This window comes from Aquila chrysaetos, chromosome 13 (assembly GCF_900496995.4).
Source record: "Aquila chrysaetos chrysaetos chromosome 13, bAquChr1.4, whole genome shotgun sequence".
NCBI classification, from domain to species: Eukaryota; Metazoa; Chordata; class Aves; order Accipitriformes; family Accipitridae; genus Aquila; species Aquila chrysaetos.
Window position 1 is genome coordinate 25585037 of NC_044016.1, and position 1153433 is coordinate 26738469.

At 40.7% G+C, this 1153433-nt stretch overlaps 11 protein-coding genes and 3 long non-coding RNA genes across 37 annotated transcripts; 6 read left to right on the top strand and 8 right to left on the bottom strand.

The window, feature by feature from the left end:
• Positions 1 to 5946: 5946 nt before the first annotated feature.
• On the bottom strand, positions 5947 to 61178 carry CNST (consortin, connexin sorting protein). Of its 11 annotated transcripts, none has more exons than XM_041128492.1 (14): positions 60986 to 61178; positions 60103 to 60261; positions 59011 to 59107; positions 51270 to 51396; positions 45214 to 45652; positions 36338 to 36543; positions 31755 to 31785; positions 29109 to 29195; positions 28518 to 28632; positions 25958 to 25979; positions 25680 to 25776; positions 19676 to 20547; positions 11947 to 12082; positions 5947 to 10288 (listed from the first exon to the last, which is right to left on the bottom strand). In XM_041128492.1, the coding sequence occupies exons 5-14, from the start codon at positions 45599 to 45601 to the stop codon at positions 10083 to 10085; spliced, it is 2160 nt and encodes a 719-aa protein (XP_040984426.1). In that variant the 5' UTR covers positions 45602 to 45652; positions 51270 to 51396; positions 59011 to 59107; positions 60103 to 60261; positions 60986 to 61178; the 3' UTR covers positions 5947 to 10082. The 11 variants fall into 11 exon arrangements, with proteins under 11 accessions (XP_040984426.1, XP_040984425.1, XP_040984424.1 ...); XM_041128491.1 differs by lacking the exon at positions 51270 to 51396 and adding an exon at positions 57609 to 57701; XM_041128490.1 differs by lacking the exon at positions 51270 to 51396 and adding an exon at positions 57543 to 57701 and having other exon boundaries at positions 45214 to 45654.
• A 35-nt stretch (positions 61179 to 61213) lies between these two features.
• Positions 61214 to 72540, top strand: TFB2M (transcription factor B2, mitochondrial). Its single transcript, XM_030036117.2, has 8 exons — positions 61214 to 61556; positions 62562 to 62650; positions 63563 to 63716; positions 64119 to 64267; positions 65868 to 65957; positions 68545 to 68607; positions 69926 to 70077; positions 71506 to 72540. Exons 1-8 carry the CDS (start codon positions 61226 to 61228, stop codon positions 71690 to 71692), a joined length of 1215 nt encoding a protein of 404 aa, XP_029891977.1. The 5' UTR covers positions 61214 to 61225; the 3' UTR covers positions 71693 to 72540.
• A 6616-nt stretch (positions 72541 to 79156) lies between these two features.
• On the top strand, positions 79157 to 512495 carry SMYD3 (SET and MYND domain containing 3). 7 transcript variants are annotated; one of them, XM_030036115.2, is made up of 12 exons: positions 79157 to 79642; positions 131730 to 131793; positions 140345 to 140452; positions 141577 to 141634; positions 147585 to 147721; positions 425274 to 425341; positions 427852 to 427954; positions 436573 to 436683; positions 458946 to 459033; positions 462514 to 462688; positions 504650 to 504758; positions 511774 to 512495. In XM_030036115.2, the coding sequence occupies exons 1-12, from the start codon at positions 79401 to 79403 to the stop codon at positions 511873 to 511875; spliced, it is 1365 nt and encodes a 454-aa protein (XP_029891975.1). In that variant the 5' UTR covers positions 79157 to 79400; the 3' UTR covers positions 511876 to 512495. The 7 variants fall into 7 exon arrangements, with proteins under 7 accessions (XP_029891975.1, XP_040984430.1, XP_040984431.1 ...); XM_041128496.1 differs by lacking the exons at positions 79157 to 79642; positions 140345 to 140452; positions 141577 to 141634; XM_041128497.1 differs by lacking the exons at positions 79157 to 79642; positions 131730 to 131793; positions 140345 to 140452; positions 141577 to 141634; positions 147585 to 147721 and adding an exon at positions 225326 to 225481.
• On the bottom strand, positions 270648 to 285633 carry LOC115350459. Its single transcript, XR_003926448.2, has 3 exons — positions 285271 to 285633; positions 273167 to 275992; positions 270648 to 272312 (listed from the first exon to the last, which is right to left on the bottom strand). It is a non-coding gene; the product is annotated as an uncharacterized LOC115350459 (long non-coding RNA).
• An 11734-nt stretch (positions 512496 to 524229) lies between the features above and the next one.
• On the bottom strand, positions 524230 to 842706 carry KIF26B (kinesin family member 26B). Its single transcript, XM_030035803.1, has 15 exons — positions 842375 to 842706; positions 841699 to 842100; positions 747994 to 748527; positions 717632 to 717798; positions 644588 to 644771; positions 596198 to 596404; positions 594510 to 594603; positions 592149 to 592411; positions 589048 to 589231; positions 584125 to 584284; positions 551957 to 552119; positions 547451 to 550886; positions 534484 to 534686; positions 532943 to 533093; positions 524230 to 531373 (listed from the first exon to the last, which is right to left on the bottom strand). Exons 1-15 carry the CDS (start codon positions 842435 to 842437, stop codon positions 531225 to 531227), a joined length of 6360 nt encoding a protein of 2119 aa, XP_029891663.1. The 5' UTR covers positions 842438 to 842706; the 3' UTR covers positions 524230 to 531224.
• LOC115350308 lies at positions 841929 to 843438 on the top strand. The gene is made up of 2 exons (XR_003926383.1): positions 841929 to 842040; positions 842701 to 843438. It is a non-coding gene; the product is annotated as an uncharacterized LOC115350308 (long non-coding RNA).
• Positions 843439 to 864603: 21165 nt separating this feature from the next.
• EFCAB2 (EF-hand calcium binding domain 2) lies at positions 864604 to 898914 on the bottom strand. Its single transcript, XM_030036010.2, has 7 exons — positions 898591 to 898914; positions 877937 to 878021; positions 873115 to 873187; positions 868296 to 868375; positions 866410 to 866452; positions 866243 to 866309; positions 864604 to 865219 (listed from the first exon to the last, which is right to left on the bottom strand). Exons 1-7 carry the CDS (start codon positions 898616 to 898618, stop codon positions 865104 to 865106), a joined length of 492 nt encoding a protein of 163 aa, XP_029891870.1. The 5' UTR covers positions 898619 to 898914; the 3' UTR covers positions 864604 to 865103.
• A 21946-nt stretch (positions 898915 to 920860) lies between these two features.
• HNRNPU (heterogeneous nuclear ribonucleoprotein U) lies at positions 920861 to 935055 on the top strand. 2 transcript variants are annotated; one of them, XM_041128519.1, is made up of 15 exons: positions 920861 to 921602; positions 921723 to 921797; positions 922871 to 922982; positions 923112 to 923185; positions 925624 to 925763; positions 927306 to 927405; positions 928506 to 928618; positions 929036 to 929299; positions 929556 to 929675; positions 930168 to 930296; positions 930660 to 930828; positions 931363 to 931602; positions 932053 to 932255; positions 933445 to 933516; positions 933932 to 935055. In XM_041128519.1, the coding sequence occupies exons 1-15, from the start codon at positions 921065 to 921067 to the stop codon at positions 933983 to 933985; spliced, it is 2403 nt and encodes an 800-aa protein (XP_040984453.1). In that variant the 5' UTR covers positions 920861 to 921064; the 3' UTR covers positions 933986 to 935055. The 2 variants fall into 2 exon arrangements, with proteins under 2 accessions (XP_040984453.1, XP_029890241.1); XM_030034381.2 differs by having other exon boundaries at positions 920861 to 921797.
• An 11787-nt stretch (positions 935056 to 946842) lies between these two features.
• LOC115349754 (cytochrome c oxidase assembly protein COX20, mitochondrial) lies at positions 946843 to 950994 on the bottom strand. The gene is made up of 4 exons (XM_030034382.2): positions 950814 to 950994; positions 948484 to 948598; positions 948278 to 948341; positions 946843 to 947666 (listed from the first exon to the last, which is right to left on the bottom strand). The coding sequence occupies exons 1-4, from the start codon at positions 950844 to 950846 to the stop codon at positions 947525 to 947527; spliced, it is 354 nt and encodes a 117-aa protein (XP_029890242.1). The 5' UTR covers positions 950847 to 950994; the 3' UTR covers positions 946843 to 947524.
• Positions 950995 to 974714: 23720 nt separating this feature from the next.
• DESI2 (desumoylating isopeptidase 2) lies at positions 974715 to 990570 on the bottom strand. Of its 5 annotated transcripts, XR_005933866.1 has the most exons (7): positions 990127 to 990570; positions 989419 to 989523; positions 983044 to 983116; positions 981072 to 981165; positions 980213 to 980354; positions 976925 to 978338; positions 974715 to 976013 (listed from the first exon to the last, which is right to left on the bottom strand). XR_005933866.1 is itself a non-coding variant. In XM_041128522.1 (6 exons), exons 1-6 carry the CDS (start codon positions 990322 to 990324, stop codon positions 978105 to 978107), a joined length of 828 nt encoding a protein of 275 aa, XP_040984456.1. In that variant the 5' UTR covers positions 990325 to 990570; the 3' UTR covers positions 974715 to 978104. The 5 variants fall into 5 exon arrangements, 4 of the variants coding, with proteins under 4 accessions (XP_040984456.1, XP_040984454.1, XP_029891029.1 ...); XM_041128522.1 differs by having other exon boundaries at positions 974715 to 978338; positions 989419 to 989505; XM_041128520.1 differs by having other exon boundaries at positions 974715 to 978338.
• A 6437-nt stretch (positions 990571 to 997007) lies between these two features.
• Positions 997008 to 1024688, bottom strand: LOC121233767 (cation channel sperm-associated protein subunit epsilon-like). The gene is given in 10 exon segments (XM_041128541.1): positions 997008 to 997504; positions 1002692 to 1002791; positions 1004909 to 1004961; positions 1017132 to 1017242; positions 1017244 to 1017304; positions 1017306 to 1017601; positions 1017984 to 1018074; positions 1022755 to 1022861; positions 1023957 to 1024034; positions 1024680 to 1024688. Coding segments are annotated over 10 exon segments (1101 nt in total). The 3' UTR covers positions 997008 to 997309.
• Positions 1024689 to 1029021: 4333 nt separating this feature from the next.
• LOC115350186 lies at positions 1029022 to 1035188 on the bottom strand. Of its 2 annotated transcripts, none has more exons than XR_003926342.1 (4): positions 1034665 to 1035187; positions 1033461 to 1033509; positions 1031466 to 1031539; positions 1029022 to 1029222 (listed from the first exon to the last, which is right to left on the bottom strand). XR_003926342.1 is itself a non-coding variant. In XM_030035544.1 (4 exons), the coding sequence occupies exons 1-4, from the start codon at positions 1035166 to 1035168 to the stop codon at positions 1029138 to 1029140; spliced, it is 252 nt and encodes an 83-aa protein (XP_029891404.1). In that variant the 5' UTR covers positions 1035169 to 1035188; the 3' UTR covers positions 1029022 to 1029137. The 2 variants fall into 2 exon arrangements, 1 of the variants encoding a protein (XP_029891404.1); XM_030035544.1 differs by having other exon boundaries at positions 1035125 to 1035188.
• Positions 1035189 to 1035450: 262 nt separating this feature from the next.
• ADSS2 (adenylosuccinate synthase 2) lies at positions 1035451 to 1074725 on the top strand. Its single transcript, XM_030035498.2, has 13 exons — positions 1035451 to 1035778; positions 1052361 to 1052463; positions 1054994 to 1055062; positions 1055818 to 1055868; positions 1058151 to 1058217; positions 1061380 to 1061487; positions 1061770 to 1061851; positions 1063419 to 1063545; positions 1066424 to 1066578; positions 1066998 to 1067122; positions 1068202 to 1068299; positions 1073022 to 1073171; positions 1073936 to 1074725. Exons 1-13 carry the CDS (start codon positions 1035611 to 1035613, stop codon positions 1073986 to 1073988), a joined length of 1356 nt encoding a protein of 451 aa, XP_029891358.1. The 5' UTR covers positions 1035451 to 1035610; the 3' UTR covers positions 1073989 to 1074725.
• Positions 1074726 to 1121756: 47031 nt separating this feature from the next.
• Positions 1121757 to 1140571, top strand: LOC115350447. 2 transcript variants are annotated; one of them, XR_003926441.1, is made up of 5 exons: positions 1121757 to 1121954; positions 1125135 to 1125295; positions 1138722 to 1138780; positions 1139227 to 1139289; positions 1140291 to 1140571. It is a non-coding gene; the product is annotated as an uncharacterized LOC115350447 (long non-coding RNA). The 2 variants fall into 2 exon arrangements; XR_003926442.1 differs by lacking the exons at positions 1121757 to 1121954; positions 1125135 to 1125295 and adding an exon at positions 1135153 to 1136187.
• Positions 1140572 to 1153433: the final 12862 nt, after the last annotated feature.

The window sequence follows — 1153433 nt, forward strand, 5'->3', positions numbered from 1 at the left end:
TTGAAAGGGGTGTCATTCAGAGGCAGGAATGAAGGTTTGAGGAAAATAAAATATAAAAGAATATAAGGACAGAACTGAAAAGCAAGTGGTATGCTATTTAACAGTGCAGTTCAGAACAATAGCCATAAAAAAATTAATTTTAAACTTGCCCTGTCTCTGTCCTTGTGTAACCTGTTAAATCATATTTGAATTCATGATTGTGATGCTAACTGCTCTGTGAAGGTAAGTGCCCCAGAGCATAGACTTTTTTTCTTAAGAAACTACTTTAAGTCAGCCCTTCTTCCTAGTTGAATGATCTTGAAATCCTGAGGCAGTCTCAGCAGCACTGCTTCCATTCAAAACTTTCTGCAAGTATTTTTATGGTTTCCATGATGGCTTTGTTGTGGGATCCTAAAGCCTTCAGTCCCTCATCCTACATATTTCTACTTAAGGAAGATCAGGAGGTTTAGATGCTTAAAACAATTTTGGGGGTGCTCAGGATAGCAATTACTTTGAAATACTTCTGAAAGGACCACAGGACATAGTGTGCAGTCTCTTCTATGTGGGACTGTAGGCAATACAATCTCAGGCTCAGTCCTGAAGAACACTGCTTGATCTCCTGCTAGCAGAACATTTGACTCACAGTCATGGCTGCTGCTCTCCTAGAGAGGGAATCTTGTGGTGAAGAGCATCTCCTCCAGGCTTGCATGGATATGGACTCGTTACAGGCACCTACCACCTACCTCGTCTCTAGCTGAGGGAGTATATGAAAAGACAGGCTGTTTTGGAGTTTCAGGACTGAAACTCCAGAGGTCTTTATAGACAACTCGTGGCTGTTCCGCTTGGTTTTGAGAGACCTGCAGCTGCTGGTCATCTCAGTGGTCAAAGGAGCAAAGGGAAGAATACTTGCCTCCCTGGCTGCTCTGCACAGGAAAATTGTAGCTGTGAAAGGTCCCAGTACAAAGACGAACAAAGTGCCAGACTCAGCTGGCAGTGTGGGTGGGCTGTGCAAGGCTTGCTCCACGTTGCAAAATTCAGCCAGTTCACTGAAAATACCGTTTCGTCATCCTACCGCATGAGTCGATAGAGATGGTTCTTTTTATTGGGGCTGTTTTATAATACATGAGTCACTTATTGCTAATGGCCATCTATTTTGCCTTTGTAGGTAAACCACGGGCTATTACCCAGCAGTGAACTGGCTCAGAAAAACAATGCCCTATTTATAGAAAAATATGAGACACAGTACATGCCAAATAAAAAAAAAAAAAAAAGATTTACCCTTGCTTAATTTTCCTCTTTGCCTTCAACTAAGGGAAAGCTTTCAATAATACAAAAATTGAAAAGAAAAAAAGGTTATTAAAGGCATTTTGAGGGACGCCAAGAACATTTGAGATTATTTTCATCTTTCATGTTTGCAGACAGTGATGACAACATCCACTTTATGGTCAAAACATTTCTGTGCCTCACAAGAACTTCATTTCTGCTGGGAGACAGAATCTGGTGACCACTACTTCTTTCCACATCACTTTGTTTCCCCACTCTTGGCACAGCGATAGGTATTGTGTGAAGCCCAGCAGACCTGCGAGACTGTGGCTTGATTTTTTTTTATTAGGATTCTCAATAGGGCCTGCTTGCTGAGCATTGTTACTTTCCTGGTAGTTAACAGAGGACGAGAAGTAAGGGTTAGATGGCAAAACACAAAGTGACTACAGACAGCTTGAGCCTCATTTGCTGATGATAGGAGTTACCATTATGCTATGTGTTCCCATGTGGTCTGTTGATACAATTTGCTTTAATACATGTAAATAGCAACCAGCTACCATAGGTAAGATGATATCAAGTACAAAAAATATGCTAAAATGGCATTTGGACTTAGTGCTGCATACTAGAAAGGAAATCCATCCCTTGAATCTATTTTTTTCCTTAAGATCACCACAATATTTATGAGAATATAAAAATATCTTTAAAGATAAAGTCTTCAAAGCTATGTGAAGTCAAAGACAATGTGCACAACAGGATACTCATTTATCTTCCCTACTCTGTGTTGTCTTAGTGGGATTCCTTCCCAATTCCTCGTAAGGACTCCTACAAAGATTCAGCAATATTTTAACCATTAGTCCCTCTCTTCCCTGATGTCATTAAACTATTGTGCAATTTTTTTTCTGTTTCTGTGAAATCTCATTGGAAAAAAAACCAACATCACTGATAGATAACATTATCAGAAATATTCTTCATCCTTTACCAATAAAAATGATCATCTTTGATCAAAGGTCTTTATTACATTCTTTCTGCAGCCCTTTTGCCCATAACATACTCAGTCTTTACCTTTGCACAACCTCGACAAGCTGTTTCCCCTTATTTACTAACTTGTACATAAAGACTCAGATCTTTGAAAAGTCACTGAGAAATGTCAGTATATAATTTTTTTCTTTGTAACTCTTTTTAAATATACTCTTGTCTAGTAATTATGGTGGGCCTTTTTGGAGCAAAATTGCTAGTTTCTAAGATGGTAAATACTGACATTTTGTCTTGCTGAAATTGACTGTGTAGATCCTCAGCGTATCAAACCTTTTGCTCTCTTCTTTTCTGTGAGTCCTTTCTATAGGGCACTGAATTCAGCTAGCTCAGGAAAAGTAGCGTGAAAATATTGTTGCTAGTCTCATACCCTCAGAGACTGTCTACCAATGTCATTAGAAATTCTGGCAGAAAAGCCAGAAATATTAAGCTGTACAAACATGAGGATTCTCAGCATCACATATGAGTGGCAAGATTCATGTTGTCTCTGGCAAAAAGCATCAATTCCAGTTCCTGGAGAAGAAGCGGGAGAATTGGCGTAATGCTGTCGCTCTCTAATAAAAAGATGTCAATGAATGGTTCCTAAATGAAAGTAAAAAAAAAAGTACATTTTTAGTTGTAAGGATTATGTGGAAGTAACAATATCCTCGTGTTGCTCAACTCCTAGTGCATATATGCTTTCACTGCCACTTCTGATGCAACCATTACCTTCTTGTGCAAGGCAGCTGGTTCAGGAGAACAGAATGAATACCCACCAGCTGAAGGGGTGCACTATAGGGAACGCTGCATTGGCACTGCTTCCATGCATTGCAAACAGCAATTGTGGAAGCTGGTCATGTTTTGGCAAAACCATGAAAACCAGTGAAGTTTTCTCATTGCAGTACTCAGCACATGGCTCTTTCTGGAAAAAACCCTATAGCTCTTACTCTGAAAGTTGGTTTTGGTAACAGCTTTAAAGTTGATCAGTCTACGAAAGCACAATAGTGGGGCTTAAGCTCATTTTCAATGCCAGGCAATGAAATGGGACACAATCATTAACTGTCATTTGACAGAAGTGTAACTGGAAACTTTCCCCAACAGCCTAACAAATGAGTCCTAAATCAGGGGCCCATCTTGGCTAAAAGATGACACTTTGCCAGACAGTTTCTTGGCAAAAAACAAATGGAGAGGGCTGACTCATCTATTGTCATGTGAAGCTGGATTCAAACATGTTTTCAAGAAAGGGCAGCTCAATTTTGGATTAATGGAGGACTTTGGTCTGGTATTAGACCTGCCTTTGAAATTTTGGGTGTGCTTCAGTGCTGTCTCAAAATTTTTTATTTTAGCCCGTTTGCCATTAAAAAACAAGCTGAGGATGAACACAAGTGCAGAATCAGACCTTTAGTTTAAATTCACTGATATAATTTCTGTAACGTTTTAGCTGTCACAGAACTCTGTAAAACAGCACGCATCTACTCCCCATCATCATTTTCTTCAAGAGATGACCACAATTTTTGGACATTACTGAATGCAGTAAACCCTAGGGTTATGGTATGCCAAAGAAGAATTACCATGACATTTATTTCAAAGTAATACAAATAACAAACGATATAAAGGAGCCTCAAAGAAGCAATGTCTAAAAAAAATTTTTTTTAAAAAAGGACTTTATAGTTAAATAGTTTAGGCTTCTTTGGGTAGCTACTTTGGAGAAAAATATTTAGATTATTTCATTAAGGCACATGGAATTCAGCATGTGATCCTTCAAACACCAGCTGTTTAAGAGTAGTACAAGAATCAGTGTAAGTTTTGAGATCACTGCTACACACTAACGAATCAGTGAGAGTCGTCGATAGTTTGTAATGTAATAGTAGTTGTCATTGCTATTTCAGTTTTGCCTGTGGCCTCATTACTGATTTTAAAATCTTGATATTGGATTTGAGAGTGTAAGGTGGAAGAGGAAAGGGAGAAGCATACAGCATCCCTATTCTAATAGGACAATGTTGGATCCCTATCAGGAAGGAAGATTCTGTGGACAAGAAAGTGAGAAGAAGGATCAGAAGGACATTGCTAGAAAACACAGTGTTTAGCCTGGAGAAGAGATGGCTTTGGGGGACCTAGTAGCAGCCTTCCAGTAACCATAAGGAAGTTACTAAGAGGCTCTTCACAGCAGTGCATATCAGGAGGATGAGAGACAACAAACTGAAACAGAGGTTCAGACTGGGTATAAAGAAGAACTTTTTCACCCTGAGGACAGCCAAGCAGCAGACTGTGTCTAGGGAGGTTGTGCATTCTCCACTCTTGGAGAGTTTCAAGACCAGACTGGATAAAGACCTGAGCAATTGGGTCTGATCTCAGTTGACCCTGCCTTGAGCAGAAGGTTGGATTAGAGACTTTCTGAGGTCCCTTCCTAACTCAATTACCTTATGACCCTATGAATGATAAAACACATGCTATTTCATACTGGGAAAGTAGTGGTAAAGGGGGAGGGAGACAGAAGGAATAAAAGGGGACTCATTGGGATGAAGACGTGGGTAGAGACTGCAGCAGGTCCTCATAAAGGCAGGGGTAGAAGACTGTTCATGAGAAGGTTGTTGAGGAGAACCAAGGAATGAAAGTGGTGACTGACAGATTCAGTGAACTCAGTCTGTAGTAGTACTGAATCAGCACAGCTGTGTCTACAAAGCCAAAGCCTAAGGCAAAGGCTGTCTTTTGGGCAAAAGAGATTACTAACCAGTTCTGGAAGCCCATGCAGGTTCCTCAAGATTACCAATGCTTCTGGTCAGGAGTCAGATCAAGACTCAGAAGTGGAAGATCAGCTGCTTGTCTTCCTGACACCAGATGTCAGTCTTCACAGAAGAACTGTTTACAACAGCAATTTACTTCTACACATAAAGACCACTCCTAGGCCACACCTCCAGGTTACCAGACACTGTATTTAGTTTGGTGCTGTGACATGTTATCTCAAAAGTTTCAATGACGTTATATGAAAATATCTTCATTTTTTCTCCTTTTTCATTATAGTTCTCACTTTTTCTGACTGTGAAGAACAACCTGAAAACAACACGAAGATAACAAAACCAAAACAAAATATATAAAACTGGCCTGATTTTCTCTTAGGATTTCACTACTTTTTTAGCAGTCTAAAATTCTGGTTGGCCTCATTCCATGGCTTTTGGGGGAAGACCAAGGGCTGGATGGGAATGTTGCAAAATGTAGTGTTGGCATGCTCCTGTTCAAATCGGAGGCTGCTGGGTTGGGTTGAGTTGGAATTGTTTTGATTTTTTAAATTTATTTAATTTAACTCAAAAGCAGACTGGCCTGTGACTACTATCCAGGTCACCCACCCAGTTAGTAGGAATTCTGAAACTTACCACCTGTCAATTTGTTTTCAGAATGATGCAGTAAGGCAACATTTTAGTACTTTAAACCCACCTGTCTACAGGAACTAGGCTCTGTAAGGAAGCGGAGTTTTTGTTTAGCTATTAAAGCAAAGACAAACCAACCCACCCAGGAAAAACTATGTTACACCAAAACCCAAACCAAACCTTATGCGTTTTATCCTCATTTTCCATTCTGGTTTGCGTTTGACCATGAAATTCTTATTGGAGGAACTGCTCATTTACTTGAATTTCACAGAAAATCTTCTCAGGCTTTTTATACATTTAGAAATCACAGTACCCAAAAAGGTTCATATATTTTCTTTGGGACAGTTTTTATTTTTTTTTGCTACAGTATTTAAATTACAAGCTTGGGTAATGGTTTCAAACACAATTATTTATTCCTTTTGCTAAAGGAAGCTTAAGTTACATTTGTTACAAATAGTTATTAGTCCTTTCAGATGGTCTTGGTTTTACATCACAGTACAAACTAGGCAAACATGTTTTCTTAGGAGGGTAACATCCCTTTAGGTTATTGAGTGGAATAGTACCCAGTCACACAAGAATCTGGACTTCCAATCTACTCTGCTTATTTGATAGTTCAAGCTTGCCCTTTACTCCAAAAAACCCTAAACAAGGGTTTCCCTTTTCATTAGACTATTTCCTACTGCTTGTCACCAGGGCTACACATTTTTCAAGTATGAAAGCAAAGATATTGGAAAAATTTTAAAACATGGGCTGTGTCTAGATTACAAACTTCTGCTGGCATATCTGGGCTGTGGAATATGTGCTTCCTGACTGACACACTTTGAAAACAAACCAACCTGTAGTATAGTGTGGCCATGCTACAGCACAGTGCTTTTCTTGGTGTAGTCTATGCTATTTGGGGTGAGGGTGTTAATTACATCATCAGAAAGCTCTTTTTGGCAGCCTTTGCTGACTCTACATCAAAAGTCTTGTTGGTTTAGCTCTATCACGAGAATGTCTTCAAAAATAATTATGCTCAAAAAATAAACTGGAAGGTGGGGGTTTCTAGTAGAGTGCTGCAGGTGATTCAATGGCCACAACTTCTTTGAAGGTACACTATCAGCCTGAAATTCAGTCATATTTTAAGAAATTACTTTTAACTACTGTCAAGTACTGAACCATTCCCTGAATTTTCCAACCAACTACAAATGGTTTTATGCTGGCGTAGTATGTTTCCCCTACTGCCAAGCAGAATGGCTATAAAGACAGTGGCAGGGAAGGAAACAGAATAAATAAAAACTTATACCCAGAGGGCTTTAAAATGCGTGGGGCAGGGGGAAGCCTTTTTCCTCTGTTTTCTTCCTACTTATAACAATCTTAGCTGTTGCTCAGTATTATTTTACCTCAAAATACTCAGACAAGAGGAATAACTGTTCAAATCAACTATTTCTTTTAGGTTGGATTTACCTGACTGTAAGATCCTAACCCCTCAGGTCACCCAGGTGGAAGCAATGTCACCAGCAATCTAAAGAGAACAGAGCATATAGGAAGGCCAACATCAGGCCTACCCGCACACTCTTTGGAGTTCAATGCAAAGCAAATTTTGTTACGTTGGTAGCTGCAAGTTTGATAATGTACTACAGACCATGCAAACTATTTGCACTAACAGAATTGTCACACAAAGCAAGAATTAGTACCATCAGCTTTTTATAAAGGAATGCCAACAGAAATTATATCCAGATTCAACTACTTGGTTGCAACTGAGGAGTGAACAGCTCAGATCAGGAGCCGGGCACAGCCTGTGCGTATGTGCCCCTTCCGCTGCCTCAAGTCCTGAGACACTTTGCAGGTGTGGTACCTTGGCATAGGTTGGGAAGGCTGGAGAGATGCTCCAAGTTACAACACAAGTGTCAGGTAGCTGAATTACACGGAACGCCTGGCCGCTCATTTTTCATCGGGTACGTGTTGGTAAAGTGGTACCCAACCTCTTAATGATCTTCTTGTAGGCAGTTCTGCTGATACTAGTGAGCCTTTGCACTGGGAATATAGCACAAAGCAGACACACCAGGATTTCGACCACTGATTTTAAAATGAATTGCTTATTAAAAATTGCTTTGACTTTAAATAGCTTTACAGTTTTAAATAAAATAATTACTTTAAAATAGTTTTAATTAAATGAACCTAGAAGTAAAGGATCTTTGATCTCCGTATCTGATATACTTTTGAATAAATAGTTCTATATATACCTCTTGATCTTTTTGGTGATGAAGTGCACAAAAACTTAAAAAGATTTTTTTTAAGGTGAAATCAACAGTTGTCTCTCTAGGAATAAACTTAATATCCTGAAACAGTCAATGTAAAGTTACAGAAACCCAAAATATAGTCTAACTACATAGTCACTATACATACATATTTTAAGTGAATGCATGCTTTTTAATTACTCTGTAAATTACCAAAAAAGAAAATCAAGATTCTTTTTAAAAGAAAAACTAAATAAATAAACAAACCCAGACTTCAAATAATAAACTGAACCAGCCAGTAAGACTTTCAAATACAAAAGTGTCTTTCCCTTTCTCCTTTAGGTTAGCTCAGCAGTATAATACTCTGAGGACAACAAACAAAAAATATACCAAACTACTGTTCTCAAGTTTCATTCTGAAAGCAAAAGTTTTCCTTAATTTGGGCATTTAAAATTTGCTAGTTTAATATAAAGCTGCTCATGAGGCTCCCTAAGGTATAAATATACCAAGCCTCCGCAGTGAAAACAAAAAGAGAAATAATACATGCAATTTATTCTAGAAAAAACCCGTGATTTTAACTTTTCACTTTAAAAACCCGTTAAGTATAACAGTGCATTAGGAACAATCAAGCTCACTAGAGGGACAATTTGCTTGCAAATGCCAGAAAGCATGATCATTTAATGTTATAACTCTGAGCAATACCTTGAAGATTTCGTTTCATAGTATTTTACAAAATAATATTCTAAGCCTGAACACACTGCATCATGTAACATTAGTAAGCAGGAAATCACGGAGTGGAGTGAAGTGGACCCCTCAAAAATGCTGCTTCCTGAGGTGTAAAGGAATCGTTTCACACTAACACCCTCAGCAGGGCTAGGCCATTATGCTCTGTGCAAGAACAGTTGCCACATTTTGACCGGAGTGTGGGCCAAAGGCCTGCATATCTAATTTTCACCTTCGCAGTCATGTCAGTGTTTTTCTCGCATACCACACAGGGAGGGCTGAGCACCAAGTGACAGAAATACCCATTTAAAATGACTCTTTGTACTGATTTAAATTTCTATAGCTGATAGAAAAAGAACAGATTTTACAATACAGGTCTCGGAACCGCAGGGCAAATAGATGCAAATGTGCTTTATCTGCTGGAACCAGTGCCCTGGACTACTAACATGCTGCGGATCTGCAGTGAGCCTCTGAATCTCTTCTGTTGGATAAGTCCCACTTTACATAAGCATTCACTCACTGAGAGAGGCTGCAGCCACACAGTTCAGTGATCCTGTGCACTCATCTGGGATGAATCAGACATGAGCCCTAATTACAATAAATATTCACAAAGGCAAGGATCATTATTCCCCATTTATAGAGGAGAAACTGAGGCACAAAGTGATTACTGCAAGTCAGTGACATAGCTGGACAGAAAACCCAGTTAGCCCCACACCTGCTACCAGGTGCTTTAAAATTGGCCAAAGCCACTTTACTATTTAACATGAACAATTTACTAAACATCTTACTTTTGTTTCCGTGTTTAGTGAGACCAATGATTTCTTTTTTAACCTTTCATTTCTAAAACAGCCCACACAACACTGGGAGTAAAGTTCCAGAAAATTTAGTGAAATCTGCCAGCAGATTTATCCCACTCATGATGTTTGCTGTAAGCTATAAGATACAGGGACAGCCTGTTAATCACCAAATGAGGGCTCCATGAATGCCTCTGCACTCTTCTCACTCCACCCAAATAATTACATGGCTCACCAGGAGAATAAAATGGAGAAAAATATTAAGACTTAGAAGAAAAATAATGTTTCCATAAAACACAAACTTATTGCATGATAGCTGGAGGCAACACCTTTGCACAAACAGCTGTAAATTAAAGCTGTCCTTTTACTAAGCTTCTGGAGATTGCTTACACAATGGGTGGTAAAGGGAGAGCATATAGAAGACAGTTACTTGTCTTCTTTCTTCTTCACTTGCTCAAGTTGTTGAAAAGCTACTTGCCTACTCTCAAAAGGGTGAAGAGAATAACTTTTTATTCTCCCATACCACACTGCTACAGCATAATGTGAACATTTTGCCACCTGATTGCTAAACTAGAATTTTCTTGATTTCTAAGTAAAAGTGTAAGTACATCATCAAATACACATCACCTGCAGGTGGCAAGTGTTAGAGAACTTGAAATCACAATTTTTTTCTACCCTCTCCAGTAATCATTGGCGAGCTCTCAATGTGCTGTCTCTGCTCATTTCAACTATGAGAAGGCTATCCAGTGTTTAAGTTCTTCCATACGCCGCAGTATCTGGGTATAATAGAAATCCATGTTGGCTGCAAAGTCCGTACACACAGGGGATTCCATGTCACCAAAGGTGCAGTACAATGCAGTTCCTCCAATGCTAAGGAAAACAGTTGCTATACACAGTAGGATCAACAAAATACAGGAGCCACCAGCTACTTCATCTGTAAATGTAAGAGCAGAAAAGGTGAAAAAGGATGATACACAAAGCAATATGAACGTGTGTGAGAAAATCTGAGATAGGTTTTTACCATGAATGGGTCAGGAGGTAAACGCACTTAGTAATGCTCACTGCATCAAAGTGACCATAATACATACAAGGAACTGTATGTTTCTCCACCCAGTCTTTTCAGAAACCTAAATAATTATATAGCTTCATTTCTGTGACCTGTGTAGCTGTTCTTGCTGATAACACTTGCGGAGTCCTTCCATGCTGAAGCAGAATACACTTAACTATGAGAATGTTGCAACCAAAGCCCTCCTTCATGGAGATAGTTGAAATGAAATGGAAGCTTTGAAACTAAAACAAATGGAAACATTCTTGCTTCATTTGTACTGACACTGACTGTGCTACCATGAAGTGTTTTTTTTTATTCTTACATTTTGACTGTAAGGATAGAGCCAAACCTTCAAGGTAGGCTAATGTGAAGGGTTATTTTACATTTCAGTTATTATGTGGTAACTCTTTGCATGACGGTTTATTCTGGAGTAAGAGCAATAAAGAGGTTGCAGAGGTGCTGCTACATCTTCACAACCTCGCTTGTCCTTGCTAACTTGTACGCATGAACAACATCTGCATCTTCTGTCAGATTGAAAAGGCTCTAAGAAAATTTCTGAACTCCCTTCCCTCTACATCAGGAAGAAGAAACAGGGGAAAAGAAGAAAAAAAAGAGGAAACATGCAAGCACTTTTTTCGTGCGTTTGAAATCAGATTTAAAATAATAGTAATAAACAACTTTCCTTTTGAATCACTAAATCCTTGGGAAAAAAATCACAGAAGAATCTCCAACTGAAATTTTATTCAAAACATAAATTGTTTTAAAATAAATTCAAGAAAAAGATGGCATAATCTCCCTTTGGGGCAGTGAATGCATTTTCTTTTCAGCATATGAGACACACTTAATACACTTTTAAGCTGAAGACCTCCATTAATACCATTTAGTGGCTGGCATACACAACAGATATAGAAAGAAAGTACATCATTAGCAACCAAAAGTATTTTTCTTAACATTTCTTTAGTTTGAATAATAGAGATCTTAAACTCCGAGAAAAGCATAGCAAAATAATATATTGTATTTCTTATGAGGCTAAAAGGTAGTAAGGTTTTAGCCAAATTTAATGACAGCTAGCAAATATGTATGAATGTTTAATTGTAGTGCAAGGTTAGAATCTGATACCCCCAAATCCCATGGTCTACTAGAAAGGGTTGGAAAGCTATCTGTGGACAAAGCACGACAGACTTGTTCTTTTGCATCCCTCTTTACCTACATGGATTAGATTTAGGGAGAAAGCCTACACCTCCCACCTCTAAGTTCTAAACGTTAATGAAAGGATGTCCTTTAGATGTCACTCGCAAATCATTGAGCCAGAGGAAAAAACCTGTGGCTTCAGTCTCAACCAAGCTTTAAAATGGAAGTGTACTGATTGTATCCTTCTGTAGCCTTGTTACTTAAACCTGGTATAGAATAATCTTTGGTCAATCACCTTCACTTATTACTTGGTTAAGTTTTAAAAAGCCAAGACACTTATCTCTTGTGAACAAAATGATCAATATCATTTGCACCCCAAGAGTGCAACCCATGAATTAACAGCTTTAAATTACCTTGATCCAACGTGTCTTCCATTTCTTGGAATCGCACTCTTCTCTTTGTTTGCCTTTGCTGGACTTGAGCAATTGTTTTTCCTTCCCTGTCATCTCTCTTCTTTAGTATAGACACCAATCCTTCTGCTGGGGCAATCTATCAGCAAAGACAGTGAGCGGCACAAGAGATGAGAGAAATCCAAGCATGGGATCTATTTAACAATGACTTTAAGTAGGAAATGAGCTAAACAGCTAAAAAATGGTTTCCACTCTACTTTTCTTAAACATTGCAGCACTTCTGAAACCTCCTTCTTGAATACATCAATTCTTTAACATGCAGGACAGCTGCAGTATCATTCTGCTGTCTGCTGACACTACTTGCCATTAATTGCTATCAAACTTAAATATACATACATTTACTCTTTGGATCATACTTTGAATTCACTGCAACAGTTCCTTTGTAAGCTCACGGTATTAAATCACATGGGTTGGGGCAGTGGTGCGGAGGGTTCGCGTCAAAAACGCCATCATTGGAGGGCAATAAGAAGTCAATGACACACTACTGCTGCCTACCCAAAAATATAATCTTGCAGAGACTATCAAATACTTATTGTGAGATCAGTTTTCCAGCATTGCAATTGGTTCCCCAGGGTGGACAACAAGCTGCAGTAGGGCCACAAAACCAAAAAGAGGTAACCCAGGGAAAAAGAAAGCTTCAATGCTCTGTATAGATTCCAGCTTCACATTGTAATAAGCTCTCTGGGTACAGTGGCAGTTCAAAAATCCTTCCCTACAGGCTGGTCACCCAAACAGCTTGCACAAACAGGGATACAGTCAACAAATCAATAAACCGTAACTTCTCTGTCCTTTGCTACAGCATTTGGCTTAGCTGCAAGAGTGTATGCTAAGCCATACAAGGATGTTACAGCAGCCTGAGCAGTCTGTAATTTCCTAGTTATTAGAGAAATGGAAGTAGGAGAAATATCAGGAGAAAAATGCTTTCCTAAGCAAGTAGTTCCTGGTGTGCTAGAAATAAACAGAAATTAAAATAGGAAGCATATTTAGACATGTCCTTTTTTATCTTGAGATCATCTCTACCTGAAAAAAAAGTCTTAGTCATCTCTTCATAAATGAGTAGCACTTTTAAAAATGTATTCTGTAGATCAGCAATAGTATTTGTTAAATTGAAAAGTAATCTGTATACATTTGCAACTGAGTTTGCACCTCATCTATGTAGGAGATGACCCCAAATGCCTACAATTTTCACAAAAACTCAAAGTGGAAGAAAAGCAACTTTCCAGATAACACAGTGGTGGCAGACAACTGACTGCTTAACATTCCCCATAACCTAATCAAGTTAGAAGACCATGCATAAAAACTCGTTTACACTGCAATTATAAGAGCTGTAGAAAAACAGAAAACAAGTCACTTCATAACTTATGCCCCTAAACTTGCTTCATGCTACAAGCTTATATAATGCATCGATGCATGCTGTAATCAGAGAGATCATGCACTGAACACAGCGAAACGCAGAGCACAATCCAACAGGCACTGTACCAACTATGGCATTTGGCGTTTGCAACATTTTAAATGGTCAATGTGGCAATTACATTTGCAGGTCTCTAGTCTGGCAGTATTTTATAGCCCTCAACTGGACAAATCATGTTGCTCTGAACAACTCACAGAGTTGGTCAGTCTGGGTATATGCCTACAGCCTAACAATTTTTCCCCAAATCACAACTGAGAGGATAAAATTGATCTCTGCCACGCTTCCCCTTTTGATATTCACTTTCCCTTTTGATTATCTGCTCAAGAGCCTGAATGGACTATTTACGAAACAATGCAATGAAGTACTTACAAAGTAGTGAAAGTGTGGAGGTGGTGGAAAGAAATTGTTTAAGTCAACATATGGAGGAGCACTATTTGGCAAAAATGAACCAGAAATAATAGCCCACAAGTGTCTCATCACAACAGACAAGTGCACTGGGGTCAAGCTTCTACTGGTAATTAGCCTTGCAGAACTGCCACGAACATTTATCAGGCCAGCCAGAAAATGAACACTTGTGCTTCCTTGTGACTTGGACACTTGTGACAAGGAAGGGGACCGTATTGGAGTGCATTAATTTGAAATTTATTTGGGAGGGCAGAGATGAAATTATGTCCTTTAAAAGAGTAGATTATTTTAAGCTTCTGCATATGGCATTGCTTTCATAAAGAGGATCAATGGCTCCTCCCGCACCACCCATGCAGCAGGCTAGCTGTCGCCTGGCACACGTGTTCCCAAGAGGCTTGGACTGCACTTGGCGGGAACGTCACCCAGGGACAGTGGGGCGTTTGTACCTGTCTGCCCCAAGATTAGTATGTGGCGGTCTGTTCCACAAGTAGTCAATTTCAGAGACACTTCATTTGGTCTGTTGGCTCTTGGTAGTTTTTGAATCACTGTGTCACAACCTGTGTCTTCTCCAAGCTTAAAACCAGAGGGCTATCTTTGACAGGATTATGTGGAAATGTGTGTTTCGGTGATTACAGTTACATAAAAAGCTTGTGACAGGAAGTCTTGCCACAATGAGGTTCACTTACTTTCCCTGTCAGCCTACATTGCTATGTTTCAGGATTTACTTCTAAATGTATAAAGAACTAATTGACACAGCACAGGTTTCTCTATTCTGAAAGTCTTCTCTTGCTTAAAAAGGGGGAGCAAGAGCTTTTGATTTTGCAGTAAAATCAGTGTGGCTACTGTTACTCTCCTGTCCTGACAAAAGCCATAGACCATATTTTTAAGAATGTCCCTTTACACAACATGTAATTCATACCTAGAATATTTCATCTGCCTTTGAATTTCATGAGTCATGTAATTAAGGTTTTTGTTTGTTCTGCAAAGGACCTACAAGTAACTCCTAATCAGGATACAGCTTATTGTTAAAATGCAAATACAAATACAAACATATGGAATTCTGCATAAAGCAATATTTACACCTTTTTTTCTACCATGTTCTCAACTGCAGCTCAAAAATATTTAATGCAAACATCACCACATTTTGTTTTTCTTATTTTCAGTCATAAAAACATCATTACTGTAAGAAAGACTGTCATGTAAGAATAGGGTCCGTCTTGCTACAAATAAAATCTCATTCAATTAAGACAACTGTAAATGTGTTTTTCTTCCATACCTTTCATTTAGAAAGATTTCAAAGCAATATACAAACTGATTGTATTAGATCCATCTCCCGTTAATTAAATATCCAAGGAGAGGGACTTAGCTGCCATGCAAGACTTGAAGTTTTCCATCTCAGTCCTTAGGAGACAGGAGGAACTTAAAAAGGCAGAATACATTACTTAAATTGGAAGTTAACGAGGGAACTGTGGTTAATACAGTTGACCACAAGTCAAGCCTCTGCTTGACTTGAGCCACAGGAGGAAAAACGTAGGCTTGCACCAGGCTGCACTGCAAACAGCTCTGCGTTACATGAGAGAGCTGCATAAAGACCCTATTGAAACATTGAATGTTTTCTTAATTCTAAGTTAGATAATTCAGAAAAGATGCTCTTGGAGCATCTATGTAACTAGGCTTACCCACTCAGCTCTGCTGGCCTTCACAAAATCTTTTGACTGGAGCTTTTGTAATTACTGTACTGGAACTGAAAATCGCATACAGGTATGGGGTGGCATTTTGACCAACAGTCAAAAAGGAAAGCAGCAATGACTGTTGGTTAATTGAAACTCTGTTAAGTATTTTAGCTTTTCTCTTTTTACTACTATTAATACAAAGTGATTCTGTTTCACAGAAAATTTTTAAACTTTTTTTTGGATAAAGTTTAATATCCTGGCTAAAAAATAAGAAAACATAAGCTCTAATTAAACTACCTGTCTTTTCTCTGTTTAAAACAACATTTGCTAATAAAATATTAAAAAAACTTCTTACATTATGCATATTTTTGCCAAATATGATGTGTGTATATATGTATTTATAAACATATTGGACAAAACTATGAAAATAAGGTCCTATACTTCAAGCTGTCAGAGAAAACAGATTAAACTTGACTACTGGAATCATTCATAGCCTACAGAAGTAAATAAAAAACCCCAAACCAAAGGCACTGCAAACTGGGATCTAGGAAGAAAAGTTCATTGTATGAAGTATTTTGGTCTAAATGCAGAGAACTACTCAAGGAGGAGTTTTGTTTGTGTATTCTTCTGGGGGCTGTATTCCTTAGTCAGTTACTTGGCAAAGGCCTACAGTTTTATTTCTAGCAATACCAGTTTTTTTTAAAGCGGTAATCCATACCTGTACAACAAACTGACAAAAAGCAAGACTACCCTGGGTTAAGCTACAAGCAGTAGACAAACCCCTTCACTAACAAAATACATTAGATATAAGAATAATTTGACTTTGAAAAGGAGCTAACTTAGCAGATTCAGTATTCACACCACAGCATCAAACTCTAGTCATTTTTCTGCTGATAGGCTTGCCATGCATGTTCTGGGGCTCCTTTATACAGCAATAAATAGCTCAGATACCATGTAAGCATGTCATACAGAAGCCTAATTCCTGCAAACTCAAAACTCCAGGACCCAAGCCACACAAGAGAACAGGGGATCTCAACAAGGCATTGTCTCCAGACCTAGTACAGATAGGTGGAGACTTCATCACTGCAATCAAATTAGCTGCTAGTCAGGACATACTCAGTACTTTTAAAAAAGTCTTGGCGTACAAACAGTGCCAACCAAAAGCTACTATTTTATGCTGCAGTAAAGAGTCTCACTATCTTTGCTTTCTGAAAGAAATTTCAAATAATAATTTTTGAATAAGGAAAAACATTAAGATTTTACTTGTTTCCGTAATTGTCACTCAGATAAAAAGCTTATGTTATAAACTTCTATTTCATATGGCAAAATGCAACTGACATTATTGAGGTTACAATTTGTTTGACTGCTTGTGTGTGACTTTCCATCATTTGCATGTTGTTGTGCATGGTTTGTACTAGTGAAGAAACCTAGTATATTATACCTAGTATAAGGGACTGTACAATATGTAAAGTACTATTTCAGTTTTGCAATTATTTAAAGCCAGAGTCAGAATTTAGTGGATTTTCAGTCTTGCAATTCGTTGTAAATGGTAGACTAAAAGCAAGTGACATAAAGGATCTAAATTAGAAAACTACAAGAGATGATTCTTTGATCTCTATATGGGGTCAAACAAAACTTCCTAACTGTGAATACATAAGTACTTACCCTTCCCCATTTTCAATAAATTAATATTACACCTCCATTGAAGAATATTAATTAAATTTTGTCCTACCATATGATTTTTGTACCTAGGTTATTTCAAAATAATCTTTACTTCTGCCTTCCATTCTAACTTATTTGTGGCAATTTTGTAAATACTCCATGACAAGTTTTATCACAGTCAAATTGATTTTTTTTTTTTCTGTCACACTGGTACCTTTCATGTAATTAATTTCATTTCATTCATGTGGCTACCAATGCATTTTCCAGGTATTTCTTTCACAACTACTACCTGAAAACATTGTCATCTTATTAGATGGCCACAGCCCGAACAATTTAACTTCAAAGGCTTCAGGAGGACAAGAAAGGAAAAAATGTTACAGCTGAGTGCAAAGATCAGTCTGTCAAAATATCAGTGGAATCTTATTTTAGCACTAAAACAAAATCAGTGAAAGCAAGTTAACAGTGCTGCTTTCTCAGGGGTGCTAAACTCTCAATTCCTGGTGTCTTCCAGGGAAGCTGTAGGTGCTCACCACCTCTGAAAAGCAACCACTAGGGTAATGACAGGTGGTAAGATTAACTGGAAAAACAAAATATAAGTGTATAATAAAACAATACAAGCTGGTCTGCTGTCCTTAACTCACCCTGCTGTATGTAGAAATTTCAGGTATTGCAAAACAGCCCCAGATGCTGCATATTACAAATTTTAATCGGTATTGAGATTAATCCTTCTTCTCTTCTCCCTGATTTAAACCCCCTGCCTCACACACAACTCAGGTCTCTTGCTAAAAGCAATTAAAAAAGACTCCCACCAGTGCCAGCCAACATTATGCCTTATATGGCCAGAGAAAGTACTATGGAAAGACTGAAGGTACTTTTTCTTCTCCAGAGACTCAACTCTACCATCAGAGTACTGGCAGTCCTAGCATCGAGATAACAAACTAGAAATGAAACTAAATTCCCTGTAAAGCATCATCATTGGTCACTGAGCCAATCAATACAAGCATAATTTTTCTAACAGCATCAATATGCTGCTTCCTATCCCATCCTCTAAAATGCAAATGGCACAAACATAGCAATTTAAAAATAGTTGCTATTGGATTAATTTATGATTTTTATATGTAAAACAGAACAGTTCTCTCCTACAGCTTAAAATGCTGAACTTTCAGTGGGCTCAAAAGAAATCTAATCCTGAGGGATGATATTTAAATTACTCTTCTGTTATACATGTATATGGGCTTAGCACGGACTGTCAACAAAATGCTCTTTTTCAAAACCATCCTCTAAGTGAACACAAGCCAATGGATTTAGTGCAAAAGTTTGATGGCATGTATGAACAGGTATGTGGGTTTCCACATCTGTGTGTTGTCAAGAGCTTGTGTACAGCTTTGTGCACATGGCCCTCTGTCCTGGTATGTGGCATGCTTCCTGACATCCCAGAGAAAGACAAGGTGTTTTAAGGACAGGTCAGGATGAACGATCTTGGAAAGGAGATAAGTAGCTCTTTAGGTGGGGAGAAAAACCAGAATGCTCTGTTTCCAGCTCTGGAGATTTTGTGAAACATGTAATAACATCAGCATGGATCCCCAGTATTTAGTTCCCCGTTTGGCTGCTGTCCTTGAATGATTGTGGGTTCTTGGTCTCTGTGCATTAGCTTCTGATCTATAGAGAAGTACTGTTACTTTATTGCCAAGGGATGTTGTATTGTTAAATGCATTAAAAATAGAGATGAACTAAGATACCTTTTTACAAGTCTTCCCCTACCAGCATCTGGAATCACATCATTTCACAACAATCTCATTTTTTCATTTAAAGAAAAAGCTTTTAAAGTCCCATGGTTGCAAATGCACCAAAACCAGAAGACAAATAAAGCGAAGATATCATCATGCACTCTCCAAAAAAGTCCAAAAGCAATAAATCTGTATTTTCAGAAAAGCAATTTAGCTTATGAAGCACTCATCTTTCTTGTGGCCTATCAGCAGTGCTTCAGAAAGGTGGGCTCAGGCTTAGAATTTCTTTCTTAGTTTTGGTTGAACAACAGAACTGCCTAAACTTGGTAAAATTAGAAGCCCATAAATTCATATACAGAGTTTATTACATATGTAGTTCTCACCTATACAGAATAGGCACAGAAAAGCAAGTTTTATTCTACGAATAGAAACGAACCACATGTTACATCATAGGCATTATGTAGATCTCTAACGTGAAATTGTGATTTAACAGGAATTGTCAGGCCATCTCCTAACAGCCTCTGTCAGAATAAAAAAAAAAGGTGTTCACACTCATTTGTAAAAATCAATCTAATTTTTAGAAACACAGAGCACTGCTGGTCAAGAAGGAGGCAAACATGCAAAAAGAAACTTTTTTCTGAATTGACTCAGAACAATTAAAGAAGTATAGATTTCTTTTCAGATTAAAAAGAGCGATAAATGAAGGAATTTTGCCAATTTCAAAATGTGTTAAATATCTAAAATATTTTAATTGAGATAAACATGGAATATTTTATAAGATTCACAGTATTTACCTCAGCAATCTCTATCCTTCTTGCAAGTTCATCAAGAGAAGAAAAGCTGTCATCTAGTGATAAAGCTTCCAGTGAGTTGTAAGATGGTCGTTCAGGTGAAATATCTGGAACAGCGTCAAAGTCCTCTTGGTTTGCTAAGTTTGCAAATGATTCTTCAGTGTCTATTATGTTACCGTTTAAAAATCTGAGAAATAAATCTTCTTGTTCTTCATTGTTTACCTTGTCCTCCTGTCCTGCTGTTCTCTGTATCTCCTTGCATACTCGTGAATGGGCAGTACTCTCATGCTCAGACACTTTGTTACACTCACAGCATACGTTTGATGCAGTTCTGTCCCGTGAAGATCTTTCATCATCAGGCTGTTTCTGCTGCTGCTTTAAATCACTATTTCCAAGCTGGCCACTAGCAATTTCTGAAGAGCCAGCAGTATGTTTTGATCTGAGCAGATTTCTATCAGCTTGCACATCTTTATCAGTAGGAACAAAATCAGTAGGCATATAATCAGCATCTGTTAAAACCAAAGCATCTACCATTGGCTCAAAAGGGAGTTTCACTCCAAGCTCCCCAGCTGTGCCTTCTATTTCTCCTGCATCCTTAGAGAGCTGTCTTTCTCTCAGCTGCAAACTGTTATCTTTACCAGCATCCCCAGACAATAAACAGCCTGAAGAAGGCCTGCCCACTGTCCCTGTGGACTGGGTGTGTGGCTCCAACGTTGATTCAGCACTGCAGTGCTGCTCCTCCATGTGGTCCTTTCCTGCAGCTACCCAAAGGCTTCCTGCCTCTGTCTGTCTCTCAGTTTTGTTTTCACCTGGAGAGCTAGTGCTCAGCTGTTTATCTTCTTTCTTTGGTCCAATGCCAGGACAAGTTTCAGTACCTAAGTGCAACAGGAAAAACAGTTCCAGTGTTTTTAAATGATTCAAAGCATCAGCCCACGGAGGAAAGAGTATACTGTGATTTGATAACGTTGTAACCTAATGCTTTAAATTGCACTCCCATAAAGGGAAGGTATTTTATGCTCCAGTCAGAATAAAAGTTTTGTTAGTAGTCTGAAAAGCTGACTCCTGATTCAGCAAAGTATTTGCACACATTCTTGCAGGCAAAGCACTATTTAGTGCCCTCCTGAAAAGAGTTACTCCCATACTTCAAAGCACAATATGTACGTAAGTATCTTTCTGAGCAGCCACCTTTCTTCTAAAGCATATTTTATGTGAGTGTGTCTCCTGGAGGCCTGGAGTTCAGACAAATGCACTTAATTACAGAAAACTGGATTTTGATGCTAGTATATCTATCACACCAGGAGATATCTGCATCTCCTTTAAAGAAGCTGAAATCATACTAATTTAATAAATTTTCAATTAAATTCTTTTAAGTGGGTAACTAGCTCCTTTGGTTAACTTTAAATTAAATATCCTATTACAATATTTTACATAACGGACTGCATAAAAAGATTTTGCTTTTTGGGTAAGTTAGTTTACATATTAAAAAATGCAATTGGATGCAGCTTATTTCTGTATTCACATTTACAATACAAATGAAAACTGATTTTTCTTATCTGAAATTTCAGAGAGAAACAAGTGGAATTCTACATAGGTTGTGAATTCACCTACTATCGGCACAATCTGCTGATGGAGTAGATGGTTAGCCCAAGTTGTCAATAAAATTATTAGACATTAGCCATTATGAGAAGCTCAAAGCCAAATCTCCCCTTTTAGGCTTATGAAGAGAGAAAAGGGGTGATTAGAATTAGAATACCAATGTAAGCTAGCTATGACAGAAACTGTCTTTTATTCCATACTTTAATAAAAACTAAGTTAAGACTGTATTATAGTAGGACTAGTGTTACAGCAATAGTAATAACATCAAACAACAAATTAATACATCTAGAAAACACTCATTTGAATTTTTTGGTCATAGCAAAAAGCAGAAAGGTCTTATGAATGGATTAACAAAGAGATCAAACAATGCCCTTATTAACTGTGTATGTTCTTACAAGAATGACTGAAGATCTCTACGCCAATCTTACCCTTCCTCACCTGTTAAAACCTCACTTAAAATCTGAGCAATTTCCTGAACTTGTTACATGAAACAGGGTCACATTCGTTAGTCATTAAAGAACTGTTTGCATTAATTAATTGTATTGAACAATTTTATTAAATTCTAAACTATCCCCATGTTAAAGGATAATGAAATACAAGGTAGCATAGAAAAGAGACCTGAAATTGAAAAAGAGAATATCCAATCATCTCAAAATGCAGAAAAAAAAATCAGAGCAACATTAACAGATAGAAGGGGTACGGGGAACCTAACTTCTCTAAAACACTGAAAGAAGAAATGGGTATGAGACAGGGACTTTTTGAAAATTAGACACAGATGAGTAGATAGCTCAAGGGATTTGTAATGGGATACTGAGCCCTTCACATATAGGTCATGAGCTCAAACACAGCCTGGATTATTGGTACAAGATTTTGTTACCATCTGTCAATTTTTCTTAGTGGATACATCCACATTACAACAGGCATCTTTGTTGGCAGCCCCGACTGCAACAAAGATTAATGGAAATGGAAATTAAGTCAAATTCTTTACCATGAAAGGTGGCCCTTGAGCTCAGGGCTCTGTTCCTAAGAAAGTAATAAATGATCCTAGCATTGTTATCTAACTACAGATGTACAGGGACTGAGATGTAATGATCATTGTTACATTCAGCATAAATTTTCAGCTGCTTTCAATATTTTCTTTCCACCTACTTCAAAACACCTGCTCTAGACAACCCATGCCCACTATAGACTCAAGGCAAGTTACGACAAATAGTTGAACACTTAATTAGAAAAGATGCTTTTTCCTACTAATTTAAATGAAGACATACCCACCAACGTGGCAGTAATTTTTATCTGTCAGAGATTGACAAAGTGTCTACTGAAAATTTTCTAGCAATGAAAGCACTGATGGTAATTTAAGAAACGTTTTTTTTCCCCAAACAGGGTTACTTTAAAATTGACAATTGCTTTGTTCATCACAGAAACCTGTAGCCACTACTTTTTTTATCCTGTTAATCCAAGACAGCCTAGCAGAGAGACTACTGACTTATGGCATTCTACCAGTAGAGAATTCACACTTCTCCATCTTTGCCCCTCCTCCCATTTAAAAAACAAATCCCATATGACCTAAAAGAAAACAGGGTATAAGCAGTTTCTCCCCACCCTGGAAACAGGTCTATATGTACCACTGCAAACTTAACACTAAGAGTTTTATTAAATTCATCATTTCATTAGAAAAGGTTTCATGAAACACATGAATTTGATTATCTTTAGTTAACACCAAGGCTATTAAGGCTTTCAGTCAGAAACTGAAGAAATTAATGGATATAGGATGTATCAAATCTCATTTTTAATATATACACATAACTCTAAGGGCCCAGTTATCTCTGTTGGTATACTCAAAGAGAACATCTGCCAGAAAGGAAAATGCAACAGAACAGACCATTCACAACCCTTGCTCAGAAGGGCAGAAAACTAATTCAGTGACTCTCCCAGGAATCTTGACTAGCCCACTGCATATAAAGCTGTTTCTTGGTCACTGTATCCCCAGGAGAGAGGAATCATGAATTCTTAGGATCAGCTGCCTACAGAGGCTCAAATTATGTTCTCAAATGCCTGCAATAAGTCAATGGAGTAATTTTTGCTTTAGATTAGTAAGGAAGTGTGATTTTACTTCAGAGATGCTACCATAGTACAGTGCAACAATCTCAACAATGCAATATATACATCTCTACATATAAGCTAATACTTCTCATTGATAATTGCTAGATAAATTCTTATTTTGGGCATATGAATTAATATGAAAGACAGTCTTCAAACCACTTGAGAATTTCCTTTTCCTGTCTTACTCTAAGTCAGACTTCTACTACCAGCAACTGAGTTAAGTAGTTCTCCCTGCAGACAGGCAGATATATTTCTAAGAGAAGAAGAAAAAGTTTATACATTTACTTCTCATTTTTTGTGATGTAGAGAAAAAAACCCAAAAAGCAGAAGACAAGCATTCTAAGTTTTCAATGAGAAGGCCCATGCATTTAGGCTAATGCTGAACAGGTTAGTTTAAATATTAGGAACTGTATGGTTATTATAGTATAGGATTCTGCTGGGGTTCAGGCAAAATTAAGAACCAGCCCCAAATGGCTGTATTGTTTCTAGTCCTGAGCTAGATCACTCAGCCACAGCTTGAATATTTTTTATATAGCACTGAGCAGTGTATACAAATTCAGAGTTATGGATCATCTTTGTCCAATTTCTGTATTAGTTCATACCAACGCCTTCCCTACCCAAAACCTTCTAACTGCAACAAAAATTTTCAGCCCCATGCTGCTGATGCATTGACTCAGTGAGGGGCAGCAGTAGCTAATTGACCATGCACTGCCTTAACAGATAGAGAGACCTGTTAGGGTGAGAAGTCGTTGCTTCCTCAAGAATGTGCTAATCTTGTGAAAAGCATCTTTTTCAAATCTTAGGCATTTAAATCTTAGGCATTTAAACTTCAGTTAGGCTTGAAATATTCATATCTTTATATTGAAAAAGTATTTAGCACTGCTGGAAAATTCTCAGCAGAACCGCCTTCTATTGGATGACACAGCTTTATTAATTTACAAACATTTCATGGGAACCCAATGATTTTGATGACATTTTGACAAGAGTTACATTAAGAGAAAGGCATGAAAAAATCTATATACACCATTAATTACTTCCACATTAAGTTTAATATGTCTAGATGTTGTACTACACTATTTTAACATTGACACAAAATGCTCCTTAATACAGAAGTTTCAAATGTTCAGAAATTCTGCTCTCCAGAAAGCTTTTATTCCCACTTGGAATAAAAACAATAGAAAAATTGTAAGTGCCTATTTTTTTCCATGGGAATTTCCAACCATCCAAAAATAAAAAGCATTGGGTTCTTTTGATCTGCTTGCTGAGCTGTAGAACGTGTTTGTTTCGTGTTTTCAGTGTTTTGTGTTTAGTTAGGTTATAAGAACAAGGACATAGAAAAGGCAGTATAGGGATCATGGTAAAAGAGGATGAAGATGAGGAGGATCCACACATGTAGAGAGCTGTGACTCTGTATCTTCGTTAATTCCTGATTCTCCCAAACATCCTGGTTGATACACACTTGTAGCATAGCTTAGGTTTAAAGGGACCTCCTGAGGTCAACCCTCATCTTGTGAGAAATTCTAGCTGTTTGTGATGAAAGGTACTCAGTTTAGGCCCATTTTGGCAACTGGAACGTGCCAAAAAAAGAAAACATTTTGCTCATAGAGAGGAGAGATAAAGCACAGCCTGGTAGTCTACCAATGCTCTTTCCCCTTCCGTCTCCATTTTAACAATTCATTAATTTACAAATGTTTCATAAGAACCCAATGATTCTAACAAATTACTCAAACAAAACAGCCACTGCCCAAAGGCAGGAGAAAGAAAATGAAGCTGACGTAAAAGTGTGTACTGAAAAAAATTAACTGAAGTATGTTTTTCTCTTCAAGATCTCCCAAAAGCTTCCTAATTTTCTGTGCTGTTACAGAAAAATATGTCTCAAAATCAGTATATTGCATGTAATTTAATAGTTAATAATACTGTTAACTATACTGAATTGCCACAACTCAGAGTATTTGTCATCAGATTGTTTACCTTATATTTTATACATACAAATTATGTACCTTATCTCTAGTTTTACACAATTTTGTAGCTTATGTAGGCTGCTAGAAATGTATGCTCATTTAAAGGACATTTTTTTGATGGAAGCCAAAATTACTTTAATTACAATTCTGAATATCAATGACTAATTAAAATTGCAGAGTAAGTCCATTGTGCAGTTGTGAAAAAAAATTAAAATTTGCACAAATAGATGAATCCATGGGAATCCAACAAATACTGTAGCTTTAAATTAAATAGTTTCATAGTATTTATATGAATATGTCATTAGAATATTTAAAACATATGCACATGTACATACACACACACATACCTGATTTAAAAGCAGCAGCTTCTCTTTCATTTAAATTTTTTGATTCCATGAACTGATGCAAACAACCGCCTTCCCATGTACTTTCTGCAGCTACTAGCTGTAAAATATGATAGTATTTCCTGTAATTTTTGGAATTAAACAGGACAACTGTGACTTTTTGAGACATCCAAACTTCAAACAGTTTCTATACTAAACTGGAAATATTATAACTAATAATATTAAAAATATATTTACTAGCAATCTTTGACAAAGCAGAATTCAATTAAACAGCTGCTTACCTTGTTTTTGGATGCCTGTGGCCTGCAGCAATAAAGAAAAAAAGAACAAACTAAACAACTTCATAGCAATATTTTTCATAACAAATGTCACTGAAATCTTATAAACCTTTGCTCTGCTCTAATATTAGCACAGAACTCTTCTTACATTGGAACAGTGTCAGCATGCTAGTAGCATACTTTTAAGCACAGATCTGTACCATATGTGAATATCATCAGAAGACCAATTAGCCCAAACATTACTCCACCTAATTGCGAAAGCAGTCAAAAGAAAGTTTACTGCAATGTATCAAGTGATCTAAATTCCTGTAAAACTTTTATGCTCAGAAGGAACTTTACCAACTTTAAAAATCATGTAAGGACTCAGTGTCTACTAGTATTAAAAATAATGATCACTGTAACAGAGACTGAGGAATGGAAAAAACCCCACAAAACATATTTCTCTCTCCACAGACTGTTTACACTGGGACACGTTTTCTGGGCGCTGTAAGATACAGCAGCTCCCACTGATTTCACTGGGATTCACAGGTGAGTCAGCACTGCTAACAGCATGGACTTTGCAAACTGTGTAGAGATTCATGCACAATCTGTCTCGCAGCCTTTCATACAGCAATGAAGATAAAATGTTGAGCATTTTGTTTAAAGCTACTGAAAATAAAATAAAAGTAGGAGAGGCAAGAGGGAAAAGTACTGATGTTCATACTCTTTAACAAACTTTTAAAACTTGCATTCACTTTTACATTTTAGCATTCAAACTTCAAATAAAGGGCACTCAAAACTATCTTTAAAGAACACGTCCAGTATGTAGCTGTAGACCTTGAGTATCAGAAAAAGTTACATTACTTTCAATTACAAAGGCAAAAAGCTCACATTTTCCGAGACCTGCATGTTATTCATTAAAAATTAAAGTATAACTTTAATTATAAAATAAATTGAGATTAAAGCTTAGGACAAAAAAATATATGAAACAAATACAAGCAAATAGGCTTTTGCATAGAGAGTTTGGAAGAGTACTAGTATTACAGAGAACTAATCATGGCAAATGAACACAAGCCTTAATTTTTATCAAATTGCAGGGTTTTTCAGAACCAGGAATGATGTTACATAACTGAAATTTTGTATTATGAAGTGAGGCTGCATGGAAGAATTAGAAAGAGAAAGTAGAGTTATTCTCAACAAGGTGACAGTCGAGGTGATAATAGGGAGGTGCTGCTAGTTGCAGCATACAAATTGCAATAGACTTGATTCTTAATCTTTCTGTGGGCTTGCAAGGTGATGTGCAAGGAAATGTAGCCCAAGGAACCCTGCAGGCACTCAGAGTGCAATCTCTCAGTAGCAGCAGGCTATGGGTGTAAACATGCAGCTACGGTGCTAGAGCTGCCTCCTCCTGCTGTGGAAATGCAGGAGTACACCTTCCAGGGGCTCCCTCCCAAACGCATTCATACTACAAATAAACAATCCCTGCCTGGGTTCTGGCAGTCAGCCTGGGTGTTTTCAAACTTCTGTACAGTCACCCAGAAGAAAAAAACGTGAAGGCTAAATCACACTCTGTGAACACAAGCATTTTGTCTTTTGTTACTCCCAAACTGACTAAGCCAATGCAAATATATTTGAAAAAGTTCTCTCTTCCCATCTGATTGAGAGCATCTCCCCTGTCACAAGTTGCTCTTTTCGCAGCCTTTGCATGTGGTTAGTTTCTGTATTATTGTTGGCTGATCGTTTTTCAGTGGCAGCTGGTATAATTTTTTCCATCTGTCCTTTAAACTCAATGTCTAGTAGGTAGGACATTCACCCATGAAATAACAGATCTCCTCCTTCCTGATGGGTATAATCCTCTAAGTGTTACTCTCCAGAAGAGCACTCTAGGCACCATCCAAAAGTTTGTGATACTATGATATACTGATTCAGGAGGCTGATGAATCAGGCAAAGCAGGTATGAACCAAGATTTCACAACTTTTCAGAATACTGCCACACTAGGGAACTACAGAATCACTGCTTCATAATGTTTACGCAACCTGCATGAAATCAACAGAAGATAACGAGAATGACTTAAAGCATTAGGGAATTGTCCTAAAATGTGGAAAATTTGGGAATAAAATCCTACAGGGTAGATGTGAGTGCTGGAGTCTGAGATGCTGGGCAATTGCATTTAAAAACAATGATTAAAACAACAGGTATTAGACACAAGCACAAGCACACAAGCATCATCAGTTCTACAGTCTCTCTCTTCCTAAATTAACACTGCTTAGTTTTTACTTTGGCTGAAAATACTAAAACTCAAAACTCCACTTCTGGCAAACTAATGATTCCCTGAAAACAGTTCAGATCTAGTCCCTATACATTCCTCAGACCATATTAAAACATTGTGAAAATTGATGGTAATGGAATCATTTTAGTTAGGTATCAAAAAGAACCACCACTTTATAACCAAATTCACTGAAGTCAATGGGATGCAACTTTTATTTAGACACTGACTATTTTAAAACACCTATACTGGCAAGTAGACAACAGCTGCACTAACATATTAGTACTGAAAAAGTAATAATATTTTCTTATACTTACTGTTGATGTGAAGAGCAAACTCTAGTAAGCTTTTCCAGCTCTTCACCGCTCAGTTCTTTAGCTGAATTCCTCAGTGTTGTAACTGCACTAGGAACTGCTGTTTTCCATTTTCTTTCTAAATTACATCAAGATAATTTTTACCCAAAGTACTATAAAAATAGTATTTGCTTAACATAAAACATATATGTGAAACTAATTAATGGACAAATATTGGCAACTCTTCTGTGTATGCTCTACAATCTTGTTTCACACTATGCAAAAAAGCATTGTATTTTTTCACAACACATTTTATTTTCATCACATCAGATTCACCAACCCTAAACCAAAAATAAGCTCAAAACAACTGTGGATCAATCAAAGTCTCAATTAATAGAATAAAGAATGACAAACTATTTGCACCTTTTTCATGAAATGTGTGAGAAGAGATCTAAAGCAGGAATACTTCTCTTGTAACAAGCTCAGAAAAATTCTGATATAAATGCTGCTTTTGCTATGTAATATTTTTAAGCTGGCAAAATGTATACTCTATTATTTAGAAATACAAAACAAATTAACTCGTTCTTGTACCATATTAGTTTAGCCTGTACTCACCCCACTGCTCCTGTATGGAAGAAAGATTTGCAAGCAGCTGCTCATGATACAGTCGTTCCAGCTGAATGAACTTCATTGCCTTCTCATCTGAATGGAAGGTTAAAGAAAAATGCACACATATATGGACATGTTACTATTTATTTATATTTGGCACCATATTTGAAAGGGCAATCATTATGTACCTGAAATTGGACATAATTGAATCAAAATGAGTAATGGCTAGCATCCAGATTTCTGTGCAAGGAAGAAAATAATAGCAGACATGAAAACAGCAAGTAAGAAGTAAAGTTGAGAGAAGTTCCAAAAAATGAAAATCCTATTCTCTTCAGCAGTTACCTATTCCCACGTGCCTTAAGTCCACCAAAAGCTTTTCTAGAGAAGAAACGAGCAAAATGTTATTATGGTGACAACTCTTATCAGAAAACGAAATACCTGGAAATGAAAAGCAAAACAATTATACAAGTACCAGCATGTATCTCTCAAGAAATACAATCATATGCCAATAACCATAACTAACTGAAAATAAGGCTCCTTTCTGCTGACTAGCAAGAGACAGTATTTAAAAAAATTCCCCAACTCAAACTTTCAAGAAATACCCCCCCCCTTTTCAACCATTGTATACAATACTGTGGGACAGCTGAGTTCACCTTCTTCTTCTTTCTGAAGATTCTGCTTACTTTTCTTCTATATGAAGAACTCTTTTCTCTCCCTTAGGTTTATCAATATATTCACAAAGGTATACTGATAGTTATATGTTTTGTAATAGTCAGGATAATTCTAGTTCTATCAAGCCCAAGTTGTCAGTTGTTCTGTTTTAAGCCATGTTTTGCCAGCTATCTGAAATTTAATTCTACAGTACAATGAGGATAGAAGTACAGTGAATGAGGTTCCTAGTAATATAGAAAAAATATTTTCCATTATTCATGCTAATTAAAAAACTGGAGTAATTATTACAAAAACACAACCAGTACTTGTTATTCTTGTTAGCCTCATGCAACATATACGTAGCATGGCTTATGAACAACAATATTAATGGGAAGAATATTCCCTGCCTTCAAGAATTCTGTTATTATAAACAGAATTACAGATCAGAGAGATAGCCTTAGAGGATCACAACAACAAACCCTGAATTATTGTTAATATGAAGTTCTACACTGGATGAATTAAAATGCCTGTCATGGATAATTAATAGTGCAACATGATCAAGTAAGTTCTTTATTAACCTCAGGAAACCGATGGTTTCAAGTACAGAGCAGATATCCTTCATAAATATGTATTATATAGTGGTGTTGAATTCCACACATCAGGTGTACATTGCATTAAAAATATTTCCTTTGATCAGCTCTAAATACAGTGTCCTTCGATTAAAGCAACTTCTATGAAAGAGAAACTGTCTATCATACTGCTGAACACATTTTAAATTTACTGTATTTCCCCCTGCAGAGCCATAATTTACTACATATTTTATCCATGCCTTATTTTCTGCCGTGTATTTTGGATTTTCTGATGGATGCTTTTGAAATATGATGACCAAGACAGAAGTAAAGCCTTCTAAGACAGTGATGGATATTTTATATGCTGCTTTTATAATATTGCAAATTATTTCTCTGGGTTTGTACTAGAGGCTAATATAATTTGGCTAGGTTTCAAGGATACCTTTCCAGGTTTCTTATGCTTTGTTATTTAACCATTATAATTGCCTATTTGCTGTATTTTGCTTGTAACAAATTACATAATAAAGAAATAATCTTTATGCACAGATTCTGTCATTTATGACGCATCTTAGTGAATCACATATACCTTAAGGGCTTACTGCTCTTGCCTCTTCTTTTCATAGTCCGATCATTTTCCCTTAAAAGCAAATAGAGGAAAACCCAGTCTACCTTTTCTAAAAATATAATTTCACTTTAAGGTTTAATATGATTATTCTCTCCCACAATTACTGAAATATATCAGAGTAATTCACAACAGTTCAACTATTATAACTTTTTGAACAAACTTATTTGTATTATCTATGAACAAAACAAACTGGACCACTGAACTAGCTGTTCGCAGAAGCAATACCCATATTGTCCTACAACAGTATCTAAAACTACCTTGATACGATTTTGACTAATTAGCATTTGCCAGACAACGTGTTGTTATTGTTTGCAGGTTGTTGATCTCCGTTAGCTCAGTGTGTTTGGTATTTTTATTCTAACCTATACACTTGCAGTACATATTCTAATCAAACTGTTGTGATAATTTTGTTGTCACCATAATAGTGCCCTATTTGATATAATGGAATACAGACCCTATCTAGATTGGACATATTCCCAGTTACTAATACTTAGAACAGAACTTGCCGTATGAAAACAGAAGTTCTTTGAAAACATTTTCTTACTTCCTTGTTTCTGCACAACTACTAATGATTGTTTCAGTACAGCTTTTGGAAGTGGATTTATTGCTTAACTCATATTCCAGCTGTCTGATTAAGAAGGACTTGCTAACATATTGTGTATTCACTCATGGGTAAATTACAGCTGTTCACTTCTTTCTACCCTTGACCCACAACCTGTGAGTCAATGGTATAGCATTTGTCTTTTATGTTTTATCATGCCAGATTATTTTAATATCTCATAACAATTTCTGCAAGTAAAAGGATACATTCCTCCTCTTGAAAATAGGTCTCAGCTATCTGCAAAAGTAAAAAAAGAAAAATTAGGATTCTGTAATTATCATGAGTGGTAAAGATATAATACAAACTTTTCTTCATAGCTTTAAACATCTGTTTTGCAGATTCATATTTAGTTTGGGTAAAATACGAATGTTCAGACTAAATACATGTATTCTTATTCTAGGAAAGATGTTTAAAAAGACTATCAAACAACAAAGAAATATTAAGTCCTCTCACACAAACGGCTTTGCCCAAATGTTAGTTGGGTTTTATCTTGTTACAACAACAAAAAATTATTTCAGAAACCTTTTAATGATCATATTAGAAAGTTTTAAAATTACCTAGAAGTACTGTGGTTACTGCTATGAGTTGAAGAGTTTGAATTCTGTTACTGAGCATTGTTTCCTTATGTTTGACCAAATTAACATCATTGCTGAGCTCTCCCAAGCATTACAGTGCAATGTGATAAAATGGAGAAATGGAGGTTTCCTGACTGATGAGAAAAGAACAATCTTTGGATAAAAGACACTAAAAATATCACCTATCAGCATCAGAGGCACACCAACGACCTTCCTGTTTATATCCTATTAACAATAAATATTTACAATAATTACAACACATATTTCAAATACATAGAATTTGAAATATTTACAATATGAATATTTGAAATTCATGAGATAAACATATAAGGACTCAAGTTCTTCATTTTTTTCTGTATTACTCCTAGTCCACCCGCAGAAGCCAGACAATACCATTGCAGCAGCCTTCTGCCACTTCCTTTCCTGAAGCTGCTCTGCTGTGTTAAAAAGATTTAAAGACCTTCTACCTCATGTGTCAGTTCGCTAAGCCTAACACCTTGATATCTGAAGCTCTTCAACAATAGAGCAAGTCATAGACTTAAGCCAGACGGCAGTTCTTTGATTTGCACTGTAGTTGTTATGACATGGAACAAATCTGCAGTTCTTCCACCTTAGCTTGATATTTCTATAACAGAACAATTAAAATTGGATTTGTTATACCTCTGCCAAAAATGACCATTTAAATAAAACCCCTAAAAATCACGACAATTCTTCAAGTTGTTCTCTTAGATGGATGTTGATTTAATACAGACAAGTCAAAACAAAGAAATACCAGGGAGCTGACACAAAAAATAAGCAAACTTTCCCTGTTGCATTTAGAGCTCAAAGTGCTAAGGAAGTTTAATATAGAGAACAAAAATAGTTCCCAAGCAGTTACAGAGGACAAGAAAAATCAAACATAAGACAGACTACATATAAAATACTTGAACACCAAAGTCAATCTACAGCATGTCTAGCTTAATAAAATGTGTAAGCTAACATTAAATGCTGCTGTAACAGCTGCTATCTTAGCCAATAGCTAGGAATTGAACAAGGGATCTCTATGCCTAAGCATTCAAGATGTCCAGCTGCAACATCTCAAAAAACAACTTCACCCTGTCTGATTAATTTTATAACGCCTATCTTTAACAGATCACTGCAAAAAGGAACAGTAAATATATGCTCACCAAGGGTTTATATACCGAGAAGCTGTGTATAAACTAAGAATACCAGCATGCAAACATAAGAGAAAATTATGTTCCAGTATACCAAGTTATTGCTATAGCAAAGCTACATATTTTAATTGCAGACTACTGAAATAGATTTATTATCCTCTTCCTAGTGATCTTTTACTTTCAACCAGCTATTTCAAAGCCAAAATCACAAGCATGGAAGTGGCAGAACTTCCAGAAGAAAAGTTGAGATGCCAGTTAGAAAAAATATTTTTCCTGTTAATCCAGTAAAGGGATCATTTTTTTGGTTTGTTTGGGTTTTTTTCTGTTGGTTTTTTTTCCCCAGAACTGGCATAAAGGATTATTTCTTGGACTAAAAGGGCAAAGACACCATTGTACTAGAGTCCATGCAACCAGCTCAGACAAAGCAAGTATCCAAAGACAGTCAGAAAATGAGCATGTTTTGAATCAGAATCAGAATTTCACTTTGACTCTGAGTTGGTGGTGGCGAGTATTATAGAAAAGATAGAGCTGATACCCGGAAAGGAAAAGGTGTTAACACTGTATAGAAAAGCTAACGTGGTAACTGAAACTTTTTTCTTCCAATTCTTCCCTGTAGACAAATAATCTTTGAGACTTGCAACAACAACCACTTATTTGTGCTTGCTAGAAAACTGGGCAGGCTACCCTAGAAAGCTGAGGAATACCGATGGCTTTGTTTGTAAATGCAACAAAATACAAAAAATATAAACCTCAGAAATAAAAATATTTTGTTCCTCAGAACTCTACAGCATCAGTGACCTTTGCAAGCAGTAACTAATCAATCTTCAGGGACAGCGAATGTTGGCAGTCTTCCTATTTGCTGTGCATGGCGTGACAAGGGCCACTCTTGCAAAATGTGTCCAGTAACTGCAGGTACCCTGGTACTTGAACATTCCATTGGAACACCTCATAGCTGATACTCCAATGACTTCTGTGGGAGCACACAAACATTCAATCTCAAAAATCTTTGGGGCGTATCAAATTAGGCACTCATAATTTGAAGGGCTTAACAAGTGGACACTTTTGTAAAAGTCTAAACATGATTGCTCAAAAAACACAGCAACTTGATAGAGGAGTCTAGATTACAATTTCTCAGACTTGTTACTAGCCACTAGGCCATTCCGAGCCCAGTACCTCCAAAAGAGAATTGGTAAGTGACTTCTAAGGCTCTTTATCTGCACATTTTGTCTGCTATCCACAGTAGTCTCCTAAGGGTTTCTGGAGCTGCCAAAACTCTGTACCTGTGTTTTATATATAAGTACTTCTTAGATTCTGTAACAAATGCTAAACAATTTACATGAATCCCATTCAAGACAGGAAAAAAATTACATCCTATTTTAATTACAAGTTAAACCTTAGAACAGCCCCTAATATCCTACAGCCTTTAAATATTTAATACAGGCTTCCCACTAACAATGCAGATTGTTAATACGCCAGAACATCTGACACAGCTCTTTATTTTACATGGAATTTTGTCATACAGAATAAAAAGAGAATGTGATAGAAGGGTATTTGCTAGACTTGGCATAAAAGAAAGTTACTGGCAGGCTGTATTAGCAATCTGAAAAAAAGACTGAAGATGACAGGTTAACTTGCTGGAAAAGGAAAAAAAAATTCTTAATAGACCCACTTTACATGAAAACATGAATGCTATCTTTAAAATCCTTTATTTTTTCCCCAGATTAAAAAGTGTGTTACGATCCTTGTAAGTTCTGTTAGCTTTCTTTCAACACTCCATTCAAAATGCTTGATATTTCTTAAGAAAAAAGAGATGGTGTTTGATTACATGTTTGAATCTGGAAATGCACACTCTGTTCTCAGTTCTGTCACAGTTCCGGTATGACTTTCAAAAGGTTGTTACCCTCAGGGTTTGGCTTCCTCATCTAAAAAGCAGCAAACAGATTTCACCTCCATTATGTTTGATGACACTCCTTAATATTTGTAAAGTGTTTTGAAGTTTTTGCCTTAACCGTGTTGTTTTCCAAAACAGACATTGTACTGACTCATGAACAACCACCAAATTTGGCTTGGCTAAAAGTACAAATAGTTAACCCTAATGCTAAGTTTCAAATAAATTAAGGAATGATATCGAGTACCCACTCAAACACAGATTAAAAAAAAAAATTAAAATTCTATGTCAAATGTAAATTACCTATAATTTGCAATACTAAAGAGAAACCTCTTTCTCAAATATAATCACTTCTTTATATCAAAGAGAATAAGAATGCAGGAGTGTCATCACAGTTTAGAAGTTTAAAATACCACAATCATCCCATTTTCCACAATAATGATAATGCAACTAAGTCAAATCAGACACTGTATAGTATCTACATATACAGCCCATATTAGACACTACAGCCAACAAAAAGTATTTTAGTCCACCGTTAGTCTGACACAACTAAACTATAAATTAATACTGTGTCAAGTCCTATCAACATATTCATCTTGCATCATAATCTCCAGAAAGAAAAACATACTGGTCGGTTAGTAAAAAAGATTGCTTTTCAAATCACACAGTATTTCCTCTGGTCTTGCAGGTGTGGCAACTGTGCTATAAAAAAGTATACACTAAGAAACCTTGAATCTTAGCATTCATGCATGAAACTCATGCTAGAAAGTAGTCTGCAAATAAAAGTAAAAATAATTCCAGATTTAAAATGTTATGCAGACATCAGCTGTCTTATATCTATACCAGTGTCTTACAAACCATATCTAAGGTATGTTGAAGAGTGATTTTCCTAAATCTTTCTGCCAGACTAGAATTTCATCATTTGGGGAATTAGAAAACCAATTCTTCAGAGTTTCCTTTAACTGCAGAATATACTTTCAAGGCAGTTTATAATTCAACATATGTTAGAAGACCTTAGAGGAGATATTTGCCTTGACCATCTGTTATATATCAAAATACCCTGCCCAGATACAAATATTGGCATATGTTGAATTAATGCATTTTTTCCTAATGAATAAAGGTCTCAAGTGAAAACAGAATTGTGTGCAACACCCCAGAATCATAGGAAGTACCTGATGGAGACACAGGGGCAGTATCTTTGAATCCATCTGCTCAACCTCTTCACGGAGCAAAGAGAAAAGAGACTGCAACGTTTGTTTTTGTTCTTTTTGGTGAAAGTTTTCATTTGCTTCAACAGCGCCTTCAGCATGCACAGAAACTGTATCTGTAATCAGAGTATTTTCCTCCTTGATCACTGTGGTTCCCACTGTAGGAACTCCTTTAAAAAGAACAAGTACTTGGGTTAGGATTCAAAAAATACATCGAGTTGCTTTTTTAGGAAATTTCAATACAAAAGCTACGAGTAAAAACCTAGTATCTTAAATAACATCCCTGAAACTCAATGAAATACTGGTCTTGTCAAAATTAGTTGTGATAGGTCTGTCTTAGTGTCAGCTTACCTACCTGAAAAAACACAGTAATAATACAGGTATTTTTGTACACTTCTAACTGAGACCTGACTTTAACTTGGGGGAAAAAAAAAATCACCTAGTCTAAACTGTTCTACAGTTATTAATAAGAGACCAGGATGATCTAAAATAAAAAGTGTTGTGACTGGTGTTACAGCTTCAGCTAAAAAAAATCAATACTTAGATCCAAGTGGACAAACTTCTATGTTAAGACTGAACTGTAATACAGAGACGGAAAGCAAGGTTGTTTGCAACACAGTTTTGCTCAAAAAGGGCAAAAAGAAGGTAGGTGAGGAAAGTGTGAATGAGGTTCTCAGTTTTTCTCTTCAGTCCTGCCAAGGACCTTGTACAGGGAGATGTCCCAGGGAAGGAAGGAAGGAAGGATGGACAATACGACCTGTTCTTCAGATGATAACACAGCGGCTCCTCGCAGTGATGACAGGAGCTTAAAGGACAGAAAGAAGCAGATGATGACAGTGGAGTATTCTATTGTGGGGGACAGATGTCCAGTAGGACTGTCCTGCTGAGTGAAAAGGAAGACCCCCCTAGACAGTTGGAAAATTTGAGAGTTGAGGGAATGAGCCAGTAGTGGTGATCTACGTTGGTAACAATGACAAGGATGTGTAAACTGAATTTAGGCTCCAGAACTTCTTGCTAAGCAGAAAACTAGGTTCTCCTGGCACATTCCCTGGTAGTCCACTGTTGCCCATCTCCAATTTTACTGAAGTCAAAAAAGTCAGACATGGAGGTGGAGGACTGGCAACATATATGAAAGATAATGTAAAGCATAACAGTATAAAAAGATTACAGGAAAAACTTTCTGGGTGCAAATCCCACATTTTATTGTTAGAAATGCAGTATTTGTAGTATATTGCTGGTCATGAATATGATAGTTATCAGGAAATGTTAAAAGAGATTAGGGAAGAAGTGTAGAGCAGGCAGTAGCAGTGGGAGAAATCAACTATCCATATACAGACTGGACCAGTTTCTCACTGTATTGGGTTTGTGTGGCAGGGTTTTGGTAGCAGGGGAGGGGCTACAGGGGTGGCTCCTGTGAGAAGCTGCTAGAAGCCTGCCTGGCTCCAAGCTGGACCTGCCTCTGGCCAAGGGCGACCCAATCCGCGACAGTGCGCCTCTGGGATAACATATTTAAGAAGGGAAAACCTGCAGTGGCGAGGGGAGTGGGGTGCGAGAGAAACCTCTCTGCAGACAGCAAAGTCAGTGAAGAAGGAGGGGGAGGAGGTGCGCTGGAGGAAGTAATTCCCCTGCAGCCCATGGAGGTGAGCAGATGCTCACCTGCAGCCCGTGGAGGACCCCACGCCAGAGCAGGGGGATGCCCCCAAAGATGGCCGTGACTCCATGGGAAAGCCCACACTGGAGCAGTCTGTGCCTGAAGGACTGCAGCCCACGGAAAGGACTCACGCTGGAGCAGTTCATGAAGAACTGCAGCCCGTGGGAAGGACTCGCGTTGGAGAATTTTGTGGCGGACTGTCTCCTGGGGGAGGGACCCCAGGCTGGAGCAGAGGAAGAGTGAGGAGTCCTGCCCCTGAGGAGGAAAGAGCTGCAGAGACAACGTGTGATGAACTGACCCCAACCCCCATTCCCCGTCCTGCTGCACCACTAGGGGGAGGAGGTAGAGAAAATAGGGGTGGAGTTGGGCCCGGGAAGAAGGCAGGGGTGGAGGGAAGGTGTTTTAAGATTTGGTTTTACTTCTCATTATCCTACACTGATTTGATTGGTAACAAATTAAATTGATCTTGGTTTCCTTCCTCTCACCCCGCTTCCGAGTCTGTTTTTTGCCCATGACCATAATTGGCGAGTGATCCCTCCCTATCCCTGTCTCAACCCATGAGCTTTTTGTTATATTTTCTCCCCGTCATCCCACCAGGTGGGAGGAGTGAGCGAGCGGCCTCATGGTGCTCTGTTGCTGGCTCAGCTTAAACCATGACGCTCACAAAGATGAGAGAATAAAAGCAATAAATGATGGCTTCCTATATCACACAGTCTTAGGAGTAACCAGAAAACTATAGTTTATTCCACCAAGTAATGAACAATTTTTTTTCTTTTTTCATGAAACAACACTGAATTTGATATATTTACATAGGACTGACTTTCAAAAAAATAATCCCATAATTTTTTTAAACAATTTATAGAGAATTTGGCCACTGAAATGAGTTTATAAGTTTATTGTGCACAAGTTATGATGAGTATGTTATTCTTCCCCAGCTACACCCATTTTCTGAAAATCATGTTATCATTTAAAAGCAGGACAGGTGGGAGCACTGTTTCAAGTAACCATCACACTGTTTCTACAGCTTGGGCGCTCAGCTTATTTCAGACCCCCTCATGTTCATCGCAACTGAAACCCTATAGTGATGATTCAGGTTTAAGATTTAGGGCTTAAGAAAGGTATTAGCTTGTTTGCTGAAGGTTCCACAGTTCTATTTCTGGTTATTTTAAACTTTTTATTAAATAAACTATCCAGGTCAGGAGTACTAATAATCTCTGTGGGTGGCTATTTTCACCGGGCTTACTGCCAGGCAAAATATGGGTGTAACTTAACATTGCTTTTTCGATATTAATGCATGTCTCTGCTTTTCCAGTATTTATTTGAGCTTGCTGTGGGCCAAAAGCAACAAGAGACATAACTGGATGCAAGATAAAAACCAGGAAGTACTTTTAGAGATGGAATTAAGGCTGTCTTTAAAAATACAGCTTTCTGTTCAGCACATGATCATGAAGCCAGAAAAGAGGGTCCACATGTTCTGGCAAACATTTTGTCTCAGAAAAAAAAAAAAAAAGTCACTTCAAACTGCAGTTTATTAAGCAGGTAATAATCACCTGTCATATCAAAACATGAACATTGACTGAAACATGTTCAATAGCGACTATAATGAAAAACCTGTATTTTAATGTTATAGTGGTACTGATGCTAACGCATAGTTTATAAACCGCATATTATTCCTACATATAGTTGAGATGTCACTCACTTGGAATCAAATTCTGCGCTCAAATTACTCCCCTGATTCTGAAGCAAGGCCTTACAGCCATTCAGGTTAATTCTACCTTGTTCTATTTTAAACACAAGACAGCATTTGTGCCTTAGTAGCACCATTACCAGAACTTTTCTTGAGGCAGTAACACTTAGTGATGCTATTTCATCATAAAAGTGTTATCTAAGATCGCTATTTATTTATTTTTTCTCCATGTTCTTGAAAACGGAGAACACACAACACTGCTTTTTCCTGGAATCAATCAATCTTACTGTCCAAAGCAGATTATTTTTTTTACTAAAGATTGGTATCTTACATATATTTCCAATATTTTAAGAAGGAAAGATTAAGTTTTTTCACTTTGCAAAGCCTTGATATTTACTCCATACATTGATATTTGGTTCCATACTAGAATGGAACCAAAGCCTTTAAGAAAATAAATGTGAAAAAACACACAAAATATCAACCCTCCCATGGCCAGAGCACTCACTAGGAATGTGGCAGAGAGCTGGATTCAAGTTTCTGCTCTGCCAGACTCACAGAGGTTTCAACTGACATCTTCTATGCCCAGTTGGGTGTGCCAATGTCTCCTAAGACATGGAGAGAAGCAAACTTTCTCAAAATTTCCCTAAGAGTTCACAGAAGCAGCCCCATGTTTGCAAAAAGATCCAATTTTGACAGGCCTTGTGAATAAAAATGACAAATACATTTTTCAATACGTCTCACCTTTTTTTGTTTTATCAGTACTGCAAGTATATGAAATTAAGATGCTCTTGCCACCTGCCTGAGAACGACTCAGAGGTGAAAGTATGAAGCATTTGCTATCAAAATAAAATTATAGATATTGTCCTCTGTTTTTGTAATTGAATTTTAATTTTCACATTGAGTAGCATTAGCTTAAGTCACCAGTAACAGAAGCTTCTAGTACAGAAAACATATGGTAATCTCTCTTTTAAATATTCTTTGGTACTCATTACCAGAAAGCTGGTTCAGACTGATTCATTCAAGAACTATAAAAAAAAAAAAAAAAAAGACCAGCAACTATTTAAAAAAATATTTCATTTTTAAGAGAAGAGATTTTAAGACAGGAGTGTTGGCAGTAAAGATATAACTCTAACTGAGGAAGCTCAAAATCTTTAGTGCGGCACAGAACCCAAATAAAATAACATTGCTTGAATTTTCATATAATTTGACTAGTTTATATTCATATATTTCATTTGCTGCAACACCAAATCCATCGCAACCACTCCACTTTCTTCCCCCACCTTCAAGCTGCTTCAAGAAATAAGTTGAATAATTTACAGGAAAAGCATATGTTGCAGAATTTAACTTGGGGAAAAATGATTAAGTGCAAGTTAACGTGCTATACTACATTAAGGAATGACACTGTGATTTACAATATTAAGTTAGTAGTTATGCCAGGACTGATCTTTTAGAAAAAGATGAAATTATTTGCAGGGAAGAGGGATAATTTGAAGTCCATATTTACAAAAATACATTGAAGCAGATGACGCTTCATGAATCACTATCTCTACTGCACTAAAGTTAGTACAATTCATTACAAGGAATCCAAGTATGAATAATGACCAAAGTTTAAATTTGTCAATTTAAATTTACATCACTTCTTTGATCACAAGAGTCCTCCTTAATATAGTCACAGTCTATTCAAAACTATTATTAGTATACAAAAAGAATGTGAGAGAAATTTGGGATCTGGAAGTTATAGACCTGCCAATTCACTCTAATACATCTACTGCAGCATGAGGACAGCTAAAAGTACGTGCTTCTTCAAACAATGCATAGGTGAAATCTTGGAACTACTTACTCCAGGACAAGGAAATGGACTCAAAAAACAACTGCAAGTCAGGTGACAAATTCACTGTAAGCTATTACAGTCTATCAATTCCCACTTGGGGAAGTCCCGAATGGATAATTACTGATGGCAAGGAGAACACAGGAACAAATCACTACCTCTTTGCCTTGTCCTTATACTTTTACTTACCCACCCTCTACTGGCCACTGTCAGGGGAGGGACATTGAACTAGGTGAATCTTCAACCAGATATAGTGATTCTTAATCTTGCATTCCAGTCTACTGATTGTAGGAGCTAGGGTAATTCTAGCTCCAACGTATTCCAAGCATACACAGAAACACAATAATCAAATATTTATAACTGTTTATGCTTTATAAGCAAATATTTAGAGGGTTTCAAACACATTGCAAGTGCAAGCACTTGCTCTTTCTTCTAAAGTAAAAACATATGTCCAGAACAGAAGATTGGCTTCTCTAATGATCACCAATCTTCTGCTGAGCAAGTCCCAGATAAATAAAAATAAGTAAAATGTAGTTTTTGCTATTCCAGGTTCATTGCTTTAGTCACTAGCAAAAGAAGGAATATGAACAACAGGCTTTTTAAGTCAAAAGTCATCTTTTCCAGAATGACAACATTTAACAGCGACCCTAACAAGTTTGCTTATAGGGAAAGAGAAGAAGATTCATAAATGTCTTCTTTAGCTATGAGTGAAAGTAACTCATCCATGATTTCTCAATAGTTAAAAATAAAAATAAATTAAAAAAAAATCACCATAATACATGCCATGCAAGTATTCAGTTTTTGATTCCAGCTTGCTTGTGTGGCACTCCGTTGCGACCCACTCAGGGATCTTCCACTCTGGTTTAATTATTCTCTCCTTTATCTCTGAGTTGGTATAAAGACAGGAAAGCTAGTTTGGTTCTTTTATGTAGAGGGATACTCAGGAATTGTTTAAAATAGCTGGTGTTAAAAATTAAATGGAAATTTCTCACTAAAACAAAGACATCTGCAACATCAAGAAATTGTGACACAGTCACTGCATTATTTGAAGACAGGAGAACCATCATGTGAGAATATCTAAAAAGCTAAATGTAAATTAGCCCATAATCAATGGGAGATATAATGTAATTTTATATTTTGATCTTCCTTCTGTTAACAGTCAAGGTTCTTATTAATAAGTAGCAAATGTTTGTTCATAGGAATTCAACAAAACTCTTTAAGAGTTTTGCAGGCAAGACGTTCTCTGTTGTGGTATTTTACATCTCTAGATTTTTCCATTAAATTTTCTATATTTCAGATTTCTGTTTTTTGCCTTAAAACTGCTATCTACCATGCACAGCTCATTTTGTGGTACTTCTGCATCAGTTGATTGCATTTATCAACAAGAATACAAACTCGTAGAGAAAGAATACAAGCAAAGTTTAACTTTCAGTGTTTGGGTGAATTTCTCCTTTTCTTCCTCTCATCATGCTTCAGATACCTCTGCCCACATGTCTGTATCACATTTCACCAACTTTTGCTATTCCCGTCATACAGATGACTGGTTCTCAATTATTTCTGCTAATCTCTTGTTTTAATTGTCTTCCATTTTTAAACATTAAATCTACAGTTGAAATATATACTTAATGACTTTCTGCATCATTTAATGAGAACTCATTCTCCCTATAATGACAGATTTCAGCATCCTCCTACTAAAAAATATAATTTTTCTCTTCTAGATTTTGCCTATACATACAAAATATGGAATGCAAGGCTTCCTTCCTTCCTTTCTTTACCTATTTTATTATCCTTTAAGATCATCATCAATTTTCAGATTAGGCCATAAAAGACTTGCCATTTAGCAGGAAAATTGTATTTTAAAATTATCTACTTTAAGTAGCCAAATTTACCATTTCAGTCTTCAGATGAAAAAAAAAAAGGCATGGGGAAAAAAAAAAAGCAGGCATGATTCGGTTGTTCCAAGTAACTTCGAAAGATACCTATGCAATGAAACACACTGATTTTAATTAATATATCTGCAGCACTATGACACATAACACATCTGACATTTATCATTTATGGCAAAAAAGCCTAATATAATAACACATTGTGTTGATGCAGACAAATCCTACTCATTCAAACAGGGAAGAAGCATCTTAAATAAGAACATGTAACAAACATTTACATTTTCCTTATCCAATTCACATCCAAAAGACCTAAAGGAGAAGTAACATCAAAAATTGGTAGAAACACATTTTTTAACAGGTCATTAGCCAAAAAGCACATCCTAGGACTATCTATTAAGCTTTGAAAAATGTAAGTAAATTCTGACAACAGGCCAAGATCAAGCTATTTGGTACTTATACCAAGATTTCAAATCTTGACACTGGATCAAGACACCAGAATCTTGCACTAGAGCACAATGTTCAAATGAACAAAACCATTGTATTGGGTTTGTGTGGCAGGGTTTTGGTAGCAGGGGAGGGGCTACAGGGGTGGCTCCTGTGAGAAGCTGCTAGAAGCCTGCCTGGCTCCAAGCTGGACCTGCCTCTGGCCAAGGGCGACCCAATCCGCGACAGTGCGCCTCTGGGATAACATATTTAAGAAGGGAAAACCTGCAGTGGCGAGGGGAGTGGGGTGCGAGAGAAACCTCTCTGCAGACAGCAAAGTCAGTGAAGAAGGAGGGGGAGGAGGTGCGCTGGAGGAAGTAATTCCCCTGCAGCCCATGGAGGTGAGCAGATGCTCACCTGCAGCCCGTGGAGGACCCCACGCCAGAGCAGGGGGATGCCCCCAAAGATGGCCGTGACTCCATGGGAAAGCCCACACTGGAGCAGTCTGTGCCTGAAGGACTGCAGCCCACGGAAAGGACTCACGCTGGAGCAGTTCATGAAGAACTGCAGCCCGTGGGAAGGACTCGCGTTGGAGAATTTTGTGGCGGACTGTCTCCTGGGGGAGGGACCCCAGGCTGGAGCAGAGGAAGAGTGAGGAGTCCTGCCCCTGAGGAGGAAAGAGCTGCAGAGACAACGTGTGATGAACTGACCCCAACCCCCATTCCCCGTCCTGCTGCACCACTAGGGGGAGGAGGTAGAGAAAATAGGGGTGGAGTTGGGCCCGGGAAGAAGGCAGGGGTGGAGGGAAGGTGTTTTAAGATTTGGTTTTACTTCTCATTATCCTACACTGATTTGATTGGTAACAAATTAAATTGATCTTGGTTTCCCGTGACCATAATTGGCGAGTGATCCCTCCCTATCCCTGTCTCAACCCATGAGCTTTTTGTTATATTTTCTCCCCCTCATCCCACCAGCCAGGAGGAGTGAGCAAGCGGCCTCATGGTGCTTTGTTGCTGGCTGGGCTTAAACCATGACAACCATATTGCCTGAATTCCTGGCCATTCTGATTTGGAAGTCGGCCCAATTTCCATACTGAAACTCTGCACCTCCCTGTATTCGTGCTTCCTTGATATGTTCCATTTGCTACGTAGTCAATGTTTAAATACAGAAGGTGAAAACATCTAGAGCTGAATCTGATTTAGGATTATTAACAGTTCTGAAAAAAAACCATCCCCAAACCTTCAGTGTAATTTTAAAAATAATTAGTATGACAACTAAAATATATCTTTCTCATTAGTTCACAGACTGGAACTACAGCGTTATTATTTTAAATAAACAGAACAAAACTATTTTTTTATAAAGTACCTTTAGATTTTTTACTGGAGTTTCTTTTGCTTCTTGGACTTCTTTTTCCACCTGGCTGTTTTTCAGCAATAGGCTTTTCTTCCAGCTGGGGGTCCATATGGACATTTACAGATCTCCTCTCAGTCTCACTTTCCTTACAGCTTGGGGTACAGTCGCCACCGTCCATATTCTCATTGTTATTGATGCTGTCCTGCTCACCTTTATCCTGTCGTCCCATAGCAATGCTACTACTGGTCAGAACCTCGTTCCCATCGTTGTCAAGTTGATTTTCATTTTCATCAGCTGAAGAAACCAAATTGGATGCCAAACTTTCCACCTTATAGTCAGCAGAAAGACTGTCCTTTGAGTCTATTTGTAGATCATTTGGTGGAAATTCTCTGTCATCCATTAGAGCGTTACTTGTTGAACCACTTAAATCTCCCTCCAAATATTTTTAGACCTAAAATATAAAACCAGAAGAAGCATTTATAATACATATATTGGATAAATAACCTCATAGTTAATGCCAGCCAATAAAGAATCACATTAGCCAAGTGATACGGTTTAAAAGCATGGGGAAGTTATTTCAAACAGTAATCCATTGCCCCATTGTAAGTCTTAAAGCAAAGCATATCTACATAGAAAAAACTATCTATAAACTTGTACTTTTATCCAATTATAATCAGTTCCAGTTACCTGACCAATACACAGCTGACCATTACAGCAGTGTTCACAGTGTTTAGCTGAGGTAACGAGAAAAACAAAAAGATAAACAGAAACCACCCCCACCACCCCCCTTTAAATCCATGGCTAAAACAAAAGCATTCTTGTCACATAAGATCATAGTTTGCCTGACAAAAATAAACCAGTGAGGAATAAAAGCAGAACAACTTTTAATTCTGTCAGTGATGGTATCACATCAAATAGGCAGATAGATTAACTGTTACAAGAATTAGATGCAAGTAGAACCTGTTTATTGACTCAGATTGTCACTTTATTTTCAAGAAAACATTCAACATGTCTTCAGTAAACACAGAAGCAGATGGTTTGTTAATAAAAAACCCTAATCCCCCACCTACTCTCAGCAGGGGTCAATTTTACCTTTTTGTGAACATGCAACTCTAATCAATACTGCAATTACATGCATATTCACAGGAAAAAAAGGGTAACTTAGCAGCAGAGTTACACAACATTTATACAGGACTGTTATTGTATCAGTTCCTTTCTTTAGCTTTTAGAAGCATGGCAATACTGCTGGTTTAACTTAGCAACTACATAGATGAAATACAGGTCCATTATGTACACCTCATCAGATTTAGCTCACATTTTAAATAGTGAAGCCAAAAATCGGAAATTCTTATGTTATAGAAGAGCTTAGACAAGCGTTCTACAGCAGCTTCCTATCCTTTCCTTTAAATGAAGGCATTTTAGGAAACCTGTCTTCACCAGGCTTTCTTCAGTCTTATGTCCTGGTATATACAACTGAAATAACTGAAATACACACTTGCTAACTATGCAAGATAATGTTTCATTTTACTTGCTAGAAGAATTCAAATTACAGAAAAATGGAAAAAAATGCCTTAGAGAATAAGTAGGTTTTCCTTCATCCACAGAAACATATTTCTGTTAAAGATTACTAAAAAGATTTTCCCAAATTTTTTCCTTCACAACCTTTATAGTTATTAGAAGGACTGGAAAAAAGAAAACGTTACTCCTATCTTAGAGAAGGACAAGGAGGAGGATTTGGGGAGCTACAGGCTGCTCAGCCTCACCTCAATCCCTGGGAGGTGATATAGCAAGCAATCCTAGAAACCATTTTCGAATATATGAAGGACAAGAAGTGTCATCAAGAGTAGTCAGCATGGATTTATGATGGGTAAATAGTGCTTAACAAACTTGACAGGCTTCTACAAGGAGGTGACTGGCTCTCTCAGAGGAGAGAACAATAGATCCTGTTTACTTTGACTTTGGTAAGGCTTTTGACACTGTCTCCAATAACATCCTCACAGACAAGCATACAAAGTACAGGCTACGTAAATAGACAATGAGGAGTTCCAGGGAAGCATGCAGAGGGGGACAAGCAACCACCAGCTGGGCAACACAAAAGCAAAAGTCAGCACCAACTAGGACAACTCCATCTCTGTTTCCAACCTGAAGAACTTGTTAACCATTTCCAGCCATACCAGTCTAACAAAAAATACTGCCTATCCTATAACATATAAGCTGCACCAGGGGAGGTTTAGACTGGACATTAGGAAGCATTTCTTTACCAAGAGGGTGGTCAAACACTGGAACAGGCTTCCTACAGAGGTGGTCAGTGCCCCAAGCCTGTCACTGTTTAAGGGGCATTTGGACAATGCCTTTGATAACATGCTTTAACTTTTGGTTAGCCCTGAATTGGTCAGGCAGTTGCACTACACGATCGTTGTAGGTCCCTTCCAACTAAAATATTCTATTCTATTCTAGAGGAATAATGAATTGTACACTAGAGACGCAAGTTGTATTTTCCTTTGGCAACCAAATAAGAGAACTGGCTTTCCTTGAGCACCAGAAAGACAAAGAAGGGAACTCTATAGGAGATACATATCTGGAGAATGCATCTGTTCATTAGAAGGATGCTCCTTAATCAAGCTGTGTTCTCTCAAAGAAGAGTTAAACACAAAACGAAAGGTTAAAAGGAAGACAGAACTTTAATCAGACCAGGAAGAATCAGAACTAGAAGATATTCTTTACAGACACCCACACTACAGTAATGTTGATTTATTGATGATAACTGTTCTAAAGCATTAAAAAAAAACCAACCCCAAACACCATGTTAAACTTGAAGGGTTTACTTCTTACTCGTCCTAGCATATAAAATAATAACAACTGCTGTCCTCCCCAGCTCATAGATTAAATGATACATCAAACAAAAGAGGTTGAAATAAATTGCCCAAAGCCAATGAGGAATTAGTTTTAACAGCAATAATTAAAAATTAGGATGTCCTACCACCACTCTCTTGCGTCTATCAGTAGAAAAGTTTATCCTTTCAACAGCTATCACAGGGAAATAGGAACGTGAATGCATTTGAACAAGGTGTTTCCTATTAGATTGTGCAAAATGAGGAAAAGATGCTTTTGAAAAGTGACATTTTCTATAGCGGAAGCTAACAGTTTGATAGAAAATATTAACTCACTTCCTTTTAACATATGGCTAAGATGATAGTCCCTCTCTAGCTGAGGGGCTAGAGAGCTTCTGCAGCTAGCACAGGCCAACATTTTTTGGTTTATAGTTTGAAACTCAAAACTTCTCCAAATAAAAGTAGCCCTGAAAATCTATTCCTTTCTACAGTGCTTATGACTCCTTAGAGAATGAAAATCCAGAAAGAGCTAGTTCAAAGAATGTAGAACAGTCATGGCCTTAATCTTTTAAAAGGATTTTTTTAAAAAATCCAGGTTTAGACTGGACATTAGGAAGCATTTCTTTACCAAGAGGGTGGTCAAACACTGGAACAGGCTTCCTACAGAGGTGGTCAGTGCCCCAAGCCTGTCACTGTTTAAGGGGCATTTGGACAATGCCTTTGATAACATGCTTTAACTTTTGGTTAGCCCTGAATTGGTCAGGCAGTTGCACTACACGATCGTTGTAGGTCCCTTCCAACTAAAATATTCTATTCTATTCTAGAGGAATAATGAATTGTACACTAGAGACGCAAGTTGTATTTTCCTTTGGCAACCAAATAAGAGAACTGGCTTTCCTTGAGCACCAGAAAGACAAAGAAGGGAACTCTATAGGAGATACATATCTGGAGAATGCATCTGTTCATTAGAAGGATGCTCCTTAATCAAGCTGTGTTCTCTCAAAGAAGAGTTAAACACAAAACGAAAGGTTAAAAGGAAGACAGAACTTTAATCAGACCAGGAAGAATCAGAACTAGAAGATATTCTTTACAGACACCCACACTACAGTAATGTTGATTTATTGATGATAACTGTTCTAAAGCATTAAAAAAAAACCAACCCCAAACACCATGTTAAACTTGAAGGGTTTACTTCTTACTCGTCCTAGCATATAAAATAATAACAACTGCTGTCCTCCCCAGCTCATAGATTAAATGATACATCAAACAAAAGAGGTTGAAATAAATTGCCCAAAGCCAATGAGGAATTAGTTTTAACAGCAATAATTAAAAATTAGGATGTCCTACCACCACTCTCTTGCGTCTATCAGTAGAAAAGTTTATCCTTTCAACAGCTATCACAGGGAAATAGGAACGTGAATGCATTTGAACAAGGTGTTTCCTATTAGATTGTGCAAAATGAGGAAAAGATGCTTTTGAAAAGTGACATTTTCTATAGCGGAAGCTAACAGTTTGATAGAAAATATTAACTCACTTCCTTTTAACATATGGCTAAGATGATAGTCCCTCTCTAGCTGAGGGGCTAGAGAGCTTCTGCAGCTAGCACAGGCCAACATTTTTTGGTTTATAGTTTGAAACTCAAAACTTCTCCAAATAAAAGTAGCCCTGAAAATCTATTCCTTTCTACAGTGCTTATGACTCCTTAGAGAATGAAAATCCAGAAAGAGCTAGTTCAAAGAATGTAGAACAGTCATGGCCTTAATCTTTTAAAAGGATTTTTTTTTTTTCCCCCACGGATGAAACTTTTTTTCTTTCCTGGTTTTCAATGTTGATACCTGCTATTCCTTTTGACCTTACCAAGGCACTAGGCAGGTACCAAAGTGAAGCTAAATCCTGTGAGGAGGAACTTTAGCTCTGTCTAAAAACACAAGTAGAAACACTTATTTATAAACAAAAATGGAATTAAAATCACTAGTGATTTGATTGTATTTAACAGACCATTAACATGCAGTTACTATATTTATTGTTTTGCCATTGAAATGAATTGTACACACAAACAACATGCTAAGAAAAAAATGTTTGTTTCTTCCTAGGCACATCTTTCCTCCCTTCACTGGTTGCTCAAAATTTAAATAAAAGCCAATATTGAGTAGACCTGTGCTGACCTCTGTTAAAAGCTGCTGATGAATGAAAGTGCTTCAGTTCCAGTTGCCACACGGATTCATGCAATTGGCATATATAATCGTGGTGATTACAGTGCAAATCAAAAATATGATGGAAAATACTTGCCAAGTGGCTAAAAACCAAAGTCCGTATTGAAGAAATTAGTTGTATGTTTGTTTGCTTTAGGACAAACAGTATGCACATTACAGAAATATCATGGTACTTGCTTATATTTTAGGTCAATTTCAAATTTAAAAAGCCCATGCTCTTCAGTGTTCTCTTTCATGTACTTCATATAATTTCAACAACTTTTTTCATTGCTCATTTTTGTGTGTGTACAGAGCCTTTCTTCCATCTACACTTACTAAGGAAACACAACCTTAAATACAGTTGTTTGGATTGTATTCTGAAAAAAAGAGAAGAACTGGGTTCTCTCCTGACCTGGCACAGCTGAAATTTGAAGACAACAATAAAAAAAACCCCCAAATCAAACCCACAAACAACTCCCTCCCTCCCCCCAACCTTCATACTAACACAGCTCTTCTATCTTGTGAAGCTGGTGGGTTTTGTGAATGTTTACTGAATATATAGCATAGTATTTCATTTACTGATCTCAGAAGTATCTTACAGAACAGATCATTACCCTATAGCTGCTGGCAAAAGGCTAAAAAGGTTCTAATTCAAAAAGTTTATGGCAAATAATTTTTTTATTCCATTTGACTGTCTTCATATAGCTCCTCTGCCAAAGACACTATCTTCCCTCTCTCATTCTCATGCTATTTAATTATTCTATGTTAATTAGAGAGATTTAAATCTTTTAATTCTTTGAAAGTCAGCTTCCCCATTATATCACCTGTATTGCTGTATTCAAATTGAATGGGCATTTCAGACTGGTTCCCAGTGTTGCTTCTACTCAATCTTTTTATTGACTTTCATGATAAAACACAATAGCTATACAAAATCTGCAGTTAGAAGCAGTCCTAAGTATTTTTGAGGATTTAATTAAAAATTAATTGTAGCAATAAGTGCTCCAAAAGGAATAACGTGAAATTCACTAAGACGAACAGAACACACCATATCTTAAAATAAATGAAGCACATCTATATGAAACAGGGATTAACCAGTCATTCTGTTCTGAGGAAAAGTATCTCATAGATACCAAGCAGAAAACTGACCACGGGTCCAAGTGTTTTTTTTTCTCCTGAGATATAATACAGAAAGTGTTACAGGCACAAGAGAATTATGTCCTACCAGACACTAATCAATTACAGCTGTGTATTTTTGTTTTGTGCACAACACACACAAAACAAGATGTACACAAGTAAGAGAACCTAGATCATAGTGGGGTAAGAGCATTACAGAGGAAGGGACAGCACTACATGTGGTAACAATTATTCAACCTAGAAAAGGTTGCCATATAAACAACCAAACAGTCTAGAGATGTTGTGGAATCCCCATCCATTTAAAGAAGAAATTAAGCAAGTCTCAGGTTTAAGGACAGCTAAAAAATAAATAGTACCTAGGATCAAGGGAATTTAATTTTCTTTGTTGTTGCAGGGTTTTTGTCTTCTTTTTTTTTTCTTTTTTTTTTTTTTAATAATACAAGCAGCTTCACAAGTCCTAGAGAAAAAAATAAAATCATGCTGCTTCTGTGAAGAGGAAATAGGATTTTTTTAAACCATTATCTTTACAGAGTTGGTGCTTCTACCACTAGAACAAAAAAGGAAAACTGTATAAACACCGAAATTTAAAAAGTGGCTAAACCTAACCCCTATATTTCTTAAAAAGAATAAATCTGTTGATCTTTCTGATAGCTGGTGTAAAGATACACTACAAGACCACATATAAGTGTTAGTATCTCATTTCATATTGATAAATAGTCTTCTACAAATCAACACAAACCAACGTGAAAACTATCATGACCATACAAAATAAAAACATGTACTGCAAATTCTTATTATTGTACATTGATTTCCACATAAAAGGAAGAACGTTGATCTCATTTTATGAACAATTACATTTACTACCAAAACAAAGATGCAGTGATGGAGGGAAAACTCTAGATGACAGAGTAGCTACATGGCACTATCTAAAAACTACATACAATGTCAACACCTACTATGCTGTTACAGGAGCTAATAAATAAAAAGCCCATATAGTCTCTTGAGAAAGTGCGATTTCTCTACAACTGTTTGCTGCTTCTGCTGATGTGGAAGCCAAGATACACCTAAAGAAACCTGGAATATTTTCACAAGATTGCTTCAGAGTGCCCTTGCCTCACCACAGACAACAGAAAAACAGACAGAAGTACTAGTTGTTGAAGATGTACTTGACCATCACACAATTTGCTGTGGAGGCAAAGAGACAGCAGATAAAGAAGATAGGCAATTCATTTAGCTACAAATATCTCACAAAGCCAGACCACTTCCAGCTAGCAAAATTCTGGTCTGCATTGTGTTTTATTTGCAACACTTAATGGTTAGAATGCTGCTGTTTCTAAAGAAAGGGAAATAAAAATATTTATATGTATACTTCCATTATCCAACCTGACATCTCTGCAGAAAAAAATTACCATGCTGTTGTGCTGTCTTATAGTATGGACTCATTAGTAGTTCATCATTTCTCAAGATAGTCTTAGGTACAATCCCATTACTGGATAGCCTCACTATGAGAGAATCTCATTAACATCCTCCTGACTGTTCAGTTTGCTCTATGTTCGCCTTTGCAACTAGGGGTAAAAATATCTTTGTATGTGTTTTCTGCTTCTGTGTCAGATACATGGATTAGGAGATCTATCTCTTCAAATGTGTTAAGTCTGCTGTTCTCCAGGAAGTATTCAGACACGGGAGTGGTTTATCTAGTTTCACTGAATTTACAAAAATGTCTGAGCATGAACAGTTTGGTGGTTTGGCACTTTCTGACATTGAAATGACATTTCTCAAGTGGCAGTGTCATTTAAAGGCATGATGATCTTTACATCTATAAACAGCAGGAATAGTGAGGTTTTGAGAGGAAATTTCACAGGCTATTTTCAACTTCTAAGCTTCCTAGTCATACTGCTTATTCACAGCTTTAATAAACAATGATAAACATACTGCCAGGCATAATCTACTTCCACATTTAACATTACTATAAAAATATGTTTCAGTCAGCAGCTAAATGCAAGAGGTTTGTCTGGGAACAAATAGTATCTTTTATTAGAACATACGACAGAGTTCAGATGAAAATTTCACACAAACAAGCTCTTTTTCACACTCAAAATACATAATGATCAGTCCCCCAAGTGTCTGAAAAGTTTTGGGTTTCAAGCTTCACTAGGACAAATTTCACTGAATGGTATAAGAGTAGAAGAGGACCTCACCACTTGATGCGTTCTTTTTTTGTTCTTGTCTTCAGCAAAACACCAGAACATCCCTCAGGTAAGGGTAGAAAGGCAGTAGAATAGACTGTTTTAGGAGGATAGAGAACTCTCATCACTGCAGCACTTTTATAAACAGTCTAGACAAACATTGGTCAGGAATAACCTATGAGTAACTGGTCCTGCCTTGGGATGCAGGAATCTCTTTTTAAGTCTTATGAGAAGTAATTTGCCTTTTTTGATTTTTATATTTTCCTTCTAATTGAACAACTCCCAGGTTGTAATTACACTTCAGAACATGTGTACAAATTTGATTACAAAGTATAACAAAAATTCAAAACTTCCTACTAGACAAATTCATGCATCTTTTCTAGGATGGGTACTTTTTTCTTATGCGGAGGTGGGGGGGGGGGAAGTCCTACAAATGAGTACAGACTACTTTATGAGAACTAATCAGATCAGCTCACTCTTATCCAAATCTTTACTTCACCAGGACCTGAGAAAGCTGATAGATCCTACCACCTCATAAGAGGTAGGTAAAAAGCGCACAATTATCTAAAATCCCTTGCAATCTCAGGTAACAACTTTAAACATATATGGAAAGGCAGAAATGACAGAAAACAGTCCCTTGAAATGGAGATGCAAGAAGAAAAAAAATCTAAAAATTGCCCATCTGAAGAAACAAGAGCGTTCAAGACTTTCTGACAGTTGAATTTCATAGTGAGATTGAATTCCATAATTTATACCTGAGAGATGAGCAAGTTTTATAGCCCTCATCAATACAAAGAAAATTAGCATGCTGAAAATATTCACTTAGGTCCTAAATCATATCAAGGCCAGAAGCAACCACAAATGGAATGGAAATCTGTCCATAAAATTTATGAAACAATTCTTGTTATCAAACCTGTTGGTCCAACCGGAACATTAATTAAGAACAGAGCTAATTGTTAGAGCTTCAATAACTGTCATCATTAGAGAATTAGAATATCCAGCAGCTCTAGCAAAACGTTGCATCAGTTGGTTTTGTATTTCAGAAGGGAAGGATGGTCTCATTTCTACATTATTCAGTGTCAGATACAAACAACTGAGATGAAATCCTTTCTTTGCTCTGAACCTTCTCCATGAAGTCAGTCAAACTGTTACACCATCTTTAATGCATTCCTTAAGTGCAAAATACTGCTTTATTTCACAGGGATGTAACAGATGAATACATTAAAAAGATTGTGAAATAGATATTGTGGTAAAGGGGACCATACAACGACTGTAAAGAGGTACAAAACAGACACTTAAATTTGATCAAGTTTTTTGCCCTTAAATGCATGAGTGAGAACTCAGTCGCGTATAAACCAGAAGGCCTATGTTAAACAAATCACTATCTCCCCAAAATTAATCACTGGTGTAACTTGATTGAAGTTAATGAAGCTGCGACCACTTAAACCCAGTGGTGAATTTAGCCCTGAGTGCTGTTTCAACTCTCCCCTTTCCAACAGGAAGTTATAAAGGTAATTCATTTCAGCTCTAATTGTGTAAATACATACTAGCTATATGAGCTGTCTCTAATAATTTACGCATACTTTTGATTAATAGATCTTGGAGAGGCTTTCTGAAGCACACAGTTATCAGTTTTTCTATTAGAATTTGAATGTGTGTAATACCTGAGCCTGTAAACAGAGATCTAATTTGTTTTAGATCAGTTTTTCAGAAAACTCTTATTATCAAGACCACTTTAAGTAGTAGCTTCCATTAAAAAAAGCATTTTTCCATTGGAAAGTCCCAAATATCACAAACATTAATAAAACCTAGCATCAGTACCGTAAGAGGGTAAAAACTAATTTCATTTAGAACCCAAACTAAGACAGTTTAAATTATACCGAGACAGGAGGAGATTTACAGCCTATAGAGACACTGAATGATTACTATTTCTCCTTGTACTAATGATGTCATATTTCAGTGCTAAAATAGTAGACTTTAATAGTCTTCCATGAGAAAAAAAGAAATCCACATAGGAAACTAAGCAGCTACCAAACAACAGTGGATAAAGGGTAATTTTATGTGCCAGCTGTCATAAAGTCTTCCTGAGATCAAATGTATAAGCTCTGCACTGTGAATGTCACTTTATTTTATAAAGACATGAATAAAGGAAGATGCCAAAATATACCGAACAACTTAGAAACTTGTAAGTTTTACAACAGATGCCCCCAATTTGTTTATTTTGCCATTAGTCAACTGTAACACTGTAACAACAGAATGAACAACACCTGAACTGTGATGCAGGTCCAGCTGAGATGTTGGTCTAAAGTGGTAAGATCATTACGCCCTCGCTTTGAGGCTAAAAGCACACAAAATTCCAAATTTTAACCATTAGAAAGAACCTCCAAAGTGTACACTACAAAATTCTATATTATTTCAATGACATATGCATCAACTGAACCTAAAAATCTTCCTAACATGCTCATGTTGTAATGATAAAACAAACACCAGGATTAGTTGTTTGTTTTTTTTTAAATCCCAAAGATATTCTGAATTAATCTCAATTTGTCCTGCAGGGTAATATTATTTTTCCAAACAAAATAAGAAAATTAAATGAATCCCATGGACAGAGAAAAGCAGTGTTAAAGCTCACATTATAAGGCTACACGTTAGCAATTCAGTTTGGACAGATGGAGCAGTGTATTGGAAAAAACAGTAGAAAAAACTTCACACTCCTAAGCAATTCTGTTCCTAAAAAGCAAGCGTGCAACACACCAAAATTTGTCTACAGAAATATTTGACGCTAACATCATTTCTCCTCTACACTTTCCTTCTAAGTCAGCAACACATTTTCAAAGACATCACAGTTATACAGTAAGTAGATAAATAAGTAAAAAAAGAGTAAAAAAATCTTTAGCATAACAAGCTCTTGAGCAAGATAACATTGCCAAAGCATTCAAAATAAAGACTTATAACAAGATATGCACACAAACACAGGCTGAGTGAATTTGAGTCAGTAGAATGTGCTCCTCAGAATTCAATGAAGAGGAGTTCTGAGAGAAGTAAACAGAAGATGCACCTATTTGAATGTTTTTACTCCTGTCCACAAAGATTTAATAGCACTTCTTTTTTGCATGCACACAAAAAGTATTTGCAGTAAATTTAGTGCTGACGAAAGATGCCAGATTGATAGCCCTAGGGACTGTGTTTCTCTGTATACACAGAACAGATATAGCACAGTGAGAAAGTTTGTACCCCTGCCAAAATGTCTTACGATACACAGCTTATGCAACAGTCTTCACACTACAGAACCCTTTGCCTCTCCACTGAAAATGTCAAAAATATTGCTGCTTAGTGTTCATTATAAGGGAAAATAAGATGTGGACACTGTTACTAGCATCAGTAGGGACAGAATTCAAGGCATCAGCTCATTTAAAAATGTTTATTTTTGTGCTGAATGGCTCTTTTGTCATCTGTGAACTTTGCTGCAGTGTTTGTAAGTCTGCAAAGTCAATCTGCACCTGGTGTGAAAGTGCTTTCCTATTAAACAGCATGTTATTACAACAGAAAAAATAGCAAAGGAGGAGTGGTTTAACTTTTTTTTTTTCCAAATAAGCTTATACTAACATACATGACCACACACCTACTGCTCAAAAACAATCTCAAAGGAGAACTAACTTGATAGTTTCACTTAATTGGTACCTGAGCACTCACTCTCCAGTGATCTGCACAACTGATCTAGCCCACTTTTAATGGACAGTAATTCCCTATTAATCAGGTTTTCAGCGCTAGGCTGGAAGCTACACTGTCACATGGAGCAGGCAGGCTTCCAAGGAACCCTGGATTCTTATTTCCCTTACTACTAATAGCTTGGCCAATAGCAAAAAAACCTCTACTCCCCACCCAGCCCCCCACCAAATCCAAGCGTCCAACCATTTTTCATTGTCAACAGATTATACCTAGAAAAGCAGTAAGTTAAGGTTTATAAAGCATAGTGGCTCTAAATACAACGTTGCTGACATTATAAAGACTGATTTTCACTTTGAAGGAAGATGTCCAATACAACCCACAGGTTGCAAACTTACTGGATCTCAAACCAGATTGTGGCATAGAATTAAATGCTACTTCAGTCCTTGAGACGTTTCCTTTGTGCAGGTATGGGCTTGGAGGGGGGGACACTGATGACAAGGGAATAGGACAAAAGAATGAGGCTACCTTCTGATTTTTAAAAAATAATTCTTCCTAGAGACTATTTTCCTGAGTGCACAGCGCTTACAGCACTTTCGAAGAAATCTCTTACCACTCCTCCTACTATTTTCCTTGGCCACCATCCAAAGTATTACAACAAGACTACCGAAGTATGCTGAATAAAATAAGTGAAAACAATAATTCTGTGACATCCTGCATCTCAGCAAGGCACAGAGACATTTCTGCCAATTCAAGCATGTAGCAGATTATTTTATTTTCACATTAGTGAAGCTAATATGTTTAAGTGATTATTTCAGCTCTTCTTTCTGAACATCAGTTCTGTTTTTTTTAAGCTTTTTTTAAAATTCACATTAAAGGTGGTATTTGGTAACAGGTAAGCCTTTCAATATATGCATAATTTAAAAAAAAGAACAATCAATATTAATAGTAAATCTTAAAATTTTACAATGAGTTAATGATAAAATGGGTTATGGCGAATAAAACAGAAACATAAAGAGTTTCTGAAACAATTATATGCTAACAAACTTAATCTGTATTCTGAGCAAAATAGGAGTCTCTAACAATAAGCATCACTAACAGGACAATAAAAATTATGATCCTGCAAATTTCCATTCACATACCTCTTGGGTTTTTTTCTGCAAGATGGGAATTCTACTGAATTTGTACTTAAAAATGAAGTATGGGCATAAGAGTTTAAAAAACTGACATTAAGATGTATGTACTACTGCAATTTTCCCCCTTACTTAGAAATGCTTGTCAATATTTACTATGGCTAAGTGGTTAATACATAGCAAAATAATACTAAAAGGCTAATGCTTTAATATTAACTTAAAAATTACACTTTAAATGGAGCCAAATAAAAGCAAATGCAGAAGACATGTAGAAGCATTGAGAAAAAAAAAAAAATCTCTTCACTGATCTTTTTGACCCATACAACTAATGAGCTCTTTTGGTTCAAGCATAGGCTGGAATCCAATCAAACAGGTAACCCTTCTGATTCCTTCTCTGATTCATTTAAAAAAACCAATAATTAGGAGGAAACAATAATTTCAGAGCACCCAACAATGCACTTAAATTACAAAGACATAAGGCTCTATGAGGTAAGACTGTAAATTCAAATATTACCATGTGGCACTAGCTGGATTAAATTAGAAAATATATGCCACAATCATCCATTAACTTAAAAATAACTGTTCAAATGTCCTTGAGATACACTTTAATGTATTAAACATTACATTCTGCATTGTAATTTCTAAACAAAAAATGTACAACACTTACCATTTTCCTAAGGTTTCATCAGTTTCTCAAGGATAATGACCAGGTCAGAAAGAGGTAGTCCTTTATGCATGCAAACTTCAGTATATATCTGGCAGTTCTAGGAAAAGAAAAAAAGAATCATAAATTTATCCTATAGGTATCTATGGTCCAATGCAGGTAAGTGCTAAGCTAAAGTAAATACAAATATGAAGAAAAGTGTACCATTCCTAGTGCATGAAGAATGTCAGGGCATTTTGGCTTTACTTAGCAAACACTTCTCTGAATAATCTCAATTACTCTGAACAGCCCATTCAAAGATGACCCTAGCACTCCTGAACACTCTGACTGGCAACAAAAAATTCCCAAATTTTTTAATTAACCTTAAAAATATATGGAATACAACACACGTAACCTTTCCGTGGCCATAGCTATCAATAAACTTTGATAAGGAATGCTGAATTAGGACATTACTAAACACTTGCTTTAAGAAAACCAAGTTCTGCTTGATGTTCTAAAAGTCCTATGAATTTCTGAATTATCAGACTAATTAATGAGAGGGAAAAAGCTATTAAAAACATAAAGTCCAGTTTAAAAATGGGTTGAGGTCTATCCCATCATCCAGCTGAACAGTCTGCCCATTTCCCTTAAGGCACAGGGAAGACTATTACAGCACTCAGTGTAAAAGAGCAGAGTATTTGAAAATAAATTGCAGATATGAAGAACTGCTGCATTCAACAAGGCATCTGCAATCTTTCCTAAATTCAGCCCAGCCCCTCCTCATGCCACATGCAGATCCACCAGAGAATAGCAAAGCCACAATTTTCTGTCCCAGGTTCTGTTTAATAGAGATACGTCAAACAAAATGACTTTGTTTAGTAAGTAGGCATGTGTCAATTTCTTACTTTACAAACCAAGTGAGATATAAGAAATTAAGCATTTTGCACAAAATCATATGGAAAGTCTACTTTTGAGCCATTAATTTGAAGACCAGTCTGCTCCATCATTGCCAGATCACTCTTGCCTTCTGCACAAACTAGACAGGGAGCAGGGAAACACGTTTGGGAGGATTCTCTCTCCCCTTTGCCAGAACTCTATCACACCACAGCCACTCACCTGCCACTGACAGGTTTTAGCACAGTATACCTGAAGGATGAACTCCAGTTTCACAGAACTTGAATACGTTTTGAAGATGATTCTAAAGTTATTTCTCGTTAAGGCATTAGGGAAATCGTTGAAAGGACATTGTCGCTGCTATTGAATTACTGGTTTTACCTAAAACGTAATTGCAAGACAGCATCGGGCAGAAAGAAGCCGAGAAGGACTGCTGTCGGAGATGGGCCGGAGCAGGATCCTGCACCTGCTGAAGGCAGCAGGGCGATACAAAGAACCGAGTCCCCAAGTGACTATTTAGCTGCAGACGCGGAGATCAAAGACTCCCGAGAAACACCCAGGCAAACCTCAAACTAAATACGTAGCTCCTGGGACTTCCACCAACAAACCGAGCAGACATCCCTCCACCGGCGCCCGGCAAAACGTTTCTTGCCGGCCGAAGCCTCCCCCGCTCCTCAACGACCAACCGCCGCCACACGACTTATCCCTTCGGTTCAGCCCCAGAGGTACCGCTCCGGGTGAAGGAACTGCAGCGCCGGCACCTGCCATCCCGGCTGAGGCGGGTAGAGAGCTCAGCCCGCCCTGCCTGGCCGGTGCTGGCCTCCCCGCGCCGCGGCCGTTTAACAGCCGCCCGCGCGCGCTCGCTCGGTCGCCTCACGGCGGAGCTTCGCCGCCGGGCGGGCGGCGGGAGGGTGCCGTCCCCGCCGCCTCGCAAGCCGAGGCGGCGGGGACGGCACCCTCCCGCCGCCCGCCCGGCGGCCCTCACCCCCGCCCCCCCCGCCCCGTAGTCCCCGGCCGCGGCCGGGACGAGCGGAAGGCGGCGGTGCGCGGCACCGGGGGAAACATCTCCCCTTCGCCTCCTGCGGATAAGCCCCCGTCAGCTCACCTCAGCTCCGTGACGGCTCGGGCGGCCGGGACGCGCCACCCGGCATGGCGTGGAGGCGAGGGGGATGGTCCTGCCGCGCCGCCGTTGCCGCAGGCTCCCGGCGGTGCAGGGCTGGCACCATAGAGAAGACGGCGGGACGAGAGACCTCCGACGATAGAGCGGAAGAGCGCTAGAGAGGCCGGGGAGAGGCGGAAGTGACGCTCCCGGTGCTGCCTAGCGCGGGTCGGTGGCGGCGCAGTGATGCTGGCAGGCCGGGCCCCGCCGGGCGCTGCGGGCTGCCGCCGTCTCCTGGCGGCGGCTCTGGCGGCGGGGCTGCGGCCGCTGCTGTGCGGGCTGCGGCCGTGCTGGGCGACAGCGAGGCGGGCGGCGGGGCAGTGGCCGAGCCCGGGCCTGCGGGTGCCGGAGGCGGCGGAGGCGGAACGGCTGGTGCAGCAGGCGCAGCAGCTGCAGCGGATCCGCGCTCCGCTCCGCCGCTTCATCGCCTGCCCGCAGTTAGCGCGCACCGTGCAGCGCTGCCTGCAGGGCGGAGCTAGTCCCGGCCCCCGGCCCGTCCTGCTCGAGTGCGCGCCCGGTAAGCTGCCCCGAGGCTCCGGCCGTCCTTCCTCCACCCGCCTTCCCGCTGCCCTCCGGCGGTGGGCCTCTCTGGGGCTGAGGCGTCCCCGGGGCCGCCGGGACGCGGCGCTGCTCGGCGCGCCCCAGTGACCTTGTGGGGTCAGCGTCAGCTGCCGCCCTCGCCACCGGCGGTATCGGGCCCCCGACACTGCTCTTCGGGGGCCGCGGAGAGGTGGTGGTGCTGAGGTAGGGGGACGGGGCCCTGCCTCGCCCGGGATTTCGGGTGGGGGTGGCGGCTCCGTTCCGCGGCGGCGCTGCCCGGGCCCTCCAGGACGGGATCCGTGCTGGGGGGCTGCGCCGGCCGCCGCCCTAGTGTCCTCCTGGGCGGGCGTTGGCGACCGCCAAGTCCGTGTGGGTGCCGCGGCACTGCGGTATGCCTGGGGCGGGTGGCGAGGGGGGTCCGTTTACACAGAGCTTTGCGGGGAATGAGTGAGTGCTCAGCCTGGAGACTTGAGTCGCTGGTGTTAAAACTTTGCTATAGAGGTAGTAAAGATGTAAATTTCTGTCCTGGTAATATTCTTGGTTTTGTAGGTGAACTTTATCTCTTGTCAGCAAATGCGTGCCTAAGGCTGTGGGCCATTATGCAGCTAGCCCTCTGCAGTTACTTAATATTTTTTTACATTTCTGCAGAGGGTATTTTACCTGTAGAGATCATATGGGTAAGGTTTCAAGGTATATTTCAGCTGGCAGAGGAAATAGCAGTAGAAATATTTGAAACATTATATCTAACGTTCCTCCCTATCTGACTGTAATGCTGTGCTTAGTGTAATTCACTGAGCAATCTCAGGCAGGCTGCATGTAAATGTTTTTTCTAACTCTTGTTTTGAAGTGTGTTTAAACAAACACAAGTTATCTCCTGTTGAAGGTGGTATGTCCCAAGTGTTGTGTTGGTAAAATCACTAAAGGAAAATCACTTAGAAAAAAAGTGCTTTTTAAATTATTTTTTTTTGTTTTCCCCCTTCAGGTCCTGGAATCTTGACCCGAACTCTGCTCAATGCAGGTGTTAGAGTGGTAGCTCTGGAAAGCAACTCAGCTTTTCTTCCAAACTTACAGGTACACTTTTGATTTGGTAGCACATTTCTAAAACTTAAAGGGGAAAAAAAGAAATTAACTTACAATTGGATCAAAAAGGAATTAGCTAGTGATTGTTACTTGTAACATCTGAAATAACACTTAATAATAGTAAGTATTGTTTGGTTTTACATTGCGTGTTCAGCAACACACTTTTATAATCAATTGATTTGATATTTTGTGTATGTAGGAATTCAAGTTCATAGTCTTCCTATGAATAGTTTCATGCATAAATTTGAGGCTAATACTAATCAGAGTCATTGTAGTTTTGTGTGTTTAAGCAAGATGTCTGTATGTAGCTTTAAGAAATCTTAAAAATAGTCTTGGTTATTCTGATTATCTCATGGTATTATTTAATCTGTTGTCCTGCAATTGACTGGTAACATTAAGACACTTACGTGTGTTGTACTCTTCTGTTCACCTTGGCTTTGTGTGGATTCAAAGGTGGTCAGACATAGAGCTGCAGAAGTTGCACTAGAAGGATTGTGTTACAGTGCTGTAAAGTAGAGGTTTGGAACCAAAGACTCCCACCTGACTTAAAATGTGTATAAAAGGCATTCTGTCTGCATATATGAAGAATTGCAGTTGCAAATCATTAAATGCAGTGGTTTGCTTAGTTGAGTATAGCTTTTTTTGCAAAACATTGCAGAACATTTTACTAATTTAAGAATGTGTTTTAAAGCTCCAGTTGAACAGCACAAAAATGTCAAAATGTCCTGCACAATGAAGGAAGCTATTCTTTTTATCAGCTGTAAGAAGCAGCTCTGAGATTTGACTCTTGTTAACTAGGTAACAATTTTAGGTAGTGCTTGAACGTTTTTTTGTTTGGGTTGGGTGTTTTGCAAGACAGGTTACTGCATCCAGATTTCTTCAGCTGAAACTAATTTTATTCAGTCCCTAGAGAATAGCCTGGATGGACAATTAAAGGTAATTTATGGTGACTTCTTCAGACTGGATCCTTTGGTGACTGGAACAGTGAAACCACCTGCTATGTGTTCTGACAAACTCTTTGAAACCATGGGTGTAGCAGCAGTTCCTTGGAGGGCAGGTATGTGTATATGATCAAACATGTTACAAATACATTTGAAGGGTGCATAGGCAGTTTGGCAAAATCTTTGGGATTTGCTTGAGGTATATGTTCTATTTAATATATATGCTGGATTAATGGATGCCATTTCCTACATTTCAGCTTTATCTAGGTTCTTGATAGCTTTAAAAAGCCCTTGTGGAAATATGAAATCTCAGGTATTTGCTTGCCTTTATTAAAGGTTTAGTCTAATGCAAACTGGGCTAAGCTTTGACTAAAGCTTGAATTGTATTAGATTATTGAACAACATGAACTGACAGAGTTTCTTTTCTCAGTTGTTTGTAGTTTAAACATCAGCATTAATGAGATTGTCTAGTACATACTGCAAAATTTTAAAGATACTTTTACACACTATTGAAACAGATGTACCTCTGAAAATTTTTGGAATCTTACCACAAAAAAAGGAAAGGAACACACTTTGGAGGCTTCTTTTTGCCCTGTATGAATGCAGTTCCATATACAGATATGGAAGAGTAGAACTCAACATCTTTATAAGTGAAAAAGAGTACAAGGTATGTGTAAGAGATTTTACAGGTAGTGAAGAATAAGTAGTGCTTCACAGAACACAAAAACATTTATATTGTATAGTTACTGTTTTTGCTAGTGAATTTCTTTTTTCTGGCAGAATTTTTAAGTCTTGTCTGTTTCCTACTTGTTGTCTTTATGCAGTAGTAGCACTGTCGAGAAACATTCTGTTGTCACATAACCACAAATCTTACAAATGTGAAGACTGGTCCTTGAGAAGGATATGCAGCAGCAGACTAGCTGCTTTCCATTGTAACTTGTGAGGTGCTTAAATTCTGTAACGTGCTTTTGCAACAAAATTGTTTACTAGTTGCAGGTAATAGTCAATGAAGGCTGAATTCAAAATGCCTTGTGAAGAGGATTGAGAGTTACTAAATACCATACTCAGGTGCTTGTCCTCTTGGTCCACTTTTGTATGCAGTACTGAAAAAAACAGGCAAAATATGAGTGATTTACACACCTTTTTATTAAGGTTCTGTACACTAAGGTGCAGAGCAGCTTTCTGGGTTATGTGTTCCTAATTTACGCTTTCCCAAACCTCTAGAACTGTACTTATAGTTCAAGGGTACCCTTTCTTTCTGCGAAACTGTGAGGTTCATACAGAGCCACAAACCTTTAATTACTTGAAGTAAGCAAAGACTTCCAGGTGTGCTTACACAACCTGTGTTGTGTCTAACAGCCTACTGAAAAAAATTAAAAGTCTTAAGTATATTCTTCTGTGAAATGACAGGTTGGCCCCCACTGAAATATCCACTTAAATGGTATGTTTTTAATGGCCAGGTTTTTGAGTAAATAGTGGGCAGCCTATTCATTTAATGCAGTCACTGTTTTTCTTCACCAAGTTTTCTGGTTTTATTGTGAACCCTGTTAAATGAGAGTTGTATACCTAAGTAAAAGCAATTGGAACCTTCTTTTAGTGGGCACTGTTGGTTCCTTTTTGGTTTGGGGGTTTTTTTGGGGGTTTTTTTTTTTTTGGTTGATCATATGACGAGGCTCTCTAAATCTATTATGAGAAGTTAAATCTCCCTGCTACTATTTACTTCTTCTTGCCCTGATTGAGAAAAACCACAAGTTTTTCTTTTTTTCTTGCCCTGAGAGTTGTCTGATGTGTAACATTGATCAGGATGATGACTGCACAAGCTGTTTAATGTTCAGTGAGGTCACCTGGTATTTTGCTTACTCTGCCTGTGTGTCTTACTGGGAATATTATCTTATCAATGTGACCTGATAACTCTGCCTGTGTTATGGTTTTTATACAAAATATGATCTATTTCTCTTCTGTGTGAAACTTCCCTGCCTTAAAAAGGACCAGAAAGTATAACCTGGAAATTCCTACACAGTTCAGTTATCCAAATAACTGCTGCAAAGAAATACTTAGACTGCCATAATGTCTTCTAATCATGTGTTCTGACAAGATGTACTAAAATAGCACAAAGTATGTATTTGAGGCCTAATGTAACTTCACCTTGGAATTTTAGATTTAATTATGAATTTCTTACCACTCATTATATATATAAGGATTTTGCTTAGATAAAGAGGGAATCTTAGTTTTGCAACAAAAATGCTCTTTCTTTGCCATTTTGTTAGGTATTAACAGCAAAGCCTGGGGAAGTGAGGGCTTACCAAGCACTTACTATACTTTGGCAAGTAGGATGTGAAATTCAGCTATTGCACATGGTAAGTTTTTTTGTACCAGCTGACATAGTCTAATGCTATGGACATGTTTTTAGAAAGGGTTTATAGTGTTTCACTATCGTAAACTAATTGAAAGCTAATTTGACATTTTAATTAGTTGGAGACCTATTGAAAACTTCTGGATGTAAAAACCTGAAGCAGTCATGTTTTGTGTAAAACTTTCACTTAATCAGCATCGTTATTAACTATGAAGTCAGTATTTTCATTACAAGCCACTGTACTCAAAAACATTTATTCTCACAAGCTGGTAGATATAAAAGAGATGTTTGTGCAACAGGTAAGTCTCTTCCATCTTGCTAAGGGTTGTGTGAGGCTAGAAGGCTGCTCTTCCAATCTGTCATAGTCTGCTCTTTGTTATGTCCTCTGCATTTTGCAATCATGTATGCTTTTGACTTCCTGACCTGTGTTCAGTAGAAATTTTTTTTTTTTTTAAGTCTTGGTGCCTTTACGTTCCAAGCAGGCCTGCTTCTCCTGCTAGTCAATAACTATCCTACCTTGTCAAACATGCTATGTTTTAGTTCTTGAAAGTTTTTTTATGTTGCCCCCCCCCCCCCCACCTCCACATGAGCACATGGCCATGAACTTTCACTTACTTTATGCTTTTTAGATTTATCTTTGTGCTCTGTTTTTCAAGTAACCTACTTTCATAGTTTAAATGTTTCCCTAATCTAAAATTAAAAGTTTCTCTATCTATTGTCTTCCAAATACCTTATGCCATGAGGTATATATTAAGGTAAATATTAAGGAGTTGAAGAATAAGATGATACTTGTTGGAGATGGTCATCTGACTAATGGAGATGAAAAAAAAGCAGAGGCATTCCATGCCTTTTTTGCCTCAGTCTTTAATAATACTGATCAACCTTGGGCTGCCCGGTCCCCTGAGTCAGAGGAACACAAGTGTGGGAACAGTGACTTTCCATTTGTGGACACTGAAATTTTAAGGGACCAGATGTATCAGCTGAATGTTCACAAGTCCATGGGGCCTCATGGGATTCATCCCAGAGTACTGAAGGAGCTAGCGGATGTTATGGCAGGACCCCCCTCGATCACCTACCAAAGGTCTTGGGAGTCTGGGGAGGTCCCCGCTGACTGGAAGCTAGCCAACGTTATTCCAATCTACAAGAACGGTTTGAGGGAAGACCCAGGGAACTAAAGACCTGTTAGTCTAACATCAATACCTGGAAAAATTATGGAAAAGATTATACTGGGTACTACTGAAAGGCATTTAAAGGCTAATGCAATCATCAGACACAGTCAAGATAGGTTCACAAAGGGAAAGTCCTGCTTAACTAATTTGATATCCTTCTATGATAAGGTCACCCACCTAGTGGATAAAGAGAAGGCGGTGGATATAGTTTTTCTGGATTTTAGTAAGGCTTCTGATACTGTCCCTCACAGCATCCTTCTGGACAAGCTGTCCAACTGCAGGATGAGCAGGTTCATGGTGTGCTGGGTGGAGAACTGGCTCAACAGCAGGGCTCAAAGGGCTGTAGTGAATGGGGGCTACACCTGGCTCGTGACCAGTCACCAACGGTGTTCCTCAGGGTTCAATTCTAGGGCCGTTCCTGTTCAATATATTTATCAACCATCTGGATGCAGGAGTTGAATGCACCATTAGCAAGTTTGCTGATGATACCAAACTGGGAGGTGCTGTTGACTCTCTTGAGGAACAAGATGCCTTGCAGAGGGATCTAGATAGATTGGAGCATTGGGCAATGACTAATGGGATGAAATTTAACAAGTCTAAATACTGGATTCTGCACCTAGGATGGAGTAATGCTGGGCACGAGTATAAATTGGGAGAGGATTGGCTGGCAAGCAGCCCTGCAGAAAGGGATATGGGGGGCTGGTTGACAGCAGGCTCAGTAGGAGTCAGCAGTGTGCCCTGGCAGCCAGGGGGGCAAACCACATCCTGGGGGGGGGGGCATCAAAGACAGTATAACCAGCTGGTCAGAAGAGGTAATCATCCTGCTGTGTTCAGCATTGGTGCAGCCTCACCTTGAATACTGTGTGCAGTTCCGGGCCCCACAATTTAAGAAGGTTGTAAAGGTCCTTGAATGCATCCAGAGGAGGGCAAGAAAGCTGGTGAAAGGGCTGGAAGGAATGTCGTATGAGGAGCAGCTAAGGACTTTGGGCTTGTCTAGTTTGGAGAAGAGGAGGCTGAGGGGCGACCTCATTGCTCTCTACAGCTTCCTGAGGAGGGGAAGTGGAGTGGGAGGTGCTGATGTCTTCTCCCTGGTATCCAGTGATAGGACGTGTGGGAGCGGTTCAACGCTGTGCCAGGGGAGGCTTAGGCTGGACATTAGGAAGCATTTCTTTACCAAGAGGGTGGTCAAACACTGGAACAGGCTTCCTAGAGAGGTGGTCAGTGCCCCAAGCCTGACAGTGTTTAAGAGGCATTTGGACAATGCCCTTGATAACATGCTTTAATTTTTGGTCAGCCCTGAATTGGTCAGGCAATTGGACTAGATGATCATTGTAGGTCCCTTCCAACTGAAATGTTCTGTTCTGTTCTATTTTATTCTATTCTATCACTTTAATTCTGTAATGTATTTGCTCCCTCCCATAGGAACCTTGGTCATCATTTGTAACTAATTTGAAAAATGGGGGACGGGCACTACCAAAAAGCACGGTAAGATCATTGTGTGCACTTTTCTCCTTTTGGAGATGCAGCTAAACCACTTTTAATTAAAGGTTAAAATAACTTCATAACAGCATTTACACATGTATTTTTTAAGAAGTGTTCTTCTGATTAAAATTTAGAGGCAGCATGTAGATGTATCAGAAGTGGGGTGAAGAATTGCTATTAGCTTAGAAACTGAAGTAAACTAGTATCTTTATTGTCTGTGATGGAAAAAATGTAGTGAATAAACAGCATAAAGGGACGTGAACAGGTAAAGTCTTTTTCAAAAGAAGTTACTGACAGGGTCACATCTACCTGCTTGAACAATACAAGTGTTACCACAATTAATAGCACAATCAGTACACTGCTCATTTTGATTACAGTGGTCATTCACTTGTCCAGTGTAGATTCCATGTGCTAGTTAATTGCTGAAAAGTGCGAGTCTCAAAACCCTAAATTTGAGAAGTGGAAAAATACCTTGTATAAAGTTCTTTATTTTTCTCTTTTAGAGAAGTAATGATGTTCCTTTGTATAATATATTTCTATTTAATACCAATAATATAAAAGCATGTTTACTTAATATTTGGTTTTACCTTCCTCAGGAGACTGCTACGGTAGTATATTGAGTGTTGTTTGAAATGTTACTGCGCAATATAAATGACTATAAGTGAGTGTAAGTGACTGGGTGTGCCTTACACACTTAGGCGTGTTGCTGTAAAGCCATGTAGAGAGGCATATCAGGTGGATTATGTAAGATGTATTGTGACAGCCTTAGGAGAAGTACAGATGTGAGATCTATTGGATGATATATCCATTGCTGGCGATACAGAAGCACGTTCATTTCAGTTAAAAGACTCCGCTCCCTCCCAATTTCATAAAATCCTCAAGTTGCAGTATTGTCTTAGTGTTGCACTCAAATAATTCCATCTTTATATACAAAAGGCAGGTAGTTGAAATGATCTGATCCGATACCTTGCATAGTATAGGAATACTATAGGCCATATAATCTCTTGAGAACTCACATCAAGCCTGTATTGTCTATTTCACCTAAGAAAGTTCAGTCTTAAAAACTAAAAATAAACCCAAAGTGATAGTATGTCTGTTGTGTTTTCTAGTTCCTTTCCTGTTTGAGGGGTAGGGGAGGTAAAGCATCTTCATTATAGAACAGAATTTTAATGCCTCAGCTTCCAATTAAGTCATCTTGTTAAGACTTCTAAAACTCTTTAAGAAATGTTACCGGTGGCACAGATGAAATGCTTTCTCTTAGCTAAAGACAGACACTGTCTTAAAAATGACTTCTCAATGACTTGTATTGTTTTTCTTGCAGTGGCTGCCAAATGACCATTTATGTTTGGTACGACTGACTCCTCAGCAAAATCTATTTACAGGAGGCTTGAAGCCCACAAATTCATCTACCTTTATTTTCATGGTGAAACAGTGTCTTGCTAGACCTAGGTCTAGACTTACTGATAGATTAAAGTAAGTAAGAAAGAATTATAGTTTTTATACTTCAGAGAAATATAGGAGAATATTAAAATATTCTCAAAGCAGTACTTATGTGCAGCTGAAATACAGCTGCCTTTTTTTTTTAATAAATTATCTACATGTAGAATAGATGATTTCATTTTTGCAACCCACAGTACAACATTTTGGGGACTGTTCCTGGCCTGTATTCACAGATGGTGAAAACTTGAGGTTTGACAGGAAGGTCGACTATTATTTAGAATGTAGATGTGCAGTAATTGTCTGTACCTCCCATGGAGATGAGGTCATGTATCTACAAGAAGTTTTCATTCACTTTACAGACATAATAGAAACGTCACCAAGGGTTTTGCAGGTATAGAAATGAAAAGCTGAAAAAGAGTTTCAGTTTATAACAGACATCAAAGTAACGCTAATGAAAACAGCTGAACGTTATCAAAGGTGGAGTGGGGATGTCCTCAAGTGGCTTTCTGTTATCTAATTAAAAAATTAGGCTTTAGACTTATTTGCCAATTATGCAACTCTCTTTAATTATTCTTTTTGGTATTACATTGGAGCTATTCACTTTGCTTTATGATCAGATTTCCATTTCCCATAAACGGGAAATGTTTGCAGTCTGGAAAGCATTGACTTCAACTTCTTAATGAAAATAATTAATATCTTTCTCATTTGCTGGTAGTAGTTTATAGAATTTAATTTCCAGGAAGAAAAAAAAAAAGCTAATAATTTCCAGTAACTCATTTAGCAAAGACAAGTGCAAAGAGCCTTAATGGTTTTCTTTCTTAAAGCTCAGTGGTGGTACCTAATGTCCCCTCGATCCTTCAGTCAGGAAGTGGAGCTAACCTTGAAGGCTTCTAATGTGCATCTTCTGTGTATTCATACACCCTTTTGTTGTCTGGGAAATAGTTAATGTACATGCACATTTTTAAAAGGTCTAGCTTTCATAGCAATGATGTAGATGGGGAGACAGTGGATACGTCTGTTTATATAGAGAAGAAAATACCTGGGAGGTATAAGCCATACTAACTCATGCTATACTGAATCATCCTCTTGAAAATGACCTTGGCTTTAATTTCCCAGGCATTGAAGAATAACCCCTTTGTATGCTGTAATGCCTGTTACTGACTTACGCAGTTGGGGCAGAGGAAGGAGGGAGGGCACCCACCCTCTAAGGAGGAGGCTTATGTGGTTTGGTATTGTCTATGTCTGCTGGGGGCTTTATTTGGTATTTATATGACTTATTAGCAGAGGTTTCTTCCTGTTTGCAGTATGGATTGAAAATAACTTGTGTTGTAGGAAGATGTTAACTTCTAGAAGCTAAAAAGAGTGAAATGGACCTTCAGATACTGTTTCTTGCTCTTTAATTTTTCACAGAAAGAAATGCTCCCATGATTATTTTTTTTTTTGTGTGTGTGTTTGTTTCAGTTCATGGAGCTTGGACAATGGTGGCAAATTACTGAGAGAGCTAGAAATTCCAGACAATGCTGAAACACGTAACTTATACCCAGAAGACTATAGGCGTCTTTTCGAGGCCTTGCAAAACTCTAATATGTTTACTGAAACCTGGTTCCATGATGAAGTCTTGGACAGTATAAGGAACATAAACTTATAAATCTAAAGCTGCTGTCTTTTGGAAGATCACCTTTGCTTCTGGAAGATTACTTTGATAAGAAATGATTTAAATAAAATCGGAGATACTCCTAGCGAGATGATTTCCTGTCCAAACAGGAAAATAAATTTAGCAAGTAACAAGACCCCTTCTACACAGGATGAAAATAACGGATTCACAGTTAATTGATCACAGGCTTATCTAGAATGGACAAACTTGCATCTTTTCCAGGAGCATATTAGTGACCTGCTGCTTTTGGATGTACCACTTAAATGGAACTTTTTGTTATGCTGCTGTATATTTACAACATTTGAAAAAAACAAACCAGACCGAATATGGTTATTTGTGTGGTTTGTATTTTAGTGCTCAGTGATTTGAATGCCCTTTCACAGATTCCCAGAATACATAGGTCTTTACAACCACTGAATCTGTTATATTTTCTCCTGATCTAAAAACCTTGCATTCTAAAGTCAACATAATATTAATAAATCAATAGCAGTAGGTTAATAGAAGACAAGGTAATCAGAGTTGGTTTTTTTTCACTAAAGATTGTTATATCTCTGGAGAAAAAAGTCGTAAATTCTTTCTTTTGAAAATTTGAAAAGAACATTGGGCAGCCTGTTCTAGTTTATAATACACAAACACCTATATGCGTATAGGCTTTATCTTATTTTAGGTCTAAAAATAAAGTCACCAGAACATTGAGTGCTATATAAACAATTTGGGGGGTGGGGGGGGGAATAATCTTACCTGCAACCTTTATCAATATGTATTGTTTAATGTGTATTATATGTACAAAATAACTTACTTCACAACCATATACTATTAAAATTTTCTTTTTAGCCATAGTACTCCATGCAACCTGTTCCTAGTTTCTCTTCCTGTCTTACCATGTAACTGTTCTCTTGTTGTCTGCTAGTGCTGGCAGGCTGTACTGATTTGACGTTCTATGCTATCTCCTCTGGGAAGAGCTATGGCCAAAACCATGCTTTTTTAGCAGAGCACGAGTTAATAAAATACCTTTTTGGTAAAGGCTGAGCTATTTTCAGGCTTTGGAAAACAGCAGTGACAGAAACAATGCAAACACAGAATTGTGTATCTTAAGCATAGTGTGAGGTATAGATGTGACAAGCATTCATCTCTGTCTTCCTCCTGCAGGTCCGGCTGCAGAAAAAAAGCTGACTTCAAGCAGCCTCAGTTCACTCTGCTAGCTAGGCTGCAGTTACCTGTTTAAGCTGCTGATAAGACTTTGCAATGTTATGATGAAACTACTGGAAAGGCTGAGGTTTAATTTGCAGTCTGTCTCAGAGCATTACCGGTGTTCTGGTGTAGGTCGTGAAGATTTGAGGCTTGCTTTCTGTTTACATCCCTTACTGTTTCAGATAATTTGCGTTATAGATTGACCATGAATGGCAAACTTGCATTAACAGAAGCAATTTCACCTTTTTTCAGTCTCAGTAGATGGTAACTGTCTTATCTACTGGTCTACAAGAATGCAGTGTCTCCTGGGCTGATCACTCCCCACCACCACTACTACCTTGAATCAAATACCTTGCTCTTGTTGCAGCAAGATGTCTTATATCAACATACCAGGAGAAGTATTCAATGCATAAAATATAAGACCACCACTATCTATATTTTAACTCTGTTGCTGATAACATTTCAAACATGAACTGAAAAAAAAAATTACGTGCTGTGAATTTTTTTTTGATGCTGTTGGAAAACAGCATTTGCTGAGCCAATGCAGAGACTCCCAAGGTAACAGCAGGAGTGTGTAAGTGAAAGGAATATTTTGTAACTGGGGACTTGAAATGAGGAGATTTAATGCTAACCAGGACTCTGCCATTAAGTCTAAGCAATATGTTTAGCCCTGATCACAAATGTGAAATAAAGAGAACAATGGCTGTCATTGTAAAAATGGTTTTGGTATTGATGGAAGAGATGGAAAAAAAAGTGAAAATTACTGATGCACGTAAATAAATAGGAGGGAGTGAAATTGAAATAAGTCTATGGATTTGATTAATTGATGCTATCCACTCAGTACTTCCTACTGTTGCAGGTTTACAGCTTCTGTAGGATAGTGTTGAATGCAAACTTTCACTGAAATTTTAAATTGTATATAAAGGCTTCTCATGCATTTTTGTTATGATTTTTCACCAACCCTGTACTACTTGTGTTCCTTTCCTTTGCATATCTGCCTTTGCTATATCCCTCGATATGTTGATGGAGAATGGACCCAACATCTCTTCACTTATTTTTGATTCATGTAAATGCAAAGACAGAACTTGCAACTAGGAAAACAGTATATAAATTTAGGTTAATATTTACAGTTTAATTACCCTCAAAAATGCTATTCAAAGATGAAACAAAACTGCAAATTCACTCAAAATTTAAAATGCTAGACCTTCTCAGAAGATCTTCATGCTAACTTTGAGACCAAAAGATTTACAGGAACTGCTTTTCTATCATGGTGGGATAGCAAAGTTTCCTATTTCTGAAAGTGCGTTAATTTGCAATAGAGTTACTGTGCCAGATACAGTAAGTAATAATAAGTATTTTGAAACTAGCACCAACATTTGAAAGTGTTGCACAATTCACGTTTTTTTTTACATAGTTTTGTGTTATGACAATATTTATATATAAGATACAAAATAATAGATTTTAAAAATTAAATTAATTAGCTGTAAGCTTTTGGGCAGATTGATTTCTTCCCGTGTTTTCCTGTCTTTGTGATCTTGGATGAGATGAAGGTTACAACATGCATACAACATACTTAGTAGAAGGTCTGCAGTATAGCATATTCCTTCAATTATTTCCAGGCCGTGGGGTTGTGGTTTCTTTTTTTTTTTTTTTCCTTTCTTCTTTCTCTCCCTCCCCCCCCAAGACCAATTTAATTCATGAACATGTAAAACATGAACCCCACATAATATATTTATCAAGTATAATTCTTAAGTATTGTTCCCAGTCTTCAAATACTGTTTCTTAGAGGAGTTGCCAAGAAAATGGCTTTTGGCATGCTATATTAAAGCACCAATGTAGCATAGTTGGTATATTGATTGTAACTTCAGAGGTGCTAGGTCTTTTCTAATGGCCCTCATCATTTGTGCCATCCATCTGCCTGTAAAAGAAAATTATGTGACTGTGATGGCAATTGCCTAAAGTTTTACTATTTAACTATATTAAAATTATAGTGAACACAAATAGAAAGAAACTTGGTCCTTATGATGCCCAGTTAATGAGAAATTTTGCCACTTGGAATTAGGAGATCAGTCAAGTTGGATTCTATAGTTTGCTTTTGATCCAGAAGAAGGAAGGGTTTGTGACATTGTTCTAATTAACATGGTAGATGATGTGATAAGGGGTTGTTAAGGTGGAATGTGTATATACTGGCTCCTAGGCTTGTTCAGCATGGATATTTTAATTACAGTTTAGCCTTGCGGGTAATAATGATAATGTTGATAGAAATATCAACATAAAACTCGAGAAACAGATTGTGTGTTGTAGTTTAAGATGTGTGTGATAGGAAGAACCTGAGAAACGTGTTGAATTAGTTGTTCTGGCAGGCTAAATGCAATCTGTGGGGCTGTGGATTGAAAACTCCATCTAAGCTTTGCAAGCCTTTAATTGGCAAAGCTGTACCTTTCTTCTGTGAACACTGAGAAAATGGAAATAACAAGTAACATTTCCAGAAAGGACACAAGTCAGTAGGAGATGTTTATGCACTCACATTGCATCCTTGCTCAATAGTTGCTGCGTCTTTCCTTGTGTATGCTGTTTAACATGTCACTGCTAAAAATAGACACACTGGCTGTCCCCAGCTGATAGAACACAACACACAACAAGCGTACAAAGCCCAAGGGAAATTAGGGGTAGTTAAGATACACCAAATGGAACAGTCAGTTACTCATAATGTAAGCAAGACTTTAACACTTGATGTAGTTGATCCCATTAATAAGACACCGAATTGACAAACAACTAAGAAATTATGCTGATGAATTTCAGAAGCTTGTTTCTGCCATCTGAAAGAAATTAATGTGTTTGAGGCAGGGAAGACTCAAATAAAATCATAGAATCATAGAGTAGTTTGGGTTGGAAGGGACCTTAAAGATCATCTAGTTCCAACCCCCCTGCCATGGGCAGGGACACCTTCCACTAGACCAGGTTGCTCAAAGCCCCATCCAACCTGGCCTTGAACACTTCCAGGGATGGGGCATCCACAACCTCTCTGGGCAACCTCTTCCAGTGCCTCACCACCCTCACAGTAAAGAATTTCTTCCTAATATCTAATCTAAATATACCCTTTTTCAGTTTAAAGCCATTACCCCTTGTCCTATCAGTAGAAAAAAAGAAAAAAAAGTGGAAAGTTTTTGTAAAGTTTGTAGTAAAAAAATCAACAGGTAAAATCTATGTAACTGTGAGTGAAATTTATTATTAATTTGTGCTTAAAATTAAGGGTTAAAAAAAACTCACTTCTCTAGTGAGTTTTTTTTTATTTTACATTTTAGAATCAATTTTTAACTAGCACACCAGCATTGGAAATGAAGTGACCTCATCAAGCGATTCATTCCTATGTGTTCATAAAAGATCTAGCTGTGCTTAGAAGCTTTCTACTAATTATTTGATAGCTATTCTATGCCATTAGTGACATAGACTTTGTACTAACCCAGAATTTAACATTTTTTGTGTTGAGCCATATTTTGCTCCCAGAAAAAATCAGTTTTGTGCCGTGTTGGTTGGAATGGGTATTGCACGTTTATGACTAAAGAGCAAAATCTGGATTATTTCATTACTGCAATTCTTTCTGTAAATTTATGTTGTAAAACATGCCATCTTGAGATAGAGCTAAACTTCCACTACAGTGTCTCATCTACTGGCAGTAAGGAAGCATGACTAACTCAGCAGCATCAGCTACAATTAAGTGGTATTTCCCACAAAGGTGCCTCCATTACATCCCCTGACAGCTGCTTCTGTCCAGAATGTGTCATGCATTTCAAATAGCTGTTGGGAAGTCTGACCTGTCTAGGTCAGTGGATGACTTGGTCATATAAAACCCCCATACCAATAACAGGGATAATTCAACTAAATATAGTCAAGGGCTAATGACTACTTGTTGGAATATATATAGCCATAATATCATTATGCTTTTTAGAAAATTCAGACTGACTTTTCCAAAAACATCTTAGTTGGGTGTTCAGTTGATCGCCATTGCTCAAAGACTGTGTTGAGTGGCCCTCCTAGGCAGACCAGTCTATAAACTGTTGATATAGATATCCAGAATCAGCTTTCCAGGCTCTTCTTACAAACGTTGAAATATCCAACACTGCATCAGTGAAAACGTTTATGCTGTGTTTAAAAGCTTCACTAGAAATCCTCTATTACTCGAATTATGTTCCCCTATCAGCTGAAACGCAATGTCAGCCAAAAGTTGTTCTTGGTCTTCTGTGGGTTATTTTACTGTATAACTTAATGTCAAGCTGATGAAAGCCCCTTTTTTCAGGCACTCATACTTGGGGTTTTGCTAAAGTAGCTGGGCGCTCTAAGGTTGTGATTTTTTTTTTTGTATGTGTGCATGTGTGAAAGAAGACTGTAGTTCCCTCAGACACATTTTTGTACTTTGTGAGATTTTGTTGTGTTACAGGACATGTGAGGGAGAAAACCTGACTTGCAAAACTGAGAAAATTATGAAAGCTACATGTGGTATTGTATATTTGTATTAGCTCTTCCCTGAGTGCACTTTTTTCAGGTCATGGGTAGGACTTTAAGTTGATGCTTTTTTTATATTGTTTGACCATTCATCTCTTAAGTTTATCCACCCAAGAGATAGACATTAACTTCTGTTATTACTGGGTTTGTTTATGTTATAGGTTTTGGGCAATGCCTGCTTAGAAACTGAATAAAACAGCGTAGACAGGGAAATGCAGAAGATTGAATAGGTGAAGGAGTAAAGCATACAAGCCAAATACAGAAGTAGTTGTTTAATATTTTAATAACTGTTAAGGATAATTCTTCAGTACCTCACAATATCACTGTAATTGAACACTTTTAAAAAATTTGCTAGGAGAACTAAAGATATGCATAGTAATGTGTGTAACTATTTGGCTGACAGCCAGATTGCTGTCACTTCTTTTGGTAATGAATTATGTCACTGCAGCATTGAAGTGAATGTCAAAATACATTTTCCTGTGGGAATCTTGTGGCTTGATGTACCTTGGTTCTTCCCAAGAGCAGTATTCTGGATATGCATATTGCCATTTCTGATTACCCTGTTGCAACCTGGATGAAAACAGTTGCAGACTGAAATAATGATTACTGAGAACAAAACTGAGTATGTTTTAGAAATGAAAAGCTGTTTTGCAGAACTGTTAGGTCTGTCTCTCAGTGTTCTTTGAGAGGACGATTCAACACTCCTTTCCAAAACACCAGCCCTAACTCCCTCTAAAGGCATAATACGGAAAACCAGACTAAGTCTATCTGCAGTTTATGACATTTAGCCTGCATCACGTGTGTAAACTCATAAATGAATGAAAGCTACGTAGACCCATATAGAAAACACCTACCATCTCATGGACTTTGAGCATCACCATTTCAGAGTGGTACTCTTAGTTAATCGTGCAAGTGTTTTGCTTTTCCCCTGCCATTTATCTGGTGCCTCTAACTGATGGCTCTGACAAAAAGCAGCTGGTGTATGGGGCACGTTCCCAGTGATACACAGTGCCAGAGCTTGGGTGCCAAGCAGCTCCTGGCCCAGCCATACCTCTCTGTATTCAGCGAGATCCAGAAATATGTTCAGATGCTAGCTCATAAGTAAAATGTCCTGTTTTGGGATGTTTTTTGACAGAATCATTACTGTATCTCTTCCTTTGTGAACCAAACTGTTTAATATTTTGATCAAGATAATGAACTGAAAGGTGTATCATCTTCTGCAATGAACAGATTTACATATGATGAAGCCCTTGCCTGAGATCTGACTTCTCTACGCTAGTTTCAATGTTGCATCAGTGAAGAAAAGTCGCTGACAAACCCTTGGGTTACAGTACAAAATGAGTATGATTTTCCCTTTGTGGTACATTGAAGGATGCAGTGGACTTGCTGCGTTCATGTGCATCAGCTGCCCGGCTTGAGGGGCTTTCTGGTTTCTTGTGGTCCCCTGAAGGATGCAACCTCCACGTGTCCTCATGCCACTTTCATTTTCATATGGAATTTTTTCCATGTCAGTGTTGAGGCTGGGTCAGTATGGAAATGAAGTAGTAATGGTGCTGGACAAGGCTAATGTGGCAGCTGGAACTTCCTCTCACTTCAGGTTTCTTCTGAGGCTGGACTGCAGCAGCTGCTGTGTATCAGAAGTGTCCCCAGTCTCGTGGTTAACAATATTTATGATGAGGCATCTTCTCCCTGCCTCATTCCATTTAAAACCAAACCAACGAAGCCACAAAGTTACAAAGTAACTGAAAAAAATCCAACATACTCCCTATTTGTAATTGGCCATAGAAACACCAATAACCACTTCGGTCAGCATCACAGGGTGCTGGGTTAATGGAAATGTATTATTAAACCCCCGCCCCCCCCCTTCAGGCAAAAGGCTACCCTCTGCCCCGTGGCCTCTCCGTACAGGTGAGAGATCTGGCTTCGGGCAGGAAAACTGAAAACGTCCGCTCTACCCCTGAGGAACAAGGCAAGCCACCTCCTGCCACGGACCTGGCCCACAGCTAAGATGGCGGCGGCTGCGCCGCGTCACGTGGCCGCGGGCGGGGCGGCCCCGCGCTCTCTCTGTGGCGGCGCGTGCGGGCGGATGGAGCCGGCAGCCCTGGAGCGGTTCGCTAGCCCGGGGAAAGGCAGCGGCCTCCGCTCCCGCCGGCGGGTGCGGCCCGGCGAGCTGCTCTACCGCGCCGAGCCCTTCGCCTACGTCGTCACCAAGGAGCAGCTGGGCGGCGTGTGCGAGCGCTGCCTGCGCAGGTACCGGCGGGCGGGGGGACGCCGCAGCCGCCGCTCCCGCCCGGCCAGCGCCGCCCCTTCCGCTGAGGCGGAGCCGCGCCGCGCCGCCGGCCTGGGGTCGCGGAGGAGCGGGGGTGCCTCTCTCCTGGGGCGGGGGGTGACTTTGCCGGGTGTCGGCGGCCGTGTGCTGCGGGGGCGGACGGACTGAGGTGCGCGGCTTGCCGCTTCCTGCCGTTCTTCTTAGTGAGGGCTTTTTTTTAAAGGCTTTTCTGGCAGGGCGTCTCTCCCGGGCGCGGGGAGCTCGGGCCGAGATTTCCTGGGCCAGCTGCCCGCTGTGGGCGGCAGGAGGCGGCAGCGCCGGAGGTGGCTGGGTGCTGTGCCGGTGCTCGGCGCCCTTTATCGCGCCGGGCTGGCCGGTGGCGCCAGCTTCCGCTCCGAGGCCTTCCTCAGGCGGGCGGGGGCGGGAGCGGCACGACGCCGCCGGGTGGCCTGTCGCTTCTGGGGGCGAAGGCCTGACCTGGCCGGCGGCGGTGGTGGGGTAAGGGGCCGTGGCGAGCCCTGTGTGACTGCCGCCGTCCTGCTCAGAATTGCCTGTTGTGATGAGGATGAAGTTCTCATCCGCTGTAGTCCCGCAAGGAAACCATGCGTGTGACTGTGAGCGTGACGCTCTGCCCTGGGCCCTCGTAGGGGTGACGACAGCCGGTTAGGCACCGGCCTTCCTGAAAGAGGCTGCGTGAGGTGGTTGAGTTCACTATCCCCTGAGCGAGTTTATCCTGTGTAAGGAGCATGCGGTTTTGAGACGCGTGCTGAGTAAATGCCTGCCTTCGTCCCCCAAATCCTTACAAGTAAGAACTGACAAACCCGCAGTAGCTTTCTGTGTTTGTTTTAAAAAAAACCCCAAAAACAGCAAAACCAAAACTGTTTCCTACCCTTTACCAGTTTTCCAGCAGGACAGATTGTGATAGACCTGTTTGTAGGAGATCTGTATGTTAATACCTGAAGCATATTGGTAGGTAGCCCAAAACCATGTATAATTACCAAAACTTGAAGAGAGACAATTCAGTACTGCTAGCCTTTGCCTTTTTGTTTTTCTTTTTGGAAGTATTTGATGTTTTGTTTATTGAAACATTCCCAGTGTTTTGCTTCATGTCCTTCCAAGGCATCTCAGCTTCTGTTTAAAGAAATGATAATGTGATTTTAATTTTCACAGAGAAAATTTGACAGTGTTCCAGGTCACACTTGCATCTAACCTCAGCATATTAAAAAAAACCAAACCAAACTGAAGGCAAAAACAACCAAAAAAGATTTTTAGCTAATATATCTGTGAAGTCTGACTCGTGACATCAGAGTCCTTTGGGGTAGCGACTGCCTGTACCTTTTCAACTTTAAGTCGTGAGAGGCTGCAGACTTCAGAAGACAGGCTAAGTGCAGCAACAGGTGGAATGAAAATGAATCTGAAGTGTTTGGATATAGAAGTGTAACCAGGCAAGGTCTGCTGGGAGAGATAGTGATGTTACCAACTGATAGATCATGAAAGGTTATGCATTTGTGAAAGCTTGTCTTTTTTCTAAATAGTGATATCAGCTAAACTAAAAAAGTCAAATAAGGAAGTTAAAAATAATTTTCGACCAATCTAGCTTCCGTTGCAAAATGTACTGTGGCTAGACAGTTTATAGACCAAGACTGTGCAAGCTGACTTCCTTCTTATTCATCTAATTAAAGGCAGATGCTTCTTATTCAACAGACTTTGTTAACTTAGTGATACCATATATCTGTACATAGATCTCTTTTTTTTAATGTATGGAAATTAGAAAAACGGTGAAGTACTGCTGAAGTGGGATGTGGAATCAAACTGTTTCGTGAATCTGGTTTTCATTTAATACACAGTGTCATCTTTGTTCAAAGCCAGGTGTCAGAAAAACCATTACTGTTCATTTCCAGGACTACAGATTAAGTCACATTGTCTTCTACTGTTCCCGTTTTTCACTCTGATCTTTAGGTGGCAGTACAGGAACACAAATAAAAAAAAAAAAAAAAAAAAAAAAAAGGTCTTGTGCTCGACATTGATTTAGCATTTTAGCAATCTTATTCTATAAAATTAATGTTTGAGGCTTTATACTGTGAAGTGTAAGTCTATACTTTTGTCTCCCAGCTTGTAGTAGTAAATGTTGTTGGATGCAGCTTTTGGCTGGGTGAGCCAGAAGATGGGTAAAGATGTGCAGAATATCTTATTTCTGGACTGCCTGCTGAGAAGCAGCATGGTCTCACCAAGATTTGGGGTCACAGACTTGCTGTAGTGCTGACTTACTCTGTGACCTTGGCTGAGTCCTTAACAGCGAGGGTCTGAAGTGGCCAAGCAGGGTAAGAATGGCTGTTGGGGGCAGAGTTTGCTGCTTTGGTTCAGAGAGGAAAGCTTGGCTAGTGCAGTGGTTGTGCTTAGTTTTATCTCAATTAAAGTGAATATTATTTTGGATTTAAAATACTGAAGTGTTTATATGTATATATAGTTAGTGCATTTATCAGTAGAAAGACTAACATCTCTTCCTTAGCTTACTGGGTGTGGTGGGTTGACCCTGGCTGGATATCAGGTGCCCACCAAAGCTGTTCTATCACTCCCCCACCTGTCAGCTGGACAAGGGAGAGAAAATATAACAAAGGGCTTGTGGGTCGAGATAAGGATAGGGAGAGATCACTCAACCAATTACCATCATGGGCAAAACAGACTCAACTTGGGGAAAATTAACTTAATTTATTGCCAATCAACCATAGTAGGGTAATAAGAAATAAATCTCAAAACACCTTCCCTCCACCCCTCCCTTCTTCCTGGGCATAGCTTCACTCCTGGATTCTCTACCTACACACCCCCCCCCAGCGGCGCAGGGGGACGGGGAGTGGGGGTTATGGTCAGTTCATTACACGTTGTCTCTGCCGCTTCATCCTCTTCAGGGGCCGGACTCCTCACACTCTTCCCCTGTTCCAGCCTGGGGTCCCTCTCATGGGAGACAGTCCTCCACGAACTTCTCCAATGTGGGTCCTTCCCATGGGCTGCAGTTCTTCATGAACTGTTCCAGCATGGGTCCCTTCCACAGTGTGCAGTCCTTCAGACAGACTGCTCCAGTGTGGGTCCCCCACGGGGTCACAAGTCCTGCCAGAAAACCTGCTCTGTGGTCTCCTCTCTCCACAGATCCGCAGGTCCTGCCAGGAGCCTGCTCCAGCGCGGGCTTCCCACGGGGTCACAGCCTCCTTTGGGCACCCACCTGCTCCGGCGTGGGGTCCTCCATGGGCTGCAGGTGGATATCTGCTCCACTGTGGACCTCCCTGGGCTGTAGGGGGACAGCCTGCCTCACCATGGTCTTCCCCACGGGCTGCAGGGGAATCTCTGCTCCAGCACCTGGAGCACCTCCTCCCCCTCCTTTTTCACTGACCTTGGTGTCTGCAGGGTTGTTTCTCTTACATGTTCTCACTCCGCTCTCTGGCTGCCGTTTCTGTCTCTGTCCTGCAACTTTTTTTCCTTCTTAAATCAGTTATCCCAGAGGTGCTACCACTATTGCTGATAGGCTCGGCCTTGGCTGGCGACGGGTCTGTCTTGGAGCCGCCTGCCAGTGGCTCTGTTGGACATAGGGGAAGCTTCCAGCAGCTTCTTACAGAAGCCACCCGTGTAACCCCCCTGGCTACCAAAACCTTGCCATGCAAACCCAATACACTGGGCTGTTGGTATTATTTGTATAGTGAAATTAAAATTTTTGGTCAGCTTTACTAGGTCTATGTTGTATGTAGACCAAATGGCAGATTTTGGTAACTGCCTCCCCTTTTGTGATTTCTTCTTACTTCAGAGATAATCCTGTATTTTCTAATGAATAGGTTCATGTTGTTTTTTATAGGTTGGGCTAAAATATTCTGCTATAGCTGAATTAATGAGATAGGGTAGCTGTTTTGAATTATATTCCATTAGCAATTAAAAAGAATACTGTCCTGAAGTAGGATACGTAGTAAAGATTTGCTTGGAAATATAAATTTTGATAAAGAAGTGTTTGTTGACAGTGTGTATTTCTGTGGAAGCAGTGTCTTGAGAGAACACATGACATTGTGTTGCATGATGGTATCTTCTTTGCAAAAGAGTATCTGTAGTGTTAGGGTCAGTGCCTTGCTGAAAATATGCTGTTTGTACTTTTATGGAAGTCTCACGAGTTGAATGGCCAGCATCATCTTCCAACAACTTACTGGGGAAAGCAACAGAAAAGATTCTTCCTCTCATTAACTAAAAATTTTCTGTATGGCTTCTTCCATGCTTTAATACCTCTTTAATGTGGGGTCAGTGGCAGTACAGATTGGTACAGATTTATGTAGCAGAATTGAGGGGGTAAAGAAAGCTGTTTCATTTACAAACTTAAGGGATTTCACTCGATTTGCCATTCTGCTGGGCATCAGTAAAGATGGTGTATAAAGCTAATTGCCAGTGATCCCCAGAGGCTTCTATCATCTCTGTCTGTTCTGGAAAGTTACTATTATGCCTTATTTTTTCTTCTTCTCTGTCCTTTACCTGGCCATCGGGCCATGAAATGACCTTTCTTCCAGTCCCTGGCAATTTAGCTTAATTTAACCTTTCCACAATTGTGTTATATTCAGTGGGTCCCCTTTATTGATATGTGTGGTGACACCCTCAGTAGAACTCGGGCAAGTTAGAAAAGTAGGCTGTCCTTTCATGGGAGCTGTGCTTGCTGTATCCTTGTAGATTTTATTCATCCAGGTGATTAATCATCTTATTCTTGATTATAGTATTTATTCCAGGGTCAGAAGCCAGGCTTGCACTTAGTATAGTCAAGTGAGTTTGATGATTGAATTTTTTAAATTTCCTTAAAAAAGCAAAGTACTGCAAACACTGGAGTTGCTTATATGTTTAGAGTTCTGCTGTTAATGTTACATGAGATTATAGATGATATCAGAATAGGTCAGAAAATATTGATATTTTCAACTTTACACAAAATTTTAAGTTTAAAGGAAAAGACTTATTTGACCTCTTTTTCTGCCATTAATTGGTACTATTTTTAATATTACTTTATTTTTAATTCTATGGTTTATTAGAATTTGCTTTTATGTAGTTGATCAGATGTTCTGTTAAAATCTGGATATAGCCAGTTATTTGTCAATTTAACAAAATAATCCTAAACCAGTACTGACTTTTAGCATAGGACAAATTAACATTGCAAAGTTTGCTTGCACATGCTGATTTATCAGGCTGTCCATTGTATCTGGTGGTGTTGCTTAGTTTGCTCAGCTTGTTAAATCTTTACATGGCTTTTAAAGATGTTCTTTGTCTGATAAGTGAATGCAGAGGTGGCATCTTGGTGCTTGGCAGTTCTCTTCCTCTGTGTATTCGATATTCTATCGGCCATTAATCCCCGCTGATTGAGTTTACTGCAAGGTACATGGTAGTGATGGCACTGCTTGGTTTGACATTCAGATTTTGAATTGAAAATATACCCAGTCTGTTACAGAATAGGAGTCAAAATGAGGGTAAAAGTCAATTATGCCTTTGGTGTTTGTTTGCTTTTTACAGAACATTTCTCATGGGTTGTATTTACAAGAATCCACTGCAAGGAAACTTAAGTCCTGGTTAATGCTTGGGAACAAGTAAACAAACTTTCTAGGGTCTGTGTCTCACAGAAAGTAGGAAAAAGAGGTAACACTACCTATTCTCATTCACTTTTCTTAAGTGTCTCTTTCCATTAAAGGCATAAGTGGTATAACATTTGGAAATAGGCTAATGTACAACATTATATATAGCCTGTGGAATAAAAGACCTAAGTGTTTCTTGTTTGGGTAAGGTCAGAGGTTCAGACTCGGTTAATGGAATAAGAGGAAGTATGGATATGTTTTGTATGACTGCAACTTTTGTAAACATATCTAGAGAGAGGAAAAACATTTAAGTTAGGACTGTTGGTAAGCTAGCCATGGCAGCAGACACTACTGCAGTATGGGAAATACAATCAAGAATTTGGTAAATAGTTGGGCAAAGTGCTAAAACCAGGTAAGTGCTCCTTGCTCTACTTCACCTGGTTTAAAAACAGCCAAATAGACACACCTTTACATTCAGGACTGTGGATTCAGTACTGTGCCTTCAGCACAGACACACTCTTAAATTAGCTGCTGGTTTATTTTATTATTATTATTATTATTACTACATTATATTTTTATCATCATCATGAAAGTTGGCATGCCATTGTTAAGGTATGGAGTGCCTAGGTTAATGGCATCCTGAAAGTACAAAAGTACCATTAAGTTATAACCACGGTGTGGAATATTTTAAGTAGAGAGAAGCAGGGTTTGATTCAGAAAGATAGTGACAAGGGGGATGGTTGTGATTGTGTGATCCTTCATACCACTGTGACCCTGGCTTGGACTACTGCAGATGTGCCTGAGGACAGCTAGCCCTTAACCCTCTAAGCGTACCTCTTTCACCCCAAAACTGGGAGGTCGAGAGAGGAGAGGTGCTCATTATTTTGGCTCTGTAGCAATGAGGATTTCTTCATGAAGGTGCTGTCATTCACCAGCAAACCTAAGATGCTTCCTTAAATGCCAAAGAGAGCATCTCCATTAGCGCAGTGCTTGAGTTCTGCTGCTTCCAGCTCTGCTAGGTGACTAGGAGGTGTGAGCTAAGGGATGCTCTTTCCTTACATGGATAGAAGTTTAGCATATATGAGACTTCCAGTAATGCATGAGGCTGTAAAATCTATACTATCTCTTCTTTTATGTCTGAAAAATACTTCTGTTGCTGGCTGATATAGAGGTAGCTTTAAAACTATGCTAGCTTCTTGAAAACATACATTTTGTTGCTCTAGGTATTCCTGGTGTAGTTGTATTTTGTTCTACAGGAATACTGGAATGTGGAAAACTAATATTTGATGGTACATTCTTTGACTGTTAATTTTCTATCAGTTCTCATCAATGAAGATTGTTAAGTATTATAGCTATATATTTTAGATATAAAACAATATCCCCATTTTATAGTTTGCTTATATAAAAAACTGGTTTTTTTCTTTTGTAGACTCTTGTATTTCCATGAATGTTAATAGACTGGAATAACAAGGGTTTTAAAATTCCTTAAACTTACATATAAAAAAATAATTCTTAGACTTACCACATAGGTGAATTAAAGTTGGTCAGCATGACTTGGTGCCATGAGTTTGTTGGCAATAACATTTTTAAGATGTGAGAAGTATGGTGTATTTTGTGTCCCTTCAGTGACAGTCAGAGTTCTGGACAGATTTCCAGTAGTTTTCAAGATGCATAACCTCATAGGAAGTAGAGGAATATAAACAAATTATATCTGATTAGTGGTAATCACAGTGTGAAAACACTGTGACTATTAGGAGTGGGTATGTTTTTGTGCTTCCAAGGTAGGATAATCCTGGGAATTATATGCAATAACTTGACGTAGCATTTCTGACTAATCAGTTAGGAGTGCAACTGCAGTGCTCTCCTCTCTTAATATATCTGATTTTGTGTCAAGTAAGGGCAAAGAATGTGAAACAAAATTGTATGTGAGTCATGAGCTATCAGAATTTCAGGTTCCATGTAGATGTGTGAGAATGTTTCCCAAGACCTGAGAAATCGCACACCACCACCACCAGAAATGTTTCTATTTGTAGCTGAATGACTAATAGCCTAAAAAAAGCATTTTCCTAAGAAGATACTCTCCCTCCCCCATGTCTTCTTACTGTGATAGTGAATGTTGAAGCAACCTTACAAAGAGCAGTATAGAAATGCTTTTTTCTGTCCTCGTGCCAGCTGGAGCCATAGGAGAAGTGACTTCCAGGCTGCTGTCCCATGCTGCAGGAGAATCTTCTGCATGAGAGAGTGAATAGACTATTGATTGTGGTATCCTGCAGTATATTCTCCAGAGAAGGCCCTGAACTTTCTTGTCTAGAGGAATAAAGCCTGTGGTACAAATTACACTTACAGACTCCATCTCCCTTTCTTTCTGCTCAGAGTTAGGCTGAAGGTGGTGAAGGAGGAAGCTCTGGCATTCAGGATAGCATTCATATTAAGTTGTCCTGGCCTGCCCATTGATTTGGTTTGCCTCTCTCACAGCACCCTTTAGGAGATTCCTGTTTGCTGTTAGGAATATCCCTTGGTAGGTGTTTTCCTCGACTGACTGTTTCTTTCTCTTGGAGATTTGTTTTGGGAGTATAATTCAGGTTCTGTTTGCTGTAAACCCTCTCCTTCCCATTGCGCAGTATTTCTTTCAGTCCTCGCTCCATGCCTCCTTACTGCTTTGGATGCTCTGGCCTTGCTTTAGGCAAGGTGTGGGTCCTTGCCCACCCCCTTCTTCCCTTCCTCCCTTGCCTTGCCATTTCAAGGCTGCTGTTAATGCTTTCTGCTGCCAACCAGGCTTTGCCCCTGTTAATAACAGAAGAAATAGAAAAGGGAGAGGCATTGTTAAAAATAAATTCTCCCAGGTCAAGTGTTTATTGCTGCGTCTGTCAATTATGGAAAACGAAAATTTAAGTTTAGCCATACTTTAAAAGTCCCTAAAGGTCTTACTGTGTTGTGATTTTGTGTTTACAATTTCCATGCTTACACTCTCTGTAATTTGAAAGGTATTATATCAAAAATTCTTGTCAGTCACAGCTTGACAAGACAATTTAAGTTGTAGTCATCTTGTAAATTCTTCTGAATTTAGGCTTTACTATGTATCTGCAATCCATACCTGATACTGTATTTCTTTTCTGCATAGCGCAGCCCATAACATTAATGTTTTAAAATATTAATATATTTTGCATGAATGTTCTGCATGAATATTCTTTGCTTGTGGTAAATGATAAAGCCATGAAAATAAGTTTGTGAATTGGATTATCTTTAGTATTCATTTTCTTAGGGTGAATTGTAATTGTGCAAGTACAAAATAAAAATTAGCGCTACGAGGGAAAACATAAGCGATTAAAATATGGGTAACTTCTAGCTAATGGAGTATGCAATGACACAATTAGTTTCAGATATCTCCTGAGAAAGTTTTTAATTTTGTGTAAGTTGCTGAAAGTTTTACACCGTGTTAGGGAATTTATTGTTTAAATTCTTTAAGAACTGTTAATGACATCTTGTCCATAGGCATTGGAATTCATTAATTGTTAGTGGTTGCTTCATTGTGGCTGTACTCAAAAGCCCCTATGTGCTTTTGGCTGTATGGTGTATGGGATGATGCTGTTTACCCTTGAAGAATCTACAGTGGTCTTCAGAACCAGTTGCAACAGCTGTTTTGAATTATTCAAAGTTATATAGGTGAGGCTTATAGAATTTTTGGCATGACTCTCCACTCCACCTATTCATGTTTTGAAATGGGGTATGGATCTGCGTGACAATCTACCTGATGTGCCGGCTATGAGCTGGTGAAAGGGTAGGTATTCTTACCACTCCCCTGAGTCCTTCTCCTTCCTGCATGCTCCTTCTGCTTCTCATTTGGCAGCTTTGCTGCTTATCTGACCTATGATAAATTGGCAGAAAACATACTTTACCAAAATATAAAAATCTTTTAGTGTCCTTGAATCAAATTATTACTGGGGGGAGAGAGGAGCTGAAGTGGCCGTTGAAGGGATGTGTCAAGGTTAGACAGTCAGGGCTGTGCCTTCTGGTAGTAGCTAGCCTTTAGTCTGCTGTAGCTAAAAATGAAACCTTAAAAAAGGGCAATTAGGGGAATTTCCAAGCTCTTATGGGTGTCTTGAGGAGAAGCAGGGCTTTCAGGAGTGGAGGACTGACGGGCTTGTTAGTGTGGAGGAGGATTTTTTCCACCTTGTAGCCTGAATGAGTCCTGGGCAATCAGGTCCCACCTTCATTCCTTTACCCAGTCATGTTTCTGCCATATTTTACTTCCACAGAAGCATTTTCTACCATAAGCTTCAATTTAGTAGAAGAAACAATGCAGACATTTTCAGTTGTTTCTTACCACAAAGAAAATATTTTCTTTTTGGCTGATGTCTTGGTACATAGGAGTGTCTTGACTTTTCTGACTTCATTTTTGTCAGTGATTTTACTTATTTCAGGTTCTGTACTTAATTCCTGCAATCGTAATTCTCACAGTGTGCCTCTGTGGCTGAATGGGAGATTTTATTTAGAGACCAAGGTAAAGTTTTGACTCTTTCCCAAGGGCATCCCAATGACTGTAGGGCTGGCGCCAGGTGGCACAATTGGTTGAACACCAGTGAGTAATTCCTATGCTAACTCAAGCTGTAATCCCCTGTTCATGCAATATTTAGCTTTCCTGTTTATCATCTTAGCTACTAGCTGCCTTTGGCTCAGGGCTTGTTCTGCTATTAGCTTGATTGCTCAAGCTTAAGTGAAATTAAAGACTGAATATTTTCTTAATGTAAACTATCTTCTTGGCCTCTGAGTATCAGAGCACCTGATCCTGCAGTCAATAGCCAGGAGATACAACTTTTGGCTTTACTGGGGAGGGCTTGCCCGGGCATTCACGTAGGGTTTGTGCACTGCCTGTGCAATCAGGTTTCAGCATTCAAAGGAAAAAAGCCACCAAGTGTGTTGAGAAGGACTTCTTAGGAGGGTGTAATTAGGAGTGGTTGTGATGGAAGAGTGCAGAAGAGGAACAAAAGATGACCACTGAGAAAGAAGAGGGAGTAAAAACACTGTTATCAACTATAGGCCCTTTCTTACATATTCAAATGAACATGGCTCATTCATACAATTTGGTTCAAGTGGCTCATTCAACTGCTAGGAGCGTGTGCTAGTGACCTGAAAAGACAATTTCTGTGGTGGTGGCAGCGTACTTGGTAGTGGGAAGGATCATGGTAGAATAGTGGGAGAGAAATTGAGACAAGATGTTTGGTGAGGCATTGCCCTCAAAGAGGAAAGATTTGTCTCAGGAAACGTTGAGCATGAAATAAGCGGTGTATGTTTCCTATGTAAAATCTTTGTTCAGTGTATTTCATGCTTCTCAGAGGCCAGAAACTCGTTTTTATTTATTTGTCAAGAAAAGCTTGAAAGAAGTTCACTTTAACATAAAGGTTCAAACTGGAGTGCTGTCTTGGGTTTTGTTTTGGGGGTTTTTTTTGTTTTGTTTTTTTTTTTAAGTACTACTTCTCCCTGATAAGACAAACTATAGCACCTCTTCTTTGTCTTGCTGCTACCTTGCTTTGCTACCTTGTCTTTGTCTGGCTGCTATTTTCCATCACAGAAATACAGCTTGCAGCTCCTTCTGAGATAAGTGGTGTGCTGAGGAACACTTGCTGTGTATAAAAGTGTATTTCACAAATTTTACCTCCTCCGTTTCTATGCAACTTGTGTGTGTGTGAGGAGTAAATTCAAGGATCACTTTGCAGATTATTGTGCTAGGAATCTTTATTGAAAGCTGTATGGGATGAGAAAGGTTTGTACCAGGCTAGTGCACTGCAGTTTAATTTCCTCTGGAAAAAAAAAAAGAGATTTTTTTGATCAAACTCTGGATCCAGATAGCCTAAGCATTGGGTGAGTATTGATGTGAGTCTGTACTTTGTGTAGCTTGCTTTGATTTCTGTGGTGCACTGACTCCAAGTCCTCTAGCTGTTGAAAGTATCTTAGTCCAGATTTCTGAAGACGCAAAACCAGACCAGAAGATTAAAAAGAAACATTGAAATGGCACAGAAAACCACTTCAGAGATTTAGGTTCATAAGTGTCTATGCTGTTTTAGCAAATGAGACTGGCTACTCAGTCATTTACAACTTTTATCCAATTGTATTAAAACCATCTTATTAGTTGATATTGCTGTACAACAGATGGAATAGCTGTGGAAACATTTTCTTGAAATACTCTATGAAACTCAACATGTGATGATAGATTTATCTGAAGTTTTTGCTCCAGGAAAAAAAGAGCCTATGCAGTAATCGACACAAGATATATGTGACATAGGGTGTAAAACAGATATAGCAATGAAATGTATTTTATCTTTCATAAAATCTATTACAGAATTACGTTGGGTTTTTTTTTTGTAGACAGTAGTTTTGGTTTTAGTCCCCAAAATAAGCACAGAATAGTATCTCTTACTCTAAGAATGTCCCTTTCTGTGGCCGAGACAGTAGATGAATTGTGCTGATGAGGACTGAAAAGAATGACAGGTCAGGCATAATAATAGCAGGAGAGTTATAAAGGCTCTTATTTAGCAACCCAGTTACTGAAACAAGTTAATCTTGCTACTTCTAATAGATAACTAGTATTTTATTAGACGTGCAGTCAGTCTGTATATTGCTCATGTGTGGGTTTTGCTGCCACTTAATAGTCTTTGTCGCTTTGGCAGTCATTTTGATTGAATTACACTATTTTATATGGTTAGTGCCTTATTATGTGTTCTGTTAAGTCAAAACTACTTAAATTAGATTTTTAATGAAATAAGGAGTTGGGACATGCTGAGCATTGTATGCAAAACAATTAGACCTCTAAAGACTTTGTGGAAATTTGGCGTGGGGTTGCTTCGCTGGACTCACCTTTCTACTGAAAAGTGTGCTGACTGGAGAATCCGGTTGCGTAAATATATAAAATGTAACACAGGCTGGATTCACTTGTGCTGAGTTAATGACCCCTATAGGATTTAGGATTAAAAATAAATAAATGTGTGGAAGGTGGTGTGTATGTTTGTGCTGAAATATGTGTTCAACTAACTTCTCATTGATTAGTAAGTTATGGATTTATCAAGTTTTATTTTTATAGTGTTTGTTTTATTCAGTGTTTCAGGAAAGGTTTACCTTTCTGTTCCTGTTCACTGCCTTTATAGAAATTCCCTTTGCAATAATACATGTCACTTTACTTACATTTTTATCTGAAGAGGCTGTTGTAAGATTTCTCACTTGTAAGGGCTGGTTGTCATTTTCCTCCCTTTCTGCCACCAGGTGAAGCCTTTGTAGACAATCTTTGACCACAGCTTCTGATAGGGGGTCAGTCAAAGCAAAGAATGGCAGCACTTGCCTCCTTTTTAATTTGTCTTGCTCATGTATAAAACTGAAGATATTCTCAGCTGATGGGTATGTTTTAATGCATGAATGAGGAACACAACAGGTAAAGGATGACCTTGTAGTTCAGATACAGAATTGGAGGATTAGAGCCCTTGTTTTTTTGCTGGCTTCATCTGTGAAATTGAATAAGGTCTTTCATTGCTTACCTATTTGAGAGAGATTTGAAGTTTGTCGCATTCACCCATATACTTAGAAGTTGTTGATAGCATGTAAAATACAAAATATTTTAATTATATGTTTGTATATCACCTTAAGGGCAATATTTGACCTTAGCCCCTTGGACATCTTAAAAAGTTATTATAAGCAGCAGAAGGCATATCTGCTATAAATTTAATAGTACCACTAGGAAAAAGTCCAACACCAACAGGTTTATACATATATTTAGAATTAACACGGCTTTTTAAAATTGCTAAAATATGTCCTAATTCTGCCAGAGCTGAAAGCTTTGCCGTGCGAAACTTTATGGCCCATGCAATTTGCCAGATGAGAATATTGTGGTGCTAGATCATATGATGGTTCTTTCCAGCTTCAAAAGCTGTGAAACTTGCTCGTCCTTGGGCCAAGAAAAAAGTTTACGTGTGGAAAAAAAGCAGCTTAACTGATACCGTAGAAAAACAGAAAAGGGGCCAGTGGAATCTGAATTACAACATACTAAAGAAAACATCAGTGTGAAAAATTGTTTACTTGTGATGGGCTCAGGAGACATAACCTAGAGAGCTGCTCTAAGCAGAAGGGATATTAAATATTTCTGGGAAAAACTGATCGTAAAGGAAGAACGTGTTAGTTTTTTAAAGTACTGATCTGCTGTGGATGATATTGTGATATAAATCACTTACTAAACCAAAGAGAAAATTTAGTAGATGGAAGCTAAACTAACAACATATGTATGGCAAGAAGGGTTATGAAACATGCTTCCTGATTTTTGTAAGTATGTGTAAAAATCTCAGAGAGATTTTGAAAGATGAGACCTACAGTCTTATTTTCCCTGGAAAGTTACAAGGCTGTGGCCCCTCTGTGTGGCTCATGGGAACACTTAAAGAATGAAGAGAAAGTGGAAAATACAGGTCTGGGAAGAGATTCATAACTTCTGTATAAGACTTGAATTTCCTGAAGTTGAGAAGCATCTTGAGGATAAAAGTGTTTTAAATGAACAGGATTTCTTAATGGAAAAGATCTCCAAGAACTTGTATGCAAACCGGTGTGGAGGGAACTGGATTTTGGGCTGGGCAGTAGAAAGATGTGTCTTTGTATTTGGCCGGGAGAGCTGTAGGATGGAAGCACCGATGCTTGACATGTAGCTGGAGAGCCTGGGGCTGTCTGCATGATGGCATTGGGGCAGTTACAGCACCTGGTGGTGGAAGAGCACGTAGGTGTCACGGTCCGTACTAATGAACGTGGATGTCACCTGCAATTCTGAATATCCTGTTTCAAAGTTGTTTTTAGCCTCTTATCTTGTTCCTGAGTCTCAGGAGGAATTGAATTATTAAAGGACACATTGTGCCTTCAACGTTGCTGAGAGCTACCTGTTCAGTGTTTCGTGTGCACAGAATACAGTGATGTTTGGCTTTCTGTTGCGGGGAGCTGGTGGAGGGCTCTGGTCACTCCTCCTGCAGCGTTCCTTCCCTTATTAATCTGCTTTGAGGCAGATGAAATAATTTACAGAACTCCCAAGTGCTTCAGAAATAATTATGGAGCCAAATTCCTTGTCCTTAGAGATTGCCTTGGGAGTTGTGACTTTGGGAATCCGTCTGTTCAGAACAACTGTACTGTAGACTTATTAATTTTTAATTTTCATATCTTCTTTTTAACCTCCCCCCATGGAGTCTTATAAGCTGTAACTGTCTGTACACATACTATTTTATGACCCTTGTAGTTAGGGCTGCTTGTGAAGCACATATTTGGTGCTCGTTCTCATATGTTCATATAGGCTTTAATTATAAAATTCATTTCTACTAAAAAGTACTTTACTAATAGCTGTTTGTTATTAATTGAAAGATTATGCTTGCTTTTCTGCCTGGTAGCACATGAGGATTCAGTATCAGTTTTAAAAACTGCATTTGTTGGGACATCTCTATGTTGATCCATTTTACAGCTGGAAGGTAACGGCATTTTTAAATATTCATTTTATTTTTCAGATACAAAGTCACCTGCACTGTGTGTTTACCTCTCTCTCTTTTGCTGTAAATTCTTTGAGGCATGAAATAGCTTGCCAGTTGTCTCTTATGCTCAGAAGTTAATGAGTGTTTATCAGTTTATTGCAGATAACTTAGCTACAAACTGTAATGCATGCATAAGCTCATTGTGTAAAATTTTTGCCTTAAGACAATGTTTAATTGGTGGTTGTAGGTTTAGTAATGTCATCCCAGCCTGTGCTTTCCCCCAGGTCTCTGCAGCAGAAACTTCCTCCTCCCTTACCATCCTGCCCCATTTTGCAAGCAGACGAGGTTAGAAACTTTTCTTAGCTTTGACATGCTTCCAATTTTGCCACAAATTTTTACTAGCTTTTAGTAGAGCAGGTGTTTTGGCTTTACCTTGCAATGAGTCCTTAGTATTCGTTCTGGCTGGTGGAAATAAATGACCTCTGGTTTCTCCTAGGCTTGTACCTATGAAGTAAAGTCTGTCCCTGATGTATGTATGTCTTGTTTATTGCTGCTGGGGATGTGAGTTCACAATCAGGAACAACAAAATCTCTGTGGACTCACTCCTGTAATTATCTCCTATCAGAATTTCTAATAAAGAGAGAAAAAGGTTTTAATATTTTTGAACTCTTATGTCTCCTAGAATTAGTAATTTCCAAAGTGCGTTTCTTTTTTTGTTCATGTTCTTTTTTTGTTTTTATGCATATGTATGCTTCTTATGCAATAAAAAAAGCTGGATTAATTTTAATTGGAAGAACAGTATGTTCTCTTAAACTTATCTTGTAGCTGAAATAAATAGAAAATTATGTTTTAACCGTGTCTAAATAATTTAGTTCTTATTTTTGAGAAGTTATTTCCCAACCAACTTTAGATTAAATTAATAAAAAAAAAATCCATTCATTCCTTCTCCTTGATTTTTATTTTACAGTTACTGAGGATATATTTAACAAATAAATATGGTGTGCATTTGGGGAAACAAGTTTTATTATAGCAGTAAGGTTAGTGCTGGCACTGTGTACTACAAGGTTATACAGTGGTGGTAGGCCATCAAATCCGTTTGTTACTTAATGAGATTTACCACAAAGCTTTGTATGGTAATGGCTTCAATATCAGGCTTTTGGAGGAATCCTTCATATAAAAACTCTATTTTATTCTATATTAAAAATGTCATAGCAGTTATGGGAGAAAAATTTACAACATTTAGACTATTTTTTTCTTGCTTCACATTGGGCTTTTGCATAATTGTGTGTTGACAAAGCCTCATTGACAGAAAGTTGACTCTTGTTTTACATCTACAGTAAGTGTAAACATTGTATGTTGGTGTGATTGTAGTTCCTATAGCACTGTCCATAAGGAGTGATGTTTTCCAATTACGCAGTTTAATTCCCTAGCCCATTTCAGCGGTAGACTTACTTGAAAGCAAATGTCCCTCCTCCTCATGCTGAAAGATGGTAAGCTGCTTAATTATGCCGTGAGGTAGGGGGATGTCAGCGCAGCTGCTCTTCTTGTGCTTTGCTTTAAACATCGAAAGACTGGTATTTAGGTGGTGCTAAGGTAGGGATTTCTGGGTGCTCTGTGTGGAGGTCAGGTGCTCCGCACTTTGTTTCTGGATTACATGCTCCAAGCAGAGCCTGGCACTGAGCATCTTCAGGAGCTGTGGTTTCCGTTCAGCACTTGCACCCTGCAACAGCTGCCAGGGCTTCATCTGTGACCAAGACCTTCTGGGGCTTGTTTTTTTGGGGTGCTCCAGGGCCAAAGAGTTTCCTTAGGGAGGGCTGATGTGACCTGGTTTGTCATGTCCCAATTAGATGAAGTATTTTTCCAGAACATGTTGCTGTAGTGAGGAGAAGCTGTTCCTGGTGAACATGGGTAGCAGCAGCCCAGGGAACGAACATCCAAGAGGATCAATGCAGTTTGAAGAGGAAGTAAATGGACATGATTGTGATAGACATGATTAAAACCGTTCTCTTGTGTACTGCTTTACAATACACTTTTCTGAAACTACATTAGATTAGTGGAAGGAAAAAAATTTCACCACATGAAATATGGTAGTGTCTGCTGATTCATACACTGGTGTGAGGATAGGAGGAGTCATGCTTTTATTATTATGCTTATTATTATGATGCTTATTATTTATTATGCTTTTTTATTTTATTTTTTATTTTTCATGCTTATATTTTTTTGTATGATTGTTTTCCAACACTTAAATGTTTTGTATGTGAGGAGAGGGTTTTTTGTGTTGGTTTTTTTTTTAACTTGGGAATGTAGTCAACAAAAACTTAACATGACTAAAATAAGAAAAATGCAAAGAATGGGAAAAATTTATTTTTATAACTGGAAATGAAGTTGAAATGTAAAAAAAGAAAAAGTCATAATAGAAGGTGTCATTGCTTATATAAGCAAGAAAACGCCTAGTTAGTGGGATTTTTTTTTTTTCTTTTTTTTTGAGCCTGGAGATTTAAAAAATACGTCTGGAGAAAGCCTTCCTTACAATAACTTTAGTTTGTTTCTGGAATTAGCCTAACACAAGAATTATCCAGGAAAAAAATTACTTTACTATGTCAGACAAAACCACTATTCTTTTTGCTTTTTTTTCCCCAAGCAACAATTTTTAGTTGCATTTTTCTTACTTTTCCCCTAAACTCACTTTAAGTATTCAACATTAAAATGTTAATGGGTCTAAAAAGGCTTAGTAGTGTGCTCAGGTTTTTTAATTGCATGTTCAGTTTCACCGAAAAGATGCTAATTGAAAAGATCAGTGCCAGACACAGAAGCAGTATTTAGGTAGGATGTAACAACATGCTGTAAACATGCCTAACGCGTTAGAAACTAACTCTCATGGATATGAATGGGAAATTGATCAAAACCAGTCTCTTATGTAGTTCTCATTTTTCTGTTGATCTCACACAGAAGCCACCAGCTTTAATTTTGCTTAACTTGTGGTTTAGAAGTGTGCATGAGTGTAATCTGTAGGAATTAGTGATATGGAAGTAACTCTTTTCCCTTTGTGTGGGGAAGACTGAATATTTACATATGGTACTCACATTTGTGGTTTTTAACTATTTGAGTGTTTTTAATCACAGCAGAAATGTAGACTGCAAATGGACTATGTTTGGGAAGAGAAAAGCATTCCACAGGTGTCAGTACATTGTTACTACATACTGGATATGCTTAGTACATTGTGCATAAAGTGACCTGTCCCATTAGCGGACAGACCTTTAGGCACTATGAGGGTTTAAGGAAAAGCTGTTAACAGCTATGGTAGTGCCGCTCTTGATGCAAAGCCTAATGTTTTCCTAACTGCAAACATACTAATCTCTTATCTCAATTACAGTTTATCTAGATAAGAAGTGAGATTATTTCAATAATTCTGTGGAATTTTTTTTCCTCAGTTTTGCTGGTGACTGATCTGTTGCTTAGGAATGTAGGACCTAAGACTTAGACAACTCCATCTTTCTTGACGAGTGTTGAATATCTCTGTGTGTATATAAATAGATAAGTTTAAAAAAAAAACAAAAGTTGAAATAACAAATGAAGTCTGTCTACCCACTTGCAAAATGGCCAGCAGCAAGAAAAGCAAGTGAAAACCACCAAAATTAAATTAACTACAGCTTGATGATACTTTGGTTTTGTTTTCTAGGCAGCCAGAGTGCAGTCATGTATCTCTTTCCAAAAGAATAGGAGCTGGTGCTCTACAACACTAATTTTGATTGATGCCTTCCATATGTCCCAGCTAATCTGAAATTTGAAGTTATGCTCTATTTTGGAGATGGTTGTGCAGTTGCAAACAGATTTTTCAGTGAGCATTAAGTTTGTAGCTCTCTTTTTTTTCCCTGTGAACACAAGGTCTGACCTGAGGAGGTGTGTAGGTGTATCCCCTCCTGTTGAAGTGAATAGTCATTGGACATAAGGCTCAGGAGATGCATCACCTTGTAGGATTGTGCTATTTCACTTCATTTGTGACCTGATCAGGATTTGAACTCAAGTTTCAGGAAATGAATGCTTACTCTTGCTATTTCATTTCCATAAGATACTGTGGTGAATTAGAAAATTATACTTCAAGAGTACATGAGAACTCAGAACATCTGTTTCAGCACTGGTGAAATGTGCATTTCACATGCCTGGCACAAGCAAAATAAATCCTTTAGATCTCCATATATTTTGGTATAGCATTTTTATTTAACCTCTTTAACTTTTTTGCTTTTCCCTCATAAGTTCTTCCTCTGTTATTTGCAGAAGACCTGAAACAGTAAACCTGCAGCATTTTTCAGGAGCATAGGATTATTAAACAATTCATTTGCTAAAGTCACTTCTGGTTAAAACTTGGACTCTGGATTCGGATTTCTATGCTTAGAAAATCAAGTTTTAATTTTAAAACCTGATTTATGTACAGTGTATGTACAAGGAAGGTCTACTTGTTTTTTTTCCTGCTCTTGTGAACTTTTCTGTATAACATTTTGTGATAAAAGATATGGATCGCTCTTGGTACCAAGAGTCATTAGACTGTTTCTCTCTCTGTTTGTATGTTAAATAGCCAAATGTTGAGAGTTTTTCAGTAATGGAAGAAATTATCTATTTATATCTTCAGATATAATAGCTCCCCCCTCCCCCACTTTTTTTTTTCCTAATAGCAAGTGAAGATTTTGATAAGTTATCTTTTGTTACTGTTGATGCAGTTGTATTTAAATCTCTCTGTTCCTTCCTCATGATTGATCCCATCCTGTGACACTGGAGTGCTGACCTTTTTCTGGAGGTTAGCTCTGCAGGATTACTCAAAAAACCCAACCCAACTGGGGAAGGAACAGAAATTTCAAAACAGAAAGATGAGGAGGCAGTCCAATCACACTGATTGTGCAAGATGGGATTGGTTCCTTGTGTTCAGACACTTACTGGCTTTAATCTGCAGGTTTTCCCACCGATATAAACATACCCTCAGTGCTTGTGGTTATCTTTCTGGCAGACAAGGAAGCATATTCAACATTGAAAAGCAAAGTTATCTTCAAATGATAGATCTGTTTTATTGGGAATTGTCTAGCAGAATATGAACAATGAATATGGCCCCATGTGGCTAGAAGATGCTCAATTTTAGAGGCCTTAATCAGGAACCAGTCTCTTTTTTATAGTGCTGAAGTGTTTAAAACTACTTCTGTAGACACTAGCTATAATCTAAAGCTCTGTACGTGTCCAAGAAATAATTATTTGCTTGGTCTGGCTACTAATGCTTGATGCATTTGATGATTATTCTGCCAGCCAAGAAATGAAATTGCTAATGAGAAACAAAATGACTATGCAGAACTGAAAACATGAAGGTTGAGTCAGGCTCTGAAAAAGCTCTGCAGATTCTGCTTTAAAAAACCTCTCCATTTTGAATCTATAATATAAAATTTACATATGATGCTATTATTTAGAATGAATAACAAGTGTACCTGTGACCTGGGGGAAAAAAAAAAAAATCTAAATTGTTGATTTTATTAAGAAAATGTTAGGTGGTATTGCAGTCTTCCATGTTCAGTTATAACAGGCTGTGCACAAAAGCTGTATATATCAGCTGCAGTTGCTATGAATAACTGAGTATGTTTTACATCGTTTGTCTCTATGTGATCATTTCTGCAATCATAGAATTTTCTGTGAAATGGTTTTGGTGGCTCAGAATTAATTTAAAGCATACAGAGTGTAGTGGAACAGTTATCTGATCATGTGACACACTTGCAGGAGGAAAGATTTATTTGATTAAAAAAGACTTTGCTAGCTGTTTTTCTTTCTGCTGACAGATATCTTTTATATGTGTATGGATTTTAAGGGAGTTGAACTTTACTAGAGTTCTGTCTTAACTTCTGCCAGAGTCAATTCAGTGTCATTTCTAGTTAAAAGATGTTCTTTCTTCATGGTTGTCATACGTACCAGATGGAAAAAAAAAAAAATTGCTAGTATGCCATAGAGAAGGACAGAGCTTTTATTTAGCTTTAGTTTTGCAATTCAGGACTATTTTTAATCCTGCAGTGACATTTTCCTCAGACTAGTTTACATCTTGAAAGAAAAGACAACTTCACATCACGTATTCTTCAGCTGTTCTGTGGTAACAAGAAACAGCCTATTCTGCTGAAAAAACAAATGATAAAAAACCCTAACAATTCTGATGAGGGACAGGTATTGCTAACTAGTAAATTATAAGGGGGACAGTATTGCTTAGCTTAGATGTTATTAGTTGCATTCTGTAAGTGTAGAAGAAACTAGGTTAAAATAATGCAAAAGCAATCTTGTTTGTGAACAAAATGAAATATGTTTTTAGAAGGGAATGTGCCTGGCTTCTTAAGGTAATGTTTTTTTCTGGGGCAGGGGTCTGCAGAAGGGTGAGCTCAAGAACTGAAAGCTAAGGGTACCCTGTGATGGGCACTGCTGTCACTGTCTCTGCAGAGAACAGGTGAGCTTGTTTTCTGATTACCAAGAGAATGGACTGATTTTTAGTAAGCAGTGGGATGATACCCCGTGTGGAGCTGTCAGACTGTCCCCCTAACATGCTGCCTAGTGGCACCCCAGATCATATTTTCTTTAAAAAAAAAATCACAAAACTGAACCAAAACCAAAAAGGCAGAATACATTACTAACTTCCTGCTATACTATGCATCCTTCTGTTTCCTGTGTCCTTTAAAGGTGTGCCTTAAAGATGCAGAAACCTCCCCACTCCACTAATATCTTAATTGGAAGTTGCAGGACTGTAGCGTACACTTCAGCTGTGTGCCATTCCACCGTGCTGTGTTATTTCAGGATTGGGCGAATGACAGGGGAAGGCTAATTCTGCCACTTGTCTTTCAAAAGAACAGCGTGAACATTGCATCTGTCTTGGCTCAATGCACTGATGTTCAGTTGCCTGTAATTGCATCCAGAAATGTTTGGGAACCGGGGCAGTTGATGAAGTGAAGGTAGACCGTGCTTACCAACCTGTTCCCCTCAGCAGCCTGGCTGCAGCATCCTGAAATAACAGGAAGTTTCAGCTGGCCTTCAGGAGTAACACTGGGAAAAACTGCATTGCATTAATGCAGAATTGACACAAAGGAAACGGTTGCAGGGAGGTCTAAGGAGACAATTGGGCTATAACTAACTAGAGCTAAAGAACCAGGGTATGCATCATGGCTGTGGCTTTGCAGCCCAGCAGCAGCTGGTGGCCCAAAGGCAGGATGAGATTGATGGCTTTGTTCTGCTCATTCTACTGCCTGTTCCCTTCAGACGCAGTGTGGTTAAAAGCCCAAAGCTTTCCCCTTTTATCCAGAAACTGTATGTGTAGCTAATACTAAACAAGAAACAGAGCAAACCTCCCTTTTTTTCTTCTTAATTAGGGTATAAGCCTTGGAGTTTACTTCAGTTAGATGTTGGATCTGGACTTCATGATATGCAAATTGTCCTCAGTCTGTTTGTTAATTTGTGTTTATTTTACAACTTCCTTAGCTGTATCTGATGTTGCATGGATCCTTTTTCCCCCAAGAGTCAGTTATGAATTTTTATGGTGGTTTTTTATATGATTTTTTTGTGATAGTTTTTATGTGTCTTATCTTAAACCTAGTAGAATTATCCAAGATGATGCTATGGTTGTCCTGTCCTATAGAACAGTCCAAAGCAATGAGAATATATGCAAATTTATTCAAAGATTACAGGGAGCTCTTCCAGACATGTTTATAGCTGCAAGTCATCTGCATTCATAGTCTGTCACATGCAGTGATTTTACTGGTGTGAACTATGGACATTGTCCCACTAGAGGAGACAATTTTGCTTTCCTCAAAACCACACGAGGAGTGAGCTCGCTCTTTCTTGTTTTCCTGTTATAAATAAGTGGGCTTCCTCACAAGAAACCAGCAGGGTATTGTTTTGGTAAGGGTTCAGCTATGGGGCTACCCTGTTCACTGGGTGCATGCAGTACAGCACTTAATGGGGGCTCTCAGGTGCTTCTGCAGGGTGCAGAATAGCGACAAATTGCTGGACTATGGTATTGTGCTTATGTAACAAACAATAAAAGATAAAGTTTATGTTTCAAACTTTGTTAGCTTATAAATTTGAGTTAGGTATTTATGTTAGAAGTCTGCTTCTGATCATAAGCAATAACTTTTAAATGCATAAAAATATAGTTGTGCATTTTCAAGTTTGCTCAAAATTCAGGATGTTTTGGAAACTGAAGAGTAACTGGTAGAAATGAACTTAAGGCCTATTAGTATTACACTACTGCCCAACGTATGCATCTTGAACACGAACACTGGATTGATTTGGTTCCAGGAGGGACAAAAGACAAAGGGTGAGGTAGTTTTGGTAGAATAAAGCTCAAATTTCAAATAGTGTAGACTGACTGAAATTGTGTTCTATGCTAAGAATAACATTTCTTTTAAAGTTGCAATTAATCTTTCGGTGCTGTTAGAAAGTTAATTTCTAATTGTTAAATTGTAGGGTTTTCATCACTCTGCTGCCAAGCCCTTTGTCAGGTATTCATACAATGATGCAGCTTCTCTGGTATTAGCACGTGGTGCTAATCACTGACTTGGGTATCTGTGGCCCTGATATCACTGAGTGATGGCTGAAGAGGTTTGGAGCCCCATGAGTATTTTTTGTTTTAGAAAGGATGGCTTTAGTTTGCAAGAGCAAACCTTGCTATCCAAAGAGTAGAATTTCTTTTGCTATGCAACTGTTATTTCAAATATAGTTCTGCATTAAAAACCAAACTTGAGACTGTTTGTCTGGTTTCTGATGAAAAGCCATCTGTTATTACAAATGGAAACATTTTCAAGGGTGTACTTATAATAGTAGGAGAAAAAGATAATTCTGTTTCAAGTTAAGTGCATTAATCCTGGGTAATGTATTTAGTCCTGGGCAATAAATTTATTCAGATCGAGTATTCCTTTAATTTCTTTCATTAAGAAAACTATCTTTGTGAGAACAAAATGATTGACTTTCTAATTGATGTGAAATATCTAGAGTTCTTCCATTGAAGATTTTTTCCTTAAAAGGCAGGTTTAAACTTGTAATCACTCTTTAGAGTATTTAAAATACAGTAGTGACTATAAGTGAGAAAATTTGACAGACTCTTTGCAGGCATCTCGCAACTGCTACCATCATTGTGTAAGCTCTTCCAAGTAAATGGATATAATTTCAAGATTCATAGGCAGTCTAAAATATTTCTATATTCTTTTAAAGATTGTAATGATGGTCATATGTAGACACTGGGTAGTTTTTCTGCCATATGGTCTTAGATTATTTTTAAGAGACGTATTTTATTTTTTATTTTGATTAAAGTAGTAAGTTTTGCATATATATTAAATATTTTGTGTGCCACAGGCTTGGTATCAGGGTATTTTATAAGTGCAATTAACAAGCCCACATTAAATGTTCTCTGCGAGGCAGATTTAAAATAAAAATCCATGTTGTTTATTTGTTTGTTTGTTTGTTTTCCAGGTATGGCAGATGTCTATTGCAGGTATTTTTAAGAATGGTCTACCCATGATACTTAAAGCAATTTGAAGATATCCAAGTATGCAAGTTTTTTCTTCTTTTCCTGCTCTAATCTTACTCTGAATTGGTCTCACTAACTGTACCTGGCATGAATTGAAATTCATGCCAGCATGGGGGCTTTCATAAATCCTTCCTTACTTTAGGGCCCTTATTTTATTTAGATTTTGAAAGATTTTTTTTTTTCTAGGTATTTTTCTTATTAGAATATAGCTTGCATTTTGAAACACACCCATCTGCTTTGTTAATTAAGTTTACAGAAGGACATACAGTGATATCATGTGAAGGCATATTCTGCCAGGCTCAGGATGTGCTAAGCCCCTCTGTGTCCCACAGAGCTGTTAGGATGCACAATTTGAAATTGCTGAGATGAAGCATTAGGTGGAGAAATTTGCCTGGAGGCATGAGTGTGCTTTACTTTGAGTGGGTGGCACAGCATGCTGGCCAATGGTCTAATTGACCATGTATGCTGCAGCTTTGCTGTGACAGATGGTGTATGTAGCTCGGATAGGTGAGATGTGAATGCCTGTACAGATAGCTTATCGTGACAGAGTGCAAGTGAAGAGAAGTTTGAGGTGCAAGAAGTATTTCTGTTTTCCGTAAGTGTACACATTCCTGAAAATGGGCCCGTCCTGACTTCTACAATCTTCATCATAACCTTTTGAACTTTTAGTATGGTGATAGGTTATTTTCAGTCATTCTCTTATTTCCATGAAAAAATTGATAGCTGATGTGTTACTTTCTTTCATTGTCCCATGTATCACAAGTATGTTATTTGGCTAATTAAATTTATCTGTTTCTTTCTGCAAGCATGTACTGCTCATCATTTGATAATTATTTCCAGCAGATTTTATTCAAACTTTTAATAATTTAGAAGTACTTTCTATACATAAAACTACTTGGATCCTTCTTTATAGGAGGATCTAAACTGTAGAAATTCAGGAGTAAAATGATAATAATGGAAAAGAAATACCTAAAGTTCAATTTGTGCCTTTGTTGTACCAGTGTTCTATGTTATGTCTTATGAAGATTTTAGGTTGTTGGTCAGTTTTAATGTCTTAAAATAATGAGCTGAGCTGAATAGTTGAACAGTGCTAAATACTTACAGCTGAGGAATGTCAATAACTTTTAGAAAATGAAGGAAGAACTATGGGCTCTTTGGGGTTTCCAAGTCTCTGAAGAAGGGTTAACCCAGATCTTTAAACTTGCCAGTAAATAGCATATGCTTTCTCAAGAAATTAATCAGTTTTTTTCCTATTAGGAACTTTTAAATTCCGTAAAAGTAAGGCTTCTTGCTGTAGGTAGACTTCAGAACATTTGGACAATTACATTTGCACACTATATTAGTTGTTTATGATTTTTTGTGTATGTGTCTGGATTCTGGTACTCTTCGAAAGGCCAATATTTAGACAAAACTCTTTTTTCCTTTTCCCTCCCCCTTGTTCCAGAAGCATTTCCAGTTTTTTAGAGATTTAAAACTTCTTTTCCAATTTGTGGTATAGAATGGGATGCAGTTGACTTTTCTTCTTTTTTTTTTTTTTTTTTTTTTTTTTTAAACAGCCGTCTCATAACCTCATCTATTTTATATTCTATTGAGTTAGGATAAAACAAAATGCCTATATATAAATCAGGCTCTCTGCTCTTGATGATTGTGGGCAGTGATGCAGGGACCAAGTCTAATAGAATTTGCAGGGAAGAAGTCAATTGAGTTTCGACAGGGGTCATGTAGGATCCATAAACTCCCATGGGGCAGTTATCAAAGATGTAACTGTATGCAATGGAGCATAACAGAGCTAATGCCTTTTACTTACTGATTCTTGATTGAACAATTAATTTGACAGTGGTCACCATGCACTTTGCCCATAATTAGATAGGTTTGTTAGTACAAAAAAATCTTACAAGACATTCATAAGCTTCAAGGTGATTTTAAGTTCACAGGTAATTCTTCCAAAAAGCTAGTTAGGTATCAATTATCAGAAATTTTACCTTTGTTTTCTAGGGTGTAGTTCATAGTCAATGTGCTTGTTCTTAATATTATCACTGTTTTATAAAAAACAAGTTATGTGTTTGCCAAATGCCATTTTAAATCTTTAAGTGGTTAGCTGGGCTGCTGCCACATGGCCCCTAGAAAGAGGAGGAAAAATATCTGAGAAGAAATAGAATGTTCATTTTCATGTCTGGATGTGTGTGTTAATTTTTGAATAAAAATTACCCTATGACTCACCCATTTTTGGTAAACAGAGAAAAAAAAAAATCAGGTTATAACCAAGAGGCACAGCATTAAGTAATATCCCTTGAAAACTTTTTAAAGGGTTAAAAAATAATTGCCAGTTTACTTTGGGGCTATTGGCCTTAGATATTTATGCCTGCGATTAATATTTACAAATGATAGTACTTTCATGACTAGAACGTTACTGTAGTAACAATCCTTATGGCAAAAATGGAATATAACACATAGCTTTTATTCTGTACACTATAACTCATGGTGAACCCATTCACTCTAAATTTACAAGTGTGATGACAATATGTCTTATCTCATTCAGTGTTTGTGTTTTGAGCCAATGTTATCTTGTCAGTCTCATGTTTAGGTGGGTAAATAGGCAGGAAAACTCGAAATTACGCACCATTTTCAATAGAAACTTTTAACAGATTGCCTTTTAAATTGTTTTTATAGCTTTTACATGTATAAAGTATTTCTGGCCAAGAATGGTTGGATGGTAAATATTTGAGAGATTCTAGTACACGTATACATTAAAATATTGAATATTAAAAAATATTCAGTGACATAAAGTAACTTCAGTCACTTCCACATCTGAATATATGTTCAAATAATCTTTTTCTCTTGTATGTAATTATTCTGAGACAGTTTTTATATAGCAGCTGGGTACTTAATTAGTTGAATTCAGAGCTCAGTTTAGTTGCAAGTCATTCCTATGCTCTACAAGATAGTCATGTTACCAGCATTTTTTTTTTTTTTTTTCTGTCAGAAGTTTGGGCTTTATCACCTGCAGTTGTTGACTCATCGTCAGCTTCTGTGAAATCCAAATCTACACATACATCTGAATGAAACTGTACAGAAAAAAAAAAATAATCAAAGATGATCAAAGCAAACCCAAACCTCTGCAGAATAAAAATAGACTGTCAGGACAACCTGCTTCATAGTTAAGGCAGCTGAACCATCCCTTGCCCACCTGGGAGCAATGCTTCTGAATCCTGCCCTGAGGAGGAACTTGCCTGCAAACACTGAGGTGTGTGTGAGTGCACAGACAGGCAGATGGGAAAGTTGTCAGAATTGTGGGCATAATAAAAAGCCAGTCAGCCTTTCAAAACCGCACTGGTGGAGTTCAGTGCTTCTGCCTGAGACTAGTTTCTGCTTGTTCATTGAGTGGATGCAGCAGGGCTGGCGATATTTTGCTGCACCAGGATGGTACTGCTCCCTCCCTTCCTCTTTCCTATCTGTGTGCCTGTCTCCTTCGTTACGGAGATGCCCGTAGCTCTGAGTTGTGACCTGTGTGCAAGCTGGTGCCCCTTCACATTGGTCTCCTTTGTGCTGACTTGCTGTGGGACGTCTCTGAGCCTGCCTGTTTCATGGCACCCGCCTTAAAGCTCTTTGATACCCAGTGCTACTTAAATGGTATTGCCAGACATGGTAATGAACACAGCATTGAAACAAGCAGTGTAGGAAGCAGTAAAAGTCACAGTTGTATCTACCAGGGTTGTTTGAAGAGACTTTTTTTTTCTCCCCCGCCACCACCCCCCCCCCCCCCCCGCCAAGTTTTAAGATAAGAGTGGCAGAGCATCTGAAAAATTAAATGATGAGGTGTAGTGTAACAGTGTGAAATCCATGGCATAATCTTTCTTGTTTTTCTTTGAAGCAAGTTTGTCTAGCTTAAAGAGGCTTAAAAATCTGTTCCTGGCCTTGGGTTAAGGTTTGCGGCTCTTGAAGCACAAAGACAGGTGAGGTCCAGGCTTCCAGACCTGAGGACACAGGACAAGGGGTTATTGCTATCAGTAACCCCCAAGAGTTGTCACCTTTCAAGCATGGCAACAGGGGACACAGGGCAATGGAAGGGACCGAACCCATGGACCCCTGCCACTCTGAGCCACTGCCCCCGCTGAGCAAAGCCAATGCCCCTGTGATTGCTTGTGCTTGGGCTCTCCGGGCAAGTCAATGTCCCTGTGGTGGCCAAGCTGCCCACAAAGCACATCAGCCTGGGCTGTGGCGCTTGTTGTTGCAGCGATACTCCTCCCAGTACTTGGGCAAATCCTGTTAAAGCATGTGCCGGTATTTCTGTTTCCCTGCAGTGTTCCGCATACAGGATTAGACAGTTTTTTGACTTTCAGTAGCCCTGCTACTGTTGTAAGTTGGCCAGCTGCTGTAATGTGGGATCCGCATTCAGAACTCACAGTCAATGTTACAACTTAGTGGGTGTACAGCAGGGGCAGTTTCAAAATTACCAGAAGCAACTGTAATGTCATTTTATCCTCCATACCATTTCCTCCTTTTGCAGTGATTATGCTCATGAAAATTTTGACTTTTCCAAGCTGAGTGAAGCAATAATTATTAAAGCGTGCACAACTTTTTTTTTCCCTATTCATCATTAATTAAATGATGAAATAGTCTGAAAAAGGTTGATTGTGGATGGATTTTTGTTTTCAGAAACTCTTGAGTGTATGAAGCTGGTAGAGTTGTTATGAAGATTTTTAAAAAGCACAGAAGCAAACCAGGAAGGATTATTCAGTAATGTGAGTGCAGTCATAGGACTGAATTCTGCCATCATAAATACTATTTCCTATCTTCAGAATACACCATAGAACACACCACCTCTAGTGTTTTCCAGAAGCACTGTATTTTAAAAGATTTTTAAATCATAATTTTCCTTTTTCTTCCAGTAAAACTGTATCAAGTTTTTCTCTGCTGCTTACAGCATCTGGTATATTTTTAACAGCTTTTATGATTTTGAGACTAAGCAAAAAGATGCTTTAAAAAACTAAGTATTGAATACTTGCCTGGACATGGTTGGTACTACGGTTTGCTGTAACATTCTTCTGTATTGTTGCAGCTTGGTGTGTTGTAGGGGACATTTTTGGCTCCTGGGTTATGGTAAATCATTGTACGCAAATGGAATCATGTGGAAAATAGCAGCGATATGTGCAACAATTCTCTGTCCCTGTGATCTTAAATTTTAAATTGTCTTTATTTTGTTAGTCATCTGGCCACTAGATCAAGGTTATCTTTGACAACTCTTGCATTCAACCCTGTATGCATAAGCAGTAAATGCCCAGTTCTCTCTTCTATCTGACTAGAGAGAGCAAAGACATTTTACTGTGGATTAATTCTTGCTATCTTTGATAGCAAATGGTTGAACGCAGACCTAGAATCTATGATAATAAGGTAATCTGTTTCCATTTGCAGTAGGTTTTTATTATTCATTCTTTGTAAACCATTTAGCAAGGAGTATGGGCTAACATTGATTGCTCCATAATTAGTGCTCACAGGCAGTATGTTTGGAGCCATGTTGGAGGGGAAAATTTATCAGTTGTTAAAAACCATGACTTGTGTAGAAAAACGAAAGTGCAAGGTCTAAAGTGTATTAAATTGCTGTGTTTATCATCTACCTAAATGGTACTGTCAGTTCTCCAACTGCTTTATGTGCAACTGTTACTCAAAGTGAGGCAGGAATATCATGCATTTTATTCATAACAGATTGAACATGAGGCAATTATCAGTAAGCCATTTGATGGTGAAGCTTATTCCCTAAGTCAGGAAACTAGAAACAGGTATTCTGTAACAGATTGGGAAAGAGCTTTTCAAAATGACCACATCATCAGTGCAGATGCACAGTGAAGCATCTGTGCAACCTTCAGGCAGTCATTTATATACATTAGTGAGAGCATTGGTCTTTGTGTGACTCCTGCGGGGCATGCAAACACAGCTCAACTGTTATTTTGCTGGAAGATTTTCTTGCCAGATTTTATTAAAGTACATCATGGGATAACATACAAATGAGATAAGATAAAATGCCTAAAAAGACTATCTGCAAGTCTGCTTTACTAACGTGACTTAAGAGTATTTATTGTAGAGTTCATCTTCCATTAAGTTTTAGATCTTCACAGTTTAGCTACATTTGTCTCCCTTTAAAGCGATTCCTTATGTAGCACTAAATTTAGTCTAGTTGCTTTCTGTGTAATGCTAGTGCCACTGGCAGGGTTTGGTGATACTGTTGGTGTTTGAGCTCACTGAAGCCTCAGGCACTTAAAAGGATTTTGTGGCAGAGGTTGTTGCAAGAGAAATTTGAGGGGCACTGAATTGCACCTGTGGAAATGGGAGAGGCAGCATGGCCTCAGTGTGCTGGGTGTGTGCATCCACATGTGCTGCCACATGCATTTCTTCGGGTATTTGCATGCTAAACAGCGGTGGAAAGGCATAGGGCTGCAGGTGCCATTGATCCAGGGCTGGTCAGGTCTCCTTTCTCTGCAAATGCTGGTCTGCTGGCAAGGTGGGCAACCGACTGCTGTGGGTCTTCCCCTAAATCACTGTTCTTTTGAGCTTGGATTTTCAAAGGTTGCATGGTTTTCCTGTCCACTTTGCCTTATTCCTTGCAGTCTGCTTGGCATTTTTACCTTGTTTCTTATTTCATTCTCTCTTTTGTTGCTGTCCAAAGAAATACAAGTTAAACTCCTACTGTTTACTGCGAGTTCAGAATTGACACCAATGCCACAGTACTTAAAAATTTTCAAGAATTCATGACACTGATCCAATGCCTCTTCCAGGTTTGTGGAAAATAACCAGTTGCACAGAACTCAAAACAAGGAAATGAGTGAAATTAATTTATACCTGTTTGTTTAGAGGTGATTTGCTCAGTGCATGGGAACCCTGACCTCTAGAAGCGATCAGCTGCAGGGGAGAAAATAAAGAATCCATCCCCCTGCAAAGTGAGGGGAGGAGGAGGATTTGGGCAGAAAGCTGTCTTGCATAATTGCAAATATGGTATCAGAAAATATAACTTTTAGCATGAGAATGTAGGTTTTGAGGTTGCATCTTGTATTTGAGCCGACTGACATTTGAGCCTCTATAGTTAAGGATATGCTTGCCCTCTGCTTGTTACTGTAAACAGATACTGTCATAGCATTACGTACTGTAGTGAGGATTTGTATAATTATAATTTGTCTTTATAGTTTTATATCTTGAACATGAAGAAAACATTGATTCATACACACTTTCCAACAGCTCAGTGTTCATTGGAAGATACACTGTGTGTAGTGAAATACAGAAGTCAGTCATGGATATTCTGTATCTATTAACTTGTATAACCTTTCCTTTCCTTTTGGTATGATGGATGGGAGGAATCCCTGCCACAAACTCACAAGGTTGTCATATATGAATGTCCCATCCTCTTTCAGATGGACTTGTAATTGTTTCAGCAGATGAAGAACTACTTTATTTTTTTAACAGTATTTGTGTAGTTACTGAATGCTAGGTAATAGATCTGTTGTTAACATTTATTAAGTTTTGTACCCCGTAGGTTATTGCAAGCGTTTGAGGTTTGTGTTCTAAACTTAGTAAGCTTCCTGGCTGTATAACAAAAAATCACGTAATCTCTGCCATATATAGATACCAAATTATTTTTTGAGTAAATATGTTAATTGATTTTATTTTTTTTTATAATGAGGGCTATATGTGCTGTTAGTTACCACTTTTTCTATCTGTTCTTCCCCAACAATACAATGCTTGAATGGTGGATATATAAAGGGCTTTTTTTTTTTTTTCCTCCCCCCCCAAAAAAATTTATTACTTCTGTTGTGTGGAAGGAGACCGTGAAAATGGGTGGTGTATACTTGATACAGTGTTCCTTTTATTGAGTCTTCAGACAGTTTGAAAGAACTGGATTTTCAGGTGATGCGTGCCACCTATGCTTGATGATGCTAAATAATGACCTCATCCAGTAGCTCTCACAAGTGTGATCTGTTGTGTTCCTCTATACTCACCCTTGATTCTCTATAATTTCTGCTGGATCCCAGTGATGGTAATCTGAGTGTCAGTGGCTCCTGGATGTCACCAAAAGGAACTGGTGACCCAACTCATGTTGGTAGCTTCTCACCAGTACAAATAAATGGTTTGGACTCATTACAGAGGAATGGATGTATAGATGGTATAGCAAGACCAGCGGAGCTGATTGTGGGATTTTCAGTGGCGCTTCCATTTAAGCAGAACATCTGATTGTGTTACACTTCCTCAGCCTCTGAAGTCAGGCCTGCTTTGGGCAGGAGGTGGGATGTGGTTACTTCTGGAGGTTTCACACAACCGTTTTATGGTTTTGGGATCTCCTATGCTGAGTTGCAGTGTAAGCATCTTCCCACAGCTGTACACTGCTTTCCCCTTGGAGTTACGAGGGATCCCGAGGATGGTCCCCACAAAACTTGTCTGTTAATTTGAATTGAGAATCTTCAGAAAGCTTCCCTTCTTAGGCTGGTCTAATCTAGACTTGCTTTTTTTCTTTTCCTTGGTTTTCCCAGTCCCTGAATCCAAGACATGCTTGGAGCTTTAGTAGTGTATTGGTTTTGTGTGGCAAGGTTTTGGTAGCGGGGGGGGGGTTACAGGGGTGGCTTCTGTAAGAAGTTGCTGGAAGCTTCCCCTGTGTTCGAGAGAGAGCCAATACCAGCCAGCTCTAAGACGGACTCGCTGCCGGCCAAGGCCGAGCCAATCAGTGATAGTGGTAACGCCTCTGTGATAACATTTTTAAGAAGGAAAAAGTTGGGACAGGCAGTATTCGGCAGCTGGAGAGAGGAGTGAGAATATGTAAGAGAAACAACCCTGCGGACACCGAGGTCAGTGAAGAAGGAGGGGGAGGAGATGCTCCAGGCGCCGGAGCAGAGATTCCCCTGCAGCCCGTGGTGAAGACCATGGTGAGGCAGGCTGTCCCCCTGCAGTCCATGGAGGTCCACGGTAGAGCAGATATCCACCTGTAGCCCGTGGAGGACCCCACGCCGGAGCAGGTGGGTGCCCAAAGGAGGCTGTGACCCCGTGGGAAGCCCGCGCTGGAGCAGGCTCCTGGCAGGACCTGCGGATCTGTGGAGGGAGGAGCCCACGGAGCAGGTTTTCTGGCAGGACTTGTGACCCCGTGGGGGACCCACGCTGGAGCAGTGTGCTCCTGAAGGACTGCACACCGTGGAAAGGACCCATGCTGGAGCAGTTCGTGAAGAACTGCAGCCCGTGGGAAGGGCCCATGTTGGAGAAGTTCATGGAGGACTGTCTCCCGTGGGTGGGACCCCACGCTGGAGCAGGGAAGAGTGTGAGGAGTCTTCCCCCTGAGGAGGATGAAGCGGCAGAAAACAACGTGTGATGAACTGACCGTAAACCCCATTCCCTGTCCCCCTGTGCCGCTGGGGGGGTTGGTAGAGAAGCCGGGAGTGAAGTTGTGCCCGGGAAGAAGTGAGGGGTGGAGGGAAGGTGTTCTGAGATTTGGTTTTATTTCTCATTACCCTACTCTGGTTGATTTGTAATAAAGTGAGTTAATTTTCCCCAAGTTTGAGTCTGTTTTGCCCGTGATGGTAAGTGGTGAGTGATCTCTCTCCTGTCCTTATCTCGATCCACAAGCTCTTTGTTATATTTTCTCTCCCCTGTCCAGCTGAGGAGGGGGAGTGATAGAACGGCTTTGGTGGGCACCTGGCAACCAGCCAGGGTCAACCCATCACAGTCTTCCCACAGCTGTACACTGCTTTCCCCTTGGAGTTACGAGGAATCCCGAGGATGGTCCCCACAAAACTTGTCTGTTAATTTGAATTGAGAATCTTCAGAAAGCTTCCCTTCTTAGGCTGGTCTAATCTAGACTTGCTTTTTTTCTTTTCCTTGGTTTTCCCAGTCCCTGAATCCAAGACATGCTTGTAGCTTTAGTAGTTACTGACAAACATGTCAGTGAGTCTTAAATTTGAAGGATGGACTACTTCCTGGCTATCATTGTGTAGATAGTTTATTTATGAATAGTGATCACTGAAACAGCTTTCCATTAGTGCTGAAGATTTTGTTGAAGACTTTTTTCCCAAATTAAGGTTTTGGGTTGTTTTTGTTACAAAATATAGATCTGAATGTGTCTGTGCTGCAGAATGACTGACTGGAGAGTACCACAGCTGCCTGAAGCTTCAGACTTGCTGGGTTGACTGCTGGTTTCAGTTGGGTCATAGCACAAGGGGCTGCAGCTTATAAATGCCCTGTTTGCCCCAACTAACATCATCAGACAGTGTTTTTTTGCAGTGCGTTAGTGCATAGTTGATCTGTTCTGGTCTGACCTGGAACCTAGAGATGATGATTTTGGTGTCAATGCTAATTTGCTTTTCCACTGGTCAGAGGATAGCAATTCTTGCTGGAAGAAACTGACCCAATTGTGTAACTTGTTTTTCTACTACTGCCTTCATCCTGCACCAGTGTAGTCGGTGAAAACTTTGTCAAAGACTTCAGTGGTACAAAAGAAGTCCATCACTAAGGAAGGAGATGGCACTCTACTATCTAAGTTTTGTCTTCTGGAGTCAGAATTCAGCAGTGGAGAAAACACCAGTTCTCATTCCCAGAAATCTGTGGTTTTCCTCCTTTCATTTACATATTTGCCTTTATCCAGTATTTTTACCTGCAGCTGTCCACTCGCCCAACAAACATGTTTTCCACTAGAAAATGCTAATGTGTAAATGTTTTTGATGTATACATCCTAATTATGCTTTCATAAACAGAATTTTTGTAATCTTAGAAAATGTGCTTGAACAGTTTTAACTCCAAATAAGTATTTGGGAACTTTATTGGTTTCTTCAAGTCATAGCTATGAGACTTGTTGTATTTCTTAGTAATTATGCAGAATGAACAAATTGTAAGAGTAGAAGAGATCCAAGAATGAGTAAGTCCTTTTCAAAAACACACAAATCCAGTACAAAAATGGACTTAAGCCGCTTTTTGGTTTATGTCTTTATAAGAATTCCAGTTAAACATTATAAGCATTATAGGATGGTAGGACGCTTTATCCTGCCAATTTGTCTGTTTGCAATTAGTTTAAAGTACATTGAATATGTTATTTTAATACTTCACAAATTAAATGTAATGATGTACTGCATTTAGGATTTATTTTTTCTTGCCAGTGTTCTAAAATATTTGCACTTCCTCTTATTTTATTTTTTTTAAATCTAATTTTCTTTTCAAAGTCAGTGTCCCTGTGAAAGTAAAAGCACCTTCTAAGGCCATGTAAAAGTGTTACTAAATTGGTAATCTGTTATCTATTATCCTTAGCTAAGGCTCTGATTTTGAGATTCATTCATTATTAAGTATTTTACAGAGGCCAAGTCTCAGTGGTTCTTTTTTCTCATGTGTATTTTTTAATATATGGTGGTACTATTAAGTATATCATATTTTTGCTCTAAAAGAGAATTGTAGCATGCTCTTTTAGTGTCCTAAAACAACTGTCTTGGCACTGCCTAGCTTATGTTAATCTGTTCAGTATTTTCATAAGATATACTTTGATTGGGGTTATGTGTTTACATATATATATACTTTTAGCAGATGACTGCATATTTATTTATTTTGGCAATATCATTAATTGCTCAGAAGACTTTTATCCCCAAATCCCTTAGTTTTTCAGACAGACCTAGAACATCTGTTTGTAATTCTGTCTTGAACATTGCCAATACAAATTAGTCTTGGAAGCTCAGTCTGTATTTTAGCTTAAAATGTTCACAGACTTTTTCAAGGTTCATGAGTTTTACAATAACGATTAATACCAAACATGCACTAATCCGGATTGCACCCAAGGTTTTTATAAGTCTTTACAAATATGAACCTTGCAGTTGCCCAGTCAGGTAGGTTAAGGAATTTCTGCTGTCTCTTATGGGGTGAGACACTGCTGCTGTTCACCTAACCCATAGTTTAGGATAAGGAATGCAGAAAAATAATTTAAAAAGATTGTGTTTGTGTGTGTGTGTGTGTGTGTGTATCAATCCATCAGTCCTTGGCCTATCATGTTTGGGGTTTTTTGTGTTGTTTTGGCCAAAAAAACCTGAACAAAACCCTGAACTTGTAGATTTTTTTTTTTTTTTTTTTTTTTTTTTTTATATGAATGCAGTGGTCAGAGCCTTGTTTTTTTATCTCCTGCAGAAGGCCTCATCTTCAGCAGTGCAACGACCTAGTATCATGCTGGGAACTTTTATCAAATTGGATGAAAAAGTAGCTTTATATGAAGTGCAAACACATGGTTCTGAATCAGCAAATTATTCTGTCAGTGTCTTATGTATACTCTCCCAATTTAAAGTGGCTTAGTTAGGAAACATCTGGCATATATACATGCACATATAGCATAAATGCAAGCTTTTCAGGTTTTGTGAACTTTTCTCTCTGTTGTGAAGAATTTCTACAAAATGCTGGGGTTGCTAGGGTGAAGTTAAGCAAATTTTGGTTAATTGTCATGTAACTGTCATGTACTTAGCCTGACTTCAGTAACACTAGTGCACAGCAGAGGGGATGCCACTGCTCAGCCCCCCAGGTGAGGTTGTTTTAGAGCAACTGAAATACCTACGTAATAGCAGATTGTAAATTCAATCTGCTTTTAAGAAGAAAACAAGAATTATTTCTAAGTAAGAACCCAGCTTAACTGAAATACGTAATTTTTCTAATTGACAGCCCTGACCAAACATACGTTCTTTGAACATATAACCTGTTCAGTGTGGAAGCCATCATATCAGTAGAAAATGCACTACATGTCATTTCTGAAATATAATTTACTTTTAAGTTAAATAACCCCAAACAATATGGATTGTCTAGAGGTTAGATTTTGGATTTGAAATCCGAGTGGTTTCTTGGCTGATGGGAATTTTGTTCCATGGTCTGGAGCTGCCGGCTGTCAAGAAATCTCATCTCCTCCAAAGCTGAATTTTGCCATGGTAATAGGTAATAGCTGCATTGTGGTGGGTTAAAGGTATTCTTCACCTTTTTGTCATTATTTTTGGCCTTCCGGTGTTGGAATGTTTTTATCATTTTTATTTTGTATTAGCAGAGGTGATTTCCACAAGCAGCACTTACAAATGCAAAAGTTTGTTTTCTTCAGACAAATACTTCAGTGGTAGAACTAGTTTTTGTAGGTGACGGAGCTGTGTTCCCTTAGCTGCGTTCACTGGGAGGTAGTGGATCTCTTTTTCAGATGGTGTATTCAGGTGTTGAGGAGTCCACCAAAAGGAGATGGGGAGTCTTTTCATGTTAAGTTCTTACATTCAGCATAAATTGTAGGTGTGATTTGGGTTCTTTTAGCTGTCTGAATGATCTGTGTGAAATTAATCAGAGGCTTCAATCCATTTACTAGCTGAGAATAACCCACATTTAAGCGAACAGAGAAGGCAGCCTCTTGATTAAAATGAAACAAAACAAAAATCCCCAAACCCTGAACTAAACTTGCATCTTCTACTGTTTATACTGACAAGTTAACTTTGCTTTTTCTGTTCAAACCTTAAAAAAAACCAACAAAACAAACATACTTCAGTGAGCATTCGCTGCACAGCCTAAGCAACCAGAATGACAGAGGTCAGGTGTTTGCCTCATGGCCTGCAAGGTAATGGTTCTTGCACCTGGCCTGCAGAGGAATACTTTCTCTGCACCTCTCACTTACAACTAATGCATGTTGATGCTTTCATAAGATATATGCAAATCAGCTTTAACTTAAGTACCTATTGCAGTTGTGTAACAACAGTGGGGACTTAACACGAGCTACTTAAAGTTGTTGGTGTGCTGTAACATTTTTGAGTGAATCATACACAGTAGAAGAACGCTTGTCCCTCCCTCCACTTACAATGGCAAAGTCTCTGATTTGGATGTGAAGTTTGACTGGAAACCAGCATTCAAGCAGTAAAATAAGCTAAATGTAGGGTTTATGTAGATCATTGTGACACCGTACCAGCCTTTCTAATGTGCACAAGCCACTTGTGTGTGTGCCAGCAGAGCTGTCAAAGTGGGCAGGTGAGGTACCTCTTCTGAGTTTCATTGTGTTACTGCAGGGGTGGTGGTAGATATTCAGAAAAGGTGATGAATTAGAGTGTAATGTTTTCATGAGACATAGGAGGAAGCAGCAAATATGAGATGAAAAATTCAGAATAGGAGTAAGAAATCCAAGGGAGGTTGCATATATGGATAAAAATATATACATGTATACGCACACGCTTGAAAAAAATTCTTTTTATTTTGCAGTCTTAATGAAAGTGAAGTTTTTACAAAACTGTGATTGTGATGGATCATTCCTTCCCACATGCTTTTTCAGTTCATTGATTTGGGGCATGGTTGACTTTAGAAATTACGAGAGGCTCATGTTTTTCAAACATGTACTGCTGCCGTTTCTTTTATTCTGCAAAGCAGAGCATTGCTGTTGATTATTTAACTTCTACTGATATCTATAAACCCTATCAGCACTGATATACATTAACAAAAACTCTAGCTCTCTCCCAGCATTTGCCCATCACAATAAACCTTCACTTTCTTCCTTTGCAAATAAGGAATAACCTATTTCTCATTTTCTTGTACTGTGTTCTGCAAAGTCTCATTCCATGGTTGTTGAACTGAAACAAATAATCTGATTTCACTCATGACCCATTGCTGAAGCTACAATGTGATGATTAAAGGCCCATGTTTCTTGTCCATGGAGAAAATGAGATTTAACTGAAGACTTATAGTGGTATAAAAGTAGTATTTTCTGGAACATAAAAAACAATTTTAACTGGATAATTGTGCAAAATCCGTGGCCAATCCCTATAAATTTGTGATTCTCCATGTTAGTTCAAATCTCCGTGCAGTGCCTGTGCCTCTTTGAAGCTTCTTCAATACCAGTGGCAATTTTTGAAATGGAGATGAGTGCACTGATGCGTTGTGATTGGGACAAGTCACCAGGAAGGTAGATGACAATCTGTCATTTTATGACAGATATTATGGCTTGGCAGCTCCTCCTTCTTTTAACATTCTCTATGGAATGTTGTTGTAAAAAAATAAAAAAGAAAACCAGTAGCTAAGTGCGAGGAAGCATGATGTGTGTCGAAATTCCCATGACTTAATTAAGAAATTGATTCTATTAATGAAAATAATATCTTCAGACTTTTAAAAAGCACTTGGTTATTTCTCATGTTAATGCAACATCATTATTATATTGCATGATAAACTGAGCTAGAAATGGAGAAGGCTTCATTTAAAAATACATGGGATCTTTTATTAAAAATTTAAGATTGAACAAAATTAGTTCAAGAGTTATTTGAATTCTGAAAGCTACCCATGTTTTATCTCCACTTTTACATTTCCAACAGAATTTATTGAAAAGCTTTTTTGCAAGTATTATCTGTGCTCCCTCTCTAAAATAAAGAGTAGTTTTTGGAAGACACAATTATTCGGATGCTTCTTTAGCTGGAGTAAGTATCTTTTATGAAGGTATTGACTACATTTAGAAACGTAGCAGTACTAGTAACAGAACTAGTTTGTGAGAGAGGGCTGCCATTTGCAGGCATGCCTAAGCATGTGCATATCTTCAAGCACATCAGTTAGTGCTACTGAAGTTTTCAGGGTTAGTGCTACTGAAATTTTCAGGGTTAGTGCTACTGAAATTTTGAGGGTTATTCCTGGGGTTAGATGCCGCCTTGGTCAAACTGTTAATTCTTCAGCAGGAAAGCTTGTTCTGAAGCTAGTGATGACATAGGGTTCTAAAATATACTTCTGAATTGGGCCAATTTCTTTTTAAAGACCTTTCTGTTGGAAATGGACAAATTTGGAAACCATGAAGGGTGTACAGGTTTTGCTTACTTACTCATTGATATGTAGAATGAGTGGGAAGTGGGTGGAGGCAAATTAACACTAGTACTCTCAGCTGTTAAATTATAATTACCTTTTTTCTGAAAATATATAGGTGTCACTATAGTTATAGAGGCATTTCTTTTGACTCTTTTTTGCTTCCCTACTAAACGGAAAAGGGGAACTTGGATGGCTAATCTTTGAAATTGAATAAAAGACATCTATTATGCTTTTAGCCATCAGGTGTCACCAGAGTACAGAGAGTAAGTATTAGGTGATGTACAACTGATTTATGGCTTTCCTTGGCTGTTTATTTTGGAGTGGGAGGACTCCAGTCCTGCAGAGGCTTTCTCAGGTCAGCAGTCACAGCATCTTGGCCAGCTCCAATGGTATGTCTGTAGTCCAATGGCTATGACACTCTTGCATTTAGAGTATTGAGCAAGAAATGGGTTGGGGACCTTGTCCTGCTTCTGTAGGGGCATTGACACCAAATGAAGTGGGGGCAGAAGCAAGCAAGAGGTGAACAAATATCACCACATAGTTCAGCCTTGGTATTTCTGTGCTCGTTAAAGTGGAATACTTAGCAGAGGCCTTGAAAGCAACTTGTGTCTTCACTGCAGACATAGCTATGGGAGTGCTTATTAGCTCACATACCCTCATTTGCTTCCTGCCGTTTGGGTGGTGTTCTGCTAGCCATGCAGCAGCATGGACCTTTGTCTTATTAAATGGCCAGGTGCTTACTGCTTTCTTGAGCAGCACCGTGCACTGCTCCTGCTTACTCATAGGCACTCTGCCCACAGTGGTTGAGGCGGAGTTTGGGGACGTTTGCAGGAGTTTCAGTACAAACAGATTAACTGTGAAGCGTGGAAAAACCTTACAAAGGTCTTTGAGAACAAGATGGAGACTGCAATGAATCTTTAAGCTCTAGGACTTTATGGTTTGAGATGTGAAAAGTTTAGTGACTACATTTTTAATATTAAGATTTCTTTCAGTCAGTCTGACACTATAAATAGACTTTAGGGCAGTTTTAAGGTTTAACTTGACTTTCAGCTATTATATGCTTAATCCTTCTTGAAGATCTTGCTTTCCATCACTAACTGTGCAAAGCAACAAAAATAACAATTTAGCTTTAACTGCCTTATAAAATTCAATGGTAAATATTTAAAAATATATATATTCTGCATTTTTCTGAATAATTTCTCTGTAGCATTGCTGCCCTAGTGCTAATATGAAATACCTTCATTCTTATTGGTGAACATCTCCAAAAGTAAGCTTTAGAGTGGGACCCACAAAATCCACCTTTCAGTAACACATAAGGAGGGAGACATCCCTTCTTTATTGACATCCACAATCTGTTGGAGAGAGAAGTGAGAGATGTGACATAACAGATTTTATTTAAGCACCTGATAGGAAGAAACTTTGTAAAATGTTCTCAGATCAAGTTGCTTGAATGTGAATGAAAATTGCTGTAAGGAGTGTAAAATGAAAAATCATCATTCAGTAAGGGTATTTGGCACCATGCTTTATAAATAAACGTCCACTCTTTCCAGGTATTTCCAAGCCATGTTTTGTTTTGTTCTTGGACAGAAATTATTGGGAGATAAAAACCTTTAGAGGCTGATGGGGAACAAAGTGAGACTTCTCTGAGCAAAAAACAAAGGCCTTTGTAATCTGGAAAAGGGGAAAGAGATTCCCAAACAGGGAAGTTGTTGAAACACAGAGAAAATGAGGGGAAAAATATGAACAGTAGCAACAAAACCAAAATGCCTGCAAAGCTGGAGATAATGAAATGACTGGAAAAGAACTGATGAAATATATTTTCCTTCAAATCTTCTATATGTTTAAAAAAAGTTGGAAGGTGTGTGGTAATGGTAATTTAAAAGACTGTTCATCCAGCTAGACTGAGAGAGAACTGGTTAGGCAGCTATTTGTGAATTTATTACAGGTGTTTGTAGATCTGCTAAAAGTGATCTTTCTTCAGGTTTCTCCAATGCCTCACAATTGTGTAGAATAGTTTAGGAGAGTAAACAGTGGTACTGTCAGGAATAGTCTGCATTTCTAAGAGGTGAAGATTAGACTCAGTACCAGAAATGCTTTTGTTTGAGGGAAACGTAAGCATTTAAAGTGTATCCCAAGAGAAACAAGTACGACAGAAAGCCATCCTGCTGTGGGCTGGCTGGAGGCAGGAAGTGGGGTTACTGGTGTCAAGATCATTTTCACGTTCTTCTAATGCAAAAGTCTTCAGCAGGATTTTATGAGCATCCAGTTCATGACAAGAATGCTTTGGATATCTTGCAAGACCTCACAATATCAGATTACCCCTGAGCAAAGGGGAAACAAGCTGTTCGCTGGGCTCTGTGCCAGTATATGTGTGAATCTCTGTGTTGTCAGCCCTCTCTGCTATCTGATAGAAATACATTTTTCTTCCTGCGTTTCACTCCTGTTTTCTAGCTTTGTGGGTTCTTCAGCTTGTAAGTAAGCAGAACTGACTATCCTGTTCCAGTCACCTGCATTTTTATCTTAACTTGGGTGTAATCTGAACATAAGGGCTAAACAGGTGAAAATGAGGGGTTAACTTGATGTACATCCTTACCCAATTCTAAATCTACAAGACAAAATGCACCACAGTTTATTTTGAGCCCAGCTGTATTGCTATGTCTGCCCAAGTTTGTTGCCTGAAATATTTTATTTTTTGTTCAGCACTTTCCAAATGTGTTCCATAGGGAATGAAAGGACTTTCAGGTGTAACTGTTCATATTTGGAAGCAGAAAAGCAAGTAAATAAATATTGCAGGACCTCTAAAAAATGGGTATCCTAAAAATATAAATATGATCAGGAAGGGAAAGGAGCTAAGAAAGAAAAAAGCTGCTGAAGATGTATCTCTCTGAGAGGGTCAGAGGAGTTTATGTTTCACTGAAAATCATAGAGCCATATGATCTAGGAGGTAATACTAGCAGGATGTAAATATTTACAGCAGTATGGTATTTTAGAGTAACAACCGTCTTTTTGTGGAATGTTGACTTACCGGTCAAAGAAAAAAATACTTGGACATACAGCAGATTAATGAACAATGCATTTATCATTTTCATAGGGAAAAGTGAAAGATGGGATGTTTGTTATACTTGGCTTCATTGGATTGTAACCACATGTTCCAGAAATAAGCATTTAAAAATATTGCATGTAGCTTTTTTTACATGTTTCTAAGTTATAGATCTGACCTTTTCATATTGTGAAATATAATCTTAGTCTTCCTCAGTATTTGGCTTTCTTCCTTGATTAAAATCCCAAGGTGGAATGAATGTACTGTGTGACTGAAATTAATCTGTTTAAGCCTGAAATTGCTGGAGGCATGTTGGCGTGCCCACTGCAGGCCTTGATTTGAGGGAAATTGTGTCAAGAGTGGCTTTGCAGGGCAAAAGCAGGTGTAGGAGACAATTTGTAGTAGTTACCTTGTGCTCTGGCAGCCAACTTTTGCTGTGTTTCTGCTTCAGTGCTCTCAGTGGGGGATAGCTGTGAGTTTCATTGGGAGGATAATTACAGTATTTTCACACAACTATCGATTTCTGTTGTGATGGCATTTGTTTTATTCATCGTGCATGTTGATAAAGCGTGCGTGTGTCTATATATATACACACACTGTGTATGTACATATATACACATATATAAATGTAAAAGGCATTTTATTCTAAAGCTAGTCTGTCTTCTAGAACAAAAAGGTACTGTTTTGGGAGATGCTGACTGCTTCTCCTGAACAACATTTTCAGTTAAAGGGCCTGGTACTACTGAAATTACTTGCAAAGTCTTTTCTTGGTTTTCAGTAGAGAGATCTTATATTTCCTTGCATAGGTTAGGATCAGAGGTAAATATTGAATGAAGAAGTAGAATTCAATGGTAAGATTACATTTCTTGCCAGTTTGAGGGCTGTATTTTTAGGTATTTCTTCTTATAAATTCTTTCAGTAATTTTATTGGAAAGCACTGCATCTTAAGCTTTTTGTCAGTTACCAGCTTAATGGAGAGGTGTATAATTCTGTTCTTGGTTGTATCAGAATAAATACTGCACTTCTAGTGGCTCTATTTTCAGAAAATTAATGGGGGGAGGGAGGGGGTTCAGTTTAACCGAAGGAGAATCATCTCTTTGTGGCTCTAGATAACTTTTCAGTTTCAGCAAAGAATCTTGCACCATTCTGTGAGTGTTGGGTATTTTTTTAAAATCCAATCTTTTTCAAAATAGTGCAAAGAAGTTTTTAAAAATAAACATTTTCTTATCAGAATTTAGCAATGCTGCTTTCACTGTATGAACACAGACTACCTTCTACATGGGAGTAAATGAAAATCTACCCTTTGGATATCTTTTTATTGTTTTTCCAGCCTTGATTTTGGGTCCTGCGGCCCCCAAAAGAAGAAAAAGCTAAAAATCCAACATATATTGTCAGAAAAGATGATACTGGAATGAAGAAATGACTGTAGACCATAACAAGGTTTTATTTAGAAATTGTTTTTAAAAATTTTCAGACCAGGTATTCTTCAGAAGAAAAATCAAGATGCAGAAAAAAATCATGGGAGATACCTGACACACAAAACCAGACAAAAAATACCATCCAGAACCTCCTGTCAGCTGAAGTTGTATGACCTAGCATGTCATTACCTATTCAGTGTATATTTTAAAACCAAATAAAGATAATACATATGTAAAAAACAATATTTGTAAATTCTAAACAGAACGGATGCCCATTCCAAGCAGAAGGATCCTCTGTCTCCCCTCATCTATTTGAATTCTGTGTTTTCCTTATAGAATGTATCCAGAAATGTTTCAGGGTGTTAAATTCATGGCTGGGTGTAAAAAGAATTACAGAAAACAGCAGCAAATGTGGGCATTCAGGGCGGCACATGAAACTTCAGAAGCCAAGGCTTAAGTTATGGGAAGTCATCCTGAATAACCTGTATTTTTGTTTGTGTTAGTAGGTGGTGTGCTTGGGAGTACAAATGCCTTAACTAAAGTTTCATCACAGGCCAGGTGCTTTGGTTATTCATGTTTTCTCCTTTTATTCTTTTATTTTTTTATTTTTTTTAACCTGGACAATGCAATGCTACTTCTGTAGTATGTTCAGGAGGTATAAAGCAGATGATTATTATATTTCAAAATAAAGTAGGTGTGTTTTTCTTATATAAAATGTCTTAGTTCTCCCTTGAATAAGAGACTGTGCTCATTGATGGTTAGCTGTAGTTACTATCTTTTAACTCTAAATATTTGTCATTCTTGCTACTTCTCCCAGTGCTGCTGTTGGGTTAGAGATTAATTCATATACTTACTCAACACAACGAAGCGTGCAAATGGAGAATATGGGAGATTTTTGCATGACTTTTAGGGACATAGATTTCAAAGGCTTCTTACCTGTTGTACTCTTGTTTGCCCAGACCCAATGGATTATGTGACACCCAAGAGCAGTGTGCAGAAAATCCCAGCAGCCTTATTTCAGAGACCATGGGGCGCATGGAGGATGGCTTCTCCTCCACCAGCTGATGTGCAATTGTAGAGTGGGTCCAGCACCCTGGCAGGGGAGAAAGGGGGAAGCCCTGAGCCTGCCAAGCTGCCCCAAGTCAGCACCCAGGGCATTGGAGGGGTTGGGAACCCCTGCTGTAGGTATGGCTCACTGGCTGTGGAGGGTTGTTGCTTGCCAAGGGCTTGGATTTGGGATGTTGCAGAGGCATACACCCTGGGGTTGTTGCTGCCTGGCCCTCAGCACCCTTTGTCCTTGTCCCCAGAGCCGTGCCGTGGCTTTTGGTATGCTGAAGATGCTCCCCACCAGCAGTGTCTGGTGCCCATGTGGGTCAGCAGCAGAGTAACAGCTGGAGACCAGCTGTGCTGCTACACTGTGTTATTCTTCTTCTGGGAAAGAGGTGAGGAAAGAAAGTTGTAGTTGCATTTAACATAACCCCTCTGCTCTCAAATCTACCAAATTTAAAATGGCTGTTTGTTATTTGCATCTTTATTATTAGAGGACAGAAGCATATTAATAAAACGATGAATGACATGTTTACTTATTGTAGGTATTGATTGCTTTCACTTTGTGACAGGTCTGAAATGCACACACTTGAGAAAATCCAAGTAGGCTTCATGCACTGGACATGTTCGACTGAATCGCAAAGGTCTAAGAATTTGTTCAGGAAATTAGTTCAACATGACGTATGTCTGAAAGAGCTGCTCTTTTGTTACATGTATTATAGTGCTGGATTATTAACTGAAAAACAGTATCAATGACAAAAATGCAGCAGGGGATTCGTGTGAGATTGCCCTTTTTTCCTGCAAGCTGTGGCAGAAGCAGAAGTGTGAATAAACTGCATAGAAAGGAGTGTTGAGCACAGTCTGGTAATCAAATGTTCTGTTATATGTGACACTTATCTTGTGAGTGGGGCTGAAAGTCAAGTGCCTGCAATCAGCAGAGAAGTGTAGATGCATTTTCATTACAAATTAAGTAGTCTAATTGTATTTGCTTCGGTTTTGTTGTGTTTTTTAAAATTACATTAGGCCCTTTCCTGGCAAACAGAAGTATTTTGTGATGTTTTTAAAAGGGCATGTTTTGTATGTTGTGAGGTGTGGCTCTGATAGGACCTGACAGTCCAGGCAAACCCTCATCAACCTCTTCACTCTGTGATTCAGACTTGGCACATTCTTCTTAGGAGTATAGCTATGCTTTTTCAGGCTGCCTCCTGTGCTGCCACTCATACTTGGGAGAAGCTTCCCATAGACCTGGCTGCCTCGCTGCTCATCGTCAGCCCCTCCTTACAGTGCTCTGGTCTTCTCGTACCTTTAACAAAAAGGAATTTTAAAAAAGCCAAAAGAAAAAAAAGTTATTTTGCTGGGGACGGTGTGTATGCCACTTCCAGTTGAACTGTCTTACTAGTTTTTTCCCTATCTCATAGGTTTTCTTTTGTTTCCTGTCCATATCATCCCCTTGGGACTTCTTCCACCCACCTATATATTCAGGTTTATTTTCTTCCCTTCTCAGTACACATTGGGAGAGCTTATTCTATGAATGGTGTTTGTAGACAATAATGATGAAAAGATTTAGTAATATCCAAATTTCTCAGGGTAAAGATTCTTCACCTGACTGTAACACCACAGTAGAGGACAACTGATGACACCTGCTTAGTTTATTCTTGTGGATTTATTTTAGTACACTCTAAGATCCTCACTTGTGCTTGCTGTTTCATAAAGGGTTGTGGTCATTTGGAAAATCTTGTTGAAGCTGTATTGGAAAATTAATAATGTATTTTCAATTGCTGCATCCTTCTTTCCTTTTCTATTGCAGCAGAAACTTTTTCAGAGATTAAAGTATTACTGAATGCATTAGATCAAATTCTGTGCCTTTTCTCATCCATGAAATTAGTCACATTAGACAAGATGCAGTAGATACCTTGTGAGTAACATGATGCTGTCTCCAGATCATGTTTACAGGTAAAGAGAAATGCATGGGAGTGTTTGACAGTGACTAAAATTGTTTCAGTAAAGCCTATAACATTAATAAAATATCGAGAAGGACATGAATAAACTAGGCAAATTGTCTCACTTTTTAAAATGTTCTAAAATACATGAATGCTGTATATATGAATACGTGAATCTTATTCTTAAATTCTTTATATTCAGATTAAGTGTTTTGGATCATACTGTTTTATGTTTATAAAGTCATGTAGCAAGATTCATAGATGCTATAAATGTAAGGGAATTTTTTTAGTCCAAGGAGGAGGAGAGGATTGGAAGAAAAGACAACAATTTTATCAGTAGCTTTACTATGCAGCTCTCTAACAGGCATTCTACATCTGCTTGTCATTCAGAGAAACCCCAAAAGATGAATGGATAATTCATTCATTATATGGTGCCAGCAGGGAGTCACCTTACTCAAATAATCTGACTGGTAGTCTCAGTTTGGCAAAATTCCAAGTTTTGAGTGATGGTCCTTAGATTTTTGTGTGTGTATGCATTTGTTACTGTAGCATCTTTAACCCTTAGGGACAAAGGATACAAAGGAAATAATCCTGTAAAGTATTGAGACTTCGGAGGGTGCTGAAGGAGTTTGATGCTTTGTGGTGATAGGTCCACAAATTGTTTTACAAAAGAATGAATACATGTTGGTGACTTAACACCAATGATTCCAGTAAATCCTGGCATCTCTTGGAAAAATACCAAGAGGTATACCAAGGCAAGGTATGCTTGCAGTATATTAAGGTTGTTGGATCTAGCCTTCTGATGGAAGAATGGGAAATCTGTAGGAGAGACTCCTCCAATAGTTATGGGCATTCATTCATTTAAATTCTGGCTCCAGAAAGTTATAATTACTCTGCTTTGAGAATCTGTGTTTTACTTGTTGCTGCTGAGACTTTTTGGTACTTAATGTGTATGGAACTAAAGTTGCAAATGCTCTGTTACTGAAGCCCTAACTCATTACTGTGTTTTGATGAATATAATTTATAACAAAAAAGTCTGCCTTCAAAACGGTTTTGCTCAGTCATTCTGCAGTAGAGTGAGCACTTGGTCATTCAGATAATACTCTATAATGGCAAGGAGAAGTTTGATAGAGGCTGCTAGCATGGGTGTAGAATATGGAATGCAAAGGAGGCATCCAGAAACAGAGAGGCTGAAAGCTCCTCCATGACCTCTCTGTGATTCTGTATAGCCATGTAAAACAGACTTGTAAAGAGCAACAGGGACATGCTGCAGAGTGACTGTCTTGAGGGCTGCAGCTGTGTGTGTGGGGAGCTGATCTGCAAACCAAAGCTCTAGGTACTTGGCTTTCTTTTTTTGTTCTAGGTCAGTAGGCAGATTTTTAGTGGTAATGTTGCCTATGGTGTTGTGAATGGTTCACTGGCAGACTCTGAAGATAATAAAGAGGTAGCTGAACAAATTAAAGTTCTTGCAGTGTCTTCTTTCAGTAATTTGAAAGGTTTAGCTTCAGAAAAGTTTTAATCTATCCTGTTAATTATGAAATATCCAGAAAGGAGATGTAGATTTCTTATAAATGATTCTCTTATGTCCTTGATAAAATGTGCTGCTTAGTATTAAAAGATGTGTCAAAACTTGTCTCCGTGGGAAAGAATTTGTATGCGTAGTTTACGAGCATGTATTTATACCTGGACTGCTTCTGATATCCAAACAGCATTTCCGTTTCTTTTTTTGTCTACAGTAATTATTCCACTGGAGTGTATTTCTTCACAAAATTACTCTGATGTGAGCTTCTAGTCTAAAATGAGAAATATGTGCTCCTTTATCATAAGCTGGTTAAAGTTGTGTCATTGCTCAACCTTGAAAGTGAAACAGCTCTCCCCAGCTGGCAAAATGAAGATTTCACACTTGTTTCTAACTCTGAATCATCATCAGGCATTGCACCTTAAAATCAAAAACCTATTGTGCATGTACAAGATTTTAGATTCTGTTTATAGGAATCCAACAGTTGCTAGTTTTTTTCAGTCTCCAGGGCTGGCTTTGCAGGTAGGAAGGTAAAGAAAGCACTAGCAAAACATGTGCTTATATCTGAAATATTTCTAATTTATTTTTCTCCTGGTAGTTAGTAGGAGTGCCTTTAAAATATTGTGCAGCAAAATAGTGATTTTTATGCAGTAGAAACGAAAAGATTGTTACTTGGTTGTAACGATCTGTACGTAATGCTCCTCTTAACCTTTGACCAATGTAGCTATCTAAACTCCCCGAATGCTTATGAGTCCTAAGATAGTGCATAAGCTGTTATTTTTAATAATTCAAACATAGCAATACTTTGATATGTCAGCAAAATACCTTTTCCACTTGTGGGACTTGAAGGAAAGGAGACGTTGGTGTGTGCTAGAGGATGCTCCATGGTATTTCTGGTGTTCTGCCCCTACTCCTGATGGTTTTGGTGTCATGGCTGAAATCAGTGGGCTAAATTCATCATCCAGAAGTTCTAGATTGAAGTTTGTGGGCACGTTGGTGCTGTCATTTTTGGATGTGGCCTTTGGAGAGGGTTCTACCATTTTGAAGTCACCCATAGAAATTAAAATTTGGGGACAACCAAGTGGTGTAAGTAAAAGAAGAAAGAAAGGTCATGTCACAAAGCAGTTGAGCTGGGAATCTGAGTATATAGTATGCAGCCTCCAGGTTACTGACAGCAGTGGAGGAGTTTTCTTTTGGTGTCAGCAGAGACAGAGAATTACACCTTGTTTTAGTCATGTAAGTTGGGAGTGTGAGTGAAAAGAGCACACCTAGTACTGATGTGTAGACACCAGGGATCTTGCAGAGAAAGGTCCTTCATCTGATCATTTAAACTTGCCCTTTCAATTCGAAACGAGCTGTGTTAGGTGCTTAGTTATCTCCCGATTAAATTGGAAGGCTGAATTAATCTGTATAATAAGATTCGAGGCAGCTAAATGTAAAGCACTATAGCAATGCAAAGATTGCATTACTAGAATTGCCTTTTGAGGGGGAAAGTGGCATGACTGACACATACCTTCTTCCTTGCCTTGCAGAATGATGGAGAAGGGGTTACTGAGGAGTAGCTCATGGTGACAGTTTCTTGGGTGAAACTGAGCTGTGTTCAGCTGTGTGCAGCTCATAAGGTAACACTGGCGCCCAGTTAAGTGCCGTGCTTGGTTAAGGTCAGAGGGATGGCCGGGAAGAAGTTTGAGGAGAAGTAATACGGATTATGCCGTCCATACAGTCTAGTTATTGTTATGTCTGTAACTCTCCCACCTTCAGTTTTATCAACAACAACAAAAAGTATATACTGTTTTCCCAGCCTAGTGAATGCCCATAAAGCAGGTAAATAACTTTGCATGTTAAGAAATCAAAGTGAAAACTTCCCAGTGTTACCAGAATAATGTAACATGTTCAGTATTTTCTACAGGAAAATAAGAAGGGAGGGAAGCTTCGAAATCTATGTCTTGTTTCTACTCATCTGAAGTAACTCTCTTTACTTGAACTTATGTATTTGAGGTGTAAGATTTGCTGTGTGTGTACTTTCACATTTAATATTTCCTTAGTGTCTAAAAATTTACAGAACTTCAGTGATGTCTTGTTAACTCATATAACTGTAAACTAAGACAGCATCAGAAAATGGTACTAGAGTCAGGAGGTGCTTTTAACCTTTAGATTGTGATGTATAGCTATGGTAGTTATCCTTCTAGCTTTCACTGGGTTTTTATCCCCTCCCCCACCAATGTATTTTTATTTTGGTCTCACTGTCCACCAGTCAGAAGTATTTTCTTAGAAGAGAAATTTCTGCTGATGTGTCAACTTCAGACTCGGTTATAAAGTTATAATTTGGTGTCACAACTGCAAGTTCACAGCAAGGTCTTTCTTAAGACATTGACGCTTGCTTAAGACAAGACTCAAGACGGATAACAAATAGATTAACTAGCTGTATTGCACAGCTCTAATTATGATGTTACTTACAAAATCAAACCCCTCAGGGTTATAGCTATATGGCAAAAAAAACCCATATTTGATATCTTTACTGCTGATCCAAAGTGGCCCAGAGTTGCCAAGTAAAGGATTGTGAATATAGCTTTGAACGTAACCATGCACAATTTCTTCTTGTGTAACAGTGCATTTTACACTATTCTTGTTTTTCAGATATTTTTCTTGCCTTGGGATATTTGAAAATTGCTAGTTATGCAAGAAGGATAAACAAAGCTCTATTTGTATTTATAACTGGTTTTCTTTTTTTTTTTCTAAACAGGAATGAACATCTGCACAGATGCTCTCAGTGCAAGGTTGCTAAATACTGTGGTAAATCTTGTCAGGTAAGATGAAAAATAGCAGCTATAAAGGGTTGAAGAAAACAGGCATTTGAATACTTCATTTACAGGGTCTCCATGCATTTTGCACATTGTCATACCTCCCCACTGCAATTTCTTATTTGTGGTTATGGACAGAGTGTGTAAACATGCTGCCTTGTTGTATTTGAGTATTTTTATAATTACAAATATAAGATTATAATTAGTGCAATAGACAAAACTAAGCTGAAATGTGTGGTCTTTGGCTGTGTTTGGTTAGAGGGGGAGGAATAATTCTGCAGCTTTGCTGGCTGTAGACTGAAGGCTCTAAGTCAATTTTGCAGTAAAACATTTTGTATTTCAGGAGTAATTTTTATCATGGCAAAGTATATATTCCAGTTTTTTCAGAGGAAGTAAAGGTCAAGAATGTGCAGAGAAGAGGCGGCCTTGGACAAAACTGCATCTCTGAGGAGGTTTTTAAGAAGATGGAGCTAGGCTTTTCACAGTGGTGCATGGCAGGAGGACAAGGGACAACAGGCTTATGCTGAAAGAAGAGAGGTTCACATGGAATATAAGGAAAAATTGTTTCACCCTGAGGACAGCCAAGAGGTGGAACAAGCTGGCCAGGGTGTTGGTGTTATCTGCATGCTTTGCGGATTTCAAGACCCCACTGTATAAAAAGCTCTGAGCTGGGTCTGACCCCAAAGCTGACCATGCGTTGCAACTAGAGATCTCTGTAGAACCCTTCCAACCTGAATTATCCTGTGATTTTATCCTATGAAAGAGTTCTTAAAGGTGTTCAGACTTAAAACCTTAGCTTTTATAATTGGCTTGTATTGTCACTTAAGCATGTGCGCAGAACTTGGCAGGACTTGGTACTGAGTGGACATGCAAGGGTAAATGACTGTGTAAGGTCTAATACAGCAGAGAACCAGGCACCTGAGATTTTAACCATGAGGATGCTTTACAGAACCCTTGAATTTTTAAGTGATTCCTCTTTGATTTGCATTGTGATTTCTGTGGTTTTTGGTTTGGTGTTTGTTTTTTGTTTTGGTCCCCCCCCCCGAATAGAGAAAAATGAAGAAAACCAACTAATGGTTAAAACAGACTGTAGTGGTACTCTGTTAAACATATATGAATTTAACTTTTTAAATTAAGTCCTTGATGTTCAAATGATCTTTTCACATATCATGTGCTTCTATAAACAATTCTGCCTTTATCTGCAGTGTTATCAACATGCCAGAAACCCCTCCTTTTTGGGATTAAAACATATGGAGAGGAAAAAGAGGAAGATATGTCATTTTGATTCATTGTATGGCAAATGTTTGCAATGTACATTAGGTACTTACTGTAGCATCAATAATAATGCCACAGGTAGATTTATTATGGGAGATCATAAGGAAAATATGACTGTGAAGAATATAAAAGACCAGAGTCTTTGCAAGGTAAGTGTTTTAGGGTGGTTTCGGGGATTCCCGAGAAGGTAAACACACACACACTGACTATAAGGGAAAAAGCAAGCATTTTACTAACTACACACATGCGTTACGCTAAGGGTATCTTACAAAGGAAAAAAAAAACCCCAACCTATTAATGTACTGACCCAAGGAGTATGAAGAAGAAGATGAACCCTCCATACATTCCGTATATTCTTGTGCCGTCTTGTGCCGTGAGCTCAGCCCAGCAGTCGGTATGTGCCAGCTTTACGTGGGCGTCCCCATGGAGGCAATGGTGACCTTGCCGTACATCGTCCCACGGCTCTTTGGAAAACCCCGGTATTTTATATATTTGTGGAGGAACAGGTGTTGACACTTGCGGCCAGTGAGTGTCAAAACACGCCTCGGTTGCAATATAGGGAGCTTATGGCACATGCGCCCGCTGGCCAGGTACGCTGCACGTGTCATAGCCATCCCATCTATTGTTGGTTCATGGGCTTTGTACACGTGGCATATTACCATAATCCATCAGTCACGTCTGCTATGCTCTAACCAATAGCCGGACTTTTGCAAGGTAAGCAAAATTATGTGTGGTGCCTTGTATTCCTCCATTATTGCACGTACTACCTCCCCTAACATTGCTCAACCTCCTTATCCCCATGGTCAGCATTTCAAACAATAGGCAATAAACTATCTGTTCCCTGTGCTGACTGTGTTTCTTAGTTATCTACTTCTTACTCAGTGTTCATCCACGGACCAAAATTCCATCTTTTAACCCTTCCGTACACGGTAAGTTTAAAACAAATTATCTGCCAGGAGAGTTATTGGTAAAGCTGCTACTGGCAAGTCTCTAATGTGAAATGAGACTCTGCTGGCACTGACCTGCACAAGCAAGTCTGCAATATATAATGCAATACCCTGTTCCAGTTTAGGTGTAGTAGCAATGAAGGTAGGAAATGGGGCTTCCTCCTTGGGGAAAACAATTATGTGAATGTGCTTCAGGTATTCACACTGGATAACCTGAAGCCATCTTGGGTATCTGCTTTGTGCTTCCAGCTCTAGGGTTCATGTGATGGAAGTCATCTACAGTTGTAGGTATTGATTTCAGCGAGACAGGCTACTGCTGCTAAAGGTAATCTGCACTTAAAATGCTGTGTATTTACTGTTACATAATATCTTGAACTGTTAATATCAATAAATATTGAATTATTATATAATATTCTGTGATATTAGGTAGCAATTGAGAATAACTGAAAAAATGTTATTTTCTAGTCAAAACAGCGAATTTTTTGGGATAGGCGACTCAGGGCAGATGATCCAGATAAAACTGAGACCAGCCAGATCTGTTTGCTTTTGAGGACTGTCCTCTAATTCTTATTTCTTTTGATAAGCTAGCTAAACTACTGTGCAGCTGTGGTTTTATAGCAGCTGTTAGCAAAGCTCTCCTTGGCCAAGCCGAAGGCTTTGTGCTCTACTTTATCCTCTGTAGCTTTAGTGCAATTCATTAATATGTGCACTTCTAATTAAACTAATTGCTGAACAAAATAAAACAGCAGGGTACTGAATGAAATTGCAGTCTGAACATTTAAAAAAGTGAATATTGGCAGAACAGGACTATTTTAGTTTTATAAATACAGATAACTTTGAAATGCAAGTTGTGTGGTTGGATTTACAATTTATACTTAGTTGCAGAATGATTTGATTTTTTTTTGATGTGTGTTAAATGAATCCTACAACTCAAAACACTTAGCTTAGGCTTAAAAACTGTCAGTTTTCTGGAGTTTTCTGGTTAATACATTAAATGAAATCAGAATTAATGTAAAAATCTGACTTAAAAAAAAGAGATTAATCTGAGTAGCTGAACTAGGTTTACGATAAAGGTGGACTTTGTGAAGGAAACTTCAAAGTAAATGCAGTAGGGGATTTCTATGTTAGGATATGCCAAAATGAGCCATTTTAAAATCTGAAAGTACCTTGTAAAAATCTTCATTTGATTTATAATGTCAGGTGGTTTAGAAAAATTGTCTTTGGGCTAACCTGTAGGAGAAGAAATAGTCTTTTAAAAGATGTTTCCCTTTTTGGAACTTAATATGAGAATTATTATCCTTTAAGGAGATCTGTGGGCAGAGACAGGAATCCTCAACAAAACTACATAGGAATTAGAATTTCCAGTTTGTAGAAATCTCCATAATGTCAATATTGAAAATTTCAAGTGAGTTGTGCCAAATTTCAAAATTCTGCCCCCCCCCACGCCATTTGAAGCAGTTTGCTTTCACTTTTACCACTTTAATTTGCTTCAAAAAATATTAGAAATGTGGGACTGGAAGTTAACACAAGAGATCCTTTGGGCTGACCTTTTTCAACTGAATTCTGATTTCAGGATTAAGTATATGTAGACCTTTTGCTTTTAAATGCTTTTTTCAGTTGGACCGCATTGACTTTTGCCCCTCTGACAATTCTCTGTGTAGCCCCTTTCCTACTTCTTGATGCCTAATTTCCTGGAGCTGCCTTCTAGCAGTGTTATGTTGGCTGGGTGTCCCTCCAAACATAGAGTTACCACATCTGCTGCTCCTCATAATCACTGCTGTGATCTCCCCTGGCAATGTTTATTAATTTGGTGCATCCCATAGACTGGGGACCAGTGATATAGATGATAATCCCTGAAAAATGGGAGAGTCATTTCAGGCAAAATTCAGAATGTGCCATTATCAAACATTATTGAAAAGGCTTCATTTAAAAAAAACCCAAAAAACAAAAAACAAAAACCAACAAAACTCAGACACATTTTGTAAAAATTTCAATGATCCTTTGGAAATTACAAATTAGGTCTTTTTAACAAATTAAAAACTTCCAATGGAAAAATATTGCACTTTGAATTTTTTTTTTTTTTATGAGCTCTAGTCTTTAACTGCTTTTCAGTAGCATGTTAATCTGCAGGAAGCATTCATTTTTTGATCCTGCTTAGGAGACAAGGGAAACCTTCGTTTCATAAACATTGGTTTAGGATGTTGGAAGACAGGGATAGTATATGTCTGTGCAAGAATGGATGCACGTTGGCAAAACAGCTCAGCTGAAAATATGCAAGACCTCGCAGGCAGATGTGAGGGGTCTTTGCCCATGCCCTGAGTCAGCCTGGGTTGTCCAGTGAAACCCAGTGATGCATTGGTGTTGCTGTGGTGCTGGCTTGAGGGGGGCAGACTCTCAATCTGCCACCAGTAAACAGCTATATGCTGCACTATCTCCCAAGCTGTATAGGTGCTGACCCTTTCCACTTCAGTAAAGCCTGACGAATTGCACTGGGGATACATTGAGCTTGAATGAGAGACAATGATTTGGGAGGAGGTAAAAGGAGGGATATCCTTTCTGAGTTACTAAGTGTAGTGAAGCCCAGAGGAGGAGGGATGAGTACTGCCCTGCACTGTTTACTTGTCTGTTTTTGCCTCCTTCTGATAGCATTAATTTCTAATAGGGGGAAAAAAAAAAATCTGTTGCAAAATTGGAAGACCTTGCGTGGCGGGAAGGGAGAAGGGTTGTACCAGGTGGCCGTACCTCTGCACTATAGTATTTATACTCATGCTGGATATGGGATATAAAAACCTTGACTGAAAGCCAGGGTATGCAGAGTTAAGAAAACCTCCCACGGAGAACTGTGGGACTAATATATGCCCACCAATAGGTATTGTTTAGAGATTGACTTTAAAAGTAGGTCTCTCCAGGGTCACAAATCTTCATAGTTTCATATTGTTCTGTAACTTGTATCCTTGTTGTCTTGGTAGTGAGAAGAAATATTGTTGATTTTCATTGTATTTAATGCATTTGGAGCTTTTCCCCCTCTCCATGGCCAGTTGGGGGGAAGTAAATGGCAGTCCCCGTTCCAGCGCTCCTTCTGCAGAGTCATCAGATTAATTCCTTTTTGACATCAGTTTCAGCTGAAGCGCTGTTTTGCAGAAGGTGTGTGTCTGAACTGTTCTCACGTGGGAATGCATCTCAAAGAAATGTGGCATATGATGCTGTGTGGTACTGCATATTTCATCTCATTAGGGCTTTACTGGTTGGGTAAGCTATTAATCATTTTGATGTCACCTCTAGCATGTTTAAAATTCTGTGCAACATTTATGTAGGGAAAAAAATTTGACATATAAAGGCTTACTCCAAAGAACAATTTTAGTTTAAGTGGGATAAAAATGCCAATATAATTATATTACACAGAATGATGTCTGGACATTTACAAGCATGACCTTGTTTCTTCTAGACAAGAATAATTCTATTCAGCACTAGATACTTAGCTTTTATTTGTCAGACAGCATGTGACATTAACTGTATTTGGATTAATGCCTTATTGGTGTCATTTTTTCCCCTTGTAGAGTTATGGGTAAAGGAAATGAAATCACAAATCTCCCATGTATCTGAAAGAAATAAAAAGTCCAATTTATTTATTATGTGTAAGCCAAAGGAAAAAAAAAAAAAACCCAAACCTGAATGAAGTAGAATAAATGCTACTGGTGCTGAAATCTAGTTACCTGAAACAATTCCCCCACTTAAATGCATCTTAAGAAAAAATTGTTTGATAGCCTTTGTAATCTTTATAACTAGCATGTCAGCATCTACAGGTGTGATGTACACTTGCACATATCACTGCCATTCCCTCCTTTTTTTTTTATTGCTGAACATCTAATTTCTTTATATTAGACATTTTATCATTTTCTGTGTGGCAGTTACCTAACAGAAGCTGTTTTTCTGAGTTCTTTTTTTTTTTTTTCCTTACTGCCTATCTATGAGAATGTCACCTTCAGAAGCCCTTGGTTATTCTGAGTTCTTGTCATTGTAGCAATTTTTTGTTGTGCCCTGTTGTTTCAGTTTGCTCTTTAAAAGTATTTGAAACAGCTGGGTGACTTCAGACATATACTGTGAATATGTAAATAAAATGTGTAAATATGTACTATGTTAATGAGATGGGCTTGGAGTTTTTTTTTAATTACAAACAGAATTTTCAGCTTGTAAAGACAGAAGGCAAAAAAAAGAAAGGTTATCAGAAATTTACTGTCTCTTTCAACATGTTTCTTTAGCTGAAGACTCATTCTTGTTGCTCTTCCACACTGATTTGGGGGGGACAAGGAAGGGGGTGGGAAGACATATTTCAATATATAGCAGCTTTCCCTCACCTTCATCCTGTCTCGTCTCTGCTGTGGAGGTGTTAGTCTTTGTCTGCTACTCTAATAAAAGTGGCCCATGAAACAAAAATTGCAGGTTCAGGTAGTACTTGCAACTAGAATATTTTTGGTTCCATCTTCTATTTTGGTAAATTTTGGTTACAGCGACCATTCCTGGTCTGAATTGTGAAAATATCATCACCAGTCCTTCCAGCCATGGGCATTAATGCCTCATCCACTCAGGGATCTTTGAGGATAGTTTTTGCACCATGAAAAACTTGACCATTGCTTTAGAGCAGCTGCATTTTGGTGAAGGGGATAGACTCTGAAGGCCTCTGATTGCTAAGTGAACGCTTGCTTAGGCTGTTGTGTGTGTTGGCAGAATTAAGATAGTAGAGGAAATTTTAGCATCCCTTCAAGTTCTCTCCAATCTTGTGAAGTATGCAGCTCCATCTCTCTTTGCCACAATGAAATGAGAATAAGAGCCCATTTATTTATCTAATAAAAATTTCAGCTAGCTGGAATGGTGATACCAATTTGAACGAAGCTGATGATGCTATTTATAGCATGTTGTATAACAGTAAAGAAAATGGTTTTTATAGCAGGAACATGGGACAAAAAATGGTTTCTGTGCATTTCTATCTTTACATTCTATTGTTCTATCTTTACATGTTCCTTTTGTGCATTAAAGGCGTCAGATACAATGTTCAGAAACATATGGTATGAACTATATTGTCAGACAGTAGCATGAAGCAGACTGAAGTAAGGTTTGTATTGGCAAGGAACTGGAATGGGAACTTGACCATACAGTTTTTTGTTTGTGTTTCTCTTAGGTTTTCTTAAAGGTAAAGTTAAATTCTGGGGTAGCATGATAGTGATACTGTTTTGTCCTGAACCTGCACTGCTGTAGATCCAGTGTCCATAGTATCAGTTACAAATTAATAGCATTAGGGGAGGGAATGGCGTGATGGGGTTGGTTTGAGTGGATAACCCAGCCTGTACCTTTCCACAACACTCACCTTATAGCTGCAGTCTTAGACTATGCTGGTAAAGTGTGTGTGTTGTGGTTTAACCCCAGCCAGCAACTAAGCACCACGCAGCCGCTCACTCACTTCCCTCACACCCAGTGGGATGGGGATCGGGGAAGAAAAAGTGAAACTCGTGGGTTGAGATAAGACGAGTTTAATAGAACAGAAAGGAAGAAACTAATAGTGATAACAATATTAAAATGACAATAATAATAATAAAAGGATTGGAATATACAAAACAAGTGATGCACGATGCGATTGCTCACCACTCGCTGATCGATGCCCAGTTAATTCCCGAGCAGAAATTCCCCCCTGCCCCCAGCTCAACTCCCCCCAGTTTATATAAGGGGCATGACATCACATAGTATGGAATATTCCTTTGGCCAGTTTGGGTCAGCTGTCCTGGCTGTGTCCCCTCCCAACTTCTTGTGCCCCTCCAGCCTTCTTGCTGGCTGGGCATGAGAAGCTGAAAAACCCTTGACTTAGTCTAAACATTACTTGGCAACAACTGAAAACATCAGTGTGTTATCAACATTCTTCTCATACTGAATCCAAAACATAGCACTATACCAGCTACTAGAAAGAAAATCAGCTCTCTCCCAGCCAAAAGCAGGACAGCATGTGCTGCTGTTTCTTTGACAGTCAGCATCCGAGGTTGCCCGTGTTGGAGGCTGACAGAGTCAGTGGACATCAGTACCCAAGGAAAGTCCCCTTCCTGGTCCTTTGGAGCTGACTTTCAGCTCTGCAGTCGTTCCTCCCAGCTCAGCTCAGTAGCTGTGATGCTGTTGTGGTTCTGGATACCCAGTGCCAGCCCATGGCGAGGCTGAGCATGTTTGCTTGTGTGCATATATAAATAACCATATGTATAAAATATTTGTGTGTATATATATTAAAAAAGTGATATATGTTATGTAAAATAACATGCAGTTTTTTCTTTCCTTTCCTTTTTAAAAAATCCTAATAGAAAGAAGCTTGGCTGGACCACAAGCAGGAATGCAGGTGTCTTAAGAGCGTGGAGCCTAATTTTCCTCCAGACTCTGTCAGACTTGCTGGCAGGATTGTTTTTAAACTAGTAAGTGACATTCATTTAGATTTATTCAATGTAGCAGACTCAGATAAATACTTTTTCACTCTACATTTTTAATGTAATTAACAGCTAGAAAGCTGAAGTGACTGGAATTGCTGAACAAAATTGGACTGCATATTGCATTACAAGATTACTGATTAATTTGCAGAAATGCTGAAAGGATCAAGAGATACTAAAATGGACATAATTAAGCTCAAGGGACCTGTTTATCAACTTTCTCTTCCTATGACTATAGGGTAGCATTCTAAACTTATTTCTGCATAGAGGGAAAGCACAGAGGGACACTGTTTCTTCTTCGATGCTTCTGAAGTTATTGGTGCTTTTCCACTAACTTCACTGGGAACCTCATTCAGCCTTATTTGGATGAGTGGTAAGGACAGAAACACTGTTAGCTAGCCCTTCCTTTGGAGGGCACAATGCCATGCTTTCAATGTTGGGTTCTCTTAATCTCAATTACTCTCTTTTTTTTTTTTTCTTTTTCTTTTTTTCCTAAACTGTCTTGGAAGTCCTGGGTGTTTGACATTCCCACAGTTTGATTAATTTATGCAGACTAAATTTTCTGTTAGGTTAAGCAGCTTATGACTGTGTGGGATTGTAAATCAAAAAGGATTTGCCCATTTTTTTGCTGACCCTGCCATGATGCTGTTTGTCTTGGATAAAAACATGTGCATTTGTTGTGGTCTGAGGTGATAAAATATGATTTAATATCTTAATTTATACATTGTTGGGAAGAGTGTGTGTATGATTGTTTTTAAAGGGCAAATATGTACCTAGGTATACTGTGCATTAATTATAGTCACATGAAATCTGAGACTGCTAACTTCATAAATTGCTTTCAATTATAGTGTGAAGGGCCAAAGTAAATTACTAAGGTTAAGCTGCCAAAGTAAAAAAAAAAAAAAAAAAAATTAGTAGAAAGTGTTAAACACCAAGAAAAATTAATATTTTTATGATAGTTTATAGAAAGTACGGCATGACCAGGTTTATGTTGATGCTGTTAGCCTTACCTAATTATCTTATAGGCATATCACATTGAATAATCAATCTTTTAGAGTGTTTTCAAGATAAAGTGTGCTATGTAAGTGATAATTATCTGTTTTTCTCTGCAGCTTAGACAATCAGTATGCCTTTCTGAGAGACTCTACTCTTTTTCCGATCTTCAGTCAAGTAAGTAATTGCCAACCATATTGCAGAAAATGCTTCCAAGTTCTGCTTTACAGAATGGCCATCTAATTTTCTTGCAGCTTGCCTTTTGAAGGTCTGCTCTGTAGAATAACAGAATCAAAGACAAAACTTGCTAAACCTCTGTGGGGAAGAACAGTTTTTTCAAAGATCAAGTAAAAAACATGTGTGTCTTTTTCAAGCAAAACTTCCACCTAATTTTTTTGGTTTTAATATTTTTTCTCATTTTACAGTGTACATCTTGCCTTTTCAGTTTTTAATTTACCCAATATCTGCCTTATTACATACAGTGCCAATATTTTTATATACATATACAAAAATACATGTATTTTTACACTGAGTTTTTACTTTTTTAATATTTATGTGCTATTGCATAAAGCTTCAAAAAAACTTCCAGAAAAAGGAAAGAAGCTTGAAATTTACAAGGGATATGTGTATGTCTGCCTTCTACATGACTTTTCAATGGAGAAAAAAAGATAAATTTGTGCAGATATTATTTTTGTGGTTTCACAAGTTTCAAATGCTTGGGTGGGAAAGGATGCTCGTTATAATCTCTCAGCAGAGCTAATGTTGAAATAGAAAACTTTTTTTTCCAGATTTTGTGGTAGCTTAAAGGTTAAAGACTTACAAGGGAAGAAATACATCCTTAGTTCATTCTTACATCTTGCTTGAAGGGATTTTCTAGAGAGTAATGTGAATATTTTGATTACCTCAGCATTTTTTTAGTGTTATTTAGAGATTTGGCTGTAAACCAGCTTGATCTATTGATATAGTTAGGTAGAAATAAAACCACATAAACATAAAAAAATACAATAACTAGTATTATGTTTTACTTGTGTACATCCTGACATTCTGCCACCTTCTCCCAAACTGCATGGGCAAAAGACCTTAATAAGGCAACAAATTAAAAGGGATAGAGGGAATGCATTTCAATAATTTAAAACATCAGGATTTTCTGCCACGGATATTCTCAAATGGTGTAACAAAAGTTTATGGGGACTTAGATGAATATCTGAATTAAGAGCAGCATTTCCAGATGCTTCAAATGAAGTTAAAATGATGAAGACTATGGACTTCTATGCTTCGTGGCACTGCTGGGATCCGGAGAAAAAAATTCTTCACGGTGCTCTATTGTACCAATGGCTGGTTGCACAGTGGCACAGTAGGAACTGGAGGGAAGGGAAGACTTTCCCATTACAAATTAAATATTGATCACTTGTACAGCAATTTTCTCTAGTGTAGGCCAAGATTTTTATGTAACTGAATTTCATACAAACTGCGGTTTCTCAGTACCCTTCAGGAGATGATCTCAGCTTCCTTTAACTTGGCTGGAGACGAGGGGAATAGTGTGATAAGCTGTCTGGAAAGAAGCTTGGTATTGAACAGACCTGAGCTGGAATGGATAAATGGTACAAAAATCTGTAAAATGGCTGGAAGCTTCTACTAAAATTCTCATTCTGAAGGAAATGCTGATATGGCCTGTGATACAGGTGGGATGACTGTCCTCTCACTGATACAGAAACAGCTGGTCCATAGCAAGTTAGTTTAGGAGGAAGCACGTGAGAGATCCACATCTACTGTTCCATCTGTGTTTACTCTAAGAGCTTTAATAACAATTCCTGTGTAATCCTAAATCCAAAGTGCAAGGTGTTCAGGACTCTAGACATTAACCGACATTAATACTTGATAGAATGCAGTACAAATGGCTTATGACACTTGCATAATCTTATGTGAAGGTTTTGACTAACTCTTTCCTTTTGCTCTTTTCAGAGCTTCCTTGCTAGAGTGAATAGATGGTCTCTATGGTTTTGCAGTTAGGATAGTCCAAAAGAGTGTTTTGGGATAGTGTGACAACTTGTAGTAGCTGTGATGCTTTTTGCTGCCTCTATATCATCAAAAAGCTACTGCTATTTCATAACATTTTTCCCATTTACTGCACAATTTACAGATGGTGTTGATAAAGATTTACTTTGGTACTTGGTAGAATCCATAGGAGAGTCAGAAAAGCATTTTCATCAGAAGTCTAAGTATATAGGGGAAAAGATTTCATTGGAGGGAATCACATGAACTAGAAATACAGGTTGTGATCTTCTGTAGCAAAAAACTTCTCAGGAAGCATCTGTGTAATAGAACATGGTGTTTCAACACTAATCAGAAATATGACAGATAGAATTCTAATTAATACTCTTTTTTTTCCTTTCTTTTTTTCTTTTCTTTTTTTTTTCCGGAAGTCCAAAATACTTGAAAATTGTTATTGTCACTATGCTGTGTCAGTGTCCTTTTACGCTATTCCTTTTCAATGTTACTTTATACGGTTGGGTGATTTTCAGTGTGTGTGACTTATATAAACTGAATAAAAACATATAAAGTTTTATACACTTATCAAATAATTATCTGAAAAAATATGTAATACATATACTAAAAAAAATCCCCCAAACATGTAGAGGCATCTAGCCCTTTATAAAGTTCTATTCCCAGCTCCATAGTTCCTTCAAATTCATTGTGTACCCTGAAACTCAGGTTAAGTAGGAGCGGTGTCTGTGTGCATTGTTACTTTTGCTAGTTCTCATTTATTTTAACACAATTCCTTACTTACGTGGTTCTACAGGTTCACTATCTGTTATGATCATTCAGAAATCAACTTTGCTTTCACTTACCAAGATTCAGTGTGCAGAAAAGAGTTTGTGTGCTGTACTATGGGCAGAATTTTTGCTACTTTACTTGTATCAGTATCAGAGCTGCATAATTAAATCCTACGCCTTATTTAGAAAACTTTCCACAGGGGTTTTATAGCATTTTCTCTCCCACACCAGGGTTCTTACACAATTGAAAAAAGTTTCTTAAAAACACAAAATGAAAACATTCACAACCTTTGTTTCACTTTGCTTTTGGCCTTGGCTTCTTGATATGCTGTGAAAACCAGGTCTTGATCATTTGCCGTTGAAGATCCCGTGGGACTTTTTGCTGGGTTCATTAGCTCTGATGTCCTGGATAGATTCTAGTGTGGATAATTGCATTCTGCTCCCATCTCTGCCAATTCTCCCTGAAGTTCCAGTTGGATTCGATATTCTTGTTCACATCTGTCCTAAACTGCAGTGTCCATTTATGCCATGCTGCTTGCATGATTCCTCTTCTCCATTCTAGAGGTGTTTATTTGCTAATAGTGAAGCATATCATGCCTTCCTCTCTTTGTCATAATGCATTTTGTAATGTACATCAGGTAAAGACGAATGACACAATGTCTTGAAAAATTACATTTGAAGGAAAAAGCATCTTTAGTTTCAAAGGAGTATTATACAAGAAATGCAAGTGTATGTTTATGGGTTTTTTATTTTTTTAAACTTGAGTTTTCCAATCATCTAGAAGTTTGCTGCTTTTCTTGAAGACACAGTCCTCATAGATATGATACTTTTCTATACCAGAGATTTCCATACATTGTGAAGAGCACACGTCTGGATTTCTAACGTGTACATTCATTCAGGCTTGCCAGATCACCCTCAAATGTCCACACTGTTAAGATGCACATGGGTAGCACTGGGGGTAGCTATAAAAAGGCAAATACTTTGGTTAAATAAGCTTTGTGCCAGGTATGGAGGGGCATATCTCAGCATTCTTAGTACTAGCTGGTTTGAAGTTTGTGAGGAGCTGAATCTGATTGCTCTGAGAGAGCATGTGTCTCCTTCCCCAGCCCTAGTAGGGACAGACCACCCTTAAGATTCCTCTGGAGTCATTGCTTGCTCAGTACATTGCAGAATCACCCCAAGGATGGCTTGTAGATGGCATTTCAGCAGCAACAACTGACCATTGGAATGGGAGCAGATCTTGGAAAGTGTTACTTTATGCTGAAATGGAAACAATATACAACAGATAATATAGATGCTTCTTGAACTCTGTATATAGCATGAAGAGGGGTACATTTGCCATAATACAGTGTACTGGTAGGACTGCATCATTCAGCACTCCAGAGAAAGTAGCTCCAGAGAAAGTCTAAATAGAACTGAGGAGCTTGCAAATAAGGAAACCCATACCAGACTAGAAGCAAACTGTAGCTGGTTCCACTGGAAGACTTCTGGCTGATGGCTGTCCATGGGTACTGGCCATTTTAGTAAGCCAGCATTTAGTGCACTGCTGGAAGTAGCTCAAAGAGATTATTAAAGCAACTCACCTGTGTGGTGTGTGAGAAATGGAAACTCCAAGACAGCCAATTTACAACCTATAAAATAGCCAGTACTTTCAAGCAGAGGAATGCCAGGTGGGGTAGAACACAGAAGCCTCAGTATTGTACACACTAGATGGCTGTTTAACCAAACCCAGTGACAGCTGCTTTAATTGCATCCTCTTTTTAAGTGAGTGACTAGGAGTTAGCTTTAAAGAGGAACACAGATCTTGAATTGTCCTTCCAGGAGGGCAACAAGCTTGGTTCTAAAGTATGGGGAAGAACCGTTCTTGGTAAAAGGTTATTTCCATTCCCATTAAGGATAGGTGTTTGTCCTGGTTTCAGCTGGGATAGAGTTAACTGTCTTCCTAGTAGCTGGTACGGTGCTATGTTTTGAGTTCAGGATGTGAAGAATGTTGATAACACTGATGTTTTCAGTTGTTGCTAGTAGTGTTTAGACTAAAGTCAAGGATTTTTCAGCTTCTCATGCCCAGCCAGTGAGAAAGCTGGAGGGACACAAGAAGTTGGCACAGGACACAGCCAGGGCACCTGACCCAAAGTGGCCAACGGTGTATTCCATACCATGGGACGTCACGTCTAGTTTAGGAACTGGGGAGTGGGGGCGGGGGAATCGCCGCTGGGGGACTAGCCGGGTGTCAATCGGCGGGTGGTGAGCAATTGCACTGCGCATCGTTTGTACATTCTAATCCTTTTATTATTGCTGTTGTCATTTTATTAGTGTTATCATTATCATTATTAGTTTCTTCTTTTCTGTTCTATTAAACCATTCTTATCTCAACCCACAAGTTTTACTTCTTTTCCCAATTTTTCTCCCCCATCCCACTGGGTGTGGGGGGAGTGAGTGAGCGGCTGCGTGGTGCTTAGTTGCTGGCTGGGGTTAAACCACGACAGTGTTTAAAATAAAATAACAATTCACCATTATGTAGAGATGAGATTGATTCATAGTACATAATAATCCCCTTTGCCTTTTGTTATAGACTGATACTTGAATTTGTTCACCTTCACGTTCTCCATTTAGGCCTTATTCTTTTTGTGGTAACTGGCAGGAAAAAGAAAATGTGAAGCAGGTAATCAGGCACTGAACTTACTAGGGCAACTGAGTTTCGCTTTCCATGTTATCAGTGACCTGATGCATGCATGATCACTTCATTAGAAAATAAGGCATTTTGTTTCTTTCTGTTTTAGGATTCCTATCCGTAAAGCATGAATAATGGTGCTTTAGTATTGAATAAAAGTGGTACTTGCTTAATATTCTTCCATATCCATTCCATTTACCAGCTGCTGTGTATGAAACTACCTTTGTCTCTAAAATACTTTCCCTTTTGATCTGCCAGCATAAGTGTTTCTGACACATCTGTGGAGAATACAGTATAAAAATATGCACTGCTGTAAGGAGGATGGTACTACCACATAAACTTTCAAGCACATTTCTAATGTTACAAACCCAGATGCCTAATTTTTGTATGTAATGTCTTACATCTGCTTACATATCTGCTTTATCTATTGGCTTTTGATCTTTAACTCACCATTGTATTCATACGATTTGGCAGTAGCAACCTCATAAACTCTTCTGTGCGTTGATAGGTAGCTGTCAGAAAAACTGACAAATGTCCGCCCTCTGTCAAAATTGCCCTCTGTCAAGATTAATTCTGGGACTGGAAATGTCTAGACTGTGTGGCTGTGATTGGACATTTTCAAAATGTTGGTGAAAGGTTCTGTTTATGACATGATATACTTTTTTCTTCTCTTCCCCTTAAGATACTGAACAGTTAAGTGAAGAAATGAAAGACGGCCTCAGGCACCTTGCACAGACATTGCAACTGTATTTGAAAATGGAGATCCAGGATGCGTCTCACTTGCCACCTGTAATTGACTTTTTTCAGATCTTCACAAAAGTAAGTGTTAAAATGTGATTGCTTGACAACTCATAAATTATCCTTTCCTTGTGTTCTTGATTTATTTTTGAGTGGGAGTTCAGTAGATACATCCAGAATGTGATATATGACAAAGTGAAATCAAATTATTTATTTTTTCTATTCAGTCAGTATTTAAGCAGAAGTATAGCTTTTATATAATTATAATACTTCAAAATTAAAGCAGCAGCCAGAGGATATTTTTTCTTTTCCTTTTTTAAATTATCATGCTGAAGATCTTGGGGGAGGGGGGAAAGTTACCTTAAAAACCAAGCAAGTTCAAAAACAATTGAGTCAGTCAAAGTAATTTTTCCACAGTGAAAAAGAGCATATAGCATCATTCTTCAGCCTAGAATTTTTCTGCAAAGTGCAATATCTTAATATTTGCAGATATACTCCCATTCCATTTTGTCATTTAGTAGTAGGTGTTAATGGGTGTTCCTGACAGTACTGTATTCCACAAACTGCTTTCTCAGGGGCCATGTGGATCATCTATTCTAAAAGGCTACATGTAATGTACTTGAAATTAATTTCCACAATATGTAAACTGTTTGTTATGTTACTAACTAAATATTGTTGGCTTTTGCTGTACATATATTATTGCTTTCAATTCAGAAGCTAGCAGAAGTACTTCATATGGAGGATACTTATAGTTTTAACTTGATTTAATTTTTTTGATTTCTTATTGGTTGATAAATTCTACCATAAGATTTATCTTAACTCATGCATGTCTCAGTTGTTTTAATAAGCATTTTCTTATGAAGTAAATCAAACTCTTAGGTGTTTTTCTTCTGATATAAACAAAAGGAAGAGCCTCTTTTAAAGAAATGCAGTAAAAATGCAATATATGATTTTTTACATTTTTTTAATCTGCACAATTGTGGAATCTCTTTTGCTATGGACAGAAGAAATAGTAGTAATATAAGCAATTGTGTTGTTTTTCTAGATTTTTTTTAATTGGTGATTAGACTGCTGTGGTGTAAAGTTGCATTTTTCCCTGAAAAACCACACAGGCTGAAATACACCCAGTCAAAAGGGCTTGTAGGTAAAAACCTTATGCACTACCTAGTCTCCACTCAAACTTTTACTGTCTTGTGTTGGCAGGCTGGTTTGGAACTTTGTCAGATGTATTTCACATGAAATACGCATGCTGTGTTACCTGGTTTAAAGAATTTGTACAGCTGAAGATAAGACTGAGTATCAGAAGATGATCACTGCCTAACCAGTTTGAACTGAGTCACAGCTTGTAAGAAATTCTTTACAAATGTTGTTGTTTCCTGTGTAGTAATAAGCTTAAGATGGAGGCTGGCCGTGGTGGCTTTACAGGAGCAGTGTGATGGTGCCCAATATATTGGAGCACTCATGAAGAAAATTAGGAAGCTTTTTAAATTTTTTATGTACACGCATGCACAAGCATCTGCACATATGTGCACCTTCTCTTCCCTCACATGTATTTTACCAAGGTGATGCAAGTGGGCATCAAGAACAGAGTGAAAGTCAAGACTTCCCAGCTCCATATCCTGCTAACTGGAAGACTAGGAATGCTCCTGTTAATGACAATGTTTGTTCCACTATAGCTTTCCTATCACAAAGATATTTTTAACTCAATGTATTCCTTATGTGGACTGTGAATTTGTCCCTACCCTATTGAATATACTGCAAATTACCAGGTTTTTAAGTAGTTGTTGCTTTCCCTGCCGCCCCCCCCCCTCCCCCGCCCCTTTCTGGGAATTCAGCAGCTCTTAGACCATTAAAGTAGGTCTCATTTCCTTCTTTTGCTCATTTTGCTGAGTCTGTGTGATAGTCTGCCCTAGGAAAAAGGAGAGCAAATGACATAGACCTATCATGGGTACAGATACTTCATAGCACTAATAATAAAAAGAATTGACAGAAGGGACAGAAGAATCTGACTGAACAGGTGACTTGGTTGGGAGAACGGAGCTGTCAACTAAATATGCCCATATGCTTTACATGTGAGTAAAATTAGTATCTCATTCGGAGTTCTGTCAAACACAATGCTTTTTGGAAAGCTCTATTGTCACTCTCGTGTGAGTGTGTTATGAAGTACGACATTATATTAAAATATGATTTTAATATGCCCACATCCCTAGTGAAGTTACAGCAGGCAGTTTCTGCCACTCCCATAGAATGTTTTTTGGAAGATAAGCTGAATGTCAGTGGAAAAAATACTGGTTTTTTTTCCTTAAGCTGAATAGGGATGCTTATTCCCAGCAGGTAAAATATAAGGCTTTGGAACTATAAAGTCTCTGATAAAATACTTATGTGGTCTCTTCTCTGTAGTGTAACTCTAAAAAAGACCAGCTGTGATGACTTCTCTGTGTGGTCATAGAACAAAGAAATACTACAGATACATGACTTCAAGATGTAATCTTGTTTTCCCAACCTCTTCCAACATTCCTTTCAAGTTCAGTAGGTTCTTATTCTAACATTGAACTTTTTTGGATCAGTTCTTTCATTGCATGCCACAAAAAGATCCCATCAAAGGTCATTTTTTTTCTGTTTGATGCGGGATCCTCAAGAAGGAAAATAAGCAGAGAGCCAGACAAAAGAGAAAAACGGTCCTGCAGTGAGGTGACTAAATTCCAGACAGTTCTTGGAAAATGTCCGACCTGATTTAGGTCAAAAGAGCTTCTCGGAAGCTCTTTTAAACAGTCCTCCTTCTCTGCTGGCCCCTGCTCTTGTCTTTGTGAAAGTTAATTATAGTTTTATTCACTTGCTTGTGACGCTTAATGGGCAGAGAGTCCCCTTGAGTGCAAAGTTGTGGAAACTTCCCATCGAAAATCAAAGAAAGTTTTGCCATTTCTTTCCATGGGAACCGAATTTCACTCCAATATATTTTTAGTTTGCATAAGATCTGTTGAAAATATCAGCTGTACTAGATGGGGAGGTGTCTCAGAAGGGTAATATACCTTCCTTTTTGAGAGTGTTGCCCTGTCCTTAATAGACAATTTGCTTTTGTATCAACTGTCCTTTGAGCTGGAGTTGGATTTTTTTCATTCTTGCTATCTGATCACTATTGGGAAGCTCCAGTTTATTTAACGTGCCATTTATCAAGGTTGTGACTGTTTTTAAATTCTGATCCTCAGTATTAAACAGAATTATCTGCAGTTAATTACATGATAAGGCTTTAACTCCACTGAGATGTTTTCTAATGTCAAGATAAATTTTTGACACCATGGTTTTATGGTTTAATGATGTTTCCATAACCTTGAGATAAAATCAGTCCTTGCTTTTTATTCTTTAGCTTTTACTTACATGTGTGAAGAGGTGGCCTGGAATCCTGTGAGACATTTAATGGATGCAGGATAAAGAATTAAAATTTTTTGTATACATTTATCGGTCTTTTCATAATAGCAGGCAGAACCACATAAACTACTTAAGACATTGAATGAAATCTGTACCTACCATGTTGACTGTAAAACTGTGAGTGACTCCACTGACTGGAATCAGGCCTAAGAAGACTTTTTTTAGATCAAGTATAGACTTGGTGTCTTACATAGGATTACAACTACTCATACTATGTCAGAATTGACTTTTTGAGCATTTTTAAATTGTCTGAAAACTTTTTTTTTTCAATTAATAAGAAAAAGAAGAGATTCTGATGTTAGATAAAATGGTAGCCATTTTAAAGATCTCCTAATTTCAGATCCTCACATTTATAAAAATAGTAAGATATATTCAACCTCTGTCATTAAATAACAGTAAGGTAAAATCCAGTGACATTTAATAAACTCTAACGTAATGGACTTCTGGAGCAGTTTAGTAATCTTAAAACAGAATTTTGTTGGAAAAGAAAGGGTTTCTAAATGACATTTTGGTAAAACAGTTGATAACAAACTTTTGGGAAAAGGATGCTGGATTGAAGAGTCTTGGGAACCCCATAGAGCAGAGATGATACTTTACTCCTGAAATAGCAATCTCCCTAATTTTTCTGTTGTGCAAAATTTCACTTTCTGAACAGTATCTTAACTGCACGTGGGGTGATAGGGATTAGAGAGAGAATTTTTAGCTTTCTGGAAGTTTTAATCTTTCCTACAGTTCCAGTCTTGCCACTTTTTTCTTATGAGCAGATTCTACTTTGAAAGTAGATGTGCTGCTTTCATTCAGTTCACTGGAGAGATCACACACCTGTGTATGTGTGAGCTGAATATGCCTCTTCATGCAGGTGATCTGCTGCCCACCAACCTCTTCTCAGTTGCTGTCCTACTCTTTCCTTTCAGGTCAGTTTAGAATTGACACAGATCAATGACAGAGTAAAAACAGGTCTAAGTGTGAGTAGAGCTATAAGTCTAGGGTAGGATGAAGAAGAAAGTCAGTATCCATACACATTGGAAATGTGCGGTTTTTTATGTCAGATGAATTTTTTTCTACCTCATTTTTTTTGAGGTTTGTGAAGTTGAAATTAAAGTGAAGAAGAGATACACATTTGATGCTGTATGCTAGTCTCTGTGTACCCACAGACAGTTTTAACTGAAAGACCAGTTGTCATTTTAGGCTGTTGGTATAATTGATTTTATTTTTAACTTAAGAAGAAGTACGGGGGCAGCTGTAAAGTGCAGAAGTACATCCCTCAAGAGACAAAGTGCCCTGGTCTCTTTAAAATCCTTTGTTTATTCCTCCTATCAAAGGTTAAATATATTTTGCTTGTTCTTCTAAGTTTTCAGTACGTACTTTTTATTCCACTCAATGCTTCGAAAGTGTTTCTCTTCAACAGAAAGGGTATTAGTACCAATTTAAAAAAATCTTCTTGTTAAAGGGGTTTTGGTATGTATCTGCATAGGCAGAAGAGAACTGGGAGTTGAGCAGTGTCACTTGGCCTTTGTAAAGTCTGAATACTAAGTTATGGTAATGTATTTGGGTATCTTTTTAAGTGCAAGTTGAAGGCAATAGTCTCACTCTCACTTAATGATGTGACTGGAAAAAGTATGTTTGATCTTCACACTGCTCCCTCAGATCCTATAGGCATCAGATAGCATATGTTTTCTGAAAGACCTTTGAAGGCAAGATATGTCTGCCTGCTCAAGATATTCTTTAGCAGCACTTTCAGTAGGTTACTCTTTCTTAGGATTCACTAGTTAACTTAGTAATCATGTTAGCAGGGAAATGAAAGTGATTTGTTAGGATAAAGAGTAAAGGTATGAACAAGTTAAGAGTCGTTAAAGGCATAGAGGTGAAGGTTGCTTTCTGATGCCAGGTTTGCTAATCTCATTAACTCTGGATGCACTTGTTCAGTTTCCCTATGATTAGGAGGCCATGAAGTTCTTTTTCTGGAGATGACAAAAGCAAGTGCATGTTTATCCATCATTGCTTTTTGTGTAATTCAAACTGTTGTGGTTTAACCCTAGCCAGCAACTAAGCACCATGCAGCTGTTCGCTCATTTCCCCCCCACCCAGTGGGATGGGGGAGAGAATTGGGGAGAAAAAAGTAAAACTTGTGGGTTGAGATAAGAACAGTTTAATGTAACATAAAGGAAGAAACTAATAATGATAAAAATAACAATATTAAAATAACAATAACAATAATAAAAGGATTGGAATATACAAAACAAGTGATGCACAATGCAATTGCTCACCACTCGCTGATCGATGCCCAGTTAATTCCCGAGCAGTGATTTTCCCCCCCCCCCCTCACCCCCCACCACCCCCAGGCCAACTCCCCCCAGTTTATATACTAGGCATGACATCCCATGGTATGGAATATTCCTTTGGCCAGTTTGGGTCAGCTGTCCTGGCTGCGTCCCCTTCCAACTTCTTGTGCCCCTCCAGCCTTCTTGCTGGCTGGGCCTGAGAAGCTGAAAAATCCTTGACTTAGTCTAAACATTACTTAGCAACAACTGAAAACATCAGTGTATTTTCAACATTCTTCTCATACTGAATCCAAGACATAACACTGTACCACCTAATAGAAAGAAAATTAACTCTATCCCAGCTGAAACCAGGGCACAAACCTAATGTACGTTGTTGCTTTGTCTCATGCAAACTTGTGTGTTTATGGTAAATTGAAGACTAAGCCAGTACTGACAAATTTATTTTTAGTCCTGGCCTAGGAAACTATTTTGCAAAAACCTTTTCATTTTGATAGTTCTTTTTTCTTATAATTTCCAAAGCCTTGTAATTTCCAGAAATCATTATACCTGAAACAACCATGGTTAAGCCTTGGTGCTCAACATACAATTGTGTTTGTCAATCTTCTTGACTCTTTTATTGTTATTTTAGAGTTGGAGGGGTATGTTCCTGCTCATCAAACTATATCAGAACCTTTTTCTCTGACTATTGCCATCTTTAAGTCTATTACATGAGATTTGTGATCATCTTTTTATCTAAAGTGCTATTGATTTAGTATTTCTGTTGATAAAATTTTGTTTGGTGGGAATATGGACATGGTGTGTCCTCTCTCCTGTTCTCTCTGTGTGTAGTTTTAAGCCATTGAAAGCTTCACACTTAAAATTGTTAAGAACTGACTTATGATCATCAGAAATATTGTGCTCAGTTACTGCCTAAATAATTTCAGGAGATTTTTTCTGTACTCTCTTTCCAGTCTATTCCACAGAAGCATAACAAAACTCATTCTGGTAGACCTTCATATTTGTTTTCAGAGGACATGAATAATCGCTTTCCTAGCATTTATTGTTGATTCTGAGGAGCTGTCTTATCTAGCAAGAGGAGAGTAAGCAAAGATCAGCCTCTGCTTTTGCAGTACATAAAACCAAAGGAAATGGGAAAAGCTAAATTTATTAGGAGAAAACTACGCACTGGTTTGTGCAGCATAGCAAACAGCCAAGATTTATTTGAATATTGGATTTTATTGCTTACATACTTTGACTTCAGCATTTTAAACTCACTTTTTTTGTCATGATGCAGTAACAGAGGCATTAGAAAGATTCAGGTGTCCGCATGTGCTTCCTGCCAAAACAGCTTCCTTTGGTTTGTTAGAGAGCCTTGCAGAAGCCTGGATGAGCCAGTGTCGGCTAACAGGCAGAGCTGTTTGACCCCTGGAGTTGAGTACAGCACTAGAAAAAGTCCATGATGCAGACTAATTTCTGGCATAACTTTCATTATGCATCTTAGCTCTTTTGACAAAGGGTAATATTTCATAAGAACAGGGAGGGGAAAAAAAAAGTCAGGAGATTGTTTTGTAGCAAGGGAAGATAGGGAAGGTCTTGGGGCTGTTTAATAATTCATTTACTTGGTCTGGGATTACAGGGTTGTCTGCCTGGTATCCCTTGTCCTCCTGTCAATTCTGCTACTCTTAAAAGAGTAGGAGTAAGTAGAAAATCTGAAGCTGACCTTCTTGTTTTTCATTTATCTCTGCCTATGACTTTGGCATGTTTATTAAATGGCAATAGTGCTTTTCACTTGCATAGTGCTTCTGAAAAGTCTGAAGAACGTGAAGATTTAGCAATGATTCTTTATAGTTTTCTTGTGTAGCAGACTAATATTTCTAAGGAAGAAAATTAAGGCTAATAGAGAATGGTCATATAGCTGTCTTTTCATAAGAGGTCTGTAGGGCAATCAGAACTAAATCATCTCTCCGACCACACAGTGTAGCAGTTACACTCTGCTGCTTGTTTCCACAATGTAGCAATGAGTAAGTGTGAAGGCAATTGGAATAGGAACAGTTGTGAATAAGAGCCTATGTCTTAGGTTGTATCTTTTTAATATTGCAGAAGTAGTTCTAGAGTGCTGCTAAGATTCTCACTACATTTGGTTAGCTAGGTGTTCATTCTTAAAGTCAAGATTGCAGAGGAAGTGGCAACCACTGTGCATCAGCTTTGGAAGCAATGGTGTAATTAGAAATAAAAAAAAAAAAGTAGTAAAAATTTTAATAAAATGGGAAGAAATATTGCAGCAGTACTTTAGGTGATAAACAGTCTGAGAAGACTTCTCTCTCTCTGCTTCACCAAATGAAAGTTGTGTCTTTACAGGAAGTTATTTTTGTCTAATGTGATTTTTCAGGTTTAGTTATTTCCTGTTATTTCCCCATTGAATTATAATTTAGGGAGATAATTTTCAATAGCAATTATCTTAATTTTTAGTTGTAATGGTTACCTTCAAGAGCAACAGGATATTGTACCAGACCATGAAACAAGGCTTTAACCATCCTATCTGATTTTAAATGAGAGCAACATGGTTACAACTAAAATATAAGCTTTTGCTAACAGAGCTTAGTGCAGTGAAAGTAAGACCATAAGATGACAATACTTCAAACTGAGTTTATGATATAATTCAGGTCCCCTCATTTAGTTGTTGTGTAAAACTGTCAGTTTTACAAACTGCCTGTGGTGTAACAAACACCAGGTGTAGAAAACGGGGTAGAAGAGTTCTAAAACAAGGAATGATTAGGTAGAATTTGTAACAATGTGGTTGTGTGGGGTAGGAAAGAAAGCTTTGTTCTTGGAGGGTGGGGGGTAGGGAAGAGAAAAGACTATGTTTTAAGGAGGTTAATTCAGCCCTGATTGAAAAACATGAGCTTCTAGAAAAGTTACTGCCTTGAGTGGGCCCGGGGCGGGGGAGGGTTGGTAGGGGAGGCAAGTGTGTATAATTCTTGTTCAGTTGTCCCTTTTTCTGTCATGCTAAGTTGGAAGTAATAAGACAACATAGTCTGGAGAACTAAATAGCAGGGTACTGTAGGCTATTTTGAAACTCTTACCTTTTTTTTTTTTTCCTTCACCCCACCCCCCCGCCTCTGGTTTAGGTCTGGAGCTGTGATAGTGCTGTGGAGAACTGAAGACGATCCAGGTGACCAGGGACTTAATTACCATTACTTTGCCTAATGCTCAGAGCATATCCACAAAACACAGTGCTTAAAAGCTAATGGTCTCTGACATGTGATATACATCAGTCTTTTTTTTTCTGGCACCATTATGGATGTGGACTGGAAACAGTAATGATAAAAACCTTTAGTGGTTGTGGGATTTGGAGTACATGCACAAAAATGTGTGGGGTGAGGCACCTCCTATGTTTAGGAAAAGCCAGCATGAAACAAGGTCATGGAGATGTTTAGTAAAGATCTGAGTAGTAAATGTAAAACACTTACATCCTCTATCAGCAATTTTAAAAGCCCCTAATTGAGGAGGATAAGCCTGATAACTGCTTGTAATGCTGTTGGCAGCAAGCTGTTCTATCCTTGTCTTTTGGATGACCTGCAGTAGGGTTGCTTAAAGCGTTTTTGCTTGTTTGTTTTGGCTGTGAGCAGAGCTGGAATTCTGTGTGGCAGGATTATTAATCAGCTCTGAGACTTAACGTGTTTAATAGATGGAAAGGCTAAGAACTGTTTTCCTTCCAGAATGGCATTGGATTAGATCAATAGTCTGTTGAAAAATACTGTGCTCTTTGAATTTAGGATGGGGAACCATGTATTTGTGGTGTTACTGTTGACTTGCTGTTATCTCAGCTGCTTCAGAGCCTCTCTGAAAATGAGAGTAACTTTGTCTAGGATATCCTATAGAGCTAAATAGCTGTTATAGTCTAAGTATCAACAGAAGGTGAGACAACTTCTGTCACATGTAGGCGTTTCAGAGGGTGTCAATTAAATGATATCTACCTACATTAAATTTAGTCTTTAAAAGTGTGTTCTCTCCCTATTCCCCATTATATGAGTATATATATTCTTGTTTTATGAAGACTATAGTTGTGATGTTAAAATTTTTTTGGCATGTCCTATTTCATTAAAACTACTCTTAAGTTTTTTGTGGAAATAAGATGGAGAAAGAAACAATAGTCATACTGAGTCAGGATCGCAGTCTAATTGATCCACTATCCTGTGTTTTGGTATGGGTGAGCAGCAGTCACAAAGTGGTTGTAGCGTTGATATGCTGTGAGCTGGCTTGAGATCACGTAGCTTGTACCTTAGCAACCTGAAGCTGACTGAGTCTAATTTAGGCAGTTTCTTGGCATGGCAGTGGGTATAGCTATTCCGTAATAGTGGCTGACAGGAGATACTGCAGAGCAAGGTGCAAGAGCTCTGTGATTGACAGGCATGATGATTTGTCATAGCTCTCTTGCTTGCATCTCCCTACACACCTGCCCTGAAAGTTTCCATGCTGTCCTCAGGTAGTTAGATGTTGATTGACAGGCAGAGTCAAATCCAGGAATATTTCCTTTAGGAGCTCATCTAATTTGCCTTAGTGATTTAAATGGTTTTTTTCCATACCCACCCCTTTCCTCTTGATTATGTAAATATTGACTAGATTTTTCATACCTGTAACTGTCAATTAATTGCATTTCTTCTTACAGATCCTTTGAAACTTTCTGTGCTGGTTGTGGGCTTTTTGAAATTTTAAATGTGTGTGATCAGATGTGTCCCTAATGTCATAGGTACTACAGATAATGGATTTGAACATATGTCCCTTCTGAACTTAAAGTAATTGTGGGCTGTTATTAAGGCTTTTATAATCCCTTTTGGAAATTTGGGGGTATTTTTTCTAGTTTAAAATAGAAAAACTGCAGGATTGAAGCTCCCTTTCATCTCCCATTTCACAAGAACATTTTTCAATCTGTCAACGAACCTTGTGCTTTGCCTGTACTCACAAGTGTGAAATTAATCTTCTTTCTTCTTCCATTGCTATCAAGGCCAAGGTTTCACTCAACTTTCAGAGGAAACTGGATTGGACACCTGCTCATGATGGATATTTCTATGCATCACGAGATCACTGAAGTCAGAGTTGTCTACACTCATTGTGTAAATAGACAGGATTTGGCTATGTGTTGCTACTAGTATAGGCAGAAATGGTGAAGTGTCAGCTTACTGGTTTGTCAGTGTTCATTCAGTGTTGTGGGTGAAAAATACTTTACCTATTTGGGCCTCTAGCCTGGGAAGATAGTAAAGAAGGGAGGAAGGTGCACAAATTGTTTGCTCTCTGTAACATCAATTTCCTCTGCTATGCAGAAGTTATATAGACTAAGTAATGCTGACACATTTCTCATTCTGTAGTCATTTCAGCCTTACTGAATAAGCTTGTACTCAAATTAAAAAATCTGTATTTAAAACAGCAACTTGCACTGTGTGCATTTGTGCTGTCTAATGTTTTGAAGAGTCATGTTTGCTTTTATACTTCACAGAGTATGAGGTAAAATTCCATAAACTGGCTGACAGTGGGAAACTCTTGTAACAGCATAGAATCACTTATTTTCCTTTTAAACTTCCAACTTTTAAAAAATGTTTTCATGTGATTTTTTTTTAACTTGAGACAACATCCGTCATCCTGGTGATACTTTAAATGGCATGAATCTGAAATGAGCATCTCTCTAAATGAGAGATTTCACTTCCCTAGATTTTATAATTAATGCTGCATGTGTTGACTGTATTTTCTTGTGTATTAAAAAGTGAAGTATATCTACAGTTTTATAAAAAGTTAGGTATTGGCTGAAGCAGCAGCTTGTCTTGAGAATAGAATGATAGTGTTGGATTTTTTTGTAGTGGATTTGGACCAACGACAGATGTAAGTCCAACAGCATTTACTGTCTTAATTATATGAGATCATTATGTTTCTTGTTCCATAGCAATTTTTTTTTTCATTAAACAACTTTTAAGACATATCAGACAGTCAGCTAGTAATTTTTGATGTATGTTCCAGTTCATTTGACTGAAAAGCCACAATTCTGAAAACAAGCTGCAGTGGTAAAGCTTAGTGTAGCATTTCACCAGTTTGCCCCCATTCTGTCAGTTTGCCAGCAATGACACACAGGACCAAAGTCTGTACCATTACCTGGATGATGTTACTAGGCTGACTCCACAGCTGACTGATGGCAGGAATGACCAAGAGAAGAATTCAGCTTTTTTTCTCTATATCCTTGTACCTGTTAGTTAAAACAGGAATAAGTGTATTTAACCATCTCCTGTAAAAAGAATATACTTGAGATGAATTAACAGTGGCTGCTGAGAATTGCAGCAAGATTTGTACCATCATCTTCAGCATGCATGACCCACAAGGTATAAAAAATAGAAGCAATTTGGGGTAATTGTGTTAACTGTAATCTTGAAAAATATGTTTTCCTGGTTAACTCTTAACTTTACACAGTTCTTGAAGGCTTATTGACTTAATGAAGCCATTAATGGATATGCTTCCTATCTTTTATTTATTTAACTGTCCTTGTAATATCTTGTCATGGCACAAAACTAGAGAATATATGAACCTGGAAACAAAAAGTACTTTGTGCAACATTAATGGTTCTTATTTGCAATACTTGCATCTTCTTGGAAGCAGCTGAATTTCGGTAGATTTGCTGATGTCTCACAATGGCCCCTGCTGCTGCAGGTGAATCATAATGAATCATAGTGCATGTTCTTGTGTCAGAAAGACAAAAGCAAATCTGTATGTGGGTATGAGACCAGAGAGATAATGTATCTCCATAACCACACAAATTGTGTAAGTATAGAGAAACCCTGCCAAATAACTAGAGATGTGTCTGGTAGCTTGTGTATTCTGGAAGAAAGTGTGATCTATTGGTATGGCTCTGCTGGCAGGGTGAATTGAAAGAGCTGGGAGTATCCAGAGCTGTGAAGAATATGTTTTCAGTGAGAGATTTTTGACCATGAAGTAGCCTACTGTTTGGGAGAAGAGTAAGCATCCAAGCAAGTTGCTGCCAGGTATATTTCTTTGAAAGTCTTTATCTGTTGATCAAGGAATTGCACCACAAACAACAAAATGGATATAAATTATGCTGGCAAACCTGCTCATGAAACAAACCAACCAACCAACCCAATTTAGTAGGTCCACAGTTGTATGACTTCTAGTAACTCTTTTTACTACTATCTAAATGCTGTAGATTCACAAGAAATTATATATGCAAATTCAGTTTTCTCGTCACTCCATTTCTAGATGAGAGGGATGAGGGAAATGTGGAACCTCATGAGAAAGGCATAGAAAGAAAAAAACCAAGCCTGGTTATTAGGGGAGAACATGGTGTTTTCCAGTTAATTTTGAGACAACATTTGAGCACCATTTGCTGCCAGAGCATCTCTTGATTGTTTGGGATGAGAATACAGATATTTGTAGAAATTTAAGTGAATGTGCCTAAGTGTGAGAAATGGAGCTGATGAGCGGAGAGTGGGCTGGTGGGTTTCCTACTCATTTGTGTAGTTCATCATATTTTGTGTTAGTTACTTTACTAGCATTAACCTGTATACATACGGGGAAGTGGGAAGTTGCGAATATATGTCGCAATATGCTTTTAATCACTCTGTCTTGCTGATACACACTTGACTAGAGTTTTATTGTCAGTGTGCAGTTGGAGGAGGATTTCCCTGGACTACACTTTTGCATGTAGTGTGGAGGGGAGTGATGGTGCATAGGCAGAAATAAGATGCAGCTTGTTGCACCGGGCTTGTTGGATCAAGCAAGCATATAATAACAGTAATTTGTATTTATCTACTGCCTTCTCCTGAACTGTTTAACTCCACAGTTCTCACAGTCAGCTTTCCAAGGTGTGAAGGTAGGAGTGTGTCACATTTGGTCTTTCTGTGGCAATTGATATTTAGTTCAGCTAGGATTAAGTGAGGAATGCTCGATTCTCTGATGCTAATTCTGTAATTAGCATTGTTAGTGATTAGAAATCTCCTTGGGTCTCATTTAATGATTTATTGTCATGTAGTAATATGAAATAAAGGTGTGTAGCTGCAGTTTGGCAAGTTTTCTCCTGGTGTCTAATCTTCTCAGTGGGTATTTGTTGTACATCTCCCACCATTTCAGTGGGGAGATGCTAATTGTCTTAGATCTTTACGGCAGAAAAAGGAACAACTCTTTTAGACCACTAAAATTTTCTCCATCCACCTTAACCTGTCACTACAATGCTACTATCCAAAGTACTCATCACTCAGTAAATGAGAAGCCCTGAGTATATGAATACGTCTGCCACTCTTTAGAATCAAAATTGCACAGAGCATTTGGAGGATATTCAAGAGGGAGGGCAGGTGGCTGTTCTAGCTCATGCGAGCAAATGACGTTGATTAAATTCATGTTGTTACTGAAATCCGGAATAAAACTCCTTTAACACCAGTGTGAAGTTAAGAAGCAGGCACTTCATTTATTGCAGTGCTGGGGACACGGGGGATCACTCCTCCAAAGGCGTGTCCAACTTGGTATCAAAATCCATCAGTTTTTATAGACTTTTTCTGTCAGGTCATTGTTACATAAGCTCTTTACATAAAAATGCACACTATGCTCGTTCTTAAATTTAACCTTTATTATGATTGGTCCTTTGATTATATAACCTTATCAATATTCTTATTTAAAAACAATCATTGGTCAGTTACACTTAGCTCTACTGATTGGAATCTTCGATACTCAAATCAAGATGGGAAGGGTAATGGGGTTTCCAAGCAGCAAACTGGCGTCCATGATGGTTTCCTTAGTTTCTTGAAACAAAACATAGAAAGACCAGTAACTTCTTGGTGAGGTTTCTATGGTTAGCTATTTCAAACTTTAACAATATTATGGTTCCTATAGTCACACATAACACAGTTCCTAAAGTTTCTATGGCTACATTTCAAACTTACAATCCTATACATTATGCTTCACAATTTTACTTCTTAATCAAACCTAACTATTCTATGTGATTAAATTTTGATTTCTTTTCCAGAATATTTGCAACAATGTAATGATAAATAGTGGAATTTAGAATAATGAGGCACAATGGCTTTGATTTATTGTTCCAAGTAAAACTGAGTTCTCAGAAAAAAAGATAGAATAAGAGATCTGACTATGGGATTCTACAAAGTTCATTTGGTCTTTCTAAAAATTGTAACTAGCTTTGTTTAAATAGTCACCTTTGCTCTTCTTGCAGTAACGGTGATTTTATAATTAAGTCTAAATGGAAAGAAAACCAATACATTTTTATATCCTAAATGCCTGAAAGATTTTTAAAGCTCCAAGATAATTTTGCATAGTGATGTTTATCTACCATTCTAGCCCAGATTGCAGATTAGGTTGCAATTCCAGTTGATTTACTTTCTCTGAATTTTGAGAGGTAGGGGTGATTTCTGCAACTTCTGCTCTTGCCCATGCATTCAAAAATTTTGCTCTAGGAAGATTGGCCTTGGCAGACTGGATTGTATCAGTACAGGCTTTCTCCTCCTCAGGATTGAGCGTAGCCTTTTCTTGACAATAAGCAAGCAACAGGGGCTGCCGCCAACGGTAATGCACTATGTGCATCTTCAGAAGGTCTCCAAACACCAAAAAATAGGGTTCAGAATCTGACGTCCCTGAGGCGGACCCACAAGTCTCATGTGCCAGGGCATGCTGTTCTGCCGTCTGCTTCATGCTTCACCACTGAGGCTCATTCATTTCCTGCATTTACAGTGTAATATTAATCTTCTCATACCCCTTGTGCTAGATACAGACACATTTAGGGAGTCCCCTGATGCCTCCTGTGTGGGGACCTGGAAGAGGTGCTGCTCTGCAGCTGGATGGCTGTCCTGTTCAAAGACACACCCTCCAGCTGCATCTGGGCTCCAGGGACCTTGCCCTGCTGTGTGCTTCCATGTGCCAAGGCACTAGCATGTCCCAGGACTGCGTGCCTAGGCACATAGGTGCTGTTTGACTTGGGTATCCATTGCCACCATGTGGCCTTATGTTGAACCTTGTGTGTTGAGATTCCAGGAACTTGAGATTCAGTCATCAGGAGTCCCATCACTGGTTTCATGGGATCGAGGACAAGATCTGAATGTACTCATTACTGCTTAGGAACAAATGGGGAGCTGAACTTGAATTTTTCCAACCCTGTTTTCTTGCCAGAAGCTGCCTGCCTCCTCTCACATGTTATTTTTTCTTGGTAAGTCAGTCTACCTCCCATATCCACCTTAGCTCTTCTGTGTTCTGGGAGATGTTATATTTGAATTACGTTCAGTGCAGTGCAAGTATGTTCAGTGTGAGATGTACACTGTAGAATAATTGCTAATGCTAGCAGTGTTGTGCATACTGTTTTGCTGTAGGTTAGGATGAAATAATTAGCACTGCTATTATTATAGTGTTACTGATTAATCTTACACTGTAGTCTTATGCTATCAAAAGCTTTCAATAACCAGTTTCACATGTGTAACTGGAATGTGTTGTTATGCAAAAGAAAGGTAAGTGAAATCAGGATTGCTTGGGGTTTTTACCTTTAGCCTTAAAATTATGTAGGATGCATTTTCTAGGTAAAATGAAACTGGAATCTTATAGATCACACAAGACTTCTGTACGTGTGGGTTATACAGAAGAGTATATGTGAACCTGTGAACTTTGAATCCCTAAGAGAAGACCTTTATAACTGTCATGAAGCTTATCTTATGCCAGAACACTCTGAAATCACTTCGAAAATATTATTGATGTGTTCATTGTAAGTTAGGGCACCCAGCATCTTACAGAAGTGCTAGTATACTTTGGAAGTTAGGATGAAAACTACTTTAAAAAGTATCTCCCATGAAAACACTCTTGCTCTCTGGTGCTTCCATATGGCTGTGACAAATGTTTCTGCTCTTTTTTTTTTCTTTTTTTTTTTTTCCAAACTGTGAGGGAACCTGTAATTAAAATATAGAAAGATGCGCTGGAAAATGAATTATGTCTTTACATTCAGAATGACACTGGATTTCCTAGCTAAGGGGATAATTTTATTTGTAGAAAAGAGATGTGCTTGGAAATCCAGAAGGCTGCTCTGATACTCTCTTGAGACATCTGCCCTTGATTAGCTGTTTGAATCAGTGATGTTATGTGTTCGTGTCTTGTTGCCAAGGAAGCTATCATTGATAGTTTCTTTTGAGAAAGAAAAAGCAGCAAAAGAAAATGTGCTCATTTACTGCTTCATTCTGAGGTTGAAATATCACCCAAATTAACTCTTACGGATTTCCTTTTTTGAGTGATTTGTGGTTCTGTGACTGAATAATTGGGAAATAAGTTTGAAGACTTTTATGCAAAAGCATAAAGGATAGAAAATACATGGTTTAAAAAAGTTGAGCTAGGGTTCACCCATGTATAACTATCATGTGATATACAAGACACCCTGTAAACAGAATTTAGTTATGCAGTTATTTGTATTAATGGACTTTACCCATAAAAAATTATTTCAGATGTATTTCTAGTAGTTGGTAAGTTAAAAGAAGCAATTACCTTTTATGTCTTCTAATGTGAGACAAAATCCTTGCCTGATATCTTGCATTTTAAGCTTCAATAGTTGTTACCAAAAGCCTACTTGTCTAAGCTAAATAGCTTTTGGGTCACACCAAAATACTTGAAATGAAATTCTTTTAATAAATGAGTGCTTTTTGGGATTTCTGGAACTCACTTGAATATAAGGATCTGGCAATGCCTAAGCTGAAAAGACTGTTGGAATTAAATAGAAAAAGTATTTGTTTTTTACTTCTTTCCTGGCAAATGGAGAGTTGAAATTTTAATAAGTCAATGGCAGTGAAATAAATAATTAAGCTTTTAAAAGTAATTTTTATAATTTTCCAGCAATTCTGTCTTATGCACATATAGAATCAAGGCTAGGATGATGATACTGATATTCTTTCAGTGGTAGGTTTATTGCAGAAGAATTCCAAAGGACTTTAAATGGATGTGTGTTTCAGCTAAAACACACCATCTTCTTCACAGAAGAGAAAGAGGGCCATTGTGATACTTAAAACTTCATAAACAGCTTTAGTATTGCTGCTCTTATTGAAAAGATCTGGCTCTCTCCTTGAACCTAAATTACTTTCTCTTGGGTCTGTCTGAATGCAGCCTGGTAATACCACACTTACTGAAATGCATCTTGTGGGAATTACTGGCTGCAGGAAAGCATTGTTGCAAGCAGAACAGATCTATAGGCAGGAGTATCTCCTACAGGCTAGAAAGGATTGAAAAGAAGAGGCGATCCAAAGGTTATTTGAGCAAGGTTAAAAAAGGGAACTTTTTATATGGTTCAAAATAAATAAAATAAAGATGACATTTCACTACAGCATTTATTTTCTCGTCTTGCAGTGTTACTGGATTACCAGAAAATCCATCATATAAATAATATTAGTATTATCTGTAACTGCTTTCTACTCTTTGGGTAAATGCTACCCTGTGTGTGTCAAGAAACCAGTACATGGAGATAAAACAAGATATAAAAAATGATCAATTTATCTTTACCGTGGTTTGGTATCAATTAACTGCTTTTGTGAAGACAGTGTTAGCAGCTAAGTCCAGACAGGACATGATGTCAAAATTTTCAGCAAAATCCCTCATGAATTTTATGGCTGCAGTGGAGTTTTCTGCCCTTTAAAAAGTATGTTGTCACGGAAGTGACATAAGACTTAATGGGTCTCTTCTTTTTTTATTATTTAAAATGTATCATTGACTTTCAGTGGAAGCTGAGCTAGAAAACAGGAAAGGTTGATCATGTGTGACATAATTGAGAATTGAATCATTCATGTTTTTATCCCTTTTGGCATTCAGTATTTCTCTGAAATTTGCTTGTTTTAGAATTAGAAAACACAGTGAAGAATAATTTCAATAAAGAATTATTGTAATTGGTATTTCTGTGTAGGCTCGGCTTTGTCAGGAAAACTAGTTGTGACTACTGGGTAATTATAGGGTTGGGACTGCCCTTGGAAATCCGGATGCAGTAGATTACTGTGCATGACTTAAAAGCTGGCAGACTTTTTGGCTTTCTTTAAGGGGATGTTGTTGTCGATAACGACTTTTCCTTTTTTGATTAAACACAATCCATTTTGATAGATTAGTTTTCAAGCTCATTTGTCTTTATTAAAAAGGGACTATGTCAACTTCTAGGAGGCCAGTTTGGATTGTTTCAAATATTATGGCTGATGTTTAAATGCTGCCTCCAGAAACTGTTTTGTTAAGGGAGGCTCTATTTGTTCTTTTGCTGTTATTAAACAATTTGAAAAGGGTAAGACTAGTTCACATCAAAGCTTTGGTGTTTCTAATGGCCTGTTAACATCATATGAATTAAGCTGAACTGGGTCAGTATATTGTGATCTAATCATGTTAATGCAATGATTTACCTTTTTTTTTAATACTATTATCATTTAAAATATTGGTGTTTCCTGAACCTTGAACTTGAAAAAATAAACTCTTTTATGTTTGACTCCAACCCTTTTTTTTTCTATTTCAATTAGGAAAATGCTAACTGTTCTTAAGGTTAGAGTAGAAACCAAGAAACAATTTGACACTCTTGGGGAAAAGGAGCAAGAAAGGCATAACTAAGGGGTAGGTGGCCTTTTCCTATTCTCCAGTTAGCTTCAGGTAGAGAGATACCAGATCAATGAGAAAAGGGCTGGAGTTCCTGCTGCAGTTGCATTTCACAGTAAACGAGCTTTGGATCTTATGACAATGGTTTTATCAAAGTCCATTAAAAAAGGAGTAAAATTTTGCACTTAGTTTAGTGTTTTGGACGTGGAGACCTTCCCTGGCTTGGTTACTATACCAAACAGACCAAGAGATTTGTGAGATTCTGAAACACTATTTATTTTTAAACACTAATTATTTTTACTTACAAATATTTTGAATTGCATGGTACAGAATAAATCTAATCAACACTGAATCTCTTATTTCTGTCTTCTTGTAACAGTGGAATTGTTAGATCTGTGATGATTTACATTAGTTAAAACTATGGAAGAAAAAAACATTGATAGTATAAAGATACCACCTCTGGCTTGCAATGTCCTTGAGAAGCAAATCAGCGAAGCCTTGGAGAGCATATAAAAAAGTTTCACCCAAAGCAGCGCTTTTCTTGTTCATTAATTTTTCCCTTGACTTCTGCTGCTGGCTACTTTTGGAGACAGGCTAAAAGGCTTGATGGACTTTGTGTCTGCTCTGGTAGAGACAGGGGCTGTTTTGAAGGTTTCTCAGGCTGCTGAGCAGCTCCTGTTGGGTGAAGGGGGTAGGTCTGCTGTCTGGCTGCGAGTTCCAGGTAAGGGCATAGGCACCAGAGCAAGTTTCCAGACGTGGGCCAGGTGGTGGCTGTGCTCTGTGGCTACTGTGAGCATTCCCTGAAAAGCATTGAGCAGCTGTGTTTCACCTGACCTTCAGGGTGGGAACGAGTTGCACAGAGCTGCTGTGGTTGAGCTATGCTGAAGTACGGCAACTCATTCATGTGTCTGAACCCTGATCCTCACATTCCCTGCTGTGGAAGAAAGAGAGAGGAAAAGGGAAAGAGAGCGAGTATAAGAGGATGAGTAAAGGTTTTCATCTGGTGATTTTTCATTTATTTATTTTTGGTCCATATGCACGGGATTCAAGATGCTGGCTAGCTACAGACAAGTTACAGGCTGGCAGGTCTGCCCTGACAGCTGTTCCCTTGGACTTTGGAGTATTTTCCCTCATCGGAGGTGCCATCTGGCTGGTCTGATCTGGTATCTCTACTTCATCAGTCTTCAGTAAGTTGGGTGGATCTGTGGGAGCCATTTCATCCTGTGTTTCTAATGCTGTGTTGCTGTTGTACTTTTAGTTGGGTCTAAGAAGTCGGGAGATCGAAAGGTAAGGCCTGAGGGAAGAAAATAACATCAGATTTGTCATGTCTTATACTGATGTGACTGCTGATCTGCTGATTTGAAAAAGTCACTGTCATTTTTAAGATGAATACAGCCTTTGGCTCAGGAAATTCCTAAGGCAGAGATTGGTGGGTGCTGGCATGGATATATCAGTGGAAAGATCACGCTATATCTGTGCTGTTACTGTGCCTTTTCACAAAGAATCTGATGTGGGCCAGTCAGAAACGTCCTAGTGTGCTGCACATCGACCTTTGGTTTGACCTGGAATAGCCATCCTTAAATGATGATTTGTTAATCCTGTTCTACCAAAATATAAACCTGATGTTCTGTCTGCCTACCTCTGGAGTTCCTCACATCTTTTAAAATACGCTTTAAAAGAAGGGAAGAATGATTTTTCTCCATATTAGTGAGCAAAGCAATGTGATCTGACTTGAAATGGTTACTTTGTTCCACCGTGTTCTAAACCCTGCTGTGCTTACAAGACACAACCTTAACACCAACTTTTGACTGTATTGGTACTCCTACTTTGGGCTGCTTGCTTCTTTCTCCATTTTACACCTCTTCTGTCAGTGTCTTGTGGTGCAGAAAGTTAAATATTGTATAATATTTAACTTTTTATCTTGATTGGAAATCAGAATTGATTGAGACCTACGGAGTCTCATTACAAAAATGCTTGCAAGTGAAGTAGCCAATAGTTCTCCTTATTCTCAATGTCAGGGTTTTTCACAAATCTTTTTAATTTAAAAGATCATTTCTGTATAAGATTCCTGAAGTTGCATTTTATTATTGTGCTGGAAAAAGGTGAACAGCACTCCAATGGTTAACCACTGGCACTGGATTTAGGGGGAAAATTAACTTACGGTGAGAATTCCGATATACCTACTTGTATTGGAACTTATGTTCATAGGAATAAGAAATAAAACTCCCTGACAGAGTGAAATTAAATTTTATGCATTTCAAATGCTTTAAAAATCTTTTAAATAGGTCACATTATTAAACAGGATGGATATTTAATGGAGGGATGAAATTATAGCAATCGCTGTAAATCTTTATCCTTATAACATGCACTGGTCATTTTTGTACTCTAATATGCTTTCTCCATACCATGTGAAAAATCTTTAACTGATATAAATTTAGATAGCTTTGCTGATTTCAGCAGATAGCTGTAATAATTTGCATTAGGAACTGCAGTTGTACACTTTTTTCCCCAGAAGCAAGGTATAATGGTCACTAGCAAGTGGGTAGGTGATTAATAACGTGGATTTTATGGTCAATGGGTGGAAATGATTTGCATTTGATTTTTATGTGGGAAAGTGAACAAATAAATTACTTTTATTGTTTCGCAGGAATCATGTACTGCTCCAGTAAGCTGGTCTCTGCATGAGAATACAGAGCTCTTGGCTAAAATACTACCAGTTATTGTTATATTTATAAACAAGGGAATATTACATAAAACTTTTTTTTTTTTCTCCGGTGTATGTGATCTTAAAAACCCAACAAACCACATTTTCTGTATTTGCTTTATTTTAATGCCACACTATCTTTTTATCACCATAACCTGACAACTTGGATTTAACAGGCCAAAACAGTGTCAGGAATATTAAAGCTGGTTGCCAGGTCTTTGAGTGGTGAATTTTTTGGAAACTGGACAAAAGGTGATTTTAAATCAGTATTTAAAAAGAAAAGTTCAGCATGCATCAATTATTTTCCAGTTTGTCCTGATAATAATGTCACTGTCAGATACAAAATACTCTTGATAAAGACAACATACTGATAAAAATGAAATCTTACCAAATCTTACCATACTGATAAAAATCAAATCTTACCTGACTGATTTAGCCTGGAGAAAAGGAGGCTGAGGAGAGACCTTATCGCTCTCTACAACTACTTGAAAGGAGGTTGTAGTGAGGTGGATGTTGGTCTCTTCTCCCAGGTAACAAGTGATAGGACAAGAGGAAACAGCCTCAAGTTGCATCAGGGGGAGTTTAGATTGGATAGTAGGAAAAATTTCTTCACTGAAAGGGTTATGAAGCATTGGAACAGGCTGCCCAGGGAAGTGGTTGAGTCACTATCCCTGAGGGTATTTAAAAGACAGGTAGACGTGGCACTTAGGGACATGGTTTAGTGGTGGACTTGGCAGTGCTACGTTTACCATTGAACTCAATGATCTTAAAGGTCTTTTCAAACCTAAATGATTCTGTGATTCTATAACCTTATGAAAAATAGATTCTTGTTAAACTAATGATACGGTTTTTTTATGAGTTTACATGTTTGGTGGAGAAAGGTAATATTGATACTAAGCCAATTTTTAATTCTTTTGGTCATCTAAATTAAGAAAAGAAAATCAGATATCAGCTCAAAGCCTTGTATAATTTTACAAGTGTTTCAGCATTTGTTGAAAATGAGTGAATATTCACTGTACAGACATGCTTTTTTGTGTCTGTCTCACAGGGATAGATTCTTGACCCTGTGCTATTCGATACTTTTGTCAGTGCTTGGAAAAATAAATAAAGTGATCATTGTCTGCAAACTCTGACTAGAGATTAGGGAGCAGTCAGCTATTTGGAATGACCTGTATTGCTTGCTAAAGTGGGTAGAACCAAACTTTTTATTTCAATACAGCCAATATTCATTGCATCATGTTGTTACCCAGTAAGTTGCATCCTCAGCTGACCAAACCCACATATTCTTACTGTAACAGAAATTGCTTATGGGCTTAAAGTGACAATCTTACAGGGGTTTTTATAGAGTAAGGACTAAAATCTTTATTATTATGTTTCTGTGGTGAAAGAGAGACAGAAGCTGATATATTTTCATTTATTTCAAAGTTTCCATTTCCTTAGCTTCTTGTAAATAAAAAGTTGAAGAAAGCAAAAGACTTTTGTAACAAAAGGAATTATTTAAACCATACAGTGCATAGAAATTATTGCCTTCTGTTTTAAAAGCTAGTATGACATACAATATTTCCTCCCTCCATCTAACAGATTACCACAATACTGTATGTTATTACAGTTGAGTGTTTTCATAATGCTTGGAAGACCTTTCATGCTACTGTCTTTATTTGAGTTTGACAATGTTTTTATTACTTGCCTTTATAACAAGGACATGGAGGTCAGAAGCTGTATGCTACTTACTCTGAAGCTAAAGTTTTAACTTCTTAAGAAAGAATTAGGAACGTTACTCTGTTTTGATGATTATTTGCCAAAATGTCATGTGTGCCATAGCAGAAGAAGCTGGGACACTTTCCTTCTTAAGCTGTTCTCTAGGATTTAAAGATTTAATTTTGGGTACTGGTGAGAGGACCAACAGTAGTTATTGATGAAAAGCAGGTGAGGTGTGTGTGTACTTGTGTCCAGCTTTTTTCACATCATGGTATGTACACTTGGGAGCAGAGCAGGGAGATGGTGGTGTCTTACAGTGGAGAACTGCAAACCAACATTTCTGTGGGGATTATAGCCATAGAAATACTATGGATAGTCTTGATCTAGACATTGTATTTAAAATGACATTAACATTTTAATAATAAGATTTTTCCCTGTAAACAATTTCTGTGTAACTCTTCAGATAAGACTAGCTTGCTATTTACTTGCCTAACTAGATAAAGATGTTGTCTGCAATGTTTTATTTGGAATGAAGTCAAATGTTCGCTTCCAGTAAATGAAAACAGCTAAGACTCTCCAAAATATTTAAATAACTACTTTTGCAGTTATTGTGAAAGCAAATCATGGAGTTGTGCAAATGTAAGCCTTTTATATTAGGAAGTCACAAAAGTGCTTAATAAAATGATATTTAATAATTATATAAAAGCTTATTCTAAACTTGCAAATCTTGGCTTCATACAAAGAATTAAATATGAAGAAATTGCACAATTTCTTTGTAGACTCAAGACTATCAGAGGGAGATAGAGCAAGTTCAAAAAATACAGTATCCTCATTTTTTGTCGCTGACTGACTAAATTTGTGCTGAGGTCATATTTGGAGATAAATAATCTCTAGATGGTCTTCCTGATAACCAGCTTGTCTGGGAAAATTCTCTGTGTTATCATAAATCCACGTCTGTATGGTCATTTTATGCAGGCAATTTTAAAAAATAGCTTTTTACCTGATAGAAATGGAAATATTTTTTAGAAGCGAGAAGGGAGCATCAGTGAGGAATATATGTTTGAGATTATTCCTCTTTAAAATGTAACAGGCAAAAATTGTAGACACTTTTTGAAAAATACACTACATCTTCACATCACATCCCCAGGAAAACCTTGAGAATCTCACACAAGGGTGCTTGACCAATTTCCATAATAAGCCCAGTGTCCACCATTGCCTCACATGTAAGGAGAGAAAAAATGGAGATTCGGTGCTGGTAAAGTTGGCAGGCTCTGCCTTCTGCTGAGAAGTGACCTCTGGAGTCGAGGATATTTAATGGAAAATACCTGATCAATAATGATTTTTCTTTAAAGAGGGGTGATAATAACTAGAGTGTTAGCTGGATATTTGCCAGTGAAAATGGTAACCTGTGTAGAGCTTTAAACAGTAAATGCCATCTGAAAAGCAATATATAGCTAGAGGCCAATCTACAAAGAAGTTCCATTGTGTTTCCAGCACATAGCAAAATTAAACAAGCAGCTGTTTTCTGCACTGGCTTCAGCTTTTAGCTGGCCTCACATGGTCTGCTGGATTATGTTACAGTAATCTGTTCCTGATGTGACAGTCTTGGGTAAACGTAACAGTGAACATAACTGGAACCGTCTTTTCTTACAGATTTCTTTGTAGGAATAGAAGAGGCAAAAAAATAGTGCTTACAACTTATGGCTATCCATTTGAATAGGAGTATCTCAAGAATTAATGAAACCCTTAGGTGTGATCCTGTATGAAAAGAAATGGAGTTTAGTTCTTCCCCAGAAGAGTCACATGCCCATGTATCACTTGGTTGAAACTTAGGCTTTTTCTGGGATTTCTCTTTAATATTTACTTACAAGTTGTTGTAAAAGACCAATTATGTATGTATTCCAGGTAGGGGAAGGTTTCCTTCTGTCTCGTTGGGAATCCATTACACCAGCTCAATAACAGGCTAAAATATTCTCTGCATCATTTTCACCTGACCACTGCTTCTATTAAGTTTGCCTTGGTAGAAGCCATGGCACTGTGTCTCGATTGCTCTACCTCACAGCAAGGCTCCGTACTCTTATTACATTTTGTTAGTACTGGTGAACAAAAGCACTGAAATAATCTTCTCCCACTGTTGTGATTGATTTCCATGGGTTTCTGGTGGTATTTCAGTTTTGCCTCAGCAGCCTTAGCCAGCTGAATCTGGTCCAAATTCTGGCTGTATTCATGCATGGGGTCAGTAGCTCCATTGAAAGACATTGGTCTGATTCATGTGCTTCAAGCCTGAAGAAATGATTGCAACCCTCTGTTCTTCCACAAGACAGTCTGACAGAACAAAGTATTATATGATATCAGCGTAGCAAAACTGTGCCTGACCACGATTTCTTTCAAACATACCAGTTATGTCTTTTTATTGAACTGAGGAGTGGCATAAAATCTTTGCACTGTCCTGTTGGGGAAGGAGGGCTGCAATTTTCTGTAGCTAGCTCATGGGAATTTCCAAGAGCAAATACATTCACCCTCTGCTGGGAACTGTTTAAATGTCAGCAATTTATACTTTTATGGTTGCCACTACTTAATGCTTCTTTTAAAGTGTTGGTGCATTATATGGATGCAAGACAACTCAATTTGTCCTTCTGAATGACTGATTGCAAATGCTCCAGTACTGATATTCTGTCTTAAATTCATCAGATCCCTATAAGATATGACTGGTTTAGTGTGTATTATGAATGTGTGTTTGGTGCATTTTATGGTGACATCTTACACAGTTTTGCTTTTTGTTTCTTAAACTACAGAGGGGAACCCCTCCTCGCCTCAGATTTTCTGGTGAAAAAGTGCTCTAATAAATTATGTTTTAGGAGGTAGGGTGTGAAGAATGGTAGATGCTTAAAATGTAGTCAGAAGTCAAAGAAAATCTAAAAGAGCAGGGAGGGCAAAAAGGCTTAATATGCCAGTTTATACTTGCTGTAGGATTTGGCCAACTATTTCAAGTTTTGAGTTATGATATGGTTCTACTGTGCTGATCGCGTGCTTACTAATGGTTTTCAATGCACTGCTTGATTGTTGAGATGAAACTTGGTGCTTGAAAGTGGAAAATACTGAATTAGCCTTACTCATCAGTGGTACTTTTCCCTTCAGCCAATGCAGAGTAGAACGCTGGCAGACATCAGGTGTAGTCCCAGGTATCTCAGACGTTTTATGAAATAGCAATTCCAGCTGTTTCCTACCCTGTATTACCAATTTCAACACTCTAATTTGTAGCAAGCGAGGACGTAAAGTTTGCTATTTATAGTCACATAAAATGAACTTATGAATTTCTTTAATGAAATATGAAGATATTTCATTTTAAAAAATTCTAACCAAATTTTATAATATTGTACCTGTTGGAGGTATAGTCCTTACAGTTATGGATTTACAACTTGTCTAAATCATGACATATCTGCCTAGGTGATCTTGTCACAGAGGAATGCTAATGATTCAATTTTTTTGTTGTATTATGTTTAATTGAAATTTTGAGGAAAATCCTATATAACAGCTTTATTATAAAGCATATGAGGTAATAGCTTCTTAACCTTATCCTGACCCCTTTACGTCTGTAAATGTACTGCCTGTAAAGGAGGCAGAGTTTTTGTCCAAATACTGTGTGTATACATAGTATACATACCTCCCTCCCCAAACACTTGTAAATAGGGGAAAAAAAAGGCAAAATGAAATAACTGGTATGAACACAATGATAAAATGACATTTCTTAACTTTTCTAGAAAAGATTATTTACCTGTGGGAACTTTTACTGTAGTATAAGCAATCTCCCCCTCCCCTAGAAAATCTGAAAATGGTACAAATGTGACCATGAAAAAAAGCACACGCAAAGATAAAAAAAACTCCAGAGATACCTCTTCCCCAATAATGTCTATATTTCTCATTAAACATTGCTTGATTAAATACTTTCAACTTAATTCCTTTAATCTTCTGTGTATATTTGTTTATGAAGGAAGGCAATATGTATTTAACCACAGATCACATATTGTATCAGATATTTTTTCTGATGTTTTTAGTCATAAATAAAAATGCAGGACTATCTTTTAGTACTACTGTGTGCTAGCAGTCAACATCACTTAGTAAAATTTAATTGATTTTTTTTTTTTAATGTATGACTCAATGTAAATGCATTTTATGAGAAGGCATGTAGGAAAAATGTGATATAGTTAAGGAGCAGTATATGATTTCTGTAAAGCAAACAGAATTAGAATGACATAATGGCTTGAATTTTACGTTACCTGATGTTTTGAGTCCTCAGCAACGTAATTTGGTTCTGTAACTTTGTGAGTTCATTGGGTGGTAAATTTAAATTAAACATTTGAAGAAGGAAAAGGAAATTTGAAAGTAAAGGAGATGCCACTGTGACACCATATTTGAATTCCTTACTGGTTTGTTACAGGAAACTATATTTGTGATCAGGATGGGTGAGCTTTTTTTGATTAAAAAAGCAGAAACTGGAGATTTTGTGCATTTTCCAATCTATTCAAAACTCACTCAAAGAGCTGAAATAACTTACTTCTCTTTACCAGTTCATCCCTCTGGACACAGAGCCTTTTCATCTGCATTTGACTCCTTAAAGAGAGGAAGGAGTAAAATAAGACTCTTTCCCCCCAGCTGTTGCTTCAGTCTTCCTTTCTGATCACCTTACTTTCTAGCATTTTCATTCCATTCTCCATAAGAAACTCCAGAATGGACCCATGCCAGCTTCTTCATAGATCTTATTACTTCCAATTATTTATCTTCCCATATTCTTGTTCCTTTTCTTGTTTGTGCTTCAGAAAATGTGTTGTTGCCAAACTTGGGTGTTCTGAAGCATGCAATGCAGCCTGTCATACAAAAACACCAGAAAAAGTGAGATTTATAGGTGAAAAATAGACTATTGAAATCAGTCCTTGGTAGACAATTGAAAGAGTGTGTTCCCCCTGCCATTAACATTCTTTCTATTGGGAAGAAAAAAAAAAAAAAAAAAAGGTAATTCTTGAGCTACCTGAATTAGCTTTATTTCCTGTTATGGATAAAAAGTATACTTTGATATTTCTAGTCTATTACAATCTATACGTACTGTATTGATTTGTGTGCTTCTAGCAAACACGATCAATGATTTTGATATAGCAGAGACAGCGAATTATGGTCTGTACTCACAATCTTATTTCTAAATCTCAGCAAAGTGAAACTGTTGAAAAGCACATTTTTCAATTAGATTTCTAATGCATTCACTATAATGAAAGAATCTCAAGAGGTTTCAGGTGAAGGCAGATATTATAAAAAGTGCCAGTCAGCTACCAATGAATATTATTTTTGGATACTGATCTAATGTTGTTTAATTATATCAGAGTGGAGTTGACAGTTTTCAATTATCTTGTTATAGGACTAAAACAATTTTGCTCACAAGGGATTAATTATCAGTGTATGTTTCCAGATGAGCCTGTACTCAAATCACCATTGTGGTGTCACTTCAAGACTTTGGTTTTAAGTCTGTTTTTTTCATAGGTGAATGTAAAATCATGAAGCGCTGAAAGATTGATGAAGGCTGTCATGGAAGAACTACTTAATCTTTATTCTGCTGGTAAACTTGACTCTTAAGGACCCCCACATGTATGGGACTGTTGCCTTGTACTGGGTTTGTGCTGTGTAAACAGAGCGTCTGGCCTGGCTGTTGAGGTTACGTGGCTGACCCTAAATTAGCTGTACAGTATCTTCAGTATCTTTGTATCTGAATTCTTATCACTCTATGAATTTTTGAGTCATAGTTTAGTAGGGCCAGGCTGTTGAGAGAGAGGGTGTTATTTGGTGAATTTTACGTGACTGGACCCCAGGCACCTAAGCCAGAAATGGAAATGAGCAGAAGCGTGGTGGTACTATTGTCCTTAATGCTAAACTGAGCTAGCTGTGAAGCATTGGTGATAAGGAAAAGTAATTCTTCAAAGCAAGGGAGTGGTGGGGTAGTGGTGGTGGTGCTATTGTCAGCCAGTGGAAATGTCTCATCCTCCACTTTTGGGACTGTGAGATCCTAGAGAGAAAAAGGGAGGAGCAGGAACACAGCCAAGACTGGGCTGGAGGACTGAGCTGGAGGCATTCACCTCTTCTGGTGATAAAGCTTATCTGTAGGGGCAAACTATACCAGAGAGCGCGGCTCCATGACTGTGTAAGTGAAACCGAAGTGGTGATATTTGTGGATTCCCTTTTTTGCCATCCTTAACCACGTAGTTGCATCTTCTTTGCCGCATCATTGGCACTCACCTGACCAAAAAGAGAAGGATGGTTCAGGGCCTGAACCAGCTAAAACTAATCCAGAGAAAGAAAGCCTCATGTGTGTGAGGTGGAAAAGCAGTTCGTAGAATTTAGCAGTTTCAAAGTCTGTGAAAGTAATAAATAAAAAAGTAGGCGTGAAGGTGGCATCATAATTATAAATTCAGGCATGGCTGTATCTTGATGGTTCAGAATTACTGTTGCATTTGGTTTTAGTGCATTTTTTTTTTCAGTGCTTTCTGCTATAATTAATTTGTGGATGACCTTTCAGTAAATTAACTGATCTCATATGCTTGCCTTTTGTTCATGTAGTAGAGCATTCTTCCTGTTTTTAAAATTATTCATTGGGAATCCTACATTATGAATAACAAAGTGATTTCAAGATCTGATTCTAAATATCTCTTGGTAAAAGTCTCATTGGCCATACTGATATATCTGAGTGAATTATAGTGACCCAGGTGTTGAGATTTTTTTCCTGTTAAATCTGATTCCTTTAAATAAAACATACTAATCAGCAATTGTGAAGTGGCAGGGAGAAACTGATGCTTGCTATAGAGGAACTAGGATTTCAGATGGGTTTTGGCTGGAGAAAGCCAAGGGAGTTTTTGAAAGTAAGGGAAAAAATGTTAAGCTTTATGGTGCTTTATTGAGGGGAATATTCTTGGCACTATTTAAGGTGGGTCTGATGAAGTAAAAGGTTGTTTGAGCAAGACTTCAGTCGTATCCTGAACTTGCTTTAGAGAGAATTTGCACTGCAGATACTTCCATTTTTAAAGAGAAATTAAATTTAGTCATACTAAAATGAGTAGTAAATGTTCTTTAGATAAGATGCTTTCATGTTATCATTGGACCAATTCTCATGGAGTGGTGGCAACGATTGTAGGTAAATTTCTCTTTCTGTTCTCCATCCTCCCTCTTTGACAATAACCAAAAATTGTAAGGAAAAAAAAAAAGTCTTGTAAACAAAGTCATGTGTGGGAATGATTATAAGCAATAATACATGGGGAGACCCTATAGTTTAATTTGTGTGTTTGCCCAGGGCCTGTGTTGCTAGAGCACCATCATATGCCAGCTATAGTAATCAGTGCTGGCAAAAATTTATATTGATAGTTTATTCTGATTTTTTAATTTTATTTCAGTATTGTATAGGCAAAAGAAAATGAAAACACTAGCTTTGCCTTCCTTCTTGAGTAGAGCAGTTTGTCAGCTGAATACATCTGGCCTTTGACAAGACGTACTTATATTTGATTAAGTACTGAAGATGTAGTGCAGGCGCATTCAAGTTTGGTAAACATGCTGAGTGGGCAGTTTCCTTACCTCCCATGAAGAGTGTGCTTCTTAACAACTTGTTTTTTGTAGAATTAAACTGATGCAGTTTCTGTCAGTGAGGAACTTTTACCAAGTCATTAATTATTTATGTGAATTTACATGCTGTACATTTGCCAAAAAATGATTTTATGGTTTAATATGTTGTGTTTATGAATATAGACAATAAAGCAGGGTTTTTTTTAAGATACTGCATCTTAAGAAATAGGAGGATTATTCTTTTTGTGTGTGTTTTACCTGCAGATGATGCAATTACTCTGTGTAACTCTACTTAGAGAAGAGAGCTTACGAGCATGAAGAGTTTAGTGAAAGATTCAATGACCTTGATCCCCATATTGCTTACATGAGCAATGTCTACAATGGGACGCAAGAAAGCCTTTGCTTAACCAATACAGTTCAGCAAAATATATCTGTAATATTTTTCTTTAGCATTCCTTATTATGACAGTCATGAGAGCTTTATATTGCTGCATCAGCTGTTTTTCTGTTCTTTTAGTTGCTATGATTTGATTTTTTTTTTCTTAAGGGAAATAAGATGCATAGCTAAAACATAATGATGTACCTGATGAATATTTTTAATGTAACAAAGAAATTTAAATAAGACTTGAGAATTTGAGTTATGATGTATGGGAGAGAGAAAGGAAAAATGCTTTAAGGGGACTGTACTGCTCAGAGACATTCAGAGAGCTCTGCAAATCAATGCTAAGAGTGACGGACTCATATATCAACCATGACTCTGCACCAGCTTGAATGTAATCAGAACTTCAGTAATTTGGCTCTGCTATGGTTGAATGCTGCTTCTGGGTGAAATTTCATGAGCATGTTAAAAGTGAGACCAGCTCTCTTCTGTCTTAGCAGAGATAATTTTAAAAATAGTAATACTTACCCTAGAAATAAAGCTTGGGTGAACAGCAAACTGTAGCTATACAAGTATATGAGAATAATTGTATTCATTACACCTCAGCCATTTGTTTCCTTCTTTTCTGTAGTGTTTTTGAATTGCCATTTCCTTATAAGATAAATTTGAGGGAAAATCTCTAAATGGTGAGGTTAAGAAAAGATTCACAGGCAAATTATGAGAAACTGTTGAGATTTATATTGCAGGTTATTGGAATAATTCACTCTGTGGGAGATGTTAAAAAAGAAGGAGGAAAGAAAAACAACCCCTTAATGTGTTTACTTTTTCTGGTGCTGCTCTCTTTATGCCTCCCTTACATTAAAAAGTGATGTGTTTATTTGCTTTTCTTGTAGTTATAATGTGAAACTTTAGTATAGCCTGAAATACTGAAAAATAAAAAAGGGATGTTCTTTCGATACTAAAGGAAAAAAACTCAGATTTGGGCTGGAAAGTCTTCTTTTTGACAACAGTTTTAGACCTTTCCTTTGCTTTAAGAAGTTCTCCTAGTGTAGTAGTACATGACCACTGCATTCTTAGAAGGTTAGAATGACTTTCAAGGAAGAATTTTTATTGTTGTACGAAAATAGATCATTTGCATGGCAATGACAGTCCAGCAGAGAGCCTCTGGAAGCCTTATGGAGGAAGAGGATTGACTACTGTTAATACACAAATGTTTAACTCTCCATTTCCTAGTTTTCATATTGCTTTCCAAATTATGCCATTGTTTTCAGAAATCAGAGGTTTGTCCAAAGACAAGCTATATTCTTGAAAATTGGCAGGAAGTGCCATTGGGATAGGAAATCACTTGGATGAATAGCAGGAGGTATGCTCTCCCTGCCCACCCCCCACATTTTGAAAGCATCTTTCTCTGGTTGCCAAGCTATATCTTGTGCTCTGTGGGTTTCAGTTACTGCTATCAGATATCCAGATGGCTGTTAGAAGTCATAGAAGTCTTTTTTCCTTTTTTTTCCTGGGCTAAAAAGTAGCATGTTTCCTCCATCCCTCCATATATGTATTTATTAAAGTTCTGCTGGAGTAATCCGTGTCTGTCCCTTCCACAGTGTGCTACTGCAATCTGAGATTAACTCAGGTACAACGGGAAGCTGAACTTTGTCCCTCAAGTTTAGAAATGGTCAAATTTCTGAATTTTCAGAAACTGAAATACAACCAGTTTTCAATCCAATTTAAAAATAGTTTACATTTTTTTCTATAAAACAGCTCTTTAAAATTATTTTTTCAAATTCATCTCACCATTTTAAAATTATATTTTCAACTGTCTTTATGTATTTGTTATTTTCCCCATAATGACATTAATCTTAAAATATGCAATGATTAAAAAAAACCCTTTCCTTACAGCATGAACAGATGGAACTTCAGTACTGAAGTGACCTTTGAATTAAAAAAGAAATTTTTGTGCAAGAACTTTCTGACTTTCTCTTAGCTTTGAAAATAGAACTAATAAGAGTCTGTTATGCCAACGTTTGCACTGAGTAGTGGTCCATGAAAACGTCTGATTTAAGGCAGTAATCCTGAAGTAAGAATGTGTAGCAGGGTGAAATCACATTTCTTGAAGTCTTATCTTCCTTTCTGCCTGTCTGTATGATACCCATGGTAAATATGGGCAGGATCTAGCCTGAAAATCTCCCAGTGCCAGGAGGATAAGTCCTTGGGCATTGAGCTCAAGAATGACTGAAGTCCCGGTGTTTCTAGGATACATTGCAGTCTCATTTCTAAGTGATAAGATTTTCCAGTAAAAGAATTGCAGAATAGTTACTGTCATCCTCCTGGAAGACACCTGATGAGATGCTCTGTCCCACAGAGTAGAACAAATCAATTAGGAGAAGGGAGGAGATGTTTGGCCTTTTGGTGCTCAGTCAAGTTATTTTCCAATAATGCAGGTGGCATCTGCATGCTGGATTGATAGACATAGTAGAAAAAACACGAATGGGGTTTTGCCCCATTTCAGTCAAAATGCAGAGGTAATTAATGGCATAAGGAGAAAATGCCACTCCATTAGACAGCTGTGCAGCACATTAGATTAAAACATGAGTCACTTGGTAGGACAGGAATAGCCATTGCAGAGGAAGCTGTTGGGCTTTGACAGCTTGGATGAGGAAGGTTGTTAAAAGCCCTGAGTAAGAATTTGAAATGAGGAATATTGAATATATTGCCAAAAATCTTCTTTCCAGGAAGAGGTACTTTACATCCCATCTTAAAATTAATTTTAAAACGAAGAAATCTTAGGCCCAAGAAATTAAGTTCATCTTTTGCTTTTCAGAATCAATCCCCTTAAACTCAGTTGTCCATACATTATTCCTTTGTCTGCAGAACATAATTTTCTAATAACTGTCTGTTCCCTTTATACCATCTGTTAGTTGTTCTTGAGGTGCACAAGAGCTTGTCAGTGCCTGAGAGAGTATCTGTGGTTACCGGAATGGTAGGGCTTGTCTGGAGAGGGTTGGGTTTCATGTGTCAGGGTTTTTGGCTTTTTCCCCTCTCTAATTAGACCTTGCTCTACAGACTTTTCAGCTGAGAAGTACATTAGGAGATACTCAGACCAGTCATTCTACGATGAGGCTTCATTAATAACAACTTGCTTGACCTTATTGCTACCCTGACACTCCTGTTACAAAGAGAAATTGCCTGGATAAGTTAAAAACTGGTGAGGGATTTCATCCATCCCTGTGTCTAGTACCAGCCTTATTTTTAACCAATATGCCCCCAGTCTTGAAAATTAAATTTGAAGGTCATATTGCATGCCTCTTCACTGCTATCCGTGGAAGAAGCTGCACCGTCCAACTCTCATCCCCCCACACGGAAGCGTGCATCAGTGCTGCTGGTGGTGCTGGACCTGCAGGTTTCCTGCGGATTTGGGTGCCCTCCCAGGGAAAGTGAGGCAATGGCCGGCCCAGAGGAGCACTCCTCGTCCTTGGTACTGTTAGTACACTTCCCAGCAGACAATTTCTCAGGAGCCAGTGCCTCGCTGACCTCTACAGAGAGCTAATACAATGTGCTCTGTAGTTTGTAGTGAAAGATGGTTGCCACTTCCACCTTCCTGTTCAGTGTCCTATGATAAAACTAAGTGTGCCAAGCCCAAAACTAAATGTGAATCAAGCTGCATTAAGAAAAGGTGGTGTGTGGGGGAGAGAATTGACCTATTCCTATTTGTTTTCATTTAAGAAACACTGTTAGGGGCTGAAATATTGCTACTTGTCAGGAATCTATCTTCTGTTTCATCAGCATGCAGTTATTTGATTTCCAGTCCCTCATGTTTTGTGACAGGCTTGTAAGAAACTAATGCTGCTGCTGTGACTGCTCGGAAAGAAAAAAGGGAAAGGGATGTTATCTAGAATTGTATTGCAAATGTGCTTTCATGTAAGGACCCCATTATGTTGTTTACAGCTTTTATCTTCCACCATGTGCTTTGTGTTTTAATCAGACCATGTCTAATTCAGTTTTGGGGATTTGTTTATTTTATTCAGACTCTACTGGAGAAGATGATTAATGAACAATATTTGTGGATTTTTTTGTTTGGGTGTGGTTTTGTGTGTTTTGTTTTTTTTTACCTGCTGTGTATGCAGTGCTGCATGCCACTGCAGTTTGTCTCTTCTTTCTGTACCCACTGGATAGCTGCCTTTTTATTTTATTTTTTCTTTTTTTTTTCTGCCCCTCCCACCCCCAGTATAACTCTTTTTAGTCTTGCTGATACCTCCCAGGAATATTTAGCCTCTCAAAAAGTTTGTGTGTGTGCATGTGTCTATACATGCATAAAATACACATCCAGATATTTGTGTATATTTTAAATTAAATATGTACAGTATTTAGTAGTATTCAGATACAGTAGGTGGTTTTAGACATGTAAAAATCAATTATAAGGCAGCTTGTACTTGTCTTTAAAAACAGAGTACAAAACAAAAATCTACTGTGTTTCTTTTCTTTTCCTACAATAACCATTCCAATAAAAATTCAAATTCATAGAATATTTGTCACACAAACAACTGTTCCTGCAGTTATAATTCATAAATAAGGGCAGCAATTAAATTCCAAACAGCCCCTTGGCAGATGCAACAAAAGGGAAAATGGTCTAGTTCTGTAATGGGGAGTCTGTTGTCCTCTGAGACAAGCCTGAGAAGAGATAACGTGCATATGGGACTGATATGGAGGTCATGTAAGGAGGAATCTTTTAATTTAATTAAATGCATAATTAATCCAAGAGAGATTCTGTAACCCTCTACAGTTGGATTTTATGGGCCTGCACTGTTTGCAAGCCAAAAGGTAAATGAAATTTTGACATTTAAAGATGAGAAAGTATCACTTTTTTTTGCCAAGAAACTTATCTGATGGAGAAAGAATTAGCAAAATATTAGATGTCAATTTGCTGGCAAATATAAAATAGGCAATGCAAACCTTTGCCTCTTACAGTGAGAAGATAATGATAAAACCAGCTTTTTTCCACACTGACTTGTTCTGATAAGTTCTGCCTCAAGGATTTTCTGTAGAAGAGCATTATATGCTACAGTATTTGTAAATGGTGGTATGTTCCAATGTTCATAAAAGCTAAGGCATTAAGTGTGCATTTTAAAACAAAATGATACATTAAGAATGTAACAAAATAATGTTTGCATTATGATACTGCCTTGCATCTTCTGAGAACCAGCTGAACAATATAATATCGTTAGCTCTATTTTAACAGAAACAATTGCCTAGGATGAAGTAAGAATTCTTTTGCTTGACGAATCTTCATTTTATCAACTGTTAATGAGCCTCGGCTGCACTTCTCCAGCTGAGAAAAGAGAAGGGGTTTGTTGTTTCACATGGCTGAAACACCATAGCTATTGTCATGCTACTGGTTCAGCACTTCTTGTAATTGGTCTGATAGCAAGGGGTCATCCTTTATGAAGCTGCTGTTCATCACCCCATCGTGCTAGAATGACATCAATTTATGTATCTATCATAAAGTTACTGGACCAACAGTCTGAGACACTGATTGCTTATTTCAATATATAGGCATCCTGAGATGTAATGAATTTTACTTCCTGAATTTCTCAGATGCAGGAATACTGAAATAATGATTAGCAAAGTTGGAATGGTGCTTATTTGTTTTGTAGTCTGTAACTTTTTAGGGATGACATTTACATACTTTACTCTGCTGTAATGAATGGTAAAAAGTTGTTTTTTCAAATTCTAATGTTGCGCCCTGATTGCTCAGAAAAGCATCAATTTTCTTGAAACTAGCACTATGTCGACACTGGTAGTTACCAAGACTGTTTGGAATAAGTTACCAGGACTGTATGAAAGGCCAGATTCCTGAGTCCTTCTAGCACAGTATCTTTAACTTGTTAGAGTAAGTCCACAGTAACATCAGCTCTTGTCAAGTCACGAAGATTAAGCCTGAGTTCCTGGCACTGAGGGTGAATGTCTGTACTGACTAAGGGAAAGGAGAAGTTCCTCGTGGGCTGTGAACTGGTGGAACTCATAGCTTCTTCTCTTCCCCCCTGTTGTGCTATGTGCTCTTCCAACTCAAAGAAATTATTCTAAGCTTCTCAGATCAACAAAAAAATTTATTTCTCTTCTCTATCACCCTGTTTCAGGATTTTCTGACTGGTTGTTCTGAGGTTTTGCATTAAATCTTTTATTCTGTGTCCAACCATAATTTTGTATTGAAAATCATGGACACTTTCCATGGATTGTGTTAACTGAAACTATTGCAGACTCCTCAATCGCTATTTACAGCATATAACCATTTACAAGAAAAGAAGCTATAGGGTAGTTAAGTCTGTTTATCATTCTTGGGTTTTGGGCAATGCTGAAAGTGTATGTAAGAGGTTACAAAGCCTGGATAGTTAAAGTAGACCATCATAGGATCTCATCAAAATTGATGTGTTGGTACATTTGCATAATCTTGTATATTAAACGTGTTGTGAAGAGAAAGATGGTTAGAACACAGTGCAACAAGAAGCCTAATGATTTCCTTCTAAGTACCAAGAAGTGTGTAGCTAAAGAAGGGCTATGTATGTGTGTCCATGCATCAGCGTGCAGGCTGCGTGTGAATCTACAAATGGGAATGTTTTTATGCTCCCAGCTTTTGAAGAACGGAGCATGCTTCCATGCATATCCCTTGTTCCTGACCCATTTGTTTAGACACATTTGAAAGCTTCAGGATTGGTGATGCCAGTGCTATTTCTCTTTCCTCTGCCACTGTAGGTTTGGTTAACATTTGCTCCTGCATGCCCACTTGTAATATTCCACTTGATCACCTCTTTCTTCATTAATTAAGCAGGAAGAGGAGGAGCTCCCTCAAGTACAGGAAAGAGAAAGCAATCAGGAGCTTTGCTTCCAAAGAAAGTAGGAGCATGGTGTCTTTTGCTAGCTGTTGATTTCACAGCTATCATCATGCAAAAGGAATGCAGATTAGTTACATCAGCATAACTGTAACTTCTTTTCATTCAAAGGAGTCCACAGTAGAATAGAAGTAGATGCTCCTCTGTACATTTTGCCAAACCAAAGTATAAAATATTATAGCACAGACATAGAAGCAAACTAATTTAAAATTGGGAAAGAAATGCAACAATAAGTTGGGTTTTTGTTTAACTTGCCTTTTGCTCATCAGGTATTTTTTTAGGAACCTGCCCACAGTGGGCTTTAGCTGACCTTCCTCAGTCCTTCTTCCCACATCTTCTCTTTTCTCCTTCCCACCCCATATCTTGGGGGCTGAACATGAGTAAGTGTACTCAGCATGCCACAAGGCTTGTGTCCATGCTTCTGTGTCAGGAGAGGGCTTGGAAGAAAATAAGGGATGGCTACTTTGTTATAAATGGAAACTGGAATTTTGCACAGCAAAGCAATTTCAGTACAAAGGAGGATCACAAGTGTGACATTTGCTGTGATGCTGCAGCCTGGATTGGTCTTTGAACAGATCATATGAGCTACAATATTTGTAGTACGTTTTGTGTTTAGCTGCAAGATTTTTTTATTTTTTTTTTGTAAGGTCAAGCAGCAAAGCAAGAGGAGATCACACTGAAGTGGAGGCCACTAACAGAAAGCCAGCCAAAGAGAGTGGGATTTGAGTAAGTGTTTGAAAAGGTTGCTTCCCAGGAAAAAAAGAGACTGTTTGAAATATAGGCGGCTGTTGCAGGGGAAACACAAAGTAGCAAGTGGGCTAAGGACAGAAAAGAAAAAGCAGACCATAGGGTGCAAGAAATGGGTAGCAAGAAGAGCTACCCAGGTTACAGGTTATGATTGAGGGTGATACAAAAAAAGGCAGAAAACAAGAAAAGATACTAGATGAAGTGACAGAACTGGGAGGGTGGTAAGAGCTGAGGAGAAATATGATGTAGCTGTAACAATAGAGGTGGTAAAAATAGGAGAGATGGTCCTTGCTGGTTTCATGTGGAAGTGGTAGGATTGCTTAGTGGATTTCTGTGTTAGGCCATCCTTTTCCAAACCACTTACTGAATTTACATGCTATGTAGTGTGTATTCTGTCAGTGTGGTTTGAGTTATAAAAACTCAAGTGTCTTGATGCATTTAGGAATGCCATTACAAATCTTAAAAAAAAACTGTTTGAAAGCTCAGAAAAGCTTAAAGCTAAAAAGCACATCTTCGAGTGCAAAAATGAACTTTGCTTGTAAAATTTGTGAGGAGAGCCATTTTTTAAATCTCTGTGCTTCCTTTGAGCCTCATCTTTGTTCTTCCTTTATGAATTCAGATCCCTCATGTCCTTTCCTCCTCCCCCTCTTTGGCGTGCCTCTCGATTGTTTCACAATTTATCTTTGCTGCCCAGGGAAATCCAGCCGTCTGGGACTGGTGGCTTCATCATGCCTTGGTGTCAAGGTCGAAATCTTTTCATTTTGCGGGTAGAGTGGGTATCGTGACCCTAGGGTCTACCTACTGCTGTATATTTAAATGCTGACAGTGTTCTCAGAATGACAATGTCTCGGGTTTATGTCTGTCAGCTGCTTTATTGAGCTCTTTGGTGATGTTTGGTCTAATTTCTCTTGGCAAAAATATAACAGTACTTTCTTGTTAATACTAAAAGCCTGTGGCATTAAAACTTTCAGATAAGTAAAGAGAGCTTAACAACTTTCTTATACAGTTGTTAAAATGAAGAATATATTTACAGAAGTTAAACCCAACAGTTTTGGCAACGTAATGGAGACTAGTTTGCTTTTCTACAGTTTCTGTATCATATCTTTAATCAATGTTGGAAACGTTAGTTATGCTAAGGATGTTCTGTATATATTTCCTTTCTTGGAAAAGTCATTGCAAAAGGGGAGGATTTGACACACCTTTTGCGTCTGCAGGGTTTGGGATTTTAAGAAGAGGTGGAGTTTTCCTTCAGTCAATTTTTAGCAGTACAGAGCCTAAGTACCTAGACTTTGTGATTCGATTTTCCCGTCTTTGAGCAATGAGGCGTAGTGGGAATGTAAACTGAAACACGTGATCTCTTGTGCGTTTTCAGTGTTGCTTGAATGTTAACAATGATCACGATCAGTATGAATTCACTGAAACAAATGCTATTAAGCAAAAGAGAAGCAAACATACAGATTTCTTAAAACTGTTTAGAATAGTCATCTTGTTGATATGCTGTTTGAACTGCAAGAAAACACTTATTTATCCATTACATGCAATTGAAAAATCTACATTAGTCATTTATATGTGTCCATTGACTGAATATTTTGAAAGGTTGTCCTCAAATTTGCATATACTAATGTCTCTTTTGCATTCTTTCTGCTGATAGTCTTGTGAATCACAAACTGATGTACTTGTGGAAGCTAAACAAACCTCCACAGGCAGCAATTGTGAATTCACAGATCAGCCTTTTCCATTAGAAACAAAATAATAAAAAAATAAAAATAAAAAAAAGGAACCCCACTAAAACCTGATCCCCTTATTGGATTTGGTCTGTTTGAAGACTTAATCTTTGGTATTGAAAGGAAATGTGGCAGTCATCATGCCAGATCAACACTGGAAACTCTAATTCTGAGAAAGTTGAAAAAGGCTTTTTAAAACAGAATCTGTAGGCATCGATAAAAAACCCAAATCCTGCTGCCTTGTTCACTTGAGTAGCTGTGTTGACTTTTAAAGAGTGTGGCATATTTATGTGGGTAAGACAAATTATTTCTGGTCAAAAATGTTTGTGTGTCTGCTCAGTTTGGGATAAGATAGATTACTTATGCTGTGCGTGCAAACTGTGGTTGTACTCAGTGGTCTAGACATATGGGCATTTGTGTTGACTAAGCTATCTTATCAACTCTTATCAATTCTGTCAGCAAAAAGTTTACATATTTTTAATGTGGTAGTATGTGAAGTTTCTCAGCATTCATTTACCTTTCTTACTGTCTGTAAAGAAGATTGCTGCATTTTTTGAAGAATCATGATTTATTCATCTTACTTTAGGAAGTTACCTTATCTGAAACAGAGCTGAAGTGCACATATAAATAAGCAGTAAGACCTAGATCATAAAGAGAACCAGATGCAGTGGGACTCTTACACTCCTAATGGCCTCCAAACATGTGGTCTAATACTTCAGGCTAAACACAAGTCACACGTTAGGCTTTTCCTACAAGTTCTGCCATTATATACCACTGCTCTGAACACATAAATACAATTTATAAAACAAAACATTGAATTTCAGTTACCAATTCTGTATGATAACTGTATTTTATATGTATTCTAAAGTAGAGACAGAGACACATAGTTTATTAAGAAACTGTGTTTAAGGGGCGCAGTTTCCAAATAGAGCTATTCCAAATATGTAGTGAAGACTGCTCTATTTGCTTATGGCACAAGGATGCTAGGAAGCATTGGAAGTATAGTTTTACTTCTGATTTTTTTTCTGAGAAGTATCTGACCCAGTCTTTAAATGTCTCCAATTAAATGTGTCTTATTCTTAAATTTTTGTACATTATTCAACCCCGTACTTGTTGGATTTGATCTGTGTGCCCCTTTTTTTTTTTTTTTTTTTTTTTTAATAACCTTAATTGACTCAAGTTTGCTTGATACCCTGAGCAAAATTAGCCTTTCTGAAGAGATGACTTTGGGTGTTTTTGTACAGTGTTTTGCAGACAGCTTTGAATGTACTCCTGTACAGCTCTCAGCTAGCCAAATAGGAGGCTCTGTGGCCAGCACCATTAGCATGGAAGTGAACGCAATCTGTCCCTGAGTGGGGTTGGTTAGCTGGGACCCAGTGCCAAGGCAGTACTGACTTCTGAGCTGGAGTATGGGCAACCTAAGCTTGCGTTTCCTTTCAGAACATGGTTTATCCTTTTGAGGAATAAGGCTTATCTATTCCAGCAAGGTGCTTAAGCTCTAATGCAACTGAGTGAATATGTGAGAGGACTTGCTTTCTCAACTAGCTGAAATAGCATTTCATATCATAAGTAGAATTATGCTGTTTCTGTAATTCAGAAGGTCAGCACCCTATTATATGAGCCTATGTTCTTATGTATGTATTTAGTCTTTAACTTTTTTTAGCCAGTGTGTGATTAATAGCAGATGCAAGATGACAAAGCAGGGACAAAAGATGTTAAACTTCTGTTTTTACTGTAGAATGATTTGAGATGTTATTTGTATCTTTAGAATGTTCCTGTTAAATTTCTTCTTATTATTGAGTCCTTCAGTATTTTACTCATATTGTTCAGATGAAGAAACTGAGGCAGAAATGTATTTGCTGAGTATATTGAAAAAATCAATAATGCAAGCTAGAATTCTTGCTGACCCATCTCTTACTTATTGAGTCACTCTGTCTTTAATTCTTTGCTTGTTCAAGATTTTAACATCGAATTAAGTTTGGGGGGTTTTGTTTGTTTGTTTGTTTTTTATAAATAGTTTATTTAGCACTATGCATTCCCTCTGCTTTGGCTTTTTCCTTGAGCTACAGTAGTTTACTTTAGGGTGTTCTTAACTAATTTGCTTGTAGCACACCACATACAGTTCCACTTGAATGCTTAGATATATAAAATATTTGCCTTGTAGGTAGAAATGAGGTTGACACATGGCTGGAAGAAATTTACAGCTGGTAAGTGACAGCAGCAAGCTTGTGTTATACAATTTCAGGAGGATCATAGGTTTTGTCACTATCCTCCATTAGTTTGGAGCACAGTATTGCAAAAAACCCAGAGTATGCATGAAAGGCATTTGCTTCTTTGTATAATCCCTGGAAGAATTTTTTTTAGATAGCCAGGTTTAGCAAAGGGGCTGTTTGCAGGTAGTGTCACTTCATCAAAACAGAATGTAAATCTGAACCTCTCTGATCTTTCCAGTGCTTCTGCACACTTCGCAAAAAATGACAGATTTTATGTGCTGAATTACTTCAACATTTGCCCAGGAAAATCAGAATCCTGCAGGACATTCTGATTTGCTGTAGTATATGTTTGTTCTAATTGTATACGAGACTGGATATACGTATGTCCAGTAGTACTAATTTCAGAATATGGAGTAGAAAATGTGCTTCTTGAATGAAGAAGCATGCATAATTTATTGTTGGCTGGCTGATAACCTCAGTGAATAAATCTGAGTTAACCTGTTAATTATTGAACTGTGGATATAAAACTGAATGCTGTAATGCTATATCTTTAAAGTAAACGAATGCTTGAAATCATGCTTTCCCAAAGAAGTATGATATAATAAATTAATAAACTGTTCTCTTTTTCTATTAAAGCATTTTTGATCTGCAGGAGTGACTTTCAGTCTTCAAGAACCAGCAAAAATTTGTTATCTATTGGAGAAGCCAATAATTAAATAACTTAGTTTAAGTTTGTATGCTGGGGCAGCTTGCAAAACAGTGGATGGAAGTAGTTGTTTAGCCAGAAAAAAGGTGGTGGTTTTCTTTTCTTTTCTTTAAATAATTACATTTGAAGCTTTGTTTTGATTTCAGTACTGTCGGAAGGAGGGAATGGATGTACATAACTGGTACCAACTGTGGGGGGACAAATGTCCCATGGGTATAGGGAGCACCTCAATTCCATACCTGAAATAATATTTTTCTCATTTTTAAGATGTTTCTCTTCTGACTAAAAAGTATAGATTGTTTTTCCTGTGTATGCACTAATACACAGCCTTGATAGCACTTGTATCCGTCTTAAAAAAAAAAAAAAAAAAATCCTCATTTAAGGTAGGATTTTAGATCATCCTAATAATTTCATCATAACATTTCCTTGTGTGAGTGTGTATTAATTCTCAGTTGTCAACCTTAATATTCTTAAATGCTAAATTAAAGCAGGTAATATTTCAGCATGTCCAAACACACACATGATAACCTAAAGATAACAACAGCAACAAATATAAGGCCTGGCTAAAGAGTCTTTTTTAAAATTCATTTACAGGGTTGTGGTTGTATCTTGTAGCCTGTATCTGGGAGTGTTATAAATGCCTGAGCAATTGTTGGTTATCAGGACTTAGTACCTGCTTTGCATTATCTAAAATTTGTGCATGTCCACAATGACACTTCAACAGTCCCAGCTATCCAAATGTTTCAGATGTATTCTTCAAGCTTTTTATAATTACACTTTGCACACATGTGCATGTGCACTCAAACATGTATACAACAGCTTGCCTATAGGTTATTGGGGAGATGTGTGCATCTATGTCTATAATAATCTACCCTAAGCCTGGTGGGATAAATCAGAACAGAGTAAAAGCCTACTTCACAAAGTGGCTGCTGCTTTTTCTAGTTTTCCCAAAAGCATCTTTGGAGAGTGTTAGTTTGTATTGTCTATTAAATTAAACTTCATCCCCCATCTTGCTGTTCTCAATATTTTCTCTCCAAGCACATATAGCTTTGCATGCTACAATTGCAATTGTTTGAAAGGACTAAAATATTGTATGAGTAAAATGACTAAATGACTTCTTTTTGGCAGGATGCAGAAAAAACAGCTACCCTGAAAAGTGGGGTAGTTTTTGACCCTATTTTCCCAACGCTGTTATTTCACTGTTTCCAGTTGCTTTTTGCTGTCATGTCACTCTCTTTAATTATTCTGTCCTAAGAAAAAAACCCCAACATTACTTTCTAGCTTTTCTCTTCTGTAACTTCCTTTTTCCTTCCTTTGTGGTCTTTATTTTCAATTCACATCCATTTTTGGCTCGGTTTCCTAAGGAAATATGTGGCTTAGTTGATCATGCTCTGTATTGTCTGTCTGACAATCATTTCTTCTTTCCCCGATAACTTTTAGAACTGCCAATGTATCACCTTCACATGTAATAGAGGGACAGAGGTTTCAAAGCTACTCCTACAAGTTTTGTGAAAATACACATGTAGGTGAGAAGGAAAGAGACCCCTCAGTGTATTCACTAAGGAAATGGCCACCACAATATAGTAATAGACATGAGATAATTGAAGCAGAGAGAGGTGTTGTGACTGAAAGCCAAGGAGACTAGGTTTTGTGAGTTCTGCTGTTCATGGATTCAGTTTCTTTTGTCTAACAGTTTCCAGTGTCAAAACATGTACAAAGCACACACATGTTTGTCTCATCACAGTGACCATGTTCATTATGGACTTATGGAAAGAATTAGGTGCAATTTATTTTGATTTGTTTTAAAAAAAGATGCACGGACCAGCCTATTTACACGTGTACGTGTGTGCATGAGAAGAGACCTTCTGTTAGCTCGGATTGCCTTTTCTGTGCATCCCAGAGGCTGCCATTTAGCAGATGGGGAGTAGCAACAAAGGAAATTTGGCAGAAAAAGAAATGGGGGAGAAGTGCAATCAGACCTATTAAGAAGCACTTTGAAGACCTGTAGGAAAATATGACAGCGCTTTCTCAACTTTCGCATGACCTTTCTCCTGATGAATAGTTTTATTTGCATGAGATGCTGAAGCCTGGGCCAGGCCCACAAAATCAGCTTTCCCTTTGAGTTAATATTTCTGAGAAAATTTTGTGATAGAACCCATGTGGGGGAATTTTATTACTTTACAGCACCCTTATGTTAGCATTCTCTGGGAAAAAACTAACCTAACAGAGGAAAAAATTTCCAAGAAAAACCATCAGTTTCAACACTTGCTGTTAACATTATACTAAACTCCCCCAAAGTCAAGTATCTTAACCCTCAAATAATGCAACTTCAAAAATGTGTGACTATGTTAATATTTTTTTTTTTAAAGTGACATTGTTTTGTTATGAAGAGCTTATATGGTTTTAAGGTTGGGGAGAAAGTGTTATCTCTTATGCACAGACTTGCTGAATAGCCACATAATCTTATATGTCTGCCTTCATTTTTCCTCCCTATACTCTGATTGCTCCTTTCTGGGTCATTTCAGAAACTAATTTTGTGAGTTCCTTGGGTTACAAAGATTTGTACAAGGAGGTGGATTAGCACACTTTAGGGTGCCATTAAAAAAATTGTTTCCATCCTTATAAACCTTTCTAAAAATCCAGATGTTTTCAACAACTACAAATCATGCCAGCAGGGGTCAGTTTAGTACCAATGGAAATTGAAACTGCAGGACTGTACACTTGAAGAGCTAGAACGAATATGAAGCTTGTATAATCAGACTACAAATAAACTATGTGTATAACTTGGTAGACAGCCACTAAAACTATCTCTGCTATTCCTACTGGATTTGGGGTTTGAGTTTGTTCTTAAAAATAAATGAACAAATAACCTTTTCTGAGTTTTGCTGAAATTCAGTACTGAAGTACTGAAGAGTATGTGCATGGTGTATATGATACTTTGCAAAAAAAGTGCATATTCATTAAAAAATAATAGGAACAATAGGATAGGAAAAAGACTAATTTCTGTCATGACTGACATTTAAACTGAAAAATTTGAACCTGATGTAGGTTCAAGTCTTCAGGTCAAGTTCTTCAAAGGTAGAAGTACTGCTATATGCATAGAGGCTACGCACCAACTGAAGTTTCATATCCCTCCCACCTTCTTTCCCCCCATAAAGAAATCTGCATTGACTTTGTTAGGACCACTGGTGTGCTTTTGAATTTCTAGTGTTTGCCTGAGATCATGAGTGACGATAGTCGTTTGTTAAGATAAGCATGTCTAACATACAAAATCAGAAGGCAGGTGGAGGATGAAATAGGGAAAAACAATAAATAGGTGTCTGATAAGGAGAATCCCTGTTAGCTTCATGTTTTTCATGCAGTTGCTTTTTCTGCAGGTATCTAGCTTTGTCTTCTGTTTGCAGTCCTTGCCACTTTGATGCGTGCTGCATGTATGGAATAGCTACCTAAGTGCATCCATTTTGATTCTTACATTCCAGGGAAAAGTAAATGACAGCATATATCTTTTAGAAAGGTTTAACTTTCTTGTTAGTTCAGTAGTGACACCTGTAGAGATTGTTAGTTTGCATTTGATCACTCTTTCACAAGTAGCATGTAGATGGCTCTTTCACCTGTGAATTTTAAAAACCTTGAGTGCATATTAAGTCATGTGAGACATTTGAGCTCAGCAGATTTACTAAACTTGTTCTGTATTGGTTGATACTGTTAACTAATACTAACAATAAGAATGTTAAAATGATGATATTTACGAAGTATTTTGAAAAAGAGTAATCACCTTTTATTTTTTAGTCTGCTTTTTTGTTCTGTTCTGATTCCTTGTTGCCATAGTTCAAATTAGGTCCAATATTAGTTTTAATAATATTATTGATGCAAAGTAACGATGTAACTGAGGCCAGGGTTACAGTAGGCTGTATTTTAATGAAAGTATAGGAGGAAACATAATATTGAGAATACTGAAAAATTGTTTTTTGATTCAAACTTGTTGCCCAGTCAAGACTGAAATAACATCTTATATTTCAAGATTGGAAGATTGGAATAACATCATGTTATTGGAAAGTTTCATAACTGTGTTTGTAGCAGCAGCAAATATAACAGCTTTGAATTTGCCTTGATTTTTTTTTTCTTTTTTAAAATCTCCTTTTCCTTTGGAAGCTGTATCCTCCTCCTGCTTTTCTCTGTACTTCTATTTCCCCTCCATCACACTCTGCAGATTATGTAACTGAAGTGGATATGACTTTATGCATTATTAAAATATATCTAATTAGATTACACAGAAATTCAGGGTGAGGACCTAACTTCTATTTGGCATAATTTTCTCAGACATTTGCCATGATGATTTTGACCTTCTCTGATATCTGAAATTGGTGCAAGATTTCCCAAACTTTGGGAATTCAGGTACAAACATTAGATACCCCTGTCCATGTGTACGTTTCTAAAAGATATAGCAGGACTTAGGGACTTGACCATGTTTCTCTGGAAAGAGGTCATGAATTAGAATACAGCTTTATTCACTGCTACCTTTTAAATACTTTGATGGGAAACATTTTCCCATTAGAATATAATAGTCCTTAAAATGATCTTGCATGAAGTTTTGTTTGATACAAAATGGAATAAATTAATTTTGACCATTTTGAAGACAAACTGTGTTGCTTTTTAAAAACTAAATTGTCAATTCTGTGTCTCTTGACTGACATTCCATTATAAAGTTAGCTTTGGCAAGCTTATGAAAAATTGCTGGTTGAAGGATTGCTAATGCTTGCCGTATGTTACAAGTGTTGAGTTCCATTTTCCTTCCTGAATTTAGAGAGTAGGTGTGTTGATAAATCTTAGTTCAAAAAGCATCTGGGAGCTGCTGCCTCTCTCACTTGTCCCTTTCAAGCTGTCACAATTCAAAGCTGTTTGCCCTCTTCATGTCATTCCATGTGTTTACGTGTCTGCATTCGTACCTCTGTTTTTTTTTCCTGGACAGACAACAAAAGAACACTTTTCTTGCCAACCTAGTTCCCCAGGGATGGTTCTACAAGTCTTGGACACAGGTCCTAAATCATTATTCTTTCTAGTCAGTTGAACCCTTGAACAAAAAATTAAAGCTGACTTCCCCTCTCCCCCAGTGTTTCATCAGTTCCTTCCTCCTTTATGCTCTTGCACTGTATTAGGTGTACCAGGGGCCAGCCTTTCAAGATCTGTCCTCACATGCTGTGTCTTCATCTTTGCTTAAGTCTTAGCAACAGGGTTGCTTGCTCAGAACTGTTTGTGGGTCTCTGTTTTATCTTCTGCAAAGGACAAAACCTTTCTTTTCTTGTCTGCTAGTCTCTTTTTGAATGGGTAAGGATTATCCCATGAAGAGTATTTAGATTTCAGCTCTTTACTTAGCAGAGAGCATTGCGAGTGTCTTGAACTAGCATGGCTTTGATTTAAAAAATGCCAGCAACCAGACTTCTGGACAAGTGTCTCTTGTGCTTCTATTCATAGACCCAAAATGGGCCAGGGTCTGCCAGTGTTGTGTGCTAGGGCGTTAGAGGAGCACTGCTATATTTTTGCAGAGAGGAAGTGGGAAGGAGCACCAAAACTGCTAAGACTCTCGAATTCCTGTTCCAACCCCTGCTATTACCTTCAAAGTCTCTTCAATTGGTACATAACCTGAGATGCCCCAAGCAGTGCTCTGTTGCAGAGCTCTTTGCTTTGCAGAACATGTGTCAGGCATATAGTGTGGTGCCTGCAAGATGTGGGAAATGGTTCAAGAGGATAATACATTGCCAAATTGGCAAAGCTCTCGATGATATGGAAGTAATTTGCTATAATCAGCAGGTTTTCTGATGCAATCACTTGATAATTGCATACTTTGAGGCTAATAACATATAGTAACAAAGAGCAGAAAACCACTACATCTGTAAGTGGAAATGTTGCTTTAAAATGTATATAAGTCCCCAGTGCATAAAATGCCCCACAGGATGGGAGGTGGTATGTGGGAACTTCTTTTTCTATTTGTTTTGAAATCAGCTTTAATAAGGTAGGTGGTCTGAGAAACAATTTGCAAAGCACTCTGAAGGTCAAAAGATTCTCAGGAGTTTGGTGTTTCAGTGCAAACCTTGAAGAGGAAGCATTTCTATATGAAAGTACCTAGGATAGTGAGAGTGTCCCCAGATTTATACTGTTGGCTAAAAGAAGCTTTGCACAAGAAAACAGAAGATCCTACTACGCACATTAAAAGCACAGAAGCCCCATGTCCCCAACAACCAGTACACACCCTTACACCTTTGCAGCTGAAAGATGATTTCAAGTGACCGATTTCAGTATCTTCCAGTGGCTGAGGCAGGAGCTGGTCTGTGCTTGTGTAAATCAGAGGACCTACAAGGCAGCAGCAAAAATGTGTGACTTTTATGGCCCTTAAAACTTCATTTCTCAATCTTCATCAGTTATATTGGGGCCAATAGCCAGGGAATTCATCTTAATAGGAAGCCAGCAAGCAAGTAAGCAATGATCTGAGGTGGGTAAGAAGATTCTCGGTACAAGAGAATGCTTGTCTTGTTTTTATGCTGAACTTATGCAGTGTGAGCTTCCCTCAGAAACACAAGGAAGCTATAAGCTGGTGAAAATATGAAATAACATGGGCTAAAGGAAAACTAGTAGACCAGAATGCTGAAGGTATTTGCCATCGCATTGCTCAATATTGCCAAATGGTCCTTCAGACTGGAATAGGATAATATACCTGAGAAACCACTGCTTGTGTGGGGGGAGAGCAATGGTGTGGATCTTAGCATTCAATTATGTCTGTAGCCCATCCCATCAAATAAATTTCAAAGATACCTGCTTAAGGAGAGGGCAACAGAAAGAGAATAAGGGGACATACTGGGTAGCAGGGTGTCTAAAAGAAATGAAGATGGGTGCTGACAAACAGTGGGTTTCAGGTAGGATTTTCAGCAGTTGTTCTGCTCTGTGACTGACTGGTTTTGTTAAGAAAGCATCCTGACTTTTGAATTCATCTTCTCTAAAACAAAGCGACATATATTGACCTTCAGCATTCAGAAGTAATCTTGGTTAAGTGTATTGGTGCTTGACATAACTTCCAGTGAGGAGTTCACTCTTCATTTCAGAGCAGGTATGGTCTCCAGAAGAGCCAGGAATTAAGTGAGGTCCTGGGATTTTCAGCTGTGATCTAAGTCGGAGAAGCTCATATTTTCACTAAGGTCAAGCCAAAGGTGGGCGTAAATAGTTAGTCAGGAAGATTGTCTAATGGCTGGAGACCTTTAGCGTGCATTTCTGATACTATATTTAAGACACTTTTGGACCTAATGGTTTAAGCAGCTATATGTTTTGGCCCCTGCTGTGCAGCATCAGATCTATCTATCTGTAGTACAGTCCTTTATTATGAATTCTGATACTCTTTAAGCAATCTTAGTAAAATATATGAAAGGCAAATGATTAGACTTGTTTTTCCTCTCTGCTTTAAGGTGATGGCTAAACTAATGATTTAAATTTAGCCTTTTAAAAATTAAATAAAAAGTTACTATCCGGACATCCTGCATGCCAGCCCACATCCTTCAGAAGTGTAGCTTGAAACGAGACAGAAGTGATAGTATACAAAAGTAGCGTGTGTAACAGTTACAAAAGACGTGCTGACAGACTCTACAACCTTTGGGGTAAATTCCTTATTAAAAGAAAAAGCCTTTATAGAAATCTGTGCTTTTTGCCCTCTGAAGAGCAGTTTTATTTTTTTCTCCCTAAATTGGTAAGAATAAAGACTTCATTAATATGAAGCTGTACACGTGATGTGTCCTTCTCGGCTTTAGTTTCTCATTTTGCCCTTAACGTTGTTAAACAATTAGTTTTATAATAGTTTTATTTCTAAGGTAAGAACAATGCGTTCTCAGTTTTTCTGTGTGTGTAAAAGATGTGTTGTGTGATGGTGAAAAAGGTACAGGCTTTATGGAAAAAGATGACATTTCTGTGTGCTGGAGGAATATTCTAAATTGCATTAGAGGAGGTCTTCAGAAGAAAATCAATAGGACACTGCTTTGTTATTAGCAATAATTTGGATGACCTTGTGTTTTTCAGCATTTGCCCGTATTTCCTACCAAACTAAACAAAGCAAAGCCAAATCTGTCTTAGGACAGTGTCACTACAGTGATTATATAAATTAGTTATTTCTGGTATTGGATTAACTTCATAGGAGAAATCCACTGGTTTGGTCCATAGTTTACCCAGCTATACAAATAAATATGTAAGGAGAGAAGAGATACAAACTAATAATGAATAAAAACATAATCTAACATTCTCTATGCAGCAGCGTTTGCAGACTAGAGACAAATCAAAGGGATTGCTAGAAAGAATGACCTGTATGCTGGTTAATAAGAGAACACACTGAAGCATTATTGATCCAGTAAACTGAAGGCTTTTTAGTTCATTCTTCTCTCTCTGCTTTATGTCTGTTCACAGGTCTTCCAAGTGTACGTACTAGAAAATGTTGAATTTTTTTTCCTTTTGAATTCTTTTAGAGCTGGAATGAGATATTACATTAAGATGATTGTTGTCATTCTGACAAATCTGAAGGTGCCAACTTCTGCCCATCTAGTCATTTTATAAGAAAAAGAACAGCACAGAAGTTGTTCAACTTAGCTAAAAATTGATTTAGTTAAACTAGTGAAAAATTTTACTTGAACACATCTAGATTTGTTTATGGTTGACATGAGCTGAACCGGTATGAACCGGTATTGTACTGCTTTTATTTGGACAAAATTGTTTTTCTTCAGCTTAACAAACAATGTTAAAACTAATTTCAGACTGGTGCATTTGGATGCTGATGATGCACAATAGCCTGGATTCCACTCTTCTATAGCAATTTAATTCATTAGAGAGGTATATCAAGTAATGAAACTATCTTTATTTTCTCATAATGTTTTTGAAGTTGAAATATCAAATAGAGTTTCATCTTAAAAGGGAAAGAAAAGAAAAAACAACCAGCAACAAACCTCAGACCTCACTGAGCCATTTCAAGCTGCGAGAGTGTAAGGATTTAGACACAGGAACAAAGTACGTGTTGTTAACTGCTCCACGGTAGCTGTCCATAAACATACTCGCTGGCACTTCAAGGTAAAACATTGTTAATTAGCTCCTATTCCTTAACTGTATAGTGAGGGTGAGCAGACTGGTTTCTCCAGTACGAACTGATGCCCTTTCAACTTCATCTATGATCACTTATCTTTGTAATGCCATCTCTAATAAACATCTTAAAAAGTATTTGTGCTTTGAAAGCATAAAACAGATAAAATACCTAGCTGTTCTGAAATTTATGAAGGCAGTTTGAAGAAACATTTTTCTGTTACTTCTGCTGAAGGTAAGAAGTTGGGGTTTTTGCATGTCTTCCTTCCTTTTCTACCTCTCAGCTGTTGGAGATCCTGCAGGGAGCATGGAAATGGATGTTTATTTGAATCACAGCAAGAGCCAATTAATTTAGATCTGGTGGCCATCTACAGCAGTCACCAAATTGCAAAAGTAATCAACTCTACCTGCATTGTTAGAAGAATGGATGGGTTTTTAATAGATAGATATTTGAACTTATTTTCACAAGCAATTGATTTAAGGAAGATTAACATCTCTCCTATAAATTAATTTGAGATCCTGTGAATATGACCAATAAATTCCTGAATATCCCTTCCTGTCTTGAAATCTGTTAAGTTCTTCTTTTCACTTACTTTTTGGTGGAATTGAGCTTTGATCACATAATTTGGGGAGAGTATTTGTTTTATCCATTTTGAATTTACTCTCTTTTGAGTGTTCTCTTCAGTTGAGAATTCCTTTGTTTCTTACATTATGAGAAGTTCATGACTGGTTTCTAGACCATTCGCAATATTATGTCCTTTTAGGTTTTCCTTCCGAAGGTAACAGTCATGATTTGTTTTTCATACATTGGACTTAAAGTGATTTTTTTCACTCTTCTCTTTCATCCACTAACTCAATAATAGCCTTCAAATTTTAATCCACATGCTTTGCCATGTCCTTACACATTGTTGTTGTTTTTTTAACAACTGCTGATGAGCAGAGATTATTTTTTTTCTTTTTTCTCTCTGCCATTGCTTTCTGTGGTGCCGGCTTTCTTGAGTTGATAATTTGGATGGTCATTTTTCTCCCTTATTCTGCATCCATCAACATGGAGTATATTTTGCTGTTGCTTTACTAGTTCATTTAGTGTGCTCTGAAGCGCCGCATGGTATTCTCTGGTCCTGCACACTGTAATAACTTTCTCATCTGCAACTATTACTGCCATTTTTACTTTATGCATTTCTACTTTCTTTCCTGTTCTAGATCATTGATAAATATGCCAGCATGGGCGATCTATAGTGTGTGTCAGCTGAGCTGAAAAAGTACTGCTGTGTCTCTTCCTACAGCCAGTGTTTCTTTCATGTTGGCACAGTATTACCTAAGCCAAGTCAAAATTTAAAAATTGACAGAATGCACCGTGCACCAAATCTGTTGGCTTGTTTCAGTGGTGAAGTGTGTGGGAGGGCTAAAAAATATGAAAGAGAATGAAGTTGCCAGCGTCCTCCTTCCTGCTTCCAAAGCATGAAGTAGGTAACTAAAATTCAAAATTTTAGCTGAAAGATTATAATTCCCCATATGTAATTACTGTATTGCATAATAATTTTTTAAAGCTCAGAAAACAGGAGAGAGAGAATTGCTTTAAACAATGTAAGTTAATGAATTTGGACTTGAGGACTCGCTCTGTTTCCCATGCTTAATTTCCTGCATCAATTCAAAACCACCTACTTTTTGACATTTCATGGTCTCTGAAGCAATTAATGGTGATATCCCAAACTACAGTCGTGAATTTAGATGAAGAATAAGCTGCAGGGACAGAAGAACTATGAAGCAGCAGTTAAGATCCTGCTTTGTTGTTGATATTTCTGCTAATCAAAAAAAAGAAAGAATAAGAAAAAGACCTCTCAGCACAACTGTCTGAAAGTGGGATGTTTTCCTGAATTTTGTGGCTGGCATCAGTAGCCGTTTTATAGTTTTGTTTACATGTTTCACCTCCTTTTTCTACTTCTAGTGCATCCAGAAAATATTGTTTGCAAATCATAGATCAGTCTGCATCCAAGGACAAAGCAGATAAGCACAAATGCACAGGTGTATTTGCAGTGATTCAAAGCACAACTCTATGCTATACGTGTGCGTTGCCCCGTTAGCTTTCTAGATTGGAGGCAGGTATCCACATCCAATAAGTTTCCTTTTAAGTGACAGCTGCGAAAAATATTGCTGCTGTTTGTATCATTAATTAGATTCTTTTATAGATTTAATCTCTGCTGCAGTTTCCAGAGAAGAAAACTGGTGTATAACCTGTGAAGAGGAAAAAGGATCACTTATTTATATTTCCTAAGGTCAACTTGTACATTACTAACTCATTTTTTTACTATCTCTTCTCTTCAGCATTATTAATTTTTCCTGTTTTTTTTTTTCTAATTTTCATCACTTCCTAGATTGTTTGATACACATTTATTAAAACTTGCAGATTGATGACCTTCCTTAATTTAGTGAATGTCTGTCTTTGAAGATTACATAGCTTTGATGGGAGAAAATAGAAACTCTATTTCTGTAAGTAGTTTTATTGGCCATATCAAGATCAAATAATGGATTACTAACAGAATGCAGTTTAAAACATTTATTACATTAGAGCTATTGCTTTAGTCCATGCATTTTAGAATCAGTTATAAATTAAAACATTAATGCTACCATACACAGAAGATGAAAATATGATCAGTTTGCTCCAAAGATTACAATGATATTCAATATTAAAAAATTAATTAATTTAATATTCCCTCTGTCAAATTGTTCTAGTATTTTGAAATTATATTGGTTATGAATTTTGCTTATTTTTAATGTGATATTGTTGACTGTATGTTAGCTATTTCAGGGTCGTTATCAAATAATTGCTTTTTCATGTGGCTGATTTAAGCTTCATTGGTAAATCACTTAAGACCTTTTTTCTAAAGATCTTCAAGTATTGAAGCTCTCCAACACCAGTTATATTCACTGATACAGTTTCTACCAGAGTTTTTACTGACGATGTTAAGGGAACTTTATCCTAAACTTTCTGTTTGTCCCACTGCTTTCTCTGATGCCCTTGTTATGGTTCTGCTTTTTCTGTACCATCCTAGTGACTACAGTGAATCATGTGTGGTATGGAATGACAGCCGCCTTCTAGAGGATGATTCAAATGCATGGCTTCCCTTGATAGCGCCATGCCCTGTATAGTTTTTATAAGTTATTATGTAAATCATGCATGGATACTATGAAACTACAAAATGACTTAAGTCTTTGAAATCTTATGTCAGTATAAGTGACAATTTGGATATGTAACCTGAAGGATGTCTTAACAGGCGGTTATGCTCGAATTACAAATTTGAGTATCAGGAGAGTGACAGCATTGTCCAGAGTGGCACAGAAGGAAACTTGGTTAGAAACAAAAGGCAAAGAGCTTGGTCATGCATGCTAGACAGAACATGCTGTAAGATATCAAAGCTTTTCCATACTCTCATCTGCTTCTGTCACTTTGCCCGTTGCTTGTACTTTGGTAGATGTTATTGAAGTACCTACTGTCCTCACATCATAACAAGCTGTAGAAAATGCAGGCAAATATGAGTGGAGTTTCTCCTTGTTTGGATTTTGTAGTCTTTCTTTTACATTTTTTACCTTGTGATTGTGTACCAGTTCTGCAATGGAAATGCTATCTATGTATGTCATTGATAATGGCAGGGCTGGCGTAATTCTCAAATGTCCTGTCATTTTACGGCTACTTTACCTTTTTTCAAAGAGGAGTTGGTATCCAATTATTTGACTGTTTGAAATTCTTTACACCACACTGAACTATGAAAATGAGACGAGAGGAGTGCTGCTTGCTTTGGGAGAATCAGTCCTCCGACATTTTAAGTTGCCAACATCCATGTGTCTCTGTTGTGGCTCTTGATGTGTGGAGAGAGATGAGCACAATTTTCTGAACTTGTTCATGGAGATTACCATTTGTGGTCATGAATTGTGGGGCCTGTCTACAAGTGTCAGTGAAGGTGGTAGTTACTGCCAGTAGTGATAGCAGTTGCATTACAAAGGAAACTGAGAGCAGCAGCTTACTGATATATGAAACATGTCAGAGGATAGTGCAGGGATTTATTCTTCTTCTTTAGGGTTCACCTCTGTGATTTACACAAGGATTTCCCTGTGCCCTTTTGGAAACTGCTGGTGAGATGAAGGAGTAGAGGTCAGGACACGTAAGCTGATGAGCTTTTTCTTTTTGTGCTCTGAAGAAGGATGTCAGCAGGGTGGGATTCACTGGGGCGAGGATAGGGCAATCAGAACATAAGAACAACTGTGCTAGGTCAAGCCAAAATCCACCTAGCCCACTTGCTTGTCTGATAGTGACCAGAAATAAATACTTCAAGACAAATACAAAATTATCTTCCCTCCAGTGTAGCTTTCCAGGATCCAGTATGCTGTAATTTGAGTCTTTCCAAGCAGAGTTGAATCTGGATTTGTTCGAGAGGCCTAAATTTACTTTTTTCAACTTAATTAATTGCTTTTTGTTTCTATCTTTGTTTTCTACAGTGTCCTACGGCAATACAGTCTGTAATGTGATTATACTTTATATGGAGTTTAATTTGTTGTCAATATTCTGCATGATATTTCCATTCTGCTTCATATTTCTCATACATGACAAGATGAGTATTTGTTCATCATCTCCCTTCCATGCGTAAGTTTGCCTCATATCTTGGATGTCTTTTTCCGAGGTGAGTGTGTTGAGCTTCTCATGATATAGACATAACTCCATAACTTCCATCAATGGTGTTGCTCTTCTCTGTAACATTTCCAGTTCTGTTGCATTCCCTTTGAAATAGGGTGACCACAGCTGCATGCTGTGCTAAAAAACTGGATGCTTTATGGAGTTATTCATTGTCACATTGACCTTTTTCTGTTTTGTTCTCCGTTCTGTTCCTAATAGCACCTACCATTTAATTTGCCGTTTTCACTGCTGCTTGGCTTTCAGCTGATATTTTCAGAGAACTTTAGAAAATTCAGAAGATTCAGAAAATCTCTGTTCTGATTGGTGTCAGGATTTGGACTCTGAAGCCCACTATGGTGTGTGCCTTGGCACGGTTATTTTTTGTAAATGTGTTACTCTGTGTTTATCAAAGTTGAATTTCATCTGCAAATTTATTTTCCAGTCACTCATTATAGAAATTCCACAGGTCTTCATGGTCAGATTAGGACTTGATTATCCTGAATAAATTTATATTGTCAGCAGACTTTGCCAGCTCACCTCCTTTTGTACAGTGTAGGTTTTGGCACAGATGCATGCGAGACTCCACAGACCCTCTTCCATTATGAAAACTGACCATTTCTACAGTAATTTAGTATCCTTTAACCACTTAATAATTTGCGAGAAGATTTTTCCTCCTAATTGATGAAGTCTCAGCTTCTGAGAGGGAGAGATTTTTGGTAAAGAATTTTGTAAAAACCTTTCTTGGAAATTCAGGTAGGCTGTCAGCTAACTCAGAGTCATCCACTCTGTAAGTTAGATTACTTCTTTTAAGAAGTCTGGTAGATTTGTGAGGTGTCATTTCTTCCAGGAGAACTGTATAGACTCATAATGTTCATCTCTGTCTATATTAATTCTGTTCTCTTTTTTGTTATTTCTACCACTTTGCATAGCATAGAAGTCAAACTTGGAGGTGTTCATTTCATAGGTGCCCTCTGAAACTGGTTTGAAAAACTAGTTTCATATTTTTCACCATTCATTGCTGTTTCATGTGTCTCTGTCATTTCAGTAAGCAGAAGTGACTTACTGTGTGTTTCCTGAGCAGCATCTGTTACCATGAGAAGCACCATGGCCACAGATCACTCTTCTCCCAGGACGCTGTGGTGGTTGTAGTTCAGCAATACAATGGTTTTGCCAACACAGAGCTTTCTGCTCCTTTGTCGCTGTCTGTCCATACCTGCTGTACTGGGGCAGACTTCGTCATGCTGCTTACAGCGACTCTGCTATAAATTATTCAAGAAAGTGTTCCAGTTCAAAATTCCTTCTCCCCTAAATTATTTTTAATCTGAGTCTCTCTCTTTTCTGGTTCATAATGGTTAACATCCTGTGCTGTATGACTGAAGATTACGGCTGGGAACAGGGGAGAAGAGTAAAAAGTCCATAAAATGCTATTGCCATCAAAGTCCTTGTATTGTCAAATGACAGCTTGTATGAGCTGTGGTCACAAAAAGTGCTTGGTTGGAAAAGGAATTGGTTTATGATAGAGCATAGTGATAAACAATGCTTTTTACACCTAATCAAAATACACTATTAAAAGCTACAGTGACTAATAAATGAGTTACCAATAAATTATATAGTTTGTCATTTATTATCTGTTTTGTTGTAACAATAGCCTGAATATTCAGTGTCAGGGTTATAAAAAGTTGAGTCTCTAAGAATGCCATAAAATACTCTGCTGAGCTCTAGTATCTGGCAAACCACAGAAATTCTTGTTGCTGTAAGATCTCTAGGTCAAATTCTAAGATGGTTGTGGGCGTGGTGACTGTCTGCCTTGTTGTCAATAAAACCTTCCTGATGGATGTTGCTCATTCAAGAGCTGACCACTAAGTTGGCCAAGAATCAATATTCCTTACTTTCAGATTCCCTGGATGGTGATAGATTTCCCATAGCTACAGTGTAGTATTTGTGCAAAGCTAGATGCTGTAAAGCTAGTTGTTATTGTACTGTATGGGGCCTGAAGTTCAGGCTGCATGCCAACCACCTGCACAAGACACTGCCCGCTATAAAACACAGAACAGGTTTTAGGAGAGTTACCAAATGTGATTGACAACTAAAAGGTAAACACTCCCCACATACATCATCTCCCCCTATGGTGGTAATTGGTTAGACTTAAAACAGAACAGTTGTTACAAGAAACCACATTAGCTGACTAAAAAGTCTGCAGGTTTGGTGGTGAGCAGCACACTTCTGAAAGCATGTGGTCTGTTCTTCCCGCAGAGGTGAGCATTGCTTTGGTATGTCTGCAGTGGTTGTAGTACTTCTTAATAAATCTCCCTAAAACAGTTTCTAAGTGTACATTGGGTTTTAAACTACATGTATGTTTTCTTGTGTGTGGTACACTTTCTGGCTTCCACTACTTATTCAGAGTAGAAAATGAGTTGAAGGAACGTGGGTTTGGGGTTTAGTTTCAAGTCGGATTACAGTTTGGCTTTGAGATGAAGGGAGGGATTTTCTTTCGGGTCTGAAAGGAGCACTCATGACACATCAAGCCTCACTCCATCACCCTCTGTTTCATTTATTATTAATAATGTCACTCTACTGTGTGGCTCGCAGGGGAAGGAAGTCCCCCTGAGAATGACTTTAGGAACCGTGGCTGCTACAGAGCTCTTCTGAGCACCATGGGGCTGGCTGGCCTGGAGGGCTATGGCTAGGGGCTCATAGCCACCTTGGAGGTGGGAAATTGCACCTGCTATCGGGAGCTAGGAGTTGGGAAAGGCTGTGATTTAGAGAGAAGCAAAGGCTCCATCCAGGTTTTCAAAGCAGCTGCTTCCCATGGTGGGGCACTGGCTTCTGGCTTGCTGTGCTCACTGTATTCAAGAGCTCTTGTGCATGGTAATTCCTCTGCTTTCAGATGCATGTTCAGAATAGAAAATAAGTGGAGGAGACATGGGGATCACATTTAGATTCAGAAGGTGCTAAGGAGACAGTAGAAGCTGTCTTAGACCTGATAAGAGTTTTTTCTTGAAAAGCAGAGGCTCCCAGCACTGCAGCTCAGTGGGGTTCTCACTCTGCAACAGCAGCAAAAATCCATTGATCAGCTGGTCAATGGTGTCATGTCTATGCATGAAATACGAGCAGTTAAGTCAGAAACAGTATTTCACTTCCTTCTTTCTCTTCAATGTCCAACTTTGTGTGTACTTCTACCACAGTGTCAAGGTCTTATATCACACACCTGGAAATTTGGGCTTAGACTATAGGGTTTGGAGGAGGTGAGCCATTCTCACGAGACTCCTAGTTTCTTTAGAACAAGCACCAGAACAGTACGTGAGAGAGGGACAATCAAAAAGTGACTTTTCGTGCTTTCTGGCAAAGTGTACTCACTAATTCCTTGTACTGGTATATTGTTAGAGACCTATTTATTCTTTGCTGCGTTGTAACAAGATCTCCGTCGCTGACTATTTGTTCAAGGCTGGTGACAATGTGGCATTGCTAATGCGTAAAGGATGACACTTGAGATTTTTGTCATCTACTCCTGCTTGACAGTATTTGTGATTACTGAGATTTGATTGCTACTTCAGTATGCTATGGATCCTACTAAAAATGGCAAGGTCAGAGTACAATATTTCTATAACATCTGAAAAGCTTTGTCTTTCACTGTGTAGAGACATGGGCATAAGCACCATGGTAGAGGAGTGTTGTCTTAAGTCAATTGGTGAGGACCGTCTTTGCTTGGAAAAGAAAATGTATCCGTAGCAGTACACTCCAACCATTCTATGTATATTATTGTATTTTTTTATTTGTTGTCACTTTTATTGACTTGTTTTGAGGAAGGTTTTTTCCGTCTGGGCTGTTGTGCAATTACTCAGGTTCAGGGACCGTTCAGAAACAAATACAAGTCTTTATATAGAAGTCTTTTGGTTTTGTAGTTGAAGAGTTGGCTTAAAGAAATGTTCTGGTTGTAAAATAGAAAATCTCATTTATTCAAAAACAACTAACGTCATACAAAAAAGCTGGAAAGTATTCTAAAGCTTTGAAACTTTTTTCTGGTGCTGTGTTGTTGGTAGTGTAGGGTTTGGGGTTTTTCTCAGGGGGTTTTTGTTTGGGTTTTTTGGTTGGAGTTTTTTGAGACCATCACCAGGGGAAGACAAACATCAAAATCAGTTGAACCATTATCCTAGATAAATTAGAAAAGATAAAATAGCATCATAGCATAACTTATGCCCAACTCAATGCTGAAAGCAGAGTCTGTTCTGAGGTCAGACCAGGATGCTCAGAGCTTTACCCTGTTGTCCGTCTATGGACGGCACAACTGCGCAGCCTTGCTGCGCAGCCTGTTCTGTAATCTATAATCCTAAGTGAGGCTGCCATTGCAAATGTTTCAGCAACTCTTTTTATTTTCTTTTTTATTACAGGACTGCTGTTTACATTTAGTGTTGTGCTGCACCAGCTGCTGTGCATTTGTGAGCTCCAATATGTTTTAATAAAGCTGTATTAGCATCATTCTTAATTATGGGTGGGCAATACAAGTCAGAATTGAAGAAAGCTTAACATTTTCAATGATGCCAAAAGACATTTATCAGCATTTGTGAGTTGTGGGTTGTATTTCTAGTCCTTACCATATTTATGGTAAAGAGAGGCTATCTTGTGTAGTTCTGTTGTGAGCCTGAACTCTACTCTTTTACAAAGTTAAATTGAAAGGAAGTTTAAGGATTGATCCTCTGTAGAGTAGCTGAACAAGATTAATGTTAATTGACTCTTTCAGACAAACACCCGTGCTAAATAATATAGCTACATTTAATTTTTAATATGATTTCGGCTTAACAGGTATGGATGGATCAAAAAAAGGAACCTTCCTTGCCTGTAAGAAGCTCCTAGCATTTCTTCATTTGTAAATTTAAGAGAAGATGCTTTATTTATGTGGATTGTTTATTTAAAGAAAAACAAAGTCTTTAAAGTCCCCTAGAAAAAAATTACTTTAGGATGTCATTAAAGCTGAGGGTAAAAACCAAGAACAAAAAATGGTACTAGGGCTGTTGTTCTGTAAGTGAGAATTATAATTGGAAATTAGGAATTTTGGAGTCAGTTACAGAAATCATTAAATTAGAAAAACTGGGTAGACATAAAGCATCTGAATACCTTCAATTTAATTTCCAGTGGATTTTATGCAGTAAAAGAATGACTGTGATAAAGTAAATCTTAGTGTTTGTTGAATGTAGGTTAGATTACAATGAATTTTTTTAACAATGCTGCACTTTTTTTTTTTTTTTTTAAATTCTATTTGTCTCCTTGTAGCCTCACTTCCAGTCAGAGTTAGGTCTGTGTATCTCAAAGAGCAAATATCTATATTTAAAATATAATCATTGTAACCTTAAGTCTGAGTTTCTAGCAGTTGCAATTCCCTTAGCTTTTAATAATTATAACTCCTTATATTTGTTATTACCACTAAGATTTGATTTATAAGTTTTGTTTTTACATGTAGCATAGTTTATTATTGAAATGCACACGGTAACACTGAGCTGGAAACTTAAAGCATGCTGCTCTATGGTCTATTTAATGACTAGGAGGTATTCTAAAAATATTTGTCTCGGAATGGCAGAAATCATGCTTAGCACCGCACTGTCCTAGTGCAGTACTAACCTCCTGGCCCCATCCTCAGCAGAGTCAAAGGTAGGATGGATCTGACTAGCAACATTAAGAAAGTTCACTCTTTGCACATTAGCATGCTGTCTGCTAAGTGTGAGATGCTGGAGCAAAATTGCAGCCCATCCTGTGTTCCCCTTCCCTGATTTATACTTGGTCAGTCCTACAGATTCCTTTTTTCTGTTTCTTATATTGAGTGCCTTCATTCCTACCCAACTGCCAGAATCTTGGAATGAAAATATTGATTTATATTTCTGTATTAGCCAAATACTGCTTTCTGTGAGAAAAAGTAGAGTGGAGGAGAGGAAAATTTTTTTTAAAAATATTAAAAAAAATATTATAAAGAAGATTTATTCCAAGGTAGTTACAGGGAACTACTTTTCTACACATCTGAACAGGAATATTCCTAGTATCAAGCTTTTAGGGTGAAATACATATATTTTCTTTTTATTTAATACTGACAACTTTCTGCTCATCACAAGTGTATAGCGCCCAAGGTGTTGGAGCACAACCATCAGCTGCTGCTGCTTGCTGGTGCTGCAGCTGTTTGCCACACTGCCATCCCTGCCAGTTCCTCTGTTTGTAGAAGTCACCTCCTGGGTGGTTTCTCTAGTTTTCCTAACTGACTTGTTGGTTGTGGAGGTGTTAGGTCCTTGCTCACAGAAACTTGTATTTCCTGGCTTCCAGGTGCCAGCTGGAGCTCTGTGGGACCAGGGAGCTGCTGCAGGGTTTTAGAAACCTGAGACAGAAAGGTTTTTTCCGCTGGCTTCAGGAAGGAAGCTGCGAAATCTGCCTCTTTATGCATTTTTAATGCTACCAGGCATGCCACAAACATTTGTGAGACCTATCCAAGCCTGCTCCTGTTAACACGTATGTCTTTAACAATCAAACTCAAGTGCAGAAAACTTCCTGTGTGATACTGTAGCATATTTTCTGAGTTGGTAGTTTTAAACCATGTTGGTGCCAAGCTACTGTCAGCATACAAAGCAAAGAGGTTTTGGTGTCTGGGTATTTTCTTTCAATGAGGAAGTTTCTAAACCTTGCTACCTGTGACCCTTAGAAGGTGCTTTTTTCTCACTGCTGCAGTGCTTTTCCCTCTCCTCCTTTGCCCCCCTCTCTCTGCATCTTCATGTCTCATCTTTTGTGCTCTTCCATTTCTCTTTTCACATGTAAATGCAACATTAAAATATTGAAGGCTATGTGTTCTTTCCCTTCACATTCTGTTTTCAGACTTATGCTAATTTTTTGATCCCCTAATTCTGTCTTTGGGATCCTAGTAATTTTTTTTCTGCTTGTACTGTTCTGTTTCTCTGTCCTCTTTTCCATCATTCATGTCCTGTCAAAGCTTGTTCCATAACGCTGACTGTCCTTGTTATCCCAACTGTTCCTTTCCCTCCCTCCCTGCTCCCATCCCACACAACTGCACCATGCTTTCCTGGTTTTGTTCTCACTGTGATACTCCTGTGCTGAGCTGTGTTGGTGCTGTGTTCCTTCAGCCATGTGGCTGTGCCTTCGGGGGCTGGGGGAGAGGGAGCAAAGCCCTCAGCAGTGGCTGTATCTAATTATCTTTTTATCTAGTGCATTTGGACAAATTAATATGTGGTAATTTAGTCGTGGTATGTGACAAGTGTGCAAGAGAAAAGGATAGCCGTCTGCCCCTATCTTTAATGAGAGGATGTTACAGGAGTTTGGGTGTAACAACCCTGAGAGGAGGACTCCCTTCATAGTTTACTTACTGGAGTACCAAAATCATATTAGGTTTTGGGGAGGTTGTTTTTTCTGCTTATTTGGGGGGGGGGGGGGGGGTGGTGTTTTTTTTTGTTTTGTTTGAAGCACTTTATAACTGGAAGTTGGTTAGACAAAACAAAAAGTGAATTTAGGATTAATCTCCCTCACTATGCAAATGCTTGTCTCTTGATAATGGGAAGACTAAACCCTTAACTTATGCTTGCATACAAGCTTTGTATTTTTATTTAATCTCTCAAGTTTCCTTAGAGCCATCACAATCAAATTATACATGAGAGTGAAGAATAAGTAATTGTCATATGTTCAAGTGGCCAAGTGCTTTTTCTGTGACAGAATCAAAATGAAATAGAAATGGCTGGGAAAAATTGTTTTTTTCTAATAGGGAAAAATTTTGCAAATGTGTTTTACGGTGCCTGATTTTTATAGTCTTGGACACAAAATACTTCCAGGCTGCTGTGTATTGTGAGATAGGTGAGGACTGAATGTTAAACTGCCTGAAGTCATATTAATAAACAAAAGCATAAATAATGCCATGAAGATTAATGTTAATTTTGCACTTCTCTGTGTATCCAGGAATAAGTACTTACTAGCCTAGGTATAAATCCTATCTAAGAATATTTATGAAGAAAACGGGTAATGAAGGAGTTCGGCTGGAATGTGAATGTTCAGCACAATGAACATGGGATAAAAGCACACCTATGGGAGGATTTTGCATTGATTTGCCTTGCAAGACAGAGGAGTGTGGTGAGTGCATGGGTAGGGACGTGTCTGGAGTTGTGCCTCCCTATTTGGCCCCTTCTCTTGAAGGGGATTTCAAAGCAGAGCAGATAGAAAAATGCAGTTAATAGCAGTCATAATAAAAGTGATATACAAAAATAATAGTTGGTTACGAGGGAAGAGTTAAGGGGATTATTTAGCCTTCGGTGACAGCTACAGGTTGCTCTTAGGCTGCTGCTCCATGGGATGAAGGCAGAGCGCAGAAGGGAGCACAGTGCCTGTGCCCTTGGACCTGGGTCTGTCCTGGGAAGGCACAGACTCTCATGCGGCTGTGGGTAGCTCTTTGGAGGGCTCTTCTTTAAAACCCCTTGCTGCAGGCACCCAAGGGAAGCCTGCCCTGGCTGCTGTGCTGTCTGTGAGCCTCTCTGATGTGTGTGGTAAAATATGTAGGAAACAGAATTTTAAAATTAAACTGCTCATTAGACCTTAAGTATATTTTATTATTTTGCAAAGTAAGAGAGCAAATCTGCTTTACAAATGCTATCATGGAATCTAGAGAAGGAGCGAGTTTGTGAGGCATACAGGCTAAGCACCTATATATTATTTTTTTTTTCCTTCCTTCTCTGCTATGCTGTAAATGCACCTTGAAATGCCATTACCTGCTGTAGCTGAGAACAAGGTAATTTGTAATGTGGAACAGCTAATTTTTCATTGTGGTTCCACTGGGGCATAATGCAAAACAATCCAGTATAGCTATGGTGGTAGTGCAATAACCTGCATTCAGAGCAGGTACCATGTCAGTTGCTGTATCCTGTCACCTTTGGCCAATAATGAAGCTGTTTGCAAAATTACTGTAGGCTTTTAAATATATTTGACATATTCTACATTTTGCAAAGTATAGAAGCCTATGCAGGAGGAAAAAATTGAGCTTGGGCCAGTATAAAAAAAAAAAAAAAAAAACAAACCGCAAATTATAGTTAGCTGATGTCTTCCCCAAAACTAGGAGCCTTAATTCACCTAATTTGGTGAACCAGATAGAAAAAGAAATGTTTTCAGAGCCAGCTTAGGCAATTTTCTTAGTTCTTTTTTTTTCTAAATTGTAGTGTATGTGAAGGAGCTGTGAAATGCCAGCTCTTTTAGGCTGGCAGCACCCTGTGATGTAGTGGCTTTGAGAAGAATCCAGCTTAGAACAACTTTCAGTAGGACAGTGAGCTGCTGTATTTCAGAAGTGTCGGTGCACAGCTGCAAAATTAAGCCACCCCATGAATTTTGTTCTGTTGTCTGGGAGCTCAGCTTTCAGCTGAAAAAAAAAAGCTTAGAAGTTTAAAAAAAAAAAATAAAAAAAAAAATTTTTTTTTTTTTTTGAGAATTAGGTCCTACACTGCTCTGTGTTTCATCTAGTGTATTTTGGGTCTCTTCCAGCTCACCTCAGTAAGAGGCAGCATGCCCTGTGTCCAGCCAGAGCACTGATACAGTCATTCTGCTGACATTTCCTCAGAGGGACAATTTTTATATTTCTCTTGTTTTACTCAGCCTCTGAGTTTCCTGTAACTTGCTGAAAAGTGATGTCTTCCAGACCACTGTTCTGTTGTCAAATTAAGCTAAATTTGGCCAGAAAGTTTGGGAGTTACTTGGAGGAGATCTGATACAATCTGTGATTGTACAAGCCTGCTTTCGCATATCCTCTGACTAAAAAAACACCCCAACCCCCAAGAAAAAGAACCCCTTAATTTTTCTACAGAGGCAATTTAAATGTCCCTGTGTGTTTGATCTGTGTGTATGGATTCAGCAATCAAAGAATTACTGTACCTAGCAGTATCTATATCATTAATATGCTGGTATTCTGCAGTGGATTTTTCTCCTCAGCAGAGCAAATTTTGCTGTATTATATCGAGTTCCTGGAAAATCCCTGAAAGGTGACCGAAATTTTAAATCTCAAATTGCATCGTAATTCCTTCCTTGTGAGACAGTCAGAAAATCCATTCTGCAAAGCTAGTTTCTATCTCCTTTCCGTAGATAACAAGAAAAATAATTTTTAGTGTGTAATCGCAGTCCTCTTAAAGGCTGGCTGAATTAGCAATTCTGACAATCTTAAGTAGTATGCTTCCTTAACCCCTGTATTTACAAATGATTTACTTATTCAAGGTTTGCCTACCTGAGTCAAAACCAGCTCATCTGTCGTCAAAGAGAAAAGGATTACAGACTCTGAAATCTCCTTTTAATATCAATTCTGTTGTTGTATGGAACCAATTACTATTTTCCTGCTTTTAATCGAGGTTGAATTATTTCTGATATCATTTGATATGGGAAAGAAACTGAAAGCTCTTAAAAATAGTAGCAATAAAGGTAAGTTCTCATTATAAGTTGCACTCAAAAATTTAAATTAAAGTCATGTAAGTTAGCATGCCTCAAGTGAGACTCTGTGTCATTAATATTAATCTCCGGACTCTAATGAGGACACTAAGCTACTATGTAATGCTACAAGGGCACAGGTGTGACAGTCTCAGAGAAGGTGAAAGCCCTAAATCCCACAGGCTATTAAACTATAAATTGCACTACCTAATTATTAGGCAATTTCTTGCCTGGTTATTGAAAGGGATGAGGTTTTTAGTGTTTATCTGTGAAAAAGAAATGCCCACAGAAGACGATTTATCATATATGGAATGACATATCACTGGATTTCCCTGTAACAGAAAAATATGCTGGAGAGGAGTCAGTGATCCCACTGCTTTATCAATATACTAATTCATACCCTAGGCAGAAGAATTCCATGGAAAGTCGTCATTTCTTCTTTTTTCTTCCACGGATTCATGATCTCCTGGGCTGCTCTGTTTGTGTCACAGTGATGCTGAGTTGGCACTGTTAAAACTCCACTGCTCTGAGTTGCAAGCCATTGAAATGAAAGGCATCAATTACAAGCGCTTTGGTAGGGAGCACCCACGCCAATGAAATTACAGGAGAAAGCAGATGCTTATGTTTGGGGAAAAAAAGGATATATTTGCAGTTTACAAACAGTAAACTGTTTTTAGCTAAGATTTTATTTTCCAAGCAGCTTTTTGGGGGTTTTCTGTCTTTCCATCGCTGTGTATCAAGGTGTTAAGAAAACGAAAGGTTTGAAGCTTAGGTGTGTTGTCCACGGCTCAAGCATCCATCAGTTGGTCTGTGATTGACGCTCAGTAATAGTGTGGTTTAGTCTCAGGAAGGAAAACTCAGTTCACAGTTTCCCTGCTGTGCTCCGGCTTGAAGGGATAAAAGAGAAAAGAGAATCTATGGTTGCTTTCCTGGGTAATGTTAATGACAGCAGCCTGGGTGCATGCAGGAAGCATATTTAATCTGTTTGTGCTCCTAGACTTTACAGTGATGGATTCCATATAAATAAATAAAGACTCAGGAGATTTAGTAAGGTGCCATAGGAAGGTGATCACAATTTGTCTTTACTAGAAGCCTTGTGGTAGAAACATCCATAAACTGTATACTAATATGTTGTCCACTCCCCCCTGAAATTAAATAAAAATTAAAGGAGGGAAAAAAACTTTTTAGGTGTAAATGTCCTTTCATTATTTTGCCTGCTAGTGTAGCTGTTGTGTTAATTGATAGTTCTTAATGAGTCCTCTGGTGGTGGAACAGAATTGAGGTGGGAATGTGCTGTGTATGTTAAACCCACAAGTAAAATATGATTCTGTTGTCTTGAACAGAGAATTATTTACATGGTGAACTGTACAGATGGCTTGTAATGGAAAATTACTCTTCCTTCCTGAAAAACCACTTGATAAATCACAAGCTTCTCTTTATTTTTGCTTCTCTCTTAATGTCTAGAAAAACCAAAAGTTATGCAAATGTGTAGTACTCCAATCACACTAAACACCTGGAAAAACATAATAAGTACTCTTAACAGATTACCTTAATATGCACTTTTTTTTAGTCCTAACATTTGTTGAAAAACTCATTAAGTCCTAGGCAATGTTTTTTAATTGGAAATGAGAAGTTTTCTATGTATTATGCAGTTAATGAATGTTACATCTTTTGTAATTGACAGAACCAACCTTTTTGAGTGGTTCGCTAAATGCAACATATTAATCTGTTGCTTGTTACTTTTTTCTGTAATAAGCAATGGTAACAGACAAAGTCAATCCATAGTTTTTTTGCTACTTAAGGCTGGGCTGGAGTTTGATTTACAAGTGGTGAACTGACTGGACTTTCAGGTGGGAGAAAGATCTAGGTTCTAGCTCCTGGTTGTTAGTGGTCACCAGTAATGCTTTGGACTGCCTTGGAGTCTGGAGGTGTTGCCATGTTGCTGTTGGGGACATACTGCACAACTGGTACCCACATTACAAATTCCTGCTGTGATTCTCTATGGGAATGCAGCACGTTTGGCTGTCTCTCCTGCAAAATTCAGTGTAGCTCTGCCATCCTGCCGTGCCTTGCTCCAGGGTAGCCAAACTTTTAAACATGCATTTGAAACATGGCAGTTGTGACACTGTTGTGTTTCTGCCCTGCAGTCCTCAGATGTTTCAAGGAAAAAGTGATCCTCACTTGGCCTGCTGTGCTGGAGTTCAGTGGTACCATGACACCACCTCACTTCCATGAAGAGAGTTGTAGGATAAGGTCTTGTTTCTCTGAGGTGTGGAGAGCACCTGAAGTAAAATATAGTGGATCATTAGTTCATCAGGATTGTTTTTTTATGTATGCTGGATTTCTGTAATCTCAAAGAGAATCTGTTATTAGCATGTCAGCTATGGCTACCTCCTCTGTCCTTATTTTGCTGTAGTTGTTTGGCTGATTTTAGCCAGATTTGTTAGGAAGACAAAGTTTTTCTTAGTCTCTCCGTGTTGCTGCCTCCTTCTCCAGGAGTGTTTTAAACCCATCAGTGAGTTCTGAATGACTTCTCCAGGAAGATGGATGTGTCACAGTTATCATATTTGCATGAGCTTCTTCAGCAGTGATAGCTTGGTTGGGGGGTGCCCAACGGCAGAAAAGGCTGTGGTGTGGACTGCCTATGACACCAGAGGTGCCAGTGAACCCATGTGAGCAAGGGCTCAGAACCAGGCTTTGTACCATCAGCCAAACAGGGAGTGCCTTGGGTTTTCTGGCCTCTGAGAGGTGGGACGAACCTCGTGGATGGGTCATCTCCTCCTTGTTCCGTCCAGCCAGTCTGCATATGAGCAATACCTCCATTCACATGAGTCTTCCTCATGAAATCAAGATCTGCTGCGGTAAACCCAGTGGTTTAACTGCAGGAGATCTTTATTTCATGACGTGATGAATCTTTATTGAAGATGTGATGACCTTTATTTCATGATGTGAAACCACCAGTGGCTTAACTGGTGGTCTTGTCCTTTGCCATTCTGAAATGGGAGTAAACTGGAGGAGGTCTAGACATGACAGGTCTTACTGTGTCCGTTACCTGCCTCACCCATCCCTGCTTGTCCCTTGCTCAGAGGGCCTGCATGACTTTGGTGATCCCTGTGAAAACAGCAAATGTGGGCTTGTTCTACACCTTGCATTCCTTTCCTTTCCTTGCCACTGAAGTCCAACAAAGTTTTGGTATCTAAAGGTACATGCTCTAAAACAGAAAACAGCACCAAATCTGATGATTACTTGTTGAAATTTATTTATTTTTCTTCAGTAAATATTTCCTCTTAATGACTTTGTAAAGAGCTTGCTGTTCGCGTTTGGGGGAAAAAAAGGAAGAAAGAATCCTCAAGAGAACAATATCAGATTGTTTGCTGTGGAAAAAAGCTTTAATGTTTGTTAATTGCATGCTTTAGAGTCTTCTCATATTAGCATAGCTGGTTAAAGACAAGTCATTCCCTTTAAGCATTGCAGGAAAAATATCATGTGGTTTTACTTCCTTTTCTTAAAAATAAAACCCAAACCAAAACAAAAAAACCCTTTTACTGAGAATGAAGCAGTGCCACATCAAGAGAAGGTAGATAATGAGGTAATGTTAAAATTTGAAAATAACGGTCCAAAAAATATTGTGCCTCTACTTACCCTAGAGTACGGCTGACTAGAGAGTGTATGAACTGTTAGCAAAATGTTAATAAAATGTCAGTAGTTTATATTTCATGTTGCAGGTCAAGATGCTGTGCATGCATGCCTATTGCACAGTGAGCTGTGTGGTTTTGTGCAGGGGTGTTAGCTCGGGGCCCAGGAGCTGGACAGCCAGTTGATGCAGCACCGTGTCTGAGCAGGGAGGCCATGCCCTGGAGCTAAGCAGCTCAGACATGGTGCTGCATCCGTGTCCAGTGCCAGGCTGGCACTGTTCACATAGAAATCTCTACTACGTGTTTTAGTGTACATGATTGAAGGAGAAGGTGGAGAGAGTGGGTTTGCAGATGATACAGAACTGTGAGGAATGGCTGATAGATCAGTTGTGCTGCCATTCAGAGGGACCTTGATAGGCTGGAGAAATTAGCCAGCAGGAATTGCATAAAGTTCGACACAGGAAAATGCATAATCCAGTCCTTGGAGATGAAAAACCTCAAACACCAGTATATGATGGGGACTGATTGGCTGGAAAGCAGTCCTGCAGAAATGGACCTTGAGATCCTAGTGGACAGCAAACTGACCATGAACCACCAATGCACCCTCATGGCAAAGGAGGCCAATGGCATCTTGGGCTTCATTAGGAAGAGTGTTGCTGGCAGGTTGCGGGAGGTAATCCTTCCTCCCTGTGCAGCACTGGTGAGGCCACATCTGCAGTACTTTGCCCAGGTCTGGGCTCCCCTGTAAATGAAGGATATGGACTTACTGGACTGGGTCCAGTGTAGGGCCACAAAGATAATTAAGGGACCTGAGCATCAGTCAGAGGAGGAGAGGCTGACAGAGCTGGTATTGTCTGGAGACAGAGCCTAGAGAAAAGAAGGCTCAGGGGAGATCTTACCAATGTGTATAAATACCTGATGGGAGGGGATGAAGAAGAGGAAGCTATACTCTTCTCAGCAGTGCCCACTGACAGTACAAGAGGCAATTGCCACAAATGAAAAAAACTATGAAATTCCATCTGACTAGAAGAAGAAACTTTTTCATTGTGAGGGTGATCATATACGGGAGGAGATTGCCTGTAGATGTTGTGAAGTCTCCATCTGTGGAGATACTCAAAACCTGATGGGGCATGGTCCTGGGCAAGCTGCTGTTAGGTGACCCTGTCTGAGCAGGGGGAGATCAACTAGAAGATCTCTAGCAGTCCTTTCCAACTTCAATGTTTCTGTGAATTACATTGAAATTCACCATACGTGGAAGATGTTGAAAAGTCCATATAGCATGGTATAGGTAATTGTTTAGGAGGTAAGCAGCTGGTTTTCAGCACTTTTTCAGGCTTTCTGAGACTTAGGGGCTTGAATCGAGTTAAGCTCTGAGAAAGGATACTTGCTATGAACTGTTCTGCATATGACACATCACCAAATTCATACCAGAGTGCTCCCAGTGGTGTGTTGCAGGCTCCATACAATTTTGTCTAGGCTGGTTGGGTTCTTAAGAATGAGAGGCTCAAGTTTTCCCATGGTTGTGCAGATTGGTCTGAGCTTAGTCTTCTAGATAATGTCAGACAGCTGAAATTAAAGGTCTGGGCACAGCAAATGGTCAGAGAGCACATCTCCTTTGGGTTTTTTTGACCCATACCTATAAATTCCCCAAATGAATCTTTGGGAAGGTCAGGCTGAGACCTGGATCGACTCGAATCTTCCTTCAAATGGTGGATGATATGCTTAATTATTAAAGAGCTATATAAGTAGTGATTTCAGAGAAATTAGTAGTTCTGTACACGTAAACTTGTTTGTCTCTTTTCCAAGATGATTGGTGGTATTATGATACTGTACTGGTTTGGGCTAGGATGGGATTAAACCACAACAGATACATGCTCTACTTGCCCAAATCGGTTTATTTGAGTTTTGTTTATTTTTCTTCTGATGCATAGTTAATTACCAGCAGAACAACATTCTGTATTAGAAGCTTATATCAACCTGAATTTTTGTCCTGTTTTGGTTTTTAGTCATCTTCTTAATGTTATCTTCTGCAGTTGTTATAATGAAAACACAGTACCTTCTGTCCTGTCTTAAAAAAACATCCTCCCAGTGAAAGATTTGGTGCAGAATGCTCTTTCTACAGATTTATATCACTGTGCATACTTCTAAACAAATATTTACCTTACAATGAGGTTCATTTTGAGAGCTGCTAAACACATATTGTTTTGCAGGCTATATGCAGCATTCAGTAATGGAGGGAAATGTAATTTCTAAGTGCTAAAATGCATACCAGCATATACAAACCAATAACCAGCACAGTATGATTTGAAGAAATGACTTCCCCCTATACAGTGCATGTTCTTTAAAGAGAGCAACCACTGCTTTCTAGCTCATTGTAATTCACACTGCGTCCAGCACTACTGGAAAACTAATGAAAATGCTGGGCGTACAAGGCTTTATTTTACTGTTGAGAATTCTCAGTGGTTACAATATTATGTTGTGCCTAATTCTCCTGGTATCACATTTTTTTAACAGTGATTTTTATTTTCAGCCCAGTGATCCATTTCATGCATTAACCCCCTAACTACTGAATGTACCATGTAGCACAAAGGAGCTTTCAAAGCAAAATGCTTTTACTAGATCAATTGTAAATAGGAAAAATCTTCTCAATCAGGTAGAAATCTTATATGCATAGGCTCACTGGCATGGAAATCTGTGAAGCAGAGGCTTTTAAGTCCACCGCCAAGAAGATCAAAGTGCAGGGATAGAAGGAGGAGGTGCTGGTTTTATTTTTTCATCCAAGACTGCGTGATATGAAGCAATGCAACTGTTGCCATAGTAAAGTTCTGTTGAATTGACTAAAAGCCAGTTAATACCACTGTACACACCACCCAGTAAACAAACAAACCAGAATGATTAAACATTTCTCAATTGATTTTGTTTTCCCTCCTATAATAGGGAATTATAGGAACTGATTTTAGAACTCTCTTTAGAAAAAATATAATTGCCAGCAGTGAAAAGTCAGTGAATATTCTTGGGATTTGGGGTATATTGTGTTTCAGATATAACTCATGTTTTTTCTAAAAATTGTCATTCATGAAGCACCTTCAGTTGTCAACTGCGTGATAAAAGAGTCATCTCCTCAGTTAACTGGGAGAGTATTAAAATGTGGAAGATGTTATCACTAAAATATTATAAATGGTATCTTTACACATCTGTTTTAAGTTTTGGAGGAATTTACTTTCACCTTTGCCTTGTTACTCCAGAGTAATTTATAATGCATCCGAAGAATTGCCTTATCTCCCTCTCTACTGCACCCAACATAGGCATACTTGCAGGGACTGAGAGACCAGGAAACACCACATGTCCTGGTCTCTGCTCCTCAGTGTCTAATTTTAGGGAGTCATCTAGGAGGGTGTGGCAATGAAATAAAAGAAAAAATAACTTTTGTTTGCATTAGTGTTCATATTTGCATGGTTCAGGAGTTCTGTTAAAGGTATACAGTGGATTCAGTATCTGAAGCATTGCTACACTATTAAAAAAAGCCATTAAAATATACAAGAAACCTGAATTCTTGTGACCAGAGCAGCCAGACACAAAGTGCAGAGGCCCATCCATGTTAAGATTTCTTTGAAACATTGCCTTTTTGCTGCACAGTAGGTGAGGGATGACAGCCTTATTACAGAGCCCTTCTCTTACTTCAGAGGTTCTTAATTTCCTCTTGTTGTAGCACTTGAAAACTTTGAGTGACATGTTAGGGGCTAGATGCTGCAGTGTGAGCCTAAGCATCCACTGCCACTGGAGGTGGTGTTGTGTGTCCCACCTGGCCTCCAGTTGCTGGTTTCTGTCAGGTCCTGTGTCTGTGTCATGTCTGCTCAGCCTCCGAGATTGTTTTAGATGCACAGAGCACCTCATGTGGCTCTCAAATTAGTTAACTAATCTTGCTTCAGGCAACTAATACCCTCAGTAATGTGATTTGCTCTTTCAACTTTTCCAGAGAGGCAGGTGTACTTGGAGGGGCTTTATTTTATTTGAAGGGGCTTCATGTGTTTATTTTGTGCTGTGGCTTTAGGGGGGAAGGCAAATTAGATAAGTGTTTCTTGCCCACTGAAGGCAGGGATACTGATGTTGCTCATAAATTTGTCAAGGAGCTATCTCCCTCATAGCTGTATTGCACAGACAGGCTTCTCTGTTAGTGCTGAAGGCTTGGCGATGTCAGGAGGCTTGATCGTGGCCTTCATTTCTGGAGAGTAGGTGATATCTTCCATGGCTAGAACCTGGGCCCTTGATTGTCCCAAATGTCCAAGTTGAAAATGGATGACTAATTAACTTTTAAAAAATGAGCACTCCAGCAAACCCCTTCCTAACTTATTAGGTGTCTGAGAAATCACAGGTATTCTCTGTTTTGGCAATGAAGTTATGCAGATATTAAAACCTGCTGGTTTTGTGACAGAACTAAGTATCTTACATGTGCAGCAACAAGCCGAGATCCCTGCCTGCAATTGGCTCCGAGACCTTGAATTTCATTTGATGCTTTAAAGGGAGCAGGCTTTAAAAACAGATTTCTTGTGTTAGAAACTTAGAATCCACCAAGATGAGAAACAATAAATAAAAGAAATAAAAATATTACTTGAAGTGGGCCTGGGAGAAGGGGAACAGCTGAAGATACTTATGGCCCATCCTTTCCTTTGGAGAATGCAGGGAGACACAGCACTGGTCAGTGTGTTACAGGGTGATAGCAAAGCCCTAGAAAGCGAACTGCTGCTCCTTGAGGTACACCTGAGAGTGCAGATTTGAAAATTTAACAAATAGGCAAATGACCTCACTATCATTGGCAAACAGAAACAAAACATCAGGGATTTAGAGAGAAAAGAGAATAGGCCAGAGAACGCCTTGGCAGTCGAGGAGCTTGTGTCTGAGTGGAGAGGAAAGGGGAAACCAAGGTGAGCCCAAGGAGACAGGTGGCATGACCACAGTGATGGGGCTAGGATCTTCTATAGCACCATGTGGGAATGGGTAGGAGTAAGGAACAACTGCATTTGTCAAAGGCAAAGGAGGCTTGTTCTTGCAGCCTGAGTTTATATCTAACAAAGAAGTTTTTTGTTGCTGAAGTCTGCACGCACAGATAAGTTTTCTGCTGTGAAAGTATTTGAATATGCTTAAAAAAAGATCAACCTGAGTGTGTTTCCATTTCAGTTCAATTTATTTGAAGCAAATGTCTGGTAAATAATTTTTCCTTTCTTATTTTTTCTCTTCCCCTTTGTTAAAGAAGTCAAAGCTGTGGTTACTCAGATGTCCCCTTTCTCCAGGAGCTGGCGTTCTTCTGCACTCTCTGAAAGCATGTCAGAGTGCTGCAGTGTTCAGCTGCTTTTGACAAGGAGTGTCAGTTCTCCACGTGTCCTCCCGCCTCATATAAAAATAAGGGGTTTTTGTCCAGGTAAAGTGCTCATTATCTGCAGTATACATTGAATAAAGCTTGAAGACTTCATGTAATGGTTAAATGTGAGCAATAAAATACATATAGGATATACCATTAGTCTTCCAAGTACTCCAGATGATTGCCTGAAATTAATCTTTTTTGTACAGCATAGCAATCTCATGAGTGTATACATTTCATGTTTTGTCTTTACTAACCATAATTTTCAATTTTACAATTTTTTTTCCTCTTACCACTTGTTTTCCAGTTAGGGAAGGCTTTTTTTTAGTGAGCAGGTACAATTCTTCTAAAATAATCAGATTTTTCTAAATATTTTATTTTTGTACCTTTTTAAAATAATTGTATGCTCCAGCGTTACAGCAGATCTTCCTTCTGCAAAACATAGAACAGATTTTGACATGAGCAGTAAGGGATAGTATGGTGCTGTCTCATTTCTTCATCCTACTGCCTTATAATCCACTAAGCAGCTTTCTTATTTACAGCATTGGCTGGATATGTTTATACTAGTGAGTTAGGTATTACAAAAAAGGTTGTGGAAGAAACATCTGTTAGCTAAATTGTACTGACTTATCACTATTGATTAGCAAGTGCTTATCGTGATGTCTATTGACTACTTTTGTGGACTGGCATTTTTAAGGGATTATTTTATTTTATGGTATCCTCTGGCTATAAACTGGTAAGACAAAGCCTCCTGTACTTAAAATAAGCTCATCCATTATTTTTCATTGTCTTTTCTATTATAGCCATTACCTGAGATCATGTAGATGTAGTAGAAATAATATTTATAGGAGACAGTTCAATCTCTTCTATTAAAAGGAAGTCTTTCCAGATTCTACCTCATGAGAAGGAAAGATTGTAGATCTTTTAATGCAATAAAAAGGGAAAAAAAAACATGCCCCAAACAAACCATACGTGTTACAGAAACAACATCATACCTATTACTTCTTTAAGGAAAATTTGCACCCTTAATTTCCATGATACAAATGTAATTGGAGGAGCACCATTAACATCAGTGTTATGTTGGGCTGATACAGGATCAGAACTGTACACAAAAGTTTAGCCTTCATGTGAGTAAGTAGTGATGGTGGTGATGTGGAATATATATATTATTGAAGGGCTCTGTTTATATTCATGGTTCAGATTATAGTTTAAAGATCATGGAGTGTCTCTGTATGAAGAGCCCATTCCCTGCCCTCCTTCAAGAATTTTCTTGGCTCTTTTTTTCTAGTACTTCGCTAACTTTTACCAAGAGGGATTACATGGTGTTGTCTTCTTCACTGTTAAACCTCACTGGATTCAATCCTCATATTCTGGTCTTGTGTTTGGAGAAAAAAACCAAACATTTAAAAAGTTAGATGTCTCATTCCTCTGTTTATTGATGGGAGCTGTATTTTGGATGATAAAAAGCAGAGGAGATGCAAAGGGTTCCTTCATAAGAAGAGAACAGTAGGAACAAGACTCTTGAGGATTGCCCCCATCTGTAGCTGTTGCAGAGAAAGCAGACCTTGCTAAACCCTGTGCATATGTCAGAGATTTCTCGCAGCCTGAGAATTGTTAATGGGAATCCATTTTCCCCTCTGGAGATAGCCAAAGCAGGAGTGAGCTGACTGGCCATTAAATGAACACAGCTTTAAATGTAGACAGGCATTTAAAGCCTTCTGCTATAGAAATTAGAATTGCTGCTTACAGGATCACATTTTCACAGAGTATTTTTCTTATAAAAAAATGCAAGGAGCCTAAAAGTGGCGCTTTTAGACAGTATTTAGAAAGATACATTATGCTCTTAGAAAGGAAAAGAAATGCTGTTTCTTTCACACATGCACTTTAGCTTTGCAGTGTCTTTCTGCATTCACTGTTTCATTCATTGCAGGAGAGTATGATTTGTAGCAACTTTCTCTTCTTATGAGACAAAAAAAGGGAGAGAAAAAGCCAGGGCTTTTGGTTTTGGGGTTTTTTTGTTAACTGGTCTGGAGAAAGAGTGTGCATTGGTGGGAACTTTAGACAATAACAGTAAAAGTTGAGATATCTTTGTCACTGATCTGTCTGCACTTATGTGAAATTCAGCTAGTGACAATGTAGTTCCTGATCACTGAATGAAGTACTTAAATTAGAAAAGACAACTTTTGCCAGGAAAGATGGAAGATGAAATAGGTTTTGTCTCCTTTATAAAATATCGTTGTGTCATTAATTCAAAACTTTTATGTGATAGATGAGCCTGTATATGTTATACAGGAAAAACTTGCCAAAGCTTACCGGAAACTCTCATAAACTCTCCATATGGAGAAATTCTACCATAGTAACTTTCTCAGACCAAAGAGCTTAGAAGTATATGCTATCTGTTGATAGCACTGACAATCAGTACACAATGAGATCCAAGTTCTTCAGGTTTGTCTTTGATTTTACAGATGCTGGGATTTGGCAGAAAAATTTTTTCCATTCAAATTTCAGCACAGTAGGCTAAAGGCTTCTTGCCATCCAGGGAGGTGAAATAGGGGACAGCAAAATGTTGGTAGGCCAGCAGTTTTTCCCCTTGTCATTCAGGTTTCATTGTCCTGTGATTCCGAAATTTCAGGCTGCTTGGCAATGTAATACTGACATTTATCTGAATGAAACAAGATTTTTTTTTTCTTCTTCTTCTTTTGCTTTTTCTATGACTCTTTATTTTCTTCTCTCTGTCTTTTTTTTTCTTTTTTTTTCTTTTTTCTTCAGTGCTAGTAAGCGTAACAACTCCTGGAATACCATATTTTAGGGATTATGAAATGAAGTCTTGGAAGATTTCTGAGGTTTGAAAGACACTGAAAAGTCCAGTAGACCGGAGAGACTTATAAACAGTTGGCTATATAATATGATAATAGCTGTTCATCCCAAACATTATTGTTACCTCTCCAGAATTCTCCAAGAGGACTTCATGGTCAAGTGGCATTAGTCATTTGGAGTATGTGGTAAAATATTTTTGCTGTTGTGTTGGAGAAGCCCAAGAAGTGAGGACTGAAGTTACTTCCACACTTGCCTTGTGTGTCTGTACATAGATTCAGAGGATAATTCTCTTATCTAGGCCCTCAACTCAAAAGAGAGAAAACAGTTGCTGTGGGGCTGGTGCTTTGGTTTTTCTATAAGGGTGGACAGTCATATCTGAGATGGGATAAGCTGCTGGTGGAGCCATGGAGGGTTCTGCTCTGGTGAATGAGAGAAGCTCAAGCAGCATAACGAGAGGGACAAGGCACTTTGCATTGATTTCATGTTTGCAAAACTGAAATATTTCCAAACCCCACTGCAAATCGGAGATGATATAATATGTAAGACTTAACTTGAGAAAATTTAACTTTTTCTTCAACACCAAATTCATTTTGACGTTTATTTAATTTTTAGATTATTAGTGTCATGAAAGTAGTAGCAGTTCATGATGTGCTTGATGCTGTCGTACAGTCCAAATACTCAGCTGAAATAGTCAAGTGATTGTGGTATCTTGTCATTCTGGGCTATCAGTGGAAGTCTGCTGTCAGTGATGGTATGAATGAATATTGGGAACACTCATGAGCGAGCAAAGTAAAATGTGTTTTACAACAGACGTAAAATTTAAGAAAAGATTTAAGATTTAAGAAAAAACACTTGGAGTGTTATTTTAAATTAGTCAATAATATTTAGCAAAAGCACAGTGCCTTCAAAGACATACTAGAGTAGAGAATTGTTTTAATGGAAATTTTACGGTCAGCTGTAGTAGCGGGTTTTGTTTGCAGGAAGGCTGTCATGGCAATTTATATACATATATATATTTATATATAGTGAGTATCTCTGACAGAATGGTGGAAGTCAGCAAGACAGGATAGGTTAACATAAGAAAAGCAATGCTAATGAATAATAACATGCATTATGTCATTAATGATAATTTCTCCCTTACAGCTTTGGAAAATAAGGGGGAGGTCACCAGAGAGAAAAGAGAACAAACAAATCAACAACAACAACAACAAAAAGCGAGCCCTCCTCTCTCCCTCCTCCTCAGGCATCCTACGTCTGAAATCCTTTCTCTTGTTAGGAAACTAATTATATGGAGGTATCTAACCCAGTTCTCTTTCAAGTACTAAAATAATGGAGAATCTTTCTCAGTCCAGGTAGCAATTAACAGTCACCTAGTTGTAAGGCTGGCGCTATCCTGTTGGCAATCTGTTCAGGGAGCCCTTCTGTGTTGATTTGAATGGGAGCAATAGAAGAGTTCCCATTAATTCCTGATTAATTTTTTTTAGTTCTTCGTCACATGCCTGATTTCCCCCATAGTACGCTGCTTTTTCTCTTGCCACCTATCTCTGTGCTGGCTACTGTTCATTTTGCTATCTGTTGTGTAAATTCATTAACAGACCTCATGGTTCTGCGAGATGTATAGTCTTCCCTCCCTTTGCGGGCTGACTGACACCATCATTAATACCTTCACTCAAGTCTGGGGACTATGTTTGGGTGAAGTAGCCGTGAGCGAGAGGAACAGTCTGTCCTTCCTCTGTGAAGTGTTGAACGTGCTTTTGGTACTTCATGTGACGGTAAATAGATAAGCTGCTTTAATAAACCAGGTTTAGCATGTAGCCAAATCACCACAGTCTAGAAGGCTGTTCCTCATTCTTAATGTTTCTGGAAAGCTGGAGGCTAATTAACTCCACTCCTATTGGAAATAAGAAATCTCTGCAGCAGCTACCAAACATATCTTTAATTATTGCATGCTCTGAAATCAGAACTGTGTGTGGTTTATGAAGTCAGCTATTCTGCAGCAGCATCTATTTAAATTAGTTTATTGAAATGAAATTTTAAGACTTAGCACTGGAGAGTATTGTTATGGTTGGCCTTGTTAATCATAAATGGCTAACTGACAGGTTCCAGTGTGTCCCTTCACTTTCTCATTCCTTCTTTACTCATGGACTATAATTGGTTAGTAGGACGCTCATGCTGAGAAGGATCTTTACAGATCTCCAGGACTGGTCATGATGTGTCCATGTATGAACACACAATTTCATGTGCCTGAAATCAATGTCAGAATTTCCTCACTGCAAGCATGACCTGCTTGATAATGAAGTAAAACATTAGATGACTGCTTACGGTATTTTTTTTTTTTACCCAAGTGCAAGAAGAAGCTTTTAAATGAATGAAAATTAAGTTTTTTCTGGAATTTTTCTCTTTGTTCTGAGCAGCCCATTTTGAACACTTGCATATTACTGAGAAGTCTGTGACTGAATTTGGGGTTTGTAGGAAAACAGGTAACAGAGGGAGAGACTATAGGTAAGGTCATGCATTCTCTAAATTTGTAGAAAAGAAGTGGAGAAAAGGAAAGAGAATCATATGGGGAAAAAATAAACATAAAATTATTTTATAATCAGGAAAATTACTTATTTCATGTGATTCAAATAATAGCAGGATTTGTCCTGTTCAGAAATACTTACAGTTTGCCTGAACTCTCTTTCCCTTTTACTCTACTAGTATGTATTTTATGGAGATGACACTTGGTGATATTGACTGCTAGAGTACGCATGAAAGTCCTGGTAACATGAACAGTCCCCCAGAAATTTGTGGCTCAGCACCCAGCCTTTTCTGGGTCTGCTGTGGAACATCACATGCTCCATTTTTCACTTCAGCATCACTCCATTTGGAGAAGGAATACAGAAAGAGGAGGGAAGTTTGTACTAGCTTGAGAAAGTCAACGTCGTTGAAGAAGTGCTTGCAACAGTTTCTAAAATTTCTTTTCAGACAAAACTGGCTCATGTATTTAATTATTAACTTCTTTAATTATTTATGGATTTGGAACCAAATGTTCATGTCTCTCTGTAAATGATTCTTCAGGAAATCAAAGCCTTCTCCATGAGGACCTTGAAGCATGGACCACTTTATGGCAATGCTTTCTGTTGAAAGCCTGATTTAGATTGCTGTCTTGTTTTATCCTTATTATCACTGTTTTGTTTCATCCTGTGCAAACCAATAAGCCATAATTCTCAATGTACATTTTTTGGGGCCTCTGGTGGTTTGCTTAAGAATTTTGGAAAATTGACAAAAACTTTGTGGGGCTTCTAGGGGGAGAAAGGGGAAGGCAGCAGGCAATTTTATCAGTACCAGGCTTGGCTGAGTGCTGTACAACTCTATATACTTAGGTAAGCTCTTGTATGTGTATTGTTATATTTGTCCATGGTGGACATAGATGTAAACTTGGTGGCTTCTTTTGATCTCAGTTCACCCTTGGGCTGTTCTGTAGGTGGGACCACATTGCACCCTTACAGCAGCAATAGTGGTGGCAGGTCGCAGAATCAATGTGTGCCACCAACAGGAGGTGGCTGCAGTGCGTGGACAGTTTTCTGGTAGCTTATGTGAAATGCTCCATATTTCTTGTCCCAGTTTCTGTGTATGGGTAGCAGATAGTTAACAGAGGAATTATTAGTCACTGGCCATTCTGCTGCCAACCTAGAGGACAGGGAAAGTGACCCACTTCCCACTTCTCTAGGTGACATTTCTTTTTGAAGAGTAGTGCTTATACTTTGTTCATTTTTATAGATAAATACAGGAGGACTTTAAAGGATGGTTACCCTACTCCTCCCATTAGTACTATGCTTATCTTAAAATACATAAATAAATAAACCCCCTTTATTCTTTAAGTTGGTTTGGTTCTCTCTAGTTATTCTTTGGGGATTTAAAATGTGCAATTTTGCATATTCATATATACAGAATTATATACTTGTAGTGATTGAAGGCTTTTTTAATAGTGTGAAAAATTTTCATTTTAACTCTGCCATCCATAAAAATTGGTATAATTTACATTCAGTGTTGTCTTGTGTTTTTGGTGTTCTCTGTGTTTGCGTGGGCTTTGGGGATCAGCTTTATGCCACTACAATTGTTGGCAGGTATTCAAGCCTTAAAATAATTGCCCATCTGTGTAACTTCCAGTGAAAAATTAACCATTCAGAAAGAGTAGCTGTGACATAATGTGAAGTCTGATTTGACAACATGTAAGATAACAGAGGAAAGTGAGAGGTAACATAATAGACAGTCTATCAAGTAAGGTTGTTCATGCATCTCTGAATTCATGATTCATGGAAATGGTAAATTCACGAATCAAGAGCCAAAAAAATCCAGGCAGAATTTAAAGAAAACTCTGAAGATCAAAGGAAGATGTAATCAAATGTTTCCTAGCAGAAAGAACTGTATAGGAAGGAATGCAAAATCGGGGGCAGCGGGTGTGGGGGCTGGAGGGGAAAGAAAAAGTAGTGTTTGAGAGAAATAGTGAGAGAAAAAGTGTGCTTGCTATCTGTGGGCAGCCAAAGTTACGTGAGAGTCAGCTTTCTGATAAACAACTATTGTTTCTGATTAGTGATTAAAGGAAGATAATAGCAGAAAATGCTCTTTCTCTGAACTCATAACTCATTACTTTGATGAACGTCAATATGCTGATACAGGTTTCTTCTGTAGCTACATGTTTGAAAGTTACCTGTTTGCTCTACTCCATTCAGAGTGAACTGAAGAAAAATAACTTGACTTTGGTGGGGCGGTCAGTGCTGTGTGTGGCATCCACCTGCACTTGAAGCGGATATAGACAGGAATATCTATCTTACAGAAACCAAAACTTTTTTACCATTAATGAATTTTTTCCCCCATATTATAACCTGATGTTTCTGCAGGGGCTGAGGTAAGACTGTCATTGGAGAAGTTGGCATGGTTAAAGATAGAGCAGCAGGGTAAAGTGTGACCAGCTGTGTGTCCCTGCCTGCCTGCCGCTCTTACCCCACCACCGCCAGCCAGGTCCACGGTGCAGGTTCTCTGTATTTGCTTCACAGTGCCTGGGTGGCTTAGCCTATACGCCTCACAGCGGTTGTGTGAGCAATCCTGGTTGACTTCGCACAGAAGTGGGTGACAAAATGCTTGTATGAGCTGTGTTTTTGGCAAGACCCTTACGTTAGCCCTTCTGACTGCTCTGCCTGCGGCTTTGTTGGTACAAAATGTGCAGCCATGCAGTTTTCTCAAGCCATAAAGCTTGGATGGCTTTTGGAGGGAAAAGCCAGATACAGTAAGAGACGAGGAGAGAGACAGACCTTTTCCTATTACAGAATAGCTAATAACCAACTTGTTACAGCAGAAACGTCATTATTTGGAAGATACAGCCTGAAGTCCCAGAACTGAATCAAGCAGAGCAGGCTTTTATGTTTTGGTCTTTGAAGCCCTCACAGTATTTCCCAGCTCCATGTTATGGAGTACTTGGAGGTGGTTGAAAGACCTTTGGCTGCACCAGAAATTCCAGCTATGTCAAAATTGGGCACTCTTGTTTCCACTGTGCTTGAAAAATATGTTTTCCCAATCAGCTCTGCTATGCATTTCTAAAATGAAAGGGTGGGGCTTGAACTGTTGGGGTAGAGCTGTGTCTGTGTCTGTGATGGCTGTATAACCACAGCCTGAATATTTGCCCTTCTCACCTCTGGTTCTTAATGGGAAATTCACTGGGAGCACAAGTGATATTGTTTTGTCCGTTTAGCAAATAACACAGGATAATTTGGGAAAGTGTCTTAGGAAAAAGATCTTCTAGTCTGTTAAATTGCCTTTCCAATGAACTTTCCTGTAGTATTAATGTTTTGGATTCAGTCCTGTTGCAGAAATGCTTAGATATGAAACGTCTGCAATTTGTGAATGATGCATTACTTTGTGCTTGTGTGTTTGTGACATAGTCCCACACATGACTCACATCCAAGGAGAGCATATGTTCACAAATAGTCAAAGAAAAAGAAGTTACTTGCCGGGTCAGTGACTGATCTTCAGATCTACAAATCCATATATATCCTGTCTCCTCTTGTGCTTTGATTAAATGCTCTATTACATTTGGGTCTCTGAAGGGGTGTGTGTATATATGTATATGTAAATATACATATATTTGTGTATATATAGGAAATGTGTGCATATATGTGCGTGTGTATAGGCAAATATAGGTATCTTATATGTATATATAGGTGTATAAATGTATATGTACATACTAGTTCCAATACGCAGCTTTCATGGCTTGAACCATTGCTAGTAAAACCTGTCATCTAGGACACGTGAAATGCACGAGGGAAAATAGAAATCTCAAAGAACTCCAGTTATTAACTAAAAGGTAGCTTTATCTGTTTACTGATTTGTAAATTTACATATTTTTTCTAAATGCCAAATCTCTGAATTTCAAACAGCTTTTAATTTTTTTCTTCATTAGACTTTTTCTGAAGGTTAACCTGTTGCATTAAGTAAGCAGTGTAAAATGTTGAAAAGAGTAAATGATGGAGAAACACATGAATACATCTTACAGAAGAGTCACCAGAGCTCTGGTAAGGCAGAAAGAAAGAGAAAGCACAGCTCCTCTTCAAAACATCATTGCATTCCAGGTGCTTTGATCAGTGTGTCAATTCCAATGACAGCTTTAATAGCTCGGCTGCGTGCAGGATTTTGTGAGAGCAGCCCACAGTGAATATGTATATAGTGTATCAATTTAAATACTGCTACCTTATTTTCTCATTTCCATGTCCAGGAAGGTATGTTGTGGACAATAGAGATTACAGTGGAACAGTAATTATCAGTTACTGGTTCACTGTTGTTAAGATTGTAGATTCTTAACTTTTTTTCCCTTATTCTGTAATATGTACTGCATATTAAACCATCTGAGGTGTTGCACAAGTTTGACAGTAAAAGCCAAGCAAACTTGTAAATATGAGTTGTTGTGTCATTAATCAGTAATGATGTTTGACTGAGCAATTTAGACATTCCCTATGTGGCTAGAAGCAGTAGGCATCCTCACAGTGATCTGACCACAAGAGGCTTAGCTTGATATCAAATTTGCTTGCATTGACTTAGCAGAATTATTTTGAGAGTATATGGCTGTGTTCGCTTCTTTACTTATCTCTTGGTTACAAGAGTGATGCTTCTCAGAAATTGTGGTTTGTTTCACCATCTATGAAATTACAAAAATGGGTTATTTTAAGAGGTCTACAGTAGCAAAGGTGTCACTGCAACACTGTAACTGCTGTGTTAATGGTGTTAACTGGATCAGCTGTTATTTGAGATATGTTAAACCTGTGTACGCAGTAAACAATGCTGGTTTTAAACTTCTTAAATGTGCAAAAAGTATCAGGTGTTAACAAAACAAGCCACATTCCAATTTACCAGGAGGTCATGACCTAATTAGAGCAGTAATGTCCCACCACCGAAGAGTACTCACGAGCTTCCTTCCACTTGTACAAACAAAATCAATAAATCAGCTAGAAGCCTTCGTTTTAGAACAAAGGGAGGATAATGTAAGTCCTTGGATGTTGGATTATATAATGCCACTGACAAGGCCTAAAGCCAAATAAAACCCTCTTGTAACATTGTGTTATGCTCTGAGCAACTTAACCTGCTAATTTAGCTATAAAACTGGGTTTTTTTCCTGGTGTATTTATCTTGAGTCCAGGTAAGGTGAGGAAACAAATGTTCCATTTCATATCTAAAATAGCACATGTCAGCATATTTCTCTCTGCCTCATGAGCTTCAGATGGGGACTTCTGTGGATCATCCCTCTGAGGAGAAATTTCTGTTCAGAAAGGTTAATGGTGTGCCCCCCTCGCTCCTATCTCCCGAATCTGGTTGGTGCCAGGTTTCTCACCTGACTGGGGATAAACATGAACCGTCTCTGGCCTCTCACTGTTACTGCCTTCCAGAAGCACTGTAGGTGCTGCGGTAAGTCTGGCACTCGGGCACGGTGTGGTTCGGCTGCAGGGTGCTGCCCGGCATGGTGCTGCCCGGCACGGCCCTGCGCCCAGCCCTCCGCTGGTGGGGCTCCCCTGCACCCCGGGAGGCTGCAACACCGTTTCTCCCTTGGCTTCCTCTGGAATTTTGCCTGAACCAGGCCTCTCCTCCAGCTTCAGAAACGGTGCTTCACCGTCCGAATTCTGTGTGTCCTCAGGGTGGGGTGCTGCAGTCTCCTGTGTTCGCTTCTCTTGAGCCTCTGCCGGGGAGCACAGCTGGCAATACGCAAGCTTTGCATGGGTTTCCAAACGCCTTTCTGGTGCAGTTAAGAGGTAAACACAAGATACTATGGAATGGCTAGGGGTAAAAAAAAAAAACCTTTCTAAGCACAGCGCCATTCCTCTCACTCACCAGTGTCGTGGGACACCGTCCGTGCCGAGGAAGGCAGGTTATCTTCCTCCTTCTAAGGTGCTGAGGAACACCTTGGGTAGGAGGGCGCCTGCCCTGCTGCCACGTTCCAGTCATTGCTGTTGCTCTGCCTGGCCTGGAGGTGGTGGTTGCAGGTGCCAGACTGGTGAGTGGGCCACCGAGTGACAAACTTCTTCAATGCCCCATTTTTCTCTAGACAAGTCAGTCTGAGGTGAGGGCATCGGCTCCAGGGACAGATGCTTGGCCAACCCTCCTCCTCAGCCCCCAGCACACCAAATGGCCATAGGCAGCATGTACCAGGGTGAAAGCAAAGTAGGTCTGCCGCCATCTCCCATTGCTGCAGCAGGAAAGGCTGAAGCTTGGGGCTGGCACACAGTGTCCAAACCCAACAGATCCAGGCTCAGCACCTGACCCTGTGCTGCAGGTTGGCAAGTTGCTCTCTCCTTACAGCAGAAATGCAGTTCTCTTTCTAGGCTTTGTGCAGCTCTCCTGTAGGGGAGAGGGTTTGTCTCCTTCATAGCTGGTATATTTATAGGTGTTGAATAACCTGAGATACAATATTTTGCTAATATTGATTAAATCTTGGATCACCTAGGTGTCAACAGAGAAGAATTTTTACTTTTCATTGTCCTTCAGAAAGGACCGTGAAAAAACATGACAGGTTATAGTTTCGTTATTAAAGATATCATGTACAGGGAAAATGAACTATGTGAAAGGTATTGGATAAAAAAAAAAAAGACTTGTAAAGAGCTTAATATAAATATTATAATGAAATAATACAAAATAAAAATCGTATAGAAGTAGCTCAGTTGCATAATTCCTACATATAATTATTCCGTGATAGCAAAATAAAGTAATGCCATATAGAAAAGATATGGAAGACTCCGCAGGGAGTAGGAACAGAGACTGTGGAAGTATTTAGATGACTTTTCAGAGGAAATGGCAAGAGAAACTGTTGAGAGAGTAAACTCGTTTTGTGAAATTATAATCCAATACACCATCTGGGAATGTGCACAGTTCCAGCTGAGCAAAAAGTCTTAGTGGTTTACTGTGATAAATACTAACTCATTGTAAAATCCCATTTTCCTGATGCTGTTAATTTATTTCTTTGGTTGAGGGAAAAAAATAGACATAAACGTACGTAGCTTTATTTCTGAAAAAGAGAGTAGTAAGGGTAGAGAATAAATGAAAATATTTTCAGTACCTTAAATTGCTAAAAATTCATCATTTGTCAGGAACACTAATTAGTGTCTTAACTACATTACACTACATGAAATACATTAGTTTAAATGTTGGACACAAAATGCATATTTTCATTTATATATTTTAACTCAAGTTGATGAAATTTGCTCTGATATGGGATGCCTATAAAACGCCCTTTGCAAAATTTGTTATTTTCGATATATTTATAGTCCAGCATGTATCAGAGGACCTGGATCAAGTCCTTAATTTAAACCTAATCTATTTGTTTTTAACATTAAGTGAGAAATAAGGTGTTATGCAGACCCTGGCTTTTGGATGCATTTCAACCCCAAATTAGTTACCTTTGCCAAGACAATTCCTTTTTCTCATGGGTTAACAAAATGGGAAAGCCTCTGACTTGTTGGATAAAAACAACTTTAGCAATCAAATGTGAGTGTGTTAGTGTGCACTAATCATTATGCAGCATACAATTTATTTTTCATTAGTACACTGGGCACTTAAGGTCAAATCGTATTGTCTATAATAAAGCAAAACGCTTATTGACAGTTACAGGCACTTTGCTTGTGCAGCCTCTAAAGAGTTTGTTGTTGATCTATATATTAATGTCTTTTTAAACTTGGTTTGTTACATCAGCAAGTGATTTGTGGGAAGAACAGCTGCTAGCTTGTCCCCCCATGCATACCTGAAGCCATTGCAAAGCTTTGTGTGTGGCTTGGTCTGTCCCTGCTGAGACGTACGGGGGACTGGGTGCTCCTGCTGCCCTCTGGTGCTGCCCCCGCTGCCCCAGGGCCCCGGCTACCCACGCAACGCCGGGTGATCGTGGGGGGCCCTCGCAATCACCTTCTCTGTAAAAAGAAATCCCGGTCACGCCCAAATCCCTTTCAGCGGATGTTTTTCCTCATCAATGTTACTCAACCGAAACACTGAACAAAATGGATCCCCTCTCAGTTCTGCCTGCTTTTCCTGTTCCCGTGCCCATCGGGGTGTGCTCCGCGCCCATTCCTTCTGCATTTGTCACACCCTGCTGAGCACTCCCCAGGGCTCTGAGCTCTGGTGCCCTTCCTGATGGAGAAATGCTAGAGGGTTGCCTGATCCTTGGCTTCTGAGCTCATGAAGGGGCAGGCAGCCCCCCTCGCCCCCATTGCGGTTTGGGGGAGCAGAGGAGGGAGATGGCAGTGCTAACCGTGGCCCATCTCATGCAGATCATGTAAATACAAAGCAAGGTGCAAAATGACAAGCTGACTGTCATAGAGTTGTCAAGCGAATAAGTATGGCAAGTTAGGATTGCGGTTGAGGGGTTTTTACTGAGCAGCTTTGAAGCACGCCAAGTCTGTGAGTGAATACGTTTTTTTAGCTCTTTGGCCCAATTCTTAATTGGTACCAACACAGTGATTTCCAGGGGCTGCACTGAATTATGCTGTGGTAGAACCAGGGTATGTGATATATAGAGAAGAGGACTAAGAAAAAAACTTGAGATTTTGAAAGAATCGTACAGACAATTGGATTTGAATATCTGAAATAGGGAGTTTCTGTTTTGTTTGATCTTGGCTTTCCTTCTAGTGCAACAGGTCCTACCTATCTTCAAAGTTGGTTTGGGTGGAAAACTGTAGCTTATTTTGAATTTTTTATTATTTTTTTTAAGAGCAAAACATTAATAAAAATGTAAAAGAACAAAATTATACCTATTCTTCTCTTTTTAATAATTTGTTTCACTCTTCGGTCGTTTTATAGTGGTCAAATGAGATTAGTGATAAATTTGGCTCGTCATTCATTTTTTCGTATTTCCTCCTGGACTGCTTAAGAGCCTTGATTGTGGACAAAGACTGCAAGGTGCTAGATAATACACAAATTAAAAAAAAAAAATTAAAAAAAAATCTGTTTCCTGCAGTCAAGCAGTTCAGTCCCGTGTCTGTCTCACATCAACCAAGCTTTTAGGAGATTAATATTGTTAATAACAGTTTTTTAATTGCCTGCTAATAATTGGAGATGTATAAATACCAGGAGAGCTGCAGGTGAGGAAAAATAAATAATATGCCATAAGAAAATATTTAATTACAGTACAAAATTGAGATAGCAAGCGTTTTTTTTTTTCTGTGTGCAGGGAGGAGTGGAATTGGTAGCAGCAGCTATAATTCATGATAGGTTAAGTCATATATGAAGAAAAAGCTTTCATTTGTAAACATTGTCAAGCCCAGGGGGAAGCAATTACTGATGAGAAACAATTTTCTTTCATGTCAATCTCATCATGAGGGGTTTTTTTTTTGTTTTTTTAAATAGGGGTTGCTCTTTTTCCCTGTTTTCCCCAGAAACCAAGAAAAGTGACATGCAATACAATGTAGATTGAAGAGGAAATTCAGCTGTCAGCTTCATGAACAAATTAGTACTCATTAAACACACTTAGATCTCCAAACGTATTTTTTGCAAAGGGAAGGGCTAGATTTAATTTCTGAGCGCAGCTCTGAGTTGGTACATCTACAAGGTGTTACTAGACTGGTAAAAGCCTTTGGAAGCCTGCTTGCCACTGAGGCACCCTCCTAGGTACAATTTTGTCGCATTTCTTCTTGCTGTGTGCAAGTGTAGTGCACACATTGCCATTGGCCTATACCAGTCTCACATGATCTCTCTTTGACCATCCCAGCTGTGATGGTTGACTATTCTGGAGGAGTAAAACCCAGCACCTATCTGTCCTTTCCCACCTGCTCACAGGGTGAAGCCTCAGCGTCTGCTCACTCCTTCCTTGTGCGCCTGAGGGACTTACTCCAAGTTGCAGTCCTCCAGGGAGGAGACCGAGTCTGGTGGGGCTGGCTACAGAGACAAGTAAATATATGCTAACTTTCTGGGGGGATGAATAACCTGTGGAATTCTGTTTCAGCTGGTTTGCGTGCCATGGAAGGGTTTCTGCTAGTCTTTGACGTTAGACCAAAGAACAAAAAACATCTTTCCAAGATATTAGTGCTACCTTGTGTCTTTGCCATAATTAATTTGTTATTAGTTTTTATCTCAGTAGAAGACTCTCCCACCAGTTCTGAGCTTTTATGACTCACGTTTATGCATATGTCCTTGTAAAAGAACTACATAAATAAGATAAATTTAGCTGTTGTGTGGCTGTTCTGTGCAAAATTTTCTTTAGCATTTTGAAAAACACGCTAGAAGGCAGTAGCTCCAACTCATTCTCTTTTACAGGAAAGACATGTTTCAATTTGAACAGCTGGTAGATGAAGGTGTGGATCCAATAGGCAGAATTAGCAGGACCTCATTACTAGGAACGTGAAGAACTAGCCAAAACATTTAGTGTGCAACCATTTGTTTAAAACCACTTTGTTACCGTGCAACTTCAAGAGGCTAATGGCATGCTAGTTAAATAATAATAATAATAATAATAAAATAGTTCCAAGGTAAATCACAAACCAGTATTTCAGAGAAAGTGGATAGGAACTGTAGTAAAGAGTGAAATTTATGGTCATGTGACTCATAATTTGTGGGAATTTATAGGCCGTATGGAAGAAGAGCCAACGCAGCATATGTAAGGAGAAGTCGTGCTTTAGAAATCAGTGGAATTTCCCTGATGGTCTCAGCAAGTGTGTGGACAAGGGAAGTCTTTCATTAAAGACTCTCAAAGAAATTAAATTCCTGTGAAGTAAGAGAATAATCCATTGGTTGAAAGATAAAAAAGAAAAGGTGGATTAGTCAGTTTGGGTGAGTGAGAGGGCATCAGTGAAGTCCAATATGGGTGCATGCAGCACAACATATTCATAAATCATACAGGAACTGTATTACACCACATTGTGGTGATTAATAGTGGATCAAATTCAGTGTAGAGAAATCTTAAATGATGCACAAGGGAGGGGAAAAAAAAATCAAAACCTCAAAATGAGAAGTAGAAATTATTGGAAAAGAAATGGAAAACAGAGAAGGAAATGTCTGTGCCAGTTTGTAGGTCAGTGGTGCTCTCACATTTGGACCCTTCTTCCTTCTCCATTCATAAAGGTGTGGTAGATCTGAATTTGGTACCTAGAAGAAGGATTGAAATTATGGAGCAGTTTCCATTCTAGAGAGTCACCAGCTTAGGACTCTCCATGCTGGAAAAGTCAACTGTGAAGAAATGTATTTTCAAGATGAGTTTTGTCAGCAATTACAACAGGTACTTTCCCTGGATTGAAAATACAGTAATTTTATGTGCCTCTTTAAACAAACAAGCCCCCAGCACTAAAGAGTTTAGATATGATTTCAAAGTAAATTTTCAAGACAGTTGTGCAATTACTAAACAATCTTACGTCGGACTTCTGTGATCTGTAGTTCTTAACTATGGCCATGTCTATTAGCTATTATTCTCATAGAATATGCCCCAGATCTTCTACTGAGGGAGCTGCACAAATATAGTGCGTATTTTAAAAGGATGAAAACCGGTATAAGCGCAGACAGTGCTAAACTGAAGTCACTGCGTGGCTCAAGCTGCCAGTAGTTTCTGGCAGAATCAAAAGTCCATCTTGCATATTACAGTGTTGCTGGTTTTGTGTGAATTCCTGACCTGGGAAAGAATGCTGTTTACATTAAAGTTCACCCTTTAAGCAGAGACAAGCATACTAGAAAAATTCAGGAGCTGCTTTTGCCAGAGTTGCATTTGATCTTGGACTGCACAGAGCACTGGGCGCTGACGTGTGGAGAGAACGGGAGGTGTGGAGGGTTCTGCTAAGCAAAGCACTTCAACTTCCTTGCCTGTTTATAGTTATGGACAAAACAAACAGCAGTCTCCCATAATGGTTCAGGCAGAGCCAGGAAATAACAAAATGTGTAAGCTTTTGTTTAAGTAAAGTATATTCTTCTATCTGTTGCTTCTTCATGCTTGGTTTTGTTGTTTCATCACCATTTGTTTAACAACTTGCTCTATTGGCTGCTATCCGGTGAAACACTTGAGTCTAGCAGATAGCAAAGCTCTTTTCCCTTTAAGAATTAATATTTGAAAGGTTGGGGGATGGGGTGGGTGGATGGAGGAACTTAAAAAATTGCATACCATTTAAATACACATGGACAGCGTGTGTGGTGTGAAAGATGGAGAGCTAAGGGCAGCTGCATTAAATAGAGGGAATGCTGATTTGGGGACTGGCTGTAGACCAGGGCGTTTTCAGGCTCAGATGCAGACCTGGTAAAAGTGTGTCTGGACATAGTGGAAGAAGAGAAGTATATAGGCACATCTGGGTTTTACCAACCTGTCTGATCCTTCCTGCTACCAAAGATAGTTGTTTTTGTGATGAGGAGACCTTTAATGTTCACCAATAAGTTCCAGCCTTTTTGGTTCGGGATCTTCAGTAAAAGCCTTTTAAATCAAAATTCTGCTCCTGTTTCAATATGGTTGGAAATGGAACTTGCTAAAACCTAACGACTAGGCTCTACCAGCTTTCTTTACTCCACGTTTGATTGATTTGTTTCCTCGCTTGCATAAGCTGTTTAATATATCAGGTACTAATTTCTTTTTTGTGTGTTGACATGCACTCTGCAGCACGTCTTCTGGTATTCAGCTATTGCACATGTGATAAATGAACATTGTAATGTCAGGCATACTGAAAATCATTGCTGTTAATATGCAAACAAATAACAAACCTGTAACCTCTCTAAAGGGAAAGCATCTCAGTAACTACAGGAATCGAAACCTTCACAATTTGGTGTTACCTTGTGAAATTTGCATTCAGAATGATAATTCAGGCTAATGGCTTCAGGCTCCCATGGGGCAGCTGAAATAGATTCTGAAATGGCAGAAGAAAAGGGTATAGTAAATAAACTCAATGAGCTGTCAAAGAATATTTTTATATCAAACAAGTCTCTGAACCTTTTTGTGCTTCATAATTTGACCTTTTCTGGCTGGTCCATTTTTTTGACTGAAGCAGATCACAAAATGAAATACATTAGGTACGAAATAATAATAATAATAAAGCATTTATATAGCCACTAAAACATAAGGTGTTAGAATATTGTAGAGGAATTTCTATTAATTTACAGTAGATTGGTGAGGGTAAAAACACCCTTTGATTGCAGTTGCTAGGCAACCCTTCTCCGAGCAGATGTAGGTACCATTCCTGTTTGTTTAACACCAGCAGTACTGGAGTCTGTCAACAAAATATGCTACAGCAGCAGCAGGGAATAGCAAAGAAGAACAATTATAGCATCGCGGTGCTAAAGTATCTTTCTCTTGCATCCTTCAGGCATGAATAATACAAATGAGGTTGCGCAGAGAAAGCTTGACACGTTGGATAAAATAAGCTTGTATTAGCTGTGTGTATGTTTTCACCTGTTGATCATAAAGTGCTTTGTATAGAAAAATGCTGTTATTCCCATTCTGCAGAGGTGGAAATGGGGCACAAAAAGGTGAGACTTTCCTACGACAAACTGCTGTAGCTGCTCGTTAGGCAGTGACAAGGCTGAAAGCAGGGCCCAGATCGTCTTGGTCCCATGCTCAGTGGGCTGTGTAGCATTTGCAAGACGTACTGGTCCTCAGAGTCCTACAGTCCAACCAGCTACATAGGATGATTTTGTGGCATTTTTCTTATAGGAAACATCATTCCCATTCACAGGACTGTATCAGTGCTTAGAAAGAAAATAACCAGAGCGTTTGGAGAAATGTGATCTATGCTTCTGCATAAACACTGGTGTAATGCGTGTTTTTGTCATTTATACTTAATTCCCAGAATGTGCTTACTTATGTTATTTACTTTTACAATTAAAAATTAAGTATATTTTATTCCAGACAAAGCCCAAGGGAACAGTCTGTTTGGATAAGTCCATTGAAAATTCATGTTTGGTGTGTTAAAGTGTGGTGGTTTACTTCCAGAAGACCTCAGACTTAGAAGAACAAATGTATGCAAAAGCAGTTGTTGCAAATATATGCAAAAGCGCAAAGACCTTTGTCATTGGGAGTGGTGAAAATAACACATCTTTTGCTACTTTGTGGTGTAGCATATGTTGTGATGGCTTCTGGCATGAGGATGCGAATGAGGCAAAGAAATAAAAGATGAAAGGGGTTCATCTTCCCACCCAATTTTTAAAGTACAAATAATTAAATATGTAATTTAGAGAATATGAGGTCAAATAACTGTAGTTGATGCTGAGTACAAGGTAATAAGATCTGTGATAGTCTTCAATTTGTCTTTGTTTTGTTTCACAGGTGTGAGCAGGTTTTTGTTTTTTTTTTTAAACCTCTGGATAGAGGAGGGAGGATCTGCCTTTTCCTTTGGGGCAAGAGAGAGTTTGGAGACAGTAGGTTCCCCTCTGCTGTTCTCGGTGCAGCTTAAAAGGAATAATGATCTCTTCAGAAGAAATTAATGTGGATCTGCTGGTTTGGGTTTGTAGTCTGCACCCTGCAGCATGCATGCAGCTGTGGCTGCTGGTAGGAAAGCTGGGGTGTCCCAGGAGTGACATCACCAGGGCATCCTTAGTTACTCTGAGAAGTGCCTATTTCTGCAGTCAGGGAGGGAACAGGAGGACTGAGTGCTGGGGGAGAGCTGGGGCAGAAGTCTTCAAATAGTTTTAGGCACAGATATTCTGGGCTTGTTTTCCTAATTAATCAGCATATGGCAAACTTTCTTCCCAACTTTGCTATCATTTGAGGAATTCTGTGTATATAGCTGAGGGTCCACTGGGTGATTGATGTTCTCAGTGGCACACAGGCAAGGGTTACAGTGAGAACTCTAGGGCTGTGGACAGCCCCCTAAAGAGGTCAGAGCTGACGTGTGGAGAAAGAAGTGGGGAGTTTTCAGGACTGAAGTCCAGAAGACAGAGAAAGCACACATGCCCAGATTTATTATATGAAATGGCTGGCTTAGAGTTTCATGATGTTTATTCAGATGCTAGCATTCGCAGGTTTTTTTTAAAGTTAGTAATAATGCAAGCTATAAACAAAATGGCTTTGCTGGGGAATTCAGATATTTCAAAGTGGAAATTTAGTCTGGTGATAAGTATTTTTAAAGCTTATACAGCTCCAGGAGAATGGATTTGACCTCTTAAATAAGTTTACACATTAATACTATCTATACGCTCAGAAGAGAAATATGTGTGCTAAGGAGGAATGAGGTTTCGGTACAGCTGCAGCTTTGCAGATAGAAAATGTAGTCTTCTAAGTACCCACATAAGGGCCAATGCATGCTGATTATTAACTTGCCCATCAAGTCAATATTATGCTTTCATCAGGACTAATGGTGCAGATGTTTTACAAATACACAAATATTTATTAAGCAGGCCTTGCAATGTATTTCTGTTAATAACAATCTTGACCTCATTGTTTATCCCTTACAAGAGTTCTTTTAGTTTCTGTTTTGTAGCATAATATCTGTCTTTTCTTTGTTTCCAGTTAATCAGTTCATCAGGTGGGGTTTAAGTGTTGTACTAATGAGGAGTAAGAGTTAGCTAATGTTCTCTATAATGAAGATGACTTACATTATTTTATAGGTTGTACATTTCTTTCATTTCCCTCCCCAGACATGCCTCTGAGGTAGGACAGAGAAATTACTGTGTAGTTAAAAAAACAAAAATACACATTTGTATTTATGAGCTATGTTTTCTTTAAAATGGCATTGAATGTATTTCATTCATGAAGCTTAAGGGAATAACTCTATTATGTCTAAGAGGACCTTTCAGAGCTCAGTTTTCATCATCCCAACTATTAAAACCTCATGAAATGAACAGGTGTAGTGCCCTCAAGAAAATCAGCAGCTCTGAAGCCTGCTTTAACTTAGTGTTGGTATGATGTAAAAGAAATGCTCATACTTCAGTTTCTTGGTATGAGTGGCAATAGCTTTCTTTTCAGTTTCATGAAGCAGTGCAATACCTGGTCTTAAGGTGTATAGTCTCTCTTTTTTCATACATGTACTTTACATTAACAATAATGAGAATTACACATGTGGATTATGGTCAGGATATTTTGAAAAGTCATTCAATAATTTCTAAGGTGAATTCTTATTTAGTGTTTCAAGTATGTTGAAAGGTACAGATGTCTTCAACCATGAGAAAAGGAAAGGAATTGTGGAGAAATTGGCTGTTTTCAGTAGCCTATTTCAATGAGAATCTGATAATATATTAAAAAGACAAAAGCTAATCTTTCCCAGTCTGTAAAAGTCATTACCATTTGACAGCTATTGGAGGGCTTTCATGAAATATATTAGAGGTATCGGTTCAGTTTCTAGTGCATAGATGTCTTTAAAACACCACAGGCACCGCAAAAATAATGGTGTTACAGCTCTTTTCTTGTGTTTGGAGCAGAAGATCTACTTGTTGTGGGTATGGAGGGGGAAGTTGAACCATTTCAGTCAACCAGGCATATCTTCTGTCTAGTAAGAAACATACATGATACTCTGGGATTTGAAGGAGAAGTGAAAAAGTGCTGAGGTGGCAATTGTAATCATCCAGTTCAAAACAGAGCACATGGAGAGGGGACTGTGGTTTAGGAATAGTAATACAAGAAGGTGGTGCTTAAGTTTTGGACATTAACTGCTGTGCTAATGTGCTATTTCAAGTGACAGGAGTGGGTGCATATATTTCTGTCCCTGAAATTGCTCATTTTTGCTTAGCTGAATGAACATTGTTCAAATCACAATTTTTGTCACTGTTAGTTTTGTTTCATTAGCCTTATTCTTAATGCAAAATGTTCTCATCAGTCTGTGATATTTTATGTTGAAATGATCTGTAGTCATCTCCAGATTGGTTTTATTCGGTTCCCCATCCACTAGTTGCTGTAATTTTCATATGTTTTGTTTAAACTTCAGAAATACTGGCCAGATCCTTGCCCATAGGTTCATTCCCATTGCACTGCTGGGGAACAAGGCAGACCTGAAGTTGCCTCCAACTACAATTAAATCAAGTATCCCAAAGGTGATAAAGGATAGGAATAATGCATCCAGCTAGAGTTGGGTGTCAGTCCTCAGCAGCGTGAGCCACCTTTATGTTGCTCCAGATCCTGAACTCGAAATACTCTATTCTGCATTCAGAGTGCCTTAAGACAAAGGACATGACAGTATTGTTTTAGAGGTATCTGCGTGTCTCCTAAATGCTGTACTAAACACCTTGTTGTCTTTGTTTTCCTGAGTCCTGAATTTGTGACTATAAAGCACCTCCTGTATAACTCCCTTCTGGTTTTACTTTTCACTGATTCCAATACATGGTCCTCCCTTTTGTTGTTTCTCCTCATCTGAGTCTCTCTGTGTGAAAACACACTTGGCAGACGCTGCAGTACACCTGCTTGCCTTCCCCCCCCCGCCCCCTTCCTTCCTTTTCAAGGCAAAAATGATCCCCCTGACTTTCTAGTCATGTGTTTCAACTTGCTATTTATTTTCAGTACCAGCCAATTAGTGTGCTTGCCCTTCCTGTTCAATGGGGTTTCCTTCTCCTGGAGCTGTGACTCGTTTTCTTTACATTGTGCTGCAATTTCACTACTTCTGAAAACCAGACAGTAATACATGAATTTTATACACATCCTACTGACTGCTGGAAACAGAGGAGGATAGGAACACATTCATGCAGGACAAGGATGAAAAAGCAGAGTCTGAGATACAAGCAAAAGGCAAGTGCTTGGTTATTTGAATATAACATACAGAATTGCTGTGGTTGACACCATTCAAAAGATAGAAGGGAAACTCAACTTAAAGGGAACACAATTAAAAAAATCTATTTTAGGAAAAAATTCTCTCCTAGTTGGCCTAAGGCCTGGTCAGATAATCTTCTGTGCAGTGATGGACCTGCATGAGAGAGGCTGCCATTCCCACACTGAGCAGGCGCTGTTACCGAAGAAGAAAAATGAAAATTGTAGGAAAGAGCAACTAGAGACAGTTGCACCCTAACCTGGATCTGCTGCCATCAATGATGTTCTCCATACAGAGTGATCTAGAACATGCAGTGGTTATTCAAGGTCATGAAACAGGCAGCTAATCGTGTTGCCAACCTTTCTTTCTCGTTTTCTAGCGACAAGGTTTTAGAAAGCCCATGGACTCCTGCAGTACAGGTGGTTTGGTCATGGTTGATAATGTCTGATGCTCTTTCTGACTCTTGCTTTCTTTAGCATCAGAGACTAAATGCATTTTTTTCAAGAAAAGTTATCTATTAACTTTGTGCTTTGCTTACATTTTTAAAATGTACTAAAAATAATCCAATCTTGATTTACCACCCGTTATCCATTGTTTGTCAGAGGAATGACAAATATACTCGTCTAAGAAATGCTGAAGTAAGGATTCAGTGCAGCCAGGGCCTAAATTGCTTTTGTGTACTACAGTGGATAAAAATCTAGAAAAAGAATAGAGTATTGATTTTCCTAATCTGTTTTGTGTTTGTATCAACAGACAATGCATACACATGCAATATCCGTACCAAAAAAGCTTCTTTTCCTTATAAATTTTCTTACATATTTATACATATATGCACAAAATATACAAAGATCTCACTTCTCTCACTTTCAAATTTTTTGCATTAAATCCTCATTTAATTTGACATAGAAAACTATAAAGCATTCCCTCAAAGTCATTATAATTTTTGTTATCATCACCAGACTCTAAAATAATATTTTAGGTTTTGCTGAGTCTGTTACTTAAGTAATATTCTTTTGGCTTAAAGACTGAATCTCATCTTGTGCTTTTATTTATGTTTGATTTGCTTCCTTCATGCTGAGTCTGGAGTGGTATATGCCTCTGCAAATGATTTGGGTTTGCTAATGCAGAGATTTGTAGACATCTTATTTTCTCTCAACAAAATAGCAGAAATTAATATAAAATTGCTGTTCTACCTGCACTTAGAAGTATTTCCTAAAAACCTGTGAAGCAACTAAAAAAAAGCATCTGTTTTGATCAGCAGTTAATATATTTCTATATTCCCATAATATATAGACTTGCTATAGCTCAAACTGTGGTCATGAGTAACCTTGCCTTTTGGGGAAATTCATTTAGAAAACCCTTATTTTGATGTTTTATGATGGGACCTACCAGCTGCAGTCAGGTTAAGAACTCTGCTGTGCTTAACTGCACTCAGCAGCTGATGGGGGCAACTTAGGCTTTAAACAATTTTAAAGCCACTTGTGTTTGATCTGGAGCTTAACAAAAGTGGGTGGAAGGTCTGCAAGATTTGAGTGTATTGAGAACAGTAAGTCAGCAGGTCTTTGCAGAGCTAGGCTGGTAGTGGCTCAGTGTGGGGAAAGCTAAAGAGAAAGAGACTCCAGGGGCTGTTTTGCCTGAAACCCTCAACTCCTGAAGCTGAGAACAAGCTTCAAGTTTGAGGAAGTTTGGATTTGCCTTTAAATTTGCAACACAAGTTTATCTTTAATATTTTACAGCACCACTTCAATGTACTAAACACAGGAGAAGCAGCGAAATACTTGCAGCTGGGTATGATTAACATACATTTATGCCGCTAATTTAACACTACGCAAATCTTATTCTTTCCCAGTTAGGTCACTGAGCGCTGGATGTGAGGTGTCTCTCAGCAGAGTGTGAGTCCTCTTTCTGTAATTGTTTCATGCTTTTCACTTGCAGAAATTAAATTTGCTCTGTCTCGTCACACTTTTTACCATGTTTCTTTTAATCTTGTAGTTACTTGGGGAGGAAAGCTTCTAAGTGAGAAATGCAAACCCAACAAGTAATTATTTGAAGAAAAAGATTCTGTGAAGGGTTCAGATTTATTTCCTCCCCCCAAAGGCTCAGGGACTTTGATTTTGGGCCAGGCTTTCAAGACGTTTTTTGTTTACAAAGAGCTGAAGATGGCAGGGGTTATTTTGATCTCATATGGGTGTAAATCAAGAAAAACTTTGAAGTTTGGCTGGGGTTAAAACCAGTGCAACTCTGATGAGACTCGAACTCCTGTTATTTCTGTAAGTGGTATGTGAGGAGCATGTGCTTGTGCTGGTGGAACTGTGGCCTGCGTGGCTGTGGCTCGTGCCAGAGCCACCTCCCACGGATCACTGCATCTCCCTTGCCACTGAAGCGCCATTTCCTTTTCGGCATGTAATTATGTACACATTCACTTACCAAAAGTCTAAAAGGAACTGAAGCAGCTGCTGAAGCACTGCTGACATTTTTCCTTTCTTTCTATTCGAAATGGACAAAAAACCACAGTGACTGCAGTGGAGCCGCTCATTACGAATTACTGCTATCAGGGCTCCCATTATAGCCCTGCTCACAACCCGACCAGCACAATGGACAAAATCACAGGTTTCCCTGATGGATCGTACCGCTCTGCACTCACAGAAAGGCTCAGGGGCTAAGAGACAGCAGTGCTTTGTGGGGGAAAAAAAAGCATTTTGCAGTTGTTAGCACAAAACAAAATAACAGTCCCTTCTGTTTAAAAGCAAAAAGCCCAGGAGAAAATGGCCCCACACTGAGCCCAGCTGTGATTTGTGTGCCACTGGGTTGCTGGGGGAGTGCAGGGGGGCAGGCACTGTTTTTCTGCCGTGACCTCGGCTGTGGGAGTCGCTCTGTTTTCCCAGCTTTTGTCGGTCAGAAATGAAGACCTGCGGGGGATTGTGCGAGATCTGCATGGTTATGCTGTGGGGACTTTCTTGGCTAGAGATGTTTTTGTTGGGAGTGGTTTTACTTCAGTTGATGTAGTTGAGCTCACTTGTTACTGCTGTTGTCGACAGGTGGTACCCAGACGTAGGCTACCCATGGTTCTCCTGGTTGTGAGAGTGGGTTTTTACCCTTGAAAGACAGCATGATGATAGTGGTACACTTCTTAGTGTGATCAGCTTGTGGAGAGAAGAGACTCTACAGCCATCAGGAGAACTGGCATGCGGTTTCTGGTTTTGAGTAACACCTTCACAGTCAAATGTAGCCATAATAAACTATGCAATGTGAGTATCTTCACCTGTGGCAGGATTTTTAGTGCTGTAGCTGTAAACATGGGGAAGATCACTGCTAAAAAGCAGGTTTGCTTTTGAAGCTTTTTTAGTTATACACCAGCTTACATAACTTTTGGACACTTTTGAAAATGCTGTTTAGGAGCTACCCCTGCAATTTAAACATTAGCATGGCACTGTGTTTATTCTCACCCTTTCCTGCTTTCAAGAGGATATTAGGAGAAGTATGTCAGCTACTGGCATTGCTTTTAAGGTTCTGTATGTTTGCCTGGTGGAAACATTTTCCTGTTTTCAACCAGTTTTCATTGGATCAGGCCAGTTTCCTTGACCTGAATTTATTACTTCTATGCTTCCTATGTTAATGACATTAATTCAGTATACTGTCAACAGTGGCATTTTTGCTTGTGTGTGTGAGGCAAACACCTGCAAAGTTGGTTGGACTTCGCACATCCTGCAAACAAGTGTGACATGACTGGGAGGCAGCAGTTGTGGACGCAGCCCTCTGTTTAGTGAAGTACTCTGGGACCCAGGACGATGAAAGGCAGTGTAAAAATGTAAAATATTATAATTATTCAAGCAGGATCATTGCCAAAAGCCTCTTATTGTTCTCGTATGCAGGAACATGTGCTGCTCTCTTAATTTAAAAAGTAATTCACATAGCTTAGTGAAGGCTTATTGGCTCAGTGAGGGAGAGTCTGAGCTAAGGAGGGTGTTAGAAACATCTTTTGTTGGTTCTTGTAAAAAAAACCCCAAACCCAGGAATCAGAGATTTCTTGAAGTATGGGGAAAATATAGTCTGGTAACAGCCATGTGGCCTCACAAGATTTTTTCCTATATTTACTGAGAACACTTGCTAAATTGAGCTTTGTGGTGCAGTGTGTGCTCACTGCAAAGAGCTGCTGACTAACATGAAATTCTCAAATATTGTTTAAGATTGTTGGTTTTGTAAGAGTTTGCAAACCATAAAACTAGAGTCTGTGCAGCTAGCTGTCAATCTAAAATGCAAGTAGTTCAACCTCAACCCATGCAGAGAAGCAGGGGTGAGCTGTGCACGCTAAAGTCAACCTGAAGTATGAAAAAAAAATCACGAGGCTTGCTTAAGAAATGTAGATTGAAATAACTTTCCTCCAAATTTGGGGTTAATTTAATTTTTAGCTTTGGCTTATTTTGTAATTTTATACTGTTCTTATCAGCTGTTAATGCTTATGAGCTTTTTGTTGTTTCTGACTTAATTTGTTTTACTTTCTAAGAGTTAAGATATTAGGAAAAATGTATGTCTTTGGGACAAAGAGAAAATCGAGAGCCTTATATTGGTGCAGGAGGTAGAGTATTTATAACTCCCCTTTATTTGTATATTTGTATATGTGCTTTTGGCTGGAAAACCTGGCCCAAGGGCTCTGTCTGCTCCTGGCATCTCCTATGTCCAGCAAGGGATGCATACAGGTGGCAAAGCATGTATCTTATCAATCCTTATTCAGGGGCTACAGTTCTTTACTTGGCTTTAAAGCTGGCATGTAAGGAAAGTGAGGTGGGTATCCCTATTCTACCAGTCTATCACCCATAGTTCAACTGAGGAAGAGCACTTGTGATAATTTATTGGTAGCTTCTGCTTATATAATTATCTGAAGCCAAATTCTGGTCAGAATTAACGCGCTATACAGAGATTTGGCCGTAGACCTGGGAAGGATAATAAGGCTGTGGAGGCAGCAACTCTACAGGTTGCATTGTTTTGCTCTCTTTAAAGTACTAAATTCCTATGTGGATGAGGTAAAATGGTGTGGAATGCTTCTTGCATTTACAGCATATTAGTCAAATTTCCTAGTTTTAGCTTCTATTTTGTTGAGGTGAGACCAAAGGAGGACTCAGGAGGGAAAACAGAGTAAAATGAAATGCATCTTTCTTTCAATGTTATCTAAACTCCACCAAGGTTGGCAGGCCAGAACAGCTGGTATTACTGTACCTTGCCCGGCATGATTAAATGTTTTGCATACTGTTCATGTACCATCTGTTTAGTTGTTCAGTCATGCAATGACCAAAATGAAGAGCAAAGACATTTGCACCAGCATTGTGTAAAATAGACTGCTAGAAATCCAGAGCACTTCCTAGCTGCCTGCTTTGTGTTAGATCCCTTATTTATTCTGATAAATGGCCGTCCTGGACGATTACTGCTAGCCTTTTGGAAGATTGCACACCTGGGTTTTTAGGTGCTGAAAGTTTAGCAGACATGTGTACACAAACATGTTTTATATCTGGCACGGACATGCACTAGGGCCAGATTTTCAGAAGTCCTTGGCTTTCACACAAGCGTGACACCAAGGCTGCATTTCCAAAAAACTGAGTATCAGCAAAAACTCATATTTTTTAAAACCTGGCTGCTTGGAATGAATTATTTTGCTGCCTAAAATGAAACGAAGCAAGAATTTGCTTCTTGACAGTGCCTGCAGAGCATGGGAAAATTCTGGCCAGGGTGGGTAGTGACAGATAGCTGCGTTTCTCTTGGTTGCTCATTTAAAGTGTGAGCACTCAAAGAGAGCCTAAGTCTTTTCAGGAGCAATGACCTCCTAAAGCAAACTCTTACACGTAGAGTGATGAAGGGTATCTGGCATATATGAAAAAAAAAACCAAAACTGCAAACCAAATGTTTTTAAGGATGTGGCAAATATTTCATATTCTTTGTATTGTTTGGACTAATGAAGAGATTGTCTTTCTTGAAGCATATTCAGCGAAAACCAATACCCCTCTGAAAACCAGGAGGTTTTATGCAAAACACCGTGTTAGGAGAAAGTTGTCATTCAGATGTCTGCTGAAGCGTCAGCAAATGCCAAAGTTAAGTTTACATGTTGGATCTTCATTCTGCCCCCTGGGCAGTGCTTTTAAGAAGACCTGCACCCAGGAATGAAGGATTTGGCAGTCACAACCGTGAAATTGTCTCAACTTTGTTTGAGCTAAGTCAAAACCAGGTGGCCTTTGGCACTGGATTATTTGTTCTACTCTTCCAGTTCAGGCAGATGTAACAGGCATCAGGGGTCATCAGCACTAATGAAGGCATCCCTCACCTTTTCACAAATCTTCCCAGAAGCTTTCTGTATATGCTGAGCTAAGGAATGGCAGCAGAAGGTCCTGGAAGCATGCATAACACATTGTTTTAGGAGGAGGAAGAACTGCTCAGGAGTTAGGAGGAAATACCCTCTGCACTTCCAGATTCTTATCCTTGCCCAGGTGCCTGCCTATGACTCATTCTGGAGACTGGGTCTGTAGGTTTTCAGTTTGACCTAAGACAGCGGTCCTGCGCTTTTCAGTAGGATTGTGCTAATAAAGCGCTATTGCGAGAGGGAGACTTTGAGCACACGTGGAGGCTCCGTGGTCGTTTGCGCCACTTCCATCCTCCCCACTCTATGAAGGTACTGGAGTGGGGCACTGTCATGACCCAAAGGGTTACCCAGTCTGCAGGTGTATAGATATGGTGACCATGGGTAGGATTTGCTAATACATGGAGGCTTTATGCTCTAAATTTCTCTACTTTATTACAGATTACCACAAATACTACAAAAAGTTACCACTAACAAGTACAGCTAAGATTAATAAAGCAAATCTATATTTATATCTCAAACTATTACAAATTGCTATCAGCAATCAGTAATATAGTATCAATCAATAGTATAGCAACAAGCAATAGTATAGCACCAACCAAGTAGGTATATACTATTACAGGTTACTGCAAACTACTTCACATTAGTGAAGCAAACGTATCAACAATGTAACAGCAGATATTGTTATTATCAATTACTTATATGGATATATAATACTGATATCAAGCAAATTAGGCAGATTTCAGAAGGGGCCAGACCATCCCAGAGGGGAAGACAAACTGAACCAACCCCCAAAGCAGGCCCAGAGGGGGACCAATAAAGTAACAGTCTCACCTCAATCCAGTGCACCCTCAGCAAGTTTGCAGATGACACCAAGCTGAGTGGTGCAGTTGACATGCCTGAGGGACAGAATACCATTCAGAGGGACCTGGACAAGCTGGAAAAGTGGGCCCATGTGAACTTCATGAGGTTCAACAAGGCCAAGTGCAAGGTCCTGCACCTGGGTCGGGGTAACCCCCAGTGTCAATACAGGCTGGGGGATGAAAGGATTGAGAGCAACCCTGTGGAGAAGGACTTGAGGGTACTGATGCACAAAAAGTTCGACGTGAGCCAGCAACGTGTGCTCGCAGCCCAGAAGGCCAACCGTATCCTGGGCTGCATCAAAAGCAGTGTGGTCACCAGGTCAAGGGGGGGTGATTCTGCCCCTCTGCTCTGCTCTGGTGAGACCCCACCTGCAGTGCTGTGTCCAGCTCTGGAGTCCTCAGTACAAGAAAGACATGGACCTGTTGGAGCAGGTCCAGAGGAAAGCCACGAAAATGATCAGAGGGATGGAACACCTCTCCTATGAGTAAAGGCTGAGAGAGTTGGGGTTGTTCAGCTTGGAGAAGAGAAGGCTTCAGTGAGACCTTATTGCAGCCTTTCAGTACTTAAAGGGGGCTTATAAGAAAGATGGGGACAGACTTTTTAGTAGGGTCAGTTGCGATAGGACAAGGGGTATTGGTTTTAAGCTAAAAGAGGGTAGCTTCAGACTAGATATAAGGAAGAAATTTTTTACAATGAGGGTGGTGAAACACCGGAACAGGTTGCCCAGAGAGGTGGTAGGTCCCCATCCCTGGAAACGTTTAAGGTTGGGTTGGACAGGTCTCTGAGCAACCTGATCTAGTTGAAGATGTCCCTGCTCATTGCAGGGGAGTTGGACTAGATGACTTTTAAAGGTCCCTTCCAACCCAAACTATTCTATGAAAGATGACCTGTGTCACAGGGTCTGTAGTCAGCCAGGCGTCCCAGGTGAGAGTCCAAGAATTTGTAAGAAAGCTTGAGCAAAATTCAACCTGTTTAGGAAAATGAAAGGTACGAGAAGTTCTTGGAGAGAACTTTCCCCCTTTGCCAGACTATTTTTCACCTTTTCAGACAATATGTTGCTGTTGCAGTTCCTTGTTTTTGCACCTATTGATGTTATCTGAGGATGTGTCCAGTTTCTAGGTACCCAGCTGTACTCCAAGGAGGCCAGCTGCACTTTTCAAGGATGTTTTCAAGGCTCACAGCTTCCAGGCTGGGAGGCATTTTCTCTGACAGTATTTTTTAGCAGACATTTTCTTTTGTTCAGTAATTTTCCCCTTTTAACTAGCCTGCCTTTATGGCTGCTCACATCAGGCAGGCAAAACAGCATCTCTCCCTCCCTGTGTCACCCTCCACGGCTGCCCAACACCCCAGACGTGGTGGGTGTGGAGTGGCAGCAACTTTTCATCCCACACAATCTTGAGGCATGCTACCCTGTACGCTGATCATGTAAGGACTCCCTGCGGGGGACCGCTCTGGATCAAGAGACCTTTAATTAGCCATTGATTCTCACTTTTCCCACAGACAAACCGGTATTTGCTTGGCCTTTGCACTGGGGGATTTCCACAGAAGGGAAGGCAACCAAGCCTCTATTTTACACAAGTTCTCCTGCAGCGCCTCGCCTGATTTAAGGGAATAAATGGTAATAGTTCTGGAATTAGTAAGAATATCTGCTTGCTGATAATGGCAATTTCATGAAATCTAGAGACAGAAATGTTAATGTATTTAAAGTGGTTTTCTGTTTGTTTGGACCAGTCAAGAGTAACTTATTAGTGACTTCTAATAAAGCTAAGTGCATGCTGGAGGTACTATAAAAATCCCAATTTACCCATGAAAATGATAAACTTTGGTAATTGATGCCAGTAATTTATTTTTCTATTTTACACTGAGATTAGCACTTGCAGACAGAGAGTTAAAGTTCATAATTTACAAGTGCCAGAGGCACTGGTGGGCTATGTTGACAAGCCTTTTAATGACTCCGGTAGGTTTGATATTAAGCAAAGCCACTGGAAGTGCCACATGAATATTCATTTTAATGACATATATTGGTAGGCAAAGAATTGCAACTTGCATAATATAGCTGTCTCTTAAAAATTAAATTAACATATGGTAAACGATAGGCATTTTAAAGAAGCTCCAAATAGTTTCATTACAGTTAGCTGGCAGTGATGGAATTAAATAATAATAAGGAGAAAAAGAAAAGCTTTCCTTCTGTGTGCAGACTAAAACCGTGATTACATTGGTATCACGTGTATAGGATAAGTGGGAAGGGACTGCCCATACCATCTGAAATTGCTGACAGCTGTTAAAATCAGTCTTGTACCATGCGCAAAGGCATTAATCATGTTGCTGACTACATCTGTTCTTGGGAAAGGGGACACGTCTTGCCTTTGAGGACAGTTACCTGGCTAGAAAAGCCTTGTTTCCAATTGTTATGCAGAACCATGTGTCATACCATTGCCACAGACTGCGAGCTTGTGATAAGAACTAATTGAGTAGCAATTCCTTATTTGCATCATATTTTTGATTCCCGGAAATCAATGAGTAACCTGAAAGTCGTGACATTGTAGAGGTCAGTGTGTGCACACACTCCCCAGCAAGCCACAGAATTTGATTAGCTGAAATGGTAACAAGGTTTTTGTACATTTTTTACCTTTGATGTGCAACACAGCCAGCCGAGGTAGGTCTGGCTGAGAAGCGTTCACCTACAATCTTTTTTTCTCTTTCATAAAACCAGCGGCAGTGTACTCGGGTGCCATTAAAGCTTGTGCTGCTGACATCAGTTGGTGATCTTGGAGTTTCTGGTGAAGTGTCATGATGCTGAGGAAGCAAATTTAATTATTTCTGACATTGTTCCTATGCTGCCTAAAGAATACAGGATTTTTAGGACAAGCCTAGGAAAAGAAGATAGTCCACTGAGGAAGATGCTCTAATACCAAAAACATGTGTGCTGAAAGCCTGAGGAATACCTTTTTGTTCCTCCAGAACAGCAAGCCTTGCTTCATACGAAGCAGGATTTCTAATACGGCAATTAATCTGGATTTTCAGGTTCTGCGATGCAGTGTGCAGTATTCTGTATGAACAGTTTGAAAAACTAGCCATTCTGCAGCAAACTTAAAATCTAGGAGTGTCAATTAAATATAATGCACTGTACCTACATCATCATAAACGGTCTTGATACACCGGAAAAGGTTTCTCCACGCAGGTAATTTTCATTAACAAGTTGCATGAGGAAAGGAAGGTCAGTAATCATTGTTCATGCAATGTCTCTAATTTGTCTGTTAGAGTGCATGTTAACAGTGCTGTGTTTTTTAAGAGGGAAAGGCTATTTGTTTATCTCCATTGTTGCTAATAGGCTGAATGGAGTGTTGAATTGAATGAAATTAGGGGGTGGCAGGAGACGATGATGAGAAAGAAAGAATTGACAGAAGAGAAAGAGAAATGATACAGAGGAAATGGAAATAAGTAGAAAGCAGAAAGCTGTGTGCAAATGGAAAGAGATCAGGTTGTCTACAGATAATTCAGGCTAGGTGACGCTGGGAAAAGCAGGCTTCTGAAGTCTTCTGCTGGGCTTTTGTTTCTGTTTTCTTTAAACACACAAAGTAGAAGAAAAGTGAAATAAAACCCTGAAAAATATTGCCAAGTACAAGAAACACTGAAGAGAAGATAAATCAAGGAAAAGAAAAAAAAAATGGGAAAATGCTCTGGAAAAGGGTATGGCTGTGTCTTAAACAGCAAAAAATGCTGCTCTTCCAGACCCCACTCCCCTGCCACCCGCAAGTAAATGAAATGTTAACTGAAATACCCAGTTGTATGAACACTGGTTCAGGAAGAGATGCTAAAGCAAAATCTAAAATGAAGGAGGGGAAATAACAGAAAGCATAAAAGTCATGACAGGAACATGGCTGTGGATGTTATCTACCTTGACTTCAGCAAGGCCTTTGACACTGTCTCTCATGGTATACTCCTTGAGAAGCCGGTGTCTCATGGCTTGGACAAGTGTACTCTTCACTGGGTGAAAAACTGGCTGGATGGATGAGCCCAGAGGGTTGTGGTGAATGGGGTGAAATCCAGTTGTCGGTGGGTCACAAGTGGTGTTCCCCAGGGCTCGGTGTTGGGCCCCGTTCTGTTTAGTATCTTTATCGATGATTTGGATGAGGGGATTGAGTGCAAGTTTGCAGACAACACCAAGTTGGGAGGCAGGGTCGATCTGCTCGAGGGTAGGGAGGCTCTACAGAGGGATCTGGACAGGCTGGATCGATGGGCTGAGGCCAATCGTATGAAGTTCAACAAGGCCGAGTGCCGGGTCCTGCACTTCGGTCACGGCAACCCCATGCAGCGCTACAGGCTTGGGGAAGAGTGCCTGCAAAGCTGCCCGGCAGAAAAAGAGCTGGGGGTGCTGGTTGGCAGCCGGCTGAATATGAGCCAGCAGTGTGCCCAGGTGGCCAAGAAGGCCAACGGCATCCTGGCCTGCATCAGAAATAGTGTGGCCAGCAGGAGCAGGGAGGTGGTTGTTCCCCTGTACTCGGCACTGGTGAGGCCGCACCGCGAGTACTGTTTTCAGTTTTGGGCCCCTCGCTACAGGGAAGACATTGAGGTGCTGGAGCGTGTCCAGAGGAGGGCAACCAAGTTGGTGAGGGGGCTGGAGCACAAGTCTGATGAGGAGCGGCTGAGGGAGCTGGGGCTGTTCAGTCTAGAAAAGAGGAGGCTGAGGGGAGACCTTATAGCTCTCTACAACTACCTGAAGGGGGGCTGTAGTGAGGTGGGTGCTGGTCTCTTCTGTCAGGTGGCTGGAGATAGGACAAGAGGAAATGGCCTCAAGTTGAGGCAAGGGAGATTTAGGTTAGATATTAGGAAAAATTTCTTTACTGGGAGGGTTGTCAGACATTGGAATAGGCTGCCCAGGGAAGTGGTTGAGTCACCATCCCTGGAGGTATTAAAAAAATGCGTAGACGGGGTACTCCATAACATGGTTTAGTAACATGGTTTAGTGGGCATGGATGATGGTTGGACTTGATGATCTTGAAGGTCTTTTCCAACCTAAATGATTCTATGATATGTAAAAATACTATGTAAAAATAAGGGTCTCTGTAGAGTTGCCAAAGATTAATAGCTAACATTATTTGAGACATCCTACATGGGATGGGTTGGTAAGATCCAGGCGTTATGGTAGCGCTGTAGCCTCAGGAGTGCTAGACGCCAGGTCACATAAGCACAGGCATCTAAATTGGCATTGGATGCCTTTGGGCAGTAGAAGCAAATGCATCTAGAGGTCATGAAGCCTCACAAAAAACCCAACAGCTCTATAGATACACGTGTTTGTGTGGTGTGTGCTTAGCATGTGCCAAGATATACTTTATATTAGAACACCAATAACTTCATACTGCAGTGCAGTAATGGTGGGCAGTGCTGAAAAACTTTGTTTATTATTATTTTGTTTGATAAGAAAGTTAGATGTGGATGTATACTCAAGTTTTCTTAGAACCTAGAAGATACTTCAGCCTGTGAAACCACAGCACAAGGAGCCATCTTCCCTGCCAGGCTTGTGGGCAGGTCTGGCTTTGATTGGGTCAACATCTCAGAAGAACATTCTGATTTGATCTCTCTGCTATTTCTGTCTCCTGGCCCATGTGTGAGAAAGCAGTAGGAACATAAGCAAGAGTGTCACAGCACACTTGCTTTCTTTGTGTCACTGGTAATTTTTTTAATCTAATACAGTTTGTAATTTGGATCAGAATCAGGGTTTATTTTCTGTAATCTCGTTCAATGCATCTATTACGCTATATACTTTTGAAGAGTTAAAGCATGTATATTGAACAGTCATGTGGGCACTGCAAGTTTGTCAAATGTTTTAACCTGTGAACCAAATATGTGGAATCTGCAGTTAGCTCGCAGCAGTAGGTACTCAAGGGGTTTCTTTACAGGGTCTGATTTGGTGGGGTTTTTTCCTAGTTTTGTAGATGTTCTTGTATCATATCATGCTGTTTGTTTTCCAAAATTGCACAGGATGTTAAGAAAAAAACAGGTGCCAATCAAACTCTTCTGGAAGAGTTTGATTTAAAAAACTCCCAACAGCCCTAAACTACTAGCCATTTCATAAGGAGCAATAGTCATGTTGTGCAATGTGCATTAAAAAGGGAGGGAAGAATGAAATGCTTTGAAGCCTTCAAACAAATGGCTAATCTGCACACAAGGACAAGTCTCCTTGCATCTTAGGCATTTTCATTTATTACATTAATATGACTAGGAGTTATATATTTATTTATTTATTTATTAAGATTTTCCTCTTTAGGGAATGAAAGATTTCCATATTAGCACGGCAGAAATTTCCTCAAAAGTGTTATGATTTTACTTGCTAATTAGGAAAATCTTTTTAATCTTATGGACTGAAAAGAGACCAAAAGGTTTTTCATCTGTGTAGCTAGCTGTTATGCAACATGTATGTTAACACAGTATAAGTAGCCTTTATTTCTCTCTAGTCACTTTTGGATTTCATAAACAAATATGAGTGTTCTCACCAACCAGTATGTTACTGTATATGCATGTAGCAAAGAATGTCATATGTTTTCTTGAACTCTATGTGTCCATGAAGTAGAGACATCTTTTTAGTAGAGCTACTGATTTTCGTCAGCTCTTCTTAAAAAAAAAAAAAAAAAAACCAAAAAAACCAAAAACACCCCAAACCCCAAACTATGTCAATACTGAATTTTTTTTATATGGAATACTGATTTTTCATTTTATTTTTTTGAAAATTCATTTTGAACAAGCAGGATTTTCCCCATTTTGAACAGTAAAAAAATAAAATCTGAAAATTCATTTAATAGCAGGCATTCTCACACTGATAGGAATACATTATGAAATGGTGTTTTAAAAGAATTGGTAAGAAGATGTAAAATGGTACTTGTAAATACAATATCATGGCAGCCAAAAGTAACAAGTTATTTTATAGTTTCCACTGTGTTGAGACAGTGGCGTAAGTTATTTTTATTCATTGCAGAAGAAAAAGCCCACTCCCCAAGACAGGGATTCTTTTGAAGTTGCTATATGTGTTGGAGAAAACGTCATGGTACGTGAACCCCTGCAGAGCTGAGGTTGTTCGTGCCACGTGGCTCAGCCCGAGCTCTGCCGGGGGGCTGCCCAGCTCCGGCACAGAAACAGTGCTCCAGCCCCTGTATGCCTTTAGCTGAAGAGCTTCATCACTAAAAAAAGCTCTTCAGAATCAGCGCTGGTTGCTTTCAAGGCACATGGAAAATCCTTCAATCCCTGCTCCTACCTGTGGCCCTGGGGAGGAAGAGAGGGAGGCCACTGTCTTGGTGCCGCTCCCTTGCACTGTGCTCTTTCTAGGACTCTGCTGCCCGGCACTGTCCCATGGTGCCTCAGAGGTTCTACTTATGGGTGAAGGTGGTCAGCAGTGTGTTATTTGGTGTAAGCTTTGTGGGTTGTTTTTTTAACGAGTAAATAACATATAGTATCACCACCAGCACTGTTCTAGCTTTTGTTGATCTCTGTACCCTGATCTTCATGAGGCTGTGACATTGCGTGGAGAGGCAGAAAAAGGCACGATTTTGTAGTAGTAGATGATAAAGGTGTGAGCAAGCTCTGTAGCATGAAGCCATCTGTGGCTTCTCTCTTGTGGAGGCATGTTACAGTTATGTTAAGCAGGCTTTTGGAGGACTGGGAAGCTGGAATGGATTTTTATTTTACTTATTTATTTTCTTTAAACAGAGATACCTGGTATTTGATGGTTTATGCAATAATGAACCAAATTTTAGTATATTGACAGTTGTTGTCTGACACTTTCCTGGGATAGATTGCATGTTGGGTCTTTTATACCATAAGCATTTAGGAATATCAGTGTTTGCAAATAGACACTTGTCTATTCCACTACCTTTAGAAAAGTATTCCCTGCTTGATACAAGCATATCAAAGGATGATAATTAGTGCAACAGAAAAGAGAGTAAATGTTTCAGCGTTAGCTATTCAAATACTATTGATTTGCATTGGTATCCTTTGAAAAAGCTTCATTTGGTGAAATTTGGAGGAGGAAGTGCAGTGAGCAGTGGGCTGAGTGCTTCAAAGGGCATATCCAAGAGCAGAGGGATGCCTCACAAAGCCGGAGGGGAGAGGTGCTAACCTGACCTTTGGTATTTCCTTCTCCACGTTCTTGATTTGTTTCTCTGTTTTTCCTGGTGTGCTGCTAGGAGGAGTTGAGAAAGCACTTCTGCATTCTCTTCATAACAGAAACCAAGTGCCCCTCTCCCTCTCCAGTAATGTTATTTTACCTCATTTTTAGCAGCTTAACAAAGGAAAGGTTTTGCTTCATTGTCTGAGGTTCTGAGGATCCCTTCTGCTCTGTGACTTCTCTAAGAGGCAGAGTTGGTCAAACATTTTGAGGGACCAAAGCAGTGCCCTTGTGGTGCAACAACATGGTGAATCAGACTGTGTGCGTGTAAACGGTAATTTTCTCCTGCCCACTGGAGATTTCATGTGGGTTTGAGAGTGCCTGCTCAGAAACCAACGTGACGAGTTCAAATGTTTTAAACTAGTGATGGTCTTTTTCACAAGATATTTTTCTTTATGTGGTAATATTTTGTTACATATTTTGATAATAAGGTTTTAGAAACAAAAGGATTTGATTCTGCAAGCCTTTACTCTTTTCTTCAGGCCTGTTAATTTAGGTGGATTTTTCCCCTGTTCTAACTATATTAAAGGTAAAATTGAAGACATGTTTTTGACTGCTGTTCATAAATGTACCACAATCTACAGTGTTTCTTACTGAATAGAATTTGAATTCAAAACATCCCAAAAGATTAGTATTGGAGTCATGTAATATCTTATCTCAAATATCCCTTTCTTTAATGTGGGAGCTGGTTTCAGGTTTTGTAATACTTAAACCTTCTGCCTTGTAAATAATGCATATGTGCTATGCCCCTATTCAGTATTCAGTCTATTGTTTTCTATTATCTTTCTTATTTATATGGTCTTCCTGCTGTAAAATGAAGATTTTGGACATATTCCCCCAGGACAGGAAAACTGTTAGTAGAATTCGATCCTTTCTCCTACAGAAATTTGAATATAATTTGAATGCATTAAAATTAATCTTAAAAGGTAGCATTCTTTGTGGAAAGGTATCAATAGGCATTTTGCAACAAGTTAAGAAAGTATTTTGTATGTCCTAGTAGTTTGCTGTTATCTTTCAACAGTCATAAAGAAAACTCAAAAAATGACTTTCAGAAGTCATTTTACAATGTATTAGAATATTAGTATAACTAAAGTTTTACTTGTTGCAAATATGATTCTTGATACAATTTTGCAAGTAAATGCACTGTCTCCAGTGCTACAGCATACACTGAGAAAAGACTTCCTGGAGACTGCAAGGAGGCAGCTTCAGTTTGGGCTGGTTTCCAATGTACTGATGGGTCTGAAAACTCAACACATTACCTCTGCCAGCTTCTCTGTTTTCCAGAGATGAACTGAGGGGGACTGTGCATCCCAAGGCTGTGTATGGTGTTCTATAGGCAGTTTTCTTGAAACTGAAACATTTTTGAAGTAAGGAAATCCTCCCCTGAGGCTCAGGCTGGCATACCGTATTTGTCCAAGTAAATCTTGTGCAGCCTTTTCAAATACAGGCAACACAAAACTGTGAGTAAAAATTACCTATCTGCATGAGGATTGATAGAGTAGACATCTAACTTTGCACTATAAAATGGTAGTAAGAATGGAAGTTAAGTCAAGTTGGTTTATACACCAAAAAAAAAAAAAAAAAAAAAGTGAAATAGAACAGAATTAATCCCTTTTCATTGGACTCTAAACTGCCCCAGATGTAGTAATACAAAATGGTAAAGCCATAGAAGTGGAGCAACCTGTCTGACACAAGGCTGTGTATAACAGCAGTTTCCTGAATAAAACAGCAATAATGCCAGATTCTTATAGTCCATTATTCACAAGACAGCTTTCTAAATATTTTTAGTTTACAGCATACAAATAAATCATAGAGCAAAATAATTATATGTCAGATCATATGCTATCAAAGTATTATACTGTGTAAGGGGCCTTAAAGATCCTGCATCACTTAATCGTTTCATAAATATGGATTTTCATTGAAAACGAAATGTATGCACAGTAAAGGCAAGTAATATGGACAGTACCAAAGTGATACATACTATGGTAGTAAATAATCCAGATAGTTGAATTTATCTACTCAGGGATACTTCACTGTCACACTTCAAGTTGTATCGAACAGTTACAGTTATGGCAGTATAACATATCTCTTACTAGAGGAGGACTTTGACTCAGTTTGCACCAGTTGCAATTTATTATGTCAAAGAGTAACTACTTTTAAACTAGGCTAATTAATTATTGGCTTAATACTTGGCAGTCTTGTTAGTTTCTAGCAGTGTCTAAATCCAAGTTATTTATGATGGTAGTTCAGGCACTGAAAGTGATCAGTTTTCATGAGCTCTGAGTTATTCAGGTTTGTGGATTAACACACAGTCACGTACATAAGAAGAAGAAAGGAAAGCAGAGCAGTGACAAAGAAATAACTGCACAAAGAAGTGCAGCTCCCACCATGATGCAACAGCAGCAGCAATTGCATCAGATTCAACAAAATATCAACATCTTGATTTTTCGGAGGCAAACTTCTATTCTGCAACCACAGTTACTTTCAGTAGGAGTGTGCATGCACGTGCATCTGTGTGTTGGGCCAGGGGTCCCACATGCCATGCAACCTCAGGTCTCAAAGTTAGCTTAAGGTTTTTAATTGGGATTTCCACAGAGAAATCGGAGCATCTACGTTAGATACCTGACTCTTTATTGACTTTATGGTATCAGGTAACCCAAGCATCTAATTTAATGCCTTAACATTAGATACTAAGACCCTCCTTCCTCTATAGCTAAAAACCCAAACAGCTAGATAATCTACACATACAGTGCCATGACTTGATTCTGCCATAATTTAGTAAAATGCATGTAATCAGAACTAAGCGATGACAGAGTTTGGCCTGTCATTTATACAGGATTGTTATGAGTAACGTAAGGTGGGAATTAACAAAAGTCTGTCCTTCAGGGGAGTGTTGGGTTTCATGTGAAAGATGCTGGGAGTGTGGCAGGAGGCAGCTGGAGGGCTGTGAGCGGGCACACAGGCTGCTTCCAGCTCACGTGAGGGGGTGATGTGGTGTGCATTGCCCCTTGGTTTTCTCACAAGCAGTGACTTGTTCAAATAAGTTTTCAAAGATGACCAGAAAATGAGTCTATGTTAAGCTCCAGTGTTTCTAACCTCTGAACTTCTCCTTTCTTTTTCATCACCTTCCTTCAGAGGTGAGCCATAATTAAGCTAGAAGTAACAAAGCTACTTCTGGTTTTATCTTCATGGTATCTTACTGCGTCTAAGATGTTAAATCATTGCTTTTATGAAAGAAACCCAAGTATGGAAAATTTGGGTTTTCTTTTGGCATTGTTTACTGAAGATCCTGAATGAACATATTTTGTGAGTATTGTAAATTTAAGTCTATGTCGAGCCATACATAATTGGGAAATTTCCCTGAGTTGCATGAATATATAATGAATTTTTATTAGACCTAATGAAAAAATTGAGAGAAATTTTGTGTATAGATTGGGATCCAGAATTTTATAAAATATGTAAATGCATTATAAAGTAGTAAAAGCCAATAATGTCTACCAAAAAATCTATTACAATATTATGCTTTAGTGTTAATTAGTGTCAAATTCAAACAATTGGTAATTCTGGCCTTGTTTTTTCTTATTGAAGCTGATTTTGGGTGGGCTGAATTACTCTTGGGGCATGAATACCTGTCCAGGGAGATGTCTGGGTGACATCTCTATAAAGTGCCTCAGTTGCATTCCTAAATCCAGGTGGAGATGAATCTGTCCTTTGTCTCATCTTTCCTTTTATGCTTGCACACATCTTGCTGCAAGTAAATGTGTTAAAATACAGTGAGAGAGGAGGAAGAAAACTGATTTTTATCCACAGATTGTAGTCACATGTCAGAGATCAAGGTTGTAAAAGAGTGTAGCCTGCAATATGGCAGTGAGCACATGCTGCCGACTGCCGTAGCTCCTGTAGGTGCTGTTCCTATGAGGGAAATTATCAGACTTGGTCCTTCAGCCTGTCTAAATGATGTCTCCTGTATGTCACTGCATCCCCACATTATGCAATGCCTTTCCTTAGATCAAGCACATGATCCTTATTTAGATCCTTAGATTTCTGAAATCAAACACAAGATCAGGAGTGGTGTGATCTGTATTTACATAATCTAGGTTTTATTTTTCAAATAGAAAAATATAAGATGAATGTGGCCGAAGAGGCAGCTTTGGCAGGTCTCACGAGCTGAGCACCCCTCAGCCCCACCTCTGTTCAGCTGCAAAGCAAATGGCACAGAGCGTTGTCGTTTCCAGTAAGCCCATGGCCTGGGCTCCCCTAGTACTGGAGAATGGAAATAAAACAGATTCCCATTTGGGCCAGGCCCATTTTGGTTTTTGCACCCAACCTAGTTTGTACCAGACACAGACCATTCTTGGCATATACCCTGTTCTTTCTGTCCACCTCCAGGTATCCTTTCCCAAGACCAAAGAGCAGAATAGAAAATATACTGATTTCTTATTCTTACCCTGTAAAAGAGGTAACGCCCAGCACACCAGTGTTTAGCGGCGCTTAACAGGATGCAGCTGTCTGAAAATAGCGCACACATCTTTAGTGTCAGCACATCTTATTGTTGCAAGCAAAAACCAAGTGTAAAAGTAAAATCCCACATTATTTTGAAGCATTAACAAAGCTTTTTTCTTTCCCATGTTTAAATAAAGCATAAAATAAAATAAAAAGAGACTCCAAACCAAAATGCCCTATTGCTTTTAGAGAATTCATAACAAGATGTTTGTGAGCGTGACGAGTTAGTAGACCATGGAGTTTTCATTATAGAAATTATTCGATTTGAAAGTTTCAACTTGAGGTGTAGGTACAGATGCTTTAAATCACAGAAGCTAAAGACAAAGCAGACTTTACAATATTTAAACTTCTGCATGTGAAATTATGCCATTGTTGCTTGTAAATATGCTAAAAGTCTCCTGTAGTGTCTTGTAAATATGCTAAGCATCCCCTGTAGTTAATTCCCCCACTACTGTTATAAATGAGAGCAAAGAAAATTTATTTCTTACATTATAGCTTCTTTTCCCAGGTGTAAATCTGCTGTTTTGTTTGGCATTAGCAGCTCCGTTCCTTGACTGACAGGTTTCAGAGTTTGCCATAATTGTGAGCCATGCTCGCAGACACATTGCTTTAGAGTCAGCAGGGAATGGTACTGCATGCTATTTTTTCAAAGAAAGGGCATTACAGTGCCAAAATCTAATAAATCCTGAAAGATTCCACCCCCCTCCCCCTTCTTTCTCCTCTTGATATCTTTCAAATTACTGTAATGGCACAGTTACCTTTACATTATAACATCATAGTCTGAGCTGCCATAGTTATAATTGTCTTAGCACTCCCATTATACACCTGAGTTTCTATTTGTTATTGAAAGAAGTGGTGTAGGTTGGCCTGACAGACTGTCTATCAAATACTATTCTGTGCTCGCTTCCTAATATTCATTGCAGGAGCAAAACAGTATAGGCAGAAAAAGAGAAAATTATTTCCAGGAAATCCTAGTTAACAATAGTGAAAGAGGGGCTGACATCAAAGTGCTGCATGCATTGGTGAAAAGATGCCAGAGCCAGATGCACGGCCAGCCAAAGCACCAGTCATAGGCAAAAGTCACGTAAAGCATTTGCACGCTAAGAAGACCGTGCAGTGCTGTGAGGGGCTACCCGCAGCACAGGGTGCCTTTCGGCAGGGGCTGCCACGCAGTGCGTTGAACCCACTGCCTGCAGCCTCGCTGTGCCCGGATCTGCTCTGCCCCCCCGTCCGGCCAACAGAGTCCTCTCCTGGGTGCAGCCTTGGGGACCTGGGCAAGCCCTGTTAAGGATACCTCCATTTTACATGGACTCTTCTGGGGGAGGGTCAGGACAAACATCCTGAGTCCTGAGCCAGCTCCTCAGTTTGCAAAACGAGTTTGTGATCCAGCAGCACAGAACACAGACCTTTCTGTTCTCTTTCCCAGCAGGGTCTGTTTCACAGAGGTGCGGGCCCACAGCAACAAAATCGGTTTTGCTCTTCGTATTTCACTGACATTTGGGGGGGGGGGGGGGAGGGCAGCCCAAGAAGTATTTAGAGGCAGTTTGGAGATCAGAAAGAAGAAGAAAATATTATGTATTTATTGTGCAAGTCTGACTTTCCCATTGATTGCAGAGGCCACCTGTAAGTTACATGGTTAAAATACTAATTCAGAAATCATTTATGATGTACTAAAACTGGAATATCCCTATTGAGTAATGTACTGTGGTCAGTAGAGTTTACGTGAAATGATGCCCTCTAAATGAAGTAGGACATTGTTTGGTCATAGCTCTGTGTTTAGTCTTTAATCGTCCTCCTTTTCTTCTTTAAAGAACTGCTGCGGCTGTTGAGATGCAGTTTCTGGTATTATCTTGACTGCCATTTCTTTGTTTCACTGTATTGCTGAAAATTTATTATTTCAGCCAAAATTTATTGTTTTGTTTTCTTGTTTGACAAATGTAAAGTTATAGGTCTTCGGGCAGACCACACTACTGCAGTCCCACCATCCTGTAGGTTCTGCTAAAATGGGATCGAATTTCTCTTTTTTTGTCCTTTAATGTGTGTAGCATACTTTGCATGCTTATTTAAATACCCTCTTTCTGCTATTTATTTTTTTATGTGCTGTTTTTCTGCTTTCAGCACAAGCCAATGTAATTGCCTTTATGTACTTTCAGGTGAAGAATGATTTACTTACCAGACAGAAAAAAAAGGTATTGGGCATGAATAACTTCAGAGTGTGTCCTAGCATTCTCATATTTATTACATGGTCAAGAGAGGGTGCTGCCTAGTTTGAGAGCAACTCTTTGCAGAAAATAGATGGCAAAAAGTACAGCATGTGTCTAGAGAGTTTTCAAAAACACAGTTCTATTTGTGGTGCAAGGAACAAAGAACTGTGAAATATGTGGTAAAACATAATGCAGAGTGATTTTTACATACCAAAGGTGCTGACACATACTAAAAACCATACGTGCTAACAAAGACCTGAATGTTAAAGGTCTGTTTAAAAGCTGAATAAAATTCTGAATAGACTGGAAATATTCAGAAATATTAAATAAGGGCTTAAGAAACATGAGGTATTAGTCTTTCTGCATCCTTTTTTGTGTGTCCGTTGGGACTTTATTTACATTTTTTGTACTCTGTATTGTATACCATCAGTTTTCTAGAAAGTAATTCTATAATGTGGTATAAATAGAAATAAGCTAGATTTATTACACTTCTGTAACTGATTACCAATAACTTGTTACAGTACATTATTTCACCATGGGTTAAGCTGGTTATTGTCTAACACTCTCTACTCATACTTCTTCCTGCTTCTATTTAATGTTTCTATTAAATTTTCTATTTAATGTTTAGTGCAGTATGTTGGGTGGCTTTTGTAAGATTAGATAGTTTTCTCTCTAGAGCCTTGAACTTAGCACTAGAGAGGTGTCAGTATGGCAAAACTGAAATTTTGAATAGTTCATCTCATTTGGTCTGGATTTTTGTTAAAGCTTTAATTCAGTTTGCCTTCTGAACTCATCTGGTGTGCATGGAAAGTCCCAACTCATTTTCTTGGTATCCTTTCCTTTATTAATAGAGAAAGCAAGAAGAAGGTAAAATGTGCAGAAATTATGAATTTTTTATTGAAGAGTTGCTGGTTTGGGGGTTCTTTTTTTCAGGACTAATTAGAGCAGGACCTGGAACTCCACAAACTTTATTCACATATCACTTTACTAATTTCTGAAAAGATTCCTCTACAGCTCTTCCTAATGTTTTCTTTTTCCACTGGAAGTCATTTGAATAACAAAAACATAGATAACCCTTTTTCAACTGAATTGGCTTCCCAGAAGAGGTGGAGTGTTGCAACTGAACACTACTAGTTTGTTAAAATACTGGTAGGTTTAGAATCCAAGCTCTGTGAAATTTGAGATATTTCAGTTAGGTGCTTTTCAATATATAAATACTGATTCTTAGTACATGCTTGAGCAATATGTCAGTCAAAAGCAAAGATGAAGTTAAGAAAACGAATGAAGAATGTTCCTTCCTTTTTGCCATATCATTTCTGTTTGTCCTATTGTGGCTTTCAAGATTATCACTTCCTGAAAACTTTGCAGTTGCATGACAGTCTAAAAGACATGAATTATAAGATAAAAATTGGAAAAACTTCAAAGTCTCTTGGCCCCTCCAGTGTCTAAAGATACTTTTTGGTATCCTCAAAGAGTAACTTTGCTACTAATTGTTTACAATATGTGTTACGTTTCAATGAATCTGCATCTTTCTGTTGGGATATTTTTACTGGTCGTTAGTCTCAATGCTGGTTATTTTGTTTTGGCATAATCTAACTTGCTAATCTGTGTAGTTGTCTACTGTAAAACTCTTTCCTCCTGAACTTTGTATTTCCACTTAGTCTCCTGAATCTGTCCACATGGCTTTTTCCTTCCTTTCTTCTTAGTTTCTCCATATTAATGTCAATCCCTGTTGCAATACCTTCCATTACCGCTCTGAAGTGCGTAAACATGCTATTATACTAATAGCTGTTCCTGGTGTCTTGGCACAGGTCTGTTCTACTGATAGTACTGGTGAAAAGCAATTTAAAACAACTTGTCAGCCCTACCCAGTGAGTGCTGGCAGTCACTCTGCCATTTCTTTCCTCCAGTTATTAAATGTAAATGTTCAACAATATTCATTTTCGAGCTTCAGAAAGCTTGTAACTTCCGTGAGCCTGCAATACTGCTATGTATACCTGGGAGGATAAGGAGCCAGGAGAGATTTTTTGGCAATGATTTTATCTTTTCCACTTCCATCCTCCTCTCTTTCCTTCCTTGCAAGGATCATACCAGTGTTCATACCCTTCTTGAGTCCTATGAGGACAAAATGTCTTGTTCAGCCCACCCTTAATTACCAAAGCTGCTTTTGAAAGTTCCCTGTCATCCCTGGGGCGAAAATGCCTTTTCCTGTTGCCTTTGCCTGTTTGGGGCCAGTCCTGCCCAAATAATCAGGCACCAGTAGTGGGGGCTCCTTGTCGCTTTAGACTTGAGAGGCTTGTCTGTGCCTGCTGAGCCTGATTTTGCTGATATTGCTGCCCTTGGGAGACATCCTCTTCAGGGTAGTCTTGCTTTTTAGGAACTACCTTTTCTTTTCCCAGGCACCGGGCCTTGGGGATGTCCCTTATGCTCCTGTACCCAGGGAACTGGGCAGCAGGCTTTGAGGTCTGAAGGTGGGGATGATGAGTATAGAGTTCAAAGTCTCCTGGTCCCTCCAGTATCTGAAGACACTTTCTGGTATCCTGAAAGAGAAATGTTAGTACAAATTATTTAAACTAAATAGTTCCCAAAATGTGTAACAAGTAGTGTCTGCATACAAAAACAGCTCACTGAAATATTTTCATATAATTATATTATATGGTATATATTTCCAAAACCAAAAAAGGTAGTGGGCAAGTTAAAGTTGAACAGCTCCTTTTCCCTCCCTTCTCTTCCCCCAATTTTCTGTTTAAAGGCTTTTAATAAATCTTTTATAAACAGTACCTCTCAGTTAATTCAGAATAATTAAAAACTTTTATTTGTCTTAACTGTTGGATATCAATTCTGGCTTGCTGATATGATGATAGAAAATGTGATATAAAGATTTTTAATTGACAGCCTGTGCTGAATCACTACACCTGCTAGCTGGCAGGGATGACCTGTCCTGGCGATATTCCTGCTGGTTTGCCAGGTCCCTCAGTGGTCCTGAGGAAACCATGGTAGTTCTGTCTGCCAATTTTTTTCCCTGTAAACCAATGTATAAGCTGGCAGGGTACTGAAGTCTGATTCTTTTTTTTTTTTTTTTTTTTCCCCCTCTCACAGATCACTTGGCCTTATTTTTAATGTAGGTTTCTTTGCTTCATGTGTCTGTATCCACAGAGGAAAAAAAGCAGTAAATAATTTCTCCCTCACTGCTTTTATTTGATTTTCTAATTTGTGGTAATATGCCCAGGCCCTGAACCTTTTAAAAGTTGTTACATGCACCGCTTCAGGTCTTGCTCGTGCTGATGCTTTGGGCTCTTGACTTAACATTTCTCCATGGTTTCCCTGTGGTTTCTCCCATCTCTGGGATTTCCACCAAAAGAGTATTTAGATATGAAATGGATCATTTCCTTACCCTCCATTCATTCACTTTTGCTACTTTCTTGTGCAGTTTCTCTATTGATGAAACAGATGCTTCTTTCTTTTCACTGAACTATTCGTAGGTCTGCGTGTGGTTGCAGGATTCATGTGGGCCAGCCTTCCCCTTACCGTTTGGGCAGGGCTGCCGTCGTCCCTTGGTCCCTGAATTGGCCACGTGCAGGCAGAGCCCGGGGCCAGGGGTGGCCGTGGGCACACACTGCAGGCTCTGGGCAGCGCCGCGCAACAGGCAAATACGTCAAAGTTTTCTTGAGACGTGGGATCACATGTAATCTTAGTTCCTCAGTCTTCTCATTTGTACAATGGGAATAATAAACTTCCTCATATGGTTAGTGTTTGAGAAACTTTGGTGAAAACTCCTATAGGAATTGTTCATATAATACAAGAAAAAAAATCATTGGAGACTAACTAAAAAGTAGGTGGTGTGCTGCATACTTTTCATTTTGCAAGCAAAGCTAGTACAGGCAGGCCATTAGAATGAGAAATTGTGTCTTGCTTGAAGCCGCCTTTTATTTCTTTGATTTTGTAAATATCTTGTCAGTTGTTCTAGGCAAAGCCATCTTTAAATTTCTATCCTATGTGACAAATGAAAACATTGCTGCCAGTCCCCAGACCTCTGAAGTCATGTGATATCTCAGTAACCCAATTCTGTTTTACAAAGCAATTTGCAGAGACTGTAGCATTTGACTATTAGGGCAAAATTTTAGAATCTGTTCCTGCTTGTAGATTTACAGGAGCAGGTTGCACTGCTGTGTTACAATCAGGCATAGAGCTTGGGATTGTAAGGGTTCTGCTGAGTTAATGTCCTACAAAAATTAGACCAAATTTTCAGCTGATAGATTCAAGCATATCTGTATTAAAATCAATTAGTTTTCCCCTATTACATCAGCAGCAATAAATTCTTCAATATCACTGTGGGATAATTAATAATGTGGGATTATGATCTCTCTGTGGCAAAGTAGACAAAGAAAAGATCCAGAGGTAGAAAATGAAAATTTGATGATAACATTAAGGATAAAACGACAAATGGATAAGGAACCATTAGATTTAAAGAGATACCATGTAAACAAAAATTTGATAGAAGCGTATAAAGAACTGGTAATGTAGAACAAGGAAATGCAACATATCTGATGCAAATATGTCTCATATTTCAAGGAAATATTTCAAAGTAATATGCCTTGAAATCAAAAGAAAATTTTAATAAAACAGTCTTTAAAAGTCACAAGTGCTGTTTTGCAGAACACACAATTTTCTCATGGTACGCACTGCTTCTGGGGGAGTAGAGTTTAAGTTCAGTTAAACTAAGTGTATCTATATTTATAAATCTGTATTATAGAACATATGCCCATGTGCTCCTCACACATCAAGCTTCTTATAAACACACTGTGAGATCAGTGAGATCCAGTGGGAGTACTAAGAACAAATACTGTCAGCGCACATAAAAATAGCAAGGATGTGCCTTTGCAGCATATAAGAAAGAAAATTTTGAGTTAAGGAATAAATTCTGTCCTTTTGATTTCAGAGGTGTTGGACCTTAGTACAGTGGATCTGATTCTGGCCTGCAAGGCAGCAGAGTTCAGTGTCTGTGAAGCAGATTTGATGGGTTTTAATGGGCTGGACTCATGCCAGGCCTCCATGCATTGCCTGATCATTTCTTGTGAAATGCATTAAAGTATTCTTTTTTTTTAACTTAGGAGAAATATTTTGTTTGCGAAACACGTAGCTGCATATTCGCTTACACTTCCCAAGCATGTGAATGCATGGGGTGAGATGGATGACAGTAATTTTCACAGCTTAAGTTGCCACTTTATCACGAGGAAGCAAATAGGATCCATATGATGTACATGTTATTGCAAAGTATGTTCCTTCTGTAGCATTCGGCTGCAGTTAAAGCCCATCAAATCTCCTTTATGACTCCTTATATCTCAAGACTCTATTTGCGTCAGATTTAGGGTTTGTAATTCACTAGGGGCTGCATTCAAAACAACATACTCCAGACAGGAGACCAGCTGCTGGCTGCTGCCATGCTAGGATGGAAATTCAGGTGAAGAACGTCTGCATAAGCAGGGAAAACTTCAATTCCTAGGAGATGTCTGATTCAAGAAAGGGTTTTTCTTTAATAATTCTTACTTAGTAAGAATTACTGGAATTTGCTGTTCATTAATCTCATTAGGTCAGAGAAAAAGCTTTGTTTTAGTGTGATTCATACTAGGAAAAAACCCCATGTTTAGGCATAAAAGGCTAAGCAAAATGCATACAACTGATTAAAGAACATAGTTCTTTATCAGTTAAAGGACCTGTTGCATCCTGGTACCCTTTATACCCTATTTCTCATAACAAAACAGATAGGGACACTAATGCACTGTTTTAAATACGCTGAAAATGATTAAAGATTGCCTGAAATACTGACTTGAAATTTCAGTGCTGAAAACATTTGGAAGCGGCTGCCATTTCTATGCATTAAGAAAGCAAAGATATTCATTCTTGGGAAAATATATTATCGTATCTGTAGATTCTCTGAGTTTTGGAAGTCTGTTGTCCATCTCATAGCCCGTATCATTCAATTGAGGGTTCTGCTGGAATGATCTATCTTTTAAAGAAATGATCATTTTGATAATGAGCTTTCTTGGGTCTCTACAGTTCTGCTTTGGTTCTCGTACTCCGTGCATCTGTGCCATAGTTTGAATGATGAAGCTGTTGAATGCGTGGGTGGGTGTACTCTGTTCGGTGTGTCCTGTATCACCTCCGGGCACGAGGATACGAGTTTTCTGCAGCTGCCCTCCCAGAACCTGTGCTCAGGGCTCTGTAAGTAAGTAGGTGGAATTATTGTATATTACAATATGCTGATACATTTGAAAAGAGGTTACTATAACAATAGGATTTTTAGAAATGAAGGTTGTCAACTGTGCTTCAGGTCTGCCATGGCCAAAAGCTAGCCTAGTATGATACACAGCCAGCAATGATAGGCTTTTTTGCAGGGTTTAGTAACCTGAATTTCTGCTACAAAAAGATTTTACAGCTGCCATATATCTTGATGAGGATAATCTATAGACAATTTATCTCTGTAAGCTAATTTGGCAGATTATTTGCTGAGCTCCTTTTTATGTATTTTATCCTTACATGCACAGTATGTACTGTAATCCCGATTTACAATTAAACTTTTTTTACCAATACAAAAATTGAAACTGTGCTTTTGAATGCCATGCTAACCCATGGCTTGGGTGACAAAACAGCATGGTCCCTTCAGATGAAACATTGCCCGCTGCTTTCCTTCAGTACTGCCTGAGAAGAGCAGCCCCAGTTTTGCAGTCATGGCACCAGCACGGTCCCAAAAAAGCACTTCGGGAGACGTTGCTTGCGTGGCACTGCAACATGCTCTACTCGCTAGTTTGGACTGTCATATCTTAACCTCTACAGTTATGTAGGAATATGTAACAATATAATTTGTTGGAGGTAGAGTTGCAGCTTACATTATTTTCTCCCTAGCAGAGGTCTTCTGTTCTGCTACCACTGGAGAACATTTCAAGTGATTAATAGAAAATCCAGTCTCTTTTCTGGGAGCTAGTTATCTATGACTCATGTGCTCACGTTATCACATCAGCTTTTAGAATATTTTCATTCATTTTCAAAGTATCTGAAAAAGGCAATAAACTACCTTAATTCCTCTCCCTCCCCCTCCACACACACAGGTACCACGCAGCCTTGCAGCTGCATGGTGTCGGCATCGTGTGGTTTTGGGCTGCCTGTACAATGCAGACAGGTCAGGAATGTGAGATGGAGCGCTGGCACTGGTTTCTGAGAAACTGTGAAACAGTTAGTGATTTTTAGCTGAAAAGAGAATAGAGGCGAGGTGTTGTGATAATCTCCATTTGAAAAATGAATGCTCTGGGAATGCAGGGGGAGGAGAATGAAAGAGATAGGAGGAGGGTGAGGGGAACCTTTGGATACACTTAGACTATCAAATTACAGACAGCTTTGTGAAAAACGAGTTATGAACTATTCTAGGGAGCAGTAATACAATAGAGAGAAAAGATGTAATAAAACATTTCTGCATTTGAAGAAAGCATCTTTGTTGCTTACCTGAACTTAAGTTTAATTTTGTTTTGAATATTGAAGGAAATTATGCATCATGTGACAACAGGGCTTTTCAGATGCTTCTGGCAGTTTGCATGCTAAATAACACCTTAATCAGTGATAATTCATTCAGAAAATCTTGTAGGCATGGGACTCCTGCAATGAGATCACATACTTTTTTGGGAGACACAGTCCTAGTCTAGAAAAAGATGGCATTGAGCTAATTTTGAATCATTCTGATCTGGCATTTCAGTGGAAGTTGTGTGGTAGCTCTGAATGGCAGGTAGTTAAGGGTGTCTGCCAAAACACCTGAGTCTGAGTGTGGAAATGTCTTTCAAGCTGTTCTGCACATGAGAAACTACAGCTTTTAGTGTTGAAATTTTAATTCTCACAGAAAACAAGCAAAGTTGTAACTGGGAACTTGCTTCCACATCCAAATGAAGAAAATGTGGATTTAGAGTTGAGGTTGGACTCCTCTCTAATTACCATTCTTACAGCACGGAAACAACCAAGGTGGATGCTCTTGGAGATTGTTGCTGAGAGTAGAGATGAATCATTAAATTCGTGGGAGCATTCAGCGCTCCCCTTTGTGTGCACATATTCTTGGCAGCTGAAAAAGTGCTGCCCTCTTAAATGAGTGTATTCCTAAAAGGCAATATCTGATCACAAGATGAACAATTGCAGTATATTATATTTTATTGTCGATCTCTTTACTTAATTGCTTTTTTCTTTTTTTAAACAAAGGCTATAATAGCAAGTTTAATTTGAACTCAGTTTATTTTTTTTAACACATACTGTTGAATGTACTGAAAATCTGTGAGTAATTAACGAATTTTTTAATTTAGAGTATAAGTACTACTACAGATCCATTAATTTTGTGACAGACACACCTAATATAGTCTTGTAATTTTTTAGGAATTATTTAAACCAGCAGATAGCCTTCTGCTTTTTTAGATTCTCTATTAAGCTAGGAGTTGAAATACCTCAGAACAAAAGGTTTCTGTAACAAATTTTTGAAATGTAGAAGTGCTTTAAAATATGTATCGAGTCACATATAGGAACTCATGACATTCTAACCTGCTTGTTGCTTTGAGGGGCAGCCAAAATTTCAGTACAAAGTCTTGATATCTGTGCTTGCCAGAGAGGTGATTTGTGGCTTATCTGGAACAAAATTGGGCATGGAAATGGGGTTGGTCGTTACTGCTGAAATCCTGCCCAGCTTAAAGCACATCACTCCTACAACATGCACAGCAAGCTCAGCCAGGTGTGTGTCCAACAGGAGAGGGGAGGTTGTGGCTATTGTCTGTGGACATCCCTGTGCCGTGTCCCTTCCATGCTGTCAGGACACGCAGAATGGCTCTCCTGGCGTGACTGCAGCAAGTGTCCTGAGCACGCACTGAGTTAAAAAGTTGTTGTTATGAACAGTGGCAGAAAAACTGCAGTTCATGGGTTAAGAGAGCTGGTTCAGCTTTGCTGATGGAAGTAAAAGCTTTGGTTTGCTCCTCAATCAGCAGATCTGACTGCGTATGGGCAGGGAGCAGATTTGCTGCAAGTTTTTGTTTTATTATTTTATTCCATTTTATTTTAAATTTTTCATGATTGGTTTTTACTCTGGTACTATGTTTAAATAGGTTTAAGGGCACTGTTTTTAGCACACCTGGAGTGAACATAACCCAGGGAAAGCCATAGGAAGCATCGCACTATCATAGTGAATGTTTTGTTACAGCAGCTGAAATCTTATATTTTGATGAGGGAGAGGGCACCATCACTTCAGTTCTGTGAAATCTCTCTGGGGATCATTATTATGTTTGCCTATTCACTTTTTAAGACAGGTAGAGCATTAATGAATATTGGGAAGAAAACATGATCTGATACCATTTTAAGCACTTTACCAAAACAGTAAGAAAACTTTTGTTGAACCATCTGATATGATTTCTGAGACTATGCAATAAAGCTAGACTAGCTTGTGGACTGGTTCAGGGCCAGGAGGTAATGTGTCATCAAGTGGAGATCCTTCCATTTATTGGTTTATTTTTGCCCTTCCACAGAGGCTGGCCAAATAAAATGTTTTCTTCATGCCTTGCTCACCAATCTGGTGTTTTCAGCAATTTGTACTCTGTCTCTGGGGTTACAAGTGTCAGTCAGTTGCAATAAAGTGTCATTTTTGCCGATTCTGTGTTTATTGAGAGATCTCAGATATTTAGTGCCCAGTTTCTTGGACCTGTGACTTGGATGAGCCATGTGGGACACGTGCTCAAGAGCTGTGAGATAAATGTGTATAGCTGATTCCTGCACAGTAGTAATAAAATATACAGCTAAGGATTGTCTCCTGGCCACTGACTGGCAAGTTCAGCTAACTTTATTTATGTTTCTTGCTTGATGCAAATTTTTGGTCTTTATGATTCAGAGGACAGCTTGAAAATGTTGTCCAGGTGAACTGTTATGAATCAATAGCCAAATAACAGGAATCTTGGCTTTGTTACTCAGAAAAATCCTTGTAGTTTTTAATAGCTTTCTTCACTTGTTTCCTTTTCAAGGAAAATGGCAAAAATCTGTGATTTTTTTGATTGCTTAAGCATGGTGTTACTGCAACTGCTGTTTCTCCACAACCTTCTGGGAAGTGGGCAAATTAGATTCTGGTCTGGCATCAAAAGTGCAGACACAGAGATCCAACAGCTGAGAAGTCCTAGTACTATATGCTGTCTGCTCTTTGGCATGAATCCAGGATGTTTCCTGGAGCCTTTTTGGGAATTTGTCATAAAATTCCAGTGGCAAGATTGCTCCTGGTACAGCTTCCCCAGGCCAGGTTAAGGTGAAGGTGCGTAATGCCCCAGTACCCTTTTGGGTTTTGAAGCAAGCAGTGTGTTGAACGCTGGACAGTTAGGCAGCTAATAAACATTAAGCAGTTTAAATAGAAATGGGGTGCAGAGGATTTTGGGATTGTGTTCTGCACCTCGACTATTTTACCATGTTAGGAATTAATGACTGTATTACCATTCTTCAGTGAGCCCCAGGCTAATAACTGTGTGAGCTTAATTACCTTCAAGGTAATATTTGGGGTTTTTTTCCTTTTAAATCAGACCAATTTTGTAAATGTCAAGCAGTCTGGGACTAAGGAGTGACTCATTTTGTGTCATTTTATATCATTTGGTAACTACGATGATATCTTTCCTGAGTGTGATCAGTTAGAAAACTTGAAAAACAGTGCTGTTTTCAATTTAGGCAAGGTAGTACCATAGCAGCATTTAGTAATCCTTTAAGATTTCTGGAGCCAGAATGGTGTTAGGATCCCATAAAGTTTAAAGATGCACAGTGTAGTGGAAATGATGTAAAAGCTCAAAATTAAACAGGACACTTCAGTTGCATTTTGGAAGTTAGAGATGCATCTGGCCTTTTTCACTTGCTATGTGGGAGTGTTGGGATGCAGTTTTGTTTGGGGCATCCTGTATTCACTGCCTGCAATTGCCTTTGCAGAATGAATGTGCAAAATTCAGCTGAAAACTGCCAAGCCACTTGTGAAGTACCACAGGGGCATTATGTTCTGAAAAACCATGACCAGAAAACAAGTAGAGCAGCTAAAACATTACCTATGGTAGAGAGAACATGATGTGCAATTTAAACATCGGTAGTAATTCATGTAAAAAAAGAAAATACTTACAATCTGTCTTAGACTCCTGTCTTTAACTTGGATGAGGGAGTGGAAGAGATGATTCCAGAAAAGTTTTATGGGGCACACTGGATAGTCTGGCTTTAGTGCGACAAATGGCTTAAAAGTTCATTTACCAAAATTAGTTCTCATAGTGCAGTTTGGACTTTTTGTCGGGTGAAAGAGGAGGAGATGGAGAAGAAGGAAAAGGCCAGGTGGGTGTGCAGCACTGTTTGAGACTGGTGGGCAAAGGGAGATTTATGGAATAGGTCTCCCTGGCTAGAAGAAATTCTCCCTGTCCCATGGTCTCCAAAAATGGCCATCAACATAGGGAGGATTTCAAGAATTATAGTGGAAATGTGCTGGCTGAAAAGATGGTTGAGGAGAGTTGAAATTTACTATTACTACCTGTAGTAAAGGAGCTAATATCTGCAGACTAAAGCTGATGGTGTGGTAGTGAAATACCTACAAAAGCAAACTGAGATGGACTTCCACACTGTTCTGCCATTCTGAGTTAGAGCTGATGCTTTCAGAATCCAGAAATATTCATTCTGCAGCATCCCCAAAGTGGGGACAGAGCAGTCTGCCGTACAAATTATGTCCCTATCTCACCCTTATCTTATGGCAGAAGAGAAAGGATCAGTAAAAAGACATCAGTGGAGCCCAACCAAAACCAGCTAACAAACCATGTTAACTCACATTTTAACATCAGAGCAGTTATTAGGTACCAAAGTCATGATCTAGCTTTGAGACTCTGCCTCCAGTTCAAAGCATTTTCTCAAATGAGTGATAATGTCTTTGTCATGTCTCTGCCCTGTACTCTAATTCTTAGACTAAGTCCAAGTTTGGGGATTTTAGACTGACTAAGTAACTAATGAACCATGCCCATGTTTGGAGTCTGACATTGCTGATGAGCTTTGCAGTAAAGAATTGATTCTTCACCAGCTTCAGAGCATGTGACACCTGCTGCCATCCCTTAAGCAATAAATGAAGGGGTTTATAACAGATGCTTTAGAAGGTATTTTCATAATGTACTCTTTTATATTTCCTTCTACACTCTCTATTAAAACAAAGTTTTTAAGCTGTTTTCTTTTCAGACAGGTGACAAGTGAATCAGTAAGTAAACATACAGATGCAGACAGTTTGACAGCCCATGAAAACAACAGTCCAGGGTACCAATGGCAAATCTGATTTATACACTGCAAAATAGTGAATTCCTAGAAACAGTTGCATAGTCCTGGAAGTTTCTTGTTTAAAAGTAACCTTTCCCTGTGTTGCAAGTGAGTGTCAGCAGCTGCAGCTCAATACATGGCCAAATATGAGGACTGGAATTTGAATTTTGTTTTCACTTTGAGCTCTCTCTTCATTATCCTTCAGCACTGCAGTTCTCATGGCTCTCTGCCCTGTTTCCTGTGATTTCTGAATGACTCCTGTCCCTTCAATGGCTGTGTAATTCCTGCCTCTGCTTTGATAATATCATTTTGGTGAAGGCCTGCTCAAACTGTTTGTGGCTTTGCCACTAATGCATTAAGTGGCTATTAAGTCCATGATGGTCTAGTACGGGGTTTCGCTCCCTGTTCCTGCTGAGTGTTTCTGTGCAGAGAAATTGGTGCAGCTGGTGCTGAAGACCCACTGTAAATTTCTCTGCAGTTCCTGTGAAGCGTGTCTGTGGTTTGGCTTGGTAGTGGTAAGGCAGGAGCTGCCTGGTGTCCCCGAGTCCCTGCCTCAGTGGCAGAGCAGTGCCAGGGTTCCCTTTGAGCTTGCTGCTGGGTGTGCTCTCTGGGATGCAGAACTTACATTTTCATCACCTCAACTGTTGCCAAACAGGCTGATTAATCAATATGTCTATAGTAATTTCTGCATCTCCTTACTGTGTGTTAACATAGTAAAAGCTAATTAGGAATTCAGCAGAGTATAAGATTAGTTGAAATTGTTCCCTTGAAAGTGCATTACTTCAAAATTATTTTCACTTGTTCAGATTCTGTGCCGTTTTGAGTGTCCTAAAGAAGTTATTATTTAGAAGTCATCTGTCTAGAATCAGGTAACAGCTCAAGGACCTGCTATAAATTCTCTTAATGTAATCAGGAGGATGGGATTAGACAGCTTTCCCAGCTGCAAGCTGGTAATGCTTGCACTGAAAGGACAGGTGATCCCAAACCAGCTGATATTCTGAAATCCAGAGGTAGAGAAAGAAATTCTTGAAGGGATTTTCATTCTGAGTACCTTAAACTTTTTTTTTTACACTTCACAGTCCAGTTTCTTCTTCCTTTTTTTTTTTCTTTTTTTCTTTCTTTCTGTGAAAATCTGTTGCTTCTTCATGGTCTTTTACAGTTTGCTATGATGGCTGTGGCTCGATGCCAGCTGGGTACACAGCCTGACTTGCTGTGAGACAAGACTGGGGACCGTTCCAAATAGCTGGCAACTACAAATATCTGCAAAACAGAGACAGGCAACCTTGTTGCCAGCTGTCTGTCTGACAGAATGCCATCTTGGGTTATATGTACAGTAGAGAATGAATTAAACAAGTGTGAGTGGTTTTTGTTTGTTTGTGTTGGGTTTTTTTAAGCCAACTGAGCTGAAGAATCAGAGTTTTGACAGCTTATATAGGATTTAAGAGGGATACACACTATGGCTCATGCTTCACTCTTCAACAGATTCAAGATCTTTGTAGTGATCTTCACAAAACCAAGGTTATTATTCTTATTTATGTTTTGAGAACAAAATAATTTACGTGTAGATGCTCCATAATATAGAGGATTTTCACATAATTATAAAGCAATTTTATTCATTGGAAGGGAGGGAGGAGTTTACAATAAATATGCATTAAATATAAATAAACACTAATAAATGGGGAATTGCACTTATCACTGTGTGATGGTGTGTATTAAGACAAAGAAATATTTTCTAAGTGCTGGTATGAATGGGGAATTCAGTTGCACTTAGAAGTTAAATTGATTGTTTTAAAAACTGAAACCCAAGTTTCTTTGTCATTAAACTATGTTTAAAAACAAGTTAAAACATTTAAAACAGTGTGCCGAGTGGGAGGTGCTGTCTCATCATCTAATTGTCTACTTCCTACTACACTGAAATCTAATCCGAGGGGCATCTCCCATTGTCTGGGAGGAATGTGTCTAGGCCATTACCTCAGCTGTTTGTATTGACAGAAAATATTTTTACTGCTACTTTTGTCTGTTTTGTTTTGTTTTATCTACAAGGATTAGTTACAGGAAGGTACAGGAAAGTTCCTACATTTACAATAGGAGCCAAGAGATACATAAAGGCAAGTATATAGCCACATAGTGTAATACGGGAATTGTCAGGAGATTCAGGGTAATAATAAGCAAACTCTATGGGCAGAAGTCTTTAGTGCTGGTTAGTGTACAAGATAGATGCAGTTCTGAAACAGTAGCCCCACTTCATATATGGGCATAAAGATTTTAAAGAACTATTGTCTGAAATGCAGGTGAGAAAAGCTTCAGTTGCTGTAGGATTGCGTCTAATGAAGAGATCACAGTTTCTGAAAATTATGTGTCTTGTCAGTGCCAGTAACACAACTAGGATGTTTTAGGATGTTTTGAACACTAAACCCCAAGGACCCCAGAGGTTTTTTACTACCTTTACTCTGGGCTTGGACTTGTTCCAGACTTTGGATTAAGGTCCATCTCTTGAATCAGCCAGCCCAAACATTTCTGAAGTCTGAAATGCAGAACCAAAGTGGAATTAGGAGTGTTTAACTTCAGCTATTCTCCAGTGGTAGCTGCAGGTCTCTCTCAAAGGACTGTAAGAGGTGTTTTTCCCTGTAGATATCAGTATAGGAACTGACAACATAAGGCTATACCATCCTTCTCAAAGCATTGAGTCACTTTCTGTTTAAAAATCTCCTCTTTCATCCTGAAGTATTACTTCAGTTCTTCTTATCCAGAAACTTGCAATTATTGCTTGAACTAGCAGAATTATAATCCTCTGAGTTGCTGGTGTCTGAGGGGCCAGGAAGGCAATGAAAATCCAATCAGGGTGGTATGAAAGCTCCCAGGTAGAGCTGCGGGGTGACTTAGCAGTAGTGTGAGCAGCACTGATTTTTATTGCACCACAGATGAAGGGTGTGGGCTGGAGCAGCTGCTCCTGCTGCAGGATGGGGACAAGGACAAAACCTGGTACTGGGGAGGAGAGCCCTACTGAGCTGAGTGAGGGGTGTGAGTGTCCAAGGGGAGGGTGGTCTTTGCCAGAGTGGCTCTCATGTGCTGTCCCCTCTGTAAGGAAACATGGGAGACCTCTGTCAGCAGCAGCAGTGAAATACCACAAGCCAGAAGAGAGAAAAGTGAACAGGCAGAATAAAAATATTAACAAGTAGTATCCCTTACCTCTGTCTTCCTTTCTCCTGAGAGGAAAAAAACCAAAATAATATCCCAAAGCCCTTTGTTGTTCTGCCTGTGTGATTTCTGTTCCTCTGCAGAGGTCAGAGGAGCCACAGTGGTGCAGCTGGGCAAGGACTGGAAGTTATGGGTAATCCTATTTACACTTACTCTCCAGAGGATTTAACTTTCCAGGTTAGTTTGAGGTCTGCAATTTAAATGTAATCCTGTAAGACAATAATATCGAAAGGCAGGGTGCAGTAGTTGGAGGGGAGCTGAGCTGCAGAGAGCCGTCCCGCGCAGTGGCAGCAATACACACAGAGACCCAGGAGGCAGCTGTCCTCCCCAGCACTGGGACGTACAGCCCGCTGAGCCGTGCGCCTCCCGCTTCAGAGACGTCAGCGTCAAAGCTCTATCCTGGGGGTTGTTTCCGTGCCCTCGATGCGTTGCCTTGCTTGCCTTCTGTTGAAGATTCTTCAAATAAGAGCAAGTACCACTTCTCCCAGACTTCTTTGCTGTTGTCAAAGCAGGTGATGTATGGTGGAGTGGCATGTCTTCTCTGGTGAAATGCAGCCTGGTGTTAATGAAAGGCCAGATCCAGCTCTTCCTCCTCAGCCAAAGCCTTCCCATCAGTCCTGTGAAGCCCACCAGAAGCAGGCTCCAGAAGTATGGAGTCCACTGTATGATGTCTGAATTTGTATTTAGTTATTGACTTCAGGATTCACTCTGAATCTAGAGAAGGCCATTTGCTGACATTTTAAGGAGAGAAAAATCAGCTGAGTAAAGCTGAAGGTCTCTGTTAATTACCTCACAGGAACGTGGCATGAAAACTGTATTTCCCCTTGGTGCTAAAAGCTGTGAATCATTCCTTCTCAGGAGCAGGGCAGCTCTCCTCCCAGCACAGTCTGCTCAGCTCAGTAGTGGATCCATAAGCTACATGTTTTCGTTTGTTTTGTTTTGTTTTTTCAATGCCCACTTTATTTTATACCAGGCGTGAATAAGATGTAGAGGGATAATCTCTCTCTACTCTCCTTTCACCTCTGAAAAGTAGCATCATTCAGGATGAGATTCTCCACTTCAGAATCCTTCTTACACAGAGTTGCTTATGGATTCTGGCTTTTCGAAGTCATCCAAGGATTATACACACTTTGTCAGCTTTCACTGAGCTCTTTTTGCTCTTGGTATTAACACACAGTTCCCATTCATGAGGGGGAAAAAGCAGCTTTAGGTATGTCTATCCAGGGCAAAAGCTAATTTTATTATGTGGCATAATTTAACCCTTTAAAAATATAACCTAGCCTTTTTATCAGAGGGAGCTGCTTTAATTAAGCTAAACCAGAAAAGTGTGTGTCTTCCATTCTGTTTAAGAGACACAAGATTTTGGAAGTGCTTTAGGCTGCTTGTGAGATAGGAGACAGCTAACAGCGTGTGCTAACAGGTCTTGCTGAAAGAGGCATTTGTAGAAGCAAGTGAGGACTGGATACCTCAAGCCCCACCGCAGCCTTAAATATGCCACCAGTGCTGGCATGGAAGGACCTTTCCTTGTTGCTCTTGTGAGGGAGAAGAGGATGCTTTTTAACCATTCTGCACTTACACGCTTAGTGTGGAGATGAGTTTTTGTTTCTAAGCCTCCTCTAGTTCTCAGAGCATAGAGAGTTGTCTGGCAACATGTTGTAGCAATTTACTTGCAGCTGAATAAGAAACCTACATGCAAAAATCTTATTCTTAGGGGTTATATGGCAGGTCTCTGACATTTCCGGTGAAGGGAAAGGAGGTTTCTATAAGCCTTCAGAGATTTCTTCGTTTAACATCAGTCTCGATAAAATCACCACTGATAAAATCTTTTATGTGTATTTTTTACAACTCTGTATGTGAGAGAGAAATCAAGCTAGAATCAAGATTATATGGAATATTTCAGTAACATTAGTTACACATATTTCATTGCTAAACTTTGTGTACAGACTGTGATTAAAAGATTTACAGTTAAAGTAAAAGAATAAAACAGGTATTGTTTTACATTAACAATTACATCAAATAAGTGATCTGGTAGTTAAGGTTGAAGTGGTGCTTGAATGTAAATCCGAAATTCTGGCATATGTAACTTCTTTTTAAAATCTGTATTTCAAAGTTCCACTTGTAGAGTCTCAACCTTGAATTTTATTTAAACTAGTGGTTGAAGAATAACTATTTGTCCATCATTTCTTCTTCTAAATTTGGAAGAAGCTGTTTAGAAATTATTCATAGACTTTTGAAAATCCCAGTCACTTTAAAAACACAATTTCCAATAGAATTTTATCAGCATGTGAAAAATGGGTCAGAATTTGTACCTTTGATCCATCTGAACACTTTGCTATTGTTGGACAGGCAACATACAAATTGCGAAATGGATGTCAGAGCCAGCTTTCTGGTTCTGATACGTGTATACCTCTTCTCAACTTTTCTCAGTCAAAAATGAATGAATACTCTTACAAGCTCGCTGCCTGTAAACGTCAAGGTGTCATTAGCATAGATTGCAAAATTTTGATCTCTCCACATCTAAACTTGCACAAGACCTAATGGGTTGTCAATCTGTAAATCCAATCCTGAAATTTCTCATCCTATTTTTATTTTACAAGGAAGATAACCAGGTTATGTATGTTAATATCATAACCCCCTGCAAAATCCAGAGGCCCAAATGCTTAGTTACTATGCACTGAAGGATTTTACTACTGGCATTAGGTGAGGAACACTAACTTACCCCAGCTGAAGATGTTGCCCTGTATATTCACTGTCTATTGAAAGTATTTTCCTGAACCAGTCCTATGCTCTGGTGGACATAATCTCTGGATGTATCTGTACGACTTTATCCATATTCTGTGGCTTAATTGCGTTATAGAAATGTCTGCTATGTGACTGTTGGATTGAATTCACTGTATACATAAACTGGTTAATTAATAATAAAAGTGTTACGAAATGAGTCTTGCAGGACCAACCTTCTGCTTTAGATGTGATTACACAACTCTGATCTACATAGGAGGGCAGCAGAGCTGTGCATCCTGCCACCACAGGGTGATGTGGGTTTGCTTTTAAGGGCCAAAGTCCCCTGGTCAGAAGGGGGAAAGAGTTTTTACCAAGTCAGGACAGGAGATTTAGCTTCTCCTTTTCCTGAATTTATACCTGCTGGTGTGCACACAGGTTTATTGTTCTTCTGCTTAGGCCCCGGGCTGTCAGATGGCCTCCTGCTGCTGGGCGGAGCAATGGGAAGGACTGAAGCAGGCGGTTCTGGATGTCTCGTGCCTTTGGGTCCTGGATGCTCATTCCTGCTCCATCAACAGCTGAAGCCATCTCTGTGTCGGCTGCTGCCCAGGCAATCAGCTGGCCCTGCTGACGACTGCTGTGGTTGATGAATTCTGTTGGGAACCACATATAGAGCTTTTGCAGGCTAGAAGTGACTTGCTGACTGCACTATGCAACTCTGCTGGAAAGGGGTTGAATTTTTACTTATAGTAAATGCTGTGCTACATGTTTTTTACATGTTCCTGCTAGAAATTATAGTATGATTAAAAAGCTTGTAGCCAACATTTCACAGTGTGCCAGAAGCTAGGGAGTCATTAACTTTTTATACATCCTACAGCCATCCTTCAGTCTCATGGAAGGCTACTACTGACAGAAAAACCCAAAGGGTTTTAAAGCTCCTAAGAATCACCTACTGCCTTTTTGATATAGAAGTCATTGGTTTGGTGGAATTAATTTTTTACAAAGAAGGATAATCCTGTATTTGATGTTCAACTCACACAGTCACCTGCTTGCATCCATTTATGCATGGTCCACGTGAGGCTTTGTAGTTTGAACATATTATCTGACCGGATTGCACATACTTGTGCACGGTTGAGCTGACATCCTGTTTCTCAGCTTCTGGGTGGGAAGAATCTCACTGCTTGTTGAATGTGTTGGGTTGATGACTGGGGAGCTTTTTTAGGGTAGAGGGTAGGAACAGCCAAGTTCAACAAAGCTGGCGGACCTTGAACCTGGAACAGAACGATTGCTACATGTGTGTGCAAGGTACTCTTTTGACTAATGGCAGTTCGGTTTCACTCATCAAACCAGAGCATGTGTTTACACAATTTTTATCCTAGTCACAGACCAGTGTCCAAATATTACAAATCTTTCTGGATCCATGTGATGTAGGCTGTCATGAGCCAAACCTCCAGTTCTGAATATCTCTGAATTGGGATTCCTATCTCCAAGTGAGATTTTTGTTTTGGGTTTGTTTTTAAGTTTTGTGAATACATCTTTTCTGGTGTATTTTTCTGAAGTATCGTGCTGTATTTTAGAAGAAGGAAGGTGGCTATAATGAAGGGACAGGAGGAGGATGGGATATAATGCAAATACTGAAATCAACGTATGCACACGGCTACAAATGACAGTGTTTCTGGAACCACGAGTAGGCATGCCTCAGGTGACCAATGCAGCTTGAGTAACAAAGTATTCCAAAATAAAAAACTTTCTTCCTGCAAAGATATTTTACAGTGGTAGTCAAAAAAAGCCAGCTTAAAAATCCTAGTATTTTTACACAGGAAGATGCTTTCCCACACACTTCAGCCTTTTATTTCTTTTGACTCGGCTAGTGGAACCAACCATCTGTCTGAGGCATGTGAAGTGTAGAGGGACAGAGCACAAAATCATTTTTCTTTTTGCTGGTGAGTGGTAAGTAGACTAAAATAGTCACTGGGAGTGATTAAGGAATAAAGCGTGAATCTTGCAGAATGATACACATTTATGATGATGCAAAATGGTACGACTATTAACTATGAGAGAGGACATGAGAACCTGGTCTGTAGGTCCCTTGATGATAAATAATTCTACAGAATTATGTATTGCTTTATCGCACAATCCTGACCCAATGGATGTAATAGGAAAATTCCTAGAGAATTCAATGGAGTCTGATTTTTTGTACACTGTTCTTTGAGAGCTATGTAAGAAACAGTCTAAGACACTGTAGCTGTTGCAGAATTAGAGAATTAGCCTTGCTTCTGTTTTCCTGATTAAGTTTTCAAAATTTAATTGACATTTTTCAGTTTTCTAAATTGTCAAGAGTATTTTGATAACTCTTTTTGATAAGACATGAGCAGAGGCAAAATTCTGGGTTTGCTTCACCGAATATCTGCTCATTTGTGGTTCTGGACTTGAATAGTCTAAGGCAAACTCTTGGTATTGTCCCCTTTGTCATGTTCAATACAGCAAATGTAAAAGAGCTGAGATTAGGAAACTTATTATATGATAAGAACTCCAGCAATTATCGTTGGGTTTTCAGTTCTTAATGCTACCTTCTATTTCCTATGAAAATTAACATATTCAACAATTTACTCCCTATTGGAAGTGTAGTATTTGATAGTTTAGACAGAGACTATCTTCTTCTGCAATATGCAGTTTCTCTTCCTATACTAGAATCTTTAAAATACTTGGTTGGCAATTCCTATTATAGTTGCTTATTTGGACCAGGCAAATTGCCGAATAAAAGGTTTGTAAATTATCTGCTTTATATTTGTGCTGTCCTCAAAGGACTGAAATTTGCTTTGGGGAAAAGCAAAGGACCAAGTAATAACATTTTCTTTTTTAAAGCACTGCCAGAAACTTAATTTCAGAGAGCTTTTTATTATTAAATTTCCCAGCCTTCCTTTCAAGCACTTTATTAGGAACACGGCTCATTTATTTGGGAGGGGGAGGAAAGCATTGAAGAAGGGGGAGCTGAAGGTGAAAAGCAAGCTCATTAATTCTTATTGTGATCTAAGTGTAGTGTTCATGTTGGCACCAATTTCAGTTTTCTAATGTGCAGTCATTGTGAAAGACTGATTTTAACATGGAAACCTTAAAGAAGTGGGGAAATTGTTTCTCTTGAACTTTTTTTGGAGCTCATTATACTGACATTTTTAAGGCCTTTGGAATTTTTAAGTGGTTCTCCTAGAGCAGGTGAAAAAGACCCTTGCTGGTTTATCAGAGGGAACAAGAGAAATCAAACCTTTGCTTGTTTTAATTACAAACTAGATGCAGCTTTGAGCACTGGGCTTGAGTCTGATGCTGTTAGAGAAGTGAAGGGAAGGCTAGGTAATAGATACAGTGTCAGGAGGAACTGATCCTGCTTGTGGGTTGTATTCTGCAAATGTCTTTTTGTTCATTTACATTCAAGGCTTAGCAGATGGCACCTAACATTTGAGAAAGGACCATTTGTTTCCAGCCTGCAAAGTAAAGCTGTCCTTGTAAGGTGCAACAGAAGAGGTCAGTGGCTGCTATTAGTTATACAATAAATGCATAAATTTTCTCTGTGAAAGACATAAACCCTGTGAGCCCACTTAAAGTGAACTTAGGTGTGGAGAAAATCCAAAGTTTAATTTTGTTAGTGATACCTGAGAACGCTGACTGGAAACTGGAATTTCCATTCCCCAGGAGAGCTGGACATTTTGAAATTTTCTATCATTCTAGTTTGAGGCGAAGTCTGACAAAATTAGCATTCTATGATATTCTAGTTCAGGGGCATAGAAACATTTCAGGTTTAGTATTGAAGATTGAAGAAATGAGAATGCTCTTGGTTTTTTCTATTTAAATGTTTACCAAACCTAATCTGATTAAATTAAAATTTTCAACAGTAAACATCTCTCTCAAGAAATGCCTTTGCTATTTGATTATCTGGGGACTGAGGACACATCCCTCTGAAGGAAGGTCTTCCTTTTCTGCCCATTTAATCTAGCTGTTTTTCTGCTCTTTCTACTAACCATCCAAGCTGGAGCTCTGAGCCGTTGGCTGTCCTTCTCCAGCAGCTGTTTCTGTAGCGCGTGGCTTTTGTCAAGGAAAACACGGAATAAATATCCACTGTCTTTAGCACCATTGATGAGATTTTTCTAGCTTCCTGAAATCACTTTCAGGCACAGGTAGAGCTCTGAGGAGCTGTGTGTGCCTCTGGTGCTTCTAGAACTTGAGATCAGGAATGCTCCTCTCTTTACTCTACTTTTTCTTTACTTGCTTTAACTCTTTCCTCAAAAAATTGCTGATGCCTTATTTACACGATTTGTCAAGCTTCATTTTCTTGTTGCCGATTTTGTTTCTCACAGGGTTGAGGTTTTTTAACAGCCTGATTTGTATTTTGCATGCTTTCCCCCTCTGACTGTGAGGCATAATCCTTCAGCAATTATTGTGGTGCAAGGCTAAGGACAGGGTTGCTCTACAGCAAGTGGTCTTGTTTAATGGGAAGGGATGTGTCTGCAAAGGCATCTAGGTGGAGGGAGCAGTGCAAATGATGTATTTCTTGCAGGTGGCATGTCGCATTATTTGTAGGCTAGGGAAGTGTGACAGCACAGATTTGAAGGAATACACCATTTACAAAAATAACAGTGAGCTGAGAGGAGGCAGCTGGAGCAAGGCAGAATGGGCACATCCTACTTTTCTGTGTTGCAGAGAGCTTCTGTGGGGCCCATCAGGAGACAAGCTGTCAGGTGTACCTTCAGGTGTTTGAGAGATGCACCATTACAGTGTTAGTGTGAAAAGCAAAAAAGCTATTGGCAGTTTTGCAAGAAATAGAGGAGAAAAAAACTTGCCACTGCTATTCAGAAATGCTAAAAAAATAAACAAATTTTATGGATGTTTGCTGCAGAGAAACACAGAGGAAAGTGTTGGATAACAATCTGGTGCTAATATGTAGCATACAGGTAGTAGTTTTCCTACTGTAAATCCCGTCCTGTTTCATCAAGTTACTCCCCTGACCTTCACCTTTCTATGAATTTTTCAGATCCCACCTAAGACGATGGGACTCTGATGGGGAGGCACTTCCAGAACTTTGCTGCTAGACAGGTTTTTTCTTATATTCTTCTAAAATTTGTACCTGTGTGTCTTTTAGCTTAAAGCCCCCTTTGGACTGTTTAATTTGCCTGGTAAACGAGCAGACAGGAGTATTGTCGTTCCTGTCCTGCTCTTGCTAGGGTAAAAGGTGAGGTTGTTTAGTCCTGTTGCCTCAGAATGTTATATTGATAATTTTGAAGCCTATTTCTGGGCCTGTTCTGGTTGGAAGGACTCTTTCTGGAATATGGCTGGCATTGTACATAGTGTTTCAAAGGAGGGGAGCTCTCACAGGGGCTTCTACCATGGGAATTAATCTTCCTTTGCTCTTCTGAGGATACATCACCTAATAGGTTTACTCTTTTCATGGCTGATGATTTGCAGACATCCCATATTCTACAAATATACTTCTCCCTACATAGCTCCTCCAGCTGACAACCTTGTAGTTTATAGCAGAAAGTCTTGTTATTAGTTCCAAAGCTTCTGACCTTGCCCACTGCTATTAAATTTCATCCTGTTTCTATTACCCCTCCAGGTAATCCAGCTCTTGCTGTGTGAGCCCCCGATCCTCCTTGTATTGACAAAGCCTCCAGACATTTAGGTCTCAGGAATTTTATTTGTATGCTTTTATATTTTTGTGCCAATGTCATTAATACTAGTATTAGGTGAGATTGGTCCCAACACCAGTCTTCAAGGGTTTTCATCATTAAACTGACTGCAGTTGAACAATTTCCCTTCTGCGGCAGGCCATATGCTCCTTTAACAGGCTGTAGCTGAGAAGCAGAGGGGAAGCCTGCCCCGGCCCCTGTGCCCCCCTTTCAGTGGATGCCTTTGGGGCGCAAGGCAGGCTGCTCTCCTCCGAGCGCCACTGAAGAAGCCCGTCGAGGAGAGGTGGGTGGGTGCAGCAGAGCTGACAAGCGCGCACGGTGAGCACTGCCTCTGCAGCCAGACCGCTGCCGGGAGAGGCAGAGAGACACAGTCAACCTTTCAGGATGGCAGACAGAGACACGTGAAAGTGCATTCAGAAAGACTTTGTAGAATTTGCATTGATCCAGAAAACGAGCAGGTGTTGCTCAGCTGAGAGCCTGTCTGGAGAGAAGGACCTGCCCTGCAAGGGCACGGAGGTTGGGGGAGAGACTTATTTGCAGTCCCCCTTGCTTTCACTCTTTCATCCAGCAGAGCTGAGGATATGTATTTCTTCTGTTTATAGTGTTTACTGCTCTAGCTGGCGTTCAAACAAAATTGACTTTCTGACATGTTGGGGTACTTGCTTTAGGCAATAGATCTTAGCACTTCCTCCTAAAACCTCATGTTGATTTGAGGTCTGCTACAGTTCTGAAAGAATTATAAAATTTAAAAGAAAAAGTAGAAAGCTGAGAAATAACCTTCCTTTCACCAGGCAGTACAATGTAAGGCATTGTACCAAATCTGACTAAAGGTATTTTAACAACACAGCACCTACGTAGCCTTGCAGTGCCAAATGTGCTAGTTTAGTGGGTTAGTTCATTAATTTATTGATGATCGTGTGTATTTTGTCTTCTGGAAGAAATCAATTGCTCAGGATAACAATATCCACTGATGATATCAGTTTCTGACCTAGTTTCAATGGTCAGAAGTGATGTAGAGAGACAACATGCTAAACACCACCTTTCATGGGCAATAATTGTTATTATTAAAGTGTATTTTCTTTTGTTACAACACTCAGGAACGTGTCAAAGTTGAGAGACCATGCTGACGCCTGTGCTGATAGTTACCACTTTGCACGTTCACAGCCTTGTACAAACATTAATGAACCAATGTAAACAGTCATTTTCATAATGTGGCTTAATAGAATAAGGCATTGTGAACCTTGCTTTGCCTCTGTATGCTCGAGGGATTGTAATTTGTACCCTTTTGCATGCGCAATGAAGGCTATCCCTGTCATCTACCCTCATTCATCCTTTTCCTGTGCAGTTCCCACCAAAGCGGGGAGCAGCTTTGATTTCAGACAGGGCTCCAAAGAGCCTGGGCCATAATTTGTCTGGCTCTGTTCCAGCTTTCTAGATTGTGCCAGTTTGCTCCAGGCTTCCCTTGTGCTGTACCACTGCAAATCCCTTTTTTGGGGGGTCAATTTCCCCATATCTGGGACTACCACTCTCATTGCACTGCCAGGAATAAAAGCCCACCTGCATTTCAAAAGTGCATGTCTGCTACATTGTCTTACACGCTTGTCAGCAGGAAAACACTGCCTGCCTTACGCTTGTTTTACTTCTTAAATGCTAGTTATCCTTTTGCTTCAAGTTAGAAGTATGTACATCTATTTTGGCAGCATGATTTCAAGTAGCTGTATTTCAGATATTAAGAAGTGTGTGCTCTCAAGATTTGCAAGAGCCGGGAGCAAGTGAAATTAGGAGACTGGAATGAAGTCAAGTACCAAAGGGCTCAGGTTGGTTTAGGATTACAGCAGAAAGTATAATATGTGGGCCAGCTCTCCCAGTTGTTGAAAGTGTACTTGTAGAGAGCTGAGAAGAGAAGATACCAGCAGGTGTTTTGCCTCCTACCAGCCAGTGCTAGCTGGGAGTCCCACAACACCGATTACAAGCTGAAGGAATCTTTATTGGGGTATCTCCGTGTGATACCCCCCTGCACTCAGGGAATGGCCTTTGTAGCTAAACTGGCCGCATCCTGTGAAACCAGAGGGTTTATTGACTCCATAGCAAGACCAGGCTCCTTTGCCTTCAGGGATGATTAGCTTCTTGGCCTGAAAGGTTAAGGTGAAAGGTGTGTGTGTGGGGGGTGTTAATTTTATTATGCTGTTGGTGGACTACAGACTTCTACACTGGCTAAAATGTGATGAACTGAGCAAAAATAATTCAAGCCTCTATCCTGCAGTTTGTTGAGGGGAGACATGCACCTGACAGCTGATGGAGTTAAGCATTTGCAGCTTAAAGTTGTAGATCCTCAGCACTTCTGAAGAGCAAACAGGAGTTGAATTATTTACGTTATTCAGTGCACATGTCTGGCTTTTAGTCTCGTCATTGCTCAGCAAGCACCTGTGTTCATACATTGCATCATAAATACTGCAAAATGAATGTGTAATTTTATATTCCTTTAAATATGACTCTGATTCGCAGCCGCACAATGACATGCACAACAGCCATGCTGCATTACTTGTTAAATATATATTGGAGAATGATGGTTGAACCCAATTATTTCTGTATATAAGAGATTTCTTTACTTAATAGCCCCTGTGCCAGCAGGGGATTGTGCTCTTTTAGATAGGAATTAGGCATGCCAGGATGATGTCTGGGAAGAGCCTCCCTATAATGGTACTTAAATTAAATGATCGGATGGACAAAAGTAGGTCTGTAGTTTGTTTTGTCTTCTGACTTGGAAGGCATAAACTTTAAGGAGTCTTATTCATGCCGATAGCTACAACTATGAGCTCAAGAGTTGAATATAGGGCCGGACTAGAATTCCATAGGTCAGAGGTGCAAAACCTGTAGAAAAAACTGAATTCTTCTTGTCTTGCTTGGGAAGAAAGGTGAAAGACTCCAGGTCTACATGGATGAATAACCACCTCCAAAACTGACCTTAACAAGTTGACAAAAAGCCTACAGCAAATGAAAAACAAAGCTTTGTTGTCACAGTCAGGAAAGACAAGGATAAAATGAAATCACCACACTGGTTTAAATCTTGCAAAGTAAGTGTAAGGAGTACCTTATGTATAACGGTAACAGCAGTTCATCAGTCAGAAGAAACTGGCTGATCAAGTCACTAGAATAAAAGAATCCTTGAATAATTTAAGTTGAAAGGGACCTTTCGGGAGGGGGGTCATCTAGTACAACCCCCTGTTCAAAGTAGGTCTAATTAGATCAGGTTGCTCAGGGCTGTGTCCAGTCAAGTCTTGAATACCTCCAAGGAGGGAGATCTACAACTGCTCTGGGCAACCTGTTTCAGAATTTGGCCACCTTGTTGTTAAAAAAAAAAAAACCAAAACAAAAACTTCTTATATCTAATTGGAATTTCCCACTTTCCAACTTGTGTCCATTGCGTCTTGTCCTACTGCTGTGCAACTTCAAGAAGAGTCTGGCTCTGGTTTCCCTGTATCCTCCACTCAGGTAGCTCAGGAAAGGAAATGAGATCAACCTGAATTGCATTGGCTGAGGACAGATATCAAGAACTGTTTCTGGAGCGGGAGTCACCAGCCCTAGTGATTTTCACCAGTCTGGACATGACTGACCAGTACATAGTGGTGTGTACTGCTTGACTGTACCATGAACCACCAACACCAACCACTAGTGAAATGCTGCCAAAATAAGGCAAATGCATTCCAGAAATTTATTGTCTCAGGAATTTATGGAGCTGGTTTTTAAATGTAGCTCAAGTCCTGTTAGAGATGGATGAAATAAAAATGGAGCAGGTACAAAGCAGGGCTATGAAAATGGTTGATTATGGGGAATAGGGAGGAGTAAGAGAGTTTGATTTGTTCAGACAAGTTGAATAAAGACTTTGAAAGGCATCTTACTGCTCTCTGTAAGTTCAGTAGCACTAGTAGGTATAAATGGGAAGGGATAGATGAAGACTGTTAATTAGAAAAAGGTTTAAACATGGAAGCAGTGAGGCCTTGGAGTAGCCTTCTGAAAGAGTAGTTGTAAAAGTACGTGAAACAGAAACAAAACCAAACTGACTGTGACACGGGGGTCTGCGGGGGTAGCCTTTTGCTGATTATGCCATTTGTTTTTTCAGGGTAGACATTGTGTTCAGGAGGGATTTGCCTGGCATTTCAGTACATGTGGTAGCATTTTGGTAGCTCCTGTAGTGCCCCGTTATTTCCCAAGCACATGGACAGGAGGAGCAGTGTGTGTGCAGTTCTCTTGGCAAATCCCAGGTGCTCGCTGGTGCCTGCACCTTGTGCGCCTGTGGCAAGACTTGACACATCGTGGAAAGGTCAGGTTTACTCTGTGTGTATGTAAACCCTCGGTGCAGTGAGCCCACATTAGGCCAGGGGCTTTGCCAGTGTGTCAGCCAACTGGGCATGAGCTTTGCATGTGCATTTCTGCTAAGGAAGTCCAAGATAAAAATATGGCAGCCCATAGGAAGAAACATTTGTGAAAGAGATTAGATGATATGTAGTCAGTGTGTACCCTGGGTCCCTGTGCTTTCAAACCCAGGTCTTTCTTATCCTTGAGCAGTCATGGTATTTTTCCATGACTAAACAAAAATAACCATTTTCTTAGAATGTTGGCTGAATTTTTTTCAGTTGTGTGTTTTAAGCTGAATCATGAAACTGGAAGTTGAGCTAGTGCTTGTTAATCCAGTTAAGAGTTTTGTTTTAGACAGCCTGGTTCTGAGGCAAACTAAATTAAAGTGAATTCCATCTGGGAGCTGGTTCTAGTATTTTTGATTCTGAAGTCATGATTTGAAGTTCTCAGTTGTTATAGCATTTCTATATTTTATATTTAATTTTAAAACCGATATGTATTTTGTGACCACAAATGGGATAGAGTAATGTGAGGGCATTGATGAAACAGAAAGATATTTTAGTGTAAAATTAACAGGCTGGTGTTAAATGTATCAGGAGTAACAATGAGAGGGTTTAGGTGGAATACAGAAATACCAATAAACAAATAGATGAGAGGCAATAAGTGACATGGGAGTTCAAATTAAGGAAAAGCCTGGAAATATTAAAGGATATTTAAGAGGGGGTTTTTTGAACAGGAAAGTATTAAGGAGGTTATTGATCGAATAGTTTCTTTTCCAGCATTTTAAAATCAAAAGCAGAGAGTAGAAAATAACAGTGCTGGTGGGAGATGGAATGAACAGTGTACACTGCTAAAAAAGAAACAGAGACTGCCTTCTCAGAAAGCGGATGTCTGACAGATAATCAGCTGATGTTTGCATCAGGGTCAGCCACTGTCAGTGACTACAGTGTCTCTAAGTTTTTAGATTAAAAAAATCTTTGAACTAGATTGATCCATGGGAATATTTATACTGAATTAATGGAGCTGCAGACTGGGTTATATGAGCCCCTGTTTTTTGGTTTAGATCAGGTTTTGCCTAGCAAAGCTCAGGATTATTGTATTTTGTGTCACTGGGAGTTTTTATTAATGTGCAAAGCTAAGAATAACGGCATGTCTGTTGCGTTTCAAATGTCACCTTTTAGCACGAGCACAGACTTTCAACCCCACTGACAACTGAGCTCCTGAAATTATTTGGGATGAATGACTTTATCCAAAACATAGATTGGATAAATCCATACATATTTGCCAGCTTCTGGAACAAAACTTTCATCAATTTCTTGTAGAGTAATTGTGCATATGATCACAGCTATTATTGTAGCTGTTTCTAAGTAGTTTTTGTGCTGGCAACATGAGCAAGTGTTTGATGTCTGGAGAAAGGAGTGTTTTCGAAAATGAAATCTGGAGCTGTTACCTTGCCATACTGGGAAAAGCTGAAAGCAAGGTGATCAACTGTGCTGCAGCTTTCATGTACCCGCTTTCATCTTGACACTGATGACTTTCAACATGAAGGAGGAGAACTTGTTTATAGGGAAGAGATGCAGATTTTCTAAAGCTAGTCAACTGAGTTTGTATCTTCAGAAATAATTGTTGCAATACACGTGAGAATTTACTCAGATTAAGTCAGACCTGTAACAGAAATCGTGGTATTACTTAAAGATCTATTGGCAGGAGCAATTTCCCTATCCAGGTTCCGTTCTGAGTTTGAGCTCAAAATCTACAGTCCATGGTCCAGCAAAACTTAGTTCATGATCTGTTTGAGTAAGAATTCTAGGAATTTGCCCCATAACTTAGAGATGTAAGGATTTTCAGAAAAGAACTGAAGTGCATTGTTATGGTAAGTCTTCAGGTGTAATGAGAGTACACGGAGATCTACATTTATTTTACAAACAATGTTTTATTTTTAATACTATTGATCATGAAAGTCATTAGGTTTGATACAAGCCTTTTTACCCATTACCAGTACCTAGATAACAGCTGCTGTTTGCAGTTTACAGATGGAGAGAATGTCGTGATTGTTGGTGTTTGATAATAAAGACAGTTCTGACTCATACCAAACACGAACTTAGCAGATGCAAATTTATTGATGTTTATTTTTTAGGGACCACTTACATCCTGAATTTTTTATTGTTATTTGTGCAAAATTACATTTAAGGGGTAGTTCCAGAACTGAATTAAATGTTTTAGAGTGCAATGAAATTTGCTGAAAAAAAGTGGTTTTTTTGGGCACCAAAAACTTGATCCAAATGCCATTTAAAAATCAGTGAAAGTTTGATTTCAATATGCTTTTGATTAGGCCACATGGTGTAACATGTTTGAAGTTAGGTGCATCTTAAATACCTTTGAAAGATGGAACACTGTTTAGGAAGTGAACCACAGCAAACTTTTTAGGCAGTAACTTTTATTAGTGTGTATTAAATTTAGATGTAGCCAAGTAGATCAGTTATAGCATATATGGGGGCTGTTTGTGAAGCAGAAATACAATATCCTATCGGAGAAATAATATATACATTACAGAAATATATCCTAAAACAGAATTTAACCTTAAAGTATTTATATTTGTTGTCCTAAGGAATACATCCTTCTATCTGGGCATAGGTGGGAGAAGCCAGCTCATGGGATCTCTTCTGGGCTCAAAGGAGGGTGTTAGTTTTAATAAGAGATTTTTGGTAAAGCCCAAATGTTGCAAATTTCTGTTGGGATTACAGTAGAATACAGCGGGAATTTTGAAGGAGAGTTACAGGGATGCTCCTTACCCTTTATAGGGAAAGCTTTTCTGCAGGTGTATGTTATTGTGCAAACAGAAACATCTCTTTTCCTTTTTACCTCAGTGGACATTGACACTGTTAATGTGATTAACATGTATATATAAAAACCTGGAAGCTGGAGACCCTCCTTTGTGAGCTGAGAAATCTGTAGCACTGCAGGTTTGCCGTACCTGTTCAAAATGTAGGGAAACCCTCTCATTTCTTGCAGGTGACAAATGAATTATAGCCTGTTGATCAAAAGCACATCCTTGCATCTTGTAGCCTCATTCAGCTATGTCAGATGTTTACATGATGAGCTAGCCTTTCGATGAATCAACGGCTTCAAAAAACAAACCAAGTACACCTCCAGTCTTGGTGTTGTTTTCCCCTCTTTCTAAACCCACTAAAAATATAACTTTTGCTGATTTCCTGAGCTTGGCAAAGGCTTTTCAACAGCTCTCTATAAATCACTGAGAGTATTATATTTCTGCTTCCTGGAGGGAAATGTGCATTGTAGGATTCAAACCAGTCATTTAAGTGATCCTCAGGGGCATGGCATCAGCTTGCACTGCTGGTGCTTTATTATTGTCGTCAGATGAAGGCAGCAACTGTTGCGTAAATGGAATTTTTGGATGAAGAAATTCTTGAGGACAAATCCTGGCCATGTTTCTGTGGCCAGCTTAAAGCGGAACTTGTCCAGTGTGCAGGTGGGAAGAACAAGACATGAGGTGCTATGAAAAGGCAGGTTTGGGAAGGTTGTGAAGGCTACTTGATTGCTCGTGTCGAGCAGGAGTAGATGCAGAACTGCCAGTCAGCTTTCTGTTGGAGAAGACGTGTAGGGTTTGAAGAGTCTTGGTTCTTCCTTAAAGTGGTGCACCTTGGGACAGAATTATTTACAAATAGCATGTAACTGCCCTGTGCAAACACCAGAGCTGGATCTCCTGGGAAATTTCAGTTGTTTCTGGAGTTCACTTTAATTGGAGAAGCTTTTCCTAGCAGCATTTCCTTCCCTCCCACTGCTTTGCAAGTTCAAAATTTTCCAGTTTCCCAAAGACTCAGCAGTGCTCATCACTCCCCGTGACAAGGACTGCAGGCCTGCGTGTCCGTGCCACCCAGAGCCTTCACCGTCACTTGCTGGCACCTTTCCTGGGGTTCCCCACGGGTACACACTCCCGCAGGAGCGGGCACCGGTGTCGCGTTGTGCCCCTGGAGCCACAACGGCGCAAGGCCTCGGGAAGCTGTTTGCCTGGGGTTGGTGTTGGGGACAGAGTTTGTCCCAGAGCAGTGAGGCTGAGCTCCTCAGGGCACATTTCTATTTCTCATGGTAAAATGTGTTTCTGAATACTAATTACCATTTACAACTATTTTAATGTCTGCTGAGGGACTTAGCTTGAGTGGAGCAAAAAAACCTTATGGTAATAGTTTCAAAAGAGTACAAAGGCCACATTTTTAGCATGTAATAATTTCAAAAGAGTACAAAGGCCACATTTTTTAGCAAAGCATTTGGCTTGCTTTACATTAAACATGCCCTCAAGTTCCATATTTATTTTTAATATATTACTCTTACAGCTTCTCTTCCTCCACAGTGATTTTGCCTTGCTGAATAACATCCACTCAGCTTTCCTTGTCCCAAACAGAGCTGTCATTCTGAAAGATTAAATTGGTATCATCCTTTCCCCAGCCCCAGCTGTCCTTGGCTTCCTTCAAGTTCTTGTCAGCGCAATCAAAGTATAGTGCGCTTGTACCCATATTTTAAAATCTATACTGGTTTTGTTTCTTTTGGATAGTACCCAGTCTATCACAGTGGTCTAAATTGTTTCTGGCATCCATGGAGATAATTATAGTGTGTCATAACGTTGTGAATAGTGTATTGCATTAATCTCCTTACAGCACCAGTGGAATTCTAGCTAAGAAAAATAACTGTTGGGCTTATAGTCAGACATCTAGGGATTGCCATTCTTCTATACTTTTTAGCATCACTGATTAACGAACTTGGCTTAAAAGAAGAATATACCTATGAGCCTTTACTGAATTTATTTAGACTGCACGAGACCTGTTTCAAATTTTGAGCTGAGACTAAATGCATTTCATAAGAATTCTGGCATGATCAATGGCAAAGCTATCGGGGCAATGTCTTGCCACTTTTAAGGCTGCACTGCTACTTCTGTCTTCATCCCAGTGATTTTTATTTCTTTATTTTTCTTCCCAAAATATACCTTTTGTTTTTGACAAGTTCTATTGTTCAAATTTTTATTCTATTTTAAATCTTCAAATCAAAAGACATCATTGCCACGGTGGATTGTAATAGATGATATTTCTAAATGATCTTCTGATCCACTTGTCAGTCTTCTCTGTTGTGGAAGCTGCCAGGACCCCAACATGAATGCAGGGGGGTTTATGAATTTAGGATTTGGGCATTATGTATATGTTGTAAAACTGTGAATTTGTTATGTGTGTGGACTGTAGATAGATTAAATAAATTTATGGCATCTTCATATACATCTTGTGATTTAAGGGATAAATAACACAATATTTGGTATAACAGTGCCAAAGATGCTGCATGCCGAAGATTATTCAGACAGTATTCTGCAAACTTTGGGTTTAAATGAACAACCTGCTAACTCCATTAACCTCAATCCATTGTATCTCTAAGTACCACAATAATGGTACTTAGACTTAGAGCGTCTGCTGTAAAAAGATGCAGTGTCTGACTGTAGTACATGTTTAGAACGATTTAATTATAATATTTCACCAATGAAACATGGGCTGTTCCTTTATTTAACTCCTTGCTTGATATTTCTATTTCAAAGAACAATGAAGTTAAGAATTTATCTAATTTTATGAAAATGCAGTCCCAACAGAGGGGAAGTTGGACTAGATGATATCCAGAGGTTCCTTCTGACCAGCATTTCTATCATTGTTTGATTAAACACACTGCTGTTAATGACTTACGACCTTACAAATTTGTCACCTTTGATAGAAACAAAGGTAGTAACAGATGCTACATTTGCAGTTTTCAGAAGGAAAAAAGTTTTGAAAGAAAAATGAGGCCAAGACGTGGCAATGTGAGATCTAGTAATGAGAGTACTCTTACCCAACTCTCAGTGAGTGTGTACAGCTCCTTAGTGGATTTTGCTAATGTATTTATTTAAGTTGTGAAATTCTGGTAATATAAACAATATTGGTTCATGGTTCCTGTGAAGTTAGTCTGGAAAAGGAACATACTGGAGACTGTACCTCCTAAGGAGCTTGTATCCCATGTTACAGAGGCTCATCTTAGGTGGGACAGAAGCAATTCTGAGAGTCAGAGCAAACAGGTCTTTGTGTGAGACCGTGGTTTCAGCAGTCTCACCATCACCTTGGAGACAGTGAGGTTCAAGTCATAAGGTGTTTTTGCTGAGACTGAGCTTTACACAGCCCATCACAGTATTCAACCTGGAGTCTGTAATTTATATTTCTTTTTTACTAAATCCTTGGTTCACTTCAGTCTTCCATCTCACTCTGGTATTAAAAATAGGAGTGATTAACCACCAAGCCCCCTAAATTATATCCACTCTCCTGTGCAGTTTATTGTGCTGTTAAGTAACTCTCTGTTTGTTTGGTTTGTTTTGCAGGTAAGTAGCACTTAGCATCTATTAGTCAACAATTTATGGTAAGTATATTTTGTACTTAGCAAAAACAAAGTAAAATTCATGTTTGATTCTTTAAAGGGAATATATGAACTAGGAAGTTAGTCACACAACAAAGTTTGTTTCAGATGCTAGTCTGTGCCCAGAATCTTTGCAGATGTCATGGGTTTAGAACGTTTTTCTCCTCAAAGTATTATTCATCTGTTGCAGGAAGAAATGAATATAAATACTCAAGGCAATATTTCAAGGAAGTTGAGCAAACAATGTTTACTTTAAACAAAATAAACAAATGAAGGTTTCTTTTTTACTCTCAACTCCTTTCAGTTATAGTAATCTTGGAAGTTGTTTGTAACTAAATGAAAATCTCATACACAAATGAAGTATGTAAACCTCGGTGTCCCTTTAACTTTTTTTGCTACAGGATATTTCTTAGACTCTTCTGCTTATCCTCTTTGGCTTGATGAAAATACTATTAATGCCTTAGTTCTTATCTATCTAGTTTAATTAATAGATCTCAGTGTGCTTCCTAAAAGATGCCAGTGTCATCATCCTTATTCAGCTGGCGAGAGAATGTGGTGAAGAGACCTTACTCAGACAGTAGGAAAAATGTGTCCTGGGTCACTATCAGGGCTCTGACAGGGCTCAGCATCTTCTGTGAGTGCACAGGTGTTCTCAAATAAATCCGATTTTTCTAGTACACATCACTTGTCTCAGTAGTTTAAAGTTTTAATATGGTACTTAGTTGCTGTCCAAGCAAACTTTAAAATCTGATTTTTCATTTTTAGGTTTTTTTACTTCCTAGCCACTCCAGAGGCAGTTGTTATACTGTTAATATACTGTGAAAGGTCCTACAGCTTTGCACTGCAGTGTTTGGAATTTAATAAGCGAACATGGTATATTTTTTCTTGTGGTAAGACTGATAGACTCTCAGCACTTGATGCAGATGGTGTTTGAGCATATGATCCTCTTAGAAAGTCACTGTGTTTTTCCTCCTCGTAGTTTTAACTTTGTAGAAGATTTTCTGTTATTGCTAGACTACATACAATTCTTACCTTGGTGTTTTGGTTTTTGGTTTTTTTTAACATGTTCTCCTTTCTTCTCTTCATAGGTCCCATTTTTTGTCCTGGAGCATTTTTATTTTGAATTCATATTGTTCTTTTCAACTGATCGCACAATTCAGTCATCCTTAGTCACAGAGGCTTTTTCTTTCGTCCTTACCATACCTTGACAACACCTGTAAGTTTATGATCTAGTCTATGTTTATTTTAAACTCTAGTCATTCAAATGTGTGTGTTATACCAGTGCCTTAATTAGCTGGTTTCCTTTGACGATATTTTCTCTTTTTCCCATGGCATCTTCTCCAGACGTTTACTTGTGCTGCCTGCTTTCTGTCATCTTTTGTAAAATATTTTGCCAGACGATTATTGCTCTACGTCAACTATTGTTTTCTTCCCAAAGATTTTTCTAATTCATATTTGTGCAAGCACATGTAAAAGTGAGGTAGATGTGAAGTCGCATTTAAACACAGGCTGACAGAGATATAAGATGTGTCGGCTAAAACTGTCTAGACCAAAATCTGGACATGGAGTTACGTATTCTCTGCAGAAGTCAACTCTGAATTCCTTCCTCCCTTTGAGACACCATTATCACTTTGTGGCCCCATTTTATCTGTTGTGTGCTGAGTTGGTTACATCGCTGTGTTTCCATAATTTAATTTTTTGAGGGCAGGTTACAAGGCTGGTGTGGTCAAATAAGAAGGATGAATGGATGCTTTTCATTTGTTTTTTTATTTGTTCTGTCTGGTCAGGGGTGGGGAGGTGGGTCGTGGGCTTACAGCTTTTCCTGGCAGAGGCTCAGCTCATCGTCCAGCTGCAGGGAAGGGTTTCAAGAGGTGATTTCCTAACTCTAGTGCCTCATATTAGGCCTGGAATTAAGAAAATCTAGATGGACCTGCTGACCACACTTTGGCTATCCCAGTTCAAAGCACTAGCAGTCTTTTTGGCTGAAAAGGTTATCTCTGAACAGCAGAGGTAAAAAAACCCTAACCCTGGCGCTAATTGACTTGGACATGTTTTATTTGTTTTTTTTTTTTTAATACTTTTTACATAACTTACTTTCAATAAGTTTTCCTAAGACTGAACGTATTTCCTAGCATATTTTCCACCTTTCAGTAGAAACAGAGTATATCATATATGTGGGTCATACTGCAGAAACAAATTTTAGGATGTTATGGTCTCAGAAATTTGTAGCATGCAGTTCTGCATATTGTTTCTGAGGTGATGTTTTCAAAAAGTTTGTAGAAATATGGAGACTTAATGGTTCAATTAAAAGTCTGTTCCATTAATATGTTGGAAATAGTAGCATGGGAGACTTTTTTGAGTGTAATAAGCAGGAAAAAAAATAAAGGGTGAAAGAATCATCCTTATTAAAAAGATACGCATTGTGCCTCTATAATTACAGTGAGTTTTATAGTTAAAATAAGGACTGAAATGTATCATAAGATTATGCGTGAAAAATATGAGGCATCTCTTCAAAACAATATCCCTAATTCTTGAAGTGCTGAATAAATTTTGTGCAATTTTTCCAACAGACTGGTTATTTAGACTGAGATAAAATTAATGTTTTAAAATTATATTGTATGTAAGAAATTTCTTGTATCTTGAAGTATGTTTATTGTTATTGTTGCAAGTGACCTCAGACAAGGCAATGCCTTACATTCATGAAAGTTCCTAGAAAAGTGACTGGTGAGTACACCTATGTAGTTTATGAAAATATTTCTAGAGGTAATTTGTTTTGCTTTTACCTGGGAGTTTCTATGCTGAAGCAGTTGAAAATAAATTAATTCTTTGAAGAAACTGATGAAGATTTGTCTTCTCTAAAAGTGTTTTTTACCTCCTATTCTGGATGGCCTATTAATTAAAGATAGCCTTCACAGAAAGGTCACCTTCCATTAATCTGTTGACTGTGGTTTGGGATGGGCACTTCTATGCCCTTCCCCAGGCAGGCTTCCTGACTCTCTGGCAGTGTGGGAAAGGAAAGTCTGTCCTCGTTTCCACTGGCAGCAAGAACCAGCCTCGATCATTTGTCCTTAAAAATTGTCCATAAAATTTCATGCACTGTTTAACTTTGCTGTTTTTCCTTTGGTACCTGTTTTGCTGTTGTACTCTTCATTCTGAAACAATATAAATTTTGGTCAGAAATTAGGCTTTACATTTTCCCAAGAGTATCATCAGCATTCTAACAAGATATGTAAAATACTGAACATCAATGGAAATAATAGTCCTGTTTCGTTTGTCTCAGTAGTTGTATAGTACCTCCCTTTTATAGGCAGTCAAGATTAGATCTCCTATTGGCTTTAGATGGCAGGGATTTACTCTCATATAGCACCAAAAACCATAAGCAGGTTGTGTCAATAGAAATAATTACACTAGATCCAGCACATCCCATTTCATGTCTTATCCGAGTAAAGCAGCTAGATTATGTATTTATTAAAACAATAATAAAATACCAGTTCATCTCTGTGTGCCTCCATTTTAACATGCAACTGTCACATTCACTCTTTTATAGCTCTTTCATTACTGTAGTTTCCTCAGTGAAGGAAAGAATAAAACCAGTGGCTGTCTGAGAGATGTATCTGCGACTTTCTGTTCTCAATGAATTACCCTGATACATTTATGTCTTGTTGTTCTTCTCAAGATTTTTTGCTAGCTGCCTTGTTGGAACATGTAAGGTGAAAATTCAGGTGCTATCTTGGAAGTGTGAAAGGTGTGCTCTCATTTTCACTAGGCTTTCTTAAAAGCTTGGCAAAAGGGATGAGAGCAAAAGGGATATTTTATATAGCATGAGGACAAGGCACTAAATTCTTCCATCCAAAAATTTTAAACCCCACTTTCATATCAGAGGAAGACTATTTGGAAGTTTGTTGTTGTAAAAAATTGAAGGGATTGATTGAAGATTTTGTAGTTCAGTAGTTGTTTGTTGAAATGTAACAGGTAACTAACATTGGTTTGGTTGTTTCCTACTATTTCCTTTAGCATCCTTTAAAACAACCCCCTTTTAACTTGTTATAATGTTAAAACTTGCGTCAAGCAGAGATACATCAATTGGTTCCTTGAGAGTGGAAGGGTCTCAATCTGATATTGTTTAAAGATCCCATTTGCCAGGTTGGAGGAGCGTACAGCATTTATAGAACAGCACAAGTAGCAATTTTTCTGCACTGTTTTGTCAGTGTGCCTCAGGAGGAAGATCTGAGGGACCACATCTGGGTGTACGAGAGGATGTCCCCCTTTTTGTGACTTTCATCCTTTTTCCTGTCTGCAGGCCCTTTCCACAATGTTGCAAATTAGTGCTAACTTCACTGGTGACTTTGATGATGTTAGGTGCTTGTCTACAGGCTGGGTTGATACTGCTGAGATAGTGTCACTGAGCAATCAGGTGCTGCTAAATACGTAGTGGTGATCAGAATGGTTTGTTGTGCCGAATTCAGACTAATAGCTTATGGAGGAATTTCTGTTCCCTGTTACAATTTTTTTGAAGTTTTAATTTTTTCTGTGTGCTTTGTAATGCTTTCAAAACAACAGCCATTTTGCTAACTTGACTTTGAAGCTGAAAATGTCAAGTTGAAAACTAGAACCAACTTACATGATGTCTACACCCCACTTAGAGCAAGGGGGCTGCCTGGGCCCTGGTGCTGCTGCTGCTTGGGTCCTCTCCTCTGCATCCAGAGTGTCCTGGAACGTGGGCGAGAGCAGGACCTCATCCTTCAGCCAAGCAGCGCAGGCTGGCTGTGAGTAGGGATGCTGGCAGGCCTGGAATGCTTGCCATGCCCGGGATCCCATGCCCTGTACTCCAGGCCTGTGAGTAACTAACATGTGCAATTTGGCATACTTTTTGGCAATAAAAATCACAGGATCTTGGAAAGAGGGGATAAGCTAGTTGCAGTGGAGGTGCACCTGCTGAGATGGTAAGCTGTGATTAAACTAAGGCTGCAAATCATTTAGCTTTTTGTGGAAGTAAACAATTCAGCACATATATGCTTAAAGTCCTGGGGGGGTTTAGTTGCTCTCTTGTAGCTACAACAAGAATACAAATCCTGTTCCTCTGATGAGCTTCCATGTGGTTATTACTGAGATATGCTCATTTGTCAAAACTTAATGGACCACAAAAAATGAGTGTCTCAACAAGTACAACTATATTCATGTTTTAATTCAGACCAGGAGTGGTCTTCTGAAGTGAATTTCCCAATCAATCCCATTCGGTTGGTTTTGGTTGAGCAGCAGTCCTGGAGTGCATGAACTTGATGCTTTTTCAATGGAACTAAACTGAAGGGTATGCTTGGGGCGTTTTGAATGCACTCCAGGTGCAAGTGAGCTTCAAGACAAGGCACCAAAGCAGAGCTATTCTGAAGTTCAAACAAAGAAACAGAAAAATCTGAAATATATACAGCAGGGATGACAGATCCTCAGCACTAAATTTAGCTCTAGAGACCAATTCCTATTTGTCTGTAATACCTGCTAACATACATCTAGCCAGTGCTACTGTATGCCTTTTGGGTGCTTACTGCCTCATGGAGTTAAAACATCTCTGTTTTGGACAAAGATACTGTGTCCGGTTTTATGATTTATACTAACACAGTCCCTGCATAAGATCTTGTTCTTTTCATTGTGCTTAATACTGATAAAATACCACAGAAATGTGTGTCATTCTGCAGATTGGGAAGACAAGTGTTAGTATGGGAGGAGTGGCAAAGCTGAGCGTTATGAAATGGGTGCTTCTGCCCAGTTTTTAAATGCATTCATGCATATTTAGCATTTCTTCCTTTGAAAAAGCCAATTCTTGATTGTATCTAAAAAGAAGAGTCAGGATCCTTGCTTTAATGTTAGAGAGGCATGAACCTCCTCCTTCAGTCACAGGGTGAGTGCCGTGTATTGAACGCTCTGGAGAGCCACGTACTGACATGCTGCGCCTTTTCCATGTACCTTGAAGAATGAGTCCAAAGCAAAAATGACTCTTTAGGGTCAATGGCTGACGAATAAACCTTTGCCTCCCTTTCCTTACACGCAGTCAGTAATCTCCAGAAAAATCAGAGCAGCTAATTGTCTTGGGTCATTGCTGCTATGTCTGAATCTTCTGAATACTTTGGAGAGTGACATAAGGTTGCTGTGGGTTTTGACAATATTCTGTTCCAGGCACTGTGCAAAGCTTTAGCACCTTTCCGTATACCAGCTGAGCATGTCTCAGTAACGACATAATGATTCAGCTCATGAAATTGCTGAATGAAGTTCAGTGTTACGGAAGGCTGAGGGAAGATACCATCAAGTTACTAGTGCGACAAGTATAAGCCAGTGTGGCAGTGTTAGGGAGGCTGCTGGTGAACAAGAGAGAAGAACTGACTAAAAAAAGACAAGGGTGAAGAAGCAGAGGAGATGAGTGCCCTGTGAAAAATATTCATAGTCCATAACAAAGTCCAGCAAAGTTTTTTTCAATTAGTAGTGCTGAAGATGGGTTAAAAAATTGCTCCTGAGCCATTATTATTCACATATGTGATGAAGTTCATAAGGATTTAATTGCAGCAGTAATTAATTTCATCTTATAAATAACAGACAACCTCAAACTGCTACACAAAGGAGATTGATGCTACTACCCCATTTCTGTGGGGGGGCGAAATGAGATGGTGGAGGGGTGAAATTGTTTGAAGTCACTCAGCAGATCCAAACAGATTGGGCAGCAGTTCCCAGATCTCCCTAAAGTCTCAGTTCGGTGCTCAGCGTGCACAGTACCTATAAACCCGCAGACACCAGTTTGTGGCTCTGTGGCGTAGGATGGGGTCTGCATGGGGGTGCTCACCCAGCCTCTGGGAGCTGTCCCCACTCTGGTGGCCTCCTCAGCCTTCATAGTACCTGATCTGGGATGAGGAGGGGGAAGACTGGGGGTGGACTCCTCCTCTTCCTTCTCCCAGAGGTGGCCAGTGTCATCCAGTTGCTACCGAATGTTATGTGCAGTCATGCAAAGTTCATATGTAATCTAACTCTCTAGTTTGAATGATTTATATGAGCTACTGTGATGTCCAAATTTTGTTGAGTGGCAATATTGTCAGTAAGTTGTCCCTCATAATTTTGTAGGTATTAGTAAGTTCATTTTGTGTTCTTTGATAGTGCTTATTATCTAATTTATTTTAAATTACTTGTGTCAGTTCAGTAAATACTCATGCTGATTTAAAAAGCATTTTCACAGGTGCTTTACCACATTTGTATTCAAGAGGCATATGCTCCTTTTGAATCCATTGGATCTAATCGCACGGGTACACCATACGGATGTGCAGTTACTTTCAGAAGCAGATGTTTCCACCCACGTACAGACGGATTTCTATAAGATGAAGTAGATAGAGACACCTGTATCAGAGAAAACCATTGTCACTGTCAAATTCTTTGGTCTTGTCCCTCTCCTGCTTCTTCCTAAGCATTAAATTTGGTTCCAAAGTGTGCAAATGACTTCCAGGCAGGGGGAGAGCTGAAAAAACATCTTCAGAAAGCCTTTGTAACTTTGCATCAGGAACAGGATCCAAGGGTTACCTTCTGGCAAAGCTGCTGGAAACTAGATAGCGTGTGTGTCGCTTGCCAGAGAAGCCTCAGGCCCTAGTTCACCGTACTCTTCGTAGACTTCAGACTCAGACTGTATTCATGGCGTGGTGCTGGGTTATATATTCCATTAGTTACCAGATCCACTCTCTCAGCTTTGGACTGGTTATCTTCGAAACTTTAGAGGGAGGTCAGACTGTGTTAGGATGCGTGTGTGGAGGGTGAAGGTGAAGCAAGGATGCAGGGAAGAAGGCTTTATAGGATTTCCCGATAGACCTGGCAGCTCCTTTTGCTGTCCATTTCCTCGGTCTCCTTTCGGAGCTGCATTCTCCCCCGTGTCCAGTAGATGGTAATGGTGTGTTAAAAACGCTGCTTCATCCTTATTTTGATCGGAGGAAATACTGGTACCACAATCGCGATGGATATGCTAGGTTCCCGATGATTATGTACCAATGATTCATTTTTACTACTTTTTTTTAAAAATTATTTTCATTTCTTGTAAGTTAATCAAGCTGCTCTGATAGCGAGGTCTTAGTCTGTATTGCTCACTCATAATATTTTGGCTTAATCACTTTCACAGATGTCACTGATTCTGTATTATCTGTAGACCCCTTATGAAATATTATGATAAAGGAGGACAGGCTACATGATTTAATGGCCCCTTCCAGACCTGAAATTCTATGAATCTCCCTTCTATGGTATATTGAAAAGATAACTAGGACTTCCTACACTACAAAGGAAGAAAGGGAGGTTTTTTGAACTAAAACTTCCAAATGCATTTCGCCTGCTTCCACAACCTCAGGGTCAACTGCTTTTGGTAACTGGAATAAGCATTTTAATTTCATTTAATAACTTGCTAGAGACAAACACCATCTCTTTATGTGGCACATCTACTACCTTAGGGAGACCATAAACAAGATGCTGTTGGGAATGGCATCTAGTTTCTATGTAAGTATCCAAAAATACCTGAATTTTGGAAATGCTGGGATTTTCTAGGTACTATGTGAAAATCAGGCCACATTTGGTAAGGCTTGTCTATAAACCAAAGTTTCCATTCTTTAGACAGACTAAGCAGTAAAAAACCACAATAAAAATAGACCTAATAAACAGATAAATAGTTAGCCTTGAATACAGTGAGAGCGATTTTTAAAGATGAGAGTATGGCTCCCTGGTGTTTCTGTCCATCCATTTATTTAGGCTTTTCTATACATTCTATCAGCGTAATGCCTAAGCAAGTAATTTAATATAAGACCAGCATTATAGGTTTGCTGGATTCCAATATGTGATTTAATGGTTATGTACTTATCCTGTAAAAGATATTTGTGAAGACACCTATATGTATGCACTGTTATAAAGATAAGTATTTTTTACTCCATCGACTGTTAGGGTTTTTTTCAAAGCCGTTGATGTTGGTTTTGTAATGCAGCTCTTTTAAAGCTATTCTGAAAGGAGGTCCAGTCACCATTAATTCCTGTGTAAATTAAGCATAATCACTCGGAGAAGAGACCCTTTATTTAGTGAGTTTAAAGCTCATTATACAATTTTGTAGGGGAAAATTACCATGCCTGTAAATTAGCTGTATTTCCTAATGAAATAACTTTGCAATTTTTTTCAGCCTTCATTGATAGGAATAAGAATTATAGTGGCACTGGAAAGTAAAATTGTGCTATTCCTACTGGCAGTTTTCCCAGTTCTAGAAGAAATTATAACTGTGAACACATTTTAATTCAGATTCATCTCAACATGTAACAAAAGCATCTTTTGTCATGGTGTTTTTTCAGCTCCTCTTTTCCACCTCTTTTATTAGAGCCTAAAGCCAGCTCCACCAGCCTTACTCGTGGCATATGATGACACAAATTCTCTGGGGGCATGTGGCTTTCTCAAGCAATAAAGCAGCATTACACTCCTCATTCTTGAGGACACACTATTTCATATGCGAATCATGTTTCGAGGGACAAAACAGCAGAACTCACCATGTTCTTTTTTCCCCAAAATGAGGCTTGCATCCTCCCATCAGGCTTGTAAAGGCAAGCATGCTTACCATAGGTGTCTGTGCTTATCTAGTTTTATCCTGACATACAGTTGTAGATGGCAGCTAATAGATGGCTTTTTAAGTGCTTTGGCCACAGCTACCAGCAACAGGAGTGGTAAAAGACAAAATAATTGTTCTTGAGCAGACTGTCCTCTTCCCACCAGCAGCACCCTCACGTGCAAATTAACAAGACAAGCCGGTGCCTATAGCTCTGCAATGTGTACACAACCGTCTGGTAAGCCAGGTGTCATGACTGCTTCAGCAGCTAAAAGCAGAGATCCATGGACCTGCTGTAAAATTGAAAACAATTTTAAGAATGCCTGAAATAATTGTCTTTTCCTGAAGTTGGTTACATTTTATTATATGGATATTAATCATATGTATTCATAGAGTGTGGTGGTTTTTCTCTCATTTGAGAAAGGTATAAATACATTTAGGGGCATATGGATTAGTATCCTCAAAGCTTCTTTCTTCTGTTCCTGCTTTAGTCAGTTTTCATCTTTATAAAATAAAGGTTTGAGAAGAGTTTGGCTTTGGAAAATAGCATTAAGACAGACCATAAAGGAGTATTCAGAAAGGTCAGCTCAGAAAGGTTCAGGTGCCTTCTTCATTTCTTCACACAATAATTCTGTTTGTTCTATGGTAACAGCAAGATGCAATGTTCCTTGGAGTCTTTTGCAGTGTATTAAAATTAGTGAAAGATGAAATGGGCTTAAGTAATATTTGATCAATATGAAACTTTACAACACTGCGAATGATATTCCTTCAGCAGTTAGCAGTTGGTACTGAAATTCTGCTGCTGGCCAGTGTTTTTGGGGCAAGCTGCCACAGAAGTTCGATAACTCTGGTTTCAGACTTGCTCACGGTCCAGCACAGAAAAGCAAAGCCATTTCTTAAATACCAATTCCATTGATTTCTATGTAGAGTCCCATTTACAACATAGGGCTGTCTGTACTTGTCAAACAGGTCGTCAGGGCGAAAAATCTTATTTCTACTTTGAATGGTATCAGAAGGTATCTTCCTGAAGTTAGTGTAGACAGGTCTGAAGTTTCAGTACTTTTGTGTATGTACACTACCACCAATTTTCAGTGCTCAACGGTAGATGCTCGCCACTTCTCAAAGGTGATGTATTTTTGCTTAGCATTTTCAACACCTGAAGATGGACCCCTGAGATAGTCACAATACTAAAATTCATTTTCTTTGGGAATGTGGAAATAAAATAATGTGAATTTCCTAAGGTAGCCATTTCTGAAAAAATTAAGATTGAAATATTTATTTCTGATGAAATTTAATATTTTCGGTTTTGTTTCAGCCTTGATGCGTTTTATCTTTTATAAATTAAAAAGAGAAATAAGGTTGGTTGTTGCACAGAACCAACAATTAGCATTAACAAAGCTATAGGATGGAGGGAAGGAAAAAGAAAAATAAGCAAATTTGAGGTGAAGGGTGCATTACTCTGTCGCTACTCTGATAATTAGAGAGAAAAAATTAATAGTTGCCATAAAGTATTTTAAATATTAGAGTCTCTTATTAGGTTCTTCGAGAGTGTAATTAATCACTTGCAGCCACATATGTTATTTGTGTAGTGGTGTACAGTACTAGCATTTCATTAAAAACCAGTTCAATAATAACGGGTCACTCAAGCTGTCATTTTCCCCGGAGAAGGTTGGGAAGCTGAACGCGTGCTGCTTCATCTCTCGTCTGCTGTGCCAGCACGCTGACTCGGGTAGGAGCAGAGTGGTGCAAGCCAAGCACCCGGGAGTCATGTTTGAGAAACCCCCTTGGTCTGGGTGCAAATGTGGTTGTGGGCCCCGGCAGCGGAGGGACGGGCAGAGGGCAGCGGGCTGGCAAACCCACAACGCGGCGGCGGATGGGCAGGATGCCAGCCAGCCCTTTGGCCAGGCTGGCCCAGGCTCCCTCACCCTCCAGCCGGGACCCCAACCTTCCCCTTGGGCAGTGCGGGGGACAGTGTCCCCGGCGGGCGCTGCTGCCGCTGGAGCATCTGTCCATGGCCGGTGTGGGACTGTCCACGAGCACGCCGACACCAGTCTGATCCTATGAGTCAGTGCACGATCTGGTTGTGTTTTTCATCTGCTAGTGGATGCGCCGGTGGCCCTGTGGCCATGCGGAGGTGGAAGTGCCACCGCTGGAGCCGTTTGGGGATGTTTATTCAATCTTACTGTGTAACTAGATGCCAAATTAGATGAAGTCTTTAGGCCAGGATGCTGTTAGGCCACTGAATTTACAAACTGCTTGCGTTGGCTGTGCCACAAAATTATTGTTGTCTTGCTTCTTAAAGACTTCTGATAGAGACTGCACGTCACAGCCAAATTCCTACCAAAAGGAAGTCCTGCAGTTATGTAGAAATATTTCATTAATAATATAAAATAAATGCAAGTAATATATTGCCCTAAAGACAAAGGTTTTTGGCTGTCATAACTTTTTTTTTAGCAACACTCATGGGTTAGATCCTCATAGCTCCTGTGCTGCCCTAGTGCCCTAGCTAGTTTGCACTGACAGTGAAGTTAAGAGAGGTAGACAAGCTCTTGGAGGTGCTCTGTGATTGTCGCTTGGTTTTATTAATCTCTCAAGGAACGAGATAAACTCAGGGGGCCAGATTTTGCCTAATATGTTCCACATTACTTCTGAGGGATAGGATGAAATCTAAGCAAGGGTAAGAAGGTGCCCTTGCTGCCCACTGGGATTTGGGAACTACTGAGAAACATTTCGGCAATGCACAGTTCTCGGGAGGTATTGCTGATTTCCTGAGTGAGTCCTAACAGAAGGTTGGGAACCGCTTCACAAGTTAATCATTGCACCCTCAGAGGGTGTAAGGTGGTCTGTGATGAAGTATGCAGTAAATGAAAGACATTTTCCCATGCAGCTGAAGGAACCTGAAGACCTGTCCTGCACCATCTTCTACTTGTGACTTACCTTCCTTTTGAAATACTTCTCACTGGCGTTACAAGGAAACACATCAGTCCCCTGGAGTCGTGCTTGGAGTAAATGAAGAACAACATATGTTGTGTAGTCACACCCTATCATTTTATATTTTACTTCAAGAAGAATCTTTTGCAATTAGCTTGTTGTTCAAGTCTACAAAGTACAAAACATGGCAAGCAGAGTGGTTTTGATAAGGAGGGGACCTGTCAGTAGCTGATCAAGGATTTTTTTTTTAATCTTAAATATGATTTAATGCTCTGTGAAAAGAATTAAGAATCCCATTTTACACTGAAGCATGCTGTTAATGTGCATATAAAAACCTCAGCAATTTTATTGACAGTTATAAAGTCACAGCTGCTGTTGGCGAATTTTTGTAAAAAACTGCTTCCCTTTCCCCAATTCTTTGCAGACCATTGTCATAGGGTGCTATTAGCTAAGGCAGAACCTTATTTAGCAGAAATGCATAGGACTTCAATTTCACTGCATACATCAGGAAAAAAGAAAATCAATGTGAAGCCCAGAGTCAGTCTGCTGGTGCCAGAGATGACTATCTGTAGAATACAGAAAGAAAACCAGGCTCAGATTAGTTTTTTCTTACACTTTGGATGTTAAAAATGACAGAAAGAGGCCACTGCTGGTGAGAGTTGCTATGACTGTTATCTTCATTCAAGTTTGGGGTTAATCCTAAAGACTGTCAGTATGTGTGTCAAATATTTTAAGTACTTAGTATTAATTACTGTTTAAGTTAATTGATGGAAGGATGAGTATTAAGAAACAATATGTGCATTTGCAGTTTCACATTTGCATTGCATATCCACTGTGTATGTGTGCAGGTGATTGCCATATACCCAGGGATGTATGTGTGGGTATATATAAATAGGCAGAGATGTTTCTATATGTATGTGTACACATATCTGACCTTCTAGTCTATTTATTTATAAGAACGTGGGTCTGAATGACTCTTTAAATCGTGAATGAATATACACAATTCTTCTTGTGATATTTATACTGATATCTAATCATCAAGAATATAGAAGGATGAAGATAATTTTTATTTTCAAAGAAGAAGTTTGAAAAAAAAAAACCCCAATGCCCAGCTTGCAGAGCTGGGGCCTGTTAAAACTTCACAGGTGGCATCTCGGCGTGGTTCACTGCAAACACAACTGCAGCTACGGCAGCAGTGACCTAAAGCTGGTAAGAGTGCTGTGTGAGCAGAGAAACCCAGTGAAAGACAATGGAGATACAAAGTTTGTGTGATGCTATTAATTTTTGGTCTAGGTGCAGCTTCTGTTAAAGAGACTGTCACAGAGAAGTAACCTTATCGATGATGTTCTTTAGGCTGGTTAAAAAACAAGGAACAGATTTTGTGAATTTTTTAAAAACTTGAAAGTTGTTGTTTCATTGGATTTAAAATAGACTTGTTTTCTTTTTGTATAACACTTCCCATGATGTTTTTTACAGAAATGTCTTTGAAATAGTGTCTCAGATGTGCATGTTGTCCAAAAATATACTTCTTAGTAAGAAATCAAGCTTGATGGTGAATGAGAATCTTTACTAAAACATTAAGAAAAAATATGGAACTTTTGAGAAAATGGAAAGGTACAATTGTAGCAATTCTGCTTTTGAAAATGGAAAGGCTTTTTTAATTAATTTTTTTTCTGACCCCACTGAACTTACTATTCTGGCTTGAGGAAAATGGCATTAACTGGTCTTTCCATGATAGTATGGAGATGTTCTTTATGAGTCTACATCAAGAAGAAGCTGGAGCTTCCCAATTATTTCCACCAACTGTTATATTTAACAAAATAAATAATCTCATAGAGTTTTCTAATGTCATTTCCAACTGTTATATTTGATACTGTGTTTGTAGGATCAGGGTCTGCAAGTCTCATATACTAATTTTTCTGAATAATTTTATTTAAAAGTGTTACTCTTTAATTCTAAAGCATTACCCACAGCTGCCAGTAGACTCTGTAAAGTAACTGATTTCAATAATTAATTCCAGGGGAATTTTGAGCTATTTCTTGCCCAAACTCATTCGGTGGTTAAAAAAGGTCCTGGGTTTTCACAGATGTGAATTCAGCATACTTTAGCAGTAAATTTGACTGAATTTCCAAATATGCATAAATGTGCATAACTCAGCTTGGGAAACCAGCTTGGACTTGGAGCTCAGGAGATGCTGGTTCTGGACTCTGTCCTGACAATCTTGCCAGCTGACCCTGATTAATTCATCTGATCTCTTTGAAGAGTACCCCAGGATCCTTGTAGAATGTGTGTATATTGTTTGCTTCCTATGCAAAATTATCCCCTCAAGATGCTGTAGTTTTCCATAGTGCTAGATTTTAACATATCTGAGATATTACTTACTTCAGATAACTCCAGAGGGAGATTTTTTAAAAACTATATCCCATTTTAACTTTTTCCATTACTCATGTTTCTCTCAAAAAAGGAAAGATTTGATTTTTTAAGACAATCGGGCTTTAAACTTCTTTTAGAAAGGTTATTTTCTTTTTTCTTTTCTTTTTATTTTTTTTTCAGAAAGTTCTTTTATCTAAGGACTATCTTAGAGGTGCAAAAACATTTTCTCATTCTTTCAAAAATATAGTGCCTATATGAAATGAACCCCATGAGAAATCAGACTATTTCTTCATTATTAAATATGCAGGACATGTGTGATGGAGAAAAGAAATGCAAAGACCTGTGTCACATGCTGTGTAAGGCATTTTTTCTGTACCTAATAATCCATGGTCCTTTCCCAAAGATGATTGTTAAATTCCAAGCCAGCTACACTTAATTTAAATATAGTGATTTAAATTTAAATAGCAAACATTTTTTCTAATTTTAATGATGATTCAGCCTTCGAATTGGAGGAGTTGCTTCTTTTTTGGTGAACTAATTAGATCTAACCTCACTTTCTATCTCCATTGTCTTTAATCAGGTTTCTCTGGCCAGATAGTACTCTTAATTCAGTTCTTTAACTTCCAAACTGTAATTGTGTTTATGTATTGTAGGCGTTTATGGTAATGCTTGGGCTCACTTGTTTGCAGGAGCCTTAACATTCCCCCATAACCCTCCAAATAGATTTTGATTCCTGTGGTGATCATAAGATAGTGGAGGAAACCACTGCAATAATGCATACAGCAGTTTTATAGTACTGCACATGAGAACAAAATGTATCGTGTTCTTTGCAAGCCACTGTTCGAGATTTGTTCTTTGGGAAAGACTTGTTTCATTCACCTGTTTTCATTCTCTATTTCTGAGCTGAGAGTTTGGGGTGGCATTTATAGGATGCCTGTCTCACCTCTCTACCTGTTTGGTAGAAACGATTTCATCCCTGCAGGATGAGTTATGAGCACATCTACATCAGCTAGGTAATGAATCAAGCCTTGGTCTAATCTGCTCCCTCTGCACTCCCAATAAATCTTCCGTCTCTACTTTGATGAGTAAAGAAATGGATATTTTGGGAAACTCATGCCTTAATGTGTTACTGCCCCCTGCCTGGGCCACGGGGGTTCTCCGGGGTGCTGCAGAGGCAAGCCCCCCATTTTCCTCTGCTCTGCACTGGCAACATTTTGCCCCAGAGTATTTTAAGTTTCTCTTCCTGAGGGGGTCCCTGTTGGCACAAGTACCAAGGAGCCGGCGCTTTCTCCGCAATGCATCTGAACGCAAGCGTTGGAGCCCTAGAAATTAATGAGTACCTTTCTGAGTATTTTGAAGTAGTGTGATTTGTGCCAAGCACCTGATGCCCCTGCAGTCTCGTCTTTTGACATGCTGAATTACTTATATAGAGCCATTTTTATTAATACTGTAAATGAACCATTTTTAAAAGACAGCCATCAAATGGGATCATTGCTGTGAGGCTCAATGATTTCAAAGAAAAGTCTTTCAAGGGGCTAAAGAGCAAAAAACCCCTCTTTCCTCCTGTTTTGTTTTTCCTTCATTCACGTTTTTATCTGCCTTTAATGTTCCCAAAGCTTTTAAACCCAGTGAATCAGGAGTTCATGTTTTTAATTCTTTTTTCAGAAACTCTTAGTGTTATACCACAGGGAGTGGTTCTGGGCTGAACTTTTAAAATGAGTTGTAGAACTCAGTCAACTTCTATTGTAACATATTTAAAATCAAAACACCTTGAAACTTCTCTACCATCAAAAGAACATTTGCTTTCATTGCCCCTTGCTGTCTCCAAAAAAACAAAGGCTAACTCTGAGTAATATTTCAAGTATTTAGGTAGTCACATGTTAAACTATTTTTTAATAGATTTCCATTAATAATTTTAGCTGGACAGTAGCAATTTAATTTTTATTAACCATTATGCTTAAATTCTACCAAAAAAAAAAGATTTTATGATGTGTGTTGCATGTGAAGTCAGATGTTTATTTTGATCTCAAGGCAGGACTGTGTTTATGCCTACTAATGTTTGTTCGGGTTAGATCAAGTACGAAGAGTTCAAAATGGCAAAGGAAGTATTGAAAGTGGGTAAAGGATAAACATTTGTGTATTGCACAAGACACATACCTGTAATCTGCTGCAGAGAGATTTTCTTTGCTGCTGTAAGACACTTTTTCCTTTCACTAATTAAGGATCAGAGCAAAGCGTTTGCATCAAAGCTTATTATTCAAACTTTGGTTTATTGATGGCAACACACTTGCTGAATTTGCAAGCAAGCATTTTTACGTAGTTACAGCAGCATGAAGTGTGCCTGCCTGTTAGAAAGAATCCAGGACAGCCTCAGCCTTTCAGCTTTCCTCTATGGGGTGGGTTTTTGTTGCTGTTGTTGCTTCTCCTCATTTCCTGTTCTGCAATGATTTCCAAGTAAGTGCTGGTTGATTTCTCCATTTGTTATTTCTCACTTCAGAGTTAGGATGTTTGCTGATCCACTGAAAAGATAGAAACTTTTTCTCCTGGACAACTTAAATTAGGATCTTCTCCCTTTGCCTAACTGTAGTACCTGACAGCAGGCTTGCTGAAGAACCCCGATAGCCCACGTGGTGCACGATGTCCGAGGTACCGAAGGTTGCATCTCTAAACAATACCTTACGCTTATTTGCAAACCATACCGGGTTGTTAACCAGAAGCAGGCTAACGAGGCAGTGGTGACCCAGAAGAATGCAATAAGAGTTGTGTGGGGTGGAAAGGGCAAGGCTAGGGAGTGGGCACCATTGGGGCTGGGGAGTGGGCACCAGCAGCGGGCTGTTAGCTGCCAGCAGCTCCACAGTGCCGGGCTGAGCGCTCCTTCCCCAGCCACCTCCCAGCTCCGAATCAGTGAGGATTTCAGTAAGTCGTTATGTCTTAAGGTTACTCAGTGAGGGACTTTCTGCTGCTTTTCCCCACGCTTCTCCCTTCCGTCTTTACAAAGCCCGTACAAAAATAGTCTGTAGCTGGCACATATGCTCTGTTTTAGAGATGAAGGCTGACATTTGTGTCTCTTTTGAATACTGACGCACCTCATTACCTGGTTAGAGATTTAAGGAAGAAGCTACCTTTCAAGAAAGAAACTTTGTCAGTGATGAGAACGTTTGAATTTCATTGAAAAACATGGTGGTTAGTGTCCTATATTTCCCAGATTATATGCCCCCTTTTTTGTACATAATAGTTTGGTGCAAATTCATCAGTGCATTCTGAACAAATACAGAGATTATGATGAGAATTATGCCATTATTTTAGGAGGTGATGCTGCCTGGCAATAGCATTTTCAGCGCTCTTGCAAGTTTCACTCAGTTGTGCTTAATGTTCAGTTTGCAATGCCAGCGAATGTATAACAACGTAGCTCTTGTAGAAAATCAAAATCTTTGTGCAGGGTTAGAAACACCACTTAATTAAGCAAGAAAGAAAATAATTACCATTGTGCTATAGGTCTGGCAAATGATTTCCAGCTTAGGCAGATGCACACATGATCGTGTTGAAGAACAGCTTCTGCTCGAAGAAGTACTGAAATGTTGGGTTCTGTGAATACGTGTATTACATTGAAATATCTAGTGGAAATAAAGACAAAAAAAAATCAACGTTTACAATACTTGATCAGTAAAATAGTAGATTAAGAATGAATGGAGGGATAGTTTTGAACTCTACTAATTTGAGGAATCAAAAAAATGCTGTTTTGAAGGCCCTCTGGCAGTCACCTAGTCCAAGGTTCTGCTTGGAAGAGGGCTGTTTCAACATAGGACGAGATCATCCAGTGCTTTGTCTGGATGAGCCTTTCTAAGGATAGAAACTCGCAACCTGTTTGACAACCTATTCCAGTGCTGTTAGGGAAAATATTTTTCCGACTGTCCAACTGTAACCTCTGAAGCTGCTATTTGTGGTTGTTTTCCTTGTTATGCGGTCTGGCACTACCAAGAGGAGTTTGGTGGTGGTGTCCAAATAACTGCCCTTCATATAGTTGTAAGCAGTTATTAAATCACCCTGTGGTTTCCTCTTCACCAAACTCACCATGCCCAGCTGCTTCAGGCTCTCTACATAGAGTGCGTGTGTTAGGCACCTTGGTGGCTCTTTGTTGGACCTTTTCCACTTTCGCTGCATCCCTCTTGAACTGAGGGTCTCCTGGGGCTGCCTCACAACTAGCTTCCCTTGGTCTACTGCCATGGTCCTCCTAATGCGGTTCAGTGTACAATTTGTTTTGTCTGTAGTGAGGGCTCACTGTTGCAGCCTGGGTGTCTACTGTAACATCACAGGCATGTTCTTAAGGGCTGCTGCTTTGTAAGGTATTTCCCAGCCTGTATCAATGTAGGGGGTTATGCCACCCTGGTTGCAGAATTCTGGATTTTTCCCTGTTGAAGGTCACAACATTTCTGTTGGTCAATCCTCAACTTTATTGAAGTCCTTCTGGACTGAGGCTCTGGCATTCACCATGTCAGCCACTCTCCCTAGCTCAGTGCTGCCTGAAAGTTTGCTGAGTCTGTTAACTTCCGATCTGAGTGGAGGTCAGTCTATAAAAGCCTACTGATAAAGTCCATCCTGTTACTTTTATTTTGATAGTCTCCTAGGATTCTCAGCAATGGTTTTAGGAGGAAAAACCTCCATTATACTAAAATTATACTCCTACTTTTCTAAAGAGAAGGAAGGACTCAGTAGTAAAGCAGAAGTTGGTATTTTATTTCTTATGCAGAGATGATGTAGATATAGTTAGGTTAATGTATGAAATTTTATAGTCTTTTTTTTCTTCTAAGCACAACATTTTCTGTTCTCTTTATTTCACTGGCTAATATGAACACCCTACTGTCTCTAGATTTAGATATAATTTATTGTGGTTTTGAGCAACAGGTGTTTGGTTTGTGACAAAGCAATGTGATGTGTGTTAAGAAAGTATTTTTGGGTTAGACTCTAAGTCTCTTCTACAGGAGAAATGCTAGTACCACATTTGGTCTTCTAAAATCTTTATCAGACATCTTAACTGGTTTCCACATATTTGTGTGAGTTTGTATTACTTCAGGTACTATTTGACAGTTTTAGTCCAAGTAAGGGACTGAACTTCTGTACCATGCTAAAAATGTGGTATGGTAGGATTTTGCACTGGGCCAAAAGAATGCATCTTTGATTTTTTTTTTTTTTTTCAGATATTGTTTATCTTACATGCTAGCCTCAAGTCAGACATGCATTTATTAAACTCTTTATATTTGCAAATTTTAATCTAAGTCAGGGAAGAAAAACCCTGGCAAAACATGAAAAGCTGCTTTAATCTAATGTATTTGTTGTTTTGGTGTGGTTTTTGTTGTTTATCTCTCATTATTATTTGAACCCATTAACTAAATGACCGAGTGGTTCCAGCTCTCAGTTTATGAGCTAGATGATGGATGCTGTAGTATTATAGCTATTATTCTGAAATAAAGTGTTATTTTTTACAAGTTAAGAACTGGTGCTCTGTAACTGAAAAATGGTTGTTGTACCTTGTGAGCATGTTAATGGAACCAGAGGGAAGAGGAAGGTCTACAGAAATTCAGAGGACGACTTTCGAGGCTTTCTGGAGGAGCATGTGGAAGTGAGTCCAGTGACAGCCCCATGTTCACTCTCCCCAGGGGATCACTGGGTCCACCTGGACATCTAAGGAGGCTTCTGGTCTTCTGTGGAAAACATGTATTTGACTCAGATTACCACCTGAGTCCATAAACTCAGCTGAAGAAAAGCTTCTGTGCAGGGGTGGATTTTGTGATGTGAGTCTACATTTATTTCAGTTAAAGATCACAGTCTTCCTTAACCTCATCAGAAGAATGAATAAATCTGGTTCACTTCACCCTTAAATTTGTCTAGATTTCCTCATGTGTTCAACATGCAAATTACCATGAATACAAGGTTAAGCAAGGAATGCATTTATAAAAGACTCTCTGAGAAATATAGCCTACTGTGTAAGCACTTGTTTGCTGCCAGTGTATCAAGCGACAATGATGGAGACCGTGTATAAGGCCCTACTACAGTGTTAAAGAAAATGAAGAAAATTACAGCCCAGTATACCTCCCAAAACTACAAATTTATGACTGGTCCTACAGGACCATATTAGAAACTGGATTACATGATTTAAATACATGATTTAAATACTCAGTGTGGTTGGTGTACAGTACTTTATGCATTTTGTTTGTGTGTTTTATTAAAGAAAAACCTAATGTGAGATTTTTATTATGGTGGAAGACTGCAAGTTGAACCAGATGGCAGTAATTATCCTTGAGAGAGTCTGGTTTCATCGTACATGGCAAAGTTGTAAAACCCAAAGGACATACTGTGTCTTGCCTGACTACTGAAATCAACAGAAACAACTGTTACTGTGTTAGTTTAGATTGTATGTTGTTCTTTTTCCAGAAAATTTAACCTACCACCCTTGCTTTAGAGCAGGAAGTAGAATGGACCATTATTTGTTCAAGAAAGCAGCGTTCGGTTTACACAATTTCTCACAGCGATTCCTTTGCCTACAGCTTCTTAGAGCTACACAAAACCATTGAGAAAGCAATGGCAAGTGGGCTCTGATGATGACAGGTTCTTGACAGCAAAGCTTCAAAAGAAGAGAAGGGGAGCAAGAAGGAAGAACTGTAAATAACAGAAAAATATTTGCTCTGTTAACCTTGCATAGGCAACAGATAGGTGGCTGGAGGTCAGTGCTCCTTCACCTGAAAGTCTTTGTGGTCACAGCTGCTGCCTTGAGTGCTAAGGCGAAAATACAGGTGGCTTCCCTTTTCTTGTGAGGCAGCTAAAGGGTACTCCTGCCCATGAAGAAGGATATCACGTTGGCTGCTGGCTGTTTCCTGGCAGTCTGTGACGGGCTGTTTTCATACTCACAGCCTTGTCACAGCATTTTCTTTTTATTTTAGGATGCTGAAAGGACTTACTTTGTGGATTTGCTAGTTAGATTGATATTCTTAAATTGAAACTGTGTATAGTTACATGACAATACAATGTTTGAGTTCGGTTACTTCTATTTTGCTTTATGCATTTCTATTCAACATAGGCAAATTGCATTCAGCTAAAAGTTTGTTGATTCCCTATGAACCAAAAATGCAAACCAAACCAGCTTCTTTCGCATATTCATCTCTTGCATTCCAAATAGCAGTATGTCAAACACTAGCCACTTATGATAAGCCTCTGAAAATAGATGTTTATAATGGAAGCCACGTTTTTAAGTAAAAAGCAGATCTGTGGTCTCTGTTACAGACTCTCCACAAAAGATCTGTGACTCGTTTAGCTTTATACCAGTATAAGGGGGGCAAGACATTGGCCTTAAAAAAGACCAGCTTGATACACCATGGGAAGTATTGAGATACCTTAGAATGAACCTTTTCTTTTGAATAAATACATACATGTCCTTCCATAAGGTCAAATCCTATCCTCAGATTTTTCCATCCCACTGAACCCAAAACAATATTGACAATATTGTTTCCAAACATAGCAGAGTGAAGTTTCCCTTAAAGTGCCCTCTCATAACAACCAGTAGCATAAATGAGTTCAATTTTATTCTCAGTTACACCTGTATAGGCTCACAGGCAACAACAGAAAAATGTATACCATTGTGTTGAGGCCGGGGGGGGGGGGGGGAGGCTTTTTTTCATTGGGCAGTTCTGGGCATTCCCCGCAAAGTGAAAAAGCCATTCTTTACTCTCTCAAAAATCTCTTATTTGGTGACAGGGTGCCAAGGTTGTTCTCAAGTATATGTGGAGAAGGACATAAGTTTGAATACCATACTATATAAATTGCATATTTTTGGTCACTTCAAGTAACCAAAGCTTGGAGCTTGTAGATTACTCCTTTCCATTGTCTCTCGTTATGGAAAAAGGCTGCAGACATAGTGCTGAGCAGGAGCTTCTATTCACCGTGTTGTAGAAACATGTACAGATTCACCTGACATTTACACAGAGGAAGTAGTCGAACCTTTGCAGTGAACTTTTGTGTCCACGGGCTGTTTTACTGTCTACGGGTCAGGGGGGTGATTGACAGCAGCTTACTCCATCCTTCACAATGCTGGTCAGGACCAAGTCACCCATTTCCCTTAGAGTGATTCCTTCTCTCGGGATGACATCTGTCTTACCAGCCTCTATCTATATATATCATACAGTTCTCACCACGACTGAGAAGCACCTGCCTCTGCATTGACTACTTTTTTAGGACATTGAAATTGTTTAAAATTGAAATGCTAGAAGAACCACTGGAGAATTTGTCTGCTGGTGAGCTTGGTCAATAGCAATAGCCCTAGAGCCATCTTGAGCTGATGGAAACAAGTCCTCCTGAAATTAAAAAATAAATCCTGCTGCCCTTCTTTACTTCCATCAGTATAATTTTGACCTCATTAATATTTTTGTTGATGTGTTGCTGTGCATTTACCTTGGCAGTCCAAGCATGATGGGGCTGTAACCCAACTTAGGCATGTTAGCCGCAAGACCTCAAGGGGACATACCTGATCCTCTGAGATTTCTAGATCTGCTAGAAAAACTTCTTCTGGGTAAATGTGTCTGTCTTGGGGATTGCAGAGCAAGTGTCACTGAGCTGCACCATGGATTCTGCCAGCATCCCTGCAGCAGGACACCACAGTGCTCTTTTTGTCACAGCCGCAGGGATCCTTGTTGCAGCCGCAGTAGTGATCCTTGTCAGAGCCAGTGCTGCTGTCACAGTGCCGTGAGATAGCTGTGGCAGCCACAGCCTCTGCCAGCTCCATCTAGGCCAAGCCTGCACGCGGACAGGGAGCACAAGCTCCGTGTCCTGCTGGTTACCCAGCAGTGGTCTAAAGTCATCAACGCAGCCCCAAAGAGGGTGTGCTTACCAGAAAGCATTAGAGCTGACCAGTTATCACCTGCTACATCACTGCATTGGTTTGAACATAACACCGGGCACCAAGACGCAGATCAACCCCTTGACGGGAGAGAAGAGGCATTCCTCAGGCCAGCTCTGCCTCTATGGGCACCGGTGGGTCTGACCTGTGAGGAAAGGTTTAAAGACCTAAAAATTCAGAGCTTGTTTCAGTGATTACTTAGGGGGCACGTTAGTAGCATAATGGATTTGAAGCATGGAAAAAATTTGCCCTGCTCTTCTGCCCCTGCATGTATAGACTACTTTTAGATCTGAAGCTTGCCTTAGCCTGCCTGTGGCGTTACCAGAGCACCCCTCTGCTTCTTCATGATACTTCTTCCGCAACCTATTTTGCTTCGTACTTTCCCAACCTCCTTGTGGTTCTGGCAAGGTAAAGGGACATTAAGGGACAGCTATTAAACTTCCTGATATTATGCAGGTATGCTGGTTTTCATTCTGAATCCAGCTCTTGAGTTTTTCGAATCTTGAGCAACTGAAGAAGACAAAATATGGTAAAACACATTTATGCATGCACATGCCTGATGCAGCGAGCCCTTTACAATTTGCATCTTTCCTGCTGGCAGAGGACTGATTATAAAGACTATTAAAAGGCACTTCAAGATATAGTAAAACTTCAGGACTTTATGTCATACAAAAGCTGTAAAAAGTATTACTAAGTACAAAAGGCAGTCCATTTCTAATGTCATTGATAGTCATTTGCTTTACTGACTGTAGTGTCCTATAAGACAAGTTCTATTAGCCTCAAAAGTAAATGTCCTTAATGCGTGCCTGCACTGGATAGTTTATAGGGTTTCACAGCTAAGTGTGTTTACCTGGTGGTGTTCTGCTTTCATCTGTGCTTCCCTCAGTATTGTGATGAAGCGCTGCAAATCAGAATAGCAAAAAGTGTCTCTCGAGTATTAGCAGCTGTTGCATAGCAGCCACGTTAGCCACAGATTTCACTGCTTGGAAATGAACAATAAAAAGCAATCTTCATGATAACGGTTTCTCAAGATGCTTCTTTATATAACTGAAAAAGATCTTTCTGTTTGATTCTGAGGTAGTATTTCTGTATCTCTTTATCAAGAGAGATTCAAAGTACTTCCATTTCCCCCTTGGAAATGGAAGTGATTTTTATTAAATTATATAGAATACTAGCAAGGGTTATATGTATATTACTGTAATTATTATAGGGAAGTGAATCCAGTTTTTTTCCCCTGTGTATGTTGAAGTCTTATTTATAGCGGAATTGTTCTGATGCCTCTTCCAAAGGATATTTTCAATCTGAACCTCCTCTTTTTCCTTTTGTGAGGACTAATGCAGCCAGTACTGCTGTGTAAGTGTATGTCCGAGCTGCTCTGAATTAGTACTGTGTTCCCTGGCAACAATTTCCCTTTTCTTTCCTTATCTTTCTGAGGTGCTATGAGGGTTTGATCTGAGGCACCATTAGTAGAACAGACCTAACGATTGCATCAGTTGATTAGAAGCATCTGATGTATTTGCTGGACATCAGTTACTGCTCAGTAATGGAAATAGTTCAAGGGAATACTTCATGAGTCTGCAAAAGAAAAGTATTACAGTTGACTAAGAAGCTAGAAACCTGGCAGTTTTCTTAGAGGCAAGTTTCCTGTGTCCTCATTGTAGTGTGAAGCATCCCTGGCGGAAAGCTAGCTTGTCTTCTGGTTTAGGTTTACCCACATGTTTGGTGTAATTTACACAACTTCCAAGGTATAGTCACCCTTTGGATTCTCTGTGGGCAATTACGTTGTCCCAGGCTCAAACTGGGAATCCCTTTGCTCAGGTTACATTTGTCTTACTTTGCCAGAGACGTGAGCTGGTGCTGCTGCTATGTATAATACTTAAGGATAATATAGTACGTAGGTATAGTAATTGGATCTGTGTGTTAGTGTGGGAAGTTCAGTATATTGTGGTTTCAGACATCTTCACAGCTACACTAGGACTTTTTTTAACTAGTATTTGCTTTATTTTTTTTTTCTGTGGAGCTATATTAATTACCAAATTTCTATTTTTATTATTTTTAAATTTGATGATGTTACTTTATTTTCTTGCATCTATTTGGCTCTTGCCAGAACTATTTCCAAATAACAACAACATAATTTAGTGGAGGAAATCAGCTCAGGTGGTCTATGAAAGCTTTATTAAAAGGGTTGCTGTCTGCCTGCAGTGAATATTTAATCATTGCCTTTATTTTCTGCTCCAATTTTCAATTCAGTTTATTTTATAGGTTTTAATTATATTAAAAAAGACAAAGATATACTCTTTTCTTCTTTCTCTTTGTTTTCCTAAGATAGTCTCAATTGAATTTGTCACTGAAAACTGTCTTTTACTGTTTTCAAGTTAGTTTTGGAGTCCTCCAGAGTCTCAGAATTTATATTATGTTCAGCATTTCTAGATCTAGAAAAACACTGGGTCAAACCTTGATGCTGTTAAATTCAATAGACATTTTGCCATTGACTTTAATAATGCTAGGATTTACACATTCATTTTTGGGTAGGTTTATAAGTTCATGATAATGCAGGATTTTTATTGAAAATTATGTACATTTAGGAATTTTCATTAGTACCTACTTGTGATTACTCAAATCAGTCTTTTTTTAGCCATAGTTAATTATGGATTACTAGCAAATAAAATGCCTTGATTTAACAACTTAGGAATTTCAAATTCTGTTAGACATGATGTAGTTTTAAAATGTATTTTTAATAGCTGTCATCTCCTACAAGTAGTTGGTATAATGTATATACAACATTAGTAGAAAAAGGATCATTCCGGATTTTTCTGTTAACTATTTTAAGAGCTCTCTTTTCTCTCTTTTATTTCATCTGAGGATCAAATTTTAGAACCAATTACGATTTTACTGAGAACTCCATAAGTTATAACAAATAATATAGGTGGGCCTCTTTTATTTCAGAAGTTAGAAGATTAAACTAAGTTCCTCTAGAAGGTGGCAAGGTGTCTAAATTGAAACAACCTTTTGTTCTGCAGTATGCTAGATCTTAGCAGCATCAGCATTCACAGTGGCCTTTTGTTCATCCACGACCTAGCAAACTGTTCAAATAACAGATCAATACACTGAGCTACAAATAGCAACTAAATGATCAGATCCCCAAAACATTTACTATTTAATTCCTACTATTGAGATTATCCTAACTGAGTGAGTCCAAACAATTAGCAAACATTACATTCATCAGAAAGAGTTTGCAGGGTCTCAAGTGATGATACTCTTAAATTGCTGAGCTGATTCCCACTTGCAGGCATGGTTGGTTATTTAGATCTGGGGACAACATCGCAGGTGCTGGTGAGAGCAGGAGCAGAGGAATTTTGCAGTTTCTGCTTCTTGATGATTCATCCTGCTTCTTGATGATTCATCCTGCTTGACATAAAAGCAGTGTTTTGTTGCTGCTTTTTATGAATCATTTGCAAGAAGAAAGTTTTAGGACACAGGTGAAGAAGGGAGAGATATGTTATCAGCAAATGTCAATGTATATGGATCTTGAATTGTTTTGTCTGCCTCCATCTAAATCCCATTCATCACAGAAACAGTCTGTCAGCACTTGTTCTATAGAGTTAGCCAAATTGAAGACTCACTAGAAATATGGGGTTTGTATTTTCAGGTATCTGAGATGAAAACTGTCGAGTTTTAAGATTTGACCCTATACATTTTAAGATAAATGATTGGAGATTGCCAATAGCTGAAACAAACTTGCAACCCTTTCTTCTATGAGTAATCTCCACCCATAGAAGTGTCCTCATCAACTTCAGTCAGGTGAGGGTCACAGTGTTATTCCATATTTGTTAGAAGACTTTTGTATGAGCTCAGGCAGTTTGCTGGTTCTGAAGACTATGCGGCGTAGCTGAGAGGTTGGGAATGTGAATATGACTGTAATCCTCCAGCCTTACCCTGTTCAAGGTCATGTTTTACATTGGCTCAGTGAGGGCCAAGAGATTCATAGAGATTCCAGATTTAATGCATTTTTTCTTTTCAGATGCTCATTCTGCAGGTTCTTCGTGTTGCTGTTGGAGCTCTTGAGGTAGCAAAGCTTTACTCATCCAGCAGTTGTTGCATCTGTGTACTGAGACATCCTCTACATCAGAGCAGTAGCAAAAGGTTACCTGCCTTCACTGGTTTGTCAGGGCCAGGACTTGTACAGTCAATACTAGGTGGCTGCTAAAAATAACAAATAAAAAACAGGGTATGTGGGGAGTGGAATGAGTTTTAAAGATGCTGAGCTAAATTGCACATAACATATTGTGCAAATGCATAGCTACCTTCACAGCATAAAATCTGCAACATCAAAATAAAAAAAAAAGGTTTGCTAGGAAACCAGAAGGCTGATTATTGATTTACTTCTATTATGAGCATTTATGCTTATGTCTCTGGGTTACTGGTAGCTCTGGCAAGTTCTTAGTATTATGGAACTGAATCAATAATGGCTTATTTGCCCCTTATAATTAATTCAAATTCAGATAGCAGTGATTTTGGTTTTTTTTCATTTCCATGCATCAGTTTGTTTTTTAATTTGACACTTAACAGAATTAGAATTGATCCTGCTGTGAAAAGATGATGGTATTAGCAGCCACTGATGGTACTGAAAAACAAAAGTTGTCAATATTGCTTGTAACTCTTAAGTGGGTCTAATTGGAGAATGGAACATCCTCTTCTTGCAAAATTCAACCTTGGTATTCCTTATCCATGTTGAAGTTAAAATGTTATAGAAAAGACATTCTAAAATTTATAAACTCAAGACCCTTTATGAAAATGTCATTCACACAAGGTCTGTACCATGTTAAACCTTGTAACAAAAATGATTCCGTTGAACATTTTTCTATTTAGTTCCTCTGTTATCATAATGCAAGCTGTATTGGGTGTTTCATTTTGTATAGAGAAATATTACATATGCCAGAGTGTGTTGTGTTGCTATTGCTGTGAAAAGCATTGAATTTATACATACATTTGACAGAATCAATCAGAGAATTGTAGAGTACTTCAGCATTGGAGGTGACTTCTGAATCAGAGGAGACGTCTGGACCGGAGGTCATCTGGTCGTATCCCCTCAAATCAGGGCCAGGGAGATCAGGTTGCCCAGGGACTTGCCCAAGTGAGATATCTTCAACGATGGAGATTCCACGTTTGTGTTAGTTACGTTCTGGAAATATAATTCAGCTTTGTTTATGTGAACCCATTAACATGTTGAGGCAAAGTCAGGTTTCCTTCAATAACATTGTTGGGGAATGATTTGATGATTCCAACACTTTTGTCTGAAAAAAAAAAAAAAAAAAAAAGAAAGAAAAATGTTCCAGAATGATTGTTCAGAGTTGCATGAAACTATTGTAATTATACAGCCTGTAACACACTCCTTGGTTTCTTGGTTCTTGTTAACTTCTTCTGCGGTCTGATGGAAACAGGTTCGTTTCTATAACACAGCTTCCAGTAAACCCTTACTCTCAAGAAAGTTTTCTCCCAGACTTTTTTGTTATGCAGAAACCCAGGAGAGAAATTGGGGCATCCTTTCTAAGACTCTGAAGTGAACACATGTGTGCAGCCTTGAGTGCATAAAGTCCCAAAGAATTGGGACAGTACCTCTACAGTCCAATTAATTTAATTTTATCTGCTCAAGATAAGTTTAACACTGTGAATATTCCAGTTCCTGATTGGGCTATGTGGAAAGTATCTTTCCCATCTGTTTGGCTACAGCCCGAACTTTGGGAGCTGGACAGTGGTCTCATCACATGTGGGCTTTTCTTTTTTCTTTTTTTAGTGGACCTTAGTGTGATGTTTTGCCTGGCCCTTTGAGTTAACATATAATACTCTACTCCCCGTGTTCCTGGTATGTAAGTGTGGAGCCATGACTTTATGCTACCTTCACATTCAAGGGACTAATGAAGTAGAGCACTGCTTACTGTTTTTCTGGCATAAAGAGAAGGCTTAAAATGAGCAGAAATCATAACTGAACTTGTATTAGGTTTCTATATGCATTTTTCATCACCTGAAAAAAATTGTCTTTGCAGACTAACTTTTTAATGAGAAAGCTTGTAGTGTTGCTGGTAGCAATGAGTGTCTAACTACCTATAGCACTTCTTGTTAGTTCATTAAAAGGCTAGCCTTCCTAATTACATTTGCATGTCTTTCCATAATTTGTACAGACCTCAATAATTAAATAGGTGATAATCTGTCAGCAGAATTGTAAAAGACCTTGATCCTTAAATATGCAATCTCTCTGGCAGTATTTACAGTTATATAATGCTATGTTGCCTTTCTTACTTGATTTTTAACTGAATGTTAGATGCTGTTGGTCATACTATCTTCACAAATGGCATGTCGTGGAATGGATGAAGACGCTTTGGGGTGGATATAGGCAATCTGTCCTCTTGCTCCCTGGTCATTCCAAAGACAGATCTCATTTCTGGTTTAGTTATTTGAAACTGTCAGTGGTTTTATTTCACTAATAAGTCATTTTAAAATCTGAAATTAATGCTATTTTTCACTGTTTGAAGGCCAGTTCTCTTCGTGATGCTTCGGTGGCCAAAAGATGGTGAATAAAACACGTATTAGGCACCTGCAGCATAATTTCTTAAGGTGCAGAGGTGAAGCTGGAGAATTGGTGCTCACCCTCTGAAGGTCAGAGCACAGATTGAGTTGCATGACTGGAAGTGCTCAGGGCTTACAGTGCTGCTCTAAGTACATTTACCTGTTTTCTCTTTTATTTGTTCTTTCCTTCAGACACATAGAAAAATAAGCCATCCTAATGCATTTTCTTCCATCTTTTTTTACCTGGTCTTCAGTTTTAGTGTCATTTTATCTCTTCTTTAATAATCATGTGAATTAAATGCTTTATGCCTGTATTTCATGTGGGAAATGCCTCCAAAGGCATTAATTTAAATGTTACAATTTCAGTGCATTGCTCTCTGAATAATTTAGAGCAAAACTATCCATCATTAGATGAAATTTGTGCATGCTTACCGGTTCAGTTCCTCACTTTCTGATCATCTGAAAAGCCTTCAGACTCTCACCCATGAGTTATGCAGTCATCAGCGCTCAGTTTCTAGCAGCATCCCCAGGTGTATGGGTGCTGCCTGCTCTTGACTCACCAGCTCCCCTCTTAGTCTTCCCTCAGAGCAATGCAGGGTGATTATCTTTCTAACTCATTTGGCTTATCACATTTAAGACTGTACTTGGAGAGCAAGGTCACAGCTTTACATCTGCATCATTACCTTCTGAAATATTTTTAAAATGTGCCATTTTAGCCCTATATTATGCATTCTGTCCTCAGAACAAGGGAGCTAAACTGGAACAGGGAGAAAGGAAAAGACTGCTGTGTTTGAAGTTAAAGTTCGTACCTGCTGGGACATGTCTGACACAGGGTCATGTGAAGGTAGTGCAAATGGTGCAGGGAGGCACTTTGCTGAGGTCGGAAAGAGAGATCACAAGCTGAAAGAGTGGTTTCTGACCACCTGCCTGGACAAAGTGATTTCATCTGGGCTTTCTGCTATTGGAATTGTCCCTGTGTGGTTTGGCAACTGTTTGCAGCATCCTCTTTAAATTATTTCAGTTTGTGCACATGTTGTGAATAAAAATAAACTAGGAGAAAATAAGGAGTAGCTTCTTTTCCAGAAAAGCTTGTAACCTATGGCTGATTCCTCCAAATCACTACTCTTTTGCAAAGGGGCAATCATATGTTGTAAATAACAAACAGTAATGATAAAACAGCTGAGAAAACTCAGATAAGAACCATAGATTGAAAAAATACAATTGCTAAGGTCTGATAGTTTTCACAGTGTGCAAAACCATGTACTTTATAATTTCTACTATTCCATTTTTTTAAATCACATTCCATTAAAAGTTAATTCTGATGAAGGGATGTAACTGCTGCTTATTATATATATCAGTCTATTTTGTGAGCTTTAGTGTTGCACTGAGTTTCATGTTAGATTGTTATGCAGTGCCACCATCTGCATTTCAAAAAAACCATAAACATTATTGGCTGTTAACTGTACTTATCAGAGGTCTTCTGCATCTCTGACATACTTTATGAATTCTTAGGTGTATTGGGTTTGTGTGGCAAGGTTTTGGTAGCGGGGGGGTTACAGGGGGCTTCAGTGAGAAGCTGCTGGAAGCTTCCCCTATGTCCAACAGAGCCACTGGCAGGCGGCTCAAAGACAGACCCGTCGCCAGCCAAGGCCAAGCCTATCAGCAATAGTGGTAGCACCTCTGGGATAACAGATTTAAGAAGGAAAAAAAGTTGCAGGACAGAGACAGAAACGGCAGCCAGAGAGCGGAGTGAGAACATGTAAGAGAAACAGCCCTGCAGACCCCCAGGTCAGTGCAGAAGGAGGGGGAGGAGGTGCTCCAGGTGCTGGAGCAGAGATTCCCCTGCAGCCCGTGGGGAAGACCATGGAGAGGCAGGCTGTCCCCCTGCAGCCCAGGGAGGTCCACGGTGGAACAGATATCCACCTGCAGCCCATGGAGGACCCCACGCCGGAGCAGGTAGATGCCCAAAGGAGGCTGTGACCCCGTGGGAAGCCCGCGCTGGAGCAGGCTCCTGGCAGGACCTGAGGATCTGTGGAGAGAGGAGACCACGCTGGAGCAGGTTTTCTGGCAGGACTTGTGACCCTGCGGGAGACCCACGCTGGAGCAGTGTGCTCCTGAAGGACTGCATGCCATGGAAGGGACCCACGCTGGAGCAGTTCGTGAAGAACTGCAGCCCGTGGGAAGGACCCATGCTGGAGAAGTTCATGGAGAACTGTCTCCCATGGGAGGGACCCCATGCTGGAGGAGGGGAAGAGTGTGAGGAGTCCTGCCCCTGAGGAGGATGAAGCGGCAGAGACGTGTGATTAACTGACCGTAAACCCCACTCCCTGTCCCCCTGTGCCGCTGGCGGGGGTAGGTAGAGAATCCAGGAGTGAAGTTGTGCCCAGGAAGAAGAGAGGGGTGGGGGGAAGGTGTTTTGAGATTTGGTTTTATTTGTCATTACCCTACTCTGATTGATTGGTAATGAATTGAGTTAATTTTCCCCAAGTTGAGTCTGTTTTGCCCATGATGGTAATTGGTTGAGTGATCTCTCCCTATCCTTATCTCGACCCAGGAGCTCTTTGTTATATTTTCTCTCTCCTGTCCAGCTGAGGAGGGGGGAGTGATAGAATGGCTTTGGTGGGCACCTGGTGTCCAGCCAGGGTCAACCCACCACATTAGGCTTGCACTTTTTTTTGGTTTTATGTGTATTGAAGTGACCATATAATTAATATATATTATACATTTATCTGGTTTGGAGGTCCTTTCTTCCAGCATCCTCAGAGCTTATCAGCATCACTAGTAGAAGAGCAGAAAGAAATTCAGCCTTTATTTCCTAAACATACTGGTAAATGAACAGCAGAACCTGCCAACCAGCTAATATAACATGCTATACAGACTGTGATGTTAGGTGTAAAGAGCTGGTTGGGCAGGATTTTTGAGTATAAATCAAGTGACTTGTAAGCAGGTGATACACAAAATTTATAGCCTGCCTCAGTATTTCCCCCAGTACTCACATAGAAGTGACAACAGTGTTCCTGCTCTTCAGTTCAGGCGTTTTATAAACTTGTCTACCTTCTTGCTATCAAAATATTGGTGCAAGGAATTAAGATTGGGTGCCTGTGTGATAAGAGAGTGAAAAGGATTGCTCTTCAAATGATGCTGAGATGGTACGCAATGGAGCATAACCCTTGTTAAACAGTTGGGTCAAAGCTAAAAACAAGCTCAAAACTATTAGCTTTTAAAAACATGTTTTGCTGCTGGCATGAAGTTTTTTTTTTTTAACCTTGTGACTCCTCATTGTGCTTCAGATATAATTCATATCAAGGTTTTAGGAATTATTGTTACCTAGGCTACCCTGGCCTCCATCAGTGCCATGCCTACAATGCTGACAGTCTTTGTATAAAATGCCTAGAGCCACTCAAAGTTATACTTCTAGAAATGGCAATAATATTGAAGAGCTAATATTAAAGGTAAAAATTTCTGGCATTTCCTAACATTTCCCCCTATGACTGTCAAGAGGAAGAAACTTGTATTTCAGCTTCCTTAGTGCAGTAAGTGTTGGCTAAGGTGGATTTAGCTACTTGACTGCGTCATGATAGATGAAGATTAGAACTGATAAATTAAATACTAGGTACATGATTAATATTTTTCCAGGAATCAGCAAGGCAGTTTATACTAACTAGAAGGAACAGGTAAAAAGTTGCAGTTTGTACATCAAATTGACTTAAATAATACTGGATTTTGAAACTTGTCCCATGTTCAATTACCTTTTTCTTGTTCTTTTCTCCTTGTTTGGTGAGGCTTGCTTTATTTTACCAGGGATCAGCTGAGTAACATTGGTGCAATATTCCCCACGGAAGCTCCAGCACTGGTGTCCATTGTTCAGTGACATTGGGTGGCCCATGTGGTCAGTCCCACCAAGGGTGTTATTGTACCAGTTGCTCTAAGTTTTTTTTCTTTTTTCCTTCCTAAAATTAATCTAAGGCATTTCAAATACTTGGTCTCATGGGCACAGCTGATACATGTGGGAGCTTTTCAAAGCAAAAATGGTAGTAATGTGCCCAAATTCTGTTTTCCTGCTGTGGGAATAGGGTACTGAAAGGGCTCTGTGCCTTTGAAAATGCCTTTCCTTTAGCTTCCAAATTTATTTTGGTTTTGTTTGCTTAAATACTGCCCATGAAATATTTGACAGTTATAGTCCTTGATTGAATTGTGAATAGGATGAGCTAAAAAAAATTGTTCTTTTATGTTTCTTTGTGTCATTCAATACCTCTGATCTGATTTTTGAAATATACTTACAAATTCTTCTTGGACTTTCATGACATCATCACATCTGTAGATTTAGAGGTCTGATGCAAATGATGATCTGATTTTGTTAAAATTATTAGTCTGCCAAAACATTAACAACGTTTTCTATTCTCTCCATCTGCTAAATGCCTGAATACATTCCGGTATTTTATTTATGTTATGGACTTTGTTTTGAATTATGTTCTTTTGCTGCATGCATGAAGGTTTTATGAAACTTTCTTCTGGTGTATGACTATTGGGAACAGCTGGTCCTCCCTTCATTAAGCACCTGATACTTTTGGAAAACTTTTTGTTCATTTAAAAGAGTATATTGTTGTTTGACATCATTTTAGTGTCATGTCATTTGTAGTTAATCACCCACACAAGTAGAAATGAAAGGAAGCTTGGGGTGAGATAAAGTTATTGGGATTAATTCATCCCTGTTGAAACTTCATTGACCTATATACATGTGTATTATAGGCCAATATAGCCCTCCATTTTTCCTCATGGCTACATGTAATGAATCAGTTCTTTACAGCCTGGATATTTACTTCCACATGCTTCTCCTGTGAGCTCCAATAAGAACAACTCAGAGATGTTGCTTGGATTTCATTTTAAGAGTAGTCCCTAAAGACTATTGTAGGAATAGTCCCTATTGCTTAACAGTTTTTTTCAAAACACTGAACAGATAAAAGATATAAGAAAACTCCTTTACTATGCAGTCAAATATTTAATGAAATATATATAGATTGTACTCCCACTTCAGCACAGTGTAAGAAATCATCTTTAGAATGCTACCAGCATGATGTGTATCAGAGAAGTGGTGCTTCCTGGTCTAATCAGAAATATTAGCAGAAATGATGAGCATCAGGGGTTTCATGGATTAGTATATGGGCAGAAGGGATCTTTTGCTCTTGAGTATAAAAGAAGTCATCCAGTGATTCTGTTGAAAAGATGTAGTTTGAGCCCCGTCATGGAAATATTGCACTGAAACATAAACAGGTGACTTCAGAATGACTCCAGTAAATGCAATTATGCTTCAACCCGCAATAATCTTAAATGAGATATTTTATTAAATGTTCAGAACTTTTGGGACTACATTGGTTTCTAATTAGGTCTTTCAAGTAACAGTTACTCTGTGGAACAAGATGCCTGCAATATAAAGAAGGTGGAATGTGTACCAAGGGATGTTTCTGAGGGCTTAAACCCATTTGAGATTTACTAATTTTCTGGATTTGGGCTAACATGGTTCCATGAATAGGCACAAGGCCTGGAGAGTGGGATTAGGAAGGTTTCCAGAGGCTCTGAACTCATGTCAAGCAAAACTGTCATGCCAAGCAGCTAAGTGAACTGAATAGGAAAAAGCCTTGAAAGTGCTTTATCAGTGCATAATGTTTGTAAATTTTATTCAATTAATTTACAGCTGCAGGGCTCATGAGACTGAAAATAAAATTATGTAAAGTTTTGATAAGGAAGCAGCCAAAAACAAACAAAAAAGTTTGATTAGCTCTGGATGTTTTTAAACAAGTTGGCAGGGCAACAAAATTACAAGTGTTGCCGAAGAAGATGCATCTGGTCTTAGGAGTTATTGTAGTCGACTGGGCCGGCAGCAGAATGCCTGCTAGCACCCTGCATGAAGTGCCTGCAAGTGTGCTTGCCGTTTGCTTTCTCCTCTGGCAACAGGTGCCTCAAAGAAAAGTCGTGTCCCAAAGAAAAGCCTCTGGAAGCTAGTGCTATCACAAATACTTAACAGATAAATGTTTTGCTTAAAATTACTGTTGTTTCTGTGGCACGATTAAATGGGATTTACTTCAGACAATAAACAATAGTGAAAAAGAGGATATGCCAGAGGACAGCCGGGGCACTAAGATACAAGCTTAACACAAAATATCAGTGCCTCTGTTGCAGGCTTGAAGATGACTAACTCTTGAACAGATGCTAGCCATGCCACTGCTTATACATTTTGTATTTTTTTTCTTGGGAGGATCAGGGAATCCCTCAGCTTTCCCAAGAGCCTTTTGGATATAGCTTGGGAAGATCAGAGTCGGGGCTGCCGCCCCACTTCTCTGCTTCTTGTGGGTGAGTTAGAAGTGGCGTTGCCCGTTGATCTCTTACTTTCATTCCTCATGTGGGGCCAGGATAAACCAGACTTTTTGAACGAAGCTTAAGCTGATCCCTCCCTCTCATATGCACCATGTGTCGCTGAGGTAGCAGTTTCTATTCCTTTTAGTTGTGTGTATTCATTATTTCATGTTTGCATTAGTGAAAAGAGCAGTATTTTTGTTGTTTTCTTACATGCATTGTTAATTTTTAGACTTGAGTTCCCATTTCTCAGTATTGTTTCTTAAAATACAATTAGCAAAGTGGATTATCCAGACAGCTCTTTCACTTCCAGTCATTGTGAAGTTTATATTTTATTGAGAGCCTTCTGCCAGTGTATCTACAATGAGAAGGGAAATTCCATTAAAATCGAATTTTCACATGGGAACCCATCCACTTTTGCTGAAATATTTTGATTTACTTTGGGAAAAACTAAATAAAATACTTCAATTTCAGTCAGGTCACTTCAAAAGCAAACATTTAAGTTTGTTAACAGCATCTTTTAAGGGGGTGAGTGGTATAGGTTTGATGCATCCCAGTCACATCAAAGTTGCGGCAGATGCACTTAGCTCCTGGAAACAGGAGCTTTAACTCAGTCAGAAGCTCAGCCTGCATCTGGGCAAAATGTAAACTGCCTTTTCTGGGAACAGAGCGGAGTCCTGAGGGGAGAAAAGCAGCAGCATCTTTGATTGAGTCTCTACTGCGTCTATCATTGAAGTCCCGCGATTTCGAGAGAGACCTAAGGACAACAGGAGGTTACTGAAGCTGGTAGTGGTGGTGTTTGCTCTTACCTTTTCTGCAGAGGGCAGAGCTACCCATGTGCCCTGGGAAAACTGCTGTCCCCCAGTCAGTCCTTTCACCAGGGCTTCACTGGGCTGGTAGAAGTTTACACCAAAGTAACTCGGATCTTATCTGAATGCTAGTGAATTGCTTTCAGAACTTGGATTAGTTTCTAAAATTACAGTAACTGTATCAGATTAGGCTCTTTCCTGCAATGCTGTTGGTCTGGAAGAACTTGAAGGCTTTGTAAGTGTAAATCGTGCCATGTGCTATTGTTATTAGACTTTGAACTCACTGTTTGTGGTTGGATGCTAAATATGTTTTGCAATCTCATTTCCATAAGTATTTGAAAAGAAGCAAGTCTTCCTTTATTAAGTAATGTTTCCTTCAGAAACTCTGCTGTCATTTTTAGGATTGGAGAAAAAAATGGAGAAAAAAGTTTTCAGTGAGACTTCCTTCTGATCTTAGAAGGATACTGGGACTGAACGCCCAGACTTTCTGGTGTAGTTTGCATGCCTTCCAGTGAGTCTTTTACACTGGCACAGCTGGTGACAGGCATCTGGGTTTGTACTGGGAGGGTTTATACAAAGTCTTGAAGGACATTTTTTAAGGTTCTGCTGAAACTTCCTTAATTTTTCCCATGTCCTGTACCTAAGTTCATGATTGTGAAACATAGTATATGGATGAACATTCATTTGCGTTCAGCTGTATAATTTATTTAGATTTCATGGTTTGTGAGTAGTCCTTAAAATTTAAAAAGTACAGAAAGAAACTTTGTTACCGCAAGACTGCTTCTGATGGGGGTTTTTTGTGTAATAGCAATAATTCCCCCAGAAGGAAATATACATGTAATTTATGATCTTCCCCATAGACTGGGTTTTGGCTACATTTTTAGAAACACACTCTCAGCTTCATAGAAGAGATTCCAGTCTACCTCTGCAGTACAGAAGAGATACCAGAAGTTCATTATCTTAATGGTTTGGCATGACCAGTTTTGGGTTTATGTGCTATTTGCCCAGTTTAATTCTGGTTTTCCTTATTTCCTTCTTCAAATCCCTCTGTGGATTGCTGGCAGAGTGCTATGTTAAAACTGAAACCTGAAAATTTTTGTTCAGTGTGACAGCTTATCCATTGCTTTCCACTGTCACTGCTAAGAGCAAAACAGTCTTGCAGTGCTATAAAATTGCACACTTAAAATCAAGTGCTGTATTTATGTGGAGCTGTACCTGAACTGAAGTTAAACATATACAGTATCAAACTTTGGACAAGACTCAGATTTTTCTATCCTAACTTTGCATGAAAAAATAAGGTAGAAGCTTTCTCTGAAGTCTCTGAAAATATTTGGTTTGGTATTCATGAATGTATGTGTGAGTATATAGACAGCTTCTGCACTTTAAAAACAGACTCCAAAAGCCATATTTCTTTTGGATGTTTACAATGATCATGGTTTGTATCTCACTCAAGTGACAGTAAGTTTGTTAAAAGGTAGTCATGGCATATCAACTCCTTAATCACAGCCCTAATTGCAGATGATTTTTCAATGTATTGTGGTCAGCTTGTTTATTTCTGTGTCAGAAAAATAAATTGTGTTCCTATATAGGATTTTTTAATGATGGTAGAAGAAATGAAGCAATCTTCTGCTGTAACTTGTGTCTGTTATTAAGAATCTCAGAGTATTAAAAGCATTAGAATAATAACCTGTTACAATAAACCTATGATTGACCTAAGCCCTCTCTTCTTAAAGGGAAGAAAGCCTTGATTCGTCACCCAGGGGTAAATATATGCCACAGAAGTTGGTTATTTGATGTCCTATGATATACAATGATTCTATGAAATGAATAAAACTTTAAACCCAAAGATATTTAAAGAAGCGAATCACGAACTGTTTGAAATACCAGGAGTCATGGGAAAGAGAGACTTGTTCTCATAAATAGTGATTTGGTCAGGACTTAAATGAGACCATTTTATAGCTGAAACACAGGAATATTTTATACATTATACGGAAAGTATTATGAGATGAAGAATTTTCTATACCTACACAACACACCTGCTTTCTGATAGCAGCTGTAATTTGTTTATGTGCGATCTATCCAGTTAGTCCATTTTTAAGTCTGTTGCATTATTCCCTATATTACAAAATGCCCATATACTGTTAGTTTCTATTCTGGGGGAAGAAAAGTAAAAACTGCTTCTGTAAAGTCTAACCTAGAGACATGGAAGGCATTTCTGGACTTTCAATTTGATTGTATTTGTCTATAGCATTCTGTGTGGCTTAAAAAATAAAAGTTGGGAGGAGAGGGAGTACTGTTCTTCAAAACTTATCTGGAGCTATGTGTCCTGGTGAACTTTAATTCAGTTGAAGAAGACTGATCATATGGCTGAGGGCTCCCAAGCTTTCGGATATGCAGTTCCTCTCAGTCTTAGGAGCAGCAAGTCTTCGAGACATATTTTTACTTTAAACTTTAAGAGATGCAGATATGTTCAAACAGGTCTTTGTACGATTGCATTTGCTCTGCCTTTATCCTTTAGTTTTACAGGTACTTCAGTTCCCTGTAGCCTCTGCGCTGCTCTTAGGGCTGCTTTTTGCCTGGCTCTGACCCTCAAACCATCGAGATACCTGGGGGGAGTAAAAAACCCACCATTTATTCCAGCCCACCATTTGTGTGCCCGGTGCATTGCTTGTCAATGCTGGCCAGTGACACTTTCACTGACAGCTGTGCTTGGAAGCGTTACTGACTGTCAGTGTGGTCTGAAAATGATTTATTTATAAGAAGATAATGGAGGTGGACATTGGACACAGACACTGCTGACATCTTCATTTAGCCATAAGAGCTGCAAGAACATTATTTGATGGAGGCTCACTTTCAAAAAACACTTACTCAATGCGGAGGTGCTCAGTGAGGCTTCCCATTTAAGAAATGTCCATCTTAGGGGAAAACAAGAACATAACAAAATAAGCAGCCAGACTGATGTTGTTTCAGGAAGATGGTTTATTGATTAATAATGGCAATTAATACTCTAAATGCAGTAAAACTGTGCTGCACCAAAAGCAGTATTTGAGAAAGCTGTTCTTCCCAGGGATGACTGACACACGGGGTTGAGGTGTGATGCTTGTACCTTGTTGACTTACAGCTAAGATTTCACCCTATTTTCTAGCTTCTGTTTAAAGCATATTGCGTTTTTAATGAGATTTCAGGAAGTTACTGTGTTTTGCAGCCGTCCTTTTTACTTTCTTTGTTTTTGTAATCTTTTGTGCTCTGACAAAAAATAGCTGTCCACAAATGGTAGATAAAGTGAGTGAGATATAGTTGCCTGCAAACTTTGGTCTAGAGAAATTTAACTCTGAGTTCAAGGAAATCTGAATGAAAACAGGATAAAACATGGTCAGGAGTGTATTTATGAGTACAGAGAACTTCCTGCTACGGGGGCACTTGACAAGAATCAGAGAAGGCTTGTGAAGAACCAAACATATGGCAAGATTGTTTATATCTCCATGACTACTTCTCTCCTCTGCCTATGCAGAAATCTCTGAATTTTCAGTCTTTATTCTTCTCCTTGATTTTATGTAGCTTAATCCAGGATTGCTTATGGCAATTTACTGTCTCTTTATAGTGCAAATGTTTTAGTCTCTGTTTGCTATGAGACAAGTTTCCCCTACTGAATTATTTTCTTACCTCTGTGCAACCTTTGCCCTGCCTCAGATGGGAACTAAGGGAATAGATACACTGCCTGCAATATTATTCTGTTACATTGCAGAGAAACTCAGTGTCTTGGAGTAGTAGTTTAATCTTATAGTAGCTTATCTTGGAAAGAGGAAAGCAAAGATTAACAAAAGCTTTATTCTTAACATTATTCTGTAAGTGATCTAGATTTGCTGGCATCTATCTCAACATTACTAGTTGCATCCTAACTAGAATAAAATCTTTGGCTTCTTTTCAACATACATCTTGTCTACCCAGTATGGAATCACTTATGCTACTTCCTCAGAAATATTAGCCAAAATCTTGTCCCTGAAAGGCAGCTTGGAATAAAGGTCAGTTTTATAGCACAATAGTGACAAGATGCTGCAGAATTTATCTGCATTCAGTCAGTCAGAGAGGACTTTCAGTTCATTGTGGGAGAGTGAAAAGTGCACAATCTTTGGTGGATCTTCCTATTACTAGCTGATCTGTGAAATATATTAATTAAAATGATGAATTGGATCCCTTTCCATTTAATAATTTGATTACAGTGTCTGCTAAGACCAGAGAGCAAAGCATATCATTCTGCACAAAGCAGTGTGCGCATGTGATAGCTCATCAGACACAGGACTGTACCGTGAAGGTGCTGCGACAGGTGATTTGCAGTATGTTCCTCAGAGGGATCATGCATGATGTGGAGGATGTGTGCTGTACATCGTGCTATTACTCCGGGTAACTGGATCACACTTAAAAGTCATAGTAATGGGCAGGCCAGAAAGCAAGCTAGATTGGCATTCAAGAGGTTAATTAGAATGGGAAAGAGCAATTAAAGGGACGTGAGGAAGTCTTCATAAAACTGTAATTGAGCGCTCTTCTTTAAATGATCTCATTAAACGAGGCAGAGGATTTTTTTGTTGTTGTTGAAATTCTGAACCACCCATTAAGATTGTCTAATCAGCTTTCTGAAAGAAGAGTTATTACAATACCATAATTTTTGAAACCTTTTGTTGTTCTCAAGATACTGCTAGGTATGTTTTATGTGGATGTGTTTTCCTTGGCCTCAAAATAGGGAAATAGAAGTGATAATATTGCTTGGGTATGAATGTCACGAGTCCATTATTTTTATTTGCCCAACCTATGAGACAAATGAAGATTTAGCTCTTAGTTTCAGTAATTGCATCATTGTATTATGTATATTGTGTGGTAATGTGGCTACACGTTCAGAATACAAATCAGTACCTCAACAGCAAGTAACAGATGGATGGCTTCTGTGAGAGAACTTCGTTGTCCATTTACTGATTGCAGTTAGTGGTTTATGTTAGCAGAGACATACCATAACTACTGGCGCCAAAACAAACATCAGTTTGCATAGTGGTCCAGTGAGAAGAGGTTCTTGGTGGTTTACTTGGTAAGTGCCGTGTTGACTGCTAGACTGACTCTGGTCGAACTTAAACAGAGTGCAGGACTCAGAAAAAAGAAAGGAAAATGATTAACATTATGTTTGTGTTGGTGAAGAAGTAAATTATTTAAATCACAACAAATAAAGCCTGTCAGGGAAAAAATTAATTTAAAAAGACACACAGTGAAATGCTGCTGATTTAAAACCAACCAAACAAGAAGCTTTGCCTAACGTAATGCCATTCATATTCCCACTGTATATCATTGTGTCAATGATTTCTGTTGTTTTTCTTTTCTATCTCTGGATGAAAGACCCACACAACTGCAGGAGCACATGTGGAGAGGGGACAGCAAAACTCAGTGTGCACAAAATATTGTTGGCATAGAAAGCAAGCAAAATGAAAGCAGAAGGAAAAGCTTCATATCTCTCTACTTCTGTTACCATGACCCTGGGTACTGTGTGCTGTAGCGGTAAATGCCCACACAGTGATTAGATTATGAATTATTTTTGAAGTTATTGGTGTCCTTCCAGAATCTTTTAAAGTGATTTACATATGTGAGTGTGTGACACACATCTCACAGATATGTTTACGCTGTCATTTTGGCTCACTCTCTGTTTTGCACCGTGGCCCCAGCTCTCTGATTGTCCGGTGTCAGTTATCTTCTGGCCTCCTCTTGGCACAAAACCAACTTGTTCCCTCTTAGAGGAAACCCTGGCTGCTGAACACAGATATATTGACATATTTTCCACATATCCACTGGGGCCTGCTTTCTACAGAGCAGTGTAAATATAACCAACCTGGAACAGCATGGATGGAAGCCAATACATGCCATTTGCTGCCAATTTTTCTTCTATATTGCAAAAGCAGTCTAGAGGCATCCACAGTATACCCTTACTGTAAACAGCATTGTTCTGATTAGTCATAGTAATAAAAGTCTATTTTTCTTAAATGGCTCTTCAGTGAAGTACTAATTAGCTCTAAGGATTTGGGAATCCACATTGTGTAGCTTGTGTTTTCTATTACCAACATATGTAATTTATTGAAAAAGTACATGAGTGGGAGAAGAGAGAGATATGGTACATTTTAAAAGTGACAGGAAGGTAGTAGTTTTTAGTCTCAAACAAACTCCTAGACATAAACGAGGAAGGACCCTGTAGAAAATGTGGCTTTTCCCCTCCTGTCAGTGGGAGATTCTGAGAGTGCCTTGCCTGTGTTTGCTCTGGCTTTTTGCTTTTCAAGTCCAGCAGATACCATTACCCCCTCAGTTGTGTCCTGGCAGCTGCACTGGCTGCATTTGCATCCTCAGAGTTTTAGGAATATGGGAAATTACAGGGGGAAAGAAGTGGCCCAGAAGTGTAACAAACGTTTTCTTTCCCCTTTTAGTACTTACACCCTTTATCTATTTTATTTAAGTAAATTACTGAAGAAACTATGTATATACAGACTTGCCCACACCAGCCGCATGAACTGGAAAAGAGCTGTGGCAAATTCAAACAAAAGGCATAGCATGTCAATTCTTATCCCTTCCTGTGGACTTGGCTGCTTTTTTAGGGTTGAATCCTGTAGTTCCTGTAAGGATTAGGAAGGTCCCAAAGACCATCGAACCAGTGCCTTGCTTTTGTTCCTTCCTAGCAGGGGGAGCACAGGACATCCACCTGCCACGCTGGGTGCCGTGCCACAGATCATGCATAGAAATAATGAGAACCACTGCTCCTGACAGCCTGCCTTTTGGGGGCGGGGGCCAGCATTTTTCTGTATAGAGGTGTGTCAGGAAGCTCAAAGAAGATGCAATGGTTTGCATAATTTAGCATATGGAGAAGATACCAGCCTGATGTATAGGTCACATCTGTGGGAGGAAAAAAACAAAGCCCAGACTCTATGGTTTGCACCATCACTATTTTATATTGTGAATTATGCTCATAGCTGCCTGAATTTGACTTAGAAATGCGATTGACATTGCATGTACTCTTCAGACCTTCTTTATCTTCTGCTGAGGAGGAAAGAAACAGCCACTCCATCCTTAAACAGAGATCTTGAATAGGGGAGCCAGAGGCACGCAGCACATAAAAATTGGGTGATTGTAATAAATAAAACTTGGTACTTTTCTTTTTTTCTGAATGCCCTTGCCAGACACTCTTTCCTGATACTTTGCCAGCTAATTAGCATCTTGTGATAGTCAGTTCGTTTCAGGGTGATAGCAAAGCTTAATTTTTGCTGTTAATTACTTTCCATCAATTTTCCCCTCTTTGAATGGACAGTATATGTAGCCATACTATAACTGAACAGAAAAAAACCCTCCTAGATGAAATGAAAAAAAAGAGTAGCTTGTCTTCTTTCAAAAATTTTAATGCTTTTCAAGAGAATGAGAGCAGATTATGACACATTTCATTTTAAGTGTAAATGCTAATTCAAATTTATTGTAAATTCTAGCAAAATCATAAAGGCAGCATGCAACTCAGAGAAGTGTTTCCAAATTAATTTCTGGAATATTTCTAGATGCAATTAAAATATTTTAAAACATTAAAATGTGGGCTCAGATAAAGAATTTTTATTTAGTCATTAGCCAGGAAAACAATTCTAAAACAACGAGTTCTTTATGCTATGACCTATTAATGATATCTAATGGAAATAATTGAGGAGACAGCATTAATGTAGCTACGCAATGAATTCTCTGAAATATATAAAGGTCTGAAAGCTGATGAGATGACAAACTGGATAAAATTGCTGTATAAACACAACTTGACTATGGAGCGCAGACAACAGTTTCTTTAACTGTAGGTTTTGATTTAGTAGGATTCATACCTTATCTGTGCTTTTGCTTTCTGATGGATGCAAATGTAGCACTTTGAGAATATCCCTGTTTTGTAAAGTTCCGTCTCACTTCTTTGCTGATGGAAAGTGAGGGGTTGCAGATAATTGGGGAATGGAGGAAGGCTGCCAAAATGGTTTTTGTTAGTGGGATCATTACAAACCTTATGAAGGCTTCTGCTGAAGTGTTACCAGGATAGTTATTGAACTCTGTTTATTTGGGGCTGTGTAGCTGTGGAAGTTTGTCAATAGCACTCAGAGGTGGGGAGCCAGCTCTTGTGCTTTCTTCTCACTGTATTTGCAAAATTGTCATCCAGGTCCAAGCCTGAGGTGAGGCTGATTTCTGTGAAGTGTGAAGAGTCCTGTCTATGGTTTGCACTTGCTCAACTCAGCAGCAACCTCCCTCCTGAGGGATGCAACCACCTCAGACTCCAGAGAGGTGCAAGTATGGATGTTTCCCCTCTCCCCCTGCCTCCCATTAGTGCAAGTGTACAGGGTGCATCACCCAGGAGCGTGCTTGCTGTGTGTGCTAAGGGGAGGACCAGGCCATTCATCCATGGCCTGCCACTTTGAACACTATCACCAAGAGCTCACAGCATGGTGCGGTACCCATTCAGACTGGTGAAAGCTCCTCTCTGGATTTCACATAGCTCTGAACCAGACCCTTAGAACAAAGGGTGCTTGTTTTTTACAGGTACAGTTAGTATTGCTACCATCTGCTTCTAATTTTCTCTAACCCAGTAAAAGATATATGTAACCAGAATTGTCTATCTGTGTGCATTGCAAGTACCAAAGTTAAATAAGTAACAGCACAGCATTCAAACTTGGCAAAAGCCAAAGCATGGTCTGTCAGTGGGAGCAGATTTTGCCTTCCTGATTGATGTGAGAATGGAGTAAAGGTGGCCACCACCCTTTACGTACTTATGGTCCAGCTGCTGTATTAGAGCAAGGCAAGCTAGTCCTAACACTCATTCTCTGAATTTGGCTCTGAGAAAGAGATTGTGATTGCGACAGGAAGGGTGCCACTGCCTTGATAAGTGCCAGAAGTGTCCCTGAAAGAGTTGTCTGAGTCCTGCTGGACTCCCTGTGGCTGCTGGAGCTCATGATACCTGTTCTGGGGGAAGGTGGGAAACTCTGGGCAAGGGGATGGTGCCTCAGGGATCCTGCAGGAAGCAAATTTGGGATGAGTGGTTGGTTTGGATTGTTTTGCTATTAGTTGTCTAATTCAGCCAAAACTTGTTGAAGAAAGAGGAAGTCAGACATCAGCAGTATTTATCCTTCTTAAGAGTGTTATAGCTATTGAATGTTGGTAAAGGAGGTGGTGAATTCAAAGCAAAAGAAGCCAGTTCTTTGCCTGATATGTTGTTAATCAGTGGAAATCCTTGCCACAGGACATTGTGGATATTAAAAGGTTACACAAATTGTTGAGACTATTCTCTTGAGAATTAATAAATGCATGAAAGCATGCTTGGCTTAAGAAAAGCTCTGGCTTTAAATGTTTGGAGAATAGGAGAGTACTTGGAGGAAGTGTCGTTTGTCCTCTTCATATGCTCATTCCCGAGGCTTTCGCTTAGCCACATTCCTCATGGCTCTATTCTTGTGGTTTTCTTGAATGCCATGCCTGCTGGATTGCTCACAAACTTTCTTCCGTAGTTATTTGCTTATAGTGTCCTGTATCTGTGTATCAAATGGTTTCTAGCCCTGAGCAGATGGCTGGTTTTTATTTGTTTGTTTGAAGTAGTATAATTTCAGAAAGTCATTTCCAGATAAACTGTTGCAGAAACTAAAGAGTTTAGGAAACCTGCTATCAGCAAATGTTCTAGAGGAGAAAAGTATTATTAGGAGAACATGAAAGCATCAATTTTTTTTTCAGGTGCCGATCGGAAGAGGAAAGCTGGAACAGGGAGGGCTCAAGGGCTCTTGATAACTCTTTTCCTTCCACAAATTCTCTTATGCCATTCTTGCTTTTACACTTGCCACAATCTTACCCTCAGTATAAAACCAAACAAAGAGAATTTGCAAATGATAATCAAAGCAGAAATCATTTTTGAAGTATTCTAAGTATTTTCAAAGATATTTTGGCCATGCCCTATCACTTAAAAATAGGCCTTAATTTCAGTCTATATTATAGAATTATGTCAGAAATAGTTGCAGAAAGAAAACAGAAATTGTTACCACCTGTGGCCAGCTAACTATTAATTTTACATTCCTCAATTCCATGGGGAGTTTATTGTAGTGATATTTTATCTAGTTTGTCAATCATTTCCATCAATTTCACTTATGCTTACTGGTTTATATTAAATGTTTTTCAGGAGAAAGTTCTCTTTGCTTTCTGTTCACATCTTGTGAACTGAGCTATTCAAAAGGACACACCATCTATGACTTAGCTGGAATAATTTTAAAAGCATTTTGATGGTTACTTCCCACCCTTCCTTCCCAAACAAGCCACATTGTTCCCAGCTTGTGGTAAACAGGCAAGACAACCACTCTCTAGTAATGCTTGTCACTCCAGTCACTTGTTTTATTTGAATTATTTGCTTATTATTAATGCAATTGGATTACAACAAGTGAGTCATTCTCCTCTTAAAAAAACCCCACTCACATTGTAAAAATAGATGTAAAACTATCCTAGCAAAAATCTCTTAAAATGAAGAGAGTTTGTATCTTTTTAGTCCTCCTTATATGTTTAGGATGGTGACTTAAGCTGACATCCAGACTGATTCATTTTACCTTTTCTTCTGACACAGTGAAGGTAAAATGAATAGCACCATAAATTTAAATGTTCTATGGCAAGAGGTAGAGCCAAGATCTTCAGTGATACCCTTTATAACATTGGACAACACACCACAACAATAATTGCTATGTCAGGCCCATGGTTGTGTGTCTGAGTTATAACACATCTTTGAAAAGATAACTAGCTTTGATTTAAAGGCATCAGGCAATGGTAAAGCCTCTGCATTTCAGTGTGGTGTTGCAGCTATTAAACTTCTAGCCTGGATTTGGTTAGCTTCAGCTTCCACTGATGTGAATTGTTATGAGTTTGAGGAAAAAGGAAAGAATCTCTTCCACACTGAGACTATGCACTAATTGCCTCCTTATCATATCTTAAATAAACTAAATAGACTGTTTGAAGTAGATGCTTCCAACGTGAGTAGTCAGATTAAGATCGCTGAAGCTTGCTGTGGGGAAAAGGTACATACCTTGCTGGCGTGTAAGTCAGTGCTTGCCTGATGGTGACTGGAAAATATGTATAACCTGAGTCCCATTTTGTTAGACATTTCCATGGATAAAGAATGCCCTCAAAGTTGCAAGTGTGAATTAATGGTGCCCAAGACCTGTAGAGAGGAAAGGAGGTTCCCAAAACACCAATTTTCCTCTAGATTTTCTGGTGCTGGAGCTATCAGCAGCTGTTTTCAGCAAAGTAGGGGATGGTCATACTGCAGGGCTCAGTCTTTTACCACTATGAAAGTGTGAGACTGAAAGACGCATAGAAATTTTCTCCTTGGATGTTGACCAAAGTTGATATTGCTTTCTGTGGACCTCCTGTGTGATCTGCTTATTTTTCAGTTTCCTAGCTGATCTAATTCTTTTTGCAGTGCTCATCCAGACCTTATTGGCTATGCTTACAGTCTGGGCTGTGACAGTGCAGCTGAGCAGAAAAAGTAAAAACATGGCTTTTGCCATCTATATCCTTAGTCCTCATATCCATCTTGTCCTAGGAAAAAAATGGAGAAGTTGCCTATGAGGGTTTCTCCAAGTCAGGGCTGACAACAACTATGCTCTTTCTGCAGCAACTGTGATTTGCCCTCATGCAAGGTGAATTCTATTCCTTCACTGCTGTGTATTTCTAAAGCAAGATGGACGATGCACCCTCTGCTATCCTAGCTCACATCCTAGCAAGTTCCACTTGCTCCCGTAAACAGATCTACTGATGTCAGTAAGAACATGCTGCATAAAGGAATTGGCTATTTAGCTATTGTTATCTACTTGTTTATAGTCAATATCTAATGTAGCTAACTTTGAGGGATGGCTCTTGACATCACCTTTAGGGATATTATATTTGATCTGTGACTGAGAAGCAGTTCTGGCAGTTTTGGTTTGGCCTCGGTCTTGATATAAGGAAAGAGATTTTTAGATTTCCATTTGTCGTTTGAAAAAATACTGCCAGTTTGTCAGTAAATACTACTGTTCACATCGAAAGGGCAATAAGTCACATTCAGATTTTTGGATCTGTGAAAGAGTATTCTGCTTTTGAACTTTTGAAGCATAACTGATTTGGGAGCCACAGTGATTTGATCTCAATCATTTTTCATGTGTATCATGGAATCACTGGTAAGTTTGTTTAATCTATACTGGCATGAGGAAGAATAGAAAACAACCTGCTGAAGCTGACATGAAGGGTACAAATGTTGGGAGTGAATGATGTTCCGTCTCACTAACCAGTTAGCTTGAGGGAGGACAAGTAGCTGTCCCTTTTTCTTGCAGGTCCTTTTAGTGGCCCAAGTGCCTCTCTTTGAATGGGTTAGTGTACCTGTGCTTTAAGGGCTGTATCACTTCCCTGCTGCCAGTTGCGTGGAAGGTAAGAAGTGGCTCTTCAGAGTTAGTTCACCTGGGTAGACTGTCACTGCAAACCACTTCAGCAAAAGTCAGCATAGACCGGTGCCTTCATCTGTATTTTCATCCAGTTAAGTTCACTGAGTGATATCCTGATTTTCCTGTACAACGTGTAGAATAATGTATGTGGCATGGAAGCTAGGGCACATCTGGTGAAATCAGGTGTCTGTAGATACTGCTGCAGTGTCATTTAATTCTGTAACTTAAGAAGATTGTACTCTGCTTGATCTGCACTTGCTCAGATTAGCTCTAAGTTTGTGAAACATTTTTGTTTATTGTATTTCCAAATGATATATTTAATTTATATGTACTCAGTCGAGTCTTGATTTGTATGAATGTTTATCCCACAGGCACTGTTAAGTATCTTGCAAGCAGATCTGTCTGTGCTCTTCACGGTGTTTATTTCTCTTCATATCCCACTGAAGGCTGGGTCTCAGCAAAGGAAATGCTGAAAATGCACAGTGCTTCAACAGTGTATGAGCTGTTTATCTTCAGATCTGCATATCTATGTCTGGTTTGTGTGGCACACTGAAGAAAACAGATCAAAGTAAGAGATCCTGTAATTTCGTTACCTTTGTGTTCCACAAATTCTGTTTGTGCCTGTTCTCAATAGAATAGCATCGGGGCCAAAACAGAGATTTGAAAAATCTTTGAAGTTTGGAACATATGGGAGGAAGAACAGTCTTGTGACAGTAGACTTTGCTTGAAAGCTAAACTGGTAATTTAATATACAGACTGCATTATGGAAACCACTCATGTTTAAAAGCATCAACAAAGTATCAGTTCTTAAACAAAAACAAACTCTGTCTTAGATTTGCACAAACTCTCTGTTCTTGTGTTGGCAGTGAATGAGCATGGAGCCTCTGTTCAAGACCATGGTGTTTCCCAAGCCTAATTGAATTGTTTTGTTTATTTTGGGGGGAGGAGAGAGGTAAAGGATCTTTGCCGAATCAGTTTTTCATTTAAAAAAAAAGGCAGCTCTTCTACCCAGATTAATGAAAATGAACACATATTGCTGATGGGCCTATTTTTCACAGAGGAAGAAAACAAGGGATGGTGTTGAAAGCTGTGAGGAGCCCACTCCCATCAAAATGTCCAACAAGATTTTAATATAACCATTTTTATCCTAGAACCATCTTTTGATGTTCCTAGTGCTTTGCATTCTGTCTAGTTATTAGCAGCAAACTTCATATAAAGCAGCTGAGAAATGTTGCCAGGCCAGAATCTAAACTCTGGGTTACATCCTTTTGAGCGTGTTTAAATGATATACAAAGAAGCTGGCTTCCGGTTCAGGTACATAATGTCATGTCTTTCTAAGCTGAAAATTGTTGATTTTACTGAGTTGTCACAGAGCACAGTGGAGTACACAATGTCAGGAGGAGTCCTGTAAGAAGTTTGGTGTGCTTTTAATTCTCCTTGAAATCAGGAATGGGCATTAAAGACCATGTTTTCAGCTGAGTCTGGATTTTCTTGGAAGATCAGATCCTGAAATTTGTGGTGGGATTGTTATTCCCAAATTTTTGAATTTTTACTTAGGTAAGTATTGAAGTGTGTATGTGTAGTTTAAAAGTGCAGATATGTTAAAATTCCTAAATGCATGGTAATTTTTGTGTGCTTCTTCTGAATAATTTTCCAGATTAAGTATAGACCAAATTGTAAAAATCATAAATGTAACTTCAGTTTGTATGGGAATAGGTGAATGAGCTACAAAAAAGAACACATCACACTGCCTTTTCTAATAACCTTCAAAAACAACTCTTCATGGATCAATATTTGGTCTGATGCAGAATGTGTGATGTAGTTGATTTATTCAGCCAGTTTCACTGAAACCGAGTAGCCTACATTCATTCTTAAAGCTCAGAGAAAACGTGACTGAAAATATGGAATGAGTTAAAAGAAGAATTTGAAAGTAATCCTTCACTAGTAAGTATTAAGTCCTCTGTTTGATTCAGGGTAAAAAATTATATTCAGCTCTGTCTGAGTCATTGCAGTGAGAGTTCTATATGTCCAGGAAAAACCCTGAAATGTTTGATTGATGAGCAGTGTTGGCCAGAATGTAATTTTCCATGCATGCTGCTTTTAAATTTAGGAAAAAGTAAACATTTTAGTTTTGAAAATTTTAAAGCTGAACATAGACACAACATGGTAAATGTGATCCTTATTCTGATCCTATTTCAGATTATGTTAAAGTTAACTTTAATACCAGTGCTTTGGCTGGTGATATGTTTTGAAAAAGAACAGTTTATGGCCAGTATGTTTTCCTATTTTGGTGTTTCTGAACATAGTTGTATGATATATTGCAATAAGGAAATTAGATGTTATATACTTTCAAATAAGGAAACTAAATTTTATGTATTCTTCCTAATTGTGGAGAATTCCCTCTCCATGTGCCATAGGAAAATCTAGTTCAGTTGATTATTATCTCTGTGAAAATAAATATTGATAAAATCAGGTTGCGATTCAGTTAGGATTTAGAGTGATCTGCAATCCTTTCCCTCTCTGCTCCCAGGCCTTAACCTCTTTCCACCTAAAGGATATTGTCACGTTTAGAGCAGGCAGGTCAGCTCTCTTCACTGTCTCCATGGCACTGTATCACCTCAGTGGATATAGAAGCAATGCAGAGATGGCCATAAAGTATCCAAACCACTGATGAAAGTATTTGTGCTTTTAACCAGAGACTTCATCTAGAGACAGATGGGACCTCTCTTGTACCTTTGTCTGTGGAAAAGCAGAGTCCAACCCCAATGCTTGTGGGATAACGAGGCCATTGCCTGTTTGTGGAGGGTCAGCCATGGGCAGACAGTGCTTTCATCCTATTCTGAAGATCTAAGTGGGATTAAAATCATCCTGTATCTCCTGTACCTTGTGTTTTGCCTTCACAAGGCAAATGAAGGTTTGGGCCTTGCTCCTTGTCTTACTTGAGTGAGTCCCCAGTTCTCTCTTCGGGGGCTGAATGAAGAGACATGCTCTGGCTGCTCAGTTCTCATCTCAGGTTGGTCAGCTGGCCAAGCTTCTCAGTGCCATCTCCCAGACTGCATCGGGCCCCCTCCTCCTTTATTGTTTGCCACCCGTACCTCATATTCCACTTACGTAAGAAGTGGAGTACTTCTCACCCACATGGGGTTGCTGTGAAGGTCAATGCTTTGCAAGACTGTGGTGCCCTCAAATATCAGAATGACATGGACCAAGGAAGTAACGAAGAGTAATTAGTAATCTTTTATTATATGAATGTTGGTGTCCATTCCTTGTGATTCCCTACATGTATTTTAGTTTTCTCTGTACGTGGTTTGCCTGTCTTTTTGATATGTTCCCTACACCTGCTCCTAAAGACTGTGTGCTGGAAAGAAGTGACACTGCTGCTCGTTATGGGGGGCCTGCCTCTTCCCACACAGTGCAGACACCTGGGACAGTGCTACGTTCAATGTCACAGCATCAGCTACCTTTCTCAGCTCGTTGGGTGCTTCAGAAATTTATAAAATGCAGGAATCCACCTTACTGTCATAAATACACTGGCACTGTTGTCATGTTGTCAGATGTATTTTGAGCTCACTTGCATGTGTGAATGTGTGTCAATACACACGTGCATGTCTTAATTTTTACAGGCATACTTACACACAAATGTCCAACAGTGTGGACCCCTGTTTATATCCCATAAAGTTCTGTGCTTGTCACCTGCACAGCAAAAAATATGCATATGAAGATTTTTTCCAGATGCTCAGATTTTAGTTTACTTTGTAAAGCCTGTGTTTACATCTGAGCTTTATGTTACAATTTTATTTTGATCTCCTTGGGCGCTCCACTGCAGTGAGATTTTGATCTCTGGAATATGACATTTCTATGTATGATTCTCAATTTCAGATAGAACTGGCTAAACATACATTGTGGAAGTTTGGAGACCATTTAAAAATTTCTTAAGACCTCTGGAGACGGTTTTGGCAGTGGTTTTGTCTTCTGATAGTGTAGCCTGAAAAGAGGAAAATAGAGATGAGCAGATAAACTTGATGGAGCTCTTTGTGAACACTGCCATTAGCTCAGTAAGGATGATCTCCATCAGCTCCATCTACACTCAGTGGAGGAGAGGGCATTTCTCCTCCAGAGAGGGACGCCGAACAGTTAGATTAGGCTTCAGTGGTGAATGTTTTTCTCTCCATTGACTGGAGGCTGTTTAGACACATTAGCCACACGTGAGTAAATTAGCCTTGATGAGTATTCTTTCTGATAGGCTAATCTAAGAATTGAGTTCCAGTCATTAGGAATGCTGATATGTGAATAGTATCTCTGTATCTTGGGCAACTTATACTAAAGATGGGCAAATTAAGCAGCGTTATGAAGTTCTTTGTAGATCATTTTGCATTAGGGTTGTGTATTTCAGAGTGGACTTTGATCCATATTACCATAGACAGGACAGTTTCATGAACACAGGGGAAAAGAGAAATAAGTATTAAAAGAGTAGGAAGATTGAAGGAAAACAGTCTTACTTGAACCACTGGGTTTCTGACACGAGATCTTCAATTTGCTTTTTTTTCCTCATTAAAATAGATGTGCATATAATTTTCGTTTACTGAGTGAAAATGGAAAGGTGGCAAAAGCAATCTGATAACCGAAGGAGATGTTCATGGTAGGAAATCTAACGCTCACAGTTGGAAAATCTTCAGGTGGCAGTGGCCCAATATCTGAAAGTACTGACCTTGCATGGCCTTGTGGATTACAAGAGAGTTTGTAGGAAATAACCAGAGCTAGAGTGCTGGGTGCTAAAGGAATGTTAAATACAAAAAGTTAGACTCATGCAATGTTATGATTGAAAGTAGAAAAACAAATTGGAAAATGCAATAAAAACTCATTCATAACTACATATTATACATTAATGACATCACTGAGTACTGCCGGCGATGTTTATGTTTACATATTATATTATTGAAGACAGGCATGTTTTCTCTTATCATTTGAGCAGGTGGTTCCATGCAGAAGAAATATTTATATCTATATTTTCTTTATGTGAAGATTTATATGTTACATTAAACATTGTAGGAAAATGTGACTGACTCAATCTGTTTCATATCGGTTTAAAAAAACTGAAGTTGTGTTCTTTCGCTTGATAGGGTGTTATGACATTCTCTCTGGTAGAGAACGACTTCTATAATGCAATGTGGCATACCTTTCTGAGGATGTTACGGGAACCACATGCCTAGGGGGTTCCCTGGAGGCCCTCTGATGTAGGAAATGCACAGCCTTGTTGGGAAGCCCGGCTCTTTTGGAAAAATGAGAATGCCATGTTCTCAGACTGTCACTGCTGTAAAGCTGGTGCATCACAACAAGAAAGAGCAGTTTGATACTTGGGCAGTATTCTCATGTAGTAGTTAATGGGAAGATTGTGTCAACTCTTGTAACTTTAATATAATAAGTAAACTAGTATATTGGGTTTGTATGGCCAGGTTTTGGTAGCGGAGGCGGGCTACAGGGGTGGCTTCTGTGAGAAGCTGCTGGAAGCTTCCCCTATGTCCAACAGAGCCACTGGCAGGCGGCTCAAAGACAGACCCACCGCTGGCCATGGCCGAGCCCATCAGCAACGGTGGTAGTGCCTCTGGGATAACAGATTTAAGAAGGGGAAAAAATTGCTGCGCAACTGCAATTGCAGCTGGAGAGCGGAGTGAGAACATGTAAGAGAAACAACCCTGCAGACCCCGAGGTCAGTGCAGAAGGAGGGGGAGGAGATGCTCCAGGTGCCGGAGCAGAGATTCCCCTGCAGCCCGTGGGGAAGACCGTGGTGAGGCAGGCTGTCCCCCTGCAGCCCAGGGAGGTCCACGGTGGAGCAGATATCCACCTGCAGCCCGGGGAGGACCCCACGCCAGAGCAGGTGGGTTCCCGAAGGAGGCTGTGACCCCGTGGGAAGTCCGCGCTGGAGCAGGCTCCTGGCAGGACCTGTGGCCCCATGGAGAGAGGAGCACACGGAGCAGGTTTTCTAGCAGGACTGCCCCTGAAGAGGATGAAGCAGCAGAGACAATGTGTGATTAACTGTTCGTAACCCCCATTCCCTGTCCCCCTGTGCCGCTGGCAGGGAGGAGGTAGAGAAAATCGGGAGTGGAGTTGGGCCTGGGAAAAGAGAGGGGTATGGGGGAAGGTGTTTTTAGATTTGGTTTTATTTCTCATTATCCTACTCTGGTTTGATTGGTAATAAATTAATTTTCCCCAAGTCAAGTCTGTTTTGCCCGTGACAGTAATTAGTGAGTGATCTCTTCCTGTCCTTATCTCGACCCACAAGCCTTTTGTTATATTTTCTCTCCCCTGTCCAGCTGAGGAGGAGGGAGTGATAGAATGGCTTTGGTGGGCACCTGGTGTCCAGCCAGGGTCAACCCACCACAACTAGCAAACATGGAGAGCTTGTGAAAGGAAGACAGGTTGAAACAGCACTGCCAGTCTTCCCTGGGAGTGCTGTTGTGCCAGGTTGTCTCCTACAACAGGTGACAGTGTGTCTGCCTCATGAGCATCATATTTCTTTCCGATCCTCAAAGAGGCAGGATAACAGGGAACATTAAAACTGACTTGAGATAAAATATTTCAGATTGGTTAAAGAAATAAATATTAACTGTTATCACTTTGGGAGTTGGAATTACTTGGTTTTAATTAGGAGTGCTCACATTAAGCACTTGTTACTTGTCATTTAAAAGTGCTTTGGAGGTTTTATAATAGAAAAAGATCAGAAATATGTTTAATCAAAAGAGGGAGATATCTCTCCTGCTCTTTCTGTGTGTGTGTATGTATGTATAGGAGGATGTTTGCAATTCAGTGGCCTTAAGACTTGATCAGGCAGGTGCAGAGCACTCTAATGCTGTTTCAGCTGAGCCCTGAACTATGTGCTTGAGTTTTTGCTGAGATTATAGCAAGAGCATTCAACACTTTGCAGAATAAAAATTTATTTTTTCAGATTATTACATAAAGCTAAAATTTTACATAATAGGATAGCCAGTACCTACTGCTGGGTATGGTATAAGGGGCTACATGTGGTTCATGGTCTTTATGTGAGATCCCATGAAGATCACATGAATCTGATCCATCGGCTCTGATAAGGAGTGAGATCAGTGGGATTTAACCTCTGACATGCCTGTCTTCTACTGCTAAACATCTGTATTCTCCCAGTTCCACAATATTCACATGGCTGAATACCCTTTTTAAGCAATGACTTCATATATTTTGATTAAAAACCAGAAAGCAGGAAATAAGATGAGAGAGACAGATCTCAGCTCTCGCTTTGAGGAGAATGTTTCTTGTTTAAAATATTATGCCAAGACAAGGGATTCAGAAGGAATAACTATACGAGCAGATTTACGTAAGCAAATGCAATTCTCTCCCCCCTTCCCTCAAAAAAGTCACTAATGCTGATGAAGAAAATTTTTTTTAAAAAGCTTAAAGAAAGCATGTCTTTAAAACTTTTTCTAATATCAGTTCAACCCACACCATTCATTTCTCATAATAGTTCATCAGATCATAGTAAGTAATCAAGCAAATATTTAGAGATATTAAAATTGCTTTCCCTGTAAATTTCATGTTATTAAATCAAAAAAATATTTTGATTAAGGGATTAACAGTATTTAGTCTTTGCACCAGTGATGTATTCGATAGTAGTAGTCAAAGTACCGGACACTGCAGGATGGAAATAGTGACACTCAGAAAACATCTTAAGCTTTTATTTTTACATTCTAATTAATTCTACAGTAGCATCTAAAGGCCTTGAATTTGGAGTAGTGCCACCCTGTGCTAGAACTGCCCAAACACATTATGTGAGATGGTCTCTGCCTGGAAGATACAATGGAAACAGCCAAGGCAAATAATGGGGAAAAAAAAGAGAGGTGCAGGAAGGTGAAGAAACTTGCTGAAGGTAATCCAAGAACAGAGGTAATGCTGGGAAGTGAATCCAGGTTTTATAACTGTGATTCAATGCTCAGTTCATTACCATACTGCATCCACTCTCATTCCTGCTATTTCTTCTGGGAGTTCAGTGTTTATTATAAGAATTTTGATGTTGTCTCAAACTAAAATTAAGAACTTAGGGTCTAAGTGTATAAAAGCTTTAAAATAATTCGATGGCTTCACTGTGGGCAATTCAAAACTTAGGCACAGCAGTTCAGGTGAGGTGCTAACATTTCAGTTTAATCCATGACAATTTGCTCAAATGTGTATTACCTCAATATATATTAGGATCTGACAGAGACAGCTGCATATAAAAAGCATCATTACAGTCAGTGGAACAAATTTAGGTTAAATTTCCTGAAATTCTACAACTACAAGTGTTTGAAGCCAATAGGTACTGTTTGTGTGTTTTTGGTGAGTGTAAGTTCTTACCAATCAGACAATTGACTTCTTTTCAACCACATCCAGTGCATCACAAAAGAAATAAGTGCACTTCTTCCTTTTATTTTCTGTGTGAATATTATCTGCAAAGTTTCTAGTTTTCATTTATCTCACTTTGGTTTGATATAATTGGATGAATGATTTGAAAGAATTTATATTGCCCATGCCCTACTTCCAATAGTTCTAATTCAAAACCAGGTCTGCTTTTCTTTCCATCAGCACACATTACACCGAGATATGCAGATTCTTCAGAATCAGAATGTTAATAGGAACATGTGTATTTCATTTTTTCTACTATTGAAAACATTTCTTTTTTACTTTTGTGTTGTAATTTACATAATGTAAAAATAAAATTATTCTCTTTTTGTGGCATAATACACAAAATTAAAAGTTGAAATGAAAATGCTGATATTACTAAAAATGGATCTGTGAAAAACAGTGTTTAGGTCTCCAATCTGTCTTAATTGCTTAAGAAAGAACAAAAAGAAAAGGTTGAAAAAGAAATATTTCAGAATATTTTATAAGTGTTTAGAATAGCTCGGGTTTTGCATGCCACTGCTTGCAATGATGAATTCAGAATTTGTCTACAGTGAATAACAGCTTAAAAATTCAAATGCATGTTGCATTTCCTAGAATATTTGCAGATAGAGATATATATATAAAATATTTGCATTTAAGGTATATGAATAAAGCTTAAAAATTTAACTGCATATTTAGCACCAATTTTATTCTTTATTTACTCTACTCAATTTTAGGAAAGAAAGATTTCTAGTCTTTAACAGATTTTTTTCAATAAGGTTCACATAAAGGAGGTGAGAACGTGAATCATTAGGCTATTTTCCTTAGAGTTTGGTACTTCTGGTATTTGGCTTCTTTAATACTAGCTAAAATAACCCCTTAAATCCATATTTCTTAGACATTTAGATAGTTCTGCTTATTATTAGAGGTCACTGAAGACCTAGCACTGTGGCCTCTTCTGTCACTGTTAGAAATCACATTACAGGGTGGCTACTGACAATCATGAGGCTCACTAGCTGTTTATCAGTTCCATGAAACATGTGCAAGAAAAGGTTAAAAAACAAATCATGACCTGAATAATGATCTGTGCCCACTTTGCCAAACCAAGATAGCTATACACTCTATATTGCAGAACATCTTGTTGCAGCCAGTGTGAGCCTCTCTGGGATGCAAGGTGACTTGTACATTGCAAAAGTTTTCCAGGACACAGCGGCAAGGGATTGGGTCATAGAGGGTGGTGGACTCACACAGGGTGGGTCTGGCTCTTGAACTCTGCACTGAAAAGGTAGGACCGTAGCAAGGCTCATTTTCTCTTTTACTGTATGCCATCGTCTAATCAAAGCCTATTCCTGGCTGCTTACAAGTCTTCATCAGTTTTGGATGTCTGTCAAAGCTGAGTGTAAGTAGGGTTCCAGCACACATCTATAATACCAATATACCTAAATAATCTTTGTTTAATACCTTATTTTAAAATGATCTTGTATTGCGTCTTGCTATTACAAATATTTGAAATATTTTTCTTAACATATCTTTGTAGTATATGGCTTACTATGAAAAAGATTGAAATTGCCTGCATTCTTAATTATCTTTTGAAATAATGCCCTACAAACCTGTCTAACCTTATTTTCCCAAACCTAAATAATAGAACTCTTAAAAAAACCCCAAACTATGTTTGCAGTATTTCAGAATCAGCTTATAGAATGACTCTTGTCTTTGTAATATTATAGTTGCTAGCATGCTGCTCTTGAAAATGCGGCATAGAATTACATGTTAAGTACTGGTTTAATTTTTTTTTTTTTGTTATTCATGAATATATGAGGCTGTAGTTGAAAGATGTTATGGTTAATCTCTGAACTTAATGCTTTGAAGGAATGAAAAGTAGAAGGGACTCAGCATTATTTGGCTCGCTGATGCCAGATGACAAGTACTTGAGTGTTCCTGTGCAGAAACAGGCAGCCAGATATGCTTTTAGATCTTCCTTTTCTAAAAAAAATGAGTGGACAGTGAATAAATTATTTGAAGTAGTTCCTCTCTTTGCTTATCAAAACATTCAGCATAATCAAAGCATAGTACTGGAAAATCTTTAGCCTCTTTAAATTCTAGATCAGATGCAACATTAGTGAAACTTTTTATTTAAACAAATAAAGCCAGCTGCTATGTTATCTGGCAAGCAAAGTTGTATAGGGCCTTCCCTTACGGTATTTTTTCACAATAAAGTATGGGCGTGGAATTCCCCTGCTGATCCCTCCCTTGTTCTTCATCTCTCCTTCTACCTCCCACAATAATGTAATAGCATGCACTACTGAAGTTAGATAAAGGCTTCTAAATCCTGACCTTTAGTACTGGAAAAGAGGGGTTTATAATGGATCAAGTGGCAGACTGTCTTCGGGTACCTGGCACTGTGTTTACCCAAGCTCACTCGAGATGTTATTCATATTTATTTGAAATACTTGTCTAATCTCTCTGAATTTGGAATCCTATGCTTTTCTCTGGCAACTTAGAGTTTGGAAGAAATCTTTTGTTTCCAGTATGTTGAGCTATTTGTAATAATACTTGTTCTTTCACCTAGGTTCTCAGGTTTGTTTATACTGTTGTGATATTTTGGCATATAAATTATTGCACTTTAAAATGGGTCAGTTGAATTTGCTCCAAATCAATCTTCTTTTCTCTTAGCTTCAACTGGGAAAAGGGAGCATGCTGGATAGATCAGGAATTAGCAATTTCAGAACTGAGCTCCTCCTTGGGCTCTTCCAAAGAGCTAGGCAGAGCTTGAACACCATCTGGTCAAAAGGTGTTGTCCTCTTTCAGGGACAGTAAATCTTTGTTACATACGGAATGAAGTATGTAATCAATGTGCTTTGAGCAGTGTTTCATGGCATATCTTCCTCCATTTTTTTCCTTTCTGAAAGCTTGTCTTAATTATGGTACGTGGTCTGAGACTGCAGAATTAGTCACAGATTCACACTGACATCACAGAAGATCTGCTCTCTTGTCAGTTGGAAGTTAACCCCATTTGTTCACCCAAAGAGCTCTTAAGTTATAGGATTAGAGAGAGATTTTGAGGGTGCTGGGAGTACCACATATGCAGCAAGAATGCAGTCCCCTGCACTAAATGTGACTTTTGCAGGAAGGACAGGGGAAGAATTTGGTGTAAAATTTGGATAGGACTTATTTTCCCATTCTGAAGTTGAGCTTCCTTAATATTGGTATTGCAAATTATATCTGTAGGCATACTACAGACATACTACTTCAAAACTCTTCACTTCAGTTTAGAACCATGAATTTAATAAACCTTAGGGTCCAAATATGTTGTTTAGATATGTAGTCAAATGTTTCTTTCACAGGAGGAAACTTTTCAGATGTTTCAGTCAGATCTTTCTGGCCTTTATCCATGATGAGAAGTGTACAACTGCAGTTTTAAAAAAGATAAACCTCCAAAATGAGGACATACTGGGATACGCATCTCTGAGAATAAGTGATGAGAAATTAAAGGGGGAAATGTTTAACCACAATGCATATCATAAATTCTACCACCTCAAATCATTGGGTGTGTACAATGGGTTTGTCATAAGGTGTGGTGGATCTGCCTGTATAAGGCTAAGCTGTGCCACAATGCCCAAACCCTATTAGACAAAAAAAGAAGAGCATCACGTGTTTAAGTCTGCCACAGGCCTTATTTTTCAAGGGGTAAAGTCAGAGGCACTGTTGCATAACCGTTACAGAGCTTGTTTCCACAACTGAGCTTCTCTAGATTAAGAGAAACTTAATGAAAGTCCACCAAAGACTAAGATGAGCTATGAGGTTTCATGAGGCACCACTGCTCTTAGGAACCAATTGCAAAGGCAAATAACAAAAGCTGTCAAATGTGTTGATGGCACTGCTCAGCATTTAGAATAAACTTCTCCTGCTCACCATAATGGGCCTAGCTTTAGGGGTGTAATCTATCTTGTGTCATTTTAGATGTTTAAAAGATAGATATCTATTTCAAAGCAGGTTGTTTGGGCTCTCTTTGCAGTCAGAAGTTCAAAAGTAAGCTGGTCTGAAATTCATCAAATCTAAACCAGATAGCAACTTTAAAATGAGGTGGCTCATGATCTAGAAAAGGCTATTTATCTCCAGTGATTCTAAAGGGAGGTTGGACAGCTCTCCGAGCTGTATGTCCAGAATTGGCTTGACTAATCCTAGCCTGGATTATTAGCCTCATGCTAATTCTGTGTGAGTGAGTGACTTGCTGATGAAAAAAGCCCTGGTTAGAGGTTTTGTTGCGTCTTTGATCTGTAACTCCAGCTTTGATCTCCTTGTGTCTCGTAGCCAGACTGTAAATACTATAAAACCCTCTTGTCATCTATGAAACTTCTGAAGTTACATTTTTTGACAGTTCCATGGCCTTTAGCTTGCAAACAGGCAATGAGAAGTAAGAAATAAGACAATATTATCATACCAAGTGTTGAGAAGTCCTGGTTTTCCTTCCAGTGATTGAGTCACTGATCAGCTGGTTCACATATATTCTTGTGTTCACACCTTGGGCATATACATTCAAGGGTTGCTGTTCAGATCTTTTTTTTTACCTCTGTAGTACCTGTAGCACATAATCTGGACCCTCCACACTGTGTGGTTCACATGACAGTAAGAGCACTGGAGCTCATTCCAACTTCAGTTTCTTCCCATTTATTGTCTGTGTTACACTTTCCTTTTTTTTCCCCACTGTTTATATGCATCACAATCCTTTGAAAATTTAATTTTCATTTGCTTTAGGTTCTTTTGTAATGCTTTTGAGGACTTGTACTATTTTATTCTTTCACTTTATAACTTTGGTCTTGTGTTTCCCCATCTCGTTCTTTAATCTTATACTGTAGCTTCTGGCTTTGGTCCAGAAATTGTGTGGTTATGATCTCCGCTGGCATCAAGGGCTGTGGGAGAGAATTTTTGGTCTCTAATGGGCCTACCCAGTTGTCTGGAAGAAGAAGACATCACAATTAAATATCCTGCATGGCACTTAAACCCAGAGCGAAGAAATGAAGAGGGCTATCCCCAGCTACCCAGATAGGTTTGTGTACAAAGGATTGCACGTTTGCCCTCTCCAGCACTCCTAGAATCAGCTATAAAGAAAAAGAAAACCTAATTAAAACCATCCTTGGTTCCAGAGCTGCTCTCTGGCACAGGTTCCTTGGGATGCCAGAGGTTGTGCTCTTGTCAGCTAGGCTCCAAAACCAGAGAAAATGGGACTTCAAGAGAAACTTATCAGCACCAGAACTGCTGATGTGTTTTTCTGTGTTGGTAGAACACAACCCTTTGGAGGACCACTCACCTTTGTGTGTCTACAACAGAAATGTCAACCTATTCTCCTCAAAAAAAAATCCACCACAGTGTATTTCTTACCATGTAAAGGAACATTCTCAAATCGCAGATTGGGATTCCCCACTTCCCTGAGGGCCAGCAAACAAGGCTCATGGTTTCTTCATTGCACAATGTCTGAGTAGTTGGCAGGGCAGCTGCCTGGAGTGCCAGTCACAGTTTTGCTGTGTGTGTCACTCTTGTTGTTTTAGGAGCAATGCTGCACTTGGCAGGGGCCGTGCTTCAGTTTTTATTCATGTCATAGCTTTGTGAACCACCGTGGCCCCCCTGGCTGTAGTCACGGGGTCCTGGCTGGAACTGTTCACAGAATGACTGTGCTTACAGGCATTCAAAGGAGAAGGGCAGGATGCTCGCTTGTATCTCTTCTACTTTGGAATGTGCCATTAGTGTATACATTTGCAACCTTTTCTCCTGTTACAGTTCCCCTGTTGAAGAGTTTGATCTCATCTCTGAATTCTCTGGCTGAGAGAAAGGACCACTCTCTGCCCCTTTTCTCACTGTGTGAAGGGAGGGCAGCTTGCAGCATGCCCTCTGCATCCTCTGCTAGGATAGAAGTTCTCCAGGTACCCGCACAAACCCCGCCTGTGAGTTACATATGGCATCACATCTCAAAGGAACCATTAAAGTTCAGCAGCATTTCTTTTTACCCTGGCACTTCACCTTTACTTTTACAGTCCCATCCCGATCCCTTCTGGGCAGGAGCCTTTGTGTGGGTATGAACTCGGCAGCCTGAGTTGTCAGTTCCCCTGTAAAATCCCTTAACTACAGTAGGGGTCGGTGAGGAGCGGGGTGTTTAGAGAAGAAATTGGCCATACATGGATAATATTAGTAATCCAAACACCTACCTATGATTCATCCTACTTAATTTCAGAAAATAAAATCTCCATCTTGTGTGTCACCAAATATTTCACAGAAATGGGTAAAAAATAATTTAACTGACAAGTCCAGCTGAAATATGAAACACTGAACCTGTGAGATGCGGTGTTTCATAATGTTGTGGTCTTGCTCTCATAATTGTGCCCATGCCTGTGCGCGCGCGCGCGCGCGCACACACACACACACACACGCACCCCCCCCGCAAATATTTGCCTGTGGGACTGCTATGGTAGTATTCACTCCCCATACTTCCTACCTGAGAGTGGGCAGTTTGCAACCTTTGCTCAACATAACAGCGTTTTAGGGAAGGAATGTGGAGGACATTTGGCTTTCCATCACATAATATACTTTGAGCCTTTTTTTAAACATTTCTCACATATAACACAATTCCTAAAATCCCAGTTGTTTCCTATTTACTCTGTTGCAGAATTCGTTATGTGCGTGTGTTTTTTGATTCAGATGGAATAATAAGGGCTGGTTTAAATCATGTATTTTTTTGTAATTTTCTTGTTAACGGAAATTATCTCCTTTAAGGGGTTTCATGGCCAACAGCAATGTCACCTTCATTTAGTGTATTTGGAGACTTGTTCCTTGTTTGGATGCCTAGAAGGCCTCAGCACAGGAAAAATGTTGCCTAATCTTTAACAGAACTCAGAAGTCTTGCTGAGAAGTTGAAACAGGATTAGAAATCTCAGTATCTGATCCTCTGAGGACAGCTGCTTCAAAGCAACTATGCAAAGCTGGGAAAAGAGTGAATGAGCAAGCTTGAGCCCTTTGAAATATTTACTGTCCAGTGAGTTTGGAGAGGAAGGGGGGACATGATGAGGCCTTCCCTATCCTGAAAGTTGATAGTATCTTCTTGTTCTATTAATAGGAAAAAAGATGATATTACTATTTTGACATTTCTTTTGTTTGACAAAAGCTGGAGACACTGGTCTAAATATTATACCTTATACACACACATACATGTGAATGTGGTAGAAAAAGGCTGTAAAAGTTCCATTCGTTCCTAAATATTGTCAGTTTTATTTCAGGAATACTTCAATTCCCTATAAAACACATTCAATAACTGGATCAATAGCCATCATATATTGAACATGAAGCATTAAGAATTGTTCTTTTACAAGGTTTGCCCTATTGCTCAATGTCCTGGCAGCAGTTCGTCCCAATTTCAAAGCGGTTGTGGAACTTGAGCTTTTGTTTTGGCTCTCTGCATCAGATGGAGAAGCCCTGACAAAAATTCAGACTTGGCAGGAAGCTAGTCCCCTTGTCACACAGTGTGTATCTACTCCTGCATGTGAATTTATTTACACAGCCACTATTTGCAAAGAACTGTGCAGTTAGCCTCCAGTTTATTCTCTCCTGGTAGTGATTTTTCTCGTTTTTTTTAACCCAGGCTGCAGGTTTTTGTCAGTAAACTTGAACGCTTTTGCGGTATATTTCCTTATGCTCCTCTTCTGAAAGCATCTTACAGGCTCACCTGTTCCATTTCTCATTTTGCTATTAGAGTAAACTGCAGTTACATAAGAATGGGTGGGCTCGAACCTCTCCAGGTGACCATTTTCTCATCAAGACATCTTTCCAAAGGATTCAGCATAGCACACCTTAGATGTCTAGGGACTCTGTTAACCGTGCAGTGCTGTGTTTATATGAGCTCCTAAATGCAAGGAAAACTTTTTCAAACATAAACCAAATACAATTTTGAAGTTTTTATTTCGGGACTTCATTGAATTGCTGTATGGAGCCAGCAAAAATGTGGAGGAACAGCTCTTGCCAGCTTAGTTGGAGATTGAGGATCCCAGTTACCAGGCATATGCCCTTCCTGTATGGATGGTATTGGGTTTTTAATTGCATTTAGTGTAAAGGTAATTAGAGCTTGCTAATAGGTTCAGGAAAAACTATTATTGAAAAGAAAATCCAGTCTTGAGTCAAAAGTTCATTGGTTTTGAGAGGATTGTAAAAATATTTCAGGGGAGGCCTTAAATTCTTGAGTGGATTGCTATTTATCTATGGTCATGCACATGTTAAATAATGATATTAAATAAATTACTCTCCTGTTGTGTTTTGTAATAAAGCAAAGCCTTCCAGCTATATAAACAACACTTTATTTTTCCAGCATTATGGAATAAAACAGGGAGAGGTGGCCTTGTGGCTTGACTATTCAAGGTTCATGACTGAACAGCAATTTCCAAAGCTGAGCCTAACTGTGATGATAAGTTATGCCTTTTGCTATGCTCACTCATGCAAATTAAGGCAACTTTTGAACAACCTGTGCACATTAAATTTCATATTTGGTAAATCTTATGTATTTCCCATCATGTTGGATGGAACTGCCAGTGTTTTAAAAAAGCAGTTTATTTTGCCGTCTTTGAAGTAGCTGATGCATTAGTAACCCTGCCACCTTTGAAATTAAACAGGGTTTTGTCTGCAGTTTAAGCACTCTGAAGTGTCTTCTATTTTTAAATTTCATGTAAGTATTGGAAATGCCTTCAGCTCTCCTGCAAATGGGTTTTGTTTAATGATTTCTGTTGTCTCTAAATGGGTCTTGGCATTTTTACTCAGTTTGTGGTGAAGCAATTATTTTTGCTGATTGAATTTACAGGGGAATGACTTGGGACAGGGAGCAAACAACATCACATAGTCATGGGCACTCTAGGCTTGAGAAGGTCATCCAAAATATGGGATAGCGGCCCTTGTATTTCAGCTTATAAATATCTCAATATACGAGTACTTTTACAGCCTGTGATCCAAAGGCTTCATTATTTCCTCAAAGTAAAAGTGAAATACTCACTTTACATGTGTAAAGCTTGCAACAGAAGTGTCCTAAGTGATGTTTGCCAAAGTACATTGGTTTTGGTACGCTGCTCGTTATCATTACCTGCTCAAGTACATTGATGAGTGCAAACACTAGAAAGATAGATATGCTGTCAGATCCTTCTGATAACCTGAGCTTTTTCACACAAAATCAGAGCAATGGAAGGAAAAATGGCTTTGAGCCAGACCTGCGGGTCTCAGATGCCTGCAACAGTAGATGTTCACGCATGCTAGGAAGACAGAAATGTCCCAGTCTTTTCCCTCCCAGGCCCTCACTGACTGTAGCTTAGAGCAGGGTAAAAAGTGCCTTACTGTAAGTCCTTCGGTGTGGATCATCACCAGACATGGCATTAAATAAGTTTCAACCTTTTAATTCTTTCAAAGAGTCTTCAAAACATACTAATTTCTGCTCAATTTGTTGATAGAAAAAACTAAGGAAAGAAGGGAGCTTACTAATTGCGTAGCAATTGAGCAGTGAGATAGCAAAGCTTTGGGAGAAGATGAAGTTAACAAGAGAAAACTGAGCTACGTTTTAGAGAGCTCTCACTCACTAAGTTGAGATAGTCCTGTTCAATGCACATCTGTTGCCAAGAAAGGAAACTAAACTAGGCTGTATTGAGACTGGCAAAATAAGTAATATTTGAAAATACCATACAGATAACATTAGTCACTTGGTGTTGGGCAAGGTGAACTATGAGGTTAATCTAGTATGGAAAATCCCATTGATAATGCTGGTATGTGCCCCACAAAATCGGCTGCCCAGGGAACAAGCAAAGCATTGCTCTGTTTAATTTAGTGTGTGACACAAGAGACCTGGAGCACTCAAAAAATATGATTACTGAAAGATAGGACACAACCAGATAGCAGGTATTCACTAAAATAGCATGTGCTTGACAAAGGACTTCCCTGATTTCCCTGTATAACAGCTGGATTTGTACATGGTGTATGCATCACTAAATTTCCTAAAACTGCAAAGCAATCTGATCAGCTGTTGGGGAGTTTCTAAATGTCACAGATTGTAAAGTACTGATTCTTAGAAACTGCCAGAAAAGAACATGAAAGAGAAAGCCACAGAATCCCTTTAAAATATGCCAAACAAATCAAGCAAGGACAAAAATCAGGTGGCAGAAATTGCATTTATTTTTGTGAACAGGCAAAAATGAAATTTTGCTGCAAGCAAAATGATGCTTTGCCATCACTTAGCACCATTATTGCTGCACTAACATTCCCTGAACAAACTCTCTTTGTCAATGTATTTCTGTTAATTTGACAGCCTCCGGTAACATTCAGATCTCTCTTGGGATGTTAATATGTCCTGGGCTGAAATGAATAGAGTGTGTAAGCATGGTTTATAGCTCATTTTAAAATAATTTTCTTCTTCACAAGATTAAAAAAACCCCATATGCATGGTTTGAAGTCTCCACTACCCAGGTGATGGGAAATGGAATAAAGACAAATAAAAATTGGTCAGCATCCTTGCAGCGTGCTGTGGCACAACGTCTGGTCCTGGGAGGGCCATATTAATTTGACTGTAGTGGCCTGTGAGAGGAACAGCATTGCTGCAGAGTGAGCCCCCATGTAGAGTCAGGTGAAGTGTGCCCAGAGCTGTGGCACAGTGTATCTGCTGCCTACCTGTGGGTGTTGGTGAACCCCAAAATTCTTGCGGGGGGGGGGGGGGGGGGGTGTCTAACAGCTGTTTTGAAAATGTCAGTACTTTGAAAATATCAGGGATAAAGGAGTGGACAAGTCATTGTGCTCTTAAGTAAGACATTACAATCAGTGGGTTTTTTGTCTTCCAGCTGATAAGCATGGTCTTGCTCTTTTGTTAGATTTCCACATTCCCGTGAAAATGAAGTTAAAATGTGCACAGAAATACTGCTGTTCATTTTGTATTCTTTCCAGTGTACTTTTCATCTACACATCATGGAGCAGAAAATGAGAGGCTTGCACTACCCCAATTCTCACAGGGGATCATTAGGATTCCCCACTGTTGTCTAATCATGTACTGTCCTATTGATGTGTAGTCAATTGATAGGGTAATTGTGTTTTGTGCAGTAGACCTCGCTTGAGTACAGCAGTGTGTTGGTTTTAGTTACAAGAAACTGGTATGGATTTTAAGCTCTTAAATGAACAACAGATCTTTCTGTGCTTCACAAAGTATAAGCAGAAATTATGGAGGGATTAAGTAATGGAAAAAGGAACATTTAAAATATATATATTTGCAGATAGGCGTTTGTATGGAAGGAGTATATCAGATGCGTGCCAAATCAGCTGAGTTTTTAATTTTTATAATGCTGGAAGGAGTTTATAAATGAGACTGCTGGTCCATTAGAGGGGCTGCCTTAGCAGCTGGAGTGTGTCGAAACACACTGGACTGAAGTTCCTGCTGTGGTCTGGGGAGCTGTAAGGCCTGAGCACCACCAGCGAGAGCTAATCAGCGGCATGGAAGGAAGAAGTTGTCTTCGAGCTCGCCCTTTATTGGGTATACTTTATGCTCTGAGCTGCAGTCATTAGCCCATTGGGGGTGAAGAGAATGACTGCGGCTGAAGCCGTGCTGGTTACCCAAGCCTCTTTGGTCTTGGTAATACTGCAGAGGTTTTTCTGCAGTCTGAGGGAGCACAGGATGCTGCAGCCTAATTTCCAGGTGTATGTTAGGAAAAGAATTCCTCAGCACCAGAGCTGTTACCATGAGCCCCACAATGCCTCATGGGCATAGGCTAAACCTTGTTTATAAAATAAAACCTTTTCCCCACAAAGATATAGACAGGCTGGGTTGAGGGAAGGCTCACTTATTTCGCTGACCCATTAACTTCATTTCTAGCGCGTTGGCCCTGAAAGTGCTTCTGCCTTCGAGTGTTTCTGCAGGAGGGGGCCGTGCTCTCTGTCCCAGGCAGCTGGTGGGGTCACCTGCTGGGGGACACACTGGGGTGTCTGGCCGGGTTTGGCTTTTGCTTTCTTGCCACCTCCATGGGGTACACTGATCCATTTTGAAGCTAGTAATATTATTATGCTGAACTAAGTTAAACCAGGAACCTTCATGAGGATGTGGGAATGCCTTTCCAGCACTGCAGGGCAATATTGATTAACCCCAGTGTGAAACTAAGACTGGCAGCACTGGAAAGGTTACTTAATATTATTTCGTGGCAGCACATATGTTTCACAAACTGCTGTTTTGGAGGTCAGCCATTTGCGCATACCGCTTTTGCCAGTTTTCCTGTCTGCCTTCAGCTCACAGCCAGGCTGGCCATGGTTATTTCCTTACAGTAATTTTTGAGGTTGCATTTGAGACGAAGGCAAGAAGTAGGGCAGATTATCAGTGATAGCTAATGAGGTTGTTATGATGAGACACTAGCTAGGGATAGGAGAAAAGTGAGAAGATAATGTATTCACTTGCCTGTCTGATAACGCTGTGGCAGTTTCTGTTTGTGCACATATATTGCCAGTAAGTCAGCATGTTGAGAACCACTAATAGGAAGGTTATTATGCCTGTGAAGTTGTTGTGGCTTCTGTTTTATACAGATGCACCACAGTATGAAATTATGAAATTTGCTTTTAGCAAGTTTTGCTTCCTCTTATTTTAATGTACTTTGTATACTAATGTGTTCTATTATAAAACTCCATTTTCAGTGACCCATACATTTTCTTTTAATGTGCAGTGGCTTTCTCAGACAAGGCAGGCACAAACTTTTTTTTCAATAGTTTCAGCAAAAGCAGGGAAAAGGAGTGTATGATGATGGATTTTGTATACAAAGGTGCATCAGAAGATTATCAGAAATAAGACTTAAATAAGAGCTGTGTGACATACATAAATTCTTTGGTTTATCATTTTTCCTACTTTTCTTTTTTTGTATAAATTTTATTTCCCTTTTCCCTAGTCCTTTTTCAAAGATTGGAAAATTCATATTAAAAGATGTATGTGAGCACAGTCTGATCTTTACTGCCCAGGCAAAATCATAGAATAGAATCATAGAATAGTTTGGGTTGGAAGGGACCTTAAAGATCATCTAGCTCCAAGCCCCCTGCCATGGGCAGGGACACCTTCCACTAGACCAGGTTGCTCAAAGCCCCATCCAACCCAGCCTTGAACACTTCCAGGGATGGGGCATCCACAACCTCTCTGGGCAACCTCTTCCAGTGCCTCACCACCCTCGCAGTAAAGAATTTCTTCCTAATATCTAATCTAAATATACCCTTTTTCAGTTTAAAACCATTACTCCTCGTCCTATCACTACACTCCCTGATAAAGAGTCCCTCCCCATCTTTCCTGTAGGCCCCCTTTAGGTACTGGAAGGCTGCTATAGGGTCTCCCCAGAGCCTTCTCTTCTCCAGGCTGAGCAACCCCAACTCTCTCAGCCTGTCCTCATAGGGGAGGTGCTCCAGCCCTCTAATCATCTTCATGATTAGATGGATGATTAGATTCCTCTGGACTCGCTTGAGCAGGTCCATGTCTTTCTTATGTTGGGGGCCCCACAGATGAACACATGTATCATCATGACATCCAAATGCAGAATTCCTTCAGTCTACTGACTCTACTGATCAAAAAAGTGTTTTAGTAAAGATTGTGAGGAACTATAAAGGTCCAGTAAGATTAAGAGGTTTTGGGCATTTTTTTGTAAAAGTAATGACTGAATAAACAGGTCCCAAGAAAAGTTTGTTTGAAACTGAAACCACATCCTCAATTTGGCCATTAAAGTTGACTTCATAATTCCTCAGTGAAGTTATTTTTACTACCCTAAGGTAAAAATGTAGTGAATATTACTGTAACATCACTGATTGTTAAATATGGAGGTAAAAGCAGAGTATTCATGCTTTATGAGAAGGTAGAGGAGCAACACGAGAGATCTGTAAATATTATTTCATATTTTTATTCCTTGATAGAGCTGCTGAGGGGATATGGCATTACCATCTCACTTCATATAAGAAAACATAGGCATATATCCCAAATAGAAATGGTTCCACGTTGTTCATTGTGGCATTTTCAAGATATCCCCCAAGTCTCCGTTCCATTCACCACTCTATTATTGCCTGCAGATAGCTTTGCTAATATTTGGTGAGTCATCATCTGATTTCTGAATTCAAGAAAAATAAATGTCCATTTGATGTGAACGGGGTTCTTCCCACCAAGAGAACTTTCAGGTTTGCAGATTTGTCACAAGTTCTACATGTTTTATCTTCACAATATTGCTTTACATGTTATAAGGATGAAGAATGCAGTCTGTTACTACGTCTTAACAGATAGCAAGGCCAACCTGTTAACCTGTTAAGGTATGGATGTGTTTTCGACGTAGCCAGCATGCTAATTACCGCTTCCTCAATTTGGGAATTCTAGCTTGTTCATCAAACATGAAATACCAAAATCAACAACAGTCTGGCATTTAACTTTTTCGTATTACCATCTTCACTGTTAATGATACGTTTTTTTAAGTTGTATTTCACATGACTAGTTGCAAACAAGAGTTGGTTTTCAGTGTAAGAACAGCTGGTAACAGCAGATTGGGAATGCAGGAAAACAGATGAATTGCCCAGGCCTATCAGTTGCACACCAGAGGGATACAGGAATTAAAACGTCACTGTTTTGGAAGGGGGGGGTGATCAATGTGATTTGGAAGCCTGTCTCCACCTCACTTCAGGTGACAAAATATTCCTGACATCAGCATTAGGAAAGACACTTGTATTATGTCACCTGTGAAATGGTTGGAGACTTCCTTGCATGGAGAACCTTTTGATATATCATCAGCTGAAATTCTCATCAGACTCTTAGGAGAATTGGAGTATTGTTCATACAAACTCACCAAGACTCAGTATTTCATTGCATGGACAAGAAAATGGAAATATCAGTGGTAGACTTATATTTCAGGCAAGTAAGTAAAGGGTGCCAAGCCCACCTCACTCCAAAGGTAAAGGTTTTAAGATCAGCTCTTATACATCCCAGTGCAGAAGCTTGAGTCTGCACCCAGTGGGTGGCCATCTGCTGACCAGAAAAATATCAATGAAAGTGTGAAGTGTTGGGCTTGGCATAATGTTATGTCAGATACCCATATCTGTAATTTAAGATCTTACTACACTGGGAAATAAAATAAAACAAAAAGACCCCAGAAAAATCTCCAGTCTTTTCAAACTAACTGTTGCTTAGACTAATTCAATTACATATTATATAGGTAGAATTAAGTATTTAAAAAATAATTTAAAAGCAGTTATTCTTTTATTTCCCTGCTAAATGTTATAGTGAAGATTTGTTCCTTCTGTAAGTAAAATTACAAATGTATAAACTTGTGCCAGGATGTGTGTCCTGTTGGATCTATATATTCACTAGAAGCAGAGGGATCAGCTAGGGTAGGGATTGCCAACCTATTCCATGCATATCATTGAGTATTCCTTGTAGATGATAGCTGTGAGTCTTCTGTGAGTCGCAATGCCCATAAGCACAACCAGCTCCTCTAGAAGTGGTGCTCAGGCTGGAGAGATGTCCTGAAACACCTTATGCGCAACTGTGTATAAAGAACCTAATGTACTAAATTTTCACATATAATGCAAATCTGAAAATCAAATCAGGACAAAACCACAAACATGTATAAAGACTTGGTTTTATCAGTATCCTGGTAAGCAGAGTCCAAAAAAAGAGTGGCCTTTGTTCAGCATATTGCCAGCTTCTCTGTTACCTCCTAAAATATTTCTACCAGTAAAATTTGTCCAGATGTCGGTAGGGATTTCTGCATGAACAAGAATTGCAAGATATGGTTCTCCTACTGTCTATATCTTTTGAGGTGTATCACTGCTTCATTCTGTGGGGTTTTGTACAGATGGTAGCTCTCCATAAGCCAGCTAAAGTATGTGCCCTTAAGAATTTGTTAGTTGTAAAATTTCTTGACTGAAATGCAGTATTTCCTGTGAATTATTAGTGTAAGCTTTCCTAAGTTTCTTGTCTTACATTACATTTCCTAAATTCATGGCAAAAATGCTGCACTATTTAGGCATGTATTTCAAAGGTCAGCATGGAGTTCTGTCTCAATTCATATATAAGAAAGAAAAATAATAATTGCAAGAAAGTGTTGTTTTCCATTGGCATTTCCATATATCTACTTCTTATTTTTACTTCGTTGATAACATAAGATTTCAGGGCATGAGGCCAAAGTGGACATTTGCATCAGGTCGTCTCACTTGTATATAGCAATTCCTTAATTATCACTTAGCTTCTCCTTTTTTGTGCTCCTTAGTTTATAAGACTTGCTTTCAGTAAGACAGCTAAACTCAGTATGAATGTGCTTGGAGATGAAAAACCTACCTGTTAATTTGTTCCCAGCTCCTCATCTTTACTCTTAAAAATGTACATCATGTAGGAATCTGAATGCACCTGGTTTTGGCTTCTAGCTGCCGGTTCTTGTTGCTTACCAAGAGTGTGCTTGGCTATAGAGAGGAAAAAACTGTAAATATGATTTGAATGCTAATTGTGCTTTAGTATTTTTAAGACATCTTGCTACAGGCCTTATTAGTCTTTTATGTTATTGCATTTCTGTGCTGGTATGACCTGAACAGAGAGAATGAAGTCATCATTTCCCTTCTGCTGGGGGCGATTATAATTTATTTTTCTTCTTATTATTGGAGTCTCTTAACAGGAATTAAGACTCATTGCTTTAAAGACATATGCATTTAATAACAGGGATTTGATGTGTTCTGATCTCAGTGCCCATATGTAGTCTCCTACAGATCAGAAGCAGTGCACAGCTGCAGATATTTGTGCACATGAAGTGCTTTACAGGACCATTGCCTAACTGCATACATTTTACATGCTTTCCTTCTGATATGGATCTAAAGCTGCCAACAACAGCGTGGGAGCAGCAAAAATGAAAAGGAAGGGAAGGAATGTTTCCAATAAAAGTCTGCCTCCCTTGCATAGTCTAAGTGACAGTAAGCATTCCAACTTTGAGGGCTTTCAGTTGGCATTGTATGCAAAAATATTTCAAAGTGGGGAGAAAAAGACAAACATAAAGAGGGGAAGGAAAGGACTGCGGCACCACTGGGCTTCATTCAAATTTGCAGCCGAGACTCTGAAGAGGGAAGTGATGACAACTGCGGAGTTACATGTGCGTAAGAGCAAAGTTTCCCACACGTGTTCTCATCCGTATCACAGTTTGGGGTGCTTGGTAATGGAGGCTTGGGCTCCAGCCAGTAGGGAGGCAAGGCCAACCACAAAGTTCAGATCTGGATCCAAACTTCTGCATGTTTGGGAATAGTTAGCCCTCTGGTTTGAGATTTTACTTACTTTAACTTGCACAAAAATAAGTAAGAAACATGAACAAAGATGATTTTCAAGTTGCAGCTGTAATACTTCAAGACCTGTAGCAGTTTTGATTCACCAGGGGATTACACAAATGGGTACTTTATTTTATTTTAACAAATTTATATATGACAAAGACTTTGTCATTTGTGTTGCGTTTCAATCTCAAACGAGCCTGAAATCAGGTTTGGAGTAAATGCCACTTGTGCCTCCACATTAGATCTTGTGCTTTAGAGAGCACCTGGTTATCTGCAGGAGAGAGTGAGCTCCTGTCCTACTCTAAAGCCAGCTCTTCAACTCTACCAAGGAAGAAGAGACTGGCTGGGAGCCACTGTGCTGGCAGTGGTGTGGCAGCCACTGGCCAGTGTCACCAAACCGTGGGTCCCACTGTGGCTGAAATGGCTGTATTGAGATGCAGCATGTTGTAGGGCACCACTGCCTTTTGCTACCCAGCCCTCCTTTCTGCCTGAGAGATCTGACTTCTACCCCATTTCTTGGGACTCTGCTGCTATAAGCATAAGTGTAGACAACCTGTGCTCATCTTCCTGACCTAATTGCATGAGGTAGAGTATGCAGAAGATGGTTAATTTATTTGAACTTGAGGGAATGGCTTTGGTTGCTGGAGTTGGTGTGGCAGCTGCTTAGTTCTTGGAGGTGCTAGAGAAACCTTGCTTCTTGTAAGAGACCCACTTTTGCTAGAGCTTCATTACCTGAAATCCTAAAAGGCAGTTCCTCTGCACACTGGAGTTCTGCCTGATTTGGGATCCGAAGCATGTCCAGCAGCAACTTTGGAATGAGAGAGACTGTAATTGTGTCAATCATTTTTCATTTCATTACATTTGAACCACAGAAACCACCACCGATCTATTTAAGCAATCTTGCATGTGCTGATCGGACTCTGAAATTTGCATTTAATACTATAGCTACAGTGATTCATGATGTATTATATAGAATGGATGGATTTTGAAGATATGATTTGCTTTGTTGTTGTTTTTGTAACAAAAGAAGCTAGTGGCCCTTTGTAAAAACTCAGTAAGTAACTCAGAGAGATTCCTAAATGACAAATGTCTGTCTTGAAAATAAGACTGTCCCATGCTCCCTTATGTCCTGGTGGTTAGGTCACATTAAGCAGACAATTGAACAAATGCACTGCAGAAGTCTGACAATAAATAGGTACTTGGGAGGAGTTGTTCATGGTTTAACTTTTTTTTGAGAGCATAATCTTTAATGTAAACCACAGGGTTTTTTCCTGGTCATTCAAAAATAACACATCTAAGTAGTCCTCATGCTCCTCCTAATTACACTAACTACTTATTTTGGATTAATGTGGTTCATTCCAATACAGACTGCTCACATTAAGATACAGTTGGCATCAAAATGATCCTATCTTATGACTACTACTGTATATGAAATAATTTAATTAAGGAGAAATCCCTTTCAAAATTGGTCATTAGCATTAGCTAGCAATTTGCTGAGTTTGCTTCAAAAGGTTAATGCTATAGTTATGGTAAGCAATAACTAATTTCATGGGGATTTATTGCTATTAAAAAGTATAATCAATTTCTAATAGCAATACTTAATTTTTTAAAAAGGCTGTAGGTTGGTTGAGTGCACTCAGATTACTTTACAATGGATATTTTTCTGGCAGATGAATAATTCTCTGCTAGTCAATTCAGGTTTGAGTTCTCAGATTTAGCACTTCAATTATGCATTCTTCATTTGTTTTATTAATTGTTTGGTTATATTTGACTATGCTGAACTATACATGCATGCATAATATATGACATATTATTCACGAAATTGTCCAATGTGACAGGCTCTGGTTACCAATGAGTAATACAGTATCTGTCACATAATAAATAGAGTAAAGTGACTTTATGTAAGCTTGTTCTAAGTTCTTAAACATAATTATCTGAATTGTTGAAAGGAAATAAGTGTTGAAATTACTCTGATGCATGGTGTAGTAATTTGAGGAAAGAAATTCTTATGCATCAGGTAGAACTCTCCTAAATACTTTTATGACAGGAACAAATGAGATAAATGGAGACATTCTGTACTTAATATGAAGGTTGAAGCTGTCTGAAATTGTCATGCCAACTCCTGCTCTTACTAATTAGTGGTTCTTTCTTTCTGGGCCAAATTATCTGCTGCTGTAAATTTCTGCAGCTTTATTAACTTCAGTAGAACTGGATTGAATTATGTAGGCATAGAATTTACTTGTGAAGAAGGATTTATTGCTGCTGTGTGGAGCTGAAGTTCTTGCAGGATTGGCCCTGCATAGTAGGAAACACGACTGATGAATTCCATGAGATGCAGCATGCTGGCAAGCCTGGTTGCATATATACTCTGGTCGTCAAGTGCAACAACCTCAGCTCCCTCTCAGTGCTTTCAGATGCAAATATTCTGCCATGGAAATGGAAAGGAAACCTTCTGTCTTGGTATGAATCAAACACAACGAAAACATTTCAGTTTGCTGAATTGCGAAGTCTCATTTCAGGTGAGTCGGAGGGCTGTGTGGCTGGTGTGTGCCACCCTCGTGGGAGCTGTGTCCGGGTGTTCTGTTCCCTCGTCCTTCACTCCTCCTGTGCTGCCCGCTCCCCAGTGCTCCTGGTGCACAGAGATTATTTCTGAATTTGTCAAGACAGTGAGATTCTGACCGCAGACTTTGTAGGTGACGGGAGAAGGTGAGGTGACAGTCACTGGAACTACAGCTCCCATCAGGCTGCAATGCTTGAAGTTGGCAGGTTTTACACTGAATTCGAGTTATTTTTCTTGAAAAATAGCATTACATAGGGACTTGGGGAAATATATTCCAGCGCTGACATTAAATGTTTTGAGGCTTTAATGTCAAAATACTTTTGTTTTAATTGAAAGTACTGAAATTTTCAAATTAAAAAAAATCAGAAAATTTCATTCACTAAAGCAGTTTGATTTTAAAAAAATCCAATTCTTCCTTAGGGTGCATGATGTTACATTGGTCTTGTTTTCACATGGTAAAATATTTTTCAGTGATTTCCCACATGATATGGTGCTTCTGTAGGCACAGAAAGAGAAATAATGTTAGCAGATAAATTTTGCCAGTTATTGAATTCCATAAAATGGTTACCCACCTTCTTGGAACTTGCAGAGTAGCTTAAAATTATATTCTAAATTTCCAAATATTTTGTGAACTCCTCCTTCTTGTTATTTTTTTTCCCCTCTAAAGCCTGTATTAGCATTACTACTTCAGGACTTTCACCAATTGTTTACACTCCAATAAAATTTTGAGATAGTTCGGCCTTTAAATAGATAGCAGAAATTAACAGAAGAGGATGATTTAAAGTGAAATCACAGAAATCATTGGTACAGTAATCAGTTACAATTTTGTTACCTGTTTCTGGTTGATTATTATTCACCTGCAGTGCAGTCAGCAACTTCACAGGAGAAAACCAGACCTCAATAGAAAGAACATCAACCAAACTGTCAAGGACAACATTTCTCCAAATTCACATTTTTTATAAGGCTTATATGCTCTGGAGAGTTACTCCAGCTTCATTAAGACAGGGAAAACACAATATAATAGTTCTTGCCTGGGTTTCTAGAACTAGAAAATTGTATCTGTTCCTTTCCTTGCAAATCTTAAAATTTTATCCAGAGAGGAATGCACTACTGAAAATAGTTCATTTGTGGAATAGGTTCTACAGCAGAGAAAGATTTAAACAGGTATTCATTGTGGATGTTAATTTTAGTTCCTCTTTTGGATGGTTGTGTTTAAGACAATCTGACAACCTTGAAAACTAAATATAAACTGTTACAGCTGAAATTCATGTCCATTCATTAATATTGGAAGTTAGTTTTGAAAAACTTCAGCCATATTATAATGTCTTGAAATGCAACTAATGTATACTATTACTTTTATGTTCTCTTCTGGTAGTTAGAATTAGATTCTACTTTCATTTATTACAAATGCAAACAACTGACCGTGTAGTTCATTTCCTAGTGTGTAAAACTGCAGTTAAGTTACAGCATCTAGTTTTGCCTTCCTGGTGCAATACAAAAAGAAATCTGACTTCCCCCAAAAATTCTTCTATGCAAAGGGAATTTTGGGATACTCTAAGAGAATTAATTCAGTGGCTTTTTATAATCTTCTTTATTACACACTCCATTACAGAATTACACAGAATAATACCACTTTTTTTAGGCAGAAGTAGGTTAAGCTTGTAGAGCAATGAACGACAATTGAGTAGAAAAAGTTCTGCTTGAAAATTGATTGCAAACATAAATAGGAATATCTCCAATGACTCCACTGGCATTGTGCATTTCAGGAGACAGAGCAGTCTAAGGAGTCAGTACCTCACACAGCACAATTGAATGTATACTTCCCTTTCAGTCTCACTATATCAGATGTAGTATGTAATATATAATTAGATTCAGCTTGCATTCTGTGCTTTGGTTTTCACGCTACAGATGCTATTGTATCAATTCCAGTGACACATAAGTACCAGTTCATACAGTATCCTGACTTTTCTGACATAGGTATGTATGTAGTCAAGGAGGGTTTTATTTTAAAGAGCACATTGTTACATTAGTCATGAAGTCATACAACAGTACTGCATCTATTATTTTATGGAGAAGTATGTATGAATGAAATGCACTGTTAGTATTGAATAAGTAAGCTTCACTATGGCAATTTTTATGTACGGAGAGTATGAGAGGAGATCTGTCTTTCTGTAACATCTGCATAATAATCCTGAAATGTACCAAATGCCTAGTAAAAATGTGGTTCCTGGAGCTGTTCTTTCATACTGAATGCTAAATACAGTCTTCTGAGATGAAAGAATAAAATCAGCATTCAAAGCATATTTGTGTTAGGGCTGTTAAAAGATTTACCTTCCATTCACTACCAGCATTTTTGCTCTCAAATTTCTCATCTGTTTACCTACAGACTCACCAAAGGGCTTCATTGTGTGCCCTCTTCCGTCACGCAAATGTGCTGGCTAGCAGAAAAACAACAAGAACATTACTGCATTGATTTTCTTTCATGCCTGCAAGCCATGAAGTTTCCATGATTAATATAAATCAATATTTGTGGTAGAGCAGAAGGTGATCTGCATAACTGCTGATGAAAGAGAGAACACAGGAACTTTCATTCAACACTCTTTGTTATTTGTAAATACTTATCTTCAGAGGATTCCCACTATGCCAGGCTTCATACTGTGAAACCTGAAGTTTTTAGTGTGATATCGACAGAATTTCCTCAGGTGTCACCCCCTCAAAAGATTTTAGCACAAATAAATTTTAAAAAGAGCTAGAACCTGAGCTAGATCCCCTGCTTTCTTACTGCTTGTTAGAGGGGACATGCGTTAGGATGAGATAGGACAGAAGAGAACAGAACAGAACAGAACATTTCAGTTGGAAGGAATCGAAAATAATCATCTAGTCCAACTGCCTGACCACTTCAGGGCTGACCAAAAGTTGAAGCATGTTATTAAGGGCATTGTCCAAATGCCTCTTAATCAGTGACAGGCTTGGGGCATCGAGCACCTCTCTAGGAAGCCTGTTCCAGTGTTTGACCACCCTCTTGGTAAAGAAATGCTTCCTAATATCCAGTCTAAACCTCCCAATGAAGGCCATTAAATCATTCCTTGAAGATTGAAAGAGTTGTGTACATAGTGATGATGCTGGGCTTTTTGCAGGCTAGAAAATTGCAATCCTAGCTATCCTCCAGTTTATCTGGTCTCCTCTGTAACAACAGGAGGCCCTGTTCACTGGTCTTTCCTTTTTGCTTTCCTCATGTAGGATTCTTTTCAGTCTCTTTTTTACCAACCCTCTATAAAGAGATTGAAAAACAACAACCATGAACTTTGAAAGTCTAACTAAAAAGTTAATCTGTTAAAGGTAAGTGTTCATATATTATATATATAAAAGTAAGCACAGTGTGAGAGTGTTATGCAAGTGATCGGGGGGAATGAATTTCAGGTAAACTCTTTATAGGTATTATAGACGTGATTCATAGTTCAAGTTTCAGCTAAGAGTTCACTAGAAGTTTTATTCTTCCTGTGCTCTTTTTTCAGGAAAAAAAGAAGCTATTGCTGTGAACTTGATGTATAATCATTTTAAGGCTTAGAAGGATGTGTATGGATTTTGAAAACTTAGTTATTGGTTTTCAAAATGGAAGAACTCCAGAGCATGGTTCTCTCCCATTTTTTCGGCTGCTTGTACAAATTCTGCGTAGAAAATTGGCCTGCCACATATGTGGCATAATGTACATTAGAAAACAGCTTTGCAATACTTCACTTTGCTCACTGTTACTGACTGGCTTTCTATCAACAAATCCACCTTTTAAAAGCTTCACATTTTAAGCGTTTAAGTAGCTCAGTGAAAACATGTCTCCTTATGGGCTAGTAACTGAGCGTACTGGAAGTAAACAGTGGTTCTGTATCCTTTAAAGTTTTACATGAAGGAAAACTATATTACAGCTAAACTAGCTACACTTTTAGGGATATGTGTGTTTTTCATATATCTAAAGAACAGGGCATAGCAAATGGTCTAACCTGACTATCACAACCTGTCTTTGGACTTGGATAAGTATGTGAAATGTCAGTGATCACAGTGATAATATTTGGCAGTTTATTGTCTATGGAAAATGTCCAGTCTTAAACAAACATCAGTATTGTAACACTTTGTATAGAATCTGCATTTCACTGTTTAGATATATAGTTTTAAAAGTAAAGAAATGAAAAACAGGGAAATGGTCACATCCGGCCTGTCTACAGCATGAACTGAGACAGGAAAGAAATAAGTGATTGTATCTTCATCAACTTTATGCAGATGTCTGTATGAAAGAACAATTTTGTTTGTTTGTTTCTTGGTGTTAGAGATGGATTTTTGGTGCAAGTAGGATGCATTATTAGTAAAGTCAGACTGCTTGTATTTTTTGATAGAATTAAGACTGAGAAATGTAGAAGGTGAATCCTCGCAAGATAATGCTGCATCCAATGGTGTGAATTGTGAAATATGCAAATTATATGTTACTCTAGGTAGTGATTTCCTTTTAATGCTAACGATTTTTGTCTGGTAGCTCTTGTATTTATGTAATTTGTATTAGAGTTGTAACAACTGGTGCAGCAACAATTTTGCTTGTGCAGGATTGCTGCACAACTCAGTGTCCCAGAAGCAAGTGATTTGCCTGAGACTGATACAAGTCACTGGTGATCTGATGCAGAAATGAGGTTTGCATAAGTCCCAGCAGTTCACATCAGTAGTTTGACCACAAAACCATCTGCAGTTTCATTGCTTTTGTTCTGTACTTGTCTTTTGATACACTGCTATTCATCCCTGCCAAATGCTTGTCAGTACTTTTTGAATGACTACCTTGTCTTCTTTTTTTGAATAACAGCAAGGACAGGTGGCTGCGTAGTTTCCAATCAAGAAAGAATGCTAATGAATTATACAGAACTTCTAACTTGCATTTAGAAGCACCATGACATGTTATAACAGCCTGCCAAACCCAGCATTTCTTATAAATCACATTTCAAGGGGCAAAACTATCCACCTGTCATAGCTGAGGCCTCTGCAAGAGTCAGTGTTTGAAGATGACATGATTTGCTCCATCTTATACCTTTTTATGATAGGTGTCTCCTTTTTTAGTGGACAAAATAAGATCATTTAATTTTCTTCCTGCTGCCCAACCAAGACAGCACTGTGCACTTTGCTTCATTTCTGGAAACACTCTATTGTTCTTTTGCAAGAAGAAAATCCATTTCAGGGATGGTGTTTGAATAATAATTGGCAACATGCCTGAAGTACTGACATTGTCTCATCAGGACTCTGTACACCTGCATGTCCATGCAATGTCTTATCTTATTTAGCAAGAAATTGATTTTATATAAGTTTGTTAAATACTGACTGTTTTTACATACTTATCTTTGTGATCATACAGATTACCTGGAGCCTAGACATACCATTGGCAGAAACACTATAAAGACTGATGATTTATATCCTAACAAATGGTGGTACAATGTGTAGATGTAACATAAGGAACCATATACTAGTTCTTCACTAGACAGTGATGTGTGTCCAGCAACATTAAATCAAATGGGTAAAGTGATTTTCTGATGTAGAACAGGGAGTGTTTGTTTCAGAATTTATCCTCAGGCCTTTGGGTAAGGAATTATTCATCATTTTCTGTTTCAGAGGATCATAACAATAAATTTGCTTTTTTGCAATTTGACCTGATTAGCAGATCTCAGTACAGAAAAGTTTTTCTTTTTTAAGAGGTCAAGTCATCGGAGAATTATTTCTGTCTTACAAGTGAAATGAGCAGGAAGGAAGTGTCAGCACTCTGAGGAAACGTTCAGCCATTTTAGAGCTTTCTACATTTTCTGTTACATACCTGTGTAAGAGATCTGTACAACTCTGTGACATACTGTTTGACTTCATGGAAACAAGAAAGGCTAAATCCCCAGCTGGTATAAATCAGACTTATTTTACTGAATCTGTAGAGCTATGCACTTGCTTTACACCAGCAGCCAAGCTGGGTGAAAGTGCACATCAGAAAAAGGAAGCTTATGTGCATGCAGGTATTACTTACTATGTGTGTTAGTGGTAATTATCAGTAATATAATCCCAGTGGCTCCAGGGGATACATTAATAAATTTTAAAATAGAATTAATTTTAAAAGTAAAATAAATTTGAAAATAAAAACAGGTTTAAAATAAAAAAGTAAGGCCATGGTTGTGCATAGCTGCCACCGGAAGCACAAACTTGGTATTTTATTTTATATATGACTCATTCTGTAATTTAATTCAAACTTTGGTGTATGTTAGCTTTTGGCTTAATTTATTTAAGGGTAAATTGTGCTTCTTTTTTTGATTGAATCATGCTGCTGCTTTATGTGATCAAAAATCCTCTCTGGTCATATTGCCCAGTTTCCGTCATATTGTCTAGTATTATTTCTGCAGTGCATAAATTCAGTACTTGGGTGATCCTGCATTTGCACAAAAAGACTTAGAGAAACCATTAAAACCAAAAGAAGGGGGAAAGGAGCTGTTGTCACTTTCACTTGGTTTTCAATGTGCTCTTTAGGATTCATCGCAATTCAGTCTTCTTCATTCTTCCCAGGAACAGGTGGGGAGTTCTGAGAGTTTACTCAGGGAATATTGTGTGCAGGCAAAACAAGGTCACGCCTGCCTCCTTTCCAACCGCTCATTCCTCAGACCACTCCCAAGAACATCTCTTGGCAGCAGACTCAATGAATTGTCTCAAGAAAGGATATTATCCAACAGAGAAAGATGTCATTAACTGTATGAAAGGCAGTTACACCTAGCAAACAGTGTTTCCTGCAGTCCTCATCATTGCCCTACCTTTTGGAATGATGCACATGTTGATTAACTAGAGAGTTGATGTGAGGTGGAGTTCACTAGAAAAAGGAGGAGGTTGGCACAGATGCAATAATAAGGAACAGGACACAAAAATAAAAAATGTGTCAGTGCATACATCATGAATTAATAGTAATAAATCTATGCAATGAACTCCATGTGTTCAAAGATGATGAAAAAATACTTTAAATATTTTTCAGTTTCCCTATAGAGTTATGTTTTTCTTATGTCAAACCTTGATCTACAGTTCTATTGAGGGAAGAAGCATTTGCAATGTTAAAACAACCCCTTTCATTTTAGATTTAAAACAGGACGACAGAAATATAAACATTGTATTAAACGATATTGATTTCTCTTTTCTTTAGGAGGGAGAGGAACGAAAGTAATGAGAAATCCTGAATTTAGTTTCAAAGCCAGTCCCTTCACCCTTACTCTGAAAGTTTAGTCTTTTATGTGAAAGAAGTGCCTGCTGACATTATTGAGTACGTAAGTCAATGACAAACATTCCACTGAATTAAATGAAGCCACAATTTCATCTCAAGATATCAAAACAGATCTTTATGTATGGGCTCATTTGCTTTCTGTTTTAACTTCAACTGAAAGCTTAAGAACTGCATGGTATGCTATAAATTTTCTAGATTATGTTGAGGAGCAGATTAATGATTACAATTTGGCATGTACATTAACAGGAAGAAACTAAGCTGTTTAGCTCTTTCCTGGAATATTTTGGATCACTTGCTTGATCTTCTCTGAAATTCATTTCCTCTACTAGAGTTCAGTTACTTCTACTTCAGATTTTGACCTATGTCTATTCTGCATCATTTCTCAGTAAATTTATGGATAATGTTTGTATTTGTAAAAACACCACATAAGATACAAGTGGGACTGAATTCAGTGTCATGGCTGTTGTTTATAGCATTCTTAGCAGAGGGCTGCATTGGTGGAAAGTCAAAGCAGTTCACACCCTGTCTGGCAAAGAGCAAGCATAATATGTCATTTGGGAACTAGTATGCAAGCAAAAGAATGTTTTTATGTGACAGACAGGTCTGCACAGGTGTTTAGATCCAGATGACAGCTACAATAGATGCTGGGCAGGTACTTCTTTTCAGGGAAGAGAAACATTAAGTGCTTTACCAGATCACATTTATATTCTATCTGGGAGTCATCCTGCCTTAAGAGAATCCTACAGGCCCCTTCCTGTCATCTGAGGTTGTTGAGTAAGCATTCTTGACCCACCCTGTGCACGTATAACATAAAGTTGCCTTTATAAAGTATTTACACTTAGCTGAGACATGTGCCTTGCACCTGTAAGCTTGCCCAAGTGGACTCAGGCAGCCTAACTGTCATAGCATATACCCCAGCGTCGGCTGTACCAGCTCACCTGCAGACAGCCAGCTGGCCCGTATCACAGCAGGGGGGTCAGCAGAACTGTTGCCTTGGGCTGCCGGAGGGCAGACTTTGGCCTCTCTAGGAGACGGGTGACAGAGTCCCTCGGGAGGCAGTCCTGAAGGGCAAAGAGTCCAGGGAGGCTGAACATTCTTTGAGAAGGAAATCATAAAGGCACAGGAGCAGGCTGTCCCCATGCTGAAAGACGAGCAGGTGTGGAAGAAGACTGGCCTGGCTGAACAGAGAGCTTTGGCTGGAACTCAGGAAAAAAAGGAGTTTATGACCTCTGGAAGAAGGGGCAGGCAACTCAGGATGACTATAAAGATCTTGTGAGGTTATGCAGGGAGAAAATTAGAAGGGCCAAAGCCCAACTAGAACTTAAGCTGGCTACTGCCATAAAAGACAATAAAAATGTTTCTATAAATACATTAGCAACAGAAGGAGGGCTAAGGAGAATCTCCTTCATTTATTGGATGCGAGGGGAAACATAGTGACAAAGGATGAGGAAGAGACTGAGGTACTTAATGCCGCCTTTGCCTCAGTCTTTAATAGTAAGACCAATTGTTCTCTGGGTATCCAGCCCCCTGAACTGGAAGACAGGGATGGGGAGCAGAATGAAGCCCCCATAATCCAAGGGGAAATGATTAGTGACCTTCTACACCACTTAGACACACACGAGTCTATGGGGCCGGATGGGATCCACCCAAGGGTGCTGAGGGAGCTGGCAGAAGTGCTCACCAAGCCACTTTAAATCATTTATCAGCAGTCCTGGCTAACTGGGGAGGTCCCAGTTGACTGGAAGTTAGCAAATGTGACGTCCATCTACAAGAAGGGCTGGAAAGAGGATTCAGGAAACTACAGGCCTGTCAGTCTGACCTCGGTGCCAGGGAAGGTTATGGAGTAGATCATCCTGAGTGCCATCACGCAGCATGTACAGGACAACCAGGTGATCAGGCCCAGTCAGCATGGATTTATGAAAGGCAGGTCCTGCTTGACTAACCTGTTCTCTTTCTATGACAAGGTGACCCACTTAGTTGATGAGAAAAGGCTGTGGATGTTGTCTACCTAGACTTTAGTAAAGCCTTCAACACCATTTGCCACAGCATTCTCCTGGAGAAACTGGCTGCTCACGGCTTGGATGGGTGCACTCTTCGCTGGGTAAAAAACTGGCTGGATGGCTGAGCCCAAAGAGTGGTAGTGAATGGAGTTAAATCCAGTTGGCAGCCAGTCACAAGCGGTGTTCCCCAAGGCTCAGTATTGGGGCCAGTTCTGTTTAATATCTTTATCAATGATTTGGACAAGGGGAGTGAGTGCACCCTCAGTAAGTTTGAAGATGACACCAAGTTGTGCAGTAGCATTGATCTGCTTGAGGGAAGGCTCTACAGAGGGATCTGGACAGGCTGGATCAATGGACTGAGGCCAGTTGTATGACGTTCAACAAGGCTAAGTGCCAGGTCCTGCACTTGGGTCACAACAACCCCATGCAGCGCTACAGGCTTGGGGAAGTGTGGCTGGAAAACTGCCTGGTGGAAAAGGACCTGGGGGTATTGGTCAACAGCCGACTGAATATGAGCCAGCAGTGTGCCCAGGTGGCCAAGAAGGCCAATAGCATTCTGGCTTATATCAGAAATAGTGTGTCCAGCAGGACTTGGCACTGGTGAGGCAGCACCGCAAATACTGTGTTCAGTTTTGGGCCCCTCACTACAAGAAAGTCGTTGAGGTGCTGGAGCACATCCAAAGAAGAACAACGAGGCAGGTGAAGAATCTAGAGAACAAGTCTTATGAGGAGCAGCTGAGGGAAATGGGGTTGTTTAGCCTGGAGAAAAGGAGGCTGAAGGGAGCCCTTATCACTCTCTACAACTACCTGAAAGGAGGTTGTAGTGAGGTGGGTACTGGTCTCTTCTATCTTCCAGGATGAGAGGAAATGGCCTCAAGTTGCGCCAGCGGAGGTTTAGATTAGATATTAGGAAAAATTTCTTCACCAAAAGGGTTGTGGAGCATTGGAACAGGCTGCCCAGAGAAGTGGTGGAGTCACCATCCCTGGAGGTATTTAAAAGACAGGTAGACGTGGCGCTTAGGGACATGGTTTAGTGGTGGACTTGGCAGTGTTAGGTTAACAGTTGGGCTCGACGATCATAAAGGTCTTTTCCAACCTAAACGATTCTATGATTCTATGATAGTTCAGCTGCTTTGGCTGCTATTGGGATTGAATTGAATATTAATTGTTGAAATTAATCTGACTAGCTTAGATGAGCCTGTGTGAATTGCAATCCAATTGCTTTATACTGTGAAAGATCCTGAAGTGGGCTATGTTAGGCAACTGCCAGAAAGACTGCCTCCTTGCTTGCTTAGAGCATTCTTGGGAAACTTTTAAATCAAAATCTTGGCCCAGAAACACCATGGTAGTCACAGATCCAGATGAAATACTGAAGGTCACTAAAGAGTGTCCTTAGTGTTGCCACAACGATGCATTCTGTTACTGAAATTGGGATTCTGGTCAAGTTTCCTATTTTAGGCACAAACTTTACAACTCACTGTTAGATGGTAATAATACAGTCATTATAATTGCTAAGCTGGCTATGTATTTAGAGGATGATAACTGTTAGTGAAGGTACTATGATAAAATAACGAGCAAATTCTACAATTCAGGATTATGGGGACTGCATTATTGCTGTAAATGCAGAAGTAGCTATTGTCAAAGATAAGGAAGATTCTCTGAAGGTATATTCTATCTAATCAAAACATTTCCCACATGATAAAGTAACAAAAGCAATGAAGTGATAAAAGCAGCATTAAGCTATACAAAGATGTGATATGCAGACAAAGAACCACTTTAGAAGGAAGGTTTCCAGTTATGAAAGAAATTTATGGCTGTTTGGTCCCCTCAGAGTTCATTAACAAACACTTGGGAGCACTGATTAGGCCCTGTATCTTTGTTTTTCCACTGGCATAAAAGAAATAATGGCGAAAATGTGAAAAGATTGACTAAGAACTTGGTATTAGTTTATGGGACATATTCTTAGCTTTAAGCTAATTAAAGTAAAACTCTGAAAAACTCTTCTGATCCTCAACAGTTGAAAATTTTCTCTTTTATGTCATTTGGAGACCATTTAACAATACAGATATCATAAGGGAATAGCAGAATGGTTATTTAATTTGTTTACTCCCTTTACTGAAGATCTGGCTTTTAAGACCTTCACTAATTTAGATCTTTACAGAGCTATAAGAAGCCAAAAGCATTATTTATTTATATTTTTCCTGTCTGTTATTCTGTTTAGGCTTCAGAGTTTGGACAAAATAAGAAAAAACTCTGATTTAGGTTTTTTAGAATAAAACAAAACCAAAAAACTCCTTAAGATTCTGCAGTTTTAAAACACTCTTGCTTTTGTCTGTTCCTTCCATTATCAATATGTCTTTTCCCATGGTTCATAAATTTCCAGTAAACCACAGAGAAATATTCCAAGACCACAGATAATGTTTAAGACCATGTTAAATTAAACCCAGCCCATAACGATTATTAATTATTGTAAGTGCTTCCTCTTTAGGCTTCATTTCCACTATTGGCAGACGGTTTGAGAAATGCCAGTGATCTGAGTAACAAGGAACACTTGCAACTTAAAATCACGGAAATTAGCAGAGTTATTTCAGATCTAAACTGCAAGCAATGTCAGTCTGTTTTGCTTCATGGATTTGTCTGTGGCTTCCCACATGGGATCTGATTTAAGGACCTGACTCAAAGTCCCCTAAGTCAGCAGGTTTACCACAGACACTGGGGGACTTTGGACTACACCACCAAACTCTAAACCTGTTCTCACATCTATGGATATTGCTGTGGGTAGAGGCCATCTTCCCAGATCCTGTTGCTTGTGGAAGGCAAGTGAATTTTTGCCAAAGCCTTCTTTCATACTCACACGTGTCCCTGCCATTTCCTGTGATGCCATTTACAGCTTGAGGGAAGGACACAATTCACATCCCCAGAACCATAAAATAGGTTGTAAGAGTATAATAGGAAGTAAGAGTATACTTGCAATTAGGGTAAGCAGGATAGTTGTTTCCTCAGGAACAGAGAGTTCCATATCTGTAAGTTTATTTGGAAGTTACTCATATTGCTAGGAAAAGTCACAGAAAATAATGGGTCAAGTTTAGGTTAGGTATTGAATTACAGAATGAGAAAAAATGTTACACAAAGGCAAAAAAAAGAAAGCATGTGGTCAGGTATACCTGTGATTTAATTCCGTGTCTTTTTTGGGACACCTCACTCAGGTGCCAGAGCTGAGGGCACTGTCCTTCCTCACACGCTGCCCCAAAGCATCATGCCTCAGCACCTCATCTGAAGATGCATTTGTATAGCCAAACCTTGTCTTTTTTTTTTCCCCTCCACACTGTATCAGTTGTTCTGATGGAAGGCATTAGCTTTACTTACAAACTGTGCCTTGCTTAAATATTTAACCCATTGGGAATATAGTGATGCCACTACTTGGCCTCTGAACTTACCCTCTTCCTTAGCCACTGTGTCTTAGTTCTGGCTGGAATGACTTTGGCTGTCCTTGGATTGTATCTGCAGAGCGAGCTGCCGAGAAACCGCCCTTCCCTTGGAGCAGCTTCTGCTCTGAGCTCCGCTCCCTCGCTTTCTCTTTTGTTCCTTTTGCTATCCTTCTTTTCAACTTCCTTCCTAGATCTTTTTCAATAGGAAGGCTGCCTGGGGACCTGCACTAAATAGAGATGCGAAGGATCAGTGTTTCCCTCCCCTGCTAGCTGTGGCTGGGCCCTGGGATATGTTATGCAAATCTAGCAAGGGGTACGCTCCCTCCTTCCTTCCTGTTTGGGGCCAGGATTTTCCCTTCTCCTTATCTGGCTGCTTTTAACTTGCATTTCACTTGTATTCTTTAATTAGCACATTCCTTCTAGCTTGGCTGGCTTTTTCCTGTTTACAGCGTCTCCACAATTGCTACTCTATAAATCATATACTTCATGAGAAGTACTCATATGCATGTTACTAGACTCATCAATTCTAGTTCACTGGGAGCTTTGAGTATAAATTCTGTATTACATATTAATAATGCAAATAGTAACTTAGTACTGAAAGTGACTTCCTAAATGACCTTTCTTTTTACTGTGTTTTGGGGTGTTGTTGTACCTGAGTGGCTATTTCCAAGAAAGAGAGTAATGCCCAAATATATCAGGTGAAAAAATGTACAAATTAACTATATTGAAAATAAAACTAATCATTTTGTAAAGAGGATTAAGTGGCAGAGTGTGAGGACACTGCTTCTTAAAGGCAGAATTTGGCTCTTGTTACTTCTCATGAGGAAGAAAAGAAGAGAGGGGTTATAATATGTAACCCATTAAAAGTCTGCAAATAATAGTATAACGGAGAGACGGAAGGAAGGAACAGGAATAGGGTAATGCTTTCCCTTCAAGGGTAGTGTGTCCACTTGGCCAGGCCAGATGTGCAGTATGATAGTTCTTTGCGATAAAGGAGCCTGTGCAACATTAGTTGGTGTGCTGCTCCAATAATGTCTCATTTTACAAATTTCAGCATCAAGCGATAGACATGTGAAACACCTTGTGTAGTGAATTTTAAAATACTTTTGGATGGAAGAGTATGTACAAATGGTAGATGGTTTTATACTTCTTAAATGATATATCAAGATTATGGAGAGGTCCTAATAAAATCACTAAAGTCTTCATGTATGAGCTAGCAAATCGAAAAACTAAATTATGTCTCAGAATCGTGGAATCCTTTTGAAAGTAAATTTGATCTGTGATCATGTAAGTAAAGATACATTACTTACATAAAATGTCCACAAATACATTCAAAATGTAAGGTGCCATTCCACTCTATAATAGTATTGCACAAGTCATAGCAAAGTGATTAAAAACTGGGCGTGTGTCCTAAGCAAGAGCAGAATTTGGCTCGTTACTTCTGCAATTCAATATGAGTTGTATATGTACATCAATATCAGTGGGAGAATATGAGATCATCACTGCCGTGTTGAGCTGTGATTACCATACAGTGCTATGAGAGGTCCTGGGTTAAGGAACTGTGTTGCAGTGATGAATGTCAAAAGAAAGAAACGAGGCTTGTAGGCTGAGGTAGTCTTTTGTTAAACCATCTCATATAATTGGAAAAATGATCAAAAGCTTATCTGTTTTTTCCTCTAATATCAATCACTCTTATGAAACATACTACTTTTTTCCCTACAAACCTTTGCTGTTATATTTATCTTTTTAAGTGTAGAGGACATACATTCTTATGTCAAATGTGTACTTTTAAATATTGATTACTTGAGACATTGTATGTGACAAAGGTAAAGGAAATAAAGAAAGGAGCTTTGATGAATGTATAGCAGAGTTTAACCCAGGCAGACTTTGCAGGCTGTGTTTATTATAAAGCACAGATCTCTGATGTGCAGAGACTGCAGTGAAGTGGCTAGAATTGTAGTATACAGTGGCATGAAGCTACATACTAAAAGGTTTAAACTGGAGTTTACAGATTTAATTTTGAGGCAATTGCCAAAGCTGGAAAAGAGATTAAGGTTTCCTTTTTCTCATTCTGAAAATCAGAATACTCAGTGTGATAGTCCAGTCTTCCTTTTTGTGAAACACAGACTGCAACATTTCAATCCCAATTCTTTCATTAAGACCAATGATTTAAGGCTGAATTAAAACTTTGTCTTTGGGAAAGATATATATTGTGGATCTAACAGTGCAAATGCAGGAGAATTTATCCATGTCCCTCAAAACTTTTCCAAAAGTGCCGCTGCTAACTTGACCATCCCATCAGTAGATCTTCCTGCATCTTTTCCCCAAAGGTTGAGAGGTGCCCAAACCCAAAAGATTTTTGATTAAATAGATTGTGACCAATTGCTTTAAACTTTCTGTTCTTCACGTGCCTACAATTTTTAGCACAGTGATTTTTAATAGCTTCAACCTGCACTTGCAGTTCCAGCTCTAAACTCTAACTGATATGCTTGTATACTCCAGACGTTAGTCTTGTTGTGCTACACATGCCTTGAGCAGCCCAGATCTTCATGCAGTGCCAACTAAATGGGAGACAGAAATATCTGAAGATGTTGGATTTCAAGCATGCTGTGTGTACTGTAGCTTGACATGGATCACTGTCTGGACTCCTGTTAATTTTGGTGCTTTGTAATGCATGAAATGTTAAGTGAAAAATGTTATCATATGAGGTTTTGGCCTTTTATGGACAGAATGAAGGATCTAAATTCTAAAGCTTTCACAGCTCAGCTGAATGTCATATTTGCTTGCTGAGTGAATGAGAGTCAGACAGATTCAGCTCCTATTTCCTAACAAAATTAATCTGAGACCTTAAACTTAACCATAGCAAACAGATTAAAAGTTCTAAGAAATAAGAATAGGCAGATCATCATTGAAAGCTTTGAGGATGAAATGTGTCAATGAGGCAATTGAAGTAGGAAATGATCATGTGGTCCCTGACAGTTGGGAAGAATGTCAGAAAAATATAACAATACCAGAAAAATCTGCAAAGAAGGTTTGCTCTGGATTTTTAAAGTTGAAGACATGTTTTCAATCCTGCCAGAAGGAAAGATAGGAAACAGCAAAGGTTTTGTGTAGGGTAGGAGGCAGACACAGTGAGGGGAAAAGAGAGAGTCTTTCACATTCTTCAAAAGAGACAAGCAATAACAGAATAAAATAGCTAATGCTATGCAGGGAATACAGGAAAACATAGTAATCATCCATTGCCTTGATTTAACCCTTAATATAATAGAGTGGGTCGAACTTGCCTTCTATAACTTTTGATTTCAGTGGGATTATATCCCGGATTGGTATTGTCAATATATTCCTCTGCTAAAACTCACTTTATAAAAGCAAAAATTAAATAAAATTATTTTGCTTTTAAGTACCTGTATGTGCAAAAATAGATATTTAATAAATGTGTGTGGTTGGATAAAAGCAGTTAGAAAAAAATCATTTAATGACTCCAGTATGAGTTTGTTGAAGTTGTTATATTTAAAGAAGTTATCAAGCTCCAAGGAATAAGTTGCTTATGCATGATATGGTTGTTACTTTAGCAGTGGTGCAAAAATGAAAACTTCATTTGCTTCAATCATACACCCTTAGTGTATCTCAGCTCCCACAGATGTGGAGGATCATTTGTAGCACTGTACATGTGAGCTGTAGCTCATATGGGAAGGGAAAATAATTATGGCAATGGTATGTCCTTGCTTTACTGAGCAGTCAGGAATGGCACGGGAGAGCAACAGAGATGTCAGGTTTGTAGAGTTTAGCTGTGATCCGTTTTAGCTTAAGTAAAAGTAACTGTGGAAGAGAAGAGCAGTGAGCACTAGGGAGCACAAAGGACAGCAATTTTCTTAGTTTGTCAGCACACGGAATAGTTACAGATTTACTGGACCATACTGGGTTTGGCTAAGGTGGTAAACTTTCTTCATAGCAGCCCATATGGTGCTGTGTTTTGGATTTGTGACTAAAGGAGTGTTGATAACACACCAATGTTTTGGCCATTGCTGAACAGTGCTTGCACAGCCCCAAGGCTTTCTTTTTTGCACTCTGCTCTCTCCTAGTGAGTAGTCTGGGGAGGGGACACAGCTGGGACAACTGACCTAAATCAGCCAAAGGGATATTCCATGCCAAATAACAGGTTTTTTTCAACAACAACAACAAAAACCTGGGGGAGGGTGTGGTGTGCCTTTCAAGGTAGCAGTTGCTTGGAGCTTGGCTGGGCATTAGTTGGCTTGTGTGGGGTGGTGAGTGATTGCCTGTGCATCACTTGGGTTTTTTCTCTTCCCTTCAGTTATTAAACTGTCTTTACCTTAACCCACAAGTTTTCTTGCTTTTGGTCTTCCTAGTCTCTTCCTTGTCCCACTGAGGTGGTGGTGGGGAGTGAGTGCTGGGTGGGTACTTCATTGCTGGCCAGGGTCAAACCACCGCATGGCCTTTACTGCACAGGTTAGTGGGCTATAAGGTTCTGTGCTTTCTGATGCCTGCAATCTGATTTCCTTAATAAGTATATAGGCATTTGGCAGTTCCGCATCCTTAAAATCTAAGTCACTGAGGGCCACTTTCAATCAACCAGAACACCAGGAAAAATACCATGCAGTTAAATGTCAGTGCCTAATGCTTCAGGATATACATTTGCATGGGTAAGTCATCCGATTAACATCCTGTATTCTTCTGATGGAGTTGAATGAAACACAGACAGAAGTTTTTCCAGAACAGGTACTTTTATCAGATAGACTGATTTCATAACCATTCAATAAATAAGTACATCCTTCCATTTTAACTGCCTGGAGCACTTAAATTTCCTGTCAAGGTGATGCCACAACTGAACGCCTGTCCCTCACATTTCTTCTCTCAATGTATCCATGCCACCATAAAGTGCAATTTAGTCTTTGAGGAACTATTCTTCACAGGAGGAAATGGTCATAAAAGTGTGCCCTGAGGTAGAGCAGGAAGAGCAAGGGCACTTTGTGCCACAGCCAGTTAGCTGAGGTGACTGGTGAAGGACAGTCTGCAATCTGGAAGGATTATTCCTAGTGTAGGGATGAGGCTGGGGAGGCCTAGCACAATAGCGGATCAGTTAAAAATCAGATGGAAGGCAAATAGAGCAAGACTGAGAAAACTTTGCAGCATCATTCAGAAGATCACCGTGATTTCACCTCCAGTTTGCAATTTGTAAACTTTCCTTTATTGATTGAGTTTTCTTGTCTTTCCTTGGTGACTATATTGCCATGCACAGTCAACTAGAAAGAGTCTAAAACTTGAAATTAACACTGTAATAAAGAAAGGTAGGTTTGAACTTTACCAGTCATGAACACCTCTAAAACTAGCATTTTCCTGTGATGCTGAACAGGTAGCACCATCTGGCACCACTCTGCTTGCAACTTTTATGGAGAGCAAATGCATGACATATGGTTATGCTAGTCTCAGTAGTTGATACTGTAGTGATTAGAAAGTGATGGCAGAGATGGGCTGTGTATTTCTCCTATCAAAACACAGAGGGTTGTCTTAGAAACACTGATGATCATCCTAGTGCTGCTTTTTTGTAGTGATAAATGCCTTTGAATGACTTTCTAGACTAGAATAAAATGGTCTACAGTAAGGGCGGTAATGATGAATATGCAAGCAACTGAATGTTTTTTTTACTTAGTTCAGTATGCAATTTTTATACTGCCCTAGGGTACTGCTGAAGATTATTTTAATGCAGAATTTTTTTTTCCAGTGATTTTTTGGTGTATATGTGAGTGTTTGTCAAGAAAACAGTCTTCTACCAGCAGTAATGGAAAAGCTGTTTAATAACATAGCAAATATTTCACAGATTATAATCTGTTTTTTACAAAGGTGATTACTATTAAAATATAATGATTATAAACAAAAATTAGAGGAAAAGTCCTTAGGAATGGGAGGGAGAAAATTCCTTTTTTAGAGCGCAGATGTTATTCTGCCAAAGAACTGACAAAATAATAGTATGAAAATGTATTCTCTTTCTTCGTTTTCTGCAAATCATCAGCTCTCAGGCTTGTATATGAAAACACTGGATCAAAACACTTTCAAGTCAGTGGGAGTTTTTCCACTGAATGTCATGAGCTTTGTGTCAGATGCTTGTGGGTTATAACTTGTGCTAACGTGCTGGACATGGGGAATGTGTTTCTCTACTGTTCTAATGGTGAAAATGGAGAAGTAGTGTTGGTTTTCTGCATCACAGGTTGCAGGACAGCTGATAGGTTTTACCTAGTTCTGTGCTGATGAGCAAACTAACAGGTTTTTTTGACACCTTTCAGCGTGTTCAGAGACCAAGCATAATGTTTGTCCTTCTAATGCCAGCACATTGATGGTTTTGAATATTACAGCCCAGATGCTAAAGACAGAAAGACCTTAGTCATGGCAGTACTGGGCACCTGCCTATGATAGCAGATGTTACTATCCTGTTCCTAACTTCTTCTGGTGGCATTAAAGACCAAGGACAAAATGATCCTTAAAGACAGAATTTACTTCTCAATACATGAACTAGTTTTGTTGGGGAATGTTTGACACATTAGCAAGCAATTTCTTGAAGGAATACAAATTCATCACTTCTTGCCCACACATTACCACATACAGTAAAAAAAAAATTAGATCGGTTTGCTCAGTGATGGCATTGTTTCATGATTACATTTCTGTGATCTTATTAAGGGCAAGGGAACTCCTCATTTCAGTTGGTTTCAAGCAAGTAAAATTGCAGCAAGTATTCAGGGCCTCTTTCGAGAGAACTTTCTCTCATACCATTCTTCCCATAAACCACTGAGAGTTTCTTTAAGCATTTAATGTTTGATGTTTATACTTTTTTTTTCCTCTTGAATGGAAGTATAACTGAGTTAAAACAGTCTTTCACTGATGAATACTTCATTTACAATAAGCACAACTGTAGTAATTTTATCTGTCACTCAAGATGCTGCTACCTTGTACAGCTACATTTAAGAAAACCTGCTGTTTTCTTCCCTAGACTAATTGGAAATCACAGTTGATTAAGCAACATTACAGAAGGTCATTGTTCTTACAAATAAAAAAGAGAAGACAGAATTATCCAAAATCATCGAAGAAAGACCTCTGGATATGTTTTTCACGTTTTTACAAAACAGTGTTTGAGAAATTGGCATCTGTCTGTCAACCATATGAGACAGTCTAATCAAAGTCAGTTAATTCTGGTTAACAGTTCAGATATGTTTGAAACACTGATATTTAGCTTGTTTGGGTTTATGTCAGGCAAGCAGATTTTACATTCCAAGAGGTTTGGCTGTAGCTTGATTGTGGGCTTATTTACTGCAGAAAACAGGGTGTGACATTAGGGCAAGTTGTAGGAAACAAGAACAAAGGGTATGAGCTTTTTGTTGCTGTTGCATCACATTCTTATGAAATGATATTGTAATCCTCACAGGATGGGGAGAAAACAAAGAAAACTGGGATACAGAGCTGTAGAGTTGGATCAGACTATTTCTATTAAATGCAGAGCTCTGGGTCACAGAGAGGGTAAATGATTTGCCCAAAGCCACAGAGGAAGTACACTGCAAGTCAAAGGTTTGAAAATTGATGCTCAGATTCTCAGTTACTCTTCCTTTACTGCAAGAATTAGTGAGCATTGCAGCCAAACAACAAGATGTCTTTTCTCTAACTCACTGTCTTTATCACTCTCTTTCTCTATTTGCTGCCTTTTTGTTTTATTTTCATATGTGACACTGCAAAAAAAAAAAAAAAAAATCAGGAAGGCAGTAGCTGGTATATTTTTACTGGTGTGCCACAGTTTCTGGAACTATTTGTACGTTATGTATTCTACATTCTGCACCACTAGAATAATGATTTGTGACTGAGTGTATAGCCAAGGGCCTGTCCTAATTTTCATTGTTAAAATTTTAACTAATACAATAACATCCCTGCAGGTCATTTGCAACCTGCGTAATCTATTTGCTGAAGCAATGTCATGTAAATTAGAATTGTGAGTAGATGATTGTAAATGATTAAGTTAGCATGTCTTAAGAAGTTACCACCCTTGAACAGAGATGCAGTAACTGATTGTTGCATGCTTCTATTTCATGACAGGTAAACGCTGGCTAATTTAAGTCACTATGCAGTGCGTGATTGTCTGACCGTACCTTACAATCTATTTCTTTTAAATACCTAGGTAATTTTATTTTTTCACAATGAAGTCTGAAGTTGCTTACAAGCTGTCTAAAACTCTGATTCATCTGACAGTGTCAATCAATACAAGGTCACACACTTGACTCTTACACACTTCAGAAGATGAATTTTGTTCAGGGATGTGTGTATGGCACTGGAGGCTGCTGCTGGTTTTAGATTCTGTTTCCGGTGCAGGTGCATGGCAGCACACCAGCCAGCATGGTTGCTCTGGCACCGGCATGGGGACAGTGTGGCCTCTGTACCCTCTCTGCTGCCTTTGAGTTTTCTGTGTTTTCTGAAGTAAACAGTGTTAGATGTTGACGTCTCTATATTCACTAACTAACATGATAAAGTAAATGGGGAAGCAACCAAAGGACAGTAAAATTTCCTTGGAAGTCTCGGAAGTGTTACTATTCCCTACTAAATGGCTCTATATACATATAATTTTGGCACATTTTAGAAGGAAGGGCAAGGCATGAGCCAGAATGCTCACTTAAGATTCCTTTATCCATTGTAAGACACATAGATTGACACAGGCACGGTGTTTTCTTGGATATCATTGAAGCTCTGCATAGCCACAGAGCCTCAGAAGAAACAGATTTTCAGAATGGGACCATAAACAGACATATGCTGTTGGAGGAGCTTTTGGGACAAGACAGGCTTCCAGAATACAGAGTGCAGGCTGATAGTTGGGAAGTGCTCAGATCCTACAGTCAGTGCTACCAAACTAGGGCTCCAGCTAGACAGTTTAAAAACCTAGACAAAGATTGTATCTGGTATATTTTTAGAAAATAATTATGCACATTCTTTTGAATATTTAAAATGATGGTGAAAACTGTATCATTCATCAGGCATGTTGGTTTAAAAAACCAAGAGATGCTGTTAGAGCCTGAGAACAGAGACATAGTATGTTTGTGAGAGATTCACAGATGCTTGATTTCATTCATTCACCCACGCAGTCTGAGATAAGCATAAGAAAATTGTTCTACTTCAAGACAGAAAGTTAACTTGTTTGAAAAGCTGTCTTGGAGGTCAAGGGCTTCCGTGATAAATCTTATACATTTTTATTTGATCAGTTTGATGATGTTTCTTAAAGTCCATATAAGAGTTGATTGGTTTTATGTTTTAATGTTCTCAGAGCAGAGAATTCACATTTTGACAAATGTACTGCTGTACCTTAAAAAAGGATATCATGAAACTGCTGTCATTACCAATTAATGTTCTTGTTGCCATTTTCTTTCTTGTGATAATGTTTAATTCATTCTAACCTTAACAGAGATTCCTGTCAAAAAGAAAGGAGAGTGAATTTCAGACAAAAAGAATTCAGCAAATGAGTTGGGCCTAGGTAGAATATTTAACATTACAAAGAAAGCAACCAACTTCCTTCCTAATTATGTTACATTTTTGTCACTATCTGATATATCCTTCACTGTTACAAATTGTAACAGTACCATCTGAAATCAGCTTGAACTGTGCCAATAAGCATAGCTGAGGAACTGGTCCAGTGCTGCAAGCACCTACTGGGTCTCAGAAGTTGGATGGGCCTAATCATTACAAGCATGGCTACATTAGTGCAAGGGTCTTCTGGTTATGAGTGCAACTGAGAAATCAAATTAGTCCAATAGTATGATATGCAGCCTGTTTAGCAATACTGTTAGAAACATTTATTGTAGTTTTATGATAATGTCTTTATTTGTGATGTTGGATGTGCTCTGTAGGGATGTAGCTGGTTGAGCTCCAAGTGCCCAACTCATGCCAATTTAGAATGAGCCTTCATTCTAAAATTTTTCTTACAAATAGGAAATTCCTGAGAAAAAAATTCAGAAGACTCCCCAAACCTCATACAGGTTATTGCTCAAGTTAAATGTGCTCTCCGGTATAATAGCAACAATTGAATGAGACTGGCATTTCTGTAAAATACTTGCATTGTGCAACATGGCATTTTCTGACAAACCATCAGTTGAATCTAGTTTACAGATTATCCTTAAAGTGTTCAATGTCAAACCCATTTTCTCCTTCCCATGGAGGATATTGTCCTCTTATTTGTCTAAGCCAGAGCTTGTTTCAGTTATAATTATAATCTCCAGAAGACATATTGTCTTGCTAAAATGTATGGTCAGGTGCTATCTAACTCAAACCACTATACTTTTGTTAAAATCTTACTTGCTTGAGAAGGAAGCTTCTTGTCTGCTGCTGTAAACGCTTTTACATCTTTTAAATTCATGGCATCTATGGAGTTGTTTTCAGCTATGTCTTGCATGAAGACTGAGGGAGATTTCCTGAAACCAGCATGAATCATGCAAGAATTTGTGTTTTTCTTTTACTTGGTGTTGTTATTGAGGCTTATGGACCATACCTAGAAGGGAAAACTCGTATTTCCAGTGAGACTATGATTCGTGTGAAGCACAATGCAATGTGACTATCAAGAATTGCCTTATTTTCCTGAAAAAGCCTTGTACTTTTCGGCATTATTCACAGAAGGCTATATAGCACACTTTGACAGCAGTCTGCGTACCTGTAAAAGCATCTATGAGGGTGTCAGAGCACCAGAAATTTGTTGAAATTATTTTTGAGATATGATGTAAAATTGAGCAAATGTGCCTATGATCTGAAACCAAAATAGACCATGTATTTTTTTCATGGCTTTTAAAAAGTTGCATGTGGATTTGAATTAAGAATCTCTAGTTGGGGCCTACTGTGAAAGCAACCCATGGAAGCAAGTTACCATTCATCCCAACCTACTCCTCCTGAAGTGGCAAATAACATAGATTTCATTGTGCACTTTCAACGACTGCAAGAAAACCAGCTCATATTATTTGTCCACTGAAAATGAATAGCAGTGAATGTTTTCCTACATACATTACTTTACTTTCCCACATGCACTGTTTTCCTACATACATCTATGTATGCCCTACATGTATTAGTTCTCTCACTTTCCAGACTAAAAAATACTTTGGTTTTTTTCTAAAATTCATATAGATAACTTGCATAGGAGCCAGAAAGTGCACATGCTTTCAATGTAGAGGGGAATATAATTTGGAAAATATACGGTTGATGACAAGTTGTTTTTCTTCTGTGACAGCAGAAGTTTGACTATTGAGGGCTATTTCCTTGTGGAAGAAGGGGAAGGGGGAAGACAGCCTTTTAGATCTTGTCACATTTTCTTCTTTCAGTGAAAAAATATCATTTAAATTCTTCCAGGATCACTGTGGCTTTCTCGTGACACCTGTTTTGGAGACCTCTGTTTACATGCTAGTTTTCTACTAAACCTGCTTTCTGCAGTAGTTTGTTGGCAGTATTCCTCCATCACGGATGGTGGGGAGGAGGAACGGAAAGTATTTGCTGTCAGGCTGGCATAATTATATTTCTGCTGTGATTTTGTCTTAAGTACTGTATCTTTTCATAGCAGTATTTTGCCATGACCTGATTCACTGAAGAAAGCAAGTATTGTAAACCGGCACCGCGCGGGCTGGGCGCTGGGGGTGCCAGGGGCTGCCCAGGGACCTCAGGGCAGGGCCGGGCAGCCAGGGCCCGTCCCACCACCCCCGCCAGGAGCAGGGCAGCCGGGGGGCACCGGGGCAGCCCCAGCCCTGGGTATCCTGCACCTCCCTGGGGACCGGGTCAGGCTGAGGCGAGGCTGGGATGTGGGCCCCGGGCGGGCCCGGCGCAGCGGCCGGTGGCAGGGCAGGGCTGCGGGGAGCTGGCGAGTGGCCGTGCTGCGATGTGGCCGCAGCCTCGGGGCGGGGGGTGCTGAAATGGGCTTCCTGGGCCGTGGGCGGGTGGGGGAGGCGCGGGTTGAGGCCGGCTGGGGTGCTCGGGGCCCTGACAGGCAGCTCTGCCACGTTTATACGCGGACTGCTCCAGGGAGACCTGTGACAGCCTCAGGGCCTCCTGGTGACTGTCATGGCGAGGGCCCTTCCAGGAAGCCTCCACTCGGGGGGGCAGGTGACTTTCTCAGCTCGCTGGGAGGGAGGCGTCGACTCGGAGCTTTTCGGCTCCCATTACAAGTGCTTTGAGAACATGAACTCTAACAGGGCACGCAAAAAGCACACCGGCTGAGCTGGGTTCAGTATTAAATTTGGGGCCTGACAAGTTTAGTGCTGGGTGCTTTCCTAGGTGCCTTCCCGGCCTGACAGAGTCACCTGCGTTTGAGGGTGTAGCCATGGCAGCGCCCACTGCCGCTGCTTCCTCCCCTCACCCGGTGGGGCCCGGGCGAGCCTTTCCCTGCCGTGGGCACCCCTTCACTGTCAGCGCTGCAGATGCCGAGAGGCAAAATCACCCCTGCCAAGGCAGGCTGCAGCGTCTGGATGGCGAATGTGCTACAGCAAGTGGATGAGGTGGGCTGCACGGCCTCTCTGTGCTAGTTTGGTTGCTCTTGTCCTCAGTTCTTCAGGGATTTCCCTTCCTGATTCATGGCTGAGCTTTTAAAAGTGCTCTGGTGCTTTATGGGTTTTGGCTGCTGCTGAGAGTTCTTTCCCTCCTCTTTGTGTTGCTCACTTTTTTGTTTTCTATGATGTGATGAGTTTGCTCTGTAATGGCAGGTAACAGGCAAGGAGTAATCTGCATAAATGGGGAAAGGCAAATGCAGACTGAAAAATGTGCCAGAGAAGGGTGTTGGAACTACCAGCCAATTTCACAGCATCATGTAGTCAAGACAGAAGACATGAAATAATACTTGGCCCCTTCACTGGCATAACATGACCAATGCTGTGCCTGCAGCTGTACTGCAGCACGGCACCATCACCGTGTGCCACAGGGAAGTGCAAAGCCGGGAATCCCATTTTAGTTGTGGATTTTATGCTTCTGTTATTTTCCAAAGAACATTAAGGGGTTTTTTCTTCTTAACTGTAAACCTTTTGGATACAGTCAAAGCCTCTAAAACAAATTCCTTTGTGTGCCAAACTGCTGGTGATGTGCTCTGTGGCCTTGGTGTTACATTCAACCTCTTTATGATTTGGTTCTGCATTTCCATTCTTCACAGGGCTGTTATAACAATTAATTAATGTCTATGCATTGTTTGATGTCCTTGAGCAAATAGAAATATAAAACTGCAGATATACAGACAAATAATAGTATTTCAGGCCTGCTGAACTCTGGTTTCAACCTCTAGTCACAAAACTGAATTGCCAAAGTGAGAAGCAGGAAAGAAGCTCTGTGAGAAGCTGCAACGAGGAAAGAATTTCCAAAAACATTACCTTTTTTTCCTCCCTACTGATGAAATGCTCCATTATTTTACTTCCTGAGTTTGAAGCATTATTATTTTTTGATCCCGGTTCTTTTCAGAAAGCATTTAAGTAGTTGTTATTCCAATAACAAGATGATAATGGGAGAAGAAAAGAAAAATTTCTCCCCAAAATCATGATTCTCAGGATGGTCTAGGTGACAATTTCTGTGTGGGCTAAAAAATAAAGAATTAATATATTCCAAGATTCATTGTTCCATTAATTGCTACTGTTCTAGGGCAGGGCTTCTTCCAGCTTGTGTTTGGGATTGTGATTTACATTTAGCATCTATGCTGCAATGCAATCACAATAAGCTACAGTATTTTCAGTTTCTAAGTCAGCCAGTGTGTCTGCAGACTCAACGAAGGTCACAATTTTAGTATTTGAGTGCGAATTTTTACTACTTAGTTCATGATTGGTTCACTGAGTTAAAAAATAGCAACAACAAGAAAGATTAGAGCTGACTTTGAATGAATTTTGACAGTTTTATAATCTGCTTTCAGGGATTCCAAAAGTAAAGACAGAAACTGCTTTTGGAAGGTAAATGATTTGTTGAAAATTATTTGTCCACTCTAATTAGGATAAACATTTTTACTCATGGAAATGAAGGGAATGTAAGTCTCAGTTGTTTATTAATTCAAATATGTAGCATTTTTGTTTGTGAATAATTTTAGAACTGATAATACCCAAGTTCAATAATTGTGCAGTTAGGTACTATGCATACTTGGTTTGCAAAAAGTGTGGCTTTATGGCTAAATTTCTGCCAAAGACCGTATTGTTATATAAGATGTCTTTTTTTAGACAAACACCTGAAGTAGCATGAGACTGTGTTCATAGTCATGTACAGAGATCTGGCAGAGAGAAGTCTGAGTAAATATCAGTGAGCTTTATTTTGCAATCATCTCTTTGTATGTCTTGGAGCAAATTTGTCAGATTTGTATAAATAGGGCTTTTTAAATAACAGCTTTTATGTAGAAGTTCAATCATTATTTTTGTTTTGAAAAAAACGTCCCTGCTTCTATCTCTCCACATGCCATGCAGATCTCCTAAAGCTTGGTCAGCTTTCCTGCCTTTTGCTGTTGTTTCCCAGTCTCATGGAAGTATTGTGGTACAAACAGATCATCCTTTAGTTATTATCCTATGGTTAGACTGAGTGTGCTTCACTTGGTTTCTCACTTCAATGTTTCCTCTGGTAAAAGACTTCTGCATTCATTTAATTAAATATTATCAAATATTACTCAGTGATGTGTTTACCAATAAGCCCCACACAGTTACTGTCATGTTCCCATCTCGTGCACAGGTCCTGGGGCTGTCACTGACTCTTCTGCTTGGGGAATCCTCCCAATGGCCAGATTCTGCATGAAAGTCACATGTCTATTCAATAAAATATAAGTTTAAAGTTAAAATTACCTTTTTTTTACAGTAGTCACGCTGCAGGGTCTTTAGACATAGTATGACACAACTAGTTACAACTAGGATAGCAATACTCAAGCGAATGGATGAACCATTTGTGGGGTGTGGGTTGCAGGGTGGCTTACTGAAGCAAGTAAGAAATGGCAGCAGTAACCTGTGAGCAACCCTTTTGAGGTTAGTGAGAAAGCTCAGCTAAAAACAGAACTTCTCTGTAAGTCCTTGCATAGGCAGGGCCTCTTTCTCAAACAAGAGCAAAGCAAGAAGGTTTATTTCTCCATCTTCAAATGTCTGACTAGTCTGTACAGTTAGGTGACAATCTTAAACAAACTTTCTACTCATAAAGCAGCAGAAGAGAATCATTATTCAGTCAAGGTATCAGTACTCGTTCATTCAGTTATTCCTACAACAAGAGAGTTGAAAGTGCAATCTCCATGTATAGGTGCTGACCGGGTGAGCCACACTGGCACCTTAGAGAGCACGCCAGCAGGCGCTTACGGGCAAGTACTGTGTCAGAGCTGGATTGCTGCTTAGAACTGTGCGGCGGGTTGACCCTGGCTGAACGCCAGGTGCCCACCAAAGCCGTTCTATCACTCCCCCCTCCTCAGCTGGACAGGGGAGGGAAAATATAACAAAGGGCTCCTGGGTCGAGATAAGGACAGGAGAGATCACTCACCAACTATCATCACGGGCAAAACAGACTCAGCTTGGGGAAAATTAACTCAATTTATTACAAATCAACCAGAGTAGGGTAATGAGAAATAAAACCAAATCTCAGAACACCTTCCCTCCACCCCTCCCTTCTTCCTGGGCAAAACTTCACTCCCGGATTCTCTACCTACCCCCACCAGCAGCGTAGGGGGACAGGGAATGGGATTTACGGTCAGTTCATCACATGTTATATCTGCTGCTTCATCCTCCTCAGGGGCAGGACTCCTCACACTCTTCCCCTCCTCCAGCGTGGGGTCCCTCCCACAGGAGGCAGTCCTCCATGAACTTCTCCAGCATGGGTCCTGCCCACGGGCTGCAGTTCTTCACGAACTGCTCCAGCGTGGGTCCCTTCCATGGCATGCAGTCCTTCAGGAGCACACTGCTCCAGCGTGGGTCTCCCGCAGGGTCACAAGTCCTGCCAGAAAACCTGCTCCAGCGTGGTCTCCTCTCTCCACAGATCCTCAGGTCCTGCCAGGAGCCTGCTCCAGCGTGGGCTTCCCACAGGGTCACAGCCTCCTTTGGGCAAACTACCTGCTCCGGCATGGGGTCCTCCATGGGCTGCAGGTGGATATCTGCTCCACCGTGGACCTCCCTGGGCTGTAGGGGGACAGCCTGCCTCACCATGGTCTTCCCCACGGGCTGCAGGGGAATCTCTGCTCCGGCGCCTGGAGCATCTCCTCCCCCTCCTTCTGCACTGACCTTGGTGTCTGCAGGGCTGTTTCTCTTACATGTTCTCACTCTGCTCTCTGGCTGCTGTCTCTGTCTGTCGCAGCAACTTTTTTTTCCTTCTTAAATCTGTTATCCCAGAGGCGCTACCACTATCGCTGATGGGCTCGGCCTTGACCAGCGGCGGGTCCGTCTTGGAGCCGCCTGCCAGTGGCTCTGTCGGACACAGGGGAAGCTTCCAGCAGCTTCTCACAGAAGCCACCCCTGTAACCACCCCCCCGCTACCAAAACCTTGCCACACAAAGCCAATACAATACAAACTGCTTAATGAATTAAGATGTGTAATAATTTTTAAAACAAAACTCTATCTTTACCTATATTCTATTAGGGCCTGCGTATTGTAACACCTTTGAGCAACAGGTGGTGGAAATTAAGCGCCATTGGCCTTGACTGGTATTTTGCTAGGTCCTCTCCTCCATACTCTTTCTACAACCAAACTGTTAATAAATGCTCATTAAGAAGCAAGTTATCTGTTTGAACTTGTTTTTTGAGTGCATTATCTCCTGTAGTTTTGGCTTCTACTTTGTTTCTCTTTACTTAATTCAGTCATTTTATAGTTTTTGTTTGTTACTTTTCCTTCTTCTGCTTCTTATCTTCTTTGTTAAAAATCATGGAGATGTAACTGGAGGGTTGGCAATGTAGTTTGGAGAAACAGATTTAGAAGTCTTAATTTTGTCCTAAGGGATAATTTTCACGTATTTGTTTTTAATATCTTACACAAACTGAATGAATGATTTAAATGATCCATCAAGTGGTAATAGCTCAATAGACTGTTTGATGCAATGCTATCACAGTGAGTGTAAAATGTCAAAAAATAATAACGAAGTTTAAGAGAAGTAGGCACTTCATTCATGGCTAGGGAGAGCCTTGCCAATGAAAAGGGGCACTTGTTTCAGCTTCACTGACAAGATGATGTGACTGTCTATGGGAAAACACTTGGACTCAGTCTGGAAAGACTGGTCACAAAGGCTAGATCACGATTCAAACTTTCAAAATGTTTTGCATTTTCATTAGGATGAGCTCAATATTAAAAAAAAAAGTGGAAGTATTCAGTGTTTGAAAGCTTGATATTTGAAATTCTTGTTAGATGACCTAAAGTTTACAATTTTATAACTTCACATAGCTGATTTATGTTTGAGATGAATGGCCAAGAGTAGCACAGCATGTCAAATACTTTAAAAATACATTTTAATTGTAACTTAAACAGGAATTAATGGAACAAGTTACTCTTTTCTGTCATAACTTGTAAAAAAGAGAATTATTTCCACATTTGTTGGTGAAAAAAGATACGAGTTTACTTTGTTTGTTCTCATATGGTTCTCATAACAAAAGCTGACAATGAAACCTTATCTAGTCTGATTTTGCATTTTTTGTTTTAAGTTCTTATTGTATCATGAATGGATCCGTAGGGTGAAACATCTTAGTTTTAGGAATTACTTTATAGTTTTACCTCATTCTATTCATGAAAATATAACAATTTAAAGGTAAAATTTTCATAGACAGTCAAATCAGATAAGTCCTAGATGAAAGGAAAATGTGCTTTTAAATAATCATAGCCAGAATATTGAATTTTAAAAGTCTTAATTCATGAAGGAAGAATGTATTTTGGCATGTAGGTTTTTGGCATTATGCTTGGGTAAAAACAGTATGACCATAAGGAGGAGAGTCAGTGTCAAAATGCATACTGTGAGGAGAAACGCAACAGTAAATTTCAATAACCTCGTGCCTTGTGGTTCGTATTTCTGATCCAATTTTGCACTTTTTTTAGTTCTGTGATGTTTTTAAGAGAGCTTAGAGGTATAAACTTAAAGTTTTCATTGGAGGTGGAGGTGAGGAATTTGCTAGGATCCACTAGTATTGTTGTGACCAAAAATTAATAGGTTCTTTCCCATCACCCTGGGTTTTGTCAGGTGTAATAGAAATGTCAGCTGCTTCTTGTTGGTTGCTGAAATCACTGTTTATCTAGCTGGTTTGCTTGTCTTGGGTATATGTAAAGATCTGTTTGCACAAAACGAAAAAAAAGCTCAAAGTAAGGAGTACGAAAACTGTAAATAAAGATTTGCTGAGAGTGAATCTTCATATCAGAAAAAAATAGCATGAAGCACTAGGAGAGTGGTGGGAATCAAAGGGGTATTTTGTCAATCTCTAGTTAGTTTTGTAAAGCCAGCACAGCTATCTCAGCCATCTTTCTTGCTTGAAATATATAACACAACACCACTGTAATTTTCTCAGACTGTAGTGAATGTTTGGACTTTGAAATGTAGAGGTCATGTCTTGTTCTTAAAGTTTCTGAAATTGTGAATCTGGGTTATGAAAAAATTGAATTGGCTTAGAAATTGTAAGATGAAGAAAATTAAATTAAAGCATATTGGTATGCATCAGCTTTCCAAGGTATACTACTGCTATTTATTTTCCTGGTCTTGCATATATGAGGGAAGATGATACAACTTTTCCTATAAAGAAATTTTGATACTTGTTGGTAGGCAAAAGTGTCACTTTCACATGAAAGAATACATGGTTATGGCAGTCACTTTGTAAATGGCAGTATATCATCTGAATGCTGGGAAAACACAGACATTTTTGATAAATGCAATTTCAGTGCCTTTCATGCTATCTCAAGCTAGGGGAAAAAAAGAGTGAAACAAAATTGCATGTTATTTTTTAAAATGTTTGCTCAGCTTTCAAGTTTGACTAGTCAGGCTATTTAATGATATCACATCCACTGTCTGGGTTTTTTTAAACTTTTGTCTTTTTATTTTAGCATTTAATGTGAACTTAAGTCATTTGGGGTAAAGAGCTTAGGTTAAGAATTAAGCAACCGAAAGTTTGCAGATGTTTAATAGCAAGGATTTGTTTTGTCTGAAATGTACAGAATTTTAACCACATGGAGTTAGATCACCCGGTTTCCATGCTCACAGAAATTTTGATTCTAGTTCAACTTGTGTACTTTCTTCCTACCTAATTGTTGTTTTGTGTAAGTCATCTGATGCCGCTGAAGTCACTGCCAATCTACATTAATATAAGTGCAACTTTTGTGCTTTTATTTGTGTTATAAGCTTCAAAAAGCACATGAAGCCTAAACAAGGACAAATAAACAGGGAGTGGATAATTTTGTTTCAAGCTTATTTGTATAAAAGTATATCCGTTATCAATTAATACTTGCTAAAATCATGTTTCTGAGAAGTTGACAGATTCTATTCCTGGCTGTTAAGATTTAGTTCGTCTTGTAGAGGTGGGGAAAGTCCTGTTCATCACAGAAATGCTCTTAGGAGGTTTCTTTGCTGCTGAGTTTGTGGTAGGGCAAAGGTGAAGGAGTGAGGAGAAAATTATTTCACTAATGCAAGTATTTCCTGTAGACAGCAATTACATACAGGTCTGTGAACTTTAGTTAGCTACCCATAAGCATTTGAACTGTGAGCTCAACGTAGTGTTTGTCTAACCTTCTTTTGTTTCTGCATTTCCAAGCTATCTGGTAGAAATTTTTCAAAATTAAATACTTCTTTTTTTTAATGAGTGAAAGATCAAATAATGCAGTTAGTTGACCATTTTCTCATCAATTTACAGTCTGTACACCATAAGAGAGTTCGTTAAGTAGGAAGCATACACAGGAGTTCTGCTTTTTCCCAACTTTTTCTGCACATTATGATTCTAGGTGTGCTATTAAAAGCTATTCTATATGTAGCTATTTTATAGTTCTTTTGTCAACTCATTGTTTGATTTCATATTGACTAGGAGTTCTCTGAGCTTAATTGATGAGCTTATTTTGGAGTAAATCATTATATTTTCTTTACTCTGTGCCTCTTACTCAAATGAAAGTGTATCTTAATGCTGCCTTCAAGTATTGTGGTTTTTCCTAACTAGTAATAGCATATAGTAACAATACAGAAAATCTGTATAATGGCTACTACTAATCTAGTACAATAATGAAAAATGCTGTTTCAAAGGAAAATCTATTCTATTCAGTTGTAGGTAGAACAATATACTGGGAGTTATTATCTGTTCTGTTGAAGTAATGGCATTTCTGCTAAGGAATCCTGGTGGATAGGATCGTGACCTTCTCTCTAATAGTTTCTGGGGTACAGGCATTGTGGGTGCTGTAAGCCTTGTTTCCATATAGCCACCCCAAATATGTCCATGGTTCCTTCTCTTGGTGAAACATAACAATTATTTTCTACTAGGACTTTGAAAAGTCACAAAGGAATTAAAAAAAAAAAGTGAAAGCAATGTTCCTCTTACTTGGTACCAACTACCCAGACATTTCTGAATGGAGCAGGTTGTAGCATCCAGAGCTTCTTCAAGCAAAATCCCCCACCCTGGCCTGCCAATGGGAAATGCAGCTCTGAGATGCTCTGCTTTAGATCCTGGGTGCCAGAGGCACCCTGTGAATCCAAAGGAGTAGAGCAGGATTATTCTTTTTTTTCTGACTTAACTCCCTGTCACTTCCCAATATGGTCAAATCTAGTGCACTATGCTAGCAAATTGTCTTCGGTATTTTTAGAAGTCATTGACTGACTGTGGTTTATTGTCAAATAGGATTGTCCAAGAATGTCAGACTAGCATTATGGGAATGAGAAAATGAGTAGCATCAGCATGAAAACTATGCCTCACAGTAACTGGAAGCGTATGTACTGTGTTGAGACTAAACATGTCCAATGTTATGGAATTGCGAAAATTAAATTATTTCAACTGTTTCCTGATCAGAGCAATGTTTGAAATAGCCCAAAAAATAGAGATGTAGAAAACAAAACATGCTGGCTGGAAACCCTTGGGGAGTTGATTTTTCAGAGATACTAATAATGCACACATCTTATAGAAATTCAAGAACTCCTTGAATACTCAGTAATTGAGTTATACAGGCTTTAAAATTACTGCTTTAGCTTTAATTTGTTCTATGCCTCACATCACATCACAGCTTTACCTTAAATGTAATACTGTTCTATTTTGTCCTGAGAAGGAAATGGAGTTTGACTTATATTTTCTGATATGGTCATATTCACCCTTCAGTGCCAGTGCATATGCTCACAGTGTAATCAGTTTTCCCTTTCAATCAGAAGGGGGTCTAGAACCATGGTCTGGATTTAACTATCTCTTCAGTGCCTTCAATAGGCAGTTACCCCTTTTTCCCAAAGACCTCTCATTAAGACAATCAGCTGGGTATTTCAGCGTTTCAGGTTTAAATACATAGTGGGCTTTTTGTTTCACAGTTTTACTTTGGCCTCTTAAACTTCTAATTGCCACCTGGACTTAATATATTTGATGAATATCAGCTGGTACTCCACTCCTCTTCACTGGCTGGCTCTAGCCTGTCTCATGCAGAACACCTCCTATGGTACAGTTGCATCAGTCACTGTGTCTGATAACACTGTTCATATGCTGTCTGTGGAAGGAAGGAGTAAGGGCGAGTTCAAAAGCATTTTGCAGGCATATGCTAATCAAGTGCTAAAAAACTTTAAAAGGACAGTATTTTATTTATGAAATTCTACATTGGCATTTTGTGAACAGCTCATGTAATTTTCAAATTATACTTTTGCATGTAATTTAAATGACCTGCTCTCAGCAGATGTTTGATCTGCGAGCTATCTGAAAGAATATAGTGCATGTTTCCTATTGCCTAATTTACTGATTTCCAAAGGTCTTTAATGGGGAGAAAGGGGTTTAGAGCACTGATGGTGATGAATTTACAAAAGGGTGTGTCTGGCCCACTGATTTTTAGAAGTAGTAATGTCACCCAGTTTGAATGATAGGAATAAGTTGAAAAACAAATATCTTAAAAACTTAAATCCTTTTTTGAATTATTTTTTTGGTTTAATGATTTGGTAAAAAGAACAATACTTATTCCTTTTTATAAAACTGTATGTCAAAAGAAAAGTAGTAGTAGTTTATGTGTAGGGAAAGGGCATAAGAAAAATGGAAGGAACTGGCAGTGATATCAGTATTCTTTTGGGCCTCAATGTGCAAACATTACAAGAGTCTGAGATTTTGTCTGGTTAATACAAAACAAAGCAGGTTGTAGTTAGCTTTGCTTTGCAGTGATCATGGACACATACAGGCTTACAGGGTCATATGCTGGCATGAGTGGTTTCTGTGTATTTTTTTCACCATACTAAGAAAAAAAAAGTCTTAGGTTCAGTTCTAAAACTCTCCAGTCATTTCTGGTTTAGGTTGTAACTCAAGTAGCAAAGTGACACTAGAGCTGGTTCAAAAACCACATGCTACTTATGAAAAAATCATTAGAAAAAATGTGGGGATTTTCTAAAAAAAAATATATATATAAATATGCTTTCCGCATTTCTAAATTCATCAAGATTAATGATTTTGTTGCCCTTTTCAGACGAATTTTCAAAATCAAACCTTTTATTTTTGTTTAAGTTTTTAAGATTTAAAAATACTCATTTTATGCCATCACATTTTGGAAGAGACATTTCAGGTTTTTTCTACTTTCTTTGAAATTTCTTCCTCTTCAAACATTCTCAGCTTTTCTGCTTTCAGAAATTTCCTGATGGAAACAATTTTAAACAAATGGCATGAAAAAAAGTTTTCCCCAGATTTTTATCTTCCCCCCCCACTTCTCCCTCCAGTAGAAAAGATATTGTTGGGCAATAGTTAAAGAGTAAAAAAGAGAAGAGGAAAGAAAGGCAAAAATCCATGAAGCCCAACAGACAAAATCCAAAGACTTATGGTTGATGAACTTCAAGAGGGAAATATAATTGAAGGTCTAGCTCAACAAGCACCTCAGAAGGAATAACAATTATATTGCATCTGTGAGAATAAAGTCGGCAAACCCTGAAACATTTAGGCTAGGTTTCATCTCACCTCAGGCTGCCTAGCAGTTATGAATCTGGTATGAGGAAATCATCTGGGTAATGGAAGGAGATGACAGTAATTTATCCCACCTGTATTATTAGATGAAGTTATACAAGACTAATTCATTAATTTTTTACTTTTGCCTATGTAATTTTCATACCAGCAACCATAGCTGAATCTCAACATAATTTTTCATATTAAGTCCAGTATTTATTTTTTGAATATACCATTGCAAAGCAGATAAACAGCTATCTGTAACAAAATAGGCAAGACAAATACAAAGTCAGTTAACCGCTCCTGGATGCCCATGAAGTTTGATCTCATTCAATAAACAAGCAGTTTATTTTCAATAGGTGGGCATGCAGTGGCTGTTGAAATCAAGTTAGTAACTCTGCCCCACTTCACAGGAGTGGAGTTACTAGTAGGAAAATGAGGATGAAGAGAAGGATGTCATGCCTCTACTCCACTCCAATTAATAATGCCAAATGCTGCAAGCATACTGTAATATGATCCATTAGTGCCTTTGCAGCTCTGTCTCTCCAGTTCTGCTCCAGAAATAGATGCATTTCAGTTCTGTTCCAAAAAGGAGGAAGAATAATAACATTTGCAGAGCTGGGTAAAAGCTAGAATTCACCAAAGGGAACATGAGACTTGCTGACTGTTGTCAGAGGAGAAATTTGTGAAAAGGTTAGGACAGGTTGCACAAAACTTTTAATGGGAGTTCTACAAAACTTCAAGATATTTCATTTTACCCAGAGAGTGTTGGGTAAAAGAGTATTTTTGCGTGTTTCAGGCTTTACCTTCTCAACTCTCAGGTTTGTAACTACATCTTGCACACACTTAAAAAAAAAAAAAAAAAAAAAAAAAAAAAAAAAGGTGCCCATAGCAAACATAATGTTTGTCCTAGTAATGATGGCTTTGACGTTCTTAGTAATCAAATATATTTAACTGCATAGGTAAATATTTTTATTTGAAAGATTGAAGATGTATGTGTGGGGTTAAGAAGAGAGGAGGTAATTTGCCATGACCTATTTTCATTCCATTCCAATCAAAATTGCACCACTTAGCTGAGTACTAAGAAAGGATGCCTGAAGCACACTTGCATTAAATCATCTGTTGAAGTCAGGCCAAATTTCTGGTCTACTGCCCTGTGGGTGGTGACAGCCCTCTGCAAGGAATAGCTTTATTCTGCACACTTGTCAGAAACTTTTATGTGCTATGATAGCAAAAAAGGCCTGAAATATTGATAGTTGATGTGAAGAAAGTTCTCCAAAGACATAAGATGAAGAACTAAGAAAACAGTTGGAAATACACACCTTTGCTGTAACTAGCTCTGAGGTAATGGTAGTCTCTAATTCGGCCAAAACATCAATGTTTTGGCACGAGAGATTAATAGGATGAATTGTTCTTGAAGTAAAATGAAATATTTGCGAATTCAGTCATGGTTTGAAAGAAATGTAACTTCTCCAGATTTCATGGTATTACAGCAAAATTTGGCTTCTGAGCAAGTATCACAAACAGTTAACTACTTGTACCCTTTCCTTAGTTTGAAAATCTAAATAAGATAAAGCTTTCCCAAAGCTGTTCTAATACGTTTTGATTTCTGTCTGGAACAAACCTCCAAAGAATCTTTTTTTTTTTTTTTTTTTTCCTCAGTTTATTTTGATCCTTCTGGTGTCTTTCATCAGGTTTTGGTTCTGTGGCTCCTGTGGAAACCAGTAGGTAGATCCCGAGTACAATGCAGTGTAGAATTGGATTCAAAGTTCCTGATTTAGTAAAACATGCAAGCATGTATATATAAGCCACAAAGGTCTAGTTTGCACATGTGCCTTGTAACAGGGCTCCTTTCAGCAGAGCATTCTGGTAGCAGACACCTTACCACCTTGTCCCATCTCCTGTGTCCCTCTCCAATGTCCTGTCCAGTGGACAGAGCTGAGGTTCAGAGCGAGAAGCTCTGCCTGCATGGGAACCCTGGGTGTCATGGGCTGTGGCCAGGAGCAGCTGAGTGAAATACACTCAAAACAGGGGCTTGACAGGTCTGTCGCTGCCGTGGCATATTGTGCATTTACAGTTTAGCACTGTTGCTCTAGCACTCCATGTGCCAAATGAAGTCATTAGCAGATTTGAGATCTATCAACCATCTGTGCCTGGTATCTGTTCATCCTCAAGTGAGAAAGAGCTATCGGTGCAGAGCTATAGTGGGATGTAGTGGTGCTAGAAGGTCTCTGGGGTATGTCTTGGTCATTTGAATTAGTGCGCCCCTCTCATAGCATTTGCTGCCCGTCCCTTCTTCCTGGATAACGTTTGAGTCTCTTGAGAAGCCTGTCAACATGAGAACTAGTTACAACATCTTTTGTTAAATATTTGCCAATGACCAGGAATACCCAGCCAGCTTTGGTGTGAATGAAAAACTTAATAATCTGTGAAGTTTTTTTTTTTATATATATATCTTTAATTTACATTACATTAGATTCATAAATTAGGGAAAAAAAATGTTAGTCATGGCTTTCTTCCTGGTGGTGGGTTAGAACACACCAGCTGTGACACACCATTTACAGGGATGGTTGGAGTCGTTGTATATCAAAGCTGAAAACTATATTGACCCTATCAGTGCAATATACCCTTTGGTAGTCCTTCTTGTGAGGGTTTCTTACGCAAGTTATAAGAGCTGCCTCACTGTTGCAGTAACATACAGGAACAACACGTGGAGGCAAAATGATTGATTATTAGTCATGGTGTTTGTAACTTGATCTGCGCAGCAAGTGTTAGCCAATAATGATTTGTTTTCTTTCCCGTACTCCCTTATTGACATTTTTCATTGTCTTAGTGTCCGAGATTCCAAATCTGGAATGTCCTGCTATCAAGTCTGAGTCTGCTTTATTTAACCCAAATGCAAATCCATCATATAAAGCAATATGAATCAGGTCTGAACTGAAAGCAGATTCAACTCGGTATGTTGCCAAACTGAAGCTTTCATACCCTGTGAAATTCAAAGACTGAAATAAATCTTCATGGCTGTCCACTAGACTGTGGGTCTGACACAGAGATTGCTCAGACAGTAGCTCCAGACGTCTTGAGAACAGAGATGTCCTTACAGAGTAAATTACAGAGTTTTCATACGTCACTCAGAGAGGAAATAAAATTTAACAGATTGCAGTAATTTTTGTTTGCTGATATAGTATGCCTGAGAATAATGGTCAGTGAGTAAAGTTGGTTTACTCTCTGTGTGTTTACCAGTCTGGGAAAGATTATGTCTTCTACTTAGGTTACCTTATTGAGTACAGGATACCTCTCTAAAACATGTGCAGTCTCTCAAAAGAGCAAATCTTTTTATTTAATTCAATCAGTTTATATAATATTGTTTGTTGTTTGAAATGGCAGTTCCTTTTAAATAAACTTGCAGGATTTATTGCCGTGGAGCCAACTCAGACACTGAGAACTGATTCTTTAAATTGTTAGTGAACTGTATGGCCAATCAGGCTATGATGGTAAGCCTTGAGAGCTCTAGGATACTCCTAAGATTTGCATTGTGGAGGTTTGAAAAGACTGTACTCTGCCCTGAGAATTTTCCCTCAGTTCTTGTGCTGGGAGATGTGTTATTTCAGAAATTTTGGAAATGGCAAGGAGTTCATCTTTGCAACTTTGAAGGTCTGAAATATGTGGGTATTTTTCCTTATTTGTGGGTATAACAAACTATGAGTACTCTGTTCTGTCTCCTTATGTGGATATGCAGTTTTAGTGCTGTGTAGCTGGATAGAGAGGAATTTTTAGAGGAATCAGAAGGGACAAGCTGAACAACAGCACAAATTAAATAACTGAGATGAATGATTCTGCAGGGGTTAACATGACAAGGACCATGCCTTTTTAAGGAAGAACCCATTTCTTGAAGCAGCAGATACTACAACCTTATTGTAGTATAAGTAATAAGTTGGGTCAGTTAAGGCAGAAAAAAGACAACACAAGGTAACCATGAAACCTGAATGAAATAGTGTGATGCATTAGAAAGACATTGTTTGTTTTGCCTTGGGTTTTTTTCTCTAGAAATGGAGTTAGTCAACTTCCAGTCCCAGTAGATTTTGATTTGTAAACAATTGCCTCAGGAGCAAGCAGCTTACCTTTGCTCTCCTGCAGCAGTGTTAGATACTCCAGATTTAGCTGTTATTTGTGCTACAATCCTGGGAAGCTAGGAAAATGAATTTTTCTTCAGGTGTTCTGTAAAAGAAATGTGTTCTTCATCATTTGTTTCTTGGGAGGTGTGGTCTACAACATCAGGTCCTGTGGTAGACTTTTGGATTGAAATCTCAGAACTCCCCTTGGTAGGACTGATCTTTGACTTTGAGATTTAAAACCTCTTAAAAATTTACGTAAATAGAAATGTAGAGGAGATTCAGTAGATTTTTAGAGACTTTGTTAGAAATCTAAAAGAAAACAAACAACCCATCCCATCCTTAGTTGACAGACTATGGGGATTTCATATTTGATAGCGGTTACCAGCTGCTAGCTGTCCATGAAGGATTGTCATTATATCAGGATTCCTCACATTGTAAATGATGAGATCTTCTTCCCACCACTGCCATCTCGATTCCTCTCTCTCCACTTGCTGAGGACAGAAAGCAGCCATAACAAAGGTTACTATCAGTAATACACTTTATATCTGTATCACTGTTTTTTTCATACCTGAGTTTAAATGGGGGGAAAGATTGTCTCCTAAGGGGCTAATCAAACCTCAGAGCACCTGAAACTTCTTGTGGCTCTGGTAGGATTGTGCACAAAATCACGTAGCTCAACATTCATGGGACCAGTTAGACTTCTGCCTGTGCTTTTGTACTTGAATACCTTTTTAGATCTGGCCCTCTATACTTTGGATTCCCAGTCTCATATTTGAAACTGCAAATAATTAGAAATTAGATGGTATTTCACTACCTCACTGGGATATTGAGATGCAACTGCATACTGTGAAAATATCTAAACCAGAGATGTTAAAAAGTGTCTCATGGCAAACTGCTCTTGAAAGAAGCTCTTGATGTCTGAATCTCAGAGCATCCGTTCTTCTCACATTTTTCTTCACATGTATCCTGGTATAAAAAGTTAATTCATGTTTACAAAAAGGAAAAAGTAAAACTATTGCGACTTCTGCGCATAAAACTCTTCACAGAATATGTACCTTTAATAGAAAATGATGAAACAGCCTCTATAACTCTACAATGATCAAAATTCAATATTGTTAATATAAACAATTTTATGGTAATAATAGGAGATTTGCAAGGAAGAGGGATTCATTTAGTTCTAAGAGATGTTTGACCTCTGCTACTTCATAATCCATTAGAGAGAACTAAGGTCCACATAAGCTTCTCTTTTACCTGGAAGGCATTATTTTTTCAATAAATACCAAAATCAAGTCAATATTTTTAGGACCAGGATAACTGCCACTTTAAATGGACTAATCTTTGCTCAGAAGTTGTCTGACACTTTATATCCAATGCCAGCAGGGAAGAAATAATTAAGATGTATGCTTTTGGTAATTGATCAAGAACATTTGAATGGGTTACATAAATAATAGACTAATCAAAGTATTGTCTAACCATTTAAAAAAACACATGCCCTACTGCATGTACATTTATTTAAATTAACGTTGCTGTCAGAATTTATGAGAAATTTTGAAAGAGGATTTAATTTTCACCTTACGGTTAATGGTCTCATAAATAATAATTTGTCAATTTATAGGATAAGATATACTATTAAATTGTTCAGTTTTAAAAGTTCACCTTTAAAATAGAGGTGTGCGTTTACTGTCCTGGGCAATTACTATATGGATAAAACTGCAACTTTCAAATCTCATTTTCACATCTGCCAAATCCTACTCTAACTCATTTTTTGTTCTAACAAAAATTAATGATATTAATAATCTAACGTTAGGCAAAAGAGACCTAGGACTTTTCTTGTATATGGAGTACCATGCAGTGGTTTTCTACATAAAACATTTTATTAGTATGTCATTGATAACTGACCAAAAGATTATCTTAAAAAATTAAAAAAAAATGCAAACCCAGCTGTTCCAAAAAAAAAATCAGATACTTAAAAAATACATTAGGAATTGGGTGCTGGCTCTTGTTTAAGCCTGTGAAAATGATACTTGCTAACCATTTACAAAGTGCTGATCTATCTTGGGGTTGAACGCCAAGAAACTTCAGTCTGATAGTTTGGGGTAGGGCTATATCTACTTCCAGCAACTTCCATTTGTCTCCACTCTTTTCTAAAACCACTTTAGCTTTGTATGATTGTATGAGGGAAGAATACACTATGAAGCTGAATATTTGAGATTAAATGAAAGGTTATATTGCTCTTGAATAACAATTTGAACATGCTTTTTTGTGGGATCTTTTACATGCAAATCAAAATACCCATAACATGAAAGATATGCTGTTGCACAGTCTTTGTATTTATTTATCCCCATATCAGGTTGCCACAGTCGAGGCTGCTATTTACTTCAAAACTGGAAACAGCCACTCTTTTCATCAGCAGTCACTGTCATCTGCTATGTTGTCTCTGGGCTGAGCTTCTCAGGCTCTGTGTAGGGTGACTTTTTTTTTTTCCCCTCTGGACAGGAAAGTAGGGCCTCTGCATGTGTTTAACCCCACATTTTTGCAGGATACTAATATTTCTGCTTTTAATTGACTGCAGTTTTACAGGAGAGTGTGTCCCAGATGTGATTGCTCTAAAATGAAAGAGCACCAGTGTTGGGCTTGAATGTTTCCCATCCAATTACCAATTGCCCCTTCATTTTATTTTGAAAGTTTTTTTTCACTTGAGTATGGGGTTTCCAAATGATTCTGGTAATCCTGGATTTTTTCCCTTGTTTTTACAGGTGACCTGTAACTGTTTCACCATCAGTAATGGAGAGATGCAGGATGTTGGTGTTGGCCTGTATCCCAGGTACTGTGGACACTGTTTCATTCACAGGCAAAATCTATGTTAGTTTTTTTTCCTTTTTTCCTAGGTAGCTGTAAGGGCCATCAAAGCAGCAGTTTCTAAATGAGAATCTGGGAAATGCAAATAAATTAAAGGAGAATAAAAAATATGATCAAGTTGAAAACATTCTTAATAGTCCTGATTACAGAGTTAAAACAGTTTAAATAAGATAGGTCTTTATATTTTATTTTAATGGAGGTGGTAGTCTTTTCTAAGTAAGAATAAATACTGACATCAAAAATGTGTGACTGGGACCAGTAAAAGGAAACCTGTTCAGCATTGCTTTACAATACAGATATTTTGCAGCTGAGAGCCTTCTGAACTGGCAATTAAAAAGTTTGAACACATTTAATTAGTGAATTACCATAACTAAGAAACCAGTAAGGTGAAAAGATAAGCCCCTTGAGAGACGGATGTTAATATTTGAATTTCTTATTATTATTTCTTATTTCTATTGGGTAAGAAGTACGTACCAGGGAATGTTTTGCCTTCATAGAATTAGTTACCTGTAGTTATTTATGTGGAAAATTAGTATGTATAGTTTAAAATTATATTTTACCATCTCAATTTTTTGTTAATGCATGGTCGAACTATGTTGTCAATACCTCAGTGGGCCTGTCACTGTTGTTTCTTTTTCTACTAATGTCACGTGTAAGATTTGACTAAGGACACTTAATATCTTGAGGCTTGCTTTGTGGTAAAGATAAGGGAAACGTGGTTAGGAGGACATGGGAATTAGTATTACGAAAAGTACAGGACATTCATCTGATTTCATAGTGGAATGGAAACAAATCTTTTCACATACTTGGGAAAAATGGGATATTATTTTGGAGCATTATTATTAGCGAAATGTTTTCTTTTGGTTGAAAAAAGCCCCTGACTGCGAAGAAGATGGTTATCTATGTTCATGATAATGCACTGCCAAAGGATGCAAGAGACTCCTTCCCGAGTCAGTTCAGAGCAGTTTGAGTTTTGCTGTAGCAAATCATTGTGAGCCGGGAAAATGGTGAACTTAAATCTGTGGTTCCCAAATCCTAGGCAAATGCCCTTCCAGATGAATTTGTATGCTTCCAGATGAAACTGTCATCAAACCCACTAACTTTTCCATGAGATGAAATCTGATTAAGAGTGCTTTGGTTAGTCTCATTAAGACGTTGTATATTGTTGCATGGCTCGATAGCTTCAGCATCCCAATATATTTTAAAATAGATAAAATTCTATGGTCCTTCTCTGCATCACCTTGCCAGCAGCTTTGGGAGTATACCCAGTGATGTCACAATAAGTGAAATGGATACTCCCTCCCAGTGTACATTACTGTGCTCAGGTTAGGATTAACCACAGATATTTTATTAGGCCAGAAGGGATATCGAAAGAGTCAGGCTTCTGTTGATAGCTCCTTAAAAGATCAAGAACTGAATAAACATGGTTTGGCACAGGGCTCTGACCCTTGGCAACATCCTCTGTTTTGCCAAAAACGGTTGGGATTTTGAGTTGGTGAATCAGCCAGACAAGGAAAGCAAATAAAGGCAGCCAGGAGCTGGATAAGCCAAAAATTCTTCTTCCAGCCTGATGATGCCAGATTATTCTTTCAATGAGTCATTCCCACAGGGAAAAACCATCAGCCCTGTGTCTGCTGTGGGACTGATGTTGGCCTGACAAAGTCAGTTGTTTCTCAGCTAATGGAACATGGGACTCAAAAGTATATAGCAGATGTTGCTGACGTTGTTCTTGACAATCTCCCTCAAAAAAGAGGGAAGGGCACATCTGTGTCAGGAGATCCACCAGTGTGTGTGTGGCTTGGGGGTGGCAGCAGCTCCCCAATGAGCTGTGCTGCTTCAGCTGTCACATGCCACAAGAACAGAGGCTGAATCAAAATATGTGTAAAACAGAGGCAATGGCTGTATCTCTTCTTTCAACTGTATACACCGAGTATTTTGGGTTTGGGACATACTATATTCCATTTTCTGCCTGATATGAAATACAGGTTGATTGCTGGTCCCTCTGACCTGCGGTTCCACTGACAGTCAGGGTAACCGATAAGGTTAGTGTCCTGAAATTGAGCAGAAGCAGCAGAAATAAAACACAGTCCCAAGGTACTAACCTTTTGCTCTGAACTGTCCAGGTTGCCTTGTTCCCCGCTTGCCTGCTTTGCCCTCTCCCCTGAGTCAGGCCTCTCAGAGAGTCACTGGGAGGCCGTTGCCTCCCTCCCGCCCTGAGTACACAGAAGGCAGAAACACATGAGGAGATCCAGGCATGGCTCGTATTACCAATGAATATAAATCTTCTAAGCATTAATTTTCCTCCCCTAACCAAGAGCAGTTGATTTACCAGGGATTTTATTTGTTTCGTAACTTAATTGCTTGATACTTCAGATGTAATCATGTTACTACTTTTAAATGATTAAAGGGGAATGGCAGTGGAGGCTTCACTGTAAAGTCCTTTCTCTCTTTCTCCCCCTCTACCATCCCTCACAGCATGTCTTTACTGAACCACAGCTGTGACCCAAACTGCGTGATCGTTTTTGAAGGATACCAGCTTTTACTTCGCTCTGTCCGAGAGATCCAGATTGGTGAAGAGGTAATTAACTTGTCCTCCCTTCCATCACAGACACCTGCAACAATGACATCTCCCTAAATAAATTCCAGACTGCAGGGCCACCAGCTTAATATTTTGATGATATATTGATGCCACTTTCTAGCACATAGCTATCAGGGGGGAAATGATAAATAGAATCATCTCTTCACACTGCCTGGGCCCCATAATCATTACTTCTCATAAATCACTAACAGTCTTTATAAATTCTTGTACCTCCTTTCCTCCTCTAGGCACTTCATTTTGTTTGTATTTGAACGTTTTTACCCTGATGGAAACACTTACAATATTTCTGGGTGGAATGCAGTGTTCACTAAGTCATTGCAACAGTAAGCATTTGTCAGGCTGCAACCATACTGTTGTAGTGAAACTTTCATTGACAGTGAAAGTAGCAAGACAAGTTTTGATTTCTTGTCCATTTCTCTAGAAAAGACTTCAAAATATCGCTTTCAAGAGATTTCTGATTTGTTTAAGGTACTCTCAGCTTTGTTTTTACAATAGCATTTATATTACTTTGAAAATAATAATTTGTGGCTAGGTAAGCATTTAGAAGTAAATGTCTTTTGCAGCAATGCAATATTGAATTGGCTTAGTAAGGCCTGCAAAGACGTGTGTATATATGTAACTTTACAGGCATCAATGACCTATGCAGTCCTAGCTGTTGGTCATTTCAAAATCATGACCTAATGTTAAATGCCTGTGCTTCAAACTCGGGGAAGATCAAGAGCATACGTATTCTAATTTAGAAGTATTATCTCTCTTCCTCCCTATGAAGTGTTTTCTTTTTTAATGTATCCTTTCTCTAAGATAGTAGGCCGTCAAAATAAGTAAATAGTAAAATATTTTTTTAGGCAAAATATTGTGGAGAACCAACAGAAATGCTTTTGCATACTTAGCTTTTTGCCAAGCGAAATCTTTTAGGATGCAATATACTTTTCCGGAGCTATTAAGTGTAGACATCTTTCAGTCTGGCATTCTTGTTCGAGTCAAATTATAGACACCTTTCTTCCATTTTATCCATATACCGTAGCTTTCCTCTTGGCTTCCCAATTCACCAAGATGGGTTGTTTATTTAAAAATACAGTAGATTTTAATGTCTTCCCAGGATGCATTTGGGTTAATTATTTGAGTTCTAAATTCTGAAGCTACCTGATTTTTATGTACGTGGATATATTTTTTTCTAGGTAAATTTCATAAAGCAATTTTTTGTAACAAGCAGCTTTTCAGAGTGGGAGAGGCCCTGGGTGATTCTGGAGAGTGAAGTGAAGTAGAATTCCCTTGCAAGTATGACCACCATGCAGACTGCGCTAGAGCTGTGAAGCTATGACCCAAATTTTAGACTTAGTGTTAGTGGTCTGTAACCCACAGAAGTCTCTAGGTTAAAATCAGTGGTGAAACAGATATGGTCTAAGTTACAAGTCATTTGTAAGGCAATCAGAAAATAAATATAAGTAAGTTATAAAGCAGGGCAGCTAGGACCAGGTTTTTTGCAGTGACTTTGGCAGTTGTGTGAATACAGGCTTTAAAATGACTGCACTTTATGTGGGCACATTATATTTTCTAAAAAACTTTGCCTCCAATGAGGCAGTAAAATAAAGTCAGAATTTTCCAAAGAGCTCTTGTGTCTTTGTTGCAACTGTTGCTTCTGGTTTTGGTACTGAAAGGAAAACTTGCCTTAAGAAACAGGTAAGATTTGAAACATGTAAGATTTGAGAGAGGTAGAGGGGGAGAGAGAGAGATACACTCACATATATATACACACTGTGTTAAAGCACAGGTGCCCTCTTGACTTACCTGGAAATAAAAGTCTCGGTCTAAGGTACATGCTTCTTTGAATAAGGATGTGTCTAAGGAAGGGAATGGGCATAAGTGAGAAAGTAAAGATACAAAGTGAATATTACTTTAGATCTGTTATGGGAAGAGGAAGTAAAAGAAAATTTTTATGAGGCTATGTACAAGTCAGCAATTTAATATTATTTTCAACACCCAATTACTTTTCCTCTTACACAACTGCTACCGGTTTTCATTTTGTGTTCTGCATGGCAGCTTTGGTACAACTTCCTTCCACACTGCCTTACTGCTTGCCTACAGCAGGGTGAGCTCAGTTTTCTTAATAGCCTTGTGTTGAATTTACACACCTACGTACATGAAACTACATTACCTGTTATGAGCTGAGTTTTAACTTGTATTACTGAGGTCATGTTCTGAGCTAATGGGAGAGAAAATACACGTTAGGGAAGAATCTGATTGGGTTTCCTGAATAAATTGAGTGCTCTGAGGTGGTAAGATGAAAATTGTTTCAAGTCATGAGACAACAAGAAAATTTAAATTATAAGCAGTAGAAAATTTGCCTTACCCTGTTCAAACTTACGCTAGATTTAGGCAGAATGAGATCCGCTATGTAATAATTAATAGAAAGTAAATAAGCACTAAGATTTATTAGAAATGAGAAGCTAAGTAGCAAGTCAAGCTTAGATTAGTAGAAGAGGACTATGGCTTTACTATCCATACAGGAACAAACTTGATAGGGCTTCCAGACCCTTCCCAGGAAAGTATCAACCACTGCAATATGATGTGTTCACTAGGCCAGTGAGAAGTAAAAATATTTTTGCAAATTTGTAGTGCTTTCTATCGGAGGACGCTACAACAATTTACTCATGTTAAGGAGTTGTTGACCACCTATAATCACAGGGAAAACAGAGACACAGGGAGTTGAGGTGACTGGCCATTATGGTCATCTCACAATTATATAAAGAGGGAGGCACCAGTAGACCTGATTTTGGTTGTAAACCAGGAGAAGAGATATTATTACATTGGATGTAGCTGCTGCAGTGTGATGCAGATTTATTCAGGAATAACATTTATGCCCCCACCACACTTCAGAGTGCTCATGCTATACACAGTAAATATCAAGTCAGTGATAAAAAGCATGCAAGATTATGAGAATCTCAAAAAGTTTTTATGTCCTGATGGACGTTGTTTCAGTTCAGTTTTAGTCTCATGTCTAGGCAGGTTTTAATTGAATTTTGATTTGGACTTTGAAATTTGTTCAAATCCTAAGGCCAAAATGTATCTTAGGCAGTAGAAAATTAGGACTCCTGAGCCAGAAAATGTTTGCTTGAATCCTTATAGAATGAAAGTGCTAAATTTGATGGGGCTGTATATTTGGAAAACTAATCACTACTAATATCATACACAAAAATTCTAGCTGTCTAGGCCTTTTTTTTGTGGCAAAGACAGTTTTGCCAGTCCTGAAGCACTAAGAAATCCTGAAGCATGAATGTTACGTTTTTGTAGGCACTGAAAGAAGGGATTAATGTATAATTACTTGGCTTCCCAAGTTGAAGCTTTAAGAAAACAAAGTGTATTGCAGGAATCATCATAAAATACTGAGACTTGGTAAGATGGAGAAGTGTCTGGTCCTTAAATTTTGCTTCAGAAACCAAAAGTTCAGATTTATCTTCAGGTATATTATTTGAGTTTCATACTAATGTGGTTCTATGGAATTGCATGCTCTTTGAGGGCAGAAAGTTACCATTTTGAATAAAAACACACTATGTTCCCATTGGCTTTTGCCAGTGAATGTTTTAGTTGATGTTCAGAATAACAGCTTTCATTCCTAACATTATATAACTTATTTGTCTGTTTGAATGACATATATAATCCTCATTAAATGTAGAATTTTTAAAGCGAAAATTTGGCTCTGGTAGGAAACTTTCTTCAAGCTTGGTAGCCTTTCTTTTTTTCTTCCCCATCCTTGCTCTGACTCTGTTATAATTCATATAAGGTGGTATGGGTCTCTGCTAACACCCCAAATTCTAGTGCTTGACCAGCTGGAAATGATCACCACTAAATTTGTTTTCTGTCCTGCAACTGGCATAAAGGGAATGAAACAGATAGGGAGCAGGGGAGAGGACAAAAGAAGTGAAAGGAGGATGAGGCTTGGGAGCAACTGTTGACCTCCATGCAGAGACTGGGGCGCAAGGTGGCTGGAAAGGGTCTCCTAATACTCTGTAGACTCTACTCTGTACCAGGTTTTTGAGCATAATTGAGTCTAATAGCAGGAAGAAAGAAATAGTAGGTTTTTGTGGGGATTTTATTCTATCTGTCCCTACTTAAAAGACTACAGGACCTTCTGAAACTTGCTTCCAGCACCTCAAAACTAATTATAACACCTTTTTGCTCCTCAAGATAATGTTAGTTGTAGTGCTGACTGTCACAGCTTTTGTAACTCTAGGTGATGTTACTTTGACAGTATACAAAGATTTCCTTTTCTTGCACTTTCTTCTTTGCAAAAATGAAATTTAAGTATTGCAAAGGCAGGTAAGATATGGGAAAGGATTATAAGAAAGTGAAAATTATGCACTTATAGATCACCACGGCTCCTTTAGAAATAAGGTAGCCTGTCAGCTCATTTACTTTCTCAAAAAGACAAGCAGCCTGCGCTGAAGAGGTCTTCATCATTTCCCTACCCTTAAGTAACCACTTTAAAGAGCATCAAGATGTGTGCTATAATTTCAGTTGACTTTTTGTTAATTACTGTGTCTACCTGGTGTTTTGCAGGCAGACATGAGCTCATTTTGCCTATTCTTCAATCAGAATTTGTATAGCTATGGTTAGTTCAGTGCATAGCTCAAATCAATTAATCCTGCTGAGAGACAGGATGTATTAGCTGAGGTCCAGTTCTGCTCCAAAATGGGTGCATGGCTTCTCACCATCTTCAGAGTTCAGTTAAAGCAAATTTGTATCTTTCTGCAGAAAGTCACTTAGCAGACCGTATTCTTACAGAGCAACTAATTTTTAAAATTCATACTAAGTACAAATCATAATTTCAGATGACCAGCATTTAAATCTATCTTCATGATAGATTTTAACCAAGACATGTAATGTTTCTGTTGTTATAATTCTATGAGAAGTTTTATATCTGTGTATTTGACACATTACATTTTGTCATATTACATTTTTTAAAACCAATTTTTCCTTGAGTTAGAAGGCATTTTGATCATATATGCCAAAACAGAGAGAGCACAGACTGCTCACCACTTACATAATTCTGTCTCAGGAACAGATTTTTGTACACAACCTTCCCTAAGACTGTGAGACCCATGATTGCAAAACCAAGATGACTCACTTTTTTTCCCTGCCGCTTGCATTAAAATAATTTATTTTAAATTTCTACAGAATCCTCTGTCTAGAAATTTCGTAGCTTATAGTCTGTTACAAAAAACCATAAATTAAGTCCACTGCAGCATGGCAGTACTGGAAAATTGTGTCCACCTCATTTGGCAGATGAGGAACATGAGAAACTAACCACCATACCCATGGTTAAAGAATTTCTGTGTCAGACCAAGAAGCAGGCTCAGGCAGTGCTGCATTTCTAAGGAGAAAGTCTTGAGAGTCAGTAAGTCTCACGGCTGTTAAATAATTCCCTGCCTTCATGAATGTTGTTTAATATATATTCTCCAGTTCAGGGTGAAAAGATTTACTGCGTTCTTTATAAGCGATGCAATAAAGAGGCAAGCTTTGGTCAGCTGAAATAATGTTTTAATTAATACCATATATCCCACATGCAAATACCATTAAGACAACCTTTGATAAATGGACATATATCCTAAATATGTACAAGTTAAATGAGCCTTGCATCTAATGAAGGCATCCAAAATTAAAACAAGTGTAGGAGAGAGACTTGAATACAGGGGTTTTATGTTTAAACAATTAAATGATTACTATAGACTTAGTCACCGTTAGGTTGGTCATGTTTCTAAATATTCTAATTACATTTTCCCACTCAGTCTGCCAGCTACAAACATTTTTTCACTTACAGATTTCTGCTGGCAGGACTGGGAATTTGGACTTGAGCCTCTGACAGCAACAGAAACCCTAAGTGGTTAAAGTGCTAAAAGGAGGTATCAATGTGACAAAGCCTCTTCTCCTCCTTCTGCCCAGTGATATGCTCTAATCCAGAGCAGGTTACGTGACTGTTCATATACACAACTGTTTGGTAACCTCTGAAAAAGAAATTACTGGTTTCAAACTTGTTCCTACTTCCAAGGTTTCTGCAACATGAATGAAAAAAAGAAAAGAAAAAGGCAAAAATGAAAAGAGAGAAAGGGATGAAGCCTGTAGGCTGAAGATAAGTAAAGCATGTTTGATGTTGGCTGTGTTTGTTTTGCAGTATTAGAACTGAACCCTGCCTAATAAAGGGTTCAACAGTAATGATAGGGTTTAAACCATTGTTTTAAATATTTTGGCAAAGAATAGACTGATCTCACATGAATGACTTTCCCCAGAAGATTCCTACTGTCTTGCACTGTGCCTGAACTTAATTAAATCTCTTTTACTGCTGGATGCCACCTGAACCTAAAGCCCAGCAGGACATGGGTCAGAACCAGTGATGTTTATGCAGAAGACAAGAGACAGGGAACAAGCCAGTGTGCGGAATGATTTTAACAGAAACACTTGCAAGTTGCAAGGAGACATGAAGATCAGAGGCTTGTGATAGAAGAAGGAAATTGGGCTTGGAATGGCTGAAGGATGAGGTTTGGACTACAGCTTGACTGGAAACTGCTTTGTGGGAAGGAAAGGAGACAGATCTTTCTTACCACACCAGGGAGGATGCAGAGTGCCACCAGCTGCGGAAAGAAACAAATACAAAGTTGGTGGGGTCACTGAAGATAATTGAGAAACCAGAGGAGGGCAACAAGGACTGTTAACTTGAGAGAGCCAGACTGTTGGTGATCAAATATGGGGAAAAGGTGTAAGATGAGGCATGGAGGGGAGGCAGAAGGGCAGATCTGGGACTGGCAGGATGACGAAATCGGCCCATTGTATCAAGAATGGCTATGTCAGGAGCTAGAACTGAGGGCTGGAAACCAGGTTTAGGCAACCAGGTGTGGAGAATAAGACTGGAAAATGATACTCATATCCAGGGGCAGAGGAGAGAGAAAATGAGAAGAGGGACAGATTGGAGAGAATGGGGGGAGAGGAGACCAAGCTTGGGAGAAAAGAGTGGAAAAGAAATAGGCAAAACAATTTCCATCCGTTCACTGCAGAAAGCTCAGAGGGAAGCCCGCAGCTCCTGTGTAAATGATTAGTACAGACTGTTCTGCTGTAAACCAACAGTGGTGAAACTAATCCTCTCTCAGCTCAGACATCCACAGGCTGGGACATAACATTACATAGAATGCAAAACCTAACAAAGTTCTCACACTTTCTAACTTTTGATTATCTGTGGAATTTTAATTTGTCCCTTTCATTAATTATACTATTAGTCTTCAATTATGAGACCATATTTATTTTTTCTGCAGGCTTTCTGCTTGTGATCATTTGAAATGCTTGACTTTGCCATCTCAGTATTCTTCTTTTAATACAATCCTCCTTCAATATGTAATCAAACTGTAATAATAAATGAAAAAAATGCAGGCATTGTTTTAGTTGCTTGTTAATTGCTTGTTTAATTAGAATGCTCACTAATTTGCAAAATGCAGGTTCTGACAATGGGTTTCATAGTTGTTACTACAAATTGGTCAGGTTTTCCTGTAATTTCTTTGAGTGGACTCTCATGATTTAACTGAGAAGCATGTGAAAATTCTTCCAATTAGTTGAAGTGTCTAGGCTCAGGATGAAATAATGTGACCTGATTTTTTTTAGCTTTGACCTCTCTGGAGTGTTTCAAAGTGTGTTGGGCGTATAGTGTAATCACTCAATAGCATGTATGACTGAATGCTGGTCTGAGCTGGGCTGTTATTTTGTTATATTCTTTCCCTTGTCATTAGTTTGTGCCTGTGCAGCACTTTAAACATTTGAAGAACTCTACAAATGGTTAGCCCTGTAAAATTCCTCTGGCAGGCATCAAAGTGAACAAACTACAGAATTCTCTGTAGTTCATTGGAATTCACTCTGTACAACATGAGGACTTGAAAATGGAACAAATGTAAACATTTTCTTTTATCGTTTTAATAAATTTTTTTGTCAATAGTTTCAACAACTTTGCCTGCAATGCTTTTGTGCTTCCTTGGTCACAAAGGAAACATCACAGACATACTGAAGATGGGTATGACATAAAAGGAACTTTCCTCAGGCTCAAACATATATTTTCAAGAAAGTAGTGGCTTCCCTGCGATGTAATTTTTGGAGATAGTTGGATGTTGTATAACACCGGTGCTAAATACACACTTAAGCTTTGGAGCTAGACAGAAAATAAGGTTTCATACATGGGGAATTCAGATATCGAGCTTCTCCCCACCCCATCCCCTTTCCTTCTCTCTCCTTTTTCCGCCTCTCTCCTTTCTCTTTTTTTCTTTTTTCTTCCAAATTAGGGTGAAAAGTTGAAATAGTGATAATTTTGGGGGGATTAATAATTTCAAACAATATTGATTTGGAAATGTGAAAAAGTGTTCTTCCATGGAAATTATTTTTGGCCTTTTTTTTCACCCTTTGTAGAAGTAGTCAATTTCTTCTAGGAAATCATCTGTTAAGATAAAAATTTTATTTTATGCTGGAAAAAATGTTGTATCCAAAAAATGTTACCTTAGCTATACATACACCGAATATGGAATTTTTGTAAAATATACCAACTCTGGTTTTCTATGTACTGCACACAGCTCACCATCAGCTATATTGAATCACTGATGACCACTAGTGAACGCCAAAAGCAACTGATGCGCCAGTATTGCTTTGAATGTGACTGTCTTCTCTGCCAGAATCAAGAAAAGGTAGGTTGAGTGAAGAAATTCCTTGCCAATGAAACAGAATTTTCCAAGGCCTGTCAGCAGCTTCCCTTCCTTTACATAATACTTATCTTTTGCTACTAATTGAATGGCCAGAATAGAGAAGAAAATGACCTCTGCCCTCAGTGCTGTTTATGTTGCTATGAAAGACAACTGTGAAGGAAAGAAAAGCAGGAAATGTTGACAACATGATAAGAGGAATTTCTTGCTAAAACATGCATTGTTCATAAAGCTAGGAACCACTTTCAGTTCCAAGATGTGGTTCAGATCATTTTGAGATTTAAGGACCTCTGAACATGAGAGTTAACATGACTTTAAGCTGAAAGGAAACGATTTTTTTTTTTTTTTTTCTATTCAAAAGAATAATCTTGGAACTTTAACTGAAGCCACTTTCTGATGCTGCAGAAAGGCTGTGCTTATCCTCATAATAATGTTAAATTAATTTTGACAAACAGCTGCATTAATAATTTTCAAGAACTACCAGACATATTCAGCAGTTGTTAGAGTGGTGAACCTGCTTGGATGACTGACTGTAGTGTTTATGCTCTCTTTCACAAGTTCTTGGAGTAGCAGGTCAGTAATTGTAGTAGATAAAATTTTGTTCAACACGACCTTTTACTAAGGTTCAGCCTAGCCTAGTTTAAATATATTCTGGTTTGCTTCATATTTATACAGCCTGGCCAGAATCATTTTGGCTCCAATCCTGATGAGACATCAAATGGAATATGCAAAATGAGGCTGGCTTCATAGAAGTTTATGCACTTTGTCTCTCTAGTTATATGTATGCTTGTTCTTATTTTCACAAATGCCTGTTTTGGGTGAGTCACATGCCATAGCTAAATGTGTTCCCCGTAGATTAGAAATGGTAAGGAGGGTATTGATGAAAATGTCATTCAAGGGAGCATGATATGATTCATGAAATAATTGCTGTACAGCAAAAAAGAATTAATAAAAAATCAACCCAAAGTTTAAACTCTGTGTTGGGTAGGGCAGTTGTGTGTCTGTGTGTAGTTCAAGCCAAAGTACACCCATTGAATACATAATGTATCCTTTGATTCATCAGGAAGCAATTCAAAAAAGAGAACACAGAAAAGTTTCAAGCTTATGACATAATGCTAAATTACTTCCTGTCCATGTGCAAAAGTTGTTGGCATTCTGTGCACGCTAAAGATTGCTGCAATGCTACTCGCAGGCGGTGAAGGGAAGACCTCTTTTTGTCTTTCTTTTAAAGATGCTCACTCAAGTGCCGTGAAATCTTAGATTAGTTTTGGGGAATGGCATCCCCACAGATGCAGTGACAATTAAGAAAAATAAGCAGGCCAAAGAGTCTTTAAGGATCTCTTAACAGTTTGTGAAAGGGTAGTCAAGTAGGGTAAAGACCATTCAGCATGTGGAATGTTTTAAGAACAAGATCCACAAGCTGGAGTACACTTCAGTGTAAGAGTCAACGTACAACATAAAAAAAATATTGTGGTGAAATTATATGTGCATATATTGATGAAAACAATAGTCTCATACATAGGTTAAAATTAATGATTTTTTTCTCTTTGAAATTTTTAACTGTGGTTTGAATTCATATTCTATTGATCTTTTCTGCCCATTGGCAAAATTCCCTGTGGGGATGATACTGCAAAATGTTTGGAAAGCTCTTTCTGACTGCATTCTGAAATTCTGTAGTTTCCTCATTGTTACCATGTAAAGAGGTCTGTGAAGGGCTAGGAACCTCATGTCAGCTTTGTCAATATCTATAAAGAAGACATCTTTAACCTCAGCTTCAGTCTAGGATGATTAGATATAATCTGCAGCAGTCCTCATAGTACTGCATTTAATTTCTCTGTGACAGAGATTTTATAAATACAACTGTTTACATTACTAACTTGGAAATACAGATTTTATTTTTTATTTTCCATTGATCTCAGTCACTGTTGGTAAGTTGAGAGGCATGTAACACTACAGCTACAGTGGGAGATAATATTTTTGGAAATAATGTTTTTTTAGATTATAGAGTGGCTGGATTTAGATGCTTAAAAGTCATCAGTTGGCAAAATTATTCAATAATATCCCTGCTGAAATACCCCTGATATTGAGACAAATTTCCAAGACATTTTGGAAAATTTTTAAAAGACAAAGTCTTTGTCAATACAATAGGCAATGGCTGCAACTTTAGGTCACCAAGGGTGGCAGATTCAACATTGTCATTCAATAAATATAATCAGCTAACAGTAAATTCACATATTTCAACATTGCTTTGCAAATACGATGGCTTAGTCAACAGCAATCCATCTCATAAGTCTTTGTTATACGTAAAAATGCAAATTCCAGTTTCGCTAAGAAATGCTTTATGCCTTCAAGTACGTTCTTGGGTTTTGGGGATCTTTTCGGTAGTAGTCATCTCATCAAAAAAGCTAGAATCGTTTTTCTAACAAACACTTATAGAGATCGTAGCTTCTTGTTACTCCCAAATTCCAGTCTTGCTAAGTCTGCCTGGCAGCTGCTGAGCACATCCTAGGGACCAGTGAAAGCAGAGGAATCATTCCTGAGATGCATACATCAATTTATAGTAAAACTATAAGTCAAGTCATTTCCGTTGTAGCTTTTACTCTACATCTTTTGTAATGTTTTAAAAGTGATCCTGAGAATCCTGTGGGAAATATACATTAAAACTTATATGAAGGGCATATAAACCTTGTATTAGTGCTTAGTTACGTGTATGCTTATTTATTCATATTTATAAAAATACTTTGCAAGTTTCTTATCAATGAAATTCATGTCTCCTCCTATATTTTCTAAAGGCTTGTTCATTTAATCTTATATGCCCACGTGAAGGAGGAAGATGGTATCGAGTTTGTGTTCTCAAGTCAGTTACTGACTTCGTAAGTGACCTTGGGTAATTAATTTTATTCAAAAGCAACCTTTGTGTTTTCTAAGACCCTGCCCTTATTTTTTATAATTAGTGGGAAGCTACCATTGCAATTGGAGCTGAAAAGATTTTTGACTAGAAACCAGATCACTCTGTCTAAATCGGGGACCATTTCTGTGAATGTTCTGTGAAGCTTTGTTTTGCTGTTTCCCCAAATGCAGCATGAAGATGGCAATTTGTAATTCTGCTGAGTATTCTGATGTCCAAAGGGTAATAAAGATAGATGCTGCATTTTCTAAGGTCTTTCACCTTTAAGTGCTGGTTTTGTTTTAATGAGAATAATTCTTGAAGTGGAATGATTTGAGGTTTAGTTGTGTGCTTTATGCAGTTCCCACTGCCGTGTGGTATCTTAGTGATGTTTTAATTAAAAAAAAAAAAAAAAAAGAAGAAAAAAAAAAAGAAGAAGAAGAAGAAAAATCATGTATAACCTCAGAGACATCTACATGAGTAAACAGATTTAGCCTACAAAATGCTACTAATTTCTCCTAACTTTAGTTAGGCATCTAATCTAAACCAGTTTTTAGCCTCTCTCCGTACCCAAAGAAAAGACAAACAGCTCATTCATGCTGTCTTGCAGTAGAAATCTATGAAAGCTGGAATGAATATAAGAGGTTAAAGGAATGCCTTCAAGTAAATACCCAGACTTTAGACAGATAAAGTTGGGAGAGATAAATTACGCTGCTCCGTGAAGTATATATAAACACAAAATCAAGAATCACATGATTATGTTTCTGTGCTAGCTGACATGGATAGCGGAGTGCAGTTGCAACTGTGTAGGTTTCAGCACGCTAACATCCAGATTGTCGGTAAAATTTGTTTATGCAGATTACTTCAAGTGTATGTCTCTGGCGGCTCCTGTAGACAAATATATCTTGCAGCCAGTGTCACTACTTCTTCATTGTTATTTGTGCTAAAATTGATTAAACTCGGATAGTGGTTACCTCATAGTACAATCACACAGTTTAGCTACGCGTACAAACAAGAGTAGTGTGTCAAAGTGCTCTTTTGCCATTCTAGGTTACATGATTCTGCGAGGGCTTTTTCTAATATTTCAGGTCTCTGATGAACTATGATTTAAGAGGCAACTTATCTATGAAGAAATTATCTTTATTTCTTATTTACTGTAATATTTCATGTCACAGCTATATAAAACAGCAAAATTCACTCTGACACCAGCAATGGCTTTAAAAGTCACAGTCACTTGGTCTTTTTATCTAGGTATGGCAACTTCATACAGCACAAGAATCTTCTCTAACCGCGGCCTAAGTATTCACAGTTCACTTGCACAGTTGTTTAGATCTGAGACTGTAATATAGCAAAGGCTGTATTTTCAAGGCTGCAGCCCAAGCACAGGGACCCTGTTGAAGTTGAAATTGTTGAAATTGAGCATCGACTTCAGCTGATGCACGCTGGCACACTCAGTGTGAGCAGACGCAGCCCTGGACCAAATGGAGAGGTCCATGGCTATGCAGTCACAATTGCATTGCATATCATGAGAGCAAACATTCCTCACTGCTCACTACTGATGAAAGGACTTCAAAGTGAATCTCTGCTTGCTATACAGTAGTAGTTTTTTGTCGGCCTCTCCAACTGTGAGCACAGGCATGGAATAATCTAGGTGCATAGCTGTCATCAAGGATGAGAAAATATGGAGGCAAACAGTGGCGACTAGCTGGACCTGTGGATCTCAGATAATTTTGGGTGCCTGGGCCTCAATGTCAGCTGCATTTTGATTCTAAGAGGTCATACCATAATGCTAGCCAGTCTGTTTTAGTAACTGGTCAAGCAGCCTGTCTGCTGATTTGACAAGAGAAGAGTAGCAAGTGCTAACACATCAATGTAAACTGGTTAAGATAAGATTAAGGTGAACCTTTTGGCAGTATGGTTACTGCCAAATTAAATGGCACTAGCTAAAAAACTAAACAATACTGTTAATTGATTTTGGCCCAAGTTGAAAAAAAAGTATCAGTAACTAAAGGAGGGAAAAAAAACCCATGCCTTTCTAAAATCACTCATAGAATATTTCCTGACTGCAGTACTTTAACTTACTGCTACTGGTATGTCTTCGGTTCATTGTATCTCTGACAGCTTTATACATTATTATTTGCTCCATTTTAAGATCAATCTCCACTGTAATTCAGAAATATGTGCCTTCCTAAAAGCTGAACCCTTGGCAATGTATTACCATTCCAGCACATAAAAGCCCCTTACATTAATTATAATTAAAGATGGGATTACATTGATGACAAACATTTTAAATGGAGAACGGTTTTTTCCACAGTCATGAGCCAGAGTATTGTTCATGTTCTAACATTTTCAGCCAAGGATTTCAGGGAGATTTGTGCTTATAGAATCACTTTGTTATGAGTCGTCTTTCTCCTTCGGAGCCAGGATTTAATATTTCAGTCTAGCTTGGTTTTTGGAAGGCTTTTATTTATTACAAGGTCAAAAGCAATGGGTTTGAATCTGAATAATTTTTGTATTTGGCCAGTATTTGATAGTTGCCAAAGCTAATAATAACATAATGCCACTAAGTATGTTATTCCTTTAATCAGTTTATTGCTTTGCTTAGTACTTACTTATATTGCATCCTGAGTTTTGCTAGAGAACATCACAAGTCCAGTTTCCAGCTCGAGTACTCTCAAAGTTAGGTAACCTGAACAGCAGCCAAGCTACATAAAAATGTCATCTGCAGTTCTTTAGCTGGTATTGCGCTTCCATACATCCACCAGCTGTTTTATAAAAAAACACTGAATAAGTTCCTGAACCTACTAGAAGTTTTGACATTCTTTTCCTATCCTAGGAAACAACACAACTGTAGTTTAGGAATTCCGTCAAATGTAAATAGTCCTTTACCTAAGTTGATCAAATTTGTTGCCAGAGCATATGTCCGTGACTGATTTGCCTCACTGAGGTTTCTGAGAGATGCTTGAATGTGGCCAAGGACAGAATTTACACAACATTTTCACCTTGGATCTTCATGGTTGGTGTCTGCAATACCATTGAAGAACATGTGCTTAAATCACAGAGGCATTGTTACATGACAAATATTATTATTGACTGTTGTTTTGAATGAGCATGTAAAGGCTTCATGTAAGATCACTGTACTGGTGTTAGTACAAAAATATCACCCCTCCCTCAGGGAACTTATATTTAGGACGCAGGAAATACAAAATTATATGTTAAGAAGTGCCTTTTTAAATTGCTGAATTGTCAAGTTCCAGAAGTTTGTGTCCCAGTTTCCCCAATATTTATTTATTTTCAGGCATTTACAGTCTCACTAAGTTTTCCAAGTACAATATGAAAGATGAGATCTCCAAATTAATTCAAAAGATGAAGCCTGGGAAGAAGGATTAAATAAGATTGTTGAAAACAAGTCTGTTCATACAGCTAACTGAACATAAAACCCTTTGATCAAAGCAAAGAATAAAGTAGGAGCATCTGTATCTCTAGTCATGATTCTAAGGCACTAAGGTACTAAAGGTGTGTTTAAAAAAAGAAATCAGGATTTTGTTCCAACAAAATGCTGGTTTAATCCATTTCCTATCAAAAGATAGGAATAGTTTATTTTAGATATAGTTTATTTTAGAAATTGTCTGTTCATTCCTCATCTTCTTTTTACTGTTTTGCCACTAGAACTGCCTTTGAAGCAAACTACAGAAAGTCAGCCAGAGCTCAGTCGTATTTCACCCACCTACTCTTTCAGCCCAACGTTAGTATAACCAGTGCCTACAAAAGCCAGTGGCAATAATTAGCAGCCAACTGGGACACAATGCTGATTCTTCCCATAGGTGGCTGGCTGATTAACAGTTCCTTCCTTCTGGCAAGACATTTGGTAGTGACATAAACCCTGGATTGGTTCCTGAAATCCAAGTCAGTCTAACACTCTTGCGTTCCCTTTCGGAGGATCTTACCCTCTTGGGATGTGTTTCCAAACAGCTAAGGACAGAGGGCTTTTTTTTTTTTTTTTTTCTAGTGCCAAAAATGACACTAAAAACCAAGGCAACTGCTTCTAATTTCTGGGCTGTCGTGTTCATTAACAAAGGCATGATCTCTTCAGCTTCTCAGCATTTCTTACATGACTTCTGAGGTTCCTTCCTTCTTTCAACATTGTAATTTTTTTCCATCAAAGGGCGGTCCCACAGACAGTGACAAATGGACTGTGATCATTTTTCCATGACCACTTACCTCTCCCAGTTGCTTCAGGACTGCCTCAGTGTGCTCTGGTCACGACTTGGCAGCAGTCAGCTGGAGCTCACTTGGGTTGTCAAAGGTCACAGAAAAGATAGTGCTGTTCTTATAAATAGGCGTGAGTTCAGGGCTGTATGTGGAGTCCTTGCTTGTTCAGGGGATCCTTAATAGGGAAATCTGTATCGATTTGGTCCAAGTTCATATTTGGAGGCAATGTAGGAGTTGGAGTGTGGCAATCTCCTGGGAGTCTGGCTTTGTGCTCCTCTGAGGGGAGCAGAATCTCATTCCTTTCAGACCCAGCCATCTAAGAGGAAATGTAAATCTTCTGGCAGACGTTTTAAGCAGAAACACTTTTTTGCTGAGGGAAGGGAGTCCACTCTCATCACTGTTTCAGGCTGTAGCAGCTACATTTAAGTGCCTGGCTAGCAGTGTTCCCCCTTTCTGGACGTCCAGCTTCCCTGGGACTTCCGTTAAAACTAGTTATTACTGTTATGATTTCTTTTTTTGAGATGGTGTCATTCCTATGTCAGTCACTATTTGGTCTCTGCTGAATGATAAACAGAAATAAGAAGTCTCGCTCTGGATTAGCAATCTAAAATAAACATATAGAAGATGGAATATGCTGAGAGGAACAGCAGTAATTTAAAACATAAGATTAGATGAGACAAGTAATTTTCCAAACACCTTTTCCTGCAGTGATTTTGGGGAGACTAGTTCACAAATTTTTTCTAAATATATATTGAAACCAGTCATTACTTTATCTGATTTTGAATCTCTGAACTCTCTTTCACTGAGGTTGCTGTAAGGTCTTGTGTGTTTCAGCCTGTCAGGGGAGTTTCTAATATCAATACTACCTAAGGGAATAATCTTGATTTTGGATGCCTTTTCTTGATCTGTTTATCACTCACTTTCTTCTACTCTGCAGGATATTTGGTCTTTTTAAATCCCATTAATTAGGTAATTTACTTGAAATATCACAGATTTTAATTGAGATCCCATTTCAGTCAGAAAAAAAGATATTGCAGCTTTAAACAGCAGAGGTTTCTGGACTAACTGGGATTTGATTTCCTGGGTTCAAAAATCCCTCCTGTTGAAGGTCTTCCACTTTGGACAAAATAACACCTTCATCAGAGCAAGAATGACATTTTATCCTAGGTGTCAGAGCACTCCCTGTGGGGTAAGGGGACCCCACAATTCTGTCAGTGCTTCAGGCAATGGGTGAGGTTCAGGTGAGTCCAGGATACAGGCAGTCCACTGTATTTTTTTTTTCTAGATTCCTGCTCCAAATCAAGTAGAAATAGGAGCTTGGATCTTTGTCTTCCCAAGTGTATATTGTAATTAATGAGCTATGAATTTTAAAGAAAAAGGAAAAGAAAGTGAGTGGAAATACCTTTTTCTCATCAGTTCTGTGGAAGTAAGCTAAATCCCTTTCTGACAAGGAATGAATTTTACCATTTACCTTTAAAGGCCCAAACCAGGACATCAACAGTATATGGGCTGATTATAATTTCAACCTTTGCTGGTGTGCTGTATATTTTGCTCCCTCCATTTCACTGTTTTCTCTCCTGCTAGACTCTCAGCTTTTTGGGGTGAGTACTCCGTTTGCTCTGTACAGTCTAAAAACCTGCAAAACAGTGTAGCTGTGATTCTGATACTGCCAGATTTATAAATAATAGCAAGGGTAAAGTCTACAGACATTCTGAGTCTCACCAACGTGGAGGAAGAAAACAAGATGGAAAAGGACTCTTTATCAGCAAATTTGTGGGTAACTTGAAGTAGCACACAGTTTAATAGGCCATCTTCAAGTAATTTCAGCAAAAGCTTTTGTCATCTCCAAACTCATTCCCTGTTGAAGACATCACCCAAAACTAGTCCAGAGGAACCTTTTTCATTCTGGAAAAACAACTTTTTTCAACAGTGGTTCCTATGATGCTCCTTCATATCAATGCATCCTGTGACTTTCTCTTCAGATTCTGAATCGACTTTCTTCATACTCCAAATCTGTGGTTCCTAATGGCATCCTGATTATACACTATATACTTTCTTTATGATGTTGGGCAGTTTGTTGTCTTTTTGTTTTATTTACCTTAGCTGAAAAATTGTGCTAATAAATCTTACCTTTCTTACAGTATATTTTTTCTGATATCAATTACTGTCCATACAATGCTTGGAAATCACTAGAATGAAGTACTACATATACAGTAGGTGTAAATGCTTGGTATAACAAAAGATTAGCTTCATTGCTATGTCCATTGTACCCGTTTTCTGATAATTCCAGTCAGAGGAGAGGAATAATGAGAGGTTTTGTAAAGCAGACTTGTGCACAGTGGGCCCTGAAGTAAGATCATGGGTTTACTTTATATGGGTCAAGAATGGCTTAAAAAAAGTCTGGACAAAAAGTTAATCTAGTAGTCCAGATTTTAATCTGGTAAACTGCCCCATCGTTAAATCTATGAACCAAACAATCTCCTTAGCCTGTCTACTTGCTGGGAGCAACAGCGTATTCTGTGATCCATTTCACTGCAATTACTTTTTGTGGTGAAGTGTACATGTATCTGCACTGGACAAAACCAGGTCTTAATAGAAAAAGCAATATTGTGTGCATATATGTATGCACATAGGTACGTGCATGGAACACACAGGGACAGTTTTAAAGATATTAAACCTTTTTAGTGAGCAATATATTGCACATGCAGTACATGGTGGTGGTTGTTGTCTTTTTGGTTTTGTTGTCTATTTGTTCTGTGATCTTTGGTAAGTAATGTACAGCCCTGTTTCATATCTCCCTCCATAAAATAGATATAGAAATGCCCACTATACAACTGACATTAAAAAGATGAATTCTTCTTTAGAATGTCTCAGAATGAAACTTACTGCAACAACTCACATTGTTGTTTTATCCCATGCCACATTGTGGAAGTGCATCTTTCACTCTAGTCTTCTTATTTAAATGAAGAAAGATGGCTTTCCTGTCAGCTGCCTCTAAACCTTTAGACCCTCTTTGCAAGGCAAATTTTATTTTTAATTTTATTTTTCAAAGATTGATTGATTGATTGATTTAGGACCCTGAGGCAAGGTCATCAGGTATTATGACTTCATTCTAATTTCTTTTTGACAGTGTAATTCTTCAAAGTTTGGGGCTTTGGCTGAATTCATAGGAAGCACCGTAGATTGAGAAAGACAAAATCAGGCTCTTCAGTGCTTAAATCAATTCCAGTCCTTAACTAATATCCTCTGAGGTCTATTAAAGCAAGAATGAGCTCATCTGAATGGCAAGGAAGTCTATAACTTTTGAGACTGTAAAACTGCAGACTGAATGCTTTGGATTGAAAAAATGCTACGGTAAGCAACGTGTCATATCAATTTCTTGCCAGTAATTTAATTAATATCACAACAATGCAGTAACTAAAGCTGTAGTTATAATTTTTGCATTTGTGAGCTTTATTTTTAGACATGAATAGGAACTTTTTGTTGTGTAAAAGGCAGCAGGCTTGAAAAGGCTGAATTTACTCCAGCCATGTGAGTTACAGCAAAGAATTGTGTAATTTGTTGACCCATTGCAGGATGTCCTGTTATTTTCCACAGGGTTGGAATTTGCTGAGGTGAATTTTATGAAAGACGTTGATTACACTGCAAACAGTGATTTGAATTGGGGAGCGTGGTAAAACAGTGTATCACAACTCTACCCAAGATTGACCTGCCCTGACCACAATCATTAAGAAAAATACATCGCTGCATCATGTTGCCTTAGAAAAGATAAGGCATGAATCTTTGTCTTAGTCAGTGCTGACAAGTGTTGGATATAAACTAAAGTTTCTGCACTTCCTTTGACAGTATCTAGACAACTAAATTTTTACTCTCAAAGTATTTATAGTACAACTTTACGTTAAGTTTGCATCATTCCTGTGCACAAAAGAAGTCCTTCTGAGCTTTGAAAGCTTTTGATGTGATTCCAGCTACTGCCTAATAATACAGTAGTTTGAATCTGTAGATATTTGGTATAGGGGAGAAAGTACTGTGAGTTCAGTTACTAGTACATTGTATTTGGTTAATGAAGGTGGAGATCCATGCAATGTGAGCTGCTTCTCCACTACCCCAAACCCTCACCTGCAAAAGAAATTTTAAAAAGGAGGGGTTGAGATAGCGTGCTTTTCAGAGGGGTGAGACATCCATCTGACTGGGAAAAATACTTTAGGAGAACAGTATGTCTTGTTTTAAGTGATGAGTAAAGTACTTGGTGGAGAATACTTATCAGAAGACAGAGAAATAGATTACTAGTAGCGTAAACTGTTTTGGAAAATTGGAAATCCAATACAGATTAGGTATCACCAAATGATGTTGTTCCAGCAGCTCCCATAAACAGCTGCTTCCAAGTGATTGTCTTTCAGTACACATTTTGTGATCTACCTCTCCTTGCTTTGAATCACCTTGGCCTATCACCATTGACTGCTGAGGCATGTAAAAACTTGTAACAATGGCAGTCGACAGGAACCAGCTGCGTGATAGCTATTCAAACAGTAAATAAAGGCCCTGAGAAATATTCAAGGGTCTTATAACAGTTTCCATGACATTATGACATTTTAGAGAATGTCCTTTTCAGTCTCTGGGATGTGGCCATTTTCCTATTTTTTGTGTCAATGACTAAAATGTCTGTATTATTGAATCAGTATAATAGAGTACTAGAAAGGTACTGGAAACTGTTTCAAGCACTCATTTGCCTTATGGAGTGTTCCTAGCTGCTTCCCTTAAAGACTGGAAGAACCTGTACTGGTTTAAATTGGTGTTAGAGGATAGTCAATAATAATTCTCCAAAGTAGTTCTTGAAATGACTAAAACACTGTACAACATCTTTTAAAGGTAGTTGCATACCTCTCCTTTGATTACATGAAACTAATATTCAGTTAGAGGACGATCAAATTTGTTGGCAAAATTCTAGATACTGTGCTCTCTTAAGAGCTGCAGTTGTACAAAATGAATTCAGCCTTTTTTTGTTCATGACTTTAAAAAACTTGGAGACTGGTCAGTGTGGATTTGATCATTGACACTGAATATTCAAGCAATATGCTAGTGAGTTAGGCAGTCAATTTTTATCAGTGATCTAGGAATTGCCACTTTCACTTTTGAGATCTGTCAAGTATTTTAAGGTATAGAGTAGATTGATCAACTGTGTATGACCTTAACCATGTTGCATGTGCTTTTCTAAACCCTAAACTACCTGTATTTCATACCCATTTGTTCAGAAAACATATGCTGCAGTAAACATTGTTATTTTACATTGCAGTATACATTAAAAAACATAATTACTATAGCGACCATTTTATCATGTGATATATCATGCATTAAGATATTGTTTTGATATTAGTGTTCAAAATAAATATCTAACTTCATGTCAGTATATCTTCAGTTAGAACCAATAATTCAATGAGCACAAATTCTTCAAATCACTGAAGCATAAATTGAACTTTGATACACAAATAACTACCTCTACTTAGTGAAGTGTATAGTCATTTGCATAAATATTTTTAATGGAATTTATGCATGCATTTAAACTTAAGTACATATTTCAATGCACTGATGAATGCAGATTGAATTATGCATTGTGAATACCTAAATATTCTGAGGATTTCAGAGCTACATATCTCTTTTGAGCCACTAAATGTCCTCAGTGGCACCCTGTGTCTCCACAGGTTGCAGAATTAAGAAATAAAGCAGATTTGCCTTATAGCTGTCAGTTTGTTTAGTAAGATAGACCTTGAGACTGCCTTAACAAATGTGTAACATCTGTCTGAAAAACCAGCCTCACGGTTGCTAGGGATTAGGCTGAACAGCATCCTTCCTCAGGTAACCAAATTACCCACAGGGTTTTTTTGGACTGATGCTGGAAATTACAATGAAATTACAAACGTGCCAAGAATTTTTGGGTGGTCTGGCATAAGGCCCTATTTCTCTGATGCTAAGCTGTAAGTACTTTCCTTTGCTTTTCCTCCCTTCCTCCCATCTTCTGGGTTTTATGAGTTGATAAGTAGTGAACTTCTATTTATTGCTTTTCCCATGGTCCAATCAATTTTTATTTCAGCTTGTAACCTATGCAGCTGCGATGGGAATTTTGCAGTCAGATCTATGCTCCTGAAATTAGGAGGTTTTTAAAGGCAGTGCTGTCACAGACACAAAACTTGGCCCTGTTGCTCATGGAATAAACCACAACTTCCATTGTCTTGACTGAGAGCAGGCATTGGGGTCTTGGACCTGCAAAGTGCTGATCATCCCCAATGGCCCAAGCTGTGTGTGGCACAAGGATTTTGTAAAACAGTACAAGATAAAGAGCAATGAAGAGAACTAGGATAGCCCTTGTGGAATTATGACTCCCTTTTCACCAAAAGGAGTAGTATTTAAGGGACCTAGTTTAAAAATAAATATAGAACTTGTTTTGGTCAGCAACCAGAGTGACCAACACTTAATTGATAGGATTTCAGAATATGTTAAATACATGTGCCTTTCATTTGAAGAGTCTGCAGGTCCAGGCAAGATGCTGTGGTGAAGTTTAGCTGCCTAGCCCTGTGTGTTGTTTATATTTTGACAGATCTCTTTAGATACTCTTTGGCTTTCTTGCTAAATAGCCTAGCATCCCTGTATGCTGCTTTTTGAGAGAGGAAATACTGTCTGTAATGTTATTTGCTTAGGTTTTTATCACACAGAGTGCATGTAAAACAGAAAAGCTTTAATAATAACACTTGATCTGTGAGCATTATTGGTCTTTAATAAGTTCAGTTGGGCTGTGATGTTCGAGACTAATGAAAGCTTTGAGCTTTTTTGGTGTCTTTTCTCTTACTACAGGAATTTATACATATGCACTCTAAAGATTGTTCTGACAACACACTTAAACATTAAATCACCATAATCATCAGTTATATATAATGCTTACCAAACAGTTTCAGAGTGTGTCCATAATAACCCTGTTTCTACAGTACCCAGCATTTTCATGAATGAATTGGAAGTAATAGCAAAATCATTGCCAGTAAAATTCGTGGATGACAAAGACCGAGAGAATAATAAACATTTATGAGGACAGGTAAATAATACAGAGTAACTGGAATTGCTTGGTCAATTAGACCTGTTGAAATAAAATGTGCCACCACTGCAGAGGTAGAACACATGTTCCACATCTGAAATGGAGATCTACAGCTATGATTTTTTCCACCAAATCTCAGACAGCTACAGTGTAAATGTCGGCATCTGAGCTAGTTACTCTAGAGTTCCTTTATGGAGAAAATGAAGAAAAATGGACACATTTTGACTGTTATTCATCTGATGTATTTTAGAAGCCTGCTTTAGGATAATACAAATTACACCCTGATAGTGCCTCTTTTTCTCTGTCAAATAGAAGGGTAGCCCAAATGTCTCTATTTGGTCAGATAAATCTCAGCATGGGTATCTGAATAGAAATGGAGAACATTGTGTTCTCCTCTGGAAAAGAAGGCTAATGTGACCCTTGAATCTACAAGCAGGGGAGTCAGTAGGAAGAGGGATGTCAATTTGCTTCCCTATAAAACTTTTATGAGATTGCCTCTGTAACATACAATATAGATGCAGTGATCTTTGAAAAGGCTGTTTGAAAATGTGTGTGTCTAAAAAAATCACAGAAATTAATATCTGAGGTGGGATTGCAGTGGGTAAGAATGGAGCATGATTCTGACAGAAATGCAATTGCTATTTTTGGTATGCAGAATTGTGAGCCTGACAGATACTGGACTTGCAACTGGAGAGGTTGAGAACTGTTGGTCTGTTTGCTCCTTTCTCACTTTATAGTTTAAGACTTCATTAAATCTAAGATGTTATTGGGGTAAACTTATCTTGGTCCCATTTAATTTTTTTAAATTAAACTGACTTCTTAAAATGGACTCGCTGATCTTAATTTTCTCTTTATTAAAAGCATCTCATTTTAATAAATTTCCCACAGTTGGTTTTGACGTCTCTCTTTAAATTTCCGAGTAAATATTGTAATGTTGTAACTAAATTGGATAATGTTAAGGGAAGGCTATTCATAATACCATGTGAAGGTGCTTGGGGTTTTGCCCTAATAGTACACAGGGTCTGGGGAAACCTTCATCTTGATTTGAATGCCTAAGCAGAGCATTTAAACATGAATGGTGTGAACAACAGTTAAATTTTCCAATACCTACACAATTTAGAGTATTACTAGCCTGTGCAGTTCTTATGCACTTCCAGACAGCAGAGTCAGTAATCCATGAAGAGCTGATATCGATTATGTGAGGTAATGCAGCCTGCCTAATACTGAGCAATGTACTGCACAGCTGCAATATGGCATCCAACTGCAATGTGTCTTATTTTATTTTCAGAATTCAAAAATAAAAAGTACAAATTCAATTTGTTCAGAAGTCAGGTTCACCCCCTCCCAATAGCCTCACGGGGAATACAACATTGTTTTTGTCTGCAGACAGAATAGCTTTGGAATTGCCATGTGTCCCATCCACCCTCTTCAGAGCCTTATGACAGAAAACACAGGGTCTTCTCTTCTGACAGCTCAGGTTCTGATGAGGACAACCTTATGCAGGTTGAAAAGGATAGTTGAACTGGCATTTATAGAGCTGGCATTATTTTTCATGGGGCAGGGCAGGGGAGCTTTCGAAACTTCAGAAATCACATGTGAATCTTGAATCATGACAGGACTTTATGCACAGATCATTTCACGTACTCATAGTTCTTAACAAAGTACATTCGCAAGAGTGAAGGTCAGTGAAATCCTCAACTGAAGCTGCAAACTTATATAAACCACAGCCCTTATAATAAAAGATGAGGGGTCTTTGATTCTGAGTTTAAAATTCATCCAGTATATAAATATAAATTCAGCTCAGGTTCCAGTGTGGAGTCAAACTCTAGTACCACAGTTTGCTTCACAAGAGCCTGTGCTTCCCACTGAGTATACATTTTTCTTCAGCTATACAGTCCTCTATCACAAACTGCTGTCCCCTCACAAAACTATGGCTTCAAGTTGAGTAGAAATTATCTGCAGAAATGAGAAAGACTGAAAACATTTTATAAGAGATGACCTCAGATATTTTGGGAAACCGCTCAACTGTGCTTTCTCTTGCTGTGCATGTACCTGCATGCCCCTGTGATTGCCCAGCAGGCCCTCATACCCTGTTTGCCATGAAGCACTGAAGTCACAAATTCAGTTTAGCTGCAGTATAGCAGCTTCCATATCACATTTTCTCACTGACATTTTTAAATAGAATCAGAAATAGAAAATTGTTATGTATGCTTTCAGAGCATAATGTATCAGAGATCTGTTTTAAAATGTCATGTCCTAATTTAAATGTGTCTGAGCTCTTCTGACACCTTCTTCAAACAAAACTTAAGAAAACTACTCTACGTTGCCACTTAAATTTTTAGAAATTAAGCAAATCATAAGCTATGGTCAGCAATTTATATGAAATGTTCAGATATTTGAGGTATCTGTAGCTTTTAAAGTGTTAAAATATTACAGTCCAGAAAACTTCCTTTTTAAAGATATTTTTAAAGCTTCCGCAAAAAGACAACAAAAACAGAGTTATATGCTGCTGTCTCACAGGATTATCATTATATAGTCATAGATTTTGTGTCCAGAAGGAACTATTATGATTATTTAGTGTGATTTTTCTGTCTTGCAAAAATATCATACCCAATAATATTTCACATTAAACTCCTGATTTCTGTTGGAACTATGGTTTATAGGCTTTTACCATTGTAAAACTGATATTTGCTGGTGTGTACATTACACTCTTGTATACCACTTGTGTATTTAGAAGAGAAGATACTGGTCATGGAAAACTTTAGACCTTGGTTTTTTACTCCTCTCAGGGCAGCCTGGCACTCCAATACTCCCTACAAAGCTTTGCTCATTTCTGCCTATGTGGGACTGGATACCTGAACACTGGTAATAGGCACATAATGAAGATGCCCTTGGACCTACTTCTTGTAGGAGGAAGGCTGGGAAGGAGAAAAAGAGGTGTAGGAGTTACTTATTGTTCGGAGTTTCCTGTCTCCACTTCTCCCTTCTGTGGAGGGAGGCACAGAGTGCTTCATGGTTCCTGTCCGTGGCAAATCTCTGGCTTGTTTCTCTGCCTCCATCTCCGAGAAGGAGAAAGATGAACTTTGTTGAGGGGATGGAAGATCCATGTCCTATTTCTATCCTGTAGCCGAAGTACGAAAGGAGGACTAGCCCTTAATCAACCTTTTCAATGTTCAGGAGGTTTTCAGAGGTGCAGTGCATTACAGATGAGCAATGTTGGGAGTGCGGGAGTGCATTTGGGCAGAGCGGGCAATGACGCTGGCTGGTTGGCATATGCTTGTTTTGGTGAGAGAGATACCTTCTCTTAGAGGACATGCTGTCCGTGTCAGAATCTTTTGACGCTCAGGATTTTAAATGTTGGGATAGCAAAGAACAGTGACTGCTAACATTGCATGTAAAAGCTGTGGCGCTTGAAATGACTACGTAGGGAGCACTTTTAGGAAGTATCATAAACAGAAGAGTAGTCAGGGCAGGAGGAGTGGTGTAAAGGAACAGGAAGGAAAGAGAAACATGTATCTGTACTTTGAAGATTATACTCCTTTCTAAGGAAGGTTCAATTAATGATGGGATGTGTTCAGGACACTAGAATAGCAGAAGAGAGAGGGAGAGAGCTAATTCTTATAAACAACGTGGGAGCAAGGGAATAGGAGGGAAAGGAACAGGTGAACATTTTCAAATGCTTATTTCTGTGGTGGCTGATGTCTGTAATTGTTTCAGGAGACGGTGCTTTTGTAATAAATCTTCCTATCACTTAAAGCCAGAACTGCAGAGCATTTTACATTTGATTACTATGCAAACAGATTATAATCCTCATCAGATACCCTCTGGTTTTCTTATTTCTCTCTCTTTTGTTATAGATTTGTTATAAATGGTTATAGCTTCATTTTTACAAGTGTCGCTAATGGAATGTAAACTGTGGAAAACTGTAATATTTAAAGCAAATATTGACATTTAGTGGTGTATTGTGTACCACAGACTACTTTTATAAGCATTTATAGGATGCACTGGGCAGAGCTGATCTTGTCCATACTCAGGCTCCTGAAACAGATTGCAATGAGTATCTTCAAATTTAAAAGTATGGAGAATAATTGGATATAAAAGCTGGAAGTATTCTGAAAGAAAAACAGCAACTAATTTGTTTTGATCTACAGGCTATAGAAATTACTATGTTCAAGCAAATATTAAAAAAAATTAATCTTGTTCTTTAATCCATTATACAGCAAAATTATTGTGAAATTTAGGGGAAGAAAGATGGTTCTTTATGGCAGAAAAATGTTGCTTTACAGAATATTTTGCATTTGCCCGTTTTGAAGAGCCAAATAGATTTCAAGAGTAGAATTTTGTCTGGTTGAATTATGTAGGTGAGCCTTTGTGTTTTATGTACCCTATCTAAATTAAAGAAGATATGAAGGTACGCAGTGTCCTTCTTTCAAGAGGTGTCAGGTGTGAAGAGTTTAGCTTATAGCTTGTTTTACTAGAAGAACCGAATATAACTGGAAGTTGTGCCATCTAAAGGATTAGAAGCGGTCTAAGCAGTCAGGGATAGGTAGTCCAAGGGATAGGTATTCCATGGAGATTTCCAGAAAGCTTCACTGTTAAGATGACTAATCCCCAGGTGTGTTTTATCAAGAAAGCTGTAGCAGCACCTGCCATGGTATTGGAAGAATGGAGGGATGGAATTGAAATGTTGCTGTTGCAACTTAACTCACCTTTTAATGAAAAGTTTCCCCTGCACATGCTTGGAGTAAGTGGAAAGCAGGTGCTGGAACCATCTTCCATCTGAAATAATTGCTCAAAATAAGTCACAGGATCAATTTTGTCTTTCCTTGCACCCTAGATTGTGGGTTCATCTGGCACATCCAGTGATGCTTCTGCCTCCAATGGGTTGTACCTGTGTTATTAAGAGTATCACAAGGTTGTGTTGTTGTCATGGAAAAGCGTGAGTTGCAGATGTCTTTTCCGCTTTCCCCATGAGCCTTCCAAGACTTGTACTTTCATTTTTCTCCAGCACGCCTCTGTGTGTGAAAGCTGAATTGTAAAGCATACCAGTTTCAGCCACCATAAGGTTGTCATGCATTTTTGTGACTAGGTTATCTAGTCTAATTATTTTTAGACCAAGACACAAATTGTTCTGAAGAACAAACTCTTATGTTTAGTGTCAATGTGAGAAATAAGGAAAATAATTAGGCACAAGTCACTAACTCTTCCTTCTTTTTCAAAAGCCTCTTCCTTTTCTTCAGCTAGGGTTTTCCTTTTCTACAGATGAAAAAAGCCTGTCCTTTATTGTTGGCAGCCCTGCACACCTGAAGGTTTAACTGGGAACATGTTCTGAAAAGAGATGCTTTGAATGCATATTACTCTGTGGAAAGCTAAATGAAATGTCCCATACCTGTTACTGCCATGCTCTTAGATTAAATTAAACAGTTCAGCATAACTATTAATCATGCCAATTATTTCGATAATTCCAACTCCAAGGCAGCTTTGTATTTTTAGGTGGCTTAGGCATATCACATGGCCATGACTTTCAAGGCATTGTCCAGGGGAGAGAAACAACTTGCTTGGAAACAGCTTATTAGGCTGGAAGGCAGAAGTGTTCTCAGTGACAAGCCCTCCTGGTTGTTTTGCAGCCCCTGCTTGGCTGCCTGTTTGAAAGCAGCCTTTGGGCCTTGAACTAGAGTGTTTAGGAAAGGACAGGACTTCTTTGGTGTATGGAAATCTGGTGAATAACAGTAGAGGTGTAAAAGGCCCAGCTAGCCAGGTCTTTGCTTGTTCTTACGTCAGCCAATCCTCAAAATGCCTCATCTTAAGAACACAGAAAACTTCTCATTGAAACCTGTGACTTAAATCCTTCCCGGAGCTGGGCATCCTGCCCAGCTCCCTCCATCCTGAAGTGTCTTACAAAAGGGATAAAGACCATGAATCCAGAGAGGGCTGGGAGATTTTTGGTCCAACAGACACTCCCTATTGTCTACCTGGATATGAAGCCAGTGTTGACTTAACCCTATGCACTAGTGTAAAAGTTAGAGGAAATCCCAACTTTGCACTGCTTTGTGTTGTTAATGAAATGCTAGAAGACAATGGAAGGCAATGCAGAAGACTGCACAAGAAAGAGAAAGATTAATCCTGTGTCAATGAACACTTTAACCTGATTCATCCATCAGTCCCACTGTCTGCAAAGTGAGCCCTAATGATGCATCAGTCATTGGCCTGTAACTTGGTATATAGTTGTGGGTTTTTTTCTTTCACTTATAAATCTGTCCTAATTCCCATGTTTCTGAGGTTTTAGTTGTAAGGCTTACAGCACATTACAGAAATACTGAGAATTATGCTTGGGCCACTGGGAAAAGATATCTTAAAAGAATTTTTCTTTTTCGGTAGCTCCATAAACCTAAAATTTCACAGACATCATCATTAGTATCTTACAGGCCAGATTTATTTATTAGATCAATCAGTGAGCAGTGCTTGATCTACAAAGATGTTTTAGAGATTGTTACAGGTTAGCAGGCTGAGTTCAGAAATTGATGTAGTCCCATAAAAACTGGTAGAGGTTACATTGAAGCTGACAGATTCAGCCTAAGTCTATCGCAAAGCTGTAAGAGGGCTGGGTATGTACATTAACTGTACTGATAAAATTTCTACAGTATTAGCTTGTTTGTCCTAACATTCACCTTATGCCTTCTGGTGGCAAATTCAGCTATGCACAAAATTATTTCCAGGTGATCTTTTTGATCAGAGAACTGATTGTAGGGGAAGTACATGTGCAAAATGCAATGGGCTCAGGCTTCCCTCCTTGTAAGGCCCTACAGAATGGTGGGGCAGCTGAGACCAGTCTTGATTTAATCTTGATTTAAGCATCCCAGGAATACACAGAGGTCTGCTGTTTCACGGAGCAGATGGAAAGACAAAACTGCAAATTAAATGTGAAAGTGAGTGCTGGTTCTCACTGTAAATATTTTCTGTTCTGACTTTATGGTAAATAAGAAGCAGTGGAATAAAAAAATTATGCAGTTCTAGACAGATACAGATTACAGGCTTTTTAATAGAGGTACTCCTGTGATGCCCAGTGAGCATCTGTTAGTTACAAAGTGATTGGTTAGATTTTCACACACTTTCTCTGTTCATCTCCAGGTCTCTACCCCTGCTGAAGGCTGATTTTTTTTAGAACTGTTTTTAAAATATTCTTGCAAGAATTTGCACTTACAAAACTCTTTTGTGAGTAGCAGGGCCTTTTATAAGGAGAGGGAGATAATGAACTGCAGTGTCTTAAAGGCCAGATTTTTAAATGCATTTAAGTGCTTATAGCGGTGGAAATTGAATATCTAGATGCTTTTGGAAGTCCCTCAAGATGCTTAACTGTGTCTGTAGATGCTTTAATAAATTTGTTCCAAGTGGTTTGCCTAAGGTGCAGTTAGTCACTGCTAGAGAGTTGAAAAGGGAAACTTTCTCTTACTGCTGTAGCCATTAATCATTTTTGCCTTCTTTATGACAAAGCAATGGGAAAATATAGCTGTTTATAAAATCTGATGGAATAGGGAAGAAATAGTGATGAATTATAAAAGAAAACAGAAGTTCAGCTTTGTCTGAGTAGTAGACTTGTCCTGTAAGTTCATGCTTACAACTGTAATGGATGAAGGTAGCCTCCCACTGTTTGCAAAGTCTCTATAATCACCACATGGCTAATCAAAATTATTTGCTAAATCCTTTGTACAGTGTGGTTGAGGGTCTGTGAAGTATTAGGTAACAGGTCTTTGAGAGAATTTGATCTGCTCAATGCATTTTAATAGTAAAAATCACATGCTATTATTCCTCTTTTCTGGTTGATCATAGTTCTTGTTGCAAATGTTTCCAAGTTTGTATTCTTTTTTTTTATATAATCTCATTTACTTACAAACACAGAGTGAGTAGGAATGCCAAGTGAAATGATTTTTTGTGTATTTACAAAAAATAGTGATACAATCCCCACAAGTAGCTTTTGTCAGTGTAATCTTTTTGCCCTGTTTTTCATCATTACTGCATATTATCAGTTTACTGTTTTTCTCATCAGATGCTTTTGTTTCCATCAACCAGGATGCTGAGAAATTGGCCGGTGAAGAGCATGCCTGGGAAGAAGTCAAAGATGCTGTAAATGAAGTGAGATATCCAAAATCAAAAGAAGGTATCCTTTCAGTGACAGGCTACAGTCTGTCATCCAGTTGTGAAAACAATCCAGAGAGCTCCTTAGTATGCAGTTCATCTTTTGAGATTTATTTCCTAAAGGTTTACATTTTTATGCTGTTTAAAATGTATTTTTAATTCATCTGATGTTTAAACTGTGTAATATTCTTAATCGTATTAATAATAATAGAGTCTCTGATTACTCGGACCAGAACTGCTTCATGGCAAGGATAGTAGGTGCCTAGGATGTGAAGGAATATTTTGGCTCAGGTTTAGACTTCTGCCATCACAGCCCACCACTTCATATAAATCCACTTCTAAATGAAATAAAGCTTAATCTGAAGTGTTGCTAAATTCTTTGTTCCATTACTTCCATTGTGAACATTTCCAGGTTCTCATTCTTTGCACAGCAATGACAATAACAAGGACATAATTACAGTCAGGTTCACTGCAAACATTATAGAATCATTATCATAAGTTATGATAATATTATATAATAATAATTGATAATTAAGCAAATTGAATGAGATTGTCTTGCGCTAATAAACAGAACTGGAGCCTAATGGCCATCATGTAGATATTCAATCCAATTTAAAAAATTAGTGAACAGCAACAACCAAGAAAAGATGAGCATAAGAGAGGTGGAGATTTTTACTAGAAGACTATGAGTATATTGATCCCACTCTCATCTTAGTCTATTCAGTGAAATTTCACTGACTGTGAATTTAGCCTATTGTAGCAAGATGCCTTACCATTTTCAGAAACATGGGCTTTCTCTGGAGCTAGAGAGAATTAAAACTTCCAGTACTCCTTTTCAGCAGCATAAAAACCAAGTTTGCATAGTGATATTCCAGACTGGAAACAAGTGATCACAATTTTTATTGTAACAAAAAAAACCCCAAACCCCAGCTGAGTTTGTTTCTTTCTAATCCAGAGAGATGAGTTTGTTAGCAAAAGGGAAACACTCATCTCATCTAACTTTAATGTTCATATAGTTTCTAGTCTGTCTTAAGTTCCTTTGTAGTCACTGGATTGAGACAGACAATACTGAAATAGATCTTCAGGCATCCAGTTATACTTCAGGGCCCACGTTTTAACCTGAAAGTTAAATTATAGATATGCAACATGCAGTTGCAATCATTTTTATACCAAAAGTATGAAGCCAGAATACAGGTCCTATTTAATGTTCCTGTATTTAACTGCAGGAGAAATTACACCTACTGAATTTTGCTGGGGTCTTTAATTAAGATTACAGGTTTAACTGATATTTAAAAATTAATCAAACACATTGTAGTAAAAGGTATCAGGACTGATTGAAAAAATATGTCCTTGTTGTCTGTTGAGCTTCTGTTCTCAGACGTGGGCTATTTGAAATGTGTCATCTTTCCTTCCATCGCACCACAATACTAGTGCTACTTGGCATGCAATGGTGAGTGTAGCACCTGAAGAGGGGGCTTGATGTTTGTCCACTTGCCAAGAAAGAATAGAAAACCTTCCTTGCTGACTGAGGCACATAGTAATTAGTTTCTGCAAAGGTAATTTGTTTAGCAAATTAAACCAACAGTTCCTACAGTTGAGAAAGTTAGTGACTTCCAAAATCTGAGCTACTGATTATAACTGATACAGTGTTGTAATGCTAAATCTGCAGTTAGAGAACTTGAAACAATACGTGTGAGTGAACTGTCTCAGACCCAAGTTCCAGTTTAAGCAAACAAATTGAGATACTGAAGCCCAGTGCAAGGGGATTAGTGTGGAGAAAAGGATTCCTCTGCATCTCAGGCTGCACAACAGTAGCAGAGCTGCGTAAGGGCTGCTCCTCTAGTCTTGGGCAGATACAGGACACCCAGCTTCTCTTTTTTCTTGTTGCAGCTGATTATGGGTTTTCTAGTTTGCAATTTACATACCTGACAGTTTGGTCCCAACAGGTTTTGCAATATAGCACATCTGCTATTAGATGCTAGTGAGTGAACAAAGCAGTATAATAAGAAGTAAAAGCAGACAGACTAATACTATGCATCAGCTAAAATGGTAATCTTTCAAGAATGTCAGTGGTTTGTACTTTCTACAAGAATTGTATCAAGTGGAAATAATATCCCTCATTCTTCTGTTTGTCTGTCCTTAATCAGTTGTAAAGAATACATGGATGTTTGCCAGAGATATAAAGGTTAAGGTGCAATTTTATAATAACACATTCCTTCCCTTATATGGTTCTTTCAATCCAAGGGCAGGAGAGCAATTCACAAATAATTAGTTTAGCCTTGTAACAGCCATGCTATAAATCCTGGCCTGGCCACATAGTGGTCACATTCTTAAATTTAAGTATGTAAATATTCCCATGTTCATGAAGGACTAATTACTTCATCACAGAGTTATCATTGTACACTTAAATCCATTGCTGGATTGGGGTGGATAGTGTTCTCAGTAATGTCATGAAGATAACTGCTGAACTTCCTTGAGCTGATTGTATGAAAAGGACTGTGATACAAACAATGTTATTACTTCTCTTACTATAAGTCTAATTTTTTTTTATTTGTTCTTACTGCTGTGTATGGTATCTTTTTGGTGTTTAGACTGCTTGCATTCTGGGACTCCCATAAAGTCCCAGATGACAGTACTTATATAAAATCTGGGAGTATTGGTATGCAGCTTAGGTGTGGTCAGAGACAGAAGAATCTGGTCCACAGAGAAGTCAAACCAGTGTAGAATGTAATGAAAAGAAGTGTTTTGTGGTAAGGAATATCCAACTAAAGTGAATGCAAACCCCATCTTACTTTTCCTCTCTTCCAAACACACAAAAATCTTCTTGTAGCATCAGAGGTAAAAATATTCTCTACTGCCAAGATCCTTAATCCCGAACTACAGTCAGACATCAGAACTGCAATGCTTTTCTTTCTCATGCATGAAACGTGCAGCTGTATGTGAAAAAAACAATGCTCTTTACAACTGTTTCAAGGAGAAAAAAAATTAATTAATTGCAAGAAAAGGTTCTAATTTCATGAGAATTCTAAACCAAATCTTCGTTTATAAGTATGTGTCATTATTTTAATATGTAAAAAATTAATTTTCTTTTTTTAGTTGCTGAGACATTTTGTTAAGACACATTTCCATGGGTTCTTCCCCTTGGCTGTAAGACCTGGAGGAGTATCTCAAGTAAATAATAATGTTTCAGCAGCTAAATAAAAACTATTTGAATTGTAGTTTGTTATATATTAAACTATCCTTTCATTTTGTCATCTTTCTTTTACCCTTTATTCCTGAAATACTGCCGCCTTTAGAAATTGTTTTGCTAAATGTAAACAAAGCATAGTTACCTAAGCTACCACTTCTGAGTTCAAGTATGTTTTCAAGAATTGAAGCAGAGTCTGGAATGACAGCAGCTTTTTTATCTTAATGCCCTGTAGCTCTTACTCCTTGCTAACAACATTTAGAACTTGTATTTTTGTTTGATTAAAAATATTTCTTTAACTAAGGCTAATAACAGAGTGGGAACAGGTTCTGGCAAGGTGCCAGAATCTCTTGAGCAGCAATATGGGTCGTCTTCCAGACACAAATATCTATCAGCTGAAAATGCTTGACTGTGCCATGGATGCCTGTATTAACCTTGAATCCTGGGAAGAAGCTTTGTACTATGGCAGCAGGACTCTGGGACCATACGGGTAAGAGATGTAACTGGTTCAACTGTTTCCAAAGACGGGGGGAGAGGGGGCTGTCTCATTAAAAGCAAAGAATGTCTTTCATCTAGATGCTTCTTACTGTTTCTATTTCTTGCTGTACATCTTGCCTTGCTTTCCAGGTTAATGGATGAGGCAGAACTCCCATTCTGCTTCCACAGTCAGGCTGAGAGCAAATAAAATAATAGGAACTGTAATAATAACTCATTATTAGCTCCTCACTGTTTCATATGTTCAGATGCTGCCCTGTCCCTGATCAGAAGCTGACTTTCTGGTTCAGACTCCGTTGCCATGAAGGTATCAGCGTCTCATGCTGAGCTAGGTCAAGCTTGAGGGACAGGTAGCTGGCTGAAATAATGTATATTCTCTGTATACTCTATACATAGAGTTTACAGAAAGAATTAAAAAAATCTTGCAGAATGAAGTTTCAACTGGAAATGAAAAAGCCCCATGTCCTTATTTTGGGAAGGTGCCAAGGTGGTGAAGTACTTCCTGTTCTCTCCTGGTCAGTACTTGCTCTTATGCTATGTGGTGGGAGAGTTTCTGAGTCTGATGGCCCTTCATTGATAAGGAAGGATGCTCTAGGAGATCCTACTTCATGTGGTAGGTCTTGAAATTGATTGGAACCTGGAGCTGTAATGCAACTTTGGTCATCTACTGGAGAAAGGGCAGGTGCTGTCTGCTTTGATCTGTGTTCTAAAAGCTCTAAGACTCAAATCTTTGGGTTCTGGATATTTGCATTGTTTGTAACTAAATGTAAACCTGTGCTGAATGTCCAGATATAATGTCATTCACTCATGAATGTTCATTCTTGGTAAGGTATTTTTTAGAGCATCCATTTCTTCTCTGTTAGTTCTTTTACACCATGTGATGTTCCAGTACACACTGATGATGAGAAGTGTGAGGGGCATGCTAGTGCTGAACAATATGTGCTGCTGGGAATATGAACATGTCAGATTTTACATGTCTTCCCTAATCAAACCAGGATGCCATCAACAGTCAGCATTTTGTCTGAGGAAGTTTCATCTGGCAACCTGTTTCAGAACAAAACTCTGAGCTTTACTTGAGAAACAGCACAGCATTTCAGAGCTTTCACTGTAAAGTAATTAGTGAGAAGTCTGCATAGGCTGTGGTACGTCAGAGCTGTAGAGAAGCTCACTGCTCATAATGACTATTACTTCTCATAGAGTTGGGCAGGAGTGCCTACAAATTCTCACATTTCTTCAGGGTGAAATTCATGTCATGCATGTCCCACTTAACCTTTCAAACAGGGCTTATGTAGTATTGCAGCAGTACATGCTTCCTGCCAGCCTTCTACCGTGTGGCACATTCCAGATGAACGGAGTAGTCTGCTTGTTTAAATGTTCTCTTATGAAATAATAATAAAAAAAACCTCACTGTTTTTTTGTAACTTGCTAACTCAGTTCTTCACAACTGAAAACTGAGAATTTTTCTACAGACCTTCCAAGAGCAGAGATTACAGTGAGACCAAGTGCAGTTTTACCATATGATTTAATAAAGCTTTCTCTGTTTTGCTTACTGAAGTATACTGTAGTTTTCAAGCTGTTTAATGCAGGAGTCTGGAGATGAAGGAAAGTGTTCAACTGTGCATTCAATTAGTATTTCTTAAGGAATGCTATTTACATGAGATATTTGACCTTTTTTGCACCTTGAAGAACTTGTCCTTGTTCTCTCCTCATCCAAAAGCATTATTTAAGAGAGATTTTCAGTTGTTTTTTCTTTATACCTTCAAGTCACCACTACAAGCTTCGACACACCTGAAACAAAATCCTCAGTTTCTCATTACAACAAATTGTGCCCTAAGCAGCAGGAGAGCAAATCCTAGGAAATCTTTTGGGATGCATTGAATTTCTCCTGTTGAATCAATCTACTGCTTGGCTGCTCCTGCAGTTCCATTATAGCTACCTATTTTCCTTTCCTCACCTCTGGAAAAAAGTATTCATACAGCTCTCTACAGGGAATCACCTAAGAATTCGAGCAGTCCATATAAATAGGAAATCATTGTTACAACTTGAAAGGCTCTGGAGATCTGGTCAAAACCAATTTTAATTTCAGGTAATGTGTTTATTGTGCGTTTTCCATTTCTTTAGCAGCAGGATTAATTTTCAGTGCTGTGTGACACAGTGTATCGTAATGTATGTTTTCATTATGATGGTTGCTGACTTTTTCACAATCATCCACTTCATGTAACTGGCAGAGACAGATGGTTAAACTGCATAAAACTGATTTGTCATACTGAATACCAACCTCTATGTTTCAGGCAGTGACAATAACCTGTGAGAAAGATTGTTTAGGACCTCTCAAATATTTTTAGAATTTCTAAAAGAAGGGGAGAGATGGCAGCTGTCAAGATGAAAAGCTGCCTTCTCCTTTTGTGCTGAACCATAACTGTCCATTATTTGTTAAAACCTACAACATGTACTTTCACTGAAGAGCCTAAGCCAAATGTATCGACACAGCTTTTCTTGTAAATGTCACAGTAATTGTCTGTCCAAGATCCTTAACAAAAGTTAAGATATTTGCCTAAGTGAAAGCTGCCCCACATCATAGTCAGCACTCAGCAGATTGCAAAAATAAACTTCCTTTCAAAAATCCTTGTGACCCTTAACCACAGAAGAAGAGTATCAGCAAGAGGCATTACATGGGTTTGTCATGTCTCGGCACATTCACAGCTGACTGCTGCTTGTGAAGGATCAGATTCAGAGATACTGAGTAAGGCAGACTTCCCTTAGGTTACCTCTGAGGAAGGACCCCAGCATTTAGCCCTTAAATCGCAAAGAAGACACGTATGTTCTGGGGACTGGGTTTGGGGTTTTTTTTCCCTTGTCTCAGGTATTCAGTGCTTACACTGCAGACAAAGAGTGGAAGTATGTGTCTGTTGTAAAACTCTGCTAGATGGCCTCAGCTATTGCAATGAGAGTCATAGGAGGAAAAGAAGTAGCTAAGTGACACCATGGGACTACTGGATTTAGGAAGCAGAAAGGACTGGGTAAAGCTGTGTCGCCTGTCTGGGCTCCTGTGGCATCAGGTCTGGTGAGATTCTGATACAGAGAGGACATACATGTTTGTTTCTGTTCTGCGCTGCTCATGATCTTCTGCTGAACATAAAGCTAATGTAGAAGTCCCACTGATTTTAAGATGGGCTGTTTTAATTAACAGCCCTTCATTTCCAGTCCTGCAGCATTAGGAGTTACTGGAGGGCTCCAACATGAGCAGAAGGAATTTCCTTCTTTTCATCCCGTACAGAAGTGATGTGCAGAAGTGCTGTTCCCCCCGCAGCCTTGCACATCCTTCCCCCTCCATCCTCCCTCCACTGAGTCAGCACTGACACAGGGCTTGTGCTGATGTGGCTGGTGTGCTTCTGGAGTGGGAGGGAGCTGGGTAGGTGCAAGCATCCCATATTTGTGTTAGACATGCATCATCTGTCTGTTCTTCTCACTCTTCCTATTCCCTATCCCTTCCAGTGACGTTTTGCAGTATCCCATTACTTCACCTTTCCTCAGTGACTGAGGTCTGTTAGGCAACAAGGAAAACAATCCCAGTCAACTCAATTTTAGATTGTTCTGCAAAGGGCTGGGCTTAAGAACAGTGGCTGGGATGTGCTTCTTGTTGAGTATTTTCTGAGAACATGGTTGAATTTTCATTGTGTGAATGAAATGTCAGCCAGGAATTTTTTATTTAGAATTCTAATTCAATAGATATGATGAACGGTAGTTTCTAAGTTTGTGAACTTCAATCAAAAAGCAGATTAAAAATTGATGGTTGCTATAGTATCTTTTTCATGAGTCATGATCTTGTAAAAAGGCCAAAAATAGCTGTAGAACCTAATATTCTTGGAAGACACTCTGAACCTGTTTTCTCTTCTTCAAAAAGGCTCTCCAGTAAAGAGTCTGATTTTCTTTTGGTCTGATTTTTCCCCCTTTTCAAATGTATTTTACAAAAAAATCCTGCTCTCAGAGGTATATATTTTGTAATACACACATGCTATATGCAATGACTGGAAATAAATTAAAATTTTTCATCTTTACCTATGATCAAATATATATGGTTCTTTACTGAGTTCAGCAGACTCCTGAGTGCTGGCTGGTTCTGAGGCACTTGACTTGAATTTACGTTGACATTGAAAGTTAAGAGTACCTAGAAAACTCAAAAAAGAAGTGAATTGCAGTGATAAATAGGACCACTGGGGGATGCTAGTGCTTAAGGGTTAAAGTCTGGATTCCGCGCCCGTCGGCACCCTGGTTGTGGGAGGTCCCCTGGGGACTTCTGCGTGGCTGGCAGATTTCTGAATCTACAGATAGTAGTAATTTAGTGACCAAAGTTCAGTGTCTTAATCATAAAACGTCAATAGTAAACATAAATCTTACCTCGGGGATCACCTGAGAGGGAGAAAAAAAATGAGGGTGGAGAAAGCAATTCAAAGAAAGAATGAAACAAAGAACAGAGAGAATAAAATCTACCTTGTTCACTTTTCTGGGGTTTTAGAAAATGGCCACGGGCATTTATTTCTAATATTTAGAGCAAAGTATGTGGAAGGAAGAGGGAAAAAAAACTTACCAAAGAACTGTAAAAGATTTAAAAAAATACAGCTCATGGAAAAATCTGAATAGCTGGGGTATCCTTTCCTTCCATTGTCTAAACAAACAGCTGTGAATTAAGAATTGATTTTTGGTTCATGAACGGTTCCACTGATTTGTCATCTAGAGATGGTAAGATAGTAGTCCCAAGTAAACATGAGAGGTTTGTGAAAGGTAGAACGAGGTACATTTGCTGAAAGGGTAGGTTTTGTCTGTGCAAATGTGCAAGGCTGGGAGCATCACTGCTCATTGGAACCTCAGGGAGCTGTTGCTATAAAGCGAGTGAAGAGCACTGAGCAGCCTTGGTGTACCTTCAACGTAAGGAAATCAACAGAGGGACGAGAGCTTCACAGTGACAAACTGCTAAAGCAGGTAGAAACAGTGGACAGCACCAAGATCACGTCTCCACGTTCTTCCCAGGTTATTGACAGCAGATCACTCTTCACTGCTTGTGTTGAGTTATACGAAATTAGCTGACACTATTAGCATAAATCAGTGGAGGCCAGACCATCTTTACAAACCACCGCAGCTCGTGAAGCAGTTAGAAATCCTCATGAGAGACTGTTGATGTTATATTTGTAGTCTAACAAAAACCTTCTTCACTTGAACATGTGTCTCCTAGTGTAAGTCAGACCTTCTCATGCACTGTACTCTGTATATTGTCATGTTATACAGCTTTTCAAAAAATTAGGGTATATATGAACATTTGTGTCATTTGTATGATAATTGTCTTTGTTCCTACTTTATCCCCACTTTATCTCACTTATCCTTTATGTGAGATAACACAGGCCTCAGTAAAATTTTTTGTTGCATAGTTGTTATTTTAATCAGAAACTTAAAGGTGGTTTGTGTTCTGGAGAAGTTTGGATATCTCTTGTGCAGATCTGAAAGGACAAAAATATACATCACAAAACCATGAAAACTGTAAACTCTAGCTGGTTCGTTTTTGTTGGCCCTCTGGGTAGGAAAACCCAGTATGAATCAGAGAGTGTATTGTCTCTAGTTAATTGTAGGTAATTATTCCAAAAGACAGATGTTCGTAGCAACATTTGCACAATTTCTGGCTTCAGTGTACCTATTTTATAGATAAACATGCTTCTCCCTGGCCTGATATCTTTAGGAATCCCTTAAAGCACTTTAGCAACCCACTCCTATCTTCCATTCCTCCCTACCTCCTCCTCTCCAGACTCCTCCAATCCCAACAGCCTTTTCCAAAAAAGAAAAATAAATGGTTTATGTCTGAAGTCTGGTGCCTAAGTTATCTGTGTCCTGATCAATCCATTTCCCACATAGGAAATGGATTTTCTGATTTGCTGCTTGCTTGCTTGCTATGTACATCTGCATAGCACCAGCACCTTTGATTATTTGGTTTCCTTTCCAGTTGTTTTTCTTGTATCCTTCCGTTACACCCATGTGTTGTCCCCAAAAGTGATACTGAGCTGCGTAATCCTCAATGACTCCTGTAAGGTCACACTCCCATAAGTGCTCCACCATCTACCTTTCCTCATTTTCACATATTGTGTATATGGGTAAAATCTCTTACTATTCTCTTCAGTAATGCCAGCTGTTTTTCAGGCATAATTTTGATGTCTCTAGGTTGTCCAATATACTCTATCACACTTGAGTATAAGTGCAGCAACATCAGTGTTAATTTGCAATACCTCATTCAGTATATACCACATTTCTCTAGGTGGGCTGACTTTCTTAAATAGCTTCATTGCTGCAAGATTTTTCTGACAGTGTTCATCCAGTAGCTCTATATTTGTATACTGGTGCTTACTAGCTTCAGTTTTAGCTTCTAGTTTCAGTTTTAGTTTCTAGTTTCACCTTTCACTTATGCCAAGAGCTATTTGAATCTGAATTTTTCAGATAGTGATCTCCTAGTGATGTTAGTGAACTAAATTGCCAAGTTTCCCAGAGTTTCATTTTTCTCTGACACAACTCCCAAGTGTTGATTTCTCCATCTCTCACATAGCATTTCCAAGGTGTTTTAAGACACTTCTTGAAAGAGCTGTGTTCTTTGTCAATGATAACTTCATCTGTAGAGATATATTTTTTTTTTTGCACTGTAGGATCTCTTTCAGATTAAGATGTTAGACCATTAAGGGCTTCAGGCATTGTCTGGAATATGGATTTCAGTCCTAGTCTACCTGCCCATCAGAACTGAAAGATGCGGTTTGGGTTGGGGTTTTTTTCACTTAAGCAGTAATAGTTGGTATCTTTGTCTTGTAATCAGGGGATCCTTTTTTTTTTTTTTTTTTTTTTTTTTTTGTACGTGCATACTTGCAATTTACAAAGTAAGGACTTACGCGGCCCTTACCTGAGCTCTTTTCATTACTCTGCTTGCTATTACACACCAATTAAAGGACACACGTGAATAATATAAGAGTATTAAACATGTACTAAGCAAGTACGAAGGTCTCATACACTACCTAAAAATGCATGAGTGGATATTACAAAGACCAGTGTGCTGTGAGAAAAATGCAGCATAGTTATTCAGCTGGAACAATTTTGAGAACGATTTTGGGGAATTCACAGCATCTGTGTGAATTTTGCTAAGAAGAAGAGTGGGGAGTTGATGGCATACAGATCCTAAACAAAGGTTTGGTTAGAACCTAAGCTAAAATGGGTTTGGGAAGTGATATCAAGGGAACAATTAAAAGTTAAAAATAGATACGTATGAAGCATATGTGGAGTTTTGGATTCCTTTGACCATAACTGAGCATTGCTTTGAGAAAGCTATTTTAGAGGCAGAAGTTATGGTGAAAAGGGAGGCAAAGGGGAGGAGAATCATTAAAAAAGATAAACTTACAATACTATTCTGATGAAGGAGACAAAAAAAGAGAGGGCATGCAGAAAATAGCAGCAGAGAAGTTGTAAGGAACAGTACCTTCTATGGGGGGAGAATTAGGAAGAGTCTGATTTTAGTCAGAAAATATCTATTTGTTCGAATAAATTGTGAATTTGAGTTGAGGAAGCAGAGAGTGGAGACTTGGCAGTACTTCTAAGGAGGAAATCAATTAAGAGTTCCTAGTGGTGGAGATGTGAACAGTGTTGAAAAAGGAAAATTGTGGTATTTAAGCAAGAAAACAATCTAAGCAACCTTAGAGATAAAGGCTGGAAAAGATGAAAAAACAATAATTTTTTCTATTGAAAGAGTGGAAAAATTACTGAAAAAGTACAACAGTTGTGAGGGAGGGAAGAGGAAAGGAGCAGCAGATATGGAAAGAAAAGAAATTGAAGAACACAGAGTCTGTTTAAAGGGTGAATCAATGACATTGGCCAGGGAGAGTGAGTGATGGAAAGACGGTGCTTTGAAGAAAGGTGTGCAGAACCAGAAGATTGAAGGAAGTCTTGTCAAACAAGAACTGTGCCAATGAATGACCAAATTCCTAGTAGATGATCCATCCAGCAGGGAAACCAGAGAATGAAGGTCAGAGAGGTTCTGCAGCAAAATAGGTGATGCTCAGTAAAGCTGAAATTTCCCAGACTGATGTTGACAGGAAAGGAAAAGAAAAAAACTGAACATGCAGGTGAGAGGAAAAGGTAAATTACTGCAGTGAGCAAATCCTAGAAACCACACAGTTACTAGTGTGATGGCGGACTACGAGCTCACCAGCTCTTGAATTTACCAGTTATTGAGTAAAAGGGCTAAAATGTAATGGAAGATCTTATTAGGAATGCATTACTCAGATGTCCCTGAAAAACAGAAATATCCTTATTTTCAGGTCCTGTGTTTACTAAGCTTGTGCATAATGCTGTCTTGGCTAACAGGTTCATGCATGCTCCTGTCCATCATATCAAATCTCTGTGAGCTGTATTTCCCTTGACCTGGTCAAGGTGTGTTAGTCAGTTTTCCTTAACCCCGTAAAACCAGAAAATCCAGTCCTTCTTTGCAGGAAACATTTGGAGATAACAGAACTAGTTCTAAATTATCTAATCCTGGTATAAGAAACAACACAGCCACATTACGATACCACTCTGCCTCATATAATTAACAGTAGAATTGTGCCACACTCAAGGAAATGCTGAGAATATTGGTTGCTATACAAACACTAGTTGCACTACCTCATAAATACAAGAGTTCCTGGCCTTCAGAAATTTAGTCAATGGCTAAACTCCTTATTTCTCTGTACAACATCTAAATGCTGGATTATGCAATTTAGAGTGAAAGGGTTGACAGTGTGATGTGACTTTACATTCATCTGCAAAACCCTCCTCTCTGTATTCTCGTCTGCCACCAAAGGTTGTTCTTCCTTCCTTTCCACTCTGTTTTTCTGCTAGAAAATCTATCTATCTGCTTTAGGCCAGAACCCCAAACACTGTCAGCTGGTACCTAACCCTGAGATGTCTGCTGAGCCCAGGGTAATCCAATTCCATGGTTAAGCGGGTGATTCACTGCTTATCCTCTCCTACCCCCTTACCTCTCCCAGATGCCCTTCTCTTCCCTTGAGTACACTGGAACCTCTTTTCTCAGGTTCAGTTTGTCGTTTCATCAGCAGGCAATACACAGTAGCCTGAGTCACCTTCAGTAATGTGACTTTGAAGATGAAAGTAAGAAAGAAGAAACAAAAAGCAAATGACTGTGGATAGAGAGCTGAACAAAGACGGTAACTGATTACAAATGTTGGAAAGCTGACAAAAGACAGGCTGTAGCACTGCTAAGGAAAAAGGCTCTGAGAAATGGGAAGTAGGCTGCCCAAAGGGCCGTGAAAGCTGACAAAAGTGAGAGCAAGATAAATATATCAGAGAGAAAAAAATCACCTTCAGAATACGATGCAAGTCTACTAATGAATAATAAAAAAATAGGTATTTTACAAATAAAATAAAGTTATTTTGGAGGAAAACTGAGGAATGCAATGGACACATGACCAGTAAAGGGAGAAAGGGAAGAGTATAGGCAACCAACAAACAATTACAAAAAGCCCAGAAATATCAAAATTAGGGAGGAAAAGCCTTTCTTTTAACTTCTCCGCATCACCATAAAAGATAAAAAAGAGAGAAGGCAAAGAAAATAGATACTGCCACAGTTGCAAACACTTTCCTAAGAGGAAAATCAGCTTTCTCTTAGCCATGCAGTGCGCTCTTGGAAGATACGGTTGATGGGCTGCCAGAAAGAAGATAAAGTTCTGGAATCAAAGTGTGTTCATTACAGCCACATCATGAATACATTTCCATATTAATTCAGGTATGTTGAATGATGCACATGAAGGATTTAATGTACTTTTAAGGCTGGCCAGCATTTCAGAAGTCTTCTGAAAACTGGCAAAAGTGACAGCCAACAAGTAGAAGCATCCTAAACCAGGTCTTTCTACTCGATTCATTGTTGATGAAATAGAAAAGAGAAAGAAAAAAGAAAATCTTTTCATGCAATAGTGTGCTTGGCAGACTTTGAAAAATGGAATTAGATCCTACATTGCTACAAAACAAAAGCCTCAGTATATACAGTCATAAAAAGGAAAAACATTTAGGAGATTAATTTTCTTGTCATAGGGGGAATTTGCAAGATTTACCACTGCATTTTGTGGAGAACTTCGCTTTAGACAGTGGCACAAAATACATGTTTTAAAAATGTTTATGTAAATACAACTGGAGATCTTGCTTTAGGAAGAATGCGCAATTGCTGCATGTTGTATTGTTTGAGGTGTTGTGAAACACATTGTGTCCTATGAAACATAGTGTAACTTCTCAAATCTTAAAAAAATTGCACAAAGTAACTTATGACCACGGGAATGTCCTACTAGTTAGTTGCTTGCTCTCATGACAAGAGCTAGAGATAGTTATCTTAGATATTTGCCTCAGTACTGCACTAGCGTAAGGCCTTTTTTCAAGGGATTTCAAAATGTAACCAAGTTGGGTAATATTACCTCTACCAAGTCAACATCTCAGAATTTTGAGATGAAAAGCAGGTTTACATGCTTGCAGTAAGATAACATCCTGAATGCATACTCAAGCTTTATCTGTTGCTACCTGTCTGGATTCAGTTCATCTGTGTATTGTCTTGCTGATATGTTTGCAGTACAGGTGAGCTCTACCAATGCTGGGTATTTATCAAGAGATGCTATCAAATTGTGTAAGGTTGCTCGTGCCAAGAGAGAAAGAAGGGGGGGGGGGTGGGTGGGTGGGGGTTTCATGTTACAGAGCATCAACATTAAGCTGTGACACAAATAAAAGTATATTGACTTTCACTAAAATTATTAGTTTTATTAAGTACTCCATGCTTTCAACCCCCTGCCTTCCTCTGAGAGCAGCATCATCCTAGGGAAATACTCCTGTTTTCTGATACCTTGAGGAGAACAAGTACAGTGGTTATACACCTCTGATGTGTTAAACTATGTCCATCAATGAATAACCAACTCCAGATATTGCAGTGGGACATGACTTTCCCCCTCCCATTTGCAGTGGCGAGGACTGTCACTGTGCCTGATCTTTGCATTTGAAAAACACCAGAGGCAGAGCATTTACTGCATCCAGTGACACTAATAAAAACCCACAGCAAATTATTATACTCAGACACTGCTAAGTTAAGCAAGGGAAGAGTGACAACAAATTTGCTGATACATGAAAAGGATACAGCTCCACAGAAATCAGTGGTGGTTTGTGGATTCTGATTTCACTGAAGGTCTCAGCAACATACAATTCAGTGGCAAAAGAGCTTCATGGTTGGTGATAATGGTGTGGTGTATATAACTGGGGGGTCAGTCTGCTTCGGGAGTCAAGCACTAAGTTTTCTTGTATAAAGTCTATTTCAAAGGTCAGAACTGGACAAATATTTACCAGGTTGAATGTGGAAGACAATTCACTTACAATTTCTCTGATATTCACCCTAAACCGCTATCCCTTTCTTTTTGTGCCCTATATTTAGACATAAGACAAGGTGAGGTTCTTGGTTGCTCTGAACTAATTGAACTTGTTTTACATCAGGTAAGGATGTAAAGGATTCTCCATGAAACTACCTTTCTCCCAGGCACAAATGCGGGTATTGATGATGTATATTCACGTTTTTGCATATACTCATACACGTTTCCCTTCCTCTTACTGCTTCCTAGCTAGGTAAATTCGCAATTAACTGGATTGCTGATGTCTTTAGCAAGTTAGGTTGTATTTTCTTCAGTTTTGTTGCTATTGCTTTTTACATCTGCCTATTATTCCCTCTCTTTGCAGTCATTTTATCAAGATCTCTTTGTAATGGCTTCAAGCAAATATATGCATGCTTAAGCCATACAAGTTGCATTCCAGTAAACAGCACAATCCTTTGGCCATTTCTGCGCACTCCTCAGGTGGCTCATCCCTAGCCCCCACAGCTACCCTTTGGCAAATTTCTGCTTGCTTTTGTTTAACTGAGGTTTAACTGAGGTTGATTTGATTTCCAGGGTCTTTGGTAGTACTAGTGACAGCAATGGCTTATATAGAGATACCTTAGCCTGTTCCTGAAACAAAGTTAGTGTGTTGTATTCAATGCAATAACACTACCCCAACTTGTGATTAACTGCTTAGCGAGTTCCATTTCCTTATAAGAACATGTGTAAGAACCCAAGAATGTATGCCACAAGTGAACTAAGCATTAATCTGTCAGCAGCTTAAGTGTGTTTGGGATAGTGCAATGGAAATATGCGGTATAGTGCCACAGTGTTTGTTCTCTGGGAAGCACTTAAGAGCAGATGGAACCTGTAAAATAGGCTGATTCATGAAAGTGTGCAGTTTCTATCAAATTTGTTGGATGCTTCCTTGTTTTAACCTAAATAAACACAGGCCACATATGCTTGAATTTTCATTAAGGTGCCCGTAGCTGCAGGTGGGAACCCAACATTAATAGCTGCACAGAAATCCATCAGGAAGGGACTTTTACTTAAAAGGCGTGTTTCTCTCCTAAAATAATGAGATGGGTAAAAAGTACAGTATCGTTGTGGATATATCCTAAAGGAACTGAAAAAAAGATTAAGGATTCTGCAACAACATAAAGAATAAGATGCTGCTGTCTCATTACAATTCAATAGAAAATTAAGTCCATAGCAGGCATGTCTTAAAATAGTAGTATAAATCAATAGCATCTATAAAAATGAGGTAGGGTTGTATGGAAATGACATACAAATCTTTAACATTTAATAGAAGAATGTTAAGCATCCTGCAGATCTGTTGAAGCATACTGTAAAATTCTGCAGACAATGGATATAGGTGCAAGTTGAATCCCCTTAGGGTATGTATGTAAGGGAGACATTGCACTTGTATCCTTAATGGTGACTTTCTGAGCTCCACCACTTGCTAATCTGAAGAAATAATAAACCCCATATCAAGATCTGGAAGACCCTTATGTTTGTGCAAAGCTTCACCACAATCACTACTTTATGGATTTTGAGGTGTGTGCCGTTGTGGCGGTGACAATTTAGTTTTTGTGTTCCAAAATTTGCACCAAGTTGAACCTTGGGATGGAATTTGCAGACAGCCTACATTGACATTTATCCTATTGTTTTATACTAAACTAAATCAACTTAATAACTAAATCAAAGGAAAGGCTAGATTTTCAGAAGCTTGGGGTTTTTTTCATTTTTTGAAAGCAATCAAATCAATGTGTCTCCCAAAATAAAAAAGAGGATGTGGATTTCTAACATCTTGCTTTCTGTGTAGTGCAGAATTTCTGTACCTGTAGCAGAGATCTTGTTTCAGCTGATTGTGAGAAATTTGCCTGGGGTGAAAAAGTAAGAAATAATATTAAAAATGTGTCTCTGGAAATGCAATTCTACTCTTGTGAATTATGTGTGCTGCAGTCTCCAGTTAACTTTAAAACTACATTTTATATGTTATTCAGGGTATAGCATGTAATATTCTATTGAGCTAGTTTGCATGTGCTGTTGGTAGGAGGACACATCCTTAGTGTGCTTTTGAAGGGCTCAATAAAGGTCATACCTAAGTGAATCTTGACTATGCAAAGTATGGCAAAACCTGTATAGCTGCAAAAAAACCCCAGACCAAAACCCTCTGTTTTTCCCAGCAATAGTGTATCATGCATATTCTTTCTCCCCAGAGCACAGGAGAGCAGAATGACAAGGGTCAGGGACATGCTGAAAGAATGCCATGCATTGTGCCAGTAAGTGCTTGGTCTTGCAGCAACTGCTAAGAAGTTAAAGACATTTCAGTGTCATTGAGGCTTCAATAGTTGTGTTGTCTGTGCCTCTGCTTGTTAGTGCTACCAAGCAACTTAGATAAAGACAGAGATTTCAAGTGTATGAAGTTCCTACAAGTTTGTAGAAAATAAGAGGCCACATACAGAGTGCCTATAAAGAGAGAAGCTTAAGCTTATGTTCAAATATGTTAACAGACACCAAAATGTCCACATAGTGAAAAGCAGTTTTTAGGGTCTCGGTGGCGGGGAAAAAGCTTCACACCTATCTTACAATGGTAGCATAAAACAACCATGAGCCACAAGGACTTTGGTAAATTTTGGTGCTCCCACAACTAGTTGAACTCTGTCATTCCACTGCTAACCACAGTGGCACAGCTATGGGCAGAAGATAAGCCCTTTCTTACCCCCATTGGGGAAAAGGAGAAGGTATAAAGAAGGTGAAAGAGCGCTATAGGTAGCAGCCAATATATTTGTTTATTCTGAGGCCCATATTTCTCTTAGATATTATGTCATCAGAGCTCAACATCTGCATTTTACAGACATAGTACTCCATGGTATTACAGCTCAATGAAAGCTTTAGATTAACAGAATTTGCACAGTATCAGTGGAAGTGTTTGCTTTCCTGCCTGCTTTTTGTGCTATAGAATTGTTAATTTGGTTTCTTTTAATTATTTTGTTTTATTTTTAATGTATGGAGCAAAAAAATTTACCATGGTAAAAATGGGACAAAAATTTTAAAAACAAGGAAAATCTTGAATCCTGTCTGCAACTTCAATCTTACTTGAACATTATGTGGAAAAAACAGTCATTGCATACACAGCAGTTCTTACTACACTGCTTGGATGAAGTTGAGAGGCTTTGTCAAGTCTGCATTCTTTTATATATCTAAGTAAACACAATCTTTGGTTAATGTGTTTGGAAAAAATTCAAAGCCATCAGGTGGAATACTTGGCACTATTGTAGTTATTGGCAAAATTCTCTTGGCTTCATTAGGGCTAGAGTTTCATCTGTTGTGCTGGTTGTAGATCAGTCAGCTGTAGATGGCTTGTGGATGAGTCATATGGAAGTGTCCCCAGTATCTTCAGAGCTGTCAAGTCTCACACGCTGGGTAGGAAACTTGCTCTTCTGACCTCTCCCTCCTACTCCCCACCCCCGGTGCAGCGGCTGTTGCTCATCTCCATCTCTGTCACATCTGACAATGAGGATCCCTGGGAAAATTCAGCTGGAATAATTTATTGCTAGGTGATTCATTATCCAGGAGCAATGCAGCGACAGGTCGTCCTCTCTCACGTGCCTGGAAGTACAGACAGTCACACGCTCATACACTTGTCATCCAATGCGTGAATCTTGTGTGTGTGGATCCTGTAGCATGTTTCTCCTCCTCGGTTCTTTATGGGTAAGGACACTTTCATAAATTCAAGACCTGATTCTCTTTCACATACATAATTTTTAAATTAGCAAACTTCTCTGGAAGTAAGACAGCTGTACTTATGACTTTTGTTCACTCTAGGAGTTTTTGTTACGATATATTGACAGATGTTTCTCATTCTCCCTGAGTTCAATGAAGCATCGTCTGCTCTTTAATTTTTAAATTATTTTTTTTAGTCATCACTCTAACTTAACATCAGTGAAGAAAAATACTGAGTGAGAGTTCAGGGAAATGAAAAGGAAACTTATAATTAATAATTTTGAAACTGTCCGACTACATTACTTTCCTCTTCTTGAAGAGCACACTGTGCAGTGTAGAAGTTTGTCATAAATTATGGTCTTTTTTTGAATGGCACTCCTTAATAAGCTGATATTTATGTACTTAACATTTCTCAGAAACTTTTTTTACATGGAGATTTTGTGTGGCCAAAAACATCATAAGACTGTGTATCCAATTTTGTGAAGATCGATACTTGCATGACTGTTGCCCTCTTCTTTACTCTTTCACAGCTTTTGGTTTTCAGTGACTCATACCAGTGACCAGAGTCAAGTGATATTTATGTAAGATATACCTAGCCCTCTGTGTCTAATAAGAAGACTGCATTATTTCAGAAAAATAATATTATTAAATAGACATACTTTATAGAAAGTTGTGTGGTTTATCCTCCTCCTGAAAACAGCTTGCTAACAACAGTCACATAGATCTGTTTTTCTTCTTTACATTGAAATGTTTGCCTTTTGTAAGCCACAGATTTCCCTGAAGTGCTATCCATAAATGTACAAGCATACGGAAAAGTTGGCTGCAGACATGTGCAATAAGCATATTGGAAACTTGGAGTCTGTGGACTCCTCACATCACAGGATTTCAGAGCCTAGCTCAGTATGTTCCTTGTAGCCTTTCACTGCTTGTTAACACAGAAGTCCTTCATGATAACTGTGAGCAACACCAGGACAACTTCTGGCTGTAAGAAGCTCTGGGCAGTGGCATGTCAGCAATAAAGGAAAAATACCACCATGCCAACACTCAACAAGCAAGTTGTTCACTGGTCTTCAGAACTAAGGGAGCTACTTTTCCATTAGATTTTTGTCTCTGACTGAGTTTTATGCTGATTGACTGAATGATAGCTATGCTGCGGTGTTCGTGCACTACTTATTACACATCAGAGAATTCACTAGAGGGAAGCATAATGGGTTTTGTAGTGCACAAACATGAGTTTCCCACGAGCGCAGAATTTATAATATTTTTCCTGCATGCATTCCGTCATATCTATCTTGAGGCAAGCTCACACTGTGTTCTTTACCTTGGGGAACGTAGTATTGGTATCTTTATCTTCTGTTATCTTGGTTTTTAGAGTACTAAAACATCTCTGAGATTTCTACTTCACGGCCAATTTTAGCTAAATTTGGCCAATAGATTCAGAATTTACTAGAGAAGAACTGGCAGACAGATGATGGCTCCATAAATTGTGTTATCAGGCTAAAAAAGGGATTCTTTTCCTGAGCTGTCACAGAAGAAGATAAAGCCAGCAGGTCAGGGAAGGACAGGCTAACAATAAGATAGAGCATGACCAGGACATCAGTCCTTTCCAGCCTTAGACAGTCTGACTACTGGTGGGCATGGTGAGATGTTACCAGTTCCCACTTAATCTAGACATTATCCAGGAACTGTGACAAGGAGGAGTTTTAATGAGGGATTTGCTGAAAGCTAATAAAGTAGTTTTATGGATGCTTATAGAAAGCTTCCTCCAGCTGTGAAGGGAAGCTTGAGAGAAAGTATAGCAGGGAAAAAATTGAAAGTTTAAACTTTGGGAAGGATGTTTCCCCTATTAGTGTAATTAAGCAATGACAATTGAACATCTCAGTTTGTTAGGTACCCTAGCACTGATTAGATAGCTTTAGCTAATCAGTTTACTGATTGCAGTGGAGCATGAACTTCTTTTTGCAAAGACAGTTTTGGCAGCTGCCAAATCTCCAGGAGTTACTCTCTTTCCCACCTGGCATTGGACTCTCATTTCCCTGTCTCACATAACACCAAACACTATCTATTTCCCCACATTCCTACCCATCTCAGGACACCTTCCCACCCCTGCCCACTCAGCTACAGGCATGTATTTTCTTTTCCAAATGCCAACCTTTTTGTCTTAGAAGACAAGATACAAATGACAAGCAGAAGCACAGGATTTTCCTTCCTGCCTCTGAGTTTACCCACAAATACTATCTCCACTTCCACTACCCTGATGGTACCCCTGCTGCAGACAATATTCTCCTTTGGATGCCTTCCCAACGTTTAAAATTTAGATATTTGATTCAAGGGGAGACCCTTGCATAACCCAAAGCAGTCCTCAAGGGACCACATCCTGGCAATTGCTACATTAGGATATATTACCATCTTGCATTTTGTAGTTCCCGGTAACGATTTTTCAGCAGTTGAACGTGTGCCAATCCCACACAACATGACTCAACTCAGCCAGAGGTTACAGGCCTCCATCACTGATACTAGAACTGGGCCTGAACAGAGAAAATTATGACTAGAGGTGAGAAAGCAATGCATAACAACTAATTTGTTTCCCAAAATTCATTTCTCCTTTGCCTTCAGAACAAACATGAGCATATTTGCAGTTTTCTCAGATTTATTTTTAGTGGAGTTCTTTAATTGAATGTATTTTAGAATATTTTACTTTCGACTGTATTGTGAACCTTTAAAACCCAAAGCTCAGTTTTTATCCCTCAGGTAAAAATGCTTGCTTCCATACTAGTTGAGCATTAAGGCACTTCCAGCCAAGTGCTGGTGTTAAAAAATGGAGGTAATTCTTCTGCAAGTTTCTGCATAAACACAAAGCCATCTTGGAATCCTTACTAATGGCTTTAATTATGGGAACCAAGCTTTGACTTTACAAATTCACACATATGACTGGAATATGCATGCTATGAATATTTATTTCAGTAGAATTCAAGTTGTCATTGACTGTGAAACAAAATCAGGGACCTGATAAATTCAGTTAAAATGCAGGCAAGTATGTTCCACTTCATAGCAAAGAACAGAATATTTTGTGCAGCTTCTAGCACACTTCTGAAATGTAGAGAAAAAAGAAGCAATGTCTGTGTTTCCAGATGCTGTTTAGATGGTCAAATACTTTAAATGTTTGCAATATATTTTTTTTTTTTTGCAATAACAAATGAATGCTACCTGTAGATTTTTTTTTTTTTTTTTTAATCCATATGGTCTAGCTTACTGTATGGTCTAGTTTACATATCTAGTTTACCTCTCTTCTGTGTTCCCAGCCCCGGTACTTCACACTTTCTGAGTGGTTCCTGACTTCCCTGAGCTACCTAAAATACTCCATCTAAGCAATTCATTCTGAAACAAAGGCAAGAAGATAGTAATGTGATTTGCTTGTGCTGGATGCAGTGGTACCACTAGCAACAGTGATTAAAGTCAAAATCCAGCTGTTCAAAATTTCTTAGTTAACTTGTGGGTGAGGTCAGGGCAGTAAACAAGCCTCCTCTTGAGGCTGCAAAACCTGGTATTAGGCCCAAGAGAGTTGTGTTGATTCACCGGTTGCACCCACTACCATGCAAGATTGCTGACTCAGGTATATTTTATTAGCTTGTCTGCCTAAGAGCAAACTGGCAACATGCAAGGGTATTCATGACCCTGTGGAGGAGAGTTGACGATGGCCACTGTCTGCTCAGTAAAGAAGGCAGGGGTTATGTAGAAAATGTTCCAGGAAGGAGCATGATGCATTTTCATTCTGGGGTTTAAAGGTCTGTGGACATTTGGTGTTAGAGGCAGTATGGATCTTCTAGGATGCCTCGATTCAGGCTCTTCTTTTTCTCTTTGTCTCAGTAGCTCACCTCAGGGAGGTGTTTTGGATCAGGTTCCTTCCTCTCCAAAATTCTTCTTACACTCCTTACTGCTTCTTTGACTCCGACCTGTTTATTTTCATTTCTTTGACTCCTCTTTCTGTTCCTTGGTGAAGAATGAGTTGGGGTGTGTATGGGGGGGGGGGGGGGGGGATGGGGTGTATTTCTGTAATTTGTTCTCCTTTATCCCCCATTACCTCAGCAACTTGAGAGTACAAATGTGTGTCATCACTGGTGGCCTCTCCTTTTACTACAGGAGACAGAAAACCAGTCTTCCTTCCAGTAGTTCCTGTGGAAAAAGGATGAAGACCCTATAACTTGACTTCTCTTTTCTCCAAGAAAGATGTTGTTCCTGTCACACAACGTCCTCCTTTCATAAACTGTCATTTCTCTAACCAAGGTAGCAGAGGATCTTTTCCATCTTCCAAGAAAAGCAAGAGGAGCCACCTCCCCTGCTCAGGCAGTGCAGGAATGAGGTAAATAATCAGCTTGCTAGAGTTTGGCTGCTCCATTCCAAATGGACAGATGAGCACCTTGCCATCTGGTTAGAGGGAAGTGAAACTGTGAGGACATCGTCCATACCTCATTAATTTCTGTGGGCTTTAGATGTGGTTGTCAGAAGGTAGACTTTCACTATGGCCCAAGCATTCCCCACCCAAAGCATCTGTGGACTGTCATAAGCTAGAAGAGCAGTTTCAAGAAAGACATTTTTTTGGAAAGTAGCTTTACCTTTGTTACCCTTCTCCAGCATTGCCTTCTGCAGGTTCATCTGCTGTCTTGACAAAAAGACAAAAAAAGACATGAAAAAAGAAAAGCTGAGTGTAGAAAGGGATTTCATGTACTATAGCTGCTTAGTCTGTTAAATCAAATTTTGACCTATACTGAGATCCCTGTAGATTACATGTAATTTTCCCCTTTACTTATATTTAAATGGACTGTTGGCTCCCATGGGACTACACTCCCTGGTTACTGTTTACATTACTGTGCAAACTTACCATGTGGATGATGTGACAAATACTCCCACAGTGTTGCTGTTGGGTCACAGCAATTGTGCATGCCTCTGCTTCAGTGGATGGTGGAGGGTTAAATGCGTTCCCTTGCAGTATGTGCTTTCTTATGAGTTTTCAGAGTTTTTTATAAAGCTATTTTCTTTTCACCCCTTTCATCTATTTGTTGTGTATGCCCACATGACCTCCTGAAAATACAAATATAGTCTTTTATTTGCAGAGCCCATTATCAGCCTTGTCTTTAGCCTCATGATAAAGGTCAAGTAGATTAGTTAGGGAGGCTCTTGCCTTTCTAAATCCACGTTGGTTATCTCCTTTTAGATAATTACTATCCATGTACTTCTTTAATGTGCCCCAGGGTATAGTTTCCATTCCTTGAATACTGCAAGTTTAAATTCATCTACGTTTGACACATTTCACTGGGTTTCAGCTCTGCTAACTGATTTAATACCAGTGCTTTCGTGATTAGTCATCCCGGACAGGGGAAATAGAGCAAGTGCTCAGGAAGAATATTATTCTCCAATGCAAATCCTCTAAGAAACACTTGTGCTATACCAGCTAATGTTTGTGACTTTTGATGTAACAGTTCTTCAGCTGTCCATGCTCTAATCTCTTCCTTTAGTGCTATATTGCCTATGCAAATTCATGCTGCTTATGGAAAACCTGAGCGAATAAAGGAGCACAACACTAAGAAAGCGATGACTAATAGTAACCTCCCTGTAACCTCTAGTCAGACTTTAAAATGCCACTGAAACATCAAGGCTTTCCAGGTTCTTATTTTAAAAACAATATTCTGATATTAAGAGGCCCACATTTCACACCTGTCAGGAAAAAAAAAGATATCATAGCAGATTTCTTTCATTTTGTACTCTGTCTTCATGATAATAATTGCAGGAGAAACTTGAGGGCTTTAAACATATCAACATGCAAGATGCAGCTTGAAATCACTTGGTTTCCTTATCGACTGAATTGTCAGGTTGGATGACTATGCTTTGATAGTTACTTTATCCATAGTTAAGCATGTGCTTTTTTCCTGGTTTTCATTATTACTCTTCATCACAACAGAACATTTAAAATGCTACGTAGGATAATATGGCATAAGGAATGTGGAGAAAATAGTGTTCCTTCCTTTCAAGATCTTTACTCTCCTCTGTAATTTGCTAATGAAAATACCTGGTTCTGCCTCATTTACACTTTCAGTGTAATATTGATTCCTCAAGTGATAACAAAGTGGGAGCGTTTTGATATTTCAGTTTTGACAGTACTGTATCTTTAGAGGCCAAATGTTTTCTTGTGTGATGTATCTTTTCAGCAAAGCAGCGGTGAGGATTTATCACAGTGAGCAGCACTTGTTCTCCAAATAATTCATACCATTATTCAACTCCTCCCTTAAAAAACAGAAAACGTAGTAGTAGTAGTAGTAGTAGTAGTAGTAGTAGTAGTAGTAGTAGTAGTAGTAATACAGTACACATTACTGTGCCTGATGCAGATTTACCAAAGATAAAATTTCTTCATACCCAAAGGGATATTTACATCTGTAACTAATGTTAATTTGTAGCTAATGCATGTGTCCTGTGGTCAAACGAATCTGTTATGGTAAGGGGCACAAAGCTTCACACACACATTTTCCTTCCATCCTCTTTCTATGAGCGTGGATAGCCAAATAATTTCTCCCTATCACACGCTTCCTGTTCTTGCTAATTCCCCAATGGTATGTATTGAATACAATAGTATGTATTGAATTAAATAATTCAGCTATTCTTTTATACTTAGGAAGCTCTCCTGTGCTTGAGGTCAGCATGAACAAATGACATTGAGACCAAAATGAAGATATAGTGGTTTGCCTGTTTCCCTGTAATTCTAAACAGAAACCCTTTTTAATGTAAATTTGTTTTCAGTTATGAGAACATTTAAGCGCTACAGAGACTTTGTCAATGTATTGTCATTTTGTATGCTGTTCAGATGCCACTGTGTGGGGGGTGTGGTATAAAAGCCAGACTAGACTGCTCTGTATCCAGCCTAACGTTTTTCATTGGCTATACACCCATTTAATAAAATCCTTCAAAATGCTGGTATGTTTTTATTCAGAAGTGTTTCTCTATATGTGCAATATTCTGTGCTATTCCTGAACGATTACAGCATCTCTGTAGAAGGAAATGAGGTAAATATTGCAATATACAAAATCTTTTTCAAATGCTAAAGCTCTGACCTTATAAAACAAGGAAGCAACATTGAGTCAGCCAGCCAAGAGCATTTTATCAGTTTAATGTAGCAGAACTCGACCAAAGGGGCAAATTTTTGCATTACCTTGCCGCTGATGTGAGCGCTGCAGCTGCGTTTGTGTATCCATGTTCATTATTGCTAGTGTTCCTCCTGGATTATGACTAAGCGAGATGAATCTTCATTTTGAACTTTTTACTTTTTTTTTTTTAATTTTGGTAGAAGCAGACAGAAAGAATACTCAAGGCATCCATTATTTCTTTCCACAATTTGCTGGAAGTGGCAGAAGCTATTAAAAAATGAAGGCATACGAATCTCATGCTATTCAGCTGACTGTTAATTAAAGTGCAATTAAATTTTTCATGGTGTAGATTGTGTCTGTTTTCCAAAGAAATTAGAAACTGTGGCCCTTTGAGAACTCTGCTTTTAGTCTCTAGACATTTACTGCTACAGCATTTATTAAATGCGATCACTGATGAAGTTTGCACATCCAACATACTTATAAGAGGAGGTCTGCAGTTAGGTGGCTTCTCTTTTTGGAAGTGTGTTGTTCCTATAGAAATGCACTGTCCTGAAGCTTCCCATATATGTCAAAGATTAGTAAATTACAAGCAAAATCAATCATTCTCTATCCACATTTCAATTTGGAGAATCAAAGTGTGGCACAAATTGCCCCACAGTTAGGAGTCTGAGTCAACATGACAGAAAAATGAGCTTATAAGGTGATCCTGAATTATTAATGCTGGGGAATATTCAGCAGAGTGAGTTAGGTGTTCTGAATTTTCTCCTGAAAGAGCCTTTGACTATGCACTGCCTATACTGGGAACCTGGGAAGATTAAGCTTCCCGTCTAGGCATCTAAATTTAGATGCCCATGAGCAGACAGAGTGAATATACTGTTGGGATAAAATCCTACTCTTACTGTTGTGTAAGAGTTTTCTACAGTCACTTTCAAGTATAGTAGCAGAACTGATTATTTGTTACCTATTTAGCACCAACTGTGGGTAGCTCTGGAAAGGATTTAGACATGTGCATAAGGCCCACAGAAGTCAACTAAGCAGCTGCTTAAGCACTTACTTTAAATGCTTTCCTGAATAGAGGTGGAATTAGTGCTCAAATGCTTAGAAGGTGCAGTGCAGTGTACAGTACAAAGACATGAAATGACCTCAGAGCACAGACTGAAAGATAGATGAACAGAATACAATGTTTCCCAAAGAAATCCAGTGGCAGGGGTTACTAGAGGATTCCTAGCATGGGAAAAGGTTCAAATTCTGCTTTCTTCAGGCACTGCAGAATATGTAATTTCCTAAGAGGGATTTAAATGAGGCATTGGTGATATTCTGGCCATTTGGCATGAGAGGAAACGTAAGGACATAGAGAAAAAAATGCCTAGAAATGAAATGGGGAAAAAAAAGAATTTTCTCAAACTGGTATCATTAATAGATCAGATAGGATCTGATAGGAGAAAGTTCAGTAGAATGCAAAGCCTGAATTCTGTAGTGCTTTCAGTGCAAATTCCGCACCTGAAGTATCTATGGCTTTTCTCCAGGAATTACAAGGAAAATGATTCCAGTAGATTTTCCTTTATTTCATAATTCAGGATGGATCCAAGTAATTGAATACTTGTCAAAATGTTTCATGTCTCAAATAAAAAAAAAAAAAAATGCTGTTGAATTCTGGGGATAAGTAGAGGTTCCAGATTTCAAGATTCTACCTTCCTTTGAAATGATGACTAACGCAGAAATGTAAAGCAATAGAGAAACCTGTAATTACTAAGAATCCATGAATCCTAAATAATTGCTCATCAGGGATCAAATTCCAACTCCTTAAATAATGCAATTTAATCATGCATTTGAAGTCTTCTATTTATGTGAAAAAAACAGGTAATCGAAGGCTTGTGTATCTTGGGAGCTTAGTACAGTATTTGTCCTGCCCTGCATTTCCTGACATAGAAATGAATTTTATTGAGTACTACTAAAACCTCTTCCTTTAAAGACAGCAAGAGAGAGAAACAATCCTTTTCTTCTTAGTACCATCCATCTTCCTCTTTAGGGCAGCTTAAATGAGAAAATTTAGTACTGTGGCCACAGTTGCTTGCACTTGCTTTGTGCATGTAACCACTTTGTTTTGCTATGAGAAAGGGAAGAGTGACAAATACAATTGAGGTGACAACGTCTGAGAATTTCGATTTTGATTTGCTAACAACCTCCTTAATGTTCAGATTTCAGCTATCTTGACAGGTATATTCATAAAGGATGAAATTCACATGCAGACAGACAGCCTCAGGCTTATGCACCACATAAATCCTGTCTAAGCCTTTAAAATGTGCTTTAAAGTGGGCCTAATTGATGTACAGGACCTGTACTGGCCCTTATACCTATGGGACAATTGCTCCCAGTTTTTAGGCTTGCAATAATTAACTATTGTACTTTGCTTTAAAAATCTTTTATTCTTTTTGGTCTGCTTCCATTTTTCCTAGTGAACTGCTCTCATGCTGCCTTCTGTTTAAACACAAGCAGAGTGGAATATTTGAGATCGCGATATGTATATATTAGATATAAACACAAATGAAATGTATATTAGAAAGGTCAGCATTCAATAAAAATTCCAATCAGATATTTGGATCTGATTAGACACTGTGTGATCTGTGCAGTAGGCACATGGGGATTATGCAGAAAATCTACTAAACATGATTATGGGAAAACACACATTTTGTAAAGGACAAAATTCATCATATTCCTTAACAATTCTTAAGACATAGGTGGAGACTAGAATTACTGTAACAACTGATTCCATGTTTGTTGGTAGTTTAGTATTTGCTAGTACATTAAGCACAATATGCCATTTCTGATTAATACTTCATAATTTATATTTATTGTACCATCAGTTTTGGATCAAAATGTAGCACAACCAGCTTATTAACGTAATAATGCAAAATATATTCTTATATCTAGTTTGCACCTTGCCCTATTTTGGCTAGTATCTGAAAGGACAAATTTTTTTTTCTCCACATTAACCAATTTTCTAGTTACCTCCTGTCCACTTAGAGCAAGTCATATAGAAAACATCAAATTTTATTCTGAAGAGAAGATAGTTACACAATCTTCATCATAGGATTTTATCTTTACATACATTTTGGACCAATGTTCTGAAGAAACATGGGCTTTTGTTTTTTTAAGCATACCACTTTTGTTTGACCAATGCTTCTGCCTAGGGTAAATAACTCAAATAGATTTTAAGAAGTGCTTTAATTAATCTTTTCAAATACCTGTGTTTTTCTCAGTTTAATGCAGTATGGCCCAATTTACTTTGGAAATTAATCAAGCTAAATATGAAATAACTCTGTGTTAGCTTTCAATGACAGCATCTACAACATGGCTGAAGTGATTACTTAAAATCACACCATTAACGAATTCAAATTAACCTTGAAAGTCTAGAGATAGACAAGCTGTCTAACTCCCGTATTATGCAGAAGAATTATGTCTACCCAAGAATTTCCAAACTCCTCCTGAAAAATCAGTGTGCTTTCCCACATATTATAAATGCTGATGATTTGAAATTGTCATCCAAAAAATGTTTCATATTGCAGTCATAATTTCTAATCAAGTCAACTCATGGTTCATTGGGATAGTCCGACGTACACTGGCAAGTATGGAACTGAGATTTGACCAAACACCCTTTGGTTAAAGTATGTATAAATTGTCTTTAATCTATTTTGAGTTGTTGACCTTATCTGTAAGGTAGAGATTTGTTGGAGTTCATGGAGTTTTAAATAAAGTGTTAAAATTAAATGTGATACAGTAATACACATACAGTGAGGTAATCAATAACAATGTTGTGGGGTGGTTACTGGGTGACAAAGACACACAGGGTAAGCTGCTCTACAGGTATTACATGCCTGAATTGGCATCAGTTTGTTCACTACTCTTGATTTATGGAATCTATTTTTCATGTAAATGGTCATTTGCTGCTTTTAAAAATAAAGATTTTGCTTGTACAGTCACGCTACAAAAGCACTGACAATTAGAGTATGTGCTGGAAGTAGTTCAGGACAGTGTACCAAGCTTCTGTCTCAGGTTTGATACCCTGCTCTATACATGAGGCTTGTGATGCAATTAACAAGTCTGATGACTGTGGAGGTTAGCGATCTGGTCAGGAGCCCGTGGCAGGCAAAGACAGAGGAAAGATGTTCAGTGAAGGAGCCTTGGGCATGGGCAAGCCACTTTAAAAGCTAAAGGAGACTTGGTAGTGGAGGGTTCAGAATAGGCTTGGCTGTTGCCAAAACAAGAAGATAAGGCTGCCAAAAGAAGAGAGGAAAAGAAGACATGAGTGTATGTATGTGCTCTGGAGTGGAGAGAAAACAAGGCATTCCTGTACTCTGTAACCCTGTAATCTCTCCATTTATTGCTTCTCTGTTGAGGGGAAGATAGCCTTTTTCAATGGTTGGTTTCTGATATAAATATTTCTCCACATGAAACTGGCTTAAAATGTTATGTCTTGTGTGTTGTATATTGTATGACATACTGTATGAAATGACTTGATCTATGTCCTATCATGTAGGAATCCAAAAACTGTGGTATGGTTATATTTAATCTGTCTGGACTCATATTTTTAAATGCTAAGGCAATCTGCATATCTGCACACATTCATTTTAAACCTACTTATGTCATGGTGGAAATACTTCTACTACACAGTAGTGTTCATGCTGTCAGTGTACTTCCGTGCACAGCAAAATTTCCCTCTTGGCTCATCTCTATTCATAAACAAATGTCATGGAGAAGTTAATACTCTGCAGCTTTAAAGAATCTATTGCATCATGCCTCAAACCAGCAATGAAAAATGATACGTATTTTGCAAAACTTACTTGCATGTTTAGCATTATTTGCACTTTATAGCAACATATAAAAATCATCATTTACATGAGTAAACTATCCAGGCTTTCTGCTGTGTTGTAGGTAAATAACTGTGTTCAGAAGTGGGCTTCATTCTTACCTCTCTTCTGGAAGTGCACTGTTAAAAAGACTGATAGCATCTAGAAATGCACAACTTTGGGTTTCCTTTTAATGTAGTTATTATCTTTTAACTTAAAATAAAATTTATACCAAAAAATTGCAACAGTAATCCAGGTGCCTTCTGAGGGGGAGGGATGTTAGACCTCAAAACCATGGCCTAAACAGCAAACCAGTGGTCATTCAGCTTTAGGATAGGATCTAGAACATACCTGGGAGAGGTAAAATTCACACATGGCAAAGCTGCATGGAAAAGTCAAAGCAGGAACTCGGCCATCAACATGTCCACCCTATTGCCTGTCCATAGCAGACCTGGATGAGAGCAGATCTGATGATTCAAGGCTAAGGATGGCAATTGATGGTAGAACCAACCGAGTAAGGGCTAGAACTGATCCATATACCTTCTTATATGAAGGTACAACTCTCATCAGCTGTTCATCTGATAAGGGACAACATAAAGAACTGCCTTAAACATCAGGGACTGTGATAAAGTACATCATAGTTTTTGGCCAAAAAAAGTCTGCAGAAAGCTCGTAAGCAATTAGCAGAGCCTTTTCTAATAACTGGTCTTTCATGTGAGTCCAAGTTGCTGTCCTTTGACAGAGTCTTATGAAAAAGGAGAGGAAGCGGACCAAGAACATTACTTGATGTACCACCATGAGCAGAGAAAGAAAGAAATACAGCTCCAGGGAAGAGCACGAAATCCTTTTTCTTACAAAAGCTTGCAGTGCCAGGATGTGTGCATCTGCAAGGTGACTCCAGGAAAGATCTCCATTTTTCTGGGAGAGAAGCTGTCACCTAGCAGAGGCCTTTTTCTGCACTCTGTTGAGATGCATCTGGTCCAGCATGAAATACAAACTGGAAGTGATACAAAAATCCTCAGAATGGATGCCATGAAAGCCAAGAGATATCTAAGCCATATTTCAGAGAAATCACAAATTGCCAATCAAATGGTGAGGTCCCATTGTGCTACTTTGCAAAATCAGATGGAGCCATGACATTTTGTTTTTGCTTGAGGCAAGTAAATGCCATTTTAGATTTTGATGCCTGCCTCATGCCATGTATTCATATTTAATAGCAAAGACTCAGTATGTGGTTTTCCTGTGCCTCACAAAAAAATATTGACAGATTTCTTTTCATGGCTGCCTCCTGTACCAGTTTAAAAGATGCCCTTTAGGCTGCAGAGATTAATGGACATATCATAGATCAATGGGTGGTTTCCGGAGGCTTTATGCACACTACACCATTGCATGTCTTAACATGTAATGTTCAGTGTGTATAGGGAGTTTACTCTGAAACAGATGTTGGTCTAACAGTTGCTTCAGAGATGTGTATCTTGCATGTAGCCCATCCAAATGAGCAATCAGCCTCCACAGGACATACCGTTTTGGTTATGTGTAGGTAGATAGGACCCGGGAGTGGAAAAAATATAAAATCATGAATAAAAAGGTGGCAAGAGGAGGTTAGAGGGGAAAAAGGCAACTTGGTGGGATAGAGAATAGTGAAAGAAGAAAGTGTAAGGGTAAGGATAGAGAAACTAGGAAAGAAAGATACAAAAACTAGAAGAGGAAAATGGAGAAGAGAACAGGAGACAAGTATTGGGAAGAGGGAGGAAAGGGAATTTCTTCTTACTGTTCAAAATAATGACTTGTGAGATAGACTGGACGTTCTGCCTCAGACACAGCTGGCACGTGTAATGGGAAACCAATAGTGAATATTATGCTAAAGGGTTTTAGCCAGCAAAGGGGTATAACCTGCGATATAGGATGATATAGTAGTCCAGAACCCATAGATTGGTTATCCTGGCAGCTTTGCTGCATTTGCACAACAGCTTGCTGGAGCTGTTATTTCTGAGCTGTAACTGTGAACCTTGTCTCACTGCACAGAAATTGTCTACTGGGAACTGTGGGCCAAGTATTACAGAGTCTTTCTTTAGCTCAGTGGGACACAACTAACATTTGATAGAAAAAGTAGTACTTGATAGAGTCCACATGTGTTTCTTTTGCTCATTTCCCCTCCTCCACTCATCCATAAATCAATGTGCTAATTGCCTCCACACAATTGGCTGAGAGAGAAATGTGGCTGCTCACTGTTTCGTTCATAATTGTAGACTGCCATTTATTCATGTGCTTTAGGCATAACAGTGCAGTTGTAGCTCGCTCTTTGTGCCTGCTGCCCTCAGTGAACAGAGTGCAAGGTAAACATTTATCAGATTGTCTTGGAAGATTACTGTCAGAAGTGTGCTGCACCAATGGGACGTCTACCTGCAGCCACTAGGGAAAGGAGGTTGGACATGAAATGTCTGTGCCTCCACTGGTGGCTGAGCAAGTACCATTGTAAGGGCTGGACTGATCAGGTCCCAGTCGAGTAACTCCACAGGATTTCCTGTGCAGCTTCCAGGCGTTTGTTTGTTTGTTTGTTTTTTCTTTTTTTTTTTTTTTTCCTTCTGGTGGGCTTATGGCCATATTCTTCAGTGTCATGTTCAGCCACTGCATTTGTGGTCTGGCCCAGAAAGGCAGCCGCCCATCCATGGCTCTCCTCAAAAGGGCTGGAGTTCCCATGATTGGAGAAAACATTATCCTTCCAACAGACCCATCATGTATTTTTATGTAGTAGCCACTAAGTGGGAGAAAAAACAGCTAATTCTTTGGGAACTGGGTTCCTGTGTATCGTACCCTATATTTTCAGTCTGGGAACTCTTTGTTTCTGTTTTTAGTCAAGAGATTTATTCAGTATGTCCCTGAATGCATTGCACTTTAGCTTAAATGAATTGTTCATCCCTTATCTTGCCTATAGAAATATATCCTTGTCATGTCAAGACACGAACCTCTAATGACCTAATCTAGAAACACAATCCAAAATCTCATACTGAGGAAATTCGATGCAAAACGCCTATTGGACAGTATCTTTTATCTTCCTGTCTCACACATCTCCAAGTGGCTGGGCCACATAACTACAGCTAGGTATAGTTTTGCAAAACCTCAAAATCTTTTAGGACAACAACATATAATTACAAACTGGTGGATTGAGATTACAAATAATTTTGAGCCAAAATCTGGGCATAAAACTTTGCTCTCTGTCCCAGAGAGCACTGTAGGAAGAAAGCAACATTTGAACAAAAAGTGAGACAGAAATCTTTTCATCCAAAGTACTATGCATTCTGAGCAATGTTCTGGAAACTTGGTTTTGATTCTGTGATGCTGACATTAACATTGTTTTATAGCTCTTAGAAGCATGGTGTTCTTTGTGCTAGCAAAAGGCAATATAACCATGGCATACTACGTATCAAGCATTAAAATCAGTGGCATTGTACTGGTTTACATCAGTGGAAAGTGTCTTGAGATGTTCTGCTATCTGTAACATACATGTTGGATTTCGCTATTGGAGACACTAGCTTACAAACTAAACTAGCTACTGGTACGAGATACCGTGTAAAGCATGAAATCTTGAGAATTGCTTTACTTTATATGAAGTGAAATACTCATTTCATGGATCTATTTCCTCCTCAAGCAATCTTCTCTTAAAAATTTTTTCTCCCTGCCTGTTCTGCCAATGTACAAATGTGCTCATTAATCAAGGTGTACAGCAAACCCAGCTTTGCCTGAAAAATGCTTGCTCAGTGAACATGCTACTTTCAATTACAAACAGAGAGTTCAAGCATGCCTTGGTCTTTTGAAGTATTGCACACCGTTTTCCATGCCATGAAGAGCCATAGTGGTGTTACCTGAAAAAATCTCTCCTTTGTATTCAGCCAGCATTTCAGGCAGCACTTTAGAGCCTGAGAGAGATTATTGCTCATGATTGCTGTTCATAAAGTTCATAGCAGGTCTCCTTTTTTTCTGTAAAGAATGCTATTTCCTCCCCTCCCCTTTCTTCCAGATAGTTTTATTTCCTAGGAAACTCTGGAGCAATTTACATGCTTTTTGGGTCATGCAAGAAATTTTCTAGCCAGCTGAGCAACTGGATGAAAATTAAGTGTTCTCCAGTTCAGAGAGATGGTCTTGTTTAGCTATCACATTTTAACTGTGTAGCTTACCAAGGGTTTGTAGTTGTCTTCAGAACTGGTGCTAATATTTTGAACTTCTACAGAATCTTCCTGTTGAACTCTCAGAGCTCTTCACAAACACGACTCAATTAAGCCCTCATATCAGCTCCACTGAGTAGATCAGTATTGTCATGTTAAAGATGGAAAAGCTGAGACATGAGGAGTGAGGCTAGAAGTCTAAATGAGATATCTGACATCAGGCAATGGAGTTCCTGTTCAGACATGCTGGTAACAAGTTATGCATAAGAGTCTCACTAAATTTTGTAAATGCTAATTCAGCTGTTATTGTTGCTATTATTATTGACAGTAAGTATCCAAGAAGCAAGAAAAACTGAAATGGCAGCTGGTAAAGCATAGGCCTGACGAATTTTGAAAGGTGACAACACTGTGAGTGAAAGCAAAAATTCTAAGAGCGGTGAGTCTGGAAGGCAGCTGTGCAGTCAGAAATGAGGGGATGAGCCATCCAGATATTGGCAGGACAGTGAGATTAGTATCACTAGGTTCAACAGCTACCCAACCAAATCAGAAGCCTGTACACATTGAGCTGCATCAGATGTCTGCTGTTGGGATGACAGTGAACCAACATCCTGCTGGTGGGAAGATTGTGGGGCAAAGGAGAGGTCCCTGGTCTCGCTTTTTTCAATAACCTCCACATTGCTATTAACATGAAACTCTGTTGGTAAACACAATGCCCCTGTGGTAGTTAGTGCGAACAAGAAGGTGTTTACTCAGGGAACAGCAATGGCACAAGTTATCACAAAGCAAAAAGGACCATCTTGCTAATTGGATGTAGAGTAAATTCCTTTCTGTATTCACTTAGCTTCACTATTAGCTATGGACATGGTACACTGCACTTCCAAAATAAAAGTGGTGCTCAAGGAGCATCCTCACATCAGAGGTGACACAAAACAATTGAAGAGGAAGACCCATAGTACTTTAGAAGGGGGAACTAGAGGGCCATCCCCTCAAAGATTTAGGGCAAATTGTGAAGCGAGAAAAAAGTGAAAGGAATGGAAAATACTGTAAAAAAAACAGTGTAGATTTGCTAAAAATGGATCGTGCAAGACTGTATTTTTGGTAAGACAATATAATCTAAATGAAGGAAAATACCACAGAGCTAAGCTTCAATGAAGAATGTAATGAAGTATTACAGAGTTACTGTCATTCTGGTTGGTCATTTGCACAAAAATGATAAGGTGGATAAGAAACTGGGTAAGAAAGAGGCAGGTTTGGGGACATACCAAAAAAGAGGGAGATTCCTATGAGTCCTTTCACAGTCTTCCACCTGTTCTAAACTGGAAGTTCCTTGTTTGGAAATAGCAGACAGGGAGGAAGATTTGGTGATCACAGGGTGACTAACATGCCAAATGATGTAGTCATGGAAGAAGAAAATATAAACCTGGACTTGGTTCTTCATTTGCTTTTTGAGCAAAAACCAGCTGCACCTTGAGGTACTGGATTGATGGTTCAACTAGTGTCTGAGTGAGACAGAACACCTTTTTAGTTGTTCTGAACCTGCCAGCTGCTGGTTTTGCCTTATATCTTCTGGGTATTACAAGAGACAGTGATCATTCCTCATTTGCCTTTTCCACACTACCGGTGATTTTGTATATCCGTCAACAAGTCCCTCCACAATCATTTCTTTGCAGGCTTGTCCTGGTCTATTTATTTACTCCTTCATTGCACTGCCTCTAACTGTCTTCATCACCCCTATCTATACCTTTCTACTCAAGTCTTTTGAGAAGACAGGATCAGAGTTGCATGCAATAGCCAAGGTGTAGGGGCATTACGTATTTTTGCAGCACTTGTCTGTTTTCTTTGCCTAAAAATATCCTAATATTTGTTTTGCTTTTTTGACCATAATGTTCACACAGCTAATGTTTTCACAGAAATATCCATTATAACTGCAAGATCTATTTCCCAAATTATACAGGTTACTTCAGAACCCATCGCTGTATATATAATTGCCTACTAAACCACTGATCTATGTGTACAAAAAAAATAATAAAAATTACAATAACTCTCTAGTCCCCAGAAGTGGAAAGTGACAGAAATCCAGCCAAAGAACATGGTGCTTTGATTCTTTCCTGACCCACAGCTGTCATGAGAAAAATGACTATGTCTCTCCAGGTTTCAGCCAACCTGTCTGAAATTGGTATTTGTAATCATCTCTCTAAAAGAGAGGGATTCGTTGCACTGCACCTGACAGTTTCTTTGGAGGATTATCTGGAGATGCGATAGAAAAGGAAACAAGGACATTTGATACTATTGCTTAAACCAGTGTTCTAACTCACATGCTGTCAGTCTTTTGTATTACAACAGACTTCTGAGGTGATCTGAGATACTGGTGAGTGGAGAGAAGACGTTTTGCACTGCAGATGTCAATACCACCAGCTGTGTCCCTCCTTGTGCAGTTTGAGCTTGCACGCGCACACGCACGCTTGCACGACCTTTCTGAAGTTTACTGACACTAGTAGCAATTAGATGTGTGTTGCTCTGATACTGGGGGGACTCATATCATAGCAGAGGGAATCAATTGGAGGAAAGTTATATGCAACTCACATATAAGGGATCCAGCAGTGCTTTTCATTTTCCTGTCACTCTCTGGTTCTGTGGCTGAAGAAGAGAGATCATGCAATCCTGTGATCTGCTTTAAGAAAACTGGAGTCTAAACTTGCATTGCTTGTATCTGCAGCCAGTCCTGTAGTTGTATTTTCAGCAGTATGAGATAACAGAAGGCGGGCCAATTTTCTTAACAACAACAGCTAGTCATAGGTTCGCTGCTGGAGGAGAAGGTGACACCAAGGTCTTTGTCACAAATTACAGTGCCTCTAGAGTACATTTTGCTTCTGTATTTTACTTCTCTTCCCATGCGTGTTCTCTTTAACTAGCCTTCCCATTCTTCCTTTGCTGTCTTTCTTACACTTCTTGTGTTTTCTGGCATTCTTCCAACATACTCTGTATGGCTTTTAAAATCTTTTTATAAATCCTCCAAACTAAACTGCTGACCTTAATCTCTTACGCTTCTGGTTATGCAAGGACTGAGACAGTATGTTCCTATCTGCAGCAACAGTCCATCCTACCATCTTTAGCTGTAAAGATGGTGAACTCATGACAAAAAAACCCAAGAGCTACAAGATGTTTTGAAGATCAGCCAGGACACAGGGACAATCTATATAAAATCTTTTCCTACTTCAATTCCAGATAGAGCACTCTTTCTTTCCTTAACATCTCTTAACACCAGAAGAAGACAGAACATTTAAAGTGGACAGTTCAAGCAGACAGTGTCAGCATTTGAAGTGGATGAGTTAGATTGAGAGCCAAGATGAAAATTGCAGTTTATACCACTTCATCATTTGATTGAAGTTATCATTCAAATCTTGGCAGAGCCAACATCTGGGACAATATTCATTTCAACGTGACATAAATTATCACCATAAGGAATACGGCAAAATGATCAGCAGCCAGAGAGAAATGGTTTCTGAGATGGATAGCTAACATTTCTTGAGAATTCAGTCGATTAAGAAGTGTGATTGCTTATTTGATCACATCAGTTAAATTACTGAAATAAATACTAATGGAGCAGTATGAGATACAGATGTAATGAAAAATATTTTGAGCCATAATTTCACAGATCTAAATCCTGAACTGTTTCCAGAGGCAGTTGTTTTACTGAAATAACAGGAAATTTCTTGAGTGAGGACAGAATGAAAAAAAAACCAGAAAAATAAATCAGCAGTCCAGCACAAATGTTTCTAAACTAAGGTTACTGTCTCTACATTTCATTTGGAAAATACAGCAAGCCTGCTAAGCCTATAAAACAATATTTACCTTCATTTGGATTGGCAGAGCCAGACAGGTAGACAAGACAGCACAGACACAAGAACCAGGCTCTGCATGAACCAAAAAACATTCTAAAGTTCCAATGACATCTAGGTTCAACTCGGCTTTCCCAGAAATTTTTCTCGTGTAACATTGGACAAACCAGTTCATTTGCCTGGGCCTCCATGTCTTGTCTGTGCAGAACAAAGGCTGTCATGCCGTGCTTTTTAGTACTTAGTATGATGAGGCTTGTACATGAGTTGTGGTCGTTGGTGAAAATTTCAATATTGGGGATACCGAGAGTTTTGGCAATACAGCAATAATACAGATAGAGAGCACATGTAAATTAGACTGCAAAAATGTACAGCCAGGATATATTATAAGAGTTTGGAGACGTCCAAATGAACTCCGATCAGAGCTGTTAGATCTACACATCTACTGATATCAGGCCCCAGCTGGCTCAGAAATGATGCCGACTTCCTGCTGTTATTCGGTTAAGCCAGAAGAAGAGTAAGTCTCTTAGGGGTAATTAATAGTTTTATGTAATAGTAACAGAAAGTAACTTTTCCTGCTTTAGTTTGTAAGAGATTTTCTAGCATGAAGCTTCTACTAATGCTTTAGGGATGTGCACTAGCAGTTACCTCCAGGAAAACTTCCCTGCTAGTGCTGAGGAGCCGATCCCAAAATCCAAGTGAGAGAGGTCAAATCTGGGAAAAATTAGAAAAGAGTGATGCCAGCATTAAACTGCTCACTGATGCTTTGATCCTCTCCATGAGACACTGTGATGAGGAGATAAAATGGACAATAAACATTTCAGGGCAGCTGGACTATATCAGGTCTGCCACAGGTAAAGGATTTAGTCTGCTACTCCAAAAATGACATGGCTGCTGCAGAAGGTATAAGGGGAGTTGTAAGGTACTGAACTGATTTAAATTTATCTGGTTATCCATGATAAATCTGAAGTTGTTAAGAGAAGAAAAGAAAGAGAGGGAGAAAGAGAGAGAAAGAGAAGCCAGAAAGAATAACAGGCTAAAACCATTATTATTCCAAGAAAAAAAAAAAAAACATTATTAACATGGAAGCCAGGTCAGTATTCTTTTGGAAGGCTTTCACAGGGACCCCTAAAGATTATACACAGGTTAATATAGATATATTGCCCTTAGAAATTTTACAGTTCCAACTAGACTTCTAATACTTAGCTTGCAAAACAGAGTCACTTAGTCCAGTATCAATAACACGTTCCCACTTCCTTCCAAAATAACCTTGTAACCTTGTTCCAGCCCAGGCAAAACTCTTGCACAGGGCTTGTGCTTATTAAAAAAATACTAACGTTGAGCAAATAATGTATAAAGCTGCTTAAGATTATTTTCTATAAATAGAGCATTGCTTGTTAAGCACTATTTCAGCCTCAAATTGCTGGTTTCAGAGCAGGAATTGCTAAGTGAAATTCTGTGTAGGAGGTCAGGCTGAACAGCTGCAGCACCTTTGGCATTAAGATCTGTAAGCTCCTAAATAAGCACAGATAGTTTACCTGTCTTCTGTTCCTGAAGCATATGATTACTTTAACTATTAATAAAATAACTGGTTCCTCCCTGGAAATGTTGATAGATACCAAATGTTCCATACTTTTTAGCACAAATAATAATTTGTCCTTAAAATTGTCCTAAAAATGTTTCTCATAATTCCCATATTTAGAACCCATTGATCATCCTAGCCAGGGAGTAGAAATAATAGCATGTGAATTAGATGACCAGTCTCACATCACTGAATAATGAAAAAACAAATAACTGGACAACATTAAAATAATTCCTAGGCTCCAGTTCAGTGAACAGCTTTAATGAATATACTCAAATACTGAGCAGTTCAGAAATCAAGAATGAGTCAGAGAAAGAAGAGAAGGTTGAACTTATTGGGTGCTATATTTGTGGTGAACACTTCCACCAGCTTAGCAAGTACATTTCTGATATGAGGCTGATGCTGTCCCCTTTGCATTCTGCTCACCACCTTTGCTGAAGCCTGGGAGCCTCTTCTTAAATCCTTCTCTGTTGCTGGGGCTCCTAAAATTGCTTTATGTCTTTTATGCTGTCATATTTACTTGCACTAAAAGGTACTGCAAACCAATTTACGGTTATGTATAGCATCACTTTTTACATGTCACCATATCAAAGAGCCTTGTAACATTTCCATTTTAAACCCTTATTTCAGGTTTTATAAATCCTCCCTGCTTCTAATTACATCAGGCTGAAGACAACAGTGTAAATGTTAACCCCACAGACTGATTTACAAGAAGTGGTAGGCGTCTATTTATTTTAAAATATGAGGCATCAGAAAAGGCAGTGATTTTGCATAGTCTCTTTTTTTAATACTAGGCTTTGATTCACAAGAGAACACAAAAGCTCTGATTATTTACCCTGTAATGGGAAATAAGTTGAGTGGAATTAAGGAACTACAGTATTAAGAAATAGAAGGAACTGGCTAAGATTCGTCAAGGGTTGTCTTTTTTACATGAGAACACAAGGGATTGCTTGGAGAGATTCAGAGCTAATATATAGAATGAAGAAAAATAATTTTTTCTTTATAAAGTATATCATCAGTGACTGCTCTGGGGGTTATCAAGGCAAACCTTGTGGCTGAATTACAAATAGGAGCTATCGATTTCATGGTGTATTAGAAGCAGCTATTGCTTTAGAAAGTATGAGCCATATCTTTGCCTAGTGAAAATTGGTGTCCTTGTATTTTGTGAATGAAATGCAGGAACTGCTGGTGCCTGAACCAGTGAAACACTGGTGCAAGCTACTTGGAGACTAGGAAATAGCTTTCATTTCAGGTTTTGAATAGTAAGCTAGACAGTGACTTCTTTGCCTCACTGTTTACCTATGAAGTCCCTCAGGCACATCTCAGAATAAGGGTTGAGCCAGGGATTACTTGAGACAGTGTGACCCCTCCAAACCCATCAGACCCAATGCCTACCTCCAGCAAAGGCATTGAGAGAGCTGGCCAGCTTGCTCACTATTACCTTTGCAAGATCGAGAAGATCAGGGTGTTAACATCCAAGTTAGGATGTTACAGTCCAGGTGAGTAGAGAGCTAGATAGGTAAAAAATTGGTTGGGTGGTGGGGGTGAGAGGACATGGCTGTTGGGTGGTACCCTGTTTGGATGCCAGTAACAGTGGGGTACTGCAGGGGTCTGTCCTGGGACTCATCCTGTTTCACATCTTTATCAATGACCAGGAGGAGGCAACAGAAGGCACTTCTGTGGAGTTTGCAGATGACACCAAACTGGGGGGAGGACCAGTTGATAGGCAGGAGGGCAGGCTGGAGGGACAGGCCAGCATGGATGCTGTCAGTCATAGATGGGAACAAAGCTGTGCTGCCTTATATAAGAAGAAGATGTGATACAAAATGTACAGATCTTTCTCAGCCTCCTCCAGTTCTCTTGTTTACAGTGCAGCTTTACTTGTTAGTTGTTGTATTCTGTTCAATCTGTCTCTGCAAGTGAACTACTGGGCATTGACCAGTGCCAAGGGCCAGGAAACATCACTCCACAGACCTATCTTTATTTCAGCTTTCAGTATGTTACTGTTTCCCTTCCTGTCCCTCAGGCCCTGGTAAATCTCATAAAATCCTTTTCAGATTGAAATCCTATTCTTCCCGAGCTGTAACGTGTTTTACAGCATGTATTTCTCTATAGTTGTCTTAGTCTCTTGTTGACAGTCTTTAGGTACCAGTTCCTTGGCTGGTAAACATCTTCCTTATTCTTAAATTTATCCACTTTGTTTTGTTCAGAGCAATGCTTGGGGATAATAAATTGGCTCACAAATACCTGACACCACTTCTTAGTTCCTTCTGCCATGCCAGTTTTTTGTCATACTGAATCCTAGAGATGCCTGGAAGAAGCCAGCAGCATTTTTCCCACTTACATGTCTCCCAGAAGAGCTGCAAGCTGTCTGGATTTCTCTAGTAAACTCACTCAATGGATGTGCTTCCACAAAAGGTGTTCCAATCGTTTAATAGATTTATTCCAGAACATGATAATAAACAGTTGTTTCAAATGTCAATTTTAAGGCTTGCAAAATGTAACTATGTACATGCATAAGATCAGAGCATAAATCAGCTCAGTAAAACAACTTTGTAAATATTTATAAGCACAGGGCTTTTTGACTCACACTTACTCCTTCTCTGTCCTCATCTTAAATTTTCACTTGCTTTAGTTTATGGCTGGTAGTGTGGGCCGAGTACCTGACGTTGCTAAATTGCCGCCTGTCTTCTTTGCTATTACATATACCACAGCTTTAAATCTTTATTGGCTGCAGATGAATGTATGATCTATAGAAAGAAACCCGTTTGCATGGAGGGGCAGATTCTGAATTCTGACGGACCCACGTGATGTTTAGCGGGTGCCACATTGCTGAACTAAAGCATAGCCTGGATTTGTCTACGTGAGCTGCCATCCCTGCAGTGGCTGCAGGCAAGGCAGGACCCAAGTTCTTTGTGTTGGTGTTTTGGATGGGGCTGGTTATTCAGGAGGGAGAGGACAAGGAGAGACATTCAAAAGATGGTTGAAAGTATGAAAGGTAAGGGACTGGACTGAAGGAGATGTGAAGAGGCTGTGAAGGAGCAGTGATAAAGAATCAGACCTGTCAGGATACAGTGGAGACAGTCTAGTGGGGACTGCAAAGATGAGTTATCATCTCATGCCAAAGTCTTTGCCTCCCTGGCTCCTTCTCCTGTGGCCGTGATCCTTGTCCCAGGCATCCTGGTATTTTGGTGCCCCAGAGGAGAGGGAATGACCTTTTTACTCCTTCCTTTGCAGCAGTCACGGGGGAGGACAGAAGTACGCAATTGTATAGGCATCATTTTTTTGCAATTTGTACAAAGTTGTGCATGAGCTCACTATTCCCATTTGTGCTGTGTTAGCACTGAAATTTCTATTACTCTTCACTAATTCACACCAAAATCTCCGACTTAGTTGCATTTTCTCCTTATTTAACTAGTAGCAGATAGCACCATGTTAATTGATATAATAACCAGAAACAAAATCTAAAAATAAACCTACTGATAATTTTCCAGTGTTTGTTTAACCAGATCCTTGAAGTTCCGGAGTGGTCAGTTTGGACTAAGTGCTATTGTTTTTCTTCTCTCTTGTCTGCTGGGTCTCCAGCATTTTTGAATGCAACCCGCAAGGGGTCTGAACAAGTGGTGCCTGTGGCAATTCAGGATGGATCATTTTCATTGAGGCATTGGTTTCTGCTGCTTCGCGAGTGGCTTTGACAGATCAAGAGCTGTTGCTCCTGAGATCCTGCCAGGCATGCGTCCCATGTGTTTCTGTATGTCTTCACTGAAACTGCATGGGATCAGCAGAAAAGGGGTGTGAAAACATTTTCCATGATATTTACATATCTGCATTTGAGATTTGTAAGGACAGCCAGATATACTGCCATTTAAACAATTACTTGTATTTAATTGTGTTTGCATTTTCATTAGTGAAAAATAATGGAGAAAGATAAATCATTCATTTGCATGCACACTTAGCAGAGGATTCCTATACATTGTACAAATTTACATCGTTTAATGTCTTAGCATACATTTAATCATACTTATGCAGATTTAAGTGTCTTTCTGACTGCGATCATTCATTAGCAATTCCCATGAAGTCCTATGACCATAGGTTGGCGTAAACACACAAAAAAATTCTTCAAAGAATAGATTTTGGGAAGCTTGTCTGCTCTTCTTCCTGCCGTTGTGACAAATTTTGTATTTTTTTAGACACTTCTCAAGCACACTGCTGGTGTACTTGAGGAAATAAAATGCTGTTTGATCAAATAGGACATTTGTCTTTGGCGAGTCATGCTTAAGGCTTTTATTCTTTCATTTGTGTAGTTAGTCAAAAAAGATCTAAGATCTTTTGCAGGTGACTTGACTTAACTTCCAGGTGTGTCCTTTCACCTCATGTTTCCTGCTGGCCTGTTCCAGGCAAGTCACGTCCACAGCTTTCTGCAGCCCCCAGGTTGCTCTTCCAAGATGCCGTGCTCTCCACATCCAGGACACAGGGCTGGGGTGAGATTCAGGTGTTGTGAGCCAAGGGCCGGCAGGATTTGGAAATGCAGAGTGACCACCATGAAAGCATGGACTTTTCAAGAACATCCTGAGAGGAACTAATGATGACATTGCTCTCCATCTACTTCCTAGAAAAAAAGAGAGCATAGTTCTTTTTTTATTAACTCCAGTGAGATTGATGGAAAACCTCTGCCTCTGTGAAGTTAATTGAGTAAGAATGGAATGTGTATCCTCACACTAGCAAACACCTTGCCTAGATGCACAAGCCAAGCCAAGATGTTCCCTTGAACATGCAGCACTAGTTCTTTCTGCAACAGGGACCAGCAAGCAAACCCTCAGAAACAGTGGCCTCAGTGTTACATACCTGTTTTCCCTGCAGTCCCTCTCCTTCATCTTGGAGGATCCAGGACTGGGTTCCCCGCTGAAGCTTCCTCTTAAAATTATACCTCTCCAGAGACCTGAAATTGTGAACGACCTCTGTTTGCAACACTAAGTACAGTAAATGCTATTATTTTATCCAACAGTAACGAATTAAATAATCCCACTCCCGTCACTTTCTAACAGGATAATGTTAAAGGCATTCCTCTGAGATGGAGAGTAATAATTTGCTAATTCCCCTCAGTATTTCATGCTTCTCAGTAGTGCAGCTAATTTTCTCTGAGTACCTTATTAACATTCACAATGACTTTGCAGTCCCACCCTAATAGCTCTCCACAGAGGCAATGACTGTGAAGGTGAGAGCTGACAGTGACACATTTTCCTCCTTTTCCTCTGCAGACTCTATTATCCTGGTTTCCATCCACTGAGGGCTGTCCAGCTGATGCGAGTGGGCAAACTACAGTACAGTCAAGACATGTTTCCTCAAGCGCTGGAGACCTTGAAACAGGTCAGTACTGTGAACTGTTTCTTCTCTGTCCCCCTCCCTCACTTCCCCTGAACCTGCTGTGCCCACCCCCCTTCTGCTCTGATTGTACCTTATGCCTTTGGATACTCCTCACTGCTTTTTCCATCAGTGGTGTTTCCCCAGGCTGCAGCTGAGTGTGGTGATGGGTCACTGTTGCTCAGCGTTTCAGGCACTGACTTCCTCCAGTATCAGTCACTGCTAATTACAGTTCGATAGCTCAGAGGTGCCTGAATGAAAAATTACTATTACAGCCGAAGAGACAAAAATACCTCAGTGCCTCATACTCTCCTTCTCACCGTAGCAAAGTGAATCTGGGAGCACTGAAAGTACAAGAACAGGAGCAGAGCTGCAGTTTCTACCCTCCTTATTCCCTGTCAGGGAACTGTGATTTCAGATTGGAGAACTTCACCTTTAATGCTTGTATTTTATTGTGAGCCACACTCAAATCAACAGGCGTGCTTCTTGATCCCTCCTGTTTCTATATCTTTCATCATCTTTCTCTTCTTTGATCTGGTTTTGTAGCTCGTGCTTTGCTAGTTACATTTCAGCTTTAAGCCATCCTTCTTGTACCTGAGCTGACTTTTATAATCATTTCCTCCTACCCCAGGCTCTTATTTGTCCTGCCATTATATTGCTGTTAGTATCATCTTAAATATATTGAAGAATCCCCTTCCATGTGCAACATGTCCTCAGGACGTAGGTTCTCACTTGCTTCCCATCTCAAGCCCTCAATCACTGCTAGGGTGTTTTTTGCCCCCTTGAAGATGCACTGCCTCCAGTTCCCCTCAAATTGGTCTTATGCTTATTCCCTTGTATTATTGATTGTCCTGTGGTCAGCTTGGCCTGAAGACAGTATGTGCTCTGTGCGATTCCCCCTCTTGTCTCTCAGCCCACCGCCAGTGCCTGATGCAGCCTCCTCATTGCCTTTGCTGGGTGCTGCAGAAAGCCACCCAGCCCAGCTACTTGCCTGTTGCTGCTGGGCAGGAGAGGGCCCCAGTGCTGGCACCAGTGTTGGAAAGAAGTGCAGAGGTTAGCTGTATGTCCCCTTTGTTTAATGTCCATACTATAGGAAGAGCTAGTCTTGTGGCAAAGAGTTAGGACAGCTGCTTGGGATAGAAGGGGATGGGTGTCTGCTGGGAGGTGGGGGGAAGAAGTGGTTTTTACTTCTGCCTGGATCCCCTATAAGGTTAGTATCAGCCATGACTCTCTAGATAACTTAGTATTTTGTACTTACTTTTTTCAACCCCCATATCTATTTGGTTTTAACATCTGATTAATTATGCAAGCTGAATAACTGTTAATTTCCACATGTTGAAATAATAAATTAGTATTTAATATGATGCCAGTCTTACTAAGTCTTGGTAAGTTAAATCTTCACTTGATACATTTAACTTAAATTATGGCCAATTCTGACCATTAAAAAGCAGATTCTATTTTCCATGCATTATTGAGAAGTAAGTCATATATCTGTCATGTGCCAGGTAATCTGCTCTGCTATTTCCCCCATAATATTTATAATTTCCAAACATTCAGACTTTCCTTTTTAGCAGGTGGAGTGAGACTTCAGTCAGAGGAGCTTCTATTTTCATTGATACTGTTACAATATATCAACAGGCATTCTTCTAATTGCATTTCTAATATGATACTGCATTAAATTAAACTGGAGTGAATTCCCCTAGAGACATCTGAATGCTGCTCATCAGTGAAGGTGGAAGTTGTGGTGGGGTTTCATATGTTTTTAGTGAAGAAGTTGCCCATTGCAAGCCAGATTGCTACTGTATTATCCTTTGAATGCTGAGCAATGCCTAACAGAAACCTTTTTTCAAGGTTTCTGTGATCTCCTCTTTCCCTGAAAAGCGACAATAAGGTGCTGCTTACCATTCTATGCCATACCTCAGTGCATCTCTAACTGTGGTCTCCAAGCCATTAGTGGTCCACAAGGACACAGCTTTACAGCTGAAATGCAGAACCATTTACAAACTAATCCTGTTGCGGTTTTGCCTATTCCCTGTTCAGCGTCCCCCTTTTCAGCCACGTGCGTGAGACAGGGAGAGACTGAATTCCCACTCTCTGGGAGCACAGCTGAGAGGAGGAAAAGCTACTTGTCATCCTCTTTCTCCAAGCAACTTGTAAGCATAGGACACAACGCTGCTTTGGATGAGATCTGAAACTGATTCCCTTCATTGCTATCTACACTGGAACAAATTAGAGCAAGATATAATTCCCAGTTCGTTGCAAGTAAAGGATGCGATTCCTAGTATAACTCAGATACTGTCCTAGAGTTATATGAGAACACAGTTCAGCCCTTTGTGATTAGATGTGTCAACAGAGCGTGCCACATGCTCAGAGCAGAAACTCGATTACCTTCTCTGCTTCATTACTCTCCTTAATACACTCTGACACTGAATAGCACCCTGTTGGAGCCCTCGTCAGACTAATTTCAGCGTGGCATTAAGGAGAAGGATGTGGAAGGTGCAGAGGAATTGAGATCTGAGTGAAATTCACCTCACTCATATAAATCCTGTTTAATCAGGCACAGCCTCAGAGCTGCTGGAGATTGACAGCCTCTCTGCATCAGATGCGCAGTCTGTTAAGACCAGTAGATCTTCATACACAGCTGGGCTGCAGCCCAGCCCTTACTGCTGCTCTCTGTGCCGCCCAAAAATGAATCACTATCATAACCACCTTACTCAGTGCCCTTTGGGTTTAGCTCTCTGCCCTGCACCCCCAAAGAAGGCTTAAATAATATGGAGGGCTTTATGTTACCTATTAAAATGAAATCACCCCCTAAAAGTATATTAGGCCCTGCAGAACCTCATTTGCCAGGTTTTGGAAACAGAATTGTTACAGAGAGGCAATACTCTACTTCTGGAATAAAACCTGAAGGTAGCCCTTAGTTTATTGTACAACCAATGTATCATTTTAAAATTTATATACATATATATATATGAAAGATGTAATGGTGGGAGGACAAATGGAATTATAGATTAGGAAAACCTCTGTCAGCAAAAGACCAGAGCTGGACCCCCATCTGACAAACCTAATTTAAAGAGCCTGGAATGACTGTAAAAAGCAGCAATAACAAAAGTTGCAACAAGCTGTCTTGTGCACAGGAAAGTTTCTTGACTGGGAAGCAGCACTGCTGCAGGAGCCCAGGACGGGACAGCATCTCTGGAGCTCATGGGAGCCCCTAGCAAGTGTATAGATTTGTCCTGAGGTGTGCTCATTAGCATAAATATTTGTTAGGTGTCATTCATTACCTTCACAGCACTGTAAGCTCACGTCTTTGGTTGCCCATAACCTGAGTGGAGCTGGACTCGGTTTGGGAGGACAGGCAGGGTGAAGAGGAAGGCTTGGATTCAAGGAGATGACTTCATTTCCAAGCATCGTCTCCTCGAAGCGAGCCGATGAGTGCTGCAGCGCCCTGTCTCAGCTGCTGCTCCATCCTCTGGGCTGTGGTGGTGGCGGAGGTGGCTGCCTGTACCCATGCGCTTCCTCGAGCAGGGGCAGGGGTGCCCAGCCACTGAGCGATAGCTGGTGGGGATGGGGACGAGCAGGCAGGAGGATGCACACATGTACGACACTGGCCTGCCAGTTTCCCCTGCAGACCCTGCACTTGGCTGGCACGGTCGCAGGAGCACCTTTGTCCTGCCATGAGCTGATGAGCGTGGCTGTCTTGTCTCATGAAGGCCTGCAATAGGTACAATATTGTTTCCTTTCTTAACTGTAATCCCTGGTGTGGAGGCAAAAAGCACAGGAATTGGGGTAACATACCCCCCCCAGGTTTCACAGCAGCACTGAAAAAATCCCCTTTCTCTAGGTGCGTGCTTCAAATGCTGAATTGTTTACCAGCTGTGGTTGATAGTAACTATGATAGGTTTTGGTTTTCCTATGCCTGCTTTAACAAGTGTCCCCTTCAATCCATAGAGATGGAAAACCACAGATACTCCCTCTGAAATGCTAGCCTTCACTTCATGCCAGTTTGGCACGTGGCCATTTGCTTTCTGTTTTCCCTGTGATGGAGCGGTGCCGTCCTGCATCTGCACACAGCTCCCTGCAGCTGTGGTGATGGGCATCTGTCATGGTTTAACCCCAGCCAGCAACTAAGCACCATGCAGCCGCTCACTCGCTTCCCCCCACCCAGTGGGATGGGGGAGAGAATCTGAAAAATTCTTGACTTAGTCTAAACATTACTTAGCAGCAACTGAAAACACCAGTGTGTTATCAACATTCTTCTCATACTGAATCGAGGACATAACACTATACCAGCTACTAGGAAGAAAATAAACTCTATCCCAGCTGAAACCAGGACAGCATCCTGTCCCATCCCCATGCAAATCAGGCACAAATGACTGTGCTGCATTTCATTTGCATTCATGGAGTAACAGCCATACCACTAATCTAATAGGTTTTATACTCTTCAGGGAGACAGTATGTGGTTGATGGCACTGTGGCCTGTGTTGCTGTTTTGTGATTACTATAGTTTTTCATAATTAGATTTGTTGTTTTAGCTGAGAGGAAGACCACACGGACCACAAGACTGCTCAGCCTCGACTTTGCTGGTTAGCTGGGCAATTTAGGAGAGCAGGGGAGTGTTCAGAGAGCCTGCATGTTCCTGCTTCTGCCCACTAAAACAATTCCTTGCCTGGGAGGTGAAATTATCCCCAGTTTTGCACTGACCTTTGCAAAAACAACTACATAACTTGATGCCGGTTTAATTTGGGGATTACAGAAGTCATTGCTATTCTAACTTCGATGCAACTGGTTCTGACTTCTACTGCAGCATGTGAGACAGTACATTGCATGAAAATGATTTTTTCTCTGAGGAAACAAAAGGATAAAGACTGGGTGCACTTATCTGCTATAGTGAGGAAAGACAGGAAATGGAAAGGAAATGTTAGAGGTGAGAGAGAAGTCAGCAATGGTAGCATTATCTCAAGATTAGGTTTGATATTAAGGATTTTTGCCTTTTAATGGAGGCATATCCATATGGACATCTCTGGCCCTGCATCAGGGTGTCCAGGTCCATCACTCCCTGCCTGACCTCTGTCCTGTAGTTGAACCAAAGATCAAGGTCAGCTGCCCTGGGACTGCGACTCAGATGTATCCAAATGCACAGCTCTTAGCACGGGTCATTCACAATAAATCCATCAGCTTTCTTGGCCAGGGCATGCTAACACTGCACCAAGTGTGTCTGGATCCATGGCCAATTAACCTGGCCACTGTGCTCTAGGGTGATCCTGTCCCTTTCTAGTTAGCCTGGGCGCAGCTATGTGTTGCTGCACTGCAATATGCACAAGATCCCACCTGCAGCTATCCTGCTCTGCACTATGCAGGGATTCCAATACCATGCAAGTGTTCATCTTTCTCCATCCCACTGTCTCAGCCAGGGAAAGACTAGCTCTTATTCTTGCTTTTTACACTATTTTTTCAATTATTATTTTTTTTAAAAAAAAGCTCTTGTACAGCTTAATACCTCACACTCCACTATGCTGAAATACTTCTATGATCTATTCTTTACAACATTTCCTCAATATGTTAAATTAGGAAAAGCAGAACACGAAGAACAGTTTAGGTAGTCTTTTCAGGGAGTATAATTGTGACTTACTTGCAAACATTTTGCAAAAACATGACCAGCTTAGTATTCCTGCTAAAATAGAAATATGCAAAAATTCAGGATTTCTGATTTTATTTCACATTTTTTGGGCATTTCTAATGGTGATGAAAGCATTTCCATTGTTCTATTTAACTGGGTATTTTGTCATTTAGTAGTAGGGCATTGTGGTAGCTCAGAATATATTTGACTCTTTTTAGAGCTCCTTGCGTACTCTGATTTGTTTTGACTGCTATTTCAACTTGTTCTTTCAATCTTTTGCTGCCTTCCTCTTCTTTTAAGAATTAGCTAATTTGAAGCAAAAATAAACTGTGCTAGAATTTCCATGTGCTTGCCAGTCTCTAGAATTTGGAAGTAGGCTTTCCGTCATTCCACCAAAGAATATATTTATTTTTATGTTTATCTTTCCAGTTTAAATGAGGCCCCTTCCTCAACATTTGTTTCAAAAAAGATCCTTTTTCTGCAATCCAAAGCTGATTTAGCTGAATTTTTTCAGCTGACTGGACCAGGAACCCATTGAAACACAGGCTGCATTTAGTTTTTTACAGTTCCTCAGTTTGGGATGAGGAAAAATCTCTGATGTCTTTTCTCCTACCAGTGCACTTCTAGCTCCCTTGTTCTTTCTTCAGAATTGCTGAATCCATTTCCATCTGGTACTTCTCTCCTTGCACAAGGAATTTAATAGAAAGAAGCATAAATGTCATATGAAAAGTGATGATCTAAACATGAGCTGCGCAAAGAGCATTTCAGACATATCTGTGGCAGGGAATCAGCAACACTACAGGCAATATCAGCAAGCGTAAAGTGGCCTAGCAATAGAAGATGACAAACACACAGAGAAAATAAATCCCTGGCAAAAGCAGGGATTCCCCTGCATGCCTTTTTAGAGTGAAACTATTAGTGTACTGATTTGTTTGATGCTATGCATAGTTTCTCCTGATACAGTTAAGGCGCTTTATTCCATTGGTTAAGCGTTAATCCATTTCTATTTACAGGACTTTGAGGCTACTAACATCATGACCATCACAGTCGTCTTTTAAATAACGTATCAAAACCTTGGGTGCAGTAGTTGACTGCTCTTAAAATGGCCTTCATGACTCAGTGCAAAAATATCTTCCTCAACTATTCCAAACATCCATCTGTGCAATATATTCGTGGACTTTAACACCTAAGAATAATGCGTTGTCAGTGCCTCCTTTGTCAGAGACAAATCATTATACACTTTGGGATGCTTCACTTCTATTTCTACTATGCCATGCATTCAAGCCCCCAGCTGCCACCCACTTGAGGACCAGTACTTATATCCCTTCCCCACTGCAGGGACCAACCCCTTCTCATGGTCTGCACAATGACTAACATGTCCCTTTCTGTTCTCTCCTCAAGGCCTATAATATTATGAAGGTGACCCACGGGACAGATCACAGCCTGATGCAAGCCTTGGTGGAGTTAAAGCAACAGTGTGAGGCCATCATGAGAATACAGTGAAGATAACTTCTAGTCTGGAAATCAAAATATTCAAGGAAAAAGGAAATCAAATGCTTTTTATTGCATTGGGAAGCTTCTTGATGATTTTGGTGTCTTTTCATTAGGACCTACTTGCTTTACAAAAATGTTTAGTATTTATTAGTTTTGCTGTATAATTTGAATTGACTTGATGTTTGAGAGAATATCTGCAATTTTCAGAGGTTTTTTTTTTCCTACCAAACAATCTAATTGACAATACCTAATTATCAATTTACAACACCTAATTTAATTGATAATAAGTATTAGGAAATGCATACAGAGTCTTCATCTGTTACAAAGTGATATAATTCCATTGATATCAGCAGTCAATTTTTTATACCAGTTTTTGCCAGCAATTAAGGATCTCATGTCAGACACATTATAAGCAGAGAGAATATATTTTTTCCTTTTGCCTTGCCCTTAGGTGTGGTTTCCAAAGGCCTGATCCAGTGCTCTGACATCAAATAAGTTTCCCAATGTTCTAAATGAGATTTTCCTCCTCCCCAGTATATCTGCAGGGCTCTGTCCCTCTTCTTCTTGCATTTTATATGTTATAATATTGAATATTAAAATGGATTGAATAAAAAATTTAATCAAAAGTGTATCTATGTGGAAATTGCTTACTCTGTTTTCTCCCCATTTTTACTGCTTCAAGAGTTTCTCACTTCGTACTAGTTTTAAAAAGAGAGACATTTGGACTTGTGAGCTCACTGTGGGGTTTGGATTTCACTTCGCCAAAGAGTGAACCTCTGAGACCTACAGATGAGCACTGAATTAGGAGGTTATCCCTGGGGGAGAGAAGGATATCTTGGAAAGCACAGGCACCCAATTTCCCCACGCTTATCAGCAAGAAAGTTGTTCTTGCCAAAGCTGCTGACTTCCATTTTTAATGCAGAAACAAATGTCAACAAAAGCCAAATATTTATGAGGAACATTGAAACCTAAATAATTTAATGCCTTTGAAAGTATCACTTCAGGTGTGTCACTCCTCTCTAACAATTTATTGCTGCTACTCCAGCCATGACTGTTATTTCATTAATCCATCGTTGTTGTAAAGTCAGGCTTTTTTCACACCAGTAACTTGACACCATTAATTATTATGAGATGAGAACACATTTAAAAAGAAAACGAACACTCTGGGCGTAATTTACAGCCACAGCACATGAATGCCAACGCTGAGGAAGATATCTCCTTTCAAGGCGTTTGAATTTGTTCCAGCGTATGGAGCGTTCACTTGCCCGGCAGTAATATGCAAGCAATAACCTATGAAATGCAGTGCATTTCTGGAGTACGTAGCATGGCTTGATGCCAGAGGCCAAGTCATATCAGCCACCCAAGAAGTGCAATAATCCTCGCAGAAATTCACTGCTTGGTTGGGTCTTCTTGCTATTACAAGAAGGAAATTATCTGGGGGGGGAAGGTCAGACCTTTGCATTTATTGGGATTTTTGACAAAGTAATGGCATCACTGATAGACATTCAGAAAATGTGAGGGGTACCCAGTCTTCAAGAGCTATTTTCTGGTTTTAAAGGGGCACATGCATATTAAAATTTAGAATTTTTTTGCATAAAGATGATGCTTACGTTATTTCATGATTACATATCTAATACTAAGATTTGCAAGTGGAAGGGACTTCAGAATGTAAGGTAAGATGATGCATTAGTTTATGCAGCATATACTGGGAGATGGCCCGCCAGATCTCGAGTACGCAGACACATCTGTATGTAGGAACTGCAGCACTGTTTTCTGGGGCTTCTGGTACAAGGACACCTCAACTCTCCAAGCACAATAGCAGGGAAAGGTGGGCGCTAGGGGAGGGGCAGGCCTACCTGGTGTCAGATGAGAGAGGCCACATTACATCAAGCTGAGGGATCTACCTACACTGGTATTTTCTCTCCAGCAGTGGTCTATAGCAGATGCTTAGGGAAAATGTACAAGTGAAACAGTTCGACGACTCTCTGTCGGGAAATGGAGAAAGAGCGTGCTATGTTGGCTGCAGAGGGTCAGGACAGCAAGTGTCCTGCCACGCACATAGGGCTGTGGGAAATTGATCCGCAGCCCACTGAGCAAAGCAAGAAACCAAATGGGCCCCAGGTTGGTCTGTGGCTCGGGTTTCTGGCTCAGGGTCCTGAGAGGACCACCGCATTGCCTGCCCTGCCTGGCCTTCTTCTCTGGGCTGGTCTGCGGACGCTCCTTAGTACGGGGGCATAATTCATGCTTTATATTCATTACTGTTGCGGTAAAACTTGCCTGTCTTTCAGCTTGGCCAAGGAAAGAGTCAGTCCTTTACTGAGCAGTTTCCTCTTTGGAGGTTCACATGTACTAACACTGGCAGCAGGGCTGCTGATGCTGCAGGGGCGGTTGTTGCGGGCAGATTTTTCTCTTCCAGTGGTCCCACTCCAGCCTATTTTCTGCTAAGAAAGCTGGCTGGTGACTGCAGAGAGATTTAGCTTAATGCATTGTTTGAAAGTGCGGTAGCAAGCAAGCATGCCAACGAGGAAGGAACGTTAGATAAGCACTCATTTCAAATCAAGTAATCTTATTTTTTTCAGCTCGGACTGTAAGTAGCTGGAGTTGTCTTTGCACAGATATCATGTTTCGGTCTTCACTAATAATATCTGTCAAATTTCTCAGGTGGTATCAGCTTGCTAAGATAAAGATGCTAAAGTCAGAAAGAGGCAGACTGCAGCATTATCTGTAATGCTGGCAGGCTTGCTTCCAGCAGGTCAGAGACTTTTCCAGTGCCTTTTGGAAAGCAATGGTAATTTGGGTTCACCTCAAGTTATAGGAATATATTTTGAGTTACTTTTGATTTGTCACTTTCCCTTACATTAGTCCAGGAGCAACAATGTTAGATTGCTCTTAGAGGGAGTTGAGCTGCATTGAGTATGTTTTTGGAAGAAAAGCAGTACCAACACACAGGAAAAAAAATATGGGGGTTTATACAGTTTTGCTAAGAATAATTGATTCCAGTTGAACAAAACTTCTGTCAAAAAAAAAAATTAGTTCCCTAAATAGTGCTGTTTCTTTAAGCATGGTGTAATTCTCTGTATCCATACCCCTCAAGGTGTGCTGACCTGATGTTGGAAGTAAACACTCTCTGGGCCCTTAGCAAACAGAACTTGCAGTGCATAGAACGTGAAAGAAATGCAGTGAGCGAAAAATGCAGTGAACCAATTTTTTTAGACCTTGACCTCCTTGAGTCTATCAACCTGTGTGTGGAGTCTGTCGTGCATGGCTTTATGCCAACAAAACTTGCCTGCTACTCAGCCTTTTCTCTGCTTCTCACTGTAACCCTGTTCTCTGATGGCTAGGTTTTTTAAGCTAGCTGTTTTTAGACTTCTTGTTATTTTTTTACATAGCACATTTATGAAATACAGAGGCTATTTCCCCACACAGTATATTCCAAATAGTCCCTGGCCACTGCAAGGCTCTTAATGAACAGAGTTCTGTTTTTCACAGAGGTTGTGCCAATTATGAGGATTTTTTTTTCTGATTCAGAATTAAATCTCCCATAAGACAAGGAGAAGAAGGAAGGTCTTACAGTTATGAACATGGAGTTCTGGCTTGGCTTCTCTGCTGCACCAGAAACAGTCTCTGACCTTGGGCAAATCAGCCGGGTTAGATTGACATCCATAGCTGGGCTTTGTCATTGTTGACCTTTGGGAAATTTCTCCTCACCGTTAAAAAAAAAAAAAAAAAAGAAAGAAAACAGGAACTGGATATGATACTCTCCATACTTCTGCCTCTCTACTTCCCTACCTATAAGGGCTTAAAGAGTCTGTATGCATTCTCTTAGTGCATTATTTGTAGGACAGCTATGCGCAGAAAATGCAGCTCTCAAAATACCCATTTGTGTGGAATGTGCGGGATGGAAGGCATCATCATACTTCCTTGTTGTAATTGCAGGTATTGCCTGAGAGTTCCTCCACAACTGAGTTGCCCACGTGGGCAGAGTGCTGTAAGCTGCTGCTGCCTAAGCTGTGTCCCTTTCACGTAGACAAAGCTTTGGTCTCCACCCACAGCAGTTCAGCAAAGTCTAAAGAACAGTCAAAAAAATCCCAAGCAAATGTTTTTGGGCATTTCAGACCAAAGCCATGTTAGAGTTCCTGGGGTTTTTTTTTTCTTCTTTTTAAATGGCTATTTTCTGTTTCCTAGCAGTGCCCATTTTCCCATACAAAAGTCTTTTTCATTTTCATTTCTGATTTTACAAAGTTAATCAGCCTGAAAATACATTTGAGATGATAGCTGTTTTGTAAAATGCTCCCTACAAGAATATCTAAGTGTGTATTTTTCCTGTCCTAAGCATAAAGAGTGCACCTTAGCTGAAAGTCTGCAGCCTGCTATTCTTGCCACTCAGCACAGTGGTTTCTGTTCATGCCCACAATAGTGATGTGTAAGCCATGCCTATATGACCCCTATTAGTATTTCATGGGGAAAGTTCAATGTTTTTATTTGCTTTGCACTTGTGATCAACATGAACAAATCAATTCTAATTCCATCATTCTTTAGACTTTTTGTAGGTTTTAATAAGGACCTTAGAGATTCCTCCCCCCCCCCAAAAAAAAAAAAAAAAAAGAATAACTCAGGCTTGGTAATTAGGCTTCATACAGTCACTGCTCACACAGAGGAACCTAACAAGTTCCTTATAGTTCCCAGGAGACCAATTAACCTTCTTTTAAATATATCTCTATATAGCTACAGAGACAGACATGCACAGAAATGCACAAACACACAGCTTTTCAGTAGTCTCAGATGCTCCAGCTCCTTGTTAACCAAATTCTGATGGGGCTCACAGCAAGAGAGCAGCGCTGAAGCATCCTGCCTGAGTCCTTTTTAACTCCAAAGATGCCTAAATCAGGACAGAGCACAATCTATTCTTCTGATTTCCTTGTCCCCAGGACAGGAGGAAGGGGATAATCACGCAGCCTCTTCTTTGCTTAAAGTTCCCCTCCATCTCCTGGGCTCAGGCAGGCAGCACTTGCTGCTCTCCTTACCTGGAGCTAAGGAGCCCCCTCCCTCATCTCTGTTTCAGCTGAGGGCTGGTCTAGTGGGACTGAGAAGACTGGAGGAAAGAGCAGTGTTTTTTTCCTCCGCCCCTCCAATTCAGCAGCTCTGATTCCCAGTCCCCAGAGGCTCCAAATAGGAAGGTGGCAATTTTACATATCTCTTGGAAGAAAACTGCATTTTAAATCACAGGTGATTCCTCTTGACAATTCCACTTGACTTTCAGAGCAGGAGCCAGGAGACGGTAATAGAGAAGGACGTCTGATGAGAAAATTAGCAGAGCTCCATTCTTCCCCTCCCCCAGGCCCTGTACTCTGCTATGTGCTGTACTTGCCTGTTTACTTTTAATGAAGCTCCCTTTAATGAAGCCTTTTTAGTGTTGCCTTCCTGTTGTAGGAGGTGCCAGGTGTGGTGCTGAGCATCCCGTAATGAACCAGATGATAGAGGAGAGGTCTGGCCTGATCCTCCTTGCGCTGTCCCTTGCCAAGCTGGGGACACCCAAGTGATGTGTTGCAAAGTCACGGAGCTACCATCCCTCCCACTAGCAGCAGTACACTGTAGAAGCCCACAGGGAAGGACTGAAAGGCTGTTTTGGTCTTTGGAGAGAGTCGCAGGCGTCACACTGCTGCAGGGAGGAATTTCTCTCCATACCTATAGTGGTAGCCATACAGCTGAGGGACAGCTGATGGTCTGGGAACTGGAGTAGCAGTGATGGTGGGGACTGCATGAAAGGGAGCAGTCACTGCTGTGGGTTTGCTTCTGCTTCTCCTGGGCAATTCCATTCTTCCATTTGCATGCAAGTGCCTTTGCTGTACTTCAGTCTCCTCTCCAAAGTCACGTCAAGCTCTGGGGAGAAAGTCTTCAGTGAGGTACTTGCAATGTCTGGATTTCTATTCTCTTTAATGTCATTAATATCTTGTACCCAGCTTATACCCTATATAGGACTGTGATCAAAATACTGTTACTGGGGAGTGATGTTCCCCATCATGTTAACAGGAATGCTGGATGAGGGCAATTCTCTATCACAAGTTGGGAATGTTAAGTTCTGAACATCTGTGGCTGAACGCACCAGTAAATTACAGTATTTTAAAAAGTCAGTGTAATGAGTGTATACAAAAACTTTTTTTTGCACCCTTACCAAATGTTTTCTGTGGGGACTATTACATAATTTGTGAAAATATAGACAAAAATCTGATTTTGTGTTTTCTGCAAAGAAAGATCAGAGAAATGCTGATCCCAAGTCTGGGATGGGGCAGCCCACCAGCCACCAGGCAAAGACGCCACCTTGCTTTATTGCTGGCAGATGGGAAGATGGATAAAAATCCTTCAGATGGGCATTGTCCAAGTGCATTTCGTCAGAGCCCCAAAACTCTTTCCTTGTGCAATGCATGTAATGTGACTGTGGTACACCCAGGCCACAAAGCTGTTCATTTTACCATTCAAATCTAAACCTTGGCAAAACTTGTCCTTCCAAGGTGGTGGAGAAGCTCATCAATAGACCAACATCATCTCTGCTGAGGAACAGCCCTTCGAAATCTGCTCCTAAGTCACAAGAAATGGTGTTTATTGGGCAGTGGGAGTGAGGAGCTTGTCCTACTTGTGAGTTGGAAAAAGTCCCATTTGCTGACAAGCCCCTGGCTGGTGTTTGCAGAGCTGCAGAAACAAGATAGGTTTAGAGCTCTGCAGAGCTATCGACTTGCTCAAAACTAGCATGACCCAGATGGGCTTTAACTTGGGCCTTGCTCCTCGTGACTGAGCCTTGTCAGTTGCTTAGCTGGACAGGTATCTCAATTCAGACCAGAACCAAATGAGGAGCTGAAGGAGGCAAAGACAAGGATTTTGCTCCTGCCTGATGTGATGCCTTCAGCAAACTCCTTTCCTCTATGGGTGAGGAATGCAGCAATGTGCCAAAGCCAACTCTAGAGCATATCGTGTTTTTCACAGTACAGGACAAAGGTGCTTGGGGCACTTTTTGAGGCCCTCCACCTCATGCTGCAGTGACCATTTCGTGAGCTGCAGGGAGCTTTCCACTTCCCCGCTCTGCGCCGCAGGGAAACCAGTGCCTTCCTCACCGCCCCCTTTGTGTCCTGCTCTGCCAGTGACGCAGCCTCCTGTCAGGGGCCATCGCTCTTGAAGCTGTTGAGGTTTTACCTGTGTAAAAAGATGTCAAGTGTCCAGCTTCTCTTGGGGAGGAGGAGGGAGGGAATGGAAAGCAAAAAGCTGTATTAAAAAAACCAACCAACCAACCAAACAAAAAAAACCAAACTCTGAAGTGGCATGGGAATGTTAGCTTGCTGCTCCGCTCTAAGCAAGTGTCAGAGAACAACAGTTAAGCAGGACAAGTGTTCAACTACTACGTTGGCTTTAATCACGGCAGCTTTTTTGTGCCTGTTGCTCCCTGGTACCAGCTGAGCCAGGCCAGTTCTGGTGCTGTCTGCCTTCCCCTAACACCCTGCAACGGGGGTTGCAGTGAGTTGGGCTCAGCTGTCACCGCCATTTTGTGGAGCAGGGCTTTGCAGCCTGGGGACACCCACGGCGGGGGGGGTGCAAAAGGCACCTGAGGAAAGCAAATCTTGTTGCCATTAGGCTTGCATTCCTTGTACCATCTGCAACTCCCATGAAAAAGCTTACGCAGTCTGTCAGATAAAAATGGTGGAAACCCTGAATTACCTCAGGCCGGCAGATGGTCCCAGGCAGAGAAGACCAGGTTTGGCACCAGCGGCCCTGTGCCAGCCTTCGCCCAGCCCTGCCACAGAACTCAGGCACCGTATGAACTTTCTCACAGCAAAACGTCATTGCATGAAGTGGCTGACAGCAAGTGGGCCAAGCAAAGCTTCTAGGATGTGGTCAGGTCTATGATTTCTTAGAGAAATACAGCTTTCCCATCTGAAACACTTGGATTATTTTGGGTTTAATCGCAAGTTACCTCACTGTGCACTTTAAAAAAAAAAAGAAAGTTCTACCCTGTCTTGCCTGGGGAAGAATTTCTAGGGTCATAGAGGGAATTTAAAGCTCAAAGGTTTACAATCCCAGCAAGATAAGGCAGTATAACAGCCTCCACACTTTATGGTGCTAGCTTATGAAGAGGACAAAATGGCTTAGCATGACGGTCAATTTTACTCAAAGTTCCTGTTTGGGGAAGGGAAAAAACATTCCAAATCTTCATAGCTAGCTTTGACATAACTATTAGATTGTAGGGATTTGGGTTGTTTGGGTTTTTTCCCCCCTAGACCCAGTGGGTTTTCTGCTTCCAGTGTGACAACAAAATGAATCCCAAATGAGACGGTGTCTCTGCCGCAGGTACCACTCCGTGTCCTGTGCCTTTGTAGGGGTGAGCGAGGCACCATCATGTTCATCCTCTCTGCAACTCACCTGGTATTGCTCTGTTCTTAAGTTGCTGACAAGTCTATGAATGTCCACTCACCTCCATGAACCTGGACTGGTTCTGGGATCCCCTTTGCCCTCCCTCAGTCCTACCTCTCAGCAGCATAGTGCTGCCTTATCCCTACTCCAGTAGCACTGGCCTCAGTTGCAGACTGGAGACCAATGTAACCACATTGCACTGGGACACGTCGTGGGAGCTGTGCACAGGCAGCACCACTGTCCTAGTGTCTATGTATGTGATACACAGCAGTGAAAATGGCCCCCTCAGAACAGCCTTAAAAGCACCCTAACAAGAAACTAAGAATAGCTTTGCAATGACCTCCTAGGGAGGCTCGCATGCCTTGACTTTGATATCTACACTAACCTGCCACAGAGAGCTGGGAAACCTGCCTCTTGGGCCAGTGTATGTTGCAAACATATGGAAAAATTTGGAAAGCAAGCTATTAACAGGACATAAAAGCAAGCCAGGAATTGTTCAGAGAGGCAATAAATAAATATTTCATAGCATGAGTCACGAGTGCCTAGGTGAAGTTACTCGGTGGAGAAATCAGTCCCAGAACAATTTTTTTCACTGTGGAAGTATTTCAGTGCCCCGGTACTGTCACACTGCCTCCCCATCAAAGATTTCAGGCGCGAAGTCCTCTTGCTAGGCTAGGGATTTATTTAGTATACTCTTAGTGTTTTCTCCTGTGACTGACCCACTCTGCAGACCACTTCATGCCACTGCAATGCTAACTGTCAAGCAGATTAGGATTGGTGCTCCCATTGTTTTGGCCTTGCCAGCAGAAAGAAGAGAGGCCAATGGATGTAAAGTCTGCAATGCTGAGGCTTAGAGGCTGTCCAGAAGCTTTTCTGTGGATTTCACAGCATCTTAATGGCTTTACATATAACCTTCAGAAATGTTCTTTGAGCCTCTGGAAACTCAGGGCAGGCGTGAGTCCCAGCTATGCCAGCCCCCCGGGGCAGCATGAGGAGCCAAACTGTTTTCTCATTATTCGCATAATTGCCATGCCTTCCATTGTCCTTGGAAATTAGGAGAAAATTATGTTTACGGTGTCTTGCTTGGCTCCCGTGGTGCCACTTGCTGGGTATTGTGAGGTTTCCATCAAATATGGTTTAGGAACAGGCAGCTTGCTCTTTAATAAAAACAGGGCTGTGAATCTTCCCACAGCTGCCATCACTCTTTTCATAGTTGTGTCCCTGGGCATCCAGCTAAAGCACAGAGATGGGAACGAGCTGGGCCACTATGCATGGAAGGGCACCGAAAGGCTAGGTGGGTAAAAGCACTGCTACGCCTTCAGCACCACTGGGTGCTCTTCTTTCAGGCAAGCTCCAAGGTGCCGTTTGCAAGGGGCTGTGCTGAGCAGCACAGAGCATCCAATGGCACTGGTGAGGAAGAGTCTGCAGAGCACAGCCCAGCCAGCAGGATGGCTTGTCTGCTCCCCGCCCCCACCCTGCCTCTGCTTTATTGTAACTGCAATGAGCAATTCATCTTTTGACTAAATACAGGAAAATGTCAGGTTTTCTCCATCTCCCTGGTTTCCCATCAGAGAATGAAGCTGAGCAGGGATGAAACAGGGACAAGGACAGTCCCTGCTCCTTTTAAAGTGAGTGACCTCCTCCATTGCTGGAGGCGTGGGACTCCTTCTCTGCAGCAAGCCCCGAGTCCCACACACTGCACCCACATGTCTCGCTGCACTTGGGTCTCTAGGAGATAGAAATGGGAATATGGATGTGCGCCAAACACACACAGCTGCCAGTTGGTTGGCATGAAACCCGCAATCTGATGCAAAGCGTGGGTGCCAAACCTGTGCAATGAGCATCCACCGAAGAGACACATGTAGCACGTATGAAAAAGAATGCAGGTCTTTTCCCTAGACAAGCGTCCATTGGGGATGGACCATTTTTGGCCATCTTAGAGCTTTTCCCAGATCAGCAATTGCCAGGGTTGTTCTTGAAGGGAGAGTGGATAGGATCTCCAAGCTACCTCCTTGTTTTTGGAGGTTATAAAAGCGGTCTTCGAGCAATATAGAGCATTCGTGTGGTCACAGCCAGTACAGTGTTGCTCAGTGGTTAAACAGCAGATGTCAGCCTCCAAAACTGCCAGATTGGCCAACTGTCAAGAATACTAACGGATATCATAAAACACAAAATCCACTCACAGATGGCCTTTTTCTAGAGGAAATAAACATTAGGAGATGGGGTCTGTCACGTTTCCACACTGAACCCTCTCCTGATTTTTAGACTGGCAAGTTATTGGTTTTAAAGACAAGTTGAGACTTGGTCATGGCTAGGGCATTAGTTTACAAGAGGTGCAAACAATTTCAAGCAGGCCTCATAAGGACACCAGCTGTGTGAGCCCCTGCTTTCGCTCCGTGCCTGAAACCTTTGCTGGCAGTCTTGCCCCAATCCGGAGGTGTGTAGCGTTGAGGTCTGTAAGGCTTCAGAACTACCCAAGAGTGAATTGATTTTGTTTTCAGCTCATATAGAGCTCCTCACCATCAGTTCTGCCTTAGACAAAGTCTAGGACTTGCGCTAGCCCATTTTTCTCTGTTTTTGTCACTGTAAGGCACTTTGGGCTCTTTAATACTGATGTGGCCGCATGATAACAGCAATGAAGATAAATTACGTCAAAAATAGGCAATAAGCCTTTTAGCTCTTTAGAGCAAATCAGAGCTATTCTGAGCAGCCCACAGATGAAAGACATGGCTGTTTATCTTCATTTACAGCTACTGTGGAGAGGCACCAGCATGCAAATTCGCTGGCCCAGGGGCAACAGCTAAGGTAATACTGGAGTCATAGGTTTTGCTGCTGGGAAAGGAGAAAGGAGAAACTCCCTCCTCCCCACCATCTCATTAAGTGCCAGCCTTTGCCTCTGTAGCCACCTCAATATTTTTAGTTTGGAACAGCTGGTCACCATAGATGACTGCATCCCCTGCCACTGTGACTGCTAGCTCTGCCACCAAGCTGGTATAATAACAAGATAGAAGAAAGGGCTATTTTAAATGCTCACCAAACTGTCAACCAAATATTTAGATGCTTAGCATGCTAATATGTCCCTCCTAAAGTAGGGAATATGAGGGAATCATCTACTAGCATATGATGTGTCTTAAAGGAAGTTTTAAATCATTTCATTTTTTCTCTTCCCCACAAGAAATAAGACTTGTTTTCTTCCAATGGGAAGAGCACAGTGTCCTTATCAGGGCTTACCCAAGTGTCAGTGGGCATTTGAGATTTGCCCAGAGAGCTAGCTAATTCACATCTGGCCCTGCAAGTGAGGCACTCTTTTAAAATTATCAACAGGGAACACCACAAATCTGAGCAAAAGGCAAGCAGATACTGAACACACCTTAGCAGAAGTTCAGGGGTCAGCTGAACCTGCCACCATTGCCTCTCTGAGAGAGAGGCATGTCTTAAGTAATGGACACAAACTCTTTTTTATTACTTTGACATTGTGTTACATACCTGCACAGTGGCCAAGGGAAATCTGACACAGTTGCTGGAGATGCTAAAAAAACCCCCACATTTTTATCATGTTTGGTCTCAGATTTTTCCCTTGCTCACAGATTCAGATGGCGCAATCCCTGCTAATATGGGGAGACATGTATGCATAGCCAGCTTATGTAAAAGCCTGACCAATTCAGGCCCTGTGACCGTGTTTTGTTTCTGTTTCTGGACACCAGCAGAGGAGACGTTAATGGTGCTGTGCTTGGTTGTAATGTTCCTGGCATTGCTATCAAATACTTATTGTTGCTGTCTGGTGAATTTGCAACTCAGCAATACTTGCTTGGTAGAACCCCTTCAGTTGTTTTACTTTCAGGTGTGGTCTTGCTCATTCCCACTATTATAATAGTACATCCTCTTGTGGGTCAAAAGCATCTTCTTCTCTACCATTTCATAAATGCTCTCATCCAAAGTGAAATAGTCAGGAGGAGGAGGCAGATATATTGGTAAGATAAAAGTAAACATTTAATGCCACTATAGTTTGATTTTTTTTTCCAGACATCATATTTTTGACAATGTTTCACACCTCAGATACCACAAAAGGGATATTTTTTAGCCAGCAAACAATAAACTTTACAATTTTAATGGCAAAAGGCTCAATGCATTTGTTGACCAACTTGGAAATGGCTGTGACTTTCCACATTTTGAACTTGTCCTCATGCTGTTCTTTCTTTTTCTTTTTTTTTTTTCCCCCATAAAATTTAGTTGATAAAATATATATATATCTACTACTGATACATCCTCTTCTGGAATTACCCACTGGTGGGACCAGTGTAAGTTCTGTATCTATCAGTTTGTCTCCTCCTTAGCTCTATTTTATACCACTGTTATAATGAGAAAGAACATAGCCACGGACAGAGTGAAATGGATTTAGCAAACATACACTTCAATGCATAGCACTTAGATAAGCATTTCCAACCATGATGTGTAAATAAATTATAAAATACAAGCAACTCTATAAAACAAGAACATCCTGAGTTTACAAATAAATTATATCCTTCATACATAGAATATGATGTGAATGTTAGTAACCAGCAGTTTCAGCTATGGGAGGGAAAGAAGTAAAACTTAGAAAAGTTAGTATCTATGCATACATAAAACATATATGTATGTGTGCTATATGTAAATACTCACACACATACATATACAATATAGAAGGTGAATACATCCATATCTATATTATAGAGAGAATATGTAATATAGCTGAAACTGCCTCAAGCACCAATTTATTACCATTATTATAAAGTTTGCTCAATACTTAAGTAGGACCACTCAAAGTAAGATGGTTTTGGTTGTGTTTTATTTCCTGTCCTATTTGAAGGTGGTTTGAAATATTATAGAGGAATGCTACTATTTCACTTTCAGCACCTCCATTCTTTGCAGAATCATCATGCTCTTTGTGAGCTTCAAAATGTTGCATAAGTGAGCACAAGTCTGCAGTCTGTGAAGCTGGTGGCAAAATCCGTATTGACTTCAATGGGGTTAGGATAAGGGTGCTACATTTTCAAGGGAAACTGATATTTCTTTTTTTTTAAAGCTTGCTTGAGAAGGAGAAAGAAGAAAAGATAAAGACAATAATAAAATGGTTTATTATGTCCAAGAGCAGGTATGGAAGCTCAGATAATCCTGGGATGAGCGCACAATAAATGCAAGAGATAGAGATTATTAACTTTGCACTGACAAATCATTCACAGTCTTGTTTGCCATAGTTATTTGGAAACCTGTTTCAAATCTTGCGATAGCTAGCAATGGCCAGCCCTGTGTCTCCAAAAACTGCTGCGTGTCGCCAATGCAAAAGCCTATGGAGTACACAAAACAAAGACCATGAGGACATCAGGATTAAGCAAAGTATGTCATCCATCAGTGGATTTGAGAAACAGTGCCTCTCTGTACAGTCATCATCCACTCCTATCAGTATTTAGTGATACGAATGCTTTGATCTCTGTGGTGAGCTGGTACATCCCTGATGCTGTGCAACCGTCCTCCCATATGAACTGGCATCAGAGGGTCACTCAACCTCTGGTTTTATAAGAATCATATTTGCTTCTGCAATGCAGAAGCTTCAAGTTACAATTTTAAAGCTACTAGGACTAGACAGAAAGCTTTATCTCATAGGCAGCTGAGAGTCCAGGCTTTCAGTTGATGTAACTATGCTGTATGCCTCATGCATATGCAGAAATTGTTGCATTTAACAGCCATGATTGTAAAATATCTTGCCTTAAATTCATGACACCCTGAAATATAGAGTAGTTCATTTGGATTACTTTTACAGGGTTTAACATTTCAATGACAGCCTCTACGTGGGAACTGCAGCAACTTGGCTTTGTAGGCTGAAGAACATGTGGAAGAAAGGACCTTTAAAAGCAGCTTTCAGAAGTGTTTCAAGCATAAGTTTTCCCTATAGTGTGGCATAAGCCAGCTTCATCCTGGTGAGTGCAAGAAGTTTTATAGGTACTCCTTGGAGGAGGAAGGGGGAGTGATGTTGTTGCCATTTGTGAACAGCTATGACACCTCCCCACAATAACGTGTGAGGGGACTGTCTCTCTCGGGCTGTGTACATACACATTTGTCTGTATGTATATATGCTTTACTTTTACAATTATTTTTAGCTCAGAAAAAAAGATGCAACAAAATCACAAACATTTGCAAAAGGCAATGTTTGTAAAAGAGTCTACATCCTTCAGCTGTCATAAAATTTAAATTCCATGCCACAGGTAACAGTTGCTATTTTAAGACAAACCATATTATCGAGGTAAATGAAAAAAAGAAAAAAAACCAAAAACACTTCAAGATGGACTTAGTCTATCCTATGAGCAAGCTTGGGACTTGATGTGCATTACTCCCAGCATCACTCCCAGCTTTCTGCCTCTATAATTGCCATGTTCAGAGATGAAAGAAAAAAATACCAGTGTGTATCTTTCATGCTTTTCTGTATATTATCTGCAGCTCTCACTTAGCTTGCTTCGTGTCAGAGGATCATGCCATTGCTCTTTACCAGTTCCTATTTTATGTAGCTGCAAGTATCAGAAGTTACGTTGTATGGCAGTGGGAGTCTTCCAAGACTGGATCGAAGCTAGTAGATATTCAGTGATAGCCCTGTGCATGGCCCTTATGCAAAATGAGAGGGTATCAAACAGGTAGGAGGAGCATATTCTTCAACTGTATAACTAGCAGCACAGTAAATACCCAAAGAAATAGCAGGTGGATGAATTTTCCTTTTCCTCACAACGGGGTTTACTCTGCTATAACTCTCCTGACTCTTAACGCAATTGTGCCTCAGTTATACCAGCGCAGCTGAGCTGAGAACAGGCCCAGTAAAGACCTAAGAAAGGAGAGCCTGAGTATCGGTTTGCTTCCTTGCCTTTCTGTGAAACAGTATTTCAGACCACTTAGATCTGAATGAATTGACAAGGAATTGTTTTGAGGCAAATACAAGGCATGCATGGCAGGAGAAAAGACACGTGTTGTTATGACAAACGCACCAGGAATTAGGCATCTGGCACACCTTCTAGGATACAACGTGACCCAGCACCCAGTGTCAGCAGGTGTGCGAGCGTGGCTTTCTGCCCACTGCGAGAGCTCACACAGACCCGTGGGATGTCTGAATCCAGATCGAAGCCAAATTCTCCAGTCTAAGGTCTCACTTGAATTTGTGGCAATAAAGCAAGTTCAGTCCCTTGTATAAATAAGGTTCACGTATGCCAAGGTGAGCAGTTCTCAAAATGAGGGCCCAAACTGTCCCCCAGCTGCCCATGCCTGAGCACAGCAGCGGGGATGCGGAGCAGTGGTGGTATTCCGCAGCCATTACACAACCCAACAACGAAGAACTGTGATCTCCTGTTACGCGTGTGAACAAAGAATTAACCTTCAAACCTAATTACGTTAACATGTTTCCTACTAAAGCTGTCCCAGGGAAATAAGATTGATTTCTGAATATGCAAATGATTCAGCATTACATTCACGTTGCTCTTGTGTATTTTGGGCAACTTGATGCCTTTTAAAAAAAATCAGCATAAAACCAGCATTATGCTGGCAATTGCTTAGAGTGGGACTTCCTGGATGACTTGCAGAAGTTTATAGATCTTCTGTAAAATGCTGGCTACCGTAGACTAAGATCAATTTCATAATAAGGTCCTGATGCTTTTAATTTTCTCTTTTGCAGATATTTGAAGTATAATAATATAAATTCTGAAGTAAAAAGCTATTTTCAACAAGAAAACATTTCATAGATGTCAAATCTCCACAAATTTTCATTCCCTTTTATGCATTAAGCCACCACAACTCCTAAAAATATAGGGGCAAATTCTGAAATGTACTGACACAAAGTCAAAAAAGAGAAGATGAGTATGGATTTTAGGATATGAATACTAGTATATGATGGGAGTGTTAATGGCTGCTCTAAGTCCTCAGAAATAAGATATTTGTAAGGACTGTGATTCTGCTCAGTTGGTACATAATTTGCAGTATGCCAAATTCATCCTTGGCATAATCCATTTGATTTCAAGAATCAGTTTTGGTCCATTGGGATAAACAAGGCAAACATAGGCTCTTACTGTTTAAAATAATGGCTAGATATAAGAACCTTTTGCTATGCTTCCTCATCTACAGAGGTACCAAATCTAGACACAATGAATAATTGAGTTAATGATGCTGAGGAATATTACACGTAATACATATTTTACAATAGCTCTGAAATGTGTCCACTTGATTTATAGAAACATCATGACTTTTGTCTAAGTCCCAGACTATGTGAGAGGGCATCTCTTGTTAATAATGCATTCTGTGCATGCACCATTTGCTAGGATTTCACTTTCTTTCTATCAAGTGTATGTTTAGTTTTACCGTTCCGCTTGCCATTTACCATCTCACCGCAGGTCCCCAGGGAGCCCAACATGCCCATTTTGGGCTGCTTGTTTTCAGCAGAGGAAGGACAACACATCCCAATTACTCAATGACCACCTTTCAGCAAATGCATTTTCAGAAATGCTTAAGCTTAAAGAAGGCAACATTTAATTTCATGTGCACAACTTGAAGGGGGTGTGGGGTGTTCTTCCTCGAATGTGGGGACACAGCCTGGGAGACAGGCTTAGCGCAGTGTCACAGGTGAGAGCGGTACAGGCCTGCCTGGGGATGCAGGGGTGTGAAAGATGGGAGCTGGCTATGAAAGTCTCCCTCCTGTGTGTAGGTGACCTGGCAGCGTGTGCCTGGGGCTCTGTGGGACTAAGCCCATAAAGAGAGATGCACTCCATATTCCAAGGGTGCTAGGTCTTCATCCAGCACAAAACTGCAGGGGAGATTCCCATGGCTCTGTGGAGCTGTACTGAATTCATGGAGCTCTGCGGAGAAAAGATGGCCTCAACAGAACCAATACATAAGAAGTGCTACTGAAATCATTACAAAGAGAAACAAAGCTAGATTGTTTGGGGGTTTTTTTCAGAGTTTTTTTTTTTGCCTGGAGAAAGAAGAGGAGAGAGATCAGACCTATAGCCTTAATACTTACTTGGAATATGAGTTTCATGATAGGAAAATGCTGTGGAACAGACTAGAAAGCAACTTTCATATAGGACCTTTTTTCCCTCCAAGTAATCCTACAGAATGCAAGAAGGATCTTCTACAAAATCCAGTGACAAGGCTAATAGAACAAATGAGATTTGTTATTACAAGTTGTAGAGTATTAAAAGAAAATAAAACTACATAAATTCTATTTCTATCTTTTTTTTTTTTTAAAAAGGGGGATTTTTTGCAGCTAACCACTAGAAAATCTATCAGTATTTTTGTAGGGTTATTTTTCCATTGGGACTTGCTGCTTGGGATATTGTAAGATGGCATTAATATGGTGGTGCAGGTAAAAGAAGAGATGCATTTAAGTACAGCAGTAAATTGATGCATATTGAGTATAGGTTAAATGATGCTCTTATTTTCTCACAAGCAACAGGATGGTAGCACAAGTGTATGTGAGAGGGATTTTTATGAATGGGCTTATTTCAATATAGAAGAAGAAGAAATGTAATTCAATAAAATAATTGTTCATGCCCATATGTAATTAAAATGCAGATTTCACACATTTCTTTAAGAAACACAAAGGATGTTCCTTCCCACACACTGTTTTGTAGATAAAGAGGCAAACAAGTAGAACATTTGAATGTGCATTGAGGCGCAGACCCTTGTCCTTTTGATGTCAATGTGAATTTTGCCATGGCTTCAGTACTGGAGAGTTGATAAGGAAAATGCTATAGCCAACATGCTTGAAGTGCTATATCCACTCACTCACGACTTCCGTTTATTTCCAGACACACTGAGCTGAGCAGAGCCTGCTATCCTCAGGTACATCTGTGACTATGGACAGACTGGGCCAGGGACCAAAAGCTGCCAAAACATGTTTTGCAGTGGTATATGTCAAAAAGAGGTGAAGCTAAATTTTATCAGTCATAGTCTCAAGAAAGAAAGACAGAATAAATCACTCATTTTTGGACTGATAAGCATGGGAGCCCTCAGTCTAAAGAGTAATTTTCCAGAAGTTATTAGCACCAGAGAAAGGGGTTAGGATAGAAGTGCCTCCTCATCCATAACTCTAGCCAGTACGAAGCTAAAAATACATGAAAAAGAAAACAGGTTATGGGGGTTGGATCAAATGGAAATGATATTTACTTCACAGTAATGTCACCTCTTCTCTCTTATACATTGCAGAACCTACAGGCTGAGAAAATTACTGTGTCCTCCGGCATGTAAGATAGTACAGAAAAACATATAAGCAAACCTTACTCACTGCTAGAAATATTTTTTGTGTCATCTGGGAAAGCTGAATTTCTCTTTGAGTGGCCTTACTCTGGTAACAAGAAAAGACAGTTAACATTTATTCATATGTTGTACTGATTAGGAAATATCTCTACAAACACAAGTTACTTAGAAACAGCAAGTCTGAAAACACCAAGAGAAAAACAAGCTGTAAATACATTTCAAAAGTGTGTTTGTTTTTTTCCTTTTTCTTTTCTTGACTAGCACCATCTGTACACAATAAAGTATGAACATAAATGTTTGGATAATAAAGATTTGCAAGGCACTTAAACAGTTTTTCTGGATAGGTTTTCTTTTAATGAACCTCTCAATGGAAGTCCTACAACCACCTTTCCTCCTCCCTCAGCTAATGCAGGGAAAGAAGTGTCTTCTGCCAGCAGTTCTTATTTACAGACATGTCCTTAAAGGTTCCTCAAAGTGCTCTTTTAGGCTAAGAGAATCAACAACCTTATATCTCCATTTTTCATGCTCATCCTGTTTTTTTTAATACTACTCTTCTGTATAGTATAGCAAATCTCTCATACACACAGTTGAGACTTGACTCCAACCTTCATCCTCATTCTGTTGTCTTTGGGATGCTGTTCAGAAGGGAAAAGGAGGATGGCAGAGATGCGCATTGAAATTCTCTTGAGGTTCATACTTTATCGGTGTCTAGAGGTGATGTCAAAACAGGTGATCATCATGAGATGGGCCTTGCAGAAGTTGACACGGTTTTCCAAACGCTCAGTCACACATTCCAGGGCCTCCAGGTATTCCAGAGAATCCAGCTCAAATACCTGCTCCAGATCAACTGTGGGAAAGAAAAGACACAGATAGGAAAAGCAGATAAAACCCAGTGCTGGTTGGTAGGAGAGACAGAGTAATTCAAGTCTTCAAACCCATCAGTACCGTATAGAACATTATCTCTGGCTTGCCATTGTCATTAAAAGTTGCCTTTTCTGTTTAAAGGCTATTAAAATGGCACAGCTGCTTGCTGATAGTGAAAAATTCTGTTAAGATTGCATTGGATGCTTTTTTGAGTGATATGCTCTGCCATCCTCTCCAGAACTGCAGGTGCCTTTTGCTGCACTCCAACACGGTTAAGCAAATGTTGAATGCTAAGCATGTACTGACTCTCTCACACATTCTGCTGACCAGAAAGAGATTTAAATAGGTGCTGTGCCCTGGAAGGACAAGTCCTTTGCTGAATTCAGAACTCGGAGTTAGAAACCAACCTCCAATCTCCTTGCTCCTCACACCTCTCCCTATTCCATGTGATTCTCACTAGACCTCTCAAGAGTGGCAAGGGAAGGCATACACATCAACCACTCCAACATAGGTGCCCATATGCTGCCAGAGACCGGCTGGCAGCGGCTTCCATGGAAGCTGAGTGTGAGATACGTTGGCTGAGCCATCACTTCCCATCTTATCTGGTCCCTGAGGTCTGTGCCGTCCTTGAGGCTTTCTGCATTTATCACACTGGAATCAGAAGCAAAGGCATCACACAGTAAGCGGACAGCAATGTATGGCAAATTCTCTGCTCCCTTTAAATCCGTCCTTTCTATCTCTCTTCCTTAATAGCATTCCTGAAACATACACTGTGGTTGTTTTGCAGGGTGTACCAATCTAGTGTTAACTTATGGCAGCTGTCAAAGGAAGAGTTAGGATGCTCTAAGAGAACACACCAGCCGACCTCCTTTTGCCACCTGCAATTATCCTAAATAAATTGAAAATATTTTTTTTTCTAGAACTCTTTTGACATGAACTCATCTGACTACTAATACTAAAAATTGTTGTAGCATTACTGCAGTACTCTTTATCTTTTTTCCTTTGAGGTGTTGACGTCCTTTATCATTTGAATGTGAATGCCCTTTAAGCTCTCTGAACTTTACACATCTATAGTTATAAAAAATGGGCCAAATTCATTTCTCATGTAAGCCCACTGGTGCCAAGGGACAAGTTTGCTCTACAGTGTTATTTTGTGGTAGAAGAACAGATTTATAATATTGCTCGTATGTCTGAGTGATCTGAGGCCAAAAAAAAAATATCTCATTTTCAGGAGCTGTGGACTGAAACGCGTGAATGCTAATCTACCAATGGCAATATTCACCACTACAATGCTGTACCATTTCAACATTCAGCTCTCAGGCAAAAAAGGATTGTTCAGTTCTACTGTCAACATTTAATAAGAATTATAGCGACTAGTTCTAGAAATACAGTCAATCTAAAAGTTGCCCTTAGGTCGTATGTCAGTTCATTTTAGTTTACAAACACAGTAGCTCACATCTCATTCTTAACAAACATTTCTGCTCCCCTCCATCCCCCCATTAAATAAACCAAAGGGCACCTATGAGTCCAGGCAATGAAATGACATCCTTACATTCGCTAAGCCATTTATTAGGATCCAGCATCAGGTACTGTTTGGTCACCTCCAGTTCTCTCATTAACCACTCGTACTTGGCCTTGACCTCAGCAATTCTCTGCTGGCGATGCTCCAGGATTTTCAGCTTGGCATTGAAACATATCACCTCCTGCCAACCAGGAAGAAGGAGCAGGGAAGGAATAGGTGAAGAGGAGAAGAAATACCCAGATCCATTCAGTCAAATGATCTTCTAATCAATAATACTAACAATAAGCCATTTACTCTGGAAGTATATGAATCACTGCATGAAATCATCCATCATCTGTTTTATTTTTATTGCTTTTGTTTGGGTTTGATGCTTTCCATCAGTGAGCTTTGAAGACTTTGCAATGATAGTTAATAATAAACCGTAATAATTAATAACAGGCAGCATCTTGAAATCAGATTAACTGTAGCAAAACATTTCTGGTTTTTGTCACTGGAAGTTTGGCTAAGAAAATCTAAGCTCTTGGGAGAAGGAAATCCATGGCTTGCTGTATTAAAATCCTAAATACATCTTTGTGCTTGGTGCATGAGAAATGCAGTAGTCATATTATAAAATAAGAGAACTGGTAGCAATATAAAATTTAAAACATCCTTAAACAAAGGGAGTATGTTATGAAAAGCTCTAGCAATTCACAATCATTAATAAAGAAGATATATTTTCTGTAAAGATATGGGGCACAGTAACAGCACAGGGTGCAGTGCTGTCTGGAGACACCCAGCCTGGCCTCGCATGACTTCTGTGGGGTGGCAGCCATCAAGACGTGCAGTAAATGAGCTCACGGTGAGGGCTGTGCTGCCCTCGCTAGTGTGGGAGCAGTCCCAATACCAGAACTATCCTCCTCCAAGACTGTGTGAAGGTCTCAACACTATTCTGCCTTCTGCTCTGTAGACAAATCTGCTGTGTGGGTGAAGGGCAGCGGAAACCCCACCCCAACAAGTGATGTTTTTCTCCATACAAAATCATATCAGAGAACAACATCACAAACAGCCTAATCAAGTGGAAGGGGCTAGGAAGAAAAAGTGCCTTAAAATAGTAATAAAGTCTACATCCACAGCTACTCAAAAATTGGTGCTATTCCACCAACTTCAGATACTCTTCCCAACCATACCTCTCAAGAGCTGACCTTTACAATTCCCTGATCTTTTAGTAAATTTGGAGACCTGAGGTTGGCAGGAACAACTTTGTTAGAGAGAATACATTAGCTATCCTGAAAACAATACCATCAAAGTACTTCAGGCACCACTGGTGCCTTGAAAGACATATGTGACAAGATGCTGAAGCACAGGAACCACCAAAACTGTAAGCTAGGGGCAAAAATGCAAGGTACCAATGTCTGTTAGCTGCTGCAGAAGAAGACATAACTTAGGTCATAACTGCTCTTAAACGAGATAATAGGTTTTGCTGCCTGTTGAACTAACCATATACAATACTACACATTTTTGAGTGCATAATCTGAATTCCCCCTCTTACACCCTTCAGGAGGAGGGAGACAGATTACATGGATTGCACTCACCTTGCTGTCCCCACCTCGTCGCCGCTGGAGCCTCTCCACATCATCTATCTCATAGACTTTGATCTCAAAGGGCTCCCCCAGCCCCCTCTGCCCACTTCGCAGGGGCCCATCCACCCAGCGGACTGCGGGGCTGTTGGCAGGCTTCCTTGCTGGGGAAGCAGTATCAAGTGACAAAGCTGGAATAAGCCTCCGTCTCTGCGAACCTGCGAATGCAGAAAGTGCCATTTCATGTTAACACAGTTATTGCCTCTCCTTTCTGCTCCATCTGCAGAGATGTCTACAAACTATACATAGTCAGCCTTCTTACACACAGAAGAAAATGGAGCAAAAACCCAAGGAGGCCATGGAAGTTGGGGTGAGCTGTAGCTGCGATGTGCTGTACCCACTCACCATAGTCAGATCCTCACATGTTCTTTGGTGCCTGACTCCAGGATTTGATCCTCAGAGGGCATATGTACCCTAAAGTTTCCAGAGCTTGTGCCTGCTTCCCTTTGCTCAGGTCTTGGTGTGTACAGGTATTCCAATGAAGGACCAGAGCAGCAGGTTGGAACTGGTCTAGCTTTGCCTTCCTATCTCTTTACTGGTACTGGCTCTTACAGCCTAAGGACAAGCATTAGCCAGCCTCTGCATAGACCATCTCCAGGGGAGGTGTGGGTTTGTTTTTTAATCACAGCACAAAAAGCACTTTGATACCCAAGTTCCTCTACTATGCTGGAGTTGAGTGCCAGTATACCACCACCTAGTCCCTTGCATGATGCCACTGTAGGCTGGGTAGAGCAGTAAAAAAACTAGAGGGGCCAAAACACCTGCAGTAAGTACACCTGAGCTTGGTGGTTGCCACCAGAGTTGCACGAGCCTTGTCTCTGTTCAGTAGAATATTCTTCTAAAACATTTCCCACTTATGCACTTACTGCAGCACTGGTGATGGGCAAGAAAGCAGCAAGAACGATGGGCTGGCAGAAGAATTAGTCACTGTGTCTGCTTTAATACTAGTGCTCGTGCACACCCATCCTGCTTTATAATACCAGCACAGCGGATGGGAGCACTGCAATAGCTGAAAATGTATGATGGTTGATAAAGCCTATGCTATACAGACATCATCTGCCGTGTGAGTTGTGAAGTCAGGGCCTAAGGTAAAGCAAGGGAGAAAAAGTACATCACTGGCCTGATGGCAGTGGTAAGGAAGCTGAGCATATGGTTTGTTGGGAGAAAGAACAGACTCACACAAAAAAGAAAAACAACTGGTTACATTTCCTTGCTTTGTTTAGTACAATCAGAGCTATGTCTGGGTTTAAAAAAAAAAAAAAAATTTTGTAGCTGACAACTCCTGCAGGGTCTCCCCTAGAAGACAGCAGGAATAGAACGGATGGGAGAAACCAAAAACAAAAGCTGGAGCCAGCAAGTTTGAATGAAACTATTAACTGACTCCCTTGGCTGCAAGAACAAAACTGATGCCAGCAGGGAAGGGATGCAGAATGATCATGCAGGTTTTATTTTAAAAACAAGATAAAATCATTTAGAGGAATCTCCAGCACTACATTTATTGAAACTTTAATGTAAATAGCTTCAACATGTCTGCCAATTTGGTGCTTCAATGAAAGCCAACCCCCCCGCCCCCCCCGGAAACAAAAATATCTATTGATTGCCTAGTTTTTGGATTCGCAAGTAACAAAGCATTGTCTAGTTTCATTCATGGGAATCTGTTTCTCTGCTGACTTTGCAAACTATCACATCTTATCCCATTGATTTCTGAGTGCAGCAGTCTGTCCTAGAAACCAGCAGTTAGTAACCAGTAATTAACCTGTAAATGCTAGCTCTAAAATGGATGAGAATGGTCTATCTTGCTGTCTATCTGGAAAGCCTAGTGTACAGAGCTTTTATTTGAATGCATCTGAGATAATTCTATGCAAGAAAAGGAGAGCACGGCCAAGGCGGATAGACAGGGAGCTCTACAAGGCCCCTTTATACCAAATGGCCTAAGATCTGGACTGCCCATCCTGTGACACCTATCATAGTTGTATTTACTACTCAAACCACAGCCCAGCAAAAAAGCCCATGCCAGAACAAATGAAGCCTTACAAATACCAGCAAGAAGAAGTTATATTACGCCTGTGGTACCAGACAGTGGGAGTGAATGTCAGCATTCACTTACCTTGAATGCATTTCAGTTAATCTCTACATTAAACTGCCTGATCAAGGGACTAATCAGATCTTGATAAAAGGAAAAGCAAGACCTGACCCATTACCATAGCTAAAAAGTGACAACAAGAAAGACACAGTTTGGGAAGACCACAACAAGTTACCCTGCAGTGCTAAGGGTAACTCGTCAGCGATGCTAGAGAAAGGCAGCCAAATGGTGAGAGCAGCTGCTTACTTGAAGGGAGGTGAGACAGGGTGATGGACTATTAAATTTTGTTACATGCAGGGAGAGATTCTGCAATGGGCTCAGCCCCTCCTGGAAAACGGGCCCTCCACTTGCTTAGATGTGAAGGGCACTGAGTACATCCCTAGTGTCACTCAAGACAAACAGGATTTAGGTATTAAATGTTTTTTTAAATACTTTTTAGGCTTTTGGCCATGGTGTCTCACAGGAGCAGTCCTTAAAATTTTATCTGAGTGTAAAAGCAATCTCTTTCCTATCTTTGCTGCTCATCAACTTTCAGAGCCAGCAACACTTGCAAGCATCAGATCTTACCTGTGTAATGCAGCCAAGTGCTGCTAATTCTTTTTACTTTGTGCCCTGCATTGATGGTCACAACTCCTTTCCTGCCATGCCTACGGACTAGCTCTAGCATTTCAAGGAAGCAGCGGAGCAGACTGGAAATTCCTTCTGTCCAGCTCTCCCATGCGTGGCTGAACTATGACTAAGGTAGTGCCTTTTTCTGTGGTGTTTGATTTTCTTCCTTTTTTCTTCCATCTTTCTTTTTTCCCCACTGTGGCTGTTAACACCACCTTCTCGTGTAATGGGGCATTTTTAAACCATCCCTGATGGAAGAACTGCCTCTCTGACCAGAGCCAAAGCCCAGGCCTGAGACACTCGGGGGATGGCTCTGATTCACCTTGCCACGAGAACAGCATCAGGCTCTTATTTGGAGGAAAGCAAAACAGATGTCACTAGGGTTTGAATTACAGGGATGATGGTAAATGTTTTTGCATTTAGTTCCCATTCATATCCATTTGGCTCAATGAGAAACAGAAGCCTGTGGTCTGGAAGGAGGGCTCCAACCTAAGGCTCCGACTAATAGCGCTTATCCCTCAGAGAAGAGGCAGCAGAGACTACGGTAGTGGCAGGAGACATGCTAACATGAGCTCATTATGGTTTTCTAGCCAGAGCTCGCACCTGGATAGCCTGTGGGTTATCACAAAGCGAGGCTGCCAGCTCTCGGTGCACCAGGGCAATGCGGCAGGGCAAAGCCACCTGAGGCAGACGGACTTGCTGCCATCTGCCCAGGGGCTCCTGTGGGATGCGGAGGCTGCCTGCGCAAGTCTCCCTGCCCTATCACAGCGGGTATGTCCATGCGTGAGGCAGAGGAGAAAGAGAGAGAGGGTTGTCTTTTTATCTGAGCCTTGAATGCTGACTCAGGATGATTTATCTGAGGTTTAGAGCGCTTTGGGGAGAAATGAAATGAAAGATCTACACCTTTGCAGTGAGGCAAAACCGAACCTAGTCTATTCTAAACATGCACTGATTAATAGGCTGCTTATTAGCGTAGGTACAGAAAATAATGGTGTCTTTTGACAGGAGACTCCTGCCACTGACCTCTGCATTTAGCCTCTGTTTTTTCTGATTTCACCCTAATTGGGATCAGTAAGGAGATACAGGCAAAGCAGAGCTTCAGGGTGAGTGTCACAAAGCAGCTGACAGCTTGATCATCCATATCCACACACAGACACAACAATTAAATTGTTAAAATGAATAGTTTTGCATTTACATAGAAAATACCCATTTGAAGTCCCAAATTTATTGAGAGCACTTGATGGGGTTAGGATCTCATAAATTTTGACTGTATAATAAATAAAATGCTTTGTAGGAATTAGAGCACATCACTCCTCTACTTCCCTGCACACATCTTACAACGGCAGCGATCAGCCGGGGAGCTCAGCAGGAGCAGCTCTCGGCAGGTCCCTCCCGCCTCTGCCCCACGAGCTGGGACTGGGGGAGCGCCCACCCTGCCCAGCACCTCAGCAAACCAGCTGACCCTCCCGCCACGTAAGTGGGATGCATTCCTCCATTAAAAAAGATAAATTTATACCAAAAATCGATCTGAAAGAAATCCTGTAAGCTGAAGCCAGGACAGAATAATGACACTTTCATTTATGACCATACAACATGTAAAGCAACATGCCATTTGCTAAATGTCTCGAAGGACATGTTGTTCGCTCAGTTTGAATTTATCCACACTCAGAATAACCCCTCTTGAGCCTAGCTTCAGTATGAATAATCAGACTATGACATAGCCCTGAAAATGTACAGAATACAAGATCTGGTTTTGCAACAGATCTGTTGCTCTACCTTGAGTTAAGGTTTGGCCAGGTTAAAAGATAAGGGGAGTTATGCAGCAGTGAGGGTGTGCAGTGTGAAAGCAGATCTGACTGAAGAGTGGAACTGACGCTACAACACACTTCAGCAAAGGTAAGTCCAGCGAAGCTTTCAGGTATCAGAAACACAGACCAAGCCAGCTAGGTATGTAAGGGAAACTTTAAGGATAAGAAGACTCATTGACCTCAGCAAAATTGCCCCACTGCATAAGGATGTGTGCTCATAAAAGTATGTGTTGACCAGGGCAGAAACTATAAGAGGTCTGGTTTTGCTTAAGTACTGTGTATTTTCGAGTGTTCCCCTTAGATTTCTTTCCAAGCACACATTCCAGACTGAGCATCTTTTCTGTGAAAAAGGTAAAGGCAAAAAGTATAAATGCAAAATCTTCATGAAAAGAAGCCTGATGCATATCTCTTCAAAGGAGGATACATCTGAATGGGATGCAAAACAACTGCTGTCCTAGAAATTTTAAGGTGTTTCAAACAGAAAATGAAACTGTAACTTGATATATCATAATTTCAGAAGTTTACAGTGTGTGCTTAAAGGCAGGATGTGGAGCCAAAGCTATTCCCCACTGCGCTTAATGTTATGGGAGGTAAAATTGCCTTTCTGTACAGAACCTGTTGTTCAGCATTTTGTTTTTTCTCACTAGACAGTCCATCCAAACTCAAGGCAATTACAAAAACCAATCCTGGCTAAGTAGAGCAGTACCCCTAAGCTCCCACCATTCCTTCTGTGGCTTCATTTCCAAGAAATATTGTGCTTCCAGTAGCAATAGCATCAACCTCAAATGTGGCATCAAACTGTTTCCTTACTAGGAAAGATTAGCTGTCCTGTTCCCCCTGCTGCTCCTCACTGTCTGACAACAGGGCTCCTGCTTTGATGAGGTGCTGACTTCTCCTCTCATTCCCATTTCCTAATGTGATCTGCCCTTACGGGCAATTGTCCATGACTGAATCAACTCCTCTCCATTCCTTTGACATCCTTTCTCCTTGTATATTTTACAGTGCACTTTCCCCTGTGCAGAGCACATAGCTATTCACTCCTTGGATTTTCATAGAGTTTGCAGAGTTCCCTTCCCAATTACTGAAGACATTGTGAATGCTTTCAAGTGGAAGGCCACTCTGATGGTGTGGAGACTTCACCAGAAGTATTTAGGGTGCCCATCTTGAGGTCAGTACTACAAACACCAAAGAATTCAGGTATTTATTGCCAGAAAATCTAAACAGCATTCGCTTATCCTGGCAACTCAGATTACATAGAAAGGACCATGTTGCACCTCAACACCTGGAATAAGAAGCACTGACAGGATCCATCATTCAGAAGAAAATCTTCTACGTCCACCTCACTGTAAAATAATTCAGTCTGTATTCTGTGTTGACTTATATGCAATCCTGCTGTTGTGAATCAATAAGAAGTACAAGGACACTTAAGGCTAGAAATCACTGCTTGTTGTACACAGGAATAAAGCAACCCTTGTTTATAATCTTCCAGCCATACCTATACTAGATATGTTGCTTCCATACTGGTATAAGGAACATGCTGAGGTACAGCCTACTCCTAATTTTTTTCTACCCACCCAGTTCATTTCTTAATTTTGCTTCCTGAATTACTGTCTCACTTTAAAAGGCAGTTTAGAGCTGGTGAATGAGCACTGCTGAAACCAGATCAGGAAACAGGCCTCCTGCAGCGTGGCAGGTTGACAAGTAATCAGGGAGATGCTCCAGGGAAGATGCACATCACAAGGGGTGAGTTTTCAGCACCCATGATCCCTAGTAAAAAATGACCAGAGTCTCTTCCAAATACTTATCGCACTACAGGCTGGATTTTGGTTTAACAGGTATTTGTCAGCATTGTGATATTATTTAAGGAGCTGGTTATTGTTGCTACAGTACTGCACTAAATGGCTGCACCAATCGCTTGGGCAGCAAAGGCAGAGGCTGGAGGGGGAAGGGGTTCTGCAGCCAGAGCATTAGCTCCCAACAGGACAGTGGTGGAGGCATTCCAGTGAGCTAATTCTGTGGCAGTGTCAGGAGCAGGTTTTATTTACACCCAGCCTAATGGTGTGCGACTCAGTCATGCATGTTACATGGAGCCTTCACCGTGCACAATAGCCAGCTGCCATTTCCTCTATTAAATCATTCCTATGTTCATGTGGCTGAAAGCTCAGTGCTGGCACGCAGTAGTCAAGCGTGTAAAAAATGATTACTCTGATCCCTTTCAACACAGATTTGCTGCATGAAATGGCCTGGCTTTGACCTGGGAAAATCAATGCTGTTGTTTTAATGAACAAAAAAAAAAATGGGAGCTGAAGCCCATACTTCCCTTCCCTCTGCTCCCCCCAGGCCTGTCCAGCCAGCAGTTACATGCATAAAGTGGTCGCCTGCAAGCAAAGAAGCTTTTTCCTGTATAATTCTAAACATCCTTTGTCATGGTAAAGGTACAATGCAGGATATCAATTAGCTACCATCATTGTAAGCAAGTTGAAGTAGAAATGCTGGAGATGCCCTACGGCTTTGTGATACAAAGGGCAATTTTCAGCTCCCCACACTGTGCCTTAGGCAGTCTAAACATGAACCAAATTCCTTTTCACTTGGATTCAACAAGAAAAGCTCAGACTCTTTTTGTTGGTGTTTTGTTTCATCATTATCATTTTGGCCACGTTTCAAAATGTGATGCTTTGCAATATTGGTTGGAGATGGACTTTCATAATTTACAGCCCATGGATTCAGCCTCTGTTTTTTCCTGCTGCTTTCATAGGCAGGGCTAAGTGCTTCCAGAGAGTGAATATGTTTGAATATAGAGTTTTCAGGGCTTTCCAGGAACCTCTAAATCTCCATCTTTAAAACCATCCTACCAGTGAAACCCAGAGCACACAAGTAAGAGAGAAAAACTGATTCTAATTGTTGATAATTGTTGTCATGTCTTAACAGCCTGTCTTTTTATTAAAGTGTTTAAAATCATGTAGCAATTTGCTCTGCTTTGGTGGTGAAACTTAGTACTGAGAAAGAGCCGCAAGGAGTCATGAAACTTTACTGCAAAAGCCATAAAATGCTGCAGCAGGAATGTCTAATTATCTATAGTCAGACAGGTTCCCCATGCAAAGAAGATTAAACCAGGTGCACAAACACACACACCAATCCTATCCTGGACAGACAAAAGCAGGGTCCTGCAAGTGCTGAGATACACAACTCCAACTCAGGGCACAGGTTTAAACTTTAGGAAGCCAGCATTTGGAAACCTTAATTTTCACCCAGTCTCCTTTCTACTTGGCCTTATTTTGTTTTCTGATGCTCACTGATATTCCATGTTCAGGAAGGCTGAACTGGCCCAGACTGACCCAGGGCACTTTACAGTAAGGACTTTCTCCCCTAAACCTCACCTCTTTGACTGTCTCCTTCCTTCCCACATCTTCCTCTCATGCCGGAGTCCTGGGTCTTTGCCCCTGTGAGTGGATCTGTGCACACCAGCCAACAGAGAGCGGTCCCCACTGGTGTGTTACGACTGCTGCACACTGCTTGAGCCACAGAGCACTGCCCTGAGTGTTTCACCCTGCCAGCACCTGCCCCAGCACTGGTAAGGCTCCAGGCTCAGACTCGGCCCCAAAAAACCTCAACTAGAGAAATCAAAGGAGACACACTCCTCGGCAGAGGTCCATCCCATCTCGGCAGAGCGCTGCAAGCAGTGATAGCCTGCAGCCCTTAGGTCTAACTCGATTTCACATGGGATTGGGACTCTCTTAGGCACCCAACCCTATTCCCAAAGGGAACAGGAAAGAAAACAGCCTCAGGAAGATCTCTGTGGTCTGGGATACACATACAGCTTTGGTAAAATGGAGTTCGGTCGGAATGCATTTCCTGATCACATACAGGAATACGTATTATAAAAGTACCCCTCTCATTGCCTTTCCATTGAGCACTGCTGGGCCATTGCACTTGAAATTTCTGAGGAATTAAAAAATAACGTATAATTAGTGCTAGTGATGACTGTACAAACTATGCCCTAACACTTCAGTGCCCTGCTCAGGACAGCACTGCCTACCCAAGAGAGAGGAGACTAAAGCCAGAGCCAGAAATGTGGCTGAGATGCCAACTGTTTCTTACAGGGGAAGGGCTAATGGAGCAAGCGAAGAAATCAGAGAAACCATAGTTGCACAGATGCTTGTGGGCAGAGAGGGAGGAAGGGCCTGTCACAAAAAGAAAATAACAGATGAAACCTTTCTCTCCACTGCTCGGCAAGGGCAGGGAGGATGTGCGGCCAAGTCAGTTGGGGTTGAGGATAGGAGTCAAGGGTGCCTGTAATTTAACCCTGGATCTGGCTCTCACTTAATTGTAGGCATTGGGCAAGTCAGTAAAGTTCTCTGCCTTCATTTCTCCATCTGTAAAATGGGGTCTGGAATAATAGTTACACCACAGGGTGGATTAAAGAGCAGCTGTACAAAGCTTTGAAATGTACAGCCGTAGATCAGGGCTGAATAGCTCTGTTTCTGCCATAAGCAGTCACTTTGGGGCAATATATGCTGCCACGATGTTATAGGACCAATGTTAAATGTTAGAAAGATGGGAATGTTTATGAAATGGATAGGTTAGCTTCAGGGGAAAGGCTTATGTGCTTCATGATGCAAACACACAATTTTTCAATAGGTACCAGAATGCAAGAGGCAAATTTTTTTATTATTTTATTTTAGTTTTGTACACACAAGACTGGGCTGTCTGTGAACTGTACAGGTACCCAGGCAGAACCCAAAATTTAACCAAAGGCTAACACTGAAGGATATGAACTAGCTTTATCTTTCAAAAGCTGACAATGTAGGTCTGATGCTTCATGTGTGACATCCAGGGCAGAAGCACCTACACATACAAATAATGCACTTAAGAGCATTGAAAGACAAGATCTTAATCTCAAGAAAAAAAATGATGTCTCTCCAATGTGTCAGAACTTCAAAAGTAATTGTGAGATCTGACAGGGCTGCTGGTGATTCTCTTAAAGACTCTTTATGGCTCCTCTTACAGGGGCCTTGGGCTGATTCATGTTGATCGTGTCTGACAGCTAGCATTTCTGTTAATAATAATCATAAATAAAGTGGACAAGGTTGCCTGACCTGAAATGAGCATATCTATAGTGCCATATCCATTACAGCACAGTGGATCTGTGACCGCAAATCAGGAAAGGTCCAATGCTCTTGACACTATGTATTAAAATAATATCTGTCTTTTAAGAGCTCAGAACCTTTGTCTAGTATCTGTTTCATTAAAAAGTGTTCCTTAAGAGAGAAAATTCACACTAGAACAGACCTATTGAAAGGAGATATTACAGAGGATGAAAGATTGCAAACCTTTGCAGTTTTTTTGTTTATTATGCAATAAAAATATATTTGTGAACAGCTCTATTCTCCCTTATATCTCAGCTCCTCCTGCATTGAAGTCATAATCCTGGGTTTATGCCATCATAAATCCGCTGACATGTGAAAAATTATACTATTATCAAACACATCAAAACAGAATTATGATTTCACTGCTGCAGGACCAAATGCAAACAGGAGCTGGGTTATAAGAAAGTGAAGCCTTATTAATTTCTGGGCAGTAGTTTGCTGCTAGAGATATGGAAGGTAGTAAAGATTTTTTTTTAATTTGCATAAAACTTCCAGTTGTACTTATACACAAATACAAGTACAAGTCATTCAAACCAGTATAGGAATTACTTGCTGATATGGAGAATCACTCAAAAGTAAAGTATCAGAGATGATACACTGGGAATCTCTCCACAGCAGGTGACAGGCTGAATTAAGAGAGAAGCTTTGTAAATTAGTTTGAGGGAGGTCAATGTGCTAGGCTATGCTGAGCCCACCAGCACAGGCAACTTCCACGGACACAGGCCCTCCACTGAAACCTGTCCACCCCAGATATTCAGGTCCAGCAACAGGTAGATATCTGCAACATTGCTGACCAAGGAGAGAGAAACTAACCCACACAAGAAATTAGAATAAAGAGATTAATCTGTCGGCCAGCCAAAAAAGCTGTGTTTGGTGAAAAAGACAGGTCAGATGTTACACAGCAGTAAAAAAGCAGCAAAGCTTAGACTCCCCACGTTCCCTGCTAAGGAAAGGTTCCTGCTCACCCCCTCACTCAGTGCCTTTGCATACCTGCACAGCACGACAAACCAGTGTCACTGCTCTGCTAGGTAGGCTCAAGGCTGGCTAGACCATGGAAAAGCCTCTTCTCTCCAGGTGTCTTCTAGACTGCTACAAGAGCAACCTGAAACCTGAGCCTCAAACAGTCCTCTCTTCCTAACTCCCTTTTCATGGCCACTGACACAATGTTCAGTCCTGCACAGGGCTTATCAAAAGCCAAAGTTGTGAGCGAAAATATAACTCTGATATAAAGTACAACACACAGATCTGAAGCTCTTCTGCAATTACAACACAAAGACAATGTTTTTCTCAGTCATATCTCCAGCCTTGTCCAGCCTCTAATGTGCTATCAAAGCAGAGAGAAGTGAAATGAAACAACTAGTTTTATGAGCATCAGAGTAAACAAATTCTGGTCTTCCACTGATTTAGGTTTGGGATGAACTCTGAAGTCTAAAGAATCTGCAGGCTCTGCCTGAAACTTTTCTCAGAGTATTTTTTTAAGGTATCTCCCCTAGGGAATGGGGCATGTCCTCTAGTGTCTAATAAGGATAAATCTACACTGCCATTTTCTTTCTGTTCCCTCATCTGCACAGCTGCCTGTTTTCACAGAACTTGATAAATTTTTCCATCTGAATGTCCTGTGGAAAAAGTCCATATTATATGGGCAGCTTCTCCACAAGACACAATCCAGTTGTCAGTATATACCCACAAACGCCACCTCTGTGAACAGCTTTGTTTTCCTTTTCCACAACATACAAATCTTCCTTCTTTTTCTTGCAAGTTACTATTAAAAAGTTTATATCTGAAAGCAGCTATTAGAGGAACAACTCCCCAGAAAGAGGAAAATCAATTTATTACCATGTAAACTGAAGGGATAGGAAAGAGATTTTCACATACGATGCAAAATTAACTTCAGAAAGATTATTTCATTGCTTGGTCTGTGCTTGCACCGTGTAGAGTGATCACTTTCAGATGCATCCTCTAAACAGGTACAATCAGCCATGCACTTATGGATATGGCTTTAATAACAGTATCTATTGTATTCACATCTGCGCTGCACATGTTCTTCCTGCTACCACGGTCAAGAGCATAAAGAAAGGGAGAGTTATGCATTATTCAGTTCGTTCATGGCAAATGAATCCCAGAGGTGAGTATCCTAGCAAGTGAAATGGCTGGTGAATTAGGAACACTATGAGAATAACACATTTTGGACAGCCAGCGCTACTGTACAATAAATAGCCACTGATTTTTCACATACCCGTGCACACCAGTTCCAATGCCAATGTGCATTTTTTTCAAAAGTACGCTAGGCAGGACTCACACTTCAGGTTGGGAAAACAGCACCCAGGAAAAAGGTGAGGTAACCAGCTGATGGATGTTCGTCATCCCTGTCCTGCAATTTTCTGAAACACATTCTGCTGGGAAGATGTACCAGTTGCAATTGCACAGACTCTTGGTATGACGCAGGAGGCTCTTGCTATCTAATTAAAAAGTCCTGATGTAGTATGAAAGCTACTGGGGATTATATCTGAACAAAGATGAAGTCTTTCTGATCCTTTCTATGATCGCTAAAGCGCTTCAGTGCAGTAGTCCCCATGTATTATTATTAATGTAATTTAATTATTTGTTATCAATAAATTACTGAGAAAAGAAGGACTCATAACTCAGAAGTTAAAAACTAAGAGTCTCAGAGGCAGGATAACATCTTTCAAGGGGCATGGGCACAATTTTGTTCCATCTTCTAGGTGGGAAGAAGGAACTCAGCGGTGGTTTCAGCTGCGGGGCATCTTGCACCTTTGGGCATCTAGAGCACACAAGCAGCAAAAGTGGGCTCACAACAGATACTGCTATTCAGTAAGACTCTGGTCTTCTGCTGGTGAAATACGTGCATACCAAGAGGGGATTCTGTGCCCAAACTGCTTAAGAATATTTCACTGCCTCACAAAGGCATCCTTCTGGAATCAAATCAGAATATTTGTATAAATAAATACATGAATGTGGCTGCCATTGGCAATACTAACCAGTCTTAGGGATAAATGTTCTTCTGTTCATGTGAAGTAAACCTAAGTGAAATGGATGAGTGGGAGACTCCACTGCAAAGGCAATGCAACCATGCAGGATTTGTGCATGTTGCAAAATTAAGAAACTTGGAGCTTAGGATCCTTATCCTGGCCTCGCTTCTCTGCTAAGAGATATACCTGGTACTGAATTGGCTCACCCTTAGGGCTAGCCCTCCCCACCATGTACTAGTTATCTGCTTTGGTCTGCATCCCTCTTTCACCCCACTGCAAGCTTACCTGCATTTGATCGTTTCTTTGGATTTTTCAGACTTCGGCACCTGCTGCTCACGGAGCTGCTGTTCTCGCTCATGGAGTCTTGTGCTGAAGAGGCGCTCCCCGTCGCCTCACTGTCCCTCATCATGCTCTCGTAGCCACTGCTCCCTCCGCTGTGGTAGAAGAGGGCTGTTTTCCCCATGGCGGGAGGCAGCTCCCCGCTCAGGACACTGCTGTTGTCGCTCCCGTGACCACTGCTGCAGCGGTGAGGTTTCCGAGGAGGGGTGATCTTGCTGTAAGGTGAAGGCAGCATGTGAACAGTTGGCTTCTCATCTCCAGGAAGGCCCCCGCGCTCCTCTGCCTCTGAGCTTCCCCGCAGCTGTAAGCCTCGGGCACTGGCGCTCCCTTGGAGCAGCTCCGAAATCCGCCCGTTGACGGCCCGAAGGGGCAATTTGGAAGCAAGGCTGGAGCCCCGGTTTCTGCTGAGGGACTGCGTTGACCAGGACATGTTCTTCCCACTCGGAGGCAAACTGGAGCTCTGCCCTACAGACTGAGGCAGAGACTTGGTCGAGAAGCTGAGTGTTTTGGTGGCAGAAGCAGACAGGCTGCGGGCCTTGGGACTTGCCAGCAGGAGCTTGCTGACTGCAGAGATCTTTGACTGGCTGGCTTTCGGGGAGGCCCCTGCTGACTGGGAGAGGCCCGAGTTGGTGGGTGAGGACATGACACTGCGGCTGAAGCTCCTTCCGGCCCTAGGCATGGTGGTGTCTTTGCCAGGGCTCATTTTGGAGCTCACAGAGGACAGGCTTTCTGCTCTTTCCAGCGACAAACACTCATAGTGGCTTCCTGTGGACCTCCCAAGGGAGTTGGTCCTGCTGGCAAGCTGCTCCAGTTTGGCACTGAAGAGCTTGCTGCTGCTGTTGTTGCCGATGCTGTCGATGCCAGGGCCCTTCTGTTTGGCATTCAGCTCCTCGGGGAAGCTGGCCAGGAAGGATCCGGGCTGGCTGGAGGGACTGCTCGTGGTGCTGCTGGCTGCGCTGTGCTGGGGGCTGGCTCTGTTCTTCTGATCCAAGCTTGACTTTCTCACCGGTGGCAGAGGAGGGGTCCCTTTGGGACGAGTGAGGACACAGTGTTTGGGAGAGGCCATTTTCTTGTCAAGGCTCGCCTTAGAAAACTGGGGGAGGACAGAAGAGCTGACTCCGCTGCTGTCAGTGGCAGTAGGATGGAGGTGACCGCCAGGCTCCTCCGGCTTGCTTGCCTTCGGGAGCCCTCGAGGGAGGCTGCCATTCTTCAAGCCGTCACTGGAATGAACAGGGCTTTGGGTTGCAGAGCCAGACGCTGCCACCTCACACCCATCCACAATCCTCTTTAGACTGTCAGATCCTGGGGAGATAGAGGCGTCCCCGCTGCTGCTGCTGCTGCTAAACCTGTCTGCTGAGGACTGCTTTGTGCTGTGCTCAGGCTTGGCTGAAATTGCAGCTGTGTCAGGCCTTGGCCCATCACTGCTCCCAGAGCTGTCCTTTTTTACATCTTCTTCCCTCTTCAGCCAAGGGTCTTCAAATTTTATATCCTTCTTAGCACTGGATTCTTTCCCGTCATGGGGATGAGCAACCTTTGGGTCTGCAGTTACTGCCGGTACAGCGCCATCAGTATCTTGCGCTTTGAAGGGATTAACGGCAATACATGGATACACGGTAATGTTTGTCTTCATTGGGATGTAGCCTTCACAGCTGCTGAGGCTTGCAGTGTTTTTGATTGTGACAGTAGTTTTCCCTAGAGCTGATATTTTACAGCCTTTCATGGGTGGCACTTTGCCGAAAGCTTCCTCCCCCATTTCCGACAGTATAAGCATGTTGTCAGTCACTGGCTTCTGTTTGTCACTTACACAAATCATGCTGGCACTTTGTATGCTCGCAAACTCAGAAACAGGGGGTTCTGCCATTGCTTCCCCGTGCCCATAGCATGCCTGGGCTATGAAGCTGTGGCACGATTGTTCACCGTCACTCCCTGTGCTCATTTCACTCAGCCATGAGCTGATGGATGAGCGCCTGCTGCCATCATCCTGGGATTTGTCATCCAGGCCCAACTTTGGAAGTGGAAGGAACTGTGTGATGCTGACTTCAGACACAGGAGCTGCACTAGAGTAACATTCAAGATCTTCAGATATGCTGCTGATAATACTGACTGGCCTAGACCCAGAGGCCAAAGCCTGCACAGAGCAATCACTGTTAAAACTGATGATACTGGTTGGGCGCCCATTGTCAAGGACCCCACTAATGGTTAGCTCTTCTACAAGGGTGAACACCAGCTCATCCTCTCCATTCAGCTCTAATGGCTGCTGCACAGTCACCATGGTGGTGCTCAGAATCTCCTTCTTGGATTCTGGAGAAATGCTTTGCTGCCGATCTTCATCAAGAACGGTCTCTTCAAAATCCCCATTGCTGGAGGACACCGACTTCTTCATGATCTGAGGGCTCATGCCTACAGGTGGGGTCCGGATTTCTGGCTGCAATAAAGATTCACTAGATGTCATCCCAGTATCCTTACTCAGGGCAGCTGGTGGGGGAGTGGAGCTGGGCAGGACTCCTTTCTGTGTATAGACCTTGCACCTCTGGGAAGGAGAAGTTGGTGGCTTGTACTCAGATGTCTTCGAGAGGCTTGCAATGCCAAGCCGGGGTGAACCCATTGGCCGAGGTTTGCCTTCCACAAATCCACAGGTGTTGAGACCTTCTCTGCTGCTCTGCAAGCTGGTGCTGTGTGCTAACTGACAAGAGCCAAGCTCTTTACTAGAGCTGCCTGTTACACTCCTGGGAGAAGATGGAGTTGAAACATTAGTAAGTGCTCCAGAAGGAACAGGGGAGTGATTTCTCTTAGTTTTGCTGGGTGTTGCATTTATATTTTCCTTGGCTTCTCTATCAGGATGCTGACATTCTGGCATCATATCTTCCTTATCTGACTCTGGTAAGTGGCTAAGCTCTGCCAGCTGGCTTGAGACAGAGCACTTAGACATCTGGTCTGAGCTAAATTGAGCAGGCACCTCTTCAAAGGGAAATTTGTCAGTCTCTTCACTGCCATCTATGCAATCCAGCCTCTCCTGGAGCTCTGCAAAGGTATTGCACTTCAGGCAGTCTCTTTCAGATGTGCTGGGCCCCGATTCATTAACTTCCTCTGACCTGCCCTCATTTTTGGTCTTTTGCAGAGCAGGAACTATGGGTACAAAGTCAGGGGGACCCTCATTATCTGTCAGTTCCTTATCAGAAAGGGCAGTGCCATTGGGGCCAACATAAATCACCGTGTCACACGACTGCTCACTGCTGGATGAATAATCAGGATCACTTGATAAATGCAAAATAGGGAAGTCTGGGTCAACAGTGTTTCTAGAATGGAAAGGCCTCAGCTGGGTTGGCCTCCGCATCCTGCCCTCCTCACAAGAGCTCTCTCCTCCAGAAGAACTTGATGTGTACTGCAATATGAGAGAGAGACAACGACATTTCAGCATTGCAAATGGCTCCTTGCACAAAATGCATACACAGAAAGGTCACAGTCACATCTAAACTAGGAAATCTCTAAACTAAGGCACAGAACTCTGAAGCTTCTTATCCGCAGTCCTACAGCAAACACAGAACAGTATTCAGTGGAGAACCCAATGCCCCAGCTCTGTGTCCCACTTGAAATCATGAGACTTCCAAAAAAAAGTACTGAACAAATGGATTAGGGTCTCTTCCTTAATTGAGCCTGGCTAAAGAAATCAGATATTTGGCAAAGGCTTTGCTCTGTGTGTGTGTGTTTGTGTGTGGAATTGTATAACATGCACTCAGAGGTCTCTGGAGACACACTGCTGCGATGGTGTGTGGACTGAATCCCTTCACTTGTCCCTCTTCAATCTATTGACAAAAAAGGTTTTGTCAATCCATAGGCTGTTAATTTAAATGAAATGCATAAAATTCACTCGTTGTGCCCAATTCACACTGTAAGCTGTACAGAAGGAACCAGGACTCTAAAACATGAAAGTGGATACAGTCCATCCTCACTCTACTTCTTGGAAAATCTATCACCTGTATTTGGAAGCAGTGGGAATAAAAGGGGCATCAATGCTGGCAATGGACACACTGCTTTGCATTTATTTTGCTCCTGCTCAATCTGAGAAGCACAGAGAATATAATTCTTCATTAATTCCAATTTCCTTTAACTCTACAGCAGTTTCATTCCTTATTATTTCATTAGCACTAAGAGGATAACTGAAAATAAATGCTCTCTGACAGCTCTGTCACTAAATGAGGCCAGCTTACAAACCTGATAGAGCAGGTATGTCTGAACTCGCTCCTCTGTATCTGAAGCTAAAGAGTTTACCCCCCCTAGTCTCTGCTCTGTGCTCTAAGCCACTTGCCTAGGACAGGGTACGTACAACAACGCACGCACTTCGGAATTGATTACTGATTTTGTTACATGCTGCTTGACCCTATTAAGGATTCTTCAGGGTCTTTCTTCCTCCCTCCTCCACCATTACAAGAAGGGAGTTATACATTGTCTTACCTTAGTTTTCTTTTTCTTCATCCTGAGGACCCTTGATGCAATCTGGATGGTGGACAGCGTCTCAGCATAGTTCCCCGCAGCGGCTGAAATGTGAGCTATCATTGTGGTGCGGCAGTTCATATTCCCCAAAGACTCCCGAAGCAACATGGTGAGCTTGCTGTCTCTGCAAAACAAAATGAATTAAGGCTACATTAGCGAGCAAGGTTTCACTTTGACCATCGTGATGTGACCTGAGCCTCAGCAAGATTTTTTCTCCTCTTTTTAATGGAATCCTAATTCGCTTCCTCCCTCAGGTTTGCACTATGTTGTGTCTGCAGCTGAGCATGCTGAAAGACCCTGTACTACACTTTAAATTTCTTTCCTCTTCCCAATTTCCCCTTTCTGTTTTCTTCTGGCCTCAGTCCTTCTGCACTGTTAACACTGCCAATACAGAGATGCAGACCAGCGTTGGAGACCAACTGTTAAGGAGCCGCTGCAGCAAACACCAAACTGCTGCCCTTTTCCAGTGCACAGTGTGCAAGCAAACTCTGGCCCAGCTCTGGAGGGCAAGAGGGTAGTGGATTAGATTAGAGGACCCAAATTTTTTCTTGCCTTCTAGGGCACTGGGTAACTCAAGAATAACCATAGTTAAATCACTGAAATTAATTTTGGATGATGCTGGTGAAATACAAAACAATCAAGCCTTAGGACTTTGCACAATTGTTCTTTCATGTTAGATCTCTTCTTCCACTGAGGCAGAAATCAAATTTTCTGTTCTTGCCATTTACTCTATTGTTCAGCATACGATAGCTTTTGAAATGCTGGTGCCTTATTGTGGGGCTGTCTGTGACTGGACTAAGAATATGAATTTTAACAGCATGATGATGCATATATAATGCTTCTGTGATGGTCATTTAATCCTATAGTCAGAAATGCACGACGTAATTTTTAAAAAGAACTTTAGCTACAAGGTGTACAGGTCAACTGGATGGTTAATTGAGAATCGGCATCCTTTTGAAAAGAGCCTCTCCTACACTAAAGGCTGTGGATGAGAGTTACATACGGCTGAAAGCAAAGACAGCAACAGCCTGATATTTACCTATTGTGAAAGGAATTGTTTTCACTGTTGTAATGATAGCAATACTTTCAGTGGCTGGAGATCAGATTTTTGGGGCTCACTGTTCAATATCGGCTAATAACCTATGGTGCATGTATGCCCTTGGTCATCCACTTAACGTTTCCAGCTCACAGAAATTCTGCATAAATCTGCAACTGCTGAGAACTGAAGTTACACCTACAGGATGGGACTGACAGACAAACACCAAAATTCTTGAACCTCTCTTTTTGATTGAGTAAATAACAGCATTTGGGATGCATGTTTTGAGGCATCTAGCAATAAGTCTGGGGAGCTCATAAATTGTGCTTCTCCTGAGATTTCCAGCACTTGCGATTTCAGCTAGGCTAGCAATACTGGAAGTAAACCATTTTTTGTTTCAGGATTTTTTGCTTCCATCTGCTCCAGACACATTGAAGACAGTCTGGTGTCTTTGAGAAGCAAACATCCTTAAAGACTATACTGAGACAGCCTCACTCATTTCACTTGTGACCTAAGGCTTCTTTGAATCCACAGATCCAGAGTTAATAGGCTGCTGTATCTCAGGTTAGTGGCCCTCCTTTCCATCAAGGAATAATTAAGATGTCAAATTTTGTACATCAGTTGCTGCCACTCCAATGCAGAGTTACACAGAAATTATTAACATCTGCACAGAAATCAATAACAAGCCTTTCATTTGCTAGTGCTTCTATCATAGCAAAACATGAGACAACAGGGGAAAGGGCAAAAGAATACATTCTGAACATGTCGGTCTCCTGAGAATACATAACCCATGCAGCCAGCATCAGCACACTGCGGCATGGCTCTCCTAGAGGTATATGCATTATGAATATAAAATAATCTGTGCCATCTGCCTTGTACTGAAATACACACTTGCAAGAAGAAGGACGATACAGAGGAAATACCTATTCTATAATTCAAAGGATCCTCTGACATACAACAGGTAGGAACTAAAGGGCAGATTTGTTTAGGATTAAAGCCTGAAACCTAGCAGCAAAAAAGCCCAGCCAACACTGATTTCTAATTTCAGAGTTTGCTCATTCAGCACAGTCTGCATCTTGACTCTCAACTTCACTTTGCATGTAGACAAAATAACTAGCCTCATGTCACTATTGTACACTGGAAAATAAAGAGGAAGAAATTTGCTAAGCACAGATTTTTGTCAATTCTAGATATTGTCATAAGACAAGTTCACCTGTTCAAGGTTCACTGATCTCTCACAATAGCACCCACTAACTTCTAAAGGAAAGAAAGAAAATCAAAGAGAACATAACACAAAAATGTGTGGCTCTAATTTTTAACTCACTCTATCCTCATCAAGGAAAATATTGGTAAAATACTTTGGATGTCTCACTGAAATTTGCTTGACAGACAGTGTGAGACACAAAGTAGATGCTTTGTTCTTCTGAATGCTGACATGGCATTTCTGCCTGAAAAAAAGAAAGGCTCTGAATTGTTTCATTAGCTGATTCATGAGCTGGTATTTGCAAAAGCAAAATTTCCTGTGAAAGCAGAAGGTTTTTTACAAAGAGATGCACTGGAAGAGCTTTGAGAGGGAAGACCTTTGTTGATCTTCTGGCTGTGCAAACTAAACTAAGACACAGGAAATTTTGAAGAAGCTCACAGAAGGGCTGCTGCTCTTGGGTGCATGTTGTTCACTGTATTAAGCAGAGGCTGGCTTGCTGAAGGTCCCAGATTTCTCACAGGAGCATAGTGAAATGCACCAATGTCTTTATAGCAAATGGGAGATCTTCAGGAATGCTAATGGTCCATTTCTATTCTGCTCCAAGAGCAATAAAATGATATGCCAGAGCAGCACGATGACCCCATTTTATATCCTCTCTTAATTTTAAATGTATTTCTATCCCATCCACTAATGTTTTTATAGTTTAGGAAATTTGCCATAACCCATCGTGAATATGGGGATATAATACACAGAGAACAATGAAGGTGGGGTCAGGATACTACACTTCAGACTCCAAAGCCTGTATATCCGTAAGTCCATTCTGCAGCCTTTTCAGTATTTAAAAGTTACCTCATTTTTCTAACTGCATCACTTGGTCTAATAAAATACATTACCCTTACTTGTAAACCTTTTCTTGCCTAACTCCTTAGATCATCGTGGCTACAGCAAAATACTACTAAATACTGTTCATACACCTCACACACAGGTAAAACCCCAAAATAAACTATGCAAAGCTCTATCTCTGGAAAAGTCCAGGGGCAGAAGCCCTGGGGGCAGGAAGCTAAACTCAGATGTCTCTAGGAAGTATGTCAGCAGATACGGCACAGATGATCCAGAAAGGAAGAACTGTGCAGATTGCCAGACGGAAAGGTCCAGTTTGTTCCATGGAGTAGCAGCCCTCCACGTGGAGAGGAGCTCTCTCTTCTCCATGCTGCTCCCTTACCTCCCCTATATTTCCACCCTCTCACATTACAGCAGCTACTGGATGGCTTACAGTGCTATTCTCTGAATCTCTCTATAGCTACCATAAGGAACCCCAGCAGGTATTAGACCTCCCCAAAAGAGAGATGTGGCAGTGCTGCAGTGAGCACAGTGTTCTCTAGTTCTTCTCTTCTGAGACTTCACCATGCAAACTGGGATCAGTGTAAATTAGTCCTTTCACTTGCTCAGTAAGAAGGAAAAATGTACAACTTCATGCTCCTCTTATACATATCTGTATTTTCTTCCTCATGAATGATTAATTATGCTCAGATTCAAACAATACAGAATCTTATATTGAAGAATGAAGTAGTCAAGATCATGATATGTTTCCTTGGACACTGCATATATCCCACTTGCCCATGTGCATTAAGTCAAAGTCTTTAATTTCATGACTGGATACTATTTTTCCACTGGACCCCTGCCTCAATTACTGCACAGGATAAACAGTGCTCACTGAGCAAAAAGTTATTCAGTCTTTCATTTAATCCTTGCCTTTTAATGTGTGGACTTGTGCCTCATCTACTGTTAGGACTATACAAACTCAGCTCTGAATCCAGAATGACTGATTTCTTTAAAAGTTCTTTTTTTTCTTTTTCCTGTGGAGCTCATCAATGCAGTATCTGATGAATGCCTGTGAGGTGAGGTATATAATCCTCTGATAATACCTGCAGCATTGAAGACTTCAGTGAATATAGGTGTTTGGTGTGAAGCACTAATCTTTCAGAGTACTGAGCATTATATAGTCTTTTATATTCAAAGTACAGCTAACTTTGACTTCTCTTGCAGAGAAAATGGGGTAGCTGGTTCTCAGCCTTGGTACCCAGAAAACCAGGAACACACAATTAATAGCCCATCTAAAAATTTTAGGAACGCATTGGCAGAGCCGGTTCTTAAGGTGGTACCAGCTCCCTTCAGAATACCTCCCTTCTCCTCCACAGCCCTTGGTCCCATTTTCTATATGCCTTCCAACTTCTGCTACAAATTAGGGAAGGAATTTGTTGACAATGACCACATCACTGTACAGTCCCGATTCATCTCTAAAGCAGGTCCTTTATCTGCCTTGAAAAAGACGATAACTGAGGCGGGGCAGGGGGGGAATCCTGCAAAGACAACACAATATATAGCCCATGGGGCCAAAGTAAGTTTGCCAGGACAACCTTAATTTGACATTTCCTGCCTCTGTAGTGATTGATTTCACAATCTGAATGCTCTTATTATATATATTTTATGTAAGTTCATGTGGATTTGTGCTTGCTCTTCAGTGAGACATCAGTAAGCCTGGAGCCTTCCTATGTATTAAAAAGCCTCAGTTGCTGAACTACCTGACTAGCTGGCAGCAGCAGCCAGCTGCCACCTTTTGTATGGATGAGCAGTAGAGAAGGAGGACATGACCCACAATTTACCATGAGGTTTTGCTAGTATTTGCTGCCTGTAGAAAAACAGTGGGACTCAGGAACATCACAATCTTTTCCTGTGCTGTAGGAGAGCTGTGCTCTCATGTGTTCACATCCTTTTTGCCATGCTCTACTCTCATCAGACAATCCTGCTCTCTTCTATCAGTGTCTATCCTGGGCTTTCCTCATCCAACCTTCTCACTCATTCTCATTCCCATACCGTGATCCTCACCTCCAGCTCCTCACCTAAACAGCCCAGCAGAGCTTCTGCAGCAGTCTAACCAGCTACACCAGACTTTGCCAGGCTCCAGCAACACTGCTAGACTCTCTCCCAGTACTAATCTCCTCTTTCCTCACCTCTTGGTCCAACTAATGTCCCCCACTGTCACTGGTTGACCTCCAAGGCCCCCTTCCCCACTCGAGTCCCCCCAGCTGCTCACTGATACCCAGCAGAGGAACCCCATAACCCCACCATAATTTGGCATGGCTGACTGCATCATGCTGCCCAGGTGAGGCACAGGCCAGGGTGAGGGGGCATAGCATGGGCAGTGCCTGTCAGGTCCTTCAGCTTTATGAGAATCCATGTGAGCAATGTGTTTGAAGTGAGCTACATGGAAAAGAGGCAAATGGTAATTGCTTTTGTTTAGGGCCACAAAATAGAATTCATGAATAGCAAATGAAGCAATAAGAATAAATATTATGCTCAGGAAATTCGCAGGAGTTTTTGTTGCCCAGCATCTCCGTGTGGGAGAGGGAAACACAGGACAGTTCCATACAAGGAGGGAATACTGGAGAGGAAGATCCAGCTAAAGTCTTGGAATAATGATTTTTCTGTGGAATTATTTAACCAATTCTATTATATGATTTGTTTGGGGTATTTTTTTCCCCCACCTTAATAAAAAATGTTTTCTTTGTCTTCCCTTTCCTCTCACCCCACTGCTATGAGGATTTTGGCTATTCAGTGACAACAGCAGCACCATCAGGAATAGAAATAATAACATTCCAAAAGGGATACAATACAATGTTATAACTAAGCTTTAGGACATGGAAGGGTGTGTGTGTGTGCTCTCTATTAATCATATACCTTAGTGTCTTCCTAGGCACTTGGCCAAAAGGAGAAAGTTGTCAACTCCCTCAAGGTGTTATTGTTACAGGATCAGACCATGTATGCCCTCAGGTGTCTTGTAATCTAATTATTTATAGAGGTATGTCAAAGGAAAAAATCTCAGTAACTGTGGCAGTTATTTTTGATCATGAAGTCTTAACTTTGCTCCCTTGTGCTGATGCACTGCTTTATTCATAGTAATAAATGCTTGCATAACAAGGAAACCACAGAAATACTCCATTTGGTTTTGGCTCTTATTGCATGGAAATAATCTCTACAGAGGACAGTTTATAGCTTAAAAGGCACAAGCCCAATAGTGGGTGTTACAGGTGTGTAACAGCTGAGTTCATGATGAACCAGTATAGTTTGCTTAGCTATGTCCTTCCTTTCCGTTAATAATTTTAATAGAGGGAGAGAGGAAATGGGAGCAATGTGTGTAGGCACAGGCAAAATGAGGCCAGGTGGAATGATAAAGCCCTTGGTGGTTCAGCCATGTTAGCCTGGCTTTGTTAGCAGAACAAAGTGAGGCAGTTTAAGAAAGATAGGTAACATGTTGGATCTTTAACCTGGGGAATCCTTCACCTGGTGAAATGAGGCATTGCGGAAATAATGAACTTGTTCCAGGTGGAAGCTGACTAGCCTTAAAGTGAAAATTAAGCAAAGTGGAAATCTCCACTGCCTCTGCAGTTAGTTATCATGTATGAGTTACACTAGCACAACCCAGAAAGCTGTGCTCACTGTACAGGGGAAGGGAGAGCCAGCTGAAAGGACTGCGCTGAGGGGATACCGCTCAGGTTCACGTACTGAGAAAATCACAACCACATCTGGAAGGGATGTGACACTGCAGCAGTCAAGAGCAGGAGAAAGGTGGTGTTGCAGCCAAGTATAGGGTAACAGGGACTTATACATAAATTCTAGTATTAGAAAATGCATATAAAATATAGGGGTGTTCCCCCTACAATTCTTGTCTTTTAAGAGCCTAACTATGCAAATTTCATATTGCAGAACAATCCTTGTGCCTGTGACAACACATGAGCATGTGGCAGATGCACAAAATAGCATCTTTTGTTTCTTTTCACCAAAGACAGAAAAGAAAATTAATGGCAGAAGGACAGAGTCCCAATAACTGCAGCTACTCTGACTCCTTGAAACAGACTGTCCCTCTCACCATAAAAGGGGCTCTTTTGTATAAAAGTTGCTCCCCAAACTGATGAAACTTAGTCTACAGAACAGCCAAGGAGCACCCTGTTATCTAAAAATGACATAAAAGTGCCCCATTCTTTGGAGGTCCCACTGACTGATCTCAGCAATTCAAGCTTATCCATAGTAGAACTATCTCACAATAAAGCAGTCGCTAGCACACAACAGCTTCACTTATTCGCTAGCACACAACAGCTTCTACGTATTAAAGAGTGCATCGTTTCTGACGTTGCCAGCGCAGGTCAGAGCTGCACATTGCTATGCTAGCCCTGGAGAAGCACAGAGAAAAATGGCTCCTCCATCTTCTTATTTCTGCTTTGTGCCACCAGTGAAGCTAAAGCAGCACAAGCTTTGTTTAAATACTTCAGCCAACAAGAGAAAAAAGTTCCTCGCAGTCTTTGCCCTGGCTATGTGAATTTATGTGGTTTGGTTCAGGTACACTTCACACACTGGCAATACCAAACTGAAGACACAAACCCTTATTTACAGGTCAACATGTTACTCAAATAAGAGCTGAGATCCAGATGTACTTTAAAGTCACAGCAAGTGCAAGTGTTGGGGTGGGAGGGAGGAGGTGGTTGGGAGGGCAGCTCTGCTGGAGACCAGTGATGGTTTCAGACAGATGACTGCACTGAAAATGGACAAAATGGTCTCTCTCCCTTCTGTACTCTGACTCCCAGCACAGAGCCAAACATCATTCACAAGCAACCATTAAAAACACACAAACAAAGCTCAAAGATAATCAAAAAGGAAGAGGATCCTAGTGGTCTGTCTCATTACAGTGCCAGCTCCTAATAAATTCTAGCTGAAAAACAGAAGCTCAATTAATCCAGGGAGCTAATTAAGCTCAGCAACTCTATGTTGTAGTTAAAGCCAGATTCCTCAAAACCAGCAATGCCACTGGTTAAGAAAATGTGTGTAATAAATAGACTGTGATTTACAGGAGAAAAAAATTTCCACAGTTAAAACTAATAATGATCCAGATTTTAAATAATTTAAGGACTCTGTATGTGCCCAGGCTCTGTGCTAACTTCTACCAAGGTACGCTCACCAAGGGAAGGAAAAAGCCTTCCCTCCCCCCATGCTGCTCCTTGTTTGGCTCCCTTACTTGGAAGCATTATGGCAGCCACAAGTTTGGCTCAGCTTATCTCCATGAAGCCATGGGGTTGCTTTATATGAGAAGGCAGCAGTTGTATCTGCTACGGAATAGCAACTGGAGCAGCTTCGGAGCCTGCCTGCCTCTCCTCCGGTCTGCCAGTGCCCCAGCAGCGCAGCAAGAGTGCTGGGAAGGGGTGGAGAGTGGCTGGCCAGTGCCTGTACCTATAGGGCAGCAACAGGGGAAAACACATGGCAAGAAAGAAGCATGAGGAAACATCCCCTGACAATCTGCTGAGGACACGTTCTGGAAACCACCTTCACACCAGCCCCTCTGATGGCTAATATTGGCAGGAGCACAGCAAAGAGACACCCAGCGAGGGCATTTCCAACACCCCTGCATCAGCATGAAGAGCAGGATCCGCTCCTGTTGCTCAGCGTCTTTGCTCGCAGGGCTGCTGTCCCCAGCTCCCGCTGCCTTCACAGGGTCAAGCAGCAGGGTGATGAAAGCAAGGCTCTCCACTCTGCACTCAGCGTGGCTAAGCAGAGGGGTTGTTTTTCAGAAGGCCTCAGCTCCCTGCAGCTCAGCTGCTGCCAGTGTCATCGGCGGGGGTCACACGTGCTGAAGAGCCACCACCGGTGACAGCCCCTGCAGAGAGGGCAGGGCAGCGGCCACCTCAACTCCCCTTTCAGCGCAAACAAGCACCTGCCTGCCAGACTGGCACGACTCTCGCGTTACCCGTGCCCCAGGCAGCTAGGTGACCATTTTGGCTGCCACCCCGGTGAATACACCACGGCAGTTCGGAGGGGGGGACAGAAAGGCTGCTCGCTGCCACACCGAGGACTCCCGCGCTGCCCGGCCGGAGGCAGCCCGCTGCTGCGCACACAGCGGCACCCGTGAGCCCCAGCAGCAACCGACAGCACTTTGCCCTTTGCTTGCAAGGAGTGTTGTGATTCGTATGTATTGAGAGTGGAATACCAGGGTTATTTCCTCAAACGAAAATTAACTTCAAATGTTTGTAATTGATCCATGAATATTCATGATCTTTTGGGAGGATTTCATAATTACTACATTCTGCTTAGGCTCATTTGATCTACAGTAGTGACAGCAGTAGTTTACACTCCTTCATCAAGATGCCAACAATTTGGCAGCGTGACCTTCCCAGTTTCCTGTGCTGGAGAGCAGCTCTAGTTATCCTAATTGCAATCCCAAATGGAGTGGTACCTGAAAATAAATTGACTGCTGTTCAGTTTTAGAAACCACTCCACTTGGCACTGCTACTAGCATAAATAGATGACATCTCCAGGAAACTGGGAAGGTCACTCAGCAAAATACTTCACATTTTGATAAGTAAGATTTTAAATGCTGACCTCCTAGAGCCTTCAGCCTACAGCATTACAGCAGAGGGCAGTGAAAGTGCACACACTTCTTTGTGGAAAGGAAAAGAAGAAAAAAGAAGGCAGACTTTGGTTGTCATTAATATTATGCAAATTACACAATTCATCTATGCCACTCGCTAGACGTATTCCCAGAGAAAGTTAGGCTTAAGAGTTCATATTGCCTATGCACCTGCGCGCAAGCTTGCCTCATCACCTCCAGCAATAAACTTCTAGCCTGTTGGCCAGTTTGAAGAAACTTTGAGAAAATAATATAAAAGCCTCCAAGATGGTTAGTCTCTGTAAATGCTGTGAGAACTGATGGCTTGAGTGGATGGAGAGAAATCTTATTTGTGCTCCCACAGAAACAAGACTGAAACTCCTTAAACTCCACTCTTGAACACACCAGAGAAAGCACACAGATGAGACAAATTCCCAACCACAGGGGAACTTTCAGCCAGTATTTGTACCCTTTTGGATATCAAAATTAAGAGACAAATTGTTAGAAAGAAACATTATTTTCTCAATGCTGATGCTCTCAGAACTGTTCATTTAGATCAACAGACCAAAAAATATGCACTCATATGAAAGTGCGTCCTGACTATAAGCTGTCAAAACATAAAGCAGTAAAAATATTAAACTAACAGCATTAAAGCAAAATAAACAGTCAGAAGCCTTAAGCATGCTTCCATCTCTGGTAATCAATTTATCATTACCTTTTAAAGTTCCTCTTCACATACAGATCCAAACTCTGCTTCACAGAGAAGCATGAAACTGCTAAAAGCTGCTAAACGAAGCAATCCCTATCCATTGGCAAAGAACATGGACTTTACAGCAGCCAAGTGATGTGCTAAACTAGGATGGGAATCAAGCAGGTGAAGCAAGTTCCAAAACAGGGGAATTTTTTAGGTGTCACCTCCCATTTATCAGCTGGGAACACACTGGCCTTAGTTGCTCAGCTCCAAACCATCTAGGAATTAAAAAACCATGACTGTTATTTAGGAATACTGTATTGGCATGTACAGGTAATATGTACAGATCCTAGACAACGTGCATGCCCGACTCCTTCCAAAAATCTGGGTAAGTAATAAGGTGGCTAAGTATGGACTTAGCTGTCTAACTTTACACATTCTTTCTGTTTTGAGAAGAGTAAGAGAGCTGAACTTCTCCTTTACACCTATCTTCTTTAAAATGCAAAATGGACTAGAAACCTGGTTTCACTTCACAGACTCCATTTACTTTACTATTCAATATATAGTTTCAGGGTCAAAATAAGTTTCTTAGACATCTGCAACGATGTTTGCAGAATCTGATGAACATGGTGTTCTCTGGCCTGAAAATCCTTGGCCTCTATATTTGTACTGCCAACAATCAATAGGGGCAGGGTGAGCTTGTTAGGAACTGGAGAGAGACCAAAAAATCCTTTCACATAAAAATGAATGGCCATCAGACAGTGACAACTTTCATCCACAGATGGACTGAGCTACTCACACAATGGGCTGATTTAGAGATGCGATGAGACAGACTGAGTGACAACAGTGATGATGTTATCCTGCATGGCAATTAAAGATCATAGATGAAGAAATCTCTACCCGTGCCTGGTTTTGGTGATGTCTGAAAACAAGCCCCCAAATTGAGATTTTATGAACTGAAACCCATGGCACTATGGTCCAAACCCAGCTGCCACTGAAATCTACAGAAAGTCTCCCATAAGCTTCAGCAGGGTCTGAACTGGGCTTTTACAGATTTGGTGACTGGGTACATGAGATAATGAATAAAATAATCCCTTCTGAAGTCACATACATGGCAATGAAGTTAAACTGTGGAACCACAGGCAGTTTTATGATGACGTTTTTGGCAGCATAGGGCCAAATCTAGCAGCTGCTGCAGGGCAGTGGGAATTTTGTCATCTATAAACACAGGCACGAGAATACTAAATGTTTGGTTCTCTTACCCCTCTCACACTCTATCACACTTTATTCACAGAGGACTCCAAACAAAACCTGAGGGACCCCAGTCTCCATGCAAGTACTACGTATCGTAAGTAAAAGTGGCCCAATCAATATATAATGTTTTTTAATGTATATATATTTGCTATTTAAACCATTTGGAGATAGGCTGTATCAAATATATTTATATTCATCTATGCAGCAATTTAAAATATTAATGATGCACATACATTTTTTATGTTATCTGAAGTTTCACTCCCCCTTTAAATGGATTCATCTATTTATTTTGCCCACTATAATACCATTAATTAGACAAGCTCCTCAACAGGCTCTTATATCTCCAAGACTTCAGAGATCTCTTAATAGCCTGTCACAGCAAAGGAAAGGAACTCTTTTAAACTCACCATTTAGTAATTGTTACATAGCTTGCAGTTTTACCTGAGGTAACCAGAGCGTGCTTTAGAGTTCTATAGGTATCTATTATGCCCAGAAAATCAACTGTAAATTCAAGTATTTCCATGTTAATAGCTGCCTCTCCACAAGGCTGGTAGTCGGAAAAGACTTGTGAGTGCCAGAAAGCGATACACAACTACTAATGTTTTATGTATTTAGTTTTAAATGATAAAAAGATATCTATTAAAGAGTTAGCTGTTCAAAATCCCAGAAGCACTAGAACAAAATTTCAAAGACAAGCTGAGCCAGTCTTTCATAAAAAGCTCCTTTCAACCTTCAACCGTCTTCAAAAAGCCTCAAACTGGACTCATTTACAATGTGCCTGGCAGGTCCCTCTTCTGTTTACAAAGCTGCTGCTGAAGCTCAGGAATTCTGCAGCTGAAAATAGTTGAGGCTGCAAGAATATTTTGGCACAGTACTCATTCTAGTCTTATACTCTCTCCTCAGCATCTGCCGTTGAATTTAGACAGAGACAGGATACTAGAAGGCCATTTGGCCCGAATCAATACGGCCATTCTTATGTTCTTAGTGTTAGGTTATAGTGGTTTACAGCAATGCTCTGCAGCCTCCTTCCTGAATCCCCTCCGCATGCCTGCTGTGCTCTCCTAAGGATGGAGAAAAGCGTTCCTCAGCACCCAGTCAATGCAGCCCTGGTCGATGTGTCTGGAGACACAAGACAGGCCAAGAGCAAAGACAGTCATTCTGTTAAGGAGAGTGCATGCATAACAACCACAGAAGGAGAAGGAGGAGAGAGAAATGCATTGTTTGGTCCTGTGAGCCTGATCCCTGTGGGACTGTCATCAAAGCGAAGGTGATACTTGGGGTGAGAAGAAACTGTGAATGAGTAGCTCCTGCCCCTACCCAGTACAGAGAATCATGTAATCCTCCTTAAGCATTTAGAAAACCCATCCTTAAAAACATTAGGGCTTCCTAGCACTGCCCACACACACTTCCATTTCAGAGTGGCACGCTGGAAGCCATCTACTCCCCTATTTGCCCATGCTCCAACACGGCCCTTTGGTTTCCATTGCTCTCACTCCCTGGGGCCAGGAATGCTCCTGCCACATGTACAGACATCACTTACACTCCTCCTCACGCGCTCTCTGTTCCCTGACTCTATTCGGGTATGCAAGCCAAATTAATTTCATCTTCTTTCACATGAAAAGCTAACCTGCTCCCCTTGCCAGTCTTTCTTGCACTTGTTTCCATCTGAAATCACTCTTCATCTATACGGGTGACCAGAGCTGTATCCAGGAGAAGAATCACTAGTCCCTTGCATAAAGGCATTACTGTTTTTCTGCTGTCGTTCCTAATGCCTCCCCAGACTTCATTACCTTCTCACTGTTCCATCAGGTGTGGACACCCATGATCATTAACCAATATGCCTAAATCAGCACACACCCCATCCCCTCTTCTAGCTTGATGAGCTCCCAGATTTCAGTAGAAATTGTTAGCAGTCCGTCAGGGCAAGTCCTTGCATTAGTGCCAGTTCTATTACTGTAGCCCTTGAGGTCCCACAGCTGCTGCCATGTGATGCTCTGATCTTCCTTTGTACAGATGATGGCGCTCAGCTTTGTGTAACCAGCCACTATGATTAGCATGCTCCTGCTTTGTGTGTCAAGGCTGCTGATAATAACACTAAATAAAATCTCTCCCAAAACTGGTCCTTGAATAACTTCCCTGGTGGCCATCCCTCTACTCTGATAGCTTCCACTTCAATGCTAGCTACTGTCTCATCAGTCTTCACTACCTGATGCATCTCACAGCTCCTTGTCTTCTTCAGCTTAACTAATAATTGCTCAGGGGACACTACTCAGTTATTTACTCAGGTCTAGACAGATTACATTTACCACTGTTCTTTCACCTAGACATTCAGACATTAGGTATCATGTCTGCATAAAACAGAGGATGAGGGCTGTATCCAGAGGGTTGTATCCAAATGTATACCTATTTGGGGAGGAGTGTTGAATTTAAATGCACAGATAACTGTTCCAGGTTTCCCTGTCTTGGGAACAGTCAAGATACTTCAATGCTTACCCTCCGAGAAGGCAATACCTGCTGTCTGGATTTACTCTGAAGTGAGTTTTAACTCAGTCCTTCAGGATTTGTTCCTCTAACATCTGAATACTAATACTGAATTTTTGTTGTAGTGAGACTTCCTTAACACCTCAGTGTTAACTTTTGCAGCTATTGCAGTAACAAACATTGATCACTTAATTCAGAAGATCTAGCAGTGAACTCATTTAAGCTCCTCTCTTCTCTCTATCTCTCCTCCTCCTCCATACACACTGATGAGCAAATCATTTAGAGAGGGGTTTGTCTACTGACTGTATGAATTTTACTCAGCAGGAAAATACATTCATCTAATTGCATTTCAAATGGGAAGGATCTGAATAAATGAACAAGTTGTTCTATGAATAGAGGAATTAATGAAGACTAGTTTCCTGTGGGTTTGTGTCCTCCATTTCCTACATTTCTGCTGTCCCCTCTTCTGCATAGTCCCTATGACCTCACCTTGCCACATCCCACATAACTCATCTCCTCCAGCTGCAACTCCTTCCTCCCTCCCTGTTGGCTTGTGCGTGCTGGCTGGGTGGCATCAGGCTCAGGTGGCTGGCAAGCCAGCACGCAATGGAGCAGGTAACTGCTGGCTTCACACCTTCATGGCCCAGCCTGCTTCTGCCCTGTTCCTCTCCCAGTCCCAGGAGTCTTCCACAGACCTCGGATATCTGAAGTCCTGTCCCTGTGTTAAATCTGATTGGAAATGGTCAATTAAAAGGCCAATTAAAAAACGTATTTGGATGACCAGCAGTGAGATGGCGTGATCATGTATGCTTCAGCCTCTCAGGAGGTGGCTAAATATCTCTTGGAGCACACATGTCAGAGCAAGTCCTGCTCACGGAGCTTGTCAGGCTTCACAGTTTTGAAGCACAACATTGTGCATAGCAGTCATTCCCACCACCAGCTACTGAGGACAGACAGGACATTTCCTGTATTAGCATTATGAGAGTGATTAGAGCCACCTAATTATAGCTGTGCAATGACAAAAATCTCAGCTCACAGATGTCAAGTTAGCCAGGCTTTTAAGTCTTTCATGTCCTGTGGCTTAGATTATTCCTGCTTTATAATTTTTCACATCCATGTTATGATTTTATGTCCAATTAATTCTGTGGGAGGACAGCAGTTCTCAAATGAACACTGAGTAAATACAATCAATAACAAACGGGCTGTTAGAAGAGCTGAAGCCATTATTGCATTGTTAATATTTTCCAGTAGTTCAGGTTTAGTTTGGGGTTTTTTTCTGTGATGTATGACATTAAATACAAAGCAAATGGTTTAAAGGTGCTGTTCTGTTTTAAAAGCCACTACTGTACCAGTTTCAAAAAAAGTAATGATGACCCAAAAGGGACCAAAGAACTTTTGACAACCCATGAATCTTCTTGTTCATGGGTTTTGACGACCCACGAACACTGGGATTGAGTGCACCCTCAGCAAGTCTGCCAACGACACCAAGCTGTGTGGTGTGGCCAACACACTGGAGGGAAGGAATGCCATCCAGAGGGACCTTGACAGGCTGGAGAGGTGGGCCCGTGAAAACCTCATGAAGTTCAACAGGGCCAAGTGCCAGGTCCCGCGCATGCATCAGGGCAATCCCAAGCACAAATACCGGCTGAGCGAGGAGTGGTTTGAGAGTAGCCCTGCAGAGAAGGACTTGGGGGTGTTGGTTGATGAGAAGCTCAATGTGACTTGGCAATGTGTGTTTGCAGCCCAGAAAGCCAACCGTATCCTGGGCTGCATCAAAAGAAGCATGACCAGCAGGTCCAGGGAGGTGATTGTCCCCGTCAACTCTGCTCTCACGAGGCCCCACCTGGAGTACTGTGCTCAGCTCTGGGGCCCCCAGCATAAGAAGGACACGGAGCTGTTGGAGCGAGTCCAGAGGAGGGCCACAAAGATGATTAGAGGGCTGGAGCACCTCTCCTGTGAAGACAGGCTGTGGGAGAGCTGGGGTTGTTCAGCCTGGAGAAGAGAAGGCTCTGGGGAGACCCTATAGCAGCCTTCTAGTACCTAAAGGGGGACTACAAGAAAGCAGGAGAGGGACTTTTTACAAGGGTATTTAGTGATAGGACAAGGGGTAATGGCTTTAAACTGGAAGAGGGTAGGTTTAGATTAGATGTAGGGAAGAATTTCTTACTGCGAGGGTGGTGAGGCACTGGAAGAGGTTGCCCAGAGAGGTTGTGGATGCCCCATCCCTGGAAGTGTTCAAGGCTGGGTTGGATGGGGCTTTGAGCAACCTGGTCTAGTGGAAGGTGTCCCGGCCCATGGCAGGGGGCTTCGAACTGGATGATCTTTAAGGTCCCTTCTAACCCAAACCATTCTATGATTCCCTCAGAGCAGCAGATTTGCATATAGTGTAGCTAAGAGGTGTTTTTGACTCAAACTCTTAACTTGTCATATACAAAGAAAAGCTTTATTTTCATTTCAGTGTTTTTGTTGCAGTGTAATTCCAGGAAACACCAATTAGCTATCAAATGCTGACAACTTGCACTTATCACTGATTAGGGCTAGATATGAACTATAAACCTAGCACATTACCATAGTGCAACAGCTCATTACCAGTCTAGCTTTCCTAGCTAATCTTTTCTCCTAATTTTTATTTAGGGACCTTCTGGCTAGCTCATCTGAAAATTATACGCTAATGATCTGAGCAAAATTGAGAGCTTTAAACGGTAACATGGGAGAAAAAATAATTCTGTTTGATCTCTTTATGTCATGATAGATGCCATTTAATCAATTAGCACAGCAGAACATACCATTCCATTTCAGACTTGGCAAATATAAAAGAAAACAGAAAAGGGTGAGAGCTTCACACACCTCTAGACCTTCTCCATCATGTAAAAGAGCATCATATATAGTATCAGAGAATGTTTAGGAGCACAATCACTGAGACAGCAGTTGGCACATTATTTCCTGTGGGTCTCCTACAAGTCTGCCATAGAGGATTGCCAAGGATGTGACCGCTGCTAGTAGAGGGGACATGTCAGAGACAGGGTCACAGCATTGTGCACCGTGTCCTGTGGAGATGTCAGGCAGCAGGGTGACCCAACAGGCATCCTGGGGTCCCTGCTGCCAGTTAAGCCTCCAGAAGGTTTAACATGGGACACTGGGGCACTGGGATGCCCCAGAATCGGAAATGTGGCTTCCAATTATGTCTGCCTCCTTCTCCCCTAGCTGCTTGAGGTTATGGAATTATTTGAGAAACTGCAGCCAGAATTCAGATTCTGAATAACCATGGACTAAAGATACTGCAGCAGTGACAATGAGTGCTTCACAGTTATTTGCCAGAACTATATGATAAATAAAAACTACTTCTGAAATACATTGGAGATAAAGAAGGAAAACAACAGGATGTTTCATAATGTTACCAGTTGTTAATGAGTGCACAGGATTAAAGATGGTAAGATGTAGGTAGGAACACGTAGGAAAATTTATCGGATCCACATTCTGTAAAGCTTGTATAAATAAAGGGCATCATGGAATATAAAAGTTCTATATTTAATAATTCATGTAAACAGATTGAAAGCAATGACAGAAATATTTGAGAAGCAGCACAAGATCACATTTAGGGGCTATCTCATTTCCTGCAATCTAACTGTGCTGGAGTTTCTTTTCTGAAGACTATGAGATTCACCGAACAATACCAATATTGTGCCCTGTGTTTACTGGTTCCTACTCTGAATGAGTGAAAAATAAAGATGGTAAAAATGCATATTAATGCCTTGAAAAACAAATTATGTCTCTAAATCAACCACTTGAACACATCCATTGCTGGTCTATACTTGTGCAACTCAAAACTTGGATAATGGCAGAGCACAGTATGCTGAGTGAGTTCTCAACACTCATCTAGCCCTGACCTGAAGACGATAAGTGTATAGCCTTTGATCTGTAAGAAGCTGGACCTTTTTCCTAAATATGGTGGTAGAGAATTTTACTTCCTATTATGGATGAAAGGAGCAAGAATCCCTCAGGGCTCCCTTTCTTGGAACCTGCACAGTAAGAGGAGTGAAGATTTGCCGATCTCTGCCCATCTTTCTAGATCTCCCAAAAGAATGTTCTCTATTTAAATATGCAAAGGTTTGCAGATTTAACTGCCAGAAATGTTTCAATATGAACATAATCAGACCATGGGGCTGGGAGATGTTCATTTTCTATGAGAAAGGAGCCAGAAGGAAAAAGCACCATACATACTCCTATTGCATATTATGAGATTAACCATATTATGAGATTAACAAAGGAGAATTTATTCTGGCATTCAGGTATTGCAAAATGCAGTGAAAGCATATAATTTATAATATTGGCATAGAATACTTAACTTTGTCCCTTTGTATTTAAGACAATAAGCATTGGTAAACTTTATTAGTTGGGTTCTGGCACAATAGAATTGTACTTCCGAATTGTGCAGTCTTAAAAAGCAACTTATATGACGCTCCAGTTACTGGCACAATTAATGGATAATACGCAGAGAAGAATACAGAATTGATTAGGTTTAATATGGATTACAGACTAGACATTAGTAGGAAACATTTGGATTTTTATATTTCTGGGAGATGAACTAAGGTGAAGCAACACACTGGTAATAGTTATCATGAAGCATACAGTTATTGGTTTTATATCTATACAGATATGAACATAAAATTATTAAGAAAGTTATTTTTGTTCTGAACTTAAGGTTAGTTTCAATAGAGAGATAACATAGCTGTTTAATGCATAAAATAGATGTGTAATTGCTAGTCAAAGTGACTCTCACATACCCACAGCATTATTGCTAGAGTTGAATATTACCTTATTATAATTTCATACACAGCCCGCAACATTCTTTATTCATAGCCCACAACTAAATGTTTCCTGTTGAAAAAATGTGGTGTTTTGTTGTTACTCTCTTCAGTTATCTATTGTTCTGTAATCTTCAGCGAGAGGGATACCTTTAGTAACAGCAGAGTTTGCTCTCTGATTAGGCATCTGAACAGTTGTTAGTGTGAAGCTGAGATTCCTTAAAAGAATTGGGTATTGCTCCACAGAGAAGCACCATTGATGGATGGAACATGGCTAGTGAATTAAAAATGTATTTTCAAGGGTTATACTATCTTTTGCATGGGTGTGATATAATAGCATTATCAGAGAAAAATCAAAATCTAACGTATTAAAAAATGTAAATTCTTCTCTAATCAAATGAGCCAATTTTTGAAGAAAACCTTATTGTGGTATCTGTTACCATCAGCCAGTTTATTGTCAAATATACATACTGACTTGCTTGTAATTCTTTGCTTTCGTTGTCTTATCTCTCTGTGAAAAAAGATGTTTGGTAGAAAAGTTTAAGCAAAACTATGAATTTTCTTGGGAAGATGAAAAAATCCATTTCAGTTTTCAGAGTATACCTAACAGATGTGATTGTGATACCAGTAGAGACCGGGGGAGTTCGGCTACAGTGCCGCAGAAGCATCATGGCCCTGCCTGGACAAGGCCTGACCCTGCTGGGAAGACAGGTGACAGCCCCTAGGAGCATGTACGGTAGAGAGACCCAAAGCATCACCTTCAGATTCAGAGCTGCCTGAGCCTTCTCCCAAACAACACCCTCATCACCATGCAGCTCACTGCGGTGTGAGGGGAACGGACTTGGCACCTGCAAAGGGACACAAAGGACTTCACCGGTTGTGTAATCTACTTTATGTTTATGTCTGACACACACAAAAATGATTCCAGGCAAAGCAGCCCACAGAGGACTGCAATCAAGAGTGGCTCAAAACCAACAAAAGCCACTGATTATAATGCCATTGCACAGCACGTAGCCATCCAAAATGGCAGTAGTCACCTAACAAGAGAAAAGAAAATCTGTTACTAGTTTAACAGGCTTATTTTATATTCCGTATGATGCAAAGGTCCTAAAGGTTACCAAAGCACACCCTCACTTTTTCTGTAAAACACAGTCCACAGTAAGCAGCCTCAACCCTTGGCTTCAAAAAACAGGAGTGTTTTGCAAATCTCACTGGAGCACAATGTGGTAGGGTGCCAACTGGTTCTCCTTCACAGACATGTATTTTCAGAGTCAAATCTTATTCAGCTTTGGTCCTCCATAAGCCCCTCTTTCACATCAGTGTAAACTATTGCAACTACAGCAGTTACCCTCAGTTCCCTTTGACATGAAAAGAAATATCTTCCATCACTCCAGAAATGTCCGCACATGAGAGAGATGAGCAGGATTCAGGAGGTGCATGTCAGCATGGTCTGCCTGAGTACACATAGCTCCTAGAAAACTCTCTCTCCATCTCTGAAAAAGTGCAGTTATTTCTCTAACACCATACCTTTGGAAACATTTTTTTTGTTACGCAGTACATGCCAATTGGGTAGCAGATCTAGATACTGCATCTAATTCCCGTCCTCTTGTGTGGGCATGTAACTTCAAAGCACATCACACAGAGCCTGTGAAAACCGTTGTTTGCAAGAGAGAGGAAACGCAGTCTAGGAGCACAAAAGATTCTGCTACTCTGTTTATAGCTGGAGGCAGACATGAAAATTGTATTCAGTCCTTAAAAGACTGCTCCGAGGAGATTCAGGTCCCACTTGCAAAGAGATGATGAGGTGCTTTTAACAGCTCACCTTGTAAGTGGCTCCCCTCGCTTGTTCTCCGTCTGCCTCCGAGTCAAGCGGCGCAGATGCCTAGCGCAGTCTGAGCTGCCCAAGGGACTGGCACACACGACATGGGAGCTATGCGAGACCTCTGCCCTCTGGAGCTCCCACTGAAGGCAGGCAGGACACCCAGGAAAGCTGCAGTCTGTGCAAGCTGCCTACGTCGAGGGCAGCAGGAGAGAGACTTCAATCAGTGAGAGCACCCACTCCTGCAAAGAGTGTAATACACTGTGTGTCCTTTTCCGAGCCCCAAAATCCCTTCACGTCTAGGACAGCTCCCAACTTTCTCCTTTTGTTCTATTTATAGACTGAAGACTGTATGTCCATAGCTCCCAGGGTTGTAACAGCACCCAAAACAGCTGCCGCCACCATTCTGCTACCCAGCTCTCTGCTCTTCAGAACCAGCTGTACCAAAGGGAGCCAGAAGGGCTGATATTTCTGGCAGTAGGACATATATTTTGTCATCGATTTTCAAAATGAGTGAAGCTTTATTTCTGCCCAAGAGCACAAACTAAGGAATAGGGAGAGAAACAATTTAGTAACTCCGCCCACCCCTCAAAAATAACCCATTGGAAAATAATTTTAAATATGGCAGGTAGAACAGTTTTGCTGATGGGGTAATGAGAATAAATACAGCTAAAACAGTTAAACCTGCTGTCTGAAATTAATTTTACTGAGTCTTGTCACATATTGCTAGAAAGCATGTCACCTGATGGCATTTATAAACAAACAAAATTTTAAAAATTTAAATAATCTAAGAAGTTTTTTCTCCAGCAGGAGAGAGAGCTAATTTTAATATTTCAGAAGATAGTTCTAACCAGCCTGCTTAACTCTAAAAAGTCAATGCATATTTTAAAAAATTCACTTCACATCTGTTCATTGTGTACAGGCCTGGAGGCAACCACCAGCCCAAAAACTTTGATCCCCCAGCAGAAGCTAGCTGGTATCTGAAGAGCACAAGAAGATTTGTCTTCATTGCTTTTCTCTCAAACGTGTTACGAAAATAAGAACTTCAAAAAAAGTTTGTATGGAAAAAAATAATCTTGCAATTGCAATGCCATTCAAATGCTCTTGCAGCAATAAGACAAACTGGCTGAAACAGTCTCCATTTACAACCACACAATTCTCTTCAAAGTTTCTAGGGCCTGTCACTTCATGGAGGGGATGGTGTTAAATCGAGTCCAAGAAAAGAAAGAGTATGAAGAAAAATTGTTCAACTATTTGCCCAGAAAACGTAAACCAAGTTTTTGTTTATTTTTAAGTTAAGGTTGCAAATACTATTTATATATTGAAGAGGAAAATCAAGTAGTCCTGCTTGTGCCACTTAAGTAGTCACAAATCCCTATTTTTGTAGCAAGTTCCTGTATAACCTTTTTGAGCTCCAGCTTCATGGTCACAGACCCATTTAGAACCAGTCAATAGATGATTGTACATTTCCAGTTTTCACATTCACCAATTCCATCAATCATCTCCCTTGCAATCCGAAACAAATTCAACACTAGGTAACACTTAACCACATACTGCCTCTTTCAACAAATAAGCTGTTAATCATCAAATAGTGAACATGAACTCCAGTATACAATATCCCTTAGCAAGGATTTGAGGATTATCTCATCTAATTAGATATAAGCATGTTTTCTAATCTGTTGGCTTAAACCGAAGCCCAATAAAAAGATTTCCATTGACTTACACTGAGTTTTGGCTCAAGCACAGGGAGAACCTGATTTTGCAATTCAAAGAGAAAGAGACCTTAAAAAAAAGTGTAACTAAATGATGAAGGAAGAAAAGCGGTTAACTGAGTTAAATCATCTGGCACAGAAATGGAGACTGGACATCCCATATGTCTGCTAGGGTACAGTCTTGAAAAAGACACTGCTGAGACTTTCTGGATTTCTTTGATGCCATGCAAGTCTAACAGTCCAGCCGAGTGCTAGTTTTCAGACTCCCAAAAGCAGAGGAGATTCTAGTAGACACACTAGGAAATGTTTTATTGTTTATTTGTATAACTGCCAGCCATGTGCAAACACTTTCCAAACAAGGATGAAGATAAATTATCAAAATGGAAGTACAGTTACTGAAAATTGTTAAAGATTTGGTGCCAGAACTCTGCACTGAAATTGCATAAGCCTAGCCCCTAACCAATCTGGAACTCTTTATTATGTAACTGTTAATTAATATTTGTTTGTTACATGTTTATTTTGCTTTTAAATCTTTCTACCAATGTAGTGTTCACTTCAGCTCTCAGGAAGATATTCCATTGACTAACAGAAATCACTGTTAGCATGCTTTCAAGTTTAAATTCCTCTGCCTCATTACTTAAGGATAAGAAATCATTCTGCCACTTTGTCTCACCAGAAACAATTTCTTCCTTCTGTGTGTATTCACATCCTTGAAATACTACAGAGTAGTGGTCATCTCCCCTCTCAGAGGTCTCCTTTTCCCTGGAAGCTATGAAGCTTCATTTCTGTCATGGTGTTCTTCCAGGTGAGTAACCCTTTCATCTTGGACCATTCATAATTCTTCTTGCTTCTCTTTTAAATTCTCAGCAGCCTGTAACCTCTTCTTAGCAATAAGATGCCCAACTCCGAACAAGGGGCTACATACTAGCACTATACAAAGAAAAGCTATTTTCCTTGGCCATTTGCAGTGGAATGTCTCTGCTCTCTTGCCCTGAGCCACACTGATTTTGTGCAGGGAAAGAAGGATCAGTATGGAAACGAAAGTTAATTTCACAGATCATATCCATATGCAACTATTCAAGAAACCACAGGTAACCAAAAACATGAAGTAAGGCTAATAAATATTGCTACATGCTTTTTGATAATTTGCTGCATTGCACAAGAGCTAGTTATTCCAAGAATATGACTATTTAAAAATTGTTCAATTATACATGAAATGAATTATCACCACATTTCCACGCAAGAAAATGTATTAATGTTCAATTGAGCCTGAACCAGTGGTGGAACAGGTGAGAATAAACTGCTGGATACCCTGACTGAAGGTTCAAAATGGCATTTTAATGAATTAAGTAGAGATTCATTTGTACATGAAATCACCACAATGGCCTATTTGGGTCCCACTCAAGTTATATTTCAGCAATAACTGCACGCTACTGGATTGCTTGTTCATTACCAGTCAAGTCTGTGCTGGCCCAGGACCAAAGTAGTGTCCTTCCATGATGCAGCTATCTGCTGCTGATAGGAATGGCTATTTAAATGCAATCAGTAATTGCTATTAAATCTGACTATAAGCCACAAGCACTTCCCTTCTCATTTCATTTTGCAGTCCATCATTATTTGCTTGTTACAATATCTGTAAAGCGGTAATTCGTCAAGTGGTTCAGAGAGCATTAAAAGAGCTAGCTTATGGGGCCTGATTCTTCCCACTTGAACACTTGTGCAGAATGGAGCCATGTCAGCTGAGGTCTGTTGTAAAACTGTTGTAACAGGGGATCAGGATCAGTGAATGCAACACACTCTCTTACATCCAGTACACATGCACGCAGACACCTCTGCTCCAGTAATTATCACGTTGCCAGTCTGGCAGGACTGAGTTGAAAACCCAAAGCTGGGGAATGGCAGCTCCACTGAAGCTTTCCTTGAGGATTTTGTCTACTATCTCTCATTAACTTGATGATGAAACACAGTACTGTAAGACATGTGCAGATATAGCTCAAATCTGCACTATCAGCTGTACAAACTGTCCTACAATAAAGTGCATTGTTGATGAACGCTACAACAGCGATTGCTGGAGCATGCAAAATCTGTTATCCTCATGCTCCTGAGTTGCAGATTAAATTACACTAATAAAATGCAAGAAGTTTTCCTACATTCACAGCCTGTGCATCCCTGATTCCATCTATTTTATGTAGTTCCCTGGAATATAGAAGAAAATTGTCAAAAATTCAGCCTAGTAAAACTGCCAACTACAGAAAAACCCCAAAGGTGAAAGTAATTGCCAGATGCTCCAAGTCCTCATTATATCCGTGCTGACAGTGTTTCAGTGCTCTTGCTGGCAACTGCATTGCTCTTCCACGTTGCCAAAGCACTCTGGCTAGTGTCAAAGAGCATGCACCTAAGGCCAGGTCCTCAGCTGGTGTAACATGGCATTGCTCAGTGCCTTCAGTTCTGTTCGCCAAGGCTCCGGTCCATACAACCTGGCTGCCAACATCATGGAAAAATTCTTTTATTCCTGAGCAGCTCATGTTTTTGATAGCTAATTAGGAACTATTTCACATTCAACAAAATCTCTGTTGACTGCTCTCCTACAATTGGATCATTCAGGGGTATTTCTTATTCCTCTTTTTGAATGGGCTCATTTCTTTTTCTCTTTTGCTTCCCAGCTCTTTTCTGTGGATTGTTGTCTCCTCTACACGTTATCTCAGTGTCTCTCAGAGCTCTCCCATTCATTTTGGGCCATTTCCCAGTCCTGTGACTCTGTTTCAGCTATCACTCATATCCTCATTTTCATTCATTTCCCCTTCTTTTGCTCTCACATTTCCACAAGTAAAACAGCAAAACAGTTCTTCATCCAATTCTAATATATTCAATACTAAATTAACACAGAAAGAGAGGAGATTCCAAAGGTCTCGCCAGACTTTTTCTGAGGCTTTCTGTGGTCTTTGTACCATGTTCTCATTGAGAAGAAGCAAAAGCAAGGAACAGAAGACTAGTAGATGCAGCAGTGGAAAGCAAAAGTGATTGAAATCCCTCAATTAAAAAAAATAAATTATTTCAGGTTTAGGTACTAATGAATTAACCATTAAACAGATTGCTCATTGGGCATGTAGTTCAATTTTGGCATTAAATTCTTAGGCCTAGTAAGCAGGCATGGTTGTGTGAATCCCACAAAACTAAGACTTAATACAAGCTTGTAAATAAGGATAAAATCTCCAGTACTAATACCAGTTATTGTACAAAAATTGTATTGTGAACTGGTTTTCAGCTTTCCTTATCTCTTCCTGAAAAGTTTTCACTGACTTTTCTTCTGAGTACAATAATCTAACTCATGCTATAAATGCAAAGGCAAGCCGTATAAACAAAAGGTACCTGGGATCCCAGTTCTCTTCACACAGTTTTTTTTACACAGATGAAACAACTGCAGACAGATACACTCATTCAACCAAGAAAATAACCTGAATTACTGGATCCATCCAAACCTCATCTTCATTTTTACTTCAATAATTAACTAACAATATAAAGAAAGTATCTGATATACAGCATATTTTTAGGCTCATCTTTTATACCACAATACTATAATCCAACACTTTCCCTTTTCTCTGCTTCACTTAAAAGCAGTAATAGTCTACCCCTGACCAAAAAACCACAGATTTTGCATCCCATTAGGACCATCTATGTGAGTACTTAAGTCTAAAAAAAAGTGAAAAAATAAGGTAACAGAGTCCTAGCAACAGTTAAAATGTAAGTAATGCTTTTTGCCAAGTTTGAACGCCCTTTACAAAGTCCTATTTGATTTTTTTTCTAGCTCAGTTTTATAAATGGGAATAAATAAATACAGAAATAAATTATTTTCCAAAGGTCATGCAGAAAGAAAGAATGGATTAGCCCATGGTTTAAGCACCAGATTAGATCTTAAAACATGGTGGCTCTGCCACTAAGCCTCTTGTGCAACCTTGCACCAGTCACTTAATATCATTTTATTTTCTACAGATAGGATTAAAAAAAACCAATACCAGCATGTAAGTAAGATCTGGGAGGAACTGCAACCATATGATAGAGAAGCAGAACTGCCAAGAATAAAATTCATGCTTTTGACTCATGCCCATCTATTTTATGGACAAGACTCCTTGGATAAGCATAAGCATGTAGTTCAAAATACAGGATACCTCCAGAAACACTAGCACATTGGGATAGCACATTAAGAGAGAAGCCTATTAAATAAAACAAGCAACAATTTCTGAAAGAGAAATTCATACAGCCTTGCACTTTTCTAAACAGTTTTCTTACATTCTCATAGTCATTAAAATGTATAAAAATGATTATTTCCAAAACAGCATTACCATGAATTATCACCACCCCTGTTGCCTAGCAACTGGAGTAATTTTTGAATAGTGAGCTATATAAACCAGTATCTGGAGTTTGTGCAAATGGGTATTCATTTGAGGGTTTAAAACACATTCATCTTGGAAATCAGAGGCAGATAATGCAGCACTAATGTAAAGCTGAAATGCTCTTAAAAAAATAAAATGGCACTAACAATTACTGCAGCTTAGCAAAACCCTCCTCCTGTAGCAGATCTGAGCCCTGTCAAACTAAGTCAGGGTAGGAGCTGACTCCCCTGCTCTCCCTTGGGTTTGCAAGTGCACCTTTTCAATTTTTATGAAGATATTTGACATTTCTGTGGAGAAAATAATTCTTGCCCAGTCTTTTGAGGGATTTGCTCCTAACTCAAGAGCAAATGAAACTGGTGGCATTAAATGGCAATGTATTTAAGTCAAATTAAAAATTCTATTTTATATAACATTCTATTTTATATAACATTTATATAACATTATTTATATAACACAGAACAATGTGCTTAGTAAGGTTCAAAATAGGTCTGGACATTAATAGTGACAAAGAGATAATCCACTGAGATATTAGAGAGAGATTGTAAGTACCTATATGAAAGAAAGATACAAACTCCCAGAAATCACAGCCTGGTCACTCATTAGCTGCATGTTGTTGCCCATTATAGGGATTCTTGCCCATTCTTCAGACCCATGTGGAATTTAACTTGAATGCAGGACAAGAGCCCAAACCGTATCAACCTGTATTGTTTGATGTCTGAAGGTTTCTACATCACTTTCTTACAACTTTAGTAGACAAGTTCCTGCTAAAGCTAGAGTCAGTCTGTGTTACTATTCCCAAAATGTGGAGGGGTGTGGGGGTGTTCCCAAGGGAGAAAGATTCCAACTTAATGACTTCCAAGGCTTAGCCTTATGGGTAAGAAAAAAAAATACAAAATGTTCTGAACAGCAGCATGTGTTTTTCACAGAGACTGCAGGCAGAGAGGCAAATTCATCTCTGGCATAAACACAGAGCCTACTGAAGGCAATGCAGTAGCATCTGCTTATACCAGCTATGAATCTGAACAAGCTTTTCCCTACAACTACTACCTGCGGAGATAAAGCTGGATACAGCACTGAAGGGAGTTTAGGAGCCTGCAGCCTCTCAGAGTTTAGAGAACTAAATTTCTGCAGTAAGAGAAAACCTGATGTCTATGAAATTGTGAGTTTCCAGGCTCCCAGGAAGCCATGCAGTGCCTACTGACAGGCTGCTATAAAATACTTAATGGCTGTTTAATAGCTCAGATAAAGAAAAGATGCTCCATTTTGTCTGCTGCTCTCTGGAAATTTGCTGGGACCACACATGCAATATGCAGTGCTGTCACATAAGAAAACATTTCCGTTGTTTTCCTTCGGTCCCACTCAAAAAAGGCAGTTAACAAAATTTAAATTTTATCCTTAACAATGAAAGAGAACACACCTAAAGAAAGGGAAATTATCTCAGATGGATAGGCTAGCCACTGCTCTAAACAAGAGGTGCTACTGAACATATATCACATCAGTCTTTGGGATGCTCAGCCTCTTCTAGGATGCAGCACATTCCACCCCCCGCCCTCCTTCCTCTCTTCTCCACCAAGGAGCAGCACAGATCTGTGCTGCCAGATCACTGAGCAAATAGTATTTGCGCTCACCCAGCCACCAAGACTCTTATTTCCATTGCTCATGAATAGATCACATTTGGGAAAAAATGCTTTCTGCACTCTTCTCAGCAAGAAGTGGACAAAATTTGCTCCAAAATATGCCAATATGTTTTTCAAATTCCCTTTTTAAAGTCCTCCTTAGAAACAGAGATATTCCGTCTGATTTACAGATGACCAACCACTTCCCTATATTTATATTCTATACTATCTGCTCTTATAGGAGCGAATTCAAGAGGAGATGCTGGCCTGAAGAGAGCTTTTATCTTCTTTCAGCAGTACAGAAACATTGATGAGCAAGTATACTGGCACCTCTGGCTGTGTAAGCTCAGAAGTGCAACAGCTGGGAATCGTAGAAGGAAGATTGGTAGTGCAGCAAGTAGAAGACATGTTTGGTTAACACTTTTCTCCCAGTCAGGCACTGCCAGGAAAGACAGCTGTTGTATTTGGTAACTATTCCTTGTATGTTTAGTTCTAGCCTAAGGAGCATCATTAACATCATTTTTCTATTCCTACAGTTTGCCTTCCCTTCAGTCCATAAAAACTGACAGGAAGGAAGACAGGCTTTTGATAAGCATAGTTTGAGCTACACTTTGTGAAGTGTAGAGTTCAAGCTATTTTCACACTATGACTAGGTGCATGATCCACAAAATATTTCATGAATGCTTATACATACAAATTTGGTTGGCCCTTAACTAAATTCCAGTCTGACTGAATTCCAGGAACAGGAATATTTCCAGAGAGCATATTTTAAGCCCAGACTGCCTAATTTTGGAAAATAAATGTTAGAAGAAAAATAAAATTATAAACAAACTCAATTCATCTTTATTTTCCAAAATGAAGACAAAACCAAAGTAAAACTTGTCAATACTTTGTAATCTTGAATGAACATGCGAGAATATCTATCCTTTAATGGATACAGAAGGGAATGTAGCCACCAGAGATGAGGAAAAGGCTGAGGTACTTAATGCCTTCTTTGCCTTAGTCTTTAATAGGGAGACCAGTTATCCTCAGGGTACTCCGCCCCCTGAGCTGGAAGGTGAGGATGAAGAGCAGAGTATACCCTCCTTAATCCAGGAGGAAATAATTAGTGATCTACTACGCCATCTGGACACTCACAAATCTATGGGACCTGATGGGATCCATCCAAGAGTACTGAGGGAACTGGTGGAGGTGCTTGCCAAGCCACTCTCCACCATCTATCAGCAATCCTGGTCAACAGGGGAGGTCCCAGAGGACTGGAGGCTTGCCAATGTGACACCCATTTACAAGAAGGGTCGGAGGGAGGATCCGGGGAACTACGGGCCTGTCGGCCTGACCTTGGTACCGGGGAAGATTATGGAACGGTTTGTCTTGAGAGCACTCACATGGCAAGTCCAGGACAAGCAGGGGACCAGGCCCAGTCAGCACGGGTTTACCAAAGGCAGGTCCTGCTTGACCAACCTGATCTCCTTCTATGACCAGGTGACCCGCCTAGTGGGTAAGGGAAAGGCTGTGGATGTTATCTACCTTGACTTCAGCACGGCCTTTGACACTGTCTCTCATGGCATACTCCTTGAGAAGCCGGTGTCTCATGGCTTGGACAAGTGTACTCTTCACTGGGTGAAAAACTGGCTGGCTGGCCGAGCCCAGAGGGTAGTGGTGAATGGGGTGAAATCCAGTTGGCGGCGGGTCACAAGTGGTGTTCCCCAGGGCTCGGTGTTGGGCCCCGTTCTGTTTAATATCTCGATCGATGATTTGGATGAGGGGATCGAGTGCGCCCTCAGCAAGTTTGCAGCCGACACCAAGTTGGGGGGAAGGGTCGATCTGCGCGAGGGTAGGGAGGCTCTACAGAGAGATCTGCACAGGCTGGATCGATGGGCTGAGGCCAATCGTATGAAGTTCAACAAGGCCAAGTGCCGGGTCCTGCACGTCGGTCACGGCAACCCCATGCAGCGCTACAGGCTTGGGGAAGAGTGCCTGCAAAGCTGCCCGGCAGAAAAAGACCTCGGGGGTGCTGGTTGGCAGCCGGCTGAATATGAGCCAGCAGTGTGCCCAGGTGGCCAAGAAGGCCAACGGCACCCTGGCCTGCATCAGAAATAGTGTGGCCAGCAGGAGCAGGGAGGTGGTTGTTCCCCTGTACTCGGCACTGGTGAGGCCGCACCTCGAGTCCTGTGTTCAGTTTTGGGCCCCTCACTACAGGAAAGACATTGAGGTGCTGGAGCGTGTCCAGAGGAGGGCAACCAAGTTGGTGAGGGGGCTGGAGCACAAGTCTGATGAGGAGCGGCTGAGGGAGCTGGGGCTGTTCAGTCTAGAAAAGAGGAGGCTGAGGGGAGACCTTATAGCTCTCTACAACTACCTGAAGGGGGGCTGTAGTGAGGTGGGTGCTGGTCTCTTCTGTCAGGTGGCTGGAGATAGGACAAGAGGAAATGGCCTCAAGTTGAGGCAAGGGAGATTTAGGTTAGATATTAGGAAAAATTTTTTTACTGGGAGGCTTGTCAGACATTGGAATGGGCTGCCCAGGGAAGTGGTTGAATCACCATCCCTGGAGGCATTCAAAAAGCACATAGACGGGGTACTTCAGGACATGGTTTAGTGGGCATGGATGATGGTTGGACTCGATGATCTTGAAGGTCTTTTCCAACCGAAATGATTCTATGATTCTATGAAAATAGTCATGTTTGCAGACTTTAACATGATAAAAAGGGTAAAACGTATGGACTGAAATATGCTCTGTGACTTGGTTCATTTTTCATGTCATCCTGTTGTTCCTAACTCCAGATCTCATATGCATGTCCTTCATGAATGGTGACCTTCATTAGCAGTTTGATTACAAGATGTGTACAGTAAGCCATTCCTGTGATGCCAGTTGCTACTCCCTAGGCTTTAGGCTAGAGAAAAGCAATACTGTCCACAAAATCAGTGGACTCTCAATAGGAAGGCTGTATGACTGTCTGGGCTGGGTAATGAATCAAACTTGCTTTCAGACCTGCACACATGACAAATGGGGTGAGACAAGGATGAAGAGAAATGAGTACAAAACATACCCACTAGGTGAGCAATTGCTCTCATTTCCCAGAAGCTACCTGCAGCAGCAAAGGCCACTTGTCTAGTGTGACAAATAGGGCCTACTTCTTTTTTGTGAGTGAAAGGCTGACACTGAGATTCAAACCATACAAAAATAAAATGCAAAGTAACCTTGGATCACAGAAAGAATCTCATGACAAACACGCATGCCCATTGTGACATATATTTTCAAGAAACTAAATTCCACACAACGGACAGCAAAATAATTTTCTCTGTAGTGCTGCATTATGGCAGCAATGTTTGTCTCTATGGAACAAATATGAAACTGGCTCTCAGATGCTTTGAAACATTAAAAAAACTTTGAACAGTCCTAGAAAACAAAATCCTAATGTGCTGAACTTCAAGCATTAAGATCTTTAAGACACCTGGGTCCTATTCCAGCAGATTTCTTCCGCTGAATCCTGAATGTCAAATACAGTGTAGCTACCAGATGTAAGGTTAGATCGGGTGTCACTGAACCTTAGGCAGGTTTTGCCGTACCTCGGGAGGGCTGCAGTGAGCCCAGCAGACTGTGTCCCTGCTTACCCCAAGTCTGCCTCAGGCCCAGGCAAGCAAACTGCTTGCAAGCATCCTCTCATTAGGTGCAACATAGAATACCACTTACTTGTATGGGATGTGTTTGCTTCCATTGACAAGGGCCAGGATGACATTGCCCAGTGCTGACAATGAGAGACAGAGGCCAGAGCTTCCCTCCCGGTTTTTGCTGAGCACTTTCACGCAGCTACCCAGGTCAATAAGGTGCAAGCGGCTGCGACCTCCGGACACTGGCATAAACAAAGAAAGCAAACAGTTAGCATGTGCCTCCAAAAGCAGCTTCCCAGGAAAGCAAAAGACTCGCCAGGACTTGCGAAGAGGAAACAATCCAGAAACCTTTCCTAATTCATGTTAGCAGCAACAAACTGTAGGGGTCCTATTAACTCACTGTCAGCATTTATTGCTGCACATTGCTGTCCATGCCGGACTTGCTTCAAAATTGCCGAGGCTTTCAGTACTCACTGGCTCCTGCAGGTTTAACTCTGTGAGTCACTGCTGTGGTTTTTTGCTTCTTCTTTTTTTTTTTTTTTTTTTTTTTTTTTAATATAGCTCTATTAGCCTGTACCTGAGTTGGCTCTCTTTCTGTCTCTGTCTTTACTGTTCCTCTGTCCAGAAATCTACAGGCTGGGAATTGCTGCTAGGGTGAGCAGTGATCCTGTGGTAGCTTCTCTTATCTTTCCCATCTTGAATCCTGGATCTTCAGAAGAACCTGTGGTGTCTGTGGGACATTCAACTTTGCTTTAAGTCTATATACTTTTACATTATCATTTGGGCTAAGAAAAGGTTTGCCATGCCATGGGTAATGGATTGCCGACAAGTTGCTCTGTTCTGAAAATAGTTTCTGTAAAACTGTCAGTAGGCCCCTATGATTTTTTCTTGTTTACTCTGTATCGACACACTACCTTTAAACTGAAAAAATGCTACTGTTGAAACATGAAGATTAACAGACATTTGCTCTATTTAAAAGCCGATGGTTCCTTATGAACCCAGGATGGGGACTATATAGACTTTACAGAAGTGCTTCTAATTCTCTATTATCTCAAGACAATTTTCTAGCTGGGTCTTTTTATCACCTGATCTTTGACCACTCCTCCCGATTCTCAAGAGTTAGTTTAGAAGCAACCTGTAGGCAAAGGCAGTTTTATTTCTAGGATCTTAACTCAACAGTTAAGAGCACTATTTGAGGACACAAACATAACTTAAACAGAAGCAGAAATACTTTCACATCTGAGTTTACCTCTATGCAAATAAATTCATAGACATTTTGACACAGGACCTCAACTTATGCATCTGGTAAAAAAAAAGTATTAGCTGTGGGGGGAGACCAGTTCACAAGCAAAGATGGCGATGGGAGCAACTACATGATGGAGACCTTAGGAAAGAAGTTTCCAGATACATTTCATTACTTTGGGAATGTCTTATCAACCACAAGCATGTTTTTTCAATGACCCTGCATTCAGTAGCTGTGGTACAGGCACATGGTATACAGGCATGTAGGTGCCATAGGAGGTAGAAGGAAATAGGTTTACATAGATATGTGAAGACGACACTTGTAAAACTTCTACATGCTGACAAAAAGGTGGTACACGATCATATCATGTTGCATATTCCCTCATAGAAAGTCTACTATGAAAAATGTATATAAATATAGAAAACATACAGCTACTAAAGATATATATAACTATTAGCTGTAACTTAAAACATGTTAACCTACACTGAAAAAATAAGGAGAGAGAGATTTCATTTTGCAAGCACTGAAAAACACAGGGCTGACTGCTTATTGCTACTACTTGGTGTCTTGCATTACACAAAACTTTCCATAAAAATATAAAGCCTTTCTGTAGAATATGTTATATACAATTCTATAATTCTGTTTCAGCTGTAGGTGATAGCTAATTAAAATGAACAACAATAAAACTACGAGTAGATTTTTATGATAAAAGAAAAATGATTAAAGAGAAGGAAGAAAAGAAGATAAAATAAAAGAGCAGCAAAACAGAGAGAAAAAAAGAAAGAAGAAAGAGAGGAAGAGAGACTTTTTCTATGAAAGTGGTTTATGTTATGGGATTTGAGAATAATATTCCAAAAATGTAGCCAGCATCTCTGTCAACAATTGTTAAAATACAGTAACTTCTGCTTCTTTTACGCCTTGTTAGTGCTTCAGCTACATCAGGTATTAGGCAACACAGGAGTTCCATGTGTTAAATTATACTGTGATATCGGTTAAGTCATGCTGAGTATCACGAAACTGAAGTGAAGAATAAATATCTGATTAAAACTAATGTTGCTGGCTAGACATTCAAAGCACTGTAATAGTCCCAGATTATACGACAACCCATTAAACATGTCCATGGAAGTTTCACCACTGTGCTCTCAGTCGTGGGATACTTCTCAGGAGGAAGTATCCACATGCACTACGGGCTCCTGCACTCACTGCAGAAAGCCAGGCTTTCCTGGGCAACCGTCCAGGCAGCTGCACCTTCACCTCCTCCGGACTGCTCATGGAGGACCTTTGCCTCCTCTCTAAGTGTCCTTAAAACTCTTAGACTTAAGAGTCCCTGAGTCCTCTAAAGACTGCTATCCTCAGAAGGCTGAAAGTACTTTTTTTGAGTATTCCCCAATGATTTACTTAGAAAAACAAAGAAATGTGTTTAATTGCTACTGAAAATGACTGCAGGTGACTTTTCTGAATTACATATAATAAATATTTCTGTTGCTAAGATTACCAGACATTGGAGAAACAAAAGAAAATGAGAGAAATCACTACCCTTCAAAATCTTAGTCATATTGTTTCCACACATATTCCTATTACACAGGTTGAGGAAATCCAGAATAAGAGAAATTACCAAATCTTTCCTTCTTATTTAATTTACAAGTCAAAGTAAGACATTTTTAGCATGGCAGATCCACTTGCTTGATCTGAAAATGAAGTTATTTGTTAGGCAAGTTCTCCACTAATGTGCCTGGCAACTATAGAGAGAAGCGGCACATCCTAACACTTATTTTTGTCTATGGCCGCAAAGACTTTTCAGAGCTGACAGCTGAAAAATGACTGTGCCAGTTCTGCCACAATGCCATTTATTTCAATGGTGCTAAGCCTGCTTCATGACATTCCTGGTGATGAATCTAACAAGGAGGTAAGTACAGTACCAATGCGTTACTAACAGTCATTTTTTACCAAAATCGTATGTTAGCCAGCCCTCTAATCTCTTACCTTTTAGAAGCTGGGTTTCTCTTTTTTTTTCTTTTTTCTTTTTCCTATCCTTTTTTAATCCTGTTACTGGAATCTATATATCTCTACTATCTTCACATTGTTTTCTGAAAAGTCCTTCATTACAGCAGGAGACAGTGATAATCACTAGGCGCCCTTTCTGAGCAGCTGGAATTCCCCCCTCATTCAATTATCAGCGAGATCTGACCCTGCCTGGCTTGTGAGGCCACTCAGATATGGGACCTTGAAGACAAGAGGTGGTATGGCCATGAGACAAAGATATAACTACAGGCAGTGGGCAAAGCATGCCATATTATAATCCAACAGGATGATGTCTTATTTTTTTAAAATGACTCATTACAGCCACAGGAAAATATTTTTTCTCTTTTATTAACTGCATTTGAAAATAGTAGAAAAGGACTGTGTGTACATGTACTTGCATGCAGTAAAAAGCATGGAGCATTAAATAATTGCAATAATAATTCCCTCCAAATCAGCCATCTTTATTGCTATGAACCAGTCCGTTTGAGCATTCAGTCTTCCTTTCCACCACAGGGTGGTTAATTAATAAACCTTTAGTTAATTGAGATTTCTGCCTGCCAATTCCACAGGGGTTATTACTTAAACACATGCAAACTGCATTTCCATTTAGAGCAACTTTTGGGTTTTCTATCTTATAAGTACTGTCAATGTAAATTTTCTGCATTCAAACATTAGACATTAATACTGCAGTGGTGTTCACCCACTACACATCATAGCTTGCAATCTATTCCTTATTACAAATGACTTATGTAGAACCAGGAGCTGAAACATATGCTATTTCTGCAGAGTTGCTTAAGCCCACAAATTTAAAGAAGCAGAGGTCTCTGGTGTCTTTCAAACAAACATTTCTTCCTGGTAAAAAATGATTATTTCAAAAAAAGAATTTTAATGTGAAAGTTTTCTTTTTCTGTGGGGGTGCTTCTTATATTATATAAATCTTTTATCACTGGAACTTACTAAAAAAAACCCCTTTGTATATCTCCAGTTATAAACAATTTGGGAGACTTGAAACAGAAGATAAATATAATAAAAAAATACAAATGGTGCGAGTCAAATGAAACCTTTGAAAATTACAGAAACATAGAAGTAGACATGGAAGTATTTTTTCCTCACTTACAAGTGGGAGATGGAAGTAAAGACACAAGCCAGTGAAATCATCTATGGCAAAGAGAGGGAGCTAGCCAGTCTGAGAAGCCCAGAGCCTTTACAATAGAACCATGAGAGTGCTTTGTGTACATGTAGTTGGGCCAGTAACTAAAGTATCATGTGTATCTGAGAAAAGATACAGTTATGCATTGCCAGCATCAGCTTCCACACACACTGCCCTGTTTAGGTGCCGAAGAGGAATAGCTAACCTAAGGGTGGCAGGGAATGCCCGTTGCCACAATATTTTAATCCATGACCTCAACACTATCAGTAAAGATAACACTAAAAGCCAATCCGAAAAGCACTTTTTTTTTTAGATACAGAGGCCCACGCAGTGCTGAGGACTAGCTGTTGGTATCTCTACAAAGGCAACTAAATTGACAATTAATGGTAATAATCCCCAGTGGCCTTTAATGGCCTTTGGTGGGCCTTTAACAGGCAGGTGGACAGTCTGCTGGTATGAATGGCCCCACCCCATTCTGAATGGAGAACTCTGGTAATTTTCACCACTAAAGAATATAGTTTAAAGGCTTGCTTAAAGCCAGTCTCCAGGCAGGCACGGATGAAACCAAAGGGAGCAAACAGACAGCTTACTTCCGCCTTTGCCGCTCTTCTCCATGCGGTACTGGTAGATGTGCAGAGTGAAGAGCATGTGGGAGTTGCGGTGATCCTCCTCGTCGCAATCCCGCTGGCTGCTGCGGCGTGAGGCAATGGCGGCGTCGAGGAAGAAGGCAGCCTTCTCTGCCGTAGGGGCGCGGAGCTCGCTTTGATTCTGAAGCTGCGGGTTAACACAAGGGAGAAATGACCTAGAAACTCCCACACAAGTCAACACTACCAGACAACTTCCCGCAGTCAACACGCACTGTAGATATGTTGGCTTCTGATGGGACCGAAAAGGAGGAGGTGCCCAATGGAATGAGACCCTCCTGACACTGGTAGTGACAATACCATGTCCTCCAGGAGCCCCATGATTGAATCCAGGATTTTGAGGGTTCTTACTTGGGGTACCTCTGGTGGGAGTTGTTACAAATAAACCCCCGCAACTGAAAACTGTCCTATGGGCTGGACAGATGAATAAATTTGTTCCTTCACTTTCCCAGAATTTTAAGCTATTTATGCTTATTAATTGTTCACTGTTTTCACTGCCTCATTCTTCCCTGCATTGCTGGCTCTGGCAATCACTGTGTCGTTCTGAGGGTTAGAAGTGGAGAAAAAATAATTGTGGAAGACATGTCAATCCCAAACTCAACAGTTGGTGAAGACTGGCAGGGGCAGGACTACATGTTACCCTTCAGAAAGTGTTAGAAGGGAGCAATCCACAGACAAATCCAGGGAACAACAGGAGTGAAGCTTGTGTTCAGCCCCATAGCATGGGGGGAGCAGCACAGCAGAGAAGCCATTTTCTTGCCCCTTCATACCACAAGCTTATGCACCTGCTCACAAGCCAGGGCAACCCATTAAAAGGAACGAGGCAGGTAATATACATACATTCACATTTGCTGGACCTCAGTCCCAGTCCCCAGCCTGCTCTTATCTCTCCAAAGGGACAGACAGCATAGGAGGGCAGATATTATTAACCCCCCATAACATTAGGAACGCATGTGTGTTTCATGTCACCTAAGATTAGTTTGTCTGTGGAAGAGACATGTGACAGTATAATCTGATGGCATTAGTTTTGGCAGTACGCACAGCTGGCCCACAGCCCATAGGATAGACTTGTTCTGTCTGGCCTAAAAACAGTGAGGAACTCCCATTCTCAGGGTTTGTTCCCCTGCTATGTAATACAGCTAGAAGTTAAGTTCTCGTAAAGAAGACAGTGCTCCTGTCTCCTCTTCGTGACCATTAATCAGCCTGAGAAGGGATAAAGCTGAGGCTGTGCATGGGATGGGGTGGCACAGTTGAAGGCTAAGCTCTCTCTAGAAAGAGGGAGGGGGGAAGGAAGGAGTTAACAAGGCAAGCAGAAGGCAGGCCAGTCTGTAGGCTGATCCCACTAATGTAAGCAACATGAAAATGTGCATACTTGGAAAGGTCCAATGACAGACAGTATGACATATGGTGATTATTCATTTGCTATCCACACTGCTGATTTTGCATATCTGTATGGCTATAATAGAATATCCTCCCTTCATCTGAGGATTTTGAGAATTCAGGTGTAGGACACATGACTCCAGAACATCGCTATGTCTTGTAAACACACATAAAAAGGCTTTTTTTCTTGCAATTTAATTCAGTATTTTACACTACAGAGATACATAGATGTCTCATGGAGCTACCTTTTCTCCACTGATCTAAAATAATTCATTTTGTATATAGCTGTTCTGTCTGTACCTATATGAAAATAAGCAACAAAAATGGGATATTTATTATTATTGCTATTGTCCTTAAATACCTTAGTAAAGAATTAAGCTCTAATGAGAGGCTAGTTGTTACACAGCTATGCAACATATGCAACATGCGTGTATGCTAATGCAGATCTTAACTGGCCCATTTATCACCCCAATGGGAACTGTGAAGACTCAAGTCTTCCATCTTATATTCACTAGACTGCATCCATTACTGGATACCAGAGGGTGAGATCTCTTGTGATACCGTAAGTATTTCATAAAGCACTAAAGCCAGGAGTCAAGTGAGAATGAGAACCCTAACTGTTATTTAAAATCAAGACACAACTTTGTAGTCCTTGGGTAGAATGGAAAAGAATGGAAAATATGATCTAAGTATGTCTGAAAGGCTTAAACCACAAAGAGATAAACCACAAAATTTATTACTTGCTGTTTAAAATCTCACGATTCATGACTTTTGTGGATATGAATCATGATTTCTAGATGCTTGTAGCTGGAAATAGGGTACATGACCCTGTAGGTCTGTTCCCTCCTCCCTTCATTCCCCATCCTTGGATAGGCAGTGCTCTGCAGGTCCTCGATGGAAGCAGCCATTGCCTTTAAGGTTGAAAGAATGTATTCAAGCTCCATCATGCTGGTTTGCTCCCTCTTCATCTAGTCATACACAATTCAGATTTATTCCCTCACAGACAGCAAAATGAAAGACTAGGCCTTTTTTTCCCCTCAAACCAAGAGGGGAAAAAAAACCAGGGCTGCTGAAACTTTCTAGTGGTTACCCAGGAAATACATGAGCCAGTTAATCATTCCTGCTAAACCTCCAAACCTGAAAAGAGTTCAAGTTATTCTTGGCTTGCCCAGCTCAGGAATTTATTTCTTGGCAGCAATTAATAGAGTAGCAATTAATGCTTCCTACAACATTGCTAAAGCAAGTGCTATAAATAATGTAGTTTATAAAGAGATAAACAGCCATATTAATGGTGTTCAGCTATTTGTGCAGTAGTGTAAATATTTTAGCTTGTTATTTTACAAAAGAGAGATCACACTTTCTTTTTATTTTTTTTTTAAGAATGAGGTGAATTTTTGTTTGGACTGAATGTTTTCACATTTTATTGCAAACACAAGACCCTGCTCAACATCTATTATACCAAAGGTACAAATATTTAGGCCAGGAGAGCAGATGGCCCTGCAGCTGCAGGTCATAAAGTTCTTGCGTGTTTTAAAGTAAACACTTTCAAGTCTATAAACTTTATGCTCTGGGTAGTTCTTGAATTTGAACCATATCAATAGCTTAAAACAAACAAACAAAAAAAAGTCACATTGCTTGTTTCAGTGTAAAATGAACTTTGGATTTACCTGCATGCCACAAATGGGGTCTTCACAAAGGTAGACACCTGGGGACTGGCCATCTTGCAGGCTGCCTGTAGCCACTTCTGACAACAGGTCTCTCAGATTTTCTTCTTTCCCCCACACTTCCACTGCAGAAATTCGGACTGAGAAGCGGGCTCCCGTCTTCTCTTTGCGTTCATTAATCAACTTGAAGAGCCAGGAGATGGCACAAGGGATTATGCCGAGGTTTTGCATGGAATCATCCTTCCCGATCATGGTGTATGACTTCCCTGTCAGGAATGGGGGCATGGAGAAAAGATAAAATCACTCCCAGGACCTTCACAGCCTTCTGCCAAGAGAGATTATCCTGCACAGCCTCATGAAAACAACTTCTTCACTACAGTAAGGACAGTCAGCAAGGGAGAAAGATAGGCAGGCAGACAAATAGTACATGGAAAATGCAGATTAAATCTTGAGCTGTTTTCAAAAATCATTACCTCATGCATTCCTCTGACATCTCCCATTCCCCAGGCAGGTCCCTACCATGCAACACTGCAGCCTCTGCTGTGGGTGAATAGTGGGGGGAATTGAGCAGAGCAGGAGTGCCATGGTCCATAAAAATCCCTGCTTTAGATACTGTGAGTGTGGTATTCTTTGAATACCATTTTACTTCAAAGCACTATATTACACTTCATATGCTGGGGTTGGGATTGACATAAACCTGGTCCCAGGATCATACAGGTGTAACTTCATCCAGGAAAAAAACCAGGTACATGTGGTCATTTGGTGCAGAAGTGGGTCCACAACAAGAAATATTTTATCTAGGTCAAAACCTTCCCCCGGTTTGCTATTATTTGACTCTGCAATTATAGCTCTGGCTTGTCTCTGCTGTAAAAGTTTGCTGATGAAGAACAGACACAGAGTACTATCATACTTCTTTAGGTGTCACTACATACAATGCTCTTAGACAAGTTTTCTAAAGCTCCTAAATTTATAAGCCAAATGATAAAGGTATACATCCTTTCAGGCAAGTACTTGTAGCTTCTTTTACCTTGCTTCATTTCTTATGTTGAATCTCTGTGGAAAAAGATCAGTGAAGAAAATATTTCTATGCACATGTCTATGGCAAGGTCTGGGTGTGTCCAGGGTTGGTGCAATGGTGGTGGTGCAGTTAACGAAGAAACTGCAGAGACTCAGCTGTGCTCCAGCAAAGCCCTAGCCTCCCTAAGGATATGTAGCACTTGTGAGACACCATTATCTGGTGGCTGTCTTTTCCATCTCATTTGCCATCCTGTGTTCGGTAGGTCACAGGGGGTTAAATATCCAAGTGCTCATCCTAGTGTTACTCCTGCCTGGCCCTGAGGGGCCTTGCAGTTAGTTGGACCAGTGGCCCTGCCCCATTCATTGCACTAGAGCTGGTGGCATTGCAGCATTCAGTACTCTCCAGTTTCTGTTGCCTATAATTTGGGATAATCATGGCCTGATACAGCTTGATCTTCTTTATCGCTTGAAAAACTGATTCGCCCTTTTAAGTTGTATGTGTACATCTATGTTTCTTGGAGACAGTAAAGAATGGAGATCATTGCACACATACAATACAACCCTCTTCATTACAGAGACGGTATTTTCAAAATACTGTTAGACAAGCATGAACAAAATACATGATTACTCTTGAAATCCAGTTATTTCAGAAGAGTAACATGTTAATGATGATGATTCTCCTTTTTATTGTCTTTCCATGAATACCTGAAATGCTGTTGATGCATTTGCAAAGAGCGAGTTTTGATCCATTGGTAACATTCAGTTAACCATTATAACAGGATTTGTTGGAGACAGAATAGGAAGAGATTAGTAATGAGTGAATTGTCTAACCAGGGAATAGACTATAAATCAAATTATTTGAGTGCCCAGTCACAGCACTTGAATAGAGCCATCACAAACATCAAGTACTTGAGTGGATACTCACAGCCTTTACACAGCTTGATAAAAGTGGTATTTTGGCAAACAGTCTCCAATACCAAGCACATTTGTAAAACTGTAGATCGCTGTTGGATCATTCATTAACAATTCACTGTTGGATCATTCATTAACAATTGAAGACAGTGCTAAAAATTGCTATAGTACTCAGGGGACGGAATGAAGCAACAACTCAAAGATAACTTCTGTTTCAAAGAGCATGCCGTCCACCATTTAAACAATATACAAAGCGAACAGATGTGTAAGCGAGAGGTGAAGGTGTAGTACAAGGTCATGCACAGTGTACCATTTTCAAATACAATTACTATGCACAGACAAATGAAGTTTGTTTTCCCTAGTCTAATGTGCTAGCAATCTTGGGTTAAAAATATTCACTTTGCTGCTTGAGTAGGGAAATTTAACAATACCAACCAAGCTTGGCATGGCCAAAGCAGAACACGCAGCCATCTGCCCCATTGACCACCGACTGGATCACCTCAGCCACAGTCCCAGCACATACTTCAGCCTGTCACAGGTATTTAAAAAGAAAAAGAAAAAAAAGAAGAAAAAAAGGAAACAAAAGAAAAGCATTAACAATAAAAAAGAAAATCAACAGAGTATTTTCACTGGAAAATGGTCGTAATGTCATCAGTGCTCCAGATAGGTTGTTGAAGGATCAAAAAGTCTAATCCTGCTTGCCTCATTCATGTGACCTATGCTGTTGATGGGAATGATATTAGTTGTGTAAGCACATGAAGCAGGACTTTTGCTCTGTGTCAGGTAAGTTTCATTTGCTGAAGCATCAACACCCTTTATGGGGTTAAACAAAATACACATACTGTAACGGGATGCAGTTGGTTGGTTAGAACTGCCTATTTAGGGGACTTTAAAAATACATTTTTTATTAAAAACCAGTCAAATACTGAGGAGCTTTTACAGGCTCTATTACTTGCCCAATTACGGCCTGAGTTCAATTCCGCTATCAGGTGGGTAGGGAATGTAAGGGGAACAAACAGCCTCTTTGGTATTAGCTAGGTGACATTTCTTAATTTTTCTCTACATTGTTATGAGTCTTCTTAGCTTTTTGCAGCAGTAGATTCCATCCTGAAGATTGTAGCAGTATTTTAAGAAGTACAACACACAAATTTACCTTGGGCATTCTTAAATTTAAGGTAGATTTAAGGTTCAAGCAGGTTGAATGGTCTACAGTGCTTCTACAGCAACTGCCTATCAATAGTGGGTGAAACTAAATCAGAGTTCGCACTTTAGGCTTTTATGTGAAGCACTTTGCATATGATAATAAATCATGTAAATCCACCTAGTTCATGGGTATTTCTAGACTATCTCTATAATAGTAAATAAAATGGGCAAGGAAAAGGGATGGTTCACAGGCCAGCCCTTGAACTGCATCCAGGCATTAGTCTCGGAGGTGCTAGCTGTCCGGACCAGAACTAGGTCAGGGATCGACCTAATGATACGACCATATGACAGTGCTTTAGCTGGCCCTGTGTTCTAACTCTGTTTAGCTTATGAGTACAGAAACAGCCTTACAGTACTGTTTTCTAATTATACTTTGTAATGTTACTTTACTCTTTTACTGTCCTCCTCATGACATTTGGGTAACATAGTTCATCAAACCAAAGAAGTCTAATAAAAATAAGAAATCTGAATATATACACATGAATAAAGATTTGTGGGCTAATATCCCCATCCTCCTATTGTAAACTGTGTAATAGAACACTGCATAAATAATCCTTGACTTCTTAATCAATAGAGGACTGCATTAGAGAACTGCAGTTCTGGTCAGATCGCTGTATACACCAAATAATAAGATTTTATAATATACAATAACTTGTTGATATTGAGGATTGCTTACTAGGCACCATTTAGCACATTTATTGCACGTGTAATTTTAGGAGCAATTATTTACAGTGAAGAATAAAGAAAGCACAAAATTATCGAGATACAATTTAATAAGCTGATTTCATTATCGATGACATTGGCGGACCAAATTCAGCCCTGCTCCAGCTCCACTGAAAGTACTACTGTTGCAGCAGAAACAAATTTGGCTCTGGTGCATGCTATTGTTTAGATAACTATTCTGATCGTACGTTGCCTACCTGTGATGCATCTTGGGGGAAAACTGCATCAAAAGCAAACATCTTGGGTGGAACCTGGTTTCCCCTTTTCTGGAAAGCATTCTGACCTCCACAGGTCAATGGGTCATAGAGCGTGATTTGCTTCTTACGGGGGTCAACTTTTAAGAAAGAGCTGGACTCAGATGTGTCTCTGGCAAGTGTGGAAGAGATGCGCACCATGACTTTGACCTGTCAGCAAACACACAAAAAGATGATCGCATTTGATTAGTCTGTTGGATGCTCTAGACTGGTATGTTAAATGAACTTTCCAATTACACTCGAACAAATCATACTTGCTTGCTGTAGCTAGTGTCTCAGTGGAAGTCAGTGAAGACACAGTAATTATTATGGGCAGAATTTGGTCTAAAATACACAATGAATGAAACCAGAACTCATCTCCATCTACTTCAACAAGCAACTTGTGTATTTAGAGGTACGAGGTACATCATGGTGTTTTAGTGTCAATGTTACTCAAGTTTAATGATGAGCTACTACATCACCTGGTCTTACTCTCAATATAAATTGAAAATTAACTGTACCCCAGTGGCCCAATTAAGAAAGCTGAAAGGTAATCTAGTCTGCTAAGCTATCAGAACTCCTGCAGTTTCTATGAAGCAGTCTGATCAATAAAAGCACATAAAAGCCAGATCTGTAATTTACACCTTTTGCTTCTAATCCAAATGCAAAAAGATGAAGTACTCAGTTCTAAGTGTCATCATCAAAGAGTTGTGAAAAGATCTCTGTTTTAATGGTCAGATTTTGAAATTATCGTCAAGGGAGTGGAATGTAATAAGCAATAAAAGATTTGTTAAAACATGTTAGCTCACAACTCATTAAATGGCTACATAATAAGATGTTATTCCTAAGACAAAAATACATGTTCATGGATTTAATGAGGTTATACTGCATCCTTAGCCCAGTTGGTAAGCAATTTAGATGTAAGTAAAACTGATGACAATCGGTCTGGCTTTGGTTCTCCCCATAAATTCACTACCTGCAGACACATGAGCTCCTGAATTTTACAGGGCAAACATCACCTCTCTGTCAGCTCTAGCCACACCTGCAGGCACTTTGTCCTAGAGCAGACTGACTTTCACACCAAACAGACAGAACTTTTATCTTAATGCCCCTTAATTGTATGCCACTTGTATCAAACCCACCTACGGTTAGCATGCAAGTGACTACAGAGGGTCACCTCATCACAGGGTGGGAGGACATCTGTTGTTAGAACAGCAGATGCACCCTGGGAGGAGGTTGTAGCCCTAAAAGTTAGACAAGGCTGCAGTCCCTGTTGGCCTCACTGAGGCTGGTGCTCTTTGTAGGTAGATCTCATTTCATACTGGCCTAAGCTCATCCCACATGGAAATAAATCAGCTGCTTTGAGAGGTAAAATCTGGGCAAATTCATTTTTGACACAACTCCTCTGAATACAACAGAATGAGACCGGAGATTAATTGGCATTATTCAGTATTTTTGTGATGTCTTCTCTATATATCTGTGAGTCAGTGGTAATTTGACCACATATATTTTAACCTGGGAAAACGAGTTGTCATTAGATGGCGAAATGGTCACACATCTGTGCATATGATTTCAGTTTTACACAATTAGTTGAGGGAAAGAGGAAAAATACTGCTTGGGTATGAATGGGTTCTCTTCACAACTGCTCAGCTAAGCTGCTTATGAAACCTAACCTCTAACTGAAAAAAGCCACTTCCAATATTTTGCCAAAGGCATTCTTCTAAACCCATCCCTAAGCAGAGCTGATTTCTACTAAGGACAAAGGCAGCCAAAACCCCATCAGTCCACATGAATTGGGCAAGGTTTGAATGTTTATTCCAGCCCTAGGTCTCCTGGCAGCTCAGAAGCACTAGTCAAGTTAGCAGGGAAGGGAAGGAGTACAACACTGTGAATCCTAGAGGAGCAAGAAAACAAAGAACAATATCAGACTTGATCTGTTTTTCTATTTTCAACTTTGGATGCCTTTGGCTTTTTCTACTGTGTCTCACGTTTTTAAACAGATGCCAATATCAAGAGCATTAGACTGATCTGCTGGAAACCAAAATAAATGGTAATCTTCAACTGCTTTAAATAAAATACTTGCTCTGCTTTAGAAAACTATTTCACTATAAGTTTACATGTATTTTTTGCTGCTATGAATCCATGCCCTCCAGATCCTTGATCGTTGTGTGGAAAGGAGAGTTAACTGAATACCCTGGGGCTAAGTTTCTTTGGGTTTTGGAGATTGGATAGTGCGTGAAATTTAACAACCTTTCATATACAGACAGTCTAAGAGTTCTTTCTGGCCTCAAACTGCATGGGCATTCAGTTTTAACTTCAGCTACACCAATTTTGTTACAGTATAATATCACCGGCTTGGGTCCTGATTTAAACCTATTCACACAAAATCAGATTAATACCTGTCACTTCTTACTGAAATGATACTGCAAATCCTCCTAACTTCCAACAGCTACAGTGATAGAAGCTGAGGCATCAGGTTTCTCTTTCCCTGAAGTAAAAGACCAATTTAACTGAAATCCTAAAAATTTACTTGCATCAGATAAACTGAATGAACCACTATAAAAAAAGAGCTCAACTCAGAAGTCCCAGGAGTTGTCTAACAGCATACATTTTCTGACCATTTGGCTCCTCAACTCTGGCAAATATAGACATTTCTCAAGAAAAATACTGCTATTGCCATGAACCTTTGTATTTCCTGTGCATTGGGGATTTTTGTTTTGAGACATAATGGTTCATAGAATCATAGAATCACAGAATCACTTAGGTTGGAAAAGACTCATAAGATCATAAAGTCCAACTGTTAACCTAACACTACCAAGTCCACTGCTAAACCATGTCCCTAAGCGCCACATCTACGTAGAATCACAAAATCATTTAGGGTGGAAAAGACCATGTCCATGTGTGTTAGGGCAGAGGGATATCATATTGATTACATGTAGGTATCCTGATAGCTGGACCACTTCTTACTCTGAAGCTAGTTTGTTGGCAGCTGGCATGAAGATGTCCGTGCACCTTGGCACAGCTTATCAGGGGTAATTCCTCTCACCTCCATTTAGACCAGCCTGCAGGAGCTATCTCCATCCGAGCCAGTTGTCTGACCCCTTTGTAGACAATAGAGAGAAACAGGCACTTAATTCACGTGGGTTTTTTTATGGATCTGCCTTCCAGATAAGAAGACTTGCACTCCACAAATGCTTCTTGCTTTCTCTATACCACCACAGGTAGATATGATTACCTGAGACGTAGATTCCTGCATTGTAGGCTAAAGTTATTCTTTTTACTGTAAGCATAATAAAAATGCTTTCCCTCAGCAGCACAGCCCCTGGCCCAAATTCAGCAGCACACACAAATCCGTGTGACAGTCTTCAGCAAAAATCACATGCTAGCAAAAATAAAGATGGGCGCATGAGTGTGATGGACACTGAACATAAGTAGTAGCAATAGATTATTTGAACTCATCTGGTAATTTGTAGACCCTAAAGTATTCTTCCAGGCCAGTTTCACACCAGTGTAACTCTTTCACATTACTCCTGATTTTCATTACATTAATTGAGAAGACAATGAGATCCTGGCTGTGCAAAATGTATGTCCACTGTTATGCCACAGGAGCTGTGACTATAGCAAAAGCCCAACAAGGAGGCGAGATACAGGCAAACTTCAGTCCTGAGAAACACATATTGGGATTCAGAACTGCATACATAACTGTGGCACAATAAGCTAGGCAGACCAAAACAGATTTTAAAACATCTGAGCTAGATGTATGTTCTGAGGAGACAGGCAGGTTTGTGGTCTGGGAATCAGGTTGAGATTGGGGAGCTAGGACCTCTCCTAACGTCTGTGCTTCAGATGCAGTGCGATTGTGAACTAGCAATGCAATCTCTGTTTCACACTCCCCACCTGTACAATGGGCTGAGTTGCAGCTTACTTCACTTGCAAGGCATACTGATACATTCAGTCATTACCGGGCCTCAGAGGACTGGCAGTTGCCATTAGGTAGGCACTCCATTATTAAACATTATTATGCATGTAACCTAAACCCAAGGATTCATGCAAAGCATTTCCCAATAGTAGTTACGACAAGAGTAAATCAACTAAGCTACAGCAGTAGAAACGATGGGAGACCACAGCCGCCGCCTCTGCCGTTTCACAGTCCTTCGTGCAATTTACAGCTGAGGGTAACGGGGGAAGGCTCGGAGTCCATGCTGGCCCCTGCAATCCATGCCACGGGGGAGGCAGTGCGAGGACGAGGGAACATAACTCAGCCAGCTATGGGGATAGTGCAGGAACTTAATGGACTTAAAAGACTTCAGTTCAATTTAAGGAACAGACAGGCTGAAGATCACAGTGCTGCTCTGGGGAAGGCAGAAATACAGTACGGTTAATTTGAAACTAACTGAACAGTGAAGTTTAAGAACTCTAATACTTTATGCGTACAATTTATATTTAAATAAACTGTAAATTGAACTTCTCCTTAAAAAGAAGAAGGCAGGTTTTCTGCTTCACTTCCTACGTGTCATTACTCCTTTAGCCCAATGCTACAGTTTCCCACTAATCTCCTGTAATTGAAGGGTTTAAGAGATACCACTTGCGATTAATGGGACCACTCAGTCTGCCAGAAATTCTTATCTGAATCCCAGTGATCAGGTCTTGGCAGCACTCAGCCTTAGACGCACCCCTGACTGTTTCTACAGGGAAACATGAAAGCAGTCTCAAGACATGTGCTGTTGGTAAAACAAACAACCTGGGCCTAATTTTGATCTGATTTTACACTCATGCAAATCTGGCTGAACTCAGCAAGCATTACCCTAGCTTAAGAGTGGAGAGAGAGAATAAAAGAAAAGGTCACTTGCTCTGCAGCATTATTGTGCCTTTTCTAGGATATAACTTCACCTCTTAATTCTGCTCGTGCTGGAAGCATTTTTTAATGTGTTCTCTTCTGCAAGTTCACAGGATTTCATTTGACAACTATTCCATCCAACAGGACGCCCATTTACTTCTCTGGATTTCAGTTCCTGCCTACAAAGATTTCTTCTGTCCTTGAATGTGTTCTACAGTCATTGAATTCCACAATATTACTCCCGACGTGCAATGCCACAAACAGAAGCAGAATCAGAGCTGTACTGTTTAGGTTTCCTCAACAGGGTTTCTTTGGATTTTTGTATATGTATTTATTCTATACATGTGTGCGTGCATTTAAATTATATACGCTATTTTTAAAAAAAATCATATACATTTTCTGAATATATCTAAAAATTTAATGTATATACATTTTTCATAATTTTCTCTGTAAATGATAATTATGGGCACTGAAGAGTTCCTTCACAGGTACCATTCAGTAGCATCAGGGGAAGATATAGGGGAATTGCTGTAATATCATTATGCTTCTGTACTGTAAAAATAAGCACAGACCTTTTAATCAGCTCTATCACAATTTCAGCTGCCTGAACCATGTTCCTTTGCCTCCTCCTTTTTTATCTACTGTATCCCTATAGACACACCAACTATTTCTTGAAGAAGGAATTTGCTAATTGCAGGATTTTCCCCAGCTAAGCTAAACTCGATTTGTGACCTACCATGGACCTTTTGTTATGTTCTTGCTCTGTGGAGAAGGACAAAGGTTCAGCATGCTCTGCAAAGTAGAACTGATGCCATAGGAAAAAAAAGAGAACAAGAGTACAGCCCCAGCCCCTGCCACTCGCACGTCTCCTGTGCCCGCGGGGGTCTGTCTGGAGGACCCCCAGTGAAATGAGCACAGAAGGTGGGAGAGGTAAGCTGTGTCAAATCTGCATCAAACATGAATAACTACCAACAGAGGCTGGAATGAGGCAACACAAGCGATTGGAGATTGACACTGGGGATGCTATCACTTCCTTCTACTCTGGCCTGTAAGATTTTGTTTGGGGTTCATTTATCTAATTACTGCAGGGACAGGGCCAGACAGCTGTTGCTTTGGGCACTGCGCATGCCTTTATGAGCTGCTTTTCTCATCAATCATTTGAGCAGCTTCTGCTGGACATGCGCTGGGTGGTAGTGGGAGGCAGGAGCTGCCGTGCAGTCAGGGGTGAGACAGGCCAGCTGGGGCTATTGAGCTGTATTAGCACTCCATCAATGTAATGGCAATCACTGGCTGCAGGAACAGCCTTATTGGAGGTTAATGAAGAGTGGGGTTTGTAATTTCTCACTGTTACAGTTGTAAATAATGGTGGCAGGCACGCATTTTTGCTGTTGCCAGCCACAAAATACTACAGCACAAGAAAATCTGACATCCCAAATGCTTATTAACATACATGCTTTTGCATGATGGATGTAAAGCTAGAAGCCTTTCTATAGTGCCCAGAGAATATGGAAATGGTCAGTTGGGCATTTTAAACGATCTTTTTTACAGATCATGAGACAATTAACTGATTGTGCTAACATGAAATGTAGGAGGTCAAGATAAAGAGACTGAGCCCGAATGAGACAAATACAGAATTGTATGAGTGGAAGTTGCTTTAATGGAAGTCTCCTGGTCACATCTGAAAAAAAAAAAACCCAACAAACTGGGGTAAATTATGCCAGTGTCAGCTGGTCAGGAAACATTTGTAAACAGGCCTCATTGCCTCTCTTTCTAGTCTCACTAAAGTAACTCTTGTAGGCTTCAGTGCTTCACTTCAGCACAAATTAGAAGACGCTCAGGCCTGATCACTCTTGTTGTCTGTGGAAATGGCTGTTACTGTTACTGCTCTGCCACTTTACAAAAGCAGTGAAAACAATTGAAAAAACACCACCACTAGGGCTTGGCAGGTCTCCTCTTTTTTACAACTGTCCCTGTGTTTCTTTCTTGTGTAATTGCTAAAACTTTACCAGCTCATCAACCCCATCCTGTACAGCAAACTAATTTGCACTCATAGCAATAATGGGAAGTAGCTTACTGTACCCAAACACTGATCGTATTATTCGAAAAACTTGCCCTTATCAGGATTGTACCCTTTTTCAATTGGATGATGTAACTTTATCAATAAATTCAGTAAAATCTGATGTGAAATATGTTCAGGTCATAGGGGATGGCTCAGTGACCTCTTGTTTCATTCACATCAGCAGTAGCTTTGAGTTTTGTGACTGTAGTTTGGTACAGTCGAAAGACAGTGCTGAGCACCGACACTCTCTGAAACCAGCATGTACATCAGCCCAGCCACTTAGCTGTCGCATTGCTACTTCAGCATTTACTGAAGATTAACATAGAGCACTGCAACTTTCTTCTGCTCTTTAAAAAAAAAAAAGACATGAGGATCAACCTGTCATGGAAACAACCTTTCCCTAAGCTTCCCCACATGCAGCAAACAGACTGTGTGTTCCTGGTTTTCCTTTTGCTTCCTTCTGATCTCTTTGAGGGAAGCCTGCATTTCAGACCTGCATAGCTGGGGCAGTCTGCATGTTGCCTCAAGCAGGGGGAGGATATTTCCCAGCTTCTGACACTCTTCGCATACCTGCACATAGATCCACAGGAGCGTACCTGCATCTATGATGGGGCCAACAACAGCCTAACTCAGCTCATGTGCAGGGATGAAATTCCAGCTTCTTTTGTTTTGGAGAAGATCTTTAAACATCACTGTTAGTGGCATTTTCATGAGAACTAAACAAAGCAAAACAGCCTTCAACAATCCCAGCATGAACAACATGGGATCAGCTGGCAAATCTTGTCTTCCCTGCAGTGGATCTGCAGATACGTAAGCACGCACCTACCAGTACAGTCAGCAGATGCCTTACTTAAGCCTCTAACACACTACTGCAAAAATTTGCTCTGCTTCTCTCACTCCAATAAGAACTTATTTTTCTTCACCGAATAGCAAGTACAGTTGGCTGCCACAAATTTCAAGATCTAATTTCCTTGGCGTGAGATCTCTTTACCTTTCAAAATCAGATATTTTGCTTCACTTCAGTGACCTTTTGGAGTAGAGAGTTTCCCACTTTCCTTTTTTTTACTTAATATGAATTTTTCAGAAGGGTCTTTAGATAGAAAGTATCTATATAGTAAATTAAACAAGGCAAAAACTGTTCCCTGGCACAAAATGGCAAGCATCCTTCCCTGTAATTCTCATCCTCTGCTATGGTGTGGCCATATCCAACGGTCTACCAAGATGGTCACTTGCCCATGCTAATTTAAAAACCATGCCTGGAATTGTTTGGGAGAACAGTCTAGTGGTCCAACACCATGCCAGGGACCTTGTTAACAATGCGGGAGTATGGATGATTGACTGCCGATGCCCAGGAACATTTCCTGCTCCTGTTTAATTTACTTTATATAGTCTGTACTGGTTTTAGCTGGGATGGTTAATTTTCTTCATAATAGCTTCTATGGTGCTACATTTTGGATTTGTAATGAAAACAGTGTTGATGACAGGCATGTTTTAGTTATTGCTGAGCAGTGCTTACACACCATTAAGACCTTTTCTGCTTCTCATCCCACCCCACCAGTGAGTAGGCTGGGAGCGCACAAGAAGTTGGGAGGGGACACAGCTGGGACAGCTGACTCCAACTGACCAAAGGGATATTCCATACCGTATGACATCATGCCCAGCAATAAAAGCTGGGGAAAGAAGGAAGAAGGGGGGGAACGTTCAGAGTTATGGCGTTTGTCTTCCCAAGTAACCATGACGTGATGGAGCCCTGCTTTCCTGGAGATGGCTGAACACCTGCCTGCCGATAGGAAGTGGTGAATGAATCCCTTGTTTTGCTTTGCTTGTGCGCGCAGCTTTTGCTCTTTCTAGTAAACTGTCTTTATGTCAACCCATGAGTTTTCACTTTTACCCTTCCAATTCCCTCTCACATCCTACTGGGAGGGAGTGAGCGAGGGGCTCTGTGGGGCTGAGCTGCCTACCAGGGTTAAACCATGACATAGTCCCAGCCACAGAACACAGCTTAGCCATGTTTTCTATTCTTTAAGTTAAATACAAGAAACTCAGGTGGTGCAGTAGTGACCTCTCAAGCATGTGATGTACCATATGTTGCTCTGTTCTTTTCCAACCTAGCTTGATATCTACAGATCCTACAGACAGATCAGCCAAACCCATCAAACACATGTGTGGCACCAGCGAGCCAAGCCTCCCTAAAGGAATTTCTCTGCTCTTGTGATTGATGACAAGGCTGCTGTGGTTCTTGCTGCCTACACAGGGTTGCCCTCAGCCCCCAGGGGAGGAGGGAGCCGGCAGTGGTGAGTCACTTGGCTCTTTCTCATAGGCCATGCTCATATTCTGCTGCAGTGCATAAAGACTGAAGAGAACTTTGCTCCACTCATTAAAGCTTCCTCTTAGAAACCCGCCCTTCCAGCAAAACATGACTGTACTGCCTCAGCTGCCACAAGGACTGGTGTTGATAGAAAGCAGTAGCAATATCAACAGTAGCAATATCTCAAGCATGCGCATTGATAATTATGTCTGCTATATTACTTCTAAGAGCCCTGGGTTCCCTTTTTGTAAAGCTGTGAAAAAGGTGCATAGGACGCGGCTTGGTAAGTTAAGCGGGCAGTTCATCTCATCCCTAATTAGAGAAAGGGTGACACCGCGGGCTTCGCATTATACGTTCTCAGGAGAACAGGAATTCACGGATGAACTGAATTCACTCTCTGCTTTTTTGTCTAAGGAAACAAGACTTTCCATGGAAAGAATGCAGATAAAAGACAAAGTTTCCCTTACGCATGTCTTTGAGATGTCTTTTCAGTGCTAGAGAAACAAAGGATATACAGGTATTGCACAGAAGATGTATAATCACAATTGTAAGCTTTTCCATTATTTATAAAGATGATCTCCATGACTGCATACAAAAGGAGATTCCCCAGTCTGCACATAACAGTGTATGGCACAGCACCATAAATAATGAGTAGCGATGCAATCAGATAAGAAGAATTTACATTATTTAAGCCAAGCCAGAAGAAGTGACAAATTGCAGTTTAATGCAGATAAGTGTGTAGAAAGATGTGTAAAGCTTTGGAGTGGCAGTTGGTAATGACCGCCAGTAAATAAAAGGGATGGTTCATGCTACTGACTAAGAAAAAAATTTGGGAGTTCATGGGGAGGAAAAGAATCCCAAAGAAAGCAAGGGGTAGCATTGCTAAAGACAGTCTATATAAATGGAAGGAGGTACAATTATCATATTAGGTAATATGGGTGAGATATCTAATAAGTGCTTGGGTATTCAGAGGAGAAATCCAGTCTCCAGAAGGGAAGTATACCAGCCTCCGGTGCCATATATTGCATGAAACAATCAGCAGAAACTTCAAGGATTGGAGCTAGATGCTTTAGTCAGAAATTTAATACATTATAATGCCATTGAATTCAGCAATAATTCCTTATTTCTCTACAAGTATATAAAAGGACAATTTGACCCTAGTTAGGAACAACCACCAACAAAATGAAACTTCAAAAAGGAGGAAATCATAAAACCTGGATCCAAGCAATGATATGATTTATATTGTTAGTGAACCATTCACCTGAAGATCCTACAGGGCTTTGCAAAGGCTTCTAACAGGATTAAGACATATATTTACAATTATGCTCATTTTTCAACTGCAGAAATAAAGTGTAAGAATAAATGAATCATCTAAGATCCCAGGAAAGGCTTGCTTTACCTAAACAGACTACCTGAACTCTAGTTCTGCCCTTTCTTATCCCATACCTGCAGGCTATAATGTTTACAAGGGCATAAACATGATATTGAATATACTTTTTCTTTGATGTTGTATCCTATTTAATACTACCTGCATGCTTCTATCTTTGGCTGTGGTACAGGAAGGCACAATAACTACAGAGCCCAAGCAGCCAGTCACTTAGAATTAATGAGATCCATTTGTAATGCTGTATATTGTCTCTAGCTAAAAATGCATTTGTTGAGCCTTAAAAGAAACCTGTGGAACAGATTTTTATGGTGGGCTTGATTTTTACATGCCTCTGAAACAAACAGGATTATTTATTGTGCCTGGGACAAAAGAACAGAATCATAGAATCATAGAATTATTTGGGTTAGAAGAGACCTTAAAGATCATCTAGTTCCAAGCCCGCTACCATGGGCAGGGACACCTTCCACTAGACCAGGTTGCTCAAAGCCCCATCCAACCCAGCCTTGAACACTGCCAGGGATGCGGCATCCACAACCTCTCTGGGCAACCTCTTCCAGTGCCTCACCACACTCGCAGTAAGAAATTCTTCCCTACATCTAATCTAAACCTACCCTCTTCCAGTTTAAAGCCATTACCCCTTGTCCTATCACTAAATACCCTTGTAAAAAGTCCCTCTCCTGCTTTCTTGTAGTCCCCCTTTAGGTACTAGAAGGCTGCTATAGGGTCTCCCCAGAGCCTTCTCTTCTCCAGGCTGAACAACCCCAGCTCTCCCACAGCCTGTCTTCACAGGAGAGGTGCTCCAGCCCTCTAATCATCTTCGTGGCCCTCCTCTGGACTCGCTCCAACAGCTCCGTGTCCTTCTTATGCTGGGGGCCCCAGAGCTGAGCACAGTACTCCAGGTGGGGCCTCATGAGAGCAGAGTTGACGGGGACAATCACCTCCCTGGACCTGCTGGTCGTGCTTCTTTTGATGCAGCCCAGGATACGGTTGGCTTTCTGGGCTGCAAACACACATTGCCAAGTCACATTGAGCTTCTCATCAACCAACACCCCCAAGTCCTTCTCTGCAGGGCTACTCTCAAACCACTCCTCGCTCAGCCGGTATTTGTGCTTGGGATTGCCCTGATGCATGCGCGGGACCTGGCACTTGGCCTTGTTGAACTTCATGAGGTTCGCACGGGCCCACCTCTCCGGCCTGTCAAGGTTCCTCTGGATGACATCCCTTCCATCCAGTGCGTCCACCACACCACACAGCTTGGTGTCATCCACAAACTTGCTGTGGGTGCACGCAATCCCACTGGCCATGTCACCAACAAAGACGTTAAACAGCACGGGCCCCAATACCCCGCCCTGGGGAATGCTTCTCATCACTGCTCTCCACTTGGACATCAAGACGTCGACCGCAATTCTTTGAGTGTGACCATCCAGCCAATTCCTTACCCACCGAGTGCTCCATCCAGCAAATCCATGTCTCTCCAATTTAGAGACAAGGTCGTCGTGCAGGACAGCGTCAAACACTTTGCGCATGTCCAGGTAGATGACGTCCATTGCTCTCCCCTTATCCATCAACACTGCAAACCCATCGTAAAAGGCCACCAAATCTGTCAGGCATGATTTGCCCTTAGTGAAGCCATGTTGGCTGTCACCAACCACCTTCTTATTTTCCATGTGCCCTAGCATAGTTTCCAGGAGGATCTGCTCCATCATCTTGCTGGGCACAGAGGTGAGACTCACTGGCCTGTAGTTCCCTGGGACTTCCTTTTCTCCCTTTTCAAAAATGGGGGTTAGTTTCCCCTTTTCCAGTCAGCGGGAACTTCCCTGGACTGGCATGACTTCTCAAATATGATGGATAGTGGCTTAGTCACTTCCGCCACCAGTTCCCTCAGGACCCATGGATCCACCTCATCAGGTCCCATGGACTTGTGCACCTTTAGGTTCCTTAGATGGTCACAAACCTGATCTTCTCCTACGGTGGGCGGTTCTTCATTCTGCCAGTCCCAGAAGACCATACAAGTTGCATCTAAAGGTTCACATAACTCCATAATATCCCATCTCCAACAGCGACTCAACAGTCTGCCTTGTGAGCCTTCTACTGTGGTGGTCTGCACTGGCATCCCACTGGTCCCGTCTGAGCTGTGCCTTGCCAATACCTGCACAGCCCACATGCCACTTGCATCCTGCCAAGACACAAACTAGGGGGAACTTAAACTATCAGGAGAGAACCACAGGCTCTGATGAGACAACCTGTAGTCTGAATCAAATCTATAGCCCATTCGGGACATTATTGGGCTTGGGCATGTTCATAGTGCCGTTTGTGGGATGCTGTCACTCCTTTTGGGCGGGTGGAGAGGAGTGCCCCAGAAAGGTCTCCCATGGGTACATACAGTACATGAAGCTGCCTCTCCCAGCTCCTCCAGAACCTGTTGCTGAGGCTCTGGTTGCTTCTCCTTCCTCAGATTTTTTTTTTTTTTTTAATGCCTTCCCCAGTACTAACATTCAATTGCTTTCTGACCAGTAGTGAACATCGTGTTGGGATTTTCAGTATCCTCTAGAAGGCACTACAACCTGAATCTTACCCCTGAAGGAAAGTAAATCCAAGGAAGTCATATGTCTGAGCAAATTTGTTCCTAAAAGCTGGGGATCAGCAAACACAGCCTCTGGTGGTACACGGATGTTCTTCCTTACTTGGAAAAATCCAAAGACATATTAGCTAAGACTACACTGCTGGTGCAAATGATCTCTGTGTTGTACTCTGCGGTATTGGTTCCTGGGCATGCATCTGACTCCATCTACAGTGCAGCTCATCTCCACTGCAACCTGCGTTCCCATCGGAAGAAATCCAGTCATGCAGGCAAGAGGGATGGTACGGTATGCTTAGCACTGCTCCTGATCTGTCTGATCACAGAACCAAGACATCAGGACTGTAATGCTTTCCTGTGTTTTTTGTACTGAACATAATAGCTAAATAACAGAATTAAAATGATACCAAACCAGAGAGGCAGACAAACAAAAAAAGACAGAAAGAAAACTAAACAGGAACCCCCAGAGAACTTAATGGAAACAGTACTTTGACAAATGAAACTTGCCTCGTGTCACAGGGAGACACTAACTTCTTTTACCCTCAGCTGTAGTATACAGCATAACACTGCTACTAAACCCCTTCCTTGATGAATGCAACTCTATAGCAATGAGAAACAGCCAACAAAGTGCCCATCTGCCTAGTGACCCCTACCACTAACGATTTCATCCACTGCTTGCTGCCTTGTTAAATGCTACAATAAATAACAGCAGTGTTTGTGAGTAGATCAGGTAACTAACCACTTACCCTAGAAAGAATATCCAGTGCTTGTTAGTAGTTTTTGTACATGCCCTCAGCTGTAATTCTGCAATCTTAATTCAGGCAAAATTCCCATCGTCTTCAACCTCAACTGCCATTTCCTGACTTTTGAGCGCTTAACCATGCAACCTTAACATTCCTTTAATGTTGCTGTTCGTCAACAGAATAATTCATTATGTTGTGTGTAGCTTAGGGACTGTGTAATTCTTCTAGCAAGTAGCAGCCTTTAATGAATGGCACTTGATCAATAATGCAGAAATCAACATCTGAGAATAAATAAAAAGCCTTTTTCATGAGGGGTGTCTGTAGGAAATGTCAAAACCATTTATCAAGGGTCCAGGCTGATAGCCTGCAGCTGCTGTCCACAAGAACTATAAAAACGAACTTTGTTGAGTCCTGCAAATATTTTTTTTTTATTGAGTACTATTAGCTTTTTCCATGACCAAAACACAAAACAAGGACTTATGGAGTATGAATGCAATGGGCATTACAAGAGCTTTTTTAAAGTAAAACTTTGCCATAATAGTACTTTGTCCCTAAGCTGCTAGTTATACAAGATTATTTTATGCACCTTGGTTTCCAGGTGCACCTTTAAAACAATCCTCATTGTGACACTAGACAGGCTGAGCTGCTTAATACAAATGCAAAAATGCATTTGTATTTGGGTTTCAAAACCTCAGTTTAACAAGGTATTGGACAAACATTACAAACCAAGACAATGGCAAGCACTTTACCTCTTCCTGATATCTAGGTGAAGCATGTATCAAAGGAGCAGGTAGTTTTGACTGTTTTGAAAAGCTTTTATGTTTCTTAATGAATAATCTAACAGAGAAGCACAGGGCAAATCAGCTCCTTTGCTGATAATTCACATCCGGCGGTAGAGTAGCAATAGTTAAGGGCTATAATCACCATTGACAAATATGAGCAAGATGATGAAAATAGAGGTTTAATGAAGTTTGCTTTAGTCCCACATGGCTTAAAAAAAACTTTCATTTTAAGTGCCAGAGTGATCCCTCCTTGTCAAATCCTAAGTCTAGGGTGATCAGTTTTCTAGGCAGGTTATTTAAATAGCTAAGAATAATCTTATTCTGGACTCTATATAACCAAGCAAGGCTCCTTCCATTGCACCTATCACCAGGATGGGGACTGCATCAGCCACACAAGCTTATTTTCTAAAGATCAAGCTCTTGATCACTTAGGAGCTGCTCAAGAAGGCTTCACCTTCAGCTAGCCTGAACTACACTGACAATTTGACTTCTCTCTGTTCTCATGCAGGCAGGCAGAGTGATCTGGTGGTGGACAAGAACAAGTGGAGGACCTTGATGAGGTTGGCCAGGCAACAATTCTATGGCTCCATCCTCTCTCAGAGGTGGGTGACAGAGCTGGCTGCTTCATCTCCTCTAAAATATTACAATTTCCACTTTGGTCACAATGATGTCACCATGAATCAACAATGAGATCCAGCATTTTCAAAACTGAGATCACTCAGCAAAGGCCTTTGTGCCTTTGGTGGGTAACAATCCCTGGAGAGACATTGCATCTCTGTTGACACTACTGCAGATATCCTAGCTATTACACCAATGAATCTGTTTCTAAATCCATCTCTTTAAACAGTGCTTTTCCACCTACTATGAAAATTTCTGTGGTAACTCTGCTATTTGTCATCAGTGGCACTGCATGCCAGACAATGGCTATGAAAGTAACAGTCAGCGCACAGGTTTCACAAATGATTGAAGCAACTAGCCTTCTCTTGAGCAATAAAGGGATCTTTCATTTTAAGATAATTCATCCTCCATGCTTGTCGCTACTGTAGCTTAGTATCAGGGAAGAAATGATCTCTGATGCCCTGTAACGTTTTGTCACTCATCACAAAATAGAGAGATTAATGAAGGAAAAAAGGGGGGAGGGGTTGAGGGGTTGGTTTGGGTTTTTTTAAGACACATCTTCCCACAGTAGATCAGAGAATAAGCAGAACCAGTAAGGTAAAATATACTGGAATGGTAAAAGGAAGAAGATAACACAACAAATATCACTTACAGACTGATTTTTAATGTGCAGCACAGAATGAATCTTGATAAAGTATTCAAACTTCAAATAGAAACGTGATCCTAAATCAGCACTGTGTGGTAGGGAGGGAGACAGCTCTACTGCCTGTCTGTCTGGTGAAGGATGGTTTTATACCACAAAACCTGAAAAAGGTATGTCTTGAAGTAAGTGGGACTGCTTGAGTACAGACTGATCATATACATCAGTACAAAACGTGAGAAGCACAGAAAGTGAGTGCGGCCGGGGTTGGGCCAGAATCCAAACGAGAGTCATGCCAACCACAACAATATTCAGGTTTTCACTGGTGGAGCCAAAGCCCTAACTTGGATCAACTTGGGTTTTCCTCACTTCTTTCCTTCCAAGTAGTTCCTGGAAGTGACAGTACCACATTTAGACAGAATGGACCACAAATCTGTCCAGCTGGGAAGCCTCAGGTAGTCACAGGCATTATGACAACTATTACGGTGAAAAATTAACAGTGTGGGGTTTTAATTGCACTTCTAAAGCTGCCTTTATCACTTGTTGTCCAGTACTATAGCTGTACATTAGCCCTTCATTTTTTTAAGGACTGTCCTCACAGCAACACTCAACTGTGAGTGCTGCAAGCCATGCAGCTCTGTGCTTATCTCTTTAATAGCCAAGTATCTTTCATTCTTACATAGTATTTTTGCTATACAAAGAAAAAATTGGGATATAGATCTTACTTTAGATAGTGTGTATCTCAACTTTGGGTATATTTACATCTGGCTTTTGACTCAGATTATTCAATAACATAAAGCCTAATAAATGGTAATATGTCATGGTTCACACACAACTTTCTCTATACCACTGCTCTTACTGTATTTCTGTTAAATGCTGCACATCTTACCTGACTGCACGTGAATGCGCATTAGCTAATATTCAATACAAGTTTTGGTAAGGTGAATATTGCATATGAACTCGCCAAAGTAAAGGAAATTCATTCTGTCATTAATTTCTACCAATTTGCATAGACGTTGCAAGAAATGTGGTCTCTGTCAAGATGCTTCAGGACATATCCCATTCTCTGTGTAATAACAAGATAGAACAGGGTACATTTTCAATGGAGTGACTATCTCTGGATGTCCTTGGATAGTGTGGGATTCAGGAAACCTCTTAATATTATTTTAATTAAGCTGTTACAGTCCATCATGTCAAAACATAAAAATACAGATTATATAAAACTGCATTAGGGGACCTTACAAAGCCCTGATTAATGGCCTGATAGGTTGTAAAATGAATCCAAACTGTAAATTTATACCGAGGGCTTTTCTAAAATGTGAATTATTGACTTGACAGATCATAATAACTCTTTCCAAACTATTCTGGTCTATGGTTCAAATCTTTTCTGTATAGCTCACTGACATGCACAGTAAGTCTAATTTACTATGTCTCTTGCTGCAGGAACATCCACAGACTGTAACATCCTCTGAAATGTATTCTGAAATATTGCAAGTGACCAGATGGACAAAGGCATGAGGAAGAAAATGTCATTAATCTATAATGACTTCCAGATAAGAGTGACTTAGAATCCCTCCTACTAGCTCACCTGGCACAAAAGTTTCTACCATTAATGAGGTATACCAATGCCGGAATATGTTACATGGAACCTGCTTTATGCATCAGCTACCTTGGCTCTCCAGTGATTTCCATTAGAGTAAGGTGGTTTATTTGCTGTTTCGGGATGCCATTATTTTCTATAGCCATAACACAAGACAGATATTTTTAATACCTAGCAGATTATACCTAGACTGCTATATTAACATGAACCTCAGAAAAACACTTGAACCCCAAACTTCTCATCTGGATATATTTTAATCACTTTTAATTACCTCTGAAGACTGGAGCAAACCTCAGCTCATCAGATAGGAAATCCTAGACACTGTAGGAGAAGGTGGCATTCTGGATCCTATGGAGCTCAGCCCCTATAGACCATACAGATGCAACTGGATCAAGTCACTCAGTTCCAGCAACTGACACTCACTGTTGCAAATATCTCCATTAAAACATAGTCCCCTGTCCCCCAAAAGGGCAGGGATGAACTCAAAGCCTGTCTTGCTGAACATCTGGAATGCGACACTTATTTCCCTGAAGTTAAAATTCAAAACTCAGATCAGCCAGCAAATTTTGCAAAATGCCTTCTTTTTCCCTTAGTAAGAGAAGGACTCCCACTTATGCATATCTTAATTGAGAATTTGTATCTTGTTGCAACATATACAGTTGAAGCTCTTTTGGTTACAAGAAATCCCAAACACATTTTAACTTGACAACTTTCAATTACATCTTTAAAAATCCCACACTCAGAATTTCTATTTTGGCAGGATAGAAACTTTGATATTACAAAATATGATTTTATTTTGAATAGAAATAAAAATCCACAAGACTGAAATTTTCTGAGAAATGCTGAAATTTTTTAGAATTAATTTTAAATGTCTGTGTTGGTAAAACAAAGTATTTTCCTCTCACTGACTTTAAAAATACTTTGAAAGTGTCATTTATATGATGCATTATATAAACAAAAAGTAATTTTGAAATGAAAATAATTCCATACTTATGGAGTACTGTCAACCCAAATTTGGTTTTGCGGGTAAAAAAACCCACAAATGAAAAACCAAACAAACAAAAACAGATTGAAAAATTTTCACCTATTTTTAGCTCAATCACTAGTTCAAATTTCAATCAATTCCATCAGTTTTCAAACAACCTGATTAGATTAATATTGGGAACTAGCATGACCTGACAGAGAGCAGCTATCCTGAAATATAGCTACTGATACAAAAAATTACATTAGATAATTAAGTTGTTGCTTTAGTAGAACTAGACCTACTAACTGGGCATGTATTAAACACTTAAGTACTGAAAGAGTTAAGAAAATCCCAGTAGAAAAAAAAAAAAAAAAATTTAAAACCTTGACATTAGACTCCATAAAATTGAGAAAAATAAGATTGAGCAAATTGATATTTATAAAGAGTTCTAATCACACAATTATGGTATCTTTTTGAAGTAGTGTAACATGTATTTTGTAGAGCTAATCTATACTTCGTTACTCTCTCTCGAGATGCACACTCAGAGCAAAGTCTACAAACATTCACCACGTTTCCCCACTAATAAACCCGATTCATTATCTTAACATGAAACAAGACAAGTTAAAAAAAAAGACACCCCCAAATCCAGCCTAAAAGCCAACACATTTTTGTGCAGAAAACTTTGAAGTTTCTGCAGGCATACATGGCATACTATCCTGAATCTACATTTTCCGGGAGTCTGCAAAAGAAAAGCAGGAATGCTTTTCATGTATAAACCTAGAAAAGCATGTAGAAATCTATATAATAAACCCTTTACAAATAGTTCCTGCATAAGAATAAAAATGTAGCGGAGGAGTATACAGAACTGCTCTAAAGAAACATGATAGGTAGATATTTAAAATGTTTTAAAAATATTTGTCAATATTCATGCACAGACAAGCCAAAATATATGAGATGAAATCCTGGCCCACCGACTTTATCCACAAACTATCTTTCAGACAGATTAGCTAATCATAGAACTTCAACTTGTTTAAGTCAATTCAACTCTTCAAGATTAATGGGATCTTTTCGGGCTGGAAGGAAAAGGTTTCACTAGAAAGAATGAACAAAAGTAAGAAAGGGACATCATGGTCAGAGTAACCCCCAAAACTGGGTCCTTCACAATAGAGGAAACTCTTAAGAACAATAGTCAAACTCTTTGGAAAGAGGAGCATACCTGGGGGCTGGGGATCAGGGGCTGGACTTGGCCTTCGAGATTCCTCCACCTCATCCACCACCTTCTTCCTCAGAAGAGAAAAAGAAGGGCTAGCTGGGGACCACCATTGCCCCAAGGGCTAAATATCTCCCCCAGGGCTTGAACGCAGGCAATTACTTTAACTCTGCTGATGCCCTTGGTGAAGAGAAGGAAGAAAGCCTATGCATGGCCAAACACTTGAAACACCCTCTGCATCAGTATGGGACATCATCCCTATGTTGAGGTTCAGCTACCCTCCGTACATTGGGAAATTTGCTGTTGAAATACTGGAAACTATAGTAAGTGAAAGGTTTATAAATGACAGGAAGATGAAGCTGGCTTTTCTAGTTCTAACACCTCATGATAGATGCTTAAATAAAAAATTCACTTTGAATTCTCAAGCAGGGAAAGTAACTGTAGGAATTATAATACCAAGCATTTCCCTTCAATATGCAGTACTCACTACTACATAAGGCTATTAACGTAAACACTGTAACTGGATTATTTTTTTTTTAGTGTCTGGATGGTGGTGTGACCTTGTCCTGGTTTCGGCTGGGATAATTTTTCTTTCTAGTAGCTGGTATAGTGTTGTGTTTTGGGTTCAGTATGAGAAGAATGTTGACAACACACTGATGTTTTCAGTTGTTGCCAAGTAATGTTTAGACTAAGTCAAGGATTTTTCAGCTTCCTATGCCCAGCCAGCAAGAAGGCTGGAGGGGCACAAGAAGTTGGGAGGGGACACAGGCAGGACAGCTGACCCAAACTGGCCAAAGGGGTATTCCATATCATGTGATGTCATGCCCAGCATATAAACTGGGGGGAGTTGGCCTGGGATGCATGCACTCCCGCTGCTCAGGAACTGACTGGGCATCAGTCGGTGAGTGGTGAGCAATTGCACTGTGCATCACTTGTTTTGTATATTCCACTTCTTTTATTATTATTATTGTTGTTGCTTTATTATTGTTATTATTATAATTATTAGTTTCTTCCTTTCTGTCCTATTAAACTGTTCTTATCTCAACTCACGAGTTTTACTTTTTTTCCTTTCCTGATTCTCTCCCCCATCCTGGGGCAGGGGGGAGGGGGAAGTGAGTGAGTGGCTGCGTGGTGCTTAGTTGCTGGCTGGGGTTAAACCACAACAGACCTTAACAGGATTTGTTCTGCAGTTATGGTCCCATGGGGAACCTTCGAATAATAAAACCTCCTACCACACCTGTCACCTAATTGTCCACAGGTGTTAGGAAAGAATCCTTCCTCTCCTTTTCCCCAGCCAATGCTGCTGCACAGTTTGCAACTTAGTTTAAGGTGTCCTTTAAATCACCAGGCAATGGCCTTTCATTGAGGCAGCAGGAGACGGGACTGTATAGACCACTGACCTAATCTTTGCCAAATACACATAGGCATGTTCATGAGTTTGTATGGATCTATTTGATGTCCTTGCATCTCCACCCATGCTCAATGCCTTCAAGAGCAGGTTTTCTCCTCCTTCCTTCCATTCCATTATACATTCATATACAACTCAATTCTCTGGGCCTTGCTATAGTGACTCATTAGGTAAACGCTATTAATTACATTGTAAGATACTCTACTATCTTGAGGAGAAAAGATCATCTCTTTGCCCTCAGCATCTGACAATCGATGAATCAACACTTTATCAGGCTAAATACTACTCTCTCCTGATAAATTCTATGGAATGAAGTTTTTCAAAAGTAAGGTATTGCTCAACATAGCCTCAAATTTCAAAATTACTGACAGAGTAAGTGTTAAGTAGTCCCAGAACTTGCAGGATCTCACCTTCCTTACAGTATCATTCAGGCACACAGGCAAGGCATAAAGGTGCAGGACTGTAACCACCTGGAACAAATGGCACTGTGGAAGTGTCCAAACAAGCACCAAAAATGCTGCATGGGATTGGTGGTATTTCTATTAATCCACCATAGACACAGTCTGAACAGTTTTCTTGCAGGTCTCTATCAGCACTCTTCATTTCTCACCTCGAAATGCTCTACTGCTATTCCAGTCCTAAGCCTCTTCTGGCCAGAGATGGAAACCTGCCAAAACATGCAGGAGTACTGTGAATGAGGTGTACTAAAGAGTCCTCTGGGCTACAAACTCATTTTTACACAAGGTCTGAGCAAGGGTGTGAGCCCAGATGTCTAGAGATAGACTATTGCATTAACCTACTGTGCCATTTGTCTGTGTTCATAACAAACTCATGCTGTATTTCACGGACACGGCTGCACTTCTCTTCAGCTGCACGGTGACAAAAGAAGTGCTATAATGTTAATTTGCAGCAAAAAAAAAAAAAGTTCCATGTGGAGCCATCTTTTGGACTGACAGAAGATGCATACTTTTCCACTGACACCGCAGGGAACAGTCATCAGATGTCAAGGGGGATTTTTCAAAAGCCTTCAGAGACCTAATTAGGCTACCACTGAAGCCAGTGATAAAATTCCTGTTACCTTTAGAGGAATAGGAACAGAGGTGGGCCCTTGCTGCGCTCTGCCAAAGCTTCTGCTCTCTCACCCATGTGTTATGCCACAGCTCAGACTGTTTTCCTCTGGTCATTTGGACCTGGTCCATAACCAGGTCCTATGTCATCTGTTTTTCCAGTCTGACTTAGAAGATCATTGAAACAACACTGAACAAACTGATGACAAAGATAAAAACAACAACAATAACTGCCACTAAAGATCAATTTTTCAGTGCATGATGGAAGAGGAAACTGTCTCATCTGAGAGCTGTAAAGATTTTTAAAATACTGCTCTAAAAAATAGGGAGATTGGTAGCTGAGTATTCCTAGTTTAACACCCTTATAGTGACCAACCGATAAATAAATTTATCCAGTGCATTCATTGACATGAAATCAAAAAAGAATCGGGTTGGGTTTTTTTTTCCGAGTTCAGCCAATGATAAATCCCTCTTTATTTTACTAGCTCTCTCACATTGTATTAACAGAACTTTATGAAGTGTTTGCCAGGCCAAAGGCTAATCTAATTACATAGACTTTTCTGGATCAGATCCATTTGTTACAGACTATTTCAGTGACTTGGCTTCTGCCTGTGCATGTATGTGTCTACACAAAATGATAAAATCAATGTTCTCTCCCCCAAGCTGGGAGTTTCAATACTTTTATACACAGCCTTCTCAAAAGGTTCCAAATGTATTTAAAAAAGGAAGAAAAAAAAAAGAAGAAATGGAGAGGTCATTTTTTAGCATGAGTTCATCTGAGATGATCATTTACACTGCAAAATTACTGTGTAGCAAATAAATATTCTTCTCCCCAGTAAAGTCTTTAAAAATGTCTGTGTTCACTAAGACAGAGATGTAGCTTCCTTTTCTCTCCTCACTCTTCCTCTTTTCTCTGATTCCCAGCTGCTCAAATCATTACTGTTCTGCAACAGAGCCAAATTCACAACTGATGTGCAAGACTGGTTTATGCAGTGAAGGACTGTAAGTGCATGCTTAGGTAGTCAACAGAAAACCCACGTGGGTATAATGTACCTCTTGAGAGTGTAAAATGTCTATTGAAGGAGTCAAAAACAGATGTCTGGTTAGATTCATCATTCTCCTGTTCCAGTACATGAAACTCCATGTGCCGAGTCACATACCAGCACGTTGTGCACATGGGACAGCACATGTCCACTTGCGTGGTGCAAGAGCCCCAGAGCTAGTGTGTGAAATGTACTGCTCCAGCCGCACCTCTCCTCCTCCTTGGCCCAAGACACCAGCCACGGCTAGTTAACACATCAGTCAGCCGCTCAGAAAGTGGGAAAGAGGCTTCATCAGGCTTCAATACTAGGAGATGCAGTCTTGGCCATAGGGGACCTTGCGATGAGGTTCAGCTGCAGTCAGTCTCATATGCATCACATGAGACTTGACAACCTTGCTTAAATCTTAAACCCCATTAAAATTGTTTGGCACATCTCTGGCACTATGACCACGTTAAGGTGCTCCCTGACCAGCTGTTGATTACCCCAAAGTGGGGAAAGTCTACAGAATTGCTAAATAGGAGCAAGCCTGGTTTTCTGGGAAGAACACCAACCTTTGAAGGGTTCAGCTAATTGCACACACTGAAAATCCTAACAAACCCAAACACAAGCTACGTAAGAGTCATCTTCTGAGGTTCTTGAGAATATATTAGCTATTAGATGCTAAACATTTCCCCATCCTCAGCGAGAACTCGGAGATGTTTCAGGCATCCATGCTGGGCAATTTTCTGCTTTGTTACAAGAAAATTGCAGTGAAGCTATTCAGCCACCAGCCTGCTTGTATTCTAGTAAAGTAACTTACTACTGCTTCTCATGTTCAACCTCTACTCTCTCTCCCCATCTCTTTCCCTCCAACCCCTAATCATTTTGCTATAAATTTGATGACCAAAAGGGGCAGAAGAGAGCAAAGGTGACATTACCAGAAAGTAAAGTGGTTACAGGTTGAAGAAAATAATGCATCCAGGGAAGGGCGAAAGTGCAGAAACTGCCAAAGAATCTGTCTTCTACTACTGTCACCTTTAATAACCTTCATCCTGTTTTTTGTTAAAACATGAAAATGAAACCATTCAACTCAGATGGCTGCTGCCAGTCTGTCTACCTGTCAGCCTCAGAGAGGAATTTGGTTTCTGTATTTCTCTGCAGCAGCACAACAAAGTCATTGAGCTGCTGAATCCAATATTCATGTAATACACACAATGTAAGGGCCTCCCAAGGTAAAGCAGCATATCTGGGAAATCTGTATTCCCACTGGACAGCCCCATATGGGATCACTGTGACAATGGCATGCCATGAGCAAAGGAAATGCTGCAGGAGCATGTACCACTCCAAAAACTCTCAGGCAGAAGCAATGGCTGCTGGCAGGGCCACTGAAAGTACACGAGAGAGCTCTGCAGCTCTTCAGCTCTTGCAACTGAGAACAAAAGATAGTGCAAACACACAAGGAAGGTCAGGAGCTGCCTAGAGCCCCTATTATCCCTCTCATCATTCCTGTATGAAGTGAAGCACATGGGGGACTGAGAACATGGCCACAGTACCACCCGTCTGCAGGCTTTCCAGTCTAAGGAAGGGGAAGGAGCAATCTGTCCATCTCATTTCTGGTAATGTTCAAATGACTTCTCATCCAAGCCTCAAGATGCATGCATCCAACCCCAGTGTCCCACCAAAAGCCCTGCACAGAGGTCCCCAGGCATCATTCAGGTAATAGATTTTTTAAGTTTACTTGACTTTGAACTCCATAAAGCTAACGAGTGTTTTCTGAGAAGCCACAGCATACACAGAAGAGAAACCAAATTGTTCTAATTAAAGGCCTTCTCCTGTTATCAGAGGATATTGGATTAGTGCAAACCACATTAGAGGAAACTAGTTAATCCATGTTTGGTTGATTTGTACACTGGGGAGGCCAAAAGATTTTAGCAGTCACTATTATTTACAGCAGCTATAACATCCTGTCAGTTTAATGACAGAAAATCCAGCGTTACTTTTTTGGCTGAATGATGAGGGTTTTCTTTTTTTTAATATGTACACATTTCTAACTATCTGACTTCTAAACCAATACTATAAATATACTTTGATTTGTGATGTTAACTTCAAGAATATCCATGGCACATGAATTAACTGTGCTGATAACCTCCAGAGAGTTGCAAATAGGAATATGATGTAACAGGCATGGTAAGTCATTTCAGGAGTACTTTAATTCCACATGACAACAGTTCTCTTGATGGAGGGGTGGGCTGGAAGAGGCCAGGATTTGCCTGGATTATTCTCTAGGATTACTAGCGTGCATCCTGACACAACATCTACAGTTATGTTCAACAGAAAACATGAGAACTCTGTCATGTCCCACTGTGTGCGTAAGCCAGAACAGCCTATTTAGCTTTTGCGTTTCTTTCTGAGTGAACATACTAATAAATAATGAGCATGCCTCCAAACACACTCTTTGTTAAAGTGAAAATGGGGTTCTTCATTTATGGTCCCAAAGTTTCCATATTCCAGGTGGGTCGTTTCTGGCCTTTTTCTCCTTTGCACACTGTTTAGACAAAGAAGCGTCTGTATGCTTCACTAATACTGTAGGCTTAAACTTTCAGGCTAGGTGATATTTTTCCCCTTTTCTAAATGAATGCCTTGTTCAACACATTGTTGATACAGGCTGAAGAGAGGTATATTATACCATAAGGGACCAGTTTACATACAGCAATATGCTTTTTTTTTATTAATGCAATCCATCATTTACCTTATCCTCTCTGTGAAAAAAACAAAAGGATCAAATTTATATGTAACTGCCCAACGCAGAGATTTTTGTAAGGTTTGTTTATGAAAAGAGAAACCAGTGTGGGAGTAAAATATAATTCATAACATATAAATACTTCCTAAAGGTACAATAAAGCTCATGGCATCAGCAGAAATAAAAAGAATTACGGGAAAAATAGTAGCAGATCCTGACATTAGAAGGCAGCAGAGAGAGGTCACGGAGGGTAAGGGGGAGCTGGTAGCCCCACTCTGGCCCACACAGAGTGAGCAGCAGCATTAGCTGAGCAGGAGGGAAAATAACGTGAAGATTCTGTCTTTGGTAAGTCTGTTAAAATGCTGCTTCTAGCAAGCAATATCTCAAATACTAATACAGCTAATACAGACATTTGATATTGCAGTAATGGCATCTGGACCAATTACAGTTCTTCTGTATACCTCTTTTCACATAACCAGAGTGAAACCAAGTACTTGCTTAATTCTTCTATCTGTAAAGAAAATAAGACACGATGAATTAGGTGCAAGTTCCTAAGATTTTCGGCACCAGATCTTGAGCAGATGTAAATAAGCACTGATCAGCAGAGCTGCTCTCACAGAGCTCTGCCCTGATCTACTCGATCATTGTCTTCTGCTGTGGCTCAGGCATCTTCCTCCCCTTTTATAACTCAGTAAGGTCAGCAGGACAACTGGGGAAAGCTGGATGGGAGTGAAGACACAGCCTGGTGTAAGAGGAAAAGACAGATTCCAAAAAAGGGAGACAACACAGAAGACAGCCCTGAGATGAACGTGGGAGGATGAAAAAGTGCCACTAAGGAAGACAGCATGGATGGACCATATTCCTGGAAGGAAAGACATAAGGCAATGAGGGGCAAGCTGTAGACAGGGGCTGTTATCTGCAGAGTAAGAGTGGTATTGCAGTCCAGAAAACTAGACACAGCTAATAAAAGGGCAGGCTGGAAGAGTTAAATATCACAGTCATTAATGAACTGAAATTATAAATTATAAATCCTGAATTTACAAGTCCTGAAATTACAAATCCTTTCGGATCTGTCACCCATTGTGGTAATGATGCCCTGCCTCTTCATTTCACTGCAGAGACCATTTCTGCTTATGAGACTGTAAGCAATTAGAACAAGAGCCCTTGCCATCATGCAATATATCAGAAGACACACAGATCAGAAGACCAGCACATCACAAACTATGTACTTGTGGTGCAGTTTCTATAAAGTATGTAAGAAATGGAATGGGATATAATGTTTTTGGCAGCTGCTGTCAGTTAACAACAGAAATAGAAAAAATAAAAAGCAAGAACACTAGAGGGCAAGAGACTGAAGTTGCCACAGACAACTTTCTATATCAGAAATGGAATGGAAAGAAGATAGTGCCCTATTTCACTTCATCAGGAGGTGATCGCTTCTCTTGTTACTGGTATAAAAACAAGCAGTCCTCACTGTAAGCGTTTGGTTCTGTTCTGTTTTCATGTACTCTGGGCCTCCCAAACCTGTTGATCCTGTGAAAACAAGCCTTCTGAGAAAATAAGCAAAGAGTTTAGGAAAAAAGTTACACTTTTTACAGCAGCAGAAACAGCTATTGAATTCCAGCTTTGCAGCACTGCTGTACTGTGGGCTGGCAGCTTTCACAAAGAGAAGCCTCTAGGTCTGGGGTTTGTAAGCAATTTGCCACACTTGTCATCCTTGCTGTATAAAAGCCTTTCCCGGAGGACATTGTTCTAACAAAATTATCCCCTGCGAAGGCCAGCAGCATGCTCATCGTGTCTCAATCAAGGCTGCATAAAGAGGAAAGTCAACCATGCATGTCTATCATTTGGACGATTAGCCTTCCTGACTGCAGACACTATTCTAAAAGGCTAGTCCTCAGAAGCACCTAATTTCTCAGTTGGAAATTATTTCTCTTTGTCTGTCAGAAGCACATAGCAATGAATGTCCTCCGAGAACAATATTCAGCAGCCTAAAGCAGAATCAATGCAAATACATCAGAAGCATCCTTGTAACCTCTCTATGACCAAACAACAACAAAAAAAATTGGGTATTTGTGATATGGAGTAGCTGAAAAGCACAACAAAAGAAAGAAGATGAGCACAGCACACTGGTCCTCATGCACCTCCATTTACACTTTTGATACTGCTCCTGTCAGTCTCCTTTGCTTAGCCTGTATTCCCTCTGCACATCAACAGCTGTATTAAATACAATTATTTTTAAAGAGGAAAAGAAAACCCCACATGGTCAAAAGAAAAGGAAGAAGTATTTCCAAGGAACCCCTCTTAATCACAATATACTGCTTTAATCTCTGAACTGTATTCTGTATCTGATTTATACTAAATTACACTACCTTCTGTTATCAGTTAAGTTTTTCAGTATTGTCTCATCTGCTTGTACTCCCTGGTAATTCAAAGAAAACTCATGAATTGCAAGTGACATTCTTACAGATCCACAAGTATAAGGGTTGGATGAGCATAAATGATGAAATACAGCAATTTACACAACATAAAAATTATTGCTTAATCTGCAATAATGATTTATCTACCACCTTGTGTACTTTCTGCGAAGGCAAAGTTCTGAGTCAGGCAAGGTCTAAGAATTTCCAGTTCATTCTTACTTTCCTTCCTTAATTCTTTTGTGACGTTTTTAACATCTACTCAAAAGAAATTCTTCAAAGGGACCAGATCTAAACCATGATGACAAAGGCATGTCTAGATGGAGCTAGGAGTAACACTGGGGGTTTTTTCAGTCTGAATTGAAAGGAAGGTTCACTTCTCTCCTTATCTGTCTTATCTCTAAGATCAGTAAAACACAGACAAATTGGCTTCTTAATGGGGGAAAAAAGCACAAGCAAAAGCATTTTTATACTATACGGTTACAACAGCCTTTACTTTCAAGCTCAACTAAATATCAGCAAATGCAAATTAACGTCTCACTTAATATGAAGCTCTTCTTGCCAGTTTATAATCCTCCTCATCCTTCCTCCTCCTCCCCTGTACTCTTGAACTTAATGAAGTCTCTGGCAGCTATTTGGTTTGTGTAAATTAAAAGGCACCACTGCATGACAGAGGTGGTTTTGTTTGACTTCTCCATGCAGAGGCTGGGATGTGAACTGAAGGCTTCATTGCTGGAACAGCCTGCCCAAGGTGCAAAAATCAAGATCTATTTTTGTAATTTTTTTTTTTAATGAAGTGAATTGAAAACTATGGAAGATGCCATGTTGACAATTTTGTTCTCTAAACAGACCAGGTGCTGCATAAAATGTATCCAGATCAGTTTACCTATTAACATACCTCAGCTCTATTTGACTAGGGCCATTTCAAGGGGCAAGAGGATTGTTCAGCATCTGTGCCTGTTTAATCCTGGGCTCTCAGTCAAGACTGCTAATTCACATACTGGTTTTCCTGATCTATTTGTCTATTCACTGAGAGACCACCAACAGCCTTCCCTCCACTGCTCTGAATCTCTAGCTGTCTGGATTTTGAAAATATCAGGTCCTAAGACTCGCCTTTTAAGAAAGTATCTCTCCATTCTGCTTCCATTTTCAGATATAATACAAACTATTAAACAGGCTCTCATGGTCTCTTTGAAAATTTTATTTCTCCGGCATAACATCTCTCTGAGAATCCAAAGAACAGAATTCTTGCACATCTCCACACAGGAAAAGGCAGTCGTTGGAGGGCCCCCTGCCCACTGTGGGGTGACTGCTGCCCTAAATAATCCTTGAACTCCAGTTACCGCACATGTTGCTGTTATGTGTGGTGTTACTGGGTGGATACAAGGGCAGCAGATCTGTGAGCATCCCCCTAAGGACTGCACAGCCAGGCAAAAGCAAGATACAATTTATCTTTCCATTCTTAAAATCCCAACAGCAGGAACACACAGTGTTCATGAAACAACCATTTTTAATTCAGTATTTGCCTTCTGCTTGTGAGAGTCATAGCTGAATTTGGCTCACATTGTTTCAGAAAGCAGTCAGTCTTACAGAGCCTTCCATCCTTTTGTCTTCTGTTCAGAAGCCTGTTTTGACATCTAGCTCTAAAGAAATTCACTTCCGGTAGTAACATTTACATGACAAATACTCAATTAAGCTTCTGATTCAGATCTTATTTGTTGTATTTCCACAATTTGCTAAAACATAGCTTGTTATGAGGTATGAAAGGTCAGTCTCCAGAAAGTATCAAAATCAGTTGCCAGCCTTTAACTAGTCACAGTTTGAGTTTCTTATCAGCTGGACTTTGAACAACCATTACAAATTTGGACTTGAATCATTTACTTCAAAACGAGTAAGCATGTTGCAAAGTAAGGCATTTTGTCTCTGCCAGTTAGGAGGAAGATGCTAACAGTCCTCCAAGGAGATGATTGAGGGGTATGGGTGGGTGGCAGTGCTGCAGGATTAAGGTGTCCGGAAGAAGGGAGGGAGAGAGCATGTTACCACAGCTTTGCTTTATCTGTCTTGTCAGGTTATTTGATCCTAGACTAAGTAATGAACGTGTTTACTTAGTAGTGTATTTTTAAAACATTTCCCTGGGGGCCAGAGAATTTGGTGAATAGTCTTCTAGCTCACAGTAGTAAAAAAGAAAGAAAAGAATTGGACTATGAGGGAGCAAGTTAAACAGAAGTGGAAGGGTAGTTAAGAGATGTAAAGGTAAGTGTAACTTGCAGAGAAAGAAAAGCTGAGCTTTGTCCAGAGTCTGGTATTTTAGACTCACTTGCTAGCTAGAACATATCTTCTCTATCCGTGTTTCCACACGTTCTAGGACTACCCTGCAGGAGAGACAGATTGATATAAATCATTGTGTAACACAAAAAAAAAAAACCCAAAAACAGAAAAATCACAAAAAAACCACTGAGATGCAAAAGTCTTCCTATGAAAACTCTTAGAGCCTAGAAGGTACTTTCAGCTCTTACAAACCTTCCTTGAAAAAGTGAGATGGAAAAAAATAAATGCAGGGCAGGCACCCACCTTGTATATTTTCTGTCTAGACAGTAACTGGGAAATCTGTAAGAAAATATTAGTAGCTTGCCTCTGTAGTACTCTTTGCAGATCTGTTTAGTCCCCCAACCGAATCTCCACAGTCTAGCCCTGAGAGACAGTGGATGCCGACAATGCCTTAGAACAAGGATAGGCTAATTAATCGTTGTTTTGTGATTATCGCCTGAGAATTTAGTGAAGGGAGACCCAGACATATGAGAAGAGCAGTTTCAATTTTTATACTTTAACTCCAGTTTTCAGTAACTAATTGCATGTCTTTCCTTTTTCCCCTTTCCCTCCCTTTAGATGCAACAAAAAAGCAAACCATTTACTAATGCATATGTAAATCACATCAGGACAAAAAAAGCCTTCCTGAATGAGAAGAAATGTTGACATATAAAATGCAGGGCTCAGAATGGAACAGGCACAGGTAGAAAGGTCAGAGGTTCAGGAGAGAGGTCACCTGAGGGTTCAGTGATGGTGAGGAGAGCATCCCAGCTAAAGGAGATGCAACAGCAAAACTGAGATCAACTAGAGACATCAGTGGCAGTTTGTGACGATAAGATGCACATCAGAGGCATGGATAGGTAGATGAAAAACATCTGTGAAACATTTCTAGGGAGGAAACAAAAGGAAAAGAATCTGGATTTGGACTGATAGGTTTAATACCATGACAGCAGCTATTATCATGGGTAATGAGTATCATAGAATGGTTTGCGTTAGAAGGGACCTTAAAGATCATCTAGTTCGAAGCCCCCTACCACGGGCAGGGACACCTTCCACTAGACCAGGTTGCTCAAAGCCCCATCCAACCCAGCCTTGAACACTGCCAGGGATGGGGCATCCACAACCTCTCTGGGCAACCTCTTCCAGTGCCTCACCACACTCACAGTAAAGATTTTCTTCCCTACATCTAATCTAAACCTACCCTCTTCCAGTTTAAAGCCATTACCCCTTGCCCTATCACTACAAGCCCTTGTAAAAGTCCCTCTCCTGCTTTCTTGTAGTCCCCCTTTAGGTACTAGAAGGCTGCTATAGGGTCTCCCCAGAGCCTTCTCTTCTCCAGGCTGAACAACCCCAGCTCTCCCACAGCCTGTCTTCACAGGAGAGGTGCTCCAGCCCTCTAATCATCTTCGTGGCCCTCCTCTGGACTCGCTCCAACAGCTCCGTGTCCTTCTTATGCTGGGGGCCCCAGAGCTGAGCACAGTACTCCAGGTGGGGCCTCATGAGAGCAGAGTTGACGGGGACAATCACCTCCCTGGACCTGCTGGTCGTGCTTCTTTTGATGCAGCCCAGGATACGGTTGGCTTTCTGGGCTGCAAACACACATTGCCAAGTCACATTGAGCTTCTCATCAACCAACACCCCCAAGTCCTTCTCTGCAGGGCTACTCTCAAACCACTCCTCGCTCAGCCGGTATTTGTGCTTGGGATTGCCCTGATGCATGCGCGGGACCTGGCACTTGGCCTTGTTGAACTTCATGAGGTTCGCACGGGCCCACCTCTCCGGCCTGTCAAGGTTCCTCTGGATGACATCCCTTCCATCCAGTGCGTCCACCACACCACACAGCTTGGTGTCATCCACAAACTTGCTGTGGGTGCACGCAATCCCACTGGCCATGTCACCAACAAAGACGTTAAACAGCACGGGCCCCAATACCCCGCCCTGGGGAATGCTTCTCATCACTGCTCTCCACTTGGACATCAAGACGTCGACCGCAATTCTTTGAGTGTGACCATCCAGCCAATTCCTTACCCACCGAGTGCTCCATCCAGCAAATCCATGTCTCTCCAATTTAGAGACAAGGTCGTCGTGCAGGACAGCGTCAAACACTTTGCGCATGTCCAGGTAGATGACGTCCATTGCTCTCCCCTTATCCATCAACACTGCAAACCCATCGTAAAAGGCCACCAAATCTGTCAGGCATGATTTGCCCTTAGTGAAGCCATGTTGGCTGTCACCAACCACCTTCTTATTTTCCATGTGCCCTAGCATAGTTTCCAGGAGGATCTGCTCCATCATCTTGCTGGGCACAGAGGTGAGACTCACTGGCCTGTAGTTCCCTGGGACTTCCTTTTTTCCCTTTTCAAAAATGGGGGTTAGTTTCCCCTTTTCCAGTCAGCGGGAACTTCCCTGGACTGGCATGACTTCTCAAATATGATGGATAGTGGCTTAGTCACTTCCGCCACCAGTTCCCTCAAGACCTGTGGTCCATCTCATCAGGTCCCATGGACTTGTGCACCTTTAGGTTCATTAGACAGTCTCGAATCTGATCTTCTCCTGTGGTGGGCAGTTCCTCATTCTCCAGTCCGTGCCTTTGCCTTCTGCGACTTGGGTGGTGTGGCTGTAGCACTTGCTGGTGAAGACTGAGGCAAAAAAGTCATTCATTGAGTACCTCAGCCTTCTCCATGCGCCGGGTAACCAGGTCTCCCATTTCCTTCCAGAGAGGGCCCACATTCTCCCTAGTCTTCCTTTTATCACTGATGTACCTATAGAAGTTTTTCTTGTTGCCCTTGATGTCTCTGGACAGATTTAATTCTATCAGGGCTTTGGCTTTCCCATCGTGATCCCTGACTGCTTGGACAATTTCTCTGTATTCCTCCCAGGCTACCTGTCCTTGCTTCCACCCTCTGTAGGCTTTCTTTTTGTGTTTGAATTCTTCCAGGAGCTACCTGCTCATCCATGCAGGTCTCCTGGCATTTTTGCCTGACTTCCTTTTTGTTGGGCTGCTCCTGAGATTGGAGGAGATGATCCTTGAATATTAACCAGCTTTCTTGGGCCTCTCTTCCCTCCAGGGCTTTATCCCATGGTACTCTACTAAGCAGATACCTGAAGAGGACAAAGTCTGCTCTCCTGAAGTCCAGGGTAGCGAGTCTGCTGTGTGCCCTCCTCGCTGCCCTAAGAATCTTGAACTCCACCACTTCCTGGTCACTGCAGCTGAGGCTGCTCTTGAGCTTCACATTCCCCACCAGTCCCACCTTGTAAGTGAGAACAAGGTCCAGTATAGCACCTGTCCTCATTGGCTCCTCTATCACTTGGAGAAGGAAATTGTCACCAATGCATTCCAGGAACCTCCTGGATTACTTATGCCCTGCTGTGTTGTTCCTCCAACAGATACCAGGGTGGTTGAAGCCCCCCATGAGGACCACGGCTTGCAAACGTGAGGCTGCTCCTATCTATCTATAGAGGCCCTCATCCACTTGGTCTTCCTGGTCAGGTGGCTTCTAGCAGACCCCCACTACAATGTCACCTGTCCTTGCCTTCCCTTTAATCCTGACCCATAAACTCTCGGTTGGCTCCTCATCCACTTGGTCTTCCTGGTCAGGTGGCTTCTAGCAGACCCCCACTACAATGTCACCTGTCCTTGCCTTCCCTTTAATCCTGACCCATAAACTCTCGGTTGGCTCCTCATCCATCCCCAGGCAGAGCTCCATGCACTCAGCTGGCATTGACACAGAGGACGATGGCTATGGATCATGGATACAAGTATCACAGATACTCAGTTTACTCAGTTTGTTGGCAGGTTCTGTAAAAATGCCTATGAATCCTGAAAGTTTCATCATGCACATGAATTCATGTGCTCAGAGTGTTTCAGTCATCTAGTTCACAAGATGAAAATGTTCCACAAGCTGGTCTTGTCAAGAGTAAGCACAGGCCGATGGAGTCTGCCCACTTCTCATTTGGCCACTGTAGTTTACCTACTTTCACTGCTTCATCTTGAACATGAAGCTGGTGAATTCACCTACTACTATGTTCATCCAAGATGTTCTAATCTACACCATTTACATTAGTGGAGGTACAACCTGAATGAAGAAGAGTGACCAGGCAATAGTGTACCACTCTATTTCAGAAGTTGACCATCAAACTGTGCTGAACACTTACAATACTAATGACATGCAAAGAAAGTTCAGGATCAGTGTGCAGATAATACATCCTTTTGTCCTTGCCTCCCTCCTCCCCAGGTTATCTCTCATCCCCTCCAAAGGGCTTTCTTCTTCTGTTACTGAAGAAAGCAATATTTCAGCAACAGCCTTCTCCACCCTTTTAATCTGACAAATCATGGAGAATATTCCTGTGGCAACCAACTGTGATAAACTATTCTGTACAGTAGATTGAATTCTTCAGTAATAATATTACACGAAGAAGCTTTTTGGACTACTAAAACCATGTTAAAAGCAGGATTACATGATTTACAGTCTTTGATGCTGAGCTCCCATATTGCTTGTTTCACAAATGATGTTGCTTTCCAGAAAAACGGTGGAGTAATAGTTGTGCTGCAGTTCTTTGCTAAGCTTCTTCTCCATCAGTGTATTGGGCATTCAGCTGAATGAGCTTCCCTTGATAGCCTTATCTCTCGGTGGGCCAGTGTGGCTTGGATGGAGCTGTGTGAAATGGCACATGGGCCTAGCTCCAATACCTATTTCATTGAGAGCAGAACTTGAGTGTCCTGAAAATTGCTTAGCAAACAGGACTTGAAATCAAAGTGACAGCAGTCTCATCCCCTAAGGAAGGCACATTTTGGTACCCAGCAGGGGTTCTGAGTCTTTATTTTAATTCTATGAAAAGGAACCATGCAGTGGCCCCAAATCAGCGAAAGCCCTGCCAGGTCAGTGACTTACAGACATAGGCTGTGCAAGAATGAACGGGGAGAGGGGCACAATCATCCAGTTGCAGACAACCAGATACTCACATTTCTCTTTGCCCAGCCCAGCTATTACACCTCAAGAGACTCAGAGACACTGGGGATTTCATGCCACTGCAATCTGGAGGGAGCTTACAAACCTCCAGGGAACAGTCTGCATCAATTTGTCCTGAAGCCTGAATATTTGACACTTGTAACGTCTTGTCTGCCTTTTTATTGTGGGCTTGGAGTGGGAGGAGAAAATGATAAGAGGTTTATGTAGAAGACGCCTAATAATCAGAATACTCTTCTTATTCACCATTATTAGTCCCTACTGAATTAGATGGATCAGGAAAAGATACTTCATTTCTTTGGAGATAAAGAAGAACAGTCTGAAATCTTGAGGAAATATTACGCCTATTAGTGTCTATGTAAAAGCCCTAGAAATAATGCTCATGGAGATAAGATGAAGAATAAGAACACAACAAAGGCAAAACAGCAAAGGCAAATTTCCCCCTATGTGCTGCTCTGCAATTAACTGTTTGAAGCAATTCCCGATCCCCTTAATCTCAAGAACTCTGCTTATCTGCCCATCCAGTTATTTTTAATTTGTACTTCTATTATTACTGCTGCATTATTAATGCACCCTGATAAGATAGGAAATAGCTTGGTGGTGTTCTGTTTCAGCAATGCCTTGCACAGCATAATAGTCTTTATGATTAATAACTCCCTCCCATCTGAGGAGATTCACGATTCCCACCACTCGCTGAGTACAAGGCCCTGGGGGAATCCCGTTTCCTCCTCTGTGTTGCTATTCCATTTCCCAAAAGCAGCCTGGGCCTTCTTGTGTTTATCACGTCTGCACACGCTGTTATCAATCCGAGTGCATGCCTTCTAATTCTGTGTGGCTAGGCGATACACATCCCCGGTGCCTCAGTCAGATCTCGTGCCAGCACATACCTTAGCACTGCTCCTCATAGCTGACAAAAAGGCATTGTTTACGGTATTTTCTTGGGGGCAGGTGGGGAAGGGAGGGCAGCTTTTCTAGCCACACTTCTTCCAGAATCTGGGCTCAGGTGCTGTGGCTGAGCTAGTCAAGAACAGATTTCTATAGCAAATCAAGATTTGGTTTTGGATAAACGTCCAGCAATACCAAATGATGGAAAGAAGGGGGCAAGACATTACAGCAAATACAGTTTGAAATACATATGTCATTTTCTGTGGGAAAAGGGGGCAGGGAAGAAAGGATCAACAATTTTTAATTTTTCCCACATCTATGCTTCTGTAGTGGAGTATGTGATGCTGTAAGGGTTATTCCACAGCTTTCCTATTGGCATTTTAATACACACCGCATTTTAACACCACATCTTTTTCTAACTAAGCGTCTCCCCTTCGGTACAAACATTGTAAATTGAGCCAATCTGTGGAAAAATCCAACAGCAATTAATATGGATGAGAGTAACTGGGATCTACAGAAATGCAATAGAGCCTCACGGATACCTAGAGAATTTAATGTAAAATGCTGCTATTTGTATGAGCATTTTCAATCACCTCATATGAGAAAAAAGATCATGCAATGTATAGGAGGACTGACCTAAGGAAGAAGGAGGATATTATTCTTGATTAAAATCCATGAGAAGTTACTGGAAGCGTCTTAAGGAAACGTTTAGTCCTCTCAAAGAATAATCTGCTAGTTTATAAATAAAAGCAAGTCTATAGCTAGTTAGCCTCCCAATTTTTTCAGATAACTTGCTCAGAAGCTCCGTATATAGCTTTTTCCTATATATTCCCACTGTACTGGTGGGGAGGGGGAGATGAATACATTTATACACATATATATATATATATATGCATCTATATATGTTTCTAGATACAAATGTACACACCATATGTATAGTGTGAATTACACATAATATCTACCCATCCACCTATTGCAGGTGCTCCCACTCTGTTCCTCACTTCTGAGTGCTACAGGAGAGGTTTTGAGGGTCACAGGCCTTAAAAATGTATTAACCTACCTCCTGATTTTTTAAGATCAGACAGGTCAATGATTTCAAACTTTGTTTTTACCTTTTCTATATAGAAAGATTCTTTCATAAAGAAAAATGGGAACATTAAAGTATTGCTTTTCATACCTGGCATTTCATATCTCACTATCCAATGAAAGATCTTTTAACTACTAATCACTTTGGCAACAATATAGAAGAAAAAGTCTATTTACATTTGGAAAATGAAATGGCATTTGGGTATCAGGAATCCAGATCCACTAACGATATGTTTCCAAACCCCAAGCCACACTGCCTACCCTTCTGGGAAGGAATCCTCACTGGAAGTGGTTCACAGGTCACGTTACAGAGCAATGAGAATCTGGGCATCTGAGGGCCAGTGGCTGTAATCTAATGGGGGTGCACGTTGTGACCAGCTTTACAGATCCATCCTGGCAGAAGTACAGCTGAACATCTCTGGTCCTTAAATCAATAAAGATCAGTTCAACTTTCCTTTGGTTTGCATAAGGAAAAATGTGCAAAAGCCTGCTTGGTCCTTTTCCTTTAAGGTCTAGCTGCTTTATGCAGCCTGCTCGGTTGCATGCAGGTCTGCTCAACCAGACCTGGATGCAATATAGTGAGCCTCCGATGTTTCTTAGACTGGAAAGCAGAGGATGCAGACTACCATCTGGAGGAGAGATGCAAGTATCTAGTCTTTTCTGTAAGCATCTCGTTACTATACCTCCCAGTAGCTGGTTTTCTATTAAAGGTTCAGAGCAGAACACAAGAAGAGACTGTGTTCCTCCTCAGGGAGAGTTTCATTTCACCTTACTTGAGCCAGCCAAAACAGATATCTCATTCAAAGGCAGCTGTCTAGGTTGGCTCTGTAATCAACTGAAAAAGAAAGTAACATCTGGTAGGCAAGTCAGCCCATCCTAATATAGGTAGCACCTCTCTCCATTCCTCCATGGGAGGAATTCATATGACCAGCCTAGATCAGAAGGATAGTGATCAGTTCACTTAAGCTAGCAACGTGAATCGCAGCCTGAGGGAGTGCAATGGCGGCAGTAAAGAGGGAGGAAAAAGATAGGGAGATAATGACTTGGAGCATGGGGATACAGGTGTCTCATAAAAGCACAAAAAAAAATCAACAAATGTCTCGAGAGACATATTCCCCAAAATGGGTTTGATTCCTAAAGGAAAAGGCAAAAAAGGGGGAGAGATGGTGAATGAGGAGAGATATATCTAATGGTATTCCCAGTATTAAAATACAGTTCACACTAGGCTCTTCCTCAGCTGAGCTAGTTATCTATTTAAGTCACTGTTGTACCAGTGAAACGAGGTAAAGCCCAGACCTGTAGGATGATGGAAAGCAGAATAACCTTGCAGCTGAATCAAGAGGCTCAGCTGAATCATTAGCCCATGATGTTACAGCAGTGCTGTAGCTGAGCGTCCCGCAGTGTCACCATCCCGCCTGCACCACTGAGCACTGCTCTCAGACACATGCTGAGAAGAGTCAAACACAAAAGGAAAAGGCTGGGAGGAGAAGAGCTTTAGGAAGTTTTAAAGGGGAAAAAAAATTGTTATAAGGCCTACAGCTGAGTGCTTAAAGTACAGTGCCCGCAATTTGCATAAGATCTCAGAAAACTTGCCATGATCCCAGGTTTAGCAAACTATTCAGCATTTAATTTCCTTCCTCAGCATTGTCTGAGAGACACCCTTGTAATTTTCAGTTTCTTTCATCTTGACTTTCCTGGTACGTATTAACCTCTTCTTCATGGATTTAAAAATTAATTTAATGGGGTGAGAGGTGAGGGGGAGAGGGCAGGGAGGAAGGGGACATATCAAAAAGTACTACTGAAAGTCTTAGAAATGAAGTGGAAGTTATTAACTAGAACTATCATAATGCCCCAAAATATCAACCAGCAGTACAACCTAAATTGAAAAGCAAAGGAAATAAAAAGACAATAGGTCAGAAAAAACTTTGAGGAAATCAAAGTGTTAAAAACAATGACTTTTTATATTCTAGAAAAATCCAGTAGTTTTCATTCAAATTGCATAACCTTCAATGTTAAGAGACTTTAAAATGTGGCCACTATACTGTCATACTATTTCAACAACATGAGAATATGTTTAAAGCATACCTACTAGGTGACCAATATTAAAGATTTCTATAGCTTCATTAGGTTGACAACACTGAGACAGTCAAATTAATTGACCCACGTGGGCCTTGTGTATAAGGCTTACAGGCAACTAGATGTCTACAAATTATGATCATTCATGCCACTAAGTGACTTCAATCAAGAAAACAGTCAACTGACCCAAAAGTTATAGATTGCTGGGCATAAAATCATGTGTTTGTGACCATGCAGAGGGCGCTGTATACATCAAGTCACTTCGGAACATACAAAGCCTAGTAGCATCAGCCTGAAGTGATTTCAGCACACTGATTTTATTTTGATCCTCAATGTTTACAGGAAAATTCCTCAAAACAGACCACAGGAAACAATACAAACCTAGGCTTTACAGCTGTTTCCCTGGGTGAAATGTACTATAAAAGAATCACGGGAAGGATTGATTCTTCCAACACAGAAATAAGAAATATTATCAAAGTGAGGTATAGCCTTTTTCATATTTTGTCTGTCCAGTTCAATTCCACTGCAAATCTCCTCCACCCACCTCCCATGCTCACAAGCTCACTCATCAGTACAATTTCTGAATACACATAGGAAGATGTCACTAAGGAGAGGAACACCATTTTTTATATTCTTTGAGGCAAAAAAGTAATTTACTGAGCAACGGTCTCTTATCCATATTTGCTATCACCAATAGTCTGTGCTCAGATTAGGGTACAAGTCTTCCTCTATGACATATGGAAAGAGATGCTTTTTTTCCACAGCCAAGAGTTTCATTTAAGGACTGTAAGTTACTCTCTAGAAAAACCTCACTTTCTGTGTTGCCGTTTTCAGCCCTTCCCAGTGAAAAGGGAGATGTCTACTAGTTTGAAAGATGGCTTTATTTTATGGAAAATCAGCAGAGGCGAAGGAATTAACAGAAGAGAAAGATACCTTAGTATCATGCTTGACCACATGATGCCCAGATTGGTGGAGCACTCCTAATGCCATACAACAGAACTGCTCCATTTTGTGGATTCAGATGTAAGGACAGCAACGGTATTCTGCCTTCAATTTTCCCATTTCAGATGTAAGCCTATTCCTTAGTGTCCACCTCCATTTACCTGCCTGCATCTGCAATGCTCCAGAAAACGATTACATCGTAGCATCCACTTGCCACGATCTCCTCTCTCTGGGTCTGCTCCTTGCTAACTGACCTTAGGAATCCCATTATCAGGAATGACAGCTTGTCAGGCCAGGAACTTTGGAGCCACTTCCTAAGCTTTTAACAGCTTGCAGGTGGGCCAAAATGGACCCATTGCCCTTAAACTGGGTTATTAATAGGTAGGGGCAAGACCTAATCTTCCCCTCCTAAAGGGACTGGCTAGATTATATGGCCGAAATGCAGCCCTGCTTCTCCACGCAAGCATTCTCTCTTGCATGGTGTAAAGTTTAGGCAACAGGCCAGATTTTCTCTTAGCAGGCTTGGTTGATATGTGCTCCTAGCTCCCATGAAGTAGCAGCTTCTACACTTCACAAAGAGAAGGAACAGCAATTATGGCCATTCTCTAAATTGTAGAAACGTGACTGCATAGAAATTTCTTTAAAATAGGTCTGTCTTTAAATCTCACAGCCAACCAAAATGCAATCTGACAGAGTCCAGGCATGCCTGGGTTGGTATTTCCACATCCAGGATAAGCTTTACTTTAGAGAAAGACAAACTAAGTGTGCATAGAAAATATGATTGAGGGAGGTAAGATATTATTGTTTGTAGCAATTGTTCCAGCATTTATTAATTTCACCTTTTTCTTAAAGCAGTTTCAGGTATGAAAACTCCTCCCAGAAAAGCCCGCCTAGCAGGAATCTAGCCAAAGAGCATGAAAGCCTCCACCAGGTCCAAACAGTAGATTTGGTGAGGAAAATCCCAGTTCTGAACAACTCTGTCTAGAGGGCAAAAGGCCACCTGGATTTCATTCCAAGTGGAACTAACTATTTAATTTGTACAACAATCATGTTGACAACAAAGATGAACACATATGTCTCCTTTAAATGCCTCAAGGGATCATCCTTTTTTTTTTTCCTTCCCCATTTCAGTAACCATGGTAACTTTGGGCAAAACCAGCTTTCACTTCAGAAATTGTTTTCTGTGATAAAGGGTTTAAAATCACATTTGTCACCTACCATTAACTTTTTCCCCCTATACACCGGAGTAACGCGGGACAGAGAACCTCTGCTTTACAAAGGAAAGAGAACCTATTTGATTCTCTCTGAAAAACCTTCAAGATGGATGGCAGTGAAGTGAAATACAGAACATATTTTGCAAGTTGTGCTTGGTTTTTTGCTGACCTTAACACAGGTTTTCATAAACACCTGCTTAATGTATACCATAATGTTGCCAAAAAAATCGTCACATCCGCCAATCAGCTAGCCAAAATGCAAATTGTGACAGTAGAAAAGGAGGTTTCCTATATCTTTTGGACTTAATCAAGATGTGCATCAATTTTGTTCCCTTCAAATCAACTTTGCAAATCACATTAAGTCTAAGAATGTCTGTCTACTTTCCACTGCACTGATACAATGAGTTGACACAGCTATTGAAAACATCTTTTGACAAAGACTACTCAAATCATGATTCATACAGGCTATAGCCAATAGAATACTTACTCATTATTAACACACATATTGCACTGTTATAGCTTGGATTAAAGCATGTCAAGGCCAGTGCAATAATTGTTGCCCTACTTAGTGAAAAGTCCAATAAACTATTTCAAGGCAGCGGATAGCTGAAATACTAGCAGTTTGCAAACCCAAAGCATTGGCATATGCTTCTGTCCCCTGCCAAAAGACAGTTCTGAATCTACTCAGAAAGATGAACTGCTTGGGCAGTAGGGCTTTCTTCACTGTTACTTTTGGCAGATGTACATATAAACAAGAAATAGCACAAGTGGAGAAGCAGGGACAGAAAGAACAACAAGGAGAAGAAAAACTTGAACAAACATTGGTACTGTAGGACAAAGAAATGCCCTTAAACTGAGGAAGGAATGAGACACTGAAGTCCTAGCTGAAAGGACCTGGTGGAGTAAGAAGGAAAATTGCCTTTAGTTGCTTCTCTGTTGGCTTTCAAGATTTTGTATTTCCTTGTAAAGGAACTGAATTGAACTAACAATACCTGATGCATTCCCTTCATAATCTCTTCCCCTATCTGGAAAAAATCTGCAAAGCACCGCATCTTGACTAGCCACTTGGATCAAAAGGATAGTAGCATGTTATATGATCAATATACAAAGTGGGATGGTGTGACATAAGACCATCTTTTGATTTTTTACAATGATACTACCACTGTCTTTTTTAGGCCAAAGACATAAGACTCTGTCTGTTAATCGTCAGTGGTATTCTGCCTTTGTGGACCTCCTGCCTCCAAAGAGGAAAGGAGTATCACACCTTTCCCCACGCAAATGTGCTCTCCTTCACCTAACAAGATACTTACTAGGTGGACTTTATGGTAGGAACCTTCAGTGGAGCTCAGGGAAGTGTGTACCAGCTCCCAGTGACATTCACAAAAATTCAAAGGTATGACACAGCTGAGTGCCTCTGAAAATACTCTGCTGCTTTGGTGGAGGCACTTTCAGGTCAGACAAAATCCTTCTGATGCTTCCAGATAGAATTTTATGCAAATCAACGTGAGGAAAAGGTGAGCTGCAGACTAATGTAAAGGGAACAGTAGACTTTACGTTTATTTCAATCAAATATTGTGCTTTAATGGAAGATTAAATTCTTACAGCCAGGCACTGAAAAATTTTAACTGAACCTTTTTTAGTATGTGACACAGGTCTTTAGGAGCAAGGTGTATGACTTAGGAGTGTCTATCACAGAACCAATCTCCTACCAGCATATTGTGGGCATTCCTGGCATTTGGCCATGGCTTGGCTCCCATTCACAGCCCTTCCCAGCCAGGCTCCACGCTCAGCCCCTGCCAGGAGACCAGCTCCCACATCTCTCACTCATTTACTAGACTCTCAAAACCCCCCCTCTGTGCTGCTTCCTACCCTGCCCTACACACTTGGAAAGGTCTCCTCAGAACCATCTGCAGTGTAACCTATTACTCCCCCTCCAAAGATTTTAATAATCTCCTCTTCTACAACACCTAACAAAGCTTGACAAGGGGTATCTAATATTAGACTGTTGATGGGTTGAGGGCACCGCTATCAAGATGACCAATAGTACCTCATTGTTTCTTCTTGCTTCCCGTCTCTCTGTCTGTGTGTTCTTCCTCCCTACAATGAGATCATAAGTGCCCTGGGACATAAACCATTTTTTTTAATCTGAATTTATACATTATTTAGCAAAATGGGGCTGGGCTCTGCAAGCAGGAGTCCTGATGCTACAGAAAAATAAAAAGTAAACACAAGATCACAAATTACAGTCCATTTTGCTAATAGGTTGAAATGACTTCCCAAAGAAGGTACAATGACGACTTCTTTCTCCCTGGTAGAAACCTTTTGCATAAGGATCATTTTAACACACAAACATTGCTATTTTATTCTCAGATTAACAAGTACCAACAAAAAACTATTCACACCAAAAAATAATATATAAGTAAACTAATGTCTGCCCAAACATAACAAATACTTCTCAGTGACAGAGTTTTATAAGACTACACACAGAAAAATAATAAATTAAAGAAAGCACAGAGACTACATCCATTCATCCTGAACCCTGTGCCACCTGAAAACAACCTATTTATTAAGGCTGGCAGAAAATTTTTCATACAAGCTGTTTTTCATGGGTAACGTGGGATTCAGCAAAACAACATCTTTCACAGAAAGAACATTTTGGATTTTCATCAAAAGTCTTGGTTTAGTTTCGGCTTTGTTTGACAAAAAATGGAGGGGAGGGAAGAAGATTGGGGAGCAAATCTAAGCAAACCTTAATAGAATGCCCTTACACTAGTTAATCTGAGTGCAGTCATGGAATAATTCATTATTTCTGCATGGAAAGCCTTTTTGCTCTGTTTCTTGGCTCATCGTCAGCAAGGACAAAACAGGCTTAAGGAGTATGTTCCAGAAAACGATGGGACTTGGGGAAACTGCACATACAGTCATCCAGAACAGTGCCACACTGTGTGTGTAAACCCAGCAAAAGCAATCTACCACTCTCAGAATACAATGATTCAAAGCAGAGAGAGAAGGAAAAGTGATGCTCAAGCTGTGGCAGTTTATGGAGCAGGACTGTTGCTCAACCCAAAAGAAAACTCTCTGCTCTCAAGAAACAACTGCGGGGATACCACACTACCACCCGGGGATCAGCTCCCTCTGCCAGCAAATGCAAACCCAAAGCACATGTGTATGTTATGATCCTTCTAAGCACCACTGTTAATATATTTGCAACATGGTTACAAACCTTTAATTTTATTTCCAAAAAGTTCTCCCTGAAGTGAGTGCAACAAAAAATCTGATCCTTTACTACTTTATTTCACTTTGACACTGCAGTATTTCTGCTAAGGTCAATGGTGTATCTAACAGTGAAGTAAAATTGTGATTATGCAGTCCCAACAATAATCCATTATTAATACCATCTTCCCCCTTCTGTGAAGCTGAACTTTAGCTTTCAAGTAATACTTCTTCCAAATTCCAGGCTGGTACAGTTTGATTTGCAAGGCCTTTTGTAAGAAAAGGTGTGAAGCCTGCAGCCTGAGTATACACTCTCTAATTATCTTCTCTTTGTCAGTTTAGACTTTAGTTGTATCCATATCCATACTAACTGAGCTGCTAATTAACTTTTAAATATGTTGCTGATAGGCAAATCCTCCTAGTTTAACTCACAAAAATTACATGCCCGCACATGACAGCTGAGAAACTCTACAATTTTAAATAAATCATTGTCATCAAGTTTGCAATGAGAAGTAGAATCTTTGAAATTTCTAGTAGAAGTGAAAATATCAAATGGCAACTGTTTGGTGGCAAGTTCATTTTGGAAAACTGTGAAATGAAACTGAACCTCAAAGTCTAAGATTTGAAGTACCTGACTTCCTATCCCACAGCGTCTTGGATACCCACCCACGCTGGCAAATGGACAGCTCTCAATCTAACACCAAGCTAGCAACATCCAGGGTCTGTGCCAGGGCTGCCAGCCCTATAGCTGAGTCCGCCTGCCAGGAAGCCCGACCAGGGCAGTCTGTGCACAGCCGTCCCCAGCGGTCTCAGAAATCCAGAGTCCTTGGTAATGGCCAGATTTCCAGTTCTGGTGAACCAGACTTTCCAGTAACAAATTGTCATGTTAGAAATTGCCCAGCCCACTCAAACCCAAAGCAAAATGGAGTTTTATCACACTGGGATTGCTGGTAAAATTCTATTTAAACACAAAACAGAAAAAACCCTAAGTGACTGAAAATAACATTTAGCTTCCCTGAACCTGCTTCCTCCACACAGGTCTACATTTTATAAATTTATACACTTACAGAAAATACTATATGAGAGAAAATGCTGAGAAAAGTAACATAGGTTTTTTTAGCATGCTTCTGTCAAAACATATGCCAACCAAACCGAACAGAACATGTATAAATAACAACAATAAAAATTAAAAAGCAAACAAGCTGGAAATTCCATTAGCTTATCTGAAGTTTTCTCAGTCTGACAGATAAATTACATTGTTATTCTGCAGTTATTTACTTATTATGCCTCACACCTATTTCTGACATATTAAAATGAAAATTGTGCTAGAGAGGTAAACTGATGGGAAACTTTGACGAAAGTATACAAGCTTCAGGTCATAATTATAGGGTGACTCCTAGAAGAAGCCAGAGGTGAAAAATGAAACTGAATTCCAGAAACCATAGGTTAGACATATTTTTGCTATTGGAAATGTGGAAAAACGAAAGAATTTTCTCTATTTTGACTATATGAATTAACCTAATTTGGTTTACTACTTTGGAGAAATGTGTTAAAACATTTTTTTTTAAAACCTCTTAGCTATTTCTTGTATACTCTGATAGCTATGGGATAGTAAGTCTAAACTGAAAAGGAATATCCTCCTTCATCGGCTGGACTGCAAAATTTCAGTTTTACTTATACAGGTGGAAAGCCTGGAGCCTGTTCTGGTACATGGTGTTGATGAAGCAGCAAATCATAGGTCTGTTCGGGCATACTGCAAAACTGTTTCCCAAGCCCTATCCACTGGAAACCAATAATTAGAGGAACAAGGAAGGTTCAGATCAAGCTTGCAGTGTTTTGACAGAGCTATGTTTGTGTCTTTCTGTGTGTAGACACTTCTTCGGAAGGGTGAAAACCAATAATCGGGAAAAGTGCCCACACAGTTCAACAAGGGAAATTAGTCCCTTGTTTTCATGAACACACCCTTCATTATTCCTCAGTGGAATTTTTATTTTTATTCAGATATAACCTGTCCCAAGCACAGAAAAGTAAGCATCTGGAGAGCATGGCTTCTAATGTAAATATTTTCCATAGCAGCTTCTTACAGCAATGAACAGGTTCAAGTTTAGTCCTCCTCTCACTAAAGTCAGAGTATGCATCACTACTAACTTTTATGAGATCATGACGGATTTGTACATTACTTCCCACCTACCAGGCAAGATGAAAGAAAAGGAGCCCTATGTGGAGGGAATCCCTTTTCAAACAGGCATTACTTTCATGGATGGTTTAAACCATTGTTTTTTGAAAAAAACACTGGAACTGCACAAGAAAGTGAGTATCCAAAATCAGCAGTGAAAATTCTGAAGCCCATCCTATGCTCAGCACTCCTAGATCATACATTACAATTTCTCTTTAAAGACAAAGTTTTTCACCAAATTCATTGTCACTGCTTAGTATTCAATGAATATGGAAAAGCCCCGCACACAGATGCTTGCATAAGAAACTACCTTGATTAAAGCAAACTGCTGTCCTCAGCAACTGCACGCGTGTATTCCCAGATGTAATATGCCAGGCTCTCCATTTATGACAGGGAAAAAGGAAGGGCCACTCAGACAAAACAACAAAGCAACAGCAAACTATATAACCACCTCCTCCATTGCCTCAACCATTTTCCATTATAAGTGTGCACCTAAACAGCATTTTAAGAGGGTATGATTATGAAGAGTGGGAGGAAATAACATGACAGAAGGAAAAAGGAGCGATTCATCATTATCAGCATAGGCTTTGTTCAGGTACATGCCCAGTCTTGCCCTGACTGTACTGGAAGAAAGCCAGGAAACATGAGGTGGAAACAAATTACAGTGTGTCCAGCCAAGACACCAGTCTGGACAGCAAGGCGATCAGGAACCCAGAATATGCCACAGCAAGCAACTGCTACGCAGTTTAAACACAGCCACAGAGACCAACTGCTTCAGAAACCCTAGCAGAACAGGCATTACCACCACCTAGTAGCACTGTGGTCCCAATGCAGGTGCGTTTAGTGTAGCTGGCCTTGATACGTATTGCTGCTGCACAATTAGGTCTGGCTGTGTTGATGTCAACTTCAACTTTATTGTTGTTAATATTGTTTATTAACTCGCATTAACTAACTTACATTGTTAGGCCTTTATATGTGTGTTCAGGGACCAATTGCAGTAAAGCCAACTGAGAAAGGACATGGTCTTTCAATTCCCTTAAAGTTCTGTGCAAGGATAAAATCTTCTCCCAAAGAAAACAAGTGTTTTAGTGATATTTGCAAGGCCTACCTTGCCCAAACCAGGGGTGTCTTTCACTTTGCTGACTGCCCTCAACAAACATGGTGGTGCAGGTGGTGGGGAGGTCTGAAGGATACTGGTGAAGCTGGTAGAGAAGAGAGGAGATTCAAGAACAGATGATGCAGAAGGTCTGTGCTTCTTCTTTTTGGAAGACAGGTTCAATTTCTGAGCAGCTCTGTGGGAAAAATGACAAGAGTGAGCTAAAACAACCCCAAACTCATCAACACAAGCAGTCAAGAATAAAGAAAGGTATTTATCAGGTTACTACTTATGTAGGATCTCAGTTTTGACCTCATTGATCCCAACAGTTTTATAATTCTTGTTCTTCACTCATTATCGCTAGTTTAACGTCACTGACTTCACAAAGTTGCTCCAAATTTACACAGTCTGCATTAAGTAGGGTCACAATCAGGCCTCTGTTGCTATCTCATCTGTTGAAGCAATTCAGCTACAAGAAAGCTCCAAAACCTCCAATTAAATCAATGAGCTATACAGCAATTTCTGTTCTCAAATTAAGTTCAGTCACCAAACGGTTCACAAAGAATTGTGTCTCATTCATAAGCCTCTGATTAGTAAATGAATACTTGTGCAATGTTTGGATGTAAGCAGCCACTGTTAAGTTAATTAGTATTAAATGCTCAGGTGAATTTGCTGAGGTGTAAGAAGCCTTGCACTAGCTGTTTTAGATTTTTATCACCTCTTAAAACATAAGCCAGTCTGAAAACTGAACAATCGGTGACCAGTGAAAACATTGCTGTTTGCAATGAGATGGAGATAATCATACCAACTACAGCTGCACTAACCACAAAGCAGGGAAGACAATGACAACTGGTTTTAATACTATGGTATTAGATAAGAATGCTGAAGTTTCTATAGACTTTGATTAAAAAGCTAAGCTTTTCTGGTACAGAAACTTTCCATACTTTTGTTCTGCAAAATGTTTTGTTTTGAGAGATAATTCAACATTCAGCCTTTGTTGCAGCTGTTTTGTTCCAACACTTGTGTGTTCTGTACTGACCAGGGATAATGTTAATATTAATCATGCTGTCCCATGCTTTCCCTTTTGTAAAACGAGCACTTTAAACAGAGCAGGTCAACTGGAGCACCATCTCAAAGGTGAGATGGATATAACAATTCATGAGGCTACTTTCATGTTGTTTGCTTTGGCAGACAAATTGTGAATTAAGATAGGTATAGAAGGAGCCTGTGCTGACAGTAGCTCTCCTTACTTTGTTGAAGTGTGACAGTCAAGACCAATAATTCTAAATCCTCCTAAGTTTTAAGAAGCTTTAGCTCCATTACACTGGTATCAGTATACATTATCCAGCACTGAAATTTATAAAAGTAATTACATTATTTTATCCCAAGGAGTCAGGGAAAAAAGATTGAACCTACATATACATAGACACACACACTCAATTCAGTATGCAAGTACCTTGTGTTTGTATCAGATGCCTCAGACACATGAACAAATTACTGCTGGGCGTGAAGTTGCCATGTGTCAGCTGGTTGTGTGCACACTGTGTGCACTGCCAGCGTGTATTCTTTTAGCCTGTGGCAAGTGAAAAGCAGTTCCAGATAGATTAGTTTTTAATAAAAGAAAAACACTAGGAAATTTTAATTGACCTGACACAGAATTACAACTCAGAAGTTTCTGTACCACCTCCTTGTCCTTGTTCTTCCCCTTCCCTCTGGCCTAAAGGCTGCAGTTCATCACCTGGCCCTCTCTTTTTAAGTCTGCTTTCTTTTTCATAGGAAACATAATCAAAATGTGTTGGTCAATGTATTGGTTTTGTTCGCAAGGTTTTGGTAGCGGGGGGGGGGTTACAGGGGTGGCTTCTGTAAGAAGCTGCTGGAAGCTTCCCCTGTGTTCAAGAGAAAGCCAATACCAGCTCTGAGACGGACCCGCCGCCGGCCAAGGCCGAGCCAATCAGCGATAGCGGTAACGCCTCTGTGATAACATTTTTAAGAAGGAAAAAAAAAGTTGGGACAGGCAGATTCGGCAGCCGGAGAGAGGAGTGAGAACATGTAAGAGAAACAACTCTGCGGACACCAAGGTCAGTGAAGAAGGAGGGGGAGGAGATGCTCCAGGCGCCGGAGCAGAGATTCCCCTGCGGCCCGTGGTGAAGACCATGGTGAGGCAGGCTGTCCCCCTGCAGTCCATGGAGGTCCACGGTGGAGCAGATATCCACCTGCAGCCCGGGGAGGACCCCACGCCGGAGCAGGTGGGTTTCCCGAAGGAGGCTGTGACCCCATGGGAACCCTGTGCTGGAGCAGGTTCCTGGCAGGACCTGCGGATCTGTGGAGAGAGGAGCCCATGGAGCAGGTTTTCTGGCAGGACTTGTGACCCCGTGGGGGACCCACGCTGGAGCAGTGTGCTCCTGAAGGACTGCACACCGTGGAAAGGACCCATGCTGGAGCAGTTCGTGAAGAACTGCAGCCCGTGGGAAGGGCCCACGTTGGAGAAGTTCGTGGAGGACTGTCTCCCGTGGGTGGGACCCCACGTTGGAGCAGGGAAGAGTGTGATGAGTCCTCCCCCTGAGGAGGATGAAGCGGCAGAAAACAACGTGTGATGAACTGACCGTAAACCCCATCCCCGTTCCCCCTGTGCCGCTGGGGGGGTTGGTAGAGAAGCCGGGAGTGAAGTTGTGCCCGGGAAGAAGGGAGGGGTGGAGGGAAGGTGTTCTGAGATTCGGTTTTTTTTCTCATTACCCTACTCTGGTTGATTTGTAATAAAGTGAGTTAATTTCCCCAAGTTGAGTCTGTTTTGCCCATGACGGTAAGTGATGAGTGATATCTCTCCTGTCCTTATCTCGACCCACAAGCTCTTTGTTATATTTTCTCTCCCCTGTCCAGCTGAGGAGGGGGAGTGATAGAACGGCTTTGGTGGGCACCTGGCAATCAGCCAGGGTCAACCCATCACAGTCAAAACCAAAGCAAAAAGCACCAATTTCTCCTCTTCCTAGCAACATTTCAATGGTTTGAGAGGATTCAAAGATTTCAGCTTCCACACTCTCTGTCACTAATGCTTTTATGACATTGTCCATGCTGAATCAAGATTTTCTGTATGTCTTAGCTTCGCTATAAAATTATTTTAAGCAAAATCTTGTACTAAGTGCAACAATTGGAAATACATATGTTAGCCAAACACACCAAAAAATTTACTCCTGTGGTCAAGCTCAGTAGTCCAGTCTTAAATATAGGCAATGGCTCCACCCACTCTGGTCATACATCTGGTCCCATTGACTCACCTCGGGTGAAAACACATTTCCTAAAAGCCATTTTCTAAGTTGACTGACAGAGCCATTATCCCTCTTGCTACTAAATGCTTCTCCAGCATTTGCTGTTCTTTTTACAAAGCCAGTAGTGTAATACAAACCACTTCTTGACCCAACCTAGCCCATAGCTGGCATTTTCTTAAAGAAGAAACATTGTTGGAGGTACCTGGCCTTTTCAAAACCTTGCAACTATATTCTAGTTTGACAGTTATAACCTTTGAGATTGAATTAAAATGGAAGAACCTGCATTTTCCTTTATATTTTTGGCCAGCAACTGGCAAAATGAATGAAAAAGCAATGAACTATTTCTCACAACTGCATGGGATTTTCTGTTTTTTCCCCAAGGAGAGAAAAATCAATTCATAGCAGGCTAGAAAATCATTTACAGGCCCTATCAGACTTGACTGAATTTTGAAGGGGATCAAAGAGGCAATAAGCCTCAGGTAATTCTCAGAGCATTTAACTGGGAAGAGAAGGTTATTTTAACCAGAGGTAGTCTGCAATATGACACAAACACGTACAGTGTGGCTTTCTTGTGAGCACACTTGCATGAGTAAAATCATTCAGCTTGGGTGGCTAGCATTGCTCTCAACACAGTTGGTCATGCCAGCTGATTCTGATTTGCCCCTGTGATCTAGCACAGGAGGTTAGAAATTCTCACATTTTACTTTTCAAGGCAAGTCAGAGGCCTGGCTCTCCCACGCGGACTCTCTGGACCACCAGACTTCTCAGGCAAAGCACCGGGCTGGACCTTGGGAGACCTGATGCTGCTGCGGTTCATGGCCCGCCTGGTCCAGCCAGCAGCTGTTTAGACTCTGCTCTTTGTACAGAAGCCAGCTAATTTGCTGTCATTTAATATCTAGTTCTCATGGTTTAACCCCAGCCAGAAACTAAGCACCACGCAGCCGCTCACTCACTTCCCCCACCCAGTGGGATGGGGGAGAAAATTAGGGGGAAAAAAAAAAAAAAAGGTAACTCGTGGGTTGAGATAAAGACAGTTTAACAGAACAGAAAGGAAGAAACTAATAATGACAACAATAATAATAAAATGACAATAATAATAATAAAAGAATTGGAATATACAAAACAAGTGATGCACCGTGCAATTGCTCACCACTCACTAACCGATGCCCAGTTAGTTCCCGAGCAGCGATCCCTTCCCCCAGGCCAACTCCCCCCAGTTTATATACTGGGCATGACATCACATGATATGGAATACCCCTTTGGCCAGTTTGGGTCAGCTGTCCTGCCTGTGTCCCCTCCAGCCTTCTTGCTGGCTGGGCATAGGAAGCTGAAAAATCCTTGACTTAGTCTAAACATTACTTGGCAACAACTGAAAACATCAGTGTGTTATCAACATTCTTCTCATCCTGAACCAAACCCACAACACTATACCAGCTACTAGAAAGAAAATTAACTCTATCCCAGCTGAAACCAGGACACTAGTATAATAGGACTCTGATTTCCACTTGAGACTATGCATACTACTGCAGTAATGGAAATGGCGATGATGGCAGCATGGCTTTATGTATTGACAATAAGCTGATCATTCTCCGAGTTACATTATATCCCACTTGAGCCAAGTGACATCAGCTATGAACTATGCAGGGGTGCGCAGTGGGCTCCAGTGCAACACAAACCACTTCCCTGCTGCGTGCGGTATGGCTGTGGTAGGGATTGTGTCCACAGAGACACACAAGAAACTTGATCCAAATTAAATTTTTGAAGTGTGTAATTTTAAATGTATTAGACCACTGTGTGGACACGCTCATTCACAACAGAATTGACTTTAATGTCATTGTACTGAATTATCTTCCAAAATAATGCAGATTTAATCCAGTTTAGCTAATATGCTTTGGATTCACACCTTCAGTTAATTTGGCTTATTTTTTCCTGAGAGTCCCTAAATAAACAAGCAGCTGGAGACTTTTTGAAAGCTTAAAAGATTTGTGGCAGAGGAAATAATCACAAGATCAAGATTTGAGGTTGCAGGAGGGGCATTAGAAAGCTGATTAAAGTTCAATCCAAATAAAACTGATGGATTGCTGGCAGGAAAGGGGAACTGCTTTGAATGTCCACCTGATCCATACCAAAGACTGAGGTCATTTCTTGAAAGGACATTCTCTGCTTTTTGTTTTTTAAAATACAATTTGAATAAGGTATATCTTTGGGCAATCAGAACGCTTTTCACCTCCCACCTATGCAGAAATGGTGATAAATTTTTTCCCTTGAAACTCCATAGGCAGGCTGGGATTTTCAAACACATTCATTTTAGAGCTTATTCCCCTACACCGGAAGCCAAATAATGACTGATACGAACTTTCTGAAAGCTGAAGATCCTCTGGGGGATTTATTGAAAAAATGGAAGTAAACCAGCTTAGAGGTAATTCTGAGATGTGAGGGGGCAAAGTATGCTCTCTGGAAACTTGTCTCGAGAGAGGAATGAACAGAAGTGGATTAAATAATCCATTTTTAACACAGAACAAAGGCACTGCTAAGGGTGATGCAAAGATCTTTGCTAAGAAAGTTATTCATACTACTTATAAGCAATACAAGAATGAAGTTGATGAAACTCTTTAGAAAAAATAAAAGGCATTATGGAAAGCTCTGTAAATACCTTGCTTAGAGAAGTCACTGGGTAATGGTTACAGTGCAACGTACATAAGGAAACACTGTGGAAGGAACAGTTTGAAAATTCATGGTTTCTAAATTAACTCTGGCTGCTCACAAAAAGCAACTTTAGAAACTGAGAACAAATCCATACATCCACTTGTTGCTAAGCAATAGTCAGGGAAGAAAAAAAACAAACCACAAATGGCGTGATACAGCACTTAAAGAACAATAAATAAAGCTTCCCTGCATACTTAATGTTTGTGTGCCTCCAGCTCGAACAGAGTGGACTGGGACCTCATTTGGCATAAATTCATATAAGATCATGAACTTCAGTGAGCCTGGCTATGCCAACTCATGGCATGTTTGCTTCCTCTCATTTAACTACGAAAACAGACACTGCTAATAAAATTCAAGGGACACCTGTTTAGCATGATAAAAGAAATTATTTTTTTCACCAACACATCATCCAAGGCAAAATTAAAACTTTAGGACTCACTGTCAAAGTAGAGGTCAGTAAGGCCAGCAGGTTTCTTAGATTCAGAAGGAGATTAGACATTTGAGTGAATACTTAAAATATTATTTACACTTGTGTCAGCGAAGGTCATTATTGGTAAGTAACACTGACTCTCACACTTCAGTAGCTGACATGCCCCTTCACTACTGACATCTGAAGAAATTTCCTTAGGTGCATATCTCTGTATAATTATTCATTACTGGAGTTTCATATTACACTACGATGCATCCAGTACTTATCACCCCTGGAAACTGAATTCCAGATCATAGGGGCCAGTGAGTGGGCATATCAGTTTCTGTGTCAAAATAAAAATTGAAAATATGCTCACTCTCATATCATATTTTCCACAAAGAAAATGGCTCTCAAGCTGTGGAGGCTAAACAGTCATGTACTAGCTAACTTTAATATAAATATTTACAATTTTCATCAAAACTAAAGATTGATTTTTCTTCTTTATTTGGAGGTATAAATTTCATTTTATAAGACACACACTCTCCACTGGGTGCACCATTCAAGGAGTAAGGTATGAACTTTGTATGTTGCAAGGGATGGCTTACCAGAGGATGTGCTGGTTTGACAAGCCCAAAGGAGATTCATGATCTTCCCTAGTAATTAAAACACTATCTTTACTTACCCAAAACTACCTTGCCTGCTGTATCTTGGTGCTGGGTTGGAAAATAGATGGAAGTTTAGTTTGGAAACCAGTCTCTTAAACAAACTCTCAAAGCATATTTGTGCAGATATATCACCAGTTATAAAATACATCTACGTTTGTGACCAACTGTGTTGGCTACCCAGCGTGAAACACTCATATCCTATGGTCTCAGGTTGGGCACCTAAAAGTGAAAGACACCATTACCCAGCCTCACCCTCAAAACAAAAGCCCTACCGATGTTTTTGGGGGTTGTTTTTTTTGGTTTGGTTTTTGTAAACCCCAGCTGTAATTCTTCCTGTAGAAAAAGTAGAAATTCTTGACTGTCACCTACTAAGTAAAATGTAGTCTGCACAGTACTTTAGTTAACTGATGGAATGTCAAACAAAAATATACGGGAAGCCTGCCATTAGTTTTGGTTATTTCCAACTCAAATGTTTGCAAATACGGGTTCATGGTGTATTTTCTGTTTCGGGTAAATAGGTTTATATAAAATAAGCCATCATATCATATAGGTCCTCATGTAGCTGTAAGGTAAAAACCAACGGGATACAGCAAAATTACAGTCTTGATTTTCAGTTACACAGGGTCACTCAACAGTTGCTTTCTTCTCCAGGATCTTTAGTTACTGAATTATGTCAGTTATATGCTGCCTATACAAACTGGACACAGGGTACTAAATGAGATGTTCACATGTTCTAATTACAGGGATGTAACCTAGCTTCTCTGAATCATCACCAAAAGTGATTCTGTTTCTTCCAATCACCTGTATAGGTGATGCAGGCTCACTAAGGTGACATTACAGCCAAGTTGACCCGAGTACTACCACCAAAAGGGGAGGCCCCATACCTGCCACTTCCCTGTCTGCATACTTCCTTTCCCTCCCTTGCTTCTTTCCTCACATTTATTTTGGCTTGGCTACTACTGATTTAACCTCCTAAACTGGCTTGTGCCAAAGGGTGCTCTAAATCATTTTTCTTTGACATGCCCAATATGCCTGAATTACTATGGCAAGCACTTCCCCAACCTTAAAATCTGAGGCATGTGGTACTAAATGTAGTTTCATGCAAAATCTCATCTTTCTATTTGAGGGCAATGATCTGGCCAGGAGCCATGGCTTCCTTTGTGCCATGCCTTTCTTTGCATCTTCTAAAGCAAAGAGAACAGAGAAGCTTTACAGGATGTTTAACCGACAAGCTAACAGCCATACTCTGCTGCAAGGGGCCAGGTTGCCTCTCCACCATCTGCTGCAAACCAGGGCTACCACCTGAGACACATGCTCCATGGCAGAGCAAGAACCACCTCCAAGGGCTTTTTCTTGTACCTCAACATGAAACAGTTTTTCTCATCCAAACTGAAAGCAAAAAGACAGAGCAATAAATCTGGCAGTTGGCTTGCTATGGCCCTTCCCAGCCCACATTCCCTGCCTTCCAACAGGACTTATGAGCTACAAATGAGAATCAGGGCAACTTTACTCCACTTTAATTCTCTGTGTGGCCAAACCCAGGGCTGTGGCACTGCAGCCTAGTAAGACATGTAAAGAATGAAATAAGAATCCTCAGAGGAACATTTCCTGGATTTGTAGTTCCAGTAAGATTCTTAGTATTTGTGTTTAATTATTTTACAATGCCTTTAAAATCTGGAGATAATTTGAGCTTTCTGCTTATGCTGTAGAAGGTATAATAAACATCTCTCTAATGCCCAGTAAACACTTGCCCCTTATTGTTCTCTTTATTTTTATGTATGCGTTCAATTTCATAGCAACAATAAAGCTGTCCCAGGCTGCAATCTTTCACTTCTTGGGTGGTTAATTCAGATGTTTTGGCCACAGTGCCTTAAGTGACTGTGCTCTCCCCTGGAACTTTATTGTAACTGTTCAGAAACTCATTATTTTTAACCTATTTAGTTCTAACCGAGTCAAAACAAGGCTTCGAACTTTATTCAGGACAGGTCTCATAAAATCTGAGGCTTGTTGCACACAGGCAATCTCAGTGAAATTAACAGCTCAGACCTGCTCTTATATCAAGTTCAAATTCGTGTAAATTCTCTGCCAACGGAGCTGCTCCTAGGTTGCACCAAAATGAAGATGAATATGCTTGAAGACCAGTAGCTTAATGAGAAGCTCAAAGTCCTACACAAGTACATATTGCAGGACAGAGGACTCAAATTCTACGCAGCTGTTATTTGGGTGAAACTCCCAGTTTTAGAGAAGGATATGACAAGATACGAAACAAACCACTTCTCATGTCATTACTGTTTGATCCACAAGATTCTCTTCATCAGGTATCACTGTATTCCAGTAAAGATCTTTTTACCTAACCTAAAAGCTCCTGAAAAACCCTGATTCAGTGACAGATGTCCTTCTGTCTTTGGCAACAGGATCATTAATTAGCTCTCACGCACAGAGGTAATGGCCAAAAAAATAACAAATCAAATGAACTATCACATTTGGAATTTCTACAAGAAATCATACCCTTACCCTTCAATAGTACCCATCAAGAAAAGTACATCTTGACTCAATAGCTTGATACATTTAGCTAGAGAAAGATCATTTCTGCTTTCTTTCCTTTCTTTCCATGTTCAGCACTCAAACACAGAAGACAAATCACTAGTCAATTTTTTTAAAGAGTGGGTAGAGGTTGTTTCTATTATTAACCTAGCTTATTTTTCTCTCTGAAAAATGCTTTTATAAGAAATGGTACTCAGACAGATGACAGTGCTCACAGCATTATCTCGTTCTTGGAAAGCTCTGAGGATGAGTTGGATATGTGTCACTGCATGCTTAATGCATGAAGCAAGCTGAACCATTATACTTGGATAAAATAAAATCAGATGTTTAGCACTAGTTTAATACGGGAAGAAAACCAGCTACATTTACTATAACTCAGATGATTTCAAATGTAAGCACTTACCCATTACTGCCACAGTTACTTGGCAATGTGTCTTCAAGTCCCTTGGGAAAACCGCATACGCGGGAGACCGACAACCACAGACCAGAGTAGCCTTAATTTAAGTTGCACAGAGCTGAGGGCAAAAGCACTAGTATCTTTCAAGGAAAGGTCAGAAACAAGCTCCGTCCAGCTGAAGCTTTGGGTGTTAAGAAGTATTGCCTGTCTATACTAAAGATTTAGATCGCAAGATGCCGGCATTGCCACTAAGTAGTAAGAAAGGAGATGTGCACTGTTTTACATTTGTACTGTTATTACATAAAGCAAGAAACACGCAGATCTGTCAGTCTTCAAGTGTTAGCTGGAAAATATTAGTGGCATAGATGTGCAGTTACACTGTCTTCTCCTGAAAGTACCACCAGGGATGGCTGGCAAACAGATTTTCCCCATCTCTGAGACAACCTAGCAAACTTTAAACCATGGGACAGAACTCCTGGTTAGCCAGCCCCTAGCTGACTCTCCTCACGAGCAAGAAGTAATGACAGTTATGACAACTCAAAAACGTGACTAACAGAAGCTTTGCAATGAGAGGCCCACAAACCACTGGCCATTTAATAACAGTCCTTAAAAATCACATAAAGCAATTTCTTTAACTGTAAGTTTTATGGAGCTTATACGATTACAGTTATTCTATTACCTTGGATGCTAAAGCCTGACCACACACTGTGTGGAAAGCTATTTTACTTCATCTCTGTCCCATTCAGCAAAAACCTCTCATAACACCAGGAGGAAAAGCAGCCAGCACACAGATTCACAGTCCATTTTGTCATTGTTTAACTTTCTGGTTGGCAGAACAATTAAACAGATACATAAAAAGGTCAAAAGGCAGGTAAGCTTTACTGGGTTTTTTGCCTCATCAATATTTTGGAAGCCAGCACATTTCAAATAACACCAGCATACAAACGGTAAACTATTCTGACAACGCAGATGCACTGAAATTCAATCCACTTAAACCCAGCTCTGACAAGCAATCTCCTGTTGTAGTAAAAAATATTTCCTCTAAGAGTTCCTGTTAGTCTTGTCTTGCACTTATTCAAGTCACCACCATGAGATAGTGACAATTCTTTGAGACAAGTTGTTTTCAGCTACTGGAGACTACCACCATTACTATGTATAATATGCTAAGGTCCAAGACCGAAGTCCTCCTCCTAACAGACTGCACACATGCTAAAATCAGTCCAACCCCAACAGCTTATAAGCAAAACAGGCAAAACAAAAGAAAGAAATTTTATGATCCCACCTTCATGGAGATATGCTGAAGCACAAAGAAATTCATGAACACTGGCAAATAGTAATGTAATCTAGATCTCTTCAGCAGATTCACACAAATAGTTATGGTGGTTTGGGAGATGCCGAACAGCATCCCCCCAGTACCTATGAGGAGGGTATCAAGATGATGGAGTCAGGCTCTTCAAACCAGGGCATAGAAGGAGAACAAGAGCTAATGGGCATATGTTGAAACAAGAGAAGTCTGGACAGGGTATAAGGTTGCACAGTCTTTGTCCTTGGGGAGGTTTAGGACCCAAATGGATAAAATTCTGGGAAACGTGTCTGACCTCAGAGCTGAGCCTGCTTTGAGCAGGGGGTTGGATTAGAAACATCCTGAGGTCCCTTCCAGCCTCTCTGATCCAATGATGCTATGAAAGAAATGTTACTACAATTCTGAAAGCAGTAAAACATTACGCTTTATTTTTTCTTTCAAAATATCTTTTCTCTGAAAAGTTTCAACAAAATCACTTAGCATCAGTCTCAGCAATTTATTCAATCCAAAATTAAAGTTTTCATTTTTAGAATATTAATTTAAATATAATTGAAGCAAATGTCAAACTACAATTTCAAACTGAAAAAGTTAATAACTACTTCTTTTTGCAAGGGTGTAACCAAAACACATTAAAAAATTTCTTGATTCTTATTTACTTTCTGGGAGGACATAAGCTAAATCAAGTAGAAGTGATTTAATTTGAATGAATTCCACATTTCTTGCTGGGGAAAAATTTTGACAAAAATTTCACCTAAGTCACCTTCAATGTTTTGTTATAAGACCTTCTATCTCTATCTGCTGAAGATTCAGGAAGCAATTCTACACAACCCTACCATTTGCAGGGGAAGTCCTACGTGCCCAGCCTCTTGCAGGAATGCTCAGCGTTCTGCCAGCTCAGACCCCACCTCCTTTGGGAGCTGACCTTAATATTTAACCTACTTTAATCATGCTGCAGAATGAATTATTACAAAAAATTATGAAACTGGAAAACACTATTACTGTTGGCAATTACTGTTATTTTTTAAACAAACCTTTTGTTCTTGTTTTCCTATTTCCAGTAAAGTGAAATAAAAAACAACATGAAATTAAATATACTGCACAAAGTAGTAAGACTTTGCCAGAAAGAAGTGAACTGTACAGATGTGTGGCACAGGCACCAACAAGCAGAATTTATAAGAGATGTAAAGCCTTTAATCTGCAGCTTTTTGCTTATTACCTGTACAAATTTCAGTGAAAGCCAATTAATTTTCAGTTCTGAGGGCACTCCTCAGACAGTTGGGCATATTGCTAAACTGAACAAGTATTTGACATGTATTTTTATTTTTTTAGCAACAGTAATTTTTTTAAAATACCTCTAAAAATGAAAAAGTTATTTACAATGGCTCAAAATTTTATGCCAAAAGTGTCTCTCTAAATGCATCTTGTCACATATAAAGAAGACAGAGAAACGTATTTGCTGTTTGATTTCACTTGGATCTCAACCTCTTTTGTGCAAATATGGATATTATCAACAAATCACCTCTGTTCCACCTGAATAAAGTGCCAGTAAAGCATGTTCAATATTGATAAAATACAGCTGACACTGATGGGCGCAGGGGGGAAGGAAATCAGAGGAATTAGCAAGGGTCTCGTCTGCTCTTCCAGATCACCAAAGAGACTGCCGTCTCTGAGTCTCATGGGTCCATGGTAGGTATGACAAATGCAAGCAGCCAGAAAATATTAGCCAGAAAACTCTTTTCCTTCTTAAAATGCATAGAAAACTAATCCTCTTTGTTCTTTTTGGATACAGACCTTGCTGTTGTGATATATTTTTATCACCTGCAGGCCAGCATATTGCTGTTTACTCTAATGAGAGGTAGGCACGAATATTTCAGTCGGTGCAGTCAGGATGAAAGCTCACTTCCCAAGCGGGGAGATTCAGCTATAACTTTGAGCTCTCCTATTGCCATCCTATTGTCTTTCTCCACCATTCTCTAGTGAAGGGTTAGGAGCATGACAAACTTTCTGTTCCATGTCTTTCATAAGGCAAATCATACTCAATAAACACTGGAAGCTTTTCTTCCTTGACAGCTGGCCTACTGAAAGCCGGGTCAGCTCTCTAGGCACTGGGGTCTTCTGGTTCCTCCCTCTCCAATGACCTGTAGGTTCCTGACCCACAGCACCTACTGCTTGGTGCAATCCTATCAAAAGGCACATCCCCTGTGTTACAGCATCTTGGTACAAAGCATCTGCTTCTAAAAATCCCGGTCCTCATCATCAAAACAAACAGCAGGCTAAAAATCACCTCTACCAACAACTCAGAGAAAACTTGAAAAAACAGGAACAAAATTACCCTTCCAAGAGACCTCTCACTTAGTAATGCAGTTCCCTGACACAAGAGATCAGGCCACTGCATTGCCTTCGTCAGAGCAGAATAACTTCGCTGTGAAGTGCGTTCTTTGATGAGAAGGTCTGGAAAATCGGTTCATCCACCTCCTTCATAATAAATATCCCACAGTCAGGAAACCAGAACATCAAGCTAGGAATCCTATGGACAGAGTTTTCTGTTGGGCTTAGAAAACATTTCCGGTACTTTTTTCTCTGCAAACCTACCTCAGAAATTCTTATAGTTGCCAAAGTACACCTATATGGTTCTACAATACATTTTTATCCTGCTCTCCCATTTGCTATACAGAAAAAGCTTATGAACACAGGAAGCAAGATGCAGGACAGCCTGCAGCCAGATCCTACCATCTTTCTTTGTAACAAACAGCTGCAATTTGGCTCCTGTCATATAGCACCCTAAGAATAAGACAAAACCTGTATTTCTTACTATATTTCTTTTATAACAGACAAAGGGCAGGATATGAACAACTGGGGAACGACAGCACCTGGGACAAACTCAGCACTGTGATACTCTTAGTTTCAAATGGTAAATATCTACTGCTTTGAAAGGAATACATCAACAGAAGCCTGGAATTCAGTGGTGGTAAATCAAGCCCTCTGCAATGAAGAGAGTACAATGATGCATTTTGTAGAAGTCAGCCCCTGAAATTGAAGATGAAGATGCACAGTATGGACTACCTCAGATTAGAGAAATATGAGCAGAGGTCAGCAAATAGCTTATGCATCACAGCAGTTCCTACAGACAGTGGATGGTATCCAAGGGAAAGTCACCTTATTTGCTGTGCTGCCATACCACACAAAGGCTTATAGTTTTGTTGCATCCAACTTTTTATGGAGTTGAATGAAGAAGCTGTTTACTGATCAAAGACTTCTTATGCATCCCATTATAGGGGATGATGCAACATATTCTTGAGAAACCCACCACCAAAGAGTTTACGATTCAAATATCTTAAATGGTTTTATACAGTTACTTCAAGAAAACCAATCCAATTTTGCACAATTTGTTACTGTTGATCTTTGAAACTGAAGCATTCTCTTTCTTCCTACTTGCAAGAGGCAGATGGATGCAATCTTCCAGAATTGTCCATCTTCTAAGCTCAGGTTTCCTCATATTTCTATGGATAGAGCTTTCTAGTCAAACTTCTTTCATTGTGCTTCCTCTTCAAGAATGCTGGTTCATCTTTATGGGACATTTTTTCAGATTAAGGGCTTTATGGAAGAAGGCCTAGAGTACTACGAGGAATCAGTTTGGCCTTGGGGAAGGACTCCAAAACCCATCAGCTGATATTAGAATTATAGCAGTGTAGCTTTTTGCATTTTTTTGAGAAAATCAATTGTGCATGTTGATGCCCTGCCCGTCTGGGTTGTATATTATCTGGAAAAGCACATCCTGCGTACAGAAAAATTTGGATATACTTTTCTTTCCAGATGAGAAGATAACAGAGAGATTAATTTGTTCCTTTTGCCCTACTACAGCTACCTGCAGCAAGACACAAGCAATCCAAATCCTCCCTCACCCTGTGTTTGCAGCAAGAGAAGCCCTTGTTTTCCATTCTGAAAATTTGATCACCCTGACACATCCAGTGTACTGGTCATTTTAAATAACCATAAACCCCTTAACACAATGGTTAGCCAGAAAATAAAATCTGGAATTTAGTTTCCGATGTCACACTCTCTCTCACTCTGCTCTCACTCAAAATGGGTTTATCTGATTTAAACAAGAGAGGATGGAAACCTTATTGAGTGGGTAGTGTAGTTAAAATGGAGTTGTCCGACTGATCTGGCACGTCTGGGGCCACCTCCTTGTGTTAAAGGACCCTCCAGCTGCTCCAGAGTAAAACATTCTCCTGTTGAAGCTTCAGATCAAAATGAAAACATCATTCTATCTGTAAGATATTGATCCATTTGGGACTTAGTTAAGCTGTCTAGCTTTATCAGTTCAGGCCTCCTGGGCTCAAAACAAAACTTTGCAGTACTCCCTGAGGAGCCTCAGGCAGACTCTTCCTTCATCCTCCCACCCTGATTCTTCTGTGTCCTAACACCCAGCAAACATAGATTTCAATCAGCCCTCCCTAAAAGGCTGCTTGCAGATACCAGCATGTCACAGCACTTTCCTTTCTCATAACCAAAAATACCACCCTGCACCCTCTCACCAAGCTGCAGAGTTTAAAACTGGTCCTTTGGCTTTAACAGGGCCCATCAGACTCATAGTGAAGAGTGAGGCTGATAGAGCAGCCAGGGTCTCCTCTGCACAGCTTTGCACACAGCCGCACGGCCTCCCGTGCTCTCAGAAGCAAGGTTATTTTTAGTAAATCTTCTGTTTTGCCCACTTGCAACATCACACTGTGGGCATCACTGAAGTAGCCTCGCTCAAGCAGTCATTCAAGAATGAATGTTAAAACTCAGAAGGTTACAAGGGCAGGGGGGGATACTTTAGCTTGAAGTAGCTAGTAACAAAACCTTTTTACACCACGAGATATACTTCATTAAATTTCTAAATATATATTTTATTCTTCTTCCTGATACAGTACTTTGGTGGGAAAGCAATAGGAATACGCTGTGTATCTACTGTGCAAAAGCACTGTAAAGCTGATACAGACAGACAAGCCTTAACTTATGCCATACAAATACTTTTTTTTTTTTGTCCCTGTCTAAACGTAGGTTATCCCACTGTAATTTCAGCAGTATAGCTATAGCAAATAACCTTCTCAGTGTGAAGGCATTTACTCTGGTACAGTTTATTCCCAAACTGCAAGGGGAATAGGGGAATATAATGTAAAGTACCACCTAATGATAAAATTGCAATTACACAAGAGCAGCTGTACTGATACAATCATTTTAGCAAGAAGAAATATGCCCCACAACAAAAATGACCGCTTTATATATGTGGGAACACATACATGCAATAGAGCCAGTTCACTTTCCCCTGTACAGATCAACACCCACACCAGTCCTGCATGCACAAACCAAAGAACAGAAGCGCTGTGGAACACAGGACAGGGAATCAATTTGGGGCCTTGCTAGCTTGGGCAAACATCATCACACTGCTTCACATGTGGGCTGGGACAGCACAACACTGCACCAGGCAAAGCTACCATCCCACAGATCTCTCTCCTTCAGTCATCAATATCACTGACTTCTTTTTTCTTTCATTTCATTATGTGCTTTTGCAGCTATTTTACATGTATGTCGCATTACCCATTTTTTGCTTTATCTGGTTACTGTCCCATTGATTCATTTAATCAAATAATATTGGAAACACAGCAGGCGGATGAAGTGCACTCAGCTCATCACTAACATGCTGATGCCCATTCGGGGGTGATGTTACAGTCCTTACTCTATTATTAGCTCCTGCCCACTGCACTAAGTTAGACTTTCATTTGCCATTCTGTTCCCCAGCCTAGAGAGCATTTATACTCCCCTTTTGATTTATTTTCTGTTCTAGATATCTACCTCTGAAAATGAAGGTATGGAAAGAAGACCCATGGACTTCATGGGTGACACATAATTAGACAGCATTTCCTAACAGGAGAAAGAGTGTATCTGCGGGGCCTTTTTGCATGGTTGTATTTCACATCTCTAACGCTGCATGGAAACACACTCTGATCAAATTAAATGCAAAGATCACTTGTCTCTGAATGCATGATAAATCTGCTGTCCATGTTCAGTTTTGCAGGGGCCTAAGCACCTCCTGTGATGTGTGCTGCATGCCTTTAGCTCCTACTGAGATTAATGGGATCTTAAGGGGCTGGACAAATTTCAGGAGCAGGCATTTTCCCAGTTAGTAAAGGGATTCTCATCTATGGACCTGATCCCACACCATTATGTATACCCTGTATTGCTGCTGAAGAAAGGAGAAGCAGAAAATACTCATTCTCTTGAAGGAGGAGATTACAGAAAGCCGTAATGTTAGAACAGAAGACAACCAGCTCATAAATGGAGCTTGTCAATACGACTGTTAGGAGGCTCTCAGGCAAGTTGGCTGGTGGGGCGGCCAGACAAACTGGGGTTACCACGGTGTGTGTTAGCAGAGGAAGACATGATTACACTATCATTATTTACCAAGTGAGATGCAGAATTTTTAAAAGCATGACTGAATTGCATCAGCCCTTGAACACCTGGTGGGGAGTAAAAATGGCTCACAAGCACAGAGATGCTGGCTGCCGTTGCTGCAGATAAACTCACTATCACAAGAACTATAACACCACGTTTGGTAATTAAAGGAGTATAAATAGAGGGCATGTGACCATGCCATCTCCCCTCCTCTATCTGATGCCAAAGAAAAAAGTGGAATGACAAAAACAAAGCTTATTTTCATGTTCTTTTCCACCAAGATTAAATACAATTACAGCAGAAGCAGAAGGGCAGTCTCACTGGCTTGTATGAGGACAGTGCTGTGATATTGTGAAGGTGGTTGGGGAGACAAAAAAAAAAAGCACCAACACACACAAAAAAAAAAATCTCAGTAGTCTATTTTAAGGAGTCATCTTATATAACAGGAAGAAGCACAGTTATTCTGGATGCTTGAACACCGTCTGTCACATCGCCACAAGCAAAGGAAGTATAAAGAAGTATATGTGACCATTTGAAGACTGTTACTTTTAATTAGTCTGTAATAATGATGGTTACATAAATCCTTGCAGGTTGAATTAGAGGAAGAAAGTACCATGGAGATTAAGCCTACATTATATCTAAATCATTCCAAAGCTAAGGGGAAAATAGGTCTTTCCTTGCAAATGGCAAGCTCAGAGATGAGGGCGGCAGTCAGTGTGTCGTATTTACAGGCACTAGCCACTAACACTGGTCTGAATTCTTCAGGGCAGGAATATACACTTTCAGGGAGGCAGAGTACACGTAGCTGCTCCCTGGCAAAGGAGCACTTTTCCGTGCAAAAGCTAACAAGTGAAGCATCAGCTATCTATGTACAATTTAGCTGGAACCCTAGAAGGGTCCCTCAAGATTGTGGTATACCAGCTGGCTCATTAGCCGCTACCCCAGCTTAGCCTGCAAGTGCTACAGTACTGCCCAGAGCTGCTGGTGCAGAACACTAACATGCTCCTCTACCATTTCTCTCTACTAGCACAGACATGTAACACAGAGCAGGATGTGGTCCTCAGTTTCTTAGGTTTCTAGGTTAGGGGTCAGAATTTGGCTAGTAGCTTTGGTCACAAACAGTGTTTAGGATGAATGGATATACTAGAATTTCAAAGAGACCAGTGAAACATTTCAGTGCCTTAAAACCACATATGCATAATTTTTTTAAGCTTTAGCATACATGGAAAGAGAAATAAAATTGTCTGTATCAGATTGAAAAGACTGTTGTGTCTAACTCAAACCAGAATTTTGTTGCTTTCATTTCTGATGCCAAACCAAAAAAACAATTGTTCATACAGCTTTAGTTACTAACCTGATGAGAATTAAAGGAGGAATTGTGTGGATACTACCCAAGTTTGTGGAGCTTTACCCCAACCAACCACTGCCTGCTTCTCCCAAGGCTGCTCAGGTGTATAGATCAGAAGTAGTACATATCCAGAAATACAATGCCACAGAGAAACTTTGCAAAACCTCAAAGAAGAAAAAGATAATTTAGGCACTAACCTATAACTGTGCATAACACATCTGGGGCAAATTTTCAGGAAATCTAACTTAGTGTCACTTCACATACTTCTGTATGATTTCATAGCAGCTGGTTCATGGAGAGCTTGAAATTTGTCCCACTATTTATCCTGATTAGATACAAAACTAAAAGTCTGCTAAATGACAAATTACTGTTGAAATAGGAGAAAAAAGCTGAAAGGATAAAAGTTAGGTCAGCTAATAAAAATATAAATAAATATAGCAAATTATAATAACTGAATATTACTAAAGGTTAATGTAATGCTTTATTGGTTTTTATCCATTTAGTTCTTGGTATGCTGATTCAAAAAGAGAAAGACCCATTTAGTCACATCTTTCACATGCAATATTAAGCCTTCCCTTCATGAAAAAACATCTGTGTATCTCAATGCTAGGAACTTTTCACAGTGACTAATGTATAAACCAAGGAAACATATTGTTTTGATTATACTTTTTAAATGGGCATATTGAAAGTTATAAAGGAAGCAAAGAAGGTAATAAAACTCCTCCACTTCACCATCTAAATAACTATAATCACATCACTTACATTGCCTTCCATTCCATCATTATCATTACTACATTACGGCTAGATAATCAAATGCAAGAAACTTTTCTTCATGTCTGATAATAAAATGTTTTTCTCAGATGTTCCTGGTTAGAGCTGCAGCTTCTCTCATGGAAGTGCAACAGTATGGAGGTGAAGAAAGACTGCCATAAAGAGCCCTAAATCCACAGGGACGGTGCAAAGCCCCACGGAATGGAAGAAGAGTCATGATTCCCCGGGCACACGCTACCACTGCCAAACAGACTTCATCTGAGAAGGCGTCTCAACTGAATTTCATGGTAACTTCCCACCCCACGCAATACCTGCACTAGCAATACGTTTCTCATTTATAGGAGGTTTTGAATAGCACGTTACAAACTTCTCCCTGCAGCTTTCTGAAAGAAACTGCATCCATTTCTCTCTTCCATGCTGTCCAACATGTGACTGTGGCTGTGAAAGGGCAAGGTGCACAGCATGTGTGTAACTGGGAGAGGCAGAGAGGGAGATGCAAACACCGGCTGGGACTCCATTTAACCCATAACTCAAGAATTCCCTTGCAGAGAGCTGAAGAGGATAAGCCTTTAAAATGTACACTGTTCTTCCATGCACACATGCACAGAATGTAATTTTTACCTCTGCAATGAAACAAGCTAAATGTAATTTACATAGCAAAGTACACATAAACATAAACAGCTGTAGCACGTATTTCTCTTGTATACGTGCAAACCTGGGCTGTTGAAATGGCTGATGGAAAGGGCAAGTCCAACTACTTCAGTGCAAAAGCCAAGGCTCACATGTAACAGCCAAGATGAACTGCATTTACCTCTGCTGTCCTGCTGATTGGGAGAGTAAGCACACCCCTGAAGAGCTGCCTTTTTACCCTACCAATGATGCAATTTACAACACAGACCCACGAAGAGTTTTGTTAGCACAACAAGGGGAAGGAAGGAGAGCGGTCAGTAAACCGTGGCATGAAATCAAGGTGTAGCCAAGAAGTGTGATGAGGAATGATTCCCTGTGTCCCCTCTCTCTTTTTCTATGCCACCATGGTCCTTTCTTTTATCTTCCCCTCAGCCCATTAATGTTCTCCCAGCTGTTGCCATAACATGACTTTCAATTTCATTTCTCTAACTACAGTTTGATTTAAGCGTGTTTGCAAAAACTCTCCTGAGATTTTTAGAATCACTGTTGCATGTCTGCTTATCCAAATAACAATGGAGCCTGCTCAGAGTTGATGATATACCATGTAGGCCCGAGGACCTGAGGCTTGATTTTTCACTACCTTGCAAACTCAGTAATTGTTTACACCTCCATAAAATTCAGATGTTAAAGCATTTCAAACTCAGTTGGCCTTGGTATAAATGTTTGCACAAGGGGCAGAATGTCAGAGCAAGCAAAGCACGTCCTCCTAGCAGCAAAGAGATGCCCTGAGCAACACCGCACCATCTCCCTAAGACTGCAAGAACCTCAGGTGATGGCATTTGTGTAAGCTCCCAGTAGCATCACATGGCATACAGCATGTGCAGCAAGCACACCGCAGTCCGCTCAGAAGAAAGGCATTGCCAGTGGCATCACCATCACAAAGGGGATGAGACTGAAAGCAGCATCAGAAATATGTCACTGAGGGAGCACCAGGACAGTGGGGAAGCCACACATTCCTCAGACACAACTGTGGCTTAGACAGGCAGAACTGTCTTAAGGATTCAATGCTGGTTACAATTTCTCTCAGGCTCCCTTCTTCCCAGGAAAAAAAGTGTATCAGCGTAGCCCAATAGCACAGGTTCTGTTCAAAGTAAAAATGTGAAGACCTAATCAACAGAAAAAAAGACATTATTACCATATATATTATTAGGTGTGCAAGGTGCCGGTGATGCTTACTGTTTGTTTGTTTGGTTGGTTTTTTTAAAAAAACAAACAAAAAACCCCCAAAAACCTACAAACACCACCACAATAATATTCATCATCTTTTTCCTAAGCTTGTACATCATTTCATACTCTTCTATAAAACAGATCGGAATAAACTGTTCTTACAAAAACTTCTAAAGGTTGTCTGATGCACATCACCATCTCTAGCAAAACCAGACTGATACTGTGTGGGATCACAGGATAATTCAGGCTGGAAGGGTGGTCTCTAGTCCACCCTCCTGCTCAAACCAGGGCCTTGGTGGCCCCCACGGAGCTCCCTCCAGCTTGTTCACCTCTCTTGCTCTGGGAGGCCCCAAGCTGGACACAGTCTAATGAGTGCTGAGCCAAGAGGGATAATCACTTCCCTTGACCTGTAGCTCTGCTCCTGTCAGCACAGCCCAGGATGCTGGTGCCCTCCCTCCCTGCCAGGGGACACGGCAGGCCGTGCCTGCTTGCTGCCCAGCAGGACCCCAGGTCCTCTCCCGCAGAGCAGCTCCCCAGGCAGCCAGGGGCCAGCCTGCCATGACACAAGGGCGTCATCCTGCCGAGGGCAGCAGCATCTATACAGGTATATCTGCTGACATACTGTGAAATATGAACTGATTTCTCAAGAGAAAAAAAAAAAACAAAACCCAAACATCAGGAAAGAAAAACAGGTCCAGGAACATGTTATTCCTTCAGAGACCCTAGGGGTAGTGGACCCCTAGACCTCCTCTCTTCTCTCATGCCAAGACTAAGATTGCTCCAGTTGTGTGTGTGGTATTTTTCCAGCCAAGTGTTTAATACAGGGGAAAAACAGGCTCCCACACTTCTTTGGGATGATTATTCCAGGGGGTAATAACTGAACTCTCATTCAGGAAATTGTTCCCAATACTCAGATTCAGTTTTTCTTTGTTTTATTTCCTCTATTTACTTATAACTACAACTTATCCTTTATGCTAAATAATTATTCTTCTGTCCCTCTTTGGGGCAGTTACATCCCTCAAATATTTGTGGGCTGTTCTATCCCTCAGGCCACATTAGTCACCATTTAGCCAAACTACACACATTTAGTCCTTTTTATTAGAACTCATTAATTAATCTTAATTCCCTCCTCTGAACTCCCTGATTTCTCAATCTCACTCACAAAATTGCAGCCAGTATCCCCCATGTTCCTGCACTGTAACGCTGGAGAGAGGAACTCTCCTTTCTGCATCCCAGTGTTTCTGGAAATACAGAATACAGTTTAGCTGTTGCATACTGCATCTCTCTGTTCCTATGCCTTCTTTGGCATTATTGTTTCCCAGTGCCAAATCTTACTTCCCTTAGCCACATGGCTAGCCCAACTGGAGCAAAGCCCACAAACAGGATTAAGAGCTGGCTTTTTCCTCCATTTGAAACTGTGTTCACTTAGGGTTTTGGTTTGGGGTTTGTTTTGTTTTGTTTTTAAATTCATTGCTCTCTCTTTCAAGGTTTAGTAAAATGTTCACTTTCGCAGTAATAAAGGGGCCCAATTTTGAATGGTTTGCACATGGTTTCAGTAGTATCTAAAGCTACTGAATGTTAAGCATCTAAATACCTAAAATCTGGCTTAAATACTATTAACAATGTATTGTGCTCAAGCCAGTACATTTGAGACAATTCATAGGCTGATATTTAGGAATCAATTTTCTTTCCAAGTACGGTATTTTCAGTGCTGTATACTTTAGTTCCAATAACAAGGTAGGCATAATTATGTCTCACTACTGCCCTACTTTATTTTTAGAAATGCAATGGTTCCATCACCATGGTGCTTTCTGTAAGTGTTGGCTGTAAAAAAAAAAACCCTGACTTTTAAAAAATAACAGCAGTGTCCTGCTGCAATTAATGCTCTTAATAATCAGCTAGTATTTAATAAAAATACTGATTTTGAGTATTCAGTGAGGCACTGCCTCACTGAAACAACAGGGACTCACTGCTGGTATCAGTGGCTTTGGATCATACCATTAAGAGCTCTAGAATGCTAAGGAGATGGCTCTGAATCACACTGACTCGGGAAATGGGTATAGAGGCAAGGACTGGGGAGCAGGCACAACACATTTATGGGATACATCTTACTTCCCACAGAATCAATCCTTCTCAGTAGCTACAGCATATGTCAAGAGAGTGAGTGAAGAACATAGCCTTATCCCTTTCTCTATCCATTGGTATGCTTTGTACCCTTGGGGAGGTAAAGAGGGAATGTGAATTGACCTCCCTCCTTCCAGTGTGTGAAGGCCAAGGAGCATCCCGTCCCATTCCTCCCACAGCCTCAGCGCGCACCTACATAAATAAATCTTAGGCAGAGACCTCTGCAACGTAGGTAGCAAGAGAAAGCAAATCACAAGCGTGGCAAAATGAGAGATGGTGACATAAATACTCATCTGCTGAGTAGCCCTGGTGGTTAATGGAAAACATTTATCAGAAAAACAACCCCCACTCTGATGAAGCACTACTTAAGGATAAGTTTACTGGATCCAAATTTAACTGACAAGTGAACAGATCCTTTCCCAGGTGCTACGACGTCAGAGTATGCCAGAAAGATTATAAAGTTCAGAAGGGCCTTGACTACTCCATCAGTGAAGGACCTTTTTTTCCACTGACAGTCTTAATGTTTTTATCACTATTTAATAGTGGGTCAAAAGATCAACCAAATATTCTCTTCTGCTGGCATAACATTTCTTTCTCTACCAGAAACCTGACTGTTCCAGCCATTCATATTACGAAGTCCAAATGTTAGCGACATACCCTGTGCCTGTGCTCACTGTCACTAACCTCTGACTTACCTTCAGATACATGCCAAGTTTTATCTCTCATGTGCTAGTCTCTGTCTCTGTAAAAAAATCTCCTAAGGTTTTTTTAGATCCTACCTTCCAGGTTTACAAAATTTTTCTCCAATTTGACTGAAGTTGTCTATAACTATGAGGTGGCAAACTGTAATAGATAAAGCTGATATATTCAAGCAACTGTTCTATTGCAGTTGGTTAAGTTGCAGAAGTCCTTTTGACAAAGGAATCTGGGCTTTGTTGTTGTTTAAAACAAAACAAACAAAAAAACGACAACAAAAAAGCTTTTTCCAAAATGAAGATCTTTGTTCCACCTAATGTTTGCAGCTTTTTTTCATTTCTATCAAAATTTTGGATAATTTGTTTGCTGAAAAATCTATTGTGAACTAGAGTATTAAATAATGAAGGTTAAACCTTAAGGAACAAGAAGAAGAAAGGCAGTCAAGTGCTGTTCACAGCTTAACACGTTCTCTACAGTTGAGTTACTAAAACGGCAAACCTTGGTACTAAATCCAGACAGTTAAAGAAATGCCATTCCAACCTAGCTGAGGACTTGCATGCACATTTCTGCAGGGTATTTCTTCCCTTGCCTTGGTCTGTTAGGGAACAGCCGCAGTGTGCAGCCACCAGTCTCACCCAGGAGGACACTGTGCACCACTTGACTGGCCAAGCTGATGATGCATGGATTGCTACTTACTCAAGAGTCCTAGATCAAATGAAGCACGCGGTGCTGTACTAGCAGTCAGAAGATGTGTTTATGCCTGGCCCCCACAGAATTTCTTGCATTTCCTCAGAAGCTGCAAGCTGCGCATTATAAAGAGACAGTGAACTAAACAAGTGTAAACTTCATCCAGAAGTTATTTCTGTTCTGCAATAACTGCTGCTTAACACATCAACTCACCACCACTTGGTGACGTGCCAGCATACATCCTGTTCTGCAGGAACTCTTACCATTTGATACTACTTTGGCTCTGCCTACTGCAATGATGCATCCTTTGCTTCATTAGCTGATGCAGTTTTTGCTTCATAAGAGCATAGCTCTGATTTGACAGGCATGAACACAGCAATAGTAGTAAGTCATGACAGCGCTGTAACAGTGTGACGGCCATCTGGCTACTCAGACATGCTGTTCTAAGCCACAGTCCCTAGCAGACCTATGACATTTTGTATTGCATGGGGGTATAGGCAGCATTTCAGGTTCACCAGTCAAGCCACATAAAAGCTAACGTGTGGATCTTGAAGGTCTTTTAGTGAAAGAGGTTGTTTTACACTTTCTCCTCAATAGCATGACCAGGATGTGAATAGGAAAACTCCAGGGCTAGGGAGATGTCAGCCAGAAATACCACGGGGAGCCTATCAGAGGGCTTTGTGGCAAGAAAGGAACTCCATGGCAAGAACATGATCCACAAATAATTAGATTAGAATTTTCTGCTGACAATCTCCCTGAAAGATAAAAGAGGTGAAAAGAAAGAGAAACGTAAAACTGTATTCAAAGGAAATTAGGAAAACAAACAGAAATGCAACCTAAGGCAGTGCAAGATATCTAATTGTCACTTGCAAAACAATACTTCTAATTTAATCTTTCTTCTTTTTTTAATTGGTAGGATCTGAGGCAAATTATTATAATAATCTAAAAGATTATTATAATCTAAATTAATTCACATTCTGAAAAGAATGTAGGAAAAGAAAGAAATCTTACAATGAGTAATGTAGCAGCAATCAGTGGAGACACTGTTCAAAGGCAACTCTTCTAACTACAATCTGTGGAGAACATTATTTAAGAGTTTTCATTAAAATAGATAACATTTTCTTTGGGAATGGCTTAGGTTTAAAACAGCAGCTACACTGTATGACTAGACTGGGTCTAGCTTGTATGTTGGTTGGTCTATTACTGAATTCACCAGACCCACACAATTCACTATACTGTCTGAGTTTAAAAGGGTAAAAGTGCTGTTTGGGCAAGGGCTTTATACAGAACTACAGGAGGGCCCTAGGGCATGCCTCAGGCAGCACAGGCATGCTCTAACCCAGAAAGCAGCCCAAGAGCAAAAGTTACACTTAGGCCTCTTTTAGAAGGGTAGTTCTGACAGCAGCAACAAATAATTAGAGTGGCAAATGTTGAATCAGTAACTTTCTTTTCTCTTCCCAGATCTGCACATAAATTCACATTTATGTCACCTCCAGTGAAGGGAAGTACATAGAAAACAGTTAGGTGTATACATAATGCTGAACCACGTGAACCTGATTTAGCTGCCCAAACGGATAGTATCTCTAGGTTCCATACAGTCTGTGGAGAGAGAGAAACTCCTCTAAAAGACATTGAGAGCATCTACATTAGGTTCCTACTCTATGCTGATGCCAGTAGGAGTTCAGCTTCCCCATAGATTGAGAATTTCAGCAGCTGGTTTAGTAAGAATACCCTTCATTACACGCAAACCAGTTTAATACTACAGCATACAACTGATATGGCCTCCTCCAGAGACTTGCAGAAAATCACAAGGCTGTCACTTCTGTTCTTAGTTGCACATGCAGGTTTTCTCCACATCTTCAACTTCAGAAGCACCTCTAAGTATCTGTTGCCCTTTATAATAATTTTTCCAAAACATCCATCTTCCAAGAAATCTGTTTTCTTTTTCTAACTCAAAATAAATTTTTTCTTTCATGTTGGCTCCTTAATCAAATGTCTGCCCACATCTCAAGTAGTAAAATATTTAGTTTTCATGATTAGACAACCAAATATTTATTTAAGTGCACCCACCAGGAACAGGAACATACATAATCACTAGGTGTTATCCTAGTTAGTACTTCCATTCCTGAGCGACTGACAACCAATGAACTTTCAAGTGAGCCCTCTATAACTTCAAACCATCAGAACTAACTATAGAGGTGGTCTTCACCTAGTACATGTTTTTCCACAGCCTGGTCCAGTCCCGTTGAGGTTTGAACTGCAGGTGCTAGCGCTGGAATCAAGCAGTATTCAGAGAAAATGTAGGGAGAGGGGGACATCGTGGCATCTGGTACGCTGGTGACGTGGAGCCTACTACACTGAGGACATGGAAAAGGAACAAAAGCAAGGAGACAACAACAACACACGAAGAGATTAAGGGTAAGAAGTGTAGTGATGTGAATTATAAATCACAGTAGAGGCAAAGAGGCAACTGAGTGAAAAAGAAATCATGAAGGAGCACTGAAAGTGTGTCAAAATGCAATTTGTCACTGAGCACCCTGCTCTCCACTGGAGCTGACATTACCTGCCTGATCCAGAATGATTTATCTGCTGAAATTCTAATGCATATTGCATCCGCAGTCAATTCACTGTCAGAAGACACTTTCTGCATAGAGCTTTACCAAAACAGAAGAACAGAGCAGCCCTTCTGCAGAAACTCCTTCGCACAGAAACCTTTCATCATAAACTCCTTTTGCACATGGAAAAACCTTTCAGCAGCAAAATCTACTCACAGTGAGTGAACAAATTTGCCAAAATTTTGCGGAAAATTCCATTTGCAATTATCTGCATCATCTAAATCATTCTTTGTAGACAGCCACAGTGTAAAACCAAAGACATAACAGTTGCAATAATGTTATACTTAAGCAGAAGTTTCCCTCAGCTTTATCTTCATATTCCAGTTATGTCTTTACATAAGGAACAGTTTCAGCAGACAGAACCTATTTATTTATTTTATATTGTGAAAACCTGGCTCAAAAAGTTTTAACCTTCTCTGTACTGACAGATCCGAGTTTTCCAACCACAGTCGACTGTACCAATGTCCAATCTGAAACATCCTTGCTATAATTTGTCCCATTCATCACAAACATGGTGGAAATACTCTCTTCTACTTTTTTAGACCATTTTTTAATCCCTCCTCAGTCTCCTCTGTAAATAGCCCTGTTTCTTTCAGTGTATATGATCCTTCTCACCACTCTCCTCTGTCCTCTTTCCAGTTTGTCCACCTCTTGCTGGAAGCAAAGAGCCCAGACACATGACCGCTCTCATCATAGCCAAAGGTTTGGTTGTAACTACTAATTTTTTTCTATTGCCCTATTGTGCACCCCACTGCACTGCAAACACACAAAAAGAAAACACAACGCTCATCTTCAGATTCACAAGAGGTAAAAACTGGCTGGCACTAAATATGGAAGTGGTGAGGTTTTTTCAAAAATGCTTGAGACACACTTGTATGCCCTTTTAATCTGCTGCTTTAAGTACTTAAAACCAAACCTTCAGAAATCCAGTCCTTAAGTGAAGCATTCTTTCAGCCAAAAGACAGTTTCAGATGTTTTGCTGAGCATCAGCATTCACCACCACTCGATGTGCTTACCCCACATTTGAAGAACACCCTAACAATCCTTTGGAATTTAAAAAAAAAAAATAATAATAATCTTCTATTAACAAACATGGCAGACAAGGGTGCTATTTTGTTTTAAGCTTTTGGTTGTGGTACAACTTTGCTTCCACCGCAAAGATAAAGGGAATTTCACCAGAGACTTCAGCCAGAGCCAAATCAGGCCAGGAACAGAGCAAAAGTCCTCTCCTGCAGCACATGCAGAAGGTGCGTCAGCACAAGTATTATAGTGTCACCTGCCACTTAGATAACTGAAACCCACCTCTGTGCCTATACTTGTACATAAAATGGGCAAGGAATCATATTTTGGCCTCAAGACCAGCTGGTACAGCATTCAGCTAAATGCTCTCAGCCCTTAAAACAGGGTGCCTGTAACCAAACACAGCCCCTGGGGATGATCTCTGGCCCATGCTAACCAGTGAACTACGCCTAGGCCTTCTCCAAGAAAATGCCAAATGTTCACGCTAACCCTTGAACATCACAGGCAATTGCCTGTCAGTGCTTGGGCCCGTGCCTATCCGTGCTACAGTCAGGACGTCCATCAGGAAACAGCAGGCTGTGGGAGATGGGGGCAACAGGAGGTTTTAAGGATTTGGTAATGTATACCTGAAAGTAGAAAGAAGGACAAAGTTCATAAGCATGTGAAAATATCACTTTTTTCCATTTAAATCAATTTGGCATGACCCCGGCTGGTCACCCAGAGAGAGAATTCAACCTGGTGGATAGGGAATGCCTGCCTCAGCACTGAATGCTGCCTCTTTTTGCCCAAAAAGTAGGAAGAATGCAGCTCCTACTAGAAGGGGTAGGAAAGAATAGGGAGGAAGGGGGCAGGGGCAGCTGCCCTGCAAAGTCACTCACCACCAGCACCCACCAGTCCCCTGTCCCTGCGGTAGGACACAGGGCTCAGCAGTAGGCACTGACTGCCAGAGGAGCTTCAATGAAGGGAAGAGGGAGTCTTAAAACCTATAATCAGATCTTATACTTCATGTGAAACTAAGCAAAATGATGGCTTATTTTTTCATCGTTAATTTTTCTTTAAATAATAATAATAATAATAATAATAATAATAATAATAATAATAATAATAATAATAATAATAATAATTTAATTTCAGTCTTTAATAGTGAGTCCAGTTATCCTCAGGGTACTCCACCCCTTGAGCTGGAAGGTGAGGATGAAGAGCAGAGTATACCCTCCTTAATCCAGGAGGAAATAATTAGTGATCTACTACGCCATCTGGACACTCACAAATCTATGGGACCTGATGGGATCCATCCAAGAGTACTGAGGGAACTGGTGGAGGTGCTTGCCAAGCCACTCTCCACCATCTATCAGCAATCCTGGTCAACAGGGGAGGTCCCAGAGGACTGGAGGCTTGCCAATGTGACACCCATTTACAAGAAGGGTCGGAGGGAGGATCCGGGGAACTACGGGCCTGTCGGCCTGACCTTGGTACCGGGGAAGATTATGGAACGGTTTGTCTTGAGAGCACTCACATGGCAAGTCCAGGACAAGCAGGGGACCAGGCCCAGTCAGCATGGGTTTACCAAAGGCAGGTCCTGCTTGACCAACCTGATCTCCTTCTATGACCAGGTGACCCGCCTAGTGGGTAAGGGAAAGGCTGTGGATGTTATCTACCTTGACTTCAGCACGGCCTTTGACACTGTCTCTCATGGCATACTCCTTGAGAAGCCGGTGTCTCATGGCTTGGACAAGTGTACTCTTCACTGGGTGAAAAACTGGCTGGATGGCCGAGCCCAGAGGGTTGTGGTGAATGGGGTGAAATCCAGTTGGCGGCGGGTCACAAGTGGTGTTCCCCAGGGCTCGGTGTTGGGCCCCGTTCTGTTTAATATCTTTATCAATGATTTGGATGAGGGGATCGAGTGCACCCTCAGCAAGTTTGCAGACAACACCAAGTTGGGGGGAAGGGTCGATCTGCTCGAGGGTAGGGAGGCTCTACAGAGGGATCTGGACAGGCTGGATCGATGGGCTGAGGCCAATCGTATGAAGTTCAACAAGGCCGAGTGCCGGGTCCTGCACTTCGGTCACGGCAACCCCATGCAGCGCTACAGGCTTGGGGAAGAGTGCCTGCAAAGCTGCCCGGCAGAAAAAGACCTCGGGGGTGCTGGTTGGCAGCCGGCTGAATATGAGCCAGCAGTGTGCCCAGGTGGCCAAGAAGGCCAACGGCATCCTGGCCTGCATCAGAAATAGTGTGGCCAGCAGGAGCAGGGAGGTGGTTGTTCCCCTGTACTCGGCACTGGTGAGGCCGCACCGCGAGTACTGTGTTCAGTTTTGGGCCCCTCACTACAGGAAAGACATTGAGGTGCTGGAGCGTGTCCAGAGGAGGGCAACCAAGTTGGTGAGGGGGCTGGAGCACAAGTCTGATGAGGAGCGGCTGAGGGAGCTGGGGCTGTTCAGTCTAGAAAAGAGGAGGCTGAGGGGAGACCTTATAGCTCTCTACAACTACCTGAAGGGGGGCTGTAGTGAGGTGGGTGCTGGTCTCTTCTGTCAGGTGGCTGGAGATAGGACAAGAGGAAATGGCCTCAAGTTGAGGCAAGGGAGATTTAGGTTAGATATCAGGAAAAATTTCTTTACTGAGAGGGTTGTCAAACATTGGAATGGGCTGCCCAGGGAAGTGGTTGACTCGCTATCCCTGGAGATATTAAAAAAGCGAGTGGACAGTGTACTTAAGGACATGGTTTAGTGGGCATGGTTAATGGTTGGACTCGACGATCTTGAAGGTCTTTTCCAACCTAAATGATTCTATGATTCTATGATTCTTTTCTTTGTTTTTCTTCTTACTCCCACTTCTGGAGTGTTATGTTATTCTTTCAAGCCAGTTGTTTTAACTCTGGAAATATTACCTGCACTGTTCAGGGCTTAAAGACAGTAAATCTTAGAAGCAGAAAACAGTTGCTGCTCTTAAGATTAAAAACAATTCTGCATCTTTCCCCTTGATAATGTGCCTATGAAGTAAGCACAGTGAGTTAGACTGCAACGTAACCTACTGTGGTAAAATCTCAGTGTTGCCTCCATGGATTACATACCATTTAGTGTTTCAAATAAGTCATGACACTACATTTTCAGCTTTTTTTTCTTTTTTTTTAAATGGGCAGTCTCAGCCAAGCCAAATGCACTGTTTGTAAACAGAAAGCTACTTATGGCCTGCAAGTAGACACTCAGCAGCCCTGGAGTAAGCTGTGAGCCAAGTCAGAAAGCCTTTACATTCAATTAGTAGCTTTACTTTTCCTCTTGGATTTGTAACTGCAGAAACCAATTTAGGATGAGAATGAGCAGAATCCTGGGAGCTGTCAGGAACATGGCAGTGCGCTAAGCAGAACTCCACTTGACAGAAACCACACAAAGAAAATACTGAACTCACTTCCCTGCCCTTGACTCTCCCTGTCACCTTCACATGCAGTGCTCCCAGGTCCCCTTCTCTCTCGTTTCCAATTATTCCTCTTCTCATGTCATGCTTGACGGACAGCACAATCAAACGTACTGTAGAAAGGGAACTAGGAAAACTAATCGGAGCAATGCACGTCATTATCTACTTGTTCACTTCTCTTATATATTTTCCTTTAAATAATTATCTGTTTTGTTAACTTGAGTTGGAGAAGGATTGACAACTTCTATTTCTTATGTTAACTATATGGGGGTCTATTCCAGTGGACACTGAGAGCTCAGAGGGTACATGCCATAATAAGAAAAGAATAAGTGGAAAAAACCACAACATTTATTTAAGGTGTTTGTATTACTCTCTTAATTTTTCAAATTCTAAAATACTGTTTGATTTGTGTTTAAATGATTGGTGAAGTAGTAATACCAGCATTTGGGGGAATCTTCAGACATAAGTCTGAGAGGATCTTTCCTGCCTCAGACCAAAATAATAATAAGACAGGCCTGCCTCAATATTAATTTTTATCAAGCACCCAATCTAGCCACTTACAGAATCTATCGTATTAGGCCTCAATGTTATAATCCTAGAAGTATCTGATATTACATTACATCTAAATGGAATAACCAATAAAACTTGTCACTTTGCTCTGGTTCTTTTCGAGGATGACACTGATTTATGTTTCCAGAATTCCAATTACATCACTAGACCACAATTAACCAATACAGTGGAATGATCCATAACATGCATACAGAGAAATGATCTGAAATTTCATTTCAGATCAAATTGTAGCCTTGTTCCACTGAACAATACTGCTAGGATCCTCAGTATTTATCACCGAGTGGATGCTCTCCAGAACAGCCTGTGTGTGCCGGGTATATCTGAAGTGTCAAGGACTGTCAAGGACATAACATCTACAAGCCTCTGAAGTGCTCGAGAGACCCTAAAAATAGGACTCTTTACCCCTTTCCTGCAATTGTGCACTATTTGGTACAATGCCTTCTGCTTTCCTTGCAGTCAGGGAATGCCTGAGAAATTCCTCCTGGGAGGACTTAAATTTTTTTCCATGCCTTCTGTAAGGATGGCTGGTGAAAAACAATTCCTGTGGAAGAGATCTAACACAAAATTTTATTTCAAGGAAATGTAAATGGTTGGGGTCTTTTACTGGACATCTTTCCTTGACAGAAGGCACACATGGCATTGTACCATCAGTAACACCTAGTTCGGGTAGAGAACTTAGCCCATGTAAAAGATCAAGGAAGAAATCACAATTGTGATGAGGCAACCAAAGTTCCGATTAGTTTCCAGCATGAATTTTTTGACCCAAATCTTTCTTTTTATACTTTTTTTTTTTTAACAGAAGAGAGAAGAAGGGTTACTACTTCTTTAAAAAAACCTTAATATAAAATATAAAATCTCACAGAAAATTTAGACAGCAATAAAAATGTTTTAAATTTTCACCAAAAACATCTACACACATTGTTTCTCTTACAAGCCCTGTTCACAGCTGCTCTGGAAATAAAGGCATGCTACAAAAAGCCCAAAGTGCAATCTTTTATGTGCTATACTTGCTTTAATACACAAGATCACATCTCTCCTTCCAGTGGCTGAATTTAAAAAGTATTAAAACTTACTACTTATACACAGTTAATGGACTAACTCCTTTAGCTCAAGGAACAAAACGGGCTTTCTGAGTCCAAAGCTGCTAGTGCTTAGTGACCACTCTGTAATTTCAGCCAATCTTTCAGTATTTCAGGACAATTTAACCATATCAGATCAGGAGTAGCAGAGATGCAGAGACTCCTGAAGTGACTTTCTGCCCTGCCACTGCAGGCTCACCTGAGCTACAAGCCCTGGTGCTGCACTAAACACATGACACCAGCCATGAGTGCCCTGGAAGCACAGTACAAGATATTAGCTCCTGCTGGACCCAGTTGCAGAAGGACACCTGGATCTAACCAGACAAGCCAGACCCAAGTTGACATGCCTCCACATGAGCTGCTCAGGCAATGCTTCCTAGATCTGTAGGTTCTTGGAAATCATCTTAGCTGCAATGAAGAGCAGCACAGATGGATGCTCTGACTGAGCAAATAACCCTGACCTCCTATCTGCTCCGCAGAAGTCAGCATTGGATTAGTAGCTCCAGCACAAAACTATCCAAATTGTGGATAAGTTGGCTGTGCATAACGGTCACTCAGCTGTCTCCCCTTAGTACTGCATTATCTGGGTTTTTCAGGGTGTTTCAGTTCCCATCTTATCTTGTGTAATGGAGAATCAATTATAACACAGAATTACATTAAATGCTGGTAGAAGCATTCATGAGCTACATAATACCTGTTGCTGTAAGATAGGGACAGTTTCCAGATATAGCAAGCAATGTTATTTCTTTCAAAAACACATATGCATAAAGTAACAGGCCGGTTCACTGAACTTATCATTAAAACTGGATGTTTGAGACAGGAGTGCGTATGGGTATAAATGGCTATGTGCTGGCATGTGCTGGCATATGTTGGCGTGCGTGCGGGTGCACAAGCTCATATGCACCTACTCATGCTCTGCAGCAAATGAATTATCTCAAAAATAGCTCATTATATTGTAAACTGAGTTATACTGACAATAACTACCCATGGCAACTGCCAAATGTATGAAAAGCATACAAACACTCCTTTCAAAGCACAGTCTGTGCTTGAATCTGCCTTTTTAAAGCTTTTATGAAAACAGTGGGATGCAATAATACAAGCCTAATTTGTGAAATTCTGCAAAAGAGAAGGGAAGAGTTGAGTAAGTTTCTGAAGAAGCTATATTATAGAAGAGATTTTTTGGTATTAAAGTCAAAAGCATCATCCTGCAATCCTGTCTGACCTCCTGCATAGAAACTCACTCGGCAAGCACTGCTATGAACCCACACCTTCTGTTGAGATATCATGTATTGTTTAAATACATTAGAGGGAAAAAAACCCAAAAACATTCACTGCAGAAGTCTATTCCAGTCTTCTAAGGCGAACAGCTCTAAGCCTCATTTTTAAACCCTGTGCAGCTACTCAGAACATTGATGGGATACATATGTTACCAGGTAGCTAATTAATATGCATGAAAACCAAATCAGTCATGATATGACACTACCAAGCACAAGTAGTATCTACTGCAATACAGAAGAGGACTGTAAAACCCAATTTTACTGGGCATGAACCATAAAATGCACTATACGTGCATTTAAACATGCTCAAATATTTGCCTAAGATACTTTATATGATAAAAAATTAATAACTCAACAACCAAATATCTATGTAAAAAAAAATTTTTGAGCCATCTATATATGGCCCATAACAAAACATACTGAACACATCTGCTTGGAGAATGTTCTCCTCTCCACATATGGGATCATTTTCATTAAATGGAAAAACTGAAAAACTTGCCAATGGAAAGGGAAGAATTTAATTTAAAGTTTCATTAAAGAGCTTGCTAAGGAAAATGGCTAGTAGTCCCAGCTGTGTACACATTATGCAGCATGCAGTAACCAAAAAAATTAATAAATAAGCAAACAAATAAAGGAAGGGGCATGCCAGCAAAACTGACATCCTTGGCATCCACTCAACACGCTTATAAAGCATGAAGCAATTACCTACTCTAGCACTTGGGGCTAGAGCATCTTTATGCACCTTCATGAGCTCACAGATGATTGAGAATGTAACTTAGCTTTTCTAATTCAGCATTATCCCAGAACTGGGCAGGAGCCTGTCTTACCGTGATGGAGTCTGAGGATGACCTAAGCCACAAGGTACTCCTGGATATTTTCCTGAGGGTTCTAAAAGAAAATCAAGTCAGTTTTGACAAGCTGTTGGCAATAACACCAAAAGCACTGCCAACATGCTCAAGGCATTCAATATGTTAACAGGTAGTAGACCAGATGCTATTCACATTACTTCTGTTGAACTTACTTTTGATACTATTAGGAGTTTGGCAAAAAATACTCTTCCCCTCACCAGCATCATCAGCACTATCATCACACCATTGCCACCAATCCAGAAAGTTCAAAAAACCTAAGAAAGGAATGATCCCCAGGGTATCAGCACACACCACACCTACAGACCACAGGCAAGGGCCAAACTGTGAAGACGATTCATCCACCTACAGATTATTTCCTGCCACCCTTGTTTTCTTGCAGGGCCTTCAGCCAGGGGCAAGGAGTGGGCTGCAGAAAGATGAATTGTTCTGGCATCATCAGCCAACTACTGGCCACTCTGTTCCCCGAGGGCTCTGCTGCCTCTCCCTGTCACGTGGCCTGATGCACATCCATTACATGAACAAGACACAAACTGGCATTGTGAAACCATGGGTGCAACCTACAGGCTGAGCTTGGGATGGAAACATGTTCAGTCATGTGAGGGGAGACACTACAACAGGCCACAGGTACCTTCAAAAAAGAATGGGCATCACTGCTATCCAGGCACCAGCAAGGCATGATACAGCTTTTGGATACAGGCTTTTGCCTGCTTAGTATGTTGTTGTCTGCTCTTCTCAGACTTTTTCACGCTGGTACAAGCAAAAGGAACAAGCAAATCTCTCTGCAGGTCAACAGGCTTCAGCTAATATTCTTGATACATTTGTAGGCAAAGCCTTCTCTGGGAACAGAAGCATACAGAGAAGGACTTCATGAATCTAGTAAGTTTGCTTGCTTAAATCAATTAGTGGGGAAAAAAAAAAGTACTAAGTTTAGATCTCCACAGCTCCAAGGATAATTCATTTTGTGGATAACTAAAGGAATCCCCAAACAGGGGTGGATAACACATACTTGCTTATTTGGGGCAACATTTCTTAATAGTAACCTCAGTAGCACTCAGCTGAAAGGCTGATTTTTGAGAACAAGCAGCAATGGGAACAAGTAATGCCATTACTTCTCACACTGCCTAATGCAATTACGCAACATCTGCTCACAGAACACTGCCACAAGACTTTCATCCACCTGCACTACTCCATTCAGAAGAAGAAACATCTCCTCTATTTTGGTCTATATTAAAATGCTCCTGTTAAAGCCAGTAGCAGTGTTAGCATTAGGAGCAGAATTGAAATCCAAATCACATATCCAACTCTTGCCACTCACTATTTTGAAAAGACGTTTCCTGTTGTTCAGAATTACTTCGCTATATTACAGTCTGTGCTAAGGGAAAATGGGAATCTCCTGCTGTTGCTAACATACACCAGAGACAAGAGATCTACCATAGATAGAAGAGACGCTAAAAAAACCACAATGAAAACCGTCTGGCAGTACACCTCTTTTGCATCCAGTGGTTAATGATTTTAACTAAAATCTGCTTTCTTTAAATATCTTTACCCACAAATCTCCCTCTGCCCACCTAAGCCATTACAGCTTTCTTAGTGACTGCTCCTCACCTGTCTGTTAGCATTATTATAAAAGTTATCTGATGTAAAACCACCAGAGTAAATCAGCAGCTGAGGGTGAAAATGCAAATGCTGTGGTTATCAGAGCTAACAGAGCCAGCCTCTCTGCAAGCCTTTGCATGTACATTGGGATGACTGGCTCACTGGGGCTTGGGAAGGCTCTGTCACATCAGGCCCTAACACACTGTACTCCTTCGTTGTCACAATTAAAGCTCAGGATGGGGTTTTTTTAAGGTGATATGAACATGTCTGAACAGGTAAGATGGAGCTTACCAGCTGCCAGCTACAAATACAGTACTTGGGGGGGGGGGGGGGGGGGGGGGGGGGTCGGTGGAGCTGGTTTTTAAAACAAGGGCTCCCAAGTGACATAGCATCCCTGTAGTGAGGAAAATCACCCAATCCCATCCACAGTCCACAGATACAGACCATTATTCACCTTGATCCCGCTGTTTATATCTGGGCACTGGCTCTACATTAAACTCCTATTGTTTCTGTCCAGTCTCTAAATTCTTCGTTTTAAGGAAAAAGGAAATGGCAGCAACTGAAAAGCACAATGTCTTGAACACCATTCGCTTCCTCCCACCCCCACTGCCTAAAAGGCTCATCTCAACAGCTCCACATAAGTACCAACTTAAATTCATTATTTCATTCACACAGTGTAACGCCAGCCCCAGCATCTCTCTCCTCTCATTCTCTGCAATGGTTGCCCCAGATAAACAGGCCTTAGTTATGGTTCACAGGCTCCATTTGCCACACGCACCTCTTCATCACAGTTTCATTTCTAATGAAGGTTTTGACACTGGTAAAGTAAATTATAATCTGCTACTGAACTTCTAATTAAGCATACAGAGCTGATAGTGATAACCTTAGCATGTCTGCCTGACTTTTCACTTTAGAAGCCCTTGAGGTTTCCGGTTCAACTTCTAGTTTCTCTGATCACAGAACAACAATGAGGTTGAAAATGCAAGTAGTGCAATATGGCACACGTCCTCAGCGGTACTGCAGTACTGAAGGTAAGCCGTAGGTGGCAGAAACAAAATCCTGTCAAAGGAGAAAGCCCGAGACAAAACAACCAGCAGAGATATAGGCACATTTTCATTTTAGTCTCCCATTTGACCCATGTTAAAGTATCACTAGGCTTGCAATCACTGCATTTCTATTTGTTCAAAGGTCTTCTTTTCCATGAGAGAAGGTGGATAAATTTAACTGCTGATCTTTCTGTGCTTGGTTGTTCCATATAGGAACACTTTTACAGAATTAGTGTCTTATATGTTCAGAAATCTTAATTTTCTCTTACACCTGTAGATTTTGTAACATTTTATAATGTTAAATGTTCTGTAAACGTCTTCATTTCCCTCCCAGACTGACTGGCCATGAAGTGCAACCTTATTACTTGAAGGGACTGTAAATTATGTGAAAACACCACCTATGTATTGTATAAAAAGTGTGTTGAGAAGCACAGGGTTTGGAGTCTCAACATAAACAGAAAACACAGGGTAGACAAGGAAAGTTTATGTGTTTTCCTCTAGTAGATGTGTTTCTATAAGGCATCAAAAACTGTTGAATACCCTGACAACTCTAAGGAGTCTTGAGTCGTTGGACCTCAGTACTCGGGTTTGCCTTGGAAATTCTAAACCTGATATGGGAAAGCCGTACTTACAGTTCAAACCAGTCAGTATGTGCACATTGACCTCTACTTCAGCCCACATGCACGGTTGAATGGCTGGCTTTGCACAATGTCCAAGACGCAAAGAAAGTTACAGCAACCCTAGATTAGTTCTCTTAAAAAGAAAGCAAAGCCAAACAAATTATGCTTTTATAGTAAAGGTATCTAAAATATGATTATCATATCCTAGATCAACAAAAAGCACTAACTATTGCATCACAAATATCACTGACTGGAATGCACAAATATATGTGAAATATTTTAACAGAAAACACTGCACTTCCAGTTCCAGAGACATAGCTTGCTCATATATTACTTGAGTGTACAATAAAGACGCAAAATAAGCTACCAGTACAGGAAACAGAGTGTATTTGTATCAAGGGATGGAGAGGCCATATGATAAAACTTTCCTTTGTGCTCCTATCTGCAATCCAAAGCTCTCACTAAATTTAAAAAGTCAGTAATAGCTTCAAACTGGACAGGACACTGTATGCCGTGCTTTCAGAATTTCAGAGGAAAGTGCAACAGACAACAAAATTCACTGCTTTCAGAAAAGGTACTCTCTATATTTACATTTATATTGAAATGTACAGGAAACAACAAGTGATACTAAAGATACAGTGCTACAGCCTGTATTGTTATCCTGCCTTTCACTTACTCTGATATAATGTTTTATCTTACAAAGTACACATTGTTTATCCTGTGGCATATTTAATATCATGGTGTAAATCTGAAGCTCAGGAAGTAGAGAAAAATAGTGCAGGCACCTCAGTGCTACATTATGGATGATTTTTTCCTTAAGAAAAGTTTTTGTTCAATCTTTTAGTAAGCTTTTTATAATTTGACAAACAATTGTAATTTCACATTTTTTTTCCAAATACAATATAAGCCTAAGAGAATGCAGGCAGATACATCAATTTATTATGTTACCAATTAAGGACACAGTTCTACATTTCTTCTACAAAGAATGTATACAACTAGAGGGTATTTTTTTCAAGTCATACTTCATTGGGTTTTTTCTCCTCTTCTCATGGGAAATTCCCATCAAATATAATAAGGATGAAACCAATAAAAGTTTGAAAGAAATTAAACAAACTCTATAGAAATTACTCTAAACAATATATGGGTCATAGGAGAGTTCAAAAAAATATTTATGTAACTAACTGAATTCTATAGCAGAGAGGCATTACCCTTTTAAATCCCATGAGCTGCTTTAAGAAGTCTATGAATAGGAGATAGCCCTCCACCAAATTCTATAGGACTTTTTAATCAATAAAACAAATACCCCAGCTCTCCCCAGGAGCAATCCAAGAGGAGAATGTGTAAAACAGCAGTGGAAAGTTTTCAGAAAAAAAACCCCTTTTTAGCTTCATATTTTAGTAGATTTTTATAAAGAGCAGTACAAATGATGACAGGAGGGAAGCAGGGGGAAATAAACAATCATGAAAGCTCACTTTTTACACCTTAGTAGCTGATAGGAAATGATGAAGTACAAAGTAAATGAATGAATAATTTAAAATTTTCTTATTATAACAGACCATAGGATGGAAAACTACCAGTGAAAAGGAAGACACAATGAGATATGAGGTATATTAACTGAAGAAAATACTGAGCTGGCAAAAAAAAGAAGCATTCTTGCTGACCCTTATTTTATGGGTCTCAATCAGACAAAACTCTTAAGGAAGAATCAACATTTTTGGTCAGCGGTTTTTATTTGGTGGAGAGTGGAAGGGAATGGGGAAGGGAATTTTTAGTTTCCTTTTTTAACTGGAAAAATATGATTGACCAGCAGTGAGTAAATGCAACCAAAAGAATATTTTAAAAGCCAAGAATACAAATATACTATGAAAATAACAAATGCAGAAGTGGAGCTGTATGAAAGCACATTTCTGAAGGCTTTCTTGCTTCATTTAAAATGCAAGGCACTTGTCTTGGAAATGATAAATTGAGACAATACTTTCAGGCTCCCTTGGTGCCATTACACCCAATCATACAGGGTGACATTTCTTTGATTTCCACTCCAAGACTTCATTACATTTTGTATAATTTCGCACCAAAAAGAACTCAGAAGGGAATAATTCAGTTAGTGTACAAGTATATTTTTCTATGCCTACATCTCTGTTCCATGTATTTTAATAATTGACATGTTCATGTAAATTGACAAAATGATCAAGCATTCTCATTTTAGTCTCTGACTTTGGAAATCAAACTGCAGTCTTTAAGTTATGTTTTAAATAAACTGTGAATAAAATTACTATAGCCTTGCAATTTTTTCTATTATATCTGACAGTTTTGGTTCTGGTGTTTGAAACTGCTAACCCAACCCTCAGCAACCTCTCTGTGATGTTCTGGCCTAGCCCACACAAGCTGTCTATGCTGAACTCGCAAGGCTGAGTACCAGAAAATCTACGTGGCAGGACAGGCACTTTCTCGTAATGATATTCAGAATTAATTTGGCCTATTATGAGGCTGCCAAGTCAAATGGCCACTGTGAACAACCAGAAGTAGAGGACCCTGTAAGGATAGGGTCCTGATGGCAATGAAAGTCTCAGTACTATGGCATTATCCCCCTCCTTCTTCTGGACAACTCTTAGAAATATATTTGAACAGCTCTCTTACTCATTTTTCCACTAAACTTGTTTCCTGCTTGAATACTTCATTGCCTCTTACATCTACAATGCAGGCTTGTGGTGGTGTGGAAAAGGAATTGTGTTATCCATCTTCAGAGCTTTTGCTGCCTTTTTCAAAATCCAGTGAAGCATATATTACAAAGGAAAATATGTAAAGCAAGAGTGCTGTGCTAACCACTAACACAGTAGGACTGCAATTCAGAGAGGATTACCAATTCCTTAGCACGGCCTTCGCAGCCACTATGTCTTACAGTGTATTAGAGAGGTTGTTCTGAAACCATCATGGTCGAAAGTAGACATTATCCTGGAAGTAAAATGCATGTAACAGCTGAGCTCCCCAGTACAAAGATTCACTCTGTATCAAAGAGAAAAAATATATTTATCTTCACTTCGTTTTTGCCTAACAGTATGTCTGAGCGTATTGATTGTTCTGCCTCTCCATCCTAACATCCTATCAAATCTGCACAGCAGCTTCCACAAACACAGTTCTCTTTTACTAGGACTTGTTAAACACCCCTGCTGTGACAGCAGCAGACCATGACCCACACCAAAGAAAAAACAAAATGGTGTGTGAAAGTTCATAACGTCAGAAAATATCCATGATGATACTGCTTTTCTCACCTTTTTTTCACAAAAGCTTCACAGATGTTTCCTCATCCCACAAAAGTCATGGTGCTGATTCATCAGCATCCTTTTACCCCTGCATCGCTCCTTGCTGCCTCCTGTGGTGCCACTGTAGAGCCCACAGTAATAAACCCAGCAGATTTATTAGCCTGGGCTTTGCTACATATCCAGCTTCTTGTGTGGGTGCGTACCACCAGGATGGCATGCAGTCGCAACTGGGAACAGGTGAACAACACAAAAATTTGAGTCAGCTCATCGAGTGTTTTTTTTCTACGATGTACATCATAATTGAGCCTCCATATTTTCTTACTCTAATCCTCAAGGATTACAGTCATGGTTCTACAACTGTTAATACCACATCTGCATATTCCCAGTTTACTCAGCAGTACAATTTGCTCTAACTGGGAGAAAAGCATACAATTGTATTTCTCTTGACCTAGTTAAATCACTAGATAGAGTGTTCATGCTGCCATTTCTGCAAATGCTGGGAGGACAGATTATACTCAATCTAGTTGAAAAAGTCTGCAGGGGCAAATTAGCCCTTCCCTTACCTTAAACAAACATGAACTGTCAGAATTGCTTGATGCCATTTCACTGATTTGCACCATTTACCTAGTGTTTTTCATCTGGTTCTGGATGGCCTTAAAACAAATTTACCAATTTGTGAAACCATTGCCCAATGCTCTTTTTTTACCTGGTGCTCCCCCTTGAAAGAAACACTTTTGATACTGAAAGATCCCAGTTCAGAAATCACTGAGGTACATGCTCAACATTTTAAAGTCCAACTACAAACTCCAACAAGTGCTTAATGTAAGTCCATGCCTTAGTAGCCTGAGGTATAAAAAATAACTAGTGCCTTACTGAGTCATGCAGAGCCTGCTTCACTAAGAAAATACTATAAAAGCAACTGGCTTTTATTCCTCTACCTCTCATACACGCTTATGCTAAGTAGAGAATGGGAACACCAGGAACACCAGTGTGAAACTGTTAGAGAGTCACAAGATAAGACAACTGCAGAGGCAGTGCAAACGTATCTCTGGTTTCATCTGTTCAATGGAAACTAAAAACATGAGCTCAGACAAGTTCAAGTACTTTAGCTCACATACAATTCCAGCAACACACACAGGTCTGAAGGCACCACCTTGCAGCAGGCTAATAGAATGATTTATTGTCTCTGTTGAATTGTCTTGGCAACCTGACAGCTGTCATTGAGAGAGGTACCAAATATATAGTACAGCATATTTCATTTTTTTAAAAAAACACATTAAAATTAATTGGGTTACCTGGTTAAAGCACCCAAAAGTAGGGCAACACAAGAGTTCAAACTTCAGCTATCAAGACCCCTCTGTTCATAATACTTGAAGCAGTCTTTAAAACCACATTGTTTTGTACAGAGTGCATTATTTTGTACAGAGTGCATTATTATAGGAAATGTTCTCTCCACAGCTGTCCTGCAGAGAACAGGTGATCAGATCACTATTAATTTTATGCATACCGGTTTTACGCTGAAAGTAGATCAAGACAGCAACTTATCTGACCCTACAGAATTAAATCAGGGGAAGCTGTAAGGTGCAAGAAGCAGGAAACAAAACAGAGGTATGGTGCTATCAGAAAGAACATTGGGTTCTTTAGCAGAACAAGAGAAAAGATGAGCTACCTACTGAAGAAATGCCAGTCTCCTCAAATGCAGGTTCTTTTCCTCGGCAAACCCAGAATGTAGGATGTAGGGGAGACCAAATGCATGAAAGCCCTCAAGCTAGAGAGAGAGCTAGAGAAAAATGGCAGCAGCTGCCTGAGCAAGATCCTAGTATCATCACATGAACAGTGCAGCAGCTTGGACTGTGTCTTATGAGTAGGAGGATAAGCCACCAACTTTAAAAGATTTGCAAGGAAAGGAGAAGATCTCAGTAAGAACACAGTTAGAGACCTTTTGCTGTTTTATCTCCTTTCTTGCTATTTATCTTCGAGTGAATGAACAATATACTTGTTCTTAATGGACACTTTTGGGTCACAGTCAACCTATGCTCTCAGAGGGAAGATGCTTCTCTGGTGCCTAATACAACCAAGGTGTCCCTCTATCACAGGCAGCAGCAGCTAGGCCTCAATCCAAGGAGCAACCCTAGGTGGGGTTGAACCATAGGATCCCATCTGGACACAGGTTAATGATGCCATGGTTGTCACCATGCTTATGAGTCACCTGACACTGGGCATTTCATGACAGACAACTGCCCTCAGCACCTCTTACTGCAGATTTTAAGTATTATTTTCTTCCTTCACGTGACTCCAGTTCTGCAGTTCCTCCTCTTCTCTAGCACTGACTTTGGTGCTTGTTCAACTCACGGTCACCAGCAGACCTAACTAAACCCAGCCAACAGTCTTCTGCTAACACAGCTCAATGCTAAGACAGCAGCTATTACAAAGAGAAGTGAACACAGTGCTTTGTACTTCCAACCAACTTTCTGTCTTTAAAAGACTCATTACCCTGAAACAAGTAATAGTTTTTATTATTTATGGCTTGGCCCTTCATAAATTTGTGGGTTTTCTGTAGGCATCTAAAACTAATCTTTGGACACCCTCTGGACATAGAGAAGATTCTTTCCAAACCATTGCTTGACACTGAATCAAATGCTTATTTTGATTATTTTGATGGTGGTTGAAATGGGGTGGTGTACACTGTTGTGCCAACACTGGCACATTGTGGAAGTATTCCATCACCATCTATGGATCGAAAACAGCACAAAGTAGCAGCACGCTGGAATTCTTTTCCCGTTTTATGCCTATTCTTCAAAAACTCGTGTCACTACTTCAGATACTCCATTCCACTGTTCATCCTTACAAATATGACATTTTTTTTCACAATCCTTTTTTCTGAGCAGACACTATGTATACACTGAAACGTGTCCCTTTGTCAAGAGAATTAGCCACTTTTCTGCAAAGTGACTTCACAAATCAGTCAGGTTTCACTGTCTCGTACTTAGTCTTTTTAAAGATCAAAGGTCACTGACTAAAAACTATGATGACTGCACATAGCATACACACCACCACAGGACATGCAAAGAAGCATGACTCAGTTTCTGCTGTTAATTAAGTGAAAATTTTGACTTTTTAAGGTATAATTGCAGCTTTCTCTTCAAATGCAATAAAAACAGGTCTAAACATTACCCTTTGTCTGTCTTTCTCCTCTTTGCTCCAGAAACCACATTTCTATTTCTCACAAAGTAGTGACAACCCAGCCTGTTACTTCATGTTACTGCAGGTTTGTCATGATGTTTAGGGCTAAGAAATATTTAACCTGTAACCAGCTTCTCAGTGCCATTTTCTCCAGCTGACATGTCATTTGCAACAGAACTACTAATCAGTTTCATGACCCAGCCAGAACTAGAGGACTTAGTAAGTCTCACCCAACTATTTGCAATGCTGTTTAGGAACTTAATTTCCAGAAGTGATTTCTTATTCCCTTTAAGAAATGGTTACATAATTAATTTTTGAATTGGGACTGAAATGGTTGGAAAAGGAAGCCCAGTAAATAACCTCCAAACAAATAACCTGTACAACGAAAGGACAAGCTACCCAGGGTGTTTCAAGCACCATTTAATTCCGTTGCATATCATTTAGACTGGTAAGCCCTGAACCCTCCAGCTGTTTCCACTCTGAAATGTTGCTAAAAGAGGCAGCATGAGGTTCCTTTTTCACTGTCTTTCAATTATCCTGAGCAAATTAACTCTGCTTTCAAATTCACAAGATTTTTATTCTTTTATTGCCAACCCAAAACGCTCAAGCTGAAAGAAAACTGTGTCCTTTCTGGCTCACTTGTTTAGCACCAAGGGGAGCTCTGGTGTAGGTGAGCTGCCTTGTGCCTCCTGCCTTCATGCAAAGGATGCACACACAGCTCTATAGTTCCTGGAGGAAAACAGGAATGTGTGGGCCAAAGAAACTCTCTCTCCTATGGCTTTATGGGTTCTGTAATGCTAATAGAACTTAAAAGTTGTAAAAACATGTTTCTTTCTTTACAGCTAATGGCTCTAATTTGGAATACACACAAAGAGCAACACTGATAAAGAGAAAGATGAAGTCCATAAAGAATATAGTTTGTTAATGTAAAGCACAGTCTACCTTATTCATGTGGGACAGAGAATCAGCTGCTTGTTACTTCACATGATAAATATGTTGATCATGACTTGAAAAATAAGTGACTACCGCATATGGCAAACAATAGTAGTCTGCCACAACTGCTGTGCAAATCTGAAATTTGTTATTTGGTGTAAGTTACAATCTCTTAAGACCATCAAAAACGGTAGGCTTCACAATTACAACTGTAATTGTAAACTGATAAAAAAGGGCCAAACAGCCCTTTTCTACAGTGATCTCTCATTCGGCAACTTGCAAATCTGTTGATTCTGGGGGGAAAAACAACCCTTAAAATAACAAGGTGTTTGCCCAAATTCTTATGCTTTGAATTAATTTCCATTTCAGCTGACTAAACAGCAAGAGCCTTGCCCACAAAACTGGAATGGAGTTCCCAATGCAACAGAAGACTGTTAATAGTTTTAGTCTTAATTCCAAGGTACTGAGTTTTTAAAAAGCAAACAATGTCCAACTCTCGAGCAGTTCTGGCCATGGTTTCTTGCTGCTCAGTAAGTCACCTCCCAGCTGCAAGGGAGGCTCTGCCGAAAGCCATGCTGATACAGATAGCGCTGCCTAGATCAACCTACAGAAAGAGTTGTAGAAGTCAGATAGGGGGTCTGTCAGTTAGTAGAACAATGATGCACAATTAATATATTAACAAGGGTAGAACTATATAATTATATGCAAATAGCACTCCATTTACCATACACTAGTCCACAGGCAGACAGATGGCAATAAATCCATAGTGTTTTTCAGATCTTATCTGCAGAACTAGAATGTATACAGAGAAGCCCCAGACATGTAGTGCAGAGCCATGAATAGGTAACATTTCATATTTCAACAATAAAAAGATGAATAAATAAATAGCAAACTGATAAGATGACACATCAGCAAAATGCTAAACAAAGTACTATTCATGTTTAAATACATATATATTCCTTTTTTTTCCCCCAGACAAAAAAACACCCTAGGGATGTTAGGGCTGAGATTATTCAATGCTGAGCTGATACTAAAACCAGAAGGAAATTAAGAATGACCTTGTACAAGTGAACCAGCAAATGATGCTCATTAACAACCAGCCCTAGAAAGGCAGTGTTGGAGGTAACAATGTACAGTGAGTGAGGGTTACCATGGCCACTGGTTCAGGGACATTTAGGAGGAGCTTAAGAACAGTAAAGAGAATTGTGTCAACAGCATTAAATATACCTGATGAAAATCATGCATTAAGAAAACACTGAGCTAACATTTATTTAACAGAGAAAGGCGCTCCACTAATGCCATTCAGAACCGCTTTGTGCATAAAAGTATTGATTCGGTACTACTGATTAGGTAACTCTTTCCCCTCCGGTTGTCAATAAAGATCATAACGCAAAGGCTTTGAGTACAAATGGTGCCAGAAAACTTTGTGGCAGGTTGATTTTCTCTCTTTCTTACTGACAGATTACGTCAACTGAAATACCTCTTAATAATTGTAATTAGTTTCTTTCCTCTTTTTAGGTCAATTGAAATTTAATTAAAATTATCTCTGTAAAGGAACGAGGCTTGCCTAATGCTGTTCAGCATCATTCATTTAGAGCAAGCTGCACTCAGATGACTGTCCAGTGGCCCATGACGTTGTGTACAATTTATAATCCAAATGCCAGAAAGAAAAAGAGAGAGAGAAAATAAAATTTATTTTAATAGGGATATGGAGTTAATGAGTATGAATTCTTCTTACGTTATTACCTAAACTACCTTGTCTGGCATCCAGTTAATTATCAGCTATAGCCTCAACAACGAGCATTCTTTTACAAAGTTTCTGTAAAGCTAAAGCCTTCTTTCTCTGCAAGTAAAGACAGACTTATTCCATGCAGGTTAAAACAGAAAGAAGATGAAGCCCTGAGCTAAGAGGTTACCTTACCCAAAGCCGTGCAATACCTGTTGATGTTACTTTCAGTGATAAATATCACCTAACAGCTGTCAGACACCTTACAAAGAACTTGAGCGAGCTTCCATCATATTAAAGACTTTTATTGGTTTTAGTGGGAACTGGATCACTGTCTAATACCTGTCCATGTACTGCCAAAAATAATCTGTGATATTTGTTCAATTAAAAATTCTGAATTTACTCTAATAAGTAAACCAACATTAACTCACTTTCCACAGAAGCAAAATGCATTTGTTCACACCCACACCCCCAGCCTAAGTATGTATACCCAAGCATACTTTATTGCTGAAAGTTTCATGTAAACGATGCTTCTGAAGTGATGCTCATCCAGGTCAAAGACCAGAAGTAATGACTGGGTGGGTTGCCACGCTAAAGGATTTTCTGCCATTTACAAACTATGAGATTCAAAGATGACTGAATCAGCCTCTTCATCCTGATGATGAAAACTCCAGGATGATAATTCATATCTAATAATGTCTGTGCTTGCACCAGTATACTATGCAGAGAGAAATGAAATTTGGTTCACATTTTGTCCTAGTTTTTTAATTATCCTGATATCAGAAGACTAGAGCCACATTCTTGAAATGATTCAAAAACCTTCAAATAAAAACAAACAGAAATAATAAACCCAGTCATACCTTTTTTCTCTAAAGAAAACACATTCCATACTAAACAGTAATTTATGAAAGCAAACTACAATGTGCCTTTTTTTTTTTTTTTTTTTTGTAAACTTCAGCATTTTCATATTTTTTTAAAAGAGTGCAGCTGATACAGCTGTCAGGAATATCTCTATATTCATATGCTACCAAGAGATTAAAAGAAATAACGTTAGAAGGCCTACACGATGTAAGTACTTTTTCAGGTTGAGGTTAGAGTAACACAAATTTTTATTGCAAATCTTGAAGTGCAGAGCCCAGATGGAACATTTCTGCTCCTTTCTTTGGGAGACAAATACAGAATAGCATGGGACAAACTGCACATTTATTCCAGAGGTACAATTTTGTCCACAGCTATATTTGAAAGAAAAAAGCCTTTTACCACAGGTAGTAGTTTTCTTGATTTTACTTGGGAAACACCAAGAATGAAGATTTATGATGATTAAAGATTAAGATTGAACCCATGTACAATTTTGAGGTGATTACTGATTATTTTAATTCATTCAGTTGAAAAAGAAGGGACAGATTGTATAGGCAACTCAGGACCTGGCAAAATAATCAAAAACTTCTCAGAACTGATTTGACTGACTTGCATGTTTCACATCCTTTAAGTTCAGAAAACCTGTCTTTACAGGAGGTCTTCTGAATCATGAACTACTGATAGCAGGGCAATGATGGTAATAATGCAAGACCAGTATAAAGCTCAGCGGTGAGAGGGACACATGCAATTTCGCATATGAGCTAAAGTAATACCAAAGAAGGACTTCATCATTTCATTGACTCCTCGTTGATTCCAGCAGCAGAGCCCACAGTGTGGTGAATGAGCCATAATGATAAACTGCACTTTACATCACCTTTCCATTGCTAGATGCCAGTGTCATTAGTCACCTTGTTTGGCCATGGCACCCTTTTGTAACAATCAGCATTGCTGTTCATGGATTAAGAAACAACAGGAGAACAGGTTTGCCCTCTTGTTAGGTTTAATCTTGACCAGTGAAACTGATGGCAGGAGTCCCATCAATATCAAAACAGGGTAAGATTTTATCTCCTAATTGTTATTACTAATAATTTATAATTGACATCACCATTGGCCTCTACTACGTACTACATTGGCCTCTACTACATACTATCCACATACTACATACAGTAAGAAATGAGGATAGCTCTGATGTTCTGACACAGGCCCAGTACCACCCTCTTGCACTTCTGCTGAGGTCCTTGTGGAAGGCACTCTGCCAACTGGGTAATGCAGGCAGGGACCAGAGGGAGGTGAAGTGGGTGACAACATTTGGAAATGTGAGAGGAGCATGAGAGCCTTGCTAAAGATAGGCTTGATACTTCTGAGGTGCTTCAGTCCGTTAGATTTATTAAAAATGGAAACAAAGAAAGGCTTTGCACCATTTCTAGGTTCAAAACTGACAAACATTGACAAGGCAAATATATTTTTTTGTTTCTGAACATTTGAATGAGGTTGCTCATATTACAGATGAGTAGAAGCCATATTTACTATCACAGTGGGGGAAAAAAACACAAACAAAAAATATCCCCCCACCATCCTGAGTGGTGTGGCACTGAGGTGCTGAGCTTGCTAAAAGATGGACTGCATAGCAGAGAGCGCACCTGGCTGACTCCCTCAGAACCTTTTACTAAAGGCAATCACTCTAAGCAAAACAATGCAGCAAGCCTATAAATTTGCATTTTTAAACATTACAGTTTGTGTTTCAGATTCCTCTTGCCACACTGAGACAGTCTGCAATTCATATAGCTCCTAGTCAGTGCAGACCAATTATGCTGGGTTTGTTCTTGGCAGGTCACCTAACTAGCTTTGCACTGATGCAAAGTCAGGATTCGGTACAGAAGACTTCCTCTGTTGGGAAAGCTTTTTAAAAAAAAAATAAAAAATTAATCAGAACTGACTCCTTTGCACCAGACCAGGTAGGCAAGGACTAGATAGGAAGGTAGAAGAAAGGGATTATTTCCATGACTACTTATCGCCTTTGTGTTAGTCAGTACAACTGAAATGCTTAAGGGATATTAAAACATGATGTTGGAAGTTAGTCAGAAGTAAATTACAAGCTTCTAAATCTGACCAAGAATAAAGGCGTAGAAAGGAAGGAATTGTGCCCTAAAGGAATCTCCATAGCTCTCCCAAGCTCAATTTCACTCAAGTTTACCTTAAGGCAAAGCACTTCTTGTAGCTGTTCTCAAAGTAATGAAGTTTGAATACCATGTCTTACTCTTTCCACAGACTTAAATGGTGCATTAGTAGTAGAAGGTACTATTTAATGTAAATAAAAAGTGGCAGTAACCAAATATTTAGATATATGATTTTTTCTATTTTTTTTAGTGCAACTAGTACATCCCTTGCTCATGTTCAGCAGAAACTTTCTACACAAATAGCATCACTCAAAAAGAAAAAAAGAAGTCAAATGGTCAAACATCAAGCACTATGCATCATGACAATAGGTGGAAGAGTGAAATCCATAATTCTACAACTTAGAATTTGTGCAATTAAGAGACATTTAGAAAAACATTTTTGCAAACTGAATATTTAATAAATTTTAACTTAAATTCCTATTCACTGAAAAGCACATACACTCTTCGACTCTTCCTCAGACTGCACAGCTTCTCAGCTCAGCTCTTTCTCCTGGCCCCACCCTGACTCACAGTTACAACTTCCTTGCTGCTTCTGCAAGATGCGCCCACCACCCTCTCACCCTCCCCCAGCCTACATTCAGTGCCTTCTCATTTTGAGATCTGCTGATTTATGTACCCAGAAAAGAGCATCATGATCACCACAGTTGCCGTCATATAACAGGCCACAGATCTGCATTGCACATTTATAGAAATCACCATTAATAAGCTTTCACCGGTCTTCAGTCTGCAATGGTTAACTGTCCTCACAGTAAAGACCTTACATCAACCCTGAGCCTTTCTTTCTTTCCCAGACACTGCCTCTCTTTACACACCCAGTAGACTTAAGAGTCCTTAACTGCCAAATTTCACATCAATGCAATTATATTTAATCAACTCTACTTGATATTTCTTTCTGATGCTATTACAAGTCATTTTGACAAGAACTATTTTCCATAAGTTCATGTTGATTGGCATTAATTACATTGCCTTCTTTTAATTCTTTATTAATTAATCTTTATTAATTTCAATATGCTGCTCTGTTTTGCAGGGTGCATAACTGGATCTCCATGAACAACAGTGTACTTTCAAAATGTTAGAGAAGTTTGAGAAAACCAGCAAAGAAACATGTTGTAGAAGCTGCAAGTTAAAACCAAACATCATCTACCTTTAAGCTCACTGTTCAGTCCTGACAAAGCAACTCAAACCCACCTGGCAGAGCAGAGAGCTTCTTACAGAAATGGCTGCTGGGTGGACAGAGCTGGGGGGAAGATGCAAAGCAGGAGTGAGAAGCCTCACAGCACATGGGGAACAGGCAAATGTCCCTCACCAAGGCAAGGGGGCTGAGTCCCCACCAGCCTGCAGAATCCCTGAAGTGCACTGATGTTCCTGAGGACTCAAGGGGCACAACCAACATTGCTGTTCCCCAGCCACATCCCTGCAGAAAAAACTCTACCAGAATACTGAGCCCATGCACAATTTGACCTGAGGGACTCCATTGCCATTTACATGGTCATCTCCACCTTTTTGCAGGCTTTGCTATTGCTGGATAGAACCCTACTGAATTTGGGGAGAAGGGGAAAAGAAAAAAAAAAATCAGAAAGAAGGAAAAGACTAATTTCTGGTGCTAAATGATAGGAAAATTGATCCCACAGAGCACTCAGTGCCACTCTGAACACCTCCTGTGGCTACCTAGGCATATCACAGGAATCATTTAAAATACTGCTTTTTTAGCAATAATCAGGATAACACTATCTTGACTGATGAATTAAAAAACTCAATATTTGACCTGTGTAGAATTTATAATGACTAATTCAATAAACTCCATGAATGTTTATATGAAGTTACTAGCTCACTCTTCTTTCTCACCAGCCATCATTTACAGACTTGTTTGCTAATCATAATTTTCACATATTTAGAAACCGTAATTTTTAACAAGCCCATGAGAATTTATATATGACTGAAAGCACCTGTTCTCAAGCTTTTATTGTTTACGGTGGTTTACAAATTCTTTTGAACAAACAGAGCCAAGGCAGCCTTTCTGTACAGATATACAAATTATCAGGTATTGTGGGAGTCAAATCTCAGTTACTTCATGATCTAGACAAACCCAAATCTTAAACTGGAGGTTGGCAATTGGTTAATATCCTTTCTGGTGCAGCCTGCATCCACAATTTAACCACCAAGTGATTTTTTTTTTTTTTATTACAATTCAGTACTTAAACAAGTAGCATTTATGTTTTGAGACATACAAAGAGCCACCCAAATGTTTGTGTTGCTTTTACGAAATAAGGTATGTTTTGCCATGTGGTACCTCTCCATCTTCATGCCTTTGAAGGTGCAACAGTATTACTCAGGATTAAGTTAGAGATAACACCCCTTCTTCTCTCCTACAAGATTCTAATTTTAGCCCCCCCCCCCCAACCTCGTTCCCCTTTCAGCTGTGCTGAAACAATCATTTGCAGTACAGTGCTGTAAACAAAATCACTGGATGATTCTTCAGGTTAAAAAAAAAAAACCACAACCTTAACATTGCTGGACAGCTGTTCTTAATGTTGGTCATTCAATAGTGTAGCATGCTGGGCTGGCCCACAGTTTCATCAGCACAATCAAAGGGAATGTGTAGAGCCAAACCAGGGCAAGAGTAAGCATCTGGGGAAGATGAGGGATAGGAATTTCTTAACTTGATTACACAGCAAAAATTCTCAGTGTCCTAAAGTTAATGAACTAAGACACATATGAAAGCAAATACCAATGGAGAAGGAGCTAAGGAACGATAACAGGAGAGCAGGAGCAAATAGTAAGATGAGTTGGGACAGATGACCAGGGAACCGCAAAAGGTTGAAGAATCCCCACAGGCCATAGGAAACCTTCAGAGGTGGGAAATCCTTTCAGAGGAGGAAGACTTATGTAATGGGAGTATCATATGAATCAGAAAAGATCAAACTGTTAGACAGCTGTATTGGGCTCTAATGAAATGCTGTTGGCCTTATCACTATGAACTTCAAGTCAATGTAGTCTCCAGCACCACTTTCAGTAAAGAGCTCTTTTGCCCTTGAATCCTCAAGACCTAGCTTATATAGGGGAACACAAAATACCACATCCTCTGTTTGCTCCTAAGGATTTTTAAAGCTCTCCTTTACTTGACCATGCTTTGTTCTTCTATCAGACTTTTTGGTAAAATACAGGGAATATCATGGCCAGAAGACTACAATTTCTCAGGAGCTGTATCCTCCCTCGTGGGAAGGGAGTGAGAATCAGAACATCCCCTGCACATTTCCAGAGAATACATGCATTACAGGATACCAGACTCTAGTCCTCACACAGCTGAGCACAGCTCCTCTGTCAATTCACTTGACCACCAAGCCAGGTAGCTCTTCCTAACTCAGCAGTTCATCTCTCCAGCTGCCTCAGCCCTTTGTGCCGGCATCCAGACCAGGGGCCTGGTGGAAGCACTCTGTGCTCCTTTACTTCTTCCTGAGAAACCAGGGCACAGGGAGGAGACAGTGCCAGCCAGGTCTCACGGGCACAAGTACAACTTACCAGGTGCTGCAACATCAACTTTGAAGCAACAGAATGAAGAAAGAGAAGAAGAATTTTTCCCTTCACAGAGAAATTTTAAATAATAACATCCCCACTCTTGTTCAGACTAAAATTCCAGCTCAAGGTGGGGCACTGCCTAAAGACTTGTGAGCTCATAAAGATGTAAAAACAAGTGCCAGAAGACAGCAGCCTCCCCAAAGTAGGGGAAAAGAGACTTGAGGGTGAACAGGGACGCTCTATGAGCACTGTACCACTTTGCATTTATTTTCCTGTGCTTGCCAGGTCAGAAGGTGTTGGGTAAAACTAGGCAGATCCAGCTAGTCAAGAGAGACTCACTGAGGAAGTTAAACAATCTCCCATTCTGATACCTGTACTAAGGAGGAAAGTCTGAAGTCAATTTTATAGACAAGTATGTATTTGCATGCTCCAGTATCATCTTTGTGTCTCCAACTACGTGGGCGTGGAGGGAATTTGCTGTTTGCAAACAGACACATAAAGAGGAAATGCTCAACTTAAAAACCGTAATTAGCACTTGCTGCTGTTTTTCTGTGGCTTGCGTGCAAAATGAATTGTGCCTGGGTTGAATTTCCTGACTCTTCTTAGTCCCTCTTTCACTAGTAACTGAAGCAATAAGAGAACTAGTGGTACTAGTTAATTGCCAATGCAGTAAGGTTCATGGAGATGAATGTCACTCCTGTATTCATCTATGCTGACCCTCCATAGTGGGAGTCAAAGAAGTTTTAAATTCTGCTAGTTCCAGTGTAAAAATGAGAGTGATGAAAAAACTGAGCAGTCCAACAAAAATTACAGTTCAGACAGGTCTAATTATTGGCCTGTTTCTCATATGCTACAGACACAGGATTAGGACGTACTCTGAGAATGTGATAGATGCTTACAGTCTGGTAATTTTTGCAGGCAATGCAGCAATTCCTCCCCTTCCCTGTATTAATCAGGTCCTCAGCCAATTTCTCTGCAAATCACCATGGGAGAAATCTTTTTGCAGACTGCTCTGTGATTTTGCAGCCGCTTTTCAGCCCCATGACAGATGCAGCTCTGGGCTTTCACCTTCTAACCCTAATCCTAGGCCTTGGTTAAGCTTTAGCTCTCCCAGCGCCGTGGGCCACATGAACAAGCTTACAGGGCAGAAACCTTTCCGCAGCTTGCGTTGTTGTTTTGCATCCCCTCTCCAGCCTCACGCCCACTGCAGGTCCAGGCTTTGCCCTTCTCCTAACCCCAGCCCCAGCTCTTGGTCTGTCAGGGCCCTGAGGGCACCCACAGGCCTTACAGGTCCTGGCCAGCCCCCTGGAGCTCCCCCCACCCACAGCCCAGGACCCCACGTCAGCCCCCGGGACGTCAGTCCCCCCCCAGCGATGCCACAGCAGGGCCAGTCTCAGCTCCCTACAGCCCTGTCCTGCCATGGGCCTCCCCACGGGCCCACGTCCCGGCCTAGCCTCGGCCTGGCCTCAGCCTCTCCCCAGCACACGGGGTTGCCCTGATGGCCCCTGGCTGGGCGGTGGGACAGGCCCTGGCTGCCCGGCCCTGCCCTGCCAGCCCCCATGGGGAGCCCCCCAGCCCTGCAGCACCTGACGAGACCTTGGCATTGGCTGAGCCTTCATCCCCCTCAGCCCGCAGCAGCAGCCCGCACGAAAAAGCTCGCCAGGGAAAAATCCTTTTGTGGATTTGAGCACACAACCATCTGGTGCTCAAATCAGCACAGTCTGCGATGATGGCTTTTTCCATGAAACACCAATATTTAATAGTTCCTGAGTACGTGAAACAGAGGCTTGGGCTGTCACTGCTGTTTGACTCCCAGCCAAAGACTTTGCAAAGCAAATACAAGTGAACCGTCATGGGTGTTCCACAGTATTACCCATGTTCACTACAAGAAGAGCAGAGAAAACAGTAGCTACAGAAATTCCTACATCTAAAATCTGAAATCACACATCTTACCAAATACATAATCAGTTCACTCTCTCCTGACTATGTATTTCTCAGGCAGAAGCAATGGAAAATATAGCATCAGAGATTAGAACCTGAAACTTAAAGTTCAGATTTTGAGCATGATCTCTAAGACCAGTCCCAGCAAAAATGAATTGCACAATAGTCAGATTTCATATATAAGCAGTTTATACTTCTAGAACAGTATCTCACTGAAGGCATATCTCTATGATCTTCTCTCCAATGAGACAATGATCTCTTTGTCCACCGAGATGAACATGTAGGATGGTCAGGGGCTGGAGCATGTAATGTATGAGGAGATGCTGAGAACTGGATTTACTTAGCCTTGAGTAGGTGAAGGGGAGCTCTTAGTGCTCTCTACAACTGATGAGAGGGTTTAGAGAAGATAGGGCCAGACTCACTCTTGGAGGTGCACAGGGACAGAAGGAGAGGCAAAAGACACCAATTGCAACACAGGAAATTCAAATTATACATAAAGATTTTATTTTTTTCCCCACCATAAGCATGCCCAACCACGGGAACAGGGACTTGGAAGCTGTAAAAACTCCATCCAGAGATATTCAAAGCTCCATGAGACATGGCCCTGAGCAACCTGATTTAACTGGACCTGCTCTGAGCAGAGAGTTGGACTAGATGACCTCCAGGTGTTTCTTCCAATCTGAATTATTCTGTGATTTTCACAAACATTAGCTTTTAAGAGGCATGCAAAATACCACTGTAGCATATTTGAGTATAAGGCTTTAAACATTTGTGTCTTTGACAAATACAAAGCCAGCAAGGGATAAAATGAGATTCTGCTGTAAATTAAAGAGGAATTTTGTTTCCATGAACATCTGGGATATGTGTGTGCAATTGCCATACTGCTAAACAAAGAGCTGGCATGAAGAAAAAGAAAAGGATCTGTTTTCATTTAGGATATTGTCCCTTGGAGCTAACATATTGTATAATGTGTTTGGGGTTTAAGTGTAGTTATTTGTTAGGAATTAATTATAAACATTATTTTCAAAATTCAAGAACAGTGCTTTATGACAGAACCAGAGATAAATCTGAATCAGAACACAGCTATAAAATCTGCCTCCTGGAAGTACTGAAAAAGCTGTAATCACTTCACAGGTACAATTTCAGAAGTTACCTAGATGTGCAGGAATCCAGATTCCAGTGGTAGTCACTGTTACTTAAGCTCGTAAGCACTTCAATAATTTTTGAAAATGGGACCTAGGCTCCTGAAACATTCCCATCTCAGTGCTCTTGGAAACCTGGTCTCTTCAGCAATTTTGAATTTTTTATTCTAGGAATATATGATTCTTGTATTCACAATGTACTTGTTATTTTTAATGCAAATAAAACCTGAAACTTTCAGTCTGAACATCCTTTTCAGGTTCAGGTGTAAACTTCAGCCTAGATCCATGCCATCCTTAGGCATGGCAATTTCTTAGCAACTCTATTAATGGGAAAGTCAAAACCTCTGTGTATAGAAATTAGGTACCTAACCTGAGTATAGGAAGATTGAGGCATTTGGTTGAACATCACCCCAGCTTGGCATGCTGCAAACATATAAGCTGACCCATAGGAAGTACTGAAGACAGACATTTCTGAAACAACGTCTCTCTCCTAGACCACAGCACTTTTGCAGCACAGAACTACGCACCTGCGTGGAAAAGGGAGTCACAGCCCCAAATTTCTTTCTGGGTATAGTCACAAAGTCACACATAATGGCTGGCACCTCTCTTATTTTAGGCATGGCTGCTGGAGGAAGTGAATGGCAGCTACAGCACCTGCCCAGCCCTGCTCTCCGGGTCTAGGGAAGGGCTTACTCCCTCTCACTTTGCTGCCAGTGGCCCTGTGGATCTCACACTCCTCCCTACACAGTGGAGCATCCTCAGCTGACATTATTGGAGTGAGAACCTATTCCGCTCTTGCGTATCATTTAAAGACATTCCTTTGGGTTGCATGAGCTGTCGTTTTTTACTCTTTTCAGGTTCAGGGAGGGAGGCCTAGAACCCAGTTCTCCAATTTCCTGGAGAAATGCACTAACCTCTAGGTTACTATACAAAAGTCAGGGATATTCACACAGTACAATGGTGGTTCCCTGAGGCACAAAGGATATCTGCTATCACCTCTTCTGTATATATATATGTGCATAAGCAGGTGTCCTGGCAGGAAGGTAAGCTTCATTCCAGCACAGAGTTGTACTTAAATGCATTTTGGTTTTGACTCAAATTGAGGTTGAGTCCATCTCCAGCCTTAAGGGAAGCAAAATTTTTATATGTCCTCTCTATTTGCTCTATCATACTACTCGCTAAGCAAAAACAATGTGCTGAGCACAGTATAAGCAAAAAAATCAGCGCTGTGTCTGTGCCCACGTTCAAGGCATCCTGAAGATTTTGCTTCCTGTGATACCAGATGTCAATAATGTGTAACAAACTCTTACCATTATGTAATATAATTTCACATAAGATAACAACGTGACTAATTCTTACATACAAATCCTGTTTATAGAAAGGGTAAGGCATTAGAATGACAAATGTGATGAGCGAGAAATAACTCGGACAAATTCTCCTTTCCTTTGTCATTCAACAGTTACTAAATCCAATGTGATTATTCATAAAAGGCCCTTGATATTTCCTGCTCAAATTTGTTGACAATTAGTTTATTGATCCCATTGTTTGGACCCTCTGTGAAGGATATAGCCCCTGTGAAAACCCACTGACTCCTTTTGCCTTGGGTATGCCTTACTTACCTTCTCTGCCCAATTAATCCTATTGACTCAGGTGTTGCTAGCTTATCAGTCCACTCTTCACAGGTGAACAAAGGAAATTTTATGCAAGGGCTGCTCCTATTGCTTATATTAATCAAACTTTACTGATTCAGATTTTGCCTCCTCCCAGCAAACCCCGACATCTTTCCAGCATGCAGACAATTACATTACATACTGCACACTTGTCTGAAGCATTTATCTGTGTTGTAGAGCTTCTCTGCAGCAGACAGCATGTCGGTGCCTGTGGATTCTCTGAATTCCCAAAGATGGGAACCAGATGCTACCATAACTACTCATACAAAAAAATAGTCTCTCCCTATAAAAAGAGCCCTTGAAGGACTTTATTCAGATTTTATGAGCCATCAAGTAGAACAGCTGGGATTTTTTTTTGGTTGGGTTTGGATTTTTTGGTTTTGGGGTGGGGTTTTTTTGCATTGGTTTCATCAATTCAGTAATTTTAAAGCACAGACATTTTTCCCAAAGCCTTTGCCTTCAGATACAATATGGTTTTTATTTCAGCTTCAGCTGCTAAATTCACCTCTTAATTTATATGTCAAACTATTAGGATGCTCTTTCCCACTCGTATGATTTTTACTGATCTACTTGTGTCAGCAATGAACGCCCGTCACCCTTGCTGACTGATGTCCTCAACTGAAGAGGCAAAGGAAGAAGTAAAGCATTTATAACTTCAGGAAGGCTTTTTTTTTTTAATGATATATACTGATGGACTTTCTGAAACAGACAAGAAACTGATGGAATCTCAAAAGAACAGGGAAACAATACACCACTAAAGCATATGTGTGCCCAGAGAAGCTATGAAAAAACCAAAGATTCCCACATCTTGTTGCATAAAAAGGCAAAAATGAAAATTCCAGATACTGGCAGTTTAAAAAACAAAAGAAAACAAAAAAACCCAAACCTTTGAAGTTCATCTACAAAAAACCACATCAATTAAAAGACTGACTTGTTAATCACTCCTAGCTAAATGAAGAAAATTAATAATTTACTCTTTTCTTCATGGCAGCTTTGTTACAGTGTTGCTGTCTGAAAAAGGAGCAGAAATACTATTCCTTGTTGCTGCACCTTCACACACAAGTATGTCTTCCCAGATTAAGTGAGACTATGATGACTCTCTAATGAAACTTCCAGCAAAAGCAATGGATCATCCCTACATTAAATCTCTTAAAGCCCCCCAAACTGTGGTTAACTACAGCCTTTTTCGTTCAAATATCAATTTTAATTTAAAAAGCAGACACCAAAAGAGAACTCTCTGCTACTCTTGTTCATTTCAGCAGGTCATTGCCCTTTCCTAAACATGCTTCCTAAACATGCACACTTCATTATGATTCTGAGTTTGTCTAGATTCAACTTCCTGCCATTACATCTTGACATGCTTTTGTCTGCTAGACTGGAATCCTCTAGTATCACGTTTCTGTTCCCTGCAGAGGTTCCCTGCCCACTGTCAACACATTTCTTTCTAAATCTGTTTGATAAACTAAAGTCAAGCTGTTGGAAGGCATGTTTTCCAAACTTCTAATTATCTTAGTGTCTCTTCTCTGAGGCTTCTACATTTTTTCAACATCTTTCTTGACTGTGGACATCAGAACTAGACAAGTGGCCATACCTAATCCTAATGCAGAGTTAAAGTAACTTCCCAGTCTCTCTTCTTATGTTCTTATTCTTACAGATATTCAAGAGTTGCATTAGCCCGCCTGACCACAGTGTCCCACTGTGTGCTCATATGCAACTAGTTAACCATGACACAGAGATCCTTTCCAGTAAGCGCTTCTCAGTACATAGGTTCCTATTCTGTAAGCATGGTCTACATTCTTTACTGTTGGATTTATGATATTACATTTGGCATTGATGTAACACCTATTGTTGGTCCAGAGGACTAAGTAATCTGTTACTAACAACCTTCCCAACACCACCTGAAAGGTTTAACAATATTTTTCCAGTTAATGCCCTATGGCATTCTGTATCTCCACAGAATCCCAACAGGAGCAGAGTCATTTAATATAATACATATTTCATCTAGTTTAGTCTATTTAATGCATTCCCAATTTGTTTCGTGTTGCTGTAAAGTATTAATCAAGAATTCACAGGGTGTTAACTCAAATAGCTCAGGGAAATCCACATAGATTGTATTGTATCAGTTGTACTTTAACTAAATATGTAATCACTTCAGGAAAAACCATTCAAGCCAATATGACCCAACACCTGTTTTCCATAATCCTAAACTCATTGGCAATATATATATATATATTTATTTTTTTTTTAATTGTATCCCATCACTGGTATTTTCCTGTTTGCCCTGGATTAATGTCAAGTCCAGTATTGCTCCTGGAGACCTGGATTGTTCCACTAAACCCATAAATAGTTGCATATAACTCACTGGTGCTCCCAGAATTTCATGATTTAGTGAAATACTTATATTTCCTTTTCAGAGTTTTATTTTGTTTTCCTTCCTTCTAGTCCCATTCCCGTGCATAGCTTGATTCAAGAGATATATGTATTCCTCATTCCTATGAGTTCACAACATTATTTCACAAGTTCTGCAATACAAAATGTTTCTCTTCAACCTGTGGAATCATAGGATTATTCTTCTCAGCTTTCATTATGCAAGTCCACTTCTGACCTTCATGCATGCGGGGGTTGGGGAACCACAAAACAAAAAACAACCAAGAATCTCTGTGTGTGAAACCTAAAGACTCTTACAACTCAAAGGTCCAAGAAATTATCTTTTGCTTTATCTCATGATGGTTGGTGTCTCACTTGTGACAGGTAAAAGTTGAGGCCAACAGAAATGCCAGCTTTGGAGCACACACCCTACTGTGTAGTGTCCTATGGAGACAACCAAAATAAATCAGAATAAGCAAGGTTCAAACAGGAAGTCCAGGGCTAATTAACTGCCCTGAACTAAAGGCCATGGGGCCCTTGGAACTCTCTGAACAGTGCTATCTTGCACATTTTAGAAATACGTATTTGGACATAACTCAGACATCTTTCACCTTGCACAACTAGTCAGACATTTCCACCACATCACATAGCTGAATTAAAGTAGTTCTGTCTTAATAAAAGGTTGATGCTGCTGTAGGAAGGGACAAACATGGTGGGAGAGCTGGAAAAGGAATAGCTATTGCAGTGAAAAAGCTTAGATTCACATTAATTTGTTTCTCTTTCAGTAATAAAAAGCAAAAGGAGAAACAGGCAAATTTGAACTTTCATACAGTGTTGATATGCTCTATCCTGGACAGGTTAGTAACTCAGCTTGCTTACAGATGGCTTGAACAAGAGACACAATACTGTGCAATTTCTCTCTATGTACTTTTTCCTTTCTAATAAAAGGCTGGCTGATTTCTCCCTTTATTTGCATACAAAGAGGTATTCCAAAAAGAAATGGAAATAACTTTTGCTAATATTGTCTCTTCTGTCTTTGCCTAAATTTCCACAGTTTTCACTTATCCAGGATTCTTTCTTAGATTCAAAGAGATTACTGCTGTAATTCTCACAACAGAGTAACTACCTTGGTTCCTTTCTGTCATGACTGTTGGGATAATAAAACCAAAGATTGCCTCACTATTTGTCAGCAGTAGTTTTTAGCCTGGTTATTCAAAGAAATGAGGATGACTAATATACAATCTATGTGAATCTCTCTGACTATACCCTAAAAGGACATTTGAATCCATTGACCAATGTTAACCAGAAGAATAGAGATCTTAAAGAAATTGTCTATTAATTTCCTGAAAATAGACAGCTGAATAGAAGAGGCAGACCCTGTCAACACTTTGACTGAAGAAATCGCTGCCAATTCTTTATTAAACAACAGAAAATACACTTGAATTCCCTCTAGAATTCCCCAATCATAAGAAAACCTCTAAAGCTACAGCCCAAAGTCATGAAATCTCAAGAAATGCATTCACAGGGAAATCATTAGCTGCAATGTTCCTGTAATTACTTATTTCCTAAATGTGTACATTATTTTCTTGTTTTATCCTTTAACAGGTCTGTCTCCTGAAAGGCAGCTAGTAGTGTCAAATCAAGATGCGTGGTAGAATGCTCTGGAGCCCATCCTGCATGCAATGCACGCATGTAATCCTGAACTTGAGTTACTCAGAAAAGACCAAACTAATAGTTTGACTGAAATATACCAATGGACAGCAGTTGTAAAATGGGCATCATGTTCAATCTACAGCTGAGCAAAGAAGTGAGGTTCTAAATCTCTATTTGCCACAATTCACCTAGTCATGTACACAGGTGTACTGTGGTCTTATCATATTTTATAACCACATCCCAGGGATGCTTATATACAAGCCCAACTGGCAGTTGTCTACCTAATGTTAAATTATTTGGCAATAAACAAATACTTCAACATTTCAACCCATTTTCTCGTTGGAGTTTTTATTCTATGAGCAAGGAAAATAAAATGGTCTGTATTCACTGGTAATTATAAGGAAAAACCATTCAGCAGCTGAATAGATTGCTCTCAAGGTTAAGAAAACACTGACTCTTTGAGCAGGTGGGGGAGAACTCTACAGACAGGGTAAATCACAGCTGGAATTTCAAGGCTGCTGGGGCAGCACTGTAACAGTACTTCTTGTAACAGGAAAGCAGTAATCAGAATACAAAGTTTGCCACTCTGAACTTCCAGGTGTTTAGGAAAAAGTCTTCTTACTATGGATTTATGATCTCTTTGAGTGAAGGTTAGTTTGATGGTGTTAAAAACAGAGGGAAAAAACAACTGATGGTGCATATAATTTTCTGCTATAGACAGTGCAACTACATCAATTCATCTTTCTCTCTCCACAAGCCAAGATAGAGACACTATAAATCAAAACTCTTATGTCAAGGTTTAAGGGAAGCAAGAAATATGCAAAACAGTAAATCAACACGAGGTTGCCTATACTATAGTTGGCAGTCACAACTATACTAGAAGTCAGAAGATTAATGCTGACCATTTTTATTTCCACTGCCCTAAGACTAAAAGGCAAGATTAAACACCAAGAGACTTTGGTAACAGGTGCTGAGGGATTACTGTATATGCTGCTAGCAATTTTTCTCAATGTACATGTCAGGTGTAGGGAAAGGCAGCACCAAGGGAAGGAAATAGCCTGAGTTCCTTTTAAGTTTTCCTAAATCAGCAGGGAACAGGTGTTTATGTAACAAGGACTCTGGCACCCCAAAAACTGCCTCTTAGAAATTAGAAGGCCAAACCTATCCTTAGTTAGCCTCCCCTTTTGTGACCTATTGAAATCAGCAGGAAATCACAAGCATGGCGAGAAGTAGAAGTTACCTCTGTTTTAGCATAGTGTATGGACAGCAGCAGGAGTTCAGCTTCCATACACCTAGGTACTTTTGTACTGAATGCTTAAAATCACCTAGGACAATTAGGAATACAAATCCATGAAAAATTGCCTCCTTCCTTAGCAAACCACAAAAATAATCAGTGCCTCAGTGCCATATCATCAGCATCCAATATTCTTCCCAGGAATGCAAAGCATTTATCAGTACACAACATCCAAGACATGAGAGTTGCAGCAAGAATGGGGCCAGTATAGTCATTTACAGGTCTAAAACTTCTCATCTGTAATAGCAGCAATCAGTGAGGTACAAATAGAGAAAGCAAACTTTAAGCTAAGGCAACATCTCAGAAACATCAGACAAAGGCCATTGCTAACTACTGAAGACAGGAAGTGTCTTGGTTACCTTCTTCTGCCTCCACAGAGACTACATAACAGAGCTTCTACAAAGCATGTACATTGCATGAAGTAGATTAAGTAGGTGTTTGCATTACTGGCTCTTTTCATTGTAATATAATCAGTTATTGACTCTAGGATTAGAGAGAGATGGACAGCTTTTGCTTACTAGCTAATGGAGTCCCTGGTTACCATAAATTTTCAGGGAGTTGTAACTGAGAAAATAAGCAGACAGAAAAAAAGGAGGGAAAAGCACATATAAATGTACTGTATTCCCAGATGAATTTTTTTAATTTAAAAATTGAACATAACTGATCATTTAAAAATTAATAGGGAAAATTAATTCTAGATGCAAGTTCACAAACTTGTGTACATAAAAAAGTAAAAATGCAAATTATGCAAAGCACTCACACATTTACAGAAACAAAAAGTTGTAAATAAACACCACAGATCATTACAGGAATTCGAAAAACTCTAAGATTCTGCTTTTCAGGCAATATATATTAGAAACAATTAATATAATGAATTATACTTAGGAGACAAGTATTTTAAAATAAGGAGACATCTATTTTAAAATAATCTCTTAAGCACAGAAAATTTCATGGTGTGTGTTCTTTGCTTTACAGTACCAGATATTCATAAGATGGAATGGGGGACTGCATCACAGAGAAACAACATAGTATCTCAAAACTTCCCAAAGAAAAAGGGAAGAAAGGGGAGCTTTACTTAGAAATTTATCGAGATTTCTCAAGACTCTGAAAGGCTAGTTACACAAGAAACTTGAAATCTTGATGACCATTTCAATAACAACATTATTCAGTGATTGCCATTACCATTAATACTAAACATACCATATGTGGGGCAAGTGCAGATCAGAAAACACTCACTTTGTGCAGTGCACAGAAGCAGGTGTAGCATATTTCAATACGGACATATCATCAAAGTAACATACCTTTTGTGGATTGGAATCTTAATTTCTCTGTTCAATGGGCAATAAATTGTTCCTGGATAGTAATCTTTTACTTTACTTTGTTCTAAATAATTAATTTTAAAACACGTTTAGTCCAGAAAACTATATTTGTTAACTTAAGGTAAACGTCCCTGTACATCTGAAGTGGATTACTTTGACACTGGGAACATGAGGAGGATTTACATCCTTTTTATCAGTTACGTACTTTGAGGCTAAGCAGATGGCACACCCCTGCAAGTATAGTATTCTATGATAATCTAAGGGTAATTTTAGCTTACTTCTTTTTGTAGCTCCATGGAACGCTCCCAAAATCCTGTTTAAAAATCAGGGTCCATTATCTGTATTTTGAGCTATGAATAAAAGCTACTGATCTGCAGCCAACATACAGTGGATCTAATTGGCATGAAGGTTCAAATTATTTCTGTTTACAGCCCAATGCCAAATTAAACATATCACAACTAGATTTCCAACCCAGGTCTAAATGTGAATACATTTTCTTAAGTTTTTGTTTAAATAGCAGCAGCGTGCAAGTATCTAAAGATTCAAACACCATGGTTTCGGACATGTACCCTACAGACTTCCTATTAAAAATGGACCTCATCTAGAATCTTGTTGCTGAACTTTTTTGTAATCAAAAGATATGAACAGATTAAAACAAAACTGCCATGGGGAATGTGTCAGCTTTGGGGAAAAAAAAAAAATCACTGGAAATTGTTTGGCACCCAAGATAGAACTACTATGCAAAATTAGAAATCATTCAAATACCTTTGCTTTCCCTCATCCAGATGTGGCACTTAAGTCCTAATTTTTTTATTCTGTATCAGATCATTGCCTCCACTACTAGGCACTGGCTATTCTTGCATGTAGCTCACACAGTCTTTCCTGCTAGGACATTTTTATTTTGTTTACATTGAACCATAGAAAAAGAGCATTCTTTATGCCCCAACTGCCAGCCGCCTTTGGCTGCAGGAGAGTCAAGATTCCCTTTTGGTTGGCATTTACTTTATACACATGAAATAACACCAACAATGGGAAGCAGAGATGGCCTGTTAGTTGGGGCTCTCACAGTAATGGGGAGTACAGAAAAGCAGTGATTATGAACATAGATCTCCTACATTTCTGATGAATGTTGAGCAAATATGAAAAAACAGCCCCTGAAGTTGTGCACTCAAACCTAGGTGCCAATTTTAAATATTTGTTTCATGGTCTTTCAGGTTGACTGAGATCATTGTGATTGAAATTTCCCCTACTAGTCAGCCCCAAGACAGGCTTTGAAGGTAGAAATATTTGTGAAAATTATTTACAGATGTTTTAAAACTTGCTGCCAGCATTCCTACTGAAAGACAGTCTATGGATCTTTTATCTCAACATTCCCCTTTTTACATATTTCTTATGCAGTATATGATAAGGATGAGGGAAAAGAGTAGAAATTCTGATCAGGGTTGTTAATATATAGTTCTTCAAAATGTCCGAGACTGACTGCAATTTAACCATTGTTTGTTCAGCTAATGAAAGAAAATCCTGTTAGGTTCTGCATAGTTTAGACAGCAAGAAACCAAAATATGTTTTCACCTAAGTCTCAGAAAATAATTTTCTCTTAGGGATGTTGAGGTCACCAATATTTGACATCAAGGACTTCTCAAGCAGTGCCTAAACCAGGGAACCACTGCATGGCTTGAAAGAGCAGTTCATGAAAAAGCACTGTCATCTGAGGCATCTGCAGTTCAGACCATTTAAAAACATTTAAAACTTCAATGGAACTTTCTTCAGAAAGGCACAGGGCACAGGACAAGCAGCTTTTGCCCTCTGGGAGATTCCAGACCTGGCTCCACATCTGCTAGTGTAACACTTCAGCTACACCACTTACAGCCAGACTACTGACACAAATCAAATGCTTCTCCCATGGAGCTTCCCAAGCCAAAGCTGGGCTCTGTGGTACAGGGACACCCATTCCAACCCATTTCCTTCTCTACTAGCTGCTGCCTCTGTTTCTTACCTGCTTTTGCTGCATGTGTTCTGACAAACCCTCTGTTGCAATGCCAGGAAAAGTTTGTTTTTGTGAACTTCCCCCAGACCTCCGAAAAATTCAAGCCAGGACCTTAAAATGGTATGATTAATTTAAACCAATACACAGTCTTTAAGGAAAAGCCCTGGTGTTCCTGGATTTTAAGCCTTTGGGCTTTAAAAATTTTCCCCATAAGCAGAAAGATTGTGCACAATAGCTCATTACTTTAAGTTTCAACAAAAGTCAAATAATATTGCACCTATAAGGAAAACCAGCAATCATCAAAAGTTGCGTGATAAGCCGACAGTTTATCACGTACGTGCAAAAAAACAGTGAGGCACGAGATTCTGGGGTCTCTGGAGTGCTAAGTCATCAAAACAGCACAGTGGCTTTAACAAGAGGGACCCACAAATACTGTCCTCTTAAAAGCTTTGTAGTTCATGCAATATGTACCAGAATTTTTAAAAATATTCAGAAAAGATTCTCAGGAGTGGAAGGGAAATCTGTGGAGCGTTCAGCAGCATTTTGAACACAACATTCACAATACCCCTTGCCAGTAAGGCATTGCCTCACCTCCTCCTCCCCCAGCTGCCAAACCACACTGGGATGGAGAATGAGTGTGGAAAGGGTCACCAGCAGTTTTTCCAAGAATGGAGGTAATTGTAACTAGAGCTTATCCCATGCTGAGTAGCTACATGTCAGTTATACATGAAGTTCAAAATAAGAAGTTTTTAAAAAATCCAGACATTTCTGCATTTCATTTGGAAAACATGCCTTGCTACACCTACAACAGTAGCATTGTGTGGCCCTGCTTAGTGTTCAAGCTGCATAAAGACATGGAAAATGATCCCTAGAACAGATTTTTCAGGCTACTTTCAAGATTATCTATATTCCCATTAGGCTCAATTAATCCAAATATGACTATATCTGATTTCAGACCAAGGCGGGCTTTTGTTCAAGATACACTGTTACATTTCCTGACCAGCAACAGGAAACAATTTTCAAGACTACCATTTAAAAATATCTCCTTCTCAAAAATTTTTACCTTTTTATGAGGTCCAAAGTGAAATGGGCTTTTAAGTTTCTCCTTTGTCCTGATGCAATAAAAGTTTTTCCTTTCCAAGAAAGCAATCTTACTGTGACAAGGCAAACAAGGAACAATACCAAGATCCCAAAAACTTTTAGGTATTGTATTGAAAAGCTCTGATCCAGTTTTGAGTTCTAGTTCCTGCACCATGCTATCACCCTTTGAGAGACTATTGAAACTCTACAGCGCAGTCACAACAGAGAAGTTTTATTCAGAAGGGCAGGCTTGTTTATGGAGTGGCCAGGCCAAAGCTGAAGTCAGAGTCCCAGAAATTTTCTCCATGTAGAAACCAGCATAGATAGGAACAAGGTTCAGTACAATGCCCCTTGACCTGCTAGACCTTTACAAAGACACCAGGGAGATGAGCAACAGAAGGCCCTTCCCTCAGTTCTTTGGCATCATCAGCACCAGCATATACTTCTCTCTTAACTGGAGGTGGCACACTCCTACATTGTGCTTGGGGGACACAAGGCAAGAGGTTAGTACACCTGAGACCGCGATGGCCCAAAAATGCAGTGCATCTTATGACAAAGATCCAAACTGGAGCCAAAAGTTTACTCATGTAAAAAAACTAAAATGCTCTTTTTGTGTAAAGAATCTTACCATTATTTCACATTCACTAAATGAATTATTTTCATCACAAATGTGTACTAAGAAGCAAGATGATAGTAAATTAGCATGGATTGGAGGATATCTGAGACAAAAATGAGTGATAACCCTGAACAGAAAGGCAAATTTGGTGCTTATCTTTAAAAGTACAATCGATTGAATTAATTTTCTGTGTCAGAATCACCATTAGAAATTCATTATTCATACCTGTATCATCCATTATTCATAAGCCTACCAGCAGAGCACTTTGGACAGTTTTCAATGTTTGTTCCTTTAAAACACTCACATATTGTCCCATGGGAATCCTGACATAAGTTCTCTTGCAGCAATATCCCAACAAATGACAATTCACAGGTTGCAGCCCCTTTAGCTGGCTTGGAAATCTGTCAGCTATAGATCATGAAACATAACAGTCAAGTATTGAGACAACTGATAAGTCTCCTGGCTTTTCAAAAGATTGAGAGTCACTGTGGCCTTCAGACACTTCTCCATGGCTCAATGCCAGCTGTAAGCCAGTCAAGTTAGTATCACTGTTAGACTAGTAGTGCCTGAGAACAGAAAAATTATGAGCTCCCAGTATCGCACTCCTGATGTTTCTCAAGTAATTACAACCAAAAGTTCCCATGGATGCTTTGACATTTCCTCCATACTGCAGCATTTTAGTTAATTGGGTTTTTTCCTGATGATGGATGACTTTCATATCTGAACCTCATCTGAGGTTTGCTTTCCTTGTTAGGGAACTTAGAGTGGAATACTGTGGGACATTATTCAAATTTCAAAAGAATATTTTCTACTCTTCTACTTCTAACTTCAGCTTCACATTAGCAAATTTCCCTGGCTGTGTAATAATTTCTTACTTACTGACCATGAAAACATCATATGTGACACATGTTCAAAAAAAACCAGGCATAGCTGCTAGTCAGTACTCCATGTGCCACTTACAATCAGAAAAAGCAAAAGTTTAGAATTCATATGCCTGGTACAAATGACTGTTTCATATTGTAAACAGTGCACCACATTAATGAGTTTGACAACCACTACCTTCTACTTTGTATTTCATAATACACATACATGTGGGTTTTTACACTTCTTACCACCACTTTACAAAAATGCAAATAGACACATAAGTTGTAAAACAAAAATTAATGAGATCCATATTTTGAAAACAAGTTGTGCATTTTCTTGTCAAAAGGTCAAGCAGTGAACGACTGGCTTGGATTGGCTGCTTGAACTGTCAGCAGATGATATAACTTGAAGTCCAGAACAAAACTGACTTATATAAGTGATATTAATGTAATTATGCAATACCCCAAACTGAACCAGGCATTTTTGTTTTGCTAAGTACAGTTTAAAAATAAACAGTCTAAACATGAGATCTCTGCTGGGCCAAGCACACCCAAGAATTCACACCATCAGCTAGAAACTTAACAGAGTTCTACTTAAAATGCTGTGATACACACTAGGGATTTTGAGTAAATTTAATTAGTTTCCTACATTTCAGCGGAGTATATTAAGAGCAAATGAATTCTCTCAGCATAAAACAGTGAAACAATGAAGAACAAATGAGTTAAACCATCTTCATAAATCAATTCATGCTAAAATATGTGCTAATCCCAATCTGCACTCTGGTTAGATATTACCATATGAGTACATTCAGCAACTTTAATTTAAACTTGCAGTTAAAGAGAAAAGGGCAGCAAATTGAGACCACTGTCATCATTCACACTTGCTATTGCAGCATCACATCTGTAGAGAAAAAATGGCAGAGCTGCCCCAAACAATATTCACTGGATCTCCTAAAATGCTATTCTTAATCCTCTTAATGACTCACTTGTGTGACACTGACTGAACATACGCAGTCCTCATGTTTGTGAGGAAAAATAGGAGAGGAAAATCTTCTTTCCAGATTTACAGAGCCCAACAACTTCATAAGTTTTCCATTTACCTTTAAAATAAAATAGAATCATGTGGAATTACTAATAGTTGGCTCTCTAAAGGGTAGGAAATGAATCTGAATATGCCTGAGGTGTTCACTCAAAAGTTCACTCCATGTTTTGAAATTCAGATCTCTCACTAGACTGGATTGGAAGTGCTGTAAAAATAGCTTATTCTCTTATTTCATTACTTCCACAACTCCTCCTAAGTCAGTCTTGTAATTATTGAAAAGCATTAAGAGACAAGGATTATTTCAACTTCTTCAGTTACGTAAGGATTCAACTGGGCTAAAAAGATTATATTCTGCAAATATATGCAGATTATGTCCTGCAGAGCATATTTCTGCACAGAAAAATATTTCCATTGTTGATAATGGATATTTCACTTATTAGCTGCTATGCCCATTAAGCAAAACATTTTTACTGAAAAATTAATAAAGACAGTCATAAGATTTTTTTAATGAAATTTTATCTCACTGAGATTCTTCTGAAACATTGGCTGAATATTCAACAGAAAGGGTGTTCTGAGGCTGAATTTAGGCCCTCAGGTCAACTCAACAGCATGGCAGGGACAGAAACTGAAATCAGAAACCTTAACTTTTCAGTCTGAAAATGGAAATCTTGATAATTTCCCTAGATGGAAGTAAATTCAATAAAGCCTGAAGGTTGCCCGCCAAACAGAAGTATCCACCTCCAGTTAGCTCTACAATTAATTGCCTATCTCAGACAATTACTTCGATGGGCCCTTCTCATTCAGGGATACACCCCTCCAAAAATGTCACTAAATCGGGTATTATTTTGGGAGCACAATCACATTTTAACCCAAATCAAGAATTAAAGGGACGTTTTGCAGAAGAGGGTAGAAGTATCATCCCCATCTTACAGACAAATGCATACAGGTGGATTAAACAACATTTTCATGGTAATTCCTGCAAGTTTGTGATAGATCTGTATCTATAGCCATGTTTCAACATGTGTGCTGTAGTCTGTCAACCCCACTTCTTCACTACAGAATCATCTCCTTTGAAAGAAATTATGTTTCCAGAGAAGGAAAATCTGAGAAATCTCTCTTACCTGGCAAAAAATGATGCTGCCACGGAGGTGCCTGTGGATACTTCACTGGCAACATATGTGCTCTGGGAAGCGGGGAAGCTGTACAAGGAGGGTTTATCTGCATTGTAGTGGTTCAATGCTGCTTCAGTCAGGCCCTCTCGACTAGACTCTGTCATAAGCTGAGATATCTGAAGATAGAAAAAAACCAAAAGTGTCATCAGCTAAAGCTTGCTAGCTGACCCCTCCTCATCCAGAAGTACCTCTGGCTTGCAGATGGAGTAAGAGAGGCATTCCATTCACTACATCTTTGCTGCTCTGTGAACAAGTTTATTGCTTCTATCATGCTGATCTACAGTACTTTGGCTCAGCTCTAACCTTGTCTGCATTAAAACTAATGGGATAAATTCATCCCATCACTAGAAATGTCAATAATGTCTATGGCTTTCCATCCATATGGAAAAGAAAGAGTAAACCATAATCCTTGCTCAGTTTTACCTCAGGGTACAAGAGAGACAGCTTAGATACATGTAAAATATTTATATTTTACTTCAGAAAAAAAAAACCACATTTGTTTGCCTTTGTCAAAATAACAGCACTAGCGTATTAAGTATTTTTGTTACCTTTCTCCAGAAAAGCCAGCACGCAGCATAGGAAGGAGTCCCTTGGGATCCTAGACTATTTATCATCTCTCTGGAAAATAGGAATCATTACCACTCACTTTCACTGGCTTTCTTAAAAGGTTTTAAATATCCCGGGATTTCATTCTTCTGATGGCCCATTTGACATTTTTTCCCATTAGGAAGCCTCATCTCAGCCATTCATTGTCTGGAAAAACCATATGGAATTTAACCAGACTTGACCCAGCTCTCCCCAAATTAACTGAAAGATCTTTATTGAGTTCAGAGAAAGCTAGGTCAGCCCTATTGAAGTACCTCCTCAAAACTTTGATTTCAGTTTCTTGACTATTACTTCTGCATGAACTTACCGTGGTGTGATGTCATCTATTGTACTTCATGCAATTTCTAACAACTTCACTTTCCTCTTTCCCTCATTTCAACCACAAATAACTTTTGTTTAGCTAATGCGTGTCACAAAATTGCAACATATGCCTAAAAAGAACACTCCCAAATTACTGCTAGCAATCATCCAGGCGTAGCTTCCTTCCTCCTGCAAAAAGTTTGCAAGAACCAGTCTCTCGCATGTTCAATTTCAGTTCTCATGCCTATCCTTACCACCACAATAACAACAGAACATCTTTGTGAGGCACATCAAGAAAGGTACTTGAGATCATCCTGTAGTTCTTTTTCCAGTTAGTCTTGCTTTATTTCAGGTATTAAACATTTCAGTTATTAAAGGCAAAGTTGAAGAACTGTGATTTGTATTTGGGAGGGGAGGAGACGTGATATAGCAACATTTTTTAGATCAACTCTCAAGCCACCTCTGTTCCTTTTATAGGGAATTGTTACCCATTCTACTACGGCTAAGAGGGTAATCTAAGAGTTTATCCTTATTTTACATATTTTTAGGCCAATCAGTTGTAATGCTTCAAGAACAGGAATGCTAAACTAGTCACTCTATTTCATGAGGAACCAGTAAAATTGCTGAAAGTGCCCCTATCATGTTAGTCACACACTGAGCCCTTCTAATTTACCGATTCACTACACTGAATGAGCAGCACTCTCAGAGGCTGAAATCCTGGATTTAAATCATCTCGTACTACTGTTAAAAAGCAGGAATTTAGGCTGGCTGCCAGGATACCTCCCTACATTTCCAGCATGCAGGCAAACAGATATTTGTTCTTCAGTGTTCTGCTAACCTATGTATGTCCACTTGGGGCATCCAATACACTTGAATTCACTAAGCAATAATTCCTCAAATTTTCCATATTTTTTTCTAACTCAGCTATTTATGTTTGCAGTGAACTAGCACAAGACTCTCCCCTATCCCCTCAAATTATCCTAAAACCAGTTTCATCATCTAACATGTTAGGAACTGCTAAGCAGACAGATTTAAAAAGCTCTCCCTTCAGAGCAGAGTACACATACAAACCTAACCTCATCCTAGTACATCCAATTCATATATCTGAAAATCAGGGATGGATCATCATTAATCAATTGCCTTTGCTGACAGTGTCACCAGGAAGTGCCACTCACTTCCATGGCAACCTGACAACAGTTAAGAAGTTGATGAGTTGGCTTATCTCAACTACAATCTCAATTGCAATCATAACCTCCCCATCTTCTGCCAAATAAAGATTTGCAGCCTCAAATATGAATTTCCATAGCCAGTGCAGCATATTTCTGTTGGTGTCAGCAGATCCCCTGAAGTTGCAAGATGGTGAGGCTTGAGAGAGGCATTTCATCCAGCTGCAAAACAGGAAAGGATTTGTGTGTCTTGATGTTTTGGACACCCAGAAAACATCCATCATGACATGGGCATAAAAGCAGTAACTAAATGATTTTGGCAGTTATAGAAACATTCAGGTGATCCATGCCCATGTCCATAAGTCCTATTAATATGAACAGCACCAAGCAAACAGAGCAACAAAAAGCCTCAAACTGATTGTGGAAATTGCCTGAAAGGTATTACTCTGAAGCTTCCTCAAAAGCTGATTAGATGCTTGGTTTATGAGTTTTTTAATAACTAGTTCTTAAATACAAGCACTCCAGAACAATTACTCTCATACCAAAGAGACATGAGATTCTTTTAGAAAGATATAAATATAAACCATTCCCCCACACCTATGCACCCAGAGAGAAATAGATACTACTCAGCAAATGGAATGTTAATGCTTTCTAATAAATGGGGATGAAGATCTTATAAAGCCTGTATTTAGGTCACATTTTCTTATAGTAGAATGCAAAGGAACTGAAGAAGCACCTGGAAATAATCAAACATTTACAAATTCTGTATTTATGGAGTACCACACTATCCATATGACAGAGACAGAAGACAGATAAATAATACTAATTTTAGGAATTGCATATACTATGGACAGATGCAGAATGGGGTTGTTTCTATATAAATATCAGCTTTTCAGTAGTACTGCTATTTTGTCATGTGTCCTACACAACAGTCCAAGTACTACAGGGATGGTCAGCTGCTCAAACTGCAAGCTGTGAAACATCTGTATGGTACTATCCTGGTTTCAGCTGGGACAGAGTTAATTTTCTTTCTAGTAGCTGGTATAGTGTTATGTCTTGGATTCAGTATGAGAATGTTGATAACACACTGATGTTTTCAGTTGTTGCCAAGTAATGTTTAGACTAAGTCAAGGATTTTTCAGCTTCTCATGCCCAGCCAGCAAGAAGGCTGGAGGGGCACAAGAAGTTGGGAGGGGACACAGCCAGGGCAGCTGACCCAAACTGGCCAACAGGGTATTCCATACCATGTGACATCATGCCCAGTATATAAACTGGGGGAGTGAGCTGGGAGGGATAGCTGCTCGGGAACTAACTGGGCAGGTCAGTGAGTGGTAAGCAATTGCATTGTGCATCACTTGTTTTGTATATTCCACTTCTATTATTATTATTATTATTGTCACTTTATTATCATTACTAGTTTCTTCCTTTCTGTCCTATTAAACTGTTCTTATCTCAACCCACGAGTTTTACCTTTTTTTTCCCCGATTCTCTCCCCCATCCCACTGGGTGGGGGGAAGTGAGTGAGTGGCTGCGTGGTGCTTAGTTGCTGGCTGAGGTTAAACCACGACAGGTACTGACCCCCAGAGCCTGCTGGAGAGGCAGCAGCTCTCCTTCCCATTCATTCACACAGCTTGCTTTGTTGCAGAAAACAGGAAGCTACTGTTGACATTGATATTGATGTATTATCTATGAAAAGCAGCATTCCAGTGTAAACAGCCATGTCAGAGAGCCCTCCCCGAGTTGCCCTGGATGGACACTCATAATGGGGCATGTTGGGCTTGTAAGCACCCTCTTCATCCTGAGGGTCCCGCACCACCGCCTGGTTTCCTTACCTATCCTGGCACACTTCCTGGGTAAAAATCCATTTCTCAGTATGAACTCTGTCAGAACTAAACTCCCAAATGCACATACTGTCTGTCCTTGAGCTCCATCAATTTACTGTTTGCCTCAGCAGGGACACTTCTTAGTTGACAGTGTATTACAAGGATACCAAAATGGGAACATACCTTATTTTACCTAACACAAGACAGACAAATTAAGACAAAAAAAGAACTGGCTTAAACCACAGTCCAGGATCTCCTAATCTAGGAATGGTTTCCAGTTTTAGCACTTGCTTACTTTGTCAGCCAATGTGGGATTTTTCAACAGTGAAATGTCTCTAGAAGCAATGAAAGCTGAAATGTTTCCCTGAATTTCAAACATTCTACTATTCCTTAGATGGGAAGCCTGTAACACCACTTGATGTTATACAGGTAAAAGCCCACAGAAGTACCCTGTGATACTGCAACACTCGTAACCTCAAGCAGAACATCAGGTTTTGCTTGAACGAGTTCCTCAAGTCACTCTGTTGCTAACTTTTCTTTATATCAAAGCAAGAACAGGATGATAACGAACTAGAACTTGATATTTAATTATGGAATTGTCCCTTTGGTCAGGCAGCCAGTGGAGATGAAAGGGCAAAGACAGTGCTATGCCAAATTCTGGGCCAGGCTGGGAACCTTTTTTGTGTCCAGTACTTATCAGAGTATTGTTTATACTGCACAAATATGTACATCTGGGTCAATCCACAGGCTGAGTACCTCACTAGACACCTAGACACACGCCCACAATATTTGACTAATAAGTCCTCACTTATTCCCGGAATTCAATATATATACACAAAGTAATAGGCAGAAAGAAGTCCAGAGAATTCATATATCCAGAGACTACTGACTTCGAGTCAGTTCTGCTGCATTTCTGTCTTTTGCCTTGTAGATCAGACAGTGTAGGAATTGTTTAAATTATTATACTAAACTGAAGAGTGGGCTTTGGAGGTAATCTTACCATCTCATTTACTCTGTCCTCCAGTCACAGTACCAAATTATCCCTTTCTGCTCTGACATTGCTCACTGAAGTTCACACATATACAAACTTGAGTAAATGCACCCAGGATATATCAAGCATTTAAGGAAAAATACTCATAGAACAGACATTTCCAAAGCTCTTAGATAATTTCTTTTTTTTCCCCATCCCACTTCAAAAGGCAGAGTTGAAAATTACACTTTGAACATTAAGAAACTCAGACTTTTGTTCGGTGGTTTGTTTTTTTTTTGCCTTCCCCACTCCCCCCTCACCCGCCAATAATGTATGCCTGGCAAGTACAGTTCATGTAAATCTGCCTCAGTGTCGCTGTCTCTCTCACTAGATACTGTTTCTGGATTTAAGGGGAAAAAGAAGAATCAGTTCCTCAATTCTCTTCTCTTCTGTGAGTATCCACATAGCATATATGTGAGGTTGAAGATCAGTTAATAGGATATATTTTGAGAAATTCCTTTATTGAATTGTTGGCAGCACATCACTGCCTGGATAAGCAGCGAAAAAACAAAGCATGGAACAACGCAACCTTTCATGCCTCAATAAAAACCTTTTAAGTGCACATGGAACAAGACAGATGTCCCTCCCAAGGCCCCATTTTTTTTCTCCTGTCTCATAAAAGCAAGGCATCCATTAACCTCCTCTTCCACTGCTTTCTGACAGTATACTGCAAGAGCTGGAGATAAGTCATGATTTAAATTCTCTACTTCATAGGAAAAAGATGGCTCTGCAGTTAAACCACAGGTATCAGGCGGGCTAGATTCTCTTCCTACTCCAATAAAGAGTCACTCTGTGCATAAGACTTGCCATCATGCATTATGAGGTTAATTATATTTGCATAAGGGTGTTTTACAGCCAAGATCGTTAATGTTTCTAAAGCTCCTGAGGACTCCCAACTGAAATTACTGGACAAATGGAAGTTAGCATTTATGAAAGATGTGAAACATCCTTTGCTCTGGAGGTAGTGAAGCATTCAGGAACATCCTCAAAATCTAGTTAACATCAATGACTGACGAATGAACTGGATGCATAGAAATGTATGAAATCTATCCAGTCTGAAGGCAAATTCAAGATACAAATCTGTGTTCAAATTCACCATAAAGCAATCCTCCATGTCCAGAGATCCTAATCTCAGGAGAGAGGCTCACTACCAAGAAGAAACTGAAGGTAAAAAGCTCTCTTTCATAAACACACACACACTCATGAATGACTTCTTTGGCAATCCGCTCTTGATTCAGAGCAGCACTGAATTTTCTGCCCAATAAATACCGATGAAGTTACTTCCTGGCTTATTTTAGGCAGCAAATGTCTACATTAACCAAGAAAAAGGTTCTTAAAGACCCTCCCTTTAAAAGATGAGTGGAGGGAAGCTCTAAAGAATACCTCTCTAAGCTTTAGCACACCAAAAACATCATAAATTCTTATAAACCTGCTTAGAACACAAGCTTAGCAGCTTAATTTCAAGTTTTCCATTATGCAGTCAGGTGTTCTGGCTCTTCTGAAATATTAATCTTTTACCTTCTGTCCAACTCCTTTTGGCTCATCACAGTTTACTCTCAGTCATAACAAGATAAAGTTATTCTTCCTGTTTGGCTCAAGGAGCCTGGTTTCTGGTCTATGGAAGTGATGAAGCACTGGGAGAGGCACCTCACAGTACATCATTCACAGGTGTCTTTTTTCTGACACATGTATAGAATACCAAATCTTTCCCAAGAACTAAGCGACCCTGGTTTTCCTGGGCTTGACCTACTCCTACCAATTCTTACAGGTTGAGGCAAGAACTCTAGTTTACAAATTAATTTTGAAAACTCAAAGAATTCTTCCACTTTCTTTAGTGTACAAGAGTTCGCTGTCTGATGTGACAGTGTGGTGGATTGCAGAACAAGATAAAAATCTTAAGTCTTCGGTAAGCCACCAGCTTCCCAGCCACTACAAATTTCAGCAGAATTATAGTAACTTGCCTATAGGAAGCAGCATCAGAAAACAAATGGAGCAGGAGCTGACAATTCTTGAGTCTTTTCAGCAGAAGGGACGTTAATGAAGGAAATATTGGAGTTCTACTTCACCTAGACAAGGCATCTCCCAACAAGGGAATGTATCAATAAGTAGTAGGTCCTCTTCCTACAGTTTGGGTATTTTATCTGAGCCCCTCTGGAAATATTGACTTCACCCCTGTTACCTAACATGGAAGTTCTGCATTAAGTTCTACGCAGTAACAAAAAATTGCAGCATGAACTTATGTATGGTAGCATTCAAAAGACAAGGTGGCAGCTGGGATCCACTGTGCTCAGTGCCAAAAAAAAAAAAAAAAAAAGAGAGAAATGTGGATAATTTGACATTTACTATATTTCATTTTCATAATTTTAGAGTGTTGTTGGGAGAGGTTAGCATGTGAAAATAGAAAAGGGAAATACTTAAGAGTCAGTTTCAAATATCATTGTTAAATACAGATTCAAATGCTTTGAGATAAATCTGGTAGAGGGTTTAATGAACTACCAGTAAATTGAAGTGGGGTCTTGGGGGCAGAAGGAAAGAGGAATCTTGTGCTGCCCACACAACTATCAAATTAATTTTAACGCACCCTTCACAGGGCAAAAAGGAACAATTACACCATTCAATCAGAGCAACTTGAAAGTGGTGGGGATTTGCTGCTAAGTCAGTCATCTTTAATATACCACAGAGTACCAAGAACATACTCTGTATCTGTCACAACTCACTCACTACAACAGAGGTGACATTTAAGGAATTATTCAGGACAAAATCCACCTTTAGAAAAAATAATTTTGAAATGGTAGCAAGTTCTTGTAGATAAGGGCTCTGGCATAGCCTTATAGCATCTTGCCATTTGATTATGACCTTTTTCTCTCATAGCAGAATACTAAGCTGCTATAGCTCAAGACCACTGCAACTGCTGATATAGACACTGTGTGAGCAAGAGCAAGACAGTAACTCCTGATAGTCCTTTCCTGTCAAAAGAATGTGTTCTATGAGGAAGAGGCTGAAAAAGGACATGCATAAAGTCTGCTGCATTCAGTCTCTTTCTTGGATGTAGACATACCAAATACTGCTTAGCAAAGGCAACTCACTACTCATTGTGAATACTGAAATTCTAGAGAGAGTCCTTGGGCATGCTTTGCTCCTGCTTTATTCAAATCTGCACATAAAATCTGAAATACTGATCTAGCAGAAGGGGCTACCATAACAGCACAGATTTTGTGCCTAAACGCAAAACAGTGCGCCTCAGAAAGAGTCAGTTTTTTTTCAAAGGGGGAATCACTGGGATGACAAGAATGCTGATTATGCTTTGCATCTAACAAGGAAGAGTCAGACTCTATTTAGCATAAACTACTTTTACTTAAACATTATGTAGTTACCACGACAGCACCTAGAGCTTAATTGCAACCTCCAGCTTCCTGCTGTCCAAAAGAAAGGTGACCTTTGACTGTTGCAGCCACCTCCCATATCCCTCTATAAACAAGATAGCTATTTAACACAGATCCAGTGCACTCCTCAGCACAGATAAAATCCCAATTTCCGCAGACATGGGCACATTCTCCCATCAAAACTGCCATGATACAGTTAGTTCCATCTCATGCTCAAGAACCCATACCATTAAATAAAATAGTTTACAGCAAATCACTGAATAAGATCAGCTACTTAGAGGCTGATCCAACAGCTGATCAGACATCCAAATAACGATGGATTTCTCTACTTTAAGACATTTTCCTTTCCATTATAAATAATGACACTATTTTCTCAGTGTATTGGGTCTGGCTGAGATGGAGTTAATTTTCCCCATAGCAGCCCTCCTAGTGCTGTGCTCTGCATTGGTAGCTAGAAAGGTGCTGATAACACACCAGTGTTTTGGCTACTGCTGAGCAGTGCTGACACAGCATCAAGGTTGTCTCTCCAACATTTTTGCCCCCCTCAACGGCAGGCTGGGGCTGGGCAAGATCTTGGGAGGGGACATAACCAGGACAGCTGACCTAAACTAACCAAACAGATATTCCATACCATAAGACGTCAGCTCAGATATAAAAGCTAAGTAAAGGGCGACAGAAGGGGGGGGGGGTATTTTTGTCTTCCAGAGCAACCACTATGCGTACTGAAGCTCAGCTTCCCACGAAGTGGCTAGACATTGCCTGCTGATGGGAAGTAGAGAATAACATCATTTGGTTTTCTTTGCTTTCGCACGCGACCTTTGCTTTCATTTTATTAGACTGTCCTTATCTTGACCCACAAGCCTTTTGTTATATTTTCTCTTCCCTGTCCAGCTGAGGAGGGGGAGTGATAGAGCAGCTTTGGTGGGCACCTGGCGCCCAGCCAGGGTCAACCCACCACACTCAGCCATCCAATATTCTCCCTCTTAGTTTCACTCATTCACTCTGCACATTCTTGCCCTAGGCTTTTGAACTGAAACGCAAAGCAAAACAAACAAAACCAAAAACATACAGTGCAACAGGACTGCCTGAAAATCTGTGAGTTACTTCTTGAGCACACTCTCCTCAAAAATACCAAATAAGAATTGCATTGGCAACAATGAAAGCTTTATTATAAAACAGGAAATCTGCTCTATTAAGCCTATGACAATGGTTCATTTGCTTGATCAGCAAATTCCCATGCAGACCTTAACTTGGTAAATATAAGTTGATGCACATTCCCAAGCAATCTCCACCACTGAGACATGAGAGACATAGACTCATTTTAGTCGAGCTTAGCAATGAATTCACTTTTCTCAGTTTGCCAGTGCCCTCCAGAACTAAGTAATCCATGGAAGAAATAGTTAGCACTCTATCTACATCAAAAAGAATCAGTATATTGAGTCTGAAATAGTATTGACCAAGCCTGCTTCTTGCTCGCTTACTTTGTACCAATATATTTATTAAGCAGAAAAGCAAACAGACGAAAAAAATATTGGAGAAGGGGAAACTGCATGATCTGAAGCATTCAGGACAGCAAATATCTACCTCAAGTGAACTTAGCCCTTGTATAGAAGTCGCAGATTCTAGTCTGCAGTGCTCCTTTAGTCTGAGTGACATAGCCTGCAAATTTTATTTATTGGCTACTACTTCATTATCAAACTATTTTCTGAAAGGTAAGGCCTCTACCTTGTTACAAAAACACAACAGCTGTCATAGCTCACCTTCCTCAGTGCCTTCAATGTTTTCTGATGTCCATTCAGGATCATGCCAGCCTCTCCTATTGCTCCCCAAGGAAGCTACAGGTGGGATAGCCATCCTGGGATGTAAATCTGCTCACCCTCCATACCCCAGAGCTCCCTCGGTGAAGCAGACTCCCCATGGGCAGACCCCTGCAAGACTGTGAGCTATCCCTTGTGAGTAAAGCACCACCAGCTAGACCCAAATATGCCTCTCATTCATGAAGCTCCACCAGCCAAGTCTCTCTGGACAGAGCAGCAATGTAAGGGTTCCCAGTTAGCATATTCCCATACTTACTCTGCAAATGAAAAATAGGAACAGCAGCTAGCAAAAAGAGGTTCTGGTCTCAGTTCTGTGTCTCTAGGCATTTCAGCAATGCAAAAAGATACTGTGCAGCAACACAATAAAACTGCTTCCTTTCTCGTCAAGAAGACAACAATAACATGGCAAGCTGTGGGAAAGCTGAGGCCACCTATAGCTTTCAGAAGTTTTTTTTTTATATCTACTTTTATAAAGTTGTTAATTCTCCTAATTACCTGTATATCTTGCTGCTGCATTATAAAGCTGTGCAGCTGGAAATTAATTGGATCTTTTTTTACTATGACTTTTATTTGCTATCAGATTCGTACCATTTCACAAGAGAAAAGGCCTTTCTTTTGTGTGGCTCAGTTAAAGTTGATTTCGAACATCCGGATTCAGCGACCACACTGTACTCCCTTGTTGCATCAGCTACCTTTTAAGACCTCAGCAGCCAGGCTAATTGTGCTAAAATAACTAGTGACGCAATGAAGAGTGTGTGTGGATTATGAAAGATGAGCATGTCTGAATTCTGTCTGTCTGTACACATGGGGGAGCAGCTAAATGAAGCGACTGCACTTCTGAAGCTGAGGCACAAGTCTCTCTAGTTCACTATGTGCAGGAGTAATACATTTGTTATGAAAACAAACTTTTATTTCTCTGATCAGTTACTAACCTGCCAGCAATCTCAAGACATCATAAGAAGTTCAAATCTTACTATAGCTGTTTCCCTATCACAAACAGTGATCTGTAAGGCATTGACCTTTCACTTGTCAGTTGACAAGAACAGGTCTACAAGCTACCAGAGTGTATCAGCATGTGGGCTTAACTTAAATGGCAGTATTGACCCAGAAAGCAACCTCTTTCTATAGCTAGCAAGAGAGTAAGCAATAAAAAACACCATTACTTTTTCCACACATAGGTGTATGAACTGGATCATTAGTCGTTATTTAAAAGACATTATGATCAAGTTCTACCATGAAAACACATGAGGAGAGAGAACTACTTCAACTCCAGTATGAAAAAAATCTGACAGGCTTAGAGATTCCTGCAATGATTATTGCATAAGAATGTGGCATAATGCAAATCCAGCCCACACACATAATCACCTCAAGATCTGACCTTTTTGGGGGGGTAAGATCAGTACACATCTGACAGGTCTCTTACCCAGCTGCTCATGGAAAGGTGCATGGGTTTGACCCCCAGGGATCTAGCAAATGCCTTGAATCTATTTAGAAACTAGTACCATCCCAGTGGCTTCCCCATCAGAAAGAAATTATGAGTATCAGCTTTTCTATAAACTGCTGCCAAAGATTTAATTATATTAGTGCTGGCAGATACCACAATAATACAAATTGTTTTCTCTGTGTGTTAGGTCACAAGACTATCAGTAATGTACCTTATAAAGGGAGGAACGAGAGGACTTGAATCTTGCATGAGGCATGAACTGCTGAACAAATACAAAAGAGCTGCTTGCAGAGAAGAGCCAACTCATTTAGAAGCCAGGCACATTTTGGACCAAGCCATACAGAACCCTGGGAAATTTGAGTTGAGAGAGACTGTGAAACCTTTCTCAACTCATCAAATATTCTACATTTGAAGATTTATTCTGTAGTATCTTTTTCCATACACTTTCCTAAATCGTCTTCACATAGAAGTACATTTTTAAAAACTGATTAAATAAAAGTTAGCCTCTGACACCAATGATTGTTAATACTGCTTACGCAGCTTTCTCTTTTGCTGCCTCACTGAAATTTTAACAACTCATCATCTGAAAGGACTCTGAGGAGAGTCTTGTATATCCTGATCCATCTTTAGCGGAATAAAACTCAAGGTGCACATTTTACTGCTTTGTTAAATTTGCATCTCTCAAGACAGGTCTAAGGCTCCAAGTACCCTCAGCTCTTCTGAAAATCCACTGAAACCTGCAAGCAGCAAAGAAAGCTTTAAAAAAGAAATACTGTGTTCAGATCTTAGTGTCTAGTCATCAAGTTGATGGGTCCCTTCCCTCCATTTCAATTTAGCTTAACCAATGCTACAACACATCTTCCAGTGTATTACCTGCATTTCAGTAAGAGCTCTCATCCTAAAAAGAGCAATTTGTCTCATTCCTGAAGAAGAAAGCATCTTTTCTGATACCTCTGTTTGGGCTCGATTCCACAGGAAACATTTAGGACTGCAAAGTACCCAGTCTTCTGCATGAAATTTAGTTCTTAAAATGTTGTTATCAGCTTAAATGCTCACAATGAAATTAAAGTCACTGAAGTTGCACATACTCAGGTGAACCATTCAACTCATCATTTGTAATGCTGTCTAGGAGCCAGTTTTCTTTCTGAATGCTAACTGGCATTGTATGAGATTATGAGGGCTCAGGCACAGAAATAAGTTGCCATGCTGAGTCGTAACAGCAGTCCATGTGCACACCCTTAGCCTATGGCAAACACAAGGTAATAATGATTTATCATACAATCACTTGTCTAGACCTAAGTCAAAGAAACCAAGTCAAATTATCTTGAATTTGCTGTAAACTATGAATATGCATTCACAGTTACCATGTATTAGTAAGCTTGCTAAAAAGTTATCAAGCTGATCATGTGTCTGAGTCCTAAGACTTACATTAGGCTAGGATAGCCAGAATAGGAGCCTTTATGCAAGGTTGAATGCAGAGCTGCTCAAAAGTTACACCAAATGTTCAGAAGGGTTCAGTGGGGCTAAATGTAAATGTGGGGGATTGGCTATTGGTCCAAAAATGCACTGAAGATGTGCAAAAGTGAAAACAAGAGAAGTACCAACAGAGTGGTGTTGCAAGAAAGGCACTTTTAGGGGGCTGAATTCCAGCTGGAAAAGGCTCAGAACTGTGAGCCTTGCACTTGCCTAGGAAACACTCTTATTTCTTCCCCACAAATAGAGATGTTGATACACTCTTCAGAATTCAACAGCACATCCTTTCAATGCAAATACCTTACAAGACCCTGACACCAGCCAACATCTCAAGTCAAAAAGCATGACAATATCATGTTCCTCTTTTCCCACAGGGAAACAGCATTTAGCTCAATGTCCGTGCTGAAAACTTCCACCATAGCAGTGAATTGCACAAACCGTGGCCTAATCCACCATCTCACAATGTAACAGTCATGCTGAATTGCATTGCCCTTTGGCTTTGTGTAGCTGCCTTCTCCTTTTCTGGCCCTACTATTAATAGTCCCTTGCAGGCGTTCCTTCTTTCACGGTACCAACATGGAGATGTGGTAATAGCTAATTTCACAGTTATCAGTGCTAATGGGAGCTGCCATGAAATTCTCTCATTTCCAGAGGAGTCAGTATGCAGTTGCTAAAGAAAAAAAAAAACCAAGGCAGTTCTGCAGAAGCTATGCTTCAGCAGGAGTGACCTCTCTATAAATTTAACAAGGTTGGTCCTTCTAATCTCTGTCACAATACATGAACACCTGTCTTTCTTTCATGTTAATAATAAAAATGTCCTGCTGCGGTTTTAAAATTATTTTATGACAGCAACAACCATCATTTTTAACAGGAGTACATGAAAAGAATTCAAAAGGTGCCAGAAGAGCCTTCAAATGAGACCAGCAGCTGGACAGAAACAGTTCCTTCCTGGACCTGAAGGTGAATGCCTGAAGGCATAGATTTGGTTGCCTTATTACCTTAGGTTGCATAGCTACAGCTGTTATTAGCAGTCATAAAAATCACTCAACTATAAGCATTTGACTTGGAGGCCGCTTCCTGGGGTGAATTCTATAGGCCAACTAGGTGCTGAGTTATGCTATGTTGTCTTCTGTTTGCTCTAAATTTACTGCCCTCTCAGCTAACAAAAGCAAAAAAGAGGAGGAGCTCATCCTCAACTGAACATCAGATTAAGCTCTGTTGGTGCATACTATAAATCGTTAGGAACTGGGTCTCTCTCTGTTCTGGTCCCCTTTCAGTGCCACAAAGAGGTCAGCTTGTGAGCATCAGACTGCACACTTGCTACGTACTCTGCTGAATGGGATGGACCTTTCTTACACAGCACCAAACATGCTCAGCTTTTTACGTATGCTCCCAGTCTACTTCTATTTTCCAAGCTAATCCTGGTTTTGCCTCCTCTCATTTGCTGCAACTTCTAAGAGGTTTTCAATCAAAATTGTTTCAGTTGGCCATTTTTGATTTACAAGTCTTGAAAGGATCCAAGCTGAGCACAGTTTTCCAGGCGCTAGCTCAACATTACATTAGCTGAAGCAGACCTAGCATTTAATGCAAGTGCACACAATGATCTTTCCCCGGTATAAGTAATCTGCATTTTAGTCTGCAGGAACCATTATAATCCATCTTCACTATGACAGCTTTACAGTATGATGATCATATTCCCACGTTTCCCCTTAGGGCCCTTGTACACTAAGAACTTTAAGCATGCCGACTGTCCATTCTCAGCTGGAATTTAGTGCACATGCTCTTGCAGACTGAGTAATTGATACCAATCCCCATCTGCACTAACCAGCTAAATAAGGTCAGGTGAAGAACAGCATTTTCTCCTTACCACTGATTTTAGATGACCCTTCTTTTTAGACACTGCCAAGACACGCAAGTCCTTTACTTTTCTCAAATGGCATTAAAAAAAAAAATCAGTGCTGAATTAGGAAGATAGGAACTATGGACATGCATATTTTCAAAATTGCACAGTTCTGAAAAGTGAATAATAGAGAGGAAGGGGCACAGGCTCTAGTCTGGCTGTGCCCTACAGCCCTTTCTGAAAAGGCAGGAGAGGGAACAATTGAACATCCATAACCTGCAGCACCAACAAATGGCAGCCATTCCTCAAAAGACAATATTCTTTCAAATTCCATCAGTATAACCTGTCATGAGAATTTTGAGTGGACAAATAATAACCACTTGATTAATCAAGGATTTTTTTCCAGTAAAACAGAATTCAGATCAAACCAAGGGTAGACTCCATGCAGCGTTAATGATCTCGTATCAGCCATTTCCTGTCTAGGAGAAGGGCTGTAAAAGACAAATAAATGACAGTCATATGCAAAGTGTTATGCATCTTACTACACAATGTGTTTAACTTTGGAATGCAGTGCCCACAGTAAATACTGACGGTTATTTACTCTTTACCCATAGGCACACTTCGTGTATACTTTCACAGCAAAATTTGTTCACAGCACATACACAGAAAGTTCTTCCAGTTTTTGTTATAAATTACTGCCTGTCTTTGTAGTACATTAATCTCAGGTAGACTCGTACTTTGTGAATCATCTAAGGCCCCTGTCATTTTCTTAATTTCTGCCTCCTTGTAGACTTATTATTTCCTAATTTTTACCACTAACAATTGCTAATTTTTATTCTTGTTCCATTACGTACCCTGATCACTTTTTCTGTTAGCACCCTAAGAGACAGGAGAGAACAAAACAAACTACCTGGGAAAACTTAAAAGATCTTAACAGTCAAAAGTCAGAAGGTTAAGAGAGAATATCAGCATAAGAAAATTGTCTGGAAGTATACAGTCAAGTCTTATAGCTACATTTACTTCTTCCTAATAAAAGTCAGCCTAAATAACCTTCAAATGGTATTTCTCTACTTATTTTTTCTTTTATCTCTTCTTTTTTTTTTTTTTTTTAAACCACAGCAACAATGAATATACAGTTTCTTCTACATAGGGCACAAACAAAGACAAAAAGTCATTGCCCCAAGGAGTTTGCACAATAAACTAAATTGACGAAACACACTTCACTAGGGTCTAAAAATAAACAGTGATCAAAATCAGTGCAGGAAATATTGGTTGATTTTTTTTATAAGCAAACAGCAAGATTACATTAACTGGCCCCTTGGGAATAAAACAGATCTACAATAAATTTAATTAAATGCATTTAATGAAGTCCAAATATAAAAACAACAGGCTCATCATCTGAAATGATGCCTAAACTCTAGTAAACCATTCTGAACTGCAATAAATGTCTCCTGGTTATCTTCAGTTTTCATTTTGGCTTTCAGCACTCCACACAGAATTTTTATTTGCCTATGAAATGTTTTGGATTTTTCCCCTTCAACTTGTTTACTTGGTTTGTAATGTAAAAGTTTCAGAAGCTACTTTTAAATCAATTTTTGAAAGGAAGTCTTTATTCTATTTTAATTAACTTTTAATAGAGCATCATGGACTGCTTTTCTGCTCCATAATGACAAGCCAAAAGAAGGATCACTGACTACAGGACAGTGGAAGTGCAGTGTTGTCATCTGTATAACTGAAGAAAAAGGTCTCACGTGTCTCTTCACAAGGTATGCTGTAGGCATTTACTAAGTCAGCTTGCACAGTCATTTACACTAGGACAAAGGAAATACAAGATAGGCATGAACTAGCTCCAAAACGTAGAGCACTGTTCCATATGCAGGATAATAAAGAACCAAGCCTGAAACACTTCTAATACTGCTGCTTAGTGTGTATTCTTAAGAGGGGCTGAAACACTCCCCCTTCTACATTAGCTTTCAGAACTCAGCGTACTCTGATTCTTTGATTTTCTTAGTATCAGCAGAATGGCACACAGCTACAAAAAGGCAAAAGCATGATGATGCTCTGTCACCAGTGGAGGGAACTTGATTTCAAATCAGAATCTATCCTGAAGTTTATCAGCAATTTCTGTTGGAAAAGCAGCATAAGAGTCTTTCCTAGAGGAAATGAAGTGGAAGAAAAAGATATATTTGTGTGTGTATATACATAAACACATGCACACACAAATAAATAAACCAGATTGAGGATGCCCCAAAAAATCAGAAGTGGAATGAATATATTTATGCATTAAACCATTAGATTCTCCATACTATTTATGCATTAAACCAAAAAATTCAGGGATAATTCTCCCAATACTTCCCACCACTACGTTGCTCAGCTCACAATGGCCACAGTAACAGAAGCCATGAAGAACAAATGCAGACTGGCTTTACGACCAACCCAGAGGACTAGAACTCCAAAATACCCGTTGCTGCATAGTGTCCCCTACAGACAGTGGGCTTCATGCGCACAGGGTTCAGTCCTATCCAACAGAGATAGATAATTATGAAAGTTCAAGAAAAAAAGTTTACAGTTTCAGAGGCAAATTTTCCAACAGAATAGCATTGCAGAAGGTTCCCTAGGAGGAAACAGAGCATTATACGAGGATAACAGAATTTTAGTATTTGCTGGAACTACTTTTATTAGGAATTAAAGCAGAGTAAACAAGAAGGAAGACTTGTTTACTATCCTGGACTCAGAAGCTTTTTGAAAGAATACATTTCAATGGTGCTAAAACCTAAAAAACTTCAGAGGTCAATTTAAAACTTCTATAGTCTTGTTCTTTCCCAAGGGCATGCTTTCAAGTGAATCCCTGTAAAGCAAAGCCCTTGTTTTCAAGTTTTTTTTCTTTTCAGAAAGCACAGTAGCAGCTTGTTGTAAATCATAAAGTGTATGAACTCTGTGCAGTTGATAAAAATTCCAGCTCAAGCCATATTTGAAGATAAAAAACAATCAACCAGCAAGATTTTTTTAGTCAGTCTCTTCTGTTTCCAAAGTTTTTCCAAATTATTGTGAACCCTTATAATGGCTCCATTTCATAATCCACTCTGATATTGTTTCTCCCAGGCAGGCACAGGAAAAAAAAAAAAAAAGAAAAAAAAAAATCTAACTTCCACATATCAAATGACAAGATGGCCCTTTTTGTCCCAAGTGTAACAGAAGAAAATGTTATTTTCTCAATTCTTCGCAAACTGCATAGCACCCATCTCAGGCATATCCTTCCACTTTCCTGTACATCTGCTTCTTAACACATAAAGCATGGGATAATAAAGTTTGTTTCATTCAAAGGTATTGCCAAGGTTTCATTTTGATGCTCAAAGCATTTTTGGTCCTTTTACAGGAACGGACTTTAAAGTCTGCAAAATATTACACAGTTACCACTCCAGCTCTCTCTCAGTTAAGTTTACATCACATTTCCTTGTAGAATTTCATTTCCCCCCTCCCCGCCATGTCCATGCAACATTTAAAAAGTCTTGGAAGCAAATTCTCTAATGACCTCAGCACAAACCATTCTCTTGCTCTAGTAGAGTTGTGGCTACTGACAGGTCCCTTTGGCTTTCTGTGGTACCATCTATGGATTCTCCAAGAAATTACAAAGAGGCATTCCTACTCTATGTATTCAAATTGGGCACAAGAACACTAGCAGCAATAGCATTAACAAAATTCTTTTTTTCCTCACAATTGATATAAGATTATCCAGCACATTAAATGGGATACTGAGGAGCAATCAGTTGTTTTCCAGTATTTCTGTCAAGCATTTGTAACCAATATGCCTGTATGTAATATGTAACTGCCCTCCCACACTCTCGCTCTCACACTCAAAAGGAAGCCAAGCTATAATAAGGCTCCACTGCCACACTTGAAACCACCTTTACTGGAGAAGATACAAGGAATAATGTGCTCTATTATTCATATTCATTATATCATAAAATTCCTTGAGGCCCCAGAACTAACGTCCCTTGCAGCAGTGCCAACTGTCCCTGCTTCAGAGACAAAGCATTGAGGGGGCAGGGAGAAGAGGCAGATAGTCACAATGTATGATTAAAGTCATTGAGCAGTGGATAAAAAAGGAAACAGAGAAACCCACATCACTGAGCTTGGAAAAATCTCATAATGTACGTAACCTGTACACACATAACTCCTTTCCAGAAATCTTGAATTTCATTCAAAATCTGCCCTAGCTATCATCAGGGCAGGTGTCCGCATTCCACCTACTTTTATATAAGTAGGAATAAATCTTGATAAGCTGGTCTCTGGCAATGTTTAAAAGGATCTTTACAAAGGCTCTGAAGTGCAAGACAACACTCAGGAGATAATCAGCATCACTACTAAATCCTGGCTGCAAATGGCACTTCGAGGCGTTTAGGATTACAGAGGCAAAGACCCTTGTGATGACTGACTAGGGCAGAGAATAATGCAAAGCTGGTAACATGAGAACTAGATTTTTCCTTCCAAAGCACTTATTTACCTGAAAACAACTTGATTGTTTATTTAGCATTTACACCTAAAAATAAAATAAAATAGATAAGCTTTAGGACACCCTCTGATATTCTTGTAATTTGTCAGGGAGGCCTGGTGGCCAGGAACCCTTAGCTGTGTTGTTCTCCTAAGTCACCTGAATAGTAGCTGGTTATATTATTTTGCTGAACAGGACAAAAATGATAGTTTTGGTTTACATTACTTCAAAGCAAAAAAATCTGAAATCTTCCACAAGCTTGCACGCTAAGCCTCAGTTAAACCTACCTAACATTGCAAGACTCTTCATGATGACTTTCACTGAAGCTGGTCCAAATGTAGACAAAGCTTTCTGAGCACATTTTCCCTATCAGCCCTGTCTGTGATCACTGCCATGATATACCTGTATGGTACAATTGAGAATTGTGTCGCATCCATTTTTACCTCCTGCACATTGGCAATGAACTTCATGCAAAGTTTTCAGGGATCAGAGAAACTGATGATATCTTATTACTATACATTTTCTTCTGATGCATTCTGTGTAATTTCTTTAATAACGCTTGAGTTAATTTTCCATCTTCTATGTTGCACTGCAGTAACTGAGAAAATATACAGGAATAAAACAGAGATGATTGTGCTTATGATTTGTGTTTAAGTCCAGCAACACTGCCTAGCTCCAGCAGCCTAAAACCTGTCAGGAAGAAAAGCAACAATAAACCCTATCTATCGGCTATCTGTCTCTTACAAGAAAGAAAATATCACTCTCTATGCTTTAAAATAGAAATCTTTTTCAAAACTAGGCCTAAACTCTGCTTTTAGTAATAGCCATGACTTTCTTGCAAAGTAATAGATAGTGCAGTAAAAGATGTAAAGAAATTGCAGAATTCACATCATAGGTGTGCTTTATAATTATCCAGTGACACCAAGCTGCACTCACTGTAGATCAATGCAGCCACAATGAAGTTAAGGAAGCAGAAGTGATTTCATCAAGCATACTTCCAACCTTTAATTCTTTTTCTGTCTTTCCCACTAGCCAAAAGCCTGTGCATAAATTTAGCCAGCTATTTAATGAACACACATATATGCCACTTTCACAAATTCAAATTGTTCGACATTTTTTTGAAGCATGACAGACATGTATTTGATTCGAAGAGCTGTCACAACAACTTTACTTGCACTCCCATCCATACAACTATTACCTTGCACTGGTTGCAGCTTAGTCACTTGATGTTCACATCTACCAGTCAGACCTGAGACTTTCTTGGTTTATAAAACAAAGTCCTCAGATACCTTAATGGCATGCGCGATGGTGACTCTTGCGCTCCCATACAAGGAAAAACTACAGATGCTTATGCTGAGATTTGCTAGTGACATTAAGCACAGTGAACACCAACCAATCCCTTGGAAGATGAGAGCTTGTTACCTTCCCTTCCCCTTCAACCTTTGGAGCAGTTCTGAATTCAGCGAGAGAGGTTAGGTGAGAGTGAAAGGTGAAATGCAATTTCATTTCTCCTCAGAGCAGTCTATAGATTTAAAAGATGGTTTCATTAGCTGGGAGGGGCTTTTTCTCACCCTTGTAGAGATATAATCCTTCCTTAGTCTTCATAAAATACAGCTAGACACATTCAAAGTTCAAAAGCTGCTGGACAACCAGCCTTCTGCTTTCATTGTCAGGAGGAGCAGTTCCAACAGACTCTTCAGCATGCGGTCAGGCCAGAGTTGTAAGGAAAAAGAAAGCTTCCCACTCCACCAGCCCAAAAGGAAGTTGAGCCCACTTGGAGTGCAAGACACCATATTCACTCCCATCACCACAGCTGTTCTCACTCTCTGGCTGATCAGATCTTACAGGGTTGATGTTGATCTCATTCTTACCTATATTACACCGATATAGCCATGTCAACTGCAAAGCAATTATCCTGGAGTGAGACAGAAGACACTCTGGCCCCGAATATATTTTATCTGACAACACCCACCTCTCAAGTTAACAATGCTTGGATTATAAAGGAACACCAACCACTTTAACTCAAATCCACTGAATTAGAGAGCTGTCCCAACAGAGAATTTGATGCTCTGTTTCTGACACCAGCTCAGAAACACTTTAGAGAAAACAATGGTTTTACATGATAGCTGTGTGGAATCACATTTCAGAGTTAGATCAGCCTCCAGCTATTTATTCCTTACTTCCCAGAAGCACAGCACAGCATCAAAGAAAAAGGCTTTGTCAATTTATTTTTTGCACAGTAATACAATTCTTCATATTTAAAAGCCCAAATCTTTTTCTAAGCAAAAGAAAAGGTTAGAACAGGATTTTACAAAGAGGAAAAAAAAAATTTATGATGATGTTCCTAAACCTAATCTTAATTTTATGTCCCATTTATGTAAAACAATGTAAGAAACAAATGTCTCTGTCAAGGAGACAATACATCAATTTGTGTCTTCTTTGAGTGGTATCCCTTGGGAATCTAAAGGGAAACTCCTAAAAATTTGCTTTTTAATTCTTTTGTCATCCCCTCCTTCCCATCTCAGTTAAAATGAGTTACTGTTGGTTTTGTACATTTCTATTTTCTCTCTTCTTGCAACAGATGCTGACCAGTAGCAAGATACAGGAGGAATATCAGCCACAGGACTGAATCCTTATGCAGTGTTAAAGACCAACATGTTGCTCATATAAATGATTCAACCCAAGAGAGTTTTTAGAAACCATGAATCTTCACACACTTGAGTAAGAAATTAAAAAAAAAATATTAAAAGAATTCTGAAATGTACAACACTTATGTTGAACTCTGGCAATGTTGTTGAAACTGTTGGAAAAGCAGTCTTCGCTAATCTGTTTATCACAGGCCTCCATCCAAAACACAAGCACCAGTCATGTGGTGTTTATCCTTCACCAGGTTCAGGTTCTAATCTAGGCTCTCTCTTCAGCTGCCACTCAAGAGCCACTTTCAGAACAGAGGGACAAAGAGTCTAAGAGCTGACTAAGTACATCAGTATCCTTCTCCCAGTCAGCCCAGTTACACCTGTGCTGGAAAGCTTCAGTGGTACTTTCAGGAATTCCAGTCCTTAGCCATAGATTGAGGATATTTAAAGGAAGCCTTCTCCATAGAATGTAAGATACCAATTGCCTTATGCTATATGGAAATTTATCCCTTACCTTTTTTTTATCCTAATATCAGAAAGAAGGAATTTTTTTTATTGCCCACATAAACACATAATCCTTTTATGAATTTTCCTAAGCTCCTGGCCTCAATACTATTTCCACAGCAGTAAGTCCCACAGAACTGTACACTGCATGAAAAGCATATTTCCTCTTCTCACTTCCAAATTGGCTGTCTTTTAACTTAACTCTCTGTGTTCTTGAGCTATGAAATAAAGCAGAAGCTGACCATTTTTCTCTCTGATTCTGTGCCTACTTATATACAGTGTGGGAAATAAAGGGATAATTTTGTCTCAATGTATGACTTTGTGTTCTCCCTCTCTCCATCCCACCTCTACATCATTTTTCTCACTGTTAAAACATCTCCCCTCCTCTCAGTTTATACTTTTGTTCAATGATGCAAGCAATCAGCACAGCTATTATTTCAGAAAAGAAACTAGTCTCACATGTGGACAAAATCCTTAAGCTACAGGGAAGGAAACCAAGACTCTAAATCCTCACTAATTGTGATCTTCTGGCTTTCGCTAATTTACAGGATTAACTCACTCCTCTAATAGTCCACAGATTTCTTCCTCACATCACAGCTGAGTCATGGGGTTTTCATACTCATAGGATAAGCCTACTTAGCTCTTTTCAGTCCATGGGATAGCCTTTACCTCTTTCTTCCCTTGGTCACCCCAGTATCATGAAGGGGAAAAGTAATCATTCTAAGGTCATTAAGCCATGCATAAAAATGCCATAAGAGATCAAATCAGACCAGAGTAATGCAAAAAAGAAACCCCTCCTACAGTTCACATAGACTTCAGTTTCCCCTCTTGATGATATTAGAGAATCAGCATACAACTAGACTGCTAGTTGAGAGGGTGGACAGGAGGACTGAAATACAAATAGCCAACTCCTGTTAATATACAAACTGAATGATCAAACGATCATGGCAAAATGTCAGCTGATGACATACACCAGCTTTAGTAGGGTCATATCTAATTATTAGTGATGTGGTTTAAAAAGGCTTTTAGTCAGAGGAAAGCTACTTCAGAGGTAACAACAAGGGGGAAGAGGGCAACAGAGATAATTAAGCAGAGATATAATTTCAGTGCCAATGAATTTGTTTGACAATCTGTTTCTTGGCCCAGTCAAACAATCTTTGGAAATAAAATTCCTGCACTTTCAGTCTACAGTCTTGCTATAGAGTTACTTTGTTAGAGTCCAGGTCACAGAATTTAAAAAAAAAAAAAAAATCAGTGCAAGAATTTGCACACGTTTGTTCAGCATCATCATTCATGAGCTTGCATAAGAACAAGGAACATAGGAAATAGGAACAAAGTTTTCTGCTATGTTCAGGGAGCCATCACACTCAAATGTGGATCTCATTCAACTGCTATTGAAACATAAGCCATCCAAAAAATTCTGGACCAAAACTTAACTGCACAAATGCAAAATACCTCCTGTGTTAGGTATCTCATACTGAGTTGTGTGTGGTCGCATAAGAAAATGGTACTAGAAGAGACAGTATACAAGTCTCCTTTTATTTTGTTGCTAAGATGCTCAGGCAAAATAGGTCTGCTTCTAGGAAGCATGGAATAATTATAGAAGACACCTGTTAGTCTACAGATGGAGCAAGTAACTTCATTTCTGTACCTTGCATTATATGCTTTAGAAGGTACTTAAATTACCCTGGCACTGTTGTAGCAATCATTAACATTTTAGCTTTAACTGGCTGAACACTTTAAGAAGTGACAGAAACAGCAGCAAGTGGAAATGAAATAAGTTAGACAGCAGAGACTTGGGAAAAAAAAGCTTGGAATCAAAATCCTGGATGGGAATACCCCACACACAGGCATTGGCTCTGTATGCGAACTCTCCATCTTGTGCCCAACTCTAATCATTACCAGTTTCTTTTTAAAAGCCTGTGCCTGAAAGAACTGATGCGTTATGAGACAGCCATGACCTAAGTAAACTCCAAACAAATCATACATCACTGCAAAACTCCAGAACAAGCTGGTATTTTCTCAGAGAACAGTGTTCTTCTAAACACACATTATACATAAAGAGGAAACAGAAAGCACATACTGTAGGCTTTCATCAATTGTACACAAACAAAGCCTTTGATAACTCTCTGAATAGGCTTGAGATCATTACGCCTGGGGCCAAGAGGCTCTCGGTAGTTTAAGATGTCATTTTCCAAACTTTTGGTCAAAAGGGTCTTTTTAAGTGCAGGGGAAAAAGGAACAATTTTTCCTTGAATATCATTATGTTCACAATACCCATACTCAAATCCTTACACGCACTACCTTTTTCCCTACCAAATTCAAACTTCACAACCTCAAGGTCTGCAGCAGGAGGTGCTCACCCACATCAACAGCCACTTTTTCTGTTACGCATCTGTCCCTTTCATGGCCCACATTGTTTCTGGAACAGTTGGCCTTTTCCAGTTCTCTGGTTCTTTCTTACCTTCCTGCCACTCAAATCTACCAAACACGCTGTGCTAAATTTTTTTTTGTTTGCCTTTTTAAATAATCTACTTAAAGACATGAAAAGATTCTTATGCAGATCCAGGAAGGCAAGTAGAGGACCGAGGAAATGCCCACTGTTTTATGTTCTGCAGCTGTATTAGCTTTGTGTGGCAAGGTTTTGGTAGTGGGGGGCTACAGGGGTGGCTTCTGTGAGAAGCTGCTAGAAGTTTCCCCTATGTCTGACAGAGCCAATGCCAGCCGGCTCCAAGACGGACCCGCCGCTGGCCAATGCCAAGCCCATCAGGTGGTCATACCGCCTCTGGGATAACAGATTTAAGAAGGGGAAAAAAAAAAACTCTGTGCAATTGCAGCCGGAGGGAGGAGTGAGAAGGTGTGAGAGAACCAACCCTGCAGACCCCCAGGTCAGTGCAGAAGGAGGGGGAGGAGATGCTCCAGGTGCCGGAGCAGAGATTCCCCTGCAGCCCATGGGGAAGACCATGGTGAGGCAGGCTGTCCCCCTGCAGCCCAGGGAGGTCCACAGTGGAGCGGATATCCACCTGCAGCCCGGGGAAGACCCCACGCCAGAGCAGGTGGGTGCCCGAAGGAGGCTGTGACCCAGTGGGAAGCCCCCACTGGAGCAGGCTCCTGGCAGGACCTGTGGCCCCATGGAGAGAGGAGCCCATGCTGGAGCAGGTTTTCTGGCAGGGCTTGTGACCCCACGGGGGACCCACGCTGGAGCAGTCTGTGCCTGAAGGACTGCAGCCTGTGGAAGGGACCCACGCTGGAGCAGTTCATGAAGAACTGCAGCCCGTGGGAAGGACCCATGCTGGAGAAGTTCATGGAAGACTGTCTCCCATGGGAGGGACCCCACACTGGAGCAGGGGAGGAGTGTGAGGAGTCCTGCCCCTGAGGAGGAAGGAGCGGCAGAGACAACGTGTGATGAACTGACCCCAACCCCCATTCCCCATCCCCCTGTGTCGCTGACAGGGGAAGAGGTAGAGAAAATTGGGAGTGTAGTTGGGCCCCGGAAAAGAAAGCAGTGGGGGGAAGGTGTTTTAAGATTTGGTTTTATTCCTCTTTACCCTACTCTGGTTGATTAGCAATAAATTAAGTTAATTTTCCCTAAATCAAGTCTGTTTTGCCCATGACAGTAATTGGTTGAGTGATCTCTCCCTGTCCTTATCTCGACGCACAAGCCTTTAGTTATATTTTCTCATCCCTGTCCAGTTGAGTGGGGGAGTGATAGAGAGGCTGCATGGTACTTAGTTGCTGGCTGGGGTTAAACCATGACAGCAACTCACACCACAATGCAGTTAATGCCATGCTTTCGGTTTAGAGGTACAACATTTGAGAACCATGCAGTTAATTTAGGTTAAAAGAGGGCACCCTTCTGAAGAGGAACAACTACTTCTAAACAATGGAGCACTTTTACACCAGAAAAAGTGTTTTAGTGTAACCAGCTTAATCTAGTCACTATTTTCAACTCCTTTCCCTTTGAAAGCAAACCCTAAATCAGTCTGAACTACTAAGGACTCAAATCTATCTTATTCTTTAGTGTGGTGGTTTTGTTTTAGCTGCTTTAGCAGCTTTGGATAATAAAGTAATAAGAATGTTATGCGTTCTATTGAGTATCACATTCTCTATAAAAATTACAAGAAGAAATCATTTCATCAAGGTATTTGGACTTTCGGCTCCTACATTAGTACCTCAGGCTCAAAGGTTTCTTTTTCTTTAGAAGTGTTATGTAATAACTGGTAAGCAACAGAAAGGTACTTAACACTGTGGTATCCTGTAATTCACATTAGCAGCTGCACAAATAATTACAGCCCTTCTCAGGTAAAACCTCACTAATTTAAATGAGTTTTCTCTGAGCAGGGAAGGACTGAAATCCCTTTGAGTGATAGGGAGATCAACAGAAGCCTTTACAAGTGTTAAAACACAGTCTGATCCCCAGGGTATACAAATGCTACCTGCTGATGACTGAAGGAGCACGATTTTCAGACTCTTGATCAAATTCTATTGAATTTTGGCTGGTATTTTCCTATACGTATTCAACAGAAAGGGGTCACTTTTCCCCTGACCAGGTAACCATTTCAGCATACCAGAGTTTGCAGGAGGGTTTTAATGGGCCATGCTTTATGTTTAAGATCAATCAATTGCCTTTCCCTGCCTCTGATTCCCTGTTTTGTAAGAGGGCCACTTACCAGCAAAATTTGATTCAGCCCCTTACAGAAAACAATGTCAGCTGTTCATTTGTGACCCAGGCCTAGTGGACATCACAGGGTTTTGGAACCAGATCTTTGTTTCTGTCTAGTCAAGGGGTGGCTAAATATGGAATCACATAAAACAGGACCAGTGGGGACTGATGGGGTCATCTACACCATCTCCTAATCTCCAGGTGGGACCAGTTTTGCCTAAACAATTCTTAGCAGTTATTTCTCTGACTTATTCTTAGGAGACTCCACTGATGAGTTCCCATAATACCTCCATGAAATTACTGGAAAGTTTCTTTTACATCTGACATGCATCTCCAGTTAAAGACCTGTATTACTACTTCTATTTTTCAGACTTTAAACATATAATACATTACTAAATCTGGTAAAGTATAAATTCACATTTGTTTTACTTACTCCTGATAGCAATTACTCTTTCTGCAAAAGTAGTTGAATAGTGGCATGTCATTTAAGACTCGCCCTACACTATGGCAGCAGCTGAGCCCTACAATATCACAACACTCACTTCATATTTTTTGTTTGTTTCTTTCTTTGTTTTTTCTACCAGAACTGAAACAAAAGTTGTAATTTGTTCACCATAACAAGGTTCTAATTTTAGGCAGTCTGGAAGGGAGGACCCTAGGAAGGAAGTAACATCCTAGACCTTACAACAGTAGGAATACTTTTTGGTGCCTAAAACTGCCATGAGTCAATTCTGACCCACAGAACTTCACTTCCAAACTAGTGTTTTCTCTCTTTGGTGATATTTCAAGGAAGAAAACACAGTCAGTTTTCAAGGTACTCAACCATTTCTGTCAAGTTATCTAGACTGTCTAAGGAAAGCTAATTTACAATGGGAGGTGTCTATAACAGGCGCCATTAAGTCTAGAGCCAAGAGACTGACTTCTCCCTGGACATCAATTAACAAGATTATGATGTAAAAGGGTACTGTACCTCTCTGTGTGAAGTGCAAGGCTTTTTATCCCAAGAAATTATTTTTTATTCCTCTTAGCTAATGCACAGTAAGGTTTTTCTAATCACTTGTTAAGGGAAGGCAAGAAAATTTAATTAATATATAGACATTTGCAAGTAAGTAGCTAGTGCCTCTTTTTTTAATTCACCTTCAGATCAAGAAGGGTTCTAATTAAGATAACAGATTCATCTTCCTAGAGCTCTTCCCCAGTAGTTCTGTGAGTGCATAACAAAAAATATATTTATATGGTAGAGAGATCTAAAATGTTCTGAGAATGTGTAGCAAATAAGATTGGTTTCTGTACACAAAAGCAGAAAAAGCAAAGCCTCCATCTTCCTACTACTTCAAATTACAAATAAAATACTTCAAAAAGTTTTTCTTCTTACTTGACTAATTCCCAGTCTGATATGGATACCACATAACCAAACACTAAAATCCTTTCAACACATTTAAAGACAAAAGCTATAATTATTATTCCTTGACTGGACAATTAAATGTGACACTTGAGTAAAGTCAGAATTTTAACATTTGAAGGTGGAATCTTAAAGAGAATATAAAACAGTATCAACACAGTCCATCATTGCTAGGTTTGTTTGGGTTTTTTTCAGTTTGTTTGGGGTTTTTTTGTTTGTGGGGTGTCTTTTCTATTTCAAGGTTATTGAAATGAGTAGTAAATGGTAGGGAACAGTCTCCTTAATCTGGGAAGTTTTGAATAATTGATACTCCTTACTGAATATTTTTAAGACAAAATGAACCATCTAGGAACTATGAACATTATTAAAAAGTAAACAAAAAACACATTTTCATAGAAGATGAACCTAAAAGATTGTGAATGCAATAAAACTGAAGTGATTTTCTTAACACAACTAATAATTACTCAGTTTTCTTAATGTGCGTTGTTGGGGGGGGAGGGGGTAGATGGAACATAGATGAGAAATTTTTTTTCTTAGATCAAACTATGATCACATACTGACCTGCCCAAATGTGATTCAGGTTCACTAGAGCATAAACCCACAAAACTATAAAGTCACATATTTTCCAGATAAAGTAACTGTAGTTCACTTCTGGTTTTACCAAGTCGTCTTTGGTGCATGAAAATATCTTAATGCTTATGAATAACATCACTTTTTTCTGGCTGTAATACTAGTTACTCATACTGATAAATGTTAAATATTAATTTAGGGACCTATCTTGCAATCTGTTCATAACTTAGTAGAAAGACCAACTTCCAAAGATATTTATGTGCCTAACGAAGCCAACAGGATGGCTGGGAGAACTCAGAAAGAATAGGCTTATGTCATAATCTGCAAGTGCTTGGGCACTCCAAAAATCCCACCACCTGCAGCTAAGTGCATTGGAAAGCCTAACTCCTGTCACAAAAACCCCTTCTGTGCCAGCTGGTGTGGAGGGGTTCTACACATACTTATGGGTCTGGTATACCAGAAAACATCAGGCCAAAGAGGAGGAAAAGGACATGCTGAGAAGTACATGAAAATCTCCCCAGAACTGCTAAGCTCTGGAGACTAGTGGACCTATTGAATTCATGAGAACTGATACAAATCAAACCACCAAGAATCAGTTGAATCTGCAGAAGGCCACCAGCACACACTAGCATCAATAAGAATGTATGTAGTTTAGAACACATCAACAAAGGTAGTACACGAAGACTATAGGATCATATGGACACATGATGAACCAAAAGACCTTCTGGGTACTTTCTGAATACCAACCCAGAAGTCACTGGTACACTAGTGCCACTTTCCACTTGTGAGTAAACAAGTGTGGTTGGCTCCCAGCTGTTGCTCCAACCAAGTATGATGAGCAAGAGTGAGTGAGTGAGAACTGTGTGAGAGAATAATTGCATATACCGTATGAATAGTTGTCTGCTATTAAACACAACAGCTTGGTTCTATTACTAATAACAGCTGAATTAATAAAAGGTGTTCTAATTAATACTGGTTGTAATCTGTGTCTCCCCCAACTCAATGCCCTGTCAGGGAAACAGGAATTCATAGCACTCCTTGTTCTGGTGCTCACTTTATGAATGCCTCTACTTCTACGCAACTGGCACAAGCAGTGTTAACATGTCCGTGCAAGCTTCGATGGGAAGAAGACAAACATGTTTTGTTATTTTAAAATACTTACTTGGTAGGGATATAGAGTGACGCCATTCGTTCTTGACAAAGACCAGGTGCCGTCAAGGTACTGATGAGCCTGGATGGCCACAGAGTTGAGAACGTTACCATTGCTGGGGCTGGTGGCCATTTGAAAGCTGACCTTGGCTTGGTGTCCAGGAGAGCCATTTTTCTTCTCCACTCCGTTGACAATCCCTAGACTGTTGGGTTTTCCACTGTGTTTGTTGGCAACAAAGCCTGTATAATTAGATGTAGCATAAGGAGCAGGCATATATGCCCAGTCCCTGGGCTGCAGGCTGCCCATGTGCCGGGGACTCACTAATGTGGGGATATTGGAGAGAGGTGGGGGAGAGCCTGGCGAGGCATCGTAATGTTCTGAGTTGGCAGCTTGCTCTAAGGTCAGCACCATCTGAATTGCCTCTTGCTTCAACTGGTTCAGGTGTGTGGCACAAACATCACATCTGTTGTCCTTCTCATTCCATGCTTTACGAATAGTATTGGGAACTTGGAGCTTGTCATGAATCACCGAAGAGAAACCTGGGTCCTAAAAATCAAACAAAGAAGGGGGGGACAGAGAAATGTTTAACCATGGCTACCACAGTGAAACGTTATTACTGCTGATTGTGCATTTCAAAAGCCAATTTATGAGATAAGCTTAGAATGCAAACAAAGGCCATTAGATACAGTCAACATATGCCAGCAGCAGAGCTGAACAAAACCGAGAAACTAGATTGTGTTGGGAAGAGAAAATTCTTTTCCTTTTACTGATAAGTGGCAAATATTATAATTCAACTGCAAGCTTCAACGCATGGCAGAGAGAGTGAATTAACCTGCTTCACACCACTGCACCTAATTTCTGGCTTGAATGAAATCTACTCTTAGTTACACAGGTGAGATCAAGAGCAACTCCACTAAAACCAGTGGGCTTGTAGCAAGGTTCACAAATTCATCTACTCATCAATACCAGCTTTTGGTACTCAGAAAATCCAGGAAATACTCTGCAACAAAAATGTAAAATTTCAAAGCCTGCTGTAAAGAAAAAAAATGAAAAGACAGAAGTATCATTACTCTCCCAAAATCCTTCTCAGAATTCAAAACAGAGGGATATTTGATAAAGTTTTTGAGAGCTTTTCAGCATTTCATTTACCAAGAATACACTTTTCAGCCAAAAAAAAATGTTTTCTGTTAATGAAATGTTGTACCACTATTTTGGGTATTATGTAAAATAAAACAATAATTTTATTTAGAAAATAGAACATATATAGGGTCAATAATTTGTAAAGAATAAGTTTCTTCTTGGAAAGCATAGTTTTGGTGCAAAACCATGTGATCAGGTTTAAAACCTCTTGCCTCATATCCTTACCTCATGGGTAGATCTTTGAATGTCAGTGGTGCTATCCACAGAGCAATATGCCACCCTGACATGACTACAGTCATTAACTGCTGGCCTAAATTGCAAAGTGCTTCAGTAAGTTGTGAAGGCAAACAGCAATCTTACCAGGGGCTTACCACCAAACTTGCCTAGTTCTTACAGTATCATGCAGTTTCAGAAACGCACAGCAATGAGGTGTGTGTTATGCAAATAGTGACAGTTACGTGATGGAAACATTTATTGGAAATTTCGCACCACATTTTTGGTTTTACAGACCAGGCAGGGCAGACTTCACCTTCCCCTCCTTAAGTTTTGAGGACTTATTGGTGGATTTTCTTATGACTACTCAAAAAGGTTTACAATCAGTAGTATCAGAATCTTATTTTTTTTTTCTTCTTCATCTTTGTGGCTTTAGCAGCTCTAGCAGCAAACTGAAAACAGACTGGAAGAGTGCATGGGGCGTAGCGAGGAAATCACACAAACAGCACCCTTATCAAGTAATTTGATGAACCCATGACAAGCAAGATAGACAAATTTCATGTCTTGATAGTTTGGCTGTGCTGGGAAAGAATGGGTAGGGGGTATAATATAGGGAGGGAGAGAATTCATTGGTAGAGGGTCATATTCATTATGATCCGTCTTTATTATATACTCAAGCATTTTATTTTCACTGTTTAACTACCGTGAACAGCTCCTCAGCATGCAGTGATTAATTGATTCATAAATCATAGTGCTTCTTTATGCACAGCAGCAAAAGAGCAGTTCTAGCCCCAGAAGCCCAAGAGAGTCATATAAGCTGATGGGAAACAACAGGAGGCTGAGATCTGATCAAGCCTCAAGCTGGTCATTTCTATTCTATGCACAAAGGGGGTCAGAGTATCAAAGTGTGTCAGGAAGACAGGAACTGGATTCTGCACCAACCCTCCCCCCTTAACCTTCGGGAAAGGGACTGGTGGAAATCAGGGGGAAAAAACAGAATGCAAAAGATGTCAAATCTTATTTTCCATCCCAGACCATAACTAGGTCAACAGATCACATCAGATATAGGCACCCCATCCATGATGCCAGGTATGCAGGGAAAGGACTCTCTACTTTTCCCCTAATAAGCTAGACAAAGCTACCTATATAGCTGAAGTGAGGTGCGAGTCTTCTTTCCAGGCTGCTCCACATCAGTCCAGGAAAAAATCCTTGCCAGCTCTTCCTTCAGCTAGCTAGTGCCACAGAGCTAGTTGTTGTTCTTTGAAAGTTAACTTCCCTTAGGCAACTGGGCTTGAACCCAGGTAATTATATACAACATTCAGATCCAGCAGCAGTTCAACATGGAAATTCCTGGACACTGTGATAAATATTCCAAGGAAATAAAGCCTTCTCTAAAGTAAGCAAATGTCAGCATGATATAAATATGCAAGTAGCACACCAACTTTAAAGAGTGCTGGACAGCAGTGAATTCAGCTTCATCTCAGTGTTAAAACAAACATCAGATCATTCTCTGATACAACAATAAACAGAGAGAGAGGGAGGGAGGTGGGGAAGAAGAAAGACTATTCCTCCTCAGGAGCAGAAAGGAGGAAAACAGGCACAACCTGAATTGATTACTCCCAAGATTGGCTCTACTGATCTGTAATACTCTACTAGATGGATAGCTCAACACTGGATCCAAGTCTAGAATATGAAACAGAAAAGCCTACAGGACAGCAAATAAATTTGGAGAAACCCAGGTTCCAGAAACACATTAGTCACATTTTGTTCTCAAAACAAAACTGATAGAGCCTAAAAGAGAGTTTACTTTCTTATTCTGCACTGGGCAGCTCCACCACAATTTCACAGAAGAATCAGCTGACAGGCTTGCAACACATTTAGCAGGAAGGAGGCCAAAGCTGGACAGTCACTACATCCTTGCTCGAATAGCAGGCAAATGCAGCTACACCGCACTTTCTGTTTCAGTGTTTCATCTGCAAGCAATCATCTGCACACATTCCCCTAGGAATGCTTATTAGTTCAATAAATAGTATCTTGTCCCATATGAAATAGTGATGGGCAAGCCTCACTGATTAAGCGCTTTGAGCTAGCTGCACTAAACAGCAGGAGTTGGAAAGGTTATACTCACTACTGAAACTTGTGAGGTCTAAGAAACTCCACACTCCCCGGCACGAGAGCAGATTTGCTCGTGAAATCTGAGGCTGACGTTGGAAATACCATTTATATTTTGACACTCATTTCCAGTCCTGACAGAACAAAGTACAATGACACTGAAAACTGAAACAGAACTTTAAAAATCACAAAAGAGTTTGGTATGACTTCAGGGCAGAGGTTCATGATGGTTTCTCTTATTGCTGTAATGGTTCACCCATCTTTAGTATAAACAGCATTACTATAAATTCCTATTCCTATAATAAACAAATGAAAGCCTGTAAAAGGTCTGAAAGCTTCAGGAGATCAGTCACAACACAGACCATAGCATAAATGCACAAGGCAAGCAGTGAACTAAACAGAGTGCACCCTGAGCTTTGCTGCAAGGAACCTTTTCACATTACCGTTTTAGTTTTCAAGCTCAAGTAAACACCAATTCCAGCCATGCTTAGTTGTTCATCTTCTCCACTGTAACCAGCTAACAATTAATCCCTCATCTTTGGTCCTGAACTAAAATATGACATGGGAAAGATAGAAGAGGGAAGGAAGTTTTGCTTTTTAGAGACCCATCATAGACAGATAGGAGGAGGAATTCTTGCTTTACCCAGTGAAAATGTACCCCGCGAACAGGCGGTAGTTAAACACTGAAGTACACAGACAGCTGTACCAGAGTAAATGCAGTCCTGGCCTCATGGAGGAGGAGGAGGAACGGCACTACTATATATGATCAGGTAAGGCAATGCAGAAGCATCCTCCTCTCCTTCTGTATAGTTTTCATGACATTTTAACTCCACCACTAAGAAAGCAGACTACAAAGAGAATAATCCTTTCCTTCCTGCTACCCAGCTTTGTGTCCATCTTCCTCAACAGAGGAAGCAAACAACCACTTTCAGCATGAAACGCAGACTGTTTCAGACATATATTTACACAAAGCTCACTAGGAGACATGATGAAAACAGGCAGAGCTCAACTGGTGGACAGAGAGGCAGGCAAGAAATAGGATGAACAATCTGCACTTTTACATGTTACATGGAACCTAGCTGATCATAGATTCATGTACAAATACCTCATACACATACTACTTTTTTGCAAACATAACAGGCAGCCACTAGGACATACTCTCTAAGATTTTGTGCACAACTGGATTTGATTTGGTCAACTGTAGCCTGTGCAAGTTAGACATTGTAACCCTATGTCATTACTCCACCTCAGAGAAAACTCAACTATACAATGAATCTCAATAACTTCTTACCAAATAGTGTTCTTCAGTACCAATATTATTCATTGCTCTTCAGGGAAAAACAAAGTAGTCAATACTAACTAAAACACAGAGGTCAGCTTTTGCTTGAAGATGCTCCCGTAAGACTCATGGAGCTCTTTTGTTTCTGAAGGGGTCCAGGCAGCAATGACTGCTGGTATGTAATCCATCATACAAGGTGAGGGGAGAAGTAGGGGAAAGCAATGATCAAAGTTCTGCCCAGGAAGAAGTGTGTTTTCCAGACTCTCACTCTCCACAGGCAGGGAGTAAAAGAACTAATCAAGAAACATTAGTAGGAGGGAAGCCTTAACCCTGATAAAAAACACATGTTTTTCCATGACTGTGCAAACATATCTGCTCTAAACACAATCCTGTTAGTCCATGGTTGGTCTCTAAATGGCGGGGGGGGAGGGGGGGGGACAGCGGGGGGGGCTGGAATCCCCTCTGTTCTCCTTTCTCTCTTGAGGGTGTACTTTCCAGCCCAATAAAGAGATTATACTTGTAAATTTACTTTCCAGAGGCATTTGGGCTATTTTCCAAGTGACTTTGCACCTAACTTAAACATGTCCTATCACTTCTAGGCTACATTTCAGAGATCTGCTGTTTTCAGCATTCCAGAGCCCCAACAGTTGAAAAACAGCTCCTCACTGTTACAATGGCACCACTTCTGTTAAAGCAGAAGTATGTTCAAATAAACGGAAGTCAATGGGAGCCTTTCCTCACATAAGCATGACAGGATACACATTATGACTATAAATTAGTAGCACTGTATCATCAAACTGAGCTTGGAAACCTTGGATAAAAATCAGTTAGCTTTGCTAAGTAAAGACTGAATCATCTGAATTATCTAAGGTGGCAGGATCTCTGCTAGCACAAGCAGTGGTTTGGTAAGTAAAAGCCAAAGTTGCACATGAGCAAGACCAAGGGAGCAGTGAGGTGGCCTCCTTTTTCTATTGCTCTGTACAAAGCAACTGACATTCTCTGGGCAAGACCATACAGCCTTACACTCTGTCACAGAAGACTTCCCTCACACCCAATATATCTTCTTCACTTGAGCCATCCATTACCACTCCCAGCTGAGCAAATGAAACTCTCTCATCTCCTTTGCTAGAAAAGGAGACCATATTTCCCTCTTGTCCTTCTGAAACTCTCTCTCCCCAGCAGGAATGTCCCCCCATAAGCAGTGTTACTACATGTTGGGGAGAAGAGAGAGAAGGCAATCCTGGAGACCTGTAAGTAGGGAACTTGGACAAAAGGAGAGACAGAGGTCACAAGGAAAGCATAGTGGAATAAGAAAGAGGGTTTTTACATTAGCCTGTTCCCAGCAAGCTTTTGTAAAGAGACTGTCTTACCAACTGCAGTAAAAAACTCTGCAGCATTATCATATCCCATCTCTTTAACTATCACCATTTTTGTCCCTCAAAATTGAAGGACTGCTTTCTGCTGCTGACTTCAGCCTTCCCTTTCAAAAAGGCCATGAGAGTGCTCCCTGTCCTACAATCAGTATCTCCAGAACACATCTGGGGGACTAGTTCTTTTCAGGGATGGGGGGAAAGGAAAAATCAAATCTTAATTCTGCCTGGTGTAGGCCTCACAACATTACTATTTTCAAGGTGGTTTTCTTGAGCTGGCACATGCTACTCACATTTGGACTTGTATAATTTAACATTTGTCAGTACAAACCAGCCATTCTGCAGCCAGGAAAATGTGCTCCTTTGGTTTAGGCTCTCTGTTTTCTTATCTGAAAGAGACAGAAAGTCTGAGCAAGGCTCACCTTACAAACTTGCAGCAGCAGGAAGCAGAAGAGAGAAGACCCTGGAAAAATAGGAGGATTAAAAATGGGGAGGAGGGACAGAAGAAGGGGAAAAACAAAAAGTGTTTTGTAATTGCTCCATGGATTGGCTTATGGCTCTGATGATGGATCAGCTCTGACAGGTCTACAGCTCTACACATCTGGCACACAGGTGTTTGTGTTAGAATTTGATAGCTAGACAGCAGCCAGATTTTTAATTGGGTTGGGAAGAAGAGATGAAATAGCAGCAGGAAAATCTAAATATACATTCCGTGGTGCAAATCCAAGCCTTGCCCAATGAGCTCTGCTATGCATTTGTCTAGAGCTCTGCAGCCCAGACTGAATCTGTGGCCACAGCATGCATAGGGTATCCTGGAGGGAAGCTTCTTCTACAGCTATGTGGTAGACAAACTCAGCTGTTGCTGAAGGGGCAGAATGTGTCAGCACCCTTTTTATAGCACAAAGAATAGAAACAAACTCAGAATTGCAGAAGCCTCATCACTTGTGCTGGAAAAGCAGCAGCTCCATTCTCTCCTCCTTGCTTTGTATTTTTCTGCCTGAATGTTGAAGGATTGCATTTGCTTTCTTAGCCACCAGAGCACACTATGAGCTTGTGTTCAACTGATTATGCACCTTGACCCCCTAGTACTTTTCTGCATCATTGCTATAAGCAGTCTTGTGTCATGCATGCAACCCAGATGTATCACAGATGCATTTTTGCTCAAGTCTCCAGTCAACCCACAGAACTCAGTTGCTATTGCTGCCTCTTCACTCAGCTGGGAGCTGGCTAAAAATTTTACCTAACTATTGTTAGAATTAGACGCTTTCAAGAGCTTACGAACTATTAGCTTTATCAACCAAATGTTTAGTCTCACTCCTCACCATAGTGACAAATGTGATGATACCTTTTTTTCATAAAATCCTCTGATGGCCATTCACACAGACATTGTTCTTTATTGTTGATATCCTGTTACCCACCCTTTCAAACCCATCTGGGATAAGCATGAAGCATGACTGACCTATGATTACATGGGCCAGACCTGTTAAAATACTGGAATAACATTAGTTTTTCTTTGATCCTTTCAAACTTCCCCATTATTCCAAGCTTTGATAAACATCAAATCAACAGATCACTTGAACTTCTTTGAGTAACCAAGCTACAATAGCAATTACTGTTCTGACACACCTCCACATTTTCAAAGTTCAGCCTGCTTTTCCTGTGAGAAGAGCATTACAGTTCTTTGATGATTGCCAGCACTGAGCTACTATTGACACTGTAACCAGTGATTTCTCAAACAGCTGTCATACCTGAAGAATGGTAACTAAACATCATGAGTGTGAAGGTCAGGACAGTATTTGTGACACCTATATACTTACTGTTCTCCTGATTTATAAAGGGCTTTGTAGCAAGCTGAAACCTCTTGTAACTGCTTTTCAAACATGAGAATCATCTCCCTTTTATTTTAGGGAAACATTCACTAGAAAAATTGTGGGGTTTACTTCATAACTTAGCATTCTCAAAAAGTCTATTCAATGTGTAACATTTTTTATCAAATTTGTTCAGCTTCAGCACATCTACGATTGACATGCATCAGAGAATCAAAACTTTTCTGTCATATTCAGCTTATTTTTGTATCCTGTTTTTTTAAACCATTTCTGCATGCTCACTTTTATGCTTTTCTCTCCACTCTAAGAAACATTAGTTATCTTTAAATTGCATGCAAGATCACTGTTTTGGAAGGGGGAAGAAAAAAAAAAGAAAAAGAAAAAATCAATAGATTGATACAGGTTATTGGTGGCTTTTACAATGGGTAAAGAGCTTTGCCTTTGCATGTCCAATCTTCCTTTTGTTTGTTTGGTTTGGGCGGGGGTGGGGCAGTGGTTTGTTTTTTGTTTTTTGGTTTTTTTTTTTTAATTCACTCAGCCTTTAAAAACAATTTTACCAATTTCTCCACTTCACACTGAGGTTCCAACCTGGTTCAGCAAACCTACCTTTCGTTCATCTTGGATATGCTCTCCTCAAGCAACACTCGTTCAGGGTCTCCTCCCTAGTTTCTTTTCTGCCACTATCAGATTTCCACCCTTCTCAACTTGACTGGAGAGGAGTTGGGAAGGTCAAGGATATGGATTGACTAGAATTAGAGCATGGCAAGCCTTAGTACAGCACTAATTATGGTAGTTAAAACATGAAGAGTTTTACTGCAGTTTAACAAAGCCATTTGAAATTCACACTTTAAGTTGACTTACTTTCATGTCCTTCAATATGAAAACACCAGGCAACCAAAGTAATCTTAATCTTAACAAAACTGCAAGTAAAAGTAAAATCCTGCCCACTTTATTCAAATTGGATGGAGCTTATCTGCATGCCATCTAGGAAACAGAATGAATTTTGTTCCTAACCACTGGGAAAGTGTATCACAAAGACAACAGTCACTTCACAGTAATAATGAAGTCTCTCCCATGCACGTTCACAGTCAGAGGCACATGAAAAATTGAAATTTATTTGCTGCTTTTCAGTGTTTCCATTTTGCATTAGATAAACAGCATTGTTAAAAACATGTAATTTGGAAATAGGAGCGAGTCTCCCCCCTGCACTGATTCTCAAATCTTTGTCCATGCAGAGCATTCCAAGCTGCATACAAACCTGGCTGTTATCCATCAGCGGCAGTCACATCTCACACTAGTATTGACTGGGGATTTCCATCAGCTTTTTATCCTGACTGAGCTAAAGAACATGCACCTCAACATCTGCAGAGCTGTTACATGCCTTCTTTAGGAGCGATTTCCTTCATGTGAATGCACCCAGGATCGAGCAAGTGGGCAGTGTGAAAGCTAGAGGATTAGTTAAGACTGTGGAAAACAGTCTCAGATCACTATGCAACCCTTGAGGTTGCAGGGGGAGAAGATGAGATATCTACTTGAAGTTGATGGTGTGAATTGGGAGGGACAAAGGAGGGGGAGAGGAGAAATCAAGGCAATGATCTACGAAAGGATTATTTTTTTTCCAATTAATTTCCAATACAAATAATTTGAAGGTCTACTCATGGGGTCAGCAAAGATATGGAACTGCTGACCTAGAAGAAAGATCACAACATCTCTATCAGTGTGTTGTATGCCACCCTGCTTTCCCTAAAGACTTTATGCTGTGTTTCGGGTGGACAGAAGTTGCATAGAGTACCCTGTAAGCAGCTCTGAGGTTTGACGGCACCTGTCTGAAACATTCTCCTTGACACATACCAGGCCTGCGGCAGGCTGCTGCTTTAAATAGTAGCCACATACCAGGTGCTGACAGCCACTTGCTCCACAGGCAGCTAATGTCCCCTGCTGTCTAGCCATACAGACTCTCACAGTCTCACTTCGATCTGCTAAATCTTTCCCCCTCAGTAACATTTGGCCTGTTATCATTTACCACCTCCTTCTCACCCCAAGCCATTCACTCACAAAAGGGCTGCTTTGCTTGCTCTTGCCTCGGGATTCTTCAAACTCCCATCGTGTCCAAGATCAAACTACATTTCAGTGTCTCAATCTCTTGGAAATCCCTTTTTTTCCTCAAGGAGGGAAAAGCACCACCATCCTGTTCCTTTCCTGCCAGCAATACCATGCCCATGCTCCCTCCCCTGGTTTGCCCAGCCTTTTGCAGTTCAGCCTCAGGCTCACCAAGCTTATCAGGTGCACAGCTCCCAAACCCAGCAGATACCCTTTGACCTTTCTCCTGCCCTTCAGCCCTGACGTCCCGCCTCACTCTGTGCACTAATCCCAGCTTCAGGTTAATTGATACCATACCTACCACTTCGGCTGTGCATGACATTATTCATTATTTTTATTAGCACTTGGTTTTGTTTTTATCAATAATGTGAACTGATAAAAGAAAAATCCCAGTGCAACCCATTGAAATTTTATTCTAACAGTTTTGCATTATCTCAGGGTGGGTTGCGTTTGCTTGTGAAAGCTCCTCAGCTTTGATGTAATACCAGACAGTAACCAGATATAGTTTTGTATTTATAGCTGTTTCCATTAACACAGTTATATTAGGAGCTTGTTAATGATCTAATTATCAAATTGTCTAATTACAGTTTTGCTTAATTTCTTTTCTGCGCATGGAATCACTTGTAATTATTGCCTGTGATCCCTGGAACCCCTAAAATGAGATGTAACATATCAAAGACTTTTCTTTGGAAGTGAAATTTGTATATGTAAATACACTTCTCTCCCTAGAATTTTATCACTTCTGATGCCCCCATATTCTACACATTTCTCATGTACAATAGTTGAAATATATTGATACCATTTTTATGCTTTTACAAAAATATTACAGACATGAAAACAAACAAAAATGCACCATGAAAGTTAAAATCTTTATCTTAGAGGATACTGAGTGCCCCCAACCTTCATGCAGTCAAAGAAATCTAAGAGCATTAGAACAGACATGAAAGAACATTTATTCCACCTAGTATACAGGGCAAGAAGCAGGAGCACACCTCAGCTTTTCAGCTGGAAATAATTTCAGGAGCAAAGTTGTTTGCAGGTTTCCACTCCAGTTGCAAGATCAGCTTATGTTTGGTTAGCACGGTATAAACATTTGGGGTATGCAAAGGGGAGGAAGAAGAAAAAACAAGAACACCAAAAACCTAAAAAAAGTAACAAGAATCTGCCAACTGTCAGTGGGAACAGAATTACACTGTCACGACTATTTCACATACAGTATGAGGATAAACTGCAGTACATAGGACACCTTTTCACCAGGCAAAGCTCTATTCTCCAGCCTTGGGGCAGTTGCACTGTTTGACTATGCCAACACAGCTCAAGTGGTAGAATGTGTGTTATGACAAGCCTGTAACACACAGCCTTTTTCTCTTAAGTCTGCTAAAAATGTACCTACTAAATTTCATTAAATTGTGTCTGCGTGCAACTTTCTACACAAACTATAAACTAGTCTGTGTACTTCAGCATGTGCTTCAGCTCCCAATTCAGCAGACTCTGCATCTGCTGAGGCAGGGATTGCACAGGATTTGGTATTTTGTGCCAAGGGTAGGTGACAAGAGACTGGGTTCAAGGGGCTGGTGAGTGCAGGAAGATGTGTGGGGAAGATAAGCTGTGGTCAGGATGGAAACTGTCAGGCTGCTGAGTGTGGCTTTACATGAGAAGAGAGCTCCAACTCCACTCACTGTGGCTTTTGCAGATGCCAAAGGACCTGCTTTTGGCTGCTCCCTCGCAAGGTGATCCAGAACACACCTACCACAGCAGCACTGACTCAAGCTGACACAGCTGCATGATGCAAGGCTGCTCTGACAGAAGGTACTGGCTTGGGTCCAGAGGCTGACAGGTCACTTGGCTGCCAGGCATCTGGTGATGTGGGTATAGCAGAAACTTCAATGGATCTGAAGCCAATTGAAGTTGGTATAGAGTACAATACTATTCTGTGGGCCTTGGTCAGACCCCTGGGAACACTGTTGCTTCTGAACACTTAGAGCCAGCAGCAAGCAACATGGTCTAACATTTACCACTGCACTTCTCCAGGCTGGTAAATGCTCTGTTTCAATACATATCTTTACAGTCACATTTGTGACATTAGGGGAGCTTTGGAGTACAGCTAATAACCTCTTTTGTTGTTATCACCTATTAAAAAAAAAGAACAGCCCAAGTTCATAAAGTAGGCACCATTTCAGTTCAGAACTATTGGGTTTGTTGAAAAGTACTCACACTGTGCAACCCCAGGCTGTCACAGCCTCCACAGCCTGTATCCCATCCTCTGCACCCTCACAAAATCCCAAGTGATTCAAATGGCGGAAGATGTGACAGGGCTCCGTTGGAAAGCATTCTCACCAAGGTCTCAATGAAAGTATTCAGAGCTGAAGGAGACCAAGCACTCCCCTCCCCACATCCATACACTGCAAACAGAAGCCTCAAGCCCTTGCTGTGGGACCACAGGGGACAGGCACAAAATGAGCCCTCACTGCCAAACAGCATGGTGTTGCTGGCCCCCCATGACAACAATCTACAAGTGTGGGCTAACAACATGCCTCCCCCACTCTCACCACAGCTCATGTTCTGCCCTGAATAAGCTGACTGCTGACAAGCCCAAGAGGGGATCAGCCTCTTGACTTGTGTGGTCTGATGAAGGCTAAGATTACAAATCTTTTTCCAAATAGTCCCCAAGTGAGCCATGCAAAAAAGAGAGAGAGAGAGAGAGAGAGAGAGAGAGAGAGAGAAGGGGGTAGAAAAAGCTTCCAGTAGAGCCTGGTAACATTACCCAGGCTCAAACCAAATACAATGTTCCTCAGGTTACAGTGTCAGCTGAAAAGCTCTCTAACCAGTAGGGAGGAGAATGGATTTCCAACCTTTGTAAAGATTAAAGACACTGATCATGACTTCAGACTAATACAGTGCTCCTTGTGTACCCAGCCACAGCATAATCAATAGGGAAACGGGAATGGCGTCTGAAAGGATGAAGCTGTTAGTTCTAGAGGTAGCCACTGCCACTATGGCACTGCTCTTGAAATACACTGGATAAGGCTGCCCACTCTCTCCCTCTACCCAAGGGCACCTCCTGCAATTAATCTACAGAGTGACCCTCTGTAAACTCAGGCTCCAGGTTCTCTGTTACTGATTCAGCTCTATAGATTCAAAAATCAAACCCAATTTAAGAAAACTTAGACATACTTCCTTAAACAACAGTGAGTTATGATCAGTAGAGTAGCCCAGTGGCCTCTTAAAATACCTTGTAAGAATTTCAGCAACAACTGGTTAAGTAAACATGTTATATAGTCTACATACCTGCATAATCCATGCAACCTGACAAAAAAAAAAATCTACTTTTTATTTATTGACAGACGAGCTGACATCTGAATTTAGATTTTAAAAAAATAAATAAATGAATAGTGTCAACATCATCCTGGAAAGACGCTTCAAGGAAAACAGTGCAGGGAAGGGGGAAACAAGGAGTTGTTACTGTACTGGCTTAAATTTGTTTTTGTCTGAATAGCTGAAAGCTACATAGCCAGAAAGAAAAAAGAAATCCAACTTCAATTTTGAGACAGAAAGCTCTCCTATCACTGCACTACCTTATTTTCCTTAGTTTCACTTCCAGAATCTGGGTCTCATTAATTTAAATTTAGTATTAGTCTCTGTTTAGCTCTCACACATAACACTACTCCTTCCGATTCACACAGACCTGAGCAGTTCCTTCAGAGATTGCTTTGTTGTTCTCTGAAGCAGATGGGGCACAGGCTAAGGAGCACAGTATCTTGGAATTAGCACCAAACCTCATTATTTCTAATGCTGTAGCAAAGTGCCACACTGAGATAGACGCAAAGTGAGAGTAGGAGGGCAGAAGGAGTCTGAGCAGATCAGCAGTGATTAAAGGTTCCACTGTGGCTTTAGGCTACATTCACAAAGCATGGCAATATGAAGCATTATGCTTGTCCTTTGCAGCCAGCTTCCACAGCAGTATCTGGAATCTGGACCGCAGCTCTTAGATAAGCCACGAGGAGCAACACGGACACTTGAGCAGTGACACCTGGCAGGGAAACCACATAACCTCGCAAAGAAAAGCTGCCAAACATGAGGTTGTATCTTGCACTTATAAACCCCCAGAGCTGTGTTCTACCAGGATTCACTCATTAGATCCTCCCCAACTGCTAAGGCAGCTGCACCATTCTGTCCACACAGCAGTAAGGCTGCACCCCTGTAGGCCAACAGCACTTGGCAGAGCAGCCTTCTGGGGTTTAAAAACTCCATCTCCTCAGAAGCAGCGCTGTCTGCCTTCAGGCATGGCAAGATAAGACATACTATCTATTCTTCTTGCAGAAGGTGTGCTGCTGAGCAGCCATCACTGTGTTACTTGTAGGCCCAAAGTCCAGCTCACCACAAGCGCACATGGGCATGGAGGAGTTTTGGGTCAGGTGAAGTCAGTGCTGCCACCACCTCTTCTTCTCCACACAGCTGACTGAGGTTAGGCAGCTCCCAAGGAGCAAGGCAAGTATGAAGGCTGCAACAGGAAAGGTGGGGAAAGGCTGCAGAGCTTGGAGCTGGTGAAAGAAGTGACCCTCTGCATGCCTTGATGTTGTGGCCTTAATCCACTGGTCCGGTAGAAACCAATCTTAATTGTTGAGGGCAGTGGCCTGAGCAGGGAGCCTGAGTTTTTGCAGGCCTTGCTGGACACCGTCATGTATAAGCTGTTTTATGCCAAGGCTGCTTAGTGCAGCAGCACCACCAGTCAGGACAAGTCTGCCTTTTGGCACAGGAGTGCCATTTACTTGGCTCTTGCCACACGCCTCTGAATATGACTAATCTTGCATGGGAAATGATCAGTCATCATGGGGCATCAACACAACCAAAGACAAGTCCCCCAATTCAACTGATGTAATTTAATACATCCAAGACCAGACTTCCAAATCAGATATTGCCACCTTATACGGCTTCTTGAAATTCACTGCCACTACCTCTAAACTTGAGGCCTAGCTTTAGATATTCCATGCGTTAAGTTAGAAGAGACAAATTCTCCTCAAAGATCACATGGGCTTTGTTACATGGGGGGGTGGGGAGAACACAAGAGAGAAAAAAAAAGAGAGGAAAAAGAAAAGCAGTCATCAGGTAATCAAAATCCTTAAAAAAAAAAAAAAAAAAAAAAAGGAACAGAATCTCCATTGTCAGCCCTTCTACTCAGGACCTGGGCAAAGGATAGAGACTGCCCTACAATAATCCACTCATTACTTTCTATTTACTTTTTCTTATGAGCAGAGTAACACAGGCACAAGAGCCCTAGGACATTGCACTACTCAAGCTAGCAAGACTATTAGATATGCCCCATAGGAAAAACAAACTGCACTTGCAGACTGGCAGCTGCATGTAAGGACCAGATTCCTACACGCCAACAGACCATTTGGGGAGCATACAGTGGCCCCACTTACTGCGTTTACAGTGGAGAGGTTTTTTTTTTCTTACCCATAGCTCAAGTTTATGGGTGGAAATATAGTTGCATTGCACAATCAAATTGCTCAATACATTTTTACTTATAAGCATTTTAGCTATTTTTGCAACCATTTGTACAGTTTGGTATTAATAACCAGAACTGTGGCTCCAGCTCACAGTCTCTGTCTGAAATTATTTCACATATTTTTTCAACACTACACAAGCTACATGTAAGGTCTTCAAGGCTTTTACAGAAGTGATACCAGAACACTGGGATCTTTTTGTTTTATTAATGTTTACAGAGTCTGCATTGAGGACTCCACTGATTACCATAGGGACTGGCAGCCTGGTATTACTGGGAAGTCCAACTCACCCTCCCTCCCCTTCTCCCCCAATTTTAATGCTTTTGGTGTTCTCAGCTAAACCCTGCATTTAGTATTGTAATTTAACTCACTCTCCCATGTTACCATTCATAGAATATTTTCTGGCATGCTCACAAAATTCCACCAGAGACCTTTTTTGGCATCCACTTCTATAGCATTTTATGAATTTATTGTGCAAAACTTAAGGGACACAAAGAGAACAATTACAGAGACATCACTTGGTATCCAGTGCAAATATAACTGTAACAAAGTTTGATGTGTGTATATACATTCAGAGTTTTTATGGCTGCTTTTTTTAAAATTAAACATTGAATACACTACTGCATATTAAGGTCATTTTATTTCTAGGGAGAGTTATACCTGCACAGCTAGAACATTTTACACCATCTTCCATAACAGATGTGAACCTCCGATTCCCCACCCCACCTCCTGCCCCTGTTCCCAGCCAGGCTTTGTAGGCAATCGTTTTCACATTTATTCTTGGGAGCAATGTCAGCCATATCAGATGCATAAGGTGTTACCAGTGCTCTTACACACAAATAAGCACAGAAATGTTTCTGTCCTGAACTCTGTTATGGCTGGTTTCATCATGTTCATAATAGCATTTAAAAAATTAACACAGAATATGTCCTTTGCTACTTAATAACATATAAAGTCAGCTTTCAGAGGACAACACAAAAATAAACCATAAAGGTTTGAAGACAGTACAAGTTATTCCTGTTAATCACATCTAGAAGTGTTTTTAACTTCAAGAAGGGAATGTGCAGTTCAATGAATAAATAATTCTGACTCCATCCTGACAACATCAGCCCCAAACAGAAAATGCAAAAACATGCATTTCCTATACTCTCCTTGCCCAAGTTCCCATTCTGGCTGAGCCAAGAGTGCTTGCTAGAATCTGAGTGAAGGAAGCAAAGCAACAGAATCGCAGAACATTTGAGGTTGGAAGGGACCTATGGAGGTCATCTCATCCAACCCTCATGCTCAAGCACGGCCACCTAGAGCAGGCTGCCCAGGACCATGTCCAGATGGCTTTTGGGTATGTCCAAGGTAGGAGACTCCACAACCCCTCTGGGCAACCTATGCCAGTGTTAAGTCACCCACACAGTGGAAGTGTTTCCTGATGTTCAGGTGGAAGCTCGTAACACTTTTTCTCATTTCTTTTGGAGCAATCCAGATCTCTGTGGGCTATGGTACCTGGCAGAACAGATGCAGCACACTGAGCAAGGTGCAAAACCCATCCAGAGTTCAAACCACCATTTGGGACACGATTCCTAAAGATTCCCCGTCTTCAGGCGTACTCACTATACTGGCACCTAGGATGCCAACATGAAGACTCATCACAGCAACCACCACTATCAAAAGTCATTCTCCCTTACTTCCCCAGAAGATGGAATCCTTGGGCTTCCTTTACAGAGACAGAGGAGAGATCACCTACTGCACATGTACAAGCTGGGCTCAGAACACATATGATCATGTTGACTGCCAAATACATTGTGGCACGCTCCAAAACAGCAGCAAATGTGCAAACTGGTGCAGTGCAGCCCTTTGGTAAATACTCTGCCTGGGTGGGAAGCAGCCATCGTTCAGCTGACAGATCCCACTAGATTTGGGACACTGCCTTAAGTCTTAAACCTATTCTTGATTCAATGCATTAAAATGCCTTTCAGATCTCATCCCCAGAAAGTAATTCCTATGTCATGCTTCATTCGCAGCTTTTAGCACATCACTTATGAGATAAATCCAAGAAACAGGTTGCCTAGGCCACTATATGCAATATCTAAAATAGAAAGGATTTTTTAGGGTAAAGCAAGTAGTCTGCAATCTGGCGATTCCTCACATAGCCATACAAGGCTGTAAAGCACTTCCACAGGGAGCGAGGTATTTCTGCTGTAATGGCTTATAATGTGCAGTAACCTACAGAAATTTTGTCCCTTTGTCTTCTGCAAAGGCCTATTCATTTCATATTAAAACAAGTCTGTGAAAACAGAAGTAAATAGTATAAGAAAGTGCCGAGATGATAATTTTAAGTGGTGTCACAGCAGTCCTGTGCAGAAAATCCCACGGGAGGGAAATGGGTGTCATACCTACCACTGAGCTATAGAAAGGCTTGGCCAACACACACAGTGCCTGAGTACCCACGCTGCAGACCCACACAACCTGTTCACAGGGCTCCACTGAGCCTTGACAAGTACAAAAACCAGCTTTCAAAAGATATTTGCTATACCATTCTCTCAATTCTGCTCTCAGAGAGCACAGAGGCACAATGCGGACAAACAGCTGTGGGTGCTGAGTACCCTCCCCCAACACTTTCCTGCCTCTCTGAGCTCCCCAGGGTTTCCAGGTACCAGAAGCTTTTCAGAAGTCAAGATACCACTGCAATATGTAAGTGGCTAAAAAAATTAAAGTTAAATAGAAACCCTATAGAGCTAAAAATAACTGTAGACTATTCTCGTATTGGTTGGAGGGGGAGACAGGGAAGAAAAGCACAGTAACAAATCCAGATATTACACGACTTACTCCATGGAACATCTTTTCTTTATTATGTTTATTAAAGAGCTCCTATCCAAAACCTCAGATTACCCTAATTTGAAACATATTAGGTTTTTTTTAATGTAAAATACTAACCGAAAGAAACTAAATCTTGCAAGAGCAAGAAAGAATGCAAATTTTTTTGCCTCTAACTATAAACAACTTGCATTGCAGTCAGACAACAAGAGCAGGTTTTTAGGTCTTTAAAGCACTCTATATCCTTTTAAACACTCAGGGCCTGGTCTTGTTCACACTAAATCCACTAGGACCAAATTCCAGGACTGCACCTCTTTCAATTTTCCCCCTCACAAAGTCCCCAAGTTTTTCTTTATTCCTTCACTCCTTTATAAGTACTGCACAAATATGCAACAACTTTCCTTTTTTCTAGCCTTTTGTGAATTAAAAAAAAAAAACACTCCCATAAAACATAGGATTACTTTGTATATGGCATTTCAAACTATTATCAGCAAATGTAGCACACAACAGTTACCACTAAGGAAATGCTACAAGAACACTCCATGCTGAGAATTAACTCCATTTTCCACCTTCTCTGCAAAATGGAGAAAATCATGTTCTCATTTAAAATTAGAGAAGTTTAAATTAGGAAAAATTAGGTTCTTGGAGTGTTTTATTTTCCCTTTCCAAAAGGAACAAACAAAAAAGCAAATTCCTGGGGCCCTCTCTTTTACCAGGTTCTCCTTACATAAGCAACCTTTGATCAAATATCTGAGCAAATTAATACCATCCAGTTAGTTATTTGTTTTCTCAGTGTCCGCTTCTTCAAAACAGCTCATGATTATCAGCCTCTCAGTTGGGGCATAGTTTGAAAAGCTCCATAACTTTGGAAGTGCTGCTGCTCAAGAATTTAATTGTTACTAACAGAGCTTCTAACCAACATGCTGCCAGCTCAGCTGTGCGTGTAATGAAGATTTTAAAACATAATTTATTTTTTTAGGTATGGCACAGAAACAGTACCATTAATAGATGAAGGGTGTTGATCTAAGTGAAACACAAACACTAGTGAGCAGACAGTGTGAAAGTGGATATTTGACATTTTGTTCTGCCTAAGTTCTACTACACTCACCACAGCAGTATGCAAGCATCTTTCAGCTGTAAATTAAACTGTTAAGTTTTCATCTTCTCCCCAGATGGAGAAGCACATGAAATAGAGTATGAACGCTTCTTTTGACATACCACGTATTTACGCCAACAGACATCAACCACACAAATCACAATATACTCATTAGAGAAAACCAAGTCAAAGAAATGACTTTGTATGTGGAACAGGCTGCAGGGAGACTTGCAATGAATTTTACTGAGACTTATCCTCAAGTTTGGTGCATGAGGGCTGTGTCTCCATCAAAAAAAAGCACTTTTTGTAGTTTCAGTCTGAAGAGTAGTCTTGGATCTTCAGTTTTTATTCCAGAGTTTTAATTAATGTTTTAGTTATGCTAAACCCACGCACTGAGCACTCCAGGTTTGACACTGTATTTCCTCAGAAGTCGTTGCAAAGAGGGGAGGACAGGTTCCATTGCCAAGGAGCTATGCTTCAGCAGTAGCAGAAATGCTTCTGCAATAGTAGAAATACATCAGACTGAAGGCTTTGTGCATTGTGCACTTCTCTATGCATATTCATTTCACCTTTTAACCTAAAGAAAATTAAGCCTAACTTAAGTGTTTAAGGTATATATAAAAGCTGAAAGATAGAGATTTATGCCTCCCAAGCTATGTTCCATGCAGTACAGACTAGCTAACAGATATGCCTCAAATTCTGCTATCTCCTCTACTAGATTAACACTCAAAATTCAAAGAAAAAAAGTTTTAGTTCACTGCTTTGATCTCGCATAAAGTTAAGTGTCTTGCAAGCCATCAGACTAGCAAGGTACACTGCAAATTCTTCTTTCTCATATTACCATACAGATCATCACTGCATTTGACAAGTAACCAAAGCCCAGACATCAGGAAACAGAGGGAGATCATACTAAACACACAAAACTAGAAACTGGAGGAAATTACACCTCACTTGAAAGCCAGATCTTGCCCAGCTGACAAATCAACTACCACATACGTGTGTGGAGTACTTTTTTTTTTTCCCCTGCCAAGACTCCCTCCAATGAACTGATGAGACATCCACTTTTCTCCATCCAGAGTAAGATTTATAGTGTCTTATGAAGCAGGCTGTTAATACAAGACCAGAAACTCAACATGGCAAGAGGAAAACAATACGTAAGTGTGAATGGAATTGATGCAGGAAGTTGAAGTAAATGGAAAAGAAAATCAAAAGAGTCAGCAAGGTGAAACTTTATTGACCAAGGAAAGGCTCATTCATTACATAAAAACTTCAGCATAGAAAGCATTCGCCTTCCTGACCTGGAATCTGTGATAAGCTTCTTCACTTAGGGATCCCTCAATGACAACTCCATCTACTTTGGAGATATGATTTTATTAGTGCTACTAAAAGACAAATACCTGGGGCTCGTTTCTACTGGTGCAAGCATGCTTTTCATCTAAGGAATCAATGCTGAGTCTGAGAACCATATCTTTAAATCAGAGTAGTCCACACACTTACTGGGCTTTGGGGCACAGTCACAAGTCAAGTTGAATGATTTTGTGACTTTCATAGTTCTGCTACCACAGTTTTCACCTCTTCTGAAAGGCTGACAACTACATGTCCTCAAGAAGACACAACTAATGGTATTAGCAGCTCCTCAGTGACACAGTAGTATAACCAAGAATTTGCACAGGTAACATCAGGCATTAAAAGAGTCAACAGGACTCAAAAGCTTTCAATTCAGTTCATATCTGAACAGCATTTGGACAGCATCATAAAGCCATAAAAAGAGAGGATATACAAAGATGGGATACTCTAACACCACTGGAGCCTAAGCCCACATTACAGTTAGAGGAGAAAGACAGGTTACTTTTAAGAGTGTCTGAGTTTGTAAAGTCACCTTTGGAGGACTGTGCCTTTCTCCACTGACTATAAAAATACCCTAAATCTATCAAATGGTTTGAATGAATATAACACTTCAAGTAATTTTTTTGCATAATATGACTAAAATACTGAAATATTTTCTCCACAGAAAAAGCAAAATTGTTGCTTGTGGTTTATTTGCATGAATTCCTAATGCAAACCCCCAGCCTGGAATTCCTTAAGCACAAGGAGAGGAAAGCACAAAGACCTTGCCTTGACCAGCTTTGCTTATGTTCTCCCAGAAGTGGGGACACTCCATATGACTTCCAATGGCATCTATGCAGAGGCAAGGTCAAAGGTAATACAAGGAAAAAGAAAGGGTGTACTTTATTTCACAGGAGAAAACTTCACAAAACAATACAGTATAAAATAACCAGTATGCCTTTTTCTTCCACAGGCTATTTTGAAAGGAACATGCATAAAGCTTTAAGAATCAGCCTAGCACAAGATAAAGTCCATAGACTTCAGAACATGGTTTAGTGGGCATGGCTGATGGTTGGACTCAATGATCTTGAAGGTCTTTTCCAACCTAAATGATTGTATGATTCTATGACTATGCCAGTTTATTTCAGTTCAGACTCTTACAATTCTCAGACCATTTTTTCACATTGAAAAACATCACCAAGATAAAGGGGCTCTTGAGATCACTACACTAAGCACATCTTTATATTCTGAAGAATCATACAGTACTGTGAAATACAAATCACAAAGAGGCAACTTACTCTTAGCTTTTGTACATAAGAAATGTGCTTTCTATCTATTAGCTCTCATCCTTTAAATCAGCTTAGGCACTAAAGTATAACTCCACCTACTACTCAGCAGAAGAACAAAGGCAAACAGGATGGTTTATGGCTAGGCTCACTTACCCAGTTCCTAAATGACCAGAAGGCTATTCCAAAAAACTATACCCATTAAAGTGTTCAGAATAACCAACATGAATAACAGAAGTGGTGCAGCACCCCTGAGATGACAGAAAACCACCACACTTGGAATTGTTTCTTTCCATTAGCCCACAGATTGAATATCAACCTTGGACTTCCCACTGGCAAAAGATTAGAAAATAAAGCAGTCAGGCATCCCTGCTCCTCTAGTCCAAGTAAGTAGTGACAGGTACAGGAGAAGGAACACAGTCTCTGTCACAAGAGGATGAACCCACCACTGCTGTGGCAACTTTATTTATATCCAAGAAACATCAAGAGATCACAGCCAGAATAAACTGAGAGCCTGTGCAGAGTCAGGAATCAAATCCCTATATTCCAAATCCTATACAGGGTCATCAATTGTCTTCAACAAAGCTAGGAGGATGCCTTCAAGATTATTCTGTTAATACTGAACAACGAGGAAATCAAGTGTTTCTGTTCTTTGTCCTCTCTTAATTTGCTCTTCATTAACATTAAAGCCATTTAATTTACTAAAAGGAAATAATTGCTGTGAAAACAGTAAATACCTTAAAATTAGATTTCTGAATCCTGAAATTAACAATAGTCTCACATCAAATCTGATGTATGAAATGTTGATGGTTCCCTGGGATGTGGAAGCACAATACTAAGTAATACAGATGTTACACAGGAGCACAGAAGAAAAAAAAAAAAAACACACAAGAAAGAAAACTATACACACACTCCCATAGAACAAAAACCCCCACGATAATCAAAAACAGTAAAGCGAACAGCACTAGTGTATAAAAACCATCACTGTAAAATTGAAAATGTACAGCAATTTACAGACCAGTATGGCTAAAACTTCTGGGACAAATGCAGCTCCAACCAACACAGAAGTGGCCTTTTCTGCTGGCTGTGGATTGATTTTCTTTGGGCTTATCCTTGAAAGCAATATACCTTCCTGAATGGGTGTGTCTTTCACTCCTGTCCTCAAGAGCAGTGGACTAACACTTTATCATGGCTGTTCAGCACAATGAAACTGCTTCAGCTTTGGCATCATTCACAGGATGGGCCCTTACAAATGTTGGGACTTCAGCATCTACTTACAAGAAAGAAAAGAGAAAGACTAGCGTTTTGCTCTGAAATTCACTAATCACCTGCTTGTCCTCACCAAACTTCCAAACACAAATTTAGCAGCCATCCCTAATTTCCTGTCCCAGCTGTAAAAAGTGAAGCCATTCATGAAACACTTGATAAAAATGTAGGCAGCTCTGTTTCATAACATATATATCCCACTTGCAATTCACAGTGGCTCATAGCAATGAAGACAAGGTATTTATGTTGCCCTGATGCTAACAGCACAGGTCTTCACTGTGACAAAGATGCAGCAGCACAAACTTTAACTGAAGTTCATACTGTCAAATTTGTATGTTAGCACCGAAGTACTGATCATCATCATTCCAGGCTCCCCAAACTGCCCAGAGATGTGAGGTCTTCTGAATCATTTTCAGGAGGTGCCTTAAAGTCAGTTATCCAACAGACATGCTCTTACCTACTGACTATAGAAAGCCAGTAAAAAGACTGTACTAATGCAGGCACAGAATTCAGTTATGTACCTCTAATTAGTATGATTAATGGACCTGCAGTGTTTAATCAGGGTTATAAGGCCAAGCACATACCAGGATCCCCCACATCTTTGGGCAGTTATCTCTGAAGTCCATGCTATTACTTCTTCTTGGTTGTCATTTTCCACACTAGTCAGCTTAAAGCCTATGCAGGTACACCATATCTGATACAGCTACCCCTTTATTTCACTGTACAGCCACAGCCTTAGCTTGACTCAATACATTTGGTCCCTTGTTGCAGTTTAAGTAGTACTCAGGCAGAGAAAAAAAAAAAAAAAAGCTAAAGGTGCAGCCAGCCTGCCCCTCCCTGTGTTACTGCACATCACTCCCTGTTCTCAGTGTGGTTACTGAACCAGCAAGCGTAGCTGGAAGCCACATAGCCCATGAATCACACAAGCGGATGCCAGCACACCTGTGCCTGTGCTGCAGGGATACCACTAAGTGCTGATGTCCTTCAGACCAGAGGCTTACATACCAATCTCAAAAGCTTTCTAAAACATGGGCATCCACATGTTTGACAGCTACAGTGCTGATACAGATTAGAAGAAAGTTTAGAATCATAGAATTGTTTAGGTCATCAAGTCCAACCATTAACCTAGCACTGCCAAGTCCACCACTAAACCATGTCCCTAAGGGCCATGTCTACACGTCTTTTAAATGCCTCCAGGGATGGTTGACTCAACCACTTCCCTGGGCAGCCTGTTCCAATGCTTCATAACCCTTTCGGTGACAAAATTTTTCCTAATATCCAATCTAAACCTCCCCTAGCGCAACTTGAGGCTGTTTCCTCTCATCCTGTCACTTGGTAGAAGAAACCAACACCCACCTCGCTACAACCTCCTTTCAGGTAGTTGTAGAGAGTGATAAGGTCTACCCTCAGCCTCCTTTTCTCCAGGCTAAACAACCCCAGTTCCCTCAGCCACTCCAGTCTTGAGGCTTGTTCTCCAGACCCTTCACCAGCATCATTGCCCTTCTTTGGACACACTCCAGCACCTCAACATCTTTCTTGTAGTGAGGGGCCCAAAACTGAACACAGTATTTGAGGTGCTGCCTCACCAGTGCTGAGTACAGGGGATAATCACTTCCCTGGGCACGCTGCCAGGTCGTATTCAGATGGCTGTTGACCAATGCCCCAGCATTCTTTTCCTCCAGGCAGCTTTCCTGACAGTCTTCCCCAAGTCTGTAACGTTGCATGGGGTTCTTGTGACCTACACGCAGGACCCAGCACTTAGCATTGTTGAACCTCATACAATTGGCCTTGGCCCACCCTCAAAAGGCAGGATGCCAAAGTAGGAATCCACGTGACAGGAGAGATGATAAAAAAACAAACAAACAAACAAAACAAAAAAAAACCACCACACACACCAAAAACCCCACAACTCATCCATGCTCCTGTCTGGCACCACATTTCTGACTGATACTGGCATTTCCCAATTTCTGCTCAGCAGCTGACAGTTTATGGTATCTTCTTTATCAGCTTCTGAATACACAAAACACTTTTTGGGTGACATTAGGCTTTTTACTCTGTCTCTCTGCACCTTTGTATTGACTGACAAGGAAGATCTTTCCATGTTCTCACTCTGATTTAGAAACACTGTCACCCTTCGGTGCAAATCTGACATAGATATTGGTAATTGCACGTGATGTAAAACAGCCAACCCCCATTTTTATTGTAAGTATGGGGCAGCAGGGGGAGGTCCTGCCTGGGTAAGCTGGTATGGCTCCAATTAAAACTCAGTTTTAATTGACCTGCCCCACAGACATGTAAAGCAAACCAGCCTTCCCACACTCCAAAGCAATTCTGAGGACCCACTCAGCCCTCCATTAGAAAGACATGCACATGCATTCTGCAGGACTAAGTCAGATTCTTTCAACCAACATGTAGAGCTCCCAGCTAATACATTTCTGACTAGACACCTTCTGAAGAACAGACAGTATTATATGGGTAACAATCCCCTAATATGAGGCTGTTATTAACTGAAAAGAATAGCCACTCTATCTTTTTACAGTGACACAATAACCTCATATTAAAAATGCTGTACTAATGCCTACATCTCTAACATATTTTTTTTCTACAGTTTGGGTGTCATTTCTCAGACTATATGCAGCTCTTCAACAATTCAACTTCACAGTGGTATAGATTTGGAAATGGGGAAAAATGGCATTTAATAAGCATTTTTATATAGAGCCTACAACTGAGTACTGCCTACAGCTGAGCAAATTACACCAACTTATCTGATTTTAGAAACAGAGCAGGCCTAGCTAATACTCAGATGGGAATTAACCTGGGAATCCAGGGTACTAAAAAAAAAAAAAAAAAAACCACCAAACAACCACACCACCACACACGCTACTGAATATTGGGCCACCACTGAACACCTGATGAATAGGAATTAAAAACTGAAATTGTCTGTGTACAATGGCATAGTTAGCTATAGGGAGATGAGCATTGCACTCACAGATGCATTACAACCTAAGCCTATCATCTTTGCCACACTAGAGCAGGAAGAGCAGCATTAAGGAACAGAAGGGTGACCCGTAGCAACATTAAGAATCAAGATACTACTCATCTTCAGATCTTTATGGGCAGATGGCATGGTCAGAAAAGGCAGGAAGTTAAAATTGCTATCCCCCATGTTTCTTCAAATGTGGCACCACAGCAACCTCAACGGTGCTGAGAAGGGTAAAGAAGAGGTACTGCAAGTCAGAAAGAAGCAACCTGCATCACTTTCCTAAGGGATACTTTTGCTGCCAGCTCAGCAGCCCAAGTTCTCACATACCCCCTGCTTACTTGCAGAGCTCCCCTCTATTACTGAGCAGCATGATACCTGCAACCCTGGGCCCTTGGCCCCAGCAGAGCTCAGCTACCCCAAAACACAGAGGATGGAAGTCAGAAGGCGCACCACTTCTACTGCTGAATACAATGAAAACTCCAACTCTTAGCTTGAAAAGTAAGTTGAGTTTATTTGGCCATAATGGTAGCTCTGCTAGTTAAGTACTTGATAGACAGCCCTACACACTTAAAAACAAGTTAAAATTAAATAATATACTCTTTCAACCAGCCTATGTGTCCACCTTGTCTGTGAACTTATCCATATACTCAAGTTGCTCCACTGCCCTGCTTTCTTAGCAGTACCACATAGTTACCGCTAGCTAAAATGCAGCACCCAGTAGTACAAAAGGGTAATAAGACATGACTGTTTTATGGGATTTGCAGGGTTAGGTTGCAGTCTAAATAAAATATGGCAAAGTTACATAAAGATAGACTTGCTCTAGTATATAAGAGGATGAAGGAAAAGTGTTGCCAAGTACACCACTACCTCTATACCCAGCTGCAGCTCAGTTGAAGTTCTGAAACAGAAATGGAAAATTAATTGAGGAGTTTTATCTATAGAATTGTAAAAAGCACCATGAAGAGGGCTTTGATGAATTGCTACTGGAGTACAGTGGCTGTCCATGTTTGTATGTGGCTTCAAAGACATAGGTCTCTAGGTGCCAAAAATGATTGAAGTATGGAAAAGGGCACAAGAAAGAAACAAAGGAGAAATAGGTCCCACTGGAAAAATACCTCTACGGACACCAGCCTCTCTCCTCTTATTGCACCTTTTCTCAAGTCATTCATCTTGGCTTCAGCAATACCTACCACAGTGGGCTGAGCGCCAGCCAAATTGTTCACAAATTCCAGCTCAATGTGGTGATAACAGCAGCAAAGATTTAGGGAAAGGGTGGAAGGGAAGTGGGGATAAAAAGGGAAAGCCATCAGTCTGGTCTCTATCACTCAACACTAAAAACTCATTTGTTTCTAAGTTGTCTTCTCCTGCAGTGGTGGACACTTAGCACCTGACTTTGGAAGCATGAAGCCACTTCTGCAGAGCAATCAGGCTCTCTCTCAGCAGGGAGCCATCTTCACAGGAGGTCACGAGAGACATCTCAGGAATTAGATCTGGGAAGAGTGCATGGAGCCTGGTAGACATTCTTTAGTTTGTCCTCCCTGAGTGAGCAGAGAAGCAGGCTAAAAAGTGTTTTCAGGCACAAAAAGGAAGTGTTCTTGTTCCTCGTAATCCTGTTAAAAGGAGTCACTGTGTCAATTTTCCTTTTTTGTTTTGTTTCTTTTTTAACAAGGTTAGCATAGTAATTATCTTACTGAGTACAAAAGACATTATAGTAAAGAAACCTCAAAATGCACGGGTTGAGGGGAGACTAAAAATCCTTAGTCCTTGGTGCCAAGCTGCTTTCATGCCTAGTTGTTATGCCTGGCACATGGCCAAAAAGAGGAGTTTCTTGGTAGTGGTGGGTTTGGTTTTTCTTCTTTTTCTATGAAAACTGAGCAAGCAGCACAGCCAAGCAACACATTGTCTCCTGCAGTTCAATAGCCCATTATTTACACTGAACATCATATACCCAGGCAGACAAATACAGAGCTGTAAATCCCACCTAATGTCTAGGTGCATTATTTGTGACAGGTCGCATCTCTCTGATGTTGCCCTATCCTATATCCCAACTGCAAGGCTGCAATGCCCACAATTCCCCTGTTGGCCCTCAGGTGGGGTTTATTCTCCCCCCCTGCTCTTCCAGCTACACTAAACCATCTGTGCTAGAATGAAATGGCTCCCTGCCTCTGATAGATAGCATTTATGGCTGCCTGGAACGCAATAGCTGTACCAAAGGGATGCTATTTCGGTATCTCCATCCCTTACAATTTTATTAGCATCTGGCAGCTACTGACGGTTTCTCAAGTAGGAGAAAGAATGGGTACAGAAACGTGCCTCTGAAACAGAAAGGTTAGCTGTAAAATGGTGGGATTTTGTGGGGGATTTAACTGAAAGCCAGCCTCCAAGGTTTCTTGTCATAAACTTAACGGGCAAAAGACTTCCACTTCAAGAAACAACAGTGAACCAGTGAATTACCATCAGCTTTGAGGTAAGCAGGTACTTTGCAAGCAGCACCAAGAGTTCACAGAATCTGTTTTCTGCCACATGCAGAACACAGCCTGGCCACCTGTGGATGTGCCTTAGCCTCAGGAGATGGGGTCTTGCCCCAGCTCTGGGACAACAGGCAGCTGTCAAGTCATTGGGAAAAGTCAACAAGGTTCCCACAGTTAGTTAAGCTGCAATTTCATACCCACCGCCACCATTCTGCATACATCTCAGTATTCGGCCACAGCTCCTTTAAAATTGTGTCTACATTTTTACTTTACATGTTATGGTCTGGCCCTTTAGCTTGTCTCAAAATGATAAATATCTGGGAATGCACTGTTGTCCCCATGCAGAACAACTGTAACAGCCAGCTTATGATGTGCAGGCCAGGACTCAACTGGGTATCAGACTGATTCTTCTTAGGATGCATTCACCAGATGAAAATTTAAAGAGAAAATCTCAGAAATGAGAAAGAAAATTCTAATTCACAAAGAAATGCCTTCCTTTTGTTACACAAAATACTAGGACAGGTCAGAGGCAAGGGGGAAAAAAGGAAGAGCTTTGAAGGAAACAGGTACAGCACTACTTTGTCACGTACCCTCCAGTTCTTCCCCAAATATTTCTCAAACACTGAGCCTCTGAACAGGCTGTAGAAGGAACGAATTTGACTATATTTTAGGCGTTCTTGCTAGCACATCACCCACTCAACAACACAGCTGTAAACTCGGTTTTACTACTCAGTTAAAACTGGGCTCATGGCTGTGTGTCACAAGAATAGTACAAAAGTGACCAGAGCCAGAGACAAATCTAGGCTGCTGTGCTTCTGCCTTAAGAATGGGACTTCCAAGAGGACACAGCAAATCCAAGACAGTGATAAAATTCACATTGATGCAAATGACCAAGGAGTTCAGTCAACAGTGAAATTCTGACCTTATTTGTCTTCTGATGCAATACACACCCTTTCTGAAATCTCTTCTTCCACGACCTCCTGCTGATAGTGAGCTTCTGCAATCAGTATCCATAAGGCACCCAGCAAAAATGCCTATCCAACACTTCTCCATGCAAGACATGCACTTGGAGGACAAGTGCAGAAGAGCAGAGCTTGCAACCCCAGTTACAGAGCAGCAAGTTCCACAGTGAATGCCACTGCCAACACTACAAAGTTTCAGACACCAAAATCTGGCCTGCTAGTCTAAAGAATGTCTCTGTGCCACTGCTAATCTGATGAAATGAGTTATCTGCAGAATTTGAAGAGAATGTTAGATTGGGGGGGGGGGGGGGGGTGTTAAGTGATATGCATATGAAAGACTATTTTGCTTCCCTGTCTTCTATGCCCCCAATAATCCGGGTGTTTGTAATAAGGCATAGGTAACAGAGATGATGTTTCCTACCACCATACTCTTATGCAGAATACCACTGTCTGAACCACCAAGCAATACACTCTGTTACTCACTTGCTCAGGGAGAAGAAAAGTTTTATCTCCTCATACAAAATGGCTCTAAAAAGGCAAACTTTCTCCTATGTCATGTGGGCACTCTGCTTCGCTCAGGCTGTCTTGAACTTACATTTATTATGAACGTACTTACCCAATACCCTGACAACGTGTTTCAGTCTCTAGGATCTGCTTTCATTTTCCCCAGATGTTGCACCTCAGAATCCAGGAAAATATTTTCTCCATCGAGGTTGTGCAAACACTTCCCCACAGTGAGTTTTCTCCAATGATGACACTATCCCATAAAAAGTTTACTCAAAAAAAAAATTTAAAAAAAAAAAATCACTTGACACTTCTGACTGTACAGGGAAGGGGGGAAGGAAATCAGCAGTCCCCAGGCAGTCAGGGGCCAGATGGATTGCGCATGAGCAGTTTGCCCTCTGCCCTCTCATGGCTACAGAAACAATAGTTTTTTCAATAATGGACAATTTAAGGGCTAGAGTGGGGACTTACACACTATTGCACAGGCAAGGTTCTTTGCTTGAGCCCACTAATGGCAATGTTCACATGGAGCACATTTACGCATGTGTAATATTTGTGGGATGTCTTTCATATCTAATCTTCTCTAAGATTTCTCTTCTTATTTCATCTTAGCAAGATACAATTTTATTTTGAATATTTAAGATGCAAACAACTGCTGATTGGCTATTACTTTTTTTTTTTCCCATCCCCCAGTAAGTTTATTCTAAAATGAGAAAACTCGGCTAACCTGATGGAAAAGAACACCATAACAGGATTTGATCTCACTTCCTTTGATACGTGAAACAAAAACAGTTACTCCAGGAGACTTAGAGAAACACTTATGGAAAATTACAGGTGATGAATAACCCACAGGAAGACTCATTTTGTTCCCTGAATGCAATACTGAGAATTAAAATAATAGAAAAGAAAGGCTACTAGATCAAATCACATTTCGGTTCCTACCAAAAGCTATATTCATTCCAGTTCCCATGATACTTTCCATCTGTTTGCTCCAAGCTTTGCTTCATCAAGTAAGGAAAAAAAAATCTGATAAATCTGTAAGCAGATCAGATACTTTAATTGGTTTTGCTGAAGCTATAACTATTTCTGTCACAAATTCAGAGAATAAATCCCATTTGCCTGGCTCACAAACACTGTCCTGCTGTTTTCCCTTGGACTAGCCACATGAACAAAGAAAACACTTTTCTAGGAGTAATACAAAATTGGTATTTCTTTCTTGTGTTGTCATACTTTTAAAATGTAACAAAGAGCCAATGCAGAGCCCACTCCAACACCCCAGCTCCCTTCAGCAAGAAATACAAGATAGCCAGCACTGAGAAACAGAGAGCAAGGAGCCCAGGCCCATTCCATGTTCTATTTTTTGGAAGAAATGGATCAATCAGCCCAATGAGACAGCAGGGCCTTACTAAAAGCAGTAACAACTGCATGACAAGTCTTTTTCTGCCTCCCAGGCAAGAAATCCTCTGTCAATAGATTAAATGAAAATCTTGATTTAAATTAGAAAAGTTTAAGCCTTTAATGTTTGTTGCATGCTAGTGGATGTGTTGCACATACTTCCAGTGTATCTGTCCTTATTAAATAATCAGGTGAAGGACTGTGCAACAAAATTTCCACTACAAGAGAACAAAAATCCAAGACAAATCTGATCTGTTCAAGTCATATATCATTTGCTTGTAACAGATCCAATATACCATCCTGACAAAGTCATCTGTTACCAAGCTTGTGCTGAAGACTTCAGGGATCACCTTCATCACAGCAGTTAACAGCTCAAATAAATCTTGTGGTGAAACTCACAGGAATAATTTTTTTTTTTTAACTCAGTATCATAAGAAACATAAAACACAGCAATTCAAGGCTTCCAAAAGGCTTTCACTGGACAGTCCATGGCTTACTGGAAGGAGCCTGAAGACACATTCCCTACCAGTTGCTATTGCGCAAAGCCTCTATCTCTGAGCCATAATTTTGTAACAGCCCAGAGATGATGAGAACTACAGATTGACATTAGGCAAGCACATCATGTGTGTGGCTTTCTCTTAATGTGAATGGCAGCTGGAGACAGTCAGTGCCACAGAACCGTACCGCTCCCCTCTATGCTGAGCCACAGCTCATGAACCACTGTCAAATTTAAACCTAACAAAAGCAAAAGAAATAAGATTTTGTTAACACTATCCTGTCATACTAAGCATGCTCCATATGTTTAAGATCTCCTGTGATCTTCAGACAATGAACTAATACATTACATAGACCTGCATAAAAATAATAAACTCAGTTTAGCAGAACCACTTTGTGTGTGTATATGTTTGACAGAAATCTAGCCACAGATATCTAGCCACATAAAAATCAGGCAACCAGCTCAACTTAACATTCCTTTGGCTACCTTAGATTATGTTGTGCCCACATCTCCTGACATGACTGATGCCTCCATTCCCATTATCCCCAGTGCAGATCTTAACTAGCATTGTGCAAAACTATCACAACAAAACCCAAAGCCAAAACAAACTGTAAGGTGCAGAGACAATGTTAAACTATGGAACTAAACTAGTTTTGCTCAAGCCATTGCATTTTCATTAAGAGCCCAAAGTAAAAGCCATCCTCTTTGAGTAAATGTACTTTTAGGCTTTTAGTGTCATTTTAGTTTTATCACAAACCCAAACAAACTCTGTTTGTGAGCATCAAATGGACATTCTACCAGTCCTCCATCTCTCCTTGCTTGAAGTTCTGTCCACAGTAAACAGACCACAAAATCATTTTCTTAAACCAAACCAAAAGCAGAATGCTATTAAAAGAACAAAAGAGTAGAAGCCCTAGATCTACTCTATCTTCAGAGAAAAATTTTATTTCCCAGTTTCACAGGCTGTCCTGCCTGACACCCTGCTGCCAAGTTACAGAAGTAGAGCATACACTTCTGTGTCCAGTTTCCATCTCAGAGGAAACCACAAAACCTCAGAGACACACATATATGAACACAAGGGCTATCTAGTTTTACATGAGTCTTGGTTTTGTTCTGTGGGTTTATACACAGCAAGTAAACCCCCCCCCCCCAAAAAAAAATCCCACACTTAAGGAAAGGCACACTATCTGCTACTATGCAGTTTTAAAGTGAAAGGCAGCAGCTAAAGAAAAAGAGATATACCCCTTTAAGGAAAGTTATTTACAAGGTTTGCCTTAAAAATAATTTTTGTAACAAGCTATTTTAATTTTTAAAAGTTAAAACTAATTTTCATACTAGAGTGGGCAATACATAAAATGGCAAACCTCCAGACTGGCATTCTTTAACAAAGCACAGTTAATCTCATTCTTCTTATTAATGATTTAAGTTCTAAACTGGTTACATCCATCTTCTTTCTTAGCCCTAATTAAAGTCAGAGCTAAAACGGGTGTCAGTAGAGCAAAGATCTCCAGTTACCACTACAATTCAAGGGTATTCTGACAGCGTATCTCACTTTAGAACTCCATTCTCTCAAAAGAGGAGTACTGAAGTGAGAGATGTTACTCCTAAATTTCAGTGCTAATAATCATTTGCTGTCTGTGCTTACGTTCAGTCCCCTTGGAGAACTCATGGCTTATAGAATACTTCCACAGAAAGATGCTGAGCCAGAAATCAAGATGCAGAAAGTTGCATGATTTACTCAAACTTTTTCACACCACTTCCCACCAACTTGTAGCTTCATTGAAGGCTTTTTGCTTCCCATTCAAGCCATCTGTTGGGGACCTAAGTACCAGCCACCCATCTAACCACTGGGATCTCTAACCAGTTCAGCAGAGACTTATTATGAGAAAGACGAGATATCTCAGCTGGTTGACAACTTAATATGATTAAAGATGGGGCATGAAAACAGCAGTTAAATCACCACTAGTCCAAACAGCTGCAGGATACACTGGATGGCATCTTCTCTGACTTGCACACAGGCAAAGCCCAGGACAAACTGAAATTATTTGTGACTAAGGCTATGGTGCCTTAGTTTCAAGACAAGAGCAGTGAATATAAACAAGCAGTTAAGACAAACTTCAGAACATCTTTAAAGGAAATTCGGACTTAGTCACAGCCCTGTTCAATTTGCTGCAAAATAGAGCTATCTTGATCTGTCTGTCCACACATGCACACTCCCCTCCCCCAGTACTGGGTTAGAATCCATCACATGGCAACATCTTTCCAAACACTAGTGCTCTTACTCAGATGCAGTTTCCAGTTAAGCAAAATCTGATAGCCAACCACAAGAGTATACATAGGCAGCAGATTTACTCAGTCATTTATGCAACATTTATTTTATTACAGTGAGAAGCAAAGTTTGTCCCTTGGAGTTTCAGAGAAATTTTTTTTTTAAGTCTAGAAAAATAAGAAACATCTAAATAGTGCTGACTAGCAATAGGTGCAGTATTAGGAAAAACATATTTAATAGATCAAATACAACATTGCATCAACAAGTTTCATCCAGATAATAGTCTCTAGATAATTTCCTCTTATTAATTCAAGCCAAGACACTTATTCACAACAGATCTAATTTGACAAATGTACTTCACATTTTTCTAGGGTATGTCAACTATGATCTTTTAGAATTCATTCCATAGTGCTTTGTCAAGATTCTTACTCCACAGAACAATCACAGCGTGTGGACTATATTTGATGTGCAAAGACTCTAATTCTGACCCGTGGTGGGTAACAAGGATTGGCTAGAAAAGGCACTTGAAATAGCTTCTGGTGTCTGACTAGACTGATTTTTAAAGCATTTCCAGCATGAGCAATCATGCTTAGTAATTTCAAATAGGATTTCTGAGAACTGCTATGGATGTGATTTTCAAATTAAAGTTGCACTTAAGCAGAGAGCACATTTACTGGATTATTTCAGTGCCCAGAGACAATGCAACATCAATATCATGAGAACAGCTAAGAGCAAGTTCATTTCAAGTTTTGGCTGTGCATATGGGAAGAAATGCAGCTACGGAAGAGGGGAGATTTCTGTATATTCATCTGCCTCTATTTTAAACTGATAATCTGTTTTTCCAGAGCTTTGGGGGAAAGAGACATTTCCCATAGAGAGAGAGAATCCAAATTCTTTTAGTTTTCTTTCAAACTATTTACATAAAGAAATATCCAGTGAAACTACACACTTGTACCGCTGCACAGAAGTAAGACTGTTAAAGATGCAGAATTCCTAATGTTGCCTGCTGAAACAGCAAGTTTCAGGGTCAAATATTAAGCAAGCTGAAGTGGCAAAACACTGTTAGAAGCTTTACCACCAGTCCACTCCTTCCCAGTGGGACCTACCTCAGGCCCCTTAGTACCACATAACCTAACCAAGGCCTTCATGTAGGAATGGGTCAGAAGCTTGGTTAGCCGTCATGCTTTCTGTTGTCCTTTTTCTGTAAAATCCTCAACAAAGTTTTCCCAGTAGTACTCTGGTTCTTGTTTAGATTTCCCTCTCAAACCTTGATCATTACCTCTGCTAGTAATACAGAGGACCAGTACTGTAAACTCCATTAACTGCTTAGTTATAATTTTAGATCTAAGGGGACCTTCAGTTCAGTTGACCAATTTTATTACTTTGCATGGCTGCTCACTTACTTATAAGTATGCACCTAAAGGAAGTGAAGGAATAAGTCCAGAGAAGGTCCTCTTTACCCAACAAGGCTGCTTTGCTCTCCAGGATATGTACAATAGGAGACAACAGCAGAGGAAACATATTCCAACAGAAAAGAGTAGGATCCCCATGAAAAGCTTAACATCAAAATATATCACAGCAAAGACACACACCACACTAACTGGAGACTACAGTCTTTATTCCTAGAGAGAACGGTTCATGGAAGCCCCACCCCTATTGAAAACTTCCTCACAGAAAACTGAATTTATCAAATTAGCAGAAACTGCTGTTGCTCAGATTTGGATTATAGTAAATAGAATGGCATATAGCCTAGTGGGGATGTACCCAAAAGAGGAAGAAATAGTAAAACAAAATTAAAATGAACACTTTACCAAACATTTTGAAAAGGTAAACATTTACCAATAAAGTAAATGAAGGGAGAAGAATTCTGGCAGTTGAGTCAGAATATTAATCCAAAACACCGAGGACAAAAAGGAGTAATCCCCTCATTCAAGGACACCTACCAGCCATATCTGCAGGATCGGAGAAACACTGTTAAAGTGTAAAACCACAGAGGTAGGAACTGCCATTACCACTGTTTTTTGGGGGTTTTGTTGTTTTTTTTTTTAAAAAAAAAAAAACAAATTGAACCACTGCATCAAACTGCTCCTGAGAAATCCAGTTGGAGCTGGGAATCTCTCACAAAAGACTGGTTGAAATGACTGGGCTACACTGCCCTTCCCGAGACAACAAAGTCTCCTTTGCTACTTATCTCCTCATTACTCTTCCACCTTCTAAAACTGACAATATCTTGCTCCCTTCTGGTGGGACAGCCACGCACACTAGTGTGCCAGCGCTGGAGAACAAAGCTAAAGGAAAAGGTACAAAAGCAGTAACAGCAGCTCCACACCCTGACCCTCCCTCCCACTGAAGTCACTCCAGAAAACAGCTATTTGTTTCCATGTGGACATGTTTGAACACAAAAAGCTTTCTTATTTTTCCAAGTTTCCAGTATCTCCATTTGGGCACCATTCATGCCTATGTCAAAAGTACAGTGTAGTCCTATTCCCTGTAATTCATCAAATCATAAGATTTTTAGCAGGACCATTACAACCATAATCCAACAAAATAGTTGCTCTCTGTGCTGCAGCAGCCCTTAGCACAGCAACTATACTACAACAGAAAGTATTCTTGGGTGTTTCTATAGAAATAGCTGAATGCAGCAGCCCCGCACTGAGAACCATCCCAGGCAGATGATGCATTCTCTGCAAGAAGCCCCAAAAGGCACAAACAAAGTATAAAGAATAAAATAAACAAGATTTTCTATGACCCTAAGGATGGGATTATAACATTTATTTTTTTTTAAGCTTGAGCAGGAAGCCTTTCTAAATTACATTTCTTGGATTTTATTGTATTATCTTCATGGTGCAGTTATTACACATTAAAGGTAATGACTCTCTTCTGCAAGTAACCTAATATTGAACATGATTGATAACCCCTATCTGGGCTTTAGAGAACACTGAATTTCCTAAATGGAAGGAGGGAACAGAGTCGGATGAGGTGAACAGGGAATAGCTTGAGTGGATTATATGTATGCATATGAAAAACCAACTGCTAGGTTTTCACTAGAACACAGTATTTTCTTGAAAACACCCACTAATGGCAAACAAATGGGAAAAAAATCCCCAGATCTTCCATTTGTAGGTAATTCTGCTCAGACTACAAGTACAGATATTCTTCTTCTTGTTGTTCTTATCCATTTGATAATTTTATAAACACACATATACACAAAGACACACACAGTACGTACACATACACACACCAATGCTCAGGAGTTGATGGGAAATTCAGGTTCAGAATTTATAGACCAAGGGAAACGTGGCTATTTTGATTTCTCTTGTTCCTTTAAATTATCTGTGTAGGCTGGACTCGCTGAACAGACTACTGATGCCCAATTGTCTTGAGACACTCTGAAGCACCAGGTTTATTCAGGCACTAAAGAAACCATGGGGCAATAGGGAAGAAGGCCCAACCAGAGCATGCAATGGAGACTTCCAGTAATACCCAGGAGAGACAGATTCTGACTCACCCACCTGGAACAAAGTGTCCATACTCATAAGAAACCCATTTTTCTGTGAGATCTGATGACTTCTGTCCTTTTAAGACTAGGTTAGTTATCATCTCCAGTACGAGGCAAAACAAACCTAGGCCCTAAGAAAGAACTGCTTCCTCAGAAACTGATTTCTCTTTCTCTCACCCAGTGTTAACAAGCAAAGATATGTCTTGGTATTCTTCAGGTCCTTGCCCATTCCCCTAGTAGCTTTCTGACTCTCTAGCCCACCTACTTATTAATGAATCATCTCACTGCTCAAGCAAGCCTGGTTAAACTGCCTTGGCTACAATCATTACATTGCTTTTAAACTAGGAAAGTGAAGAGAAATAAAAAAGCAGAAAAAATTTTTTTAAAACTAACAGTTAAATTAAAAATAGTTCATTATAAAACAGACAAATTTCTTTGTGAAACAGTAGAAGTGTTGTTTGTGGGGTCTTTTTTTTGTTTGGGGGGGGGGGGGGGGGGGGTGTTCTGGTTTGGTTTTTTAATGTAAGTTTGGCCAGAGACCAGATAATCCTTTAAAGGCACTATACAATCAGTTAATAGCCTCCTAATCATTAAACCAGAGCAAGCCACCAACAAGAAACAGCCTGTGATCTAACTATAAAGCAAGGTAGCTCCTGTCAGACCTCTCTGGAGAAGTTGTCCTGTGATTTTTAAAGCTATTTTATTCATTCAAGCACTCACATTAACTTTCCCCTCAAGAAAATTAAAAAGAATTCCCTAAAACCACTAAGTCGATAGAAACACTTTGATCCAGCAGAACTTGATTGTTTGTCAAGGTTTTGGGAAGTGCAGCTGTCCCTTCTTGCAGAAGGGGAAAACATGCTCTCTTCTCTGTGCAGCAGAGCAGGCCAGGGGAAGCAGGACAAGGAAGATTGCCTGGAGACGGTTCCCTTCAGCCCTGTTGTTTGCCAGAGGAGGAACCACCAGCGTCTGCTCACTCCTCCTGAGATCCCAACAAGCTCTGGGTGGGCAGCGGGGAGGCTGCAGGGGAGAACGGCATTTGTTAGAGCTTGTGTGGGGCTAACAGGGTGACACCTCCAGGAGGTAGTAAGAGCTATTTCAGAGTCACTGTACCAAACTTCGAGAAGAGCTGAACGCTGTCCCCACCCCTCCTCCTCACACACAGAGACACTGAAAAACAGCAAAATTTTAAAGTGATTTTTAAAAGTTAAAGTGTCATATTATGGATGTAGGTATTCATGGTGTCAGTCTTTTGATTTTTTAAGACTTGGCGACTTTCGTACTTGTCATGATGACATCAAGCAGTGGAAAGATTTTGTCTGCTTTAAAACTTCTTCCAGTAACAATTTCTTGAGATAAACATCCATTAATAATAGCCCTGAATACTTCTCATTTCAAAACTGAAGGAATTATTTCTCCTTTATTCTTAAATTTGTCAGCTACAGGTTAGGGCCTCTGAACTATGACATAGGATATTTTCCAAAGTCAAGAGTTTATAAACAGAACAAGCTCATGTATTCAAATACTGAAGAAGGGAAACAATGGAAAAATAAAAACAAACCCAAAAGCAACCGCTTGGAACTATGGAGAAGGAAATAAGTCATCGGTGCAGCAGCTCTTGACGTTATTTGTTCTCTCATTCATGTTACAAGGTAGGACACTGTGCAAAAGTGGTTAAACAATAACCCATGACCTTCAACAAGAGTTAGGGAAGAAGTTTTGTCCCATGCAAGCTCTGTTGATTGTCCATTTTCACAGACACTGTCTCTTGTCTATCTTCTAACACAGGAGTTTGAGCTTTGCATCTTTACTGTGCCAACAGCCTCTTTGAATACATCATGCCCTCTAAAATAAAGGGGTTCAGGTTTTTTTCTAAAAAATTCTCAAACTTAAGAGCAGGACTCCTCACTTTTTCTTTAAACCACATCCAGAATGCTTATTGACTTCAAAACTTAATATTCACGTCCAAATAAGTAAATCAGAGGAAGTCTGAGGCCTGAAATGCCAAAAGCTCTGGGCTTACCTACAGCAGCTCCTAAACAGACAAGTACTTATCTGTACAAGCAGATTCAATGAAATCAGTATAGCATGAAGCGTGCAAGAGATATCTGAAACATACAGTTTGCTGTTTACCTGTAAGGCTAAGTGGAACTTTAAAAAGGAGTATTTGGGAGCAAGTGGAATGAATACCAAGAATGTTATCCCACAATAATGAAATCAACTCAGGTGACTGAAAAGCTGTCTGCATAAATGATATGAAGAACTGCTGCCCTAAAATTTATGCACAAAGACCAAAATGCAGTCTGTGGCAGTAGGTTAAAAAATTACACCTTTCTTTACAAACTTGAATAATCCCTCTTGTCTTCTAAACTGTCTTTCTGAGCTTCTGTTCCGATGCATCAGAGCAATGCATGATAATAGCAAGTAATTCGCCCAAACCACACTCTCACCACTCAATTTAGAAACACACACACTCACGTGCTAAGTTTCCAAGACTTTATTTTCTTCTTATACTGGTTTTAATGTGGTAAAACTTTCCACATACTTAAACTTTGTTGCTTCCCGCTTCCCTGTCTATTAGCACAGAAATAGCCAAAGACTACAGTGAAGAAAGAACAAAGCAACTCCCGGCTCATAGTAACAGGGAGATCTAAACTAACATCTAATACTCTGCTAGAAAATAATCTGAAAATGTAAATTTATGCAGTACTAAAAAAAGTCTCCATTAACAAACAAAAAAATAAATAGAAAAACCCAAACAAAACAAAAACCCCATCTCCACCCACTTCTGCTCCATGAGAAACCTAAGCAGTACACAGCCCCTAAATAAGAACTGTTCTTGAACGCAGCTCATTCCCAATAAGGGAGAAACAGAGAAAGTGGGAAAAGTTACATACAATGAAATTCTCTTCCACCACTTCAGACACAAACAGCTAACCAACAAGAGCCTGTAGTGACCAATGCTGGACACTCAACCACCTATGGAACTTTACAAGTTATGTCTACTCCTAGATCTGTTACTAGACTTAGGCTTAGAAGGAATAGGTATGGGCTTGCAATATCCAAAAAGTAAATTTAATTCTGTTTGACATATATTTGATTCACATTAAGAACTACTGAAACTTTTTAAGTAAACCGGTGTATTGTAAGTGACTTGTAATTTTGGGAATAAAAAAGACACTGGATTGTAAAACTAACTAAAAGGTTACCAAAATTAACTTATCTCTCTAGCTTTCAATTCCCAAAATGATTTAGCAAATGCCTCCTTATCATATACAGGCAGTGTGTTTGTAGGCAACTGAAAGTGAGTAGTTGACCTCTCAGTTTAAACCAGAAATGATGAATGATAAGAAAGATTTTGGAAAGGGGTTAATTTGTCTTTTTGACAGCTGAGTTAAGATAGGGGTCATTGAAGTCTCTCCCAATCCTACAAATTAGCCTTACATTCTCAGACACAAAATTTCAAGGTTACATCTACCAAAGCCATTATAATAACAACTCAGTAGAATCCTTTGCTGAGGTTTTAGTAAGTATTTTTTCTGCCATGCACACAGAGCACATCTACAGGCGCTTTGTGCCAAGAATTATTTCAACTATATTCTCATGGTAGGGTCCCCTCCCCCAGGCTTGCTATCCCAACCAGGGGACTTCAGACACGTCCTAGTCAGACAAATCTATTTCCTATGGAACCCCACTCCCAAAAATCAGTTTGGAGGCTCAGTCAAGCTGCCCACATGAATGTTGACTGAAAGGTTAAGATTCAGACAAAAGCTCAAAATGGAACTCATCTGGTACACACAAAACAGGGATTCAGAGCTTGGAAGCAGAAGTTGCAGCAACCTGGGAAAGCACAAGCCGGGGGACACTGTGGGTCCCTGCGATAAACAGTCACTTGTGGACCATCCTGTTTGGGACACCACCAGTAAATAGTTCAAAGACTTTGAGCCACTAGAGCAGGAATGACAGAAATCCAATCTTGCCAAACATTTCCAGCTATGATCAGAAAACTCCAAAAGAGACCCTGAAGCCACCAGTTAAGTAACTCTTTTTCAGGTTTAATATTTTGTTATATCAAGATTTTTACACTCACACAAGACACCATATTATCACAAATTATTGGAGAAGGGGGGGGAACTGCTAAAGGTAGGCCTAAAGTGACAATAAATCAGCTTTCCTGGGGTGTCTCTTCATGGGAGTGCTGGGAGTACCCCACACTGCTGGGTTTAACTCATCCCCTACCTGCACTTCTCACAAGACAGATGCATTGGTAAGAACATGTGCAAAATCACTGCAGAGCAGATGACATAGTAACTTATTAATGTGTCAAAGACTTTGGTGACTGGGATAACTAATCCTAAGATAGGAAACTGAAAGAACTGAAGGCTTTCTACAAGAAAAAGCAAGGAATCTTAACTCGTAAATTTGAGGTTTCACCTTGGGAATAGTTTTCTCCTGCACAAAGTGTTCACATGATCCATCATGTGGACTGGGAGCTAAATCAATCGAACCATAACGATACATAACCAATAGAAGAAATCTTATTTCTAAGCAGAAAATATTTTACTAGTTTGGAGGTTTCTATTTCCTCTCCTCAAATGAAGGCTTTACTATAGTAAGAGATGGTGCCCCGAGTTTAAAGCAAAGATCCAGAACAGCTTTCTGAGTGATAAGAAATTACTACAAGATGCAGTTTCTTGTACACAATCTTTAGAGAACTTACACCTCCCCCTCCCACCATGCTGGTGCTGGCAGCTTCTTGCTAGTTACCTCCAACGAAAAATGAAAAGAGGACAAGCCACAGGGGTGGGTTTCAAACCCAAACTCTGCTCAGTCCTCCAATGCAGATTCCCCATTAAAACTGCCAGCATATAGACACCCAAGATCCACCAGTTAGTTTTCAGAGAATTATATGCTTAAATACCTTTCTGAATCCATTATAACAAGCTTGAGCAGACTTAGCATTTCAACTAGAGGAGACCCTTGCACACACTTAATTCATTACATATGGGTTTCTCCCTTGGTAGAGACAACATGCTCCATCACAAACCCTCTCTTTCAGAAACAGCAGCATCCTATTCCTCATAGAAAAGGTGAAAGTAAAGCTATAAATTAATAGTATCTTGAAAGAAACATCCAGTAGAAGTACATCCTTTTACACTTTGTGACCAGAAGTTCTGATAAATTTCCTTTGAATATTTAAATTATATTTTCCACACTACTTGCTATCTCTTCTTCTGCTCCAGCTCGTTACGTACAGTAATTGATACAGCATTAAAACAGCACATTTATGTACAACAAATCTTACTTGTATTAAACTTCTCAAGAATGCTCTGAACTCTTGAACCTTATGGAAAGAAACAGAACATAGTTTCAAATAACTGACTTCAAAACAACTTTTCATTATCCTGTTTCTCACATCCCAGCAGTTATGTTGAGAAGAGTCAGTACTGACAAGCACAAAACTGTACCTAATTATCAAACAGATCTAACAACATTGCATGCAAGTGGGCGTTTGTATTGTCTGTAAACAACATAATATCTTCAGTGTGCTCTCTGATTTTAAAAGACATACATAAAACTCACAGGTACAACGTAGATGAAACATCAGGCCTTCAACATATTTTCTTTTACTTCCTTCTCGTGATCTCTTCTTTGAAGGGTTACGAACAACAACTCTTCTAAACAAATATTAGTATCTTATGGATTGCCATAAGTCACATTTTTAATTGGCTAGTTCTTTTCCATGTAAGACATTGCCACCACCTGGTAGACATCTCTGAACAAGTGTGAGTACACTTAAAACCCCACAAGCTCAAGTATTTTATGGCTGCCCTCAGCCATAAAGCCCTCAGATCTTTACACTTCCCTTCAGGAAACCAAATTTATCTTCAGGATTTGTTCCAAGTATAGACTATATTTGTAAGGAAAAAAGATCCATCAGTAGCATTTCCCACTGAATTACAACCTGGTAGTTACAACATTCCTCTTCTCTCCTTCCTAAAAACTTATACAGAACCGTATCAGTGAAAGAAAATCCATTAAAAAACATCCCTTTATCACTTCCATTATGACCTTTCCCTATCTGCTAATGAAAGCCAAACCATCTTATTTACTTTAGAAAAAGGGGATCTAGATGTATGATAACTGCTGCAGAGTGGCTTGCTTTTTCAAATGCCAGCAGGCAAGTCTTTGGGATACTAACTAGTTCTTGATGCTCCCCAGTGCTATACCTAGTTAACAGAGGATGGCTTAAGGACAGAGACTAGTTTGGTTCTGGTGGTTGTTGTGGTTTTTTTTCTTTAAACAAAATCATCACATCAAAATAATATTTCTGCTTAATAGTCAATACCAATGTTCCTAGCACAGGACGGACTAAATCTTTTCCTATATAATCAATGACCAACTGATCATTAGGATCTATATTTAGCACCAACAGGTTACCATACCACAGTAAATCTTCCTCATTAAAAAAAAAAAATAAATCTGTAACCCAGACTTCTGCAGGACATGTATATTTCTCAAAGGTAGAAGGCATGCCAGGTTTGCTTCAGAAGAAGGAGCCAAACCCAACTGTAGTTTGCTTTAATTTTTTCTTACTGTTGTTTGGCATAGTTTATTTTTCTCCTTTTATAACTTTAACAAAGGAAAAGCTGGGGGGGAGGAGCGGGGGGCAGTGCTGAGTCCAAACAGATCTGTGAATTGGTGCTATGGTGGTTCTGGGGTTTGACTGAAGGAGAACAATCTCTCCCTGGAGGGGGAGCCAATGCCAGAATGATTTAGGGAGTAGAAAGCCCAGATAAAGCCAATATTTAGTCTAGAAGGAACTCTACAATGGCGTTACTGCGTGCAGTTCAACCTATTACGTGTCCTCTTTCCATTCCTTACTCAGGGAAACAAAAGTCAGCGCACAAAGCTTTACCTCAGAGACCACTGCAGGTTTCACACATTATCCCAGGTCCTAGTCCTGGTTTTGATCCTAACTCTCCATGGCATTATCCATAGGTACTATGTGACTTTCACAGCTTTCATTCTACCAATAGGCTCATCCTGAGCCTCAGCAATGGGAGGCTGCACTGCACATCTGCCCTGCACAAATACTTCAGATCAAGGCAGATAACAAATATGGGAATACCTGCTGCTAGCAGCATCAGATGTGCAGGTCTCCACTCATAGGAAAACACTTCTCATTGGTTTGCTGGACCCAAGTATATGCCATTACCATCTATTCTGTAGCGTGAAGACGACTACAGGAAAAGCCACACAGCACAACATGCTAGTCAATAGAGACTGTGCAAAGCCTACTGTTGCCATCTATTCGAGTTCCTCAGCATGTAAATAGTGAATGAATTGCAAGCAATTTCTCGTCCGTTTCTACTTCTGAAAACACTGTCAGGAAAGCTTCCTAGTAAAGGTTGTTAAAGAAACTAAGTCACTAAGTAGTAAAATATCTTGGATCAGCAATGAGCCAAGAAACAAAAAGAAGGCAAAAAAGGAGGAGCCAGTTCTTCAGTACAGCAGAAGGTCAGCTGTGAGTTGTGAAAAAGTACATTGGCTTATTTTAAAGTATATTTTCCTGCAAGTGAATCCCTAGAATCATATTTCCTGAATGCTGTCTTTTGCTACCCTGAAAACTCAGTTGCAGAACCTGCAGGTCCTGTAGTTTGGTAGCCCCACATGAAACAGGTGAAGCCTGGAAAGAGGCCCACTGCTAATCAAGCAGACCTGAAATGACTAAAATGAATGTTAATCTCTAGTCACTAACCTGTTCATTCTTTAGCCATTTAAAACAGAAGAAAAGAGAGCTTTGATCCAGCTCCAACACAAATACTGTTGTTTACATACAGTGTTCAATATGTTCAGCCTTGATCTGGAATTATTTCAGAGATTGGCTGCATATTTCACAACTCTCGCTATTAACACCCAAGACTCTTCTGGCTCAGAAATGCTGGACTGACTTTCTTGCAGGTAAACATTCATTTACCTATGAGTAAAACATACTTTCTTTAACAGCTGCTGTCACGTCAACTGAAAAGACTTTTAACAATAACCTCTCCAGAGGTTAAAGAGTGCAAAGACATGACTGGCACCAGTAACTTGTAGAAAGTATTTCAGTGTTACAGATAAAAGGAGTGGGCTTGGTACCTACTGTTTGGAAAGCTGTATTGAAACAGCTTTTTTTTTTTTTTTTTTAATTCTGTGAAATATTCAATTCAGTATGATGGAAACAGATTCTGAAGGCAAAAGTAGATACTTCTTAAAAAAACACAGCTGGAAGGAGGTAAATATTTTACTATATGGTTGGTGCTTTGGGGTGGCAGCCTTGAACATACCTTCACATTGTACAGGAACCAGTGGTAGGCTCGATACCTGTCTGTTATCAATAGCTGTTAGCATTTAGTAGGAACATAACATTTGCTGCATAGGGAAAAAAATGAAGGATTGGATGAGAAAGCCATTTCCCTTGTACATCTGATCTAAACCAAAACAGATTTCACATAGTATTCACTGAAGCAGGAGTAGTGCTTTCCAAAGATTTGGGTCAGATGCAATTCTTACCTATACCAAGTAACAAGAAACTCTGCTGCAGCCATGGTCCCAGAAATGAGGGTGCCCCTCTGGGCAGGGACTTGCACTTTTTCAGGACCTGCCATCTTGAGGGAGGAGACATCAGCCTCTCTTTCCTCCCTCACAATACACACAAGTCTTGGCAGCTGCACAGCTGGAAGACCAGCTTGCACTGAGGCAATTCCTCTGCAGAAATAGGCCTCTCCTTTTCCCAGAAACTCAGCCCCTTTCCCTTCCCCAGTCCTTAAACACCAGTCTTATAGCTAAAGAATTGCTTCGCGCCTGCAGCCAACTGAAGGAAAGTCTAGAAAAATAGTTTGAAATTCCTCATCTGAGCACAGGAGATGTATGGTGGGCTGACCACTATTCTTTCCTTTGTACAGCTTGCTTATAGCAGGAAGGAGCTCACAAGATGTAGCAGGACAAAACAAACAAACCAGAAAAAAATCTAATTACTATTTTCCACCTCTTTAATTCCATCTAGCACTGTATCTTTTAAGTTCTTAGTTAGAGAATTCTTCCTGTTACCCTGTGTCTCTAAACTTATATATCAACCATCTTTGGGGACATATGATTATATAGAACCTCACCTACTCACTTCACCACTACAATACTTCATAAAGCACACTGCATCTCTCCTGTATCCCAAACATGCACCTTGCCACCACCTATTCTGACAGCCATAGACTTCTGTCAAGAAAGGAAGATGTTTCAGGTCAGACTACTTTAGAAGACATTGTATTTTATTTACATTCATTTAATACAAGTGTACAACTAGAATTTTAGATAAAGCACCTTTGGCTAAGATTTAATACCTTCAGTTAATGTGTCCTGTTGCCACTCCAGATCACACAATCCCAAGCTTGGCTTTGATAAAATGGCTCATAAGCTCAATATTCCTGACAACCCGAGAGTATGGACATAGAAGAGAATAGGGTAAACATAAAAGTTTATACTTGAAAACAGAAATAAATAAATAAATAATGAAAAGGTACAAGTCCCAGTTATTTAAAGACCACTTTAACAATCTATTCTATGTTTAGAAGCTTGTTCAAATAAAAAGCTATGCATACTGGCTGGCATTCAGGCATGGTAAAGAGACACTGATGCCCTTTTTCTCAATGTCTGTGTCAATGAACCACTTATGGTTTTAAGAAAAGCTGCTGAATTTGTGGGTTTAACTTTTCAGTTATTTCATAAGAGGATGGAGGTCAACAAGAATTTAAACAACATTATAAAAACAAAAAAAAAGGCCATGCTGACCTCTTACACTTCTCCAACCAAACACAGGATGTCTGTTAGATTAGCTAAGAGGCATGCTGCTTGTTAAGTACACAGTGTTTCAACACAACATGCTTTCATTCCGTTATAAACACTTAATAGCAAGCGCACATCACAAGACACAGTGGAAGAGCTCCCCTACTGGGCTGATTGCTCACCATTCAAAAGCTTGCAAACTACTTGAATTAACCGCTAAATAAATCTGTATACCTACCCCTTTTCCCCTCCCACAGCACTGAAACCCCCAGTGGCTGGCAGCAATCCAAGCCAGAGCTTGAATTACTGCAGAGCCCAAGAACCTCTTCAGTTCATACCCACTCACTCTTTCCCCTCCCTTCCCTCACCCTAGCTTATATCTGATGTTTTTACTGGGAATGTGAACTGTTGGTAATAAATGGGTAACTTTCTGCTTCTCCAGTCAAGAAGGGGAGTACCTAGAACTGGAAAGCAATAAGCACAAAGTGTATTTGGAAAGCCACAGTTGGGGAGAAACGCTCACCTCTTTGTACTTCCTCAACTTGCAGGTCCTGTTTGAATTTCAGTTAAAACACAAAGGGATCAGCATGGTGTGATGCAAGAAGATGAAGAATCTTTTTGCAAAGTAGGTGCCATTTAACAGATCAAAATCATACTGCAGATCAAGACTATGTAATGTCTCTCCCTTGCAATGCATCAGGGTCTCTGGAGTCACACTGCTTTTCTTACAGTTAGTCATGGTGCATAAAACAAAGCATATGCTTAAGTACTTCCAGGATTGGAGGCTAAAATTTCTGATGATTTTGTCATTATCTGATGTCTACACAGATCTTTCTCTAGCCTTCCTTCTGCTGTTACAGTAATGCACGGTAGCTTTACCTAAAACATGCCTGGCAGAAATTGAGGCCAAGTCACAGTACAACTTGTAGAGGAATGAAAATCTCCCAGGCCTGTCATTGAGTTTGCAGGTGCCTCTGCAGGAAAACTGCACTGTGTAAAAAAAGGCGGGGGGGGGGAGGGACAGAAGAAACATCAGGGAGTATCTCCAATCTTAGCCTCAACTTTCCAAAAGCAGGAGTTACCTGCAGTTATCAGTGATACTTTAAAGAATAACACAGCAGCAAGAAAGACAAAATATGGGAATTCAAGACTAAAAGGTATCACTTTCTAAACAGATCTCATGGATAGATTCCTCAATAATCATGTTCCTTGTGCATAGTTTTTTATTAAAATATCACCATACTCTCCATTTTTTTTTTACATCCTTCTCACACCCTACTCACCAGCATGCATATGCTTTAAATACTCCAGTGGACATTCCTTTGCTTAATCTGTGTTCTATGCACATTCAGCCACTGAAAAGGAGTTGAAATATAACATTAGAAATACCATGTAAAAAATGCTACACCAGAAACATGGCCCAGCTAGAACTTCTGCTCTAACCAACTGACTTCTTGAGGAAGATGCAAAACCCTTAAAATGCAGCCTGATGTGCAATATACCAGAAGTCACTTTTTCCCCTCCTCCCTCCTTTAGTGACCAGCTTGTCCTAAAAAACAAAGATGACATCCCGTAGCTGATTTTAGAGCATTTCAATCCTGACTATTGCAGCCACAGTAACAGTTTCTTTTATATGACAAATGAATATAAAAACAAAAAAAAGGTGTATCTTCAGAGATTGTTTCAGTATTGTATCTTTACAGCATGTTCCCTAAGTCATTTACTGCAGGCTCATTGTAGGTTTCCTCTCATTTTTGTTGCCTTCATGGTTCAATGGTTTGGGAGAGATTAGCCCAAGAAGTAGCTTTTGATGCTGGGATGCATTTAAGAAAAGCGCTGGGGACCCAGGTCAAGGCAAGGACTGGGAATGCAGATACAAATCAACAGCTGGATACAGTTCCACTCTAGTCTTCACTTTTTCCCCCCACAAAAACCACAAATACTGTGATATTGCCTGTTTCTGGAAGGCCCCCTCACCAAATTGTCACCATGCAAATAATACGTTGCTGAAATTTTAGCTGTACCCAAACTGCAATAGAAGCAAGTTTGGTATATCCTGAGACCAATACAGGCAAGGTTTAACTCCCTTCCAAATTAAATCCCCTCTTAATGCCTATATTCCCCAGCAATTGAGGACATTCAGATTCAAAACACTGGCCAGTTTCCACTTTTTGCTATCAGGGATTAATATGACATAGTTAATAAAGCTGTAACAGGAACACATACAGTTCTTGCCTGTGAATCCTGATTTAGAACATGAAGAAATAGATTCTAGTAGCACAAAAATAATTGTTATATCAAAAGCCAGGCCACATTTTGCCTGTCTTTACCTATAGCACAGGCCGAATACTACTAATGTCCTCAACTGATTTGGATTTAGTCAAATATTACAAGCATGCTGGCAAGCAGCCAGAAGAGATCATCAGCAGATGGCAGAATTGACTACAGTCTATTTTGTAGTTAGACCACACAGCTGTGTCTGCATTTACTGGGGAAATAAGACTTTCAAAGGGGAGGAGAAAAAAAAAAAAAAGTTGGATTCAGAAGGCTCTGTAGATTATTCCTCCCCACGCACACCCACCCCACTCCACCCCTCCAAGGAAAAAATGAGAAAGATAAAATACATGTGGGCTACAGAGAAATGTCTTGAATGGGAAGCTAAGATGTAGCCCACTAGTATTTACTAACGAGCGTGTTCCTGATTTCTACACAATTGCTGTGGACACATTCCTGGTCAGCCAGACGATTCAGGCTTTATCTCTGTTTTCTCAGGTGTCTGGGAGGATTACATAGCAAGATACCCAGCACATACAGGTCAGAATTAACAGGCTCCAACATACAGCACACAGGACAGCTAGGGTGTCAACTTTGGTCCAAGTCTTAGAAAGGTCTCACAACAATATTTGAGGTGGCTGTATTACCTGTCTGAAAACAGGGACTTTAAATCTCATCCCTCCCTAGATAATCCTCATTGCTATACTAGAACCAAGGCATACAAACTATCATGATCAGTTGTACCACGGTTTAGAGAAATCAGCTAAAGTCAGAGGCACATGTGCTACATACTGCTCAAGTGCTCAGCTGAAGACCAGCCCTTCCTTGGGCAGCTTGCAATCCCTGTAAAATAAGACAGGTAATACTTCAATTCCACCCTTTTTTCAGCTTTTCATAGATGGAGGAAATGAGGCTGAGCATCACTGTGGCTTTCTCAGCTTCACAGCCTGTCAGAGAAGGTTTTACTGCCGAAACTCAGTGGCATAGCTCAGTCACAAAGCCATGCCCAAACCAAACTTGAAGAGTCCACAGCCCAAGTCCACAGATAGAATGAAAACCCGTGAGCAGTTCCAGTGTGCCAAGAGCTACAGTACATGTAAAAGTTAGTAACAGAGAAGAATTAAGGGAAAGAGAGAAAGGGGAAGATTGCGGGAGGATCTGGGGATAGGGAGGAGAAATCATTAGCAATGTTACCACTGACTTTCCTTAAACCCTTTCCCGAAAGCTTTGGACATGATTGTCTGAGTTGATTTTTTTCAGATGAGGTAACAAAATCTTGCAAAGCTAGGGATCATAAACAGTCTACCACTAGCCAGCTAATTTATATGATTATTTGCAGTTTTAAGCTTAATCAGCACCACATGTCCCCACGAGATGACTGAGCAGCACTGCACAAGGTTAGACCATCTGGTCCTGGGTTTTTACTTTCTTTTGATTTTTTAACTGTTACCACCAATTCTTGTGTGCCCAACTGTCTCCCTGAGCTTCAGTCCCTTCTTTGGCTAGATAGAGATCCCATGTATAGACATAAATGCAAACAAAGAGAATATTTTTGCCTCCCACCTCCGCAATCACTCACAAGCACATAATTTCTCAAACACTTCCATGCCTTATGCAGAACTCCTTTCTTTGCCTTCTTCTGTTCACCCTTTTCTACCCTCATCCCTTCTGACCTTGTGGCGGGTTGACCCTGGCTGAACGCCAGGTGCCCACCAAAGCTGTTCTATCACTCCCCCCCTCCTCAACTGGACAGGGGAGAGAAAATATAACAAAGGGCTCCTGGGTCGAGATAAGGACAGGAAAGATCACTCGCCAATTACCGTCATGGGCAAAACAGACTCAACTTGGGGAAAATTAACTCAAATTATTACAAATCAACCAGAGTAGGGTAAAGAGAAATAAAACCAAATCTCAGAACACCTTCCCTCCACCCCTCCCTTCTTCCTGGGCACAACTTCACTCCTGGATTCTCTACCTACCCCCACCAGTGGCGCACAGGGACGGGGAATGGGGGTTGGGGTCAGTTCATCACATGTTGTCTCTGCTGCTTCATCTTCCTCAGGGGCAGGACTCGTCACACTCTTCCCCTGCTCCAGCATGGGGTCCCTCCCATGGGAGACAGTCCTCCACGAACTTCTCCAACGTGGGTCCTTCCCACGGGCTACAGTTCTTCACAAACTGCCCCAGCATGGGTCCCTTACATGGCATGCAGTCCTTCAGGCACAGACTGCTCCAGCGTGGGTCCCCCGTGGGGTCACAAGCCCTGCCAGAAAACCTGCTCCGTGGTCTCCTCTCTCCACAGATCCGCAGGTCCTGCCAGGAGCCTGCTCCAGTGGGGGCTTCCCACTGGGTCACAGCCTCCTTTGGGCACCCACCTGCTCCGGCGTGGGGTCCTCCATGGGCTGCAGGTGGATATCTGTTCCACCGGGGACCTCCATGGGCTGCAGGGGGACAGCCTGCCTCACCATGGTCTTCCCCACGGGCTGCAGGGGAATCTCTGCTCCGGCACCTGGAGCATCTCCTCCCCCTCCTTCTGCACTGACCTGGGGGTCTGCAGGGCTGTTTCTTTTACATGTTCTCACTCTCTCTCCAGCTGCCATTTCTGTCTCTGTCCTGCAAATTTTTTTTCCTTCTTAAAAAATGTTATCACAGAGGCGTTACCACTATCGCTGATTGGCTCGGCCTTGGCCAGCAGCGGGTCCATCTTAGAGCTGGCTGGTATTGGCTGTCGGATACAGGGGAAGCTTCCAGCAGCTTCTTACAGAAGCCACCCCTGTAATCCCCCCCGCTACCAAAACCTTGCCACACAAAGCCAATACAGACCTCTTAGTAAAACAAGTAATATCAGTCCAAGAAAAGTAATGTCATGTCTTCTAATGACAGTCCATGTTGACCAGATGACCCCTACGGAGAGTACATAAGCAGAGTTCAGCATGACCACATCCGTCTTCATTCCCCAAAAGAAGATCCAGTGCCTGCGTAAGAGTGCCAAGTTTTTTCCTTACTCGGTGTAAGAGCTCTGGTGAAAACAGGTATGCACATGCTGCTCATGTGCCTTGCTCACTCCTGCAGGCATCCATTGCCAGAATCTCTCATCAGTCACCACAACTTCTTGAGTGAAAGAGTTTAAAAACAACATTGCATATTTTAGAGCAGGACTTGGTGCTTCATCCAACTGCTCCTATCAAAATATTCTCCTTAATCTAAAACTACAGATAATTCAGCTAAATATAAAACATCCAATACCAAAGAGCTGTGATAAATCAATTTTCCTTGCCTGCAGTACAGTCTGGATTTAGCCACTTAGTACATCTTAATAAACAAGTTACTGATTCAAAGGAAAATAATGAAATGCTTTGCCTTGAGGGACAGCTTTACTTAATAGTTTGGTGTTACAACGACAGAACATATGATCTGTCAGTATGAACATCTTTTGTTCTCTGGAACGTTTTGAAAATGGGTGGTCTGTCTGCCTCACAGTAGACAATGCTTAAGAAGCATAATGCCCCTTCATCCACAGCAATGCCCTTAAAAACACAGGAAAACCATTTTGTTAATTGGTAATGAAATCAAACAGAAATCCCAAAACAAAAAGAAGCACTCCTGTGGAAAGTGATTTCCTAGTTTCCAAAGTTTGTGATGTACTATATACCAAGTGACAGATTTTAAAAAGTCAAACAAAGAAGCAGCTGAAGGACTGTTGGCAAGTTTTTTCAGCAGATAAAAAGTTTGACAAAATAATGAACTTCAGAGCAGTATTGTGGCTGAAGCTGCCATCCCTATTTGCCATACTCCTGACAAACAGAGACATGGCATCAATTGAGGAAGCTCAGATTCTCTGTGCTCCAAGTAGTCATGTGCCTACAGATACCTGTGACATGAATATCATAAAATGGACAATAAGCATGAAGCCAATCCTCCTGGCAAACACAGACCAACTGCAATGTGAAAATTACTGCATCTTTAATTATCTGTCCCCACACATATATTTATTTTCTAGGTACAGCTGCATATATTTCATTTATATGCCAAATGAATTGTTACAAGGGTAGATTTAAAATAACTCCACCAGCCTTGAAAGAAATTCCTCTCTAGAGACACCACCATGAGAGATACTGGCATGTGATCCCATATGCAGCTCACCCATACCCAAACAAAATAATTCCCTGTCACAGCCAGTAGCAACACTGATGTTTATTATGATTATTTAATCCTTATCCCAAAAATACACACATATTGACAGACAGTGGAAGAAGCAATTGTTTACTCCCCTGTTTCTGAGGGACCATACACCGATCTGCCACCCCTCAGGTTATCAGCAAAGCAGAGAAATAGCTGTACCTGATCATAGTAATGGTCCATCCATCCCTTCTATACCAATTCATTTAGGGGTTCGTTTGTGCCCTGATGCATGAGAGTTTCTCCCCTTCTAGATATTTAATCTGATTTTGAGTAACATGAGCCCTTCTGGGCTCAAGTTTCCCTCAGCCTCTAGCCACCCTAGTTTGTCAATTATATCAAAATTAGCGATCACATTTGTACCCCCTTTGCAACAAATGCCTCTAGTTGACAGACTCTAAGCATAAAAGGCATTTTAAATTGAAGTGATCCTGCAACGATGAGTAGGGGGGGGGGGGAGGCGAGGGAGTTTGCGATCCCACAGGAAGCAACTCAGAAGGTAAAAATGAAAAGCTGTTCTTTTCCATAGGAGGGTAGCATTAAAAGGCCCAACAGCAAAGTGTTCTTCTGGGGATGAAAGTCAAGATATGTAACAGGAGCTCAATAAGGCTTCATCAAGAGCTCTTTCAGGATCTTAAAAGTCAAAAGAGGAGTGGTATAAAAATGCAAACAAAGATACATTGATACAGGTGAGTATAGAGACTAGTACAAGCAGAGAGAGACAGAAGTCAGAAAGGCTAAGGCACAGGCACACTATGAGTCACAACTACCAAGGGAAATAGAAAATGACAATAAGGAAGTTAGATTAATAATTAGAAGTGAAAGGATGCAGAATAGACAGATCCATTACTGTAGGAAAGTCTTTTGTTAACCAACAGAGAATGTGGGGAAATATCCAATGGCACAGCACACACTGAATTACTTTTACCTTAGGGTTCACTTCATTTTTAATCAGAATTAAGAACTAGGAATTGTAAGATAGGAAAAAATAGAAAAAAGTTAAAATAATATAAGTAGGTGCACAGGATATATTTAGGCTGGCATGGTTTAATGAGATGTACCAAGGACGCTTAAAGAATAAAGTAGTTTTTAAGAATTCATACAGGATAGGTAGAATCCCAGAAGAACAAACCGAATTACTAGCTGTAGAAAAGAAGTGATGAGAAGGCATGGTCAGTGTAGCTTTGATACCCATAAAAATACTGAAATGAAAGAAGAAAACTTAGAATCATGTAGGGAATAACAGCAGTTAACAGAGAGCAAATAATGTCAAGTCAATATATGACTTAAAAGATGGCAGAAAAGTAGTAGATGTGCAACTCAACTGCCTGAATATAATTGAGCTATACCACATGATATTTCATTTGTAGACTAAGGAAGCATGGTTTATATCAAATTACACCTGAAGAAGCTGGCTGAAAAGACATTCTTGATCAATCATTCTTGGTAGTTCACTATCAAGCTAGGAAAATGTGAAGCATGGCACTACAAGGGTTTACTCAGGGTGCAGCACTACACAATATTTTTAACAGTGACTTGATGAAAGACTGAGTGCACTTGCAGATTTTGTGGAACTTACCAGTCCAGGAGAAGCATTACAAGCACCTTAAAGGACAGGGCTAACATGCAACACCATTTCTCCATTCCCAAATAAAGACATTTCATTATTTCTCCAACTAAAAGTTATTGATCCAGTAAATGGAAAAAGAAACCCCTCAGATTCAAGAAAGGGTACAAGTGCTTGAGCAGTAGTCTTGCAGTATTTAGAGAAGAAAAAGTATAACTTTCTAGCACTCTCATCCTGCTGGTTTGATACTGTTCTTCAAGCTGCTGTCTCTAAGAAGCACAATGTTTGATAGGCTCATTCTATTCATTGGAAATCATTCTGTCAGGCAATGGTAACAATAACCTGACAAGTACTGAGTCATGGTTTATTATAAAAGCTTGAGTATACTCAAAGTTTCAGAAAGTTAATAATAGCTGAACTTTGTATTGACAAACAGATTAACTGCCTAGGCCCAAACACATGTTAAGAGAGCTGCTATCAGGCTAAACAGAAATACTCAGACATAAATAGTTCCACCACACTTTTGAAACCATGAGGGTTTCAAGCCTCCAGAGACATCTAGACATTAAGTGTCATGAAGTGGTTGAAACTGGCATCAAAACAGCTCTGAAGAGCACATAGAATTATACTTGCAAAACCACCTTTCATGTGCTCATTTTCACATAAACAATGGTGACCTGGGGCAAAAAGGATTACCTCACAGATATTGATGACCACTTGGAGTCGACATCACAAAGCTTCATTTCAAGCATCAACTATGTCTAGCATAGCTAGCACCCCAGAAACGTCTCACTTTGCAGCCATTAGCAGCAACTGTAAGCACTCCTGTACTTCAAGAAACACATCACTGGACAGAGGAGATGAAGTAGAATAAAGGATGGCTTTTGGAAAGAAGAAGGTTGCTGCAACACCCGGAGCTCAAGACTGCAAGCTGGCAAACTAGCTGCTACCAGACAAAAAAGCCCAGAATGAAATGTCAGCTTCTGGAAAGCTTTTGTAAGGATTTCTTTCTTATTACTCTGTCTGCCACATCAGTTACTGTTCCTGAAATGAAACAGCAGGGACAAAAGCATCAAGCTTCTTTCAGGTAAAAAAGTAATTGAGCACGAGAGTTTTGCCTCCGTAAGCAAGATTTGCACATCTCTCTCCCATCAAGTATATGCTTAAACCATTATCTCCCCTCCCCCAGTTATGGAGGGTGCAACATCTGAAGGTCAGGTTCTCCTTCGCTCATGTAATCAAATCCTCTTTTTGAAGGTCCTGTGTCTCCCTTGGGGCAACCAATAACGCAGAGGAAGAAGGGAGGAAAACGTACTCTGTATGCAACCTCATGGCTATAGAGCAAATATGCAACACTATTTCAATAAGTAAATGGAGAACCAATTTACAAACTGTCAATTCCACTACAGATTTCAGCTCTTGAAGATTTGCGATTCAAGATTTTAGGAAAGGGACACATTATTTCATGATAGTAATCCCAAGCCTTCACAGAACCTGCAGTTTGAGGAAAACCACACACAAAACCTCGGTAGTTTAATCTACAAAATAAGGAAAAAAACATAGAGTATGTAGCAAAAAAAAGTGTGACTAAAGCTTTTTAAATTAAACTCTATTTTATACTGCTCAGATACCATAACTGGCAGCAGCAGGCCACAGGTGGCACAGTAGATGTCTTATCACTCATCCCACAACTTCTTTGCTTCTTGGGACCAGTCCGTTTTTGGAATAGCAGACTTCGACAGGGCTTCTACCCAGGGCTGTAGAAAGGGCTGCCCTTTGTTTACAGATGCTGTACCTCCTACTCAGTGCCAACCTTTTTAAGCTTTATAGAGCATGTAACTATTTCAAAATTAAAAGAAATATCAGCACACTAATACTTGTAAACAAGCCATCAACTGTTCTCCCAAACAAAACAGTACAAACGGGATTATCTGGGAGAAAAATCTTGCTTTTCAGAAGTGTATGTGTGAGACAGTACAAAGACAAAGGAGAATACATTCTCCTATTCACTTTCTTAGTTCAGTCCAAATTCATACCATCACTGGTAGTGGCTTAACTTACAATTCCAACCACCCAAGGAACTGTTCTAAACACTACAGAGTAAGGTGTGTACCACAGAGCAAATAGTGCATACCTCACCGAAAGAAATAAAATTGCACCATATTTCTGATTTGTCTCACATTCACATCCAACCACAAGTACAGCTGGAATCATCTTGCAAATAAGATGTTTCTATCTTTAACAGTGAAATACTTTTCAACTTTGACAAGAAGACATTACACCAGATGACCAAGAATGTTATTCTTGGAAACAGGAAAAACTAAGATTTTCTATGAAAAGGCATAGACTCATGTTTTACACATTAGTTAACTCCTGTTTGACACAAGCTATGTTGGCACATGCAGACCCCCTGAGGATACTCATAATAAAGACTTGGGGGGGGGGGGAAAGGAAAAAAAAAAAAAAAATGGCAAGCAGACACACATCTGTTTAGGAGTCAAAACTAGTCCACAGATTGAAAGGCTCCAACCCACACTTCACACTAAGGTAAGTGCATCAAAGAGGCCCCTTGCACACAAGACTACCATTTTCCCCTGCAAGTACCAATAACTGTGCTTACTATGTGTAGCCTTTGATGTCTATTAATAAAAATAATCCAAGGCCTTCTTGATAGACAGATATTTTTGCTGTGAATGTTAGCATCTGGGTCCGATCCTCTCCTCAAAAAAAAAAAAAAAAAAAAAAACCCAGACCTTTACAGAAAGACCTTTACAAAAGAAAAATGAACAAGAATTCTACAATAAACATGGAAAAAAAGAACTACTATGGTCTGTATTTTGTTGGGGGGGGTGGGGGGGTGTTGGATTTTTTTGGTTTTCTTTTAATTTTTTTTTTTTTTTCTAAATAGAGGATTAATCCCCCTGCTCTCCTGTCCCTTTACACCTAAGATGTCATCTTCCAGACATCTCAGCGGGTGTGTTCTAGCCCACCCATAGCTTCAGGGATTAATTAGGTATTCCCTGTGCCTGAAAGAGACCATCATTTCTTACCCAGTGATTACTATTTGCATGTCTGTTTGATTACAGGCCTATTTAATAGCATTGTTTCTTCAAAGCTGACCCAACGAACTAAAGTGTTTCCAGTGTTGCTACCTGCGAAGTGGAAGGAAATGCTTCATTTTTATGATTACTGCAGCCCTCTGGAAAAGCTGAAGGAAACTATGATTAAATTAATAAGTTCAGAGTTTGGTCAACTGATCCCTATTGTCAGACTTGCAAGCTTTTTGTGCTCCAGTCCATTCTTTCCACCAGCTCAGCCCCCTACAAGAGCTACATTTTTGCTTATTCAAGATCTACTTGCTCTTGAGGTCGTGTTTAAAGGAGAGGGGAAGGGCCAAGAGCTGTTAAACTCACTGTTGGGAGACATCACAAACAAAAAAATTCATCAACAGATTTACTCATACATTCACAAGCAAAAAAAAAAAGTCATAACAAATCTTTTATGATCAGCTTCAAAGATGTAACAACTAAGTGGAACGCTTTTGTTTTGAGCAATGCATTTCTGAATCCCATATTTCTGCTCCTCCTGAGCAAGTCAGCACAAAGGCAAAGCTAGCAGCAGCAAATTAAGAGTGGAAAGAAAGGGGAGAGAGATACGTACCTTCCATATTTAATTGCACTGGGTAGCATCTGTGGAAACATTTCTGTAATTCATCAGATAAGCTAGAAATTCAACTGTCTACATAGCTGTTCACCAGAACTGCACAGTGACACATCCTATTTGCACCTCATTGAAGAAAGTGAGAAAGACGCTCTTCATTTCTTTTTCCTCAGCCTATACTACCCAGCTTATGAATTCCACAGCAAATAAGGTATCAGCTCCTCCTGCAGAGGTTGGGAAATCAGAAAATTACAGCATTTCCTCTGGAAAAAAAAAAAAAAAAATCTTTGAATATCATCACTTATTTGATTGAGCAAATAGTTGGATTATTCCATAAACTGCTCCTTATGGTACTATTTAGACACACGATTTGTAGAAGTATACACAACTTCAGTTACCAAGAGACACAGAAATCTGAAGAAGGCTCAGTAATTAAGACAGATCTGTGTCAGAAGTTTACTGCATGCTCTTTCCCTGTAGAGAGTAATATCAAGGCTGTGGATGCAGTTCCTCTAGCACTGGATAGGTATGTGTTAGCATTAGGATTTCACAACAGAAAAATTAATTGCTTAATTGAAATTTCTCTTGATCCTCTCCTGCAGTCAGATAAATCACCATTATACAACACTTAACACCACCTACAGGAAACTGACAGTAATACCTCCCCAGATAGATAAGCAATTTGATGGGAAGGGGGACAAAACCAAACTAGAAGTCTATCAACCATATGCATTTCTATTAAATCTATAGTAACTGGGCAGGGGGTTAGCCCAAAACAGTACGTTTACCTCAATGTTTCCTCTATCCTGAAACAGAGTATTGATGAACAAAGCCAAAAAAAAAGAGTGGAAACATTCACCTTCCTGCCATGTCTCTGCAATAGACTATATTTCCTTACACTTATAGTACTTTGAAATATTTATGGGAAGAAGCGATGCACATAAAAGCCTCCTCTATTGAACTGCTGGAGGAGAACTGCTTTTCTTAGTGTTTTGATCCCAGATGACTACTAGAACTTCAACCTAAAATAAACTTCCTAAAGCAATGTTACAAAAAAAAAAAAGGGAAACATTACATATAACCTGGCAGAGTAATTCCTGTCCTCAGACTGGATTCAGCATCACTAGAACATGGGGGTAAAGCATGCATTAATCGCAGAATAGGATCACAGAACCCCACAGACTGAAGGGGACCTCAGGAAGCCTTGGAACCAACCTCCTTCCCAAAGCAGAGCCAGTTGATAGGAGTACACTCGGCTGAGCTGATTTCATTATCACCAAGGAGCATTTCTCATACCAGTTTGGACTGAGCCATCCTGAGCATAGTACATCGATACCTTCACTGTAAGGAAGATTGAAGGGAAGAAGAAAAAGAGGGGTGAGGGGTGCTGATGAGCCCTACTACCTGAAATCAGGACACATGAAGAATCAGCAGCAGTTAAGAACTCCCACAACAACCTCCTCGTAACTGTCACTCACGCCTGCTTGTCCCTCCCATGAGTAGAGCCAAACCACACCCTAAATCAACATGGTAATTTAGAATTTTCCTCTCCACTAAGATTTGTGCCTTTCATTTTCTTTACTCTAAGTAGTCCCAATGATAGCACAATATAGAAAGTTAAATATGTAAATCTTTGCTGGATTAGAAACAGAGAGATTCCTACCACCATTTCATGCTATTTAAAAAACACTTCCCCGTGATCAGCCTTAGCACTTTTTTAATCTTTATTAGAATTATTCTCTGTGCCTGCAGCTAGTCTTCCCAAAATGCAGGGAAGCAGATGCACAGTAAAAACTCTACTTATACCCTGGATGAGACTAATCAATACAATTCTAAATTGTGTGTTTATTTCCACTTCTTTTAAGGGAAACAACAACTAAAAAGCAACAACTTGTATCTGGAGGATGGGTAATTATGGACAGCAAGTGTCATTTCAATATAAATAGGGGAAATAAATGCAAATTACACAACACTTAACTCTTACGAATTGGCTGTTAACTGAGACAATAGTCTACAAGATGTTGTTTGGAGTATCTCATTAATAAAATTCAAAATTGTTTTCAGCAATTATGTGCAATCATTGTCATTTTATCACTGGCCAAAAATAGTCCCTCACTGCATGCTTCAACATATAATTATGTCACAGATTGCCAAGAAAATCATCCTGTCTATAGGAGAGAATTGGAACTGTACCACACTAACACAGAAATGTCACACACTAGCAAAAGGAAATGTTTGTTTGGTGATGAACTTGCTGCTAGAGAGGACTAGTAAATGCTCTTGAAAGACCAAGGACAGCACTTAGAGTGATGGGCCACTTTCATAAACTGATTTTAGCAGGTCTAGAAAAACATCTTCCACACCTTCTTTTCACTTGAGAGGTTTATTGTCACTGGCTTTTACTCTCAAGAACACCTGTACCTGAACTTTAATCTTCTGGTTTGGTTCATAACATTGAGTACTGCACACCCATTTGTGAATTACCTTGACAAGCTGCTCTGCAACAGGCAAGTAAAACACTAGTTCTGCAGCAGCACAAGGGAATAAGTAGCCCCAACTGCTCAGTCCCCATACCGACATGTTTGGAGGAACACAAGCAACAATCAGCTCTCCTGCAACCTAGTACACCTAGTTACCCAACAAGACCAAACACTGCTTCCTTGATTACTGTGGAGACTGTGCCACAAGCAGTGCTTGTCTATTTTTACCTATAGCAAACAGAGCCAGAGCTTAGTCTGGGACACAGCAATCTGGGCAGAGGCCAGCACATTAAACCTGCAGCTGGAAATTCCCTATAGCGCCTGGATGTCCCCCTTCTCTCGCCATACCCTGCATCCAAACCCAATGTTTTTCCCACATATATCCTAGCTCTATGCTTCACTTCACACTTCCAGGCAACTTGCAGCATAACCCCATCAATCCCTTCATCCTCCCTGAAGATTCCCATAGCCTATGCTTCCCCTTGACCTTACACACACCCTCACATCCTACCTCCTCCTTGCCTGTTGCTGGCACGCATCTGTCTTACAGGCACAGAGTTAGTGACAGCCCAATTATTTCTGTGATTTTAATACACTGCAATGTCAGAATCTCCACAGTTGAAACACTTGGAAACCCCCTCCCCGCCCCCCTTTGTTTTTCCCCAGAGCTATGCCCACCTAGGCAGAAATAGCAACAGGAGAAATAAGCATAAACTCAAATGAGAGCAGCTGGCTACTTCTTCATCTGCTGCACATACATGGGCACACTCACAGAGGCTTGCCCACATCACTGACAAGAGCTATTCTCAAGTGCCTGTGACATTGCAGGGCACCCGAAACCTGTCAGAGTAAAAAGAGAGCCATAACTAGGCCTGGCAAATTTGATGAACATTTATTTGGGATGTAATTTTGCCTACAAAATTTTTTTTTAATGTGTCTGCTGTATCTTTTATTCTTTACAACACAATCTGCCCATCTTTGTGCAGTTCAGAACTGCAACTTCAGGCCGCCCTGAATTAAACAGATGCATTTTACTTTCAGGAGAAAGTAAAAATATTTTTCTTTTTAGATGATAGATGTAATTTATAGGGGAATAGATACATGAAATATATTTGCAACTGAATGCCCTCAAGTTTTTATGTGAGGTCCTAAAACATTCAGTAAACATTACCTGAAAACTCACCTTTTGCATCTAACTTTTTCATCAGCAGTAAAACCTCCCAGCCTTTGCCATCCATTCTTTCCACGTAGATACAACCTGACACATTGTCCTGGTTTTGGTTAGGATAGAGTTAATTTTCTTCCTAGCAGCTGGTATAGTGTTGTGTTTTGGATTTAGTATGAGAATAACGTTGATAGCAACAACCAAAAACATCAGTGTGTTAAGTATACTAAGTCAATGATTTTTCAGCTTCTCATGCCCAGCCAGCAAGAAGGCTGGAGGGGCACAAGAAGTTGACACAGCCAGGACAGCTGACCCAAACTGGCCAAAGGGATATTCCATACCATGGGACGTCATGTCCAGTACATAAACTGGGGGGAAAGCTGGCCAGGGGCTGCTGCTCAGGAACTAACTGGGCACTGGTCAGTGAGTGGTGAGCAATTGCATTGTGCATCACTTGTTTTGTATATTCCAATTCTTTTATTATTACCATTATTATTCTTCTCTTCCTTTTTCTGTCCTATTAAACTGTCTTTATCTCAACCCATACGTTTTACTTTTTTCTTCCCAATTCTCTCCCCCATCCTGCTGGGTGGGGGGGAAGTGAACGAGCTGCATGGTGCTTAGTTGCTGGCTGGGGTTAAACCATGACACACATGAAAGAATGCGGGGAGTTACCCTCAACTGTCACTTGCTAATTTTGCCAGATAAAAATCTGGTCTTATGGATTTTAAGAGTGATGAAAATTTGTCTTTGCAAGCATGAGTTTAAATACTTTTAAAGAAAACCAAACACATGCAACAGGATTTCCTAATAAGAAGGCCAAAAACATAAAATGTACATGTTCTTAAACAAAAGTGTACAGTACTTTTATAAGAGAATCAGAAAAAATTAAAGATATAAAAATAAATAACAAAATTAAAAGGGACATACAAAATCAAGGGAGAGATTAATCTCTCCTGTCAGCACTCAATTAACTCAATGAAGTTAATAGACTCATTCAAGTGAAGAAGAAAACATGACCAGCGTTCCCTCACTGGTCCAAAAGTCAGTCTTGGCTTATTGATAGATCTATCTCCAGCTCTACAAATCATGCTCACACCAAAAGTCAATCAATGCTTTTCGGAAGGGACAATTTTAGGCAGCAGTTGAAACTGAAATCGAAGTCAACTGTGCTGCATCTCCCTAGGGGAAGAGAGCAGACCAAAGCAAAAGTAGACAGAATAACTGCCTTACAAGGAGGATAATGACAGGTAGTTTGACAAGCACCATACTGACTTTATAAAATGTTTCACACACACAAATTATGCAATGCAGCTAATAACACGACGGGGGTGGAAGGAGGCTGGAAAAGCAGAACACTGTTCATTCATTCTCATGCAATGTTGTTCATACGTTACAGAAGCGTCTGTCTGTGTTTTGACAACCTGCCAGTCCATCACTACCTAAAGCACAAGACTTGCTGTAGGCAGTTTGACCCCTTTCTTCCTTTCCTACGCCCTCTTGCTTATTCTAAAGAATATAGGCTCTCCAGTAATAGCATTTGATGTTTTTAAAGGCAAGCTATAGTTCAGGATTATTTTGCATGTTGAGAAAGCCCACAGGCACACTCAGTATTTTCTCTGCAACTGCAGCTAGCTGTCTTATCAGGAAGAATGGCAATTACAGTTTTGTTATTCAAACATTTTTCAAACTTAGGACTAAAGTGAGAGTGGGTCTAGAACTTCACCCAAAATAGATGCTTTAAGCATTAGGTTAACTGAGTGTGGACTTTGGCTTTTTTTTTTTTTTTTTTTTTTACTTCTATTTGTTCACATAGTTTTAGTGATAAAAATAAAATTACGCCTCTAAATAGAGGTGTTCATATGCCTTATTTTTTCCACAGGTAGCAGTACCTGAGTTGATAGACAGATCAAGATCCCTGTTTGTACCAAGTTCTTCAGTTGCCATTCAACAGTGAGGGTTAGAAATGTGATGGGAACTACTTGAATTACAAGACTTAAAATAAGGAAGAATTAAAGGGTAAGTCACAAACTAATATTTGAAATGGGAGATGATAAAGAGATGGGAGATGTGCTTTCTGCCTTTACTTTGCGTACAAACCAGGTATCTACAATCTGTACCCACAAGCAATCTCAAATAAAATACACTAAAAAAAACCAACAAAAAAAACCAAAAAAACAAACCCCACAACACATAGAGCCTTACATCCTTTCCTCTCCATCTCCTACATCTGTTTAGGAATTTGGTACATAATTTCCTCTCTGTTTTGCTAACTGAAATGAAAAACAAACAAACAAAAAAAAGGTCATACAAAAAGAAAAGGGAGAATTGGGTTCTTAACAGTGCATTGCTTTGGACAGGCTGGCAATCTTGACTGTTGAAGTTTTTCCTTCTTCCCGAGATAGGTTTCAGCTAAACCATCAGGTTACTGCACTCTGAAATCCAGTGTTCAACCTGTTAACTGGGAAGGTGTACTGGATTTAGCTGGGACGAAGATAATTTTCTTCACAGCAGCCTATATGCATTTTAGACGGCTGACCAAAACAGTGTTGATAACACACCAACATATTAGCTATTGCTATGCAGCCCCAAGGCTTTCTCTGTTTCTCACTGTGCCATCGCAGTGAGCAGGCTGGAGATGGACAAGAGGTTGGGAAGGGACACAGCCCCAGGACAGCTGACCAAACTGACCAAAGGGATGTTCCAGACCATATAACATCATGCTTAGCAGAAAAACTGAGGGAGGGAGATTTTCTAAAGTAGCTGTTGCTTACAGACTGGCTGGGCATTGGTCTGCTGGTGGTGAGTGATTGCTTTTGCATTGCTTGTTTTTCAGGGTGGAGATGGGGGGGGGGGGGTCCTTTTTTTCTTCACTTAAACTGTCTTTATCTCAACCCATGAGGGTTTTCCCCTTGCTTTTGGCCTTCTATTCTCATCACCACCCTGCTGGAGGAGGGTGAGCAAGTGGTTGGGGGCTTACCTTCCAGCTGTGGTCAGCCTACCACTGAGGGGCTGGCTAGGTAGGTGGCAGCTCTACTGGTTGGGGAAGATTGGAAGTGGGGCGCATGTACAATTTGATCACATACTCCTTTCAAACATCCAGAAAACAGCATTTTTTCAGTATTACTGACATACAGTTGCATTTGAACTAGAAATTTAGCTCACCATTGGGCCTGATTAGGAATTGCCTCTCAAATCAAGGAACCATTTTCAAATGCATGCCTAACCTGATGACAAATTGCTTCTGCCTACTCCATGCCAAGTACCTTTACAGGGGTTTAAGGCAGAGTTTAAGTGCTTAGTGTCCTGAAAGGTGTTAATATTTAGTCCCACACTGAACACCTGATGAGTGATTCACAGCAAGTCAAGTCAAACCTCACTTCTACCAGTCTGTGTAATTCCTTTCTACTACTGCCCACACCATAACAGCAATAAAGCACTTAATGCTGTGTTCAACCCAGATAACGTATTGCATCTGAAATAGTCTTTTAAACAGCACAGGCAAAGGCAACTCATCCCCGGCTCACATGACCTTTCCTCCAAAGTATGTTTTATAGCTACATCCACCAGACTAAATGCTGATATCCTCATCCAAGCAAAACTTATTCTGAAGCCCCAAGAATTTCTCCAGACATTACTTGAACAGCAGACTAGGTGTTAAGCTCAGCACAGTGCTGATTTCAGGAAAAAAAGGCTCTATTTTGTAGGTATTTGAAAGAAAATAACACAGAAAATCCAGCAGGTCTGAATATTAAAATCTGACATAATTACCTGACACCACTGATGACAGAATCAGCTCAGTTTGAGAGCATCCTGTGCTCCCTGCTGCCTTGCACATTACACATTTTGACTAGGACCAGGCTGTGTCAAACAAAACATGGAATAATGATTTCCACCCTTTTGCACTCATTTTGCTCTAGCCCAAGTGACCACAGAGAATTAAGAACCAAGCTGTGCCTGAATCTAGGCAAACTGTTCTGATTCACAAATCAAGGGTTTCCTCACACAGTCATCCTACTGTGGATTTTAAAAGACTGAAGAGGGTCATGCTCCTATGACCACAGACTAAAGAATTTAGCTGAAATGCCATGCACTGGTTCACACAAAAGCGAGAAGCAGGAGAGGGGGCCTGTGCATTAGCATCATATGAATATCACATACACCATGTACCTTAATGACATACCAACTGACAAAACAGATGCCACAACACTATGCTGCCTCTGAACACAGGGTACAAAGTAGGCATACATATGTGGATACAGACCAGCCCCCCAGTGCTTCGTGGGGAAGCCTCTACATTACAGCTAGCCCAGAGCCAGCAAGAACAGTGGAACTGCTACAGCAGAAGCACGCTGCACTAATTGTGTAAGCTCCAGGCACCACAGCAAGAAAGGGGGAAGGCCAGATAAAGTGCTTGCTGACATGTCAAGCTGGCAGTCACGCTTACAGCATGAGAACCACTTACCTACACCCAGGAATCATTACTGACCTTTGCAGACATATCGGCACAGAATCAGCCTGCCAGTTCAATCGCTTGCAGGATCAGAGGTATAGCCATATACGCTATTTACTAAAGAACAATCCCCAAGAAAAGGCTGTCACAATATAAACACAAAGGTTTGATTGTGTTGCCACTTTTAGCTAATCTGAAAGCAAGGTGACATCCTGTGAGACCATTTCACAGCTTTTGATTTCTCAGTCCAACAGCTTCTCCCCACCCATGCCTACAGAGGAGAGCACTAAGCACAGGGCAGGGTGAAAGATGCAAGACCTAGAATTATAGGCCATTTACCAAAGTTACCTCCTTTTGTCTTCGGGTAGAAACAGCCTAAAAGTTATAGCATTATAATGACCCAGGTAGTGAATAACCCTTGCAGGGTCAAGTTTCCCTACGGTCATAAAAACAGCTGCCTAGACAAAGAGAAAAAGGAGTGGAGATGTTTGAGGAAACATTTCCCTTCCCTCCAATACTTTATCTGTTGAAAGTTCAGGGACTTGGGGAAAAGTTTTTATCAATATAACAGCATTTTCTCTCTCATTTGTTTCTACAATAAAAGCAGAATAAGCAGCTGTGTTTACAGTTTGCAACTTAGAATTTATTTTTTTTATTACCATGTCAAATTTTTCATGGCAACTTAATCATCAAATTCATTTATGCTATTACTATTGTGGTGATAAGTTAGAGTGATAATACTGTTTAACCACAGCACGTCGAAGTTTTACAACACCTTTCACCTGAAGATTTCTGTAGAAAACATGCTGAAGTTTCCTGTGGCCCTTATATAATGGGTCCTTTGGTTGTAGTACTTCAGACAGTGAAACTCAGGCATTGGAATTTGCAGAGAGTTACACAGCAAGTCTGTGAAACTTGCATCTCCATCTCACAGCCTCAGTCCTAAAATCCTTCTACAGGTCTCACATGCTCTGGAAACATAGGGAGACACCATATCCTGAGTTTGGTAACCCCTCTTCTGGGGCTACACAGCATTTAGAAGTGTTAGAAATATAATCCCAATCTTTCAGAACAGAAAGCTGTCTAGGTGGATGACTATTGATGTAACATGATTAATCAGTATTCCCATGTCACAAGCAAGAGAATCAATACTCAGAGTGACACCCTCAGACTTTCTGCTTAGTTTAAATGTTGTTGCTATTGTTTAAGAGCAGAGAGTGGTCCTATCTTTCGTGTACACGGTGCACACTATAATAGGACCCTGCTTTCCACAGATACTTAGCATTCAGCGCGAGATGCAAATAATGAAATACAACAGCCAACATGATGGAGTCTCTCCAAGAGGCGTGAAAAGGTAAAACAAAGCAGCAGACAACTCAACCAGTACTAATGAAGCAAGAAAGAATATGACATTGTGTACAAACTTTCATAAAAAATTTCATTGATCTGTATTTTTTCTACTCCTAACCTGCCCCATTATGAATATGACACAATCTCGTGTAACACGCTAGATAACATTAAGCTTGGCCTTGAAAACATAACATTGAGTCTGTCGTTTCCCTTTAATTAATGCCCTACTGTGTCTGAGAAATTCAGTTGCGATTGAAGCAGCACTCTATCTGCTCAAAAGCCAGAGAAAATTCTCCATTTCCAGTTGACAAACCCTCTAAAGTCTATCCAAAAAACTACTCATCCTGTTTTCCTCTAGTCAGTGTCATTCTCTGCACCAAGTTTAGGAGAATTTAAACAGACATGTATCTTGTGCTGCATTCTATATGGTACATCAGCCAACCAACCTTGTGATTCAAATCTATCTGCTACATGCTGCACTAAAGAAAATTAGAATGAGGCTGGGAAAACTTATCTTGCCAGATAGAAGCAGAGCTGTATTATTGGCCTGCCAGCTAGAAAGAGTCCTGAATTTAGCTGGTCCTTCTGCTCAAAGAAACTTGCTACTCAGCTAGATCTGTAGCTAAACATCTTGTTGGCAGCAGAAATATGCTATTAAGTCCCAGTACATGGCAACCTATTAGAGCACACAAAAAAGCCACTAATAAACTCATCAGTCTAAGAAGATAAACAATGATGTACCAGCCTTTGACAGCCTGGGATACAACATGATTTCATTACATTTTGGGTTGGCTTCCCCCAAAAAATTCTTTACTCTTCTTTAGTGAAAAGGATCTGACCAAAAACTTAGGGCATCAGAATACCCTATAGATCCAAAAAAACTGCATCTCATCTCTTAAGAACTGGCTGGTTGGGTAGATCTGTTTATTCAAATATTTTTACTTGTGAAAAATGATAAAATTCCTATACCGCTAGACTGAATTAAACAGCAGAGGTTCAACAGGAAGCAGTTGCTGTTCTTTTTTTTTAATGTACTTATCACACTGAAACATGGGTCCATCTCTTCCCCTCCACATGCCTCTGATCCTTCTTGTTAGGGGTGTAGGCAATATCAGAGTGCTGAAAGATTATAAACAGATTTGGACTGTGCCACAGGCCAGTCCACTGGAATTAATAATGCTTCTCTGCAAGGTACATAATTTGCACGAGGCTGCGCAGCTTAGGAGACAGGAAAGTCTGTGGAGGGTTTTCCACACCTCTTGTAACAGGCACCTGTGACATTTCCAAGTTCTTAAAGTAATGTAAAAAGAAACACGGTTTCTAATATATACAGAAAGCCCACTCATTAGTTGTGTTTATTAGTTATTCTTCAAATGGTTTGAAGTTCAAACTTGGATTAACTTTCATTATTGTGATTAGGTACTAGAGAACAACTCTGCTCAAAATTGTAGGCATAGGTAAGAATTGCTCTGTTGCTTTAAGATTTGCATAATTTAGAAGTGTTTAGAAATGTCATCAACACCAGTTGTTGGGGGGGGGGGGGGGGGGGGAGGATGTTATTCAGTGCTTCCTTCAATACCTTTTCATCTACAGAGCTCAGTCTGCAGTCAGGTGTGGTGGACATGACAAAAAGACTAGAGACCTGGCTTCATTTGTGTCCAGAGACTATCCAGGTCCTTCAGATCTGTTTCACCTACACACAAAATTAAATTCTTCTTGAAACATTTATATGGCTCAGGGATGAAAAAAGTGCTATCAATACAAATAACGTAACTTGTATTTCTCTGTATTTTAAATACAGTTTTATAATGGTCTTTCCACTTCACAGTGAAGAATCCCTTTACTCAGTGATGTCCAACTCTCAATTAAAAAATACCTGGGAATAAGAGTCATAGGGGTAGCTCACTTGACTATGCCAGTGAGTAGCTAGATAGATGTGGTTATATTCCTGCAATTTCTCTGAAAAGAAAACAAAAATATTTCAACTCATTATGTTTACAGGGAAACATCTGTCTCCACTACACATGGCATTCACATTACTAAGCAAACTGAATGGGCACATTTCACTGATACTAACGGGCAGCTGGCACATGGTGAGGCTTCTGTCTCGCCACCCTGCTACCAGGCACACACTAACACCACAGCCTAGCCTGTGACCCAGCCCTTCAAAAATACATTGGTATATGTTACATGGGCAACATTCCATTGAAGTCCATGAAATTACTTATGGTTGACTAGCTCGTACTATGACATTTTATTACATAGCTGAGGAGGGAATGACAGAAGTGATACAGTTGCAAAAATTCAGAATCAAATCCTGCATGGTGCTACCAATTATATATCAACTCATTGTCATGATGCGATTTACCACCCACAATCTTCTCTTCTCACTGTCCCCAGCTGTAGACCTTCATGTCCAAAAAAAAAAAAAAAAAAGCTAGATCTTGCCATTCTTTTTCCAGACACTCATTCCACTTCATTCCCAAGCAGTTTTTTCTCAGCATGAAATTCAGAAAGAATTAGCTATTTCTCATTATTGTACAGAAACCTCCAATACACAGGAAAATATCAAGTGTGGAGGGGAGATTTCCACAGAAGTACAACAAATTAGTCTGATGCTTAAAATGCATTTCTCTGCAAAGCTACTGAAGACTCCATCAGGATTTCTTTTCTGCACTTAAGATGCTCTGCAGGATCCTTTCCTGCAGAAATGACAGAACTTTATTTAAATGTTATTTAACTAGAACATATCACACAGCTCAAGCTAACAGATATTTATTGTACTTATATGTATAAAGAACTCCTAACTGGTTTGTAGGATTTTTCTCATGTTCCTGCAGCAAGTGCTACACTTTATCATACAGTTACAGGATGCAGAAAGCAATTTTGCTTCTTGGTCACAAATACTTGCTGTTTAAGCTCCTCTTCTGGCCTGAAGTTCTACAGAGGGAGTTCTTTTTAATCTCATGAAGAAGTAGAAACCACAACACTTCAAATGAAATTGTTAATGAACCAAAGTCATCCTCTTCATCCAAAAGTACTATTTCTCTTATTTGCTTTCTCATTTGAATAACATGAGAAGAGAACAGCAGCAGCCTCAGCATGTTTCTCTTAGCCATACCATCTCTTTTTATGAGATTATCAACTATAATAGAGTATCAACCTGCTTATAACCATCATTCAGTAACCAAGCTTTTACCTCCCCACCAAAAAAAAAAGTGAAGCGAAAGTATAAAGCTACAGCAATCACTGCTAGTGGATCCCTCTAACCATCTCTGCCTTTAACTCAAGAGCAAAGCAAAACACTAAACAGAGTGAGATACTGCTATCATAGCTGGGGCAATATGGAATGGGGCACAGGGCAGTTACAAAGAACACTAGTCCAATTAGGGAAGTTTGAGTGTCAGGCTGCTGAATTCCCTATCATTTCCTGGCACCACTGCCTTTAATTAGGCCTTGGATTGATTACTGCCTTTGTTCTCCATTGACCCACCACTGACTCTGACAGGGGTTGTTTTTTCCCCTGCTACAATTAGAAGACAAAGTTCTGAGTGTCAGCAAGCATTACACAGGCAACCAGGCTGCTTAATACTACAGAGCCTTTAGAGAGAAGATGTTTGTGACATTAACACCCACTTCTTTCTTTAAAGGATACAGTAGGATGGAAACAGTCCTGGTCCAACAGTAAATTACAGTTGCAGTTAATTTAAATTTGCCAGGGTATTTATAGGCAGTGTATAAAAAAAAAACAAACACAGAGCATGACTAGCAAAACAGAATCTACCTGGTTCTTCTGTAATCCAAACTAAGAGGAAGGTAAGCGAGAGAGGGTGGAACAGACTGCTGTTTGAGCATTTAGTTTGTAAAATAGCAGCAACTAGGCTGGAGAAAGTCATTTTGTATGCAGGTACGTAGAATATAAAGCTTTATGGCAATCTAGAGCACTACGGACATCCACAGAGCTAAAGTAGCAATGCAAAAATACATTAAACAAAGTAAAACCTGAAAGAATGTAACACACAAAAAAATCTGTTTCTATATTTATTATTCTACATTTCATATTTTGATAGCACTTAGAGGCAACAGCTAAAAAAATAACTAAAAAAATATCAAGATCTCTTATGCCATGCACTGTACAAAGACAGACAGCTTTTTCCCAATTAGAATTTACAGTCTTACTAGAGAGAGAAAGGAGTCAGGGCAAAGAAACAAAGGTAAAAATAACTTGTAGGTAGCACAGTTTGTTCAAGGCCATGTGATTTGTCTATGCTACTGCAAAAAAGAGAATTCCAGCTTCCACATAGGTTAGCAACTATTCACTGTGCCACGTTGCTTTTTGTCATTAAAACACAGGTCCTGGGAATCAAACTATCAGGCTCTCTGTGACTGTGACAAGTCATTTCACTCCTCCATACCTTTGATCTCTAGTCATAAATCCCTTAGAGCAGACAAAAGGCTGAAGGATAATTCATTAATACTTGTGAATCATTTGAATGCATTTTCAAAACCAAACTAAAGTATTTATTCTAGAACAAAGTCCAGGTATTAAAAAAGTCTTAATGCATTTTGAATAATTAAACTGTCTGAACATGGGAAGAAGGTTCCTATTAAGTATGATTCTCATTGGTACAAGTAGGCAGTTCAGAGGACATTAGAAATTGACAGCAATGAAAAAATTGGGGGATTTTTTCCTCCTCTTCCCTGGCGTTTTCTCTTCCCATCACTCATGCTTGGCAAGTTCCCACAGTGCAGGACAGCAGCCACCTGTGGAACCAGAATGACACTAGTCAATTCTGCCAGCAAGCCCAGGTGACCAGCCTCTAGAGGATTTGCCCAGGTAGAAAATGGGTATCTAGCACCTGTATTCCTCTACCACATCAGTGTTCCCACCACTGCAGGCACATCCATCTCCACCGAGAGAGGAGATTATCAGGGCTCATTTCTACCTTGCCAGTCCATAGTTTCTATTTTGGCCCAAAAGACAATTGCAATAAGTGAGCTTTCAGATTTGCTCCTTAGAATGGACAGGGGTAGAACAAGCTCAGAATCCCGTGAATTCAAAAGCATGCTTGCTTGGTGTCTGGCATCCGGGTCTGATATTAGTCCCACTATCTCTTTAAAATTTAACAGTTAGAGGTATGTGTTTATTTTTACCAAGAAGCTTCTGCCAAGGAACTTGAGGCGTTTTTTGTAGGCTTGTCAAAATAGCTACAATTCCAAAAAGGACCAAGACAGAGTTACTGGGTATATGGGGCAGAAGTGTTAAGAAAAGGGCACTGGATGACGCAAGAGAAATAGAGCAATGTTTACTCTGCTCCAAGGATTCCTTGAACTTGTTGAAATACCTTTAACAGGTAGAAGGAGCCCTGTATTTGTATTAAACCCCAAAGTATGATCAGCAGTCACAGCCAGGGGACTTGCAATTAGTTCTTTTTTTCCACCACAGCTGAATGAAGAGTAACTGAATTAACAGCACAATAGCCACAAAAAGATGGAAATCCAATTTCTGTTCCTATCTACTCCCTGCATCAGTGGAACACCATAAGCTTCAGTAGAGAAATCTTAGCCTACAGGACCACAAGATCAGCCCTAAGGTCTATGGCTAATGGAGAGCTATAACAAAACTAAGTTTTGAAGCACAGTAAAGCACCCAGGATATAATTTTAAGAAGTGCGGTGGTATCCCACAATAAACTTACAACCCAGGAAGAAACTGGTATTACCGGGATGTGTTATTTTGTGGCTAATAAGTTGTTTTTTCAGTATCCCCCTTGTAATTAAAATGCAGATGAGTTAAATCTCATGGTGCTTTAGCAGAAGTCCTCATCTTTCACAATACATGTCCATCTGTATTTTGAACATAAATTGCTGAGCCATTGACACTTTCCAGTTAGCAATCCAGACCTCACAGATTTCAGCCTTCCTGAACACCAAAGGGATAAGGCAGAAACTTTCAGTGACTGCAGATTAAGAAGTGACACCGATTTGCTGTTATAACTGCAAGCACTGGGTCAAATATAAATTTGTTCTGTTGCAATGCAGATGCAGCATTTGATTCATTAAGTAGATATTCCTCTTCGCTCATAGGCACAGCATGGCAGGGCCGAAGGAGAATACCGAACACCTAAGGCATGTGTCTCAAAGGAGCTTAATGGCTTACTGCCTGTGCTGACCAGAAATACAGAACCAAGCAGAGCCCCACACACTTCTTGTCACACTCCCTCCCAAAGGCAGAGAGCCCTGCAGTAGACTGTCTTGCCATTTAGGAAAAGCAGCTCAAGGTAGAAGGTCTCCATGTTGTACAGCTGCAGAAAAGAAACCTTCTGCATTGGACTGACTTAAGGAGACAGACACTAGGACAGCCCAGCACAAACACCTCAGTCTCAGCAGAGTTAAATCACATCTTTTCAGTCTGCACAGGGGGAACACAGATATGTCTGTAAGAGGCATTTATGGTTTTCAAGCACCTTTCCCCTTCTTATAGACCTTCTTCAGTTAGATGGTATTTAATCCACTATTTGTCACCGCAAGTGGTCACTCATAACCACACATAAGGAGAGCATGAAACACTGTATTTAGACTGTTAGTACTGTCAATACTGTACTTGTCCACCTACTTGCATTGGCCGACTAAATTCACTGCCCTCAGACCAATTCCAAGGGTAGCCATTCTCTTAATTAAATTGGCACCTCTGCCCATTTTTCTATCACCTACCAAAAAAAAAATACGAGGAATACTAACAGAAGTGTAATAACTAAGACTGCAGTATATGAAAAAGCTGGCTTTTTCCCTCTCTAGTTACAAGTACATTTTTTCATCATGCAGTCATAAACTGTGAGGAAAAAAATCATTTGCCTGCAGCTATATGTAGTCATAGTGTTTACAAATATTCTGATATCAGATGAGCAGTTCATGTCTTAATCACTCAGCTGGGTGTAGATGTTTGGCTCTAGAAAACACAAATACCTCCATACTGAAGGAGAACATAGGTGAAACAAGGTCTGATTTACTGAGTAACATTTCATGCATCAAGTCCCCTTTTTGCTGGTACCAGGGGTTTGGGGAAGGGGTTAGTTTTGCCAGGTTAGCTCCCTAACAAGCTCACCACAAGGTCAGAAAATCAGAAAAGTAAGTGCTGGCACTAAAGAGAGGGCAAGAATGCGCACTTGAGAGGACAGCATGTCAGAGGCAAGGCAACAGGGGCCCAGGGAGGCTGTACAATCTCTGGCCTTGGAGATGCTCATAATTTCACTGCATGAGTCCCAGAACAAGCTGATCTAACACTGAAGTCCACCCTGCTTTGAAGAGGAGGCTGGACTAGGTAACTTCCAGGAGTCCCTTCCAACCTAAAACATCTGCCATCAAGCCTGGCAGCACTCCAGCCCAGGGGAGCTGCATTGGTATACTACACACCTTTCCAACTCCACAGAATTGGATCAGTGAGCTTGGTTTGAATTTTCCATCTGTGCTGACATTTGGTAAAAGAATGATTAAAAGGGGCAATGGGGGTACAAAAACAAATTGTAGCTTTATTAGGCCTGTGTTTGTTTGTAGGCAGATCTACCTTTCCTCTCATGCAGCCAATTCAGCAGGCTGTGGTTAGCCCCATAAAGTTTTAATTGTGCCATGTCGCCCCAATTCAGTCAGCTTGTTCACATTATCACCTCTGATGTTAGTTGAGAGGTGCTCTTTGATAACACCTGGTACCCAGAGTTAGGCCTGCTTTGAGACACCTCCATACACACCACTCGCTCCCATTTTGTTCAGTGTTCAAAACTCTTGCTTACACATCTGCTTTTAGTTATTAATGCGTGAGCAAGCTTGCTAAAGGCAATAATGTATTCCCAAGGCCCTAACTTCACTTAAAACTGTATTTTCATGATTCTCTACCACCAAATGAAAGACAATACTAAAGCTTGGCTATAAAATCAAGTCTAACTTGCGGAAGAGAAAATTGTTACAACAGTGATTCCAGTTGTAGTTCTCAATTCCTTTAAGCCAAGCTTAAGAAGCCTTGTTTACAGAACCACCAAAGCCTTTGCAGTTTACTAGAGGTTGTAAGGAATTCACAGCAACTCTGAAAAGTCAAGTCAACAGATTTTGGAATAACTTCACCAACCTGAAAATTGACAGGATCCTTCACGGTAAGTTGCTTTCCTTGCTAATCAATAACAAGATTAAAATGAAGGAAGACTAAAGTCTGATCCATTCTGGTTTACCAGCTCCTGTAGACCCTGGCTGCCAGGCAACACAGCAAGCCATTTCCTTAGGGTTAGAGTTAATTGCTATAATCATAGAGCCAGCAGCAATCCTATCCAGGTGAGTCATTAGTTAGGAAAAAGAAAATTATCAAAAGAGAGCAGAAAATGGGGTAGAGAGGTTAAAACAGCATAGAAGTTTTTTAAAGGAAAGAGGTGTACAGTGTGTTTGGTGGTTACAGGAAGAAAAACAGCAATATATAAAGAAAGCATAGGGCTGTAGCCAATTAGCTACTCCATGTTTTGGGTGCTCTAACAAGCCTCAGACTGTCTGACAGGATCCTTCAAGAGACAATGAAGAAGGAAAGCACAAACTCCAGTACTGCTTCACCCAACACAGGGGAGGCCTCTAACAAATGCTGGAACATCTACAGAAACATTTCACCCTTGTTTTACACCCTGTAATTTCACCAGAGTCACTACAGTTGCCAGAATAAAAACAAAGATGGAGTCTGGTGCAGGATGTACAGTTTAAAATGAACCTAATTATTTTCCAGTTAATTGTACATGCACTGCAATATGTTTCCAGTGGATTTTCTACCTTAATTCCCATGCTGGTCTCCAGCTCACTCACAGCATGCTACTGGAGGTCTGACATAAAAACAGTATTATAACAGAGCATGCAGGTTGCCACAGATGGTTCAAGTTAAAGGCAGCCTAACAAGCCATTCCACAGACAAAGAGGCAGCACATCCAGCATTGCCCACAGTGAGAACAGTGTCTCCAAACATGCCTGCCTCAAGAGGCACTGCAGCACTGATGCCCAGTCTCAGAACCCACAGCCACTTGGCTGACATCCAGGAACAAGATCTACAGGACTGGACTCTCAAAGCATTGGCCAAAAAAAGCAAGCACGTACCTGCAATCCAGCCATCCAGCAACAGTGGGGTCAGCTTTACAGAAAGTTATTCCTCTGCATTAGGTGCACCCAGCATCAGAAGCACTATGAAAGACCCTCCGCTACCTACAGGGCTACGCAACTTTTTTATGAAGCCTAGCAACATGTAGTGGACTCTGGTAGGCACCACAAGAAACACAAGATGATAAACAGCTTTGAGGAACTTGGCCAAAATATCTACAAAAGTGGAGACTGTTAGAGCAGCAGCATACACTCAAACACTCTTTAATTGTGGATGATGAAAAATTTCAATGTTACCTTAAAAAGTTACTATTAATGTAACAGCCAGCAAGAAAGCAGCCATTAAGTGATTCACCCATGAGAGCAAATGTTATTATTTCTTGTTCTTAGCATGTTTTTTTTCTGAAAGATGAAGCTTTCTCAGAACAGACGTTCATCTCCAAGATCACTCTATAGAATTGCAGTAAAGCATTAGCCTAGTTTCCCATTCACCTGGCAAAACTGCAGACAACAGAGTAGCTTGGGGTGTGCTTTCTGCCTGCTGTTCTCAGGGTCTCAACCTGAGGCTTACGAGGATTATAGACAGGATCTAAATAAATGTTTGGAATACTAATAATGATGTTTATGTTTGGATCAGAAAGGATGTAAACAGAGAAATGTTACAGATGCTTTTCTTTGCTTGACAAGCATCATAAGAGCAGTTAAAGCAATACAAACCTCAATGAAAAGGAAGAGCATTAAAATCTGAAAACTGGTATTTCTGCAGTTTAAACCTTGTGAATAATGACAGTAACAAAGAATGTCTAGGGATAGGAAACAGAGAGGGAACACATTTGAGATATCACGTAAGCCAGTACAAATTGTTACTTAAATTCTAGACGCATTCTCAAGACAAACTTTTCAAGAAGCAGAAAAATGCTTTCACATAAACATTTACTTCTCCACTGGCAAGAAAAACACTGAACAATCTATTCCAATTAATGTTCTAACTAATGAAATGACAAAGGCCCCCTTTCTGTTCTTTCAGATACAGTTTAATAGCATTTATATGTTGTCAAGCCTTGCATCATCCATTTGATCTCTGGAAAGGCAGAGAGGCAGACAGAATACAAAACAAACATTAACAAATACCACATGAATACAGAATGCCTAACAGCATGCCATTCACAACAGCAGACAGCCAAGGACAATTAAATTATTCATAGATATGAACTGTCCAAGGTAGGAGGAAAAAAGAAAGAATTAATAAACACTCTCTGAAAAATCACCAAAAAAGTACCCAACCCCATTAGCAATTTCTCTCTCTTTTTTTTTTTTTTTTTTTTTTAAACCAACAGCCAGCTTCTGGTATCAATCAGAATCAGAAGTCAAGGTCTTTCTAAGAGACTTTTTGTCATAAGTGGGTAATTAGTTACTGTATATTCAACTGCCATATTCAAATCCCTTTAAGACCAACAGCTTTGAAATGCAAACCACAACTCCTCTCTTCCTCTCTGTACAGAGTCAGAAGAGCCAATGCTGAGCCAGCACACAAGAGCTGCTACAGAATGAGACGGGCAACATTAGCAGGAAAGGAAAAAGCCCATTAGTCAAGAGCACAAGCAAGAAACCTGGACTGTGTTTTATGCAACTAATTAGTTCACCAAGTTGCTCTGTATCTCCTCTCCTCAGCTGTAAAAAACAGAAGAGAAAGACGTTTTACTGAGATGAGATCTACATGCATACTCCAGTAATAGGCTCATTGATGTGAAAATTTGCAACTGTGAGAAGTCCTGTGACTTCCATGAGCATCTAAGTGTTACAAACCACTTGACTCTACCTCTAGGACCATCTGTCCTCTTCCATGGAGTGATTTTAAAAGGACTTTTACTATCAAAACCTCTGTGAGGAAAGTCCCATTCCACATCATGAGCAAATATTAAAGCTTTTTACAAAAAGCCAGCAAAACAGACAGAAATAGCCTGAGGACAAAGGCTAAGATAGCAAGAAGCTGATGGCTCCAATAGTCAAGCAACAATTTAAGAGAGCTGCAGCACCAGAGTGGAGCAGACAGCTGTGGACAGCCATCAACACCACAGCAGGGTGGTGGGAGAGGACATATATCCTCACCTCAGCAGCACCCAAACCCCCTGTCAGATTTATTTACATTGCCAGTGAAGGCAGACTTCAGCTAAGGTGCTTGTTAGTGTAATCTGGTAGGTAAGTTATGCATGCATGGTAAGTCCTTCCGCCCTGACGCACAGTGTTACCTTTCTGCTGCTCTGTCAGAGGTTACCATTTTACATCCTTGCAGCTAAACCCACAGGCATTCATTTCTCAGAGCCCCAAGGTTTGACAAATTGGCTGGAATTAAGAAGAGCAGAGAACTTATCTGCATCTTTATGTACTGGAAGTATATGCTAACTACCAAACGATGGTTTTTTTCTAGGTTGGCCAGAAATTCTACCCTGATCTCAAGAGACCTTTCCATCAAAGCTTAAATCACCAGAGTTTGTTTCAATGACAAGTTATTCTAGAAAATCACCTCAAAGAAGTCAAAAAAACACATATTGAAGAAAGGCAAAGAGCAAGTCTGATTCCTTTCATGCAGTGACGGCCAGTGGTAACAAGGAAAAGATGAGAGGCTTTACTCCAGCGCAAAATAGATTTGCAGACTGTCTCACTGCCTTTTGAAGACAGTAATCATGATTCTTCAAAAAGGAAAAGAAAGAATCCAAGACCTTTCCCTTTTCTTTCCCAGTCACCACAACTTCTACTAAAAAAACCACAACAAAATAAAACAACAAAAAAAATCCCATGCTTATTACTGACCTTAATTATACATGCGCCTGGCCAAAGAACAGAATACATAGAACACATTTCATTTTAGGTTTCCAGAAGTTAAAGGCCTGTCCTTTGCCCTGAAAGCCTTTTTGTCCAATTGCAAAAAGCTGTATGGCTAATCAGTGAGAGGACACTGGGAGTTCTGCAGTCATTGCTGCAGAAAGCGGTGCAGAAAAAGAAATATATACACACATACACATATATGAACATAAAGAGAGCAAACTCATAAAAGCTGCACTGAAGCAATGAATCCTATCCTCTCATTTCATATGGAGGTGGGTAAATAATGGCACAACAGAGATTTCATTCATGCAGAGGTCTTGGGTATGCTGGGAACTCTCAGTCTGACAATTTGCTGCAGATGCTTGCTTAGAGGAGCCATTTATCAGTGTCACCCATGCGCATTACTACACACTGCTTCCTCAGCAGCATGATTCCACACCAGCTTCCCACATAGCACACTCTGGTCCTTGATATTTCAGACAGAAATAGCCTTTATCTGGACCTTAGCAGTGTGTGCTTATTGAAACTATTCCTATTATCCAAAGTGCATGCGTTTGGAGTAGGAAAGGGACAGAATTTATTTCCTTTGCTGGTAAAAAGAACAGCAAATTAAGAGAAGTCACAACAGTTACCCTTCCTCTTCTCCCCCTCCTCTTTATACCCCTGTTTAGTTCATTGCTTATAAAGAGCTAACAAATATTAACATTAGTAGAGCTGACTCCTGGAGGATACAGGCATCCTGGATGTTTCATCTCTTGTTAAACTTAACTGGAATATTAAACAGGCAAGACAGTGGCAGACAAGCTAGAAGAAACTAAGTAAGGAATTGACAAAGAGGGTTGGCAATTTAAAACACTTCAGTCTGTGAAGTGCTTCATTTAGAGCCATCAGTGCCAGTGCATTCAGCCCTCATGTATACCCCCCCCACCTTTAGCTCTCCTCTACACCTTAAGTCTTTTCTATTCTGCTTTTAAAGTATTTGGAACAAGTACTACTACTTAATAGCACACCCTTACAGTGTCCAGTATAATAATACTACTACAGAATTAGTAAGCTCAACACTAGGAATTCAAATTAAACTGGAAATCAAACATTTCTTCCTCCAGAGCCAGGCACATGGAAAGGAGAAGCCAGGCTGAATTTATAACTATTGCTGATGCACTAAAATGTATGTCATTTATTTTCTATGTTGGGTGAAACTGTGAGTGTAAAGGGTTGAGTCCCTATTTTATACCAAGTCTCAAATGGACAGTATGGAATGTATAGGTCTTTGTGACTGGTAAACAAAAGAGAAACAAGTGAATTAGATGTAAGAAGGAAAATCTAGTGACATCCTTAGATCACAGGATGCACCAGTACCTTAGTCTTTGGAAAACCTAATTTCAGAATGAAAAATACTAAAGTGCATTAAAATAAAGGCAACTTTGGTTTAACTGCCTTTTACTCTTCTGGCTGCTTGCTGGTTTCTGTTGTGAGAGAAAGAAATTGAGAGATGAAAAATTATAGGGATGGCTTTTTCAAAAGAACCAAAAAACCCAACAACTCAAAACAAAACACAACCTTCATATGAATTATTTCTGTAAAGCTTTAAAGACATCAGCAGTGAGCTCAGCCTTTTAAAGAACTTGGGTTTATCACCTATTTCTCCCTGCTTCCCCAGTGTGCCACCTTTCCCATGGAAGCACTGTTTCTTTGCTGCCTGGACCAACCAAGGCACACTTCATTCTCATTTCCATAGCCTGTCTTCTTCCTCTCAAAGCCCCGTACTTCTCCTTGCAGTGGGCCTTTCCTATTCTCACAGCAGCTTATGTCTTTTAGGACACCAAAAATGCATTGGCCAATCTGCTGTAAGTGCCTACCCTCACCCCTCGCAACTTTAAAAATTGTTAACAGTGATGTTGAAGCCAAACACCCAACAGTTCACCAGTCAAGAAAAGGATAAAGGAGATATGTGATCAAATACCTCTAACAATTAAAGCTGATTGCAGCAGGGAAAGCAATTCTGAAAAGATTTTTTTTAAATTTTTTTTTTTTTTTTTTAACATCAGCGCTCTCATCAAGAGCTTAAAAGAACCAGATCCCAACTGTTCATTTAAAATGAGAAGGCATTTCAATGAGCTGCCTGTCCCATCTCATATTCCTCACCAAACAGCCTCTTTGCAGAGCACTGAATCAATGACTTCACAAAAGCCAACTCTGCAAAATCTTGCAGACCCTTGTTTTCATGGTGATGGGAGAGTGTACCCAAAAGCTCCCTTAAGCCAGTTTTTTCTCTTACTCACCTTACCCACCGTAACTTCTTTCTCCCACCTCTAAATCTAACCCAAAATCCACAGAAATTTTGTCAAATCCATTATTCAAAAATGGATTTGACACACAGGAAAAAAAAGGAAGTCTTATTAGGCATGGTAAAAGAGCAGCGTGGATTTAGGCTTACCACCCATGCTGCAAAACCGCTTACAAAGCCATCACTAATGGCCTTCCAGCTACCCATCATTTCCCCACATTCAGTCGGCCCAGATAGCTAGCTATTCCTTTCTAACAAATATCATTTTAATTGTATCTCCCACTTTGTTAGCCTTCTCGACCTCCAGTAAAAGCCATCTATGGTCTAACAATCTCTTAAATCTGACACTTACACCAACTAGCACACTTGTATGCCTTCCTGCTAGGTTCACATGTATGCAGGCTTATTGTCAAGAATTGCCATTAGGAATCTAATGAGTATGAGCTGAAGTGACAGCTTTAGGACTAGTGGGGAGAGAAAAGGGGGGAGGGGGTGAAAAGGGAGAGGTGAATAGGAAAGAATATGTATGTGTATTGCAAATGCCCCCTGTCACCAAAGAGTTCATTGTGCCTTTCTGGTGCCAGGGCTTCTCCAGTCCCAACACCTCCCTCCAAGCAACAAATGCCAGCCGCACAGCCTCAGCCACTGTTAACTCTTCCTGTGGGAACACTGCCAGCAATTTCAGCAATATTAACCCTGGGAATACTAACATGATTTAGAGGACTTGTTAAATTTTAATGATACCATTAGAAAAGAGGAAAAACACACAAGTCACAACTCCCAATTTGGTGCATTTGGCTGCTGAATAGGATATTAATGTTTTTCTTTGCCCGGCACTATTAAATGAGCAGTGAAACTAATAGAGAAATGAAGAGTAATGACTTCTATTCTTGCTGTTCAGTGCCTGCTTAAAGCCAAGACCGCCTTATTGCCCACTAGGCTTTCTGCTGGAGTCTGTCAGGTGGATGGAGTAAACGGGTAATTCTTTCAGCATTTGGCACTTAGCAGGTCAGAGGTTCATTTAGCTAAGAGGCACAGAAAAATAAAACTGTCCAATTGAAATAGTAGCATACAATCATTCAGGTTATTGGTTAGAAGGCAGAAGCCCACTCTTCTGAATAACTTCAGCGCAATCAAGTCCAAGTTTGGCTTTGGTAAGACAGGAGTTTGCCCAAGTGACTCTTACAGGAGCTGGGACAGAAACATGCAAAGGTCAAGTTCCGCCCCTCTTTTAGCAAAGGACTCCAGAGCAACCACCTTCAGCACTGCAGGACTCTTTCATATCTTCAAGTGCGCCTGTGATAAAAGGAATAGGCAATTTCCAACAGAACCACACAGTAGCCCTCAGAAATTGAGGGGTTGTATTCCTGAACTCTCATTTATCTTCAGTTAATTAGGAGGGTGGGAGAGAAAGAGGGAATGAAACATGCACAACTTGGGGAAAATTAATTCCACCACTGAGGTGTGTCTGCTCAAACAGTTCTGAACAAAGTTGAAACCCCCAAACCACTGTGAATTTTCTCTTTTTCTTCAGAAAAAGAAAATATTTACTGTGGTGGGTGTCAAAGTCTCCTTTCATTTGCTTTTCCCCAAACATTCATGTGAGTAGAATTTTGTTCCCATGCAAGCCCATGGAATAGAGAAGCTGTTGTGAATACTCAGGTGCAAATAAACAATCACGTCAAAGTATTTATGATTTAGGGGCCATGGTGAAGTAAGTTAGAGTACAGGTTTGTTATTAACACATCACAGAACATCTGCAGGTCGAAACACAGTTGTAAAAAAAACAAATACATATAAAGCAAGTTCTACTTGAAGGTAATTTGGAAGCCAAAACACTTAAGCAGACTGTATTCCCAATTTAAGATTTTCCTACAGACACTAGATCTGGATGAATGCTCTACATCAGTCATATCACACTGGATACATATATCCTATCTCCAGCATACACAGTTCCTCTGACAGACACCACCAGGAAGAAATTTAAAATGTTTTCCAAAGCCACACTCACATTGGCTTGCAGTATTTTTTTTACTAGAATAAAATAATTTTTAAAAGGCATTTGGTGCTCTTTTCCTGAATCACCAGATCCATTGAATAAGATCATTGACCAGCCACGAACAAAGCAGATACCATAGAGCCTGTAAGTTAAGTTCTCCTACTTGTAGGGCAACAAAGTGAGCAGACTCAGCCCTACTTTGTTTAATAGGAAGGCACAACAAATTTAAATATGCATTACAAAAATCTTATACCAACACAGGATTTACTTATGTGAATCTAGAAGTGTCCAGTTCCTTCTGAGGAGAAGTAAGTCTTTTGCTTTCATCATAAACTGTAAACCTGGTCCAATTTAATACCCCATCGGTTCCCTCAGGTCTCTCAAACAGAACTTCCTTGGCAATTTCCCCCCCCCACCAAAGACTACTACTGAATACAGTTTCAGAGGAAAGCTGAGAAGAGGAAACCAGCCTGAAGGTTTCTTCAGTCCGAAATCTTTTCTTCCCTCCCAGAACACACAGAATATTTTATAATATATAAGAAATGCAAGATCAACCATAGACTATACAATTTAATAGTACAGATTGAACAGGAAAGCAGGTCTTGGTGACACCTAAAAGTAAACACAGTTGAAGATGAAAATAAATTTTAAGTATACCAATGCTGGAATGGTAAGTAGCTTTTAACAGCCTTACTACACTGTCTTATTTCAAATAAAATAAATTGAATTCTGGTACCACAACAATAAATCTGAGCTGCAATTGAATACACCAATTTCTTAAAACTGATTCTTTTGTCTAGCTGGTATCATATTTTCCGTTACCTTCTCTTTCATAAAGTAATTAAAAAGTAATCCCTATATTCTATACTAGTTACAGCTGAGGTTACGGTTGGATGCATTGTGCTGCTCTCATCAGTACCCTTCTCAGAGATCACTGGCTCCTCGCATCTGCTGTTGTAATAGCACATCTAGTCACTCCCTGACCTTTCAATCAAAAGGATTTGAGTTTAGAAAGCAGGGCTATTGAAAGCATTTGAACTATCTATCATTTTGATAAGAACTAAGGCAGGGAGCAACCACCGTGTATTCACACAGGAGACCTGCAGGGATGCTAACTTATGACCTTCACATGGAGAGGAGAAAGAAAAGGCACATTGGGAAACCCACAAGTGGCCAGGATGTCTTAGCCCTGCTCAGCCCAAGCAGCATGTCTGACTGCTGCTTTAAATGCATGCAAGTATTCTGCGGTTAGAGGTATACGATAGGTAGAGCTGTGGCCTAAATGAAACACTGCTGATTACGATGAAGTTAGAATCCCCTCACTAGGGCCAATTTCATGTAAGTGAATAGACTGACAAGGTTCAGATCCAGACCGCTTCTTTTTTTTTTTTTTCCCCTCTATCTCTCTCTCCCCGCCTCCACTTGCACTGTTTTTATAAGTAGCCAGCAATAGTTCATGTTATATAAAGAAGAGTTTTCAGTATTTGACATTTCTTGCAGGATCTTTTGAACAGCCTCCATCCCAAGCTCAGAACAGTCCAGTCAACATTCCCCTGTCCTATGAGGTGTCTTGTGTGGGTCCATGCTTTTACTTGGAAAAACCTTAAAAATGGTTTCATCAAAACATTACTAAGCTATACTGTAATATCAGCTAAAGAGGGAACTGGATGGAAAAGAAGCATAAACAAATGAATATTCTGGCTGTAGATGCTACAGGATATTACAATTGCACCAAGAAGGTGTCTGATTATATATTTCAGGTTTCAAAACCAGACATCTAAACACAGTTCTTCACAGCTTCATTATGCTTTTTTTTTTTTTTTAAAACCCTGTTTTAATGTAGGAAGGTTGCATTGAAGACAACTGAAAATAAAACTGGGCAACATAAGTCACTGGGGATTTGAGTTCCATAAACCTACGAATAAGGATGTAGCAATGGTATGATCATCTAAAACAACCTTACTCCAGTGACCACCCCATGTTAACAGAAACTGTTCCATGAAACATTGCTAAGTCTTTAAAACGTGGAAGCTGAAGCTTCTAAAGAAAAATAGCATTTCAATGTGTGACTTGCAGCAGACTGCTTGCAGTTATTACTTTACCACTGCTTTCTAGAAGAGCAATACCTTAATTAACTGATGTGACTTCCATCAGTGTCACAGTGTAACCAAAATTTGGTCCAATAATGGGAAAGACTGTGGAAGACACTTCTAGAACTTTCCACTCCTGGGATACTATTTTGTTTATCAGGTTGTTGTTACATACTACAGCTTGCTTAATTCAAAGTAAACATCCAATCTGCTTTTCTGAAGTCAGGGATAGTTCATGAATTGCAGCTTCAGCAACAAATAATGTGGACTAGGAATTATTTATCCAATGGGGGGGGAGAAGGAGGGGAGAGCCCATATGCTTGTATTCCTCACATTTTATTAACATACCTGCCTCTCAAGCTACAGCGTGACGCTTTGCTAAGATCTAAGCTAGCAATTTAACTTAGAACATCTCTCACACTTTTGACATGCAGACCGCATGTCACAAAATGCTACAGTTCCTACTACATCATTATGTATAGAGTGTGACAGTCAAGTTTATTGTGGTGGCGGGCTGCAAGTTCAGTGCTTGGAAGCACCCCAATTATATGATGTCAAAGGCTACAGCTGCTGATGGGGCAAAACTGCAATGTCTTTCAACCCTACATACACAACACTGCAACATTCTAATAATCTGCTGACACAGGCATGAATCCCATTACATGCCAAAGGCCCGTACTGGTAACATGTGACATTTTTTCTAACACTGTCTGGGGAATTCAGCATGGACTACCTTCCTTCCTCTTCCCCTTCCAAAATTGTACGCCCAAATCCTACGCTTGTTATACAAGATTGCTACGGATGTTGCAAAATTTACTTCTAGGAAAATAAGGCTATCTAAAGGTACAACGTGATTTTAGAGATCGGTGCAGCGTTCATGGCACGTATAAAGCACCTTGAAGGAACTTTGTCACTAAATAGCCTGGCATGAAGAGGCCAGCTACAGACTAAGCATTGACTGTGTATTTCTGAACACAATGTTTTCAGATGCACAGCCAAGTCTCAGTAAAAAGGAAAAAAAAAAAACCCAACAAAATTTGATCAAAGTTTTGCTCCTCCGTACAGATTCACTTCCTCCGTAGAGATTCACTTCAGATAAAACATCAATACTTCCCCCCCCCCCCCACCCCCGCAACAGGTCTATCTATCATCTAAAAGTATTTTCTTTTCTGATAGGAAAAACACTATAGTCTCAGTTCATTAAATATAATCATAGGCCTGTTCCTAATTTCCAGGGCAGTCAGTAATGGCAAGCCTCTTTGATCCCATGGAGAAAGATGCAGAGCTAACAGTTTTGACAGCTTCCTAAAAAGCAGTCTTTAATATACAGTATCTTCACCCTTAACTCAAAGATATTTGCAAGCTTGAAAGAAGTATTTGTATCATTTCACATGTTGACACTGTGGATTGTGGCAGCAAGACTTCCAGCTGCTCCTAGAAAAGGGTTTACGTTAATTCATCAGGGGTGAAGGCGTATCTGTTTGTCTCCTCTGGACCTCTGTAAGCAGCTGTAATTCCAGTGCAAGTGAGGTAGTTTGTGGTTTCCCAACTTGCCAGGAAACATACAACGGCAAGAAGATTTGCAGATGAGTTACACTAAATTTTTGGTATTGTGACTTGTGATGCAACACAAAAGAATGGTTGTTGTTGCCTAAACTTTAATGGAGTTAATCCTTCCAAATGCTGACAAATTACTGCCTCAGGCCATTTAAAATCACATTTCTAATGCAATAATCCTATCTGCATTACAATGAGTTGGGATGAAATGATTAGGTGCCTGAGATTTTTTGCACAGTGAATTAAGTCACCATACAGACTGGCCGTGCTTGTTCACAAATTAAAGGTCTGGACAGAAATGAAATTCCATTATTCTGCCACTTGCTAAGCTTTGAGGAAGGGTTCATTACTGTCCTGTCTACTGGGAATGTTTCTAAAGTAGCTACAAGCTAACAGGAACCTATTTTTCATTAGATCAGTTTCAGGGCTTTCTTCATTATTAATAATTATTAGCCAAGTCTTTGACTACTGAACACCTCTGAAATAGAAAAGGCTAATTCAACAATATGCAAGCAAAAAGTGAGATAGAGCATCAGTAAATCTGTGAAAAAAAACCAAAAAACTGTACCCTGAATACAAGCCCTTTCCTTCCTTCTTCACAGTCACACTGCAGTAAACCAGAATCTACCCAATTCTTATACTCAGAAGCACAGACTTTTTAGCTAGGGGATAGTCCACAATATAAACCACCTAACAACATGAGTGCTATCCATCTCTAAGCATTTAAAATAGCATCCTTACTTCCTGACCAAATCACAACATGCCCAAGCAGCTATCCATGTCTACACATTCAATTTACCTCTTGGTTTAAAGGCTGTGTTCAGGATTTTTGGAATCCCATACTAACAAATCTATAATCGCCACCTTGAGACTATTCTTATTAGCATTCACTTGAATATTTACACACAATATAATTTGATACACATAAATATAGCAACTCTTCAGTTACACTTAATGATCTTTTTTTGTCAGATGCCTGCAAGGTTAGTGTTCCATTGAAGCCAGAGGATATCACAGGTTTGAACTCAAAGCAACCAGATTTCACACAAATTCTGATAAACAGGGAGTATGATGCCATAAACTTCTATACTAGAACTTTGTCTGATGCCCTTCTGAAAATATAGCCCATGAAAAAGCTTAAAATTTAAAAATAAAAAACCAATATTAGTAATTTTTGAGGCAATCCTTATCATGCAAGTGTTTGACACTGTACTAAAAATCCCACAGTTACCACCAAATGCTCTAAGATCCTCTCAGTTACAAACTGCAATGTGCAACTATAACAACCACCTGTGCCAGTCATTTCCCATGGGCATGCTTTGCATAGGGGTTACAATAAGATTTAATTCTCATGAAGCATAACCCCTTGTATGTACATAATTACTGTACATCATTAAGTCACATCTGTATCACAAGAGGGGAAAAAGAAATAACAAGTTTTTAGCATTTCTCTCTTTATAAGTGGCAGGGAACCTGGCATTTTAAATGGTTAAAATAAAGTAGCACAACTGTAGTTATATATTCCTTACCTTTGTGCCTCACCAAAAAAAAAAAAAAAAAAAAAAAACCACCAAATAAAAAACCCCAACCAATTCCCAGGTTTTCATCCTGTTGACATATTAGGAGAGAATGCTTCTATTTAAAACTGAAAGCTCAACACCTCAACACTAACAATGAGCTAGTCAGAAGCAGTTTGCTCTAGGTTAAATGTGGCTTTTTCTGTATCAAATTAAAAGCTTCGGTACATAGCTTCATGCATAAAGCCTGGTCTGTTTATGCAGCAATTAAGTATACTATTCCACTTTGCAGATATACACAAACCTTTACATGATTGCATGCTGCAGAAAACATTAATGTAGGTTTACGTTTGCCTAAATTACTGCAGATTCCAATATCTGCTACTAGATACATGTCAAAACACAGATACCCTCATATTCTGTTTGTTCTGCAACACACAATACCCCAGGTTATGTGCATTTCTAAATACAGTATAAATGTGAAACAGGTGCTACAGACTATATTTATAATGCGAATGAAATTTCTAGGCTGTCTTCAACAGCACCAACAAAAATCATGTAAGTCAGCTAGATCTGACTAGAAGATGACTGATACACTTAAATGCTCCATTTAATTGTTCTAATAAAGGCATATCACCAATTAGCTGTGTCCTACTGGGCACCACAGTCTTAGTTGTAAGATGCTTCGCAAGTTCTGAGGGAATACCCAGAGCCAGGAATGTGATCTGCTCCTTCTTCCACTGAACCCAGTGGCAGGATCAATTCTACCCCACCAAAAACCTATTCCCATAGCAGTAATCAAGAGCAGACATCACAGGACCCTGAAAAATGCCAGCTACATTAACACAGCATGGTAGACTCCAGCCTCAACCCAAGCCAAAGCAAGTTTTCCTCAGACACATGACAGGTTTCCAGATTCTTCCAAGAGACCCTGTACCTGTTGCGCTCAGAGCGCGACCTCAGAGCATTGCTGTGACACACACCTACAAAAGCAGCTCACAGGCCCTGGCCGAGCCCATGCCAACACCCTGCTTTCCCCTAAGCAGACGTTGATCAGGCTACCCCGCGGATGCCAGCAAAAACCAAACTTGCAAGACCAGCACAGCATACCTGATCCAAAGTAGTCAATGGCACCAGCTGTGATATTTGTATCCCGTATCACCTAGACCAAAGCCTCACTGTGCTGGGCAGTGTCTGCTGAAAGCAGAAATCACAAGCCCAGACAGTTCTGAACAGTTGTAAATAAGCCAGAAAGGATGAGAAAAAGGGATGCTTCTGCAAATAGCCACAGCCAGATAGCACCCATCCGCAGAAGGGAATTGTGTGCAAAAGGCCAGAGTACCTCCTCAACAGGATTGAGCCCACAAGTACAATTAAGCATAGCAAATAGGACAGAAGGTCACCAGAGCCTGCAAAGACCACCTTACTTGTGCCTCCTTCCTTCCCTCTAAATGCACACATTGGATATTAACAGTTTTGTAAGTGGTACTCCTACAGAACTGGAAGGTTTGGAAAGAAGGTGTAAGAAGAAAAAAAGAACACAGGTAAGGGGGCTAAAGACAGAGAAGTAAGGCTTACTACTGACGTGAATAAAGACTGGCCTGTACAACACCATCAGCTAAACTATGTGAACAACAGAACAGAACAAATAATAGTAACACGAGGGTAACATCTCAGGAAGGCGAGGATGGGCAACAACTACCACTATTACAATACGAGAAGCCTGTACAAATCTTTACACGACTGCAGAATCTGTCAATTTCTATTTAACACTGTGCAAGGGATACAAAGCCTTGATGCTGAACTTTTTATCCTCCCTCCACCCCCAATCTCAGTTATTCTGAGACATATCTGTATCAGTAATTTGACACCTATACCCACAGCTGGTAATCACTGCCAAATCATACAGCCTGAAATTTGTGAAGATTTTAGTACAGGGCCACTTTCCAGGGAATCAACCATGTATTAATATGGTTAAATTGACTATTAATTTTGGTGGTTCCACCTTTCCCTTTTCATGAATAATTCAGTTAAGCCAGCTCTTGAGACAAGGTAACAACCAGCCCTCGAGCCTTTTGTTCAAGAGAGCACAACCTCCCTCGCAAACAGCACATAAATAATGGAGAGTACAAGTACAACACAACAGCAGTACCAGGGACCCTTTCTCAGCAGTCAGCTCTTTTCCATGACACCTCTTTATCGTAACCACTAATGAAAACTCTTTGAAGTTGAAGAGTAAATATTACCATTTGATAGTACCTGGACCCAACAGGGCAAACAAAATTGCATTGTATCACATTCTGGGAGCTGTAGACCCATTGACAATACAACGCTCACAGGGTTGCTATGGAAGAACCCAATGCTTACTATTTTGGTAGCATGGGGTCAGCCAAGGGCTGCTGGTCACTCTTTTAGGGCAGTTAGCCTTAATCTTTCTATGCACAACAAACAGGGAAAAAAAGCAGCAATGCCAAACAAAACAAAAACAAGGAATTTCAGAGTATGCCTTTGGAGGTACCAGATTCCCCAACAGAGGCAGAAAGCAGACTTCCAACTCTATCCATGATCAGTCAACTCTTAAAACCTGAGGCCAGATTTCAGAAATGCTTGCATGCTCTGCAGGCACAGGATTATTCAACTGATCACGCAGGGTCCAACAGCTTTGAGTATTTTTAAGTCTTCCTATTAGGGGAGAGAAAAAAAAAAAGAAAAAAAAAAAAAAAAGAAAGCCACACTAAAAAAAAAAATCTATTGCTTCTCTGTAAGAGAGAAGCATCACCAATCTGTCCTTGTATTAATAACACCCAGGAGAGCTGGCTCCAATGCCGTGGTCTGCAGCAGCCTCCCTGGGTGACCTTTGGGCTCACACAGCATTTCAACACCTCATCTGAACCTGGTGCTACAGGAGGGTCTCTCCTGCACCTGGCCCCGCAATGGAAGTACAAACCGTGGGCATCAGACCGTACACGCCTTACCACTAAGCTGGCTGCCAAGTCTCAGGGTATTTTGTAAATCCATCTTGTAGGGATCAAAGAAACCCAAAGGGGAAGGGACCAATGACTCCCGCGTGGCATTCCTACCCTTGCTTGCCCCTCACTGGGAACAAGAACAAGTAGTCGGGAAATAACAACACAAAACCACCGTCCACGCAATGAAAGGGGGAGGCAAGGAGCGAGCCCGAAGGACTGTCACAGATGCCGCCCAAAGACAGAGGCGCCCTGCTCCACATGAAGCAGGAGGAGGGGATGGAGAAAGGGAACAAGACCAAGAAGGGGGAGAACCCAAATGGACCCTAAAACCCTCAGCGGTGACACAGGCCGAGGGGAGCCCCGGTGGCCGGCAGCCCCAAGGGAGAGCCGGCTCGCTGCCCCACCGGCTGTAGGGGGCCGCTCCCAGGCGGCTGCGGTCCCGCCGCGCAGGCACCCCCCCACTCCCCCCACCCCGCTCCGCCCCAGTCCCTGGCTCACCTTGCTGCTGACGGGCCCGGGGATGAGGAGCTTCAGCGCCTGCCTCTTCAGCTCCGCCAGGCGGGCGTTGCAGTGCTCGCACCAGACGCCGCGGTCGGAGCCCGGCGAGGAGCCGCCGCCGCTGCCGGAGCCCGGCGAGCCGGTGCCGAAGCCCGGCGAGCCGCCCAGCGAGCCGGGGGAGCTGGTGCCGATGCCGGGCGAGGCGGGTCCCGGCGAGCCGGTGAAGGAGCCCGGCGAGGAGGTGCCGGAGCCGGGGGACGGGGTGCCGGAGGAGCCCAGGGCAGAGCCGGCTCCCTCCGGCGCCGGGCGACTCCCCGCCCGGGACTCCTCGTACGCCTTCCGGTACCAGCTCTCGGGGGAGAAGGGGGCCGCGGGCTTGGTGGGGGAGCAGGGGTCGGTCACCTGGAGCGGGAGAAGGAGCAGCGGGTCAGGCAGGGAGGCCCGGCGGCGCCGGCAAGTTTCGCTCGGACGCTCCGCGCACCGCGGCGGCCCCCGCGCCTCGCCCGCCCCCGCGGGCGCCCGGAGCCGCCGCCCCGCACCGCGGAAATTGAGCGGGGCCGCGGCCGGGGGAGGGGGGTGATAGTCGGCGGCGCCGGTAACCGCCGGGCGAGGGGCGCGGGAGCCCCGGCACGGCGGCGGTCACCGCTCCGAGCCGCCCCCTCCGCCGACAACTTACCCCGTATTTTCTGCTCCGCGCCGTGACGGCAATCCTCTCCTTATTTCCAGCCACTGAATTCATGGTGGCTTCGCAGCGCGGCGGGAGAATTTCCTACAGGTTTCCCAGTCCGCATCCGAAGGGAATAGCCGGTCCCGGGAAGTGCCCCGCGGAGCGGGCAGGCTGCTCCCTCCGCCGGGCGCAGCCGCCGCCGCCGCCTCCGACGGGATCGCTCAGCCCCAAAGCGCCGTCAATTCTCGGGAAAACGCCTGGGGCTGGGGTTTTCTCCCGGTCGGTTTTTCCTCATTGTCTTCCCTCTCATTCCCTTACAACCCTTGTTTTCACAGAAACAGCAACATCCAGAGTAGGAGCATTCCCCCCGGCAGGCAGCACAGCTCTCCTCCGCAAGTGAGGCGAAGCATCCAAGGTAGCTTTAGGAAGGTGAAGGAGGAGCGGGAGCCGAGGTCGCCCTAGCAGGGACGCCTTCTGCCCCCGCTACCGCGGCAACTTGTTTCCTTCGCCAAGGTTTGTAACTGAGTTAAAAGAAATCCTCCAAAAATATCGGGATCCAGGCTCTGGGAGGAGCCTCCGCGTCCCTCGCAGCCAATATCCTCCTGCCCATTTGGGCCTGACAGTTTTGCAAGGAAAGGGAAGAGAAGGGAAGAGCCGGGCGGCAGAGCCCTGTGCGCTCACCGGTCAGCGGCGGAGCTGCCGGGCCGGCGGCTGCGAGCAGACTGCCAGAGCCTCACCGCAGATCTGCGCGATGCCTCGGCTGCCAGGAGGGTCCATTTTATTTTGCAGTATTTCTTGATTGACGTCTGTGATTTCCCCCCTCTTCTTGAAAAGGGCGGGCGGGCGGAGGGGGGAACCTTGTTGCTTCCACCGCAGTTATTGGTTAGTTGCCTCTATTCAGGGCTTTAATGAACATGATTCACAAGTGTTCCCAATCCTCCCTAAATAACTAGGAAAGAAAAGCAAGCTGTTTTTATGACAGTCACTGGCATCTCTTTTCTGTGTTGTAATTTTATGTGTATTAATTTAACTTGCAGTCAAGGGCATAATAAATTGGTCTCTTAACAATGAAACACAGACTTGTGTCCCTATCAATCTTTCCCTTCTAATTATGATTTCTTTTTGCACGTCATGTATCTGGTTACATATCCTTTTTTATTTCAAATCCTGCAGATAGCACAATCATCTCTAATAAATCTTCCTCCTCAAAACAAGTTGGCGATTTTCTCAGAAATGGATACAATAAAGAGCTAAATGCCAGATCCTCTGATAGGGTCATAACACGGATGGGTTGATGCAATTGGGAGGGCAGAACACACAGGGGACTTCCATCCACCTTTGCAACCTCCTATTGTTACTTGCATATAAATGCATCCTTCCAGCATCCCTAATGTACCTGGGCTGTAACAGCCGTGAGGGAACAAAACCAGCCCACTGCATCACTAAGCAAGGAATCTCCCAGTGCCTTTCTGTTTTCACAGATACTCTGCCAGTGGTAAAGATGTGCAAGATGCTCTGCTGTGTTTTAACTTCACTAGGTTATCACCCTTAGAGTGGAACAGCCATTCTGGATCTGGTTAAGAAAGCTTTAATCTAAAGCTGACACAAGCGATGTTGCCCAGGGTAGCCAGGCTGCATCAGTAGCACCTTATGCATTTACACAGGTGCCTCCAAAAAGCTGATCAAACGGGCAAACAAAGGAGATGCACCCTAGCTCCTACTGCATGTGAATGGGTTTCACATAAATCCGCATGCAGAGATCCCGTGGTTTGTTCTGTAGGCAGACGTGATAGGGATGACAAGGCAACGCAGGAAAATGCCGTGCAGGTCTATGACAGTACAGAGCAGGTATACTCCGTAGGCCCCAAGACACTGTAGGCAGCCACGTGCCACTTGCACCACGGTATGTAACTGCTCATTTTCTGGGCTCAGCGATTCTGGTGGCGAACTGGCAGATTTGCGTCGTTTTTCAACAGGCCTTTAATTACCAAGCTGCTAGCTATGCCTGCCTAACCACATCTGCTCTGTCAGTGACCGCCATCCTGTGTGCAACGGCATGCCTACCTCAGGAGACGATGGCTATCCTGCGGGCAAGGGGCAGCAGCTTGACGAGCGCGCTGACAGCTTCCAAACGGCACGCCAGGGCCGGGTGGGGACCGGGAGGCCGAGCTCTGCCGGCACCCCGGCTTCGCTTTCTCCACCGGTCCTCGGGCCCGGGGCAGTGCGCGGACCCCCGCGACGGTTCGGGCAGGGGCCATGAGGCGGGGCCTTACAGCAGGCTGCCGGAGCGCGGGGAACAAAACGGCGTTTCAAGGCTGCGCGGCTCCCAGCAGCCGGGCAGGGGGAGAGCGGAGGGAAGGCATCGGCCCGCGGGAGGCGAGGCGGGCCGTGAGTGCCCGCGCTCCTCCCCGGCTCGCAGCGGCAGGTTCGAGGCGGGTGCCGCCCGCCGACCCTCGCCCCCTACCCCAGAGCCACCGCCGCGCCACAGCCGGTCTCCGCCGTGGGGCGAGCAGCAGGGCCGACCGTTAAACGGCCAATTTACCGGCCCACCTGGGCGGGAGGCGGGGGGGGTTAAGGCCACGTAACCCGCCGGCGAGCGGCGCCGCCGGCGCTGAGGGGCGGCCGTGGGCGCGGCGCGGCCCGGCGGGGCGGGGCGGGGCGGGGCGCGCGACCCCGCGGCGTTGGCGGGCGGCGGGCGCCCTCTGCCGGCGGCGCGCGGCGGGGCGGTCGGGCGGCGGCGGCCGTGGCCGTGCCGTGTGGGGAGGCGCGGGGAAGGAGGCGGGCACCGCTCCGCCGGCACCGCTCGGGGGCAGGGGGCGAGCCGCCAGCTCCGCCGGGGCACCGGAACGGGGTGCCGGTGCCCGGCGGCGAGCAGCGCTGTCCCTCCTCCGGAGAAATACCCGCCGTCCCTGGCGCGGGGGGGGCGGGATTGGGCTCCTCTCCGGGCACGGCTGCAAGCGTGCCTTTTTCCGGGGGTGAACTCCTCCCAGGGTTTTTAGGGGAGGAGATGTTGCCTCCCCGGCAGGGCACGGTAACCGGGGTCCTCTGCCCCGCCGCTCCCGGGGCCAGATCCTACCGGTGTGCCGCTCTGTGCCGTGCTCCCGCAGAGAGCTGGGCCTGTGGTGGGGTGCCTGCTCTCCGCCCGCCTGGCATCCCCCCTCCCAGTGTTCCCTCCTGCCCGCTGCCCGGCTGGGTGAGGGCTCCAGCAGTGCAGCCCAAACCACCTGGGTTCGTAGCCGGGGCTTCGGGAGGCGCTGGCAGCCCGGGTGCCTGCCGGCAGGGCGGCTGAGGGGGAGGCCGTCTCTGGCAAAGGGGCGGTGGAGCAGATGGCGTAGCCCGGGGGGGGAAAACCGGATCCCATCCACATGGCAGGATCTTGAGGAGGATGCCCACGGCTTTCTCAGTCCTTAGCTGGTGGCGAAGTTTGGTTTGAGGTGGAGAAGTAGGGTCGTGAGTGGTGAGGAGGAAGAACACCTCCAGTCAGGAAATTAGGACCTCAGAACACGGTGAAATTGTCCTCTGAGCCTGAAGAGTCTCAGTGGCAAATTTCCACCTGCTGACCTCTCAGGTTTGGGGGAACCGTTAAGAAGAGAGCTCCTCTTCCAACTTGCCATGTTGTGTGTCTTTATTGGCCGAGCCTGGGCGATGGCTCTGTTGCTGTTGGTGCCGCTGTGTCCCTCCTGACATTTTGGGTCATTCAAGAAAGGCTTTATTGAATTGTGAAAATTTTTGGAAGCTGAGATGTTCCAAATTCTCCAGTTTGAGGTATTTTGGTGCTAAAATCTTTCCAGTTCTTGTTATTTTGTGCTGGCCAAAGTATAGGACACTATGGTATCACTCCAGCAAGAAGCTCTGCTAGGAACACTTTCTCTGGGTTAATGCCTTTCTGAGAAGCATTCAGGTATAGCTTTCTCCCTCTCATTAGGCTCCCTTGTGTGGAAGTTGATAAGGTTTCCTCCTACAACCCCTCCTGCTCCGTGTGTCACTAAGGAAAGACTATTAGTAGAATCACCAACATGCCAATGACAGGCAGCTACACAGCTACCTCTCAGTTTCAAGTTCACACATTTCTTCTGTTATCGTAACTGGTAGTCATGGGAATCTGCCTTAACCTTAGTCCTGGCAAATCATTTATGCTAGCAGTTCAGAAGTTAGACTAATTGTTCTTAATTTCAGACAGAGCTGAAAAAATGGAGCTGTTCAGACATTTATAAGTAAGCAGACAGGAGCCAAAGCCTCGGATGCAGGCAAAGGTATGAGGTTCGACCAAAACCTCATCTCAAAGCATTGAGGGTGGTCTTTGATCTTCATCTAGATATTGCACCTCTAGGGACTGTTGTGACCTGTCTTTTAGCTAGTATACAAACTTCCAGTTTCTCCATCACACTGCAGTGCATTTGTGGTGGTGTACTATCACTCTGCTGCTTTCAGTGGATTTCTTCTGAGTGTATCTCGGTGTGGGTGCAATTAAATCTGACCTAGAAGTTCAGCTTCATCACTCAAACCTGAGATGCTGGCACAAGCCCAGTTCTATGAATAAACAGCAGTTTATGAGAGCTGGAAATACTGGTTGCATCAAAGAAGTCCTTTGAGGTATTCACATTTATAATAAATCTCAGGATAAAAAGGGTGACAGCAACTGTAACTTGAAGAGTCATCACTGCCTGCACAGAAGCTTTGTTTCCAAGTTTGGTGCTAATAAGTCTCAGTATCAGGTCTTACTTACAATTTTAAAAACCTTCCTCAGGGAGATTTGAAATGCATGACAGCTCCGATACTTGCTTAAAGCTGCATATTAATGAGCTGGAGTCCGTTGGGGGACAGGGAGGAAACTGAAGGCATTTGTAGTAATAGTGACAAAGAATTAATTGTAAAGATAGAAACAGCTAATTATTAAGAGCTACAAATAAAATCACCAGAACTTTCCCAGTTTGATACATTTCTTCTCTAAAATCACTACAGTTCTTGTTCTCATCCCCTTGTCAAAGCATAGGATCATTTCAGCAAAAAAGCTCTCGCACATTAAGCACATTAAGTCCTTTATCCTTTTGTATAGCACACACATCAGCAGAAACACACACATCCACAGCCCGAGTATTCTGCAGGATTTAGGAATTCATGCAGTACAGGAGGAAATCAGCTGTATAGACCGCATTTGTACTTCTGATGGTGTAGGTAATGCTCCTTCTATAGTATCTGGGATATACTATGCTTCTGGAGTGTGTTTTTCTGCTTGCTCTTGACAATTGTTGAGTATGATATCATGAAGAATTAAGACTGGGCATTTCCTCTGTATGAGCTGGATGCTGAGGTGTTTGCTGTAGCACAATTTCTAAATCAGTCCCTAGATTTATCTTGTGTGTCCGCATAAAAAAAAGACCAACACTGGAAAATGTGTACTTCTCATGCACTGCTACAATCCTTAGTTCTGGGTGGTGTAACATGGACAGGGAACTCTCTAGGTGGTCCTTATTACAGCTTCTACTTCTTGCTGTTACCAGCAGATCTGCATCAGCACACTTTATACTTTTTCCTACTCCAAGCAACAGCAGAGTTTTACTGTCAGCCTGACAGGGGTATGTCTCCCTGTTTGCTTAGCATAGCCCTTTTGCCTCAGGGCCATTGTGCAGGTGTTTAGCCTGTGCTTTCCTTGCTCCACTGAGAGCCTCCTTCAATCTCCCCGTAATATAAAAGGAAGCCATTTGTGTTCAAATTTGGACAAAGAGTCTCATTCCTTTGCAAACCAGTTGCCTTTAAATCTCGCCCTTGCCCAATAACAATAGCAATGTATTTTCCACGAAGGGCTGTCTATTTAGATTTATATCTCAAATGTAAAATATTTCATAGATTTTCTAGAAACTGATTTCATAGTTTCTGCCACACGGCACTGCCTACTTTCATAAATCTTTATGTTCTCAGTAAAAATCAATGCCTACTTATTAATAAAATATTGATATGTGTTACATAAGTAATAAAGGATGCAGTGTCATGCATGTACATATACTCACAGAGCAGGGTTGCATGGAGAAGTTTACAGTCATTTTATGCAGTGGGATGCATTGCAATGACAAGTCTGCAGCCAATTTCGGTTAAGTTCATAAATTCAAATACTGAAATTTGACAGAATCCCATTTTCTGTTACTCAGGCACAATAAGCATTCATTGCAACTCCAGAACTAAAGACAAGCCTGAAAAATGGAACAAAGCAGGAGTACCTGTGAATCCCAAAGCACCAAGCTCTAGCAATGCAGATTTTACAGAGAACAGTAACAGAGCAGGAAAATATTGGAGTAACAACAGCCAGTCGCAGGCTCTGAAGGAGAAAGATGCAAGCTGCTTCTTGTCTAGAAGTCCTGCTTGCCTCTGTGGGCACATGGAAAAGCCATCAACTGCTTGCTGTGCCAGGCTTGGTGGAGCCACATCCAGGGTAATGCTAGAGGAGCCACCGGCATCTGTGGGGTTGTGACAGAAGCCCCCAGTGGAAGTGTCTGCTGGCTGCCTGGGCCAGCAGAGCCATGCTGAGGGGGCCCGTGGCAGCCTGAACTTCTAGGACCTGGCTCTGGCATGCTGCTAGCGATTCTCCCCGAGCACAGGGACATCGGCTGGAGATATTAGAGGGTAAAGGATTCCTTTTAAACAGTCTTAAAGACACTCCTAACTACCTCAGGGGCAGAGGACAAACATCTTCCAAAAGAATTATTCTCATTAATCTTCTTTGGATAGAAGAGGGGAGAAGATGGTATTAATAGCATAAACAAATAGCAGCATTAACAGGAGGAATATAGGCCAGCATGTGCCAAAGTTAGAAAACAGGCAAAGCGGCTGCTGGTGGGTAGCAAGTGCAAAGCCAGTGTGTGTGTGCCTGCTGCACCCTAGAACCAGGGACACAGGCAAGCAGTGCAGATGGCGTGGAAGGGGGTAAGTGGAGATAACATAGCGAAGTGAACAGGTAGCCCTGAGAAACAAACAGTGAAGCATTTATATCATCACATTTTTATGCTGCATCCTCTCTTGTTGCAGGAGTAAATTACAGTGGTACAGGTCAACAACAGAGCTGGCATCACAGGCACTAACTAGTCTATCAGAGTCTTGAATGTGTAAATGCCTTAAATGAAACACTATATAAAAGGCAGCAGGCGTTTCTTTTCTGCCCCTCAGCTCACCTGAGGTGAACTAATTCAACTCAGTGCTCAAACAACAGAGAATTACATTCATGATAAGCTACGTCAGAGGTCTCACCGCAGTATGTTCCTGAGATTTTTGTAACGGTAGGCTGTCCAGATCTATGAGCATCTGTTTCATCTGAAACCCTTTTTCAACTCCTTTTCAAACATTTCATACCTTTCTTTTATCACCAAGTTTAGGGTTAAAAGTGAACCTTACAGCATGCAGACTTCCAAAAATTTTAATGTTCCATTTTTCTCTTTGCTGTACATCATTCCATGCTGATTATATTCTTTATGAAGCAACTGCAGAGGGCTGATGACTGACTTATCTGCCTGACATTTCCCTCACACCTCTTTGTTACCTGCCCCTAGTTTGTCATTGCCTTGAAAGACACATTTTGGTCCCTGTATCTCTCTCTTCATCAGCTCGCTTGGCAGCTGGGGAGGCAGAGCCATGGCTAGACCTGCCACCTCCTGTGGACGCAGGTCTGTGGTCAAGAAAGGTATAGAAAGCTGCTCTTTGCCCTTCCCTGCCTACCACAATGAGTTTTCCTCTAGCTTATTCATGCTCTCCTGCTCTGACTACATGAATAACCTATCAGGGGAGTCCAGGAGGGTTCATGACTGGACCCAGATGACTGCAATTTTTGTGTCTGCCCATCAAGGGACGTTCAGACTTGGCAGCACAGCTCTGGATTGCTCAGAGCAGGGGACAAGTAAGGCATACCTGTTCCTCAGAGGGACATCGTGAGGCCAGTGCTCTGGGTGAGCTTGGTTTGCTGTGCACAGGAACTCCTTTCAGGTTTAAACAAATGAGCAGCCTTGTCACTGAGCACAGAAGTCAGCATGGGCGAGATGACACCAACAGCCTATCTGTGTGCCCAGGCAGGCTTGGGTAAAGTATTGCTGCACAGTTTCAGGGCAGGCATGCTCACAGCTTTAGGAAAGTCTCCGTCTGCCCCCTCAAGCTGTGCTCTGTCCCTGGAAGCAACTCAAGCAAGGGGCAGCTGTGCTCAGCAGCATGTCCCCACCCACTGCCTTAATGATGTGGCTCTTTTCTGAACCATAACTATTCTGTCAAACACCATGACAGGGAAAACAATCCCATAGCTTGGCAGCTAGCAACACAAACATGGTTTCAGAGGTGGGCTGGCAGCAATTGATGGGCATTTCTTCCCACTGCTGGAAAGCTTTGGCAGAGTGGAATATGTTACCTCATGTTACCAAGTTCAGCAGAACTGGGTCTTCTATTCTTTAGAGAGGGCTTGCCTGCTTGTGAAAGTTTTACCAGTTTAACACAAATGGAAGTTTAAATGGTCTTAATGAAATCAGTGTGACCTACTTGGATCGTTATTTGTTTGGATTTAAAGCTCCTTTTACTGGTTACATCCATTTAGCTTGTGCCCATGTGAGCAGGTGCAAGTTGAACTGGAGAGAGCCAGCTTTAAGCTGGTAGCAATGTTCAGACATAAAGCTGCATCAGTTTGACAAAGCCAATTTAACATAACAGCCTGTCGTGGTTTAACCCCCACCGGCAGCTAAGCACCATGCAGCCACTCACTCACTTCCCCCTGCCAGCAGGATGGGGGAAGAGAATCGGAATAAAATAATAATAATGATAATAATGATGTTAAGAATAATAATAGTAATAAATTCTAATTAAAAGGAAAATAACACAGAGATAAATAAAACCCAAGAAAGACAAGTGATGCAAATGGAAACAATTGCTTACCACCAACCAAACAATGCCCAGCCAGTCCCCAAGCAGCAACCACCCCGCCAACCTTCCCCCTAGTTTTATTGCTGAGCATGACATGCTATCGTCTGGAATATCCCTTGAGTCAGCTGGGGTCAGCTGTCCCAGCTGTGTCCCCTCCCAACTTCTTGTGCCGCCTCAGCCAACTCACTGGTGGGGTGGGATGAGAAGCAGAAAAGGCCTTGGCTCTGTGTGAGCACTGCTCAGCAGTAACAAAAACAGCCCTGTGTTATCAACACTGTTACCAGCACAAACCCAAAACATGGCTCTGTACTAGCTCCTGTGAAGAAAATTAACTCTATCCCAGCCAAAACCAGCACACAGCCATAACTGCACTGTAGAAAGATGAATATTTTGCAAATAACTGCGCTGGTGGAAGAAGAGGTTAGCACTCAGTCTGCCCCCACTGCTCCTCACTGCCTCTTTCCCAGAGGTTTCCCTCTCTTCAGACCCATCAGGATGTCTCTTTATGCATAGAGAGGGCTTCAGAGTACTTAAAATGACCTACATTTTAATTTGATTGTTTAGCTTTGTGCATATTAAAGAAATGTTCACCCATGCGATTATCCTTATTGAGCATTTTAACCAGTTCTAGGCTCACCACTATATTCATTGCTTGATGTCTGATCTGCAATGATGCAATGACATCAATTTACAGTAATTAATTTGGTCCAAATCTCCTAGCACAGGCAGGGTGAGAGTCTGGGAAATGGCTGATGCTGTAGGAGAGTCACACTGCCATTCTGTGACCAAGGAGTTTTGGACAGCAGTCAGGTATTTGATGCGAAAATGCGATGTGCTGCAGTGACAGCTGAGGCTGGTGCTGTCTGAAAGTGTGGACCAATATTCTGGGATGAACATTGCTAGGTGATGGCACGTGTTAATAATTTTAATGTTTACTGAGAAGCCTTGAGTGCCAGTACATTCACACGGTTACTTCTCTAATGAGACTGCAAACCGAAACAGGTCTTCGGTCCAAAAGAACTGGACTCAGTGCCCTGGAGCTGGCAAATCTCTGTCTTTGTGAATGTGTATGGGATGCCATCGCACACTGCTGGGAGCAGCCGGGGCTTCATTATTCATTAACAGGAACACAGCGGGGCTGGGGAGGCAGCCAGAGGACAGGATGCCTTTTGGGTCCCGAAGGCTCGGGTGATTTTGTATTGATCTGTGTTCTTGCTGGTGGTGGAAGGCTGGCATTTGCTCCCGTATTATTTACACTTTAGTCTGTATGATGATGGTGTCTGCTAGGTGGAAGAGATACTGCAAGCCTGGGAGGCATGTTCTTTTAAGGTTGTTTACATACAAATAAATAAACAGACTAATACCAGTGAGTGGAAGATCTCAAAAGAAATGGAGTGTTTCTGTAGCATGCTAGGCCTGCTTAAAACAGAAGAGTGTAGTGATTCTGACTTTTTTTTCCCTAGGAAAAGCTGCACTCTGCCTCAGGGTGGTAGGGTGGTGATGAGAGGTGATCTAAGGATCACCTTCTAGAGAGGAATGTATGTGAGGTTGTATCATTCAGAGAATCTTCATCTTATCTGGGCTTCAAGCTGATATATTTATCACAGAGAAAACATTTTTGTTGCTAAAAAGTATGGAGAAAGCTCCAGAGGGGCCAGAAAGAGTACTGCCAAAATTTCTAAAGTTGAAACTGTTCTATTACATGCCACACAGCTGTGAAGTTGCATTCAGAAAACCTGTAGGGAGATACAGCCCATTCTGTCAGGCAGCCACCCTGTTCCCACTTGCAAAGGTTGATGTCTCATGAAGGTCGTTCTCAGAATTACTTGGAAAGCAAACATCTTTGGCTGACAAATACAGATGACTGACTGACTTACCTTTTTTTCTGTGTATGACAGGTTTTCCCAGTTGTTCACATTCTTTCACATGCTTGACTGGAACAAATTTTCTTAGGCTTCAAAAGGAAGGTTGTAACCTTTTAAGGAAGTGTTTTAGGAAGCTGCTCAGATGCTAACAAATCAGTGGGGGGTCCATGTGAGTTGAAGCGACTTTGCTGAATGCATCTCTGACAAATTAGGAAGAAAAAATTGCTACATATAATTCAAGTCAATCTGGAAAAGAATGGGCAGCTAGGACCATATGGCAACTTCAGGATTACTAATTGCCATGCAAATAACAATAAAATGAAGCCTACAAGCTTGTAGGTCCTAACGACATTCAGGACTCTGGCAAAGGGTGGGTAGGTGTGTTTCTTTGTGTAACTCTGTGTTTACCATTTTCTGTGTTGAAAGAAAAACACCTATGTCTCCTCCTAAGATGAACTGTTTACTATAAAGGCTACCTACCTGGCTAGACACCTGTTGCTCTTTTTGTTTATAGCATACTAATGAAATGAAAATGGGGTTAATTAGGCATTAGAGCTGTATTCAGACTTACTAAGGAGATATTAAAACTTTTAGAAGTGAAACAAGAAATCATTATAGATACTTATCTATAGTTACTTTACATGTCCCATAAGCATTAACAGTAATGGTTCTGTAAACCAATCTTGAATAATGGTCAATTCACATTCCTTTGAGCAAACAGGCCAATGAAGTGTTTTTTAATGCATTACATAAATGAGGTTAGTTTGCTAACTAAACCCAACATCCTGTATATTCAAGATTGCTCTCCAAGCTTTAGCCACATGGAATACTGATAACAGCAATCCTTAAAACTCAAGAACCTTACAGCTCTTGTCTTGATAAATGAGGATAACTTGCATACATCACAACCACAAAGACTTTTTTTTTCATGGAGCACAAGACTAATCCAGAAATTCTTCTGCATGCCTTCTTCAAGCAGGTAAGAAGTTCCTTACTCTTAAACAGGGTCTGCATTTTCTTATTCACAGTACCTGCCAAGTGGTTGGTGCCAGGATTGTGGCATCTTAATGAAATTTGTTTGCTGGTGCACTTTGACATCACATCTGTTACAAGAAAGGACCCAGGCTACCACTCTTCCTTCTCAGGCCCAACTTCTTTTTAGGGTCCTCCCTTTACTTATCTTTTATTGCTGAGCTGACGCCATATGGTGTGGAATATCCCTTTAGTCATTTTGGGCCAGCTGTCCTGGCTGTGTCCCCTCCCAGGATCTTGCCCACCCCCTGGGGGGGGGGGGGGGGATGTTGGAGAGACAGCCTTGATGCTGTGCGAGCACTGCTCAGCAGCAGCCAAAACACTGGTGTGTTATCAGCACCTTTCTAGCACCAATACAGAGCACAGCACTATAAGGGCTGCTATGGGGAAAATTAACTCCATCTCAGTCAGACCCAATACGGGAGAATAAATATGAAGAATCTGTCTTAACAAACTCTACTTACAAGGAAATAACTTCCTTTGACCCATGGACTAGATTGGCAAGCACAGACCATGCAGGAAAGTGGAACATGGAGCCCCAATTAATGAGTAATTGAAGGACTGTTCTGCAAAAATGGAAACCATTTCTAATCTGTGAATGTAGCAGTGCGTGGCCGATCTACAGATTTCTGTAATTACAGGCATCCAAAATATGTAATTTGACGCCACCAGAACCCCAGCAGAATGAGGCATTCTCTCCAGGAGGAGGAAGATGGCAGTCAAAGTATGCTCTTGTGTATGAACTTTTGACCCATCCAAGTACCACTGAAGAAGGCACAGCTTGCACCCTGAATTTTCAGTGTAGGAAATAATGATGTCCTTTGGATGCATCAGTGTGAGCACAGGTAGGAGAAGATGAGAGAGCAGTTTGGCACTGTTTGTTCCCTAATGGCATGTGTCTGGCACATTCCAGGAATCAAGATAGGCAAAGAGAACTCAAAGGAAGTAGTAAGGGTTGCAGTTTTTAGAGCAATGAGAGAGAGAGATCGAACTACACAATGCCATGAAATTGGGTAAGTTAACCATGTTCCCCTAGTTTGCCTTTGATACAGCTTTTGTCTCCAGTAAACTGCTCTAGCAAGGCACAGATTTACAACAACCCATTAGATTAGGCTTCAAGCTAAACACCTTGTGGTTCCTGTAATTTGCACTTGTGCACATTGATGTTGGTTAGAGACACAAGTACAACAACCAAAATGGTATAGGTACTCTTCCTCTATTCCGTAATATACAGGTCCCTTCAGCAACAGCCTAATTCTGCATTCAACGGTACAGGTATTAATGGGCCAGAAGGTACTTACTCGTACAAATCATATTCTGTACATGTAGCTCAGTTCTACACAGTTTTCAGAGACACCAATTTCTTCTCAACATGATTGCTGAGTAGGCCACTGTATAGGGACATAACCAGTTGACTTCAGATTTAAATGAAAATAGAGTCTATGATGGGAACACAGAAGATACAGGGCTTGCTGAATATCATTGTGTTATTTGTGAGCCCCTCTGACAAAAACCTAGGAGATGGGAATTTTGAGACACCTTCCTGGCATCTCCAGAGGTACCTCTGTACATTTGTATGAGGTACATACCCTCAGTATGAGGGTCAAGGATGATGAAAAACACTGTACCGTCTCCGTGAGATGGACACTTAATGGACAGTAAAGCTGGCCCGTTATGGAGTGTTGTAGTAGATTAATGATGTTATTGGTAACATGAAGGTAGTAATGAATGTGGAGAGTTTATCTTATTTTTACAATCCTGAGTAAGAGAAGTGTGACTTTCCGCAACCTGGCCTGTCATTGATGTCAATTCTTTGATATAGTTCATGTTTCTATTGTCAGTGAAGCAGCAGGGGCAGTAGGGAATCTGCGGACTGCTTTCGCCGATGGGAGTCTGCTGGGGCAGCTGTAGTGGGGCTGTAAGGGGGCCAGAGCAAGGCTTGCTCCCCAGGTGGGGAATAGGGATGGTCTGTAAATGCGCTGTTCAGAGGAACACTCATTGATCAGCAGGGACTGAAGATGGCCATTTCTGAACAAATTTATTTAATGTACCTACTATCCTAAAAATGCCCTTCAAACAGAATCATATCTGTTGTTCTTAAACAAATAGTCTAAGGCTTAAAGATTTCATCAGCAGAGCAGAAGTTTAGTGCAAGAGCTTTACCTTACAGTTTGTACCTGGTTCAGAGCATAACAAAAGGAAAGTGAACTTGCTGGTCTCAGCTGGGTGCACATGAGTGCTGGGCAAACAGCAGGTAATTCCAATAGAGAAAGGGGAAGAACGTTCCTCTGTTGCCATTTTTATTATGCTTGTTATGAATTTTCATTGCCGAAAGGTAAGTTACAAAGTTAAAATTTTAGCAGTGATGAAAGCAGTTCCTTCTGTTGCAGCTTGAGATACATTCATTAGGTGATGCAGAGATCTGGTTCTCAGCCAGCTCTTTGAAAGGCCAGGCAAGCTTTCTGTGCATGTGTGAGAACGCCTTTGTCTTTTTCCCACCATTATGTACCTGTAGTTTCTGATGGTGTACCTCGTAGACCTCACTGATTATAGAAATAGGAATCATATTTGAACAGCATTAATCAGAATTTTGGCTTCCAACAAAGGACGGTACAACACACATTAAATACAGGTTAGAAAGGCATGCTGTCTTCCAGAGCTACTTACTTTCAGATTGTTTTTATTCTTTTTGAAGATACTGCCAGAAGTGAGGAAGGCAGACTATTTCCTATTTCTTGTTTAAATGAAAACTGAGAGTGAGTTTGACCATAAGCTTCTAAAACTAAGGCCTTCACAAATGCAGAAATGTGACAACTCTATAAAAGAGATATTACAAAACCTTTGCACCAAATAGTTTCTCATATATGCCAGTGAGAACATATTTTGTTTAAAAATTAAAGCTGTTTGTACCACAAGCATCTCTGGAGGGGCGAATACATGTATTTTTGCCTCTGAAGGGTTCTCCAGTTATCATTTCTTCCTCTCTTTTCTGAATTTCCCTGAAGATGCATTCCTTTTACTGAGGTTTCCATGGTTATTGATCTCTTGAGGTTGTCATATTAGCCCAGGCAGCCACTGTTCCTCTGTGTGTCTGTCTTTGAATGCAGGTGTTGGCTCTTCGCATTTTGTAGGGACCCTATTCGGCAAGTCCTGGTTGCCAAATTGGACTTTACTTCCAATCTTGATTTGTGTATGAAGAATTTGTTCTCTGAATTTAAATGTTTTTCCTGAGCTCACCTTTTTGTAAGCATATAATAGTACAGAGCATGATTGACATTAGCTATCTGGGGTGTGAACTTTGCATGTAAAAGGTGTATGGGTTCAGCATGTCTACTTGTAGGTCATTTTTTCCAATTCTGTGTTTTCCCAAATGGTTGCAGTTCATTCATCATTTCCCCTTGTGACTGCATCATTGTAAAGCCTTTGCTTCCCAGTGAGAATGGGCAGGGAGTGAGCAATGATGTTCAACTTCTGTGTTACCCTGAGAAAACAGAAGAACAGTCTTTCTCTTCATTTTATAGCTGTATGCTTCCAGCTGACATTGCCTCCTATGGGAGCAATGGTTTCAGGCTATCAAAGGCTAGCTAGCATGGCTTACAAAGTGGCTATGTTCTTCCACACTTAGGGACTAACATCTGTGGGTATAGACCATTCTCAGAACATTTAAATGGTCCTTTCCCCTCAACACCAAGTGGTCAAGTTCTGAAATAAGGCTGTTACAGAAAGAGCTTATGGGGCTTCTGGGAATCCCTTGTTAAAATTCTGCCAACCCATTCAAAAGAACACTTATCATTATTCCCCTCTGCCTTCTGGAGCTCATCCTCTCAGTGGGTATTGCTAAATCATCTCTGCCAGACAGAACGTGCCCTTGGCAATTAGAAAAGTCCATATGAAGAGATTTATCTGTTACTTTTTTTTTTTTTTAAGCTCTGCAGTATCTGCTACTGTCCCTGGTGTTCATTTACCTGTTTTAAAGATTAAGTTCCTGGGAAAGATCCCCTACCCCAACTACCCCACTGTGTTATGCTGAAGAGGTGGCACATTTTTGAAGAGGGAAGCAGAGATCTCACCAACAAGTGCATCTCATATTATACTACTTTGCTGAAAGACATTGCATCCCTTCATATTTTGGAAGATGGGGGAAAAAAAAAGTTTCAGTTGTTTATATGAGAAAATCCAAAGGACACATTTCCACACACACCCTTTCTTCATTTCTCATGGCCACTCAGTTCTACCCCATGGAGCCACAAGATTTCTGTGAAGACATCTTGAAAGCCCAACAGCACATTGCCAACAGGAAATTAAAAGGAAGAACCTCTTTCTTCACATTGGTGTAAACCCAATGCTTATATGCTTTCAACAGTTCCTTTTACTTCTGTTTCTAGTGCATTTTTACGATGCTTTCAGCATATGTAGTTCAGTGTGACATCAAAAAGAAACCTGTCTTGGCAAAGGAGCAACAGAGGAAACTCACAGGTTGTTTATATAAATTGTAGAACACTGTAAATAAATAACGTAACTATAAAAAGAGTATGTAACTGGTTTTATTGTGTGTGTGTGTCCCCTGCTTTTCATCATAGATGTTCTTAGATTAGATAGTTGGGTTTTTTTAGAGCACACAGTATTCCCAATATGAGTTTTGTAGGGTTACTGTAATAAAAAGGTGAATGACAGCAGCACTGCATTGTGCCTCCAGATGAGGAGGCACCAGAGGAAACTACCAACGAAAACGAACTACATTCAAATAGCTGAACCTCAGACTCAGGCTAGCCTCTGTGAACTGAGTAATAGCTATCTTGGGCAAATAGACATGTCTAATAATGTATCCTGAAAGTCAACAAACTGTGGCTCTGGTGGAGCAGTGGAGCTCTTCTTTTTCTCTTTCTTCTTTTTCTCTTTCTTTCTTTCTAGGAATGGGTTGAGTCAAGGGCCCTGTATTTAGAGTGGTCTTCTTCCCACTCCTAGTTATACAACTTCTTCAGGAAGTTCTCCCCTACTGATCTCAACAGTTGATAGTAACAAACTATCTCTGCAACTTTGAGGAAGCCCAAAGAACTAGACAGGTTCTCAGTCTTCCATCACATCTGAGTTGAATTTGAATGCACCTCTGTTTGAGGGAGCTCTGAAGAATGGCATTGCTTTGCAAAACAGCTTAACACCATATGAAAACTGGCTACTGTCGGGTTTTTTTTAGTTTTGTCTCTGCAATATTGAGTGCAGCTTCACCGTGCAAATAGGTATTTCAACAGTTTTCCTTAAAGTTGAACTACTGAGTTTTTCTTGCCTGTGTTACTATAAATTAAAATGAAGCTAAATTTCAGTCTTTGCTACTACTTTCCATCTGGACCACACCACATCCTTAATATTCCATCACTGTAAAACCTAAACTATTGTAATGCATAAAGCTTGGACAACTTGCACATGTGGAAGACCTCCGATAGCTTCGAATTCTTGCATTATCAGCTCCAAAATCACACTTCTGAAAAACCTGAGAACTCCACTCTGGTTATTTTAATCACTAGGCTGAAGTCTAAGGGAAGACATGGCTGCATACCATAAAGCAAAGCTTAGGACCTGTTCTGCACTGAAGGATGGTGTTATCTTGGCAGGAAAGAGACTACTGTTGGCAGCAAATATTCAAAGGCTTTCCTCTACGTGAAACATCTTATTTCAAACTGTTTCCTTTTATGCTATCATTTAGGTAGGTATTTGCAACAGGGAAGCCTGTCCTAAAAGGGCTTCTAAAAGGACTAGTTAGAGTCCAGGATAAAAGGAACTGGTTTAGTATATGAAATCGCAGAAGCAACATGTGTGTGTTTTTAAGGCTGCAGTGTTTCCAAGATAATGGCAGGAAGAAGTAATTTTAAGCCTCCATGCAGTAGCCTCCCTAGATTTTGCTTTTTGTACTCTGAATAATATGGGAAAGTTCTGTTTGCTGACTCTTGCTGATTCTTGCTTGCTTGCATTACTGTAGACAAGAATTAACTACCTACTCCCATGGTTTTACATTTTTGGTCATTTCAGTGACACAACTTGCATGCTGGTTGTACATCTCTGTTAGATCTTCCACAGATGAGGCTTCGTTTAAAGAGGCTAAAAGGTTTTCACAGTGCCTTGTGAGCCAGTACATCCTATTTCTGAAGCTCTTCTGCAGACAGAACTCTCTTTGAAGTCAATGGGAGCTCTGTCTGAATAAGGACTTCAGGATTTCAGCCTCAGGATATAAATGCTATGATCAATCTTTTAAGCACAATGAATAACATTTTCTTGGCTCTCAGAACTATACTAAGCCAAATAGTAGCCCTAGGGATTCAAAAAGGGTTAAGCAGGAGAATTTGCTTTGTTTCAACCTACATCTTTATTTAGCTTTTAAATCAGCATAGTCCCCATGCCTAGTACTGACCTGCCTGAAAAAAAACCTCCAACAATAAGACCAGATGTTTCAATAGTCAGTTTTAGAATCAAACCTATCATGGCATGAGACACTATGAAAGAGAGTTGTGTTCAATGAAAAACAAACATACTTGCTGTAGACTGACCTGGTTAGAAGTTGCGAGCTGAACATACAGTCTGGAACAAAAGACTTGAAGGCTGAGAACTTTATTAATTATGTGACAGGGAGGTCTGTAGGCACTGATTTTGATCAAAACATCATAGTACTAGACACTGTGCAAACATCAGAGTTAGTGGTACAAAAAGTCGACAGTCTGGGTAGGCAAGACAGATACACCCTGTCTCCTATTCCTTATAATTACTCTGACTTTATAGATGGAAAGTTCAGCTAGAGAGAGACTATATGACTTAGCCAATACCTCTCACAAAGTCTAGAATGCAACCTGCCTGCCAACCTGGTGCCTTACTGTCCAGACTATGCTCCCCCTTTTACACAATGATAACAGTATATTACAGGACTTAGAAAATGATAGCTTCCCGTCCCCATCCCAGCCTTGGCTGAACTCCAGCATCCCCAGCCACTTTCCCCCCCTGAAACCAAAGGCCTTGGTTCTCTCCGTTACTTGTGATGAGAGTTTGCCACTGCTGATTTCAGTGGCAGCAAGTCTAGATCCAGTGATAAATGACACCCTGATATGGACAGCTGTCAGAGCAAGCAGCAGGGCATCAGCAGTGTGGGAGAGCAAAACTCTCTTGCATTTTCAACCCTCACAGGTTATCATGCAGCTGTATTAATGAAACAAGGTATAAGAGAAAAGATAGACTGAAACAAGAGAAAGAAAGAAAAATATTGCAAATTCTTGTTGCCTGAACAGAGGGAAGAGCCTGCATGTTTTGCAGGCTTTTACCTCTGTGAAAACGTGGGTGGAGGTGCACAGATGAACAGCCCAGTTCCTTTCCTGGAGTCCCAGGTCTGATGCCGGCCCTTTAGTGTTTTGGTGGAGGAAGTCCTGCAACTTCTGCTTCTGCCCACAGTCAGTGGAGAGTCTAAAAGAACTATAAATACCATACTGGTATGCATTGCAATGGGAAAATGTTGAAGCCTTCGGGTGTGAATATATACAGGACTGTCACTAGCAGAAAGAAAAGCGTTTTGGAGAAGCAACTCCAAAGCTGATGAGGGAAACATAAAAAGCAATATAGTACCTGGAATATGAGCAACAGGACTCCCAAATACAAGTTCAGCAGCTGGAAGAATTTCTCCACAGTATCAATAAGACTGAGGAGAAGGTCTCCACTATATACCAGATATGCCCTGACACAGCTGAACCAACTTAAAGTTTTAAACAAGTAAAGTCTTGTCCAGCCTACAACTTGCAGCAGTGATGTAAACAGCCTGCTGATTCAGTTGTATTTGTAGACGGTTTCCGGGGTTTGCTTCTTTGATTTCTTTTCTTTTCTTTTCTTTTCTTTTCTTTTCTTTTCTTTTCTTTTCTTTTCTTTTCTTTTCTTTTTTACGTCTGGGTAATGAGTCCCCTTCCTTCTCCCTCCTTCAACTAGGTCAAAAACCCTCTGACTTCCCCAGTTTCTTCAAAGCCTTGGCTCTGCTTCCCTGTGTGGATTTAGTCCAGGTGCTAGGCTGGTTCCTCCCTAGAGGCTTCCCGGTGCGATCCGCTCCCCTATCTCAGTTCCTGATCTTGAGGGAAGAGGCAAAACAGCCAGCAAGGAGAGGCATGTAGCAAGACACAGCTCAAGACCACTCAGCAGTTCCATTTGTCCACCTCCAAGATGCAGACAAAGTAATGTGTTTTTCCCTTCAAATTTAGAAACAAAGAGGGGTTTTAAGTTATAGCAAAATGGTTCCTTAAGTCTCCTCCCCCTTTCCCTAGGGTACGGGACCCTGCTCATCCCCAGGGAGCACAGAGATGCAGGGCACTCACAGACCCCATCCCAGGGAGCTTCAAAGAGTCCCCTTATGCAGCCCACCGCCACCGTGGGGTGGGCATGGCATGGGTTGGCAAGTCGTGAAAGCCATGGACAAGGGAACAGTCGTGTGCAGCATTGCTCAGCCGCTTCTGGGGCGACGCATGGGGCAGCTCCTTCACAAGCCCATGAGATCGCTGCTACGTGATTCTAGCTGGCAGGGAGCACTCAGCTTTTAGGATCCTACAGAGTCTGAGATTGGCTCTTGACACTTACCTCACCCCCAATTTGGAAACTCTCTAGGCAATGGAATTTGGTTGCTTATGCCCAAAGTGAAGACTGCAACTTGCTTTTATCTGTCCTATTTGCACATATCTTTCTTGGGGAGAGGTATAAGAAGATGAGGCTGGAGGAGTTGCTGTGTGATAAATTCAGACACAATCCCAATTTTTACTTGCCAGAATACCCTCTTCCCTTGAATTTGAGGACTGTCAGATAAAAAATTATATATACCATCAAAGCATATATGTTAAGATCCTGTCTGCGCTATGAATTGTAACTGTGTTGTACATGGACATCCTGATTTGATACAGCAGTAGCTGAGGTGGCCTCTGGGGTAGCACCACCAGAAACAAATTGTGCTCTCACTGGAGCAATGTGAGCTATGAAATGATTTCCAGAAATAAGCATCTTCCTGCTGACATCCCAGATGAGGCTGACAGTGTCTCCAAGACTGCAGAATATGAATGAAACTTGTATTCACGTCAGCTGTGTTAGAAATCCAGTACAACACACTGTATATCAAATGGAAGAAGGATTCATCTAGGGCAAATAATTTCAGCTTCCAAAGAGAGATTAAAGAAGGCTAATAAAAAATATATTTTCTTAATGGGCCTCTGTTGGTCTTGCTTTAATCTTCAAAAACCCATATCTTCACACATTATAACACTAATGATTACCTTTGTTTTTCATTCTTACTGACACATTAAATACTCAGTAAATGTGTTAACAAGAGTGCATTGCAGAGTCTTAAGACCAGTGCAACGGTGGCTCCCAGGTGGAAACCCAGCTTAGAACCAGGCAAATGTTGTTTATCTGCATTAACTCTTTGTTCCCTTACTGTTTAAGAAAATATCAGTGAAGGACAACTTGGGTCAGCGAAGTAAAAAGAGAATTAAAAAATGGTCTCTTTCAGATTGCTTCCATCACCACATTTAGATCATGCTGATCTCTTCTTTGTGAAGCATAGCAGCTCCCTTGCAGCTATGTAGGAAAACAGCTCCTCTGAGCTTCCAGCTCAAGTGAAACAAATGGGTAGAGCAAAAGACGTGACGTGAGGAGCCCTGTGCTCTGTTCTCAGCTCTGCCACTAGAAGGGCATGAGAGGGGGTAAGGCATTCAATGCCTCTCTGCGTCAGTCTTCCCTGGATTTCATCAGCCGATGAAGTCTGCTGATGACACAGAGCTGGGATATGCAGTTAAGACAGAGGAGCGGTAGGACACTGTACAGGAGGAAACCCAACTTGATGGAGAGTAGAAAAACAGAAATGGGGTGGAAGGTGTGGAGCACAAAGTGCAAGATGGTGCCCTTGAGGACCAGACCACAGAATCTTCCCCTACAAGCTGAGACTTCATTAGTTAAGGGCAACCGCTGGTCACTTGTTAGAAGATGATGTATAAGTTAAGAACTCAAGAGGAAAGAACTTGAACTCAAGTTAAAGGACAACTGTACAGTAACAGTCAAGAAAATGCTTAAGCTAGAAATGAGAAGAGCAGTGATGTCTGTGGTGGTCTTCTAGCAAGGATAGTTGAGACTCATATTCTACACTAACGTTTATCAAAAAATGGTGCCTCATCAGTTTATGAAAATCAAATTCCAGTCCTACAATCCTAAGTTTTAAATAGTTTAAGCTCCTGACTTTCAAACTGGTTATGAAAGGGGAACTGTTTATTGCCTATAGTAACAGAAGTGTTCTCAAAGATTACTTTGTAAATTTGACTACAGCAATGATTTGAGTGTTACCTGCATGTTTAAAATGGAAGCAAAGTATCATGTGCCAGTGGGTGAGTAACATAAAATGGAACTAACTGGTCCGGTTTAATTGCCTATGGTAAACAAAACACAATCATTTGACAAAACTTAGAAATTGTAGAAAGTTTATTTGATCTGTTATATTATTTCAAAAGGAGTAACCTACCTGGTGCCTTATTAGTTAAACACAAACAGGGATTACATTTAAATATAAAGCACGGCTTCACAATTTTAGTCATCTTAAGGTACTCACTTACCTACTTATCACCCGCTTTCACAGGTCCCATTTTCCATTAGTTTTTCAGAAGCAATTGTAAAGTCATTTCTTGACTCCATTAACATAATTTTTCCTGTTATTTTCAAACCAAATTCCATGATTTCTTTTCCAGACCTTACACAGTATCTCTGTTAAGAGCTCTTTTTCCAGGTGTGAATATATTTCAATACGTATACAGAACCCAAGGAAATATAGCTACACAGATTTTATTTTACTTATAAGCACAAAGTCACAAGCTGAGCTTTGTTATACTTTAAAATACATATTTCAACTAACTGCCAAGCTACACTGCTGTTACCAAAAGGCATCTCAAACACTAAAGGGGAAGATCTTAAGTTTCATCTACTATCATCATTGAAATGTAGTCTCTGTAGCGAACAGAATTTGTTTCTGGATCTAGAGCAGTGGAGAGCATGTCCTCCATTTCTTCCTGAGTAAAGGGCTCACCTGAAAGACAGCAGAGAATAACACTTTGTCTTGATAAGTATTCTTTTCAGGGCTGGCAAATTACACCGCTTTTTCCTTGCAGGGATCTCCTTTTGGTCCTCACACAGAGGAGAAAAGGAGCAATACTAAGGATCCGATTGCTTCACTTTTGCCAATGTTAGTGCTGCACACCAAGCGAGCTGGTCTAAGGGAAAGGAGAAAGAGGGCCTGGATCTTCTGATCTCCTTCTAGTTCACAGACTCCAAAACAGCCAGTTCCTCTCTGCCACAGGGATTTCAAAACAACCATTTTTGTCAGAATGAATTCTTCTAATGCGTACATTAGAATTATTATCTCTCATTTGGCTATCCTTGCACTTGTATTTTCATCATGAAAGGCTTCTGCCTTTTCTCTTTTAGGAGCTTCAAAGCTGCTGATGGCCTACTTCATCCCTCTTTGAGAACAAGGTTCTCCTCTGAGGATGGGTCTTGCACAAAGCCTGTACATCATTTTGTACTTGAGGCAGGCAGGCATGAGTCAGCCATGCAAGAAAAGCAGGCTTTTCAAGGGATATTGAGGATTACATGATATACGACTTAAATCTGGTCTTTGAATCTCTTTGTTTGCGTAGGGCACTGGAATTAAGGTCAAGATAATGTAGGAATGAATGAGCACTGAAACTACCTGAAACATCTGGAAATCTAAACTACAGTTTTACAGAAGGACAGAAAGAGTCACATCTTTAGGAAGCACAGAGATGTGCACAGAATCATAAACTATCCACACAAGATTGAATTATGACTCTTAATAATAATAATCTCTCTCTTATAATGTCTGCAAGCAGGCAGATGATAAATGTTCTTTCCCTGCATTATTCACCAGTGAAATGTTCTAGTCTGCAGCCACTCATCATGGCAACAGTATTGTTTGAAGACAATGCATCTACTCCCGCAAGTTTTGGCATGCAGAATGAGGACCTCAAAGTGCCATATACACACGTAATGTCTATTTACTTAAATACTGATATTACAAAAGTCATGTTACCTTCTTTAGTCAAATATTTGACCAGCTCCTCTTTAGTAATATATCCACATTTATGCTCATCCAAAGCCTTTAAAGAAAAAGAATAAAACTTGTGGTTTTAACCACATTTAATCAAGAATCAGCAAGTTCTTTCCAGCAACTAGGTACTTGAATATTTAGTTACAGACCTCAAATGCATGTAGAAGAACATCTTCTGGAATAGGCCGGTAGCTGAAACCATTGAATCAGAAAGTTAACTCACTGTACTATTCTGAAAGAATAAAATAGGAGTACTAAAGGAAAGGGAAAACTTATTTTCTATGAGAATTTACTACGTTTGTCTACCAAACATTTAATTCCAGCTTGACTTTTTGGAACTGTCCATATCTTTACCTCTTAAGTCTTTTATTGCACTCCTGTTTAATTTTCCTTGTGCTAAGGAGCCAGATGAATGGCTTCTGCATGTCTGGGCTGGCTGAGTGGGTTAGTAGGGATCAATAATAGTGAATCATTCCACGTAGCCAATGCACTGAACAGGAGATGGCCAAACCAAGAACACAAAGTTTTGTCTGGGTACGCTGGTAGCTAGGCAACAGATCACCTAGTGGGACTTTGACAGTCTAATGAGCTGATGATGAGCAAAGGAGGCTGGTAGCTATAAAAGAAAAGGTCTGTCTGTCACTAACAATTTCAGAGAGACAGGAGAACTGGGCACGTGTGTGCGTGCATATGTGTGCCTGATTTCAGAGCTGGAAAGGAAGCCCTGTGCAGCAATGGAGAACTTCCATATCCCAGCAGACTTCACCAACCCCCAAGAATACTAAAGAGAAGATGTTAAAGCCAGAAGCTTCTAACTGCTTGATTGTTTTGTCCAGACCCGCCTCACTCTTTTACTGTCTAAAAATCAAATGTGCTAAGAAGCAGCCTTGTTTTTTGTGATCCAAATCTCATGTGCCCTTGGATAAGTGAACTATGGACATAGTGCCCCAAAAGACAAAGTGGGTCTTGACAAGCCTGAACTAGTCTGGAGAAAGTGTGTGGGTTTGGTTTTTTGTGTGTGTGTATGTTTGTGTGGAGGGGGTGTGGAGGAGGAGAAGAGAACCCAGAGCAGCAAGGTATTTTGTGAAAGGATGAACATCAGTGTGGAGCCAGAAATGTGCGTTTAAGGCCAGAGAAGGCAAAGGTGCAGGAACCTGGGAAGGCAATGCACCCGCCCTGGCACACCGGGACCCAAACACTGCTGGCTGGTCCGTGTCCAGACGCGGGCGCAAAGACTCTCAAACACAGCCCCAAGGTGGAGCCTGCTGTCTCTGGATGCTGCGAGAGAGTTTTGGGAAATCCTATAGCTATTTCGTGTGTAGAACACCCTCCTACCAAAGGCCCTCTGTGTGCAAAATAACTTCTCAGTATTGGACAAGACTGAGTCTCCCAAAACCCTTGGCTACCATCTTTAAAATGAAAAATAAATTCCCTATAAGTAATCTTGCTTTTAGCGCAAAATATCAAAATAGCACAAGTTCCTGTGTACAGGCAAAGATTTCTATGCACCTTTGAATAATGAACAGCGTTTTTGTTCTAGACTTTTAGACCAGCAGTCTTTTAGAGTGCTAGTTGTGTACCTTCAACTGTACCTGGCAGTCACTTTGAGACATGAATATGAAGCTTATTTATACAACTTATTAGAAACACACTGTAACAGACCATGCTTCTCAGTAACTGTAACTCATATGTTCAGAGAAAGTAATGGTGATGACCTTAATTTCAATGTAAAGTATTTCAGAGATGCACAAAACATACTGAATAGCAAGTTAATTCTGATTCACATTAAAAATACAAAAGCTACACATTATCACAATTAATGATTTTAAGCTGGTATTATTTATATGATCCATACAACACAATTTTATGTAGACAAAGTAATTTTGAACTATCAAGCTAATGTAAACTGAGTTTAAATAACAAAAAAAATCTGTACTCCTTCCAGTTACATAAAATTACTATAGATATATATATTCAGAATCAACCCTGTCAATCTGGAATAAACTACAGACACAGAAAATCCACTTTCCATTACCTTCTGTCGAGTAGTACTTTTGTCATCACTGGAAGAAATTTTTCCAGATGAATGTATCCAGTTGGTTCTTCTTCTTCTACCTAAAAATAAAACTTAAGTATGGCAGGTTATATGACTCATTAGCAAACTAATATGAAAACCAGAAAATTGGGGTGGTTCCTGCATTAAAATTACAGGGTTAGGCTTTGAATATTTACATCAGGTTTTTAGTGTCACATGGCACCATAACATCTGAGTGAAATGCTTGCGACCAAACAGAAAGAAATTCGAGGAAGAAATAATATCCCAGGCAAAATACAGGCCTGCTATTACAGACACTTTCAACAACTCAATATTGCCCTCTTGTGCTTAGAAACCATTCATGCAAAGGAACTGGATGCCTAATAACTGATCTTATCTCCCACAATAACTCAGCAGAGGGTTAAACATTCAGACTGCATTCATACTAGTAAAGTCTAGCAGGACCTGGAACATTCCCAAGCTGTGTAATGTGACCACCCACAACAGCAAAGCATTAGCACATTCCCTGGCATGATTTTGGCCTGTGCCACCTAACACTCCCCCCAGCAGTCACCAGGCCTGGCTAGGACCTTAGGGACTTTTCCCTAGCAGGCTGCTTTGTGCAGCCATGCCACGTAAAACATTTACCAGGGTAGACATGAGCTGCTCTGTGCCAGCTGGCTTCAACACCCAAGGATGTTTCTGGGCATATTTAATGTGCTAGTTTGGACATAGCCCCAGTCTAGTACACCTCAAGGATGGAATTTGTTGCCTGCAGTGTTTCATAGCCAGGCAGAGTTGTCAGGGGAAGGACCAGAGAGGCAGGCAGACTGAGTCAGGGCCGTCTGAAACAGTCCCAAGGCAGCCCATAAAATGCTACACAAAGAAAAGCTTCCCTTTGCCTCCCAAATAAATTAACAGATTAGTCCCAAAACATTGGAGACTTCTAGGAGCATTCGCACTGCATTCCTATACTTCCACCGGAGATGAGCAACACGGTAAAAACTGCTCCCTATCATCGGGGTGCATCCCTTCCCTGAAAATTTCAAGTTTTGCTCCCAAAAGGAGCCCTCTTAATGGAGCTAGCCTGTTCCTGTCTGTGTTGAAACTGGATGCATGCCTTGTGGTCTCACATGGCAGCAGCGACACCTTGCTAGGCTCCCCAAGACACAGACCAGATTGAAAGAAGACTCAGAGAGGCACTGATCTGAAATCTCCTAACTGAGCCAGGAAAAGACGAAGTAAGAAATCTTCCTCTTGGGAGCTGGGTCAGAGCTGGGGTGATGCCTGATGTATCCCGTTGCTTAACTGGAGAGCTGCAAGTGCTGCATGCTCTTTTCCAGTGCTCTTGAAGGGTTTTGGTTTTTAAAAGCACGCAGCCACCACCTCTTGCTGCTTTACAGTGGAAATTGGCTTGAAAAAGCACTTTTTCCCTTCTGTTTGGTAAGCCTAGCGGAAGGGATCTTAGCAAGGAAATGAAGCTGTTGCATGCTGCATGCTAAATCAAATGATACCTTTTACCATTGCAGAACCATTTGTTTTAATCCTTGCTTGATTGAGAAGATGTAACAAAACACCTGGTAAAACTTAACTTTTTTTCCAGTGACATAACAGTTAGCCAATACACTGAACTATACCATGCATCACAAATACTGAGATGTAACAGTACACAGGACGTTTTAGGGAATATCTGTCCTTCAACTAGTATTAGGTCAGAAGTCCACAGAGACAGAAAAAGAAATATGGTAGCTATTTATCAGAAAGAGATAGATGTGTCTTACATTAAACAGAACAACAAAAAGCAAGGACCCAAAACATCCATGAAGATGGTACGTTACATAAATCATGTTTAAGAGCCAAAAAATATTAGATCTGTTCATCCAAACAGTTGAAGGTCATCCTAATTTTCATACCAGAAGAGCTCACCAGCAATGACCACTTCAGAGCTCAACATAACAAATACCTCTGAAACTGTCAGCCCTCACTGACAAGTATCATCCAGATTTGTCTCTTTTTGTTGGTGTGCTATTTGTATTTTGCCTTCAGAAAGCAGTCCGTGGAAGAAATGTGTCCTTCCTGACAATGGACCTAGTCCTGGGAGGTGATGAGCAACCTCAGCTTCCTCTGACCTAGAAAGAACAGCTTCCGTTTCAGTGGCTCTCCAGGCCCAGCAATACCTTGAACTGTTAAAAGTAATCCTATTTCTAACATTGGATAGATATGTGAATAAACTGAATATATATTAACCTCACCTAAGTCAGTAAGTATTCAGATATGCAGGTATATGTATCCTCCTACTCTTCCTCATGCTCACTCCTGTTCCACACCTCATTTCCCATTCATGTTTTCCTTTTTCTGTAATTCCTCCTCTTTTCACAGTGACCGTGACAGTAACAGCATTTGCTTGTTCAAACTCTTTGAGTTTTGCTCTATTTCCTTTCTTTGAGTACATCCACAGCTCCCATAACAACTGTATTGTAGCACACATTATGTTTCGTATCTCTACTCTCACAGCCATACTATTATTTTCCATATAACATTTGGGGACTTGAGTCACAAAGAAACAAAACCATCTCCCAGAGTTATCCAGGAGATCTGTGGCAGAGCAGTGCACTGAACCTGGGATTTCAAACTCCAGGCATTGTAGTAACCCTCAGATTAGCTTTCACCATCTCTAGGCTTATCATTTAATCTTAACTTTGTAAGTAGGCCTAAAGATATTATAAGTACAGCATTTAGCATAAGGCAATATAGTAAACACTATATGATAATTTTTAGAGATAAAATAATTACATGAATGCTGATTTGGCAGATATTAATAATTTGAGGGCAACATATGCTAGTTTAGCTACAATAAAGCTAACAGGAAGATGAGATGACTGAGAGACACAAGTAGTGAGAAATTGAAATGAATCACAGCTTACAATGGGCAAAAATATTGGAGAAATAGCTTGGTTACAAACTGGCCAATAGAGACAATTTCTACCTTATCTAGATTAAGATAAAATGGTATTACCATAGTCAATGATAATGGTATCTTATATAAATTAAGATGTATTTGTGATTAACATAATACATCAAGGGTTCTACAAAAAGACAGTGTTCTTCTGGTACTAAGCCTATGCCAAGGTTTCATTAGAGGCACCATGAAACCTTCTTTGAGATTTAACTTCCAGTGCAGTGTTCTTTAAGGTTAACCATTACTCTTAAATGTATTCTTTCTTCTTGCAGTATTTGTACTTTAATTTAATATCCTTATAATTGACCATTGCATACATGTTATACTGTTGTATCTCAACAATCTTCCACCTCATAGCTGCATTGCATTGTACTTTCTTATGCATTACTTATCTCATATTTTCAGTAATGCTGAAAATTGGGAAAAAAAAATAAATTAGAAAGTCCAATCTCTTTGGGAGGGGGAGGCAGGCCTTAAACTCTACTGGTTCCCCTGGACTGGGCAGGGGGTCAAAGCATCTGCTTCCTTTTCTCAATTCTGTATCTTGAGTCAGTTGCTCTGTTCATTTGCTGCAGACAAAAATCTCTGTGGGCCACTAAAAATATCATCTGTATTAAGCACCATAATTTATCTTTTCATTTTGTCTTGTTTCTCAGTGGGAGCTGGGACAATCTGGTACTGGGAGTACAGAACCAGAGCAGACAGATTGCAGTATCATGTTAAAAGATCTTTCTCCTCCGATGGTTCTTTGCACTTCCTCATCTGAAGCAGCTGCATCATTTTCACAAGACTTAGCACAAGATTTCTCACACTAAATTCTGATCTACAAGAGACCAGGCAAGCCTGCTGAGGAGACTACTACTGCAACCATCCAAATTTGGGGGGGGAGAGAAGGAAAAGAGTAAGAGAGATCAATTCCCAGTATCCTGACCTATACATGAAAAAGAAAAAAAACCTTCCCCCACCTCTCAGCCCCCGCATCTTCCATTGCTTAAGGCAGCATATCAGTTTGCAAAAATAACGTGAAGTCTTTTTCCCACTTCTTTGTCCCATTTATTAACCATACCCTACCAAGGCACCAGCACACTATCCTTTCTCTTACAAGCATGAGATAAGGAGACAAAAATTAGTGCAGGAAAAAACTATGGAGAAATGTGATTGAAGTGCCTTACCCCTGCATAACACTGGGAGAATGGGAGGCCCACTAGGTCTTGTGAAGTTTTATGTGTGAATTCTGAGTTACAGGCTTAAGTAATCAAGTAAGAAAAGATTACTTACCTATAACTGAGAAATCTCAAGACTGGGACAGACCTCATGAAGGACAGAAAGTTGAGAGGTCTGGCTATAAGATAGCAATAACAGGATGCAGTGAAAAAAAATAGCAGGTCTTCCCTCTGTGTATTTTTGGAATTTGAAGTATAATTTTAACACCTGCTCAAGAACTAATTTTTATTACTTAACCATCCAGTGTATGTCCATGGCATGTCCAGAAGAGTGAGATGGTTAGTTAGGGTTTGGATATCTTAATCCAACTGAGGTTTAGGACATTCTTTTTGCTCAGCCAAAGCCAATTTTTCCTCCATTCTCTATAAATGTCCCTCCATCTTGGCACAGTGTCACAGTGACCTTCTGGGGTAAAAGAGCGTCAAAGATTCCTCATTTTAACCCACCAATGTTGTTACCTCATCAGCCTAAAGGCTTGCTTCAGGGCAACCTGAGAGACTGCCTGCCTGCCTGAATCACTTCCATGACACTTCCAGCCTCTGGGAGAAGAGCTTAGGTTTTCCACACAGCAAGGCAAAAGGGCCAACCTTGTGCAAGTTTAAGATTGAAAAAAATACAAAAGATCTAAACAGTTACCTTTGCAAGCAGTTCATGTAGTTCTGCCTCAGTTGGGAAGCAACCCAGTGACCTGACAATTGAACCAATCTCTCTGAAAGACAGAAAGAACATCTTTGTCAGTAAATCTGCAATAGGGGAGTGTCTGTGGAGAATCCATATACCAATTCATAGCTTGCGTATAGGAGTGTGCATGTACAAGCACACAGGCACACATAAGCGTATGTATGTGGACTTTTAAATGATGTCTCACTAAGCAATGTCTATTTTTACAGACATTAATTATTCTGGAGCTTTTTGGAAGAGTATAATTGCTCTTGTGACTTTCCCCAAAAATTCTTCTTTACCATTGTGTTGCAGAGTACTGTGTGCAGGTTACTTTTCAACTGCTGTCCTCTAATTGTTAAGCTTAATTTCAGTAAAGTCTACATTTATATAGTTAACAAAACACTTGGAAACCTACTGAGATGAAAGGTACCAAATAAAATACATGTTTACATTAAATGCTATAAAGATACAAATTCTAACTGCAGTAAAGAACAATTACAAAAGGTCAGGAAGGAGGCAGCCCTGCTATGCCCCTGCTGTGGTCTGAAAGAGTCAAACAGACCAACACAGTGGCTTATCACCTCCCTGTTTATGCTGCAAAATATATTCATAGCTTGCATTTACTGCTGAACCTGGTGCAGTTGTTCTGAGGATCTAAATAAAATTCTGACCTGTCCTGGTTTTGGCTGGGATAGAGTTAATTTTCTTCCTAGTAGCTGGTATAGTGCTATGTCTTGGATTCAGTATGAGAAGAATGTTGATAACACACTGATGTTTTCAGTTGTTGCCAAGTAGTGTTTAGACTAAGTCAAGGATTTTTCAGCTTCTCATGCCCAGCCAGCAAGCAGGCTGGAGGGGCACAAGAAGTTGAGAGAGGACACAGCCAGGAGAGCTGACCCAAACTGGCCGATGGGGTATTCCACACTGTATGATGGCATGCCCAGTGTATAAACTGGGGGGAGTTGGCCGGGGTGGGGGGGGGCAGATTGCTGCTCAGGAACTAACTGGGCATCAGTCAGCGAGTGGTGAGCAATTGTCATTTTATTATTGTTATTATTATCATTACTATTTTCTTCCTTTCTGTTCTATTAAACTGTTCTTATCTCAACTCACGAGTTTTACCAATTTCCTTCTGATTCTCTCCCCCATCCCACTGGGGGGTGGCAGGGAGTGAGTGGGCAGCTGCACGGTGCTTAGTTGCTGGCTGGGGTTAAACCATGACATGACCAAACTGGCAATGCCTCAAAAAAGTTTAAGAGGAACACCATCACAGACTAGAAACAAAAGTACTGTGAAGCTGTAAAAAAGAGTACTAATGAGACTTACAGTCTGATTGAAAACGAAATAACATAGGCATCAATACTGCTTGTGATTTTCAGTCCAATTTTACAACACAGAAATTCAAGCACATTTGAATAAGTATCCACAGTGCTGGTGGTTCCCATGATTCAAACCTCTGTGGTTTCTTAATCTTCACCAGTATATTTGGTGGAAAAATTAGATTGCCTAATAAAAATGGTAGATACAAGAAGCAATGACCTTTGTAAAATCATCTTATAACAATAAGGCCCCAAATGCGGCACACAAAGCACACATAAAATTATAGGCGTCAGTCTTCGCCCTCCTCAGACAGGTCCCGAGGAGCTCCCATTCTGATTGAAAACATGTGAGAAGCACTACAATAGATGAAAGAGAGGAAAAGGCTGGCTGCACAAAAATATTTGGAAAACAAAACCCAATCCCACACATACAGTTGTTATGAAACGAAGCCATCTGCTCAAATGACTCTGAAACCTTGCCCCCCGTGGACGTGAATGGAAGTTTGGCCATTGGCCTCAATGAGGTCAGAAATTTAGTCCTATTTTTATAATCCTTGTCCATGCATCCTATTTCTAGTATGGATACACTGTATTTGATGCTCTCACTCCTGTACTCTCTCATCTGTTCCAGCTAAAAGATACCTGTAAATATTCTCTGCCTCCCCCAGAGAAACACCCAACCCAAATCATGCCTCTGCTGTCCCACACTATTTCTACTCTTACAGACTGCCAGAGATGGGAAGGTTGCCATCATCTCCTGCCACAGCTCACACTCAGCAAAACTGCAATGTGATGAAGGTAAGCCAGGCCCTGAAAGAGTTTGCAAAATATGGCATTGCTGGCTGCTGTTTCTGACAGTCTGTGCGTGTGCCAGCATGAGGATGTTGTCTGAAGTGTCTGTGGTCAAAAAAGTCATGCCACATTTGGTAATGACATGGAGTTTAAAGGACCCAGATAGGAAATTGTATTTTCCTCCCAGCCACTTCCTCTCTCTTTAGTTCAGCAGCTGTGGTTTCTGCTGTGTAGTTTCTAGCACACAAAAATGATGGTTAAAGTGAGTTTATGTTCACACACGTTTTGTAACACAGACGCAATAAAATTTTGGGCCATAGTTTTCACCCTACATATAATACTTCCAATGACAAGATTTGCAAAATCATGAAAGGGTGTGTTGTAAGCAGCATGAAACAATACCATCTTCCTCATGTTTAATTTCTTACTGACTTGTATTTGCATTAGGAGTCATGCAATACCAATGCTGGCCTGTCAAGCCAGGGTAATTTTCCATATTCTTCACAGGAATCTGATATTTCAGGCAATAACATTCATATGTCTACAATTCTGGTTAAGAATTGTGCTGTACTGCCACCTTCTGATACAAGATAATCAGCCATTAATAATCCCATTATTGTGATACAGCCCTGCAATAGGAACCTAGGAATAATTAGACAATAAATTGTTGTTCATTGCCAATAGCTGTGCTATGATAAAAATTAATGTGAAATTGTGCATTTACTATGTTAAATACACTTTTGAATGTCCCCTCTCACAGGTTATGACTTACTGTCTGAATGAATAAATGTTTAAAAAGTCTACTTGTATCATTTCATTGTTGTAACATTTTCTCAAGCTCTATATCCATTATATAGTAGAGTAAGGAGTGTAGCGAATTTTACAGCTATTTAGCCAGGACTGCAGATGTAAATGACAAACAAACGGTGCAGTGAGGGTTAGGGGCTCCTCAGGGCTGGGGGGGTTGTAGTGGCAGGGGCTTCCCAAGGCGGGTGGCAGGGCAGGGCCGGGCAGCCAGGGCTTGTCCCACTGCCCAGCCAGGAGCAGGGCAGCCGGGGGGCACCGGGGCAGCCCCAGCCCCGGGCATCAGGCATCTCCCTGGGGATGGGCAAAGAGATTTAAGTGAGCACTCTTCCCAAAGAGCCCTATGGGCGAGGGAACAGCAACTGTACCAAGTGTGGGCGCATACCCTGAAATTCTCCCTATCTAGTATAACTGAAAAATCATTTACTCCTTTGTAGTGTTTATACTCAATAACTGATTTATAATTAAAAGCTCTGGTGATATTCTTGTGAAAATAGTAATTGGAAATATGAAAAATTACTTCAGTAAACTTTAATGACAACAGCTTATAACAACTTCAGAATCTGCTCAGTGAGACATAAACATGTGGTTTATGTATTTTATAAGAAAAGCCATATTGTTATGTGTATGGATGTTTATGTTAAAATGAAGTTAAAGTAGCACTGTCAAATATTCAAACTTTAAAAATACCAGAATCAAGATTATTGAGGAATCTTTAAATTTGACTTCTTTTAGCTCTGTATCTTGTAGTCAGTTATGCCCTGATCAGTCTAAGAGTTCATGTTTTTATCTTCCACTGAACTTTTTCTTACTCCCTCAGACATGTGTTTTGTTTGTATTTCCATAACACTGCATGCTAAAGATATAGTGCATGCAGTTCTCCCTCCTGATTCCCATCTGTGCATCCCATTCCCCCTGTTCTGGTCATCTCATTTCAAAAAGGAGAAAGCTGAACAAAAAGGAGCACAAAAAAGAATGGCCAGAGCTATGGAATAGCATCTCCTAAGAGATAAAACACATCCAGACTCTTAAACTACTGTGATGGAGGCTGGATGTGACAGACAGCTAATGAAATCATTAACGGTGTCAAGAAGATTAATAGAGAACAATTGTTCGCTATTTATCATAAGACACAAAAAAACCCAGGCGCCACTCAAATCATAATGTGGCAGATGTACAAAAACCAACAAGAAATACTGCGAATTTACTCAATTCCTTATATTCCTCCCCCAAGTAACTACTAGTAGCCCAGATGAGGGTACTGGGCTAAATGGACTTTTGGTGCAATCAAGTATGATCACCTTTATGTTGTTGTTATTGTTGTTATTATTATGTTAAATAATCAAATTATACACACGGTTCTTCCAAGTCTCCCAAAAACACTTCCCTGTCAGAGCAATATCCACCTCCCACATTGCCCCAGAGGAAGAGGGACGTGCAGGATGCAGTGCAGTTGGAGACACCTACGGAGAGCAGGTAACTGTGACACACACTGGCAGGGACACCCCTTGATGCACTGGGACTAGCCTGAAAGTGAGAGGATCCATACAGTATCCAGGACCTGTAGTGCCAAATGAGCTATCAAAGCAGACATTTGCTAGTAATAATTGTAGCCTTAGACTTTTTGTCTAGCTGCAGTTTCCTCTTGCCTCTTTACCCTACCAGTCCCAGCATCCCTCTCCCAAGCCAGTTTCAGTCTTCAACCACTTACCACATTGAACAATGCAAAATGTCTATTAAACAAGCAAAGACATAATTGTCCAACCAGGGCCAAAAGGACTGTTTCAATTACATTTTCTGATAAAGCAGAGGCAGGTTTAGGAACTTATTTATCTCTGTACTAGATCCTGTAATATTTCTGTGTGAAAATATTTACGAACCTGACATCCACAGTTTTATTGCATTCATGGTCAAACACCTCAAAAGCTTCTATAATCTTTTTCTCAATTTCAGCTACTGCGCCATCTGCAAAAAGAAACATAAGAAAAGAAAAAGAAAGATTCACTGAGCTGTTGCAACTCATTTATTTCCAATTTAAGAACTGCAACAGCAGAAGCACCAAAACTGATAAAGGGGCAGACAGGAAAGTTACTTCGAAAAAGCAGAAGTTATTCTGAAAAAAAACGACTCTAAATGCAGGATCTGTCATTTATATTAGTAATACGGCCTTGCTATGGCACTGCAGCTACATCAAGTCTGGTGGTAATGGTGCGTCTCAGCTGCACGATCACCGAGCTGTCCAGGTATGGACCCTGCCAGAGCTCCTTCTGGGCCACGAGCCTGAGCCCCTCCTGGATGCCATGGTGCCAGCGGAAGAAGCAAGGCAAACCTGGGTCCAGGCTTGCCATGAGATGGGGCTGAGTCACTTCATCCAAGGTCCTGCATCCAAGGAAACGTAAGTGCTCTCATGTCCACTAAGTTAGCTATAATGTATGAAAAGCTGAGAACCAAGAATAAAGAGATGGCTAAGATACGTGCACAGTGAATGTGTCTCACGGTAAATAATTTATTGCAACAGTTTGCAAAGGAAGACAATCTCAGGGAAGGGGAAGGAGCAGTTTGCTGCGTTTGGTTTTTATATCTCCATCTCAAAGAATGGGGAAAGAAGAACCACAAGTCGTCACAGTTATATCTCGTCTAAAGCCAGAAATTGCATTCTTGGGGTGAGGGAAATACCAGGAAATAAATTCTGAAGAGAAAAATGTAAAGAAAGGAAGGACTCCATCTCAAAAAAAGCTCCCTGGCAAGGAAACCAGGGTAAATAAAGAGTGAACTGCTTAGCCCATTTATTAATGTTGTAGTTTGACTCCAAAAGATAGAATATAGGAAGCAAAGTGATAACGGAGTTGACCTCTTCATTTCCGTGCCTAAATACAGCCCCAGACTCCAACTGGCAAACCAAGTCTCAGGAGGCAGCATTTCGTGAGCTAGCCCCACAGCCTCCACAAAGACACCGCAGGGAAAATTTGAGTGACAGCCAGAACATGGCTGTCTCTTTTGTATTCCCAACATAATGATAAAAACGTAACTCTCCTCTATCAGAACAGATTTATTTTCTTCCTTAAGCTCATCTGGTGTTAAAAGTGTTGTTGAGCAGCTCTGACCAGCAGTAAACCACTGGACATTGTTTCCACTGACATAAATCCATACCTAGTTTCCTACAATCCCAATGTTTTGGGAATCCCTGGGGCTGCAGTCTACAACCATTTCTGTCATTTGCTCTCTTGCCCTCATGACAGAAATGTCTGGTTTGTGGCAAAGGGTATCAGAACTGAACCTAGCTAAAAGATACACTGGCTTTGTGATCTCCCTGTTTTTACCTTGACCCATGAGCTTTTTTATTGTATTTTCTCCCCTTGTGCTGCTGAGGAAGGCAGAGAGTGGCTGGGTGGGTGCCTGGCAGCTGCCCAAGATCAACCCAGCACAGACTGCAAGCACTTCACTATAGTGGTAGATTGACACAGGTATAAGGAAGCTCTTTTTCATGTAGAAGAGAGGTGTACCTTGTAACGGTACAGGTGCCTGCTGCTTTCTGTCTGTCTTTGGTACTGAACTCCCCCAGATGATACGTAAAGAGAAGAGAGGTAGGAATATATCCTGTATTCCTCTCTCTGGCTTTATTCTCCTGGTGGAAGCATGAGCAGGCACATGTACAATGGATTGGAGACTGGAGCTCACTGAGGAAGAAGAGCCCTGTTCAGTCCCCAGATACAGGACTGTCGTGGTTTAACCCCAGCTGGCAACTAAGCACCACACAGCCACTCGCTCACTCCTCCCCAGGTGGGATGGGGGAGAGAATCGGAAGAGTAAAAGTGAGAAAACCCATGGGTTGAGACAAAGGCAGTTTAATAGGTAAAATGAAAGCTGCGTGCGCAAGCAAAGCAAAACAAGGAATTCATTCACCACTTCCCATGGGCAGGCAGGTGTTCAGCCATCTCCAGGAAAGCAGGGCTCCATCACGTGTAACAGTTACTTGGGAAGACAAATGCCAAATGTCCCCCCCTTTCCTCTTCCCCCAGCATTATAGGTTGAGCATGACATCATATGGTCTGGAATATCCCTTTTCTTTGGTCAGTTGGGGTCAGCTGTCCCGGCTGTGTCCCCTCCCAACTTCTTGTGCACCCCCAGCCTCCTCGCTGGTGGGGTGGGGTGAGGAGCAGAAAAGGCCTTGGCTCTGTGCAAGCACTGCTCAGCAGTAACGAAAACATCTCGGCATTATCAACACTGTTTTCAGCACAAATCCAAAACATGGCTCCATAAACTCTACCCCAGCCAAAACCAGCACAAGGACACACTGTGTTTTTTTCATAGCTTGACAACAATCCCTGCCTTTTATGTGCCTAAGCAGTACAAACCACATTTAATTCCTTTCCAAAAAGCATAGTTAAATCTAAGTGGACCTGATTCCTTGTAGAAGAGGCCCTAAAGACTTACCCTCAAACTACTAAATTCGATGGAAGTTTTTTCAGTGACTTCAAGAGTGCTGGATCCAGTCTCCAGTGTAGACTGTTGGAATTCAGTTCTTGAGATCAGGCACTTCAATTGTACACTATGTCTTGCAATAGAGAAATGCTGAAGGAATATTTATAGCTGTATATTCTTGGCTTGATGAGTGAGCCTTCTGTAGAAATAAAAATTAACCAGGGGAAGGCAGGGAAACATTTCCAGTACTGGAACTATGTAGCCATCCAACCTTTTCAAGCTTTGCCTTCTGTGAAAATAGTATACATTAATCTTACCTGTTTCAAGAGGCCTGGCAAAGAAAGATCCTGAAATGAAATAACTTCATAATTTAATCTAGGTACCAGATAATCCATATTTCTTCTAAGAACTGAGAGTAAATTGTGATTAAGAGCCATAACCATGGAAGAAAATATAATATGCTGTAGTCCTCTCAAAGACTCTATGTGAGATGAGTGAACACCTAATAAGCTATTGCCTAAATCTTGTCGTCCCTCTACGGATGAAAGCCAAAGATATTCAACATAGTTCAGGATGGCAAAGCTAGTTATCTGAAGACTTCTCGGATTCACTCTAAACCTCTCTTTGGGAGGGAGAAAAAGATGGATTCCAGCTCTAGGATAAGTAATGGACAAAGGTTTAAAATGATCCCTTCAAGAAGGGCATCAAGAGATCAGACATGCAGTTAACTCAGCAGATGTGATGCTCCAATGTACTGAAATTTTTCTGCACAAGGATACTCTGCTCCATGGATAGATCAATGAAAGTTTCATGTTGCCCTGTGGAGCAATTTTTTAGCAGTTTTCAGGACAGAAATACCTACGGTCTGATCGAATAAAAGATTTTACTCACTTATTCTACTAACTAGAAAAACTATACATAATATCAAAGACAAAATTACCTGATTACTTCTAATGGCTTAAATAAGTAAATATTGAAACATACCATGCCAAAAAAGATTCCAATACCTACAACTACTTATTCCCTCAAATGTATCCTGTAGGGATGATATACCATTTTCATTTTTATGCTGCTAAAATGCTTCAGATACTTGTTGGGTTTTTCTCATTTTCTCGTTCTCATTTATTTTCCTACCACATAAGCAACAAGAAGACAAAATGTCTTAAAATCCATTCCTCGGTTACATTAACTGAAAAGTGTATTCACTATCAGTTTCCTTTCCTGTACCATCCTTTGCTATTTTCCCAGTTTGTTTAGCATGAACTAGACAAATCTCTAGACGCTGCCAGTTAAGTAAGACTGGCAGGGAGCTGGGAGTCCCAAATTAATTCTGCTGGTTCTTTCAGACTGAATTGTTCCTCTTCAGATTGTCCAGACTGTTCCCCAGCACGCTGAGGCCCATTTGAAGCCAGCCCTTAAGCAGCACACCTGCCTCATTTGCGACATTTCTTCTTCAAAGACCACATCTTCAGTCTTTGTAGGGAACAGAAGCAATTAAATAGATGTGGCTCTGCCAGACTCTTGAGTAATGAGCATTTTAAAAAGTGATTTCTAGTTGATACAATTTGCTAGATTCTACCATTCATTTAACTGTATGAGCTTGCTTTCTTTTCTTCCTCAGGGCCAGTTGCTCAGATGGTTCAAAAAGCCAACCCTTCCTTTCACTGAAGAGAAATTATGTGCAGAAAAAAGAGGTATCAAAAGACCAGGTAGGCCAACATTAAACAACCACCTAAAATGCTGGAAAGCAGCATCTGTCTGCTGCTCACAGGAAAAGGTTTAGTCCCAGTGTAGCCTGATGAACCTATTAACACAATGCAATACTCCAAAACTCTTTTTGTACTATGTAAAAAGTAAAATTAAGGGCTGATTTGTAGAAGCACCAGTGGACTTGATTTTATTATTTAGTGTTACTGCTCAACACACCTGAAATAGTAATCTTTGTAAACATTAATCTAGGTATATTTTAATAAATATGGTCAAAGTTATATTTAAATGCCTATATGCATGTGGACACCTCATTAATTACTCCATCCTCTCTTCATGGTAGTAAGTTATGGTTACAAGCAGGTGTGAGGAAACCCCTGAGGTCTCTGGTGACAGCAACCCTTTCTCACATGGGGCTGCCTTGCTGAACTTGAAAGGACAAGGGACACAATCCCAACTCAGTGACAGACAGTTTTAGAGTCATTTACAGGTTGTTGTTCTGATTTTATTTAAAAGTGGTGTTATTAACAGCTCTTTTGTAGATCTCCCCATCCACTAACTGGGGCTTATGAGCAGGAAGTGCAGAATTGTACCAGTGGCTACATACTCCAGCACCATTTCTTCTCTTTCCCACTAGCCATTATTTCAATCAAAAAAGTAGGCAGCAACCTTGGTAATGTCAGCTGAAAAACTGAATGGGATGCAAAGACTGCCATGACAGAACAGGAACATTTTTAAGAAGGCAATGGACACGAGAGGGGACATAACTGTGCAGGCAGCCACATGACAGAATATGAGTCTTAAAGGCCCCTGCAATCTCCACTCGACTTCAGCGAACCTTCTCTTTCATGGATCCAAGCTACAGTATTTAACCACCCTCCCCACACTGCTCCAGCAGTCTTCCATAAGGCCCCTATGACCATCCTTTGCAAATCCTAGCTCTTCCCATCATCCCCAAAATCACAAGTAATACTCTCTGTCTTGCCATACAATGCCAATCAAAAACGAGAGGTGAGAAGGTGGTTAAGCTAAAAAAGGTTTGGCCAACAAGCAGAAATAGCTAAACAGATCTTACTCCTTAGAGCTTTAATATGGAGTTAAAATCCTAGAAACGTGTCAAGATGCAGGAACACTTCCCCAGTAAGAAGGGAGACTGGTGCTATTCCTGAAGAATACCATGTCCCCTTTACGGGCGTTTCCAAATTTATTATCTAGGTGTACAGGGCAAAAGGATGAAAGGGATGAACTAAAAAGCAAGAGATTTGTCTTTGATGTTTGTAGCCACTGTTTCATCTGACCTCTTCTAAAATCCTTCACAAAACCACAAATGGAAATAAGGGCCTAAGAACTGAAAAAAAAAAAAACCAAATCTGACTGTAGTTCTAATGAGAAGAAATGTACAATGTATAGTTGCTTAAATAAGAAGCAAAAAACCAGTAAGAGACTTCACAATTGCAACTCTGAGGAGGTTATCAATTAGCTCTTATGAGATCTAATCAGGCTTTTAAGCAAGTGCTAACAGGACCATCACCTAGGTCAAGCTATTAAAAAGCAGTCACAATACTCAGCATCACCAGCATAGGTGAAATCTCAAACGCCCTCAAATAAGCTCATCAGTTTTATCAAGACATTGTGTTTCCAGAACAAAAAGAGAAAGCCAGTGTGGTGTTGTAAGATGAACTCTTGCTGATGACATCAGCATAAGCTGTTCCCACACTACTGCTTCTCTTTCCTAACTCCAAAGCAAAGTATACAACTCCCTAAATTATTCTGCCACAAATGTTTCTGTTGCCTTCATGTTAAGTGTGGGGAGCTTGGCTGACTTAAAAATAATTCAGAAACCTTGCCCCACCCCAAAGAAGAAAACCTTACAGCATTTAACTGATTCTAATTTAAGGAAATTACTGAGGAAAAGGAACATGGGGAGAAAATAATCTTGAGGCCATTTGAATCTGACTTATTGGCAAGACCTTCCTGCTCTGTAGAAAGAAAAGACATACATTAGATTTCTTCTAGTGACCTTCATAATTCCAGAGGAAGCTTAATGTACAGTCAGCCTAATATGCTGAAACAGTAATTGTATGCCGTGCTCTAAAAAAATTCAGGCAAGAGAAATTTTTTTTTCTCTACTCTGTCCCTCCTATAGCATGTATTAGATACCAGAAAAGAAAGGAACAATATGATTAAGCTGTAAGCTTGGGGAATATGCAATGTTGTTTCTTTGTGTCTTGTGATACATAATGAAATAATTTAATGTATGTGCTCATTGAAGAGTCTTCATTCCGGAAAGACAAAACAAGCAGATTTTGAAGAAAACCAAGAGGTTTATAAAGCAGCTTGATTCCTCCACAGAAGGCATAAACCCATTCCTGAACTGCAATCTGAAGAAAACAGGTTGACACAAAGTATTGACGGCCCCAATGGGAAATGTGTCACCTGAGTTTAGCCGTTCAGATTGAATGAAGAGATAAAAGATGCAGCATCATGAAATTTGGTATACACCAGTTCCCAAGAAATGACCAGGCTGCGGTCTTCACTGACAGTGGTACCTACTCCAATTTGGGGATCCAAGCTATGGCCTGCAGACTCAGGAAAGGGATAATGCTTTCTCTCCTGGATGGGAAGCATCCCATGTTATCACAGATGATACTTAGGCAATCTGAATTTCAGTCTCTTTCCTGTAGGAGAATAAAAAAGCTTAACTGGTTTCTGCATTGGTCACTTTCAAGCATTCTCAAAGAAGCAAAAATGAAGTCTCAAGAACAGCAAAAGACTTTTCTTTCATGTTTTTTGGAATTATTGAGAACTAGCCATATCATTGCTCCCTATCATTTATGTTTGTCGCAGCATACACCATGTGGTACCTAGATAAATAAGCAAACCCCATCATCAGTGTGAATCAACAAAAACAAAACCCTACACTCATTATCATGTATGCGAGCAACCTTGGACTAAGAGCATAACCTCACCCTATTCTCATACCTCTTTTCCTAATGGTAGTACATGTGAGAGCTGAAAAATTACCTGGTTGTTTCCACCACAGTAACTGCCTTATGGAAAACTAATAGAGAATAAAAATAAAGGGACTATATTTAAAAATAGATACACAGAATGGAGCTCTCAGAGTGGAGCAATCAGAACAATCTTTGCACAGCCCCATGGCACATGGTACAAATAACCATGAGAACAAAACCACCAGCAGCAAATAGAGTTTTAGAAAAATCAAGTAATTAATTTGATGTCTAATAATAAAATACAGGCTGTCAGTTTGATGAAGGCTGTGACAAAGTTAACTGCAAAAGTTATTTTGAATTCTGACACAAAGATATTAAACATAATTTTTCCTTTTTGTCTTCTTCACATGAGACAATTGTAACATGGGCAAAATATATAATAAAGTGATGTAAAAAATTAAGCACTATCTTGACTCAAGCTTTGGCTATGGAAGTGAGACTATTTTATAGAACTATGTTAGTAATAAAAAAATAAAAAGAGTTCAGATCAACCACAATGGAAATATTTTGGTTATTTCAGTTAAAAGTTGACAAATTCATTAAAGACTTAAAAAAATGTTATAAAAACTGTGCATTTCAACCTCAAAGTTGAAAAATACAATGATACACCAATATGCAAAATATATCCAGTTTGTGATAGTCAGTTGGCAGCAACTAATGGAGGGACAAGTTGCCAGTAACTTTACCTGATGAAACAAGATATCCTGAATATTATTCTAGGGTTTGATTGTTCAGCAGATGGTATTTTAAATGCCATGGCATTCTAATCTACCATAGATTCAGATGTTTTAATACATGTGGGAACCAGAACTAACAAAACTAATGGGGCAATTAATAAAATAATTCAACTGTTGAGAAACAAAGTATAGAAACTATTGCTGCCTTGATAAGCAGTCAAGCTTCTAGTTCCTCCTAGAATTCTTAATCTAACTGACACTATAGCATAGAACAAAACAGGCAATGGAGGATGCCACGTCAAGCTGGAAAAGAAGCCGTAAATAGTCAATGCCTTTCATCACCTAGTATATCCAAAGGTGTTTAAATCCATAGTTCACACTGCCTCCAAAACACAGTTCATATTAAAGTGTCATTGATTTTGTTGTGGTTTAACCCCAGCCAGCAACTAAGCACCACGCAGCCACCCACTCACTCCCCCCCACCCAGTGGGATGGGGAGAAAATCGGGAAAGGAAAAAAATAAAACTTGTGGGTTGAGATAAGAACAATTTAATAGAACAGAAAGGAAGAATATAATAATGACAGTAATAATAATAAAATGACAATAATAAGAATAAAAGCATTGGAATATACAAAACAAGTGATGCACAATGCAATTGCTCACCACTTGCTGACCGATGCCCAGTTAGTTCCTGAGCAGCAATCCCTCCCAGCCAACTCCCCCCAGTTTATATACTAGACATGATGTCACATGGTATGGAATACCCCATTGGCCAGTTTGGGTCAGCTCTCCTGGCTGTGTCCCCTCCCAACTTCTTGTGCCCCTCCAGCCTTCTTGCTGGCTGGACATGAGAAGCTGAAAAATCCTTGACTTAGTCTAAACACTACTTAGCAACAATTGAAAACATCAGGGTGTTATCAACATTCTTCTCATACTGAACGCAAAACATAGCACTATACCAACTACTAGGAAGAAAATTAACTCTATCCCAGCTGAAACCAGGACAGATTTCAAAGTGAATATCCACCATTCACAAAGTTCTTGTCTCAGTTATCTCTCCCCAAAGGTGCTGGGGTCACAGTCAATCTTGTCTACTGCCCTCCCTTCTGGATCAAATATAGTTCTTCATCAATGGAAAAAATATTTCTTTCCCTCGTGGCACACATCCTTGTAGGTCACCAAAACCATTTTAATGCTGTCACTTCTGGTTGCTCTTGCAAGATGACATTATTTTGCCTGGTCTGTGCTGGGCAAACAGCCCCCACACCAGTCCACAGAGATCACTCTGTATCTTCAGTACTTGATAACTCATACCTATATGCCCTGAGTCATAATGATAAAACAGCTTGAACAGCTGCTGTATTAAACCTGACTCCCACATCCTTACCAGGATCCTGTTTGCTTGCTCTGTCCAGAGCTTGCATTGTATTTCTTAAAGCCAGGGGATGCAAATGGCAAAGGATGTCAGTATGAAGCCCCAGTGGAATGACAACCGCTGCCTGGGCTTGCTGCAGATAATGCATTTGCCTAAGGGAATGGAGAAGGGCAAATTACAAGGGATACCCTTGCTACCTCTGCAAATTCCTTGACAGATGCTTGCTGTAACACAAAATTGTGCATATGTTGGAGGGGACTGATAAACCACTATTTTCTGCATCCCTTCCTATACTATGACCCTGACAGCCTCCCCGTGCCCAGGCTTCTGGAACAGAGGCGTTCATTTCCCTGGTTCCACCCAGTCCTTCCTGGAGGTCCCAAGAATGGAGGATTGCAATTTGTCAAAGAAATAAAAGGCGTAAGGACTTCCTACACACAAAACAAACCAAACTTACTCTAAACTTACTGAAACTATTTACAACCAAGCAGAACTTGCAAGTGAAGGGAAGAGGGGCAGGGAGTGTTAAATATTAGGAGTGGCTGAGTGGGACTGGGTCCCAGCAGGAGTCCTGCTAATGTCATACAGTGCTTCTTACAGTCTGTAAAACTCCACTAAGTGCTCTTCCAGGCTCGACATGTGGTGGGTTTGCTCATGAGGAAGACATATGGAAGATGGACTGCAAGTTTGGTGCCCCTGAAAAAAAAAAAAGCAGCAGCATGGGCTGAGGATGTGGTAAGGGATACAACTCTGCCCTTCCTATTACCTGGCTGAGCTGCTTACACAGAAATGCACACTGGCAGAGGTGGCTGACACCGCCAGTCGACTCTGCTCACCTTGCCCTGGAGCACTGTTCCCTCCAGGAAAGCAGCACCCATTTGCTCTGCTGAACCTTCTTTCCCAGCTTTGTGCTTTTGTCATCATAATTGCATCTCTCCATTTGCGACATGTCATTAGTCTCTCCCCTGCCCTACAGGCAAGAAAATCCTTCCTTCCTGCCACTCAAAGAGTTCCTGAGCAGCTTGTTGGTGACAGCAAGCTCAGGCTACACAATCCTGGGACACACTGGGGAAGGAATCATATGGTTTGCTAGGGAAAAATCCATTCTCTTGTAGGTAGTTAGTCTGAGTGATGCAACACAGGTACATATCAATCCATGTCAGTGACAGCACTTCATGTGTCCCAGGAAAAGCTCAACAAAATATGCCCTGATGTTTTTACTGTACGCAATCTGTGTAGATATTCTGTATCTAGATATATATCTATATATACTGAAGCACCAGCCTTCATAAGCATCAGCAGAGAAGCCTGCAATCCTGGGAAATGATCAAAGAATACTGCCTTGCTGTACTCAGCTAGAGTTCAATTTTCTCAAACCTGAAGCACTATCTGAGGTTTGGTGAATGATCAATTTTTCAAATTTTTTTTGGTGGGATGGTATGGAAGGAGTCCTTCCTACTTTCACTGCACAGAACAAATTTGTGATTTGGTCTGTGTCTGCCAAAGAGGAGAAATGGAGGTGCCATGGCTGGCTGGTTGGTATGACCATGCATCTGGGATGTAGCATGCATCATGTTCCAGGTCAAAGCAATTAAGACAAGACAGACTCTGGCAGGGATTCCTGAGCTGCTGCAAGCCCAAGCAGTGGCCCATAGCATCACCTAGCCGAGACGGGCTAGTCCAGGCCTTGGAAATGGAACTGTGCAGGCTGGGACCGGGACCTGGTAACAGCACTAGATTCTCCTGCTGTTGAAGTATTCTGGACCTAGCAGCATGCCCAGAAAAAAAAAAGTCAGAAAAGAAAACCACAGGTTGGCCTAATTCACATTAAAATTGCAAGCCATTCTGACACATTTTCTAGTGAGTAATTTCTAAGCCGTGCTACGGCATTCGTTTTACATCTGCAAGGAAAATGGTCCAGTGGAGGCCATCGTCCACTGCCTCGCTGGTGGTAGTAGGCAGAAGCCCTTCCATTAGGAAATGGCAATGCAAGTTGGATTCCCACATACAAGTTTTGACCAGCCAAGATGATACTGTGCAGGATTACTACCTGTAAGCAGCAGGGAAGTGCACAAGCAAATACTTGGCACCCAGCCCTCCTCCAGCTCCAATTTACTGTTGTGCTGCTGCTGCTCTAAGGACTTCATGCAGCTGCACCACCCACAGCCCTGAGCTCCTCCTGCCATCTCTCACTGTCCCCCTGGCTGTTGGGGGTAGTGTGGTTAGTGCCCAGTGACAAGCACCTTGCTGTGCCAGTTCACAGCTCTGTCTTGCACCTTTCCCTATAGCTACAGCTTACAGATTTTTATCACCCTGAGTACAAAGTCTCTCTGAGCTCTGAAACAGTCAATAGTGAGAGCTAATGCCCTGACTCGACCTTCTTAAGCGCCTTACTCCTTGTATCCTAACCCACTGTCACCGCCGTATTAAGTAGTGCAGGGTCACACTGTGAAGAGTAACATACAGCTTATTGCCTATGTCCTCTGGAGAACACATAGCACTGGGAAACAGAAGGAATGCATGTGGGGTATGCCCTGTGTATGCCCAAACCTCAGATAAAAAGTAGGGATAATGTCTTAGAGCATGAAAGAATCTGGAGTCATCATTACTTACAGCAGAAACGCTCAGCAGTCCTTCTGAGCATCTTTCAAAACACAACAGCACCTACCCTGACCATAGCGGTTCCTCTCTTACCAGCTTTCTCACAAGTCTGTTTGCCCACACTTTGTGCATTTGTGGTTGCAAAGTCCTTGTAGAAAAGCCAGTTTCTTTTTTGTTCCCCTAATATTTGGTCATGCGTTCAAACATTTTTTTTTTTTTCCTCAAATCCGTTTTGCCTTTTTGCACTTCTTGGAGGGAAGGAGTGGCTGAAACGGGCCTCAAGATTCTGGGATGGGACAGTTACAGTGGCCTTACAGGACAGAACAAGCTACTCAGTCCTGGATCATAACAGGCATTTTCATTTGATAAGCTGTCAAACATTTTGTCAGGAGTAGCTGTAACATTTTTAGAGCAACAATCAGGACACAGCATGAAATGCTCAACTACAGTTCTCAGGATTTGGCTCTGCCTGCCTTCCCAAGCAGTTGGCCATAGCCATGCTGCTTTAGTTCCACAGGCCTCACAACTGTTGCAGATTATTACTTTGGAAGCAGCACGCAATAAGGACTCTCAGGAAGAAACACGTATCCAAATTGGACCTAACAGGTCTCAATAATGACCTAGATTTCAGCCAGCCAAGCACATCATCATTATGCAGCTACTCAAGTTGTGGCTGAGTCTGACTTCACGAAGCCTGGAGCTTCATGAACTAAAGCAGCAAGCTCTGATTAATATCGCTCACCCTAATTATTTGCACAGGTCCAGCTCTGACAGTGAAGCTCTCCTTCTGCCAGCTGGTGTCCACAGACAAGCTGCCAAATACTTGCCATTGCATGCAACTGACACTGAGGGCAGTGAAACAACATGCTTTGTCACACTAACTTGCAGAATGATGGGGGAAAATCCTTTCCTTTTGATATAAAGATCTTCCCTTCTGAGCAGAGGATGTGGAGATATGCCTCCAGTCATCCAAAGACAGCAAGGACATCCCATCTATGCATAGATCTGGATAGCCTCCTATATGCCTGTGATTCACAGATAATACACAATTAGTTATCTTACACTTCTCTTGACGAAAGTCATGATGTTATCCTTCCTACAGTGAAGTGAAAGAAATGCCAGCGCTTGGCGCTGGTTGGCCTGCAAAAAATAATCGTGACACTTTTTATAAAGTCAATATCAGCTGCATGCAGTCTCCCTTTTCATAAGGCAGAGATAAGCTTAGCATAAATCTCCATTAGGGATGCCTTGCACATCCCTGAAATCCCAACTCTGGCAGTTGTACCTGTCAGCACTCCTGTTGCAGCTCAGAGCTGGCAAAAACAGTAATCTCCACTGTTGCAATTTGTTCCATATCTTTCATCTCAGCCACACCTGGGATATAATGAAAGAGTTATGTCTAGCCCATACTTATAGTCTCTTTCATCACCAACAGCAAACTGTCCTGTGAGGATATATAGCTCTCCTGGTGATGCGGAGAGTCTTGCTATAGCTCCAGCTGCTGCTGAAAAGGAAGAGCTTACGGTGGCTGCAACACTGGCAGAACACAACCCATGCTGCTATGCTGTGTGGTCACAGAAGGCATTTGTCCCCATTTTTCCTGGACTTTCCATAGTGCTGGCCCCAGAAGCAGATGGCAGAGCCACAAAGGACAACTCCAACACCCACACATGCACACTACAACACATATGCACCACACCAAGCTCCACCAAAATGCAGTAATGCACATGCTGCTGTGTGCCCCACAACAGCAGCTCACTGTGTCGTGGTTTAACCCCAGCCAGCAACTAAGCACCATGCAGTCGCCCACTCACTCCCCCCCACCCAGTGCAATGAGGGACAGAATCGGAAGGAAAATGGTAAAACTCGTGGGTTGAGATAAGAACAGTTTAATAGAACAGAAAGGAAAAAAATAATAATGATAATAATAACAATAATAAAATGACAATAATAAGAATAAAAGAATTGGAATATACAAAACAAGTGATGCACAATGCAATTGCTCACCACTTGCTGACCGATGCCCAGTTAGTTCCTGAGAAGTGATCCACCCCCCCAGCCAACTCCCCCCAGTTTATATACTGGGCATGATGTCACATGGTATGGAATACCCCGTTGGCCAGTTTGGGTCAGCTCTCCTGGCTGTGTCCCCTCCCAACTTCTTGTGCCCCTCCAGCCTTCTTGCTGGCTGGGCATGAGAAGCTGAAAAATCCTTGACTTAGTCTAAACACTACTTGGCAACAATTGAAAACATCAGTGTGTTATCAACATTCTTCTCATACTGAATCCAAGACATAACACTATACCAGCTATTAGAAAGAAAATTAACTCTGTCCCAGCCAAAACCAGGACAACTCTGCCAACGACGTGGGATGGCCCCAACAGGGCATGGTATAACTCATCACCAACAGCATGCACGTACATCTGATTGCATGTGTGGCAGCACCAAACATCTGATAAACTGAATATGCCTACTAAACTGCCTCTGCCACTGATAGCTCAAGTGGTCAAGAACCAGGGACCAAACTCAAGTGGGTATTAGTGCTCTAAGAATTAATTTATTTTAAACATAAGCCATTATAAAGTTTAACTACAGCACCACAGTAGCACTGCTAGAATAGAGCAGTTTGCAAACTTTCCTCTTTTGAAAGAACTGTAATTGTCTACAATATAACAGAAGAATGAAGGAGTTTAAGTATGACTTTTAATACATGCTGTTATGTATCATATCACAAGCCCTTCAATGTGCCTGACAGGGTCTCAAATGGGATAAAAAAAATACAGTTTCTAGACTGGTTGCAATTCTATCTGCACTACTCTGGCATGAGGGCTTTATCAAGCAAAGGAAGACTCTTACAGTGAAACAAAATGGCAAGGGATTACAGGGGTTTGCTGCAGCTGCTTGTTTTTTAAGGAGCCCTCTTGAAAGTATCACTTACAGTGCTAAATAACTTTCTTTACATATCGTGAATGAATACGAACCTCCAATTTTCTTTTTGTTTGCCTAAGAGTAATATTCTAAATTTGAACAGCATTTCAGCTGACAAATTTAAGACATTTACATTTATCATCAATGCGGAATAAGACTTATTTCTATAACCATTTGAGGCAGGCTAAGCTAAAGGAGAAAGTTGGCAAACAGGTAAAAAAAAGGATACAAACTGTTCACAGATAAATTTCAAAATTCATGTCTAATTTGCAACTTGATCATCAGCAGTAACGGTTCAGAACCTCCTGTGACCTTACACCAGCGACACAATAATCTAAGCTTACCATTTTTAAGATGGAGCTTGGTAAGCTTTTGAAAGTTATGGGTGTATACAGCCCCAGGCTGGACTCAAGGAAATCCCTTCCGATCTTACATGCATGAGGCTTTCACATACTACCCACGCCTACGTAACATTGAACAGTAAGGATGTCGTATTTCCAAAAAGTTGGGAGTCTGTATTTTCTTAAAGATGGACATTTACAATTAAAGACCACTCCTAAAAATATCTCCCGAGACCTGTCAGGTAGCACGTAATCCAACCTCAAAAGCCATGGGGGCCAGAGGTAGGTTTTGGGACCTCCTGCCCCTTACCATGCCCACAGCTTTTACCCCCGCACCGGGTACTGGCCAGCTCTGCGTAGGGAGCTCCCCGCTTCTCTGGACACCTTCTGCAGCACCCTTAGCCCCATCTCTGACTGTCCCGTGCCCATCCTGCCACCTCTGCTGCGCCGGGCGCGAGGCTCACCTCCACACAGGCTGGGCTGGGACATCGCTCCCACAGCCACTTCTCCCTTCAGGATACTTCACAGGATGTATAGGAGCTATTTTCAGCTTTTGCCCCCCACCTCAACCATATCCCCATAGCAGAAACAGCGGCAGCGGCAGCTGGACCCCACAGCAGGATTTGGCCAGGGCAGAGCGGTGGTGTGACCAGCACCTCTGCCTGCATGGCCACCTCCCACCTGGGGGCTAAATGTTGAGCACGCTCGACAACAGGTTCACGTCAGACCTCTGTTACCCAAAAGACCATTTCCCTTCCACAACCTTCAGCCCGCCACATTTTATTGCCAATAGCAACGAAGAAGTATCTGTTCACACAAAATAAGGTGCTCCTAAATTGCAAAAAGAACCCCAACCCCTCAGATCTCAGAATAATTAGTATGTAGACATGGAAATTCTTAATAACATGTTAACTATTGTTGGAAAGATAATTTGTGGGAGTTCTCGAGCTCCCTGTCAGGACTGCGTATCTGCTGGTTGGCATTGTTTAAAAGACAAAAAAGTTTAAAGCCTTTCTGCACACCAGCCAATTTTTTACTCAGTAAGTCAGCTAGAAGTAGAGCCAAACCAAAAAACTTCTGCCATTTTATGCACCATGGAAACAAGAAACCTGTCAATCTGCAATTACCTGTTCTACATCCATTTGAGATCAACTTTTACTGCAGGAGTATAGCCAGGAGGATCAGATTTACAGCCTCTGTTTTTCCATGGGAGATGGACATAATTTATTTTTTGTTTCACTCTCAAATAAGTACAAATATTAAAACATTACTCAGATTGATGTCAAGGTGCATATTAAACTGCATTACAGTCTAATAAAAGCTATAAACTTTTCTCACGTAATTTCTCACAGCAATGTCAACAAGAGGATATAAAAATATTCATAGTGTTCATCTGTAAATTCCACTGTGATAAAACTGCACACTGATTTCCTAAGTGATCTCATATATTCAGATTTTCTTCTAGAGCCAAAATATTGCTTGCTTGGGCCCTATGAAAGCTACTTATTTTTAACAGCTCATACTAATTTTGTATTTTTTTCCATAAATGAAACACTGCCACTTTTTAAATTAGAGATAACTTGTCTGATGGACTACTTTAGCCTGAAGGTTTATTGTGAGTGTTTAATCCATAGCTTTTGTGCCTTTCAAATGCTGATGCTTATTTGTGAAACCCTCAAAAATACATTTTTAAATACTCACTATAGCAAGACCCTTAAATGTACTCATGTGCTTAAGCATCATGTACATCATATTATCCCATTCAGTGGGATTCCCCAAAGTCATAGACAGCTTCAGCGCTTTTCTGTGTCAGGTTTGAAACTCTGACGTTAATTAAGTGTGCTCTGAGCAGAATTAATGGTTACGACTGCCAACAGTGCTCGTGGCAGCTACTAGGCTCTCTAAGCTTGGACTTGCAAGTTTATTAAAACAGAATGAGCAGTGATAGCACATTTTCAGTATCTCTAGTGATACAGAATCCAGGCGGAGCCAGGTGACATGGAGAGGGAAGGTTTAGATCCTACCTACAGACGTGGGAGGATTCGGCAGGGCAGGTGAAGTAGGGGCAACTCTGCTTCTTTGCAAGAAGGTAGTAGTTGAATGGGATATGTAGCTAGTTCTTACCAAATGTAAACTCCAGTAAATCTCTGATTTCACCAGTGTGCCAGGCAGCAAACCAGGGCAGTTAAAGAACAGACATGTATGTATGATTGAACACACTGTTACTTTATTTACATAAGGCACTAAAACTGGGGTGAAAACTTTCTCCCATCTCCACTAACAAACTCCACATGACTGTTTCGTAAGTCGGGAAGAGGACCTGTGAGGCCTGATTACATATTGCAGCTGTAACTCAAACTACCTAGAACAACTACTAATCATTTACCAGAGAAAACCATCATCGCAGAATGGTTATTCTCCATCTCCGTAGCTCTTCGCATCAGAATCAGGTATCTTTCTGGAGGACATCTGCTATCCAGAACTAGTTACTCGATTTCATATGGGCGTAAGTGGGTGAAACAGGAGCTCAGAGTATTTAATGTACTTCCTTTTGGATTAAAATTCATGACTTATTAATTGCATTTTAAATATGTGCTAACTGGCACAAAGAATATGGTCTTAGAAAAGCTCTAATACTGATCAATTACATAACATTACCATAATGATATAGGAACACTGAGTGTTATCTCCTTTATGTACTTCCATGGGATTTCTTAAATCCCAGCTGGAGAAAAATATGTCTTGTCTTCTGTCTAGTTTTACTTCAGGCACTACCAGTCTGACATCTTGCTTTCAGGTTCTAGTAACATCAGTATTGAGATCAGAGATATTAAAACTTAGAAAAACTGACATGTTATGTCAAATTACAAATAAAGTATCTGAGAGCAAATGGAAGAACAGACAGACTGAATTAAGTAGCAGAAAAAGGGAAAGAAACAGAATGATGGGAGGGAAGATACGGACAAATATACAGAAGAGAACGATTAAGCAAACAGTCTAGCGTAATCAGATGGGTATGAAGAAAAAACATTAAAACAATGTTGAAAGCACAAACGTAGGGATATAAATTCACACTTAAAACATGTAGCTACAGATAGTATGGGCATGATCCCATTAACACTTATGCACATACAAGATTTTATTCACAAGAATTGCGTAAGTTAGAGGGTAATACTCATGTGAGTAACATGATGTACATGAGGTTGCAGGGTTTGGCCTTTTACCATTTTTCGTTGTGTACATCGTGTATATCTGTACAACATTTAAGCAGGCATTTTAACTTTGAAGAAGGCAAAACTTGAAAATAATAGGACCTAAGGGAAACCTTTACCATGAAAGCTGGTGGAACTGCAGTGCTACAAAGCACCGAGAGGAATACCCTAAAGAGTAATTATTTGACAATACAACTAATGTTATTGTTCAGTTTGAAGTATAATAAAGTAAAAGTTGCAGTTTGCATAGATGTGGAATGCTTGTCAGAAGAAAGCATGATCGATGCATGAATCCAGAATCCAGGAATCCTAATTAACCCTCTAACTGCTATCTGCAAGAAGTCTAACAGCAACTCTGAAATGGGTGTAAGCGACTTATTCTTATGGGATTGCTTCTGCACTTTAATGAGACACTGACTGTTAGCTTACTTCAACCATGTTTATAATAACAAGACACATTTATAGGGCAATAAGCAACTGGTTTGCCTAATAACAGACTATGATTCTCGTGAGCGACAGAAGATAAGTCAGATGCCTTGCCCATGTGATACAGGTTATTGTCCTTATTCTACAGATAGGAAAGTAAAGCCCAGTGTGTTACTTTCCATGATCCATCGGGAAGTCTGGTAGAGCCAGGAATGGAGTTTATGGGTCAGGGTCATTTAGGATGACAGCACAATTTTTCTCCTGAAGATGAAATCTGATACTCTATTGGGAATAGTGTTTTACAGGATGTTAAAAAACATTAAGTGTAAAAAAAACCCAAGAGAGTCTGTCTTCAGTAATACAGTAATTTAACTTGTTACAAAGTATTCTCACCTTGAAACTACAAAAACAGCATTAAAAGCCATTAATCAAGCAATCAAAAATCCATGACCTTCCTTCTCCAAGAGTTTCTGCCTGTGGATTGACAAAACAGTGCAAAATCTCAGTATCATACATATGGGTGTCCAGAATATATGGAGCCAGAATTTCCCAATATTGCTGTTATCCTGCCAGAACTCCAGACTCCCTCTTCTCAGATGGTTCAGGAAACTTCTAGGCTGTTATCCTATCATCTCTATCTACCTCTGCCAGCACTGTGCCTCAGCTTCATTTGCAAAACGGGAAAGATGCAAAAAATATGCTTTTACAAGACTACACAAAAATGAAAAACAATATAAAAGAAATAATACTTTTAGAACAGTCCTCATTGAAGCTACATCAGTCTTATTTCTTAACTTCTGCAAGATATCTATACTGCAAAGTGCACACTAGAAATACTTCTACCAAAATCAAATTACTCATTCAGCACCATCCACAGCAACTATTTATACAGGACTTTTCTACGGAATATATGAGTTTTTTCCCAAATAGGACGAAATAATCCATTATTTAGATTATTTCATATACAACGTTCAAAATTTGCAAACTATTACAACACACACAAGTTTACTTACAGAAAGGACGGATTTTAGAAGTCACAATACTGTGAGTTTTACAGAAAGTACGTTTTCCTTCAAACGATACTTGAATATCGTTGCAGGAGGAATTACCTTCAGCCTGTAGAACATAATTTCTGGCAACACTCCCTAAAGTAGAACACGCTTGCCTCTAAAAATAAGCCATGGTGCTATCAGCAGCACAGATTACTTTTTCCTGGCAGAGAGCGCCCGATGCATCCAGAAATGACTGCAAGGGGCGATGACCAACTGGCTCCAGTGGCTGGTCCAGCCATCCCGGCCGCCCTGGAAGCCACCCCACGCCATGACGAGGCGGTCGGCCTCGCCACCATCAACTCCGGGTGCGCCCTGCGTGGCTGTAACACAACCGTAAGGCAGCCAGCACCCGTGGCCATCGCCCGCGGGTGGCATAGGCCACGGGTGCCATTGCAGAGGGCGGTGCGGGGGAGAAGCCCCTCGCCCTGAGGCAGGGGCAGGCCTGAGGTGGAGGCAGTGGTGTGGCCACCATGAATGGGGGAGCCGGGGGGGGGGGGGGGGGGCAGGGGGTGTATTTATATGCGTGTACGTGTGCATGCATTCATATACACATGCATACATATGTACGTCTGTGTCTCCCCGTGCGCGTCCGTGTGCCTACCCAGCGCCAGCCCCGTGACGGGCTGACCCCGCCAGCCGCCGCCTCGCCCGCCGGAGGCGGGAGGCGAGAGGCCGGAGACTCGGCCGGCGCCCGGCGGCGGCCCGTCCCCGCCGCCAGCCCTCCCGCGCACGCCGCGGGGCGGGAGGCCCCGGCCCCGGCCCCGGCCCTGGCCTTACCCTCGCCGTTCCCCTCCTTCTCCGCCATGGCAGCAGCCCCGCGCCGTCGCCATGGCGACGCGGGCCCGGCCGGGCCCTCTCTTCCCGCCGCCGCTCCTCGCAGCCGCCGCGGCCCCCCGCGGCCTGCCCGGCCGGGCTGACAGACGCAGCCACCTTCCCTCGGCCCGGGAACGCTCTTCCCTTGCGGCCTTCGCGGCCTGCTAACGTACAAAGCGAGTGAAAGATGATGGAGGTAGTCGGCTGGAGGCTCTGCGTGCCGGCCTCGAGTACTGCAGCGGGCAGGGAGCCACGGCCGCAGTCCCCCCCAAAACGTCGATCGAGCCCAGAATTTGGAGGCCAGTGCGGGGGCCCAGCCCCGGCCTGCTCCCCAGGCCCCGGGGCGCCGCGCCACCCAACGCTGGGGTTTAGGGCCTAAAGCGATGGAAAACGTGACCAAAACCCGCGCCTGGCCTGCGAGTTGGGGCACACACCGCTGTCCCCGCAGCCAGGCTCCCCACGGGACCTTCAAACCCGCCGCTACTCGGTTTCTCCTGCAAGCAGAGTTTTCCCAGCAACTGCAGAGATTCCCCTGTATCTAAGCTGCAGAAAGTGAAAGAACATTTTATTCTAAATACCGTCGTGCCGAAACAGCTAAAATATTCTGTCTTGGCGATATTAAATAAAACTGTGCAGTTTAAATTTAGCTGTGTGTTTTAGCAGACACGCTTGTGATGCCTGGTTCTTCTGACTCTAAAGCAACTGTGAAAGTAGGGAAAATATAAATATTAATATTCCAGCAAGATGCAACCATATATTCATAGAAAATAAATATTTATGAAATTCCTAGAACGAAAACCTTGTCCTCGCCACAGCAGGTGCTTGTTTGTCAGATGTTAAATTTTTGCAAAGCCCATGTGGATCACTCTTCTTCACACGCTCATCTCCACCTGTCAAACAAAGAGTTACAATGTGCTCAGTATTCATGGAAGCCTGAAATTCAAAAAAAGACATTGAACCCAAATAGGGCTTCTTTGCTTTAAAAGAATCACTTTTTTATAACATTTTAACATTTGCTGTTTGCCTTTCAGCCATTGATTTCTGTGTTTTTATTGATCATGGCTCAGAGTAAAGAAGGTGTAATAGATACCCAAGAGAATACATCTTTACTCTGTTGGGAAAACAGCTGATTATGCTCTCTAACAAAGCTGATCCCTCTGAAAGGTTATCTACAGACTTGAACAGTCTACTAAAGTAACAAAATATTTCAAATTACATGTTTGACTACAGAAGTAGCACGGATTTGTTTCCTCTCAAATCGATAACAGAAGTTTTGGTGAGAACAGCATGGCAGCCAAAGTCAGAGGATGCAGAAGCAGCAGCAGAAGGAAAGGCCCTAATCTTTCAGTCTTACAGGGCTCCCATTCCTTAATCCCTCAACCCCTCCACACAGAAAACCTTTGTCTTTCCTGGTTGTAGATCTATGGTTGTGGATCAGTCATGTGTTTGAAACTGAAGGAAAGTGCAAAATATGTTGTTCTGGCAAGGACGAAGCTTTCTTATCTCTTCCCTCTCCTACCCCAAATCTGGAATTTCAAGTTCTTGAATATTGTGCCCAGCATTATATTTCTTACGTCATTTTCCAGATCACATGATTCATCATAGGACATTTACAGCTCTGCTACAAATGCTACACTAATTCGAAGTGTTTACCACATTTCCTTAATAAAAGCTCTAAAAAATCCTGTTCTAGTCATTCAGGTTTTCATGCCAAATCCATACCCAGAATATGAACAATGTTCATCTTTGAAATAGAGAAAAATATTGCCCATTGTGTGAATTTATTGAGATTCTTGTGTTTTTAGAGTAGCCTTTGAATGGAAGTGATTCACTGCAATCATGGTGTGGTAAGACAGTAACTCCACTCAGGCCACTACCTTTAACATCTTCCCAGCAATTTCACCAGGGCTTGCACTTGGCTTTCCTCACCACCCTTTCCTATTTGACACACACTTGTCTTTGTTTCCTCCAAGAGGGATGGTAATGAAAGCAGTGTGTAAAAGCCGATCAAGAAAAGGTAAATCGTGACATATGGAACAGCTATGACACATTGTGTATGCCACAATGTCTACGTCCCGTTGCAGCACGGCCCTCTGGCCCTCATGAGCTGCTATAATAGTTCCTTAAGGAGAGCACTGTTCTGAGCATATAAAAGTATTGGTCAAATCCTGGATGTTTATACTTGTTAAGTTTGATACCTTTAGCCTAGCTGCAGAATCTTTTCTGACTTACAGCTAATACTAATTTCAGCAAACAGTATTTTGCACTATCCTGCCCATGTTGTTGAGATTCCACTCAGGACAATTACTGTAAATCAAAGTGCTTCATTTGCATCGTCTGCTCTAGCCAGGAGTTTCCTTTTGCTTTCAGTAACTTGCAGCCAAGTGTCAGCACCTGTTTCCCCTTCTCCCCCCAATTCCTGACACACAGGGCTTTGGTGTCTTGCCTGTCTCCAGGAGCAGAATGAAATATGGAATGAGAAAGCACTTCAAAATGAGAACTCACTGCTTTAAAATTTCCTGGCAAAGTATCTTGAAAAATCTATGTAGGAAAAAAATGTTAACAATTATAATGCAGATCAAATATTGGACCTGAACCACATGACTGTTTCCCTTCTAACTTAATGCACAGACATCTCAAACCAAGGGTATGAGTGGGCTGAAACAACTAATCGCATTTTGGCACAGACAAGTACAAAAGGAAACCCAGAACTACTAATTCAACAGCTTGAAATATCAGCTGCTGCATGCAAGATCTTTAAAGAGCTCCTCTGAAGAGAACATACCCTTTTAAACTTGTAATTTTTCATTTAAAAAATGTCAGAAAATATCTCAGGGAAAATATGGAAGAAACCAGCATTGTTGATATAAAGCCTGAATCCACTGAAGTCTAATAGACTTAAGGTACCCTTGCCTCTGCACATAATTTCATCACATACATTCCTCTCAGCTATCAGGGTCCTATCACACATTTTGTATATTTTCCATGCATATGTTCAGAAATTTTGTTCAGCAATAAAAAACACCTCTAAAATGGGAAAAGTGGTGTAAAAGATAAAGCAGTTCAAGGAGATATAATAACATCCTACAAAGCAGTGTCCCCCCATGGCTTCAGGGTTGTGGCATTTGGACGCATCTTTGCTCCGAACACTTGCTGAAGACCTTCACTATAGAAGTCCCTCTGTGGGTCCTTGGGGACCATATAACTGAAGGCACAAAGAAGCGTATTTGTTAGCCCTTCACAGAGAAAGTAAATGAATAGCTACAATTCTGTGACAGGAGTCTACCTAGAACTCCTCTGTAGCTAAATGGGTACAGCCCTGCCATTCAGGAGGTGTTTCCATCTCCCAGTACCCTTTTTCACCAATATAATACAAATGACCCAAGTGCATTTGGCATCTTCATTCCACTCTTCCTCTGGGATCAGCAACTGATCTGAGTGACTCAGAAACAGCTTCTTCAAAACAGAGTATTATCTAAACATTATCTGTTCACCCAAATGATACACAGCAACCATATAAAAATGAGAAAAAGACTCCATCATTCCTTGCCTATGCTGTATCTTTCCCTTCAGATTTTGGGTAAATTACACTGAGAGCAGCTACCTCATTCCTTGATGTGTGGGAGGGAAGACAGCTTCTCTTCTGGCTTGTTCTCTTTGTTAACTGCAGGCTTTGATCCTATCCTTGGACCAGATGAAGAGAAGCCTAACAGAGTGGGCAGAGACAGACAAATAGGCATGCCCACCATTATTTGCTCTGCCATTGACCTCTTCCAGGCTGCTGGTATTTTCTTATTAACCTTATCTGTTATAATTTTGTTTTCTTTTTGAAATAGAAAAGTCTTACTGCTCTGACGTACAGAACAGCAAAAACCACATAAATTGGCAAGGGAGTTCCTTTATTTTTGATACAAGTAATAAATCTAGAAGCCCAAAATCTGATCTCTTAAATAAAATGTCAGGGTATGATTCCTTGAGACATGTGGAGTTCACCAATGCTGAAAGGGGAGGATCCAGCTCTTTCTTCAGGTCTTGCCCTTCTTTCTCTACTGCTGGCTGCACATCCTCCTTCTACCTTGTGCTGGCTCTGCCATTCATTGAGAGCAGAGATGAGTCATTGAAGTAGTAAAAAAAAAAAAATCCATCAAAAAGTGAATAGTTTTCTGCCACATTAAGAAATTCAGTAAAGGGTCTGACAAGCATCTGAATCAGCACAGCCAGGAAGTTGGACCATGCAATTAGAAGTGAGGGAGACATACGGAGGAAGGCAGGAAGGGTGAGAGGTTCTTTCAGAGGGAGAAGCCTCAGTGTTTGGCAGAGTCTGTAAGTAAAACTCAGAAGGAAGGAAGGGGGAAAAATAGGTTTGAAGGCCGCTTATAATAGCAGCATCTCAAATTCTTCTCAGTCCATGGGATGGCTTTGGAACTGTACTGGCCAATATCCCTTGCTGCTCATATACAGCTATGACCCTGTGGATCTTTAGCTGGTCCTGTCCAGCTTCAGCACAGCTGCATTTGAGGAAAAGTGACTGAATTTGCATTAAAAATGAGTTGCTAGGAATAAGGAAGCATTTCTTTCCCTCAGCAATATGCCTCAATGTCAAGGAGCTACTGGCAGTGCTCAGCCTCTGGGACTATGCCTAAAGAGCTGCAGCAGAAAAAAGCTCTCGCTTTTACATATAAGTGCCAGGATGCTGTTCCCCATCCCACCCAGGCATAGAAATGGCCCCAGAGATCCACATATTTTAACCTTCAGACTTTATTACCATTAATTATATCTAGAAGTGAAGCCAGGATCCCCGAGAACACGGTGGCAGGAACAAAACACAATCATCCATCTGCCTAGCAACACGGGTTGCCATGAGTACTTCTCCCCGTGCTCCACAGGCAGCGGGGGCTCGCCACTGAACACCGAGCCAAGTTCAGGGGCCCCATACTGGTAAAGAAAGCCTGCTTCCTCAAATGAAGACCTTGGTTTCCATATCCAAGACACCTGTGTTCCTCTGGAGTGTAGAAGGTGTCAGCCAGCAGCCTGAAATTCAGGAATAAGGGACTTCTGGAGCAGCAAGACGTCGTCAGTGGAACTGCTCTTGAAAGAGACAAAAGCAATGACCTTGGCAACATGAATGCAAACTCCACTCTTCTCTGTTTCCTTTGAAAAAGTTCTTTGCACATGTTTCAATACCATGCCAAAAAATCCCCAAATAACATACTATCAAATCACTGAATTGATGTACTTAGGAAGAAAAGAAGAAAAACCCATGAGTGGTACTGAATACGTGGAAATACTCTTTAACACCCCTAGCTCAGGAAGTCCTTGAATCACAAACCATTTGTAGGAGGCTGAGAGAGAGAGTATTTGAGATATCTGTTTGCCCGGTTCTCCACTGAGCATCTGCTTTAGGCCTCACTAGAAGAAAAGATACTCAAAGACATGGACCTTTGATATGACCCAGAAGGCTCATTTTGGTGTTCTTAAAAAAGCGAAAGGCTCTTTCATTGTTCTTTAATATTTAAGGGAGGCCCTTTAATAATGTCGTTATCTAGAAGTTGTATAAAAATAGAGATATGTGAGAAAAACACAAAATCATAGGTTTCAGACTGACATTTGGACAATCACAATTGAATGGGAATGTTGAACACTGGAATTATGTTTATGTTACCAATGTCGTGAAGCTAGCCTTTAAAAAAAAGCTTTTATTTTGTTGTTTGTTATATGATAACATGCAATTTAGGGGTATAAAGGCCATAGCATGGGTAAATTGGCCCAAAGTACATTTTACAAAGCCATCAGCTGCGACACAAGAGTAGTTAGCTTTGGGATGAGAGGAGGAACTAAGGTTACACATCTGAATGATCATATATGGCACTTAATCAGTTTACATGAGGCACGATATAGTACTTTTTAATACTTAGGAAAGTCCTCCTCGCGCATGAGTAGCAGAACTACTTTCTTTTAGATCATCTGTCAAAATTATTTGGGCATGGAGATGTTGCTGTACTCACTAGGTTAGTAATCAAAACCAAAATGAACCTGGGTATAAGAAAACCCATCAATTTAAGCACTTGTAAGATTTTTCTGTTTTCTTCAGAATGCAAGTTTTAATTTATTAAAAAAAAATCTAGACCATCTGCTTGTGAAGATAATGTTTGGACAATTTATGTAGCATTGTCCTTTTAAATCTACAGTAGGACAGTGTATTGGGTCTGTGTGGCCAGGTTTTGGTAGTGGGGGGCTACAGGGGTGGCTTCTGTGAGAAGCTGCTGGAAGCTTCCCCTATGTCCAACAGAGCCAATGCCAGCCGGCTCCAAGACGGACCCGCCGCTGGCCAAGGCCAAGCCCTTCAGCAACGGTGGTAGTGCCTCTGGGATAACACATTTAAGGCGGCAAAAAAACCCTGTGCAATTGCAGCTGGAGGGAGGACTGAGAAGGTGAGAGAACCAACCCTCCAGACCCCCAGGTCAGTGCAGAAGGAGGGGGAGGAGATGCTCCGGGCACCGGAGCAGAGATTCCCCTGCAGCCTGTGGGGAAGACCATGGTGAGGCAGGCTATCCCCCTGCAGCCCAGGGAGCTCCACAGCGGAGCAGATATCCACCTGCAGCCCATGGAGGACCCCACGCCGCAGCAGGTGGGTGCCCAAAGGAGGCTGTGACCCCGTGGGAAGCCCGCGCTGGAGCAGGCTCCTGGCAGGACCTGCGGATCTGTGGAGAGAGGAGCACACGCTGGAGCAGGTTTTCTGGCAGGACTTGTGACCCTGCAGGGGACCCACGCTGGAGCAGTCTGTGCCTGAAGGACTGCAGCCTGTGGAAGGGACCCACGCTGGAGAAGTTCATGAAGAACTGCAGCCCATGGGAAAGACCCGTGTTGGAGGAGTTCATGGAGGACTCTCTCCCATGGGAGGGACTCCACGCTGGAGCAGGGGAAGAGTGTGAGGAGGAAGGAGCAGCAGAGACAACATGTGATAAACTGACTGCAACCCCCATTCCCTGTCCCGCTGTGCTGCTCAGGGGGGGAAAATAGAGAATTTGGGAGTGAAGTTGAGCCCGGGAAGAAGGGAGGGGTAGGGGTGAAGGTGTTTTAAGATTTGGTTTTCTTTCTCATTACCCTACTCTGATTTGATTGGTAATAAATTAAACTAATTTCCCCATGTCAAGTCTGTTTTGCCTGTGACGGTAATTGCTGAGTGATCTCTCCCTGCCCTTATCTCAACCTACAAGCCTTCCATTTTATTTTCTCTCCCCTGTCTAGCTGAGGCGGGGAGTGATAGAGTGGCTTTGGTGGGCACCTGGTGTCCAGCCAGGGTCAACCCACCACAGACAGTAAGGGAGAAAATCATATTCTATAACAAGTCCCATTAACTTAATGTCTTCAGGATTTCACTTTACAGGTCTGACCCCACTACCTGCTCAAGTTAACTTCAGAATTTCAGTGGGAATAAGGTTGAGGTCTGTGGGACTGATCTTAATTTGATTCACAATTTATTCATCTCCACTGACACAAATGGCACAGGATTAAGACTAGTGTTATAGCATAAGCATCACCTCAATTCTTATTCATCTCAGTGGTTTTTTTATTCAAAGGGCTAATTGCATGGCTAGCTTCTCTCATGGTTTCTCCAGGTTTGTGACATTTTCTTATTACTTAAATATAAGCTTTAACTTTGCAGAGATTGAATTCATTTCCACATTTAAATAATGTTAACTCTGATCTAACTAGAGATACTGTACAGAGTATGTTTTGTAAACTTTCCTATATAGACTTACTATTGTAAAATGAAAGTTGCTTTGAAATAAAAATACACTTTGTTACTTTAAGAGGGGGGAAAAAGGAACAGAACTAAGACACATCCCAGAAATATTTTCTCTACCTTTAGAATAAGAAAGAAATTGAACTTCTGTTTGATTCCCTCGTGAGCTATATGGGACTTTGATGCACTGTGGCCAGAAGATAGATAACTGTATTAATGAAAATCTAATCTGTGCTCAGAGACTTTGCATGTTGGCTATGAGTGTAAAATACCACAATAGACTGTTACACTGTCAAAAGCTGAAGTTCAGCCAATTTTACCAGGAAGAGCTGACATTTTGCTGTATTCTTCATTCTAGGGAACAGGAAAAATAAGCCATCAAAACTGCTCCTCCACTTGTAAGTTTTGCTAGTGTAACCATTTAGATATGTCATAAATCTAGAAATAGGAAGCTTTTGTCTATGAGCCATTTAGAGTAACTCAGACTAAGAGAGATAACAAATACTTTGGACTGGTTGAGTTTTCAGTGGCACTGTGCCAGGGCAAGCAGAGGCATCACCTGCTTTTGTATCACCTTCTCTGCCATGCCCCAGGGCATGGCCATGAAAGGATCTGAGGAGGAAACCGATTCAGCTAAAAAATTCTCTTTTTGTTGTTGTTGTTACCAGGATGTGAGCTGGGCTAGCACACCAGAAGGGACAGTGTAAGAACAACTGACTGGGGCTGAGGAAACACAGACCTGCCACCAAGCAGCAGCAGCCTGAGATTTTCGTCACAGTCCTCCATCAGTGGGTGGAAGGGGATTTTGGTCCATCGCTGGCTTCCCTTCTCGCAACTCTGATGCCTGCCATCCTGAACTAGCTTCCAGTCATGCTCCGTTCATGTGGAGGCCCACCGAGGAAGCAAAAGCAGGGCTTGAAAAGAGAAGTAGCATCATTTATTAGACTAGCTGGCAGAGCTGGGGAAAAAAAAACTGGTTTTGGACATATGATCCCTTTTGCATCCCTTCAACAGAATACAGTGGCCATCATTTTCAAACAAATTTAGCTTTATTTTGTTACATCATTTGGACTATTGGAGTGAAATGGCTAATTGATACCTGCAAGGTAGAGGTGAGTGTTTGCAAAGGAAGACAGGATAAGGACATTAGCCTTGTGGGACAGAAAGACAAGCAGTTAACCCATGCAGAGCCCTAAGGAGTGGGGAAAACTGCAACATGCTAAACTGATACTAATAGATACTGTAGATAGATGCAGATAAAGGAGACTTAGCAGGAAGAGGCACTTAAATATCCTGATAAAGCCATTTAAATTGTCTTAGGGTTGGACATTCAGAGCTGTATCACTTAAGCATTTATGAAGCTGTGCAATAAACCACACCAGGGAAATGACAAACCTGAAAAATAACCCATGAAAAACAAATAGGCAACAAAGTACTAATGGGTTATTTCTCTGTGAGATGAGTTCTCATTTGCTGAATAGCCACATAAATACTTGCACAGCATAATGTAGGGACCGACAACTGCTTAAGCCACGGTTGCTGATCAGACAGTTGCTGATCAGACACACTGATCATACACAGACCACTGTCTAAGATTACTGCAGCGTGTAAAGATTTGCAGCATTAGGAAAGCTGTGATCAATTACCTGCTTACTTAAGGAAGTTATAGCTAAAATTATGCAGGACAGTGAAAATGGACTACCTAATATATGCATAAGTTTCAAGCTGCTAACTGAACTTTATAAAGTGGAAATATAAGTTTAGCAATCCATCTGCAACTGAGGATCAGTAAACCCTAGACAGGTAACCTCTTCCCAGTTCTATGTCATTGGCACCATGACTTACCATCAGGAATTGGATAGCTATGTAAATAAACCAGAAAGTGGTATCACTTACAGTGTGAGAGAGTTATTTTCTTATAACTGCTTATTGAAGTATATAATTAGAACACATCTTTTATCTGTTTCTTATATACTTTCATGATACAGCAGTATGTATTGACATTGCTGTATACATCATCACCACCTTGAGAGCTACAGTCACTGTCAGTTTAGATTAACTCAACCAAACACAGTCCGAGAAGGAAGGTAGTTTTTAACTAAACCGCAAGATCTGGAAGCCTGAAGACCAAACCTTGCTGCAGTGATTTGAGGCAATACTGTTGTCTCTTGGTGACCTTACCTTCCACTGCCAGCTGGCATCTCTCGCCCTGTAACAGAAGAATCAGATAGCAATGGGTGTAGATGCCCCGGTACATCTTCCTCCACCTCCTTTCAACTCACCCTGGCTTCAACACAGCACAGCACATTTAATACTTTAAATTGATACACAAAGCTGTGACCCAGGGAGTGATCACACATCCCATTTTGTCACTTCTTAAGCAGTGCAGCTGCTGGGACAGTAAGATCATAAACCACTGTAGCTGAACTAGACAGGATCTGCCCATGAAATTATTAAGTGTTGTTTCTCTGTTACCAGACCTCAGCTGTGACCCTGGATAGGCCTTTTAACCCTCATTTTTCAAACACTAACACATGTAAGTGATTTTCCATCTGTAGTTATTAACAGGATTAAGAACAAACCTCCAAAAGCTCAGAATGCCTTACCTGAAAAGTGATGTCGTATCATATATCTATTGCATGTAGGCTGAGTGTTACTGTTGTATATTTTAGGATATCTTTAAGATAGTATAGAATATATTTAAGATAATATTTGTACCTCTCTGCCCATCCCCTTTGCAAGTAGTTTGTCTCTTAGGTGTAGTGTGGAGCATCCAAGATGCATTGAAGATACATGACTGAAGAGAAAACTAAAATTTAGTATTAAAGAGGTGAAGCTGAGGTTAATTTGTAGAAATAAGGAAATGTAGAATAAGAAAATGTAGAGCACATACCAACAGGGATGTGGGAAGAGTGTGGGACCTAGGGCAGATGGCATACCCAAGTGCTGAGCCTTTTGAAAAGGTCCTCCTTTTGTGTCCTGTGTGCCTCTGTGAACATCCAAGGATGCTCCTGGAAGCAGACACATCCTTGAAGCCTTCCCTTCAGTGGCACCACCACTCCTCCTCTTCCCACAGTGAAATATTTGCCTGCTAGAAGTTCAGATTTCACAGACAGGTAGGCAGGCCCATGATCACCAGATCCCAAGACACTAAATAGGCCACTGTCTTTGTTGATCTCTAGCCCTGACACCAGCAAGTTTAACAAGGTCAAATAGCAAGGTGGTGCAGTAACATGTCTTCCCTTCTAACTGATGGTCAAGTATATAAAACCTTGGTCTCACCAGCAAGCCTGCATGGCTACAGTAGTCTTTTCACTAAGCAGTTTACCTATGAAACCTTCCAAAATGGCTACCAGAAATCTGCCAGGATGCTCGTGAACTGATCTGGTAGCCATGGAGATATACATGATTCTTCTGATCTAAAATTTCAGAAGTCTGAGAATCTCTTGTTCTCCTAAACAATTGTAGCAGCCAAAATTTTCAGCATATTTTCAGAAGTCCACTTTCCAGAGTGACTGAAGACCTCCTCAGTAAATATGACACAGTCCCAGAAAGGACTAAAAGAGGTTTTCTGTCTTTGTGGGATTACTTTGATTCAATAGTAGGAGGAAGAAGCTGATTTTCAGAGCCCTGTTTTTATCACTTTCCAACCTATATTCATTGCCATAAAATATGAATGCATAAAGTTATCAGCCTAGAGCTATTGGCTTCCCTATAGATTTGAGAAATGAGAAACACAGAGGAGAATCTCTGATTTGAGACTTTGAAAGAAGTAAATACCCATCTCTTTTTCTCAGTATGGACAATCTTCAGTAATATCAAAGTTACAAAGGTGGGGGGGGGGGGGAAAGCTCCATAAATTCACAGATCTCTCAAAGCTCCAGGCCTGGCATTTGGATCTGCATAAGGTGTGGTTGGTTATGAAGGAGCCAGTGCCATTAGCAGCAACCCAATGGTTGATGCTGGGAAGATGTCTTCTGCTTCTAAGAGAGCCATCTCCAAATTCTTTTGTCCATCCTCCCAACATCCTTCAATAGCCTGGCGGATTGCTGCAGATAAGAGTTGATTTTATATTAAGCATAAGGTTTCACAGACAAACCTAGATTGTAAGAGCTCTTTTTTGTCAACTTTGTGATCACAAATAATTGCATGAAATTAATCACTTATATTGTCACTTGGAAATCAAGAATAAAAGTGCTAATATCTGGAAGGTGGAGAGAGAGAGCATATGTGTTATCTACTGAGAAAGACAGATAATGTGCACCGGGAAGAGAAAAGATCTGTGAGGTATTAGTGTTAGAAGAATTAGAATGAAACCTAAATGAGAGGATTTCAAAATAGAACAAAAATGAAGAACAGAAGTGAAAAAACACAGTCAAATGCTTGAACCAGAAGCATCAGAAAACAAATGGATGAAAGAAAAACTAGATATAGATAATCAGATAGAAAAGTTGTATTTGTCAGAATTATATATAAAGGATCTTTAAGTTTTGAAAAAAAAAAAGGGAGAGAGGAGGATCTAGAGATCCAAAATATCAGCAGATCTAAATGGATAATGGAAAAATCCCAGTCTTGAGGCATATACTCATACTCAATCCCAATCATGAGGCATATATGTATGCTTAGCTTTACCTCACACAAGTAACACCAGTGAGTTCAGCAGTAAGCTCCACCAGTGTAAATCACACTTCTCCCTCTCTTACACCCCCAGTTTCAGCAGATGCAGCCACAGTAAAGACTGGAAAAAAAAGAAGACAGAAATCAAATGCAATTTCCAATTCAGATAAAACATCAGACTGTTAAAAGTACTGAAAGAAAATACTTGTCCTTTATCATTAAAATGTGGGTCCAAATATACCTAAAGGGCAGAAAGGGGAAAATTAACATACTGTTACCCAGTTTTAAATGCTTTTATTTTAAAATATAGGCTGTTAGGATTTTAAGAGCTCTTGGTGCCCTGCAACAAGAAACTTTATTTCTAATTAAAATACGGTGTTTCATAATTTTCCTTTTCTTCATTCTAAGGAGTTTTCTCATTTTTGTTATTCTCTAGAATTAACAGAATCTCTTAAATGATTCCAGGAGAAGCAGTAATAAGTTAGTTTAATAAACTTGACAAAAGCAGCAAAGTAAACTTCAAATTTCAACAAAACTGCTTAAAATCCAGAACATACTCTGGAAGAGCACGGTGTTTACCACTGGGATTTATTCAATGTTTTTTTAAACCTCGCTTTATTCAAACCCATTCTGGATATCACCCAGGAAAGCACCCTGTAGCATCCCAGCATGAGGCTGCTGACAGCCCACCCTTGTTCAGGCAGGCGGGGAAGGCAGGCAGGCAGGCAGGCTCCTCGCTGCTCCACCAGCCCTTCTGCTTCAGCCCGCGCAGGGTGGGCTGCCCCATCCCTTGCGTTTCACGCTCTTTCTTCCTGCCCTCTGCCTGCAAGTCACAGCCTCCCTGTAAGGCCATAGCACTCATCCCAACCAAATTCTTCCCTTTCTTGTGTCAGGTTGCAGACTTATTCCAGCCTTGGCTCGGAGGTGTCTTTGGCCTCCAGGTGCTTGTTCCGTGGCAGATTGGGCCCAAGGTGCTGCTAGCTCTGGGTGATGAGTGCATACCAGCCCTGGGCTCCTGAAGGGTTTCAGTCAGCTGTCTTGCAAAGGGAAGTGCTCTGTCCCTGGCTCCGCAAGTACAAGTTTCAAGTACTGTTTCCAGTTAACAGTTTGCATGATGGGGAGGAGGGGGAGGAAGGCATGAGAGAAGGAGGAGTATTTTCACCCTTATGCAAGTTTTGCTGCTGAGTATCCAAATTGGCTTCTGTGGATTTGTTACCTGTTCACAGCAATGAAAGTGAAAAGTGACTCAGCACCCATGTTCATTCACTTCCCTCCCAGGCTGTCAGTTTGGGGGTTATCTGGGGTAATGTTCTCCAAAGCAGTCCTTGTTCACTTGGAAGCAAACGGAGATCTTCAACGCATTTCATGTGGGTTGCTGCAAGCTGCGATCTACTGCCAGTGCGGGACAGGTTCAAGCCAGACACTTCAATGTTACAGCAAAGTGAAATTCTGCATCATTATGATGAAGTATTTCAAGTACATGAAAGCTTTTGAAATACATAAAAATGGGGGAGACAATATAGGGAAAGCTATAAACCAGTAAGTGAGAAGTACAAAGGAACAAAAGGAAATATTACCAGAAATATTTCCTCATAATAAGGGTGCTTCAAATAAACAGTGGACCTAAAGCTTGCTTCTGATTCACTGCTGGTTGCTAAAGCAGGGCATTAAGTACAAACTCTCACATTGTCAAGCCTAAGAACTTGGGCAGGGATTGCTAGAGTTAGTTACTATGGAGTTAAAAAAACCTATTGGCTTGTGTGATGAGACCAGCTCCAGAGAAGAAATAGAGGATAAAGGAAAAAAGCTGGGTTTAATCATTCATTTAAAGATTTGCCCTCTGAATGCTCTGCATTCATTTCCTTTGAAGCTGATCAGTTATAACATTATTTTCTGTGTATTCATTTTGTTTAAAGCTGCTCAGTTATAACATTATTTTCTCATGCAATTGCTTCTTTTTCAAGTGTTTTTGGGGGGGTGTTAACTTTTAATTGCCTTTTGTGCATCAGTATATTAGAATTTCACAGTGCTATCCATAACTAGAGTATCTGAGACTTTCCCACCGGGAATACACCGGCAATAAAAAAAACCTTCTAGGTATTGTGGACAAACTGATTCTTCTCTGTTTTGAAGGTGTGAGATTTGTGCTTGGAGTGCATGTCTTTTTTCATTCCTTTTTAACAATATTTTTGGTTTTAAGTTCTTGTAAATGATAGACAAGCACGCTATTGTTACTTAGCGACGAGCTTTTATTTTATTTCAGAAACACTGTCCTGTATATGCTAATAGGATTGTTAAAACAGTTCCTTGTTATGACTGGCATGCTGTGCTCATCTTGCTTCTTACTTGTTTTAATTTTTGCTGTTGGGGATCTCTTACTTTGCTGGTAAGTGGAGCGGGAGAGAGCAGGAGAAAAAAGTGCAGATGCCTCATCTCATAGAGGACTGCCAGGCAGTTCTGTTTTCTTTTGTATGAAAAAGAACTCATAAAATCCAGAATCAAATTGAGGCCCAACCCTGTAATGAACTCAGCAGAGTCACAGGAGTCCCCAGGACATAGGAAAAGCTATAGGATAGAGAGCCTGGAATTACAAATACCGATAATTCAGGGTGCTGCACAAAACACATTGGCCTGATGTTATTAAAAGGATGGTTTTCTTTATGTTCGCTATCAGAAAATTTTAGCTGGATAGTTTAGGAGCTTGTTAACTCTTTGATTAGCTACCTTCTAGCACAAAGCCCCTAGAAAACTTTCAACCCTCCTCCCCACCGGTTTTGCTGGCACTGTTCCTTTAAAGCAGCGTGACCTGATGGGATATCTGGTTGTGGTTTATAACACCTGCTGGAAGGGCTGCCTGCCTTCTAGCAAGAGTGCGCTCCTGGGAATATCCTTAGACTATGGATGTGGAACAGCAAGGTTAAGTGACAGTGCTTTTCTTCTGATGCTTATTGTCAAATAATTGTTCTCAGAAAGTTAGCAGGGGGGTCACTGAGTTTTTGGATGCTTTCCTAGGAAATTACCTGTAGCCATTTGCTAGCAGTTACATTATTGTGTTGCTAGAAAAGTTTCTGTTGCTGCTGTCGGTCACATGAAATGATGCTAGTTCTTCTCATCCTAAAAATAAAGAAAGGCTGAGCAGAGTTGTTCCAGCAGAGTGGGTTAAAGAGCAGTGTATGACAAAATGGCTTTCTTTCCAGGAAACATTCTACAGTGAGGTAAACTTAATTGGATAAAATCCAGTTTAAAAAAAAACCAACCAAAACAAAAAAAACCCACAATCCTAACCAAACCTCTGACCTAATTTCTTTTCTTTATCCTGGTTTTCTATATTTCTTGATTTACAGATCATATAGTGTACAGTCTTAAGCGTCACTAATGCTTGTGCTGTGGTTTGCTAGTGCACAGTTAGGTTTTGTGGAGCTTTCTGAGCCCATGCATGTGTGATGGGAGGCGAGAGGGCAGAAAGGAAAAAGTTCCGTTTCCTTTTCTCACTGACTGTGCGGAGGGATTTTTCTTTTCTTTTCTTTTCTGTGCTGACTTATTCTGGGGCCTAACAGAAAAGTAGCTAGACTTTGGGATGCTGCTTCCAAAGGTAAGAGTGAAGAGATCTGAGACCAAGACTGTGGGGAAAGGCAGTTTTGCACTTTCTAATTTGCTTTCTGCTGCTTTGGTGTCTCCTGGAGCTACCTTAGCAGATCTTAGGATTTTGTAGCAACAGCCTTGTAGGCTTGTCAGAGCAGTGCCTAGACAGGGAAAGCTACTTGGCATCTAGCTTTTTTTTTCTCCTTCCTTCCTTCCTTCCTATGTACTGGACATGTTTCCTATGTAGAAAGTAGTGCTGGGGAGAAGTCTGAGGTACTGCCTCTGTCTGCATGTAGTTATCCTGAGGCTGTAGAACTTAAAAACAAATAAGCCAACAGCTTCAGCTGGGATATGTACATTTGTGAATGCTCTGGGCTTCAGCTGTGTGGCATGCTCTCATTACAAAAATGGCCATCTTGAAAGCATGCTAACATGGATTAATGAATATACAAAAATAGCTTGCTTACTCAGCTTTGCCCATCACAGATTTAAGGTGTGCGGTTGGACCATGGTAGTACCTTTTGTTAGCATACAATGTTCTTCTAAGTTTTAGGGGGTTTATGTGGTTTTGTCTAGCAAGGCCTTCCCAATCTGTAGAAGCCATTCTTTGTGAACTGAGGAGGGGATACAGAGGAGATGGCCTAAGAGCTGGCAGCACACTGGTGCCACAATAGGTGTGTGGCTGCTTCCCTTTTTTGACCAAAGCATCTCAAGAGGGGAAGGACAAAGGTGTATTGAAGAGGCTTAAAGAGTGAAATGATGACAGGAGTGTACTGTGTGTACTACAGAGGGCGCAGAGCATCAGAACGGGAGGGAAAGAAAATAAGAGTGTGTGGGGGTGGGATGGAGGATTTGGGTTTCTTTGGGTTTTTTGTTTGGGTTTTGGGGTTGGTTTTTTTCTAAAATGAGGTTGAAGAGAAAAGTTGCATTAGGCAAGAGCTGGTCTGTTGGCTGCCAGTTCTGAATTGTCCTGCCACCCACACTTCTTGCATCTGTCTTCCAAGATCAATCAGTTTTAGTTACATACATTGACCATATGTTTCTTCTGGTATATGAGTAGGAAGGTACACTGGAGCTGACACTCAACTTTAAAACCTACTTATGATTGTCTTAATAGTCCCTTAGGTTAATTTATAGTTTTTTGAAATGATTGCTTCACATTGTCTTCTTGCAGGAAAACAGTTATTTTTTGGAAGTTGATTTACAATGCTACCTCCTCTTTCACAGACTGACTGCTATTCAGAGGGGTTTAGTCTATCTAATTTTCCTGAGTTCACAGCTCCACTCTAGTAAATGTGTATATGTGGCAAGTTACAAGAAAAATCTCAAGAAACTGCAGATGTCTGATTTCTGGAGCTGAGTATCTTCTCATGAAGTAGTTCATATGTAACACTTGAGAAGTGTGTGGTCGGTAAACTTCTGAATGACTCTGAATAAAGCCAAAATGAATCCTAATTTTAATGTTGGAGGAATGCAGCCTTTATTTCCAAGGCCAGGTTTGGAAACTGTGTGAGTCTTTGAATGCTCTGAATTGAGAAACTGTTTCTCAGAAACTCATGGGTTTGGGTTTTGGCTTTTTTAAGCAAGAAAGGCTACTTTTTGAAAATGGAGAAAGGGGGATTCTTGTCACTACAGGGTCAGTGGGTGCTCACCCTTTAAAGGGTGACAAACATGGCTTGTGGCTGATTTGTGATGTCCCAGTGTAGGTTTGCAGCCCTTCCTTCTGCTTGGTGGGACTGCTGAAGTACTTCATCTTCATCCAGTACAGGAAAAGCAAAATAGCATTAGGATCTTAAAAAGGACTTGTGTACTGACCCCTGACAGATGACCCACCTGGGGATGCTGTGCAGGAGTGTAATAAGAGAAAGGTGCTACTGAGGAGAAACTGGTGAACCAGACTGGTACCAGAAACCTGAATTTCAGTCCCTTGAATGCTGTTAGCTCTACTTGTAATCAGGCACTAACTATCTTTAGGTCCGAAACCATCCTTAGGACCTAACTGATCTAGTCCCTGTGCAAATAATAGGCCTTATTATGGCAAAGGACCACCTCGTTTCTGAGATGAATTGGACCTCATTTGATATTAAAATATCATGGAGAGATTATAGATAGTACAAGGTAAGGTCAATCTAGTTCAGCATCCTCACCCTGATAGTGAGCAGTAGTGCATGTCAGGGAAAGAGAGGAGCACAGGACGAGTGTAGTGGTATTTCTCCAAAACAAGCTCCCAACATCCTGGCAGAGTCTCCACAGATAGAGCCTACCTATGGAGATATATAGATAGGGGGTTCTTTGGGCTAAGAAATCATCAGAACTGACCCTTTGTCATGCAGCCTCACTTGTGACAAATTAGCACTTTAAAAATGTCTGAAAATTTCTGACTGGCTCTAATAATGATTAATGAGGATTTCATGAGGAGAGATGAAAAGCGAGAAAGAAAAAGACTCGCTCCACATGCTGCCTGCTATCATAAAAGGCAGCAGAGTATTTCAAGAATTATATTCTCTTTTAAAGTAATGGTGTGTTGAATGTGGAATTCTGAAGGCACTATTAATTGAGGGTAGATGGGTTAAGGACATACAGAAGAGACCAGGAGCATATTGTGATGGTCAGACATAGGGTAAAGCATGAGAAGAACAGCTGTAACAGGACAGACAAAGCTGTAAGAGAGCAGAACTAGGAAAACATAAATGCCTGGGTCCTCCTGCAACACTGAAGGTGTATGAAAAGGTTCGAAGCCCAGGTGGGATGGGACTCCTGAGACTATCAGGTCCCCTCCTGAAAGCCTGCACTTCTTTTTGTCACCCCTTTGTCACTGCTCTTGGCAAACAGGAGGAGGAGGGGGATGTGGAAGGACTAAGGGTGAATAATGGAAAGAACATTATGGGTGAGGAAAGCAACTAATTAAAGTCTAAAGCAGCACAAACAAAAGTGAGGGAAACCACAGTAACTGATATGTTGAAGAGCCAAGTCCCAGAAGGAGGATCCCAAATTACGTTTGAGAGGGGAGACTGGTTTGGAGAAAAAAACATTCTTTTAAGTTAGAAAGTAACACAGTCAGGAGGAAAATGTTATATGATGGATAAAAAAAGTGCATAGAATTGCATCTGTTATGTATGGGTAGATGTCACTTTCCACCTAAATGGAAAGGAAGATTTTTTTTCATATATTTTGAGACCAAAGAAAAGGCAATTTTAATAGAGGAGTACTTGTGGTTATCAGCAATGTTGTTTTGTTTTTCATATGGCCATTGCTATCATACAAGTAGCAGCTTTGCAAATTAAAGCTAAAGTGCTTTCCTCTAGCACTTTCTTGTTTCAGAAGTTCACATTACCAAACACTCATTTTTATAGTATGGCTGGTATCTATCTGCATGATCTAGGAAAAGATGAGTTGAAGGATCTACTATCTGAATTAAGAGAGGGCACAGCAATGAGGAGAGTGTATCCCCTTATTTTTCCCCTTCAAAGTATGAATAGGGAAGATGCAAACTCCTGAAACGTAGGACTCGAAGAGGACAGGGGAGGTATCTTAGACAGTTTTTTCTCAGAAGGAAATTTGTAAGAAATATGTATTTAACTTAAACATAAACAAGCCTTTTTTTTTTTTTACACTGAGAGGCAGTCATTAAGGTTACATATCTATTTCAGTTACGTGTGTATTTTATGTACTTAGCTTTATAAGAAATGCTGTTCTTACCACAGTTGAATCACCTGACATCTGAAAATTGACTGGGATTTCTATAATAATAGGTAACATAACTGTAGTCTGAAAACACAGTCCTACTACACTTGTTTGGTAGCGTAACTAAGTGTGTGGTTAGATAGTAAGTACCCTTACTGCTATGGTATGAATTAATCTACTTTAAAAAAAAAAAAAAAAAAAGTTCAGCCTTCTAAGTGGTTTAATAACGAGATAGCCTTAGTAACTTAAAAAAATTCTCAGGTTGGTGGTGTTAAATTTCTGGGGGAAAAAATGATTCTTACTTTATGTATTTGTGGCTTTATATACAGGCTTGAATGCTTTAGGTTAAGTAAGTAATCTCTTGATGTGTCTCAAAGCTGTTAGCTGTTTTGTTTCTCCATGGTAACAGGAGTATAAAGCAGTATGAGCATGTTACTGAAGTAGGCAGACATGACATTGTTTGGGAATGGGATTACATGTGAGAACTGCAGTTCTAGGGTGATTCTGAACAAAGGCATTTTCTAACACAGAGGTGCTGTGAATTTGGGCAGATGTGCTAATTTAAGGCAATGTTTAGGGATCCAAAACTGGCCTAAAAGAATCTATCAATCTATGAAGTTTGCAGTGGTGGGAGGTATTGTCAGGCATCAGGTTGATGAAGCTCTTCCAGAAGCATAGCTCAACATGTGAAGAGGCCTGTGCCAGATCAAGGTCTAAATGAAGGGCTCTGTCTGAGGTTCAGATATAATACAAGTCATAAAGACTTAATGATATATTTTCTGTTTAATTTTTTTTTTTTACATTCAAAAAAAGAACATGGAGGTTGGACAGGCAGATGACATCTAAATTGATGCAGAGTTATCTGTAAGCTTCAGTCAGTAATCTTGCAATAGGACACTAGGTGAACCCTGTATACTTTTGTTCCCACCTTGGCAGAACAGTATATATCAAGAGTAGCTCAGCAGACTAGCTAAGATAGCTCTTTCATGAAGAAATGGACAAAGGTAATGATTTATACTGGCGCAGCTTGATCACGCACTGACCTCTCCCTACCACTGATGCACTCTTGCCCTTTTTTCCCCTATTGAGGTGACTCTGACCTCCTAGATTGAGAAAAAAAATCTACTAACTTGCATTTATAGTAAGGGAAAGGTGCTGGCAACCTTTTTCTCATCTGTATGTATTGCATGAGGGAGTTCTCCCTGTCTCTGTTCCAACAAGCCGTTGTGTAGTGACTGGTTGAGCTAACCTTGCCGACTGAGTCATGTTTCCTCCAAATGGATACAGCCTGACTGAGGACAGACCAGTGTATGTGCGTGTGTGCGTGTGCATGTGTGCTTGGAAGAGGCCTTTCCTTGTGCTGTTAAAACAGTGTGACTTCCTCGTCTCTCCTCCCTTCCTCTCGGCGCAGGTAAACGTAATTTGTTCTGGTTCAGAAGGCCACGCGACCTGTACCAACACAAGGCAACTTCATTCCAAACACACCTTCCCTTCTGTTGCACTTCATACTGATCTTCCAGTTGTTTGACTTGCTTTTCTTTTTCTGCAAGTGAAAATTAGCTTTTTATCCAGGCTCCCCGAGGAAGCAGACTTGTAGATTAGTGCTGCCTTTCTGTTCGTGTGAAACCCTCTCTGCTGTTTTCAAGGAACTTTTGACCAAATTGGAAAAATTCAACCACTGTACAACTCGGTGGCTGAGGAGAGCCCCAAATTAATGCTGTGCAGAGGGAGAAAGAGGGAAAACTGAGCAGTTCTGGTTAGCAGATCAGCTCTGTGCTGAGCTCCAGACTAGTGCTTTTTGTCCGGAGGAGAGTTAATGTACTTGAAAAACCTTTGTTAGCCCTGTGGCTTTGTTAGCTAGCCCCAGCCCCATGTAGTCAAAGATCGCGTCCGTGCATGCCTCTCAGTGCTGCAGCCGGTGAAGGAATGGCTATATAGCTCTACCTTTGTCCTTACGTAACTGTGTTAACAAGGTTGAATCAGGGTAACGATTTTGAGTAGCTAGATTCGTTTTCAAACCCTTTATGCCACAAACTGTGCTGACTAGGCCCGAGATGGGCGCCCGGCAGCGGGGCTGGGGGGGGGAAGGAGCTGCCGGGCCTGCGAGGCTGTGGCCTGGAGACAGGGCCGGGGCGGGGGGGGGGGGGGGGGGGGACACGGGACGGACGACCGTTTAGTTTGTCTGGGACCTTCTTCGGGTTTAATCCACGCCAGAAGGACGGGCGGAGGCCTGCTCGGGTGACACGGTGACTGATTTCCAGTCCCGAGCGGATGGTTTTGCCGAAGGGGTGTATCGGAGCGGGGACAACGGCGGTGCCGGCGGCCGCGCTTCCTGCTGCCGCCTTGCCCAACATGGCGCTGGTACAGCTGGTGGCGCGGAGCGGGCCGTGCCGGCAGGGAGAGCCGCTCTTTCCCCTCAGGCTCCGCTCCGCGGAGCGGCGGCGGCGGCCGGCCCACGGCTGAGAGCGGGCCGGGTCCGCGCGGAGCCGCTGCGCTCGGGCGGGTATTTACGGTACGGGCGCGCGCGGGCGGCCGTTACGGTAGCGGGGGGAGCGGGGGGGAGGAGGGACGACGTGCGCGGGGGGGGGGCGGGCAGTGCTGCGTGCTCGGCCCCGCGAGGCGCGTCTCCCTCGCGAGCTCGCTGAAAGGATTTGGCGCCAGGCGGGTCCGCTCTGCAGCTGCCGCAGCCGCACGAACCAGCCGCGCCACCCACCCACCGCCTCCCGCCGGGGCCCCGACCCAGAGCCGCCGCCGCCGCCGTCCGCCCCAGCCCAGAGTCGCCCGCCCAGGGATCGAGCCGCCGCCGCCATGAGCTGCTCGCCCGTGAACGTGAAGAAGCTGAAGGTGTCGGAGCTGAAGGAGGAGCTGAAAAAGCGGCGCCTCTCCGACAAGGGCCTCAAGGCCGAGCTCATGGAGCGGCTCCAGGCCGCGCTAGACCAGGAGGAGGCCGGCGGGGGAGGCCCCGCCAGCAGCGCAGTTGAGCCTGGCAACGGCAGCATGGAGGGGGAGGCAGCCGAGAGCGGCGGGGGCGCCTCGCAGCTCCACCAAGGGGGAGGCCCCGACCAGGCCGCGGCCTCCACCGCGGAGGACGACGACGAGGAAGGGCTGGAGGCCGCCGATGGCGACGCCATGGAGCTGGGCGAGGAGAACGGCGAGCGGGCGGGGGCCGGGGGCGGCCCCATGGAAGAGGAGGCGGGCGGCGAGGAGGAGGAAGAGGAGGAGGAGGAGGATGAGAACGGAGACGACCAGGGCTTCCAAGAGGGGGAGGACGAACTCGCCGACGAGGAGGAGGCCGCGGCTGGGGACGCCAACGGGCACGGGGAGCAGCAGCCGCCCCAGCCCCAGCAGCAGCAGCCGCCCCCGCCGCTCCTCCAGCCGCGCGGCGCCGCCAAGGAAGCCCCCGGCAAAAGCGCTGGCGGTGCCTCCGGGCCCCCGGCGGCGGCCCCCTCCGGCCCGGCGGGCCCCGCCAAGCAGCAGCAGCAGCAGAAGAAAGCGGAAGGTGGCGGCGGCGGCGGCCGCCCCGGTACTCAGGCCACCGGCGGTGAGTGTGCGCGGCGGGAAGGGGGGGCCGGGGGGGAGGGGGCAGTTAATCCCCCCCCGCGGGAACCCCCGTCGCGGGGGGGGGGGGTGGCGGCAACGGCCAGGAGGGCGGTTTCCGGGGCGCGCGCGGGAGGGCGTTCGCGGCCGGCGCGACGGCGGCGCTTCCCCCGCGGGGAAGGGGGGGGGGGGGGGGGGTCCACGGCCCCCCCCCACCCCGCGCGGCACCGCGTGCTCCTTTCCAGGCGCTGCGCTGGGCCCCGCGGGGGGGGGGGGGGGGGGGGGCGAGGGTCCCGTGAGGGGCCGTTGTGCGGGTCCGGAGGAGGAGGGGCCGTCGCGCGGGGGGGAGGCGCGGGGAAGGGGCCGCGGGGGGGGGGGGGAGGGGCGGTGGCGGAGGGGCCGCTGGGGCGCGCTGTATTGTGCTGAGGAGCGCTCGGCGGCGTGACGTCACTTCCGGCCTGGGCGCCGCACGGGATGGCGTTGGGAAGGCCTGGTATAATGGAGGCGGGAGGGAGGAGGCGGAATCCCTTCCCTGCAGGCAGCCGGGCGGCCCCAGGCGGGGCTGCCGGCCGGCCGGGCCGCCGCCGGCCGAGAGGAGGCGCAGTCGTGCGGATCGCTGCCCTTGCGAGCGGCCGGGAATGTCCTGCTGGCGGCGGCGGAGGGGGGGGGGGGGTGTGCGGGTCTGGCGTGGCGGGAGGGGTTTTTGTGGGGTTTTGGTGGGGGGGGGGGGGGGTTGGTTTTTTGTTTGTTTGTTTTTTAAATTTTTTTTTTAACCGCTTGGGAACGGTCTGGCTTCTCTGGGGGGATCTCAACATCGAGGGCTGCACCAGCTGCTGGGTGGTGTACTGGCCGCTTCTGTTGCGGATCAGAGACGATTTAGCAGACAAGTTTTGCGTCTTCTGAGAAAATTCCAGATACGGCTTCTTATCTTAGTACAAAGCAAAATTTTTCTGTATGCTGCTGTTGTCTTTCTTGTGCTGTAGGATCTCACAATTTCCAACGTTGGAAGTGTCGTATAGGATTTTATTCCCAATTAAAGAGTTACTTCGTGTAATTAAATCATTAATTCTGTTACAGGAGATGCTAAAACAGAACAAAAACCTGGTGAGAAAAAGAGGGGAGTGAAGAGACCACGTGAAGACCATGGCCGTGGATATTTTGAATACATTGAGGAAAATAAGTACAGCAGGTAAATAAACTTGATGCTGGGCAGCATTTTCTGAATGAGGAGAAGTAAAGTACAGAAATGCTTATTTTAACAGTGTGAAAATACATGTAGCTTTATTATCTTTGGTTTGTTTGCTTTTGTTTTGTTCAGGGCCAAGTCCCCTCAACCACCTGTTGAAGAAGAAGATGAACATTTTGACGACACAGTGGTTTGTCTTGATACTTGTGAGTAAACATGCTTTCCTTTACTCTGGAAAGATGTGGTGTTATGCTTTTAATCTTAAAACCACACTTTCTGAAATGTGGGGTGAATACATTTGTTGACTTTCACCACCACGTAACTTTAAAAAAAAAAAAATTGCAAGTGGTGTTTCCACCCATTTTCATTATACAAACGAACAGAAGGGTATATGGGTCTTATATTAGCAGTAATAAGCTTGGTTTTCCTATGAAGTCTGTGATATTGTACAGTTTTCTGAAGAAATCTTAACGAAAACACTAACTAGTGTGGAAACTAAGCTGGCCAACTGTCGAATGAGCATGGAACACTCTAGAAACAGCTTGAGAAGCTAACTATATAGTACATGAGCTTTGCACTTCAGAAAGTTCTGAGAGTCAATAGTGTAGGTCATTACAGTAGTACAATTTGTGAAGTGAGCATCCTGTGTGACCTGCTACGGCCCTATTTATGTACCAACCAGTGGAGTATTTTTTCACGTTTTCTGATAAATTTAACAACAACAACAAAAATCAGGTAAGGCCTCCTGAAAAGTGACCCATTTGTGCAACCTGGGAGTTTGGGGCTGGCGGGGGTGCTTTGTGCAAATGGGATGGCAGAGAGAATTGGTCAGAAAGGGTGTAGAAATTGACAAGTACCTACAGACAGTGCCGGGGCAGGGGGAGGGAGATTGAGGCAGATTATAAATGTTACTGTTATTGTGATGTACCATGACTGGGGCAAAGTTGACATTTGTATTCGTGAGGGTAAGTACAAGGACTTAGTGCATTATTAGAAAACTTGAATAAGTGATGCTTGAACTCACTGGATTCTTTAAGTGCCATGGAAGGAAAGCTTAAATTTTTGCATTATCTGGCATATTTGCTAGTAGATCCATGTGGTTTTTTCCCCGAGAAATGTTTTGAAATGGAAGGAGGTATTAGTTTACAGCTTTGTAAATTGCTGAATATGCCATCCTTGACATTTTGCTAACTAAATCTCAAGTTTCTAGCTGCTAACCTGGTGAGTAGCCACCTTTGCAAGACCTTCTGATTTTCCCAGTAACTGAGTAGTAGCTACTTCTCATTATTATTATTTCTAGTAGAAAGTTTTGTTACTGGATAGACTTTGTGATTTAGTTTAAAGTGTTGACAGGCTGCTTGGAGATCAGAATCAAACATAGCTTCAAGACTGAATTGTGTAACAACTTGGCACTCACTCTCTTTTCTGGACCGTAATGATCCAGACATGTAAGAGGTTTAGCACTCTTAAGTGCTTTTTATTACCTGTGTCTTACAAGGAGGCTGTAATTTCAGATTCTGTTCTCATTTGTTGTTCTAAAAGTAACCTATACAGGTGGGTTTCTTCTGTATTATTTTATCTGGTTTTCATGCAATAAATAAGTTAGAAGTACTAATGAGAAAACACTTGGATCACAAATACTGTAGTTGCAACTGGGGATGGCTGTATGCAAACAAAACAAGATCTCATGCATGAGAGTTACCAGTCATACAGGGAAGACTGCATTTTGGTGTACTCGGGCAGCGTGTGGATTTTACACCAGGGCAGAAGTCCCTGCTCGCTCATTTTGCTCCTTTCTTGTAACCGTCAAATAGGTTTGGAGTTTCTTCTATGGATTCCTTGCTCTGGGGAATTCAAGTGCTATATCCTGCACCTCATGTTACCATTTTGCATTGTCTTTTTGAAACCTACTAGAAGATAAATTTGAAATTTCATGGTGTGCGGCTCTGAAGATGTCTGTAAAACAAAGGTTCCACTTAAGTTCTTGGAGCGATAGGTGAATTCATAGTGCAGATTGTGTTCTTGGGTGAAGTATGTTCTCTTACCACATTCTGTGTGCTTAACCTATCTGCACTTGACTTAACTGACTTTATTTCAATTGGCTTAATCTAATTGGACTTGATAATTGACTATATTAACCAAAGACAGTACTACTTTCAGTGCATAAGTAAATAGGAACACAAGTATTTTTGTTTCTCAGCTGCCATTAGGTTTGGGCATGAGGGGTAATAAGACTTCAAAAAAATGTATCTAGCAAGTAGTGCAAAAAGCACGACGCAGATTCCTTTGCTCTATATTGATGGAAGTATCTCAGGTAACTGAAAAAAAATGTTCAAACAGATGAGATGAAATTCAGGTTTTTAAGCAGATAGAAAAAAATAGAGGGAATTTGGTGACAGGAGTGAAGATGGCACCTTGAAAACTATTCTCGTTAGCTAGTTTTTCCTAAGATTTTTGGCTGAGCTTCAGCCTGCAGCTCCATCTAGGCATGTGTTCAGTTGCTTTCCTGAAAGATGCTGAGCACTTGCTGACAGTTTGTCTTGAAAATCACCTTTGAAAGCTGAAATCACCTTTAATGCATAACATTGGACAGCTGTACTTTATTTTGTAATAAGAGTAAACAGAATGATTTTTATGTTAACAGATAACTGTGACCTGCATTTTAAAATCTCAAGAGACCGGTTTAGTGCTTCCTCTCTGACCATGGAAAGCTTTGCTTTCCTTTGGGCTGGAGGGAGAGCCTCCTATGGAGTTTCTAAAGGCAAAGTCTGCTTTGAGATGAAGGTGAGTTAAACTGATGTTTTATGGGAGACTGTTTTGCATGCTTAAATATAATATTGTTTATATTTGTCAGTTTTTTTGGACTTAGTTGAAACTATTTCAGGTGAACAGGACTTTCAGAAGGCCTTCTCTTAGAAGCCTGTGAAACGGTTGTTGATAAAAGATTGGTCAATTTGCAAAACTGCTTCCTCTTCTATAAGAACTTCCATTTAAATAAAATAATAAAAAAAAAAAGCACCTTGCATTTGCCCTGAATGTGTAACTTCTGGTCTCATTTTTGAACAAAGAATTTTATTTGGCACCTCATGCATCAACACTTGGAAGAATTTTGATACTCGCTAGTCAGAAGTTTGCATGTACTTTCTGAAGATTACAGAAAGCTTGGCCTTTTTTTTTTTTTAAAGGCATATAAATTATCCCAGCAGTCCTTTTTCTGTTCCTGCTTAGTCTTTGAGTTTGACCTGCTCAAAGCAAGGATTTGGGCTAGATGACCTCCAGAGGTCCCTTCCAACCTGAATAATTCTGACTTGTGTATGCCGTGCATGTATTTAGCAGGTACTTGAATTTTGAGAGCGAGAGTTCTCCTAAAGGGTAAGAATGGCAAAGAGCAGTCAGCCTTGTAATAAACAGATTTCTCCCACTTTTTGACAAAAGAATAACGGGAGGCATAGAGTTTGGTTTTATTTATTTATTACTTAACAATTTTAAAGGCTTCTTTGCATATGATGTGCCTGTGTATACAAAGGCTTACTCTGTTCTCTTCCTCTAGTACTTTCAAATCTAACCACTACCATGAGGAGTGGGTAGTGATCCCATTCTCCATGCTCTTGTATTGAGTGATTTCTGTGTTGGTACCTATAACTTTGGAAGGCCAGTGAAGTGAAATTGATGACGGTATTTATTGCCCTGTTCACTTTCAAATCAGTTTCACCTCGGTCACCTGACTGGAATAGTTGTGGAAACTGGTAGGATGCTGATAAGTTTTTCACTTTAGTTTGGTGAAGTTTGTAAAGGCAGTTAGAAAATAGCTGGTTGCCTACAAATTCCAGTGCTTTTAGGTGGGTTTTTTTGAATCTGGGTATGTTGCGTGGAAGCTGGTAACTTGCCCAGGAAGTCTGCTTACTGTGGAAAGGGATGAGTAGTATTTTCCCCAGTCTTGGTAAAGCAATTTTTTTTTATCCATTACCACATTTTATTGACAAAGTTAATTTCCTGTTAATCCCAACTTTATGGCAATTATTTTTTTTAAATGCACGTATACATCTTTGTGATTTTAATACAGTGTCAAAAGGATTAAGGTGTTTGGCCACTGAGAGGGACTGCTATGACTAAGTGCTTTGAAGGTATATGGTATCTTGCATCTTCATTGCTCCGTCAGTCAGGAGATGCAACTATTTATTCATTAGCTTGTGATTTCACATACTTAAGCATGTTTTATTTTTGCAGAAAGTGAAGTGTAAAGGTTTCAGATGTTACCTTTGTGTTTCCATCTTGTTAGTGTCTTAATAAATACTACACACCTTTTAATGAATAATTTAAAAATAGGTTACAGAAAAGATTCCTGTTAAACACCTGTATACAAAAGACATTGACATACATGAAGTACGAGTTGGCTGGTCACTGAACACAAGTGGAATGTTGCTTGGTAAGACTTAAACATTTGGTTGCTTTTGTATTATTGTGTATATGGTTGAAGTTTTGTCATTTTTTCTTAAGCAGATGGGAAAAGCTTAGCGATTGTAGTCCGTGTGTTCTCAGAAGTCTTAACTTGAATCGTTCACTGGTCGTGGTGCAAGAAAGTTTATTACTGGGACCAAATAAAGTCATTAAGTACTCAGGCCTGTAAGGAGTACATGATTTGAGAGTTAATTCTTTCAGTGGTGAGGTATGGGTTGTGGAGAAAATTCTTTTGAAGACCTGACAAGGTTAAGGATTTCTCCTTTTCATGTAGTGTCATAAATAGGAAGAGGGGTTTCACAGCTGCCCCCCCCTTTTTTTTTTATTATTAAAGGGTGGGGCATGGTATAAGATTTAACCAGTGAAGAAAGATTCCTGGATAGCTACATTATAATTCTTTTGGCTTGGGGGGAGAATCCTCGTTTCTGAAAGTAGCTAGGAAGAAGGAAGTACAATTTCATTAGATACATGGGAACTGATCATAATGGTATTTATAACTAATACCTGCTGCTGAGACATATTTTTGTGGGAAATGTATATGAATTTGGTATGTTCTAACATCAGCAGCAGCTTTCTAGTTAAGTACTTAAGTTCCACCTGGGTCCTTGTGTTTGACACTTTCTGTTAGCTTGTTCCTTGCAGCTTCATACTCAGCTGTCACATAGGCTGAATGTCTGCTAAACTCCCTTTAAAATGGGGAGGGGTAAGTGCTACTGGAGACTAAATTCAGAAAGCCTTTCTGACTACGTTACAGGTATACTGGTGCATAATCAGGTCTTCAGAGTTTAAAAATACTTGCTCATGTCTTTATGTGGCAGTTCAGTTTTATGTGAACATGAATCTGGAACCAGCAGCATAAGGCTATTAAAACTGGGATGGGGGAAATACTGCTGTTCCATCTCAAGTGACAGTATTCTTGAATACAAGAACAAGCTGTAGCTGTTTAGGGGTCATAGCTTGTTTTGGCATTAAAAAAACTGTACTGAACAGCAGCTTACTTACGTAGCTGTGAATTGATTGTATTTCTAAAAAATGCCTATTTTTAATACGTTTAAATTATTTCTTCAGGTGAAGAAGAGTTTTCCTATGGGTATTCTCTAAAGGGAATAAAGACATGCAATTGTGAGACTGAAGACTTTGGTGAGAAGTTTGATGAAAATGATGTGATTGGATGTTTTGCTGTAAGTTTTCACTTATATTTTCTTTTGAGGAAAAACATACTTGAATTTTTAGACTGCTTTTATGTGAGAAGCCGTAAACCAGATCCAGGAAGAACTTGCAGCAAGACAAGTTGTATACCATAGGGAGGAGGTAGAAATAGCAGGCATTATCAACAGTGACTGCTGTCAATGTGTTAAGATTTTATATTCACAGAGAAATGTCTTTAAAGCCTTTTAGAAAAAAAAAAAATCAGATCTTGAACGAGATGATCATTGACAGTAACTCATTTTAGGAGAAAACTTTTAAGTAGATCCTTTATAATAAAACAGTGTTGCAGAAGTTGAGTGAATATAGCCAATATAGTGAAATGTCTAACATGACTTTATAGTGCGAGGTGAGTTATTTTATCCAAACTAATGCTTTGTCTTGAAAACCAGAATTTTGATGGTGATGAAGTGGAACTCTCATATTCCAAGAACGGACAAGAGCTTGGTGTTGCATTCAAAATAAGTAAGGAAGTTCTTGATGGGCGGCCACTCTTCCCACATGTTCTCTGCCATAACTGTGCAGTTGAGTTCAACTTTGGTCAGAAGGAGGAACCTTACTTTCCTGTACCTGAAGAGTATACCTTCATCCAGAAGGTCCCCCTGGAGGATAGGGTCCGAGGACCAAAGGGACCTGAGCAAAAGAAAGATTGTGAGGTAAGTTTCTTGTTGATAATCTCAAGGTTGTTGAGAGAGATGAACAGAAGTGGTGGAGTTTAAGCAGACTGTTGTACAACACTCTGACCTTTTTGTTTGGGAGCTTTAATACTTGGTATCTGGTGACTCTTCATCATGTGCCGCCGCCGCCCCCCCCCCCCCCCCCCCCCCAGTTTCCATTAGGCTTGCTGGTCTAAGTTGCATATTAAAGAAAATCTTTGAACTAGTATCTAAAATACAGAACCTGTTGTCACAGGTGGTGATGATGATTGGCTTGCCTGGAGCTGGCAAGACTACCTGGGTTACCAAACATGCAGCAGCAAATCCTGGGAAATACAACATTCTTGGGACAAACACTATTATGGACAAAATGATGGTAAGTGGTATTTCTTGGTATGTTCAAGACTTGCTGTAAATCCAAGGTCTTTGGCTGTCATGGGCTTGTTTTGTATCAAAGAAATCTGAGAAACCAGCTGCTGGTTAGCTAGTGACCATTAAAGTTTTGTTGTCTTGCTGAGCTGCTAACTCATACATGGCACAGCAGGATTCAGAAGTTTTTTGTGGTACTACATACTTAAATAGTCAACAGTTGACTATTTCTTAGTTCTCTTTATATCGGTGTCCTCAGAATAGAATGCTTAGCTTTGAATTAGTAATGTAATGAGTATACCTTAGATTCAGCTGTATTGATTCACCTAGTGTCTTTGTTTATAAATCTCTATGTCTTATGGAGGCTTTGGCAATTTCAATTATGAGTTTGTAGCTGTGGCCTTGAACAATCCTTGAAGCGAGGTGAAAAGCATTTAGCAAAGAAAAATGTCAGCCATGTGTATCAGGGCTACTTAAACTCTGGGAAATCTCTCTGTAGGTTGCAGGTTTTAAGCGGCAGATGGCGGACACTGGAAAACTTAACACACTGTTGCAGAGAGCTCCACAGTGTCTGGGGAAGTTCATTGAGATCGCAGCTCGTAAGAAGCGGAATTTCATTTTGGATCAGGTAGAAGCTTCAGTGAAAAAGGGTTAAGGAAGTTTTGTTATAGGCTGTAGTGCAGTAATTAAATGGGATTAAAGTTACATTGTAATAGCAGTTGTTTCACTTACTACTCGTTCAGGGGACGCAAAGTTGAGATATTACTACAAATGCTTGTCTGAACTTCTCTGGATTTATGGGATGTGGGAGGAATAGTGTTTTAACACGTGGATATGAGCTCGTAACTTTGCATTATGCAGCATCTTTATGTCCAGTTATTTGTAAACTTCATTGCAAGCTCTTGTAGAGGTGAAGTCTATACACCATAAGTTGACTTCCTTAACTCTTACAATGACAGCTACGTGTAGTAAGTTACTGCATTTTTTTCAGACAAATGTGTCTGCAGCTGCGCAGAGGAGAAAAATGTGCCTGTTTGCAGGCTTCCAGCGCAAAGCAGTTGTTGTTTGCCCAAAAGATGAAGACTACAAGCAAAGAACACAAAAGAAGGCAGAGGTGGAGGGAAAAGATCTTCCAGAGCATGCAGTTCTCAAAATGAAAGGCATGGAACATAATCCTATACTGTGTTTTAGGATGCTGAGTATCTGTTTAAAGGATTAAGTAAACGTGAAGTCTAAAAAATCACTTTATCTTAAACAGTTGTACTTAAACAAAACTGGAAGACTATTGTAACTTGTAGGACAACACTATATTGTGTTCCCTCTGCTGCAGTCCTTAACACTACTCAGTTATGCTGATATGCTTCATGCAGATGCACAAAGCTGTCTTGGCATAAAGTGCCCTATATAAGTGACATATTTGGCAGAAACTGGTGTTCTGAGTGGAGGCTTATAAAAGAAAAAAAAGATATAGGCAGAATGTTTTCAAGGTTTGGAACAGTACTGGCAACTCCATGAAGACCTGTTTATTTCTTTTGTCACTGTTACATTTTTTAAATGTTCAGATTACGTAATTTTGTCCCTATGCTGAGGGAATGCAGGGGGGTGGGAGGAAGAATGGGAGAAAGGTGGTTAAGTTATGGCTTTGGTTGTAGCTGAATGTAGATGCTGAATACTCAGTGTTTTTGCAATTATAGGGAACTTCACACTGCCAGAGGTAGCAGAATGTTTTGATGAAATAATCTATGTAGAGTTGCAAAAAGAAGAAGCTCAGAAGCTTTTGGAACAATATAAAGAAGAAAGTAAGAAGTCTCTTCCGCCAGAAAAGAAACAGAACACTGGCTCAAAGAAGAACAAGAAGAGCAATAAAAATCAATTTAATAGGGGTCAGAGAGGACGTGGAGGATTCAACATGCGTGGCAACTTCAGAGGGGGAGGTGAGCCAAGAAATAAGCCTGTAAATTTTGGAGGTTGCTGCTGCTGGGGGGAAGAAAGGTTGTAGTACTTGCATTGCAATTATTGCTTAGTGGGACCCTTGATTTCAACTTCAGTAAGTTTAAAGTATTGGTGCAAAGTTAGTTGTCCAGTTTTAAAAGTGAGGATTGTCAAAATCCTGGATTACACTGTCCATGTGGTTTGAGGCACAGCTTTGAGTTTTTATGTTAGGTTTGGTGTTCGCTTATGTGCCAGACTGTACTGGGGGCTAGTACATGGTTAAATTACCAGTTTTCATTATGACCAGATGACTTAATCTTTGCATTGAAATTTTTGTACTGAATTTGGATGTTTTATTTCTGTACCATCATTATTTTGAACAATAATCTTCATGTAAGAAATACTTAAAGAGACCTAACAATTACTTGATTGAAGTAACTCTCTCCCTGCAGTCCCTGGCAATCGCGGTGGATACAACAGAAGGGGAGGCAACATGCCTCAGCGAGGTGGTGGCGGTGGTGGTGGCGGCGGTGGCAGCAGCGGTGCAATTGGCTACCCATATCCTCGTGGCCCTGTTTTTCCAAGCAGAGGTGGCTACTCAAACAGAGGCAACTATAACAGAGGTGGAATGCCCAACAGGGGAAACTACAACCAGGTGATGCTTTGGGGGGATTTATTAGTTGAACTACAGTAATTTGGATGATGATGTTTGAAAGGTTTGGTGGCTGTGAATAGCCACCAGCTTGGTTGTGGTACTACACTAATCCCACACTAAAAGGCCTAGCTTTCTAGTTCGGTGTGTGTGCCCAAGAAGTTCTGATGCTGATGTGGAGGTTCCGTGTTAAGACTGTACCTCTGTCCTGTTAAAGATGAAGATTTTTAGGCCATGTGTGTGAAGGCTTGTGTTTGATGTTTGATTTTTCTCTCTCTCTTCTTTTTTTTCTAATTTTTTTCTCCAAACAGTAGTAACTGTTGTTTGGCCTTAAGGTCAAGATGTATCTTTATCAAGCACTTAGAGAACTTGCTGGAAATAGCTCTGGAGAGAGTCTTTGTTTTGGTGTCTGGTATCAAACATAACTAGTAAAGACATACTAGGCATGGTCTTAACTGCTGGAATATCAGTGGAAGTATTTGAAAACATAATTTTGATTACTGAAGAGCCAGCAGATGGAGCCCATGCTAGTAAACATGGCTCAGGTTTGTCTAATACTGACAAACAGGGGAAACGCACTATTTTATCTACTAGTATCAATGTCCCTTTTTTTGTACCGTAACTTGTACTTGAAGTTTTGTGGACTAGCTCTTCCGTTTTCAGTTGTATGACCCATATCCTTTTGTCTGATCAGATAACACATCCTTGTAGCAACTACAGCCTTTCCTAACTAAAAATAGGCAAGCTCTTGTATTTTTAGTTGTCCTGGTGCAGTTCAGCAGCTGGAAATAGGGTGAGTCAAAACTGGATTAGCCAGCTTTTCAGACCACTGGCAACAACAGTTTGAGCTGGCTTATTAATTCTGGGGTTCTTGCTCCATGTTTAAGAATCAGTTGCTTGGAGGAGGGGGAGAGGCTTTTGGTATTCTAGTGTTTTTCAGGTTTTTGTGGTGTGGTTTTTTGGTTTTTTTTTTTTTGTGGGTTTTTGTTTTTGTTTTTTGTTGTTGTTTGTTTGTTTTTGCGGCGGGGGGGGGTGGTGGTGTTTGGGTTTTTTTTAACCTCGGCCTGATACCTTGTATTTGAAAGATTCCATATGGTCTGTGATGGTTTGGTTGTAATAGAAAGATTGGTATTAGTACACTTCTAAAAAATCTATATAGATGAAGTAGTTAAAAACTGTTGTCCTCTTGCAGAACTTCAGAGGAAGGGGAAATAATCGTGGCTACAAAAACCAATCTCAGGGCTACAACCAGTGGCAGCAGGGTGTAAGTAGTCATAACTTTACCTTTTAACTGATTGTTAACTGGAGGGTTTGAAAATGCTGTCTGAAATAATTAGATGTGTAATCAAAACTGGATAGCAGAATCTTTTAATGCTGGGTAATATCACTATAAATAGTTTTCTGAGCAAAACTTAATCTGGCTTGATGGTCTTGATATATCAAATATCAGCTATGGCTTACCCGTCTTAATGGCATGTAGTATTTGGCTTCACATTACTACTGTGAAGTGAACTCTTTTAACTGCCTTCAGTTGTTTAGGAACTTGCTGCTATTTGAGAGGGCTTTAATCTTCTCAAGTTCCAGAACTAGACGTTTGTTAAACACTTTTTTTTTCCTGTAAGAAATGTAACCATTATGTGATTACAGGTTAAAATTAACTATTTATCCATTTATTGCAGCAATTCTGGGGTCAGAAGCCATGGAGTCAGCATTATCACCAAGGATATTATTGAATACCCAAATAAATGAACTGATACATATTTCTCCAAAACCTTCACAAGAAGTCGACTGTTTTCTTTAGTAGGCTAACTTTTTAAACATTCCACAAGAGGAAGTGCCTGCGGGTTCCTTTTTTAGAAGCTTTGTGGGTTGATTTTTTTTCTTTTCTTTTTTTGTACATTTTTAATTGCAGTTTTAAAGTGATTCGTAAGAGAACCTCAGCATTGTGCACGATAAGAGAATGTGTCAGTATTTCAGGGTTCTACATTTTATCTGTAAAATGTGACTTTTTTTTTACCACAACAAAAGTAAAACGTTGCTTTGTACCTGGTGTCTTTTTATTAAAGAATTTTCTCCTTTTTCCCCATCCCCCAATTTCTAAGAAACAGTCGTGAGTCATGTCACAATATGATAGAAATGTTAGCAACCAGATTCGTACAGAGGCTTCTTAGTAGCCCTCATGAATACCATGAGATTATGTAAAGCTCCATATTACACTCCATCCTCTCTATGAAGCTTCTGGGTGGGGAGGGGAGGAGGGGGAGGTAAAAGTTTCTGGCAATAACTAGGACTTTTTTGTAACATTTGGAACTCAATGAGATGCTGGGGGCAAAGAGGAAACCTGGGGGTAAATAGTGAAGGTGGAGTGTATGTAGAAGCTCTTAAAGTTGTAAAACTTGGTTGCATTATTTGTGGAGGCTCAAACTTGTGAAGGTACAACACCATAATTTCTTTTCCATTTGTTCTGCATTTTGATTCTGAAAAGAAGCTGGCTTTGCCCATTTCTTATTAAACAAAACTTGTTGTAAATCCAGTTGTCTAATGGGATCTATATGAAGTTAGCTGTGTGTCTGTATAACTCTTTCCCCACAAAATACTGTATACCTAGTGTGCTTGTAGTAGTTACTCCACCATTTTGTAAGCTAATGAAACTGTGAGTCACCCATTTTATAGCTAATTTTTAATCATGTCAATTCTCAAATGGGTGTATCTCCTTAGCCTGCTGATTCCTTTTCTCTTTAAAGAAAGTGGGTGGAGAAATTTAACTCTAGACGTTTGTTTGCAATAAAATAAATTCATTTTACTCTTGTTTTGGGATTGTTGCCATCAAGGTCTAAAATCCCTTTAAGACTATAAAGAGGAAGAGAATGTATGAAAGCAATGATGTTGGACAGTTTTAAAGTCATTACTGTGTACATGCTGAAATACTTGTGTTTCTTGGAAAAATCTAAACTGGTGGTTGCTCTGTTAGAGATATATCACGTGTATAATCTCACAGCTTAACATGGTTATATGTATAGGGCAAAAGTCTTTTGAGTTGCGTTTGCATCATGTAAATCCACTTAACCTATTTATTGTAAAATAGACATTAGGAAAGGAGTGGGGGAATAAACTGGACAGGGGGTAGGACAGAAGGAGGGTTGTCATGGAGAATGAATCCTGGAGTTGAACAGAGAGCTTCAATTTGTTTTAACTGCTATTTTGTTCAGACTTAATGCTTTTGTAAAATTGTAGTGGCGATGTTAGCTGCTAATTTCCTTGCATTTTAATGCCGTTAAGACAGGGGAGAGACAGAACTGTCCTAAGTGGGACTTGGGGGTACATGTGTGAAAACACATGTTGCTGCCAGCATCTGGGCGTTGGGATTTGCCTGCTGAGTTCGTTCCTCATGGCAGTGTACAGACTAGCAGAGGCTTACCAGCAGCAAACTAGACCTCGAGCCGGTGTAGTGTGCTTTAAACTTTTCTCAAACGTTAGCCCATTTCTAATAGTCTTCAGAAGTAAAGTTGTGTTGCTCTTCTAGCCTTCCTAGCAGATGACACTGCATATTGACATTAAACATGAACAGCACCACCCTCCTTGTTAATACTCCCTTAAATCATCCCTTTACTTTGAATGAGAAAAATGTAAATTGTTTTTAAAGAAACACTATTTAATGACCTAGAAGTGTGGGGAATCTAAACCCAAATCTGTTTTGCTGAAATGGAATTTTCTTTAGACTTGCAAAAAAAGTTTAGTGTAATTAAAGTCCATCTCCCTTCTACCCTCCTCACAAGAACTAACACTTTGTATGGAGTGCTGATCCTTTGCTTATTTTGGTACTCTATAAAATGATATAGTCTTAAACTGAAATATAAGAGCCTACACTTACTATGTGGTTGTAAAGCTTGTATTTTAATTCGAAAGTCTGGGATGTTTTGTTTTCAATTCTGCAATGTATGGTGTTTAAAAAAAAAAAAGCACGAGAGGAAGTGCTTCAACTGTCTTACACTTGAAAGAGGAGTATCCGTTTCTCCTAAAAATACTTGTATGAAAAAAAGCTGTTTTGGTAAGTTCAGGTACAGGTGTGCCTGCGTTCTGAGGTACAGAATTCGAAAAAGCTTCAACATAAGCACCGCTGAGGCAGGCGCACGTACCTCAGAGAGGGGACAGAAAAGTCCAAGTACAGCCCTGCTTGTTACTGCAGCAGAGCAGAGAGCAGCATGTGCGTGTGGTTGTGTCTTCCTCCAGCCTGGGTCCACCCACAAAGGAGAGACACTCCCTCGATTTATCTTGGCTCTGATTATTCCTAGAGAAGGGATTTATTTTGCCATGTGAAAATGGCTTGTATAGAAAAGCTACCTGGAAAATCACCAATATTTAAAAAGAAACCCAAACACTTAAATCTGCAGTTTGTGTTTAACAAAGGCAATACAAAACTTAGCTGATGGCTACAGAAAGGTGAGGAAAGCCCAGCTGTATGTTACCAAAAGGAGAGGGCTGAGCCATCTGCCAGGTTGAGTAACTTCTCACAGCTTACAAGGACTTGTTTACATGAGAAGTTCCTGTACTAGAGCAGCCGTGCTGCTGGCAGTGGTGGTACACATGCTAGTGATGTACAACAGGGGTTTGGAGTTCTTGTGTGTTCAGTTTTCTTCTAATAGAGTACAAACTGGGTTTGCTTTTTTCTAATTGAGGTTTTTTTGGGTTTTTTGTTTTTTGTTTTTTTTTTAATGGAGTCCAAACCTGGAGAGCCTTGGACCTGGTTCGGTAGCAGCAGGAACGTGGCGTATGCTGTCTGTGCAGCTATTAGCAGCAGTAGCAGCAATGCTGCTGCTGGTGGTACCCTCCTTGCAGCCCTGTCTGCTGAAGCTGCTGACATGTCTCATCTTAAAACAGGTTGTAGCCACCCCGCATCGTGTGATGGGGCCATGTGTGCTTAGCTGCAGGCTGGAGGCAGGTCTGTGGTGGGTATCTCGAGAGGAAGTTCCCACTTAAAAAAAGACTCCAGTTGTATTTCTGCCTTTGCTAGTAACAGTCGCTAGGATAAGCACAGTGTAAATGGAGGTGTTTCCCTGAGGCACCGTGGTATTGGCAAGCGGCTGTGTCCTGGGCGCTCTGAGGGTAAATGGACTGCTACCTGTGGGACATCAGGGCCTGGCTTTTGTTCTGGGGTGCTGTGCGTGATCCCTGTCGCCAAACCCCAGTTCTGCTGTCATGAGCTGGTCCCTCTAGCGTGCTGCACTGCTTCTGCACTGCATGGGGAGTCCTCAGCAATGCTGTTGCGTGCGTGTAGGAGCTTGGTGCAAGCAGCACCTGAACACGGGTTCCTTTCAGTGCCTACTGCAGAATAATTCTTGATCAGCAAAGACATTTTTAGAAATTCTGCCTGATTTTTCTGATAGCGGAATGAATTAAACCAGTGTTCTAACAATGCCACGTGCAGTCCATGCCACTTGCATAAAAAAAAAATGTCATCTTCATGGTGTAAGCCACTGGTTTGGTTTTTTTTTTAATCTCTTACAATGCTCTTGACCAATGTTTTTAACAGAAATAGGTGATGATGTCATCTTTTAAGATTTGGAGGTTTCCCAGTTCATGACCCTTTGGAAAACCGGGCCAGTGCTTTCTAAAGCACAAGCTCAGACTAAGCCACAAGAAATCAAACCGAATTAGAGATGTGTGAGGTACTTTAATACTCCTGCAGATGTTCAACGGCCAGGGGTTGGACTCTCCCAAGCAAAGAAGTGTGCATATACCGTAGTTGTGAACTAGTAAGGTAGGAGTAAGTACGGCGGGAGCTGTCTCAGCCTGAAGCGCTGTGGAGGATGGGGAGAGCTCCAGGATGTCAGAAAAAACTGCTGAGAGGAAAGCGGAAATTCAGTAGGGCAGCTTTGTAACTCTGGTGCTAACAAACCAACCGGCTGTGGTGAAGTGAGAGGAGTTGCCTCTGTCACGCGCAGTTCACCTCTCCTAGACAAAGCCACCCCGCGTAGGTGGAGGGGGCTTCTCGTTATTTTAATAGCAGATTAGCGATTAGTTTGGCGCAGCTTTTCTCCCTTTGCCCGGTGACCGAGGCACAAGCTGTCTCCTCCAGTGCAGCAGGCCTTTCTAAAGCTAGCCATTGCAGGGAATTGGCTGAAATCAGGACTTGGCCAGTAATTAATCTGGTTGTGACTCTTGCCTTAGTTTGTCTTTCTGCCAGCACTGGGAGTGGCAGGAAGATTCAGCAATGAATCAATTGCTACATAAACTCAGCTGTAGCTTAAAAAAAGATGCTAAATGCTTAACGCAGTCAACATCAAAAGAGAAAAAATGAAGGCAAATGTAAAAAACTCGTAATATAATTACTCATGAGGGTGACGATATACAAGTGTTACTTTAGGGCACGTTCTTTGTTCTCTTTTCTGGTTTAGTAGACAATCTTTGATCTGCAGATTAATTTTGGTCCTAAAAGTTACTGAAATAGAAACTATCGGTAAGACAGCCTAGCCAATTTTCCCCTCAAACTTTTTCATGCTCAGAAAAATTTTACCACTTGGTAGTCACGGACAGCTGCAATTTACACTAAATAATGATTCGGGGATCTGCTGCCTGGTTAGCACACAAGAAGTGAAAGGGCACTTGTTTTTCTCAGCATTAATTCTCCCTTAGCTAGGATCAGACGGCTGCTTACTAGGACACCTCTGATAACTAATGTGGCATAAAAAAGCAAGTATGTGTCTTCTGGTCTGAGTGTGGCCCTTGTTTATGTCACATCAGCCTATGTTAACTTTCTGCCACTCTGTGCTCTGGTGGTTTTCCACCAGCTTCTAACAAAAACTGGTTTGCCTTAGATGTGGGGAGGTCTGTGCTGGTGGGGAGCACTGATGGAGCACGAGTTCTGAAATGGTGCTGATGCCCAAGAGAGTTGTAAAATAAAAAGGTCCAGAATAGTACTGAAGATGACCCTGGATATAAAGGCAAGCTTAAAATACCAGCAATTGTTTACAAGGTGAGAGATGCAGGAAAGGTGCAGTTCTTCTTTCATCTCTGGTGAACTTTCAGCTCTGTGGGGCTGTTGAGGAAGCAGGTGAGATAAGCCCTTGTATTATAAAAGGACTTTTGTCTCTCTGGTAAGAAGGTAGTAAGAGATGGGGGAGAGGAAATGAGTAAGCCTTGTTGGAGTGATTTACTGTAATATTTTTTCTGAAAGAAATGACACTTGGGTTTGCTTACATCATGCTGAGAAACAAGAGTCGGAAATAGTTGAGCTAGCAGAATCCACATGCAGCGTCGCATGCAGGTTGTGAGCAGCAGAGCTACGTACCCAAAGACTGGCACCTCCACACTGTGCACACTTTGTCTTCTCTGCTTCATGCTCCCTGCTGCTGTCAGAGCACCTGTGGGGCCTCCAGCCCAGCCTGGGAGCACTGCATCAGAAGGAATGAATTCCTGAAAGCAAAACGGGATGTTACTGTGTGGGTGGTCCACTGCACTGGGCTTTTTCTGCCTTGAGTTTTGCAGAGTCTCTGCCTCTCAGTAGGTCACAGAATCACAGAAACGTTGTTTGCAAGGCCCTCTGGAGATGTAGTCCATCCTCCCACTTGCGGCAGGGCTGGCACTAGTACTCAGGTCAGCTGGGGCTTTGTTTAGCGGATGCTTGAAAACCTGCCAGGGTGGAAACTACACGACCTCTCTGGGACACCTATTCCAGTGCTGCACTGCCCTTGCATCACAACAGTTTGTCCTGCTGCTCGGCCTGAAGCTCCCAAGCTAGAGTTTGCGGCTCCTGCCACATAATCTGCAACTATCAGGAGGCGTTTGGCTCCATCTTTGTAACTGTCCTGCAGACAGTATTAGGCGGTTATGAGGTCACTGCACAGCCTGCTCCTCCTCAGACCAAGTTCAACTCCTTCCACCGTTTTTCCAGAGGGCATGTGCTTGAGCTCCCTGAACACCTTAGGAGCCCTTCGCTGGAGCCTCTACCTTTTTTTTTTGACAGCCTTGTTGACCGAGGCCCAAAGCTGGACAGCAATATCGTACGCACTGCCTCAGCAGTGTCACGTACCAGGGGATAAGCGCATCCCTCGATTTGTTGGCCACGTACTTCCTGATGGAGCCCAGACTGTGGTTTGCCTTACTTGCAGTGAGAACACTCTCTTGGCCCACGTTCAACTTGGCGTCCACTGTAAGTCCTATCCTTTTCAGCAGGGCGGCTATTCAGCTAGCTGCTTCCCAGCCTCTAGCGTACACTCTATTATGCAAGCAGCTACCCTGTAATAATAAGTATTATTTTTAAAAAAATCTAATTTATTAAATTGTTAAATAGTAAGCCAAGCACCTCAAAAAGAAACATTAGATGTAAAGTACTTGTACAAATTAAATATCTTGTCTATTCTCCCTGTTTGCTCTGAGACACCTTGGAGAAAGGGGCTGTGATAGCACAGTAAGAACCATTTCAGTACTTACTTACATTATCAGAGAACGCAAGACTTAAGTGTCACAAAATGCATTTGCTTTCCAGAAACTAGGACATTCCTTCAGTTGCACCTTTTGTATGAACTTGCCTGCCCCTTTTTTACAAAGAAAGACAAGTATCATCTATCTCCTGTGTGGAGCAGGGGCTGCTAAGCACCACGCTGGCTGCCGGTGCTCGAGCTGACCGGCTGGCTCCCATACATGGCTGCGGTAGGAGCTGCTTTCTCTGAAAGAAAGGAGGAGGTGGAAAGAATCGCTGTGATCCAGTGCTCCGGTCCGCAGGGCAGCATGCTGAGCCCAGCCCTGCTCAGCGTTGAGGAAACTCCGCACTCTGCTCAGCGGTGGAAAAGAAGGTGGAGGCTGGGAGATACTTCCAAAAAACCATCTCCCTGGTGAATCCCAGACATTCTCAGGAGGGGGCTGCTGCTACTGCTTCGGCAGCCGTGTTGGCACAGCCCCGGGATATTTATGTGCCTCCACAGTTTGGCAGCTGGCCAGTCCTTTTTTTATTTTTTTCCTTTAAGGAAACACCCGCGGAAGGGAAACGAGAGACTCCAACAGTTTCCTTCAGCAGATCCTAGCACAGAAAACAAAGATAAGTTTTCAGGAATGATCTTGCTTTTATAGATACTTACTCCCTTGTAAGGTGTATTAATCCAGCAAGTACCAAGTGTAAGTATCCTTCTCTAGTTCCAGAACCAACCAGTGAATATTACACTGCTGAAAGCAACCAAAAGGCTGGTGGGGGAAGGGAGGGAGTGCATGGGCTCCTCCTTGAATGGTGGCTGTATCTTAAGCATTCCAATTAGTGTGGAACCCACTGGAGGTCACCAGTAGATGAACAGTGTTGCTGATATATCAGTAACTGAACTCTGAATTTTGTCAGGTTTGCTGCCATACCAGGGTTATGCAATTTAATACAGGGCTGTGGTTGTGGTGTCTCACAGCCCTGCGGTTCTCAGACCATTCCTGAAGTGCGGGGAGCATGGCTGCAGGCCTGTGTCCGCCTACGCGTGGGCATCCTTCACTCTGCTTGAACTGAATGTTATTCCGAAGGAGCAGCTGGCCAGCCCTGTGGTAGGTGGTCACTCTGTGACCCACTTAGATGCTCTCCAGATGCATCTCAGATGGTCTTGGGAGTGCATAGGTGGGTGACAGAGGCATACAAACTGAGGTGTGGTGTCCTTGATAGAGGGGTGAATGGTGACACAGAAAATGGCGAGTAGAAATGAATGGTGACTAGCTTTTGGGATGGAGAAGACCGTTGTGCTTGTTGGTGGAGGTAAGAAGCCCTCTAAGGTAGTGGTTCAAGGGGACTTTGTGAGGTTTAGAAAGAAAGGGCTGAGCTCTTTTTATCTATCTGGGACTCCGAGTAGGCAGTTACTGAAGAACATGGCAGTTGGATACTATCAGAGCTAAGAAACAGAGTCAAACAAGTTCTGTCACAGCCTCCCAATGCTGCCTCAGGGTGACCCTCAAGGGCTTCAAATGTTGGATGAAAGCATTTTAAGCACAGCATGTGATAATCACTGGTAATTCCAGATTTCTTTGGGGGGCCTGAACAGAGTATCATCCCCTCTATTTTGAGGAACAGGCTGTTGGAAGTTTTTTTGCTCTCTCTTTGCTCTATGGATGACTCCTGCAACAGCCATTTGTGATAATGTATCTGCCCAATAATAAATCAGTTACTGGCTTTTCATCTTCAGTGATGTTGCTACTATCTCAGCTAGAGCCTGAATGTTTCCTGACAGGGAAGGGGATGTTAGCTTCCCTTTAATCACTTAAGTTAACATATCCTAAATGTTCTGTTGGCAGGGATTGTGGGCACCCTGACTGAGAATTTGCTCAGAAGAAGGAGCCATGGGAAAATTGGCTGGGTGGATCTTTCATCCCGTTTCTGCAGCACCTGTGAAGTGTCAGTGACGAGGTGGTGGAGAAGGATCTTTCTCACTGGGTTTGGCCACCTGGCAAAGGTAAAGATGGTAAGAACTCTTGACCTGGATGATGGAAAGCATGAATATCAGCCAGAGTTGCAAAGCTTGCAGGTGAACTCCAAAAAACTGTCACGCACGTATATGCAGGCTTGAAGGTCAAGACGTCTCATGGATAAATGCACACCATAATCACTGCAGTTGATCACAAGCCATTTGCCATCAATAGGAGAGATGAGGATCTGTTGTCCAGAGAGAGAAGCCATGTTGGCTGAGAACACACCTGCTGCTTTTTGTTACAGCATTTGACAAAATAACAAGGATTTTAAAAAACAAGCAAAGCATGTGTTTCCTTCTCTCCAGTGCTTGAAGACAAGAGAGGGGGAATCTTTGGTTCTGTTAAACAGATCACCACAATACACAGGCTGGGTGTTTTTGGAGCTCTGGCCAGTCTAAAGAGAAAGAGCCCTGCAGTGGTAATTCTCTGCTCCCATGGTACGTTATAGGTACTGCCAGTGGACTCCTGGCATGTTCAGGAAACTTGATGGCTCTGATGCAGTCTTGCTCATGACATGACAGAAGCTGGAAGGATTAAAATAACCTCCTCAGAACGAACTGCTCTTAATCTTTAAAACAAGCAGATACAGGGATGCTGTGACCTATTCCCACAGGAACAGGCAGACCCACTGCTGGATGGCTTTCAGGCAAACTATGAGCCCATGCAGAAAAAAAATAGAGAGCACATGAAAACGTGGGGGCCTATGAACAGTCTTAGTCAGGGTGCTGCTAGCTGTGAATAAAAGTCTGCATCTTCAAATCGCCCAAGGCTCTAACTTCTCTTCATCAGCCTCCTCCCCCGCCTCCATTTGAAGGTTTAGCAGCCATACTTGCTTAGTGTAATACTTTCATTTTAAGCCTAAGAAGGATATATGTTCCAAGGCCTTGAGTCACATTAACTAAAGCTCAGCTCCACTCCTGACATTTAATTCTCAGTTCTTAAAAAAAAAAAAATTTAAAAAAATCATCCAAGGATCATGTACTTATCATCTGAACATGCTGTAAAACCTTTGTTTTGATCAGTTTTCCAAGGCAATAACAACGTATTTGTTTCAAACTTTAAATGGAGCAAACAAACAACTTTCACTGGTAACCCCTGAGCTCCTGAGCTAAACGCCTGGATAGGAATGAGAGAAGTATGGGAATTAGCCTCCTAAGCTGGGGAAAATCTTTCACTTGGGAGCTCATTACAACTGAGTTCACGCAGTACTTCATTGTTACCTGGGTTGCTTACACCAGAAAAAACAAATGTAATTCCCCCCCAGCCTAAAAAAATCATCCTACCACAAGCCAGACTCATTTGTTAATGACAGGAGATGACCCTTCCTTTGCAGCATTTGAGGACTTGGGGTGGGCGGTGACACACACAGAATAGCCTGGAAGCCTACAAAATGCAGCAAGAGCCAGCATCTCCCAAAAATCTCTGCTTGGGTAAAGACATAAATGACGAGTTTGGGATGACAGTTGTAAATTGCCTTTGCTGTCAACTTCAAAAAAGTTCTTGGGTTTTGAGCCAGTCGCAACTGCCGATGGCTGAAGCATTACGTTTCCTTTAGTGAAAGGCACTGTGGTGCAGAGGCGATCTGATCACACACATTTCTAATAACAGAGCTGGCAATTAACCTTGGATTCCACGTTTCAGCCTGTTGCCTTGACAGTGACTTTTCTTCCTGAAAGGCTTGGAGGACACGTGCCCTTGCGCCATGGGTGCGCTCTGGTTGCTGTTGGGAGCCCCAGGTGTGCACTCCTGCCGAAGGGGGCTGGCAAACACCTCTTCTCAAGAGTATCGCTACTGCGGGGAGCGGGATGAGTAAGGTGTGGAGGAGCGAGTGGGGCCATAAACCCATCTATTTATTTTCACGGTGTTTTAGATTGCTTTCAGGGAGGATTTTACTAACTTCAGGGATAAAAACTAATTCTGCTTGTCAGTCACCGTTCAGTGACCAAGTAACATAACTCAGTAAAATAAACAGGATTTTAGCAACTTTATAGCTTGACGTTGCTATACTTCATTCTTTCCTTTTTAAGGCTCATTCAGAGGGATGAAAACCAAACATCTTCAAAATTACGATTTCTCCTCCTTTCTAGTAACAGCCTGGTAAGTTTTAACTTGAGGAATATTTTGAACCTTGATAAAGCAAGAACTATCACATCTGTCATTAGCAGCAATACTTAAAGATATCAAGTCCGATAATAAAACACAGATGCATGCTACGTGTTTTCACCAATGACTTAGATTAAAAAAAATTAGCATTAACAGCAATATGGCTCACTAATTTAAAAATTAGTTAGGAAATTGTTTTCAAATGTTAAAATTACTTCTATTAAGTTACTGTAATTTTTATTTTCTTGTGAATGTATCCTAACTTACAACAACTAATAGCTTCCAGATTTTTGGGTTTTGTCCTGTCCCTCACCCTTTCAACAGGGGTTTGTAACCCATCAGTCACGTTCAATCCACTTTCCACAGCTGGCACAGAAGTAGCTGTAGCCGGTGCTTTGAGTATTTACACCGGACTTTTTTCCCCTGCATGTTTAACCATGAGCATTCTTCCCTCTGCTGTTGCAGGCCCTCCCCTTTCACGCCAACTGAGTCCTGCTCACAGCTTCCTTGCCTTATCCCCCCCCGCCCCATTCAGCAAAGGCTCTGACTTTTGGTTAGCTCAATTCCACCTCAAGTTTTACTAGATAATGAAGCTCAAACGTGTTGGCGAGACTGCCTGCATATTGCATCTTTCCCAGTTTTTCTGTTAACATCTGGCATACTCATTTTACATTTTGTAAAGTGAAGCAGAACTAGTAGATTGGCTATCTACGTAATGCAGATACATCTAGAATTTCACGGTTATTGGCCAGAATTGCTAATACTGTAGTTAGGCTGCTATTGAGCCAACATCCTTAAATGCAGTGGCTTAAACCAACACCAATTAACACCAGAGAGGATCTAATGCTGCAGTTTTCCCCAGATTTTTCAATTTACACAGTATCATGACGCTTCTCCTTTTTTCTCATCAGTCACAGTACTTGTGCATTTTGAAGGATGCCGTTATGCGCATGCTAACTTCTTTCCTATCAGTATGAAACAGTATTCTCTTCTTTCTCTACAGCTGCTCTTTGCCAAAGAGTAAATTTTCATCTGCATGCTTTTGTTTCCTGAACTCCCCAGCTGAACTATGACCTCACAGCCAAAAGACCCCCTGCTTAGGTTGCAGTTCCTTTTCTTAGGTCAGATAGGAAAGAACTCAACCATGCATTAAAATAGGAGCTTGGTAAATCCTGGTTCACCGCTCGCTCAGTTTCCCACTGCCGCTCCAATGGCTTTACGAGGCAACACCTCCTACCCCAAAGGGAAGGAGCCTCCCTCCCCCTCCACCCGTCCTCACCCAGCACAGAATGAGGGGAAACATTTTTCTCTTCTGAATTAAGAGTTAGCTACCAGTTAACTTCTGAGTTTAGATTTTGCAGTGAGGACAGGAAGTCTTTCATCACACTAAGTCCAGTTTTCTGGAGACTTTTAATATAAAACTATTGAAATTAATGTCCTCCATAAAACTTATCTTTATTGTTTCCTCCAGAAGAAACAAGAGGAATAGAGGAAAAAAAGGAAACAGAGTATACAGTTTGTTTTCTTCTTGTAAGAGGCTAATCCACAGAGGGTAAAAGTTTAATTATCCTAGTGCAAACAGCATGTTTGTTTAGTGCTCTCAAGTATATTTCCAAATTAAATAAGTAGAGCAGTGCTGCTGTTTACATCTGGATTCCCAAACCTCCCCACACCAACTTGAGTTAACAACAGATCACAAACTCTCTCAGACTAACAGGGTGAGGGGAAAGGACTATTTTTGCTCAGTGAATGCCTTTAGACCAAAAAGCGCTTACAGCACAACATACTATAAATCATTTTGTGAAAAAAATAAATACATTGTGTCACTGGTGTAGACAGAAGCAAGCAAGGGATATTAGGCCATCACTCATCTTTTTACCACCTAACACTGTATTTCCAAATAAGATGGTTTCCTTGAAATTATATAGTGATATTTAACTGAAAATGTACAGTGAAATATACAAGTAGAACATGCCTTTAAAAAAAAAACCCACAACTCCTGACCATCGCTACTTACAAATAATGTAAATTATTATTCCACCAATTGTAAGGAAATATCTTAAACAGAAGAGCAAGATTTTTAATCAAGTAAAAAGATTAGTTACTTACATAGCTTAGACTGCTTCTGAAGTGTGATTTTATTCTTAGTTTCGCACAGACAGAACAAAGATGAAATCCTTCAACTTCACTGTGTATATAAATTACCTGAAGTTATTCTGCAGCTGAAATCTTACAAAGGCTACCAACACCACTCACCTTGCACAAGCAAAGTGGTCACCTGCTGTTTAAATGTTCCTGTTTTACAAACAGCACAATTAACAGTAGCACTGAAAGATAAGTTTACTCAAGAGAACAGCTGATGAAAATATTTTCCTGTATTGAAATGAGATGTAATTACAACTTCACTAAAATTAACCCTTCTGTTTATAATGGAAGTTAAAGCAGTCCCAAAACCTGTCATTAATCCTCTTGAGACCCTGTAACAGAACACATCAGTTCCCAGATGTTGAACAGGTCAATACTATCTGTGTACACAGTCATATACATACTGACACAGATGAAACAAAGACACATTTGTATACTGACTTAACAGATTCGCTATGAATTTCTTGCTCGGATTTGCTAGGAAAACCAGCACGATTTACCAGTTTTAGGCACCTCACACATTTACAGGGAAGACTGCCATTTTCGGACTACCTTCTCCCAAAGCTGTATTAGACCACAGATTCCTCTATAGCAGACTATGAATCGCTTCTTTCATTGCCAGTTTGTTTTCTTTCTGGATCAAGAGAACTGCCTTCAAATAAAATTTTGTTTCTCATTCCTTCTTTAAGCATTCTTTGCCGGATCCTGTGTTGGGCCAAATTGTACCTGCAGTAAAACCTAGAGGAGGGGATGAAAAGAAAACAGGATTCCCTGCTTTATATGAATGACAGTATCAAATCAGAGTTATTCAGCCAGTTGAAAAAGTTGAAACCACATATAATAATGCTAGTAGAATTCATTACAAAATGATGCATAATGAAAATACTAGGGTAACTGCTATTTCTTTAAGGCAAACATTATGCAGCCACTAAGGAGTGGGATATACAAGTCCAATGGAAAAATGCTAATTTCTATAATTTGAATCTTAATGTCATGACCACTTAGTATGCTGCCTTTATAATTAGGACAGAAGGATGACATGCATATGTGAAGAAAAAAAGAAAGAATTAAGAAAGATGGAAATAACTGGCTGATTTGATCTCTTAGGCTTCCAGAAACAATAACAAGTTTAAAAAAAAAAAAAAATTAACATAAAACTTCTAATTCATTGAACTCTCTTCCTTTTACAAAAAAAAAAAGAGAGAGAGAACTATTTCAGGGAGAAAGAAGAGGACGTTTTGCTAGGCAAGTTTTTTGTGGAGTTTCAAAAACAGTGTGAAAGGTCACACAAGTATCATGTTGTACAAAGCAGCCAACCTAGGTCAAAATTCAAGAAGTGTTTTACATACCAGTATCCCAACATTGTGCAAATAAAGCCACCAACTGCAAAGTCACAAGATCTTCTAACTCTACCTGAAAGAAAAACAAAAATCCTCAAAAAAACTAGAGAAAAAACCTTCGATGACTTCCCGTTATTAATAAAACCTAACAGCAAATAGGAATTGATTTTTCCTTGCAAATAAATATATTAAAAAAAGACGGAATAAGTACTTACTAGTTGCTAAAAAATGTCCAAGACCCACAACTAAAGATCCCAGGGAGCCATAGAGCACTGATTCTCGTGCACATGGGACACTTTTAACATCAAGAAATCCTAGGAGTTTGAAGGACTGCAAGAAAAAAAAAAACAAAAAACCAAAAACGAAACACACCATAAATTAAAAAAATTACTTTTGTAGAGATCTATGATGCCAACTCCATTGTAAAATGGACTTGTTGCCTTAGTAGTCAAAAATAACCACCTGAAGATTTCCTGCTTGCAGGGTTATATATCTGAGCAAAAGTGAACATGCATAGCTGTATCAGGAACGGTTTCGGAAGAGTTAACTATTGATTTAGGCAGCATCATTTTGTACAAACCTGTTGATCCATCCTTTCTATTGAATATTATAAAAGAACTATTTCATTTTTTCCTTTACTTTCCCCCCCAAAAGAAGGGAGAAAACCTTCAAAATCCAGGATCTTTGTTCAAAACCAACGTACATCGCAACAAACAGGTAAGATTACAATCCATTATGCAGTTAGTTACGCCACGTAATTTTAATATTTGAAAAGGCAAATGTGCTTAAAAAAAAGGTGAAATTACCAGAGAATGTGCATGTAGTAGAGAACCTTATACTGAACATTGAATAAAAACATTTATGAACCAGTAATTTTTAATCTAATCCTATATATAGGCAAAGCTGTGCACAGAAATTCTTCTATATACAACACATAAGTTTTTAAATGAACCTAGTGGTAAAAATTATTCAAACTATTTCATACTTTGTCTCACATCTGTAACCTACCCTAGCTTGTAACTATCAGTTTGCTATTTAATTTTCAAATGGTAATTCCATGTGGCATTCATAAACCCAACCGTGAACTGACAAATACACTTTTCATTTCAGACATGCCTACCCTGGCTTCTGCAAAATCCAAGTCTTCTAACACGAACGCAACTCACATTTCCCACCTGACAAACATCCTTGCACATGCACATTCGCGCCACAAGCAGGAGTGAGAAACTACATACAAAAAGGCCTCTAGATGACACGGGTCAGGGTTATGGTGGCTGCACCATAGTAACATCCGCACATCTTTCTGCTATTAATTCTTTTGTTAGGGATGGTGTGAGAATTCGTCTTCATTCTATTGTGTTTAAACCCTTAGACCATTAAATACCACGTGTGCAACTGTATCAACTAAAATTTTGAAAGATTTTTTTTAAATGGTTTTATTTTTTGTAAAGCTATTCTAGTTGGACAAAGTAGATTTTGAAGATGGAGTACTACAGTCAACTCTTTGTGGAGGGCTGACAACTCCGTGAGACAAGGCATTGTGAAACACGTCTGACTGTGGTAATAGGGATGGCAAGCATCTCCTAACAGCTGGATTTGTATGCAAGTATGGAAATCCCCACCAATAATTTTATCTATGTTCCCTAGGGACAGCCATCAGCTGTTTCCACATAATCCCTGTGTACAAGTGAGACAAAAAGGATTTGGTCTATGTTGGTCTAATTTCCTAACAAGTAATTTCAAGTCCTCTCATACGGAAGAAGTCACTCTTTATGTTGCTGTTGTTGGCTAAGAAGGTATCCCTGCTACATCCATGCAGCATGATGCACCCTTTTAAAATAGCGTTTCACCTGTTGCTATACTTGAAATCACTTGTTATGACTTTAACCATTGCTAACTACCCGCGTTAGGATCGCTCAAGCGTGACGACAGCGTTTCACCCACAGAGAGAAAGCCCTGTAACAGGGTCCGTGGAAAAACAAACACAAACCCCCACCCCACCCACCTGGCCCTACAGAGCCTCAGTTCTGCCGCCGGTTTCCGTCTATTGTTCCCTAATTATTTCCTCTGGAGCAAAACCCACGGGGGTTCACAACTGGTCTGCGATAACCTCCCCTGTCCCCAGCGCTGGGCTCCCCCGCTGCTTTCGCGGGCACTGCCGCGCGTGGGACGGGGACCGTGGCGGCGGCACAGCTCCTCCTCCTCCTCCTCCTCCTCCTCTTCCTCCCCCCAGGGCCCGGCTGCCCTTCAGCGGGGCGGGCGGCGAACCCGTAGAACGCGTGAAAGGCTCCATGCACCGTCGGCCTCCGGGGCCTCTGCGGGCCACAGGCCCGCCCCGGCCCCGCCACCCCCCGGGGACGACTCTCGGTCGCCGCTCCGGGGGCTTCCCCGCCGCCCAGCCGGGGCGGGACCCTACGGGCACGGCTCCCTCAGCCGCCCCCCTCAAGCAGGGCTGGGGGGGAGGGGCAGCGCTCCGGCGAGGGGGGAGGGCTGCGGCCGCGCGCGGGGCGGGAAGGGCCCGTCGCCGCCCCCCCTCCTCCATTACCTTCCTCGGCTCAGAGTCGCCCTCGTCCGCCATGACGTGACAGCGCCTTCCCCGGCCCGCGCCCCCTCCCCCGCCGCGCACCAGCGAGGCCGGACTACGGCCGCGTAGAGAAGGCACGAGCAGGGGCCGCTCTACCCGCCCCGGCCCGCCCCGTCTCTATGGTGCCCGCGGGGGGGGCGGGGGCGGGCGAGCGCGCCGGCGCCATTTTAGGTCTAGCGCTGAGATTCCAGCAAAATCCTTTGTTCAGTGAAATGGGTCACGGAGCAGGGCGCGCGCGCGGGCGCGCGCGCGCGGGAGGGAGGAAGGAGGAGGGAGGAGGGGGAGGGCGCGCGGCGCTGGCGCTCGGCCCGCCCCGCCCCCGCCCCCCGTCGCCCCAGGCACGCGCCTCCGCCGGGCGCGCAGGGACGGCGGCGTCCGGCCCGCGCTGCTCCGCGCTGCTCCGCACTGCCCGCCCGGCCCTGCCGGAGCGGCCGCGGCAGTGATCGTCGGCAGCGCCCTGAGGGCCCAGCCTGCGGGCCAGGGCGGGCCGGCCCCCGCCTCCCTGCGCCGCCGCGGTTCCCGGTTGGCCGCTGTGAGAGAGGCGGCTGCGGCAGCCTCGCGGGCCTGTGCCGCGTCACCCGTGCCCTCGGCCATCCTTCGTGCGTGGGGGGAGCGGCGCGAGTCCGCCGTCCGCCGCCCTGTTCCTTTCTGGGTGGCGGCGCGCCTTGGCGCGGAACGAGGCGTTGAGCGGGGCTTTCCAGCAGCTCCGCGCTCGGCGGCGGCGTAGCGGGAGCCCTCGAAGAGGGGCCCTGCCGCGGCCCGGCGGCCTCGGCCCCGGCCCCGGCCCCAGCCTGTCTGAGCCGAGTTACTGAAAGCCCAGAGAGCGATAACGGGAGCAGGAGACGAAAACACGCTGAGCGAGTAGCACCTAGTGGGAGAAGGAGGTCATGGGAGCCTCCGGCGGGTGTAGGTAGCCTGAGCGGCGCAGGCACGGCGGATGGGATGGGGGAGAGGTTATCGCCGGCGCCCACGGGGCACGGCCCAAAATGGGGTGAGGAGAAGACGTGCGAAGGGGAGAAGAGCGCCCTGGTGGCAGGGGAAAGGAGGTGGAGGAAGAATGGCTTCTTTTAGGAAGAGTTGTTTCAAAAGAAGCGCTCCTGAAAATGCTCTCGTGTGGGACATTCACAACTGAATTAGACAAAACACGAGTGGGTTCAGTAGGGGTAAGTCCTGTGCTAAATCAGGTAGGCGTACTGGAAATGATCCCTTAGATACATAATTATACCTGAAGAGGTAAATAGTGCCAAGTACCATAGGACAAGAGTTTTACAGTTCTGGAAGATACTGTAAAAGCACATTCTGCTGCAAGAAAACAAGTCTCTACCTGCCAAGTAGTGAATTACAGGGAGGGTTCAATTTAGGACCTTTTCCATCTTAGCGATGAAGTATAACAAGGGTGAGAGGTGCGTAGTATTCCTCTTTGATTTAAAAAACACGTTACTTTCCTAGGAGGAATGAGATGCCTTCAGACCTTGTTAAAGATTATTTTTGTATGTGTTTTTTTTTTTAATCCTATGCTAAATAAAATGGTCTTTTTCACACACTGAAATCTAAGCCAATTTGAGTTTTCTGTTACTACTTAAGTCTTTTCAGGGTTTTGGAAACAATGTACTTTTAGACATAATCAATTTTCATGTATCACTAGTTGAAAAGTGCTGCTATACATTTACATAAGCTATTTTAAATCTCTGATGGATTAGAAACAACTATCAATCCTTCCCAACAGTCCCAGTCTATCACTGTTTTATCATCTTTGTGGACTTCACAGGCAATGCTCTGAATTCATGGAACATGCCGATTCAATACGTTTGCTATCCGTTTTAAAAAGATCAGTACACAGTGCCTGAATTGTGAGTAGTTAAGCCTGTTCAAAGCTAACATGTATTGTGTATGTACTGCTGCAAACATAGAACATTTGCTATAGTATTTGAAAAACAAAATTATTGGCATAATCTCTCCTTGGAAAAGTTTGCAATGTCTGTTTTTATCTTAGTTGGTTTAAAAAAATGTAACTGCATTTTATTAAGCAATGACAAACATTGAGGAATACAGTAAGAAATCCCAAGAGCATGCTAATATATCTGAGGTTAACAAGGCCACAATGGTGAAAAACAGACACTGCTTTTACTACCGATGAGGTGGCCTGGCCTGCAGAAGTTCATATTTTGAAGGAGAAGAATGGAAAGGTCTTTTTTGCTTTGAAACAGGAAATGGGTTTTAGAATTGAGGTGCTGGAGAGCAGAGTACCCAAATAGAGCATCTTCTGTCTGATAGTCAAGAATAGGCTAAGGAGAAGCGTGTGGTTTTCCCTACATGTCATTTATCCCTTTTCCAAATATCCAAATCACACAGATTACACTGAAATACCCATTGGCAATAAACGTAACATTCTAATTTTTTTCCCTGTCTTTGGCACTCAGTTATTAATCTGCTTTACTGCTGGACCTCACGGTTCTGCTTCGTCGGCTTTAGAAGTTGCTCTAAAATTAGTAACTGTTACCCTTTGTGGAGTTGGAATTAGACAGAGGGCTGCTTGACAGTGCTTGGGACCAGCGAAGACTCTTGAGCTGGAGCCTCCTTAGCTGAAAAGCGGAGGGGCCGCTGACGCGACACTTCGGGATAGCCTGAAGCGGGCAGCTGGCTTTCCCTTGTGGCCCGTAGGGACCTGAGGAGACGTCAGGGTGTGCGGGGGCACGGGGCAATGTCATCCGGCTCTTGAGGAGGGCAGGGCTCTTGAAGCATGAGCCTTGTACTTCTGCTGCTTTTCTCCTGACGTGTTTTGAAGGCTCTGGAAGTAGGATGTTCTTTTTCACATCCTGGATTCAAATAAAAATGCGGATAATTAGTTCTAGTTAGCTAAAATGCAGGTTTTAGCCTGTTAGTTGATCAAGCGGGTTGAGGCTGTGTGGGCATGTGGTACTGTTAACGTTTATGAGGGTGACAGTACAGCGAACGTGAGAGCTGCTGAAATGTGCCTGCTGCCTTGCCAAATTGATTTGCTATGAGGGCTGGACCGACCTCTGATTAAACCCTTGGTACAGCTGGCCTGGCAGAGGCATGTCCCAGAGTACCTTCCATTGTACCCTGCCGGTGTGTCCTACAGGGAAGGTGGTTGGGCCAGAGCCCTGGCCTACATGCCTTCCTCCACTGACAGGGACGCTGTGACGTTTCCGGAAGCCGGGCACCTTGTATATATGTTTGGGATTGCTGCCTTAGTTTTCTGACCCTAAAGGACACGACCGATATAGAAAGATACTTCTTTACTTAACGGCATTACCTGGAGCTGGAGACCCTTGGTGGAAGCTGCCTATGCATTCTGAATTTTATCCATCATAGCATGCTGACTGACACTCGCTCTCAGCAGTTTGAACTTTTCCTATATTTATGCAGTCCTTATTTTTATTAGTGTTGATCAATAAGGTGTAGCATTCTTTGCTGTGAAGCTGCATGCCTGTCCACTCCATCCTGAAATTGCCAGCTTGGGAATGGTTTGGGTTGGTCTTTGGCAACAATCCTTGTTCTGTCCCATCACCCTTCACCTCCATGTTTAAAGGCCAGGCCAGGCAAAACTCTTGTCAGTCCAGCAGCGGGAAAGAGGCCACCCTGTGCCGGACATGGGGCAGCAGACAACAGGCACTCATGTCACAACAGTGCAGACGGGAACCTGGCTCACTGACTTCCCCAGTCCTTATTTCCTTCATCACACAGAGCGCTTGCTTCAGGGGTCTCAGCCTACGTACAAGGATCTCGTCACTTATGAAACAATTTGGGCTGTACTCCCTAGAAGGAGGAAGCCATCACACATACGTGGAATTTCCTACCTTTGGCACGTCTTGGTCATGTAAGTTACTCCTATACCATAAGCTGTTCATGTAGCCTTGTGGAGAAGCAAGCACCTGCAAAAGATGTGACAGCCTGTCCTAAGAAATACATTTAATAGGCAGTATGGATGATAACCACTTTAGGTTGATGGCTACCATAGAACTTTCAGATAACTAACCTTCAGTGGGATGAATTCAGCATCTCCCTAAGGGTTGTGTGCCCAGGTAGTTTGTGAAGGCTCTCCTGGTCTGTCCATAGCAGTTGTTACTGGCAAGTGGGGGCTGCTCTGTCTGTTGGTATCAAACCACTCTTGGCTTTGCCTTTCAGCTCCACACGTAGCTTAAACTCTTCCAAGGTGGGCTGCTGGCACCAGAGGTGGTCCACGCCTTCCTCTTTGCTGTGCGATCCTGCCTTCTCGCTGGTACCACCAGCTCTGCCACCTGATGCAGCTGAAAACTAACACTACACAGAAAGCTGTTGCCTGGCCATCGTGAGGGGAGAAACACGCTGATCTTTTGAGAGCAGTGCAGATTTAGATCAAGTGCCTCAAGAAGTTGCTCCATTGCAGATGTTGTTTGGCAGGTAGCAGGCTGTCAGGTTACTGGGCTAGTAGTTGAGGCATGCCTCAAGACAAATTTTGGATATGTCCAGCGGGACTTTTTATCTGTCTTCATGGTCACCCTGAAGCTACTTAAATAGCAGTCAAGCAATTGCTTGTGGTGACCACATGCCATTTCATAAGCCGTGAAAGCAAGGGGCACTTAGAATTGCCAGAAGTCAGGAAGAGGATGGTTATTCCACTCATGTCCTCAGTTCTCATGAGGGTGTTTGTCCTTTAGGAGGAGGACATTATGTTACTGGATGCAAGTGTGTAGGAGTTACATATTTTGATAGTTTTGTGGTGGTAAATGGTTATCGTGACAGCAGTAGGTTATGTGAGAGTAACCACCCTTGTAGGCACAGGGCAGTCACAAGAAGTGCGTGCAGGCTGCAGTTGCCAAGGCAGTCAGCAACAATACTTGTGCAATTGAATAAAAATACTTTTTTCCCCCAAGCATTAATGCTAGTGCAAATTAAATTTCAGCTGGAAGACAGTTTTATTTTGGGTTGGCTTTGCTGATTGTTTCGGTGGGTTGACTTTGCCTAACTCCCTGTACAAATTATCTTTTCAGCTGCAACACGTAAGATATGTTAATGCGACATACTCCTCTAAAAGCCAGGGAAACAAGGGCAGGCTTCTAATGGCTGTATTTCTTCTACCAGATCTTTTAATCTGCTTATCTTATTCAGGCACTTGATTCAAAAAGAAAGAGGGGTTTATGTTAAAAAAGAAGGCTTACGTAAAACATGGAATCACAGAATCATGGAATGGTTTGGGTTGGAAGGAACCTTAAAGATCATCTAGTTCCAGCCCCCCCTGCCATGGGCAGGGACACCTTCCACTCGACCAGGTTGCTCAAAGCCCCATCCAACCTGGCCTTGAACACTTCCAGGGATGCATCCACAGCCTCTCTGGGCAACCTGTTCCAGTGCCTCACCACACTCACAGTGAAGAACTTAATGGTAAATAACATAACAATAACAGTAAATAACAATCACAGTAAATAAAGTAATAGTTATAATTGCAGCTATACTGTTAAATGTAGAGCTACATTTAGAATTTCCTGACTTATTAGTAGCAATTGGACTTAAGGATACTTCTGCCTAAAAATAGAAGAGAGTTTTTCTCAGTTAACCAAATTTTTTCATATAATGTAAATTACTTCTGTTTTGTCTATAAAGCATGTCTTAAATATCTTAATGGCAAATACTGACAGACACTAAGCTTTCTTGTATGTCACTGTAATCCACTTCAAGCCGATGATGGTAGTATTTATTTCTGCCATTTTTTGGTCCATTTTTTTAAGTTGCAACTTTGTAAGATGTAGAACTTGTTTTCTGAAACTGAAGACATCAGGAGATACATGCTATTTCTGAAACAAATGTGAATAATAATGACCTAGTAACCATAGGGTTATAGAAACAGGAGTTTGGAAGGGAACTCTTCTCTTGCCTCACATCTGCTTTACTTAGGCCTGTTTCATTCCTAACAGGTTTATCTCACTTTCTTTTAAAACTTCCCCTTCCATTTCACATCTTAGTTTTTCAAAATACAGTAGCTGTCCTGAGGTTTCTATCACGAAGTGTGGAGGGGGGTTATTATGAACTCCGAGCTTCGTGTTCCACATCTGTCATATGAATGTGTCAGGCTTAATCTTCATTAATTCCTGAGGGAAAACTGGAGACTAGAACTAATAAGATATTTGTATGGTAATTGTTTCTTTTGCGATGTGGTTTCTGAGAAGTCATAACAAACTGAAGAGGGTTGTGCCAGTAAGAAATTTATTTAGAAATAAGCTGTTTAAACAGCACAACAGAACTAGAAAACTCATAGAGGAAAAAAAGAAAATCTATTGAAGGCTATTAAATGCTCAGGCACCCTCTCAGGCGTAAGAATTCTCTCAGCACAAGTCTCTGGAGGCTGCAAGGGTGTTCTGTGGAAGTATCATGGTGTGCTTCTCCTGTCCTTACACTTTTCCCTATATATTCAACACTAGCTAAATTAACTTTTTGCATTACTCACTGTGGCTCTTGCATTTTTGCCAAGATTAGGCTGAAGCCCAGAGAAGGGAAAGAACCCTCTTATTGCTTTAATGTGCTATGGTCTGGACAACTGGTTCACTTTTAACACAGACAGTGATATAATATAATGATATCACTGAACTGAAGGGTAAGAGAGGAGAGAAGTGGTGTGCCAGGAGCCACTTTGATGATGTGTTTTGCATGCAATGTGCCATTAAAGTAGATGTATAATTAGCAGCATACAGGGAAAGAGGAGTCACATTCAAGGAGCAGAGCATATCAAAGTAGACACTCAAATCAGACAGCTGGAGAGGATGTTCAGAAATGATGCCACATATCATCTAGAAAAAAAAATACAGTGCATCACGTAGATCTCATTACACCTTGGGGTTTCTTTCTTCATTTGTTTTCTTTTTTTTTTTTTTTTTTGCTTTTTGGGGGCAGGGTAAGGGGTTTGGGGGTTTGATTTTAATTTTGTAATCAAGTACCAAACATTCTGGAGTAGGTTTCACTGACTTATCCCCACCCCACCTTGTCTGGTGACACGGCTGTCCGCTAGTACCCTGCCAGATGCAAGGTGTTTTGTTCCACTGGAAGTAACAGTATACTCCTAAGACAGCCGCCATCCAAAATAGGTGGAAAGATTCAGAGAAGTCAGGGTACGTTTTTTCATCATACTACAAAGGCTGGTTTCAGTATGCTAGGGCAGGATCTCCTATGCAAAATGGCGCACCTTTGGCAAGGGGCTTCAGGAAGATCTCATAAGAAACAGCCAGTCTGCAAGGCTGAGATTTGAGAGATCAAAGTCAAACACAACATATTATTTCCAAACAGTTGTTCCAGATTTGCAGGCACCTCAGGTGTCCTGCTATGGTGTCCAGATTCCCTGGCAAGAATTCAAGGTTTTTCTCATTTGTGACAGGAATGAGTTCATGTCTTGCACACCGAGAGTGTTAATTTAGCATATAAATATTTCTGCACCTGGTGTGGTTTCTGCTGCTTTCTGAGAAGGATCAGAGATTAAAAATACTTAATATCTTGTTGCTGGTGTTTTTGCATCCAGTATTTTTTGCTCTTTTCCTGATGCCACACTGTGACCTGGCCTGAAGGCTGAGTCAGTCTGTTGGTGACTGGCTACCGAGGGCTACGACCTTCTGTCAGATTTTGATTTTGGAGGATGCTAGTTTCATGCCTAAAGCATTGCGTGCTGGGGCTAAAGTCACTTACATCTATGAATTAACTCTACAGAGCACCTGATGCAAGACAGCCAGCAGAATTTGGTGGGGGACAGAAGCTGTGCTCTGAGGTTTTGGAAAAAAGTAGGGCAACTGGAGCTCTCTGGGGTGCTGGAGGAATTGTTCCTGGGTGGACCGGGGGGATTTGTGTGCACCCTCAGCACGGAACTGTTAGTTGTCGTCCACCTCCATGCGCACAGTGGTGCCACTGGGGAAGCCTTCAGGAGTCTCCCTTAGTGTAGGGCCCAGTGCTATTATCCTCACCAGTGAGGTAGCTAGCTGCTCCTTAAATTCAGTTTCAGACCTCCTGAACATAGGCATCTATTCAGTGGCTACCGATCTATGCAGAAAGGTTTCTTTATTTATGCTGGTAGTTTTATTTTCCCATACATTTTCCCATGCTGATAGTTTTATTTTCCCAGCATGTCAGACTTGTGCCTTCTCAGTACCTCTGCAGAAACAAGAGCAGAAGCTAAACATGTGCTTAATTACCTCACTTACAAACTGTTTAAAATTCTTAGAGAGCTGGATACAATTGATGTCTAATAGATTAGTTTTTCTGGTCTGCTGAAGCTAAAATAGCCTAACACCAGCCAGAGGTAGCTGGTGAGTTATTCTTCCAGTCCTGGGGAAGTCTGTGTTGGCAGGAAACTTCTACAACAGGCTTCACTGAACCTGGTGCTTCAGAGAGGGGCCATTTCTAAGGTGAGGAAGGGAAAGGAGTGCTTATTTTGATGAACGGTCCTTCAGAGTGCTAACTTGGGCTTATGATAGTGTAATTCTGAATAATAGTGTAGGTTCCACCCGATTCCCACCTTGTCCTTATGCTTGGGAGCAATACGTATGTTCCCGTATTTTATGGTTTCCTTTTTACATTTCTTTACCTCCTGTGAGGGTACTTTAAACTCGATCAAGATGATCATTGCAATACAGTAGTTTGTCTTAAATCCCCCATCTTTTTCAAATGCTTGTAATGAATATTAAAAAACTAATGCTGTTCAAATTTCTGGGTTTGGGGTTTTTTTTTCCAACCTAACTACAGGCAAGCCTTAGATTTATTTGGCACATATTAGAGGTCTCTTTAAAATCTTATCTATAACTGGCATAATTTTCTGTTCAGGCAAATTGTGGTGAAAGACCAATCCCTAACAAGAACTTCAGGCACTATGCTGTTATTTTTAAGTCAAATCACCCTCACCATTTCATTTATTAGATCTTTCTCCAAAAAAAGCAGAGCTGCTGTGCACTCAGAGGAGTAAAATTTAAGCATTTTGATTTTTATTTAAAACTCAGTAACCATCAGCTCCTTAGTTACTAGGGGTGTGTCTGCTAAGAACAATCTGTCACCTGTCACTGGGCTTTTAAGCGACTGATTTCAGATCCAGAGCTAAGACAGGTAATTAACGAAATCGTGCAGACTTCAGTTGAGAAAAGTGGTAATTTTTGATATTATTGTTATCCACAAGAGTGCTGCTTTTTCAGTTAATTTCACATTCTTATACAATTTCAATCTATAGTTACGAAAGATGACATAGAGACTGATTTTGGCTCATTTGTAAAGGTGTATCAGCTACAGACTGTCCAGAATCTATGAATTTATATAAATGCTGGTTAAACCTAATTTTTTCATAATTAATACAGCTCAGTTTCTGGAAAGTTTCTAGAATCCATTTTAACACACATACACTGATATTTCACCAAAACACTAAGCTCCCCAAATCCTTAAAGCTTCTTGATAACTTCAGATTTATTGAGGTTATTAGTATGATTTTGGGGGGAAAAAGGGGTCAGAGTACAGACACTGAATTTTGACAAGTGCTAAAACATCATGTAATCAGTGAAGAATAGCATCATTAAATAAAACAATAAAACCTGTTTTCTTGTCCAGAAATATAAAAAATTGTTATTGGGCCTCTATCCCAATAACAACAAAGTTACCATATTTAATGGCACTATAAACTCAGTAGAAATAGGGCTGGAAGGGATCCCAAGGTGTCATTTTGTCCAAAATTGTGTAGGAAGTGTGGGCTAGACGAAAACAGCACACAAGTCCTTTCTGCCTCTAGCATCCTCCTTGCATATGTACACCTTCAGGTCATCATTACAAATGAATGCTTCCACAAAATACTGATGTGAAGGGAACATTAAATTTCATGTATTTAATTTTTAGTACTAATATATTATCTTGTCGGTGCAGCCTGCTTTCACATCCAGCTAACATGTCTGATGAGAGTAAATCAAACTTCTGAGAAAGCTGTGATTTGGAGAGACAGGTACCATACCTTGTATGTCTTCTGTTGTGAGTCAGGCTGGCTGGGGCTGTCCGCATGGAGCGGGAACCTGAGCAGTCCAAGCAGGATAGCGGGAGGAGCCCCAAGAAGTGAAGTCTCGCTTGGTTTTTAGATCCACAGAAGAGCAGCTGTAACTGTGTTCCCTTCTGTCCTGGTTTCAGCTGGGATAGAGTTAATTTTCTTTCTAGTAGCTGGTGTAGTGCTGTGTTTGGAGTTTGGTATGAGAGGAATGTTGATAACACTGATGTTTTCAATTGTTGCCAAGTAGTGTTTAGACTAAGTCAAGGATTTTTCGGCTTCTCATGCCCAGCCAGCAAGACACCTTCTCTCACAGGGAGCTGCTGCTGGCTGCTTTGTTGGTCTCCCTTTCACCTTCCAAGCCCAGAATTTGCTACAGCTTTGCTTATTCCTGGGGGACCTTTGTGCTAGCAGAGCTATGTCTGCCTACGCTGCGTTTACCTCTGACCTTACCACATGCACTGTGGAAGCTGAACATATTTGTAGCCGTCTCCCTGCGAAAGGGTGGACCCTGGACAACAAGCCGAGTGCCAGTCTTCCCCACAGCCTCTGAATTGCCAATGAGTGCTGTGCCTGGCACAACCTTGGCGAGGAAGCAAGACACTTCCCCAGTTGGCTTGCAACCCATCATCCCATCCTCACTGGCTGTCTGCATCCTTTTTGACTTTCCTTGTGCCACCACCTGGCTCTGGGCTTTAACAACCATCTCGAGAGCCCTGAGGAACCATCCCACATTTCTCCAGAGCTCTGGGTAACCTGCCCTCACTAGCCTTGAGCATACTAGCCTGTCAGAGAGAAGGAGGTGGCCATGATGGCTTGTGTATTCCAGCCTGTAGAAAGCAGTGGTGGAAGACTGCTTTTATGCTGCTTTGTGTCAAGCTGACAGGAAAGGGGAAGGAGCTGGTACATGGTGTGTGTAAATGCTCCTTCAAAAGGAGTTGGTGGGAAATGGGGTGGTTGGAGAGAAACTTGATAAAGGCTCTGAAAGCAACAGCCACAGATGGGAAATTTGATAAAGGTTAGATAGGTCAGAGGTGGAGCTGGTGGCTCCTGCCTAGAGGGTTTGAAGGAACCTTCTCAGCCAAGAAACTTCCTCCTCCCCCTCCATGATCAAAAGCTTTCTCTGTCTTTGCCCCATTTCAGCTCTCAGGAGAGATCACCTCTCCTTCTACTGGCAGCTTCACGACCATACATGCCCCGTGCTCCCTCCTCAGTGTGGTCCTGATAGGCAGACCTCTTTTGCCCCAGAAGCTTTGCCTCCTGCAGGAAGAAGGACCGAGGCATGCAGATATCTTCACCTCTGTTTTCCATGGAAGGTTCTGGACAGCTATTCATCCAGGGTCAGGAGGGGCCATCAGCAACCCTTGGGCAATGTTCTCTGCCCCTTCCAGGTCCCCCAAAGGATACAAATACTAGGGAAGTGTGCAGCTCTAGGCAAAGATCAGACATGTAGTTACAGAAGTGGGTCAGCAAAAGTGTCTGAACACCACAAAGACTTCTTGGTACCACCATACCAATCTCACTCCAACCCAGCAGTGCTGACCCCCTCCTACAGATCTTGTCGTTGATCTTCCATGGTTAGAAGGTAACACGCTTAGTCCAGGCTTAGTTGATCTGTTCAGAAATATTCAGTTTCACTGCCTTTTTGAAGGTCCCTTCCTGCTTCAGAAACTATTCTAAAACCATATTCAAAATTCCCCAGGCTGCTTGCCAGCAGTTACTGACCAAAGAAGTTCCATCTGGGGGAAAATTCTTCCAGTTAGTGGAAGTGAAGTTGTTCTTACCTACATGTTGCCCTCAGACAGAGGAAGTGAATGCATGAGTCAGATTTAAAAAACCAAAATGCCTCTATTGTGTTATCACTCATCAGGATACATGGATTTCTTATGTGTCATTTGCTTGACTTGCCTGCAGCAATTCTGGATGTATATCTGCCACCCCCAGTTTCTTCTCACATTGCTGAGGATACTCAAGTCTTACTGCTGTAGGACCGCAGCTGCATGGCAGCATCAGTGAACTGAAAGAACACCTCGGTGTTGCGAGAGAAAGCTACAGACAAAATATTCAGTGACACTATCAGAAGGCCCTGCTATTGTGCTTCAGGGTAGAGTTCAGTTATCACTGTGTGATCAAATTGGATTTGTCAATGTCTCAGACAATTTTCAGTTAACAAGTTGCATGAGATGCTCTTTACAAAGCTGATGGGTGATTTTCCTGTACTCTGTGTGCTGCTATTGGAAAGGAACACTGGGAACCAATTTTGAAACTCACTGTCTCCATTCCCATAGAGACTGTGGGTCAAGCAAATTCTAGACTGAAAATTGGTTTGCAAGTTGATGTGTTTGACTGAACAGAGGTAAGAAAGACCAGCTGAACAATCTGGGAGTCAGACATGAGCGTTCATATCCTCATTTGAGGGTTTGACTGTCTCAGGGGCAACTAGAGGCTTCGACAGCAAAGAAGAACGTAAGGACTTGCATCCCTGAGCAGCCAGTGTTGCTGCCTCTGCTGGGATGAGTCACCCAGTGTGCTGACCTCATGCTGCTCTTCTCCACTTTTCTTCACCTGGCTGTCCAAGGCTGTTTTATTAGAATAGAAAAGCAATTAAGTCTGACAACACAACTCTCTGAACTACATTGTAAGAAAGAATAAAGAAGATTTTGAAAACAAATCTATCCTTTACTCAGTGGGTCCTTACAAGGCAGATAGCCTTTCCTCTAGGGTTTCCTTGAGTCCTTCTCATCTTCTGTCCAGGCTCCTGCCTTGTCTTCTCAACATCAGTTTAACTTCTGACCAAGCTTCCTCCCTAAATACTTGGTTTGATGCAAAACCTGATTGCTGTCCAAGACCTTTATTTACTATGCGACCCATGTCCTGACTCTGCTCTGGCCTTAACCATTTAGACAACACCCTGGCGCTATGTTTTTCCTAGCAGCTCCTAAGTGCTAAGCCATGGCTGGACTAGCTGGAACATTGTCCTGGTTGCAGCTGGGATAGAGTTAATTTTCTTCCTAGTAGGTGGTATAGTGCTATGTTTTGAATTTGGTATGAGAAGAATAACATTGATAACATTGATGTTTTCAGTTGTTGCCAAGTAATGTTTAGACTAAGTCAAGGATATTTCAGCTTCTTGTGCCCAGCCAGCAAGAAGGCTGGAGGGGCACAAGAAGTTGGGACGGGACACAACCAGGAGAGCTGACCCAAACTGGCCAAAGAGGTATTCCATACCATGTGACATCATGTCTAGTATATAAACTGGGGGGAGTTGGCTGGGAGGGATCGCCACTCGGGAACTAACTGGGCATCGGTCGGCGGGTGGTAAGCAATTGCATTGTGCATCACTTGTATATTCCAATCCTTTTATTATTATTATTGTCATTTTATTATTGTTATTATTATCATTATTAGTTTCTTCTTTTCTATTCTATTAACTGTTCTTATCTCAACCTATGAGTTTTACTTTTTTTTTTCTGATTCTCTCCCCCATCCCACTGGGTGGGGGGGAGTGAGTGAGCATCTGCGTGGTGCTTAGTTGCTGGCTGGGGTTAAACCATGACAAACATGAAGCCATGCACTTTGCAAGCTCATCAGGAGAGTGACTGAGCTGTTCTCCCAAGGAATGTCACCCATGTGGGTGAGAGGGTTTCAGAGGAGATGGAGTACTTTGATACAAATTGCTCATCCAGGAAGAAAGGTAGTAGGTTGGAAAGCTGATTCCCTCACATCAGCCTCTACCTTCCCTGGCAAGGCTCCAAAGAGCATCTGAGCCTCTTGTGACGTGAGCTGGGAGGAGGGTTCAGAAGGAAATCTGGGAAAGGCTACACGATGGAGAGCTTACTCAATCTTGCAAATTCTGTCCATGTCAAAGAAGTTCCTTTCAAGTATGTGTGAGTTTTGTTACTCCCATGACAGTACTAAATCAGCTGGAAAAGTACTTTATGTTTGGGTGGCTAAACCAAGAGGGACCCGGTGCCAATATGTAGGCAACTGAGTCATGTCCTGACTGTCCAGCAGCTTGAGTCTGAAGAACCCAAGCCACAGCTCCCCTCCCTGTACATTTAATCACTGCCTTATATGTCATATAATGCAGTCTTCTTTTGCTGTCCTCACCTATGGAGTGAACGTTCTGTTCTTTTCAGCTAATTAATCATTTTATTGATAGGCTAAGCATATATGTAAAATCAAGTCACTGGCAGCGCCATGTGTCTGTTCACACTGTGTATCTTCAGATGCCAAAGTTAGACTTCAGAGCTACCTGTTTCTTCCATAAAATACCATATTGTCTTCTGAGGAGCTTTGTTCCTCCTTCGACGGACTATAGACCACCATGTTCTACTTCTTAATTTAGCATCTAATTGCTTATTAGTTGTACTGTAAAGTTCTTTATGACTTCAGTTACATGGCTACAGTAATTAGTGTTTATATTCCTGAGGCCTGCGTAGCAGCACTTTAACACTGCTTAAGGAGATGAAACACTCCACAACAGAGCATGAATTGAGCTCCCAGGATTTCTAATTTTACATCCTCAAGTTTTGTAGAGCCTTGCTGTCGGAGTCTTTCCAGAAATGGGGTCATGGGTAATCCAGTATAGTTATTTTGAGTGGATTTCACAGCAGAGATGCGGAAAAATATTCACGGGAAGCTTCCAAGGTCACGTAGCTTTCACTGCGCTGAGGAACATGGGAACTTTTCAATAATGAACACTTGTTTGTTAGTGCTATGATCAGCTGTCATTTGCAGGACTTGAACAAAAATATTTGATGTTTGATTTGGCTGCCTTCAGCATTTCTGTATTCTTGACTACATTTTTGTAAAATGTTGGAGCAACTTCTAGAAACTTATCAGAACTCATGCTAAGAATGAATTCCACCCTGCTAACATCTGCTTCCAGATGTTTTCTCTGATTTGCCTGATTATTATCCACTGGGAAGGCTGTTCTTCCACTGAAGTGATTATGTGCAGGTGCTAGCACTGCATTGAGTTGAACATGTGCAGTGCGCAGTCCATGTGGCCATTCTGCTGCCTTTCAGAGAAGATGTGAGTCGCTGCTGTCATGGTGGCCACAGCTTGTCTTCACACCATTGGTTCTGAGCATTAACCACAGGCCTCTGCGTGCTACCTAACCTGGGCTGTGGCATTTCTCGTTAGGCTAAATGCCTATTTTCATGGACTCTTTCCAAATGAAACTTGATTGAGTAATTCATAATAAGTAGGGAGAGTTAAGCTTTTTAAGTTTTGCACGTTTTCCTGCCAATAATTCCATCAAAGACTGGCTCACTTTGCTGCTACGGAGCTTCTCTGCGAGGCACGACTTTGGTTTATTCAATAGTACATGTATTTCTGAGAGCAACTTACATAAGAGTTGGCCTACCCAATCTTCATCTTCATACAAGACTGATTTTTGACTGCTTGATGGCCTCATCAGGTATCAAAGCAGACACTGAATAAAGTTGTCCCCAGTTCAATATTCGTGTAAGGGGGACAGGCAGCTTCACAATAACTGCGCTTGTCTCTAACCTGCCATTGCTGCCTTTTCTCCTTCCACTCGAGGTGCTGCAGCATAGTGTCCTTGCAGCCTCTTGGACATCTCGCCACGCAATCATACATTGCCACTGCTTCTGCTGGCCAGGCTTTTCCAGGGCAGACTATAGCTTTCAGCCCTTAGAGACGGCAACAGCGCTGCCTCCTGCACTGGCGTGAGCTGTACCCACCTGGATGGAGCTATTGGGACCTGGAAGTCCCTGCTCCTTCCTCCTCCTCCTCCTCCTCCTCCTCTCCCCTGCCTGGGGTTTGTTTGCTGCCGGCAGGTTGTCTCAGGGGTACTTGCAACTTCTCTGACACTGTTTTTACACCACACGCAGGGCAATGAAGTGACACGTCCCTCTACTTTTGTTAGAGCAAAGCAAATCTGTTGGCTTTAATCTGGGAAGTCCTTTTTATAACATCAATTTTGCAGCAGCTGGTTTCCATGGAAACCAAGAAATGACTCGTAGCACATACAGGAAAGAAGACCGCTGACCTGCTTGTCCTTCCCCCTCCCGTGCCGCCGGGCTTCCCTCCATTTGCACATGCACTCACGTTGCTCATTGCCATGAGACGGACAAGCCCGGGCCCAGAGGCTTCAGCTTGTTCCACGGGCAGCAGCCCGAGTGCAGTGCCTGTCCCGGCTGCCACCCGTCCTCCTCATCCCGCCTCATCCTGCCTCTCTGGGCAGCTTGTCCCACAGCCGGGGGAGGAGGGCAGAGGGAGGAAGGGTCTCGAGATGCCTTCACCCTCCCCTCCCACCGCTGTAGCGTTCCCAGGCCCCAGCAGTGACAGAAGGATTTGTGCTCGGCTTTGAATGTACATGTCCCCTTTCCTTTTTGGACCCCTTACCCGCTCAGATGACATGTTTTGTTCACTCATTTATTCCACTGCTCCTAGTGTACTCCTATAGGTTAACTTGTTAAACAAGTATATTTAGAATACCAGTCCTATATGTATCGCACTTAATTTACAAATATTCTTGGAATTCTTCCTAAATACTACCAGAAATATCTGCTCTGGTGAAGTCTTACCAGCTTTCGTGCTGGATGTCATGGTTTAAACCCAGCCAGCAACTAGGCACCACGCAGCCGCATGCTCACTCCCCCCCAACCCAGTGGGATGGGGAGGAGAATCAGAAAAAATTAAAACTCATGGATTGAGATAAGACTGATTTAATAACGAAAGTAAAATAAAATTTACTACTACTACTACTACTACTACTACTACTACTACTACAACTACTACTGATGAAAAGGAATAAAACAAAATAAAATAAAATAAAAAAACCAAGAAAAGACAAGTGATGCACAATGCAATTGCTCACCACCTGTTGACCGATGCCCAAGCAGTGATCTGCCCCTCCTGACCAGCTCCCCCCAGTTTATATACTTGGCATGACATCCTATGGTATGGAATATCCCTGTGGCTAGTTCGGGTCAGCTGTCCTGGCCATGATCCCTCCCAGCTTCTTGTGCACCTCCTCACTGGCAGAGCATGGGAAACTGAAAAATCCTTAACTTAGGATAAGCCCTGCTTAGCAACAACTAAAACATCAGCGTGTTATCAACATTATTCTCACACTAAACCCAAAACACAGCACTGTACCAGCTACTAAGAAGAAAATTAACTCTATCCCAGCCAAAACCAGGGCACTGGCATTTCCAGGTTAAGGTTACATTACCTGCTTCTCTTTAAATGCACTAGATACAAACACATCCTTGTGGCTTTTGAGTCCCGCTTTCAAGAGCAAAGCTGTACGAGCAGCGTGAGCATCTGTCTGTGCCTGTGCTGTGTCCTCGTTGAATTGTCCTGCCTGGAAAGTATTCTTTTCCAGCCACAGACCATGAAGGCATTGGCAAGAAGAGGGAGCAGAGAGCTGCTCTCTCGTTGGGGGCGGTGGCTGAGGTGTCCCAGCACTGTTACTCCGACACGAAATGCGGTGGTGCTGGCTGGATGTTTACTTGGGATCAGCCACGGGATGGCTTGTAGCATTTCCATAATCAAAGACTTTGACTTGTATCAGGAGAATTAGCGCCTGGCACCAGGTGATATTTTTTTAATTGGCTCATGGACTTCCTTGAACTTTCAGCAACCAGATGTAGATGAGGTGCTCTTTCTCTGGGTGGTTTTTGGACTTAACTAGACTTGAAGGTAAGCTCTTCCAGCCAGCAAAGAGCAGCAACTGCTTTGAATGGCCTTGGCGGCCAGGCCCTCTCCGCGCCTCAAGGCAGAGCAGCCACCTCCACCATCTCAGCCTGTCTGCCCGTGTCTCCTCCTTTGCTTGGCTACTGGAGCTGTATGTGCCTTAGCGTGCCTGCATTCTCCTGAGCCAAACCCTGTGCCCACAGGAGGGACGAGTGACTCAAGTCTGTCCTTTAGCCTCATGATGCATGAGCTCTCCCATCCCCACAGCCAGGAGTTTACCACAGAAAAAGCAGTTTCCACCTTTACTCTTGTTCCAAGCCTCATATAAGCATGGCGAGGCTAGCAGAACCCCAGCTTTTTGTTTAAATGGGAATATTGCATGATGCAAACATTAGAAAAGCCCTTTCTTTCCTCACAAAGCATAAAAGCCAGGCTATTTATTTATTTGCTGCTTGTCCAAGTGAACCAGGTTGTTGACTGAGTGCCTTAAGCACCTGTACTAAAACCTGCAGTAGAGCCTTATCCATCCCATCCCACCCCACCCCACCTCAGCCCACCCCTTCCCATCCCCTGCGTGGGACTATTACAGGAGCCAGGCTTGCTGTGCAGTTCACAGGGATGGCATTTATTCCCCGTTCAGTTTTAGAGCCCAACTTTGTTATTTTTCAGGCTCGCTTATCAGTCTGGCAGCACGGGAATGGAGGGGAGCCCCCCCTGAATGCAGGCAGTTCCTACGCCTGCTCCAGGGAGGTGGGAGAGAGCGTGGTGTTTGCCTGGGCAATAAAGGCAGTGCCAGGATGGACCCTTCCCTCCCGTGGCCTTGGCCCCACAGGGAGGGACAGAGATGCTGGAGAAGACTCCAGGGGCGCTTCTGCCTAGCCTTTCTGTCACGACATGGCCCTGCAGATGGGATGCTGGCACCAGGGATTGCAGAGGGGTGTGATGGCTGGGCTTTCTCAAGCCTCCCCACATCCATCTCCCTCCCAAGGCAGGTGGTGTTTCTTGAGGAGCCACAAACCCATATCATGCTCTTCCATAACTAGAGGTTTTATCTGTGCATTTGGGTAGAGAGAGGAGACTTGTCTGACCCAGGCTCAGCTGCAGCTTTTGGTTGCATTTCTTCAAACACTGTAGGCACCAGCGTGGAGTATGTTACTTTAAAACATGGTTTTAAATTTAAAAGCAGCTTTAGCCCTTGGTCTGAGTGGCAGCTCTCCCTCATGCTGAAAGGTCACCTAACGCTAGAACAATTGCATCAGGGGCTTCTTCTGAAGTGAGAGTAAGGTGATGCTGTGGGGAGGGGGGAACCGAAATGGAGCCCTTGAAGTCCCTTGCTGGGTCTCCAAGAGTCCGTCCTGCTCATCTGCGTGGCCCAGTGCTGCGTAGCACTGGCTCAGGTCTCCTCGCAGGGCACCCTCTGCTTCTGCTGCAGCACCCCAGTGGCAGAGATTTAACCTTGTGGACAGTGTGTCCCCATGGCTCTTGTCCCAAAAGCAAGTTGCTGTTGGGAAAAGAGCACCAAAAGAGCTTTCGTGGGCTGCTCAGATGGGAGGGAAAATGTTTCCTTATTCTGAGGTCATCATGGAAGGATGATGTCATCAGCACAGGCTTCCACAGCTGAAAAACTAGAAGAGCTGCTAATTGGGTCCTTTGGCCTCTCCAGCTGCCTATGGACATGGGGTTTCTAATGTTTCTCAAAGGCTAGCTTCTCCAAATCAAGCTGACACTCACTAGAGGTGCGCTTTTAGGGTGGGTTTTTTCCTATAAAACTGAAAGATTAAAATTTATGAAGGTGATCAGCTGAAAAGTAACCTACTTCAGCACTTTTCTCCAGCTTGCGGACAAGGCTTGAAGGCAACAGCTAGCTTGGAAAGATGGCAGAAAGTCACCCTGGAGTCTGCAAGGAGGGACAGAATCGAGCTTTTCCAGGCTACCAGGTATATGCTGCAAAGGCCACACTGGTGGACATTAAACAAGAGCCCGTTTCTCGGGGGTTGCTGCTACTTCAAGACATTCTCAGTAAACCTTCCCAGAAGGAAGAAGTATAGATTAGCTCATGACACAATCAGGGAAGAGTGTCATGACCTACAGGGTTACTTGGTCTGCAGGTAAAAGGCAGGCCCTCAGAGACTATTTAGGAAGTTGAACATCTGTAGAAGACAGAGTGAGGGAGAAAAAGGTGACTCTGAGGAGCTGATTGCTCTGGTTTTGCTACGTACAGGTTATGCCACAGGCTAGGACCAGAAAGGTGCATAGTCTAGCTCTGAACAGATTCCTGTTTGTTCTTGGTTTAATTCTGCAGTATTAATATATTATCAATAAATAATCACATCAGTATAGTTAGTATGAAAGCCTTTTTTTCTCATTGGAAGACAATCTCAGCAATATTAGCACCAACCATTACACCTTTGAAGCTCAGTGCAACCTGGAGAGGTGCTAGAGGCTGTCTGTCTCTCTGAAGGATCCATTGCAGGTTCCCATGCCATGCTTAGCTGTACTCTCCGAAAGCACAAGACGAGCGTGGCATCCCTGCGCGCGTGTTGCGGCGTGGCCATTTCACTGGAGGAGCGTTTGTGCGGGGACCTGTGGGGCAGTGGCAGCGGTTTGGGCCACAGAGACTGTCCTTCCTTTAAACCTCTTAACACACACAGACGCCATAAGGCTCCTGGAAGGGCAAAGCAGCTTAAAGAAAGCAATTGCAGAGGTGAGAGCATCCTCAAAAGCTGGGGTACTCCTTGAGGCATTTCTCTGCCCTCGACTCCAGAGTGCTGGAGGTAAGAGCCAGCCCAAGCAGCCTCCGCTCAGCCGGTCACCCTGACTATCGACGGTTCTTGTTCAGTGCTTTTACTGAACTTTCCAAGTCTCCCTGACATAAAAAGTAATTGACCTTTACAGTTGCATTTGAGCCAGCTACGTTGCCATCAGCTCTTGCTAGTCCTCACTACTCAGATCATATTTGCTTAATGGCATGTGATTTGATTTGTTAGAAGCTGACACTTCGCTGCAGGATTAGTTAGTGAGGGTTGGTGCACAAAATTTAAGATGCAGAGTATCTTTTCAGAAAAAAAAGGAGGGAAATTCCAATGCTCTTGGAAATCTTCACTTTTAGGATGCTATGACTGGAGTAATGAATGAGCTGAAGTACAGAAGAAAAATAAACTCAATTCCAGCTATTTAAAGGCTCAGCAATTCCTTCCAGGCGAAAAACAAGCAGCTATTGTGTGCCTGTGCTAGGAGGGCTGGGGGAAGGCAGCATTTCCCACAGGCAAATTAGGAATGGGAAAACCAGAACAAAACCCACAAGCCTCAGAAGCCCGAGTAGAGAACACAAGCCATTTTCTGTTCGACATGATTTGTGTTGTCATTAGGTGGGTTTAATGGGGCTTTATTCTTATTCTGGGAGGAAAGCCCTGGCTTTGCTTGAGCTAACAGTAATGACCGTTCAGACCTGGGAAACATGAGGGAGCCAGCCGAAACCGCATTTGCTGTGTCACTCAGGCACTCACTGGGAAGAGAGGGTCTCCTCCTCCCTGCCGCCCCTTCCTGGCGCTGGAAGTTGGGCATGTTTCGCTAGAGCCTGATAAAAACCTGTCTGTGCCCTGTTTGGCAGGGGGGTGTCCGATTCACGTCATTTATCTCACTGTAAAGGAAGACCCGTATCAGCCATCAGCCACGCTGGGACCAAATGGGAACCCCACAGAAGGTGCAGCTGACCCCCCCACGCTGCTGCCCCACAGTCGCCTGGGGCAGAAGACAAGGCTGGCATCATGGCTGCGGGAAAGGCTTTTTTCTCATCTGAGACGGCTTGAACCCCTTCCTAACCTTCCTCCCAAGCTATGGTGAGCCCCAGCAGGAGCGGCTCGGCAACACAGTCGTGGCTTCTTGAAGTCTGGTATTTGGGTGCCTTGTTTCAGGCTGTGTAAAGGTGAAAGGGGTAAAGAGGTAAAAAAGGCTCCCTGAAAGGAAACCGTAATAGTTGAAACCCATGAGCCTAGTTTGAACCGTCCCTTTGAGGCACATGTGAAGCCCCCCTTTCACCTTTGTTGGCTTCATTCATAAGACACTAGCAGTGACTCCTCTCCTTTCACACAACTGCACGGGCTAGAAGCAGCACAGCAGGTAATCAGCAAGTGCAGCAGGCTTTCTGCTTTGAGGATTCCAGGATTGACAAACCACTTTGAAAAGAACACGAGAACCACTGGCCACCCATCTTCCACCTGCAGAAGGAGCCGCGTTACCTTAGCTCTGCTTGTCCTGGGCTGCTGCTCAGATGGAGAGCTGGTCTGGTGTTAGTAACATCCCTCTCTAAGGAGACCTGGAGATATACGTAGCCCTCTATCATCCCCAAAGCAAGCTAGAACTGCACCAGTGCAGGAATCTTGCATTTCTTTATGGCTAGATCCTGGTTTAGTTTGCATTATAATAGTTTTAGTGGACCAGATCATGTGAGAAGTACAGGATTCCTACTCTAGCACAGCAGGAATCACAGTTGCCGGTGGAGCATAGCTGCTTTCCCAAAGCAATGCCGTGGCTCCCCTGACAAGTTGTTACAGTGAAAAGTTTGAAGTTTTTTTATGATCTGCTTTAGATAAAACCAAAGGGTATCAGAGAAAGTCAGGAACTGTCCAACAGCCTTTTTCATTGCATTATCTAAAGCACTGTGAAAGAAAACATTTATTTTGGGAGAGTGATATGACTAAGGTGACTTTAGCTGTGAAAAAGCTTTGCTTATTGAGAAGCAGTTCCAATGACAAATTTGCCACATAAACGCTGCATGCCTGAAGAAACGGTTTTAGAAAATGAAATTTCAATTGAAACATCTCTATTTTCTTCAAGAACGGTTCAGTTAAACTCAGCTACTCACCCATTAAGAAACAATGCAATAATATTTTTTGTGTATTGATTACCTTCCTAGAAGCGGATAGGCACTCTTGGCCATTGGATGCCACAAGTGAGTTTATCTGGAGCTCACATTATTAGTTTTACCTGATGAACTCTGTCAAATTTGTCAAGTTTCAGTAGGTTACAAGTTCCTCAAACTCTGTTGCAGCTCTGCTAGTGATCAGTGGGAAAAGGGAACACACCTGTATCTTGGCAGCTTCTCCAACAGGTCACGTCCTAGCCAATCTTCATGGGCAGAGCACACGGAGATGCCAGGCTCAGCATGCACAGTGTGGTAAAACACATACCCTTTCCAGCTGTGGGGTGAGAGGGGAAGGGCAGCACCAGCTTGCACAGCCACAGGACAGCACTCCAATTTTATCAGTGCCCTGAACGTGCGGAGAAGTATCTATCCTGTTAAAACACGTGGGCTCATCTACGTTTGCTTGCAAAGTCCAGCACCAACACCACTGGGTGCTGGCAGAGCCCATCCCCAAGGGCTGCTGCCAGCTCTGTGCCCAAGCTTGGGGATGTTTGGGGAACTCGCTTTGCCGGCTTGCTCGCCGTGCAGCTGCCCCCCAGGCAGCGCGGCTGTGAGGAGCAGCCAGCTCTGCTGCCCAGAGCAACCACAGCTTCGAGCAGAGGTGCCACCACCCCGCAGAACCGTGCAGGGCTGTCGGGCTGCAACCCAACCGCTCACCTGCCCTCTCCGGGAAATAGCCTGGCAGCTTCTTAATTAAACAGCCAGGGGAGTTTCTCCAGTCTGAGTCAGCACCGGGCTGTGCCACCAGCAGCACTGCCGCTGCAGAAGCGGGTATGCCTTAGCACAAGTAGCAGTGGCTTAGGCTGGCATTGCCACTGGTACTTCACCACAGCCTGGGTACTTCTGCTCTGCTCAAAGGAGTGGGCAAGGCGCAGACGTTACAGACCCCATGCACCTTGTGGCTGCTTAGTCTGGTGCAAATCCAGACTACAGATCTGGGCTTTCAAGCAAATTTGTAGAACATGGCCCACAATATCTGCAACATATCCCAAGCGCATCCTAAGTGGTTTATACCCCAATAGCTGTAGTTAGCACACCAAATCTGAAAACATTTTGAATTTTGTCTATTAAAAACTAGTGGCTCTTAATAATGCCTCAGACAAACCAAACTGCAGCTCCAGATGCCCGTGTCAGAATATAGCCTAGAGCTTAACTATAGGAAACCCTTGGATAGTTTTACTATCCTTTGAAAGCATCTTTCAAAACCAAAGATCAGGTTGGGTGGCACTGACAAAACAAGCTGTAGGTACCAGGGGAATAACACACACAGCCAACTGTCTTTTTTTATAAAAGTATTTTTAATAAACTGATGGATTTAAGTTTCAGATGCTAGACAACTTGTTGCCATGTACAGGTAACAAAAGTCAAAATTCTTTGAATTTTATACAAATACTATGTAGTACAGTAAACTTGAATACAAGTTTACAAAAAATGCATCAGTGAATATTCAGCTTGTAACCAACTTCCAACAGTGAAAATTATCATCTATCAATAGTGATCAGAATTGCATTGCAAATTTTAGAAGTAATGCAACTATGTTTTTACCAAGCCACTCTGAAGTTACTGGTGCACACTGACAGTACATTGGATTTTTTGGCTTGCTGAACAGAAAATGGCATTTAAATAAAAAGACTTTGAGTTAAAGAATATAATACGTATCAAAAGTACTATCTTACAGAAAATTAAACAAGAATGAGAAAGTAAACAGAGCAGAACCCTGAAGTAGTGATATTTTTCTACCCGTTTTGATGGAAAAGACTCCACAGGTGTCCAGCTTTCTCACAGCATTTTGGAGTGTTCTAGTCCTAGCACAGTGTAGTCATTAGTAGACTAAAGTAATCCCTGCTTGGCAGTAATGCTGGTGAAAGGTAACTTGCTCTATTGCTAACAAATCGGAGTAACCACTGGCAGGGTGACTTCTTGGAGGCATCCAGCGGAGGCTGAGTTGACAGCACGCGATTGAAGTTACAGCACCGCTTGCTTTGATACAATACCCAACAGCCTTCAGGGTTCAGGTGTCAGTTTCCTCACAGGATTTACAAATGGATGGTTTTGAAACAAACAAAAAAAAATTATGGCGCATAAGACAGTATTTTCACCTGTACAGCTACCAATAAAATGAACATTTTTGTTACAAACTTTCCAGTCTGCTTTATAAAAAATAGTCTTAGTTTTACTTCTAAATAAAAACTGTGCTGTGATCTGTCATGTTTTTGCATTGTACATGCTGTAGTTGTGTGTTAATGAAGGTGTAGAGATTTCTGACCTAACGCTCTGGATGTATCAGAAGCCTAAAAAGCTGATTTTGGTACATAAAAGTTAGGTAGCAATGAAAATTCATTCTATTCATTTTCCCTAAAACCTAGGAAAAGCTACAGTACATTGCTAGATCAGTGGCCTCAACCCTGAGCTGAAATAAAGGACCTGCCTTGGCCAAGAGACTTAGTCACATTACTACCACAGCTGCACAGCAGAGACAAAATAACCTGTCTGCAGCCTGTTGTCTTAGCTGTAAGTAGTGTGAGATTCAGTTCTGTAATGCTTGAGAGTTGACTGGAGACCACCATATTCATTTTCACTACAGGAAAAAAAGAAAGGAGAACTCAAATTCAGAGATTCAAGTGAAAAAAGCACTCAACAGGTAGAGTCAGTATGTCCAGCTTCTGGAGACCAGAGAATGTAGTTAGTAGTAGACTTGTCAGTCTTAAGCGTTTCCCACTTGGTAGAAGAGATTATTAAAACATGTACCAAACTACAGTTAAAAAGACTTCTACTGTTAATCCCGCTCTTTCCAGAAAGAGTCTCACTTGATTTTTTTCCCCCAGAATTGAGTGTGTGTTTCTCTGTACCTACACTGCATCACAGAAGATGAGTGAAAACTTAAAGACTGTCTGACAAAGGATTCAACCCAACTGCCAGCAGAAAAACTTCCACTTGTTTCTAACATGAGTCAGAGCTGGCAACCATAAGAATTCTTACTACGATACAGCCTACTGCACCTTCCTGTGGGTTTCAATGGCACTGACTACCCATGGCTAGAAGCACTCATAACATGAAGCATTCTTGCCTCCTAAGAGGACTTTTTTCTTTTAAACAGCAGAAACCGTAGAGTCAGTATTTCACTTAATGGAAAAACTAAACCCAGCAACAGACTGAAAATAAAGCTTGTAAGAATCATTTATACTTCTAGTAATGCACACTTCTTTGTGAGCTGATCAGTTTACAGATGGTATGGTTTTTGTTAGTTTAAGGCAGCAAGTCTTACAAAATACACAAGCTCACCTCCCTCATGTTTGTGCTACTGTATCCTTATGTGCACAATAGAACCTCACTAATTTACACTAATGACTGGAAGAACCATTAATTCTCTTGGTAAGTGAACAAGAATAAGGCATTCCATTATATATTCTGATCACTAATTATAATTTAGCTCTAATTATAATCTACCAGCAAACATACTTCTGTGTTTTAGAAAATAATATCTCTTACCTTCAGATATAATTATGTGTGCAGATTAGTGGGTTCTGCTGTGTAAACAAGCAGGTGCATAAGCAATTTTCAGGTTTTTCTTCATTACATCTGACAAGAAAGTTAATGCCACAGATAGAGACTGTGGGAAAATAAATTAGGATTTCTCTATAATTTGTGCAGATATGCACAACTGGGCAGTAATTTATAGCTCAAAGAAAAGGACACTAATGTTTACAAACTCAAATGAAGCAAAATCAGCAGCAGAAAAGCAAGGCCATTCCCCAACCATAAATGGCTTGTATTACACTATTCCAAACTATACGAAATGAAAAAAAGAATACAAGCATTAACATTTATATGCAAGTTTGAAATCAAGTAAAGCAAACAGTGAAAAAATTGTTGATGCTTCTAACAGATGATATTCACATCTCTAAATCCTGGCTGAAGTAGACTGTAAATACAGACAGAAGATAGGATGCAAACTACATGGCTGAGTTAAAAAAAAAAAAAAAAAAAAAAAAAAAAAAAAAAAAGGTATCAATGTGCATTGTAATGAGAAAGAAATTTCCCTTCATATGTGCAAAAATCCACAGTTTCATTAATGTAGAGGTCATACTGCTAGTAACAGATCTTAGACAAAACCAGTCTCCCTACATCCTGGAATCTACCTGTTTACATCAGCCACTTTAAGTGCACAGTACCCTGTTCGCATATATAGTATTCAGCAGTTTCTGGCATTTCTCAGAAAGTTAACGTTCACCTGCCTTAAATCTTGAAAACAGAGGGGAGAGTTCATCTAGGGCATCATACCACTGCTTTTGAGTTATAACAACAGTTAAATAAAACTCAATTTCTCTCTTCTTCCATGGTGGCAGGAGTCCTTAGAGGACTTGTAAACAGCAGTACACAATACTGTAAACAAATAATTTAAGTTCTGCTTTATACAAGATGTTAAGTTAACCCAGGTCTACCAAACAGGTGAAAATGAAAAGGGTGGCTTTACACAAAATCCTTCCCTTTCCTCCCAGCAATTCTTTTCACTACATAAATAATCCTGAGCTGAAACAGGGGCTGATGAGAGCCTTTTTTGCATATAAAAACAATGTTCTAGAGTCAGCTCTCATGTTCTGTCAGGAAGTCAATTGCTGGAGAGATTAAACTGAAGTATTTCAAACCATTTGTTACTTTGGAGGAGGACTTATAATTTGGTGTGGCGTCCAGTTCTAGACCCAGATGCTGAGCTTGCCAAAGAAGCTGATGCTGCTGCATCCTCAGCTTCCTCCAGCTCATCGTGTAGCTCCTGGCTAACACTAGACTGGAGGGCTGCAGGAGTTAGCCACTCCTTTGGCAGACAGCTCTGGAGAAACGGTATACAAGAGCTGAAGTAGGCAAGGCGATTCACCCATCGTGGAATCTCTTTTCCACACAGAATCTAGGGGGAGAAGGGAAAAGAAAGGATTAATTTGTCTTCTGGATTCAGCAGTAACAAAACTACAGTACTGTAAATAAAAAGCAAAGACTGCAAGCAGCCTTATGATTTACGTATCACAAATGCAAGTCAAGAAGCACTCAAGTTAGCTGCACTAAGACAACTTTCTCCATCCGTAAAAGCAGCATCCCAAGTCACACAAGGAGACTTGTTTTCCACTGTGAGAGTTTCACACATGGTTCTACTCTTTTTCTAGAAGTCCTAAAAAGCCTAACCACCTCACTCTTTTTGAACAGCTTCTATAAAAGGCACAGAAACGAGTTAAGGTATGCCTTCTATTCACCACTAAGTCCTCAGAAACAGAAATTGCAGGAGAAATATCACTATTACAAAAACGCATCCTGAAATCAAGTGGTCAAAAAGACAGTGTCCATACTACAGTTACGTGTACAGCTGAGGCTATTTACCATGACAGTCTCTGATGACTTCACACAAGACATCACCATCTTACAGCACACAGGCCAAGCACACGCTTCAGTTCACTGGAACAAGAGAAGCTATACAATGCAAAGCTGGTTTCAACTCCTCAAAAATATATAAAGCTGCATTAAATACTTGTTTTTACTGTACATCAGTCATTAAATGGTTTTGTTATCACTATTCAAGAAGCGAGCTGTTTTACTCACTACCTCCATATTCACTTCTGATATTACTTACTCCAGTGCAAATCTGGAGAAAATCACAGCTAACGGGAGCATTAGTCTGCTGTGACTGAGCAGCATTTAACTTGTATTTATATCCCGGTTTTCATAGTCAATTTGAACACTAAATAGGACAAGACATAAAACAGAAACAACATGACCATGTGGTTGAAGAGTATGGCAAAAACCTGGCCATATAGGCCAGATTTCATGCCAACTGCAGCTTTGTCAGTGTCTCACCCTACTTGTACCAGCACTAAACATGAATCATCATCTCAATAAAATTTTCCAGTACCACTGGAAGATCAAACAGTCTACACAAAACACAGGCTATGCAATAAGTGTGCCATTAACTATTTTGAAAAAAAAGAACAATTAAATTTTATGGAAGTTCATCAGGGAAAAAATAGCCATCCCTTTTTTGAAGTGCTTCAATGGAACATTAGAATAAGTTCTCACAAGCACAGATTGCTAACCACCAATAAAATCACAACTGCTATTCCCCTCTTTGTCCTGGGTTACTTGTTCCTGACCCTTCCCTTGTGTTGATACACATGTGAGTGACCAGGCATTCAATCATATTGGCAAACTTATCATGTTAAAATACAGCTGAAGGGAAAAAGCAAAGCTCATTCAACTCCACAGTCAGACACTCTGCATGACCACTCAGGTATCTACATGACCAGGATGCAGGTGCTAGCAGAGCAGTAACTTGACAAAAGCCTCTCAAGCAGAAGATTAACATTGTCTGTGAAACTTCAATGCCTTTGTTATTCTTTAACAGTAGGTCATAACTTCAAAAATTCTTTTCAGTGTGATGACTCTGTGGGGAAATACTGATAAAAATAACACATGGTTCTATCTTCAGTAGTGATCTCGGAAGCATCTGAAATGATTTTGAAATCCTGTTAATACTTAATTTACTAGGTCTCTCAATTAGGAATGCACCCTTGCTCAAACGCAAACTATGTATGACAACAATATTTAGCGTTTTTGGCAGCAAAATCTTATGCTTTGGACATAAGCACAAATAAAACCGGAAAAACGGTGACATTTGCCCAAGGTAACAGAGGTAGGAAGTTGGAAGTTAGGCCAAACATTCCAAAGGACAGGAAGGAGATGATGCTCTGTAGCCACCTGGGAAGGACCTTTCTGTAGACCTTCAAGTTTGTTTACCTCAGATAAAGCTGAAGAAAAGTGATTGCAGTTTTTGTGCATTAGGTGATAAGCATTTCCTTTGAATTCTTTTCCAAGCTCTTCTACTATTTTTTCTATGTCATCTTCCATAAAGTCAGTACTGCCTAGGACCACAGCCTCTCTAGAAGAGAAACAGAGAAAATAGGTGGTGATCAGGCTTCCATGATATAGGTGGATTACTGTTCATACATTGCTCAAAAATCACCCTACTGTGGCAAGATCTTTCTGCCCTCCAAGAATAACATAGATTCTTTCTATTCCATTTTACAGCACCACTTTCATCTTTACCATGAGAGATTATTTCCTTGCCGATTGTCCACCTGTAGCTCACAAGTTCTTTGCAACTTAATTCTGACAAACACTGGATGCAAATTTCCCCTGCTCCCCAAAGGAAACTGTTTCTAAGAGACAGCTGAGAACAGGTAAGGGCTTGTAACACAGGGAACAGTCAAGGCAATCACACTGAGAAAGTGGAAAAGAGACATGAGGAAACCTTGCAGAGCAACATTTTTCAGCTTCTTCTTTGAATAAAAATTTCACTATCTTGAAAAAGTTACCCCGTTGTATATACTGTACGAATAACGAAAGCTACCCACAAGTCAACATAATTTGTACACATTTAAGGAATTTAATGGTATGCTAAAAATAATGTTCTTTGCTGTAGACACTTCACTCTCATCACCTCTGTCCATCTTTCATTTCTAAGTAAACACACTAATTTCTCCAAAAGTCAGAAATCCTGTAGTATCATTCAACACATCTATTCTCAAAAATAAATGCAACAAGTTGTCTTTTAAATATGCCTTCTCAAAAGCAAGAAAATAGGTATCTCCCTTACTTAAATTTAAACGTTTCTCCTAGCTCAGAAGCATTTCCTGGTGAAATTTCAAATATTCCAGAAAAAGGGTATGGATGACCACCATAGGCAAATTCTGAAAGAGAAAGCTCAGATTTAACAAAAACAGCATAAAATGACAGTAAAGAACAGCAGACCTCACTGACTACATCACTTCACAAAGACCTAAAGCCAGAAACCAGACATCTTATTTACATGGGTAACAAATGCAAGGAGCTGGAAATGAATAGTTTTGTTAGTTACTAGTCAGCCTAAGTGAAAACTAACAGGAAATTTCCTGCATCAGTGTACAGGTTTAACTTGAATAACTTTACAGTAAGTATATATTGTTTTCATTGTATAAGTGAGGATTTACAAGTTAAATTGTAAATCCTACCAGTGTTCTTTACACCTGCTTGTCTTTAAAAGTCCACTTACATATTTATAGATTAGGGATTCAAAGTACTGCATCCTCAAAGGTCTGATGGTGCTTCTGTTCAGTGTGCACGACAGCTCTAAGTGTGGCTGCAAGTAGTGGCCCAATAGGTTTTTTTAATTTCTTGATTTGTAAGAGTTCAACTGTCCCAAGTTCTTTACTATAACAAGAAAGCAAACCAGTGCATGCGTCTGAAGCCTGCACGTAGCATCTGCTGGCATAAGCACTTACAGTACGTGAAAATACAATGGCGTGCTTTAGCTTCCTTCTGTGTCTGTAAGATAACACAACATGCCACACCCAGAGTGCAATAAAAAGCTTTTAAGCATGACTTCACGCTTCCTTTCCTCAAAACTCGTAACACATCATCCAAGTCCAGCATTCAGTTTTGTGGATAATCTTTTTTACAACAGGTTAATAAATAAAGTTTGATGTACTTTGAAAAATGCAAGTCATTGTTCTAGCAGGGGTATGACCTGCTATATGAGAAAGCTGTTATAATCTGAACAGGAAGGGAGACACGTATTTGGCACAGCTCAAGAACTGGGTTTCAGGCACAGCACTAGTAAGAGTCAGGTCTTTCTGGTTTGGATTAAGAGAAATCCAAAAATGTTTTAACAATACGCATTGTATTTTGTCAATTTGTTGCTTTGATAACACCTGCAAACCCAGCTACATTGTGACCATTCTAGTAAGCTGAAACATCTATAGTTTAAGATAACTTTGTGCAATGTGGTGTTCTGATCGCATGCCACACTTTTTGCTGCTTCTCCTCACCTCTAAACACATTCCAAAAAGAGAACTGAAGTAGATTTTTCTTCTTTAAATGGACTACTTTGAGCAACACCATCACCTCAGAGTGTCATTACACTGCTAGGCAGGAACACCTCAGACCTGAGTCTGTGCTACAGCATGCTCAGAAACACCTTCTGGCAGCAAAGGGGATTCAAAGTGGCCTGAACAGATCAGGAAGCTGCTTCCCCAAAGTAGAACCTATTTAGCAAAATCAGAATGTATTGCTGTATTTATCACAAGAGTATCATTTGTAAACAGAATGTACGAGACACATTTTGAAGAAACTGTCTCTTTAAAACAAACCAACCTACCAATAAGGAATAGACAATTTTTCCTGAGCATCACACACTTTTAGGAGCCTATCTGCAACAGGCTATTGTTTCTGTAGTTAAAAATTAACTCCTTGCACTAAGTGCTGGCAGAATACAACATGATTCAACTGTGCTTAGATGATGCACACATTTGTTTTAACAACAGGTATTTCAAAACCTAAAATAAAGATTTCTATGTCTAGGTGAATAAATTGCACACTTTTTGATAGTTGCATAGCTTTATACAAGAATGCAAGATAACTACCAGATTATTCATATCCAAGGTTTTTTCCAGAGGCAGAAGAGATGAGAACTTTAAGAGAACACTGATGAACAGGTTTCAGGAGCCAGACTTCCCTCACTACCTGAAAAATGTTTTTTAAATAACAGCATTACTGGAACAAAGAGTAAGTTATGTTTTTCTTGTACGTACCTCGGCCGTACACCTCTATACCTGAATGGAACACTCCAATTCCAAGGGAAGAAGTATATTCATTCATCCAATACTAAAAGAAAATACGAAAACAAAAAAATACTCTATTTAGTTTCCAATACAGATTTGTCTTCTGACAGCAGACTGACATGTATTTGTCCCCCACATCAAAAGCATAAAACCCTACCACAAAGTGAAACTGCACAACCCATTTTACAGGAACAGAACATGCTGTTAAAATTCCCCAACTGTACACAGTGAATTAATTCCATTAGGTTCTACTCCAGTGTTTTAGCACTGTCAATGTCTGTCAACCAAGGAGACCATACCTGGGAGAAATCTACTTTTGATCTGTCAACAAGTTACAGGTTGTAAAGTTTTCCATTAAGTGGAATACATTAATATACACACACCAGCTGTCATTTACAGTAATGACCACACTTTTACTTATGACCAGCTGAGCACAAGACACACTCAGAGGTATGGACTGAAATTACCTAGTATATTTTGTCTTTGAGTACTCAATTAGTGGTCACCATACAAGAGACTAAGCTCTCTCCAGGCTCCTGATGTTTGTCTCCATACCTCAGGTGTAAATCTTTTGCATAGGTCTAACACCTGTTTCCAATATATCACTTCTATTGTAGCCAGCAGATAATAGCTGCATTGCAAAAGGAAAGCAGGAAATTATAATCTAAAAAAAGAAAAAAAAAGAAAAAAAAAGGAAAGAAAAAAGGAAAGGAAAAAACGCCCTTCCCTTAGTGCTTTCTCTTTTCTTTTTCAAAAGCAGCAGCAGCAGCGAGTGCCTATCAGGAGCTAACTATTACCCTCAAGACCTTAAAGATGCACAGAGTTCTAGAAAGGGAAAACCTCAAAATTACTGTCTTTCCTTGGCTACATCATCACCCTCAAAACACCAGTCTCCAACCAGTAAAAATTTTCCAAGTGACACATAATTTAAAAAGGAACCTCAAACAAAGGCTAAAAAAAAAAAAAAAAAAAAAGCTTCAGTTGTGTTCTTAAAACTGAGATTGGCTAGCCAGAAAAACCTCTCAAAAATACAAGGAAAACATTATTTTGTCAGTTACACCAGTAGTGGGATACTTCCTCCCAGGTCATCTGATCCTAAAGGGCACTACTGCAAGCTTCTACAAAGCAGACTTCAAAAAGTCAGCTGGCAGGCAGGATACAAACTGAGGTAATACCCCCAGAAAATTAATATTTGTTTAGCAAACAGGAAGAAAAAGAAGCTGTCTTCTTCACACAACCTGTTGACATAAGTGCTTTCTGATGTGAAGTCACTATTAAAACAGAACAACTGATGATAAAAATGCAGAAGGTTACAGGTGTCACACTTTGTTAAGATGTGCTAGCTGGAGTTAGTGCATAATTTACAGGGCCCTTTCAAACATTATGGCATATTACATGCATTTCTGAAAGCTAGTTTTCTCCCAATAAAAATGATACACTAGACTTTGGACTGAGAAGCTATTCATGAAAATCAAGATAAGTTAAATGGCAAAAAGAGCAAGTCACGTCAAAAGTTAGAGAATTTCAGGTGTAAGATATGGATGTATTTGGCTTTTACAGTCATCCTTATTCCAAGTATCGTCAAATCTAAAATAAATGGTCCCCAAATTAAGTTACCAGCAGTTGCCAAACATCAGCACGTGATTTTTCCAGCCTAAAAGTCACAATTGTGCTAGCAGGCACAGGACACAAATGACTATCTGGATAACAAGATGCTGAGGATTTGATGTTCTGTTCTATAGACAAGCCAGCTGGGGGAAATTTTGTCAACATGAATTAACAGAAGACAGATTTTACTCCTTATATTTATTTAAAGTTAAGGCTCATTGAGATCTGTAGATAAATTTTGCTTAAGACTAAACTTTACCCTTTGATTTAATTTCTGGCTTTGTCAATGCATTGCTATGTTAGCTAGAGGGGTATGGATGACTATATTAATCACCTTAGTCTATTTAAAGGCCTTAGCAGTTCTTTCCTTCCTCCCCCCCCAGAAAAGAGCAGAGACCTAGTTCGTATGACCAAGCTACATCCAGAAATATAGTGTGTTAGATTTACTCTGCATAGAAGGACATAAAACAGGGAGAAAACAAGATGACAGGAAGGAAGGAAAATGATGTTAAGACTACCCAACTAACTTAATGGGTTTGTGAGCATAAAAAAAATGGATGCTGTTCATTGAAGTGAAATCAAAGCTCCCAGGAAAATGGAAGAGCTACTTCAACATAAAACTGTTTCAGTTCTGAAGCCAGTCCTATCCCACACTTTACCAGCTGACCATTTAAAAATAGTTTTAGGTTTATATTTATAGGCAAAACCGTAGGCACATTCAACACACAGTTTTGTCAGCACAGGAAGAAAGTATGTTTGCCTAATGAGAAGGTGTATTCAAACGAACCTAATCTAGAACAGAGCTAGACAGGGTCCCTGGTGCTCTAGTAGTCTTTCCTCTCCCGGACACCCTTTCGGCCAGAAAACTCTGGGTCCGGCCTCTGACTTCCAAGTAACCTACACATCACATAACGCATCAGATCTGCTAATGCCAAGCAAGGTTATCACTGCTCTCTGAAAATGGAACAAAAGTTACACAAGATGTCCCATAAGCAGTAAAAGTAATAAAGCCTAGTTTGTTACTAAGCAGAAAAAGAGAAAAAAATTATTCACAGTACTCCCCTCCCACAACCCCATGAAACCTAATGCAAGGTATAGGGAGAGGACAGAAAAGCAGGTCACCAACCCTCCTCATCGATCTGTACAAAAGCAGACAAATGGGATGGAAAGCTGCTCCAACAAGGTGTTCAGCAGGTCCAGTGCTATTCAAGTATGCACTCCTCCTTACTGGTGCCAGCTAAATACACGGGGCTCACTAGACTACAAAAACTGAGCACTGGTGGCAAATTAAACAAATGTTAGCAGCTTTGGAAGAAGTGCCTAAAGCAAGCTGGCACTTCACTTAATATTTCCAGTAAGAACAGAGTAGGTTAATTGAAGATAAAAGAATTTCAATAAGGCAAAATTACTTTCCCCCTAGGAACAGTAATTATATCTAATTATTACTTAATCTGGATCAGCTCTTGGAAGGTTGGTCACATTTTCTCATTGAACAAAATGCCTTATCTCACCGAAGAAAGAAATGCAGGACAAATGCAACTTAAAAGTATGCTGAATTTGGCTACAGCTGAAAAGATTATAAATTACTTACAAATAAAGACTGTAAATTAAATGACATCTACGTAGCTCGCTGGTTCAGTAACATGCTGTCAGTTCTGGAATCCCAAACTGATCCCAAAAGCTACATCCTTGCTTCCATTACACAAACTAGATTCCCTCCATTTAGTCTTGATATGAATTTTGTCATAGTAGAATGTATAGAAGAAGCACAAATCCATATCCTCAGTATTTTGCATTAAGTCGGTCTTGTAAAACAGGAATTCATATTTAATGCAACTATCAGAGTAGAAATATTAGAGAAGTATTTTTCTATGTGCACAATAAAGTCACGTCACTGAAATGAAAGAAAAACATTAATCCCAGTGCTTCAAAAATATCTTCTTCGTTACTTTCTTCAGAGCTTTCATTTATGTTCATACCTTAGATTGTTATAGCCTTATTTGACAAGGGAAAAAACAGGATGCTACTTTGGGCACAAAATAAAGCTAGACTCCTAAAAATAGCAGTTAGTTAAAATGAAACTATATAGTGCTCCAGTTCTCAAAACACAATGTATCAAAGTCTTCACCCTACCCTTTTAACGATCATAGAAGATTTTCAAAGGCATGAACTGCAGCACATAAACATGCCCTTAGGCTTCTCTCTCTCCTAAAGTTACCAGTACTTGAAAGTCCACTTTCTTGTACAACACACACACCCCTCCTCGCCCTTTGGTTTTATTGAAGATTTTTGCTCTTTCGGGAGTTAAGGACAATGGAAGGGTATATGCTCCAAAACCAACCGACTCAGTCCTGTAAGGAATTTCAACAGTAGCAAGGTGACCTAGTATTCCCCTGCATGCCTAAACAGCCATCTGGGAAATGAAGCTACAGTTAGTACTCAGGTTAAAATACAGCTGTTCATATGACTGTTGCAATTATAGTAGTGTTGATTCTGTCAACCAGGTGACTAACAGTGGCCTCGTGTTCCAAAAGAGAAACAACAAACCCCAGTCCCAAACCTAAACCACAAAAAACCCCAAAGCTACCTCCAAGTGGCACAAAATGTCAGAAGCAAAAAGTAAACCTGCTAGTGCCTCAAAACACAGTTGGCGGGATTTGATGAATAAACAGAACTTCAAAATAGCTATTATGAGACTCTTCCCTTCTCTCCCCCACTTAGTGCCCCCAAACAACGCAGTATCCTTGATTTCCACAGGCTGTCTACATGCAGTAATGTAACTGCTATGCAACATGAAAGTGAGGCTTTAGTTTAAGCTCCTGCTTCAAACAAGTTTAAAATGGCCTGAGACATTATTTAGCGAAAGAGTTCAAGACACTGTCAGTGTACCTCCTGCCTTTCAGACACTGTTAGAACCTCAGTTTTTCTTTGCAGTTTAAAATAAGTCTGTTTCTCTAATGGTCAAGTAATGTAGACATCGTTATAAAACAAACACAGCTGAAGTAGGATATAGAAATATTCTGCTTAGTGGTCTCAGCTTACACTATGTATAATTTCTGGTGATGTACAGCTTCAACAAATACCACAACTGCAGACCAATGCACAAAAAGCCACCCCTACATGTGATCAAACATCTGCAAATAAATGTGCTTGCTTGCTTCATCTGAAGATTAAGTTCTTTCCACAGATGGTGGCTTTAGAGACTATGCTACTTCTTGACGTAGGCAGAGCTCCACTAATGACAACAGGACAACTATCAGTCCCCAACAAGTCCTAAGGAAAAGTATGACATTAGTTTTTATGAGCACAACCTTCCTGTTGCTTTTTTTTCCCCTCCCCTCCTGTCAACTGTCAGCCTTCCTAGGATGGCTGGAATAAAACTGATCGCAGCAATTCAACTCTGGAGGAAAAAGAAAAGAGGATATGGGTTGCAGCAAAGAAATCTAAAGAGTAAGAGATGGAAGGAGAACCATGTGAATCAAAGAGTAGACTATCACAAGAGAAAAAGAAAAGGCTTCCTAAGTCACACCCCACCAATGCTATCGTCACAGTGAGAATGGAGTTTCTCACAGAGGCCATGGCATTACTTTCCAAGCAGGCACTTACACAGGAGACAGTCCGTTCTGCTAAGTTTTCACAGCCTGCCTGTGAACTGGGCCCAGGTGACACTTTGCACAGCTAAGCAAGTCTTCGTGAGAACGCTGGGTCTTCCATCTTAGTGAGTCAGAAGCGTGTCAAGCCTTGACTTCAAAGATACTACCTTACGTAAGAGTCCTGAAACTGAAGTCCTACTTCTTCCTCTGTACAAATATTTATAGTTAATAAATGTAAAACCTTCTCTTTTCATGCTAAAAGAGCTTCTCCAATGTATATTTTTGAACCGTACTCCAAAGAAGTCATACATATGCATGTGACAGAGTATCCTTCCCTCCTTAAGTCTAGTAAAAATAACGCACACTGACTTTTTGTCATATCAGCATCATGTATGAGCTCAACCAGGTGAGCAAAGACCCCATTTTTTTTTCCCCTCTCAGAAAAATTAGTGACTAGGCTGCTCCTGTCTGCAGTCTCCCCTCCTTCTCTACAATGATGGAAAAACAAAGTAGAAGTAACAGGTTATATTCACTGGAGACAGAACTTGGACACAGAAGGGGGGGGGGGAATAAAATCCTTTGACAGGGACATTGATTTCTATGGTAAGTATTAGGGTGAAAGAAAATAATGACAAGAATCAGACTAGTTCATATAATCACATATATAATTTTAATTTCAAGCCAGATAGCTCCCTATTGATTGCTATTAAATATTCTAGCATTTGAGCCTGAGTATTCCCAAGCAAACAAGCTGCATTCTCTCTCTGCCAGCAGTCATTGACTCTACACTACACACCTTCAGCCTTTTAAAACACCAAAAGTTCACTTTAAAATGGTGGTGGTGGTATGAAAGCCTATCCAAATAAGCTAAGTAACACAAACACAGTTACCTGAAGCTAGCTGTCAATCTTACCGTCCCTCTATCAGTACACTCAAAACGTGGTCAGAGAACTAGTGCTACTTGTTCCGATTTCCAGCGATTGAAATGCATTAGCGGATAGGATAATATTTTCTTAACATTACTTATCCGCACCTCCTGTTCTATGCAGGTACTTACACCTCATTTGTTACCATGGCATTTGAGCGGCTTCCAGCTGAACATAAGACAATACAACAGTTGCTGTAGGTGTCACAGAAAGATTACCCAGAAGGGAGGGAAGGTGAGCTCATAGGACTGCAAACCAAGCGGGAGCAATTCCTTTATTCCTACCAAGTTGCAGCCGTACCAAAACTGTTCAAAAATTCCGGGCTAGAAAAAAAAAACTCTTATCCCTACAGAGGCAGTGGTTATCCCCAGCTGCCATCCTGCTGGAAAATCGGCCACGCTCATGGCTTTCAGGAGCAGGAAAGGCAGCCCCCCCCCGAGCGCGGGGGGCAGTAACCGAGGAAGAAGAACATTCATTCACGTTTGGCTGCTCGTTCGCGGCAGGGGAAGAGTTTCCCCCGAGAGAGGGAGCGGATCCACCCGTCGCTGACAGACCCGGTCCGGCACCGCACCAAACTTCTGCTGCAGGTCACAGACGATCTGCAGGCACAGACAGACCTCCCACCCAAATTACCGCCCCCCCCCCCCCCGCCGCCGCGGGTTCGTTATTTCTCCTGCTCCCCGGCCCCCCCGGGCGGCAGCCCACGGAGCCACCTCGCGCGGGGACAGGCAGCGGAAGGGCACCAAAAGTTTCCCCGCTGCCCCCGTCCCCCCCCGCGGGCCCCCGCGCCCCTCCCGTGAGGGGGGGGGGGGGCCGGGACCCCGCCCGCGCCCGCCGCCACAGAGCGCGGGGCCGCGCCGCCTCCCACGGCCCCGGGCCGGGCCTGTCCGCCGCGGCGGGCCCCTGGCGCCGGGCCGGGCGCTCACCATGTCGTAGACGTTGAGGATCACCAGCTGGTTCGCCATCGCCGGCGGCCCGCGGGCGCCCCCCGCCCGCTCGGTCGCTCCCGCTGCGGCGGCGGCGGCGCTGCTCAGGCCGGCGGCGGGCCGGTGGGGACCCCCGGGGGCCGCTTCCTCCTCGTCCTGCCTGTTGCTGCGGGGCGGGGGGGGGGCGGCGGGCACCATGGAGCCGCCGCCGCTGAGGGACGGGGCCTCGCCCCCGGGAGACGCGCTCGGCCGGCGGCCGGCGGCGGGGGCGGGGGGGAGCGGGCGCGGGCCCCACCCCGGTAGCGATGGCGGTGCCGGTGGCGGCGGCGGCGGGAGGGGAGAGGCGGGAAGGGAGGGGGAAGGCGAGGCGCGGGCGGGGGAGAGGCGCGGGCAGCGGATCGCGCCCTAGCCTGGCGCTGGCGCCGGCGCCGCCGCCGGGCCCGCGGGACGGGCTGGCAGCCCCGCCAATGGGCGCAAAATGGAGCCGCTGGGGCCCGCCCCCATCCTCCGCGAGGCGCGGGCCGGCGCGGACTACGGCGGCCAGCGCGGACTACGGCTCCCGGCGCGCAGCGCGGCTCCCGGCCTGCCCGGCGCCGCTCCGCCCGCCGGCTGCGCGGGGCCCCGGGGCGGCGGCGGGGGACGCACTTCTCCACGGGCCGGGGCGAGGGCGAGGCGGCCGTGGCCGTGCGCTGGGACGAGCCTTTTCCCGTCTCCGTCCCGGGGAGGCGTCTGGGGTCGGTGAGCTGGCCGGAGGGTGCCGGCGGGGGCTGCCGGGCCCGCCGCTGAGGCCCCTCGGGTCGGGCGGGCCCTAGGCCCGGGCCGGAGCAGGCGCCGCCGCGCTTTCCCGGCTGCAGGGCTCCGGCAGGCCGCCCCGTTGTCTGCCGAGCGTGACACACGCGTGCGTTACGGCTCTTCGTTTCCAGTGGCAGGGCAGTGTGTGCCGGGGCCGTGCGGGCAGCGCCCCGCGGCACCGCCATTTTATGCGTCTCTTCCACGGGAACAGGGTGGGAATTGGAGCAGGCGTTACCAGAGCGTTTGAAGCTTTGGGGCCTGCAGATCACCCACGTGCGGGTGCTGGTGAACGCGTGGCCACTTCTAAGGCTGCAAACACTTTAGATGTGTGGTGGTGTAACCTTGGCGTATAACCTCGCAAGGTAACCTCATGTATAACCTTCTAAAGTAACCTTATGTATAACCTTGCCAAGCAATAGCAAAACAAAATTCCAGCTGCTAAAACCGTCAACAAGAGAAAAGATGCACTCTTTCTCCCAGCAGCTAACCTGAGGTGCAGATTCAATTTTACACAGACAACTGCTGCCCTTTTGCAGCAGGTTAAAAAAAGGTGCAGTTCACAACAGGCTGTGGATGGGCCCTTGAGACGAAGGTGCTGTGGGAAGGAGGACGTACCGCCCCAGGGGTATTCTGGCTTCCACTATAATTTCTGGCTGTCGATGTTTAGGTGTTAGATGTTTAGCCCCTCTTTCTCAGCTAAAACTCCTCTTGGCTGCTGAGCTCCGCACCCTGCGCTCCCATTTTGCGCGTGGAACAGCTCCGTCCCTCCAGTACTGCAGCACAACTGATGCAGATGGTTAAAGAAGCATCAGTTTATTTCCTGCTTTGGGGAGGGATCTTCGGTTAGAGGAAACTAGTATTGTTGCAAAAACTTAACCAGAGGTTTGGCTACTGGTTGTCAGAATATGAAATTCAAACGCCTCAGAGACTGGTGTGTGAACCTGTGGCTCATCTTAGCTGTACGAGGACTGTTGGCAGTAATGCCTTACTTTGCCAGTGAAACAGTAAACCTGTGGACGGGATGTCCGTAACTCCTTTGGGTCACTTTCTTCGTCTGCACCTTTGGCTGGCAGCTAGGAAACAAGCTGGTAGTTAATAAATGAAAAAGTTTTGTGGGAAAAAAGTTGCTTCTGTGTCAGGGAATACTGAGGAAAATATGATTGTATCTTAAAAACTGGAGGGGTCAAAAACCTTATCTGAAAAGGCAGGGACTCCGTTTCCAACCAACAGTATGCATTATCTAGAAGAGAGAAATACAGGGTGCTGGGATGACTAGTGAATCACTTAGTCCTCATTCTCTCCGGTTCGTTGCCTGTCTGCAAGATGCACTGTGAAGGAAAAGGAGAGGAAAACATACCTTCTAGCCTGTGTTGACAGGAGAGAGAAATAAAATTCATATTATATGAATAAAGCTGAAGAATAAAGCCCCAAAGTGTCATTTATTTGACTTAAAAATGGAATTTTGGCTTTTAAATGTTAGACTTACTGCATAGAGTACTAACAGTACTACAGCTCTGACTTCCTCTGTGACGCAGTTTATCTTTTCGTGCAGTTATCTGCAAAACACAGGAAAATCCTTCTTTTGAGCAAAAATACACTGATTGGCTAAGTGCCAGAAGCAATGTTAAGCATGCATGAATACTGCAGAAAGTTACGCCTTACATGGTATGTTTTATAGCAGTTTATATTTATCTGAGTGGTTTGGAGAGTGAGAAAGTATGGTATGGGGATACTCCAAGATACTAAGATCAGTTTGGCAATTTGGTAAAGGGGCAGAGATGAGTAGTGGTCACTGTTACCACAAAAGAAGTGTAGTGTGTGAACCCAGGGACTTCTGCCTTGTAAAACTGAAAGCCAAGCTGCTTGAGCCCTTAAAAGGAACACTGAAAATCGCCTCAGAGAAGAGCACAAACCAAAATCATTGTCTACCAATCTGTACTATGTTTACTTTATGCCATGATATTTTCCTATCCTTGTATGGGAGAAATGCACTTAAAGCACAGTCTGGTTTCTTGTCTTTATGGAAAATGCCATTGTCTATTTAGTTTTCAAAGGTGTAGAGATAGTCAAGATTAGAGGAGCACCAGTTTTCAGCCATAAAAGAGAACTGAGAGAAGACTAAGGCACCTTAGATTCACAGAGAGATGTAGAGCACCCTGCACAGATGTGCAAATGCTCCAGAAGGAACTGCAGGGTTCTCACCTATGCTTCAGCCCATGGGACCATCCTCTCCTAAGGGAAGACCGACCTAATGTTCAGTAGGAACAGACTGTTTTCACTGGAGGTGAAATTTCAAAGTTGATTTCTGATTTTTTCTGATTTCTGTCTTGGTACAAACTGTACTGAAGTAGAAGGGATGTGAATCACGCAAAATGAATCCGTAACGAATGATTAAAAATGCTCATGTATTCTTCGTGCCAGATTTCAACAGCTTTTATAATCTTTATGAAAATTTTCATAAACTGTGAATATCGAACAAAGTGATTATGAGAAGTTCAACCATTTATTTACCTATGGAGCTTTATTTTAGGACAAACAGAACTATTGCCATTAACAGTATAAGCTTTACAAGCTATTTTAACTTGCCAATAAGAAAATTCTAACTAGAAGTGCAAAAATGTCTTCAGCTGGAATGAAAAAATAGATTCAAATAAGACACTTAACTATTATAACAAGTATTGTAACCTTCACATTTATATATTGAAGGAGAGAATAAGCTTGAGAGGATATATAATCCAAATACATACTTTAAAGATAGAATTAACATTTGTTAAACAAGAAGTAAAACATGTAGTATTAAAAAAATATCTTCAGGAACATATAATACTCCCTCTGTGGACTGTGGTGCTCATTATGGGAACTGAATTGGCTGCAGCCCCTTGGATAGAGTGGAAATTTTGCATACATGTTTCTATCAGATTTGTCACTGAAAAGATAGGCTAATAGCTTAGGTAGGTCAGCGAAAGCCGTAAGAAGGTGAGGCTGACCCCAGCATGAGGCTCAAAACTGTAGCTTAACTTAGTTTGGCTTGAAGGGTGTCTGTTAAAGGCTATTAGCCACCACTGACCTTTACTCACAGATCGGTTAAAGTTGTATTCAGTGCCATGTCCTTTATATTTGAAACTAAATACATTAAGTGGTATTACAGAGATACAAAAAGTGCTTATAAAAACATTAATAAACAATATTTCAGCTGTCTAAAATGACACCATATGTTGACCAGTTGTTTATGGGTTGTCGTTAGTATGACCGATAGTAAGATACCGGTCGTTTAAGTCTTGCTCTAGTTCTCTTGAAAGCTGAGTAATGTTTGTATGTTAGTAGTAGTGTATTTGTAGCTGATGATAAGGGTGACTGAAAAGATGAAGAGCCTGATGACTGAATAGAGCATAATTCTAGGTCTATCTGACCTGAAATGCAGATGAAATAGGATTACTTTTTCGATTCCTGCCTTAATTAGTCAAGGATATCTCAGATTTCATACTAGCGGTACATTCACTAAGTACAGTATCTCATGACAATATTTATTTGGTTAATTATTAGGGATTTCTTTTAATCTGTATCGTCATAACGATTCAGGATCCAATAGGAATACCTAAATTATTTGCTTTTTCAGCCAACAGCAATTGACTTTTTCAGTCAATGGCAATTCCTTTGATTAGGGAACAAGAATAAAGCCTTTTCCTAATAAGAGGTGAATGTACTGGGGTCCTTAGAAGTTCATTTGGTTTAAAAAGCTTTCCAACTCCAGGTATGTTTTGTACAGAACACAGAAAATAAAATACCACAGAAGTTGGAATGAGAAGCAGGTAGTATCCACTGGTTTACCATGCTGAGGCCTGCAAGTTGGGATGAGTAGTATCTCTGAATGCTTTTTACCTAGTCAAATAAGTTGTAAGCCTGGCTAAAGCAATTCTCTGAAGTTTCTGGATATGTTGGAGAAGTGCTAATGGGGGAATGTTAAAATTTTTTTTATTCCCATCCATGCAAATCCTGTATTTTTACCAGAAGGCTGCAGAAACATGATTTCTGCAAGACTAATATTAATGGCTACAAATTAGTCTAAGCAGTTGCAAGGGATGTGTCTAGCTTTGTGGATCTTGTAAGAACACTTGGATTGCAGCAAGCGAGGTTTGACAGGCTGGCAAACTCCCTGTTCGCTTTCAAATAGAGATTCTGGAGAAACTGCATCATTAAAAATGTGTGGATAAATTCTTCTGCCTTTATCTGTGAATCTTCTGCACAGAACAAGAACATGGTATCTTGTCTTTATGCTTTTTTAATATCAAGTTTATTTCACACATATTAAATAATAGAATAAGACTATAAGAATAATTTAATATATTAAATAACAATAATATTTAGAAATGTCTACTAGCTGTTACCTTTCAATTACACCATATGTACGGACTGCAAAGAATGCTTTTAAATAGCAAAACCAGAAACACATAAAAAAGCCCTGTTCGGTTATTTTCACAGCTGAGAGCAAAACCAGAGAATCTTATGAAACTGTCCAGTGCCCAGAATCACCCATTCTTACATATTTAATGAAAAAATTAAGTTCTTGATAAGCAGATTAGAATTATTATATTATTCACATTATTCAAAAACTTCTAAAGTTATAAGTAACACTCAAAATGCAGTACATCATAGTCAATTTTCAATATATTTGCAGTTACAATTATTTTTTCTGCACTGAAGTCAAACTTTTGGGAGCATCCAGGCATGTAAATACACGTTTTTATGTGTCCTTTGCCTTGGAAAAAGCACTTTCTACAAGAGTCATGCCAGCAGTTCAGCAGGGCTTGTGGAGGTGTAAACAGGAGGTAGCATGTTTCTGCAAAGATCAGGATACAAGGGAACATTTATGGCTTTGAGAGAGGTTAGAAAAAGCTTGAAAACTGTTCTCTTTACTGTAGGCTTAGTATAAGCAGAGAACATTGCAGAAACTGCAGTGCGCAGTCCTGACTCTTTTCCATCTGACCTCTGTGCTGGTGGTTCAAGGAAACAGATGTGAAAGGAGGGGAGAAGAAAAAACAGAACTCTCTCCTGTGCCAGGACCTTTTTTCAGGTTGTGAAACCTTACACTAGTTGGTTTCAAGTGTAAGGTTGCCTAATAGAAGTAAGCCACCAGGAAATGTGAACATACCAGTTTATTTTCTTGACTTCTTATTGGAATTTATCTATGTTCCCAAAATATATGACAATATATGCTGGCTGGGCATGAGAAGATGAAAAATCCTTGACTTAGTCTAAACATTACTTGGCAACAACTGAAAACATCAGTGTTATCAACATTCTTCTCATACTGAACACAAAACACAGCACTATACCAGCTACTAGGAAGAAAATTAACTCCATCCCAGCTGAAACCAGGACAACTTAATACATGGATGAAATGCACAAAGGAAAATCAAGTCAGAATCAAACTAAAATTACGTATACAGAGAGACCAAAGATGCAATAGGGTAAAAGAGAAACATACAAAGGAAAATCGAGTTAGAATTGATTTCTCATGATTTGTACAGAGATCAGGAATGTGAAAAGGTAGGGGAGACCCTCCCGTTGAGTCACGAGGTTCAGAGGAGACCCCTTTGCTTTCTAAACTCCTGTCAGAGTCTGGGTGCGGCTGAATCGACTCCTAGTCTCAGGCTTGGTCAACGGTTTATATCTAAAGAAATTACGGGTATAATAGCGGCCTGAGATTCACTGACAGTCGAATAAAGTTCACAATAGTAATTTAAGTATAGACTGGAAAAGCAATAACTTGTAATATACTTGCTATAGAATATTCAGGTTAGTACGCACACATGTGTAAAGACGCTAAGAGATATACATATAACCAAGTAAAAGAGGTACAGCTGTTAAAAAGGTCCCCTCGAGTTCAGTGAAAATATTCACATCAAATGCTTTGGCATCTTTCTCAACAGGCCAAGGATTGAGCCTCCAGGAGCGGAGAGCATCAGCCCAAGTCTTGTCGGCTTTCGGCGACAGACCTCCAATCTTCACAAACGGAAAAGTTTGCGAGCTCTGAGAGGTGTCCCACTCAGAGTGACATGCTGGTCGCAGCCTGCTATGGCCCAGGAGAGCTCAAAGGGTTTTACTTCATACCACTGTTTATAGGTTCAGGAGATGATTGGCTTTAGTCATTAGCAAATTACTGGGATTCCAGTTGCGCTGGTACTGTTAAACGAGTTGCGATTCAGATAAGGAAGGCTCCAGAGCTGTCAGAGAATGAGTTAAGATTCAGATACGGGATGCTCCAAGGTGGTTAGGAGAGGACTGAGATATGTCTCAAGGTTGTCAGGAGAGAACAAATTATCTCTACTCCTGTCCCCCGCCTCCACTGGGGCAGCAAGAGTCCTTGAAACGGTCAGTATGACCCCCTGTCTTAGCCATGCAAGAGTTCCTTCCTGATACAGTCAAGGGACGTGTAACCGGCCCAACTCATTACACTTATGCTAAGGCCCAGCGAGACTTCCCAAGTTTGTAGATCAGCCCAGAGAGGGGGAAGAAATGCACCACCACACTCATGCAGTCCTTCACTTGTACTGTTCTGATGAAAGACAAAACAGGATCTGTAATTCTGAAAAGAAACAATAAAAGAGTTACTTATTTTTGAACTAGCTTTGAAAAGCAATTAAACACAGATTCAGTGTGGTGGTTTTTTTATGTGCAAGTAGTGGCTGAAAATTAATAGATTCTGCTACATAAATGTTCAATTGAGCATAAATTAAATGTCCACATGAACATAAATTATATAATTCAGTCCCTTGACAGACCTACTAAGAAACTGCCAATAATTTACCAAACACATATATCAGTCTTACAGTAACTGTATTTCTCCTGAAGACATCATCTTAGAGAATGTTGTGATCTTACAGTTGTAAGTCACTCTGTATTCAGTTTACCATATTCAGTCTCTATTATACAGACCTTAAGGATACTATTAGACAGAAGAGACAGAATATAAAACAGATAGAGCACTTGGAAGATGCCTCAGAATTTATTTCTGAAAACCTTCAGAAAATATTTTCCTCAGTCTGAAAGGGGCATGAAGATGCTTCATAATTATGGCTACAGTCCTGCACAAGAAAGTCCTGGACAGGACAAAGCATTAGTTCTGTGGATATTACAGAACATACTCTGTTTTTTCCTATCCAGCTTCGCTGCTTGAAGGTGAAAACCCCAGATGTCATGGTTCGTACATTCCCCTTACATTCTTTCAACCTCATTAAACTTGTGGGTCCCTGGCATGGCTTCCAATGGGAATCTGATCAAACAGCAAACATAAAATGAGGTTACTTCCTCTGAGTTTCTCAAGATGTATTGTCTATATGTACTGTGGTGTGTTGACCCTGGCTGGAGGCCAGGTGCCCACCAAAGCCGCTCTGTCACTCCCCTCCTCAGCTGGACAGGGGAGAGAAAATATAACGAAAGGCTCATGAGTCAAGATAAGGACGGGGAGAGATCACTTGCTAATTACCATCACGGGCAAACCAGACTCAACTTGGGGAAAATTAACTTAATTTATTACCAATTGACCAGAGTAGGGTAATGAGAAATAAAACCAAATCTTAAAAACACCTTCCCCCACCCCTCCCTTCTTCCTGGGCACAGCTTCACTCCCGGATTCTCTACCTCCTCCCTGCCAGCGATGCAGGGGGATGGGGAATGGGGGTTGGGGTCAGTTCATCACATGTTGTCTCTGCCGCTTCATCCTCCTCAGCGGCAGGACTCCTCACACTCCTCCCCTGCTCCAGCGTGGGGTCCCTCCCACGGGAGACAGTCCTCCACGAACTCCTCCAACACGGGTCTTTCCCATGGGCTGCAGTTCTTCATGAACTTCTCCAGCGTGGGTCCCTTTCACAGGCTGCAGTCCTTCAGGCACAGATTGCTCCAGCGTGGGTCTCCCGCAGGGTCACAAGTCCTGCCAGAAAACCTGCTCCAGCGTGTGCTCCTCTCTCCACAGATCCACAGGTCCTGCCAGGAGCCTGCTCCAGCGCGGGCTTCCCACGGCATCACAGCCTCCTTTGGGCACCCACCTGCTCCAGCGTGGGGTCCTCCATGGGCTGCAGGTGGATATCTGCTCCGCTGTGGAGCTCCCTGGGCTGCAGGGGGACAGCCTGCCTCACCATGGTCTTCCCCACGGGCTGCAGGGGAATCTCTGCTCCGGCACCTGGAGCATCTCCTCCCCCTCCTTCTGCACTGACCTGGGGGTCTGGAGGGTTGGTTCTCTCACACCTTCTCAGTCCTCCCTCCAGCTGCAATTGCACAGGGTTTTTTTGCCGCCTTAAATGTGTTATCCCAGAGGCACTACCACCGTTGCTGATGGGCTCGGCCTTGGCCAGCGGCGGGTCCGTCTTGGAGCCGGCTGGCATTGGCTCTGTCGGACATATGGGAAGCTTCCAGCAGGTTCTCACAGAAGCCACCCCTGTAGCCCCCCACTACCAAAACCTGGCCATACACACCCAATACACGTACATGTCTACATTCATACCATTGGTATGTGTATGTAAGCTCTGTTAGAAAATCATCCTGTTAATGTAGATAGAGAGGGTACACTAACATAAAAGATGCGAAGGGTTGCTTCTGCGGAAGAATGAATTTTAGGAAAAAAGATGCATGCAAGCATTTTCCTGACTAAATAAAAGTAAAATAAAATCTTGGGTAAGAGTTTTATGTGTATTCTAAAAGTCATGTTATCTTCATAGAAAACTAGAAAAAAGGTCAGCCATGAGGAACTGACACTCACCTACACTAATGGGCCAAGGTAATGGTGATTGAAGAGGTAGTCTTAGTGGACAGGTTTAGAAGAGGTTTGTAGTCCCATACTCAAAGGATTTTCTTATTAAAAGATGCAGAAATTTAATTAAGGTTCCATTAAGAGAACAGTTTTCTGGCAGGAGAATTGAGTATGCTTTTCTCCTTCACAAGTCTACCATCAAGAGGGTGGGAAAAGCAGATTAATATTCACATACAATAAACTTTAACCTAATAGTGCCTGGCTAAAAAATGGCATGAAATGAGCTGTCAGAGCTCTAGCAGAGCTAACCAAGAGACCAAAACTCTTCAATTTGAATAGATAGTAAAGAATCGCTGCTTGGAGTAGAGCTCATAATGGGGAATATGATCTTCATGAATAGTGAGCTGAAAGCCTTTTCAACTTGCCTGTCTCAACAGATCTTCTGGATTCCTTTCTCCTGTTTACAAGAATGTTCCTCACTGGTAAGAGCAAGGTTATATTAACCCCATTAGCATCCACATCCAAACAGTTAGATGAAAAGCTTTTAAGTGGAAAGACATATTGCAAGTTGGTATAATAATAATAATGGAAGTGTCCTGTAGACTGAAAGTCTCAGAAGATCCTGAAGTCAATGTTGCTGAGGGAAAGTTAGACTGCTGAAGGCCAGCAAAACCACTTGGTCTTCATCCTACCTTACCTTGACAATCTCCTAGGCAGGAAAGGCAGGAAACTGGGGAAATGTGTACATCAGCTCTTCTAACCATATGATCGGGAATGAGTCTGATGCTGAAAGCCAAGCCTCCCCTAGAATGTGATATCAATAATATTATTGATACATAAGGCAAAAAGAGCAATACCGAGCAAAAAGAACTCTCTTCAGAAGGAGCCATATGGAGAAGGCAAGGGGCAATGGCTACAAGTTGCACCGGGAGAAGCTTCATCTTGATGTAAGAAAGAATTGTTTTACAGTGAGAACAATCATTCACTGGAACAATCTCCCCAGGGACGTGGTATAGTCCCCATCGCTGGAGGTTTTCAAGATGTGACTGGACATGGTACTAGATGAGATTACTTGGGCTCCCTTTCCCACGAAAGGTTGGACCAGATGAGGTTTTGGAGTTCCTTCCAACCTGGGCTGATCTATGATTCGAAACTATTTTACAAAGATATTTAAATTTATCCAGAGTTGTATTTGTGATTAAGATTAGATTCTAGCAATGAGAAGGGTACAAATAGGTCAGGCTTCTTAAATATGAATTGATGCATAAAAGCAGCATGGTTTTTATTAGAATTATATTCTAATGGTAGAAGTGTTTTAAACAGACAGATGTAACTGTAATGATGAAATAGATTTCACCCTAAATTTAACTATAGCTGCGTTTCTAGTATCAAGACCACAGACAGATAGACTACTAAAAATGCTTACTGAATTGTAATGACATTATTGCCTCTTTGAGCAAAAGCCCAAATTTGGGGTTCTGTGAAACAATTTTGTTTAGATGGGAAATAAACGCTATGAAGTTGACCTAAGTGCCAAGGAAACTACTGATAAATAGGATATCCAAGTGGAATCCTTTCCAAACTGGCATTGCTAACAAAACTGTTTCTGGCTTTGATGTGGAAAGGTTTTCAAACAAATTTCTGTCTCTCTGAACAACACAGTGAAGACAAGATTTTGCAGAAATTTCAAGCCAGATACTCCAGCCTTGTGCGAAAGAACGAACTCATTCTTTGCCTTTATTTTTCAGGAAGGATGAACACAATTTTTGTTGCTTATTCTACTTCCACTGGCTTGTACCCACTCTTCTTCTGACAGCTTCCTGGTGTGTGTTTGCATTTGAGGAATGTTTCTTAGTTCTATAATCCCCCTCTGGCTTCTTGTCTAGCACTCTTCTTTGTGTTCCACTCTTCTGTATTACAAGAGTTTCAATTATTCCTATTGTTGACCACAAAGAATGCTTTACTGAGTATTAAGTGATACCTTTGCCTTCCTTGCAATATAATAACTAACAATGCCGATAATGTATTTTCAGCACAAAATTATCCTTTTAGATCATTTTATGGTTAGACCAATGCAATATTGTCATATAAGCTTTATTCCACCCTGTCAATGCTTCATCATGCCCCCCTCCTCCAAGGATATCAGTAATGCAAGAATATGAAGTAAGATAACAATAGATTTTATTCATGCTATCACCAGCTATTTCTAAACATACATTTTCATACCTGTGGTCCCCATATTTTATCCAATGCAGAGTTTTTACTTTGTTTAAGCATCATGGGCCAAGACTGTGCTTTATACAGACAACCTGCCTGTTAAAAACACAAATTTAAAACCCCAAAACAACAGATTAAAAATGTGAATTTTAAATATGTATCATTTGAAAGTATGGTACATGAAAATGTGGCATCATGCTTCAGTATATTTGATTTACTTATCTTTAAGAGATGACTGTATTTGTCAGGGTTGCAAATGACTAAGTAGGATCATGTCCAAACCTCCAGCATAGCTGTATATGTATACATAGAAGAGTGTCAAAGAGTTCTTTCATAAATTGAGCTGTCAGAGGAGGCTACTAAAGTTCCTGTAACACTATATGTACATAAGGAGCTGGCTTAAATATCCTTTGACATCCTACTGAAAAAGGAAGCAATGTACTAATTTTAATTATAAATACATCGGGCAGAATTACTTTTGATGACCATGTGGATTAGTGCATATAATTTTTTTTCTCTTTGGAGAGAAGGCAGTCTGAAATTTCAAAGTCATTTTTGACGTTTCATTTCCCAAACTATATTCTATTAGGCACATTTTTCTTCTGTTTACTGTATTATTTCGATACCTCCCACATGCATACTTTGAATAGTCTATAATGTTAAGGCCAGTACATGAAATGTTTAAATGTTATGCAGCTATATACATCCATTCAGACTAAAGAGTTCTCAGCATGTGTAAGAACACTCATACTTTGCATGTAGGCCATTATGCATAAAACATTTAAACTACATTCTCAGTAGATGGCTTACTTCTTTCATTAATGAAGTGTACCCATAGCCAGTTCTGCCTTTCATCTCCCATAATACAAAATTTGCTTCAACATTTCTAACATATGAATCACCATCATATCTGTAAAACATGTGGAATGTGACATCCCAGTAAAAGAGCACAAGCACACAAACAGCCTTTGTATTCAGAACTGTGCATGGATCAGTGAGCATGTCGAGCTGCCGCTGCTGTGGAGGGTAAGACAGGTATGCAGTATGCTGACAAGACGTTTTACCCTAAGGCATCTTAAGGTGTCTTGCAATTACAGCACTGATGTGGGTGCAGCAATACCCACTGAAACCAAAGCGTCCTGTACTATGTGTGAAAAGGAACATAAAAGGAACATAAAGATTTGATAACATTACTCTTGCCGTTGGACTTGGATGCTTTCTGCAGCTTCACATCCCTGCATGACTTTGGTAGAAGTCTTCCTCGTGCCTCACAGCTTATCAGCAGTTTAGTTACAAGGAAGTAACAGGTTGGAAATATTCTTCACAATCAAGTTCCATTAGGCAACCATATTTACTCCAGTCTTAATAGGCTATCTAAAAAAAAGGAGAAGTTTTAGTCAGATATTGAATGTCGCACTCTGTTTCTCTTTTTCATATGCAGCCCAACTAGAATGGAACCTATAACTCTTACCTGGTCCTCATCTGTTGGGTTCCACAGAAATTTCCTAATGAAATGAAACATTAACAATCATTAAACCTCTTATTTTTATTTATCTTGATATAACATAATGTCAATTGTTTAGACAGAAACATTTCAACCTGCCACTCTTCTCTATGACTTACAAACATAAGTAGCAAGTGTTTCCACTATACAGTTTAAACTTCTTATGTTACTAAAAATCAACTTAAAAATGACACTAGTTTCTAAAGATTTGTAGCCAACTATTGCTATCAGCATTGCCCAGAACTAGTAACTAAAAATTTAGATAACAGAAAAATTACAGGCCCCAGTTTCTTTACACTGTTCATTTAACAGCACAAGGGTGAAACTCTGAACTACAGCAAATGCCCATCAACCTGTTGGGATCAGGTACAGATAATGCTTTTGCAGATATTTCAGACAGTAATCTCAGAAAAGAAAAAAATATTTCAATAGTTTTCTGCATTGATTCAATCAGGGTATTCTGGTAGAAGATACTTAGAATACTAGTTCACTTTAAGTTCACAAGTACTGTGTCTGTACTGTAACAAAAGAAAAAGATGGTAGGAACATTAATATCAGAACAGCCTCATTTTATATTAAGTGATATATTTTCAAATATAGCACTTTATTTCATATGACAGTATGTCCAAAATGCCTAGTCTTCTTCGGGCTGTTAATACAGTGTCCTACCCAGGTGTTTTGTAGGTAGTGAAATTATGTTTTTCACAGATGACATCTACAGATCTAAAAGACAAAGAAAAAATAATCTGTACAAAGAAAAAATAATCTGTATAAATCAGCTTCATTTAATACTTCATGCACAAACATGTAAATGATTTTTCATTATTCTATGCTTTAAGAATTATCATTATTTGTACAATAATTTTTCATCTATTATTTTGGTATTCTGAACTCTATTCACAAAAAAACCTTTCCCAATAATTTCAGGATGTTACAGAATTTTCTAAGGATATGAATTTTTAAAGAAAATATGAAAAGCTGGCTTTGGGGATGAATTTTAGGCTAGTTTCAAATTAATTCTAAAGGTAAAAGAGATCTATTGGTTATGCTTTTACTTTCCTGAACTCTTTGATATGTCAGAAGTCTCAGTACAAGAATGAAGTTTGAGTTAATAATACTGTACTTCCAATCATGGATTGAACATTTCAGAGAGTTACAGGAAAATAAGGTTGAACGAACCACAGAAGATCATCTTCTCCATCCCACTGCTCCAAGACAGGATAAAGGATACTTACATTACACTGGCTTTCCCAGGGATGATAATGAGAATTGATAATATTATGGAAAGTTGGATATTTTATGTTTAAAAAAATTTTGCTAGTTTTTTTTTCTTCAGAAGTTATAAGCTATATAAATCTGTACATAATTCTAAAAGATAAATATTTCAATTATTTTTATGCCTTTATGCAGCAAAAGAAACATTTTATAGATCTAAGAAGTGATATATATGAGGCTAAAAATAACACTATGTCAGCATTTATTTCAACTAGTTACCCAGAAGTAAATAAATGATTAAAACTTACATCTCAACAACAATATGCCTTCCTGGAGGGCAGTCAACATAAATAGAAGATACCTGAAAAAAATACAAAGTTTTGTTTACCCAGGAAACCTTCCAGAAATGAATCCATGCACTTTGAGGAGTCTGGTCACTACTAATGGGAATAATGACTATTGCACCAATTCTGCATACTGGTTCAGTACTATTGTTGTCCCACAAACGGGGTTAATTTACCCAGTGTGCAAGCCAATAACACAGAGAGTCGAGGTATTTTCAAATTGATTTCATTGATGTGCATGAATGGGTGCCTGTCTCAAGACAGCACACCCTTGTCTCAAAAATCCTCACATTTATACACTTAACTAATATATATTCATTGTTATTTTCCTGAATGATTGGTTCCTTCTTCTTCGCCCCTCATGTAAATTAGTGTGCAGACTCTGCCTTCTTCCTTCATTGTCTTCTTTTGAGTAGATGGTATCATTTGAGTAGGTGGTCAATGAGTCGGTGGTCACAATCTCCCCCTGTAGAAATTACCTTTTACCTACTTCTTCCCTAATCTTGGCAGTTCCAAGCAGTTCTTCAAGGTTTATTGACCAGACCACAATCCATTACCTTTTCTGACACGAACATAAAGCCCCATTGTCTAATAGTTAGTTCCTAAACCCTAAATCATGTCTAATTGTTTCCCTATTTTAAATATTAACTGATGGGGGCTGTACACAGGACTTTAGCAGCTCCCTGGTTATTTCAATCATACTATACATATTAATTGATAACACTATGGCTCCCTTCTTCTCCACAAACTTTTTCATATCTTACTCTCTTGGACACTTTTTCATCAATACTGTACTGTGAACTTCCTCTCTTCTGCCTTTCTACTTAGACAATGTTTATATTATTTTACATTGTCAATTAACTGGAAGGATATGAATTGGAGTGAAATCCTCCTGGCAGTGGGTCAGGATTTGCTCATAAGAATCTGAGAAGCATTGTTTTTTTTCAAATTACCTTACCAAGCTACAGCGCCTACCTGATGCTGCAATTTACATGCATTTTCAAAGATGCTATGCTGCAGTTCAACTGACAGAACACCGCTGGTTAATTCTCTACAAAAGAATCCCCTGCCCAAACCAGGAATTTGTGTTAGAATTTATTTTGAAATAAATCAGTAACACCAAGGAAATTAAATGGAGCAGTATCAATGTCATTTCATTTGGAGGCAAGAGGCACCCATTATTATTATTACTTATTATTTCTTATTTTATTATCACATCACCTACAATGTCAGTGTCCCATTTTACTCCCACTGTACTAATACAGGTATCATTGTGGTAGTACAGGTGGATGTTTGAGGGACTATGAGAGTCAGTCCTGGCAGCCTGTAATTTTTAAATACTTGTTGATTCCAGAGAAACAAGTTTGACTTTATTAGACTTCCTGGTTACTTTTTTAATAATACAGCAGCTATCCAAGGACAGACTACATTCTTCAATGTTAATTTCCAGACTAGTTCTCTTGGAATGCTAGAATAAGTTTTGCTTTGGGAGGATGGATTAATGATTGCTGTGAAATGGGTCTTTATAGATAAACATAAGTCCAATTAAAGTGAGATAGTGAAGACAGCTTAGAAAATGTGAACAGATGAAAGATTTTTTTTAGTTTGCAGACAAACCACATTGTAAAATGCAGAAAAGTCAACTTCATGTGGGAGGTTGATTGCTGTTGTGGGAGATTTGGGCTTATTATTGAACCCATTAACAGGTGCAGTAGAATCTGGAATTAGGAAGATGGAAATAAGTAGAATTACAGACATCCTATCTGAATTCACTTTTTGCAGAAGTCTGGCTTGTGTTGAGATACGATGAAAGGCATAAGACAGCTTACTGAGCACTGAAGCTGAAATCTATCCGTCAGAGACTGTTGACTCAGGCAGCCCTAAAACAGAACACTTAGCTGGTAGCTCCTATTGTAGTTTTCCATAAAGAAATCAATTTCAGAAAATCATCAGTCCTTGCAAACAGTACTGAAAACAGCTGACTGTATTTCCCTTCTGTGATCTCAGATTCTGAAATGGCAAGGTTTGTTCACTAGCATTTTTAGGACTCCTTGAAGGAGAATATTAGAGTTGAATTGGAAGCTTGATTCAAAACTTTTAAAGATCAACCATTTCTGACAAAAGAATAATCAGGCTACTTTGTCCTTTGATGCAGGGCATAGTGATGATATCATCAGATGCATATAGGGGTCTTTATGGCTCTATACTCCAGTATACTAAGGCAAAGACCTTTGTCCTTGAATCCTGGGCTAAAATCAGCTGCATGAATTCTGTAACTTGCTGAGAAGCAATCCATTTTGACTGATTTGGATGGAGGAAAAAAAAATGGAATGGTGTATCCACACAGACATTTCGAGGATCCTGCCACCATTACAGGTATGAACTGATATGGAAAGAGAAACTGAACAGCAATGCTAAGGGGAGGGACCAGAGAGGAGGAAGTCTGAAATACTCAAATATGCTTAAATGAAGGGCTCAAAGATGGATTCACATCACAAAAGTGACTAGGGAAGTTACCTGCCTGAAAACAACCAGATTTGACTGCATGGGGGTGCTTGGGAAAAACACAAGCAGAATTATCTTAGAAACCACAAGTAATTTCTGCTCATAAAGTAGGTTTGATAAATTTGCTAATCTGAGTTAGAAGGAAGCAGAGGAATACCTGTAGTAATACTGGGAATTCAGTCCCTTATAGTCCTTCTCCCCAAGTACACAGTGCAAACTGAAAATACGTTTGCTTTTTTATGTATCACTGTTACTATCAATGGCACAAGTGATTACCACTGTAGCTAAGCAGAAATACAGTATTCTCTGCCAAGACTTGCTATCTTTGGAGATGGGGGTGCAAGATGTAGGGCCCTGCCAATGATAGATTTCCTGATAGATTTAAGATTGTTTCAGTCATTGGCAGTGAGATCCTCATAGGTGATACTTGGTAGAAGAATTCAGAAGACTGCAGGAGAGCTCACCAAAGTATAAAGTCTTTGCTAATTGTTGAAGGTTTTAAAATCATCTGGTATCCTAAAGCTATGGTGGGCTTCCTCAACAAAATGAAGGCGGCATTATCAATGTCTGATGATACCTGCTAAATGAATGAGTATCTGGATGAAAAAAAAGGAATGCATCCTGGCGTAAGAGCTCCAATGCCAGTGATTTTAACATGGGTTGCAGTACTGCCAATTCAAAGATGAACTCAAAGAAGAATGGCCATTTGGAGTGTTTAACCTTCTTCATGGATCATTTGCCAAGATCTTTGGCTGGATACTTCACCTAACTGAAAATGTGAAAATCTTGTCTTGGATGGAAAGCAAAAGAAGCTATTCAAAATAAAACACAATACAGAGTCTGAGCTCATTACCAATTGTCAGACCAATTTAAGGGGACATATGAGACTGGCAAAATAACTTCTAAAATATAAGTGTAATATGGGAACAAATAAATGAAAGCTGATAGTAAAGCATAAAAATCACAGTAGTTAGGACTATTAGGCATCTACTTTTGCTTTCTGAGTATGTCAGGACATTTTAATTACATCCCAATTCTTTTGAATAAAGCACAGTAAATTTAGTTAACTAAAGCATTTCAGTTCTTAGGTGACTACTTTGGGACTTTGGTGGTGCAGCCCCCTGGGTCACTCTGAGATCTCAGGATAAGTCATGCATGCTTTGGGAAAACCTCCATTGTGCTGTTATCTTGATTACAAGTGCAGCGACTTTTGAGCATCAGGCACTCTGGCCACACCTGGGCCATCTGCTGCCTGAATTGTGTATCAGAATGATAAGAATTGTGGCCAGAATGTAAAATAAAGACTGAAGCCAAACACCTTGAGACCCGATAAATAGTGATCCAAGGAGAGACCTTTTGAGCTCTCCAGGACAGCAGCGGGCTGTGTGACCCAGTGTCTCCCCTGAGCTGGGACACTGGGACACCTCTCGGGGTGGATTTCCCAAGGATTGAAAGATCATCTGTCGATGATTTCACGAGGACTTAAAGGCTGATTTTGTGAGGTTCACTGACCGTCCCTTGATGAATGCCAGCACATAAAGGTGAGTAATTCATGAAACTCACGAGAGAGAAATTTTAATCATAGGTTAACCTCTGTGTGTGTGTATGGGGGGGGTGTGTGTGTAAAATTTGGTTCAGAACTGTTTTATCTGTGTGTGTGCATTGGCAGTTTGGTTCAGAACTATTTGCCTGCCTGTGTGGTTCAGAACCATTTTATCTGTCTGTGCGTGTGTGTGATTTGATTTAACCTCCATCTGTGTGCAACCCTGCCGTAAGTTTTGGGTGATCCTTGCCATTTTCAAATCTTTAACTAAGTCGCAAATTTGATTGTAACAAATTCCATCGACTCACTCTGTTAAATTGGCTGATTAAAATTATACAACCCAATCTTGTGATCTTTCTCAAAAATATTGATAAATCCTAAATTGCTGCTAAACCAAAGCCGTCTAACAAAATCTCTTTCATGACAGTGACATATGAAGGCTTGAAGCCTCTGAAATAACAGGGAACAGTAATTAATTTTAAACATAGGAATGAGGTCCAACAACCCATGCATCCGTGGAATAACACTCTCACAAGTAGTCTGATATATTAATCTGTGCTCAAACTGATGCTTCAAAGGAGACTGAAAGCAAACACACCTTCACCTCACAGAGAGTAATTTGGCCATTGTGTACTGGGAAAACCATACCTTTCTAACTCCTACAGCATACCTGATGGAACACTTAAGCCTGACATTAAATTACATACATTTTCTTGCACAGAGTTGCAAGCATTACAAAAATGTTGAGGGGAATGGCCACTTTCTTTTATCAGACATGAAACAAATTGATTTCTTAGGCATCACATTGAAAACCTTTTCCTTCACTTACCAGATCATTTTTGTGATCCTGAAGCCTTCTTAGTATTTTTACATTCCTTTTGAACAGGGGGTATTAGAACTGGACACCAGTATATTCATCTCAGCTTTATCAACACTGTGCACTGAAGCAAACTGACCTTTTTAGTTCTTATTCATATTCTCTTTCTTATATATACAAAAATCCCATTTGGTCCTTTGCCGTAGCACTGTATTAAGGCTACATGTTGACGTGCTTATTTTAACAGTAGCTGAAGTCATCTCCTTCAGAGAATGAGGTGGCTCAGTCATGTGCCACACTCAGTACTCTCTCTTGTGCATCTTTCTAGGAAGAATAGCTCTTAGTTTATATGTGGAATGTAAGGCTAATCTCCAACCCCAGATCCTCATCAGTGAATATAACCTTGGGATGCAGGTTTGTTCAACAGCTGTATCTTCATCCAAGAAAACATAAATGCTGAAAAGCCTGTCAGCTGGAACAAACAGTGAAAAGAAACTTTAGAATGAATCTATGTATTAGGTAAAATGTGCATGGTTTTTCTGTCAATAGGACCCTTATAAACACCTTGTAACAGGATTATCTATTTTATATTTTATAAATATTTTATTTGCTTTCCCTAATGTAACATATGTCCATTGTGGGCTGCATATGGCCCTTCTTGATGTATTACAGCAACAAGCAGTATTTTCTCTTTAGTATTATTAACTATATTATTTAATTTATGTAATAACTGTCAGGGCAGTTAGTGTAGTACTGATGAGATTTTTAATTCCCACTTATCAAAACTACATTATCAGCTCAACATGTACTGAATAAATTTTCTGATACTCACAATGCCTTTGTATAATGGGCTTCTAAAGTATAGTTGGTTTGGTGGTAAAACGTAAATGTCTAAAAGAGCATAAAAAATAACAATAATAAAAATCTTTAAACCACAGTGATGCTTCTACTGAGATAAAGGATATCTTCATGATATCCGGGGAATTGGAAAAAATTGTGCAATTCCACTTCTGGAACTTATTACAAAATAAGTAATACTCATACAAATGGGTCCTTCACAGTACCTATGTTAAGTGAGAGGCTGAATCTTTTCTCTACTCATGTGGTTCTAGGTTGCCTAACAGTGTACCTGGCATTCATCTACCCTAAATTAGATATCTGAACTATAGGTCGATACATCCCATAAACTAAGAGCCTTCATTTAGTTGAGACAAATGTCCTAGCACAAAAGACTAAGCCTGTGCTCTTTGAACCTCTCAGCAGTTTTACACTCTTCAGATTCCTTTGGAAAAGGCGCCCGAGAGATCTATTCTCATCCTACCAATGCAGCTCCTTCCTGAAACATCGGAAAATAAAAGCACTGTCATGCTTGCAGTGTACTTGCAAGGACTTCACAATTCAGCACCCCCGTTCCTATCTCCTGTCTTTTCCTTGCTTCATACAGACACCCTCAGTGATTTGGCATAATTTCTTTTTGGAATCACACATTCCACTTTCCTTTGAAGATCTCCATGTCACAGAATAGAAATGACTAGCTTCTACTGCAGACACTGCTGTAGTGAAACAACTTGGTGTCTTTAAGAGGACATGACCATATGCATGGTAGCTACCTGGTCACCTCTACCACAATGCCAATCCCATTCCACAGTCAGCTTCAGAAGAAAAAATAAATCCTTTTTTTCTAATCAGTCACTATTTCAAACACTCCAGCACTCAGTCACCATGGCCAGTTCTCCATTCTCAGCCTCCTCTGGGGAAGCAGCACAGAGAGGAGGATTAGAATTCCCTGAGAGAGGGTGGGAGCTGGAAAGTGAGGAAGACAAAGGAAAGAAAAGGAAGATCAAAGAGCCAGGGTCACTGGACAGCAGAATTATATAGCTACCTACATCCTCAACTCTCTCTTCTTCATAGGCACCACACAGTGAAGGAAATAGTTCCTAAGATCACCACAACAATTCTCCTTCAACAACATTCCCACACACAATAAGAACGCTCTCTGTGCAACATGATCAGGCATTCGAACATATATTAGAGGAAAACAGTGATGTCTGTGACATGACTGGAAATGAATCTGTCTCAAGAAAGGTTGCAAAGATACATCATGGCATTGAGATAGAGCTGGAAACAATCTACCCACTCTGTATCACCAGTGAGAATCACAATGCTGCATCTAGGAGGATGAGGCGTATGCCATGTGACCTGTCCTCTACACCATCTGCTTTTGGTATTTCCTATCTCTTTAGTCCAGGACCTGTCCTAAACCTTGCCAAAACAATCATGCTTAGGTGAGTGTTTTTATACTAGTGGATGGGCCTCCTTTATGGGATTGATAAAGGAGCCTTGTTTCTGAGCTATTTAGGAAAGGGTGAGCTTGTAGAGAGCAACAGGACTTAAATTCTACAAAATGGCAGTTGCTTCACAACATGCTATGATTATGGTGTAGGCATCTAAATTAGCAGGTTGTTCAAGCACAAGAGAGACACTTTTGATATGTTTGGATCATTAGACACCTGAATGAAACATCGCAGCAGGAACGGGGCAGATAAGATGAAAAGCTGACAAACACTTAAGAGATATTTAAGTGTGTTCCATATGCCTAAATTTGGGTAGATGATTTCCAGCTTATGTGACTTATTGCTCATGTTTATTAAGAAATCTTCTTAATATTGCAGAATTGTGTAATGAATACACAAATTTAGAGTGCTGACCTTAGTTAATATGCTATTTTGATTTATAGTTTTAAGGAAATAGCTATATCAGTAGAAAATTAATCTGCGTGGACTTATGTGAGCATATACTCTGCTGCGCAGTCTCAACAGCAGTGAATGCATGTGGAAAGAAGCCTTTCTCCATTCCTTCTACATACACGTAAGGACTATCCCAGATATTGCCCAAATACAGCAGAAAATGAACATATATAGCAAAATATAGTGGAAATAAACTTATATTTGAAAGAAACTCGAAAAAAACCCCAACCTTACCTCATTTTTAACACAGATTCCATGAGCAACTTTATAACCGCTGCTTTTTTCTAGTTGTAGTATGTTTGGCCTGGAGACTTCCAGAGATGTACTTATAGCGACCTTTTCCTCAAAAGCTATCAGAAACCAAAATGTCACCTCATCTCCCATGTTCAGATAGTAGACATTCAAATCATGCTGTGTTGAAAAGCTACAATTGAGCAAGAATCTTCAGAGCTAAATGTAGAGCTAAATATTTAAATTTCCAAAGGATAGGTCTGGCGGTATATTCTCAAACCATTAATTAATAACACGTATACATCAGCAGATAGATTCAATTAAAGGACCATGTTTTTCTTTCCACTTATCCACACAGGAAGCTTTACTAATTCTCTCAAGCCAGTTCTTGCAGCAAATAAGATGTTATTTTTCATTTTTATCAATATATTCCCAAAGTAGTCTGTAAGAAGAAAAGCAGCAAGAATACACATTTGTGTAATTTAAATTTACAAAAGATTATGGCTGTATTTATTTCAAATTCATTTTTCTTATAGTTGTTATCTTTCTCATATGATATCTACATGTACTTCATTCATATACATCCCCAAGTTAAAGAGAAATCTTTTGACAAGCTATAGAATCATAGAATTATAGAATCATTTAGGTTGGAAATGACCTTCAAGATCATCGAGTCCAAGCATCAACCATGCCCACTAAACCATGTCCTTAAGTACACTGTCCACTCGCTTTTTTAATATCTCCAGGGATGGTGACTCAACCACTTCCCTGGGCAGCCTATTCCAATGTCTGACAACCCTCCCAGTAAAAAAATTTTTCCTAATATCTAACCTAAATCTCCCTTGCCTCAACTTGAGGCCATTTCCTCTTGTCCTATCTCCAGCCACCTGACAGAAGAGACCAGCACCCACCTCACTACAGCCCCCCTTCAGGTAGTTGTAGAGAGCTATAAGGTCTCCCCTCAGCCTCCTCTTTTCTAGACTGAACAGCCCCAGCTCCCTCAGCCGCTCCTCATCAGACTTGTGCTCCAGCCCCCTCACCAACTTGGTTGCCCTCCTCTGTACACGCTCCAGCACCTCAATGTCTTTCCTGTAGTGAGGGGCCCAAAACTGAACACAGTACTCGCGGTGCGGCCTCACCAGTGCCGAGTACAGGGGAACAACCACCTCCCTGCTCCTGCTGGCCACACTATTTCTGATGCAGGCCAGGATGCCGTTGGCCTTCTTGGCCACCTGGGCACACTGCTGGCTCATATTCAGCCGGCTGCCAACCAGCACCCCCAGCTCTTTTTCTGCCGGGCAGCTTTGCAGGCACTCTTCCCCAAGCCTGTAGCGCTGCATGGGGTTGCCGTGACCGAAGTGCAGGACCTGGCACTTGGCCTTGTTGAACTTCATACGATTGGCCTCAGCCCATCGATCCAGCCTGTCCAGATCCCTCTGTAGAGCCTCCCTACCCTCAAGCAGATCGACCCTGCCTCCCAACTTGGTGTCGTCTGCAAACTTGCTGAGGGTGCACTCGATCCCCTCATCCAAATCATTGATAAAGATATTAAACAGAACGGGGCCCAACACCGAGCCCTGGGGAACACCACTTGTGACCCGCCGCCAACTGGATTTCACCCCATTCACCACAACCCTCTGGGCTCGGCCATCCAGCCAGTTTTTCACCCAGTGAAGAGTACACTTGTCCAAGCCATGAGACACCGGCTTCTCAAGGAGTATGCCATGAGAGACAGTGTCAAAGGCTGTGCTGAAGTCAAGGTAGATAACATCCACAGCCTTTCCCTCATCCACTGTGCCTAGTGGCTGACAGACATATGTTTTGCCCTCTCAATCTCACTCTCTCTTAAAAAAAAAAAAAGAAGAAGAAAACACAGGATCTTGCAGGATCATTTCCTTTGTCAACTGGAATTCTTTTGCTTAAGAATCTGGATGTCATGGGGATAGAAGATGGGTCTTTGTATAGATATAAGGAGCATTATTTTGAAGAAGGAAGGCAAACTCCTTAATTTGCTTTTAATGACTGTATAAATTTCAATCTACTGACTCCAGTAGTGTTACCATGTATGATCTCACATGAGGAAGGGGGGATACCAGTGTCTTTAATAAAACAATGACTGGACAAACTAGTTCACCAAATGATCAACTACTCTAAAATACTTATATACTGCACAATGTTTTATGTAATAATGAAATGCCAGTGGTAACTGTATACATTTCAGATACAGGAATGTTTCTGAGAAAATAGGAAGGTACTCAGCGCTAGCTGGAGTTTTTGAAGATATAATCCCCATAGGCACACTGCCACTCTGGATGCATGTGCTGTTAGTACTTGAAGCCATATGGCTTGAGCAGTATTCATGAAGCATGGTCATGCTTCATCTTTTTGCACATAGGGACATAAAGGAGACCACACCATATATTCTGTAGTCCTCTCAGCCTCATAATTCTATATCTAAACAGCTCTATGAGGACCTCTTCCAGAGACAGATAGAAGATGAATAGGCATATGGCATACACATCTCAAAGAACTTTGATTAATGGTAAGTAGCCCTTTAATTTTTCTTTGACAGTATACATAATCCACCATACTAATGGTGATAACAAGAAGCTTCCCCTTCACATCCAGAGCTAATATGGAGTTAGCGTATGTTAAGAAAAAGATTGCTCTAAGAAACACTATCATTCATAGATGCTTTTACAATGGCATTGTAGGCGGAACTCCAAGTGGCTGCTTGTGATGTCTGACATTTTTAAGTTCTGAGTAGTATACTTTAATCTCTGAAAGCACTTTCACCGTGGAGGGGCTATTCAGCTGAACAGGCTTTGTAAGGGGTTTGTTGTGCTTTTCGTTCTTCTGGCTACAGAAAGAAGGAAAGAGGAGTTTGTCTAAATAATTTTGTCCTATTCAGATTAAGATGTCTGCTGTCCAACTCAGCCCTGAAACTACAGGGAGTTTAAGAAAGAGCACAGATTAATTAATTTCCTAACTCTAATGAAATTCAGATATGGCTGAAATTTTGAATGAGTTCCAGACCATTCCACACGGAAGAAGAGCAACCATTAGTGCCTTGATCTCTTTTTTTTTTTTTTTCACCCTGGTTGAAGTGACCACCTTTATACAGAGGTGAATGAGCAAACCAAATCACCATAAGCTCAGCTGTCCAGTTTACCAAAGTCGTGCAATAGTTGGGCTGGCAGTTCTGCCATGCTCTGCCTAGATGCTTCCTGTTCTTTGTAAGCAGTCTCTCAGCTGCTGCCATATTTCCAATGATAAGCTCAGCTCTCAAGCCATCACCAGGCTACGTTGTTAGGATCCATCCTCTATGTCACATAAGATGCATCAGTAGGTAAGAGTGAGTGTCCAGTAAGCCTGATAGCTTCATCTTGCAAGCTTTGTCCCAATGAATATTTATTGTGGCCTTTGGAGCTGGCTAATTTTGCCTGAGAGCTTTTCCGTATGATCCTGCACACTCAGAAGGGTTTTTGATTAAACAACAGCTCAAAACCATAGAATAAGATCTCTCAAGTTTCATGAACAATTTTGTAGGATATGGCTGTAGTAGTGTCCAGCACTGCTCCACTGAACTCCAAACTTCATAGAGATGGACTCAGATTAGACTTTGGTACAGTTACCAGGTGACTCAAGTAGTAAAAAAGACATACCATTGTCTGTAGAGCGAATGGTACCTGCTTAGTTGAATTATCCTTTAACAGCCAACTAAAGATTAGCAAATACCTTGGGAAAAGACTTGATGGGGTTTCCTGAGGCTGGAATAATGAATAAAAGGACTTTTCTTAATAACACTTGTGTTCTACTTGGGAATTCCAGGTATTTTCAATATGATGCTGTGATTATAATCTGAAAGCGAGTGCCTTAAAGTTAGAAAGTTGTAAAATAATCTCTCTTTGATGTACTGAAAAAGTTGTAACATTTCAGTCACCTTGTCTTGAGAGCTATCATGCCATTAAACTCCTAGTCAAACAGAATTGGACAAAAATAATCAAGTTAACTTCCTGTAACAAATGCTAAGGCTGAAAGCCAGAGTTTTCATATTAGAATCATACTGAATAGGGAGTGCAGGTTAGAATCATACTGATATGGATGCAGGTTAACAATACCTGAAGAATAAATAACTAGTTTGCGAACTCTCTTCTTGGTATGTCTGTCCATCTAAAAATAATAATTTTCACTCTTGACAGACCAATGAAATGAATAAGTATTATTCTACTACTGTCATTTACAAAAAGGTATCTTCAATGATCTCTTACTTGAAATTTCTTTTACTTTACCACTTAATTAAAAAAAATACTTAATAAGTACTTAAAATATAGTATACTTAACCAAGAATAATCTGGTGAGTAATGCTCCCATGTGACATTTCTGATGGAGAAAGTTTTGATCCAGATATTTGAAAATATCCATTAGTTGTGTTGCTTTTGTAAGTGTAGTAAATGCTCACGTCATCCCGCAGCAGCCCAGATGATAATGCTGCATTTATGTATATCATCCTCAACAGAACTGTAAGGAACAGGTAAGTAAAAATTTCTTAAGCCCCCAGATTGTCTGTCTTCATTATAAACTGCCAGAAAAAAAAGTCTGGAGGAGCTGCAGCCACTGCAGATCAGCAACAGTGTAATTTCAGATGGGACTGGGTCATAGCTAACAGCCTCTCCAGATAAAGAAGCAGTGTTTGGAAAATCTAAGAACTTCTCAAAGTTTGCTGTATCTCCTATGTTATTAAATGTTTCATTATATCCAAGATAAACCTCAGAAGATGTCCATGCTGCCAAAGTACTTAATTGTTTTCCACTCTGTTAAAAAAAAAGGCAATTAGGTAAATAGTAACTTCTCTTAAAGTTTATATCCAGGATGTACACTAAGAAATCAAGATGTTTTAGGACACATTTTCAGCTCATGTAATTAGGAGAGCTCCACTGAAATGCATTTACAAATTTAAGCTGTGATCCTAAAAATTATTTCATATGGCTGCATGAGCTCATGCAGTGAGAGCCACAGACAATGTGCAGACCTTATTTCAAAATGTTCTTTAAATAAACTTGTTGCTGTCTGGTCATTTCTAATTCTAAACCCAGCATTACATCAATGCAAAGTAGATCTAAAATAGATTCATCCAGACATTTAATGAAGACCATCCCTATCTTAAATGTCAAATGAGAACTACAGATAAGCTACCTGCACTGCATAGACAGATGAACACCAATATCTTGAATGTATTCCAGTTATTTCACTTTCAGGAAGCTTGTGTTCTACTCCAAGTTTAAAAAAAAAATATTAGCTTCTTGTTTATAAAAAGTACCATTTATTAAAAATATGATTCCATTATGTGTTAGAGCCACATCAGTTACATTGTTATTTAGGTCTTGGGTCAAAGCATCTGAGGGAACTTTTATTTCTATGTAAGTGTTGAATCCATCATTTGTATAGCACGTTCCAAAATTTGATAGTAAAACTGCTGTTGTTGGAAAACATGCAGACCATTTAAGGGAGAGGTCGCTATTTTGGGGGAAACAGAGTGAGATGTAATTTTCCTTGCTAGGAAGTGATTGTTTGGGCCTTGGAATTATAAAAGGAGTATCTAGAACAAAGCATTGCTTAAATACTGTTGGCTTTCCATGTATTTTTGCTATGATGTCATCAGATATTGCAGGTATATTGACTGTTCATAATCTTGAAATGGAAGAAACAACAGACACACAGAGAAACTTGAAAACTTCAGTCAGTTGAACTGACTGAAAGAAATTCAACTACGTGATTAATGTCACATGCTTAGAAGAACTGCACCTTCAGTGGTACAAAATTATTTCTAACTTCTGTTTTAATTCCAGAAGACAGATGATGAAAAGAAATCATGGAGAAAAAGATCAAAATTTACCTGCAGTTGACTTTAACTTCTAAATTTACCAAACCAGGCATATTCCTATCTCAGTGCTGTCTGAGAACTGTACACAACTGAAAGATCTGGCTGAGAAGATAGTATCTGGAGTTAAAAATTAATGGTTGTAACATTGTAACTCCATGGAGTAATACAACTTTCACTATTACTGAGGACACCTTCTCCCCATCCTTCCCACAACCTCCTTTGAGGTACTTGGAATGTGGAGAAGAAATCGGATTAACAAAAACTAATACCAAGCCATGTTGCAGATGATGATCAGGGCCACTGATAATTCAGCAAGAGTTGTGCTGATAAGCAGTAAGAGAAAATGGGGCTGAAAAGAGATAACCTATGTGCAGGAATAGGCTTATTGTAAATCATGCAGACTAGCAAACGTGACAACAGAAATAGTCATGAATCTTGGGAATTTCTAAGTCTTTGGGAAGAAGAATTCTTAGCTTCTTACAGTGTGTGTCTGTGTGTGTGCGCACATCACATTGACAGTTACACATGCATCCCTAATGCAGATATTCTAAGCACTGAAAGCAGAAAATATAGTATGCTTGGTGAGCAACTAACATAGATAATCCTACAAAAAATAACAAATCACATGATGTAATTCTATATCCTTATGCTTATATGCTTCACTTGCCCATGCTCAGTGTATTCCATGGAATTATTAATTAATTTTACTAATCCATTCATTGATGGATTCCTTACAGAGATCAACAATCTGTGTGGTCCTCCAGTTTTAGGTACATAGCATACTGTCACTTTATTAGGATATACATTGATATGAACACAGCTCTAGTAGCTCCAACACATCAAGTCTGGAGTGAGTTTGAAACTTAAGAGGTTTCCTTGACAAACACTCCCAGGAAACAGAGAGTGTGGATAATGCAAGCTAATCAAGACAGAGAAATGATTTTTGTTACTTTTCAAATAATAGTAGCTGCAGAGCTTTCCAATATTAATTCCCTAACTTCAGTTGGCATAATATGACTCATTCATTAAATACAAAGGATAATAATGGATCTGACGGGATGCAAAAGGCCGGCATCTCTGAAGAAGATAACTTGTTCAAATATCAAGGCCCAAACAGTTCTGTTTCACTACATCAGGATATAGCAGGGCTGACAGAAACTTAAAAATTGAAAAATTCAGCTCAGTACAAAGCAGACCTGGGAGGAATATAAGCTTTCTAGTTTGGGCTTCTGGAGAAAATGTCATGTAGAACAGAACCTATTCCTATTCTTACAAACTGTTTTGTCTCCCGAGAAGCTGCTGCTGAGTTTCAGAGACCTAAGAAGCCTAAGAGCCTCTCACTGTTTACCAAATACTGAGCAAAACTGTTGAGTCTGTCCAAGGTTCCAAAAGCAAAAGAAGCTGGTAGCTCAGTTAAGACTGGTCTTGTTTCTTTTTCTCTCATTTCACTGGAAAATATGTCTCCTGAGAGACAGAGTTTGAAATTTCAGTTTTCATACCTTGTCTAGTGATAAGCATCCTGTCCAGTCTGACTAGAATTTGAAATAGTCTACGGGCTCAGTGCTCTGAAGAGGGATGCTAAGGACACTCTTGCATATGATTATTGGATACAAGTTGTTTCACTACAAACTTACTTCAGTGTTTCTCTATCAACAGATGTATTAACTTCCAGACTTATCTCAGTAAATGAAATATTTGGAAAGGCAAAAATGATGCAAATTCTGTTCTTGTAGATGCCAACACTGGTGTCAATAAAAGGTGTTTCCACAAAATAACCAAGCATATGTGAGATGATTCAGATGAATCAATAGACTCTCTTCCTTATTTGGAAGAAAAAAGACTTTTTTTTATAAAGCAATTTTATTTTCTCTTACTTGATTATTCTGCACTTCAGTTGTCTAAAAAAGCAGCAGTTAATAAGACAGAAAGAATTCACACCATTAAGAAACAATTTACTGAAATTGCCAGAATGCATATCTTCCCATTTCAGGGGGTGGGGTGAATTATTTAAGCTCTGCTGTAAAAAATGCGATAGAAAAAGCCCACCTCTGGTTATAGCAACTTTTGATATGGAGCGTTGCTATGTTGCCATCTAGTGATAAAATAGAAAGGTACAGTAGATAACGACTGAGGGAAAGCAAACCAAACCTACATAAACAATACTACATATCCCATTAAAAGTCATACTCATTTCTTGCAGTATAATACATAGCATTAATTACATGTTGAGAGTAAACTCTTTAAAAAAGCAAGTAAAGTCACAAAATAGTAGTGAACTTCTTATAATTGGCATTAAGAGAGTGTGTAAAATGGGCAAGGGTCAGATGGTGAATGTGCTGCAGGAAATATCTACAGTTGAGAACCCCTTGTAAAATGTAAACCCAGAGTCATTCTTACTACCCCATGACAAAATTTAGCTGATATATTTGGATTAGCTTCACTGAAGGCCTATGTAGGATAAAACTTTACAGATCACAAGACTTGTTGACAAATACCTTTGCTGCACATAACTCCTGTATGTTCACATCACTATTATTTACTGGTTAGTTCTATTTTCTCATGAACTCATAATCAAATAAAAACTGTGAATTTTTGTCACTGTTGACCTGTTGTGTTTTCATGGCACACTGCAAAATATGGTGAATACTACATACTCTTAGAAAGGAAAAGAAGTGATTGCCCTAAAATGCAGTAAGCAGTGATAAAAGTAGAGCAACTGACAGTATCAGAGTCCTTATACTAGTTCTATATTTACTGGTCCAAAATCCTAGAAATAATAGTGCAGAAGAGTTTCATCAGGGGCTCCAGCACAGGAAAAATAGGAATTGAAGGGGATGGCACTGCTTCAGGAAGCTCTTCAAATGTCAGGTTTGTGTGGATACATGAATTGCCTTTTTTGTGACTGTCCAGAGTCACCAAAATCTTACCACAATCCCTTTATTGATTTATGAGAAAACTGACAATAGTTGCTTGTGAAAAGAAAGAAAATCATTCATCCTTTCGAATCCTATGATGTTCCTAAGAAAAAAGCTCCTACGAACATCACCTGATGGTGGGTGCTGTAGTATGAGGAGGCTCCGGGATCCCTTTTGCTTTTCCCTCACCTGCCAACCACTTCCTTGCTGTCCTATTTTCTATACAGAACATGCAAACCCCCAGTCAAAGCATGACTGTAATATAAGCAAGCATTAAAAGAAGGATTAATACTTTGGGTGTTATTTTATCACATATGTTTAGAACCATATTACTACTGCTGTTGCCCTATTACTGCTTATCAAGGGTATAGTTAACTGCTGATTCACAGAAAATGCTGAATTCTTCAGCAACAGGTGAAAGAAAATGTCTAAGATGTGGTACTTTGCACAAATACCTGAACTTTACCCTAAGCAAGCTAGCAGAGACACTGGAAGGAGTTTAACTGAATCTGAATGATATTCTGCCTGAGCTACCTTACTTCTTTTTTGAAATTCTGCCTGAAATAGCACATAAAGTAAAAATGTGCAACCCCCACTTAGAAGTCTAGAGAAGGCTAAGGAAGGGTATCTGTCCAAGATTCTTTTCTAAATGAGGATGAGGTATTCAACACACCACCTTACACAAGTCCTGAACTTCTAGGAATGGCATACCTGAATGGGGGGATATGTTGGAACTTCGAGCTCATACCTACAACTTGACAATTAAGACTCAAAGATCATTCATTACAGTAAAAATTTTAGGTGATTTTTGATCTTGCTTTCTACTCCATGAGCTTCTGTGCATATGAAGTAGAACAATTACATGTAGTGAGTTTTTTAGGATTGACAGAAAGGCCTGCGTAAGTTTAAGTACTATGGTGAATGAAACAAAGGGCAGCTAAACATGTAGATGACAAGCTGTCTTCAAAGAAAAGGAAAAATGGCAAAATTATTATTGAAGTACAAAGTTATATCAAAGTAGAAAAAAGAGGCTCAGAGATGGGCCTTTCATCAACAGCTCTCATCAACAGCTCTCATCATGGCCCTACTCATCAACAGCTGTTTGTAGAGTTGCAAGTGTAGCTATTTTAAATAGCAGTCCACAAAAAAACTCCAACAAAAAACATACCCTAATTTTGGATGCTCCTGAGAATAGTACTTTTCTTTTTTCAAATAGGTATGAACAACAGGTTCCTGCCCCAAATTCCAAACCAGCCTGCTGAGTATCTGAGAACACTGTTTAAGTAAAATAAAAGTTATTATTAATTACATTTTTGTCCAGTTAGTGTAAAGCTGTTTATTACAACATTTCTCTTTTGAAATTCTGAAGTTGTAATAAGCTTTGATATTATAAAATAAATGTTTAAACAATGACATACCATTGAAATCATATTTACTCAATCTATACATTTCAGAATACAGAACACTCAGAGCCAAGTTCAGTTTTCTCTGCATTCTTTTCATAGCAGCAGACAGAAAACAAAACCACTTTCCTAACATCTAGTTATCTAACAACAGAAATGCCTTCACAATACAATTAATATTGCTACCTTTTTCTTCTGTTTCATTTTAATCTTGAAGATAGTAACAAATGTTAAAAAAATTAAAAGATATAATGATGGCAACTTAAAATAATAATAAAAAATATTAAAATAAATTGTGGTCCCATGCATGCATGCCTCGTGTCAGATACTGTACCAAAGACTAATCACTTTCTGCCATTTGTTTAGGTCCGAAACCCATTCCTAACAAAATTTATTGTACATATTAATCCCTACAGCCAATCCATGTCAGATAATGTCTTAAATAAATCTCCATTCAGTCAAGAGAACTATCTGTATAGATCAGCTTGTACATAGGTTGTCACATTTTAGGTCTAAATTAAACCAGTAAATTGACATCCCTGTTTATCACATATCATGACTTCCACAATGCTTTTGCTTAAACCTTTTTCCAACAGTTTGCTATGCAGGTGCATGAGGAAATCTGAAAAGAGACTTCTGTTTAACTGTCACACATTACTGCCAGTTACAATTTCTTAATATAATTTTCACAAAGACTAGAATTTGACTGAATCACTAAAACTTGCTAATTATTCTAGCTCTATGAAATAGACAATAGGTTTCACCTCACTCTTTATACCTGTGTTACAGTTGCAGTATTAACAGGAGAGAAAACCCTGCAAACTTGTTTTCTGTAACACAGTAAAAGGAAATAAGTAAAGATGTATGCAGGCAGTATATTTCAATAAGACATTTCCACTTTCAACTGGTAAATTTTCACAAGACATGCATTTTAACTTTTTTCTTAAGTGGCATCATTTCAATGTACTTGTGATGGAATAATTGCAGTGTGGTTCAGTTCGGAAGCATCTGCACTTTCAGAATCATATATCCACAAAAATAACTTCTAACAAGTAAAAAAGAGACACAAGTTGATAGTTTTTTAACAAACACCAATATTCTACCACTGTGATAGTATTTCTTCTTGTGACGACACATAACATAACAATATTAACTTGGGCAAAGCATATGCTGCAAGCTAGTATTGTACTCTTTCTTTTTGATGTGAACAGGCAACAACAACTGAGGGAAGCAGCACCTCCTTTCTCAGAAATAAAGGGAGAAAGAATAAGAATTTATGCAGAAGAATTTTTTGTCCTCTGAAGCTGTCATACTTCCCTCAGAAATCCTTCCTCAGTCTCTCTCCACTCTTGTGGGTTATGCAGCTATATACAGCCTGTTCTGCTGCAGCAAAGGAAGAGGGGTTACTCACTGTTGAAACAAAACAGGACTTGTTTCTTGTCAAGGAAATGTTACGAAGCTGTCATTTAAATGTGCACCATGTATGCTTCCATGACTGGCACATCGCTGATATACTGCTCTTTCAGTCAGGAAGAAAGCAAACGTCTGGTATTTCCATCTCATGGTACATGCAGGGGCAATCATTCAGTGAGGCAAACTCACCACCTTTACCACAAAGTATAGTGGTGTAAGGATGTGCACAGAGGCAGTTATCATAAAACAGCTGACATGCTGCAAGTTTACATCCTACAGTTCGCATCCTGCAGTTTCCTATTCATCTACTCAAATGAAAATGCCAAGTTTTGCAATCCATCCTTAGAATAGGGCAAGCTGAGTAATCATACAGCTGCTTGCTCAGAGGTGGCTGAGTAGAATAACTTGCACAGGGAGAATATAAGCTTGCTTCCACAGCTGTGAAGTTCAATCATTTTTAGCAGACTGCAAACTACTTATGAATTCAGTTTGTTAGCAAGGACACTTTTTTTACTATTTAAAGTTTTTGTATTTCCCCACATGATCACAATCTCTCTCGCAGTCAAAGAGGGGATGAGATAGGAAATAATTTATGTTACCACCTCTTTATATTAAATTTGGCAGATGCTATGAAATAAGGAATTTTATAAACAAGATTATATTAGTTTCCTGTATCAATGGAATGTTTAATCAGATTCATTGTATGCCACACACATTTTAAAAATCTCAAACAAGTACACAAATTCAAATAATTGAATAATAGGTTGGTCTGCCATTACTCAGCCTGAATTTGTGTCAAAATTGTTTTCCATAAAAATGAGAAAAAAAAATGTGAGAAGAGCTAAATTAAGATATAAGGCCAAAGAACACATTCAAACTTAAATTTACCTGGCTTTCACTTATGGAGAGTGGATCTGTTCTACAAAAACAATAAATTATATATTACTTTAAATTATCATTTAAAAGCTTGCTATTGAATAAAACTATTTTACACAATTTAAATCAATCTGCTTGTACGAGATGTGTATACAGTGTCTAAAATAATGTTTTTAGCATACTGGCTTTGGTTGTTCCACTGCATAAATATTTTAATATTTAAAGACAGATCCATATTTGCTGATGTTTCTCATTTAAAAATACATTCTAAGCATCTTTCATAGGCTTTTTCATAACGTAACTTTTCTCTTACCAAAAAAAGTACTGTTTAAAGAAAGCATGTCTTCTGAAAGTTATCAGATTAAAAAGATCAGTTTGCAAGGAAGTATACCTGCTGTATCAGAGTGCACAATGGAGACCCTGTGTTGTGCCCTATATGAGGAGAAGACTCCCCTCTCCAATGAGGGAGACATGCCCCTCTCTGTAATGACAAAACAGGGAGCAAAGTTCTGCCTGTGTTAGAATTGGGGCCTCCGAGTCTTCTGCACTCTTGCTGCAGCTGGAATGGGTAAGGTCCGAGGTCGAGGGAAAGGCAAGGAAACTGCTGTATCTTGGATGTCAGAAATACAATAGAATTAGGATTGCATGAAATCAAACCCCATTAAGCATCCTGGATGAAATGTTAATTCTGATGAAGTCAATGCTAAGCATCCACTGCCTTCAAAAGAGGTCAAGAATTCATCCATCAGTTCAAGTGGAAAAAAGAAGCTGTAGACAAGGATCAGAGTTTATAATATGGAAGCATGTTTTAATCACCACTCAAGTAAAATGTTAAAAATCTACCAATTATCTTCAAATTTACTGAAAAAATTCCATATGACTACAAAACTAAATTTGCAGTTTTCAAGCAAAGATGCAAGTAATACTAACTAGTGTGACTGAAGTAGAAGAAAAAAGTCTGATCTATGGTTCTTCTAGGATAAGAGAGATTGCTGCTATTAAGGCTGTCTTTGGCTTCTTGTCAATCACGTTTTGTTTAAGTTTGGTAACTGTACTCAATGCATTCCTTCCAGCAAAACAAAACAAAAAAGCAATTAAGTGCTCCTTTCTGCAGCAATATCTGGGAAGTAGAGGAAGACATTTGCTGGCAATATTAACACTAATCAAAACAGAAAACATGCAAGAAAGTTTACCCTGGGGTTGCCAGAAAAAAATCCGAGTAAGGAGCTTACTAGCCTACTATACAATAAACAGAACAGTTACATGGCTTTGAAGGCAAGCACATGATGCTTTGCATTACACAGGAGTTTTCAGAGGGGTTCAAAAACTGTGAGAAAGAAAGCTACTGCTGTTTATTTCTATTATGTTCAGAAAAACAGGACTTTGTACACATATTTCGTAAGCAAAAATATGCAATTAAAAATATTCCTGATTAGCATTATAGATGTTTTCCTCCTAAATAAATAAAGCAAGCCAAATACTGGCAAACTCCATGGATGATAGGAGCAGAATACAAGTTACTGTTTTCACCTAAAAACTACTGCTTTTATTCAGGAAATCTACAAATCTACAAAACTTTTTCAGTAGTCTCATGACTTTCCTAGTGCTTCCGAGTATAAGGTGATCATAACTCTGGTAGGGCTTCCTAGACTGACAACCACCAGGGTTCCTGCCTGGTCCCACTATGTTAAAACATGTGCTTTTATGCTTCACTACTCATTTTTTCTTGGCCTGTCTAGCACACTTCATGATCATGCTCTCTGCCTCCACACAAGTGGCACCTTCTGTTCAATTATTTTTAATTCCTATTTGTTTGAGCAGAGGTTTTTTAGCTGCAACTTCACTCCGACATAGCCTTCTTCAGAGATGTTAGAGCGTGCAGGGAGACACGCTTACATTCTAAGGTTTAAAAATCATTACTTTAGTGAGTAGGATAAATACACATACATAGACGAAAGAATAAAGTCTCTGCCTCATTTTTCTCCCTTCTAACAAGCATTCTTTGGAATCCTGCAACAGCATCCAAGACATTTTTATTTCTACAATTCACTCTTTCCAAGAAACATACTTCTTTCTGACCCTTGCAATCAAAATCCCCCTGCATTCCAAAGTAGATATGTTCTTCAATAGCTTTCAGACCTGTTAGACATACATCCTCCCAAGTTCATCTCTTTCCTTTGTAATCTATTGCTTATGAGCTGCCTTCTGTAATAATTCTGTCTTGAAACACTGATTTACCCTTGACAATGGCTGGCTGCGTTTTTGTTCCATGCTACATCTGAATCCACATGTCAATATCCTTCATTTTTAGACCTGTACTAAGTACAAAAGCTCCTCTTTTCATGTTCTATGGATCTTAATTCAATATGCAAACAAAGCAGTTCTCAATTTGACCCATTCATATATATACACACAATATCCAACATTATGCAAAAATCATAAATTCCAAACTGTCAGGTTTTTCATTTATTCACATAGATCATTAAAAATACCACCCCTGTTAGAAAATGTTACTATTATATATTTCCAAACATATTCACATAGAAAAAAACCCTTACCTGTCTGTTTGTGAAGCTGCTGTCACATACCACATGAAACAATTAGAATGATCAGAAGCCGGCAAATACCATTCTTTACCCCCAAATGTGTAGAAGACAGAAGCATGTTTTGCTTTGATACACTGTTCTTCCTAGTGCTACTGGTTTATGTTTTACTTGTATCAATATATACCTCTACATAATGCTTTATTACTTACAGAAAAAGCTTTGATTTATGAATAGTCCAACTGAATTCAGTAAGTCTATTTACGAACAGACAAGCATGCTTGGAAACTCCAGGTCCTAAAGCCTTGGTCAATAATCACATACGTAGGTTACAACTCATCCCAGCACTTGCTACCTCTTGTTCAACCAGTAGTTGAAAACTCGAACAGCTGAAGCTATTCTGGAATGGCTCAAGAGATACTGGTAGGAAATCGAAATATTAAAGGCGACAAGAGAGCTTGAACATATGGGTAGAATTTAGGATTATTTAGATAGAAAGGGTGAGGTGAAACATAAATGGGAGAGAAGTAGGGTTTTGCACTGGGAAAGGCTCATAGAAGGAGAGAGTTAGAGAACACGAACACATAGGCAACAATTGGTTTTGATGTTCATGAAATAAGTGGCAGCAATCCCATCCAGTAAGAGAAAATATTAAATTAAGAGAAGTTTCTTACATTAAATGTATTTGTTTTGTTTTGTTTTGTTTTAAATGCCTGTATATTAGATCATTTCTGCATAAAATGCACTGCATTTATGCAGTTTACATATGTTTTTGTGCCACCTTAAATGGCGGTGTAAATGGGGACATAGACCCAATACTACTCACTTCTTTGTAACAGTCTTATCTAATGAACAGGGATTCAACATGATATTACCAGCTTCCTTAATACCTTTAAAAGACACTATAGTTCCTTCTAGTCAGTGATCACAATATGGATTCAGCATGAGCTTCTTCAGATCCAAAACCAATTACAGTTCAGATACCAAAACACCAATTACATTCTTTACAAAATACTGAAAAAATCCTAGTAAGTCAAATCCCAAGGGTTTTTTTGTAAACATGGTAGAAATCTGCGACAATATCCACATAATCTGTGCTGTTCCAGTGTAACAGGCAGGAAATACTATTATTACAAACCCATTTAAGAATCAAGAGTTCAGATGAACTTAGTAAGAAAATGAATAATGTCTGCACAACGGTTTCTTATCTCTCCTTTAACGTAAGATTAAAATCTGTTAAGATTGTCCCATACATTTTTTAATCTTTAATCATACTACAGAATTTGGTATAAAAGCACTCAATAGTCATTACAAAACTACTGCAAGAAAGCCGAGTTCTTCTGCAGCTGTATATAAGCAGCTGCCTTTTGTCCCCAGAGAAGATAAGGGATGCAGATAGGTCTGTAGAGCAAGCAGAGTAACTGGATGTTAAAGGGGTAAGGGTAAAATATTTAGTAGTTCAATAAAATAAAAGACACTATCAGAAATCTCAGAATTCATTGATTCATCTTGCAAGCAAACGAACCACCTCTACACTCGTTAAACTCTGTTCTTACTTGGAAGTTTTCCTTCACAACGTTTAGAGATAAAGACGGGTTATTTGTAAATAGCATATTCAATTCTGGAGCTCCATTTCACAACAGACTATGGGTGCTGTGAGGCATCAGCATCCAAACCATCACCAAGTACACAATGACACAATGATCAGACCACAGTTAATTTTCTCACAATTTATTTTCACAGCTTACCTCAGCCTTTACTATTGGTTTTACTCTGTAAGTCCCAGCAAATGGACAGTTCAGTGTTGGTTTTGGTGAACTAAAATTATTTTAAAAATAAACACGACCCATAGCACAAATGTTTAACATTAGTTAACATGAGATATGTGCATCTGAGAATCTATTTAGATTAAATCTTGAAAATTTAGGATTTCAGGGTCCTCTTCATAAGTTTGTGCAAGAGAAAAACCCTACACTTCTATTAAACAATCTAGCAGTTCAGCACTCCAGTGACAGACAATCTACATCTCTAAGACTGAATGTTTATAGTTTTAGGGCATTATTTCTAAGCACATTGGACAAAATTTAAAAGAAAAAAAAAGAAAGAAGAATGTGAGAGAAACTTGAGCCTAAAAGCATGTAAAATATTCATTAAGCTTTTGGCTCAAGTTTTTTCTTACATGTATGTGAGACAACCCAGCTACTGTACAGTATCAGTGACACTTTGGGGAACTACAAGATGACTGTCTCTCAACAGCTACATAAACAAGCCCCTTAATGACAGACAACTGGTAGGGCACACTTCCCAGCCCCTGAGCTCTCTAAGAATGTGGTATGGGTCATTCTAGAGGCCTGCACATCCTGGTCACCTGCCTTGAAGGTCACACTTCACCCCATTCACCAGTTTAGTCTCATCCTATCTTGTTCCAAAACGTCAGATAGGATTAGTAGCAAAATAAATTAAGGATTTATCAGGACTCGGGTATTATGGGTTACAGGTTAACACAGACAAAAATCTTTATTCTAACCTATATTTGACAACCACATACAATCTTGGTTGGTGCAGCAGCTCTCATCCACAGCCCTTGTGGCACTTTCAAGAGATGGTGAACTCAGGGTGCTGTTTTCAAACAGATAAAGCTGATGCAAACCGGGGCTACTGTGCTCCCCTCCCGTGAGCTGACACTTTTGCAATGACCCAGATGAGGGAACTATTCTAACCAAAAACCAGATCTAGGAAAAAGGAAAAGCTTTCAGCCAATTCAAGATCTTTCTTAGTCAAATATTGTATGATATTTGGCATCCTGTTTTAATGAACAAAAACAACAAAAAGGATTCATACATATATCAGTGGGTTTTTTTGTTTGTTTGTTTCCGTTACATAGTGCTTCATTCTCCCTGACTGAGAGACATATTCTGAGAAATTTATAAAACTATAAAGTCCTGCAAAAAAACGAATCACCCAATATCTATCACACATGCATTCTATTAAACTTTCAATGGCTGATGCTGTCAAAGGCTAAGACCGAGACAGAACACAGTATCTTTGTACACACTTAACATGTTGTAACACTAAGGAACAGGGAACTTATTCACACCTGCCTTGGAGGGTAAGCTGCTGCTTGGATCAGAAGAAGCAATGAAATTCTTGGGGGGGGAAACACTGTAATAAAAGCTAACTTGTATCATATATGTCCATTTTCGTATTTAACATATTATAGGTAAACATTTAAATTACAGTACCATACATACAAAAAACTCCATTTCATTTCTGCTCTGCAAAGACAACAATTCGTTTGCTGTTCTTTCAGAGAAGAGAATATGCAGATCTGAAGAACACACTTAAAATTTTTTTACTCTCTTTTTTTTTGTATTATTATATAAAATAGTTGTCTTTGCAAATCATAATTTACAAATCTCATTTCCAAGGAAAGGATTTAGCTTTACAACTTTTAAACGACAGAATTTTATTTTCCTGTTTATCTCCACTTTTGTCAGCTGCTACCTTATTTACACTTGCATGTAAAAAACACACTTCTGTAAACTGCCCATGAAATTTCAAAAGTATCCAGTATTATCTTAACTTTTCTCTCACTGAATTCAAAATCTTGCTATTGTGATGTGTATGATTTTTTAAGCTCTTACCTTTTATCTTCTGCAGTACATACATCAGGAAATTCCCACTCAATAAATGAAGTTCCTTCATATTCTAGAAATATCTAATCAAAGAGTTGATAACACTTGCTAGTGTGTGCAAATATATCAATCGTGACAACATATACAGATATTACTTTATAATGTTCTTAATCTCGTTTTTATCATGATAAAAAGATTAATGAATGTAACAAAAATAATTAGGGGAAATTTTAACTGGAAAAACTAATTTAAAAACAGTAATAACAAGCAACAAGCAGGGATCAATTACATTAGCACACTGTTCAAATAAAATTATGTATGTTCTAACTGTATAATGATCTCTCTTCCTCCTAAGCTAAGCTGACAGCATTCTGGACAGTTTGAAGTGCTATAGTTGCCAATCGTGTCTGGCACAGTGATTCTTAGACTTTTTTTGACCATGGCACTAAACACCCTACATTTTTTGTGAGCCACTGTACATCTTAACATTAAATTAAAACAGGAAAATACTCTAAAGATGCTGTAAATAATCAGGAAGTAAAATTAACTTACCTTTTACTGAAAGTTTTAATGAGATAAATGTGACAAATTTAAATAACACAGTTCTGTAGGACACCTGCAGATTAGCTAACCATGGCCCACAGACCACTTTTCTGCAACCACTGTTCTAGTGTAGATAAGACCTCAGTGTCAAATATATGAGTATTTCATCATTGTCACAGGTAAAACCATTTTAACAGAAAACTTGTACCATGGACCACGTGCCCTGACCTTTTCATTGCCAAGGGCTATTTCTTCATCGTATACTTCCCCTGAAACTCAGAAATTGCTTACACTAGGAAAAACAGTATCAGAAAAGTATTAACATTGTTCAGTAGTCCTTCAACACAATTAAGAAGTATTAATAAGGAGAAAGAAATAGCACTCCATGACCCATCAGCCATGCTGAGCATTAGCTAATAGTCCAGTTTACCTTCTTGTTACAGCATTTTCCCTTCATTCATGCTCATCCTTGATTTTCTGAACTACTGAAGTTCTTACCAAAATTCTCCTCTAAACTACTTTGTGTGTCAATTTTTTAAAAATACATGATCAGAATATGTGGGATACTTCATCAGAATAATTGAAAACATATACATGTAACAATTCTGCATATCTCCTCAACACATCTGAATGAAATGCAGATCTCGCACTGCTTCCGTTCAGTGTTTATTAAAAATTCCTGCCTGAGTCTCTTGCAGTTTATTGGGAGGCAGGAAATACAGTCACATGAAAAGCCTGAATATACCCAAATTAGAGTGAAATTTGTGATAAATGTAACTGCCTCAGTTCTTCATATCCAGTCACTAACATTGAACAATTCAGAAGACAATACAACCTAAACTTTATCAGTATACACTTCTACCATGGGTTCAGTTTTACAAAGTCAATCCCGTACACCAGCTTGCGAATGCCAGAAAAGGCAGCCACATTCTTTCATTCCTTGAACATAAACTCTTGCCACTTTGTGCCACCTCTAAATGCCCACCTGACCTCTCACAGAGCAGATTCACCTTGCCCAAATAGCAAACCAAGTTAATATAGTCCACAAATGTTAGAGGAAAAAACCAGTACGGTAACATTGCATGTTCTCGCTGGTTTTCTTGCTTATACTAAATGAACTGAAATAAGTGCAATTGGGAGTTTCTGCACAGTTTTATTCTAAGCTCTTACTTATACTACAGCAAACGCCTGTTTTTGACCAGGGGCATTAGACACCAGCTGTGTTTGTACTTTAGGCAAGAGTTACCATGTTTTAGAACTATACTATAAATACAGTTAGTGAATCATGCCAATAAAGAGTATTTAATATGTTTTACTGTATTAGAATGAAAGCTTCCATTTAGTTTACAAAGAAAAGGGGGTGGAGGAATGACAGACCCCTAAGAGTATGTATTAAATAAAAATTCTAAATGTTGCAGTACCAATCAGTATTGAGTAGCTTGATCTTCATTAAATACTTACAGGTTTTCTGGAAGTGAAGAGTTCATAGTTTTCTTCACTGGTTCTATACCTACCAAGAAAACATACCAAAACATAAATCTCAAAACTCTTCAACACCACATAAAAATAGCAGAACAATGTATTCATGTGCCTGAGACCTCTTTGGAAAGTGGCATTACACTAATACCACATTGTTAGGACACTACCATGACAGGCTAAAATTTATTCTGAGATTTGAGGGAATATTTGTGTTGGCAACAGTGAGATGTTAATACAATTCAGCTATACTGGAAAACCATATCCTGAAACATTAATCTGGACCATTGTTTGGGGAGTCATGAGATGATCTATGGCCTCAGAAGTGAGTGCACTAAAACAAAGTTTGCCATTGCGTCAGCAAGACTGGAGAAACTGACTTCAGCAGTTCCTTGTGGCTTTTAGTGACTTCCCACAAGCTCTGTGCAGCAATACAGAAATCATGGCTGGTTTTTTTTAGCACAAGCAGACAAAAATATTAATACTATGGACTACACTGAATGTTTAAGGAACTATTTGCTCTTTGAAGTGTATACAGGCAATTGCCTTGTATCATTTGCAATTGCTGAACATCTCTGTACTGAACTGACTACTTTGTCATAGCATCTCTTTGCAGTGACGTTCAGGATTTAGATATTTTCAATTTTTTTTTTTTTTTAAATGTTCTCTGTCAAGTCCGTATTTAATTTTCTGTTATATACCTTCCCAGCTTTGCAAGACACAACCTTTTCTTCAGTGGCTTTTATAGATCCTCAAATTCTTGGTTAAAGTAAACCTGAAGGAGCAAAGAAGCAACTAATATCAAACTCTACAACTTGCCAGACAGCTGCAGATTGTGACTGCTCAGTGAGTCAGGTTTTTGAATAGCTGTCTTAGCAATAATTACGTCATTCAGACTTACATCTTTTTAATAACTACTTTACAGAAAAAAAATCTTCCCCCAGGGGTGTTGATTCTGTGAAGCAGGAAAGAATGAAAACAGCCACTGAGACATCAGTTCCACATGTAAACCCTCAAGTATGCATGATGAAGGCATTTCTCTGCTATGGGTTTTTTCCATTATTTTTTTAACTCATGAATAAGCCTAGGGCCATGTTCCGGTGTCTCTGGAGAAAATGGCCTCTTACATTTAGCCCCTGCTTCTACAATCCCTAGTTTACATTCTTATCATTAAGTCAGCAAAACTAACCATATAGGCAAAGCTGTGATATACTGCAAACCCACGCCGGCAGGCCTGACATCTGTGACAGGTACGCCTTGCCCACAGCAGATGTAACCTGAGGGGAAACGGGGAGCCGCACCAGACCGAGACCCTCCGGGCTGGCAGGGACCAGAGGCTCCCGCTCTGGTTCAGGAGCGGTGCGGGGACACCTGTAGCACGTCAGGCCGCGGGCTGCTGCTGCCTCCCAGAGAGCCAGCTCTGGCGAACGGACACGGGATGTGTGGCCACCAAACCCGAGGCCGCAGCTTGAGCACATATGGAGCCGAAGCCAGACCCGACGCACAGAAGCAACCCCCCGCCCCCGCCTCTCCTCAGCGCCCCTGGCCCCCTCCTTTCACCTCCGCAAGGCGCAGCCGCCATCCAGCCTCAGCAAGGCCAGCAACGCCCAGTGAGGCGCCGTGGCGGCTCCGCCGCGGCCGCCCCCCACCCGCTCCCCAGCCGACACGGCCTCGCACCGCCGCGGGGGCGCATGGGGCAAGCGAGCAGGAGCCCTCCCGCCACAGGTGCGGCCCCCGGGGACTACGTGCCCCAGCATGCACCGCGCCCGGCCCCGCGCGGCGCTCTGCGCGGGGGAGGCCGCGCAGCGCGCTGGGTAATGTAGTCCAGGCTGCGAGGCGCGGGGGGGAGCGGCGCAAGGGCGAGGGAAGGCGGGGGGGGGGGGGGAAGGCGCCGGGAGAGGCACCGGCGGCTCCCGTTTTCCGCGGGGGGGCGGGGCGGGGCTCCGCCTGAGGGCAGGGGTCTGCCCGGCGGGGAGCGGCGGGGGAGGCCGCGCTGGCGGGGCCGGTAGGCGGCGGCACCTGGACGCGGCAGCGGCACCACCGCCCGCCCGGGAGGAGGCGGAGGCGGGGGGGAGCGGAGCCGCCGCGCGCTGCCGCATGTGCCTGGAGCGGAGCCGGAGCGGGCAGCGCGAGCCATGGCGGAGCATGGCGCCCCGGCGCCCGCCATCCCCAACGGCGAGTGCGCCGCCCGCCTCCCCGGCAACAAGGTGACCGTCGTGCTGGGGGCCCAGTGGGGCGACGAGGGCAAAGGCAAGGTGGTGGACCTGCTGGCGCAGGACGCCGACATCGTCTGCAGGTGCCAGGTGAGGAGGCAGCCGGGGCGCGGGGGAGGCCGCGGGTGTCACCTTGAGGCGGGCGGGCACTTGTTCTCGCCCCTCTTCTCCCCCAGCGCCCGCCTCAGCGCAGGGCCGGGCGGCGGTGCCCGGTGAGGCGGCGGGGCTCCCGCCGCGCAGGGCGGGCTGCGGGGCAGCAAAGCCCTCCCCGGCGGGGCAGGAGCCGCTGGAGAGAGCCCCGCGGCCGGGCTCTGCAGCCCTCCCGCTCCTCCTTTGTCCCCGTCCCGGCGCCGGGGGGAGGAGGAGGAGGAGGAGGAGGAGGAGGAGGAGGAGGAAGAAGGCGCCCTCCTCGCTGCCGAGAGCCGTCCTCCAGCAGGAGGAATGCGCCCGCCGGGGTCGCGTCCCCCCCCCCCTCAGGCCCGCCGCCGCAGCAGTCTTTGTCTGGGGGGCGCCAGGAAGGGGCCGCGCTCGGCGGTTCCCGCAGCATCGCTGCTGGGAGCGGGGCGAGGAGCCCTCCCCGGCGGCGGCGTGGCCTAAGCCGCACCGCCTGCGAGCGTGCTCGCCGTCCCCTCTCGGGGCGGGGGTGGCGGGGTGTAACGCTGGCCCCCGCACGAAACCAGCAGTTAGTTACAGGATGCACGTGAGGGTGTGCATGCAGCCCGCAACAACTTAGTCATCTTCAGATAAAACTAGCTTTTCAAAGACTCGCCTGCCCTTGCTTCAAGATCGTGGTTGTGTCAATGAAATCCCATCTTCCTCTGTTGATTTTTTTTTTTTTTTTTTAAATTTTTCTTCTGGAGGCCTTATTCCAGCAAAAGAGCACAAAAAGTCAGTCTGGCGTGCAAGCAGAGTACTCCTAAATGCCTACGTAAAAACAACACAGTTCTGAGGAGGCATTTTTCTTAACGTTTCTAGTGCAGTAATTCTGTAGAGCACAACATAATGAACTAAAACTATGTACCGTTTTTTCTTGAAGGTAAGAGATACAGCAGTGTAAGATGCCTACAGCATTCGCAGACTTCATGTAGGTGTCGTTATCTGTACGCTTTTGTTGAACACACAAGTTAAATTTGCTCTTAAATAAATATATTTTGGAAGAGCATACCATTTGCAGAAAAATGCAAACACTGGAGCATTGTGTTATCTAATAAGAACTGCACATAAAACTGCTGTTTTCAGAACCCAGTCAGTTGCAAAGCTGACAAATCAAAAACTCGAACTTCAGAGACTTTAATTTTGAAGTAAACAAACTTAAATAGCTGTTTTCGCAAATGAATTACTTTTTCCCCCTTCTTTTTTTTTTTTTAATAATACAATCTGATGTGGTGCTGTGGCATGGTCACCTGGCTTTGTGAGTTATAGAACACAGTGACTCAGTTCGTCCTTTACAACTTTGTTCTTGAAACTTGAAGGGTGTCTTGGTAACCGTGTATGTTTAACGCTAAGAAGTTTTGGTGGAGAGAGAGTCAGATGGTAAAGTTTTGTGTGCATGTGTTTTAATGTGTGTGTTACTTCTTTTGAATCAGCTGGGTAAAGGATCAAGAAAAGGGAAGAACTATGACATTATCTCAGGCTTGAATTTCATGACCAGTTGTGCCATTTCTAACAGCTTGTTGCTCCTGCTGAAGGAAGGAGCTCTTCTTCCTTCTTTCTTCCCTTTCCTGTTGATGGCTGTGCTGTCTGGGTCTCCTCCCATGCACTGACTCTGGCACTTGAACACTTCTGTTAAGTTGATTAACTCACCAAAATGGCAGGAAACTATTTTTTGTTGGATTTACTTTCTGCTGTTTTAGTAAATAAAACTGAATTTAATGGTCTTGGGGGACCTTAATGAAAAGAGGAGCCCAGGATAGGGTAAGCACAAAGAACAGTTTCTCAGAAGGAGAAGGGAAGATGGGAATATTCTCTTTCGGTGGTACTGAGCTATTAAATCATCTTGCTATGTATGCAAGCATATTCTAGATGCTACTGTTAGTGCTAGTAAATTAGAGTATGACTCTTGCGCTTTTCATAGTGGTACAAGTCCAGAAAGAAAGACTGGAACACATTTAGTCTGCCTATTGTTAATATCAGCTTTCTGTAATTAGAGATTCTGATTCTTATTTTGCCATTATACCCTTATTAATTCTAGGATGGTTCTTTCTATTCATCATGCCACAGAGTTGCTAGAATGCCTGTGGATGAGATCAAATATTTCTAGCATGTTCTTGTGAAAAATTTATTAGTACAACTATTTTCTTGGAGGACTTGGGAAGTTGTTGCAGCAGGTCTAAGATGTCTTGGAAACTTCCGTTATATTTGCAGTGAAACTGGGAGCTCTAGTGTGGGTTTCATATCACTGTCCTTGGTTCTGTGCAGATGCAGAGCATAAAAGTGGTCCTATCGCAGAACTGAGAATTGACTATCACTTTTACAGTGCCTGTAAAGGCATTGCAAGAAGTTGTACTCTAAAATCTATGGCCATACCATCATGTATTCTAGGTAGCAGGTGTGCTAATGACTTCAGCCACTTGTTTAACTAGTTGACTATGGCCTCTGGAATGAGGTGCTTGCTTAGGTACAATCAGCTGAATAAGTGTGTCAGGAAATAAGATGTATTATGGCTCTACTTCTAAGTACCACCCTCCAAAGTGTTTTATCTAGGTTTAGAGGTGGTTGAAAGGACTCTTGGGCTCAGTGCAAGAGTATGGGGTTTTATTTTCAGGAGACAGATTCACATTTATCAAAAGTAGTATTACGGTTTCAACAACAACTGTTTGAAGAGACTAAAATAGAATTAAAACACATCCAAGGGCTGTATGTATGTATTTGCTAATGCAGCTGCACTGGCAACTGTGATAGTTTCGTGAAGGCACTGCTGGTGTAGAGGGTTCAGATGCAGTTAATATAAACACGTTGACATAACAGGCAAAGTATGTACTTGTTCTTCCACTGTTAAATTTGAATTGGCCTTCATTTACCTCTAGGAGGTATCTTGTAAAATGATGCTTTTGATAAAACAAATGTATTGGTGAGATTTTTGCACTTAAACCTGCATCTGATCAGCTGGCTTACAGAGCAAAGTCTTTTTACCTGCTAACACATAAGTCATAGTCCAGACAGTAAAATAAAGCAAGAATTTGTTTGAGATTCAGGAGTAGTTGCCATAAAAACTGTGCTTTTGTGGTTTTTTTGATTGACATAGTTTCCCTCTTAGTAAGCAGCTGGCCTTACTGCTATTTAAAAGTACACATTGTATTTTTTTCCAATTCCACAGGTAATGGAAAGTTAAAGGAAAATGCTGCTTGTTCCAATTAAGGGACTTCCTACCATTGCAGAATGCAACCAAATTAGGGAATTTAATTACCAGATTTTAATTGTTATTGGATATAGGAATGGCAAATTAATGCCAGCAAGTTATTTTAGGTGATCATTTTATCAAAACAAATACTGTACTAAAATACGCTATGTATCTCTTACATTAACACCACCTCCTCCACCCCATCTACCAGTGTATGCAGTACAGCAAAAAAAATGTAATGTCTGCACTGCATGATTCTGTTCTCATTTACTCATTTCATCACCAAATTTTTGGTCACTTACTGTTGGAGGTAGCTGATTTATTCAGAGTATATAATTCACACAGGTGAGTAATTTCTAAGTCTTCAAATTTTTTTAAGCCATGCTTCCTATGCTAAAGAATCCTGTTTTCCTGCTTTTTCAGTTCTATTGTACATCTTGTTACTACTTCAGAACAGAATTGCAGCTTCTTACCACATCTTCTCAACTGATTTCGCTGTGGTCTCCCTGTGACTTACCATTACTGCTCTGCCTGCTGTGGGGTCACACGATTCCTACTCCTGAACTGCTAATGCATGGCAGTTGAAATGTGTGGATTCTTCGTACTCCCTTTTCTTCTTCCTTCCCCCAAACAACAGTGTGTATAGTGAGCCACTGCTGATCACTTGATAATGTGGTGATTACAGTGCAACAATTAGTAGAGAAGTTTTCAGTGTGCACATTCTTGGGGTGAAGCAGTTACCATTGATCGGCTGATAACTGCCAACCGAAGTCCTCAGACCAATGCTGCCTAATGCTGCCATATCACTAGTCTGTATATAGCCACTTTTTTTTGAAAAACTGTAATTTTCTTATCTTCCATTCACCAAGCCTGCTTTTTCTCTTTCCCTAAATGTTCTCATTTGAAAAGGTGTTTCAGTCTGGAGCCTTTGCAGGCCATGCAGAATTAGGAATAGCAGAATCAGTAGCTATAGCTATTAGTGCTTTTTTAGGTGCTCAGGCATTCGATACGTGATGTCTAGCTAGAGCTCTCATTTTTTTTAAGTGCTGGGTGCACTTTTGGACCTTGTAGTGGTTGGCAGCATGCCAATAATATGCTCTGGTGAGGAAAGAGAGGTCAGTAAAATGAGTTCTTCAGCCTGCCCCATCAGTGAGTCATATGCTTTACAGACCTGCTTTAGAGCATCACTGATAGGTGATCTCTTGTTATTGTAAGCAATCACACAATGTCTCAATTATTTCTAACAGAAGAGCAGTTGAAATCTGATTTTCCAGTTCATAAAGTTTGTACCATTAACAAAGGAGATCTTAATAGCACTAAAGAGCAAATTACACCTTGATCTACTGGTTTCTTATTGTTCTTTCAATCTTACTGTTAGTTACTACAAAAGCTTACTGTGTTTGGTTGGTTAAGATGCAGTACTCCATAGCAGCTTATTAAGATTTGAAATAAATTTTTTATTTCTGCTGTACTACCTCACACATTTGGAAGATGTTCTCTGTAAATATTCCCAAAGTCACTTTTTGTTTTTCATATCCTTTCTTAAATATTCTTGTGAAATGTAGCAAGCATCGTTGGGGTTTTATGCACTGAAGCAACGTAGTGGTGGACCAATCTGTGCTTTCAACATTTTTCTTGTTCCTTGTCTGCCCTGCCTCAGTTGATCTCTTTTATCTCTTAGGGATAGATTGGTCTTTATTCTGGACTTGGATAATGAATCCTGTTCCCTACCTAACATACATAGGCATTGCAACATAAGGTTTTGCAGATCACGTGAAACTAAGCCAAAACCAGATCTAGAGAGCCTTTCTGAATATTGTCTTTCAATAGCAGTTCCTCAGAGCAAGTTCTGTCAGTATAGAAAAATGCATGGAGTTTTTTGAGATTAATAGATTAAGTAAAGTTAATGTTTTCTTTTATTTGTTAGGAGAATACAGGTGAATGTGTAAAACATAATGTGCTTATTCTGTCATATTCTGCCTCAAACCATGCTCTTGATCTTGTTCTGATGCAACAATTCTTGTACTACACATTCAAAAATTTCTGAAGACTAGCCAAAATTTCAGAAACTTTGATTAAGTATGTGACATGATGACTCCTTGAACTAGGTTTAGATCTTACAAACGTGAATGGATTGTCAAGGAAGAAAATCACTAGCTGCTGGATGTTGTTTATACTGAAACCCAGGAGCAGGTTATGCAGTGGTTTGTTAGCTGCTAATTCATTGGGGGTGGAAGGGGGGGAAAGCAAGAAATTAGTCACAAAATCTGGGATGTGAGAGAATGAATTAGTTATCAAAACCTTGATTTTTTTTTTTTTATTTTGTTTTTAAAGGGGGATGGTTTGCAATCTGAAGTTCAAAATAGATTTTTGGCAATATGTATTGAAATGAGAAGCAAATAGCCTAGTAATTGCAAAGCTATGTCTAGTTAGGGTGCATCATAGGAGTTCAGATATGTCTTTTTGCTAGACTGATCAACTTTGTAAAAGTGTGTTCAGTGTTCCCGGAATCTGATTGTGGCAAGAAGGAGCCTTTCTTATGTTTCTTGTAAGTTATGGTAATATCCAGCTTTCTTGATGTATTTTTTTACTTTTCATCTAAGAGTTAAATGAAAATGTTTACAACCAAATGATGCCAAAGCAACATTGACTTGCTTCTTGCCCAACTTGGCAGTCACTTGTACAGCTAGCTCAGAAACAACAGTGGTTGCCCTGAGCTAAAAATGAATGCTGGAATGTGGTAGCAATAAAAGTAAACTGTAGAAAAAATTATGCACACACACATCTGATGGGGAGAGTTGAAAGGAGTGTATGGCTTCTTCCTTAATGTAGCATGAGATAACATCTCTTTAAACTAGACAACTAATTTCTATTCCAGAGGAGAGAACTTGAAAGACTTTGCTCTACCCTGAGGCATCGTATTTTTGAGACAGACAACTTGGCATGATCACGTCATAAGCAAAGGCAGTGATTGTCATCGTAGTCTCTTTGGGTAGATAGTTCTCTTAAACGCATATGTCAGTATTTCAGAGCTGCTTTAAATACTTTTGTATCTAGTATCAGTATAGAGAGCCATTCACAATATGCTTTTAATAGTAATTTCAGTCTGCTTTTCTAATAATTTTTTTTCCCCTATGCACCTCCACTGTTAGATAAAGTTGCAGTAAGGTAGACCAGTCTTAGCAGTTATGGGAGTACTGCTGTACGTGAGGCATCAGGGTTTGAACTGCTCGCTTGTCTTGATCTGTTCAAGTCGGATTTAACTGTTCTGGTTATTACGCTAAAGTCTAGTCTGTCCTTAACTAATGAAGATACACTCTGAAAATAAAAAGCATATTTTCAACTTGCATAGATCTAAAATAGAGAAAGATACGCTGTTGTTCCTCCATCTTAGTTTCAAATGCACTTTATTTTTTATGTGTTCCTGCAGTGACTTCTTACTTTCATGTTCTACTTATGTATGTACACATGCCTCATACTTAAGTGCATGCTTCCTTGGCTAGCACACATGGCACACATTTACTTTTGCTCTTTGTGCTCTATACAAAGGTTTTAAAAAGCAGACAATGTCTTTCTTTTTTTTTTTTTTTTTTTTTTTTTTTTACAAGGAGGAGTAGTATTTTTGCTTTCGGTTTGTTAACAGGCAACTCTGTTTTGCTGATTATCCAAGTTGGTACATTAATGTTTCCTGTTAGACAGTTTGCACTTCCCCCCCCCCCCCCCCTTCAAAAAAAGGAAGGGAAAAACCCAAAGTTTGAAGCTAGAATGAATTTAAGATTGAGAGTCTTTCAGTGAATGATAGATATACTAAGTGTGTACATTTTTGCTGGAAGAGTCCCATGTGCGTGCCAGGAAAATGGGAGAATGCAAATCCTTCTCCCTTAAACTGGAAGGACAAGTGGTCAAGTCCTTTGCATAACTTTCAGGTAAATCAGTGAGATTGGCTGCAAACTCAGGAGCATGGAACTTTTCTGAGCAAACTCACCAGAGGAAAAAGTCCTGGTTAAGGATTTCTCTAATAAGCATTTGAGTATGGCTTTGTATCATTTTCAGAGTCTTTTTGGAAAATGAGATTCCATGCTTCCTCAATCGTTGGCTTCACTTAGCTTCAGATGAGCTCTTGTTAGCAGGCATTGCATATAAAACACACTGGAGCTTGTAACTCCCAGTCTGATGATATTTTTTTTCAATTTAAAATTTTTATGTCCTTGGTAAACATTAATATTGTTGAAGCATATTTATGGAAAGCCAAATGAGTTATTCTTGAATAAATTACTTCTTAGGAAACATTCTGGTTGTACCTTCATATTTAGCAAAACCCAAAACAAAACCCGTGGCGGTAGTTGTTTCAACCTCAGTGTTCTGTTATCTGAGTTTTGGTAGTGGCTGGTTAAGCACTGTAAACCTGAAGTCTTACCTGATAAACTTTCTTGCACTATTTTAATTCAGCAAGAAGATAATATTTTTGTCTAAAGAGAGCATCTCTCTTTAATCCTGACAATAAAGGTCATGATGCAGAAAGGTTGGTGAAGTAGTCATCAATTAGTCTTTCTGAAGACAGGCATAAGTCATTACCATTTTGTCAAATTAACTTCATTAAATTATCAAGACACTGCCATAACTCCAAAAAAGATTGCTGCTTATTTGTCCAGTGAATTAGCTCAATACATGAATGTTCCTTGGGGGCTTTTGACTAGTACAGCAATGCAATTCCAGAAGAAAAATTGCTGTTAAATATTATTATGAATGCTCCTTCTCCATGCTTTATACATGATTTGGAAGCTCTTCTGCATGGACAGAATTCAACAAGCTGAAGAGCTGTTGTGCTATGTGAAGGCTTAAAGTGAGAAGACTTGTCTTGCTTCAAGGTTGTTCATATATTCTTTTGAGTTTACCAGTTTGGCTCCAGAACACACCTTTCTAAGAGTTACACTTCTAAAAATTGTTTCAGTCTTCAGAGCTATAAGGAAAAAAAAAAAAAATCATAAAACTGTAGTCAGGTACTTGCATTAATATTGTTGCTAGTTCTATTCAGTTCTTTAGCCAAAATACTTCAGCTGGCAGTTAAGGTATTTAAAAGCTATAGAATGCAAGAGAAAATAGGCCATTTTGCATAGATCGGGGAAGTGCTGGAATGATTTACCTGAAGATCACAGTAGATGTCCTTTTAGAAATACTGTTCAGTCAATATGTTTAAAATGTAGTCCTCTGACACTATTGATGAGTCTTCAGTATGTTTTCCGGTGGTACTGTCTGGACCATGGTACAGTATTGTGGTAACTGGTGTGTTTGAGTCATGTGCACGAGTGTATTGTTTGTGGTAACTATTGCCTTCCAGTGCTTCGACGATGTTTTTTGGCTAGCAGGAGTCACTTGTTTGATTTATTGAAATGTCAAGCTTGTTTCCAGTAAAATGTCAACTAGCAGATAATTTTTTTCCATCCCAATTATTATTTTCAGGCACTCAAAACTATTGCAAAAAGGGTGTTTCCTAAGAATGTTTATCAAACGGCCCTCAGATGTGCAATACTTGCAGCTGTCTTTGCTATCTTATGCCCCCTCTGTGCATATGTAACTGATTCTGTTCACATTTGCCAGGATAGGTACGTTTTAGAATAGTATCTTGTTTTGTGTGTAGTACTGACCAACCTATCTAAATTGAATATATGGATGCAGATTCTTGGGTGTGGTGCTTACACTGAGAAGGATTTTTAGGCTATTTAATCTTCTTTAGCAAGCTGAAGACTCCCCTCCCCTTTTTCTTGTTTGCTTTAAAAAATATCTCTGAGCAGTTTACCACTGTAAAAGGAAATTTCAAAAGTGGTATTTCATAGGGAATGTTTTTGGAATGAGGCTTCTAGAAAGTGGGTAAATATAGGGTTTTGTTACCCGGATTGCTGTCAATTCTAACAGTACTTGTGTGATAATTTGTCTAATACTATGCACCTTTCTGTCAGAGTCCTGTATACTTAGCTGTTCTACATGTTGAATAGCCTGGATATTTCAGGAGTACCAGCCTAGTGGTCAGGGATCATATGCTTTTTCAAGGAAGTGATTTAAGCATACCGCACCAGTAAAATTGGAATAATGCCTTTTTAAAAAGCTTATGCATTTAGTTATCTTACAACAACAGGTTTTGCTTAAAATGTTATAGATTGGGTAATGATCTTGTGCCTGATCTCACTTTCACTATTCCACTTAATGACTTAAAATACTCTAAAATAATGGTATAATATAATAGTGTCAGGATCATGAAAGGAGAAAAAAGGCGGCTGTGTCTTAATAGGATTTTAAATTGTTCATCCATCAGAGCATCAAACTAAAAAGTCCCTAAACTAAATCCATATACTGAAATGCATAGGTTCATGCTGCTTGTTCATGATGACTTTCACACTGTCTCTCCAAATAAATGGAAAGAAATTTTTCATTCAAGTCCAGCTGGCACCCTTTTGAGCCTGATATGTGCAGAAGTTTAAAAAAAAAAAAAACCAACACAACAAAACAATAACCAAACAAACCCTCCAAAAAACAAACCAACAACTCTTTAAAAAGAGTACTGGGAAACTGTCATGGCTGAGGTGGTTTTTTGTTTTGTTTTGTTTCTTTTTGCATCGAGGCTATGATTAAAACAGCTATTTCTAAGATGCCCAACTTCATAATTCTGTGAATTGTTTGAACTGATATTGTTGTGGGGAAAAAAAATAGGTCTTTGGTGCTCCCTTCACTTTGAGCAAGCTCGTGTTTTTCCCCTGTTATCAGCACAAATGTTCAGTGTCACCTGGTGGCAGTTACTCCTTCAGCATTGCTGGCAGTAGTGCAGGCAGCAACTGGTAATCTGAAAACTGGAGGCTGGGTCCAGCCATGAAACCAATCACTCTAACTTTGGTGTGTTGTTTCAAAGTCTTGAACAAAAACAGTGGGTCTCGGTTGAAAAGTTGGGGAAATTCAACTAGAGACACAATTTAACATTGTTATTTGGTAAAGCTGTGGGCTGCTGAAAGGGCTGACGCCTTGGTCACTGAAGAATCCTTTGGGAGAGGAGAGAGAATGGTTGCAAATACTGTGTTGAAAGATATGAAAAGAAAAAATAGTGCAAGGAAAAAAGAAAGGACAAACAAACTGAATGGAAACCTCAGAGTATGCTAAAACAGCAATGCTGTGCCTTGATAGAGATGCACAAATAAATGGTGCTATATCTAAGCCAAGTATGCTTGGGACTTTAGGAGTAGTATGCCTGTGTTAGCCTCTTGATAGGAGTATAGTATGTTGTTACTGGTTCTTATTGCTCTTTGTTTTGGGTAGATGCTTTGTTGCTAGATGGAGAATCTGGTTTATGTTCTGTTCTTTAGCAAGGCATGCACCTATTTTTACTGTATACTCAGTTTTCTGTGATGAAATGAGCCCAAGTTCAGAGGCTGTTTTCTAATGTAAAGAAAACCTGTAAAGAAATGGTTCGGCTTTTTTTTTTTTTTTTTTTTAAATACTGTTCTGTCTTCTAAGTGAGCATTATTAGAACCTAAGGGAGAAGATCATTTATATTCTTACCTAAATAGCCTAGTAATAACCTAATCTAGAGAGATACTTCAGTGTTAAATAAGTAAAAGTTAAGCATTATGCATATTAAATTTATGAAGTGTTTAGTCTCTGGTGTAATATTAACAAGAACTGATTTTTCTTCTTGATAATTTCCAACTGTATACTTCTAGTTCACAGTATTTGAATGCTAGGTGATGCAGCCTTTTGGGCATTAAACACCTGTGCTTGTTGTCTGACTGTGTCCTTGGTATGTTTCAGGGATGATGCTGTACTAAGAAAATTTTCAGGTAACTAGCAGACACCTTTTGGCATGACTTCCAGAATGAAAAGACTTGAAATAAAAAATGTTGGGATATTCTAGATTGTGTCTGTTGAAATGAGAAGCTCATGGCATGTAAGGATTCTACTGTATGTATCCAAACTTGAAGGATGTGGGCAGGGGACATTTAAGTATGCAAAATCCAATTTATCTCCTCTGTGGTAATTTTATGTTTAAGAAAATAATACACACAGTTGTGGTAGAATAAAAATCAATTAATTTTCAGTGATTAATGTTTAGAGTATTATGATTTTTAAATTATTTTTAAAATTACAATTTTTTTCTTAATAGCTGTTTGAAGTGACAGACAGGAGGTTTGGGGAGGAGAGAGGAAAAAGGTTGTGAAATGACTTAAGAGAGAGAGTCTTATTTAGGTTCAAAATTTTGATTCTGCTCTTCTGGCAGATGATCTGAGGGTTTACAATACTGTACCTGATATTGTAACATCCTGTGAGATGGATGCAGCACTGAAAAAATAAAAATTTTCACAAGTTTTTGGGAAGCACTTAAAGAAACAAGTGGGTTTTTGTGTGTGTGTGGTTGGTTTGTTTTGTTTTTTCCTCCTTCTTGATGATATGTTAGATGGGTGGGGTTAGATGACTCTTATAACAGCTGTATCAGAGCACGGAAACCATTGAAGCAGAGATTGAGAACACAAAACTTTATGAAGAAGGTTCAGTGGGTTTGTGTTTAGCAGGTACTTGGACCTTGAAAGCTCTCTTCTGGTCCCACATATACTGCCTATCCTGAACTGGGTTTTTTTTTTTGGTCTTCTGCAAGTTTAACTTACTTAAAAATTGCTAAAAGGATCTTTCTTTTTTTCTTAAAAGGGCTTTCTTGCTTGTGTTTGCATTAGGTATTTGTGTCTTTGCTGTCTTTCAGAAAGCCTCTTTTGCATAACTTTGGAATAAAATATTGCATTGCAATACCGAGCAAGTAAAGTCTTGAGTCTGTTAGACATTCCTGACTGTCATGCTATTCAGTCTTATTGATTAGCTTTCTTCTTAAATTTTTTTTTTTTTTTTTAATCCGCACAATATTATTTCTCTTATGCTGGCAAAACCAGCTCTGCCTTGGCTGCCTGACCTCCTCCACAGCCTGCATTCTGACTTCTGGAGGGGCTTCCTCTGCTACAGTTCTGCAGAATGGGAAGAAAGCACCCCAGTGAAGAAGTTCTTTGTTCAGAGTGCCACTGGTGCCGCCTTGTACCTCTCGTGTATAAGAAGTCATCTTTTCCAAGAAGTCATCTTTTCCACCCTTCAATCCTTTTCTGCAATCTGTCTATTTGTAGCTGAATCCAGAGTTGCCTTGCCCTAATGAGTGAGTATGTTGGCCATGGCACACTCGTTGGCTGAGATGAAGGAAATCTTGCCGTTGTGCAGGGAGAAAGGGAAAAGGAGTCACCGCTACATGCACGTAGCGTATTCCAGACTGAGCAAGAGCATCTTTTGGTCTTGCCATGCACTTGGCCTCTCTGTCTGTCTTGGCCCAAGGTAGGTGTTTCAGTTTTCACATGGCTGGGAGAGAACTCCTGTGGTTTGGCTACCTAGAAGGTTACTGAGATATGGTAGACTGATTACTCTATTTAGTTAACTGGGGAGTATTGCCAGCCTCAAGAAATTACTTTTATGTCTTAATTTCCCTCTGGCAAAAGCTTTATACAATGTATTGAAGATCATTTGAGCATGAACTTTGTTTAACTAATGGTGAAAATAAATTCCACAGTTAGTTCTCCATTAATAATGTTTAAACATTTGAATCAAAGGAGTGTTAGCTTGAATGACCTAACTGGTCCCATTTGGTTTAGTGTGATGAGGGAGGAGGAGTGAGAAATCCGGATGGAAAGCATTGAAGCCAGGAGTGACTTCATCAGTTTATACCTTGAATTATGCCCAGAGGCAATAGTTGCCTACATTACAAAGATGTTGGCATTATCATCAATTTCTGGAGGAAGGGGAAAAAAACCAAAACAAACCCAAACCCCATAACCTAACAACAACCCACTCCTCCACCCCACCACCACTAGAACTCTGAGTTCAGGTTTCTGTAATTGGAATTGTTTACCAAGCCCGTGTTGTGCAATGTCTGAGCACACAACACGTGTACACTTTACTGCTAGTTCACTGTAAGTGTACAGTGTGAACCATTCTTTTAATATATTACAATTCCTAACTCTGTAACTATACGCTTGCACTTCTGCAGTTAAGGTAGAGCTTACCTGTAAATCAACAGCAGAATTTTGAAAACCGAATTAATGAAATGCTGTTGGTTCAATGCTCTCCTAGAATATGGTTGGAAATTAAAAATATTTTTCAAAATGATACATTTTGACAGAACGACATCCAAAGCAGGATGGGCACTGACTTAATGTTCTACCAGACTGCTGCTATCAGTAGTGCATTTGGGATTGAATCTTTTCATGTCGTAGGAATCATAATATTATAAACAACTAAATTCTGAGATTCAAATTTGAGTCCGATCTGAAAACAAGTATTTGGAAACCTTGAGGTATTGGAATGGCCTAGGAGTGTGTTCAGATGGCGATTCATCACACATCATGTCAAGTTTTCTACTTTAGTCTCTAGCAAAATCCCTTAAAGTATAACTGCTCACAGTAAACATGCAGAAGTATATATAACTAGCTTGCTTCTAGATGAAGTGTGAGCTGTGCTGTGCGTGTAGTTCAAGGTTTAAAAAGTAAGATGCCATTTTTATTTTGTCAGCCATGGGCTATTTTCCAATGAGCATGGAAACAACACACCTTGGCATCGCTCAGCAGTGCAAGGGAGAAGTCTGGACACCACCAAAACTCAGCAGTTACGTTCTCATGATTAACAGAGTCTGAGTCTGCCCGCCGTACACCTTACTCAAGCAGACGGGACCGCTGAACTTTAAGTTACCACATCTGAATGGCACCAATAGCTTGGCAGACTTGAAAAGACTAAGAATTTATTGTTAATTGTGATCTAATCTCTACAATGGCCAATTTTTCTTTCTCTTTATTTGACATTCAAAATGCTAGAAAACTTTTTTTTTTTTTTAATAAATAGAGAAGCAAAACATGAAATTAAATCATCCAATTAGTAGGGGATTTCAAATGAATAGTCATTCACTAATCTTAGTGTTGCTTATGGATTAGTAGTCCCATTTATTTATGCTGCAGTGGGAGAATTTGGACTTATCTTCCCATATGTAAATTACTAGTACCTCAGTACTTCAGTGTTGTACTTAGGCCTATTTATTGAATTTTCATTTAAAGCACTTCAGTGCTCATGTTAAATTTGTCTGGACTGATATTACTGGTGAATCTAATAGAAAGGACTAATTTGAAGGAATCTGAGGAAGAAGATAACTACTACTTTCAGCAGATGTACTTGACTGTAAATGCTGCTTTAGTACATAGCTGTTCTTTCTTCCTCAGGAAAGGTTTTGCTTAGGTTCTGAAACACTGAGTAGAAAACCAATGCCTTTTCTTACTTAAAAAAGCTTGTATATTTTATGTATGTGTATAACTTGTTAGTTCTTAGAATATTATCTAGTTTTAGAGTAACTTGTAGTAGCTCAGGAGTATCAGCATTGCATTTAAGAAATAGTTGTAAATGATCTACCTGCTGATGTAGCTAGTTAACATCCTTTCAAATCAAAGATACAACTGTAGAGTTGGTAGACTGCTAAATAATCTTTCTTAACAGCTACTGTTGAATAGAAAGGATGGGAGGAGGAAGAGGAAGGTTACTCCTGAACATTTATTATTTTCTTAAAAGAATAAACTTGAAAGGCTTGCTTTATTTATGCATTCAATATGTTTCACATGTTGTAAATTGAAAATTTGGCATTCTCTGATTAAGTCAGATCATTTGCAGTGAAAACCATCTGCATCCAGAAATCTTTACCACTTCTTCAAGGTACAGTTCACTGCATGGAAAAACACTACTAAATTACTAAATCATTTAAACTTTTCTTAAATTCAGACATTTCCTTCGTTGGGTGAAGGTTTGTAAGTCTTCCCTATTTCCAAAGGAGGTGGAACGGCTGTAAGTCCTGAAATAAATAATGCTGAAATTACAAGAATTTTCATTGCTAACTTCACTGAGATTAGGCTTTTACCTGTGGCATGTGTATTTACATATTGGCACAAATGTTTGATATCTAATAATATTCTTTATTTGTAATGTCAGATATATGGCTTTATGTATTGCATTCATGCTTTGTAAATGTAGTAGTAGTGAGTAGCTGTTGAGTCCATTGCTTAGAAAAGATCTTCTGTGATACATTATTGTGAAATCTTTCAGATTTATAATTTCATAGATTAATTTTTCATATAGTTTCTTTTTTCTTCTTCTTTTCTAGAATGCCTTTCTTCAGTTTGTCTTGTGCTGAAAGAAGGCTTAGATTAAAAGTCTTTTCTTTAAGGCTTTCCTTCTATGAAGCAGTTCATTTATTTCTGGTGCAAGGTGCCTGTAAAGGATGTTCCTGTAGTTACGACAAACAGAACCATTTTGTATGTAACCTTCTCTTGCACAAATGACTCGGTCACAAGAGAGTGTAAGCTTATTTTCAAAAGTACAACAAACAAGAACTGGGGATATTTAGTAACTATTTTGTAATCTTTTTAGTTTCATAGGCCTGTCTTGACCCTCTTTAAGACTTGGTCATCGGCTTCGTTTTGTATTTTACACGTACTTCACAGTTTAACAAATCTCTTAATACTCTCTGTGGTAATGAAAAAAGCTAGAAATGTTAAGTGTTAGTTTGATGTAAATGGTTTCCGGTATCTTACAAAACCACAATCATCTTAGTTGCCTCTAGATTCACTCCTTAACAGCATGTTTCAGATATAAATGACTTGTATTATTACAGACCTCTCTTATCGCTGAGGAGGTTACAGAATGAAAAAGTTAACTTTGCTGGTTACTATTCATAGAAAAACACTCAAAAGACTGAACCCAAAATTCAGAACAACAAGCCTGCACATTGCCAGCTAGACTTATCCTTCCCAATAGATGTATGGGTTTATATACTCAGTTTAACTGGTGATTTTTTTTTTTTTGTAAGGTTGCAGTTCCACTTCTAATACTTACTAGGTTCCTATTACAGTTAGAGAGAGTAAAACTGATGATGGCTTTTAGAAGTGTTTGCATGTACTAGAATATTTATGCTTCTGTCCAATAATTTTTAGAAAGTTTTAAACTTATTCCAAGCTTTTGTACCTTTGATAAACCAAAATACTGTCCAAAGTCTATATAATGGATAATACTGATGTTGAAATTGTCGAGTTTGACAAAACAAGTTTGGCTGATTTCCTGGGAGAAGGAGATCTCTGAAAGATCTTTTGTCGATAACAGAAACAAAGGCTGCAGAATTGGAGCTGGAACCAGTTTATTCCATCTTTATACTGTGTTCATTTGTCTTTTAGTATCAAAAACTATTAACACTTTTTTTCTTTCTCCTCCCACCTGCCCCCACCCCACCCCCAGGGAGGCAATAATGCAGGGCATACAGTTGTTGTGGATTCTGTGGAGTATGACTTTCATCTTCTGCCAAGTGGGATCATCAATCCAAAAGTCACTGCATTCATTGGTAAGTGGGACATCTCTAAAAACTAGACAATACTGTAGCTACAGACTTCTGACAAATTAAAATACCAAAGTATATCTGAGGACCTACAGGATCAGGATATTTCATTCTCAAATTCTCATAGGCCTGAACTGCTCTACTATCTTCTTAATACTGTCTTAACTCAGTTGTGAAGTTTGGATTATGGAGGTTTCTTTTATTGTCTTGGATAGTTCATCTTTGTTCTTGTCTGGCCTATCAATGCAAACAGCTAGCTGCCCAGCGTATCTTTATCTTCATTTTCCTGCTCCCTCTTATTTTTTCTACCAATTATTTCTTTTATTCTCAGAATTCTTCCTCTCTGTTTTAACCTTCAACCCTGCTAAGTAACTACCAGTACCTTTTGAAAGAGAGATCTTTCCTCCCTTTTCCATTGGGTTGTGAAATGAATGCTGACTCCAAAAGACTTCTGCACTATATAGTTCTTACCAAGAAGTCCTCTCTGGAGAGTACATTAGAAGGTTTAGGGCAGTGGCAGTACTATGTGATGTCAGAATCTATGATCTGTTTGCTTCCTGAAGGGGGGTTTTGGTTGTCCTGTCTGTTGTCCCCACAACCCTACTTACCCCACTCCCTCTCTTGGAATCCTGTTGCCAATCCTACATTGTTTATTTTCTTTGGAATGCTTGTATGACCAACCTACTTAATAATGCTGTGTAGCCCTTGAAATTTCCTTCTAAAAATTAAGGTAAATATAAAACATGTCGACACAGCATTATAACTATGCATGTACTCATGTGCTTGTTTAACAAATCAGGTGAGTCTCTGGGTTGCTAAAGGCTATGACCTATCAACACTTCCATCCTGCTTTTTTGATACCCAGAACTCCTGTCCCTTACACAGTGTACTTCTCCAAATCAGGAGTCTATTGCCATGCTCTTCCTGTCACTTCTTCCTGCATATCTCATTGCTTTGAGTCTATAGTCTTGCCTCTCAGCTTGGTACATGTGCCAGGAGTAAGTGGTCATTGGCACTTTGCTGAACACCATAGCAACTAAAGAGCCTCTGATGCTGGTTACTTGGTTCATAAACAGTACTTGCTGAATTCTTGGGTCCAGCTTGTAGTGACTTTATGCTTGCAGTCAGCATTAACTCTTTACTTGATGGGAATTGGTGGTTAATTGCCTCTTTTCAGCTGTTACATTGTGACTTGATAGTGAGATAGTTTTGGATCAGCTTGCCCTGCCTAATACTGCTAGAGAAATTGAGCCAATAGGCATGAAAATTCCTCTGATGAAAGGGACGTTGGGATGTTAACTGCTTCTAGTTTTGCGGGCTGTGGCAGATGATAGTACTTTTATTCTCTTTTGCTGTGTTACTGTGTTATGTTTCTTTAAAAGATTATTGCTTGAAAACAGTAAAAAAGGATGCTCATTTGCCATATTTTGTTTGGTGGACTCGGGGTTGAGTAGGAAAGACCCCATCCTTTAAAAATATAGTAGACAGGAGAGAGCTTTTTACAAATGTCTTGTCTGTATCTGCTCTCTCTTGGTCTTGCCTGTTTGGAAGTTTGTTGTTCTAGCTTCCTTTAGGTCTGCTCTGTGTTTAAAACCTCTTTTGGGAAAAAAAAAAAAATCTGGCTTAAGGTTCCACTGAAAGGGCTTATAGGTTTAAAAAAAAAAAAAAAAAGGGGTAGGGGGCAAGGGCAAAATGATTGGAGTGTTATAATAGATTATAACTATTGATTAGGACTGTACCATGAAGGTTACAGTGACAAAGTCTTAAATACTTTGTATTTTGGTGTTTAGAATGCTTTTGTCTATGTGAAATTAAGTAATATGCAAATAGTTACAAATGGCAGGTCCCTTCATTCTTTAGCTAGATGTTACCATACTGATAGCTTTGTATCTACTGATATACTGAGTTTGGTATGACCTTAAGATGGTTCAGTTTTGCTAAATGGAAATGTTCCTTCTTAAGCAGTCAGTGATGCTGGTTAATTGTATGAATTAGTAGTCTTTTTCTGAGCAATGTGACGGCTGTAGGAAAGCGAGCTTGCTTTTGATAGAGCTTTTTCCTGTTATTTTTGCTAGTCTGTTAACAACCCCAACTCTATATACAGAATATTCTGTGTCTATTTACAGCAGAAGAGTGCCTGAGGGGATGCTAATGTTTATAATGATGATAGAAATGTGCTAAGCTTTTAAAAAACAATAGGGTTATTAAAATGAAGTACAAAGGGAAGTTAATTTTAGATACAAGGAAGTTGCATTCTGGACTGTCCCACGATGCCATTACTGTTTGTCCTGATCTAAATTGAAAGTTTGTTGAGTTTATTAGAAAGATTCAATGCATTTAGTTAGAAACACATACTTTAGGTGTAAATAAGTTTTAACAGATTAATTCCTAAGACTAAAAATTGCAATGTCTTGAAAGTTTAAAAACTTAAACAAAATACTCTGCATTCAAAACATGAAGTGTCTTTGAATTGTTTGGAATGGTTTTTTGCATGCTCAACATAATTCACTAAATTTTGCGTAATGGTTTTCTTCAGGAAATGGTGTTGTAATTCATTTGCCAGGACTCTTTGAAGAAGCTGAAAAAAACTTAAAGAAAGGAAAAGGTGAGAAAATTTTAAGATACTACTCTTCAAATAGTTTGTGTGGCCTTCCTCGAAACATTTAGATTGCAGATGCATCTGTAGAGGTTATGTACAGGTTTCTTTTTTTCCAGAAATCCATTTAGCTGCTAGTTTTTGACAGGAGTCTCGCTACAAGTCCCAAGGCCCTCATGGGAAGACAGACAAAAGGAGTCTCTGTACAGTTTCAGAAAAGAACATGTTCTAAATATGAATTATCTGCAGACATTTTTCTTTGCTTAAAGCAGTGAATTTAAGAAATTAAACAACTTGAAGTGTGTTACCTGTTCATAGTCATTTTACCTCTTACAGTATTAGTGTACAGTTTGATACATGTTAATGTAAACAAATGCTGTGGTAATCACTTCCTGATTCAGAACTCAGTTTGGATACTTTCTGTTATGTGTATGGCCATGTTTGGCAGCAGTCTACTGTAAGTGAAGTAAAGCAATGCTCTCGATTATTCAAAAACAAAAAGAGACTGATTGATTGCTGAAATTGAGGAACTTGTAGAATAGCTAGTATTCTTCCTCAGAATAAGCCTGACTTTCTCAGCTTTATAGGCTGATGCCAAGTTTTAATTATTGAAATCTACTGGTTTTGTTTCTCTGGAATGTGATTGTTCAATCTTTAAATAGATTGACTGAAGACTAAATATGAGAAGTATTTATCCTTTATACATCAGAAGACAGAAATGCTATATAAAACATAATTTGAGCTATTTCATTTTGTCTTTTAAGGGCTAGAAGGCTGGGAAAAAAGACTAATAATTTCTGACAGGGCTCATATTGGTAAGTTCCTGTTTGTGGTTTGGTTTTTTTGTTGATTTTTTTGTTAACATTTATTTTCTCTGAACTTCCGATGGCAGTAAAAGCATGACAGTTTTTAGCCATCTCTTCATATAGGTATATACTTTTCTTTGGATTAAGTCTCCATATGTGGCTTTGGTTTATTGAAGGTCCTAGAAAAAAAATCACTCGCCACTCAGGACCCTCCCAGGTTTATATTCTAGCGACTCTCTAATCCTATTCCATAAGCATAACCTAGGCAGAAAAGCAGGTTCACTTTCCAAATCAAAGATCAGAGGTGCAAAGCAGTCAAAAAGCAGTTCAGAAGTTAATTGACTGAAGGATTCATTTCCCCCTTTGGTGTAAGAGCAGTGTTGCTTATAACAACTTCTCTGCTGTGAAACCACTTGACTGGGTGTGACTTCCAAACTAACAGGCTCCCTACCAAGTAAATTGCTACATACTTCAGAAAGGAGACTTTATGGGGAAGGACTCTATAGGGATGGAGAGAATGGCAGCCCTCCTCCCAGGGAGCTTGTCAGTCAAGCATTGATTCCAGCCTATGTTCCAGACAGCTCTGCAGTTCAAAGCCTGGAGTAAAATAGCGTTTAGAATCCAAACCACTTGCAACAGAGCTTCGGAGGCTCTTGCTGTATCACTCCTGGGACATCTTCATTACATAAATTCATCCTTTAAATTAGATCTTTAGATGTTGTAACATAATAGTTATGTAACTGCATGTATTAGGAAATGGCCTTATTGCTGCTCAGGTAGTCATTTTCTGAAGATGCAAACTTTTTAGGTCATTATCAGATAAAAGCTTATAACACCAGAAAAAAGGTTTTGCTTTTGGTTTTGCTTTTTTTTTTTTAAAAAACAAAAAAAAACCAACCCCAAAAAACCACAATCTGGAATAGCTTAGTGAGTGAACATGTTATTTCAGAATAAATACATTTTTACTTTGGAGTAACTACTGAGTTTGAAATAGTTGAGTAACTGTTCCTAAGTTACTAAAATCCTTTCTGAGAGTAGAATCACTGTAGGTGAATTACTTGGAAATGACAGGATTGTTAGAAAAACTGTTCTGCGATGATTATATTGCAATGGCAATACTGTGAAGTTTTCATAGCTAAACAGGTCTTGAGTAAAAAGGACCAAGTATTGACTGTCACCCATAATTATTCAACCTGTTAACATAAATGAACTTTGAGAATGCTTCTGTTTAGAAAGTTTTGATGATGGTCTGGAGATCTATTGCAATGATAAATACGTCTTCTCTAAGTTGGGTATTGGCGACCTGTGAATGATTAGTCTGTAACAAAAGATCAACCAAAAATAGGTTCAAGCTGCTGGGGATAATCTAATCCTTTAAATTATGGAGATGTGTGGAAATAAACACAAAATAAATTGGTAAGGCAAACAAGGAGGACCACTCTTGTTTTAAAGAGACTAGAGTACTTATTAAATGAGTCTGTTTCTTGCAAGTTTTCAGTCTTTCCTATGTAATGCGTAGATTAGTTGTTTAACTTTCAGGAGATAGTACTTAAGAAAAATAAGCTGCCTTCTGTTAACCTGCAAACTGTTGCACCACTGTTTGTATTTGACATGAGTCATGTCAGTTTTTTTTTTTTTTTTTTTTTTTTTTCTTTTATGGTAGACAGAATTGGTGCAAGGAATACTTTGCCTAATCTGTCAATAATATGTAATGCTTTAAAAAATAAGCGGGGCTTGTGAAGATGACTTCTGTTTACATAACAGACGTTGGTGGGAGCTTTTGTATTTCCAAATGTATTTTAATTGATGTTGTCTAAAACATAAAAATAAAGCGGTTTAAGAAATCTTCAGAATGAATAAGAATGTTTACTTAAAAGTTCCCACTGTAAATTTCAGCAGTTTACATTTTTTACTATAACCTGTTTTCCCAGATCTTTTTTCAACTGCATATTTTCTTTCTTTCCTGTCCATATATTCTTTTGGGCCACTACAAAGCTGAAATGGCTTGGTAGGGGGAGGTGTATATACAGTCTGCAAGTATTCTACAAAATAAACACTTAAAAAAAAAAAAAAAAAAAAGTCTCTGAAGAACCTCAGAACTTTCCTGTGAAAAAATGTAACTTGTAAAAGAGGAGAAAAAACTCTTGCCATTTTATTTGCCTCTCTTCAGTGGGTATATTTTTGTTTTCCACATTGATGAACAGGGCTAGAGTTGGTTTGAAGAAATAGTTACTGATACGGTAATTTGTTTTACACAAATTTTCTACTTAAGTTATTTTTTATTTTCTTAGTATTTGATTTCCACCAAGCTGCTGATGGCATCCAAGAACAACAGAGGCAAGAACAAGCAGGAAAGAAGTAGGTAGTTTTGTTTTGTCACACATAGGATGACTTAGTACAAACGTCTGACTTGATACATTGGATTTCTGTTATTCTTTGTCATTGAGTTTAAACAAGTATTAATTATCCTTATAACTCTTCAATGTGGAGTATGCAGGGATCATTTCTTACACTTTTGTTCACCAGTGGCTAGCAAAAGATTATATTCTTAATGAAAGGGTTGTATCTTGATATTTCGCCTTACAAAAAAGTTCCTAGTTCCTAATTTGCTTTATAAAAAGTGTTCCTGCTTCCTAATGTTTTGTTTACTGGAGGTATTTGTTTCTGTAAAAATATATTTCTGTTTATGAAGATCAAAGGACCCTTTTGTCATTTCCAAATAACTGAAAGGTCTGATATGACTGATTTGGTATCTCACAATGCTTCATTGTCAGAAGTGCATGTAAGTGTTCACATTGTCTACTACATGCTGCTACTGACTTTCTGAAGCTTTTGAAACTTTTAGAAACTAGCTGCTATGTTTCTAACTTGTGATTTCCAAGTAGCTCACTAGTTCTTGAGGATGGGGAAAAAGCTGGCAGAATTAACTGTGGCATGTCTACAGCTGGAAAGTAATGCAGCACTATAGACTTCTGAGATACCAGTGAACTTAATCTCTCCTCTTGGAAGTTTGTCTCGTGGATGAAAAGTAATTCAGTCTTCCTTACTGAGACCTGTAAAAGGTATCAACCATGACAATAACCTTTAAAAGAATGTCTGATTTGGGCATATCTTGCTTTACACAGGTTGATGTTGAGTGATAACTTGTCAATTACTCTTACACTGGGTCATTTTCACACTTGACTGTGCTGTACCAGCTGTCTTGTTACCTGCTATTTTAGGAATTACAAAGTAAACAGGACGAACATACATATATATATATGTATATGGAAGAATATACATGTTTTTCTTTTATGAGCTAGTATGTGTATATCAGCTATGCTTGAATGTTTATGGACTGCAAACTAAAATTGCTGTATAACAACATTTGCAATTAAAAACACTGTCAGTCAGTCAGCTACTTGTGAGAAGGAACCACTTTATTAGTTAGTGTTAAAGGTTGTAAGGGGAAGTCCGATGAATAAATAACCACTTTTCTCCAATTAATTTGTTTTAAAGAAACCCAGAAAAAAAGTTACATTCAAAGCTAGAAAACTTAAGTCACTCTTAAAAGGCCTGTATTTCTTCTTTCTGTGGGGTTCTTGAAATTCTGTAACAATCATACAGTTTTTAAGCTTGTTAGAACTGCCGATGGATTGAAAATGCTAAACTATCTATTTCCTCCTAAATTTTAAGGCTGTGTAAGTGACTCAAGTGGGGGGAGTACTACTACAGGCTGGCTAAGAGCAGGCTATCATGAACTACTTATCAAAAGACTGTCTCCTGTTTGGCGGTGGGGTGGAGAATTGAAATAGCCTGCTAGCATGTTGAATGGTAGATTTGACTACATAACATATTTGGTATTAAAATTCTTTTGTGTCTAACACTTCAAAGTTGATCATTATAAATAGAAAGTTTATATTTTTTAACTGAATGCTTTTATCTGTTCAAATGTAGCTCAAAAACAGTCACAAGTAAGGCTCATGTAGCTTCCGTTGCAGAAAGGTTATAGAAAAGGTAAACTAATATAGTATATTATGTTTATACAGTTGTTTTAACTTCTATAAATACAGTCTTCTGACAGCTTAACTCTCTTGTGAATTGGCAAGTCTTAATGAAACAAAATAAATGGAAACCAACTCCTCCTTAAAAAAATTCTCTGTGGAGGGTATGAATTAAACAGCTATTTAAGCCATAGTGTCCTGGTCTGGTTAATGATACTGTGTGATGCAAAGTTGATCAGTATGTCTTTTTTCTTGCACTGGAGGCAAACACATCACTCCCTGAGATTACTCAGTATTGAGTCCAATAGGAAGAATTTGGGTTTTTTTCCAAGAGTATTGTTTTGAATCTACTCCAAACTACTAATGACCTAACTAAAATGAATTATGTACTGATTATGAACTGTGTTTCAGTTCACTCACAACCCAATTGATACCCTTTATGTTAAAGTTTAGATATGACCTGTACCTTCTACTTGCAACGGAGTCCCTCTTGAATCGAGTTATGGTATGGTACCTTCAAGGCAGTGTGAAGAAATCTGGGCCACTCTGCATATGCAGAATTTATAATTGAAGAAGATAAGGCTCTGTGTGTCTGCTCAGGGAAAAAACAACAAGAAAAACAGTTAAAACTAAGTGCAAAACTAAGCTTAGAAATGTACAGCACATTTCTGAAAATACTCCACACCTGTTCACTTCTTAAAAAGTTACTTAAGCTTTTGAGAGTGATGGGGAAGGTGTTTGATAATCTGTCTATGATGAGTGCAGTTTGGCTCCATTTTGATAGCTATTTAGCAAGACTCTGGCAGAAGACACTTTCTGAATGAACTAGCTGTACTTCTCTGACAGTAAAGTCAGTGCAAGCAAATTGTATCTTTTGTTATCACTGACTTAAGCTGAAAAAGGCTTTTCGTGTAGAGTGGGTAGGTAAGGGTAGGGAAAATAATTCAGGTTTTCAGAATCAGCTACAGTGGAAAATCTATTCCTGAACCCTTTCTAATGTACAGCATTTTGAGTATCATTGTCACTCTTAGATGCTCGGCAGCGATTTCTGTTTTCCTGGCTCCAACTGAGGGATTTAGAATTAAATGAAATATTTCTTACATACAAACTTGAAATCCATACTGTTTGTGCTGTTGCGTTATGGAGGACTTTCTTTAGGTCTTCAGGACAGCTTTTTAGGAAGGTGTTTAGTTAGTTTCAGTTCATAGTACTGCAGGATGTTGTCTTGGCATTCAGTTCCTTAAGTGTAAAAGTTGGGAATTGTATACAAATAAATATGTAATTGTTCACTGAAGTATGAAAAGTTATTGGTTTAAAAACAGAAGTGTGTAGGAGATTAATATCTTTATGTCTATAAACAGTGATATTCTGAAACTAAGTGGCATATTAAAAGTATCTCGTGTTTTAAGTGCTTAAAACAAGGTTCTAAATGCTCACAATTAACAGCATTTTATTTTATGCTAAGGATGTATTAGCTTTAAAGAAAACACATCTTAGTTTTATATCAAGAATAACTCCTGTTATTATCTTTTGAAAGTTTGGGAACTACCAAAAAAGGAATTGGTCCAGTATATTCTTCAAAAGCAGCTCGAAGTGGACTCAGAATGTGTGATCTTGTTTCTGATTTTGATGAATTTTCTGAGAGGTAATTTCTGTATTTTAATGCACAGTTTTAAGCATAGTTTTCAGTTTCTGGGTACTACCCTGGTTGCTGTTACTTTTTATATTAAAAATTATTTTAAAATATGAAGTTAACTTTATTTATAATTTTATTAAATTTTCTCTTTATAATTGTTAAAATATTTTATTGTTTAAAACTGTTTATTCACCAGATAATTGCAGATATGTAACCAGTAAAACCTAAGGTTGGTGGGGGCGTGAGGAGGAAAACAAACAAAAACCTTAGTGAAGCATTTTTACCTTCCAGGTTCAAAGTGTTAGCCAATCAGTACAAAGCGATATATCCTACCTTAGAGATAGATATTGAAGGGGAATTGAAAAAGCTCAAGGTAAGCCTGCTTCTGTCTGTTAAATGACGTAATCACTGTGTGCAGTTAAATGATGTAATCACTGTGTGCAGTAAATCTCCTGGTGACTGATGCTCGCTCTTGTGTGAGGAGTTAAAACATAATACATATTACGGGAAATTGGTATGTATCAATTTTAAAGAGTCTGCTAGCATCCCTAAAGACACTTTTGACCCTGCTTTATGCAGCATTTCAAAATTTCAAGAGAAATACTGTGAACTTGTAAGAAAAAGGCTTGTATAGGGAGAATTATTTTTGACTTCCACTTGCTCAAACATACTGGCTAGGAGAAAAAAACCCCTAAAATAATAGTTGGGGAAGGTATGTTTCATTGTAAAGCAGAATATTAACTCCTTGTGTCAGAAACTTAAGAACTGAAGTAAATTATTATTCTAATAAGCCTTAAGGGAAGAAAAAAAATACTAACAACATAGAAAAATGTAAGTTCATAGCAGCAGAACTAATGAAGCCTGACTGCCAGCAAACTAGTCTTCTGGTTAATTATGAATTCTGATTTGATGTTTTCCCTGCAATTGGGCCAGTTGTGAGATTTCTCACTAGTATTAATTTTCTTATGCCTAACAGTGTGATTTTTGCAGTGCACCCAAGTTCTTATTTGGAAGAAATTGTCAGGTGTTTTACCCTTACCCAGCCTTTTTGTTCATGCATTTTATAGAAACTTAACTGTGTGAGACTATGTTGAGCTGTAGTATTTTTATCGATATGTAGACCTAAAAATCAGTTCAAGTTGAGTGTTCTATAATGCTTTATAGTTTACTTAGTACACATTAGGATTATAGAATATCTGAAACTTGTTGTTAGGGTGGAAACGTATTTGTAGCTTGAGGAAAATTACTTGCACTTAATGTTTGTTTTATGCTATGGACTTGATTAAATTCTGAAAGACAAAGTGTTACATTTCATGTGAAGTGAATCATTAGAATGAGAACTTCCATATGTTCTCATGGGGAAAGGGCTGTGTACCAAGTGTTAATCTGAACATTACCGGCTTCTTACATCCAGCTACTCAGTGGCATTCAGGCAGTTCACACTTAATTCCAATAAATAACTTTTTACTTCTGCTTACAAACATACCTGTATATATGTCACAAATTAATGCTGCTTTATAGTTGTGTGCATTTGTTGGCTTCAGATGGCCAGAAGCAGAACTCCCCACATGGTGGTTTTGGGGGAGAAATTTTGAACACTTGGAAATGAAATACTGAATACAGTAAAGTATTGTGATTATACTCAAGCTTGAGTTGAACCATTTCAAAAGTTTGGAATTTATTCCCCCCCCTCCCCTTCTTTTTTCCCTCTTTTGTTCTTTCTTTCCTCCTAGGAAGAGCATACATGTCTATTGTATAAATCTGAGTCTAATGTTCTTCCTTCCCTTGTTCACCCATTATGGCATATTTAGCATTTCTTTGTTTGCTTTTCCTTTTCAAAAGGAATAAGAGCATTGTTATGAGAGAGGAATAGCACTTGTACTCTGGCTGGCTTTATCATAATGAAATTATACTATACAATAGTCTTTTGTATTATTCAGGGCTGCATGGAAAAAATAAAACCAATGGTAAGGGATGGTGTTTATTTCATGTATGAGGCTTTACATGGACCACCAAAGAAGATCTTAGTAGAAGGTGCAAATGCAGCACTGCTGGACATTGATTTTGGTAGGTATAACCTTTTTGAGACACGTTGCTGTATACTTACGTTGTGAAAGAGGAACACTAAATATAAACTCTTCTGTGCTTAGCTGTTCTTACGGCAGAAATGTTTGGTATTTGGGAAGAACAGTACTCTCTATGCCTAGCAAATTATTAGAGGAAAAAGTTTTTAATTAAATCAGAAAAACTTTAGACTCTCCCAAGATTAATTATTTGAATGACAGTAAAGATCAGGTGACTTTTCTTAAGTAGAGTGTAACTATTACTTCAGTGTCTATAAATTTCATATGAAATAATTCACAGTTGTATACGTCTGTGGAAAACAGTTGAGAAGAAAAATGGAGAGCTTTGAGAGGCAAGGTATATATGCAAAGTAGTTGTTGACTTTTGAAGAATCAGCTTGCTTTTTTTTTTTTTTTTTAAAACCCTTTGTATAACATTTAGTTTTCAACTGTTTCATGGTGTAAGGAAAGATGTTGGGAATCTGGATTGCTAATGAGGCAAGAGTAAAATATTATCCCAATCAATTTGAAATTATAAATGGTGAAGTTTTTCTTAAAACACTGTAATTTTGCTAATAAAATTAGAAGCTTCTTGATAGAAGCAGCTTTTTTTTTGAGATTATTATGTTTGTTATCATTATGTTGCAAGGACAGATAAATTATTATACCTCTGTATAGGCATAAGCAGCCTATATGATTGGCTCCTGCATTTTGTCCCATTTTTCTTCAGTCTCACTAGCCTTATAACTGCATCATTTTTATTGTTGGAAAGATGCTTAAGCCTGAAATTGAAACCTGTAAGGACTACTGTCAAGCAAATAGAAAATTGGTACACACTCTGCTTTCAACTGCAGGAGTTCTGATATTAGACATTTTCAAATATAGTGAGTTTGAAAGCCTCTTTCTTGTGCCTCTTTCTCTCCTCTCCTGACACAAGGACTATACATCTAAGGCTGGTCACTGTAAGTGTAAGCACCAAGTTTTCCCATGATAATCTGAATATTGGAAGAAACTTCCTTTTTTAACAAGTCAAAAAAAAAAAAAAAGAGGAAAGAAGTCTTCAAATATGCTTGTCACAGTGAAATGTTTTGATGCAAAACTTGAGATATTTGGAGAAAACTCGGGGGGGATGTTTTTTGCAAGTAGTGAGGATTTTAGATTTCATGTATGTATAGGAAATGCAAATAGTCTGAAACTCATCAGATATGTCTATAATATGTACAGAATTGTTCGGGCACTTAGTTTTTCTTCTGCCTGTGCTGTGAGACCCACACACAGAGAGAATATCTGCTCTCCTTAGGTAGATATCATCAGTAGATTGGACACTTGGGTTAACAATAGACAAGTCCCAGTCAAAAGATGTGACGATGCCAAATTTGATTATTGAGCATTCTGAACGGGGCTATTTTCTGTGCCTTTGTGCACAGAAGTCTTAATACTGAAGTGAGTTTTATGAGTGTGTGTCTGTTGGTGGTGAAGATGGTAAATCCCCAGCCTTGCAGTCCATCCTGCTTTTCTGGAGCATGTAATGAAGCTCACATGTGCACGTGTCTGGGGGTTGGGGTGTAGGGGTGGGGGTGTCTGGTCTTCTGTGTATTTAAACACTGAGTGAGGATAAACCAATGTCACTACACCACGCTGGGAGCAGAAAATGAGTAAGAATTGTCTCATTGACTCTGTTTGTGACATCCACTAGCTGTATTTACCTGTCAGTAAAGAAAAGCTCAACTTTGGTGTCCTAAGAAGGATAAAAACTAATTAGTGCTTGCAAACTGGTGTGACATATCACCTGTAAGTCTGTGTCTTTCTCTTGAGAGATTTGAGTTAGACAAAAGAAGCTAGAGATACCTGAAGCTAGTCTGCAAAACCTCACTGAACAGTCTCTGAAGGGTTCTGCCTTTTTAAAGTTGTCTATATTGCTTTCATTTCCTTTTGTTTTGGCTGTTCCTCTCTTGCCCATTTCTGATTCTTATACCAAAAGAAAAGAAAGTCTGAAGCGTGAGGTAGAAGTTTCTCACTTATATGTAGTTACTGTGTGGCTGAAGTGTTTGTTCACAATTCAAATCAACTAAGGACTGGCATGCTTTGTTTCATCTTCCATTACTTTAAAAAAAAAAAAAAAAGTTGTAAACCCAAGGATTTTGAGATGTTTAACTCTTTTATCTTTGCTGTCCAGGCTGTTTTTTAAATGAGGGCTGAATATTTAACTAGAGACAAACTCTCACCACTAATGAACTAGACTATATTCCAGGAGTCTTTTTTTTCTTTTTTTCTTTTTTCTCCTTCTTTAATTGTGGAAATTTTTTTTTTTTTCATTTGATTATGTAAGCAAAATTTTTCTTTCTGGAATTCTACATTTCTTTGCACTTTCTTATCCTTAATACGTGCTGACCAGTTTGTAGAGCTTGTATTTTATTTTTTCTCCCCAAATGAAAAGTGATAAACTTGTATTTTCTAACCTTTTAATACCATTTTCTTAAGAGTCTTCCTTGAAATTTTCACATTGTTCTATTAGTGAGTATATTTTATGTAAGATAGCAAGGCATGGTTTTCTGGTGTCTTACTGCAATTTTTGACTTGTATGATCATTCAGAATTGTCATGTAGTCAACTTTTGCATCTGTACCAGTTAAAGTAAGTGGTAAGATTCCTACCTTTTTCAGTAAAGAAGGATCAGACAATGTACATACAAAGCTAAGAGCTCATTAAATATCTTCTTGACCACAAAATACATTTATTGTGTTTTCTTTTTTAGTGTTGTAACACCTAGGTAAGTGCAATGCAAGTACTATTCCTCACCAGGTTAGATTTTTATATGTATATTTTTTTAATAGTTTAAAACCAGTGTTTTAATAAGTTTTTAAAACAAATTTTTTTTAATAGGCACATATCCTTTTGTGACTTCATCAAACTGCACAGTTGGAGGTGTGTGTACAGGTCTGGGCATGCCACCGCAGAATGTCGGGGAAGTGTATGGAGTTGTGAAAGCATATACAACAAGAGTTGGAATTGGTGCCTTTCCTACAGAACAAAATAATGTGAGTATTATCAGCCCTAGATGTGACCTGTAACTGGGTGAAATAACTTGGTGTGTCTGTCTTATGTTAAATCACTGTTACTGGTTAAATGCAAGTAGATGACAGTGTGTTTGGATGTCTCATTCTTCCGATTCTAGACTGAGCTTACAGGACTGCCAAATGTGATTGACAGTTTCTCAGACCTTCCTGTGGAATAGAAGGCTAGAGCAGGAACAAATTTTGAGAGATTTGCTCAAATAGCATTCTCTTGAATTAGAAATAGCATTTTGTATTTCTATTTTCGTCCCAATGGACAGCTTTGTGAAAAATTGGGGGAAGAACTTTTAAGGTAATTTACAATGTTGTTAAGTATACGCCTGCATCATGTATTGCAAATAGGAAAAAAAAAAAGCTCATGTAATAGTATTACTCTTTGTTAGGAAATTGGAGAATTGCTGCAAACGAGAGGTAAAGAGTTTGGCGTTACCACTGGTAGAAAAAGAAGATGTGGCTGGCTGGACCTTGTGTTACTCCGATATGCCTACATGATTAATGGATTTACTGCGTGAGTTATTTTGACAGCTTCTGCCGGCAACTTGACGTAAAAAGCATGAAATGCTACAGATTACTGTAAATTGTACATATACTAGTTAGTAACATTCAGACTGTTAGTATTGATTTGTTGATTGTTTTAATATTTTGATAAATTAACTGTCCTTCATTTTTCCTAGCATTAAATATTTTTTTGTTTGACATTTTCATACTCATAAATTTTTCTTTCCTTTACTTGTGGTATGTTGTTGTTTCTCATTTAAAATGATCCAAGAGGCACTTATGTATCTTAGTACTTGATGCTTCAAGGTACCCCAACCCCTGTCATCCTGCCAAACCAAATCAAATGCATTACAAGGGCCTTAAAACCTGATATAGTTTGTGGGGTTTTGTTTTGTTAGTTTGTTTTCAAAATAAGACAGATGGGAACCCATCAGTATCTTCAGCAGTATGTGTAAGTGTAGAAAATTTGGATATGACTTTGGGATTTTAATTAAAATGAAAAATAGGTATCTGAAACAAAACTGGTATAAAATTTCTGGTAGATCAAACTATGTAAATACATGCTTTACTTACATTTTCCTGTTTTTCTTGTCCTTTGTGTTTTTTGTTTAAAATAGGATGCAGCCAGGTATTTACAGAGGCAGTGTTTGATTATTTTGCTGCTTTCACTGTAGGACAGGAACATTTGGCAGAGGACAGGAACAGACAGCAACAGGCATCATGCTATGAAGCCATCTGAAATGAATGGTCATAAAGTATCTTGGCAGCACCCTGACCAATTAAAATTCTAAGACTTAAAGCTATAGACCAGTCACTTTAATTGGAGAATACCTGTTCTTTGAATTTTGCCATTTTCTTGCGGTACTAAATCTAAGGATGTGGATGCAACAAAAAGCCTGTTTAATTTTTCTTCTCTTTTTTGTTTTAAAGTCACACCAGATAAATAGATTAGTGCCATACAAGCTATTTTTCTAAGGAAAGACAATTAACTACAATGTGCAGGAATCAATTTTTCTTTTGGTATTTTTACAATGTGATGAGAGTTGAGAGTTGTTGAACTTGTTTAACCAGAGTCATGTTTCTGTATAGATTGGCACTTACCAAATTGGATATCTTGGATGTATTTCCAGAAATCAAAGTTGGTGTTGCATACAAACTAGATGGTGAAATCATACCTCATTTTCCTGGTAAGACTGCTTGTTTAACAATTTTAGATTTTAGTGAAATGTAATCTGATACTTAAATGCATCTGACTTTTACTTGTAAAATTTATGCAGCATCAAGACATTAACATCTTCCCAAATGTAGAGAAACACACTGTACCACACCTGTACCTGCACCCTCAAGACACCTGTACCAAATACTGTCATTTATCTACTAGAAAGATGCAAAGTGCTGTATAAAGCTTCTTAAATGTGAAGGTTGTTACTGCTTTATCCCTTTCCTTTAATACAGCCTGCATTACCTTCAAGCTAAATTGGAAGCTTGTTTCACACTCTAAACCCGGTGTCTTATTCCCACTACTACTGTATTCATCCCCTCTTCTAGCAGGACAAGTCTTCATTTAAGCATGCGGTGAACCACATGAGAGAACTGATCTGGTTGAAAAACCAGATTTTTCTCTCCCTGTGTTATTTTTCTAACAGTTCATTTCCCTTTAATGGTTCACAGAGTAGCCAAAAACCTGTCACACCTACGCAATGGAAAAAAGGGAGAAGGGGTGGGGGAGGAAATGAGCAATTAGTTTAGGTGAAAGCAAGACTGTTTTCTGATGCAGGACCACCATACATCAGCTTGGCATGATAGAAAGTATAGCTCCTGAGGAGAACAGTGATCATTTTAACCTGAAAAATGTATTTGCATGTTAAAATATTCAAATATTAAGCCCAGTGTTTTCATGGATAATGCATCTTTTTCAGTTTGCTGTAGCAGAGATACTCCAGAAAAAGGAAGAATGTTAACTAGTACTAAAGATTGGGCTTTCTCATTTTCTAATGTGTACATAGATGCCCGTTTCCGTTCTAATTGCTACCTCAGGGTTTGATGCTGGTCGCAGGTTACAATTTTTCATGTGATATCAGCAGCAGAGAACTTTTTGTGGGCGAGGAGATCAACTGTAGTAATCAGATACAACTCACAGCAGGATTTATGTAGTATAAAGATGTAATTATGTATAAAGGAATAAGTGATGATCTGCCAGTAGTTCTTGCAAATAGCACATATCTGTTAGGGAAATTCATAAGGCATTAACAAAAAATCTTGTTTCTCCATGTGCTTGGGGGAGTTCTCTAATTGATTTGCCTTCCAGTATCTTCAAACAAAAGTGCCAGTTACAATCTGAATGCATACTGAATGACATGGCATGCACTTTTATTCAGGAAATTTACTACTCATCTTGCACTAAACCAGGGAATGCTTTTCCGTTCTAAGACTCGTATTCCCTGATCAATAAGGAAATTTGTGTGTACTTTAGATGGCTGTTGAACATAATGGGGATTGCATGTTTGAATTGATAACTACTCAGTAAATGCTTCATCTGTAGCCCTGTCATCTAAGCTGGGGGCTATTTGGACTTCTTGTGCTCAAGCCAGGAGGACCTTCTCTGGAAGTCCGTCATTAAAGATGACATAAATAGGTGGCCGTGTTTTCCAGTGCTAAGACTTAGTGATTACTTTTTTTTTTCCTCATTCATTTTGTGTCTCAGATGGGACAAGAATCTTGTTACAGTTCCTGAGGGCAGACTTTGCTCCCTGCATATGCCCAGGTAACAGGTAGCTGACATTTGGTCATAGCACCACAACGTGGCTGACCTGCCTAACTGTATTTTTCTTCAATGTATGAACAATTACGAATTCTGGTAGAAATTTAGTAGAAGTTGTTGTCTTTGCTGTTGACGTGCTGTCTTCCTTAAGTGTCAGGAAGGAGTTTGAGCTGAACTTCTGGTAAGCTGGAAGATGCTGTCTCTCACAGTGCCTCTGTGTTCCACACCTCTCTCTCTGCTATACTCCTCAACATTTGGCAGCATTTTCAGCACATATGCTGCAGGTTACTTATTACCCCTGCCCCTGGCATAAAAAACAAAAGGTAACTTTCTTCACACTTTGTGTTTTGCAGACCATTAGATTATTTTTGATGTCTACATCTCTGCATGCTGTGCACTTGTATAATTCATTTATTTTTAAAAACTTGCCTCTTTGACATTTTGAATTTAATTTAGAAGAGATCTAGTCTGGGAATCTCTTGCTGGCAGGGTATTTCTTTCTCTCTCCCCTCCCTACCCTCCCACTCTCTTGGAGATGTTAGTGATTTACCCTTCTTGTGAAATGACTGTCTCTAAATTAGAAGCGCACACAGTGCCCACCATCTCAGGAAAAACATGCCATATTTCATATATTGTTCCTTTTTCCAGCTGGATCAGAGAATCATACGAGTCTCACTCCATTTTTTTTTAAGCTTAGATTTCTGTGGGCATTTCATAATCTCCTGTTAAGAAGGAACTGAAAATGTCTTGTAAATTCACAGCTGACTTCAGTTGGTGTCGTTGAGGCTGTAGTCTTTTGCTATGGAGCTGGCCAGTATCTCCATTTCTATTCAGTCATAGGAGTTTATGAAAGAAAGATAGAACTCCCTGCTAGCTCTGAGCTGATCAGTTTAAAAGGAATGTGAAAGCCATGGTGTAGTCCTGCTAATGACTCCTGTCCAAGTTCAGGTGTCAGGTGATCTCAGCACAGACAGACACAACCTTTAGCTCAGGAGACTTTGAACGCACAGGTCCTTAGGAAATTTGGAGATTATTTTGGAGAAGCTTTACTTCATGCTTGCTTTTTTTTTCCTTGTGCTCTTTCCCTGGGCATCTACTGTAGATTAAAGAGCTAGGACACTGTGCTAGTTGCACCTTTGGTCTGACCTATATGACTGTTTTTATGTTCAGTTTCAGGAAGTTGCTGGAGGATCCTTCTCTTAAAATGGTGCCAAGATTCTAAATTTCAGCTATTCTTTTTTGAGTTGGAAGTAACATCACATAATTCCTTCTCCAAATTATACTACCAGACTACCAGATATCATTATATCTGCTCTCTCTGTTACCTAATTCAGCTGTTAATAGGGAATATTCCAGAAAGCCTAAAAGATAAATCCCCTAAGGGAAGAGCTCAGAGAAGTCTAGATGGTGACTACATCTGCTACTACACCGAGCTCAGTTTATGGCTTATCTTTGCCACCCATTATCTTTTATCACACCTGCTGGAGCAAAATGAGAGAATCATTTGAAACATCAAGAAATTTATCCCTTCTTTTTCTTCCTCTCTTTTGGGGAAGTAAGGAATTGAACTAATACAGAGTAATGGAAGATTGTAGACAAGATTAGACCGTTCAGTTCTAAGTGCTTTCAGCTTTCTCCCAGCTAGCCTCATCAGAGAGGCTTCAAAATAAAAAATGCCTGTGGACCTCCAAGATTAGGTGTTCAGTCACTTTCCTTCTTCAGAAAGAGGGAGGCTAGCATCCTACTCTAGACCATCTGCACTGCCCAGAGGTTAGTTTGTGGTTTTGCACTTTGAACATAACTGGACAGCAGACAACACCTGTTACTACTGATGACATTAAAGAAAGTGCTTATCCTTGGCCTCTGCAACCCAACATTCTTAATTTTCCTGTCTGTCCTGATTACAACAAGTATTGATTCAGGATCATTTACCTTAACCTGTGAACACCTCAGTCCAAAAATTGTGCATTTCTTCACTGTTGTAGGCTTTGAAGTCAGTAGAGCATAGTCCTCTTTCACGCTTACTCAAAATGCCTAGTTTATAAAGGCTGTCCTTACAACATTGCTACTATCGAAATCTTACTTGCACCAGGACAAATTATTCAGTATGCTGAGCCTGAGTTTGTTGGCTACACACATGCTGATGGTTTTGTATTTGCACCTCCACTGTGCCTCTTGCACCTAAAACCCTTTCCCAGGCTGACTAGCTGTCTTTGCAGGAATTACTTGATCTGAGGCATGGAGCCTACATAGCATTAATTACAGTGCCTTTGGCAGAACTCTGTCTTTTTCAGGATGGCAAGAATGCCTGACACCTCCCATTTTTTTATCAATGTATTTTGAGGATTTTCAGGCTTAAGGCTTTTGCTTTGCTGCCCACTGTCATTCCAAGACTAATGTTCAGATAATTACTGGAATGATTGAGTTCCAGAACAATGTGCCTAGCATCTTTTCCAGTACTTGAAATCATCACAGGATTCAGAGTTAATGGACAACATTGTAGCAAGTTACCAAATGAAGGACAAAATGGAATACACTCATTGCTTCTATTCTGAGAAGTAATTGGAAGAGTTACTGTTCATACATCATGTGGGACCCCACACTGATTGACAAATTCATTGTAGAGTTTTGGGGCAAAGGGTCTGTGGGCATCAGAAATCTATTATGTATGAACTGCATCTTATGACTATGTTTAGTAACCTATGCCATTTTAAAATATGTTTTAACTGCCTGATACTTACAAGCTGGTGCCTAATTTTGCTTTCGCATCACCAAATTCCCTCATGAAGGGGGAGTTGGATCTTGGTATGTGTTCAGAAGAAAAAAAAAAAGTCAACATTTTGGGGAATTACTTTTCCTGAAAAGTTGTTTTCTGAACTTAAAAGATTGTGTTTTAAGCAAAATATAGGCATGTGACTGTGAGTACTGGAATTCCTAAAGTCTAAGTCCTGATAGTTACTGGATTTTTTTTTTTTTCTCTGCTTATATTAACAGAAAAAGACACTTCAGCACCTTCAGTGCCGGTATTAGCTTATGAGTAAACCTTTTTGTATAAGAAAAGAATAAAAAGCTTTACAGTTATGTGTTTAGTGGTAGAGAATATACAATCTTTGTGGACATAATATTTTTGTTCCTGTTTGCTTCTCAGCCAACCAGGAAGTCTTAAATAAAGTAGAGGTTCAGTATGAGACACTCCCAGGATGGGATACAGACATATCAAATGCAAGGACATTTGATGAGCTGCCTGTAAATGCACAAAATTATGTTCGCTTTATAGAAATGGAGTTGGGTGTTCCTGGTAAGTAATCCAGATTTTTTTGTTGTTGTTGGTTTGGTTTTTTCCTGCTCCATGAAACCTGTCTTGTACTTTGTCTTAATGAACATTCAAAATATTGAAAACTAGTTTGCAGCTGTGCTTATTCTGATGTACCTGGTGATACTTGTAATTATTGTTTTACTTCTTTTTATTTATCTGTTTAGCTGTTGAATTGAAAGCTTTGGAAAGTTTTAATATGCATTCTTTCTTTGGCTTATACTATAGTTCTTGTTCAACTGGGATTTTTATAACTTGCTTAAGTGTTTTTCAGATTGGTTATAATAGGGGTTTAGTTCTGCTGCCATTTTAAAGTCAGTGGGACTACTGGTATATCGATGTGATTTAAATATATGTGACAGTAAGAGGTCCTAAACTAACAGATTTCTCTTATGCTCCCTAATAAAGATGATCCTGTGGTTCCATCCAAAGCTAGGAATTAGGAGATGATGCAAATCTTTACTTTTCTGACAGTTTCTATGTATCTTTTTTCCTATGATCTGGAAAACTGATTTATTTATTATGGCAGCTTCAAGACTGTTCCTGCTTTTCTAAGTTATCAATGCATTCTTACTTTGAGAACAATAGACATAGTTATCATTTCTTGACGTACTAATACTATATGCTGTGTTTTTCTTCAGACTATGGTAGTTAAGTGCTTAAGAAGATAAGTTTGTATCTCATCTTAAGATACAATTCATTCTTGCTTTGTATGACTTATAATAAAAGTTTGCTTTTCTCTTCTGCAGTTAAATGGATTGGAGTAGGGAAATCCAGGGAATCAATGATCCAGCTGTTTTAAAGATTTCAGATGCATGGAAGAAAGCACACTCCTCAAAAGACTGCTCATTCTTAAATGCATTAGTAGCCCGCAAAGCAAAGATGTTGGAAAGATAGATTTTTGCATGGAAAGAAATGCTAGAGTTGATACCCCCAAATCAATCGCTACTCCTGAAAGAGACTTTTAACATGAACCTGTATCAATTCTTGTTCTACTGCAATTTCCAGGACACTTGTCATTGTTGTTCAAGGTGCCATCAGATTATTTTTTTTTTCTTTACCTAATATTTACTTCATAATGTAATTCCTGTTTGAAAATCTAAGGTAGCATTACTTTCATGACTGTTTGTCTTTGTTATCCTCTCTCTGCTTTTGGCGGTGTTACTTCCCTGAAATTTTAGACAGTAAAAATAATGCAGTTTTGCACAGATAGTTTTACATCCTCATTATTTGTATTCCTAAAGCTGTTGTATTCTTAATGGCTGCTCTTGTGAGTGATTAAAGAGGGGGATTCTGATTTTATAATGCTATAAATGCTGTCTAAATTATTGTGTGATCTGTTTTTTTAAAAAAAAGATGTGATACCAAGTTGTTAAGAATGTCCAGGTTTTTTTAGCTGTATAACACAGAAACTTACTCTTTGTAACTCACAGAGGATACTCAAGTGTTTACCAGGAAGTGTGCCCGGAAAGTTAGAAAATTGATATTGTAAAAAGTTCATTTGCGATTATTAAAGAACCGTTCTGATTTTGAGTTAAATGTTTTATAATGTTACTCTTTTTTTTTTTTTTTTTTTTTTTTTTTCTCTGGTATTTTAAAAACCCTGTACTTCTCTACTTCCAAGGCACATATCTCAAACTGTTTCCCTAATTAAATGAGGTTATATTTATATTTGGTGAGAAGTCTAACATTTTGATGCCCTTTTAAATTCCTTTCTATATAGCCAATAGAAGATCTTTCTCTGGAGAACTGGCAAAGCACAGACACGTTTATAATTATAAATTGAAGATGCTTTAGAAATAGCATTTAAAGTATTCAATGTATTTGCTTTAGACGTAGGGAAAATAACAAGTATTCACCTCAAGACATCTGACATACTTTGGCTTATTAGTGTTGGGAAATGTTCTAGAATTATTTTAATTTATAACCATTATTATATATTCCAAAGAATGTAACTTGTTTTGGCAACGATTCAATAATTACATATTCCTTTTCCAGATTTTTTGAGAATGACTTTGTTTTTACACACTATGCTATGGTATTCATGTGCTTCGTTTTCACTTAAAATAAAATTTACTTTGTTTCCTAAAAACAAGTTTGTGTCAGGGTGGGGCAGGATTTTTAGATTTAGTTTAGTAGATTTTGGCTATGCAGGTGAATATAAGAAACTTTTAATGCAAAATAAAAGATATGAGGCCTTCCAGATTATGTCTTAGGTAACCAGACATTTCCTGAAATGCAGTAGATTTGTTGGATTGATGCTGCTGTTGAGGTGTTCAGCACAATGTTTGTGTTCTCAATTGGCATAAAATAAAATTGATTATCATAAGGGGAGGAACAGCAGGGTTGAAGGATAAAAATACTTATATTTAAGGAGCACTTTCTATTGAATTGTTTGCATGTGACAGCAGTTAGCAGGGTATGTATTTTACTTGTGTAATATGTGGAAATAGAAGGATACCATTGGCAAATACATTGAGACACCTTTGTATTCAGCATTGCATGTAAAGATCATTCTCCTCAGCATTAAAAACCAAACAACTTCATACTCAGTTTTTTTATGGAGCGGATGAGGGTCTAGTTTTCCTGTCAGCCTCGCAGTCCAGGAGAGAACCGTACCCTCCCTCCCTAGCTAAGGGACATCTTGAATTAAAAATGTCTTCCTAATTCCTTGGTGAAGAGAAGGAAGGATATAACTGTGTGAAACATAAATTCCAGTGTTCATTTAGAAGGAAAAAAAATACTACTGTTTTCTAGGTGATGGAGGGAATTGACCTTGCAATGTGAACAATAGGTAATAATTACTAAATATTCTTGTCTTCCTGTAGCTGTAGAAGGCACCAAGGGGATTTGTGCTGTCAGTGAAACTACCAGGCAAGGACTGGGGGCCTAGCTGGTTCAAGGAGTGAGTAAATAAATAAACAAGAGCATGCTTTCCTTCTACAGTGAGTGAATGAATGAGGGCTTACTACGTAGTTGTGTTTCACTTCTGCCAAGCAGAGACCTCCAAGTTCAAGGCCTGTTTCAATTCTTTCACTGTTGTAACTCCACTATACAAACTACTCTTGTTTTTCAGTTGAGGAATTCATATTCCCAGATGCAGCAGGATTTCTAAGCAATATAGCTATAGGCTAAAATGGTACAAACTGTTTGTGCAGTTAAAGAAACAAAACAGAATTGCCTTGCATGAGAGTGATTTATGTTCTTTTGCTTTCTCTTAAGTTCAGCTGAGATTTTTCTTTGATTCTTCCACTCAAGTGCAGGCCTGGAAAGTTGAAAACATCCTCCTACCAGTGCTTGTCCAGATAATATGTGGTCTGGGATCTCTTGGTGTGTATTTGCTCTTGTAACCTGGATTGAAGAATTTTTCTCTTTAAATTTCAGGTGGTTAAAGTTGGCATCTGTAAAGCTTATTATGTTGTCCCCAAATGCCAGTTTTGCATAAGTTTTGCTAGAGTGAGTTCTTGGACTGGTGCACAAACACTTTCCTGGTGTTAAACAATGGTTATAGAATGGTTACATTCTACCAAATTTTCCCCTCCCCCAATGCTACTTTTTCTACCCCTTATTTCATTTGTACATATGGGGAAATAGGCTGGGATGTGTTATCACCAACCTGAATGTTGTGGAAACAAATGTTAACAGTTAGGAGGTCGTTTCAAGTGCTGTATGCTCTGCTCTTGAAACCATGCTATGTTCAACTATGGAAGCAAGGAGGAAGAAGAGAAGAACAGCCTAATACTCTACCACCAGCAGTGTGTTTAGCAGGGGCAAAGTTACGTGTCTTTAAAGGTGCTTTTAGTTTTTTCTCTAGACAAAATTCACTGTTCTGCTTTTTTTCTTCCTTCATTAGTCAAGAGCCCTTTGGCCTCAAAGGAATTGCCACACTCAGTGGCAAAAGGCTTTTGGTTGTCTGTCACAGGCTAGTAATAAGCTGTAATAAAAGGAAAAACCTTTGTACTTCAATGACAAGCATGTATTTCTCAGGCCCTTCCTGTATACTCCCTTCCTCTGTGAAGTCTCTTCTGTTGCTAGCATGTGAAGGGAGAGGATGGCAGTGTAGGATAGTAGTTGAAATTGCTTGTCCTTCAAATGTCCCCTCCCGCTAATGGGATGTTTTCAGGAGGCACAGATAGATACCTGTTAGACCTGACAAGGCTGATGACAGACAAGGTATTTTGATCTCACACCATTCTTGCTGCCACTGAAATATTTATGAGGCTGATTCTCCTAGGCTTGTGCTGTACTGCAGCATTTAATAGCCCTTAGGTCCCTACGATTTAGTGAGCCTCCTTTACTAAATAGGAGGGGAAGTGAGGCATACTTCTGCTGCTTAGCCGTTACATTTGTACTCCATGTGTAATTGGGTTTTGGTATGTAGCTAATGGACAAAACCTTCAGAAAGTGGCAGACAGATAATGCTGATGCAATGCATGACAGCTGCTTTCGATCATCATCCTGGAAATCTACTTTCTAACAGAAGATCATAGTTTCCTTTTGCTGTCACAGCCAGCTCCCTTAATGAAACATAATCAAAGGTTTGGCTGGTTTAGAGAAAGTAAAGGGCAAAGTAGCTGGGAATAAAGATAAGGGACAACTCAATCTGGTGAGTTTTCTCCCACCCATACTGTTCCTAGTCTCTGAAACAGTGAAACTTAGTAAACCTACTGGTATAGTAATCAAGCACACTTCCTTTGGTGCATGACAGCTTTACCTACTTAAGGCAGACTGCTGTGCATACATGCATACATACATACACACAGATGCTGCTTTATTTGCAGACTTAAAATTTTACACCATACTTTGTTGGTCTGAGTGTTACAACTCATTTGACATGTCATCTTTAAAATACCTTGCAATAAATACATGTTCAAGTATCTTCCATTCAACTTTAGACAGATAATGTTGAATTAAATCCTAATGTTCTTCACTGCCACTTTAGAACTGTCAAATCAAGTGTATCAAAGCAATGTATTTTCTCATGCTATGTTAGGTTTTTTTCAGTGAAGAATCCATTTGTGCATACATCCAGGTACTTACTCTTTAGCTCTTTTGATACACACTACTGGCGTTATCTACAGTGTGTTTGAGTAACTATTTTTAGATAACAGTCTGCACAAGTGCAAATAGTTTGCCTTATTGGCTGGTTGCCCTCTGCATATTAGAGAAGGAACTGGGATTACCTGAGTGTTGGTAGTGGGGAGAGGGTATGACTTTGGGGGACAGGTGGCAGCTCTTTTCTGGAAAATGTGAGATGACTAGTCACTTTTTTCTCTGTGCAATTTAGGACTAGTTTGTTTACAGCAGAGCAAACCTCCCTAGTTCATCCTCTGTGCCCCTTTTGACAGGAAAAACAGCATAGATTCCTTACTTGTGTTGAGATAGGGCAAGTCAAATGCTGCATTGTATGAAGATTGATTGGTACCGGTTGCTGGTGGTATTTTTCATTTTTTTTGGAAAATGCAGTACTTCTTGAGAGCTGAATCGTCAAGGTCAGGTTGGAATGGAGTTTCAGCTTCATGGTTTACTGGAGCTGGTTGCAGTTTACTGGAAAAGTCTAGGCAAAAAGCATAAATTACTCTGTAATCTCATGCTGACATATGGTATGTAAATACCATGATCCACCCAAAGGGTAGCCAGCATTATAAATGTACTTTCTAATCTCCTGCTGAAATGAGCACTCAGTATAATGCAGCTGTAATCTAATAGATATTAACAGCCTGAGAATGTACAGTAAGACCTTAATAATTCAGTATTGTTCGATTGGCTCCATCTGACTTGTAATTAGCAAGATAAGGGTTGTGCCTTTCGCAGTCGAGCAACTAACTGCATTAGTTTAATATTACTAGACTTTTTAAAGCCTCAACTTCCCAATAGAAATAGCCTACAACATTTTAAAATTTTTTTTAAAATTGTAATACAACAAATTTTCATGGGGGGGGGGACCCCGCATTTTTTTTACAACAATTTCCATTCTAGATTCTCATATGCGTAATACATTCAGGTCATGCAGCACTCCTGGTATGACCAAAAACTTTTGGTTGTAGTTTTGGTTTACTCTGCCTGGGTTCTCTTCTTGTTCCTCTTTTAGGCCAAAGTCATAAAAAATCATTAGAAGTTGTTGCAATGTTGCCCACAATAGGCATAAAAGGGAAAGGCTTATTCCACAGGTCTTACGGGTTTATGTTGATGCACAAGCTTACCCTGGAGCTCCTCTGGATGCATGTGCCTTGTGGACCTGTCTTAGTTGCCCAGGATAGAAACCACAGACATCCTTTCCGGGATGAACAACTGAGCTGATGAAGCAAGCAAATAGAAGATAGTGAAGGTACAAGCAGGAATCCCACCCAAGCTGTGGAAAAGCAATTTTTCTTATACGCCAGTTATGGAAAAGAAATATTTTTGTCCCAGTACAGACCTTACAAGCAAATAAGGGAATGACATTGATAACAAGGCAAAATCTTGCGTCTTTTGAAAAAATGTGAGTTTGTGTGGATGAATGAACCTTTTTTTTTTTTTTTAAATTTAAGAAATAAAAGCTGGGCAGAATTCCTCCCACCCAAGTACCCTTCTGAAATGCTAAGAGTCTTGAGCAGACTTTTTTATACAACTAAATGATAGCCTGGCCTGTGCACATAATGTGTGCTCTGTTCATGAGGCTTACCCTAGTGGCAATATTGGTGCAAGATCTATAAACTCCCTTAGTTTATTTGCGGAGTAAGACAGTAAGACATGCCAAATTCCTGCAAACAATGATGTAAAATGTCAGGGGTTTTTTTGCTAAGGAGCTGCTGATGGACCTAAAATAACTCGCTTACGTGGCTTGAATGTATTAATCTCCATTTTGGTAGTAAAATCTGCTATGGAATAGTATACCTATTAGGAATCCCCCAGGAAAAAAAGAACCAGTGTATGCATGTAAAAGTAAAGGTTCTACAAAATGTTAAATTTTGCAGAGCTATGGGAATTTCTAGAATGAGTTGTACAATATTAGTGGCAGGTCTTAGAGTAGAAACAAATGCAGGAACCAGTTAACTTATTTAAACAGTATTTTATAATTCAGGACAACAGCGTGCTGTTCTGTGACTCAAAGCAGAATTTCTTTGCAGACTGATTCATTATATCAGTGGGTCTGATGGTCTGCTCGTTTGTCACAATTAAGTAATAATTTATTCTACCTCCTGAGGAATGAAATTTGGCTGCTGTGTATAAAACACTGACTCACCAGTATTTGGAAAATAAAGTAGATGTTTTCTGTATTTTGTTGCCCATCAGAGTTGGTGAATTATGTTTTGGCCACTCCATGGCAACTACTTCACTGGAGCATGAATTAATATTGCAGCTCCAAGAGTTTGATGTTAAAATCGGTTCTCACCAGAGATCTTAGTCAGACTATTGTTTTGAATAGTCTCATGACACAGCTGTCTTAAAAACTCCTTGAATACATCCACAGTTCGATTTTTTTTTTTTCTAAAACTAAGACCATTGCATCTTCCACTTAGTTGTACAGCATGATGTAAAAACTCCTTATCCAATTCAGTCTACAAAAGAATGTATTTTCATGCTTTAGATAATTTCAGTCAATCTTGGAAAATGTAGCTATACAACATACAAAAGTGACAACTCCAACACTCACACACAATATGAGCTGTTGAGAATCACTGTTATATTTACCAACATTTCCATATCCCTGTCAGCCAGTTCTGCACAACTGTTGTCCTCATCATAGTCAGCAGCACCAACAGAGATTCCTCTCCTCTCCCCAACTCCTCCCTGGGGGTGATTCTTCTCCAGTTTTACCCTTAGTGCGGCTTCAGTAGGAAGCGTTCCTCATCCCTCATCTTTGGGAAATGGGGAACGTTGCATCTTCCTTCCTCCAGCAGGAATCACGTGTTGAGGTTGCCAACCCAGCTACCTGAGATTGTGCCAGTAGCGACTGTGTCTACCACAGAACTGAGAAGCTTTCTTCCAAACCTCGGCTTGCTTACCGGTCTCCTGGTGTACACGTCAAAGGCCCTCATGTTAGCATTTATCCTCCATCCTGGATACATCAGGAATATTTTTAAAATTTGCCATTTGAATTCCTAAGTTACAGCTTTCTCTTGTAACTTTGCACATAAAACTTTATAGTTACAAGTCTCAGAAGCTTTTGGGAGTTGAAGTATTAGAAAAAACCTCCTCATGCTGTGAACTAAAGTGGCTTTGGTCTTAACAGACAAGGGACGTAAAGCTCAGTAGGAAGGAGAGAGCCTAAGATGGAGGTTAAATGGTTCATGCAGGAGCCTGCAGGGAGTCTGTTGCAGTCAAGGGAAAGCAGTACATCCAAATGCTACAGCCATACAATTAAAATTGCAGGACCATCTGTAATCTACCTGCTCATGCTAAGTAATAATCAGCCATAAAAAATATCCTAGTCTTGTTTTTGAAGCATACTGATCTTAACACACTGAAAAATGATTCTTCTTCCAGGATGAAATCCATTCTGCTTTTGAAAACCGTGGAAGTTCACACCAATAAAATTTATTTAACTAAGTGGTATTTCTGCTTACAGATTGGGTGAAGACTGAGGCTGCAATGTGAGCTTACCTTTCACGGTTCATGCCGTGGGGTTACAGACTTAGATAAATCATAGAACGAAGATCAGAAAAGGCAAAGCTTGCAGGCACAGTCGTGGGGGCTGTCTGCCTGAGCTCCCTTTCCCTTGCTAGGCTGGTGTGAGCAAATCCCTCTACCTCACTCAGCCTGGCTTTGTGACGGTTCCTCCTTTCCTTACTGGCATTGGAAGGGGAGTGCCTCTTGGCCTCGGGGCAAGGGGAGCAGTCCCACCGGTGCCAGCCTTGCGAGTGCATTTTTGAGGGCTGTTTGAGCCAATTTACTATCAGTGTTGCAGTTGACTGTATACACAATAAAATGGACTGGTGTACTGAAGGTGGAGATCTAAGAGCTAGACAGGGGAGGGGTAAAGCTCATCTATCAGCAAATCACTTGGAAACTTGTGCCCCTGCACACCCAAGCCACCGTCCTGAGTGCTGCTGCGCTTCAGTAAATTAAATGGTAGTGTCTGCTAGTCCTCAGGTTGCATTCTCCTCAAGTTACTCCTAGATCCGAGTGTAGGAGCATCTCCTGACAGTGGTGAAGTTTAAAGAAGAAAGTCAAAGGGTGAGAAAATGAAAAAGATCTGATGCAGGAGGGAGTCCAGGGTCGGGTCTTTAAGGGTAAACCTTTTTCTGATGCTTTATTGGACATGCTCTCCAGTACATCTTACTTGCTGTAGGCAGAAAGTAAAGCTTTCTTTAACCTTTCTGGAATTGGAAACGTAGGCGTAATTTGAGTCTGCATTTTTTTATGCACCCTTCTGTCATATGAGCTACGACCTACATCTCAGCACTGAAAGACGGAGACTTAAGGAAAGGTTGAGGTGGGGCAAGGAAGAAGGAAGAGCTTTTCTTCTGAGACCCCTGGAGCCAGGAGGGACCGTGAAGGGCCTTGAGTTGGTGGGGCCTGGGATGGGAGGAGGATCTCTACCTTCGGTGATCCAGACGCTTGCCTCACCTCCTACCCTGAGATTTCACAGCCTTCCCAATAATCTGCTCCCAGCATTGCACCCTTAGAAATTTTCTACCATCCACTCAGATCCCTCCTGCTGCAATTTAAGCTTGCTGTTCGGTGGTCTGTTTGCTATGGATAGGGAGGACAGATTATTCCCTTTTTCTCTGCAGCAATGTTTTGGGTATTTGCTACATCCCAGTTGTTTTTTTCTCAGGCTGATCAATTCTCTGAAGCTCTGCTTGGAGTTCATTTTTAGCTGTCTCCAAGGCTGTTCGTTTGGGTTTTTTTCCTGTGCCACTGGGGAGTAGGGACCTGAAAATGGTCACAGTTTGTTCACTGATGTTTGCAGTGCTGAGTGGAAGGGATGGATGACATCATGTATCTTGCATCAGGAAATCTAGTTATGGATTCTAGTATGATATTTCCCATCTTTCCAATGGCATAGCTTTGCTGATTCATATTTCAGTCCATTTTGCATTTGCTCTGTTGATTTTTTTTTTTGCTAACACGTAGCAACTTGCCCACAGCCTTACTGCATTGCAGTCTATTTTTCTCAGACCATTTCTCCAATTTGGTAAAATAATTTTGAACTCTTACCCTGTTTTCTAATGTATTTTCAGTTTCTGTCAGCTTTGCATCACCTGCACATTTACTAAGTACGCTCTATCCCATTGCTGACTTCACCAATGAAAAATTTGAATTGTACGGAAGCAGAACTCGTTCACTGAATGCATTTTGCTGTTTTGATGGTGAACCACTTTCCAGGGTGTGATTTTTTTCCCCTGACCAATTCTGCACCTACCCCAAAGCAGTTTTATCTAGACCACATTCCTTCATTTGCTTATGAAAACATCCTGCAAGTCAGAACATGTCACCATTTGAACTGATACCAGCAGCTTGGTAATGCTGTCAAGAAAACGTCCTGATTTTCACCTTGTGGTTGCTGAGCTTTGTGCGAAACCAGTTCGCCTTGCTAAATAGGCAGAAAACAAACCAGTGAAAAATAAGCAGAGAGGTGCCTGTGGGTTCAGCAGGTTGACTTAGCCCAGCAAAGAGTCCTGGGAGCAGCGGAGGTGCCACCAGGGAGGGGATGACACTCAACCGCAACGCGTAACTTCACGCTGAGCCGGTGTCGGGGCCTTGCCGAAGCCCGGAGGTGGTGTTTGCAGCTTCCCGTGAGGAGAAAGGTTGAGTTTGCCTGTTGAGTAAAAGAATTGGGAGGCAAATACAAACAATGTTTTCATTAATTTCTAGCTAATTGTGACTTAATCATAACTAATGATTAAGTCTAAGGTGATCTTAGGTAATCTTTTTTAATCGGATGATTTTTTGTGCCACTTTTTTAATGTGAGAACACCCTGAACATACTTGGTCGGTCAACTGCGATTCATTAATTAATATGGATGGCAGCCCTGCGTACTGAATCACTGAAAAGCAATTCCAAAAAGGACATATATGTCTCACACGTGTTCTCTCTCGCTCGCCTCGGTATCAAGCTGCTTCCACAGCAGGATGGAAAGGTGGGTTTTCTTCATGTCGACCACCTAGCTCGCTCCAGGCTCTGGCCGTCTCTGCGGGAGACCAGTTCAGCTCTCATCCAGAAACAGGCAACGACAGTCGGATTCAATCCTGGTATTTTGCAACCGTTCTGTCTTCCCATTTTCTCCCCTCAGACAAAATTGTGTCAACCCGGTAATCTTGGCACAGGTGGAGACTTGTCCGTGGAAGAGCATCCTGCAAGCGGTGGGGCAGCACAGGAGGCGAGAGGCAGAACGTGGTAGTGGCAGAGGGCACGTGCCCGAGCTGGCCCTGGGCTTTGCTGGGTTGGCAGTTTGGAAGAGAAAGAGCAATTTACAAATCCAGCACAGTCTGCAAGGGGAAAATTAGACACAATAAGTAAAGAAACCTGCAAAGTTATTTTTATAACTATAAAAACTATAACTATTTTTATGACTATAAAGTCATTTGTGAGGACAGAGCTGGAATTTAAAAGCCCCTTGGCTGCGACACTGGTCCTGCTTACGGCCGTGGTCTGTGCCCAGTAGCAGGCGAGTGGGAGATCTCATTCCTTATTGCAAGAAATCCAACTCATTCCCATTATCTTTTTTTTTCTTAAATAAAGGAAAGGATTGAGAAGATTTGCCTCTTTCCTGTCAACTTACCCTCCCAGAAGTTTCCCAACACCGCACTGGCCTTGAAGCTCACACTAAACATTTCCCTTCAGGCGCTGCCCTCTGCAAAGGCTTTTCGGATGGAGGCAGCTGGAGAGCTGAAGTTTGCCGGCAAGCCGAAAGGGAGCACCTCTGCCACCCGAGAGCCGCCGGCCTGGTCCGGTGCCGGGCAGCTCACCGTTTGCCGGCAGACAAAGGGAGCCACATCTGAGCTGTGCTGAGGCTGCACTTGCCGGAAGAAACCTAACAATTCTTATTTAGCAAATTGACAAAATCCTATCATTGCAATTAAGGGGATATGTAATTAACTGTGTCTTAATTACAGCAGCTGCCACTTCATCTGAATGCAGCAATTTGCGGAGAAACCGGGGGAGATGCTTTAAATTCGTGTGTGTAAACAGCGCAAGCACAAACAGCGCGGCGTGTGTGACTCCTGGGGGTGCGATGCCCTGCCCCGGGGGGCACGGGGCAAAGGTGAAGGCTCGCTGGCTGCCGCCTGCCTGGCCGGGGTGGCCGCTGGAAACCTCTCGGTGAGGCAGAGAGCTTCTGAAAACCCTGCTATGAACCTATCACCCAGGGGTTTTCAAGCGTTTTGCTCCACCTCAGCTTGCCGAGCTGCAGGGCTGAACGTTGCCCAGCGCCGCAAAGACCTCCTGACCGAGGAACGTTTTAAAGAGTTTCTCGCTCCCGACTCCCGGCCTCTGTAGGAGCGCGAGCCCCCGTTGCGTGTGCCAAGCTGTACTGGGCGAGATGAATTTCGCTTGGTCTCTCTCCGTGCACTTTCATGGCTTCATCGCTCTCGGCTGGCAGGAGCAAACCGTGCAAAGGAGCGGCAGGAGCACACGCTCTGCCAGCCTGTTTCTCTTCTGTCCCCTCACCGGCTGCGCTGCCGGCGAGCAGGCTGACCCCGTCCAGCTGCTGCAGGTCTGCATGACGTTTTCAAAGCGTTTGCACCCTTTGCTGCTGCAGCCTTCCCTGGCTTACGTGAGCCATTTCCCGGGAGCTGCTGTGGACTTCCAGGATGGCCGAGTTCTCCCTGCGGAGGTACCCAGGAGGTCCTGGTGTTTGCAGATCCACCCGGGAACAAACCACCTGGGTTTTGCCACCTTTCTGGCCCGCCTCAGCGGTTGCGGGCTCCTGCTTCCTGCCTGTAACCAGGACTTGGTGACTGCCTGTGCGGGTTTAGGGTAGAGAGTTGTGACGGGACGGACGTGGTTTTCCATACCTGGAGAGACAGCTTGAGGTTCCCTGTTCTTCTTAAGGCAAGAGCCATGGATGCTCAGCGGGTAAGAGGAGGGTGCTGGTCTGCCGAGACCTCCTTCCAGCTCTGCTCCCCAGCAGCAACTCCTCCTGGAGATCGTGCTGAGGAGCCATCTTTTCCCTCTGTGCCTCAGCTTACCCACCGGTAACGGGCTCGGAGAATTCGCTTGACCTCAGAATGCAGCAACTGTGCCTCAGGTACCGCTCACAAATACTCAGCTAAGCCCAGAAGGCACTTATTGCTGAGCTGTAGCTTGGAAGGAGGGGTGATGCCCCCCAACCCCCGCTGCTGATAAATAGGATTGATGCTGCAAAGGCTAAGGACTGCGCCTGCTGAAGTTGGTAGACGTTATTTGGGCTCCATAATTCAGCTGCATTGATTTGTCCCATATGTTTCACACGTGAAATAAAAAGCTTCTCTCTACCAAGCCAGCACAGGAAGGATATCCTGCTCGGTACCGGCAATGCTCCTCCTAACTGAAACCTAAGCTATTTGCTGAGTATTTCAGTATTGTGCAGCATCAGAAAAGACTGGCTTATTAATATACACATCAAGAAATTGAAAAGATGGGATGACATCCCATCACTATTTGAATGACGGCATGAGCTCCCATGGACACTGGCGTGACCAGAATTTCACCAATCACTGCTACTCAGCTGTCACAAGCTATCTTCACATCATGCTGTGGGCCTCCGGATTGCAGTCAATGGCACTTTGAAGAAACAAAAACACAGTTAAAACTTGTTAAAATGTGTCCATATTAATCTTTTAAAAAGCACTTAGTCCCAGTAGCTTTACATGCTGAATGAGACTTCATGGAAAACTTTTTAAAGTATGTTTTTCTTTCTGTCTTCTTGGGATGGAGTCCTACCCGCATGGTGGTTTTAATACCAGTTATATTTGCAGGGATACATGCGCTTTGTTTCATCGACCTTAGGATTTTGCTGACCACATTTTTAAAGGTAAAATAATATAATATTCTGACTCAGTTATTTCCACAGCACTTCTCTGTGGTGTTACTGGCTGTGCTTTGGGTATGGTCTTAGCAGGAGATATTACATAAAAAAATAGAAGAAAACAAAGCAGGCTTTCAATTTGTTTAACCAAAGTGCAGCATCTAGGCAGCAGTGATGTAATTTTCATAGCCCCCGAGCACTTCAGCTTTTACCGATGTCATTTGCGGGCTCTAGTATGGGTGCCAGGCATCTAGCTTTCAGTATCAGGATTTGGAAACGCCACTTAAAGGTTCCCATTGCCGTCCAAGTGACCTTAGCGACGAGCACAAAAGAAATGCAGAAAATATTGGACACCGGAAAATGTTTTTTCTCCAAGTTCCCCGTTTGATAGGTGCAGGGTCTTGTCCCACCCTACTGATACTACCATCTTCATAGGACTCAAAATGCTGTCAGCACAGTCACCTACCGAAGACCTCCCTCAACACTGCCATCAGCTAAGTGGATTATGTTTGCTCTCCCACTCACCTGGAGAGACAAATCTGCAGTTGGTCACACTTAGGCAGTTTATATTCGAGCATCTATTACGCAGTTAAAAAAGTTTTTTTTTACATCAAGGTGTTTAACAGCAGCGAATGTCCGACAGCCAGGAGGTGGTGAAAGGTCTGTGAAAGCCCTCCCTACCCTATGCCTGTTATTTCAGCAGCTGAGATCCCTGGATTAGAGGGGCTTGCTGGTTTTTGCTAACGCACCTCCCCTCTGACCCACACCATCTCTGTCACCCAAATGCTGGCCCCTCTCTGCAGGAGGCAGGCAGGAGCCGTCGGCTCTATCAAATCGCAGGGTGTGAACAAAGGACCGTGAGGAACGGGAATGAGATCACCAAATCCATTTGATTTATTTGGGATTTGAGCCTAGGTCTTCTGGGTGAAAGTGAGTGCCTTAACCCACTGTGGGAGTTAATTCCTTGCCTAGTCATTATACAGGCACCATTAAAGTATGCATTGTGCTGGAGGTCAAATCAGATTACTCTAAAGAATTTGGAATGGGAAAAATGCTGGAGGTTTTTCATCAGCCTAAGTGTTTGGTTATCTCAGTGTTTAGCTATTTATATTGTGCCTGTCACTGTGGCATGTCACTGTATAAACAAAGGGATGCTCTAAATCTCTTATTATTTTAATGGCATTGATGTTCTTCAGCTGGGGAAAAAAGAAAATAATTTCCCCCTGGAAGATAACAGAGTAAGTGGTTTAACGTAAACAGCGGCTCTGGGAAAACTGCTCTTCCAGGCTTACCCAGGCAGAACGGTCCGGCAGCTCCACATCGCTGGCACCAGCAGCCGCCCAGCCGCACCTGGAGATGTTGCTACCCGCACCCTCCTCTAACGCCGGGGACAAGCCCCCACTGCTGCACGCAGGGCTACCCTGCAACAGCAAAAATGCAAGGAGGATGACAGCCTGGATCTATTTAGCGCTTAAAGAGAGGAAGAGGAGCAGCACTGCGTGACTCTGAGCTCTCGTGCACAAGTGTAACTTTGAGCAGAGCTCTCTCTCCTCTGCAGAGGTAAGCTGGGTGCCTCGTTCAAATCATACGCTCTGGCAGCAGGGGGGAGAAGCGACACATGGGCTGGATCAAGGAGTATTCATTTCTTGGCGATTCACAAAGATACAACTTGTAATTGCAGATCCAGACATATGCTGCCCTTATCACAGAAAAGAAAAATGCCAGGATAATAGCTCTGTGCTGGAGGGGGATCAGCGAGGCAGAAGGGAGCAAATGAGGGGTGCAAGAAGTCAGCTCCCACCCTGGAGAAACCTGTCTGGCTTTCTGGTTGTGCCAGCAAGGGGAAAGGACCTAGAAACTGGAAGCAACTTGAAAACCAGATCGAATTGGTCTGTCACTGTATAATATGATGATGGTCCCCCTTGGGGACACATGATAGCTGGGGAGAAAGTCTAAATACTGAGACTATTTTAGTGCTGAGAGACGGTGCTCGGGGAGTGCTGGTGTCTGGCACTCTCCTGTCAGGATGAGAGAGGAAGGGTGAGAACCCCGACTGGCAGTATTGGGGATGACAGGCAAAAGGACCCTCCTAAGGCTGAAAGAGGCCTCCATAATCTGTGGGGCTTTCATGTGGAAATAAGGCCTAGACCATCACTCTGTTAGCTCCCTCCAGATGACTCCCAAACTTTCTGACCAGCTTGATGAAGGTGATGTTCTCAAAGACGTTCGGTCCCTGTAGGTCAGTTCCTTTGTGCAAACAAGCATGTGAGAAGAAAACACAAACCCAGACCCGCAGGAGCTCAGGTACAGCATTAGCCAGGTGCTGTGAAGGAAAGAGGGTGTATGAGCACCACAGCTGCAGATCTGTGCCTTCTGCAGTGCAAAATGGAGAAACTGCTAAAGGGAGCACATTAGACAAGGGGTAATCCAGGAGCAGGACACACAGTTGTAAGGATCCAAGCTTCATACGTTCATCTGCCCAGCAGTACCTATTTGTAATTAATTTCAAATTGAATCTGAAATTTCCATGAATTTCTCCATCCAGGGACTGAAACACCTTTGTATACTTTGAAATCCCCAAGGGGATGTGTGTCCTGAGCACAGGGCTCAGTGCAAGCCCCGTGCTCGAGGAGTTTAAGGGACATCAGAAATGTACTGAGCTGCACTGAGATGTACTGAGCTGCAGTGCCCGGTCAGCATGGGAGAACAGGAGTGAGAGGTGCACAAACCCGAAAGCAGGAGGAGCACCCTCCTGCCATCTCCGCCACTCTTCATGTGTGAGGGACTGAGATAGATTGGAAGTCCTCTCGAGGCACTTCCAGCCCCGCTGGCTATGAACCTGATATAGAGCTGAAACAGTGTATATCCAAAATGTCTTTGTTGCAGGCCAGTAATGCAGGGAGCCGAGACCACTAAACACCAGACAAGGATCCAAGCCACGTCATTCATGTTTTGACCTAGCACACAGGGGGCTGGCTCTGCGTGTTAAAGGAGATATAGAAATTGCTGCCTCTGTTTCAAAATATCCTGGTTCAGGCCTTATCTTCACCCTGCAGCAAGGGATCCTGGAAGCACAGCGTAAGATCAACTTCCCAAGGAGGCAGTTATTTGGTGCACGCAGTCTTAGTGGTGAAAAACACTTTGTGCCACATCAGGGATGGTCCCGCTCTTGCATGCACCTGGATTTCACCCAAGGCAGATCTGTGCCCTCATCAGGAACAAGAACCATGGAGCAGCCGTGTGCTTCTATACACTGAAACATGCAAACCCAGGGGTAGTCACGTACTGGGGTGCCAGATGCTCAGGTACTGGGGCAACCTGGAAAAGTGTCCTTTGCGGCTGCTTTTGCCTTCTCCCCAGATTCACCTGGACCAGCTTCTCATTGCCTAACCCTTCATTGACCTAGTGGCCTTATACCTCCAGCACACTTCTGCAGGATACTGGCAGGAGTTTCCTAGTCTAGCAACTTCTTCCCCATGGTATGTGAAGGCATTCAGGGCTGACCTCCCACATGGGCTTGTGAGCCCATGCATCTCTGGCCTGGACCCCTAACGTGCAAATACCTGCTGATCAGTGTGGCTTTTTTTTTCCAGTAGCATGGACTCAATTTACAAGGCAAACTAGGATGATTGCACTCCTACCATGTTGTGCCAGCCTGCTTTGTCTGCCTGCTCCAGCCTGGCAGTTTGACCGGGTCCCGAATTCAGTGATAGTCAGCCTGTAGCGACTGCAGGAGGGCAGGAATGGGAGACGCTGTCCCATTCTCTCACAGGGAGATGCGCCTGATGCTGGCTGGGTGCACCCGTGGGTATGTGAAAGCCAGGATCCTGCCAACAGTCTGCCTTGCACAATTGTTTCACCACTCATTTTTGTTTTCAATGTTAAAGAAATATTACAAAAGAATTACACTGAGGATTGCTAATTTAACCTTTGATGGAGCCCATTTAACACCTTGGTGGAAGACTGTAATGTTTAGCTCTTGTTCTCCAGCAATAGCAGTATCCACTGATATCTTTTAAAAGACAACTGGGGCAGAAGTGATGCTTATGCTGTGAAATAGGTCAAATGTGATGCGACACCTTATCTGTTTAGCTGTGAACCCCACCATTGCTACTCAGCCTCTGTATTGATTATCCGACAATTTTAAAATGCTCCTGAAACCTTTGCCTCTCGCCTCATATAATTGCATTAAGGAGTAAGCACTGGCCCCATGTCCTTTCAGCTCAGAGGATCCAATTATTGTTTCTCATTTCTGCAGCCCAGGAAAAGAGAGAGGGCCATCTTAACGCACAGATGGCCTGTGATTTACATCAGGAGCCGTGGGGGTTAGGGACCGTCCCAGCAGAGAAAGCTCACTAGCCTTTCTTTTATTGAACTGTCTGCGAATGATGTGTAGTCAAAATCCCGGCCACCTGTGGCCATTAAAGATCCAGTGGTGCTTTTTGCAGGACTAACACCCACATCCTGAGCGTATTTGAGGCAGAGGGGGGTGCGGGGGGAAATACACTTCAGCTTCCTAAATCCTACTTCCTGACTAAATTGCAAGAAAGAGGCATTATCTCCTTCCTGCCCTGAGTTTTCCTGTAATGTTATTAAATTGTAGGCAATCAAATAGTTGCTGCATATTGCCCCAGAGCTGGGAGCGTTTCTGCTGTGAATTCAGGAGATCCAAACCTGTCATTTCAGTTTGTGAATTGCCTGGGAATGGCGCTTGCTGCCTTGAGTCCTGCAGGCAATTTTATGAGGCTGGAAAATATGCCCAAGTCTGCGAAAGACTGAAATATTAGCAAAACAAAACAAAAAAATTGAATGCAGTTTTAAGTTTCACTTTAAATCATTGGATTCGTATGAAAGATTAAAACATCCATGTAGGAGCTGAACTGTTGGGGAGGAGGCTCGGCTTTGACAACAGCAATGGTGCAGCCGTGTCACGAGTAGGTGCTTCGTGGTGCAGGGTGGCAATGTCTGGAAGAGACACAAACCACACTTGGGCTTGTTCTTCCGCTAATTGCATGACTTTTGTTGAGGAATACACAAAATGAGCACTTAAAATTAGGCTCTGAGAGCTCTTGCTTAAATGAAGAGACTGTCAATATTTGCAGAGCGATGCTTGGGCTCACCCAGACAGTATCTGAGTACATCACACTTGAATGGCTGAATATATGGAGCACTCTCTTCCCCTTCTCTGCTTAATGAAAAACAAAATGGGGAGAGCCTGATTTTGCTTTTCAGACTCAGTGTGTTCATGTTTTTTCCAGATGCTCCCAAACTTGGTCTTGACTTTTCAGCAACTACTTCAAATAGCAGACTCAGCACAATGGCACATACTAAGACACAAAACAGAAGGGGGGAAAAAAAAAAAGACCTTTTTTCCCCAAAATGTTGTAGGTTTCTGCTTCTCTAATCTTCCTTTCTCTCTGGGTTGTGAGATGAAATACCCAGAGCAGGCGCCGACTGATTCCGGAAGCAGAGCGGGAGTGCGTTGCCTGAAGGCTGAATTGAATTGTAACAGCGTGATCTTGCCAGGATGGCTGGGTAAAGCATACCATACAACACCCTCATTTCTTGCACTTTTATCACTAAGAAAGTGATGGGCATTACCATCCCAGGTGGCTCGCATCTCTTTGTGAATTTTTTATTTTACTTTGCTGGAATAGCAGGACACGAGAACCTGGTCTGAGGCAATTTCACGCTTCTCGGGTAGGGCCAAACTCTGTTGGATCTGTAGTGCTGCAAGCTGAAAGTATCCCCAGTGAAGGCTTCTGCCCTCTAATCTTTCTGTGCTCAAAGCATTTCTTATCAATCCCTGACCTCTGATCCCTTTGGTATCTCTGGCTTTTGCAGTTAGCTGCCCTCCCTTGCAAAACCTTCCCTTTCTCTGTCTCCCAGATGACGGGGAGGCTGATTCCCACCGCAGGGGATAGAAAGTTTTGCACTCCACAGCAAGCGCGGCTGCTTCCCTGCCCCATTGCATCCATCACCCTGCACGCACCTTGTTGGGTACCTCCGCTGGAAACAGCAAGAGTGTGGGCGCAGTTTACCTAACAGCACTTCCCACCACTTCCATCTAGATCTCCATTTGATGAAAGTCTTGGAAACCTACTTTATAAAGCAGGCTGAATATTATCTTCCCCATACAGCTGGGGAAACTACAGCTCAGATGCTTGCTAAAAGTCCTATCACATGAGGATCTCGGTTTCCATTTTCCTGAACAGATGTCCTGGCCATGGCACCATGATGCGTTCACCAGTTGCCCCATTTCTTCACACAGCAGGTCCCTGAATGCGAGGAGATGTTCCCCACCCTGGAAGCGCTCGCTGGCCCATCCCTCAGATCAGGGGATACAATTTCCAACCCTGATTTCCTGGAACAAACCAGCCATAAAAGCAGAAGTATCTGACAAATTTGGTCTGGCACAGACTGTTCAGTGCAAATCTTAATGCAAATAAGAGAAATGTCAGTGCTAAAAGAAAAAGAGTATTTAGGAAAAAAAAAAATCTTGCGCTGTTTTGTGGCATTTGTGCATAAAATAATGAGACCAAATATATCACCATTGGATTTGAGCCAGGTAAGTTCATAACGTCTAATCCAGCTGGTGGATCATGACTCCCTTCATTATTTAAAGCAATGCTGTGGGAAACGACACACAGCAAAGCTAACAAGATGGTGCTTGAGCTGCCATACTCCTGGCAGACGAACAAATGCAGCGTGCGTTTTCTCACACCAGCAGGGAGAGGAAAGGAAAACGTGGAGCTAACAAGGAGCCCAGCATCCCCTCACGACGCAGACTGAGCCTCACCCGCTGCCATCTCCCCTGCAGTCTGGCTCTGTTCGCCTCAAGTGAGAGTGTTTCCCTGCTCCTCCCGACCACAGTCCTGGGGTTTGTAAGGTGGCGTGATACCCAGCCAGGAGGGGGCTGTGCTGGAGCAGAGCGGGTCCGTCCGGCTCTCCAGCCTCTCCCTCCGATGCCAGGAGACAGGTGGCAAGCACCTACTTTGCAATGCTTCCCCTAAGCACGGTCCTCGGCAGCTTAGGGATGGAGCCAGAGGATCAGTGCTTCGGCGACTTATTTTCTTCTCCCGATTCACCCAGTGTCCCACGCAAACTTTTTGGGTCATGGCATTGGCGTGGAGATCATGTCTTGGTTGCATCGTCCTGCGATACCCTCAGCCATCTCCTCTCCTGGTATCCGTGCCCCTCCTGCACTTCTGCCTCCTTGCTTGTGCCTCCTCCACCACTCAGCTGATGGGGCCTCCCAGTTTTTGGCACTATTGATTTGGGGATGGTCTATAGGCCCCACCACAAGCCTGTCCCTGCACACGGTGCCCCTGCCTGTCCCCTGCCAGTCCTGCCAGGCCTCCTCGCAGGAGCTGGCGGACGTCACCCCAGGACCGCCAGCACGTCCGCACCCCCAAAGAGCCTCCAGCACCTTTCAGCTCCAGAAGGTGTCATGCTGCCTTGTGTTTAAGATGATTTTTTTCAGGCCGTGAGCACTGTGGGTCCAGCATGGCTGCCACAGCAGGGAGGACACGAGGGCTCTGTGTAACTCGGGCTGTACGGGTTGGCTCAGAGGTGGCCATGTGTGCGTGTCTGCATCGTTCTGTATAGTTGTGGGGAGATTGATCCGGGTGCAACAGCAGTGGCACGCACGACTGCTTCTCCTCCTCCGTACTTAGATCTTTCAGCTCTTCTTTGCCTGTTTTGGAAGCGGCTTTCTGTGGAAAAAATAAAAGGACACCCTTGCTTCATTGCTCGTGATATATAGCTGCTAGGAAAAAGCATTTTTTATTTTTCTAGGCAAAATTTAAAAGATATCCTGGTCATGACATTTGTTTTCCCTCTGAGGTTTGTTTTCCAGGAATGTTGATTCTCGTCTCGGAGAGCTGGTCGGGCACTTCGGAGAGCTTGGCGCTTGTCAGCGTGGTCCTTAATTGATGCATCAACAGGGTTGTCAGTCTCTCAAGCATCTCCCAAATACATGAGATACGCAGATATAAACAAAAGCTCGAGGCACAACCAAAAGTACAAATACATGATTAAGTAACTTCCTTGCAAATCAATTTTCACCTGCTTTTTTCCTCCTCTGTCTCAAACTGACAAGCTCCTCTGTCATCCATCCAGGCTTCCAAGACAAAAAGCAGGGCAAGACAAACATTACCTTCTACGGTGGGAAAACAAATGGACCTCTCTTTGTATTGTAGGTGAATTCTTCCATTTCTCCTTTACAGAAAACAAAGAAGACAATGTTATCCACATATTTGTACATCAGCATCTGAGTCCTGGAGCTCAAACAAGAGGAGACAAAGAGCAGGAAACAGAAACAGCTTTGTTGAAGTGCTGGGTGTTTCAGCAGGTGGGTGGAGAATGAGGAAGGACAAGAGACATAAAAGAGCCCATAAACACCCAGAAGTAGGTGTGGTGCTTCCACCGTGTGCTCAACAGCTGCCTGGGGGTGGTTTCCTTGGAGGGCAAACATTGACTGCCTGCAGGCTGAGCTCAGGAGGCAATCATTTTGGGCAACGATTTTGGGTGGAGGGGGCAGAGGCCAGGTCTGGGCTGTGGGGAGAGCAGGAGGAGCAGCGGGGCAGCGCCTGCTCAGAGGATGCTGAGCAGCAGAGTCCGGAGGCTTGGGAAGCCAAGCGTCTGGCTGGGCACCGGCTCCGGTATTGTGGTTGCTGCTGGCTCTGCAGCTCTGCTGGCTGTTTTGCTGAGGCAGTCTGGGAGACCCACCACGGTGCTGCTTTCCTCAGGCTCCCAAATCTCAAAATACACCATTAAACCCTCTTGCTGGCTCTGGAGGGAGGGAAGGAAATGCATCTTGCAGGTACCGTCCAGCGGTGAGCGGGTGCCCCAGCACTGCCGCTGACCCATGTGCAAGGCAGGGAAACCCGCACAAAGAGCACTGGCACATTTCCCGCCCAGCAGGTCTTGTTCAAAAGCCCTTTCCCAGGAAAGGGCGAGCACAGTAAATGCCTGCTTGCTGAGCCAAGAAGCAGCACCTCTCCCGGCAGCACCCTCCCTTGCTGCTCTCTGCGTGTGCCACTGCCCTCTCTGCTTCCAGCCAGCATGGAAAATGCCTCTTTCTTTCCTCGTTACCCTCCGTCTTCTCATTTCTAGAGTGAACAAACACAACGCCATTGACCCCACCTGAAACGCCGTGTTTTCGGTCAGGCTGGCCTTTCTGGTGGTTGGGCAGCGGCTGCTCACCGGTGGCAGCTCAGGGTGAAGCGGTGTCGACTCCAGGCTAAGGGCTGCTGTGGCCTAGGCTTGGGCTGAGCTTTGGGAAAAGTGACGTGTTTGTGCCTGCACAGTGGGGTGAGGCATGTGCCAGAGAAAGGGAGCGGGACACTTGCCGCAGCATCACCTCTGCGGTGATGTGTGGAGTTACACAAACGCAGACCTTCTACTCTTGAAGGCCGCTTTTGGGTTTTCCTTGAGGGAAGCCCCTCAGCTTTTGCTCTCCTGCTGCTTTGCAGGCAGCCCTGCAGGCACGGGATGAGGCCGGGGAGGAGGATGTGGCAGGGAGCGGGGATGGGGACAGGGAAGCCCATGAGCACACGAGATGCTACCGAATCACAGAGGATGAAGCCAAGAGGCCTCCAGAGCTCCTCCCAGCCGCCGCCCAGGGCAAGCGTTAGCGCATTTTTTATTTTTGGACGTTGGCTGGGTGTTAAAAAGTTTTGTGAAGTGAGGGCGGCTGCCCGAGCACAAACCCTCCCGCCATCCCTTCAGAGAAAGGTGAGGTGCCGTGCAGGCCTGGGCATCCAGACGCCCTCCCCGCCCCGAGGACGGTGTTGGATACGGAGGCTCAGCCCCGGCGTTAGTCGGCCCAGCCTGCCAGTGACCCGAGGTGCGGAAGGTTTGATTTTGCAAGGCGGGGAGGGTCCCCCCCGGGCCCCCGATTGCTTGTGCCCGGCCCCTGGGGAGCGCTGGATGCTGGCGCGGGGTAGGGAAAGCGGAGGAGACATCCCCGGGGGTTCGCAACACCGCGCCATCGAATTCGTTGTTTGTTTGTCGCTTCCCGTCGAGGGCAAAGGACCCAAAGCTGAGGCCCGTCCCTGCGCCCACCCCTCGGTATCCCGCCGCAGGGGCGGTAAGGGCTCCTTCCCATCTCCCAGGACCGGCACCGCGGGCTGAGGACCCTCCCCCCCCGCCTCCCGCAGGGGCAGCGGTGACCCCCGCCTCCCCCGGCAGCCGCCTGAGCCCGCACGGCCCTCCGCCGCCGGGAGCCCGGAGCGCCGCGGGCCGGGGCAGCGGCAGCGGAGCGGAGCGGGCGGCGGGCCGGGGCGGTGGGAGGGGACGGAGGCCGGCCCCGGCGGCGGCGGGCGGCAGGTGGAGCCGCGGCGGGGCTGCGGGCCGGGCCGGCCCCGGCGGACGCTAGAGGTCTCCCGCCGCTCACGGTTGGGCGGTGCCGGGGCGCAGCCGGCGGGACCGCGGCGGGCGCTGCAGCAGGCGGGTGCCGAGGGCGGGAGGGAACCGCCGCCGCCTTCCCCGCGGCGGCCGGGGCCGGGCCTCCGCTCCGCCGCCTGCCTCCGGCCCCGGGGGCGGCTGGCTCCCGCAGCGCCGAGCTGCCCGCTCGTCGTCACGGCGGCTGCCGCCGGAGCGCGGTCAGCGGGGACCGGGGCGAGGGCGCTGGGGGCGAGCGGGGCTTTTCGGAGCGAGTTAACACCCGGGGCATTAACCTGCCTGTGGGGGTTTTGTTGGGGTTGGTTTTTTTTTTTTTTTCTTTTTCTACCGTGTTACACAAGGTGAATTCTCAGCCGGCTTCTCAGCGGGCCGTGCAAATGTCCTGCGCCCGAACGGACAAAGCGGTCTGCTGCAAGCTCAGGTCAATGGGGAGCGGCTGCACATGGCCCCCGTTTCCCGGCCATCCGCTTTGTTTCTTTGTTCGCGACCCGCAAGGCACACGCCATGCCAGCGCTTCCAGGTGCTTGCGCCTTGGAAGGGAAAAATGAATTAAAGCAATGACCAGTTTAAAAGGGGATTTCACCGGCTGATCTTAGGGCTGCGATGAGTCCCAGCTATAAAACCTGCCTGAGAACTGAACGACAATCGAGAGTGCAGGAGGTGGTTTTTTTCTTTTTTTCTTCCCCCAGAGACTCTGGGTTTTGTTTCAGAAACTTCATAGGCGTAGGAGCTGGCTGCAAAGGTTGAACCAGATCTATTCCAAGTTTTATCTGCCTCACAAAAGTCATTTTGGCAGCCGGGGAACCGACAAGACCTGAATCCAAAACCCAGCAGAAGTTCCCTGTTAGAAACTTTAGAGCAGGAAAATGTCTAGCACTTCGAAACAATGTAGGCTTTCATGTGAAGCTCTTTGCAAACTTACAACACAGTAAAAAGTTCTTGGATTAAACCCTGTTTACTCGCATTGCACGGTGACACCAAGTCCAGGTTCCTGTACCCAAGGCGAAAGGCCTGCGAGAGTGTGCAAAAATCGGCTCTAAGTGCATATTTGTGTATGGCACCAACACAAAAAAGCTGTGACAAGCAACTGAATGAAGTAAATGCTTTTCCTACCGGAGTAGTTCAGTGAGTGCATCTGAGGCCATTCCTCTTCTCCTTTCTAGTTTGACATTTTCCTGGCCCTGTATGCTAATGGAAACCGTCCTAAACTGGCAGGTATCACCTGCCCCTGCAGGGAAGCAGCATCTCCCTCTCCTAGTACTTGCCACCAGTGAAAATTTCTGGAAACAAGTGAGAAAGCTGAGTTAAAAGGTTTTATCTTGCACTTGTAACACTGCTGCTGAATGTGATACAGACCGGTGAGAATCTGAACCTGTTACAAAACCGCCATTCAGCATGGAAGCAAGTTTTCTCGAGCATCACAACGTGTCCCCACATTGCCCTTCTGAGCTCCCCCATATGAGGTTTTCCTCTCGCCAAAGACCTCTCAGATGGGGCAGCGATTGCCAGGGGAGGAAATGATAGCTGAGGAAAGTGGAATTAGCCATAGAGCAGACAGGGCTTGTGTGTCACTGGTTCCCCTTGAAAAATATGTTCATTTGACTTGTGATTTGACTTGCAGCTGCAGTTTGAATTGCGGGACCCTCTGTGCTGCGCCATGCACAACTGCATAATAACAAGACAGCGTGTTCTCCACTTGATTGCGATCCGAGCAGGGTGCTCCCTCGCACCCCGCCGAAATGGCTCCCAGCCAGGGCCCACCAGCCTGGCTGGGGGGAGGAAAACCGGCTCCACTGGGAGCTGAGGGTGCAATAATTTGCAGGAAGAAGTACTCCCTGTTTGTGGAAAACTTAAGGGTATCTCAGAAGGCTGCGAAACCAAAAAGGCAGTCAGGTAAAGGATAATGCTGCAAAGGACAGGGCTGGAGGATATTGGCTATATATTAGACTGCTTGCAGCCTCACGGGACTGAGGGTGCTTGGTAGCCATCAGTAGGAAGGCTCCGGCTGTGTGGGAGCATCAGGACTTTGGGAGTGACACCTGGAAGCTATTAGGCTTCATACAAACAGTTCTCCGAGCTGCTCCAGGAAGACTGACAATTAAAACCAACATTAAGCTTCAGTGTACATACTCCATGACTGTCTGGACATGGCAGCTCTTAGAATAACATTCTTGACCTTAATAACATCTTTTACCTACAGAATCAAAACACCCTAGTGCATGACCTCATGGTGTACGGGATAGCAGGGCAGTTAGTGCATGCAGGGGTCCCAGCTCTGAGGCTGAGGAAGTCTCATTCCAGTGCTTTTTCTAATGATGTATTTACCTGCTTACGTGTGCCAGGTAAAGTGCACTGAGAGGTTTTAATCAGACATTTCTTGTCTTGGCCTGAGAAGCCTTGTCTGCATCCTGTTTCAGCTGTCCATCTCTTCCTGTCTAATAGTTATTGTGCTACAGAATTTAGATTTGAAAGCAGGGAAGCTCCATGGACAGGTGACCCAGAAACTTTCTGGAAGCACTATCAAGGCAGATATATAACTTCTTTGATGACTTTTTATATTTAAGTGCTTTTCTCCTCTGCTTTATTTCTGGGTTCACATCAACAGAGCTTTCTTATTTATCTACTTCAACCATGATATCTCCTTCCAGGGCTGCTATTTAATTATTTTCCTGTAATATGCATCTGGAAGCATTGTAGTTTCTTTCCTCCGTATTACCGTGCACGTGATTTGTTTTCTTGCTATCCAGCTGGATCATGGTTTTTTATAGATGGAGATTTACTGAAGTGAGAATCCTTTCTCCAATTAAATGCTCTCAGTTTAAGAAATCATTCTCATTTTACATGCAAAAGCATCTTGAAGCTGATCCAGGCAATACAAGGTAACTGATGTTTCCTCCTCGGTGAGGTGGGTTTTTTCAAGTTGGTTGTGTTGTATCAGGGAGAGCACTGTGTACTCAAAAGGTTATTCATAAACAATGAGCATACAGAAGTCTTGGCCGTCGGCTGAAGTGAAAAGGGAGAGAGAGAACAAGCCCACAGTTCCTTCTGAGGCTGAGTGTCACCGTCAACATCTGCCCCAAAGCTTTGGCATTCATGATGGATTTGTGCTTTCCAGGGAGGGTGCTCCTGGGCATGGGGAGTCCGGACCCGGGCAGGTGATGCCCTGCCCACATTGAAAGGTAGAGTTCAATTTTAAGGCAAGAAATCCCTTTAGTGCAGTAATTTGGGGAGACATCACAAATTTATGGATGCTGGAGCCACTCTTTATCATTTGAAGCTTTTCTTTGAGACCTGTACCTGGACAGCATGTGCTGAAGATGAAATGCCAACTCAATCATTCTTCAGTGAGATGTTGTTGCGTTTTATTTTTTTTTTCTGAAGATACATTTAAAGGGCAACTCATTTGCATAACATTTTCATATCCTCGGTCTTGAAATGGCTTAAGGAGCCAGGACTATGATCTGAAATCTAATATTCTTACCTTTTGTGGTGGCAGAGGACAGGGGTAAATGTCATTAAAAAATGTCTCCATTCTCTTTGTAAAAGAGCATTGTGTAAACTGGGAAAGACAGTCGATGAAGGGTTAAAATAGTAAATAGTGTTATAGCTTAGGGTTTTTTTATTGCCTTACCCCAGGCATTTACTGTGGGTTCTCTACGTGAAATGTGGTGGAATTATTGTGAAGACGTGTTGTTTAAATATTAAACATTAATGTTCTTCTTTTGATGGTGAAGCCAGTATTAAACCCGTTAATTTTTCATTAAAGCACCTAAAGCCAAATTTGTTTAAACTCTCAGTTTGCTGTCATCTTCATAATAGAAAGCACCAAGCAAAAGCCACACAGACCTGAGAATAAACAGGAGCGAAATGTGGGAGCCAGCTCCAGGCTTCCTAGCAGGGCGGAGGGGAGATGAAGGGGAAGAGAGAAGCAGCAGGAGGGGAAGGAAGCAGAAAAGCAGCTCTGGGAAGAGAGGATGAGGGAGGAAAAGATGAGCATGTACAGAGCAACAGGAAAGGGTTTGTAAGTATCAAACACACCAGTACGGCGATGGGGCCGGTGCAACTTCTGCTCAGCAAAAGGCGTAAGCTCGTGTCGGGTTGGAGACAGGTCAGCGTCGGGGGATGCCGCCTGCTCATGCGGACGAGCCACTGCGGGCAGGTGAGGGATGTGGGGTTTCTGAGCTAGAGCCGGTGCCCTTGCAGCATTGCCAGGGGGAACTAAAGGCAGTGACACTTCACGGCTGAGTTTGGCCTCAGGTGCATTATTTTATCTCAGCGTGATGGCGAGATGTGTAAGTCAGCTCCTATTCACCGTTCCTAACGTCGAGGGCTGCACCTGTAAAATCACATCCAGGTGGGAGCCTGTAACTTCACCATTGTTTTGTGATCACCGGAAAGAAAAATAACTCACAGGAGGTGTTTGTGTGTGATCCTTTGGAGCATAAATGATTTTAAGCTGTGGTTGGCGGGTACGGTAGTGGCTGGGCAGGGAGATGGAGTAGGAAGCGCTGGATGAGGCTGCATTTGCCAAGCAAGGAGAAGGATTTTACAGTAATTGAGATGTGAAATGCTGAGAGTCTTGACAAGAGTTTTAGCTGTACAGATGGGTAAGGAAGGCCATATCTCAGAGATGTTATGCAGAAAGAATCTGCAAGCAGCAGAGAGCGAGCTTGGATGTGAGCCCGGGGGAGGCACCCGCAGGAGCCGCTGCCCAGGTGACTCCGTGGAGTGACAGCGCGGAGCGATGGATGGAGGGATGGAGGGACGGGTGGGCGTCTGGGTGGAGGGATGGGTGGGCGTCTGGGTGGAGGGAGGGGGTTGTGCAGAGCTATCAGACACAGGATCTGTAAGAGGGAGACACAAAAGATGGGCGGCCGTGTTTTAACCTTGCTGTGTGCAAGCTGATGGCTGCTTGTCCACACAAAGCTGAGAGACTTCAGGTTTTGATATGGGTAGGAGACAGGTCTCCAGTAAAGGAGACAAAATAACACGTCCTCATGGCTAACGAAGGACTAGCACCATGGCCTTCGTTCAGTGAGATTTCCAGCTACACAGAAGACCAAAAAGCAATCCATTAATATTTAATATAGGCTAGAAATAATCAGGCCCATATTTAATGTTGGTCATTGGACTTTTTTTTTTAAACACCACTTTTCCATCGTTTTAACCAATCCAAGTAATGCTGAGGGAAAAGTCCCATTCTATTTAATAAAGGTGACATTGGGAAGGACTTACAGACATGTTATAGAATGACTACAAAATCTGGGGGGGTGTGATACACGGGTGGCCTAAACCGACCTGTCGGCACGTGAGCACTGAAGTAAACAGGGCGATCAGGGATGCTGCGGCAGTGGGATACGGTCCAGCCAACTGACGGGGCAGTGAGAGAACAGCACTATTTTCTGTTGGATTGTGCAGGGCAGCCCAAAAAACTACATCACTGCCTCTGGTCATGTTTTTCACCTGAATTATTTAAGCCCATTCCTGGAAGGGCCATCTCTGTGTATTCCTCTCCTTCGCTCTGTCCTTCTCTTCCTCCCTGTTTTCCTTCCCTCTCTCCCTTACGTGACCAGCTCATTTGCAACATTTCTGCTGCAATCCCACCGAGATTAATTTTCACTTTTTTATTGAAAAATCAAAATCTTTGGAATTAAAAGCTCCCAATATTGAATTTTCAATAACAGGTGAAAATTATGCTCTGCATGACGATGAGGAGAAGGATGCACTGAGCTGGGAGCGTGATGACGTGGGTGTCAGTGGGCTCACATTTGACCCACACGAGGCAACTGGGGCAAGTATTTAAAGAAAAGGAAAAAAACAAAGGTCATTTGGGAAGTGCAGCAGAGAACACGGGGGAAGGAAGTTTTCCATTCAGGGCAGGGGTGGTAGGAGGAGGAATTTTCCTGCCGTTTGATTGCAAAGCAAAAGCAGAAGCAGGGTGCAGGATTTTTGGGTGATGGATATGTTTGTGGAAAAGCACTGGGGACTCGAGAGTTCCCTTTAGGGGAGAAACAGCTTCACAGGTGCTGCTCTGGCTGCTCCCAGCCGTCCTTCCCAGGGACCTTGTGCCTGCAGACGTCTCGCTGTGTGGCGAGCGGTGGGACGGTGGGTTGCGGCAGCAAAGGGTGAACTCCTCTGCTGCGGCAAATGCAGCGAAGCAGCCGAGGCCATTTTCTTTACAAAATCTTCTGCCACTGAACTAATGCAGATGCAGCAGCAGCAACATCACCAGCTCACTGGCACCCAGCATTCCTTTAATTACCATCCAGCCTTGCTCCGAGCGGGGTCAAGCAAGGCCACGGTGACACTGCCAGTACGCGCTGGGACTGCTCGCCCGGGCTCCCACCAAGGTATTTGCATCTTGCACTTTTCTGCGAGTGTCCTCTTTTCTCCACGGGGCCCTTTGTGGCTGCCTGGACGTGTGCCCAAGCAAGAGGTGCACGCTTGGAGAGTGGCCACCCCGGGACCCACGTGCCGAGAGAGCGGCCCTGTGGTGCTGGGCGGTGGGTCGGGGACCCCCAAGTGCAGGGGAGTTGGCCGCCTTCGCCAGAGGTTGGGCCTCATTCTGGGCATGCAATGGCTCACGCTAACCAAGGTCAACCCCTTCCTTCCCTGGCTGGTATTTCTTTAGGTTTATTTTTTAAAAGTTCCTTTTTCAGTCAGGTCTTTCAAACCCTCGCCTTGTTTTACATCTGGTGTGGCAGGGCACGCAGAAGCAGGGCTGGATGGCCTGAGGCGGCACACTCAGAGTGGCTGAGGAGCCACTGCGGTGATGGTTAGCAAGTGGAGAAGAGCAGATGAGGCAGTTCCCTTACGCCTTCAACCACGTCACAAAAAGTTTTTCCACCAACTCCCCAAGAGCACACCCCTGCTCAAGCGCTGTTTCATTTTCTGCTAAACTGTTGTCACGGGTGGAGACTTTGAAGATGAGGAAAATCATGTAGGTCTCAGTTTCCAGCCAGTGAGATACTCCAGAATTAATTCAGCAGAGCTATGGTCTCCTGCTGCCCCTGCCGCCTGCCCAGAGCGCAGCTCTGCTGCCTGCGAAGTCGGGGGGATTTCTGCTGCTGGCGTCGACTGTCCCGGGTATAAAGCAGGGCAAGGCAGGGAAAACATATCGCACAGCAAATCCCTCAGGTGCCTGGGTCACCCAAAGCGGCACGTAGCCGGCACCGAGGGTCTCGGCCATATCATCCATGCGGGCAGTCCTCGCCAGCCTGGAAGGAGCTACCAGGGATGCCCCAGCACTGTGGCGCAGCCCCAGGCCCTGGAGCGAGCAGCCACGCACCGCCTGGCCCCACGGGGCTGGGCACCCTCGGGTCGCCTTAGCTGTGAGCCCTGCCCTGCGTGAGCAGGCGACAGGAGGAAATCGATCAGGAGGAAAGCGTTGCCTGAAAATTTCGCTGTGGCTCCCTGCCTCCCGCCGGCCCCGGCTCCTTTCCCAGCCGGCCCCAGGGAAAGCAACTGGCGGCAGCACGTGAGAAGCGCCGCAGATGGATGGTGCGTCACGGGCACAGCTGGACGGATCTGGCACACAGGTGTCGGTCCGGTGCCTGCCAGCTGCCCAGCTGCCCCCAGATATTTGTGGCTGAGGGATGAAAGGGGAGGGGAGTCTCCCTCCTCACTTGGAGCACAGCGAGGGAGGCAGCTGTGCCGGGGGGAGCGGGAGGAAGGCAGCAAACCCTTCCCACAACAATCCTTGGGGCCAGCCCGGGGCAATCCGCCCTGCTGGCGGGGGCATGGAGGGTCCCAGCGCTGGACACAGCGGCTGCTGCCCTGCAAACCGGGTGACCTCCGGCAGCCCCGCAGGCACTGCCGAACCGACCCGCATGGCCGCGGCTGAGCGCGACCGCGACCGCGGGGCGAGCCTCCGCGGGAGGTCCTCTCCTGCCGTGCCCGTGGTGGTCTCAGCATTGGAAAAGGCCATCTCCCAACTCAGGTGGCCCTGCTGCCGTCCCGGAGGGGTCCTGCATCAGGTGCCATCTTGAGAGGCAGAGAAGTTAATCACAGAAACAAAAGTTGGCGGTTGCTTAGGTGATCACGACCTCGGTTTTTTTTTGGTGCAAAAAGAAAAGTTAAAACCCAGTACTTATCAGTGACATTTGGTGCTTAGGTTGCTAGAGATTATGGGCTGAATAACCTGGGAGAGAGAACAAGAAAAATGTTAATTGTTATCGCTGAAAGGTATTTTCTTAAATGCCCCAATCCCTAAGCTTGAAAGCTTGAGAGGTTATATCCAACCTGATCAGAAAGGAATGAAACTAACTGAAGTTATGTGTATATATTTCTAAAGACATATGTGTTTGTGAGGGTTATGTGTGGAGAGTGCATACATACATATGTTTGCACACACATAAAAATGGACCTGGAAATCCACTAGTAAGGGGCGAGATGCTACAGGGTCTTCTCTGGACACCAGGCATGTGCACCGGCGGCCTTCAGGAATGGCCAACAGGAGAGGTGGGCTTCCTGGGTTCCTTCCAACCTTTGGCACTTCCACATTGATCATGATGTGTCTGGGAGTCTCAGTGTTTGTTTTACGTGGACGCACGTGCACCAGTGGAAGAAGGGGAGGTGGTTGCAATGATCATTGCCTAGAAGCAAGGAACAGCACAGAAGTGGTAAAATAAAAAAATAATGGCTTACTATTATACAAAGTTATATTTAAAGGCAATTAATGGTTTTTTTTAAAGCATATTAGTAGCACAGGAAATCTGAATAACAGTGTGTCACTAAAGGGAAATTATAAACTGTCAGTCAAACATTATACAAAAAGACTTTGCAATCAGTAAATATTCCTCTTGTGCTTTTGGGAATGAACATACGCTATATTTGCATCCCAAGGGGAGGACAATAACAAGGATGCCCAGCTTTCCAGCCCCACGTCAGCTCCGGCTCCGCAGGGCTCTGGGGCGGTGCAGAGCCCCGGAAAGCGGTGAGGGCTTTGGCCAAGGACCTCCCTGGCAGCTGCTGCTGCGATCACAACGTCTCCAGGCCTATTCCCGTGATGGGCTACCACAAAAACTCACCCCCCTGCTCAGGACGAGTCCTGCCCCCCATCCCTCTTTACTTATTTTGCCAAGCCAGGCTTGCACTGACCTGCTGGAGGGGGACCCTGGTGACAGCGGGGGGTCCCTGCTTTGGAGGGCTGTCTGTCCCGCCTCCCCCCCATCTTACCTGGACAAAACCCACCACACGCCCTGCAGTGGGACAAATTTCCCTAGGCCAGCTGACCCCACATAAGGTGAGGCTGCCCTCACCAAACCAGGGCAGCACACCATTTAAAGGCTGCCCTTTGAGAGCGGTTCCCCTCTCTGTGCGCACTAACTGTTCTTACCATCAGTCATTATATTGATGGGACTCAGTGCAGATTTTTTTCTGAAGTGCAGCTTGTATAATAAACAATTACAACAGAGGTTTCAATAGCTCCCATTACAGATTCAGCTTTAGCCAACAGCTGGGAGAATCTCTCAAGATGACATTTATTACCTGTTTTCCGCACAAGAAGATGCTCGATTGGCTTCCATTGGTCAGCAAGCAAAGGTGTATTTCTCTAGACCGGTCTCATTTGTAATTGTATTGGTTACTGCTTCTGTCTTTAAAGAGGCTGTCAGACCTTTTTGATTTCTCATAAGCTATTAATGGAAACTACAAAGAAACTTAGGTTGGCTCCTAACTGTTAGACAAAATTAGCTTGACTTAGCTGTGAACCCACTGTATCTCCTTCAGGACCGTCTTGCTCTGCTGACATCCCGCACTCTACTGCCTCTCAGCCTGAATACACAGAAATATTCCGGTGCTGAGCTGAGCACTTATACATCATCTTTCTGTCACTCTGCCCAGCCTGAGATGTTTGCGTGTTATCTATTCCCATCACACCACCCCCCTGCACTTCAGAAACTTTGGAGATGTATGGTACCTGACAGCCTGCAATTAAGGGTTCAGCCGGGCTGTGTAGTGATAGTGCTTTGCCCTCCCTGAAGGATACCGACTGCCTTCCTTCAGGAGAGCTGTTTGGTACGTTCAGATTGCTTTTGTTTGTTTTTCTTTATGGAGCAGGTTTTTTTTTAATTGCTAAGCCCGTTTTCCTGTCCCACTGGAAGCTGGAGTAAAGCAAGTTACTACAGAGTTTAGCATCAGCGGGGCTCCTCTGCTTATTTCATAGATTTACTTGCGATCATCAAAGTGGCATAATACAATAAAGAATCATTTTCTTGCCTTGCCTCCCCAGCAAGGACAGGACAGATGTGGGCAGTCCAGAAATACAGACTCCCACAGGAAGTGCAACCTGGGGACGTGAAGGTAAGATCTTTGATGCGACTCAGCAGAAACGCGAGGGAAGGCTTTCTGAGTGGCGCGGTAAGAGCAGCAAGGCTGGAGGGAGGCCCCGCAGTGAAGTGCTTGGGGCACGGGGTGCCCCGCTGTCCCTGGCACCCCGTGAAGGGGAGCCACCCCGCACAGCCCGGGGCAGGGCGAAGGGCAGCACCCTGGCACCGGCACCCACCGTGGCAGGGACCGAGGCACCGGGGCACAGCTCGGGCCACGGGCGCAGGGGTGAGGGAGCGCAGCACGCCTTCGTTTGAGGCACAGCTCCCTGTGAGTTGTCTAAAACACGCGGGCTCGCGCTGACGGGCGGGCCCATGGAGCACAACGGTGGCCAAAGCCACCCCTTCACGCCTAGCTGGGGAAATCTTTGGTGGTGGTTGAGAAAACAGATGCTTTGCTGAAGGGAGGCAGTGGACGCCTTGGATGGAAAAGGCAGTTTTAACCCCTGCTAGGACAGGGAGGGCGAGCTGCTCCCCTGCCCCTCCGGGAGGGAAGCCAGCGACAGCTCGGACCAGCCTGGAGCCAACATCAGCCCCCGCGGTCGGACGAGCAGCAGTTCGGTCTTATAATTTCAAGCATCTGCGGATGCAGGTTGGCACAGCGTGCGTTGAGCTAACGCTCCTTTTGCAAAAGGAGCGTTTTTCTCTGAAAATGACTCGCATGGGCAGTCTCCATCCTGCTTGAGCTCAAGGGCTTTGATGGTGCGGAGGGGGCACCCCTGTGGGGGGTCTCCACCAGCTCCCGAAGCTGCTCTGACTTAGCCAGACATGGGTTGTCCCCACACGGGGTTGGAGCCACCGCAACAGTGTGGCACCCATGACCGGCCCTTTGCCTCTCTCTGTTGGGGCGCCAGGAAACCTGCGCTTTCCCACACCACAGGCAAGACCCTGTTTGTGGCTTGCAAAGGCGGCCAAGCTCAGGGCCCCTCTGCGGGAATAAGCAGGGGGCTGGGCGGGAGGGCCGAGTGCCTTGGACCCAGTTTTATTCCTGGATGGAGCTGGGACGCAGCTGGGGGCCAGCTTGGTTGTTGCATCCCCTCCCCAGGGATTTCTTTGGGATGGCAGCCAGGGTGCAGAGACAGCGTCCAGAACTTAATTCTTGGTTTTGCAAAATTCATATTTTGCAAAATCCAGTTCAACCCCAGTGTTGAATGGGGTTGCAAAGAAAACCCACGTAACCAGTTACAGCGATTGCACAACTGTGGCATTGGACCCCCCACGCCTGCGAAGGGTGGGCTCCAGGAAGGGTCAACCTCAGTCACGGGCTGTGTGGCCCCTCTGTGGGTGCCTGGGGGCTGCGGGCTCCCTCACTCCTGCCCTGTGTGAGGGCTGCGAGGGCCCCGAGTGCCCCCACCAAGGGGAAGAGGGGCAGCTGGCTCCTGTGCCGGCCCCATGGGCGGGCGCCGAAGGGGAGAGGGGCTAAAGTGCTGTGGGGCTGCCCCGCAGTGCAGTGCTGCTGACCTGGTCTTGCTGGCGATGCTGGGACGAACACCCCTCACCGGCCACGTCCGCGGCGCTGCCTCGACCCTCTGTCCGAGGGGCGGCTGGGCAGAGCGAAGGGACCTACGTCTCCTGTGAGCTTCCACCACACAGGCAGGCTAATAGGGGAGAAACTGCAGACTTTAAAAATAGCGCGAGAAGTTTGGCATTACCGTGTGACCCCTCACTTTCCCCGGTGAGAGAGCCGGTGCCGAGCCACCCCGCTCTGGTGCGCAGGGCGAGCGGAGCCCTGCTCCAGCCAGCGGGATCCCTCCCCAGGGCCTCGGCGGCCGCAGGACTGCACCCAGGGCGTTTAGCATCACTGCCCGTTTTGGAAAGGCCCCTTGGGTTAGTCCGGTAGGGAGGATTAAGAACAAAACTTCATGTTTCCCCCAGTTTATTTATAAAGTTTCTGCTACATTGATAGCGGCAATTTGTTACGGTGAACAAATAGGGCTTCACGAAGCTTGTCGGGAGAGGGGTCTCTGCGGAGACGACTCTCCCCTCTCCCTCCCCAGCTCCGAAGGGTGCCCCCGCCAGATCTGGGAGAGGCAGATACTTGGGGATTAGCGCGCGGCGCTGGAAGGGCTGCAGCCAGAGGGGAGGCTTGGCACCGCTGCCTGGATGAGAGCTCGCAACAATGGCGAGCTGCAGCCTGCCAAATCTCAACACAGCAGGCAAGGCTAGGCTCAGCTCTAGCTAAACGGGAGCCGTGTAGGACCCTCCATTTTGGAAGAGCGCTAGCAAGGTCTGGCACTTGGAATTCTTGGCATCCACAAGTGTCTTCGCTCTTTCTTATCCCCTCCTGTTCCCAGTAGATTTTGCATCCTTTACAATGGATAAATTATACATGCAGAGTTTACTCTCCTACCCGAGCTTCGAGAATACCCCAGTGCCAGCCAAGGGAGCTGGTGCATGGGGGAATAGCCAGGAATGTTTAAAATAGTCTGGCCATGTGACTTTGGGGATTGGAAAAGAAAAAAAAAAAAAGAAAAAAAAAATCCTTTCCCCCAGCGCTTTAAATGCAAGCGAACTTTTTTTCACGGGAGAGAGTCATGAACTGGTGATCTGTGCGCCAGTCACGAGCGAGCAGCTCTGGTTTCCCTCCTGGCTGCAGAATCGGCTGCGTCTGGGCCCTGGGGCGAGGCACGCGGAGCCAGAGCCTGCACGGAGGATGGCTGGATCCAACCTGGGCCGAGGTGGAGGCAGCCGCCGTAGAAAAGTGGGAAGGCGGCAGAGCGCTCCTGTCCCTCCCTCTTTGGCTGGCGCTGAATGATTAAAACCGAGGGCGGGTGTACCTGCGCTTGTACATACAGCTTGTTCTGTGTCAGCTCTTTGTAGGGAGAAAAAACAGCCGTGAAAAGGGAGACGCGGGCGATGCAGATCCCAGTTTGGGCAGGGAACCAGCTGGGAGAAGCGGGGCGCTCGGACCCACACACTCCTCCCCACCCGGCTGCCCTGCCGCCCCCCGTTCGCCGGTCCCCGCATCCCCCTGCCCGCGGTGGGACCCACCGGGCCCGTCCCGCCGTGGCCGCTCCCGGGAAAGCCCCGTCTGCCCGGGGACAGGGACAGGGACAGTGCTCCCCAATCCTCCGGCAGCTCCCCGCGCCCAGGGGCGATGGCTGCTGTCCACCCCTGTGCTGGGGGGCAGAGGGGCAGCAGTATTAATGAAGCTTTTAATGACGGCTACCAGCTCGTACTACAAGCATCTGAGTCTCATTTGAATTCAGGCAACTTTAAGCTCTTTTGGCAGTATAAAAGGGGCTGAAAGTGGATTCCAGTCACATGTGCACTTGCTTTTAGACGCCAGCGCGGTGCCAGCGTGATGTAAAGGGGCCTCCGTGAGCTGGAGAATCAGGCCCTGCATATTTTACACTCTTTTGTAGCTTACTGTGACTCTGCTTATCTCTAACAGTTAAAAACTGAGTGCCAATGGTCTACACGCTGGATACGTATCATGCAAAACCAAATATAGCACGGCTCAAGAACACTCTTTGCATAATGTACATATGTATTTCATTTATTTTTGTAAAAATTCTGCTTAAGCATATGGAAGGGAAGGAGTGATAACACTGCCTAGAGGCAGATATAATGTGGTCAGGCAATGTGCAAGCTTCCTCACACAGCTCGAGGAATGTGCCTGAGTTTGAAGTTGTTACATGAGTCCTGGACAATTCCTTAGCAGGGAGAAGCAAGTAGGTCATACAGATGATTTTGTGACAGGGGTCTTCCTTCACATCAGATGGCAGAGAGCCTCCAAATGCATTTCACCTGGGGCTTATGTTTTCTAACCCAGAACTATGGATGTGCAAGACTCTGGCTGAAAATAACCATGTAGATCCATATTTAGGAGCCTGCATGCATGAATTTTTCTTCAAACTTTTGGCTTGCCACATTGACGCTGTCCTATCAGTAATTCTACAAACCCTCTGGCTTACATTGCATAGCACAACCACTACCGCCAATTGCAAAAAAAAAAAAAAAAAAAAAAAAAGCAAGCCACTAACAGAAAAAAATAACCACGTTTAATAAAATTTAAAGCTTCTTGTCCTCCCTGGGCAGGGACAGCCAGACAGGACTGACCCCAGTGCCTGGCCCTGAGACATGCTGGGCTCCTGCCAGTGCTTCAAACAAGACCTGTGCTTTGCTCATCTCCAAGTATGCCTCCGTCTGTGCTGCCTTTTCCTACTTTCCTTGTATGCAGATGAAACTGTATTTTTAAAAAACAGAGTAGCTACTGCTAGAGATTGGGGTGAACCACGTGTCAGCTTTGACCTGTACATTCATCCCCTCTCAGCCATGGTGGGAGCCACCGGGATCTGTTTGACATTGCATGGCACGTATCAGCTTCTGGATGCTTGGCCAACGCCAGGCCCAAGCCTTCTGGGGCCATTGGCCAAACCTCATGGCCTCGCTCTTCCGAGGGGATCTTCCCATCCTGCTGTGGCTCCCGGCAAGCAGGAAAGCTGGGAGCATTGAACTGGCCGGCCTCTTGCTCCCCCTTACTGATCTCTGCTGGATTTACCCCTGATTTTTACAGGTGCAAATGACAGGTAACCCAAATGCATTAGCATTAGCTGATGGTCATTCACAGATCCAGCAGCGCATGAGGCATTTGGAAGCCGGCGTGCAGAAGGCAGCTGCCTGTACTGGGACACACACGGTTTAAGGGCTGATCTTCCAAGCTGGTTGCACCTTGGGTGGGAAAGATGCTCAGACATATTCTTGAGTTCATGCTTAAGTTCATTTTGTTCAGGAAAACACCAAAGCACATATTTAGCCGTAAGTGGATAATTTAGTGTAATTCATCTAAAAAGGGTGCTTCCCTAAACAGGGACCGTGAGAACACACCTAAGCTAAGCCGAAGTCAGTGGGCTTTACTTCTGAGTAATGCTAGCTGGTGCCTGAAGCACCAGGACCAGGGTCTAAATGGCTTGATGGAGAAGGGAAGGATGAAGAAATAGAGATTACAGTGACACTGACATGGTTACTCACAGACACAGGCACAGGTTTCACTCATGGACATGCATTTTACCTATGGGTTTGTGTAGATTTTAGCTAACAGGCTTTTTTTCAGAAATTGGAGGATCCTTGGGCACGGTGTTATCTTACTGGCATGCAAACACTTTCTGCCAAGAGGCTGTTTTGCAGAAGGAATTAGAAAGACTGGTCTGAGTGAGAAGAGGTTGGAGCAGAGACCTTTTAAGAGGACAAAGAGCTGTCAGGGTATGAACATACGTAACAGAGGCAACAGCATCCAACAAGATACCTTTCTCTGTGTCGTGCTCTCCCTTTTTACCCTGAGCCAAATCTTAATCTAATATTTTATTGGTACAAAGTTACTTGCTTAATATAGTCTTATGCAGCTGTAACTGAGAATAAAATTAGATATTGGTGTGCTAATTGGGGCCCCGGCCCAGAGGAGCAGTTAAGCATACGCTTAACGTGAAGTATGAGAGCCGATCCACCCAAGTCGGTGAGGGTACGCCTAAGCTTTAGGTTAAGCGTTGTTTCAAGTATTTGGAGCACACAGTTCACAAGAGCTAGTATTTAACCTCCTCCCATTTTCGCTTAGATATCTCAAACCTCCAAACATTTTCATGTTAAAATAGTGAGTGTTTCGCAGGGAACTATTATCATTTTCCTGCCTTCCTTGGAGGAAAATTGCCCTCCAAATTAAGGGGTGAATTTCATTTTAGGAGAACTGCAAGACTAAATACAAAGACACCTCTCCTTTACTGACCTTCATTCCCGTAGCACTGGGTGTTCTTGGTTGCTCCTGCAATGGAGGAATTGAGAAAGGTGTTTGTAGGAAAGTCTGTGGTTCAGTGGCGTGCAGATCGTACAAGACAGGAGGACTGGATTTTAATTTAAGCTACTAATTTGGAGGGAAGCAATAAAACAGAAGAGCATGTAAAGATTTACTTGCCCAAAAACCTCTGAAATGTCTCCTATTTTTAGAATGCTCTGCAAATGCTTTTCATGCAAATGTACACGCACGTATACATACGTATGTATATCTCTGTTATGTAAATCAACTCTGGCTTCTTATTCACTGTGTTAACGAGCTTTGAAAAGGTTTTGGCGTATCCTTTTCTGTGAAGGGATTTTTGTTTTTAAAGAATAATTAAACCTGTGTATCATAAAGGTACTTCTAAAGCAACCAAACTCCGATAGCTGTATTCAAGCTAAATATGATCTGGTTGTGCAAGCAGTCCCCTGAAGTACTTCCCTGAATGTTGACAAACTTTTAATCACTAGCTTAAAGCTGATGTTGAAGTACCTGGCTGAATTGAGGCCTTATCCAGTGATCTGGGGTGTTTGGTTAGCACCTGGGGAGCCAGGCACTTGAGGGGGTGGGACAGGGGAAGTACGAGGAATTCGCTCGTGGGACAGGGGAAGTACGAGGAATTCGCTCAATCTCCCCACCCTGCCAAAAAGCACAGATCTGGCTGGTGGACCCATGGGGCAGCCTTCACCTGCAGTGCATGGTCACAGCGAGTCTTGTGTCCTTGGTCCTGCAGCCACATCTCCAGTGACGGCACTGGGTGGGCAGCTCTGGTTGCGCAGGGAGCACAGCACCCACCCGGCAGAGTGCGTCTTCTGGAATAAAAATTCTGTTCTTCAAGTTTCCGTATTAGCCTCCATCCTGCTGGCAGTGAGTCAGGAGATGACTACCATGGACCCCTTCAGTGCAACACCACCATCAAAGTCATCAAAACCCAGAGGGAAGCCAAGAATTCCTGAGGCTGGATTGCATCCCAGAGTGTCCAGTAAGCAAAGATGTACATTACATGTATGCCTAAAATGGGAACACGAGCTGGTGCTTGCTTCTACAGCTTCAAAGGCAGCAGCCAGCAAATTCGCTCTGGAGCCCAAATGCTAGTCCCAGCAGACAGCCCACCATACTGGCTGAGAACAAAGGTGAGTGGCAGGTCCCAGTCCACAGGTGCTGGAGCATCTGCAGAGCAGCAGCCAGATCGGGCTGTACACCAGAGGATATCTGCAAACAAAGTGGTTGGGTCCCACCACATCTGAAAGAGGACTAAAATGTGCAGCAGTCAGAAAACATCTCAGCAAATCAAGGGTTTTTTTCTGTAAGTAGAAGGATGTTTCTTAGTAGCAGTTTCTGCCCATGTCCGTCATTGGCTGCTTTGTGTGACATCCTTTTTCACTTTAAGCTGTCTGTACTGAACGCCAAAGGAAATGAAGCAGGATTATTTTACACCCAAGTTGTATACACTGTAAGAAAGGGAGCACCCTGCTGTGCCAACTAGTGGTTTCCATACAGTGGCAATGCATAGAAAACAGACACTGACTTTTCAAAGTAAAACCCTACAGGGAGTCACTGCTTTCTCTGAGGAAATATCATTTGCTGTGCACCAGCTCCATTTGTTCCAGGGACATTTCTAACCTGTTGCCTGGATTTTAATGCAATTCAGGTTGTCACATCACACCAAGCTATGAGCTGCCTTTAGTGGGTAGAGAACAACAGGCTCGAAGGATTGGGTTTTGTTGCTTATAAATATTGTTTATTGATGAAGATTAATGAAGGAGCAGTCGGCGTGGAGCAGTCAGGTAATGGAGGCACTGATGTCCCTTCCCTGCAGACTGCTGTCCTGGCATACCAGGGATGGGAGGACTGATTACCCCCTGCTCTTGGCTTCCACTGGGGTCTCAGCACTGAGCTCCAGCCAGAGAGGTGAAACTGAGCAGTTTCCATGTTGCCTGCATTCCCTGAATATTCATCCCTCCTGCTCAAAAAGGAATAGAATAAAAAAAAAGGAAAGAAGAAGAAAGCAAGCCTCACATTTTCTGTGGCATCTCAAGCTGAGGGGAAAGGCCGAGATAAATGGATACTTTCAAGGTCATTAGCTTGTAGAGCTCACAGTTTGTATCGCCCTGCCAGAGCTCGGCTTGGAGAGGTTATAAATGTTTTTCATCTGAAGCAGGGAGCTCATTGTCGGAGTTTGGATCCTCTGCTTGGCTGACAGTGAAAAATCCAAATTCTGGTGGAGCAGGGCCCCCCTCCCCGCCTGGGAGGTCTTTTGTCTATTCATCTAGCAGAAAACACAGGGAATTAGATGTGCAGTGGAAGATATTGCGATGCCTCGCCGCTACGGTTGCCACCACCAAAAACGCCACTGGGCAGCTGACCTTCCTGGCGGCCCACCAAAAGAGATGCAAGGTCAAGTGTTGTTTGCTCTCCAAGAAAATTACCTCAAAATTATGTCCAGTCTTCTCCAGCCTGACCAGTCGGCAGCCCCACCTGTGGAGCCCCTTTTCTCTGTGGAGAAAAGACAGGGGGAGGGACAGAGCCAGAAACCCAGGCTGTGGGGCAAGGCACCATCTCCCAACCCTGGCAGACTGCAGATTTTGAGGGCACACTAAGCCGAGACAGCGGCAGGCATTTTGCAGCTGCAGCAAGTGCAGCACTGCAGCAGCTGAGCCCACCTGCCGATGTGCAGGTGTCTTCTCCTCGCCCCTGCTCCCAGGCCTGCTGAAAGTCACCGCTTTTGGCCCTGTGTTTGTCCGAGTTAATAACCCCTGCACCTGGCTCTTTTCTGTGCTGCTCGAGGCCCCTGAGGGGTTTGGAGGTGCAGGGGCACAGCCACGGTGGCCGCGAAACCCAGCCTCTGTGAAGGGGGAACTGGTGTCACCCTGCCTGGCCGTCTGCATCTCTCCTGCCTTTTCCCATTGCTTTGCCACCCAGCAGCGACGCTGGGTGCGGGGAGGCTGTGGGCAAGGGCAGACATCCTTCAATCTCATCACCTTGCCTTGAAGGCTGCTGTATGACGCTGTGTAAGACCAGAGTTCTTCCTTCAAAATTGGGTCTTCTCCATTCACCCAGGCGCAGGCTGGGTTTGCTTGGTGGACCGACGCTGCTCCCGGCATCTCAGGCCCCACGGGTTCCGGGGGACTCACTCAGAAATGGTGCAGATAAATTGTCGTTTGGGGTCAATGCCACAGACTGAAATGAATAGAAAATTCCAGCTATTTGGTGCTCAGTCAGGCCAGATGTTTTATAGCCTCTGGTGGAATATCAGTAGATGTATTTCACAGCAGTAAAGGTCAAAGATGGACTCTAAAATAAGTGGAGCCAGCATTTTTGATGGCTCTCAGATTAGAGGAATATTTACTGGCAGATAATATCTGCAGAACAAAAACTTCTCGCTTAGGAAGAGAAGAAGAGTTTTAGCAGTGGCCAGGACCTCTGGGAGCCCTCAGGTCTCCCAGACTTTGGTCTGGCACAGAGGGTCTACAGGGATTTTGCTTTCTTCTTCCAGGGCATGAAAGGCACCCTGATAAAATGCGGCCAAGCCCCTCTGCCTCTCGACTGCGCACTGCTGAAGGGATTGCCTTGCTGGCTAACCACAGGGATTTCTGTTCATCATTTCCAGGTCATGACACTGAAGCACAGGGAACTTGGGAGCTACAACCTCTGGGATCTCCATCGACTCCCCTTACCCCACCAAGCCTGTGGGTCTGGCTCACCTGCTGCCTGCCCTTTCTCCCCACCGCCTCCAGAAGCCAAGTCCCAAGAGCCTCCAAAAAGCTGCTGCTCTGTAGGGATGCCTCAGCAGAGAGCAACTAACATTTAGTCCCACTTACAGCAGGCTCTGCAGGACAGCTGGACTGATCTGAGATTTAACTGCCAGGTACAGGTCCATTTTGCTACTGAATTTATCCCCAAGATAATCTTCTGTGGAAGTTTTAGTTTATATAAAGATCCATCCCCAAGCATATATAAACTAGAGGCTGCAATAGTACAATTTGAAAGTGGACAGGGCATGAATTAGCAGTGCTCTTCCAGAGATATTTCTGAAATGGCACACAGAAATACTGAGAGCAGATGTTATATTGCTTTTAGAGGACAAAAATGGGTCAGACCTTATAGCAGAGTTTCTAACCACCACGTAGTCTCTGCTGTCCTATATTTCTCAGGATGAGAGTGGGGAACACTAACTCTCCTGCTCCAGGTGTCCCAAACCCCTGGAACAGTTTCTCTCCTAAAACGCTACTGAGGCGGTGCTGGTGTGCGCGAGAGGAAGGTCTGCCTTTCTGTCTATTGTCTTCAGAAAAATAAGCTGTCTCCATATCTGAATCAGGCAAAAGTAGAACGATCAGCCCAGATGTCACCATCCTAAGAATGAGAGTCTGGGGAGCGTGGGACAAAGCCCAAGCGGCTGCGAGGGCTCTGGATGTGGTGTTACACCATGGCCAGGGGCTGGAGGGGAGGAGGAAGACCCACGAGACCTGTTTGACACCAGGCATGTAGCACAGACCTGGCAGCCAGGGCAGAAGCCGTGCTGGGGCTGGAAACCAGGGACCGAGTGGCAGGTTGTGCCTGTAGCCTGGGCAGGGCTGACCTTGGCTGAGGTGGAACGGATGGATAGCCACGAGGCACCGGCAGGACGTCCCCCACAAACAGACCAGCCTGAAACATGAGGCCGCCGGACGGGAGCCAGATCGTTTGCCATCGCCTTGTCAGTGTCCTGGGATGACCTGGACACTGAACCAGTTTAGGCTGACCCAATGCCTGGAGAGCCTGTAGCTCCTCAGACAAACAGCTTACCTCCACCTTAACCCGTTTGGTTTGACTAGCAGAAAACTACAATACTGCGGGATTTTTAAAGAGGTTTGATCTTTTTTCAAGTAGTAATTGCCCGTTATGGAGGGTCTTCCTGAAGAATTGCCTTCAAGTCATCTGATGCTTGTTAGAAAGCGAGGTTTCCCTGGGTAGCACTGGTTAAAAGACATACTCAGGTTCTTTGCATATTGCCAAGGTCTGTATCGCTCTGTGCTGACTGCAGGCAGTAACAAGTCAGCCTGTGGCTGTAGTAGCAGGAGAGTTATAGGAAAGGGAAAAAGCACGCAGGGGCAGCATATCTGTGATTCCTGCTAGCAGACCACCAGGACAGCAGAAAGCAGGTAGCGACAGTTCAGCTCCGCTGAAGACATCAGCAAAAGCCCCCCTGCCTACCCATGCAGCCCAGGCTTTGGCTCCAGCGTCCCCTGTGACAAAAGCAACTGGGACAGGAGGGCTGTGCTCCACAGGCACGGCAGAAATCCCAGACAGGGTCTAAGAGAGAGGCCACCCCTCTCCCTGAGTGCCTGCGATGCCAGGGCAGGGCTGCAGGAATGGCCGGACCTGGCGGGGCTCCCCCCGGCGCTGGGGGTCACAGCCCGATGGCTCCCGGCTGCGTTGTATGCTAACGAGGGTGAGTCTCGGGGACAAGCATCTCCAGAGCAACGAGGGAGACAATGGCAGGAACGCCCGCCGGCCCTGACCAAGTAGGCCATAAGTCAAAACAGGCTATCACACCCAAAATCTTGTCAGGGGATTTGCTAGCGCCAGTGGAAACCTTACCGGGTTTCATGCTTTAAATAAACCATCCTAAAATATCCTAGCAAGGTACCCAGTCAGAAAAATGCCGAAAACCGGCCAAAAGATTACCAAGGCAGTCAGCAATGCAAAATAATTCAGCCATTCAAAACCATTCGTTTTTCATGTCAGTCCTTGATTAATAGGCACTTAAATTAAGTTTTGTTTGTTTGTTTGTTCTTCTGGGATTAGCTGTTTCGCTTTGAAAGAACACAAGCCCCTCAAAAGATAAATGAAGGCGACAAGCAGCAAATGTCCACCTGCCCTCTGCTTTTTTTGAAAGGCTTCGATGACTTCTGACTCTCCTTCTGGGCTTCCACCTGCCCAAGATGTGCAACAGGAGCTTTGCGGGTGTGCAAGGTGGCAACAGGATCACTGCTGTGCTGGACCGCGGCGAGAGCATCAGCGTAGCCAGGCTTTGGTGACTGATAATGAAGCAGGCAGGAGGTTTTGGGTCTTCCCCTTTTCCTAGAACACCATCCCAGGGAGGTGATGCCAGGCGCTGAGGGCTCTGGTGGAACAAAGGTTGGATGCGCTGCCCACCTCGGTGAGAGGAACAGAAATTAAACTTCATGAACTTGAACAAAAGACTAATCTCTGGGAGGGGAGAGTGGAGAGAAAGAGAGAGGAACCACAGACAATTAGTACTCTACAGGCTCTGACAGAGTCATTAATGAGGGATAATATCCAATTAAGGAGGAGGACGGGAAATCTGGGGAATGCCTGTATATATTCCAGTAAATTGCTCATGGCTCCTCCCTATTCCCCTCCCCAACTTTGATGGTCGTCTAAACAGGAAAGAAACGTTCAAGTGAAATATAGTTGATGGAAATATTTGGAGCCCACAGGTAGGTGGCTTGCTGCCCAGATGTCCTGGGAGCGCATCCCCGCTCACATGCCTCATCAGAGATGCACGCATTGAAGGGTGCACGAGAGGGAGCCTAAAAGGTTCTGGCAATGATTTAACTCAATTAAAGTCTGTGGGAGGGTTCAGCTTCACATCATGAAGCAAATACAGGATGAGTAACTGATATAAAACTGAAAGGCACTTTACTTGGTGTCTTTTGTCTTTAGGATGGCAGGAGGTGGATGATATTCCTGCGCTGACAGGGTAAGGCTGGAGCTGGGCAGATTCTTGTAAAGCATTACGGGTTTTTGTTGTCAAAAAGGTCATCAGCAGCTTGGAAATGCAGATTTCCTTCCAGCAGGAAGTCTTTTTTTTAAAAAAAACTTTCTACTCATCTCAGCATTTCTTTAAATGGAACTGTTAGTCCTGTTGATGTGACCTAAATCAGCAATGTCCTGCATAAGAAAGAGAAATAACTCACAGTCCCCAGTGCCTCAGAAACACTTGTCTGGATTGACAGAGTGAGAGTCTGTTTCCAGAGTCTCCTATAAAAATAGCTGGTAGCAGTTTTCAGAAGTCTGAATTGTCTGGGTTTGGGTTTTTTTTGGGGTTTTGGGGGGTATGGTTTTTTTGGATAATTTCATTTTTAAGGCAAAACCCCCAAAACATTAATTATGTCAGCAGTGTTGTTTTTAATTTAGCACCTCCCTTAAAGTGATTCCCAAGGTACTTTTGGGAGTAAAGCTTAATTTGTATAAGTCTTTGCACGCGCTGTATAGGGGGAGAGCTGGAAGAACTCCTAAGACTTTTCCAGACCTTCGGAGCTTCTTTGAAAACCAGTAAGTCCATTTTCCCCTCAAGCTTTATGACTAAATTCTCTCCCCAGCATTGCTGAACAGAGACCTTTTCATGTCTGCATTTACAGATGGGCTCTAAACAGCATAATCACCAAGTTCTCAACACTCTGAAGAATGGGACTTCATTTGCTCTCGCCATCGCTCCTTTTCTCCATAAATACATATATATACTTAATACCTCTCAGCTCCAGTGTACACAACCAGTGGTTATTGCATCAGTGAACGTTACAAATCCCATTTTTCCCAGGGCAGGGCCCTTAGCGTGCACAAAGGCACAATGCAGGAAAGATTAATATCAGCTTCTGCTTTGCCATTCCAAGCCCCTGCTAACTGTAAATAATATTTTAGCAAAGATCTTGATGCATCATGATCTATTGTGTTGCAGTGATGATGCTGCTTGTTATGTCTTTAGCAGTGATTTATCATCCTCTGCAATGACACAAATCACGGATGGCTCATGACACTCCAGGATGTATGATCTCTTAGTGGTGGCAGTGATGAATTCTGCGCTTAGATCATAACATTTTGAAACCTGGGATGTGGAGCTGATCCTTTGCTTTTTACTTCTAAAAGGTACCTAAAGCAATAAAATCCTCTCTTTGTTAACAATACGTCAAGTAGCACATATCCCCCTTTCACGACAGCTCAATATGGTTAATTTTGACTAAGCCTCGAAGGGTTATCAGGCAACTCCAGATTACTCATTCCTTTTGCTTTTCCCCTACTACCTCCTAACCTTTAATGTCCTCCTCCTGCATTCTGGTCCCAGGGACATATTTTGAAATTCTGCTGCATGTATAATGAGTATAAAATGTTCCTCTAGGAGCTGGAGAAAGCTCAGATGTTTGGGTACAGTAGGCCCATTCCGACACAACAAGCCTACGCTCAAGCTGTGATCCCAACAGAGAAGAAAGCGTTTCAGGTCTGAGCTGCTCTCATCCAGTGAGCTACTGCCGTATCAGCTCCGCTCCGAGGAAGTGGAAGTACTTGCTTTTATTTATTTTTATCCTGTGGCATCGAAACGCCCCAGGTAAGAGAGGACAGAATGGGGGGGGAGGTGGGGAGGGGTGTTGAAGGTTCTCACTCTTCACTGCTGGGTCCCTGCTGCTGAGACAATGCGCATTTCTTTCAGGCAACACATAAATTATTGTGAGAATGCAGGTTTTCTGGTTTTAGCGTTGACAAACTAGACATGAATGTCAAAGGCAAAAAAAAAAAAAAAAAGACGATGACGAAAAAGAGAAAAAAAGAAAATCCCCAACAAATCACAGGGAGCCAAATGCTGCCCTTGGTGACGAGCACCTGAGGAGCTGCTCTGGCTCTAGTTGGGGGAACCTTCAGGCTGCCTTCGCCTTGGGTACGGCTGGAAACCTGGGGCTGAGGGCTCACTCCAGCAGCCAACGCTCCCCTGGGCTCAGGCTGAAGAGAAGGGGCCCCTCCTGGCCTCGGCCCCCGTTGCTCTGCCTCTTCCCAGAAGCGATGGGGAAATCAGCCACCCCTTCCTCACCGCCCCCACGCCGCGGAGGACTTGGTCAGGAGCTGGCCAGCCACAACGCACGGCCGGTGGCCGAAGGCGAGGGTCCCCCGCTGCCGCTGCCTCCCCGGCGGCCGGGGCGATAAGGCAGCGACGGTGCCTTGCGGCCGGAGAGGTGCTGGAGCCCTGAGCCAGCCGCTCTCCGTGGGGACGACGGCTGCCCAGCGGGGCTCCGTGCGCTCCCGGCGCCCGGGTCCCCTGGGGAGGAGCCGGAGCGGGGGAGGGCCGGCGAGGGCGTCCTCTTCCAGGGCCGCGGGAAAGCCAGGCGGGGTGGCTGCGGTGCCCCCAGCCCCTCGGCCTCGGCCTCAAAGCCTGGAGGCTCCGAGGTGGCTCGTCACCACTGGATGGAGCAAAAGAGGTGGGCGAAGAGAGCCGAGGAAGCCTCCCGGGATGCTGGGCTGGCTGCCTGCCTGCCCTGGCCCCGGCCCCAGCTCGGCTTCCAGGGAAGCCGTTAATAACGCGGAGCCTGCTTCCCCCTCTGCTAGCGGGGACGGGGCCCCTCGGGGTGCCCCCCTGCCGCTTGCCGCCCAGCCTGCTGGCCCGCCAGCCCCCCTCTGCCGCAGCTGCTGCCGGCGGGCGCCAGCTCTCCAGGTGCTCCGTCGGCCGGAGACGCCCCGACGGGCCGAGAAGTCCTCGGCCCGGGGACCTGCGCCGGCACCCGGCACGCTCGCTCTGCCGACCAGCCGCCCGTCGCAGGGAGGGCTGGGGATCGCGGCCAGGGTCTGTGCCACCCGCCCTTGCAACCTCTTCCCGGCCCAGGAGGCGGCCGGCGTGTTCCCCGGCCCCCGGGGCCGCCGCCCGGGGCCCGCGGCGCGGCCGCTCACCACGACCCCCGTGCAGTGATGGAGGCAGCTGGAGGAGCACGAGTGACCGCGCCGTGACAGCCGCCGTTTGGCCGCGCGGCCTCACCACCCCCAGAAAGGAGATCTCCTGTCATTTCGGCGTAGTGCCGGAGCCCGGGCAGGCGGCTCCCGCTGCCCGAAGTGGGAAACGGGGAGGGTGTTGCGGGCAGCGGCGGCACCCGGGGGCGGCAAGGGTGAGGGAGCGGGACGTAGGCACACCACCCCAAAGCCATGTCTGCTCAGGTCCGCCCGGAGGATTTCAGCGCTTGCCTCCAGCCCACCGCTGCCGGACGCAACCAACCTGGTTTCTTCGAAGCTGTAACACGGTCGGACTGGGCGGCGTTTTGCCGATACACCGTATTGTTATCAAATCTCAGAGCGCTGACGTTTTTTCCGACTCCTGCCATCAAAGAACAGAAGTCCTAAGCCAGTCAATTAATGCAAGAACCCATTTCACATGAGAAAAGGGCCCTATTTAAGGAAGGAGCTTTTTTTTCTAAAACTTAGCAAAACAAGAACCGTAATTATCAGCCCGAGACAGCCAAGCATCATGGAAAATTTTACCTCAAGTGGTGAATGTTCAGCCAAGTTAGGATATAACAAAGCAAGATTTTAGAATAGAAAATCTTGGGCAATCCTGCTTATAGTCTTCAGTGCTCATTAGTGCCTGTGTTTTCTGCAATACTCTAATTCGTTCGATATCACGATATGATATTGCTGCAGTAGGCAATGTTGTCCCCTAAGAAGAGAGTTATATTTAGCAAGAAACAAATGTATTATAACATAGGCTGCATACTCTGGAGTGGTCAGCTATAAAAACACATAGCAGCCCTTCAAACTGAAGCCTTCCTTATTACTAGTCTTAAATGTCCAGGTCCAGAAAGGGAAACGTCTCCCGGTGGCTTGCAAAGGTGCGAGAAACCATTTGAGATACACCTTCTCATGGTGTCACATTTCTTCACTTCCCAGTGCATAAATGTGGTTGTCACTGAAATTCTTAACAGTGGGGATTTTACACATACAATGAATTTATCACATATAGTGCTCTGTAAATATAAATATGTATTTGAAACTTAAAGAAGTGCACCAAGAGCAACCTTATATCTTTTAGTATGTAACACTTTACAATATGCTTCTATTTTATATTCTTTCTTTACAATAAACGTATTTCCATACCTCATATTTCACCAAGTATTTTCAACTTAACCTGTTGAAAATGTTGTAAGAAGGACTGTGCAACTAATTAGGTTGTTGAATGTGTATATTGAAAGTATGAATAATTGGATTTGATAGAGAATTAAAAAGAGTTAGACTGACCAAAACCAGACAAGAATTAAAAAGGAAATCTAAAAGTCATTTGATTCAGGTGAAGAAGATGAAACATCTTCCTCAGCCAAAACAATTACAACAAAATAATTACAATAAAAAATATTAATGAAAGCCAAGGGATGTAAAAGCTGGGATGACAGAACAGGAGAGAAGTGCTCCTGGGAGCCAGTATCGCAGCAGCCAGAGCAGTTTTGTTAACGTGGAGGGCTCAGGTTTGATATTCAACATTCTCCTGTGCCCAGAAGAGATGTGAAGATGCACCACAGCCCTGTTCAGACAACACCCTGGACACAGGGCTACAGGTTTAATTGAAGCCGAGTGTCCTTGTCTTCAGCGACTGCTCTAACCACTGTGCTACTGAATAGAAGGGGATCCCTTGTCCTTGATTTTATAGGAAGCCTTCCCCTTTTTAACAGGTGCCTGAATCTTTTGACTATGCTGAAACAGCTAGCAATGGAAATTATGGGACTGGTTTGTCTACCATGTTCTGATGTATTTCTTTCAGCTGAAAGTCTCTGGCAAAATTGACTTGAATTTGCAAATACGTTTGAGCTGCCCTGAAATATCATTTATGGAAGCACCTGGTATTTTCCAAAATATGATATGATGATGATGATGATGATGATGATGATGATGAAAGTAATGATAACAGCTGTTATTGTTCAGGTAACTCTACCAGTATTTTCTTATTTCTTCTTTTATATGACTTTTTTACCGCTTCCTATTTCTTTACCTACCTGCAGCATATTATTTTACGTATATTTTCCTATTTATTTTGCTTCATCCTTTCCACTGCCATACATGATGGTGCCCTCATGGCTTCTTTATATATCCTCAGGTGCACAGTCCCACGACTTCTTTTTATATTGTCTGGGCCAAATCCTTCATGGTATTACTCCAGTTTCCCTCAGGTGTGATGCCAATGAAATCGAGCTACATCAACACAGAGTTGTGCAACTGTGCAAAAAGCAGAGCCGTTACCTGTTTAATGCCTTGATGTATTTTTTTTTGTTTTGTAATGTCTTTCTCGGCACATGTCTTCATTTACAGTTTCCTTTTTTATTTCTCCGCACCTTGTTTTACAAACCTGGCTTCTTTACATTCGGTAGCCATCATCGTGATCTATCTGATCTAGACAGCTGTGCCGAGACAGGGGATTTTGAAATATTACTGTAAAAAACTGGAAGCTTTTTGCTACACTTGTATTCATTTTAGTGGTTATCACTGTAACAGTTAACAAAAGACACAAAGACATCCATACCCAAAACACAGCATATGAAGATTTAATTTTTTTTTTTTTAAATGGCACATACATTTAAATAGCTCCTACTTTTCCCATTTGGCAAGGCCATTGTTGTGGCTAATGTATGTATTTCTGAAAACAATGATACATTTCCAATAGTATCTTCCACGATTTTTTTTCAATGAGCAATAAAGGAGGTTGAGGTGGGATGTGTTTTATCCCACCACATTATATCATTCCTCTTTTTCCTCTTTGTTGGATGGCAATCAGGAACCCTCATGCCAAGCTTGGGAAGCAACAGCATCTGGCTCCTTGGCAGATTCTGCAGGCGGTCTTGTTGCCAGCCTTTAAGCTGTGTCTGGGTCTGCTGCATGGTTTGGCTGCAGATGGGCTCTCTGGGTTGCCTTGTGCTTATGGGTGCCAGTTTTGGCTTACCTTTGATTCTGAGGACTTTACTCATTTTTATTCATTTGTGAATAAGGACCCATCCAAATGCTTCATGAAACCAATATCAGAGTGTACCGATATTTAAAATGAAAAGGGAAGGAGGCTGTTTGCCTTCCCCCTCCCCTCCCCAGGATGAAACATTATAATAGCATCTGCAAATGGATCTGGATCTATCAGTATTTCCATTATAAATCAGAGGCTTAGAGCTTAGCCATGAATATTCCTCCCAGAATAAAATGCAATGCTGCCGCTGATATCAAAACAGCACCGAAGGTTTTTTCAGACCACCTAGGCATTCCCATGCTCACTTTCCCTTCCTTCAAGGGGGATCATTTTGAAGTCTAACATTGAGCATATGTCCAAAAACATCTGCATGACAAAAAAATGCTTCTCGCTGATGTTTCTGGACGCTGAGGTTCAATACAGTTTGGGAGCCACTTACAAGAACAGTGCCTAGGCCTGGAAGAAAAGCTTCAAAATCAGAGACTTGGTGGACACGGAGGGAGCTGTGGCTGTGACCACAGCCTTCCTGCCTCTCCGACCCACAGAACCCTGAAGGCTGGGAGGGTGCAGCGGGAAAGCGCTGTACCCGTCTCCTGCTTCAGCACCTGCTTTCAGCTCCTACAGGTGTTGCTGGTCAGACCCAGTTCGGCCACCCTTCTGCCCGGATTTGGGCACCCAAAGACCCCCCTGGCAGGAGCTGCCTCTCCCAGAGAGGATGGGGGGAGAGCGGGGCGCGGGGAGGCTGTGCTCCCTAATCGGAGGTGTCAGGCTGTTGTCAGGGGGGAGCCAAGTGCCTCTGCCCAGCCAGCGTGTGCGGATACCGCCTAGCACAGATGGCGGGGGGGGCTGCCCAATTACCAAATTAAGCCTTCAAAACACGATGTGACTCCTAGCATTTTGGAAGGAACCTTTCTGGACCCCGGACGCCAGTGCCTGCACCTCTGCATGCCTGGCCGGCCCAGGAACGGCTGCTTTCAGTCATCTTGGGATGGGTGCCTTTGGAGCAGCTTCATTTTTGGGGAAGCAACCTTCCCGCTGAGCCAGGGGAGGTGCGAGAACCTGGCATCCGGGAGAAGTGGGTGGGATGGGGCTGGAAGGAGCAAGGGAGCGTGAGGAGCTTGTTGGCACCCTATCAGAGTGTGCATACGGTAATATAGGTAATGGTGCTTGGGGACCAGGGCACTTCCCCCGCCTACAATTGGGTCCTCTTGGTCATGCTGGATACTGGGCAACGCTGGGTCACAGCTGTCTGTGCTGATTCCCAACATGACCCTGTTTCCCTGCTGAGTGCTTCTAAGTGAGCAGAGCAGCCTCCGAGCAGCCAGCCAGGCACTGAGGACAATGCACAGCAAAACGTCTCCTAATTACAACAGGATCCACAGGCAGAAGTTCCAGTACCGATAATGACAAAAGAAAATTAAAGCAAAAAAAACAACAAGACTTTTTCAAAAGGGTATTTCTATTTTTCTCTTTGCTATACGAAATGTAAAATACCACCCCATGAAATTTTATCCCTATGTATATGCTGAAGGAGTCACATCAGTGACACACACTGTTACACGAAATCCAACTAAACTTAATGCAACATTCAAAGCAGCAGTGTTCTGGTGTCCCTCGCCTCCTTTTTTAAACCTGTCTTTTCTGTATTTAGGAAAAAGGTTTCTTTCCTTTCCATGTTTCCCTGCAGTCTATAGACAGTCTCTGCACATGAGTTATAACAATCTTTCTTGTGCAATATCTTCCAAGAGTCATCTTTTTGCAATCCTTTGTAACAATCTTTCTTACAATCTTATGTTCTTGCAGTCTTTCTTAAATGAATCAAGGCAGGATGTCAAATATGTTGGTCTAATGGCTGGCACATTTCTTTGCCACCCCTCCACCCCCCTTTTCTTGTTAGCAAGGTAGGGAAAAAAGTTAAATCACAACGAAATTGTTACAGATTCTCTTTTGCAGGTTATTTGGGGAGGGGAAGTGGCTGTGTAGTGCTTAGTTGCTGGCTGGGGTTAAACCACGACAAAGGTGAATCGCTTCCCCAGGACAACATTTAAAAGGAGTGATGCTCCCGTTTTGGTGAAAGACTTGAACACCCGTGCAGCTCCAAGTATGGGAGGAAGCTACATGCATTTGATGAAATTACTTGCCTTTTAAATTAAAGCGCTTAATAAGTTTCAAATGTCAGGTCTTATTTTTGCATGTAGGTCAGAACCTTGTCTAAAGTTCATTTCTTTTTTAGGTTGGTAAGAGCAGACATTACAGATCAAAATAATAACCAAATAACCAGTTAGGCTCCTTAATGTGAACCTCTCCCCTCTCCTGCATGAGTAGTAAGAGAATTCATCAGGAAATCACATACTAGCATTAAAAATACAAGCTAATATTATCTCCAAGAAAGACTCCAACATGACCAAAGACTGAGGGTCCAAATAACAGAGCAGGTTAAGTGCTGAAAAACAGGACTGGTGAATATTTGTTTAAATTTCATTTGAATTCTCATTCCATGCTGTGTCTTCTGGATATATCCTTAGGGAAGTGAAGGTTGACTATTGTTGGAGTGGTTGGCTGCTCTTCGTAATGTCCTTATTCACACAAACTCCATGAATGTTTATGTGTTCGTGGTGTATTTCCTTGTTTACTGTTCTCTTTGACAAGTTTCACCTACCCAGAAGGAAACAGAAGGGGTACTGTGTGGTTTAGGTGATCAGCTCAATACTATGAGGGGTGAATGGCAAATAGGAAACTGTCAATTCAAACAGCTCATAAATAAGGCACAAGATGAAAATCATGAGTCTAAACCATTGACAGCCAAAAGCAAAAATATACCAAAAACTTAACGAATATGCTCAATGCAGTTCCAGCTGGTCCATCAATCATTCACCAACAGAAGTGCTACAACTGCGGCAAATAATATTTAAATAAATAGTATTACTATTGCTAGCTCTGTTGTGCACGACTCCTGTCTCACAGAGGAGGGTTAGGCAGGGATCTCCTGCCCTGACTTTAGAGCAGGTCAGAGATGCTCCACAGAGATGCATACTGGCCCACTCTGTGTGTCCAAAGCTACCTCTTCCATCTCAGGTCATTGCTATATAAGAATAAAAGTACAGGATTCAGTTATTGCTGAGGGTGGTTTGCTGTGGATCTAGGCGCAATGGTTCAGAAAGGCATCTTTATTGCTGTCTCACTGTTCAGTTTCTAGTGGGCCAAGGAGCATAGTACAAAAGCTGTCATCCCACTTGGCTCTCATCACTCTCGTTTTTGGCACCAACAGCTGAGGCCAAGGACTGAATGAGCACAGGGGATGAATCCTGCTCTGAAAGCTTGCAGATCAGGACTGAGGCATGTTGGAAGATCAACGCGAGATGCCTGCACATCTCCTTCTTGCATGGTCCTGTTCTCTGGGTGAAGAAGGGAATTATGATCCCGTGGGGCTGAGGGTTCTTCTAACAATTTTGGCATTCTCACTAAAGGTTTGAGAAGGTGGTCAGGTTTAAAAGCTGTACTCCAGGAAGGGGCACTTCTGGAGAAGATTAGTCTTTGGGCTAAAAGCTGCCCCTTGACTTCTTGTCCACAGGTAATTTTTTTAAGGAAAATTTGGAGAAAGCCCATGTTAGATATTTCATTCATTCTTTAGTTTGATTTGCAAGCCCTGCTTTGCACTGCTTTGAACAGTCATCTGTAGAACATTTAAACAAACACCTTCTTACATTTTCAGTTGGGCCTATCTTTTCATTTCCCTTCCGTGGCATTTTACCTGCAAACTTAAGGCTCTTGCCATTTGCCAAGACACATCCTCAACTCCTCACTGGGCAACAACGCATGCACACATGAGCAGCAGCTGCTCCTTTATGTGCCTGGAACAAGCAAAACTTGGAAAGTCGGAAGAGCCATGTAGTGCAGCCCGATGTATGCAGAACCAGGGTATTTGCCGCACAGCAAGCCAGCTATGTACATGTTGGCCCCGCAAAATGGCAGAAACCCTACGTGCCTCCTATGTCTGCCCATTTTACTCTGCTTTGCAGCTAGGGCAAGGCAGCCCTGCATGCATCAAGTCTCTGCTGTGCCCCCTGTCCGTCCTGACTGAGGAATGGAGGTAGGGGACAAATCCTCTGCTCTGGCTCCAGTTCCTGAAGCAGAGGAACCATCAGCCAAGAGTGCAAGTAAAACAATTGAAGTAAATCTTCAGGTTTCAATAGTTTTTTTTAGATTTCCCTTTTCTACTGTGTAAGCTGTCTCTTGTTTTTATTTTCCACAGGTTTGGCAAACATTTTGCTTTTACAGCTCAAGCTTTGCCCAGTCACCGAGCTGCATATAGGCTTTGCTTAGCTTTTGACTTGCATGTTAAACAAGAATTAGGAAATAAAAGAGATATTATTAGGGATTGGACTTTCTGGTTTTGGAGTCAACAGGAGCTTTGCTGTCTGCTGCTGGCAGAGGAGGACAGAGAGCAGACTGCTTCCTTTTACCATTGTAACCAGTAAGTTTGGTCTTGAACCCCAAACCAGGTAAGTGCCGCCCATCTGACCTCTTCCACAGCTTTGCTTTCAGTCCCTGGCAAGAAAAACCCTTCCGTTACGTTCTGCAGCAGCAAGATAGGGTCCAGGATGTTTAAATCCTCAATACTTTCTGTATTTCCTGACAATACCCAATTCACTGGGCCAAGATTTGAATACACATCTTCCTCGCACCATTTCACAAAAGGCTTGGATCCCAAGAATAGGAGAAACCACTGCAATACAACAAGGACATATAAATATGAATGTCAAACTGCCCCATCAATGAAATGCTTTAAAATGCAGGGAGTGCCATGGTGCAGTGGGCCACAGAAACACAATGAAATGATAATGAGGACAAGCGGAGATGAAGACCACCCACCAGTAGTTTTATGACTGTGACTTGGAACGACAGTTCTCAGCGGGGCCATTGCGACTGGATGCCATTGTCATTTTTAGCACATGCTAAAGTAGCAATTGTGCACGGACATTTCAACTGTTGCCTCTGACAAACAGCAGCCAGACTATTTATGAACAACCCCCAACCCCATTCTTGTGCGTTTGGCTGCGTCTGTAGGTAGGAGAGAATGGAAGACTGCTACTTTGTTCTGACAGGTTTTCCCATAGTCACTGTCTGCTACTCCTCGCATACGCTTAATTTTCTGAAGAAGAGAAATTATTTACTCTGGCCCCTTCTTAGCCAGTTCTCCAGCATTGATCTTCTCTTACGCAAGCTTCTGCTTAAGCTGTAGTGGCCTTCATGCTCCATGGCGTTTACCCTCCTTTCCTAGAAAAAACCTCAACATTCAGAATTACGGTGTCAAAGTAAACTTTTCTAGGACTTGGTTGTAGCCTTAAGACACAACTTGGGTTTTGGAGCAATGAAGAAGAGGAGGAAAAGATGAGGCGCAAGTATGTTCCTGATATGTTGATTCACCCTGCCAGGGAGGTGCATGTGCTGGATCAGAGCATCTCCCAGGTGTCCTGGCTTAGGTTTCTGCCTCTCCATCCCCAAAAGCTGCCACTCACTTTCTTGGCAACTCTCACCAACACCTCACCTCTAGTACAGGGCACAGGGAGCACAAACAGGGTGTAGGAGAATTTTCTCCCACCCAAATTCCATGTCAGAAATAGTTTGGCTCAAGATCTAGGTAAGCAACAAGTCTTCAAAACAATAATCCAAATGCAGATCTTTTCTGTTTTGTAACTCTGCTAGAAAATTACCAAGTCACATTCAAAGAACACAGCCTTTTAGGTTTGCTCACTGTTTCATAAATATCTGTAGATTTCACAGCACCCTACCAGCTTCCCTTTAAGTCTTATTGTATGAAGAAACTAATCTGAAAAGCAGTTGGTAACTAATATATTCTTAATCTTTCACTCTTGAGATCCTGTCATAAAATGTGTAGCTGAGGGAGGCTGTTCACATTAATGTGCCACCATATCAGGTCATCACTCCCAAAGCTTTCATCATGGGATGTCACTGAAAGGTGCCACCTTCACAGCCAAGAAATGCCTAATTTATCCATTAAGCATTCCTTCAGTAGTCATTTAAAGTGAGCATGATTGTTTGGTTTTGGTTTTTTTTTTCGTTTTCTATGTTTCACCAAGAAGACAGCTATAGCATGGCTCAGAAAATAAGCACTCATGTTATTCTCAATGGCCTGTGCAGAAAAATATGTTTAGTTTGCATGCACATGGTGGTAGAGGAAGCTGACTCAGAGCGAGCTGTTGGTAGCAGGTGCTTCTGGATGGTCAGATTTCAGGGACTGCAGGAGCACTGAGAGGTCTCCAGCATGGAGCAGAGCATTGCATGTCTGGGTGCTGTTCTAGGTGTTGTATAACCCCTTTATAAAAAGATGGGGAGTTATATGCTTATCCCTGAAAAAAGGGGTGGCAAAAAAGGGAGCTTGAGAGGGAGAAGGAGGGGAAGAGGGATGCATGGCAAACAGAAATGCACAGCTGAAAGCAGAAGGAGACAGGCACAGCGCACCCAGCTTATTAACACTGCGGAGGTCATTGCTCATTCAGGCCTGGTTTTATCTTCCCAAAGCTTTGGGAGGAGATCTGAGACACCTCCCTGACACATACCTTAGGTAACCTATGTAGTCAATGGAGAGATAGACTGGAGAGCAGCAATTTAATAAGACAGTTCAATAAACCTCAGCTAAGAGCCTCTTCTGGAGCTATCTATCACTTTCTGTCCAACCTTGAAATGTGGGGTCCTACACTGTCACAACAGCACAGATATGGAGCAGGCAGCCAACTTCCCTGGCTCGGGAAGCTTCTTATCAAAATCTTCACGAGACTGACAATCACAAAATACATAGCGGGAAGCTGAGTGGAGCAGGAGCTCCTGGAGCAGCTCTCAGGCAGGTGGTGACCATGGCTCTGCAGGAGAGGTGTGCTCTGCCTCTGTGGCTCCCCTGTACAGCTCCTGTGCTGCGCCGATAGCTCAGGACTGGCAGCAGAACTCTTGAGCCAGAGGACTGTCTGCGTAATCCAGACTTCTGCTTCTGGAGATAGGAGAGCCAGAAAGGCCTGCACCACGAAGTTGTGCAGACCAGCTGCATGCCCAACCCAATCCCATCCCACTACAGAGCAGAGGGGGCCCTGGACAGCAGATGTCATCTCCTGCCCGAGCACCTCCTCATCGCAGCTTTCCAAGGCACAAGGTAGGGAGGGGATGTCCAGTGATTCCTTGCCGTGAACGAGATTCTGGTTTGTAGATCTGGGTGGGAAACTCAGCCTTTCTGTGCAACACAACTTTCCAGCTATAAAGCCACTGGATCTACAACGGCTGTAGAAGTGATTGAGAATAGCACAGGAAACTGGAATTTCCCCTCACTCTTGGTCCTTGAACTCACCACTCCTTGTACCATCCCACGACTTCTCTGAACTTTCAATCAATGAGTACTTTGGTTTGCAGTGGAAATGCGGGGCAGGTATATGGCAGTGGTCTTTCATACCTCATGGGATATTTGCTTTTGTGTAGAAACAAGAACAGTCACCTCACAGAAAGTTCAGCAGAATACGCTTGGCAATAGTATTGACGTTCTTTGCCAGGCATGAATCCTCAGACTGATGTTTCCAGATCTTAGAGCCTCCGCTTCCTTTTCTGCCTGGTTAGTTAAAAGCTTCTCTATGGTGCTAGCCTAAGTGGGATCTCAAAAACTCACAAACATGCATCAAGGACATACAGCAAGATCTCATAGTGTGGGCTGTCTGGTGTCCCCATTTGACAAGATTTCCCAGTCGAGGCACATGTTGGTGAACTGGCATGTGCAGCAGTGTGCAGGAAAATTTCTGGTAGAACTGAGAAAGGAACTCAGTGACTTTGACTTCTTCTCTGCCTAAACCCTCGCTCCTCCTTCCCCTTCATCCCTCCTTCTCCCTGAATCTCCGTTCTTCTTAATGCCTCAATGTATAGATTCAATAGGCCTTATCATATGAAAGAGAGAACACTCGTGGCTGGAAAACACTGTATGTTTAAATTCAGCATAGCTGTGAGAACAGGCAACAAGAAATGGGATTACAAACAGTCAAGCAAGTTCACACATGTTAGTTATGTCCAAAGAGAGTTGCTCTCCTTTGTTACAGTGTGCTCCACTCATCTGTGCAGCTGTGCATCTGGCCTTTTGTTTCTCTACCTATTCTCATAGGTGACTGTTGTAATGAGGAGTGACAGAGCTGAGGAGCTGATGAGCAGAAACCTCCTGGATGGGGTGAAGTGTGGGACTCGCATGAATAAGGCACTTGAAGCAAAGGAATCTGGAAAGATATTCAAACATATACGAATACATAATAAATATTATGAACAATACTATCATGTCAGCCCTGCTTTCCAGTAGACCTCTGTATGTATTCAGCCTCACATTGCACCCGCTAGTAAATCTCTCCTGTTTATTCTGTGTGCATCCAGATACCATGGCGGAGACGACACAGTAGCTCCGTTTGAGCACCTGATCACCAGTGTATACCTGGTCTCTCCTCTGGACTGTGCTGAGCTTCTCCGTGTATGGTACAGCTTGTTCTCCATATCAAGCACAGACCAAGCGACCTAGCGCAGTATTTTTCAAACTCTGCGGCTGATCTCTAAATGGTGGGTTTGATACCTTGTAGGGGAGATCGGAGCCTGGCTGCCAAGGAATGTTTATTTTTGTGTTCTTGCCTAATCATTGTCACAGATGATTCAGCAAGAGCAGAACCGCCACTCTGCCTGAAAAAAATTCTGCCAGGGCTTGCTCTTGTTCAATTTGGAGTGAAAATGAACAAAAAATATATAAAAAGCCATCCTTGTGCTCCCAGAGGGTACTTTTCTGCATTTTGAGGGAGGAATATTGAGCTAAAATTGGAGAAACTGCACAGGTAGAAACATTCTTAACATAATGAATGGCTTATGTAAACCAGGAATAATGTTGTCTGGGGTATATTTTGCTGTCTGCAAAAACCCAGAGACCTAACAGGTACCTGCAATTCCATGTCTTGATGTTCTTTAGCCAATTTTCCCCTGCCATGAGGAGGTCAACAGTCATGTACCTTCTGTGTTGGACACTGTCAAGCCTTGTTTACTGTCATTATAAGGTCCCAGGAGAAAGCTGGTGAGTTTTTGGCAGTTTGTGGCAGAGGAGAGAGCTACAGCTGCAGAGCAGTTGTTGTCATAACACCTATTCATCATTATCCCTCCCATCATGAATCACCTCCTGATAACCAACCCCTCTTTGTTTACATCCATCACATCTAGAAAACCTGTGCTCGCATCCAGGAATCACGTCTCTACCTGGGAAAACTCTGGCCGGTTTTGTGCCAGTATTTCTTCCCCAAACCCAGAAAATTCTCGAAGTCTCCCTGCTGAGAGAACAGGGACAGCTTTTCAAATGTTTTGTTCACTTCCACTTAAAATTCAACCAGAGTATCTAAATTAGGAATGCTGCTACATTCCAGCTCAGAAAGCTGCAGTGCTCTGTTACAAAGAGGGACTTCGTCTCCTCCTCGTCATCCAGAAGCCCGTCTTTCTGGATCGTCTGGTCCATTTGCCTAGGTGGAAAGCTTGGTAGGGGGCCCGTGTTGTACCCTTCCTTCTGTGTCTGGTACAGTGTGGAGCACCATGTCAGCGACGCACTAATACACAAGAATAATCAGCTCATCAAATCAGCTTCATTAGTTGGAGCTTGAGAGCACAGCTCCGCTGCCCAGCCCCGCAGACACGCAGCCTGCCTCACCGCTCCATCTGCTGCAGCCGAGCAGGAGGGGTCTGCCCATTCGGCTGTTCACGCAGAAGTGCAAAAGCCCGGGACACGGGGGTACTTCGAGCATGTGCCATGTTCCTGCCTGACACATGTCACCAGGGGACTGCTGCTCCTCCCCTGTCTCTCGTACGTAAGACCAAATCCAACTCTGGAGTGCCAGCGATGAAGCCGCTAGAGCGAGGTTTTTGGCCACTAATCATTTCCCTGGTATTTGCGGGGAGGGGAGCGGGGTCTGGTCCAGAAATTCTGCCTTGCATCCCTATCGCGAGGTGGACTCCAGGAGGCCGACCCGCGCTGCTGGTAGGTGGCCCCGCAGCAGAGACCCTCGCTAGAAGAGGTGGCAGGGCAGAGGCTGCTGGAAGGTGGCTCGTCCCCACAGCAAGCTCAGGGCTCTGTGGTCCCTGTAGTTCGATAGCAGAAGAGCGGGACACCACAGGTCACGAGTTTCACAGATTTGTTCACTGCTTGGAATTTCTGAGTGAGAGTATTTATGGATAGCTCTGGAGTTATTTTTATGGGAATGGCTCTGTAACTAAGCTCTTCCGAAAAAAATCAGGCCACCACGTAGATGAAAAGGCAGGTGGAGAGGGCTTCGCTTGAGCGTGTCCAGCTTGGAAATGGATGGGCGTAAGCACCTAGCAGGTGCTTGCTATGAAAATCCCTAGGGCTGGTTATCTTCACAAATGCTCTTCTTCAAACAATGATGAATAATAAACACATGTATAAATCTCTCAGTCTTTGGTATTGCCAAGGGTCTGTGCAGAAGTATCTGTTGCTTACACTCAAGTTCTCTCTCTTTCTCTCTGTGTATTTTTAGCATGGATGGAGATATAGTCTCAGAAAATGTAATGACATGTGACATGCAGGATTCATATGTATCTAGGCAGTATGGGAATGTACCATGTAGGAGGAGATGTAACATACTGCTTGGCTTCTAATACCCATTACTTAAGCATAATAAGGCGCATTATGGAAGCCGATAAGGGGGCTCCCCATTGCGCCTAAGCATTAGAAGACATATGTTTATCCCGCACCCGTATTCTCCCTTTGCTTTATGTCATTACATTAAAGTTGATTCATGCAATATTGCCTGAAGATTTACATTGGCTTGTCAAAAATGCTCTAGGCGTTTGCCTTCAGAAGATGATCAGTTTTCACAAGAAAACAATGATCAACTTGATTCCACCTCTCCCATGCCATTAACAAACACCTGCTAATGAGTCCAATCGGATACCAATGCAATGCTATGGCAAATAATCAAATGTTCAGGAAAATTTCTCTGCTGATTTTAAGAGAGTCAAAAGGCGATGTTCTGTCCTGGAGTTACCTTTGTAACTCTAACAAGATGAGACAGTGAAGTTTTGCCTTGTAAGTGGTTCTAACGACATGTTTTCCAAAAAATAGCATGTTTAAGGAAGCATTTAATGTCCACAGTATCTCAGCCACTGGGAGGAAGTGTCTCAAACAGAAGGGATCAGCCTCTTCCCTCCCTTGTTTTCATGTTGCAACCTAGTTTTAACAGGAGCTGTAACCTGCAAGTGGATACAGAAAAGGGCTGGAAAAGGATCTTAATATCATAGTTCAAGCAAAAATGCGTATTTTCCTAACCAAGGTTTGGATTGCATTGTAAAGATAGACACTAGAACGGTTGACAGCTTTAACAAGAAAACTGTGACTGCAGTCCTAGTGCAAACCATACATCTTGTGAGATCAAGTGGAATGCTCTGTACAGATGCCAAAAAGAGCTGAATTTTTAAAGCCTGTTTTTTTATTAGTAGTTAATGGTGTATATTTAGCACTGAAAAGATCATTTGACAGCACATCAGTCTTGCCAGATATATGAGTAAAAGGAAACTCAAAAAACCACATTTGTGGGGGGTCTTTTTTGTCTGAAATTTTAGGAGGAACCAACCTACCGGATGCAAACTCTGCTGAACTAGATGGAAAGACTGCCATTGATTTCCACGGACTTTAGATCAACCATAAGGAGAGGAAGCAAAATGCATGCTAGGATGTTTCCTTGGTTATTTGCCTGTCCTTTTAAATGCTATATGTGACATTTTAAAGTTCAGGTGTTAAAAAAGGAATGATAGCTTCATGAAGGGTTTGTCAGTGAACTGCAGAGTTTAGAAGGCTGTTAAAAATATGAATATAAATGTCTCTGTGCATACACACTACAGGGACAGAATTTAATTTAGCTGGAGCTGGTGGTACCTGACACTTTCTGCTATGAGAGCCTGTTTTCAGTTTTCTATAACTTTGCCAAGTTTTAACCATTCAGTGTCTACCTCACACTGAATATTTTGCATCTCTTGATTCCACCAGCAAGGTGATAAAAAGCTACCCAGTATCGCGGAATGGAGAAGGCAATCAGGGGATCTGGCCACACAGGAGAGGGAGTAAGTGACAGCGAGAGAAGCATGCGGGTGGACAAAGGAGGGGACAAAGTGAAGTGGAAGGTAAATCAGATGGGGGCAGCCAGACATGAGAGAGAGTGATGGGGTGGGGTGAAGGGCTAGGCCAGCAGGAGAGGCAGCCTGGGAGAGAAACACAGGAAAGGGTGAGGAATAAAAGACCCCCAAAGCAATCTGAGCAGTAAATCCTTGAATCACGCATTCATCTTCTTTAGTTTTTGGGTTTTTTTTTTCTTTTTTCCCCAGGCTAAAGAAAATGATTTATGCAGCACCAAGCATAAGGGGGCCCCATTCTCCACTGGCTGGTAAGCACTGCTGTGAGGAACACAACGGCAGCAACAGCAAAGACAGGAGAAGATGCCTGTTGTCATTTCAAAAGCCCTGGGAATGACTCATTGGTCAGACTGCTCCCAAGAAGAAAACTTGCTTATCGCAATTGTTGGCTTTCTTTTCCTGTTGAGATTGCAGTTTTTATATTCATTTTCCAAGCACTAGGAAGAGGCTATGGGACCTCAGAAGAAGGCAGAAGAGCGGAGAGGGGAAAGGGAGGGCAAGGGTGGGGAGGGGACAGACAAAGACACACAGTGAGGAGGGAGACAAAGCACAGATGAGGAAAGAGAGCAAGTGAGGAGATGCAGAGAGGGGAGGAACCACCAGATGGGGGGCAAAAAGCCAGATAGTAAAATCTCTCAGCATTTGTTACTCTACCCCAATGTATGTGTATGTTCCCTGTGCCAACATTTCTTCCTAGAGGCCTCTTCATCTCCAGGGTACAGCGATGAGTGCAGCAGGAGCAGGAAGGACAGCTGGAAAGGTAGGTGGTTAGATGCTGATATGTCAAAAGATGTAATCCTGTACACCATGCCAGTAGAAATGCTTGAGGAAAGTCCTGATTCCCGTGTTCTCTCAATCTGTAGCTGCTAGGTTTAAAGCCTGATTTCCAGGCAAGCAGCAGACATTTCCTTGTCCAGTGACAATGGGACCAGAAGCCAGCCCCACCTGGGGCAACATGAAAGTTTCCCATGTTGAGGCCCACCGGCACATTGCATATCACATCTGTTTTGTGGTGCTGTTTACGTGAGGTCCCACTAACATGCACTCTCCTTCTCGAGCAGCCTGCGTCTGCATGTGTCCCTGATCCGCAGATTAACGATAAGATTAGGCTTGTGGTAGCTGCCTTGTTGCACTGCTGCCGGGAGACAGCATGTAGGCAAGGAGGTGTCCCTCATGCTCTAACGGCATGTACCCATCGCAGGCATTTGTGTAAGGGAGGTTATTTTGGACGTGCAAGGAATCACATGATGCCAGCATAAATGTTTCCGGGAGATGTTGCTCTTCCTGCATCTGTTCCGAAAGGGAAAAGGAAAGGGGAAAGGTAGAGGGAGGCTTCCAGCCAGCCCCATTAGCTTTTGCAAATGAATTCTCTAACAAACACAGCCTTCTCCTCGCTGCATGAATTTTGCACACAGGGTGCACCAAGTTCATGGGCATGCCCCTGTTCATAGCTGCCTGGCAAGGAATTAGGGCAAAAAAAGAGAAATACATAAAAATGCCACCCTGGACTTGTTGATAAACAGGTTACTTGGAGTCTTGGCTAATCATTGTCTCTGATGGATCTGTCACCCAACCTTAATGGCATTGTCTTTGTGCGTGGCCGCCATAGAAAAAAAATTGGTTTTCTTCTGTTTTTTCCTGTTCAGAAATTATTCACACACACTCCCTAAACATTTGATGGGTTTTAGAGTATGAGGCTTTTCCAATGGCTGCAGAAGCCCTTCTGCAGCTAATTTATCTGTGTGTATATTTATTTTCTAGCAATGACACCATTCCCCTGATGGATGCAATCATCTGTGGTGGTTAGGCTGCTTTGCGTGACAGGACCCTAAGTGATGACCAAGAGAAGAGGAGAAGATACAGATGTATGGGTGGAGTGGAGGAAGGAGGTCAGGCCGAGGGACTGCTGTGGTTTAAACACCCCCCAGCTGTGAAGAGGTCATGGCTTCTCCTGCTCGTCTCACTGTTCCTTTCACAGATAGTCTGGTGACTACAACCACCACCACCACAACCTTGCTAAGTAAATAAGGTCCATAACACCAGCAGAGGGAATCAGTAGTTTTTATTCACTAAAATATGTGTTGGTTTTTTTTTTTTTTAAAAGCTGTAGTCACACAGCTGTAGTCTGGACTCCCACGTTTCAGCTGTTCCCTCTGTCCACAGGCAGAAGTAATGCGTCACTTTCTGAATTGTTTCTTTAAAAAAAAAATTAAAAAAAATAAAAATCGGTTAATCAACAGCAGCAGTAACGCTGAGTGGAAGCGGTCGGCTCAGCTCCAGCCAGGAGAGACAGTGTCGCCCCTACGACTCGTAGCAGGTAATAGCTGCGAAGCTCAGCGTTGTTTTCGGCACGTACTGTCCTCCCTCGGCCCCGGAGGGAGGAGGCTGGCCCGCCCGACCAGCACCCAGCACCGCTGCAGCGCACCAGGCCACGGTTCACAGCGCCCAGGTCTGCCTGGGCACCGAATAGAGCCGATTCTGTTAAAATTTAAGAAACGCTCAAAACACAGCACGTTCGAGCAGTCTGCTGCGGGCCCCCAGAGCCGCAGCCCGGCCGCAGACTGGGCAGGAAAATGCTGCGTTCCCCAGCAAGACGCACAGGATTTCCTGCAGCAGGTCAAGAAAACATACCTTCCCATTGTCCCTGCCATGTCACGGGGAGTCCTTGTGCTCCGCCGGGGACAATGTCAATTCCTACCCTGGCAACCAAGGAAAACAAGGAAGGTTGTTTGGCATTTTACGCGAAGCTGCCGCCTGCCTCCCTCACCAGAAGGGCCTGGCACTGGGAGAGACGGCCTTCCTCATGGCCGCTAACGAAGGTCCCTCGCCGGCCGTTGGTTGGCCGCTGAGGTGGAAAATCTGTGGCAGCCCCAAGGGAAAAAAAGCTGTATTTAAGACAAACAAATGTTTAGGGGGGAGGCAGGGAAGAGCGGACACCAGCCAGCTCTTCAAAGCACGGTGCTGACTCCTGCCCTCGGCTGGGAGCAGCGGGCAGGCCGCAGCGCAGCGGGGCGCAGCCGGGCGCGAGGCCTGGCCGGCTGGCCGGGGACGGCCTGTGCAGCGCGTTTTGGGCCAGGGTCGGGCCCAGCTGTGGCGAGGGGGGTGTCCGGTGATGAAGGCCTGTCCCAGAGGCACAGGGCCAGTGCAGGAGGCCATCTCATCACCCTGCAGCATGCCTGGGGCTGGGCTTGGCGGCCACTCCTCCATCAGCCCGGGGTTGACTGCAGAGTGGGCTTCATATTGCCCTGTCCTGATGTTCAGTGTATTCACTGTTACTGCATTTTTCCTCCTTTAAAATCACTTTAACACGAAAAGAACACTCGTAGAGAGGAAAATGTAGACTGGGTCTTTTAATGGGTGTTGAATGCACAGAAACACTACATGCCATGCTGGACCTCAGAGATGTGGCACAGACCTTGCCAGCACACGTCTCCGAAGCTCTCCGAGTCCAGGTCCCTTCAGCACAGGCTGGATCCTGACCGGCTTCGGAGCCCCGTGATGGAGGTCAGGAAAGTCTCAGCTTTGATACTGCTGGGCTGGCACACCTCCAGGATTAAAGGCACTATTTGCTTCCTGTAATGCTTTCGTGAACCTGCGTTTGCTTCTTGTCATAACACCAAACCAGCAAGTGCTGGATGAGACAGAGAGCCTGGAAGGCAGTGGCAAAGATTATAAGAAACCGAGCATTTTACTACAGCTTAAAGCAAAGAAATTCTCACTCTGACCCTTTAAAATAAGGTCATCTCAAAAGACACAGAGAAAAAGTGTAAATCAACTTATTGTTAACAGTGACACGCTGTTTTTGTTTTTATACTGATAGTAAGAAAATCTCTGAGAAGTTGGCTCGAATGAAAAACCATCAAACTGTAAGAGCTGAAGAAACACACACACAGTGCATAGGACATTACCTCTGGGCTCAAGAAATGATGTTTCAGTTTCTGGCTAAAACACAGATTTTCCCTCCTGTCTTGAGAGGTCAGTCTGTTCTACGTTTCAGTGCCGCCTAGAATACCAGAACTGTTGTTTGAATAATACCGGTTATTTGCTTGATTAAGGATTGTTAATCAACCTCAGCATAATGTGAAGCTGAAAACACCTGAAGTACAGCTCTAGAGATAGAAGTGCCTACAGGCCACAGTCCTAGGCTTCAGAAGTGCCCCTGCCACTAAATCAGGCGCAGACCCAAACTGCCATGAAACAGAGCTGTGTCCAGAGCCAGTGTTATTGTTCGGCAAGGTCCACGGAGGGTATTGTGTAGAAGGCTGCCCATTCAAAGAAAGGGAAAAAGGACACATATAAAGACATTTCAAACGTATTTTACTGTTAGATAAAAAAAAAGAGTTGAAGAGTGTTTGTCCAGGAAGGGGGAACATGTGTCTTTAAATTTATCATAGATAAATGGGCAGAGGGAACAGCAGCCAAGATTTCCTTGTCTGAGAGGCTGAAGCTAATACTGTCATCTGTGGTTAAGACCCATTTGTTAAACAGAGTATGCCGAGAATAAAGAAAATCAAGTCTCCCTTCCCTTTTTAATTTGACTTAATTAGCCGTAATTCCCCTTACTGAAATAAAGGCATTTCCAATTGCAGGACACATTTCTGTGCCCTTACTTTTGCTAATACAAATACATAGCTCCGCATGCGGGGAAAGCAAAAGCTGAACAAATGTGCTGCAAAAACAAGATGCTCCACTACACTCACCTCCTTCCTTGGGAGAGGAGGACAGAACAAACAACACGTGGCAGATGTTAGCCACACAGTTCAGTGCCCTACTGGGAGGCATGCAAATACTATCGTGGTACGCAGGCTGGGAGAAGCTACATAAGAGAAAACAGCGCACTTGTTGTACGTGTGTCAGATTTGCCCCTCCATAGCTAGGAGGAGACATGCACTCATAGCACGGCATGGAGTACATAACGCAATTATAATTGGGTGCAATATGTTCACAGCATTTAAAAAAATGTTGTCTTAAAAAACTGAGTGCCACGTTCAGATGGCTTAAATTCCCTATGAGCCCCTGTGCCTACTGCTTCCTACTGGCTGCTTCTGGTCCTTCAGCGGTGCCCAGCCAAGAGGAAACTTCAGGGCACAGATGGAGTTCAGGCTAGACAGTCCATAACCTTCACTGGATCCCGCTGGCATCCTGTGGTGCGAAACCTGCATCCCAGAATTACTTGGAGCAGTCGTCCTCCCGAACCCGATGAGCACACTTGCCTAAAATAGTTGCTTGCAAAGGTGTGGCGAGGCCAGCCTCGGGGCTCGCAGAATTGCTGAGGGGGACTGTGAGCCTCAGAATATCCTTGTAATTCATCTGTAATGTTAAACTTTAAATAACTGCCTTCCTCTCTCACTCCTTTCTACCTCGGCTAAGAAATGCGACATGCACTGTGTAAAGGGACTGTCACCAGCTGTTAATAAGAAAGCAGCTTTAGCTTCTCTCCGCTTCTCTTGTTCACACGTAGACAGTGTTGGAAATCAGTGAAAACGGGTGTAGCCCCTCTGCTACCGCCACCGCCACCTCCCACAAAGAGAGCAAGTGAGAAAGGGAAGAGGAAAGGTTGAAGAAATGGGCTGACCTACTTAGGTACTGCGAAGGACGAGCATGCGGGCTCCGAGTGCTGGGATGGCTGCGCGCGTTTGTTCTGGGCACCTACTGTTACCCTGGCATCCCTCCAAACAAATGGCTTTACACCCAATTCCAAAACAGCTCCTTCCTCCTCCTCTTCAAAATATGCCCTCCCCACCGTGCACGCTCTCCCTGTGATCCTTGCCGCCTTGGTTTTAAAACGGCCGCTTCCCCGAGCAGGCAGCCAGCCCCTGTCTTCTCACCCACCTGTTAATACCTGGCCTCCTGTTTGTCACATGGCAGCTCTGGGCTCTCGACCAGGATCCCCCCCTGCTCCTGTGCCGCAGCCACTGCTTCCGGCATGGGCCACCTGTCCCTCCTGTCTCAGCTGAGAAAGGACAGGACCTAACTGCAGGGTAGGTGGCTGTCAGCGAGCGGACCCGGCTTGCGAGGAGCGGTTTCCAGAAGCAGGAAGGAGAGAGGAGGCAGGTCTCCTTGCTCTCGGGAGCCCTGACTCAGACCCCTTCCCGCGTGTCGCACGCCGCCCCCTCCCCTCCGCTGGCTCCGAGCCCCCGAGTGGCATCACTCGAACCCTGCGAGTTAGCCAGCCTGAAAATTATACCCACTGGGATCTGGCCAGTTTGCAAAGCCTAATATCAGCGATTGCAAGGTGGGATCAACGCATTCAGGCGACACAAAGATTGCATTATAAACCCTTTTGGATTTAGATGGCAAACGATCCTTTTGCTCTTCAGACGGCATTTCTGGCAATTCAGAGCAGTTACAATTGCTCGTCAGAACAACCAAAAGTGCTTCCCTGGCAGCACGGCATATCTTACTGAGAGACTGGAAGAACCTTCTTTGGTTTCTATATAAAACCCACTGATGACTCATATAGGACTCAGAAATTGTCCTAGTTAGAGATAAATGGGAAGATACACTGCAGATCTGGAGAGTGAAGCTTGAGTCACAGAGCTGGAACTGGGATCAGAAGGCAAACTTCCCCGAAGTTTGGGGTCTTAGGGAGACAAAGAGGGGTTAGTTTGCATTTTCACGCAAGCATCACATCTGGCATATCTTCTTTCTCTTTTCCTTCCCACTTCCTCACTGGATGTGTTCTGGAATACAAGAGGTCTCGTAGTTCCTTTTATGTCTACTCCCTCCACCGCCTTTTGTCTTGCTTCACACCAGCGATGTCTCAGAGGCAATTAAAAGAGGTTCCACTGAGCTCCACAATGCCACATCAGCTTTGGTCCCTTACCAAAGACTACGTAATGACATTACACACACAAACCGCAGTGAAAGATCATTGCTAAGGGTAGCAAAATCAAGTGCTGAGAAGCTAGAAAAGGCCACTGCTAAGCTGGCTTGTGGAGCTTCAGTTTGGCCCCTCTGTGCAGACGCACATTGTGGCAGTCTTTAATTACAAGAGCGTAATCCTGCACTGCTTGTCCCACAGAACTCCTGCCTCATGCAGCTCATGGAGCAGGTGGTGCTCACTTAATGAGCAGCTATTTGTATTGGGTCTGTGCTCAGCACAAGACCCCACGCCTTGTTCACCGAACACTGTTCAGACCCTGATGCGAAGCTGGAGTGGTTCACTTTCCTGCAGGCTCTTCTAGTATACTTACCCCTGTTGCACTGGTGGGCTTCATTTTCATGACACCTTTCGGAGATGAGAAGGTGGGATTATTCCTGTTTATAGGTGGTGGATTACACAGGGAGATGAGAAGGGTCCAGTTCTTTGAGGTGACCCCTGCAGGGCCCCTGGGCTTTCTGTGCTCCACACATGGGCTCCTACCTGCATGTGGGAGCTCAGGACTTCTACACAAAAGACTGTAGTAGGCAATCTTAGTGTCCACTGTGGAAAATCTGCTCTCAATGCTTTGCCTTATATCATGTAGGATCTTCTGGAGCCGTCCGGGATTTCCTTCATATACAAATATTTGCCAGAAATAATAGTGGGAAAGAGATTCTCTCAGCAAAACTTTTACAGCTCTTGCACGCTAGTTATCCAAACCACCTAATTTTAAAATATTCGTATCTCTAGGAGTCATTTAATATACCCTTCAGTTATTTGTAGATTGGAAATGACTTTCACATCTTCATGTGATACTGATATGTTGCCCCACTTCTTTCCAAGTAGAACGAAAATATGCACTGAGTATTTCCGCATCATTAACAATGCTGGCACTCCCCCCCCCCCCCCCCCCCACTAATAGGCTGATGCCAATTCCTTTTGCTTCTACTCTATTAAATAAATAATTCTTGACCTTCTCAGTCTGCTGTTTCCCCTGCTCTTTGAACCTACTTTGTTTTTGTTAAAACTTGGTAAGTTATAATGCCTCTTATTTGGTCTTTCTTGCCCTAAGAAATGGCTCTTCTTTGCCTCGCAAACAGAATGAGTTTTCAGACAAATCTGCCGTTTTTCTTAATAGTGAAACCTTGCCCTCTTGACCATATAATGACCTGAGTATTCTTACACACCATTCTTGGTTGCAAAAGAAATTTGCAAATTTTTACTCCCAGTTTTCTTCACGTTTCTTATTAGCCCTTCTCAAGTGTCAAGTATACGTACTACAGTGGATACTGTCTTTGGTGTAGTGAGTGCAGTCAGGTCACGAAAAATGTCCCTAAGCAGCCACCAACTTCCAGTCCATTGATCTTCACACACCATAAGGAAGTCCCAACTGGAATTCCCTCATGCTGGCTGCCACGTCTTTTGTGTCAAAGAAGTCTCATCTACAGTGTTCTCCTGTGAACACATTTCTCCAATTGGAGAATCCATTGAGATCCCCATAACAGTACAGTTCTTTCCAGATGCTGTAGGAAAGTCACTAAGATATGCACTCTGCTGGTCATGGTTCATCTGCCCAGTCCTCTTCATGCTTTGACCTGTTCTGCCTCCTGCCCTCTAAATGATTTATGCCCCAGCCTCTCTGCTCCCTATTCTTGTATTCTTGTTTCTCTTGCCTTCTAGACTTCAAATGTATTTAGCCCGGGCTCCTTACCTCACTAGATCCAGTCCTACCAGGAGTGTCACTGAGGCAGTAAGCTGACTGAGCAGAAAGTACTCAAGGTTTTGTGATCTGATCTGCAGTCCCGATTCCCTGATCATCTGCATCAGAGACCTCGACAGAGCCTCTGCCCACCTCTCTGGAAGCCAGTTGAGTGGTAACCTGATGAATACCTACCTACAAGAATTTGGACATGTTTGCAGGTCCACCAGCATAAACATAACCTGAGGGTATCATACGAATATAGTCCTGTACACTACAGATATGGCCCCTCTTCTCAGTGCTGGCTCTAACTCAGCCTAGAGCAGCTATTACGGGGAAAGGCTGGCTTCTCTCCCATAACGCTGGCCTCGGGCGTGCTTTGTTATTTCACGGAGAGGTACATGTTCAGTCTCTATTGTCTCTTGGAGATAATGACGAGAGGAGCATGCTCTATGACAGTTGCATTCTTGGGGGATTTATCTGTTAACATCTATAGAGTCTCCACTGAGCAGCTATGAAGTGAGATTTTTTTTCCCCAAAAGCATGTGTTGGCCAAATTAGGTGGATTTTCAGAAAGATGGTACAAGGCATATCCCTGAAGTCAAGGCCAATCCCCTGCCAGATTTCAAGCCCTGCTTCGAAGCATGGGAATGCTACAATGGTTCCAAGAAAAAGTTGCCAGAACATTTAAATTTGGGCAAAACAACATATTTTTCCCAAACCTCATTCTTGGAAAGGCCAAAGCTGATGGATCAGAAATTTAAAAAAAAAAACAAACCCAAAAACCCCCAATCAACCTGAACAGTATGGTAAGTTTAACTTCAAATCATTAATGTTTGGCACAGCTGTAAGCTGCCAAAACCATGGTCTTGTAATAAAATAATACTTAATACATAATAATTAATACTTGCAATAAAAAGCTGTGGGCAGTTTTTATAATAAACAGCAGGCCCAAATCACTTGTAATCATTATTATCCCCCCTTTAATTTTTTGTATGTTTCTGTCTTTCCCTGTTGTTTACAAGTTAAAGCAGATTTTCATGCATCCTAAAAGGTCTCGTAAGGTCAACACTTCATATTAAAATATGCAATGGAAATAGATACCGTGCACTTAGTTTCAAAAACAGAAATCAAAATTACAAAACAAAAAATAAGACTGGGAATTTGCTATTTTTTATTCCACCAGCACACCTCACAAATGTCAAATTTCTTAGCTGTACAATCAATAAGTGAGGCGTAGAAAATCACTAAATATTTTTCATCCCATTCTGAGTAAACACACAAACTGTGACTTATTTTTATGGAAATGCACAGGAGTGTCTCCTTGGCTCCAAAATTAATTGCCACATCCAAGACAGCTAAAAATGAAAAATTTTGAAAATGAAAAAGTTCTATGAGAACCAGTTTTGTGCAGACACCTGAGGGCCCGTTATCACGCAGTAGTCGCTAACTGAAAGAGTCCAGCTCTTAAAATAAGAGTCACCAATGACAGCATTACAACCGTGTCACTGTATCTTTCCTCTCATGATACTGGGTGTTATCACTTGGTGCCTTGCCGCAGATGTTGTATAGCCAGAACTTCTTTGACTTGAAAGTGGCTTTTCCTGCGCAGAGAATTGAATTTTAATTTCTGATTTACTAGCTACAATTTTTTGCTCTTGTCTCAGTGACTTTTCTTCCTCACTACAAAGCGTGCATTCAGATAGCTTTTTGAGAGTTGTCTCCTCTAGCTTCCCCAGGGCAGCAGAAGCACTTATTTTCCTTCACGAGATGGCTGAGCTCCGTGGAAACCCTATTAAATGGTTTTAGAATCAACATGAAATAACGTAGAAATCATCTGTGGAAAATTGCAAAGGGTGGAAACGATGTCGTCATATATTAGCAATGCTCAAAAATAAAGTAAAATAGCTCCACAGGGCTTTTCCAATATTTGTGGAGTGGCACATCTCCAAAGCACACTCAGTAAGGACAGGGTGCTTTTGGAAAGCTTATTTGCATGCACCCAGGCATGCAAGCACACACACACATGGACTGCAGGCACAGAGCTATTTTGCTGGCTTGGAAGAAGTCAAGTGTTGGAGGACACTAGTCAATGAGCTGCTGCCTGCTGCCAGGCTGAATAGTGTTTCTCAGTTTTTCTGTCCTGGCAGTGGGTCACAGCTGGGAAGAGCAGTCCTGCCCTGCCCTCTGCGCCCCTGCCACTCCCCAGCAGGGCAGGCAGGACGAGGATGGCCGGCACTGGCATCCCCCGTGGGAGACACTGCACGGGAAGGTGCCAGCAACGCGCTGGGGGTTGTGCTGGCCTCTGGGAGGGGAGAGAGGCGGCTGGAACGAGCTCACGCCCCAGGCCAAAACCTGTTGGGGAGAGATTTAATCAAGGATTATATTCACAAAAATTCAGGAAACTGGGTATCATACCTAGCAGAGCCATCCTGACATTTCCAAGTGCACTGCTTGCTGATGACGATCTCCACGCATAAACCTGGTGTGCCCCGCTTGCCTCTCATTACGTTTGTGGTAGACTTTCACTGAGGAAAGTTGCAGTCGTAACCAGCTTAGTTACTCATTTTCTCCCCGGCCCCCTTAGCACAAGTAATGAGCATCTAAGGCTCTGAAATGGGTAGACAAAAGATGACAGCATTTCCTGAGATCTATACAGCACATAAATATTTAGCATTTGATTTATGCCGTGTTGATGCTATTTGTCAATTGCCTTATTAAAACCCAGAAATTTTGAGAGAACGTTGTAGACGGGAGAAAGGAGAGGAAAGTCTTCCCTCTGATGTTGGAAATAAGGAAGAGTCAGAGGTCTACGTGTTGTGGGAAGAGTGAACCGCTCTGTTGTGTCTCTGATCACTGTGGAAGCTGCTGCTCTGCTTTTGGTTCACAGCCCAAGGGAGCAGAAAGGATCTGCTCCTTTTAATAGGCAGATAGAGCTGTACAAAACCCCTCCACATCAAACCTGGTGGATCTGGAGTTGTGCTGCTTTTTCCTCCCCCGTCCCCAACTTAGATCAACATAGCTGCGAGGACGCTGATGTGCCAGTGAAGGCAAGGGTGAGCTCAGCTGCACATCATTTGTCAAGCGGGTGAGTGTGTGTGTGTGTGTGTGCACGGAGCTGAGTCAGGGTGAGGGCATCTTTTGCCGTGGCCTGGGGGAGCGGAACAAAGGGACCGACCGGCAAGATCGCAGCCCCAGAAAGTTTGCGGTGGTTTTGTAGTCAGTAGCCACTGTACCAGTCATCTCTGCATATTTTAAAAATGACAGGCAGTTCGGGCATCTGCTTACATCAATATTCTGTAAATACAAGGATAAATTGGTAGCCCAAAACAGTGAGAAAGCTTTGCATAGGTTCTGTTTTGAATGCTATTTATTACACAGCATGATATACACAGAACTCTTATTCATGTCAGTGGGAGTTTTATGCAAACATGGAAAGCAGAATATGGCTCAAAATTGTAACTTGATTTGCTGGAGACAGGCCTTTCTGCATGCAAGGCTGCGAAGGCAAGTTCTCCTCTTCACACAAAAAAAGGTGCAAACCCGTTACCTAAACGCAGCGTAATAAGGAGGCTGTGGTAAAGTGCGGAAAGGTCCCGCTGCCTGGCGTTATTTTACACCAATTCACATATCACCGACAGGAATGAAGAGAAAGAGAGAAGGGAGCAATACTGGAAAATATGCATAGCTCAAATGTTTCCCTACAGAATTTGGTTCTATTCAAATTTGCAACTGATTGTTTTTAAGGGATAAGTGTATTTCTAGAGATGGGATATTATTATGGGGAGATGGTAAATTCTCTGTAGATAATGATGTACTTAGATTGCTGGTAAAAAAGCAATTTCTATCCCCCTGGCATCATCTAACCTAAAATGACTGACCTGAATAATCATAGCTTTATGGGTTTATAGATTTACTCTTTTGCTAGGTGTTTTGCTTTGTTTTTAAAAGTAGTGTTGAGAAGACCTGCCTTCCTGACAACATGAAAGTTTAAAAAGTAAGGATATTTATTTTTTTCCGATACTTATCTAAATTTTTTCTTGCCCTAAGAGTTAGAAATCTTATTTATACTGGCTTCTTGCCCACTAGCACTCTGACTGCTTTTGAACGGTACTGTAGCGACACTTCAATTTGAACTTTCAGGAAAGCATATACCTTAAATATACCTTAAAGTAGCCAAATTTTATTACATATTAAAACAAGTGGCCACAGAGTTTGTGTAACTTGGAGTTCACAGATGAAGAAACACTGTCCATGGGAAAACCCAGATGCTTTGACAATACGGCATTAGTACCGTATAGCATTGCAGCACTGATAAAGATCTGCCACTGAAGGCTTGGACATATTTATCACCCAGAACTCCTTCTGTGTTCGTAACTGCCACAAATAAACTCCTGCAGAGCACATAAGCTTTGCACAGAACAGACTTTTTTCCCTTATTTTTTTTGCTTAGAATAACGATGGTCTCCCTTTGCAAGCAAGATTTACCCAAGACATTTTTGAAGAATGTGTAGAGGAAGGAATCCCTAAAAAATTGTATATCAAATGCTTAATTAACACACTTAGGCTGTAAATGCAGATATGTACTATAAGGAAAAAACCAGTGTCTTATGTTGAGTCTGTTTCATATTCAGTTTGGAAATTCTAAGCTAAGACAAAGTTTTCAAGATATTTCAAAATATACTTGAACGATTCAGCCTTGGAGCTCTGTGAACCTTAGCTCTGCCCACTACTGATGGCAGCGTTGCCCTATATGTCACTGCAGAGAGCAATGTACCCTGTATATCTACTGCCGAGGACACTACCTACTCAAGGTATCATGGCACATTATGGCTGAGAAAACCCTTCTAATTACAGCAAACTGCCTCCTAGATTTGCACTCTACAACAGACCATGTGTATCACACATGGGCCGACCGGCTGGAAAGCAGCTTTGCAGAAAAGGACCTCGGGTCCTGGTGAACACCAAGTTGAACATGAGCCAGCAGTGTGCCCCTGCAGCAAAGGCGGCTGACGACAGCCTGGGCTGCATCAGGAAGGGTACTGCCAGCAGGTCAGGGGAGGCGATCCTTCCTTGCTGATCAGCACTGGCGAGGCCGTATCTGGAGTGCTGTGTCCGGGTCTGGGCTCCTCGGTACAAGAGAGAGATGGAGCTACCTGAGAGAGTCCAGAAAAGGGCCAGAAAGATGGTTAGAGGTGATTGGAGCATCTCTCCTATGAGGAAAGGCTGAGAGAGCTGGGTCTGTTCAGCCTGGAGAAGAGAAGGCTCAGGGAGGATCTCATCAAGGTGTACAAATATCTGAAGGGAGGGTGTAAAGAAGACAGAGCCAGGCTATTGCCAGTGGTGCCCAGCGACAGGACCAGAGGCAATGGGCACAAAGTGAAACACAGGAGGCTCTGTCTGAACATCAGGAAACACATTTTTACTGTGCAGGTGACTGAGCCCTGGCACAGGTTGCCCGGGGAGATGGTGGAGTCTCCATCCTTGGAAATATTCAAAAGCTGGACAATCTGCTCTAGGTGACCCTTCCAGCCTCAAATGTTCTGCAATTCTGTGGTACTACTAAACATGCTGAGCAGCAGATTTAAGCCTACTGACTAGAGGTTTCCTTTCCATAGATCCCTTTCTCAGGCCTATCCAGATACCTCTGGGGGTTTTGTACCACAATGGAAACAACTTCTCTGGTCAAATATACTACCTTGCAATTAAACCACTGTCCTGATCTTACCTTTTAAACAAATAATGACCAAGCAGTGTCACAGTTATAAACCTTCGAACCAATTAGAAAGATTTTGATCTTTCATGTTGTAAAGAGTATATGCACGCTGTAAGGACATCTATCGTAACATTCCTGATGGAATCCACTTTGATCACAGAGATATCTTTTATTGTGGTAGAATATAGGGGGAAAGTTAGTGTGTGGGGGCTCCCTCATTTTTTAAAACGTCTACTGCTTGCTTTTTTAAAACCTTTGCTTTCCATTTCAAAATCTTGACTTGAAAAAAAGTCTTAATTTAAAATGTTGTCTTTTTTTTGCAGTATTTGATCTGTTTTTGCTAATTCATCTTCATTTTCTGACCAGAAATAACTAATTTAACTAGTACTGCTATATATTTTAGTAACTGATTTAGAACTGGTGCAACCTGGTGGTTCTGCTTGTGCCAACGGCATGACGGTTACGTCTGCAGCAGAAAACCTGTCATCACTGCTTGTCCTGAGGAGTAAGGAATCCAATTTGGAAAATCGTAGCTTTTCTAACCTCTACCCACAAATCCAGCCTCATGTACACATTCAATCCCATCCATTTTAGATATGACCTGGATATGTGCCAGTCCTGTCC

Coding starts and splice junctions, on each gene's coding strand:
- TFB2M (XM_030036117.2), top strand. CDS start 61,226: ATGCTGGCAGGCCGGGCCCCGCCGGGCGCTGCGGGCTGCCGCCGTCTC. Junction 61,557..62,561: donor CCTGCTCGAGTGCGCGCCCG/GTAAGCTGCCCC, acceptor TTCCCCCTTCAG/GTCCTGGAATCTTGACCCGA. Junction 70,078..71,505: donor AGACTTACTGATAGATTAAA/GTAAGTAAGAAA, acceptor TGTTTGTTTCAG/TTCATGGAGCTTGGACAATG.
- DESI2 (XM_041128520.1), bottom strand. CDS start 990,324: ATGGTGCCCGCCGCCCCCCCCCCGCCCCGCAGCAACAGGCAGGACGAG. Junction 989,524..990,126: donor TCCTCAACGTCTACGACATG/GTGAGCGCCCGG, acceptor TTTTTTTTCTAG/CCCGGAATTTTTGAACAGTT. Junction 978,339..980,212: donor TTTCTTCAGCTTTATCTGAG/GTAAACAAACTT, acceptor TTCTCCCCCTAG/ATTCTGTGTGGAAAAGAGAT.
- SMYD3 (XM_030036115.2), top strand. CDS start 79,401: ATGGCGGCGGCTGCGCCGCGTCACGTGGCCGCGGGCGGGGCGGCCCCG. Junction 79,643..131,729: donor TGCGAGCGCTGCCTGCGCAG/GTACCGGCGGGC, acceptor TTTTCTAAACAG/GAATGAACATCTGCACAGAT. Junction 425,342..427,851: donor GGTGTTGGCCTGTATCCCAG/GTACTGTGGACA, acceptor CATCCCTCACAG/CATGTCTTTACTGAACCACA.
- EFCAB2 (XM_030036010.2), bottom strand. CDS start 898,618: ATGGCGGAGAAGGAGGGGAACGGCGAGG. Junction 868,376..873,114: donor TACATGAACTGCTTGCAAAG/GTAACTGTTTAG, acceptor TTTTATTTTTAG/GTAGAAGAAGAAGAACCAAC. Junction 866,453..868,295: donor AAAGTACTACTCGACAGAAG/GTAATGGAAAGT, acceptor CAATGGTTTCAG/CTACCGGCCTATTCCAGAAG.
- KIF26B (XM_030035803.1), bottom strand. CDS start 842,437: ATGAATTCAGTGGCTGGAAATAAGGAGAGGATTGCCGTCACGGCGCGG. Junction 589,232..592,148: donor ACCCCATTTGTGGCATGCAG/GTAAATCCAAAG, acceptor GTTAACCCGCAG/CTTCAGAATCAAAGCGAGCT. Junction 531,374..532,942: donor TAATAAATGGCTTAGCGAAT/GTAAGGATGTCA, acceptor TCTTTCCCACAG/TTGATCTGGAGCAGGTATTT.
- LOC115349754 (XM_030034382.2), bottom strand. CDS start 950,846: ATGGCGGACGAGGGCGACTCTGAGCCGAGGAAG. Junction 948,342..948,483: donor TGGACATTTTTTAGCAACTA/GTAAGTACTTAT, acceptor TTTTTCTTTCAG/GTAGAGTTAGAAGATCTTGT. Junction 947,667..948,277: donor TGCACAATGTTGGGATACTG/GTATGTAAAACA, acceptor CCCCTCCTCTAG/GTTTTACTGCAGGTACAATT.
- HNRNPU (XM_030034381.2), top strand. CDS start 921,065: ATGAGCTGCTCGCCCGTGAACGTGAAGAAGCTGAAGGTGTCGGAGCTG. Junction 922,983..923,111: donor GAGGAAAATAAGTACAGCAG/GTAAATAAACTT, acceptor TGTTTTGTTCAG/GGCCAAGTCCCCTCAACCAC. Junction 930,829..931,362: donor TGCAGTTCTCAAAATGAAAG/GCATGGAACATA, acceptor TTGCAATTATAG/GGAACTTCACACTGCCAGAG.
- LOC115350186 (XM_030035544.1), bottom strand. CDS start 1,035,168: ATGCGCCCCCGCGGCGGTGCGAGGCCGTGTCGGCTGGGGAGCGG. Junction 1,033,510..1,035,124: donor CCGTGTCGGCTGGGGAGCGG/GTGGGGGGCGGC, acceptor TTTTCTTGGTAG/GTATAGAACCAGTGAAGAAA. Junction 1,029,223..1,031,465: donor TGTACTGCAGAAGATAAAAG/GTAAGAGCTTAA, acceptor CTTGCTCTACAG/ACCTATCTGCATCCCTTATC.
- ADSS2 (XM_030035498.2), top strand. CDS start 1,035,611: ATGGCGGAGCATGGCGCCCCGGCGCCCGCCATCCCCAACGGCGAGTGC. Junction 1,067,123..1,068,201: donor ATGATTAATGGATTTACTGC/GTGAGTTATTTT, acceptor GTTTCTGTATAG/ATTGGCACTTACCAAATTGG. Junction 1,073,172..1,073,935: donor AATGGAGTTGGGTGTTCCTG/GTAAGTAATCCA, acceptor TCTCTTCTGCAG/TTAAATGGATTGGAGTAGGG.
- CNST (XM_030036113.2), bottom strand. CDS start 45,601: ATGGATGACAGAGAATTTCCACCAAATGATCTACAAATAGACTCAAAG. Junction 29,196..31,754: donor CTATTTTCAAGAGGAGGAAT/GTATCCTTTTAC, acceptor CCTTCCATTCAG/ATGAGAAGGCAATGAAGTTC. Junction 10,289..11,946: donor GGAAGACACGTTGGATCAAG/GTAATTTAAAGC, acceptor TTACATTTACAG/ATGAAGTAGCTGGTGGCTCC.